At 34.9% G+C, this 1,142,347-nt stretch overlaps 15 protein-coding genes across 16 annotated transcripts; 6 read left to right on the top strand and 9 right to left on the bottom strand.

Annotated features, from left to right (window-relative positions):
• Positions 1 to 69,575: 69,575 nt before the first annotated feature.
• LOC137925005 (uncharacterized) lies at positions 69,576 to 70,408 on the top strand. Its single transcript, XM_068768432.1, has one exon. It carries the CDS (start codon positions 69,627 to 69,629, stop codon positions 70,341 to 70,343), a length of 717 nt encoding a protein of 238 aa, XP_068624533.1. The 5' UTR covers positions 69,576 to 69,626; the 3' UTR covers positions 70,344 to 70,408.
• A 4,536-nt stretch (positions 70,409 to 74,944) lies between these two features.
• Positions 74,945 to 81,732, top strand: LOC137924879 (uncharacterized). The gene is made up of 4 exons (XM_068768262.1): positions 74,945 to 75,076; positions 77,890 to 77,956; positions 78,758 to 79,236; positions 81,460 to 81,732. Exons 1-4 carry the CDS (start codon positions 75,065 to 75,067, stop codon positions 81,730 to 81,732), a joined length of 831 nt encoding a protein of 276 aa, XP_068624363.1. The 5' UTR covers positions 74,945 to 75,064.
• Positions 81,733 to 83,797: 2,065 nt separating this feature from the next.
• Positions 83,798 to 86,649, top strand: LOC137925012 (uncharacterized). Its single transcript, XM_068768440.1, has 3 exons — positions 83,798 to 83,971; positions 85,682 to 86,130; positions 86,343 to 86,649. The coding sequence occupies exons 1-3, from the start codon at positions 83,887 to 83,889 to the stop codon at positions 86,436 to 86,438; spliced, it is 630 nt and encodes a 209-aa protein (XP_068624541.1). The 5' UTR covers positions 83,798 to 83,886; the 3' UTR covers positions 86,439 to 86,649.
• A 2,067-nt stretch (positions 86,650 to 88,716) lies between these two features.
• Positions 88,717 to 103,704, bottom strand: LOC137924866 (IWS1-like protein). The gene is made up of 11 exons (XM_068768248.1): positions 103,477 to 103,704; positions 99,942 to 99,973; positions 98,339 to 99,320; positions 97,849 to 98,185; positions 97,199 to 97,239; positions 96,518 to 96,692; positions 94,703 to 94,904; positions 93,871 to 94,038; positions 92,613 to 92,932; positions 90,557 to 90,668; positions 88,717 to 88,906 (listed from the first exon to the last, which is right to left on the bottom strand). The coding sequence occupies exons 1-11, from the start codon at positions 103,490 to 103,492 to the stop codon at positions 88,781 to 88,783; spliced, it is 2,511 nt and encodes an 836-aa protein (XP_068624349.1). The 5' UTR covers positions 103,493 to 103,704; the 3' UTR covers positions 88,717 to 88,780.
• A 686-nt stretch (positions 103,705 to 104,390) lies between these two features.
• Syx17 (syntaxin 17) lies at positions 104,391 to 111,359 on the top strand. Its single transcript, XM_068768261.1, has 7 exons — positions 104,391 to 104,591; positions 106,532 to 106,727; positions 107,582 to 107,623; positions 109,168 to 109,325; positions 109,837 to 109,959; positions 110,264 to 110,343; positions 111,108 to 111,359. Exons 1-7 carry the CDS (start codon positions 104,472 to 104,474, stop codon positions 111,316 to 111,318), a joined length of 930 nt encoding a protein of 309 aa, XP_068624362.1. The 5' UTR covers positions 104,391 to 104,471; the 3' UTR covers positions 111,319 to 111,359.
• Positions 111,360 to 115,753: 4,394 nt separating this feature from the next.
• Positions 115,754 to 136,432, top strand: LOC137924877 (RNA-binding protein 25). The gene is made up of 18 exons (XM_068768260.1): positions 115,754 to 116,033; positions 117,802 to 117,958; positions 118,726 to 118,950; positions 119,406 to 119,576; positions 120,573 to 120,679; positions 122,976 to 123,112; positions 123,967 to 124,071; positions 125,175 to 125,252; positions 126,895 to 127,095; positions 127,934 to 128,422; positions 129,333 to 129,612; positions 130,908 to 130,967; positions 131,886 to 131,982; positions 133,266 to 133,340; positions 134,588 to 134,644; positions 134,965 to 135,125; positions 135,610 to 135,765; positions 135,892 to 136,432. The coding sequence occupies exons 1-18, from the start codon at positions 115,956 to 115,958 to the stop codon at positions 135,982 to 135,984; spliced, it is 2,727 nt and encodes a 908-aa protein (XP_068624361.1). The 5' UTR covers positions 115,754 to 115,955; the 3' UTR covers positions 135,985 to 136,432.
• Positions 136,433 to 145,720: 9,288 nt separating this feature from the next.
• On the bottom strand, positions 145,721 to 148,304 carry LOC137924876 (uncharacterized). Its single transcript, XM_068768259.1, has 2 exons — positions 148,218 to 148,304; positions 145,721 to 145,996 (listed from the first exon to the last, which is right to left on the bottom strand). Exons 1-2 carry the CDS (start codon positions 148,302 to 148,304, stop codon positions 145,754 to 145,756), a joined length of 330 nt encoding a protein of 109 aa, XP_068624360.1. The 3' UTR covers positions 145,721 to 145,753.
• A 19,189-nt stretch (positions 148,305 to 167,493) lies between these two features.
• Positions 167,494 to 862,182, top strand: nrm (neuromusculin). Its single transcript, XM_068768211.1, has 30 exons — positions 167,494 to 167,720; positions 208,322 to 208,504; positions 568,477 to 568,648; positions 652,514 to 652,668; positions 708,734 to 708,904; positions 777,466 to 777,615; positions 795,950 to 796,107; positions 829,785 to 829,802; positions 834,309 to 834,459; positions 835,179 to 835,290; positions 836,017 to 836,195; positions 836,815 to 836,991; positions 837,103 to 837,243; positions 838,635 to 838,743; positions 839,960 to 840,117; positions 841,729 to 841,787; positions 844,870 to 845,037; positions 845,799 to 845,928; positions 846,885 to 846,969; positions 847,813 to 848,018; positions 848,826 to 848,908; positions 849,770 to 849,947; positions 852,942 to 853,076; positions 853,399 to 853,432; positions 854,772 to 855,538; positions 856,279 to 856,383; positions 857,302 to 857,411; positions 857,737 to 858,978; positions 859,078 to 859,815; positions 862,103 to 862,182. Exons 2-29 carry the CDS (start codon positions 208,435 to 208,437, stop codon positions 859,810 to 859,812), a joined length of 5,958 nt encoding a protein of 1,985 aa, XP_068624312.1. The 5' UTR covers positions 167,494 to 167,720; positions 208,322 to 208,434; the 3' UTR covers positions 859,813 to 859,815; positions 862,103 to 862,182.
• A 4,974-nt stretch (positions 862,183 to 867,156) lies between these two features.
• Positions 867,157 to 881,052, bottom strand: LOC137924989 (uncharacterized). The gene is made up of 3 exons (XM_068768418.1): positions 880,940 to 881,052; positions 868,690 to 868,821; positions 867,157 to 867,551 (listed from the first exon to the last, which is right to left on the bottom strand). The coding sequence occupies exons 1-3, from the start codon at positions 880,964 to 880,966 to the stop codon at positions 867,399 to 867,401; spliced, it is 312 nt and encodes a 103-aa protein (XP_068624519.1). The 5' UTR covers positions 880,967 to 881,052; the 3' UTR covers positions 867,157 to 867,398.
• A 20,667-nt stretch (positions 881,053 to 901,719) lies between these two features.
• Positions 901,720 to 954,095, bottom strand: LOC137924903 (probable ATP-dependent RNA helicase DHX35). The gene is made up of 16 exons (XM_068768295.1): positions 953,983 to 954,095; positions 953,633 to 953,898; positions 921,854 to 922,018; positions 919,611 to 919,691; positions 916,131 to 916,190; positions 915,302 to 915,467; positions 914,662 to 914,759; positions 913,252 to 913,498; positions 911,986 to 912,127; positions 911,144 to 911,263; positions 909,536 to 909,702; positions 909,111 to 909,238; positions 907,806 to 907,946; positions 907,335 to 907,425; positions 906,367 to 906,514; positions 901,720 to 901,852 (listed from the first exon to the last, which is right to left on the bottom strand). Exons 1-16 carry the CDS (start codon positions 954,014 to 954,016, stop codon positions 901,738 to 901,740), a joined length of 2,169 nt encoding a protein of 722 aa, XP_068624396.1. The 5' UTR covers positions 954,017 to 954,095; the 3' UTR covers positions 901,720 to 901,737.
• Cpes (Ceramide phosphoethanolamine synthase) lies at positions 943,781 to 945,741 on the bottom strand. The gene has a single exon (XM_068768294.1). It carries the CDS (start codon positions 945,227 to 945,229, stop codon positions 944,129 to 944,131), a length of 1,101 nt encoding a protein of 366 aa, XP_068624395.1. The 5' UTR covers positions 945,230 to 945,741; the 3' UTR covers positions 943,781 to 944,128.
• A 10,075-nt stretch (positions 954,096 to 964,170) lies between the features above and the next one.
• LOC137925046 (repetitive organellar protein-like) lies at positions 964,171 to 969,849 on the bottom strand. The gene is made up of 2 exons (XM_068768486.1): positions 965,611 to 969,849; positions 964,171 to 965,027 (listed from the first exon to the last, which is right to left on the bottom strand). The coding sequence occupies exons 1-2, from the start codon at positions 969,688 to 969,690 to the stop codon at positions 964,302 to 964,304; spliced, it is 4,806 nt and encodes a 1,601-aa protein (XP_068624587.1). The 5' UTR covers positions 969,691 to 969,849; the 3' UTR covers positions 964,171 to 964,301.
• Positions 969,850 to 974,425: 4,576 nt separating this feature from the next.
• Positions 974,426 to 981,938, bottom strand: Glo1 (Glyoxalase 1). Of its 2 annotated transcripts, none has more exons than XM_068768487.1 (6): positions 981,830 to 981,938; positions 981,667 to 981,739; positions 979,019 to 979,242; positions 977,152 to 977,262; positions 976,435 to 976,573; positions 974,426 to 974,486 (listed from the first exon to the last, which is right to left on the bottom strand). In XM_068768487.1, the coding sequence occupies exons 1-5, from the start codon at positions 981,919 to 981,921 to the stop codon at positions 976,450 to 976,452; spliced, it is 624 nt and encodes a 207-aa protein (XP_068624588.1). In that variant the 5' UTR covers positions 981,922 to 981,938; the 3' UTR covers positions 974,426 to 974,486; positions 976,435 to 976,449. The 2 variants fall into 2 exon arrangements, with proteins under 2 accessions (XP_068624588.1, XP_068624590.1); XM_068768489.1 differs by having other exon boundaries at positions 976,450 to 976,573.
• Positions 981,939 to 984,323: 2,385 nt separating this feature from the next.
• On the bottom strand, positions 984,324 to 985,303 carry LOC137925020 (uncharacterized). The gene has a single exon (XM_068768448.1). The coding sequence runs from the start codon at positions 985,233 to 985,235 to the stop codon at positions 984,666 to 984,668; it is 570 nt and encodes a 189-aa protein (XP_068624549.1). The 5' UTR covers positions 985,236 to 985,303; the 3' UTR covers positions 984,324 to 984,665.
• A 12,442-nt stretch (positions 985,304 to 997,745) lies between these two features.
• LOC137924875 (uncharacterized) lies at positions 997,746 to 1,027,203 on the bottom strand. Its single transcript, XM_068768257.1, has 5 exons — positions 1,027,131 to 1,027,203; positions 1,004,295 to 1,004,457; positions 1,002,569 to 1,002,920; positions 999,207 to 999,386; positions 997,746 to 998,519 (listed from the first exon to the last, which is right to left on the bottom strand). Exons 1-5 carry the CDS (start codon positions 1,027,201 to 1,027,203, stop codon positions 997,746 to 997,748), a joined length of 1,542 nt encoding a protein of 513 aa, XP_068624358.1.
• Positions 1,027,204 to 1,142,347: the final 115,144 nt, after the last annotated feature.

Here is a 1,142,347-nt window from a genome sequence, read left to right as displayed (position 1 = left end):
CGATTGCGGCTCGACAACTGGGTCCGTGCAGTGTCAGCCCGAGTCATGTTTGGTTTGATGCGGAGGCGCCTAGCGCTGCGAGATCCCAGGTCGTGTCGCGCTCGCCTCACCTCGGCCCTCCTGAGAAGGCCATCGATAATTCGAGCAGCACACGTGTCAACTGGGAACCCAGCGCGCGTTCCCGGATCTTCCGCGACCGGTAGGGCGTCTTCGGCGGGTAGCTGAGGCGGAGCGGGCAGCGCGACCATCTGGGGTCGCGGCGTCTGGGTCGCACAACTGCTGCTGGTTGACGCTGTGCCGCTCTCAGCCAGACCTAACTGAGAGCTCTCTTGGGGCTGGACGGATCCTACCAGCCTTTTGTACTCGGCACAGCGCCTTTTACTTTTGATGGCTTCCAGGGTTCTTTTTAGACCTGGAAGGGCTTTTTGCAGCTCGATATTCGTGCATACGCCCCTCTCCCTGAGTAGCCGCGCCTCCGCGCGCGCCATCAGCATCACCTCCTCTTCGCGCCACCTACACTTCACCATCCTGGGGGCGGCCTCCGCATTTGCAACTTCGGGGTGGGCTCTACGTTTGTGGACACCCAACCCCGTTTTGGTGTTGAACTGACGTTCACACACCGGACAATTCCAGGTTGCGACCGCCTGAACCGGGGCAGGAGCCCCAGCTCCAGCGGCCGAGGATTGGGCCAAGCTCCCCGATTCCTGTGGGAGGTCGGGGTGGCAAGAATTTTTATTATTTCTTCCTTTTGCTTGTTTGTTTTGCCCATTGGTGGCTGGGGTGCAAGCCCAGCCACCGGGAGCGCCCAACGCTTTTGTACGCCCTACCCGAAGGATGCGTTTGGACTTGAGGTACACGTATGTCCCTCCCTTAGGGCTATTCGAGCATCTCATCTCGAACCTAGCACGGGTTACGCTCCGCCGTTAAGCAGAGCGCTCGCGCATACCAGACGTATCCAGTAAACCCGCTCACAAGCCTGACTAGCGCCGAAGGTCATAGACAAACAGCACTAGTGGAAATTGCGCTTTGTTCCTCGCACTGTAAGGAGGTACCCGCGAGGGGTAGTTCCGCAACGGCCACCACCAGAACTACTAATTTGGGCCCTCCCCCCCTCCCGGATTAGTCGAAAGCAGCGGCGCCTCGTGCAGGCTCCGGTTAGGAATTGAGTAGCGAACGTCCGCCGCTCGAGAGAAGCGAACGTCCGAAACCCCGTTGCTAGCTCAGGTACGGGTCGTTAAATCAGGCGATCAAGAGCCGGCCGGCGAGCACCGATCAGCACCCGACCCAATACCGAGCTAGGAGCAAGAATGACAACCCCACACCCGTTAGGGCCTCCGGCTATTTCCGCAGAGAGTCATAGTTACTCCCGCCGTTTACCCGCGCTTGCTTGAATTTCTTCACGTTGACATTCAGAGCACTGGGCAGAAATCACATTGCGTCAACACCCGCGAGGGCCATCGCAATGCTTTGTTTTAATTAGACAGTCGGATTCCCCTTGTCCGTGCCAGTTCTGAGCTGACCGTTGAACGGCGGTCGTACAGGAACGAGCCGATCGCGCACGAAACGAAACCGACCCGCCCTTACGGCTAGGAAGATCCGCGGAAGACCGGAACGCGGGTCCGGATTCAGCCCGCGCCAACGAACGCGCGCGCGCACGCCGGAGCGAAACGCGCACGAGTAACGTAGAACGAGCATCGACCAGGCCCGGCACCGGCCGCATCCGCTTCCCGTCCAAACCCGACACGCCCCGGTCCTCAGAGCCAATCCTTATTCCGAAGTTACGGATCCAATTTGCCGACTTCCCTCACCTGAATTTTCAAGGTCCGCAGAGAGTATCCGGACACCGCCGCAAATGCGGTGCTCTTCGCGTTCCGAACCATATCTCCCTTCTATAGGATTCCATAGAACTCGAACGCTCAGGCAGAAAAGAAAACTCTTCCCGGACCCCTCGGCGGCGTCTTCAGGCCACTTCGGGTTACCCCGTCGAACACTCGCTTTGAAACGAGGGAACGATTATTGAAACGGTTCCGCTGCCGGGTTCCGGAATAGGAACCGGATTCCCTTTCGCTCAAAGGGCGTTATTTTTTCTTAAATTTTTTTTTCAAAAAAAAATAAAAATAAACACGCCGCATCGACATAAGATCTCTCCTTGAGCTTAGGATCGATTGACTCGCGAGCAACTACTGTTCACGCGAAACCCTTCTCCACGTCAGTCCTCCAAGGCCTCGCTGGAGTATTTGCTACTACCACCAAGATCTGCACCGACGGAGGCTCCAGGCGGGCTCGCGCCCAGACCCTTCTGCGCTCTCCGCCGCGCTCGTCCTACTCGTTACGGCCTAATAAAGCGTGCGCGACCCGTTTTACCGAGACGCGCTCGCCGTATGCCCGTAACGGTAGTGTATAGGCAAAACGCTTCAGCGCCATCCATTTTCAGGGCTGGTTGCTTCGGCAGGTGAGTCGTTGCACATTCCTTAGCGGATTTCGACTTCCATGGCCACCGTCCTGCTGTCATGAGCGACCAACGCCTTTCATGGTGTCCCATGAGCGTTTTTTGGGCGCCTTAACACTACGTTTGGTTCATCCCACCGCGCCAGTTCTGCTTACCAAAATTGGCCCACTTGGCACCGTCATCAGATCTCCGGCTTCATCGTTCGAGTAAGCCGGAGCTCTCACCCATTTAAAGTTTGAGAATAGGTTGAGGTCGTTTCGGCCCCAATGCCTCTAATCATTCGCTTTACCGGATGAGACTGTTCTTCATCGACGCCAGCTATCCTGAGGGAAACTTCGGACGGAACCAGCTACTAGATGGTTCGATTAGTCTTTCGCCCCTATACCCAGTTCCGACGATCGATTTGCACGTCAGAATCGCTACGGTCCTCCATCAGGGTTTCCCCTGACTTCGACCTGACCAGGCATAGTTCACCATCTTTCGGGTCCCAGCATCTCTGCTCAGAGCGCGCCTGCATTCACGGATTGGAAACGAGACGCCTCGGGAGTGCGAGAGTGCAGATCGCAAAGGACGTACACTCCATCCTCCCTGAGCGCGCGGCAAGCGCGCGCCTTCACTTTCGTTGCGCCTTTCAGTTTATACAAATACTCAATGACTCGCACACATGCTAGACTCCTTGGTCCGTGTTTCAAGACGGGTCCTGCGAGTGCCCGAAACTGAATCATCGCAGACAGAGACGCGCACGGTCCGAGACAGCACGGCTGCGACGACAGACGTGCCGCAACGAGGTCCGCGCTCGGGCAGGACCTCGTGTACTACATTATCTTGCGTGGGGCCGGACGCGCCTTTAGAGAGCGCGTGCGCGATTTTTATCCTTATACCGTCCGGCGGCCGATCGGCTACCGCGAAACGGTCCAACGCCCCTCCAGGATATTGTGCAGGAGGTGGCGCGGACGCATTCTTAGGAGGGTAGTCCTAGTATACCGGCCACCTACTCGACCAGCTCCTCATGCGTCCCGTATTTGTTTCGTTTCGCACGGCGAGCCTCATCTAGTGGTCGCTGGCCCGAGACCACCTGTGCATCCACTATCACCCCCACACCCCCCTTCGAGGCGACGATGTCAGGTTTTCTAAGGCCTATTGAGGTGTTGAATTTTGGCTCCAACACCACCGACCATTGGTTTGAGGTTATAGCTGCTGCTAATAACCTCACTACGCAGTTGTGGCGCTCGATCCGACCACCGTGCGTCCGCCAGCACTGCTGGATGGTATGGGCCGTCGTCTCCCCGACCGCGCACCCGAACGGGTAGTTCAATTCCGACTCCCTACTGATCCTACGCCCTCTATAGTTACGTACTCTTGATAGGAGGGCGTTGACGTGCGTATGGACGAACTGCACGAAGTCGCGACCGGTAAGCCGCGAGGAATCCTCCCGAATCCACTTAGTGGACGCGGGAGTGCGTGCGGATTCGCGAAGCTCGAATCCGTCCACCGAGTTCCACAGCTTTTCTCGCCAGAACCTCGCGACGGACTTTTGGCCCGTAACCGGATCCTCTTTGGTGATCTTTTGTGCTTGCTTATGGGCCCAGCGAAGTTTCTTACCGATCCTTTCGGATCTGGCGGCGGCTCTGGCCGCAGACCACCCCGACGTATCGAGCCGACCGAACCTCTTGATGATGAGGTCCGGAACGGTCGCCCGCAGGGATGGGATCGCCAAGCCGCTGAAGTACCCTACTGGCAGATCCTTGGGCCAAGCTCCTCGACTTCTATGGGATGTCGGGATGGTGAAAATTTTTACTATTTTTACCTTTTGCTTGTTTTAACCCAGTGGTGGCTGGGGCGCAATCGCTACGGTCCTCTATCAGGGTTTCCCCTGACTTCGACCTGATCAGGCATAGTTCACCATCTTTCGGGTCCAAGCATCTCTGCTCAGAGCGCGCTTGCATTCATGGATTGGAAACGAGACGCCTCGGGAGTTCGAGAGTATAGATCGTCGATCGATACCCCATCTTCCCTGAGCGCGCGGCTAGCGCGCGCCTTCACTTTCGTTGCGCCTTTCAGTTTATACAAATGCTCAATGACTCGCACACATGCTAGACTCCTTGGTCCGTGTTTCAAGACAGGTCCTGCGAGTGCCCGAAACTGAATCATCGCAGACAGAGATACGCACGGTCCGAGACAGCACGGCTGCGACGACAGACGCGCCGCAACGAGGTCCGCGCTCGGGCAGGACCTCGTGTACGACGTTATCTTACGTCGGGCCGGACGCGCCTAAAAGCGCGTGCGCGTTATTATCAGCTGCCGCGAAACGGTCCAATGTCCGACCTCCGCTCTCGCAAAAGGAACATGGGGCTACCCATTAACGGCGCTTAGATCGACACCCAAACGGGTCGCGACGCATTACTGAGAGAGAAGGATGGACCATGTGTACGCACGTGAGGGGACTCGGGAACTTTTTTCACATCGTTGAATAACCAGACTCACCAATACCCGACTAGCCTAGCGTACCGTGCGGACGTAACTGACCTGCCAGTGAGACAACCCCGCGGTTTACAACAATATTTACGGATAGCGCTTTGTCTCGGACAGTGGCGTTAATATACAGTATTAACGCTACGCAGAGGCGGCACTTGTTGGGACGGAAAATTAGATTCCCATCAACTGTGGGAGAACAATTCTCGGCGATACCGCCAAACGTCAGATTCAGGTTTACGGCACTTACAGCCCATGCTGCGGAGACCGTCGCAAACCTTTTCTACGAAAGAAGGATCATTTATGATCCACCATCTGATGTGGCTAACACACTGAAAACTGGTGAGGTGCTCGTAGAATCGCCACCACAGCCCGGGCCACCAGGTTCACCCGCTTCAACAGATCCCCCGGAACAAACAGTCGAACATTCTGTCGCAGCAAATGTACCGGTACGTTCAGTTCGGACCGTTGCCATGAGTTAGGGTCCTGTATGTTACACCTAACCTAACCTAACCCTCAGATGGCACCCAAAAGCCCAGCTCTAGTTGCCATAAAGCAATATGCCACAGACACTCGTGCAGCAACACAGCCTTATATGGCACTTACTAGAGGGTTCTTTTCTCGTAACATATCCTCGTTTCAGGAACTCACTTCGTGCTCTGCCACTTACAATGTCTCATACATAGACACAGCCCCGGTGCTCAGGGGCATCTTAAATTTTTATCCCGGAGCAATAGACGCACGGGCCTTCGATTCCATAGACGCACGTTTTTGCGTCGTCAGAAGCCAAACTCACGACGTGCGACGATAAATCGCATCCAACAAACCCTAAAGGCAGAGAGGACAGTTATCCGGGTTGCCGCTGTCTTGCTTCCAGCATTCTCAGCACGCTTAAAGAACCTCGGCCCGGGGATGGCAGCTCAGGACGCGGATGGCGTCCCACTGACTGGGATGGACACAGCCTGGACAGCTGTACCAATTAGTTCAGATATGATTGGTCAGCCTTGGTTACTACAATATTTACTTGCCTTCATGACAACTGACCTGTGAGCTGGGAAAATGAGCGTCTTAAACCAAGCTACACACATACAGACACAGGAACATGATGTGTACCTTACTGGCATGCCCAGCGATCACCAAATATACATACCCGAGCCAAAAAAACTATTGCTGGTTTTGCTTGATGAGAGCACCTACGTCCAAGCCATCACCCTGACCGTTCCCGGGTTACCGGGGATTACAGTGTACCGAGGTGTTTGCATAGTCCCACAACAGCGGGCCTTCAGTTACGCGTGGGTCAACACGCCCAGAACGGGATGTACGGATTGTGGACCGATGAGAAATACCTGGTGTCCTGTCAAAATATGGTGAGGTGTCTTCAATATATGGAGAGCAATCTGTGCATGTCTATGGCATTCCAACTCGCTGTCACTCTTGCAGCAGAATTGTCATCTCTGGTTCCTGAGTCTCCCAGGTTACACGGCAGCGAGGATTGGCGGTATGCTGACGTTATCTAGGCGGAGCTTGGACCATAGGTGCGCATGACCTATCAGATAGGGGACCCAAACACACATGTTACAACATCAATGATGGCACGATTGCCCAGTCAATACTCGGATTATACGACTGTTGCACGGGTTTAACTACGGGTCCGTCTCACAACTGCACACAAACGCACACAGCCTTTGCACTAGCAAAAGAGCAGATAATTGTAGAGGGTATGCTCGCGGGCGTGACCACTTACTGGAAGGGGCAAACCTCCGACCACGTGCAAGGTCAATACCAATATAATACAGCGAATTCGGTGTACCGCGTGCTCTTGGGTCTAGGGATGATACTGAAAGGCGACTATTCTTACTCGTTCAAGACTATCAGCGGGCTCCATAATGTGAATACGATGCCGGGAGTATGCCCGACGCTGTCCCTGGGCATAGCACTTACCCGGTGTGACGTCACCACGAGAGCATAGTCCGAATTAAGAGTGAATGGTGCACCACTCTCACAGACACCTACACGCGGGTTTGTCGTCGAACTTTGTCAGGGGATGGTGATTACAAAAAACACCGACGTAATGATGAAGTACGACGAAATAGACGTGTCGGCAAGTCATTTAAATTGATGAGTAATAAGAATGATATAAGAACGTCAGTGCGACAACGACATAATAAACATCGCTCGAATTAGTTGCGTTCTGCGAATATTATTATTATTTTAAGGAGCACTCCACAATCTCCACAAACGCATATTATGGAATAGACCCGAGGGACGACCAGAGGGGCCTTGAGATCTGTATGTTGTATCCATTTTTATTGCAGTGGGTCAATAAATTCGAGCTTGATATGGTTGATGTCTATGCGCAGAGGATGGGGTTATAACCGCTACGCTTGAAAAACCACACCTGCTCGTACAACATACCAGCTGTCAATCGGTGTCTTGGCTATTTTCAACCCTCGACTCCTTTAGATATAGGCCATCATTGTTCCTCGATTATCAGAGAACTACTCCGATTGCATCCCATCTGTTCTTGTAGGACTGGCAAATGGCCACAGCATCGAAAGCTAATAGGCTCACATCTAGCTTGAAAACCGTAGGGCTGAAGTATCACTACCACCACGTTACAAGCCCTGGTCAGGCTTTGGTAATTAGCCGGTTTGCTATGCGGTCTGGCAAGGAGTTGTGGTCAGTGTGGCCAATGCAGTATCCAGACCCACCTAATTCAGATTTTTTAAGAAAGCGAGGGCAGCAAAACTTATCGAACCAACTAGCACAAGACCCTTCAGAATCAGTACTACCGGTGTCGAAGATAAAGAAGACCCCATCGAAGACAGAGCGACCAGTGGGGTCGATCAAGACGGAGGATACCGAGAAGAAGAAGGAGGAGAAGAAATATTCCCAGGAGATCGACGGCCGACATCCAGGACTCGATGGAAAGGACATGTGTGGGATGGGACTGAAACCAGTCTCTGGGTCGAAGGGAAAAAACGCGGAGCGCGCACACGGAAGGGACAACAACAAATGAATGACAGAGATGTTCTCTGACAGGGGAGCGACCCTTTATACTCTGGATGATGAATTACTAGACATATTCGATGACATGGAGCTAGATTTTCTTCCAAACATGCAAAACTTAGACATATTGGTTCGCTTCTCTGTTGAAATGCCCAAGTGGTTTCCATTTCAGGTTACAACCTATACATCAGGCTTATACTTACACTACAAGATGACTGTCGCCTGTGGACATAAAATTTTAGCGGCAAGGTTGCTGCACCTATAACGTGTCATAAAGTCAGTATACAAGAAGCATTTTGGGCAGACTCCTAACAAGGTGAATATAGGAGCGATAGATAACTTCGTCAGAAAACACTTAAAATATGTTACCAATTGGTCTTTTCCAAAGGACCTGCCTTCTGTTTCTTGATTCACCTAGAACTTTTAGGCGCAAAATCTCGCTGGACTAAGAAAATGGTGGAACCGGTCCTTAATAATTGGGCAAGCGGAGCGAGTGGTGGTAAATTGAAATTTCTGAAACGGTATATCGATGACATCTTTACGGTTTGGGGATTTAACGCAGATCCCTCACATTTCTTAACTCATCAAGAATTTAGCAACGATCCAATTAGGTGGGTAACAAGTGGGGGATCCAAAAGAGTCAAGTAGATAGGGACATTCCCTCCACCTCCCATGGTCCTACCCGCCTTCCGGTATACGGACCGAATCTCGGGAGACGCACCTCGTACTTGCGTTAGAGGCTCTTTCTGAGGTGCGCTGCCTGAAGCTCCCTACAAATCTCTTTTCCGTCCCTTCTCTTATAGACCTCTCCCCGCCTGGGGTGTTTAGACTGGTCCCTCCTCGTGCCTGTTCCATCCGCTCAACATCTCGAGACGTTCTTCGTTGTACAGGCGACATGTCCGCAGATCATGGTCCCGAGTTTCATCGGTGAGAGCCTTCGCACGCAAGTGCGAGTCGGCCGTTGAAACTCCCATGCCCTGTGAGGATCTGTGACACGGCGTTGTCTGGTTCCACCCAACCGTAGGATAATCTAGACCCTACGTCCAGGATAAACTTCGCTAAGTCCCTGCCCTTCTCGCTGGAAGACCATCTTTCCTGCCACTGAGCGACGACCTCCGCCGTGACCATCCGATTAACGGCATTTCGCTCCTTCCTGTTGGTCTCTCCGGGCATTCCTGCATGATTTGTCCTGCTCGGATGACCTCCAGATCGGCGGGCAGCATCGCTGCAAGCACGGGCAGCTCCAGTGTGCCTACAGTCCTATGGGCCTTCGTCAGCAAGGTCAAAGCTGGCCTCTGGGTGCGGAGCAGCATACTCCGCACGGCATATGCAGACGAGCGTCGCCACCATATTGCAGCAGCAAAGGTAACTGTGGCAACGTGGGTCCCTGCAAAAAGAACTCTTAGTGCGCTGTACCTCACGCCCCAGGTCAAGTCGTCAGGCCGATAAATACCGCATGCTGTAAGTAGGAGATCGCCTCACCTTAGATGTTACCCAGCACTAGACCGTGCAGGAATCTCGGAATCAAGTGTCCTCTTACTAGCTTCAAACGCTATTGGGGCTTTAGGGGTGCCTTTTTGATGTTTTTTAAGGCAGTTTTGATATCTTGCTCTAACGTCACGCATCTAGACACCCTGATGTCGATACGAGCAACTACTGTTCACGAGAAACCCTTCTCCACGTCAGTCCTCTAGGGCCTCGCAGGAGTATTCGCTACTACCACCAAGATCTGCACCAAAGGAGGCTCCAGGCGGGCTCGCGCCCAAACCCTTCTGCGCTTCTCGCTGCGCTCTTCTTACTTGTTACGGTTAAATTGCGACGACGAATTTGAGAATTCATCGCTCGCTCTATGCCCGTAACGGTAGTGTATAAGTTAAACGCTTCAGCGCCATCCATTTTCAGGGCTAGTTGCTTCGGCAGGTGAGTCGTTGCACACTCCTTAGCGGATTCCGACTTCCATGGCCATCCATGGTCTCAAACTAGACCGAAGTTATAAACCTTCTATCTCGGGTGTTCCCTCGGGCCAGTGTGAAGCAAACTGAGGAACACAGTTTTCAGACACTGCGTTCATCAATACCTCTATTAGTCAAATTTTTCCCACTTGCAGAGTCTGTGGTCTTTGCTATAAGGTGTAAACATCTGCTTTTTAGTTTTACTGGCGCTTTAAAGTGCAAAGGTGGACCCGCTACGGCAATTTCTGTTGAAGGAACCTTCTCTTCCGTACTTACTCTTTGCCGATAGATTGAATCTTTTCGGAGCACTTTAATGAACGATTGTATGCACATCAACCGCGTTACGCTACAGGATGCTCCTATTAAATGAATAGCTTTGTATCACAAGAAAACTTATTCAAAAGACAGAGAGAACAAAATTGTAATGTTATTCTTACAAAGATTGCATAAAAAGTTGTATCAATATTTAATTGTTAGTACGAAATAATTTAAATCAATTTATTATAGCCTGCGGTTGCAATGAGACCTAGCAAGTCAAAATGAAAGATTGCTACAATTTATATAACTTTTGGAGCGTTGTCATCAAAGTGCCGGAAGTAAGGAAGAAGTTCTGTAACACGCACGCCCACAAACGCAGCGAGCATCGCCTGAAGCCAGCGAGATGAAAATCCCCAGTGTCTGTCACTCGGGGCGTCTACATTTGTCTGCCGAACGCTACTCCCATCAAACTCATGACGGCGATAAGCGCTAGAGAGAACAAGTTGGCAAGTCCATATCTCTCGCAGGGGCTGGTGTGGCTCGAACAAGACTAATAAAGACATGTTGTCTCCGAACCGCATCCGTCCGTGTGTAGACAAGCCGCAGTTGCCGCGGGTAGGCGGGGCACCACCTGACAGGATCCCGTGGCGCCACCGTGAACAGTCGCAGCCAGTGAACAGTTCGAGAATATTTCGGATCTCGATAACTACCTAAGAAGGAGAAAAGGCCAGCGGTCCAGCGCGTTCTTACGGCTTGCGGCTTGACAGCGACGTACCCGGGGCACGGGGCGACAGCCTCGGCGCGGGTGCCTTTACTGCAGCACGGACCTCCTTCAAATGAATAACAAACTGTTTCCAATTGCGGACTCTTAACTCACAGTAACCACACAGTACTGCGCTGTTTCTGTTCGCATTGCAAATGTTCTCTTATTGAAAATACATTCATTACTAACAACTGTTTTAATACTTACAACATTTGTGAATAATCTAATTGATTTGTATAAATTAAATTTGAGAGAAAAGAAGACAAAAAAAATGAAACAGTAAAACAGAAATAATAAATAATGTAAAAAAAAGAAAAATATGAAACCAATAGGAATTGAAAACGGAAAAAAACCAAAAGATGATATAAAAAAACTAAAAAAGAAAAAAAGTACAAATGATATGCAAAAAAAAGAATAAGCGAAGGGCCCCACCTAAGTTAATTTTAGTTTAGTTAACCCGAGTGCCGCATTAGCTCTAGCCGTGACGTGATTGATCGTATGTGGGAAGGTGTAGGGAGCCGAGCTTGTCGCTCACTGCGCCAGCCGGATTCAAACATATCCAACCAGGGCGACCGAATGTTTCTCACTTGTAGGAAGACTTGTCATTTGCAACGAACATGTTGTTCGTCCTTAAGGATCATGCCCGACCGGAGTCGTTTCGACGGCGACTCCTGGTTCTAACTTCATTTCTTCTGCGAACTCCTGCTCCCCTTTTAGCTCTTTTCTCTCTTTGAAGGCGAAGGATATATTTTTTTATTTATGTAATCGCTATGTACGCGTCAGTTTGTCAGGGTGGAAAATTTTGGTTTATATTTATTAAACGGGAATGTTGTGTTACTCTCGCGCTCAGAGGCTGCGTTGCGACTTATGCCGATTAATGGTGAGTGGTAATTGCTGGTTGAATCGATTGGGAATAGGCTTGGGTCCGTAATTTGCCTGGGGCTCGGCAGATGCCCTAATTCCACAGGTCCCCGGCCGCTCAACCGGGCGCACAGGCCCCGACATCGGTCATCCTATTTAACTGTGTCCAATTCATGTGTGAACCTCGTAGCACTGTAGATGGTACTTCCCGGAACTCGCACGCTACCTTTTAATTAACTCTATGGAACGTCCGCCGATATTAGAGCTCGACGACCTCCTAACCTCCTAACTTGGTAACAAAGTAGTATACAGCGGCCCGAGCTGGGTCATCTGTCGCTACACCGCCGCCTCAAGGAACTCGCACGAATTCAAAACAATTGCAAATTTATTTAATTTTAACTAAATCCCAGTGTTATGCGTGTATTTAAACAATTACTGTTTATTTTTACTGACAATTTTTTGCTAAGTGCTACTGTGCAGATAAAACCATTGTTTACATTTTTACTGCTGAATTTTGTGTGAAAACTAACATTTAATTATTTCTTTTATTTTGTTTGCTTAACCTGATTTCAATTTACCGATTTTCAGAATGGAGGAGGAACTAAAATTACAGCTTGCGGATGTGCAACAACAGCTTGCAGCCCTGCGGAATGCGAGCGATCCTGGGCAATACCATATCAGTGCAGTCAAAGCCAAACTACCTACGTTAAGGCTGAAGGTCAATTTAATATCGCCGGGATACCACAAGATGCTAAAAAGTATGGGCATGCCCTCTTCGTCCTGGGCACTCGGGTAGTCGACGAAGTGGCAGACATTATTTCAAACCCTCCAAACAAGGAAAAGTATGCGCATCCGAAGACTGAGCTCATACGTCGTCAGTGTAGAACAGTTGGGCGATAGAAAGCCATCCGGCTTCCTACGACACCTGAGATCATTGATCGGATCTAACATCGGTGATGAAAGCATTCTGCGCGAATTATGGATGCGACGGTTGCCAAGCGAAGTACAGCGTAAGTACACTAGCAACACCAACTGCACACATTTTCACGTTGCTACCGTTGCCGTCTGCTCCAACAGCCCCAGCACCTCCAGACCTCTAGACCCACAAATGCTTCTGAAAAGGATTGAAGACCTCACTGTCAAGTTGGATTCTGTTTATAGAGACCGCAGTCCCGCTCGAGTAGACCAAGATCTTACTCAAGCACCAACAACAAACTTTGTTGGTACCATACCAAGTTTCGTTCTGCCGCTACTAAGTGCAGCGGCCCATGCGGATGGGTACAACAAACTTCGGAAAACTCCAGAAGCAATCAGTAGTAGCGGAAGTCGATTATTCACAGACCAGCCGCCGTTTATTTCACATCGAACAACCTGCAATTGACAATTGCCATTAATCGGCAAGAGAATAGAGGGGACTCGTGGACATTCTCGCGCGATCCATGACGATTACGACAAATGTCTACTAAGACAAAGGCATCATCATGGGCGTTACAAATAGCCAATAGTGTGGCCCTTTTATGGAATAATTCGAGATTCGAGCGCGTCTCGATTATTGCGTGTGAGAGTGATCGAATCGTTGCAATTAAAGTGAGTGTTATGGGTCGTACCATGCTAGTGTTTTCAGTCTACATGCCGACGGACTCATCAGAAAATCTTGTGGAGTATGTAGAATGTTTAAGTGAGATAGTTGCCGTTGTGGAAACTAACAATATTGAATGTGTGTATGTTTTGGGAGACTTTAATGCACATCCGGGGGAGCCTTTTTATCAGGAATTAATAAGTTTTTGCTCTGAGCAAAACTGGGAGTGCATCGATTTAAACACATTAGGCTCAACATCTAACTCATACACCTTTGTTAGCGATATAAATGGTAGCCGACGTTGGCTCGATCACTGTTTGGTCACCGAGGCCGCGAGTGGTTCCGTAACTCAAGTTAAGATACTTTATGACGTTTACTGGTCGGACCACTTCCCATTGAAAATCCACTGTGACGTGTCCACTTTTCAAAAGACAGCAGAGCCGCCGCGAGCTTCTAAAAACAAAATTGTATGGGGGGAGCGTGATGCTAAGCAGATTGAAAAATACGCCAATTACTGTAATGAAAAGTTGAAATTAATTGACTTTCCTCACGCTCTTCACCACTGTTGTGATTTTATTTGTACAAATAGTAGCACAGAACATACAAAGGTTATTGATGACTTGTATAACAAAATAATAGTGACGTTGCAAAAGGCCGCTAATGTTAGCTTCCGTGCTAGTCAAGGTGGGAATAGCAGAAGCGGGGGCAGGCCCATAGCTGGGTGGAACCAGTATGTTCGTGATGCTCACCGGGATGCCAGGCAAAAGTTCCTAAACTGGGTATGGTACGGACGACCTCAGCAGGGCCGCATATACAATGATATGTATGTCTCTAAAAAAGTATTTAAAGAAAAATTGAAGTATTGTCAAAAAAATAAAGAGTTAATAAAAATGAATATTTTAGCATGTAGTCATAAAAATAAAGATTTTCGAGGATTTTGGAAGCATACAAAAAACATGAGCCCGAAGCTAGGCGTACCGGCGAGCATCGAGGGCATACACGATCCCAAGGAAATAGCTAATCTGTTCAGCTTAAATTTCCAAGTGCAATCGCCTTTAAAAACACAGGTTGAAGATGTTGAAGTCGTCGTGTCCGGTGTGCCGAAACGTATTAGCGCTAAAGAGGTGGAATTATTAGTAAAAGGAATGACGCGAGGCAAGTCACCGGGGCATGATGGCCTCAGCATCGAGCATTTTTTGTATGCCGGGCCCCACCTCCCGAGACTGTTGAGTTTGTTGTATACCATATGTATTAGACATTCGTATCTGCCGGCGGATCTAATGCGTTCGGTCGTGGTTCCCATTATTAAGAATAAGAAGGGGGAACTAAGGGGATAAGAACAACTATCGGCCGATCACATTGGCTACTACTGCAGCGAAGATACTTGACGGTTTGATTGAGGGACAACTTAAGCGCTACTTAGTCCTGCACGACGCTCAGTTTGGCTTCAGGCCACATTTATCTACAGAGTGTGCTATTTTGACCCTCAAACATACTGTCAAGTATTACACGGATCGGAAAACAGCTGTCTATGCTGCATTCCTGGACTGCTCCAAAGCATTTGATCTGGTTAGGTACGACATTTTATGGCCTAAGTTAGTCGATTCTGGTGTGCCAGGTGAATATATTAACATTTTAAAATTTTGGTATGGCCACCAAACTAACCAGGTCAAATGGCTGGACCAATTTTCCCGCACGTACAGGTTGGAATGCGGGGTGAGGCAGGGCGGTCTGACCTCGCCCTTGCTTTTTAATCTGTACATAAATCAGCTAATCGTTGGGCTCGGCAGTGCCGGTGTCGGCTGCTATATTGATGGTTGTTGTATAAACAGCATCAGTTATGCGGACGACATGGTGTTGCTGAGTCCGTCGGTGGCTGCTTTGAGAAGGCTGATGGCCATATGTGAGGGGTACGCGAGGTCCCATGGCCTCTCGTACAATGTAAATAAGACAGAACTCCTTGTGTTCCAAACAAAAAATCACAAGGTCACTCAGGTACCGCCCATTAAACTTAATGGCGAACCGTTAAAAAGAGTGTCGTCTTTCAAGTACCTCGGCCATGTGGTTACTGAGGACTTGAAAGATGACAAAGATATTGAAAGAGAGCGGAGGGCGATGGCAGTTCGCTGTAATATGTTGGCCCGCAGATTTGCACGATGTAGCACAGAGGTGAAGATCACCCTGTTTAAGGCGTACTGCCAGACATTGTACACGTGCAATCTGTGGGTCAGCTACACGCAGCGGACTTTCAGTGCCCTCCGTGTACAATATAATAATGGTCTTAGGATGTTGTTGGGGCTTCCACGTCACTGCAGCGCGTCCGAGATGTTTGCGCTTACGCGCACCGACGGGTTTCACACCGTATTGCGCAAACGGACCGCATCACTTCTGCACAGAGTACGTGGAAGCACCAACGACATTCTACGACAAATTAGTGATAAGCCTGACTGCCCTATTCTGCGACACTGGCTGCGTGTTCATGTTCACGTAGCCGGCACGAGTACGGGCAAATATTTAAATTAATTAATTACATATATTTTATTGTAAAACCAATATGGACAAACGTCCGAAATAAATGATAAATAAAATAAAATAAATAAATAAATATTTCAATACGCGCGATTGACTAGATTCCCACTGTCCCTATTTACTTCACGTCGGCCATAGCGTGCGGACGTGTTGTGCACGCTCTGGATCGCACGCACGCGAGGTTCAAATTTATTATTATATTCCGTGAATTCTTCATCGTGCAGTTCGTCCATACGCACGTCAACGCCCTCCCATCGAGAGTACGTAACTCTAGAGGGCGTAGAATTGGTAGGGAGTCGGAGTTGAACTGCCGCGCGGGTGCGCGATCGGGGAGACGACGGCCCATACCATCCAGCAGTGCTGGCGGACGCACGGTGGTCGGATCAAGCGCCACAACAAAAGTCCAAACGCATCCTTCGGGTAGGGCGTACAAAAGCGTTGGGCGCTCCCAATGGGCAAAACAAACAAGCAAAAGGTAGAAATAATAAAAATTCTTGCCACCCCGACCTCCCACAGGAGTCGGGGAGCTTGGCCCAATCCTCGGTCGCTGGAGCTGGGGCTCCTGCCCCGGTTCAGGCGGTCGCAACCTGGAATTGTCCGGTGTGTGAACGTCAGTTCAACACCAAAACGGGGTTGGGTGTCCACAAACGTAGAGCCCACCCCGAAGTTGCAAATGCGGAGGCCGCCCCCAGGATGGTGAAGCGTAGGTGGCGCGAAGAGGAAGTGACGCTGATGGCTCGCGCGGAGGCGCGGCTACTCAGGGAGAGGGGCGAATGCACGAATATTGAGCTGCAAAAAGCCCTTCCAGGTCTAGAAAGAACCCTGGAAGCCATCAAAAGTAAAAGGCGCTGTGCCGAGTACAAAAGGCTGGTAGGATCCGTCCAGCCCCAAGAGAGCTCTCAGTTAGGTCTGGCTGAGAATTGCACAGCGTCAACCAGCAGCAGTGGTGCGACCCAGACGCCGCGACCTCAGGTGGTCGCGATGACCGCTCCGCCTTAGCCACCCGCCGAAGACGCCCTACCGGTCGCGGAAGATCCGGGAACGCGTGCTGGGGTCCCAGTTGACACGTGTGCTGCTCGTATTATCAATGGCCTTCTCAGGGATGCCGAGGTGAGGTGTGCGCGACATGACCTGGGATCTCGCAGCGCTAGGCGCCTCCGCATCAAACCAAACTTGACTCGGGCTGACACTGCACGGACCCAGTTGTCGAGCCGCAAGCGGAGAAGAATAGAGTACGCAAGGGTGCAGGAACTATACCGGAAGCAGTCGAGCAGCAGCCGAAGTGATAGACGGCGCTCACAGGCGGATACGGCACAATCTCCGAATAGCTGGAGACCTACTGGCGACCAATTCTAGAGTGCGTGTCGGACGCCTCAGGGCCTCAGGGCCTCGGAAGAGGTGCAAGCGTCCAGCTTCGACTGGCATCACAGCGCCTGGTCCGGACAGGATCCGTTCGGATGAATGGCGCTTTGTTCCTGCACGCCATAAAGCGGAAATATTCAACTCGTGGATGGTGTCTGGCGAAATTCCAGAACCCCTGCGGCAATGCCGGACAGTCTTTGTGCCGAAAACGGACAACCCTGCTGGGCCAGGTGACTATCGGCGAATTTCGATGGCGTCAATACCGCTCAGGCACATGCACTCAGTCCTGGCGACGAGACTGCTGGCATGCTGCCCCCCCGATGCACGACAGCGCGGATTTATTCGCGCCGACGGCACGTTGGAGTATACCGCCGTGCTGGACGCTGTGCTAGGGGATTGCAGGAAGAAGTTGAGAGAGTGCCACGTGGCTGTACTCGATTTCTCGAAGGCATTCGATACGGCGTCCCACAAGGCACTGGTCGAGCTACTTCGGGCTAGAGGTCTCACCGGGGCATTCTGCGACTACGTCTGCCGACTGTATGACTCGGCGACCACCTGCCTGGTGATAGACGGAAAGTCGGGCAGACTTGCAAGGGTGGGTCGAGGAGTTCGCCAGGGAGATCCATTGTCACCCATCCTATTTAACATGGCGATGGACCTAATTCTTGCCGCCCTGCCGACAGAGGTGGGCTACAGGCTGGAATCGGAGCGTGTCTCCGCTCTAGCCTATGCCGATGACCTAGTCCTGCTTGCAGGCCAGAATTTCCGTGTAGGTCGGATGTGGTTGCCGCAAAGATCTTGCGATGAACGTTGGCGCTATCTTGGCATCGACTTCAAGGCCTCTGGATGCGCGATGTTAGAGCACGATATCAAAATTGCCTTGAACAATATCCAAAAGGCACCCCTGAAGCCCCAACAGCGTTTGGAGCTAGTAAGGGGACACCGGATTCCGAAATTCCTTCACGGCTTAGTGTTGGGTAATATTTCGGATGAAAGGTTAGGCATGCTCGACGTCCAGATCCGGGGTGCAGTTAGGAGTTGGCTGAGGCTTCCGAAGGATGTGCCTGTGGGGTACTTCCATGCAAGTGTCAAGGACGGCGGCTTGGCGATCCCATCCCTGCGGGCGACCGTTCCGGACCTCATCATCAAGAGGTTCGGTCGGTTCGATACGTCGGGATGGTCTGCGGCTAGAGCGGCCGCCAGATCCGAAAGGATCAGTAAGAAACTTCGCTGGGCCCAGAAACAAGCACGAAAGTTCACCAGAGAGGATCCGGTTACGGGCCAAGAGTCCGTCGCGCAGTACTGGCGAGAAAAGCTGTGGAACTCGGTGGACGGATTCGAGCTTCGCGAATCCGCACGCACTCCCGCGTCCACTAAGTGGATTCGGAAGGAGTCCTCGCGGCTTACCGGTCGCGACTTCGTGCAGTTCGTCCATACACACGTCAACGCCCTCCCATCGAGAGTACGTAACTCTAGAGGGCGTAGGATCGGTAGGGAGTCGCAGTTGAACCGCCGCGCCGGGGTGCGCGGTCGGAGAGACGACGGCCAATACCATTCAGCAGCGCTAGCGGACGCACGGTGGTCGGATCGAGCGTCGTAACTGTGTAGTGAGGTTAGTAATAGAAGCGATGACATCAAACCGATAGTCGGTGGTGGTGGAGCCGAAAATCAAGACCTCAATAGGCCTTAGGAAACTTGATACAGTCACCGCGAAGGGGGGTGTGGGGGTGAAAGTGGGCGTACAGGTGGTCTCGGGCCAGCGACCGCTCGATGACGCTCACCGCGCGAAACGTAATAAATACGGGACGCGTGAGGAGCTGGTCGAGAAGGTGGCTGGTATACTAGGACTACCTTCCAAGGAATGCATTCGCGCCACCTCCTGCACAATATCCTGGAGGGGCGTCTGGAGCCACACTTCCTATAAAAAAAATGAAGAGCCTCCTAGGGTTAAAAGAGAGCTTGTTTGGTCCGATAACATCTATTGTGCAAAGAGGTTCACACATGAACTGGACAAGACTCAATAGGGCGACCGATATCAGGACCTGTGGAGTTAGGGCATCTGCCGAGACCCAGGCAATTGCGGCCCCAAGCCTATTCCCATTCGACCAACCAGCAATTGCCACTCACTACCAATCGGCACAATTCACAACCGCAGACTCTGAAGACGAGAGTAGAGGAGACTAGTGGGCACTCTCGCGCGATCCATGATGATTACGACAAATGTCAACTAAGACGAAGGCATCATCATGGGCGTTCAAAATAGCCAAATGCCTAGTCATTAAAATGAAGAAATCGGGAATAAAATCCGGCACAGTAATTATTAATTGCTCGCATTAATCGGATTCTCATGTCAAGGTACCACTACGTACGATGGCTTGATAGTTTTTTTAATAGCGGCAAAGGCGAGTGGATGGACAAATGAACACTCTCTTACTGTCCTCAGCGAGGCTTTAGGGGGGAGGCACTGTCAGTATCGGACGCAATTCCTAAACAATTCCAATTCACGGATTTGATGGAAGCACTGGAAGCCCGCTATGTCAAACGTCACTTGGAGTGTTTTCCGCGCCCAGCTGAGAGACCGCGTCCAGAAAAGTGGAGAAGACCTCCAGAAATTGGCACTAGAAACTGAAAAGCTGGTATACCCATCAGCCGACATCAACACCATAAACAACAACATGCTCCAGGCTTTCGTGGACGGTATACGAGACCTAGAAGTTCGTGCTGCCGTGCGCTCTTAACACCACTAGACGAAAAAGGAGGCTTTGGCGCTCGCCCTAGAGGTAGCAATTCGCCAGGAACCACGCTCGTACAAAATTCGCGAAATAACAGAGGTTAAAGTGAAAAAGGCGCAGTTGAAACGACTTGGTGCTATGTGTTACGGGTGTGGCGAGCGTGGCCATAAAAGGATGAACTGCACTTCCGGAACTTCGAGCTATGGAAACTGGCGTGATCGACAACGTTAAAGCGATACCGCTGGAGAAAATCGGGAGCAAGTTAACCAATCCTCAGAATCGACGCCGGGAAAAGAGTAAAAACTAGAATCAAAGGGCGGATGCTGGCAAACCGGAGGAAAGCCCCAATGGTTATATCCCAGGTATGTGGCGGTAATAGTTTATCCATTATGGAACAAATAAATGGCTAAAACTGCATACTAAATACTGAAGCCACTCGGAGTGTTATCCGACTAGAAGTGTAAGACACTGAACGACTGAGAATGTCAAGCTTTGGAAGGAGCAAACTTTTATCCGCCAACATCCGTCATCGGCGAATCATCCGTGGCGAATCGGAGGGATGACAATTACTACATTCATAATGTCGTGGTAGCCGAAATTGTTGATGACTGCATAATCGGCCTATATTTTATTAGGATGTATGCCTGTCAAATTAACTGCAAAACCGGAGCTTTTGTTTGCGGCCAAGAAGATATTTTCATGAAAGGGGGTTCAGAAGGAAAAGTTACGGAGGCCAGAACAACTGTCTTACCAAAAGAACGAAGACTATTGTTCCTGTAACCAGGTTACTAGGAAACAATAAAGGCAAGAACAGGAAGTGTGTTCGCTTCGAAGTACCCTATTAATTTTAAATTGTATATCGGCCCGAAGCTAGGTCGACGATAAAGGATTTGCTGCAGTAAAAATGATGAACTTGGGTGATTCTGATGTGATAGTCAAACAGGACGATGTCATCAAGCACAGCAGAGGTTTTGACGATAATAAGACGGTCTTCACGGGAAGGTACATCATTTTCATCAGCATATACACCAAAGGTGCTTAAAAATTTGCTGCATGAGTGCTCGGATCTACCACTACCCACAAATGTCAGGTTGAGAAGCTAATCTCGCGCTTCACCGGTATATTCTCAAATAATGATGAGGACTTAGGAAGGACATCGCTAGTACAGCATAGAATATATACCAGAAACGTACAGTCTATAAGACAGAAGCCAAAGCGTGTACCAACCGTTAAGGAGAAAGAAGTCCAAAAAATGATTAACGATATGAAGAATGGGGTGATAGAGCCATCTGCCAGTCCTTGGTGTTCACCGATTGTTTTGGTCAAGAAGAGAGATGGATCTATGCGTTTCTGCATCAACTATCAAAGGCTCAACGAGGTAACCAAGACAGATAGCTGTCCATTACCTATACGTATAGATAACACCCTAGATACGCTTGCAGGGATATCCAGGGTCTCTCCGCTGGATTTAAAATCTGGGTATTGCCAGGTAGAGCTTAATTAAAACAAAGAGAAGACTGCATTCTCTACAGGACAAGGATTATGACAATTTAACGCAATGCCATTTGGATTATGCAATGCTCCTGCTACTTTTGAAAGATTAATGGAATACGTTTTAGCTGGTCTTATCGAACATGCCTGTTTGGTGTATTTAGATGACGTAATCGTCATAAGGACAGACTTTCAGCACCATCTATGCCAACTGGAGAAGATCTTCGGAAGATTCAGGCAGCGGGACTCAAATTGAATCCTAAAAAGTGCCATCTATTCAAGAAGGAAGACAACTATCTTGAACACATTATTTCACAACAGGTCCGGAGAAGATTGTTGCTCTTAAGCAGTGGCCGATACCTAAAGATACAACAGAAGTTCGTTCATTTTTGGGACCGTGTTTATACTACAGAAGATTTGTAAAGGGATTTGCAGAGGTAGCAAAACCATTGCACAGCTTGACAAAAGAGAAGAAAAATTTTGATTGGGATGAGTCATGATAACAGGCTTTCAACGAACTTAAGAAGAAACTCTGTAAGTCACCAATCTTGGGGTATTCTGCACGTAAAGGTCAATTCATCGTGGATACAGGTGCAAGTAATACTGCTGCGATTACTGATTGGTGGTGTTCTTTCTCAAATATAAGATCATGAGGTCGTGATCGCCTACTTTAGCAAGTCCTCATCACGGCCAGAATTACTGTAAATGGAGGCCATTTGAAACTATAAAACGTTGGGGCTCTTTGAGAAAGAATAGCGGTTGACGTAGCGAGACCATTACTAAGATCGGAAAATGAAAACCAGTATTATATGGTTATGATGGATTATTTTACAAATAGCCAGAAGTCTTCGCTATCCTTAATCAGGAAGCTACAACAGTCGCAAAGAAGTTAGTATGCGAAGTGATTTGCACGTTTGGTGTTCCGCTAGAAATTCATTCCGACCAGGGGAGGAACTTCGAATCAAATGTCTTTCAGGAAATGTGCAAGTTGCTTGGAGTTTATAAGGACCACACCTTATCACCCTCAATCTGACGGAATGGTCGAACGAGTTAGTCAAACAATGGAAAAACATTTAGCCAAATTAGTAGAAGATCATCAAAAGGATTGCGACAAATATATGAGGAATATATTATATTTCTACTTGCCTACAGAACAGCGGAGCATGAAAGCATAAAGGTAACACCAGCTCAGTACAACCGGACAACTTTGGTGGAGAGTTTGGTATACCAGCCGACTTCATGACGGGGTAGCCCACCAATAAGTGGATAAGTTAGCATACGGGAGTATGTTGAATATATCCGAGAAAGACCTCAAGGACATTCACTCGTTAATCAGTAAGAATGGATTTGCATCCAGTGAGCGAATGAAGACGAGGTATGACAAAAAATACAAAAGCGCTGTAAACACACGTGACTTAGAATTTATTTAAAGGTTTGATGTGCGGTTCTCGGAAATTCTAACCGACAACTATCGCGAACTAACTAACATTCTCTGTGGTATAAATAGATTGCAGATTAAGGGGCACACCTAGTGTGAAATTTTCAAAAAATCGATTTTTTCATATTTCGATAGGTTATACCTTTAAAAATAACATACTAAAATTTTGAATCGATATCTTAAATAGTTTTTGAGTTACAGCCATTTAAAAGAGTAGCCGCTCGGCAGTTAGGTAGTTGCGTTGGCTACGGGGCCTTAGCTATTGTTCGGAGTCTACCGTATTTTTCAACCTTAGCAAATAGGATTCCGGTTTCTATTGTGAGCCTCCAGGTATACAGAAATATTTAAATATAATTATTTCGGTATATTTTTCGTTAACTGCCACGTCACGTATTTTCGGAGCCAGATACATTTAGTTTTATTCTGACCGTTGTATTGAGTACTTCGTAAGCGCATTTTATTTTATTTAAAACGAGTAAACAATCTTCTTATTTATATCAAAATGGAACTCACGATGTTCCCAGATACCGATCAAAAACAAAAAAACGAAAATTTACTGGAAACCAACATACATTTGAACAATCTACGGCAAATACAAGAAACTATTGCATAATAATGATGAGAATATTGTGATTGACCCATCCCATGGATATTGTATTCTACAGTTTGTCTCAGTTTTTAGTGCAATCAGCAATTTAGTGATGTGCAAAACTTGTCACAAGGAAATTACTTTTAATCAAGCAAGTTCAAGAGGCCTGGGGTTTAAAATAGCTGTCATTTGTGAATGTGGTAATTCGTACATTAATTCTGGACCAATGATCGATAATGCATTTAAAATAAATAGACGTCTTGTTACTGTGATGCGTCTTTTGGGCGTCAGAATAAATGAGATCAATCTGTTTTGCGGACTAATGGATCTAGCAAGCAAATTTTACCATCAAACTTTCGATGGATGTTTTAAAAATTTGTAGACTGCAGCCGAAACCGTTTGTAAACTAAGTATGCAACAAGCTGTAAATAAAGAAAAAGACCTTACATCAAAAGAAGAACAATCAGAGACAAATTTGAATGTTAAAGGGGACGGTACCTGGAAAAAACGAGGCCATACTTCCCGTTTTAGAGTAGTTACGATGGCAGGAAAGTACAGCAAAATTCTTGACTCAGGTGTGAAGTCTACTTACTGGCAGAGTTATGTTTTTGGGAAAAACGAAAAGAGAGCGATCCTGAAGCTTACGAAGAATGGTCATCGTTACACGAAGAAGAATGTGATGTTAATCAGCAGGGATCTGCCTCAAAAATGGAAGTAGATAGAGTAAAAGACATGTTTGGTCTTTCCATTAGTAAGTATTGCGTAAAATATTCTCGCTATATTGGCGATGGTGATAGTGCCACTCATAAAGGTTTACTAGATTTGGATCCTTATGATACTCCGGTTTAAAAATTAGAATGCTATTTACATGTGAAAAAAAGAATGGGAACACGTTGCCGGAATTAAAAAAAAAAACAATAAGAAGTTAGGAGGAAAAAGCAAGACAACGCAAAAGTTTAAAACTGTAAATTTAATAAATAAACTTCAAAAATATTACGGTTTGGCAATTATGAGAAATCAAGATAATACAGACGGAATGTACAAAGCAATCTGGGCTACGTTTTATCATTTGTGTTCAACTGATGAGAAACCAAACCATGATAATTGTCCAGAAGGCGCAGAAAGTTGGTGCGCTTATTGCCGCGCGGAAGCTGAAGGAATGTTGAGTAAGTTTAAGCACGATTACCTCCCACTGGATCCAGAAGTTGAAAAAACTCTAAAGCCTATTTATGAAGACTTATCTCGTCATGAATCGCTTGATAGATGCAAAGGTAGTAATACTCAAAACAATAATGAAAGTTACAACGGTTAACTTTAGCACTTTTCACCAAAGCACCTTCATAATGGATTGAAAACTATCGAATTAGGAAATTTTTTCCAACTTCAATATTCAATAACGGATACTTCTCAATTTTAAAGATATTTAATGTAATGGGAATAAAAGTTGGACCTGCAGCAAGAGATTTCTTGGTCTTTAGCAAAGTGTAGAAGGATTATCATTAAAAAACCAATTGATGGAATGTGTTGATGTAGCGTCGTTTTGTTCAATTATAAACCGTTCAATACAGTGTTAAATATAAATAGGTCAGTAAAGTAGTTTTGACAAAGAATTATTGTGAGCGCGGGTAACTGGCATTAGCGGCGGAGCGTAACCCGTGCTAGGATCGAGTTGAGTTGCTCGAATAGCCCTAAGGGAGGGACATACGTGTACCTCAAGTCCAAACGCATCCTTCGGGTAGGGCGTACAAAAGCGTTGGGCGCTCCCGGTGGCTGGGCTTGCACCCCAGCCACCAATGGGCATGAAACAAGCAACAAGTAAAAATAATAAAAATTTTTGCCACTCCGACCTCCCACAGGAGTCGAGGAGCTTGGCCCAATCCTCGGCCGCTGGAGCTGGGGCTCCTGCCCCGGTTCAGGCGGTCGCAACCTGGAATTGTCCGGTGTGTGAACGTCAGTTCAACACCAAAACGGGGTTGGGTGTCCACAAACGTAGAGCCCACCCCGAAGTTGCAAATGCGGAGGCCGCCCCCAGGATGGTGAAGTGTAGGTGGCGCGAAGAGGAGGTGATGCTGATGGCGCGCGCGGAGGCGCGGCTACTCAGGGAGAGGGGCGAATGCACGAATATCGAGCTGCAAAAAGCCCTTCCAGGTCTAAAAAGAACCCTGGAAGCCATCAAAAGCAAAAGGCGCGGTGCCGAGTACAAAAGGCTGGTAGAATCCGTCCAGCCCCAAGAGAGCTCTCAGTTAGGTCTGGCTGAGAGCGGCACAGCGTCAACCAGCAGCAGTTGTGCGACCCAGACGCCGCGACCCCAGATGGTCGCGCTGCCCGCTCCGCCTCAGCCACCCGCCGAAGACGCGCTACCGGTCGCGGATGATCCGGGAACGCGCGCTGGGGTCCCAGTTGACACGTGTGCTGCTCGAATTATCGATGGCCTTCTCAGGAGGGCCGAGGTGAGGCGAGCGCGACACGACCTGGGATCTCGCAGCGCTAGGCGCCTCCGCATCAAACCAAACATGACTCGGGCTGACACTGCACGGACCCAGTTGTCGAGCCGCAATCGGAGAAGGATACAGTACGCAAGGGTGCAGGAACTGTACCGGAAGTTCCGCAGTCGAGCAGCAGCCGAAGTAATAGACGGCGCTCACAGGCGGGTACGGCACAATCTCGAAGAGCTGGAGACCTACTGGCGACCAGTGCTAGAGTGCGTGTCGGACGCCTCAGGGCCTCAAGGCCTCGGAAGAGGTGCAAGCGTCCAGCTTCGACTGGCATCACAGCGCCTGGTCCGGACGGGATCCGTTCGGATGAGTGGCGCTTTGTTCCTGCACGCCATAAAGCGGAAATATTCAACTCGTGGATAGTGTCTCGCGAAATTCCAGAACCCCTGCGGCAATGCCGGACAGTCTCTGTGCTGAAAACGGACGACCCTGCTGGGCCGGGTGACTATCGGCCGATTTCGATCGCGTCGATACCGCTCAGGCACATGCACTCAGTCCTGGCGAAGAAACTGCTGGCTTGCTGCCCCCCCGATGCAAGACAGCGCGGATTTATTCGCACCGACGGCACGTTGGAGAATACCGCCGTGCTGGACGCTGTGATAGGGGATTGCAGGAAGAAGTTGAGAGAGTGCCACGTGGCTGTACTCGATTTTTCGAAGGCATTCGATACGGCGTCCCACAAGGCACTGGTCGAGCTACTTCGGGCTAGAGGTCTCCCCGGGGCATTCTGCGACTGCGCCTGGTGATACTGCGACGGAAAGTCGGGCAGACCTGCAAGGGTGGGTCAAGGAGTTCGCCAGGGAGATCCATTGTCACCCATCCTATTTAATATGGCGATGGACCTAATTCTTGCCGCCCTGCCGACAGAGGTGGGCTACAGGCTAGAAGCGGAGCGTGTCTCCGCTCTAGCCTATGCCGATGACCTAGTCCTGCTTGCAGGCTCAACGGTAGGGTTGCAGGAATCCATCGATCGTGTTTTTGAGGTGGCTTCGACGATGGGTCTCCAAATCAACCACAGAAAGAGCTCCGCTCTGTCGATGGTGACGTACGGGAAGCGCAAGAAGCACCATTATCTGACCGGGAAGAATTTCCGTGTAGGTCGGATGTGGTTGCCGTAAATTTCTTGCGTTGAACGTTGGCGCTATCTTGGCATCGACTTCAGGGCCTCTGGATGCGCGACGTTAATGTGCCCGTGGGGTACTTCCTTGCAACTATCAAGGACGGCGGCTTGGCGATCCCATTCCTGCAGGCAACCGTTCCGGACCTCATCATCAAGAGGTTCGGTCGGCTCGATACGTCGGGGTGGTCTGCGGCCAGAGCCGCCGCCAGATCCGAAAGGATCGGTAAGACATTTCGCTGGGCCCATAAACAAACACGAAAGTTCACCAAGAAGGATCCGGTTACGGGCCAAAAGTCCGTCGCCCGATACTGGCGAGAAAAGCTATGGAACTCGGTGGACGGATTAGAGCTTCGCGAATCCGCACGGACTCCCGCGTCTACGAAGTGGATTCGGGAGGAGTCCTCGCGGCTTACTGGTCGCAACTTCGTGCAGTTCGTCCATACGCACGTCAACGCCCTCCGATCGAGAGTCCATCCAGTTGAAAAGCCGCGCCGGGTGCGCGGTCGGGGAGACGACAGCCAATACCATTCAACAGCGCTGGCGGACGCACGGTGGTCAGATCGAGCGTCATAACTGTGTAGTGAGGTTAGTAATAGAAGCGATGACATTAAACCGATAGTCGGTGGTGGTGGAGCCGGTAGTCAAGACCTCAATAGGCCTTAGGAAACCTCATACCGTCGCCGCGAAGGGAGGTGTAGGAGTGAAAGTGGGCGTACAGGTGGTCTCGGGCCAGCGACCGCTCGATGACGCTCACCGTGCGAAACGTAATAAACACGGGACGCGTGAGGAGCTGGTCGAGAAGGTGGCTGGTATAATTGGACTACCCTCCAAAGAATGCGCCCGCGCCACCTCCTGCACAATATCCTGGAGGGGCGTCTGGAGCCACTCTTCCTATAAAGAAATGAAGAGCCTCCTAGGGTTAAAAGAGAGCTTGTTTGAATTGATACCATCTATTATCCTGAGAGGTTCACACATGAACTGGACAAGATTGAATAGGGCGACTGATATCAGGACCTGTGCGCCGGCTCCAGCGACTGGGAACCTGTGGAGTTAGGGCATCTGCCGAGCCCCAGGCAAATTGTGGCCCCAAGCCTATTCCCATTCGACCAACCAGCAATTGCCACTCACCACCAATCGGCACAATTCGCAACCGCAGACTTTGAAGGCGAGAATAGAGGGGACTAGTGGGCACTCTCGCGCAGTCCATGAGGATTACGACAAATGTCAACTAAGACGAAGTCATCATCATGGGCGTTCAAAATAGCCAAATGCCTAGTCATCAAAATAAAGAAATCGGGAATAAAATCCGGCACAGTAATTATTAATTGCTCGCATTAATCGGATTCTCATGTCAAGGTACCACTACGTACGATGGCTTGACAGTTTTTTAATAGCGGCAAAGGCGAGTGTATGGACAAATGTACACTGTCTTACTGTCCTCAGCGAGGCTTTAGGGGGGAGGCACTGTCAGTATCGGACGCAATTTCTAAACAATACCAATTCAGGGATTTGATGGAAGCACTATGCCCGCTATGGCAAACGTCACTTGGAGTATGTTTTCCTCGCCCAGCTGAGAGACCGCGTCCAGAAAAGTGGAGAAGACCTCCAGAAATTGGCACTAGAATCTGAAAAGCTGGTATACCCATCAGCCGACATCAACACCATAAACAACAACATGCTCCAGGCTTTCGTGGACGGTATACGAGACCTAGAAGTTCGTGCTGCCGTGCGCTCTTAACACCACTAGACGAAAAAGGAGGCTTTGGCGCTCGCCCTAGAGGTAGCAATTCGCCAGGAACCACGCTCGTACAAAATTCGCGAAATAACAGAGGTTAAAGTGAAAAAGGCGCAGTTGAAACGACTTGACGAGCGTGGCCATAAAAGGTTGAACTGCACTTCCGGAACTTCGAGCTATGGAAACTGGCGTGATCGACAACGTTAAAGCGATACCGCTGGAGAAAATCGGGAGCAAGTTAACCAATCCTCAGAATCGACGCCAGGAAAAGAGTAAAAACCAGATTCAAAGGGCGGATGCTGGCAAACCGGAGGAAAGCCCCAGTGGTTATATCCCAGGTATGTGACGGTAATACTTTATCCATTTGAAACTATAAAACGTTGGGGCTCTTTGAGAAAGAATAGCGGTTGACGTAGCGAGACCATTACTAAGATCGGAAAATTAAAACCAGTATTTTATGGTTGTGATGGATTATTTTACAAAATAGCCAGAAGTCTTCGCTATCCTTAATCAGGAAACTACAACAGTCGCTAAGAAGCTAGTATGCGAAGTGATTTGCACGTTTGATGATCCGCTAGAAATTCATTCCGACCAAGGGAGGAACTTCGAATCAAATGTCTTTCAGGAAATGTGCAAGTTGCTTGAAGATTATAATATAAGGACCACACCTTATCACCCTCAATCTGACGGAATGGTCGAACGAGTTAGTCAAACAATGGAAAAACATTTAGCCAAATTAGTAGAAGATCATCAAAAGGATTGTGACAAATATATGAGGAATATATTATATTTCTACTTGCCTACAGAACAGCGGAGCACGAAAGCTTAAAGGTAACACCAGCTCAGTACAACCGGACAACTTTGGTGGAGAGTTTGGTATACCAGCCGACTTCATGGCGGGGTAGCCCACCAATAAGTGGATAAGTTAGCACACGGGAGTATGTTAAATATATATCCGAGAAAGACCTCAGGGACATTCACTCGTTAATCCGTAAGAACGGATTTGCATCCAGTGAGCGAATGAAGACGAGGTATGACAAAAAACACAAAAGTGCTGTAAACACACGTGACTTAGAATTTATTTAAAGGTTTGATGTGCGGTTCTCGGAAATTCTAACCGACAACTATCGCGAACTAACTAACATTCTCTGTGGTATAAATAGATCGCAGATTAAGGGGCACACCTAGAGTGAAATTTTCAAAAAAATCGATTTTTTTATACTCATATTTTAATCATATTTCGATAGGTTATACCTTTAAAAATAACATACTAAAATTTTGAATCGATATCTTAAATAGTTTTTGAGTTACAGCCATTTAAAAGAGTAGCCGCTCGGCAGTTAGGTAGTTGCGTTGGCTACGGGGCCTGAGCTATTGTTCGGAGTCTACCGTATTTTTCAACCTTAGCAAATAGGATTCCAGTTTCTATTGTGAGCCTCCAGATATACAGAAATATTTAAATATAATTATTTCGGTATATTTTTGGCTTACTGCCACGTCACGTATTTTCGGAGCCAGATACATTTAGTTTTATTCTGACCATTGTATCGAGTACTTCGTAAGCGCATTTTATTTAATTTAAAATGAGTAAACAATCTTCCTATTTAGATCAAAAGGGAACTCACGGTGTTCCCAGATACCGATCAAAAACAAAAAAACGAAAATTTACTGGAAACCAACATACATTTGAGCAATCTACGGCAAATACAAGAAACTATTGCATAATAATGATGAGAATATTGTGATTGACCCATCCCATGGATATTGTATTCTACAGTTTGTCTCAGTTTTTAGTGCAATCAGCAATTTAGTGATGTGCAAAACTTGTCACAAGGAAATTACTTTTAATCAAGCAAGTTCAAGAGGCCTGGGGTTTAAAATAGCTGTCATTTGTGAATGTGGTAATTCGTACATTAATTCTGGACCAATGATCGATAATGCATTTAAAATAAATAGCCGTCTTGTTACTGTGATGCGTCTTTTGGGCGTCAGAATAAATGAGATCAATCTGTTTTGCGGACTAATGGATCTAGCAAGCAAATTTTACCATCAAACTTTCGATGGATGTTTTAAAAATTTGTAGACTGCAGCCGAAACCGTTTGTAAACTAAGTATGCAACAAGCTGTAAATAAAGAAAAAGACCTTACATCAAAAGAAGAACAATCAGAGACAAATTTGAATGTTAAAGGGGACGGTACCTGGAAAAAACGAGGCCATACTTCCCGTTTTAGAGTAGTTACGATGGCAGGAAAGTACAGCAAAATTCTTGACTCAGGTGTGAAGTCTACTTACTGGCAGAGTTATGTTTTTGGGAAAAACGAAAAGAGAGCGATCCTGAAGCTTACGAAGAATGGTCATCGTTACACGAAGAAGAATGTGATGTTAATCAGCAGGGATCTGCCTCAAAAATGGAAGTAGATAGAGTAAAAGACATGTTTGGTCTTTCCATTAGTAAGTATTGCGTAAAATATTCTCGCTATATTGGCGATGGTGATAGTGCCACTCATAAAGGTTTACTAGATTTGGATCCTTATGATACTCCGGTTTAAAAATTAGAATGCTATTTACATGTGAAAAAAAGAATGGGAACACGTTGCCGGAATTAAAAAAAAAAACAATAAGAAGTTAGGAGGAAAAAGCAAGACAACGCAAAAGTTTAAAACTGTAAATTTAATAAATAAACTTCAAAAATATTACGGTTTGGCAATTATGAGAAATCAAGATAATACAGACGGAATGTACAAAGCAATCTGGGCTACGTTTTATCATTTGTGTTCAACTGATGAGAAACCAAACCATGATAATTGTCCAGAAGGCGCAGAAAGTTGGTGCGCTTATTGCCGCGCGGAAGCTGAAGGAATGTTGAGTAAGTTTAAGCACGATTACCTCCCACTGGATCCAGAAGTTGAAAAAACTCTAAAGCCTATTTATGAAGACTTATCTCGTCATGAATCGCTTGATAGATGCAAAGGTAGTAATACTCAAAACAATAATGAAAGTTACAACGGTTAACTTTAGCACTTTTCACCAAAGCACCTTCATAATGGATTGAAAACTATCGAATTAGGAAATTTTTTCCAACTTCAATATTCAATAACGGATACTTCTCAATTTTAAAGATATTTAATGTAATGGGAATAAAAGTTGGACCTGCAGCAAGAGATTTCTTGGTCTTTAGCAAAGTGTAGAAGGATTATCATTAAAAAACCAATTGATGGAATGTGTTGATGTAGCGTCGTTTTGTTCAATTATAAACCGTTCAATACAGTGTTAAATATAAATAGGTCAGTAAAGTAGTTTTGACAAAGAATTATTGTGAGCGCGGGTAACTGGCATTAGCGGCGGAGCGTAACCCGTGCTAGGATCGAGTTGAGTTGCTCGAATAGCCCTAAGGGAGGGACATACGTGTACCTCAAGTCCAAACGCATCCTTCGGGTAGGGCGTACAAAAGCGTTGGGCGCTTCCGGTGGCTGGCCTTGCACCCCAGCCACCAATGGGCACAATAACAAGCAAAAGGGAAAAATAATGAAAATTTTTGCCACCCCGTCCTCCCACAGGAGTCGGGAGCTTGGGCCAATCCTCGGCCGCTGGACATGGGGCTCCTGCCCCGGTTCAGGCGGTCGCAACCTGGAATTGTCCGGTGTGTGAACGTCAGTTCAACACCAAAACGGGGTTGGGTGTCCACAAACGTAGAGCCCACCCCGAAGTAGCAAATGCGGAGGCCGCCCCCAGGATGGTGAAGTGTAGGTGGCGCAAAGAGGAGGTGACGCTGATGGCGCGCGCGGAGGCGCGGCTACTCAGAGAAAGGGGCGAATGAACGAATGCTGCAAAAAGCCCTTCCAGGTCTAGAAAGAACCCTGGAAGCCATCAAAAGCAAAAGGCGCTGTGCCGAGTACAAAAGCTGGTAGGATCCGTCCAGCCCCAAGAGAGCTCTCAGTTAGGTCTGGCTGAGAACGGCAGAGCATCAACCAGCAGCAGTGGCCTTCTCAGGAGGGCCGAGGTGAGGCGAGCGCGACACGACCTGGGATCTCGCTGCGCTAGGCGCCTCCGCATCAAACCAAACAAGACTCGGGCTAACACTGCACGGACCCAGTTGTCGAGCCGCAATCGGAGAAGGATAGAGTACGCAAGGGTGCAGGAACTGCACCGGAATTTCCGCAGTCGAGCAGCAGCCGAAGTGATAGACGGCGCTAACAGGCGGGTACGGCACAATCTCGGAGAGCTGGAGACCTACTGGCGACCAGTTTCAGAGTGCGTGTCGGACGCCTCAGGGCCTACATCGGAGGCTCTCTGCAACTTACGGCGCGGGGAGCGGTACGAGGGCGAGCGCGACTATTCTCGGCTGTGGGCGCCTTTCACCCCGGAAGAGGTGCAGGCGTCCAGCTTCGACTGGCAGACAGCGCCTGGTCCGGACGGGATCCGTTCGGATGAGTGGCGCCTTGTTCCTGCACGCCACAAAGCCGAAATATTTAACTCTTGGATGGTGTCTGGCGAAATTCCGGAACCCTTGCGGCAATGCCGGACAGTCTTTGTGCCGAAGACGGACGAGCCTGCTGGGCCGGGCGAGTATCGGCCGATTTCGATCGCGTCGATACCGCTCAGGCACATGCACTCAGTCCTGGCGACGAGACTGCTGGCTTGCTGCCCCCCGATGCACGACAGCGCGGATTTATTCGCGTCGACGGCACGTTGGAGAATATCGACGTGCTGGACGCTGTGCTAGGGCATTGCAGGAAGAAGTTGAGAGAGTGCCACGTGGCTGTACTCGATTTCTCGAATGCATTCGATACGGTGTCCCACACGGCACTGGTCGAGCTACTTCGGGCTAGAGGTCTGCCCGGGGCATTCTGCGACTACGTCTGCCGACTGTATGACACGGCGACCACCTGCCTGGTGGTCGACGGAAAGTCGATCAGAACTGCAAGGGTGGGTCGAGGAGTTCGCCAGGGAGATCCGTTGTCACCTATCTTATTCAACATGGCGATGGACCTAATTCTTGCCGCCCTACCGTCAGAGGTGGGCTACAGGCTGGAAGCGGAGCGTGTCTCCGCTCTAGCCTATGCCGATGACCTAGTCCTGCTTGCAGGCTCAAAGGTAGGGCTGCAGGAATCCATCGATCGTGTTTTTGGGGTGGCATCGTCGATGGGTCTCCAGATCAACCATAGAAAGAGCTCCGTATTGTCGATGGTGCCTGACAGGAAGCGCAAGAAGCACCATTATCTGACCGGGAAGAATTTCCTTGTAGGTCAGATGTGGTTGCCGCAAATATCTTGCGTTGAACGTTGGCGCTAACTTGGCATCGATTTCAGGGCCTCTGGATGCGCGATGTTAGAGCACGACATTAAAATTGCCTTGAACAATATTCAAAAGGCACCCCTGAAGCCCCGACAGCGTTTGGAGCTAGTAAGGGGACACCTGATTCCGAAATTCCTGCACGGCTTAGTGTTGGATAATATTTCGGATGAAAGGTTAGGCATGCTCGACGTCCAGATCCGGGGTGCAGTTAGGAGTTGGTTGAGCCTCCGGAAGAATGTGCCTGTGGGGTACTTCCATGCAAGTGTCAAGGACGGCGGCTTGGCGATCCCATCCCTGCGAGCAACCGTTCCGGACCTGATCATCAAGAGGTTCGGTCGGCTCGATACGGTGGGATGGTCTGCGGCTAGAGCCGCCGCCAGATCCGAAAGGATCAGTAAGAAACTTCGCTGGGCCCATAAACAAACACGAAAGTTCACCAGAGAGGATCCGGCTACGGGCCAAAAGTCCGTCGCGCAGTACTGGCGAGAAAAGCTTTGGAACTCGGTGGACGGATTCGAGCTTCGCGAATCCGCACGCACTCCCGCGTCCACTAAGTGGATTCGGAAGGAGTCCTCGCGGCTTACCGGTCGCGACTTCGTGCAGTTCCTCCATACACACGTCAACGCCCTCCCATCGAGAGTCCATCCAGTTGAAAAGCCGCGCCGGGTGCGCGGTCGGGGAGACGACAGCCAATGCCATTCAGCAGCGCTGGCGGACGCACGGTGGTCGGATCGAGCGTCATAACTGTGTAGTGAGGTTAGTAATAGAAGCGATGACATCAAACCGATAGTCGGTGGTGGTGGAGCCGAAAGTAAAGACCTGAATAGGCCTTAGGAAACCTGATACCGTTGCCGCGAAGGGGGGTGTGGGGGTGAAAGTGGGCGTACAGGTTGTCTCGGGCCAGCGACCGCTCGATGACGCTCACCGTGCGAAACGTAATAAATACGGGACGCGTGAGGAGCTGGTCGAGAAGGTGGCTGGTATACTAGGACTACCCTCCAAGGAATGCGTCTGCGCCACCTCCTGCACAATATCCTGGAGGGGCGTCTGGAGCCACTCTTCCTATAAAGAAATGAAGAGCCTCCTAGGGTTAAAAGAGAGCTTGTTTGGTCTGATAACATCTATTGTGCTAAGAGGTTCACACATGAACTGGACAACATTCAATAGGGCGACCGATATCGGGACCTGTGCGCCGGCTCCAGCGACTGAGGACCTGTGGAGTTAGAGCATCTGTCGAGCTCCAGGCTAATTGCGGCCCCAAGCCTATTCCCATTCAACCAACCAGCAATTGCCACTCACCACCAATCGGCGCAATTCGCAACCGCAGACTTTGAAGGCGAGAGTAGAGGGGACTAGTGGGCACTCTCGCGCAGTCCATGATGAGTACGACAAATGTCAACTAAGACGAAGTCATCATCATGGGCGTTCAAAATAGCCAAATGCCTAGTCATCAAAATGAAGAAATCGGGAATAAAATCCGGCACAGTAATTATTAATTGCTCGCATTAATCGGATTCTCATGTCAAAGTACCACTACGTACGATGGCTTGACAGTTTTTTAATAACTGAAAAGGCGAGTGAATGGACAAATAAACACTGTCTTACTGTCCTCAGCGAGGCTTTAGAGAGGAGGCACTGTCAGTATCGGACGCAATTCCTAAACAATACCAATTCACGGATTTGATGGAAGCACTATGCCTGCTATGGCAAACGTCACTTGGAGTATGTTTTCCTCGCCCAGCTGAGAGACCGCGTCCAGAAAAGTGGAGAAGACCTCCAGAAATTGGCACTAGAATCTGAAAAGCTGGTATACCCATCAGCCGACATCAACACCATAAACAACAACATGCTCCAGGCTTTCGTGGACGGTATACGAGACCTAGAAGTTCGTGCTGCCGTGCGCTCTTAACACCACTAGACGAAAAAGGAGGCTTTGGCGCTCGCCCTAGAGGTAGCAATTCGCCAGGAACCACGCTCGTAGAAGTAACAGAGGTTAAAGTGAAAAAGGCGCAGTTGAAACGACTTGACGAGCGTGGTCATATAAGGTTGAACTGCACTTCCGGAACTTCGAGCTATGGAAACTGGCGTGATCGACAACGTTAAAGCGATACCGCTGGAGAAAATCGGGAGCAAGTTAACCAATCCTCAGAATCGACGCCGGGAAAAGAGTAAAAACCAGAATCAAAGGGCGGATGCTGGCAAACCGGAGGAAAGCCCCAGTGGCTATATCCCAGGTATGTGACGGTAATAGTTTATCTATTATGGGAAAAATAAATGGCTAAAACTGCACACTAAATACTGAAGCTACTCAGAGTGTTATCCGACTAGAAGTGTAAGACATTGGACGACTGGGAATGTCAAGCTTTGGAAGGAGCAAACTTTTCTCCGCCAACATCCGTCGTCGGCGAATCATCCGTGGCGAATCGGAGGGATGACAATTACTACATTCATAATGTCGTGGTAGCCGAAATTGTTGATGACTGCATAATCGGCCTATATTTTATTAGGATGTATGCCTGTCAAATTGACTGCAAAACCGGAGCTTTTCTTTGCGGCCAAGAAGAAATTTTCATGAAAGAAAAGTTCAGAAGGAAAAGTTACGGAGGCCAGAACAACTGTCTTACCAAAAGAACGAAGACTATTGTTCCTGTAACCAGGTTACCAGGAAACAATAAAGGCAAGAACAGGAAGTGTGTTCTCTTCGAAGACAATAGGGTACTTATAAATTGTATATTAGCCCGAAGCTAGGTCGACGATAAAGGATTTGCTGCAGTAAAAATGATGAACTTGGGTGATTCTGATGTGGTAGTCAAACAGGACGATGTCATCAAGCACAGCAGAGGTTTTGACGTTAAAAAGACGGTCTTCACGGGAAGGTACATCATTTTCATCAGCATATACACCAAAGGTGCTTAAAAATTTGCTGCATGAGTGCTCGGATCTACCACTACCCACAAATGTCAGGTTGAGAAGCTAATCTCGCGCTTCACCGGTATATTCTCAAATAATGATGAGGACTTAGGAAGGACATCCCTCGTACAGCATAGAATAAATACCAGAAACGTACAGTCTATAAGACAGAAGTCAAAGCGTGTACCAGCCGATAAGGAGAAAGAAGTCCAAAAATGGTTACCGACATGAAGAATGGGGTGATAGAGCCATCTGCCAGTTCTTGGTGTTCACCGATTTTTTTGGTCAAGAAGAGAGATGGATCTATGCGTTTCTACATCAACTATCAAAGGCTCAACGAGGTAACCAAGAAAGATAGCTATCCATTACCTATACGTATAGATAACACCCTAGATACGCTTGCAGGGATATCCAAGTTCTCTCTGCTGGATTTAAAATCTGGGTATTGCCAGGTAGAGCTGCAAAGAAACAAAGAGAAGACTGCATTCTCTACAGGACAAGGATTATGACAATTTAACGCAATGCCATTTGGATTATGCAATGCTCCTGCTACTTTTGAAAGATTAACGTTTTAGCTGGTCTTATCGAAGATGCATGTTTGGTGTATTTAGATGAAGTAATCGTCATAGGGACAGACTTTCAGCACCATCTATGCCAACTGGAGAAGATCTTCGGAAGATTCAGGCAGCAGGACTCAAATTGAATCCTAAAAAGTGCCATCTATTCAAGAAGGAAGACAACTATCTTGAACACATTATTTCACAACAGGTCCGGAGAAGATTGTTGCTCTTAAGCAGTGGTCGATACCTAAAGATACAACAGAAGTTCGTTAATTTTTGGGACCGTGTTTATACTACAGAAGATTTGCAGAGGTAGCAAAACCATTGCAAAGCTTGACTAAAGAGAAGAATAATTTTGATTGGGATGAGTCATGATAACAGGCTTTCAACGAACTTAAGAAGAAACTCTGTAAGTCACCAATCTTGGGGTATTCTGCACGTAAAGGTCAATTCATCGTAGATACAGGTGCAAGTAATACTGCTGCGATTACTGATTGGTGGTGTTCTTTCTCAAATATAAGATCATGAGGTCGTGATCGCCTACTTTAGAAAGTCCTCATCACGGCCAGAATTACTGTAAATGGAGGCCATTTGAAACTATAAAACGTTGGGGCTCTTTGAGAAAGAATAGCAGTTGACGTTGCGAGACCATTACTAAGATCGGAAAATTAAAACCAGTATTTTATGGTTATGATGGATTATTTTACAAAATAGCCAGAAGTCTTCGCTATCCTTTATCAGGAAGCTACAACAGTGGCAAAGAAGCTAGTATGCGAGTGATTTGCACGTTTGGTGTTCCGCTAGAAATTCATTCCGACCAAGGGAGGAACTTCGAATCAAATGTCTTTCAGGAAATTTGCAAGTTGCTTGGAGTTTATAATATAAGGACCACACCTTATCACCCTCAATCTGACGGAATGGACGAACGAGTTAGTCAAACAATGGAAAAACATTTAGCCAAATTAGTAGAAGATCATCAAAAGGATTGCGACAAATATATGAGGGATATATTATATTTCTACTTGCCTACAGAACAGCGGAGCATGAAAGCATAAAGGTAACACCAGCTCAGTACAACCGGACAACTTTGGTGGAGAGTTTGGTATACCAGCCGACTTCATGACGGGGTAGCCCACCAATAAGTGGATTAGTTAGCATACGGGAGTATGTTGAATATATCCGAGAAAGACCTCAAGGACATTCACTCGTTAATCAGTAAGAATGGATTTGCATCCAGTGAGCGAATGAAGACGAGGTATGACAAAAAATACAAAAGCGCTGCAAACACACGTGACTTAGAATTTATTTAAAGGTTTGATGTGCGGTTCTCGGAAATTCTAACCGACAACTATCGCGAACTAACTAACATTCTCTGTGGTATAAATAGATTGCAGATTAAGGGGCACACCTAGTGTGAAATTTTCAAAAAATCGATTTTTACATATTTCGATAGGTTATACCTTTAAAAATAACATACTAAAATTTTGAATCGATATCTTAAATAGTTTTTGAGTTACAGCCATTTAAAAGAGTAGCCGCTCGGCAGTTAGATAGTTGCGTTGGCTACGGAGCCTGAGCTATTGTTCGGAGTCTACCGTATTTTTCAACCTTAGCAAATAGGATTCCGGTTTCTATTGTGAGCCTCCAGATATACAGAAATATTTAAATATAATTATTTCGGTATATTTTTGGCTTACTGCCACGTCACGTATTTTCGGAGCCAGATACATTTAGTTTTATTCTGACCGTTGTATCGAGTACTTCGTAAGCGCATTTTATTTAATGTAAAATGAGTAAACAATCTTCCTATTTAGATCAAAAGGGAACTCACGATGTTCCCAGATACCGATCAAAAACAAAAAAACGAAAATTTACTGGAAACCAACATACATTTGAGCAATCTACGGCAAATACAAGAAACTATTGCATAATAATGATGAGAATATTGTGATTGACCCATCCCATGGATATTGTATTCTACAGTTTGTCTCAGTTTTTAGTGCAATCAGCAATTTAGTGATGTGCAAAACTTGTCACAAGGAAATTACTTTTAATCAAACAACTTCAAGAGGCCTGGGGTTTAAAATAGCTGTCATTTGTGAATGTGGTAATTCGTACATTAATTCTGGACCAATGTTCGATAATGCATTTAAAATAAATAGACGTCTAGTTACTGTGATGCGTCTTTTGGGCGTCGGAATAAATGGGATCAATCTGTTTTGCGGACTAATGGATCTAGCAAGCAAATTTTACCATCAAACTTTCGATGGATGTTTTAAAAATTTGTAGACTGCAGCCGAAACCGTTTGTAAACTAAGTATGCAACAAGATGTAAATAAAGAAAAAGACCTTACATCAAAAGAAGAACAATCAGAGACAAATTTGACTGTTAGCGGGGACGGTACCTGGAAAAAACGTGGTCATACTTCCCGTTTTGGAGTAGTTAAGCTGGCAGGAAAGTACAGCAAAATTCTTGACTCAGGTGTGAAGTCTACTTACTGGCAGAGTTATGTTTTTGGGAAAAACGAAAAGAGAGCGATCCTGAAGCTTACGAAGAATGGTCATCGTTATACGAAAAAGAATGTGATGTTAATCAGCAGGGATCTGCCTCAAAAATGGAAGTAGATAGAGTAAAAGACATGTTTGGTCTTTCCATTAGTAAGTATTGCGTAAAATATTCTCGCTATATTGGCGATGGTGATAATGCCACTCATAAAGGTTTACTAGATTTGGATCCTTATGATACTCCGGTTCAAAAATTAGAATGCTATTTACATGTGAAAAAAAGAATGGGAACAAGTTGCCGGAATTAAAAAAAAAACAATAAGAAGTTAGGAGGAAAAAGCAAGACAACGCAAAAGTTAACTGTAAATTTAATAAATAAACTTCAAAAATATTACGGTTTGGCAATTATGAGAAATCAAGATAATACAGACGGAATGTACAAAGCAATCTGGGCTACGTTTTATCATTTGTGTTCAACTGATGAGAAACCAAACCATGATAATTGTCCAGAAGGCGCAGAAAGTTGGTGCGCTTATTGCCGCGTGGAAGCTGAAGGAATGTTGAGTAAGTTTAAGCACGATTACCTCCCACTGGATCCAGAAGTTGAAAAAGCTCTAAAGCCTATTTATGAAGACTTATCTCGTCATGAATCGCTTGATAGATGCAAAGGTAGTAATACTCAAAACAATAATGAAAGTTACAACGGTTAACTTTAGCACTTTTCACCAAAGCACCTTCATAATGGATTGAAAACTATCGAATTAGCAAAATTTTTTGCAACTTCCATATTCAATAACGGTTACTTCTCAATTTTAAAGATATTTAATGTAATGGGAATAAAAGTTGGACCTGCAGCAAGAGATTTCTTGGTCTTTAGCAAAGTGTAGAAGGATTATCATTAAAAAACCAATTGATGGAATGTGTTGATGTAGCGTCGTTTTGTTCAATTATAAACCGTTCAATACAGTGTTAAATATAAATAGGGCAGTAAAGTAGTTTTGACAAAGAATTATTGTGAGCGCGGGTAACTGGCATTAGCAGCGGAGCGTAACCCGTGCTAGGATCGAGTTGAGTTGCTCGAATAGCCCTAAGGGAGGGACATACGTGTACCTCAAGTCCAAACGCATCCATCGGGTAGGGCGTACAAAAGCGTTGGGCGCTCCCGGTTGCTGGGCTTTCACCCCAGCCACCAATGGGCAAAACAAACAAGCAAAAGGAAGAAATAATAAAAATTCTTGCCACCCCGACCTCCCACAGGAGTCGGGGAGCTTGGCCCAATCCTCGGCCGCTGGAGCTGGGGCTCCTGCCCCGGTTCAGGCGGTCGCAACCTGGAATTGTCGCGTGTGTGAACGTCAGTTCAACACCAAAACGGGGTTGGGTGTCCACAAACGTAGAGCCCACCCCGAAGTAGCAAATGCGGAGGCCGCCCCCAGGATGGTGAAGTGTAGGTGGCGCGAAGAGGAGGTGATGCTGATGGCGCGCGCGGAGGCGCGGCTACTCAGGGAGAGGGGCGAATGCACGAATATCGTGCTGCAAAAAGCCCTTCCAGGTCTAAAAAGAACCCTGGAAGCCATCAAAAGCAAAAGGCGCGGTGCCGAGTACAAAAGGCTGGTAGGATCCGTCCAGCCCCAAGAGAGCTCTCAGTTAGGTCTGGCTGAGAGCGGCACAGCGTCAACCAGCAGCAGTTGTGCGACCCAGACGCCGCGACCCCAGATGGTCGCGCTTCCCGCTCCGCCTCAGCTACCCGCCGAAGACGCGCTACCGGTCGCGGATGATCCGGGAACGCGCGCTGGGGTCCCAGTTGACACGTGTGCTGCTCGAATTATCGATGGCCTTCTCAGGAGGGCCGAGGTGAGGCGAGCGCGACACGACCTGGGATCTCGCAGCGCTAGGCGCCTCCGCATCAAACCAAACATGACTTGGGCTGACACTGCACGGACCCAGTTGTCGAGCCGCAATCGGAGAAGGATACAGTACGCAAGGGTGCAGGAACTGTACCGAAAGTTCCGCAGTCAAGCAGCAGCCGAAGTAATAGACGGCGCACACAGGCGGGTACGGCACAATCTCGAAGAGCTGGAAACCTACTGGCGACCAGTCTTAGAGTGCGTGTCGGACGCCTCAGGGCCCACATCGGAGGCTCTCCGCAACGAAGACGGACGAGCCTGCTGGGCCGGCGGACTATCGACCGATTTCGATCGCGTCGATACCGCTCAGGCACATGCACTCAGTCCTGGCGAAGAAACTGCTGGCTTGCTGCGCCCTCGATGCACGACAGCGCGGATTTATTCGCGCCGACGGCACGTTGGAGAATACCGCCGTGCTGGACGCTGTGCTAGAGGATTGCAGGAAGAAGTTGAGAGAGTGCCACGTGGCTGTACTCGATTTCTCGAAGGCATTCGACATGGTGTCCCACACGGCACTGGTCGAGCTACTTCGGGCTAGAGGTCTGCCCGGGGCATTCTGCGACTACATCTGCCGACTGTATGACACGGCGACCACCTGCCTGGTGGTCGACGGAAAGTCGAGCAGACCTGCAAGGGTGGGTCGAGGAGTTCGCCAGGGAGATCCGCTATCGCCCATCCTATTTAACATGGCGATGGACTTAATTCTTGCCGCCCTGCCGTCAGAGGTGGGCTACAGGTTGGAAGCGGAGCGTGTCTCCGCTCTAGCCTATGCCGATGACCTAGTCCTGCTTGCAGGCTTAAAGGTAGGGCTGCAGGATCGTGTTTTTGGGGTGGCATCGACGATGGGTCTCCAGATCAACCATAGAAAGAGCTCCGTATTGTCGATGGTGCCTGACGGGAAGCGCAAGAAGCACCATTATCTGACCATGAAGAATTTCCGTGTAGGTCGGATGTGGTTGCCGCAAATATCTTGCGTTGAACGTTGGCGTTATCTTGGCATTCAGGGCCTCTGGATGCGCGATGTTAGAGCACGACATTAAAATTGCCTTGAATAACATCCAAAAGGCACCCCTAAAGCCCCAACAGCCTTTGGAGCTAGTAAGGGGACACCTAATTCCGAAATTCCTGCACGGCTTGGTGTTGGATAATATTTCAGATGAGAGTTTAGGCATGCTCGACATCCAGAACCAGGGTGCAGTTAGGAATTGGCTGAGGCTCCCGAAGAATGTGCCTGTGGGGTACTTCCATGCAAGTGTCAAGGACGGCGGCTTGGCGATCCCATCCCTGCGAGCAACCGTTCCGGACCTGATCATCAAGAGGTTCGGTCGGCTCGATATGTCGGGATGGTCTGCGGCTAGAGCCGCCGCCAGATCCGAAAGGATCAGTAAGAAACTTCGCTGGGCCCATAAACAAACACGAAAGTTCACCAGAGAGGATCCGGTTACGGGCCAAAAGTCCGTCGCGCAGTACTGGCGAGAAAAGCTGTGGAACTCGTTGGACGGATTCGAGCTTCGCGAATCCGCACGCACTCCCGCGTCCACTAAGTGGATTCGGAAGGAGTCCTCGCGGCTTACCGGTCGCGACTTCGTGCAGTTCGTCCATAACGCTGGATACGCTTGCAGGGATATCCAGGGTCTCTCCGCTGGATTTAAAATCTGGGTATTGCCAGGTAGAGCTTAATTAAAACAAAGAGAAGACTGCATTCTCTACAGGACAAGGATTATAACAATTTAACGCAATGCCATTTGGATTATGCAATGCTCCTGCTACTTTTGAAAGATTAATGGAATACGTTTTAACTGGTCTTATCGAAGATGCTTGTTTGGTGTATTTAGATGACGTAATCGTCATAAGGACAGACGTTTAGCACCATCTATGCCAACTGGAGAAGATCTTCGGAAGATTCAGGCAGCAGGACTCAAATTTAATCCTAAAAAGTGCCATCTATTCAAGAAGGAAGACAACTATCTTGAACACATTATTTCACAACAGGTCCGGAGAAGATTGTTGCTCTTAAGCAGTGGCCGATACCTAAAGATACAACAGAAGTTTGTTCATTTTTGGGACCGTGTTTTTTATTACAGAAGATTTGTAAAGGGATTTGCAGAGGTAGCAAAACCATTACACAGCTTAACAGAAGAGAAGAAAAATTTTGATTGGGATGAGTCATGATAACAGGCTTTCAACGAACTTAAGAAGAAACTGTAAGTCACCAATCTTTGGGGTATTCTGCACGTAAAGGTCAATTCATCGTAGATACAGGTGCAAGTAATACTGCTGCGATTACTGATTGGTGGTGTTCTTTCCCAAATAAAAGATCATGAGGTCGTGATCGCCTACTTTAGCAAGTCCTCATCACGGCCAGAGAGGAATTACTGTAAATGGAGGCCATTTGAAACTACAAAACGTTGGGGCTCCTTGAGAAAGAATAGCGGTTGACGTAGCGAGACCATTACTAAGATCGGAAAATGAAAACCAGTATTATATGGTTGTGATGGATTATTTTACAAATAGCCAGAAGTCTTCGCTATCCTTAATCAGGAAGCTACAACAGTCGCAAAGAAGCTAGTATGCAAAGTGAATTGCACGTTTGGTGTTCCGCTAGAAATTCATTCCGACCAAGGGAGGAACTTCGAATCAAATGTCTTTCAGGAAATGTGCAAGTTGCTTGGAGTTTATAATATAAGGACCACACCTTATCACCCTCAATCTGACGTAATGGTCGAACGAGTTAGTCAAACAATGGAAAAACATTTAGCCAAATTAGTAGAAGATCATCAAAAGGATTGTGACTACAACCAACAATCAATATGACTCGCCATCGGCTTTCACAATTTTATATATCACAAGGGACATTCAGATTTTTATATGTGATTTTTGTAACTTTAGCCAATGTCACAATTTAAAAACTAGAGTTATTGACATGTATACTTAATTGAGATTTGTATAACTTTTTAATGTTCGATATGACCTAAAGACAGCATTGCAGATTTGCGAGCTTGAACAACGACAATAAATGTGAACCGATAGACTCGAAACAATTTTGAAAAATTCTTAGCTTTTAGCATTTCTTTTATTATTTAAAGGTAACTTTTAATTTTCATTCATTTTGAACAACGGCCATAAAAGCGACCAAATCACCACATAACTATTTTAACCAAAAGTAAACAATCAATATGACTCGCCATCGGCTTTCACAATATTATATATCTCAAGGGACATTCAGATTTTCATGTGATTTTTGTTACTCTAGGCAATGTCTCAATTTAAAAACTAGAGTTATTGATATGTATACTTAATTGAGATTTGTATAACTTTTTAATGTTCGACATGACCTAACGACAACATTGCAGAGATTTGCAAGCTTGAACAACGACAATAAATGTAAACCGATGGACTCAAAACAATTTTGAAAAATTCTTAGCTTTTAGCATTTCTTTTATTATTTAAGGGTAACTTTTAATATTCATTCATTTTGAACAACGGCCATAAAAGCGACCAAATCACCACGTAACTATTTTAACCAAAAGTGGACAATCAATAAGACTCGCCATCGGCTTTCACAATTTTATCTATCTCAAGGGACATTCAGATTTTTGTGATTTTTGTTACTTAAGCCATTGTCTCAATTTAAAAACTAGAGTTATTGATATGTATACTTAATTGAGATTTGTATAACTTTTTAGTGTTCGACATGACCTAACGACAGCATTGCAGAGATTTGAGAGCTTGAACAAAGACAATAAAAGTATACCGATAGACTCAAAACAATTTTGAAAAATTTATAGCTTTTAGCATTATTCTATTATATTTAAAAGGGTAACTTTTAATTTCCATTCAGTTTAAACAACGGCCATAAAAGCGACCAAATCACCACATAACTATTTTAACCAAAAGTGAACAATCAATAAGACTCGCCATCGGCTTTCACAATATTATCTATCACAAGGGACATTCAGATTTTTATATGTGATATTTGTTACTTAAGCCAATGTCACAATTTAAAAACTAGAGTTATTGATATCTATACTTAATTGAGAGTTGCGTAACTTTTTAATGTTCGACATGACCTAACGACAGCATTGCAGAGATTTGAGAGCTTGAACAAAGACAATAAAAGTATACCGATAGACTCAAAACAATTTTGAAAAATTCTTAGCTTTTAGCATTATTTTATTATATTTAAGGGTAACTTTTAATTTTCATTCATTTTGAACAACGGCCATAAAAGCGACCAAATCACCACGTAACTATTTTTACCAGAAGTGAACAATCAATATGACTCTCCATCGGCTTTCACAATATTATCTATCACAAGAGACATTCAGATTTTTATATGTGATATTTGTTACTTAAGCCAATGTCACAATTTAAAAACTAGAGTTATTGATATCTATACTTAATTGAGATTTGCGTAACTTTTTAATGTTCGACATGACCTAACGACAGCATTGCAGAGATTTGAGAGCTTGAACAAAGACAATAAAAGTATACCGATAGACTAAAATCAATTTTGAAAAATTCTTAGCTTTTAGCATTATTTTATTATATTTAAGGGTAACTTTTAATTTTCATTCATTTTGAACAACAGCCATAAAAGCGACCAAATCACCACAACTATTTTAACCAAAAGTGAACAATCAATAAGACTCGCCATCGGCTTTCACAATATTATCTATCTCAAGGGACATTCAGATTTTCATGTGATTTTTGTTACTTAAGCCAATGTCTTAATTTAAAAACTAGAGTTATTGATATCTATACTTAATTGAGATTTGCGTAACTTTTTAATGTTCGACATGACCTAACGACAACATTGCAGAGATTTGCGAGCTTGAACAACGACAATAAAAGTATACCGATAGAATCAAAACAATTTTGAAAAATTCTTAGCTTTTAACATTTTTTTTTTATTATTTAAGGGTAACTTTTAATTTTCATTCATTTTGAACAACGGCCATAAAAGCGACTAAATCACCACATAACTATTTTAACCAAAAGTGAACAATCAATATGACTCGCCATCGGCTTTCACAATATTATCTATCACAAGGGACATTCAGATTTTTATGTGATTTTTGTAACTTTGGCCAATGTCACAATTTTAAAACTAGAGTTATTGATATGTATACTTAATTGAGATTTGTATAACTTTTTAATGTTCGACATGACCTAACGACAACATTGCAGAGATTTGCGAGCTTGAACAACGACAATAAATGTAAACCGATAGACTCAAAACAATTTTGAAAAATTCTTAGCTTTTAGCATTATTTTATTATATTTAAGGGTTACTTTTAATTTTCATTCATTTCGAACAAGGGCCATAAAAACGACCAAATCACCACATAACTATTTTAACCAAAAGTGAACAATCAATAAGACTCGCCATCGGCTTCCACAATATTATCTATCTAAAGGGACATTCAGATTTTTGTGATTTTTGTTACTTAAGCTAATGTCACAATTTAAAAACTAGAGTTATTGATATCTATACTTAATTGAGATTTGCGTAACTTTTTAATGTTCGACATGACCTAACGACAACATTGCAGAGATTTGAGAGCTTGAACAAAGACAATAAAAGTATACCGATAGACTCAAAACAATTTTGAAAAATTCTTAGCTTTTAGCATTATTTTATTATATTTAAGGGTTACTTTTAATTTTCATTCATTTCGAACAAGGGCCATAAAAACGACCAAATCACCACATAACTATTTTAACCAAAAGTGAACAATCAATAAGACTCGCCATCGGCTTTCACAATATTATATATCTCAAGGGACATTCAGATTTTCATGTGATTTTTGTTACTCTAGCCAATGTCTCAATTTAAAAACTAGAGTTATTGATATGTATACTTAATTGAGATTTGTATAACTTTTTAATGTTCGACATGACCTAACGACAACATTGCAGAGATTTGCGAGCTTGAACAACGACAATAAAAGTAAACCGATAGACTCAAAACAATTTTGAAAAATTCTTAGCTTTTAGCATTATTATATTTAAGGGTAACTTAATTTTCATTCATTTTTACCAAGGGTCATAAAAGCGACCAAGTCACCATATAACTATTTTAAACAGAAGTGAACAATCAACAAGACCTGCCATCGGCTTTCACGATATTATCTATCTCAAGGGACATTCAGATTTTCATGTGATTTTTGTTACTTTAGCCTATGTCACAATTTAAAAACTAGAGTTATTGATATGTATACTTAATTAAGATTTGTATAACTTTTTAATGTTTGACATGACCTAACGACAGCATTGCAGAGATTTGCGAGCTTGAACAACGACAATAAATGTAAACCGATGGACTCAAAACAATTTTGAAAAATTCTTAGCTTTTAGAATTATTTTATTATATTTAAGGGTAACTTTTAATTTTCATTCATTTTGAACAACGGCCATAAAAGCGACCAAATCACCACGTAACTATTTTTACCAGAAGTGAACAATCAATATGACTCTCCATCGGCTTTCACAATATTATCTATCACAAGAGACATTCAGATTTTTATATGTGATATTTGTTACTTAAGCCAATGTCACAATTTAAAAACTAGAGTTATTGATATCTATACTTAATTGAGATTTGCGTAACTTTTTAATGTTCGACATGACCTAACGACAGCATTGCAGAGATTTGAGAGCTTGAACAAAGACAATAAAAGTATACCGATAGACTAAAATCAATTTTGAAAAATTCTTAGCTTTTAGCATTATTTTATTATATTTAAGGGTAACTTTTAATTTTCATTCATTTTGAACAACAGCCATAAAAGCGACCAAATCACCACAACTATTTTAACCAAAAGTGAACAATCAATAAGACTCGCCATCGGCTTTCACAATATTATCTATCTCAAGGGACATTCAGATTTTCATGTGATTTTTGTTACTTAAGCCAATGTCTTAATTTAAAAACTAGAGTTATTGATATCTATACTTAATTGAGATTTGCGTAACTTTTTAATGTTCGACATGACCTAACGACAACATTGCAGAGATTTGCGAGCTTGAACAACGACAATAAAAGTATACCGATAGAATCAAAACAATTTTGAAAAATTCTTAGCTTTTAACATTTTTTTTTTATTATTTAAGGGTAACTTTTAATTTTCATTCATTTTGAACAACGGCCATAAAAGCGACTAAATCACCACATAACTATTTTAACCAAAAGTGAACAATCAATATGACTCGCCATCGGCTTTCACAATATTATCTATCACAAGGGACATTCAGATTTTTATGTGATTTTTGTAACTTTGGCCAATGTCACAATTTTAAAACTAGAGTTATTGATATGTATACTTAATTGAGATTTGTATAACTTTTTAATGTTCGACATGACCTAACGACAACATTGCAGAGATTTGCGAGCTTGAACAACGACAATAAATGTAAACCGATAGACTCAAAACAATTTTGAAAAATTCTTAGCTTTTAGCATTATTTTATTATATTTAAGGGTTACTTTTAATTTTCATTCATTTCGAACAAGGGCCATAAAAACGACCAAATCACCACATAACTATTTTAACCAAAAGTGAACAATCAATAAGACTCGCCATCGGCTTCCACAATATTATCTATCTAAAGGGACATTCAGATTTTTGTGATTTTTGTTACTTAAGCTAATGTCACAATTTAAAAACTAGAGTTATTGATATCTATACTTAATTGAGATTTGCGTAACTTTTTAATGTTCGACATGACCTAACGACAACATTGCAGAGATTTGAGAGCTTGAACAAAGACAATAAAAGTATACCGATAGACTCAAAACAATTTTGAAAAATTCTTAGCTTTTAGCATTATTTTATTATATTTAAGGGTTACTTTTAATTTTCATTCATTTCGAACAAGGGCCATAAAAACGACCAAATCACCACATAACTATTTTAACCAAAAGTGAACAATCAATAAGACTCGCCATCGGCTTTCACAATATTATATATCTCAAGGGACATTCAGATTTTCATGTGATTTTTGTTACTCTAGCCAATGTCTCAATTTAAAAACTAGAGTTATTGATATGTATACTTAATTGAGATTTGTATAACTTTTTAATGTTCGACATGACCTAACGACAACATTGCAGAGATTTGCGAGCTTGAACAACGACAATAAAAGTAAACCGATAGACTCAAAACAATTTTGAAAAATTCTTAGCTTTTAGCATTATTATATTTAAGGGTAACTTAATTTTCATTCATTTTTACCAAGGGTCATAAAAGCGACCAAGTCACCATATAACTATTTTAAACAGAAGTGAACAATCAACAAGACCTGCCATCGGCTTTCACGATATTATCTATCTCAAGGGACATTCAGATTTTCATGTGATTTTTGTTACTTTAGCCTATGTCACAATTTAAAAACTAGAGTTATTGATATGTATACTTAATTAAGATTTGTATAACTTTTTAATGTTTGACATGACCTAACGACAGCATTGCAGAGATTTGCGAGCTTGAACAACGACAATAAATGTAAACCGATGGACTCAAAACAATTTTGAAAAATTCTTAGCTTTTAGAATTATTTTATTATATTTAAGGGTAACTTTTAATTTTCATTCATTTTGAACAACGGCCATAAAAGCGACCAAATCACCACGTAACTATTTTTACCAGAAGTGAACAATCAATAAGACTCGCCATCGGCTTTCACAATATTATCTATCTCAAGGGACATTCAGATTTTTGTGATTTTTGTTACTTAAGCCATTGTCACAATTCAAAAACTAGAGTTATTGATATGTATACTTAATTGAGATTTGTATAACTTTTTAGTGTTAGACATGACCTAACGATAACATTGCAGAGATTTGCAAGCTTGAACAACGACAATAAAAGTGAACAGATACACTGTCGGATAACCAAATCACCAGTCACAAGCGACAATCAAATTTTATATATAGATAAATAAAGTGATGGAGAAACAGAGTTGCATACAAAAACTACAAATTTGACGATATGTTTACGAACAGAGTACAATAAGTTTGAATCCGAAGTACAATACCAGAAACATTTTGAATTTTTTATATATTTTTAAAAGTCTCGAAACGATAACGGAAAGAACGCGGTCTGCAGGTCCACAATTTAAAATTTTACCTTTTGGCTATACCTAATGAACTACGAAAGTATTATTGTAGAAGTCATAAAGAATTATTTTAAATGAAACAAAATTGCTTAGCAGCGAGGACGTGGCTACTCCAACCGTGTTCTGGTTTTGAACACGAAAGCGACTGTTGCCAATTTGCTCCGCATTCACCGAATGGACCAATAAATGGACATGTGGAACTGGCCAGTCTATTCAAACTGGAAGTATGTTGCGTCAGTTTGGACTCTCAAAGTAGAGTCAGTGCAGCGTCGGCCACTGTTGTTTTTTTTTCAATTCCTTCACTCATAATGTCGGAGTATAATCGCTTCAAGTCATGGGCGTAAATCGCTTGTTGTGGCCACTTTTCATGGGCACATATGGAAATGCTTCACAGTTCAATGGCGCTTGTGGGCCGCCTTGTATTGGCACATACGCGTACGGTTCTGGCTTCAGGCACAGGTTAGATTGACTCAGTTAAGATCATTAGAACTCTTCTTTCTTTCTTGTTAGGGCCGGTGAGTCTTGGAATCAGTATCAACACGAAGTCCGAAGTAGAAGTGTGTACATTCATTCGAACTTCACCCATATTTGTACAGACGTAAATGAACAATTTTTCTTCTGTGGAATTCCTCTTTTCGATGCGCGCTGATGATGACGTAATGTGGACCCAATATCACTCCCCAATAAGCGAAGCATACGAATGGCTTGACGGTCCTTATAGTTCTCGGGACGTACGGTTGCTTTACTATATGTTGAGGTTCTTCATCTTCGCTGTAGATGTAGGTGAGCTTCAGTCAATCGAGTGATAGCATAGAAGTTTGTAGTGGTAGCTGGATCTTGAACTTGTCGTGGCGCTCTAGTACCTGGTACGGTCCGTCGTAGGGTGACTTTAGAATCTCGAACTGTATCGTTACGAATGAAAACGTGAGTGCTTGTAGGAAGGTTTTTGTGCACAAACATTCGTGGTTGCGTTGTGTTGCTTGCAGGCGTGACGTTAACGTAGCCATAGCGTCTGTGAGTTGACATTTGTCAGCTTTGGTATAAATATGTCTGAACCCACCCCTAGTATAGCTCTGTAGGTCATTACAGGGTTTAAATTGTTGTCTGGTCGTAGCGCTGTTCGTAGTCCAATTAGCGAAGTAAGTAGTTTCTCTCACCATTGCGATATAGTTCCGCGAACTACGAGTGCAAGTCTTCATACTACGGTGCCATCTCGCCACTTGTTCGTTCGCTTGTAGATGATACCGTGGTACGTATATATTGCATTCCAAACTTTCTTATAAGCGACGTGAATAATGTGGACTCGAAGTCTGCCTGGGTCGGTTGGATGCGTAAAGGATAGCCAAAACGAGCTAGCCAGATGTGAGAGTGATCAGTAAATGTAGTCCGGGAAGAGTGTTTTCAACAAAGCGTAGATGTCGCCATCCTCAATAAGACTCCTCAGATATTTCACAGCAGTGTATGTCCAAAAATTTGCTTTTGAACAAAAAAATTGGCTTCTAAACATCTTCTGATGGAATATAACACATATACTGTGGTTGGATACATTGGTCATGATTGCGACCTTGGAGCTATGGACTGTATGAGCCGAGGTTGTAGCTTTTAAAATTCTTGGTCGGCAATTTCCAAATGCTACTTCGGTTTGCGGCGTCCATTCGACTATTATAATTAACATATTACCTGTATAAGCCTGGCCCTAGGGATGTCACTCCAAGATGGTATTAAGCGCGACTGTACGGGGAGACGTCAGCGAGCTCTTGTGTCTCTTTTCAATTTCGGTGGGAATGGAAGCGTCGTCTTGTGCCATTTTTTTTTCAAAGCAAGATATTCTTCAAATTCTTCCAAAATATTCTTGAAGTCTGCAGGTCCCCAATGTGGGATTTATCCTAGGCCCAGGTCTTGAGGTAATAAAAACATGAAGTCCATAGTAAAAGTGTATCCATTTATTCGAGCTTCCTCTGTATTTATACTGTCTTAAATGAACAATTTTATTTTTATGGAATTCTCCATTTTGATGCACCGCTGTTGGTGCCATAATACTCGTGTAAATAAAGAATTATATGTCTGTGGAACTCCTCTATTTGATGCACAGCTGACGATGACGTAATATTGCTCCTACAATTATGTAAACGGAACGGCAGCGAGCGGGGTACATCGCTGGTACCACTAATGACCGTTAGGCAGAAAGGCTCTGCTCTCTGGCCACCGTGAGTGCGTTGAACCGACGGCATAATTCAGGTCCCAGAGTCGCTGGATGCGGGAGAACCAGTCATCGGGACCATCAGCTATGCAGCGAATCTACAATCTCTCCCGATGTAGCTCTCAAGCAGCTATCAGCAACCGCGCTTTGTTCTCGTTTCACTGTATTATTTCCGAGACTCTAGAATAAACTGTTGGTTCTAGACTCTAGAATAATTTTTTGTATTTGAATATTAAACTGCCACATGGCGATCAGATTGCGTCGCGTGCGTTAGACCATCATTGATGTGCTACGGTGATATTTTTCAAAGACAGCGTTCGCCGCGCGAGTTCACTCAGCTGACGGTTTGAATATTTATCCGTGAGTTCAAGTTTGAGTCTAGTCAATATGACCTCAGATTGATTTTTTCTACCTTCCTTTTCTTAATTTTTACTTTTGCAAGTTTCAAGAGCTCGGAAAATTAGTTATTCGTGTAGTTACTATTTTATAGGAAGATCTTTCCAACCTGTCTTTTTGCCTCTATGATTTAAGTTCTATTTCTTGTATTGTGTCTTAATGGACGCGAGTTAATATATATCCATCAGAGTTAATATAAATCTACACTTTCAAATGCTTGTACTATATGTGATTATTTGATAAATTGTCATTATTGGTTTGTTTTTGAATGTCCGTGAGCGTTCAATTCGAACTATATTTGCATTTACAAGCATGTGTTCAATTTGAAACATCGGGTGCGATGTTGATGGTGGACACGAGAGGGCAGCAAGCACACACCTGAAACAATGAGATTTTTTTATTTAGATTATTCATAATAAATATCAGTTTCACACAATTAGGATAAGTTTATATGACATGGTCTTATTAGAAATATCAGGTGAAGGCGTATGTCCAGCATTGGACTTTGTGCGGCTAAAACATACCGAGACGAGTTTTTATTTTTGATATACGTCAAATTTTTGACAGACGACAGGCATTTGGAATTACTCTGTTTATTTTTTAATTTCTCTTCCGAAAAGAAAATACCGCCGGTCTTAATAAAAAAAAAAAAAAAACATAGAAGAAAAATAACCGTGGAACCGTTCTTTAGTTTTGATAGTAATATAATAATTTTTTTTTATATAGAGACATATATGAAAGAGGAATATAAAATAAAAATTATTTTTGTATTCTATACAAAAAAATAAAACTAAATTTTTCATTATATTTGTAATTCCGAAATGATATTTTTTTATAATATCCATTGGTGTTGTAATAACATCGCAATAAATTATTGTTCCGATTCTCCGAATTTAAAATCATCAACTACCTTTTTTTTGACAATCGTCAATGGTCATAAAACACGTTAAACTAAAAAGTATGCATAGATATTTTAATATCTATATATAATTGTAACTTAAAATCTAAAGATACCCTGTAAAGCTTTTTTAAATAAATTTATATCATAAGAGTTGCTTTTCAAGAAATATTTAAAAACATTATATTTACGCGCAAAATTTTAAATTCTTATTTAATAGAGTGAACACATGGTAAATACAAAAATCAAAATAAAGCTCGCAACCCCTAAATTTAGTCTCATCAAAAAGTAAAAAAAAACAGTCATGGGCAAAGTTCCAGGGGGTATCTTGGATTTTCCATTTCTTAGTTTTAAATGTAAAATTAAATTATTTTTAAATTTCATTTAAAAGGAGAAACCGTTGAGTTTATCGCCGTCTCATATTAGTATATATTTCGAGTCAGCCTTACTATTATGTTTAAAATGATTGAAGATTCAAAACTGCATTTAAATACCTACTTGAATAAACATGAATTTTTAATAATTTTTATCGTGTATTCTGAAGTTTACTGTAATTAAAAAAACATTCATACCTTATAGTGATACTGGAACCATTATTGATATTTCCATTCCGTAAATTCCGCAGCTTCACTGCAACAGCCTCTGCAATGATAAAACAATGTGTTTTATATACTGTTGTTAACTGAATTAAGAATTACCTTGTAAATATAATATTATATAAATGCAATTTGCCTGTGTTATTCATTTGTTATAGTGTAAACAATTGGCATTATAACAATTAATTTTAAATAATACAAGAAATTATATAAACAAATAAGAAAAAGACCAATATTTAACCACTTCCGCACATGCAGTGGTAGTCGTGCAACAAAGTGCACCGCCCGCCAGCCCGTTAATAAATGCGTATGCGGCAAACAATGCGAATTACACAACTGCCACCGTCAAATCACTCAACGCGTGTTTCACTCCTCCACGGGGCATATTTAGGAGTTATGTTACACCGATTAGTGCCAAACAGTCTATATTATTTTCAGCTTTAGAGTTATAACGGAGAATATTTTAAATTCATAATCCTCATATTTTAAAAAGAGAACTAAAAAATAAAAATTCGTATGAAGGTAGAATTAATTATTTTCTATTTTTTAACGTTCTTTTAAAATACGAGATCTATTTTAAATTACTGGAGGTATAATCGAATTAATTTTTTTCATCTATATTCATGCCTTTGGTCGTTAAAATATTATATTACGAAAAGACTAATTCTTTATTAACAAAAGATTAGGTAGTAAATATTTGGCTATATTTGGCCAATAGAGGGTAAATTTTTAAAAATTTGTTGGTTGCTCAAAAAATATTTTAAAACAAAAAATATGCGTAGATTATTAAAAATATGATGTTAAATATTTTTAAAAGTAGTACTGAATTTAAAAATGTTAAGTTTCATTGGTCGATTGAGGGTAAATATAGAAGTTATGATTGTCCAAGTGACAAAAAGATTCAAATTCTTCCAATATAACTGTTATATGATAGTCATCATTTGTAAAGTAAAACGCGTATATAAGGCCCACTTTTATTTAAATATAAATATATCTTTTAATACAGTTGATAGAATAGGAAAAAAATATGCCATTCAATACTTTAATCCTTATCTTTTATAGAAACAAATGTAGTAAATGTTAACTAAAATTAATACTTTTCAGACATTTTAAAAATACCCACCTTGGGCCTTATTAAATACTATAAAGATATAAAAGCCCATTTAAAGAGTTATATATTTTGAGAGAAATAAGAAAGTTTTAAATATTTTAACGTTAGGTATAATCATAATTGCAACTTTGAAAAGTTTGCATTAGTAATATCAACTTAAATTTTACAAGAATATGGCCATGGTCTTTGTCAAACTAAACGAACTTATAAAACGTAACGTTTTGTTTTAAATCCAAAGACTAAATTACGTGTAAGAATTCCAAAATAGAAATGTTCTTAGTCGCTCCTGTAGCTAGATATATTCTAGTCTCGTCAAATTAAAGAACAGAAAAAGAACTAGCTGTAAAGAGAAACTTGCTGAAAACTAATTAATTTTTATAGAAAAATATTACGAGGCGCAGCCGCAATCAAATAAATAATTAAATTAAAAAAAACGTGTTTCAATAAATACAGAATAATAGCGGCATACCCGTATCCGATCGAATTACATACACTATTACTTCTATTTTTAATTTCCTTTGGACGGTAATTGTAATTTCAGACTTACATCAGATTGACTTTCTACACTAAAACAAACTCCTTCTGCAATAGTCTCCAGCGTGGAATAAAGCATTACCATCCTTAATACGTTAAATTTAAATGATTTATAAAAACCTACACGAAAAATTTAAATACGCATACATATCATAATACAATCCGGCTCGAACAAAACCGCGTATAAAATTTAAATATAATTTAGTTAAACAACAATGATTATGGAGTTATAAAACAAAACAAAATGGAGTATATTAAATAAAAAAATCAAACATACCCGATTTAAAATAACGTACGCTTCACCCAGAGATACGTTCAGACCCAACTGCTGCAGAACGACAAGTGCGGATGGCGGCAACACACGCCTGTTTATATATGATCCGATAGTGATGTACTACATTCCTTTATATCGATATAATTCGTAACTTCTATACAGCGATGTTAAATTTAATATTCGCGATCTATATATACTGGCTATTATTTAATAGTAATTAGGCTAATAATATCAAATAAAAGCTATATGTAAAAAAAATAGAAAAGCGTGCACATTTAAGTTGAATATTAACAATAAAAAATACAAGTTTTGTATAATTTTTTTTATTTATTAAAGTATAAATTATCTGTTGGGTATCGATATAAAACAAGCAGATTTAGTTAATTTTTATAATGTAAAGAAATTAAATATGTTACACTTGTAAATGTCTGTTGATGGATGATGTTGCAAAAGTTGAAAATAGAAATCATTTCCAATCCCTCCAAAAGTTTTGTATAAAATCGCAAAATACGAATAAGACTACCTACTTGTTCACTGTTATTATTATATTCTATGTTTATAATTATAAAATAAAGGTGTAATATCACTACAATTATTATATTATGACTAAATAATATGTGCACATTGCAAATGAACATATTATTACTCATCATTAGCTGTTACGGGTTCATACTGTCAGAAGTGATTGGTGGGTAGAAATAATAAAACTTGTTTTTTATTACATCATTGATAAATTTAATGCCCTAATGGCAATACAACGATTATTAATTAATACATTTTCTATTCAATTCACTGAACGAATTTACTAATTAGTAACATGATAATATTTTTATTGTAATGCTTTATAGTACACTAAATTCAAATGACTAGATTTAACATGGCGCTCTTTTTTAATTTTAATTGACTTTTTTTAATATATGGCCCCCGCTATTGGGGGCCTCTAGTACCTCTAACTTTTTGGGATCAGGGACTTTATTGATCAATAATTTTTTCAGTCTTTTCTTTATTTATCGCTCTCTTTCACGCGTCACAATATCTTTCATTCTTTACTTTTATCCTTTACAATATCTTTCGTTTTGCTCTTTTATACCTTCTTTCTTTCCTCGCCTTTCTTCCATCATCTTCTTACTCTATGGTGGCTAGGTGCATTTTATTTATTTTTATTCTTTAATTTTATCCTACATTTATTTTATCTTTATTTACACATTTATTTTACTTTGTTAATTCTTTATTACACATCACTTTTTCTATTTCTTATTATTAGTTTATAATTTATTTTGTACAGAGTTTATTAAGTACCTTATTCTATACAGGTTTGTTTCTTTCAATCGTATTACTCGCCACCCCACGAGCGAAAGAGAGGTTAATTGAGGTTAAACATTTGACTCATTGATATTTAATGGATTATATCGTAATAGATAGATATGTTAGCTCGGAAAAAACACACGGAGGGTGATATACTAAAAACACGTTAATTGACACTGATTTATGCAAAAACTTACAATTAACTCTGAATTATAATACAAAACTAGAATGAAATAATACAAACTAACTACGCTATGTTGAGGTACCGTGTCTGAGAGAGAGTGCGCTTTGTTACAGCACCACGGTTCCTACTTTCTCAGGCTTGCGCCCTCGAGGGAGAGATTTCGAGGCACTGGATGCACAGGCTTTCTAAGTCATAGGCAATATCAACCGTCCGCAACAAGTTTTTAATTTACTCCCCGGAAATAAGTATTATTATAAGCGTTTTCCGTGAAATTTTCCATTTTTTTGCTCTATCAATCCTTAAAAAATAAAGTAAGAAAATAAAGTAGACCCTTGAGCCGTTTTTGACTTTTTTGCACACCAAAACGTTTAATGATTCATTTTTTTTCCAAAAACATGTGAGATAGTTAAGAGATAATACGTACACTATTGTTAACGGTACATGAATTTAGATAGATTTCGATTACTTTATATACATTTCTGGACTAATACCTTTATAGGTGCGACAGTATAAGCTTCATACAATCGCATAACTTTCAACCCGTGAGCACTGAGCGACGGCACGATTTGAGCGAAAAGAGAATAAATAACTTGTTTGATTCGTCTTCGAGAACGCTGCCGCAACAGGAAACTGCATTGACAATCTTCATCACAACAAGACAGTCATACGGCACGCGACTGTGGGCCCTATCAGTTTGAATAAAGAACCCTCTCTACTCCTAACCCGTTAAATATGATTAAAGTTTATTATTTGGTACATATCTTAGTTTTATTCATGTTCTATCTACAAAACTTATAATTTATTATTGTTACAATTACTTTGACTAACGATTTTAATAAAATTTCAATGCAATATATCGATACAATAAAATAGTTGTACATCCCTACGGCGAAGGAGATTGCCTGTCTTAACCTGTTATATAGATATGTAAATCTATTTTTAACTCTACCGGCATATATTTTAATATTCAAAAGTTTGACATGTTTATTTTTAAATTAAACAATAAATTTGTTGAAACATCACATTATGTAGTAAATTTTGTTACGTAAAACAATTTACAATAACTAATATTAAATGAATTAATTTTTATAATAAAAATTATTCAGTAACAATATAAGCCGTGGCTTCCGATGGAGGCTTTGTAGGTAAGTCGAAGTTTATGATGAACTCTTTTCTAGTTAAAACCTTCAGAATTGCTAAACGACAAGCTATAAGTAATATGTCGTTTAAAAATAAATAAATACAGGTGTTTATTATAGAAAAATTTTAAAGGAATATTTAATGTCATTTTTAAGAGAACATCGTTTAGTTTGCATATGTGGTTTTATAGATGGTGCGACATCTCACAGGGCTAGAGAAACCATGGCGTCCCCTTGTGATCTCTTCCCTTAAAATTGATAACTCGTATTGGTTACATCCAATAGCCGGCCAGGTCACAGGATTTTACCAACATAGAATTTTATTTGTGAGGGTATCTGAATATCATATAGGTTACAAATTAAAACTTAAATTTCTTCCACAACTAGTTCTCCACGTTCTTTTGCGCCACTTGGATGTCTATGGTCCCCGGTATTGGGATCCTGGCGTCCTGGGCACAGCGGGATAATGGTTACAATAATAATAATAATTTATTTACTAAATTTTCTTATGTCTATACTTGTTTTCCATCCACCTTAACGTCATCCATTCATTTCTCTTTCATTCGTCACAAATTCCATTGCCAATTGGATGTTATGTGGCGCGTCTTTGTGACGCTGTCACTTTGTCCCTTCTGGAGGTGTTTTCTTTTATAACCCCCTGCTATTGGGGGCCTCTAGTACCCCTATTTATGGTGGGATAGGGACTTTATTAGCATTTAATTTATTCACTTAATTATTTTATTTTCATTCTCTTCTCTTTCATTCTTCACATAATCTTTCATTCTGTTCTTTTATACCACAATTCTGCTTTCTTTCTTATTTGCTCTGTTTTACCATTCTTTCATCCTCTTTTCATTTTACATTTTCTTAATTTCTAGTTTTGTTGTATCACATTTTTATCTTTATCTTTATCACAGTTAAGTCTGGAGGTGTTGTGGGGAGAAGTCCTTGTTCCATAGCTGTTGTCAACGTTTTTGCTGCTTTTATAGCCCTCGGTGTTGAAGTTCCCTATCTGGCGAACATCTTGCATGGGCAAGTCTTGTCTGTGCGTTGACTCATGTTTGCAGCTTCCTTCCTCTTAACCTCAAACTGCTATATAGATACTAGCTGATCCCGCAAACGTTGTTTTGCAAAAATATTAAAGTTTTTAATTAACAAATGTAAGATAAGGGTTGATCGTAGAGGGGTGAAAATTTAGGTTTGTATGTATTTTTGTATGCTGTATCATAATAAAATAAAAACCAAAAAAATTGTCTATAAAATTAATAATAAAATTTAGGGATGGACCACCCTTATCACTTAGGGGTATGGAAAATAGATAGTAGCCGATTCTCAGACATACTGGATACGCATGTAAAATTTGGTAAAAATCGGTCAAGCCGTTTCGGAGGAGTTCAAGTTCGAACACCGTGACACGAGAATTTTATATATTAGATTTCTCTGGTATAGCTTCGCTCTGGTCGCTTCCCGGACGAATCGATTATGAATAACTTGCAGGCGATTCAATTTGCAGTTGTTGACGAGGGCGAAAGCGGTGCTCGCGTGCTGGTGTGTACAGGGCCTTATTTCTCATGTTCTTTGTGTAACGCTAAGTGGAGTTTTGAATCGAGAGTGAGTCCGAGTTATTTAACTGTTTTCTTCCATGAGATTGTTCGGCCGAAGAGTGTCACTATTCATTGCTCAAAGAAAATCACTTTTACATAGTGTGGCATGAAATACCGAGTCCAAATTCCAAGATTGTACTCGTCGTTATGGTCAGCATTTAGACGATATCATTTTTAACAAAAAACATTTTTAATTATTTCGATTTTTATATTTACAATTTAAATTTAAAATTCGAATTCTGCTACCGGGCAATCTTTATTTATATACGAGATTGAAAAGCGACAACGAAATTATCTATTTCGATTCCAAATAAAGTTCATGTCAAGAGTAATTAATCAAGTTGGATATCTTTTGATACAAGAAATATTTTTAAGTACTTACCCGCATTTGGTGATGTCCTCAATGTGTCTATATTATCAGAGCTATACACATTTCAATGTCATGTTTACATTTATATACGCCGAAATATAGATATGTGATAGGCGAAAAAGAAACTAGGAAAGAATTCCTCGCTTGTTGCAAGAAAATAGTTAAAAACGTTATACAAAAAAATAAAAATCCAAATATACAATAAGAAATGTGATAAAATGTGATAAAATAAAACTCAAATGTGACATTTAATGTATTATACAAAATAAGTAAATATGTAAAATGAAAAAATGTTAAAAGAAAAGAGGAAAGAATGATAGATGAACAGGGCAAAAGGGTAAGAAATGTAGCATGAAAGATAGATAATAGACCGAAAAAGAAAGTAAACTATGAAAAGAGAGAGAAAATAAAAATCATGTGAAAAATTAAATTGCAAATAAAGTCCCTGTCCCACCATAAATAGGAGTACGAGAGGCCCCCAATAGCGGGGGTCATTAAAAAAAATATATAGATATGTATCTGCTTTAAGCAAAATCCCATATAAAATGTGAAAACAAATGCTGTCTTTGCGTTCGGTTCTAGAAAAAAAATTTTTCGATTCAGGTTCTCTCTGAGATATGTTATTACATCAAGTAATTGCATATCGATTATCCATGTCTATTCTATTATATCATTTTTTATTTTGATAAATTATAATTAACTTATATATAAGGGCAGTCTGTGAATGTCTACAATATTCGCATAATATCAAGTAAGTTTTTAGACGCTCAATGCAAGACCGATCTTGCACCGCATTCAGTCATTTCTCGTAATCTCAATTATGTTGTCGGTCTTCCTAGTGCAGGGGCCTATCCACGCCGGGTTTGTTAGCTGGTAAAGATAAAAGATAAAATTAATTTATTTAACATTGGAACTTTTGTAAGAAAAGGACCAATATTTAGCCACTTCCGCACTATCATTTAATTTTTTTTAATATATTTGACAATGCGAACATACTATATTACATACTGTCGATATAAATTTTAAAACATAATTAGTGAAATATAATAATTTTTTATAGTTATTAATTAATTTCAAATATTTAATGAAATCTGGCGTTACCTTACGGAAGTCAATCCTAAGTAAGAAAAGGACCAATATTTAGCCACTTCCGCACATGCAGTAGTAGTCGTGCAACAATGTGCATCGCCCGCCAGCCCGCTGATAAATGCGTATGCGGCAAACAATGCGAATCACACAACCGCCACCGCCAAATCACTTAACACGTTTCACGCCTCCACGGGGCATGTTCAGGAGTTATGTTACAACGATTAGTGCCAAACACAGAGTGGATCTCTTAACAGAACTCTTATCGATCGTCAACTTGTTATTATTTAAACTATTCTATTTTTGATCTCTACCCTTATTCGCAGGTTGTTACAGTTGTTGAGAAGAAGCAGGAATAAACTCCACAAAGACACATCTTTCAATAAAGTTTAAGATAGATTTATATATATACAATTTATCAGACATATCCTAAATGAAATCAAAATAATCGTGCGAAATCACTGCCAAGGATTCTCACCATTTAAATATTCATTATTTAAAAATAAACCTCTACCGTAAATTTACTTTTTAATGCGCTCTGAATTTTGTAAATTGTTGTCCAATAAGTTTTGCTAAATTTAAAATAAAAATCTGATTCCGTTTATTACAAATGAATTAAGAGGATTTTAGTAGACATAACTTTGAAGCAGCCAGTTTTTAATGGTGCCCTAGTTTTTTTTTTTTAATTTATCATAATTATTTTAAACGTACAAGATAATACCGCAAATATATTGTGAGGCCACTGTAATAATATTGACCTCTTTCAACCGCTCTCTCAGGGATATTCGCGGATCTTTACCGTTAACAGCTCGGATGGTATTCTTTTGCAAAACAAATGTATTTACAATATCCGCACCTCAAAGCATCAATTAGGACATAATGCTATGAAGACAACTAAAACACAATCCTAGCGGTATTAATATCAGAGTAACATTTACCTTCCGTTGAAATCAGGGAGGAGACAATCAAAGAGGAGCCAAAAGGGCGATAGAAAGAAATAAAGCAAACAGAGTATAAAAAGATAAATAGATTAAAAATGTAAATAGAAACTAAACTGTGATAGAAAATAATTATAGAATAAGTAACAATGTAAAATAAAAATACAAATCGAAAAATGTTAAAAGAAAAAGGGAAGAATGATAGACGAACAGAGCAAAAGGGTAAGAAAGTAGAAATGTAGCATGAAAGATAGAAAACGGACCGAAAGAGAATGTGAAGAACGAAAGAAGAGAGAGAAAACAAAAGATAACGTGAAAAAATTAAATGCTAATAAAGTCCCTATTCCACCACAAATAGGGGTACGTGAGGCCCCCAATAGCGGGGGTTATAAAAAAAACATTTACCTTCCTAACGGCATAAGCTGCAACACTAAGCCTGACCGCAGGAGACTCAATGTGAGGCTGTCGGTAGAACCAGCGATATGCCACGCCCGCTGCCAGACGAGCGATTCCAACTATGTCGGTGATCTTGGTTCTTCTCCCTATATCATCATTTATGATACGATCTCGCAGCTTCGACTATATACAATAAGGTAGGTAAACAATTTTTTTCTCAATATTATATTAATCTTTTTGAATTTAATTAATGTTGGAATTTAATTGAATTTTATTAAGAAAAGGACTCTTTCTCTCTTTTCTCTTTTTTCTCTGACTTGGTTGATATTTGTTAGTAAACTCTGTGTTTGGCACTAATCGATGTAACATAACTCCTGAAGACGCCTCGTGGAGGGGTGAAACACGTGTTGAGTGATTTGACGGTGGCGGTTGTGTGATTCGCATTGTTTGCCGCATACGCATTTATCAGCGGGCTGGCGGGCGGTGCATTTTATTGCACGACTACCACTGCATGTGCGGAAGTGGCTAAATATTGGTCCTTTTCTTACTTAGGATGGACTTCGGTAAGGTAACGCCTGATTTCATTAACTATTTGAAATTAATTAATAACTATAAAAAATTATTATATTTCACTAATTATGTTTTAAAATTTATATCGACGTATGTAATATAGTATGTTCGCATTGTCATATATATTAAAAAATTTCAAATGATAGCAATATTTTTATTCATGTTTGCAGAGAATCAGTAGTAGCGGCATCAGCGTAGCATAATATCGCACTGCGATCGCCAACCCCTCAGCTAAGCGTGGCGATTATAGTATATCTCCCATATATATCTTCGGGAACGGCTTATGCCTTACAATGCGCCTAGGAGCTGCAGTATTATCAGTATAGACCAGTGATTCCCAAAGTGGTCTATATCGAACCCTAGGGGCTATGACAACCTGCAAGGGGTCTACGTCAGCGAAAAAAAAATTGAGGGTCCATGAAATGAAAATGGGGGTCCACGATAGTGGATCTCAACATATACACTGATAGTACCTATTTACTTACATCATACTATCTTATAATATCAAAACATTTACATTATTTATAAAAGTACCTATAAAGTAAAAAATTATTAATAACATTTGTCAAATATCTCCCTTCCGCTTTTTTGCTCTTTATTCAATGCTTTATAAAATATATAATAATAATATTTGCGAAGAACTCGGACAGCCACTTTTCACAAACCTCTTTTGAGTTCAACTTTACACCACATTCGCCATGGACAGGAACAGGTGGTAATCACTTGGCGCTATGTCCTGGCTATATGGTGGATGTGATAAAACCTCCCATCCGAGCTCCCGTAGCTTCTGACGAGTCATCAACGAAGTGTGTGGTCTGGCGTTGTCCTGGTGGAACACTACACCCTTCCTGTTGGCCAAATCTGGACGCTTCTGGTCGATCGCCTGCTTCAAGCGGTCCAGTTGTTCGCAGTAGATGGTAGAATTAAGCGTCTGGCCATATGGGAGCAGCTCATAGTGGATTCCCTTCCAATCCCACCAAACACACAGCAAAACCTTCCTGGCCGTCAATCCCGGCTTGGCCACTGTTTGGGACGATTCACCGGCCTTCGACCACGACCGTTTTCGCTTGATATTGTCGTATGTGATCCATTTTTCGTCGCCAGTCACCATCCGCTTCAAGAATGGGTCGAGTTCGTTCCGTTTCAGCAGCATATCGCAGGCGTTGATTCGGTCCAGAAGGTTTTTTTGCGTCAAATCATGCGGCACCCAAACATCAAGCTTTTTTTGTATCCAGCCTTCTGCAGATGGTTTAAAATGGTTTGATGACTAACTCCCATCTCCTGGGCGATATCACGAGATGCCACATGCCGGTCTAACTGGATGTAGTCCATGATTTGATCGGTATTTGTCGTCACAGGTCTTCCGCCGGCTGGCTTATCCATGGTGTCGTTTTCGCCGGCTCTGAATCGTCGAAACCATTCCTCCGCGGTTCGAAGTGATAGAGTACCATCCCCCAAAACACCATTAATCTCACGGAACGTTTCTCTAGCGGATTTGCCTTTAACGAAGAAAACTTTAAAATAGCGCGAATTTCGGCGTTAGTGAACTCCATGTTTACACGTCTATAACTGTTGAACGCAATATCCAAACTAATCATGCATAGCGTCGTTTTGTAGGTTATGTCAAGATCTTTCAAATTATGTATAGTATTGCCAGATACGAGCTCTGTAGCGCTTTGTACATAGCCGCGAAATTCAAAAGACAAAAAGGCGGAAGGGAGATATTTGACAACCTTTTATATTACGTATATTTTACATAACAGATACAAAATTTTATTTTGAGTAGTTTTTAATTTAAATTCAATTAATAAATATATAAATTAACATGTGTTTTTACTTTAAGTTTTTAACACTAAGCTTCACTACAGTAAGAAATTTACAGGAAATCAACATCAGGTAAGTAGGGGGTCTTCCCAACACGGAAAAACATGGCAAGCGGTCTATGACACAAAAAAGTTTGGGGAACTCTGGTATAGACATTTCACGTAATTTGTTAGATGGAGTTACGTATTTTAGATGCAAATATAAATGTACAAATACAGTTAGGAGGAGGGTATATTGACATTCAAAAAAATAATTTATCACAATAATAATATTATTCAGCAAAAACTTTTTCTATCGTTTTGAACATGGGCCTACCCCATAGATTTATTATCGTGCAGGTTGAAATAGACCTGTATATGTCTTGGAGGTCCAAACCTTCGCCTGCTGGTCTGTGATCTCCACTACAGCAAATTGCGGCACCAACAGCCACCTCATCCATGGCCATGCCGCTTACTTTCATTCGTGAATGGATCTCCTCATTAATATTTGGTGTTTGTAACATTAATACAGTGTGTCAGAGAGAACAGAGTTTTTAATAGCAGTGAAGCAAGTAGGTATTTCTAAATTAAATTTTATATAAATTATTATCTGTTATCTATTAGGTAAATGTTTTTGTACCGGCCTATTGATTATCAGGCGTTATTTTGCGGAAGTCCATCCTAAGTAAGAAAAAGACTAATATTTATTTAGCCACTTCCGCACATGCAGTGGTAGTCGTGCAACAAAATGCACCGCCCGCCAGCCCGCTGATAAATGCGCTGATCTTCAGGAGTTATGTTGCACCGATTAGTGGTACACTTATCGGTGTAACGTAACTCCTGTTAAATACTCTTGATTTGATATTACGTGTGAAATGGGGATGCGAAGGATCATCCGACCAGGCAGAATGTAAACAAATTTTGTCCGGAGAAAGTAAAATCATATCGGATGCCAATCTTTTTATGCTTCCTTGGTTCCTATTAAATTGATGGATCCTCTTAGTAATAAAATAGTGTGGGAAAATCAATCACCATCTTCTAATAGGTATTGCAGTCCTATATCAATAGAATTCACTAAAGAAACTCCGGAAAAAACTTGTAAGGTTACTTCAGGACTCGAAAATGAAATTGCTGTGCTTCAACCTACTCAAGTAATAATTTCTGAACATACGACAGTTTCTGTAAGATACAACATGTTTTTGACTATGATCGACGGGAAAGTAACGCAAGTATTGACAGAGACACCATCTTCTTCAACGTGCCCCATTTGTTTGTCAAAGCCTACTGAAATAAATAATCTACAATAGGTTCAAGCTAAACAAGACAGACAAGATGCGTACAAATTCAGACTATCAACACTTCATTGCTGGATTCGATTTATGGAATGTATATTACATATTTCATATAATTTAGATTTTAAAAAATGGTCCGCGCGGAGTGTGGAAGAAAAACATAAAAAAGAGTAGAAAAAAAGAGATACAAAGGAAATTTAGAGAAGATCTTGGACTGATTGTAGATAAACTCCGTCAAGGAAGTGACAATTCCAACGACGGAAATACTGAAAGAAGATTCTTTGTTGACTTTTCATGTATTGCTAATATCACTGGAGTTAAGGAAGAACTCATAAAGCGATTTTATATTATTCTTCACACAATGGCTTGCTCAAAACCCATTGATGCAAAAAAATTTGAAGAATATGCAGCAGCAACAGTACGTTTTTTGATACAGAAGTACGAATGGTACAACATGCCTGTTTCAGTGCATAAGGTGCTAATACATGGAGAAAATATAATTAAGCATTATTCTTTATTGCCTTTGGGACAATTTTCAGAGGATGCCCAAGAAGCGAGGAATGAAGATTATAAATATTACACCACGCAAGACAGTGCTCACGATCGTCAACAAACGAAGACGTCATGCATACTCTTTTGTAAACTTCAGATCCGTATATTTCTAGTAAAAGTTGATCAAAGACAAGAAAAGTTATAGAATTAGAGGATGAAGTAAAAGAATTGTTATTAGATAATATTTAGGGAAATGTTTATTTAAACGTATTTTTTATATTACTAAGAATTATAATAATATTTTGTAATTTTTATAAAGTAAATTAATAAAATATTCACCTATTTAATTATAATTTTCGTATTAAATCACCGTTGTTAGCAACTATTTTTCACTATCAGACATCTTATACGATCGGACATTTAAGTAGTAATTTTTTTTGTTGATATATACATATTTAGTGAATATATCTAGTTGATAATAATAATTTTATAATTTATACATAACTATGATAAATTATTCCTGGTTGTAAAGTTTCGTGTATTCCTATATTATAAACATTTTTTTACGTGACTATATTAATTATTTTTAACAATATAAAATAAATTTCTTTAATATATTTTAAATCTCTACTTATTCGTCTATTCCTATTTCAAATTTCATGTAAATATTCCTACTAAATAATAAGTTATTGAATTTTGATATGATATTGACCTTATTGCACCATAGTTCAGCGCCCCGGTATGAGATTCCTGTGTTCTATACGCTGTTGATAACGACGGTGTTTTAGCTACTACCGTCGCATATATCTCCGAGATCTTTATAGTGTACCCGAATGAACTTAATGCTATATTAATATATATATATATATATATATATATATATATGTGATCTACCATCCCACGAGCATATATCTGTTCCTCCGTGGCGAGATCACCACCACACGAGAAAGATAAGACAAGAGGTAATCAAACTGATGAATATATACTTTTATATGGAGTCTATTTACAATTGACAATTTCGAAACGAACGCCATTAATCAGCGACCATATTCAAATCTGTGTTCGATTTTGAATTCGAACGCGCTTGAATAATATGAATCAAAATTATTGTGACCGTAGTGATCAATACCAAACGTGAACGCTACATACAACGACAATAAATTTCAACTATTTTCACAAATAAATGAAACTCGTATAAAATTTACGAGCTTATATAACAACTAAAATGAAATTTCTGCTCACAACGCGACAGACTTGCGCCCATATATGCACAGATGAAACGTAGGAGAGACATTTGATTGTTTTTGGAAATGATACCATGTAAGGTATATCTCTGTGTTACTTTTATAGTCGTTTATGTAGATACTGCGCATGTGTCGCAGGTAAATGAGGAGAGAATAAAAGATTTGGAGCAGGAAAAGGCGGCGCTGTACAGACAGATTCAACAGGCCATCGACGAAGGCGTGCGCGCGCTGCGCTCTGCCAACGATTCAGACGTGGGAGAAGGAGTTCACCATTTACTTGCACTCAAAGAACAGGTTCAGGAAACGCACGGTGACGCGACAAATAATCAACTGTCTAATAATACGACGCAGAGGAACTTAAGACGATCACCAAAAAAGAAACACCGCGGACCTTACGACTTGGACGAAATATTCGAATACAAAAACGTATATAAGAAGCCGGAGAAGGCGAAGCTCATGTTAGATAACCGGCTCCTACTAGACAAGAAGCTTAAAGAGTGGATCGCGAAAAGGACAGAGGAGAGACAGCGTTTGAAAGAGTATCTAGAGAAGAAGAGATCACATTTCTTGGCGACAGCCATCGAGAGATGTCCGCGCTTCGGTCTCGGCAAGAAGAAAAATGGGAAGAAGATGAGGAGAGACAGTAAGAGTCAAGTCGCCGCGCCAGGCGCCGCTGCCGAAGCAGAAGATGAGCTCGACGCTGCACGGATACTCAACAAGAAGAAACGGAAGTACCCCTGCTGCAGAAAGTGTTGCAAGAAGTCGTACATGGGATGTCTATAGCAGTTTTTTTTAACTTTGAACTGTTTTATTACAACTTCTGAAATAATAATATTTAATTTCAACCTGCAATCTAGTCTAATATATAAAATTCTCGTGTCAAGGTGTTCGAACTTGAACTCCTCCGAAACGGCTTGACCGATTTTTACCAAATTTTATATGCGTATTCAGTAAGTCTGAGAATCGGCTACTATCTATTTTCCATACCCCTAAGTGGTAAGGGTGGTCCACTACTAATTTTTTTTTATTTTTTAGACAATTTTTTTTAGTTTTTTTTCTTTTATTATGATACAGCATACAAAAATGCATACAACCCTAAATTTTCACCCCTCTACGATTAACCCTTATTTTTTATTTGTTAATTAAAAACTTTAATTTTTTTTGCAAAACAACGTTTGCGGGATCAGCCAGTGTTTTTATATAAAATTCTTGAACTCGCGATGAATTGGCAAAAATTGTTTACTTTCGTGTATATTCAATTGATACATTTTTTCGTATTTATATAGAATTATAAGATAAAATACGTGTAGCGCGACTGTGGGAACCTTCCATGATGTTATTTACACAACATTCGGTAATGGCGTACCTTGTGGAACAATCATAGCTTACTTCCCATTAGTCATTTATTTCAATTATGATACTTTTTTATTTATGTAATATAAAACCACATTACGTTGTAAAATTAAAGTAACAGTTATAATAATGTAAGTGTACCAACGTGGGTTCTGTTGCCATCCACACTATGCAAGGCGTGTACCGCAATAGCAGTGATATTAACGAATTAGTTTGCACAGTGACATACAAAATAAGATAAATGCACGAATAGAAATATAAAATAACACTTAGTACTGAATTTAAGCTCTAGAAGCAGGGGCTTTAGCTCATGTAGCGCCCACGTGCTATAGCTATAACTATTAACTTTGTCGTCAAAAAGAAAGTTTTTAAACGGTTTTATTTAATTCGACGGAATTTATTTGGGTCAAAATTAGAAATTGTAATTTAAGCACCTTCCCGTTGTCAGATTGACCTGAAATTTGGTACACACATTTAATTTAGATGACAATACAATATAATAAAATTAATAATATTATAAATCTAAGATGGCCGCCGATACAAAATGGCGGATTACGTATTTTTCCTTAACCCTAATCCTATGAAAGGGCTACACTAGTAAAAGACGAGGATTATGTCAAAAATTAAAATTCAAGATGGACGCCGTTCCAATATGGCGGACTAGGTACATATTTTTCCACAACCACCACAATATGGGTATCAAAAAACCGTTTAACTTAATAGTTTTTTTAAATGTATTTATTTCATATTCCAAATATTATTTTGAAAATATGCTACGTGTGTCAATTGCAATTGAAATTTTGAACATTATTCCATTGTAATAAAGCTGAATTCGCAATGATTGTCGATTTGTTGATCAAACGCGTGCCGGCGGGCATCGGTACATGCTTTTGATAGCAATGCCGCCTTAAGCGAGTATAAACTTTAATAACGTGGAGTATGGTTGATTTTAAGTTGAACGAAATAGTCGAAAAATACGCCGCTCGTATTTGACACCGCTGCCGCGCTGTGTGGCCGCTTCTAAACTTTAAATACGTGAAATAAGATTTATTTCGAGTTGAAACAAAATGTTCAAAAAGATGGCCGCCCAAAGGACGCTCGCATTCGATAACTGCCGCCACCGCTCTGGCTGTCCGTTTCTGTCATATGATTGTTGTAACATGATGGTCCAAGACGATGTTCTTACCTGTCTCAGGGAGTGTCGCGGCGTCCCCTGAAACGGCTGCGCCCGCGCATTGCACACCCTGCACTATAGATTAAGCCGCCCCTGTCTAGAAGAGATAATAAATATTTCATTCCTGGTGGAAAATAATGAAACAAACGCATCTCTCATTTTTTCGTTTCAAAAGTGTTTTCATTCTCATCATATGATATAGATAATAACCACTAGATTCTTCTTCACTTAAAGTTCCCAAAAATATAATGCTCACTTTTACGAACGCTTGGTGGATTGACAGGGCGCGCTAACTTGTGCTGTCAAAGTGCAAATAAAGTCCATGTCCCACCATAAATAGGGGTACGAGAGGCCCCCAATTGCGGGGGTCATAAAAAAAAACTTGCTGTCACTAAAAAGCTGTCACTCTAATAACATTGAGCATTCTAGTTCAAGTGAACTTATAAAAACTTAACCACGGATCAACTAGTTATTATACGAATTCATGTTCATCTAAATATAACAATACAGAACACGACACTCGGTCGAATAATTGGCGGAACGTTCAAATTATTGTCGATTATAAAGCATATAGGATTAGAAACCATGAAAGAGAAAATTCTCCGCTGAAACAGTGGGATGCAAAAGGACGGAATATTTAACTCCTTTAGTTTACACTGGCGAGAAGTACCAAAACCGATATATCGGCCTGCACCTCGTGTTTTACTATTTGCATTGAAAACTTTATTTCAAAATTAATTTATAATGCGTCATAAATGATCTAATTTCATTATGAGAGAAAAAAAAATAATTCTTACTTTAACTCCGTGAAGACGACAGAATATGGAGGTACCGAGATCTAACATAAACATCGTAAACAGTCATTCGTATCTAGTGCGATAGAAATAAACAAAAAGCAAACACAGTAAATAAATAGATAAAAAAGACAAAATAGAACCAAAATAATACATAAAATTGTGAAGGAAAATAATTGTAGGATATAAGTAATAAAAATGTAAAAAAAAATGTAAATTGAAAATGTAAAAAGAAAAAGGGAAAGAATGATAGATGAACAGAGCAAAAGGGAAAGAAAGCAGAAATGAAGCATGAAAGATAGATAATAGACCGAAAGAGAAAGTAAAGTATGAAAGAAGAGAGAGAAAATAAAAAGTTATGTGAAAAAATTAAATTGCCAATAATGTCCCTGTCCCACCAAAGATACGAGTACGAGAGGCCCCCAATAGCGGGGGCCATAAAAAAAAAACATAAACATCGATGGTGGCCCCTCCAGCGACAACCAAGCTGCCGCCGTCATTTGCTGCGGCTTTGGGCTCTTATCGTACCTTTTCAAGATATACTTCATAATAATTAGCAAATACGTTTTGTAAGAGAGAACACAACTTTTACTATTCTTATGAAAATTTAAACCATTTTTATTTATATAATTTTTAATGAGTAGAGAAAAACTAGACAATGTTTTGTTCTGTATTTCATCTAAAGTACACTGTTTGAATCATGTAAATATTGTTTTTCGTTACGTTTTTATGTGCATTTTCCAAAACTGTCAAATTCGGCCGATTATTCTCGCATAGGAACATCTTTTTCACCCGGCATTAAAAGTGTTAAGTGTAGGATTAATATGCAGAATAAAATAATGGAGAAATATAAATTTAAAAAAATGTTCTCGAACAACTTCCGAGGAGTATAAGGCGAAAACAGATTTCAAAACGCATATTAAAAGTAAATTGACGGAAAAGGTTTACTATAAGCATTTTTTTTTATAATGTTTACACTATTCTCCGTCCGCGCCTTTGCAAGTATAAGTGCGGCAATGTATACACAGCCAATTAAAATATTTCCTTATTTAAAACTAAATTTCACTCGACTAATTATTATGATTTTATTTTTGTGTCTTGTTTGTCGTTAACGATGACCTAACAATGTTTTGTTTTTAAAATTACGCTTCGTGCGACCACTTTATCGAAGTGAATATTTAAATAAAAAGAATCATTGGCAGTGATGTCGCTTGATTATTTTGTTTACATTTAGACTACATCATCATAGTTTGCCAAACTTTTTTTGTGTCGTAGACCCCTTGCCATGTTTTTCTGTGTTAGGTAGACCCCCTACTTACCTGATATTGATTTCCTGTAAATTTCTAACTGTAGTGAAGTTTAGTGTTAAAAACTTAAAGTATAAACACATGTTAATTTATACATTTATTAATTGAATTTAAATTAAAACTACTCAAAATAAAATTTTGTGTCTGTTATGTAAAATATACGTAACATTAAATATTTATTAATAATATAAATGTTTTGATATTATAAGATAGTATGATGTAAGTAAATAGGCACTATTAGTGTATGTATTGAGATCCAATATCGTGGACCCCCATTTACATTTCATGGACCCCCAAAATTTTTTTTCGCTGACGTAGACCCCTTGCAAGTTGTCATAAACCCCTAGGGGTCGATATAGACCACTTTGGGAATCACTGGGCTACATCTACGGGCCCGTGATCGTTACACTATAACCTATCGGTCATAAAAGCCATCGGTTTCAAGAGCGATGTGCGCCGCCTACTTCAGACGGTCAATTCCCTAAGCTACGTCGAAGATCTTGGTTCTTCTGTGGATCTCTGTCATTGCTCTTTGGGTGACCTCGTACCTTCTTATGTCGCCTATCGTAAGTGATAAACCGATTTACCCCAATATACTCTTTTATCTAAATTGTTGTCCGTGATGTATATTTATTTGAATCAAACTCGAGAGAGCCCACAGGTTGAATTTTAAATATACTTTGACTTCACGTATAATCATAAAACTATTGTATTGCAATGTGAAGCATATTGAACGCGTTACAAGATCGAAGTTCACGTGCGTGGCGAGTTTTTATAGCGCTGTTATCGTATAAACAAATAAGTTGCCACCTCTCATACAGCGAACCGCAATCCGTAACAGACCACTACACATTGATGCGAGCTCCGACTTAAAAGATGAAAGAAAACGTGAGTAGAGCTTATGCCAACTATGTACACCAATATCTCGTTTTGCGTTTTTTTTCGAAGTTGCGTCGCTGTATAATTAGTGATAATTTTCACTGTGCGTTGTTAGATTTTCGAGGTTGCGTTGTTTTGGGTTCGAGTCTTTAATTTTTTCTTGAAATTTTCTTTTTTTTTTCCAAACGATGGCAACACTTTTGTTTCTAAGTACGCCATGCCATCTAAACTCGGATATTGCCTTTCTAACTAAAAATCAACGTAATTTGAATACAGTTTTATTTTCACTTCGTTTTGATAATTTTGGAGTTCAGTTTCAATTACGTAGTGTGCTGCAGTGTAATGTGTTGTGCTTTTTTAAAAGAGAATATTAAATTTACATAAATTCTAACGTGTTGTTTCTGGTTACAAAAAAGGTATATATTTTTCCAATTCATTAGCAGAGTTATATTATTTTCGTTTTTTAAATGTTTACTTTGTTCAATTTTCTTTTTAAAAAGTAGTATTTTCGTAACCCTGGAACCTATCTTCGATCTTTACATGGTTTGATATAGCAAAATCTTAATTCACTTTGCGGCGTTTCAATATCCGTCGTGTTTTTTTGGAACGTAACCACGACGCAAAGTGAGGTATTGGTGTATGGTACAAAGAAACAATTTTTTATAATAAATTTCGTTACATAACTTGTATTAACTTCCCGTTATTTAATGGAATCAGGCTTTACCTCGCGGAAGTCCATCCTAAGTAAGAAAAGGACCAATATTTAGCCACTTCCGCACATGCAGTGGTAGTCGTGCAATAAAATGCACCGCCCGCCAGCCCGCTGATAAATGCGTATGCGGCAAACAATGCGAATCACACAACCGCCAGCACCAAATTACTCAACACGTGTTTTACCCCTCCACGGGGCATCTTCAGGAGTTATGTTACACCGATTAGTGCCAAACACAGAGTCCGTTATTGTTATCTCCATCCTCTGTAAGGCATAGAACTCCTGTAGAGATCGCTAAAATGAACAGCCTTCCGCTGCCCGTATCCAGCGATTCCCAGCAACCTCAACTATGTGGTCGGTCTACCTAATAGTGGACTTACGAATACCGCCCACCGTTTACCGACTCGTGGTCATCTCTCGAAAACCGTTCAGCCATCGGTTGCACGTGCGATGTACGGGGTGTACATACTACTGCCACTCCAGACCAGCGATATATAAACAAATAGATCTTTACGTGATTACCAAGAGTTTTCCCTTCTAACTCTTAAAACGCGTCAAACTGCTTATATCTGAATGTCACAAAAAATACTTGGATAATGTCGAAACCTCCTTAAAAACGAACGTCAAATATTTCCGGAAGTATGCCTCAGAGTTGAAAGATACGAATATAGGCTATCCTAAAGTAATAAAATTAGGTAACGAAATATCTGATGATCCCTTTGTTATTTCTGACATGTTTTCACGCCATTTTAGGTCTGTGTTTGAGGCGCTGCCCTCTGGACTCTGCCCTCTGTGCCCTTGATTCTGCTACGGATCTCCTCTTTCCTTAGTCGTTTCACGCTATAAATTGCCATTGTAAGGCGTAGGCTAAAGATATCTATGGAAGGGTTTACCATAATCGCCGCGATTAACAGGCTGATATCCGATCGCAGTGTGGTATGTTATTACGCATAGTACGCTGCTGCCAAATCAAATTAAATATAAAAGAAATTATATATTTAAAGGATAAAGTTTATTTATTCAATATTGAAACCTTCAATTTTGACTTTAGTCTCCTTCGCAAGGTATTTTAGTTGTGGAGAAGAAGTAGGAAGAAACTCCACAACACAACACATCTTTTAACAGAGATTAGCAATAATATAATATTAGCAATTATAATATAATATTAGATTAGCAATAATATTTATACGTATACACTTAATGAGATACGAACGAAATGAAATCAAAACAATCAAGCGACAGCATTGCCAAAAATTCTTGTCATTTATATATTCGTTTATTAAATAAAATGCATTTTCATTCAATTTACTTTTAATGCGTTTTGAATTTTGTAAATCGTATTCCAATAATGTTATGTGGAATTTTATTTAAAAAATCTATCAGTTTTTAAACGAAGTTTTGTATTTACAATAAACATGGGAAAAAAACAATAAGAACATCCCTTATTTTGTAACCTCTTAGTATATCTTCTTCGTATCTTGAACTTAACTTGTATTGATGACACGTGAATACTGACCGATGTTAAACTTCTGTTGTTAACAAGTGAGGGACGTTCAGTAATAGTTGAAGTGCAACAGGACTACCAGTAAAGCGCCTCGGAACTTTACAATCGGCGCTATTATGGAACAGCCATGTGATCAACTTTACATTTTCAATTAGGATAAACGGTTTTATTTAGTTCGACCCGTACGGAATTTGTTTATTTGGGACAAAATTAGAAATTTAAATTTAAGCACCTTCCCGTTGTCAGATTGACCTGAAATTTGGTACATTCATTTAATTTAGATGACAATACAATATAATAAAATCAATAACATTATAAATCTAAGATGACCGTCGATGCAAAATGGCGGATTACATATTTATCCTTAACCCCCTCAATATGGGTATCAAATGAAAGGGCTACACTAGTAAAACACGATGATTATGACAAAATTTAAAATTCAAGATGGACGCCGTTCCAATATGGCGGACTAGGTACATATTTTTCCACAACCGCTACAATATGGGTATCAAAAAACCGTTTAACTTCAAAGTTTTTTAAATGTATTTATCTAAGAGTACGAAACACAAATGTATCAGAAAACTGAACGACAGTTTTCTATTGCAGAATTTCTTAAACCTGCTTGCGGCGATTTTGACGTCAACAGCTGCGCCGGAGCGTCCAGTTCCTGGTGGTGAGTTCTCCTCTTAACCTTATTTTTTTTTTATGGCCCCCGCTATTGGAACCCTCTCGTACCTCCTATCTAGTTTGGGACAGGGACTTAATTTACACATAATTTTTTCAGAGTTTTATCTTTATTCGACACTCACTTTCATACTTCTCAATTTCATTTATTCTTTCCTTTTATCCTTCACAATATCTTGCAATTTCTGTTCTTTCAAGCAAGAGGTCTTGCTTTCACCGCCTTCCTTTCCTTGTCTTTTTACTCTTAGGTGTCTTGGTACATTTTTATTTTCTAATCTTTATCTTTATTTTTTGATATCACCTAACCTTATATTATCAGAGTACTTGCGGTGTCAATTCTTACTTCCTGAGATATTTCTTAATTCTCTAGGACTCCCGAGAGAGCCTATTCTCGGCCTTCTACATTCTACTATTTTGCCAGATTGCGAGACTTTTTCGCTCTTAGATCGACTAACACTCAATGGAGTGATTAGACACAAAGGCCCCCAAAGGGGAGATCTTGGCTTGGGTTAACATCGTCGATAAACATTTGAGCACTCACGTTTAAACCGTCATCGCAAATCTAGTCGATTTTTGCGCTTTGTGCCGATAAATTTTTCAATAACATTAATTTGCATAAAAAAAAGTATTTATATATTTTTTTTATTTTAATTACCTTATATATGCAGAAGATAATTAATAGCATATAAATCATTTTTAAACAAATTAACATAAAAAATAAAGTAGTGTTTTGACTGTCTCCCTTGTTCGAGACACGTGTAGCGAAGCTGTTAAATGAAAAAAATTTCAGAATTGAGGACAAAGGATAACAGATCGTCTTTGCTGGTGGAGAACCTCAGACGACAATTGATGAAAGACAATTACGATTACACGAACGAGGACGTGGCGACATCGGCCGCGCTCGCTGCCGACCCGAGACGCGGGCAACAACTTGAAGATACAGAAAAAACACCACCAGCACACGTCACGCGCACCACTGAAATCCCTGCCTACAGCAAACATTTCGTGCGAAGCGACGCCAACAAAACCAGAGCCCCGACCGTGAGACACAGGATGTTCGATAATAACTCCAAATATTTAATCCCTGTTGAAGATAAAAAGAAATTGGCGACTGCCGGCAGAGAGAAAGCGATATACGAATACGCTGAAATGAAATTGCGAAGACGGGACTATGGTTTAAATCCCACTGAAGCCAGCCGCGTACAGCACACCCATCGTCTCAACGTCGACCAGGATACCAATGTTACTGCTACATATAGCTTATTAAAGGTAAGCGAGGGTGTCCTACCAGACTTATTTTTATACAGAAATATGTAAGAAAAAGACCAATATTTAGCCACTTCCACACATGCACTAATAGTAGTGCCAAACACAGAGGCACTAATCGGTGTAACATAACTCCTGAAAATGCCCCGTGGAAGGGTAAAACACGTGTTGAGTGATTTGGCGGTGGCGGTTGTGTGATTCGCATTGTTTGCCGCATACGCATTTATCAGCGGGCTGGCGTGCGGTGCACTTTGTTGCACGACTACCACTGCATGTGCGGAAGTGGCTAAGTATTGGTGCTTTTCTTACTTAGGATGGACTTCCGCAAGGTAACGCTTGAATTCCATTAAATATACAGAAATATAACGCAGCGAGTAAAAAAAATCTAAACCCATTTTTTCATTTAACTAGACATTAGCATGCAACGAATTTTCAATTATTATAACATTATAAGCATTACGTTACCACCGGCACGGAACGCTGAATAGTTGCTCTTTTTAAAGAAAATTTAAATATTTTTAAACGGTTTTATTTAGTTCGACCCGTACGGAATTTATTTGGGACAAAATTAGAAATTGAAATTTAAACACCTTCCCGTTGTCAGATTGATCTGAAATTTGGTACACACATTTAATTTAGATGACAATACAATACAATAAAATCAATAACAATATAAATTTAAGATGGCCGCCGATACAAAATGGCGGATTACATATTTTTCTTTAACACCCTCAATATGAGCATCAAATGAAAGGGCTACACTAGTAAAACACGATAATTATGTCAAAATTTAAAATTCAAGATGGACGCCGTTCCAATATGGCGGACTAGGTACATATTTTTCCACAACCACCACAATACACGTTTAACTTAAAAGTTTTTTAAATGTATTTTTTAAGGTAAATTTAAACTGCGTCAACAAGCTACTAACATTTCGACCGACTATCTATTGTTTCTGAAGATGTTAATGCTGTTAGCCTTAAGGCTTTTACAGCTTCATCGGTACTGAGTTCACGGAGCCGAAGGGTCCGTGAACTAGATTTAAAATTAGAAATTAAAAGCTGGGGAGGCTACCAGTTGCACGGGGACGCTTGCACGTTGTTAAGGCTCTTCGCGGTAGAGCTTTGACGGGTTGTGTTGCTGGAGTGTGCTTGCGGGTTAGTACGGCAGCGTGGACCACAGGCGAGCCGAAGATGGATCCGGATCCAACCACGGTTCGCCCACGCTGTTCGCGGTTAGGGAGCGGAATACTACAACAAGATTTATTTAATAACATAATTTTAGTTTTAGATTTAAAACTAAAGACAGGTTGATCTGAGATATCTTTGGAAGTTTATTATATAAGCGTACGTTTTTAAAGTCGAAATTTAAACGTCACGTTACATTATTTTAATTAATTTATTTAATATCATTACATATAATGGTAGCATTGTGGTAGAGGACAGATACTTACGATCCTAGGTTGTTAATTCGATTCCCGAAATACAATGATATATAATTCGCATTTTGTCCATTATTTATATAGGAGTTCCACTGCTGACAAAGAAGTTTCCAGAGGATGGACAGCGGTGTCCTCTGCGTACCATAATACCACACTGCAATCGCCAACCAGCCTGCCAAGCGTGGCGATTATGTTAAATCCCCTATAGATATCTCTAGGGGAGACCTATGCCCTGTAGGGTGCGTCTATACACGACAACGACGATAATTCTCTAGTTCGGTGCGCCTACGCCACTCATTGCGGTTAATAATTGAATGGAAAACAAGGCTTAGATATCCCAGAGCAGGTGTGTCAAAATTAAAAACTAACTTTCATCAAATTAACAATCATTATCTTTAGATACGCCACAAAATGTTAACAGAAATAAATATTTTTATTTTATATCTACCCTGATACTGTCTTTACTATTCCGGAAGAAATAATATTGGCCGAGATCTTTTTTACCCAAACGTTACATTAAGTGGTTTTAATAATGTTCATTGCGGGCCGCGAGTTATATACCCCTGGTCTGAAGCTTCAGTCTTTTTACTCCATATCTTCGTATAGATATTTCGCAAGAGGTCATTGTTTTGTCGCACACCAATAACAAAAATAAACTACGTATTTCAAAGCGATCACTTTATACAAGTTGATTGGAAACCATTTTTTCTATAAACACTCTTTTTTGTTATAATTTTAAGTATGTTTTTATTAACAATAAAGGATATCAAATAAAATTGTATCAGGTAAACGGCCACAGCAGGCGCAGCATGCAGGCGCCGCGGCTGGTCAAGGAGGAGAAACCAGATGAGGTGTCCATCGTGAACCTGGGCGAGGGTCCGGTGCCACAGTTCAGTCTGCCCAGCGCGCGCCGACAGTACGCCGCGCCTGCAAGCGATCTCTCCTACGCTTCTGACGCTGACGAGCGACCAGCGCTCGACGCGGATGAGCGACCAGCAGTCGGCGCCGAAGATCGCCCAGCGCCCAGCCTGCACGTGGCCGTGGAGCTGGATCGCTAGCCGTTAATTATATACTTACCAACCCAGGCCACGCGGCATCTTCAAATTCTCACAACCAAAACTAAATTTCAATATATACATAAAACATATTTATTTATTACTAGCTGTTCCCGCAAACGTTGTTTTGCAAAAAAAAAATAGGGTTTTAATTAACAAAAAAAATAAGGGTTGATCGTAGAGGGGTGAAAATTTAAGGTTGTATGTATTTTTGTATGCTATATCATAATAAAATAAAAACCAAAAAAATTGTCTAAAAATTAAAAAAAAATAATTTAGGGGTGGACCACCCTTATCACTTAGAGGTATGAAAAATAGACAGTAGCCGATTCTCAGATCTACTGAATACGCATATAAAATTTGGTAAAAGTCGGTCAAGCCGTTTAGGAGGAGTTCAAGTTCGAAACCGTGACACGAGAATTTTATATATTAGATTAATAATTCTGTAAAAGCGTAGCTCTTCTGTTGCATTCTCTTTTTTTTGTAAGCGAGAAGATGTAATTAATGTAAAGTGTGTACATTCGCATTACCCCGTGTAAAGCGCCACCTACCGGCGCTCGATGTAATCGGCTCGCTCGAGCTCCCTGCGCATGCGCAAGGTATCCGCGCAAAACAGAATGAACATGGCGCGGCAACTTCGCTCATCACCGCGATAATTTTAATTCTGTTCGTTTACGATTAATTTGTTTCACGAATTAAAGTTACTTTGGACAATAAGTTTTTCATTTTATTTCACGTACATACATTGTAAAACTCTGTGAAGACTTCCACCGAAGTTAACTTAGTCTGCTACAGTTATTTAATCTTACATTTAACTTTATTTTAACATTTGTTTGTCTCCTAAAATAAATGAATATATTAAAAGTATATGCATTGTGTTTGTTGCAAATAAATTTGATAAGTTCGTGATGACAGCGATACAGTTGTAACGAAAATTGAAATGAAAATTCGAACTGTCATTATATCTACAAAACAGTCTACGTAATACCAAATAAATTCAGGCGTTACTTTGCGGAATCCATCCTAAGTAAGAAAAGGACCAATATATAGCTACTTCCGCCAATGCAGTAGTAGTCGTGCAATAAAGTGCACCGCTCGCCAGCCGGCTGATAAATGCGGATGCGGAAAAGATCTGTGTTTTAGACTGTGTTTGGCACTAATCGGTGTAACATAACTCCTGAAGATGCCCCGTGGAGGGGTGAAACACGTGTTGAGTGATTTAACGGTTGTAGTTGTGTGATTCACATTGTTTACCGCACACGCATTTATCAGCGGGCTGGCGGGCAGTGCACTTTGTTGCACGGCTACTACTGCATGTGCGGAAGTAGCTATATATTAGTCTACGTAATGTTCAGTTCAGCTAATCTTCCGCTCGAAGACGTAAAATATACTTGAAGCAAACGGAGCGTCTAAAATCACAACAAATGTAAGGTCAAGTCAATCGAATGCCTTTCAAGTATTAAAATAGTATACTTGGAAAGTAAATATTTAAAAATAGACGAAACTATTAACAATTTTTGTCTGAAAGATGTTTAAACCCAATTTTAGAAATAATAACCTAATTTAGCAAGCCATGGATTCACCATGCATCGCGTTGTACGGGGTGGAGGTTGACGACCCAGGAAGCAGAGTTAGGGAGACCTTGAAATACATTTCTTTTTTTAATGGCCTCCGTTTTGACCTCTTGTTCTCTCTGTTTTGCTTGGTGCAGGGACATTACAGTATCGGATTAAATACTTTTCCAATTATTTATCTTTCTCCTTTTATTCTTTACAGTTTCATTCATTCTTCGCACATCACTTTATTTCTCTCATCTACATTCTTTAAGCTTCGTTCATATAGCAGAATATTTTCATTTTATTTTATTTATTAACAATCTTGCAATGCATTGGCAATTACTATCACCTCCCTCCCCAACCTTCTTAGTTCCATTCTCTACCTAACCGAAACTAAAATAATACAATGCCGGTGAAAATATATATATTAAATAATGTATATTATCGTCCTATATATGTACACGTAAATCAATTTGCAAAGAAAGCAACAAAAACGAAATATATTTCCATCTCACACGTGACTTTTATTGCCGATAACCGGCGTTTGAATTTTGAAGGGCGCATTTATTTTAAATTATATCGAAACAGCACGTGTCGAACAATGATTTTGATAAAGATTTTCCATCTTCTCATTGGCGGCGCGGCATTGATATCGTGTGCGTCCGGCCGTAGCGCACAACGCACAGGTGAATGTCTTTTTTTTAAAGTATAAAATACAGGCATGAGGAGATCCGGTGACGAACGAAAATAACTGACATATATGTGGGAGTGAATCACCCAGGCTAATAATAGATGTTTTTAGATATTTTTTTAAACACTTTAATTTTTCACTTCTTACATAGTTGATACAAACCGGCCCATCGCCATCTTACCAGAGAATGCCATAATTCATTCCTACTCTTCATTCATTCATCAATCAATCGATCACTTCCTTCACTCTTACGTTCCGTTCCCACATATATATGACCCATTGTATTAGTATGTTGAAGTCGCAGTGTCTAGAGCACAGTGTGAATAACAGATATCCGTCGAGGCCTCACTTTTCTAGAGTGAAGACGGACCAGCAAGCACAGCGTATTACGTTCATACAGGTTCGATGGACCCGTCTACGACCAAGTCCGCACCCTCCGCCGAGACGGCGGTGGCGAGCCGAACCGTGTGCTCGAGGCGGTCAGACGGCAGGAACGGCGCAGGGCGCTTGCGACGTGGCGCGCTAAGCTCTCGGAAGAGCGCTATGCGCGCAGACGCGTCGTTGGAGCGATCCTGCCCGTCTTCGAGGCCTGGATGCAGCGACGAGACGGAAGGCTCACCTACAGGCTTACGCAGATGATCACCGGGCATGGATGCTTTGGTGATTACCTGTGTAGGATTGGTCGCGAAGCGACGGCGAACTGCTTCCACTGCGGAGGAGCCGCCCAGGATTCCGCCTCGCACACGTTTGCGGTCTGCCCGGCGTGGCAGTCGGAGCGGCGGATTCTGGCGGACGAGATCGGACAGGACCTTTCCTTGCCAGCAATCGTGTCGGCGATGCTGAGTGGGTCATCGGCGTGGAGGGCCGTGGCCTCTTTTTGTGAGACCGTCATGGTCCAGAAGGAGGCAGCCGAACGGGATCGGCAGAGGACAGATCCCGCTCGGAGACGACGCCGTCAGCGCAGAGACGTGCCTCGCGACGGCCCTCCGAGGAATGGTGCTCCCCTACCATGAACGGGGCCTTCGGAGTCGCGGGAGTTTAGGGTGGGGGCCCTAAACTCCCATTAGCTTCGGCGACTCTGAGGCGGACGATGGTTCGACGTGGTCCCGAACCATCGTGATAGTACCACGAGGGTTTCGGGGGTAGTGTATCCACGCATACCCCGGGACGGGCTATCGAAAAATAGCACGGCGCAAGGGAAGACCGCGTGGCGATCCCTGACCGGGAGATACCGCGGTCCCCCGTTTAGCGCAGAGGGCGACCACCGGGGGGGGTTTTAGTGGGTAGGAATCCCACATACCCCTGTCCTTCCCCCAGAGGCAGGGCATCTTAATTACCGGAAGATTTCCCCCACCGAAACAAAAAAAAAAAGGTTCGATGGACCCTGTGAAAATCGTTGTAACTCTTCTTTCTTTCTTCCTAGGACTTGTAGATCTTGGAGGTAGTAACATGACAAAGTCCACAGTAGAAGTGTGTATATTCATCAAACTTAGCCCATATTTATACCGATTCAAAACTATAAAAACAATTTTCAATCAATAAAAATTGTCAGTTAATAACAAGACCTCTCTTTCGCTCGATTATATAAAGAATTATATTCCCAACAGTGAACATTCTGCGGCTGAAATGATTCAAGAAAACTAGCGTGCCTTTCTAAGGCAGTACGAAAAGCACGATATAAATTTAATAACAAATCTATTTACAGATATACCACGAAAAGTAAATAAAGGTGTTTATAAAACCATTACAAAAGATACACCAAAAGTTTCCAAACATCACTTGGAGACGAAACAGCGTGCAGCTGATGGAAGGCATCCTACCGGGGGCAATGGTAACGACTTCATCATACTCCTCAAGAACAGCAACCCGAAGAATGACATACGTAACATAATGATAGTGAACACACGAGACTCGGTCAAGTTGAACCACAAATCTTCCGCGTTGACCCGCAAGCAGAAATCCATCGACATTACAACGAAACCAGTGACAAAGCGGACAACGGTTAAGAATGCGACAGAAACGGTCAGATACGAAAGTCCAGCAATGCTAAGAGCCAAAGACACGATCTCAACAAAACCAGGAGCGCTTCCCAACGCCGACATCTTGGATATGGCACCAGCTACCGGCAGTCGCATTATCGCCAAAAGGTTAAAGGTTAGTATGTTTTTAACCCTTAAATGCACGACTTTTATTTATACTTTTATAAAATATATATCTTGCAGATAGATACACTACGATGCAGAGGAAAATATTTTTATATATGTATAATATTCTTATACTTATTTTTTTTAAAAAAAACCTTATGTTAGAGCTATACAACACTATGCATTTACTGCTTCTTATACCGTTTAAATGGTATGTTGCAGATTTGCATCATTATGCATTTAAGGGTTAAAGTTTGCACAAAAACATGTGGCAGGCGAACTCAATTGCATTTATTTGCACTTGTGGTGGTGAAATGAGATAAACGGATGCTATTGAGAAAATTCTAAATTATTGTTCACACAACCACTATACAATGGTAGGCGCGTCGGAGCGAGATTTTATTACGGCGTGCTTGCTTGCGGTGAGACCGGGGATCCGGGCTCCTGGCTTACGTCAATACGCTAGGGCGCGCATGTTGCCGCCGCGGACAGGACAGTCCGACGTAGTGGGACTGTCCGCCATATCACTCCCCCCTAGAGGCCATGTCTACACTACACTATACTCAGCTTTTGGAAAACTTATAACTACCGTAGGAGCTACATTACGTCAGCGACGCATCGAAAATCAAACGTCAACGTTAGCGGCGCATCAAAAAGGGGAATTCCAAAGATATATGATTCTTTATAAGACAGCGTATAGTATAAATATGAGGTCGCGGGAAATCAGCAGCTCAGGACCAGCCATCGTGCCGATCTTTGAGCGAGTCCTAAGACTTGCAATGGACGGCTGAAAAGAAGAAGTAATAAACGAGAATTGAACTAGATAATAAAGTATATACTAGCGCATTCGAAATACAGAATGGCCTCGGACAACGAGACAGGTATTGACATCGATAATGCTACATTAATGTATTTCACACGCAATTCACAGAGCCATTGACAAAAATACCAAATCCCAATGGCGTAAAAATCAGGAAGGATTGAATAGCCTCCCTGATAAGCGGAAAAGACACTAAAAAAGACTTCCCCTCGCATATTGCAAAAAAATCATTATGATAGCAATAGACAAAAATAAAACTTAAGGAAAATTTAGAAATGTAAATAGATAATAAGAAATAAATGTGATGATGTAAAATAGAAAATGTGATAATAATGTAAAAAATTGAAATAAAGATATAAAATGTAATGTCTAACGAGGGAGGAATGAAAGGTCACAGAGCAAAAGGGAAAGACGGCAGAATTGTGGCATGAAAGAATATGTGAAGTATGAAAGGAGAGAATGTAAATAATAATGTGAATAAATAAATTTGCCCATAAAGTCGCTATCCCACACAAGATAGGAGTACGAGAGGCCCCCAATAGCGGGAGCCATAAAAAAAATACCAAATCCCTAGCTGAACTGCGAGAGGATTCACAAGTTCAAGTCAAAATGCTAAATATTTTCAGCCGTAACAAACATTCCAATTGACTTTTTGACAAGCTTTCTGAGATAAGCTCACTCCATAGTTTATCCAAACTATGGAGTGAGCTTATGTCAGAAATATCTGATGTTCGCAGGGAAGGTTGTGCCACCGCCACGTGCTGCTGCCTGAGGGGCCGAAGTACGACAGCTCGGGGCGTATGTACATGCCGGCGCACTCCGGACAGCGACGCTTCGCGCACACCAGCCGCCCCAGACTCCTGCTGCCCAGCTGCTGCAACTGCTGCAGGAAGTCCGTGCTTGGCTGCGAGTGACCACCCACCACCCCCACTCACCTACTTACAAGTACCAGCAAGTCGTAGATACATAAACGTCAGACCATCTGTCCTTGTATATCTCGTGTGCGTCAAATAAGTCTTATCATTGCTTACCTATACTTATACAGAATAAATGCTTATAAAATTATTATTTCTTAAATTTATCGCATTATTTTCCTCTTTAAATTATTTACTGTTCTCACTTCACACAATTCAATAGACTAGAAGATTTTAATTTCATAGAAAATTGAAATCTTCACTAGAGTTAATTACACAATCGACAATATCAAGGTAATCTCGTGTAGATTAGGTTGTTTTCACAGATATACACGAACTAGATTGTAATGCAGTTAAATTTAGGTAACGGCCTCCTACAAGTTTCGCCACGATGACTGGTCCACATCCAACAACCTATCAGCATCCCTCGCCGCATCTCGTTGCCATTCGACAACTTTAATGAATTAGTTAAAAAATCATATTTATTCTCAAAAACAGAAATAGGTGCACAGTTGATCAATGTGAATTATTCAAAGTGGTTAATGATAAATGAATGAATAAATAGGAACTAAACTACATCATCGTCAAAACTTGTTGCACATTTACGTCGTGAGAAAGAGACAGCGCTCTACAATATTTCTCGCCTTGTGATTGGCTGATAATTTTCCGTCATTTCATTGGTTAAATACTGTTGTTTCATAGTTTTAAGGATTTGTATAAATATATGCTAAGTTTAATCACTACACACACTTCTACTTTGGACTTAATATTGTCACTGTCTTCAAGACCTACTTACGTAATTGTTATCGCTCTTCTTTCACTTAAAATAAAGTGTTGAATGTTTCAGACAATGAAACAGCTGTCTCTCAGTCATATATTTACTCTTAGTCAAAAACTTATAAACGAAACGTCATAAACGGCGCGGCTTACAGCGCCATCTTGCGGCCCTCTATGGAGATCTCGACGGCGCGCCGGGACCCGCTCTTCATTCGCTTCTGGTCGATGAACTTCTTCATCTGCTTCTCGTACCGGCTCATCTTCTTCTTGCTCACCTGTAATTACACAGTCACCAATATATTTTTTAAATGAGCATTTGTCTTTGGAGTCGAAAGATTCGAAAAGCCGGCTGACCCGGTGTCGGTAGACAAGAGTCCAGAGAATAACGGCTAAGGCTATGATCCACAGAGGAACCAAAGTCACCCACGTAACTAGAAGAATTGTTCATCAGAAGTGACAGTAGGCGTGGCACATCGCGCTTACAATCGACGATCGCCGGGACCGAAAAATTGTCGAGTGGGTGGGTCCACGACATAGTCAAGGTCGAGGAAAGTCAGGACAGGTGACTTAAGTGAACTCTGCGTGGAGTCAAAGCGCAAGGATCCCTTGAAGTGTCACTTGATACGGGCTAAGCAAATCAACTCGAGATTGGTACACTGATGGACAGCTTTATGTTTGCTTACTTCGGGTTTTAAGCTCTGAAATGATTAAGCGAATGGATCATCATCCAGGCCTCCTCAAAATTGGAAGCGGCTGTCTTCCAACGTCTTCAACCAAAGGTCCTGTCTACCCAGTGCCAATGTACCAGTCAATGGTCTATGCTTCAGAACTTTAAGGCTTCAGCGGCCAATCTTTTCTGCCTGCAATGCGGCTTGACCACTTGACTTCAAAATGTATGTATGTAAATGCATTGTGATCATTAAATTTAATACTTTTGTCGCTTAATAATCCGACTTTGAACACCAACTCGCTTGTTGGACGGCAAAGATATGGTCGAAGATGAACCACACACACTCAGTAGGTACCTATTCTCTCTGACCCTGGGAGACCTGGGTTATATTCCTGTGGAAATTATCCGGCAAATTGTTCCACACTCGGATTGTGCAAATTAGAAACGTAAATTCGACACTCTTAGTACGCCTTCAAGGGAACACCACCATGTAAGGGTTGTAGTGGATCAATCTCTTAATCATCATATAGAGCAGTAATTCCCAAAGTGGTCTATATCGACCCCTAGGGGTCTATGACAACCTTCAAGGGGTCTACGTCAGTGAAAAAAAAATTTGGGGGTCCATGAAATGAAAATGGGGGTCCACGATAGTGGATCTCAACACATACACTGATAGTAGCTATTTACTTACATTATATTATCTTATAATATCAAAACATTTACATTATTCATAAAAGTACCTACGAAGTAAAAAAATTATTTTATATGTTTATAAAATTGTGTAAGTTGTAGGATGTTGGTATTCGCTTTGTGGTCGCAATGTTTATTTAATGTTACGTATATTTTACATAACAGATAAAATTTAATTTAAATTCAATTAATAATGTATAAATTAACATGTGTTTTTACTTTAAGTTTTTAACACTAAATTTCACTACAGTTAGAAATTTACAGGAAATCAATATCAGGTAAGTAGGGGGTCTACCCACCCAACACGGAAAAACATGGCAAGGGGTCTACGACAAAAAAGTTTCGGGAACTCTGATATAGAGATACGGGGTTGGTGAGATAAGGTTGTGAAACTTCGCAATGTATTCCACAAAATGTATTATAGAATTGTCTACGGGCTAACCTAACAAGCAATTGATAACATAGGATACTGTATTTAAGAGCGGTAGATACGTGGGCTGATGTTATGGCACACAGTTACTGCAACCGTAGAACAGAGATAAGAGAAAACACAAGAGACACTCACCCGCGACATGTCTGCATCACATGTAGACTTGGGCCTCACCACGTAATCCTTGTTTGAAGGCAGAGGGACTCGCGCGCGGGACACCCAGCCCGGCTCGCCCGGACGCGCCGCCCTGCAAGCGAACGCAACGTGTTCATTTAGTATACACAGTCGTACAGAAAATCATGCGAATACATTTAACACGTCTTGCGCGGGAAGCGATTAAAGTAAAAATAAAGCAGCGTAACGCGGTATCACACTTTAAATATTTTTTTTTATTTCTGACAAATTATTTTTATATTTTTTTAAATGGAAGAAAAAAAATTGTCTTTAACACAGAAACTGAAACTTTTATCAAAAGACCCTGATGTTTAAAAACTACAGCCGTTTTATGCAGCAGGAATTTTGCATCTGAATTGAAAAATTGGCCCGCTACACGGTAAGACTGGCGGCAAAGTATATGGACAAGATGTGTTAAATAACAAAGGATTCATATTTTTCTCATCCGATATACTCCTCCGGTAGTATAAAGAATGAATATTATAATCAATCATTCTTTAAGTTTAGTTGTATTATTTAAAACAGAAAACATTAAGTTTTAATACTACTGCACATTTTCAATCAACCTGTGAGAACGTGTTTGATTCCTCAAACAATCTATACCTAAGTAAGAAAGGGACTAATACCTATAGCTATATCGAGTCAAAAGCCGGTGTTTGGCACTGGTCGGTGTAACATTACTCCTGAGGATGCCCCGTGGAGGGGTGAAACACATGTTGAGTGAATTAACGGTGGTAGTTGTTTCGCATTGTTTACCGCATGCGCATTTATCAGCGGGCTTGCGGGCGGTGCACTTGATCGCACGACTACTGCTGCATAGCGGAAGTAGCTATATTTTAGTCACTTTCTCAGTTAGGATGGATTTCCTCAAAGTAACGCCTGAATCTATTAGATATTCTATACCTACACCGGCATTATAAAGATTGTATACAATTTTGCTACACCAGACTTTTGTGAAACTATTTAGCCACAGGGGATCAGGGTTTCTTTCTTTTACAACCACTTGAAATCCCCTTCCATCACTCTCTCAATTATAGTTCCAAATTTGTATTACAATATTTACTAAAGTATTCCCTACATTACATAATTCTATCAAGAAAAAAAATTATCTAAAATCACAATTACATCAACTTAAGATTACTCATCTAGATGCGGTGCTGTGGTAAATGCTACGGTAAAATAAATACAATTAAAAAACTTTTAAGTTAAACGGTTTTTTGATGCCCATATTGTGGTGGTTGTGGAAAAATATGTACATAGTCCGCCATATTAGAACGGCATCCATCTTGAATTTTAAATTTTGACATTATCATCGTGTTCTACTAGTGTAGCCCTTTCATTTGATACCCATATTGAGGGGGTTAAGGAAAAATATGTAATCCGCCATTTTGTTTCGGCGGCCATCTTAGATTTATAATGTTATTGATTTTATTATGTTGTATTGTCATCTAAATTAAATGTGTGTACCAAATTTCAGATCAATCTGACAACGGGAAGGTGTTTAAATTTCAATTTCTAATTTTGCCCCAAACAAATTCCGTACGGGTCGAACTAAATAAAACCGTTTAAAAATGCTATTGACTTTGTTGTTTTATGTGGTAAATACGATGTAAGGATTGGTAATATTTTTTCCTCTGCTCTATGACATTAACAATTATCATAATCTAATATATAAAATTCTCGTGTCACGGTGTTCGAACTTGAACTCCTCCTAAGCGGCTTGACCGACTTTTACCAAATTTTATATGCGTATTCAGTAGATCTGAGAATCGGCTACTATCTATTTTTCATACCCCTAAGTGATAAGAGTGGTCCACCCCTAAATTATTTTTTTTATTTTTTAGACAATTTTTTTGGTTTTTATTTTATTATGATACAGCATACAAAAATACATACAACCTTAAATTTTCACCCCTCTACGATCAACCCTTATCTAACATTTGTTAATTAAAAACTTTAATTTTTTTTGCAAAACAACGTTTGCGGGAACAGCTAGTTGTAATATATATTCACGCACCGGTCGGGGTCGGCTGCGGCGGGGGCGTGCGCGGGGTGCGTGCGGGGCGCGGCGCGGGCGGACTGCGCGGGGGGGCGGCGCGAGGGGCCCGGCTCGTCGCGGCGGCGCGCGCCCGCCATGGCCTCGTCGCGCGCTTGCCGCTCCTCGCGCGTCATCGCCTTCAGATCGGTAGTCAGGTTGAAGATGGGCCGCGCCCACTCCGAGATGAGCCGACCGGCGCGCTCGCGGTTCGCCTTCGTCTCCTTAGGGTGTTTGTACAGGTACATCACCGCTTTGCCGATGCCCGACTGCTTCAGCAGCGACTTGTCGATCGACGGGAACTGGAACAGATCATCTACACTCTGACATTGCCACTGTGAGTCATCACAGCTTGGAGTATACACCAAGCTTATTCCTCACGTCACCCCTGAAGATCACGGTCACTTTTAGAAAGTTCATCACGCGTCATCTTTGCTGTTCTTCATCCATATGTATTGCATCAGCTACGCTAGTATCGAGCATGATTCGGTCCTGGTTGAACCGGCTGCGTGGAGCTGCTGCCAATCTTACTTTTTAATTTCACATACTAGTGAATGAAAACTGTTTATTTTTAATCGTTTTACATTTAAACATAGCAGTAACTTTTGTAAAATCGACAGCTTTCTTAGGTAATCTTTACGGATGAAGGCGCTAAATGCAAACCTTCTAACCGAATATATTACAAATCTATATAGGAAGTATATGTCCAACAGTGGACTTCTTTCGAAATAATGCCGAAAGGGAAAACCATCTTTTGAAAGTCCTCAGGTCCAATATTTTGGAATGTCCTCATAAGCAACTTAAAGCTGCCATGACGCCACAGTCAAACAACGTCTCTTTGGTAAGAAAAAGACTAATATTCAACCACTTCCGCACATGCAATGGTAGTCGTGCAACAAAGTGGACTACCCACCAGGCCGCTGATAAATGCGTATGCGGCAAACAATGCGAATATGTCTGCATGTGCGGAAGTGGCTAAATATTGGTCCTTTTCTTACTTAGGATAGACTTCCGCAAGGTAACGCCTGATTCCATTAAATGTCTCTTTGGTTTTACAAACAAGCTCAATAAAAAAGGGGGGTTAAGACATTGGTATGTGGTCGCCAACCTACACATGACCACTTGAAAGCGACATATGCACAGTGGCCTTTCGCGACGACCGGTACACGTTGTGTAGCATTGAACTCCCAGGAGTAGTGGGGTGTAATCTGATCTGGGCAGAGATATGGGAGGTACTCACGTCCATGAGCAGCTTCAGGATGCTCTCACGGATGAGCAGGCAGGGTAGCGCGCGGTTCGGCATTGGCGCGAGCCAGTCGCACAGCACGTTCAGCACGTTGTGCTCGAGGAACGCGAGCTGCAGGTCCTTCTTGATCAGCTGCGACATGGCAGACTTCAGCATCGACACCTGCCGGCGAGAAGCGATCTAATGCTAAACACTTGTTGCTATCGCACGCTTGCGCGATGTTTTTTGTGCGGTATAAGAAAATTTCTGATACTTTTTTAATTGCGAATATGCATGGGTAGGCCCTCCTTTAAGTGGATCGACGACATAATTAAGGAAATTGGAAGTAGCTGGATTCAGATAGCGCATGAATGGCCATCGTGGTGAACTTTGGAGGGAGGGGGGGAGGTCTATGCCTTGCAGTGGGCGTACATGAGCTGAAAAGAAAGAGTAGAAGATATGCTTTCAATGCAACATGAACAAGAGAGAAGTCTTGTTCGACTTAGAAGTATATAGCACAAGAAAATTTTAATATAAATGGAGAATAATCGACGAAATTATCGAAGAAATAATTTGTAATACTGTTAAGAAACACGCGTTTCTCGTCAGATAGCCATGTTGTTTTTCTCTAAAGATATATTTGCAAAGTTGTCACTTTTGTTATGTTTTAGATGAAGTTTACTTACTACGAAAGTAGCAAACGGTTGTATTAGTTTAATATTGTGCAGTCGATGCGAAATATTGCAACACTTTGTGTCGAGTGTTCACTGGGATGAAGTCAAAATTTTCGCACACTTAAAAACAAGTGTATAAGCGGAAACAGCGGGAGGGTACACGTTGGTTATACCTTGCGCACGGCGGGCTGGTTCTTGCGATTGAGATCCCGGTCCTGCTCGGCGGCCTGACGCATCTGCTGCAGCAGGTGCGCGATGAGGTCGTCGTTGTCGTTGATGATGTCGATGTCGCGACGGCGCCGCCGCCCGCGCCGCTCCTCGCGCTTGCGGGCCAGCATCACCTCGAAGTCCGACATGCCGCCCATCGCGTCCACGCTGTAACGCAAGCGCACTTATAGCTCCGCGCTGGGCGCTCATCGTGTCAACCCATAAACGACCACTGGAAGGCACAGGCTTCCACAAAGAACCTCATATTGAATGGTCTTGTGCTGCCTTTCCAAGAAAGATCCCATTTTAACACATTACCGACGGGTAGCGTTTCAACAACATACGCCCATCCGACCGGCTGCTCAGATTTTCCCCTGCGCCGGCTAAGTTTTGATTTAGCCTGTCGCGACAAAGTGTTTGTGCGGTTCGTGTGTTCAAATAAAATTGTCTAATTTCTGTTATTATAGGATAATTAAATTTAATAAAATACATTTATTTTTATGATAATTGATGATTACCCGTCGGCAAGAATCGATTACAAAAAGTCGAATAATCGGCTACCCGTCGGCAAGCATCGATTACAAAGAGTCGAATAATCGGCTACCCGTCGGCAAGCATCGATTACAAAAAGTCGAATAATCGGCTACCCGTCGGCAAGCATCGATTACAAAGAGTCGAATAATCGGCTACCCGTCGGCAAGCATCGATTACAAAAAGTCGAATAATCGGCTACCCGTCGGCAAGCATCGATTACAAAGAGTCGAATAATCGGCTACCCGTCGGCAAGCATCGATTACAAAAAGTCGAATAATCGGCTACCCGTCGGCAAGAATCGATTACAAAGAGTCGAATAACCGGCTACCCGTCGGCAAGCATCGATTACAAAAAGTCGAATAATCGGCTACCCGTCGGCAAGCATCGATTACAAAAAGTCGAATAATCGGCTACCCGTCGGCAAGCATCGATTACAAAAAGTCGAATAATCGGCTACCCGTCGGCAAGCATCGATTACAAAGAGTCGAATAATCGGCTACCCGTCGGCAAGCATCGATTACAAAAAGTCGAATAATCGGCTACCCGTCGGCAAGCATCGATTACAAAAAGTCGAATAATCGGCTACCCGTCGGCAAGCATCGATTACAAAGAGTCGAATAATCGGCTACCCGTCGGCAAGCATCGATTACAAAAAGTCGAATAATCGGCTACCCGTCGGCAAGAATCGATTACAAAGAGTCGAATAATCGGCTACCCGTCGGCAAGCATCGATTACAAAAAGTCGAATAATCGGCTACCCGTCGGCAAGCATCGATTACAAAGAGTCGAATAATCGGCTACCCGTCGGCAAGCATCGATTACAAAAAGTCGAATAATCGGCTACCCGTCGGCAAGCATCGATTACAAAGAGTCGAATAATCGGCTACCCGTCGGCAAGCATCGATTACAAAAAGTCGAATAATCGGCTACCCGTCGGCAAGAATCGATTACAAAGAGTCGAATAATCGGCTACCTGTCGGTAATGTGTAAAGATATTCAATTATTAAGTCGTAGGTGCCTTGTTGCAGTCAAAGTATTGCTTTAGTTTCAATGACCGCCAACGGCTGTTGAGTACAGTGTGTTGAAAACATATTCAAGGTAGCGCGAAGTAGCTGAATTCAGGCAACCCAAGACCCTGCAGTAGGAAAAAGGGGAGATGGAATATTTATCAAGAGCCGCAAATAACCCTTGGCCGGCACCCCCTGAGCTGGAATTTATATAAATTAAGGTTTCCGGGGTTCGCTCACCTCTTGGAGTCTGGCGCGATGTCATCATCGGAGGAGTCCTGCGCGCTCTGGTCCGGCTTGGCGACGGGCTCCTCCGCCGCAGGCTCGGCGCGCGCGTCCTCCGCCCCTCCTTCGCCCTCCGCATCCTCACCCTCGTCGTCCGACGCCAGGCGCACTGTGCGACGTTTCTTCTCAACTGGCAAGAACACGAAATTCAATTTTTGACGCAGTATGTTAAGCTGTTACCAAACTTCTGTTCTGTTTAAGCAGCTCAATTCCCACAGCCACTTCGTATCGTTCCCAATAAATAAAAATCAAATAAGGCTCCTACGAATACAATGTCATCCTTTAGTACTAAAACTATGGGGAGTTTTATTAAACAACTATCCAATGACATAAGATAGTGATAAAAAAATTAAGTATCACACACTGTGTTTGGCACAAATCCGTGTAACATAACTCCTGAAGCCCCGTGGAGGGGTGAAACACGTGTTGAGTGAATTAACGGTGGCAGTTGTGTAATTCGCATTGTTTGCCGCATACGCATTTATCAGCGGGCTGGCGGGCGGTGCACTTTGTTGCACGACTACCACTGCATGTGCGGAAGTGGCTAAATATTAGTCCTTTTCTTACTTAGGATGGACTTCCGCAAGGTAACGCCTGATTACATTAAATATGTTAAAATTACTTTCGACTACTCACCTCTGTGCGCTGGCGAGCCTGATCCCGACCGCGAACGCGACCTGCGCCGACGAAATGATCGTATAAACATTTATATTTATTAAGATAAAAAAACAATTAATTTTAAAGTAAATAAATTCTATCACGGACTTTTCATTCATAAAATCAAGTTAGCAGACAGACACCCACTGGAAGGGATAGGCCTCCCCCAAAGATCTCGATCTTTTCACGATTTTGTCGATCTTTGGGGGGGAGAAGGCATATGCGTCCATCGGCTGAAAAGCAGAAGAAGAAACGCCCTGGAAGCGAACATATCTCGAGGTGTGCTATCTATCTTAGTACAGAAATTTACTTTTATCTTTTTTTTAATCTGACTACAGAAGAATCAAGACTTTCTGGGATCCTATTGTGAAAGCGAATAAGTTGCTGTTTAAATAATTTGTTTCAGCTTCAGGTTTTTATAATGTGAACGTATTAAGTGAATAGATTTGTTTCTAATTTTTCTCTTAGACACCTTGCGATTGAAATTAAAAATTTAAAGCATTTTTGCAGCAACAAGACAGAAGAGTGTTTATCGATGCAACTTCTTTAACTATTGGATAAAACGTTCCATACAAAAAAAATATTTATGACGTGTGTTTAAAACTATATGTGATGACTCACATACGTACCTCGAACGAGATTTGGCGGAGACCGAGCGGGATCTCGAGCGTGAAGCCGACTTGGAGCCGGAACGCGACTTGGCAGCAGACTTCGATCGAGACCTGGATCTGGAGCCGGACTTGGAGCGCGAGCGCGACCGCACCCGAGCGCCGGACCCGGAGCGCGATCTCGACCGGGACTTTGATCGGGATTTAGACCTGGATTTTGATCTCGATTTGGAACGGGACTTTGATCTGGATACAGAACGAGATTTGGATCTAGATCTAGAACGAGATTTTGATTGGACTTTTGGGCGCGATTTAGATGGCGATTCTGATCCCGAATGTGAGCGTTTCCTCTTGCGTCCTGAAAAAGTAAGATATATTACATTAAGGCATCATACGGACGGTCATTGTGGTGACCTTTGCCTTGCAATAAGCTACTGCTTTAACAAATAAAAAAACATAATACAGCACTTACCTTTATTGTACAAAAGACTAAGGTATTTTGTTAACTCACCTCGAATTTGTTCATCTTCCTCGTCACTCCTGGGGGACTTGTCCCTAGCGGCGACGCTCCCGGGCGACTTACTCCGCGACTTCGACTTTGCAGCTGACTTTTCTCGAGAACGACTCCTAGATTTTGATTTTCTCGAAACATCCATGGATTTATCCCGGGAGCCGCTTCTAGAACGCGAGCGTCTTTGAGAACCACTTCTGGACCTGCTACGTGACTTAGACATGGCGCGCGAGCCGCTGCGTGACCGGGACTTGGCCGAGCCGCTCCTGGACCTCGACCCTCGCGATTTGGACCTGCGGGACCCACTCCGCGACCTGGAGGCAGATCCGCTCCTTGATCTTGATTTAATCGAACGACTTCTCGATCGCGATTTAGCGCGTGAACCGCTTCTAGATCTTGACTTTGCGGGCGAACCGCTTCTAGACCTTGACTTGGCGGGCGAACCACTTCTTGATCTTGATTTGGCATGGGAACCACTTCTGGATCTCGATTTAACGTGGGAACCACTTCTAGATCTTGACTTAGCGGGTGAATCACTTCTGGATCTTGATTTTGCAGGCGAACCGCTTCTGGACCTTGATTTGGCGGGAGAACCGCTTCTGGATCTCGACTTAGCGGGGGAACCGCTTCTTGATCTTGATTTTTCGGAACCACTTCTAGATCTAGAACGAGCACGGGAACCACTTCTAGATCTAGAACGAGCGCGGGAACCACTTCTCGATCTAGACTTACGGGGAGAACCGCTTTTTGACCTGGATCTGGATCTAGATTTAGCAGGGGACCCCCCGCGAGACCTGTTCTTTAATGAGCCACTTCTGGAGCGGGCGGAGCTTCTGGAACCTGAGCGGGAAGTGGCCCTCGAGCCGCTACGGCTGCGGCTGCGTGATCGCGAGCTGGACTTGGAACGTGACCTCGACCTGGACCTGGAGCGCGATCCCGATCGCGCCGAACCGTCGTGCGACATCCTAGACTCGGAGCCGGCCTGTTACAGATAACTATATTTACTCTCACATAACACGAAGACAGTGCTTTATTAATAATGTATTTGACTTTACTTCCAAAAAAATATACGATAATATTTCGAAAAATTATTAAAGAAAGCGACAAATGACAAGTTAAATTGTAGTTATTATTAAAAGTATAAAAGTCACGGTCGTGAACAATTACTACTACTTACTACTCCCCATTAAACTGCACATTCTTTGGGCACATGGAAATGGATATAGCAAGGTACAGTAAATCAAGAAATTTCTCGTCACTAATAAACTGGAACAACCAGAATTATGAAGTTAAAGTCACATTTTAAACTACCCTCCATGATTACAATCATTAATAAATATTCAACAGAGCTTACATATTATGTTCATCATGAATTTACACAAAGTTGTTAAATTAAAAACCAAAGTAAAAAAGGACCAATATTTAGCCACTTCCTCACATGCAGTGAATGTGCGGAAGTGGCTAAATATTGGTCCTTTTCTTACTAAGGATGGATTTCCGCAAGGTAACACCTGATTCCATTAAATATTTAAAAATTAAAGGTTGAATGATTGTAAAAATTTAATAATAAAGATTAAATAACATAAATAAATAAATAACTCACGGATGAGCTTCTCGATCGGGAATTTCTTCCATCTGAAACAAATGGACAAAGCAAATTGTCATTTTTACTATAAAAACGCATTCAAACATCCTGCCAAATCCTGCGCTGAGATTAAATCTATTGTGTACATGTCAAGCATGAAATAAATCATTTTCAATCCAACATCACTAAGTAACATAACTTAAAAATAACCCACCCTTCAAGTTTAGTCTTATCAAACAATATTATACCAGATATATATTATAAACTACAGCATTATTGTTTTTTTTTTCGCTTAATACGAGGGTCAAACTGAAAGTTCTTAGAAAATCAAAAACTAAGCATTCTAGCAAGTTATTAGTTTTATTATAACTTTTCAAAATAGCGTCCATTTACATCAATACATCGCTGCATTCGATGGAACCATTGAGAAAAGCACCTTGCCCACTCGGCCTTAGGGGTCTCTTCGACGGCGTTTTGAAACGCAGCCACTGCTTCTTCGGCGTCCACAAAATGTTTTCCTTGAAGTTTTTCTTTTATTTTCGGGAATAAATAAAAATCGCAGGGTGCGAGGTCGGGGCTATACGGCGGGTGACCCACTAATTCCACGTCTGAGGTCGCCAAATAGTCGATCGTTTGCCTGGCGGTGTGCGACGAGGCATTGTCGTGATGAAGGAGGATCCTGCTGCGAGGTCGTTTCTCTCGAACTTTTTCCAAGACAAGTGGCAAACAGTTGTTAGTGTACCACTCTGCATTAACCTTTTTTATTGATCCTCTAAGACAACTGTCGCGTAATGACCTGTCTTTCCGAAGAACGAGGCCACCATCTTTTTTCCAACACTTCGACCTCTCTTCACTTTAGTTGGCAACTCTTCGGAAGGAAACACCCACTGAGCAGACTCTTTTGGTTTCCGGATCATAACAGTAAATCCAGCTTTCGTCACCCGTTAGTATGTCGAACACAGCATTTGAGTCACCTCCGTTAAATTTTTGGATCATTTCTCGGCACCAATCAACACGGCGGAGTTTTTCAGCCTCGGTCAAATTATGCGGTATCCAGCGGGCACAAAGCTTCCTGACCGCTAAATGTTCATGGAGGATTTTGTGCACTTGACTCATACCTATGCCTAGACTTGTCCGAATCTGCTGATAGGTCACTCTTTTGTCAGTCTCTATCATACGCCGCACAACACTGATATTGTCTTCAGTCGTCGCTGTAGAAGGCCGTCCCTCACGCAAATCATCGGTGAGATTAGTTCGACCACGTTTGAATTCATTAAACCAGTTGTAAATTGTGGCACGAGATGGGGCTTCATCGTGAAAAGCCAATCGAAGTCTATCATAACTTTCTTGTTGACTTATATGACATCGAAAGTCATAAAAAATCATTGCACGAAAATTTTCTCGGCTTAAATTCATTCTGACGTGCACAGACAATTTTCAATTTGCCGCCAAATCGTAAAACAAATGACAAATGAATGAAATGTATACTCAATATTATTGGTAAAGAGTTCTATTTTCAAAATTTAAACTTATTTTTTTAATATAATGCTTTTAAGTTGCCAGTTCTAAAAACTTTCAGTTTGGCCCTCGTATGACACTGAAATCAAGCATTGCATTTAAATAGCTAAGAGCGAGTATCAAATCCATTGTTGAATTGCCAATATAATGCATTCCCTTTACCCCATGTTGCAGTAACACTGTTTTAGTTGCATCTCCTGTTAAGCTATGGTCACTGACTTAAAGTTGTATTAATTAAAAGTATTAATCATCACATCTGTAATTATTAAAGTCACTAAAATATTTTCATATCAGCAAAATATCAGACATACTATAAAGCCTAAGATAAAACTAACTGTATTGTCATCAAATGTCCTTTGTGTTGTTGAGATGTTCATCTTGGACAGGATATCAGATGTTTATAATATCTTCCAGACAGCTAGCTTACTTACTAGCTTAGCTTATGCATTACTCTGCAGTAAGTAATCTGCTATGTTGAAAACTAAATATGATTTATTTACCATGCGCTTATTAACACATTATTGTCCAGTCACAAGTTAATATTTATTATACTTATGTTATATATTTTTTATTACTTATATAATTTTATTATACTTATGTATATACTTATGTATATACTTATGTTTTGACCGCATTATCCTTATTGGAGACCATACTGTGCTGTTGTTGATCAGTATAATACAAGTTGTTTTGCTCACTTTTAAGAACCCCTGAATCATGTTGTAAAAAATACTTAATAATTAAAAAAAATATCAAAAAATGACGATGGAACATATGAAAGAATCTTTCAATTATATGCAGATGCTTTATCTGGTTGTCTGATTGATTATGAATCAAATTGTAGTTACTATCAAAATGATAAAGTATCAGAAGAGAGCGACTTTGATATACAGCCACCAAAATATGAGAAAAGATGTATTATGGCATTAGTAGTAATGACAATTTGAAGGAAGAGTGAAACAAATATGATATTACACCAAACTTACGGAATTATTTAAATATTCCTAGTGCAATTAGTGAACTTGGAAATTCTCCAATTATCAGTAGGGTGACAGCTTTATATTTTGATAGTGGTGTTTTTTATTTAGTCATTATGCAGACAAGTTTGTACCATTCTCAAATAAATGATACCCATATAATTTATGTAAAAATAGTACAAATCAGCAGATATGAGATAAATTTTCAGTAAAATTTCAATAAATATTCAGATAAATTTCAGTCAACAGTGCATTAATAAATGTCAAATAACACAAATATAAAACAGAATATGTATACATTGTTAGCAGTCAAAGAGTTGAACATATTTCTAAGATTCAAATTTATATAGAATTTTATTAAATGATAACTTTATGAATTATCAGATATCATATTTTAAGACTTACTATTCTATATCGTATGAAGCTAAATTGAATAACATAAAATTAATAAAAAATATCTATGTTACATAATGTTGCAAAATACCTAATACTACATTGCACACAAAAATTTAAAAAATCAGAAAACTTATGTGCTAACACTGTATGCACATTGATTACACTACTAAAAGTAAGAAAGAGAAATAAAGAAAGAGTTATTCATAACATTTCAACATATAAAAACATAACTTTTTTAATAAATAATGTAAACTCTTGTAAAGGCAAAAATTCGAAACATATCTTTATTAACTTTAGAAGAGAAAATATTTGAGGTTCGTAACCAAACTATTTACCATCAGGCTTGTTGGTTCTTTAACAATTTATGTTTTCTAATACATTTACAACAATGTAATGTTTACTGAAATTAATAAATTGAGTAACCTCTCTGTCAAATCAGTTTAATGAATACAAACAAAAACATCACATATTATTTATACATCAGTAAGATAATCAGCAAAGGAGTTTATGTAGATGATCAGGTAACAGTTAGGAATCATTTACTCTCTGTAGAGCAGCGACTTAGCAGAGTGAAGTTTACAAATAAATCGTCATTAGGACAACGTAATACTATAATGAAACAGAAAATGGGTAGACTGTGAGGTTACTCCGTAAAGTCTCACCTGTGACGACGTCCATTGCTGCCGGACCTGACCAGAACGCACTGTCGAACCGCTAACGAAGATAACGCGCGCACGGCCGCGTGCACGCTAAAATATAATCACTGTAAGCCGACGCATAGTTATAATCAAAATTTTAGTGCTTTGAACTTGAATAAAATCGGTTATCTCTTAAATAATATACAGCACCATTAACAGTTTCTTTGACTTTTGCTGTTACATAGCTCACAGACTAAACGACAATGCACAGATTAAATAATGATGTGAAATCACACTTTTTATGGCCTGTCAGGTGTTCGTATAAGAAGACGTAAAATTTCCAATACATACATTTTTTCAAAAGAGAAATGTTTTTAAAGCAATAAGAAATTGTAATTTTTAATTGGTTTTTTAAAATTTTAGTTTTTAAGTAAAACTTTTTTTTTAAATCTGTGAGTCAACATTGATAAATGTCCAATGATTTTTTTAATGTTTAATTGTCGAAAATGTAGAACTTTCAATAAATATTTACTGGCAACAGTTTTAAGAAACAACATTAACAGCTGGTTGTCAAGCTTTGTCTAATAAAGTGTTGCTAGTTTTATTTTTCTCCCAAAATACGGGCAACATAAAATGAACCAAAGTACTAGATCATTATTTGCGAAGATATGAATGTCGATTTAAATTAGTTTATGTCCCGCTTTTATTAGTTGTTTTAACTTAATATTATTTAGTAAATTAGTGAATATGCCATTAATAAGTTCGTAAACTAAACCGCTATATACTGCAATTTTAATTATCATTAGTTAGGATTCTAGATTTGCGCGTATCGGTGAGGATTTATAAAAATAACTTTACCCCTTATAATCAAAGCTTAAAAGATGGGTAATAGATGCCTAATGGTTTTGTAGCACTACTTTTTGACAATCCTACAAAAACATATCACACAAAAACATTAATAGAAGGCGATGTAATTTATTTAATATTTTTTATAAAAAACGTAATAGAAACCATTCGCCATGGAAGAGGGCGGCAAATTACCTCTTAAACGAGTGGAGCTTTCACTGACGAAGTTCAATGAAGTTGCTATTCCTCACCACCTGGACTTACTTCGCCAACACAAAGCTAACATCGTGAAGGTAAGTTCTATCGTTTCGTCAAAAGAATTTATGCGTTATAACCTGTAAACTTAGCTTTACATCACATAATTTTATTAAAATTAGGAAAATCTTTAATATAACGTTATTGATCTATAAATAAACACTTGTGAGTCGTAGTTAAAATAGTCATATTTTTCTAGTTCTGACGCAAAATTCACGTGCATGTAGCTATTTTTGTTTTCTCTATAATTGAGTTTTATTTTCATTGTACCAAGTCAATATGGTCTTAGCATAATTTTTTTAAATATTTAATTGCAATCATTTTGTTAACTTCCAAAAATTATTTAAATTTAAGAAGCTGTCTAATTTGTTTACTGTACATTAAGGGTACATTTAGTTTATGTCAGTTGTTCCATGGGCAATATATAGCGGTTTAGTCTGCTGATTTGTCAATACAAGCAATAGATTATCTTTAGAAGGATTACTGTAATGTATCTCTCGAACACTCATATATCTTGTAGGCAACATTCAAAATTTTCAATTCAGCCACTGGATGTCAACCATTGGTTTTACACCCACTACTAGATTTCCAATAGGACCAGTTGGAAGCTGCGTAAATCCATTATTTTCCGTTGACCTTAATAACTGACAACTTTGTTGGTGAATTACAAATGCTGCATTGGTCTATGGTTTCCACTCCAGAACTTTAAGGCCCCTGGTCATCTGTTCTACATGCCATGTGCCTGCCTGCCCATTGCCATTGTGATTGTGGAAAAACCAGGAAACATTAATGAAATTTATTTATTTATCAATTTATCTCAATACACTATCAATGTTCACACATGCTTTAACACATTTATTTACTGCGTTTGATGTTATGCTACCTGATTTAGGCTTTGTGAAACATCAGCTAAATGGAGATCATGGAAACAGATGATGTATGCCTGAAGAAGAACTGTAGTGAATGAAGTGTTATATAGAGAGAGAAGCTAGAGCTACTCAGCAGTCAAGGTACATAAGGAGTCCTCATGACCACCCTCGCTCATACTTGGGCAAAGTGGATGCAACTGTTACTGTCATGTATAAGAATGTGTGGGGTACTGTGCCAATTGGGGAGGGGTCTATGAGGGATGTGTATGTAGTGAAGAATGTGGAGGGGAATTTATTTCAATTCTGCTTTAAGACCTGCAAATAGCTTCAAATGTAAATGCATTCATTTCTTTGCTAATTATGGACATTGCTTACTATTATTGTAGATAAATACAACAATAATTGTTGAAACTTACTATTTAGTAGATTAAATAGGCCTCCTCCAAAGATGTCTATGGGGGGATTAATCATAATCACCACACTTGCCAGGATATCAGGACCAGGGATCATAATGTGATATTATGGTATGCAAATGATGCTGTTGCCCATTGGAAACACTGCTTTGTGAGATATGGCAATCCTTTATAATTAATCCACCAAGTTTAAATAAAAACAATGTTTCCTGGGAATTGAATCTGCAACCTTCAATAGAAGATTTCAATCCTCTGCCGCGGGCCTACAATAGCTATTTTTTATTTATTTCTACTTTATTGTATAACATAATATAAATAAATGCATAATATAAGAGGATATGTTATCTGAGTCTATATGTTGGGTTGGAGACTGTATAATATCTGAGCATGTGATATACTTGTAATTGAACTTGTGAGATGTCCGAGTCTGTGTTTTGTCTGAGTGTAAGAGTTGTCTGAGTCTGTGTGCATATCTGAGCCTATATGAAGTCTAGGTCTATAAGATTTATTAACCTGAATAATGTTTGATATATCAGAAATATAAGTTGAGTATTTTCAAGCAATTATGTATGTGTCTGTGTGTGTATGAATGAGTGCGAGATGACTATATCAGTGTCATATGTGTGAGTGCATTTTCATGAGTTAGTGGTGTAGGTGCGAGTGTGTATAGTACAGGGTGACGGTTTGTGTGCGCAGTATGGTGAGAGCGGCGAGACGGCGCGGGTGCGAGCGGAGCAAACGAACGCGCGGCGCGTGGCCGGCCAGCTGCGCGTGCTGCTGTCGGAGATGGACGCGTTGCGCGGGCAAGTGCGTCGCGAGGACTGGCCGCGCTTCGACGCACTCACTCAACGCACCAGGGATCACACTCTGCGTGCCATCGTCGACTACCTCGGTGCGTGTTCAATATAACTTCATTATTCTCATATCAGTTGATAGACGCCCACAAGGTATTGGTCTCCCCCAAAGATAGCAACGATGACCAGTCTTCTGCTGCCCGTATGTAGGATATGGTCGGTCCACCTGATGAGATTGCCACTTGAGTTCTATTCGACCGCAACATTCACCGGTCGCACGAGCAATGTACCCATTGCCACTTCAGACGACAGTTCCATTTAACTACGTCGGTGTCATAAGTTTGTGGGAGACAAGGTAGTTCTGTAGCTTCTTGTTAATGTTGACCACACCTCCGGTCGCAGTTATAATGAGCGCTGAGACTCTCAACAGCGCGATGCAAACTTTTGTTGCGTCTACTGTGGCGCCATCTATCATCTATCCGTTTCATTATCGATGCTGCCGCGATGCGATCGACTGCGCGGGCGCGTGGGTAAGAGCTCGTTGCCAGGCAACGCGTTTTTCGAGGCGCGGTCCAAAGGCGGAGCGGTTAGCGAGTGGCACAAGTTCTTTCTGCCGATCTTCACATTTGTTTTTCGATCATGCAGCGAAGCACCTCAGCATAGCCATCTCTATTACTCTCCAGGTGAACTTCATCCTAAAAATGACCATCGTAAGCCATCAAGGTCACAGGTCATCACCGAAACACACAGGTCAAAGACAGTTCATCTGCAGTATTTTGGATAAATATAACATACATATTTCTGGTAATAATGTAAAGAATTAACTATTTATTCAAATCCAAAACATTTTAATTCGATTAGACACACGCAGTTTTTAATCGTCGATTATTTTACCATTAACAATTTAAAGAAACATTTTTCGACGTGTTTTTACCCGGAGACGTGTTTGTAGGTGTGATAGAGCGCAGTTGTAGGGCGCTGGTTGGCAGGCGGGGTCAGGCGCGGCGTGGTGAGATATTATGCACTGATGTCTAAAATCTAACATTTCAATCTGCATTCATGTTCATTTGTTTAACTCTAATCGTATTTCGTGAACGGTAGTGTTTTTAGGCCACGTGCCAGAGTTTTTCACTGAGGCACGCCATACAGAATACAAAGTCATTGGTTATATGTAAAAAAAACATTTAAAGGTGTGGTGAATGTATAGCTAGTTTTGTATCAAATAATATATAGGATATATAATCCAAAAATCAATGGTGAGAAATAATAAATAATGTACAGTACCCGGCGATCAATACTGCACATTGACTTTTGGAAAGAGACAATCGGCTTCGTAGAGCGCTGTCTCTGTCCCACACTACCTATGTGACGTTTTGTCAGTCGTATTTCGTGCGACAGAGATAACGCTCTACGAAGCCGAAATTATCCGATTGTCTCTTTCTAAAGGTCGATGTGCAATATTTATCGCCGGGTATTATAAACCTTTTACACCTATAACCAATCATTCTGTGTAAAATGCCTTTGGTTCCTGAAAACTTATTAACTTGAGAAAATTGGAACGATAGATTGAGGAACCATCATGTATTATAGAAAATATTAATACAAGTTGACGTGAAAAGCTTATTATTCAATAAATGAATATTAAAATGATAAGAATCCTTCGCTATATCTGATAAAGTGTATATGTATAAATATGTATTAAACTTTATTAATATGTTGTTGTGGAGTTTCTTCCTGATTCCTCTCCACGACTATAACACCATGCGAAGCAAAGTAAAAAATAAAATGGATTGAAAAATATAATAAATTTTCATTCAATCAAGAGTTCTGTTAAAAGTTCCGATGTTGAATAAATTAATTTTATCTTTTTTTGTCTTTTATCGTACTGCGGGTAGTACGAAAAAACACTTTACGGTGTAACACCAGAAGGAAGGGTGCTTTCTCTGCTTTCTGAACAGAGAGCAGAGAAAACTTGTAGACAATAGATTTCTTATTCGATATCAAGATGAGAGGGTTTCGTATGATGATGAATTTTCCACCTAACATCCTCGGATCTCGGTTTGTCTGCCGTCCCAATAGCAGCAGGATTCTTCACTAAATACAATTTTAATTCTTTATCGTCTGCTCATTAGTATTTCGTTCTTCGATTCTAACTTCAATTAACAAATCTCCATAAATCAACTTCGTAGCTATCGACATTCGCAAATACTAATACGTTTGGCTTTTTTAATAATATTGCGAGTTCAATTCTTACTTTTTGCTTTATAGGAATATTGGAACAAGGAATTGCATCTCCTTGTAAATACAAAATAACATTTAAATGCCATATTTCTGGACGATGGAAAACTTCTATCCTCACTAAGTTTCTCTAGCGGATAGGCGCTGAATCTTTAAGGTTCTGTGGAGGATACTTCACTCCGGATCGTCCACCCATAAGGTGTTGGACCTGGTTGTATGTCCAGTTGTGGATGTATGGCTGAATTGATGATGACGATCCCTGAACTTAAGACAAGTTGAATCGCATCTCTGAACCGTAAGCAAAACGCATGGTTGCAGAGTCTTCGCCGGTGCCGCTACGCAGGCCTGCGGGCGAGGCGCCGGAAGTGGTGTGTGGCAGCGCCATGTCAACAGACTCCGTGGGCGTAGTCGCACACGCACCCGATCATGACCAGCTGCAACTGCACCATGACGAACAGGTCCTGCAGGCTTTCTAGTAATTTATTTTTGTCACAGCATTTGGGGTGAGGGCGCTAGTTGCTTGGCTCTTCGACGTAGAATCTTAATTACTTAAATAAATTAATGCAAATCGTTTATAAATTTTTTGAAGATATCTTCCGAGATTTTACACAGATAACTTTGTGGCTTTAGAATGGAATACAACGGTAGTACAATTCGCTTATGGACATAGGAGTGAGACCTGAGATTTAGACCAATCTGCACTTGCGCGACAGAGACGGGCATCTGTGCGAAAGAGAAACCCTGAGCATCCGCGCCAGCAGTCTAGACGAGCTATCGCGAAGTTCAAATGTCTAACATTCCGTCCAAGTCGAGCGACTTGTGGGTCTTGCGCCACTCGCTAGACCCAGGACAACAAGCTCCTCCTTAACTTTGTCTTTCTTACATTTGAATCTTGAAATCCTGGACGATAAGTCATTATAGCTCTATGCCGGAGCTTATGTGGTGAATGAGGGCAGTGTGCTCGTGCAGGAAGCGCAGCTGGCGGAGCGCGAGGCAGTGCTGCGCGGCTGGCACGAACTGCAGCAGGAGGTACGCGCGCTGCACGACACCTGGCAGCGCGTGCACGAGGCGGCTATGCTGCAGCGAGAGCAGGTAATACTTTCATTTTATTAAGAAACTATTTTTCTGTGACATAGCCTAGCGCAATGCTGCGCAAAACTGATGACAGCCAGGGCCTTGGGTTCTAGAATAGACGTCACTGGTCGGACGTTGGACAATGTGGACAGACGAGATCGTCAGAAGCTAGATCTCAGATCTTATTGGAAATCACAAGTATAGACTAGACCCAGAGGATTTGAGATCTTGTAGCTGAAGTAATGATGGTGAGATTCTGTGGGGACATTATCAGGGTAGTTCCAGAAAGAGATGGTATGGTACAGTGAGTGTTTGCTTCCAGGTGTGTGCTTCAGAGCAGAGCGTGCAGGTGGCGGCCGACAATGTGGAAGCAGCGCGCGCCAGCTTGTCCGTTGCGGAGAGGTACTTGTGTTCTGACCTCCAAATTTTCGTCTCAAGTAACTCAAGAATTGACAAAATTGGGTGCAAGATTATCCTCATCAACTTACATGGGAGGGTTAACAAAAACCTCAAAGTACTGGTTGGAAGTGGTCTGTATCGTCTTCCGACGACTTTAGCAATGTCCTTTTTCCGTCTTGTGGGCAAACAGATGTCATAAGCTGCTTTTGCCGGTTCGTCCGGTATACACTCCAGAACTTCAAGTCGCCAGCAGGCTGTTTTGTGCGCAATGTAGATTGCCCACTGCCACTTCCTTTTTTCATTACTTTTGTTGTTTTTTTTTTTTTGATGGCCCCCGCTATTGGGGGCCTCTCGTACCCCTATCTAGTTGTGGGACAGGGACTTTATCTTTAATTTATTTTTTCACATTATTTTTTTATTTCCATTATCTTCTTTCATTCTTCTTATTATCTTTTATTCTTTTCTGTCTTTCATGTTATAATTCTTTTCTTTTATGCCCTTTTATTCTACTCTTCTTTCTTTCATCCTCTTATTTTGTTTTATAAATCTTATTTACTAGGTATATCACATTTATTTGCTTATATTTATTATTTATTTTGCTTCAGTCTTTTGTTTTCTTATGCCTAGGTTTGGTTTTTTTGTATTGCTTTTTTTACTATTATTTTGCAATACTCTATAAAATCTTTCCTAATTGTATTATCGCCTATCAGGGAGGCTATTGTCTCCACTTTTGTTACGTTTGCTAAAAGATGTTCTTTGTCGTTAAGGTTGGGCGCGGGTCTGACGAGTGTGGGATGCGCAGCGCTGGGGGCGGCGTTGGGCGGGCCCGTGGGGCTGTTGGCCGGTGCGAAGGCCGGCGCTGCAGCTGCACTGTTGGGTGCTGCCCTCGGGGTAACTGGCGCACGTGTCGTACGCAGACTACCGCGCATGCTAGCACTGCCCCCCGCGGACACCTCCACACACGACAAGCAAGAGTAACCACCACCAGAACAAGCATAGTTTTACCTTTACATATGTACATGAACTTTGCAAGTGCCCTGTGTTAAATATCCAAAAACCGTCCAGTTTCAGAGTGCCGTTCTTATTCTTAATCGACTGCTCTTGGCAAAACTGTCATGGTGGTCCTTGCACGACCATTCTCATAGTTCCCTACCATACCAAGGCACTTTGCAGACTCAGGAGTAATTCTGCTAGGAATTGTGGACCTCAAGCTGTTGACCTTGGACAAGTCTCTGCAAGTGTCTTATATCTTTAGCAAAAGAATAATAAATTAAAAAGTAAGCAAATGACGAGAAGCATTGCTTCATAATGAACAAGAGAAATTGGTGCGACACTGAGTACACAATAGCAACATTATTCTCTAACCCCCATATGCCCCCCTGCATCAGGGCAGTTTCATTCACTATCTTTTACTGTTCATGTTTTTGCAACGAAAAGAAACATTGACAGTTAAGAAACACATTAACAGTTAGGACCTAAGATACTCTTTGTTGCTTTTTTATGTCCCCATCTTATAAAAACTTGGAACATCACTAATATAGTCACCGTATTGTACTATTTTTAATCATACTACTCGTTCATAATGGTGTAAAAAGAAGTTTTAAATCTAATTGTTTTATCATATAAAATTCAGTTACTAGTTTATTGACCTCATAAATAGTGATTTAAAATAATATAGTTTATATGGAGGCTTCATTACAGTTTGTAAGATATATGTTCGAAATGAAACTACAGACCAGAACTTTCTTTTTTATTTACTAATCTCAAATGACACACCAACTGAGGTGATAAGCTAAGAGGACATGAAATCTGTATTTGATTGGTGTTGGCCGCTGTTAGAATTCATGAGCTTATAAATTAAAAAAAATTACTAAAAAAACATGACATCATTGTATACTGGAATAAAAAAGTGATGTGAATTTGTTTATAAAATGTAAATTCTTTATTTTTTCACTTCAATTACATCTTTTTGAGAATAATAACTTTGGTTTAAACATTTTTGCCAACATATTTTTATTTTTAAAACAGTCTGAATAGTCATTTCTCAGTATAGTCTTCAAGGCCTTTAATACGGTGTTTATCTTCTCAATTGTGTTAAAATGGCTTTCCCACATTGGCCTTTTGAGTTTACTAAATAGCTAGAAAGTTGCACATAGTGAAATCCGGTGAATATCCTAGTTCTACCAACCTGCAAAAAAAATAACCTGCCTTCCTATTGCCCGGGAGTTTGTAAATCACAATTTTACCATACTTTTCGATCATAGTAGTAAGCGATGTAGATAAATTAATAATATCTTAGGAATATCATAGTTAAATTGGAAAATACTGAATGTGTTCTGGACATTTTTTTAAATTTTTTGTTTATAATTAAATATATGCATACATAATTGCTGACATTAATTTAAAAAATGCAAATAGTTTTTCAGTCAGTTTAATCGTTTATCAATATGGAATATTGTTGGTACAATGTCATAAAAAAGTTGCAATCAAATGTAAGTCATATAGAATTTGTGCTGCGTGAGACGTGGATGCACACGGACTCTGCTCCGAAGACCCGTGATCTGTGATGTAACTTATAAGAATGTACAATGTATTTACAACGTAATAAAATATACTTTACTGACATATTTTCTTATTACTAACTTCACACCTTCATATTAAACCCTATCTATTCCTATGACATCATAGCATTCATGTAAGAACTCTGTATATTGCTGTCCAATATTTATTGTTTCAAATCATTCTCGCACATTCGAATTTGAATTCTGTCGTCATGTATAATGAGGCAGCTGTTATTACATTATGGTTGATTTTGAGAGACAAATTCATACACGCAGCTTGCTAACCATTGTAAACTGGTATTCACGCTCTTAAGAAGGTACAGATACATGTTTGTATGGTAATTTTACTTCACCTGCTTTATATATGCCGTCAATAAAATGAGATATAACATTTCATAATCAAGAGTTTTATGACAGATGCAGTGCAAAAGATAAAATAAACAAATGGTATATTTAATGGAATCAGACGTTATTGGTTATTGGACTCTGTGTTTGGCACTAATTGGCACATGGCTCCTGAGGATGCCCCGTGGAGGGGTGGAACACATGTTGAGTGATTTAACAGTGGTAGTTGTGTAATTCGCATTGCTTGTCGCATTTATCAGCGGAGTGGCGGGCGGCGCGCTTTGTTGCACGACTACCACTGCATGTGCGGCAGTGGTTAAGGCTAAGGCTGATTACTCAAACAATGTAAGTATTTTATTTCGTACACTACTATAGGAATTATGTAATTAAAACCAGTGTTTTTGCTAAATAATACGAATTTATTATATTTGTACAGCTGACAAATGTTAAACAGTAAGTTCAAGCCTTACTTAACGTTAGTAACAATTGCTTGCGAAAAGTAAGTTTATAAACATCCACACAAATAAAAAATTATATTCAATTAGTAAGAGCAAAACACGAAAAAGGCTCGCGCTCATCGTTTTTTTTTTATATTTTAATATAAGCACGAAAGTTTTTGTAGTGAAAATGTGGAAGAATTATAATGAAAGTAGTGTAAACTACGATTTTTTTAATCCGAACAAACATTACCTTTGAGTAATTTAAAACATCTGTCCGTTATTGTTAAACATTTGACATAAATCAAGACAAAAAATCTTTGTTACATCGCATTATCAGTCTTGCCACATACGAAATAGAATATTTATTTTTTAATGTTGTCATTATTTAAAATAATAGACGTTAAATAAATCAACAGATTAATTACTCAAAAATACTTTTACTCTTGCTTAATATTTTTTTTAATATGGCAATAAACCAAAATCTTTTAGAAGTATGTAGTTTTTAGGTAATGTTCGAATATTAGTAAATTTCATAAATCTTAATAGCGACAAAAGGCATGTAAATATGAAAAAAAATATTTTATTCGCATTACCTGTCTTGCCACAAACGAAATAGAATATTTATTTTTTAATGTTGTCATTGCCTAAAATAATTGACGATAAAGAAATCATCAGATTAATTACTTCAAAATACCTTTTGTTTAATATTTTTTTTCATTGAAATATACCGAAAACTTTAAGGGAGTATGAAGTTTTAAACTTAAAAAAATTTGAATGCAACAAAAGACAGTAAACCTGAAAAAAAAAAGATTGGTTTATTATATATCCTTAAAGAAAGGACGAAGAACCATTTGCATGCTTACTTATGTTAAAAATAAATAATGTTTACAATAGCGATTAACAAACGGAGCAATTAAAAAAAAACGAGAGTACTTTGATGTCAGCAGTAAAGAAACTAAGTGCTTTTGGTTTCAGATAGCGACTACCTAAGTTCTAGTTCGTGAATACTTGAATGAAATAACAACAATAAAATATGGTTTCTAAATTTAATACTTTTATCATTATTTATCATTAAAAAAAATACAACTATCAAAACATTGATTAGATCAGAACAGTAATTATATCTTGAAAACTAATAGGATTTGGAGGATAATTTTCTGGAATATCGCCTTTCAGACAATTATTTGAATTTTCTTCAATTTTTCAATTTCTCAATCACAGTTTCGATTGTATGTAGCTTTTATGGATATCAATTATTACACCAATTTAACAAACATACTAATAAATGTTAACACTCTAGTAAATAAAAGTTAAAAACTCTCGCACATTACATTATGGTAACTAATAATATTATACACCTTTAATAGTTGTATTTATTCATTTAAATTTTTACACGTTTTGGTAGCTTTAAAGGAATAAGATTAAGAATTATCCAAATTTAAAATAAAAAGAAATGTTGCCATCGTTAACCACATAAAAATCACAGTTTTAGATGAAAGAATGTTTAAAAAAATTTTGAACTGAATGAATCTGTTCGGAAGATTATTTATGTTGCGGCCGCCAGTAGATTTGATCACAGGTTAGACTCAATTAGTAGATGAATCGCGTTAATGAAATACCTACAAACATCCATGAACTATTTTTAAAACATGTCATACTAAGAATAATTTTAGTACAATGTGATTTAAAAAACTAGTATTCGTTATGAAATACTATTTATTTTTGTTCTTTTGTTAAAATCATAAATCTTATATCTAGATTACTAGATGATCTTTACAAATAATAATAAGAGAAGATAAATATAAGAAGACTGTTTAAGAGTTTATACAAATATAAGTAAAAAAAATGCAGTGCTGTCGGTTCCATAAAAATACAATTCTATTATTTAAGTATCTTGAAAAATTTAAAATAAAAATTAATTAAAGTTCAGGTAAATGTTAGTATTCGTAATAAAAAATAATTTTACCCGTTTAGAGAATTATATTTACTCTGTACTACTTTCAAAAGTTTAATTCTTTATATTCTGTAGTTGTGTTATATCAAATTTTTACCTATGGTCCCTGTCACTGGTTAAAATGTTAAAAAACATGGCTGATTCAATTGGTAAAGTTATTTCTTGATATTGAAACTATAAAGTTGGTTTGTAAGTAAGTTTGTGGTTTAAGTTTTGAGTTGATATTGAATCAAGCCGCGTACGAAGAGTAGTGACTGGAGGTGGTTGCGGGCGGAGCGAGCTGCGGTGTGTCGCGTCGCTGCGCGAGCTGGTGCGATGTCGTTCCCGCCGCGGCCGCCGCTGGTGCCGTACGCGCTGGCGCCGGGCGTCGTCCCCGTGCCGGTGCCCGCGCACGTACGTAGCGCCCGTCCAGCCCTAACCCAGTATCATTCCTGTCCTGTATTATAACCTGCAAACCTTAACTTTTTATTTACTACATGAGTTCCTATTAGGTGAAGTTAACTAGTCGATGCCGAGGTCAATTTGGATAGATCATCGACCTTTCGTAATATTTGATATGTAAGTCCTTGGACGTTAAAGTGTAAACGAAACTTAACAAAAGTTTATTACACTCTGAGCTTGCCTAGGTTTTAATTAGAATTCTGACAGGCAAACACTTATTTCATAAATCCATCCAGTACAAATACTTATGATTTGTGTTACAAAATTTACATTGGGACTTGTCAAAGAATCATAGCTAGAATATTTATTAGTCACAGTTACTTGGTTGATATGATGACTAAAACTACTACTTTTTTCAGTCTTCTTTCTACTATTAATATGTAAACCATCCACACCAAATAATTATTGATTGTGACATTATTTAACAATACAATTTGTATCTTACATAATAGAAAAACTGGAACCAGCCCTTCTATACTCATATTAAAGTAGTAATAATCCTTTAATCTATTTGAATGATTGGATTATAAGCAAATTATAACTAATTATGTATATAGCTTATATATATCACTGTATTATAGGTATATATTATATCCTAATATTTAAGTATGTAATAAGTAGTTATATGTAATTATACTAAGTAAAGGACTTTATATAAATAGTGTATGGTAGTATAATTAATTAACTTTTATACAACATTTAGACATCTGCCTAAAGGCATTAAGTTTGCTACTACAGATTATAAAAAAGATAAATATATAGATGAAAAATTTCTCAACCTGAGTAAGTTTATATAAACTGTGAACTTTTTATTCTATTATTTGATTTATGACATAGGTATTTGTAGTTTCCAAAATATTAGAGGTTCAGTTTTTTCTGATGTCCTGTGATATAAAAAAATGAATGAGATTATTGGCATATTTTTGTATAAATCAGTGTTGCAAATAATCTAGTTAATAGTTTATTTTAGGAAATACATGTCATAACTAGCAAGTGATTTGAAATGAGAAAAATATCTTCCTAAAGTTAACAAATAATTGGTTAAAGCTTGTTTTGTTAATTATATGACTATATTATATTGCTTTTAACTTATATACATGAACTGTATACTGTACAATGTACTCAAAACTACTTAACATATATATTTTAGTTTTTATTTTAACTCCTCTATCATAATTAAATTTGAATTAATATTAATATGTACTACCGAATAGGAGTAGTGTATCTGTTACTGTATATATTTTGTTATATATGAATTGTTTGGCTATGAAGGAAGCATAGACAGAATTGTTAATTAATAATATGACTAATTCAAAGAAACTCCGTTAAAAATTAATGGGATTTTGTTTCTCTCTGTGTTTATTCATGATTTATTTACCAAACTGGGTGACTGAGCAAATGTTTAGTGAGAAGAATGTCATTAATAGAGGTGGGTTAGAGAAACCACTCTCTTTTTACACAGGTATTTGGCATAATTTGCTGATGTAAGAATTTAGTTTTATATTGTAGTAGAGTATTGTAATAGAGTAGGTAATAGAATAGGTAAGAAAGTATTTATTCTTACTTGTTTGGATGGTTAACAAGCCCTCATTGATAGGACATAGCCAATGCTCTGATCTTCTGCTGTTGCAATTCAATCTTTAGGTGTATGTGGGTTTCTAGGAGAAAAAGGTTAGAAATGCTTCATGTTGATTTATGTCATTTATTTTACTGTTGGCAGGTGATGGTAGGTGCATACAGTAACACAATGAATGCAGGAGCAGGGCGAGGTGCTCTGCTGCCTGTACCGGCATCACCCAAGCAGCCGCAAGTCAGGACTGCACAGCGACAAACTAATGGAAAGGATCCAGAGGGACCCGCTGTCACTGTCTTCATTGGTAATTTGGTTTTAGATTTTATAGTGGACAGAGCAGATATCTGTTGAGGCCATAAGGTTCTATGGTGGAGATACTGAATGAGATGCTTTTGTGGAAATCTATGGGGGAGGCTTATGTTCAAAAGTCAGTATCTGTTGAAATGATGATAGTGATATATATTTAGAGAGCAGTGGTAGTGCCGTCGCAGAGGAGAGACTTGCAATCATAGGCCTCGGGTTGAATTCTAGGGACACAATAATAATTGAAATCTTTTGCATTGATATAGGATTGCCACTTCTAAATAAAAAAAAACAATTTTCCTTAAGATAAGCTGCATCCTCTGAGTACCATAAGGCAACACTGCAATCGCCAACCTGTCTAACAAGCATAGATAGTGATTATTCTATATCTCCCTTAGATATATATTTTGAAGGAAGGCTTCGGGAAGAAGAAGACAATATTTCTATTTTTAGCTGTTCCTGAATATCAAAGTGTTTACTTGTATTAATGCTAAGTCACCCAAGTCTTTTATTAAATTATTTTGTAACTTAAATTTTTTTTTGTTTCCGTTTCTTTTTTAATAATCTAGGAATATATCAGTTGACTCGGCTTATAGCAATAGGTTTGTGCATCTACTTCCAGTCTCTTCGCCAGTATGTGTGGTTACTGATTTCATCATATCGATAGTAAAAAGTTTGTGGAAACTGTTCAAATGGTACACTCAAAGTTCAAGGAGAGTCAGGAATGTGTGCATATGATAGTGTTTGTGACGCGACGTGATGTGGCAGGCAACCTGAGCAGCCGTGCGCCGGACGGCATGGTGCGCGCCCTGCTGGCCGCGTGCGGGCCGGTGCTTAGCTGGAAGCGCGTCTCCACGTTTGGCTTCTGCGAGTTCGCGGGGCCCGAGGCAGCGCTGCGCTGCGTGCGATTGCTGCACGACTTCCCGCTCGCTGATAAGAAGCTGCTCGCGCGCACCGATGGAAAGATGCAGGGCCTCGTCGACACTTACAAGAGTGAGTAGCGCACGCATACAACCACAGACACACACATACACACACCACCAAATGCCCTTTGTTAGCTTAGGTTGATAAAGTAGAACATACATATTTATATTTCTATATACAACATACATAGTAACATATATGTAGCAATCCATAAATAACTTGGTCGTCTGAAGTTCCAATGGGCAGAGCGAAAGGTTCTCTAGTGGCGACCGAACGGCGTGGGTAGTGCCTCTGCTATGCGGACTGATGATATTGTTACGGTTGCTGGAAAGTCATCTTGATGATCTTTGTTGGAGGCTGATGCCTTGCAGTAGTAGGCGTTTATTATCTGAAAAGACGATATATTAATCTATGTGATTTCATTCAATTACCTGTTATTTGTCTTTCTGACTCCACACTATGATTGTTTTAAAGTAATTGTCTCGAATAATTATTAATTGCATTTGTTTGTGTGTTGCGTGCAGCGGAGCAGCGGTCGCGGCTCACGGGTGAGGAGGGAGCGGATGGAGGAGGCGAGGCGGACTCTTACCTAGACGCTGCACAGCGCGCGCTCGACGAGACCGCGCAGCGCCGCCTGGCGGAAATAGTGCGCGACCACCAGCATGAGATCAACAATTACGAGCTGCTGCAGCAAGGTCTTCACACTCTATATTCACAACCTTCTTTTACCTGGTAGATATGTTAGTGCCTGACTGATTGCTCTCAAAGCTGGATATTCTGGGGAAGGTTTGGTAGTGTCCTACACCAGATCAGCCTCTGAGCCTATGTAGTACAAGTCACATCATGAGTGGAATTGTAGCCATACCGATTAGTGCCAAACACAGAGTCACTAATCGGTGTAACATAACTCCTGAAGATGCCCTGTGAATGGGTGAAACACGTGTTGAGTGGTTTAACGGTGACAGTTGTGTGATTCGCATTGTTTGCCGCATACGCATTTATCAGCGGGCTGGCGGGCGGTGCATTTTGTTGCACGACTACCACTGCACGTGCGGAAGTGGTTAAATATTGGTCCTTTTCTTACTTAGGATTGACTTGGCAAGCTAACACCTGATTCCATTAAATATTGTAGACATCTTGGGGATGGATCAGCGAAGTACCAACTCGAAGTTTTGGACTCCATACAAAGACATGCCCAGGTTCATTAATAACGATGATTGTGTGAGAGCTAAGCTTCAGAGCTTGGAGCATTAGAGAGCAAGAGTTTATCGGTCTCTTGTCTTGTGTCAGGGGGCTGGTTCCCGCAACCAAGCGACACTGCGGTCATTTTGCGTCGTGGTTGGTCTTAATCAAGCCAAATTCTTCAAGAAATCCCAGCAGACCCTTGATGTTGCCGGTGATCTCGGAGAGACACCTCAGCGATCTGAGATGGGTAGCCCTGTAGGGTGCTACGAACCATACGCCATAGTAGTATGTGACTAGCAGTCTCGAGTTTTTTGGTGTTCTATAGACTATATTTTGAAGAGTGTGCATTGGAGTTACACTAATTAATTCCTCCTCTTTTTTTTCATCTGACATCACAGATTTCCAGTTCTTAATAAACATTCACATTCGATATTAATTCCTAAAAACACTACATTACTTTTGTACATTAATTTCGACATGTACTCATGCTCCCCGACCGCTTGCAGAGGAGGCAATCTCCAAGACCGCACGAGTCCTGGAAGAGGCAGACATATCGGAGGAGAAGCGTGACGTGATCCACCGCGAGATCGGCAAGTTCCGCGAGAGCATGAAGGTAACCGTGGCCGCACGCGCACGCGCACACACACACACTGTACACACACGCTGTACGGCAGGCACACACTTATAACTGATCAAGTTTCCATTTCATGTGTGAAGATAATGGAATATAGCGAATCGATTTCTGTTGTTCTTTCACGGGCAGGAGCGAAACGTAGAGTGAGGCAGGCCAGCGCTTGTCGCGGTGTCGGGATCGGTGAGTCATTTAGGGTTTGTAACGGCGCGGTGCCGGGGGCTCGGCCCCCTGCGGCGTAGGTACAGTCGAGCGCAGTCTCGGGCTCCGGTGGCTGCCCCGGCGTAAGACCGTTCCTTGCCTTGCCTTTCTAACTTCTTCACCTGTGTCTACTATCTATTTCTACCTCTGTATTTTCCTTCTGATACTATTTAAGTTACGAAAGAGATGACAGAGAAAAATTAAAAAAACCTTTGCATTTAGCTTCCATTGTACAATTAAAAACTAGAATAAAAAAATTAAAAGACCTCTTGTACAACTTCCGCCAACAGATGGCGTCCGGCACGCGACGGTCTTCCACCGACGGCTCGATACCGTTATTTGAATTTTTTGTTTTATATTTTAAGCTTCATTTCTTCTACCTAAAGATATATCTCTCACATCGAAAGTTATATTTATTTATATAACATATACAAACTGCGCTTGACAATTTTTTTTTTTCAAATTAATTCTATCTGTTGTTTCATTAGTATCTCTGAACAGTCGGGTCGCTCGAGACGGAAGATTTTTGTATGTGATTGTATTGTGTCGGAAATCTACTCTATAGTCGGATGAAATACTCTTCGCGGTAAGGTTAGGTCAACGTAAAATAACTTCGCGTGGCCGTCTCGAGCGGTGCGAATTTCATCTGACAACCGTAACGTTAAGCTAAAGCGGAGCTGGCCTAGTGGGGGCGAAGCCCTAGGTGCACCCGCTCGCGCTCCGCCCTCGCCCGGCCTCCGCCGCCGCGCACCGCATCAGTAAGTGGCGGTGCGCGGCGAGCAACCGGCGCGCGATCGCATCACGCCCGTGCTCCACCATTTCCTCACTGATATGCCCCCATACCCGTCCACTCCCACACTCATTTACATCCATGTCCTTACACCAAAAACTCATTTTCTTTCACACATTCGCATCCACTTTCTTTCACACCTACACTCTTCCATCACCGTATTCATCCATTCCCACACTTACCTACCCCACCCCTATTCACTCTCATACTTATTCACATTCACGTCCTTTCACCCCCGAGCTCATTCTCTCTTACACTCGTTCGCAACCACCCTTTTTCACACTCTTTTAACCCCGTATTCATTTACTCCTATAGTCATTCACACCCACGCTCATTCACACCTACACTCTTCCACCCCATCCCCATTTACTCCCAAACTAATTCACATCTAAGTCCTTCCATCCCCGAACTCGTTTCTCTTTCACACTCATTTCCCACCCACCTTATTTTTTCGGCTTTTCGTCCGCGAGCATAACTTCCTGCATTAAATATGGAATACTTAAAATTAGAATTCACTTTCTCATGTGATTGGTTCGGTTACATTGGGCGCGAAATGAATAAAATTATGTTCGCAACACTTTGGAAATTTATGTGTTCCCAGTAAGCCGAGATAGTGTCGTTACGCGTCGTCCTATTCACAAAAATCTTTCACATATGTTACAATTTATTAATTGAGCACGCCTGGACGTTGTTACGGTCGCGCACGGTCGCTTGGGGATAGAGGGGAGGGTGGGAAGGGGAGAGGGTTGGGGTGTGGAGATATCCGTCGGTGGTGGCGCAGGCGCCGGGCGAGACCGCGCCGGGAGCGACTTCGTGCCGCCGCAGCCCGAGTGAGCCCCGCCATGCCCACTAGCAGCTCCACAGCCGCCGGTCCCGCTGGGAACCCCGCCTACCTTACACTAAATACCTTGGAGAATTGGCTCAAACGCCGCTACGGGTTTCCCAGCTCCGATCGCGGCACCTTACATTCAATAGATACGAATAACCGTTGCCTACATTTGGATCTAACCAAGCGAGTCCATCCAGTTGGGATGTTGTCTCTGTTGAAGTGAGTGGCCAGTTGGTCACAGCACGTAAGCCCGCACGGACTCATGCACAATGTTTAACGTTTCACTTGAACCGAACCGACCGCCTTCGCTCTCTCACTCACGCTTGTCTTACACGACCAAGTTAGAATGCTTTAAATGTTAGCGAAATATATCCAAAATCTTGTAGGAAGTAAGACAAACGTGTGGTGACTTGTGCGGGTGGGGGAAGGGAGCGTTTGTAAGCCAAGTGTCCGCGCAGGAGGAGGCCGATGTGGTGGTGAGGCGCAAGCGAGACAACAAGGACGAGCGAGACCGGGACCGAGATCGTGACCGGGAGCGAGACCGCGAGCGGGACAGAGACAGGGAGAAGGAACGTCGTCGCCGCAGCCCGTCCGGGTTCGTACTTTCCATTACTCTACCAATCGTACCCATGCGCTTAATATCCCAACTAATAAAAGATAAAAGCCCTTGAAATAAACAATTTGATCAAGCATTCAAACTTTTTATACACATTGACGTTAGTTCTTTGATAGTATCCTAGATGGCGCTGCTAACATTATACAAGTCAGTGGTCAGAATGACTGCTGGAGTTTCTTTTGCTGATAGCCAGGCGCCGGTATGCTGAACGGGTATCGACAAACGATAACTAAAGGTGAGGTCCTCTCTTGAGGACCTTTGAGCCTAGTCAATCCATGGAGTGATCTAACACCTTGTCCGACCAAGCGATCTAACAGCTTGTCGGCCTCCCAACCAGGTGAAGTAGTATGTAGCAGCAGTAGTGGAGCTAAAACTCCATCAAGCTAATCCACCTTCAGCAAGGTTTGACGCCATCTGTGCCTATCATCTCTTGCAGAGTGAATTCGGTAATATTGCTGGTGATGTAATGGGTCATTTACAGTGATCGCTTGTGTACTTTAGGATAAAAATACTCGAAGAGCAGGATCTGATCGAAACAATAAACACATTGAGTTCCCCTTATAATTACCATAATTTCAGACGTGTGGACGTCCGTTTCTGAATAAAGCCTCCCTACAGATTCCCAATAGAACCGGTTGGAAGTCTACAACAAGCGTCTTTAAGTTTACAAGGTCGTCTGTCCATTGTGTCGACGCCTTGAGTCGCGCTTTCCAATCCATGGTCTTATTCCTGATAACCACACCCTTCAAATTAAAATAAAACCACGAAGGTTCTATGCGTTGAGTTGATTGAACTGATCAAATCAAATTGGTTTAATCAGAGATCGCTTTTAGTTCTAGGCCCAAGGAGCGTCGTGACGAGCGAGACAAGGAGAGGGAACGGGACAGGGAGAGAGAGGAGAGGGAGAGGGATAGAGAGCGTGAGAGGGAGCGTGAAAGGTAAGATTTATTGATATTTACTAGAATTATCGCATGATTTTATCAAGCGTAAATATTTGATGTCTTAACAGTTTGTGGTTCATTATTCCTGCTCTTTTTTGTACAAATTAAAACTTATTTAACGCAGGTTTATTACCGATAACTGAGTGATGAATGTGACAGTGATATCTGAAGCCAAGGTTTCCTCGAGGACCTATTCAATTTTAAAAATACTCTTCCATCTTGCTTTCGGGGCAGGGACATCCTACTTTCCCTTTCCCTCTCATCCGTGACATTTTATATCATTCAGCATACATTCAACATACAGCATTCACCCACATTACATTTACGCTTCGCCACCCATTCCTTCCTCGAGGGAGGGACCCTTCAACTTTCACTGTACAGTGCTTTAGGCTTAAATATTTGTGATATAATAAATTATAATAGTATGTTAGTGAAACATATCAAGCGTTTTGTGTTTGTATATTTTTCTCTGGTATATTGGACACATTATATTTATGATAAGACTTGTTCCAAAAATGATATCTTTAAACCCATAGCCAAATTACATTAAAATACGTATCTCGTTGTTTTCCCCACTTGGTATAAAATATTACTTCAAACTTTACCGCTTATTTATGTTTAATACATATTATAATAATTCTAAAACATATTTGTATATGTAACATATTAAAAGTAAAATTATGCAATATCTAAATTTCATGATTTCTTTAAAAAAAATCGGTTTTAATTTATTTCGACACATTGAAAAGCGATTTGGAATTCTCGGGGCTGATGACTTTGGGGTTTTGGTAAGCTTTGGAAGGGCATTGGAAGCATTGTGAACTCGTGAGGTAGTAAACAGATGTGTCTACAGGCCAAGGTTGGTACGGTGATGAAGTCAATGAAAGCAATATTGTCAAAAGAAAAACGTAATAATTACGTATAACTTAAACGTAATTTTAAACGGCGATGTTTATGTAAGACAAGTGGATGCCCAATACTTTAGTCCCACTTGTGATAATGTGCTGCAAAACACACGAAACGTCGGAAATATAAAAATAATTTAAACTTCTATATAATCTGTTTTGTATTTTATCACGAATAAAATTATTTTTCTATAGAGAGGTCCGTGAACGTGAAAGAGAACGCGAAGCACGCGAGAGAGAGAGGGAACGCGAGCGGGAGCGGGACAGAGAGAGGTAAGCATGCGTTTACTCTGTCAGTTTTTCTACATTAACTAATTTTATTGAGGCTTCGATGTGGTGGTTCCCGTATATTATTACTTAATGTGTAGGAACTACAGCTACATTATGTTGTCGTCGGCGCATTGAAATGGGAAATTCCACAGAAATATAATTCCTTACATAAATCGTGCGAAAGAGAGCGCCTTACAAAACTTGATACGTGACAGGCTGACGACTTTTATTGGTTGAAGATTGTTTTTAAACGGTTTTATTTAGTTCGACCCGTACGGAATTTATTTGGATCAAAATTAGAAATTGAAATTTAAGTACCTTCCCATTGTCAGATTGATCTGAAATTTGGTACACACATTTAATTTAGATGACAATACAATATTATAAAATCAATTACATTATAAATCTAAGATGGCCGCCGATACAAAATGGCGGATTACGTATTTTTCCTTAACCCCCTGAATATGGGTATCAAATGAAAGGGCTACACTAGTAAAATACGATGATTATGTCAAAATTTAAAATTCAAGATGGACGCCGTTCCAATATGGCGGACTAGGTACATATTTTTCCACAACCACCACAATACGGGTATCAAATAAAACCGTTTAACTTAAAAGTTTTTTTTCCGTTTTTTTTTTAATTTTAAATCGGTATAAATATGGACTAAACTTGACTTCTACTTCGGACGCCGTGTTGTTGTTATCTCCAAGATCTAAATATTTCTTCCAAATGCGCAAATCCCCATCTCAAATACACACACATGCTATGGTTTCTGATAACGCATTTTATGAATTTTTATAAGCGTTTAATGTTAAAGTTTCAATACTACAGGACGGCATGTTAGCGGCCGTGGCAATTAACTTTACGTTTTATGGTTCGCGTCAAGTTATTGCTGCGTTATCGAGAGGTTATCGTACCCTCCCCGCTTCCCCTCCACCTGCGCATGCGCAGTGATCGTTCAACGTTGCAACTCGCCATGTTAATGTTTGAGTTCTGTTTTGGTCCAATTAAGATTGTTTGACGTAATGGCGATCTTAGAAATAAGATCGTCTGATGGTAGTCGAGACGAGATATTTTCATATCTCTGGCTTGCAATATTAAGTTAGTTTGTGTTGCTATGTGCTCGCTTCTCGTCCTTCACCCGTACATCCGAACGCGAGAGGAGATCGCACGTGATCTTCGTGCTGTCGCTGGGTATATCTCCATTCTCTTACTCATACAAGTTGGGAACCAGTAGTTTCCATTCTACTAAATCTTCTCTCAGTCTCTAGGAGGTTCGATAACATAGTGTTCCTGTGTGCGGGCAGTGCAAGACCGGTTGTCATGGTGATCTTTGGGTGGTGATGTCTATCCTTTGCAGTGGGCATCTATCATCTGACATGATGATGAAAGAGACATGCTATTTTCGAGAGGATTTTAGTCCTCGAAAAGCTACTGTGTCCACAGGATCTAATCTCGCACTGAACATACTGTATGTTGTACACGATCATAAGAAGACAACGAGATTGTGGAATACCTACATAATATTTGAAAAAAAAAACAATTTATATTTTACTAACAATTAGTCTATCTCTCAAGATGATGTTGAGGTCTTTAAAATAGTAATGATATTAGTTTGTACTCAATCGTATTTGTTTCGCAGGGAGCGAGAAAGAGAAAGAGAGAGGGAACGAGAGAGGTCACGTGATCGGGAACGTGAAAGAGAAAGAGATAGGGAGAGGTCACGCGGACGCAGTAGAAGCGAAGCAGATGCCCGGAGAGAGAAAGAAATTGAAGAGGAGCTACGAGAGAAGAAGAGACTTGAGAAAAAGGCGAGGGAGAAGGAGGCCGCGTATCAAGAGAGGTAGGTCGTATTAAATATATATCATGTCTGTTGGCCTGCCCATGTTCCTTGACCATGAAAATCGCTTCACGTAATTTGTCACTAGATATATTGATTAATTAATTAATGTAGAATGTAAGAATTGATTTAGATGAAAAAACGTGTGGGTAAAAGTAAAAATAGAAACTCAAGAAAAGCCAATAAACGTGAGATATCATTGCATTCATAAAAATATAAAAGGTATTACAGAAAGGTGATGGAATGAGTTAACAGAACCAATAAAATGCGATAAGTGGCTGTCAGCACTTAAAAGAATTGTATAAGAGGACTTCCTTGATCTATAAAATAGGACATTGTGTAGCATTTGTTATTTATTCCTAATTATGTTATATACTTTTTTACATTTGTATATGTATATATACTTTGTGTGTATAGTAATGTATGTATTTGTATGTATGTATGTATACCCTAAACTCCCCTTCTCTCCTTCTGCTCTCTCCTTCATGTCTCTTATCTCCCATCTACAATTTGTCTGGTATAGATCGTCTTAAGCGATATGACAGCCTCTTGCACCTCTATATGAAATGTTTATTTTTTTTAGTTATCTATGGTGTACAAATAAGTGTAAGTAAATAAATAAATAACTTTAGTAAGTAATTATTTAGTTTTTTATCATCATCATCATCATTTTGGTTATAGGATATTCACTGATGGACATTAACGCCCTCCATAGATATCTATTTAGATTTGTTGGAAGCGACTTACATCTGTCCACATTTAGTTTTAATTATTTTTTGATTATGATGTTTATTGTATAGTGTCGGTGTTTCGATAATGTTAATTATTGTTGGTGTTTCAGGTTGCGAAACTGGGAGACGCGCGAGCGACGCAGGAGCAAGGAGTACGAGAAGGAGCGCGAGCGTTCGCGGTGCCGCGAGGAGGAGCGCGAGAAGGAGGCCAAGCGGCTGAAGGAGTTCCTCGAGGACTATGAGGACGAGCGTGACGACCACAAGTACTACAAGGGCAAGGAGCTGGCGCGACGGCTCGGAGCACGCGTGCGCGAGGCGGAGGCGGACGCTAGGGAGCGCGCGCGGGAGCACCAAGAGCTGGACGCGCTTCGCCGTGAGCTGGCTGCCAATGCTTCTCCACGTGCAGCGGCAGCGGCGTTCGAGCGCGCTCGTCGCGAGCACGAGCAGCGCTACACTCCGCGTGCGTTGCTGCCCGAGCTGCCTGCTCGCCGAGCAGCGCGCCGTCTCGCCCGCCAGCAGGCGCGCCACCGACACCTGCGCGCACGCGCTCAGCGAGATCTGCCGCCGCACGCCGAGACCATCGACTCCGACGACGACAGGTACACCACACTCGCTGCACCTGCAACATATATAGAGGAGCAGGAGAGAATCTCGCCTATAGATATCTACGCCCTAGATGCTGCACAGACTTTGTTGAAGCACTAGGAAGTTGCTGCTGTCAATCGGTCACATTGAAAATCTAAGACGGAAGCCTATATGTGGATGTCGTACAAGTACTTGAATCTCCTAATGTGGAGCTTATTCTAAGCTACTGCTTATCCCAGACTAATTTGGTTTCTGCACCAAAAACTCTTGTACCCACCTAATGCAACTGATAAAGAGTGTAGAAGCCAAACAGAGTGCATTCGAATATAATTATATTTCGTATGCATTTAAATTTCAGGGAAAGTCAAATGTGTGACCAATTGAAGGCATATTTTCAAACATAACTGTTAATCACAGATCAAGGATTGGTTACAGAGTCTCACTAGGCCAGCGTGAACATATTTCAGAGCTCTAATGTTTTTAATAATAAACAACAATTATGTACAAAAGTTTTCTATTTTACACATTGGAAGACATAACAAAAGTATATTTTCACTGTAATGCCATGTTTTGGTTATCATATGATTTTTCACATGTTTGATTCTGTTCGTTGAACACAGTTGAACAAACTAAGCAAGAGATAATATGTATTTCTTAGAATTGTCTTTGGTGAGTAAACTGTTTGAACAATGGTGTAAACATCAGACATCCTGTCCGAGAGAACTCAACAACTTGAGGAACGTTAGATGATGACGAAGTCAGTTCTGAATTTAGATTCCAGGGCATTATTCTCCATTTTAAAGACCCAAAATAAGCTATTAATATGTTTCACTCATATAGTGTTTGATGAAACTTCAGATTTAGTAACAAGTTTGTTGATTAATTTGTTTTTTGTATTGGTTTAAAAAGGCATTGTTTGTACAGCAATGGGGCGGAAGCGCTGGAGTCGTTGGGCGGGTCGATGACACCGCCGGCGCCGAGCTCGTTGAGCCCCCCGGCCGCCGCGGCGCACGCAGCGCACTCAGCTGGCGAGGCCAGCGAGAGCGATGTGCGCGACGCCGAGGCGCGGGATGGCGATGCGCGGGAGCACCGCGATCACCAGCACCGTGATGCAGACGGTGGGAGCACCCCGCCGCGGCGCCGGCACCGCAGGAGGCACCGCCGCGCGGATACGCCGCCTCTGGCCGACACACCGCCACGACACGTAAGTGCATCGCGCGACACTTTGCACACTACACTGCGTTCTTCACAATAGATCAAAACATCACACACCACACCACATGATCCTCGTTGTGGGCGGGAGGATCCGGCACCTCCCTTGGATTGTGGAGTGGTCCAAGCTACCGTCCCAAGCCGCATATAAATCATGACACTACACACCTCTACATGGGTAAAGCTGCTACCTTCTTGCGAAAGTTATCGTACAACAGGAGTACAAGTGCCTAGTAAATATTTTTTTGGAAAATTCACGGACCCTTCTTTGTGAGCTCAGTACAGATGAAGCTATGAAAGCTCCCCTGGGCTATCAGCAATAACTTTTTCAGTAAATTGTGGTTATCTATATGTATACCTGTCATTGACAAGTAAGGTGAATTGAAATGTTCATAAAATGTAAATTCTTTACTATTTCGAATCAATTTTATACCCACAAAGTAATTCACATACTTCTGCCATTGCTATTTCCAGTCTTCGAAACAGTCTGAATAGTCTTTTTCCGTTTTGCCTTTAAAATCTTCAATTCGGTTTTTATCTTCTCAATCCTGTGAAAACTGCATCCTCCCCGCATTGGCCTGTTGAGTTTGCCTAAATAGCCAAAAGTCGCATGGAGATAATTCAGGCAAAATATGGTGGTTGCAGAACAATAATTCTCTTTTCCTACTAACTTTGAGACACAAAACATGCTTCAAAATAGTTTGTACTGAGTCAAATGATATTCCAACTTTTAACAGATGCTTGGCAAATGTTATAGATAGTCCTACTCACCTAGAAAATTATCTGTCTCGCTAATGCTCAAGAGTTTTAAATGACAATTTCACCATACTTTTTGATCACAGTATTGTCACCTAAGGCTGTCGGGGTTGAGGTTCATTAAAAAAATGCACATCCTTCATACAAACAAACTATAACATTTGTGAATGATGAGTTTATACCGACTGTGTTGGAGGTTGGCGAGAAGCTGCTATTTACAAAAGCCTACCCACTGGCTCCGTTGCCATATAGCCTTAATTATGCTTAGCTTATCTTAGTTACCGTACATATCTCTCGTTAACTATGTATCAATCACACCTATATCCGTATAAGTATCGCCCCAAACCCTTTGCTAACAAATTCCATGTTCTATAGATATCGCTATGAGTCAATACATGGGAGAAAACCCTACATTTAATATTTAATACACTATATCATATATCTTACTATAACACACCATATATAATAACCTAGAGCTATATAAAAAAAATTATGGTAATTTAATATAAATAATTTGTTTATGGTTTGCAGAGCGGCGGTAGTACTCCTCCTCGGCCACCGTCGCCTGAGCGCACCGTGCGGCAGCACCACGTGAGTATTCCCACATGTGGGCAATTTTAACGGCATCACTCGCGCTCCCACACACAATACATACACATACTAGTAGATGGTGGTACCTACCGCGTGGTACAGTGGTTTCGGTCAGACTAACCTTTTTTTTTTGTATTCATCTACTATTAATTTTAGATACTATAAGCAAACTAGTTCCGTTTCGTTGCGCTCCTCTGTAAAAAACTTATATTTAACCCTTATAGGTTGCATGTCACCTCTGACGTGACAACGGTAGTTCTCTAAAGCGGTCATATGACACGTGTGAGGTGACAAGTTGGATCATGTTGAAACTTGCTGCCTATTGAATGCGCATACGACTGTATTTTCAGTTTATCATTACCAACAAAGCATTTACCTTATGAAGGATATCAATAATTTTTTTTGTTAAAAAATTAAATTTATTAATTTTAATAGTATCTTCAACATCAGATAATGAGGGGATATTGGATGGGAAACTACATATCTTGCAACCTGATGGTACAGGAAAACATAACGATACTTAGTATGTTCTAATTGCAAGTAGCCTGGAGGAAAGAAAACAACACTATACTGCTGTGAAACGTGAAAAAGAAAACCATTCCTTCATGTTGGAGATTGTTTCAATAATGCTATACTTTAAATACATATATATAAAGGTGTTACTTCTTCAGAAAATAAATATTTTTTTAAGAAAATTGTTAAATTGAAATGAATAATAAAAAACATCTTTTTTTCATATTTATCTATCACCATTTATATCTATCACCAAGTTTTATAATGTCTTTACCTGTAGTATTAAGTTTAAAAATAGCTTATCACTTATAATGTAATAATAGACAATTCAAAGGCGCGTGTAAATGTCTGCTTAATAATATATTTTGAATTGTACGTTTATTTGTGTTACGTGTGCGTTCACAGACGGGACCGGCCGGTGGTTTGTCGGGCGGCAGCTCGCCAATCAGCATCAGCTTCCGGACTAAAGCGAGTCCCACGCCCTCGTCCGACACGCCCACGCGTGAGTATACACGTACACATGAGTACTACAAACGAGATATCTCAAAGTCAAAGGATTTTATTACATAAGATCAATGATATATATTCGTCAATTTATAATTAAAGCTAGTTGGTAACGCGCCATCTAGCGAGAAGAATTAACAAACTCAGTGGGTTTCGACATTTCTTTTACTTTTTTTGTAACATCTTTGTGGTGAACATACATTACAATAGAGTAATATGCCTTTTGGCAGAGCCAGTGCTCTAGGCCTAACATCTAAAAATGGTTGAAAGAGAAAGACTGGGAAAATTGTAGAATAAATGAAACAGCACGACAGATAATATGATACACGAAAGAGAAGAATGATAATAATAAAAAATATGAATAAATTACTAGAAATAATAAGTCCCTGTTCCACACGAGATAGGGGAACGAGAGGTCCCCAACAGCGCGGACCATTTAAAAAAAAAACATCTAAAAATGGACCAAAATAAAGTAAATTCAAAATAGATGGCGCTATGTGCGGGTGCTATTTTAATAGACTAATTCCAGAAGTTAGTGGCATGTCGCATTGCAGTAGAAAAAAAATATTAATGTAATATTTTTCAGAGTGATCACTTTATTTATGAATTAAATTTGAAACATATTATTGTTTTTATCGACAAATATGCCTGTATACAGACATTAAACAAAATTTAATTAGTATTAAAAGTATTTTTTATTGTATATATTACATAAAAAACGTTCTCAGGTTATCGCAAGATTGAGAGAAATGTGAACACATTTTTATAAATATTGTTACAATGTCGGAGTTGGGTTTGAAATAAAATGCCATTTGTAGTCCATACTATATTTTATCTCACCGTCTGCCAGCTGCAGTGAAAAGTCAGATGTATCGAATGCCCACAATATCGCCCCCATAACTTTATTCCCTTATTTACCTCACCTGCACCATTTCGCGCCGTCAGCCCCGACTCGCTCGTTCGTGCAATACGTTCATTTTCCCTGACGATCTTCTGTCTGATATTTGAGCGACCGTCACAGTAAAGACAGTTAATATGTATTTCTAAAATAATTGTGTACTCTTTTTATTATATATAAAAGAAGTTGAATCTGATGAATATCTGAAATAAATAAAGTAATTAAAAATGTATTAGATTAAGTTAGTCTAAATAAGGTGATTCGGCTTGAAATTATGGCTCATTTGTCAGCAAAAAGTATAAATTTTTACACCTAAATTCAATCAACCTGTACATAGAGTTGCAACGATTTTTTTAAAATAATTTTTATTCGTTTTCCGGCAGCGGAGGGTCGTATGCGGCGCGTGCACGCGGCGTTCGCCCGGGACGACGACGATGTCTCACCCTCACCCGCCCTCGGTTAGTTACACATTTTATTTTACACTGAATCATCCATAGCAGGGGTGTCAAACTCGAGGCCCGGATTGAACACTTGCAGCCCAATTAATATATCCGTTGGGTCAATATTAAAAATAGTATCGGCTGATAAAATTTCTCCTGAAACTGGAAAGACAGTGTCGGAGTAGTATAAAATAAAAATTAAGATTATACAGGTTTTGAGTTTGAAACACTTGATTTAGAGTGATGTTTGTCATGAGAATGAGACAGAAGCACAAATTGATACACATTAGAATTAAATAAATAAAGACCAGCATAGATTATGTAATTTATTGCAAGAAGAAAATTGTTAGAGAAATCATGGCCGCCAGTAGTGAAGGATATGATATGAGACAATTAAATCATCATAGCAGGGGTGGCCAACATGCAGCTCTTTGAAGGATAATTGGCTGTCGATGCATTCATCGTTGTATGATATGTTCAAAAAATATTATTGTTTTGTGTGTTTTATAATGTACTTAATTACAGATAACAAATTTAAAAGATTAAGTGCACCTTTGTAGTAAATACAGAAATATTGTTATATATATTACTTATTGTTTTGTATTTTCTGAAAAAATGAAAACATTTTAAATTGTGGTATGTGAAACGTTTCAAATTTTGAAAAATAGCTTGAACTGTCAAGGAGGTTAGCCACCCCTGATATATATAATAAGAATATATAAACCAAAAATCTCCGTATTAGCAGAATCTCAAGTTTATAGTTCAACAACACTAGAAATATTTATTTTTATTTACAATATATAACATTTGAATAAGTAAAATTAAATTATTTCTATTTAAAAATTTCTTGTCAATTATAACATTGGTCAACCTTTTGTTCCATTTTTCATCTGCAGAACATATGTCCTGACCTACCTTCATCTTTGTTGATCAATTTGTTTCATGATGTTGGTTAGATATCTAGATAGATATTCAGAAATAGAGATATACAGTGAAGAACATACTCTTCATGTATATCTCTATTTCTGAATATTTATTTTAGTTTTATCTCCGGGATACTCCTTTCCATGGCTAACTTACATATTTCTGTCTGTTTTGTGTACTTGTATAGTATTAATAGTCTTTTTAAGCACTTTAAATGAGTAATTGGTCAGGGTTTTCAATAAAACCAGTGGAAGAGGCCGAACCAGGAGGTCTTAAGGCTGAGATGTTAGAGAATGATTTGTATGGGGTGAAGTTTTGATTAGTTACTTTGATGTTTGCAGGCAAGGAGAAGCTGCCCGGCCGTCGGTTGAGTACAGGCGCCCGCGACGCGCATTCGGGTAAGAAACAAAAGAAAGAAGGATGATTTTTAATATTGGCTTAGTTTAAAATTAATTTGAAAGATTTAAGAGTACCAATAATGAGAATTCTTGAGTCTTGCATTACAGTGAAGTTACTTTGTACACTTTGTACTTTGTACATATATATTTATATTTATATATATATATACATATATGTGTATATATGCATACATATATTTTATGCCTTAAAAATAGACCGCTATGCGCTTACTGTGTCCTAGAATTGTAAGCGATGATTTTTGGTTTGGTTAGCACGATTTATCAAATTTGTTAGTTAAATGAAGTTATGTTTTGTACAGATAAAAGCAAAAAAGGCGACAGCGGCGACCCCGAGAAGGAGAAGGACAAGGAGAAAGAGAACAAGTCCGCGGAGGAGAAGCGCAAGCACATCAAGAGCCTCATCGATAAGATCCCCACGCAGAAGGAGCAGCTGTTCCAGTACAAGCTGGACACCGCGCAGGTACGCCCTGTGTTGTTCTTACATGCTTCATGAATTTAACTATCACTCGTGTAAGCGTTATTTCATACATAAAGCAGTATTTTTAAATTTTTTATGTGCAACCTAAGCCTTTCCAAAATTCTTAACTTCTTTAGCTTCTTATTTATTGTCTCTCTAGCGGTTTTACTTTTCCTCTATTTCTATCTCTGCATTTTCACACCTCCTTCTCTTTCCCTCAGTCTTACGTTCTCCTTTCAACGTCGTTTTTGTTTCTATCTTCATTTTGACTCTTTCCTCTAACATTTTGTTTCACTTCCCTCTTTTTACTTTGTACCTTAGAACATTTACTCTCCGCTCTCTCGCTTTCTCTTTCACGATTACGCTTTACTTTCTCTGAGTCTAGTTCATCTTTACGGTTCAAAGTTACCTTTACTCCGGTAGCCAGTTACTTGGCCGTTGCTCGCGCGATGTAATATTATTATCATGTTTATATTTATGGCTTCAGATCGACAATACACTGATGGAGAAGAAGATCCGTCCGTGGATCAACAAGAAGATCATCGAGTACATCGGTGAACCTGAGCCCACGCTGGTGGACTTCATCTGCAGCAAGGTGCTCGCCGGCTCCGCTCCCGCTGGCATCCTCGACGACGTGCAGATGGTGAGCTACCTCGGTCGTGAGAAGACCAGTCATCTAGGCGATGTTTAGACGAGGGCGTCTATTGGTTGATAAATTTCTCATGGTAATGTTTGAACCAGATGTAATCTAAATAGTGGTTATTTACAGGTGCTGGACGACGAGGCGGAGGTGTTCGTGGTGAAGATGTGGCGCCTGCTCATCTATGAGCTGGAGGCCAAGCGCGCGGGCCTTCACAAGTGAACCCGAGGAGTTGTGCGTGCGGAACTGTGCTCTATCGCGTACACGTAACGCTCAATTTGCGTTGAACCCACTGGCACACGGAGACGTCGCAACGCGGCCAACATGACCTATGGAAGATGCGGTTTTACAGACAAGATTCAGTTTCAATATTTTATATTAATATACAAATAACCACATACAGATTAAATATTGATTATAAATTTAGTTAAATTCAACAAATGATAATTTGATTCTGATTCGTATTGTTGTTAAAGGTATTTTTTTATTATTTAATGGTTCCCAAACTGTATTGGACGACCGCCCCCTATGTAAGAAAAAATGATTCACAAAACAATTGTAGTATAATGGTCTCGGCGAATTTTTGAGTGTGTGAACAAGAAATGTTTCTTCCCAGCACGTTCACAGCTGGACCTGAGCCTCCCACATAGGTTTTCATAATGATCACTGAAGTACCCTGCATCCAGATCCTCCTTGCCAAGGTCATATATCCTTGTCATGTTTGTCAAGTCTAGCTAAGTATTAGGAAACTTTTGTGATTGTTACAGTGATTTTGGGAAGTATTTATTTTATACGTATATATAGATAAGTAAATAAGATGCATGATCCATGATTTTGGGAGTTTTTTTCTTATCAATTTGTAGTTTTATAAAATTTACGAAACAAAATTCGAAGGCATCATGAACCTTAGAAACCTGGCTAAGAATGCTCAAGGTCATTCAGCAGTAGAGATAGGGCTGTGGGAGGTTCTGGCTGAAAGGGTCTCAAGTGGAGAACATCAGCCGGTAGCCGTGGAAGTTTCTAGAAGCAGCGCGGTAGAGGTATATACCTTGCAGTAGGCTAATATAATCAGAATGAATTACTAGAGATTTAATTTCACATTAGACCCACTACCACCATTTAAGTTGGCTCTGGGGGCGGTATTGCCCATGCTGGGAATCCAATACCGAATTTTCTATTTGGAAAACACTAATAATTTAATTATAAGACATATATTAGTATTGTATAACTTCACATTGTTTGGAGCAATATTTGTAAATAATGTCAAAGGGTTCAATTGAGACAGTTCCTCCGTGCGTAAACGTGGAGCGGTCGAGCCTACGTGAAACTCGAGACGAACCGGTCGTTGCGTGTGAATAGTGAAAGTTTTTTACGTTTTTATATATATATATATATGATTCACGATAGAACCCATATACGGGGTGTCCAATAAATCAACGTCAAAATGAAAATTTTTAAGAGTGGTAGAATTTTTTTTCAATACAGAGTGAATGTAATGATAATTTTGAGTATATGGTTTTGTTAAGACATATATGTTCTTTCAAAATTAAACTATTAAAGTGTGAATTTTTGTATACCGTTTATATAAGAGTTATATATGGTAACTCGTAAGTGAAATAGAAATATGTATATATTTGTAGTTTTTCAAGTATCTCCATATATATATGTCAAGAGTTGCTTTTACGTTGATTTATGGGACACCATGTGTGCGGGTCGTGGATGTATGTACATGTGATTGGACCGTGTATAACATAGTATGGCACGCATTGTATGGCGGCCGGTGTGAGTGCACGTGCACCGGGCGCGTGCGAGCGAGAGGGTGCGCGCGAGAGCGAACGCGACGCGGTTCGCGGTTCTAGTGTACGTGTTGATACGTTGTAGCAGTTAATATAATTTTATCACAAAGTTATGTTTTATTATCCCGATTATTTGAACTCCTATTTACATGAGTATATAAATGAATTAAATATGATTGGTTATTGTTATTTTTCCTGCGAAATCGAATCTGAAGGAGTACGGAGCTCGAAGAATTTGATGAGATACGCGGTGGGTGGGCCCTCAGTAGAGCGACGACGTAGTTAAAGTCGTTGAATGTGCGTTTTGGGGAAAGAACTTATCCGATAATTAAAGGTTTCAGAGATATCACAGATTATATATTTTTTGTCATAAGTCTATGGGTGAATAAACACATTTAAAAATGCTTGCCTTTAAGAATACTAAATATTTTAAAATCAGAAAAAGTAAACTTGATGAAACGTGGTTTGTAAGCTGTAAAATAAGTAAATGGAGGAATATATTTATATGCATAATAAATTAATTCTTCGTTTTTATATAGAATGCGAAAAATAACTGTGTACATAAGGTTAGAAATGAAGATAAATATATCTTTAGGCTACACATAAGCAGTAACTTTTGGATGAACCACTTCCGCACATGCAGTGGCAGTCGTGCAACAAAGTGCACCGCCCCCCAGCCTGCTGACAAATGCGCATGCGGGAAGAATGCGGACTACACAACTGCCACCGTCAAATCACTTCGGATGGACTTCCACAATGTAACGCCTGATTCCATTAAATATTTAAGAACCACGTATTGTCTCTGAAATATTTCCTCTTGGGAGGGCTGATGATATAGTTGAAGTCGCTGGATGCGAGCAGCTTGGGTCCTGTCATTTGGCGATCTATTGAGGGAGAAATAGAAAGAGAGAAATTTAAAAAGTAAGAAAGACTGGTAAAAAAAATTGTATTACAGTGTGGGATTCTTCCTAAAGCCAGCAGGTTTTGCATATAATGACAACACGAAGTCTCAAATTTAAGTTTGCCCATATTTATACTAACTCTAAAAACTGTATATTTTACCAATTATAATGGTCAATGAAAAGGCGGGAAATATTGTAGAGCGCTGTCTCTTTCGCCCGACGTAAATACAGACGGCTCTGGCGTGGGGTTCCCGCGTTGGATAACGATATAATGTAGTAAGAAAAGGACCAATATTTAGCCACCTCCGCACATGCAGCGGTAGTCGTGAAACAAAGTGCACCGTCCGCCAGTCCGCTGATAAATGCGCATGCGGCAAACAATGCGAATTACACAACCGCCACTGCAAAACCACTCAACACGTGCTTCACTCCTCCACGGGGCATCCCCAGGAGCTACGCCAAACCGATTAGTGCCAAACACAGAGTCTAGTCACGGGAATGGATTTAATAAACGGATTAACGGCATTTGTGAATGATCAAAATAAATAAATCTTACTTTGTTCGTTATTTGAGTAACAAATAGACACTTATGAATTATGATAAGATAATAAAAAAGTAAATGTGTTATAATGTTGCAGACATATATAATATTGTTACGTACTGTGGGTTCTGACTCGAAATGAAACACCATTCGTTCACGAGGAGTCTTATTCACAAATCAAAGGTCACCCTTCTTTAACACAAGTTATACTAAGTAAGAAAAGGACCAATATTTAGCCACTTCCGCACATGCAGTGGTAGCCGTGCAATCACAGAGTCTGTGTGTCACTCTGTGTTTGGCACTAATCGGTGTGATGTCACTCCTGAAGATGCCCCGTGGAGGGGTGAAACACGTGTTGAGTGATTTCACGGTGGCGGTTGTGTAATTCGCATTGTTTGCCGCATACGCATTTATCAGCGGGCTGACGGGCGGTGCACTTTTGACTACCACTGCATGTGCGGAAGTGGCTAAATATTGGTCCTTTTCTTACTTAGCATGGACTTCCGCAAGGTAACGCTTGATTCCATTAAATACAAATTATACTTTCGCCTACTCCAAATTATGCTTCCAAATCGCTCAAAAAATCACTATTCAAATAACTTACCAAATAGTCAGTTTTTATCACTGATCGTAGATCTTAATTTTATAACTCCAAAAACACTGCACTGCCGACATAGGGAGTACACCCATTTATACCACTGAGAAGGTTCTAGTAAGTTGGTAACAAAAATCTATAAATAACTTCAAGGTCACGCGTGTTTAATTGAAACTGGCTGAAGATTCGACTTAATTTCTCTTTGGTTGCATATACATACATATACAGGATGATTGGATAAGTGTTTATTATAATTAAAAATGTTACTTTTTAATACTTTTTTTTTCTATTGAATTATAACAAACCAATAACTTCTATCAGTACAAAGTCTGCTCGAATAGATTGTAAACAATAATTGTTTTTAATCGGTCTTATTTAGTTCGACCTGTACGGAATTTATTTGGATCAAAATTAGGAATTGAAATTTAAGCACCTTCCCGTTGTCAGATTGATTTGAAATTTGGTACACACATTTAATTTAGATGACAATACAATATAATAAAATCAATTACATTATAAATCTAAGATGGCCGCTGATACAAAATGGCGGATTACGTATTTTTCCTTAACCCCCTCAAAATGGGTATCAAATGAAAGGGCTACACTAGTAAAACACGATGATGATATCAAAATTTAAAATTCAATATGGACGCCGTTCCAATATGGCGGACTAGGGACTTATTTTTCTACAACCACCACAATATGGGTATCAAAAAACCGTTTAACTTAAAAGTTTTTTAAATGTATTTATTTATATATAGATCCTAAAACTTTGAAAACGCCTTCTTATTATTGTAGGAGTTACTTTAGGTTTTCGTCAGTGGCGCAACGAAAAGGGGAATTCCAGAAAAATATAATTCTTTATATAAATCGAGCGTAAGATGGCGTTATACAATACTTTTCGACACGTGATTGGGTGACGATTTTTGTTACTTCAAAATTGTTTTTATAGTTTTAAATCTGTATATATATGAGATAAGCTTAATGAATATACAGTATAGTTTAAGAACCCTTCCGCTCCCTGAACTCATTTCTGAGGAAGCTGTAAAAGACTTAAGGATAACAGCAAAAACATTACAGGAACAATATAGTATAATGAATATACACCAATACTTCACTTTGCGTCGTGGTTACGTTCCAAAAAAAACACGACGCAAAGTAAATTAAGATTTTCTACAGCAAACCATGTAAAGATCGAAGACAGGTTCCAGGGACACGAAAATACTACTTTTTAAAAAAAAAATTAAACAAAGTACTTAAACATTTAAAAAACATAAATAATATAACTCTGCCAATAAATAAATTGGAATAATATTTACCTTTTTTGTAACCGGAAACAACACGTAAAAATTAATTTAAATTTATTATTCTCTTTAAAAAAAGCACAACACACTACATTACTACACATTACGTAATTGAAACTGAATTCTAAAATAAAACTGTATTCAAATTGCGTTGTTTTTAGTTTGAAAGGGAATCCCGAGTTTTGATGGCATGGCGCAGTTAGAAACAAAAGTGTTGCCATCTTTTAGAAAAAAGAGAAAATTAAAAACAAAATTATTAAAGACTCGAACCCAAAACAACGCAATTTCGAAAAAAACGCAAAGCGAGGTATTGGTGTACACATATTTACTTCTGGCTTCGTGGCATAAATCCTCGGAACCCACCGGCCCTAGGTAGAATTCCACAACCTGTTTAAAGTTTACACACCTGCAATCAATCATCTGTGGTTTGACCACAGATGATAAATAATGAAATAAAAACCACTAAACAATAATATAAACATATAAACCGAGAACGCGGTTACGTAAATTGCTTTATGAAAAATTTAATGTAGCGTCCCTCTGTATCGTTTTTTATTCAAACCATTAAGCTCACGTCCGCTGAAATAATGGCGCGCCGACTACAATGGCACCGGGGCACTCGGCTGCGTACAGATAACGCGCAGCACTGTCCGACCGCCCCTCCACTTTCCCCCCCACAGTCGTAGGCCATTTATTTAACAAATTTAAATTCCGGTCTCGTTCTATTCCGGACTGGACCGCGATACCTTCAAGACATATTAGACTAGATAGAGAAACCCTTCAAAATATACTCCAATGGAAATCTGTACATATATGATGCATCTGTACATATGTCTGTACATGTATGTACCCACAATATGACAGCACTAGAGGTCCTCATGGAGTTACAAAGTCCCTCACACCACGTAAAAGGCGATCTCTGAGGAAAGGGTCCTGTGGGATTTCAACCTACTACTTAGTGGTTAAAGATGACCCGTAAATCCGACTTAAACTGGACCCCTGGGACCCCTGTGCATTTAAGGATTTTGGGATCATTATGGAATTTAAAGAAAGCGAATTATACGAACAAATCATTATGATATTCTTAATGGGCAATCAAATAATAAATTATGGTAGGTGTATCGTTGCTGCGTTATGCATATTATTAAAAATCCGACCAAAAAAGTAATTTCGATATCGGAAACATGTAGTGATTAAAAATATTCAAAAATATTCCAGTGGCAATTGGTTGTATGGTTTTTAATGTATCGTATACAGATAGAAACACTTTCATATATTATATAATGATTTACTTTCGTGATTTCAGTTCAACAAAATCCTTTATTAATATAAGCAAAAGTATATATATCTTAAACTTTTTTTCATTTCATTATCAATGCACGTAATTGACAAATTATTCAATCATTCTTGTGATATTGTTATACAAAATTCATTTTTATTGCCCTAACGCGTTCCTCGGCAATTGCATTAGGCGAAGAAATATTTGTAGCAACTTCAACATTCGGAATAGTATCTTGCCAATAAATGTGACAGATATTCCTACGGGGTCCTTGAGGATGGGGATTCTGGCCCCGCGTGTTCTTATATGAAGATGGTACTGACCCGCAGTTCCTAGCGCTGTGCTATTCTGAATAACCCATCCCGGGGTATGCGTTGTTCACGCTACTTTTGAAACCCTCGTGGAGAAGAAGCTATAGGGAGTTTAGGCCAGTTCGGAGACCTAGTTTCTGGTACGGGAATATCATTCTGTGAAGGCGTCCCTCTGATGACCATGACGAACTCACAGAAGGAGCACAAGGCCCTTCACGCCATCAAAAGTCTAACAACAGGAGCTATATTTACCGCAAGCATCATTTATACATTTCCTTTTGTTTGTATTCAAAACATTGTGATGAGATAATATCATTTTTGTGTCTTTATCTACTGATCGAGGGCGCTAAAAACAAATTTCCTCGGGCGGCGACGCGTTGTTGCAAAACAATTGCGGGAGGAAATCGTGTAACAAGCGGATATTAGTCTGTGGCGCCCCCGCCATGTACGTTCACTTGCCAAGTCAAATAAACTTGCGTGTTTCAATCACAGAAATATCTATAAAAAACTTCACTAGTAGACAAATTATCTAGTCTAAGCTAAGTAAGAAAAGGACCAATGTATAGCTACTTCTGCTATGCAGCAGTAGTCGTGCAATAAAGTGCATTAAACACAGAGTTTGTCACTAATCGGTGTAACATAACTCCTGAAGATACCCCGTGGAGTGGTGAAACACGTGTTGAGTGATTTAACGGTGGTAGTTGTGTAATTCGCATTGTTTGCCGCATGCGCATTTATTAGCGGGCTGGCGGTATTGCACTTTATTGCACGACTGCTACTGCATTGGCGGAAGTAGGTATATATTTGTCCTATTCTTACTTAGGATGAACTTTTCTAAAACTAAACACTTTGCCATTAAAATGTATATTTTTTAACAGTTGATTTCAAACGACTGTTCTACACGGAAAGCTTGTGTTGATAAAATAACACGGCTTCATACAGCTGCGGAATTATTTTATAAAGGGTTCCGACAGAATAAGGTAATCGAATCGCGCGTTATGGCGACGTATGTTAAAGTGTTGTCGTGTTGCGGGTGCGTTCATGAACACGACTGCCTTCCTCCCTGCAGGTAGACGAGCACTGCAAAGCATACCCCCCCCCCCCCCCCAAAGATTGCTACGTAGACAGGTCTTACGGTGCGGTTTATAATCACGGAAAGTCGCTGCATGCTTATGATAATTGTAAAATTGTATGTAGGTTCCATTGTAACCTCTACAAGCACTCATGTGCAGTTGGATGCGGGGCGTGAGGAGGGACGGGAGGGGCGGGAGTGCACTCGTCCGTCACTCGTTAGTTTGACAGAGTGTCCGGCTAACGAGAGGCTTCGCACGCACGTCGTTAGGCAGACCTAAACGCGACCAAATCGCCGACACACCTTCTAAGCAATTGTTTACTTGGCTCCGCGCCCGATTACTGTACCACTTGTCACGTCATAAGGTTCTATATGGCTTATGTTCCACAAGATATGTTAGACCTTTCTTTACTTAGTTTCAAAATGTGCCAATGAACCACTTCGGTGCTGTGGTGATGGCAGTCAAACCGGTGCGAAAGAGATCACCATAGTAGGCGAAGTGAACACACAACTTGTTTTCACTGAGGTTTTTTTTTTTTTTTAATTACCCCCGCTATTGGGGGCCTCTCGTACCCCTATCTTGTGGTGGGACAGGGTCTTTTTTGGGCAATTTATTTTTTTCACTTATTTTTTTTTATTTCCGTTCTCTGCTTTTATTCTTCACATGATCTTTCATTCCATTCTTTTATACCACGTTTCTTCTTTCTTACCTTTTTGCTCTGTTCGTCTATCATTCTTCCCTTTTTCTTTTTACATTTTTTGATTTATATTTTTATTTTCCTTTTTTTTTACACATTATTACTTATTCTATAATTATTTCTATTACAGTTTTGTTTCTATTTACGTTTTTAATCTATTTATCTTTTTATACTCTGTTTGTTTTATTTCTTTCTATCGCCCTTTTGGCGATCTCTTTACAAAGGGATATGAACGCCTGTTTGTCATCGCCGCCTATCAGGGAGGCTATTGTCTTCTCCCTGATTTCAACGCCAGATTTCACTGAGGTACGACCGCCCAGATTATTTCTTTTGAGCAAATGAAGGAGCTGTGCATCTACAGGAATAGATGTGACGCTCTTGAGAAAATGTATAAATGCATATATTCCTTTATTTTAGGAGAATATTCTGAAATAGAGAAAAACCCTGGCCACTCACATCCAGGCCAATAGAGAACATATAAGCCAAGGCAACGGTACAGAGATTCAAGGACTCTCACCATCCATGAGACTCAGAAACGGGCAATGACTGTGAGTGTTCAACAAAAGAAATCTTTCAATGTTGCCAATTGATGAAGTTCGGTGAATTAGTACAAAATTGTATGTATGGTTATTTAGGAAATATGTACGACAACACTTTTAAAAGTTCATCAAGATGGCGACTGATAAGGTATATTTAAGGTAGGAGGGCTATGAGTACCTCAATCCGCTTATAGTAAGAGCACATTCTGCAGATGCTCACAACACTGCCAGCGCTGAACACACTTCAACAGCATCCACTAAATCAGATATCACACAACGTATAATTCGACTTGTTTCCAAGGGCGGCCTAATGCTTTCTGCCAGCGTGGGCGATCTAAGATAGGTTTCGTATTCTAACTTAGATTGCCGAGTGGTCCTCGCTGTTCTCCCATACCGCACAGTCCTTGAAACTGGAGTACGTTTGTCCAGTGATATTTTGTGTAAATTCAAGGGCCCACGTTCCGTGAATTCAGTTCCGATGTAACTTTAAAAACCCTCCGCGCTACAGCGAAAACAATAGCAGTAGCAAATGATTGTTTTTCTAGTGTTTAATCAAGATATATTATTTAAAATTATTCGTCGCTCGCTAACGCCACGCATTATTCGTGACCATGGGAGCGAATTTAGCCAAGAATGGTAAATCGAGTCGAAGAGCTTACATATTATTATTTCATTTTACGAGTATTTACACTTTCTTGTACACTATTATAAAGAATATATCTAAAAGGATACGTTAGAAAAAATATATAAATAATTGTTTAACAATTTATGCAGCGGTATAAAAGGCGGTTTTATCGCTTGCAATCTCTACTATAGAATACAATCCAGTCGTGGTGTATTAGATATTAAAAAAAAAAAATTATTTGTTTACTGTGAAGATTGAAATACGACAGTAAATTCTGACATCATATTTATGCTGTATCTTTGTAAAAACGAAAACATTTACAAAAATTTCTATGGTAAATCGTTCTGTGTGCTTGTGTTCGAAGAGCGGTGCATTTTGAGTGACTCAAGCGATGACTGTGTTTGGTCAGCTGGTGTCTTGCTGATGGAGCGGTAGGCATGCGGCGCGTAGAGGGAGTCAGATGAGCGCTGTGCGTGTCGAGACAGCCCGCGTCGCAGCAGCCCGTACAGCAGACGCACGCGGGGATGCACTGCCACCCTGAACGTCCTCAACTTACGAAGCACCTCCGCCACCTGCATATGCATACAGCGTGAAAAAGGGAAAGAATGATAGATGAACAAAGCAAAAGGGAAAGAAAGCAGAAATGTAGCATGAAAGATAGAAAATAGACCGAAAGAGAAAGTAAAGTATGAAAGAAGAGAGAGAAAATAAAAAATTACGTGAAAAAATTAAATTGCCAATAAAGTCCCTGTCACACCAAAGATAAGGGTACGAGAGGCCCCCAATAACGGGGGCCATAAAAAAAAGATATATACAGCTTACATCCGCACATAACCGGGATCACACTTCTAACAGCCTTCCGGAAGTTAGGCGATGTATCAAAAGAAATTATAGAAAGGAATGATACGTATTGTGAATATAGAATGATGAATATGGATTTAAAAACAAAACAACTACAAAAAAATTTAAGAACTTGTCCACACATGAACGTTATTGATCGTGATGCCATAAAACTAAAAAAAACCTTTAAATCTACACGAATACAGAAACATATATACAGCGACTTGTCGCAACTTTAATTATATCGTCGGTCCAAATTGTGGAAGGCCTTCCCACGCCACAAACATTTTTCTATATATACCCTACTCAAAATCTTAATTTCACCCTGAAATGACGGATCAAGAAGCGCGACATAGAACCTACACTTTAGACAACTTTAAGGTTATGCAGGCCGCTTTCAACTACCACAAATGGAAAACTATAGTCCAATGGTGGACATCTTATTATTTATGTCGTACACAATACATATAGAGGGTTAATAACAATATGTAAAGGTTTTGAAATACAATATTCCGTGCAATACTATATTTATTCTTATAACTACTTGTATTGTGTCGGAATAAATCAGTACTATACTATGCATAGACTATGCCAAAACTAAAATTTAAGACCAAAACATGTGTTGCTATCAGTAAAAAAGTCTAACTCATTAATAATCAATTATATCAATTATTTCTTTATTATTACTCACGACTGAAGTGAAGTTTAAAAGTAAAAAAGTACAGTGTCTATCATTTCCCGAGCAGCTGGACTTTTATTACGCGCATGATTTCAACTTTGATTACTCCGCGTATCAAATGACATAAAATTTAAATTCAAACACACACTGCGTGTATCGGCTCGTAATTTGTATATGTTTATTTATTATTGTATAAATATTACTATTTTAAATATAATAAAGTTCTATAAAACCCGATTTCGTTCACCTTTCTTTGTAAACTTTTCATAAAACTTCATAATAGGTTATGTCACCTGTTCTCCTGACTTTATCGAAATAAACAACTAAAAATCCAACTGATTAATAATAGCTAGGATAAAACATTATCTATAAGGTCAGCTTGTTATACAGGGTGATTGTTTAATCGAGCAAAAGTTTTTGTGGTGAATGATAATACAGTAAGAAATTGTATTTTTAAAATTCGAATTACTATCTGTCCATATTAAAATTATTATTTATTATCTGTTTCCACAGATTATGTACAGTAGAAAAATGTTATTATTATTACATATTTTAGAGTGATCACTTTATATAGGGTAATTGGAAATATGCGTGCATTAATGTTTTTTAATCACAGATAAGCAATACATTGACTAATTTAACCCTTAATAGCCTGATCTACAAAAGTGATTTTTTTAAATATTACTGTGTTTGCTTGAGGGTCTAGATGAAGGGAAAAATAGATTTTTTTAATTTCGTCGGAACGAATATTATACAACAGTGAAATACGTACAGCCAACCTATAAAAAAAACTAATAGTAATGTGAACATTCGGTTTAAAAGATTGGTATCAAAATTGAAACTCTAGGCTATTAAGATTTAAATATAAAATATAATTTATTTTTCCTTTGGTCACGCCGTAGATCTCATATACGTTATTAAGTACTTTTAAAATGTGCTGTGATGTTTTATTATATGTTTATTTACATAGTTGATGCTTTAAAAATAAAATACATTACAATTGAACGTGACAAAGCGTTGGACAGAAATTGCACAAATCACGTGTACATTCATAGCATCGATGTGGACGCCTTCTCATCTTTGTACTCGTGGTGGAGCAGTCTTATGTATGTATATTGTAACAAGGAGCCTTTATAATCTTATCTATTTCTATCTCACTCACACAAATAAGATCTCTATCTTAACTTTGTACGCAAGAATAAGAGATGACGGGAGACGATAGAGAATATCAGTTCTATCGCGCAAATGAAAGAGAGAAGAAGAAAGTAACTCACGCTCTCTGCTGCCGCCCGATCGTTCTTCACTATACTGAAGTCACGGTCCAGTTTGAACACATGCGTGGTTATCTGCGTCAAGATCATTTTACATGTTCACTGGTGAACATAGGCTTTCCCATATATTACCAGTAGGAATGATAGCAAGCGGTATGCATATAAAATCTTACAATCTAAATAAGTTGTCACTGTCCACCTTTTAGGTGACCACTTCATGCCGATTCGTAGCACCATAAATATAAAATAAATATCAGAGTTTGTGCCCAGCGCTGGGAAACCGAAGCGCATGAAAAAAAGCTTAAAGAAACCACGTTCGTTTGGTGACGACCCCGCTAATGTATCGGTTGAAGCAGATAAAGGAAGGTTCGGCAGAGGACAGATCCCTCTCGGAGACGACGCCGTCAGCGCAGGGACGCGCCTCGCGACGGCCCTCCTGTGAATGGTGCTTCCCTACCATAAACGGGGCCTTCGGAGTCACGGGAGTATAGGGTGGGGGCCCTAAATTCCCACTAGCTTTGGTAACTCTGAGGCGGACGATGGTTCGACGTGGTCACGAACCATCGTGATAGCACCACGAGGGTTTCGGGGGTAGCATATACACGCATACACCGGGACAGGCTATCGAAAAAATAGCACGGCGCGAGGGAAGACCGCATTGCGATCCCTGATCGGAAGATACAGCTGTTCCCCGTAAAGCGCAGAGGGCAACCACCGAGGGGGGGGGGTAATTAGTGGGTAGGAATCCCTCCTCCCCCCAGAGGCGGGGCATCTCGAACACCGGAAGATTTCCCCCGCCGAAACAAAAAAAATAAATAAAGGAAGGTGCCCAATAGCGTTTATGGCTACAGTTCACGGACTCTGAGCTCCGTGAACTCGTGTCATACAAAGCTGTAAAAGCCTTAGAGATGGCAGCATTAACATCTTAGAAATAATACAAAACAAGCCTTTATGGATGAAGAAAACTTCTTTCCTTAAAAACCTTTCTTCTGCACATCCTTTTGAGGGCTTTTTGTATCTATATGTAGACTTAAGATAAAGGATGCTGTTATTCAAGGGATTCTATGTTTCTAACATTATTTCTTCTTCTTATGTAATGGATTTAGGTGTTATTTTGCGAAAGTCCATCCTAAGTAAGAAAATGACCAATATATAGCTACTTCCGCCAATGCTGCAGTAGTCATGCAATAAAGTGCACCGCCCGCCAGCCCGCTGATAAATGCGCATGCGGCAAACGATGCGAATTACACAACTACTACCGTTAAATCACTCAACACGTGTTTCACCCCTCCACGGGGCATCCTCGGGAGTAATGTTACACCGATTAGTGCCAAATACAGAGTCAGACTTTGTGTTTGGTACTAATCGTATTTATCGGCGGGCTGGCGGGCGGTGCACTTTATTGCACGACTACTGCTGCATAGCGGAAGTAGTTATATATTGGTCCTTTTCTTACTTCTTCTTCTTTCCAGCCAATAAATGCACTACAAGGTTCCTAGACGTTCGCCACGATGTCTTGTCTTCCGCTGATGTCATCGGTCCAGTGGTGGGTCTTCCCACGCCGTAAACATTTTTCTATTTAATTAATATCAATTAAATAAATTATTTCTTTCTTATTACTCACGACTGAAGTGAAGTTTAAAAGTGAAAAAATCACAAACAGCGTGTCGATCATTTCGCAAGAACTTTGAAGTTCATTACGCGCATGATTTCAACTTTGATTAAGTCTCCGCGTATCAAATGACATAAAATTTTATTAAATTCGAATCGTTTTTAAATCGAAAGTAAATACATTTAAAAAAATTTTAAGTTAAACGGTTTTTTGATACCCATATTGTGATGGTTGTGGAAAAATATGTACCTAGTCCGCCATATTGGAACGGCGTCCATCTTGAATTTTAAATTTTGACATAATCATCGTGTTTTACTAATGTAGCCTTTTCATTTGATACCCAAATTGAGGGGGTTAAGGAAAAATATGTAATCCACCATTTTGTATTGGCGGCCATCTTATATTTATAATGTTATTGATTTTATTATATTGTATTGTAATCTAAATTAAATGTGTGTACCAAATTTCAGATTAATCTGACAACGGGAAGGTGCTTAAATTTCAATTTCTAATTTTGATCCAAATAAATTCCGTACGGGTCGAACTAAATAAAACCGTTTAATGATCAATGGTTTAAGTATATTAAACAGCAAACTGTAGGTATCATAAAACATAAACTAATTCAACCATGTTTAGATGGAATTGGTACGCCGCGTGCCTGATGTAGTTGAAAAATCAAGCACCGTAAAACCAAGGTACACCAATACCTCGTTTAGCGTCGTTTCGTTGTGCGTTTTTTTTGGAAGTTGCGTCGCTGCTTAATTAGTACTAATTTTTACTGTGCGTCGTTAGATTTTCGAGGTTGCGTTGTTTTGGGTTCGAGACCTTAATTTTTTTTGAAAATTTCTTTTTTTTTCTAAATGGCAACGCTTTTCTCGGGGATTCCCTTTCTAACTAAAAACAACGCAATATGAATACAGTTTTATTTTCACTTTGTTTCGCTAATTTTAGATATCAGTTTCAATTACATAGTATGTTGTAATGTAGTGTGTTGCGATTTTTTTAAAAAGAGAATAGTGAATTTATATAAATTTTTACGTGTTTTTTCTGGTTACAAAAAAGGTAAACATTTTTCCAATTTATTTATTGACAGATTAATATTATTTTTGTTTTTTAAATGTTCACCATGTTCAATTTTCTTTTTAAAAAGTAGTATTTTCGTGCCCCTGGAACCTATGTTCAATCTTTACATGGTTTGCTATAGAAAATCTTAATTCACTTTGCGGCGTTTTAATTCGCGTCGTGTTTTTTTGGAATGTAACCACGACGCAAAGTGAGGTATTGGTGTACTTTGAAAGCATAGATTATTATTTTTTCATCTTGATATTTACTTATTGTATGATTAATGCAAAAAGCGTGAAGTAGACTGTATTCAAACCTCGCGTCACAGTCTAAAATCCATTTTTAAAAATTGTAAACTAAATTAAAATACAAAAAGAATTCGGCGAAGGAAAGAAGACCATGTGTGTAAGTATTGTTAATGAAAGAAAAGAGTATACACCTAACTCTGACAATAAATAAATTGGAATAATAACATAATTACCTTTTTTGTAACCAGAAACAACACGTAAAAATTTATATAAACTTATTATTCTCTTTTTAAAAAAGCACAACACACTACATTACTACACACTACTTAATTGAAATTGAACTCTTAAAATTAACAAAACAAAGTTAAAATAAAATTGTATTCAAATTGCGTTGATTTTTAGTTAGAAAGGGAATCCCCGAGTTTTGACGGCATGGCGCAATTAGAAACAAAAATGTTGCCATCTTTTAGAAAAAAATAAAATTTCAAAAAAAAATTTAAAGACCCAAACTCATAACAACGCAACTTCGAAAAAAACGCAAAACGAAACGACGCAAAGCGAGGTATTGTTGTACAAGAGAATGTAAAGAATTAAAAAAGAAGTACTAAAATAACTTAAGAAGAATGACAGAAGAGAAAACTAATAAAATATGTACAAAGAATTATTTGATACATAAGTCCCAGCCATAACTTTAAGATGGTTCAACGAATACAAAAAGAACTATAATGTTAGAAAGTTCAAGTTACAGGATATTAAAGTTAGAATAATCGAAATGGGCATTGAAATGGGTGAAAAATTCTACTAGTGATATTATGTCTCTGTGAATACCTGATGATTGAATAAATCACTTAAATCTTTTAGCTGATGGCCAACTGCATTAAGATCGGCGAACACGGGATGCAGGACAGACGATTTACAGCTGAAGGTAGTGATGAAAGATCTTTCACATCGAGTCGACTTCAGGCTTGGTTGTAGAATCAGGAGGCGGACTGGCGAGCGGTGATGCAGCAGCCGTGTCTCGGCTGCGGTGGTGCCTTCAAATTAATTTATCTAATGATCATTGCGCTGGAAAGTTCCCCCCGCTCCCCCCCGCCGCAACCGCACCACCCCCGCTGCCGGTACGGTTGCAAATCAATTATCAATTAATTGAACGCATTTGTTATTATAATTAAACGGGCGGTTTGCGTGCAGACCGGACACTCCAGCGGCCAAAAGGCTGGCGGGCGGACGTGTAGGCCGCGGGGGAGCAGGGCGAGCGCGGCTGTGGTTTTATTAGTTTTGTTATTGTGAAGATGTATCGGCTGCGTCCACTCGACAACAGATGGCGTTCGTATCGCGATGTTAGTCCGAGGCGGCCGCAAATCAATTGCTGCCGGCTTCGCTCTCTCTGGCTGTGATAGCTAGTTACTTTTATATTATATGTATATTAATTTATATACATATATACACATATATACATATTTGCCTAGTTTAAATTTATTTAACTTAAGTGAATCTTTCAAAAGCTTTTACCTCATTGAATAATTAATTTGTCTAGCATGGATATAAAATTTGCTTGGGGCTTACAAGATATTATTTGTGACTGAAAATAAAGAATAAAATATCAACTCTGTTACTCTGGGCCTCCATGGAAAGCCCTCGCTTGCTCAACGATCTTTACAGTGGGTTATCCTAAATATTGTCTCCACGATATCACATTAGGAATAAAGAGATTCTTAAAGGAACGAAATTAAACAGCAAAATAGCGAGTTCATGTGACAGTTGTCGTCTATTCATAAGGTTGTGGTGTTCATTAGAACGCATCCAAATTTATTATCTGTGAACGCATCTGTTTTTGCATGACCCTTCTTACACTCGGTACATCTAACTCTCTCTCAGACGCGCCGCGCTACCGAGCGGACGCCTCGCTTCCACCGCTGTTCAACAAAGGAAATACTTGTAACTGAGATTGAGATTTCTTGTTCTGAGATATTATATAGGTTTAACCATCCGGCAAGTGTTTTTCTTTACATCGAATTATCTATTACGGGACAAGGGGCCCGTACTGACGACCACCCCTCAAGGTGAACAGATAACCTGTTTGAGATCGTCGGAGGACACTGTATGCAGGCCACTCCAACCGATTCCATTTTAAACAGAATATCTCTTGGAGTTAAAAGTACAACTCGAGTGCAGAAACTGAATTTTATTTGTCGAAAGTTACTTTAAGCAATCCTAGAGCTAACTTTATTTATGCAACCAATCACAATACCTACTTTATAACCAATCACACGTGTTGTTTCAGTGAGAACGGCGTAGCATGGAGGTGGACGCGGTCTTGTTCCAGCTCTTCACGGGGCACGGGGGGGTTCTCTAAGTACCTTCACAGGTTTAAGCTCAGGGAGGACCCCTTGTGCTTCTGTGAACCGGGCGTAGACCAGACCGCGATCCACCTGGTAGCAGAATATTCCGCATTTGGAGGGCTCCGATATGAGACCGAATGTCGGCTAGGTAAAACGATAGAGGAGGCAACACTTGCCTCCATTAAAATGGAAAAGGATGAAAGAGAGAGCGTCTTCAAATTCTTTAGGAAAGTTGCACAATACGCAATAGACAGGAACAAAATATAGGTGGATAAAACATTGTAAAGTTATTGAAATAGATTCATTGATATTAAATTAAAAAATGTAAATTAAATCCGTGATAAAATTGATGTACATGAGAAAATAAATAAACCAATTAAAACTGTGATACTGTAATAGAAATAGATAACTGAATTGTTTGAGGATGTACGAAACGAATGGAATGATTGAGAAAGGAGGATGGAATTGTAAAATAATAGAAGGTGGAAAAAAGATGTTGTGAACTATGGAAGACGAGAACGAAAATAAAAATTTTTTTAATTTCGTTTAATTAATATATATAAAACCCTGTTCCTAATTAAATAGGGGTAGAAGGAGAGGTCCCCAATAGCGGGGGCCATTAAATAAAAAAAGATGTGTGCGACAGAGAAAGATATATATAAATACGATCGCTCTTAGTTTTGTTGCGGTGACGCTGTAATTGTCTCCTGAAATCTATTCTTATTATTAAAGTGCCATCTTACGAAAGCAGGCGACCATTATGCCAGTTTTAATTTTGTATAACCAATGGCTTATTGACTGTGAGTTTGCCAATGGCTCCGATTGTCACCACGTTTCAGTCATCACCTATAACACATCCTTATCGTAGACTTTTGTCCTAAGGCACTGAGGGATATTGAAACAATTATTATAATGTTACTAGCTGTTCCCGCAAACGTTGTTTTGCAAAAAGAAAAATAGGGTTTTAATTAACAAAAAAAATAAGGGTTGATCGTAGAGGGGTGAAAATTTAAGGTTCTATGTATTTTTGTATGCTGTATCATAATAAAATAAAAACCAAAAAAATTGTCTAAAAAATAAAAAAATAATTTAGGGGTGGACCACCCTTATCACTTAGGGGTATGAAAAATAGATAGTAGCCGATTCTCAGATCTACTGAATACGCATATAAAATTTGGTAAAAGTCGGTCAAGCCGTTTAGGAGGAGTTCAAGTTCGAACACGGTGACACGAGAATTTTATATATTAGATAGTTGGGGCTTGAATGCAGATGTACATGTGCTGGAGGTACGTGTAACATGGCTTAACAACCAACAAATTATTAATATGGATGACCCATATCGACAGAGCTCTTCGACACATCATTGTAGACTTCATCGAGTGTCACCGAATGTGTGCGACCCCCTGCGACCCGTGACCCGCGCCCCGTGACCCGCGCCCCGCAACGATGCCACTCAACCGCGGCGACAAAATATCGCACGTTCGTTATTTTCACGCTCTGTTTCGCATTTATAACGAGCGTGCGCCGACACCGGCTTATTGTTTATCAATTACAGCGACTTGTTACCCGTAATTGTCGTGTTCGAATCGAGATCGCGCCCACGAGGGCCCTATTGATTCAGTAACAGGTAACGGGTTTGGGGAGCGAATGCAGAAAGAAAATGGAGCGCGAGTGTGTTTTAATATATATACTACTAGCTGATCCCGCAAACGTTGTTTTGCAAAAAAAAACTAAAGTTTTTAGTTAAAACATTAAAAATAAGGGTTGATCGTAAAGGGATGAAAATTTAGGTTTGTATGTATTTTTGTATGCTTTATCATAATAAAATAAAAACCAAAAAAATTGTTTAAAAAATTAAAAATAAAATTTAGGGATGGACCACCCTTACCATTTAGGGGTATGGAAAATAATAGTAGCCGATTCTCAGACATACTGAATACGCATGTAAAATTTGGTAAAAATCGGTCAAGCCGTTTCGGAGGAGTTCAAGTTCGAATACCGTGACACGAGAATTTTATATATTAGATTAAGCAGAATATTTCTTGGCAGATTTTCTACAATCATATTAAGAAGCGGTGCTGAAGTCTCTTCCATCATTTTCAGCGTTAATGCTCTCCGAAATGATAGTAATGTTAGTCAGGCAAAAGCTACCGACCGAGTCGAGGTTTCCTCTCAAAGAAAAGTAATTAATTAAAGGAAGGAAAAATGGCGCGACCATCTAAGTTATTTATTTATTTATTTTCAAAGCATTACTCTTACGGTAATTTATTAGGGAGCAGAGCTATAGACATTATTTCATTAACTTTTTTTATGAAAAAGATCTACGCAAACTATTTTTTAAATAAAAGGATGGAAATTCCATATGATATGTTTTTTAAATAAATTGTTATTCCGACAGTTACTTCTCGACACATTATTTAAAAGAAAAAAAATTAAATAATTAAAAATTGTGACAACAAATATATTAATAAAACAAAAATCTCGTAATATCTAAATTTCGTCTTCGAAAAATAAAAATTACTTACTACTTCATTGGTCTGAGTGTACACATATATAATAAAGTTCCAAAGTATATCTTAGTGCCTCTTGTTCTTAGTTTTAAATCTAGAATAAAAATGTATATTCTGAAATAAATATTATTATAGCATTCAAGAATTTGCGATTGATCGAAATATGTGGAACTTTGTTGATTCATTTACATGATTGGTGTTATAACATACACGTTTAAAATTGTTAAACTTCATTTAAAAGGAGCAGCTGTTGACTTTCTTGCCAGTTCTTTTCAAGAGATCAGCATCCGGAGCTGGTGGTACCTTACTCATGGATGGACAAAACTAACCTTTTTAAAATATTAAAATTATTGATGATTCAACAGTGCATGGTTTATAGGTATTTTATGTGAGAGGTTAATTCACGAAGTTCTGCACCCAATACAATAATACAGTTGGATACGGCTGACCAAGCTGACAATAAGATATTTGCGAGGGCAACAAAGTAAACAATATTTATTTTTTTGTTACATAAAATTGTTTCTGTAATAATTAAGAGTTGTGCTCTCTTGTAATGTAAAAAGTTTTTTGATTGGCTGTAAATAATTTTATATTTGAAGCTCAAAAGTGTGTTTAGGTTCTAGACGGCGCGACATTTGAAGTCCCAGGATAGATACAGCGAGTAAAATAAAAAAAAAGTGTTTGTGACGGTTGAGTCCAGGGTTTCCAGGTTTGTTAAACTGGGCTATTGGAAAAGACGAAGAATAACAAAAATAAGTTTTCTTTTTCAAACAGTTAACCTTATAATGTGCTTTTATTGGTTTTGATTAACGTCAATTGTTTGACAGCTATTGACAGATGTACGAATATACTCTATCTATGGAAAAAATGTTGTTTCTATTATTTTACTCGCATTTTTTTATTTTCTTTCTTAAAAAATTTGCCACATGTCGTAACAAAAATATTCGAAAAAATATTCTTATTCGTCGAGCCATATTCGAGTATTCGCTTAGTGACAGATTGAACAATAATTTTAACAAAGTTGCACGAATATATTAAAAGATGTCGCTGTTTTCAAATTTGCCTTGCCGTTTAAACGATTGATTTTGGTAAAAAATATATGTTTATAAGGTATTATTTAAAACATTTTTGTTGTTACACTATGATTTCAATATAAATTCAAACAGTACACCGCTCTTGTATGAAATAAACAAGAATTATTTAAGAAAATCATTTTAATAGTAGTGCTATATTTGTAAAGTAATAATGCAGCAAAATTAATGTGTTTTATTTACAAGTCTAATACTTCACAATTACAATTATTAAAAGGTGAAAATAATTAACAAAAATAAAGAAATTCATGTGAGATAAATTACTAAATTTGATTTTGACTGAAATTTCTTTATCTCTCCCTCTAGTGAATATATATTTGTTTTTAATTATTATTCTTACAAAAAGATAGATAAGAAGAAATTTAAAAGATGTTGGTTATTTATTTTAAAAAAATCCCGATAAAAAGATTTCTTGTACCAGATTTTTTTGTGAATTACTCTCAAAATACAAGGCGCTTTATATTTTGGTTACTAAATTAAACGAAATTCTATAAAAAAGTTATGTTACATGAATAAATTAGATATTTTTTAAAGTATTTTAAAAATTTAAAATGAATTATTAATTTTCTATGGAATTAACCTAATTGTTAAAAATATCCATTTATACATGGTATAAATAACACATGTTTTGATTTTAAATTCAGTATTAAATTCAAGACTAAAATACATTTTCTTTTCATAGCATCATATCTTAAATGACATTATTCCTTTTACAAACATTTTCTTGACGATCATCTCGATATGTATGTAATATTATTCCATAGATACTGGAATTGTGGTGAAGATAATTATTCTGCAGCGAAATATTATTTCAACAACAATTTTTACAAACAGACAGCTTAAGAATTTAAAAATGAACAGCGCCATCTATTGTATTACTCCAGTCTACGTAACAACTGCCGTTGATATGTTGAATACGTTGCGGCGATAGATGTCGCCACAAAATAGTTTATATGGAATACATAGGTATAATGAAAACTAATAATTTTTTTTACATGTTTCAGTATCAATGTCAATTAAAAACAAATGTATAGTTTTTTGACGAAACGAAATATTTTTAAATGTTTTAAAACAAATCAAAACAAAAAAGCTTATGGTTCTCGATTTTGGGACTTTCTGTACATAAAGGACTTTTTAAATTTGTTTTATTTTCTTTTTTTGTGCTTCATATTTTCTTTTCTTCGTAGTCTTTCGTTCTTCACAATATTTCTACACATCACGTTACACTTTACATTGTTTAAATTTCGTTTATATTTCCTCAGAAGGTTTAGAATATATTACTGGAGTTAATAGATGGAATATTGTAGCAAATGTATTGGAATTCAAATATAGCGCTTTAATAGCTAAGTCGAAATGAACGAATCGAAAGGCAAGCGTCTAGCAAGTTGATTACGAAACTACACAAATTAAAATTTAAAAATGAAACCAATATAATGTATTTAGTAGCATATTCACAACTGCACTCACGTAGGATATTTTTTCTCACAGTGTCTACACTAAACGGCAAGTTTCTTTATAGCGAGATCATTAGACCTTCGTCAAAGTATTTAAAGACAATTGAGGAAACAATTTCCGATAGGCGTTCCCTGATCTCGAATTATCTGTCATTACTGCTATACTGTTGTTATATATAGTTGCTATATAGCAACATAAATCTAAGGTAATATATTTTCTTCATATATGTCATGTGTTTGTTTATATCTGACCTGTGGATGTAAATCTATCTACTAAGTGTATATATAACACCACACATATAGATGTAATTGGGTACGTGACTCCCTTATATCTTGAGTAAATGTAATTAGATTACTAAATTAACAGTAATTGTGGTAAGGTATTTAGGTAGGTAATAATCGAAATAAAAGACTGTGTAAAATAGACCGCGATAAATCTATATGAAACAATTTTTTTTCAAAATTTCATGACGTGTTTTTACCTATGGTAATAAATACATTTAAAAAACTTTTAAGTTAAACGGTTTTTTGATACCCATATTGTGGTGGTTGTGGAAAAATATGTACCTAGTCCGCCATATTGGAACGGCGTCCATCTTAAATTTTAAATTTTAACATAATCATCGTGTTTTACTAGTGTAGCCCTTTCATTTGATACCCATCTTGAGGGGGTTAAGGAAAAATATGTAATCCGCCATTTTGTATCGGCGGCTATCTTAGATTTATAATGTTATTGATTTTATTATATTGTATTGTCATCTAAATTAAATATGTGGACCAAAATTCAGATCAATCTGACAACGGGAAGGTGCTTAAATTTCAATTTCTAATTTTGATCCAAATAAACAAATTCCGTACGGGTCGAACTAAATAAAACCGTTTAAAAATATTAGCATCTCAAATCGGGATTCCGTTGGGCGCGATGTTCCTCACACGCATCGCGCGAGTACACATGACATCATCGGCAGCGTGCAAGCCGGCGTCACTCACCACCGCCAAGTACACGACACTACAGTTACAAAACTATACGCCTAAATAGGTTCAGTCCCTCTTCTTTAGTCTATAGTCTCGTGTGAATTTTGTGCTGTTAGCCTTGCGGCTTTTACAGCTTCAACGGTTATGAGTTCACGGAACGGAGGGGTCCGTGAACTATATAAAATTTACAAGATTCGAGTTTCCGAACCCGTATCAGTACTCGGCGGGGAGACGAGGAAGTCACAAAGGTAGTGGCCGCGAGATAGAGGCAGCGAAGCCAACCCAGCCAGCCCTCGAGGACACAAACCCAGCGCGACCCAGCTGCCCGGCAGAACTTACGACTAGCGCGCATGTCTGGTCAGTGTTGCTGAAGTGTACTGAGTGAGGAGAGTCCCTCTTCGTGTAAACGTCTTCCTTGTAACTGGAATTCGAAATGCCAGAGTAAAGTTTTTAACTTAATTTTAACAAAGCTGTATAAAGTCAAAATGGCAAGCATCACATAGTAGCAGAAACATATCACGAAGGTTTCTCAAGGCCGCGCGGCAGCTGATACCATCCTGTCATCCTTCGTCCGTCAACAACACGGATTATTTCTCATTCCTTGAAGTCCAACGTCGTTTAAAACTCGCCGCTTATCAATAACACAAATATGAAAGAACAAGTGAAAAAGTTTTAGGTATAACAAACTTGCATCCATTTCTATTGCTGACCTTGTGTAAATCTTCTCACATGTGTTGCTGAGCAACATCAACACTCGCTGATTCATGAACGAATCGATTACTTCAACATTTATTTAAGACGGTCGCCTATAGCCGCGGGGATAGTTTTGATTATATTTAGAGAGGTGATGCGACGTGGCCGGCGCCTGATGTCATTCTCAGTTTTGTTTACAAAAATAAATGTTGGTCAGTGGGATATTGTCAGCGATCGGGATGTATACACGTTGATTGGTTATAGAAATATGTTATATTTCAGACAGTACAACATAAAGTTTGTCAAGAAATCTCGTAAGTAATAAAACTTCTATGTAAGATATACATATATATATAACGATGATTTTCTCTAATGTTAAATAAAATTAATAATACTGGCGTGAACTTAACCCTTAAATGCATAATGATGAAAACCTGCAACATAACACTTAAACAGCCTATGTATACATGCATTGTGTTTTATAAGTGCAACGTAAGGTTTTTTTAATAAGTATGAAAAATGTTATATATATATATACATATATTATATATATGTATATATATATATATATATAAATATATATGTATTTTTTTCTATTTTTCCCTGCATAGTGTGTACTTATTCGCAATATACATATATTTTTAAAGTATAAATAAGTCATGCATTTAAGGTAAAAGTATAATATATTATCTGGTACTGCAGACTGTACTGCCACAAGTCGTAAGCACTTCGCATTAACAAAAGTAAAAATAAATTAATGTAACATATTTCAGAGTAATCACATTATACAGGGTGTTTGTAATTAGGTGTTAATGCTTTTTGCTGACAGATGATATATAAATATGTACTATACTACTTCCATACCTATCACCAATCAACCTTTATAGTTTATTGTCATTAGGGACATCGTTAGCGACATGGTCTCTGGTTTATTGAAATAATTTAGTTAATTTGTTAATTTACAACAAATATTTCTAATTATTTTGTTATTTTAAATAAATGTGAACACGAATACGAATAAGTTCATGTCGTGTAATATCTGTAATGTTTTAGTAAACCAAAAGCCGGGAGTCTTGTGCAATTAAATTAGAAAGCCGTGTTCACATTGACTCGTTTAAGTAATATTCTTTGAAAAGTGTGATCGTCTATTAAAAATTTAATAACAAATATATTACCAATTGGTGTATATCATGGTGCAATAGCTGAAATAATTCTGTATTACATTTAAATATTTGCAAACATCTCTGATTAAGGAACGTCAAATCCTAAATCCTTATTACTAAAAGAGTTTTATTTTAAAGGACAACACACAAAAACTTATAATCTCAAAGAACACCCGATAAACATTAGAAATATAAGCCCGTCTGCCATCAGCTGGCTAGACAATACTTTTTTATACATCGCACTTGACCGCGCGATCGCATCTGTCGATAGCGTTGGATCTATTTCCTTATGTCCCGATCCTAAAACGCGCAGTGGGTTAAAAATAACAGAGGAACGAAAACAAACTGTGGCACGACGCGGCACCTGCGCATGCGGCGCGTGTCAGCTGGGCTATCCCCCTCCCCCCTGAGCCCCCTCCTTCTCATTCCCCGCTGCGCACCTGTTTCACCCGCGGAGTTCAACGCGACCGTTACAATTTGTAGCTGGAGTTTATATTGTCAGTTACATGCCTCTTGCAGTCAAATAGAAAAATAAATAAATCGTATTTCAAAGTGATCATTTTATTTATTGATTTTTTTTAATACAGACACGCCAATAGTGAAACATAGTGCATTTATATAACTTATTTACTTAACTTAAAATACGTAAGAGTATACAGTTCTGTCCATAATCATGCTAGAATTTAACTAAATTTTAATAAGTGAATAAAAAATTACTTAAAGGCTCTGTAAATAATAAATGTTATATTAACTATAAACAAAACAATGTCATACAGCATTTTATAGTTTTACTACACTGATATCATACATAATAAACAATATATATATACATATATATTTATTGACAATTGCAAAAATAAATTTTCTACACAAAACTAAATATATAAATTACCCAAGACTTTTTAAACTTTATATTGCTTATTTTTTTATTTCATTAACTTTAAAGTGTTCTTTGGCCACTTTTTTGTGACGTTTTGTTCAACAATTTTTACGTTTATTATATATATATAATTTGTTTAACAATAATTTATTCTTAATTGTTGTTTTTTTTTGCTTGCTATCTATATCGCACTTAAGTTAGAAAAGGACTAATATTTAGCCACTTCCACATACACTGGTAGTAGTGCAATAAAGTGCACCGCCCGCCAGCCCGCTGATAAATGCGTATGCGGCAAACAATGCGAATTACACAACTACCACCGTTAATGCACTCAACACGTGTTTCACCCCTCCAACGGACATCTTCAGGAGTTATGTTACATCGATTAGTGCCAAACACAGAGTCATAACTCCTGAATATGCTATAAATATTGGTCCTTTTCTTACTTAGGATGGACTTCCGCAAAATAACGCCTGATTACATTAAATATCGCACTTTATTTATATTTCTAATTTTACAGCTATTTTACCACTCTTTTATTATTATCGTTCTTTTTTATATTAATCTATTTATTTATATATATCTTTTTATTGTTTACCCTATTACATTTTTGAAGAACTTCAAAATGGTCGAGCGATACTCCTCTTGATGTCAATGTTAGAGAACAAGGGATTGACTTAAACATACACTGCGCTTGCAATTGTAAATGAAAGGTTTCGTTTTGTAAATTAATCCGTTGTTGTGCCGTTTTTGAGTCATTAAAACATTTTTCAATTAACTTTAGATACATTGATTCTATAAGTTTGAATAAGTAATGTTGAATCAAGTATGAGGAGATCCATAGAGAATTGAAAGTAACAGATATGGCAGAGCACTGGTCACATAGAGCGTAAAATAAATATGGCCGGCAAGCACAGCGTAAGACATCCACACACAAGGTAGGCAGTAGACCTGATTAAGGAGGTGGATACAGGCCGCTTCCCAACGGCTCTTTTGGATATCTTTGCCCACGTGTGGACATCCTGCGTCTGCGACGAAAGTCGTGCATATGAGGGATACGTATATAGCTCATTGAACGACTGCGATCCCGCCAATGTTATTCAAAACGTTTATCACTATAAATGTAACTCCATAATACCTTTAAATAAGATTACGAAACGTAACAAGAAACCTGTTGTGTTTCATGTAATGGAAGGGGTGATAGTATATGTATGCCTTAATATTCAAGCGATATTTGTTAATCAATTCAAAATATTCATTCAACACTAAAGACGATAAGATCCGGACGCTCGCGAACTAACGTGTGCTATTAAAGATTCCTGCAATACAATGTTATACGTTGTTTCTTACATCTCCGGACATTAGGAGGTAACTTCTTGTTACCTAAATAATTTTATTAAAAGAAATATAAGGACTGTTACATATTAGTGTTGTCAATTTTATACAAAATTGAATTGTAGAAAAGAAGCTGATATAAATAAAATGTGTAACCAGCCTTTATTTACACGTATAATATAACACAACGATATATATTAATGTGCGATACACATAAATGTGCAAATACGAATTATCAAGTTCTTCGGACATGTGGAACGTTTGGTGGTGCAAGGCAAAGTGGAAGGCGACCGATCTCGTGGAGGCTGTCCAACGGGATGTACAGGGTCATCAAAACTGTAAGATAAGTAAGTAAATGAATGAATGCTCTCTCTCCGCCAAACACCGAGTTACATGGCAACTCATAGAGCAGCAGGGACAACAGAACCGAGGCATGAACTCAACCACTCTGACAAGAGTAAACGAATGAGACAAAGATGTTATTAAATGGTTTTATTTAGTTCGACCCGCACGGAATTTATTTGTGTCAAAATTAGAAATTGAAATTTAAGCACCTTCCCGTTGTCAGATTGATATGAAATTTGGTACACACATTTAATTTAGATGACAATATAATATAATAAAATCAATAACATTATAAATCTAAGGTGGCCGCCGACTTAACCCCCTCAATATGGGTATCAAATGAAAGGTTACCAGGTCCGGTTTTTGTCCGGAGTATATTTGAAGTAATGACATTGCTCTTTTCCATTCGGACACCAAAGCTTATGTCTTGAATTGGACGTCACTCGGAAGAAATGGTGATAATGATGTCATAAATTTCTTATAATTTACTTTATTTCAGCTCAGAATTTCAGTTGATCCAACCCTAATAGGAGTATGTAAGAAATTTCGCTCGCGACTGTACACGCTGTTTGTGAATTGTTGAAGGAACTGGTTTAACATATCTCCACTTGTTTCTTGTTAATTATTCATGATAACAGTTTATCAGAGTGGAGTCGTGTTGCGGTGGAAACAACACTACGAGGTATTTTGCCCATCTTGGAATAGATATAATATGGATTAAAACATGTTATGAATATTTTATATAAATGGTATCAGTTGCCAACTCAATGTAGTATATACTGTTTCATTCACCACGATATTTTTTTTACTAAATTTTAGAACCTCACTATTTCTACTTAAAAAAATTAAGCCTTTTTTGCTTTGGCCACGTCATAATTTGAGAGCGATTGTAGCAATTTAATTCGTATTTTCTCTACAACTTTACAAATACTTTGTAAGTTTTTAAAAAAATCCTGTGCGTTTTGCACATATGTCTCCCGAATTAAAATATAAGACAATGGCAGCATTACCTTCATGATAGGAAGTACTGAGAAACAGTAATAAATAAAACAATAAAAATAAATAACAAGTAATAGTGTAAGAATTGTGGTCAATGGAGATGATATAGGAAAGATTCTGAAATAACAGTTTATATATATATATATATTATTAGTTCTAATTTCGAGCATACCAACAGATGCTGGTGCACAACCTGAAGATAACAATATGGAGTAAGGATGAGGAAATAGTCGCACGAAACGTTATATTAAAAACTGAACATTGTTAGGGCGTTGTGATGAAACAAACAAGACATCACTGTATAGCTAAATAAAAGCAATTAATATTTAAAGTACACAATAAAGTTTAAAGTTTTATTTATTTTAAGATTTAAGATAGCAAATAATTTAGGAAAAGACTCGAGTACATACATATATACTTTAGTAAATACTGTGAAATGCAGGAACGTAAACAAGAAAATTACCGAAACAACAAATTTAATTTTAAAAACAAAGTCATGGACGCTAACATCTGTAGAATATATATTCAATAAATAAAAACAGCGTGTCAACTCATAATTATTGAATTTAAGGTTATGTATAAGAAAATGAAAACAGAACCAGAGAAAAAGACAACTTGCTGTTTAGTTCTATTATTGTATTATGGTTTTAATGAACGAAGGTAGCGTAAACTGAAAGAGAATTTGTTTCAGTGAAACTAATGTTTCAGACGGTCGACGAGATTTGATCCAGCCGGGCCTGTGTAATGCGGTTTGCTTGTCTGCAACGCGAATGCTTTCCGATTAAATCAATGGAAATAATGTACCGTTTATTCTTGAATACTATCTCCTAAAATTTACGCATACAAATATGATAAATTCAAAAACCATTTTAATTACTTTATTTTTATTTATTTTACACATAACACAAAGAGTACATAGAAAATCGCCAAACTGCACAAGTGGTTTGTTGACGAAAATATGCGCTCTTATATATCATTACTAGAACGAATATGCAGTTATTTTATAAGCGAAAGTTTTAATTTATTAATTCTTTGTGAGATAAAAAGTATCTCTTTAGTAAGTTTTTCAGAGTTCTAACAAGTAACATATACATATATAATATAACATCTCTTAACATATTTATTTTGTTAAAACTCAATGGAGTTAAATATCTCGTGTCATACAATTATCTTGTTTAACATGTCTGGTTGGATATTTACATCTTATGGGTTTCTTGAATTTGTTATAATATATCTTAGTGTTCTATAGCTATGTTATATTCAACTTTAGCTGTGGCAGGAAGGTTTTTTAGGTATATCAAACAATTCATTATGCTACGACTAAAACTTAATTTTTACCTTTATGCTTACAACATAATTAATCTGATATGTAATTGTTTTATACTGTCAAGTTGTGTTTTTAACTTAGAATATTGATTCAGCCTGTACGTAGCACAAGACATATGAATTGCTTATTTACTGTTCCACCTTTGTGGGGATAAAAATTAAAAGGCGATATGGAAACGTAACGTCTAGTTAAGGCCTTTATGAAAGACCCGTCAACACTTAACCACACGATAATCCTTATGGTTGATCGTCGATTTACGTTTTATTATTTCATTTACAACATTTATAATATTTTCCTATAATATTTATATTATGTACAATTTCCATCTTGTAAAGATCCAACTATCTTTGACTAGACTTTGAATGCAGGCCGCTGTCAACCGCACTGAAATTCTTAGAAGTAGGCTCAATTTAATGTTCAAGTTTTTAATGTCCACCAGTGGACCTGAATGCCTGAAATGACAAAGTTGATCTCAGGGGTCACTTGTGTATTTTAAGAAGGGAATGCCTATTAGGTTTCTCAGGAGTCATTAATATAGTCATCATAATCGTCATGGCAGCCGATAAGTCTCCTTCAAAGATCTGGTGATGATTCCTGTGATCTTGACTACGTCATCGATCTACCTGATACATCACACCCTCGATTTTTAATGACTTAGTCTTATCAGCTGAGACCATAGAAGACCCGGGTATAATCGAGGACCTCAGCAGAGCCGCCATAGAAGTAGGTCTTAAAATAAATATCGACAAGACGAATGAACTGATGTCTAATGTCTAAGTTGTGTGAACAAAAGTAGTTGACGGAGTTGCAACGCTAGTAGTAGACAATTATATATACCTAGGAAAAAGTGATCACTCACCTATATCAACTAGGAAGGGCAGCGTTTGGAAAGCTCCGAAACATCCTCACATCAAAATATGGCAATGTCTGATGATGAAGGATTTTGACAAATATGTATTGCTGGTGATCATTTATGGATCTGAGATGTAGTTGTTAACGACAGGCTTTTATGGCTTAGGACACCCAGTGTAAGATTTGAGTTGCAAAATTAAATCTAAGTAATCTAAGAGATCACTCGGGTATTCTAACAATGATGAACAGCGTTCGGGAAGCTCTGAAACATCTCAGGCTATAGCAGGTCGGCTAGCGAAGAAAGCTGAAAGTAGGGCGCGCCTGGTCGCGGCGTCTTCGAGTCCTGCGGGGCGTGCGGCCCGGCGTTGCCTCAGTGTCGGTGCAGCCGCCAACAGAGGCGGACGTGTCGCGGCCACGCGAACGATACACACGAACGACGCGCGAGTTTGTGGCGGGAATTTGGTGGATCCGGTGGCAGTGTCTAGCGCAAGCTATTTATAAAGATTTGCCAGCACTGCGCGCTGCTCGGCCGAATATTATTTTCGGGAACCGCTAACGTCACCGGACGCTTCTGCGACTTTTAAAAAGCTCCGAATTGGAAAGCCTTTGGTGCCACCGGTACGTAATATGTTCAAGTTCTTTTCGGTTATGTGGTACATGTGTGAATTGTTGTAAAACGTAAATGTATGTCGTAAAAACATAAATGTATGTGGTGCAAGTTGGTGTTGATACAGCTGAGCTTAAACCTCTGAAAATCGCGAGGTGGATGCAGCGATGTCATCTAAACCTCCGAGAAAAATTGAATTATAACAACTGCAACGAATAGATATCACTAAAAACATAAACGAATGAGTGTCATAATTACGTTCGATAATAAATATAAGCGACTCCACGCCACATCTGTTCCTGAATAGCGAAGGTCGCTATTAAAAAGTTCTCAGCTATATTTGTGCGGGAATGCTGCGGCCTTGTGTCTTTACAAATACGTCAAGTAAACATAGTATTAACTCGGTTTTAGTCGAATACAAACGGCCTTCGTAACGCGAGATCGCAAAGAGAAAAAGCTCATATAAAAAGCTTCCAATAATTAAATACGCGATAACTTTTTTAAATTTTATTTTCGAAGGTTCGTTCCGTACCTAACCGTTCTGTTGTTACAGAAATAAACTTGAAATATTTTCGTGTAGTTTGGGGGAAATATTGTAAGAGTGATAACGTCGTTTGTGTGATAAGAAGTGCGAGGATAACAAAGTAAGTGATATATAAATTCCAATAATAGCAATCGAGGTTCGACCTTCAGGAGCTTTCATTGAAATGAGGTATCTAAACGCGATTTAAGGTACAGCCCAAGAGGTTACTACAAGGCCTATCTATCTAACTTGAATTAAAAGCTGGCCTCCTTAGGGAGCCCCGAATTTATTATTAATATTTATTTATTTATTATTTTAATGACTTTCTTGTAACCGTTTATACTGAAGTGAACTTGTGAAGTCTATAACATAAGTAGAAGATATGCTTAACGTTTTCTAACAGTCTTGTTTTTCATAATATAGATAAAAACTTAAAACAGAATAACGCAATTCTTAACAACATTATTAATTTAAAACGAAAACGAATTATAAAGAGAATAGAAATAAAGGAACTTTATTTAATTGAAGTATTACTTATTCTTTTGAATACCGCAACAAAAAAATTTTTCATAATTTGAAATTTGCCAAAGTGAAAGTTGAAGTTTTGATCTGTGCAAATTTGCGAAAGTCGATACCACGAATCGGCAAGCGCCACGTAAGACGTCCATCCATAAGATAAATAGGCAAACTATGAACAGACCTATTGGAATATTATCTATGCAGTCGCGTGAAGGGCACCACCCGCTGAAATACCGATGACGCCGATGAAACTTAATTAAAACTTAGGATCATAACTGTAAAAAAATATCAAAAAAATGTCACGTAAATATGTCAGTAGAAATAAGAAAAAGTGAGGCCGTAAAAAAGAACAATTGTAGTACACCTATCCCCCGTTTTACACGGTAAATACGTTCCTGAGAAAAACGTGTAAATCTAAAATTACAAATTTTCAAGTCAAAACCGTGTAAATCGAAAAACTTGCAGAAAATGCATAATTTTGCTATTTAACAGTTTTGATTTTTTTCAATATTTTTAGTTGTACACAGATATAAAAATAAAATGCATCGACAATTTAAAATATTCAATATATTACGGAAACACTGTTTTTTTTATTTAATTACAATACATTAAACGGAAGAACAAAAAATAAAACCGAAGGTGTTTTATTATCCTTTATCACTGTCAGAAATTACTCTCATTTTTTTTTTCGGAATCGAAAGTTCGAATTCACTTTCATCACTCGAAGTTATTTGTGCCGATTCGATGTTTGAAGCAGAAATATTTACATTATAAGAGATGGTAATAAAATCGGTTATTAAAACAAAAAAATATATTTGGAAAACCGTGTAAAAGCGAAAACGTGTAAAACAAGTACCGTGTAAATTGGGGGATAGGTGTACAGTAGAATAGTTGTAAAGTTTTATAATGTAAAAGTAGAAGTGATAAAGTTATTACAGGGCACATAATGTGCACGAAAATTATATTAAATATAAAAGATAGTTAATGGCACTGGTTTTCCATGTCAGTATGAAATAAATAATTCAAATAACTAATGTATGGTATCATACGTCAAAAAATACTCCATTACACTCTGGTAGTAAATGTTCTAGTAGTGTTAAAACCAATTTTATCTTTGAACATGTACTTGTAAAATCCGAGTGAAAATTAATTTCTTTTAGTTATATTGCTTAAAAATTTATTGATATTATTACTGCGAAGGCGATCACGAGAAAACGTTTCTGTGTTTGCTGTGGGCACTTCTTAGATCACCGCGTAACACTCGTATATTTATTTATAGTTAAAAGATGTCATTATATATTTATCAGGTTTCATTTTGCATTCTTCACGTGATGTACACAGTTCATCACTCTAAATGGTACTTATCATCATCATAAAAAATTCCTTCGTATTCTGAACTACCGAATGCATTGCCCCCGTGATTCTTATAAAATGTTTTTTAACAGATACCGAATGTTATCATTGAAAGATCGACGTTCTCTAATGGACGCCATTACACTTATAAAATATTTGTGGTGGCAATGTTAACTGTTCGGAACTGTCCGAGGTAAACTTTCGATTTCCTGCAGCAAGAACGCGTTCCAGATATCTCTTTTTTATCAACGGCTTAGACAAATATCGGTAAACGTGCACCCTTATACGGAATGTGTGACCTCCATAATTCATATGTTAGTGAAATTGATATATTCTCGTGCTCTCTCGTATCTTTTAAAAAAACAATTTCGTTCGAAATTATTAAGTACATACAATGCAATTTAAACTATAATATAAATATATAAACAAACATAATATAAATATAAACCATAGTCTTTGATCCCTGTTTAGTAATGTTTTTATTATTACTTGTTTTTTCATTGTTTGACTAAAAATCATTCATCATTATATGTTTTCAGTGAGATAGTTATAAGGTAACAACTTTAACTAACTTTATATTTCTAAGTTTCTAAGTTTGTACTTTCTTACTGCCTTTTGTTACTGTCTATCTCCAATACAGTAAATAAATAAATACATAATTTCAGCCGTATGACGTCCATTGGGTGTAGGCGTTCCCCATTGATTTCCAGTAAGATCGGTGGGCGGCGGTCTTTATCCAGTGTGTTTTGACTTCACCAAGTCGTCTCTCCACCATGGTAGTGCACTTGGTGGTACGTAGTGTCCACTATAGGACCATAATTACCCCACGGGAGAGGTGATTAATGGTCCTTAGTTGATGATAATATGAAGCTAGTCATTTGTATATTTAAACGGTTTTATATTTAGTTCGACCCGTACGGAATTTGTTTATTTATTTGGGTCAAAATTAGAAATTGAAATTTAAACACCTTTCCGTTGTCAGATTGATCTGAAATTTGGTACACACGTTTAATGTAGATGATAATACAATATAATAAAATCAATAACATTATAAATCTAAGATAGCCGCCGATACAAAATGGAGGATTACATATTTTTCCTTAACCCCTTTAATATGGGTATCAAATGAAAGGGCTACACTAGTAAAACACGATGATTATGTCAAAGTCTAAAATTCAAGATGGAAATTAAATTCGAGATGGCCGTTCCAATATGGCGGACTAGGTACATATTTTTCCACAACCACCACAATATGGGTATCAAAAAACCGTTTAACTTAAAAGTTTTTTAAATGTATCTATTTTTTTTATCACTAAGCCGCCAAAAAGCAGATACCTTTTATATTAGGCAAATGATTATTTCATTTACCTTTTATTTTATAATTGATGTTCGAATTTACTACTCTGTTATTTATGTATAATTTTGCCACCAACGCTTTCTTGTACATTTATTACTTCTTCATTTATTTTTTGCCTAGATTGTTTATTATCAATTACTATTTATAACTTTCTAATTATCAGCTCCTACTTGTCTTTTCGTTAATTACATTTTATTTTTGGTATTTTCTATCCTATTCTTTATATATAAACTTATTTATTAAGTTTAGCTAATTTATTTACTTAATCTCATTTACTTTATAGTCATATGCATATTTATCATGTTACTAGTTTAATAGTACTTTATTGGAATTATTAAATGCCGTTTTCATAATATTTTAAGGTTATGTTTTTGTTTAAGCTGACAAAGCATTAAATGCGCTCTTTAAAAATAAGTAACTGTGTTCGGATACTTCCTTGGAAAAGTCGGATAAATTCGTTTGACGTAGGATATAGACATATAAGAACACAAGAGGCTTTAGAGAGAAGAACTTGGCTTGGACACGGTCATTTGAGGTCACCTTACTGTATATATTCACCCAACTATCACACTTGCATTAAATGTCCATTTATTAATTTACTTTTTTTATATTTAACGGAATCAGGCGTTACATTGCGGAAGTCCATCCTAAGTAATGCACTCTGTGTTTGGCACTAATCGGTGTAACATAACTCCTGAAGATGCCCCGTGGAGGAGTGAAACACGTGTTGAGTGATTTGGCGGTGGCAGTTGTGTGATTCGCATTGTTTGCCGCATACGCATTTATCAGCGGGCTGGCGGGCGGTGCACTTTGTTGCACGACTATCACTGCATGTGCGGAAGTGGTTAAATATTGGTCCTTTTCTTAATTACATTTTTTACACGTTGTGGAATGGCGAAATCGATGCCTTATGACCGTACCGGTCTACCCAAAGTCATGCGTACACTAATTGTAAAACTAAAAATAAAGTGTATCATATAAAAATAAGTCATAAAAATTGTGATCAAGGAATGTAGATGAGGAAAGAAAGGCGATTTTTGGAAGAAGACTTACAATGAGGATAGATAGAACAGAACAAAAGAGAGATATAAAAGTTATTATGAAGATAGGCAGGATTATGTAAATAAAAATTAAAAAACCAGAAAATCTCATTTATTTTTAATGTATTATCCCTGCCCCGCACATGGGGTCAAACGAGAGGTCAATCTAAACGGGGAACATATAAAGAAGCTCAAGGTAGTGCAGGAATATCAAATAGGCAGACGTGTATATGTAATAAAAAATATTTATTTATATACACCAATACCTCGCTTTACGTCGTTTCGTTTAGCGTTTTTTTCGAAGTTGCGTCGCTGCTTAATTATTACTAATTTTCATTGTGCGTCGTTAGATTTGGGTTCGAATCTTTATCTTTTTAATTTATTTATTGGCAGAGTTATATTATTTTTGTTTTTTAAATGTTTACTTTGTTCAATTTTCTTTTTAAAAAGTAGTATTTTCGTGCCGCAGGAACCTATCTCCGATCTTTACATGGTTTGGTATAGAAAATCTTAATTCGTTTTGCGGCGTTTCAATTTGCGTTGTGTTTTTTTGGAACGTAACCACGATGCAAAGTGATATACTGGTGTCATGCTATATGCTACTGGTTATAGAGGAAGAAGACGATAAAAGACAAGGGTGGTGATCACCTGCCTGATGGTCTGATCACGTGACATAAATAACTGGAGGAAAGCAGAGAACTGGACAGTATGAAAAGATCTTATCATCGACTCTTCATTTCTGATACAACCTTCAGAAATAAAGAGACAGCTGAGTAGTAAATAGATATATAAGTTTGTTTTCTTTGTAGACGAATATACCTTTGAGGCAAGGCTTATTATCTATACCTTCATTTATAAGTTGACAGTAATCGTTGAAAAAGATTTAATATTTTTAAATCGTCGACCCCACGGATTACTCTGTTAATTCTTAAATAATATTCAGCAACGGACACAAAGCGTGTTAAAATATTTATTTGAAATTATTTATTTTTCTAAGAAATTCTTTTCCGAAAAGTCATTTCTTCACGGCCTGGTGCCGGATCAAATAACAATATTAAATATTTTACATTATAAAATCTAATTTTGGAATTGGATTATTAAAAATTAATATTCTTTTTATAAATCAAATAGGTTATAGTTGAAAGTAGGTTCTATATTTTGTCGATGAAGACTCCTCACACAAGTGCACATAATATATTTATTAAAATGTGACCAAATACTTTGGCATTATAACGTTGAAGTTCAGACTATTTAAACACTTTATACGTAGGAAATATTACAGTAACTCACTATAAATAAAGAAGAAAAATATTTTTATATAACTGTATTGGTTATGGTATTAATGTATCTCAGTTTTATCTTTTACCAGTGTGGTCTTTGATTGAGACGTGGTCGCTTACGATGTGCCTTATGAGAAAACTCAACGGTCACTCACTCACAGGTCCCCAGAGAGCAATGGAGAGGGTTGTGCACGGAACTTCGCTGCGAGATCGATACAGAATTGAGTAGATCCGTAGATGAACGAAATTCACAGACTTAATTCGAAGAATTGCTCGTGTAAAGTGGCTGTGGATGGCTAACATTGCTCTTGGTTACAAGCACGACTACTGGCGTGCTCGTAGGGTGGTGAGTGACACTGTTAATGGAAACAAAACAGTATAGATAAGTAGGTACCAAATAAACTGCACATAAGATAACTAGTCAATTAATAATAGGAAAAGTAAACTAAAAATAGAATAAGAAAAGTGTAGTAATGTATTAAGAAAGCACATCCCAAAGAAAACTGTGATAAAAATAAAATAAATGGAATATGTAAATAATAAAATAAAGAACAAAAAAAAATGTACCTATCCACCTAAGAGTAATAAGATGATGGAAGGAAGGCGATAAAAGCAAGAAGGAATGAAAGAACAAAATGAAAGATATTGTGATAGAAATAAGGTAAGAATAAAAGAAATTGAGAACTATGACAGTGAGTGAAGAATAAAGATGAAAAATCTGAAAAACTTATTTGTAAACAAAGACCCTGATCCCATCTAATTAGGGGTACGAGAGGGTTCCAATAGCGGGGACCACGATGATGCCAGTTTTAATAATAATTAACAAGTGTATGTACATACTTTTGTTATCATATATATATGTAGAAAATATAGCCAACTATAACTTAGTCTTCAAGATAAGAGTAAATAGGATTGCATATAGGTCATAGCTTTACATCAGGCGAGAACAGGTCAAGTGTTTCACTAATAAAATAAAAAAATACTCAAGCATTTTGTATAGAAACTTTTAGGTGAAATTGTTAAAGTAAATCGCAGAGCAGATCGCACGGCGCGTTTAGACGCAGGTGCCGGCTAGTGTACCATGTCGACGTTATTTTAAGGAATTCGTTGCGACTGCACAGTGTCGACCTAGAGCGGTTGCAGTCGAATTGCATACACCTACGAAATATATAAACAAAATTTATTTTGAGAACATTAATTGTAACCTCGATTCAATTTAAATATATCTATGTGTGTTGCCGTTGATGACACGTGGATCTAAGACGTGGTCACTTACTACAGGCTTCATGAGAAGGTTCAAATTCACACAGAGAGCAATGTAGAGGGCTGTGTTTTTTTTAATTACCCCCTATCTTGTGTGGGAAATTATTTAATTTTTTCACATATTTTTTTATTTTCATTATTACGTTTTACTTACATACGAGTACATCGTATGATTTTTCGTTCTTTTCATTCTTGCCACAATTCTTCTGTCTTTCCCTTTCGCTCTGTAACGCCTTTCATACATCCCTCATTACTCTTTTACTGTTTTATTATTTTATTTCTATATAGGATTATTACAATATATCTTGGTTTTACGTTATTTTTTTTTGAACTTTGTTATTCACATTTTTATTATTATTTCTATCTATTACTATACTTATTATTTTTCTACAGAGTAGGAGGAACTCTTCTTTGGTTTTTTCTTCTCTTATCAGGGAGGCTATTGATTCCTCCCTGATTTTCACACCAGACCGGCACTCGAAGTCGAACCGGACAAGAGGGCTGTGTTTGGTGTTTCGCTGCGAGGTCGAATTAGAAATGAGGAGTTCCACAGAAGAACTAAGACCAGAGAGCTAGCTTGAAAAATTGTTTGTCTGGAATGGAAGGGGCGGAGCACATCGCTGGTGTAACCGATGGCTGTTCAGGGTCGAAGGTCGAAAGGTTCTTGTGTAGTGATGACAAGCTGGTAGACGCTGGCTCCTGACAGCGCAGGACCTGTCATCACATTGATTTGATCCGCGGTGGGCGTCCATCTGCTGAATCAAAGAATTGTAACCTTGTGTAAACCACCATTTTTCTTTTACTCCATATTCTTATGCACAAGATAACGTACAGCTTATGCGCAATAAATATATCAACAATACCTACTTATACATTTTTCTATAGGTAGCTTCTGTATCTTTCTAGCTGTGTATAACTCTCAACAACGTGCGTGTTAATCAAAGATAACATATCATTTATTACTGACAACAACATTAATTATGAAATATAATATAATATTAAGAAACTAGAAGACAATATGAAATACAGTAACAACTTATTGAGTAATGGAATATTTATGTATGCATGCAGATTGGTTACAAGTGCAAAAGCGCATTTCATATAAATTTATTTATGGTACATACTGTCTAAAAGTCAAAGGTTTTACAAATATTGAATAACGTAATTATAATATGGTAAGAAACAGCAGTGGTACCCCAGCAATAGAGGCCATAGTTCGCGGGTTCTATACCCGGGGTACAATCTTAAATAATTTTAAATAATTAAATGCTCACAAATAGGTTTTCTGAGGATGGGCAGTAGCGTCCTCTGCGTACAATAAAACTACGATAGCTAACCCGCCTTCCAAACGCAGCGATTATGGTATGTCCTCGCAAAGGTACCTTTGAATGAGGTCTGTGCTTTGCTAGGCGTGTATGGTCTGAAGAGAGATAGAGAGAGAAGAAAAATGGTTTTCAAAATTTTGATTACATCACGGATTACAAGCTGATTCGACCAACTTTGTCCCGTCATAACTTATTAAATTGTGCGTCGAATAGTATTAGAAATATTTAATTAATTTATCATATTTCAGAATTATCACTTCATATAGGATAATTGGTAATACAGGCATAAAAGTTTCAGAAAGTTTTGCTGATAAATGAGCTACATATTCAAGCCTTTAAGTCTTCACCTTAAACCAATCAACTTTTTTATTTAAACTTTTTTTCATGCTTTCGTTAAGACGCGAGGAAAGTAAAATAACAGTTGTTTTCACACGCCAACAGCAGACTTAATTAAAACACTCATCCTGTGAAACATTGACGATTGAAAGTAAGAGAAGTTGTGTTAGGGTCTAATCTAGTCGAAATAAAGCATTACAGAAGTCGTACGAAGTACAAATTAGATTTTTGTATTAGTTATTTATCAATAAATAAGATGATCAATCTGAAACATTTATTGTTTCTTTCGGATTACTACAGTAACTTATGTTGCTACGAAGTCAATTGCCGCAAGTGTAATATGTATAAATCTTAAATGCATTTGACCTCTGTCTCGTTTGATATAGCGATAAAGAGATCTACGATGGCGCATGCTTGCCTTGAAGAAAACTATTCACTCTCGTCTTGAAGATATAATGAGATTATAATTGCCTGGAAACAATGATCCCGGTAAGTTGTTTCTCTCCTTAGGTGTTCGCACTTTAAAAGTATTAGCAAAACGGTTTGTGCAAGTCGAAGTTTGAACCGTGTACGGATCATTAATTTATTGATAGATATTGAAAATAATGAAATAAAAAGGTAAACGCTTTCGTCTGTGAATATAAAATTGTTATGTAAAATAAATTTACTTACTAATATACTAAAATTTAAAATAAAATGGTTCCAAACGTGTCTTGAGTCACAAATAAGTTCATAGCAAAATCAGACGATTTTATTTAAATGTGATCACCTTTTCAAATGTTTTTAAACCAGTAATCATAGCAATTTATTTCCTTTATGTAAAAAGCTATTTAAATTCATTGTATTATAATTTGTACTCTTGTATTTTGGTATTGTAAAAGCGTACGTATGTGTGCACAAAAGAGTTATTAGTTTTATGAAACCTAAACAAACGTATAACAAGATAATATTTATTTCTTGCGTTAACCTTATTATATATAATTATATACATGTAATATAGAGGGGTAGATGAGACAAGGGATATACAGGAGCAACAGAAATAGGCGTAAAAACTTTAAATGATTGAATGTATAGTTTATTTCAATCCTAAAGTCAATATTTTCATAAATAATAAATAATAATACTAGCTGATCCCGCAAACGTCGTTTTGCAAAAAAATTAAAGTTTTTAATTAACAAATAAAAAATAAAGGTTGATGGTATAGGGGTGAAAATTTAGGGTTGTGTGTATTTTTGTATGCTGTATCATAATAAAATAAAAACCAAAAACTTTGTCTAAAAATAAAAATAAAAATTAGGGGTGGACCTTTATTCTATTCTATTTTCCATGCCCCTAAGTAAAAAAATAGATAGTAGCCGATTCTCAGACCTACTGAATACGCATATAAAATTTGGTAAAAATCGGTCTAGTCGTTACGGAGGAATACGGTAACTAACATTGTGACATGGAAATTTGATATATTAGATTGTAATGATGTAAGAAAAATCAGTTCAATAATTAGGATTACTATAAATTCAAATTAATTAACTATCTATTCCTGCAAATTTTGCACTGAAAGAAGTTATTTCCAATCGCATTCGAATAAAAAATATGATGTAACATATTTCAAAGTAAACAATATATGCGATGATTGAAAATAGGCTATTATTGATCACAAATTAGCTATTATTTTACTCATTTAAATCTTTTGAATCAGAAATGAAAATATCTGCAAAAGGTCACCAACGTTTGCTCTTCTGAAGTAGCAGGAAACATCGCTCGTGGAACCTTTGGGTCCGAAAAGACCCTATGAGGTAGACAGCCGGTACCATAGAGATCGCGGAAGGTACCTAAATAAGAGCAGCGCAAGTCGCAGACGACTATCGACTAATATGATGACGATAAACTAAACGTGACTAGCCTCCCTGATAAGCGGAATAGATAAAAACTCATTCATAGCCCTCTGCAAAACAATTGCAAAATGTGCCATTGAAAGGAACAAAACGCAAACACAATAAATAAATAGAAAATAGATAAAAAAGGGATAAAATAGAACCAAAGTGATACATAAAACTGTGATAGAGAATAATTATAGGATAAGTAATAATAAAGTAAAATAAAAATGTACAATAAAAAAAATGTAAAATCAAAAATGTAATAACAAAAGAGGAAAGAATGAAAGATTGAAGAGAGCAAAAGAGAAAGATAGAAGAACTGTAATATGAAAGATAAATAATAGACCGAAAGAGACAATCAAGTACGAAAGAAGAGAAAGAAAATAAAAAACTATGTGAACAAAATAAATTGCAAATAAAGTCCCTGTCCCACCATAAATAGGGGTACGAGGGGCCCCCAATAGCGGGGGTCAATAAAAATAAAACTAAACGTGACTACACACTGTCTGATGTAATTGAAAATTTTTCATAAACGTAATGTTACCAAGTACGTAAAAATTTGAAATTAGCTTTAATTAAATTAACCTTTGGATATATTTACGAAGAGTACTTTTAAATATAAATCATAGACCAGTGTCTCGGTCTGGCGGTCTCCGTTCCGAACGAATTTCAATAAAAACATTTCGTCTCTCGCAGCGTCTTCAAAGGGCCGAACTCTTTAAGCAAGTTTAATATGCTTAAGTTGTAAATAAGTTAATACTTTGTCCGTGCTCGCGGCGTGTCGACGCGGCTACTAGGAGCGAGATGAGCTAAGTGTGCCTGTCCCATGTTCGACTCTTGAATAACGCGAATATTTTGTAATTTATTTATCACTTTACTAGCAAATTCGTTCAACACGTTTTCTACTTGTTAACATATTAAATGGTGCAGAGATAATTTAACAGTAGATGAAATAAGTGAAAGTCGTAAATGAAGGAAATATGAAAATGTAAGGGAAAAAATAAGTACGATAAGAAAGAATCAGATATAAATGAGTTTTACTTACTGAAGTAGCTCGAATAATTGCACGTGTAAAGTAGCAGTTTCCGGGGCATATAGCTCGTGCGACCTTTGGCTGTTGGGTCCAAAAGATTCTCCAAGGACGACCTCGAGGGTCCCCACTAAGTCGACCGACATGGTAAAGGTTTTTTCTACCAGTTTTTTTTTATGACCCCCCCTATTGGAAGCCTCTCGTACCCCTATTTATGGAGGGACAGGGACTTTATTTGCAATTTCTTTCATATTTTATTTTCTCTTTTGGTCTATTATCTATCTTTCATGCTACATTTCTACTTTCTTACCCTTTTGCTCTGTTCATCTATCATTCTTTCCTCTTTTCTTTTTACATTTTTACTTATTTTCTATAATACATTATATGTCACATTTGAGTTTTATTTTATCACATTTCTTATTGTATATTTGGATTTTTATTTTTTTGTACAACGTTTTTAACTATTTTCTTGCAACAAGCGAGGAATTCTTTCCTAGTTTCTTTTTCGCCTACAGGGAGGCTATTGTCTCCTCCCTGATTTTAACGCCCGACCGGCACTCGAATTCGAACATGGTTAAGGTTAGGGGACCTCGCTAGATGCGGGCAGCCTAGGCACGGTCACCGTAGCGGGGACATCGTAGGGGAGACCTATGTCTTGCAGTAGGCGTCAATAAGCTGAAAACAGGAAGAAAAAGAAATTAATGTACTACCGATATATGTGGTATATAAATCTATTTTGGTATGATTTTCTGACATGACTTCGGTTCTGGTATCCTTGCTGCTCTGTCCGCCATGTTTAGCGGAGTGAGAGAATTCATTTACTGAATTGGTAATGTCATTTTTAATGAAGTCTGTTTATTCTGTTGGACAGCTTCTACGAGATTGCTTGCCTTCTTTGTCTTGCACTATCAAATGTTCCATCGAGTCCTCATTACGGGTGACATTTTGAAACAACTTCAGGATTCAATAATAACCTTTCTTTTATGTTGTTTATATTATAATATACGTATTTAAATATATATATTTATGTGCAAAATATTTTTATGTACATATACAATTCTTATTCCGTCAGTTAGTGAACTAACTGTATTTTCATTAGTGTGAAGCAATATATCTATTTGTTTATTTATTTATCAAATATAGTGTTCGCTTTTGAAAGGTCTAAAATATTACTCCAACGCATATATGTTAGAATCAGTTACTAATATTATAAGGCAATAAACTGATTTCATGTAATAATACATGTTATAGCTTTTCACCACACTCTAAAGTGTCTAGGTATAAATATTTTACGAAGAAAATACTGTTTTTATTTTGTTATAACCGTTCTTTTTCGTGTAACCCAACCTCTATATTCTAAAGAGGTATTTTTGTCGATCACCATTATGGTTTCAGCAAACATGTCTCTACTTGGAAAATGTTAAGCATTTTCGTTGAAAATTTATTTTCAAACCGCGGCTGTACGCGCGTACGTACTTATATAAAACACAGAAATGTATATCTGTGATATACCTTCGATTGTCAAACGTTTTCTGACTAATACGAGAGCTTGTTTTGCTTTAAATATTATTGTATTAGTCGTTGATGAAAATAATGGTTGTGTGAATTAAATAATCGGGATGCCACCCCGCTACAAGCGACTGTTCGTATAATAAAATTTGTCGACAGCCCTTGTTTGACCTTGACATGCTGGCGAACGAAGATAACAATACGGTATAGAATCTACGAGATCGATTGCTGTCCAGGGTGAACACAGAAAGCAACACGTGAGCTATTTTTCACACATGCATACTTTCCAAAACAAAAACATGCTTTAAGTGTTCCAATATCTCTTATTTGAAAAGAGTACAGACAAGGTTATTGTGCAAAAGCTTGGGTGATATAACTCATTTATCAGGAAAAGCTGTAAAGTTTTTGAAACAACAAAAGTAATGTAGCCGTAGTGGCAACACGCAGTGTGAATGCTTCAATCAACCTGTATAAAATGACAACTTTGAAATATATAATAATAATTTATTTTTTCTGTTGGAGTACGACAGATCAGTAGCTTTAGGCAGCAAAAATTCTATGGCGATGGATTGCGGACAATAATTAATTTTAATAAGTAGTAATAAGAATTTTGAAAACAGTTTTTCTCACTATAATACCGCTGTGTTATTTACTATTTAAACGGTTTTATTATTATTATTTAGTTCGACCCGTACGGAATTTGTTTATTTGGGTCAAAATTAGAAATTGAAATTTAAGCACCTTCCCGTTGTCAGATTGTTCTGAAATTTGGTACACACATTTAATTTAGATGACAATACAATATAATAAAATCAATAATATTATAAATCTAAGATGGCCGCCGATACAAAATGCCGGATTACGTATTTTTCCTTAATCCCCTCAATATGGGTATCAAATGAAAGGACTACATTAGTAAAACACGATGATTATGTCAAAATTTAAAATTCAAGATGGACGCCGTTCCAATATGGCGGACTAGGTACATATTTTTCCACAACCACCACAATATGGATATCAAAAAACCGTTTAACTTAAAAGTTTTTTAAATGTTATTTTTTGATTTATGGATGGGGTTACCATACATTGATTGACGGTAAATGAACTAAACATAATAAAGCTTTTGGATCTTGATCTCCTCTGGCCTGCACATATACATGAAGCGAAAGGGCATCCTATCCGACTCGTCCAAGGTCGAATAAAAAAAATGCATTATCATTAAGTATTCTTTATTTAAATGTAAAAAACTACAGTTTATTTGCTGGCTGCAGTTGAATCACGTGTGTAGTGATTACGTCGTGCCTGTCAGAGCCGGTGCAGCGGCTGCAGACGGTGCAGTGGCAACAGCTGCAGGCAATTGGAGATATAATACCTCGCGATACCCGTCCACTCAATAGGCGAGAAGCGACGCTTCGATGTAGGTCAGGCTGCAGGGAGCTAGGCAACGGCGTGGGGTCACACTGACCGCGATATTTGCGCCATGTATTTTTTTTACATATTTAATTACACATAGTTCACCTAGCCCTATATAACGTGGTTATTCAATTGTGTGCTAAAGTGGTGAATTAATTTTTTTTATTGGAATGCGACAGACCAGTAATTTTATGCAATGCATTAATTGCAGAGACAGATATTAAATAATAATTCTCTTTTTATGCAGTGATCGATATTTTGAAAACAATTTTTCTATCATTACGTCTTATATTATTTCTGAAATCATTAATTTTTTTTAAAGATTGTACCATACATTTATTGAAAGGAAATCAGATAACCATTTATTCCTTTAAAAATTTAAACATCAAAACATTGGATGTGCAAAATCACTAAGTCGTTTTTAAATTTTATACGAATAATTAAAGAATAGGGCGTAAACATTGCGGTGTAGTTTTAGTCTAAGTGTTTTTTTTCGTAATTTTTTTGTTTAATGTTAAAGGATTATTGGTAACTATTGATTAAAAAATCATTTATTTGTCAACTATCTATTTTTACGACTAAGATACACTAACTTTAGTGCTATATTTTAAAAGTTAACTTTTAATATTTCTCGTGTATTTTTTTTGACAACTTATAATAAAATAAACAGGCTTCAAGCGATCTCTGACACACGCGCCATACCCTTTCTTGGTCGTCATTACACATTCGTACGGGGCGTTTCTGTGAAATATAGATCCCGCGCCACCGCGATGTCTTTACCATGCAGCCAGGGGGAGGCTCCGGAAGGAGGAGGAATAGGAAAAAGGGGGTTAACTGCTATTGATAGATGTTACAGTGAAAATCAGCTGGATCATATCACAGTGCCGGATGCTTCCACGTGTAGTGTATATGTGGGGTAACAGTACTGCGTACAGGTGATTTTAGATAAGTGACGATGATTTAAAGTAGCGGGAATGGAGGCAGTGTAAGGCTGGTTATCGTAAGGATCTTTGGGGTAAGCCTGTGCTCTGTGGGCTTCTATCGGTTGACATATTGATGATGATGTCGTTGATTCTGCGAGGATGGGTGATTGATACATCCGAACGATACCAGAGTATTTTATAGTTTTGATAGTATAAATCACGGGTTTATTCAGAACTGATTTCCTATTTTTGATTTTCGATAATTTACATTGAATATTGTACACTCTAGATAATATCTGTTAAGTTCGATTTCGTAGAAATTACAATCAAATTATGATAACAGCCTTAATATTGTATGTTAATAGATAATTTAAAATTGATCTGCGAGGGTTTTGGCGAGAAAAGCACACAATAAAGTCAGTCAATAGGCGACCACCACAAAGTTTAGGCGCCAAAAAACACTGTGTTTGGCACTAATCGGTGTAACATAATTCCTGAAGATGCCCCGTGGAGGGGTGAAACACGTGTTGAGTGATTTAACGTGTAATTCGCATTGTTTGCCGCATACGTATTTATCAGCGGGCTGGCGGGCGGTGCACTTTGTTGCACGACTACCACTGCATGTGCGGAAGTGGCTAAATATTGGTCCTTTTCTTACTTAGGATGGATTTCCGCAAGGTGACGCCTGATTCCATTAAATAGCCAAAATACATGTCGAGTCCACTGTGTGAGGACATACCTCATAGTGGTCACCACCGAAGAAATATCCGATGACCAATTCTATTCTACTTCTATAATATACAATAATTATTTTTTTGTGCGTATATTAATGTACAGTAATACCCCGTTTTACGCGACCCCGTTATACGCAGTTTCACTATAACGCGAATTGCAAATTTCGCGCTCAAATGCCTCGAATTACGCGAAAGAGTGCATATAAATATAAAGTAGTCATCAACTTCTCTATTGTGTCTTGACCATCTGTCAAACAATTAAAAACAGTGTTGGGTGTTATGAACGTATTTTACAAGAACGTAAACAAAACGTTACCCAAAAGACAATAGATATATTTTTCCGTAAAAAATAAGAGTATGTGTTGCATAAAGTGTTCCTAGAATTAAAGTGATTGATTAAAATGATTTGTATTTTTTTGTAATAATTTTTGACTATGTTTAATCATAAACCTCGTTATACGCGAATTTCAGTTATCGCGATTTTTTTTTGGAACGTATCCCTCGCGTAAAGCGGGGTATTACTGTATATGTATTTGTGAGTATACTATATATGCATGTAGATGTAAAATCTAATAAGTTAAAGTAGCACAGTTCTGCTGCTGGGAGCTGTTCACATTACCACAGCGGTACAGACCACGGCCGCACCGCTGCCGCGCATAAACCACAAATATTCGAATTCGGAAGCGCGCGCCACTCGAGCCCATCTCTCTCATCCGGTTGGACCGACGCCAAGCCATTCTGCATATTCACTCACAATCTAAAAACTGACCCATTTTGCTTGCACTCGCGTACATCAGCTGGTTGTACAAGCGCTGTGATTTGCGGACGCAGGTTCAATCTTCAACCTCAATCGTTAATATATCACATGTAATCCACAGATAATCCGACGTATTAATGATTAGTAAAAGAATGTGTTTTATACACAGCTTTTAGTTTTAGATGTGCGAGCTTCAAATGGCGGAACGTATAGCTCAATTACCGTCAATAGTTGTATGGCACATACTATTTAAAAATAATTAATAACATTACTATTTAATAGAATCAGGCGCTATTTTGCGAAAGTCCATCCTAAGTAAGAAAAGGACCAATATATAGCTACTTCCGCCAATGCAGCTGTAGTCGTGCAATATAGTGCACCGCCCGCCAGTCCGCTGATAAATGCGTATGCGGCAAACAATGCGAATTACATAACCGCCACCGTCAAATCACTCAACACGTGTTTCATCTCTCCACGGGGTATCTTTAGGAGTTATGTTACATCGATTAGTGACTCTGTGTTTGGCGGTGCACTTTGTTGCGCAACTACCACTGCATGTGCGAAAGTGGCTACATATTGGTTCTTTTCTTACTAATACCATGACGATAGTGTAGTAAGAAAAAGCGTTTTGAAAATTCAGATAACTATACCTATATCAAAATTAAAAATTCTAAACTGCCTCTCCCTGAAGTATTCGTATTGATAGATGTTTTATCTGTCGTAATTGATATGGAAAATAAATTAAAAAATTAACATACTACGAAGCTTCCAAACGCATCATGATAAGAAGTGTCCACAATAAACTCAAATTTAGCTTAGAGCTGAATGCTGTAATGGGGAACTTGATTTAATTATCATTATCCGCAGTGTTTCATCTTGCTATCGTCTATTACTGAGCCCAGGTCTCCTCCGTGGATTTTTAATAGGATAGGTTGTATGCGGTCTGTATCTATCGTCTTATTAAATTCATCTATAGGATTAACTAGAGTTGCTGCTATTTGTTCCACGCGCAATGAAGGCAGCCTACACTGTCACTATATTTCAGTATATGAGATGATAATTCTTATGTCTGTTGCTTTCATTCATACGATACTGTTTTCTGATTGGTATATATGTAACAGTCGTCGCTTTCGTATATCAAGAGCGTAAATTCAGAATTAGAAGCGGGCCATTCGATGATTATATGATTTATCGCTGAATATAAGACGTGCACTACTTATGTTCAAGAAAATGGTTAAGAACCATTTACTAGACCTATAATTATCTATCTGTTAATTCATTTCTTTTTCTTCCTATGTTTCTTTCTGAGGCGAGTGCAATCGAAATCAGTTAGATGTTTTTATTTATTATTGTATTATATTTATAATATGTATTATATCTTATTTATTATAAGTATATATGTTATTTATTTTATTTTTATTTAATATTCTTTATTGTACACGTTAGGATACATTTAATAAGTTTTACAATAATATACAAAAAAAGTACAATGGGCGGTCTTATCACACAACAATGTTTTATATATATATATATATATTTATATATATATGTATGTCTGTGTATGTTTATGTTCGTTTGTTTGTAAATATGTATTTTTTTGTACACGTAAACTACCCATTATTAGTACTACTACCATTTCCATACTATGGTTGCCTGGAAGAGATTGCCTTGTGTGATAAGACCGCCCATTGCACTTTTTTGTATATTATTGTGAAACTTATTAAATGTATCCTAACGTGTACAATAAAGTATATTGAATAGAATAAATTACCTGATTTGATAATAACATGAATGAATAAAATTCAGAAGAATCCTGCAAAACTGCTCTCAAGTCTGACTAGTGCTGAAGGTGATAGAGAAACAGCACTAGTGGAAAATACTCACTGCTTTAGCACTATGAGGAGGTACCAGCAAGGCTTAGTTCTGCAACGACCACTTCCAGAAATATTAATTTAGGCCCTCTCCCCCTTCTGGATTAGCCGAAAGCAGCGGCGTTATGCGCAGGAGTTTTGAAGTTGAGTAGCCATTTCGTCGGTTGAAACCCTAATCATAGCTCAGATACGGGTCGTAAGGCGATCGAAAACTGGTCGGCGAGGTCTTATCTGCTATCGTCACAGTATCTAGAAGCAAAAATTCGTCTCTGCCCGTTTGGGTCTCGATGGAGAAGACGGCGGCCTTAGGCCACCGGTTAAGAGAGTCGTAATTACTTCCGTCTATTACACTTACAACTTAAAACATAAATATGAGCGATTTAAGCGGTTCCTAATTATAACTTAAAGGATTTCAACATTATCAAACGTTCTGGTATATACGTGAAGTGTCTTGAGGAATAGATGGAGGTAAAGAGTTGGCGTCTTATTAAAAGACGTTTGTAACACTTTAACAATTTATTTAACACACGAACAAATTTTTATTAGCGCTTGAGTGCGAGCAAAAAGGACGTGCATTCGTCGTGGGACTCTGGGGCGCAATGTGCTCTGCGACCGAGTGAAAGCGGGCAATAGAACAAAGGCGCAAAAGAAACAAAAGTAACAAAAGTTCTGCGCCCGCGTCACCGGTGCGTGCATGTGCCCGCTGCACTAATTCGGCACACTAAGTTCGCCCGTCGGCTACGCTCGCCCACAAAACCTTACACCTATTATTCATTCAGACATCACATCAGTGTATATACGACTCCCACAGAGGTATATACGAAGGGCCGTGACAACTACGGAAGATCTGCCATTAGCACACGAGGTGGACCTGGAGCCAGCTATAGAGCGACGGAATTAGCGATGAGTAAGAACCGTTAATTCAAACGCGTAAATAATTTCGTCGAACGAGCGGCCGCCGAGCGGCTGGCGGGCGGCCAGCGACCGCCGCAAGGCACGCGCGACTAGCGGACGTCTCTTTATAGCCCTTTTTATTACTCGCACAATGTCACACCGGCCTCGGTATGTTATACAACTAGTTCTTTATAGCCTAAAAAACATGTACAAATTTATTTGTAAAACTTATATAAGAAATGAAAGTCGTAAATGAACGAATGTAACCGATATTGACACAGCGGATTGGAAGGTTGTAGTGGTAGTGTATAGGCCACATGCCGTACAGAACAGTGCATGCATGGCCGAATGGTACAGTTTCTTTTATCATTTCGTCTTTCTTCCTTTAATAGTTCAAATTCGAGTTTTAATTTCTTTAATAACTTAATAATTTTCGGTTTTTTTTGTTCAATTTTCTCATTCAAAACTTTTATTTCAGAATCTTTCTTACATCATACCATTGACCACAATGCTTACTCTATAACTTGTCATTTATTTTTATTGTTTTATTTATTACTGTTTCTTAGAACTTCCTATCATGAAGGTAATGATGCCGCTGTATATATATATATACTAGCTGACCCGGCCACGCGTTGTTGTGAAAATTTAAAAAGTGGAAATAATTGAATTATACGGTATTTCGTTCACTACAAAATAAATTTAATTAATTTTATAGCGTCAACAACACGTGGTAATTATGCTGTTAAAATGTAGCTTATATGACACGTTCGTAGATTTACCATAGCAGCGCCATCTATTGATTACTTACTCAACCCAGTCGAAAGGTATCGACATCTGTTAGAATCATTTGGAGTTAACAGATAATTGTTACTGTCAAATAATAACAGACAATAATTAGCAATAAATTAAAATTGCGACTATAATTTGAGATTTAAACTATCCTATCTCTCAAGTTAGATCAAACTGCACATGGTGTGCGAATTTTATTATAATCGGTTAAGTGGTTTAGAAGTCCATTGAGTATAAACATTGTGACACGAGATTTATATATATTAAGATTTATATTTAATTCGGAACGTGAAATATTGTGTGGGATTTAAAAAGGATATTTATTTAAGATCTTTTACCGTGGATATCGCAGTTTGCACTGCGACAATAAGTCTTCAATATTTAAGCCTCCACTCCGCTTACGGTACCGCTTATGGTTTGGACCAAACGCCAAAAAATGTTTGATATAAATGTAACTGTACGCAATGAAATTATTGTGATTTTATGAATAACTATAAACATGAACTCATTTGTTATATAAGATGATCGGTTAGTTAGGAAAAGTTTTGAAGGATTGAAAGTGTAGCTCATTCGAAAACAAAATGCTTTGCAACTTTTACACCTATCTCCAAATATCCTGTGTAAATTGATCGTCCCGAAACTTAATACATTAATTAAATTTTTCTTTTGAAATGCTACAGGCGAATATAATATAGCTTATGACAGTACAAAGTTTGCATGAACAGATTGTAAACAAATAATTTTAATATGTAGCAATCATAATTTTGAAAACACTTTAACTTCATATACTATCTTTAAATTATTTATAATATCTGAAATTTTATTATATCTTTAAAACATTTACATCTTTAATGGAATCAGGCGTTACCTTGCGGAAGTCCATCCTAAGTAAGAAAAAGACCAATATTTAGCCACTTCGGCACATGCAGTGGTAGTCGTGCAACAAAACGCACCGCCTGCCAGTCCGCTGATAAATGCGTATGCGGCAAACAATGCGAATGACACAACCGCCACCGCCAAATTACTCAACACGTATTTAACTCCTGAAGATGCCTCGTAGAGGGTGGGCTATTATCAATCACCCTGTAGATTTATTTAGCTAACTACTAATTCGATAATACTGCAGCGTAGCCTTTGATAGATGTCATAAGTTGCAGATTTGTTAATAATTTTGCTATTCTTTAAGTAACTTCAAATACAAATTTATATAGTTTACCCGGTTTTTAGTAGATATTTGACAGGTAATATGTTGAATGGGATCATGCACTTAAATAAATATACCTTTATCAACTTCCTCGTTATGCAACAGAATTATCACGATTATTGTGTAAGTATCAAATATTGAATGAATTTCGTAAGCTAATGTCAAAAAATTGCAATAGATGGCGTTATGTAAAGGAACGATGTAATTCTACAACACGTTACTAGTGACTTTTCCGTGTATCGTTGTCCGCATTTCTGAAGGTTGTGATCTGCCAGACACGTCATCCCATATCATCTTCATCTTCATAATGTTGCACTACTGTGCTATCGTGCTGCGCAAGGTTGGATGTAACTTCCCAGTTTTAAGGCTTTATTGTAACTCGATGAACTGGTGGTCCGAAGTTTTATTCGGGTTTATTATACACAAGTCATAGTGCTCCAATGATAATACTAGCTGTAAATCATGTTAACGTCTTATAATGTATCTACTTTAATTATGTATTTCCAATTCTTTTTTCTTTTAAAAGTGTACAAAAAAAGATTGCTTTGGTCTGACCAACCGTTGACACAACGACCAAGTTTCTCTCAATTTACCCTCGATTTTTCCAGTCATCAACAGTTGTACAATATTTTATTGTTTGCGGAAATGTGACCGAAAAATTCCGGTACTAAACACACGCAGAAGGGATCCAGGCTTTATTAAACGGTTTTATTTAGTTCGACGCGTACGGAATTTGTTTGGATCAAAATTAGAAATTGAAATTTTACCACCTTCCCGTTGTCAGATTGATCTGAAATTTGGTACACACATTAAATTTAGATGACAATACAATATGATAAAATCAATAACATTATAAATCTAAGATGGCCGCCGATACAAAATGGCGGATTACGTATTTTTCCTTAACCCCCTCAATATGGGTATCAAATGAAAGGGCTACACTAGTAAAACACGATGATTATGTCAAAATTTAAAATTCAAGATGGACGCCGTTCCAATATGGCGGACTAGGTACATATTTTTCCACAACCACCACAATATGGGTATCAAAAAATCGTTTAACTAAGTTTTTTAAATGTATTTATTTTAAAGATTACTTTAAGATAGAGCAGTTCTTCAGGTTGTTACGTGAACCAACTCGGTGACCGAAGACAACAAATCGTACGCAGTGACGTCACAGGAGGTTGCATTTAACGAGCTTGTTAAAACTTCTAATGAACATTGAGAATTCAGTTCCGCGGAGCACATCGCGGCAGCGATCCGAGAAATGGTGGCTGAGGGGACGAGTGGTGTTTTTTTTGTTGAAATTGCCTTCTGGAGTTTATAATATTAAAATAATTCTATGGCATTTGAGACGTCTTCATTATGATCCTTAAATAATGATATAGTGTAGGTACTATAATAGTTATATTCTTTATTTCAAATACAGTATGATTGGTTATGGGTATAAAAGTTTCAAAAGCATAAATATATACCTAATTTGTCAGCAAAAAATTCAAATCATATCCAACATTTTCTAATCATCTTGAACATAATGATTACTTTATTAGTGAAAAAGAAATTTAGACGTAACGAGTTTATTTTTAATTTATTTATTTATCATGTGTCTGTCACAATTTTTTCACGTGAAATTTTAATATACGGCGCATATATAAAGTTATAAAAACTGTACTCCTAAGTAACCGTTATAATGTTCTATACAAACATCTTCCGGGGAATCTCTAGCTTTTAAGTTATAAATATCCGGTACATCTGTCCACCTGGATGTCTTACGCTGGGCGAAGTGACCATCTGATTGAGCGCTATATGACCTGCCCGCTGGCACCTGAATGTCACTTTCGTTTATTTACGGGTCATCTTATTTTTGATTCGATCGCCTAAAGAAATAGCCCGAGCATAGTATCTCCGTGGCTAGTTACGCGTTGCTTGATAATGATGAGTAATTATATGGAAGTTTATAAGAAATGTTTATACATGCGTCTATAATCATGATCATAAATCATGATCTTTGAAATCATCAATCCACGCCGTAGTAATGGAGCGCGTGACTCTGTAATCATATGAGTAAATATAATATCAATATCTAATACCGGCTATAAAACGTACAGACTTAATGCCAACTTGTCGAACTAATCAGTGAGGACATCGGCAAGGGACTCTCGCGGTAAAACATACGATGCAGCATTTCGAGAGACCAGATAACTAACCCTTCTAATTAAAACAATAACCGTTTAATGGATTCAGGCGTTACGTTGTCGAAGTCCATCCTAAGTAAGAAAAGGACCGATATTTAGCCAGAGTGACTCTGTGTTTACTACTAATCGGTGTAACATAACTCCTGAAGATGCCCCGTGGAGGGGTGAAACGCGTGTTGAGTGATTTATCGGTGGCAGTTGTGTAATTCGAATTGTTTGCCGCATACGCATTTATCAGCGGGCTGGCGGGCGGTGCACTTTGTTGCACGAATACCACTGCATGTGCGGAAGTGGCTAAATTAATAATTTAATTGGTCCTTTTCTTATTTAAAACAATAATCGTAATCTGTCGAATTTACCAGGCGTCATTAGGTTTTATTTAAATGTCGCTGTTAAAAATAAATATTCCCATATATCTAAGACCTAAGACGTATCACTATATATATATATATATATATATACACTATATAATTACTCCTTAATACACCGCCACGCATAACAAAAACAAAGACATCTCGTTCAAACACAAAGAGTTGTTTGCACCCAAAGCAATCTCAATACAATCTAGATGTCCAAAACAAACAGTCGATATGAACCTAAATAGTCTGCCGTTAGATTTTATGACGTCACTGGCGAGCGCCGGTCCTGTTTACGTGTGTATCTGCTTAATTTATTAATCATATCTAATCTTATTCTTTTGTGACGTCATCAATGGTAATCGGTACCTTGCAGGTACAGCTCCGGCTTCATCGCCATGTATGAGACGATGTCACGGCATTTGACAGTTATATCAGATTAAGTAAGAAAAGGACCAATATTTAGCCACTTCCGCACATGCAGTGGTAGTCGTGCAACAAAGGGCCAAACACAGAGGGCACTCTGTGTTTGGCACTAATCGGTGTAACATAACTCCTGAAGATGCCCCGTGGAGGGGTGAAACACGTGTTGAGTGTTTTAACGATGGTAGTTGTGTAATTCGCATTGTTTGCCGCATGCGCATTTATCAGCGGGCTGGCGGGCGGTGCACTTTGTTGCACGACTACCACTGCATTTGCGGAAGTGGCTAAATATTGGTCCTTTTCTTATTTATGATGAACTTCCGCGAGGTAACGCCTGATTCCATTAAATAATTGTAATAGTTTTGTGTTTTAATAGTTACAAAACTGTAAATAATTTTAACCAAAATACCATACATTGCGAATGATCTGTTCGCTTTGTCTATTTTAGTATCATATAGGTATTTTTAAAAATATGTAAGATTATGACTCTGAGATTATTTCGCCTCTTCTTCGCATATCTGTGACATTAATTATCAGAACAGGTAGTGGATTACAGGTTTTTTTTCAAATATACTTTCATTTAGACCACGACGTAACACTGACGATATGACAGTAGCTTCTTTATGCGGTGGCTGGGATAATTAAAAATATAGCGGCCTGTCGGGACAATGGGCAACCGGACGTCCAATGCACGTGTCCACCCGCAATATCTCATTAGAAATCAATTCCCTTTCCGATCTAATAAGAGAGTTAAAGATTTATGAAGCCACTGATGTCATTCACGTTTTCATTTGGACCTTATGTGCTAGTGTTACGATCTAATTTCCTTCGCAGCTACTTTTTTGTTAATCCTGCTTTCAAATGTATATTTATTTATGGAATGGGCTAGTTTTGTAGGCGGTCTGGAGTGTAATTGAGGTTCGATTTGTTTGTACTGTTTATGTACAATGAATTGCTCGCATACACGATGGCGTTTCTCATTTGCCGTCCAGGTTTACACCATTGCGTTGATTTTATTTGTCGCCAAACAGCACCGCAATCGCTGTTTGGTGGAAAATAAAAATGTATGTGTATGTGTGATTATTTCAACATACACGAGTAGACGCTGTGTAAGATTTAAAGCAAATCAATCCTCAAAATGGAGTCGTTAAAATTTGAAATGCATATTTTCTAACTATACCTCTTTTCAGGGATAAAACTTGATTTATTTATTTATTTCACGTATTATTATATGTATAACCAATTTGTAATGTTTTAAATCCAGTACGTACTGTTTTTTTTAATTGAAAATTTGTAATTGGCCGTATGCTATTGTTGTTTATGTGTATTTGCTAGTTTAAGCTTTTTTAAAATAAATATAAAAACGCAGTGTAGATAATGCGAAGCAGGCGTGATGCAGCTAGTATTTAAAAGATTTGTTAAATGTTGATTGTTTTATCTAACATATTTATCAATTGACGCCGAATGTTAAGCCGACCGTATGCACGCGTTTCGGAGATTCACGGCAGGTCGGCCGGTTTGAATGTTTTTAAACAAAATTCCCTCCGGATTTTTTCTCGGCGAATACAATTTTTTTATACTAAAATAAAACGAACTTTTCAATACTTCTGGCTCGGTTGCGCTTTGGGAAAATAAAAAGTTTTTTTTTGCGTGTCGGTGCATACTAGGAATTAACTTTGGAAAGATTTTAGAAAAAATTCTTTCTTTAAAGAAATATCAGAAGTTACTATTTACATGCGCTGCGATTCCGTGTTCTCAAACGTATAAAATTGGTAAAAAAACTTTTAAGTTAAACGGTTTTATTTGATACCCATATTGTGGTTTTTGTGGAAAAATATGTACCTAGTCCGCCATATTGGAACAGCGTCTATCTTGAATTTTAAATTTTGACATAATCATCGTGTTTTACTAGTGCAGCCCTTTAATCTGATACCCATATTGAGGGGGTTAAGGAAAAATATGTAATCCGCCATTTTGTATCGGCGGCCATCTTCGATTTATGATGTTATTGATTTTATTATATTGTATTGTCATCTTAATTAAATGTGTGTACCAAATTTCAGATCAATCTGACGGGAACGGGAAGGTGCTTAAATTTCAATTTCTAATTTTGACCCAAACAAATTCCGTACGGGTCAAACTAAATAAAACCGTTTATTAAAAACGTAGGTCTCCGGTGCCACTTATCATCTTTGACAACATGTATTGTCACACGCGACAGATGATCGCAATATATATAACATATGTAATTGGACCCGCAATATACAGGATGATTCATTATAAGTTTGAAAGGGAGGAATATGTAGCTAGAGGTGGCTGTAATATTAACAAAACGTTAAAATAATGTCTAAAACTTTATTTATCTCTTAAGTAAATTTGGAATATACAGGGTGTGGTGTAAAGGGTAATTGTATAGCCCATTCGAAATTATAAACAAAGTATTAATTATATGTATCAAAAAATAATTTATTTTTATATATATACACATATATATAAAGAAAATTAGAGTATTTGTCCATTGAGCATCCTACATATATATATTTTAAAATTTATTATAAATATCTTATATAATTATAAAATACATAACTTTATAGGAAAGAAAAAACGTTTTCATAATTCGGATTACTACATAGTCAAATTAATTATTATTTACTATCTATTATTGTAGCCTGTACTGCCAGATGTTATTGGTCGATGTTATAATATATAAATAGAAAAAATATATTTATGTAACATATTTTAGTATGATTACTTTATATAAAATGATTAGAAATAGGTATAGAGTTTTAAAAATTTTGCTGACGAATGAGCATACACACCTAAAACTTTACAACTATAATAAAACGACTTGTTATGTAGTAAATAACGTATTGGAACAAACAAAGTCACCGACGTAGCTCGAAAAAGTACTCGTTTAAAGTGGCAGTGGGAGTGGTACTCTGCCCGTGCAGCCGACGGAACTAGGGTCCGAAAGGTTCTCTCAAATGGTGACCAGGAGCCGCGAGAGACGGTAGATGGAACTACTACATAGTCAAAGTGGCGTGATGTTTGATGGGGGCAGCGCGAGTCAGGTCATTGAGGTTAGCTTTAGAGGAGATCTGCGCCTGCGCATCTATCGGTTGATGTGATTATAATGGTGATAATCAGTTATAATTCTACTTGTGATGATAGCAACGGACGTGTGTAGATTATTTGTATCTATAGCTTGATTGATTACCGAATGTTAGTTGTATATATATAAAAAAAAAACTTCTGGTAGAGAGTTCAGTATAATGTGTCCCTGCAAACCCCTTTTTAAGACACCGTCGTGAGGATACGATTTCACTCCGACTCGAAGGTAGCATATACCGCGAGACGACAAACTTTCCCGTTCAGATGGAGTCACGCGGATTTATTTAATTTGGCTAAATTTCGATTTGTGCAAGTCGGAACTTCGCCCTGCGACCCCTCATAACTCCCCCGTTACTTCGCTTTGATATAAAACTTTGATTAGTTAATGAATTTTAAGACGTATAATTAGACGGGCGTCGCACACGACGGAGAGCAATAAATGTGTGGAACGGAACCTGATTTGGTTGTGGTACCGTTTTTTTTTTATTAACGAACAGTTTTTTCGCATGCGTTTTAGTTCGATATATGACAGGACTATATGACAGACATGAAGTTTATCATATATTTGATTTTATAGAATTTATTTTATGTCTATAATCAATAATGCGTGAGATGTAATAAAAAACAATTTTTAAACACTGCAAAGTAAATACAATAATATAAGTAAGACAAAAATTATCAATTTTAAAAAATACTGTGTACCATAAAGAAATGAAATCAAGACATAACCAAATTATTATTGGTTTTTAAAGGATACGAAATGGAAGTAACTTTTGTTTTTAATTTTAAATTTTAAATTTTATTCACATTCTAGATCAGAGTTCCCCAAACTTTTTTGTGTCGTAGACCCCTTGCCATGTTTTTCCGTGTTGGGTAGACCCCCTACTTACCTGATATTGATTTCCTGTAAATTTCTAACTGTAGTGAAGTTTAGCATTAAAAACTTAAAGTAAAAACACATGTTAATTTACACATTTATTAATTGAATTTAAATTAAAACTACTCAAAATAAAATTTTGTATCTGTTATGTAAAATATACGTAACATTAAATAAATAAACTAGAAATAAAATAACATAAGCAATAAGTCAATATTTTTGGTGAGGAGGATGATCCTGATGCTTTAATAATAAATTATTAAGAAATAAAAAGCACTATCGTGGACTCTCATTTTCATTTCATGGACCCCCAAATTTTTTTTCGCTGACGTAGACCCCTTGCAAGATGTCATAGACCCCTAGAGGTCGATATGGACCATTTTGGGAATCACTATTCTAGATAAACGTTTTACATTTCTTATTGGATCTCAACCGTTCATATTACGAATTATTTTTGCGTTTTAGAGAAGGTAATTTTTTTAAAATAAATCGTCTTTTGTGGTAGGTCACTTTTATCAAAAATTACATGTTAACAACGTAAAAATGTAACTCCGATACGGGTAGACTCTCCAATATGTCAGACGACAAAGTCGAGTTCGTGCCAAGTCTTTGGATACAGCGCAAGTTTGGTTTTGAGGCGATATGTGCGCAGATCTACCTATTATGAAGTCCAATAAGCTGATGCTATAAATATACCAACATATAAGGCTTATATTGACTTCAACGAATGATCCGTATGCGTCTCTCGAATGGTCGAAAGAAAAAAAAATACTTAGTGATAGCGGCAACACGAAAATATCTACACCGAGGATTTCAAACTTGTATGTGTAGTCACTCAAAATTTAATTTAGTTAACCCTTTACTTGGTAGATTTGTTTTTTAATATTACATTAATATTCATATCACTTGACTTTTAAGACCCAAGGATGCCAACAAAAAAAACTGAACAAGCGTTCGTAAATTAAGAAATTACCTAAACATTCACATACAAATGATTACTTTGCGTCCGAAACAGATACATTATCAAGAAAAGGGATAAAACACCGGGACGACAAAGTAAAGGAAACGTGTGTGTGGCGTTTACACTCCGTATTGCTGACCTCATCGTTCTCAGTACTTTTGTATTAATATACTAATTTTGTGCAAATTTTTAGTGTCTAAAAATGTGAATACCACCATCTCGATTCTACTTTACACCACATTCGCTTAGCTTTTAAAAAAAGATCCTACCTCACTCTCACCTTCAGCAATATCTATCGAAAACAGTAATAAACGTGATATAATACGTGGTTGTAAATTGGGTGATGTATATAAGCGGTCTGCGAGATCGAATAAAAAATGAAAAGATCCGCAGAGAAACTGTGATCACCAAAGTAGATCGAAGAGTTGCCTGTATGTAGTGGCAGTGGGCGAGGCACAACACTCCTGCAACAGATGGCTGTGTTGCTGAAGGTTTCTCGAGTGACCACCACTAGCTGGTGATGCCCACCAGTTGGACCGACGATATAGTGAAGGTGGCCGGAAGGCGCTAGATGAGCAGCGTAGGGCCGGTCGTCATGGTGATCTTTGGGGCAGTTCTAGAGGCAGTTCTATGCCTAGCAGTGGGCGTTCATCGGGTGAAAAGTAGAAGTGTGAATTTTAATTAATAAAATTCTATAATTAACGACGAAAATCTTATTCCGCCGCCTCGCTTGGTGGCCGCGGTATCGACTTAAGTTAATTCACGTCCCCGTTCGGCCTTGTTTGAACAGGTTGATTACTTGCGCCGAGATTCGCCTCCGATTACTTACGACATCGACAAGCTTTTACGGCGCGAGTAAACTGTTTGTTTAAACTACATTGCTGTTTATCTGAGACGGTCGGAGCAGCGGTTATATATTCGCGCGGTTAGCTACGCGGTATTATTTGCGACGTTAATTTCTGTTAAAAAATAATAAATAATCGGAAGGGGATTGACATCACCATGCATCTGATAAGGCACATATGATGACATTAAAATTAAGTCAATTTAATAATAATATTACAGTCTTTTACGGAATCGAATTTGAAATAAAAACAGCTAAACAAGCTGAAGAAAAGCGAGTGTATGCAGGTCGCTTTCTATCATTGTCCCAGAACCAAGTTAATATTTTATCAAACGTTTAATTGCCAATACCATCAAAGTTTTCATAACAAATGTGTTCGGCAAAGTTTAACTTTTTCAATTCAAATGTCCATTCCGTACATCCTCGCCAAAATCACGACAACAGTAGTACAAGTTAAAAAGTTTTCACAGTTAGTTAATGTAATGACTTGTGTGTAACAAATGATTATAAAATAACAATACAATGAGCATGTGATGCCAAAGAGGATTGAAAAATCAGTTAAATTCTTCGCATCGAGGCTACAGATGCTACGCCGTAAGCTCGACGGCTACGGCGTAGACCGTATACTGTAAGCTTATTGCCTACGACGTAGACCACAACATAATACTTTTGCTTGTACGTTTCAAGCACGTCGCAATATCCGTGGTTAGTGGCAATCAGTATTGCCAACCACAAGAACCCGGTGTTGCATATACGTGCGTTAGAATCATATATAAAGAACTAAACATATCACACAGCTTTTTCGCTTTGTTCTTAATGCAGTAAATTAAATTCGGCGTCTGTAATTCTCGGGATCGAGGTTTAATGCGAGTTAATAAGACAGAGCTACCTCCCCCACTCCCTCCCCCTATCCGTTCCCCGTGCGCGGATTATGGAGAATTACAGAGTCATCGTTTTGTTGGAGTTAATAAGTCGATGTGTGACGCTTTATAGGTGGATTGTGTATTGTGTGTATATCAGCAGATCAGGGGATTCATCAAAACTTTAGCTGTAGGAAACTTATCACTATCATCACCATATCACTCGATAAAGACCCTCTGCAAAGTATAGGCCTTCCCTACAGATCACCACGATTTTCGGGTCGAATTCCCTTGACCACAATTACATCGTCAATCCACCTGGTGGGGGGGTTTCGGTCCTGTTGTTGAAGGTGATGCATGGGAGACTATTTAAATATGAAATAATAGAGATTGTGAAGAATAAGAAGGAAATTGTAATATAAGAGAAATTGGAAGATGAAGGTGGAAGGTGGAATAAAAGTATAAAGTAAAAAAAATATGTATCAGAGTTGTAACTTCCCTGCCACACAGTAGGATGGAACGGGAAGTTCCCAAAAAGGGGTGCCATGAAAAAATCAATCCTATTGGAAATACATGCGGAAGGCCAATGTATGAACGGCTCAAATGATGTTAATAAACTTAATTTATTTAAGTTTAATCAATTTTGGCTCTTATTATACGAAAATAGATTGCGATGGTATGGCCACATTCAACGAAAACCAGATGACCACGTGGTAAAAACTGCCTTAAGCCTCCCAGAATTCCCAAGAGGGAGAGGGCGTCCAAAAGCTACGTAGTGGTCTAATATCTGAAAAGAACTGGAAACCCTTCAACTTGATGCAGAGACAACGCAGGATAGAATGGTCTGGTGCAAATTGATAAGGAGACACGACTCCAAATGAAGGGAAAAGGGATGGAAGAAGAAGAAGAATCAATTTAGACTCTTTTATTATTCTCTTGACGTACTCATTATAAGTGATTTTAAATGGAAAATAATATAAAAAAATGAATAGTAAAAAGGTTAACGGTATCTTAGAGAGTAGATGTAGCAGTAAATAATAAGCATTAAAAAGGGACTCGTTTTTTACACATTTTTTTTAATTTAAAGGACTCTTTTAAATTTTGAGAATTAGAATGTATTTATCGAATATTAGAATCTATTCGGCCTGAATCATTCAATGATATTTGATAGCTATAAATATCTGTATATAGTGTGTAATGCGGTTGAAATAAAGAGCGCCCCACGCTAGCGCCTGCCGTACAAACTGAATTCACAGGGCTGTGTATGTTATTATAAAATAAGTTTCATTTATTTTTAGTGTTTTCATTAATTCATATCAGCTGCCAGATCAAAAAAAGCGCGAGGCAATTGACTAGCAGAGCCATCTAGCGGCGCTGTCATGCGTCTTAGAATAAAATGATTCAAAGTAGTTTTTTGTCTACTTCCGGCCACTTCTAGTTACTCGTCGTAAGTTTTATTTGGAGTGTGGAATTTTCGTTGATTAGTATTACTTGGCTAATACTATTTTATGTTTTTTTAATCTTGAATATACCACTGTTCATATGGCGTTTGAAGTGTCTGCGTGTTCAAGGTGGCACGGCGCTAATGACGCTTATACTAAACCTGTTTTATAGTTTGTGAAACTCGAGGGTTCCTCCGGCAGCCTCGGTCCGAGGAGTTGCTTTCTAATGTATTACTAATCTTAGATCAATTAGGCGATTGCTCTGTGATTTGGCCGCAAAGGCCACTTAGATTTAACTTTACCTTAAGTCGTTACTTTATACCAGCTTAAAATTCCGACTCCAGAGCGCCTGAAACAACCGAACCTCGTAATAGTCGGTTAATAGCCAACAAGCCTAAATAAAATGACTAACACTTCGATTAGTGATGGATAGGGCAAGGAATTCTAGCAACACTCTTATGTATTATGTTCTCGATTTATTGTTTCTCAAGATGTTAATGCTGTAAGCCCTAAGGCTTTTACAGCTTCATCGGTACTCGTGTAGTTCACGGAGCGGAAGGGTCCATGAACTAGATTGTCCTAGATGTAACCGTGTGGTGCCTTTATAGACGACTACCCATTTCAAACGATAGCGCGAGGCAATCGACTACTACTGCCATCTATTGAACCCGTGCGAAGAAGCATCGTTCCAGTATTTATATTGTGTTTAATTTAAAGAAAATAGTGTTATCTTTTTTTAATAAATTTCATCGTGTTTAAAGGGTAAATAAAGTGGTGAATGTTTTTGTATAATACATATATTAAAATATTATCGAGCACTGACAACCCTGACTCAGTTCGCGGCGGAGACAATTTCCTCGGGCCCACCTGTTTGTACGTTCGCCATTTTTTTTCTTTCGGTGCGTGCGTTTGGCAACTCAAAGGCGCCTCGGACTGTTTTTTAATAACCGAAACAAAAGATCTTTGATGTTACGATTGTGGTGCTGACGTGTGCGTGCCGCCAACATATATATACACACACACACACACGCAGCTATCCTGTACATTCGGTTTAAAGTTATTTTATTCAAACGAAAGTATTTTCATTTGAAATAAATAACGTTGCTGGCTTCGCGTATATACTGCAGGCGTATAGTGTTGTGCTATAACAGTGAAATGGATATCGATGTTCCCCATTATTCCCCAGATTTCCCCATCTTCAAATCTAAGGACTTTAAATGCTGAACATAGGTCTTCTCGAACAGGTCCAGTTGCAAGCGGCCTGCACCCAGCGTTCCGTATTGAGTTTGCTGTGTTACTTTTATCCTGAGTTGAAGGTATAATAACCATCATTTGGTCACTCTGTGTTTGGCACTAATCGGTGTAACATAACTCCGGAAGATGCCCCGAGGAGGTGTGAAACACGTGTTGGGTAATTTGGCGGTGGCGGTTGTGTGATTCGCATTGTTTGCCGCATACGCATTTATCAGCGGGCTGGCGGGCGGTGTACTTTGTTGCACGACTACCACTGCATGTGCGGAAGTGGCTAAATATTGGTCCTTTTCTTACTAACCCTCATTTCGGCAGTAGGATATTCTCTGCTGTACATAGACCAGAGAGATTTCTAGTAGAGCCTTTTTGTAAATTCTAATGTAAGTCGCTTGATGAAAAGCGACGACGTGGTCAAAGATGAAGTATGTGCCTATTCACTCTGAATCTGAACAGATCTGGGTTATAATTCTCAGATAATAAGGAAGCCAGCAGATCGTCACGTACTCTATTTTGACAACCTGAAAAAGCTGGTCTGTACACCTTGCAGATGAACGTTCCACGCTAAACTTTCCGATCCATGGTCTCCAGAAATTTAAAGCCCCAGCTGCCATCTATACTGCGAGACATGCCCATTGCGGACTAACTTGCCAATCGGCTAGGTCGGTCAAGGTCGAAGTGAGAGATCGCGTTCCACCAGTTTTGTCCAGTATGTATGTTTGTATGTATGTACACGTTAACTACCTGTTATTTATCCCTCTGATGTTTCCACACTATAGTTGTCTATAGGAAATAATTTGATGAGACCGCCCATTGTACTCTTTCTTTACTATTACGCAACTATGTACAAATTTTCTTGCGTGTACAATAAAGAATATAAAAAAGTAGTAGTAAAATACTTCTCTAATTGATCTAAAGAAAAAGGAATTCATTTTTAAACGGTTTTATTTAGTTCGACCCGTACGGAATTTGTTTATTTGGATCAAAATTAGAAATTGAAATTTAAGCACCTTCCCGTTGTCAGATTGATCTGAAATTTGGTAAACACATTTAATTTAGATGACAATACAATATCAAAAACATTATAAATCTAAGATGGCCGCCGATACAAAATGGCGTATTACATATTTTTCCTTAACCTCCTCAATATGGGTATCAAAGGTGGCATCTCCGTAAGTCCCCACTGGTAGCACACATTGGTAGTAGACTTATTCCTTGAAACACAGGTATATCAAACGAGAATATTTTTTATTTATTTATTTCTGTATAAATAAAACATCCGTTAACGTTGCTTGCGTACAATAACTACACTTTTGTCTTTACTCTTTTCTCTCATTTCATCTGAATATTTATCATCTCTAATTCTAGTTAGGGCACTTTCACACGATAAAAACACTTTGTTCCTCGAGCAATTGTCTACTTAGATCTCCCATAGTACCGACTCTACTCACTCCTTCTACAATATATTCTCCTTAGGAACGCACTTCCCCTCAATATTAGGATGATCAGAAATCGTTGCATTCGAAGCGAAGGTTCTATATCTGTTGCTTGACAAACTGGCGGAATCAACACGATAAATTGTTTTTATTTTTATATGTATTATGGTATATTTATAATATATATAATTACAGTAAGCAGTAGCCATTAGTATATTTATACAATGTGTTTTTATGTTAGCGATTATTTTTCTTTAATTCGTTTATTACATTTTAATTATATTTTTTGTCTTTTATGATATTAACTCGTTTCACTTGCTTTCGTTGATTTATATCTGCAACGCCTAACGGTTTACTCTTGGATAATCATTAAGTTTGCCGTTATACTTAAATCGTATAAGAAGTGTTTTAAATAAATAAATAAAATAAAATATAACTGAAAATCATAAACATAAGATGTATCCAACTTTAACTGACCGAGTTTTATAGAAATTGCCTGTTTTCGGCTTTACGTTGATTTCGGGGACACCCTGTATAACCTATAGGATGAACCAGAGTTCCCCAAACTTTTTTGTGTCGTAGACCCCTTGCCATGTTTTTCCGTGTTGGGTAGACCACCTACTTACCTGATATTGATTTCCTGTAAATTTCTAACTGTAGTGAAGGTTAGTGTTAAAAATTTAAAGTAAAAACACGTGTTAATTATAAAATATTATTTAATTAAAATTCAATTAATTATATATATATATATATATTAATTGAATTTTAATTAAAACTACTCAAAACAAAAATTTTGTATTATATTATATGTATATGTATATATGTATTATATATATATATATATATATATTCTGCTATGTAAAATATACTTAACATTAAATAAAATATAAATAAAATAACATAAGCAATAAATTTTTAACTTTATAGATATTTTTATAAATGATGTAAATGTTTTGATATTTTAAGATAGTATGATGTAAGTAAATAGGTACTATCAGTGTGTGTGTTGAGATCCATTATTGTGGTGATCCATTTTCATTTCACGGACCCCCAAATTTTTTTTCGCTGTCGTAGACCCCTTGCAGGTTGTCATAGACCACTAGGGGTCGATATAGACCACTTTGGGAATCACTGGGATAAATCATGACGACGTCGACACTAGTGTTCTGTTCGCATCGCGTCGCCGCGGAATTATTAACGCTCATTAACACGAGCGGACGCCGCGTTGCGGTCGCCGCTCGCGTTGTACACGCGGCGCGGGCTGCCCTGCGTCGCTGACCGCGTTTCTATTTCGGCCGAAACAGAAATAAGTGCGCTCGTGACGTCACAGCATGCGGCGTTTCAGCGGATATTCGCATTGACTAGCTTCTGCCCGCGGTCGCGTCTGCACTCTATTACACCGGCAGTTATTTAGATCAACATATGCAATTAGAGAAATCTAATATATAAAATTCTCGTGTCACGGTGTTCGAACTTGAACTCCTCCGAAACAGCTTGACCGATTTTTACCAAATTTTACATGCGTATTCAGTATATCTGAGAATCGGCTACTATCTATTTTCCATACCCCTAAGTGATAAGGGTGGTCCACCCCTAAATTGTATTTTTAATTTTTTTAGACAATTTTTTTGGTTTTTATTTTATTATGATACAGCATACAAAAATACATACAAATCTAAATTTTCACCCCTCTACGATCAATCCTTATCTTACATTTGTTAATTAAAAACTTTAATTTTTGTTTTGCAAAACAACGTTTGCGGGATCAGCTAGTAAACTATAAACTTATATCTGGGATTCACTAACACTAAGTGAACTGAGAACATAGTGTATATAGCCCTTTAAAACTTTTATATGTATAAACAATGAGCTAGATTTAGTTCTGGATACTAAAGAAAATTCGATGTAATCATTATACACTTGTATTGTATAACACATTGTAACAGATTCTTAATAATACATTTGTTCATATTACGCTGTACAGCCTTTAACAAGGTTGATCGCCGACATAGTTAAGTTCGTGGGAATTGCTGATCTGACTGGTGATCAGGACGATCTATGGGGGAGCCTATTCACTTGATGATGATGGTTCATTCAGATGGACGAATTAACACGTTCACTGCGGCTGGAGGCCTATTCAGCCTCATGGTAGACTTTGCACTGGTGCGGCGCGTAAAACTCGTGTTTTCTCTCTAGTGCGGCGGCTGTTTACACTCAACCGTATGAGGTATGACAAAGACAAATTTAGCTTACTTTATGTCTGCGAAGCATTGACTCAATATTGTAAAAAAATATTGATGAACATGAGGCAGAAAAGGCCTCAACCGCACTACTAGAAAGTTCAGCTTGAGGCTGATTCGACCTCAGCCGCACCAGCTGAAAGTTCTTCAAAATTGGGCCCGCAGTCAACGTGTTAACTAACATATACCAGCGGATTAGTAAGTTGAACTAGCAGTTGGCAGGCGTAGAACAGATGGCTCTGGGGCCTTCAAGTTCTGGAAAGGAGGCAATTAACCGCCAAAGGCAGCGTAAATGATGATCATCATCACCATTTCAGCAGTAGAGCGTTCACTGTGATCAGTTTCCTCTGTTTACTGACAACCTTATCAAGATTGTTTGTCTAGTTCGAGTTGGTGTCCTGCGCGTGCTCTGATATTTTCAATTTTCTTTGCAATTTTACATTTTTTCTATGAAAATCTGCAAAATAAAATAATATAAATTAATAATTAAAAATATTTTTGTTTATTCCTGTTTCTTTATTCTTTCTAAGGCAAGTGCGATACGAGTTAGTTTGATATATTGATTTATTATTGTATATATAATTATGTATTGTACTATATTTATTATAAGTAAATATGAATGTATGTTTGTATATATGTACACGTTAACTACCTGTTATTTACCCCTCCGATGTTTCCAAACTATAGTTGTCTATAGGAAATAGTTTAATAAGACCGCCCATTGTACTTTTTCTTTACTATTACGCAACTAAATACATATTTTCTTGCGTGTACAATAAGTAATATAAAAAAGTATTGGTAAAGTATTTCTCTAATTGATCTAGAGAAATAGGAATTCATTTTTGTATATTGTATAGATTGCTTTGACATACGTTATTGAACATAATTTCAGAAAAGTTTCATTAGTTTCAGAAAAGCTAAATTTGCTTTCACTATCTTTTCGCGTATATTATAATTGGATTTCCTAGTAGAATTATTCATGCGTTAAAAATACAGTTGTTTATAATCATAAAAGAACAGTTCGGTCTTAGTTTATTTTAAATGTTTAATGCCAGCTAACGTATTTGAAGGTGTGAGTAATTGAATGTTAGGGTGACCACTTTAGTAGCGGGATAAAATATCCGAATAAATATTATTTTGTTTTGTACTAATTTTGTTATGTTCACCATGGTCACCAATCTGAATTGGGAAATTATTTTCTGTGAGGAATATGAGCAGAAAGCAGTTGGAAGATTTTCCATGAAGGATGTATTGGTAGAAATTTGATACATTAGTTTTTTTTGGCCAATGTTGATTTATTTGCGAAGGTTTTCTATTCTATTTTAATTTATCCGGGGGCATTAACATCCACATGAGCTAAGAAATGAAGAAGGCACACCATTTCAGCACGAATATCTTGTAGTTCCGGTACAAAAGTGTTGATAGTCTTTTTTTTTATTCATTCTAATTTGTATCGCTAGTGTTTTTTTTTTACTATATTTATTTTTTGCCTCAACTAAATGTAGACAGTTGGGAGAGGGTTGCCGCTATTTGATACGGATTTTTCTTCTCCCAGCTGCGAGGCACGAGAGCGTTTTATAATTTTTTACAATTTCTCTTACACAATTTTCTCTTATGGGTATATGCAGCAAAATTTACACATACTAACAATACAATTTGGAATCCGCAATTACATATTAGTTGCTACATTATTTTATTTCAAGTCGCTGCCCAAGCGCTACAGACCGTAGGTATTGTTAGTCAAGTACGGAGAGGCTTCTAGAAGCCAACTAGATGACTGCTGTTCAGATTTGCCTCTGGTTTTACCAACTTAGATCACCTGATAACATTAAAATAAGTTGATGAGAAATGAAACCTTAGTTTTAGCATCATTTGAATCTGTTAGCGAGAATAGTCTATTCTAGATGAAGTCTTCTGAATATATAACGTGATCTAAAAAGAATATGGTCAAAGCTTTTCATTAATCAACAAGTAAGACGTAGAGAAGTCATCAAATGACTCTGTGTTTGGCACTAATCGGTGTAACATTACTCCTGGGGATGCCCCGTGAAGAGGTGAAACACGTGTTGAGTGATTTAACGGTGGTAGTTGTGTAATTCGCATTGTTTGCAGCAGACGCATTTATCAGCGGGCGGTACACTTTATTGCACGACTATTGCTGCATGGCGGAAGTAGCTATATATAGGTCCTTTTCTTACTTAGGATGGACTTTCGCAAAATAGCGCCTGAATCCATTAGATATCAGTAATCAATATTTAGGTAGAAGATTTGAGGTGGTATAAATGTATTTTTTTAATGGCCCTATTTTGGGACCTTTTGTTCAGCCCCTATTATGGGTGGACAGTCTATATTTACATTATAATTTTTAACATACATATTCCTACTTTACAAAATCTTACATTCCTTATATACATCTTCTCATTTATTTCAGTGCAGTTTTATGTTTATTATTTTTCTCAATGAAAGCAAAGCTATTGGTAAAGTGTTAAGAAGCTTCTAGATGAATGATGTCCATCTATGCTTTTTATTCTACCACTAAGTGGTGCTATGCGTTAGTTTCAACCACATTGGTAGTACCAGTAAATCATTTCAAATATGAGATGCTAATCACAAATTTGTCCGCAGGTCGCGAAGTGGATGCAACGAAATGTTCTAAGTGGTGAAAGTGTATGTGAGTGCGCGAAGTGGTACTGGTGCGGTGGGTTTCGTGGGATGTGGTGACAGACGTGTGTGGTGATATGGCGCTGGTGGCGCTGAGGCTCCTGGCGGCCGCTGTGCTGGTTGCCGCGTTCGCTGCTGCCGAAAGAGGTTAGACACTTTGACAGTATTTTCAATGTTACATTCTAAACATTTTCCGCTGTACACCTATCCCCCGATTTACACGGTAAATACGTTCCTGAGTAAAACGTGTAAATCGAAAATTAAAAATTTTCAAGTCAAAACCGTATAAATCGAAAAACTTGCAGAAAATGCACGATTTTGCTATTTAACAGTTGTTATTTTTTTTTCAATAATTTTAGGTGTACACAGAAATAAAAATAAAATGCATTGACAAGTTAAAATATTTAGTATATTACGGAAACACTATTTTTTATATTTAATTACAATATACATTAATCAGAAGAACAAAAAAGAAATTAGACTCATTCTCTTTTCGGAATAGAAGGTTCGAATTCACTTTCATCACTCGAAATTATTTGTGCCGATTCCATGTTTGAAGCAGAAATATTTACATTATGAGAGATGGTAATAAAATCGGTTATTAAAATAAAAAAAACTTTTTTGGAAAACCGTGTAAAACGAGTACCGTGTAAATCGGGGGATAGGTGTATTTCGGACACGACAAGGGTCTCTAACTTAGACTGTTAATGTGCTCCTAATAAGTAATTTGTATACCTGAAGTTAAGATATTAAAACTTTTTGGTGTTTGACACGTTAAAAAAATAATGGATATTTATTTTAAGAACAATAAAAACTATTTTAGTTGTCAACCGACGACTATTAGATATGAAAGGTTCTCGACGCGGATAAGCAACTCATTTGGCGACATATTTAAGGCCGCGAATGTGGGCGGTGTAAGGCAGTATTTATTGCACTGGGCGTCTATCAGCTGATATGACGGTGACGAAAAAAAAGGTTATATATCAATATTTTTAACGAATTTATATTTAAGTAAACTAAGTAAAAATTTTCTGGAGTTGCGTGCGTTAAAAAATTATAATTTTAAATAAATTTGAAAATATAATTTTTGTCGGTGATGGAAAAAAATAAATTTCATTCTTTGTCACAATTAAGAAAAGTGAATGTAGAAATAATTAAATTACAGATCAATGTTATCTGTCTATGAAGTCAATATATTTTCGTTAATCAAATTCACTAAAAACTGTCTGTGGCGTTTATAAGCAATGCATTTTTTCTAACTATACCTTTTTTTTGTACAAAAATTGACCGAAATATTTTATTTGGAAGTGAATAGATACTAAGAATGAACTATAAAAGGCAGCTCAAGCTACGCAAACGATGTAGACATCATTATTTAAGCTGTACGTAGCCCACAGCTGAACGTGGGCATAATAATTTAATAAATTAAATAAATATATAAATAACACTGTTCGCTTCTCGATAAATAGGCGGGTCGACAGTCTGAGGACGTTTCTAGGTTAGGCTGCCTCGTCCATCAATCAAAGCCTCCCCCCAAAGCTCCATTGTCGATGTTATCTAAATAATAATAATGGAATTGCTCGAAGTCATTTATAAACGACTGGATCCCGTTCGGATATTCCACGAGAACACATCTTCAAATATGTTTTGCAGACCTTGCTTTTCGTGTAAACTTCCTGAGTTTAGTTACGAATGATCTTATGTTAATTAAAATTAATTATATGTTCGATTAGTTTAATAAATAGTTAAGCAACAAGAAGCTTTTCATTTTTAAACTAATTTTTTTATTGTAATCTTCGCTTAACCATATAAGTTTTATTATAGTAAAATTATAACAACTTTTAGCAGGCAATATACGAAATTAGAGGTCTTGAATAATATAAAAGATAGCCAAGTCCAAGCTTGCTCTATACATTGCGTTATCTCTATTGAAGAGAAAAGCTATCTACAGCTTGTATTCATTCGTTGTAATGTTAAAAGAATTGACTGTTGCTATACTAGAGCTTTTAATATTGATACAAAGTGGTTAATAAACAATTGTGAATAAAGAGGAAAATAACATTGATAAGTATATGAATTTAATTTATTAAACAAATATTTTTTTAATCTCCTTCGACTATATTATTGCCTACTTCATCTCTCTTCATTACTCATTATTTTGTGCAACAATGGTAAAGTGGGTGACCGCCACTTTCATGATGTCATTCCTTTATCATAGTTTTCGTCTTCAAAAGATTAAATAAATCGTTTAAGACACAAGGTATACGTATGTACAATAAAATTAAAAAAACAATTTTAGATCTGCTACTGAAAAGATTTGAAACCAATATTTAAAAAAAATATTAAAAGACAAAGTATATTATTGTATCTAAGAATACTATACCGATGTTATTCTGTGGAATTAAATGTTGTTGATGTTCACTCTCTTTATAAAACTATATTTGTAAAGAGCAACTGTTGAGTGACTCGCAGGCTCTTAGCAGAACTGCCTTCCGAGCTGGTGGTAGCTGCATGCAGGAATAACAATGCCGTAGTTGTAATGCAAAAATGTAATAATAATTCCAATTCCAAAGCGCATGTAAATAATGAGTACTTAAACTTTTTTTTAAAAATATTAATGAAAAATTAAAAAAAAACTTTACATTTCGAATTGTTGTAGATTAAACCTTACTTTTTATATAAAAGATAACCATGAGATATCGACCCATATCAAAGATGTCGATTTTTTATTTTTTAAACATTAATGAAAAAATTAAAGAAAAAAGTTCGAATTATTGTAGATTAAACCTTACTCTTTATATAAAAGATTACCATGAGATATCGACCCATATCAAAGATGTCGATTTTTTATTTTTTAAACATTAATGAAAAAATTAAAGAAAAAATTTCGAATTGTTGTAGATTAAACCTTACTCTTTATATAAAAGATTACCATGTGATATCGACCCATATTACAGATGTTGGTTCACTGTGCGATATATTCCTGCCCGTGCGCATACATGTTTACTTCGATTGTAAACACGACGTCAATCAGAAAGCCCAAGCGCCGGCTTCAACCGGCCACCGCAGCCATACATTGTATAACTTAAAAATAATTGATCTAATTTCAAACACCCACACGTCACAAGCGAATTCGTTTAAATTTTTGATTGCGACTACCTCGAAGCAAATGTTCTAACCTTTTCAATGTGGCGTCATTTAAATATAGAACGAAATACCGACCGATGTGGTTGCTAAACAACAATGTTAATTTGCAGCGTGTCAAACGCGCGAAGTTCATGTCGAACTGTCAAATGCAACTTATAACAGATAACACAATGTTTTATGTATTTTTGTTCGATGAAAACTTTTTACAAGATATTATTATTTAAAAAAAATGCAGTGTAATCAATAAAGACGTTTTAAAGTTATGGCATGACAAAGGTAAACATGTATTCATTTTTTTTATATACAGGATGATTGATAAAACCTTTAAGGAGTTGAATATTAAGGTAAAATGATAAGCAAAAATATTTAAGCAACTCTTCTAATCGACATATCATCTACTAACACTTGAAATACACTTTATATGAGCAATTCTTCGAGGTAAGCCTATCACCTCGGCTTTTCCATCATACGTACATCATACATTGTGTATATTGCGAGGTACGTTTTATATTACATAAAGAGTGATTGAAATAAGTGTAAAAGCTTTCTATATTCGTATATCTCGTTCAGCAGAAAACTTAAATTTTTACACCGGTTTTCAGGTGTACAATCTTTGAAGTTTTTTTGGTGGGAAATGAGAGATACATTTGCCTCTATAACTATTTTTCTTGAACTTTTTTACAAGTTTTTTAATATTTTGTAGAAGGTTATGAGAAAAAATATTGAATTGTTCGAGAAAATGTATTGATTGTTGAAACTGTGATTTGATGACATATCCGAAACGTGGTCTATCGTAACGATACGACATATAATATTTGTACTAGGACAGCAACAGTTGATTCTATATTTAAAATAAGAGACTCGAAGGTAAATTCAAGGTATATAACATGTCCAGAACTTTCTATGTATGTATGCATGTGGTGAAAAATCTTTCTTGGTGGTGAGGTACAGTAGTGAGGATCAAGGGATCTTGGATGATCTAGCTGTTCCATTTTTAAATATTCCTTTTGAATTTCTTTTGGGTAATGACTAATTTTTACGGGTCGAGTCTACGTTGATTGGTAACAGATGGCTCGCTAGTTACTGTAGTGCACAGTGGAGTGCTTTTTAACTCTAGGCGGACCAGAAAGTCTAGGCCGACCAGGATGTTGGGTAGTTGGCAACAGTCTTGAAACTGATCGGGTTACATGACCGAGGTGACAGGGTGTAAGGATTTTTGATTTCCTTACGTAGACGATATACTTGTGTTTTCACGAGATGACACTGAACACAAGGAGCATATACGAACTTTGTTCAGGTAACTCCGTGATTTTGGCTTCGTCTCAATGTCTCCAAATCCATATCGGGCATATAAAAAGTCTCCTTATAAGCCTTCCATAGTTCCAAAAACGAAATACGCCCTACTATGAATAGGATAGTAGCTCTGCACAGTTTCTCATTACTTACTGTCGAGGGAATCCGCCGATTTCTAAGAATATTTCATTTTTGCCGTAGATTTCTCCTGAAAACAGCAGAACTTCAAGCATTGCTTATCACGTCGGGGTGACCAACCATTTGCGTTTATCGATTGTTTGGTGCACATGATATTTAAAGTCAGATTTGTAGAAATTTATCGTTTAATATTAATGAAAATAATAATTATTGAAAAATAATAATTGAAGTAAAATATGATTAATGTTAATTTAAACTAAAGCACTCAGATTTTATTAAAATACATTTTCGTATTTAATTGAAATTAATTATTTAAAAATGTAGTCCATGGTGTATCGGCATGTAATCGCTTACATCATATAATATTTAAGGCGGCGTGCGTGCGAAGGTTTAGTTTCAGAATTGATCGCGGCACGTCCCATGGGCGCTATCAGTCAGCCCTATACCCACACAGAGTACAGCACCAGTGGTATACTAACAGGAGCATACTGTAACAATCGTATTACAAGTTCGATTTTCGGAAGACAACATTTTTAGATTAATTATAAAAGGCCAAATGTTTCAGAATACCTATTTTACTTTAGTTTTCAAAGTAAGAAAAGGACCAATATTTAGCCACTTCCGCGCATGCAGTGGTAGTCGTGCAACAAAGTGCACCACCCGCCAGCCCGCTGATAAATGCGTATGCGGCAAACAATGCGAATCACACAAATGGCACCGTTAACCGGTCTATGACAACCTGCAAGGGGTCTATATCAGCGAAAAAAAATTTGGGGGTCCACGATATTGGATCTCAATACGTACACTGATAGTACCTATTTACTTACATCATACTATCTTATAATATCGAAACATTTACATTATTTATAAAAGCACCTATAAAGCAAAAAAAAAAATTATATATTTTAATAAAATTGTGTAAGTTGTAGGATGTTGGTATAATAGATTGGTTTAGTTGGTATAGTAGATACAAAATTTTATTTTGAGTAGTTTTAATTTAAATTCAATTAATAAATGTATAAACTAACATGTGCTTTTACTTTAAGTTTTTAACACTAAACTTCGCTACAGTTAGAAATTTACAGGAAATCAATATCAGGTAAGTACAACACGGAAAAACATGGCAAGGGGTCTACGACACAAAAAAGTTTGTGGAACTCTGGCTTAAAGGTTGTCAGCAGAGTGTTCAGTCTGATTATTTAATTGACAAAACAATAAATTTAAACAACAATTAACAATGCGGTCCCTGGGATACGTAATACAAAATTTATAATCATTTACCACCGTCTGTTTCATTATAGCGTTCCTTTATGAGTGAAGACGTAATTTATAAACGTAAAAGCTCCCCTCCCGCCCCCGCGTGCGCCCCGTTTCGAGACCGGGCGTCATTTGAATTTCAAGTTCCGGTCATAAAATATTAATTCCCATCTAATTAACGGTGAATCCCCGGCCGCGGAAAGGTTTCACTTCTGCTCACTTCCATTAATTCTTTATATATAACCTCCTTTTAACACCGATGATTATAATTACGTAATATTCCAGTTGAAAGTTCTTGTCAACTGTACCGTTTCTTCTCTTTGTAATTGGAATGATAATGTTCCGTTTCTTACGAATGTATTGGAAATCTGTAGGATGATTTATTTACACGTGTAAAAGTTTCAAAGTGTTCAATGTGTTTCTTTCACCCTGTAAAAAGCGATCATTCTAAAACAGTATTAGAATGTGTCGGGTCAATAATTTTTAGTAGTACAAAGTTCGCAGGGACAGATAGTAAATAATATTTGGCACTAATCGGTGTAACATAACTCCTGAAGATGCCCCGTGGAGGGGTGAAACACGTGTTGAGTGATTTAACGGTGGCGGTTGTGTAATTCGCATTGTTTCCCACTATGATTTTCCCACAATTCCCACTATGACCAATGTTGCGATGCCCGCGCCGCATCTGCCACCTTGTGGACGCCACTTGAACCTTTCGATCCCAATAGCCGTTAATTGCACGGGCGATTATAATCCCTTCATAATTTATGTTCTTATTGCATAGGTTATAACTATACATACACCCCTGTCACCCGTGTTTACTCGTATAAAGTAACAATCAAATACAGACACTGTTACAATTACTACTTATGTCTTTATATGCGTATAAAATATTATCATGTCATACGTTCAAATTTTTGGATGCAAAAATCTTCACCTTTTTTCGAGTAGGAGACTAACAAATCCGATATATATGTAATAATACAAATACTTTTAGATGTAACAAACTCTTTTTAGCGTAATATTTTATGAAAATAATCTTAATAGCCTAGAGTTTCAATTTTGATACCAATCTTTTAAACTGATGTTCACATTACTTTTAGTTTTTTATAGGTTGGCTGTACGTATTTTATTGTTGTATAATACTCTTTCCAACGAAATTAAAAAAAAAATCTATTTTTCCCTTCATTTAGACCCTCAAGCAAATACAGTAATATTATAAAAAATCACTTTCGTAAATCAGGCTATTAAGGGTTAAATAAAATGAAAGAAATTTTTTTAATTTCTTCTACGCAATATTAACGGCAGAAGCTGTGACGTCATCGTGCCTTTTGCCCCAGATTCTCAGGACAGATGCCCGTCCGGGTCAGTGTCGTCAGCCAGTATCTTAGCGGGGCTGCGTCGATCGACGGGCGATAGCAGAAATAAATTAAATCTGACAGATTGATGAACGTTTTCAAGTTTATCGACTGCGAATGACGCGGCCCTTAATATGGCACGCTGACGAGGCATTTCCCGGCGCCTGCTACGGGAAGCGGTGTGTCAAGTCTGCACTAGAGTTCAGAACAAAGTAGTAATGAAAACAAAATTAGGATATAAACACCGATAATAATATCATCGGAATATAAACAAGATCCGAAAATAAACATTATGAAGGAAAAACATCGATGAAATAAAAATTCTGTTGGAATATAGACACCGATGGAATACATCTTATATTGTATTTGGTTTATATATATCTCCTGAATACAAAACTCGTAATACGACCACTTTTGGAATATGAATACTGTCGATATAACATGAAAAATAAACACCATCGGAATAAACATATAAAAAGAATATGTAAACCGTCAATACAAAAGCACCATTGGAATAAAAAACATTTTGGAATAAAAACACTTTCGGAATATATCGTAGTTGAATTATAAACATGATCATAGTACAGAAGTTTTCGTAAACGCACAACGGGAATATACTCGTCACTATTGAAATCATGATAATATACTGTAGAACATATCAATGAACAGGAAATGTTCAGAGACGTAGGTGATTTTTTCACTGTAATAATTAGTCTCATTATATTGTTACCAGTAACAGGCGAGCCCGCTTAACAATAGGTATATGCTAGATAAATACCCAACGCTGCCGGGAGGTGTTTAAGCTAGATCCGCAATGGGAATCGAGAAGTGTGTGCTAACAACTCAGGTACAATCTCCGGGTACTATGTGAGCCAGCTTATCTGGCATCTCGAGGATGTAATCTTTAATGATTTCCTTCTGACGTTCGAGAGTGAGTGTGCCTTGCAACTCTAACATCTGCTTGGAGAGTTAGGTAGTGCGTATGCGCACAAGGCACATGCTTTTATGAGTACTGCTGTCGGAGATAGTGGAGGCAAAACCGACCGTAAATAAGTTCAAGCCTTCAGGCAGGTGTACTATCGCCATTGGTAAAGCCTTAACGGTGGAGAACTTTTGGGACAGTATAATTAATAAATTAGGAATAAAATAGATAGGGTGGAAGATGCCGGAAAATTATGTGAATAATTAAATTCGCCCGTAAAGTCCCTGTCCCACAAAAGATAGGCGGTACGAGAGGCCCCCAATAGCGGCAGCCATATTAAAAAAAAATAAAGATGCCGGACCTAGTATTACTTCTTAGATAAGTGGTACTTAAAAAGCACTGTTCAGAAAAAAAATGAAAAAAATGAAAGATGAAAAATGAAAAATACATTTTAAATTCTATTCCAAGATTCTAAATAATGTTAGGAAGACGTTATCGAGCATTAGCGAGCGCCCGCGCGGGCATGTTATATGTAATTTGAGATCACGTAATAAAATGTCATCCCGCCATACATTTGAATTTTGATATAATTTCCGTTCGCGCACCGGAAACGAGCCGCCAGATATTAAAAGAATTGGGGCCCCGGGTTACCAGCAGGCCCGCGAATATTCACAAATTTAATATCACTCACCTCATCCCGCGATGAAATGCAATTTATAAAATGACTACCCAATTTCACATTACGATTTACGTCGACGTCGGCAATAAACCGATTCTCGTTTACAGCTTCCGGTGATGAATTGGAACGGTTCTTTTGTGTCAAACATGGTCACGGCATAACGCCAAAATACGACAATTTGATATAATCTTGTATTAAACCCAGCGAATTCTCGACACCTAGACTATGTCGACATAGTGGAGTGCCTAATCATGTTCCGTCTATGTCATGGACGCCACTCAAGAACCTTACGTCTTCAACGGAGGACCAATATTTAGCCACTTCCGCACATGCAGTGGTAGTCGTGCAATGAAATGCACCGCCCGCCAGCCCGCTGATAAATGCGTATGCGGCAAACAATGCGAATCACACGATCGCCACCATCAAATTACTCAACACGTGTTTCACCCCTCCACGGGGCATCTTCAGGAGTTATGTTACACCGATTAGTGCCAAACACAGAGTCGCTCTAGAGTTGACTTGCACGACTACCACTGCTTGTGCGGAAGTGGCTAAATATTGGTCCTTTTCTTACTTAGGATGGAATTTCTCGAAGTGACGCCTGATTCCATTAAATATGACTATAAATCATTATATGTTCTCAGTGAGATAGTTTTAAGGTAACAACTGTAACTAATTTTATATTTCTAAGCTTCAGTTTGTACTTTCCTACTGCCTATTGTTACTGTCTATCTCCAATAAAGTAAATAAATAAATAAAATTATTTGTACTACATCTGTGAACTTGGATCTCCTCGTTTATGATTTGATCTCGCATCCTAAGCGATCGTAGATCATTATTAGATACACACACTGATCAAAGACCTTCGTTATATATTGCGGTATTTGCAAGAGGATATTTCAGATGCAGTGTAACGGACATTTTAAGGATCTTTAAGGGAATCAGTGGGCGTTAGAGTATTAAATAAAATTCCCCTACATAGGCATCTTCAAAATGAAATCAAACGTACGCGGGTTCAAAACGCAACCTGATCTGAAAAATATCTACCAGATACTTAGATAAGTTTTTTTATTTTTGGAATGTTTTTGATAATTATCCTTAAAAGATGAAATAGAGATAAAATTCGTGTAATTAACATTGGAACTTAATAGAACTCTTATAAAGCGACAAATTATTACTTTTTTAAATATTTTTTTTTTAATTTTGACTGTACTCTGCTTCGCAAGTTGTTATAGTTGTCGAAAAACAGCAAGAAGAAACTCCACAACAACACATCGTAAAAAAGTTTAATGCAGTTTAATAAATTTACACTTTATCAGATATAGCGTAAATTAAATTAAAGTAATAAGAAGGATTCTTATCATTTAAATACTCGTTTATCGAATAATAAGATTTTTCGAACAATTTACTTTTAACATGCATTTTGAATTTTGTAAACGTTTTGCGGAATTTTATTTAAAAATCTAATTCCGTATTTCGAAACTTTGGTACAGTTATTTACGGTTGTAAATACACTATAGACGTCGACGATATTATTGTAAGCGTACAAGATATTATCATAAATAAATTCTGAGACCACTGTAAGAATATTGACTTTAATGAACACAAAATAATAAGAGCAACTCATTTCCAAGCTGTATAATCATCTAAAAATCTCAATTCTATATGTTAGCATGAAGCCAAATTGGTTAAAAGATTTAGAGGCACCCCGTGCTTTGATTAGATAGTAAAGCATTTGTCACATCAAAATCTACGTTTTAATTATATAACCTCAATATAACATATATAACACCTCTTATTATAGTTTAACAACGGATTACTAATGATAAATAAACATAAATAAATACATTTAAAAAAACTTTTAAGTAAAACGGTTTTTTGATACCCATATTGTGGCGGTTGTGGAAAAATATGTACCTAGTCCGCCATATTGGAACGGCGTCCATCTTGAATTTTAAATTTTGACATAATCATCGTGTTTTACTAGTGTAGCCCTTTCATTTGATACCCATATTGAGGGGGTTAAGGAAAAATATGTAATCCGCCATTTTGTATCGGCGGCCATTTTAGATTTATAATGTTATTGATTTTATTATATTGTATTGTCATCTAAATTAAATGTGTGTACCAAATTTCAGATCAATCTGACAACGGGAAGGTGCTTAAATTTCAATTTCTAATTTTGACCCAAATAAATAAACAAATAAATTCCGTACGGGTTGAACTAAAATAAAAATAAAACCGTTTAAAAACTAGTCGTTGAATTGTGATCTAGGAGGAAAAGGTCTGAGCTAATATTCATTTTAATTCCACTTCCACTGAGAGGTAATCTAGTCACAGTTTGAGTCGAGACACTTGCGTCACAACGTAGGTGTCTTCAGCTAATTTTAACGAAACATCGATAAGATGTTTAATTAATAAATATCGAAAACACATCACTAAAGTCAAAGGGTCGGGATTGGGCCAATTAAAATCCGTCCGTGTAACCCAATTCCTACGCTATTCGGATTCTCTTTGTAAACGCTTTAAAGCTCTTTGCGTACATTTTAATTTCTATTTGTGTCATATATCTGCAATGTTGTACCGATATTGTACATCCGTAGATGAACGAGATAGTAACGTAGCTCGAAGAAATGCTTGTCTGACTGTTGTCTGTGGGCGGGGCGCTTCATTCGTGCAGCGGGCAGCCGTTGAGACTGAAAGGCTTTCAAATGGCGACCATTAGCTAGTAGATGCGGCGTGGACAGGCCCACTCTATCTGAACTGATGATATAATGAAGGCCGCAGGAAGTGTCTTGATGCGAGCAGAGCAATATTGACCAGCGAGGCGATCTTTAAAACTCTATGCCTTGTAGAAGGCGTCTATCGACCACTCGAAACAGCGTGCTTTAGTCTGAGTTTACTGAATAGCCAGAAGTCACACGGAGCTATCTCAGGCGAACACAGTAGTTTCGGAACGATATAAGTCTAGTTTTTGGCAAAAGGTGTCTTGAAGAACGAATGCAGTATGACATCGACATACCTAGACTTGATGTGTTTGAGACGCAAAACATCCTTTAAAATGATTTAGGCTGAGCGAAATGATATTTTAACCCTTAAATGCATATTGTTGTTTTTAAACAACGTACTAAAAACCAGAGTTAAAATTGACCTTCTTTTAATTTTTTGTTAAATTTGACAACCAGTTCTTATTTGTGAACTAATTTTGTACATTTTTTTAATGTTAGCACTATCCAATGTTTATAAGAATTGAAAATAAGTTAATATCAAATGTCACTTTGAAGAAAACTTTTCTAGTGTCGCGAAACTAAGTTTTGTAGCTGTGTTTAAACTGATAAAATATCATGTAAAAGTATGTAATATATTTTTATTTGCTTGATTATATCTTCAATTAAATGTTCACGTTGTAAAACATTGAAAATCACTTGATGCTACAGTCGAATAGGGCGGAATGTGGTATGTTGTAGGAAAACTACAATGCGCAATGCCTGCTAAATAAATGCATGTTTGGTGAAGGATTTTTCTTTTGGTTTTTACCATGCTGCGATTACTAGAAAGCAATTACAAAGTATTTAGAAACTCTTAAAGATTCAGAAGATGGCTTAGACGGGTGAGACTCCGAAGTAGAGGATGAAGGTCACTATTATCAAATCGCACGAGATGTTCTTCGAGACCTTGAAAATAGTGATGACGGTGAGAATGCCCAGCCTGCTGAAGTGGATGCTGATCCTCTTCTCGTTATCGACAACGATGAAAATATGCCAGACCCTCCTATTTTGGAAGCCGAAGAAGCAGCACCCCAGAGTAAATCACAAGGGATTCCTAGACGACCTCTGGTTTGGCGAAAACGAAACCTTGTTACTGCTGAAGACAGCCTTATTTTTAGGGGAGAAACTCAGATAACAGAAGCATTGATGTCTTGTAACACGCCGTATGTTTTTTTTTACATTTTATTTTACATCAGATCTAAAAAATAAAAATGTAGAACAAAGTAGCTTATACGCAGCCCAGAAAGAAATCTACTACTGCAAATGGCGCTAAACGTGGTCGACCTAGTGGGAGCACTATACAAAGAGAACTTGTAATGAAGAAGTTCCGAGGACCAGCTCAAGCAATTCCTTTGAAAGACGTCAGATTGGAACAGACATGTCATTGGGCAGTTTGACTAGATAAGCAGCAGCATGTGCAAATTTCCAAAATGTTCAGGCTTTACATTCAAAATGTACCAAAAATGTCGTGTATCTTTATATGATACGAAAAAAAGCAATTATTTTTATAAATATCATAATGAAGCATAAATAAATACTTCTCAAAAACAATATCCACTCTTATTTTACCCATACTTGCAAAATCTCAATGAATGCGCAATGTAGTTTATAAACAACATTCACATTATTGCAAAAAAAGTATAGTAAATTCATGTCTAGATTTTTTTAATCATTTTTCCTACGCTGTAATACATGTCTATTAACAAATATATTTTTTTCAAACGTGAAACAAAAATCGTCCATTTAAGGGTTAACAATTACCGCAAGGTCTGTAATTGTCAATCGAAGATTTTCAAGTATCAAATTTTTAATTTTTTTTGGACGCGTCCCTAATCGGTTTTTAATGACAATTTAAATTATTTTAAGTGTTGTTTCTTATAACAATAAATGTAGCAAAAGCTCGTTATGCTATCCTTGGTCAGTGTGTACAAAAAAGTGATTCCACAGAGCCTTTACGTTTTTCCAATTGTGAGTTATCTAAGAGGTATCTAAGCCACTACTAGGCATTAAGTAACCATGTTCAAGGTACGCGGAGGGTAACAGCTTTCCTCTGCTAGCTTGACGGTGTAAACAACCCCGCATTTTCCCATCGAACACCTGTTGAGCCTACACACAATCTCCTGTTTGCGCGTGGGGCCATTGCGAAAGTTTCTCCGTAATTTTCGTTATAACAACCCGGCCGGGCGTGAACAGGTAATTATATGTTTAGATCTGGATTTGAACGGGCTTCGATGATGTATGACAATACCTTTTTATTACTTAATCTACAGGGTGATTGGTTATTGTTACTTACCGGCATCACAATTTCTTTACAAATTAATAGCGCCTTTTTAACATTAAATCAGCGAAAAAATCTTATTTATAGAAACTAGCACATAAAGTAATTTGATATGGTTTCGGTGATTTCAACGTGATATAAACGTGTAGTTAACAACTTTTTCGTCTAAAACATCGTCTTAGTGATTTATATTTATATATTTATTGATTATATATTTGTAAAATAAGAAAGTTCGTAGGCGTGATTGCGTAGCAGGTACTACGTAGGCATGAAAGAGACGCAACGTGCTACGCGGGGAGTAGAGCACGTAGCACAGGAAGCGGACATTTCGAAAACAAATTCCGTAGCGCTAATCGCTCTTAACAAAGTTACGGTGAACGCGACCGGCAGTCATTTGCATCGGAAAAAAAACGACGACCCTATCAGTACTCAACTCACACACTGCTCGGGCATTTGACAAAAACAAGGTATTTGACCCCTGGGAGGGCTATAAGGAGACAAGATAAAATGCAACGATTGCTTTAAAAATATGTAACATCAATTGTAAGCATAACCACTAGATTAGAAAACGTATTATTGTATGGTAAACAAAAAATACCAAGGATATGTAAGCAAAAGAGACCACGTAAGTTGAAGCAAAAGCGATAAAAGATTAGAAACCACGAAGACAAATATATAAGCAAAAGACACCAAAAAATGCATAAGTAGAAAGAACCAAAGGTGTATGAAGAAAGAAATCAATAATAAATCAGCGAAAGGGACTAAAGAAGTAAAAGCAAAACCGACAAGAGGTGTAAATAAGAAAAGGATCAATATTTAGCTACTTCCGCACATGCAATGGTAGTCGTGCAACAAAGTGCACCACCCGCCATTCCGCTGATAAATGCGCATGCGGCAAACAATACGAATTACACAACTACCACGGTTAAATCACTTAACACGTGTTTCACCTCTCCACGGGGAATCAGGAGTTATGTTACACCGATTAGTGCCAAACACAGAGTCGGAGGTATATAAGGAGGTATAAGAGGGATAAAAGCTAAAAGGACAGGTGTATAAGCAAATAAAACCAAAGGTAAACGAAGAAAGGAACCAATAATAGAGACGAAAGATATGGAAGTAAAAAAGACTGGAGATCTAAGAGCAGTAGTAAAGTTCAATGCGTTCTGGTAGCGAAGCCACATCCACTGAGCTTCGTTCGTTTTGTACAGCGGGTGAAATAGTTTGCGCAAGTATTCAAAGATGGTTGCTTCAGACAAAGTACAGTTTTGTTTGCAGTTTCCTTAACTTTTACTCGGCGATATATCTGTGTTTGTACCATAGCACATTAGTGTCCGTTCTGTAGGACCTAATATCTAATGCCGACCAATAAGACTTTGTATAAGTAGGCTGTTGAAAAATACATCAAGAACCTGCCATGGTTCTGATTGATGGTACATGTTTCTCCATATGTATCATGAAACTTCGAAACTGATGGTGACAGGAAAATTCAGGTCCACCTCCTAGAGGTCCATCAGTTGGACAATTTCTCCACTTGAAACCAATTCCATGGTGTGTTCCACAATGCCAAAGTTAAGAACAAGTAGTGGGGCACTCCACGGGGCATCTTCAGGAGTTATGTTACACCGATTAGTGTACACATACACTAATTCGCATTGTTTACCGCATACGCATTTATCAGCGGGCTGGCGGGCGGTGCACTTCGTTGCACGACTACCACTGCATGTGCGGAAGTGGCTAAATATTGGGCCTTTTCTTACTTAGGATGGACTTCCGCAAGGTAACACCTGATTCCATTAAATATTTAAGGTGTATTTGTTCAGACAGGTATACCTTGATTCGTACAAAGGTAAGACATGAAGAGGGTGGGCGGAGCAGTAGGTGTCGTGATTCCGAAAACAATTAGATGGCTTCAAAGATTACATTTGTTAAGCTACGATAGGCGGTAGTGACGTAAAACTTGGTCGAACGGATCCCTCGAGATGGGAACTAGGGGCTGTTAGATACCCCCGTAAACCTGTCCCGCTTGTCTTATAAATTGAGGTCGCACTAACCGGCGGAGACGGCGACATCCGTGATTTAGAACCACCCTCAGTTTACAACTAGGGTGTCCTTTTTGGCGCTAAAATCCGGACACAAGTCGTCTGCGCTTGTGCAATGTGTGGACATGGTAAATGGAGGTGTCGGATCATTGATACAGTGTTTTTTGATTACGCTATACATTAAATATATTTCCTTTTAGAAATATATTTTTTTATAATAATCATACTACACATTTATGAAATTTATCAAAACAAAAAACGAATAAAAATTTTCTACTTATCCTATTTCCTAGCAGAATTATTACTGTTGAACACACGACAGCTTTGAAATGAACTACTCTAATTACCATATTAAGTAGTATAATTAATCACAAAAGAAATAAGGTTCCATTACGTTAAATCTTTCTCGTAGACGCCTTCTGCAAGGTTTTCCACAAATATATCTATAAAAAGGGGACGTTGGTGCCCATCTTTAGGAAACTTGTTTGTATTATATATGTTAATCTTATATAATTAACACAAGAAGTGAATTACATAAGACTATCCCGGGAATCTAATAAGTAATAACAGAGCTTGCGAATGAATTGACTTACTGTGTTGAGGAAATTTGTTATTTTGTGATATTGTCCAAAGCAACAATTAGTTTGTTGTGGGCTCTGTTCAGGTCAGAACGTGTTTTTAATATTCGTAGTATATTTTTGGAGGATTTGAAAGCTTATCTAACTGAGCTCTTCTGTATAAGTTTAGTTTGATTTTGGTTTATATCAAATTGGGCTCTTGCATTTTGATGTAGATAGGTATTAAGCATGTTTTTTTTTATTATATAAATGTGACTTTCTCTGCTATATTTAGAAACTATGAAAATTACAATAGTGTATGTACTATAAATGATCTAGAGTGAAAGGTTATATTAATTGACTATAAAGGTCTATCCTGTTCATCACCATCATCATCCGTAAGGCGTCCACTGATGGGAATAAGCCTCTCCGTGGATTTCTAACAGGAACTGTCTTGTTACGTTGTGGTAACTAAAAAAAGTTTCTATATTATTTTTGTAGCATGTCCTTATTAGTTGTATATATTGGTCACCCTAATCACGGGCAAGTGAGAATGGACCGCCCGACGGAGGTGGAAGGAAGGTGTTAAGCTTCGAAGGGCATCGTTAAAGGAAATGTAAGTTTAAAACTAGGGAGAGGCGATCTTTATTGCTTATCTCAGCTTTCACATAGTTCGGGATCATTTCATTGTCCGGGATAAATGAGAACGTGTGCGGGCACGTTTTACTGACTTTTATATCTCGGCATTCTGCTACCAAGTGAGTGAAATGGATAGAAGGTCTTGAATTGTAAGGTTGTGTTTACACATGGTCATTTTTTTAAGTGTGCACCAATTATCTTCATCAACAATTTACGTATTATCATTATATTTCGGGATTTTTTACCCATTTTTGTGTGCGAGTGAGACAGATGAGGTGAAGTCAACAATTGTAAAGACGAGTACTATTTCATTAAGTGTGCAACAAACATTTTAACTTCTTTATTATTATCTTTATGTCTGGGTATTCCGTTACTCACTTTTGTAAGCAAATGATAGAGGCTGATGAAACGGTGTCAAAAAATGTAGAAATAGATTATTGAAATAAGGTGAAATATGCAAATATCATTAAAGAGAACGAAAGAAGATAAATAAAATGACAAGTAAAAAATAAATAACACAAAAGAACACCGAATGTAAATATACGAATGAATATTGCTAACTGTAATGGTTTAAAAATATAATAAAATTCATTTATTTAAACAAATAAATATGTTTTCTCTTTATTGTACCCTTAAAAAGACAATAGAAAATACACGGTATAAGAAAACGTAACAAAAATAGATACTACCTAAACATTATACAATTTATGCATAGGTACAACAGGCGGTCTTATCACTTCAAGCGACCTCCACTCGCCAACTTTTACACCTAGATGATAGACGTGAAAGAAAGGGCAGTTTAGGGTTTTATGTATATTTATATATATATATATATGTGAGAGCAAGGAACTCCTCTTTTACCGTGTTTTAAAAACGTGACTGCTATTCAGCGCATTTTATTGCTACTAGCAATAAGTTGCGTGTAATACATAGGTGTTTAACATATTTATCTGCCTGCATATACAATTTATATAAATAAAACAAATAACAAAATGCTATTGACGCAATGACTTCGATAGGTTGTGAAATAACAGCATCCTAACCTTCGCTTTGAGTACACGCCTCCTGATTATCGTAATATCGACTGGATTATAATATTTATAATCACTCAAATCAAAACTTTTATAGCGTGGTAGAACTGTTTAATTCACTTGTGTTTCATAAAAACATTTTAAATTTACTGCACGACGATAGATCGACTCATCTCACGCCTAAAACTGATACAGACGTCTGAGCGACTCAAAAATATAGTTATCTACGTATTATGCGACGGTAAATGGATTCGGATATATCGCGGCGTGCAACGTACATCGATGGCTTTGGTCGCGTCGCTGGCTGTGGCTCTCGAGCACGGCAAGCTGTCTGGCTATTTGTCGGCCCAATCGTCGGTTGCGGTGATTACGCACAAAACGTCTATTGTTAAATAGGAATTGATAAATTCCCGCGCATCGCTGTACAAGGGCAGGAGTATATGGCCGGGGGCAGGGAGAGGGGGGGGGGAGGGTGTTGTATATAAGAAATGTACTCGATATAGGATTTTAAAAACGAAAGGATGTAGATTTATGTTGATTAATTATCTCTCGAACGAAGTCAAATTAGTAGTAATACTATATTAATTTATTATTTTAAATTACCTTTAAATTTACGTCAATGTCATTTTGCTGATGTAAGAGTCGTCTGAGACAAAATAATCCTGTTTCCTTCGTTTTTTTCCAGAGTTCTCTTTGGCTGACTTGAAACATGAATTTACCGCAAATTTTATGACGTCATTACTCTATCTTTTGTGAACTCTATCTCTAAATTTTTTCTTGTGTAAAGTAATCCAGTATGTAGTAGTTTATGACCCACTTTGTGACAGTAATCGATTTGAATAAATAATAAGCTTATTAAATGAAATAATAATAAGTGACATCTAACTAAGTTCCCACTAAAACCTTCACTATATAGTAAAGCCGCAATTTCAGTTTAATTTGGTTTGGCTTATCGCGGAGCTGGTCGCGATGGCTTAACCAGGGATCTCGGCTGAAATTAGAACTGTAATCAGGTAATAGACTTCATAACTATGTAATATAATAGTATGAGATATATATCCTATATTTCATACGTGTAGACTTTGATCAATGTACAGGGTGATTGGTTATGGCTGTAAAATCTTTAAAGAAGTGAATGTATATCTAATTTGCTGTGAATATATGGCCTTTACAAAAAATGATATAGTGAGAAAATAGTAAGAAAGTGTTTTGAAAATTCGGATTGATTTAAAAAATAATTGAATTCGATTTATTTGTTGTATGATACTTACCCATGTAGATATACAGTATAAAAATAAATTAATATAACATGTTATAGAGTGTGTAAGTTTTATTGGAGATAAGGGTTGTTTTCTCTGATGGAGTCACAACTAACAGTTCCGTTTGGTTTTTGTGACCATTTTTACAAAACATACTATACGTATTAGAGTAATATGTTTCGAAACGTTATTATCATTAAAAAATCCTTTATGCTGTAATAGGATTTTTCACAGATAACAGTTCAATAACCTTTCCAATTTATTACATAACAATTCAGTTGTAGCGTAGCATACGTAATCCATGAAGTTGTGTATGTATTTACTATACATCATATAATGGCGGAAAAGCTAGTTCAGATGTAACAAGTAGGCACCTGTGTAAATGTTATACAAAAATTATATGCTACATATACTTACATACGAACTAGTTTCCAGAGGATAGACAGCAGCGTCCCCTGCATGCCATAATACCACACTACGATCACCAACCCATCAGCCATTTCCGACGATCATGGTTTAACTTCTTATAGATATTTTCGAGGGAGGGGGGGATCTATGCTTTGCAGTGATCTATGGTCTGTAACAATAACGACGGTATATATATAAGTGTATTAGTAATAAACACGTTCTTAAACGGGAGGATGTTGTATGTAAATAAATAATACGTACATACCTGTCAATAGGTCTCGAACCATGGAACGATTTGCTGATTTTCTTACTCCGAGGTGAAGAAAGGAAGACAAATTTATGGCGTGGACAATGTAGTAAAGAATATCTGACAACCGTAGATTTCTTACATAACATAACTTAAATTTAAGTACTGACTTATGCATATATTATATTATATTTTAATAATGTGTTTGTTGGAAATTTGATAATAAGTATAGTATTTATTATGTATACATAATGTATACCAATACATGATTCTCCCCCACCTCCAGGCGACATCAGCTTAGGTGAAACGGCTTTATCCGAGAGGCAAACTTCTCTCCATTCAAGTCCTCAATCGCTACTTCTGAGCTGCTCACGCCGTGTCCATCCACTGCCGAGGAGATTAAAGTCCTCGTCCAATATCTCTCTTAAATATGAAGTAGCTTTTTTGGCCGCAAATATCCACGCAGACTCCATCTGAGAGCTTTCTGGTGATCACGGAGTACTCGATGCTTAAAGAGCGGTCCGACTCTACCATGCCCCCAACCCCCGAGTATTTCTTACTTAGAATTCTACGTCACACTACGCCCATTACATTATCCTCTTGCACGGGTATAGCGTACCTTCGTGCGAATGTCTTCAGTATACTAGTCTTACCAACTAGTCTTTTATTTTATAGTTCGCGAAACTCTGTTCCATAGACTCATTTCCTGGAACCTGTACAAAGCCTAACGGCTAACAGGACTAACATCTTCACATCAAATGCAATATGTAATAATAAAACTATCTATACCATTTATACCGCTTCCTTCTTTTTTTACTGTACCGCCTTGAGTTGACTGGTAGAGAATGCCTGTAATGCTTAATGCATCTGCCATTATCTAAATATGCGAAATAATAATAAAAAAGTGTACTTAAGGCACTCAAATTTTTCAGTTGTTATTTCCGAACATGATTGTTTTATATCGTATTTAGTAATCATAGAAGGCATTAAATGTGATTCGAAACAATTCAGTGCAGCGCTGTATTGGAATAGATAGGTGTAATGGAAGCCCGGATCCGCCCGCCCTACTCGATGAGAGCCATCAATCTTGAAGGCTCAGCGGAAAAGTCTCACCCCCGCCCGCCCACGACACTGGGCCTGTGTGCGCCGGATAAGATTCCAATACGCGATCACTTTCCTTTTATCGGATACTTTACTGTCTTCCATCTGACCCTGATTTATAAAATTTTGATTTTTAAATAAACTCTTAAACAAAATTTTTCATCAACATTTAACATTTCATCACCATCATCATTTCATATTAACCTAAACGATATCGCATGAAGTAAACAGCAAATAAATTTCATATAAATATATACGTAAAAGTTAGAAAGTAATTGAAAAAGCCCGGTGAATTGGCAAATGGTTGTGAAAAGACCACATTGAGCGACGTATTGATGGCTGGTGGACTCAAAAGTTTCTTGAGTGAAATCCACGGACTAGCAGGCGTAGTGTGGGACAACCACGAACAAGATGCACAGACGACTTTGCTTAGATCTTCAAAAGACACTATGCAATCCAATCCACGGCTTCTAATTATATCCACGGCTTATAATTAATTCTATTCTAAATCTACATGGAAGACTGTACGTAGCCAGTTATTTAATGGAATCAGGCGTTACCTCGCGGAAGTCCATCCTAAGTAAGAAAAGGACCAATATTTAGCTACTTCCGCACATGCAGTGGTAGTCGTGCAACAAAGTGCATCGTCCGCCAGCCCGCTGGCAAACGCGTATGCGACAAACAATGCAAATCAAACAACCGCCACCGCCAAACTACTCAACAAGTGTTTCAAGGGGCATCTTCAGGAGTTATGTTACAGCGATTAGTGCCAAATACAGAGACTCTGTGCAAAAAAGGGGCGGTGCACTTTGTTGCATTTCTTACTTAGCCAGTTATGGATATCCTGTGACTGAAAAGATGACCATGATTAGAAAGTTGAAACTTTTTTTTTAAATTTCGCTTTACATGTCTGTTATTCAACGTGTAATATTATCGATACATCTAAGCTCATCCACGGAAACTTGTTTAACCTGTCAACTGCCTATGGACATATATGATCACAACACCCAGATGCGTACGGGTTAGATCTTAACGAAACGAATAAGGCTACATTATATCAAACTACCTTAAAATACAGTTCAAAATCGCACATATATATACTACAATCCATGAGGAAGAATATTTCATTCGTTCTTGACACTGACAGGCGCCATGTTGCACCCTTATCGACCAACGAAAGGTTGATGTCAACTTAATAATGATGCTTTAACCAATAACAATGTAACTTATGAATAGATGTTACAGTCAACACCTCCGCGGCGTGCAAATAAAAGATGTCGGCTTGTCGACATGTTATATCCTATATATATCCATTGAAACGGATACTTTTCTTGTTATTACTAACAAAAAGATTAAATCAAAATGCTTTTATTTAAGTAGGCATTCATATATAGGCCTAATAAGAAGCCTCAAGGTCACACAAAAAGCAATGGAGAGGGCTATGTTCGGAGTTTTGCTGCGAGACGAGAGAGAATGTATGAAAGATTTAAAGATGAAAAAGACGAACGTGGAAATAACTAAATAAAAAAAATATTGTGAAAAATTTATTGTAAATAACGTCCTTGAAGGAGGACATCTACAGAAGAATCAACATCACCGACGAAGTTTGAAGAATTACCCGTCCGATGTAGCAGTGGGTGGGGAACATTGGTCGTGCAACCTATGGCTGTTGTGGCTGAAAGGTTCTCGAGTGGCTACTACGAACCGGTAGACGCGGGGGCGGGGGAGGCCCCCCCTTTCGTGGACCGACGACATAGTTCGTCGCTGAATGCGGGCAGCGAAGGACCAGTCATCCTGGTGATCCTTGGATCCTTGAAGGAAGGGAACCTACCTTGCAGCAGGCGTACATCAGCTGAAAACAAAAAAAAGAAGGCATTTACTGATTACTCTAACATTATAAAAAGGTTAGTGTTGTCTGTTCGTGAGTAAGCTCTGGCACAAAATTACCACCGGTTTTGTATGCTCATCTGCTGAGAGAACTAAGCCAGAAACTCAAGAGTTGCGTTATTTAAATAATTTTCACTAACAATATTGCATACCTCATGATATTACACTGCAAATGAGTTAACAAAACTAAGTTTCGTACATTTCGAACAACTTAAAACTTTTGTATGCTATAATATTTTTTTTAATAATTCTAGACATTAAGATTGTGTATGCGAACACTTAGATCCGTGAAGGCTTTGTTAACTTAAGGTAACTTGAACTGATACGTCAATGTATGAGTAATGTGATGCGTCTCGGAGAAACAGAGATAGCTGAACATTGCGAGATGGGCTACTTTTTCGAATTCTCTTTTCAAATCATTTGATTCAGAATAAGAAGGTTGTGTATATTTTGACAGAATAGTCTACGCATGGCTATACGTAGAGGATTTGCTACGTGACTTCTACGAGATAGCTACGAAGGTCCTGAGCGTAGATGGGTCTACGCACCCGGAGACTCGCGTGACAAAACACATCGGAAGCGTTGTAAGGACGGCATCCGGCCCGCAATTGCTGTAGTTCCCAACTAACCCAAGACATTTGTTATATTCGCACAGTGTTGTCGTGTCCAATTTATTATTTCCTGAACGTGTGTTATTGCCTAGTAATTTCAATCAAATGGGGCTCTTGTAGCATTCTTTTTCGTCTCATGACGTAATTGAGTGATCATTTATTTATTCGTGTAACTATACATTGTGCCGTATCAAAGTGAATTAGCAAGGAGTGGCACTGGATATGGCACATGGTGTATAGAACAGCCGCAGGCACTTTAAGGTTCTAGAGCAGAGTTCCCCAAACTGTTTTCTGTCGTAGACCCCGTCCCATGTTTTTCCGTGTTGGGTAGACCCCCTACTTACCTGATATTGATTTCCTGTAAATTTCTAACTGTAGTGAAGTTTAGTGTTAAAAACTTAAAGTAAAAACACATGTTAATTTTTACATTTATTAATTGAATTTAAATTAAAACTACTCAAAATAAAATTTTGTATCTGTTATGTAAAATATACGTAACATTAAATAAACATAAAACAAACTATAAATAAAATAACATAAGCAATAAGTCAATATTTTTACTGAGAAAGATGGACCTGATGCTAATAAATTATAACCATTTGGCGTCAATTTTATAAGGGTTAATCTTAAATCTCCTCGGCTAACGATGTCCAGTCTGTTTCTTTTTTTCTTCACAGGTACTTTTATAAATAATGTAAATGTTTCGATATTATGAGATGGTATGATGTAAGTAAATAGGTACTATCAGTGTATGTGTTGAGATCCACTATCGTGGACCCCCATTTTCCTTTCATGGACCCTCAATTTTTTTTTGCTGACGTAGACCCCTTGCATGTTGTCATAGACCTCTAGGGGTTGATATAGACCACTTTGGGAATCACTGTTCTAGAGTAAAGATCATGGGCTAGAGCACAGAGTAGAACTTCAACCAATGAGTTGAATAGACGACGTTGTTAAAGTCTTAGGAAGATTTTCGATGCAGATCGTTTAAAACCAGTCCTATTGGAAATCTGTGGACATCCACCAGCGGAAGTCTTAGGATTGTTACCCACACTGCTGACAAAAATTAGAATCAAATTTAGTTACCCAATAATGACATGTTTCGACTTAACTATGAGGGTTCCAGGCAAGAAATAGTATAAGAAGATGACTGAAATTTACTATTTAAAAGCCTTAAAAGATTGAGTAATCTATTCATACGTAATATAGTGTGTAGGTAGTGACAACAACTTGTACTGAAATACATTGATAAAGACGCTCTGTTTGATAACAAATACGTAAAGTACATATGTTACGATCGCGGCTTTATCTGAGCTAGTAATAAGAGCGTACAATAAACTTAGACGAATTTTTTTGGGGGCACTTTTATTATATCCTTAATTAAACGGTAGAGGAATTAAGTTTCAAACTGTATTATATCACCTGAAAATATTTCACACTATAATAAGGTTTTATCAAGTTTCATATTCTCGAATCGGTTGAAAAATAATTCAGGTACATTTAATAGGGAATTTGGGTATAGAAAAAATATTGTACAGCATATATAAATATGAATAAGACTTAAAAATAAAAAAAATAGGATCAAGTAAAAAAGATACAATGAAATTGTAAAACGATAATATAGATTTAGAAACTAAGTTTGTGATACTGCAATGTGATAATAAAAAAGTGAGAAAAACGAACACAACTGTGATACCCGGGGAATAGTGATGAGGAATAAAAGGCGATGCATGGAAATGTAATGTGATAAACATTATATTGTAAATATAGACCCTAGTTTTCATGATAGGAGTGAACAAGGAGTTTATTGCAAATCGTACATTGTTAGCAAAAAATGGTTTCCAATTTTAAGCAGCCTAGAAAATTATAATAGAAAATAGAAGCTTGCATGTATTTTCATTTATGACCTTATACATACATATATATATATATATATATATATATATATATATATATATATAAGTGTGTGTGTGTACAAAGATTTATCAGCATTAAAATGATCCATAGTAAATACCAAAAAAACACGTTCCCGTCAGTCAAGATATTACAAATCATAATAAGAAAATGTAGAGTTATATGACAGACGAAGTGACGAAGATAAAAGCGGATAGCAGCGGCGAGTGAGGGTGGCCGCGTAAATAACTAAGATAACCACGAAGTAAATTAATCCCGGACAACGGAGGACATTACCCAGAGCAATGTCGTCACCCTATCTGTGCAACACCAGCGACGCGACAAAAAAATACATTATCACGACGCAACCGCTGTAATCTGGTAGAGTATTTCGCGTGATTGTCATCCAACGCCGTTCAACAATATTGCGGTAGTAAGACTAAACATGATAAGGCGGTAATGGATATGCTCCGGGTACAAATTGTTTGTAAATTTCCTCTCGTCTAATAGTGCACGCGGGGAGAACGCGGGGAAATCCCGTGATAAACAGGGCTAAATCTTATTTGGTGTCACTATACATATACCTCACTGTTTGTTTGAAAAATAAATGTGTTTATTTATATACTTAACTATACTATACAGTTTGCTCTATTATACAGAATGATTGGTTATACCTTTAAAAGCTGTAAAGATAAAAGATAAAATTCATTAATTCAAAATTGGAACTTTTAACGGAACTCTTATTGATCGTAAACTAATTGTTTTTTTTAATCAAATTTATTTATGACTGCTTTCCAAGGTGTTATAGTTGTAAAGAAGAAGTAGAAAAAAACTCCAAAAACGAAGAAACTGCACTAAACTTTAAAGTGATAAATGTACAGCTTAATACACAGCAAACGATTTGAAAGCTTTTACATCTACTTACAATCATCCTGTATAAAGCGATCACTCTGATATATGTTAGATTAATTTTTATTCCTATTGGAATGTGAATGGCCAATAACTTCTGGCAGTATAAATTTTGCAAGAACATATAATAAACAATAATTAGTTTTAATACGAGTATACATACAAATATACACCGAAAATATATAAAATATACATATATTCAGTGAAAGGAAAATGTATACTGACAAAATAATTCAAGTATTGAACTTATTGTATATTAAATCTGTTATTGATTGTTTTAGTGAATATTCTCCAAACAATCGACTGTTGGAGAATATTCAATCCGATTCGTTACGCGCTTCCTGCAATCTCGGAGTGCTGATGGGACAATATGACGACCCTCTCCCTCCGTGTCCCTCCCTACGTGCACCTGGAGGAGACAATTCGATTTGAAAGGGCGTCCAACGCGTCTGGCGGTTGTGGTTGTACAGAATCAATGATACTTCATTTATTTACAGCAGACATTTCATCACCAAAATTAAAGATAAGTTTGTTTGTACTAGTATCGTATGGTAGGGCAATCGGAGGTCACCAGAGAGTTTCCTGGAGAGAGGTTTCTGGTTTCCACTCCGGAATATATGGTTTGCCCACTGTCAATACAACTTGCCAATTTACTGGGCCGTGTCTGGTACTTTTGTTTGTCTACAGATCTCCTTATTCCTGTATCGATCAAGAGAAATACCTATCTTAGCTGCCTTCCAGTATTCTTGAGCGACTGTCAGCTTGCCAATGAGGTCTAGAGCGAGAGAGAGATATATTTTGTGTCACATTTTCATTAATATATACAACAGTGTAATTTCCAACCAAATTGTCGAACACTAAGTTTTTAATTAAATAATATTACTCGCGCAGTTGTTAGCGCTGAGGTACATAGACAATAAACATTCAGAGCGCTTGTGTTCCGCTGCATCGGCTCCGGTAAAACAATTTGCAAGGCGAACGCTCTAAAAATTTCATTACCTCTGTCGCATGCGGTGCTCTGTGCCCTCGGTACGGGCACATGTCGCCTTGTGAGCTAAGAAAGTTCACGGAGAACTGTTTCAAAATGAAAACCTTATTACCAATAAAACCTTCAAAATAGCCCACAGTCCCATGAAGGTTTGAACAAGAACCATAATCCTTCATGAAGGCCCGCTAGTGACTGGAACCGCCCCGTAGCACTGACGCTCTGCAGGCATATACAGGTTGAATGGTTATGGTTGCAAAAGTTTTGAACGCTAATTCATTGTTTAAAGGAATCAGGCGTCACCTTGCGGAAGTCCATCCTTAGTAAGAAAAGGACCAATATTTAGCCATTTTCGTACATGCAGTGGTAGTCGTACAACAAAGTGGCTGGCGGGCGGTGCACTTTGTTGTACGACTACCACTGCATGTACGAAAGTGGCTAAATATTGGTCCTTTTCTTGCTAATTCATTGAATAAATTTTAGATATCGGCTCGTACGTTACCATCCATTTAAAGTTGGCTTTTTATTATGCCGTCTGTATATCTATGCATTGATATAAACGAAATTTTCTTCAAACGTATATTATGTAAAAGGTTTAGTATGTACAGGTTGAAAGTCTAGAAGCCTTGAAAGGTTTAAATGTATAGCTCAATAATTACTTAAAAGTTGTTATTTTACACCTATGTTCAATCACCTTTTATTAAGAGATTATTTTGAAATGCTTTTGGAATACGGCAGCCCAATGGAGTCTTGTATAACATTGCCTGTAGATATAGATAGTAAACAATAATAATTATAGTGGTAGTAATATTAATTTTTAAAAACACTTTTACTTTCGTTGATTTTTTGATAAGATGTACATTAAAATATAGTAAATGAGCTTATATAACAAAGCCTTTTCACGAGTTTCCTATCACCCTGTGCATTAATGATTCATCATATGCCATCAGTAAAACTATTTACGTTTTCATTTAAATAAATGTACTAGTATTGAGATGATAATGTTCGAGTTTTATTAGATCATCTTGTCTCAGTTATAAAAAGAGATGGGCATAGTCGGTTGCGGGGGTTCCCCTGCAGCGTGGCGGGGTTTATCTTTACAGCTTACACACACACGCGCGCGCCCCATTGTGCACGGCCCCGTACGGTTCAACGCTTGTTGCGAATTAGAAGAGAGAATGTTTTTTATTGAAGCCACTTGAAGGTATTTCCGACCGATGTCTATTCAAGTTGCAATTGTCGCATCGCATTGTTTTAGACCTGAGTACCTCGGAGTTGATAAGTTTAGTGAGGTTGATTTATGTTGGCGTTCATGTTTCAAATATACAAAGTTATAGATGTAAAAGCTATAAGGTGGCGAATGTGCAACAATAAACATTAGAGTTATACAACATATTTTCAACTATACTGTATAATCATGCAGTAGAGTAGTGATCATTCGGAATAATTTTTTTTCTTTAGATATGCGATAGACCAGTTTTTTTCAGTACAGTCTACTGCGAGAGATAGTAAAAAGGTAATTAATTTTATATGTTGTTATTTATATGAATTTTGCTAACGCCCGATAGACGCCCATTATAAGGTCCCCGGGAAAAATTACTTCATTGATCGATCGTTCGTCGAAGTTTACGACAAGTTTCTTAGCGTAATTTTGACGTAAGATTTAATTTCACTATAATTTATTAATGACTTAAATTCATTTTCTACCAATCGATCTAGAGAGATACAGAGATAAAAAGTAAGCATGTGTGTAAATGTAATAGAAGATAATAATAGAAGCATAATACAAAATGTAATATACTATATACTAGCTGATCCCGCAAACGTTGTTTTGCAAAAAAAAATATTTTTAATTTTCAATTTAAAAATAAGGGTTGATCGTAGAGGGGTGAAAATTTAGGGTTGTATGTATTTTTGTATGTTGTTTATCACTTATCACTTAGGGGTATGAAAAATAGATAGTAGCCGATTCTCAGACCTACTAAATACGCATATAAAATTTGGTAAAAATCGGTCAAGCCGTTTCAGAGGAGTTCAAGTTCGAACACCGTGACACGAGAATTTTATATATTAGATGTATAATAAATATTGTACCTTATAAACACATGTTTAAATAAAACGATGTACGTATATCACAACTACACTCTGTGTGTAGCGTCAATTGTTCCGTCAATAGGTCTCGAATCTTCTTTTTAAAGGAAAAGAATAATAATCAGAGTCAGAAATTTTTTTTGGTATAGACAGTTATTTACTTTATTGGAGATAGACAGTAACAAAAGGCAGTAAGAAAGTACTAACTTATAAGCTTAGACATATAAAATTAGTTACAGTTGTTATCTTATAACTATCTCACTGAGATCATGTAATGATTTATAGTGAAACAATGAAAAAACAAATAAAAACGTTACTGAACAGGGATCAAAGACTATGGTTTATATATTTATATTATGTTTGTTTATATATTTATATTATGATTTAAATTACATTGTATGTACTCAATAATTTCGAATGAAATTGTTTTTTAAAAGATACGAAGGAGCACGAGAATATATCAATATCACTAATATATGAATTGTGGAGGTCACACATTCTGTATAAGCGTGCACGTTTACCGATATTTATTCTAGCCGTTGATAAAAAAAGAGAGATCTAGAATGCGTTCTTGCTGCAGGAATTCGAAAGTTTAGCTTGTACAACAGTTCCGAACAGTTAACATGGCCATCACAAATATTTTTAAGTGTAGTGGCGTCCATTAGAGAACGTTAAAGAAGAACAACGTCATTGTCGTCATTTGAGCAGTGGGATGTCCACAAGTGGACAAATGCTTTGCCATATTTAATGGAATCAGGCGTTACCTTGTGGAAGTTCATCCTAAGTAAGAAAAGGACCAATATTTAGCTACTTCCTCACATGCAGTGGTAGTCGTGCAACACCACAGCCCACACGGGGCATCTTCAGGAGTTATGTTACACTGATTAGTGCCAAACACAGAGTGTGCTACCCCTCTATGTTTAATTGATAACTCTGTGTTTGGCACTAAGAGTGGAGGGGTGAAACACGTGTTGAGTAATTTGGCGGTGGCGGTTGTGTGATTCGCATTGTTTGCCGCATACGCATTTATCAGCGGGCTGGCGGGCGGTGCACTTTGTTGCACGACTACCTCTGCATGTGCGGAAATGGCTGAATATTAGTCCTTTTCTTACTTATGCTTTCCCGTAGATTTTCAATAGGACTGGTTGTCTTTTGTTTGATATTTGGGCGGACGTTAAACGCACGCAAGCTGCTCTAAGGTTTCCAATCCTCAGCCTTACTTCGCTACGGCGACCTACTGCTATATGATCCTAAGTATATAATAATATGAATCAATATATAGTAACTTACACAACTTAGGAGAAATAAATGTATCCGCAGGAAAGTTAATAGAGAAAATATGTAAAGAAAAAGAGACACAGTGTTTCAGCGTTTGATAAGCAGAGCTGGTGAGTTCCAAGGCCCCGTCTCGCAGCACCCCATTTAACAGCTTCCCCCTGCAGCTATTTAACTGACGGTGCGTCGTAAAGCCCCGAAATGGATTATCTTTATCGCCGAAATAAACATGTGCCGATTTATTGCCGAATTACGTCTGTCGTGTTTTAAAATAGGACTACGTTTCACGACTGTATTATTGCAACTCGACTTGAATAACTCAATGTCGGCGATATACGAAGAAGCTAAATAATTGTGTTATACGACTAAGTTTTGTTTTTAAGCGGTTTTATTTAGTTCGATCCGTACGGAATTTATTTGTTTAATTGAGTGAAAATTACAAATTGAAATTTAAGCACCTTCCCGTTGTCAGATTGATCTGAAATTTGGTACACATTTAGATGACAATTCAATATAAAATCAATAACATTATAAATCTAAGATGGCCACCGATACAAAATGGCGGATTACATATTTTTCCTTAACCCCCTCAATATGGGTATCTAATGAAAGGCTACACTAGTAAAACACGATGATTATGTCAAAATTTAAAATTCAAGATGGACGCTGTTACAATATGGCGGACTAGGTAAATATTTTTCCACAACCACCACAATATGGGTATCAAAAATCCGTTTATCTTAAAAGTTTTTTAAATGTATTTATTATATACACTATAAATTTCATATGATTGATGGTTTATCATCATTTCGTGAATAAGACATTCGCTGCTAGACATATGCCTCACAAATAGATTTCAAATAGGACCGTTTGGAAGAGGCCTGCATTCCGTGTACTCCGAAGGCCATAATAAGGACATATATCTACCGTGTAGGTAGTCATAACACATTAACCTTAAGGCTTAAGCGGATATCCGGTATGCACGCTTTATAGCCTGCTCACCGCCTCTTCAACTAGTCGACCCTCTGGGTCATGGATCTTAACAATATCGTCTCCGTTTATAAACGTAAAATATATGGCGTGCCAAATCATTTGCCGCGTACTAAACCAAGTAACCATAAATAAAAAGATTGTAAATACAATTGATTTTTACATATCAAATGTTCATAAGTACTCGGTGAATAAATATGTAAATGAGGAAATGAATATTTATTACTTTTTATATCGCGGGACGATACTTTAGAAGGTTCGTCACTTACTTCCAGTCGAAACATAAAAATTAATAAAATAAGTTTAACAGTCAAAATAAGTTTGATATATTTCATTTTGGATTACATACACAAACTTTGGAGACAGTTTTGAATACGAAAGAAAGTAAATAATATTTTTATTTATTCCTATAGTTACTCATACTATATACTTTGTAGTTACTATAGGAATGAACTAGCTAATATGTACACAGCGGCGGTCCAAAAGGCAAGACTTTATTTTATTCACAGGAGCGTAACCATCTATTCACTATATATTTCTCGTGACAATACATCGATTTGACGGTTAAAAGTAAAAAAAAATAACCTTATAACTTCATAAGTAATATAATTTGAGTAAACGAAAACTTAAAAATAATTTTATCCTTGATCCACCTATATTTACTGGTACAGGAGGTCCACTATTGGGAACAGATCTACCTAATTTTTTTTTAATTAGTAAGGGGTCAACATTCAGTGTCTTATAACGACGTTAATATGGTTCACTTTGTGAATAGATAAAATACGTTGCGTCATTCCGCGAAATACATACAAATAGTGTAGTTAAAATAAAAGCCAATTGTAATACATGTGTACCAAGGAGTTATTATTTTTATTGAGTCTAGACGAAAGGTTCATTCTCTAGCTTAGTGCTACCGAAACCGCTATACCACGCCTTAGCTCAGCGATGTGGTGGCCGAGGAGAAGATTATAATCGACAGCGTCGCGAGCGTTGACAGTTGACTAACGGAACGATAAGGCCGATACTCTACCCTGCCCCGCCGCGCACATTCCTTTGGCGCGGTACAGCCCTTTCGGTAACACTAGTTGTCATAGACAACTAGCACGTGCCTTTATACCCTAGTCTGCCTTTCTGGAAAGAGTTGTAAAGAATTATTGTTCAAAGTGAAGAAAGATATGATGAGCCAATATAATTGTTAAACATTTGTTTACATGTGGCTCCTTTTATTAAAGTAAAAATTAGAAGGTCATCAACTAATCTTATTTATTTAATCCTTTAATATGACACTTCTTTTAGTATAAGTGTGATCTTGGAAAATAAATTTGATTATAATAACATAAAAAAGTAGGAAGGAGAAGAAAGGCAGATGATATGTAAGCGATGGAGTGATAGATATTAACCCTTAACAGCTTAGAGTTTCAATTTTGATACCAATCTTTTAAACCGAATGTTCACATTACTAATAATTTTTATAGGTTGGCTGTACGAATTCTACTGTTGTATAATATTCTTTCCAACGAAATTAAAAAAAATCTATTTTTCTCTTCATCTAGACTGTCTAGCAAACACAGTAATATTAAAAAAAAATCACTTTCGTAAATCAGGCCATTAAGGGTTAAAGTTAGCTGGTTGCATTAATATTATACGAATCAGGAATAAGGAGATCAGAGGACGATAAGATTAACCGGCGTAGTCGAGCGGATTGGCAGGTTTAAGTGACAGTGGGCATAGTGGGCAGAACACGTGGCCTTTGGACTTAAACTTTCTGGATTTGACACCGTAAACCTTCAAGAGCAGCGTTGGACATCCATTCACAAAGTGGACGGATACTATCTTGTTATGTTCGTTGAAGATGCTGGATGCTGGGTGTGTGCATCAGGTCCTTATGGAACAATGTGGATTTGTTCCATACTATTTCCAACCCACGTCCACTAGTGGACGTAGCCGAAGGCGAGAATTTGGTAGTAAGCAAATTGTATAAAAATGTGACATAAAAATAACAAATCAAAATATCAAAGTCGCATTTACCTGAGAAAAGAAGAAAAATTACGTAAACAATGATTTTAAAAACAATTACCATCCATAAAGCAGCTAGTTGCATGAATTTCTTCTTCTTCTTTTATATTTGATCAGTCATGACCTGGAAATTTATCTCATGCAAAAACACACACGCGCACATTGATAAACGAACATAGACAAGGAACAAGGGTAAGTGAATTATCCATTTTTTCTTGTATTTCACTCTTGTACTTTTGTTAATTTTTTTTTTATTTAGATGTCGATATAATTGGGACAATTTTTCGCTACGGTAATATATATAGTACTAGTTTATTTCGATATAAAATCAATTTTTAATTAAAAAAGTACTTCGTAACAATTTTGTAACTTTTTAAATTTGGAAAATGAATTTATCGTAATGTTTCGCGCAGTTTTGTGAGGCGACGCGAGTGAACAAAGCTCCGTCTGATTACATCGGAATAATAATCAAGGCAGCGCCGCGATGTAGTCCGGATAAAGGGATTACACGCGAGTCAAAGTGTCGAAATGAACGATCGGAGCCGGGGCGAGCCGCGGGCGCCCGGCGCCGCCGAAAGCGCAGGACCCTCCCAACGTTACGCAGCTGTATTTTTATAACGCGTTATCCCTCATTCGATTATTACCCTCACATCACATTATTGGATAAACGTTCGTTCTATTCGATATTTTATTATTGGGATACTTGGTTCTCAATTGGCACATACGACGTCGCAACGTGGGTGAATCCCCGCTACTCGAAACGTGTTTCGTATGGATCGCGGCAAATCTTTAGCACAAGAGACCTATATATTTCAGTGGGTGGCTCTCGGCTGAAATAATGATAGTGTTACAAATTAAATAAATCCAGACAAGCTGACCTAATTAGATCATTCGTGACAATAATGTGAGAATCTCATAATGTAGTTACATCTGCATTAATTAAAGCATCATTACATTCGTGTATATTATTAATGGCAACATTTAGATATAGGCTTCATGTTATTCTATCTTATTTTTGGTTTACAGATATCTTAAACAATGATTTTTTTTTAACATACTTTTCTATTTTTACCCTCTTTGTGTGTCATTTCTGTTTCTCCAAGATTATTTTTTATTACAATGTCAGTCGATAGACGCCTTCTGCAAGGTAAGGTAGAAATGTCGCCATGACAACCGTTCTTACACTACCTACATTAAGTAACTTTGTTTATTTCATCGATCTACCTAGTGATGGTAAAGTTAGCATAACTTAAACAAATGTTATATTGAAACCTTGCGCGAATAGCGTCATTTGATATATGGATTTATCATTAACTATTAATAATATATATTACTTAGTATTCTTAATTTAAAACGTGAAATAATATTTATTTCTTACATTGAAACACGCACAAACAAAACATTACGTAATAAATAAAAAAAAAATTCCATTCAGTTCTTAGTCACTGATAATATAACAAACCTAAACAAACATAAATAAATCATTAAATGTGTTGTTATACGTAAAACTCGAGGACGTCTGGCATCGACTCGCTTATTTTTATTGACTAGTTTTGCTCCGCGATTTTGTCTGCTTATAATTTAACAAAGAGTATTTAGTTTATTCAGTTTTTTTTTAGTTTTTATTTTAATTCTGTCAGCCGGGTATAAATTTCACAATTCATATAAATTCTTACGCCACCCACAACTCGAAATGTCATCATTTGCTGTTTTTCTTTCAGTTTAAATCAGCATGAACTGCCGCGGCTATTATGAAATTCATGTGAATGATAGTGACGCTTTTTGTCTAAAATTAGTCACACCAACTAAAAAACCTTCGTCGGCTCATGCATAACAACTTTGCTCAAGATTACCTTATACTTAAAAGGACATACTCGTACAGACAAACATACATTATATATTTTTTATTACCAAAGATTTTAGTATGATTGGAATTTTATTTCGTGTTTATAACATTATTAACTGAATGGAAAATTATTTGTTTTACCTTTTTGATCCTTTTAATTTATTAATCGTAAAGATTATAAAAGACTGACATTTTAAAAATACATAATCAATTAGTATCTATACATACAAATGTATATTTTCTGTATAATATACGAATACGTGTAAAAATAATTACGAAAATTTCTTTGCGTTGATGATAATATTTTGGCAAATGTAAACAAAGTGAATCTATATGTAATTTAGAGGACATAGGCCTCCTTCATAGATTTCCAATAGGAACGTTTGTAGGCGGTTCATTCGGCATCGTCGTCTAAACAAAGTCACTTTGGTCTTTCGCTGCCTGTTCGTGATCTCCACTGCACAACCATGGCGCGTATTATTCGAGAAATATTTTAATTTTAAATGATACTATTTTTAAGCAAACCCATGTGAGATGAACTAAGTATAGAAGCTTGAATGTCCGCTAGCTGAATAGTCATTTTTGGACGTAAAATAAATATTATAATAAACTTCACAATCCCTCAAAGTAAATTCAACGTGAGAGTAGTAAATACATTACATTAGTTGAAAGGGTACGTGCTGCCTAGCTTTTGTCAGGAGACGTGACCTAATTTAGAAGAAACAAAGCTATTCCGGCGAACACGCTTTCATTTTATTGTTGTTACGCGAAATTCACTCTTATATTTTTGGACTTAAGATTTGTGTGCAACGAAAAATAGAATTTGGGCCACCTGATTGGATCTACCGGAGCCAATAAACAGTTGATTGTACGATATTGAGCTTTACGGCGTTTTTATTAAGGTTCAATCGTTGGTACTGAAAAGGTTTGCGCGTTTCGAAGAACGGAACTTTGGTATTTGCGGCCGGGTTGGCCGAACTGTGCCTTGGTCCGACGGGATAGGGCTACGGAAGCAGCAAGTACTGCGCTGTTAATTCGATTTCACGAGAGCGTTTGGTTTCAATCATTCATGGGATAGATCACTGAATATCTTAGATGCCGGCTTGTACGTTTTCATCAAATTAAAGTTAGTGACGAAGGTTATGCCGTCTGTATATCTCTGCATGCTTCAGATAAATGAAATTTTTTCAGCTGAAAATTGTATAAACGATTGTATGTTTATATTGGATGATGGAATAGCATTGCGCATTGGGTTCAACGATACTGGTCATCTTTTTAAGATAATAATGATTATCGTCATTTCAGTTGTAGAAATTAGTTTAGTACTAGACAAACTCTTATGTTCACCTCATGTTTTATGTTCACTGTGCTCGCTGGTTCGTAGTTCCCGCCCCAGAACCCTACGCCTGGAAATATACAGTGATGAAAAATAAAGTTTAAATGAAAAATATTGACCATACACTATTTACAATCTTTTACATTCTAATAAGATTATTAACGAGGTTTTATTTAGTACACTTCTTAAATTACTTATTATAACTACATTATGTTTTCTTGATTTAGATTGAAACGAAGCATTTATTGAAATTAAGTAGATTCTATGTTCCAGACATTAGTGTCCTAGTTGTGTAATGTTTCCAAATTTTTTTGCTGCGAATGTTAGTGTTAACAATTTTTTTTACACTATCTTCTAACTTAAATCGTAAACAATTTAAAACCAAATTGAAGTCAACAATTTTTTTTAAATCATCGGCGTCTTGTTTATTTTTAAGACGCCCTAAAAAAGTTCAGTTTTCGAAATACGGTTCGTTATTTGAAAATTAATTTCGTAATTTTTAAGGGAAAAGAGAAATGTTATTTTTACTGTTTTCCTTGAAGTTCTTAACATTCATTCTCCTTAAAAAAAATTCTTAGATATTCAAAATATTTAATGAAAAAATTCGAATTGCTAGAGCTATTTCGGAGTTTTGCACTTTACACCACGTCTGGAGATTTTATTATATTATTATAAATATAGACATAAAATTAAAAATAAAGTTTTAGGCGGACAGTGTAATACTGGCTATCATCTTTAAGGGAGACCTATGCCTTACAATGGATTTCTATGGGCTGACATGTTGATGAGACATACACATAAATACGTTTAAACCAGGGGTGAGCAACCTTTTTTGCTCGGAGGGCCGCAGTTTCAAAAACAAGGGGTCATAAAGAAAATAAAGTATATATACAAGGTTCAAAACATATTATTAACGTGGTATATGTTTGTATTTAAGATATTCAAAACTAATTAGATACTTTGTTATCCTTTAAGCCTTGCTCCTCTTTTTTTTTTAATAAATTAAATTTTTACATGCCTCGAGGGACGCATGCGGCCCGCGGGTTGCTCATCCCTGGGTTAAACTATAGTCCAGTATATTGTAGTTATATCATGAAATAAGAAAGTAAACAAAAACAAAGAAATGCTAGTTCGAATCGAAAACTATTGCGGACACAAAAGCACAAAGTTGTATATTGTAAAGTTATATACACTACAGTTTCAAGCTTCTGCAACTTATAATGACGATAGAAGTTGTTGGAAAGAGATCTGTGGTCTGAAAACTGGATGAATAGGAATTTAGGGTGTCCATATCTCTGTATCAGAGAAAAAAAAATTTCAGCATTTTTGACAAATGTAAAAACCTTGTTAGCCCTGCTCCCTTGTGGTGTATGTTCTACACTGCACTTGCTGATAAATGTTCTTTACTCCACAATATTAAGATCAGTTATAATCATCAAGTAAGAAGCTTTACTGAGAAACATAAGCCTTTTCCGTAAATTTTCAAAAAGGCGGTGTTACTGGGCGGGTATACGGGGATCCGCACCGCTCTCCCCTCATCCAGAATACCTGCTCCTAGCATGCATATGCGGAACCTCATACCGCGTCTTGATCTCTCCCAAAGTAATGACTTATGGACCATCTCCATACGCACTCTCTATTAAATACGGTACTTCGTAACATAGCATAGTTAGTTAGTACTTATCAGTTTTATATTGTACTAGCTGTCCCCGCAAACGTTGTTTTGCAAAAAAAATAGGGTTTTAATTAACAAAAAAATAAGGGTTGATCGTAGAGGGGTGAAAATTTAAGGTTGTATGTATTTTTGTATGCTGTATCATTATAAAATAAAAACCAAAAAAAATTGTCTAAAAAATAAAAAATAATAATTTAGGGGTGGACCACCCTTATCACTTAGGGGTATGAAAAATAGATAGTAGCCGATTCTCAGATCTACTGAATACGCGTATAAAATTTGGTAAAAGTCGGCCAAGCCGTTTAGGAGGAGTTCAAGTTCGAACACCGTGACACGAGAATTTTATATATTAGATTTAAACCAGTGTTAATAATTAGTTTTTGTATAAATCATTTAGTGTTTATTTACAGCATTAACAAGCGAGTTTGTGCTGTACTGTTCTGCGAGTTTCTTTTGAGAGCTAAACTCACATATCACGCTACAATCCACTAAATAGTAAAGTGAAAGCGCTTCTGTGGAACAAGACCGCAGACGCAATAGGCCTGTTCAATGCCGCCGCTGCCTAGTATATTCCGAAGAACTCAACAAGGTCGTCTATCCGTGTAGTGGGTAGACCTCCTATGATTGGTGATCTGAGGTCTCAACTCCAGAACAATGAGGACCCGTAGCCGTCAGTTTCGCGCGCTATGGAATGTCTACAGCCACTTCTTACCAATCGATTGCTTTCGTCCCCTGGATCTATACAGCGGTGAATATTGTGCACACTCTGTTGGAGTCCGATGTCGATGATTGCATTTTATATTTGCATCAATATCTAAATGAGTGCATTGTGCTGCCGCCCGCTCGTTACTGCTATTGTACGTCGATTGCAGTTTTCTGTCGCTGCATCATTACCCCCGGCCGCTGCGCTTGTGTGTAATCATATAGTTTGATCAGCCGTGAATAAATTGCATTTGTAAACGTAATATTTTGTTAATTATTTGTCTCAATTCAATGCTTTCTTTTATGATTTTTAACATGTTCGTCAAACTCGGGGTTCGCGGATCGGGATTTAATAAATTTATTTTCATAAAACTTATGCGAAGTAGCTTAATACGTGTTAAAAGTTATTTTCACACAAATGTTTTTTGTTGAAAACATGTTAACAAAAATACATATGACCTTTATTGTTTTTAATATAAATAATTTAACACGTTCACTTTGCTTCTCTCGATAATTCATCTGCATCTATTATGAGTAACTTTGAAAATATTTTGAAATACGATAACATTTTTTTTAAATATATTACCACAAAAATGAAAAAGGTAACGAAAAGATACATTAATTAAGTTACTAACAATCCTTCAAAGAGTCGCAGATATTAACTATTGGTGGAATTTCTTCTTGCTTCTTCTCCACAATTATAACAATACGAGGCAGAAAGTGGCTAGGAATAAAATAGATAATAAAAAGTTGGCGATCAATAAGAGTTCTCTTAAAAGTTTCCTTGTTAAATAAACGAAATTAATCTTAACCTTTTATTTTTAAAACGTAAAAGATTTTTAAGTTTGTTTTTAAATATTCAATCATTGGGTAGGTTATTATACAACCGTACTCCTTCAAGCAATATAGTATTCTCTCCGTATTTTGTTGTGATATTAATTAAATGAATTACATACATATTTACTAAGTTTAACAATGTTGTATGACGTCATAAAAAGGCTCTAGGTCACTGCGAGTGTCACACCGACGTAGCTCGAAGAATTGCTCGTCTCAAGTGGCAATGAGCAGGGCATGCTCATGCAACAAAGCTGAAAGGTTCTCGAGTGGTGGCCCCCCACTAGGGGGACTGACAGCATAGCTAACGTCACGGGAAGTCGTGGTAAGATGCGAGCAGCGCAGGAATGGTCATCGAGGCAATTTTCGGAAAAAGCTTATGCCTTATGGGCGTCGATCAGCAGAAAAAACAATGCTGATATTTTTAATTCACAAGGTAATAATTGTTAAAATAACTCGTAAGCGAGAGCGTGGGACGGGCGCTGATAGAGCATTCAACTATAACAAAGAACGGCAATAAATCATTGATAACAATCAACAATAAAGGAATATATCGCTGCAGCCAATTGAACGAAGTAATTTAGAAAGTTCCAGAACTAAATGGAAAAAACTAGCATTGGAAGCTTCTAAGCCGTCGAGATAGGAACAGGTCTTAATTGACTTCCTTCTGGAATTGAATCTGGTCACGAAAATTAAACTGCGCGCATTAGCGGGAATTTGTTGCAGTTTTACTTTTTGTTTGTTTTTAATTAACTTTTCCTTTGGTAACGGAAGAAACGGAAACACGTAAAGCGCAATGAACACGGCAGGGTACTCGGCGTGACAACGTATTATCGTGGTTTATTTAATACAAAACCTAAGTAATAAGTGTGTATTAGTAGCTCGGTGGTTGTATACTGAGATTTGCGATCGTAGGTTCCAGGTTCAATTCCCGGATTCAAAAATTATAAAGCACTGTTACTGCTCACAAGTTTCAAGAGGATGGGCAGCAGCCACGTCTGCCTTTTATATTACCACACTGCGACCGCCAACTCGCCTGACAAGCGGTTGTGGTATATCCCACCATAGATATATTTGGGAAGGCTTTACCCAGCATTTGGCGTCTATTGACTAAAAAGAGGAGGGTAAAAAATCTATTTCTTCGCATGGACTGCACAGCTTCGTATAAGTGTAAGTTCATAAAGCCCATTGTTAGTAATTTATGTTATAGAAATGAAAATATGCATTGTTCAATGAACACCTAATAAACTATCTTGTGCATAGAATTTTCTAAAATCCGTTTTTAGCTGACCTATATTAGACAAAAGGAATATTTACAAAAAAATTCAGGTCTTTAAGCCTTTTGGTTCAAGAGAAATCTTGATGAGTAAGTAAAATATAGCTCTTTGTTTCTCGTTTGTAACTTTGAAACATTCTTTTACATCTTGGTTACATTTGTGAGAGGAATAGAAGTGATTAAGCGGACCTCTCATTCTTTTACAGTATCCTGTCATCTCTTTCTCTCCAACACACTTCGCAACAGCTTAGCTGAGTTTCCTTTAGATCTTAAGCTGTTCAACTCTAGACAAAAATTCCTCTTTATTTGAAACTGTACAATTTCCGATAGATCTCGCTCAATATACGTGCAGTGTTAACCTGAAAACGCTTCGTGTTATTGAACATACTTTAGAGTTAAATTATTTTTTATTACAACAATTATATTAATTAGCCGATTTGAATTCGGATGTCATCAGTGAGATAATCGCTACCATAGTGTTCGTGTCGAAATTTTAAATGGCACACGATTGTGAACACTATGTATATGTGATATGCGTTGTGTTGATCGCACCTGGCTATTATTTTACTCGTCGTCAAGAAAGAACAAATACGTTGAGTAATTTTAGTTGCGTTAATGCATTTTTCTTTATATACGCCCATGTTGACGCCAGTGATCAGATCTACCGCTAATGGGCGCTATAAACACATCTCTCCCCCTCCCACTTACACCTCGCTCCCCCTTCTAGCCATCGTAGTCCTCACGTACAAACTATTATGTCTAAATTTTATCCGATAACTGAAATATGGCCGGGACGTGAGCCGCCGGAGACTTTTTATTGCGTTTTTTTATTATTAAGAATAATAGCCGTTGGCTCGCGGCTCGTATATTGCGTTTCATGAAATTAAATCGAATGAAGAACTAGCGCTGAGTAGGGGATCGCTGGATCTTTTTTGGTAGAATCCTAATCCCTAATCTTTGTGCTGACTTAGACAATCATTAGGCAGATGTTACAGGAGTTGAACCGTGTTATAAGGTGACTTTTTTGACTGACCTTGAGAATTTTGTTTTATTATTATTGGTAGTACAAGACCGGACATCGTGATGATCTAAGACAGGGATTAACAACCCACGGCCCGCGGACCGCATGCGGCCCTCGAGGCAAGTAAATTTTAATTTTTTTTTGTATTTTTTTTTAAAAAAATGCTAGAATCTAGGCTTTAAAGATAATAAAAGTGTCTAATTAGTTGTAAATCGGTTGATTACGAACATAAATTACGTTTAGAACATGGTTTGAACCTTAAATATATACTTTTTTTTTCATGGCCCACCGTTTTTGAAACTGCGGCCCACCGACCAAAAAAGGTAAGAGGATGGTTTAAGTCTTTTAGCGGACGTGCATCGCCAGATGATGATGGTTGTATATAGGAGAAATGGTACCAGTTGTTTATCGGGATTAAAATAAGTGAATGAATTAATTTATATTCGATGACTGCAGTAACAATCGTCTCCAAGTCAATTGCAGTTACGAATGCTGTTACGAAGAATAAATATCCGAATAACGGTTTCTCACGGTCGTGCGCAAGCGAAGTGTTCCAAGACACTCGGATCATCAGTCCAGATCGGTTAGTATATCGTTACGTCACTTAATAAAACTACATCGCTTGTGTACCGCTGCGTAGTCCTCGCTTCACTACACTACACTACAGTCACTACACTATACGCCTACACGAGTATAGTTTCTCTTCGTGCAAACCTCTTCGATGTATAGTCCTTTCGCAAAACTTACACTACACTACAGTCACTACACTATACGCCTACACGAGTATAGTTTCTCTTCGTGCAAACCTCTTCGATGTATAGTCCTTTCGCAAAACTTACACTACACTACAGTCACTACACTATACGCCTACACGAGTATAGTTTCTCTTCGTGCAAACCTCTTCGATGTATAGTCCTTTCGCAAAACTTACACTACACTACAGTCACTACACTATACGCCTACACGAGTATAGTTTCTCTTCGTGCAAACCTCTTCGATGTATAGTCCTTTCGCAAAACTTACACTACACTACAGTCACTACACTATACGCCTACACGAGTATAGTTTCTCTTCGTGCAAACCTCTTCGATGTATAGTCCTTTCGCAAAACTTACACTACACTACAGTCACTACACTATACGCCTACACGAGTATAGTTTCTCTTCGTGCAAACCTCTTCGATGTATAGTCCTTTCGCAAAACTTACACTACACTACAGTCACTACACTATACGCCTACACGAGTATAGTTCCTCTTCGTGCAAACATCTTCGATGTGTAGTCCTTTTGCAAAACTTACACTACACTATACGCCTACACGGGTACAGTTCCTCTTCGTGCAAACGTCTTTAATGTAACTGGCATATGATCACCAAACGTAAATTTTGTTAGCACGCAAACCTCACGTTTTGGCAGACACAATATCGATAAAGCTGCACAAAGCCTAAGCCGGCTAGCTGCACACACGTAACCTGGGATTTTATTTCTATACTTTGTTGAATCAAAATTATACACGGTAGTCCATAAACTAGTGTCTCTGAAAGTTATATGTGTAAAAACAAACAAACACAAACGAAAGAGACCACTTCTCTTTATATACATATTCGTTACAAAAGTATAATACAATTTTGTTGAGTTTTCTGTGAATTACAGTAACATCGGAAATTATATCTTTTGTTATATTTAAATTATTTTAGGTACAGTGCAGATGCGGGCCGCTTACAAACGGACTTATTAGATTTCCATGGGGAGGCCTAAGTCTCAATGGACTTTTTGCGATTAAAATGATTGTTTTTTTTTTTTTACATTTTTATACAAAGTTATATTTATTATATGTCATTAGTATTAAATCGACAGAAACTCCTTTATAAGTTTTTATAATGACAAATGATTTTAATTTTCGATAAATTTTTGTTTATTTTTTTTTATACAATATGGCTGTCTTGACAGAGTTGACAAGCAAACGAATTCTTTTGTTTTGCGTAGGGGAAATGCATGCATGATCTGATTTGCAGGGGTCGACTTGGTTATGTTGCACCAACTAAAACCCTTTCAATATTCCTCCATCATAGCTGTGTGATAGACCCCGGGGAACTTCTAGTACATTCCGAAGAAAATTTCCCTTTTCTTCCCAAAGGAACGCGGACTAGAATCCAACACACTTTACTCCCGGGCATTTCTATCTAACCCGAGCCCAGAAGCTGAAGAGACCAATGGATTCACAAGCATGAGTCTCCTGCAATCGATCTGGTCTTTGGTTCTGATGATATTTATAATTTAACAATGAAGGAAAATAATTTTTAAAATCCCCACCATCGCTACCTATCGATATACACGACTCTACTTCTGCTACGGAAAGAAGACATAGAGATTTTTATCTTTTTCTTATCTTTCATTTTTTATCTCCGACTGCCGTAGCGCAGCTTACCGGTTCGCTTGTAAACTAAGTCAAAGTATTTAGTAGCCGCTTCTGATTAGCTCTACTCTACTCAAGAAAAGAAGATTAGGACTCTCCCATAAAATTTCGTTGAACCGTTTTTTACCTAATTTGTCAAAATGTTTCGAAGTGACAGTTACCGCCTTCCTTTCCGTTTCGTCCGCGACTGTTTTTCTAAATATTTTCCTTTCCATTATATATAAGAAGATTATCATGACGTTCATTGTCGGAACCGCGTTACGAACGAAAAGTAATTTTAAATAACCTCATCTCTCCATCATTTCACGAAATGTTTTACAATAAGAAGTTAACAAACAAACCAATTACAATGGGAAACATCTGAGCGATTTTTAAATTAATCCAATGTAACGTCCGTCGCTGCGCAAATTTCAACTAAAACTTTTTGCTTTTTTTCACTAAATCTGCGTACTCAGCCGTTGTTACGGAGGGTCGAAATTCCCTTAGCAATGCTGAATCGTTTGAAGGCGAAGGTCAACAAAAAGGAACGGACGGGAACAAAGGGACATAGGAGGGAGAGAAGCGGGCGTTGGAAAAAAACAGAGTGTGCTGAACAAATGTATATATATATGTATAAATGCTTGTTTTATTATAGTCGTGTACAGCTGCCAGAGCTGTCATGTCAAGAAAACAAATTTTAATAGCTGAAACCAACAGTTGAAATAAAAAAAATTAATAATGTTAATAATAATAAATGTAATATTGAGAGAAATGTGGTGACGGATAAAAAGTGATGTACGAAAAGAATGTCAATAAAAGTTATAAAATGAAAAATATTGCGAAGAAAAGGTAGAATGCGAGATTATATGTAGGATGGGAGAAAAAAACACTGAAAAATATTTAGTAAGCCTGTCATAGATAGGGGAACGAAAGGCACCAAGAAAGGGGAATATAAAAAAACTATCTCTCTTACCGAGGCACGCATGTATCGCCTTACGTTCACTTAAATGTAACTTGGTATTCCATCGATTCAGGTGTCTTTGTTGGGTCGGCAACGACTATTGGTGCTGCCTTTTCTCATACCAGGTTAAAGGAATTATTATTATTGAAGTTCACTTGCACCGAACCAGACTTTTTTTTATCTCACCAGATTTAAATAATCCTAATAATACTGAATGCCCGTGCAGAAATTTAATTAAATTTTGAGGTTTGTAAAAACGTTTATTTAATACAATTTAACAATTACAATAATTTGTGCGCGGAAAATGAATAATTCGCTTACGAACGGTTACGCATCGAACCCTAGTTCCAGACTCTCAGAGAACTACAAACGGCGCTACTACTGCGCGTTGGCTGCGTGCCAAAGGTGCAAGTAAGAGCGTGTATAGCACACGCCGTGCGAGTGAGCGAGACGAGTGAAAAGTTATAAGCGTTAGTAAGAAAAGGACCAATATTTAGCCACTTCCGCACATGCAGTGGTAGTCATGCAACAAAGAGCACCGCCCGCCAACCCGCTGATAAATGCGCATGCGGCAAACAATGCGAATTACACAACTACCACCATTAAACCACACAACACGTGTTTCACCCCTCCTCGGGGCATCTTCAGGAGTTATGTTACACCTATTAGTGCCAAACAGCTCGGTACGTCGTCGTTTGTTATTTATATGCCCCTCCTCCCCCACTACCACTTAAAAGTTTTTACATACATAAAAAATCAATTTTATTTTTGGAATTGTCTACACGAAAAGTCAGTGCTAGTAAAGAAACAAAACGTCGTGAATTATTGTCCTGGATTTTCCCGTCACATTTGCAGGTTGTCAAGATTGGTCGATGTTGACTTTCATTCTCGCCTTCAGCGATATATGTTTATTTATTCCTCTCGACACTGTACAAATATCCCTTATGTGTGGATACTGCGCCTCGTAGAGATTAGGCCTCGACGACCTCGCACGGGTAAACAAGAAAAATCACCGACATAACTTTAATTCCACCCCACAGTTTGTCCACACGTCCTGTACAAACGCAAGCAGATGGACGCGTCGCCCGCGCGGAGCACTGTACATTAAGTTTTGTTTGTGCCCTCCGTATGGAAATTGTTAGATTAGTTTGGGTTAGACAAAGTACGTGGGATGGCGCGGGTAGTGTAAGGTACTCCGTCAGCATTGAAACGCTTAAAAGATAGAAAACACACGACGACAGCCGTTTAGAAGTATGTACACGATCTTTCGCCATTTGCTTTACTAAATGCGCAGTTTATTTTTATCAATATTCTTTCATTCATTCATCTATACTAGCATACGTACATTATATACGTAATTAGAATTGAATTATTTAAAGTAAATACATAAATATAGAGAAACAAAAATGATTTTTTGCAATTTTTTATGATTTAATTTTATGACATCAAATGTCAATTCCCTTATTTTTTTAACACAGTTGTAACGGAATATGCGCTTGTCTTTCATCTCATCTTATGGAAAGTGTAGATGATGACGAAGGTGGTACACGCTCATCCAAAAGAAACATGTTCACTCTACTCTTAAAGGCTCCAGAGTTCAACTCATCAGGAAAATAGACCCAGGCAGGCTTGGCGACTCTCACCGAAAACGAGCTGTCAAACCGTTTAGTTCGACTTTTGGGTATGTCCACAACGTATTGATCAAACTTTTACCAGCGCCTGGTAGTTCGATAAAAGAATGGAGATGGCTCAATCAGTTCATTTCATTTTTAAAGATTTATCAATTATTTAACGACACAGATGTAATTAAACATTCAAGAAAAGCCAACTTATTTGAAAAGCTTATTCCATCTAGTCCAAATAGTCAACAACTCGGCTATGCATTCACCTCTGTAAAATTTTCACTGCCCATTTCCAATCATTCTGTACATGTAATTATGCGAATGATTAATAGTTTCGTTTTATTATTCCGTTTCGCATCTTACGTAAGTAATTCCTATTTTGGTCATAAACATACGGATGCAAAAAATCAGAAGTGATTATTACCCGCAGTGTATAGTATTCGAGAAAATTATCGCGACAGTGCCATGGGAACGCATTGGCTCATACTTTATACAGCCTCAGTGATAGCGTATGCAAGCGACTATCACCCCTACCACGCGTACGATTTAGACCTTAATTTCCATGACAAATCCGCAACTATATCCTCATTATACAAATTGAAGCTTTGTCGTCTTAAGTATTGAATTGAGATTCAATTGGTTCGAAAAACGCGGCTGCTCCGTAGCAATCGTCGTGGGAAATCTTTGCGCTATTGTTTCACCGCTCTCTATGACCTTTGGTTCATTCCTGTTCGTTGAACCTCTCGAGTCTTGTTTAATACGTAATATAAGCTAAGACAGCCGTATGTTCGTAAATCTGGTAATCACAACTTACCTGCCTTTTAAATGTTAACCAACAGGTCTTGTTCGCTAAATAAATATGAAAAACATTCTGGAATATTTATACCTGCATGTTTAGTACCAGAACATCGTGTTTGGATTAACTCTAATTGTATTTTGTTACGAGAAAACCTACGCAATATCAAATTTACATGTGACGTGAATTATTCAAAACTTATGATAAACAATAAAAATAGTCTATGTTTAAGGAGACGAAAATTACTTAAAATGTTTTATATCTGGTTGTACATTTGTATAAAGTATTTATGTTTTCGCGTCCTGTTTAATTTTATTTAGTTAAATATTTGTTGAAAATAAAATAAAGCTATGTATTGTCTCTCAAGTTATTATTACTTCTTGCCTCATTGATCATAGTGGCCCAACATGAAATAGAGGGAGGAATGCTTGAGGTTTTTCTACAAAATTGAATAAGGAATACGAAAGGGGCAGACATAGACCAAAGGGTAGGTAAGTTGAATTTGCAGTGGGCAGATCATTTAGCAAGTAGAATAGAACCGGTAAGCGCAGCTTAGCATGTCAATCTATAAAGTATACAGATGATTTTTTAAGGTTTTAAGTATACTCTAGATGCAGGAAGCATCGAACCAGTATTTTCAAGAAAATGAAAATAAAAAATAATGAAATATTTGTTTGAAATAAAGACATTGACACTTCCACAGAGGTGAACGAGGGCTGCACAAAAAATGAGAAAAGCCCATGTTCAATGGTGAAAGTACAGCTAAAATATCGGCGATGACGCTTTAATTAAAAACTCCTTATTGTATTAGTAACAAAAAGAAATACATAGATTTATAATTATTAAATAAAAGTACGGTAGACTGTTTTATCACACAAGACAATTTCTTATTAGAAAAGAATATTATGCAAAATGAAAGACAAGTTGCAGGTGCTCGATGTGTGATATGTACATACAAACAAACGTGTATTTATTTATACACAGATATATTCGTACATTAATTCATATGAAGGTTCACCAGGCGAATATCGCAAGACCGATCAAGGGTCTATGCCTAGGTGTCGATCACCTGTCATGGTGATGATGATGGCTTATAATAAATATATGATGAATGATTAATGCTATTCGTGTTCAAAATAGCGTGGCATAGTTTAAATTCGTCTCCGTTTTCGATATTTAAAATGGCAAGTCATTTACAAAGGGCTGACGTATTAAGAATAATTGATGTCGTAAATAAGATGAAGTCGTTTCACTAAGACTCAAAGAGCTTCTTGAATACCGCTCATTTGGCCGGAGCAGGGGCCCGCGTGGCAGGCGGGGGCGTTTCGAGATATGACTGGAGATATTCTTATGTCCATACCTCCATTACAGTATACAGAGCGATTGGTTTTTGGTGTAAAAGCTTTAAGTAAGAAAAGGACCAATATGTAGCCACTTCCGCACATGCAGTGGTAGTCGTGCAACAAAGAGCAGGATTCAGGATTCTCCTGAAGATGCCCCGTGGAGGGGAGAAACACGTGTTGAGTGATTTGACGGTGGCAGTTGTGTAATTCGCATTGTTTGCCGCATACGCATTTATCAGCGGGCTGGTGGGCGTTGCACTTTGTTGTACGACTACCACTGCATGTGCGGAAGTAGCTAAATATTGGTCCTTTTCTTGCCTCCTACAAACTTGAAGACTCTTGGATCCTTATCTGTCGATTTTCTTTACTACAATTTGTTGCGTTGTTCTGGTACATCATCATACCTTAAAGCCCTCTACTACTATATGACTTCAACATGTCCACTATTCTTATGCCATTCATCACTAAAATTCAATTTTAAAAATTATTTTGCCAACATACGTTAATTCTATCACCTGTCCAGATGAAGTAATCCTCAAACCTGATTTACATACTGCATACGCTCTTGTCAAAGCCCGCGTACCGCTCATGGCTTGCACCAACGTCTCACAAACGAAGGCAGGGGTGTTTCCGATTCCGTAAAAAGTCATTGATTTTGTATTGAGCAGTCATTTGGGAAACAAAATGGGCCAGCACTTAACGGGGAGGGAGAGCCGACTGAACTTTTCCTTGTGTTACGTTGTCGCTACGTGACGTAGTAGCTTCATACGGTGAAAGTAATCGATATTCATGAACCACGTAATAATTAAAACAATAATTTTAATAATGATTTTTATCGAATAACTGTGTTTGTTTTTGAGACATTTAAATCGTTATAATTTAATTTGTTTCAAGTGTTGTGTTCTATACCGAGTTCTCTCCTTCGTTGAGAACGTTCGGGTCTTTGCATCTCACGCTAATTTACTATGATGATGTTCTACAATAAATCTTTTTTTAATACGTTATATTAAAAAAAAAACTCTCCTGTATTGTCTAAATCGAGTAGAGTTTTGCTTTAACGTTTATTAGCCCATGTTTAGACAGTGGCATTACATTATCTCACGGAGAGAAAGTAAGTAATTAAATTTAAAAAATTTTGTCACTTGCCCCTATGGTATTAAGTTCGTAGTAGCTCGAATAAGTAATTCTAAGGCATATATCTCCCCCAAAGATATCAACGAGGGGATATATCATAATCGCCACGTTTGTTGGGCGCGTTGGCGATCGCAGTGTGGTATAACGGTATGAAAAAGACGCTGCTACCCATCCTCTGGAAGCTTGTGAGTAGTGGCAATCCTATGTAATTAAAGCACAAAGTGTTAATTAAATAAGATTATATCCCAGGAATCGAAGTCTCGATGTACGATCGCAAGTTTCAGACCTCTACCGCTGGCCTATACTTGCTCAATTAACATAAAATGTCAATACAAAAACATGAAAATGTCTTGCAATTTAAATTATTATTTATTTAGAACAGAGTTCCCCAAACTTTTTTGTATCGTAGATCCCTTACCGTGTTTTTCCGTGTTGGGTAGACCCCCTACTTACCTGATATTGATTTCCTGTAAATTTCTAACTGTAGTGAAGTTTAGTGTTAAAAACTTAAAGTAAAGACACAGGTTAATTTAAACATTTATTAATTGATTTTAAATTAAAACTACTCAAAATAAAATTTTGTATCTGTTATGTAAAATATACGTAACATAAAATAAACTATAAATAAAATAACAAAAGCAATAAGTCAATATTTTTGTAGTGAGAACACACAAAGCGAATACCAACATCCTACAACTTACACAATTTTATAAATATATATAATAATTTTTTTACTTTTTTTTTCGCTGGCGTAGACCCCTTGCAGGTTGTCATAGACCCCTAGGGGTCGATAAAGACCACTTCGGGAATCACTGATTTAGGACTCTGCAATTTACATGAGAAAATTCTAGTGTGACCGAAACATTATAAAGTTCTTGTTTTACATAAATGAACTTATATAATTGTTAATATGTTTTACATTTTGCTACAAACGTACTTTATAAAAATTCTATATATGATTGTGGAATCACTAATTTCCGATATCGCATAGTACAATTGAGCTTTTGATTTCTTCAACCCAAGTGTAGGTAAGAGAGCTTTCGTAGCGAGTTTCGTAGCACATACCTAAGAACACTGCTACACTACGCAGTGACCCATATGACCATGACAGTTGTGTTAAAAGCATACATGCTAGAAGTAAATTTTATGACATTAACACGAAATACATTAAAAGATGATCTTCGCAACGAGGGCTCCGGGACTTGCCCCTCCTCCCCGCACTCCCCTCCTGTGGTTTCCGTTCGAATCATTTCATTATATCTCCTTTCGTTCGGCTGAATAGATCCGCCATTGTTTCTCTTATCGACGATTCGAGAACGCGCCGCATTAAATACAACGACAATTCAAATTTAACGCTTTACATTGCCTGCTTATTTTTTGTTTGAATGCGTACACGCCTCGGGCACGAGGTATTGTTCAACGCTTTGTGGTTTTGTTCGCATTAATATCGACCCGTATCAATGATACTGTAAAGCTACAAGGCAATCTTGGATACGATCTCTTCATACAGATGAGATGTTTGTTAGCTTTTTGAATAACAGAATTATTAGCAGCTATATTTTTTATGTTATGTTATAAAGATGTTCACTTACAAAACGGACCGACTAACTTTTTTTTGTTTCGGTGGGGGAAATCTTCCGGTATTCAAGATGCCCTGCCTCTGGGGGGAGGACAGGGGTATGTGGGATTCCTACCCACTAACCCCCCTCCCCCGGTGGTCGCTCTCTGCGCTAAACTGGGGACCGCGGTATCTCCCGGTCAGGGATCGCCCGTTCCGGGGTATGCGTGGATACGCTACTCCCGAAACCCTTGTAATGCTCTCACGATGGTTCGAGACCACGTCGAACCATCGTCCGCCTCAGAGTCGCCGAAGCTAGTGGGAGTTTAGGGCCCCCACCCTAAACTCCACCTTGTTTCAACTAGTCTTATTGAATGTCTCTGTGGCAGGGCTATCTCCAGCAGTGGACTCCGGCTGAAATAATGATGACAATTGCGACATTTTACATGTAACCAATAATTTACATTAGATACGGAACTCCGGTCGAATGTGACTTATAATTATTTTTTCCTTAAAACTCTCTCTTGTCTGTGGAAAAATCTACTTCTATTGACTTAAGATTTATAACTAATACCCAACTGTAAATATCATTAGTATAAATTTAATTAATGAAATTGCAAAAATTGCCGCCGTCTGACTTCCATTAGATCTAGGCCTATTTCATATATTTCCAACAGGAACGATAAAAATGGTCTGCATCTAGAATTTTTTTGACATTATTAAATTTGTCTATTCATTTTATGAGATATATGTACGTACTCTGTGTTTGGCACTAAGCGGTGGAACATAACTCCTGAAGATGCCCCGTGGAGGGGTGGAACGTGTTGAGTGATTTGACAGTGGCAGTTGTGTAGTTCGCATTGTTTGCCGCATACGCATTTATCAGCGGGCTGGCGGGCGGTGCACTTTGTTGCACGACTACCACTGCATGTGCGGAAGTGGCTAAATATTGGTCCTTTTCTTACGGGACTCCGGCCGAATGTGATTTAAAATTATTTTCTCATTGAAACTCTCTCTCGTCTGTGGAAAAATCGACATCCATTGACTTAAGATTTATAACCAATACCTAACTGTTAATCTCATTAATTTCGATTTAATTAATAAAATTGCAATCATTGCATCCGTGGGACTTGTATTAGATCTAGGCCTATTCAATAGATTTCCAATAGCAACGATAGAAAACGCTCTGTATCGCTATTCCTACGACATTATTAAAGTCGCCTATTCATTTTATGATACATATGTACGTACTATGTGTTTGGCACTAATCGGTGTAACATAACTCCTGAAGATGCCGCGTGGAGAAGTGAAACACGTGTTGAGTGATTTGACGGTGGCAGTTGTGTAATTCGCATTGTTTGCCGCATACGCATTTATCAGCCGGCTGGCGGGCAGTGCATTTTGTTGCACGACTACCACTCCATGTGCGGAAATGGCTAAATATTGGTCCTTTTCTTACTTTTGTAATATGTTGTATATTTGTATGTACAAATAAATACAAAGAAGATCTAATGAAGAATAATGTATTTACAACAAAAAATCTTGATACACCTAATATTTTTTTTGTGTATTCATCATATGAAAATTATAAGAAGGTACGTGGACGCGTCGACAGACAGACAGGGTTCGTGACGTGAGAACAAAAATTCATCTCCGCCTTGCGAGTTGAGTACATTCGCGCACAGAACCCGCGAGCGCCCGTTGCTCGCACGCGGCCGCAATCACGGAGGATTTGCACAGCTCTCTCGGCGCTGAATTTTTAATAAAGCTATTTGCAGACGCTGACACTCTCACGACAATGAGATATTGGGCTGCAGATTAAGTTTTCAACTCGAAATTGCGGCAGCGATATGTGAGAGCTTTGTGTGCGCGACTGTACTGTCCTATCTTGGGTAGCGTTCGCGCCCTCTCTCTCCCCGATCAGCATTACACCACCTGGAAATGCATATATTAAACCTGCAACTAATACGAAAGGCAGCCAGCGTTTTACGATTGATTTTCTTTGATAAAGAATACGTTTACCAATCTAGCTTTTTTTATTTAAAAGTATTTTCAATTATATTTACAATTACCTTAATTATTCCTCTCACACTAATTGTAACCTCGCACTGAGTAGAGTTCACCAATCAAATTCACACCCAAAATGTTCTTTAATCAAATAGGCGTTATAATTAGCTTTTGAATTTTCGATTATTTTTACATTATTAGTAATAAGCTAGCACCGGCACCGAACGCTGGACTGTTGAGAAGAGTCAGCCAGAAACTCAGCAGTTACTTATATAAATGAAACTTTACAATTTCTTTTACACTCGTGCATTACAAAGTCAATAATTTAAACATTTCTGCAAAGCCAGTTCGAATTTTGATATACTATAAAGCCTTGAATGCTATAAGATATTTATTATTTTTCTTTTAATTTTGGATTAAAAACTGAGAAACGAAAGGTCTAAGATAAAAAAATTATTCTTGTGAAATTTTATTTTAAGTATATGCGTACACACAGACCAAAGAAGGATTTGTTAAAAGACGCAATTAAGGCGTTACGAGTTTATTTTTATTTCTTTTATTTATGTGTCTAGTGAAATTTCAGAAATCCGAGAAAGTTTTTTTAAAGTTATACACGAATTTATGTCTTATTATATTTTTTGAGTTATCTAAGAGTCGATTTGGGGACTAACCTAGAATTGACATTATGATCATCCGATGTCCCTCACGTTCTTAAATTAAGTAACTTGTTCACATTGTTGTACAGACAGCTTATATGGCAAAGTAAAGTCTACAAAACAGATATAACTTCTTCTCTAGTTTGTACATTATTTTGTAATAAACCATCTGCTGGTTTTATAACAGTCTGTCACTATTTTTCATACAAAACGTCTAATTATGGCGCCAAGAAATTTCAGTTCAAACTTTCATATTCATCGCCTTTCGTATCTATTCCTTTTTAGTAATGTTACTGTTCCCTCGCTTACTTCCCGTAAATCAAGCAATCGAAGGCAAATATAATTATTTATAACATTTGCCTTAAAGGTTCATTATTAGTTAATATTTAAAACATGTTTTATAACTATGGAACTAAATAAAACATAAATCAGAATATCGTAAATCTATCTAAATAAACATAAATCGGATTTTAGGTTTTGATTTAAAATAGACGTTGATTTATAGGACACTTGTACATATATTTTTTAAATCTGTTTAGTATATGTATGTAGTTATTTTTATGATAAATGTATACATAAGTATCTAACAATTTATTCTTTATGTATACGGGATTTTTCTTGTTTTATTTCACTAGGTAACTGTGGGAAAAATAAAGGTTTAAATTCCAAATATCGTAAAGTATAATAGTGTCAAATTAAAATGACGAGTTTCGATTGTTTAGGAATAAACATACGCCCTGTCATTTCTTATTAGCCGTATATCAGTACGGAGTCGATTAATATATTTCCATCTTGTTCCTTCTCTAGTAAGATGATGAATAAGTTGATAGAGGTAAAGAGTATTAGTTCCCACGCAGGGCGCCCGGCGTGAGAGGCTGTTCGCGTGAAGACAGCCTTGATTTTTTTACCACACAGCTTCGGCGAATGGCCTCATGCCGTGTGAAACCTTAAATACCGCCCATTGTTATCGTATTTTTACGATGTTAATTGCACACGTTAGAAGTGAGACAAAATAAATATACTAATGTCCTGGTTGTCTTTTAACTGGTCAATTAGATCTTCTTAAAAATGTAGAAGATAAATCTACTATATATTTTTTGGCCCCCGCTATTGGGAGCCTCTCGTAACCTCTTGTGTGGGACAGGGACTATTCAACATTATTTATTTTTTTCACGTATTTTTTTTATTTTCATTATCGTCTTTCATACATCGTATGATCTTTCGTTCTTTTCATTCTTGCCACATTTCTTCTGTCTTTCCCTTTCGCTCTGTAACGCCTTTCATACATCACTCATTACTCTTTTACATTTTTATTATTTTATTTCTATATAGGATTATTACAATATCACTTAGTTTAACATTATTTTTTTTATTTTTGTTGCTTACATTTTTATTAGCTTTTATTTCTATCTAATACTATACTTATTATTTTTCTACAGAGTAGGAGGAACTCTTCTTTGGTTTTTTCTTCTCTTATCAGGGAGGCTATTGATTCCTCTTTGATTTTAACACCAGACCGGCACTCGAAGTCGAACCGGAGTCCCCCGAATGCGGGACACTGGGCCACAAGGTGGATCACGGTCTGGTCCACGCCCGGTTCACAGAAGCACGAGGGGTCCTCCTTGAGCTTAAACCTGTGTAGGTACTCAGAGAACCCCCCGTTTAACAAAACTCTATTTAAACATCAATTTTTTTAGTCCATATTATTTTTGACTCGACTCTGCTTCGCAATGTGTTATAGTTGTATTAGTCTACCACTAGGGAAAGCGACGATATAGTCAAGTTAGTGGAATGTCCCTGAATGCGGACAACGTGAGACCGGTCTTCGTGGTGATCTTTGGAGTAAGCAAATGCATATAGCATATATGCATATCGAGAGTTAGCATATGCATAATGCATATATATATGCATATCGAGCATCTATGGGCAGACGGTCATGGAGGGAGTAACAGTGCGGTCAGTTTCACGGTTCACTATATCTCTATTCACAAATAAACTCGCATACACACCCGGAGTGATTCCGTGTGTAATCGAAGTTCCTTTATACAGCAATAAGAAAAAAAATTAAAACTGCGGACAATCGTTCCATTCAGCTAGGTATAACTGTCTAAGAGAAGAACTTTGACATATATGAAGAGAGAGCCAGGAACTACACAAGTAATCACACATTTACTTCATCAGTCTTGTTGGTACGACAATATGAGAAAGAATTCCTAAAGAGTCTTATTTGATACACAAGAATCGAATTGGGCTTGGTTTTAAACGAGTTCTTATCTGTGAAGAATCCACACGTAACTCAAATTAATCTAAAAATAAAAAAATAACTTTATTTTTCCAAACGAGTTTTGAGGGGTCTATAAGAATCCTGGTCGGAGAAAAGTTCTCAGAGAATTTACTTAGTTTTTTCTTGGTGATGAAGGTCGTCGGAAAATTCTGGATACAGTTCACTTCTAACAGGTTTTTTTGTAAATCTATGATAGATGATATCCCAGTGAACATCCTATAGCTGAAATACTGATGAGAATTATTGAGTTTATGTATTTTAACGAATTACGTGTAATATGCTCACCTATCTAATCGCATTCATTGTTTGTTACAGGTAATAAAGCTGGATCTAACAAGCAGAGCCGGATACTGAAGTTAGTTCGATAACAAATGAAATCGCGTTCGGTACAAAAATGTTCACGTATTTTTCAATTAAAATTTAATCTAGCTTAATTTCGAAACACGTCGGCAGAGTGCGTCGAACGGCCTGGAGGACTATATGAAGAGCGTTTTGCAATGCAGTGTGATTGGTGATAGGTGTAAATACTTTAAATCGGTGAATGAATAGCTCATATGTCAGCCAAAAGCCTTCAAACTTTCATAAATCTTTGCCACTCTGATATATTATTTTAATTTAATTTTTCTATTTCAATATGATCAGCCAATAACTTCTAAATCAGTACAATATTTGAAAAGTAATATATAAAGAAATAATTAATTTGAATATTCAATAATTGTAAATTAGAAAATGTTTTTTCTTACTACAAATTTATTACGTCACGTACTATTTGCGAAACAATTGATCTTTAAGTCGGATGTATCGTACATTAATGTTAGAAGGATCGGAAAGTAATGACGCTTTCTTAAGTTAAAATCACACGAATACATTTTAAAGAAGATTTTATTTGTAATAAATAATATATTCACCTTCGTTATTAACAACCTTTTGCCGTCTAGTATACAAATTTTCTATCGGTAATCGGGTTTTATATACGGTGTATGTCGACAGAAACGACATTACTTTCCGGTCGCCCTAATAGCTGCGAATATGCTGTACATTTACCTCCTTTTAAAAATTTTACGCGTATTTCTAATTACACAGTATAAAGTGAGGAATATGTGGTACTTATTTTTTATATTTAAATGCGATAGGCCAATATTTTCAGTACAGAATCTGCAACGACATATACAATAGTAAACAATTATTATTTTATGTATTATTGTTACATTATTTCTTATTTATGAAATTATTGATGTATTTATCACAGGTTGTACCATACATTAGACGGTAAATGTGCTAAGCATTCACTCAATATTGCATGTACATTCAATCATCTATGACAAAACAATTATAATTTGTTAAAAATATTAAAAAAAATTGCAAGCGATGACCTCAGATTCTGTAAAGGCGTTTGCACAAAATTCCTTTTGAATGATCGCTCAGTGTAAAGCCGGGGACACACCCTGTGGTAATTACAACCGCACATAATGCCAGCGTAAACTGTCTACTGTGCCCGTCTTTGTAACGTTCGCGATAGTTTCATGTAAGAGTTGTGACACACTAGATGCCTTCCATGCGAAACGATAAGACAAAGAAATCCTATTTAGTTAGGAGTAATTTTTTGACCTTCCGGAAATCACCACATTAATCAGATTACTTTCCAGCCAGAGGCGATCACGTTTTCTTTGCCATTATGTACGGATATCTCTATTTTTTTCTTTTTATTTAGAGCTATCGTTCAATTTATAAGTAATGTTAGCTATATGGAAGCAGTCGCTCAAGTTAAGACCACAACAAAACTTGGGTTTTTGTTGTGATCACATATAGTTTAGTAGAGGGGAGTCTGTATCTTCACAGTGGAATAGTGATGGATAGCTATCTTATTTTGTACCCTATTCTCCGCCTCGAGCGTGGTTGACCATCCCAAGCTCCTTGGTCATTCCAAATCGGAGTGCATTCCGATGATGCTGTAAGAACGAGGAAAGCAAACAGCACCCAAACACTTATTCTTTAGTTCACTGTAATATAATTTTTTACGTTTCAGAGAGAGTAATTAAAAGCCATTATGTGTATGTGCATTGTAAATCTGTAAGCAGTTGAGAAAAGTATGAAAAGTTATAACTAATTTATCTGTTTTATATAATTTCTCAAACAGTGTATTATAGTAAAAATTATCAAGTATGTGTCTAACAGGATATTGCAGAAGGTCCAGAAAGACAAACACAATATTTGTGATAAATAATTATTTATTTTTTAAGGCACGTATTATACACATACAGAGTAGTTAAAGATCTAGAAGGCTTTCAGAAAAAATATGATAAAACATTTATATGTATTTAAAAACGGGCATCGCGACAGATGTGTCACTACATTTACAACACAGAAAGCGGAACAAGTACCCACGAAACGTATGGGTCCGAATTAATTTTAAGACTCGAGAAACTTTATGTAAGGCTTTATGTGTCATGGCGGTGTCCCGGCTATGCCATGAAGTATCTTTTATATTATTATAGTTATTGCGGGAATGGAGACGTAACGATATTTTTTATAGTCTCGGAAAAATAATTCTTGCTTCACATTTAGATGTTCACCAGGTATGTGGACTAAACATCTTGTAATGAATTAGTCATGTGTGTAATGAGCAACTTAGAGCAATTCGACACTCTATAAACATCATGGTCCTTTCTGGTTTCATTGGCAAAGTCACAGTTACACAATGCAGTGAACTTTCATGGGGTTTTCGTTACGTAATCACATCAGATGAGAGAAGATCCTTAGACAAATGAAAGTGCCTGATATAGTCCATAGTCATGCGTGTAATGAGCAATTGAGAGCAAGAGCTTGATTTGAAACTCTATAAACGTCATGATCCTTTCTGGTCTCATTGGCAGTCACAGTTACCCAATGATGAGGACTTTAATGGGGTTTTCTTTACGTAATCACATCAGGTGAGAGAAGATCCTTAGACAAATGAAAGTGACTGATATAGTTTATCAGATTAGGAAGTTTAAGTGGCAGTTGAAAGGCTAAATAGCGCGAAGAACAGATATCAACTGGGGCTATACAGTTCTAGAGTAGACACTACGAACCGGCAACCACAGATTAGGTCTACCCATAAGATTTATTGATAACTTTTTTATGGGTACATTTTGAAAACGTAGGATGCAGGCTGGTTCAGACTGATCTTATTAGAAATCTGTAGACGAGGCCTATGTCCAACTGTGGTCAACGTACGGAAATGGTGATGAAGATGGTGATTAAACGTGAATCATCAATGATTTTATTCTATTTTTATATTAAGTTACATGACGCGAAGTAATATACATAAAAAATTATATACTGTAAGAAATAAGAGCTACGAAATCATTAAAAAAAGTAAGTGTTGTGCATTAATTTTGTACTTTATGGAATAATATAGTAAGTAGTGCATTAATATTTTATTTTATAGAAAAATGTAGTAAAATAATAGCTAGTAAAAAAATGTAGCTATGTTAAAAAGATAAGGTAGTTTTGTACGATATGTTTTCCAATAGTCACTTCAAACAATCACTGTTAAAAAAAAACCTTACTTTTCTAACAATACACAAATTTACAAATATCATATGATCATCAAAATAAAAACAGTTTCAAGTCTCGTCAATAGAACAATAGTATATTTTTATATATCACTAATTGTTTTATTGAATGATGAAAATGAATACCCGTCACTGTTTTATATTCAATAGCCTTTATTCATTTATACATGTCAGTCAATAGACGCCCCATGCAAGGTACACCAATATCTCACTTTGCGTCGTGGTTACGTTCCAAAAAAACTCGACGCAAAATGAAACGCCGCAAAGTGAATTAAGATTTTCTATAGCAAACCTTGTAAAGATCGAAGATTGGTTCCCGGGTCACGGAAATACTACTTTTTATAAAGAAAATTGAACAAAGTAAACATTCAAAAAAACAATAATAATATAACTCAGCCAATAAATGAATTGGAATCATATTTACCTTTTTTGTAAGAAACAACGCGTAAAAATTTTATATAAATTTATTATTCTTTTTTAAAAAAAGCACAACACACTACGTAATCGAAACTGAACTCTTAAAATTAGCAAAACAAAGTGAAAATAAAACTGTATGCAAATTACATTGATTTTTATTTATAAAGGGAATCCCCGAATTTTGATGGCATGGCGCAATTAGAAACAAAAGTGTTGCCATCTTTTAGAAAAAAAAGGAAATTTCAAAAAAAAAAATTAAAGACTCGAACTCAAAACAACGCAACCTCGAAAATCTAACGACGCACAGTGAAAATTAGTACTAATTAAGCAGCGACGCAACTTAGAAAAAACGCAAAACGAAACGATGCAAAGCGAGGTATTTCAATAACTTTAACTAAAGACATGAAGAATATGTATTAAAAATTTCTCTCTCGTTTATTGATGCTTAGTAAATAATAATTTCACAGTCCACTTGATCCACATTATTTTCCACCAGCACATTTATAGACTATTCCTTGATATTTACACTTTTTGTCGGTCCAATTTAAGAAATAATTTATGTATAAGCTCTAACAGCGAGGTCGCAATAAAGATCACACGTTAAAATACATTTAGTATTCGTTTATAGGCCGTGTGATTTTCTTGCGTCCTCGCATACCGTCGTCTCTGGCCATCTATCTGGGCGACTGATTCATCTCCACTGATATATATAATATTCGATATTTTCGTAATAATCGCAGACGCTGTTCACACATCGGCGTAAAACTATGACTCATTGGAAACTGATTTATATTTAATAGAAAGAATGATGTAGTGTAGAAAGGACATACCTTTGATTTTGTGGGAAGCATTCAATTTAATAACACTAGATTGGGCCGGCAACTTAGTCAAGTCGCTGATACAATGGGATCCCAAATATTCGGAAATATGTATATATATAAATATAGTATAATTTTAGATAGATGGCGCCACCGTCATTCCAATGAATTTTAGTTGATGACGTAGCAACGCGCGCAGGGTGAAGTTAATATATATATATATATGTGTATGTATATAAAGTTAGTATATATATATTCATGGGAATGACAGTGGCACCATCTGCCTAAAATTGGTCACACCAACTTAGCAGCCTTCGTGATCTCTGATGCCACCGTTAACATAAATCGTGAAGATGCCCCGTGGAAGGGTGAAACACGCATTGAGTGATTTAACGGTAGCAGTTGTGTAAATAGCATTGTTTGCCGCATAGGCATTTATTAGCGGGCTGGCGGGCGGTGCACTTTGTTGCACGACTACCATTGCATGTGCGGAAGTGGCTAAATATTGGTCCTTTTCTAACTTGATCATGTCGTCGGTCTACCTACTGGGTTACTCACGCCGTGTCGACCGGCTGGTGGTCGCCAGTCGGGAACCATTCAGTCCCAACCGCCATCAACCACCTGCCACCTCAGACAAGCAATTTTTCAAACTACGTCGGTTACCTAAGTTCTTTTGCGGATCTCTAATTTGTGATGCGCTCAGCGAAAACCCGAGTATCACCCTCACCATTGCTCTTGCACCTTGATCTTAATATATTATCATTGCTTTATTTACTTATTATTTTAGAAAACATTGATTATTAGATAGAGGGTAACATACAATAATTGAAATCAAGTAACTTATACATTTACAGAACTTGCTATGGAAAATAAAAATATTATGATAATCGTAATAATAGTTTTAAAATCAGATTTTTAAACTTGAGATATAGATAATAAATACATTAAAAAAACTTTTAAGTTATACGGTTTTTTGATACCAATATTGTGGTGGCTGTGGAAAAATATGTACCTAGTCCGCCATATTGGAACGGCGTCCATCTTGAATTTTTAATTTTGACATAAATATCGTGTTTTACTAATGTAGCCCTTTCATTTGATACCCATATTGAGGGGGTTAAGGAAAAATATGTAATCCGCGATTTTGTATCGGCGGCCATCTTAGATTTATAATGTTATTGAATATATTATACTATATTGTCATCTAAATTAAATGTGTGTACCAAATTTCGGATCAATCTGACAACAGGGAGGTTCTTAAATTTCAATTTCTAATTTTAGCCCAAATAAACAAACTCCGTACGGGTCGAACTAAATAAAACCGTTTAAAAATGATAAAAATGTAGAATTCGATAGAAGTCAAAGTTTCAACTTAAAAATATTCGTTTTACAAATGCACTTCTAATGTGGAGATATAACGAAAGCGTTGGGTTACAGAGGACCGTTTGTGTAAATTTGCTTTGTCGAGCAATTGCAAGGAGGGAGGCAAAAACTCAAGGTTTAGAGGCAAAAAGTATAATGTTAGGTGTAATGGCGCCCATTTCGTATCTTGGCCGCTGCACTTTGTTCGAGTGTATTTTACTTTTGCGGATGCAATTAAGGAGGACTGTGGGAGATGTGCTCTTTCGAGAATGTTCCATCTAGTATATCGAAAGCAGGACTTTTTTTGAGGCCTTTAATGTATGTAAAAGTTTTTGCAAAACAGTAATAGTTAATGATGATATCTGTAAAACCATCTCGTAACCGTCTTATAATGTATTTTTTTTGTAATAGTTATTTTAATGACTTAAAAATTCGTAAATACCAAATATACCAATTCGTAATCGTTCCTTATTGAATGTCGTGGTGCTTATTATTCTCTATTTTTTTATTTTTTTGGCTCTTTTTATTGAAGGCCTCTCGTGTTCCCCTAATATGGGTAAGGTTAAGGTTTTTAATATTTATAATAAGTTATTCACACTCTTAATTTATTTCTTCTCTATTGTCGTCGTTAAGGAATTATGAAACTAAAACGAAGCAAAGTTTCATGCACTAGACTGCTTACCTAAATGATTACCATGTGGATGAACTTTTGGAGAATAATCCTTCTGATGTCTTGGTATCTGTTCTTCAGGAGCTTATAGTCAAGCAATGCTTATCGGAAATCTTTCTCTAAAGAACCTTTATGTTTAAGTTAACTTTCTCTTTTAACTACTGCTTAATTTTGAACTTGAAACTCCTGATTTCGATCACATTATGCGTACCAATGTACCTTTGAGTAGTTGTAAACAAAACGTTTAATGAAAAATTGTTATCGCGTCGAGGGTATATTTTGCGGTCTTTCTAGAGTCCGGTTAAGACGTTACTAATTTTTTTATTCTAGGGGCACGTCAAAAACTGTGTTTGCGCTGATAAACGGATGACGATTCTATCCCACGAGCGATGATGTACAAGCGAATTTAAACTAATTTGCGCCCTAATTTCGAGGAGTGTGTCTATTTAGATTGCACGCATCTCTACGATGTTTATTTAAAAAATATGTATTACATGGTTGACTATAATAGAAATATAAATTATCTTTCAACACTTTGTAGTTTTATTTATAATTTATTAATCTGTTGAACTTAATAATTTTAGAGAATTGTTGTATAGGATTAGTGAATAGCTCTAAATCCAACAGTCCATCCCCATTACAGTGAACCTCTATAAATAGAGTTTTATTATTTAATAAATAAATAAAAATATAATTTTGTAGCGAGCCATATCGCTGGTCGCGCGAGCTACGCGCATCGACCGTGATGTTAATCAAAGCGCAAGTTTTCTGGATCATTTGTCAAAAGCGAACTAATTCAGTGTAATGCGAAACGATGGCGGCTGTAATTAAGGCAATTATTAAGTTACTACAAACAATTTCATCTTGTTACGTAACTCACCGCCGCGGTTACTATAGCGCCCTGGTAAAACTATGACGATTTAGTCAAATTTTATTTCTTTAAACTTATACCAATGTCATATATATAAGTCGCAGCTGTGGTGTTACAGCTCCGCATTATATGGATCGGTGAACGAAATATAGGATATCCACTTTCAAAGTAGGTATACGAACTTGTTCATGTCCTAGTAAGGCTCTGAAGGCGAAGAGTAGGCTTTCATCCAGTCCTATTGGAAACCTATGGTCTAGTCCAGTGATTCCCAAAGTTGTCTATATCGACCTCTAGGGGTCTATGACAACCTGCAAGGGGTCTACGTCAGCGAAAAAAAAATTTGGGGGGTCCATGAAATGAAAATGGGGGTCCACGATAGTGGATCTCAACACATACACTGATATTACCTATTTACTTACATCATACTATCTTATAATATCAAAATATTTACATTATTTATAAAAGTACCTATGAAGTAAAAAAATGTTTATTTAATGTTACGTATATTTTATATTTAACAGATACAAAATTTTATTTTGAGTAGTTTTAATTTAAATTCAATTAATAAATGTATAAATTAACATGTGTTTTTGCTTTAAGTTTTTAACACTAAACTTCACTACAGTTAGAAATTTACAGGAAATCAATATCAGGTTAGGTGGGGGTCTACCTAACACGGAAAAACATGGCAAGGGGTCTACGACACAAAAAAGTTTGGGGAACTCTGGTCTAGTCCAATGTTAAACAGTGGACAGACTATGTAGGGAATAATAGCAAAGATGACTCTTTTCACTAAGTAGAGATTAGCTAAAACAGATTCTATGAAATTCCAGTGAATAGCTTATTAATATAATTAAATATAGAATCACGAAATTAAAACGCACTGCAGACGATAGCAGGCTGCTTTTTAAGGCCCAGGAACATATAAATACCTTTGAAATATGTAATTATTTATTTTGTGGATCACGTGTTACACGAATGCAGTGGTTATAGAGATTACGTACATCTATGAGGGTTGTTGACTAGCGCCATCTAGTAGGTTTAAGAGAAATGATATTATAAAATAGTTCAATGCCACGTTTTGTACTGTTTGTTTGTGGCAAATACATTAAACTATAAGCAATAAGGAAGGTATAAATTGACATTTAAATGTCCTGGTGTTTTATAGCAACAATCATTACAAATTGAAAAGCTTTTTTCTAAAATTTTCGTGTCTTATATATTTAGACGACGCCACAACGAAGTGAATAGAATATTCCCTTCGCTTTTAAAGAAGCAGCGACGAATTGTCATTTTTTTATTAAAAACGTTACATTCAATTCGTTCCTTACTACTCTCCCGCTTTGCTAGCCGTATTTTATGTATATATGTCGGAGATATTGACCCAGTAGTGTTTTATAAAATGCTACCGAAATGAAACAGTTTTGATGATTACGTCATACTTTTAATGAAACTCAGTTTCGAAGAATCTTGTTATATTCGACCAAAATAACTCCTGGCTACTTATCATTATCATCATCATTAAGGCATTGGTCTCGCTTTAAGATCGCCATGATGATCAGTCTGGCGCTGCCCGAATCCACAGACTTCCTGCGATGTTAACTAAATTGTCGCTTAAACTAGTGGGGGATCCACGTTGTCTACCGTTACTTGTCGCCACTTGAAAACCTTACAGCCGTCGGTTGCACAAGCCACTGCCAATTCAGACGAGTAATTGTTCAAGCCACGTCGGTGACATTAGTTCTTCTACGTATTTCCTCATTTCTATATACTGGCTTATTATATACCTACAAACATAAATTTATTTAATTTAATAAAAATTTTGCGCACACCTGTTATTAAAGTAAGCACTAGATTTAAGATTTACAGTATGTGAGTGTTTATGTTTAAAATGAAGTTAAGTAAATGGTAATAAAAATGTTCGTAAAAACTTTATCAAATGACACCTATTTGATTCAACACATACAAAAGTTGAATTCGTAAAGAAATGCATTAAATATTCATTTTCGTAATATCTATAGGTAGACAAAACTTTGACAGGTGTGTTATGAAAAAAGACAGTGAGTTTGAGTTGAAAAGCTTTGTGTTTAATAGCGTATCCTTAAAGGCATTGTTTATTTGAATTCCTTATTAAAAAAAGGTCAAAAGGGGAATAAAGATAAACATGAAAACGAGGGCTCGTTGTAAACAGAATTATAAAAAGCAAAAAGATTTCTTTTGAAGTGGCGTTCTTATAGGCGAATGGAATAGACCAAGGAACCCTCGAAAGTCCGAAGGGAGCGATTTGCGGTGGAAAAAAGAATGCAGAAAATAAGATAAACAGGCCCGCCCCTTCCGGCTTATATCTTGTAAAATATGTCATTATCAGGGACCAAAACTCTTTCGATGTGTGTCTTCGTACACCGGACATCACTTGGGGCGTCCAGGGTAACTTGATACCCAGCAGTCGTGCGCGCTGATGTACGTCAACGACAGTCCAAAGTTCAAAGTTAAATTGGACGCAAACAAAGGCAAAGTAACCATGCTGTGACAGGTCACAAAGGATGCCGCCGTAGCCGAAATTGCACTCATATTTCCCTGAGAGCGCGTCATTTTGTGTGAGATTTGAGCTATTGAAATTGAAATACAAAATAAACTTTGAATTTTTATCTGTATCACGTCTTTCTGGGAATACGGTTACGTGAATATCTGCACTGTCGCTTTGCAGAGAGATTTGTGAAAACTTTTATTTTAACACTTACCAAATTAATATAGTTTTTATACCTCTTTTACCTCCTTATATACCTCCGACTCTGGCACTAATCGGTTTAACATTACTCCTGAGGATGCCCCGTGTAGGGGTGAAACACGTGTTGAGTGATTTAACGGTGTTAGGAGTGATTTAACGATGGTAGTTGTGTAATTCGCATTGTTTGCCGCATGCACATTTATCAGCGAGCTGGCGGGAGGTACACTTTATTGCACGACTACTGCTACATAGCGGAAGTAGCTATATATCAGTCCTTTTCTTACTTCTTCTATAGATTTCCGACTTGAAACATGTGTTATTTACTACCTTCAAAAGGCCGTGTGTCAACCTTTTAGACGAATGTACTACGCAGCCCTTGTAGTTCTGAGATCTCCACTCTAAAATCCTAACAACCCGGCTGCTGTCTGTTCTTCGCGCAATGTAACCTGCGTATACGCACTTCAACTTGCTAATATGCTGGTCTGTTACTTTCGTTTGTTAACGAATTTTCTCATTCTTATTTTGATCTTGCAAAAATATTTCGAACATAGCCCTTCCTAAAGCTAGTTGAGTAAAAATTAAGCTGTCGATTTAAACTATCACTGTGTTCTATTATTATAATAATTAGTACTGGAGTACTAAAATCCACTGTTATATTATAAATCAAGATGTTAAAAGAAAATATAGTGATATTACGTTAGTAGTGATGATATAGAAATATGTTAGTAATATATAGTAAAGACGTGGAAGGCTCAATTCGCTTCCAAATAATATTAAATCCGATCTCAACCAATAAAGCGAAAATTCCAAGAAGCTTCGAAAGTTGGAGAAGGATCCAAAGCTCTTGAATAATATGTCCGTAAGTGAATTCCTTTAAGCTTTTAGACAACTGAGTGTAGATCATAGTACCTGTTGACACTCAGCCGAATGGAAGCTTACTTAACCCGAATCGTAAGATGCACGCTTACTTAAACTTAGTGTGACTAGGTTCTTCTGTTACTTATTATTAATGTTTCATCATATTAATAGTTTTAATTGTGGGGTATCCAGTGATTGATACAGCCTTCGTCATATTCAATAGGATCGGTTTGAAATGGCCTGTTTTTAGCGCCGATTAACGTTAAAAAATCTAATTAGAAATATCTTTATTTACATGCGCATTCGAATCGTTATTTATTTTTTTACTATCGGTATCTTTATTTCAAAGAAATTAGCGTCCGTGTCTTTGTTTTTATACTTACGTTTAATATTAACGAAAATTTTTTTGCTCCCTTTTATGCATATTGTTTACTAAGTCTACTAATATATTTAAAGACGCCATGACGATTTCCACGGGTTTTAATGTCTCGAGGTAGCTCAGTCCATCTGAGCTGGTTCAAGTTGGCTAAAAATGTGCGAACGGTGAGAATCCAATCATTAGTTGCCCCAAAGAAAACTGTGATAAAAAATGTAAATAATGTAATAAAGAATAAAAAATATACCTAGCCACCTAAGAGTAATAAGATGATGGAAGGAAGGCGATGAAAGCAAGAAGGAATAAAATAACAAAATGAAAAATATTGTTATGGAAATAAGGTAAGAATAGAAAAAATTGAGAAGTATGACAGTGAGTAAAGAATAAAGATGAAAAATCTAAAAAACTTATTTGTAAACAAAGACCCTGATCCGAATTAATTAGGGGTACGAGAGGCCTCCAATAGCGAGGGCCAAAAAAAATCATTAGTTGCAATATCGATTATTTTAACATTATAAATAGTAAGCTAAGAGAGTCGCAGTGATCTGTTTAGAAAAGCCGTCTAGAAATTTAACAATTTTTCATGTATAATGTACACATGATATCAATTATGTAAATGAGTCAACAAGCAAGGTTGTATGTTCACCTTGGCGATCTATTGTTCACTTCGAAACCTTAGGGAAGCACCGACCATCTGTTCCGCACGATATGTGATCTACACACTGCTACTTCAACATATCAAATCTGCTGGTGTTTGATTTGTTTCGTTCGTCAACGGATGTGCACATTTCTGATCTCGTTTAATATACAAGAACATAAACAACCGAGGCTATCCAAGCGGTTGTCGTTTCCAAATCACGTGCACATTTAATGGAATATAAATCGCTCGTAAAACTTACAACACATTACAATTCCATAATAGCGGCCACGGTTTATGTCTTGCAATGCTCTGGCAGCGACCCTGGCCTCTCTATTGATAGCCTTCATACGGGTGCATACAAACCTCCGAGCGTTCTGATTGCTCGCAGCGCAGAAATAACAAGTGGCCAGTTGGCATACTGTTTTATTAACGAAAATCTTGACGTACTGCCAGTTCAAAACCGACTCTGGAATTATTATTTGGACTAAAATAAATACATTTAAAAAACTTTTAAGTTAAACGGTTTTTTGTTACCCATATTGTGGTGGTTGTGGAAAAATATGTACCTAGTCCGCCATATTGGAACGGCGTCCATCTTGAATTTTAAATTTTGACATAATCATCGTGTTTTACTAGTGTAGTCCTTTCATTTTATACCCATATTGAGGGGGTTAAGGAAAAATACGTAATCCGCTATTTTATATCGGCGCCCATCTTAGATTTATAATGTTATTGATTTTATTACATTGTATTGTCATCTAAATTAAACGTGTGTACCAAATTTCAGATCTATCTGATAACGGTAAGGTGCTTAAATTTCAATTTCTAATTTTGATTCAAATAAATTCCGTACGGGTCGAACTAAATAAAACCGTTTAATAAATTTGCCGCTTGCTGTGAAGTCAGCGAAGTTGAACTTTTCATTAAACTGGTATACCCAGGTGGTCGAAAAACTAATCATTCAAAATAGATAAAAATAAACAGTACAAAACAAAATTACTAAAAAGACGTTGTTTTCTCCAAGTGAATAAAATTATGTGCCTAAACTAAAAATCGCGAATACATATAGCCAAAAACAATAAAAACTTAAGATAGATGCAGCTAAATAGTCAAATTGCCATAAAACCAAAAAAAAAAACAGAAAAGAAGTCGAACAGTTGCAGCCAAGAAGTCAAAGACCAGCAGACAGATATTTAAAGTGTCGTAGCAAACATATCAAAGAGCTGCCCTATCGCAGCCAAGAAATCAAAGATATGAAGTAGGGTCGGGTCGTAGTATCAGAGTGAGTAATATAAAGGATTCAAGAAGTGCTTTTTAGTCCAAGTTACGTAGTCAAGAAGCTGCAGTCAAAGGGTCAAAGTAATGTAACTAAGGAGTCAGAATCTTACAAATAAAATGAAGCAAGTTGATTCAGAAAAAAGTTGTAGTTATTCTACTAATCAAACAGGATCTGTCTGATGATCTAAGCCAGTGATTCCCAAAGTGGTCTATATCGACCCCTAGGGGTCTATGACAACCTGCAAGGGGTCTACGTCAGCGAAAAAATTTGGGGGTCCGTGAAATAAAAATGGGGGTCCACAGACTGGAAATCATTAGCCGAGGAGATTTAAGATTAACCCTTACAAAATTGATGCCAAATGTTGATAATATATTATTAAAGCATCAGATTCATCGTTCTCACTAAAAATATTGACTTCTTGCTTATGTTATTTTATTTATAGTTTATTTTATGTTACGTATATTTTACATAACAGATACAAAATTTTATTTTGTGTAGTTTTAATTTAAATTCAAACAATAAATGTATAAATTAACATGTGTTTTTACCACTAAACTTCGCTACAGTTAGAAATTTACAAGAAATCAATATCAGGTAAGTAGGGGGTCTACCCAACACGGATAAATATGGCAAGGGGTCTACGACACAAAAAAGTTTGGGGAACTCTGATCTAAGCCCGGCTATTTACGTCAAGGCGCTTATCACAAATTTGAGTTGCTTACAAGGTCTACAAAAATTGTGAAATTCTCTCTTCCATGTCTACAAGTTTGAAGATTAATAGCGTTGTTTGACCTTCTGTGAATAACTTGATAAGCATCAGGTGAACGGTAAAGTTCAGGCTAAAAGCTTCTGGTGTTCCACGCGGAGCTGAAGTCGGCGGCACGCGAGCTCGTATCCGAAGGCCATCGTACAATTTCGGAAGTGTGCTTGACGGAGGGCGTTCGTTCGTTAGTTGATTATAATCAGGTGCAGTTAATTTGATTCCGCGATTGTGGCGAGGCTGCTGTTGTCCGAAACGCTTCGTCTACCCGGCCATTGCTCCCACAAAGATACGATTATCGAAAAATAAACAAAAAGTTGTACTGTTTGAAGTAGATTCATTTCTTATCATTTTCGAAGTTTAATAAAGTTCTTCAATATTTATTATCGTCATCATTTCAGACGATGGACGCTTACTGAAAGGTATAGCCCACTCCAATGCTGTGATGATTGAATCCAGGGAATTCCCGTCACCTTGCCTATTTCGACAGTCCACTAAGTGTTTCACTCGGAGTTTAAGCTCGGCGGGAACTTTTCAACCACACCGGCTGCCAGTTTTACAAGCTATGTGTTCCACCCAGAGCCACTTCAGATAAGCAAGACAAGATTTGTCGGAATACGTCGTGTATTTGATTCTTCTGTGGTTCTGTATTTCTCTCTCGTTGACCTTGAACCTTTTTCTAAGGCCAACCGTAAACGTATAATAGATTGAGGCGTTACCTCGTGGAAGTACATCCTAACTAAGAGAGGGACTGATATATAGCTACTTCCGCTAGATAGCAGTAGTCGTGCAATGCGAATTACACCACTATCACCGTTAAGTCACTCAACACGCGTTTCAACCCTCCACGGGGCATCCTCAAGAGTAATGTTACACCGACCAGTGCCAAACTCTGTGATACTCGGTGTATGCACTTTATTGCACGACTACTGCCACATGGCGGAAATATCTATATTCTCGCGGAAATACCTATATTTCTATAGTCCTTTTCTTACTTAAATGTATCGGAATTCAAATATAGCACTTTAATAGTAGTTGTGTTTCGCATTGTTTATCGCATGCGCATTTATCGGCTGGCAGGCGGTGCGCTTCATTGCACGACTACTGCTACATAGCGGAAGTAGCTATATATTAGTTCCTTTCTTAGCCAATCTTAAAAGACCTGATCTCGAATCGAAAAGCTTCGTCTAAATATATTGTCATATTGTATTTAAATGTTTTAGCGGGGTGCATTTATTATCCACGTATAGATCTAGTGCCTGTATCGAAAATATCGAGTATTCTGGTCTCATGAAGACTGTAAAAAATACATGAAGCGATTTAAGTAGGTTTGAATTAAACATACTGAATGTAACACAAAGACTTGGGCTTTCTACTGGTATGGTATAAGCAAAAGAGAAGAAGAATTAACAAATAAGGTTAAAATAAACTGGGTTAGGTGTAGTTCAGTCAATCTGTTTTAAATTGGTATCCGTCATCCCAATATATACTCGAAATGATATCAGAGAGTTAATAAGTCTGGTGTAGGTTAAATAAAAGTCTACAGACTTAACTTTTTTTAATTCTTTTAACACGTTCACTGCGGGCCCAATTTTGAAGAACTTTCAGCTGGTGCGGCTGAGGTCGAATCAGCCTCAAGCTGAACTTCCTAGTAGTGCGGTTGAGGCCTTTTCTGCCTCATGTTTCGGTTGAGTGTAAACAGCCGCCGCACTAGAGAGAAAACACGAGTTTTACGCGCCGCACCAGTGCAAAGTCTACCATGAGACTGAATCGGCCTCAAGCCGCAGTGAACGTGTTAATTTCGTAATTAACGGCACTTCTCTGTTTGAAAGTTTTAAAATATCACATTGACGTAATCACGTAGAAGACGCTTATGATACAATTTTTCATTCGGATCGACTCTCATCTGCCAGAGTCGGCGACAGGCTCTCCAGCCGTTACGACTAAATCGAGCTTAAAACTCCGCTTTCAAGTGAATTGTTTGCGAGTGCTGCTGAAATTCTTGGAGGACGGTTTTATTATGAATTAACTCCAGTTTGTTTTTAAGCCGCGGTGGATCGGTGTGCACAAAATAATGAGTAAAGAGGACTCTAGTTGTTATTTTTTTATTGAATAATACGATTAATTATACGTGTAAATACATCAAAGTATGACTTTTTTCTGTTAATTTATGTACAGTATACCCTTTCCAAAAATCAAATCATAAACAAATAAAAAGAGTATTCGTTTGAAATTGTAAAACTTTTATTATATTTCTTCTTTTCAGCTGTTAGACGCCCACTGGGCATAGGCCTCCTCTCAAAGATCTATGTCGACGTCTATCGATTCCACGAGCGATATGCCCCGTCTACAGGCAATTCAGACGAGCAATTCTTCGAGTTCGTTGACCTTCGTTCATCTGCGAATCAAATTTAGATTTTTTTATATTAAATAAAATTATTATTTACTATTTATTTCTGAACACTGCTTGATATAATTGGCCTGTAGCATTTCAATAAAAAACAAATGCATGTAACATATGTTATAATATAGTATTCACTTTATGTAGGATGATTATAAATAGGCGTAAAAAGATTTACATATACCATCCATACCTTTTAAGCTTTTACGACTAGTAGCAGTAATTCTGTAGATTTTATTCCTAGACAAATCATTTACTGTTCACGCAGCTGTCTTGTGAGACGATCGGCTTGTGTAAGTAAGAAATGCCAAAGATATATATCAATTTAAATTTATACGTAAATATTTTTATTTTATTTTATCATAATTAACTTTATCTCACCATAAGACGGTGACAACATTTGATTATCATCATTATGTGAAACGATAGATTCCCAATGCAAGGGATAAGATCTGTACGGTAACCGCTTTTGCACTGTCTGCATTAGACGTCTTACGGAAGGGCTGCGTCTACTTTTCAAAATTACACGACATTTAATTGATAGTAAATAATTAGTTAGTTGTCATTGCAAAGTATTTCTCGTTTACCTGAATTGGTTGTAGAAAACGTAATGATTAAGTCAAGTATATCTCGAGGTCTTGTTAGCAATGCACCGCTGAACCACGCTCTAGATGTCTGCAGATGAATCTCGTCTGAATGCTCATTCTTTGACACACTGTAAACACTCAAGTATCGTTTAAAATTTATTTAAAGCGATAAACACACCGGGAGTTTCTTTAACTATTCATTAATGGAAATCTATTGAAATTATTTGATTCTAAAACATTTTGCAACTTTCTCCGACGGCGTTGAATGCATTAATTGCTTTTCAAGTCGCCTCGAGAGCGGCCCCGCGGCTCCCCGGACCTAGTCCCCGCCCGCCCTGCCTGCGTTTTTAATTCATTCTTCAAACCAACGTAATTGATACGACTACGTTCGTTTAAGTTGTAATGGAAGCATTAAACCCGTCTTTTAACCGAAATCTCGGCCGGAGATTTTTAATTAAATCAACATAACTCAAGAATCCTGGCCGCTGAGACGTAGAACCGACACCTTCTGGGGAAATAGCCTTTAAATAACATGTGCTTGTGCTCTAGAGTCGTATGTCGTGTGACGTAACTTCTGTATTCCATGCTGAAGACATTGGCACTCATCTCAAAAAAGCTTCTGTTATTCATCTGTAAAAAAAAATATTTTTTATCGATTCACTAAATTAGCAGTTATAAAAATTATACATAAACATAGTGTACATTAGAAATTACACAGTAAGTAAGAGTAAGTAAATTCCACTGATTATTTGAAAATTTAAGACATTGTAATACTAAATATTTTTTAAAGCGTATTGTTGTAATGTTTACACATTGCGTATGGGAGTGATGAACATAATTGGCTCGCCGTTCAACTTAATATATCAGAGTTTATACTTTTTTCCAGATAAGTAACAAAAATTTAATTCAAAATAAGTGTAAGGATCTCAGTTCTAGATAAATGGTAGAGAATTAGTATAAAATGAGTCAGAGGAATTGAGCTTCATATTCAGTTCTACTTGGCATGGGTGTCAAAGATCAAAATGATGACCGGTCCTGCACTGCCCTCATTCGGCGGCTTCCCATGACTTTAACTATGTCATTTGTCCACGGTGTGGGGAACTTGCCCACGCTGTGTCCACCGGCTCGTGATCGCCACTCGGAACTAAATTAATAAATAAATAATAAAAAAAGGTTGTTAAAAAAGAATATTTTTTATTTTAAGGTTGTTATGATCCACGCTAAGAGCGACGCCGTTACGATATTTGACAAATGATGGCTTAAGTTGCGCTGAAAATTGATGAAAAATACGTCCACGTACTCCTTCCCGGGATAATCGCTTCCGGAGTCTTCATGGGGCATGATTAATTATTCCGACGCTAATCGACACTCCGCGCCCGCCTTTGGGGTCAGCCCGCTGATATGCAATATATTATAAATACATTTAAAAAACTTTTAAGTTGAACGGTTTTTTGATACCCATATTGTGGTGGTTGTGGAAAAATATGTATCTAGTCCGCTATATTGGAACGGCGTCCATCTTCAATTTTAAATTTTGACATAATCATCGTGTTCTACTAGTGTAGCCCTTTCATTTGATACCCATATTGGGGGGGTTAAGGAAAAATACGTAATCCGCCATTTTGTATCGGTGGCCATCTTAAATTTATAATGTTTTTGATTTTATTATATTGTATTGTCATCTAAATTAAATGTGTGTACCAAATTTCAGATCAATCTGACAACGGGAAGGTGCTTATATTTCTTTTTCTTATTATGATCCAAATAAATTCCGTACGGGTCGAACTAAATAAAACCGTTTAATAATATCGTTTGAGGTTTATACCGTGTCATAATATCGAAAATTAATTACGAAGCCTTTTTATTTGAATTGTGGTTGTATGATACCATTCATATCAATATATAAAAGTGATTGGTAAAAAAATCTTTAAAGGCGTAAATTTATAACCCGTTTATCCGCAAAAAAGGCTGTATAATTTATACACTTATTTCCAATCACACTCTTAAAAGCGATCACTTTGAAATTTATAATTTAATAAAAAAGATGGATGGATGATAATGTCCCAATTGCTGTCACTTTAAATTAAAGGTAGGGCTTTAAATACGACGAAGTCACGGCCTTTAATTTTTTTTTTAAAAATTAAGCGATATATCTAAAATCATTTAATGTATAATATCACATGGAATAGAAAAGGTGATTTATATTTATTTTTATAAATTAAAAAAATAGTGACGCAATTTCACAAATTGACACATGACCATGTTAATATCGTCGGAAAATGTTTGATGAAATCTATAATAGAAATGATGATTATGATGATATTTAGAACGACAAACGATATTTTTTTCACTGTCTAAATTTAGTTGATAAATGAAAACTAGTGTAAATGTATTATCTTTCGTTGTCAACTATTATAATCTGAATTCTTGACAATCTGCACGGCAGGCCAAACGAAATCTGGTTACCGTGAAGGGTGCGATGCATACCTTGGATAGTCAAGAGAACTAAAAGATCTGTTTCAACTCCATGTAAAGACCATACACTTCACCATCAGCTACAAGCAGATTCTGGGCTACTTCGGCCACAGTTTGGAGACGACCAGAGAGTTTCGATATGCTGATGGTCGTAAGAAAAGTAAAGAGAGAAAGCGACAGTCTCTTAGCAAGGTGATCACCAACCCGATGAGCTGACTCTGCGCTGATGGTAACGGGTCTCCCAATGAAGGAAGCACTCAGGGGAATAATGGAGGCAGCTTGTGGAATCATCGACCAAAGCTTTTCAGGAAAAAACGCAAAATTTGGCAATAAAGGAAAACGACCAAGAAGAAGAAGTTTTTTTTTATTAATTCTAATTTGTATCGTTAGTGTTTTTTTTTACAATATTTTTTTTCGCTTTTACTAAACGCAGAAAGTTAGGAGGGGGTTGCCGCTGTTTGATACGGATCTTTCTTCTCCCAGCTACGAGGAATGACAGCGTTTTATAATTTTTTACAATTTTTTTTACACAATTTTCTCTTATGAGTAAATACAGCTAAAATTTATACATATTAACAATATAATTTGGAAGTTTTACTCAATTATATATTAGTTGGTACATTATTTTATTTCAAGGCGCTGCCCAAGCGCTACAGACCGTTAAATGCCTTGAGATTTAGGACAATGTGCCGGGCCAACTCATCAAAAGATACTGCTGTAGATTTTTTCTTGAGAAGGTCCGGTAAGTTGGACGGAGGTGTATTAAGGTTTTCACATAAGGTCACGTGGTTACGTCTTTTGGATGCGAATCGAAAGCAGTGTCTGAGTGAGTAATAAAAAGTCTGTACTGTGGAGTCGTTACATGGGCAAGTCTTATTATCGATTATTTTTAAACGGTGCAGGTACTGCTTGCAGTATCCGTGCCCGCTTAGTAGTTGTGTGAGATGGAAAGATGTCTTGATGAGTTTTCGCAGTTTATGTCGGTGAGTTTCGAAAGGAGTCCTGTGGTAAAAAGAAGTAGTTAAAAACCAATGTTCACTATTTCCGAATAGTATTTCAGTAGTCCTTAAGTAAAGATTGCTTTCAGTGTAAGTAACATTAGATAGATATAACTAATAGAAGTCCCTGAACAGCATATTACTATCAGAACAGCTACTTGTTAGCCGTTCTCGTACAGTTACTTTTAGCTTGAAATGGCAATCGATCCATACGAGTGCTCTTTGGCCATAACCCAGTACCCCAGTTGCCCGGAGGCGCATTCTCAAAAACACACACTTAAAATAGAGAGGCGCCTTTGTGGCCGCGAATAAACAAAGCCTCTCGACCCGGTCGGACTTGAAACAGTTCGTTGACCTTGAATTTTGAATGGTTATATTTTGAGAACTAAGACGAAGTAGATTCTGAAGACATGTTTACCTTAGCTGATTGGTTCCGTGAAATGAAAACCTTGGAACTCTGTAACTACTGCAGACTTGTGTCAAAAGCCTTTTATGTTATCTGTTATATATTGAAACACTATATATTGCCAAAAATTTATACTGTAGTAGTTCTAAAAATAACCGTTATTGAGTATAAAATCATTTAATTTAAAGCTACAAGTATTTAATTCGATGTGATCCTATAAGAGCCTATAACAAACACAGGTATTTTAATGACCACTTTTCATAATTATCACTAATATAGTTAGAGCAATTCAATCTTAAGTTTCATTATCACCTAAATTTCACTTTAATAAGATTTTTAATAAACTTTCAGGAAACTGCCAGTGTTATTAATTTTATAAAGCTAAAAATGTGAAATGGCTAAAATTAAATGGAAAACCATGAACAGAAATTTGTTGTAATTTTTAAGTATTCCTGTAGTCGATAGGATTTTAGTGTAATTCATGAAGCATTCCAAAATGCAAGTCGATATTAACATGTACTATAAATAGAATAGAGAATTTTGAATCCCATCGAAATGAAGAAGAAAAGCCGTTTTACTTTGTCGACATTGCAAATAATTATTTTTAAACTAAGCAATAAAGCGTGGCACGCCCTGCTGTAGTTGGTGTACAAACAGACAGTAAGTACATAAATATTCGGCCGGGACGGGACCCGGTCTCCCAGCCGGTTAGGTCACTTCGCTCCGTTAAGCACTAATTGAACCTAAGTTGATGTTTTGTTGGAGCCTGCGAAACTGGCGACCAGACTATTACGCGTAACTAACTGCTTCACTAACTTTAAACCGACGATTTGCTAATGGAAGCTACTAACTGACAGAGATATTGGATACGTACAGCTGTTTCATTTGTACTATTTATATAATACATAGCTACGTAAAATAAACGGTACGAAGACCTCGGATCTATAAATTTATTTATTTACTAGCTGATCCCGCAAACGTTGTTTTGCAAAAAAAATATTTTTAATTTTCAATTAAAAAATAAGGGTTGATCGTAGAGAGATGAAAATTTAGGGTTGTACGTATTTTTGTATGTTGTATCATAAAAAAATAAAAACAAAAAATTTCGTCAAAAAAAAAATTTAAGGGTGAACAACCCCTATCACTTAGGGGTATGAAAAATAGATAGTAGCCGATTCTCAGACGTACTAAATACGCATATAAAATTTAGTAAAAATCGGTCAAGCCGTTTAGGAGGAGTTCAAGTTCGAACAGAGAATTTTATATATTAGATTTCTGTCATCGTTCGAATCCAGAGTTAAAATTATGGGTATATTAAGGCGAAGTGTTAAACAAAAACAAAGAAAGGAGAGTAGTTAAACGAAAAATAATGTAGCTTGTGAATATCATTTATAATTGACCAAAAAAAAAAATCTGCAACGATTTCACATATTTGTACAGTAATCGTGTATGCAACATCAACACAAAGATGTGTCCTTTGTGATCTCTGGCTGCAGGATTTGATCGCCTTTAAATACGACCATCATAAATGTGACCCATTCTTTACAAGCGAGATAGTTATACTACACATACAAGCGAAAGGTCAAAGTAAACTAGACACGTTCACAAGCTACCAAACAAATGGGACACTGTAAGAAAAGTCTTTTGCAACGTTACCTTGTAGATTTCTCATAGTCGCAAGGTAGACGCGTAGCTCATTTAATAGTGGCAGTGTTGCATTTCGTTTTCTAAGAAAAATTGCCCCCACGGGAGTCGTGGATCGTCGCATAAAAATTGTGGTTAGTTTTGTAAGGACTCGCTAAGCACTGTTGTAAAATAGAAGTCTTTTTATTCAATGGTTAATTCAACCTTTGTAATTTACAACTATGGATGACAAATAACGTGAATGCTTAGGATATAGTGTGTAGAAGAAAATGATGAAATGCATATTTACACAATACCAAGAGCGCATGTTCGATACACTTTACTTTGACGTTACTTGCTCACGTAATGCCATATTCTGGTAGAGTGCGTTAATAGTTGTACTGTTTTAGTTAAATACTGCTGCGATGTACTGTCCTTGTACAGCGTTTCCACAATATATTGCACTTCTAGAGGTTTTCCAACATACAATCTACTTACTGAGTGCTTTCACAATTCACTTTTATTGTAGAATGCCTTCACTATTCACTGTTCTTGTAAAACTTCTCTGATTCTGTTCTTCTATAATGCTTCTGCGATGCATTATAGAAGTATTGCTGCATTTCGAATATTTTTCATGCCGTATTTTACTTGCTAAGTGCTTTTAAAACGCACTGTCTTTGTTAAATCCTTGTGCGATGCACCGTTTTTGTAAAATTATACTTTGATGTTCTATCCTTGCGGAGAATTCTATCGATGTATTGCACTTTTAGAATTTTTTCAGTAAGCATTTTACTGACAGAGTGCTTTCACAATACGTTGTTCTTGTATAATGCACTGCTTTCAATACACTGTTTTGGTAGAGTGCTTTCGCTATGTACTTCATGCATAGTACTTTATTGATGCACTGCACTACCCGTGTTTTTCTCACTATGCTATTTGCTGAATGTTTTCACAACGCACTGTATACAATATTGGAAACATGTATTTCAAATATGTAGTTTATCTAATATATAAAATTCTCGTGTCACGGTGTTCGAACTTGAACTCCTCCTAAACGGCTTGACCGACTTTTACCAAATTTTATATGCGTATTCAGTAGATCTGAGAATCGGCTACTATCTATTTTTCATACCCCTAAGTGATAAGGGTGGTTCACCCCTAAGTTATTTTTTTATTTTTTAGACAATTTTTTTGGTTTTTATTTTATTATGATACAGCATACAAAAATACATATAACTTAAATTTTTCACTCGTCTACGATCAACCCTTATTTTTTTTGTTAATTAAAACCCAATTTTTTTTGCAAAAAAACGTTTGCGGGAACAGCTAGTAATTATATAAAAAACAATGGGCATCATACATATTTACTTTGGCCTTATAAACCATAGCCGGTTAAGCAAAATCTCTCAAATCATAGAAGGGAATAACTAGCGGAACGAAGAGGTCGACGAAAGTAATTGGTTCAATTTATCCAATATGCAAGAGGCTCCCCCACTCGCGCCGGCTGCGGCCTCAAACAAAACGACAGGGCAGCGGAACTCAAAGCGCACTCCAATCACAAAGCCACGAATACCTGACGCAAGCCGGATCCGTGGCGCTAACAAACCGAAGGTAAACGGTAAGTTTCGCCGCGATGTGCAGCACAAGTGATGAACTCCAGCGTATACACGCCTGGTGATGATTGGTTACATATGTCAAAGCTTATGAAGTGATGAACGTATAGCGCATTTGTCAGATGTTCGTTTTTACACTTATTTCCAAAAATCTTGTATAAATTAATCACTCTGAAATTATTGTAATGCAATGGAACAATAACTTCGTACAGTATAAAGTCTATTGCGACATATAGTAAATAATAATGAACCTTATCATCCTGAATATAGTGATAATGCGACCGGCAAAATCTGAATTATGAAAAAGGATTCATTTATTATCGTATCATTAATTTTATGCCCATTCATTGACAGAAAATGAACTAAACAGTCATACCTTTAAGCCTTTTTAACCTGTAACCAAACATCCTGTATAAATATGCAACACGAGACGCTACGTATCAAGCGCAATATAACTGTTTAATCGCAGATTACGATCGCTGATACACGTTATTCATTACTGAATAATGCTATACATTTAATATTTTAATTAGTTTTGATTTTATAAACATTTTATAAATAATTTGTCAGTTAAAATAGCAGTGGATAGACCACACACACACACATTATATACGCATTACTGTGTTATGTATCATATTAACAATCTAAACAAAAAAGCTGTTTGATACCTCAAACATAAACTAGTATAAAAAAAATTCTAAGATTATCCCATCATATATACCTTAGTAAATTTCCAAAATTTCACGGTAATTAGATGTATGGTTTTTGAATCTATCAAGCACAGGTAGATTGACAGACACACATTCGTTTATAATTATACATTTATATATGCATATACATATAGGTGTATATATATATATGTATATATTTCAGATCATAAGGTAAGTGGAGACTTCGGATCAGTAAGAGCAGGTTAGGATGTTCGCTTACAAGGTGGAAAGGGCACCCCGATAAGATCAGAAGACGTTTGCTTCGAGCAACTTCCAACCGGTTCCACTAAATCTATGGAAATGCCTATGTTGAGTAATGATAATGAGATATTTTAAAATTATTGCATAATGTTTCTGACAAGATGTAACACAGACTTTCGCTTGTAACTTGGACTATACAATATAAACGCTATCGGGGCAACGCCGACGCGACTTGTGTGCGTTTGCTTCAGATTTGGGTTATTAGACGCCCCTTTGTGATTTCTGAACTCACTCCCTTCACCAATACGATGGTGCTGTTGGAAGAAATATTACATGTCATAAATAGCTAAACTCGTTTCGATGAAGTTATAAGTGTATAGGCTTTTAGGAGTAAGGAAACCCTGGGTGTAGGGAGAAGTTTCTTAATATCATTAAAATAAAATTTTTGCAATACATATCTAAATGACTTCACACTGTAATGGTTCTACTAGGGTTTCGGAATAGCGCTGCGAGATCGAAAGATAGATGGGGAGATTTGCCTAAGAACCAGGGTCACCAACAAATTTCGAAGAAATGCTCGACTGGAGCACCAGTAAGCGTACAACATGCAACCGACAAGCGTTGCGGCTGGAAGGTTCTGGAGTGAGGAACCAAAGACATAGAGATAGCGGGAGGTCGCTTGATCATTGTGGAGATCTTTGTGGAAGCCTTTGCTTTGCAGTATTCATCTATCGGGTGATGATGATAATAATTGCCAATGGCAATTCTTATGTATTAAAGTGATAACTTTATAATAAAAACTGGACATAATATATATATATATATATATATATGTATGTATATATATATATAGAGAGAGAGATATAAAAATCTATAGTTTCAGAAATAATATGAATATATAACGAAATGATAATACAGACTTTACACTACAAGGAGTCATAAAGCCTGTGCATTCCATTAGAAAATTGAAAAAGGGGTGTAGAAGTATTAAAACTTTCACTCCTTTAAATCTATTGCACATACACCCAATCGACCTGAGTCGTGAACGTGTGGTAAGATCATGTTATTATTGAATATTTATTAAGACAGGGTAAACTTTTTTGTACATTGAGCTGTGACGTTTATATATATATTAACACCGTAGCATTGAAGAGCAGTTACCAAACACAACCGGCCCGGTATTTATCGTGTGTCTACATAAAGGAAATAAATATAAACATTTAAGCTCTGCGCGATTCACAAGGGAGGCGACACGCGGCGTCCAATTACTCGAATGAAAGGCGGCCATTCATTCGTTCTCGTTCTTCCCGTTCAATCATTCAATACTTGAGCCAAATGAAACAGTAATCGTCGCGTTAATAAATATAACGCACGCATTTAGTCCCTCTGCATGCGGGGAATAAATTGTTATATATTACGGGAGCAAACAAACTCTTTAACATATCGTACTATTTTTTTTGAATAAAAATTTTAGCAAGCGTCAATAGAACACGTATACGATATATCTGTATTGAATACATGTAATAAATTAAACAGATTTATTTTACTTCTCATAATAATAATGGTTAATAGCACAGAACTTTTTTCACATGTTTGATAGTTAATACTAATTGGTGTTTGAGATATAAGTACGTTTTTCCGAATGATAAAATATTTCGAAAAACAATCGAATCCAAAGGTAATCCTTCAACGAGCCTTCGTGTCCTCTGATAATCTTTCGAAAAAGTTTTGGATTTTTGGGATTCGGAATTTAAATTTTGTCATTTATGCAAAATTATGTTCGCTTTGATATTTTTACTTTCACATTTCAGCAGTTTACTAATAGATGTAAGCCTATCTGAAAGATTTAAAAATTAGATGTGCATCCAGCGCCTCCCGATAACGTTAATAAAACACTTATGTACATTTTGTGGAGAAAGATGTCCGCCTTACAGCTCGGGTATCACACAATAAACTAATTCTGAATTTTGATCATGATTTTCTTAAATATCCTTAAAAACAGTTAGAGCAGTTCATTCCCAAGGTTCTAAAGTTTGTTTTAAAGCAATATCACTTTAAAAAATCCTATACAGTATAGTACACATTAGTTTTCTTAGTTTCTATTCAAAGAACGTGTGACCTCAAAGTACTATAGATCTCATGGCTAGATTCAGAGAGTAGAACAGATGACCGCTGGAGCATTAAGCATCTGGAGTCAAGACTATACACCAGCAAACGTAGCATTTGACGTCTGATGAGATGGTGGTAAGACGACCTTTAAAAGATCGTTGGAAGGGCGAAGTGCAGGAGTTGGAACTTGTCATGATGACGATGACTCAGTTTTGAGGTGAACGTGTCAAAAAGGGCCGTATTAAGTACAGGAAATTTATTTGAAAACCAAAACAAAAATCCCCCTTACCTAACAGAGGCACTGTTATCTTGGTCTCCATAAAAAAGCAAAAGTCCTCCGAAATCTTTCCCTCCCAATAAGATATACAGTCGCCGGGTTTAAGAGGCTGTAATTTACGATTCCAGGGCGCGAGGTGGAACGTCGCGGTGATATATTACCCCTCCACTCTCTCCCCCCTTACCGGTAACGCGCGAGCTCGCGTAATTACAACGTATGTATCTCAACAACGTGGGGCCATGGAAATATGCATTAGCATGAATACATCGCTGCTTTATAACGTTCGTTGGAATAGTGTGTCGCTTACGGCCGCGCAAACGACTACATTATTACTTTTAACTTACAATAGTTAAGTGACAGGCAGTACATTTTAGTACCGGTTTGAAAAAAGTTTCGTGGAGGCCTTTGAACCCAGTCACACGATGGAGGAGTGTGAATTATTGAACAAGTGTGAATTATATAAAATTACATGTTCGGTATCGACCTACGACCAAATCTCAGTCCTCTACCGCCGGACTTCCGGAGTTCCACACTTTACTAATAAAAAATATTCGTATAATAAAATTAAGTACTGATTGATGCAATATTGACAATCCTATTTTTGTAGTTTTTAGCCATATTTAAAAAAAAATTAAAATAAAAATACCTACAAGACAAAAATTTTCTATCGCGTTAATAAAAATATTTAAAAAATTTAAAAGTCTGTTTTACGTTTAGTTAACTCTACCATGACATTTGTTATTAAATAAAAAGTAATTAATTAAAAATAAAAATGAATCTATCGCGGTCGTGAACTAGTATGGAACGTGACGACGGCGTCGGAACAATAAACAGCAGCGAATCCGCGCGGATTATCCGCGTCATTATAAAATAATAACCGACAAAGCGCGATCCGCAATCGGCCGTAATCCGCCGCGGATTTACAAGTGCGGATTTGCACGCGCGTACAGTCGCACGCGGCGTTGCCGGATTATAATTATTTTTCGGACGTCAGCGCATTATTTGCTAATTAAGGAGTACTTGTTTTCGGCGATAGGGTTGCCACTATCTCGAATGATGTTCTACGATTTTTTGTACAAAAAAATAATACTTATTCAACGAATTACTAACATATACAATCGATGTTTTACATGTACTCGATTTCACACGGAATGTTCGACTTTATTTAAATAGGCAACAAGGTAATTTTTTTTTGATTAACAATAAATGTAAAGCTTCATTACGACTCAACTATTTTTAGAAGTGCAATTCTGGACAGTTAATACAATTTTTAGTGAACATCTATTTAACACTCTTCCTTTTTTGTCAATTAACCCAGTGTTGCAATGTTTACTAAACGTAATTTATTAAAATTATACAGATGTATGCGTTATTATTTGTTATAAGAGTATATTACCACACACACATATAATAAAATAAATTATATATCGCTGTACATCTGTACAGTGATATGTATATATCTTTATACGCATAGTTTTAGTAATGTATGTTGAAGGTTGGTCTTAACCTATTGTTTCCAAAGATTGATTCTAATTTAAACTATAAAGTTATACATGTAATATATAAAATTCTCGTGTCACGGTGTTCGAACTTGAACTCCTCTGAAACGGCTCGACCGATTTTTACCAAATTTTATTTGCGTATTCAGTAGGTATGAGAATCGGCTACTATCTATTTTCTATACTCCTAAGTGATAAGGGTGGTCCACCCCTAATTTTTTATTTTTATTTTTAAACAAATTTTTTGGTTTTTATTTTATTATGATACAGCATACTAAAATACATACAACTCTAAATTTTCACCCCTCTACGATTAACCCTTATTTTTTATTTGTTAATTACAAACTTTAATTTTTTTTGCAAAACAACGTTTGCGGGATCATCTAGTATATATATAAAAATCTTTTTACGCCTATTTATAATCATCCTACATAAAGTGAATACTATATTATATGTTACATACATTTATTTTTTTATTGAAATGCTACAGGCCAATTATTCCAGGCAGTGTGCAGGAATTTTTTTTGCAAAACGTTTGCGGGATCAGCTAGTAATATATATAATTATTGAAATTATACTTGCGATCAATTCATGTTTGAGGAGATCGCTCTGCGAATTAGTAAAAATAAGCATTTGACAGGATGTCTAGGGTGCAGAACAGAACTTAGAAGTACGAAGTGGAGGTCGCACACCTACAAAAGAGATGTAAAAACGATAGACTTGAGAAGACACCAGTTGCTGGTTTCTTTCAACCAGTTCTTTTGAAATTATTTCGTATGGAAATTCAATGTATAGCAGTGAATATATTAAGGTTGAAAGATGATGAAGATAGAATAAGTTACGCGCAGTTATTGCTTAGTTAGAAACCAACTTAACGCAGTAGTAGGCGCATTTAATTCGAGAGCTTTATAATCACTTAAGTAATCAAATTATAGCAGAATTTCTTTTGTTGTTTCGAAATTAAAACTCGGCGTCGTGTTTCACGGAAATGTATGATTAATAAATTTGAGCCGAGGATTCGGTAGCGCGTGCGAGTTAAATTATTGTCGAAGTATTACCGTATTACCTTTGCAATGAGTGCCGTCGCATTGGCTCACAAAGGGCGCCAATTAAACATTTTACAGCGCCGCGCACACCCATCCATGTTTTTAATTAACGTACGCATTATGCATCCACTTGACGCTTTCTGTCTTCGATGTACGAGTACGTTCTGATACACGCCGTGCACACTTTTTGTTATTTCCTCGAGAAAGAAAAATTAGCGACGTGACAGATATTTTTTTTTTCGTACCCCCTATCTGGTGTGGGACAGGGACTTATTATTTACATTTATTTAATTTTTCACATACATTTTTTCATTTTCTTTCTCTTCTTTCTTACTTCATATTATCTTTTGTTCATTTCTGTCTTTCCACAAATCCACTGTCTTTCCCTTTCGCTCTGTATCGCCTTTCATTCGTTCCTCATTACTTTTACATTTTCTTATATACTATATCACATTTTTAACTTATGTTCTACTATTATTCTATATCACTTTATTACTTTTCTTTGTCAGTCTTATTTGTTTGCAATTTTTGATTTATGTTTTTTACATTTTATTGCGTTTTTTTTTGTCTCTATTACATTTCTTATTATTTTTTTGCAAAGTATGAGGAACTGTTCTTTGGTTTTTTTTGTCGCATATCAGGGAGGCTATTGTTTCCTCCCTGACACGAACGTGTGTGTGACACGTGACAGATATTGTGGTAATAACATAATATTGTCTCAACACAATATTCTTATTAGTCTATTGACCACTGCAAGTTATAGACTTCCGCCATAGTTCTTTAACAACTCCGTTACGCGTCAAATCGTGGGTCAATCTAGTGTGTGGCTTGCCTAAAGACACAAGAAAGCTTTGCGGTCCCAAAGGCCATCGGTGGCAAAAGAAATGCTTTCAACGCCCCTGGTCGATGTCCATATTAATTATCTTCACTATTAATTTATTACATATATAAATACATTTAAAAAACTTTTAAGTTAAACGGTTTTTTGATACCCATATTGTGGTGGTTGTGGAAAAATATGTACCTAGTCCGCCATATTGGAACGGCGTCCATCTTGAATTTTAAATTTTGACATAATCATCGTGTTTTACTAATGTAGCCTTTTCATTTGATACCCATATTGAGGGGGTTAAGGAAAAATATGTAATCCGCCATTTTGTATTGGCGACCATCTTAGATTTATAATGTTATTGATTTTATTATATTGTATTGTCATCTAAATTAAATGTGTGTACCAAATTTCAGATCAATCTGACAACGGGAAGGTGCTTAAATTTCAATTTCTAATTTTGATCCAAAATAAATTCCGTACGGGTCGAACTAAATAAAACCGTTTAAAAACATCTTTTGCACTGCACACAGCAAACGATTGCATATCATTGGTGGCACCGCTGATTACTTTATAACACGACTTTGTCTTCTTCTTCAACAAAAGTATAAATTAGACTAATAAAATATTGTACGAAATTCGCGTCGATAGTTTCTTGTGTTATCGCAGTTATCGAAATAAAGTCAGGTGCGTACCTTTCTTACTTTCTGCGAAATCCTTGGAACAAAAACCTGCGGATCGGATTACGACTAAAACTTTTGACAGACGATTAATGATAAAAGAATTGTATTTTTAGATATATATATTTTCAGTTTATCAACTTTTCTCACTTATCGATAAGTTTTCACATGTCATGTACAGAGTATAATTGTTATATAACTTAGTAAATTGAGTTATGTTAAGCTTTTTATACTACGACTACACATGGTTAGATGGTACAATCATCATAATTTAAGACAGGACGTTAACTGCTGAACAAAGCTCTCCTCATTCGATTTCCAATAAGATCTGTTGGAAGCGGCATGCCTTATTCCTAATTCCATTTCTATTCGGTGGCAGCGGCATTTAGGTGGTCTAATAAATTAAAAAAAAACTTATTACATATTCGGGTCGCTAAGCTATGTATCTATTATATATCAAGAGAGGGAACTAGTTTTTAAACACCCTGTCGGTACTAGAATAAAATTGAACTCGTCTATAATGACATCCTTCAAATAAAATTTAGTTTCGTGTGGTCTAAACGTGTCCTCATGTGAGAGCAACTCATAACAAACTTAAGGTATCTTTTGTGATGACTTACCCAAACATTTTTAACACATTAGTGTCAGGGTATCATACTGTTTCTCTTAAAAATGATTTATTTTTAAATTAACTTTTTGGCTGATGAATTTTATGAAATTCGTGATATCGATCGATCAGTGAGAATAAATAAGGACGAGGTACTGCGTAAAATTTAGGAATTTATTTTATTATTGGCCATCCAGCATTTCGGCCACTCCGTATAAGTTACACGTGTAACACAGGTGGAACCACATACACCCAACAAGCCTTAGTGGTGAAATAACAGATGCAAAAAGCCGGAGCTACATAAGGAATATTTAATAGGTTCCTTTTCTAGAAAATGGCGGGAAAATATCGAGTCCCTTTGACGAGAGATAACGCGCCGCCGATACGGACTGACTGACTCCGTCCAACTTGATTAATGACCGGGATCGCCTGGCAGCGGTCGATGTGAAATCAACCCTGACACATTCACAATAGAACTGATAATAGTTTGTTATAACATTTACTGAATTATCAAAGGATTATAAACTTTTGGTTTATTACAATAAGGTTGCAAATTATTTGAGTTAAAATTAAAGGGTTACTCATTTTAAATGCAAGAAATAACGTCGTAGTTACGGTCGATGTACCTGAGTAAAGTGAGTTAGTTCTAGAAACACTGGAACATCTCGAAATAAAGTCTTTGTTACAATTTATTTGGAACTACGAAAGGTATTTTTGTTTTTAATCTGTGGTACACAGGTTTGTTGTTTGATTCATCTTGTTTGGTGAATTCATACGGTCAGTAGTTTTTATATCCATTCGTCTTAAGCATGGGAATCCATCGACTGAAAAGAAGAAGATACTTTTGTAAAAACTATCTCTCGTCCATTTTCCGAGGTCCGCACTGCTTTTTACGGGTGTAATATCATAATATCAACTCTTGCAAATTTTAAAAAAATCAAATAAAATCTTTTGTATACCTACAAGACTATGTTTGAAATATGCATTTTTATACACAATGTTTCATGATCTTCTATGCTGGTACAGAGCGGTTGAAGTTGTGAATGTATAGTAATTTAGTCAGCAAAAAGCTTGAAGTGTTTAATTTTTTAATGCATGTGCAGAAACGAAACAATTATTAAATTTAACGCCTTTTCTTACTATATCTACATTTAGTCATTTAATATTTCTGATATCAATGATTTTTAGATAGATTTTCTGTTACATTAGTTGACAGTAAATGAGGTACGCATTAACCCCTTTGAATCTTTTACACATATTTCTAATCATCCTGTATATATAGCGCAATGGCAGGCTGGCGTCATGCCAACCGGGGCCGCGTATTATACGGCGCGGTAGTTCGCGAATCCTCGATTAATATAATAAGGATAATTAGAGGATCCCTACAATGACGTATCATTATCGCAGGCTGTATTATCTAGGACCTTATGGAGCAGCGGTTAACGCAGAATTCTGACTGCGGGTATCCTGTTCGAATTTAGGTTCAATTATTGTAAATTTTATTATAGGAAGTACTCTACCTGAGTGACAACCGTAGCATAAGACGTCTACGAACAAGGTGCACGGATAGACGACTTTTAAAGTTGTTGCAAGACTTTGGATTCAGGTCGCTTTCCAATTTCAAATTCCAAAGAGAATAACCAGAACCTCAAAGGCCCTGGGGCAATACGTTCTACTCTGATGAGACATATTTAAAATGTTTTGTTCAATTATTTATGACGATCATCACTTGAGAAGTCGTGAGAGGAATGCTAGAACAAGTTGAATTATTAGAAACTGAAATCAGATTTAACTTCTTGTGATGGTCTCCTTTAACTTAAAGCTGGGAGGGGGGCATAAAACGCGACCTGATCTAAGAAGACCTTTCAAGTAAGAAAAGGACACATGCAGTTGTAGTCGTGCAACAAAGTGCACCGCCCGCCAGCCCGCTGATAAATGCGTATGCGGCAAACAATGCGAATTACACAACTGCCACCGTTAAACCACTCAACGCGTGTTTCACCCTTCCACGGGGCATCTTCTGGAGTTATGTTACACCGATAAGTGCCAAAAACAGAGTGAGGTCACTCTTACTTATGATGGACTTAAGGTAACACTTGATTCCATTACATATTTAAGTCCTTACAACAAACTCAGATAGGTTTTTGTTTTTGTTGAATACAGCAAAAGGTTTCGGGAAAAATTAGTATTTTGCAAGGATTCAAGTAGATAATCCTCGGGGAAGTGCTTTTTTGAAAGCAACCGCTGTTTGACCTATTTAAAATAATTACTCGGCGTATATATTTGTCTAGCAAAGGAAATAATTTTTTTTTCATATATTTTGATCTTGATAATAATGGCAGAAAATCTCATTATCATCATATCAAGGCCTGCCACAAAAATCATCACATTAAACGGTCTGGTGCTGCTTGAATGCAGAAACTTTAACGACATTGACACCACCCACAAGGTGGATCAGCGAAATGATCCACCTTGTGGGTGGCTAGGCTGCGTCTACTTAATACTTTTCAGACCCAAACGAACGTCGGTTTCATAAGCAATGTGCTCTCTCCGTTGCCAATTCTTGAGCTTTCGTCTGTGACCTTGGTTCTTTTGTGGATCTCATTTCTTTTTCTATTTTACAAAGAACCTGTGTATTGCCCTCTCATTTGCTCTCTGGGACAGAAGAGTTCAACTTTAAAGGAACTAAAATTGATCTCTCTTATACAGACATCGTTTAATTAAATAAATATATATATGTATGTATTATATATAGTTAAATGTATGTATGTATGTTTTCTACTGTAAATATGTAATGTATTAGCTACCTGTTATTTATAACTACTGTTTCCATATTATGGTTGTCTAGAATAAATTATCTCGTGTTATAAGACTAGCCATTGTACTTTTGTGTTTACAATTATGCAAATGAAAGAAATATTTTCTTCCGTATACTTAAAAGAGTTTATATATATATAAGAGTACCAAGAGAAGCTCTTGATAATTTCTAAAACGATGTTTAAAAAAAGCTTCTTAAATGCTCAGATACGACCAATAAAACTGTAAATAGCAAACCATGCAGTGATCATACAATATGAAAAGATAAAATATAATATAATCAACCGCTTGGCTGACCGCCAAAAAATCAGTTATTTGAAATAGGTGATGAGTGGCATAGTTGTATGTGTTTTAAAAATACTGTGATTTTATAGTGCGTTATATAAATTTATGTTTTCCATCCATTAGTTCAATTCCTACTAATATTTTCAGATATAATAAACTAACGTGATAATAATATAGGAAGAAAAAAGCGTTTTTAAAATTCAGATTGTTATATATACAAATTAATATTTATTTACTTTCCTTTGACTTTGTATTGTCAACAGTTGTATGGCCTGTCGTATTCTTATAGAAATAAATACACTTATAAAACTTTTAAGTTAAACGGTTTTTTGATACCCATATTGTGGTGGTTGTGGAAAAATATGTACCTAGTCCGCCATATTGGAACGGCGTCCATCTTGAATTTTAAATTTTGACATAATCATCGTGTTTTACTAGTGTAGCCCTTTCATTCGATACCCATATTGAGGGGGTTAAGGAAAAATACGTAATCCGCCATTTTGTATCGGCGGCCATCTTATATTTATAATGTTATTGATTTTATTATATTGTATTGTTATCTAAATTAAATGTGTGTACTAAATTTAAGATCCATCTGACAACGAGAAGGTGCTTAAATTTCAATTTCTAATTTTGATCCAAATAAATTCCGTACGGGTCGAACTAAATAAAACCGTTTAAAAATAAATTAACGTAACATATTTCAGAGTGATCACTTTATGTATTATGCTGATGTACTAAACTTTCACAGCTTGAAAGCCTTTATACCTTGAAGCAATCAAGTTGTATATACTTTCGAAACATAAAAACCACGAAGCGGTCCCTTGTTGAGTTTTCGCTGTCGCTTATGAGGTGTTGATGCCGGGGCTGTTAAATACCTCGCAGTAAATTGACGCGGCCCCGGAGGCTTACTTAGCTCAGTTCTTAACTCAGCCATTATTAATTAACTGGATTCTGCGTCTTTAAACGGGTTAAGGTTTATGAATAACTTTATTATTTAAGAACAGTTTTCGTGACAATTAATCTTAGGTTAATTTTGTTAATTTATTTATTTATTACATACATGTAATGACGAATTTAATGGTGCAGAGAGTTTTGAATCGATCAGGAGTGAGAAAATATTTATATCGTTAGTACATTTTTTTTCTGCTTCTTCTTTTATAGCCGATGGAGGGTCTATAGACTTACCCCAAAGATCCTCATGATGACCAGTCTTGCGCTATCCAAATTCAGCGTTCTTAACTATGTCGTCAGTCCAACTAATGGGAGAACGACCCACGCCGCATCAACAAACTCGTGGTCGCCAAGAACCTTTCGGCTTTACCAGCTATCGGTCGAGCAAGCGGTGTGCCCTACCATTATCACTTCAGAATAAGTAAGAAAAGGACCAATATTTAGCCACTTCCGTACATGCAGTCGTAGTCGTGCAACAAAGTGCACCACCCGCCAGTCCGCTGATAAATGCGCATGCGGCAAACAATGCGAATTACACAACTACCACCGATAAATCACTCAACACGTGTTTCATCCCTCCAAGGGGCATCTTCAGGAGTTATGTTACACCGATTAGTGCCAAACACAGAGTGAGCTCAGTCCGTCACCGCTTTGTTATTTATATGCCATCTCCTCCCCACAGAGCCACAGAGCTCACTCTGTGTTCTCATATCTCTCTGTTCATAACTCCTGAAGATGCCCCGTGGAGGGGTGAAACACGTGTTGAGTGATTTAACGGTGGTAGTTGTGTGATTCGCATTGTTTGCCGCATACGCATTTATCAGCGGGCTGGCGGGCGGTTCACTTTGTTTGCACGACTACCACTGCATGTGCGGAAGTGGCTAAATATTGGTCCTTTTCTTACTTAGGATGGACTTCGGCAAAATAACGCCTTCCATTATTTACTTCAGAATAAACAAAGAAAATACCTATTGGAATACGTTTTACAGCTGAAAAGGTGATGACGGCAAGCTGTCTATTTATCTAATTATATTAATGTATATGCACACTCGAGTATTGTTATATTTATAAACGAATTAACTATAAACTGAAATTTATTACACTTATAATATTATTATTTGTTATTGTTAGTTTTAAGGTAATATTCGCTCCGTGCAGTTATGTTGGAGCGCCGTAACAATTCACGTCTAATTATATATAAGTAGCAAAGTGTGAGTATAATGTTCGCCTCGATGACGTCTAGACGATTTGTATTCTTGTTAACAAATGATTTGCTTATTCCAAGTATTTTCTTCAGCGTATTACAGATGAAATGTTCCGAGATGAAATTTTACGAATTTAATATTATTTTATCTGATAATATAAAATCCATTTGGGAGAGAATTTAATTAAATTTAATATCAACGTCTGCATAACAATACTAGATGAAGTCAGTAGTTATTTAGATAAATTAAAATAATAAATGAAAAAGATCAAAAAAACTGATCGTACAAAAGTTTCGATTGCAAAAACTCTAATTTATTTGTAATTAACGGATTCAGATTTTTAAATTAATTATCCCAAAACATTATTGAACCATCATTAACTTAATATAAAACGAATACTAAATCAAAAAAAAGTTCGTCGTAAAAGAGCATCGAAAATTCAATAAACGAATATTTAAATCACAAGAATCCTTGACAGCGATGCAGCTTGATTATTTTGATTTAATTTAGACTAGAGTTCCCCAAACTTTTTTTGTGACGTAGACCTCTTGACATGTTTTTCCGTGTTGGGTAGACCCCCTACTTACCTGATATTGACTTCCTGTACATTTCTAACTGTAGTGAAGTTTAGTGTATCTTCAAAATGTATTGCGACCACTAAGCGAATACAAACATCCTTCAAATTAAACAATTTTATAAACATATACAATATTTTTTTTACTGCATAGGTACTTTTATAAATAATGTAAATGTTTTAATATTATAAGATGGTATGATGTAAGTAAATAGGTTCTATCAGTGTATGTGTCGAGATCCACTATCGTGGACCCCCATTTTCATTTCATGGACCCCCAAGTTTTTTTTCGCTGACGTAGACCCCTTGCAGGTTGTAATAGACCCCTAGGGGTCGATATAGACCACTTTGGGAATCACTGATTTAGACTATATCTAATAAAGTGTATACGTATAAATCTGTATTAAACTTTATACATTACATTATGACTATAAAACCTTGCAAAGCAGAGTAGAATCAAAACGCGAAAGATTAAATAAATAAATAAATATTAAGTTGATAATCAATCAAAGTTCTGTTAAAAGTTCCAATTTTGAATAAATAAATTTACTCTTTACCATTCTGATAATAAGACAGGCCGACCATATTGGAAATCTAATTGAGAGGTCTTTGTGCAAAAGTTAATGTCATATGTCTTAATGTATTATGATGATATATGAACCATGTGTTCAGAATTCCATATTCCTATATTTACATTTGTAATATTATCAATAATTTTAAAGAAATTATTGGTTAGAATGTTTATTTTGGATATGAATTTAACTCAAATTCAGTAAAAAATTCTTTATTCAATATATGATGGATTATTTCTCACGTTAACATCAAGAGAAGTAAAATATCAGCATAGGCCTCATCCAAGATCGATGATCAGTCTTGCGTTGCCCACAACTTTCCACGTACCTTGACTATATCGTCGTTCCACATAGTAGAGGGAATATTATGAAAATTAAATTAAATAGTTTGAAGCAGTACAGTTGTGCAATATCTAACGTAATGAACAAAGCAGAAAAGGATAGCCGCTGAAGCCCCAAGGTTCTTCACAGCTGGTAAGTATACCAAAAGGCGTCCACAAAGTTGATTAAACGACTTTGTTAAAGTCGGAGGATTATGCTAGCACAGTCCTTCTTCATTCGCACGTCTTCGATATATTTGGGATGCGATCACTCATGTAATTTTTTTTCAGCACGCAGCTCTCTTATTTTTGCGGACACTATATTAAAGAAGTTGCACAAAACCGGTAACCACATCACATATATACAGTAGTCGTCCTACAGATGAAGTGATGAAAATTATGAAATAGTTTTAATCTAATTTTTAATCTAAGCTTACATCTCTGTCTGCCGAACACAAAAGTGGGTGGCAAAAGTGGGATAGCATATGTTACTCAAAATGTGCCATAAAATATGATATTTCAATTAAAAACAGGACTTCATATAAAAGAATCATTCAGGTATACAATTAAAACGAACATATTTGTCTACTAATAAAGGTAAATAAGTGTATATGTAAATAAACAAAATATCGCATTACATTGCCGGCTTTGTTAGTACACATCTAATTAATGGCGACTATTATCTTTGATTGCCGTAATTAGGTATCGTTCTGTTGGATTAATTCTCAGTGTACATGTGACGTTATCTGTAGTGGTAGGAGAACATATGTTGTGTACATAGCCAAGCATTCCGGATAGTAATACGATTTATATGGATTTCCATTATTTATTTCTGAAGGTTCTTTTCGTCTGCAAACGCTTTGACGGTATCGATGTCAAGCTATTTCTATACTTTGCTATCAGAGAATAGGTTATTATTCCTACCTCTGTTTTTCTTAGGGTAGTAGCAATGGAGATTCTGGTTATTGATTTGAAATCGGACATGTGGTTAGTTGAACGTCTAAGTGGTTTCAGCGAAAGATCTGGCTTCCTCCCTCTTGGCTAACTAGCGAGGCTATGTTTCTTTACTCTATTTTTTAACATGACTTTATTTAAGAAAAGACCAATATTTATCCACTTCCGCACATGCAGTGGTAGTCGTGCAATAAAGTGCACCGCCCGCCAGCCCGCTGATAAATGCGTATGCGGCAAACAATGCAAATTACACAACTGCCACCGTTAAATCACTCAACACGCGTTTCACCCCTCCACGGGGCATCTTCAGGAGTGATTTTACACTAGGCACTAATCGGAACTGCATGTGCGGAAGTGGCAAAATATTGATCCTTTTCTTACTTAGGATGAACTTCCGCAAAATAGCGCCTGATTCCATTAAATATATAAGCCATGGAAACAACCCGAATAAAGAATCCTCAGATGATTTGTTCTTTTCGATTTTCCCCAAGCAGTGAAGGTTCTACGGCTGAAATGATGATGATCTCATCATCAGCGTCTTCCGGTGATATTAACAACGTCGTGTATCCACCTTGCGGGTGGACATCCTGCCATATGACTTTATTTCTCAATCATCCTATCCCTTACTCTCAGGGCGGTAGTAATGGAGTCTAGTTATTGACATGCCTTGATCAAACCAGAGAATAGAAAAGTTTTTAACCGTCTGATATAATATGTAAATAAATATATTTATAAATGTTTATTTGTATGGTTTAAAATTATATTTGAATTCAAGTTTTCTATTTCAATTTACAGGTACATGATTTGTTACGAGAAGTATATAGACACACGTGGATGCAATGAAATATAACGTAAGTTTATTTAAGGAATGATTGCATGCAAATTTAATTGCGCAGAATAGCTTGGAATATATCGAGATGAGATATTGACATATGATGGAAATATTTCAAATTGATTCCTGTTTATAGGGTAATCGGTTAAAGAATGTACAGATCATTTGCTACCAATTAATTGATGCTTCGCCAATTTCATACATAACTTTTGTATGGTCCAATACTTCGATAATATGGTAACAAAGGGAGTTTCCAAAATTTAGTTAACTACATAAGTAACTAAATTATTATTTACGCGTTACTGTATTATGTATCATATTAACAATCTAAACAAAAAAGCTTTTTGATCTCAAACATAAACTAATATAAAAAAATCTAACATTATCCCATCATATATACCTTAGTAAATTCCCAAAATTTCACGGCAATTAGATGAATGGTTTTTGAATCTATCAAGTATAGGCAGATCGACAGATACACATTCATTTCTAATTATACCTTTATATACATATACACATAAGTATATATATATATATATATATATATATATATATATATATATATATATATATACATTTAAACCATAACCAATCTCCCTGTATAAATAGAAACAGAATTAAATAAATATAAATCAATATGAAAATAAACGAATGTACTCAAAATGATTGAGCAATAAACAGGGTATATATATTTATAAAATTGTGTGAATATTTACCTAACAAAATAATGAAGACAAATAAATAAGTAATTTAATGTAAATTGCATGTTTTATACTATATATATTCAACACGTTTATGATGATTTTTATTTTTCAAACGTTAGATATACCTTCTGAGCTAGGTTTTGTAACCCAGTTGTGCAACCAGCTTTTTATCTATCTAGTAGCAGATGTCCCTGACTGCCCACAACAGAGGAACAAGTATTTAATGAAAGAAAAATCATTCTGTATAAAAGTGGCTTTACCCCGCCTTTCCCCGCGCTTCTCGTAGCCCGCGCTGCCTTTGTTGAGTGTAATTCAATAAAATACATTCTTGGTAATTTTTAACTTGCTAAAAAATATTCTCGACAAGTTTTATGGAGCAAGTTAATATTTATTTATGATGATGACGAAAGCCTCCATTATCCTTGCGGCTAGAATTTTATTTACTCTGTTCGTAGACGATCTCTGCTCGGTGAAAAGAAAACTCCTACCAAATTTCAAGTCTCTAAGTCTCATGGATTTAGAAATATCAAGATGTGTGCTTTTAAAAAAATCGGTATTCTAACGGAAAGGAATAACAGATTATGCGACCAATAAAAGAAAGATATGTGGAAGATATTGAGAAAGACAATCGAATAAAAAAATAAAATTAATAAATAAAAAACTTATTAAGAAAAATAATGTCTCTCATACACATGTATGAGAGGCCCTCAATTGCAAGCCTTAAAAAAGAAGGCGTTGAGTTATATTGGATTAGAAGATCTTTAGTTGCTTCCTGAACGCTGCCCACCCAGTTGGATTCAACGATTGACCTCTTTTTAAGTAGGACTTATTTAGTTTGACCGTTTGTCCCAGATATTCGAGTCAACAACTTCAAGAATCGCGGATAATAATGTGAACAAATAAATGAAATGCAACGGGACAGCTAAGCTATATTGGATAACTAGTGAACTTTATCAAAGAAGCAATAATTTCAGAAAAAATAAATAAAGTGTAGTATAGAAAGAAAAAGCATTTTCAAAATCCGATTTACTACGTATCGACATTAATTATTGTTTTCTATTTGTACCTGCAAGATTGAAAGCGGCCTAAAGCATTACAATGTAAAAAAATGTAACATATTTGGCAATGATCACTTTAGAAAAGGTGGTTGGAAATAGATGTAAATTTTTTTATGCTTTTACGTATATAATCAATCACTATGTATATTTTTCCAGAAGATGCTGAATGCAGACCGATTCCAATGAATGGCTTGGAAATTGATGATGGAGGCCCATGTACGGCAGTGGACGCCTTGTGGGTTTAATGATGATGAAAATATGCATAGCAAAAAGAGCAATAGCTAAAATGTTCACATTAATACACCGCTCCGTAACTATTTGTTTATAAAAGATCGGAAATTGATGGATCGATAATTTAATTCAATCGTTCTTCGTTCATTCATTCGCCGATCCATTCGCTCCGGCGGCGGACAGCGGGTAATTCGATTTGCACTCCAATGTTGTAAAAGTTGATTAATGGCAGTTCAATACATTGTAATGTGTTCACTGTTAGTATGTGAGCAATATCTAATAGTGGTCAATGCCATATAAATAAACGTACAGTATATACGAGTATAATCTCAATGATCAGATGGAAATTATTAAAAAAAAACTTTGACAAATATAGTTTGGATAGAAACAAAATAATCAAGCGACGTTTCCTTGAATAAAATGCCTTTTATCTAAATTTACTTTTTAGGTAGATAGAAAATTTTTATTATACGAATATTTGGTAGATCCAGTTTACTTTCTTTAGGTTTCATAAGTTTATTTGCAATGTTGTTAGTATCAGTGACGTATGTTCCTCAATGTATTCCTCCAAGTATATAAGCATCGGCGATGAAATCTGACGATATCACAAAAAGAGAGGCGGTTTTTAAAGCTCGAACCCGCGACCACCCAGCCGTTTATGCCTAGGGTAGGAATCCTCTAGATAAGATACGAACATCCGATAATATTCCGCAAGCCAGACATCTGGAGTAACAAAGAGACAATATTACAATAACGCCCGAAGAATGCGAGAGTTTGGGCGAAAAACCAGAGATTTATGTACGATTTGGGAGATGTAAATGGGATAAGTTGGGAAGCGGGTGCCCTGATCCCGGCTTATTTGAGCGGCTCGAGAACGGCAATTGATGATGCGACGCCGGGCGGACGTTAATAAACTGAGATTTAGTCGCGTAATCTTATCCCACGCCGCCGGATCCCAACAGCCCAGCGGTACGGCCGCGAAGATCTAGGACAGCGTCGTAGGATTTGTTAAAAAATAGAGTCACTTGACGCAGATGTTCTGCCTATCTCAAAACTACAAAAGGAACCTTCATAATAACCCGAATGCAAATGGTACGCAACAAGATCAGATTAATTTTACATTACATAACATTAAGTGACGGAATTGAAATTTAATTTTTAATGTATCAAGTATGTACTATTTCAATGAAAAACGAGTTGAAATCATTTTGCACTAAATTGATTTGATAAAAAATTACTTCTGTAAATAATTACCATTAAAATATTTTAATTCAGTACAATTCAAGATTATGTATTAAAGTATTACATTACAATTATAATCTTTTTACGTTAATCAAAATTGTAAAAATGATAAATATTTTAAACTCAAAATAGAAATAAAACGTTTCTTCATATTGTGTTTCATAGCATAATAATTTAGGAATGTCTTTTCATGCTTTTATTGATGAAGATTACCATACAGTCGAAGAACACTGTCCAGCTGTGGACGTCCAAGACCTAAAACATTTTAGATTTGATATACGAAACGTTTTAGAAGTAATGTTTTGTTATCACGCGATGTTTCACCACCTGTGAGTTCACTAATGTGGCTAAAGATCTGTTCGATTTATTGTCGCTGAACGGAATCGATTTTTCTCAGATATCTCGCACCACAATGCGTAGGTTGCAAAATTAATTTAAATTTGGTTTTCAAATATCAATGTCGGTTTCATTTTGTTACTTTTGCGCTTGGTTATCCAATTTACAACTTTATTGTTTAAGACACAAAGTTTCTATTGTAATGTCTGACAGAGGCTTCGTGTTTACGAAAATAAAATTTGGAATTTATTACTAAAGTATTAAGGTCGATATTGCTTCGACCATATTCTTTCGGTATCGTTTATCAAGTAGGATATAGCCCGACAGTTTCTGATATCCATGTAGTGATACCTCAAAGAAAGGGGGCCGGGGAAGGCGGGAGGGGGATATTTCCCGCTCTGTCTTGCCAGTTTTATGAAAAATTAAATATTCCTTCAGTATCTCTAAAACGTGCCCGGTATATTGGTTTAACAAACATCACACTGGCCTCGGAATTCTTGTTTTATTATTAGATTATTATTTTAAAAATGGAACAAAAAAAAAGAGCTGTTTTATTTTTAAACGGTTTTATTTAATTCGACCCGTACGGAATTTATTTGGATCAAAATTAGAAATTGAAATTTAAGCACCTTCCCGTTGTCAGATTGATCTGAAATTTAGTACACACATTTAATTACGATTACAATACTATATAATAAAATCAATAACATTATAAATCTTAGATGCCGCTGATACAAAATGGCGGATTACGTATTTTTCCTTAACCCCCTCAATATGGGTATCAAATGAAAGGGCTACACTAGTAAAACACGATGATTATGTCAAAATTTAAAATTCAAAATGGACGCAGTTCCAATATGGCGGACTAAGTACATATTTTTCCACAACCACCACAATATGGGTATCAAAAAACCGTTTAACTTAAAAGTTTTTTACATGTATTTATTTTTGTATCAACCCTTGTAGACATGTTTAATCTTAGCAGGGATTTCCCCCTTGTTACTGTAGGAATTACGACGTTATGTACGAAAACTAAGACAGCTGTATTTGTGTCGTCTTACTTTGAAAAGTCTAGGGCTGCCAACGACTGACTGCTACGAAACATGACTATATGTTACTGATGTGTATTGAGAATCTGACTAAGACATCGTCAATATTTCAGCGGTAAGACTGCGTGATTTAATTTTGGATTGGAAGTGACTGGCATTCAGAATTTTCTGGACGTCTTACAAAACGTTTGCCGATCCGTGGTCTTCACTCCAAAACTTTAAGACCTAAGCGAACATTTGTTCTGTGCGTCTATGAGCCTTGAAGTGTATGGCTACGATTTGGAATTTCTCTACATGTCTGTACATTCCTAATTCGATTGTTATTTTACAGATGAGATTCATTGAAAGGATAATAACTGTGATCTCTGTTAATGGTTATAAATAAATAAATGATCAAAACCTATTACTGTCACATTTATGATGTACATTTCTCGCATTAAACTTTAGACCTTCGTCATTTATGTGAAGGTTTAATTTACGTTGCAACGATGCAGAAGGATTGTATTTAATAAGAATTTTCTCATGCCATGCAGTTATTAATGTTAATTGATTCCGCGTCTAATGATTTTCAATTGTTACATCGCACGCCTCTGGTTTCACTAAGTTGTTATATACACGTTAATATTGATTTTCTAATCGTGTCTCTTTGATTACTTTTCTTATGACAACAGTACGGAGCCGCAGTAGAAAATACGTTTGATATAGATACAGATAATAAAACAGAACGCTTTATATAAAAACAAAAGTTCAGTCCGATTTGGGTGAAAAATGTTTCGATATATCAACACTAAACTAAATCGTTCTGTTTTAAATTCTTGATATAGATTCGAAATAGTCTCTGTTTTCTTAAACCGGATATTGTCGCCATATAAACTGTCATAAAATTTAAAATGACATCTCGTTATTTCTATATCTTTAATCCTAAATACGAATGTTCGTAGCACTTACAATGATGTTAAACATATGACAAACAAGTGTTAATATCATCACTCGTAGAATTTCCACAGCTGACCACGGGCCTCTTTTTATATTTCCAATAGGACCCGTAGGAATCGGTTTGTATTTTGTGCCCTCTGATATGGTCGTCTTACGTTTTACGTTGCGTTTGCCGTTCAATGATTTCCACAACAGAATATCAAGAGATCAACAGTTCTACACTATATATGTCCTGCCCCCTGACTCTGTCCCCTAACCCTGCCCCCTGCCCCTGCCCCTGCCATGCCCCCTGCCACTGCCCCCTGCCGACTGCCCACTGCCACCTGATCCCTGCCTACTGCCCACTGTCCACTGACTACTGCCCCCTGCCCCCTGCTCCCTGACACTTAGATTGCCGTCCACTGGCCTATGTCGATTACCTTTTGTTTGTCTATGGATCTCTTTATTATTGATTCTAACATTACATACGCAGTACGCGATGACATACTTAAGGTGACGAAAGTCGCTTGATGCGTGCAACGCAAGACATGACATCGTGGCGATCTTTGAGGCGTATGTCATACAGGGGGCGGCCACCGAATGAAAAGAAAAAGAAGGAGATTTGTAATTATATAATAGTGATAATTTATGTGAATAAAGTAGTTTCAAAGTAGACCATTTTGATGAAAATTAGAATCGAAATTATAACTGATGTGAGAAGATATCACAACAAACCTCCTTGATATAGTACTTACTGTAATTCATTTCCGAACTCCGTATATTCCATAGTATTTATTTATTTAGATATTTAAATAAGCCGCAAGATGTTCACTGTTGGTCATGCTTCCCTATAAATTTCCAATAAGACCTATATTATTTTCGATCATGATACAATACAACAGGTAACGAGTAACATTTACATAGTATTTATAACTGGCCGGTCGAATAATAATATTAAAAAAATATTTTTTTTTTGATCTTACTTCGTTTTTTGATAATTTGCAACGCTTCAGTGTTCATTTCTTGTAATGTATTAAGCGAATTTTACTTACTCTTACAAGACGGTCAATGTATGTTTATAAAAATTTTCAATTTATATATGTCAGTTCATGTACGAAACGAAATTTCGTGCGATAAATTGTGCCCGGCCTAGACTATTCCCCGACACGTCTCCATGCATATTAACAATGGGTAATGCGAACTACCCAACGTTAGCTCGGCGGGTATATTTCATAAAGAGAAAAATTATAATAAATCTCCGGTAGCATCCTTTTCATGTCGCTGTTCCGCTGTCAAAACTTGTAGTTGTAGGCGGCTCCGTATATTTTTTTGTTGGGTAGGAATTGATTTATCGCGACAGTACTGTACCTATCTGAAAGTTTTCCGATGATAAAAGTTTAATGATAAACGAATTGCTGCCCCGTGGGGGGATGAGGAAGGGGGCGTGGAATATTAAAACGCTACAACTTATTTGTGTGCGTAAACGTTTACTAATATAAACCTCAACATACCATGGAGTTACCGCGCTGGCATACTTAAATTTGTTCCTAAAACCATGGAGCATATGCACGAAATTTTTTTAGTAGATTGCATTAGAAATGAGTTTATTCATTTTTTTTAATGGTCCCCGCTGTTGGAGACCTCTCGTTCCCCTATCTCGTGTGGGACGGGGACTTTTTAATTCTAGTAATTTATTCATATTTTTTATTATTATCATTCTTCTCTTTCATATATCATCTTATCTGTCGTACTGTTTCTTTCATTCTACAATTTTCCCAGTCTTTCTCTTTCATTCCATTAGCCATATATACATCCTCAACCATTACATTCTAGGTTTCCTTACTATTTTATTTTGCAACATTATTTATGAGTTTATTCGTAGACGTACAAAAGTAACAACCTTTGTCAAGCAAATTGGCAAGTTATGCCGGATTGACCACATAACACGCAGAAGGTTATTGGGTCTTTAAGGTCCTAGGGACCGCTTCCAACTGGAAATCTAAGCAAGCGATCTATGTCCAGGTTTAAATAGAATCAAATTTTCATTTTCGCTTTTCACTCTTAAAGGTCTGATCGAGGGATATACGAAACTAGCTGTAAAAAGAAATTGATCAGATAGGTGAAGAGTCGAGCCGGTGCACGCAGCCTATGAAGGTACCTCATTGGGTGGATGCGGACAATGCATGACTGATCATCATGGCGATCTTTGAGGAATGCCTGTGCCTTTTACTGGGCGTCTTTTCACTGAAAAAGAACAAAAAGAAGGTGAAGAGTGATCGATGAAGACAAACGTAAATGTATTACAAGAAGGGTGATTTATTCAGTTCTTCAGATTATTATCCAGATTGGATTATTAATAGTGTAACATTAGTATATATCATTAATAGAATTCAAGAATTACTTTGAAACTTAAGATGGCGTTTTGTCTTAAATCAGTTCACTAAATACTAACAGTGTTGTATAACGGGAGGAGAGTAACTCTTATATAATAAATATAAATATAATACCTTAGCACTCTTTAATCGTTCGTTCTCCTAGATTGCTTTTTATTAGAAAAAACTTATTAGTAATGAATGTTCTCCTAAACGCCGTTTATTATTATCAGTCTCAGATAATTCTATCTTTTCTAAAAAAAAGATTCTATCTTTTCTATAGGTGATTTTGATAGATCACAAAGGAAAGAGATGTAAATGGAATCTAATTTGATTGAAATTTGCATCAGATTGAGCTATCTACAATGGCATCGAACCTGAAAAGATACAACGACAAACTCAGTCGATTATTAATTCGTATTAAGATGACCGGTAAGTAATGTCGTTTGTGTCGACACATTTTACAAAAAAACCGATTGATTTGTTACAGCTCCGGCATTGAATATTTGTATACTAGATGGCAAAAGGTTGTTGATAACGAAGGCATATATCTTGTTGATTAGAAATAAAAACTTGTTAAAAATATAGTCCCATGAATTTAACTTAAGACAGCGATATTACTTTCCGGTCCACCTAATAATGTAGTGTTTGTTATAAGATTCCTCCATCGTATAGACCGCTAGCTTTTGAGCTATACACTCTTCAATGTCTCTACATTAGTTGTTTCCCAGTGTGGGGCCCACGCCACATAGGTCAATTTGATTGTTAAGCGCATCAATTCGATAAAGGACTCGTCACGGGTTTAATCGTTTTGTTATAAAATATATATATATATATATATATATATATATATATATATTCATATTTTACATAGTAGGGCATATTTTAAAAAGGATAAGTTGTACATTCAAATGATACTACCTTTATTTTAAGCTCTTTTTTCTATAACTGTACGAGTACATATATCTGGTATATGAATTACGTGTTACATCAATGCTACATTTATCAAAGAATACACACGAGTTGTGTTAATACAGCGTAAGTTAGCAGTTACCCTTCACCCTCATTTGCCCCCTATTTACGTGTCACTAAGCGAACGACTTACAGCACACGGTACCGCATCCGAAGATACATCTCCGGTCGACCCCATATTAGATGCGGATATAAGTGGGTTATGTTGGCGACATAAATCTTAAGAAAAAATATCCTTCGATAAATCTTTCGTACAGCCCTTTGTATGTGTCAAATCATAAGTTTTATATACGTCGTGTTTATCTACATTTCAGTTGTATGTACATTTATAGCATCGATGTAAGTAAAGACATTCAAATAATTATACACAACAACAGAAACTTCAACAAAATGGAATATAATCTAGATGACCCTCTGTTGTCTTACACAATAAACACAAATAAGTTTCCCGTTCGATGTTTCTGCAATCACACGCACATCAGTTGTCAATATCCGCTTGGGGTCCCATCCAGTGACGTCACAGTCGTAGACCCTCGTCAGTACAAAACGTCAGGGTCCAATAACGCGTCTCGTCCACACGCGACCGTATTATCTGAATAAAAATTAGTTCTGACATCCTTGACGTCTTTGGAGGTCCATAATGCTATGACGATATTGGATTTAAATTTTCAAACCATTCTTTAGGCTTTTTTATTAGTGACTAGCTCTTTTTTGGGGATCTCTTGTTCTGCCTGCCACAGACAGCGACAGTTACATATTTGAGTAAATATTTTTTTAAATTTGATTCTTTTTATTTTTCAAAAACTCTTTTGTGTTTTCTTTTTCGTCCTTCACGATATCTATCTTTCAATTGATTATATATCATCTATCTTTCATCACCTTCCTTCCCTCATCTTCGCTCTGAGATCACAGTTTGAACATCAGTTTTACATGTGAGTCTTATTATCACAGCATTGACTCGTTTTTTTCTATTTTATCCACATTTAATTCTAGTTTTATTTTATATTCGTATTTACAATTATTTGCTAGCTCAATTTTTATTTTTCTTTCTTACTATATTAGTAAATAAAGTCTTAGGAATTTATTGATGTTACCCAGTGTTTCCCAACGTTGGGCCCACACCCCACAAAGGGGTAATTTGATTTTTAGGAGGGCAATTCGAAAATGGAATCAATATGAGTTTAAGCCTTCCGCTCCGGGCCATTTAAACGCAATTCCAGGTCAGTGTCAAGTTTAAAGTTAAAAGTAAATTCCTAATTAAATATAAATGTATGCAAAATAAATTTGAAATGCTGGGCATAAGAATTTTAAAAAAGCTAAAGTAGGACATGGTATAAAAAGGTTGGGAAACACTGATGTAACCACTTGTCGTCTTAATACTTAAATTTTTGTTTTACCAATGATTTACTTTCTTCCTATCTGCTAAAAATTTTATTTTATATCAATTTCTCTCTTCTCTATATATTAAAGATGTAATACAAGAGAAGAATATAAAAAATAAATAAATTTCTTATTCTCTTCTATTCTTAATTAATCTCTGCCGATTGTAAGTACGTTTGTGCACTTAAAATTTTTAAAATAGAATTATTTAGCAACACTACACGTATGAACCAAATGAATTGATATTGAAATTTTTATGTTACTACATATTTGGGCGTCTTTCTTTTATAATCGTTTCTCAATTTATTTTGTTTCCGGTCAGCTTGTTCCGGAAATTACATACCATCTGACATTTAAAAATTCAACCCAGATTTATATTACGAACATTAAATAAATCAAAGAATTTTTATTTATGTTCGTTGGAAAATCTTTTGGTAGTTCAATATGTCCAATGAAACATTCTCAGTGGTCATTCACAGCGACAGCTCGACACAGGATGCGTTGTTCACCCTACCCCTGAAATCCTCGCCCTGGCGTGATGATGACTCGAAAGAAAAGCTTGTGTCAGAAAAAGCCCTCGCCGTGCATACTAGCAACTCTTAAAAAATCCCAGACTTACATAACCTTTGTTTCGGAGAGGAGATCTTCGGAGTACAGGACTCTTGAATGTCCCGCATTCGGGGGACTCCGCCTCGAATTCGAGTGACGGTTTTGCGTAAAAATCAGGGAGGAGTCAATAGCCTCCCTGATAAGCGAAAAAGAGACCAAAAATTCATTCATCACCCTCTGTATAAAAATTATAAATAATGCTATAGAAAGAAAAAAAAGTAAATATTGCAAATAAATAGATAATAAAGACAAAATAAAAGCAAAATAATATATAATACTGTGATATTAAATAACAATGTAATTTAAGAAAATGTAAAAAGAAATGTGGAATGAATGAAAGGTGATACAGAGCAAAAGGAAAAGACAGTAGAATTGTGGAATGAAAGAATAGACCGAAAGATAATGTGAAGTATGAAAGAAGAGAAAGAAAATAATAAAAAATTCTTTGAAAAATTAAATAAATTTGCCCAAAAAGTCCCTGTCCAACAAAAGTACCCCTATGTACGAGAGGCCCCAATAGCGGAGGCCATTAAAAAAAAGAAAGGACTCTTGAATCTTCTCAGTGATTTTGTTCTGCGCCGGTAAAGAGCTGGTGGTATAAACAGCAACACCTCAAAAGGAGTTCAGCTCTGTCGGGCTCAATAGAGTTGATGATAATCCAATTTGACGTCTCCCTTAAGGATTCGCTTATATAAAAACTCAGCGGCTACCAACTCAAGTCCGCGGAAAGTGTTAGTTCTATTAAAATGGGGGATAATGAGCAATTGTTGCTCAAACCGCTGGAGCGGGAGGATCTGTCAAGCCATTGTTACGTGTTAGTCCAATATTAAAAGATAATTTGATACTTTTTTCTTCTTAGGATCTAAGTTCTATAAACATTTGCGTCGGTGCCTTTGTTTTTACAATTAATTTAATTATTACAATTTTTTTGCTTACTTTTTTATATTACAGTGTTTATTAACTTTAATCTTAATTATTATGACATATTTTTTCAACGATTACGATTTGATACTGTGTTGTGTGGGTATATAACATGAAAATAATTTTAGTGGCAATGGTGACTTGTAACATGTTTAACTGAATGTATAAACTGTTCAGTAATTTAAACCAAAATTAACAAACGGGTTATTTTATTAACAATGTCGACCTCGTATCTCAAGTGTTTCAAATTCGCGGGCCGCTTGGGGACTGAGGTCAACAATATTGCGACCCCTTCGATATATCCGTTGGATCTATTTTGAAAATAGTCTTGGCCATTTCTATCGGAATAGGAATGATAATATCAGAGATAAGTCAAGTATTAAGAGGTAAAAAAAATATGTAATTTTTTTTATTCTCATTATAATGCACTAGTCGAAATTATAAATGGAATAATCTAGAGAAACTAATAGTTGTCGGCAATATGAAGTGTAAAACACACAGAGGTCACTTACAAGCTGCACGGACGTAATTTTATAAGAGTGAAACGCGCACGGTTCCTTAAAACTTTCTAAAACTGACTACCTTCAGTAATTAGAAAGAAGAATTACGAAGAATTGAAAATATTTGTATGAAATTTTATATTTTTTCGCGACAAATGTATGGCTTAGAATTGTTTATTTGCCCCAAGTTAGCTTTTAAGTTTGACACCCCTGTCGTGGCTTGCTGGGAGTACGGTGCAGTGTTCATTGCTGAGATATTTCCTTTTGCGATAGTCATTTTCATTCCCCTCCAAGCAACAATGGCGGAGGTCAGTGGGACGCCCGTATTCATGACACAGCCCCGCATCTCAGACAAGTCTGCAACTGGAACGACCGCGACTCGAGAACTTCGTCTTCGAATTTTAAATTTATTGAAGGCTTCTCTAACCGACTACAAAGTATATTTTGGGCTAAACATAATTGGGTTGTCATTATTTGATTTCGTTCCTCGAATTTTATCTCAATTAAATCCTGGAACGGAAATCGCTTCCAATTGGTCCTAATTGAAATTTACTGGGGAGGCGTATGTCACTCTGTGTTTGGCACTTATCAGTGTAATATAACTTCTGAAGATGCCCCGCGGAGGGGTGAAACACGTGTTGAGTTTGACGGTGGCAGTTGTGTGATTCGCATTGTTTGCCGCATACGCATTTACCAGCGGGCTGGTGGGCGGTGCACTTTGTTGCACGACTACTACTGCATGTGCGGAAGTGGCTAAATATTATTCCTTTTCTTACTTAGGATGGACTTCCTCAAGGTAACGCCTGATTCCATTAATTATGTTAGTTTCTTATGGCACCCGTTTTTGGAGAACTCCCGTGCTCTGCTACCATGTGTAAGTACGTTAGAATTTTATTCTTCCTTACAGAACATGGACGACTGCAAGACGGGCCTCCTCCAAAGACCGCCACGATATATGGTCTTGCGCTGACAGCATCCAGCGACTTTAGCTATGTTGGCGGCCCACCTAATGGGGGAGGGGGGGGGGGGGTTTGAACCCACTGCGCGTTTCCTGGTTCGTGGTCAACTCATACACTCGAGAATATTTCGACTCCAATAGCCATCGGTGGCACGGACGATGTGCCACACCTGCTGCCAGTTCAGACTAGTAATTCTTCCAGCTACGTCCTGCTCCAGGGATGTTATTTACAATAAGTTTTTAACAATTTTTTATTATTTACTTAGTTATTTCGATGACCTATTTCTCTTCTAAAGATCTTCCATTCATTTCTCTGTTGTCCTTCTTATTCTCTTCTATTCCTTTGCATACCTTATTACCTTTCACACATCGCCTCTCTTCCTTTGCCTTCCATCTAAAATATCGTATGAATTCAAAATTTTTATTTCAATTAATTTTACAATTTTTATTTAAAATTTATTTTGTTATCATTTACTATTGTATATTTTTATATGATAGTTTTCATTCGGCTTTTCACAGTTCAATATTGATCTCTTTTGTATTGACTTTTTTTTCCGTTTTATTACTGTTCCTATTATCCACCCACAATAGTATGTTCAGCAGTGATCTTCCTATTGCTGATATGATGATGAAACAGATGGGTCAGATCGACCAGGTGACCATTCTTATCAGTAGTTAGTTAACTGTATGAAGATTACATTATTGTTAACTACAGAAAAGGTTTTCTAGTGAACCGCGTTCAATGCATCATTTTAACTGCACAAGTTATTTTAGACGGAGGCGCCATCTGCCGCAGATTAAACCGACATCTAGCGAGCCCCGGCTGCTATATATCGCGCGTACGGTCTGCGAAATAGATAGAGCTTAATTTGTTTCAAGGCATATTACATTAAGCCCATCTCGTCATTCATAAAACCATCGTTCACCTAAATAATAGTTAAATTTCCTTCAATAAATTGACTTTGATGCTGATATAAATGCAAAACAGATGTGCTGTGATCACTTCTAATTGAGAAGTTGCGTCAATTTTAAATTAAAATCCTGTGGATTCAACTACTTGATCAAAATTGTGATTACAAATTTGAATTTTAGATTAATACGTCAACTATTGGTCAAAGGTCACAGTGTGATGTATTTATATAAAATGTTGAAGTAAATAAATTATAATGAGTTATCAATTGAGTCGACTACACATATTACGAACAAAAAATAAAGTGTACACAAAAATAAGTAAACTAGATTTATGAATGAAAGTGAACACTACGTGCATAGAAAGTTAAATGAAATCTAGATTAAGTTACTCTGTGATTAACCAAGCATTATGTATAAAAGTAACTATACCTAGCGTATTAATTTGAGGTTTTATTAATATTAAAATATGTATTTGTTTTATCGTGTTTTTATAAAATTTACAAATACGCCACATCGATGTGTATTGTCCATTATAACATATATATATATATATATATATATATATATATATGTGTGTGTGTGTGTGTGTGTGTGTTATATTAATACACAAGATGCTGCTTTCTATCATCCAAAACGCAGCGTGCGAGAGTGCTTGGCTACTGTACTCTACTACTCTGTGTTTGGCACTAATCGGTGTAACATAACTCCTGCTCCGTGGAGGGGTGAAACACGTGTTGAGTGATTTAACGGTGGTAGTTGTGTAATTCGCATTGCTTGTCGCATAGCCATTTATCAGCGGGCTGGCGGGCGGTGCACTTTGTTGCACGACTACCACTGCATGTGCGGAAGTGGCTATATATTGGTCCTTTTCTTACTTCCATGGCTTATGTTTTTAAAGGTAATAATTTCGTAGGTCATACCATGTTTTTATATCATACGCCCTGTCCATAGATAGCAGCGAATATTCCAGTCAACTCTTATTTGAGTTCTATCAACTATGTTTCATAATTATATCTCTTAAAATTAATTATGGTATATTTAAACTGAGACGATAATTATAGAAAATTGGCAAAAGAGTCAGATGGTAGTAAATTGTTGGTATCGCAACATTGTTCTATCGCTTAGTTATTTAATAAAATTTAATGTTAAGTAATAAAATTCAGTTCATTAAACAGTAACAAGTAAATAAATTTCAATTATAGTGTGATGGAATTTATATGTTATAATAAAACTTTATAATACATTGCATTATTATCATAAATATTTAATGGAATCAGGCGTTACCTTGCGGAAGTCTATCCTAAGTAAGAAAAAAAGAGTAATTTGGCGGAGGCGGTTGTGTGATTCGCATTGTTTGCCGCATACGCATTTATCAGCGAGCCGGCGGACGGTGCACTTTATTGCACGACTACCACTGCACGTGCGGAAGTGGTTAAATATTGGTCCTTTTCTTACTTATTATCATAATACAGTAGGTATAAAGCACAATGTAAAAGTTATCACAAAAAATCGTTTGAGTTTGTTGCGGGTTACGTCATTGGGGCGCGCTTGGAACCGTGTGGAAGCCTTTATAGAGGAACTCGATCTGTTTTTAGTTTCTATCATATCATACTCAATAAGCAACCTTCTCGTGAAATACACAAGGGGTTACTGTTTATGAATATGTAACAGAGATTTCCCCTTGTCATGTCAATGTCGATATACCTTACATTTAGAGTAAATGAGTTTCTCAGGTATACTATTGTTTATTTATCGACACCTATCTTCCTTTCTAACATTCTTTATGCTTTTCTTTTGTCTTTTACATGGTCTATTTATCTTTTCTCATTTACAAATCTTTCATACATCGCCTTTCTTCCCTCATCGTCATTCCCTGATCACAATTTGACATTACATATCAAAAATATTTATGACTCGTTTTCATATAATACACTTTATTTATAAATTTACAATTAGACCTATAACCATTCTTTTTTAAAAAAAAAAACATTATTTTGACTTTATTACATTTTATATGATTCTTATTAACAGTGTTGTTTGTGTGTGTGTTGTAGTGATATATTATTCCTTTTATTATGCTCTGTGTCGTTTTTTTTACAAGTCATGGAATGTTGGACGCAGATTGCTCATTTTATCTTCCTCTCCATCTCGACCACGGAATCAGGAGTCTTCTAAACGCAGGACAGCTGCCAAAAATGTTTGGCCACTTTTCAGCCACAGATTCATGCAGTAGTCATCTCCTCGTGTTGAAACTTATACAGGTACTCTGAGAATCTTCCATGCCCCGTGAATATCTGGACTACACACGTGTTCAGCAGGATAGTCCGGAGTAGTACTATAAGGGTTAGATCTCATGTGCCGTTAATTAATGTATGGTCCGCTCTAAAAATTGTTATTCAAAAAACGAATAACGTAAAAATAATATACATATATAGTAAGAAAAACCGTTTTCAAATTTCGAAAAGCTTCATATTAAAATTGGTTATAGTTTATTATGCGTTCTTGTAGATTAGCAGAAGTAATTAGCCTGTAGCATTGCAATAGAACCTTTTTTTTGTAGTTTGTAGTCTTTGTACAGGCTTATTGGAAATAGATGTAAAAGATTTAAAGCCTTCTGTTGATAAATGAGCTATGCGTTAACTCCTTTAAGGCTTTTACATCTATAACGAATAATCCTGTATAGACACACCATGTCTTTACTGACGAAATCTTGGTACAGATTAAGTTATACTTACGGTAGTTTAGTCTGAAACCATCAAAGATTCTATTCAAGTTATTTAAAAAAAATGCTTTTGAAAAAAGTATTGGAAATAGGTTAAGTCTGCGCTGAAATTTATCGCAGCTTTGTCGGTGACAGCTGAAAAATTTTGATTAAGTGCCACAGCTCTGTGCGTTGTGAATTATGCTTCACAGCTCTAGGATAGAATTTTAGAAAAGCGACATCTTCTTGTTATATGTATGGAAATTATAGAGATTCTTTTATACTTAGAGTTTATAGGTGTAGGTTTAAAAACGGTGATGGTACGGCCCATTTGCAAGGTATAACGTTTTAACGTTTATTTAGTTCGACCCGTATGGAATTTGTGTGGGTCAAAATTAGAAATTGAAATTTAAGCACCTTCCCGTTGTCAGATTGATCTGAAATTTGGTACATACAGTTAATTTAGATGACAATACAATATAATAAAATCAATAACATTATAAATCTAAGATGGCCGCCGATACAAAATGGCGGATTACATATTTTTCCTTAACACCCTCAATATGGGTATCAAATGAAAGGGCTACACTAGTAAAACACGATGATTATGTCAAAATTTAAAATTCAAGATGGACGCCGTTCCAATATGGCGGACTAGGTACATATTTTTCCACAACCACCACATTATGGGTATCAAAAAACCGTTTAACTTAAAAGTTTTTTAAATGTATTTAATAAAAATCAATAGTTTCAGAAAGCATTGATAATATAATAAGAAAAAAACCGTTTTTAAAACTTCGATTCATCGTCGTTTCAAGCGATGGACACCAATTCCAAGGATATCTTTTTGTTATATCGTGTCGGCCATTGAAATTATATAAGACTGTATCCCGGGAATCGAAACCGCGACCTACGATCGCAATTCTTAGTCCTCCACTGTTGGTCTACCATTGCCCACATACTAATTCATGGTTAAGAACCATTTACTAGACCTATAATTATCTATCTCTTAATTCATTTCTTTTTCTTCTTCCGTTTCTTTCTGAGGCAAGTGCGATCGAACCAATACTGATCGAAGTCAGTTAGATGTTTTTATTTATTATCGTATTATATTTATAATATATATTAAACCTTATTTACTATAAGTATATATGTTGTATACGTATGTATGTATGTTTATGTTCGTTTGTTTGTAAAGATGTTTTTTTGTACACGTAAACTACCCATTATTAGTACTTTTACCTTTTCCATATTATGGTTGTCTGTAAGAGATTGCCTTGTGTGATAAGACCGCCCATTGTACATTTTTGGATATTATTGTAAAACTTATTAAATGTATCTTGACGTGCTCAATAAAGAATATTAAATAAAATAAATAAATAATTCTGATTATCACAGAGTAAAATAGTTTTTGTTCACACGTGTCCATGCAAAATTTGTACTGTTAGAAGTAAATGGCATTACAAAATGGAAAATATAAATTGATGTAATATATTTCCGAGTGATCAATTTGTACAAGTCGGTTGGAAATATGAGTAAAAGCTGTAAATTATATACCATTGTAATTTTTTACACCAAACACCCCGTATATGGTTCATACAGTGTGACTACTTTGTTTTGTTGATGTAACAAATATTATTAAATATTTATAGTCGAACACAAGGAGTTTCTTCGTAAGCGTGTTCTGTTAAAATTGAAGATATGATACAATATGCTTTGCAATGTCATGCGCCTACTTCTTTGACACATATATATATAAACGACATTATATATATAAATATATATAGTATGTTAATAATCTCTTCAGCGTGAACACTACGATGTGACGTCAGCAACGCCTCCTCACCCTGCCCTCTCCGGAGGACTGTCCGCAAATTAAATTTATTATTGCGTATTGGAAATACGCAATAATAAATTAAAAACGGTATCGACATCGACCACGGTAGGCGCAGGCATGTAGGGCCACGAAATTCCCGACCCGCTAATTGATGGCGCATTTTTGTCCTGTATTATTGGAGATTTTACAAAAATGATGTAATAGCGTAACAGAATGGTTTCTATTATAGTTAACTGTCTTATTTTGAATAAACCATACACAGATAGACACATAATGAGCTATAGGTGGATATACAACTTTATACTTTTTAAACCTACAACAAATTATCGTTATTTATGCATCCGATTTTCACCATTTTCAACAATCATCACAATATTTCAGGAACTATAAGCGTAACAGACTTGAAATTTGGTAGAAATATTTATCGTACTAAGTAAAGATCAGCTAAGAATCAATTTTATGAAATTCTGTCCGCATGAGAGGGCACGAATAAGCGTTTATTAATACAATAAAAACATAAGCGAATAGTTTTATTTACGCTATCTTTGTGGTAAACACATAAATATGATAATAGATAAGTTACTGAATATTACATTTAAGCAGATAATAAATACATAACTTTGAAATATTAATAAACGTCTCTTAAAATCCAATTGAACGTAAACGATGGCGCATTATCCCGCGTACACTCCGGCGGGCAAGTGTTATCGCCGCGAAATGTGTCGCGCCCGTCCGCTATCTCCGAATACATTTTTATTCGCGACTGTACGAGCGTGCGTTCGGTACAGTCGGGTACATAAAAATATTATTGATTGCGGTGCTCTAGTTGTTTCGGATTTTTCATTTCGCGTCATAAAATTGTGAAGTTTAATTAAATTTAAAATAATTACATTTTGTATAGTACTGTACACTACGAAAAGACGCTTTTCTACGAACTCTTAGAGCAGTATATTTAATGGAATCAGGCGTTACCTCGCGGAAGTCCATCCTAAGTAAGAAAAGGACCAATATTTAGCCACTTCCGCACATGCAGTGGCACTAATCGGTGTAACATAACTCCTGAAGATGCCCCGTGGAGGGGTGAAACACGTGTTGAGTAATTTGGTGGTGGCGGTTGTGTGATTCGCATTGTTTGCCGCATACGCATTTATCAGCGGGCTTGCGGGCGGTGCATTTCGTTGCACGATTACCACTGCATGTGCGGAAGTGGCTAAATATTGGTCCTTTTCTTTCTTAGAGCAGTTCCCATCTTTTAAAGTCCTTTTAATACCATTTCAACAATCTTTCCTGACTTTTAAAATGTGCAGAAGCCCATAAAGATATTGAGATTGAGCATTATGTCATACAGGTAACCCACAGGGCGTACAAGTTCTTGTATATAACAAATATTATTAAAAGCACTGTGTACATCGTTATTTGTCTCATATATATATATATATATATATATATATATCTAATATCCACGTGGACAAGGTATATAGTAAGATAAGATCTAGCTATTTAATGGAATCAGGCGTTACCTCGCGGAAATCCATCCTAAGTAAGAAAAGGACCAATATTTAGCCACTTCCTCACATGCAGTGGTAGTCGTGCAATGAAATGCATCGCCCGCCAGCCCGCTGATAAATGCGTATGCGGCAAACAATGCGAATCACACAACCGCCACCACCAAATCACTCAACACGTGTTTCACCCCTCCACGGGGCATCTTCAGGAGTTATGTTATACCGATTAGTGCCAAACACAGAGTCACACAAGTGGCTAAATATTGGTCCTTTTCTTACTTAAGATCTAGCTAGAATTATAATCTGGAAAATAGGTAGAGAGTATTAAGTAAAAATGTAAGAATTGTCGACAAATCAAACCGGACGCAGGGAAAGTTTTCCGTTCCCGTTCAAATCGGACGACCGGGTCCCGCGACGTAAATTTGTCGATCCAATCGCGTTATACAGGTTGTTCAAAATTTACGCGGGAGGTGCGGTGATTTGTAGTCGGACCCCTCTGTATAAATCAAACCCGGCGCGGGTCGCACCTGGGCACGCTTGACGGAAGCCCGCGTCGACAGTTTTTGTATTAGTTTGTTGATTTATATCAGTTGCGTTAGTTACCCTGCCCGGGTCAATACAGGATGTTTCCAAACCATATTCTCGTTTGGTAGTAAATTGTGAATTATTTTGGTGGACTTGTAAATTATTAACGCACACGTCGAACACAACGCAATCCTATTTCATTTAAATAGTTTATACCTTGTTACACGAGCGTATGCGGTACGATATTGGATAATAATTTATTGTTATCGCGAAATTGTAATTTTGCAACTGTTGATGTTCTAAATGACCCAGTATTGTCTCATCTTATTGTTTCGTTGTTCATGATATGAAATTAACTAAATGTTGTTTAATTGTAGTTCCAACATATTTTGAGGCCTATGTAAAAGTTTATAATAGTTTATTAAAAAAGAGTAGTAAGAATCTTTACAAAAGTGTTAGGAAACTTATTATAATTATCATTGAAGCCGCAAGAGGTCCAATACTGAACACAGGTCTCACAGCTCCACATGTATTCCTAATAATCGGTAAGAGCGGCCTTCAGTATTTTTGGACGACGTAACAAAGTTACTGTTCATTTTGTGAGTGGTCAACCTTCGCTGAGTTTGTCAATCCCTGCTGTACACCATCCAGAATCTTACGGTCTCAATAGTCATCTGTTCTGCTCGCTATCTATGTGCCAAATCACTGGCCTATATCAGTTATTTTCGTAAAAATAATTTAGTAAATAATGTTAATGGACGTCACTACACTTAAAAATATTTGTGGTGGCAATGTTAACTCTTCGGAACTGTTGTCCGAGGTAAACTTTCGAATTCCTGCAGCAAGAACGCGTTCTAGATCTCTCTTTTTTTTATTAACGGCTAGGGCAAATATCGGTAAACGTGCACCCTTATACAGAATGTGTGACCTCCACAATTCATATGTTAGTGATATTGATATATTCTCGTGCTCTCTCGTATCTTTTAAAAAACCATTTCATTCTAAATTATTGAGTACATACAATTCAATTTAAACCATAATATAAATATATAAACAAACATAATATAAATATATAAACCATAGTCTTTGATCCCTCTTTAGTAATGTTTTTATTCTTATTTGTTTTTTCATTGTTTGACTATAAATCATTATATGTTCTCAGTGAGATAGTTATAAGGTAACAACTGCAACTAATTTTATATTTCTAAGCTTCTAAGTTTGTACTTTCTTACTGCCTTTTGTTACTGTCTATCTCCAATAAAGTAAATAAATAAATCACTGTGAAAACAGGCTACATCGATTATTTTTTTCTATTGAAACTCAACGGGCAAATAACTTAGTACAAAATCTGCTGAGATAGATAGTCACTATAAATATTCATTTTAATGTAAACGATCGCATTGTTGACACATCTTATAAATAAATTACGTTGAGAAGAACGCTGTGGCTCTTAAAAAACTGGGTCAACAATATAAACCGCGTTGTAACTAAGAGATTTAAGTCAAGTGCGTTACTGGTAAAAGACTGTATTGAGGTGAGTGTAAATCCTACATATCTCAGTGTTTTGTTCTTTATCTCCTATTTAGGAATCAACTATACGATGAGAGCAGAAAGACCGTGTCAGACAGAAATGTATTTCTTTTGTAAAAATGTATGAAACCCACCACCATACACGACGCGACTTAAAAACGTCGACGAGATCGTATATCCTTTACGGATAAATATCGGTCGGTGATAACACGATCAAATGAGGATGGTTTACTATCTTTCCATACAAAGAATATGACAGAAACGTTGCTTTGTATGAACAAACTCTTATGGTCCCGCTTTTTAGGCCTCTCCTTCAACCCTTATCATAAGGGAACAGGGTATTTATTTACACAGTAATTTTTAACATAATTTTAATTAATTTCCCCTAATTTTCTTTACAATATCTTTCACTCCTTTTCCTACTTTCCTCCCATACATCGCTATACTATTTTAACTCACTCTGGAGTTCTACAATTTTGAGTTTATTATTTTGTATCATTTATTTAATGAAATCAGGCGTTATTTTGCGTAAGTCCGTCCTAAGTAAGAAAAAGACTAATATTTAGCCGCTTCCGCACATACAATGATAGTCGTGCAACAAAGTGCAACGCCCGCTAGCCCGCTGATAAATGCGCATGCGGCAAACAACGAGAATCACACAACCGCAACCGTCAAATCACTCTACTTAAATATATATTTATTTTTAATTATTGTTTATTTTCTCATAACAACGTGTATGTATATGTATACTTGTACAAAAATATATTAACAAATCGAATTGATATTTACGATCAGAAACAAAAAAACAATAAATTTTCTTTGCGACTGTATCGCAAAACGAAATTGATGTCACGGTACAGTCGCGCATAAAAACGCACTTGTACGTAGCGGACGGCCGCGATAACACTTCACCGCCGGAGTGTACGTACGGCTTAATGCGCCGCGACTTACGGCCGATTGCGTTTTAATTGACAACGCGACTTATAACGATGAATGCCGGTAAGCGGAGCGGCTGAGCCGTTCCGCTTATGACTTTGTTGGTGAAGCCATTTTTTATTACTCTTTTACTGTTTTTTTTTTTAAATTCTAATTTGTATCGCTAGTGTTTTTTTATTTAATTTTTTTTCGCTGTTACTAATCGCAGACAGTTGGGAGAGGGTTGCCGCTATTTGATACGGATCTTTCTTCTCCCAACTTCGATTCACAGCAGCGTTTCTTAATATAAATGTTTTGTAATAAGTATATATATCTAAAATTCATAAATATAAACAATATAATTTATTTTTTTTACACAAATGTACATTAATTTCTACATAATTATATTATGGAGAGAACTCGCTGCCCAAACGCCTCAGACCGTTAAATGCCTTTAGGTTAAACAATGTGCATGGCCAACAGATTCAAAAATTCTGCAATAATTTTTTTTCTGAGGAGGTCCTGTAAGTTGTACGGAGGTATATCAAGGTTTTCACAAAGGCTTGCCCAGTGTAAAACATACCATTATAAAGTTGTATTACGTTTTGAACATAAGCACATAAGTTCCAATTTAAGCAACTTAAGGCAAGCAGGGTAGTCGAGAATTGAACGTTTAGAGGTCCCAGTAACCCCGTTGGCGGATAACAAGCCGTTTATGCAACAGAATTGTTGAATACTTGTGACAATAGAAAACAAATCTTATGCCTGTAAACATAGAGCACTAATTTGTTTGTTGCCTCGCTCTGAAGGGGTTTACGTTGAGGACTAAATTGTTCGAGATTCCGACTGCAAAGTACCGGAGAGATACCACTATTTGGATGGAGATAAATTTGCTGTGATATGTCTTATTTGAAACGCCCGGCGTTCACGTTATTTATAAAAAATATCTATACCAGTGTTGTTTATGTCGTAATCTGCAGGATTATTATTATTTATTGGAATTTACACCTACTTTTTATCCACAATTATATCACATTGCGAAGCAGAGTCAAATATAAAATAGGTTTAAAAAAAAAGTTGACGATTGATATGTCGACGTCAACTATACATAAAACGAATTTTATAATTATCTTATCACTCGTTACATCGATAGACACTTTATGTAGACCTTTAAAAAAATTCAAGGAAGTCCACTTTATTACTGCAGAGATATTTTTCTAGAATTTGCCCTAGTCCCCTTTCTCCTTCACCACTCCTGTGTAATTCTAGAATTCTTACTAGCTGCTCCTTACTATTTCAGTGATATTATGCAAGATTTCTGCTTTGATCTACTTTACCAATTCAGTGATATTTAGAAAGTATTTACCTTATTTTAATCCTCTGGAATATATTTCAGAGAATGTGCATAAAATTCCGTTTTATATTACTACTTCACTGTTTAATGAAATCAGGCGTTACTTTGCGGAAGTCCATTCTAAGTAAGGAAAGAACCAATCTTTAGCCACTTCCGCACATGCAGTGACAAACACAGAGTTTATTCGGTGTAATATAACTCCTGAAGATGCCCCGTAGAGGGGTGAAACACGTGTTGAGTAATTTGACGGCAAACAATACGAATTACACAACGGCAGTTGTGTAATTCGTATTGTTTGCCGTCTACGCATTTATTAGCGGGCTGGCGGGCGGTGCACTTTGTTGCACGACTACTACTGCATGTACGGAAGTGGCTAAATATTGGTCCTTTTCTTACTTAGGATGGACTTCCTCAAGGTAACGCCGGATTCCATTAAATATGATATATAAATAAAATAATCTCCATTTAATTAATTATTCACCAGTGAATTAATTACCGTATTAATTAATTTAATTACCAAGTGTAAGGACGTCTCTGAATTCGCGCAGTAATTGTAATCGTGGCGATTTATATGGGAGGTTAATTTTCAGAATTGGACGTCTATCGCATGACATGAAGGAATAAAATTAAAATCTAAAGTAAAAACATTTTTTTACAGTTAAAACTACACCATGTGAAGTAAGTAAGACTTCACTGTTGTTCTGTAGGAATTTAACTTAGTAGCCCTGAGTACTCTACGAAATCTAGAATAAACCTTAACTTTCTCTTAACTACTTCATTGATATTCTGTCAGGCTTTTTTTTCTATTCTCAGTAATTTTGATATTCTTGAAGAATTTGTTTATCCACCCTTACTACTACAGAGATATATTAACATAAAAAAATCTGGTTTTGTCCTAACATCTTAAGTGAAATTTAACAGGGATTTAATTGAGACACTTTAATGAACTTATTTGTAATTTTCGAATATTTACTTTGAGATTCGAATCCAGAACGTAACAATAAATCAACAACGTAGTTTTTAACGTAGCAAAGTGTCGTTCTACCGTACACACGTAATAATCCCACGTACTTAACGATCGTTAACGTTCTAGGGCCCACGCTTTTGTTTCTTGTCGCATCTTAAAGTTAGGTAAGTCGCGTGGGAAGCAACCATGTGGTAGACCAACGCCACCCACTTCTCTCCGCCTACCCCTCGCCCCTCACGGGGGGAGGAGGCGTGGGGCGGTTAACGAGAACAGAAATAAGAACATTGTTTATGCTTGTTCACTTACATTACAATACCTATATTAATATGATCATTTTTATTTAGTTTTTATCTACGTAAAATTGTTATTTTTGTCATTATCATTGTAGTCGTGGGAGGTCCACCACTAGAGAGTCCACCCACATTGATTCCCAACAGGATCAGCAGCAAGCTGCCGGTCAATGTTCGTTGTTCCAAAACCGTAAGGACCCAATGGCTACTAGTTCTGCGCGCTATGAGGTTCTATTCACTTCGATTGCAAATTATTTAAATTTTTGTATTCAAGCAAGTTCAGATTCCATCCATGACTCCATAAAGCTCTTCGTAAAGCTGTGCAACTATTGAATCTTTATTCGTCCACTTTTCCTTAGAATAGGCCTCCATATATCGTAATCATCCTTGATCTGTTGAGACACGACTATTCTATTAAAAAGAGGATGAAAGAAAGTTATGGTTCATTTAGCGTTTAATTTTAAACACTCCACCATTCGTTACTCTCGTTAGATATTGTCCAACTGATATTCGTATAACGTGCTCATATTATCCGGCTTCAGATAATGCTATTGAAAATTTCTACTCGCTTCCGAAACTTAATGCAATTCAGCGGATTTGTCGATGATTTTGTACATGAGTTCAGAAATAGAAACCAAAAACGGCGGAGTATTTCCGAGTGTCAAAAAACAGGGTGTTCCAATTTATACCTTATTGCTGTGTAGTAGTGTTGATAATGTACAAGCGTGCGGAGGTTGAGTGCAACGAATAGCGCAATAATGAACTATAGCCCCGCCATCGCGGCGACATATACTTATGTATGTTTCGTTGCTATCACTGTGCATGAGGTTTAACAAACCAAAATATAGAGCTGTCACTCTGTTTAACAAACTTTATTTTGTACTCTCTACAAATATCCATTAGTTTGCTATGAATATCCTTCGCGTGACACGGTTTGTCCGTTGTTAGACGTATAATATTTTTTCTTTTATCATTATTACTATTTCTTCCACAAAATGTTCTTTGCTAGAGATACTCTCACAAAGATTTCCACTAAGACCGTTTAGTAACAAAATGCTTCCTGTATCTTACAGCGACCTATACAAGGTCGTCTGTCACCTTAGACCCCAATCGACATCTGCACTACGAATGTGCCCCTTAGCCAAGTCGGTTACCACTCCGTCGATTGGTCTCCTCATTCCTAATTTAGTCATTGAAAGGTCACTTCATTGAGAAATAGGCGGATTTATCAGAATCCGTCGCCAAGGTATTCTTTTGCAGATCGACAGGTGGCATGTTATAACCTCCTCCGACTTTCAGGTAATATGCAAATAGTAAGTAAGAAAAGAACCAATATATAGCCACTTCCGCACATGCAGTAGTAGTCGTGCAACAAAGTGCGATTAGCGCCAAACACAGAGGTCTCTGTGTTTGGCACTAATCGGTGTAACATAACTACTAAAGATGCCCCGTGGAGGGGTGAAACACGTGTTGAGTAATTTGGCGGTGGCAGTTGTGTGATTCGCATTGTTTGTCGCATACGCATTTATCAGCGGGCTGGCGGGCGGTGCACTTTGTTGCACTACTACTGCATGTGCGGAAGTGGCTAAATATTGGTCCTTTTCTTACATAGGAAGGACTTTCGTAAGGTAACACCTGATTCCATCAAAAATGTGAATAGTACATTAAGATGATTTTTGAAGGATTATTTACTTCAGGAAATGCTTCATGCTGGTTCTTTGGTTATTAAAAGGATAATTTTTTGCACAAATATATCTATGATCTACACAACTAAAGTTAAGAAGTACTACAACAAGGCGATATTATTTTATATAAATTCGTATTAAACTTTTATCCAGAGTAGGTTAGGACGAAAGATATCAGAAAAATTTCTATACATATCTTATAGATTCAGACGTCACTTTGTGGAAGTCCATCCTAAGTCATAAAAAGACTAATACATAGCTAAAGTAGCTATTTTAAGTTAAGTAAGTTAACTTTACTAGTTACATGCGAAATACTGGAATTGTTTGCCGCATGCGCATTTATCAGCAGACTGATGGCAGGCGGTGCACCTTATTGCACGACTACTGCTGCATAGCATAAGTAGCTATATATTAGTCATTTTCTTACTTAAATTACAATTTTCTATATCTCCTTAAGGATTTAAGTCGAGAGAGAAAATCAGCTTGTTGCTGAAACGAGTCTCTAAAGTAATGTTGGTGGGATTATTTAAAGTTTAGTTAGGAATAGCTTCTACCTCTGGTCGAACAAAGTGCATGTGCAGGTTACATGGAGGCTTTTAAACCCACTACGTGTAACCTCCCCCCGCACCCGCACGGTCAATCTATGGAACAATGAAAAATTCATCATCTCAACACCTTTTATACCGACTGTTTTATTGAAAATCTAATATATAAAATTCTCGTGTCACGGTGTTCGAACTTGAACTCCTCTGAAACGGCTTGACCGATTTTTACCAAATTTTATATGCATATTTAGTGGGTCTGAGAATCGGCTACTATCTATTTTTCATACCCCTAAGTGATAAGGGTTGTTCACCCTTAATTTTTTTTTTTTTTGACAAAATTTTTTGTTTTTATTTTTTTATGATACAACATAGAAAAATACATACAACCCTAAATTTTCACCCCTCTACGATGAACCCTTATTTTTAAATTGAAAATTAAAAATATTTTTTTTTTTGCAAAACAACGTTTGCGGGATCAGCTAGTAACTTATATAATTACATAAATTGGATAGTAGCTACAATAATGTTTTGTTTGTTTTTACGACACATTAAATGCACAAATAAGTACAGTTTATAAAATCTTCAAAGAACACATAAAAGTTTAAAGTGAATCTATATGTAAATAACACTAGCGCATGTGATTTCAAAGTGAAAGCTTTTTGTAAAGCTTTTGTAGTTATTTGCATGTTACTGTGACATAAACGGGCAATTTTAAAGGCTTGTGTGACGCAGAGGGACAGAGGATGCAGATTCTATTTCCTTTACGACCTTATCTTTTGGACATATACACTATGTTACCTTACCTGTACACAGGGTGATTTTTTATATATATGTTTCCTATGAAAAGTGATCGCTCTGGAATATGTTAATTTAGTTTCCGTTGACTTGCGACAGCCAGTACAAAGCCTGCAGAGACAGATAGAATACAATGATTAATCGTATTATATAGCAATCAGAAATTTTAAAACAAATTTTTCTTGCTACATCATTTTCACGTTGTTTATCTAATATATAAAATTCTCCTGTCACGGTGTTCGAACTTGAACTCCTCCGAAACGGCTTGACCGATTTTTACCAAATTTTACATGCGTATTCAGTATGTCTGAGAATCGGCTACTATCTATTTTCCATACCCCTAAGTGGTAAGGGTGGTCCACCCCTAAATATTATTTTTAATTTTTTAGACAATTTTTTTAGTTTTTATTTTATTATGATACAGCATACAAAAATACATACAAACCTAAATTTTCACCCCTCTACGATCAACCCTTATCTTACATTTGTTAATTAAAAACTTTAATTTTTTTTGCAAAACAACGTTTGCGGGATCAGCTAGTTATTTATAAATCTATACATTTTTGGATAAGGTGTGCTATACATTAATTGGCAGCAAATGTGCTTTGCATACAATACTATAGCTTTTACATTTGTAACCAATCCACTCTTTACAATCACTCTGAAGCCATAAGGATTGAACACTCGGAATTAAATAAGAATATTTCTATAGCTAAGCGAAGACTGGGAAATATCATTACTCAAAATTTTCTTTATATTTTTTAAATCTAGCAATAAAAGCTTTCTGAGCTTTATCTGGAATTCTATTGTAAAAGTGTATATATAGCCTAAAACAGGTGGCGCAAAAGTAATGTCATAATGTGAGCGTATCTTCATTTTACAAACATCGCCAAATATCACTGCTTTAACATTTATGATGTAAATATATATAGCATTAGTGGTCAACTACGTGGATTTATTGTTACTGCTTGTTTCACAAATATTCAATCTGCTTTTTTAATAAGTAAATTTTGTCTTTTTTTTCGAACTAGTCCTCCGGATTGCCAGATCTCAACGCACCAAAATTCTTCCTTTCAATTTTTTTTTAACGCATCAAAGCACGCATTTTAAAAGCCTTAGGAGCTAACATTGAAGAATACATAGCCAATTTCGAGCCAGATATTTGCGAGCAACAATTGACATTACTGTGAAACGTGCGCAATAATTATAGGTTTGCATCGACTCGGAAGATAGCCACTTGAGTGAGATAATTTTTCCAACTAATGACATCAATTTTATACTTTCAAATAAACTTTTTCAACAACAGAGCCCTTTTTATTATTTATAACAAAAATATTTAAATTATGACATTACTTTTGCACCATCTGTTAGATGAACTAACTCAATGAAGTCGAATATTAGGTTTGAAAATTTGTTTTTGCTTGTGGTATTTACATTATTAATATTTACATTGTCTTAATAATGCTTTGGGTATACATACAATATATTTTTAATTCATTTCTCATGACACAGAGTCGTGGTCGGACATGTTAGTCTGCGCTACCATTATTAACCAGGTTATTTTATCTTGTGAAAGAATTAAGAAGCCGTACGGAGTTGTAACTGATTGCCATTCATATATTGTACGCTTTTGTAATATTTCAGAGAGCAAGTGATCATACTCTAGCTGGTATACCTTCTACATTGCCGATAACTGTCAACCTTTCTAGATATTCCAAACTCCTCCGTGCATGTTGAGTGTTCTACGCAAGCAATATATTTTAATACACCCAAAAACATTTTTTAAACGGTTTTATTTAGTTCGACCCGTACGGAATTTGTTTATTTGTGTCAAAATTAGAAATTAAAATCATTCCTTCACCTTCCCGTTGTCAGATTGATCTGTCAATTTGGTACACACATTTAATTTAGATGACAATACAATATAATAAAATCAATAACATAATAAATTTAAGATGGCCGCCGATACAAAATGGCGGATTACATATTTTTCCTTAACCCCCTCAATATGGGTATCAAATGAAAGGGCTACACTAGTAAAACACGATGATTATGACAAAATTTAAAATTCAAGATGGCCGTTCCAATATGGCGGACTAGGTACATATTTTTCCACGACCACAATATGGGTATCAAAAAACCGTTTAACTTAAAAGTTTTTTAAATGTATTTATTCATATATTAAAACAGAGATAAATCTTATAAATATAAATAGCGTATGTTTGGTATTTCCAATCCAAAATTGTTTAATTTCGCGCAAGAATTCAACCCTGTCTTGGAAAAGCACGCCGAGTAATTCATACATTATAGATTCACTAATTTCGTTAGAAATGATTTCTAAGGAGACGTAACTTATTAATATGCAACAACAAATTCAATTTGATGGAAATTTCCGAGCCGCGCGCGGGAAATTATAATAATTAAACGTGAAATTATTCTGAATAATTTATAGAAAAATATCGAAATAAACCTACCAGAGTTCTGTGCGCGTTGTGGATCAGTAACTTGTAGCTAAGACTGTAAGTATGGATGTTTACTAATCACATAATGTGTTTGTAAACCCAAAACACATCGATGGAGGAGAATTATAAGAAATAGGAAAATTGTTAATAAAATAGTGTACATAAAAATAGTGTAAATATGTAATAAAAAAGTGTTTATCGAGTATAATCGACGAATGACAGCCGAATTCCTTTCACACTCACACCTCGGCACGGCGGCCTGTAAATCTGGTAAAGTAGTATGCACTGGTGCCAACCGGGATTCCCCTGAGTGGGCGAAGTAATCCCTGAGCTTTTTTTAATTATAGCTAATCAATTAGAGCTCTTAGTTTAGATGCCCTGTCACCTTGAATCCGTGGAATTACAAACACCATTTGGGCAGCATTGAAAATGAAAATAAAAGAATGACTTTATTTTGCTGTCCATAAGAGAAATTTAGGCTAAGTGGCATCTTGACCTAACCATCCAGAATTGCTTGACAATGCACAGTTTAAAAAGGATTGTTAATTTTATTTGTATTTATGACAACCTGGGAGTAACGTTGAATCAATATAGGTCGAACTAGTATACAGATTGGAACGCGTATCTAAGGTATTATCATATAAAAGATATTCAAAGCTGTCAGGAGCCGGTGGCATATTTTACTAAAATATTTACTTCAAAATAGAGCTATTATTGGTAAATCACTTTAAAGGAGGTCGACTAATAACACCTGTGTAGTATGAGAGCGTTATTGGATTCCTGTTTTCGCTCTTAAATATCAAAATTCTTTCATGACGCCACAAAATTATATATCCATATATGTGTATGCTATTTAACCCTTAAATGCATGACTTTTATTTATATTTCAGAAAAATATATATTTCTTGCAGATAAGTACACTACAGTGGAGAGAAATATGTATATATATATATATATATATATATATATATATATATATATATATATATATATATATATATATATATTATAGATATATATATTTATATATACACATATAAATATATGTATCTAATGTATATAATATATAATATTTCTCTACACTATAGTGTACTTATGTAGCAGATATACAACACTATGCATTTATTGCACACTATATTCAAAGTGGTATATTGCAGTTTTACATCATTACGCATTTAAGGGTTAAATTGTTATTCAAGGAGTTATAGTGATATTGATATTATGTGTTACGAAATATTTTTCATATGCTGTTTATCATCATCTGGTCAGCCGATAGATGTTCACTACAAGGCATGGGCTTCCCCCATAGATCGCCACAAAGACCGGCATTGCGCTGTCCACATCCGGGGATTTCCCGCGACTTACGCCGCGTCTACCGGCTTGTGGTCTTACGGCTCCATTACTATAAGCAGTAACATACACAACAATGTACTCTTAACGGCTGGTAAAATCAATTATAGTGTTATCAAGCATTTTATGTTACAAAAACTTGTTAAATACTGTTATTAGATAAATTAGTCAGTGGATACTTTTAGCGTTTTGCAAGAAAAGGACCAATATTTAGCCACTTCCGCATATGCAGTGGTAGTCGTGCAACAAAGTGCACCGCCCGCCAGCCCGCTGATAAATGCGTATGCGGCAAACAATGCGAAATACACAACTGCTACCGTCAAATCACTCAACAAGTTGAGTGTTGAGTGATTTGATACCACTGCATGTGCGGAAGTGGCTAAATATTGGTCTTTTTCTTACTTAGGATGGACTTCCGCAAGGTTACGCCTGATTCCATTAAATATTAGCGTTGTTTGAAAATTTATTCCGGTAACTCAAGAGGCTTGCAAGGTGAATTTTTTTGTTGTAAAATATCATCGGATACCAATATTGGCGATACAAAATTACAATTGAACAAACCGCTCGTCAATATCTGACGTGTAATAATTCAGACGTACACAACGAGGTGAGTCTCACAGATTCGAACACCGACCCTTGAGAGGGTAACAAATCTCCGGCGGCCCGCACAACAGACAACCATTTATATCCCCGGACAGAGGCGAACGTCACCCATCAATCACTCGGCCTCCACTGGTCGCGCCGCCATTGACAGAATGGAGAGCAGCCTCTCGTTTCACTTGCCCACTCTCGGCTTATATCCGGTGTAGTGTATATATACTTCCTTTTGTACGCTATGTATGTGATTTATCGAACAATCGCTGTTCCGCAATACATTTATGTATATATATAAATATATGTGTGTATATGTATATATATATATACACATTTATGTACACACACACGTATATATATACAATAACACCCCGCTTTACGCGACCCCGTTAAACGCGGTTTCACTATAACGCGAATTGCAAATTTCGCGCTCAAATGCCTCGAATTACGCGAAAGAGTGCATATAAATATAATGTATGTGTTGCATAAAGTGTTCCTAGAATTAAAGTGATTGATTAAAATGATTGGTATTTTTTTGTAATAATTTTTGACTATGTTTAATCATAAACCTCGTTATACGCGAATTTCAGTTAACGCGATTTTTTTTGGAACGTATCCCTCGCGTAAAGCGGGGTATTACTGTACATTTATATACATTGTGGATTCTCGAATTTTAAAGAGAGTATTTCGAGAATCGCTGGACTGATTTGGCTATTTTTCTTCTCTTTTTCTTTTATAAATAGTAAGAAACATAAATAATAAGTAACAACACAATAACATTTGATATCTTTTAAATGAAATTTATAGGTGCGTTCATAATTTTATCAGTTTCATAGCTGTTTTGTTAGATACCATCTCTCTGGTCTATTTGGATGGAATACAAAACGGTTATGTTTCAGAAATTCACATCGAGTATGCAAAAAGTAAGATGAAATTTTCATTTAAAACTCCCGGGCATTAGTGAAGTCAGGTATTTTTTTTCTTAGGTTGATAGGACTGTCTATAACATTTGCTAAGCGCCTGTTTATCGAAAATTGCAATATCAATTGGCTCAGTTCAACCATTTTAAAAGACGTTTTATGTCTCAACGCGTCGATGTCATACTTTATATTATAGTCTACTGCTATACATAAGCAGCAACTAAGTTATATCTATTTAATATTATAGTTTGCTAATTGAAGCAATTCATTTTCTCGTCGCCATGTTTTTAACATAGTTGTTTAAAACATAGACCTACCACGCAGATTCGTTTGGAACCGTTACAACGAACTTAACACGTATATTTATCCAAATCAGTGATTCCCAAAGTGGTCTATATCGACCCCTAGGGGTCTATGACAACCTGCAAGGGGTCTACGTCAGCGAAAAAAAAAATTGGGGGTCCATGAAATGAAAAGGGGGGTCCACGATAGTGGATCTCAACACATACACTGATAGTATCTATTTACTTGCATCATACTATCTTATAATATCAAAACATTTACATTATTTATAAAAGTACCCATGAAGTAATAAATTATTAACATGTTACGTATATTTTACATAACAGATACAAAATTTTATTTTGAGTAGTTTTAATTTAAATTCAATTAATAAATGTATATATTAACATGTGTTTTTACTTTAAGTTTTTAACACTAAACTTCACTACAGTTAGAAATTTACAGGAAATCAATATCAGGTAAGTAGGGGGTCTACCCAACACGGAAAATAATGCCAAGAGGTCTACGACACAAAAAAGTTTGGGGAACTCTGATCTAAACCAATGAAATTAAAAAAAATTTTGCTCTGCTCAGCATTTCCAAACTATTTTACCAATTTAATCTGTCCTCTATAAAATGATTTTTTTCATGGCCGTCGTTTTTAGAGACCTCTCATTCTTCCCTACCATGATAAAGAAGGGACTATTTACACAATCAATAACTTTTGACTGAATGTTATTACTAATAATATATTGCTATGTTCCTCTCTCGTCTTTCTTAATATTTTCCATCCATTTTTTATTTCTTTACAATATCTTACATTCTTACTTTTCCTTACGTTCGTCGCCTCACTGTCATTCATCATTTATGGTTTTTAATTTTTTTTTCGGTCTATTTTTGCTTTTACATTTATTTTGCACTAGTTTAATATTATTTTGTATAGGTGATAATCGATATTAAAAAGATTCTCCGAAACTGTTTATTAAAATAACGAAAATCGAGGCTATTTCTCCGACATATGAGTAATAATTTTCCTGAATAAATACAGTATTGTTAGTAATATTACGAATGAAGTGAGTTACAATGTAAGAGATGTTTAGCATCAGTTCACACAGCTGTCCCAGTGGTGGGCTGAGGGGGGAGGTGAGGAGTTTGCGGGGGCGGGCTGCAAGCGCAAAATCCGTGAGAAAATTCACAATAACAATATTACCGTCTGCAACGAGGCAAGAAATGTTATTTCGATCATATTTAAATATTTTAAAGCAAAATGAAGCTTACTGCAGTATGTTTAAAGTTGAAAATACCTCGGGGAAAGTGAAAAGAGCGCTCGTATTAGAAATTAGACTCAACTGCAGTAGTTTCAAAACGTAATTCTGAATGCAAACAAGTCCGACTACCGTTTTCCAAGAAAATGAAATTTGTATTTAGGTTTCAGATTCGAGTGTGAAATTCGTTTGTGTGGAAGCGCCTTTATTCAGTTCTAGTGAAGTTGTATTGGTCTCAATTTGACGCTGCACTGTACTCCTATGCAGTTTAGGGTTAACGGTACACGAAGGTGAAGTCCACATATTGTCAACGGCATGACGTAAAAAAAATACTGTACAGAATGAAGGGTTTATAGATGTAGAAGCTCTTCCATTGCACGCTATCTTAAATTCAATAGTTTCAGAAATAAATTAATACATATTAAAATTAAAACATTTTAGCAGTGGTAGCCCGGCGATAGAGGACTGAAACTTGCAATCGATGGTCGCGGGATACAATTTTACATAAGTCAAATTGTATTCATTAATTATACAGGAGTCCCATTCTTCATAAACGAGCTTCCAGAAGATGGGCAGCAGCATGCTCTGCGTACCATAATACCACACTGCAATCGCCAACCCGCCTGCCAAGCGTGGCGATTATGGTATATTTAATGGAATCAGGCGTTACCTTGCGGAAGTCCATCCTAAATAAGAAAAGGACCAATATTTAGCCACTTCCGCAAATGCAGTGGAGTCAGGATCTTTTAGTTCGTTTGACTCTGTGTTTGGCACTAATCGGTATAACATAACTCCTAAAGGAGGGGTGAAACACGTGTTAAGTAATTTGACGGTGGCGGTTGTGTGATTCGCATTGTTTGCCGCATACGCATTTATCAGCGGGCTGGCGGGCGGTGCACTTTATTGCACGACTAACACTGCATGTGCGGAAGTGGCTAAATATTGGTCCTTTTCTTACTTGATTATGGTATATACTATGTGTAATCAATGATAATTTCAAAAAAATAAGATATACATTAATTCATCATATTTCTCGATTTCTCCTCTTGTTTTATATATTTGTTGTGTTATGTACACTGAACGGCTATTTTAACTCTAAAATAATTATCACACACATATATTAATCTGTCTTAAAATTCAAAATTTAAAAATAATTAATAGGCAATTTAAAAGTGCTTTTGAATTGTCAACTAGTTTAACATTATATATAAGCTACCATCGTTTAATAAGCAAGTTCGTTGAACAGTTGCATTTCCAATAAATTTTTATGTACATTTAAATATCATTTAAACGAGTCGACAAACTTATTTCCGCGTATTTTGATCAATTAAAACTTATAAAGCGAAAAGCCAATAACTGCAGATTCTACGAAGTCTATACAGACAGATAATATAAATGTATACAGCCGTCTCTATCTGATTTATTAGTATTTATTTTAAAAAGGATTATATGATGTAATACCACGCTATATGTCCACCGCTCCATGCGGTTAAGAAACACATCTCCAGGGAAGTATAAATTTTACGCATCACTTGGTTCGCTATCAAAATGCACTTTAAAACCACACACGCCGACCGCACAATTGGACACTTCAAGCAGGCTTTGGAGGACGCTATTGTGAGGAGCATAAGGCTGAAAATGAGAAAAGATTCGTATCCGCGATTGCTAGATTTGCTAAGTGAAATTCAATATCTGATACCATAGGAACGATTTGCTTTCTACTTGAACTGTTTTTTGTCGTGCCTTCGATATTTTTATAGGAATTCTATATTCAGGGCTGTCTATCAAAGTATATTTATAATAAATACATACTAATACATTATTATTACGTGGATTGGATGGATTTATTCATATAGGTGCCGGGTCAGTCGCTTTGTATCATCATCAATTCAATTACTCAAGTCACTAGTAGTCATATAGTGCTCCCGAATATATTTACATGACCATTAAGAAGCGGCAATAACAAGATTAATTGTCGACCTTACGGGTTAAGATCCCGCGCTGGGTTTCCTGGGTCGTGGACCTTATCCAGAACTTTAAAGACCCAGTGCCTATTTGATAAAAGTCAACTGCAAAGCCTATGCCAAAGAAGAACGGAGAATGTAAGATTTCGTGATGTATGATAGTGAATGAATGAATGGTAATATAAAGATCGATAGAAGAGAATGACAATAAAAAAGAATGTGAAAAAAAATTGAAGACCAAAATACTATTCCCATAAATAAGTTAGGGTGTACGAGAAGTCTCCAATAGCGGAGGCCATAAAAAGGCATGCGCCTTTGTCAGTGCTTGCTTCGATTTCTAGCAACGTAGTGTAAAGTCTTGTACGAGTGAAATGTCATTACTGTCTCTTCAACCTGCCGATCCGCTGGACTATCTCGGTTACTTTCATTAGTCTAAGGATCTTGTTATTAATATTATATTTGTTAACTGTTCGGAACTGTTGTCAAAAATATCGGTAAACGTGCACCCTTATAAGTATGTGTGACCTTCACACACATCACAGAAATTTGTTATAGATTATAGTGTCACATCTGTTGAATTTAAAAACACCTTGATTCTTACGTAGTCTGAATTCCACCATACTCGAGCGCTCTCAAGATTATAAGGCGCATAAATAATATGTGCCGGAGCCCGTGTTCGGCGAACTGTAACCCGGGGAACGGATGGCGAGCGTCGGCCGGAACGCGATATTAATATGAACACGTCCCGTGGGAACCGATCGACTTGACGTGTGGGAAGGCAACACCACGCAGCCTGCTCGCGCCCTGCAACACAACAGTGGCAGTAGTCACGTGATCTTCGCAAAGCAGTCGTAGGCTGCTTTAAAGTAATATGGATCATACTAAACTTCACTTTAAAACATAATAATATAAAATATCGTGCTTTTACAAATACATGTATTTAAATTAACTGGTTACAGTAAAAAAGTCATCATTAACATTACGACAGTCGAAAGACGTTCACTGTAAGCCATAGGACACCGCCGTAATGATGGGCGACGACAACCTTCGCCCATCATTACTAATGTTTGCTCCTAGGGTGGTGAGTGACACTGTTAATAGAAACAAAACAATATAGATAAGTAGGTACCTAATAAACTGCACATAAAATAACTAGTCAATTAATAATAGGACAAAATAGACTAAAAATAGAATAAGAAAAGTGTAGTAATGTATTAAGGAAGCACAACCCAAAGATAAAAAAAAATACATACAATATGTAAATGATAAAATAAAGAACAAAAAAATGTACCTAGCCACCTAAGAGTAATAAGATGATGGAAGGAAGGCGATGAAAGCAAGAAGGAATGAAAGAACAAAATGAAAGATATTGTGATGGAAATACGGTAAGAATAAAAGAAATTGAGAAGAATGACAGTGAGTAAATAAAGATCAAAGATCTGAAAAACTTAATTGTAAACAAAGACGCTGATCCCAACTAATTAGGGATACGAGAGGCCTCCAATAGCGGAGGCCATTGAAAAAAAAAGCCATAGGACAAGATAACGACTTTCCGCGATCCTGATACCATGGTCAGTCGACCTAGTAGGGGGATTACTAATTCAGCCCTAACTTCCACCGGTTAAAAGTAATAGAAAAAAGAATATAAATAAATAATTAAATAATTTAAAATAATCAGTAGAATAATGAAAGTAATAAACAAGAGTGATAAAATAGCTGATATTAAAATGTAAATTAAGCGCAATATATTATAGATAGTGAGGAAATAAACAGTAATTAAGAATTCATAGATTGTTAGAATTGTGTGTTGAACGCTGGACGGTAGATTGAAATGAAGGAAGTAAGACGAAGTACGGAAACGAATGAAACAATGTGAAGGTAATTAGATAAAGAATGAAATAAATTGAAAATGGCGAAAGATAAGTATGGAAATTAATTAAAATTATTTGAAAAATTGTAATTTACACAAAGAGCCTCTCCATCCATAATAAGGTAGAAAAGAGTGGCCCAAAAAAAAATTTCAGACTGCCACTGCCACTTTAGAAACGTAATTCTTCGAGCTACGTCGATGACTTTAGTTCTACGTATCCTCCCCATTTCTGACTCGACCTCCCAGCGAAGCTTCGCATAGCCCACTTCATTTCACTCTTAGTAAGTTTGAGCCATGCAAAAAATACATATACATTTCCATTTTTATGATGGTCATTGATGTTGTTTTTAAGTTCAACGTTTTTATATAGATCTGCCTCCTTTTCATATGTAAATAGATACAGATTACATATTGCTCGTAAATATGAAAGTCATTTTTGATTAGCCTAAAACTGTACTTAATATAATACAAAAGGAAAGAGTGTAAAACTATTTACAATGTTTTGTATTAGAAGATATACGAAACAGAAAGCAGTTTTATAAGTACGTAGCAAAAATTTAAGTTAGAAAATTTAATGAAAATAATTATATATTCAATGCTTAAACACTAAAGCGTGCAGACGAATAATAAAATGAAAAAACAAAGTGTCAAAAACATAAGAGCATGTATAAAGAATTGAATCTTCTTGAAAGTGTATAGTGAGTGCAAAATCTCTAAAGACGTGTTCATGACGGGATAATTATGCGTCCATTTTGTGCATAAAAGCACAGGTGGAGGTGTTCTTGGAGAATGCATCTTTTGTGAAGCCTCGGATGCGTTCGTTCGGGTCAGTAGGTCACCTGATCTCACACCTTAACATGCATTATTATATTATATACATAACATTTATTTATGCACAAACGACATAACACCGTAACGTATTAGTTTGCGCGGTAGTATGAAATAGAAATTGCACCAAAAAAAAAAACATGAAAAGCAACTCTTTTCTTTTTTCATACACATGGTAAATGCTTACCCAAATATTTAACGTCGATAAAAAAATATGTGAACGATTTCTTATATTTAATCATTCGATCATTCAATCATATATTTATTGATTTGTTCATTTTTTATTTCATTTATATTCATTTACTTAGGTGTATAGTGATCATTTGTGTACCTCATAAGGAGAAAGCTAGTAGAACTGAATTTGATAAAAACTAGAATCGAATTGCGCATTAATATTTATGCTTTTGTTTAATACATTTTAGATTAGATACCCTGTCCATATTTTTCATTGATATTGTATAATATTACATTGAGTATTCTATAGTAGTCGATGTATAAAATTTCAAATATGTTTATATACTTTAGCAATCACTGTGAATGAGCAAAGTACGGAACGGTGTTCCATTACGGCTTTTTCAAATAATAAAATAAAAAATTAAACCGAATCCCGAGCAATGGACATAACGATTTCACATTACCTCGTATCGGGAGCTCTTCCCCAACCACAAAACGATGCTTCCTTGTCTATTTTTGTACTTTACCCAGTTTTGCACTCACACTGACTATACAATGCTCTGTAATGGTCAAATTGACTGAGGCTTTATTAACACTTCCAAAATACCTTTCTTACTCACATTTGCTAAGTGTTTGCAGAGAAACCTTTTCGTTGGTAATTGTTTCCAATGAAAACCATCAATAAATGGGGCCTCATTGCTCTTGATAGTAATGAGTCATGATGAGGTCCATACTCGGTATTTCTCTTCGAGATGGAAAACACGAGGAGACTTGTAGATAATCGAAAGTAATCGATATAGTCCAGCGGATAGCAAACTTAAGTGGCAGTTATCTGAAGCCTTCGAATAAAAGGTTTACACCTTTCTCCAACAACCGAGTAGATATCAATTAGGTCAAGTGTCACGTCAGATTTTTTTTAATTTAACAACTCGCAGGCTTCACGATCTCTAAGTAAAAAGAAGCAGTAAAAGCCTGAAAATTTATCAGAACCCAGCACCAATTCAATGTGCAACGCGGTACGTCCACTTATAAGGTGAACAGAAAGAAAAAAGGTCATAGAGTGGAGTGAGCTCGACGACATAATCGGCGAATGCATCACTCACCCACTGCCGACGAAATAACCATAATGGCATGGAAGAGACTTTCCCGTATAGGTTCAGTGCTTGATATAATGCACTATGTAGATCGACATAGTAATTGTCGTGGAAGTCGCCGGGTGCGAGAAGTGCAAGATCGGTCTTTGAGACGATTTTTGGAAAAGATTGATCGTGTAGTGTTGTCTATCGACTGAAAAGAAGAAGGAGGAGGCCAATATCCTGCTGTCGAAGTTATATACTAAGTTAGCGCTCCATCTTCCCCACTTCAAAACTATAAGTTCTTTAATTTTCCAATCCACTTTAGTTGTAATAAACTTTATTAGTTTAATAAATGTGCATACTGTCTTTGTCTATATACAGCTAGGTGATTTCGTATTAACATAGTTTTTTGTTAGTTATATATGTGAAAATAAAAACCTTGACGGAGTTATTTAGTGAATATTGAAGATTATAAAAATTCCTTAGTTAAGTAGATATAACAAAAGACAGAAGACCATGTGATATAACAATAGTCCCGTTGACATTATACGTCAAAGTGGTATACAATAAAATATACAGATGTTTAAAAGAAAAGTCACGAATTATTTTCACATTAGAAAACAGAACCGATGACATGTACATGTTTAGAAGCTTAACCTTGGACATTGAATAATGGTTCCTTTTGGCCTCGTTATCGATTGATTGTTTACTAGAGATTTGGAAATTACTTTGGAACAACTAGTGCTTTTTGTTAAATTATAAATTTAGAATTAGATAAAATATGGTGCGAAATATTGATTTTGAAATTAACACGTTCACTGCGGGCCCAATTTTGAAGAACTTTCAGCTGGTGCGGCTGAGGTCGAATCAGCCTCAAGCTGAACTTCCTAGTAGTGCGGTAGAGGCCTTTTCTGCCTCATGTTCATCAATATTTTTTTACAATATTGAGTCAATGCTTCGCAGACATAAAGAAAGCTATATTTGTCTTTGTCATACCTCATACGGTTGAGTGTAAACAGCCGCCGCACTAGAGAGAAAACACGAGTTTTACGCGCCGCACCAGTGCAAAGTCTACCATGAGGCTGAATCGACCTCAAGCCGCAGTGAACGTGTTAAGGAAAAAAAATAAATAAAAAGCTTTAATGAGATGAATGTATTTAATGGAATCAGATCATCAACTTGCTAAGTAAGAAAAGGACCAATATTTAGCCACTTCCGCACATGCAGTGGTAGTCGTGCAACAAAGTGCACCGCCCGCCAGCCCACTGTTAAATGAGTATGCGGCAAACAATGCGAATTACACAACTGCCACCGTCAAACTACTCAATTTTCGTTTCACCCCTCCACGGGGCATCTTCAGGAGTTATGTTACACCGATTAGTGCTAAACACAGAGTGCGATATATCATGTATATACAATAAAATTACGATTTGTATAAAATCACGATAGGAGCAATAGTTATAATTGTAATTTAAAATCGTAATTAGGGAACGAAGAAAGGAAAGTATTAATAGAATAGGTCAAGGTTGCGCTTGCTTTAGGGCAGAGGTGTATTAGTCAAAATAAACAGTGTTGTATATTAATTGTATTATAGACAAAGTGAAATTAGTAAATTAAAGGTAGCTGACGTCACGCTTATGGATTTAGGATAATAGATTTTCTTGACATACATAAGTTTCCGTTTGTTTTATATTCGTAACATTATAATGGAGAAACAATTCGGTCAGCCTAACTAACGCAACAGGGGGTTGACGGGTGTTCGTTATAAGAAAACAAAGGGCGAGTCGCGACCGCCCATCCGTGAATCCTCGGTCGCACGACGCAATTCCGTTGTATTGCCATTTACACTCGACGACTATTAACATCGTCCCGTTAATATTCTAGAAAAGAACTTTTTCATTTTAACAGGTGAAACATTTATCAAAGATTTCATTATCATCATCATTCCAGATGTAATATGAACTGATGGAAATAGGCCTTCGATATAGATATCTAATAAGACCGGCCGAAAGCCTTTATTTATCGTCTTTCGATGACCTTAACAAGGTTGTCTATCTATCCTGCTAGTGGACGTTCTAGCCTACTCTTGACTGTATATGTTTATTTATATTTAGTCCACAGCTGGACATGTCTTCCCACAAAATTTCCAATAGGGGGGAATAATAAGTCGCTTCCTTTATTCACCGGGGATATTAACATTGTCGTCTGTCTTGTTGTTTTGTTGTAGTTTGGGTGGACGATATATGCCCTTTTTCATCTCCGACCTTGAAATTTAAGTACTCAGCGGTCATAAGCTCTGCGCTTTATGTAAAAAATTATGACAAATATAGCGAAAAGTAAATTTATTATTCAATTAATTAGGTGTATAAAACATTAAAGTTTTTTTTCTAATTTTTATTACTTAAATCGTATAGAAATAAGCTATGTTTGAGTTGCTAGGAAATTAAAGTACTAAAAAAATCCAATAGTGTCGATTAGTAAAATAAAAAAAAATTGATCACTAGCGAAATTTCTATTATTATTATGTAAACGTTTATTAAAAATCTGGTAAAAATAATATATATCTGAAAGATGTACGAAAAAAAAACATTTTCCTATTTATTAAAACGCGGAGCGCTGTGAAATACATCTTCAACAATCATCAAGCGTTAAAAATGTTATTAATTTTAAGAGATAAAGTTTTTTAAATCAAATATAGCAAATAATTTATATGAAAATTACTCAACTTTTTTTTAATATTTATTTTATTCAAAAGCAGACAAATTGTCTATAGTAAAAATTTTATTAAAAATGAATAGATAGTTATAGATATATTTTACCACATATAGATAAATATAGATAAGTCGTGTCGTGGTCGTCACGTATAAAGGCGTCTGTAAGGAGGACGCGCCGGAGCGTGAATCCTGCGCCGGTATGGCCGACTCCTTGCCAGCTGCCAAGGTCACAGAACACCTACATTACCTTATCTTTCTTAACAACCGTTGAAGTACTTTTTTTTATACTTCGCTTGTTGTGTGAAGTTTTGTTACGACTTGTTTAACATGTTTTGGGACAAAGATTTTATTAGGATTTTTTTTTACTTGTTTATTATATACTTTTGTACATTTCATATATATAACGTAAGATATCTTCTGCTTCACTTAGATATATAGCTGCTAGAACTTTAAAGTTCTGGAATTGTGAACATAAAACGATGGTATAGGATTTTTGCACAGGTGACAGATGAACCTGTCAGGATCTTCGGAAAAAGGTGGTTGAGAGCGCCTTTCGACTGATCTTATTAGAAACCAATCGGAAGGCATATATATCTAGCAGTGATACATATAAACTGATTGTTTGTTCCTTAAATAGATAAGCATTTAATAGTGTTTTTGTTTTATTTTCAAACATGTATTATCTAATATATAAAATTCTCGTGTCACGGTGTTCGAACTTGAACTCCTCTGAAACGGCTTGACTGATTTTTACCAAATTTAATATGCGTATTCAGTAGGTCTGAGAATCGGCTACTATCTATTTTCTATACCCCTAAGTGATAAAGGTTGTTCACACTTAATTTTTTTTTATTTTTTTAACGAAATTTTTTGTTTTTATTTTTTTATGATACAGCATACAAGAATACATACAACCATAAATTTTCACCCCTCTACGATCAACCCTTATTTTTTATTTGTAAATTAAAATATCAATTTTTTTTTGCAAAACAACGTTTGCGGGATCAGCTATTATTCTATATTAATGCACGTACAATAATACATCGCTACACAGTTTACGCTAACAATACTTGTAAAGGGGACAAACGACGTATAAAGGGTTCAAAAGATAAGAACACACGGTAACCCATACAAATGGGCGGCGGTGCGTGAATCCTTTGGACGGACCTTTTATACGAGGTGTGTCCTTGGCTGTATAACAACAACCTTTTTACATTTTTAGACCTAACGAGGTTTTTTTTTAATTAATAAATACATTTAAAAAACTTTTAAGTTAGGTTTTTTGATACCAATATTGTGATGGTTGTGGAAAAATATGTACCTAGTCCGCCATATTGGAACGGCGTCCATCTTGAATTTCAAATTTTGACATAATCATCGTATTTTACTAGTGTAGCCCTTTCATTTGATACCCATATTGAGGGGGTTACGGAAAAATATGTAATCCGCCATTTTGTATCGGCGGCCATCTAAAATTTATAATGTTATTGATTTTATTATATTGTATTGTCATCTAAATTAAATGTGTGTACTAAATTTCAGATCAATCTGACAACGGGAAGGTGGTTAAATTGCAATTTCTAATTTTGATTCAAATAAATTCCGTACGGGTCGAATTAAATAAAACCGTTTACATTTAAATACACTTTATGAAATTCTTATCAATAGACACGAGTTGATACTTTTAATTACAACTACGGTTTTAGTCTCTCTGATATATATGTAATGTATATTAATCGAAACAAATATACATAGCGATTGGCTATAGGTGTAAAAGTTTTAAAGACGTGAATGTATAGATATCTTTCCAATAATTTACGATTATTTACATTAGTCTATTGATAGTCGATTGTAACTTTAGTACAAAGTCTACAGGGATGGATTAGTAGACAATTTTTAAATTTAATATATAGTATATTAAAAATCTTTCGCAATATAAAATAAATTTTACTTTTGATGATTTATATTCCGCATGAGACGTTAAATCGTCTTTTTTTGTTTATTGTCGGTATTTTCGTCTAGATTTCGAAGTCAGTCACTAATAAACGAGGGTACATTTTAATTTAGCATATTGATGTTTCATATATTGCGACCATTCGATGCCAATTCGATAATCTAAAACAATATATATATATATATATATATATATATATATATAAATATATATATATATATATATATATATATATATATATATATAAAATTCTCGTGTCACGGTGTTCGAACTTGAACTCCTCCGAAACGGCTCGACCGATTTTTACCAAATTTTATATTCGTATTCAGCAGGTCTGAAAATCGGCTACTATCTAATTTCCATATCCCTAAGTGATAAGGGTTGTTCACCCTTAAAAATATTTTTTTAATTTTTTGACGAATTTTTATTTTTTATTTATTTATCATACAGCATAGAAAAATACATACAACCCTAAATTTTCACTCCTCTACGATCAACCCTTATTTTTTATTTGTTAATTAAAAACTTTTTTTTTTGCAAAACAACGTTTGCGGGATCAGCTAGTATATATATAACTGTAGTATAAGAAAAGACCTGCTGGGGACTCCTTTCCGACCTATGCGTAATACGCCCGAACACAACCTCTCGTTCTCTTGTCTAACACGACACTGACGAAAACAACTCAAGCGCACGTCACTGTACCCGCGTATTTAAAAATATTATTACGTAAAACAAATTCGCTCGAATTCCCTGGTACGTGCCATGCAAATTAAGGGTTAAAAAAGCCAATACTTTATTAAAATTTACTACAAAAATATTATTCGTGTATACTGATTTATCGTGCTCCGTGAAAACCCATCCGCCGGAGCTGTTTGAATTAGACAACAGGGTACATACTTGCACCGTATTCGCTTTGCAATAAGGACGATTTTAGCTTGAACATGAGAAAATATTCTTTATAACATTACCATATAAAGGAAAGTTTGTTTATGTAGTATATTTATAAGAAATGAGGAAATAAAGTTTGTTTTCCCAAGACATTTATGAAATGCTTGCCCTGTGTAGCTTCCTATTCATTTACATTACAAGTGTACAATCTCTTTCCTAGAGAAAGGTTATATGAAAAAAAAAATTATGGCAACACATAGTCTAGTATATCGATAAGGAACATCGCATCACTTGTGGACATCGAGGAGAGTCGCGAGACATTTCTAGAGTACTGTAGAATAGTCATAAGAGAGACCATTAAAAGGTACAAGTAGGCAAAAAAATATAAAAGTATATATCAAAATAAATACTTAAATCGCAAAAGGAAAGCAAATATTAAATTATATGGTAGGGTAAATGTGAACCTGTAGCATTCTGGTGGGAAAGCGACAATACTGAGGTGATGAATAAAACTATTAGGAAAAAATATAATGAATAAGAGAGTTTGTGAAAAATAAAAGTAGAGTAAATGACATAGAGAGAGAAAAAAAAGAGAACACAAATAATGTGAGGAAAAAAAATATGTTAAAACTAGTCCCAGAGTTCGTCACCAAGGCAGGGGAACAGAGGGCCTACAAAAAACGAAGACGTTAAAAATATTCATAATGACATTGTCTGTGTGCATAGCAACATTAGTGTAAGAACAATATCGACAATACTAAAGTAAGCAATAGAAATAAAGATAAGGTTTTTTCATCCTTTTCTAGGCTTCATTAAATTAGTCCTTCATATAACGAAATTCTCTACAAAAAGCTTTGAAACTTTTAATGCTATTTCCAAACTCTGTATAAACTGATCATTCTGAATCATTTTACATTCATTCGTTTTTTTATTGGAATGCGATAGATTAGTAACTTTTTGATGATGGATTGATGGTAAAAAATAATTAATTTTAATATGTAGTAATCTGAAGTTAGGAAACTGTTTTTTTGGTATATTATCGTTATTTATTATTTACGAAACCATTGATTATAAGATAGAGTGTACCGCGCGTTCATTGATACCAAATGATAGATATACATTCACTGTTTTTACGCTTCTATACCGATAACCAATCATAATAATTAACTAATCTTGTCCATGCGCGTAAGAATACATTTATGATTAAAATAGAGATGTACATTATATATATACATATATATACGAGGGTGGATTGATATTTAACTAGCCTTTGATAGATGGCGTTACTTAAAACCGAATTGCTCTCGGTTTTGACATTTGACATCCATGACATGACGTCTGTCAAAATTTGAAGCAAAACAAACTATTAGTTTGGTTTTTACCTATACATATACCTATTTACCTATATATATTTCTCTAGGCTTCGTAAAATTTTCGCATTTATGGACAAATGTGTACGGTTTTATTACACTATTACTGTAATTGTAATGCCCATGAATTATCATAAAATAAATTTATAAAGTTCTTTAAACAAAAACTTGTGAAAATTATCTACAACAGTGTGAAAGATTTTTAAGTTAATTTAAGATAGTGTAAGTAAGTTTGGAATATTTCTCTAATCAATGGGTTAGGGTTGTCTGTGAAAATGATTTCTGTATTTTTAGTTTTTATTAAATAAAGCCTTTTTGGATACTTTTAATGATACAGGTATGCACACCAAAAGAATACTATAATTTATTTAACAGTTTTTAGTCGACCTTTGTCCTCCAAATTTTCTGCTGGAAAACTACCAATTGGTCGAAGATGAAGCACTCAGACTCATAAGGCAGCCGGCATATTGTTCCATAGTCGGGCTGTGCGGAATTGATATGTAGATATAGTTAAAAGTGGACAATAATATAAATCAATCAATACTTCTTATAAATGATTAGTTCAAATAATAATGCTTGATGTTTGAATGAACTAATGATGGAACACATGGCCGCTGGGGTCAGGAATGAAGAATACGGACCCTCAAACGCAGTGTGGGGTATCCATTCACAAGGTAAACAGACGATCTTGTTATGCCACTTCTTACCGAATCAATTGGAAAGTCATGGGGGAGAATTTTGTCAAACAGTGGACGTCAGACTGAAATGTTGATCTGTGAAGAACTTAAAAAGCATGTCATATTCGTAATATTTTGTATAAACATTTACAAATGTACTCTTACGTTTGTTTCAGGTATGATCATGAAATCTTCGCGTCTTCACCAAGTAAGAAATCACGCGCCGCCGTCGATCCGTCGTCGCCCCGGCGTCGTTTAGTTTAAAAGCGCTCTTAGCCGCATTTATCGCAAAGTGGGGCGCACGTGAATCGAGATAAGGGGCGCAATTCTCGGGCGGCGCGTATGCATCGCTTACCGCTGTAATGCAAATTATGTACAACTGGAAAGTGCTGGGAGTAGTGTAACCATTTGTGACGGAAATTCGGGAAAGTCCCAAAATTCAACAGTGTCTCGGGACCAATTTACATGCTGTTATTTTTATTTAATTGTTCTCCCTTTGTGATTTTGGATTACCTTATTACTCTTTGTGATTTGATATAAACGCATGAAAAAATATTTATTTATAAATTTATCAGTGTTAAGGCGTTGTAAAACCAAGTAATTATATAGGGTGGACAAATATAAAGTCTTGTGTTGGTGTAAATAACAGCTTACCAGCGGCAAATAACGAATTGTCGTAGCTTTCGGATCTCTTATAACGTTGTTATGCAGTTCTTGTTCGACGTTCATTCCCATAGCATTGGTCACTCAAATATCACCGCGATGGCTGGCTCTGCTCTGCTCGCAATTATCGTTTTCCTGCGACTTGTGATGATGTTTGGTGAACAAAAAATGTTTCTCTAGTACTTGGTTAATATATAATTTTTTTACTATCACCACAATTTATTGTACTATTAAGAATACTACAGAGGTCATATATATATATATATATATATATATATATATATACATATATATATAAAGATTCCGGTTAAATACAAAAATATTTAAATACTTGAACTAAATCTACGAAAACATGCTATTTAAACTGTCCGTACTATACACTGATACGTGGATATAATACAGAGTGAATGGCATTTGTCTTCTTTACTTCTGTATAATCTAAACATTTATTTTGTGTTCTAGCTTCACTAGATTCAATTCTTCACATCCTTACTTCCTTACGAAACTATACAGTCGTGTTACAGAGTCTTTGTTTTATACTTTTAAAAATATTTTGTTTATTCGCAAAAACATAGACCAAAAATAATTTCGTAATTTTCGTCTTCAAAAATTAAATATATCCTTTAACACAAGGTATACGTATGTATAGTAAAATTACAAAAACAATTTCATACATATTGAAGAAATTTAAAACCAATTTAAAATAGAATATTATTATAGAAAGTATAATACTCTCTCAAATAATACAATACCGATGTTGCGTGAAATTAAATATTGTTGATACTCACACAGGAAGCTAATTATTGTCGCGGACTCTTTATAAAACTATATTTGTGAAGAGCAACTGTTGAGATGTCGGCTCTTAGCAGAACCGCCTTCCGAGCTGGTGGTAGCTTCCTGTAGGTACAAAAATGCCGACATTGTATGTTGGTTGACGATTCTAGGTGCTTGTAACAGCTTATTCGAATAAAGAATATTTTGATTTTATTTAATCATTTAGATACTCTCCAGCTTTATTTTAGTATTCTTCTCATTACATGAACGTAGATTATGAAATGGTTAACGGATTTTTTTTTGCAAAATATGTATAAATAAAAATTCATGTATATAACATAGTAACTGTTAACTTTTGGTTCCCGACCAACGATACGGTTTGAGCGAAGCCAACTCCTTTTGAACAGCCGTTTTGTTTGACATGTGACTCTCCTTTAAGACAACCGTCGCAAACGACAACACGCTTATAGTCGCTGCAACGGACACCGCTCTTTAACAAACGGCGTGCCGTTTCAAAAGCTGTACATCTGACGGAAATTTTTATAAAATTAACACTGCGGGTGTATATCCGTGTTATTTTGACACTATAAGCATTCCGTATGAAGCAATACGGTTTATTTAACACGTGCACTGCGGCTTGAGGTCGATTCAGCCTCATGGTAAACTTTGCACTGGTGCGGCGCGTAAAACTCGTGTTTTCTCTCTAGTGCGGCGGCTGTTTACACTCAACCGTATGAGGTATGACAAAGACAAATATAGCTTTCTTTATGTCTGCGAAACATTGACTCAATATTGTAAAAAAATATTGATGAACATGAGGCAGAAAAGGCCTCAACCGCACTACTAGGAAGTTCAGCTTGAGGCTGATTCGATCTCAGCCGCACCAGCTGAAAGTTCTTCGAAATTGGGCCCGCAGTGAACGAGTTAAGACAGTATCTCATTTCACTTAGGACAGACAACCAACTTACTTCTAAAGTATCATTTGATTCGGCGCATCGGGTATAAGAGTGAGACATACGACGATAATTCACTTGGTTCGGTTTTGAGATGTTATCTTTATCTCACAGTAATATAGCGTGAATAGAGTACTTTCATAACTTTATTGAAAGAAAATGATACACACGATTAGCGGATGGAAATGATTTACCACTCGAACACCTCGAAAAAGAAGATTTTGTCTAAGATTGATTGAAGAAGATGTATTTACATATGTACAGAGATTGCTCACAATTACACAGTGACTACATCACATGTCGTCCGAATTAAAATCTTCGCAAAATGAGTTTACATAAAAGTATTGTAGCCGTATTGGCCAACAATACTATACAAAACGGGAACATTACACCGATGATAAATAAAGTGTAAGTTTCATCCTTTTTCAAAAAGTCTGATATATGTAAAAAGTTTTTTTTACATTTTTTCCTTTCAGTGCCTTTTCTTAAAAGGTTAGTATCTAATTGTATAAACTTCCGAGTAATTCGTTCTTTATATTATCTATGATGTTGTCCAGCCATTAAATACTGTTATTTTAATAAAACAGTTCGATTTTAAGAAGGTAACTATTTAAAAAAATATGAATTAAATAGTAATATCTATAATTTTACTTTTTAAATGCAAATTGCAGAGCTATCCTTGTACCGAATAGTAGCGACTTGCATCTGTTTATCTTTTACTTATTAATACTTATTATGTTGTGTCCGAAAAAATTTAAATGTTTTGGTCACCCTATCCAAGTTCAGAAATAGAGCTTTAATTATATACGTGGTACACTAACAATGGCATCTGTAAAGCTGTTCCCATTGAAACTTGCAAGGTCTTACGGGAGGTGTACGAATCTAACTCGCGTGAAACAATGGATACCTTGTTCTACTAATCCAATGAAGCTTTTATGCACAATGGATTCGCTAAGTTATATTTGCTATGCTCGAGTGTAATAAGGTTTTATACGGCGCATTAAAATAAACACAACGCTTACCTTATATTGAATTATCTTTGACTTCTTTTAAAATGAACTGCGAGTAATTTTATGAATAATTACTGAACACAGAATTACTAATGCAACTTCTCGTCTTTTTAGTTTGCTAGGAGCGCATTTGACAGTTCACGTGTAGAAAATATTTTCGTGTTACATCTGCATCGGTCCGTTTATACCTTTGTAAAATAATTTTATTTGTAGATGTATTAATATTTTCATCTACTAATCTTGTAGTTAAAGTAAGAAGTGTTAAGCATAGTTAAGAAAATAAAATGCTCAGTGGAAATTGAAAATTATTTTATTTACAAATATTATACTTTAAGCCAAGCGTTACGTAACTTTGAAAGTTTCTGATTGCAAACAATCATTTTAAAATTACACTCAGTAGTACATGAATAAAAATATTTACAGTAAGAAATTATAATCAGATTTATTTGTTTATTTATTTACTTTATTGGAGATATACAGTAACAAATGGCAGTAAGAAAGTACAAACGTAGAAGCTTAGAAATATAAAATTAGTTACAGTTGTTACCTTATAACTATCTCACTGAGAACATACAATGATTTAAAGTCAAACAATGAAAAAACAAATAAAAACATTACTAAACAGGGATCAAAGATTATGGTTTATATATTTATATAATGTTTGTTTATATATTTATGTTATGGTTTAAATTGCATTGTATCTACTCAATAATTTCGAACGAAATTGTTTTTTCAAAGATACGAGAGAGCACGAAAATATATCAATATCACTAACATATGAATTGTGGACGTCACACATTTTGTATAAGGGTGTACGTTTACCGATATTTGTCCTAGCCGTTGATAAAAAAAGAAAGATCTAGAACGCGTTCTTGCTGCAGGAATTCATTTTGAGCATTTGTTAGTTGAAGGTGATTAAATCATCATCATATCAGCTGAACGATCACTGCAAGGCATAGACTTGCCACGTCCAGCGACATCTGCGACCTTGATATGTGTTTGGTTTATCTAAAAGTGTGCACAACGACTACAGGAAAAGAAAATAAATGATATGAAATACGTCTGTGTGTCTGCATTTAGTTTTGTACCCATGGAATATTACCTCTTTATATAATACTTGTAAGCAATAAAGATTTGAATCTTGTTGGAAGTCGCCGGATGCAAGTAGAGTAAGATGACGATGATCGGCATCGTGGAAACTTTTGGGGAGGCCTGTATTTTAAAGTAGGCGTCTATCGGCTGATATCATGAGTGTTTCAATGAATAGAGAGTTGTATTTATAAACAAATACCCGAGCATCCTAAAATAGGCTTTGTACGGAGGTAATTAATTTATTTATTTAATATTCTTTATTGTACACGATAAGATACCTAATATACAGATACAATAATATACAGAAAAGTACAATGGGCGGTCTTATCACTCGAGGCAATCTCTTACAGACAACCATAGTATGGAAAAGATAAAAGTACTTATAAAGGGTAGTTCACGTGTACAAAAAAAATACATATTCACTAACAAATGAACATAAATATACATAGACATACATACTTAAACATACATACATACGTGTTAAAAATGTCAGTGTTTAAAAATCTACACTATTCTAAAGGAGTGTTGAGATATTGATCAGTTGATTGGCAAGTTCAATTGATAGGCAGCAGGTAACCAGATGGCTGTTGGTGCCTTAATATTCTAAAGTGTTTACGACTTTGGCCATCAGAAGAAATGCAGGCTGCCTTCCACGGGTCGTGTTGTAATTCTACGGGAGAAGTTTATCTCTAACAAGGGACGTTATATAACTCAATGTACGATTATGACGCGTGTTCAGCCAAGGAAAGGTGTATAATTCACTCTGATTTTTGTGCTGGAAGATAAAAGTTTTTATTGTACAATGTATCACAATTTTTGTATATATTTTCTCCATAACAACTCTTAGTGGCACTAATCGGTGTAACATAACTCCTGAAGATGCCCCGTGGAGGGGTGAAACACGTGTTGAGTAATTTGGCGGTGGCGGTTGTGTAATTCGCATTGTTTGCCGCATACGCATTTATCAGCGGACTGGCGGGTGGTGCACTTTGTTGCACGACTACATGCATGTGCGAAAGTGGCTAAATATTGGTCCTATTCTTACTTAGGATGGACTTCCGCAAGGTAACGCCTGATTCCATTAAAAATTCCTTTGTCTTCGAATTTCGATTCTTGACTTTCGATTATAAACACATAGCGATAAATTTATAATTATATAGATTACATAGCAACACTATTAATTAAGACGCTTAACTCGAGTTCGTAGCAGAATAGAATTTAGTTACACTCCTAACACGTACAGTTTCGACACGAACCGGGGTAGGTCCCTACAACTTTGCTTTCGCTAAATTGAAAACAACTGCAAGATTTACCCGCACAGCGAAGATACATTCCTAACATTCGAGTTGGGTTTATTTTGTTAGGTATAAAGAACTTTGTATTACAAAATCCTTTACAGCAGGGCACAGTAATTTTTTAACCATATTTTTAACTTAATTAAAAAAAAGGACCAATATTTAGCCACTTCCGCACATGCAGTGGTAGTCGTGCAACAAAGTGCACCGCCCGCCAGCCCGCTGATAAATACGTGGGCGGCAAACAATGCGAATTACACAACCGCCACCGTCAAATCACTCAACACGTCAACACAACTCTGTGTTTGGCGCTAATCGGTGTAACATAACTCCAGAAGATGCCCCGTGGCCGGGCGAAATACGTGTTGAGTGATGTTGATTGTTTGGCGGGCGTTGCACTCTGTTGCAGGACTACCATTGCATGTGCGGAAGTGGCTAAATTTTGGTCCTTTTCTTACTTAGGATAGACTTCCACAAGGTAACGCCTGATTCCATTAAAATTTTTAACCACCTGATTCATTCGTATGTTTTGATTATTTTTTGATTGTTATACAGGGTGCTTGATTATAGATGTAAAAACTTTAAAGAGTTGAAGGTAAGTTTATTTGCTGTCAACTAATGCATGGTTAACCTTATTGACCCGTTGGAGCCCAGCGGTAGAAGACTGAAATTTGCGATCGTATATCGTAGTTTCGATTCTCAGAAATTATATCGAATTGCCACTGCTCACAAATAAGTTTTCACAGGATTAAGTACATCCTGTGAGTAAAATAATACCAAACTGCCATCGACAACTCGCCTGACAAGTGTAGCCATTATGGAATCCATCCATAGAAACCTTTGGTAGAGGCTAAAATGATGTCCACGACACATTATCCGAAAATCACTATTATTACTTTCGAATTCCTGCAGCAAGAACGCAAGTTCTAGATCTCCCTCTCTCTCTCTGTTTTTTTTTCAATGGCTAGGACAAATATCTTCACAATTCATATGTTAGTGATATTGATATATTCTCGTGCTCTCTCGTATCTTTTAAAAGACAATTTCGTTCGAAATTATTAAGTACATACAATACAATTTAAACTATAATATAAATTTATAAACAAACATAACATAAATATTATAAACCATAATCTTTGATCCCTGTTTAGTAATATCTCCCCTGTTTAGTAGACTTTGACTATAAATCATTATATGTTCTCAGTGAGATAGTTATAAGGTAACAATTGTAACTAATTTTATATTTCTAAGCTTCTAAGTTTGTACTTTCTTACTGCCTTTTGTTAATGTTTATCTCCAATAAAGTAAATAAATCTCACAAACCACTCTTACTCCATTTCGATTTTTATATTTCTTTATAAGTGTATATGTATAATTTATGTTTAATCGCTCTTAAAAATATCCAAACATTTTATATATCAACAATATCCCGTGGATATATAAATCTTTGTATAAAAATTAGCGATGGGCCATTACCCTCAAAGTGGATCACCTGTTTATCGACACTCCGTATCCCACCCTTTACCTTAAAAAGGAGTAAATAAGGTGCGGTTCGACGCGATATTTCGATACCCGTGAAAATCTTAAGCAAATGGTTAATGAGAGGAAAATTCCGATGCCCGTCGTACGGTGCTCCAAATTTATATTTAGCGTGTGGACGATCCGTGGAATGAACTGGAACGCCGGTGTTCCGGAACGCCGGGCCAACGGCTCCCCCGTGCCTCGGGGCTGTGAAATTGAATCCCCGACTTCAGGCGCTCGCATTAAATGTATTCTATTTTCTTGTTTCCGACGTCATGCGATTTCATTTGCGCGCCCGTTGAACCGTTCGCAACGTAAATTGGCACAGGATGAGAGCACTTACACACTTATCTCACTTTTTCTACGCCCCCCCCCCCCCCCCCGTCAAAACTAACCGCCCGATTTTCTATTCGTCAAGAATTTTTGATGAATTTTATAGAAACTAGAATTGAATTAAGCGCCCCCTATAACGACGCAGGCTGTGTTTTTAAAACACTGTGGGAGTCGTATATACACTGATGTGATGTCTGAATGAATAATAGGTGTAAGATTATGTGGGCGAGCGTAGCCGACGGGCGAACTTAGTGTGCCGAATTAGTGCAGCGAGTACATGCACGCATCGGGGACGCGGGCGCAGACCTTTTGTTACTTTTGTTTCTTTTATTTCTTTTGCGCCTTTGTTCTATTGCCCGCTTTCACTCGGTCGCGGAGCACATTGCGCCCCAGAGTTCCACGACGAAAGCACGTCCTTTTTGCTCGACCTCAAGCGCTAATAAAAATTTGTTCGTGTGTTAAATAAATTGTTAAAGTGTTACAAACATCTATTAATAAGATACTAACTCTTTAACACTCTCCGATTTAAATTGTAATTCGTATAGCAATGAAATTAATTAGTTATTAATTTGAAGTCATAGCTTATTTAATTCTATTACGACATAGGCAGCTGCGCTAGTTACAAACCGCGTTACAGCCGTCTGCGTGCTTCTGCTTCAATAGTGAAATAATTAAACGATACATTAAAATGTAAAATATTTAATTAAATCATTTACGAACATATATTCTTACTTACTTACTCCACTGGCTCAGTGACCTAGAGTGAGTCTTGGCCTCCGAAGCGAGAGACTTCAACTTTCCTCTATCTTGCGCCATCGTCTGCTATTGGTTGACATTCAATTCGATCGATCCAGCGATACCTGGGTCTACCCACTGGTCTTCGACCCCTCGGTTTTTCCAGGTACGCTACCATCACGCTCCGATCCGATCCCATTCGCTCCAAGTGACCAAGCCAGCGGATTCGTTGAGCTTTATATTCGCCAATGATATTTGGCTGTGCTAGTGTAGCCTCCCAGATCCGTCTTGATTTCTTGCTGGTCCCAAGATCTTCCGCATGATTTTACGTTCCGTCACTAGCAGTTTTTATATAACATATATTCAAGGCATCAAAAGTCACTAATTACTGAAATAAAAAGAGATCATAACTTATCAGTATTGAATGGGTACATCGTGCAGGCGCCAGATCCATTGGTTTAGAAACCACACGCATACTAGTGTGAGCGCCTGGCCTCTTTCGTTTTCAACATGACTTTTGTTAAGTCAGTTCGCTTTTCGTGCTAATTTATGTTTTATGTATAACTTGTGGTTCCTAAAAATAAAGTAGATTCCTAATATTTCGAGTTTTAATAAGGAATTTACACTGGGTTTAAGGAGGCATCCTTACGTTCACCTTCATCTACTAGACTCCTTTTCCTACCTAACTAAAATAATTGGATAACATGTTTACATTATGCCATAAAATGTGTAACAAAGTTACATATCAAGAGCAGTAATTGGCCTTTGTTTCCAGGCATTTTGCTTAGATATTTCATTCATGTTCCCTGTATTTACTTCGACGTTCTTTTTCTGTATTCCAGATATCCTTTGAAAACATTTACTTTTTGGGTATTAAACTTTTTTTTATTTGCGTCAAAAATTACTCGGAATTTTTTTCCCTTCACTTCTGCATCAAAACTTAACTTCAAATTTTTTGCTGTTACCCTTTGTATAAAAATTTACCATCCGGATTTTAGTTTTTTTTCCCCAAAATTTAAATTGCCCTTCAAGGCTTTTCTGTTCTTTTATTGTTCTTGTGAGAATTTACACTTAAAGTTTAAGTGTAGTTCAGCAGAATAAGCTAGAACATAATAGACTTATTCTCCTGTTTTTTTCTTGGCTACAAAATTTACATTCGTTATTTACTCATTTTTCCTCAGTCAATGTGTTCACTACTGGGTTTTTATCTGTTATTCTCGTCGTCTAAACTTCACGGGAATTTAGTACCGATATAAAAAATTCACACGCAAATTTTGAAAAAGGCGAAAAAAAAGTTAAGATTAAACAGTTTTTCCACTCTATTTTCCATTGCTTTAAAATCGGCATGTTTTCTCTTCTTAGGTTTATTTCTTAGCGTAAAGAATCCCTTTAAATACTAGTCGAAAAGCCGCGCGTCGTCCGCTAGCATCACGATTCGGCTCCAATCTGTCGAGAATTGATTGGACGGTATTAAATTTTCCATTGGCGTTCGAGATTAATGAAGTGAAATTTTCCGTTGTTTTCCCGCTTTTCTTTTGTTTGATTTTCTTTTAAATCACTCTTCATCTGATCGCATATTTAGTATCCACTTATTTTTATTCTGTAATTACTTTTAAAATACATTTTCCATCACGTGATAATTAATTAGGGTTTGAAAATTACAAAATCAATTTCAGAGAATATTGTTGTAGCGTTACAGTTATTTTGATATACGCTATCTTACGAGTATTAAGAATGGATTTTAACAACACATCAATATTGAAACGAACTTATCGAGCCAGCTAATCGATACGCTTACGTTGTATTCGTGTTTATTGCGTGTTTAGGAGAGATATCTTTCAGGAATTGAAAGAAAGTAATTACACAAACACTATATTTATGCATACCTTAAAACCACGTTTACAAATCCTAGAGCCAATTTTATTTACACAACCAATCACAACCTCTACTTTACAACCAACCACACGTGTCGTCTGTGTGAAGCGACGGAGTATGTGTGCGACAGAGAAAGGTATATAAATACGAACGTATTTAGTTTTGTAGCGTTTTAATTAGCTTTTTGGTCTGTATGGAGTATTAAAATTTTAGATTTCTCTGTTTTTTATCTCCATAAATATTAATAGTGCTTAATGAAAAATAAAATACAACTTCGTTCGACCTGTTTTCGAGTTCTGTGATTACCAACATAATTATGGAATTATTTTTAATTATATTGATTCGTGTAAGATTAGAATTTAGCGTCATTTACGATGATAAATAGTATATGGCTGTTTGTTAGCTTAAAATATAGAATAAATAAATAAGGACTGTGCGACTTAAATTAGGTTAAGAAAAATGACAAACAAAAAATTCTCTTGTCAAATTTAATTGCACGATGACAGCATTCCGGGAGTATCGCAGCGGATTGCTACGAAAACATCCGAAGGGGAATGTTTGTTAAATTAATATACATTCCGTTATACTTTCTTAAATCTTAAAATTGTGAAAGCACTTGTTAAATAATAGAGGAGGGCTCTGAGGGCCACTCGCGATGTGGCAGCCTGAATACGGAGTGCTCCTTAAATGGCGGGAACACGGTTGCGGGTTAAGAAAAATATACCATTTTGGTTTTTTTTTGAATTTCGAATCGTCAGCTGTCTCAATTAGCGTGACGAGTTGCACTAATGAGGGGTTTGAGGTAAATTGGCTGCTCCGTTTTTTTTATTAAGCCTTCGTAGTCGATGACAAGCCCGAGAGCTCTAAATTGATTTAGGGGGTCTTTAATTTGAGCCCTATTAATTAACACGAGTCCTTGAAACACTCCTAAATAAAAATTAGATTGATTAACGTTTTTAACAGACATGTATGTACCGTTATCGACAGTTTTGTTATATTTACATTATTTTTTAACATGTTTTAGGAATAGAAAATCTTAGGAGATCCTCTGTGCTAAAACAAATGAAAGTCTAGTGCGCAGTGCAACTGCACTGCTGTTATATGCTGTATCCTTTTAGGAATGCTTATATTAATAGAAATAGATAGTTATTAATACACATACGGGGATAAACTAATGGAGGCTTCGTATAGCCGCGCGGTATATGATTGAAATTTTAATATTTATTCTATTTACAATTTATTAGAAATTTTAAAATTTTTGATCAAATTTTCTACAGTTTTTTTCCCATATATGTAAATGTAGAATAACTATAGGACATAACTTGTCAGATATGAACTGAAAACAACTCTTTTGTTAACATGAGTTTATTGGGTATGCCAGACAATTTTTAATAGATCACGCGGTAAGAAAATAAATAAAGAAACAGACGCGTTCGCCGCCGTTCTCGAGCTGTCAATAGGACGAATGATTTTTGCGATCATCTACGTCATCGATGCTTGCGGGGATCGACGTCGCCTGCGCATACGGCTCTGCGCTTTGCACCCGACCTCGTTCACTGCAACTCCGCTAGATGGCTAGAGTAGAGTAACACGGTTGCCACATAAAAATATAAGTTTATTTTTTATAAATTTTGTCTATATATAAATTTTGAAGCGGGTAGTCACCAGATGCAGGTAACGCAAACCAATGGGCGTCGATTGGCTGAAAACACAAATAAAAAGACACGGAACTTTATTGAAATAATGAACAGTCATCAATAAAAGGTTTACTAATTTTATAGTCACTATTTAGAGTACAATGCGGGTACAGGAATATAGAGAAGCTGAATGAACCAAAATGCCTGAGAGTGGAAGCGAATGCGAGAACCAAGTACATAACAATTTCCAAAGAAAACTCACTCTACGGAGGGATCACAGACCTCTGCAATGTGGATCCATCGCTAGCCTTATGTATGTCGCCATTTTTACGATATTTATTTAAAAATAATTATGCACGTATACTAGATTATTATATTGCCTTGTTATAAATATATTCGTATTCGTAATAAGAAATAAATAGCCATTACATAAATTGAAAATAAAGCATAACAAACTGCAGCGCGGTGCATTTTTGTTTAAGATAACGCCTGAATAAAGCGGGTCGTTCGCGATGCTTGCGTCCATTTTCCACTTCGAATAAATTCAAGAATGCCACAATGCACCCCACCCTATTAAATAGTGGAGGAGTTGGCCTGAAACTGAGCCATTCAGCCGGTCTAAAGCCACTCGCAGCCCTACAGATCGTTATCCGACTCTCAGGACTATTGTTGCACGACGAGATCATTAGTTTGTTGCTCAACGACGTTTTATTAATACAGCGCGTGCACTAGGAACGGAAATGTGATAATTAATGTTGTTTTGGAAATACGCGTCGAACAGCCGTCTGGTCGAACACTCGCCTCCCCTGCGTCTTGAATAGTTTTTATTTTGCCGAATTGTTCACACACACACATTTCCATGGACAAAAGTCGCTGGATGGGGGCAGTGGAAGACACTTCATCGTGGCGTACTTTGGGGGAGGCGGTATGCCTTGCAGTGAGTGTCTATCGGCTGACATCATATACTTTATTATAAGTAAGAAAAGGACCAACATATAGCCACCTCCGTACATGCAGTGGTAGTCGTGCAACAAAGTGCACCGCCCGCCAGCACCGCTGATAAATGCGTATGCGGCAAACAATGCGAATCACAGAACCGCCACCGCCTAATTACTCAACACGTGTTTCACCCCTCCACAGGGCATCTTCAGGAGTTATGTTACACCGACTAGTGCCAAACACAGAGTGCAAGACTCCTTTTCTTACTTAGGATGGACTTCCGCAAGGTAACGCCTGATTCCATTAAATATACTATATTTTGTCTTGGCAGAACTGTCATTTTTTCACATACATTTAAATTTCACTTGTATATATTAGAAAAAGTTCTCTGAAAGATTCCACTTAAGATGTTTATCGTAGATATCATCTTCATAATTTTAGTTGCATAGCCATAGCTAGACATAGATAGATATCTAATGGCAACAACTTTTAATTATCTAAATACAGTGTTTTGACGACTGCGCTTCAAAAGGAAGCTTTTCTTTAATTGGATTGTAGCTAAAGTTTTATATGGACGAGAACCTAATATATAACCAGTATCGTTAATTACAATTACATAATTATAAAATGTATTCGTGTAGATATTTCAAGAGTATCATAATAGGATTTATGTCGAGATGTGAGATCTTAAAGTCAGGTAAACTGATGGCCTTTGCGACTGACTTTAAAAGCAAAACATACGGTTTGCGGAGAACGAAATGGGTTTATGACGGGTCTTTGCTAACACGTATGTCCGAATATATTGTACGCTGGTGTTTGTGCCGCCCGCCCGGGGTGGACGAGGGGTTGACGTAAGGGTTGAAAGGGCGCGATGGACACAAACTGACTTGTACGTAGGCTGAAGATAAAGAATTTGTGTTGGTATTTCATTTGTGCGGTAAAGACCTGTTCTGCTGTCATGCTCCCCTCTTGATTTAGCCGTATAATATAACGTCATTGATTAAAATTGTTATCAAAACAATTATCAGAAAGTGTACTTCTTGCGCTTCGTGTGGCTTTTTACAAGCGAAATCAATTTTCTTCCTCGTTATTTCAATTCTGATCCACTGAACATAGTCCTCTCCTGTATTTATCCAACAAGACTAGATGAAAGCGTCTGATTTCAGTGTCTTCCGACTACATTAACAAAGCCGTAGGAACTCCTCCCACAATTATACCTTCTCCTTAAGACCCCAGCAGCTATCTGTTCTGTGAGCTTTGTGGCCTTTGAACTGCTACTTCACGCCTTCTCCTCCTTGCGTCGTATGTACCACTACCAAGGATATTTTTCGTAAACTTTGTATCGGAATATATTACGCGTCTGTGTCAGTATATGGCAGTAGGTTTTGCTTGGACAATTGTGATATTGAAAGTGGTACGGATATAATCAAATTAGCGCATGTGACTGCCTTGTGGTCTCCGTCTGTACACTTTTTCTGTGATTAAAGTGTTTTGTAAGCTTTCACTGTCTTTCGTGGCAATGTGAATGAAAAACTCAAAAATCTGTGTTGTGTATACAGTGAAGATGCGAGTAGACATTGAGTTCCACCATCAGTATCGTTGTGTTGGTTCTTTTTGGATTTCGTAGCATTCACCTCTAGCGCCATATCTCAAACGTATCGATGAGTAATTGGTCCGATTTTCTTTAGGTTCTATTCTGAGCTTCAGATACGAATATGAAAAAGTTATGCTATATTTCAATTTAAAATTACAACTTTAATCTAGGCTCATTTAGCTGTAAATAAGTAGTTAAAAAATAAAACAAACAAATTTAGACGCAAAACAGGAAACACTCGAAAACATTTAGTTTAATAAGTACACAGTTTCAATTCATAGGTTATGTTTTAAAGTACGACGTTTGTGTTTTTATTCATTTTTTGTGGTTTGGATGGGATGTCGACGAATTTTTCGTGTGACGTTTCTTTTTTTTTTTCGTTTCAATTATAAACATACTCGTAGAGTTTTTGGAAGTTGCGTTTTGCGGTAAACTTCGGCTCTTTTAAATGTGCATCGATGCGTTTGATAGCTTGAAGTGTGCTGTTGAAGCTATGTGGAGGTAACCTTAGCAGAATAGTAAACAATATAAATACATTTAAAAAACTTTTAAGTTAAACGGTTTTTTTGATACCTATATTGTGGTGGTTGGGGAAAAATATGTACCTAGTCCGCCATATTGGAACGGCGTCCATCTTGAATTTTAAATCTTGACATAATCATCGTGTTTTACTAGTGTAGCCCTTTCATTTGATACCCATATTGAGGGGGTTAAGGAAAAATATGTAATCCGCCATTTTGTATCGGCGGCCAACTTATATTTATAATGTTATTGATTTTATTATATTGTATTGTTATCTAAATTAAATGTGTGTACCAAATTTCACATCAATCTGACAACGGGAAGGTGCTTAAATTTAAATTTCTAATTTTGATCCAAATAAATTCCGTACGGGTCGAACTAAATAAAACCGTTTAAAAATAGAGAGCTACGCTCGGTATTTCTTTACGAGATCGAATTGGAGATACAGAGATTTAAGGACGATGGTTACTTTCGTCCGTCTCTGGACCTTTGACATTACTTGTTTTTTGTATGTTTGTCTAAAGATGAAAGTCTATTCACTTCTGCACTCATAAGAAAACTGTTGCTTATGTACTTTATCGCCTATATGTCTTATGTTTGGAGGGCACTGCCTTGTGTCCGAGTTAGAGATGTAAGCAAAAACAACAATAGAAAACATCGCCTACCTTATAGGCAATGACCAACTGCGCCCATCGTCTTTAGATTTTTGAACAAAGGTAGTGCAGTATGCAATAAATAAAAACAAGAATCAAGTGTGGTACAGGGTTCGGGCAAAACCTTTGAGGCAAGTAAATTAAGTAAAGTACTATATGTTTATGTAAAATTAAAAAATATGCTGCTAACTAAAAATTGTTAATATCAAAATTTTCTAAAAAATCTAGAAATAAATGTAAATAAATTTGATAAAAATGAGTCAATACTCTGATATAAAAATTTACTTGTGATTCAAAGTGTAATCTAAGAGCGAAGATGTGGGAAGGAAAGCGATGAAAGGCAGATGATATGTCTTGTTAAAGATAAATATAATGAAAGACAAAAGGATAGTACAATGAGAAAATTAAAATTTTAACCGCAAAAATTATTCACACGAATATGTAACGTCCGTACTCCAAAGATGGCAGGGTGGGGGGGAGCCAGATATTATCAAAAAACGAAGAAAAATAAAAAAAAAAAACAATTTGCTTAACGAATCATGGCTATGGTCGGTAATTCTTTAAGAGTTCCAATCAGGAATAATACTATTGTAAAGCCTTTTTATACATAAAACTTTAAGATCGCTCCATATGCGTGTAATATGTGCACCAAAAAATGTGTGTTTCTATCTCCCTTGACCTTGAAGTTTCTACCATCGTCTGCATGTTCTTGTCCCATATTTTTAAATTAAATTTCTGAAATTGTAAGTGTTCCTAAATTATTGACTGTATAAATAATAAATTTAGTATGTTACTATATTCAAAGATATAAATATTGACCCGTGTACGGGTATATGCCTATCCTTACGTGTTCCACGTTATTTTTATGATGTCATTAGTCAACCTATGTATTGGTATTCCACCGTTCTTTTTTTCTTTACAGCTTTTCCTCATTTTACCTGTAAGTTGTTTAATTTTGTCGAAACTTTTACGACAATTGCCCCGCTTTAAGGTTAAAAACATCTCCATCAACAACAGTCTTCACAGTGTTCACAACAAGGTATTACAAATAAGAGAAGTATAAACATCGCGTGCTGTGTTCGATAACTTTGATCTGTAAATACAATGTATTTCGCTGAAAGTAAATAGTACATTTTACAGTATATTGAAAACAATTGCTATTTTAATAACATTATTTATTAAACATATTCATTGTGTTGGAAAACTTTTTACTGTATTGACTACAATTACAAATATATGTCTACATTATATAATTCATATGGTAAGTTATTTGACTGTTGTAGTCCAATCAAAAATAATAAAACACGTATTTCAGAGAGAACTCTTTATTTATTTATACAATTAATAAATAATTAAAAACGATTACATACAAAAAAATAAATTTTCTATGTCATACATTACAAGACCTTAGTAAAAACGAGATTAAAGCTTTTATTTTGATTGACGTGAAATACTTGACAGCTAAGTGCAGGTTTTTTAATTAAACTTTTAAATGAGGATTCATTTTTATTCACAATAAATACCACGATATCTGAAGACAAAGGTCTTTGGCAAATGTGTGTTAGTGATTAAAGACGGATCCGAGATGCAGACACTTACTATGGGTCTTATAAAAGGCTTGAGGTCAGCCAGAGGGCAACGGAGTGGGTTGTGCTCGAAGTTTCACTGCAACATCAAATTAGAAATGACGAGGTCCAAAGAAGAAACAAGATCACTGACGCAGTTCAAAGAATTGCTCGTCTGAATTGGTTATGAGCAGGCACGTCGCTCGTGCAGTCAAAGGCCGTTGAGACCATGAGGTTCTTGATTCGGTAGAAGCGGTATAGTTAGGCCTCCAGTTGGTGGACTGACTACATAGTTAAAAGTCGCTGGGTGCAAAAAATCATTCATCATAAAGCGCATGACTGGTTATCGTAATTAAGATGATGGTGATGTATTGATCACACAAAGATTTAATCACTGAATGAAGTCCACGATACACATAATTAGTTTCGATTTCTTGTATTGACATTGTATATGTCACAGTACCTGGGGAAATAGTTAATATAAAATTCAATAATCCAGCTGCGAATGCTGCGAGTAGCTGGTTATTTTTCGTTTTAATTCTTTTTCGATATTACGAAGTGAAATGAGGTGAGTGTACTTGTTCGGTCCGCTGCAGCTCTCTAGAAGAACGTCAAGAATAATTAAATTTTATATTCTAGCAGAATCGATTACGAAGCGGACGAAGTCGCCGCGGGGTCAACTTCCAACTCACTTACCTCGGAGTTGCTCTGCGCAAACATCATAACTTGAACTTTGAACACGTGACGCAACCAATTTCTTTTTCAACTTTTCAACATTGACTTTAGTAGGGGTAATTTCGAGTTTGTGTTAAATTTTATATTTAAGCGCTCGATGTTTGAAAGAGTTTTTTCAGTACATTCGTAGCTTTTATTTACATCGATGTATACTCACACAAATTGCACTGAAATATTGATTATTATTATGTTTATCGATATATTTTAGTAATTGTCCTCGCCATAAATTTTTTATGTCCATATTTAACTGTAACTAAACATTATATTTATATCAAAAATTTCGATGTATTTGATATTGTTAAATAAGAAACAGTAAGTAACATATTAAAAAAATCCACAAATTAATTGTTTAACAACGTAACGATAGTGTAGTAAAGAAAAACATTTTTAAAATTCGAATTACTATGTTAAAACTAATTCTCTTCTGTTCTTGCAGACTTTGCATTACCAGAAGCTAGTACAGAATTGGCTAGTTGCATTTCAACAGAAAAATAAATTAATATTGAAGGTTTCTGAATGTTCTCGTTATGCAAGTTGATTGGAAGTAAAATTTTAAAGCTTTTTCTGATAAATGGACGACACGTTCACGCTTTTAGACCTTTCACGCCTACATCAGATCACCTTGTATTCTCTCACTGAATCCTTACTTTTAAAACCCATTGAAGATACATGATACTTGAAATACCCGGTGTACTTGAGGATTCTTGAGTAATGTAACATTGAAATATAATTACGTTTTTCTTTTTTAATCATGCCATCCTAAAGTTTCTACGAGATTTCGAGTGTTGGCCTTCGTAAATAATTATGAATTTAATTATAAAATTACATCAACATTTTTAAATTACATCTAGAAATATACTCAAAGGTGTATTTAACTTTGTGGTTTTATTTCTGTTTTACGTATTTTCATTTGTATGTTAATGTAGACGAAATTATTTCGAGCCGTTGAAACCTACCTGGATTTTTGCAACGCTATTTCAATTATAAAGAAAGAGTAAAAAAGACTTAATTCGGATAGCTAATAATAATTTCAGGTAAGACCTATGCATTCCCATTAGTCGTAATTTTAGATAATCTTATAACTATGGCGTTTGTTTTAACTTTTGGTAACTCGACTAAATTATTTCTGGTCGTTTTAGTCTGATACAGATTCAAAAATTACATTTTCTTATAACATAGGGCGGACTTACCGAAATAAATACTCGAATAAAAAATCGAAACCAACACGTTGTGGGTTCTCTGACGTTAATACTATGCAATTTTAATGCACTGTTTTAATTCAACAAAAGGTAGATTACATCTTTTATTTGAATCAAGATGAGTCTACCAATTGTTCTAGTCATGAGATAGACTTATCTCTAGCACTAGACGTCTTAGGACTGAAACGATGATTTGAGTAATTTATTCAAATTAATGATAAATAAAAGTAAAGAATTGCTCGACGTGGTGACCACGAGACAATAAACGCGGCGTTGGTAGGCCCACCACTAAGTGTATAGTTAAGATTGCGGGAAATCGCTGGAGCGCAGTTCCGATCACCGTGGTCATTTTTAGAGCGCCCATGTCACGCAGTGGGCGTCTATCGTTTGAAAAAAGAATGATAAATTTAATAAAGTAGTGTATAACTTTCAACGTGATAAAAATATTAAGTTAACTGTATTTTTTAAGTTGCAACAAAATAGCGATGTATAAATTAGAGAAACATTTCGAAGCGAACTAATTAGTGAACATATTTCGACATCCGCCGACAGGCCGCGGCCTCGTGGCTCCACCGCAATGTATTCAGTACGAAAACAAAAGTTCCAATCCAAAACGACCCGTATGAAGCTCGCCGAAAGTTAACAATTTATTATTAAACTTTGTCGCGTTATTGCTGTATAATGCATGAATTTCAATCAATTGCAATTTAAATACAAAAACTGTTCGGTATTCTTTGGCAGCGTCATATCTTTACTGTAGAAACCATACGACTCGACTATGACCTTGTACATTGCTCGTTGAACGACTGTGAGTCCAAATGTTAACAAGGCTAGTAAAGAAAATTACGTATAAATAAATAGTCAATCAATCTATATAAATAATAAAAATTCGAGTGTCTGTTTATGATATTAAAATAACGACTTTATGCTCCATGCATATGAATATTTAAACAGTAATTATACCAAAAATACATTATTTTTTAATTTATATCTATCTGTTTCTTCTAGGTAATCTCTGAAATAGCTTGATCTATTTTAAAAAGACAGGAAGGTAGCCGATGTAATACGGAGTAACTTACGCTTTTATTTTAGAAAAAAATTATAGAAAAAAAAACTATATTAGCCAATTATTTTTCATTAAATGCCACTCCGATAAAGTCGTAGGCGGAGCAAGTACGAAATTAATATAATATCGGCCTTGATGATAATCTTTGAGGCCTATATCTATAGTGGGCATCTAATCTATCGTCTTACAAGGCGTCTTTAACAATGAAATCGAATACAAAAATGTAATACCTGACGAATTACTTAATATTTAATGACATCAGGCGTTACCTTGCGGAAGCCCATCCTTAGAGTGGACTCTGTGTTTGGCACTAATCGGTCTAACATAACTCTTGAAGATGCCCCGTGGAGGGGTGAAAAACGTGTTGAGTGATTTAACGGTGGCAGTTGTGTTATTCGCATTGTTTGTCGCATACGCATTTATCAGCGAGCTGGCGGGAGGTGCACTTTGTTGCACGACTACCACTGCATGTACGGAAGTGGCTAAATATTGGTCCTTTCTTTACTTAGGATGAACTTTTGCAAGGTAACACCTGATTCCATTAAAAATTCCTTTGTCTTCGAATTTCGATTCCTAACTTTCGATTATAAACACATGGCGATAAATTTATAATTATATAGATTACACAGCAACACTATTAATCAAGACGCTTAATTCGAGTTCGTAGCAGAATAGAATTTAGCTTTAGCAACACCTTTTCTTACTTAGAATTACTTAATTTTTAAAATTACGTCGAAATGAACGTTACGTACTTACCGTCTGTTATTACTACTCGTATAATAAACATTACACGAAAAACATACCTCTACGCGAGCTCAATGATACACTCGCTTGCAGGCAAAGTGTAAAAGCAATTAGTTATAATAAATATTACACGTTCACTGAAATAAATGCGGGGGATAAAACATCGCAACCGACTCGTTGTGGGCTCTTTGCCGTTTAAAACACGCAATTTTAATGAACTGACGTGACTGGGGCTTTAGATTGGTTAAATTTGTGCAAGAGGTTTCCTTTCCTTATTTTTTTTTAAATACATTGCCGCTGCGCTTTTGCGTTCAGTTAATGCAACGATAGAGATATAAGTGGAATGGCTTTAATATAATCAACAACTTCCTGTCTACGTAAAAGAAGTAAATACTCTCAAGTTAAAAAGAAACTCAAAATAACTACAAAGCCCTTCTGCCATCTGTTTTAAACCTGTCGTTTCCCTTTGACATATTTCCAGGACAACCACTAGAAATTATAGAGAGTCGGCATTCCCTGTATGTGTATTATGAACTGATCTCGCAGTTGAGACCAATCACATTAATAGCTATTGGATTATTGGGCACTGTTAGTTTCTTTGGCTTTTACAGCTTCGTCGGCAAAGCCAAGATAAATGACTAATAAGTAAAAGAAACTATTTAATATCGCCGGATGTCTTTTTTAGCCTAAGCGACATGAATGTTCATCTAAGTATCTCACAACAGGATTTGTACATATAAGAACTTCGTCCATATGGTAACATTTTTAGAAATTTATCGATACAGCGACCATATTGACACGGAATATTTAATGCAGTCCGGAGGGCTACTAAGGGATTGCACATCTGATGCGCTTCGGAGAACGTTGTAATTATAATTTGAGATATGTATAAAGAATAATATTTAAATTTAAAGTGGTCATAATACAATAAAGTGTACAACAGATGTATTAGGTACAATCGTAATTAATAAGGGTGTATATTTCAGAGAGTACACATTTCTAACATAAATCTTATTTATAATAGAAATGGACTGAGAGCAATAAATTAAGCAAAAGAGCGCATATAAAATTTGGTATAATAGCTTGTTTTCAGAATAAAATAAAACGAGTAATCAAACGATAGCGTGATGTAATTTACAACCAGCGCCATCTAGTATAAAATAAAGGTACTTCATACATCGTATGATTAATATACTTTGTTAAAATTAATAAAAAGGCCCAAATTAATGAGAACAGTACATAAATAATTATCTTAAAGATGTATGTCAAAGTCAAAGTACATTTTTTCATACGTTTGTAATTTCCCGTTTCGCCGGAGAAACGTAGACGATCTAACATTCGGAGGGTGGCTCCGTCGGAAATGATATTGGATGTGAAACAAGTGAAGGAAAGTATAATGGACCGTGCACAGGAGTAAAGGAGCGTGCGCAATAAATCATTTACTTTCATACATCCGAAGTTAACCGTCTATTTTCTCTTTATTACTTTTTAAGCAATAAAGACTTATATGTCTTGAAGTTTTTTTTTTATTACATGTAATAATTCAATAATGAAATAATGAACACTTACAAGCCACGACTTGGTGTATTCGGCATGGGTAGGTCTCTCAGTAGGTGGAACGATGATATAATTAAGATCAAGGAGTGGCAGTGATCATGTGCTGGTCAGTTCTGTTGCACCCGCTGCTTTGACACATAACGTGTTGCCATTTGTGTGTTGTAGCTTGTGTTTAGTGAAGTAAGAGCTTTTATTGAGCTCTTAGTTGAAGTTTTTAAGACGTTTTTCCACAGACCGGTCACTGTGCCGATCTTTGGGGCAGGGTTATACCTTGCAGTAAGCATCTATCACATGTCGTCTATGACTCCTATATAGATATTTCGACATTTCTCATATATATCTCATTCACAGACATTGACACTTTACTCAATTTTCATCTGTTACGACGACTTACGCTTGTGACTATTATTTGTATCAAACATTGGAGTCAAAATTGACGGGATGTTTCAATCTGTTAGATCGTTGTAAGGTAACGTCCAATAAATCTTAGTTAAAATTTTATCCAAAAAAAAATATAGACACGAGAAACGTCTCATAAATCGCAGTACAGTAAAAAATTGATGAACCCTTTGCGAGGAGCAATACATCTCGAGTGGGGTGGGATCGTGGAAGCGTGCTATTGGTTCAGTGGACTTTTGTTTTTACAACAAATATTCCAATGCGCCCGCGCACTAGCCACTGGGTTTACATTCATTACTCGGGAGAAGGACCCTGGCCTCGGTCGTGCTCACCAGCTACTGACGTCTCACGCGCTGAGGCCAATTCGAATTTACGTTATAAATTCACGTCTTGGTTCTTTTCATTCTCGGTGCAACTTTTAATTCACGCCACAACCTTTATATCGCCTCACACCCCAAAAAGGGTGCTAGTTTTATACTAGAAATAACCTACGGCATTGATGTTGAATTTATATCACCTTGCACCGGAACAAACATACCTGTGAACTACCAGCGCTCCCTGCTCTCGACTTGCTGCCGCCTGACCAGTGCTGGGAGATCGTGCGGCTGGCTACCACCACCAACAGGACAGTACCGAGCTGTGGTGCAAAATCAGACCAGGCCTTCTGCCCACTACCATGTGATTTAAATACATTTTACTTCTGTTGCCGACTTGCTATTTTATATTTTACCTTACCAACTACAGCCTCATACGGTACACCGTACTACCTCCCAAACACACGAAAAGTACTCCCTTTTCGAAAGTTCTTGCATCTCGTCACTCCATTCCACTCCAAATACAATGTTTATGCCTGGATATACTTGTTATTTGTGATGATTTTCGGCATTTAAACGCCTTTTACACCCTACCTCATTGATATGCCCATAGTTGCTCAACGGGCTGTTATTTAAAATTCCAGTATAAAATTGATGTCCACTGTTGGACATAGATCTACTACATGAGATTTACAATGGAACCGGTTATAAGCGGCCGCGTCCAACACCTTCCGAAGACTTTAATAAGATGGCCTGTCAGCCTTATAGGTGGACGTCTTACGTTGTCTGGTAAGCGCAGATTCGTGATCTCTACTCCATAACCTTGAAGCCATAGTGTTATAATGCCATCTTGTCATTCTTGATACGATCTCGTAACAATCCTGAAAAAAACCTTCTCCATGGGTCACTGATCGACAGCGACTTTACCATTGCGGTCAAAAGTGAGAGACCACCTTTCAGCGCTGTAAGTCCGCATTGGCAACAAACATTGGTTGTAGACTTTTTTCATGGCACTGAGGAATATTTATAAACATTGCCTAGCCCAGAGCTCCCCAAAACTTTTTTGTGTCGTAGACCCCTTGCCATGTTTTTCCGTGTTGGGTAAACCCCCTACTTACCTGATATTGATTTCCTGTAAATTTCTAACTGTAGTGAAGTTTAGTGTTAAAAACTTAAATTAAAAACACATGTTGATTTATACATTTATTAATTGAATTTAAATTAAAACTACTCAAAATAAAATTTTGTATCTGTTATGTAAAATATACATAACATTAAATAAACATAAAATAAACTATCATAAGCAATAAGTCAATATTTTTAGGGAGAAGGATAAACCTGATGCTTTAATAATAAATCAACATTTGGCGTCAATTTTGTAAGGGTTAAACTTAAATCTCCTCGGCTAATGATGTCCAGTCTGTGGACCCCCATTTTCATTTCATGGACCCCCAAATTTTTTTTCGCTGACGTAGACCCCTTGCAGGTTGTCATAGACTCCTAGGGGTCCATAGACCACTTTGGGATTATAAAATGAATAATTAATTGTATTAAATTCGTAATGAATAATTAAAAATAAAAATGTACGAAATTAAAAGACTTCGCTTAATTATCGTCATAGTAAAAGCTATAGTTTTGATGATCATAGCACATAACGCGGCGACAGCTGCCGGCGTGAGCTCTCAACTGGCGAGAGTGCTTCAGTTTGGACCGTCTCGCTAATGCTGCTTAGTGCTTTTTTAAGCTAAGCACACTAGAGCCGCGTGTGTAGCGACAAAGAGCTTGCAATTGCTCGTTTAAATATTCCGCGTTTAAAAATGGAACGAGTTTTTTTTTCCACTTTCCGGTCAAACGTTGCACTCTTATACTACGACGAAATATATATTTCTCAATAGGTAGATGGGCAATGCTGTTAGAAACTGGATTTTTCATTTATATAAATACAACCAGAAATTTATTGTTCAAAAATTGTAGTGTAGGTATGATTATATTAATACTTTGAAATTAAAAGAAAAGTTGAGTTATGCAGCCTTTTCTTTCGATGCTAATTTATTACTTATGTGAAAGTCGATAAAACAATGATCTTCATTATGTCTGGACACGATGTATTGTATGTTTAAAACTAAGAGGTACAAATTCGCGACGCCGAGCCAGGGCACGACCCGTTATCGTCTGAAGGCGACGCAAATTGCTAACAGCGAACCAAACAATATTAATTATGTAAAACGGAGTTAGCTATGAATACAAATCGGCCGCGTCTTTCGGGAAAAATTACGTAAGCACCGCTCGTTGCGCGGCATTCGAACGGGTGAGCGGAGTGAACAGAAAATACCGGCGCGCTGGTTTTAATTCAAATGCTAATTTCAGCTCAAACTGTGTCTACAATTATTTTAGGTACGAAATTTTGTATTTACAACTTTTACATGTTTCATTTGGATTTGTGCGACAGTATCTTTATTTGTTTATCGTGTTATCTCACGAGAATGAATGAGGAATAAGGTGGTCTGTTGACGAACAAAAATATTTGACACATTTGTCCGTCCGTGTTTAATAAAAAACAAACATAGCATTGTTAACACTTGCCTATAGAATTTTTGTCTCATTTTTTGGTTGATAATCAAAAGTCACTCCAAAAGATACCTAAATTCTGAGTGATTAATCCTGAATATTGCAAACATCTCTATATAAATAGCAGCCGAGATTTTCTGGCGTTGAATTTTTTCTTCAACTTGGATTTATACTAAATAATAATCGATCGTAGAATTATACCCGTTGAAACATGTTAGTCAAGAAGATTTCTTGCACTATTTTGTATGTGGTTTGATTATTTTCTTTTGTCTCTTTCTTTTCTTGCAGGTGTAGGCTTTCGGCAGTGAAGCAGGTTCAGGGCAAATTAGTTTTTTATAAGTTATTCGTGGATAATTCTAATATCTTTGAGGCTGGCAACAAAATATCTAAGCATGCACTTACAATATGATGCGTGGTCTTAGCACTTTGTTTACCTTTTTTAATGTGCATTATTTTTGGGAATGTCGAAGTGTGCTTGTTGAAGACAGTGGGCAGGTCACATAGCATGCAGAAGAAGTGATCGCTGGTTGTTTAAGTTTCTGGAGTAAAAGTCACGGATTAGCAAGGGCAACGAAGGTCTTCTTCCCACAAGGAGGATAGACGAATTTGTTGAAGTTGTTGGAAGCCGCTGAATGTAGACTAAAAACCTAGTGCTATTATAGATTTATGGGAGATGCCTTTATTTTGCAATGGACATCATATTGCTGAAACTTTTATTAATAACATCAAAATCAAAATATTCTTAATTCGAATAGGCTATTTTACAAGCACATTCGGATCCCCAATTTCAAAGTTACCACTGGCTCGAAAAGCAGTTCTGCCGAGAAGAGTCGGCGAGAAATAGTTGCTCTTTAAAATTTCAGTTTTATAAACGGTGCTTGACAATGATTAGCTTCCTGGGTGAGTACCAATAACATTTAATTCCACACATTAACACCAGTATAGAATTCTTGGATACAATAACATACTATTTTAATAAGTTTTAAATCTCTATAGTGAAAGATTTGAATTTGATTGTGGAATTTTGTTGTGTATACGTATACCGTGTGCAATAGATTTCTTTCATTACGTTACTGTTGCTATGTAAGTAGTTTAGCTTCCGTAAAGACATTGCTAGGTAGTCAATTAAATTCAGCGTTGTGGTGTAATTTCCACCTTATTATAACATGTAGCATTATGTAACCTGTACATCTTTATGGTGGTAAAATGTTGAATAATGTTTTCCTCTTATTTTTAACTCATTTAAAAAAATGTCACTTTCCATGTCACCAGTTCTCAAACGGAAACTGGATTTTAAATTTCGAACGTTACTCCTAACATACAGTGTCATGTCGAAGATTCTCAACATGGCGTCGAAGACCGGAAATTGCAGTTCGTGCAACACAAAATAACATTTATCATGGCGTCGTAAATTTCCTCGGTGACGAACCATATTTTGTGTCATTTATCACTTGTGTATTATTTTTAATGTAAGTTTAAATTTTCATGTAGACACAAAAGCTGATCCTTTTGTAACTGTACAAGTTGTCCTGTTAGAATTTGTACTTTACTGGACATAAATATTAGTTTGTCACGTATATTCGAGTGCTTCGTAACGTATTCCAGAGTGATTAATTTATTTATTGAGTATACTATGCTGTGAAAAGCGCGAAGTTAATAGTTATGCAATGTGCAAAAATTTAATAATCAATATATTTTATGAAAATGTTGTAGTTTCTGTACAATTTTAGTATAACTTTTATATACGAACTTTCTACAAAGTATTAGTTTGATCATTATCATTTAAATCAGAGTTCCCCAAACTTTTTTGTGTCGTAAACCCCTTGCCATGTTTTTCCGTGTTGGGTAGACCCCCTTTTTACCTGATATTGATTTCCTGTAAATTTCTAACTGTAGTGAAGTTTAGTGTCAAAAACTTAAAGTAAAAACACATGTTAATTAGTACATTTTTAATTGAATTTAAATTAAACCTACTCAAAATAAAAATTTGTATCTGTTAAGTAAAATATACGTAACATTAAATAAACATAAAATAAACTATAAATAAATAACACAAGCAATAAGTCAATATTTTTGGTAAGAAGGATGAACCTGAAGCTTTAATAATAAATGGACCCCCATTTTCATTTCATGGACCCCCAAATTTTTTTTCGCTGACGTAGACCCCTTGCAGGTTGTCATAGACCCCTAGGGGTCGATATAGACCACTTTGGGAATCACTGGTTTAAATCATAGGATGTCCACTGCATAATTCTTCCACATAGATTTTCAATAGGATCGGTTGGAAGCACCATTCAATCACTTTAATAATATCTAAGCTAACATATAATTATTTTTAATTAAACAGTTGTTACCACAATTAAACGCTGTACTCTAAACTCAATGATTTTAAAAATAGAATACAATGTAACAGTAAAATCGTTTTAATTTTTTTGGTTAACTATATTTAAAAAAAAGATTATTGTTTATTACTACTACTTCTCTCTGCAGACTCAGTAGTGCCAGAAGGTATTGGCCTATCGAATTTCAACAAAAAATATAAATTCATGTAACATATTTCAGAGTGATGACTTTATACAGGGTGATGGGGGTAAAGGGGAAAATCTACAGCTCATTTATCAACAAAAAGCTTTTATACTTATATCCATAAGCCATGTCTATAAATTCATATATCTTCATCTTTAAAACGGTGGGGGACTAAAACTTGACATCATAAGATACAATTTGATATAATTCACGCTTTGTACATTAATTACATTAGATAGCCAATCCGTCCTGTGCGTTTTCTGCGTACAATAATACCACACTACAATCGCCAACCAAGGACACTGCTTCGAGAATCTCCAAGGTAAAGGCAGCCTTCGAACGGCTCCGTTATGTATGGCAAACGGAAGCTGACTGTGAAAACCATGTTGCTATATGGATGCGAGACGTGGAAGGTTACCAAGGATATCACGCGTCGGCTCCAAGCCTTCGTTGACAACTGTCTGAGAAAGTCTCCAATGTAGACCTCTGGAAACGCTTCGATGAGATACCGTTCTGATCGAACTGAATAGGTCACACGCTCCGAAGGAACCCTGATCACAGACCCAGGCAAGCTTTAGAATGGAATCCTCAAGCAAAGTCAAGACCTGGTCGTCTAAAGCAAACCTGGCGGATGATCGCTGCAGAAGTGAAGGCAGTTGGAATGACGTGGGGCGAAGTAAGGCGCGAGGTTCAAGACCGCTCGGGATGGCGACGGATGGACGCCCTCTGGCCCATCTTGGGGTCATAGGAATAAATGATGAATGATGACAATCACCAACCTGTCTGCCAAGCGTGGCTATATATATCCACCCATGAATATATATCTTTGTGAATTGTGTGTTGAAATGATGGTAGAGAAGATTGGACATCAAAATATCTATAAATCTCATATCCAATATGTACCTAATGTCCTCCCTATTGAAGGAACAGTTGCAATCAAACCAGTCTTTGTACGTGAAACGATCGAATACATCTCGTGTAGTTTTTGTTGTGCGTTTATTGTTACAAATTGTCCATTGGTAACGGATCGCGGTCTCCGATGTCTGAATCACTTTGCTCGTAAACCGGACGACGCGAACAATTGTATCTTTGTTTAGTTCTATCTAAAGGGTCTTTATCTGAATTAAATTGGCTATAAACTTTCGTAAATAATTTATTAATATGTCATCCCTTTCAACCAGTTGTATTAGAAACTAATGGGAGAGGCTTGTTTCTAGTAGACCTCCTGTGGTTCATAATTCTTTATTGTACTGTTCTGAATGTATTCATATGTAATAATATCCCCGAACCTACCCTTTGCTAAGTTTTAAATGTAAAATTAAAAGTATGTTGTTAAATAAATCTTATATAGCTATCCTATTTCATTTCAATGTTTGGAACTCGGTTTGTATAAGCAAAGTTTAGTTAAATTTATTTTATAAAGAGAAACTGTTGAGTTTCTTGCCTTCTTCTCTCACTAGATCATTATTCCGAATCAAGAGTAGATTACTACTTATAATGTTAAAATAAATATATTAAAAAGTGCGTGGTAAACGTCTAATTCTCCATAAACAATAATTCAAACACTAAAGTCCGCGTGACTATCGTATATAGGGACAAGTGACCAATATATTTACATTTTAATGTATTAATTTTTCCTATAATTTAAAGTTAAATTTAGGGAAATTAACACACTACAGAGAGTTCCTATCGAGAAAAAAAATAGTTTAAATATGAAACAAAAACAATCCTTTGACCAAACAGTAGATTTCACAGTTCCTATAGGATTCCAGAATGTACTAGCGTCTGTTTCGTTGATTTTTAATAAAAAAGCATAAAACATTTTTTGCAGTTTTACTATAAACTAAATATTATGCAATAAAAAAGTGTGGTATTTTATTATGATGTCGCTGGACCAGCGATAAAGAGCTTACTAGAAGGTGATAGTATTGGCCTTGATCCTGCTTCTTGATTTCCACCTATTTAGGTATCTGTAGAATTTTATTAGACAGTTCCATGTTAAAGATAGGTCTGGCTACTTGTTACGTTTTTATTACACCATGTTACTGCTTGCTAGATGACAAAAAGTAATCAAAACGGCACCTATAGACTTTTTCTCCAACTTATTAGATATGTTACATCCATATGTATAAAACACGTTCTGACACGCAACCAAAGATATAAAGTTACGCGATGGTGCATATACAAAAAGCCGCAGCGTGAACGAATGGCGTCGTATATCGCGAAGTGGCACGTAAAAACTTGACTGGATCTGTGCCAGCAGATAGCACAAACAAATGCACCCGCGAGGCCGACGTTGCTTTAGTGCCGGTTCTAAACCATTTACATCTGTGTGCGTTCCACAATTCATATTTACACTTTCAACTTCAAATATATCTTTTTTGTCGAACTAAAATTACCATGTGTTGCATGGCGCAAGAAAGAGGAAAGTGGAAGTCTCTCGCTTCGGAGGCCAAGACCCACTTTGGGTCACTGAGCTAGCGATCCAATATATAATAATGTCTGAAGACAAAGATCTTTCACCAGAGTATGTTGCTGGTGATGACTTTTGGTGTGCCTTTTGAGAAGGCTCGAGATCACCCGGAGACCAATGTGTAGGTCTATACTCTATATTGTAGGTTCGTTGCAATATTAAATTAGAAATGAAGAGATCCGCGGAAAAACCAAGGCCACTGATTTAGCTTTAGCAGTGGGCGTTCCACATCTCTTGTATTGGGGCCGAAGGTTTCTCAAATATCGACCAGGATTCGGTAGACGCGACATGGGTAAGCCCTTCTTTTGGAATGCCGACGATATTAGAGATATTAGTAGAGGATTTTGCCTTGCAGTGGGCGTATTTTAGCGATGTTGATAATGGTGATTATGATGAACATCTCACCAAGTTAGACTTCAATTCAGTGAACATTGTATCGTAATTTCGCTGCATCTCATTCCAGCGCGTCACATAATCACGACACATTATATCCCTCCCGATTAATCTACATAATACGCGGCTTCTTGTATTTCATTAATTATAGGAATAATGATGCTCCGCGTAATAATTCCGCTGTCGATAGTTTTAATGAGGTTCCGATATCGATGTTTAAAACTGTTACATTTGATCGATGGTCTGTCTAGATGTTCTGTCGTATACAATTTTGAGATATTAATGTGATTTATTACACACACAGTGTGATCCATATATGTAAAAACTTTAAATGTGTGTGACAGATAGTAAATAATAATTAATTTTAATATGTATTAATTTTAAAAAACGATTTTTTTATCACAATATCATTACTTTATTTATTATTTCTGAATTATAACACAGAACTGAATTACAATACATTACAGAAAATGAGTTTTACACCTTTTCCAGTCACTGTATCTTATTCTTCTCTTTCAATTTCTCCTCTCTAAAGAGTTTTTATGATGGGATACACCATAATCACCACGCTTAATACCTCGTATAAAGGGATGTAGTGGACGCTGCTGCTCCCATCTTCTAGAATCTTATTTATGAGCAGTGCTAATGCTTATATAATTAATGCACAGTGTGAGTTATACTAGATTGTGTCAAGGTAATCGAATCTGTGACTTACGATCGCATTCCACAATATTCTACCTGACTACCAATGCTCACGTACAAGGGTAAATATAATTTTTGTTTGTGAATTATTCGTTTGCATAATTATCCATGGAGCTGTAATAAGGACGACTAAATACATTCACACTCAAATCGGGATGGTAAGTAAGCTTATTCTTCAACTAAATTCATTCTTTTCTGTATCAGACTCTCTTTATATCAGGATGAATAAGAATTGTTGCGCATTAAAAGTAAACGTTCGTACGTTGTTGATTTACAAGATGACGGTACCATCACAATTATTAATTTTATTATGTAATATGTATGATATTTAAAAGAAATATATAAATCATCATTATATTAGTCATAGGACTTCCACTTCAAGTCTTAGGTCTTTGTCATTGATAACCAATAGGATTAGGAAGGAAGGAGTACGAAGCGGTCAGGGTCCAGTATTTTTGACGACTTTAGAGCGGTCTGTGAAAATTTATATAAACATTAATTAAGCACACGTAGCTTTTACACTTATAAACAGCCACCCTGTATATATAAGTGTATATGTATATAAATACATGTTAAAAACTTTTAAGTTAAACGGTTTTTTGATACCCATATTGTGGTCGTTGTGGAAAAATATGTACCTAGTCCGCCATATTGGAACGGCGTCCTTCTTGAATTTTAAATTTTGACATAATCATCGTGTTTTACTAGTGTAGCCCTTTCATTTGATACCAATATTGAGGGGGTTAAGGAAAAATATGTTATTCGCCATTTTGTATCGGCGGCCATCTTAGATTTATAATGTTATTGATTTTATTATATTGTCTTGATTTTATTAATTATATTGTATTGATTTTATTATATTGTCTAAATTAAATGTGTGTACCAAATTTCAGATCAATCTGACAACGGGAAGTCGCTTAAATTTCAATTTCTAATTTTGTCCCAAATAAACAAATTCCGTACGGGTCGAACTAAATAAAACCGTTTAAAAACCAATTACGGTGTACAACACATTTGAATTTATAATATCAGATAAACATATTTTTTTTGTATTTACACTTAACAAATTCACATTTTCTACTAGAGAAAAAAAGATATTTTAGAAATACAAAAATGTGGGAAATGTTGTCTCGATTATTATATATGTGTAGATAAAATGTTACTCTTTATAGGTCAAATGGACTGACTCCTTTGTACGGCACTCGGAGATAACATCTCCAGACATTTCTGTAACGAAATATATATTAAATAATATTAAAACTATACACTCGTACAACTTTATATTACCTAAAACTCAGCATTCGCTCTTTTCGAGAAGCGAATAAATATATTGAAGCACTCTCCCAGCTCCAAGAGGGTTCTGAAATGACCCTTCAAACTTCGTACAATATTAATTCCTCTTCTCTTTTGACACACGATGTACTTAAGAATAAGTTCATGAAGGGGAAAATAAATCTTAAATAAAAAAAATCTCGTATCTTTTCATGCAACCCCGTAAACATTGCAAGCTTGAAATTTAATTTAAACCCTAAACATCACAAAGTCTGAAGATGATGGTTTTTGACCAGTTTATGTTGCCGTTGATGACTTGAGAGTAAAAGTTAGCTTATTATAAGGCTCAAAGACAGTTAGAGAGCAACGGAGAAGGCTGTGATCGGAGCTTTCCTACGATATCGATTCAATGTCACCAACGTAGCTTTAAAAATTGCTGAAGGATAGTGGCAATAGGTGGAACACATTGCCTGTGCAAGCGACGGTCGTTTAAATCAGTGAGCAGTGCAATATCAATCATCATGGTGAATTTTGGGATAGGCCTATGACTTGCGACTTAGTAAACAAAGTAACATAGCAAAACAGCAAAAACGTGAGCAAAAAGAAAATTTAGAAAATATTAAACGTCTAATGAATTCAGGTATTACTTTGCGGAAGTCCATCCTAAGTAAGAAAAGGACTAATATATAGCTACTTCCGCTATGTAGCAGTAGTCGTGCAATATAGTGCACCGCCTGCCAGCCCGCCGATAGATGCGCATTTATTACTTAATATTAAACGTAATTGTAAAAACAAATAAATGGACACTAGCCTGTGAAATATAGTTTATTATTTCAAAAAAAGTTACGTTTTAGGAGAGGAAGTTAAGGTATATACTACCGGGGTTGTTTTTACCACTAAACACTATTGCTACATCATTGTAGTTGAAATTTGAATTTTCACGTACAATGAGATCTGCAGACGAATGATAGTAACAAAATAGTTAAGACGCTGTATGCTGGCCACTGCCTACAGGTCCTATTAGAAACCTTTGTGGGAGGATTATGTTCAGCAGGTGTGCAGAGACAAAAAAGATGACATGAAAAGTGATGATTTAATTGAAACATTAGATATTTTTTTATCGGTTACTAGTCACCTCTAATAACCAACTCGCCTGTTGGAAAGTTACGATGTAGTCGAAGATACATAACGCAGTCTTAGTAAGTATTTCTTCACTCTGGCCTTGAAGAGACCTGGGTTATATTTCTCAGGAAAAAAGGAAGCCTTAAGATTGTTCCATGATATTAAACCTGCTACAGATGTATCAGCCTTGCATATTAACGCCATGGATCCGACCCTCCCATGGTGAATCCTTGAATTGCTGACAGATTACGTCTTCGATGTACTATATGTGTTAAAAATTTTGCAAATGGATTTATGATAGGAATTTGTACAAAATTTTGTCAACTTCGTATTACATTATAAAGAGTCATATTGGATAAAAATTAATGCAAAATGAAGTGCTGATGTTTGTATAGTAGGGGTGGCGTCTAATATCACACGTCAGATTTAAGTAAATAAACTTTCAAAATATTAAGAGACTAGTGTATTATATTACCAACATATGTTTAATAGGGAGTCGTTGGAAATAAATAGTATATTTAATAACAAAGACATCGATATCAAACAAACACTGTGTGGGAGAGCTGATTATTTGAACAACAGATAATTATTTATTTAATGTTATTGTCATAACATATTTTAGTTAAATATACATTCCAAATTTTAATCATAATTAAACAAAAAAGTTTTTTTTTTTTAAATTATAATGATTTTTATTGCTTTTAAAAGTTAATACTGGCCAGATGAAGATTCTTTTGTCAATATTTTAAATTTAATTTTTGAAATTGGTGAACGAAATTTGTTACTTACTACGTTAATTTTTATAAATAATTATAAGTACATTATAAGTACATTATTATTACTTAATGATATATTATTGGTTTTGATGTAAAGTTCTGTATATATATGTTTTAATTTTTACATATAAATCTTACCAGACAGATGTTCTGTTTTAGCTGTGAATATATATAAATTGTAATTATTTATGACTTTGATTTATTATTGGAGAAGTCTTATAGTGGCGAATGTAGAATTCATTTGCTGTCAAGAACACTGTATTCGGATATCAATTGTTAACGAAATAATAACAATACAGATGTATCCTATGAGCTGTAACAAAATGATCCATCGTCATCGAAAGAGGTTAGGTGAAGGCCGCTTTCAATTGGTGTTATTGGTAATCTGTGGTCTATATTCCTCTGTGGACATCATATAAATAAAAGATGATGATTCTACAAGTGAAAGCCTTAAAGGGTTGAATGTATAACCTATTTATTGTAAATTAAGACATGGCGTTCTCAAAACTCGAATAAGTAAACATTACAATTAATTATTGTTTCCAATATGTCGCTGCATACTTTGCTAGCTTGCGGATTGCAGATATAGATGACAGCGTCACAAGGATAACAGCATCGATAAAAACATACATAGGAATAAGAGAGCAGAATTGTTACTTCTGGATGTAACTTGAAGCATTGCAGTGAGAAATATAAATAAATAAAAATTATTTCAGATCGAAAACTTTATATAAACTATATTGGATTGGAAATCGGTGTAAAGGATTTTAAATTTTTTGTCAGCTAAAAATGAGTTATATCTTCACATCTTTATAGCATGCTATACATGCATAGCATAGCATGCATGTATAAATATATACATATTTATATCATGCATAGCATATATATATATATATATATACATATATATATATATATATATGTATCATACCATGCATTATCTGGTCATCTTTCTATAAAAAAACATTACTTTCATAGCAGCTTTTAAAGAAAAAAAATGAGAACTTTATTAAACGATGTCGCCGATGGGTTAACGTTTTGAACTATAGCACGCAGTTTTTGTGAATTTTTAACTAACGCACTGCGTATTAGTTCAATTTTTTGCAAAAGTTGATTGAAATTTCATTTTTTTGTACATGTTTTTTTGAATAATTGCTGTACGGCAGTTTAAAGTTTGCCGCATAAGTAGACGAGTTACACACTGTATACGGTCTTATATGCCAACGTTTTTGTGTTCTTCCAAAAAAAAAAAAAAACACACACACACACACATAGTTTGATTGATTATTGATGTAACAGCTTTTAAAGGGTGAATGTGTTACATTTTATGTCAACTATATAGTATACCTTATCCAAAAATAAATAATGTTACGGTAATTTGGTAAGAAAAATATTTTTAAAAATTTTAATAACTACAATACATATTTAATTATTGATCACTGTCTGTATATGTAGACTTTGTATCGCAAGATTTTACAAGTTCGTCGCATTCCATTATGGATCCACATGATGATTGGAAATAGGCGTGAAATCTTTAAAGCTCTTTGCTGATTATCATTCTCAAGGCTTCACAAAATTCTTTTGTTGTTAATTTTACGGTTCTATAATATATGTATTTCAATGTTATGTCTCAGAATTATCAGTTTATCTAACAAAATTTTGAACAAAACAAACCTATATTTGGGGTCGAAGCAAAGAGTCGTAATTGTTAATTAATTAAACATACTAAAATTACTAGGTACCGTAGCTGAGAGAGAGTGCGGTTGAACACGTGCATTAACCTACTCGGGTCACCGCTGGTGGGAGAAATCGCCATCAGGTCATTTCGACAAATCTCTGGAGACAGGATGAGAAGTGGGATTTAGCGTAAACATGCTCGGTACAGGACCTCTTTTTAGGGATAGGGACTTTATTAGCATTTAATTTATTCACTTAATTATTTTATTTTCATTCTCTTCTCTTTCATTCTTCACATAATCTTTCATTCTGTTCTTTTATACCACAATTCTGCTTTCTTTCCCTTTTGCTCTGTTTTACCATTCTTTCATCCTCTTTTTATTTTACATTTTCTTAATTTCTAGTTTTATTGTATCACATTTTTATCTTTATCTTTATCACAGTTTAATATTATTTATTTTTACATATCTCTTTTGTTTTTGTTTTTGTTTGTTGATGCCTAACTTTTATTTTTTTCTATTGCATATTGTATAATTCTTTTGCAATAACTGAGGAATTCTTTCATGGTTTCTTTTCCGCCTATCAGGGAGGGTTTGCCCGCTTAGCGCAATGCTAGCCATTACCAACAGGCCAGTTAAAGGTATCCTACATCCGACGACTATAATAAAGTCTTCCTGTGTGTGGGCGACCTATGCTACGCTTGGTGGTTTCAACTCCAGAAAATTATAGTCCCAGCGGCAAATAGTTCTACGTACATGTGGCCTATTCAATGTTACTGTAGATGTCCTTAATCCTGATTCGATCTCGGAGAGAAATCTCGAGCAGGTATTTACCCAATGAGGCTATAATATTACACGACAGGGTGATTATTCAGTTACAAAAACTTGATAACTTCATACAACCTGAACTATGTGGGTAGAATGTTACTGCATCGATATAACGAAGCATCATAATTCACGGAACACGCGGCGAAAGTTGAACGAAAACTTTTCGTTTTATTTGCTCGAGGCGCGGTCGGAGAGCAAACGGAAACGGAAGAGGAACCTGTCCCGGCGAACAGTTGCGAACTTCCTTGTTGTTTTTAATTAGCTAAGTTAGCGAATGTTGGAGCAGGTGTCGCTGCTTTGATTGGCAGGCATTGATTTAGTAATTTGCTTTAGTTAGCATGGATAAGACGATAGTGGTGTCTAACATCTATATCATGCCTGCTAAAGTCGTTGTCGGAGGTGCTACGTTCAAAGCTGTAGACGACTATATATATCTAGGACCACCGGCCAGCTTCGAAAAAGAGACTACTCTCCGAGTTCAACTCGGATGGGCAATGTTCGGAAAGCTCCGATATCTCTTCTTGTCCAAAAAAGCGCAATGTTTAAAAACGAAGGTCTTTGACCAATGTATCCTTTCGGTGATGACTTATGAATCCAAGACTCTCGTTTCACTTTAGTGGCAGTAGGCGAGACTCATCGCCTGTGCAACCGATGTTCGTTAGGACCGAATGGTTCTCGAGTCATAATCACGAGCCGGTGGACACAGTATCGATAGGCCGTCCACTAAGTGGACCGACGGTATAGTTAAGATCGTGGGAAGTAGCTGGATACAGGCAGCGTCCAAGCAATAATCAATTCTTTTAAAGGTTCGGCGGTACTTCATCTATGAACAGCTGCTTAATCTTTACACTGCCGAAGTTCGATCCTGCATGGAGTACTGCAGTCACCTTTAGGACGGTGCAGCTAAATATCATCTGGAAATTGTGGACTCAGTTGGTTAAAGACTCCATAGGTTAATTAACAAGAAAAAGCTCTAAAATAGCAGTCTACATACCCTTGAGTATCATCGTCGAGTTGCCAGCTTAACGGTTTTTATAAGATGCATTTTGGAGAGTGCTCGAAGGCTCTTTACGAACTGATTGAGCCCTCTCCATTCCTTTATCGGACTACTAGGCGTAGGTAAAAGTTTCATCCTTGCGTTGTTGACATACCCAAAAGTCGAACTAAACGGTTTGACAGCTCGTTTTTGGTGAGAGTCGCCAAGGTTCGGAACGACCTGCCTGGGTCTATTTTTCCTGATGAGTTGAACTCTGAAGCCTTAAAGAGTAGAGTTAACAGGTTTCTTTTGGATGGGCGTATACCACTTTCGTCTTCATCTACACTTTTCATCAGGTGAGATGGAAGACAAAGACCTGTTCCATTACATACATACCTTCCCAAAAATCTTGGCGATCTTTGGGAAGGGGAGGCTAAAGCTTTCCAAGTGGCGTCCATCAGCTGAAAAAGAAGAAGATAGTTGAAACACAGTAATTCTAGAACCTCCGTAACTTAAAGGAAGGTTCTATGAGAGAGCACAATTTGATATTAGATTACTTACTTATTTATTTTACAATTTTTCTACAAAAAAAATTTTCTGTGGGCAACTGTATACACCGCCTAATGACACACTTCCGTGTATTGCCTTGAATTATCGTGTAATATATTTAATAAAGAAAATTCTGGAACGATGAATCTGCTGCTTCTTTCTATATTTAAAATTGAATATTTTTTCTATAAGACTGAATCTGGGTGTAACCACTAAAACGGAGTCCTTACAAGTGTGTTACAATATTTTTTGAATAACAAATTAACGAAAAAAGCGAAATGATGTCAATCAAGCAAATAATGAATGAAATGAATACTAAAGCCTCCCTCAGTGGGCAAAATTAGGGGATTTTTCATTCGCCCGCTGCGAAGTGTGAATGAACGGACTGAATGGACCGCTTTTTTTCATTCAGATGTAAATTCGGTACGCTCTCATCCGGGTACGAACTCTTTTCATAATCATCACTGCAAATTCTCAACGGTACGCGTTGTTAATCAAAATGAGAACCGAATTTTTTGTGTATTTAACTGAAGCTTGCTTCTTTTCAGGTACGTACCAGTTTAACAGTCATGTTATAAATTACGCAGCTTTTACTATGGTGAGTTAAAGTTTATGTTTATTTATTTTTTTATTTTATTTATTGCTTTGAGTCTATAACGTGAACCTAATAGTTCGTTAGTTCGAGAAAGATGCTTTTTACTACACAGCATTATGTTCCACACAATGTTGATATATACAATTATTGTGTAATGTAAATTGCACTCTATTTCAATCAACTTAAAATAGAATTTTCGATGTCGCGTTAAAGGGGGTTGGTAAAGGAATGCTTAACAAAATATTCATGACACTTTTTCTCTCCGTATAGGAACATTATGAGGAACAAATCAAAATGAAGTGCTCCCGGAGTCAGTATCAAGAGCATAAAGTAGCCATTTTCAGTGATCTATAGGTGGGACAATAAATAGCCTATAACGCTTGGAACTTACGAAATTTTAATCTCAGTGTATCAGCATTGGTTTTAAAGGAAGAAATCACCTTTTTTTAATTTATCGCTCTTGGATGTATACTTTATTTTACTTTAGCAGAAAACTCGAGAAATAATTTATTTATTTATTTACTTTATTGGAGGTAAACAGTATTAAAAGGCAGTAAGAAAGTACAAACTTAGAAGATTAGAAATATAAAATTAGTTACAATTGTTACCTTATAACTATCTCACTGAGAACATATAATGATTTATAGTCAAACAATGAAAAAACAAATAAAAACATTACTAAACAGGTATCAAAGATTATGGTTTATATATTTATATTATGGTTTAAATTGTATTGTATGTACTCAATAATTTCGAAAGAAATTGTTTTTTAAAAGATACGAGAGAGCACGAGAATATATCAATATCACTAATATATGAATTGTGGAGGTCACACATTCTGTATAAGGGTGCACGTTTACCGATATTTGTCCTAGCCGTTGATAAAAAAAGAGAGATCTAGAACGCGTTCTTGCTGCAGGAGTTCGAAAGTTTACCTCGGACAGTTCCCAACAGTTAACATTGCCACCACAAATATTATAAATGTAGTGGCGTCCATTAGAGAACGTCGATCCTTCAATAATAACATTCGGTATCTGTTTACATTAATATCAAGGATGATAACCCACATAGTTTATTGTGGGCATTTTTCAGTCCAAGATTTGTTTGGTAGCTTTCTTCTTTTTAACACACAGATACCCTTTGCAAGGTATATGCCTCCTCCTAGGATAAAGACAGGCGGCTCGGCGATCGCAGTGTTATTATGGTATGCAGAAGACGCTATTGCTCATCTTCTGGAAACTTGAATCAGAGTAGTGGCGATCCTATATAATCGATGCACAAAGTGTAAATTATATAAGACAAAGTCCCGGAATTCAAACCCACGATATTCAAATCGCATGTTTTAGTATTCTACTGCTAGGTTACCACTGCACTATAGAACGCATACATAGCGGATATCATTACATGGTGTTCAATTTGATTTTGATCGATTTTATGTAACTTAGTTTTTTTATTTATTTATAGATGAGATGGACTTCCAGTTTCATGTGTAATTTTTTTAATAATTATAAATTCTGGTACACCTGCTTATTAAATGTATGTACGATGTTGATAATCATAAATTAACATCATCACGTAAGTCGATGAACAATGGGATTCGTAAGGTATAGACTTCCTCTAAAAATCGCCATGATGAACGGTTTTTCGCCACTCGCATCCAGTGATTTACTGAGACCTTAACTCAATAGGGGAAGACCTCAACTTTGTGGTAGGGGGTTTTCAACCGACACCGCATTTATATGTTATATAAAGTAAAAGTAATATTTAAATAAAGAATGTGTCGTAGAAGCCTACATAACGGGGTACCAGAGACCTCAACACCAGATGACTTAACATTGAGAGCCACGTAAAGGTTGCACTTCACTCTCCTAAAAAGCCTTAAAAGTTTTCACTTTTAAAAAATCACTAATGTAAAATATTTCGGTCGAAGTTTTTTTTAACTTAATCATACTTAACAACGTTACAAGATTTAAAATCACGCTTAAATTCAAAATTTAAAAAAATTCGCCGTCCGCCATAAGCACTTGCAAAGTACGACACAAACCGTGAAGGTCTCAGCGAACTTTGTAAGAAGTGTTTAAGTGCGAAAATATGCATGCAAAGTAGTTTGGACTTTGTTGATAAGTACTTAGAGGATATTTTCGTTCGGGGCTTTGTCGAATTTTGATCGGATTTCAAAATTTGTTGAAGAGATTCTCCGGCAAATTCCCCTAGTTTTTAAGATATAATTTGTCTTATTACTATGTAAAATAATGTTAACATTTGACCTTATTATCTGAATATTTTTGATCAATTGTTTATTAATGATTAGATTATTGGTTGTGTAGTATTAGTGATATCTTGCAGCACAAAAAATAGTCTCTTTTTTATTGCTCTTTCTTCTTTCTTACATCATAAATTCTTTCTCTCTTTACCTTACATCCTTGACAAAATCTTTCATTCTTCACGTTCTGATCTTCTACCGCAATTCATTTTCGCCACACGTCGCCATTCTTTCCTCCCATTCGCTCTTATTTTGCAGCATTTATTTACTTGTTTTCTTTATTTACAATTTTCGTTTATCCTATACTTTATTTTAATCCTTGCTTTTATTCCTACCAATGGACTATTGCACCACTTTTCTGCAGATCCTTAGAAATGTAGGACTTCATTTGTTCTTCGCCTATGTTGCAGGCGACACTTTCCTCTTCTACATTATTGCCCATCTCAACCTCCAAACTCAGAATAGTTGGCGATAATGTGCAATAGGATTTAACTTAATTCTAGATTACAGGTACACGAGGGACTCTCTTTGAGCTTAAACCTGTACAGAGGTACTAAGAGAATTCTCCGTGCTCCGCTAACATCGAGATGTTATATATATATATATATATATATATATATATATATATATATATATATATATATATATATATATTATATCTGGTCTAGACCAGACACGTGTTCAGCTGAATTATCCTGAATGCGCTGTAGGCTGATACGGCGCCCGAGAAGAAATTTCTCCTTGCGGATGCTGTCGTTCCTTCCGTATACCTCCTATTCAATGTGCCAAGCGTGGGCTTGTTTTGAACTTCATTGGGAAGCTCACTGAACGAATCACGGAGAGCGCTATGCTTGAGATATGACTATGTGATCTGAAGACAAACGAAATTAAGTTGCAATGTGCAGGCCACAGCGTGAGGAACAGATGGGCATTTGAGCCTTAAGGTAATGAAGTAAAGGCCACAGACAGGCAGGGCTAGCGTGAGATATCCTTCAGTAAGGTTGATAGATGATCTTGTTGGACTGCGATACTGTTGGTTACGCCTGCCGTTCCGTGGTCTTCACTTCAGAATCTTAAAGTTCCCATCGGCCATCTGTTTCGAGCGAAATTGTCGCTAATCATATCATTATTAAGATGTTTACATATATAAGCATAATATTATTGAAAGTTTCAATTTTATTGACATCGAGTGTACACGATGCAGGAGATGTACGAGTAACATAGTTTGTACAAAACCTGTCACTATTAATGCATAGAGAGCATCGTGTTTATGAAATAGAGAAGCCTTACGAAGCTATAAAATAGCAGCTGCGGAGCTTGTTTATTACATTAACTCGCTAGGAACAGCCAGCGAGTTCGCGCAACGATTAAGTTTTCACGTAGACGACTATCTACTTTTCCTACTTATCAATATTCTACCCGTTGTATTATAAACGTCGCGCTCAAACTTTAATATCGATAAATTAATTAAATCATTCGCTTGGAAATTTGAATACAGGGTGAGCTTTAATTGCAGGAAATCGATTAGAAGATGAAGCTAATACTTTGTTTGCAACGATTTCTGGCGAAGTAAAACTGTCATGGTTACCTAGTATGAAGTTAAGGGGGATTTACATAGCCGAAGTACATTGTGAAGTCGCGATAACATAGAAATGACCGTAGAGTGATAAATCGAACTTCCTATCCATCCCAAATAAACGGAATTGGTAATCGCGGATGCAAGTAATTGTGGGGATAATTATTCTGTTCAGAAATATTTAGTGGCGAGGTCAAATATCACATTGTTAAAAACTCTGTGTTTGGCACTAATCGGTGTAACATGACCCTGAAGATGCCCCGTGGAGGGGTGGAACACGTGTTGAGTAGTTTGTCGGTGGCGGTTATGTGATTTGCATTGTTTGCCGCATACGCATTTATCAGCGGTCTTGCGGACGGTGCACTTTGTTGCACGACTACCACTGCATGTGAGGAAGTGGCTAAATATTGGTCCTTTTCTTACTTAGGATGGACTTCCGCAAGGTAACGCCTGATTCCATTAAATATTAAAGATCACATTCGCTAAAGAGGGGTAGATAATTCATTTTCAATCTGATAATACATTGTCTTTTTAATTTTTTTTTTATCCATCACATCGTTTTCCATTCGCTTGGATTGCTCCTTTACGATTTCAATTCATTCATTTCTATACTTTATTTCACATTTTGTTATTTTCTAATTTCTTATATGTATTGTTTTAACTTATTTCAATATCACAGTATCATATAGTGTCTTTTTGTTACTTTCTATTGATTTATCTACTACCTTCAGAGTAATCCTAGAAGGTCTAGCAGATATACTCTTTATCAATAAGATGTTCCCTTTTTCTGTTCTCTATTGCAACTGAAACGAGCATTCAACCCGTAACCCTGTAATCAGGTGCGCCACGGTCTGGTCCGCAGGGTCACAGGTGCACGTGGGATTCTCCTCGCGTTTAAACCTAGGCACTCAGCCAATCTCCGGTGCCCCGTGAACATGCAGTATTATTTAGCCGAAGCTCTAGTTTTGCTACGTATAAGAGAGAGTAACCATTTGCGCTCTATTCTCTCGAGTTCGAAGAAGCTGCTAATACAATTTAGAAAGTGTTTGTGTTTTCCATAATAAAATCTCACTGAATTCTGTTACCAACGTCAAAGAAATCAGTTTTGGTAGGAGAAGTAGAGAAATCGATCCAGGGCCATTGCATTGTAGCTATCTAGATCATCGAAGAGGGATTGTGACTTTGGAAAATAAAGATACATTTCTCACTGTAGGATAAATATTTAACATCTTTATCATTGAATATTATCGATATTATTTCGTATTAACCCTTTCAGGACCATAAGGTTACGGTACCTTATTTAATTAATTTAGCTAGATGTAATGAATTAATAGGCATCCTAAAAACATAATTTATACTAAAAATTCAAAAAAGTTTTACATTTTTGTTGGAAATTTATGGGACAAATATGTCCCTATGGTCGCTAAGGGTGACTTTCTACTTAAACTCTAAATTTTGGTTCACTTGTTGGTAAGTCTGTTTTGTTGTAAATAATGTACATTTGTTACTTGGTGTACTTTTTTTTACTTGTTTATGAATAATATAAATATAATAGGGCAAGTTATTTGTGGTAATCGGCGAAACAATTCCTGTTGTTAGATGATTGGTTAGTGATTAGATGGATTGTTTTTTTTGAGACGTTGAAGGTTCAGGTGATTCTTGACGTTGAAGAGTCGTCGTTTCTTCAACCTCGACATCAAATACCCCTTGGTCATCATCCTGTACTAGAAGTCTTTGGTCTTCGTCATCAAGCACTAAGTCATCTTCCTCATCGCTATTGTCGCCCACAAAAATTTGAAGAATTTTATTTTTTCGAAGTTCAAAAACTCCATGTCCCTTACGAAACATATTCTGAGAAAAATATGAGTAAGAAAATGATAGCATTTTGGTATTTCACCAGGCCAAAAGTTAAGAAATTCCGTATAAAAAGTATCCCTTTACGCCGACAGGGACATCCGTGTCCCATAATCTTTATAACGATTTATCACAGAATACAACATAAATACATTACTACCGAATATTTAGAATAACAATTTATTGACCAGGTAATGATAATTTGACACTGTAAAAACTTGAAAAGCACTTTTACAATATCAATTATTTATTCCAAACAGCAGATCATTCGCGCCAGAAGAACTCTAACGTTCCGATGACGATAAACAACAAACGGTGTTAGTTATCCTATATTGCTAGTAAAAAATAATAAAAAGGTACTTTCCGAAATATTAAAACAAAAAAATAATTTACAATGGTTACTTAAATATTTAATTAATCCATGATTTTTGCTTGGGACACCGGCGTCCCCGTGGTCGTGAAAGGGTTAACACATTTCGTCGTGTTAAATTAATATCAGAAAACATAAATTACGCAGGAAATAACACATAATTTGCGAGTGTAGTGAATGTAATTTTATAATCAACAAGTAAATTCTTTGAATTTTTATTTAAATAAAACGTGAGTAACAAATATACGTTCACGAATACAGGCCTCCTCTGTAGATATCCAATGAGTTCGGTAAAAAGCGATCTGCTAGCTAGACGTCTAACATTGCGTTTCCCGGTCCACGGTCTTCGCTTCATAAACATAAGATCTCATTCACCATCAGTTCTGGGCGCTTCGTGAGCTATCCAAAGCCATTTCAACTGGCTAAACCTCTGGGTAATATAATATATAATAAAAAAAAGAATAATTTTAAGCGATCACTCATAAATAAGTTACATTAATTGTTTTTATCTATTCGTATGTGACGGGTCATTTATTTCAGGCAGTACAAAATCTATAGGTACAGATAATAAATAATAATTGATTTCGATATGCAGTTATTTGAATTTTGAAAACGCTTTATATAACTTCTGTATCAATGAACATTTTTGTACCATTAGTTATTTGATAGTAAATGAGCTATACATTTAATTTTTAAAGTCTTTTAGATGTCTATATTAATCACCCTGTATGTTAAATATGAAATATTAGAGGACATTTAAAAAAATTACAAATAAAAAAACCGAAAAGTGGAGCAAATATTTAAATAGAAAAATCTAGTTAAAGTATATATGTTGGTAGCGGCTGAATTTCGGGCCGTGTTATTTTAGATAAGCGAGCGAAAAATTGGCCGGATTCTCCCAGCGATTCCGCTATGATAAAATCTAGGACGCGGCAATCTTTCGGCCCAGTTGCAACCGCATTTATTCAATCCAGTCCAAAATTAACTGTGATATTTTCGTCTAGAGCGTTTTCTTTAATAACCGCTATACATTTTATACTATCACTCGAAATATTTAAACGTTTCATTTCGTATTCGTTTCGTTTATAATTTTATATATCTATTTAATTATATATTTATTTTTTAATTCTATCAAGTTTTATTTTAATACACTATTTATAAAAAGTTAATAGTAGACAAAAGATGCCAAAGCGTGCTTTGATTAGGGATAAAATATGATGTAATTTACAGTTTGTGCATTAATTAAATAAGATTACCAGTGTTCACGAACAAGTTTCCAAAGGATGCACAGCAGCATCTTTTGCGTACTATAACATTACTTAACATAACCCGTGGAGGGGTAAAACACGTGTTGAGTGATTTAACAGTGGCGGTTGTGTGATTCGCATTGTTTGCCGCATACGCATTTATCAGCGGGCTGGCGGGCGGTGCACTTTGTTGCACGACTACCACTGCAAGTGCGGAAGTGGCTAAATATTAGTCTTTTTCTTACTTAACACAACTTACCTGCCATGCGTGGCGATGATGCTATATCCCAACATAGATATCTTTGGGAAGGGCCTACTGCCTTGCAGTGGACGTTAAAAACCTCGCATCTGTTCAATTCATTGCAAGTTAAGCGTGGATTACTAAGAACCCCACTAGTGGGACCGTCGATATAGTACAGTTTGTGAGAAGTCACTGAATACGGAGAGCGCACGACCGTTGATTATTTAGTGGAGGTAATGTATGGAGGTAATGTAATGAGGTGGAGAAAAAGGTAGTGTGTTCACAAAAACATAAGTAATTTTACCAGAAACTATCATACCAGTAACTAAAACAAATTACTTGAATTCATTCGAATGAGCAACGTATATACTTTTATATTTAATGGAATCAGGCGTTACCTTGCGGAAGTCCATCCTAAGTAAGAAAAGGACCAATATTTAGCCACTTCCGCACATGCAGTGGTAGTCGTGCAACAAGCAGCACGCAGCGCCCGCCAGCCCGTTGATAAATGCGTATGCGGCAAACAATCAAACAAAATCACTCAACACGTGTTTGCACCCTCCACAGGGCATCTACAGGAGTTATGTTACACCGATTAGTGCCAAACACATAGAGAGACACAAAGACACAGAGAGTATAGTTTTTAAATTAAGATCCCAGAACATGTTTATAAAGCTTCCATTTTTGTATTTAAAAACAATTGGCAAAGAACTATTGTGACATACTGTATATATATATGGCTAATAATTTTAAAGCACATAGATCACTTTTGGTATGATGTATTCGCCTTTAGATTATTTTAATTATTATTAAATTATGTAACTCACGTTTTTTTAAAAAAAAACCCAGTGCCGCTCAGTTTCTTCCGCCTGTTCGTCTTAGGTCTGAGGCATTTTGTCCGAATAGACTGGAGCAGGTAGATTCAACTTGACGACAGCAAGAACACAAAAAAAGAATTTTTGAATTTGAATTTAATACCCCGTCTTAATACCCGCCTTCCTCAATTACCACGCAGTTGAAATATTTAATTTGTTTTAATATAACACATCGTTAGTTCGAGTGTGGGAGAAACATTTCCACGCAGCGCCGCAGTGTCTGAAGGGCGTTTTTAATTCTTGAGACTCGTCGCGGTTTCCACCGGCATCGGCTGAGTGTGCCTCGTGTTGCTTAACTTGCGCAACTTACGTTTATGTTAAGTCAAGTGCGCGCAACTTATTGCGATATTTCACTGTAACATAAATGCGGAAAAATATATAAGTGCTCTTGTGAATTGAGTTTAGATATTAATAAAAAACTTATTATATTAACTTCATTATATCTTGATTCATTTCAAGCTTGCAATGCTAGTTAACTTCTACTTTATATAGTCTAGACCAGTGATTCCCAAAGTGGTCTATATAGACCCCTAGGGGTCTATGACAACCTGCAATGGGTCTACGTCAGCAAGAAAAAATTTGAAAATTTTATCAAAACATTTACATTATTTATAAAAGTACCTATGAAGTAGTATTTTGAGTAGTTTTAATTTAAACTCAATCAATAAATGTCTAAATTAACATGTGTTTTTACTTTAAGTTTTTAACACTAAACTTCACTACAGTTATAAATTTACAGGAAATCAATATCAGGTAAGTAGGGGGTCTACCCAACACGGAAAAACATGTCAAGGGGTCTACGACACAAAAAAGTTTGGGGAACTCTGGTCTAGACTGTAGACTGGAAAATAAGTTATAAATATAAGATATTTTAAGAGTTGCAATTGAAATCTTAACTTAGTTACGTACTGTAGTACAGCTTAACTGATACTAAAGCGATGATATGCAGTAAGTAACACAGTTACTTGTTTTTTACGGCCGGCCGTTATTGCTCGCAACCGTAATAAACAGTGGGATCTGGTAAGAAAATAAATAATAATAAAAAAATAAAGTTAATAAATAAATAGAAATTTAAATGCGTGCAAGTATTCGATGGAAAACTGGACGGTAGTTTGAGATTAATGACGTAAGTGTAATATAGAAATTGTGAGGAATTTTAATTTAATTTAACATTATTTATTTTACACGCTAGTAAATATTACTTATCACACAAGGCAATGTCTTTCAAACAATCAGTACTATACTATATCTGGAAGTTGATTATGTAATTATTTTTAATGAATTAGTTGCATTTATTAATAAATTTATATATGCAATTGTTTTAAAACCTTTTTAACAAAATCGGGATGACTGTTAACTACGATATAGCGGATGGATTAAACTTTTCATCAACGCTTTCTTGTTCACCTTTGACCACCATCTCGCCTGTTGGAAAGCGACGATGTGTTCCAAGACGAAGTAAGCAGACTCAATAAGTATCTTTTCACTCTGACTTAGCGACCAGGGCTGTTTCTCAAGAAATAAGGAAACCAGCAAATTGTTGTATACTCGGGATGTGCGGGTCAAGACGTTGAATCGAAGCTTGTGCCTCCAAGAGAATTCCATCGTGACTTTGTTTGTGAGCAGGGGCCATGACATATGTTATGCAAGAATTTAATTAAACGAATCGAATCAACGGTCTTAGATTGTAAAGATTTCTAAGTAACGCAATGATACAACTGTTTATGAGAGATATGTTTGCAAGGCATAAGCCATTGCAACAACGACGAATCTCGCGCTGCCCGTGTCTTTACTTCACCCGGCTTGTCCACCAGCTCGTGGTAAACACTTGAGAATCTTTCGACTCCAGCGACCGTCCATTGCACGAGATATATGCCCCGCCCACTATCACTTTAGGTGTTAAAAAAGATAATGAATTTTTATATTACGTGGTGTTCTCTTTTGGTAGTTGATCTTGTTTTGTGTCACTTAATTTCGTTGTAGATATCACTTTATTTGGCTCTTTTAATGGTTTGATATGTCACGATCTCTATATATGAACACTGATTATTATTTTATAAAATCTTTTAAGGCTGTTTATGTTTCTTAGTTAAGCCTTAATATTGAAGACGTTTTACACCGCTCTCAATTTTACTAACTTCGTTTATTCAATATTGGAACCTTTAACCCTTAAATGCATAATGATGAATAACTGCAACATATCACTTAAACGTAAAAAGAGTACTACATTTAAAAGCCTAGTGTTGTGTATCTGCAACATAAGGTTTTTTTTTAATGAATAAGTATAAAAAATATATTTACATTTATTTTTTTATATTTTCCTGCATTATAGTGTTATCAGCAAAATATATGTTTTGTTTAAATTATAAATAAAAGTCATGCATTTAAGGGTTAACAAAACTAATAAGGACGTCTACTTATAATGTATTTACTTTTTTATTTATTTTATTTTTAACTCTGCTTCGCAAGGTGTTATACTTGTGGAGAAGCTGCAAGAAAGATCACAACAACATATCTTTTAATTAAGTTTAATACAGATTTATACATATACACTGTACCAGATACATCTGAGTAATGCCATAGTTTTATCTTTTTAAAAAGATTAAAACTATCGTAAAGAGAAACATTAGATTAATTTTTGTAGTGTATCTATTCACTAAAAGTATATAATTTATACATATAGTTATTAGCGTGTGTTTCGGCCGTACTATTCGGATTCCTTCGAGAAGCCAATACAGGCTGAAAACATGCGCTGCTCGGAACTAAGATTTTCAATTGCCTTCTTTTGTTTTTACTATATCCTTAATGGGAAAATCTACTATAATCACTATGTTATAATATGGCAATAAAATTTAATTATTAATTTGTCCTCGTTCATTTATTGATATAATTCAGCGAAGTGTTTATATGTCCTGGTATTCCCTTCAAAAACTTTGCCCCTCAATATTTACATAAAACCATTCAAATATAATCATCCAATTCAATTAAAATACAGACCGGTCATTCCGTACATTCCGTTCCGAACAGTCGTTCACTTTCCTCGTCAAAAGCGAGGCTGGGGAAACGTGAAATATTTGCGGTTGCGCTGTGAGGTCTGGACCTTATTGGTTTTCAATTTTGAAGCGAGCAGGCTGGGATATCGAGCTGAAAACACAGTTAGTCCCTTTAAAATAACTTTTTAATTTATCTAAAGTGTTATCACACAAATTGATAATTAATTAATCCTTATTGTGTGTTAATTAACACTCACTGTAAGGCATAGGCCTTCCCCAAAGGTGACCACGACGACAGTAACTTCGCGCAACCTTGACCATGTGGTTGTGGTTACAGGTTTACCTAGCCACATAACAATACAAACGAAGTATTATACTTAATTTGCAATGAGAGACGACTCTCTCAAAGAAATACTTCGGTAATAAAAAAATATAACTATACTTATCTAATAGAATCAGGAATTACCTCGCGGAAGTCCAACCTAACTAAGAAAGTAACTAATATCTAACTACTTCTGCTATGTAGCAGTAGTCATGCAACGAAGTGCACCGCCCGCCCGCTGATAAATGCGCGTGCGGTAAATAATTTCAAATACAACTACCACCGTTAACCGAGTTTTATTGATTTATTGATTGACTCGGTGTTTGGCACTGGTCGGTCTAACATCTGAGGATGCCCCGTGGATATGAGAAACACGTGTAGAGTAGATTAACGGTGGTAGTTGTGTTTCGCATTGTTTACCGCACGCGCATTTATCATCGGGAGGTACATTTCATTGCATGATTACTGCTGCATAGCGGAAGTAGCTATATATTAGTCCCTTTCTTAATTATAACTATACTTGTCGATAAATATAATAGAAGAAGGCATACGTTTGTCGACACCTAAATCGCAAAGATTTTTCTGATTGGTTACATACCTCCATAATGATTTTTGAATGTTATAATGGTGAATATTTAAAATGATCACAATGGGGTTGACATGACCATCCATGAATAAAACACAAAAATAAAATTATAAAGTACTTTAAAATTACAGTTAAAATACAAGTACCTTCTTCATGTTAATATTTTTCAGCCAATGGACACTCACATAGCATAGGTTTCTCAAAGATCACGACGTTGACCGTTTCTTCGCTGCCCGCACACAGGGACTTCCGGCGACTCCAGTAGTCGTGATTGTCTGGACTCGTGGTTGACATTCGAGGAACTTTTGGCTCCAAGGGCCATCAGATAATCGAGCGATGTACCACGCCCACTGCCAATTCAGACAATATTCAGACCTATAAGTATAATACAATAAAATTCTACAATTAATTTCAAATCTATCACTGGAGAGATTTAAAACCAATATTAAAAAAGTTTTATAGAAAGGTGTATATTATTGTTTGCAGGATTACTATACTGATGTTAATACATGGAATTAAATTTTGTTGATGTTCATTCAGGAAGTTAATTATTGTTGCGAACTATTTATTTGTAAAGAGCAACCGTCGAGTTTCTTGCCGGATCTTCTAAGCAGAACTGCCTTCAGAGCCGGAGGTAGCTGTAGGGACGAAAATGCCGACTAAATTGTCGTTGAATGACGATATAAAAGTGCTTGTAAATAGTCTATTCGAAAAAAGATTTTGATTTTTTGTTTTTGAAAGATTAAAAAATATATGATAGGCTTGTTCATAGGCGTAAGAATACTAATAAATTTAAGAAAAAAATCCATGTACTTAATGTTAGCACTATAAATAAAGATATTGTCTTTTAACATATCTCTCTGCTTCATGAAATTAGTAAAATTTACGTAGGCAACTATCTACGGTTTTGCAATACACGTATGTATATCTTAGATACCAAGTTGTAGATAAAAATTATGCGCGCATAGACATAAATCTAAGATTAATTCCATTTTCAAATCTCATTATGCAGATATATTTAGAAATCTTATTCGGTTTTCTAGCGGCCAGGAAGAATTTCTTTTCGAATTCAATTTTTTTCTATTTAATCTCCATCCACAAGCAAAACGAATGAACTATTTCCGCTGCTTCGTGATTCTGTATCTAGTTGCGTTCAAAAATCATCTTTATTTATGCCGTGTCCTATCCACGTTATACGCGAAATAAATATAAATTAAACTTAATTCCTTCATTTGTGATTAGCATTTAATTTATTTGTAGAGAACCTTTCATTTTTAAACAAAATAAAAAAAAATTAAAAATTTTCTCTTCCTTTTTTTACTAGCTCTGATCATTCCCTCGTCTTATAACTCTTCCTGCTTTCCCTCTTCGATATATTGTCTTTCTCTCTTCTCTTTTCACTGTCTTATCTCCTTAACTTTTTATACACTTTATCACATTTTCCCCCTAGTTATCGAATTAAATAAATCCTTCTTTTTTAATCCTACAGAAACGTTAGCAAATTTAAATTTTTTATCACTCTGTGTATAGAATTAGTAAAGAAATAAATCAATAAGGTTCCTGGATCGCTGAGACTCAGGTAATGAGCGTAAGCCTGTATAACAGTGTTCATATAGCTGTGGTAGCAATATCACTTCACAAGAACTCGTGCGCATATCACGCAGACGAGACTCAAGATGCGATCGCTAAATTCATAGATGTGGCGAATACTGCAACCACCGCATAGAGAGAAAAAATCAGACGGATTCTAATGTCTGTGAAATATATATCTAATATATAAAATTCTCGTGTCACGGTGTTTGAACTTGAACTCCTCTGAAACGGCTTGACCGATTTTTACCAAATTTTATATGCGTATTTAGTAGGTCTGAGAATCGGCTACTATCTATTTTTCATACCCCTATGTGATAAAGGTTGTTCACACTTAAAAAAAATATTATTATATTTTTTTAACAAAATTTTTTGTTTTTATTTTTTTATGATACAACATACAAAAATACATACAAACCTAAATTTTCACCGTTCTACGATCAACCCTTATTTTTAAATTGAAAATTAAAAATATGTTTTTGCAAAACAACGTTTGCGGGATCAGCTAGTATCCTAATAAAAATCAATACAGTTTTATTTCCTAGGTAGCAAAAACTAGGCATAAGTTATTAAAAATCTAATAATAGACTGCAACGTCATAAAACCTTTTCGATAAACGAAAAAAAGCACGCGCAGCAGTACGTGTATTCGCGAATCGTATCGCGCTGGCTGAGTGCATTTACGACATGCATTATTAAGTGTGCTCCGCTCTCGAGGGGGCGTTTTCAACTCCCGTTCGTTCCTTGAAACCTTAACAGCCAACGTTCCAAGTAAAGCTTAGCGCAGTCAAAGCCTATTTGTCCCAAACTCCGCATATAAAAGGCTGTTGTAGAACAAGATTGAAAGAAAAACCTTAATTGTGGGATTTTTATGCCGACCTCTGTATTCGAGGCGTTGAAAAGCTGAGAAAATTTCTAAATATATGTTAGATATCCAAAGAGGTAATCTTGTAATAGATTTTGAAAGATTATTTGTAAATATAACGCATTAACGAAGATATCACTATAATTTAAATATATATATTTATATATTAATGTATTGTATGTACATATGTATGTTTGTATATATGTACACGTAAACTACTTGTCATTCCTTCCTCTACTGTTTTCATACTAAGGCAATCTGGAAGAAATTGCCTTGTCTGATAAGTCCACACATTGTACTTTACTTCTATACTATTGTGATAATACAATAGTATAGATAAAAGTACATATTTTATAGCGTAAATATATATAACTACGTATATATTTTACAGCGAACACAATAAAGAGTAAGAAAAGGACCAATATTTAGCCACTTCCGCACAAGCAGTGGTAGTCGTGCAACAAAGTGCATCGCCCGCCCGCCCGCTGATAAATGCGTATGCGGCAAACAATGCGAATTACACAACTAACACCGTTAAATCACTCAACACGTGTTTACCCCTCCACGGGGCATCTTCAGGAGTTATGTTACACCGATTAGTGCCAAACACAATAAAGGGTATTAAATTAAATTAATACATATGTTTATTATGATGACGCGTATTTTTGAGAACATCTTGTTCCACACTGCCATGTGTGGGACATGGAAGTTGCAACTCGGGTAAAGTATTTTTTTTCATTTTATTCTTTTAGTTCACTTTCTCCTTTCACCCTTCACAATATCTATCTTCACATTCATGCCGTCTCCCGTGCATCACCTTTCATCCCTCATCTTCGTTCCTAGATTACAGTTTTTTACGATTTTATATACATTATACTACTTGTTGTAATTTTTATTTATAGTTTTATTCTTCAACAAATTATAGCTATTTTATTAACTTTTCTTCATTAATAAACCTGTATTACTTTACTCAAAACGATTGGTAAGAACTGGGCCTCACCCACCATCTTCTGATATGATGATAAGCACCATGTGAGTGGTTTCCTATGATATCCACACCAAAACGTTAAGGTTCCAGCGGCTATTGACTCCCTGCGCCATGCGGCTTGCCTACTGCCGTTTCAATTTGCTGGATTATGTCGGGTACTTTCGTTCATCATCGGGTATTCTCATTTCTGATTAGATGTTATTGTATTGCTTTAATATGCTCCTACGCAAAAAGAATTAACAAGGAACTTAAGTAAAATGTATTGATAAATATAATTTTGAACCAATGAAATAAATAGCGCAGCATTTAAAATAACATAACATTCGTTATACACGATAAAAAAACGTAACATATCGCAAATTCAATGCAAACGCTTAAGCCGGCTTAAATAGCATTTTAAAAAGTCATAATTTGACTAAATTAAAATAGTATTTCCGAACGGGTAGAGAGCGCAATAAAGTTGAGCCTCTTTAAATCCAAGTTACGATCTGTACACGGCCTTATTGAAACTACCGCCGCACTGGCCCGCGAGACAGTTGAATAACTCCAAGAGATTTTTCATAAAGAACAGCGATATTGCGGGCAGCGGGACACTAGAGGATTCAGTCGTTATAATGGTGAATATTAAATACTGGGGTTGTTTGTTCATGATGCAATAGATTTATCATTTATTTTGAAACTTTGCAACGATAAACAGATATATCATTAGTTAGTGTAACACACTGTGTTTGGTACTAATCGGTGTAACATAACTCCTGAAGATGCCCCGTGGAGGGGTGAAACACGTGTTGAGTAGATTGGCGGTGGCGGTTGTGTTATTCGCATTGTTTGCCGCATACGCATTTATCAGCGGGCTGGCGGGCAGTGCATTTTAATGCACGACTACCATTGCATGTGCGGAAATGGCTAAATATTGATCCTTTTCTTACTTAGGATGGACTTCCGCGAGGTAACGCCTGATTCCATTAAATAGATGTATCATTGGGAAAGTAATGAATGATAGATTGAATGAAATAATGAAAGACTATTGGCACTTCCTTCCGTGGGTGTCGAACGAGGCGAGCAAGGTTTCTGGAGGATGATCAGCGGCATTCATAGCTTATGGTACATGCCCTAATAGATATCCTAACCTATGCCTTGCAGTGGTAGAGCTATCAGCTAGCTAGTATTTCTAGTCTGAAGTGACCGTGACAACTGACGGACCCGAAGGTTCTCGAGTGGCAGGTACGAACCGGTAGATGAAGCCACAATCGAAGACATGGTTAATAGAAGTCTAATGCTTTCGAATGGACGTCAATCAGCTGATACGATAATGACAGCTAGACGATAAATGTATTTCACAAATGTTTACGGAGAGTTATCAATAAAAAAACACAAGGTAATAAATCATGACATTCTCATCTGTATGAATTTTTTTTTGGGAACACTTCTTGTTCGATCTCCGTGCCGGAATCACATGTGTGATAAGTACCCTCATCCTGCTAGAATCGAGTCACGAAGCTATATTTATGTAGATGTTGAAGCTTTGATTGAAAGATGTTATTTACAAACTTCATAATAGACCCTCTGTAATGGGCCAGAGCATTATAATGCGTAAGATATCGCACATAAACATCAGATAATTACGAACCCAAAAACTTCATCCATTCATCTTATGCGTTATAAAAAATATAACGATCTCAGATGTTGTAAATTTTCTGCCATTAACTTTAGAAGTACAGTGAGTCTTTATTTGCCTTTGCTAACTTTTATTTCGCGACGTTTGATGGGGTGTTAAAAAACGTAATGTCACTATGTTTTTATAGATGGAGGGATAAAAACAATGTTATGATTTTCGTGCGATAACTATTTTATGATATTTTTACAGCGAAGGGGGGATGCAGCTAACTTTAACTGCCCCCTACAAATAAACATCTTTACGAGGGACATCAGACCTTCCACCCCCTTCATTTTGAGAATGAAAATGTTAATGATATATTTAATTTTATACAGATAACACTTTTAAGAAAAATTCTGAAGCTGTTTTATTCATATGTAAACACCACTTAATTTTTTATACAGTGTTGAAATTAGAGGTAAAAGTTTTGAAAGGATTAATGTAAATATGTGTCTACTCATTTGCTCTCAATTAATGTATACACTCCATTTAAAAATCAATGATTTCAGATAAAATAACGTAACGATAATGTAGTAAAAATGCGTTTTGAAGTTTCAAACAGCTACATTTTAAAACCAGTTAATGGCCTGTCGCATTACAATCATATTATATAATACATCATACTATCTTATAATATCAAAACATTTACATTGTACCTATGAAGTTTGTGTAAGTTGTAGGATGTTAGTAATCGCAGTCTCTTGTTTATTTGATGTTACATATATTTTATATTTAACAGATACAAAATTTTATTTTGAGTAGTTTTAACTTAAATTCAATTAATAAATGTTTAAATTAACATGTGTTTTTGCTTTAAGTTTTTAACACTAAACTTCACTACAGTTAGAAATTTACAGGAAATCAATATCAGGTAAGTAGGGAGTCTACCCAACACGGAAAAACATGGCAAGGGGTCTACGACACAAAAAAGTGGGGACCTCTGGGTTACACCATAACACGCCTTTTTAGTTACCGTTGACGTTAAATATATCTGAGCTGGTGACAGAGTTTTCATTTCATTTTAATGCTTGTTAATTTTTATGTTACATTTCATATTTTTAAATAAACATCGTACCTCTGAAGTTTTTTTAATGTAGCTTATTTTTATCAATCATACTACTTTCATATAACTAATTACGTAATTATTTTAAACGTAGTGTAATGGAAGGGTAATGTGTTCATTTCCTAGTGAATATTGTACTATTTAATTAATATAAAATCTTTCGCATTATCATTTTATGAACTCTGTACGCCCCGCATTGAAATCTGCATACACGAGCGCGTATGCAAATTCTCTAAGTTCCGAACGAACCCGGACGACAATAACCGGGTGAGTTACGGCCGGCCTGAATAAACTCGAAACATTCTCCCCGTGACGTCACTTCATCCGGACTGTGACGTCATTGTGTACGGACTCCTCTATGAAGTCGAGCGACGTTTTTAGGGAGTTTTTAATAGTTTTACATAACAAAGACCTAACTCCCACCGGGTGAGGGTAATTGAAATTTCAGATTATGCGGGAGACGTTCTTGGAGCTACTCATCCAATGTTGAATTCTACGAGCATGTGTTGATGACGTCGTTTTAATTTCATTGTACAGGCTGACTCGTTATAGGTGCAACAGTTTTAAAGGGATGAATGTAAAGTTCTTTTGCTGACAATTAATATTGTACATCCTATTCCAAAATCAATGTTTTTTAAAACAATAAATAGCGATGTGGTAAGAAAAAGCGTTTTATTAATTCAGATTACAATATACTAAAATCTATTACTGTTTATTACCTCTCCACGTAGACTTGGTATTGCTAGAATTTATAGAACTATCGAATACCTATTAAAAAAAGATAAGTTAATGTTTTTCGATTGATAGAGTGATCATTTTATACAGGTTGCTTGGAAATAGGTATAAAAGCTTTAAAACTTTTTGATGAAAGAATTATATATACGTTGATCCTTTTCTAGCAATACACCTATAACCAATAATTCTGTATAATCATCTTTTTAGGTTAAATACTTTAAAACGACTTCAACAACCTTTTTGATATTTAGTTGAAGGTATGCGTGATTCGTGGGCTAGCACAGTAAAGAAAATCATTTGTTGATACTGATTTCTGAATTAAAACTAATTTATATAACAACTAACAATTAACCCTATTTAAATACAAACTAAAACTAATTAGTACAAACTAATTATGCTATGTTATGTGGTATCGTATCTGAGAGAGATTGCGCGTGAATATGGTACCAGAGTACTTTCATTTATTCGGTCCTGGTCACTTGTCGTTTTGTTGTGTTGTTTTGTGGCCCCCGCTATTGTGGACCTCTCGTTCTCCTATCTGGTGGGACAGGGACTTTTAATTTTTTATTGATTTATTCACATTCTATTATTTGTTTTCATTCTCTTCTTGTATATTTCTTATTAGCTATCTTTCTTCTTCATTATTTCTATAGTTTTCCCCAGTCTTCACTTCAATTTCGTTAGCCTTACATCCATCCTCAGCCACTGCATGCTAATTCTTGTTTACAATTTTATTTTTTTTTCTGTTTACTCATTACAATTTCGCACCATTTTATTTATTATTTTACACTATTGTTATTTTACACATTAATTAATTCTTTTATTATTTTTTACTATTTTGGTGCTTTCTTTACAATTTAATTTCTTGCAATATCTGAATCTGCTATATCGTTTTATTTTTATTTATCGCATTTTTAATTACCTCTTTGCAGTAGCTGAGGAAGCATCCTCTCTCCTTTTCATTTTGCATTATGGCCGCAATGTTATCTTCTTCTATTTTTTCCTATCCGGCATTCGAAATCTGCACGCAGTCTTCCGAACGCAAAACAGTGGGCCACAAGGTGGACCACGGTCTGGCCCACGCCCGGTTCACAGAAGCACGAGGGGTCCTCCTTGAGCTTGAACCTGTGAAAGTACTCAGAGACGGAGAGTGGGGTTCCGCGTATGCACGTTCGTTGCAGGCCCTGTAAGATTGAGGCGCAGGCGCAAGGTTTTGCGTACACCCTGCGTAAGTCTGTAACAATTCTAAATAGATATTATCATAAGTATACTAATATTTCGGGCCTTGATCTGAAATATATGAAAACCAGCGATCTCAGCGTCTGGATTTAAATGGCGAACATATAACAGTTGAAACTGATTGCAGGGAATGAAAAGGGATTATGACAGGCTTTTGGGGTACAAGTATGTTTGAGTTTATTCTACTCTGGTGTTAGTACTGCTTCGCCCGCGGTGGACGAAGGGTTGACGTGAAGGTTGAAAGGGTCAACATAAGAGTGACTTATGTGTTAGATATAAAGAGACTCAGTTGGTATATATTTAGTTAAGTATAATTTTACAAATTTTTTAAAGGCGGACTTAAAGCCTTTAGGCATTCTCTAATAGTCAACCAAAGGCAGTGCAGATATAATTAGTATGCAGGTAATTGTTATAAAAAGTTATACAGACATATGGTATTTACATAGATTTTAAGTGTACTTTTAATAACATAAATAATGAATTGTAAACTTGAGTAGGAAGATATAATATGTAGAATATATCGATATTGATATGTGCTGTATTTCATTTGCGTTCTAAAGAGGTATTGTGTGTTCTCTTGTTCGATTTCCTAGACTCCGTTTTGACCTGAACTGCCTTTCCAAAAAAAATTGAGCCCTTAGATTTTTGCTGTTGGCTACCTATATAGCAAACAGTAAGAATTGATGGCATACGGTAATAATAATGCAGTGTCCTGTGCGATGAGGATCTAAACGAACGACTGCACTGGGCAGCGTCCATTTTTTTATATGACCCCATATTTGGGGCTTCTCTTGCCCCCCCTATCATACTATGGTATAGAACCTTTTTTTTTTTGTTTTGTGTTTTAATCAAACTCCTCTTCTGTTCTTCACAATCGTAATAACTCTTTTTCTTCAATTATTCGAATTGTCTTTAGATATTTAACCGTTTATTTGCATTCCATTCACACCTCATCTCTCTTACATCACCACAACCTTTTGGTGTATTACAGAACAGTTTAAATTTTGATTTTTATTTCAGGACTCTTTCATTTTTGTTATATTATTTAAATGTTATATCATATTTCCTTTATTCGAATGAAAAATTTGCTCTTCTGCTTATTCTTATCCGCCACTTTTTGCAATTAAGGAGGCGAAGGTGCCACTCTCCACCCTTTTTCTTAACTCTATCTCATAGTCTGCTCTTGCACTTATAAATACGGGATAGCAAGTGATTACGTGCATCACCATCTGGCCCACCGCAGGGTTACAGATGCACAAGAGAATCGGAGAATCCCCCGTGAATATTGTCGATCACCACCAGTTTCTCCAAGTTATTACAAAGTGGTGTTATAATCATCATTTAAGTTTGACGTTCATTATTCGAAAGAGACTTTCCTATATATTTCCTCTTCACCTTTATCATTTTTCGGACGAGCAACGCTGTGCTTATGAGTGTTTGCTTCAGAACCTTAAAGGCTCTAAGACAATCTATTTTACGTGCCATATGACCTGCCTTCTAATATTTCAATTAATCAATGCCCTTGGGCAGTGTTTCTCTACTTTCAGTAATTGTCTGAGGTAGATAGTAGTCTTGAAGTAATTTTAAATTGCATTTGAAGTTGCTAAAGTTGTTTTGCTTGACAGAAAGTTGAAGCTATATTAATGTTTGCACTTAAAGCTCTATCGCAGCATAAACTGAATGCGAAAGCAAAGCGACTCTGCCCTCTATTTCGAATTTAAACGATATCAAAGATTTAAATCGGTCAGTAGTTGATACAATCAGCGAGTGTACAGGATATAGTGCGCTTACAATGTAAATACGATGTGATTTGTCTTTAAATTGAAATCTGTTATTGGATAGAGTTCCACACCCCCCGGTAGTCCAAACCGTGGGTAGTTCACAAACATAATTAGCGAGTACAAAGTATGGTCGCGCGTTCGGCAAATATTTGGTGACGACACGAATATTTACACTGGCCGCATCGATGTGTTAACTGCGTCAGACATTTAGTTGGTGAAAAAAAAATAAAATAAAAATAACAAAATCCTCAAATATTTATCGTTGGCGGTCTTTTCAAATATCGAACAATCCAATTCGAAACGCGTTCCATTTTCAAAATTTAATTATTCATTTTAATTTTCACGCACGTAGCGATGAGTTTTTGCAACGTTGCGAATATAATTCCGTAGCGTAGGAAAGAGTTTAGCCAGCTTTATTGACTCTGTATCACGTACAGTACAATACGCTTGCCGCCCGAATGAGCGGATAATTTTATTTTTAATTTCGACGCGAAATGTACTGTACATTCCGTGAAAAGTATTGTTTAAAATATTTTTAAGTGAATAAACCAAGCATTTTGTTAGCAAATTATTTGTTTAGACATTGACTTTGTTTCATTTAACTGATTACTTTTTATAATACAGTTCCGTACGACTCTAACATATTTTTACATTTTTCACTTTTCGATGTTTAAATTAACATTAAAAATAATAATAATGTTAGAATTAGAAATTATTATATAGTTGTTTTCTGCTTCTTCTCCATAACTATATGCTTGCGAAGCAGAGTAGACTCAAAAATAAAATAGATCAAAAAATATAATAAGTTGACGATCGATAATAGTTCTAAAAAAAAGCTCCAATGTTGAATGATTGGATTTTATCTATACCTCTAAAAATAAGCTTGTTTTAAATCACTGTATGCTGCATTAAATTAGTAATTATTTTTTGTGCAATTATATACGGTATTACAATACATTCTGGTGTAAAGTTTCTTAATTATCATGTAACAAATTTAAGAACTGCTCGTTTGAATGAGGAGTGGGCAAAGAATGTCGCTCTTGCAATTGATTCGGGCCATTGGAACTGAAAGATTGTCGGGTGGCCACTATGGCGCTGGGTGTGGCCATGAAAGGAGCGATCATCGTTGTGATCTTTGGAAGTGGTTGTTGTTTGTTGTTTATAATTTATGACATCTTAACACGTTCACTGCGGGACCAATTTTGAAGAACTTTCAGCTGGTGCGGCTGAGGTCGAATCAGCCTCAAGCTGAACTTCCTAGTAGTGCGGTTGAGGCCTTTTCTGCCTCATGTTTCAATCATTTTTTTTTTACAATATTGAGTCAATGCTTCGCAGACATAAAGAAAGAAAGAATTTGTCTTTGTCATACCTCATACGGTTGAGTGTAAACAGCCGCCGTACTAGAGAGAAAACACGAGTTTTACGCGCCGCACCAGTGCAAAGTCTACCATGAGGCTGAATCGACCTCAAGCCGCAGTGAATGTGTTAATTATTATATAATGACTTATTAGCAAATAAGCTAAACATTTACCCTTTTGAAACTTTAACACCAATCAATCTGATATAACAAAAAAAAGTCGTTAAGAATACAAAAACGCTATCCAAACGATCGCACGCAGCCGTAGCGCGACGGCAAATCGAACAAAAGTGAATCCAACGCTGATGGGATTTAAAAAAGCAAAACAAAGAATAACGTCGATTATGCAAATTAATTGTCGAAGCCCAATGAATACCAACAAGGCTTCGGCAACAAGTGGGGACAATAATCAAATAATCGACAAGCTTAGACCGGAGCTAATGCTGCCGCTTAAAAACATGGATTACTTGAAAATGTTATTGCACAATTTGTATCTACAATATTATTATACACGCTTGTGCATATCGCTTTGTAACTGCTCCTATTGTAAATGTATGGAGTAGACTTATTCCCAACTGTGGGTGTAACGTACTACGGTTTTAGAAGGATATGATGATTATTATATAATCATTCATTGGTATTTTTATCCACTTAGAATCATTTACGTTGATCTCTTGTATACTACATGAGAAGATAGAAAATCATTTTTGATGAAAAATAAACTAGAATCAAAAAGAGATCGCGGCGGAATTTTCAACCTTAATTTGCGTAAAATACCAGTCTTGATAGAGAGAGGGAATAGAGGAAGTGAACGTCGCCTCACTGGTGGGTAAAGAAGAGTGTTGCCAGACATTTTGGAGTTCTGCAAAAGGGTAATATTAACAATTGGAACCAATAAATACATTTAAAAAAAGAACAAAAATAAAGAATATAATAAAGAAGAAAGGTTACACGATGTTTTAAATTCAGAAGAAATCAGTTCAACCAACTGCCACAGTAAAGAAGTAGCAATGAAAACAAGTCTTGAAATAAAACAAAGTAGTAACGAGCAGTAATTTACAACAAATTAAGCCGATACATTCGGGCGCAGTCGATCTTATCGCGCACTTCAATGAAATTACCGACCGCCGACTCAAATAACGCGATTTTAATGAAGGGAAACTTCGATTAACTTTAATTCTTTCCGATAACATCGATGTTTTCTTTATTAGACGACATCCAGATTCGGTGATTATTCCAATGTAATGGATGTTCGGTATTGTTGCGTGATAACGTGTATTTATGTGATCAGGGGGTGAGGCGATGGTGTATTTTATGCTGTAACTAGAACACAAGATTGACCGCAATTCGGTAAGTGATTTATACCTGTTATATATTTATTATTTATTACCCATGATTTTAAATTAGAAAAGGACCAATATATAGCCACTTCCGCACATGCAGTGGTAGTCGTGCAACAAAGTGCACCGTCCGCCAGCTCGCTGACAAACGCGCATGCGGCAAACAGTGCGAATTACACAACTGCCACCGTTAAATCACTCAACACGTGTTTCATCTATCCACGGGGCATCTTTAGGAATTATGTTACACCGATTAGTGCCAAACATAGAGAGTGTTACTTTCTTACATATTGGTCCTTTTCTAACTTAGGATGCACTTTCGCAAAATAACGCCCGAATCCACAAGATTTTAAAGTTTTGAATATAAATTCTAAATTTGATTTAAAATTAAGTATTTCTGGAGTCGCAGTTGACCAGGCAAAAGTTTCTCCAGTGGCAGCCAAGAGCCACTAGACGTGAGGATGGATCGCATAGTCTAGGTCATGGCCGTCGTTAGAGGAGACCAAAGCCTTGCATTTGACTTGGTCAAACGCGTATTGAGTCACATCTCCTTGTTCACCTTTCAAGGTTCTCTGTATCCATTCACTCAACGAAGGATCTTAAAGAAAGTAAGAGCTGGGCGATATTTTAACCTGTAGAGATGAATAAAGTAAGATATGAAACGAACACCCGAGGCCTAATGCTTTAATAAACACTAAAAGCTGTCTGGGATCTTTTAAGACAGATATTAATTTTTAATCACCTTAACAACTATTTAGGATTATTTTGATAGATCAGAAATGTCAAAAGATGAATTTTTTTATTATTTTTTGGGAAACTACCAAACGCCACCCCGATCTTTCGCATTCATTGTTAACTATTATTGTTTGACCATAAATCATTAAATGTTTTCAGTGAGATAGTTATAAGGTAGCAATTGTAACTAATTTTATATATCTATGCTTCTAGTTTGTACTTTCTTACTACTTTTTGTTACTGTTTATTTCTAATAAAGTAAATAAATAAATAAACTAATCTCATTTCAAGTGTACTACACCCATAGCTTGATATATGTGTGCCCGTAGATTTATAATAGGATCCGATGGAAATCGACGCGGATCGGGCATCTTACGACGTTCTTAACCAGGTCGTCAACATTAAACGGGTGTAAATCTACCCTGCGCTTGCCGTACCGTAGTCTTCACCTTGAAGCCCCAGAGTCATTTCTGTAAGCTACACGAACAGCCTATTACCACTACAACTTGGTATGTAGTTCACAATGTATCCAAAGCATTCTAAATAAAGTTAATATATTTTAATACATTCTTATATTTATGCTATGCTCTACGGCTCGGAATGCTGGACTGAAAGTCAGAGACACGAGCAAACACTTCATGTCAATGAGATGAAGATGCTTAGATGATCGGGTGGCGTAGAATGGCATAGAATGGACAGAATACGGAACGAATATATCAGAGGTAAAGGTAGCTCCGATACCAGCAAATTACAGGAAAATAGATTGCGATGGTATGGCCACATTCAACGAAAACCAGATGACCAAGTGTTAAAAACTGCCTTAAGCCTCCCAGAATTTCCAAGAGGGAGAAGGCGTCCAAAAGCTACGTGGTGGTCTAATATCGGAAAGGAACTGGAAACCCTTCAACTTGATGCAGAGACAACCCAGGATAGAATGGCCTGGCGCAAATTGATAAGTAGACCAGACCCCAAATAAAGGGAAAAGGGAAGGAAGAAGAAGAGATATTCTTATATTTATACTTAACAATTCGTATTATCGAAAAGAGAGGCCATCGATAAAGCAGCAGATCAAAATGAAAGCGACTCCACTGAAATTACTGCCCGTACTTATTTCAATATGAAAAGAGTTCAGATGAAAATGTTAACTTTGAATACGAACGATAGAAAATATTGCAGGCCGCGTTCAATGCGATCGTTTCTTGAGAACGGAGATGTTGATTGGAACGTTTCAAAACTTTTGTATTTAAATATCGATTGTTGTAAGAATTTACGCAACATTAAGTTAGTGGTACAAGATATTGACTCGCAACTAACATGTAATTGCTGTGCTGCCCCTACTAACGGTATTCGCTCGACGACCGGCTTCAATATAAAGCTATATTTATATAGCTCGTTCCTTTTTTGGTCGGAGGGCCGCAGTTTCAAAAACAGTGGGCCATGAAAAAAAATAAAGTATATATTTAAGGTTCAAACCATGTTCTAAACGTAATTTATGTTCGTAATCAACCGATTTATAACTAATTAGACACTTTTTTATCTTTAAAGCCTTGATTATAGCATTTAAAAAAAAATTCAAAAAAATATTAAAATTTACTTGCCTCGAGGGTTGCTTATCCCTGCCTTAGAGAGGTGAATATATAATTCATTTGCTGTCTTTTCATATATAAACCCTGTCCAAAAAGTCTATGATTTCTGAAATAATTAATAATATAATGATAATATAGAAGAAAAAGCTATTTCAAAATCACTACATATTATAATTAATTAACGTTTATTATTTGTCCCTGTGGCTTTGCATTGCCAGGAGATATTAACTGGTCGTATTTAAATAGTAAACGTAAAAGAATGTAACATATTTTATACATATTGGTTAGATATATGTGAAAAAACTTTAAAGATTTTTGTTGACAAATGAGTTATATATTAAGCCAACCAAAATTATTAACTAAACTGTAGGAGATAGAATATGCCTGGTGCAGTATTTTGTTAAGCAGTGACTGAAAAAATCGAAAATCAAGGGAGCAAAACTCAAAGTTGGAAGGCATTTCCACTTAAATGACCTCGTGTTAAGGATAAGGATCGGACCGTTTCTTTTAAGAAGAGCTAGTGTTCCAACAGACACATTTTAGGGCGCATATTTGATTAATTAAATTATAATTGGTAATTAATATTATGTGTTTTTATTATAATGAGTGACTAAGATAGTGGCGGCAAGTATAACCCGTAACTGTAAGTGAGAAAAGGACCAATATTCAGCCATTTCCGTACATGCAGTGGTAGTTGTTACACTGATTAGTACCAAACACAGAGTGTTGCATTTATCAGCGGGCTGGCGGGCGGTGCACTTTGTTGCACGACTACCACTGCATGTGCGGAAGTGGTTAAATATTGGTCCTTTTTTTACTTGGGATGGACTTCCGCAAGCTAATGCCTGATTCCATTTAATACCGTAACTGTAGTTTATAGATTAATAAAAGAAGAAACATATCAATATGTCCCTATAGATAATGCGGTATATAAAATAATAGTTTATTTGAGACAATTTTACTCTACAAAACTTAATAAATCGTAAAAATTACTTTTTATTTCCATTTTTATTGAAAATCACTTCGTCAAACACAAACTAAATGTCGCAGCTTGCTTTTAAAGTTACCTTTTATAAGCGCTTGTTTATGGCCAAAGGGTTACTTTTATAGTAAAGTATCTAATAGGGTTTATGTAATGATATATGGCCTAACACCAGTACAGTTACATTTAATGACAAGATAAATAAGTAAATGTAGAGAATAATTTCTGCGACATAGATAAAGGACGTGAAACCTCTTATCATATTTATTCGGCAATTGCCCATATCACACTGGCAGGTGGCCAGGATGTAGGAAACATTGCACGCCAAGGCGGGCGGCGTAGATTTTGTTATCAAATGACTTTTGAAACGCTAATGTGACTAAACACAGCCAGTGGTCACCCATACTAACAATTTTGTTTAATATAGAGGACGTTTTGCTAAATTAATCTAAATTATGTCTTTGTCGAGTTAGAAAATCTTTGCTATATGCTTTTAGATGATTTTAAATAATGTTTAGAATCAGGGATGAGCAACATGCGACCCGTTAAACATATCTTTGCGGTCCGGCAAGTATTTTTAAAACCTTATTATATGATACGAAAGCGTCAAAATTTATTTTATCAACTTTCTCTCAACAATATACTTTTATAGAATTAATTATAATTGTAATATATGTGTTATATACTAAACAGAGAAAAAATTATTAATAATTGCCACTGATCAAAATATACGAACTTGCAAAATCTAGTATATTATAATAGTTTTTACGTGAGATTATTGTGAAATTTAATTTTTTATTAAAATTTGTGTATTTTATTATTTTAATGTTTATTAAAAATAAAGTTTAGTAAATTATTTATAAGTGTTACACTATGTGCGGCCTGCTAAAAAAATTTAATTAAACATTGGTCCGTTGATTAAAAAGATCGCTCACTCCTTTTCTAAAAGCTTCTATTGCAGGCTTAAAACAATTTTTAAAGAATATTTGTTTACGAAGAGTTACTTATAATAAACGACTTCGTAAAATATAGCACAACACGTAGCAAAGTGTTCGCCATCATGCCATTTTAATGTTTAATAAATGTATACAACGTTCCACTTCCCAGAGCTATTGTTATTGTTGTTTTAGCCCATAGACGTCAACTGCAAAGCATAGGCCTGCCCTAAAGATATCTATGGGGGGGGATATACCATAAAAGCTCTGTTTGGGGGGGGGGGTTGCAATCGCAGTATAATATTATTGTACACAAAGGAAGCTATTGCCCATCATCTATAAACTTGTTTGTGAGCACTAGCAATCCCATACAATTAATGCAAAAATTGTGAATTATATATGAGACTGCATCGCTGGAATCGAACCTGTGAACTTCGACCGCAAGTATTATTCTATACCACTCGGCTACCACTCAATCGTTTGCACATAATATTACGATTTAAAATTCTCCAAGTTTTTTTAACATTCCTTCGCTTGCTTTTCATAATTTAAATTTTAAATATTTAAAAGTCCTAACTGATAAAGTTTGATGGTCATTTCTTATATTACTAACCGTATTTAAAACTACTCTCTCCAGAGACATAAGCTACTTAAATTAAAAAGAAACATATATATCTGCTTAGTTTCTTTCGTCTGTTCTTTTCAAGTCTGAGACACTTAAATTTCGAATTTATGTTGAATCAAATATATAAATTTTTAATTTTTTCATTTTAAGTCTATTACAGCTACTTTCATTTCAAGCATGTATATTTGTTTCACGATTGACTATACCATGCCATATAATATTTTTTTTATTAGCCCCCGCTATTGGAAGCCTCTCGTACCCCCTATCTTGTGTGGAACAGGGACTATTCAACATTATTTAATTTTTTCACATATTTTTTTATTTTTATTATCGTCTTTTATACATCGTATGATCTTTCGTTTTCTTCATTCTTGCCACAATTCTTCTATCTTTCCCTTTCGCTCTGTAACGCCTTTCATACATACCTCATTACTCTTTTACATTTTTATTATTTTATTTCTATATAGGATTATTACAATATCACTTGGTTTTATGTTATTTTTTTAATTTTTGTTGTTTACATTTTTATTTCTATCTATTACTATACTTATTATTTTTCTAAAGAGTAGGAGGAACTCTTCTTTGGTTTTTTCTTCTCTTATCAGGGAGGCAATTGATTCCTCCCTGATTTTCACAACAGACCGGCACTCGAAGTCGAACCGGAGGCCATACAATATTTACAGTAGTTCCATCCAAATATCTATTTGGGTTTCTTCATCATCATCGATAATTGGGCCGAAGAACCTCCTCTGGATATAGGGTTCTACTAAGATTTTCAAAAGGACTAGTTGGAATTGGACTACATCTAGCATCTTTCTACAACCTTGTAAAGGCTCAAAGGTCTGTTCATTTTAAGGCTTTAACCGTCATGTGTTCGCGCGCTATATAACCTGATCATTATCGCTTCAATTTGCCAATTGACTAGGCTATATATGTTATGTTCGTTTAGGTTTTTTAGGAAGGGGAAACATACTAAGTTCAATCAATGCGGATACTTCGGACCAGATCCACGTATTAGGCCCGCCATGTAGATTTGTCTTTTAGCTTGACTTTCGGCAACTAAGCCAAAAGTACTGGATCACCTCTCGGATACGGCAGACACAATTTTTCAATCAATGAAACACTTGTTAATAGATTATTAATTATTATATCATTATATGTTACCCTGGTGTAAGAAAAAGACCAATATTTAGCCACTTCCGCACATGCTGTGGTAGTATGCAATAAAATGCACCGCCCGCCAGCCCGCTGATAAATGCCAGGTGTACACAGGATGATTAGTTATAAATGTAAAATGTTATATAGGTTGAATATATAATTCATTTGTCAGAAAAATCCTTTCGCTTTTACACTTATTTCCAATTACCGTTCGAAGTGATCACTCTGAACTATACTATTTTAAATTATTTTTTTCTATTTATATACGACAGGCGAATATACATTCTGGAGGTACAATATCTGCAGGGACATGTAATAAACAATAATTAATTTTAATATGGTAGTAATATGATTTTGAAAACGCTTTTAATCGTAACTTAATTAATTATGTTTGAAACCGTTGATACTTAGACCAATACGTACCCTGGTGTACCATAAATTCACTTATTTAAAGTTTTTACACCTATAAACAATCATCCTGTATATGAGGAGGAAGTGAAAAATATATCAGTGTAACTAGGTACCTCTGTACTCCATCTATATGAAAGTTATAGCAGCGCATGTTAGCACATAAATATACAAATATTACCTAATTACACATAGGTGTAAGCTAGCAAAGTTTTCCGTGGCTAATATACTTTTCTTAGAAAGCAGTTCGCTATCATAGTAATCGGTTTTTAATGTGTTAGCTCGTTCACTTCCCACGTTGCCTTTAAGGTTAATTTTGTACGGGCTCCTGGAATAACTTGCTGTTTTAAGTGTTGCTTACTTTTGTATATTATAATAAATACTAGCTGATCCCGCAAACGTTGTTTTGCAAAAAAAAAATAGTTTTTAATAACAAATGTAAGATAAGGGTTGATCGTAGAGGGGTGAAAATTTAGGTCTGTATGCATTTTTGTATGCTGTATTATAATAAAATAAAAACCAAAAAAATTGTCTAAAAAATTAAGAATAAAATTTAGGGGTGGACTACCCTTATGACTTAGGGGTATGGAAAATAGATAGTAGCCGATTCTCAGACATACTGAATAAGCATGTAAAATTTGGTAAAAATCGGTCAAGCCGTTTCGGAGGAGTTCAAGTTCGAACACCGTAACAAGAGAATCTTATCTATTAGATATTACCTTATTTGGTTACGACTTTCATACATAATATTTTTAATTTGTTTTAATCAATATCTCCGACGCGTGGTATATATGTCATTTGACTAGATGTAGCACAATCGTTAAGAGGACAGGTGTAGCTGTCGTTGGGGAAAGGTAAAGAGGTCGTGTACCTGGCTGCACTCGAATGCCAGTCCCAATTGGCACCGCGTGCAGGCAGCCTTACTGTTTAACTGAATTACAATGTCATTTGTACATTGTAAGAAAAGGACCAATATATATATGTTGGTCCTTTTCTTACTTAGGATGGACTTCCGCGAGGTAACGCCTGATTCCATTAAACGTTTGTACATTGTTAAAATTATTCATAATTTACTTGATGCAGCTTAAAATATAGTTTGGGAATTTATTTCGTGATCATTCGTTGAGAGGTTGCAAATTTTAATACATTAATATGTTTACATTTTTAATACGTTATAAATATATACTCTCAATTTTAATACTTTAATTATTTTGATATGTAATTCAATTTAAACAGACTATTTTTTGGTTTCACAATTTTTATGATATTATTATTTTTAAATACAATTTTATTACATAAGTATATTTACAGATAATTTAATTACTTTGTTTAATGGAATCAGGTGTTACCTTGCGGAAGTCCATCCTAAGTAAGAAAAGGATCAATATTTAGCCACTTCCGCACATGCAGTAGTAGTCGTGCAACAAAGTGCACCGCCCGCCAGCCCGCTGATAAATGCGTATGCGGCAAACAAAGCGAATCACATCTACAGGATCTACAGGAGATATGTTATCCGATTAGTGCACCAAAGTCGTGCAACAAAGTGCCAAACACAGAGGCTCTGTGTTTGGCACTTTGTTGCACGACTACCACTGCATGTGCGAAAGTGGCTAAATATTGGTCCTTTTCTTACTTAATTTAATTACGTTTTTATTTTTTTTAATAAATTTTAATCTTAATGTATATTTTACATGCAATTTTCATATTTTGTTACATTATTTTTTCTGTTATAAACAGATTTTAATATTAAATAACTGGAGGAATAAAAGACAAGGAATATACTTTATCACAGAGAGACTTCTGGTTTCGGATCTGTGTCTGATGGGATAAGTCTGCCTAGTATTAGTATATTAAAGGTATTGAATTGCAGATCTTCTGTTAGAAAGAGATCTTGGTCGCGACAATCTCGTATAGCTTTGAAATTTTTCATATGGAAATAAAATACAAGGTAGACCGAGGATACGTTAACATTTAAATCTGACACTTGAAGCCAACACAAGTTGCGCGGGACAAGGGGAGTGGTATTACCACTAGGTCGTTTCTCAGAAATTTAGTCGCAATGAATCACTTCGCGGGCCACCGACGCGATTATCTTGTTTATCGATTGTTTTATTTAAACAACAGATCGTTCATTACTCTCAGATGCTTATTAAACGGTTTTATTTAGTTCGACCCGTACGGAATTTATTTGGGTCAAAATTAGAAATTGAAATTTAAGCACCTTCCCGTTGTCAGATTGATCTGAAATTTGGTACACACATTTAATTTAGATGACAATACAATATAATAAAATCAATAACATTATAAATCTAAGATGGCCGATATAAAATGGCGGATTACATATTTTTCCTTAACCCACTCAATATGGGTATCAAATGAAAGGGCTACACTAGTAAAACACGATGATTATGTCAAAATTAAAAATTCAATATGGACGCCGTTCCAATATGGCGGACTAGGTACATATTTTTTCACAACCACCACAATATGGGTATTAAAAAACTGTTTATCTTAAAAGTTTTTTAAATGTATTTATTTCCTCTTAAATTTAATTTATGCGACACAAGTCAATGTACTAGTACTACTTTAGTAAAGATATGGGTGAAAAAATTAAAAAATACCAGATCTATACTTAATGTAAGGCAAACCGAAGTATCACGGATTTTTTGGTGCGAATAGAATGTAAATAAAAACATTCCGATACTCATCTCACATTGGACCTCCGTCGGGAACCATGCATTACACGTATCACACTAGTATTCACGACACCGGCGCTTGCGTCGCTTCCGACCGCCGAGTAGCACATACTTGCTTAGCTAACTTACACCACACAACAGTTACAAAAGCATACACTTATACGGTTGTAGTTCCCCTTCGTGCGTATGTCATCATTGTAACTTTAATAAGATATGTTTTAGCTCTATTTCCGTAAGTCTAATTTCGGTAAAGATGCATAAAGCCAAAATAACTAGCAGTGTTACATCAAACACATCACATAGTACTGGATACATTAGTCTTGGAAATATTTGTATAGAAACTGATCTTAAGTCTAATCACTCACAGCTATCACGTGTGTAGTAAGTCTGTCAAAGTAAATGTAATGACCACCCAATCACAACAATACAAACCAATAGCACCTCACAACATTAAAGTAGAAACTTCAAACGGAATTCATTAGTTGGAGTATAGTATGTTGAAGGGTCGTTAGAAAATGGGAGCCATTATTTTAAATGTAGCAAATTCTCCACGGCATTAAATGTATGGAAGGCATTGGCGGTAAAATTGCGGGGAAAATGAACGAATTCTTCTAAGTATAGAACATGTTACTGAAAACCTATTGTTGGCTGTATTTCCACAAAGCACGCCACCGAGTGCTGTTCAATATCTCCTTTTCTTACTTAACGTTTGTCTCTTTTTTCTTCCTCTCCTACTGTTTTCTTTCTGCTATTTGCTTCCATTTCACTTTATCCATTTTTTAATTTAATGATCACAACTATTTCTATTATAGTCCACAGCTGAATACATGCCTCTTCTATAGATTTCTAATAGGACAACGAAACCCTTGCATATTGGAAAAATTAATTAATATGTAACATATGATTAGGAGATACATAACTAAAAACAAAAGAAAGATAATGTAAAGTGAAAGAAGGAAAATAAAAAATAGTCTTTAAGAAGGATATGAGATAGGAAAGAAAATAAAAGAAAACATGAAAGAGCTAATATTGTAAAAACTGTCCCTGCTCACACATGGTTGAGCAGTACAAGAGGCTACAAAAACGGAACAATTAAAAATAATACATTGTTAATAACTTTTATCGAAATACTAACACATCTGTAAAGAGATCCATGCATAAATAAAGACTGTCTTGTATAATATTTCATTGCAGATGACATAGAAGAACGCGGTAATATGTGATTTTACCCCAGATTAAATTGAAGATAACGGTCAGCGTTGTTCCCATTCGTGGCTTGCACATTTTGCATGACCACATAAAATCCAATTGCACTCTAGGGGTTTTATCTATAAATTTGTCGAAAAAATTATTATTCAGTAACGTAAACAGGGGAACAATGTGCATTGCTCGCTAACAATGGTTGACACAAACTTCGTAACTTTCGCACAATGCAGTGTATAACGTCGCGCAATCATTTTCCAATCGATAGATTCGCTCGGACGTGCGGAATCTGTTTCGATACGTTTCTACATTGTTATTGTAAAATTCGTTTCAATCGGCCGACATTTTTGTTTACGGATTGGGCTGCAAATAAACTAAATATGTAATATATACGACTGTTGACGAAAGGCGAATGATGTCTAAAATTCATTTAATTTAATATGATCTGTATAGATATGAATTTATCATTTTAGATTTAATGTAGAAAAGCAGATAACTTCTTTTAATGCGTAGAATTTTCTTCCTTCCACCACCACAATTTTATTCGTATAACATCCACTGATAGACCCAAGACTCCTATATAGACGTAAGTCCCGTAGAAATAAGGAGGACTATATATATATATATATATATATATATATATATATATCTTCCTTATTTTTACGTTGGGAGGGGCTGTCTGGGTTGGAAGCGGCTTACATCTAGCGGTATCCACCACCATCAGTTCTGCGCGCTACACGACCAATTGCCAATTTAGCTGGTATATCTACTAATAGAAAATTTGTATTTTTAAATTATCCAATCTAGTTGAAACGTAAGACAGTGTAATGTTTTTAAAAAAAAGGTATTTTAGGAAATAAAGCCTTGTCGTTACAGTGGTATACTCCGTGCTCTCCACTCTAGAACCTTAAAGCTATAAATGTTTTTAAATTACCTCATTAAAAAGTTAATTTATAATTTTCAAAAGTCATGAATATATTGTTAGTAAAAACTTCAATAGATAACACCATTTGCCTTTCATACAAGTGACCGACTGAACGCAACGCGAATGGAAAGAACGGAACGAATGAATAATGTCGTAGACGATTAATTCACATGCAAATGAACCGCCTCTGAATTCGGATGTGGGAAAAATTTCACTGGGAAAATTTTTTGAACGTACTCTAATGCGGTTTGGTCTTTTTGAAACGCTTTCAGAACATCGTTTTAATTTGAATATGAGATGGTTTTATTCTACTGTTTTATTATAAAGCGAGTGTATTTGTACTCTGTTTAACTAGAAATTTATATGTGAGGAAACCGCTGTATTTTTTTTAATAAAATAAAATTTGTTCATATTATTTACTATGATATTACATACGTTTTATTAATTTGATCCTGTTGTACAAGCAGTGCAAGACTGACCATCTTGTCGATCTTTGGGTTAGACCTATAGTTTTTAGTAGGTGTCTACCAGCTGATATGATTATGATGTCGAATATGGAATAAAACCTTTTTATATTTCTACACTCTACGATCATGAAAAAAGTCACATATATTTATTTTTATACATACATTCATGTAACAAACCTGCTAATTTTATTTGTAGTGACCTAAGGTGAGGTCTAATTTAATCTCGTTGCTCTGGAATCTTTCAACGTAAACCTGCAGGAGTACTAAATGCGCCTTGACCTAAAAAAGCCTATAATAAACTCAAATGAACTTTTTATTTGTGGTCAGGCTTTGTGGATCTGACAGTTCACACGCAGCAAATTTATATTGTCGTTTAACATTTACGATCGGTAGTTATCAATTATAAAATCATTTTCTTTCTTTCACAATTTTAGTAAATGTGGTTTCTTTGAAATATGATTTAATTTTATATTTTTCGAATGTCGGACCAATAATTTCTTGCTGTACAAAGTCTATCGAGATATTTAGTAATTAGTAAATATGTAGCTATTGACTTTTCTAGATTGTAATACAAAAAATGGCAACACAACATTGCCATAGATAATAAATCACTGAGATATACTCGGACTGTTCTATTTCCAGTGCTCCCATTCCGAAATTAACAGAACGCGAATAATAAAAAAAAGAAATGAAGTTCCAAAGACTATTGACTTGGATTCACGAGAAGAAAAACATCGGTAGACTTTTGTTTAGCTTCCCCTTTGTGAGAGAGAGAGAAAGAAAAATTTTATTTCAATCCATTAAAAGGAAATTACAAAGAGCTTTTTTAAATTCATCTATAACGGCGCTGGGAGCTCCGGCTACAATCTCACGGGGAATGGTGTTTTGAAATCAAATATTTCAATTCTTCTCCAACTGAACGACGGCAGAGGCGAGTTAGGGTTTACTGATGTAGATAATCGCGGGCCCCTGAACATCAGCTAACACCTTTTCTCCCCTGTAATCCCTTAACCATTCATAGAATGTTTCCAAGGTACCTCAAGAATTAGCTGTACCAAAATTTCGACTGTAAAAACTCTTTAATTTATTTATAATAAACGCAATTAGATTTATTAATAATACGTATAATTAATTAAATTCAGAGCTCATATTAAAAATTGTTTATCAGTGGTATCCCAGTGGTAATTATGTAAGATTTCCGGGATACAATCTTATATAATAACAGACTTTGTTCATTGAATATGTAGGATCGCCACTGCTCACAAGTTTCCAGAAGATACGCAGCAGCGTCTTTTCATACCGTACTGCGATCATCAACCACCCTGCAAAGCGTGAAGATTATAGTAATTTCCCCCCCTAGATAACCTTGAGGGGGGGGGGGGGTCGCTATGCATTGCAATGCGTGTCTAGCGTCTGAAAAAAGAATCAAAGTGTTAATATAATTAAGGATCTTTATTCTAATAACTAAGTAAGATTCTATGTGCGTTAGCTGATGTATTCCATGTGATATGACTTGTTCTCATTTCTTCACCAGTTCAAAAATTCTTTATTCAACTTACAATGGATTACATCTTTGGTTGGCGTCAAGTTGAGTCTATCACCTGTTCGAATGATGAAGAATTAATGGAATCAGGCGTTACGTTGCGAAGTCCATTCTAAGTAACAAAAGGACCAATATTTAGCTACTTCCGCACATGCAGTAGTAGTCGTGCAATAAAATGCACCGCCCGCCAGCCTGCTGATAAATGCGTATGCGGCAAACAATGCGAATCACATAACTGCCACCGCCAAATCAATCAATACGTGTTTCACCCCTCCACGGGGCATCTTCAGGAGTTATGTTACACCAATGTTATCACACCGATTAGTGCACTCTGTGTTTGCACGATAGTGGCTAAATATTGGTCCTTTTCTTACTTCAAATGATGAAGGTTCGACACCTGAGAAGAAAACGTAAAAGAAATTCAATGGGACATTACATTTTTCTTTTTAACTTGGGTAGCTTATCTCTCATGAGAAAAGTAGTTTTAAATACGGTTTGTACTACAAGAAATGGCCGTCAAACTTTCTCGATCAGAACTTTTAAATATTTAACATTTAAAATATGCATCGCAAGCGAAAGAATCTTAACAAAGCCTCGGGAATTTTTAATCGTCGTATTGAGTGCCGACGAAGGATAAAAATTAAAAACATTTATAACAGTAGCTCAGGGAAGTGGAACATTTAAGTAATGTCGGAACACGGCGCGGAACAAACATTTATTTCTAATTGCGAACGATATAAACTTACATTTTAATACAAGCTATTTATGTTTATTGAAGTGCTAGTTTTGTAAAGGCTGTAACTAGTAGCTGTAATAGTTTCGCGCCATAAAACACATCATAATTAGAAACTAAAATGTAAAATTTCGTTATATGTAAATCTAATGCTAAAATTAACTTACACAAAATTCTTGTTTTGCTTTTATATTGTATTCAACAGAAACTTAAGTCTTGAAACCAGACAAATTAAGTTTGTTTACATAAAAAGTGGACTGTAAATAGAGAGAATATCCCCCGCTATTAGGGACCTCGTTCCACTCCCAATTTTGCTAGGAACAGGGTTTTGTTGATGCAATAATTTTTTTCAGTTTTCTTTTTATTTTTGTACAGTTTCTTTCTCTTCTTTCGCTCTTTAACATTTGCTTTGTGCTTTATTCATTGCTTTTTATTCTCTTTATTCATCACCTCACAACCTATCCTGGATCTTACAGTTTAGGTTTAATTTATTGTTTACAATGTATTACATTCTTACTTAGATTATAATATACATCTGTATAATTTTTATCATCAGTTTTATCACATAGTGTTAGGTTTATATTTGTTTTGTTTTCTTATTTTAATATTTATTCTCGCTTACATTATTATTGATTGTTATTATTTATGATTAGCCGACAGTTTCAATCTAAGTTTTATTCCATTCTATAATGCTCCCTACAACCCTCATGCAGAAACTGAAAAAGCGTGTTTTGCTTCCTTCATCTGCTATTATGGAGGCAATTCTTGCCCCCTCAATCTTTATAATTACTCTGCATTCGATCTTGATTCGGACTCTCCCGAATGCGGGACATTCGGCGACCAGTTGGATGAAGGTCTGGTTCACACCTGGTTCACAGAAGCACGAAGGGTCCTTCCTGAGCTTAAACTGGTGAAGGTACTCAGAGAACCCTCAGTGCCCCTTGAAGAGCTGGATCAAAACCGCGTCCAACCCGATGCTGCGTGTGCTACGCAATAGGCTACGATGGCGTCCGGGAAGAATTTCCGCGTTGTCGATGCCGTCGCACCTTCCATATACCTCCTATTTCATTCGTCAAGCATTCCCAGTCTAAGCTGTCGCTTGACGAATGAGATAAGATAAGTAATAAACTCACAATTATTACTACTAAACTATCGTATATCATAGTGTTTTATCACTACGCTGCCTTAAGTTTCAGTGTTCAACCACTATGCTGCCGTAAGGCTAAGTGTTTTACTACTATGCCGCCTTAAGTTTCAGTGTTTAACTTCACAACGCTGCTGTAAGGCTAAGTGTTTTACCACTATGCTGCCTTAAGTTTCAGTGTTTAACCACTATGCTGTTGTAAGGCTGAATGTTCTACCACTATACAGCCTTAAGTCTCTGTGTTTAACCACTATGCTTCCGTAAGGCTAAATATTCTACCACTATGCTGCCTTAAGTGTCAGCGTTTAACCACTATGCTGCCGTAGGGCTAAATGTTCTACCACTATGTTACCCTTAGTCTCTGTGTTTAACCACTATGCTGCTGTAAGGCTAATTGTTCTACCACTTTGCTGCCTTAAGTCTCTGTGTTTAACCACTATGATGCTGTAAGGCTAAGTGTTCTACCACTATGTTACCCTTAGTCTCTGTGTTTAACCACTATGCTGCTGTAAGGCTAAGTGTTCTACCACTTTGCTGCCTTAAGTCTCTGTGTTTAACCACTATGATGCTGTAAGGCTAAGTGTTCTACCACTATGTTACCCTTAGTCTCTGTGTTTAACCACTATGCTGCTGTAAGGCTAAGTGTTCTACCACTTTGCTGCCTTAAGTCTCTATGTTTAACCACTATGCTGCCGTAAGCATCAGTTATTTATCACTATACTGTCATATACTTTGTGTAACACCACAATACTGCTGTAAATCTTGTTCTCTTACCACTAGGCTAGTCTTCGATGAACTAACTTGCTTCAAACAAAACACGTAAACAGCAGGTAAACGTTACAACCTGACGTATTGCGGCATCGATCCGGCCCGTACGGACCTCGAGCTATAAATCCACGCGAGCAGCGCCCGGGGCTTTGACTAGTGTAATTTATTGTTTATCGAATCGACTCGCGCTCTCTCGCGGAGAACTCAGTGTACGTTAACTTTAATTACGTTAAGGAACAGGTGCGGGCGAGGTAATTCACGAGATGGCTCGATGCGGGGAATCGGAGGAAAGAAAAAAGAGATTCGAGATATGACTTTTGCTTTGAGATTTATCCGCACCGAGAAATGAAACGAAGAGGTGGATTTTATGCTAATATATACATTTATTTGTATATCATTTTACAGCTGTAAGACGTCCACTGGACAGACGCCACTCTAGAAATAGAAGATCCTGGCGGCCACGTATGGCGCCTTATGCGGTTTTCCCATTTTTTTTGTATGACCCCCGCTATTGGAAGCCTCTCGTACTCCTATTTATGGTGGGACAGGGACTTTATTTGCAATTTAATTTTTCACCTGATTTTTTATTTTCTCTCTCTTCTTTCATATTTTACTCTCTCTTTCGGTCTATTTTCTATCTTTCATGCTACATTTCTACTTTCTTACCCTTTTGCTCTGTTCATCTATCATTCTTTCCTCTTTTCTTATTACATTTTTTCATTTTACATTTTTACTTATTTTCTATAATACATTATATATCATATTTGAGTTTTATTTTATCACATTTTATCACATTTCTTATTGTATATTTCGATTTAAATTTTTTTGTATAACGTTTTTAACTATTTTCTTGCAAGAAGCGAGGAATTCTTTCCTAGTTTATTTTTCGCCTATCAGGGAGCGGTTTTCCCATTGCAACTTCAACTTCAATTTTAACGAATATGTTATGTAGCTATTTTGAAGTTAGGTTTTCAATTACACGCAAGATTAATAGGAAAAATAAAATAGTCATATATAAATACAGAGTGATTGGTTGTCAAGCTGCAAAACTTTTACACCTGTTTACAATCACGAATGTGATACTTTAAATGTGGTACATTAATTATTTTTTTCTATTATAATACTAAAAGTCTATTACTACAGGCAGTACAATGTCTAAGAATATGTAATAAACAGTAATTCATTTTGAAGTATAGCAATTCGAATTTTAAAGCTATTTTTTTATTAAATCTGCACAATATTGGATAAGGCGTATCGTACCATAAATAATTGATCAAAATAAGCTTTACGTACAACACTTCTTTATAGACAACACCTATTACCTGAAATTGTCATAAAAGAAACTGTAATAAAATGCTTCTTTTTAGCCGATAGACGTTCACTGCAAGACTAGCCATTCCCAAATATCGCTATGATGACCGGTCCTGCGCTGCGTGCATCCAGCGACTTAACTATGTGATTGTCTACCGGCTCGTAGTCGTACACCGGCTTGTGGTCATATACCGGCTCGTGGTCGTACATCGGCTTGTGGTCGTCTACTGGCTCGTGGTCGTACATCGGCTTGTGGTCGTCTACCGGCTCGTGGTCGTACACTGGCTCGTGGTCGTCTACTGGCTCGTGGTCGTACATCGGCTTGTGGTCGTCTACCGGCTCGTGGTCGTACACCAGCTTGTGGTCGTCTACCCGCTTGTGGTCGTACACCGGCTTGTGGTCGTCTCCCGGCTCGTGGTCTTACTCCGCCTTGTGGTCATCTACCGGCTCGTGGTCGTACACCGGCTTGTGGTCGTCTACTGGCTCGTGGTCGTACATCGGCTTGTGGTCGTCTACCGGCTCGTGGTCGTACATCGGCTTGTGGTCGTCTACCGGCTCGTGGTCGTACATCGGCTTGTGGTCGTCTACCGGCTCGTGGTCGTACATCGACTTGTGGTCGTCTACCGGCTCGTGGTCGTACACCAGCTTGTGGTCGTCTACCAGCTCGTGGTCGCCACCTGGAAAACTTTTGGTCCCCAATGGCCACCGGTCGCACAAGCGATGTGTCTCATAGATACGTAATAACATTGTTAAATACGAAATAGTTTTAGATGGTTTTAGTTAAAACATTTTCATTATCTGTACACGGTATATGATCATATATAAAGCGGAATACAAAATACAAAATTATCTAACAGAGTTGTGTATATTAAATACTTGTATTACATCTCTTGTTACACGCAAAGCGTAACAACAATCGACGGAAGCAATGAAGGTATTACGAACCAAGAAACGAACCGAGAAGTTTACTAGAACTCTGCACATGTTTGTTTTAATATCGCTCCGCTGCAACTAAACAAGTAGACTAACAAAGTACACGGTAATTAGTGGATGGAATAGTTAACAATACTTTTACATTCGTGTAGAAAATATGTTTTCAAATTTTAATATATTATCGTCTAATACAGAGTTCCCCACACTTTTTTGTGTCGTAGACCCCTTGCCATGTTTTTCCGTGTTGGGTAGACCCCCTACTTACCTAATATTGATCTCCTGTAAATTTCTAACTGTAGTGAAGCTTAGTGTTAAAAACTTAAAGTAAAAACGCATGTTAATTTATAAATTTATTAATTGAATTTAAATTAAAACTACTCAAAATAAAATTTTGTACCTGTTATGTAAAATATACGTAACATATAATGTTTTGATATTATAAGATAGTATGATGTAAGTAAATAGGTACTATCAGTGTATGTGTTGAGATCCACTATCGTAGACCACCATTTTAATTCTTTTTCGCTGACGTAGATCCTTTGCAGGTTGTCACAGACCCCTAGGGGTCGATATAGACCACTTTGGGAATCACTGGTCTAATATAACAAATTATAAGAGAGAAAATGTGATAAAATTTCAAATTTAAAACTGTACTGTAACATACAAAAAATATATAGCGAAGAAAGAGAGGCGAGGTGTGAATAGAATGTAAATAAATGGTAAGAGAATGAAAGAACATGTTTGTTAAGAACGGTAGAGGATAGTGATAAGAAAACAAAAACTAAAAAATTATTTAAATTAAGTTTCAAACGGAAACTTCGGGAATATATGCGTTATTATTTATATTTATCTACTCGAAGTATTTGTATTATGTTATATGCATATATTATATATGTATTGTATATAAATATTTATACGATGTGTATATGTAAGTATTGTTATTGTATCATTAGTAGGTATGTTATATTTTATTATAGTTTAAGCACCTGCCTCGATTATTTCCCCTCTGCCCTAAGGTAGACTTATGTGCATAAAGAGTATATAAATAAATAAATAAAGTCTGTCAATTAATAACATATGATCAGGAAGGGAATATATATATAACACACTTGATAATAGAATCGCCGGTTTAAAGAGAGAAAAGATTTATGAAAAATATTAAATGTATATTTAAATAAAGGTAAGCATCAGCGTAAAACCGTTAAAGTCCGGTGTATTGGTCAAGGTGACAGTGTGAAGGCCACAAAGCACGAAGTACGTATGGCAGCTTGGTCTGTCAAACGGACCTAGGACCTCTAAACACTAGGTTTTTTTTATGAGGCCTCCGCTATTGGAACCTCTCCTTCCACCCCTATTTTGTTGGGAACAGGGTTTCTTATTACTTAACAATTTTTTCACATGAATTTTTGTCCTCATCTTCCATAGTTCACAACATCTTTTTTCTTCCTTCTATCATTCCGTAAATCCATCTTCCTTTCTCAATCATTCCATTCCTTTCATCTATCCTCAAACACTTCAGTTGTATTTTCTATTGCAGAATCACAGCTTTATTTAGTTTATTTATTTTTCTCATGTAGATCAATTTGTTTCACAGATTTTTTAATATTTATTTTAATTTATATAAATCTATCTTAATAAGATTAAATATATAATAAGACTTACAATATTTTATGTTTAACTATGTTTTATTCCTATTAATTAAGTATTGTGTAACTTTCCTAAAGAAGTTAACGGACTCTCTTGCGTTCTTTTCCCACAAACACTAGGTTGACAGGTGACTTATTCAGGTTGTTAGAAAAACCTGGATGCGGGTAGGTTCTAATCGGTATTTTTGGAAATCTCTGGGCGGCGCGATGTCCGCAGTCGATGATAATGAAGGATAGGTCATTGCGCGCAGAACAGCCATTTAAGTCAATCTTTATTTTTCAAATAAAAAATATGAATACAACAGATGGGTTGAAAGTTCCGTATTGAATACCCGGTCGATTGTTTTTTAACGTTTCACTGTAACTCTTTTCGAATGCCCGTATCCGATACGACGGCGACTACGCGATCGCGTCGAATATCCAATGAATAAAGTTTTCACAGTTCAAATTAGATTTCACGCGAATAGTTTCACATGGATATCCTCGCCTGCCGGCTGCGTTTAGATATTTCTATTTTTTTTTCATCGATTTTCTTTTATCTATGAAAATCGACAACTCACTATAAAATATTGTACTTCTAAATTATCAAAATACGAAAAGCTATTAAGAAAATGCAATAGTAAAATTGAAACAAGGCATCATAGGAAAACTCACATTAAACCTCATTTCCTTCTTTCTCTCTCTTTTTCTACGTTTTTACAAATCTGTCTTCGTCTTGTGCTCATGGTTTTGTCTATCTCTTATTCCGTGCCTTTCTATCCATCTCTTTCTTCATTTCATGTTTTCAATCTTTCTCTTAGTTCTTCTTACTTTTCGTAATAGGTCTCCTGAAAAAGATATCTATGGGAGAATAAACCATAATCGCCACACCAAGTGGGCGGATTTACGATCGCAGTGTGGTATTATTATGCATAGAACGCTGACGCATATTCTCTGGAAACTTGTTTATCAGCAGTGGTAATCTTATATAATTATTACTTCGAACATAAGATCTCCTAAGACCCTTGTCGGAGCGGTCGTACTCATGGCCCGGTCAGTACCGGTGTCCCCGCTGCTTTCGCTATGCGTCACCATTTAGCTTAGTGTTTGACGGAGTGAATGCATTATTATTGAGTTTTTAGAGGCAGTTGTTGGATTGTTTACGAGATCACAACGTTTAATTGAGTTCTCATTACGGGAGCACATCTGCAAAGAACTTAAGGATTCGCGTAGTCGACGACAACCTTTCTTTTATTTAGAGTTTATTTAGAGAATAAAATAAAAGCTACGTATACTTGAACTCCACTATCACTAGCAGTGGAGGTTGTAGGGACGAGATTCGAAACTTAGAAAGATCTTGAAAGAATGTAGAATAAACAGAGGTTCAAATGTTCCTCTCACGAGGAAGCTTGTTTTTACAATTCTTCCATAAGGAAAATCAACGCCTTGGAGATGTAGTGGTAGAGACGGTTGGCTCAGAATCCCGTGGATGGCGCACCAAAAGAACATTTCGATCTTCAATAAAAATAACTAAAAAAATTAATTAAACAGCTACAGTTTCTTTACATATATTATTAAAATATTTATTTATAAACTTTACCGTAAATACTTTTAGTTTGTTCAACCTAGTCCACAAGTAATTGGTAAAGGGAAAGTTATGTGAATGTATTCATAACACGAAAAGAATTTCTTATTACATGTTCGAAGAATTCGCAATCAATTATACCTTTTCATGAATGTAAATAAAAAAACCGACGAAGTAATATCTGTGAGCATAAATTTTATTTTATGAAAATTCTAAATGTTTTATTAATTATTAAGGCTTTAGAAACTGGATTCGAATAGAATTCTATATCTCATCTCATACGCGAATACTAAATAAACAATTTTAGTAAGGTCAAATAGAAAACTTTTTGTTCTATTGTTTACAATGACCACTTCTGCATATTTTTTTATTCTTAAATAAGCAAAGTTTTTTGATGTTAAGCAATGACGTGGTCTACCATGGTACATGCTTGCCTAGAAGATAAAGATAAAAATAATAAAATACGTTTACTCACATATACTTTATTGACCGTCAACTTATTATCTATTTATTTTTTTAATATTTTTTATTTTTGTCTCTGTTTCGCAAGGTGTTATAGTTGTGTAAAAGAAACAGGAGGAAACTCCATAACAATACATCTTTTAATAAAGTTTAATAGATATTTAAACATATGCACTTTATCAGACATAGCCGAAATGAAATCAAAATAATCAGGCTGCGTCGTTGCCTAGTATTCTCATCATTTAAATATTTGCTTAATGAATAATAAGCTATATTAATAAAAAATTGATTTCGTTAATTATAAAATAATTAGAAGATACCTTCTCATTGAAGACTCCTAAGTTGTAGTTTGTTTGTTCCACGCCTTGGCTGCTCCCAATTTAAAAGTATTAATACAACGCTTAGTGCGGATGGAAGACATTTCATGAGAAAGAACGCCATGAGCTATTAATTCCCAAAATAAAATATAAATATTACTATATATATATATATATGTATATATATATATGTATATATATATATATATACATATATATATATGTATTCTACTATATATACTATAAATAATTCTTCACACTATCATAGAATTTTACGCATTTTTTTAACAATTTTCTTAAATATTTTACATGAATATTTAGGTATGTTACATAGATATAGTGTTTTGTAATACAGTGCAACGATTTTCACTATCGAGTTCCCTATTCCTGCTTATAAGATATTAGGAGGACCGGAAAATGTCAAATGAAATCTGTCGACATATTTTCCAGGAAAACCTGATTGATTTTTACCGCTTCGGCATTGAAAATTTGTATACTAAATGACATAAAGTTAATATTGCTATATTGGGGTCAGGTATATTATTGATTTAAAATAAAACCTTGCTAAAAATGTAGTGATATGAATTTAAATTAAGAAAGCGACTTTACTTTCAAGTAACCTTAATATTTAAGCCAAGGAATATATTGGAGCTCTGTTTGACTCTAAGCATTTATTGAACTATTTTCGATTATTAGGCTATTCATAAAAAAATGTCAAAGAGGAAAATCATATTACGCATAATAGTTTTTTTTTGAAATTTAAAGTAACACTAAGCTAAAGTGTCAAAGACCTTATTCTACCTCATTTAAATTTTATTTTGTTTACTATTTTTTATTTACTTTTTAAAATTACTTAACTCAAGCCGCCCTAGATCTTGATTTTAATATTTTAGTCATGTATAATTGATTCAAGAAAATAGACTCATAGAAAATGTTTAATCAATTAAACATTTTCTATCTTAACTTTATATCTTACACACTAATTTTTTATCTATTTATGTTATATTATTACTACTTTCCTATTTAATTAGCGGTGCCTGATCAGGAAACCTTGTGCCCCCATTCCTGGCCAGAACATCCTTCATGATCTGGTCCATGAAAGCGAGAAGGAGTGGTTTGAATCTTTCATCGGAGACGATCTTCAGCAACCCGCTAAGTTTTAACCCTCTCCCCATGTCTAACTACAAGTGGCCCCTGCGCCTGATACACCGTTACATTACATATGATAATTATTGAATAAACAAAGTACACTAAGAAATATTATTTTGTTTCACATTAATATATCCCGGAACAAGGCGTCCGGGGAAAAGAATGTTCTCGTTCAGTAAACTGTGCATAATACGCATCGTGTTGTATACTGTGACGTCATCGCTTTCTATGTCACCGCTTTCAATAATACAGCTGGTAAAAAATGTAAATGTCAATGTACTTTTAATGCAATTTTCTTATCGATTCGTATAATATAAAAGTTACGTTTCTGTTCTTATCTGTAATAGAACGATACTTCTGCACTACAATTTGTCATCAGACATATGGATACTTCTTCTAATATATAAAATTCTCGAGTCACGATGTTCGAACTTGAACTCCTCTGAAACGGCTTGACCGATTTTTACCAAATTTTATATGCGTATTCAGTAGGTATGAGAATCGGCTACTATCTATTTTCCTTGCTCCTAAGTGATAAGGGTGGTCCACTCCTAAATTTTTATTTTTATTTTTTAAACAATTTTTTTGGTATTTATTTTATTATGATACAGCATACCGAAATACATACAACCCAAAATTTTCACCCCTCTACGATCTATCCTTATTTCTTATTTGTTAATTAAAAACTTTTGTTTTTGCAAAACAACGTTTGCGGGATCAGCTAGTTTCTTTATAAATGTGCGATCTTGCGACTTTCAGCGATCTAGACTATGTCGTCGATCTACCTAGAGGGACTTACCCACGCGGCTACCGTCTCGTGGTTGACATAATCATCTCACTTTAAATTACTCGCAGCGTGACCTTTTACTGTTGGTTATATACTATCTAGTATTTAACAAAGAAAAGAACTAATATATAGCTACTTCGGCTATGTAGCAGTAGTCGTGCAATAAAGTGCAACGCCCGCCAGCCCGCTGATAAATGCACGTGCGGCAAACAATGCGAGATACAACTACCACCGTTAATTCACTCTATACGTGTTTCACCCCTCCACGGGGCATCTGAGTTGGACCTCACTCGATGTTTGGTACTGGTCGGTGTAACATTTTCTGAGGACTACTGCTGCATGGCGGAAGTAGCTATATATTAGTCGCTTTCTTAGTTCGGATAGACTTCCGCAAGGTAACGCCTGAATCTATTAGATATCTAGTATTTGTTATCGAACCTCCATTTAAGAAATGTAAATTTAATCGAGATATTCTGGCATTAAAAGATATCATGCCGTCGATCATGAATTTGACGTCGTGTTCAAATATTATTTGGACTGGAATCAATTTCGAAGACATGGTGTAAATCCTTTTACTGTTTTATATTATCTACAATGACGATATATGACCTTGACTAAAGCAGTGTACCTTTTATCGGCATTGACTCTTGTTAATGTAATGTGGACTTTAATTTAAGTGTGCTGACTTTAATTGACGTGGACTGACTTTCATTGATGTGGACTGACTTTCATTGATGTAGACTGACTTTCATTGACGTGAACTGACTTTCATTGACCTCGATTGACTTTAATTGCAATGTTAAACTCAATACAATGATTGTCGCTAAAATGGACTGACTTTCGTTAACATGGTTTTAGTTGATCAGCATTGTCGAACGAATACAAGTACGTTAATACTATTTTTTTTAACTAAACCGCAGGCCATAGCCCTACTATTTTGCAATAGTAATAGACATGCTTATAGATGTCTTGCAAAAGAAGCCAACTTTTGATATAAACAGAACAGAACATAAATATTTCTACTACCGTTTCATCGAAGTGCAAATTTATTTACCTCAAGAATAACTCTGTGTTGTAAATTTGTTTAGTCTACCCTATTTCTTTGTTATGATCACGACTCCGCATCCTACTCGTGACACCGTAAAAGCCTACTTCCGGCTGTTTGCCGTAAACACGGAAACAGTGCGAGCGTTAAAACGCCATCTTCAATTTATGCACGAGTATGTTTTATAGGCGTTATTCTTTACGGCTTACACTGTTCTGTTTGTTGTTTCATACACGTTTATTTTCCCGTGCGAACACAGGAAGGAATGGAGTCGATTAGAATTTTAAATATAAAAAAGTTAACTTGTTAACAATAGTCGAGTAATTGTATTCTTCGAAGTTTTATAACGGAAAATACTGCAATAGTACAAAAATGATAGAATACAACTTGGATACGAACGTATTCAAAGACTAAATATACAAAAGAAATATTATTAAAAATACAACGCCCATTCCGTGATCGCAAGTTGAAACGCAGCTGTTGTTATCTCTCTCTGAGGAATAGCTTGAGTTATAGTAAATATGTTAATTAATTGTTACTCAAATATATATATATATATATATATATATTTATATATATATATATATATATGTATATATATATATATATATATATTTATATATATATATATATATATATGTATATATATATATAGATTAGACAGGTCGCGTCAATAGAAAAATACAAAATTTTTGTACCTGTACATAACAAACATATTCTATGAATGTAAAACACACACGTAGATAAAATTTAGATTAACTTATTTGAAAGCCAGATCACGTAATGTTCAAACTACTGTTATAAAAATTCAGATGAAGCCAACGATAGTTAAATTATCTCAACGAAAGTCATGCATAGGAAGACCACCACAATGAAACTTTAAGTTAATAAAAGTCACTTAATGTGATTTAACACGTTGGTGTAAGTAAGGCCACGTTATCTAACATAAGATCACGCCTGTTGAGATTAGACAGCGTAAATCAAAGTCAGATGACTTAAATGAAAATTTTGTTGAACACCTGTATAGGAATCTTATTCTGCCTCCTAAAAGACTGTTGCCTACGGTCTTGCTTAAAAATATAACAGTTAAAACGAAAGTAGTAACGTTTAAGAGAAATCAACAAAAGTCAGACCACGTCAACAAAAGTCAAAGCGTATTAAAAGAAAATTGACCATTTTAGCTAAAGTTATATAACATAATTGAATATTAGATCAAACAAATAAATAATACGTGGATCCTGACCGTTGTGTCGGGTTAAAAATCACACAAATCACGCCAAGGAAGGTCAAAACACGTCGATAATTGTTAGCACACGTTGTAGAAAAGTCAAACAACGTAATCTTAATGAAAAATAAGTAAATTGCTTTTGTAATCCCGCTACTTGATGAACGGAATGTTCGCAGATGTACATCAATCTACTGTATGCTTTTAGCCAATTTCCCATGCACCGACGCGGGGCGCAAACATTGAGTGGATATTTCCATTTAATTCAACTCTCAATCCATATGATGAAGTTTGTTTATCTATAGAAGATATATATAATACACATCCTGAGGAATTGCTTTACGCGTGCAAAAAGAACAGAATGGTGTTTGCTTTTAACGAAATATAATTCAACTTATTTTCTTATTGTTAACAAAGTTAATCTCATGTAATTGCGAAATGAAAAATTGGCCATAATTAACGATTTATCTAACATAAAATATTCGTATTCACAAACCGTTTATGACAGTGGTTCCCAACGTGAGGCCCACGTTCCACAGGCAGGCAATTCGATTGTTGAGGAGGCAAAAAATAATACTTTTTTTATCATAACTTACTCATAAATCTATTAATAATTCAACACGCTCCTTGCGTATTAAATTATTTATAATTTTAGTTTTTTTTGTTTCTCTTAGTTCACGCTTTTTATTTGCGGGGGGAAAATACCTTTGCATGCAATTGGAGGCAAGAATGGGCGGGAAAGATAGGCACACCGAGTCCATCTAGGGCGGCCTCCCCGGGCAGTCAGTATGAAGTTTTTTTTTTAACTTTTTTTTGTTCACTTAAAGGTACTTACAGAAATAATGTAGTCTTATATTATCTATTAATCTAGTTCTCGATTGTAATTAATTTAACTAATTTTTAAAGTTGTACTTAAACTTGACTTAGAATCAAACTGGTATCGCTTGAGTGATCATCCAGAGAAACTGGAATCAGGTCAATTCTATTAAAACATTCTGCCACAATAAGGTTCCATAGTCCGAAGGTATATTATTTTACGTAGCAAAATATCGCAACGCAAATTTATGAATAAAATATAAATATTATATAAAGTGCTTATTGAAGTTGAAGTTGTTCATGTGTGGACGATTCATCCAGTCCATAAAAATATGCACAGATAAGCATGATGGAATGCGGCCATTTTTCCTCGACGACCTCCTCTATCCGCTTCCCATGGTGTTATAAATGCAATACACACAGCTCGTTTATTCTATTGCATCGCTTAAATAGAGGATTATTTCTGTAGAGCTCTGATACAACTGTACAAACATTTAAATAAATAAAAATAAATTGTCACACGCGTTGAATGAACCCCGAGAACGACGTCATTAAGTTCTTTTTTCACATTTTCAGTATTTCACGACAAAAGTTCTCATACTAAGAAAACTTAGAAGCCGAAAAATTGCGTGAAAAAATAACACTATACTTTTCACAAATAAGTCATAGAATTAATTAAAACATGTCATTTAAATTTTAATATGGAAACACCAATAGAAGACCAGTTATCTCTTTGAAGAGATCAAATCTTATATCTACTAACATTTGCCTCATAAATTCACGTACATGATGCTAAGTATGTAAATATTTATATATATATATATATATATATATATATATATATATATATATATATATATATATATATATATATATATGTATATGTATACCTTGGTAAGAGATCACTCGCTGAATTCAACTCGGAACGACAGTTCAGGAAGTTCCAACACCCCTTTTCGTCTAAGATACCGCAATATTTGAAGACGAAGTTCAATATGTTCAATATGTGTTGCCAGTGTTGATATACGGATCCGAGACGTGGTCACTTACAAAAGGCTTCATAGGAAGACTCAAGGTCAATCAAAGAGCAGAGGAGTTTAGCTGCAAGATCGAAACAGAAACGAGGGTATCCGTAGAAGAACCAAGTTCACAGACGTGGCTCGAAGAATTAATCGTCTGAAGTTAAAGGGGGCGGGCACAACGTTTGTGCAGCTGATGGCCGGTAGACCCACCTGTAGGAGGACCAACGATATTGTTAGGGTTACGGAAAGGCTTTGGATGCGAACATCGCAGGACCATATATCGTGGTAATCTTTGAGGGAGGTATATTCCTTGCAGCGGTTATCCATACGCTGAAAAGAGAAAGAAGAGAAGTGATAGCATTACAAAAAAGATAATGAAATAAAAAGTAATTGTTAACCCTTGTAATGTCACTGAAATATCATGTCAATTTATAAATTTTATTATACTTTAAAAATATATATTTATTTGTTGAATGAGAATAAATTTATATACTATCGTATTAAAGTTATTGTAAAAGTGACCACAAAAATACGCTCGAATTTGTTGTGGGCTTACCTCTAAAATAAACGATACAATTATAGAGAAGTTTAACTTTTGGCTTCTGGCTTCTACTGGTAACATGGCGTATACTATGTATATAAATGGTCACTGTAAAACCATTTTACATTGATAATGAAATAAATTAATGTGATGAATAAGACTTTTACAATTGATGTTACACTCAACGGACCTTGGTGGTCTTATCGTGTAGAGGGAGTGTCTCCGAGCTTGGACAATATAGAGGTCTAAACTAAATGTCTCCAGCGCTCAGTAAATGACTATAATAATAACATACAATTTAGAGGTTTTTTTTAACGAGGCATAATAAATATTTTTTTATTAAAACATGAATGTTCTGCTCAAGTTTAGTGAAATAAAGACAAAATTTTGAATGGCGCGACACAAACAGTCCGTGAAATAGGCAGTCGAAGTGAAATTGCTTATATCACTGTCGCTTCAAATTGATGTCGCTGCGAGAGCGTGCTTTATATGTTTTAATCTTTCACATAATGACGGCGGCTTTATGATAAATTCGTGCCCGACCATTGTCGAGTGCCTTTGAAGAGAGTTATTGAGATTCTACGCGCCCCTATTTAAGAGTACGCGAAATTAATTTACTTATAAATATATCAAACAATTTTTTTTAGAAATCCCTTTAACCGACACTAAGCATTTTGATACTTTTTTTTAAACAGCCAAGGAAATCACCTGCCGGGGTAATTGTTTCCACCTAACTATAACTTAGAAGTCTTCTAGTCATGAGGTTTCTTCTAAGCAAGCATCGAACATTATCATCACTAACATTCAAAACAGAGTTCAAAGGCTTTGTTTATAGTCGATAAAAAAGTAAACTTTTGTATACTAACAATGAGTCTATATAAGTAATACAATGGAATAGTCATATATAAAAAATATCTCATTATTTTTCCGTTTCTCCCAGTTTCACGTATCGTTATTAACGCTACGAAGCTTTTGATAATTAAATTACTTTTAATCACGTATGTGTCGCGAGATACTGATTTTTTTTTCTGTAACGAATTCAAGGGTGTGTTCAGTGCTGTCGAGTACAGAATCATTATGACTGGCGTTATTCGGGAGGAGGACGGATTTTATGTTAATGTTGAAATGTAAAAAAACATAATATATTTATTGTTGTAAGAGTATGTATAAGATTATAAGTTACTTATATACGAATGCTTTTATAACGTGTACTTCATAATCAAAGAATGGCTCATTAGAATATTTTTTTGTATTACTTCTAATTTGTATCGCTAGTTTTTTTTTTTTACAATTTTTATTTTTTGCTTAAACTAAACGCAGACAGTTGGGAGACGGTTGCCGCTATTTGATACGGATCTTTCTTCTCCCAGCTGCGAGGCACGACAGCGTTTTATAATTTTTCTTACACAATTTTTTCTTATGGGTAAATACAGCTAAAAATTATATATATCTCTCCTATTGTATTAAGGATGTTGTAAGAAAACCAATTTGATTTTGTTGTAGACTCTTTCCAGATCAGGGAGCGTTTGGAACGATTTCAGTAAAGGTTCCTGCTAAATCGACCAAAGATATCAAAGTCATTGAATGCGAAGAGCGCAAGACCGGCCGTTGTCGCGACGCTTAGAAGAAGTCTATGCTTTGCAACGGGCGACGATTGATATGATTATAATTCAAGGTTCAATGGAATTAGGCGTTACCTTGCGGAAGTCCAACCTAAATAAGAATTGGACCAATAGTTAGCCAGCCCGCTGATAAATACGTATGCTGCAAACAATGCGAATTACACAATTACACACTCTGTGTTTTTCACTAATCAGTGTAACATAACTCTTGAAGATGCCCCGTGGAGGGTTGAAACACGTGTTGAGTGATTTAACGGTGGCACTTGTGTAATTCGCATTGTTTGCCGCATACGTATTTATCAGCGGGCTGGCGAGCGGTGCACTTTGTTGCACGACTACCATTGCATGTGCCGAAGTGGCTAAATATTGGTCCTTCCCTTACTTATAATTCAAGGACCCTCACTATTCACGAGGCTTAAAGGTTAAAGAGCGAAACGGCAATATGAAGTAGGGATAAGGAAGTGTTCGCACGAAATGTAATTTTAAACACTGAACATTGTTATGTCGTTGTTAAAATCGATTAACAGACTTCGTAAACACTGTAACATGCAAAACGTGAGCAAAAACCTAAATTCGGAAATATTAAACGTAAATGTACCAAGGCAAGGACGATAGTCTGTGGAGTATAGATCCTTATAGTAATAAAAGATATGATAATAATGTTAATGTTGTTTTTTACTAAACATACTATCAAGTAAATATAATCTCCTTTCTATCTGTAAGCGTAGGTTGCGTACGAAAAGCGTATATTTGTTTACTTTTGTTGTTTCAAAGCTCTATTAATTAAAACAAGGCCTTTGTGTGGTGCACCGCGAAGTGCGCTCGGGAAAAATAAATTTTGTCAGCATATCCAAATGAGAGATGCGAAAATCTGAGCATTTTATTTAATTTATAATTTTTTAAATTCTTTTTCGATCATTTGTGGTGAATTAACAAAATTTAGCTCTTCTATGATGGTATCTGTTCACTACGCAACGTGTTACGATGGTTTTGAACTGATCCGAGAAGAATCCACAGCAAACAGGCTTTTCGTCAAAGGATAACTTACACAATGCTTACTAAGATATTGGAGCAATTCATTTATAAACTGTGTTATCCCTTTTAAAAAACATTTTTGGTATTTGTTGGAGGTTAAGTAAGGAAAGGACCAATATTTAGCCACTTCCGCACATGCAGTGGTAGTCGTGCAATAAAGTGCATCGCCCGCTAGCCCGCTGATAAATGCGTATGCGGCAAACAATGCGCCGATTATTATGCGTGGAACATAACTCCTCAAGATGCCCTGTGGAGGGATGAAATACGTGTTGAGTAATTTGGCGGTGGCGGTTGTGTGATTCGTATTGTTCTTACTTAAGATGGACTTCCGCGAGGTAACGCCTGATTCCATTAATATTGTTGGAGGTTGGTACAAGTTGATTAAGAAACTTTTTGAAATTAATAATGCCTGAAAATTTAAAAGCGATTTCTCTCTTCTTCGCCTCATTCTAGTTATTGCAGAGGGTCATGATCTTCTGGACACGAAGATATATTTTAATTATTTTGCGCCAAATTTTTTTGTCTATTATTTAACTAAGAACATGCTATATATTGAAAGATAAGTAAAATAAGAAGAAGAAAGTGGCTATATATTGGTTCTTTTCTTACTTAGGATGGACTTCCTCAAAATCACGCCTGATTCCATTAAAAATTATTTAATTTACAATAGAACTAACTGGTTTGTAGCGAACTGAATTGAAGCGAGACAGCGTCTTTTGATGAACTTGACAAGATCATATTTATCTTACAAAGTGGACTTGTGTAATAAACGTAAAAAATATAATTGTTGATAAAAAGCATTGGATAGTTCTCTTTGAATGCGCAACAATTCAAATTCAAAATATAAAAAAATATTCTTTTTTCAAATGGGCTATTATAAGCACTTTCGGATCGACAATCAACATAAAATATCGGCATTGTTGTCAGTAAGTAACCATTGGTTTGGAAGGCAGCTCTGCTGAGATGATCCGGAGAGAAACACAGAGAAACAGTTGATCTTTAAAAATATAACTATACAAAGAAGGCTTGATAATAACCAGCTTCCTGAGTGAACATCAATAACATTTAATTCCACGCATTAACATCGGTATAATATTCTTGCTTAGGATATTTATTTTGATATTTCTGAGAGGATACGGAGAGAAACTCGACTGTTAATCTTTACAAATATAATTTTATAAAGACAGAGGGCTTGATAATAATCAACTTCCTGAGTGAACATCAATAACATTTAATTCCACGCATTAACATCAGTATAGTATTTTTGCTTAGGATATTTCTTTTGATATTTCTGAGAGGATACGGAGAGAAACTCAACTGTTAATCTTTACAAATATAATTTTATAAAGACAGAGGGCTTGATAATAATCAACTTCCTGAGTGAACATCAATAACATTTAATTCCACGCATTAACATCAGTATAGTATTTTTGCTTAGGATATTTCTTTTGATATTTCTGAGAGGATACGGAGAGAAACTCAACTGTTAATCTTTACAAATATAATTTTATAAAGACAGAGGGCTTGATAATAACCAGCTTCCTGAGTGAACATCAATAACATTTAATTCCACGCATTAACATCGGTATAATATTCTTGCTTAGGATATTTATTTTGATATTTCTGAGAGGATACGGAGAGAAACTCAACTGTTAATCTTTACAAATATAATTTTATAAAGACAGAGGGCTTGATAATAATCAACTTCCTGAGTGAACATCAATAACATTTAATTCCACGCATTAACATCAGTATAGTATTTTTGCTTAGGATATTTCTTTTGATATTTCTGAGAGGATACGGAGAGAAACTCAACTGTTAATCTTTACAAATATAATTTTATAAAGACAGAGGGCTTGATAATAACCAGCTTCCTGAGTGAACATCAATAACATTTAATTCCACGCATTAACATCAGTATAGTATTTTTGCTTAGGATATTTCTTTTGATATTTCTGAGAGGATACGGAGAGAAACTCAACTGTTAATCTTTACAAATATAATTTTATAAAGACAGAGGGCTTGATAATAATCAACTTCCTGAGTGAACATCAATAACATTTAATTCCACGCATTAACATCAGTATAGTATTTTTGCTTAGGATATTTCTTTTGATATTTCTGAGAGGATACGGAGAGAAACTCAACTGTTAATCTTTACAAATATAATTTTATAAAGACAGAGGGCTTGATAATAACCAGCTTCCTGAGTGAACATCAATAACATTTAATTCCACGCATTAACATCGGTATAATATTCTTGCTTAGGATATTTATTTTGATATTTCTGAGAGGATACGGAGAGAAACTCAACTGTTAATCTTTACAAATATAATTTTATAAAGACAGAGGGCTTGATAATAATCAACTTCCTGAGTGAACATCAATAACATTTAATTCCACGCATTAACATCAGTATAGTATTTTTGCTTAGGATATTTCTTTTGATATTTCTGAGAGGATACGGAGAGAAACTCAACTGTTAATCTTTACAAATATAATTTTATAAAGACAGAGGGCTTGATAATAACCAGCTTCCTGAGTGAACATCAATAACATTTAATTCCACGCATTAACATCAGTATAGTATTTTTGCTTAGGATATTTCTTTTGATATTTCTGAGAGGATACGGAGAGAAACTCAACTGTTAATCTTTACAAATATAATTTTATAAAGACAGAGGGCTTGATAATAATCAACTTCCTGAGTGAACATCAATAACATTTAATTCCACGCATTAACATCAGTATAGTATTTTTGCTTAGGATATTTCTTTTGATATTTCTGAGAGGATACGGAGAGAAACTCAACTGTTAATCTTTACAAATATAATTTTATAAAGACAGAGGGCTTGATAATAACCAGCTTCCTGAGTAAACAATAACATTTAATTCCACGCACACATCAGTGTAGTATTCTTGTATAGAATATTTTCTTTCAAGATTTTTTTTTAAATATTGGTATCAAAACACTTCAGTGGCAGACTTGAAATTGACTATATATTCTACAAATTTTTCTTGGTCATCGTTATGGAGCGCGTTCCAGAGAAGAATGGGTTCTATTGCAAAGGAGATTGTGTAAAGGAAATTGTAATAAGGACACCCAAAAAGAAGTTTTCTCAAAGAACAAAGTGTTTATTTTACTAGTTACTGGCTGCAATTGAGAATATATATAGTAAAGCGAAGTAGAAGATAAAACTAAAGAAAAAACTGCAGTATATATTGATATTTGTAATTAATAAAACTGTTTTTTTGTTCCAGGTATGATCGTGTAACATTGCAGAACAGTGAAAACAAAAAGCTTCTTACCTACCGTAAGTGGGAATACACCAAACTTGCAAAGCAATGGATCCAAGTGGACTTCAAGATAGTTAAGTAAAAAAAATTGATAAATCTAGTGGAATGGAATCACTGAAATATAGTGTTTCAATTCGAGCCTCATTAGGAAGCTAACAGTCACTTTAAGAAGCGTGGAGAGCGTTATGCTAGGAATTTTTCTACGAGATCTTCTCGGAGATAAGAAGATCTGTAGGTTTCAGATAACCGTTGAGGTGGCTTGGAAATAGGCTTTTAACCAGTCCTTTTGAACTTTTATTTGAGAGGCCTCTGTCCAACTGTGGCACAGGTATCAATGGACTCCATTTCTAGCTGTTTCGAGTTATTTAACTTTTACAATTTTTGTCTCGACGTGTTATCTCTTGATATACATAAAAATAAAATAAAACGCCTTTCAATCAGATACTATTGCTATTACAACAAGTTATATTCTCGTGAAGTAAAAGTCAGTTTTATTGATGTTAGAAAAGGTAAATCAACTATATATGTCGTGTCGTTGTCGAGTCTTTTTTATTAATATCGATGCTACCGTGCGGTGCCTCTTAATACGTTTATGTGGGGGAAACTAATAGCGCCATCTGTTGACCCTGGCTGACACTAGAGTTCCGACATATATACAAAATATGAAAGATTTTTTTGACTCATTTCGATATTTCTAGAAAAGTAAGATTTAGAGATCTGAAATTTGGTAGGAACATTCCTTTTGTTAAGTAAAGATCAGTTAAGTATGGATTTAAAATCATACATATATCGAATTATAGCTTCTATATTCTATCTACGCCACGTGAAGCGGGCGAAGAACAGAGAGTTATTTAGAAAATATCGTATAACTGTGCCAGAGTACTTTATATGGTGTTCTCTCGTTACATTAGATAACCTTTGTATGTTACACGTACGTAAAAACGAACAAATAGATTTCGTACGAAATTATGTCCCGAAACATTAGCCCGAAGGCAACAACCCTTTTTTCTCTGAAAAAAAAAAAATGAAACAATTTTCAGCAACTCAAGTACAGTCATATACGTTCCAATTCTCTTCATTAATTTCATTCTAATCGCCCCATAACCCAAATCTTCTGTACGAATAAGCCTTCATACGTTAATACGTTCCCATATATTCATATATATGCTAATGTATTACGTGATGAGTATATGTATGACTTTTTTTGGCATGCATATAACGAAGGAGAGAGGAACGGAGCGGCAGCTGGAATAACAATGTTAAAAACGTTGTATGGGCATCCCAGATGAATATTCAGACGTTTAAACCCACCCTAATTCGCTATAATATATGTAAGAGATACCTGGCGTATTTTGTAAGAGTACTTTGGAAGTACTGCCTACCCTTTTTATAGAACCAATATTGTAATAGTGTGCGTACAGGGGTGAACAACCTTTTTAATTAACCGGTCAATATAAATATATATTTTAAGGGGTGTCCATATAGCAATATTTATTAATAATATAAAAAAAACTTTATAATAGAGGCTAAAATAAAAAAAATAATATACGTATATTTTAACATAAAATAAAAATAAACAATAAAAGAATAGAAAAACGAACTATGAGAAATTTGGTGATCAATTTTCATTAGGTATTTAGGTTAAGTATGTTTATTTTTATTACTATAATAAATTATATGACAAGAAAGTCAATGAAATTAATTAAGAAATGCTTAGTGCGCCGCAGTGTTGCCATATATTTTCTAATAATGTTTAAATAAACGACAATATATATATATATATATATATATATATATATATATATATATATATATATATATATATATATATATATATATATATTATTGCATATATAACTAAATTTATTGTGAATGTATGTAATAGTATAGTATATGAAACAATAGTACGAGTAGATATATTTATAATACTATTTTACCGTCTCCTTTTGTCTTTGTACAAGATAACACTCGAGTGATTGAGTGTATTCAAGACAATAAAACAAATTACTAAACCTAATTTACTGCTTAAACAATGCGGCGGCGAGTTTGCGCGAAGTTCGTAGAGTTTACCTAATTCAACTTTACAGGGATTTCGGTTAACAATTAGTGTTGTGTCAAACGTAAAGTTTTATCGATGGCTCTCGTGAACGACTTGGCAAGCGGGGCGCTCTGCAGATAGGGATGGGACGATAAAATGCTTTATCGATCTTTTTCTCGTTATGTTCGTCGTTAGTAGCCTTTATTTATTCATCACGGGCTCTGGCCAACATAAAATAAAATTGCCATTTTGTTACTACAGATTTAATGAAAAATTTTCAATTGAAATTTAAAATTTTAGTTCGTGCATATACATTTATTAACACTTGCTTGATACTTATATATATATTCTTACTTACTCATAAAATATAACTGTAATTTATATACAACGATTATTTTTTATTATCTTATTAAATGTTTTAGTTATATATTTATTGGTAAAATTCCTGAAGCATAAAGGACACTTGAAGTTGGAAACGGAAACAATATATATAAATATATATATATATATATATATATACATAACAACTAAATAAATTAATGTATTTATATAGGTCCATATTATTTTAACGTTGCATGAACCTATATATCTTTATTTTATACGCACGTTGTCTACTACTTTTAATGAGTTTTGTATTCAAGATGAATTTAATATTCGTATATTTTTTATAAGTATCCTTGTGTCTATGTATGTCTATTTCTTTATTTACACTTTTTTGTGCAGTATAAACAATAAAAATAAGAAAATAAGAAAGAAATAATAAACAATTCACATGGTACAAATGGCGGCCTTATTGCTTGAGCCGATCTCTTATTTAATTTAAATTGAAGACTGGCTCCAGAATGAAATCGCTTAGATTTCTGTATATAAAATAAATAAATAGAGTGGAAAGTTTATCTCTCAATTTCACTTGCAATTTAATTACACAGTAAATAAATAAACTTACAATATCTTAGAATATTAATGAGAGACTTGAAGCAATATTGAAGGTAGTCGCATTCGGTGATATAGTTGAAGTCAATACTAACATACAAGAGAAAAACAACAACAAGTCAAAACTACTCAAGCCAATGTTTCAGGATACATCCTAGCGTCTAGTACAAGATACATAATTCCTTTAGTTACTGTAGCTATCGAAAAACTATCTCTAGTTTGCCCATGATTGTCCAAAGACGTTCACTGCTGGCCAAAAGCAAGACAAAGGCCTCCCTTGAAGATATCTATGGGGAACATATGATAATCGCGACGCTTGGCAAACAGGTTGGCAATCGAAGAATAATCTCAATCTTGTACAATTAATTCACAAAGTGTGAATTATATAAGATTGTATCTCGGGAAGTGAACCCGTTACCCACGACTTTAAATCTTAGTCCTCTACCACTGGACTACGACGTTCATAGATTTTTAAAAGGAACATTTCAAAGCGACTTGCATTCTGCGTTTTGATTTAACATGGTCATATGTCTTTCTGTCTCGTGAATTAGTCCTACAAAATGTAATATAATGTACTTTTTTTTAGACTATATGACCATAGATTGAAGTGGATTTAAAATATGTAATTATCTGCAGCAAAACCAAAAATTAAGTTAAAATTTTGTACGAGAAATTAATTCCGCGAGCGAGTCGGCGTCATCAAACTAGTCTTCCATAAACCCGCCCTTACACATACGCGTTCATTAACGAATTCAAGATGGAGTCCTTCTTATTAATACGATTGTTTCCTGTAACATTTGTTATATTCGTAATCTGAGAATTGTGTAAGGGAAAACGTACGTTATAACGTAGACGAAAAGATTGCAATTTCTCTAACGGATGTATGTTTAAGAGGCTTCGAAATGTGACAGCCTTTGTCGTGTATTACTTTTAATGTGCTTTATTTGATGGCTCCTTCAAATCGGATGTTTGTTTTACGCCTGCTCCATAATGGGAGAAGTATAACAAACGGGGAATTGGATTTGTGTAACGTCATAATGTGGATTAGAATGACAATAAGTTCGTTTGACTGCGAACAGGGACGCTCGAGTGATTTTTATTTTATTTTTATTTTTAGACATATCAACAATGCAAACAGAAATGTATGAAAAACAGAAAACATAAAGTAAAACATACATGAATGCGAAATCCGAGCATCATATTTAATTAAATATGATAAGATAAAAATAAAATACGTTTATTCAACATAGGAACTTTTAGCAGAACTCGTATTGATCGTCAACTTGACTTTTTATTTTTGTAATCTATTTAATTTTTGACTTTTCTGTTTCCCAAGATGTTACAAATGTGAAGAAGAGACAAGAAGGAACTCTACAATAACACATCGTTTAATAAAGCTTAACATAGATTTATACTTATACACTATCAGAAGTAACCGAAATGAAATCAAAATAATTAGACGAAAGAGTTCTTGTCGTCTAAACACTCGTTTATTGAATAATAAGCTTTTTCGGACAATTTACTTTTAATATGCGTTTATTTTTGAAAACGGTAGTCCAATATTATGTTGCAGCATTTTATTAACCTTTAACTTGGCAGATTTTTTTTAAATGTTACATTAATATTTATACCACTTGACTTTTAAGACCCAAGGACTCCAATAGAAAAAACAACATTCACATACAAATGCGTTCAAAATTGATGCCATTTTTTTTAATTCTGATGTATCTCTACAGATACATTATCAAGAAAAGGGTTATAATCGGATTCCATTTATAACAAATTAATTGAGTTACAATACATTATCCTAACCGAATCTATAAGGGAAATCAATAATACAAATTACAATAACACAATATTTAAAAAGAATAATATTGCAGGCTGAATATACAATAAATTATTAATAAGAACTATATAATAGCTAGATGTCAGTCTATGCCAACTGTTAAAGATATAAGTAGGGCCCTAGTATATAAACTTTGCTGCCTAGAGTACTACAAACTAGATTTGTCTATACAAGATTTCACGCACGTAGTATGTTTTTTCAAACGCCACTGTAAAACATAGTCTAACTCCAAAGATTACCATGATTATCGGTATTGAGCTCGCATTCAGCGATTACTTAGGATGTTTACTATGTCGTAAGTCCACTTAGTAGAGGACCTATCAATGCTACGTCTACGGGCTTATGATGAGAACCTTTCCGTTCCAACACAAGCGATATACCCCGTCCGAAGTCACTTCAATAGAACAATTCTACGAGCTTCTGAAGATCTCATCATTTCTGACTCAATCTCACAGCGATGTTCCAAGCATAGCCCTTTCCTTTACTGTCTGGGTAACCTCGAGCCTTTTTAAAAGCCTATCGTAAATAACCACGTCTCAAATAAATAAACCATTACCGGCTACACACAAAATTTTAATTTCGATATTTAATTATTTTATGTATTCTTTTGTAATCCTGCCTAAACAAACAGTATCAAATTCAGATCACCCATAGAATATACAAAGGAACGTGATAGTTTGTACGGAGATTTTATTCCGCGTTTGCCAATTGGTTATTTAGACAAAACTTTGTCCTCTTTCAAAACGCTCCCCCCCACGTCCCTCAAACCTCACAATTCTCCCATCAACCCGCGGCGCTTTGTTGACGGTCGCATCGCATCCAGTATCCAAATTGGAAACTAAAAAGCAAATAGAAAAAAAAGAACGTTAAAATTTTAGATTCCTAACTCGTTGTGATACTATGCAAGCTATTGTGGATCTGAAAACGAATGAATTTTGTTTTTTTTTTGTATGAAACATCGGATAACACTCACGATAATTTGTCACATGCCACTAACACCGAGGTTACTTCGTAGCAGCGGTCGTAGATTTCGTAGCACATGTCAATAGTTCGTAGCACAAGTCGTGGAGTTCGTAGACAACAATTTATTATCTACAAAACATAACCAACAGTTATATCAAATCCATTTCTTCTTATGAAAATGTTTTTAAATATCACTAAGGAACAATGCGTGTATCTCTTCGATTTTTTATTTTATTTTAAAGCGATGTGACTTATTATATTGTTGCGATACACGGTAATCCTCAAACTCCGTGAGAGACAATCAAAATTTAACAATATCGGCTAAGTAAGCCAATGGTGTATAAGTGATAAAACTTCATCTGTGAACAGAATCATCGGTTCGATCCCCGACAATTGCAAGCTAAGTTTATTCGATATTTAAACCTCATACAAATTTATGTTAAATTTGGAACCTAAACAATCGAAATATTTAGGAAAAGTATGAAAAATAAATAAAAAACCGTCATATATAATTCAAAATTGAACTGTTTTAAAATATTTATGGTGTTATTTTTGGATTTATATCAAATTTAATTTACTTTACTACACAAAGTTCCGAAAATTTGACATTTGATCCAGCCCCGGGCATTTGCGCGACTACAAGCTTTTAGGCTTTCATTACCTTGATCTTCGATAGTGTTTTAGTTTACCTATTTTAGGCAAAGCTTTTACTGTTAAATATTTATTTATTCCTTTGTGTTATATATTACTAAAGATAACGACTAAAAGGTAAATCGTTTTTAAAGTGCCCATTTGAAACTTAAGTTATAAGTTTCTGAAGAGACTGTCCTTTGACGAGTTCTTTCCTTCCACTTTTAACAATTGGCAAAGAATACTCGATATAAATATTTTTGATGATCGGATAAAAATTCACATTATTATATTGGTTCTATGGTTTATTTGCAAAATATTTTTCCTTTTCTTATTTTTTATACTTATTATTATTACATTTTTATAAATTTAATTAAATGAAGATATGATTCAAACATGATAATGTATTCATTTTAATATTTTATTATCACTATTTCACTAGTAAGACGCCCACTGTTGGACATAAGCCATCCGCAGAGATTTGGAATCAGCTCGTATTCAGCGTTTTTTGACAATCTCACCAATGTCATCTGTCCACGTTATTGGTGGATGTGCTATGTTTCGCTGGCCAGTCAGTGGTCTTCACTGAAGAACCTAAAGATTCCAGCGATCATCCGCCTAGCGATCTGCCCACTGCCTTTTAAATGGCCCCTTTTTTTTTAAGGCCTCCCTCACTTCCACTGCCTTAGGTACACATCAACACTTTTTACGTGATTCAGATATTGCAAGAAATTATATTGTAAAGAAAGCACCGAAGTAGTAAAAGTATTAATTAATTTGTAAAATAAAAATGTGTAATAAATAAAATAGTGCGAAATTGTAATAAATAATAAACAAAATAAAATTGTAAACTAGAATTAGCATGTAGTAGCTGAGGATGGAAAATTGTAGAAAGAATGAAGAAGAAAGAGATATAATAAGAAATATGAAAGAAGAGAATGAAAATAAATAGAAGTGTGTGAATATATTAATAAAAAATTAAAGGTCCCTCACAAGGTCACGACGAGAGGTCCCCAATAACGGGGACTATTAAAAATTAAAAAAAGAACACATTTTCGAATATCATGTCATATCAGATAAAAATGATTACTAATATATTAACATGTATAACTCACTGTGGAGGAGGGTTAAGTGATTTATAAAAATATTCACCGCAGAATTTAATAGGCTTCAGACAGTAGAAGTAGGTGGTCCCTTGTGGTCACCTATCGGACGGAAGGCTTTAATGAAATTAATTCTCAAGTGTCCCCCGACTTTGAAGGGCACTTTAAATCAATTAATTTTAGACCTTGCCAGTTATCTTGTTATATCGGTGCTCTTATATCGAAACTCATGAGACGGGGGTATAAAATTATTTATAATTCACGAGAATTCACTTGTAACTTAAATGTGACGTAACTTCGTACACAATTGATTTTTGTTAGATCTGTTTGATAGGCACAGAAATGAGACGTAAAGTTTTACGCCTCTCTCTCTCTCTCTCTCTCTCTCTATATATATATATATATATATATATATATATATATATATATACATATATATATATATATATATATATATACTACTCAAAACAAAATAGGACCCACCATCATTTTGCCCCTTAATTTACGTGCATACATGATTATTAAATTTTTACAATTAGTCGATGTTGAATTAAGGTTTTACACATTAAGTAAACACAAAATAACGTTTGAATTATTTAATTTTATCGCAATACACTCAAATACACATTTTTAGAGAAAATGAGCACTAAATAGACTGTCAATAAAAACTTTTATAGTCACTGTTTGTTTTTAATAAACTTGCCGGGAGCTTTTCTTTAGTATCGAGTAGGACCTACTTTGCTCCGTATGCACTCTCTGAGCCTATCTGGAACACTCTCAATCAGATGAGTGATGTTTTGGTCGGGTATTCGTTCCCAGCAGAGTTTCAGCGCGTTTATGAGGTCCTGTTGGCTGTTAACGTGGCTATGGGTCTCTTTAAGACTTCTTTTCAATTGATCCCATAAATGCTCAATCGGGTATATATATATAAATATTTTCATGAGCCTGATACAGTTTGGATTTAAAAGTAATAATATATCTTTTAACGACTCTATTCTCGAGAAACAGTCTTATATAATTGTCACTTTGTGCAATAATTATATTGGAATGCCACTACCCATAAACAAGTTTCAAAAGGATGGGCAGCAGCATCCTTTGCGTACCATAATTCCACGCTGCGATTGACAAGCCGTCTGCCAAGAGCGGCGACCTCGTGACGTAGGCTAAACCGGCGACTAATATTGAATGTTTAAAATTCAAATACGCACTGTTATTTACACATTTATGATTATGTATTGTAAGTTCACAAGAAAATTAGTAATTTTCCTAGAAACTGTGACATGTTCATTCATGTCAGCTGACGTACTTACATGACATAGGCCTTCCGCCGCACGCATCTAGCTACTTCTCGTGACTTTGATTATAACTTAGGTCTACCTAAGTTACCTACTAAAAATCAAAATTGAATAAATTGATGTAACGTTACTGCACTTTATCGACTATGAACAAAATCATTTTATTAACTAAGTTTGTTATTTTTGTAATTGAATCTCAGATAATTTATAAAGAGCTTTCAAATGTCAAAGAAGGTTTGTTTAATAAGGGTTACTACATTGTAAATGATTTAGTATAAGATGTCATGTATTTGGATTTATGTATCGTATTAATTAAAAAAGTATTTTGTAATAAAACATGTAGTATATAAAAATATGTACCTTTAAAACAAAACTCCGAAAATGTAATAAGTTGCGCATCTAAAAGTATCTTTCAAACGGTGTTAAATGTTTTCCATATGAAGGACAGCTTTTTTTTTGTCTCCGCTGTTGGGGACCTCTCGTTCCCCTATCTCGTGTGGGTCAGGGACTTTTTAATTCTAGTAATTTATTCCTTTTTTTTTATTATTATCATTCTTCTCTTTCATATATCATCTTATCTGTCGTACTGTTTCTTTCATTCTACAATTTTCCCAGTATTTTTCTTTCATTCCATTAGCCATAAATTCATCCTCAACCACTACATTCTAGGTTTCCTCACTATTTTATTTTGCAACATTATTTATTGTTAAAATATTTAACACGTATTTTCTCTGTAATTATCATGTTATATGAAGGACAGCTTGCGTTAGCACAACTTTCATCACAAATGACATCACAAAGGGCATGTTTAAATTCCTGAATATTCATCTGCGAAGATGATGGGCTTTAATAACTTTGTGTTCCATCCCTCCGCAAAAAACTCACGTTGTACACTCAGCACGCAATATATTTGCATACATATGAATACACGCGGACGTATGATGCCGCGTTCGTACTGTAGTCACGTTATTGCGCGATTCGATAGGAATTAATGAGGGATTCGTAATGTATCCGACTGTACTTGAGCTTTTTTTATTTTTATTCGAAAACCAAAGGCTATCATAATCTTTCCTTCAGCCGTAATTATCTTCGGCCAGTTCGTTCGTGCGGATTTTGAAAAAAAATCTTGTTTTAAAATATGTATTACTTTTTAACGTATGTTAGAAAGCAACGGTGTTAAGTCAATCACTCTGATTTTTAAGAGATCTATGTTATATTTCTCTGGAAATAAGAAAGCTAGCAGGTTGATCCATACTCGGAAGGTGCAGATCGGAAACGTAGAATCTAAACGCCAAATAAGCCTCCACCTTGTGAGGGTAGTGGTAGATAGACCTCCTAGTCCTCCTTTAGAGAAACGGATATAATGTAGTGGACCGTCCTTTTTCCAAAATAAATTCTGTAGAAAATTGAAAAACTCGCTACTTGCTGGAGTTGTTCAAGGATAACAAGTTTTCTTACAAACTAACTTATTATCTCTTATTAATCGAATAGTATGCAATTCTATTTTGTTAATGGCTTTGATATGAAATTCATCCGACTTATCCCAAAGATGGTGGCAGTACTCACATATGACCGGACCTGTGTTTGACACATATTATTTAATTAATGCCCTCAATGTTAACCTCATTTACAGTAAAATTTCGTTATATTCGTTCTTAGTTGACCTCTACTAAGTGGCACTAACATTTTTTACCCAATTTTAAGTCCCTTAACCTAATGGTTCCTTGAGATATACTGATGAGTTTGTACCTAAATGGATATCTCATGTAATAAATGATTTCTACTTTATATGTATACAAAAAATAAAAACATTTTCGAATATAGAATATATAATGTAGCGACGTGACTTTTTATATGTACATCTAATTTATTAATCCATTCTGGGATAAAAATCTAAGTAGATGAATTCTCGGAATCGAAACCTAACTCTTACGTGGGATGAGAAATTGCTTTTACTGGAAATTTTGATCCAATTACAATATAATATTACGTAAAATATACAACTAGCCCTTAAAATCTTAGCGGTTCTGTTGGATTTGTTAAGTTTACACTCGTTAAAAAATAAAAAGGGTAGTGGGTAGCAAATTTTCGAGAATAATCGCGGGTTAGACAATGCCTGCTTTCGGTGCGGAGATTTCGAAAGAATTGTTGGAGGCCGCCTGGTACAGGAACGTCGTGACGTCATTGTAAAATTTTCTATCGCTACGTACGGTACATAAATATAATGTATAATTTTAGTCATATGTAAAAAAAATAAACTCGATCCATTTAAACTAATCGCGACGAATATTTTCTTTTAAATTCACAAGAGATGGCGGATTGTTGGTTATAAACTCCCTTTTTGAGGTGGCCCTCTGAATAATCTGTTGGGAATAAATCGAGTCACCTCGGTGGCTACGAGATATCCCCAAAGCGACTGATTGGTTTTTCCTGAAGCAAAATCATTAAAGCTCTGGCGTTGTGTTAAAGTTCTCATGAGAATGGCAATTTAAAGGTTAATAAATTGAAAATATAAAAACTCCTCTGAAGTAGCACTAGACTATATCAAGGTACGCACGATATTCGTGCAAGTCACGGGTTGGGGCCGATAGTAGTAGCGGTCAGGAGTTGGTAGACATGATGTTAATATGCCCACATTGGGTGGATCAATGACATAGTTAAGGATGCTCGAAGTAGTTACATATGGGAGCGGTCATTGATCGTTGACGTGTTGGTGATAAGTGTGTAGTTACTTTTATTCGTATAAATCGCTTTCATCTTCTTACGTCCATTGAAAAGAATGACGTAACGAAAAACGATCGTCGCCATTATATATTGATATATAATGTAACGTCCCATCCAGTTCGTATTTTTTACGTTCGTGATTCATAAAATATATAATATATATAATAGTCTTATTATGACTGCCGATAAAGAAGACGAGGTTTATTCCAGTAAGCACACACGATATTGGGGCAGGTTAAACGTAATGATGCCATCATGACGCTACGAGCGAATATAGCCCCTATTACAAGTGAACAGGGGCGAACATGAGCGCGTAATGTATACGAGAAAGAACACAGCGAGGTCTTTTATTACGGCCCGCGAGCGTTATTAAAAGACATCATTCGGAACGGCCTACAATAAACAACCCATTTAAGGCGCCCTCTACAAGATTTAGTACAGTGCTGGAAAGTGTGTTTTTATCTCGCTCTAGGGTTCCGAGCGCGTATATCTGCATCGTCGGCCATTAAGAGACGTTCTGAATTTAATTTGGCTAAAAGCAACGATTTATAATCTTGCAAACGCTGTGACGTCTCCGAGAGCTGTGCCAACGTGCGTCCGAGTTTCCAACTGAATGTGACATTTGATCTTTTTTTTTTTAATGGCGTAATCTCGCAATACTGGCTGCATAGTATGATTTTTTTTTTTAATTTAAACTCGTTATTTTTTGAGTCGACGATGGCAATTAGTGATCCCAATCCGAAATGAAGTGACGCGAAATATATATGTGCGGTTTAAATTAAAACCTATTTTACAAATTTATTTAAATTCTTTTTCAAAACGATTACATAAATTTATTTAAATATAGTTTGAGTTAAAGTTAATTTTGTTAAAAGCGCTGTCAAAATAAATTACAAGTAAATTTATTTAATTTATATAAAAAGCTATCGTTCTGTTCGTGTTTCGAATCATTCGTTTCATTAATTTCGTAGAATCCCTTAAGGTATAGCGTTGACGTCTTAGACAGAAACACGTATCACTAATTAAACTTACTGTTGATTGAAAAACAAGTATATCTGCAGAGTACACCAACAAGACGAACAAGTACTAGGACTTATTTAATTATACTAGATATTAAAATTAAATAAATTCAGAGTGAATTCGTATGCGGTGATGAAGAGATATAAAAGCAAAGTTTCTCTATAGCTAAAAGGTGTTAAGGTGTAAATTTATGAAACGGGCTATCAAAGTAGCATAGGTGGGGTAATTTAAAATTTTTTTAAGTAGAGAGTGAAGTCTGATCAGTAATCGCAAATGTATCGCAAGGTCTTCTAGAAGCTGCTACGCGGGTCGCTAGCTCCGAACGTAGTAACCGGCCTCTCTGCTTTCAAAGCGATGGAACAGGAAGGTGAATCAATAGAATGCTGAGAAGTTACGCATCTGTTTTATATTTGTTTATACCAACTAAAATTAAACCAGTCTTATGATCTGTAATTTTTAATTATATGAATGAAATTAAATTTAGTAATTTAAAGTAAAGTAATTTAATGTTGCCTATGTAATTATTTGTAAATATTACATCAATTAAGAGAGTTATTTTTATATTGATTAATTTTTATATGACGAAAGGTTTCTGTTTGACTCGAGGAAAAAAGTCTAAAGGGTTAATCTAAAAGTACTTTATAGTAACATGACAAACCATGATTAGGTAAAGCCTTTCAGAACTTGCCCGTAGAGTTTTTTCACAAGGAGCTACATCGGCTTATGCTACGCCGTAGTTCTGTGTAGAAGAAAAAAGGATGTTTTATTAGTAAACAATTAAGCTAATTTTTTTATTTCTCCTCACTAGTTTGACTCGCAGCCAACATACATAGACAGACAAGTATTCTATCCATCCCCAGCATCGACCCCTAAGTATGACTATGGTCTAGTGATAGCGAATTAGAACAGAGCTCCACGAATTCCACGATATCGCAGCGAAATTCTGTGATTATTACGTCCCGTATATTCTGTCAATCACATTGGCTTAATTAAATTCTTGGATAAATCGATTTAATGCACTGATTACCATAACTAAGCATTTATTTCTCGATTTCGTAATCGCTTTTGCGTATTTCATCTTTGTTATCGTTTTAATTTTAAAAACTTACAACACAAAACTAACTTTAAATTACACCACACGATTTTCATAACGTGATACATGTAATAATAATATTAATAAGAAATTTTCAAATTGGATATTTTTGAATTAAACACTTTTCGTAAATTAAAGTATATATCCGTATTTATCTATAATATTACTGTAATGTAAATCGGAGCGAAAGCTACAAAAGGGTGGATGTATAGCTACTATATATTATTTTCAATCAACTTGCATAAAGTGATCACTCTGAAATATGTAACATTATTTTTCCTCTATTGGAATACGACAGGCCAATTATTTCTGCTATTAAAAAACTACAAGGATAGTTAAACAAAAACATAAATAATAATTTTAATTTGTGATAAACGCTGTTATTAATATACTATCATCATGTACTTTATAATTTGTGAAAAAAATTATTTTAGAGATAACGTGTGCGAAATATTAATTGTCACGTAAAAATCTTTACATTCACTTCTTTAAAAATTTTATGCTCATAACTAATCATCCTGTATATTGACTGTAGATTGTAATAATTTTATGTCAATGATTCATGATCGATGGGATTCTAGAACACACGTGAAACACGTCCAATCCATTATTACTTAGTACATCAATCCGATGGTTTGATGGTTTTTAAATGTAAATGTCACATGTGTGGTAATGTATATAAAACTCCACGCTTGTAATATGTATAAATATTATTATTTCTTTGTTTAAAAGAAATCATCAAAATTTTTCAAAAACATATATATATATATATAATATATAAACTCTGTATTTGGCACTAATCGGTGTAACATAACTCCTGAAGATGCCCCGTGGAGGGGTGAAACACGTGTTGATTAATTTGGTGGTGGCGGTCGTGTGATTCGCATTGTTTGCCGCATACGCATTTATCAGCGGGCTGGCGGGCGGTGCACTTTGTTGCACGACTACCACTGCATGTGTCAAAAACATATTGCTTGTAAGAATTATTTTTGTAACTTTAAGAGAGATTAAAAATTATTGACAGATTCTATATTTAACAATTAAGTGGTAGTGGCCGGGGCATATCTCCTGCAACTGACAGCCATTGGGGCCCAAGTGTCTTCGAGTGACGATGATGAACTGGTGGATGCGGTATGAGTAGGCTCTCTACTACATAGTGAAATATCATCAGACGAAGCTAAATGCAGGCCGCTTTTAACCGTTCCAAATTCAAATTCATATTTGAATTACAAATTTAAGTATGCATTCACATGCAGTTTTAAATAATCGATAAATATAACACTATAAGAAGTAAGAGTCGATCAGAAACTATGGTTGCTCTATTAAATAAAATTTTACAATGTTTGATATGTATTTTTTCAAACAAACCTACCTCCATACATTTCAATCAATTAAAAACTATTAAATGATTTAATAATATTTATTTAACTAGCTGATCCCGCAAACGTTGTTATGCAAAATATTTTTTTTTTTAATTTTCAATTTAAAAATAAGGGTTGATCGTAGAGGGGTGAAAATTTAGAGTTGTATGTATTTTTGTATGTTGTATCATAAAAACATAAAACCAAAAAATTTCGTCAAAAAAAAATTAAGGGTGAACAACCCTTATCACTTAGGGTATGAAAAATAGATAGTAGCCGATTCTCAGACCTACTAAATACGCATATAAAATTTGGTAAAAATCGGTCGAGCCGTTTCAGAGGAATTCAAGTTCGAACACCGTGACACGAGAATTTTATATATAAGATAATGAACTTTAAATGTTGGATTTAAAAATAAGAAAAGACTAAGATATCTCATGGAACTTTAATATATATTAGTACACCAATAACAATTAAGGATTTGTTAAAACTTTTGGAAAAAAATTATGCTTGTTGTGTTTATTTTTAAATTTTGTATTGTGTTCGTCATTAATCATATTGGAAATCTATGGACAAAGTCTATGTTCAGCTATAGATGTCTTTAAGCTAAAAGAATGATAATGATCCGTAAAGTATGAAAAAAAAATATAATGACATGTTTTTCTAATCTACTTTTGTAAGAACTAGTAACTCACTAATAACATGTTATGGCTTAATTAAAGAAGTGTGTAATGAAGCATTATTTCCTTATGATTTTTTTTAATTAAAAATAGGATTTAAACGTAAGAAAAATCTCGTTAAACCATTTCAGAGAAGCACACGACCGTAACAAATTGCCGCAGAGTGGTCATAATGCCCAGAATGGCAGTATATCAAGGCGACACACGACAACCCTATATCTAGAGACGTGAAATATTATACGAACAGACCTATGTAGCTTCAACGACCACACGCCGCGAATTTGCAAGAAACATTTTCGAGCAAATTTTCCTCGACTACTGTTTTATACTGACGGTTAACTGCGAGTTGGTTTCGTTATTTTCTACTCTGGATCATTTATATTTATGGGTATATTGAATGAAAAAATATTTCTTATTTTTTTATTATTCATACAGTGATCTATAACATGTGTTAATGCTTTTACCGGGGTAAACGAATATCTAATTTTTTGTCAATTTATGTATCCTTATATTTATGTTTAATATCTGCTCCTGTAGATTTTAGACCGCAAGAAGATATTGACTAATCGCATTCTAATAGAAAAAAAATCTTGTTTGATACATTTATACAGGTTGTTCGAGAATCGGTGTAAAAGGTTTAAAGTTTATTGCTGACGAATGAGCTAAAAATTCACTCCATTGAAGCTTATACATCTCTAACGAATCAACCTGTATATAGGGAATATGTTATATGATTGAGCCGATACATAAAATCATTTTTTTTCTTACAATACGTAATTTAAAACACAATTGTTATTTATTATATATAGTTTTATGAAGTTCAGTTAAAATTAGTTGTTGAAGGTATACTTTAGTCTTAAGTTAACTTTAATAAACCCTAAAAAAAAATTCTTTCAATTATTTTTCTTTTCTTACCCACCCCATATTTAGTTTGTAAAATATTTTATGTTTAATTATTCCTCATTCTTTTTTACAGTCGATAGACGCCCAGTACAAGGCACAGGCTGCATGCATCAAGCAACTTCTGTTACCTGAACTATGTCGTTGGTACTCCTCACACTCTATTCTGATATAGCCTCACCTATTTTCTCTCTTATCTAATATATAAAATTCTCGTGTCACGGTGTTCGAACTTGAACTCCTCTGAAACGGCTTGACCGATTTTTACCAAATTTTATATGCGTATTTAGAAGGTCTGAGAATCGGCTACTATCTATTTTTCATACCCCTAAGTGATAATGGTTGTTCACCCTTAAAATTTTTTTTTTTATTTTTTGACGAAATTTTTTGTTTTTATTTTTTTATGATACAACATACAAAAATACATACAACCCTAAATTTTCACCCCTCTACGATCAACCCTTATTTTTAAATTGAAAATTAAAAATATTTTTTTTGCAAAACAACGTTTGCGGGATCAGCTAGTATTATATAAATAAATTCGAAATCACAAACGAAACCAGAGGCATGTGCTTGTATGTAAATATAAGGAGATGCTGCGGTTGAAACGGCAACGTAATCCTTTAGCAAGGATACAAATCTTCGCTATTAGTCAAATCTCGAGGTTTCTTCGCAATCGTCGAAAGCGACGGCAACATTATTCGTACGCGAGTAAAAGAGAAGGATGCTGTATTGAAATTCAGTTGAAACGTTTTCCGTTGATAGGCACAGTGTACGCCTGTCTTCCTGTCTGTACACATTTACGGAAACGAATGCTTGTATAACAGAAAGCTCTTTATTGAGCCATTTATAAGCTAAGTTCTGTGAAAGCTCCGCGATGACGCGGTCCGCGAGACGAGATGTTGAAAGCGACAACAATACGGACAATATTTTGTATCGCTACAATGTAAGGTTGTTGTGGCCGACCTAAATTTCCGCTTTGAAAATGTACGACAAATTTAGCTTCAGATTTCTTCAATAGGCTTTATACTTTTATTTTTTACAAAAGGTTTTATATTTTAACAATTATTAAAAGACCGTTTGAACCAAATTTATATTCATTGCCCCAATAGGTCACTAACGTGGCTCTAAGAGTTGCATGTGAGAAGTGGGCGGGCATATCGTTCGTGCAGCCGATGACAGTTGGGGCGGAAAGGTTGTCAAGTGACAACCACCAGTTGGTAAATCCATCGATAGGCCTCTCACTTGGTAGATCGACTACATAATTAAGGGTCATGGGAAATCGCTGGATGCGGAATATGCTAACATCAGTCATTCTGATGATTTTTGAGGGAGATCTATGCCTTTAATAGGCGTCTATCAGCTGAAAAGCAGAAGAAGAAGAGAAATGTTTTTATGAATAATGGAAAAAATATATTAATAATTTTATTGCATACAATTATAATGTTTTATTATAGTACACGATGTTTTTGTTTCTTTCTGTGGTACATAGGTACGTACATATCCCTTAACCTGGTTTGATTAGAATAAGGGCTGAAATATCCCTTGCATGTCAAAACATGCAATTAAAAGGACATGGGATTTGAGGGCGATAAGTGGTCTCGTGTTACTGCGGTACAGCAAAGATGTCGTAGGAGGCTAAGCTTCCTCTCGGTATGACTCTCATCTGACGGTCCCTCCGAAGGTACCAAGGCCGACCTCTGAAGGTTTATTGGGTAGGAATCCTATATTACTCTGTCCTTCTTCTAGTGAGCAGAGTATCTTGTGTCCATCTAGAAGATCTTACCTCCGAAACCTAAAAAAAGATACTGTTATGCTTTATTTGGATCGACGTATTTGACAGAAAGAAGTGGGAGTTTTAATTCACTCATTCTTTTATGTCGGAAAAGAGAAATATTACTTTTAATATTTTTCTCGGAAATCCTAAACTGTTATAGATATTTAGCTCCTATATCTGTTTTATTTTCTCGAACCCTTTTAATATTGATATTGCAAAAATGTTTCTATAAAAACATTTCCATTATTTATCAGATATTCGGGTCATAATTATTACAGGATAAGAAACAGAGGCTTTTTTTTCGGTCCATGTAAAGCGTTGCCTTGGCCAACCTGACAAATAAAGAAGCGGTTCGCGGCCGGTGTTTGTATAAGGCCAGAGTTTCCGAAGTTATCTTCACAGCAATATCAGACAGTCTCTTATTCATAGCGCGGCTCGGGCGTCGTAAAATTCGTTGAAATATGCTCTGGCGTCACCGCTTACAGTGATCTAGGAGCGCTGGAAAAGACATGAGCGTAGATGTAATGTTTAATTTATGTAGTTACACAATAAGTAAGAAAAGGACCAATATTTAGCCACTTCTGCATATGCAGTGCACATGCACAGAGACTCTGTGTTTGGCACTAATCGGTGTAACATAACTCCTGAAGATGCCCCGTGGAGGGGTGAAACACGTGTTGAGTAATTTGGCGGTGGCGGTTATGTGATTCGCATTGTTTGCCGCATACGCATTTATCAGCGGGCTGGCGGGCGGTGCATTTTATTGCACGACTACCACTGCATGTGCGGAAGTGGCTAAATATTGGTCCTTTTCTTACTTAGGATAGACTTCCGCGATGTAACGCCTGATTCCATTAAATAGTTACTCAATGTTCAATTGAAGAATGGTACTCCAGCTGTAGAACACTGAGACGACTGTGTAGGTTCAATTCCCGGGTCATTATGTTATGTAATTCTCCACTATATGCATTTATCATATAGGGTTGCCACTGCTCAAAAAAGGTTTCCAAAGGACTGGTCAAAAGTGTCCTCTGCGTACTATAATACCAAAATTCGATTAACATTGTAAAACCAAACATTGTATAGTATTATAATTTATATTGAATAATAATAATCATTTTGAGAAAAGTTTATATATCATGAAAAAAAAAAAGTATAAGGAAAGAAAAACCTAATCTAAAAAGAACTAAAATTATCAAATAACAATTGCGTCAATATGTTTTTGTTTATAAATATATCAATAATAATTACCTATGCTTTCCATACTAGTAATAAAACTACGTTAAATACTCCTTCCTAGATTTCCCAAATGAATTATTGAGAAGGCTTTCTATATAAAAAAGTGTAAAGGCCATTTTATATTATCTTACTTATGTCTCTCTGTGTAAAGCTGTGATAGATGTATCGTATCGAAATTATTTTAAAAATTAAATATAAAAATAAAAAAATAGTTTCTTCATACTTCTTCTCCACAACTATAACACCTTGCGAAGTGGAGTACAGTCAAACATAACAAAAAGAACAAATGGATTTCATCTTTATTATTATTGCACTAAAAATTATTAGGCGACCACTTCCATATAAACATATCTTTGACGTAACAACATTTTCCTCGGCTTCAAATCTCCTTATAACTGTGAAATTTCTTCCGTCTTTACGACTTTTGAATACCTCTGCATTTTATCACGGCTCTCTGCTGGTAATTATGTTAAGTTACTTCTGTTTTGGTGTATTGGCCTGTGAATAGTTAAATTTAATTCACTAATTAAGTTTAGTAGACATTTAATGGAATCAGGCGTTATTTTGCGGAAGTCCAGTCCAGTGCTAAACACCGAGTCTTGTTAGTCCCTTTCTTAGTTAGGATGGACTTCCGCGAGGTAACGCCTGAATCTATTAGACATACGGAACAAAGCGGTGACGGACTGAGCTCACTCTGTATTTAGCACCAATCGGTGTAACATAACTCCTGAAGATGCCCCGTGGAGGGGTGAAACACTTGTTGAGTGATTTAACGGTGGTAGTTGTGTAATTCACATTGTTTGTCGCATGCGCATAGATCAGGAGGCTGGCGGGTGGTGCACTTTGTTGCACGACTACGACTGCATGTGCGGAAGTGGCTAAATATTAGTCCTTTTCTTATTTAGGAGACATGCTTAAAAATAATTTTGTGAATGTATTTTTATTCCATCGTGGAATACACGTTCTTTACTATCTACTGTCTCTTTCTAATAAGCACAGTACTATAGATAATAACATCATCATTTCATGATGGAGATAGATCACCATATTTTCTAACAGGATCCTTACATGACTTGCTATTCGTAGGTCGTGGTTTCGATTCGCGGGATACGACCTATTATAATTTACACTCTGCATTAACTATACAGGATTATAACTGCTCACGAACAAGTTTGCACAGGATGGGCAGTACGTACCATAACACAACTATGATTGCTTTTGTAAAACCATACATTGTATAAATAGGAAAAGAATTAAAGAATCTAAAATATTTTATTTATGAACAGATCAACAATAATTATTTAAAATTTGCATAGTAAGAAAACTAGACGCTAAATTCAATTAACCATCATCATATCAACCGTCGATCTATGTTCTCCCTTAGACTTCCAAAAGAACCGGTTGGAAATGATCATCAGCCCTACTCTGCTATTTACCAATTCGTGGTAGCCAGTGCAGATCTAGCGACCATCTGTTCCGCCTACTTGCCCGCAACTACACAACAAACTAGTCAATAGAGCAAATATCTTTAAGGCTTTTCGAGCGCCTGTGATCTTGGAAATGCAGCACAAAGTGGCAGATCACATTTCAACGTCAACATTATATACACAATGGTACAGTTTGTACTGTGTTTTATGAAATAAAATCGAAATATTTATATGTTGATAAAAACATTACTGACTAATCTTTATACAGTCGAATAGGTAATGAATGAATGTTAGTTATCTGTAACAATGTAAGAATCAATGAAACACATAAACCAATACAATGTATTTTAAGAGTGTCAGACTTGTGTCGCCTGCCGTATAACTTATACCGTATACGAAGCGAAAGCATACGAAGTAACACGCAAGTATCTGCTTACGTTTTTACGAGGTACTCGCGTTGTGGTAACCGTATGGGTTGTGCGGACTGTGCTCTTTGAAATTTGAAATTGAGTTTTCATTACCACACTAAAACTATGTTTTTATTTATCTGTTACAATTTTAGAAGCAATAATAAATAAATTAAGTACATTTATATTAAATAGATCGATAGACTGATTGACGAGAATTGAAACCATTCAACTATATTTTTATTTGTTTATCTTATTTTATATATTTTGCTTCACATACACACACACATACGCACACACACCACACGCGCGCGCGCGCGCACGCATACACACACACGCGCGCGCGTTCACACGCACACACACACACGCGCGTGCGCACGCACACACACACACACACACGCGCGTGCGCACGCACACACACGTATATGTATATATGTATGTATGTATATATATATATATATATATATATATATATGTTCATGTAATTAACATTTCTTTATAGGGTTATTGAAATGTATTATCTGAAACCTTATCATTATGAATTTATATTTGGTGATAAGCATGTTTCATCACAACCAATTCTGTGCACCGAACACTTATCGGCAAGCCCTCTATAATCTAATAATTTTTCGACGGGTGGAGGATTATATTCAGCAGTAGATTTCTATACTTCCTATTATCAGTCAACAAATGCCCATTGCAAGGCGAAGGCTTCCCCCAAAGGTTTCTACGGTGTCTTGTCCTACACTGAACGCATCTAGTGACTTTAGCATAACCAGCTAATTTTCACCACTCGAGAACATTTCGGCCCAACGGATCTTCTCATTTCTTATTCGATCTCGCAGCAAAACACCATGCATAACCCTCACCATTGCTCTCTGGGTGAATTCGAGCATTGTTACGATATGATATATATATATATATATATATATATATATACATATATATATATACATATATATATATACATATATATACATATAGATGTATATATATTTATATATATATATAAGTATAGCATAGCTTTTACGTATAGATGTGTGTGATACCACCCTTACCGCGTCTGACAAGGGCCCGACGTATGATATACGATCTACAGGTTGATCAAAGACGTGTGATTTATTCTCAAGGTGCTTTTTGTTATATAACCAAGCATTTATTATTCGCGAAGTTTTTTAAAGAAGGTTCTTTATTACAAACGATAATGACAAAATAATATTCTAAAAAGTATTTGATGACCCGCGTACGACAAAAGGAAAAATCAAAGAGATTCAATTTTCCCAATGTAATGATTTCCTTCAGCTTAAAATAATTATAATTTATTAAAAATAATAGAGGACATCCATAGTGCATTTACAGGGCATCATGAAAACTGGCTGCACCAAAGATTCGCCTGCAAAAGTCTCTAATTTACCTGAATCAGATTTTTAAATAAAATTACTCAAAACGTTATTGAAATAAATATATAACATTAAAAGTAAATTGTCCGAAAAGAAAACTTGTTTGGATTTCATTTAGGCTATATCTGATAAAATGTATATATATAAATCTGTATAGTTAAAATAATAACAGATGTGTTGCTGTGGAGTTTCTTCCTGCTTCTTCTACAGAACTATAATATCTTGTGAAGCAGAATAGGGTTAAAATGTAATAGTTTAAAAAAATAAGGACACGATGGCGACCAATAAGAGTTCTGTTTAAAGTTCCAATATTGAATAAATGACTTTGATCTTTTACCTTTATAAGTATAAGGTTTGCAATCGTCATCTGATCTGAAAAGAACTCGTTTTAGTTTATGATGTTTTTAAAATAACATTTTTACAAATGTTTTTAAAACAAAAGGATATATATGATAGAGGTTCCAAAAAATTCTAAGTTTTAAAGTTTGATTTATTTGCTTTGATATACGGTTTGGAACTCGTAGCGGGTTTTTTAAGATAAAGGATATCAAAAATACCTTAATTCAATTCCAATTTCAATCAAAAGGAACTCTTCTGACATTCTTCATACTTCACACTAAATATGTAAAATAAGAAGAATAAGAAAAGGATTAAATTTAAAGAAAAGAATTGATCAAGGACGGTAAAATTGCAAAAAAAAAATAAGTCGTACAACCACACCAACAGATACCTAACCCACAAATAAGTTGCGATAGTCAAAATGTAAGCCCACAATAAAACTCCGCAGATGGCATTTGTGTGCATCACTCTACAATGCTTCTTTGTGGAGCCATTTTTACGAGGCAAACATTGATGCTTTCTACATTGTTTTTAATTCCTTTTACACATCATTGTATGTGATTTCCTTTTTAAGTTTCTTTAGACGTTTACGTGCAATGCTGGCTTACGCTAGTTCAATCAGGCTAGAACCACGATACAGTAGCCGAAGCTATACGCAACGATGACTATAACATACGGCGTAACATAGTTTATTAAATTTTTTTTTTTTTGGAAAACAGTCACGATTTTCAATATTTTATTAGGTACACGGTGATGGTTAAATGTAATAGAGGAGGACATAGGTTATTTGTCAGCAAAACGCTTTGTAGTTTTCACATCTCGTTTCAACCACCCTACTTAAAGTAATCGCAATAAAATTCTTTTGGACAGACCTGGCAGTAAACACCAATTATTTTAATATGTAAAAATCGATTTTTGAAAACGATTTTCCTCATTATATTATTATTACGTTATATATTATTTTTAATACCTTAGAATTTTGAGTTAATTGTAATATAAATGATACCATAATTATACGATAATTAAATTTGATACACACATTTAAATTAGATGACAATACAATATAATAAAAGCAATAACATTATAAATCTAAGATGGCCGCCGATACAAAATGGCGAATTACGTATTTTTCCTTAACCCCCTCAATATGGGTATCAAATGAAAGGCTACACTAGTAAAACACGATGATTATGTCAAAATTTAAAATTCAAGATGGACGCCGTTCCAATATGGCGGGCTAGGTACATATTTTTCCACAACCTCCACAATATGGGTATCAAAAAACCGTTTAACTTAAAAGTTTTTTTAAATGTATTTATTTTATTTAACATAAAGATCAGAAAAGTAAATGAAATCATTTTAAATGAGTCACGAATAAGAAACAATCCATTTAATATATATATATTTACAAAATAATTTTTATTATCTTAGTATTAAACATGGAATCCAATTATATTTCTTAGAAATTTATCTTAAATAAATATAAATATTCTTTATAAAAGAAACAAAAAAATATCTACACTAATAAGATTTATGAGCAAACAAAACCCTTTTATTCTTTGTAAAACAACTAATGAAACATTTTATAATGGCGCAGAATACAAATAATGTGAAACAATTCGGTAATTCTGAATACCGCCTTAGGCGAATATTTATATCCGAATATCAGTCACGAATAATTTAATATATTGTGTGTTATGTTTATATGAATTTTATTTACAATTTCTCTAGCAATTGTTATTCACTACCTATATTTTAGTAAGATGTGCACTGTTGGATATAGGCTTTCATATATTTACAATAGTACCAGTTGAAAGTGGTCTGATTTCATTGTCTTCTGATATATTCATATACGCATTCAGAGTTAGGATCTGGTGACCTTCTGTTCTGCACACTAAACTTGATACTATATACTAAATACGAGTGTAATCATAGATATTAAGTTATATACAGAGTGATTTGATATAGATGTAAAAGCTATAGTATATAGTTATCAAATATTGTCTAGTTGCAACCTATAAAAAAATCAATGGTTTAGGTTATAATAAAATATAATTTAATAAAAATCCAATACTGATCGGAGTCAGTTAGATGTTTTTATTTATTATTGTATTATATTTATAATATGTATTAAACCTTTTTTATTATAAGTATATATGTTATATACGTATGTATGTATGTCTATGTATGTTTATGTATATTTAAGTTCATTTGTTTGTGAATATGTATTTTTTTTGTACACGTGAACTACCCTTTATAAGTACTTTTATCTTTTCCTTACTATGGTTGTCTGTGAGAGATTGCCTTGTGTGATAAGACGGCTCATTGTACTTTTTTGTATATTATTGTAAAACTTATTAAATGTATCTTATCGTGTGCACTCAAGAATATTAAATAAATAAATAAAAAAAAATATATATTGGCCCCTTTGGAGTTTTTACACCTATAAACAATCAGCCTGTATAAAATTGTAGTTTTTTAAATAAAGAACAAATCTATTTATATACTCATTGTAACATTTTATTACAAATTTTTGTTTAATAATTAATTAAAAAGAAACGAACATGGTAAATGTTAGTATACAAATTTGATTTCCCCGATACGAAGGAACCAATCTAATTCGTGCGATTATCGATATAAAGGTTCGCCGCTGAGTCATATTCTGGTCATTTAGTTTCGTTTAGTCATTGTTTTCAGTTCCCCAGTGAGAATTCTGGGGAATTATGATGAATTACGTCGAATCAATGACCGAGCATGTAACTCGTCCGGCGACCTCGCATATCAGACGTCCAGTTATCTGTCCGGACTATTTATCATTAATACGTATTATTTTCCACTTTTCATTATTTATTTATTTGTTTTATTGATGTTGTCATATAAAGTGATTGGATATAGATGTACAAGTTTTGAAGGGTTGAGTGTATGTACATTTGATGTTAATAAATGTATGTTAGGTTCAAGATCTCCCAGGGAGCAGTGGAGAGGGCTATGCTTGGAGTTTCGCTGCGAGATCAAATGAGGAGATCCGCAAAAGAATCAGGATCACTTGGCACATCAAGATGGCCGCTGGGCCGGTAGACGTTGGGTATGTGGGTAGGCCCCTCAATAGGAGGACCAACGACATGGTAAAGATCACAAGAGGTCGCTTGAGGCAAGCAGAGTTAGAACTGTCCTCTTGGCGATCTTAGATAAAAGCCTATACCTTCCAATAGGCGTCTTTCGACTGACATCAGACGACCATCTTCTATTGGTGAAGATGCAAGATAAATGTGCCATTGTTGAACTACAAAGCTAGCTAGTGTTGATCTTCTGAATTTGCATTGAGCGGATCACTTCGATTTAAAAATTGACGGACTCAAAGGTTCTTGAGTCGAGACCAAGGGCCGGTGAATGTAGCGGGAGCAGGTCCGGCAATAAGCAGAACGATAACATAGGAAAGTCGTAGATAGATAGGGTCATCAAAACTGCGGTGTTACATGTTTATCAACAGTAGCAATCCTGTATAATTAAAGCACAAAGTGTGAAGTATATTAGATTGTTTTCCAGGAATCAAAACAGCCACTTACTATCGCAAATCTGATTTTTCTACGGCTAGGATATCACTGCTAAACTATTTACTTACATTTTTTATATTTGAAATTACCAATACTATGTTATATTTGACTGTACATTGGTTGCGGTAAATGTTGTGGTAATATTTGATATATGCTACTCGAAGGTATGTGCTGCATATATATTATATGTAGTAGCTTAATAATATATATTATTGAAATATTTCCTAGCGTCCAACAAATCAAGGCATTGATGACGGCGACTTAGTTATATTTATGTAAAATTGCAGGATTGTTAAAAATTATTAGTTGATGTTAGATGGGTATTTGGACGTATTGTTGGTGGGTTTAAAACGCATCGGCGGAAGACGCTGTATTTTTAACCGCCGCGGCGTTGTTAAAACAATAAATTGTTTCGTTGTTACACATATATACGAACATTCTCCGCTTCTTACTTTTTTATATTCACATAATTGTGTTCGTGATGTCGGCAAAGTTGATATTGCCTTCATTAAAGAAATGCTCAGAAGATATTTCTCCGATATATACATTTATTGATATTGTTATTAACTTTGAGCCGAAAGTGACATAAACAAGAGTCAAATAAATCCCTATGATGACATCCTCCAACTTATAATACATGGAAACTAGAATTCCGTACGCATTCTACAATCTATATATATAAAAATTAATGTTTGTCTGTATGTCCTTTATAGAGTTGTAAATTATGCATTTCATCATGTAATAATCTCAAGAAAAGTTGTTGTGCATGAGCCCACAAAGGTTTCTAAAGTATTATGACTAATCTTCACCAGATGGCGCCACTGTTGTTTCAATGAATTTCATGCACTGTCGTGACAGTTCATGCTGATTTGAATTGAAACGAAAATAGCGAACAAATGATGAAGTTTCGAGTTGTGGTATACATTAAAGTTTATGTGAATTGTGGATATTCGTGTTTAACTCCTCTAATTTAATAAAAATCGGAAAAAAACAATTTTTTTTTGTTAAATTCCACCTGGTCGAAGTTGCGGAACAAGGCTACAATAAAATAAATAAAGTGACATTTTGGCTGACGAATAGCGTTTTACTTAAAATATCTATATATGTTGTTGCAGCTTAGTATTTAAAATATTAATTAAAAAAATAACAATATTAATTTAAAATTTGTATTTGATGCCGTAGGCATTTTATTGCTGATTCCTATTAAAAAAGAATTTCGTTAAATATCTACGGTGCTATAAGGATAACTGTAACTTAAAACTATGAAAAAATATATTTGGTTTCTTGACGAAAAGCTAAAATTACTTTAAGAATAAATTTCATTTGAAAACATATATAAAGTGGAATATAAATAGCTTTTTATATCATAAATGCAGATCAAAGATATATTCATAAGGGTTGTTGAGATGTATGCTTACTTTGAACTTAAAATACGTTAAATAGAGAAGAGATATTACGTTGTCGTTTGTTAGCAATATAATGAAAATAAACGTGAAGTAATATGTTATTTTGTTTATGTATTTTCATTCACGTAAATGAAAATATTAAGTATTCATGACATAAAATACACACACATAAGCACCTAAACTCACACATAGTTAACATGTGCTTTTCACGCAAAAGCCATGTTTATTTTTCATGCGGAGCTTTTAGCTGGAAGTTCGACAAAGCTGTTGCAACGAACACAATTTGATTAAAAGCTCGCGGTCCTTTCGGTGCTTTTTACGTGTAGTGCAGAATGCAATCGCTATTTTTAATGGCTCGTTAATATGAATATAAAAATACTACTGTTTGGAGTTTTGTTTGGTGTGTATGTATTTAATGGAATCAGGCGTTACCATGCGGAAGTCCATTCTAAGTAAGAAAAGGACAAATATTTAGCCACTTCCGCCATCTTCAGGAGCTATGTTACACCGATTAGTGCTAGACTCTGTGTTTGGCACTAATCGGTGTAACATAGCTCCTGAAAATGCCCCGTGGAGGGGTGAAACACGTGTTGAGTGATTTGACGGTAGCAGTTGTGTAATTCGCATCGTTTGCCGCATACGCATTTATCAGCGGGCTGGCGGGCGGTGGACTTTGTTGCACGACTACCACTGCATGTGCGAAAGTGGTTAAATATTGGTCCTTTTCTTACTTAACTAATATTATTAAATATATTTAAAAAAAAATTCTATTTATATTTCTTTGACTCTCTTTTCTCTGAACTCTCACAATTTCTATTTCTCTACACAATACCTAAAATTCTTTTTTCGTTTATTTAGACATTGCCTCTCTTCTTTCGTCACAATCTTTAAATCACTGTATACTATTTACAAATTTTGTTTCCTATAACTTATTTGTATTTTTATTACATTCCTTGTATTTTGTTTTACCCGACCTCAAATTATAAGTTTTATTTTTATTTGCTACAACCCTTGAAGCTTCGAAGCTCAGCACTCGCCAAAGCATCGCTACCAGTGAACCTCTTATCTGGTCTCTATATGGAGACGAAAGCTTCGAGCTGGTACTTGCCGACTTTACCTACAAAATCAGGAGCTGTCCCACTATAAAATACTGCCGAACTTTTTCCAGAAGGTTTATAATACCTTTGATGGTTTAAAGGTACTTATGAAGGATATTTTTTAAAAAATTAACATTTTTAAAATCAATAATTAAATATGCAGGGCATTTGATTGAGTAGTTGAGGCATCGATTTTTTTAAAAAATTGTGTGTCACTTGTTCCTGTGATAGAAAATCATCTTGTCTTTAAAAAGCAACTAATGCAATGTTTAAATATATATTTATTTATTAAAGTTCGAATTGATTGGTCATTGCTAAGCAGAACAAAGTATACAGGGTCAGCGAGTAAATAATTAAATGTATTCGACAAGGTACTTAAGCCGGCGCACAATAATGACAGCAATAATACGTGTAAGGAAAAGTTTCAGGCGTTCAACTTTGGTAAGACTTACATTAAGGGGAACTTTTCTCGAACATTCTACGCTGTTATGTGATTAAAACATACTTCTAGGCGTTTTTTTTGTTAGAAAGTGTCAACCTTTGTGACTATGGTTATGAAATGAATTTAATTATATGAGTATATTTACACACACATACACGCACGCACGCACACTCACACACTCACACACGCACACGCGCGCGCACGTACACACTCACACACGCACACACATACACACGCGCGCACTCACACACGCGCACACATATACACACGCACACATATATATATAAAATAATAACGGCGGTTTGAACTGGCAAGCTTCTAAGTTAATCGACGATATAGTAAATATCGCCGGAAATATAGTAGCGTTAAGGGATCTTTGATATTTACAAAAGTGATCACAAAAAGTCTAAGTTTGATGTGCTTAGAAAATGCGTTTGGAACTCGTGTTCTAAGTTGAATGATGTCATAATAAAAGACTTCAATTTAATTGTAGTTTTAAACGAAATTAACTCTTGTGATATTTTTCTTATATTACGCGAGTAGTAATAAATGAGGATTAAAACTGATTTTCAGAGCAGTGGGCTCTGTTCGCTGATGTGATGATTTTCGATTTCAAAAGATTATCTCATGCTTTTCTTGATCACTCATAAGTCCAGAATCGCTTTACATGTTTCATTCATCATTTTTAAAAAGTTTTCTATAACTTGGCCGAAATTTCTTAACAAAAAGAAAAATTACAAATTACGCAGAAATTTAGCGTTTTCTCTTATAACTGCGAGAGTTTGACGGTTCATGTAAATTTACATCATCGTTTAACAAATACATCGGTCAGTGATTGATTTCACATTTAATCGATAAACAAAGTGATTCCTCAATAGGTAAATAAAAATATATTTAAACACAGTTATATCTTAATATTTTAATGGGTTTACACGACTTATTTTTAAAATACTCTAACGATTGCAATGTCCTTCGTGTATAATATACACAAAACTGTGATGCAGTTAAACTTTGATAAATTTTGCGGTATGCGAGACTAAATTGGACTGGTAGTCGAGTGCAGTTACATACAGGGCTGCTTTTTCTGTGACCCTCGCAAAACTCACACCTGTCCCTTAAATATTAAATTTACACATATGTTTAGTTTTAAAACACCACAGCATACATAAATATTATATGTTATACAGTAATCTGTACAATAAATTTATTGCCAAGCTCATTTCTCATATACTCAATGAAGAAATCAGCTGATATTTAGCTACTTCGTGCACTCGACACCGATAATTTTTATCACTCTATTTCAAATAAAGAAATTGTAAACAGTCAATTGTCTCGATTGCAGATTCGAAAATCAAAAATAGTTAGGCCATTTTGAAATAATGTAATTGGAAATGAATACAAAAATTTGATTTAATATACAATGGAGAGGGATATGCACGGTATTTCGCTGCAAGATCGAATAAATAAAGAGGGGATCCGAAAAAGATACAAGATCACCGACGCAGCTCGAAGAATTGCTCATTTGAAGTGGCAGTGGACGGTGCATATCGCTCGTGCTCTTGGTGACCAGAAGCCGGTAGATGCGGCAATAGTTCCCCCAACAGGTGGACCGAAATATGCGCCTCAATTGTAAAAACATTACGTTTACAAGTGTAATAAAAAGTAATTGCGCTTTCCATTAGAATACTGAAATTGGTTTTGATTTGAAAAATAAAGTTCTTATTGAAAAACTTCACCCAAAATTCCAAATTACTTTGAGACCTTATTAACCCTTAATTAGGCGCATGGGGTCAGGGCCGCTTGAAATTCAAAAAATAATGGCTTACAGTCTTCAGAGCGTACTAACGCTCTTTCTAGCTTCCTCATTCCCCTCGGGGTACGCAAATTAGTCGCATCCAGAACATTAACTCTTGCCCACACATCGCTGTCCTTTAGAGAGCTGACCCCATGCGCCCAGTTACGTTCCATTTTTTGGCAAAGGTAAGTTTTTACTTTTGTGATTTTTTTGTGTTTATATTAGTATATTGTTTACTGTTTATCTTTTTATGTGTGTATTTTGATACGGTATGATTTCTTTATGTATTTTTGAGTTTTTTTCTATGCTTTTTCTTTTTTTTGAATTGAAATGCCTAACGACAAACAAATATTGCAATGGCTGGATGAAGTGCTTGATGAAGAGCAAGATGTTGCTGGTTCGGATTCGCAAGACGAAACTTTAAACGATGTTGTCATTGATAGTGCTCATAATTCAGAAAGCGAAATTGAGGAGTCTGAACATATCCAAGACATCCCTGTATCAACGGAAGATAATTATTTTTTATCTCGACATACTCAGAGAAATGGCCCGAAAGTGAAATGGTGTAAAGTACCACCATCGAACGCAGTAAGGACCCGAGCACAAAATATTATTTTACATTTACCTGGAGTATAAACATATCTGGAATCAACCCATTTGTCATACACAAAGCGAATACTGAGAAGACTTTGACAACAACATACAAGACGGATTTTCTCGAAGAAAATAGCTGCGGCACTTGTGGAGGATCACCAAAAACGTCGCATACAACTACCTGCTGTACCAGCGACAACAAAAAGACGGTTTCATGAAGTTTATAATGTGAACAAGGCGGTTTATCAATCGACAGCTAAGCGCGGGCGCTGTTCATCATGTCCTAGAAAGGACGACAAAAAAGTGCCAACAAAATGTTTCAAGTGTCGTAAATTTATTTGTCAGCAACACTCAAGGATTTACTGCGTCGGATGCAGAACAGAAGATTTCACTGATGAGGCTGAATAAACTTTATTTCTTAAGTTGATCTTGGCTATGCCAAAAAAAATAGTTTAAAGGGAGGTTTACTGTTTTTGTTTTTTTTTTAATATTTTTAATGTCATAGTAAGTATTTGTTTCTTAAAGTAAAGTATATTAAAGTACTTTATTAATTACTAAAGAAATCCATTAAGTTTTATTCCTTTTTGATACTCTTTTCTCAATATTTTTTTGGGGTCATTTAAGACCCCATGCGCCTAATTGAGTGATTTTCTTAATGCGCCTAATTAAGGGTTAAAATAATTATTACAAGCTTTTATCAAATTAATTTCGAATCCTCGCGGTTTTAATACATACCCGCATAATATATACCCGATTAAAAGTATCTTCATTCAATTATTTCCGTTTTAGAATTCTACCCACCAAAACACATGCCTTCGTAAATAACTTCCGCGGCGACGTTCGATGAGTCTTAACTCTTTGATGATAAGGTATAATTTCGCTTATTGCCATCGCAATATGAAACGACACAGGTAAATGTAAGAGGCTCGTAATAATTCTTCAATTAAGCAGAGGGTTGAAACATGACTACGAAAACAAGCGGCCCCTGTCATAAGCGGAAGCGATTTTGCAATAAATGATTCTTGTTAGAAGGACGTTACTTAGTATTTTATGGATTAATCATTCATTACGAATTAATTTTTGTTATTTAGTTTACCATATCTTAGTACTTCTTTATATACTTTAGGGAACAGTGATATCTATTAGTACTACATATTTCAATGTTTTTGAAAATAGGATGAAGTCAAGTACAGAAGACGTCATATATACAGGGATTATATACTCTTTCTCACACGCGACCCTCACAAATGTTCAATAAGAAGCTGCTTCTAGAATTAGCCTGTTGTTGTATTTGACAAAGAAATATAAGCATACCGTGCTTCGATATTTAGAACAAAATATGTACCACTTCATTTTTGCAGGATAATAAAAATGAGGGTGTAATGATAAAGTAAAAATTTTGCTTGTAGCTTCTATAATGATGTTTTTACAGGCATTATGTCGTATATATATATGTAGGCCTAACTCAAATATCGATACATATACCGGAGTTGCGTTGCCCGCATATAGCGACTTCCCGCTATCTTGCCTATGAGTTTTCATTACAAGAAAACGTAGAAAATTAATTATTTGTCTCTAATCGTGGTATTTGGTCATTAAAGAGAATCGTTATTATTTTCAAGATGTCCCGACCGACTGATAGAAAATGTTATTTAATAAGATTTGCCTCAAAGCAATCACTTGGATTAAATAATTTAATTTTGTTGTAAATAAATACTGGCGGAGGGTAGTCATTACATACATATTAATGTTAATTATAAAACAGCTGAAAAAGTCGGTAAAATCGTTCTCGAGTTAAGACTTGACCAAATAATTCTTCTCGTGACATATAGTGTTAATAACCTTCAATGAGTATAAAAATAAATATATACCAATTAAAAAATTGTGTTAAATTATCCGCTTGAAACATATCACTTGGACCAACACATGTCCCATAAGGGAATCACTTGTGAAGAGAAGATTTATAGCGCGACCTCCAGCGGAATTAAGTCGAGATGAAGAACACTTAGCCGATTACCCCAAAATAACCCCGCGGTAATACATTTGATACGGGGAAACAGAACACGCGCGTATGCGAGCTTGACACAGATACATGTGTACGGAGAAAATATTAAACCTTTTTTTTGCTATTTCATTTGCATGGAAAAATTCGTTTGATGTTTTCTATAGGACTACAGTTTGTACCTCCTACGAAAAAACGAGACATTCTTGTGAGCATAATAAGCGATATTAGATTTAAACAACAAAATTTCGCAAAGTTTTTTCTACAAAATTCTATAAAATAAATGTCAATATTATATATAAACATACACATATATATATATATATATACATATATATACATACATACATATATATATATATATATATATATATATATATATATATATATATATATATATATATATATATATATATATATATATATATATATGCTATATTGCTTAAGTTATTACAAGATCCAGTAAAACAACTAAAATTAAGCAAATAGCGAATTATTATGAATTTATTTTGCAAACGATAAGCAGATGTACATGTCGCTATTGGTAACTTTATTTTATTCTTTACCTATCTATATTTATTTTATTAATTTTTGTTTTATTATATTAGATAAAATTTATTACAGATGATAAAATAAAAATTGACATCTTTGAATACAATTGTAGTGCCTTTAAAAAACCAAATAAATTATATTAGAACTATTTAATCTTTTTTGATAGTGTAATATATGAAATAACATAATGTTGCATTTTTCTTTCACCACACACAGTGTAGAAACGGTTAAGGATCTGTAATAAATTCATCATGTTTTTTATTTTATTTTTAAAGAATTATTTGATTTGTACTATGCCTGTATTGTGTTATGTATAACTCAATAAATCAATAAATATAATATGTAAAGTTTAGGAATTTCTTTGGTTTACTAAGATAATAGATAGATATTGAGATAAAAGAGTATTAATAAAAACTACAGCTACCACTAAGAAACCTCTGCGCCAAATCTGTCCTGTATCTTGATACCGACCTTAAAGGCCTTTAGACGAAGCCGATCATTGTCTTCAAGATTTCGCTAAGTTTCATCTCCAGGTGGCGGCAGAAAGTATTTCTCAAGCAAGCTGTCTCTTTGATCCAGCTTCTTGTAACCCATGCCCTTGACCTCACCTACATCATATATTGGTAGAATTTGGCATCATAGTTCCCGCAATCAGGCTGCCATGGAGATGTACCTCCTGAATCCTCTTTGTTAGAAGCTACACTGCGATAATAAATGAAGTCATTGATAGTCTGTCCTAGTGTTACATAATACAAAGTAAGCTAGAACAGCAGAAATTAAACACAAAAACATGCCGTTACATGTGAGTTTCCTGTAACGTAAATGGAAACTAGCATACTGGTACTGCACCAAAAGTTTAAACCTAAAAGTTTTTAGTAAAATTTACATGAAAGTAATGAAAACTGAAACAAAGAGTTAAAGTGAAATATTTCAAACATCGCCGAGCGTTTTAAGTTGAAATGTAAGTAGCTGAAACTACTCAAAAAGAGTACATAACAAGTACATCTGCACTAAACAACGATTTAGTTTCTACAACGGAATGTCTTGTTTCTTGAAACTACGTCTTAACTCTACGCTGTGAGGGAAACGACTCTGTTATTTATCAAAAGTTAAATCTGTTTAAACTCAACGTTACAATATTGGTACAGATGTTTTGTGTTTAACGAAGATTTATAGTTTTTTAGTGACTATGTTATAACTTCTAATATGTAATACGTTATAGACGCAAAGCAAATTGATATCTTGGAAATAAATTACATAGTCAAGTGGATTGTAAAGTTGATGTAGCAGTGGGCAGACTACAAAGCGCGCAGAACAGATGGCTGTTGAGGCATTAAGATTCTGGGGTGGACACCACGAACTGGCAACTCCAGTGTAGAACATCCATCCATAAGGAAGACATACTTTGTTAAGGTGGAAGTCTGGTGGATGCAAGTCACTTCCAACCAACAATGGAATTATTATGGTTAAATTAATTTTTAATAGACAGTTTTCGTTTGAACTTTAAATATTGTATTTGATATTCGTAAAACGCCTTAAATGACGACTTTGCATTGTTGAAGAAAATAAACGTTATCGGTCTAAACAATATTAACTTCACTATTCTACTACGTTATATACATATTATATAATTCGGTTTTTGATTGACAATTTGTAATATACTCGGACAATTGTAATACTAAAATTCGGAGCGATCAACCTTCACATCGAGACAGACAGTATTCCCGCGGGGAACTGAGAAGGGGGAACACAAATGACACTATCAAAAATGTTATTTCACAAGAAAGTATCGCCACCAGCTTGGACCGTAAAACTGAGTAGATAAACGAACATACAGTTGTCACAGATAAGCAACAATCTGGATCCTAATTCTTTTTTTAAATATTTTATAAAATATAACCTCTTTGTTAGGATATATACACTGTAATAAAGATATACGAAGGCGATAGTAACCGATATAGACCAGCAGATGTAGCTGGCGTAAAATATCAAACTGGACCACTTCGAACCGGTCCGATTGGAAACAGATAAGCAACAAATTGGATCCTTAATTTTTTTTTAATATTTTGTAATATATAACCTCTTTGTTCGGATATATACACTGTAATAAAGATATACGAAGGCGATAGTAACCGATATAGACCAGCAGATGAAGCTGGCGTAAAATATCATACTAGACCACTTCGAACCGGTCCGATTGGAAACAAATAAGCAACAATTTGACCCTTCATTTTCTTAAATATTTCGTAAAATATAACCTCTTTGTTAGGATAAATACACTGTAATAAAGATATATGAAGGCTATAGTAACTATTACCAGCGGATGTACCCGGCGCGAAATATCAAACTGGACCACTTCAAACCGGTCTGATTGGAAATCTGTAGGGAAACGTATAATCCCAGCAGTGGACGTTCTACATTAAAATGATAATGATGATTAATCAACAATAATTAACACATTCAAGTAATAAATTTTATGTGTAGAAAAAGCTAAGATATTTCTTTGTAATATTTACGGCTGGAGTAAGTGCTTTCAGATTAGTACAGCTTACAGTAGGCTTTACAAAAAGGCGCTATGTAAACCAAAGGAGAGAGCTGCGTTTGAAGTTTCGATGCAAGATCTAATCAAAAATAAGTAGATCTGCAGAAGAAAAAAGGTCATCGATATAGCTTGAAAAATCGTTTATCGAGATAATTAAGACCACAGGAAGTCGCTGAATGCGGGCAGAGCTATGCTGTATATTGTACGTTTATCGTATTAAAATAAGTGTACAGGATGATTGATTATAGATATAAAAGCTTTATAAATGGAGTATATATAACTAATTTGTCAATAAAAAAGTTTATATATATTTTCAATCATTCTGTATAAAACTTTATAATTTTGTCTTAATATTAATATCTAATGGACCTAGCCAATAACTTCCAGCAGTACAAGCAGGGACAGATATTAAACAATAATTAAATTGAATATGTAGTAATCCGAATTTAGAGAATGATTTTTTATTACATTATCACTACTTTTTTAATTGTTTTTGGCATCATTGATTTTTAGATAGAGTATACCATACACTAATTGACATAAAATCAGCTATAAATTCACGCCTTTCAATTTTTTACACTTATAAAAGATCGTCCTGTATATTAAACGGTTTTATTTAGTTCGACCCGTACGGAATTTGTTTATTTGGGTCAAAATTAGAAATTGAAATTTAAACACCTTCCCGTTGTCAGATTGATCTGAAATTTGGTACACACATTTAATTTAGATGACATTACAATATAATAAAATCAATAACATTATAAATCTAAGATGGCCGCCGATACAAAATCGCGCATTACATATTTTCCTTAACCCCTTCAATATGGGTATCAAATGAAAGGGCTACACTAGTAAAACACGATGATTATGTCAAAATTTAAAATTCAAAATGAACACCGTTCCAATATGGCGGATTAGTTACATATTTTTCCACAACCACCACAATATGGGTATCAAAAAACCGTTTAACTTATAAGTTTTTTAAATGTATTTATATAAGTACGAAAAGCTAGTGATCCGTGTGTAGCCGTCAGTTAAAACCAGCGTCTCAGCGGGCGCGAGACCCCGAAGCTTTTGTTTATTTTATGCCGCGTAATTTATTATACGATGTACCGAAAGTTAGAAAAGGAACTTTTGATGGCTTTCGACTAATTACAACATTTAATTAGTGAACTCATTCTGAACGGAGGGGCGCCGCGAAGTTGTATCAAACGGCGACGCCCGAGGTTCAATATCATTAATGGCAGCAATACTTATTTACGTGTCTTTATTAAACATTGCTACGCGAATACATTTTTATAATACCATACACTATATTCGATTCCTTTACATGCGAATTCTCGTTATAGGTATAGGATCCGTCTGGTAATTGAACTAACATACTCTTATATGAAGTAAACTGTATGACTTATACGGAATGCTTGCATGAGTTTTTTTGTTCAACATTTTAAACTTCGCACAAGTATATATATAAAATTCCTATGTCACAATGTTAGTTACCGTACTCCTCCGAAACGGGTTGACCGATTTTTACCGAATTTTATAAGCGTATTCAGTAGGTCTGAGAATTGGTTACTATTTATTTTTCATACCCCTAAGTGATAAGGGTTGTTCACCCTTAAATTTTTTTTTTCAATTTTTTTATGAAATTTTTTGTTTTTATTTTTTAATGATACAGCATACAAAATACATACAATTAAATTGATTAAAACTAAATTTTCATCCCTCTACGATCAACCCTTATTTTATTTGTAAATTAAAAACATTTTTTTCGCAAAACAACGTTTGCGGGATCAGCTAGTATATATATATATATATAAATTCGCTATATCAACCTTCCGACTTTTCAAAATTGCTTAGAAAAAGTCCATTTTCAAGAATACCTATTTAAATATTCATTTTACTATCTTTTTGACTTGTCGAAAGTGCTTGCAAAAGGCTATTTGAAAGAATAAATAACCTAGTACCCAATACTAGATTTTTGATTGCATTAGACAAAATTATGTAAAAATCTTGATAATCAATTGCTCACAAATAACCCCACAGATTTTTTGTGGTTTTTCAGGAAATTCTCGTAGTTGAAGGACGCTACAATCAAATTGAGCTCTTTTGACATTGTTCTCATTACGTACTTGACATGAATAAATAAATACATGGCTCGAAATAAATAAATAAATTTTGATTAATCTGTGAGCGGATGCATCACTGGCTTCATTAACTTCGCGTCGTGATAGATGAAAACGAAAACAAAGCGGACACAGTTAAGCCGATGTTGTTTCTCTGTCGTTAACTGGAGACTAAAGATAAGACGCAAGCGCCGTTAATTAACGTTATCTCTTAACCGCGATAACGTGATTAATATAACTGAATTATATATCTTGATTTAACCAGTTAAACCGAGAAATCATTTACTGTGTGTACAGGTAACAACGACCCTTTTAGATTGTAATGCTAAACCATTACATAGATATTACTTCCAATACGAATACAAACATATTTTATTAATTTATTATTTATTAACACTTTTTTGTACACCATATACAATAAATAGAGAACAAAAAAATAAACAATTCATATGGTTGAAGAGGGCGCTCTATCCAGATAACTTTTGGATGGTGATGACATGGAGAGGGCAGTATGGATTGTACGTAGATACAAGAATATTTTTATATATATATATATATATATATATATATATATATATATATATATATAAACGTGTTTGGCACTAATCGGTGTAATATAACTCCTGAAGATGCCTCGTGGAGGTCTGAAACACGTGTTGTACACGTGTAATAAAAATACAAATAAGTTATAGGAAACAAAATTTGTAAATAGTATACAGTGATTTTAAAGATTGTAAGTAAGAAAAGGACCAATATTTAGCCACTTCCGCACATGCAGTAATAAATATTGGTTACCACATCGATTAATGCCTACTAATAACTCTGTGTTTGGCACTTATCGGTGTAACATAGCTCCTGAAGATGCCCCGTGGAGGGGTGATACACGTGTTGAGTGATTTGACGGTGGCAGTTGTGTAATTCGCATTGTTTGCCGCATACGCATTTATCAGCGGGCTGGCGGGCGGTGCATTTCGTTGCACGACTACCAATGCATGTGCGGAAGTGGCTAAATATTGGTACTTTTCTTACTTAAGTTTTCAGATGTCTTCTGAGTACTATAATAACACACTGCGATCGGCAATCCGTCGGCAAAGCACGGCGAATACGGTATTTCCCCCATTCAGCTCACATTTTCGTCAACATCAAGAAGAAACAAAATTGCAAATGGGTGGTATCTCACCTTCGGCTGCGCAACGCGTATATAGTCATTACTTCGTCTCCTATTAAAGAAATTATCAAGTCGACGACAATTTGAAGATTAAATACTATTCTTAAATCTTCAACAAAGGTTCAACTCACTTGCTAACCGACTCAATTATAAACTTTCCCGTCAAATTTCCATATCTTTGTTTGCGTAATGAAAGACAGACATTTTGTATACTTCAATTCGAACAAACGCGAACTATATTAAGTTATTCGTTCTATTCAATTTGCTTGGTAAAGCGGGTCGTGGCTCACTCACTCATGCCTTAACTGAGTTTAAGTGTTGGAGTTTAAGTTCACCGCGAACTCTGCACGTGAACTACCAGAGCTTTAGGCGTCACGGACTTTTAAAATATTTAACACGTTCACTGCGGCTTGAGGTCGATTCAGCCTCATGGTAAACTTTGCACTGGTGCGGCGCGTAAAACTCGTGTTTTCTCTCTAGTGCGGCGCCTGTTTACACTCCACCGTATGAGGTATGACAAAGACAAATATAGCTTTCTTTATGTCTGCGAAGCATTGACTCAATATTGTAAAAAAATATTGATGAACATGAGGCAGAAAAGGCCTCAACCGCACTACTAGGAAGTTCAGCTTGAGGCTGATTCGACCTCAGCCGCACCAGCTGAAAGTTCTTCAAATTGGGCCCGCAGTGAACGTGTTAACTTATTATAACATAAATCGTATAATTTACATTCGAAATGTACAAGTTGATAGATTGCAGGTGAAATATCTTTATAGAGTTAAATGTATAGCGCAACAAAAGGCTTTATAGATTTTACATCTAGTTTCGATCACCATGTGTAATCTCTCTGAAATATCTTATATTAATTTATTTTTTCTTCTCATGTTATCCCGCAAGGGGAGAAAGGAATTATATTTAATTTTAATACACATATCCACCGATTTACACGGTACTTGTTTTACACGTTTTCGCTTTTACATGGTTTTCCAAATAAGTTTTTTTTTGTTTTAATAACCGATTTTATTACCATCTCATAATGTAAATGTTTATGCTTCAAACATCGAATCGGCACAAATAACTTCGGGTGATGAAAGTGAATTGGAAATTTCGATTCCGAAAAAAAGGAATGAGAGTAATTTTTGACAGTGATAAAGGATAATAAAACACCTTTAGTTTTATTTTTTGTTTTTTCTGTTTAATGTATTGTAATTAAATAAAAAAAGTGTTTCCGTAATATATTAAATATTTTAACTTGTCAATTCATTTTATTTTTATTTCTGTGTACTCCTAAAAATATTAAAAAAAAATCACAACTGTTAAATAGCAAAATTATGCATTTTTTTGCAAGCATTTAGATTTACACGGTTTTGACTTAAAAAAATGTAATTTTATTTAGTCTAAGTCTAAGACTATCTACCGTGTAAATCAGGGGATAGGTGTATACAGTAATACGTATTTCAACGAAGTAAAGGTAAAGTTTTCATATCTATCTGCGTATATAATGATTATAAAAATAATAAATTTTATTTTAGACAAGTAAGCCCACTCTAAAGTAATTTTTTATTAAAAAGCTATGTTAGTAACAGGTTAGCGAATTTACATTCTAAAGATAATCTAAATCTATTTTTTAAATAAAAAATAAAAGTTAAAATGAAACTTATTTATGTTTAAAGAGATGTGTTTTACTTGCCAGTTATTATCATTGGGGTAGTAATTTTCCTAATGCAGTACACAATAAAATATATCCAAGTTAAGGATCAAAGCATCTAACATGACTGAAAGCTTTATGGTGTGATATTACAGACCGTCTGTAAACATGCTATTACAAAAGCTAAACAAACAAAGTGAACAATAAATAGTATTTGCAAACAAAACAATGTTAAATAATCGGCATTGCGGAGCGTATAATTTTCAATTAGTTCTTGTCGTTCTCGAATATATTCAAATGCCCCCAAGCTTATAAATCGATACGTTGTTTTTGACATCAAATATAACATATATTATGATCTGCAATGTAAATAAGCATTTAAATGGTTGAAAATATGGTTCATTTATCAACAAAACGCTTTTAAACTTTTACGTCATTTTCCAATCATTCGATATATAGTGATCACTCTGAGATATGGTGCATTAATTTTATTTCTCATTGCGACTTACCTTAATAATTTCTGGAAGTACAAACTTTGATAGTCTTGGACAGATAGTAAACAATAATTAGTTAGAATATCGTAAATATTATTATAATGTATTATCGTTGAGTTTTTTTATTATTTCTGAAACCATTTATTTTTGGACAGGGTTTACCATACATCATAGACAGTAAATGTCATAGCTATACATACTTCCTTTTAAAAGTCTTCGTGATTCTTTTTTTTAAATGATTTTTTCTTTTCGAGTTGAAAACTAAATAGATAAATAAATACATTTTCATACGAAACGATTTTTCGTGCCTTACCTGCGTGTGGGGCGAATTTTATCTTCCTAAACAGGTCTTATGTTTTATTTATCCGCGTTCATTTAAAAAATGGCCGCATCCGGCTGCATAATGCAGAGTGCACTCTCCCTCATACTGCATTTGCATTTCTGAGAAACTTTGCACTGGAGATGTTCGTCTGCCTCGGACCTAAATAATATATTTTCTTTGCTACAATTTCTTTAAGAACTATTTTATTTGTGGCTTGCTTAAGTTTTAAAATTTGAAGAAATAAAGTTTCGCTGTCCTTCCTTGTTCCGTTGGTCCTTTGTTGTTGTTGTTGAGTATTTTTATTTTATTCATTTTCTTAGTTTTAAGTGCCGCCTTAAGGATATACTCCGTGTATGGGCGTTAGATATTTTATCTCTGCAAAATCCAGTCACTCTTTACTGTTTTATTTTACACTTCAGCTTTAAAAAAATATTTTAATATTTGCAAAATTCATTTTATGAAAATTTGGAAACGTGAAGCCTGGACTTATGTCCAACAGTGGACTGTTGAACCTTGGGTTGAAATGATCAACAATATATTCTTGTTACATATTACACCTTTTAACTACGCTTATTCTCATTCCTGTATTGATCACTTCTTAGCAGATCTTTAAAATGAGAATAATTTAACAAGAATGTTTTTTTTTTTTAAATAAAGAACACTTGTTTTATAGTTATCACTTGTTTATGTGAAGGATGTTAAGAATGCCAAAATATCCAAAATCTAAAAGAACTCATAGTAAACTTATAAAGGTTTCTTTTTTTTTGTACCAACTTTCGCAACATCTGAACACAGAAAGAGAGTGAGAGAGAGAAGTACATTGCAAAACGGTGCATATTTTCCCAAATTTTCAGTTTACGTTATTTCAGTTTCACTATTATCTTAATCATTACAGCCGCAAGATATGTACTTCATATAAATACGTACCAAAGATTTCCAATAGAACCAGTTTGAATAGACACGCATCCAGCACCTTCCTACTACCTTCAAGGTCATAAAACTACCTCATGAGTGTACCTCATGGCCATCTTGGGTTGTATATGGCCCCCACTCTTACTTTAGAGTCCTAGAAGCTATATATTCTGGTCGATACGTGGTCTGATCTGTGCTGGTTACTTTCGTTAGTTACATATGTTCGTATTCGTGATTCGAAGAGAAATCTCAAGCATAGGCGTGGGGCTATGCAAACCTACATATAGATAGCCATAAAGCCAAAAGTCTCTTTTAACCACTGTTTAGTCAAGTGTTTAAAGGTAAATAATGAAAAACTTTTGTTTTCGTTAAACGCCTACGATTTGTCGTCACAGCTTTTCCTCGATGAAATCTCTCAACTAATTGAAAAACAATTTTCTCGAAATTTCACGTCAACGTAATTCTAACAAGAGGCCTCCGACGTGCCTTTATTTTGTTTTCCTTGTTATTGTAAATTTATTCAATAACGTAAATTATTCGAGAAACATCGGTCTGTTCAAAGTTTACGACGTTACTTGCCGATGGACATCTGAGTTTACATATTCTGCTAAAATAATACAAGTGTCTAAACTTCGAATATCATTGTTGGTAGGATCTCGAGAAACGGGGATCCGTTCTGTACATAATTTGATGACAGTTGTAAATCTACAATTCAAATTGAATTCGATGGGGTAACAATGGGCCACTATGGGCCACAATGGGAGACGATGGATGACAATGGGCCCACTCGTACAATTTCACATCTCAAATAAAGTTCGGGTTACACTCCAGTAGATGGCGTAAGAACCTTGTCAGCGGCGTGTCTCTGACAGTGTAGACGCCCTTATTTTCTCCCGTCTGTAAAAGCCCTTAGCTCAATGGAACGATACGAAATTTCGCTTAATTAATTGTTGAGTTATTTAGATATTCAAATCTGTTGACACGTTGTTGACGCCGGTCTTGTACGCGATCGTACTTGCTCGGCTACAAAAGGCTTATGAATAGAAATTCGGGTCCACTTGTCCTCGATTTGTTTGTTGTACGTTTTCATTTTATTTCCGAGCCATAAATAGAGGAACAATAGTTTTGTTTTGTTTATCCCTCTTTATGTTATTTTGTCACTGGCCTTTTTATACTACAGGATGATTGGTTATCACGTTCACTGCGGGCCCAATTTTGAAGAACTTTCAGCTGGTGCGGCTGAGGTCGAATCAGCCTCAAGCTGAACTTCCTAGTAGTGCGGTTGAGGCCTTTTCTGCCTCATGTTCATCAATATTTTTTTACAATATTGAGTCAATGCTTCGCAGACATAAAGAAAGCTATATTTGTCTTTGTCATACCTCATACGGTTGAGTGTAAACAGCCGCCGCACTAGAGAGAAAACACGAGTTTTACGCGCCGCACCAGTGCAAAGTCTACCATGAGGCTGAATCGACCTCAAGCCGCAGTGAACGTGTTATATATGTAAATGTTCTGAAGACGTGAGCGCATGGTTCTTCTTTTCAGCTGATTCTAATGCGAGGATTAAGACTCTTTCAAAGTATCCCACGATAACCGATCTTATGCTTACCTATCCAGCGGCTTCTCACCTAGCGACGCGCATACCCACTCCGCATCTACATTATCGTGGTCGCTCCTTGAGAGCTTTTCGACCCAACGACAATCACTACCATTTCAGACGATAATTATTGCGATCTACAATATTGACTTTAATTCTTCTGGGAATCTTCTCATTTATGATTCGATTTCGCAATAAAACACCGTACACATTTTTTTGGAAAAGGTGTAACTTGACTGTAAATGTGCTATATGACGCGTGTATGCGTTTATACCTTTTACATTTATAACCGATCACGGACAGGAGTTGTAAAAACTTTTTAGAGCTTACGATTGGTACGCAATAGATCAATGAGGATCAGTGTCGGAGTGAGCCCGATCGTATCGACCGCTAATGCCTAAATATTTCACGTCCGCCAACAAATAAATCCCAACCGATAGCCCACGCCGCGTCACTTTGATTATTGTCCCCGTTTTGTGTTCTGTTTTTACGTTCTCTAACGTTCATTAATAACGTCTATCGAACGGGAATTTGTTTCTTGAATTCGATTTTATTTCTTAAATTTAGACTCTTTGTCTTTGTCATGTCACAGCTTGACTGAGTATTTTGATAGGTAAGAATATTTAGATTTTTTTTGCGTCCTTACGTTTCTACACCTTACCATACAACAATTTTTGTGAAGCTGTGCTTAAAGCTAGCAGAAATTTTTTGGTATTTCTTAGTGGGATTTTACAGTTAAAAGAATAAGGTATGCAATCGCCTAAAGACTTCACAGTCACGGAACGGGTAATGGCGAAAGCTGTCCTCCGGTTGTTATTTTCGCGATCCAAGTAGAAATATGGATAAACGTCAACCAACGAAAGTAACCAAAAAACTGACTGTACTAAAGTTTCGACCGAATGAGACTTTTTAATACAATTCCTCAGTACATTATTCGACCCGCGCTTACAAAATTCAAAACGCATATTAAAATTAAATTAACATAAAATACATATTGTTTAATAAACGAATATTTAAATGTCAAGACTCCTTGGCAATAATTCCACTTGATTATTTAGATTTAATTTAGGCCAAATCTGATAGTACACATATGTTTAAATCTGAGTTGTTAAACTGAAAGATGGTTTGTTGTGGAGTTTCTTTCTCTTTCTTACTGCACTTTTCTACAGCTATAACATTTTGAAGAGTCATGAGAGAGAGAGAGAGAAGAGTCGAAATGAAAACGTAGACGAATAATAAGATGTCTATTAAAAGTTCCAATATTTAATAAATTAATTTTATTTTATCTTTATCTATAATAAAGGACGTTGTTTAGCCAAAATAATAATGATATTGTAGACAATTAAAGTACACGAAAAAACATTGCATTAATATTTTTTTTTTAATATAAAAGAGTAAAAATTGTAAATGACACCACACGAGCGACGGTCTAGTTTTTCGACAATTTATTAGATATGCCCGCAAACATTAATGAACCGGGGCCTTGCCAACTCGGCTTTGTGGGTCAAATGGATTCAAAGTTATGATTCAGTAAGCGACGGCCTGCGTTATCTAATAACCGGATATATTAAGCTCTATTGTAAAAACTCACCATGTATTTTACTTTGAATAGAATCTACTCGAACATATTGTGATTTGATATCGGTGTAAAAAGTTTTAAAAATGTAAGTAAACGGTTTTTAATAACTTAATCAAAAATAAACCGTTTCAGAAATAATAAATAGCGCAATGAAGATTTATTTGTATTCAGTATTGCACCATACAAACTAATAGTTTGTGTTGGTGACTCACATTTACTAAGATTGTAAAAATAATTAATATTTCGCAGTTTGTTTTGTAGCTTATTATACTATATGGTAGTATTTAATGGAATCAGGCGTTTCCTCGCGGAAGTCCATCCTAAGTAAGAAAAGGACCAATATTTAGCCACTTCCGCACATGCAGTGGTAGTCGTGCAATAAACTCTGTGTTTGTCACTAATCGGTGTAACATAACTCCTGAAGATGCCCCGTGGAGGGGTGAAACGCGTGTTGAGTGATTTGGCGGTGGCGGTTGTGTGATTCGCATTGTTTGCCGCATACGCATTTATCAGCGGGCTGGCGGGCGGTGCATTTTATTGCACGACTACCACTGCATATGCGGAAGTGGCTAAATATTGATCCTTTTCTTACTATATGGTAGGTTTTTATTGTTTAGTTTTGATGTGACATGTAGTGATGTAGTTGATAGTTGCGTAACTTTGTAGCGCTTGTACAATGTGATGTTTTAGACGGTATGATTTAATTTAAATAATAAAATAAACAGAGCAACATATCTGTTAATAAAATCTATTATTTATTTTTAACTTAAACTCATCGGGGCTACTTTTGTAGGATAGCTGCAATATAGATAATATATTACTATGTATGGTTTACTATCAGTCGCTGCAGATTTTCTACTGCTGCAAGCTATTAGCCAGTATTCTTATAGAAAGCTTCAAGCAGTGCTAGACGATGGTAGTACGCAGGTTCGATGCTCGGGATACAATTTTATAATAAATCACACTTCTTGCATTAATTGTATAGGATAACCGCTTATAAAGAATTTTTCAGAGGATTGGTAGGAGCGTCATCCGCGTACTATAATATCACTCTGCGATAGCCTACCCGTCTGCCAAGCATTGTGATTATGTAATCTCACCATAAATATCTCAGGATTTGTTTTGACCTGGCAGGACATAGGCCATGCAATGGGTGTCTACGTACGTCGACCGCGTGGAAAGAAAGAAATGAACGACAGATAATATGAAGTATGAAAGAAGAGAAAGAAAATAAAAAAATGTATGTGTAAAAATAAAATAAATGTAAACAAAAAGTCCCCGTCTCACACCAGATAGGGGGTACGAGAGGCTCCAAATAAAGGGAGCCATAAAAAAAAAACATGGGTGTCTACGATCCGACACGACTAGTATAATAGAAAACATAAATTAATGTAAAATATTTTAGAACGATCCCATTACACGGTATGATTGCAAATAGGTGTAAAAACTTTGAAGATTTTTGCTGAATAATGAGCTACACATTTATGCCTTTAAAGTTTTGTGTAACTACTGTATATTCATAGTATTAATATATTTAAATTTAGAACTAAAATGCGCCCTGTTGTTTGCGCATTGACTTCCTGATTCCTATCACAGGATCTACCCTACACCCGGCTGCGGTGGGTGTTATCTAGCATAAACCTCTTGCTGAGTAGGCGAGTATCTGATTTGTGGTAACGCGATGGCTGCCAGCCAGCAACCAACTGCGAACAGTCGATCCTGACCACGTGATCACCATAGTTGAAGACGACCACTCAATCCACGTGACGTCGATAGCGTGATCACAGACCAAACCAGGCTGATGCCACTATGAATCCGATACCAATTAGCAGTAACTACCGCTCATATAGTAGAGATTTTAGTCCCCGTAGTATTCAAATGCTAACAACCGGATCCATTATTCCAGTTGTTATTGACTGAAGTCGAGTGCCTTTACAAGTAAGTGAGGTTAGTGATCAATCTTTTTTCAACTTCATGTTATAAAATGACGCATATTAAACATATCATATGTACAAAATTAATTCGCATGAAGCATTTTAGGGGCCTGCCGTGGGCGGTTATAACAAGCAGCTAAGTTCAAAAGCAAACATAAGGTATCGCCACACGCGCGAGGCGCCAACAAAAATAAAAGCGACGCACGCCGCGTCACCGTTAATAAAGGCCCATTCAGACGCCGAGTGCGTTCGGATTAAAACGGTATAATCCGCGCGTACGGTTTACCGGCTTACCGGAATACACAAACAACGGAGTTTTGATGCAGACAAGGATTTGGTAAGACTGGATATGTCCCAAACTCTCCACAAAAAACACTACCAACTACGTTCAGTGTGAAATATTACTGACGTTCATAAAGGAGTTTTGATATTCAGAGAAAACAGTTCATGTATTTCTGAAGTGTTTTAAGTTAAAAAGAATGAATATGCATGATGAATGCATAGTTCGTATATTAGCAAAAAGCTTACAAGCTTAGGTCTATTTGTAATTATCCTGTGTGAGTGATCACTTTGGAATATGTTACTTACTTACTTACTTATGTTAGAATGCGATAGTTTCATAATTTCTAGTGACAGAAAGTCTGCAGGGACAGATAATATATGAATTTTAATATTAATAAAGAGTTATTTTTAAAAAGGCTTCATTTTAATATATTTCGTAATGAATAAGAGGAAATTCATCCCTTTAAAGCTTTTTCACCTATAACCAAGCACCATGTATCCGGTTCTTCCCCGCGAGCTTTACCTGGCTCGCGCTGCATTTTGTGGGTCATCATTTCGTGCTCGTATTTAGACATATATTTTTTAAAGTTCCTATAAAGTACTGTTGCAGGTAGAATTGAGTAAAATCCGTTTTCTGATGGCTTTTACTTGGCTAAATGAGTGTTCCTACTAATTTTCAAGTTCCTAAACTTTATGTTTTCAAATAAGACGTGATAAGGCAGTATATAAATGGAAATTTCTTGTAATCTTCCCTTAAAGATTAGAGTAGAAAAGAGTTGTCTCTAGTATCTAAGGCACAGGCTAGACCTGTATTATATATTAATATAAAATTAAATAATATTAAGTAGACAGAAGTTCACAGTTTTAGCGATCAACTATTGAAAGATGTTTGTTTGCGAATACTAGGTCTTCCGCAACTTTGTAACATTGATTTCTAATTTTACATTTTTTTGTGCAGTACTTTTTATTTATTAATACATGTCGTATTTCAGACAACTTGAACTAAGGTCACCGATGTAGCTCAGGGAATTTCTCGTATGAATTGGTTGTAGGCGGGGAGAGGCAAATTGCTTGTGTAGCGGATGTCAGTAAAGGCCGAAAGGTTCTCTGATGATGACCACAGGCCGAAAAACGTAAGCAGGTTCCATTAAGTGGACCAAAGACTTAGATAAAGATGCGGAAAGTTTCTGGATTTGGGCAGTGCAGGGCCCGATATCATGGCAATCTTCGGGAAAGGCCTGTGCCTTGTAGTAAGCGGATATTGGCCGGTATGATGATGATGTTGACGACAACGACGACGACGACGACGACAACCACGACGACGACGACGATGATGATGATGATGATGACAACCACGACGACGACAACGACGACGACGACAACGACGATGACAACGACGACGATGATGATGATTTTACTCTGTGATAAATATTCCGTTTTTACTAAATGGAAATAATCTTTTGTTGTGGGTTATAAATAATATTTTTTTTGTAGGGAAAGGAACTTATTTTCAAACCGTAGACCATAAAAAAGAGAGAGCAAAAGCACAGCGATGTCTTGTAAATTAAATAATGTTACGGATATCGTATAGGAATGTAATAAAAAATATCTTCCATTAACAAAAAAATTATAATATCTTTCAGAAAAGCTCGGCGTCTCTAAGCGAGCTTTTAATAACATCGCTACATCCGTTTACCACTTCCATTCCCGCTAACTCCGTCTTCTAGCGCACCTAAGTCCGCGCTCCAAGTATAAGTTTATTAAATTTCAAACAATTCCCGGCGTTGTGTTGTTTCAACTCCTTTATATAATGAAGAGCGTAACAAGGGGAATCCCTCGTTTGCGTCGCGACCATTTCATATAATGTTTTGTACAAACTGCCTCTTTTATGAAAATTAATTGAAACCTTATTATTATAGCTGCGTAGTGTTTTACGGTTCCACAAAAAAATCGTGGCTGCTATGTAAATATAAAGAGAAATTTTTTGGGTAAGTAATTAAAATTTCGAATACTTTTAACCTTTGCGTAAGTATGTTAAAAATAAAATGCTACGAAATGTAAACATATCGCCTCTTTTCAAATTCAATTTACAAGAATAACACAATGAATAATTTCGGATTTCATAATAATAAATTGAACCACACAACCGAGTTTGATTTGATAAAAAAATATTTTTACAATTATACATTGTTTATATGTTTATTAAATATCGATGCAAAATCTTAAAACGAGTGCTTTACAGTATTAAACAAGGTGTTGTTAGAGTAGAAAGAAATACATATTGTTTTAAAAGGGCGTTCGTCATCGTTCTATCATTTACTCCATTTTATTCATCACTTATGCAGAGTACACCATGAAAGAATCTTGCAAGAGCTGAAAGGTGGTGTTACCATAGATAAAAATAATATCTCTTAATGCTGGCCATATTCCACAGAAGCGTTTTCGCTTTAATATTATGGGACTGTATGATGACACGTGGGGTTACCTCTTAAAAGAAACTTGTAGGGCGAGAAAGCAGAGTACCTTGTTTATTGACATTGGTTTAAATACAAAATAAAAGTAAGATATACTATATACATATATAGTATCTCTACAGTGACAGATAGTACGCTAAAGGTCCGTACTTTAGTGGAAGAGATCGCTATCTGGTCATTTCGGTGAATCTAAGTAAACGCAAGACGTGGGGTCGGGTTCCACTTATTGCACACATGGCGCAAGCCCTCTTGGTGCGGGGCGCGACAATGCAATTTCGCATGTGCATACGCAGCATAACACGAGCCATCCGTAATATCTCTTATCTCCGGTACAGACGAAACCATATTATTGGTTGTCTATAACAACGAATTGGCACAGGTTCTATGATAGAAAGAGTATGCCTGGTGCAGGGTCTTAAAATTCACTCCAAGAGTTGCTGGTCTAATCGAACCAATCAACAGCTAACAGACATTATGTCTCACAAAAACCATAACGATACAACCGGAAATGCAACTTCACTGCTAAAAATATAGAAAATTCGTAATATTATTACATCTTTTTCATTGTAACACTACATTATCTACCTGGTTAAACTTCTTCCATTTCAATTTTCCGACTATAAATATATACGCCCACAGACTATAAATATATACGACACAGACGCCCACTATAAGGCATATCCCCCCCCCCCCCGTATCGCCAACATAACAAGACTTGCCCTGCCTCTATCCAGCTACTTCCCGTGGCTTTAACTATCTCGGTCTACCTAGTACAGGCCTGCCCATGTTTCGTCTACCTCGATGTCGCCATTCGAGAATTTATCGATCACAAACACCAGCACGAGCGATGTTCTCCGCGCTTGATCTCGCAGCGAAACTCCAAGCAATAGCCCTCTCCATCGCTCTCTGTAATTTTGTAACGTTTTTTAATGTTCGAACATAATTAGTTGTTTAACTTGTTCCAAATTAGTCTATAGTGTGTCTATAATTTTATTAAAATAAAATATAACGAGAAATAGCATCCACTAATAACAGTTTATTCAACCGTTTCTTACACAGAACATTCTATAAGTTTACTTTGACGTTAGCATAACTCTGTGTAGTAGTTAAAATAAACTTTATAACAAATCGAAAGCATCCGCAGTTTAAACTTTCCCACCACATTTATAACGTGTCTGACATGTTTTAACACGTTCCGACTTGTTCCGCGATGTTCTATTTCAACTAGTCAAATTTTAATATCATTCTTATTAAAGCATACCACGAATTATATGCAGATTTTCAAAATAAACTAAAATTTATAACGAGATTCTATAGTAGTTATCAATATTTATTTGAGTTTTGTTTGTTTGTTTTATTAAGAGAAATTGCCGCATTGTGTGAATATGTGCAATGTAAGAAGAGGACCAATATTAAGCCACTTCCGCACATGCAGTGGTAGTCGTGCAACAAAGTGCACCGCCCGCCAGCCCGCTGATAAATGAGCATGCGGCAAACAATGCGAATTATACAACTACCACCGTTAAATCACCCAACACGTGTTTCAACCCTTCACGAAGTAAAGAAAATAATAGAAATGTAAATAGATAACAAGAAATGTAAATGTGATAAAATGTGATATACAAAATGTGATATTAATGTAAACAAACAGAAATAAAAATATAAAATGTAATGTGTAACGAGAGAGGAATGAAAGGTCACAGAGCGAAAGAGAATGAAAGGAGAAATGTGTAAGAAAACTGAATGAAAGATCTTAAGAAGTATACATGAAGAGAAAGAAAATAAAAAAGATGTGAATAATTAAATAAATTTGCCCGTAAAGTCCCCTTCCCACAAAAGATAGTGGGTACGAGAGGCCCCCAATAGCGGGGGCCATTAAAATAAAAAAAAACCCTCCACGGGGCATCTTCAGGAGTTATGTTACACCGATTAGTGCCAAACACAGAGTGCACACTATGTGCAATGTGTCTTTATTTGACGAAAACAATTAGTCCTTTTAAGTGTGGGGGATGATGCAACAACGGGCTATGTCGGACTTGCTTGACGTCATACTGGGTATCACCGACTAAATTAGTTTTAAACTATTTCCACACGACGTTCTTTCGCTATCACTATATTGATTTACAATACAAAAAGAGTCATTTATAGTAACTATCTGTGTACGTTATGAGAACCATAGGATAGACTTATTCGAAATAAACTAAAATCAGATTTAACTCTCTTTTAATAGCATCCATCATTTTTATGCTACAAATGTTCCAAGCGCACCCTGGTCGGAGAGGACCCCGTAATAAACTCAAATGGATTTTTTCGGAGCAAAAATACTTCACAATGTGATAAGATATATTTATTTATTTAGGTACACTAGCAGTACAGATAAATTAAACTACATTAATAGTTACAACATTAAAAATAATGGTCTATTATGTGTTCATTTGTAGGTGAAACATTAATTAATAATTTTAATTTATTAAATACTTTACAACATTGCGTAAAGATCAAACCACGTCAAATCAAAGAAAAATTGATTAAAAAACGTGATTGCACCTATGAGGAAAGGTCTGGTTTATGACTTTAGACACAAAAAGACATTATATGAGAGTTATTATAATATCGTACACCTGTATATTTAGAGCCTTAAAGTAGTTACTTACGTTGTCCACTTGCAGGTAAAACGGGTGTCCTCCTCTCCCAAAGAAGGATGTAAGAAAAGGACCAATATTTAGCCACTTCCGTACATGCAGTGGTAGTCGTGCAATAAAATGCACCGCCCGCCAGCATACAACAAACACAACAGCAGCATGTGCGGAAGTGGCTAAATATTGGTCCATGGACTTCCGCGAGGAAACGCCTGATTCCATTACATATCAAAGAAGGATGCGCTGAAATAAAGCAAACCTTACTTCTAGGCTCATCATAGGCGGGATAGTGATGAATATTATTTAGTAAAAACATTGTACACAAGATTAGTTCCATTAATAAACTTCAACTCTTGAGTTGAATTTTATTTATTTATTTACCATTTATTCTACACCAAAACACAATAATAATCTGCTCAAACTTATGCGAACATACGCAAGATATCAAAAGATCAATGACCTCGTCCCATTACTTTATGTATTATTTATAATTTAAAAAATTCACGTTAAGATCTATGCAAACTAGAAAAAGAAGAGTAGGTAAGCGGACCCCTTTTCAGACAGTTTAGCAAGAAGATAATTAAGAAGTATCCACAAGACTCTTCTATATTACGTTAAGAACTCAATGCACTGTTGATATTCAAACAACTTATAAATTGATTGACAAACGTAATTGCATCCATCTTCGAAGTGGATTCGAGCTATGAAAATTAATTTTGCAACTAAACGCTATCTCGGATTGGTTTTGTGTCAGCAGTTTTGACGTTTTCTGACTTAATTGAACATATATTTGCTAACGTCAAGTCTGCATCGAAACTGTCGTGGAGATATTTTTAATCATAAAATTAATAATGCTATTCGTTGTGAAAATTCAAATAGACATTTACATTCGATTTTAAATCATCGATTATTTTAACATTATGAGTAGTAAACTACAACCGACTTGCAATGCTGATCTGTTGAGAAGAGCCGACCAGAAACTCAACAAATGATCTTTTGAATGAAATTTAACAGTTTTTTTCATATGTTCTCTTTTTAAATGAGTCAAAGAATTAAGTTCCGTACATTTCGAACAAATGAAAACTCTTGAAATACTTAAATATGATTTATTTAGTAATATATTTTTAATTTTAAATTTAAAACTAAGCTACGATAGGTTTGAGAAATCTTGTGGAACTTTATATATGCGTAAACCAATACCCATGAAGTATTTCTGAAGACGAATTGTAGGCGTTTCGAGTTTATTTTTAAACGGTTTTATTTAGTTCGACCCGTACGGAATTTGTTTATTTGGGTCAAAATTAGAAATTAAAATTTAAGCACCTTCCCGTTGTCAGATTGATCTGAAATTTGGTACACACATTTAATTTAGATGACAACACAATATAATAAAATTATCAATAACATTTTAAATCTAAGATGGCCGCCGATACAAAATGGCGGATTACATATTTTTCACAAGGGCTATACTAGTAAAACACGATGATTATGTCAAAATTTAAAATTCAAGATGGACGCCGTTCCAATGTGGTGTACTAGGTACATATTTTTCCACAACCACCACAATATGAATATCAAAAAACCGTTTAACCTAAAAGTTTTTTAAATGTATTTAATATTTGTTATATTTATCGTGTCTATCAATATTTTTCATACCAGTTTATGGCGTATAAATAATATTTTATTAAAAATGTATTGAGAAGCAACCCATAGAATACCAATGTCTAAAAAAATCTTTTAGCGAATTTCAAGGTAAATTGCTTTGACATTCAAAAGACTACTTACTTTAGTTTTGGTTACTTTTACTCTAAGATATTCTCTACTGGGCATATGCCTTCCTTATAGATTTGCAATAGGATAGCTACAAAGCGGCCTGCATCCAGGGTTCACGATGACTTTAGCAATATAAACTGTCTTTGGTCTTCATACCAGAAACTGGAAGCCCAAGCGGGTACCTGACCCATCATTCTTCTCGTTCCTGATTCGAATCTATCAATATATATTATAGAAAGATAATTATTCACAATTTTTAAGCAATGCTTTTAAATACATTTAAATGAAAAGTTGTTGTGAATTGTGCAGAGGACTACACTAAATAATTCCTTCGTCGGAAAGAAATGATCTTTCATAGGACAACAAGATGTAAAGGTTTACGACACTAAGCGTTTTGAGTATTAAGTTATTAAGTTCAATTATAACTTAGGAACTTAGCTGGTAAAAGGAAGGTTGGTAGGAGAAAGAAGTCGTGGCTTCGTAACATTAGAGAGTGGACCGGAATCGCCAGCGCTGCTGAGCTATTACGCAGAACCAAAAATAAGGAAGAGAGCAGGAAGTTGATAGCCAACCTCCACTAGTTGGAGAGGCACTTCAAGAGAGAGAGATAACTTAGGAGTCTTCAAGATGAGAGTGAATAGGTTTCTTTTAGCAAGCATATATCAGACGAGACAGAGGTTAATGCTTCGCTAATAAATGATTAATAAAAAAACGCAACATGTTTTGCTACCCGAATTTACTTCAATAATTTCCTCTCCAAAGCGCTGTAAATAAAATACAATTATGCCAACATTTTCGGCCGTGATCGGCCACATCGAACATGCGGACTGGCGTATTCAGAGCTTGCCCGTCAACCCGTCAATTAAACGGATCCCCGCTCGAGAGATCGCGTGATAACTAGAAAAGGTCATTCAGCCTATTTCGTTGTAAATAAACGTTTGATTTATTTATTTTTAAACCATACTCGAACGGATAACCGTCTCGGCTTGTTTATGATGTAATAAATTTCATACTTACTACTATTTTAGACATATTACACGCCTTAGAAATAATCCAATTGGTGGTTTTTAAAAGAATGGTTTGAGCTTTGTCGACTTCATTATTTTGGTAATTACAATAAATTCAAGTACAAGTAGCTCATATTTTATATTTAATTTCAAATTTCGGAATATATCAATATATTTGATACAATATATACTTACGAATGAAGAGCGTTGGGGAAGTTTCGAAACATCTTCACGTCGAAAATATTGCATTGTCCGAAGCGGAAGGTTTTTGACCAATGAGACGTGTTCGCTTATGACTTCATAAGAAGGTTCAGGGTCATCTAGAGATTAATAGAGAGATATGCTTAATAAGGAAGAGATCTGCAGAAGAACCAAGGCCGCTGACGTATCTGGAAGGGAGTTTGCTTGTAAGAAGTGGCAATGAGCGTTGTGGTCGAAAGGCTTCTCGGGTACCGCGAGCAACGATGTTTTTATGGTCACAGAATGTTGATGGATGTAGAAGCGCTGGTCATCGTAACTATCTTCGAGCGAGGCTCATGTATTCAGCGTTTGTCAGCTGAAAAGCAGATATACACACATATGATATGAGTTGCTTGAAGTAGTTATATTATATTCATTTTGTTTAGTTTTAAATATGATCATTAGTTCATCATCTGCCTTATTTTATTTAATTTCTGTTGATGTGATGATATTTTGAATTTTGTACAAGTTTTTAATGAGCAGCTACGAGATTATGATTCTAATGATTTATAAAGATTATCTGTATAAGTAAATGTAATAAATTTATTTAAGTAATAATTTGAACGCATGTTCCGATGTGTTTTTTATAATCAATAAATAGAATATAAATGATTTTCGATAGAGCTTTTATACCGTTTGCCATCAGCGTGTGCATTTCCAAATGGTTTTTCCATTAACAAAACTTTTGGTGAAAGCTTTCGTAACGTTGAAAGTTTATCTCAGCATTGACGACCTGTCAGACACGTCGCAACATGTTCAAACAGGCAAACTTGTCGCAACATGTTCAAACATGACGACGCCCGCAATGTTCAGCTTCTAAAAGCCCGTCGTTTCAGCATTCGCCTGTCATTATTTATGAAGTTATTTGCATGTCATATTTATAGCATTGTTAGTGGAGCATGTAAAATTTCGTTTAGCTGAATAAAATTTACAATAAACTACGATTTGATCGAATTCTGTTACTTATAACTTATATATAAGTCATACGGATGCCTGTAAAAATCGTGCACGTATTTTTTCCTTCTCCGATAGCGAGAAAAATAAATACTACGAAAAACTAAATATTTGATGTCATTGAAATTATTACATTTTTAATAGAAACGCCCCTTTATAGCGTTTACTACCTATTTACAATCAGCTTATATACCATTAGATCTGACACTGCTTTATGTTATATATTTTTCTTTGCACATCACCTTGACTTCAGTTTCTATGTCCTCTACAGTGCGTCGTCATCACGATAGGTGATGAGCCCCTTGTTTGGCTCTGTCCACGTCTTTCTTATTTGTTCTACATCTGCAACTGTAGTCCGCCCAAGGAACTGCAAAGAACCAACGGTTTTTGGCTTTGCTTTAAGATTCTAGTTTAGGGCTTGCCTCGGTATGTGTTATTTCCTTTCGGACCGAGTGAGCAGGATAGCTGATAGATAGCTGCTCAATATTCCGATGTTTGATCTGTTTTTAATCAGGGTCTCGTTGCAGCGTTCCCGTAGATCAGTTTCAGTGACATGATTTTAATTTTTGTACTCACAGTTGTTGTGAATGTTATGTACATCTTAAAAATAAAGAAGCTGCATCAATTATTTCAATTGTTATAACGCTAAATATAATAATATTTTAATTCCGGAGTGTTTTTGTTGTTCCGGTTATCGAGGGGTGAAAGGTTATTTGAAATTCGCTGACAGTCTGCAGAATTAATTTCGAAAGTATGCAAACCGCAAAATCTTAGTTCACCAATGCTCCGGTGTAACACGTGTCGGTGTAAATCAATCTTGGGAAGGTGCCTTCGGCGGGAATCTAACTTTTGGCCTCGTCGGCGAATTCGATATGAAAATTGAAGAAAATATCCCTGCATTTCTATTTTTACAGACGGGCATTGCAAAGTTAAGATTTTAAGTAATAATAAGTAGATAACACCTTCACATCATCATTTCGGTTCATCACCAATAGGACCGGTATAAAGTGTTCTATATCAAGCGTTTTTCGACATAAATAAAGTTATATGAATACCTTGTGGGCGGACGTCTCACGTTTGCTGGTCTGTGGTTTTCACTTCAGAGTCTTAAAGCCTTAGGTCATCTGTTCTGCGCTATGTGGCTTGCCCACTGCAACATCAACTTGCCAATCTATTGGACTATGATGATTAGTTTCGTTGTTGTTGCTTGTCGACAGGTATGGCTAGGACAAATATCGGTAAACGTGCACCCTTATACAGAACGCGTGACCTCCACAATTCATATGTTAGTGATATTGATATTTTCTCGTGCTCTCTCGTGTCTTTTAGAAAACGTTTTCGTTCGAAAATATTGAGTACATACAATACAATTTAAACCATAATATAAATATATAAACCATAGTGTTTGATACCTGTTTAGTAATGTTTTTATTTGTTTTTTCATTGTTTGACTATAAATCATTATATGTTCTCAGTGAGATAGTTATAAGGTAGCAATTGTAACTAATTTTATATTTCAAAGCTTCTAAGTTTGTACTTTCTTACTGCCTTTTGTTACTGTTTATCTCCGATAAAGTAAATAAATAAGTAATTGAATAACATTTTACATTTTTTTTAATTTTTCTGTTTACATATTTAAATTCGTAAAAAATAGTGAAAAAAATGTGATAAATACAAGAAATAAAAATAAACTCGTAACGCATAAATTTCATCTTCAAATAGTTAACAAATTCTCTATGCGTCTGGGTGTACGTATATGTAACAAAGTTCCTCAAGGTATCTTAGATCTTTCGTTTCCTAGTTTTAAATATAAAATTAAATGTTTTTTATTAAATAAATCTTATTTTAGCATTCAATAGATTTAACTCTTAATAGCCTAGAGTTTAAATTTTGATACCAATCTTTTAAACCGATTGTTCACATTACTATTAGTTTTTTTTATAGGTTGGCTGTACGAATTTTACTGTTGTATAATATTCTTTCCAACGAAATTAAAAAAATCTATATTTCCCTTCATCTAGACCCTCAAGTAAACACAGTAATATTAAAAAAAAATCACTTTCGTAAATCATTAAGGGTTAACGTAATAGAAACGTGTGGAACTTGATTTGTTGACTCATTTGCAAGTTTGATATAATAACGAATACGTCATTCACTGTTAATTTTATTAAAAAAAATAAACAACCCGTTGAGTTTCTGGCCGGCTCTTTTTAGCAGATTACCATTCCGAAGCAATGGTAGCTTATTACATACAATGTTATAATAATCGAAGATTAAAAAGTGCGTGTAAATTACTACACGAATTTAGATAGATAGATAGATAGATAGATAGATAGATAGTTCCGATATTTTGAATTTCGAATTAAGATTTTTTTTCCAATTCAGGATTGGCTATTTTTATTAAGGTAAGCCGTACACAATTTTATTAAGTAGATATTCGAGTTGAACAGTAAGTGAATGCTCTCAATACTTGAAACGTTTAATGGAATTAAGTTCGGCCTAGTTCGTTTGAAACTTAAGTTACGTTAAGCATAACTTAAGTTTGTGTTTAACCTGTAGTATTTCAGTTTTTAAAAAGTATGTTACTTAATTTAAGATGGGTTTCCAACCCCTAGTTTGTTTTTTCATGTATGTTGGGTTCAAAAGCGAATAATTATCCCAGGTATTGTGAAACAATTTTATTTTTATTTTAGTACATTTTAACTAGCTGTCTTAAATCTTAATCTTATTATTATGGCGTAAATTAGCGAGTAATTTTATAAAGATGGCGGTGATCTATGAAAGCTTGGGAACTTTTGATTTGAACCTAGGTTTTTGGTGATTGATAATAGGTGTAAAAGATGAAGTGATAAATATATTCCTTATTTGTTAACCATGAACAATTAAGTATGCCTGTTTCCCATCATGTTATATAAAGTAATTACTTTGAAATATGTTGCAACAGATCATTAACTAATAGCGGTACGAAGCTATACACAGATACAGATATAGATAGTAAACAGTAATTATTTTTTATATGTATTAATCTGTACTCTGAAAAAGCCTTAATTACGTTATTTATTGTTTCTGAAGCTATTGATTTTTTTAAACGGTGTACTATATATTTTTAACAGCAAATCAGACTCATTTCATTAACCACTATTTTTAATCATCCTGTATTATGAAACTACGTTACAATGTCTGGTTTTTAGAATCAATTTTATGACGTAACATATTGGTGCCGATTTCACATTATTTATGTTCTCGCTGAGATACGACAGACTGGAGGAGGGGGAGGCAAAAAGTCGATAAACCACCACGGCATGCATTAGTCAGAGAGGGTAATATTTCAAGGAAATAGATTGAAAAAACATTTCATATCCTCTTTAGAACATTCAGTCATACTGGCATATCAAATTACCGTGTCATTCGTATACGACATGTAATGAATAGTTGTTTTGGTATTAAGTATAGGATAAGTGACTTAAAAAAATCGAATAAATATCAGTCGACATTTATTCGATTTTTCGAATACTTTGTGATCCGATCAGATAGACAGACAGGCTTTATACGTTATTCAACTTTATTTAGATATTCATTAACTGATAACTTAAGGCTTCGAGAGGTGGTCGCATCCGGTCTTATAAGAAGGCGGTAAAAAGCCTTAAAGTTACTCAAAGAGCAATAAATAGAACGATGCCCGGAGTATAGTTGCAAGATTGAATAAAAAATGGAGAGATCCGCAGAATAACCAAGGTCGCTGATGTAACTAAAAGAATAGTTCGTCTGAAGTCTCTGTGTTCAGGATGGTGGATCCGTTGTTAGCCTTGTGGCGCTTTTACAACTTCGTCGGTTACAGGGCTCGCGTGTAGAATACCCACAAGCTAATAATATTTTCCTAAGCTACACTATTCGCCACCTCCCGGCGCGTCGGTGCGCTGCGAGGGACTTGCTTTGTTGCTGCGTTTCTCCTTTGATGGTGTTTGAGTCGGCGTCGGCGTGTTGTTGTTTTCTTCTTGCTTCTACCTCTTGGTAGCTGCTATTCAGTGGGCCCTCTTGCTTGGGCGTGTCTTGTCACTTTGTGTGTGACCTTCTTTATGGGGGCCCCCCTTGGTTTTTTTGGAGGGCGTCTATTGATATCTTTCGGAGTCGATGCGTCCTCGTCCGGCATTGCGTGGCGTGGCCTACGCTTTACTGTTGTTGAGCTTTCTTCAGGTATATAACTGGCCGCTTGGGCCACCAAATGGTTCGGGTGGTGTACGGCATCTTGAAAGTATATCCTTGACGCCTTTCCGAAGAATTCCTTTATGGTCGGGAAGTTTAAGTCGCTGTGAATGTCGACGTTCCTCTGGTAGGGATCTGCTCCGGTTGCTTTCCGGGTGAAGCGGTGTTGGATCGCTTGCAGGCGATTCAATTTTGGCTCGAAGGTTACGCTCGCGTAGGACATTATTGGTCTTACGCAAGCCTTGTTTCATCTGAAATGGTGTATCAGGGTACATCCGAGGGTCCAAAATATTTTCGAACGGTGACCACAAGCAGGTAGACGCGGCGTGGTCGTAGAAAGTCTCTGGATGTGGGCAAAGCTACACCGGTCATTGTGATGATCCCAGGGAGAGGCCTATACCTTGAAGTAGACGTCTATAGGCACAAAAGATGAAGAAGAAAGTATTTATCTATTCACATGTTATTCACAAAGAATTATTGAATTTTGAAATGACCATTTCTGTACGTCACGCGAGGAATGCTAAAACAGCCTAATTCAGTAGAAGCTAGAATCAGATTGAGTATCCTTTATCTTAAATCGACCAGGGTTCCAAACACTTTAAGTTTAATTATCATAAAAAATTCTTCACACAATGATACGTTATTTTTACAACTCTTTGTTTAACTTTTCAAAGTTTTTACTCCACTGTTGGGCAAATGCCTGCCGCTTAGATCTCCAGCTGGACTGTGTTTTTTTAAATTCAACTTGACTTTCATCTGTCTACTTTGTGCAAGGATTGAATCATTTGTGCATACAATTCCATCACCTGCTTGGTAAGTCATGTATGAGCTTGACAGCTGTTCACTGGAGTGCTCTGTGCGTGGAGGCACACCCTCGGGCAGATGTACTGGCACCATTAATAGAACCTAACGGTTGGGAACTTTGGAAGCTGTATAATCTACAAATTAGGATTAGCTAAGAGAGGGTATCTCCTTGTAGGTGGACGTCCTAAAAGAACGTTTTGTCCCCACGGTCTCTTTGTGCGGCTGTGAGCTTCCCAATGAAGCCATAAGTGACAAATCACGTTTGAGGACAGTTAGTTAACGCTGCCTTATATGAAGAGACCAAAACAAACACAGATGGGCTTTTTCCCAGGGTTTTTATGACATAAAAATGTTTTTAACTTTTAAAAATTGCTGCCTAATAACTCAAAGACATTACACGGCAGTTTATCATAATATCTCAGTTGCGCACAAAGATAAGATATGCTACTAAGTTATCAGAATATGTCAAAAAAGTTCGTCGGTGTCTTTGAAGTTTGTGCAGAAAAAAGTATGATATCTAACCTCAATAAGTATTTACGTCTACGTGTAGATCCCTTATCTTTGTGATAAATCACCGCAACCATCGCCGGAAGTAAGTGACAGCGGAAAAATGATACAGAGTCGTCCGCCATTTTGGAACAATATATTTAAGTTCTTGTTGTTAAGGTCTTGTTGTTGCTGATGTTAACGTTTGAGCTATAAAAAGTTATTCGACTGTCTTGCTGTTTGGTTCGCTTCTTTTAGTTATGTGTTTATTCGTTTATTTATGAACAGTAAAAAACGCTGTGAAAAGTAAGAGACACGGGTAGTTATAGGTATCAAAGCTTCAGGGATTGAATGTATAGATAATTTGTTGTCAATAATGGTACAACCTTTCCAAAAAAAAAAAAGTAACGGTAATAAGAAAAGGACAAAAATAAGAAAAGGACCAATATTTAGCCACCTCCGCACATGCAGTCGTAGTCGTGCAACAAAGTGCACCGCCCGCCAGCCCGCTGATAAATGCGCATGCGGCAAACAATGCGAATTACACAACTGCTACCGTTAAATCACTCAACACGTGTTTCACCCCTCCACGGGGCATCTTCAGGAGTTATGTTACACCGATTATTGCCAAAAACAGAGTCAAAGTCTCTGTATTTGGCACGACTACTTCTACAGGTGCGGAAGTGGCTAAATATTGGTCCTTTTCTTACTTAGAATGGACTTCCGCAAAATAATGCCTGATTCAATTAAATATGTAACGGTAATGAAGTGAAAATAAGCGATTTTAAAATTCATTTAAATACACATTAAAACCAAATATTATTTATAATTTTCCCTTGCTTATTACGAGAGACCGAATCTCTTTTAACGAGAAAAGATCTTGAGGTAGATCGGTCAAAAATGGAGTGATGACGTCATGAAGGTTGCAGGAATTTCATTGTCAGGGTCAGCCAGATATAGAGAACTCTGTAGTAAGATGGAGGAGGCTTATGTAGCTACAAGAGATCCTTGTATTGATTACTTTAGCGTAAATTTAAGAAAAAAAAACTAACCCTACTTAAAATGTTAAATAACTTATTATTGTCTTCTTGATGAAATGTAAGTATGTGGTTTAAAAATTGAAAAATAAATCTTTTAATGCAGAATTTGTATCGCTAGAAGTTATTGACTTATATATAAATGAAGTGAAAAATTAAAAGATGCTTCCCATGTTGACACAAATTGACTACAATTTTTTTTTAAATCTTATAAGATAGCCCAATTATATATAACTGATAAACAATTATTATGGTATATTAATGATTAAATTAAACAAAATATATATTTTAACTTACGTATAAATTGTTATTGAAATTGCTAATAGATTGTCATTTGTTACAGGTAATGTCGACGACAACAGCTAAGAGTAGGACAGTGTAAAAACTAAATCTCAAAATCACAACTGAAGGTATTTTAATCGCCACTTTTAAGGTGCCTCTCATTTAAGTTTTATCACGCGTGGACAGACTACTTATTTACATTGTAATTTTTCACACAATTTTAATAAACTTCTATACTCATCTTTTGCTATACTCAATGTTCTCCATTTTTTCTTCAGATTTTCTGCACAAAATGTTTATTTTTTTTCCATGCGTTCCTTCTATATCGTCAAACTTCCTTTGCTTTTCGTGCAGAGTTACAATTTTACTGTTATTATTTTTATAACTTGTTTAATTAAGAAAAGGACCAATATTTAGCCACTTCCACACATGTAGTGGTAGTCGTGCAACAAAGTGCACCGTCCGCCAGCCCGCTGATAAATGCGCATGCGGCAAACAATGCGAATTACACAAACACCATCGTTAAATCACTCAACACGTGTTTCACCCCTCCACGGGGCATCTTCTGGAGTTATGTTACACCGATTAGTGCCAAACACAGAGTGCGACTCACAGATTTGGCATTTGCATGTGCGGAAGTGGCTAAATATTGGTCTTTTTCTTACTTAGGATGGACTTCCGCAAAGTAACGTCTGATTCCGTTAAATACTTGTGTAATAATTTATTTATTCTAAATTCCTGTTTACTAACTAATATCACATCTATTTTATCACTCTTAATAATTTTTTTAGTTATATAACTGTAGGTTGCAGGCCTTTAAGTTTAGTTTGAAAGATGTGGAGTAATGTTGTGATGTGATTTTTTAAATCAAAACATAAATTATTCGTACAACCACATTCGAATAGTCAATCAACCTGAAATGTCAACATTATTATTCCTACAGGAAGATATCATCGGCTCGGAAGGCAGTTTTGCTAAGAGCTAGTGAAAAACTCAACAGTGGCCTTTAACAAATATATTTTTAAAAAGTCCACGATAATAATTAACTTCCTGAGTGAATACCAGTAATATTTAATTCCACATATTAATGTCAATTCTTGGACAGAATAATATATCTTATTCAATAATTTTCAAATTAGGAATATGTCAGTTACACGGTCGTACCCCACTTGAGGGTGGACGTCTTACATAGAACTTTATATCCCCAGCGGTCTTTCCGTGGTTTGAGCGATTGTAACCTTGCCAAGGAGGTCATATGTGTGAAATCACGATTGAATATCGTAAGTTATCACTGTACTATAAGACGTAATTTACTGTACATATAATTATTTTTAAACGGTTTTATTTAGTTCGACCCGTACGGAATTTGTTTATTTCGGTCAAAATTAGAAATTGAAATTTATGCACCTCCCCGGTGTCACATTGATCTGAAATTTGGTACACACATTTAATTTAGATGACAATACAATAAAATAAAATCAATAACATTATAAATCTAAGATAGCCGCCGATACAAAATAGCGGATCACATATTTTTCACAAGGGCTACACTAGTAAAACACGATGATTATGTCAAAATTTAAAATTCAAGATGGACGCCGTTCCAATATGGCGGACTAGCTACGTAATTTTCCACAACCACCACAATATGGGTATCAAAAAACCGTTTAACTTAAAAGTTTTTTAAATGTGTTTTATTTATTGTCTTGATATCACGAAGATATTTACCGTGTACGTACATCATACAGTTACTGCCACTGGGGAGGTTTCAAATCAAATACACAAGTTAAAAATTAAAACTTACGCTCCGGGCTCCATAATTTCTAAAGTCGGCGAAATAAAATAGCCGAGACTCGCGCAACTCCTCTCCTAACTAACGTCACAACTTTTAATACGCTGATAATCTCTAAAGTATAAATCAGACGCCGCGGTACAGTTACATCTGCGCGGGGACGGAAATCGCGAGTGGAATTTTTATATAAAAAATAACTTTCCTATCTCTGCTCGTTACTTCCGGAAATATATTTCCTCTTAATTTCTCTAAATTCGAGTTGTCATCATCGTTTTTGGACATAAGCCTCCAGCACTGATTTAGAGTAGGACAGATTGGAAATCGCCTGAATCCAGTACTTCCTTGAAAATCCTTGGTCTTCACTCCAGAATTTTAAACCCTTCTGTTCTGCGCACTATTGACGGGTCATCAACTGCCATTTTTCTAGTCCGTGGGCTACGTCGGTTACTTGCGTGTTATGAGGCCTATCATCATTATCACAATTTCACGTCGTCGATGTCCATTGTTGGACATAGGCTCCCCACAGGCAGCATGTTGACTTATTAAAGCCCATAGGAAGTTATTTATATTATTTTTAATTTACAATTGCTTAGCATTTCATTCATTAAAAAAATATATTAGCGTAAAGTCTCCGCTAAATTTGTATTTTAAAAACAAAGTCCCTGTTGAAAAATCTTTTTTAATATTAAAAATATTGCTTTTTCTTCAACATACAGGACAATGTCCACTGTTGGACATAGGCTTCCCTCCGGCGGCGTGTTGACTTATTGATTACATAAAAAATAAAACTTTCCTATCTACGCTTATTAGTTACAAATATATTTTTATTATTTAAATTCTATAACAATTCGTTTAAATTTGAGTTGTCATCGTCATTTCTGGACATAGGCCTTCAGCAATGATTTAAAATAAGACCAATTGGAAGCCGTATGAATCTAGCGACTTCCTGCAACCTTACTGGGTCATCTGACCACCTTGTGGGTGGACGTCCTGAGCTGAGCTTTCCGGTCTGTCGTCACCTTTCCAGGTCATTGTATATGTTGTAAATAACATAGATATATTTACAACAATAATACAGTAGAACCATCATTATCATCATCTCTTTTGTGTGACATCATCTGCTAAACCATCCAGCGTTTTCTGATGACCTTAATAAAGTAAGAAAAGGACAAATATATAGCTACTTCCGCCATGCAGCAGCGCCAGTGGTTTAACGGTGGTAGTTGTGTAATTCGCATGGTTCGCCGCATACGCATTTATCAGCGGGCTGGCGGGCTGTGCACTTTATTGCGTGACTACTGTTGCATGGCGGAAGTAGCTATATATTGGTCCTTTTCTTACTTAGGATAGACTTAACGCCTGAATCCAATAAATACTTAATAAAGTCGTCTGTCCACTTGATCTTCCGTAGAAGATTATTCTTGGAATTACTCTACGACATCGAATCGGGTAGATCTTTAAACGACCGAAAGTAGCCCGAGGATTGGTAAGTTAAATTGGCAATCGGCAGGCTACATAGTGTGCAGAACAGTAAAACCGCCGGAGCCTTAACGTTATCGAAACCACGGGCTGCGAAGCTTACCGTAGAACCTCCATCCGAAAGATAGACAGATAACCTTATAAAGGTAGTTGGAAAACGCTGGATTGGAGATACTTCCTACCAGTCTTATTGGAAATCTATAAGGAGTTCTGCGTCCAGTTATGGATGTTTTACAGCTGAAATCATGAGAATGATAATGATGATTTTATTTCTTCTTTGAAACTTGGTTTCTAGACTTGTACAACATATGTATAGGTAAATCTTTTTATATTGTACTGTGATATATATAAGTAATCCACTGTGATGTTTAAAAAACGAAGGATAGGAAAGAAAAGTGATGTATAGAACAAGGCTAGTAGAAAGTCATTATAAATAATAATTAATGAATGATTGAAATTGTGATGGATAAAATAATAAACAAGAATGTTAAAAAATAATAAATTCCTGTTCTTCCTACGATATAGGTGAATGCGGGATCCTGGAAACGGTTTAAAAAAAGAATATACTCGTATATCTAGATAATAATTTTTCTATTAAAAAAAATCAGGACACAACCTTTAACAGACAAAGCCGTTAATCACACGTCAACGGCGTAGTGGGTCGGAGGCAGTGACGTCACGCCGAAGGCCCGCTCCGCACACATTACCGTCTAATAGCGCCACTGGCACCAGATTGAACGATCGAATTTCCGGGACGAAGTGACGTCGGGTCATAAAGAAGTGCTCTTACGTACGTCGCAAGATTTTAACGCCGCCGTGCCCGAACGTTCTCACCTAATTTGGCGACATGCCAAATTGAGGACGATGTGTTTAGGGAAATTTTGAGGACTCGTTCGTCTATAACGCGTCGGGTAATTTTATATTTATATTAATAAAAATAGATCACCGTGTTGCTATGCGTAATACACGATAACGGCGTGATCAATACGAAATTTTCTCATTTTTCCTTTCATATAAATCATCATATGAGCCGTAATATGGAAGTAGACTTCCCCAGAAGATTTACAATAGGACCATCTGGATGCTTACATGCAACGACTTTCTTATATAGACTAAAAATGAAACAATTGAAATGAATAATTAAAACTACAATTTTCATTCTGTTCTATCGTACAAATTGTAGAGTATAGTGTTTGTAATTTATTTTATAACTACTCTATTTCTATTAGAATGTTTCTGGGTCATCTTTTTAGTCGATAGACGTTCACTGCAAAGCATATGCCGGCATTCAACGACTTCTCGTGACGATAACTATGTCGTCGATCTACCTAAGTAAGAAAAGAACCAATATTTAGCCACTTCCGCACATGCAGTGGTAGTCGTGCAACAAAGTGCACCGCCCGCCAGCCCGCTGATAAATATGCGGCAAACAATGCGAATCACACAACCGCCACCGTTAAATCACTCAACACGTGTTTCACCCCTCCACGGGGCATTTTCAGGAGTTATGTTACACCGATTAGTGATAAACAAAGTCAACTGGCACTAATGTGACTCTAGAGACTAGAGTCACTCTGTGTTATATATTTGTCCTTTTCTAACTTAGGATGGACTTCCGCGAGGTGACGCCTGATTCCATTAAATATTGTCGATCCACCTAGTTGAAGCTTAACCACGCCAAGTCTACCGGTTTGTGGTCTCCACTTGAAGATCTTTCAGCTCCAACTGCTGTCGATTGCATGAGCGACGTGCTCCGACCATTGCCACTTCAAAGCGCAATTCATCGAGTTTAATCGGTGACCTTGCTTCTTCGGCATATCTAAGCATTCATTATTAAATGAAATACAAACGTATTTCGTTAATTGGAATCAAAATTGACATGTTTAAGATCAAGTTAGATTAATATCACAGATATTTTTAAATTGTTCAAAACTTTTGTAAACAAGCGTTATTTTATAAACAGACATTAAATCGTTTAATAAAGCGAATACTATAAAAAAACGTGCAAAATTTCTTTTCTATTCGACTGTACTACGCAAGTAACTTTCGACTTTTAGTCTGTCTGTGTAGTAAAATATATTTTAAAGCTCTCTGCTAGTCTTGTTTTGAAAATCAAGATCAGTAGTAAATAATCATGTATTCATCCTTTGTACGTTTGAGTGAAGTATTATGTACGTATACCCTACAATAAAATAACCCAAAAGTCCCCCGTATCCATTTGATATGGGTTAATGTACTGTCAAGTTTTTATTTTATATCGATCATGTTGTAACCTATATTTATTTGATTGAAACCGGAGTGGGGAGAAACATGTCGATTAATGGACGAAGTGAGAGTCAAGGAAAGGTTTTAAACTCTATCTTCTTATTCTATTGTGAAAGATTTATCATTCATAAATACATTTAAAAAACTTTTAAGTTAAACGGTTTTTGATACCCATATTGTGGTGGTAGTGGAAAAATATGTACCTAGTCCGCCATATTGGAACGGCGTCCATCTTCAATTTTAAATTTTGACATAATCATCGTGTTTTACTAGTTTAGCCCTTTCATTTGATACCCATATTGAGGGGATTAAGGAAAAATATGTAATCCGCCATTTTGTATCGGCGGCCATCTTAGATTTATAATGTTAATGATTTTAATTTATTGTATTGTCATCTAAATTATGTGTGTGTACCAAATTTCAGATCAATCTGACAACGGGAAGGTGCATAAATTTCAATTTCTAATTTTGACCCAAATAAACAAATTCCATACGGGTCTAACTAAATAAAACTGTTTAAAAACAGAATTAAGATACGAATATACTACTGATATATTAATCCGTGTATTTTAAAAACGTACTTATTGCCACGACACACTTTACATTGCAGAGGTTTTCTTTCTCTTTACAATGAAATGGACTCGGCATTCTTATTATGAATTAATGTATTATTGAAAAGTTATATTTGTTAAGTGTGAAATAAATATATTTACTTTTTCATAAATACCATAGATATAACTAAGCCGTTAATATTAACCTTGATCCGAAGACTTGACCAAGAACTTGACTTGATTTGACTTATCATACAGCACATATAACAGAGGCTTTAAAGTTCTGAAGTGCAGACCAAAAGATAACGTTTTTGAAAATATAGTCGAGGCCTGTGAAATGGAAAAATTACTTTTTCAAGATCGTTCGAACACGCTGGAAGCAGACCACTTACACACAGTTTTATTGGAAACTTAGGTGAAGGCCTATGCCCAGCTGTGGCAACAACATTCATCATCACATCAACATTTTATGGTAGCAAGTGTAGAACATTAACTCACAAGGTCTACAGACAATCCTATTAAATTCGTTCGAAGACGCTTCATGCAGGCCGCCAGTTGTTTTGGAAATCTATGACGGAGAACTATGTGCAGGAGTGATATTATGCGATTAAAATGAAATTCGAAATATAATTTAAGTTTTGACTTTCAAACTAACCAGTACTATTATAATAAACTCGTCACAACACAGGGTGTTTCGAAACGTCTCCATTCGCAAAGACCGCAAATTAACAAAAGGCATAAATCACGTTGTTTCGCAAACGTTCACGGCGCATGCAGTACGTCTGGGCGGCACCGAGCGGTCGGAGATCTAATTCCAAATAGACTATTAATTGGATCGGCAAACGGAATGGATTCCGCTGAGCGGCGCGAATGCACAAATTAATACGGCAACTAAACGACGCCTCGGAAATTGTGTGCGACGAATTGTGCAAACTGCAGATTTGATGCAACACCACAGTGAGACATGCATTCTTCTTACGACGAAACAAAGACAACTTTGACTTGGGATTTAGTATATACTTAGTGTCCTAAAATTACGTAAAATATAATAAAACTTTTAAAATCATACATCGTGATCAATAGTTTGGTAATTTAACTTAGCTGCTCAAAAACAAGTTCATACATTCACTAGTAGAAATCAAGAAAATTTAAGTGCGTAAAAAATTGCATTGACCATAAACCACCTCTCAGCCTCGGAGCGAAAATCGAGCGAAATATCTTAATTAGTGTTATTTTTTTTTTAAATAGAGTGATGACTTTGCCGAGATCACGTACATAATTTTTGGTAGCCGATCGGTAAAGGGCTGCGACTTACGTAGGTCGCTAGTTCGATTCTGAGATACAATCTTATGTAATTCATATTTTGTGCATTAATTATATAGGATTGCCGACACTCACAAGTTTCCAGAGCATGGGCGTCCAAACCACCTGATAAGCGTGGCGATAATATATCGCCCCATAAATATCTTTGTAGGACGCCTTTGACTCGCCGTGGATGTCTATGGACTGAAACTAAGACCAAGTTATTAATTCGAGCTCATTTTACCAAAACTAATTTGCAAGCTTTTCTGATACGTCCGAATATGAAAAGATTCCACAATAAACTTGATTTTTAGAGAGTGAAGACGACAACGATGATATCTATAGACAAATAAGCTATACCTTCATCTCTAATCTTTTTCCATAAGCACTGCACTCTATGTAAAATGACAGGCAAAGAACAAGTTATAGTATCTAATTTAATGCCTCACTACGATTATGATACTCGTTGAACTAGTGTTTAAGTGAAAACAATGCAAACAATTCAGGGTACAAGTTCTTTGCATACAATACAAGTAGACGTGCTAAACGCTTGACCAAGTTTATTGCCCTTCAGAACTTTCCTTAAATTCGTTTAAGTCAAACTAAGTCGAAGATATTTTCGATGTTTACAGTCACAAGGGTTTTTGTTTTTTGAAGCGATAATTTTAGCAAATAGCCAGAAAGGCTCGGTAAATTGTTAAGGAATATGAAACCAGTGCTGATGAATCTGATATTTTTACCATTAGGAAAGAAAAGTGAATAATGTAAATTCAAGTGTAAATGATGTAATAAAATCCAGAATAGAGATTTAAGAAGACTAAAGACTTAAGATTTTTTATGGCACTTGTTTTTGGGGACATTTCGTTCAACTCTACATGTACCTGTTGTACCCTTAACCCTTTGCGTTAAGGGTTTAGAAGGATAAATGATTTCAAATTTATTTTCTTCTTTCGTGTTTCATATTTTTTTTGTCCATAATCATTCGTTCTTCAAAATATCTGTCACTATTAAAATTTTTTGCATTTCATTCAGACTTCTATAGCTGATGATATTAATGGCTTCAATTATTAGTAGATATCTTTAAAATTGTTTATTATTATTTTGGTTTAACCTATCAAAAATTTACTAACGGAATATAATATTTTAGGTTTATTTACATAAGCATTAGATTTGCTTCTAGATTACTAACTCGTTACTCTGTCGATAATGTAAAAAAACAACAGAGGTTCTCTTGTGGGAGTCCTTGAGTTGAGGCACTCCATAGTGCGTTCACCGAAGCGATCTTAGACCTCAGCGGCACCTCGATCTTGTTGCGACCCGTGTCGAGGCTTCTGCGAGAGTCCTCGATCTTCACTACTATAAAAGAATTCTTAAGCTAAGCACACTGCATCCTACCACCTCATAATCGCGTCATATGCAAATGCCATTTAGGCAGAATTGAGAGTGCGATCAAAATAAATAAATAAAAAAGTTAACAAAATAGTTTACTTATTTATATGTTTAATATTAAAATGTATAAATCAATTAATAATTTAATTTAAAAAGAGTATCAATTATGTTTCTGACAGTTTCTTGACAGCCTATCAGCGTGTTCGAGCCCGTAGTATACTCTGTATAACTATACTGTACTTTCTATAATGTTATAATAAATTTCGATTCAAAAGTGCCTGTAAAACTCTTCTTCAATATAAGTATTTTGTATTTGAATTTCGATATCGCGTGGTAGTTAAATTCTGTTATTTTAGCAATAATTTTTAGTTAATTTAAATTTATGGTACATTATTTTTAAAACAATTACAACACGAAATAGCCAATAATCCGTACCGAAAACAATTATATTTATTATTCATAAATTGGAAGCCGATAAAGTATATCACGCGAAAAGATTGGACCACCTCGGTACAAGGCGCCACCTACGCTGTAATATATGACCTCAATCAAACCCTCCCGAGGCTCCTGGGGGATGCTGTGACAAAAAAGCGACAAATTACCTCTCGTAGCTCCGTAGAGCTGGAGTGAGCAATTTCTTTAGAACACCACTCGATGATTTGTAATATCGAAGCGTTGGTTAGATGTAGTCCTGCATGTTGAAGTAAAAGCAATATTTTTAATATTAAAAAAGACTTTTCAATAGGGACTTTGTTTTTAAAATACAAATTTAGCAGAGAATTTACGCTAATATTTTTCTTATTGTTTTCGAGAAGGAAATGCTAGGCAATTGTTAATAAAAAATGATATAAATAACTTCTCATGGGCTTCAATAAGTCAACACGCCGCCTGTGGGAAGCCTATGTCCAACAGTGGACGTCGTCGACGTGCAATTGTGATAATGATGATAGGCCTCATAGCACGCAAGTAACCGACGTAGCCCACGGGCTAGTAAAATGGCAGTTGACGGGTCAATTAGTGCGCAGAACAGAAGGGTTTAAAATTCTGGAGTGAAGACCAAGGATTTTCAAGGAAGTACTAGATTCAGGCGGTTTCCAATCTGTCTTACTCTAAATCAGTGCTGGATGCTTATGTCCAAAAACGATGATGACAACTTGAACTTACAGGAATTGAGAGGAAATATATTTCCGAAATTAACGAGCAGAGATAGGAAAGTTTATTTTTATATAAAAAATCCACTCGCGATTTCCGTCCCCGCGCAGATGTAACCGTACCGCGGCGTCTGATTTATACTTTAGAGATTATCAGCGTATTAAAAGTTGTGACGTTAGTTAGGAGAGGAGTTGCGCGAGTCTCGGCTCTTTTATTTCGCCGACTTTAGAAATTACGGAGCCCGGAGCGTAAGTTTTAATTTTTAACTTGTGTATTTGATTTGAAACCTCCCCGGTGGCAGTGACTGTATGAACGTACACGGTATATAGCTTCGCGATATCAAGACATCTTTAAGAACAAGAGTATATTATAAACGTGAAAATAATATTACAAATTAGTACAAGTCATTTATTTTTATAACAAACATCATAATATGCATCGCAAAGTGCGTCTAATAATTGCACAATGACAGCTTACTGTAGTCAAACTTATTCTCTTACTTAGGACCTCATTGGAAAGCTCAGAGTCCCTTTAAAGAGCCATAGAGTAACCGCTGGGGACAACGTTATTAAGTTGCTGTCAGAGAACGTAAGGTGCAGGCAGACCTTTGTCCACAAATATACTTATCACGGTTATTTATATTATAACGTATTATTTATCTTATATTCCAACAGTTGAAATTATGGTACGTTAATAAATAAAAATCTTCTTTTTCATTCTTTATTTGCTATGTATTCCATACAAGGGACTTATCTGTGAGTATACGCTGTTTAGTGCTTCTGAATCGATTATTCAGTGTGTTCTGGCTTTTTGGTATAATAAATAATATTACGACTGGCTTTTTACTATCGCCACGCTTAGCAGGCGGGTTGGCGATCTCGTTGCGTTATTATGGTGCGCAGAGGACGCTGCTATCCATCTTCTAACTTGTTTGTGTGCAGTGGCAATCCTATATAAGTATTTATTTATTTATTTACTTTATTGGAGATAGACAGTAACAAAAGGCAGTAAGAAAGTACAAACTTAGAAGCTTAGAAATATAAAATTAGTTACAGTTGTTACCTTATAACTATCTCACTGAGAACATATAATGATTTATAGTCAAACAATGAAAAAACAAATAAAAATAAAAACATGACTAAACAGTGATCAAAGACTATGGTTTATATATTTATATTATGGTTTAAATTGCATTGTATGTACTCAATAATTTCGAAACAAAAAGTGTGAATTATATAACATCGTAATCTAGGAAGTAAAACTCATGGCCTACGATCGTTTGTCTCGGCTATAAACTGGGCTACTACTACTCTTATATACCAATATTTAAAATACTTAGACAACAAACATTTTTAATGATATGAATTGAAAATATTCCTCTGAATTCTATTATAAATTAAAATGCTGAAGCTACTTTTCTTATCTGTTCTCTTTATTATTTATTGTATGAGAAATCTTGAGTTAAGTCCACTTGAGTGCATATTTAATAACGCTTCTGCCAGCTAATATTTTAAAGTAAATAAATAAAATTTAAAACTTAAAGCCGTTATTTGCGATGCAATCAAACAATATTTTGATAATAATTAATCGATATTGAAATAGATTTGAAGAAATCTACTTCAATAGCGTCATCACCATCATATAAAGAAAATAAGAAAAATTTTAAATAGACAAAAAAAATGTGATGAAATGTAAGTCAAAATGTGATATAAAATGTGACAAAAATGTAAACGAAAAGAAATAAAATGTAACATGTAATGAGGGAGGAATGAAAGGTCACAGAGTAAAAAGGGAAAGATAGCAGAAATGTGGCATGAAAGAATAGATTGAAAGAATATGTGAAGAACGAAAGGAGAGAATGGAAATAATAAATAACTATGTGAAAAAATAAATTGCCCGTAAAGTCCCTGTCCCACCAAAGATAAGGGTACGAGAGGCCCCCAATAGCGGGGGCCATTTAAAAAGAAATCGTATTATTTAAATGAAGATCGATGTTGCTTTGCCCACATTTAGAGACGTCCCACGACCTTGAATATGTTATTAGTCCACCCAGTGGGCGGCCTGCCCACGCCGCGTCTGGCCACTCGAGAATATTTCGACCTCAACGGCCGTCGCCTACAATAGCCATTTGCTTCGCCCACTATCACTTTAAACGACTTCTATATATACTATCAACCGATATTTTATTTTATCACAATTATAACTATTTATAAAACATCCATAGTTTTTTACTAGCGGTGGATAAATATCTAATGTTTTATTATACAGTATTATTGGTTATAGATATAAAATCATTAAAGGGGTAATTACGTAGCCCATTTTTCAGGAAAAAGTTTTGAAACATTTACAATTATTTATCAATCACCATGTATAGTTTGATCACAATTAAATATGTTAAAATAATTTGTTTCTCTATTGGTATCAATATGAACGAACGCTTTTTGCACATTAAAATATTTAATATTTCTGAAATTATTCATATAGGGTGTGTAACCATACAGTAAATGATCTAGTCGTTCACTTTTTTAAATCTATTACACCTATACCTAATCATTCTGTAGAATTTAGAATGCTCTTGATGTATTTAAAAGCCTAATAAAGGACCTCGCAGTTTAAACTAAAACGACGCCTTTTTAAGGGTAAAATATGCAAGGTATATGCCTAATCCTCAATATATTCACCTCAGAATCCAATCGGTACTGTGACCAAAACATTATATGGATCGATCCCCGACACTGATGCGACCTCACCCTTTGGCTGACAAGGGTAAATGGACTGTCAGAAATTTACTTTGCGTCTATAATTTTTGAACGGAATTCACAAGGTACATTCACAGAATAGGTTACGTAAAAACATTAATATTCAACAACTTGTTATATTCACGTAAATATTTAAACAAATATTGTAAAGTGAAGTAGTTAGTTTAGTGAAGAAATTTGTATAAAATAAATATGTGTTAATTAAATATTAATCATTATCTGATGGTTAATAACACGTCAAAAAGATAACAATATTAACCAAAAGTTTGTTCAACAAAGTAAGATTATCGATCTATCGCGTTTACCTTAAAAGATATTTGCTAAATGATTTCTCATCGTTCATTGGATTCACCGTACGAGCGCTGAATAAATTTCATTGTTTTGGTCAGCTGTTAAGCAACTTCTATTAACTGATTCTTAATTTTTTTCTTATTTAACTTTAATTAATTTCCATACTCATCTTTCGTACTTCTTGATGTCTTTCATTCTTTCCTCTAATTGCCGTCACAATATCTTCATCATCACTAACTCACTTACTTACTCTTCACTCGCACACACACTCGCTCACTCGTTTGCTCACACACACACTCACTCAATCACTCATTCACTCCTCACTTTCTTCACCTTTCCTTCAGAGTTATACAGTTTTACGTTTATTATTTTTATAATTTGTATAACAATCTACTTTTTCTTAATTTTTATTTATTTTCTTACTATATGTATTACATCGAATTTACATTTCATATATCACAGCTATTTTATCACTCTTATTTATTATTTTTATTTTTTTTTGTTCTTTTTATTTATTTATTGCTTTTGTTGTTCTTCCTATTACCTTTTTGCAGAACTGAAATAAGACCCGTGACACTGCTCTTTACTTACCATTGAGGCGATATTTTCCTCCTCTATTCTCTATGCTAAGACTAAATACGGGATAGCCGATGATCAGGTTCAGCACATACTGGTCTACACCCAGATCACAGAAGCAAGAGAGATTACCCTTGAGTTCGAACCTTTATAGGTACTCGAAAAATCTACTGTGGCCTATGAACATTTGGACCAGAATCGTGTTCAGATTGGAAAAATGTTCTCGTTACCGAAGCCATAGTGCCTTCGTCTTTTTTTCACTTGTGATGCAAAAAGAATTAATCAGATGTCCATAACTAATTTATCAATATAAAATATTTGTACAAAACACTTGTCAGCATTAATTGCATTCATCGTGCGAATATCGGGTCTACCGCGTTGTAGGGGGAGCAGCCGGATATGGTTCTCGGTGCTGACGACCTATATCAGACATAAGGAGCCCTAGCAAGCTGCTCCAACTAGCCTACTATTCTCACATAGACTCTATAAATATGTTTAAAATTATATAATTGTGTTTGATAAATCGAAACGGGACGAAATATGAAAGAAAACATTTATCCAATGACAACACTTCAGTAAACACATTAACAATTCCGAAAAGAACCAAATGTGAAATCAATTGTAAAGATAGAAAGAGGCCACCATTAGATATTTATAAGGCATCATGGTGTCCCTTCGTAAGGTCAATAAATCACTGACATTAGCACCGGAAGTGAGTGACAGCGGAAAAATGATTCTTATCCGTCCAACGTTTTGTGATCATAAATAATATTACACTCTTCTTTACTGCGTCGGGGGATCATTAATCGTTTATATTATTGTTTCTAGATGAAGAAAAACTTCATCCTTTTTGCTCAATTTGGGTAGACAGGGATATTTCTAGTTATATATTGAATGGCTTTAAGGTCAAACTCAAACGACTCAAGACTGTTTGGATCAGACAGGGACTCCAATAAATGGACTGGTGATGCTGAACTACAAATATTAATATATTATTTTTACTCGATGGTTACATGAATAGTTTAATTAGATATCATGTTATTCTAAAAGATAGATTAGTATAAAAAAGCAACCTCAGGAAATCAACCTTTTGAAATATTACATTTCAGATGACTTTTGTTTTTCAAACAATGGTAGCTCAGCGTAGTGGACTGAGAATTGTGATCGTATGTCGCGGGTTTTACTCACAAGATACAATTTTATACAACTCACACTTTTTGCTTAAATTATATGGGATCACCACTGTCTACAAATAAGTTTCCAGAGGACGGGTAGCACCATTATCTGGGTACCGTAGTAATACATTGCCATCGCCAACCCGCCTGCCGATCGTGGCGATTGTAGTATATCTCCCCATTGAGTAAGAAAAGGACCAATATTTAGCCACTTCCGCACATGCAGTGGTAGTCGTGCAACAAAGTGCACCGCTCACCAGCTCGCTGATAAATGCGTATGCGGCAAACAATGCGAATTACACAACTGCCACTGTTAATTCACTCAACACTTGTTTCACCCCTCAACGGGGCATCTTCAGGAGTTATGTTACACCGATCAGTGCCAAACACAGAGTCACTCTATATCTTCCCATGTATATCTTTTGGGAGAAGTTTTATAGAGGGCGATTGTGGGCTTTTTGTTTAAGCGCTACATACTTATGTGTAATACTATAATATTGTTGTATATTGTTTATTGTATCATATTTCTTGATAATTGTATTTTGTTTTCAATATATCTTACAAGGGAGTAGAAAAATATTCTCTCTTCGATCGTTGTATGATATTTTCGGGTCATGGTCTTCGTTTTGTCCGGTACGAATCCCGGAGGACGGTATACCTGCCTGTTAAATTATGGATTCAGTTGTTCGAATTTTACCGCAAATATTTGCTAAAGTTTGCAACGCACGAATGTTTGTTTACGCCTTTGAATATACAGTAGCCGTCCGTTTCCCGTGTTCTCTGTGTTTTGATTTCGAAACAGTTTGAGTTTTAACTTCTTACTATCACTATTATTTCGTTTTCATGAAATATTATGAGACATATCGTCTCATAAACAACTAAGAAATTTGTAAAAAATATGTAACTAGCTCGAGTTATAAATATAATTATGCGATGATGTAATGCAACCACTGTAAGATATAGACCAAGTATACATCGACTTCCACGGCCTCGATTATGCCATCGGTGTACCCAGTGGGAGGCCCACTCACTCTGCATGTACAGGCTCATGCCCGTATTCCACAAAGGCGCTTTTTACTTTGGTATTTACTAAACTTTAAAGTGACACGTGGGTTTGCTCTCGAAAGAAATTCGCAGAACGATATAGCAAAGAAACATGTTTATTTAGACTTTAAATACACAAAAACTAATTTAAGCACTAACTAATATAAATTAACTATGTTATGCTACGAAGTACTGTATCTGAGAGAGGGAACCGTGCTGTATCTGAGGTACCCCGGTCTCTATTTAATTCTACTCGGACCTGCGCGCTGGTGGGAGAGATCATCATCTGGTTACTTCGGGGTAATATCCCTAATATAATTCTACGCGAGCCTGCGCGCTGGTGGGAGAGATCATCATCTGGTTACTTCGGGGTAATATCCCTAATATAATTCTACGCGAGCCTGCGCGCTGGTGGGAGAGATCGTCATCTGGTCATTTCGGCGAATCTCTCGAGACACGGGCCTCGGAGTGAGGTTTCGCGTATTTACTCTCAGCGCATGTCCACTAGTGGGACCCGTAACAGATCCCAGCAGCCTAGGTACCCCGTACAATGTACTATGTTCGCTACTACGTTAGATGAGCAATTCTCGGAATTAAGTCGGTGACTTTGGTTATTCTGCGAAAATAAAAATTTAAATTTAACAGTAAACCTCTCAGCGCAGCCTTCTTCGTTACTCTTTAGGTTATCTTAAACCTCCTTATAAGGCACATATAAAATAATCACCACATATAGATAAGCCTGTTTAACTGACATAATAACCTTACCAAATAGATACCTATATAAATAAAAATGCAACGAATGTGTTGCTAATGATAAAATTCGAAAGCAACTTAGTTAATTCGGCTTTTTTATTTTCTGGCATATACAATTTGGTTATGACGAATAAAATATTATAAAGGATACAACCGTTGAGTACATTAAAACTTCTGTCCCTAGTTAAACTTTTGACTTGTGTTAGTCTTTTATATCACTGTGAAAATAAGACTTCAGAACTGGTATTCAGAAGCTAGGCCTTTAGTGTCGTTAAAACTATCATAAATAAGTCAGTAAATGATTACTCTCACTCCAATAAACACCCAGCTACTTGGCGCCGGTTTGGGAGAGCAGCGGAGGCACCAGAACCGAGGCATGACCCTGGACCACTCGGACCAGAGTGCACGAATAAGGAGATATATTAAAATAAAAAAGTTGCAAGTAAGTCGATGAAGGTGTCTAAAGATGTAGTATTAATAAATAAATATTTAGCGGTATACAGAAGTCATTATTGTGTAAGTGAACGAAATTAAAATCATATTTAATTTTTAAAATAAACATTGTTTTATATTAATCGACCACTCTGAATTAAATTGTGTGTTCATTATTTCATTGCACTGTGAAAATTTTTGACTGTACAAAGTCCGTGAGGAAATTCAGCATAAATAATTATTAAAAATGCTAATTAGATTTTTAAATTCGATTACCTAAAGTATGAATCTATTGATACTTATTTTGACAAATATCACGCGTTACGAATGTGAGAGATTATTATAGATTCGTTTATAAAAACCAATTATAGTTAGAAATTATTTTCTGAATTATAAATAGAGAGCAAATATACCAGCGTTTCTTTTAGTTTTCTCCGGGAGAAAAAAAACTTCCATAAATTAAAAAAAAAGTTTATCTCGTGAGAAAGTTTACCGCAGATTCATAACTTATACTTTAAAGATATCAAAACCAGACCGGGCGACGTGAAAAGTTACCTCCCCCAACTAATGGGAAAACTTTTAATGTTTCGCTAATCTACAATGATCACGGGTCGAGTGCCGCACCTTAACGTGTACAGTTCAAAATTGAGTTCCTTCGTGAGGTTGTTTGGACATTAAGGCTTTGAAAAACTGTCGACTTAAGTTATTACTCCATTAAAGAAAAGCTGTGATCGGAGACAATGTACCAGTGATCGGAAACCGAAGACTACAGAGAGAAAATAATAATTTTATTATGCAAAGATAGTGTATTTTATTTAATGTCTCATGGATTCATATTTGAGGTGGAGGTGCTAATATTAAAAATATATTTGTTTCGCAAAAGAGAGCCATCCTAGCTATTTACAACTAAGGTCCGCGAATCTCTTTAAGAAATCGGATTAAAAAGGTCAATTATCTTACAGTGACCTCACAATATATTTATGATAATATTTAGTATGTTTACGATAATTATAATAGATTTAGAATATATGGGACATTCATAGTGTATGTACAAGGCACCGTGCATTTGTAATAAACGGAATAAGATTGTTTAATAAATTTTCACAGACATTTTTGGAATAGCTTTAATTAAATTAAAAACGCATATTAAAAATAAATTGACGAAAAAGATTATTATTAAAATAATTAAATGATAAGAATCCTTGGCAGTAATGTTACCTATTTATTTTGATTTCATTAAGGCTATGTCTGATAAATTGTATAGGTATAAATTTGTGTAAAACTTTATTAAATGATATATTGTTGTGAAGTTTCTTCCTGATTCTTCTCCACAATTATAAATCATTAAGAAGCAGAGTCGAGGAAAAAATAAAATAGGTTAAATAATAGAAGTAGTTATAGGAGTAAATAAAATAATAGGAGTAGTAGGTAGTTGACAATCATTAAAAGTTCTGTTAAATGTTCTACTGTTGAATAAACGAATTTCATATTTTAACGTTATTATCTTAATACTTTGGAAATAATCCTTACTAATTATTTAACACACGTTATGTGGTGTGTGTTAATTCCATAAAATATGACATTTTTCTGTAGTAACTTTGTAATCTCACTTGAATTCTCAATGTATCTTCTAATCTAGAGGAAGAAAAGTTTTTCTTAAGAAATGATATTTCTTTACCGATACATTATAATCATTATATATAGAATAATTGTTTATCAGTGTAAATACAAATCTCATTTCCTGTCAATTAACATATTCTACATTCTATCCAAAAATCAAAGATTTCATAGATAATAAGGTATTGATAATATAGTTAGAAAATTCGTTTTTCAAATTTGAATTACTGTATATTAATACTAATTATTATTAACATATTTAATGGTGATTAGTTTATGCAAAGTAATTGAAAAAAGATGTAAAAGCCTTAGAGTTATTTGCTGGCAAATGAGCCGTAAATTCGCCTCTATAAAGCTATTACATCTTTTTTCAATATCCCTGTATATTTAAAATAAAGTATAGCCTGTTTTTATATTGGGAGAAATACTAAAATCCCATGTAAATCGTAAATTAGAATAAAACATATGTCAAACAAACGACAAATACGGCAACACTGGCCGCTAACGGGCGGCGTTAGAAACGCCAACAACAATCATAATTCAAAGCGCCGTCGACCGGAAGTAGGTAATACGGTGCGACAATAATTCGCGCCCAAACGCGCTAAATAGAGCGTCGTTTGATTAATACGCGTTCGAAATATGAAATATGGCCGAGCGCGGGAAAAGCGTTTTGTTTCTTTAAAATTTATCAAGCAAGACTCTAGGCTATAAAGTTGGTAACTCTTTGTAGGTAACTGTGTATATTTTTTATTATAAACTCCATAATTATTCCATAACGATCGTAAAATTAATTTAAAAAGTTTATGAAACCAAAAATCAGACAGAAAGGAAATTTTGTACATAAATGTAATATTATTTAATGATTATGCATTCTCTGTATTTATTTACTGAGGTGTAAAAAAGAGTTTTAAATAAATTAAAACAATAACATGGCTTGGGTATGAATCGTTCAAACTACTGAATTCCTAACTTACTAATCTAACAATATCCTCAACATTCATGAAACCTATCGTCAAAACCTTGAGCTTAGCCTTTAAAATAAAGTTTTTAATTAAGAAATAAAAAATAAGGGTTGATCGTATTGGGGTGAAAATTTAGGGTTGTATATTATGTATTTTTTTATGCTGTATCATAAAAAATTAAAACAAAAAATTTTGTACAAAAAATAAATTAATTTAGGAGTGGACCACCCTTATCACTTAAGGGCATGGAAAATAGACAGTAGCCGATTCTCAGACATACTGAATACGCATATAAAATTTGGTAGAAATCGGTCAAGCCGTTTCGGAGGAGTACGGTAACTAACATTGTGACATGGAAATTTTATATATTAGATTTACCAATATAATTTTAATTAATTTACTTTAATAGTTTATATATAAATATATAATACGTACATAGATGAGCTTAATATCATGGTAATATGTAGTATGTGATCCTTTAGCGATACATCCACTTGGGAGATTACGCTATCTCATAAGCTTTTGCTATTACACCCTACCCTCGAAGCTTTCCTATCCATTGAAGGATGTATAACGAATATTAATCTGATCTAGATTCAATTTGATTTAAATTATAATAATATATTTATGCACACAATACAAAAAAAGATATTTTTTAATTTTTATCCGTGTCAAAATGTTAAATCATATACGTTGAATGATATATCGATAAAAGGCTTTGTATCTACAGCCAAGCTATCATAGACTAAGCTATTTGCATTTTTATAACAGATTTAATTTAAAAACATACCGGAAACGTCCGTTCCTTTGGGAGCAACCGAAAAATATATTTTAATGAAAGCTTTATATATTATAACAATTTTATACAACATTTTCTACACAAATTTAATAGTAAACATGGTGATTAGTTAGTTTTAAAAAACTTTTAAGGAGTGATTGTATAGTTCATTTGCCTTTAATGTATGGTAAACTCTATTCATAAAAGAATGGTTCCAAAAATAATAAATAATGTTATGATAATATAGTAATAAAATGTAAATTGCTATATATCAAAAATAATTATTATATACTACTAGCTGATCCCGCAAACCTTGTTTTGCAAAAAAATATTTTTAATTTTCAATTTAAAAATAAGGGTTGATCGTGGAAGGGTGAAAACTTAGGGTTGTATGTATTTTTGTATGTTGTATCATAAAAAAATAAAAACCAAAGATTTCGTCAAAAAAAAAAAATTATGGGTGAATAACCCTTATCACTTAAGGGTATGAAAAATAGATAGTAGCCGATTCTCAGACTTACTAAATACGCATATAAAATTTGGTAAAAATCGGTCAAGACGTTTCAGAGGAGTTCAAGTTCGAACACCGTGACACGAGAATTTTATATATTAGATTTGGCTCTGTAGACTTTGTACTATTAAAAGTTTCTGGCCAAAATGTATTTAATTTTACATATTTCAGAGTGATCATTAATCAGCTTTCAACTCTTTAGAGTTTATATCTACCCGGTATATACTTACACATGTGTAGCGGCTAGAGGTGAGTTGCTGTACCCGAGTGTTTAGTTGTTCCTATTTCAATGACGAGAAAAAATAGCCAGTAGTGATTATTTTCAATTTACATTTTCGACCCGAACGCAATGACAGCGGCTTATTCACTGATGGAATCCGAATTTAAATCAGTGTTCAAATTTCGAATGCGCCAGAATAATTTAAACTCTAAAAGTGTAGTGTCCGTTAGTGGCCAGCATTATAGAGCACACTCACGTGAACGATATCTATAAACAATCACCCTGTAGATTGAGAACCGAGAATAAACTGTAAACAGCTTATACAGATAAAACCTCCTTCGAAATATTATGGTAATCTACATGCTTACTTTATTAACTAGCTATTTATTCACTAATGAGGTTAAACAAAACCGAAGAATATTAGCTAAGAACGCAAAACGTTCTCTCTTGGAAGTTTCGCAAGTCAACCACAGTACTGTATGCCAACCGGAAGCGGTACACGCGGTTCGCGGTAATTCGCGCCGAAATTGATAAATAGGGCGTCGCTCGTGATTAATACGTGTTCCAAATTTGAAATATGGCGGTTAGGAAGTTACAGTTTGCGCGGGAAACGCGGTGAAAACGCGATCATGGCAGTTTAGAAAGCGCCTTCGCATAAGGATGTACTTGGATTAATTGTTAATTCTGATGTGTCGATAAAATGATCATATATTATATAAATAATATTGTGCTTAAGAACAATGGCACTAATCGGTGTAACATAACTCCTGAAGATGCCCCGTGGAGGGGTGAAACACGTGTTGAATGATTTAACGGTGGTAGTTGTGTAATTCGCATTGTTTGCCGCATTTATCAGCGGGCTGGTGGGCGGTGCACTTTGTTGCACGGCTACCACTGCATGTGCGAAAGTGGCTAAATATTGATCCTTTTCTTACTTAGGATGGACTTCCGCAAGGTATCGCCTGATTCCATTAAATACAATGGAGTGAGCTATCCTCGGAGCTTTGATATCGGATCCGAAAAAAAGAAGAGAGTGTACACCATATGTGTTAAAGTAATGAATAATTTGAATGTAAATAACAAATGAGGAGGCGTGGGTAGATCACCACTAGGTGAAGCGACGATGTAGTCAAGGTTGCGCGAAGCTACTTGATATGAGCAGCGCACGACTGATCATCGTGACTTCAATTAGCTGACGAGGTGATGACATATATCACATTGTCGTGTTATTAAACGGTTTTATTTAGTTCGACCCGTACGGAATTTATTTATTTATTTGGGTCAAAATTAGAAATTTAAATTTAAGCACCTTCCCGTTGTCAGATTGATCTGAAATTTGGTACATACATTTAATTTTGATGACAATATTTTATAATAAAATCAATAATAATATAAATCTAAGATGGCCGCCGATACAAAATGGCGGATTACGTATTTTGCCTTAACCCCCTAAATATGGGTATCAAATAAAAGGGCTACACTAGTAAAACACAATGATTATGACAAAATTTAAAATTCAACATGGACGCCGTTCCAATATGGCTACAATATGGCTACTAGGTACATATTTTTCCACAACCACCACAATATGGGTATCAAATAAAACCGTTTACCTTAAAAGTTTTTTACCGATTTTTTTTTGCTTACTAGATTCCGTAGTAAGAGAATAAATTTGTAATTCAAATTTTTAATCGATACTAAAGTATCGATGAAAATAACATCACTGGGTAGATAAGCTCAAAGTCTAGAGGTGTTATCATTGTTTACCCTCCAATTAGCGCGAGGACCGGGTCAGAAATAAGCTCACAAAACAAACCGACGCGAAAAATGTAAATTGTACCCGTTTTTAGAACAGCAGAGCTTTCGGATTAGGATTAAATTTAATGAGATGTGCTTTTTCACTTTTTTTTTTCGACCGCGATTTTTGTCCGGTGAAAACGGAATGAAAAAATTTACAGCACTTTACTTATAAATTGCTGTGTTTAACTTAAATATATAACTTAAAACTCTATATATGGCGTTAAGGGAATAATCATCGAATTACTTCTATATATAATCAAGAGTCTAAACCTATCATTACGAGTATATGAGCAAAATTTATTATCACCCTATATGTTGATATGTTTTCATATGTATATATTGTCTTAATTTTTGAAGGTACTTAGCAAAGTCTGGTAGAAGGAATCAATATTTGTTTCATGGTTTCGAATAGCGAACTTAATGCCTAGAAATGTTATTGTTAGAAGTGAATTATACACTATTCACATAAAACCTTTTATTATTATTATTTATTGTGTTTAAATATACATAAAGGTTTTATTACATTGATATATACATGCTTTGATATAAACCTTTGATTTTTATAAACCATGAGGATTCTTACCCCGGACAAGCAAGAATAAACTTGTTGCAATAATGTTATAAATGCGTAATTTTTTAAATTTAAAATATATGTACAAATATGGAGTGATTGTATAATTCATTTGCTGTCAATATATGTACCTTGTCCAAAAATAAATTAATACAGTTCGTTAAAGGATTTTTGAGTAATAATAAAGATTGTGAATGAATTGTTCTACTACTTTATAAAGTGTGTTCCAAGGAGGGCCCACGTAGGGCAATTTGGTAGTAAAGAGGGACAATTATTTACCCTTATACACAATGTTTGACCTCCACAATTCATATGTTAGTGATATTGATATATTCTCGTGCTCTCTTGTATCTTTTAAAAAACAATTTCGTTCGAAATTATTGAGTACATACAATGCAATTTAAACCATAATATAAATATTATTTAAATATATAAACAAACATTGTTTAGTAATGTTTTTATTTTTATTTGTTTTTTCATTGTTTGATTATAAATCATTATAAGTTCTCAGTACTGTAACTAATTTTATATTTCTAAGCTTCTAAGTTTGTACTTTCTTACTGCCTATTTCCAATAAAGTAAATAAATTAGAAAGTCGACTCGACACGAGTTTAATCCTTTCGCTTTAGTATAAAAATTATGTGTTTTACACATGGGAGTATAATTTTAGAAAGGCTTAGATGGGGCATACAACAAAAGGGTTGGAAAATATTGGTGTATAGGAAGTAAAATGGTTATATCAGGGAAACCTGAAAGTAATGTCATTTCTGTAGTCATATCTCACAAATTCATTTTTATCGCTCCATCATTAAAAATTAGTATACTAGATGGCAAAAAGTTGTTGATAACGAAGGTGAATATATTGTTGATTTAAAATAAAAATTTATTAAATGTGTAGTCGAGTGAATTTAAATTGAAAAAGAGACATTACTTCCTGGTCTGGCTAATAAAAACCTACCTGAATTTATTGTGATTTCTACTCGGACTTGCGTTTGGAACTCTTGTAGCATTAAGTTTGCTGATGCCAATAAAAGAGAAATCAATTTGATTCTTTTAAACTGGAATCTTTTTCATAACATATATAGGTAGTCAATGTAAATAATCACGAAATGTCTAATTTAAGCGTCTATAATGCTGTGCTATATAATATTGTTAAGTCCACTGCAAGGTATAAACCCCCACCAAAGAATACCACGATTATGTCTTACGTTGCCCGTATCCAATGACTTCTGCGTAGTTAAGATTTGCGACAAAATAATAAACACACATAATTTGATATAAATAGCAATAATATTCAAATAAAACAGTTATAATGAATAATATCTTGGATCATGTCAAAACATGTTTTCCGCGTCAACTGCCTAACATATGAACATCTTCGCCAGTCGTTTGGAAAATTTAATGCCCCTTATAAGTGTCTATATTAAGAACGCCTCGAAAATGACGTCTGACAAAAATATTAACCGTGTTTTCACTTCATAAATGTTATGGCAGAGAAAAATATGACGGTAATTGTGTAGCTTGATATTTTTTTTATATTTATTATGAATGCTCCCCGCTCACTGTCATTTGAGACGTGAAATTTGAGCTCATTACTCTTTAATGACTCTCCTAAAAAGTTTAAGATTTTAAAACAACTAGTACGTGCGACATCTCTGTAAGATTTGGTTTCAGTATTTTGAAGTCTTAATATTTTTAAATGGTTTTATATAGTTCTACCCGTACGAAATTCGTTTTTTATTTATTTGGGTCAAAATTAGAAATTGAAATTTAAGCACCTTCCCGTTGTCAGATTAATCTAAAATTTGGTACACACATTTAATTTAGATGACAATACAATATAATAAAATCAATAACATTATAAATCTTAGATGCCGCCGATGCAAATGGCGGATTACATATTTTTCCTTAACCCCCTCAATATGGGTATCAAATGAAAGGGCTACACTAGTAAAACACGATGATTATGTCAAAATTTAAAACTCAAGATGGACGCCGTTTCAATATGGCGGACTAGGTATATATTTTTCCACAACCACCACAATATGGGTATCAAAAACCGTTTGACTTAAAAGTTTTTTAAATGTATTTATTAAACAATAACCTGTATCCAGAGTAAAGGTGAAAGAATATAAGGCGTGAGTACAAAGTTGAAGTTAAGAATAACAAGATTTAAGCACCAAAGTTGTAGTTGTTATGCAAGATCAATTCAGACGATTTTGTCCGGATTTAACAACGCAATTTCAATCCGTCTATTAAAGGCTCTGCGCTGCTCCTTGGCCCCGGTTACAGCTCTTGTTAAGTGTTGTCGCGGTTAAGTGTTCGCTTTAACTTAACAAACTTAAGTAAAGCGACTCGTTGCCGGCGCCGTGCGGAATAGGCGACATTGTAACGAGATTTTCTGAAGCACTTTTAAGTTATTTTCACTCTCACTGGAAAAATAATTACTGTAATTTGTATAATCATTTAAGCGCTGATACAGATTGCTTCCAAGCGGACCTGTTGGAGGTTTCTGGGGAGTGTCTGTGTCAAGTAGTGGACATCTGAAGTCATTGTGGCCTCTCGTTCCTCTATCGTGAGTTGTCAGGGGTATTACAATCGGGTTTAATGTTATTTTTCATTTGTTACTTTATTTTCATTCCTTTCTAACTTCTTTCACAAAATCTTACATATCTCTCTTTATTTAATGCATTACATCTCCACACAACAGTACTCCCTTCACACGTCATCTTTTTTCCCACAAAACATTTCTCTTTATCTTTGTAATTTTCTTAAATTTCTATACTTTAATTTTATAACTATTAATATTATTAGATGTTGTTGATTTACTTAGATGCCTTATTACATGAATATTTTTTCAATAGGAGCGACGGTCTTAACACGGTAGAGTTAAAACCGTGGTCTTCATTACGAAGTTAAAGACTACAACGGAACACAGTTGTACGCGCTGTGTGGTCTGTCTACTGCTATATGCTACTGCTTGTCAATTTCCTGAGCTATGTGGATTACTTTCATTCAGAAATCTTGTAAAGAAATCCCAGAATTCCATCATTCATTCCTCATATATTTTCAATATGACCGCTTAAAAGCAGCATGTATTCGGTTATGTATACTTCCGACTATTTCTAATTTACCAATTAAATAAGCTATGTGTTTTAAAAGCTCTATCACCTTTGGATACACCCCAAAAGCTCCCCTACCATTGGTCGTATATAAAAACTAAAGTCTAAGTTACCGCACGAAAATATCCGCTGACAGGAATATTATACGCAACATTAACATTTTTACCGCCACATAAATCGGTAGCTAATTCGAGAAGTTGGCGAGTTGTTGGCAGCCGACGCGGGCCGCGGGCGCTACCTCGCGGCACCCCTCTCTACCCCGCTCTACTCTTACTTACCCAAAGTTGGGTATCACCCAGCCGCCTCGATCTCCATATAATTATTTAATGGAATGAGGCGTTACATTGCGGAAGTCCATCCTTAATAAGAAAGGACCAATATGTTACACCGATTAGTGCACTCGGTGTTTAGCACTAATCGGTGTAACAACTCCTGAAGATGCCCCGTGGAGGGGTGAAACACGTGTTGGGTGAATTTACGATGGCGGTTGTGTAGTTGGCATTGTCTGTCGCATGCGCATTTACGAGCGGGCTGGCGGGCGGTGCACTTTCATGCACGACAACCACTGCATATGCGGAAGTGGCTAGATATTGGTCCTTTCTTACTCCATATAATTGTCATTTAAAATACTATTAACGTCTTCGTGATAATTTTTTATGAAAATAATTAGTCGTCAATGAAATTTAATGGATCATATACATTTTTACGAAACCATGTAAATGTACATAGTTTTTCAAAATTAAAAAAAAGATTGGATTTTAAACAGCAGTTGGATGTTTGAGCATTAGACCTCATCAATAGATTAATAATTGGATCATTTGTGTTATTAAGCCGATACTTTCGGGGATTTTTCGTTCATCTATAATTTTTTGAAACGAAGACTTTAATTTCAGTAAATGTTTCAGAATAGTTTTATTTATGTTTGCTCATTGGTCCGTCACAATATCTGGCATTCTGTCTTCTTTCTTTCTTCACATTTTCTTTCGTTCTTGTCACTTTTATTTACATACCTTCTCGTCACCGCCTATCATTCTTCACCATATTTTTTACGTTACATTTTTGATACATTTTATTTAATATCCTTCTTTATGTTTTCTTTTACCAATCTCATTTAATTTTTTTAAAAGGATTTGTTATTATAAAATAGGAACAGTTGGAAGTGGTTTGCGTTCAGTTTTCTGGCGACCGCGACAAATTTGTATCTCCATCTTGTAAGTGAATGTTTTTCGGTGCGTTTTCCACTCCTTGTTCTCTACTCCAGGATCTGAAGACCCCTGCGGGCATTTGTTTATTTAACTACCAGTTTAATTTGCCAATACAATGCTTCGTTACTTTCGTTCGTGGATCTCATCATACAGTTCAATCTAATATATAAAATTCTCGTGTCACGGTGTTCGAACTTGAACTCCTCTGAAACGGCTAGACCGATTTCTACCAAATTCTATATGCGTATTCAGTAGGTCTGAGAATCGGCTACTATCTATTTTTCATACCCCTAAGTGATATGGGTGGTCCACCCCTATATTATTTTTATTTATTTTTTAGACAAATTTTTTAGTTTTTATTTTTTTATGATACAGCATACAGAAATACACACAACCCTAAATTTTCACCCCTCTACGATCAACCCTTATTTTTTATTTGTTAATTAAAAACTTAATTTTTTTTTGCAAAACAACGTTTGCGGGATCAGCTAGTCTTTATATATAAAAATGAGTGTTTGTCTGTAAGTCCTTTATAGAATCGAACTATGCATTACATAATAAAATGACTCAAAATGAATTTAATATTTGTGTAAGGTATTTTGTTTAATTTATTTTACTTGGCGATATAATTACGTAGGGTAGAGCTAGTTTGTAATAAAAATGAATTCCATCTCGTAATTTAAAATCATGCAACTACTCATTTAACAGCGCGCGTGGAGTCCCAGCGGTGTATTCAATCTGGACGCGAGACTAACGTTGTCAAAATTCAGGCAACATTCCTCTCTCAGTTGACAAAAGTTGCAATTTCGCCGGCGCGCGAAACTTTTGTACGTTTAAGCGGAACATGTGAATAATGAAAGAATTAACTGCGTTTCATATGAAATGCTAAAAGATTTATGTTTCACTTAAAAAATGAAAGTGTTCTTACAACATTTTTACTGTATCTCTCATTATTAAAATTGTAATAGTGCTATAGATAGATAGATTCAACTATCGCTGGAAATAGAAATTCCGTATGTCAGAGCGGTAATCCTTCTTTTGACTGACTTCGTTACCTAAAAGACAACATTTGTAGATTGAACTAAAAAAGTACAAAAATTGATCTTTAAAAATCTCTGCCTAGAAAAAAACTCCACACACAAAAATAAATACCTGACGTAATACCAAATAAATACATTTAAAAAACTTTTAAGTTAAACGGTTTTTTTGATACCCATATTGTGGTGGTTGTGGAAAAATATGTACCTAGTCCGCCATATTGAAACGGCGTCCATCTTGAATTTTAAATTTTGACATAATCATCGTGTTTTAATAGTGTAGCCCTTTCATTTGACACCCATATTGAGGGGGTTAAGGAAAAATACGTAATCCGCCATTTTGTATCGGCGGCCATCTTAGATTTATAATGTTATTGATTTTATTATGTTGTATTGTCATCTAAATTAAATGTGTGTACCAAATTTCAGATCAATCTGACAACGGGAAGGTGCTTAAATTTCAATTTCTAATTTTGACCCAAACAAATTCCTTACGGGTTGAACTAAATAAAACCGTTTAACAACAGAACTATTGTTTCAGCCCATAGATGACTATAGCTAGGCATAGGCCTGCTCCAAATATATCTATGGGGGTATACAATAATCGCCATAGTTGGAAGACGGATTAGTGATCCTAGTAGGCTATCATAGTATGCAGAAGACGATGCGGCTAATCCGGTGAAAACTTGTTAGTGAGCAGTGGCAATCCTGTATAATTGCATAAATTGCAAATCTAATATATAAAATTCTCATGTCACGGTGTTCGAACTTGAACTCCTCTGAAACGGCTTGACTGATTTTTACCAAATTTAATATGCGTATTCAGTAGGTCTGAGAATCGGCTACTATCTATTTTCTATACCCCTAAATGATAAAGGTTGTTCACACTTAAAAAAAAAAAAAATTAACGAATTTTTTTTTATTTTTTTATTATACAGCATACAAGAATACATACAACCATAAATTTTCACCCCTCTACGATCAACCCTTATTTTTTATTTGTAAATTAAAATATCAATTTTTTTTTGCAAAACAACGTTTGCGGGATCAGCTAGTTACTTATAAAATTGTGTCCCGGGAATTGAACCCGCGATCTGTGATGGCAAGTCTCAGTTCTTTACCGCTACCATTGCTCAAAACTCTATACTTTTAGTTAAAAAATTCAAACCATATGTACTATCACTCCAAAAAAAGTTTTATATGACAATCAAGTATTCGAAAAATCAGTTCTACAAAAAAATACAACTACAACTATTTTTATGAAACAGATCAACTGCTCCCTCTGGTATTTCTTTAACCCTTAACTTGGCAATTTTTTTTTAAATATTATATTGGTATTCATACCACTTTACTTTTAAGACCCAAGGATGCCAACAGAAAAAACAAAAAAAAAAGCGTTCGAAAATTAAGAAATTACCTAAACATTCCCATACAAATGACTACTTTGCGTTCAAAATTGATGCCACTATTTTTTTTTAATTCTGATGTATCTCTACAGATACATTATCAAGAAAGAGTTAAAGTTAAGAATATGTTATACGTTCATGAGGTGTAGATTTATAGGTGTTTTTAAGAAGACATACAACTACTCGTTATTGCGAGTATTGTAAGCGCAACAAGCTGACCATCAGCCGGCGTTGTTACTCCGTATCTCGGTGGTAGAACATTCGAGAAGCTAGACATAGTCGTACATTATCTACTATGCCCCAACGCTATATATTTTAATTAATAACTGCCTAAATTAGTACACAGAAGATTTTGAAGTATCACGACAGTTTTAGAGACGTATTAGACGTACATACATCCTTAGTTATGGGTAATGAATAAGCGAAATCATTAGATATGAAACAGTTCCATTTTCAAATTTCAGCACAGACTGTGGTTTATGTAACATCGCGTGAAATTTTAAACATTGCCTATAAATTGAAATAAAGGAAAGTAATTTCGGGAGTCATGTAAAATAAAGCATGTCCCAGCAAATCTTGAGAGCGTCCATAAATTCACAAAACACCGCCTCGCGCCCCGAACTTTCCAGTCGCAGATCCCGAGCGCTCCCGAATCATACCGAAGATGCTCGCGTTACATAAATTCTCAGTCAATTACCAACTTACGCATTTATTGCCCAAGTTTCCCGTAGACATATTTCTTTTTTATTGGCATAGTTTTTAAAAGATTCAAAGTGGCTGTTACTTATTCTAGAGATGTAAGGTTTAGACATTCGCCTTGTCACTTCTTTTGAATCCTTCTATGATGCAAAGAATTTTATCAGTGTTAATATATCTAGGGATTATATTTAGTATTTCTTCAATACTAATTCGAGGAGTGTAGAAATGAAACAATCGACAAAGCTTGATAGGATATAATTTGCGCGTCATATAATTAGCGGCACAAACTAGTTATGAGCGAAAGCGCGGAATAGGAATAGGAATCAGCGAGAAGCATTCGTCCTGCGTTTAGCGGTATCTGGTCGAACCTGCGCGTGCGCCGGCTATCTGGGAGCAGGTTCTGTTAGTGCGCTACCCACGCCCGCGCATACCCTCGTTCGCCTGCCGCTAGTTAGTCGTAGTGCAGGGTACTCTAATAACTTATTTGCATACTTGTTAAGAAATTCGTCCTTTAACGTATTTCTTCCAGAAAAGCCTTATTTGACAGAAACGAATAAATCAAGTGCAAGCCTTTTTATAAATAAAGATATGTGGGTAATTTTGTTTTTAACTGAGCCTAGCTGTTTAGAATTTTGAAGTGAGAGTAAGCAGTCCATATAGCACGCAAAACTGATGTCCGCTAGGATTGTGAGTGTGAACCCACAAAGTGAACAGGCGATGTTATAAGGTTGCGAGAAGGCGCTGGATGCAAACCAGTTCAACTTAAAATGTATGGAGGAGGCTTTTTCAGCGGTAGACTTCTAAGTTTTTGCAATTCGAATAACAGACAAACACAACATTATTTCGTTTAAAACGAAAATAGTAACACAACCAACAAGCTCAACGAATCCGCTGGCTTGGTCACTTGGAGCGAATGGGATCGGATCGGAGCGTGAAGTTAGCGTACCTGGAAAAATCGAGAGGTCGAAGACCAGTGGGTAGACCCAGGTATCGCTGGATCGATCGCGTTGAGGCAGACTTGCGCGAATTGAATGTCAACCAATGGCAGACGATGACGCAAGATAATAGAAAGTGGAAGTCTCTCACTTCGGAGGCCAAGACCCACTTTGGATCACTGAGCCAGCGGTGTAGTAGTAGTAGTAGTAGTAACACAACCTTAAAATTTGATTAGAAATCTATATATAGACAAAAACTGGATACGCGTCGCTTTCAATCGGTCCTTTTGGAAATCTACGGAAGAGGCCTATGTCCAGCTGTGGACATCTTTTGGCTAAAATAATGATGATAAATTTAAGTTACAGTGGTCGTATCATTCCCCGGTCGGTTTTGGTACCCCACTTCTCTCGCTATACGTCGCCATGTAGCTCGATGTTATGCGCAGTAAGGACATTCAATTACTAAGTTTTTAGTTGTAGTTTTGATGTCGTCTGTATATTTCATTCGAGAGCGTTTAAAGGATCGCTCGCCTTCCACTTTGCCATGCAAACCAAATGTTCCATTGTATCCTGATTATGGGTGACTACCAAGTATATACCTCAATAAATATAAATAATAGTGATTATAAAAATGTTAAATATGATTAATCCGATAGATTTCTGCCTGCAAGGCATAGTCTTGCCCGCATTCAGTGATTTCCCGCGATCTTGACTTAATCAACATAGCTACTTAATTTTTATCTAAAAATAATAAAATCACATACGCATATTAAAAAAATAGAATCAAATGGAATAGTGTAAAAACCGTACATAATTAAACTTAAAAAAATGACTTAAATAGGAATATTATATCATCATCAATACTTTAAAAAAGAAACCGAAAAGTTATTAACATTTTGTGATCGCATTGATACTTAGTTAACAACAGAGATGTCAAACTCGCGGCCCGCATTCCCTACAGGATGAATATTTTTGCTGCAGTGTTAATATATCCATTATATTTTGAAAGTATTCTCTACCAATATAATTACTCTGGAGTTATTAAAGATAGTATCAGAAAATATAAATAATGTATCCGGGCGTAATCAATATTTGGGAGGAGATACGTATTGACACCTCCCGTTTATTCTGATCCCAATGTTTAATAAAAATATTAATCACAAGCGCACGTCGTGCCAACAGAGAGAAAGTGAGTGAAGTGTCAATGTCTCTGAATGACATGTGTACGAGAAATGACTGTATGGAAGTCATGTGTTTTGTAGTGGCTATTATGTCGCCACTAATAATTAAACTTTATATATGTTTATTATAATGTACTGGTCAAAATAAATGTTAAGTAAGAAAAGGACCAATACTTAGCCACCTCAGCACATGCAGTGGTAGTCGTGCAACAAAGTGCACCGCCCTCCAGTCCGTTGATAAATGCGTATGCGAGAAACAATGCGAATCACACAACCGCCACCGCCAAATTATTCAACGTGTTTCTTCCCTCCACGGGGCATCTTCAGGAGTTATGTTACACCGATTAGTGTTAGTGTTTGGCACTAATCGGTGTAACTTAATTTCTTGCTTCTTAGCCCAAGTTAGCTCTTGGGTTTGACACACCTGTCCTACAGTATTAGTCGCAGTAACGTGTGTTAACATTGTATGAAGGTATTAACATTTGTCTTTCGGTGTTACCGAATGGTCTAAGTAACACATCGCAAACTTGAGCAATTTACGTCTTTGTCGCCGACTGTACTCACGTCGTTACAAAGTGGCACTGTCTACGTAACAATGATGCACTGGGTCAAAGGATCAAATGAGCAAAGTTTTCTAATATAAAACTCCAGACGAAAGGATACGTATGAATTACAAACAGCTCCCGTCATGGTTCACAGAGCATTGTAACGCAATGAAATGAGAAAAACCTACTCCTTTTTGTAATTAAACTCCTAAATACATATATATATAAGAGATTTCGACATATTTATTGACTCATCATCATATTTCTGGAACCATGAGATTAAGATACTAGCACTAGATGTATTGACATTGGCATCAGAAAAATAAAAGGTATAATAAATGCTTTTAAAGAAAAATTTATTCAAGGACTGCAAAAGAAAATGTAAAGAAGGATATAAAATAAATTGTTTAAAAATTGTAAAATTGTTAAAAATATGGCAAATTATAGAAGGTAATGCATCGAAGGTAGGTGAATAAAATCAATTGGAATAAAATAAAATGTGAATAAAGGAAGAAGATAGAATGCCTGATATTGTGATAGATTAAATAAGATAAATAAATAATACCTTAAAAATGGGCCTTGAAAACTTAAAATTTTAGGAGGAGTATTCCTTTTGCCTTTTTGTTATAGCCATAGGATAAAGCTGGATATTCTCCACTTTCAACAAGTCTTATTTAAAATCTTTGGAGAAGGCTTTGAAAAGGTTGGGTAATTATAGATTTTATGATTACATCTGCAAGGGTGGGCAACTACAGCTCTTGTACGTATAAAACTTGACCTGAATATCTTAATTAGCATGTATTAACATACAGAGAATGTAATGAGGGCCACAAAGTAGGCGGGGGACAGTCACTACATAATGTACACACATATTCATATACATGATGTAAACAATGTTTTTATAAACACATTCATATCTACCACTGAAATTAAAAAAAAAAACATATTATAAAAAAATATTCAATCCAAGAATACTATGCTGATGTTAATGCGTGGATTTAAATATTGTTAATGTTCACACTGGACGTTACTTATTGTCGCGGACTCCTTATAAAACTATATTTGTAAAGAGAAACTGTTGAGTTTCTCGCAGGCTCTCAACAACAGAACTGTCTTTCGATCCGGTAGTAGCTTCCTTTAGACATAACAATGCTGAAGTAGGCAGACCATATAGCGCGTAGAACAGGTGTTGATGGGAGATTTAAGCCTTTGCAGTGATGACAGCAACAATTTTATAAGTTTTAATACACCTTATTTACTTTTTATATAAGTACTAGCTGATCCCGCAAACGTTGTTTTGCAAAAAAAATTGATATTTTAATTTACAAAAAAAAAAATAAAGGTTGATCGTAGAGGGGTGAAAATTTATGGTTGTATGTATTCTTGTATGCTGTATCATAATAAAATAAAAACCAAAAAAATTGTCTAAAAAATTAAAAATAAAATTTAAGGGTGGACAACCCTTATCACTTAGGGGTATAGAAAATAGATAGTAGCCGATTCTCAGACCTACTGAATACGCATATTAAATTTGGTAAAAATCAGTCAAGCCGTTTCAGAGGAGTTCAAGTTCGAACACCGTGACACGAGATTTTTATATATCAGATTTTTTGCCAGAATAACCTAATTTGACTGAAACTAAGAAATAAATATACACAATAACTCTTTTTTGTAATAAGAGCCATTAAATTGTAATAAAAATATGGAGGTTCTGTGTTTATACACAGCCTTACGGATCGGTAAGCAGTAGTGGACAGGTTACATAGAGCGCAGAACTAGTGTATGCAGGGGCCTTATGATTAGTCAGTTGATACCACTGGCAAACGCAGTATATATCGTCCAGACGGCGCGGAAAGGCTTTGTAAAGTTCGTCACCTTCGTCCCGTCCAATCCATCTCTTTCTCTTTACCTGATGAGAAAAATCTGTATGCAATCCGTTTTCAACTGGTTCTATTGAAAATGAAAGAGGCTTATGTTCAGCTGTGGACTTTCAAATGATTGTATTGAAAGATTTTGGATGCATGCCGCTTTTAACTTGAAATATATGGGGTTGCATATGTCCAACAGTGGAAAAAAGATCTTGTTAAGATCTTTTTTTAAGCGTTGGATGCGAACGATTTTCGATCAGTCGTATTGTAAATATATTTCTAGCTGTGAAAATGCTACGTTTGAAACTATAATGAACTAAAAGTTTAAATAATATTTAATTTATATTACAGTTATAATATATTCTACCCAGGGCCGGTAGATCTTGGATGTAATAACAAAACAAAGTCCAAAGTGTAAGTGTGTATATTGATCAAACATAGCCCTTATTTATACCAATTCTTAAAACTATTGTCGCGTAAGCGCGTCGGAACGAGAGTTTATTGCGGCGTGCTTGCCTTTGTATAGTGGTTGTGTGAACAATAAATTAGGATTTTCTCAATTGCATCCGTTTATTTCATTATACCACCACACTATGAAAACAATATTTTAACAACAAAAACTGTCAGCTAGATAAGAAGCGTTGTAGGGATTCCCCTAAAGAGTTAGTGGCTTATTAAAAGACGTTTGTAACACTTTATCAATTTATTTAACACACGAACAAATTTTTATTAGCGCTTGAGTGCGAGCAAAAAGGACGTGCATTCGTCGTAGGACTCTGGGGCGCACTGTGCTCTGCGACCGAGTGAAAGCGGGCAATAGAACAAAGGCGCAAAAGAAATAAAAGTAACAAAAGTAAAAAAAGGTCTGCGCCCGCGTCACCGGTGCGTGCATGTGCCCGCTGCAATAATTCGGCACACTAAGTTCGCCCGTCGGCTACGCTCGCCCACAAAATCTTACACCTATTATTCATTCAGATATCACATCAGTGTATATACGACTCCCACAACCCTATTAGATGCGCCTTTGATTATAATGTATTGTAGCTCTTATTAGTCTGTAGCTTGATCATAAAACAGTCAAGCAATAATATAATTTGCTGTATTTCCCCTCTAACGAAAGGCAGATTATTCTAAATTCTACAAAGATCTCTAAGCGTAACCGAAAGCCGTTTATACCACGTTAATCCACTGTTAACATCAATTTAACAACGTTCGCTAGCTGAAGCAATCGAGTAATATTCACTCCAACTTCAACTCCTTCACTTCCTTACTTTAAAGATTTGTAATAACTGAACTGATTCAAATCCACGGTAAAGTGATTTGTAAATTTTTAGATAAAAGTAGGAAATTGTTTGAAATCATCGTGTTTAAGAATTTGTTTAATTAAACTTTACAAAGCTCTAGACTTCTAGCGGTTTGATGACTATTTTAATGCTTATGTACATAAAAAAAATCATTTAAATACGTATGATATTAGTGTATAACAAACAAAAACAGCCTACCGGAATTATTGTTTGAATCAGCTATAACTTTGTTTTGTGTATAATTTAAACTAACTACAAAGTATGCCTACCAAGTGCTAGCCTCTTTTTGGTGACATAATAATCCCTCTGCTATAGGTAGGAACGTTAAATATTCGGGTAAATATTTTTTTTAGTTAAAATTCATATTCCTCATTCTCCTTATATTTTTCATAAACTATTTTATCTTTCATTTCGTTCTTTATGATATCTATCTATATATTGCTTATCGCCTTTCTCTCATCATCACTCTGGGATCACAGTTTGAATTTTAAAAAATATTTATTATTACAGTATTGAATCATTTTAATCTAATTTATTTATATATTGTTCTAGTTACTTTCTTAATTTTTATTTTTACATATTTTAGCTAGCGCCATTTTTATTTATCTTTCATATAATATTTACTACTTTACTTAATTTACTTGCCTTAGGGCATAGTCTGGCCCTTGTATTACTCTTTATGCAAAAACCTGAGAACAGTGGGCGCAGTTGATCGTCCCCCATCAAGAAGGCGATATTATCTATTTCTATTTTTGCTCACATCTCTAACTTGGAATCAGAGCGGAGTCAACTATAACTTAGAAGTCTTCAAGATAATAGTGAACAGGTTTCTCTTAAGCAAGCATGTATCGTAGACATCGTCATGACTTAATATCAGGCAAGACACAGGTCAAAAGCTTTTTCTATAAACGATATCAAACATCCCAGATATAAGAAGTAAGAAAATGCATACACAGAATAAACAGGTCTGTACTTGTTCACTCCGTGTATACATTGTATAGGAGCTTTATATATATATACATATACTATACTATACATACATACATATATATATACTATATATATATATATATATATATATATATATATATATATATATATATATATATATGTATATTTATGTACAATTTTAAATAAATAGCACAACTGAGTTTTTTTCACATCTTGTCAGGTCAACAAAAAAGGATAACTCGAGCTTAATAAGTGTTATATTTCTTTGTATGTTGAATTAAGTTTTGAAATTTGACTTAAAATACTTGGCAACACAGCTGCTTTTTTCTTTTAAAAGCTACATTCGTAATGTAACCGTAAAATATAATGTTATATATAAAAATAATATAAAAAAAACATTCGTTCATGAATAAATATTATAATTTTTAATATGCAAAGTTTTTCGGGTTTTCAAATTCCTTCATTGCCGTGTAAACAAGTTGTAATGTACACAAGAGAGAACCTCAGTAATCTCACAAACAGTACCTTTTCATTTGAGTTTTATATGAAACAACTTTGTTAATTTAAACTTGAATAATGTTGGTTTTATAATTTTCATTGCTATTTTCGGTTGCAGTGGCCAATGAATTATTTCGATGCTTACAGTAAAAAGTTCATTTTCTGACGATGTACCATCCACAATCTTATATCCGACGTATTTGTACGTACTCTTTTTCACATTTATTTTTGCTCTCTTTTTAGAGGAACTCCCAGTCTCCCCTACCATGGTAAAGCAGGGACTATTGATACAATTATTAATCCTCTCTCATCCTTCTTAATGTCTTTTTTAATTTCTCTTTTTTTCCGTTCAGGTATATCTTGCATACCTTTTCTTACCTTTACTTTCATACATCGCCTCACTTCCATAGCCTTCTCTGCAGGATCCTACATTCACATACTTTTATTTTTGACTTTTACATTTGTTTGCCATAGTTTAATATTAATATTTGTATCAGATGTAAACCTCATATAACACCTTTTGTGCGTTAATTAAATAGGGTTGCCACTGCTCACAAACGCGTTTCCAGATGATGGGTAGCAACGTTCTCTAAGTACAATAAAAACACACTGTGATCGCCAATCCACTTGTCAAGGCAATATCTTTTTGGGAGGCTTATACCTTTATGTCAACACTAAAGCGGTGTATGTCGCAGATAAAAATAATTGTAATTTTTGTATTAATGCACAGGGTTACACTGGCTGCGTATTTATTGTTATGTATTACACTAAGCCTCATATAAATTGCCAAGGGGAAATCTACTAGCGTGAAGAGATAATGGTATATCCCCTGTAGATATCTCTTAGGCATTATATACTTACATAACCTTATGATGATACACGTACAATATTGAGTATTAAATAAATAAATATATAAGCTGATACATCGGAAATTAGCACCGATTATGTACATTTATTTATTAATATCACTATACATTTAGTATAATTTACATTGATCATTTTTGTATGTCATGAGTTTTATATCAGATGGCTGAAACGACAAAACCTTCTCTGTTTTCACATTTAAAATATAAGTAAAACTTTAAATGCAAAATATATTTTTAAACAACTAAAAGGAAACGTAAATATATTATTAAAAAATCGGCTTATAATTTATAAGCATGATTACGACGGCACTAAAGTAGATCGTAAGTAGGTTAAGTCAGAACAAATTCGCTGACATAATTAATGTTCCCAGCGGCCCGTTCGCCAAAGAGAAAGATGTGGAATCTGCAATACGCCGAGAAAGATTTAGCTTTGCCAACACTGTACACATAATGATTTCTTCCCTATCATTGATTTAGGCTTATTGTTACTGCACCAAGAACAGTTTAAAGTTATTTTGTATTTCAAATTTTAGATTGAAAAGGCTTTAAAAGGGTGAATGCATAGCTTATTTGATTCTATGTATCGTACACCTTATCCGGTATCAATTGCAAGCGGATTCACAGTCACTTCGTTTACATAGCTCAGAGAAAACCAAACAATTAGATTATCTGGTTTTTGTGGGAAAAGAGAGGGAAAAATACCAAGACGGATATCTTGCAATAATTCTTAGTCACTAAGATTGGGCGCTACATCTGAGGGGTCTGCCAGTGTGAGTTGGAGACTGGTTTTCGCGTTTGGTAACCGCCTCTAGGTATCTTAAGTGGTCTTCACCACCACCCCACCGCCATGACGTCTACGTTAATCATTTTATATTCAGCTTTCTCTTTATTTGTTGTTAGCTATTACAGTAAATTAAATAAGCTTGTAAATCGTGGTACAGAACCACCCCATGCCACGTCGAGGAGCAAGACCGTGTTACCTCTATGATTTATAAATCTTCAGAGTTGGCCAATCATTTGCGTTACCGCCACTTCGTATGTACTCCTCATTCAAGTTCAATTTTTTCTGGAGGTGCTTTTTAACAGAGCTGCAAGTCAATGTGAGATTTCCACTCATTTCCCTGATTGAGCGTTGCAAAGAATATGCAGGTAACGATTTGGTTTAGTTGAAAGTCTTTGAGATCTAGCAGTAGACCGAAATACGAGTATAATGAAGATAATGGATTCTGACAATTTCATTCCTAAAATCAATCATGTAATCTAATCATTTCTTCTGATCATGTAATCTAATCATTTCTTCTGATATGTTAAAACTGTGTATTTAATGTTAATAAAATTAAATACATTGTGGGTCAGCCGCAAGTCGGCTGTACAAACATAATTTCCGGACCGCAACTTGACCCTCTTTTATTGAATTTGCAAATGTAAATGAGAGTCGAAATGTAATAGCATCCTCTATTATTTCATTACAATGTAGTACATTTGCGTTCAGCAATCCGCCACGGATATGTTTAATTCCGTTATGGGCGTTCTCTAATTTGTTTTAATTCAGTTATTTACAACTACGAGGTTCATCCTGTTGTAATTGAAAAAGGGTATATATGTATCTAGTACGATAATATATCTTGTGATGCGATATGTTTTACATCATTCTGATTTATCTAAACATTTATACTGTTATCTATTTAAATCATTGATTATTGATATACTTGTGTAAATCATAATGTATGTGTTTAATGGAATCAGGCGTTACTTCGCGGAAGTCCATCCTAAGTAAGAAAAGGACTAATATTTAGCCACTTCCGCACATGAGAGTCTGAGTGACTCTGTGTTTGGCACTAATCGGTGTAACATAACTCCTGAAGATGCCTCGTGGAGGGGTGAAACACGTGTTGAGTGATTTGGTGGTGGCGGTTGTGTGATCCGCATGCGCATTTATCAGCGGGCTGGCGGGCGGTGCATTACATTGCACGACTACCACTGCATGTGGGGAAGTGGCTAAATATTGGTCCTTTTCTTACTCATAATCTATGTGTGTTGCCGGTGATGTAATACGGATTCTAGACGTGGTCACTAACGACAGGCCTCAAAAGAAGGCTCGATGTCACCCAGAGAGCAATGGAGAAGGCAATGAGGAAATCCGTAGAAGAACCAAAATCGACGACTTAGCTCAAAGAATTTCTTGTCTGAAACGGCATATTGCTTGTGCAATCAATAGCCGTTGGGGCCAAAAGATTTTCGAATTGCGACCTCGATCCGTTTAAGGCAGCAGGGGTAAGCCCTCTACTAAGTGGAACTACCTGTTAGTAAACGTCGTAAACTGCGTATTAATGAATATTGTATTTACTATATTACAATATATAAAATTGTACAAGTTAGAGATTTTATAAGTGTTGTAATACCGAAATATTTCTCAAACTAAACCATTCGGAAGGTGCAGAAATCAATTAATGAAGGTATGTGGAATAAAAAGAGAACGTAGTAAATAAAAAAAATGTTGTTAGATTTACAACGGTATGTCTCTCGTGAATATAGGTCAAACGATAAAAGAGACTTGTTTACCGATAAAAAGTCTGACGTATAGTTTCGTATATATCTTTTACGTTCTGTAAAATATAGGCATTTAATATAAACTAATAAAATTAGTCTGTTTTCGTTGTGGACGTATTTAACATAAACCATAACACTTTATTGCGTAGATTTATTGTCTAATAAAAAATAAAATGTTGTATGTAAAACCATTAGTATTTGTTTAAAAAAGTCGTCGTCTCAGCCCATAGACATACAAAAGATCGCCATAATCGGCTGGCTGGTTGGCGATAGCGTTATGGTATTACAATACGCAGAGTACGCTCCTGCCTATCTTCTGCAAACTTGGTTGTGAGTAGTGGACATCCTATATAACTTGTACAAAGTGTGAACCATATAAGATTGTAACACGGGAATCGAGCCCTCGATCTCCGATCTCAAACCTCAGTCGCTACCACTGGGATATAGTTATTTTCCTACCAAATATCAAGTCTCTGAGTCTTATGTTTCTAGAGATTTCGTGATAAGTCACTATATATCTGGAAATCTCTTAGATACATATGTTGCATTGTGACATTACGGAAGAAGATTTAATAAATCAATCATGTACCAACTTAAGATAAAAATCAAACTCTCCACAATATGCTACTAGTATTTATTTTAGCCACATCACCCACAGACTAGTAGATAATTTCGACAAACTACTGCTTGTAGGGTAGGTACAAATTAAGAAATTACGTGAGCAATTACCTATTCATTGGACCTATTAGATCAATTAAATAACTCTAATGCTACCCTCAGGTAAGTATATGATAGCATAGTATGGAAAGAGCTTGTAATAAATTCTATCAGGCGTTTCAATGTGAACAAGACCTTCAGAAATGACTTATGAGAGGAAGAAAATACTTAGCCCAGGGGATTTTGTATTACCAATCACAATGTAAAAAGTGATCACTGTAATAAATATGGTAAATTAATTATTTTGGCAGCGGCCAAGGCACATCGTTCGTGACACTGATGGCCGCCCACGTGCCGGTAGTCGCGGCGTGGGTACTCCCCCTACTAGATGGACCGACGATATGATTAGGTCGCAGAGGAAGTTGTTGTGATCTGAAAGAGAGACTTATTCTTGCAGTGATAACTTCGGACAGTAAGTCTTCAGGTACAGATATTTGAGGATAATTTATTTCAGTATACAGTTATTAGAATTTCGGAAACGATTTTACTTACTCTATTAAATAATGTTTTTTAGAAATTATTGATTTTTAATACGGTGTACCATATAATCGACAGCATATGATCTTTATATTAACAAATATTAAATGGACACTTCAGATATACTTAAAATATATATTAAAAATAAAAATTGATTATTGTCTGTCCTCCCTTTAACATTCCAGTTGGATTATAGAGTGGACACTTTATACAGTGTTATTGGAAATAATAATAAAAGCCTTAAAGCTTTTAGTTGACAAGTCAGCTATATATTGTGTGATAACGTATGAATATAAGCAAAGCAGTATTCCAGTAAACACGGAAATAGTGAATAACAATTTGCCATATTATTTCCGTAATCCATAATCCCCGAGGGTCTGTAATCTCGACAACAATTTCTGGGTCAGCTTTGACCTTTGTTAAATTTAATTTGCGAATTGGAATGAGACGCTAAACGTGTTTACTGACCCTCTCGGAGCGGCTTCGATTTTGTCATATTTAAATTCTTATATTTATTTCCAATTACGGCCGGATAATGGATATTTTTTCTATCATTTTTGGGTTTTTTCCTAATGCCTGCTTAGGGATAAAATATCGGTGCTGATATCTTCTTTCTTGAAAGAAATTCTTACCCAATATCATCATCGTCATGTATACCCATTGTAAGCTATCACATTTCAGAGTCAACAGTCATCACCGACAAACCACATTGATTAAAGATCTTCCTGAATACTGCTCATATGTGTTTTCCGAGTGATCACTTTTTCAAAGTTGATTAAAAAGAGCATTCCTTTATACTTAATGGAATCAGGCGGAAGTCCATCCTAAGTAGAAATAGAGTCAATTTGACTCTGTGTTTGGCACTAATCGGTGTGTATCTCCTGAAGATGCCTCGTGGAGGGGTGGAACACGTGTTGAGTGATTTAACGGTAGCAGTTGTGTAATTCGCATTGTTTGCCGCATACGCATTTATCCGCGATCTGGCGAGCGGTGCACTTTGTTGCACGACTAATACTGCATTTGCATTAGTGCAAGCATTAGTTCTCAATTCTAATTTGATATATGTATTGTTTATATATTAAGTTTTTAACTACTAACTTATCTCTCCCTTCCTTTATTGAAATTGTGTTTTAATAGAAAGACATCTACATATTTCTATTAAAACACAATTTCATTTCAATTCATACACAGGTTGTGTGTAAGAAATGACGTAAAGCGATAACACCGCCAATGGTACTTTTATATTGGTATTGTAATGTTTATGTGTTATAATAATTGCACGATAGTAATGTGGTGTAATAAATTAATAAACATGTGTATAAATGAGTCTAACATTAGAATATAAAAATAATTTGATATAAATAATTTGTTATATTTTATTTTGTGAAAAAATATAGGATAAAGCATATATAATTTTACGAAATAAATGCAGGGACGTGTGCTGCAGATAAATGAGACGCAAACGAAAGCTTCACACTGCACCTGCCCACACGCCATATTACAAAAGTTTGTTCATACCGTCAGCCAACTTCGTCGCACTCTCATATTGTCACAGCTCAAACTAACAGACAGAATGACAACGTCACTTCACTCGCGAAGTTTGTGACAGACGTAAGCGTAAATGCGACTCCATAGCTTTCATTATTCTGACCTTTTTTAATTAAAAGACTATCTATTTTCCTTCAGAAATAGTTCTGCAAGATGTTATTGATCTGTGGTAATCTAATATAAAAGTCACAAAACATATTTCAAAGTGATAATTTTGTTTATTGTTTCAATATGAGATGAATAAATTAACTTTGTAATTTTTAAACACTGATCACGGAGACGAAAGGTCTTGACTTGTGAATGTTTCCTTATACGAAGGCACAATTGTATCATAAATCAGTATTTATATTTAATTATTAATCTAAAAAACTATTTTGTTTGAAAATTTAAATTTGATTTACGACACTTGGATCAAAGCATTTGACTTTACCGATATTAATCGATATAATTTTTAGCATTTTGTAAATATCTGTAGTAGTGTTTTATGTATGTAGTAGTTTATGTATCTCTTAGTAAGGGGAATCATTTTGGCTCGTGTTCGCCGGTAGATTGTGAGACTAAAGAGCTGTCCCTGAGTTGCTTTATCTGTCCGTTACAAGTCTTGGCAGGCGGCTTTATCTACGAATTGCAGAGTCCACTGCTTTATCATTTCTGCTGTAAAGATTCTTTGGTTTCTTTTATTTTTTAATTCTTATTTCCTACTAATATTCTGTAAGTAGAAAAAAATTGTAGCTTTCAAATATAGAATGCTTCGTGTTGCTCGCCGCAACAGACATCGATAGTTTTTATTTTAATCCTCTATTGCGCGTTCGAATTTTAAATTAAAAAAATTCGATCGCTTTCGTACGACGATTGTTAATGCATATGAGTTGAAATTTAGAAACAAATAAATGCATTGTAGGTGGCTCACCTCCGCCAACTAATCGTGAATACAGGTGAACTTGTATTTAAAATGTGGTTACACACCGGCTAAATGCTTATAAATCTATTGTTACTGTAACAGTAGCGTATTTTGTTGTTTTTTTAAACAACATAAACAGATTTAAATAAAAAATCAAAAAGTTTATATAAACATATGCAACTTAAATGAAGTGACATGAAACAACTCTTACCTCGTTTTCTAAGTTTAAATCTAAAATTGAATGTAAATTAATCTTATTACAGCATTCTCCACTTTGTTTGTTACCGCATTTACATGGTTGGTAAATTTGATCTTTTTTCTTAATATTTTATTCGACTTGATTATTAGTTTTTTCCCTAAAAAAATAACTATACGTATCAAGATTATCCATTGAAAAGTAAAATTCGTTGAACATACGACAATGTCTATTTGTAAATATCGTATCACTTTATATTATCATTCATACCATGTTTCAACATTCTTTTTAAGTAAATTATGGATTTTTGGTAATACACACTACAAAAATACATTTAAAACTTTGTAAATTTTACGTTTAGATTAGCAAGTGTCGGTTTCTCGCTTAAAAAATAATTGTACTTGTGCACAATAAACAAAAGCCGTCGAGAGAAATGTTATCCGCAGTAGCTTCGGACACTTGTTGCGGTTTCGAAAATATTCAGAGCGGGGGATTATTAAAATGACGCACAAAAACCTGAATTCCACCGGTCTGAAATTCCGTAGCACCTTACGTAGTACACGTGCTACGAGTGCTACGTTAAGTGCTACGGATCTTTTTACGAGGCCCGAACGGTTTCATGATATAGTGTCTCAAATTAAATTAAGCGGCATGAATAAAACAAAGGCTATAAATACGTGGTAAATAAACTCTACGAACATGAACTTACTTAACGTCAACATATAGTGAAATTAGGAACTTAAGAAAGATGAAAATGGTTGTAAACCCCATCCAATTGAAGTGACATCTTCTTCTGCAGGATGAAGACGGTGGTCAAGTGCTTTTTGAAAGACCCCCTTATGTTTTCATCATCTCAGTCTCCATCAAGGCCGCTAGGAAGCTTCCATTATCCAGCGCCTTGTGATAACTTTTACACAGTCATCTGTCTACCGTGCGGGCAAACTTTTGGATGTCTGCGACCATCTGTTGTACGCGCTATATATCTTCTACCTACTGCACTCCAGCTTTACAATTCAAATACCTAAATTTACGTGACAGTTATATCTGTATAGCTTTGTATCCCTCCTTTTGTACGTAACGACGTATTATTACGGACTTTCATCGACCAAACCCTGGTGATATTTGTTCTCTATATTTTAAATTTCGAATGTTTAATTTAAATATTATACCTACATCAAAAAGCGTACAAGTTATTAAGATGAATTTCCTTTTTTCATTCTACATAACAACCAGTTCGTTTCCCGAAATCTCTCCAAGCGTACTGATGTAAATTTAATATAAAAGCATACTTTCATGAAGTAGCATAAATTTCGTAAAATAGCACAAATTATTCCGAGCAAAGAAAAATTTCAATTTTGTTATGCGTGTTTGCGTGGGTTCTTTAAATTACAATGGAGCACGGGTTTAATTATCTGCATGCCTTTACTCATGACGAGATCAAAACGAAGGAAATATTCCAGACGAATATTTAGAGGTGTTTTTTTTTAAATACGTCTCTCACTTTAAATTTCATTAGCAAGCATACAGGCGATCAAAAAGCCACGGTGAAGACCTAGAGGTCTATGCTTGGGATTTTTCTTCAAGTTCAGGGGATCTGTATAAGAAACAAAGTAACCTAGTTCTGCGAATTGGTAAGAATTCGCAGTGGACAGAAGATGGCCGCTGGGGTTTATAGTTCTGGAGTATATATCACAAACCGGAGCACTGTGTAGAAATCCTGTAAGTTCCTCAGGATATGCTAGATACAGGTCGCTTCCAATCGATCCAACTGAAATTCTATAGGGTAGACTGAACGGATATCTGAAACGATGATATTCACGATCATGCTTAAAAAAAAATAATGTGAAATCAATCCTTGAAGCAATTTTTAGTCCTTGCTTGTGATAAATTATAGAAATGCCTTTTATTTACACTCCAATGATTGATTTTTATCAAAAACAAGTCATAACTTTTGAAAACGATAATGTAATAAAACCATTACATAGCTTATCTCATAGAGTAACTTTTTGGATCGACATGCGACTTTAAATATTATTAAAAGAACACTAGCTTTCAAGTAAAACAATGTATACAGTAATACAGTAGCAGAAGAATTTAAATTCTAAATAAAAATATAAACGTAAAATGTTAACATTATAAACTTGAATACATATAAAGGCGGACTCGGTATATTTTTGTTAAAATTGATAAATAGACAAGAATAAAAATAGCTGTTAACAGTTCCATTAATAATTTTGAATATTAAAATTCGGTATTAAAATTTCAATATCCCAGATTCACGTTAGTCATGTAATAAAACCACTTATTTAAAAAAAAAAAAAATAAAAACATCCTCTTCGTCGTTTCAGTCCTTAGACGCTTATTTCAAGCTATACCTTCCCCAAAGATACCATTATATCTAGAGTTAGCAAGCGGGTTGGTGATCACAGTGTAGTATTGATACGTAAAGAACGATGCTGCCTATCCTCTTGCAACTTCTTTGCGCAAAACATTCAATTACAGTGTAATGAAGAATCGATCAATGTACGCCCAACGGCAAGGACAGACCTTGCGATATTAGGTTGCGAGTTCGATTCCTAGGATACAATCTCATATGAAGATACATTTTATTCATTAACTATAGGAACACGAATTAGGGTATTTTTTTTTACGACAGTTGGTCCAATAAATTATTTTTCTTTGAGGTAACCGTACTTTCAATATAAATTATACATAAACAAACAATTAAATATAAGAATAATTAAATGCTAAAAGCGCCCGAAATAAAATATTGAGATTGAATTGAAATCTCAAAGTCTGCTTTATAACCAATGTCATTACAAATTAAAAAGTTTTGTGTGACATTTAAATGAAACTTTGAAGAGGTAAAAACCTGTTGTCTTCAAAGAGGTTTCTACACTACTAATGATTCAGGGAGAAAAATAGAATAAATTTTACATTATGAGCAGACGGTAAAAGAAATATATTAATATTTTTATTTCGTTTCACAGATCATGCGTCGGCTCTGGTTGGGAATACAGCGCGCCTTCGCTGCCGCATAGATGGCAAGAGCTGTGGCGAGATGCACAGCATCAAATGGTACAAGGCCGACACTAGGGTCTATGTGTACTCCGCATCTAAAGATGCTGCGATCAACAGGTCGGAAGGAGATATGATGGACAGGTATGTTAATTTAGCGATATTCAATGTCTTTTTATTAATTTTTCAGCTGGTAGACTTCCATTGCAAGGTATAGTGGTCCTCCCCCAAATATCGCTGTCGTGACCGGCCCTGCGCTGCTAGCATCTAGTTACTTTCGGCAAACTTACCTATGTAGTCGGTCCATCGAATCGGGGGCGTACCCACTCTTTGTTGCCACTCGAGAACCTTTCGGTCCTTACGGCCATCTTTCTTAACCTAACTTAGTATAAAACCTCGTTTGAAGAATAATTAATAAGTTTGGGTGGTTAATTCCTATTCACATGGATGCATATACACACGCTACCATCTTTCCTTTTCTTGTCCTCTTTCTTCTTCTAGCTTCTTTTGAACTCGTTGTTGGTTGACACCTGACGCTGAGCTTGCTTTTTAGTGGTTTACATTTAGAGCCTTAAACCTTGACATCCATCTGTTCTGATGCTATGTGATCTATCTACTTGAAGTTACCAATGCACAGAGACAATCTGAAAAAAACCTAGTCATGACCCATTGTGATTGTAAGTTCTATGTCTCGAAGTGAATAACTTTCACTCACATATACTTTTAGTGAAACATGCAATAGTTTCATATACCTCTTTTAATTGGTACACATTAAAAATAATTGCGTCATTTTGTTTAGGTATTCAATATAGGTAAAAGATTAAATACATGTTTATCTTGATATAAATAATATAAAAATAAATTGTCTTTACATTTTATTTTTTTTACTTACATTGTTAGTACATTATGTGATTTAATTTGGGTCGTTAGGTTTTATTTTGATTTCTTCTTAGCGATTAATTTGACTATTATCTGACAGGTTTGTTATAACTAAATTACATATATTTTAAATAAATATTAATTAACTGTTATTATGTAGAATAGTACATCTGAATACAGGGTGATTGGCTAGAGATGTAAAAGTTTTAAAGTGGCGAATATGTAGCTCATTTGTCAGCAAAAACCTTTAAAACTTTTACAACTATTTAGTGTCAAATATAGTGATCACTCTAAAATGCAACAGGTATATAATTTATAGTAGTACAAGTTTTTAACAGTAGATAGTAATCAATAATTTATTTTATTATGTAATAATTTAAATTTTGTCATCATGGCGTGGGAATGCCTCTCTTTAGGTGGACCGAAAACACTGTTTAGTTCATGATCGTGGCGGTCTTGGAGGAGGGAGGTGGTGGGGCAATGCCTTGCAGAGGGCATCCATTAGTTAAAAAAAGAAGATTTGCTTTTTTTCTTACCACATTATCATTAATTTATGTAATATTCTTGAAAGATATTTATTTTTATATAGTATACACCATAAATTAAATGTCATTTACCCCTTTGAAACATTTACACCTGCACCCTGTTCCTAAAGATTAAAAAGTCAGAAGGGAAGTAATACTCGACGTCGGTGTGAATAATTACTAACATTATTAAAACTACAATGCATCTAATGCCAGCGCATTCCCAGTACCAAATGTCATGCCGTCTAGACATACTATTTATTCTTCCACCGAAAACAAATACCGTGCAATTAATTTACGCCATATTGAACCTTATCGTATAAACATACGAACTAGAAGCCCGCAAACAACAAATGTTTCCATGACATTCGTTCTAAAACTAATAGAATCTACAATGAGTTCGAAAATCAGAACCAATTACGTATCCGATTTTCAATTACAAGACAATATCTATATACGGAATTAACATAGAACTCCCGAATTCAACGTAACAGATTTAACAACTAAATTCAATCCATGTGAAATTTTAATAGTTAAAGTTGTCAATTCAAGAGCGATATCGGTCTTTTCGACTCGAAATAAAGTTTTGAGAAAGTTTCTATACGAGAGAATCCATTGTTCGTCGGAAATAGCGGGATATGGCTGTAAATAATGAATTGACAGGTTGTTTCTAAATTTTAAAACTAAAAGGCATCGATGTATGCGATGCATTCGTTTGGGACGCAGTTGGGTAGTTCGAGATAAGGGTTAATAAATCAATGAATGGAACGGATTGTTCGGGATTGTTTGGAGCGATTGTTACTTCATAACGAAATAACAATTGAAAGTTTTGATTGAAATAGAAGCCAATGGCACAACTCGTAATACCTTGATTTCCCTGTCTATAGGGTTCTAATTGGATATAAACTTTCCCATAGAGTTAGAGGTAAAATCGTCATATATTAAAAAAAAGTTCGAGACTTATTGTATTATGAAAGAAGATGAACGAAAGATCATACGAGGAATCACAGTAGAATACAACAAAAAAAAAGAAAAAGTAAGGAAAATCATTAAATAATATCAAATCCTGTACAGCAACAAAATAGGTAGTATGGCAGGTCCTCAATAACGGTGGCAAATAAAAAAATAACGAATTATATATACAGCATATGTTTATGTTTGTGTAATTTATATACATTATATATCCTGACATTTAAAAATATATATCTAAGTAATTAAATTATAAGTGAAGACTTAATATATAATTACTTATATATATTGTAATTTACCATGTGTAAGCAGCATATATTCGTATAAATAATTAACTTTTTTATAATATATAGACACTTTCCTAGTGTTTATCTCTATATTGCCTTGGGTTTTTTGATAGAGAAAGCCTAAAGGAGTTAAGTTCGCAAAAAAGAAAATAAATGAAAGCCTAGTTCTTTAATTTCCAAAGTGAATCCTCAGAAGTTGGTGGAAGACTCGACGGGGGTATTCATTTTCTTTCGAAAAAAAAAACATTTACGTCTACGATAATTTTAATATATTTTTTTTTTTTGATTAGTTCGGGGAATACGGCAGAGATACAGATATACAGGTCAACTAAAATCATCTGAATTTTTAAAGTGATCTATGAAGAAATATTTTGATTGAAGAATCTCTGGAGGAGTCAATAAGAGAAATAGGACACTGAATAGATGACTTCTAGTGCCTTAGGGCTGTGAGCAACGGACTGGCAAGTGCAGTCATGGATTTCCAACCACAAGGCGGACAAGTGATATCGTAAAAACTGCCGAAAGTTGTTCTGGATCTGATAGGGAATCTATGGGACGGATCTAAGGACCTGGAGAACGTCTTACGGCTGAAATGATAATGATGATGGTGAACATCTAAAACACAACCCTGAATAAGTAAAAAAAGGACCGATATTTAGCCACTTCCGCACATGCAGTGGTAGTCGTGCAACAAAGTGCACCGCCCGCCAGCCCACTGATAAATGCGTATGCGGCAAACAATGCGAATCACATAACCGCCACCGCCAAATCACTCAACACATGTTTCATCCCTCCATGGGGAATCTTCAAGAGTTATGTTACACCGATTAGTGCCAAACACAGAGACTCTGTGGCGGACCGTGCACTTTGTTGCACGACTGCCACTGCATGTGCGTAAGTGGCTAAATATTGGTCCTTTTCTTACTTAGGATGGACTTCCGCAAGGTAACGCCTGATTCCATTAAATACAACATTGAATGTCATTAATTACAGGGACAAATTGATAAACATAAATAATAGAAAAATATGATTTGATAAGAAATTCAGATTGAAAATGTTCCATTTCTTTTATTAAATATACACGCTAATGTGAAAGGAAACAATAATTGAAATCCTTTTAAGGTTATGCATAATTAATCAGATAAGACTCGGATTTAAAATTCACGAACGCCACTAGTAGAAGAAAGAAATAAAATTTCTATTAGCTAACGTAATAAGTGCCACGGATTGAATTCATGGGGGCCGGCAATAAGGACGGCGGATCGGATTTATTAACGAGTGATAATGGAACTGTACGGGAACGTTGTCCATTGTCTTCGTTCAGACGTCATCCGGCATAATAGAATTGCAGTCTTGACAATTCCCTTTGAAAATGTCGACGTTGTTCTAACGTGGATCTTCCCGTACCGAGTCTTTTACGTTAAAACCAATTGATAAATTAGATTTGTTGTTTTGTTTAGACTTTATCCGGTTTTTTTAACATTGGCTTCAATTACAAGAAGATGTCTAGTCTGTTTTTAAGTGATTAATTTTATTTGAAGAATTCTAGTGTATTATATTTAGTATACATATATATACCTAGTATTTTAAAGATGTTTTCCAACCATCAAAGTTGAGATGATCCATCTATTACAAGTATAAAATAAAAGGGTGATTGGTTATTGATGTAGGAGCATCGATGGATGTATTTATATCTAATTTACTGTCAAGTAATGTGACTATATCCTATCCAAAAATAAAAGATATTTATGTAAAATAATAAATGATGATAATATAGTAAAAAAAAGTATTTTAAAATTTGGTATGTCTACTTTTTAATATAATTTAATATTTTTTCTGCCCCTGTAGAGTTTGTGCTGCTAGAAGTCATCAGCTTGTCGTAATGTATTACAAAAAAATATTAATTTGGCATGGGTATAAAAGTTTTTTGAAGCTTATATGTAACGATAAGTAAGAAAAGAACCAATATTTAACCACTTCCACACATGCAGTGGTAGTTGTGCAACAAAGGGCACCGCCCGCCAGCCCGCTGATAAATGCGTATGCGGCAAACAATGCGAATTACACAACCGCCACCGTTAAATCACTCAACACGTGTTTCACCCCTCCACGGGGCATCTTCAAGAGTTATGTTACACCAATTAGTGCCTAGTACAGAGTCTCTGTGACAGAGCTTTAGTGTTGCACGACTACCACTGCATGTGCGGAAGCGGCTAAATATTGGTCCTTTTCTTACTTGGGATAGACTTCCGTAAGGTAACGCCTGATTCCATTAAATAGTCTATGTGATGCGTTGAATTAAAACGGGACTAAAATTGTAAGAATGATCATTTTGTCTTTTAGATCAGACCAATATTAATGCTATAATATGAAGATATTTAAATTGTCATCAGACGGCACTACAACCGCATCTTTTTAAAATAAATTTCATTTATAACAATTACATTATCATTAAATTTAACATTTTGAACAAAATAGTACAAACCACAAAGGCTTGTTGACAATAATTTGAATCAATCTATTGTGGTTATTTAATAACAATACAGGTGTTCATTCGAAACAGAGTTAATTGTATGAAGAAATTAATAAAGATGATATTTTAATTAAAATTTAATTTTTCGTTGGTTTAATAACATTAAAGTAACTGACATAGGCCAGCGGATTGGCCAGTTGAATTGCCAATTAGCAGGCCGTACACAATTGTTAAGATTGTTGGAATACGTTGGATGCAGGCTACTTCCAACCGGTTCTATTGGAAATCAATGCAGAAGGTTTATGTTCATCAGTGGGCATCCTATAGCTGAAAAGCTGATGATTAGTTAGTTTATTGTACAAAGTACATGGTAAGCAGTAAGTAGTGTTTGTGTCGAGTATAATCGCTTTTGACCCACAGTTCATAAGGTCAAATTTGATTTGAATATTGTGTTTGAAAAATTGTATCTACAATTTGTATTTCAATTTAATGTTTATAGTTAGGTTTGCAATATTAAATAACCTGAAGCCTTTATCTACGCTATGACTGAACTGTCGGACAAAAACAGTACATTTTTGTAATATTTTCTATTGCATTTTATATAGCTATCGAATATGTTGTATGTAATTTTTATTTTCTGATACATAATTAGAGAGATAATATAACTTTATTGTTAAATTAAAACATAACATATCTTCACATTCTTATACGGGCCTGCGAATTAACTCTTAAAATCGGTTTCCGATTACGTGTCGATTCGTTTAAATTTGGCGCAGGAGGTGATCGTAGCAAATTCCGTGGACTGCTCGTGGAACATACACAACGATAGTTATGAAACTCACAGCATTTACTCGCCTTTCTGTTGTACATAAAACGTATTGTTTATTTTTTCGGTCACATAGAAAATAGGACATAAAAACAGGTTAGAAAAAATTGGTGAACTGAAAAGGCGGCGACTGCAGCAATGCGTTGAACCGAATCAGCTTTGGATCATCTCGATACTACATTAGGTGAAGCTATACTCACAGCCGAAGATTGGTAAAGTCTTTTTTTTTATTTTATTTGAGGCCTCCGCTATTTGGACTTCTCCTTCTACCCCTATTTTGTTGGGAACAGGCTTTTTTATTTCTTAACAATTTTTACACATGAATTTTTTATTTTCGTCCTCGTCTTCCATAGTTCACAACATCTTTTTTTCTCCCTTCTATCATTCCATAATTCCATCTTCCTTTCTTAATCATTGCATTCCTTTCATCCATCCTCTAACACTTCAGTTGTATTTTCTATTGCAGTATCACACCTTTATTTAGTTTATTTATTTTTCTCATGTACATCAATCTATCTTAATGAGATTAAATACATAATAAGACTTACAATATTATATGTTTAACTATGTTTTATTCCTATTTATTACATATTGTGCAACTTTCCTGAAGAATTTAAGGACGGACTCTTGCAGATTGGTATTGCCGGAGTAACATAGTGTATTACAAACTTTTCAAAAAGGTCATGATCCTTATTAGTAAGTAGGTATAAATGAGATACTTTATTAAGTTAATCTGTGCGAGGGGTTTTCTTAATTTCTTAAATTGTTTTATTTACTTCCTTTGTTATTTTACAATGAGTTGGCAGTTTATGGCATCAAATTAAGAGGTCTCACAATCGAACCGCGGCAATCAAACCGTTTATTATTTTTCATAAGACCGGACATTTCTATTTCAGGCTTCGATTCCCTGTAATTTTGCTCGCATTAAAAATTTAAACCCCGACTCCGCCCTGGACTTGTCCCTCCGCGTTATTACTGAAAAGCTTTTTACAATACAATAAATGGAAATTTCCCCATACGTTTCGTTGTTTTTCCAATGAGCGTATAATGATATTATAGCTGTTATTAAGAAATGAAATAAGCGGTTGTAAATGCTAAAGGATTTATTTAGAATTTCTTATCTGAATGACGTAATGAACACGTCAAAAATGTTAAATTTCTTTATTTAAAGGAGCAACTTTAAGGTTCCTCGCCGGCTCTATTCATCTGATCAGAATTTCGAGTCGGTGGTAGTTTACTGCTTGTAATGTTAAAATAATTGACGATTCAAAAGCCACTAAACGAATACAAGGTACTGACCTTTGTAGTTTTTAATTGAAGGATAATATTTATAAACATTGGACTATATGTTACAGTAAAAGTTTAACGATGGCATTTTTGATGATGACATTTTTATTTCCTCCTCCTTTCATCACTGTCCTCGTTGATGCTCCTAATTTATCACGGAGTAATCTATGTCTTCATAATGCTGCATCATCTTTTCCTATGTCGAGAGGCTTTGGTGTGACCGATGGAACTACGACCTCCCGTACGTTTGCTCCCGGCTTCTACAGTTACCTTTTAACGTTATTCAAGATGGTAGAAAGCCTGATTTTGATATTCAGGTCATGAAGAATTAACTTCTTAATAAGGAATGCAGTCACCTTCTTTCTTCAGAACTATATCTCGTATTTATATACACAACCTCGATGACCTTTTCAAATACCACGTTACTGGCCTATAGTAAATAATTAATCAGTTTTATTTCGTATAAATCGTGACTTTGGCCAGTCTTTTATATTAATTTGTACGCCTTGTTTCACAGGATTTTATTTTGCTGAATATGATGATATATCTGTTTTTTTTAAATAAAAAAAAACGATTATAAAAATAAGATAGACATAGAATTAAACTGACGATATACTGAACCGCAACTATAAAAATTTTAAAAACACAATTAGAAAACAATTCGTATATGGTACATCTTCATTCTTTCTTTTCATTGTTAAGCTAGGCCATTTTTTTACGTATTCACATAGTTCACTCTACTGTTACGTACAAATTTTGTAGGTTGAAGGTTACAGGGCATAAAAGAAACGAAGCCTAATCCTAGCTTTTATTAAATTAGCATAAAAGCTCCCTCGACAACATCGAAATGAGTAGTTACATATATTTTATTGGGTACGTTATATAGTGAGAGGCCTTTTTTTTGGAGCCATGGAAATTTTATGTAATTTGATTATGAAATTATACTGCTAATGCTTACATGCCAGCCATCATTGTCGCCATTATTTCAGCAGCAAGACATCCACTTCTGGCCTTCATCATAGATTACCAGCAGGACGAGTTGAAAACTACCTACGTACGGCATCTTCCGACAACTTTAAGATATAAGATAAAAGTCTGTCCATTTTATGGATAGACATCGAGCCATAATCAGAGTGTTTATATAATGTAAATTTCGCATTATTTAAAAAATAGTTATTTAAAAGGTAGATTAAATGCACAACTAAACAAATTTGAACAGCAAATACGCAATACTTAACTGTAAACTCACAAAACAGTTTAAAATGAAATGCCTCAAGTTGTAAACAGTTTTTAAGTTTGAACGAAACATTTACAGTCGCGGAAACAAAGCGCTAAACTCCACAACAACCTGCAGGATGGAATTTAAAATACAATAACCCGTACTTTTCTTAAACGCAGTTTCTTCGAGACTGCACTGGATTTGTTTACGAGTAGATGTTTTAAACCATTTGTTTTCTTTATAGAAAACAGTAAGGATAAGATATAAGAGTTTAAAATGATAAATAATTTTTTACTCTCTAACCAGTTAAAGACGATTTTGTTAATTAAAATATCAAGTGGCCAAAGAAATTTGATATTCAATTAATATATACTTGTCCTATCTTGTCTCTACGAGCTGCTTTCCGCAACCAAGTGGCACTGTGCTAATTTTGCGTGATTTTGCTTTACTCAAGTCAACTTGTCCAGAAATTCCAGCTGGCGTTTGATGTCGCCTGCGATCTCGCGAAGCAACCTAGGCGATCCAAGACAGGTAGCCCTGTTAGGTGCTACTCCCGTAGCAATCAACAAAGTACTTTGGACCCCGACGTGATATAAGACCATACACCAGATTGAAATTACACGCAGCAAGCGATGGCGTAGTAGCATTCATCGTTCAGGTTATTCGTATATGTTTGTGTTTACATATCTATACATGTAAATGTAAACACAAGTATATACAAAAATAGTTATATATAAATGAATCAATAGTCAAAACAACAATTATACAGTAAATAATGAATAGGAACTATTTAAAATCAAAGATATTTTTAAATATTATTATCTGAATGACATTGCACATTATTAATACCCAAGTCTACCTACGAAAATTTAACGTAAAGGCATTCCTTCTAAGGATAAAGCGAGATCATCCTAGAATCCAATCAACATAAATAAACACGTTTTTATTAATTCAGGATCCGTGCAAACAGCATCACGTGTGTAGTGTACAACGACCTCATTGTCCCACATGCGATGTGATCGCCAAGGGATGCATTAATATTTCTACAACCCATAATACGATACGTCTTAATTATAATAAATTTACTTGAGAATATCTACGTTTAAGTAAACTTATTAAGTAGTCAGCTTAGCGTTACTTGATTGTATGTCATAAATCGATAACATTTTCATCACACATACATGATATTAGATGAACCAAAATGTAATGTCGTTTCTGTCTACATATTTTACACAAAAACCGATTGATTTTTACAGCTACGGCATTGAAAATTTGTACACTAGATGCCAAAAGGTTGTTGATAACGAAGGTGAATATATTGTTGGTAAGAAATAAAAACTGTTTAAAAATGTAGTCGTGTTAATATAACTTAAAAAAGCGATATTACTTTCTGGTCCCCCTAATACAAACACCATACATGCATCATTGGAGATATGCTTATTTCATACATTTCCAATTTAACCGCTTGGATGCGGTCTGCATTTAGCAGCTTTTGTCACAGTTACCACACCATTACAGAATCTTAAGGCCATATCAGCTATCCGTGTAGGTGGCATACCCTCTGTCATTTTAAATCACAAATCCGCTGCCCTATGTTTATCGCTTCTGTTCGTCTACTGATCTCCTTATTTTTGATTCAATTTCGGAAATAAATAGAACATATCACTCTCCGTGGCTTATTGAAAGATAAAAACTTTCGAAATGAAATTATGTTTAATTTCTATAAGTCTTCAATGGTAATTATACATATTATTCATAAATATCTAATACATTTTTCGTATATGCCAGGGTTTCATAGACTTTTTTCATTCAAGAACCCAAATCGCAAATTTCTTAGCGATCACCATATAAATATAAAAAAGATATGATTTATTGATTAAGTAACAATGTTGCATATCAAAAATCTATAGTTAAAAATGCACAGAGAATTGTAAAATTTTATTTATTATTGTTACAAAAATTATATGCACTAAAAACTATAATTTCGTTACAACAGAATACTGAAAGACTACACTAGAAGAGCGTCAATACTACACTAGTTTACATTACAGTTAGTGATATTGAATTATTTTTCATTGCACGTGTGCGCGTGAGCATTCCCCATTTGTTCGTATGTAGGTGTGTGATGTTTGAAAATTTTGTATTTAAATATTTGAGATTAAGATCTCTCGCGGCCTCACTATTTTGTTACGCAATCTCATTTTTGGTCGAGGCCCATAGTTTAAGAAGCCTTGGTATATGCCGTATTTTACTTAAAAAGTTAATGAAGCTATTACTATGATCTATCAAAGATTTGAAATAGTATTATGGTGTATTTTTTACTTACGCATGACGATGGGGTATTTAGATCGGCTTTGAGAAGTCGTTGAAGAAGTTACATATGTTAATAGAATCTTTCATACAAACGCTTTAATTTATGTATGATTCAATATTAACTGTAGGGTATTACTCAAAAGCAATCATCGTTACTAATTACCAATGTTTGTAATGTAATTTCATATTTACGCAATCAACACGCACGAATCACTGTTACAATGTGAATAATCAAACTAATAATCCTGTTAAAACAAAATTAACGGCTAAATAGCTCTAATAAATAGCAGTATTTGATGATTAACCAATTACAACATTCATACACCGAGCGAAACGCCGGCCGGACTCAGCGACATACCAACTATAACCCGATTAGCTAACTCACTGATAATGTTGCTACGTGTTCGTAGCGTCGGTCACGTAGCGCGCGGGGTCTACGACAGACGCTCTACGCGGTGGCGGGCGAAAATCGACTTTGTTTGACTTATTTATTACATTAATTGAGAAAACCTTTAGGTGTTTTTTTTTTCTATGACGTTCTTTGGTAACCATTTATTCTATGTATAAAAATAAATATATTACTCGGTAAAATATCACATTAAAGGAAAACGATAATCTTACTGAGAAATTACCTTAATGTATTGCTTAATGGATTGCTAATATACGAAGGCAAAAAAAAACTAAGAATCCCGACGCGGAAAGCCTCTTAAAGGAAATTACATTAATATTGATTTAGGAGACAGTCTCTTTAAGTTAAAATTAAAACTCGATTGCAGATTTATACCAAACCTTAAAATTACGCTAACACAAAAAACTAACTTTATTTTTTCGACCAATCACAATCTCTACTTTACAACCAATCACATTGGTCGTTTTAGTGAGAAAGACGGACGATATGTGTGACAGAGAAAGGTACCTAAGGCCCCTAGTTTTACAGAGTGCAATAATTTGTGTAGGCGGTTGTTGTAGCTACACTAATCATCCGTTGGTTCATCATCTCTGGGTTTTTTTAATGTTATGTGAATTCCAAACGCGTCCTTACCTGAGAAGAGCTTGCAGTTTGGTTTTTTATTATCACTTGTAATATTATTCATACAGTAGTTAGAACAATTCTTTCCTAAACTATATTTTTACTTCGAATATTGAACATCGAACTACATTGTTTAATTAAATAAATACATTTAAAAAACTTTAAAGTTAAACCGTTTTGTGATACCCATATTGTGGTAGTTGTGGAAAAATATGTACCTAGTCCGCCATATTGGAACGGCGTCCATCTTGAAATTTAAATTTTGACATAATCATCGTGTTTTACTAGTGTAGCCCTTTCATTTGATACCCATATTGAGGGGGTTAAGGAAAAATATGTAATCCGCCATTTTGTATCGGCGGCTATCTTAAATTTATAAGGTTATTGATTTTATTATGTTGCATTGTCACCTAAATGAAATGTGTGTACCAAATTTCAGATCAATCTGACAACGGGAAGGTGCTTAAATTTCAATTTCTAATTTTCACCCAAATAAATAAATAAACAAATTCCGTACGGGTCAAACTAAATAAAACCGTTTAAAAAATCAAATAACTTAATCCGTTACTAAAAACATTCACTGTAGTACTGATTATACTGTACAGTACGTAGCCGAGTAAGTCGGCTCAGCTTTAAAGTATAATTTTCTTGTAAAATTTTTTAAAAAAAATGACGACAGTCGCAAAAAACCGAGGTCACCGACGTAGCTCCTAGAATCTCTCGTCTGAAATGGCACTGGGCGGAGCACACCGCTCGTGCAATCGATGGTCATTAGGGTTGAAGTGTTCCGAATGGCAGCTGCGAGCCGGGAGCTTCGGCATATGCATGTCACACAATTGTTGGACTGACGACATAGATCTTTCGGTGCTTTTCAGTGGACGTCTTTCAACTGAAAAAAAAAAGAATCATAATTCGTAAACGTAATCCCACAATAGACATTGTCTCTTTCTTTTTCATTGTTGCAGAATTGTTTTTTTAGAGTAGTAAAACATTGTAAAACTCAAAGAGTCAGTTTCACATTCCGAAAATTTACAGAGCTGTAAGCGTTGACTCTCGTAACTTGGGCCACGCAACAAATTATTATTAAGGTTAAATTTAAATTTATATGAACCGGAATTCCCGCCGCAAGATGTGGCCTGCACTTGTAAGTCACGTCCCGTTGGACTTACTGCGTTTAATTCAGTTTAGCAGGTTAGTCGTGGAATTGTATTAAGTCGCTGCCATCTGCATTTTAGATCTGGACTTTGGCGTGATGTTTTTGTCACGCTTAAACTTATAATTACAAAGCAGTTTTAAACTTAGTTAAGATTTCAGATTGCAGCTTTTTGTAAAAAAAGCCTCCTAAATGACTGATTTTACAAGAAAAAAAGCATAATATATTCGCAAAATAGTATACTTATAGTGAAGTTATAAAAAAGAAATTTAAATATTCCATCATTCCGAACAGTACGGATTTTTTATGTTTAACAATAAAGTTGTTTTGATATTATAATGTATTTCTTTCTTACCTATATCCCAGGAATTAAATCATCAATGAACAATGCAATAACATTAGTAAAAAAATTATAAGATACAGATATATGTTCATTTATAAATATATCAGTATAGATAATATTTGTAGATTACTTTTTAATAGAGAAACTTTGTCAGTTAAACTTTGTAAGTCTGAAAAATGTATGCGAGCTGGTGCCTCGAGCTGCATTTCTACATTATAAAGAATGCATGTAGGTTTTGAAATCCGACAAACAATAAATATTTGTTGAAGGTTTTTCATGTGATAAATGTTAGACATGAGTATGTCTGAACTGTATAGAATAACTGAACTGTATAGAATATAATATATTTGTTAAATCAATAACAACAATGAACAGTTTATTGTGGGGTCTTCTTTGATTAGCGCACATGCGGAATCCCTGCAGGATGATTAGAGGATGTTGTTACAGAAGAGTTAAATTTAAGAACTAAATAGTGTTTCTGTTTAATAAAGCTCTTCAAGCATTTTTCCCTTGACGTTAATAAATAATAACAATTAGTAATTTCTGATAGATTAATAAACGAGTAAATGACTAGAAGAATGCGCGAACCTCAATTTAATTTTGCAACTTTAAGCTGAAAGCAAATTTATTAATAAACTAGATCGTTTTCTTAATAAATTTATTCGATTCATTTTTAATCTACGGATATGCGACGATTCTTTGCTCGCCGATTGAATCTCAAATGGTTGCCCATCTGTGGGCGGAAAAATTTAGTTTATGCCTTACTTTTTACTTTTGTCCAAAATTTCGCCTTTCTTCTTATTACTCCATGCCTGAAATTTCATGACGCAAATCATGACATAAACATACGGTTGTCAAATTATCTCATTAAATTTTAACTGTTTTGTCCTTTGCACAAATCAGAATTTTTTATTCTATCTGTCTCGTCTAAAGCGTTCTGCCTTGGAATGACCTGTTTAAAAAGATGTTTCGGATATATATCATATCCTCATATTAAAGTATTTATTTGTATGTAACTATTTATGTAACTATTAAAAGTATAATGTTTATATAAATACCATTATGTTTTGTATAACCAATTAACTTTTTTATAACATTTAGTGTGCTCACTAATTGTTTGTGCATCATCATGGGTTGACTGGTAGAGAATGTCTAAAGGCATTAAGTCTGCTTTTACTTGAAATTTGTGAAAAAGTGTAAATGAATAATTTGAACACGGATAAGACGAAAACAATTTCAAAGGCTCATGTGGTGTTCACCTTTATGTCAGTTGCTTTTTTTATTTCTAAATATGTATCTTACCATGAGCAAAGAACGACTCTTTAACCTGTGGTGGTGAAATGAGATTAACGGATGCAATTGAAAAAATCATAATTTATTGTTCACACAACCACTATACAAAGGTAGGCGCGTCGAAGTGAGAGTTTATTACGGCGGGCTTGCGTGTGCGCACATACGATGTAATCCAGTATTTTTCTATGACTTTAACAAGGTAGTTTGTTCTTTTGGATGGACATCAACTAATATTTTTTTACAAGTGGCAATTTAACTGACATGAGTTGATTTAACTAAAATGAAGTTGTTGTTAAATTCACACAGTAAACAAAGAGTTGTTAAGATAATAGTTTAAAGTTACGTAAACCTTAATTCGTTTAACATAACTAACCCTAACGATAAGAGTCGGTAAAACTGGGCCCAGTCGGCGCGGAATGGCCTAATTAGTGCTAATCGCACACTTTAAACTTGGTTTAAACTGCGTTTAAACTGTAAGGAAGTGGGGCTTACGTATAAAATTAAGGCTCGCCTTGTTTCGCTATGAGAGTTACCTGAAGTCCTTATCATCGTGTCGCCGTATTTGGGTGTATGTAATTAATATTACTTTACCAAGTTTGCGGCTTTAAGTTTAAAGTGTTTTCAAGTTATTAGGCTGTATAGTTTAAACGACGGTGATGTATAATAAAAACTTGTAGGAGTAGTTTTTATTTTTCAAACTATTGGCTTCTGTGTCAAATAATTTTCATTGCCCATTCTCACTATACTTGAAATAGAATTCCTTCTCTCTGCTTTCCTTTTCGAAGCGACTCTGGGCGCAAATTCGTTTATATCAAGACTCTACTGAATCATAAATAGTGTGCACAATATTGTGAACATGACCTCTTACAGGCGTGTGAAAATTACGTAAAATTATTTTAGAAAGACTTTGTAGATAATAATTGACGTTTAGCTTCGTTGTGGGTTGAATCAGAAATGAAGAGATTTGAAGAAGAGCTAAGATCTCCGCCATAGCTCGAAGAATTGCTCATTTAAAGTGGCAGTGGCATATCCCTCATGCAACCAACGGCCAATGCATCCTAAAGGTTCTGGACTACCATATAGTCAAGGTTGCAGGAAGTCGCTTGATGCTGGTAAGAACGATAATAGTGGTGATTTTTCGGAGGCTCATGTTTTGGTTGCAGTAGGCTTCCATTGATGATCTATAATGATGATGATTAGTTTACTTTTAAATATAGTTAATATTATTTTTTTTTTTGCGTCTTTCTGTTTTTGCTTTCTAAAAAGTTGTCGGCTAATCATTTAAAATAAAAATTACATAATTTAATTTGAACTTAATAGTGTACTCGCGTTCAAAATGCTAGAGTAAAGTAATAATTATAGGTATAGAGGTAAAGAATAGCATAGTTAGAGTACACTTAGCCCCGGGAAGTAATTTTATCGTCGCGCCAAATTACCAGTAAGCGGGAAATTCAAGCGAGATTACATTTAATGAAGGTTTCTTTTCAATTTATATGCTTTTAACTCGATATAGAATTTTAAATTGAGCTGTGGTAGCTCAACAGTAGAAGGAACTTGCGATGGTAGTTCACGTGTTCGATTCCCGGGTTAAAATTTTGTTATTAAAACTTTGTGCATTAATTATATAGAATTGCCACGAGAGAGATTAAGAAAAGGACCAATGTTTAGCTACTTCCGCACATGCAGTGGTAGTCGTGCAATATGGTGCACCGCCTACTAGCCCGCTGATAATAGTGCCAAACACAGAGGTACTAATCGGTGTAACATAGCTCCTGAAGATGCCCCGTGGAGGGGTGAAACACGTGTTGAGTGATTTGGCGGTGGCGGTTGTGTGATTCGCATTGTTTGCCGCATACTCATTTATCAGCGGGCTGGCGGGCGGTGCACTTTATTGCACTACTACTACTGCATGTGCGAAAGTGGCTAAATATTGTTCCTTTTCTTACTTAGGATGGACTTCCGCAAGGTAACGTCTGATTCTATTAAACGAGAGAGAGAGAGAGATCTATGCCTAGCATATGGCGTGGGCGTCTATGGACTGGACGATAGTGTAATGTTTTTTTTAAATGATAATACAGCTTGCTTATCATTTGCTTTTATTGTTATAATTATCATAGAACATTTGTGATAGGTTATCAAAGAAAAAACCTAAATAAATTTGTGGAAGTTTCTCCACAAATAATGCGGTTGTTGTGCTTTTAAAATTATGGAATGTCACAATAGAGAGGCATATGTTATGTATCCATAAAAATCTTTGTAGAGGCCCATGCCTGAAAATTATAAATTAGGCAATTTTTTATTTCCAAAATGACGTGACAGACTTTATTCAGTTTTCTCTATTAATAGTCGATTTTCTAGGAGAATTGGTAGGAGAATTTTTTATGTATACTATATACTGCTAAGAACAGGGGTGTCAACTAGTAACTTGAAACACTTGTTGGTCATCTCCGATAGTTGAGACATGCCTTTGTGTTTTGGACAGCCCTGGAGTGTAGCCTGCAACCAATTCGAATCTACATCGAAGTGACGCTCACTTACAATCCCCTGGTGTCGAATGTCTTGCGTTAATGAGATCTGGATGTTCGTATTGAAGCGCAAGATCCATTGCCAGTATTATATGTCACGACCCGCACTACTGCTCACGTACAATGGCCTGCTGAGACATCGATGCACGCCCGCAATGTACAACATTATATACGAACATGCGATACTATTGCCTACAATTAGTCGGTAAATGAAACAAATAGACATAAACAATTTAATACGTTGTTAAATCGCATAATTGTAAAAAATATCTGTAAGAAATGTTGATGGGTGTAAATAAAGATGCAAACAAGTCAATTCAAGAATTTGAACCACCAATTTTGTCTTATCCCTCTCGGACTGGTTTCCGCAACCAAGCAGTGCTCAACAACCTGTGTAATTCTAGTAAAGTCTTGATGTTGCCGGCGATCACGGTTAGTCAGCATCTCGGTAGCAGATACACCTTTAAAGCACTACCCCGTATGATGAAGTAGAACTTGAGCAACAGTCTCGTTCTCTTTCAGGCACATCTTGCAAGGAAGACTGTCTGTAAAACCATAACTAGTTAAGATTCCTGCTAACAAACGCAGTAGGGGTAACAAAAACAAAAGAGAGCCGGTAGCTTACAGCAGGCATTGCCGATTTTGCTTTTCAGCACTCCCTTCATTCGGATCTCTGAAGATGTTATTACATTATAAGATTCCTCGAAACTCCTTTTGAATTCCTGACATACCGTTAGCTTCTTCTTAGACGTACATATATTCTACTATTTGTCTCACGCGCACACCACGAATTCAATTTAAAAATTATAGTTAGCTCATCTCTACTTGATGAAAGAAATATTCATATGAAATTTAAATTATCTAAGTCTTATTATACCAGAGATATCGTGTTGAGTCAGTTCGTTAGAACTTGTACTGTAATATACATAAATTTTCTATTATTTTAATTTATATTCCGTAAATAAATTACAAAAATAAGTATATAAAATAAATACTGTGTATCGTATTTTTACTTGCTACAGAACATAGCATTTATAATGTGGTGCTCCGTTTCTCAGTCGAGGGAAAATAATGAAATTGAAAGAAATATATACTGTTAAAGTTAAAATAAACATACGTAAATGTGATTGGTTTTATGATTTACTTATTTTTGCGCTAATATATTGTAAAATATTTAGTGATAAAGAGAACCGAGTCGCTGTACATGCAGTAACTAAAATAGCTACGTTTCCAAATATAATTTTTGAAATTCTTAATACGCTTGGTATTAGTCAAACGTTCTGCACTGGGCTATTGATACGTATAATAAAATGTTTTTTGTTCGTGACATAAAAATATCTGGCCGATCAAGTAGTGTTGGTACGAAAAAGGCGATTAAAGCAGTGAGAGAAAGAGTTCGTTGAATTCTTGTCCGAATGCGAAAGATTTTCACACGGGACATGAATATAGCATCTAAAAAAATGTCGTGTGTTATAAAAGATAGGATACGTGTAAGACCTCTGTTTGTAACACAAAAACCTAAAATAAACACAGCATTAAAATGTGTTTTTATTCAGTTCAGATACTCCCCAGAGGTCTTAACATTTGTTACTTTAATGTATTTTATAAAAGTCAAATACAAAACAACCGATGGCCTCTACAGTAACGAACATACGTAACGTGTGTCTCACTTAGACTCGAGCGCTCCTTGTGAGAGATAAAGGTGTTGCTATATCAGTGTGATTGGAATATTTATAAGCACATAATAAACACAATTTAACGAATCGAAATTTTTGGTTAATAGAAATGTGTGAAACTTATATAACTCACAGATAGATCAACATTCCGAACCGAAGGTAGCTTTCTACTTATAATGTTAAAATAATTGATGATTCAAATATGTGTGTATTAGTTAACTTGATTAGAAGACATTTTAAATTTGAATTCGAACGAATTAGCGAGTTGAAGTGGACAGGTGGACACTTGTTCCTTTATAATTTTTTGATGGTTTCGCTTTTTGGGAGCCATAAAAATACCTCTCTTTCTCCATTATAAAGCAGGGATTATTAATACAATTAATATTTTTTCACTGATTATTATTATTGTCATGCACCTCTCTTACATTTTTAATATCTTCCATACATATCTCTTTTTCTTTCCTTCACAATGCCTTCAAAATATAAATCCGTTTTGTATATCACCTAACTTCCATCGCCCAGGATTTAAATTTGCATTTTCCTTTATTTTTGCTTTTTATATTTATTTGTCTTAGTTTAATATTAAAATTGTTTGGTTTTCTCAGTCTTTTTTTGTTTTTTAATTATACCTCTTATTTGTTAGCTCTTATCGTAAGTCCTGTGACCTTTTTACAGAAGTCTAAAAAGGTCCTTATTGATAGTAAGCTGATAGTTGTCTCGATCCCTGCTTGCAACCGACCACTTGTGCCTCAAGGTTCTAAAGTTGAGATCACGAACTGGTAAGCACAGCATAGGACTTACACTCACTAGGTAGGCAAATTACCTTATTGAAGGCATTACGAGATACTGGATGCAGGCCGATTGCAATTGTTGCCGATTTGATTTTATGGAAAGGCCTTTATTCACCAATATACATTTTACGTCTAAAATAATAAAGATAAATAATGATGCATAAAAATAAATGCAATTTACGTCTATAAAATATCAAATGCTTACTTAATTTTGGTTGAAAGGATCGAACGATGATTTATCAGAGTAAAACCCGGTTTATTGTGTAGATTCTTTATTAAATTTGTATAATAAAACATTATTTATATAAAAAAAATTATAAACATCGTTCAATACTATTTAATTAAGTATAAAAGTATTCAATGAACACAGAACAATACCCCGCAGAAAAAAAGGTTAATTATTTGCCTCGTAACAAAGAAACATTGTAAAAGCCAAGTAATACCGAGATAGTAATGTAAAATAGTGATATTTTGCTGTTACTTTAGGTTTTGTATAGGAGTTTTTAGCTTTTAAGACTGTATGTAGCACAAGTCCTATCATTTGTATAATACTGTAGCCACCTGTAGGATGATGTATCAGCTAGAAGCTTTGGGTTAAATACAGAGACAACCCTAGAGACTGATTGGTAACGATGCTTTGGTTCTTGGAGTATCGGGAATAATTTGCCAGTTTATAGGTATTCTTTTCATAATCTAGGAGAGTGTGCGGCGAAATTGACAGCGTCTGAAATGGGCCGAAAAGCTCTTAGACGCAACGCAATTTTGAGGATAGGCCAACCACTAAGACGACATAATCAAGGTAGCGACAGGTTGCAGGATGCAAGCAGAGCAAGACCGTTTACGGCTTTGCAGTGGACGTTTATCAGTTAACATGAATTAATTAACGGATCAATGAATTCATGAATTAACAAATGAATTTATTAAAGGATAAACTAATTAATTAATTAATTATTATGAATTAATTAATGAATAAATGAATTATTGTGAATTAAGTAATGAATTATTATAAATTAATTAATGAATAAGTGGATTAATTAACGAGTAAATGAATTATTATGAATTAATTAATGAATTATTATGAACTAATTAATGAATTATTTTGAATTAATTAATGAATTATTATAAATTATTTAATAAATTATTTAATGAATAAGTGGATTAATTAACGAATAAATGAATTAATAAACGAATAAATGAATAAATAAATCAATTAATAACTTAAAATCAATCATATATCTAGAAGTTATAAAAAGTAATGAGTCAATGTGACAAGGAAATCGTTTAAGAGAGTACTTTTCCACACCTCCAGTTGCGTGGTTTAAAGAAAGAAAACACCCATATGTGGCGTTCTCATGGTTAGTATTGAAAATTTATGATATCGTTCGACATATTCTCACATCGAACTGTCCTCACCTGAACAAAATTTTGTGTTAATTATGTAATTACCAGGTAATTGTAGTAGACATCGCCGTAATAATCCCAGTGTCCAATGTATATTATTTGGGGTTCAAATCAGGGAGGAGTCAATAGCCTCCCTGATAGGCGGAGAATACCAGCAAGATTTCATAACCCTCTGCAAAGAAATAGTTAAAAGAACAATAGAAATAAATAAAAGACAAACATAAGTAAGTAACAAAGCGACAATAAAATGGGAAAAAATTAAGAAATAAGACTGTGATAAATAAAAAATAATTATAAAATAAGAAATCCAAATGTAAATAAAAAGATAAAAATGTAATTATTAATAAGAAAAGAGGGAAGAATGAAAGCTGAATAGGGCGAATGAGAAAGAAAGATGAATTGTGGAATGAAAGATAGAAAATAGAATGAAAGAAATGACATTATAAGGAAAGAAAGAAGAGAAAGAAAATAATAAGAAATGTGAAAAATTATATTGATACAAAAGACCCTGTCCCAAACTAGATAGGGGTACGAATATAAAAAAAAAAAAAAAAAAAAAAAAATGTATATTATTAGAATTGTATCGAACTCGAGAATATCCCGTCGTTTTTATAACTTAATACTTCGATAACTAAAAATAGACAAAATATTAATTTTGAATTTGGAATGTCGTTATGATATGATCCTGCTTCGTGTTTACTTATTTTTGTGCCGATATTTTGTGGCTTGGTATTATTCAAGGTTTTTACCAGGCTATTAGGTACATTGAAATCGCCTCTGCGACAGAAAAAGATCTAGCCGACGAAGTAGTGTTATTACGAAAAATGCGATCATAGCTGTAACGGAAAGAATTCAAAGAAATCCTGTCCGTATCTACAAGATGTCATCTCGAGAGATGAAGATAGAACTTATGCTAGGTCGTGTTTTTGAAAGATAACATATGACTTGCAGTCTATATGAGACGCACTGGTCATTTTTTAATAATTTTAAAAGTAGAATCTGCTAAAATCAAGGTAAAGAATAAATTGTTAACGTATCATAAAAATTTTTGTTTTAATGCAAAAAACTGTAGCAAGACTGAGTATAGTTATAATATTAGACTTATAATATTATGTATTAAATGGAATCAGGCGTTACCTTGCGGAAGTCCATCCTAAGTAAGAAAAAGACCAATATTAAGCCACTTCCGCATATGCAGTGGTAGTCGTGCAACAAAGTGCACCGCCCGCCAGCCCGCTGATAAATGCATTTATCGGAAGTGGCTAAATATTGGTCTTTTTCTTACTTATAATATTATGGATGCAGAGTTCATCATCATTATCATCATCTCAGCCGGAATACGTGTCATTCTGCACATAGAACTTAGTCAATCCCAATAACACTGGAAAGGGCCGGCTTCTAGAGTTTCCCGATGACCTGAAGAAGGATATGTCTATATTATTTAGACGGCTCACTGTCGATCTGTGGTTTCTATTTCAAAACCTTATAGCTCTAACAGTTATCTGCTCTACGAGCTATGTGAAGTGCCTATTGCCACTTAAACTTGCTAATCCATAGAACTATGTCGGTCACTTTTATTCTTTTAAGGTTCTTCATTTCTTATAAGATCTCGTAAGGAAATTAGGAAAGTAGCTCTCGCCATGCTTTTTCCTCCCTGCTTGTAGTTTTGTTATCAATGAAGCCAGATGTAAAAAACCACGTTTCTCTTCCCTAAGTCAAATCTATTTGAATAATTTCATTTTAAGATACCTAGCGAAATCATACCAAAAGATGTTATATAAATATTGATAATAAATTATAATGTATCGCTCCAGTGTGTGAGCAGCTTTACGTAACGCTCTCAAGAGAGCTATCCGGTTCAGTCGTCCAATTCCGTTCCCGTCGCCCTTAATTTGCTCCGGCGTTTGACAGGGCGGTCAAGTCGGGATGGTGTCGGTCAACTGCTCGCGGTAATTTGTTCGGTGCTCCGACATTGTTCGACGCCGTCGGATCCTGTTCAATGTAATCAGTTAACGAAGATTTGAATACAAGATTAAAAGGTTCTAATAACCTGAGACCTAGACAAGAAAAAATATCTGTGTTTGGCACCAATCGGTGTAACATAACTCCTGAAGATGCCCCGTGGAGGGGTGAAACACGTGTTGAGTAATTTGGCGGTGGTGATTGTGTGATTCGCATTGTTTGCCGCATACGCATTTATCAGCGGGCTGGCGAGCGGTGCACTATATTACACGACTACCACTGCATGTGCGAAAGTGGCTAAATATTGGTCCTTTTCTTACTTAGGGTGGACTTCCGCGAGGTAACGCCTGATTCCATTAAATATTTGAGACCTAGACATCACACTAGTACATAGCAGTGAAATTTACATCGCCTTGTTACTTTCTATACAGGTAGATTTGTTACAAAAGATTTAAAAATGCGTAGCTTATTTGTCAGCAAAAAACATAAAATATTTGTGCACCTATTTCTAATCACACTGATATATATCACGTTAACTTCTAACAATACAAAGTCTGCGGGGAAAGATAGTAAAAAATAATTAATTTGAATATGTAGTTATTTTAAACCCGCTTATTGTTACAATATTAACACTATGTTACATTACGATCTATACATATACTCTTTCAAAACTTTTACACCTATAACCAACCATCCTGTAAGATATTTGTTTAAATATACTGCAACTAAGATAAGTTCTGTAGTAAGATCTCACTTAGAGTATCTATACCCCGTTTGGAATCCACTGTATGCAGTTTACGAAAATAAAATTGAAAGAGTACAAAAAAATTCCTTCGTATTCTGAACTACCGAATGAATTGCCCGCGGGATTCTTATAAAATGTTTTTAAACAGATACCGAATGTTATCATTAAAGGATCGACGTTCTCTAATGGACGCCACTACACTTAAAAATATTTATGGTGGCAATGTTTACTGTTCGAAACTGTTGTCCGAGGTAAACTTTCGAATTCCTGTAGCAAGAACGCATTCTAGATATCTCTTTTTTATCAACGGTTAAGACAAATATCGGTAAACGTGTACCCTTATACAGAATGTGTGACCTCCACAATTCATATATTAGTGATATTGATATATTCTCGTATTCTCTCGTCTTGTAAAAGACAATTTCGTTAGAAATTATTGAGTACACACAATATACATATAACACACATATACAATTTAAACCTCATTGGAATAATCATTGCGGTGTGATATGCAGAATGCGCTGGATCTTAAATCCCTGTTTAGTAATGTTTTTATTTGTTTTGTCATTGTTTGACTGTAAATCATTAAATGTTCTTAGTTAGATAGTTATAAGGTAACAATTGTAACTAAATTACATTTCTAAGTCTATCAGTTTGTACTTTTTTACTGCCCTTTGTTACTGTTTATCTCTAATAAAGTAAATAAATAAATAGTTACATCATTCACACATCATCTTATTCAATTATTTATAATTAAAGTATCAAACTCGGTTTCAATTAAAAAGTGATATAAGTCATGTTTTTTGCGTTGCTACAGTTATCTGACTATTGTCATTTAAAATGCTAACGTAAAACAAAGAGACATGTAAGCGAACGTGCCATAGTTGATTAGTCTGAAAAGGGGTATAGCGGGGAGGAACTATAAATCAGGGATAAATCCGAGAGGAGCTGGTTGCAGGCATTATGGAGTTACGTTTCATTTTGACTTTGATTTGTGCCGGCCATCGCCGTTGCAAGTATGTGAAATTTCGTTACAGGATCCGGAACTCACTTCGCCTAAAAGCTTTTGTTTAAAACGGCACTGAGTAACGGGCGCAATCCGTTTAGCGAACATGTAACGCGCTGAAATATAATACTTGTTTCGTTTAAATACACAAAGCGTGCCGTTATTTACAGCGTGTTCCAATAGCGATAGCGTTAAATGTATCTAAATGGTTTGATAAAAATTATAAATATTTCAATCTACTTGTCAAAGATTCTAAGTTGCATTTTCTGACAACAGAAACAAAACTTGAATTAAGGTTAATAATTAAGAGTAGTATATGTAAACGGTAATTGTGAATATATATATATGTATATATATATATAGACCTATGATACATTTATATATATATATATATATATATATATATATCATAGGTCAGGCTTGTACTAATGGCACCACTAGTGTTACGTCAGTGATACCACAAAAATATTTCGAACTTGCTATTAATTTATTATTACTACACTTCTTTAGGAAACTATCGCAAATAATTTTTAAGTGATAGTCAAGTACGGGAATCAATTTCTCTTCTGATTTATTAAGAATATTGTAGTCATGCAAAACGAATAAAAAAACCTGTCTGATTTTGTAGTGGGCTGTTTTTAGATCATGGCTGATTTAGAGCACTCGAGATAATTGAAGAATGTAATTGTGTGTGTTTCAAGTTTCGATAGATTTGTTCTCTTATGACTATCTCATGACATACGCATGTGGCCACAGTAAATTACCCTGTTTAAATAATCATTTCAATCAATAAATATATGAAACAGTTCAACCAGAAACACGCGAAACTCAAAATCAGAAAATTAATTCTCCGTTATATTCGTTGAGCTGAAGTTCGTAATAATGCTACACAAATAACAGTGGTCTAGCGGACCACGCGATAAAAGCTGCATTAAAAGCTATTTTTATTACGGACCGGCTTTACGATCGAATAAATAACAGGTAGCGGTACCTAGGTGCAAGCGCGTGCGGTATAGCTGACGAGTATACTGAATGCAGGAAGTGTTTTGGAACTAAATTATGAAAGGAAGCGGTGTTAAAAGAAAAGGTTTAATTATAGATTTAGTTTAATTAACTATGTAAACAGGTGATAAAGCAACGAAAGAAGTGACAATAATCCAGCTGAATTATAAATATTTATTTACACTTTATTGTACACTTCAACTCTATTAAAATGTAAAAAGGTGAGTGTAATGAAATAACATAGGTAATAACTAAAAAAAGGACAAATTATATACAGGTACAAAAGGCGGTCTTATCGCTCGAGGCGATCTCTACTAGAACCTTTGGATGAAACTAAATACTTATTAATTTACTATATTATCGACATACAATCATTTGCCGTGACAAAATATAAACACAATGAGAAATATGTCAAAAAACACAATTCGATAGGATCTAGAAATAGATTAAGTTACTTTATAACAGCATACTTCAGCTTCAAGATATGTGGATTTTAAATATGTCCTGTTCCGTCATTACCTGATGTTAATGTGTGTAATTTTTTTGTAAACGAAGGTTAATGCTCATCTTAATAATAGGGTCCTGTGCAAAGTAAACTTAATATTTATTTTTAAAAACCAAGATCGTAAACTTCCTTTTTTTATTATAAAATATATACGCATCAAATTCATATACACGGTGTACACATAATGTTTCTATAAACATATTCATAGCTGCCACTGGAAAATTAAAAAATATATTATTCTGTCCAAGAATACTATACTGATATTAATGCGTGGAATTAAATGGCGCTCACTCAGGAAGCTTATTATTATAAAGCACTCTTTATAAAACCATATATGTAAAGAACAACTGTTGAGTTTTCCGCCGGCTTTTCTCAGCAGAACTGCCTAACGAGTGGATTGTAGCTTCCTGTGTGGACAACAACATCGACATTTTATGTTGATTGACAAAAGTGATTATAACCTATTCGAATCAAGAATATTTTGTTTTTGATTTTGATCTTAAATATTCGTTATAAAATGGTAGAATAATTTATTCTTAACATTTAATATTCGTTTTAATCTTTCGTCGTAAAATTTATTAAGAATTTTGTAATGCTGTTTCTTTCTGCTTCTTCTCCACAGCTATAACACGTTGCGAAGCAGAGTAGAATAAAAAATAAAATAGATTAAATAATAAATTGACGATCAATAACAGTTCTGGTAAATAATCCGATGTTGAATACATCCTAAACTGCCCTGTCCTTCATGTCCCCCATCTCCACCCAAAGGTTTTCTGGTGGAGATTGCCTCGAGCGACAAGACCGCCTCTTTTACCATATGAATTATTTTTTTTTTTACTCTATTTATACTGTATGTTATACAAATAAATTGTTAACAATAACAATAGATGTATTTTATCTTTTATTTATTCCTAAATAAAATAAGAACAATTTTAACCATTCGTGACTACATTTAAGTACATTTGAAGACATAAATTTCGCTTTTAACACTTTACAGATGTATATAACGAACCTTATTAACAATTAGCAACAACAATACACGTTACGAGCTGTTCATTTTGCGGTCATCGAATATGGACACAATAGGCCGTGCATTGGAAACGCAAATCTGACCTAGTTTCGATTCGGCAATGTCCAGCTATACATTTCATACAGCTGCAACTAATACGGTTTGTGTTTTAGTCACACAATTGGATTGTATACTATTTCAGCGAAGTAGTTTAATGGTTATAGACTGCGATCTACGATCGCAGACATTTCGAATTGTAACAAATATATTTTACATGGTGATTGGTGTTAAAGCTATTTAGCTATAGGCCTATAGCTTCTTATGTTATGAAGTCGGCAGAGAAAGAGATCGTAAATAATAATTAATTTTAATACGTAATAATTATAAATTTGAAATATCCATTTCTTACTATATTATCATTACCTTAATATTTCTGTTAAGAGTGATATCCCAGGGGCTAGAGGGCCGACACTTTCGGTCGGAGATCACGGATTCGTTTCCTGGGATGGATTATATATTTCTCCCTATGTGCATTAACAATATAGGATTGTCAGAGAACGTACAGCAGCGTCCTCTGCATATAATAACACACTCTGATTGCCAACTCGCCTGCTAAGTGTAGCAGTTAAGATATGTCCCTCTGCAGATATCTTTTTTTGCGGGAGGCCTATGCCTTCCAGAGTGTGTCTATGAGCTGAATTGATGACGATTTTCTTCTGAAACTATTGGTTTTTGATTTTCATACGGTGTACGGTATATTAATTTGCAGCAAATTCACTTCTTTGACCAGATATCTTTTTTTGCGGGAGGCCTATGCCTTCCAGAGTGTGTCTATGGACTGAATTGACGACTATTTTTTCTGAAACTATTGGTTTTTCATTTTCATACGGTGTACGGTATATTAATTTGCAGCAAATTCACTTCTTTGACCAGATATCTTTTTTTGCGGGAGGCCTATGCCTTCCAGAGTGTGTCTATGGACTGAATTGACGACTATTTTTTTCTGAAACTATTGGTTTTTGATTTTCATAAGGTGTACGGTATATTAATTTGCAGCAAATTCACTTCTTTGACATCTGTTAAAATCAACCTGTATATATCATTGCTGTTCAAACGTTGAATATCAGGAGATTCTAATTCATGAAAATAATGTCTCAAAATGACTGAATTCTCCTATAATAATATTTTCTAACTTAATAACAAGGTTTTTAAATGTCATCTGGTCTGCGAAGAGTCCAATCTCACTCTGTATCTTGTTTATATATTACTTTCACAAATGCTCTTAATTTAGAGATTTAGAACCTATATATTTATATGAAAATTCTTTATACAATTGTAATATTTTTGATGATTTTGTTAATTAAACTGCAGAGGTATTACACTCGAATTTATAGTAAAATGGGCAAATATACATATAGATCTTGTATTGCTATCATTTTTTCTTACTTTTAAACTAGCATTAGTTCTTCATTTAAAGATTAAACGACTACCCTTTGCTGCAGTACAAAAATTATTGGTATGAACAGCGTTGCCCTGTAATGGTAATCCGTAAGAACTTCGTTTCAGCTGTAGAACATCTACTGTTGGATATAGGCCTCTCCATAGATTTCCAAGAACCTAAATAGAATATGCCTGCTTTGTGGTATGACTCTACATTATAAGATCTATGGACTCCACTCTAACCTTAAGGCTCCAGTAGCCATCTAGTAGCACAAAGTACAAAATGTTATAAATAAAATCAACTAATCACAACAGGCTTCTTTGCGTCTAATAGAATAATATAGATCACGTGTTAACTGCTCCTATTATCTATGAAAGAGGTTTTATGTCATAATTTTTAAGAATAATATCTAACTTAAAATATAACAACCATTCAGTATTAGCTGAAACAAGATTTTCAATATGTATAAAGCACCTTTTAGCGAACGAAGCCCAGCACCAATTTTCGACAGAACGATACTTGATTTAAATTTTGTCTACCGAACATTTCTGGATTAAACTAGATTTTACCAGTTTGTTAGGCACCGGTAGGGCTGCAGTATACTATTTCAGTTAGTCCGTTAATATACCAGGTTAGGAATATTGTTTTTTTTTCTTATAGATAGTATGTTTGTACATATAGCTGGTTGGTTTTAATAATATTAAAAAGGTTTTTTTTTTTAAGTAACAAGTTTATGGAATTAAGATTCGATCTATTTTTCATTTGTTTTAATTTATATCAATCCAGTGTTAAATTTTGATGAGTTTTAAAATTTTATTTAAAAATAAGAAAACTTCCATTATGTCACTAACTAAACTTTGGCCAATGGTCAGGGGTCAGGAGTTCGATTGTCGAGATACAGTCATAAATAATTGACACTTTGTGCATTAATTATATAGTATTACCTTAGCTCACAAACAAGAACCTAGAGGATGAACAGCAGCTACCACTGAGTACCATAATGAACTGCAATCGCCAACCCGCCTGTCAAGCGTGGCGATTATAGTATATTTTCTCATAAATATCTTTGAGGGAAGCCTGCGCCTTACAGTGGGCGTCAATGGGCAAAAATGGGTCTTGAATTATCATATTAAATACGAATAAAATTTTTCCTCGATTTGTTATAAACATACGATTCGATTTTATAGTGCATCGGAGTTGGTAAAATTATCACCGTTAAATATGAGCGACAGATTTGTTACCCGTAGTTTGCTTCTAAAATAATATTTTAGATTACATAGCAATCATTAATATTGTTCACATGTATGTGTAGATATTGGTATATAATTGGGTTTTGTGTTAAATTAGGCCAATAGAAAGTACAGTCGCTAACATTGGTGAATTAAAATCTGCTTTTTGTTACATTTATTTGCAGATCTTTTATTCAAAATATGAGTCATCTTAAAAATTTATATTGATAATTTTGATACCACTTATAAGCCGATACCAGGTACATTTGCGTACAATTACGTACTCGCCCTTACGTTTTTAGTTATTTTATTTATTCACAAGGATTGACTAAAGCTATGTACAGTCGCGAACAGTCACGCATTTAAGAGTGCTTTTTTATTATATATTTCTGTAGCTATATTGTTGAATAAAGTATTAAAGAAATTTGGTCACTCGAGTACTAGTAAAAACGTGCTATCAATTCGTGGTACAGTCGTGAACAGTAGCGATGGGCATATATAAAAGGCTACTTTTACGATTTTCTGTACTCGTGGTAAATGTTTCACTACTTGTTACCTACCGTAATGCGTTTAACTGAGGTAACTTCTGGCTTTATTGACCTTTTTCGATTCACTGATCTCGGTCTTGCAAGTTTTTCACGAAAAGCTGCAGACAAACAAAAATGTCATTTGAAAAAATCATTATACTCGTATTTAAACTATACTCACACAATTTTTTTGTTAATCGAAACATATAGATTGATCACTATGAAATACGTTTTATCATTCATTCCATTGGATCCCGACAGGTCAATCAATTGTAACAATACGAACTCTGGTGTGTGGGAGCAGCGAGTTAATACGAATTTGGATTTGGAATTCGAAACAATTTTGTGACTGTTGTTTAGTGTTAAAACACTAAATTTATTATTAAAAAAATCATCGTGAAAGACCCTATTTTAGTGCTTTTTTCCTTTTGGATTGGGACAGGTAATAATTTTAAATAGTTCAAATTCGATCCGTGTGGCTTTTATGATAAAGCCTGATTACATGAATTGATTCCATCATCTCTTTTCTTCCATCGGATAAAATGCACGGATTCACGATATCTCTACATGATCCAAATCCCTACAATCCGCTACTGCAGGAAGGTGGTAATAAATGCAATAGGTAAAAATAAAACGAACACTAAAATATAGAAATAAAAGGAATATAGTAGTAACAAAAGTAGTGTAATAAATAGTATAATATAAGATGATAATTACAAAGAAAATACGTGTTAAATATTTGAACAATAAATAATGCTGCAAAATAAAATAGTAAAGAAACCTAGAATGTAGTGGTTGAGGATGGATGTATGGCTAATGGAATGAAAGAGGAAGACTGGGAAAATTGTAGAATGAAAGAAACAGTACGACAGATAAGATGATATATAAAAGAGAAGAATAATAATAATAAAAAATATGAATAAATTACTAGAAATAAAAAGTCCCTGTCCCACACGAGGTAGGGGAACGAGAGGTCCCGAACAGCGGGGACCATTATAAAAAACAAAAATAAAAAAAAATCCCTACAATCCACATTAAGCGTTCTGAAACTAATTTTATAGTTCGAACAACCAAGGAAGAACCCACCAGCGTTTGTTTCCAGCTAGCTATAACGTGCTAGTCTTCAAGTCAAGAGTGAATAGGTTTCCTAGGCAAGCATGTACCATCGTAAACCTCGTCATCTCTCAACATCAGGCGAGACAGACGTGCATGACCTTGATCTCGTTTTGCACACATCATCTCGTAAATGTTTTACAATTGTTTAAGTTTAATTTTTCGTATTCTAAAATCTTCACCTAATACGTAGTTAAAATACTAAAAAAGTGATTTGCTATAGGTGTATAAGCTACGAAGAGATCTATGGCGAGTACATCGTAAAATGAATGGTTTCAGAAATAATAAATAACAAAAAAGCATTTTAAGAAATCGGGTTACTATATTTTAATATTATTTTTTGTTTACTATTTATGCCTGCATACTTTGTACAGTCAATAATTAAAGGCCTGTCACATTACAATAGAAAAAAAAATTCAGAGTGATAACACACATCACACATTTATATTGCTCTAAAACTTTTTGTTGGCTAATGAACCAACACGCTCCTAATATATTTACATATTTTCCAGCACGTTTTCCTATAGAGTTTCAGTGTTATCGCTTTGTTTAGTATGATTGGAAATAGGTGGAAAAGCTATAAACCTTTTTGCTGAGGAATGCGCTATATATTCACCGGTTAAAGATTTTACATGCGTAGATAATCAACTTCTATATTAGTCTAGTTAGTGCTTGCATTTTGAAGGGTCTTCACTGTAAATAGTAAAAAAAGTAAACATTATACAACCCCGGAATCTTCCATGTCCTGTTCCTCTAGCTATGAAATATATATATCACCGCGAAATACAGATTCAAAGCAAGATAAAGCAATACGTGAGTGTAAAAGTTAAGCAACGAAACTCGTTTTGGAAAGTTTATTGTGTTTCAACGGAATTCCTAATGTGCAAAGTTTTATCTTGCTTTGTTATGATTTGTATTTATGTGTAATGGTATTATGAAAAATCAAAATCTCTCTGGTCCGTGACACATTTTTGATCATTTTTTGTCGAGAACACAATTGGTGAGATGCTGATCGACCAGCAGATCAAGCGCCGCAAGTGAAATTTGATAGGCCATACGCTTCGAAGGGACCCTAAACACTTACCGAGGCAAGCGATAGAATGGAATCCTTAAGAAAAGCGAAGACGTGGCCATCCAAAGAGACCTGGCGGCGGACGATCACTGCAGAAGTAAAATATATAATGCAGAAGTATTTGAAATGACGTGAAGTGAAGTAAAGCACGAAGCTCAAGACCGCTTGGGTAACATCCCAACGTACTATGGACGCCATCTGCCCTATCTTGGGGATATAGGAATAAATGAATGAATGAATATGACCATATCACAGGCGGCCATTTCCACAGTTGCTGTGGTGAGGTTCCCTAATAACAGGTGGACACGAAAATGCTTAAAATGAACGGAACTAATAGGTACCAGAGCAAGAGGCAGACCTCATGCCAAATGGGCTGACGAGATCGTGGCCATGGCACGTCACAAGTGGCTATTAGTTGCCAAAGATAGGAAAAAATGAAAAGCTTTGGAGGAGGCTTTCACCCTGAGAGGGTCTATACAAATTTAGTATACTAACATTTATTATTATAATAATAATATTTTTATTTATATTGTTATTTATATAAAATATAGCTTTATTAGTATTATTATTATTATTATTCTATGATCCGAAAGACATTGTCCTTAGCTAGGCGTGATCCATTTGAAGTTTAAATAAAATACATAAAACTAAGCCACGGCAAAAGTGGCTACTAAAAATGATTTCGCTTATCAAAAAGATCCGTTATATTATCAGTCAACTACGGGTTCATTTATTGTACACAAGATCGCAGTAAATTAGAAGCCTTAATTACAAAATTCGAACTCGTTCGCCTAAAGCTTTAATAGCGGAGCCAAATTTGGTATCTAATCACAATCCAGTCCGAACCGTACATTACTGGATTGAACCGGAATTTTCCAGTAGAATAAGCGGTTCCAATCGACTCAAAGGGTTTCGGCGTAACATTTATTTATATATGAATGCGATGTGACCCCTTTCTGCTTGAATCTCTGGGAGCGTTTTAAATCGTTTTTATATAAATACCCGGTAATGAAAAAGTTGAAAGAAATTTAATTAAGCGTTTATGTTTTATTAAATAAGTCGTATTGTACTTGTTATGATTTGCAATGGTAAAATACAGAGACTCGTTGAACGTATATTGTTATATAGAATACTTCTTCTCCATTCATTAAGAGTAAATAGGTTATATAAATTAAATCTCAATCTTTAAAATTAAGAGGAAGTAACCTAATATCTATATATTTATATAGAGGGTAGCCCCCCCCCCCACTAAGTAGACCGACGACATAGTAAATATCTCGGGAAGTCACTAGATGCAGTAGGAGCCCATCGGATGAGAAGAATAGGAATAATGTATCAAGAACGTTTGTCATTGATTGTGAGTGACGAAGTGATTATAAAATAACGACTGTTGTCATAGGCTTTAGATAGCTTAATCGCTTGAAATTAATTATGTCTAAAATAGGAAACTGCATCGAAGCATTTTCAAAAATATAAGACAGATCTGTAATGTATTTAAAAGACACCGTGCCCAAAAAGTCACTTATTATTCTGTAATAATTGGAATCAGATTTTTTTAATTCGCAGAACATTACTGCTCTGCCATTTATGTTTCCAAACGCATATTAAAAGTAAATTAACTGTAAACGCTTATTATTCAATAAACTAATATTTAAATGACAAGAATCTTTGGCAGTGATGTTTGCATTATTTTGATTTAATTTAGTCTATATCTAATAAAGTGTACATGTATAAATCGATATTTTAAATTTATTAAAATATGTGTTGTTATGAGATATCTTCCTGTTTCTTCTATATAAATATAACATTACGAAGCAGAGTAGAGTATAAAGTCGAAAAGAAAAAAAAAAAGTTGAAATTCGTCTTAAATGTTGAATAAATGAATTTTATCTTTATTATAATTGATGATAGTTGGAATAAATACTAATACGTTAGAACTGAATCTACGTTTCAATAAAATTTTTGATAAGTAACACTAAGTTAAATATGGGACCCACTGTAAAGGAATAACTTCTTTCGCTTACTGCGACAGATAGGCGTCTAAAAACATCTATGAGGATATATTATTATCGCCATGCTTGGCAGGCGGGTTTGTGATCGCAATGTGGTATTGTGGTACGCAGAGGAAACTGCTGAAACTTGTGTGTGAGTAGTGTACAACCTATGTAATTAATGCACAAAGTGTGAATTATGTAAGATTGTACTCCGGGAATCGAACCCGCGACTTACTATATCAAGTCATACCTCCGTCACTGAGCTGCCACCGTTGCACGATAACTTTATAACACATAATAATTTTTACGTTGTCTTTGTTAGTGTTGTTTATATATTGATTTCTTTTATTATTTTTATATTTTGGTACTTAAAACATTGCTGATAATGATCTTTCATGCTATTGTAACAATTGTTTGAGAATTACTTTTAACTCGTTTGTTCTCGCTTAGCAACATATTAACCAGATATACAATTAAATATTTTACGAGTTCTAACATATTGTATAAATATTTACAGAAAATAGAATTTTTAAATTTTTTTCGTTGATTTTGAAATTAAAAATATTTATTTTAATGTAAAATGATGTACAGGAAATTTTAATTAATTAAAAATTAAATAAACTGCAATTCAAACATACCATTTATAATTTAGATTTAATAGAGGTACACATTGGAACTATCACATGTTCAATTTCGACCATTTACGTCATATCACAAGATGCAATCAATGCTGCACCGTCTTCTACGCAGTCTCTGATACATTGCAATGAAATTACACAGACATGGCTCCCATTTAAATATCAAATTAAGATGCCACTTCTTGTAGTTTATTTAACTATATAAAGAGTTGGATATATATCATTACCATCATACCAGCTATTAGACACCAACTGCAAAGTATAAGCCTCTCATAGGTAAAAATAAACATAGTAATAAATTCAAATAGACTTGAATATGAATAAAAAAATAAAGCAAACACTAAAATATAGAAATAAAATGAATAAAGTAGTACCAAAAATAGTGCAATAAACAGTATAATATAATATGATATAAAGAAAATATGTGTTAAATTTATGAACAATAAATGTAATGTTGCAAAATAAAATAGTAAGGTAACCTAGAATGTAGTGGTTGAGGATGGATGTATGGCTAATGGAATGAAAGAGAAAGACTGGGAAAATTGTAGAACGAAAGAAACAGTACGACAGATAATATGATACATGAAAGAGGAGAATGATAATAATAAAAAATAATATGAATAAATTATTAGAAATAAAAAGTCCCTGTCCCACACGAGATAGGGAAACGAGAGGTCCCCAATAGCGGGGACCAAAAAAAAAAAAGGATAAGCGTTTCACAAACATCACCACGATGAACTGTATTGCGCCGCCCACATCCTCTCCTCTCATCTCTCGCGACCTTGATTATGTCGTTATACCGATTGGGGTCCCACGTTGCGTATACTAGCCCGTGATCGCCATTCCAGAATTATTCATGGTGAACCTGATACTCCTTTGATATTTTGTTTGGTCAACATGGTGATATTTGGGGGAGGCCTAGACCTAATAAATGAAAGATTTTCATTTTAAATGTTAAGCACATCTATTGTTCATATTTAATGGAATCAGTCGTTCCCTTCCGGAAGTCCATCCTAAATAAGAAAAGGACCAATATTTAGCCACTTCCGCACATGCAGTGGTAGTCGTGCAACAAAGTGCACCGCCCGCCAGCCCGCTGATAAATGGGTATGCAGCAAACAATGCGATTTACACGACTGCCACCGTTGAATCACTCAACACGTGTTTCACCCCTCCACGGGGCATCTTCAGGATGGTAATATATAGTCCATCTTCGGGAGTTATGTTTTATACATTATAGTTAGTTATGGTTTTAAGATTTAAAGTTTTTAGTATATTCTTAAGACAAATTAACTATACTTTCACCTCTTTCATGCTTTAATATCTTAAACCAAATATCCTGTACATTATATTTTTTTATTAATTGTACTTATACTATATTGTCATTAAGTTATTACTATAACTATAGAATCTTTTTTAGACTTTGCTATAAAGACAATAATTGACAGCAAATGATCTGTACATTCAAAATTTTTACACTGAAAATCAATAAACATATACAGGTAAAAATATTATTAGCTAATATTGCAACAAGAGGTTATCTCGGTCGTATATATATGACAAGAATCACGTGAAAGTACTTAAATGTTTACATTTCAACGTGTCATTAAAATGCAAGATATTTTCTTCTTAAAAGTAATAGAACGTAGCAGAAGAAATGCTTCATAGTGTACTAAATCTCTATATTCGAGTCTCAACTAGGTGTTTATTTAGGTTCTGCGATAGGGTCCGGCGTAAGGCATACAATTCAAGAGGTTTTGATTTTTTAATAATAATTAAAGCAACCTGTATATAAAAAAACTTACATAGCTACCTTTTAAATAACCTAAGGGTAGTTACTGACTAGAGCGGACTATCGCCAATTCAGTCATTTCGAATCTCATTAGTAATGAACAGGATACAAAATAGATATTATAAAAAAACTGTGAACCGTGCTGTAAATAATATTTAATACTGACAACGTTGTTATTCAAAGTTTCTATAATATAACGCTTTAGGATGTATGTGATGGAGAAATGTGGGTACTTTAATATTTTTATATAAGATCGAATCAGAAATAAGGAGATTCGCAAAAGAATCAAAGATCACCGATGTAGCTCGAAGAATTAATCGTCTGAAGTGACAGAGGGTGAGACACGCTCGTGTGACCAACGGTCGTTGGTATCGCAGAAAGTCGCAGAAAGTAGCTGGAAGTAGCTGGAAGTCGCTGGAAGTAGTTGGAAGTCGCTGGAAGTCGCTGGAAGTCGCTGGAAGTCGTTGGAAGTCACTGGATGTGGGCAGCAAAAGACCGGTCGTCGTAGCGATCTTTGGGGGAGCCTAATTTCTTTCAGTTGGCGTCAATTGGCTGAAAAGAAGCAGCCGCACTGCCGCCTACAGTAAAGTTCCCCGTCCTTAACAACGCCATCGGTTCACTTAGTGGTTGGTCTAGCTACGTCACGTCTACCAATTCATGGTCGCAACTCTGGAACCTTTCTGTCCCTAGTAAGTCAAAAAATGCAAGATATTGGGAAGAAGAATAGAGGAATGACTGAGATTGTGACGGCAAAAAGGAGAGAAAAAATATAAACATTTGCTAAAAACTCTGTCCCTCCCAAGATAGAGGTGAACAAGAATTCCTCGATAAAGGGGGCCATAAAAATTGCCTTGCGATCCTTTAGGCCTTCGATTGCACGAGCGACGTGTCCGACCGATCAACGAGCAATTCTTTGTTCAACGTCAGCGACCATAGTTCTTCTGCATATTTCTATTTCTGAACATAGTTCTCTTCATTACCCTCTGAATGGTCTTGGGCATTCTTATAAGGCATTTACGTAATTTATGTCATTTACACAATTTAAACAATGTATTTTATGACCGTCTTAAAATAACTTCATTTTCCTGGTTGACTTAGCCATTAATCTTAAAACGTTAAAAACCTTTGCCGCTCCACTTAAGAATTGGGCTGGACACAATTTATTCAGGCTTGCCCTTAGGGTGACAATAAACAGTGGGATTGTCCGCACCTATCCAAACTGTTTGGTCAACGCGCGCTGAATATTGGAGCGTGTTTATTTACGGGGCGATTTAAAAGATTCCCCTTTGTGCTTTGTAAGTTTCTCGTATTATATTTTTCGCTTTACGCTTCTAGCCTTTTTTATTATAGTACCGAAGTTATAGCGGTTGAAGTCAATTTAGCTCGGATACAGCTAAATTTAACGACGTTATTTTTATGATTTCTTTAAGTTTATATTCACGCGATCGATACATATAGCTTTGGGTCACACAGTGTTTACTTAAGAAATTACAGAAATAATAATTATTTTATTTTATAGGTACATCAACGTCGTAAACACAAACTTATATTTAAAACTTTACAGCAAATCTTTAAGCGAGTACATATATTACTGACAGATGTGCGCAACATTTTAATTTAAATGCATTCGTTCCTTCATTCATGTCAGCGAATACATGCCGATAAGGTATAGGCCGCCCCTAAAGATCTCCACAATGATAATAAAGTATGTATAATCACTATAAATAATATATAACACAGAATGATTGGTTTTAAATGTAAAAGTGTGTGTAGGTTATATTATGGGAGTTTATAGCTTATTTGTCAGCAAAAATATCTAACACTTTTACATCTATTTTAAATAATTCTGCATAACATATTTAATATTTTCAATTACCCTGTATAATATGATCGCTGCAAAATATAGTACATTAATTTATTAATGCCTATTGGAATGCGACATGCCAATAACTTACGGCTGTTAATTATCAATTTTAATATAAATTTATTTATATTAAAATTGTTTAATAATTAAAATATATACGTTTTTTTTACTATAACATCATTACTTTATTTATAAAATCGTCGATTTTTGTATATAGGGTACACCTTACATTAATAGTCAGCTATTAAACTATACATTTACCCCTCTTAAGCATTTATACTAATTTATATTATAACCAATCACCCTGTATACATAAATATGTGTATCTTGAATGTTAACAACAACAACAAAATTCAATGTAAACATAGTTAATAGAAGAAATTCACTCGTTTTTCTTACGTACCTAGGCATAATAGAGTGTAAAGGATACTATTTATTTATTAATTTACTAAAAAACTTATTATACATTTTCTGTATAACGGCGAAGTGAATGTCGAAGGCATTTTTATCAGTTAATTGATTGGGCGGTGCAATGATAAATTAATAAAGGTAGATGAAATTAGTAAATATCATAAAACACGAGAAATATAATGAAATATTAAAATCAAAATTAAAAGGAAGAGAATTTCTTAAAAACCCCTTATGTAATAGCTACTATATAATATATAAATATACCATAACATACATATTTAAATATATACATATATAATATATGTAAATATAATAAATAATAAAATCCGGATATTGTGATGATATCGTCAGCTTGCCAATAACAGCTCCCGAACCTTTACTTTAAATGCGCAACGATTCCTGATCATCCTATAATCGAGGGGAGCGTGTTTTAAATAGGAATAGCTTGTATTACTCGTACAAAGCAGAAGTGTATTGCGCTATTCACTACATTACTTCTGTAATTTTCAGATTTTTGATCCAAATAAATGTTGGCTTCCTTGCAATATGTCAAAAGACATCTGAATTTTATTGTTATTATTGTAATTTGTATTCTACGTATTTTGAATGCGTATTCAACCGCCAAGTCAATATTGTTTCTAAGTAGTTTATGCAAATTAAGCTCTAATAACCACTTGCTTAACACGTGTAAATACAAGATAACATGTTTAACGTTCTGTTGTTTGCCTTTGTCATTAATTATGACAGTGTGGTTATATACAAAACCTACTATAGATAGAAGAACCAAATAATTGATAAAGAGTCTTCAAAAAAAGAAGAAAATAAATGTATTTAATTATTAAAAGTTTTGACATATCTAATCCAAAAAACGGCAGTGTCTGACGAAAACCTTTGATCAATGTGTGTTTTCGATGATGACATACACATCCGGTCTGGTTATTTACAATAAGTTTCATATAAAGGCTTATAGTCACCGAGAAAGCAATGGAGAGTTCTCGGAGTTTAGCTGTTAGATCTGCAAAAGAACCAAAGCCATGGACGTAGTTCTCCGAATTGTAGTAAAGTGACAGTGGGCGGTGCACTTCTTTCGTGCAGCCGACAGTCGTTGGGTCCGAAAGGTTCTTGAGGGGACCTAGGCTTCCTTCTAGGTGGACCCAGGAAAATTTGCAGAAATCCTATGTCGTGCAATGTGTGTATATATATACATGAATATTTGTTTGTAGGTATGGAAACTTAAAGGCTATATATACAGCCCTATTATAAATCTACAAACCAATCAGTATTTAACAAATGGTTGATGTATTTTATTAAGTTTCATCTATCAAACACTCAGGTCCATACCTTATCAATAATGTGGACCCTTTCATTTTCTTTACATTCTAATAAATTCACAAACGAAGTTGTCCGAAAAGGCAAATGGATATTTTTCCGAAAGCGTTAAAATATCCCCGGTCCTCAAAAGGTTGATTTGAAAGGAAACACGTAGAGTGTAACAACTATATCGCATTAGGTCGGTCGTTTTTCCACTTGCCCACACAAACGGACCGATTTTTCGGTTACGTGTATGAGGGTTTCTAAAATATCAATACTTGGAAATGTCAGCTATGTATGAAGAGTTATTTTTTTAGGTTTGATCACGAGAACTGATGCACTTTGTACAAATAAGGAAATACCAGGAAAATTCCTAAAATAAAATAAAATAGGGTTTGAAAATTTTTGCATTGGTAGTCCAGCGATAGAGAACTAAAACTTGCTATAGTAGGTTGCGGCTTGGGTTACCGCCATACAATCTTATATAATGCTGAATTTGTACATTAATATATATAGAATTTTCACTGCTCACAGACAAGTCCTCAGATGATAGACAGCAGTGTCAGCCAATAACTTCTCACAGTACTAAATCAACAGGATGAGATATTTAATTTTAATATGTAATATTATAAATTTTTAAATATCTTTCGTTTTACTATATTATTATTACGTTATTGTTTCTTTGAGCAGTGGTTGCGGATTCGATTCTTAGGATAAAGTTTTGTAAAATTCACACTAAGTTCATTAATTATATAGGATTTCCACTGCTCACAAACAAGAGTTCACATGATGGGCAGCAGTGTCCGCTGCGTATCAGAATGTCACATTGTGATAGAGAACCCACCTGCTTATTGTGGCGATTGTGGTATACCCCCTTATAGATGTCTTTGGAGGTTGCATAAAACAGACCTTAGAGAAAATGTATATAACAATTCGAATTAAAATGGGAAATATATTTCCCAGATGTGATAAAACGTAGCTGTATTAATACACAACTTTCATATCGAAGCCTTCAGCACGACCGACCGGAAGTACGTAAAAAGCCTACGTGAGCAAACGCGGGAGGTATCCCCGGCTCCACCGTGACCGGAAATGTTTTACCGTGTATTTCTCTTTACGGTCTTTTTTTTTTGCTCCCAAAAAAATAAATATTTCGGTAGGGAACATTTTTGATTACGTTTGTGGTCAGTATCCCTGGTAAATAGAAAGAAATTTTCTCTTTATAAACAATTACGTATGTCCGTTTTTTATTTGATAACATGTGTATATTTACATAGCTAAAGGGAAATGTTTATTCATTAATACATTCATGTATTTTTTTATTCATTTATCAAACCTTTTGCTACACATTTAAAGTACATGAGTAATATCGAATCACTTGGGAACAATAAGGAGAGTCGAGGACTTTCTAGAGTACTGTAAAGGGGTTATTGGAGAAACCATTAAAAGGAACAAGGAGGCAAGAAGACTAAAGTGCATAAGACTTGGCAAAATAAATACTTAAATCTGTGATAAACGTAAAAATTTAATTAAAAATTAATATAAGGTTAAGAATAAAGCAAATTTAAAATTTAAAATTATGCAAAACAAAACAAAATGTACTGTAGAGGGATGGCGAAGACAGTGAGGTAATGAATGAAGGATTAAAAAATTTGAAAGGAAAGAAATAATTTGTGAAAAATAAAAGACAACGAGTATCTATGCTCCCAAATACGGTGGCCATTAAAAAGTCCATAGGCATATCAACGGTAAAGCTGTACATGTCACACATTAAATTCAAAATTTGCTAATAATCTTCTGGAAGCTTGTTTGTAAACATTAGAAATCCTATGAAAATATCTAGTATCTCAGGAATCGAACCAGCGATCGAAAGACAGTTCTTTTCGCTTGGTTACCACTGTTCATAATTAAACTGTGCTCCATAATGAAATCTTTCAAATTACAATAGCCACAAGGATTCCTAATGTGTCGTAATTTAAGAAAAGCTAAGAACACGCTTTTATTTTTTTTTACTTTACTAACTATTATATTCATACGATTTAAAATGGTTTGTATCCCACTCATTTATTTATAGGTAAAACTAGCTGATCCCGCAAACGTTGTTTTGCAAAAAAAATATTTTTAATTTTCAATTTAAAAATAAGAGTTGATCGTAGAGGGGTGAAAATATAGGGTTGTTTGTATTTTTGTATGTAGTATCATTAAAAAATAAAAACAAAAAATTTCGTCAAAAAAATAAAAAAAAAAATTTTAAGGGTGAACAACCCTTATCACTTAGGGGTATGAAAAATAGATAGTAGCCGATTCTCAGACCTACTAAATCCGCATATAAAATTTGGTAAATTTCGGTCAAGCCATTTCAGAGGAGTTCAAGTTCGAACACCGTGACACGAGAATTTTATATATTAGATGATCACTGAACAATGCTTTCACACGAATCTTCACTTTTTTATTAAGTAAAGTATTATAAATAAACATAGGTATAATGCGCACAAGTCTTTATAGTTCTTATCCGTTCCATTAAATAATTCAATTACAATTTTGAGCTATAATTAGGTTGGAGCCAGCACGCAAGCCTTCAGGGCCTCTGCTATTACGCGAGTAGCGAGATAGCCCGAAGGTCAGGCCATAAATCTTGATACGTGCGTTATAACATAACGTACTCCCATGAGAACATAGCAAGACGTGGAGCGCCTTTGAATATTTATTTTACGGCCTATTTTTATGGAGCCGCCTAACAAATTGTGTAGTTTGTAGACAGTTATTGGACAACGTTCGGTTCAGTTATAAGTAAATCTTACTGTATTAGTGGGTTTGAATTTCAAAAATATGTTTCTTATGAAGTTATTAGTAACTGTGAAAGTAACCAATAGAGCTCGTGGGATTGGCTGTGGGCAGCCTATATATCATGAGACAGGCTCCCGGTGCTCTGAAGTTCTGGAATAGAGAACATAGAACCGCAAACCCAGCGGTGGACGTCCACTCACAAAGTGAACGGAGAGCCTTGTGAAGGATATTGACGCAGGTCGTTTGCTACGGTTTTCTTGGTAATATGTCACTTTCTACGACTGAAATTAAAAAAAAAGTTTCTGTTTGATTGATAATGCGGCAAAATTAAGTTATAATTTTTAATTAAATTATTGTAATAACTTTATGTAAGTAAATAATGTGATCTTTATATGTAAATATTTAAATATTTATTGTAAATAAAGTTTCTTATAATAGTAGTCTTATAATAGTTAAAATTTTAACTACTTAGACGGTTTATCATAAGCGGCGAAATACGGGTGACACAGACAATGTAATATTTTTGAGTCCACAGATAATATAATTATTATTTATAGATTGCTTGACATTCGTTATGTTGTAGCTATATAACCTCAACCTCTAGAATATGACTCATCATTAAAACTATTTGAATATTAAAAAAAATGTCGAATCAATCAGCCAGATGGTAAACATTGGTGTTTGAAAACTTGTATTTCAGCTGAAACGAAACCGAATGGACTCATTAGTGTATTAACAGTCTGTGGTTTTCTGTCGGAGTTAGGTCGATAGACATCTGTTTTATATTATAGCTATCGGTGTTAACATACCTTCTAGCGTGCGGTGGAGGTATATTCAAACGTTTGCGGAAAAGCGATAATACATTTCATTCATTGTATTAGGATTTTCATTGATTGTCATGATTATTACCGACGTTTACTATAAAAACATTTCAACTAGAAACAAACGAAGCTCAAAAATCAGAAAATCAATTCTCTGATATGCCCTTAACCCGAAAATGCATAATGATGTAAAATTACATCATATCACATAACCACTAAAGTTAAAAGTAAATGCATAGCGTTGTATATCTGCAACATAATTAAAAAAAAAATAAGTATAAAGAATATTATATACATGTTTTTTTTTTTCTCTGCATTTGAGTGTACTTGTCTGCAATATCAATTTTAAGTACAAATAAAAGCCATGCATTTAAGGATTTAACCTGGTGTTCGTTTATCATCATTATGGCAGTCTTTGTGGGGGGAGGGGGCGGGGTCTGTCTCATGCGGTGGACGTCTAGGCTGACTTGATGATGGTGATGAATCCACTTATAATCATAATTTATTATCATCTTGTTGTCATACAGAATAACAAACATATTTTGAATAGCTTACAAACATACGTATGATTATTACACATTTAAGAGGATATGTTTAGAAACAGATGAAGCAACAAGAATAGGGTGAACACGCAATGCCCCTAGGCAAAGTGCTTTGGTAAAAACAGCAACAAGGGGACCCTCGTAGGTCGTAGAAAGCTATCGCGCTGAGCGCTCGATAAAAAATGTAAGCCATGTAACCTAGTCTGGATGACATTTACACTATACGACATTTTGATTTTTTTTTTCGGTCACGTATCAAACAGTGTACATTAAAATTAATTTTGCGTTATGGAATATGTAAAAGTAGATATTTATGTTTATTCAATGTTATTAAACAGCAAAACTGAATATGTTTGATATTTATTTTGTACATAATTAAGGATGTAACATTGTTAAATAAAAATATTAAAGTAAAGTAAAAAATATTTTTTATACTCATCTATGTATATATATACGTAAACAAATATAGTGGAAAATAGTATAATAATGGAAATATTATAGATGCCATCTTAGCACTCGTTCAGTGGAATTTTCTAAAATCTTATCTTTAACTTTATACATCTTGTACAAATATATTTCTATTTAGCTGATGATTCGATAGAAGGAAAATTGTTACCAAGTTTTAGATCTTCAAGTCTTCCAAAGATGTTTTGAGGAGTCGACATATATGTCAATAAAAAGGCTTTCCACAATTAATTTCCACCGTAGCACGTCTTTAGTTGGATACAGGCTTCCACCAAATATATTTATATATACAAGTACACTAGTATATTTTTATCTCTTAGATATAAAGGTCTCAACAAAACTGTTTACCAAACACCAAGTTCGTCGTGTTGTTAGAGACACAAAATATCCGGATTTAAGTGCTCTAAAGTTAAGAAAAATCTATTGTTTTTTGTTATCGTGTAAATAAATGTTTCTCAATTAGTTGAAATATACACGTAATAATGGAAATGTTATAAAAAAGACTCGATTTGAATTCGAATACAAATTAAGCGATTCCGAGTTCAAAATTGATCCGATGTGTCGTTAGCATAGCCGGAACGTATAAACGGACGTTTGAATTTTTTAACCGAACACTCCTATTCCAATTAGCACAGACGTGGAAGAGTTGGCAGGGCAAACATTGTTTAATTTTTTTTTTATTTTAATAATAACGTATCTTCCAAAACCGATACGAATTGTATGAAATAATTTCTTCCGTTTTGGCTTTGTATTTAGAGTTCATGTTAGATTTTAATCCTTATCATTATTTCAGCTTTAAGAAGTCCAGTGCGAGACTTAGGTCTCCTCCATAAATTAACAATAGAACTGATTGGAAATAAACAGTATCCAACGTTTTCCGGCGACGACAGGGAGTTTTGTAAGAGTTTGAAAGACATACGTGTGTGGAAAGCTACTGTGGATTAAGAATATACATACATATATATATAAAGAAGGCCTTTAGTACAAAATAAATAAATAAATTTTTATGTTCACATACACACACATATATAAATATATATATATATATATATATTTATATATATATATGTGTTATGAACTTCAAAACGAATTATTAAACGCGCAAAGTTTCCTGCTTACTGTCCTGAGGGCAGAATTTCAATAGATGTTATACTTTTTTTTTAAACTTTAAGTTTCTGTTCAGTTACAGTTTTGTTAATACGGGATATTGTTAAATTGGTTCTTAAGTTATTTCTAGACCAAGGGAAATAGATATTAATTTAAAAACATATCGAAAATAAATTTGATTATGGATTGTTGTATCATAAAAGAGTGGGACTATTTATTATTTAAATATAATATTGCCACTGTATCATCGGTCCGCATAGTGGGAGGCCTACCCACGCTGCGTCTCGTTGTGACTATTCAAGAATTTTTCGAACCGAACGGCCTTCGGTAACACGTACAATATACCACGCCTCTTCAATAATTACCTTTTTAATTATCTCCCTATAAAACCGCCTATTTGCAAATTTGTTTACATTTTTTCTAATAAAACCTTATTAATTATATTTTTTATTTGTTACAGGTAATTACACGTTCTGAATATCTTTTATATAGGTATAAAATTGTCTTTGCTTCTTCGATATTCGGTAAGAATTTTCATGTCAACATATCCTAAGAATAGTTTTTGATTCAGAAATTGTAGTTATATAGACAGTTGTAAAGGATCGAAGCCTGTAGTGGCAGTCGGGACACGTATTGGAATAATGGCCGCTGCTTTGAGTCTGCCGACCGTACCTACACCAAATGAATCGGTATCAGCCGTACCTAATTGTGGGACGATGTAGGAATCGATTACGTCGCAATGCATTGTTGGAATTGTGCCTAATTCGAGCTTTTTCGCTCCGAGTTTCTAACGGGCTTTTATGGCACCAATATGTTACGATACTGCTTTCCATTTGTAGGTGTGTTAACAATGATGTGATACATTTTTAGATAGTGATTACGTCTATTTTTAATCTTCACCATTATCATCATCAAGTCAGTCGATTCAGACGTCCATTTCAAAGAATAGGCTTATAATAATAGGCATCCCTATACCTTAACTATGTCGATTATCTACTTTGTTTTAATATTGGATATTATTTTCGTTATTTGAAAATCGATGAGATCTATGGTAAGAAGTGAATATTCTATGATAGAAAAAATGGAGTTAGTAAGTAGAAAAAGGAAGTTAATAAATAACTTTATTATTCTAAGATTAAAGAATTCTCCAAAATACGATTAATGCACTAATAAAATCATTTACAACTGTTTAGCATATAATTTCGTGATTAAATTTGGTAACTCAAATTATTAAGTTCAAGCGTAAAAGCAATCAAAAAAGCGGTGAATGTTTAGATACTTAGTTATCAATTAATGTATGATACACTATCTAAAAACAGTAGTTTCAGAAATATGAAATAACGTAATGATAATATAGTAAAAAAAACATTATCAAAAGTCGTTTTACTATATATTAAAATTGCCCTATCACATTCTAATAAATAGATAATAAAATTATACATTTTAGAGTGATCACTTTATATAGAGTGGATTTTTAAGAGAGATTTGTATATCTATAACCAAACACACTAAGTACAGAAATCCTCACTTAGCAAATTCAACACAGAAAGATCTTAACTTGTCTTCATGATTTGGTGGTCTCAATATGAAGAAAGCAATCAAATATAATTGTCCGAACTCCCTGTAGTTTATACATAAATGATTTGAATTTATGAAGAAGATGATTGCGATCATAAAACACTGAGACATTAAAAGCGAATAATAATTACCGGACCAATTTTTCTGCTGTCTTGTGATTCACTTCTTTTGTTACAATTTACATTGCTGAGAGTTTCCACTTTCTAATAATTATATGCTCTTTTAAGATGCGCAATTGGATTAAGGTTTCGGAGGCATTCAGGGCTGTAAAAGCTTTCGTGTCTAGGATTATACCGAATAGATTCATTCAGCTAAATGAATTTATTTTATACATGTAAGATTGTCATTGTAATTCAACACAATCATTTAGATTATTTGAATGATGTAATAGCTTCGTTGAACTTGAAGATTATTTTAAAATATCGCATACATATTTCGTGTAATAAAGCAAAATTTTAGAATAAACCTAGCAACCACAACGTTATGCATAACACTGGAGAAATTTCCCATCTCACAGTCGCTCGTAAAAATATGCGAGCGATGCTAAAGCTCGTGGTGAGTGACAACAACGTAACACCTGAAAGACTTTAAATCCCGACGATACGACAACGTGACGTCCACGTGATACGGGCACGTGATGTCAGCCGGTATCACGTAGCACCCACTTAGCTACGAACGATCCTGCATAAAGTATATCGGGCGAAGCTTAGCGCGGATTCAGGCTTAACTTGCTTTGATGACTTAGTGAGCTTACAGCTTTTGTTATATTAAACTTGTTCAACACGCCGTCAGCGCTAATTGAGATTCTGTACAAGAGTTACTTTTGGAGCTGTGTTAAAACTCGCTCTTATTTATCCTCCCTTACTAAGGAAAACTGTAATGGCGCTATAGAGGAATACGATAGTAGGTTTTAAATAGAAACTAGAAATAATATACTAATTAATCCGTATATCAACGTAAATCGTATTCGAATCTTGTGAAGGTGGTAACTAGAAATTATACAAATCATTACTTTGTCTTCTTGTGTCTTCTTTCAATGTGTTATTTTAATAAATAAATTTAAAGAGCTAATTTAATTGACACATACAATTGCAATTACTATGTAAGGAATTTTTTAAATGTTATTAAATCTTGCATGTCAAATTCTCCACTGCTGTGTAAAGGATATGCGAAAAAGATTCCATCTGGATACGTCGTAGACTCTTCTCAAAGCACATATTAAATCCTTTTAGAATCTGATTCTGGTATCTATCTAACTAGGCTCTTCTGTTTTACGTGACGTACACAAACATGTTCTCATATTTATAACAATAAATATCAATCGCTTGAACCTGATGTTAATTACATCAAGTTTAAGTTACTTAGCAATCTTCTAACTATGTTTTATGTGTTCTAAATATCATAGATAATATTTATATTTATATCTATTCGAAAGCGAATGTGACATTATCTCGCATCGATTTGTCTATTTTCGCTACTCTGTAATCCTCTGCCGAAACTCTGCATAGACCTTTTATGTTAGATAATAAGATTTTTCAATGAATTTTTATTTAAAATTTGTACAACCGGTTACGTAAGTCACTGGATGCTCGTCGTCGTGGTTTCGTGGCGATCTTTGAGGGAATCTTATGCCTTGCAGACGAGATTTTAAAACTGGAAAGAAGTAGACATCTACTTATACTTAATCCATTTCTTAATGTATGTATATACTTGTCAATGTTTTGATCCTCAAAGAATTCAAAATAAAAGTGACATGTCTTCCGTAATGTGAAGTTAATGGATCGTTTGGTCGGGCAAGAGGAAGTGGAATGCAAGCGATCTAGTGAATATACTCCGGCGAGACGAACAGTATAATCAAAACTGTCAGTAATTAGTCAATAAATGAAAGCTCCGAGTTACATGGCAACGCATAACGAGAGCGGTAGGGGGACCAGAATTAACCAAAGAGTGATATCGACCATTCTGACAAGAGTGCACGAAAGAAAAGAAGATTTATATACTTATTAACGTCTAATTATTTTTCTCTGCTATTCTGCTATTTTAAATTTTTACACTTCTCGTTTCAGATACTTTTCCTATCTATAATCCAGCATTCATATGTTGGTTTCCGTTTTACATCCCCGCGATATCAAAACGCGACGCTACGCCAGGATTCCACTAATATCACACGTGGTTAACTGGAAAAACTTTAGTGCGGCGAAAACTTAAGATTGAGTTGGGTGTCTGTAGTATTTCAGAACCCCTACCATAAGTATCTAACTTTACCAAAAACAATTAAATTTGTTTTGTCATATTCAACCACGAAAATTCTTATGTAAAAGAATAACTAACTTCATTACTAAATGTTTTTATTGTCATGTCTTAACTCTGAGTCCGGAGTTCTTTGACTGAAAATTAATTAAATATTTTTTCGTGTAAAAGTTTTAAAGGGATAAATGTGTAGTTCAGAGGCTGTCAATTAATGAACGGTCCAAAAGTCAAATTGTTTCAGATAAAATAAATGACTTAATAAAAGTAAAATAAATAAAGGGGTATTCAAAATTTCAGTTATTACTTATTGCATGATTGTTTACTCTTTGTAGTTGCAGACTTTATACTGTCAGAAGTAATTGACTGGTCATATTCCAATAGAAAAAAAAAATCAGAGTGACCAAGGAACAGGCGATTGGAAATTGGTGTGTAAACTTTAAATCTTTTTGCTGACAATTAGCTGTGCATTTACATATGTAGAGCTTTAAAACTTGTAAACAAACACCCTGTTTAGGTGTAACAATCTCCAGTATTCTAATGGATTTATGTTAAGAAATAGTTATAGCAAAATTATTTTTTTTACTTGACTTACACTGCTGCCTATGTAGTATTTGATTCCACGTAAGCGAACGAGCTGGACGTCGGGGCACTAAGTTTAAAATTTCTTCTAAGGTAGTGAAACTCGAAGGCTTTCGAGGGAGCTTCGGCTCGGGTCGCTATATACTACAATTTTACCAGAATGAGGGGCACACCGACCTCCGAGATCACTTCGGCTTATGCTTCATCGAGTTTCAGGAGAGGCTTCAGGGCTCCTACCAGTCGATTATTGTTACCTGATATAACAAGTCACGTACGTCATAGTGGACATGAGTTTCACTTACAATTTTAAGTTATAAAACATTATTAATAAGATAATAAAAATAGTTCGAGAAAATAGTGAGAAACGATGGTACGGTCTGCGGTGGTAGTTTCCAAGTATGCGCGTCGAACTGTACTTGCGCACACGTAATGTTGTGTACAGTCTTTGTTACGAAGTTTTCGGTTCGGAGCGGGATTATTGCACGGACAGCCCCGGACTACGGCGAGAGAGTATATTGCGAAAACACTCTTCACAGAGGAGAATGATGAGCAGTTAGCACTTCTAGTTTCGTATTCGAAACACCTCGACGCCAAAACTTTTTTGTCGATTTCTTTTGTCGATAGAGAATTTTCGAAGCGTTTAATTAACTTTGAGAGGTGAGAAGTTAATACTGACAAGCGCAGAGAATCAATTTGAGAACTTAAACATAGGTTTTAAAGTGTATAGCGGGGGAATACAACATCTCATCAGCCAAGGCTACGGTAAGGAAGAAGGTTCAAGGAAGCTCCCCATTCATGAGGTTCAGGAGTTAATTATTGAGGCAGTCATCGTTGTTTGTCGAACAACAGACACTCTGAAGCTTTATAACAGTGTCCATATATATTACGTACGTATATTAAACGCATAATGATTAAGATGTGATCGCAAGATTCACCTAATTGGTGAAATTGGTGATTATTGCATTACTGACATATAACCTGAGGACGGCAATATGGAGTAGGGACAAGAAAGTGAAACTAGTTTTTTTTTTACAAAATTTAAAAAAACAAATAATTAAAAATGGTTAAAGCAAGACATTTAGTTTATTTTAGTTAAGATTAAAAATAGATAACTCAATAGTTTAAGAAGGGACTTGGGTAAATTAAATACTAGTAAATACAAGGAAACACTGTGACAGAAAAGGGAAGAAATAATTGCAAATGCAACAAATAAAGCCACTGATGTTAATATTCGAGGGATGTTGAGTAAAAAAAAATTGATACGAGATGGCGCCACCAAAAATATAATGGATGCTGCATTGGTTATAATCTTAAAGACTATGTACTATAACATTTTATTATAATATTTTATCAAACTTTAATATTTTTGAACATTTATTTCCGATAAGACATCTTTCTGTGAAAAATGTTCAATGTAAATATGAAAAAAGACATACATTGAAAAGACATTAAAGATATCGCCACGATGACTTATCAGGCGTTCTCTACTTCCAGCGACTTCCCGCGACTTTAACTATGCCGTTGGTCCACATAGTGGGGGGCGAACCCACGAGTCTACCGAGAATGTTTCGTCACCAACGTCCATCTGTTATACGAAAAAACTACCTCACCCATTGCCAGTTCACACGAGCAATTCTCTGTGCTACGTCGATGATCTTGGTTTTTATGCAGATCTGCTCATTACTGATTCAAACTTACAGCGAAACTCAGAGCATAGCTGTCTTAATTAAAAAATTTGTCACACAAAATTAGGGTATTAAAATCAAAAGGAAGGGCCTTTTGTGACAAACACACATACAGACATACCGAATCGTAAATGTTTCGTGAAAATTATTACAGATTTACCGCAACATGCGATAGGAGCATTAATAACGAATTTACGTCGCCTCGTAGCACTTTCGTAGCACGTCGTAGCGGGGGAATGTTTTTACGCGCGTAAGTCCCATTTCCGTTGACATATCATTAGCCACAATAAACTCCGGTGGAGCTTTTTTCAAGTTTCACAAAAAAACACGATGCATTTCTTGAAAGTGGATTTTATAACGCGAATAACAAAGGATGTTTTACAAAGCAAGGCAAACGAGCGGGTCGTCAACCTTATAAACACTTTGTATTATGTGATTTTACACGAAATTTATCAATAAAACAACCTGTACAGCTTGTATTTTTAATTTATGTTACTGCATAAAATACTTAGTAAGCTCTGTAAAGGAAAAAAAATTGAGACGTTATCACCATTCGTACTAATCCTTTTAAAATAGATAATCTAGCATATTACTACAAATGAAATTTATATTTTTAATTTCATCATGATCCGTATCCAAAATCGCTCAGATCAACGAATATTGTAAAATTGATGATGCCTGTTGAATATATTGTATTTTTAAACGAATGCTCCGTATAAAAATTATACTTTAGCATTAAGTTAACATAGCATATTGTCCAATAGTAACTTACACGACCGTTTCAAGGTAATCGGAAACTACTGGATGAAGGCTGCTTAAAACCTGTCATATAGGAAAATTTATGGAGGAGGTTATAAACTAGCAGATTATAGTTTCAAAAAGATATTTAAGAAAAATATTTAACTTTTTTGATATTTAACTAAAAAATCGCCACATCCATTCCAGTCAATGAATATACTTAGTCAGTCAATTAAAAAATGAATTGAAGAGCTTCAGCAAACTTGATTTGAACTGCAGACTCCTCTCTCTTATCTCAATAATCTGCGGTTTAACTGGCATCAGACAGTTAATTAAAAATAACTGAGCAGTTTTTTGTTTAACTTATTCCGAGGCTTTTGAAGGATTGAACGGAATTACAATGCGTTTTTAATTAACTTTTGTTCTTTAAACGTGCTATCGGTATGTAATTATTGGAGAGTTTTAATTGATTAATGCGAGTTAATATTGATGATTTTGGCCGGTTGTTTTGTTTATGTATTAAATGGTACAATGAATGGCTTTACCGTCATTGTCAAATAATTCAGAACCTGTATTGAGCTTAATTTTTACTGTAATTTTATACCAAATAAATTTTTTTTTACTTGTAAAAAGGTGGCGATGAACAAGTTTTATAATGATACTAGCATATTTTTAATAAGGTTTAACATCACAAATTTATACACATATACTTTATCAGATATAGCCTAAAATAATTAAAAATATACAAACGACATCATCGACAAGGATTATTATCATTTAAATATTCGTTTATTGAATAATAATTCCCTTCCGGCAATTCACTTTTAATATGTGTTTTGAATTTATTAAATGGTAGACCAATAATGTTTTACGAAATCTTATTAAAAATCTGATTCCGTTTATTAAAAATGATGGTATAACCAGTTTTCGAGATGCCTTGTAAATACATTATGAACGTCCCATATTATTTTGAACTTCTTATATATATTGTATACGTAAGAATCACTTTAAACCGCTTCCTCGGGGAGATTCGCGGTCTTAAGCCGTAAATAGCTCTTTCAAGTTTCAATCAAAATCGATTGTTGTGAAATAATGTTAATAAATGACACGTTATTCTCGGGAAATATCCCCATTTACAACAAAACGTTGAAGCTAATCTTCAAATTGCTCCATCCACCACAGGAATAGGCGTTGAATGAAAAAGCATTTACGGGAATGGCCAACTTAAAAATTATGATATTTAAAACTTTTGATTCTCTCCCTCGCGAAGTGAACGTCGTCTAAGTGTTTAGTTAAAGCAACCGGCACTCACACCGTTAGGCATATTTTATTTATTTACTGCGTTACAAATTGAACCTTTTTTTTAATGTCAGTTGCGAATACATGCTTATGCACATATACCAAATTTACAATCTTAGGTTATAGACTTAGGTTGATTTACTAAGACAAGAAAAACCTTTGATATTGAAATTTTATATAAAATTACTATTTTATCATTGTATCCATTACTTCTTGCTTTAGAACTCTAAGGGCCAAGATGTTCAAAAACGTATTTATCATGGCTGGACTGTTACAGTTGTGTATGAATAAAAAATTAAAGATACGATCAAATGTTACAGAACCTTTGACTTATCATGGCTCTTGATAAATTGCTTGTATCTTCATTTTAAATGCTTTCTTCTCATCTAGAAGTTTTCTATTTAAATACCGAGTATTCCTGGATTCATTTTTATGTAATAGATGCAAGGTTCGGTAAGACTTGTATCGATTAAGGTCATGGTATTAAGGTATATGCCGGAGAGAAGATTTGCCTTTTTCAACAACCATTGTCCCATAGAAAAAAAAACCACTTGGTGTTGTAATTCTCCTCCGAAGTTTGTTTTAATAGATGTTGAAGACTCAGAAGGTTCATTAAAATACCGTTTGTAGACTTTTGAGAAATATAAAGAAGACATTTAGTTTACTTATATACAATAGGTCTTCCCATGTTTAGATTTCATTTTACCATTTTAAAGAACTGTAGAAAGATTTAGTTTTTATTTAAATATTTTAAGGAACGTATGGTTTGTATTTCAAAATATATTTCTTTTCGTCTCATGACTTTCTAGAAATTCAGAATGATTTTATTTTTGTTATGAGATATATGTTTTGATATTCGTCAGAGATTAATAAAATATTTCGATAGCGTTTGTAATCTTTTAAGAAATAAGGATAGATATTGACTTGGTAATGCCCTTGTATGAGGATATGTGTGATAGAATTTAAAAACCGCCTGGAGACAAGCCCGTGACACTAGCTTTTCGCTATCACAATTGCTTACGATACTCGATAAAGATAAACGTTTCCCCACAAAAATGCTCACACAACCACTTTATCTGTATAATTCTGTTTTATAGTACACCATAGCTACATCGATAGTTCTACGCCAGACTTGTAAAAATGAACGAGTACGACGATAAAAATATTTTATAGCTCGGAGACTCCATCGACGCCGGCGTTACAGTAACAAATGTTACACGACGTTCTAATAGACGCTTTAAGGGAGACAATATAGAAGAAGGAAAAATTCGGAGTGGCATTTAAAACTTTTTTGATTTTTTTTTTCGTTCTCAACATTCGTTACATTTTAGTTTCTGGACTGGCTGTTTTATCTTTTGATTTATAACTTGAATGTTATTTTTTGTTTGTATATGGTGAGAAATTCGTAGTTTTTTATTGCTATACATAACATACATTAGTCGTGATGCTCTAAAATTTACAAAATGCTGTAAGACGTTGACATCTGGATTTAGACCTCCAAAATTTTCCAAAATGCATGTTCGAAGCGGCCTGTATCAAACTTGCTATTGGATATATGTTGTCTCCATTTCAGAACCTTAAGGCTTTAGCGGATATCTATTCTGCGGATTACTGCCACGTCAAACTGTTAATCCACTAGTTGACGAATCCTTTCGAGTTCTTTCGTTTTTTTTCGGAATGTCCCTTTACTCATTCGATCTTATTGAGAAATTACGTACATACCCCTCTCCGTAGAGAGTAAGTTCTCGTACCGTTACACTGATAACACGCATTGTTAGACTTTCATCTTAAGGCACTAAGGGATTTCGGACGAGTAGGAGTCTTATAATAAATGCTCTATTATACTATGTTATAGCAGGCTTATATAAGAATAATAAATTATATTAATAAAACAAGAAACCATAAGAGTGTATTTACTGCGCCGGAAAATTGGGAAAAGATTATCCGACGCTCAGAATTCCGCGGAATTGGATCCGATTTGAGCGATTACCTTGTTACACTTCTCTGATTATATTTAAGTGGGAATACGTATTGTATTATTAATATCATAAAGTTTTTATCTCGTACGAATATATCTAACATCGACGGCAGTGCGATTATCTTCCATTCTTTTCACGCTTCCTATTTTAAGCGCAATATGACTTGTGGTTTTTATATCTAAAATTTACCAAAACTAAAGGTGATTTGATATACCAAAGCTCATGATTTATTTTATCATAACTTTCCAAAGCTATAGTAGATCTAACGCAACTAAAGATTCATTTATACACCAGATAAAACGGTACAAGATTTTACATAAATATATAGTGCTAGTATTTTAAATAGTTAAGGTATATTCATACTGGAATGATGTGAAATCTATGAGACTACTCGCATGGTAGATTAGGTACACGCCTAGCTTATAGATCACCTGATCGAGTTACAATATCTATTGGAATATTTTTTTAGAAATAAACATTTATAACAGGGGTAAATTTATCAACACAAGTTTCAGTTTTTGTGTTCAATACTAAGCCGGATGTTTACAAATATTACCTGCCAACGGTTTGATAGACTAAGCAGCTAAACATTGATAATACTATGTTGTATTCTGTGGTCTATGTTAAGTTTCAAGGCAGCGCAACATTGACAAATAAGGTGTACTTATATACATACATCTTTTTACAGCCAATAGACGCCAACATCATCTACGCGAGGATAAAAAAATAATTTTTTTTTGAGAAATTTCTGTGTTTATAAATATAATCCGTTTCATTCAATAATATATTTTATACAATAACATGATTTTAAAACGTGGTCACGCCCTAATAGGTACAAATTTTATGCCACTTACATCGAATTAACTACCATCTATTTTTTACTTTTTTCACGTACCAGTCCTTTTCTATCTAGGAATATTTAAATTCTTTGTTTTCAGACAAAGTTTACCGAACTTTCAGTATTTTACGAAAGCGTCTAAAGTGGTAATAAACTTTTCAAAAGTATTGTGACGTTTATCGCATCTTTGCATGCAAATGGAAAAAATCTTTATAGCGACGCGTAAAATACAATTCTTCGTAACCGAAAAAACTAGATCGCGTTCAGGAATCGAATCACAGAAGTCTAAATCACCCGGTCTGTAACAAATCGGCTATCTCCGACTGTACAGTCGCGCACGGAACGCGATTTTAATTATTTCTTTTACTTTTTCGAATTAGTAACTATTTGATTTATTTAATTACTAACTAACCCGTTATCCTGGCTTAGCTATGCATCATATATTTTTGGGTGCGTGAATAATTAAAATTGCTTATAAAGATAAAGTTGAAATACCTTTTTTCAACATAGAAACTTAAAACAGAAATTGTATTTATCGTTAATTTATTATCTATTTAATCTTTTATGTTAATATTTTTTAACGAAGATAATTTTTTCTAAGAAGCAGAAAAAAATTCCACAACAACACATCTTTTAACAAATTAAACAATACTGATTTATATACCTTTACCTTCAATATACTTTTAATAAGCGTTTTGAATCTTATAAATAGCAAGCGAGTGATGTTTAGATAAGTATATTTACAAACTAAAAAAAATTCAAGTCTAACATATATTCGGACCTTTAAAACAAAAGTTTCTCGTGTTATATTTCTGTACTGTAAGATTTGTAATAATATGTATGCATTTCAAATAATGTTTCCAGTTTGATTTAATCAAACACTCTTTTACATAATTACAACTTTCTTTATTATATAATAAACGCTCTTTAAAGATAAAGGAAACCTTATTACTTATGTATTTTCGTACAAAACGTTTTCAATTACATTACAGAATACTTGTATAATGAGTAAGTTAAAATATGGCGCAAGATTTATTTTGTCAATAGTGAATCGAAGTGCGAGCGAGACAGCACGCGCTATTCACTAAGATCCGTAACTGGATGTATACGCTAACAAGTCTACCATCTAATTCTATTGAAAGCAGTTATGATACTAGATAAGCATATGAATGAGCTTAGTAAATCACTTCACCTGTTCAAGCTGTTAGAACTTGCTAAGTTCAACTTGCTCGTCTAAGTATACTTATGTGGTTACGGCGCTACGGGCGCTACGGGAGCTACGTTAGCTACGAAAGCTACGATAGCTACGAACGTTACAGATTTGTGTATTTACGTTCACGACTGTACCGAGATTCTGAAAACCACTCGTGTAAGACGTCTGACAATAGGCGACGCGATAACGGTAACATAATTTATCCGCCAACCGATATTAAAGGTGTCTGTTCACTAGAGCGGTTACATGAAAATGCTGAATATCTGAATCGTTGATAGACATAAATATCGATTTATAGTAATGATTATGTTTTGTGAAAATGTATAAAGAAAGCATTTCGTGGAAAACATAGATAAAAGGAATATTAATTTATATATCGAAGAGTATACGAGTGATCTCCCAGTTGTCTCAACAGATGTCGTAAATCTTTGATAATTCATTATTAAATTTCAACAAGTCATTATGCAAAATACCAAGAATTTATAACAATTTGTTTTGTTTTGTTTCAAAAGATTATAATTTTTTTTAATAATAAAAAGAGTTACTAATGAAATACGAGTATATTAAATAATGGCGAGTTCAATTGTAATAAAAACTTAAAATTAATATGAAAAATGCCTGAAAGATGAAAATAATTCATCACAGTATATCATCACCATTGTTTTAGTTATAGAACGTCCAAGGCTAGACAAATCTCCTACATAGATATCTAATTTAACTGGTTGGAAACGGCCTGTATCCAGCCTCTGTTAATGACTTTAACAAAGAGATCGTGTAGGTATATAATGTTATTTATAAGCTTTGTAAATCATAGTTAAATGTGTATATCTACCTTAGAATTATGAATAAAAATATGATTTTATAAAAAAGACCATTTTTATTACTACAAAAGTGCATTTTTTGTATGTTTCATTATACTGTATCCATGTTGGGTTGTCCCTATTTTAACCATTGCATCCATTATCTTATATAAAAAAAACAAAACTTAACTTACAGGCCTAAATTTCATCTTAAAAAGTTAACAAATCCTTTACAGTTTTTACAAGTTCCACATGATATCTTAGGCCTTCCTTTTCTTAGTTTTAAATGTATTGAAAGTATATTATTATAACTATATAATAATATATTTAGATATATTATTATATAAAATATGCTTTTAGTACATGGAGTTCGAAACTTGGTTTATTGACTTACTTACGCATACAATAACAGTTGAAGTTAATCAAAGAAAAGTATTTTATTGTAAAAATAAAGCTAGGGTGTACTTTAACTAGAATTCACACAGGTTTTTTGGTTATTGTTGTAAAAAAGCTTTAAAACTTTTACTGTATAGCTAGCTTATTTGTTATTAAAAGGCTTTACAACTTTTGCACCTATTTCCAACGACCCAGTATAAAGTGATCACTCTAAAATATGTTACATTAATTTATTTTCTCATTCGGAATTCAATACACATATTACTTCTGACAGTACATAGTACGCAAGGAGAGGTAGTACACGGTAATTAATTTTATTATTTAGTAACCTGAAATAAATTTAAAAACGCCTTTTTTAGTATAATTAAATGATAATTTTGAATTTTAAATAGGCGTACCATACATTAGTTAACAGTAAATGAGCCACTTTAAATATTTTAAACCTATATAACCAATGACCCTGAACAGTGTAATATAAATTTTTGAAACTGCCTACAATGTGGAAACAGCCTAAGGATACGGCTTTGCGTTTACATAGCACATCCTCTGGCCTACCCCCGGCGTGCCCGACTGATTTATGCTGCGAATCCCTCGTCTTGGGATATCATAAGGTCTGAGATACAAGCTTTTGAATTCCAAGCCTGAATTATTGTCTATTGTTCATCTATATATCTAACTACTGTATTACCACATTTGACAAAGAAAAAAAATGGATGAAAGAAAAGAAATCTTATCAAGAATAAAATATGTTGTGGGTTCCCATAAGAATAAAAACGCGCAGGATCATTGCAGAGGATTTCATTTTATTCTACTTTCAATCAGATATGGTAATTATATCTTTTAAGATCCATAAGTGATCTCATTAAATTAATAACAGAGAATACTTAATAAACATATAAATGTTCAAATTAAAATGAAATATATTTATACAATTTCAGAATAATCAATGTATATCGTTGTACAGAGTGATTGATCGCAGGTGTAAAAAGTTTGAATAAATTAATTCATATCTCGTTTGTTGTCAAAGCATTTACGGTACACCCCTTTCATTAATGAATGGTTTCAGAAACAATAAACAAGGTAATGTACATTAAGAATAGTCGTTACAAAAATTCGAAAAATTTTCTAAATTAGAAAATCTAAATATTAATATTAATTATTGTTTATTATCTAATCTAATGGCTTGTCGTATTCTTACAGAAAAAAAAATGAAATCAAAAAGAGAATTCTTACGACCGAAATAGTGATGATGAAATGTGATACAGATTTTGCACTACCACCGTAACTGGCAAGTTTTAGGTTCAATATTACATTAAATAAACTAATTTACTACTGTAAAACCTAATAAAAATAAAGACTAATTAGTAAGTAAAAAGCAGAACTAATCAAATTCACGTAAATAAATATTTTCCGTTTAAAAAGTCTTACTAGAATAATGTATCTGTCGATTAGATGTATTTCGGCCAAATATCTCCTGACATTATTTCTAGATATGTATTTACGCAAAATGAAATCAAGAAAAATATATTAACGTGTATCATTTAAAAAGATTATTAAATAAAATAAAGCAAAGAAAAGTATTCAAACTTTCATTATTTAGCTACAAATTGTAAGAATATATGCTTAACCGTGAAAACTTATGTTTTGTACCACACGCGACGGCGTTCTTATGGTTATTTGTGGAGAAATAAGGGAATAAATTTTATTTTTTACACCGCCCTGACAGTTTTTCAATGCCTCCTTTCAGGCGAAATATATTGGATTATCGATCTATTTTAATTGATATTCCATTTACACTAACTGAGGCTTATTTATTGTAAAACTTTGGTAACCTTTCCTTTTTGTGCATGATACCCTCTTCTTGCTATATTATACATAGTTTAAAATTTTTTAAAATTCTAGCACTGTTGCTACTATATATTAAACAGTGGGAAGGAGTGGTATTAGTGATAGTAGGTCGTCGTTTCGATTCCCGTGATACAATCTTATATAATTCACACTGTGCATTAATTATATAGTATTACCACTGTTCACATGTATGTGAACAAAAACTTGTAAGTTTCCAGAGGATGGGCAACAGTGTCATCTGCATACCATAACACTCCACTACGATCGTCAACCTACCTAACGAACGTGGCGATTATCGTTTATCTTCCCATAGATGTCTTTGGGTGAGGCCTATCCCTTACAATGGTATGGAAAAGGCTTCGAGTTGTAAATTTCGTAAACGATATTTCTCTTTTTAATACTTGTCTCTTTTTCTCAGAAATTCACAGTAAATTTCTGTTTCGTTCTATTCTGCTGTTGTAATAGCAAGTTTAAATTAAAAAGTATAAATTCAGTTTCCAGTTCAATTGTGATAAATAGAGATTAGTAGTCAATGTTAGTTATGAAAATATTTTGTAAAAAAGGCTTACGTTTGACTAAACTTGCTCCAGTAATTCTGTGTCTACATGCACACAAAAGACATGATAAATGACACAGAACCTTAAAAAAATGTTATTGTGGAGTTTCTTCCAGCTTTTTCACCACAACTTTAATACCTTGCGCAGCAGAGTAATTAAAAATAATAAAAAAATAAGTCGACGATCAACAAGAGTTCTATTAAAAGTTTCAACGATGATTCAGCGAATTTTATCTTATTTTTTTTATTATCAACATTTCAGCCGAAAGAAACGAGAGATCATTACTGGACCTAGATATCCTTTATAGATATCAGGAACGGCTGGAAACAGCCTGCATTTCCGACAACCTTGGGAAGGTTGTATGTCCACGTAAAAGCCTAAGTGCCTGTAGTCGCTACTCCAGAAACTTAAAATCCAAGTACTTTACATCATCTACAAATATCTTCATCACTGATTCGACCTCGTAAAGAAATCACTCAGGTGAAGCAGCAAACAAAACACGAAACTATCCTAAGTAAGAAAAGGACCAATATTTAGCAACTTCTCCACATGCAGTTATAGTCATGCATCAAAGTGCACCGCCCGCCAGCCCGCTGATAAATGCGTATGCGGCAAACAATGCGAATCACACAACTGCCACCGCCAAATCACTCACCCCTCCACGAGACATCTTCAGGAGTTATGTTACACTGATTAGTGCTAAACATAGAGTGCACTCACGAAACTACCTTTTGTTCATCTATGGATGAACGATGTTTGATTCCTAATTGATATTATATAAAAATCCATAGCATAGTGATAAACGTCTACATTGAAAATAAATCAGAATTATTTCAATTAAACTCGAGTAACTTGATACATTATCAGAAGGAATTCGCCGTGATTTTGCCAGCGATGCGATGTATGCGACGCCATTAACCCCGTTATAACCGTACGACCCCATGGGGTGTTTTCTGCATAATTATTGTTCGGCTCACACGATTTGACGATGTTTAATTGGGTAAGTTGGCGAAGTTACAAGTGTGAAGTCTCATTATGTAGATCGCTTTTCCCCTTTTCCAAAATGTTTACTGTATTAAAACATTATTTAGTTATATAAATACATTGTATAAATATTTTTTTATTATTTTAAAAAGATATATTTGACTTAAATATTTTTAACTGAATCTGTTGATTAATTTACGTGTTTTATAAACATCAAACTTAGTTAAATTATGTTTATAAAGGGTAACTGTTAAATATCTGACCGTATCTTCACAGGAGATCAGCATTAGAATTTGATGGTTTCTTGATATTAAAAAATATAAAATTGTAGCGACAAAAACCGACTGCAATAGTATTTGTTTATATTGTTATATATACCATTCTTTGTTGCACACAACTTTGGTCGCTCTGACACAAAAGACACATGTTGGATGTAAAATAGGGATTTTGATTTGTTGTATAAATAAAATTAGCTCTAGGATCGATTAAGCTTAAAGATTTGGTATAAATATAGCCTCGGCAAATAAAATATAAGCATTCAGATCGTCTCGCAGCTTTTAAAGCGGAATTTAAATAAATTCCCCGCTTCATTCCTAAGTTACGGAACTTATTTCATATCGCCTCTCTTTCAGACGCGATGCAGCACACACTCATCACACTTATACTCACAACAAATCAGTACCTCAGTCTCCTAAAAAAATATTGTCGATGCTAAAGTTTGTGTTAGTCTATTTCAAAATAGAAATTTATAATCTGAATTTGAATTCTCTCGACGAACATTACTGCACAGTCGTTACTATGCTCCAAAGATTTGTTTCTACTTACAACTGTACCGTGTAACACATTGGTGTCTCTTACATAAACGAGAAACATTTACAAAAGCAATACGTAACATCCTCTTACACGCTAGTTATAAAACGCAATTAATAACGAGACGAACTATTTCTCCTGCTAAATGCGATAATGCAAATGTAAAATATCTCTTATAAAATACCTCATTACTGTGTTTGCAAGATTTTGCCTATTTTTCTCGCAAAATACCGCTGCGCAAGCATTCTTGTGTTGTAAATATCTCTTACTAAACACTTCTTTTTTTGCTATTATCAAAAGGTTATGGTCTATTTCTTCTTTGTTTTGTGTTTTTATATTATTTTCTTCGCATCAAAAAAATAAATTAAAGAACAATAATTACAAATTAAGTTAAACTTTGGTAATAAGTTCTGCTCATTATATCAGCCGTTTACACGACATAGGCCGTCACCAAAAATTGCCACAATGCCCACGATGCCCACGCAGACCATATCCATCGAATTCACACTTAAACTATGTCATCGGTCGACCTAATAGGAGGCTTATTTACCACCTCCCCCGGCTCATGGCTGCCACTCAAGAACCTTTTGGCCACAAACGCCGTCGGTTGTACGAACGATGTGTTCCACCCACTGCCATTTCAGACGAGCAATTCTTCGAGCTGCAACGGTCACTTTCGTTCTTCTGCGAATCTCGTTATTTCTGGCACTGAGTATAAGAGGAATAGTCTTTGTTTGCAGTTGCACGGAGTACACTCAAGTTACTCGTTTTTTAGATTATTCAAATTTTTTTTTCTTTTATATGACCCCCGCTATTGGGGGCCTCTCGTACCCCTATTTATGGTGGGACAGGGACTTTATTTGCAATTTATTTTTTTCACATAGTTTTTTATTTTCTTTCTCTTCTTTCGTACTTTATTTTCTCTTTCGGTCTATTATCTATCTTTCATGCTACAGTTCTTCTATCTTTCTCGTTTGCTCTATTAAATATTCCATTCTTTCCTCTTTTGTTATTACATTTTTCATTTTACCTTTTTTCTTATTGTACATTTTTATTTTACATTATTATTACTTATCCTATAATTATTCTCTATCACAGTTTTATGTATCACTTTAGTTCTATTTTATCCTTTTTTTAATCTATTTTCTATTTATTAATTGTGTTTGTGTTTTGTTCCTTTCAATGGCACATTTTGCAATTGTTTTGCAGAGGGCTATGAATGAGTTTTTATCTATTCCGCTTATCAGGGAGGCTATTGACTCCTCCCTGATTTTTTTTTGGATTTTTCAAATATTGTTAAGTTAAGTTTGTTAATAAATATCGAAAATTCAACACACAATTTTACTATATAAATTATCGTATACATATACAACGGTTTATCATATAAAATACGAGTATGCTAAAATAATATATTTCCACAGAGTACGTGACGTATTTTAATTTATCAAAAACGTCGCGAACACGCGCAAGGTGTTGTTCTAAAATAATACGCGAAAAGATAAATAAACTGTTAAGTTTTTTTTTTCTTCTCTCGTAAGAGGGATGGATTTAGCCACCCGAGAAAAAAGCTCCCGTATTTGCTTAAAGAAAAACGTGTTCCAACAAAAACGCAGCGAATGTAATTCTTAAGGAGATAATCCTCGTATAAGGTGCCTCCTTTATTTTGTTTGGCCATGAAATTTTAGATTAAATTCCATTTATTCTTTTATATGTACGCGATTTTTTCTACGAGATTTAATTAAAGATGTGAAGATCTATAAATAAACAAAACTAACCGATTTATTTAACTTTTTCATTATTTATCCTTTTTCGATTACCGCACCTTTCAGGGGGGCATCTTCTTTGAGTTTACAATTTTTAATACTGTAAATAAGTGAAGAAGATTTATCTATTCGTGTTCAAAAGTGAGTCTTAAATTGCAGTTCCATATTTAAATATTTATAACCTAATACTTTAATTATGTAACATTGGAAACCAAGCGGTAAAAGAATGAGACATACGTAGGTCGCGGGTTCAATTCCGATGATATAATCTTACATAATTCAAACTTTTTTATTAATTATACAGGATTGCCACTGCGCACAAATAAGTTTTCAGAGTATGCGCAGTAGCTTTAGCTGCGTATCTTTATACTACACAGCGATCTCCAACCCGCCTGACATGCGTGGCGATAATAGTATATCCTTATATAACATATATATATATATATATATATATATATATATAAGGATATACTATTATCGCAACCAATTACAATTACTTGTTTACGATTGTCACTTCAGCCCATAAACACCAACTGCAAGATTCTCTGAAAGATATATATATATATATATATATATATATATATATATAAAAATATATATTATTTATTAATGCTGAAATTAATAATGCTGTAGCTTGCATCATTTCAACCATAAGAAACCTATCGCTGGTAATAGGACTCTTTTATGGATTTAAATGCTTGACAACATTTTCAATCGACCTTGAAAAGGCTATCTGTCCATCTTGAAGATGTCGTACGCTACTTTTGTTAATGCGTGGTCTCCCCTACAGAACTAGGTCCAGCGGGCATGTGTTCTGTTATGTGACTTTTGCTTTCAATTCTGCTAGGCTATGTTGCTTGCTTTCTTTCTTTTACGGTTCTCCTCATTTATAATTCGACCTAAATCTCTCATTTCCATCCAAAGGTTGTCTGGTAGAAATCGCATCGATAAAACCGCCACTTGTGCCATATGAATTGTTTTTTTTTCTCTATTTATTTTCTATGGTGTATAAAAAAGTGTTAATAAATAAATTAACCCAAAAGTAGTCCTTTTCATTGCATACTAATAAGGCTCTGGTAACATACATTAATAGCAGAAAATATTGTACGAATATACTACATAAATTGATTAATTATGTTTTGTATTACTCAACACCGTTAGGCGAGCGGTTTGGTCAATTTCATATGAAAACTTTTTGTAAATAAAACAGCTTGAAATGTTTAAACACAGTGCTGTATTTTTGGGTACACAACGTTTGTTATCACGAAATTTTATCTAACCTCGTTCCGCTTATAAACGCAGAGGTTTTAATGGCCCCACATAAGGGGTTAATCTCCACTCTGTCATATGATAAAACTTTTAGCTGGAATGCGGAATACTTAACATTTTTTTACGATGCTGTATTAGTGCGACGAGTGTGTAATTTTGCAAAGTAAAATAAAAAATGAAGGTAGGAGAAATTTTAGTCAGTTGGTTCTTCGTCTTCTTTTCGATCTATAGAAGTTTAATGCTCTCTAAAGATCTCCACGATGAATCGTCTTACACTGCCCGCATCCAACGATCTTAACTATGTTACTCAGTCTTGTTTGTATTGGACATGACGCCAGCTTAGATCAGCTTGGCCAGACTGTATTTACCACGAGAACCAGGATCCATCTTAACTATGTTGACGGTTCAACGTGTGGGGGACCTATCTGGTTTTTGAAGGCTCTCATATAACTATCTTTTCTTATGTCTCATATAACCATCTAATTTTTAGATAAATAAACTGGAAGAAGAAACAATGAAATGAGTACATCCTATTATGGATTTACCGGCAAGTAAAAAAAATACGTTTCATCATGAGAAATGGAAGTAAAACTCTAGCTATGTTAAAACTGAGATAAATTTCTAATTATTCTGTAGTTTTGACAACAGATGTTGAAAACAGACCTAGTTTACAATTCGTATACGAAGTAGGATTTTCCTTAAAAGGAAAACCCAACTTCATGTGGAGTCTTAAACAGTTTGAGTGCTAAACCAAGTTCCGTCATAAATCTTGCAATATAAATGCTAGTAAAACACGGCAATAAACACATGAAACCTGAAATTAAACTTCGATTTCAGTGATTTTATATTAACATAAGTCATGAAGGGGTTGTTTATGGGGGTACAGCGCCATTGTTAATAACACTTGAATCATTCGCACCGTATATAAGGGCGTTATACCCCATGTTTGTTGGGAGCGAAAAAATATAGGTTAGGGAGGCGTGGTTGTTTCAAATTTATCGGTACATGTTTTCACTTAAATATGGAATTAATTAAAGGTGTGCCTGTGGAAATTATTTTATGTATCGCGATACTTTGATTTATTTAGTTATTCAACCCATTTGGCTTAGCATTATATTAGTGTAATTTCTTTTATTACTTTACGAAGTTATATAACTTTTAGTAAGATACAATTTTAGTATTGCAGATGAATTTTTTTGTGAAATATGGCACCTAAAGACTCTAAGAGAAAAGTTACGCGAGATAATTTTTTATCGAATGTTGCTCTTTTTTAATTATTTTCGAAGCATATATACATGTGTGTATGTTACTTAAGCAATTTTGTACTACCTAAATATATCTCAAGTTATGTTTGAGATAATATTAATAACTGTGGCTGGAATATTTGACCTAAAATCAGTCATGTCTCCAATATGATTACGCAAATTAATATGTAATTAATCTTGAATGTAAATCAAACATTTGCGGTTGATACACATATCTACCGACGTTAATATTTGTATAAAACAACTGAGTTCAATTAACGTAATTAATAGTGTAAATCGGTGACTGGTTTGATCCCGACTCAGCGGTGAATAATATGTTTAAAATACATCTTCAGTTTGAGACGTGATATTTGAAAATAATGTTTAGCAAGCATTTTCGCGTGCAGTAGTAATAAAGGTGAATCGATGGCATAGCTAAGTTCGCTGGATACAACCTGCGTAGGCTTGATCAACGTGGCCATCTTCGAAGGACACCTAAGTCTTGCAGTAGGTGTCCATCGGCTGACAGAAGAAGAAGAAAAATAATAGCGAGATACAAAATTTAAAGATTAGAAGTTTAAATTCCCTTGGTCATGTTAGTACGGAACGAATTTAGCGTTTACGATATTCTTAAAAAAGTGTGAAACAACCTACCGATGTCTTAGTTTAGGACAATTATAACTTAACAGTCTTCGAGACAAGAGTGAATTGATTTCTTCTAAGCAAGCGTATACGATCGTAAACCTCGTCATCGTTTAAGATTAGGCGAAACATAGGTCAAATGCTTCGTCTATAACAGAGTTCCCCTAATTTTTTTGTGTCGTAGACCCCTTGCCATGTTTTTCCGTGTTGGGTAGACCCCCTACTTACCTGATATTGATTTCCTATAAATTTCTAACTGTAGTGAAGTTTAGTGCATGTTCAAAATGTATTGCGACCACAAAGCGAATACCAACATCCTACAACTTACACAATTTTATAAACATATATAATAATTTTTTAACTTCATGTGTACTTTTATAAATAATGTAAGTGTTTTGATATTATAAGATAGTATGATATAAGTAAATAGGTACTATCAGTGTATGTGTTGAGATCTACTATCGTGGACCCCCATTTTCATTTCATGGACCTCCAAATTTTTTTCCGCTGACGTAGACCCCTTGCAGGTTGTCATAGACCCCTAGGGGTCGCTATAGACCACTTTGAGAATCACTGGTCAATAAAATATTAAAAATGTGTATATATTGTGAGTGGTTATACTACACTGAGATACCGTTGCGCTTTGCGCCTACCAATTTAAATTACCAATCCGCTATTAGGTCTCTATAATAATTTTTCAAGTAATCATTTCGAAAATTTCATATATTTTAATATTAAATCCCGTAATTAACATTTGTCAAAAGTCCTCCGATCGACGGGAAGTCATTTAAGAGTCAATTAAAATGAAATAATTGGGACTCCGATAATTATTTTTGTTGTGTCGTTTCGCTTTTGATCTTGACGTACTTTTGTAAATAATTTACAATTCGTACATTCGAGAGGATCCGAATTCGGAGTCGCCTGGTCGATGTTCTTTGTGAGTGTTTAAGAAAATTCCCTTTCATCATCGAAAGCCCAACAATCACTGAGGAAATTAAAAAAGGGCCTTATAAAGTGAATTAGCTTCAATTCGCCCATAATTGCTTTGAAAGGGATTAAAAGCGAACGCCGAAATCCGTTAAAACCACAAGAAACTTTTTAGAGAGGCGCTAAATTGTAGGCGTATTTCAAATCCAGGGGCCACTGTCAAAACTCGGTCATTGGACCCGTAGAATGAAGTCATATTTACGCTCCAATGATGCGTGAGATCGCCGAGGGCGTTAGGGTACGTTCACACTGGCAGGCGAAACGAATTAGCTGTGAAACGATTATGAATGGCCACTTAGCTTCAAGCTATTTATACAGTAAGTAATTCTTAATATTTTAGACTATAAAGAACTGACAAATTATTTGGCTTATGGTAAGGCTTTGTATGTAAGAGGCGGTGGTAGCTTTGCGGTAAAGGACTGATTTTTTGATAGCAGGTCGCGGGTTCGATTACGGGGATACAAACTTATATAATTCACACTTCGTTCGTTAATTATATATAAATGCTCCTGCTCACAAATTTCCAAAAGATGCGCATTATGGTACTTTTAGTACCATAGTACCACACTGCTATCGCTTAACCGCTTGCCAAGCGTGACAATTATGCCATATTCCTTGTATAGATATCTTTGGGAAACGTTTATGCCTTACAGTGGGTGTCTATGGGCTGAAACGACAAAGGCTCTGCGTATTTTTCATAATTTACAGATTTCACTTTAGTTACACAGAAACTTCGTGATACGATTAACTGAGAAATTTGTAAAATAAGCTAAAACATATGTGAATTTATCTGTATATGCATACATATATGTGTGTATGCATATATTTATAATAATCTATGATTAGTCCTATATCCAGTAGTAAACGTGTTACGGCAGAAATGTTGATGACGACCATGATAATGTATGTATGTATACAAATGTGTGTGTGTGTATGCCTCATAATATTTACAGTAAATATGGATAGATACGAACGTAATATAAATTTTAATGTTTGTTTAGTGATAAATAAATGTCAACACTTTCATACAAAACATAAACATAGCACATATGCACTATGTACAGTCTAACTAACTAAGAAAAATGTAATATATATATATATAAACACACACACACACACTTTTATATATATATATATATATATATACATCTTCCTTTAAGATATCTGCAGTCAGCGACTTACCACGACTTTTCCGAGGAAGGATCAAGTGAGAGCCTTCATGAAATCATCCCCGGGTAGTGGATAGTTTCAAAATTTTAACGGAAGTGCAAAGTTTACAAGTTAATCGTTGCGAAATCAGATACCAAAATAAATATATATGTTTTTATGCATGGAAGTATGTAAGCCTTGTATTGTTCAGACTGGATAAGCCTTTACATATCTAGATTGATATGAAATTTGCGTAGTTAATATGGCTGTTGGATTTTATAATATTTCTTAATGCATTTTGCTTAATAAATTAATTAAAACTGTAAGATATAAGTTGATTAAGAATAACAGAAGATATTATTAGTATCGAATAAAAGTATTCTTTTTTCCTATTTATATCGTAGACATAAAACGCTCCACTTATGAAATCGCCACCCGCTTCTCTCATGTCAATGTCAATACCACAAACACACTATGCGCAACTTCTCGGATTGTTTTCTTTGCCCTTATTTCATTTCAAGTTTGATTATTACGCCCGTCTGCTTGACGTTTTCTCGTCTGTTTAATCTCGTCATTTTTACGAAGCTTTTTTCTAAGTTCTGTAGAATTAAAAGAAATGAAAATTTTAAATACCAATTCTAAATATATTTTTTTACAGACTAAATGAGATTAGCTCAGCGATTTGGCAAAATGAAGTTGCAGTTGGCATATCATATAAGGGTTTAAACGGCCGCTGGTGCCTTAAGGTTCTAGAGTGGAGACTCCGGAACAGCAAGTATAGGACATCCACCGACAATGTGGATAGAAGACATTGTCGGAAGTAAATCGTAAGTTTGTCGGAAGACGTTTAATTCCAGCCGCTTCCAACTGGACTTATTTGTAATCTCTAGGTATAGCCTATGACAAGCAGTGAAGTCAAGCAGTCATTCAGCCGAGACGATGACGAGGCATTCAAAGATAAATACATATGTTTTTTTTAATATAAATGTATGTACGAAAGTGTTTTTAAAAAGTGGTCGCTGTTAGAAGCTCGTTTACAACAAACAAGACACCAATGCTTTAAAAAAACTTACTTCGACTTAGTTTAATAGTTTACGATTTAAGTAAGTAAATTGTTTAAGAGGTTAACAATGTAAGAAGCAAAAACGTGAGAAAAAAATCGCGCAATTGCATTTGTAAAAACAAAGGCACAGACGACAATGTCTGTGGAATACAGATCCTAATATTAATAAAAAAAATTCTCTAATCTCTGTCATTTACCTGAGCTTAGCGTATAGCTTTTGAGACTTAAGAACCTCTTATAATAATATCAAAGTAAGGGTATATGCCTACTTATTCACTTGACCCTTCTGTGCTAACATTCTTTGTCAGCGTTTATTAAAATGTTTAAACGCTCTTTTAATCAATCACTTCAGTCTATAACGAACCTATCTTTAGTATACTCGCGTTAAGGTATGTGAAAAAATCATTTTATACAATAAAATGTACTCGTCTCTGCTTAGACAGGGCTGAACAGAAGGTCCCCAAAATTATCTATCTATTAATAAATGGGACGCCTGCATAATTATAACATTAAAAATATCATCCATAAAAATAATCAAAACAGCTAGAGTTAAGTAATTTGATATGGTAAATAGAAAATTAAAAAAACTGTTATTGAGGTAACATAATGTCTCCGCCGTTTTAGAGTAGAGATGTATGGCGACAATATGTAAAAAAACGTCACATAGCATAAATATAAGATATATACTTACATAAGCATAGCAATCTCTAACCGGCCAGTTTCAAATCTACAGAATACAAATAGAAATAACTAATTTAAAAACTCAATCGTTAATATTAACCTTTAACTATGGACGTCATTTTTTTGTCACACTACCATGGACGCGCGGTCTCTCGGACCGCTATGTTCTGAAGTCCAAATATTACGTAAATATTAATTTAATTTGTACACTATTGTATTTATTGTTTTTTAGGTATATTAAAATTAAATAATTTCGAGGCTTTTAATCAATCTTTCTTTATTTGTAAATAAAATAAAGCATACCAACAATTAAAGCCACTTTTTGGCATACATTTACTAGAGATCAATTGTAGGACGAAAAACTCGAATGAATTAAACTTTTTAGAAAAAATAACAATCAAAACTAAAAATCTAAGGTTTAACCTAATATAAAAACGAATAAAAGTCTTCTCAAATTAAAACACAAAATTTTTGACATTGGTCCAATTGTTTAAAATTATTGGCAGTTCTTGCACAAGGGTTTGGAACACTGTAAACATATGACCTGCCTACAACTTATACAAGTATAATTGGACTTTCTCTTTAGTTTTGTTGGACAAAGACGACATGTTTTTCGTTTTAATGAACCTCTCTCCTGGCTAGGGGGTTCATCTAGGAGCATATCTGCCCCTAAAATTCGCTTCATTGACATTTTCAATTCGTTTGGTATATTTGGTTTTATTGCTCGTCTTTGCATATGCGGAAGATCATCACTAAAGATCGTGCTATTTTTTAAGGAATACTCCTCTTTTTATTTTTTTGCTCTGATGCTCATTGTGTAGTACATGGGCATTTATATCGCACAAGTCAAGAATGCGATATAAAATGAGCATAGGCCATCTTCTCATTCAATATTCATTGACATTTTGAAGGAAAATAACATAAAACAATCAAATTAAAAAAAGTCACCGTTTATATTATTTACGCAGGAAACGTGGACGTGCGGTCCGACAGACCGCGGTTAAAGTATAAAGTAAAATAACTCAGCCAATTTGTGTCCGCCGATACAACCTATCATCTCAACATACGTTTCGGCGCTAAAACTAAAGCTACTGAGAGAATTAAACGCGTGGAGCAAGGGGAAAGGGGTAAACACAAAAATTACAAACTGCAAGCGGTCTGTGAGACCGCGCGTCCACAGTTAAAGGTTAAGTTAGTTATAAAATAAACATCCTCTTTATAATCGCTCTGAATATCTCTATCTTAGATAAGTTTTGTTTTTACAAAACTATATATATGTGTATTGATAAAAGTGCAAACAATATACTGTGTCACCTATAACTTAAGATACACATTGTTTTGTAGCATATTTTCAATATTATTTAATAATTATTTTTCGTGTAATATTTTTTCGGAATTTGGATGCCAAATTGAATAGGTTCAGTAACCATCAGTCTGGCCTAGCGGAGCGGGTAAGGTTTAACCTCCATGCTCTCATTCCGTCGTTTAAACGTATTACCTACACTAAATCCGTTCCAGTGTAACTAAGTTGCGGTCCTATCACGAAGACATCGCATTAACCGATACAAATAGATACAGAGTTGATTTATTTGCGAGATGTCTTGAGTATACTTGTCTCTGAAATAACTTTTTGTACAATTTTGTTTTTTATGTATTTGTATCGGTGATTGGGTATATCTGTAAATTATTTCAAGGGGTTGAATGTATAGCAAATTTGCCGGTTTTTAATATGTAGTACACCCTATCAAATCGCAATGAATTCAGAAATAATAAATAACGCTATTTAACCAAAGCTTGATCAATTCTGCTAATTAAAGTTATTTTTTTTCTGTTTATTACGAGGAAGATTCTTACGTGGAATAAATGTGAAAAAATTGCGAGGAAAATAATTTAAATTGCAATTTATTTCGCTAACTATCGATAGAGTGAATATGAACCTATCTCTGGCGGTGAACCAACTGACGTTGATCAAAATTAAAAAGAAATATTAGGAAAAATAAAGCCAGATGTTTATTTTTACGCGCGATAATAAGAGAACCATTATTGATGAACTTCTATGTATTTTAACTTATGTTACCGATGTACTTAAATAAATAAAAAAATGTATGTTTATATATATGTATAAGTGTGTACATCGTTTTTTCGTCATTCCTTCTTCCGAAATATTTTTTTTCACTGTGTATCGTGTATAAACCGATCATAATATTTTTCAACTTGAGTATTGCAAATCAAATATCCTATATACGGTCATATAATACAACCCGAGTACTCGACTCAACTACGGTTCTCCTGCAGCTCGTTCGAAAACAACTTGATACAACAAATCCACTTTATAATACATATTTCCGCCCGCACGTATTATTCTGCGGCAATCGGTGCCGCGTGCCGGTTCATTTGGTCGACGTGAAGGTTTTTTAGTGGCCCCTTTATTGTCCCGGCCCGACTTTTGATGCATGAGACCTCAGTCACACCGTTACCTATGAATTTTTTTACATTAGTTACATGGCAACAGTGTAACGTGAATTGAAAAATAAATACACTTAAAAAATCAAATGTTCGAAATAATCCATCGGGATTTTAACTTATGTAGGTTTTTTACTATGCTTGAAAAGGCTGTACAAACGCATTGGGAAGTCTATGTCCCTTCTTATGTCGAGTAGGTAACGTTATAACGTTGAAATTGTGGTGAAAAGTATCGCGCGTAGTAAATATATTCATAGCTATCTGCTATGCTTATGTTAGTGTTATATTTTGTGGGAAAAAAATTGGAATACTTAATAAGGAAAACTTTAGAATAAACATTTAATAAAATACATTACGATACAAATGTAATATCTCAAATATCTCTGTGGCGTGCATATCGCGCGCCACTCAAACACGTGTTGCCTAGCAACGAGCTCTTACCCACGTGACCATCGATCGCATCGCGGCGCCGGCGGCAATGAAATGGATAAATGACAGATGGCGCCACAGTAGGCGCAACAAAAGTTTGCATCGCGCTGTTGAGAGTCTCCGCGCTCATTATAAGTGCTAGCGGAGGTGCGGTCAACATTAACAAGAAGCTACCGAGTAACAAGAAGCTACAGTAGAACAAGAAGCTACAGAAGAATAAGAAGCTACAGAAGATCAAGAAGCTACAGTACTACGACCACTCCTACATCTCTATTAGTTAAAAACTATCGCATAATAACGCTAATCTTCGTTATTTAAAAGCGACAGTGTTGATTCGTTACTAAAGATACGTTAATAGAAATTTTTAAAATATCTTTAAAGGTTTATTAACAAGTGTGTACGTCCCAAAAGCCATATGAATATTACAACAGCAGCTTTGTTACCACTATATGTACAGACAACATTAAGTTGTGTGAAGTCACTTGAGATAGGCAGTGTCCAACCGGTCAATGTGACAATCTTTTGAGAGAAGCCTATGTGTTGCATTTGGCGACTAACGGTTGACATAAAAAGGGAATAATTTAAAGATACTTGATAGATATTTGAAAAAAAAATTGTTAATAAAAGCTTATATTATTTATTTCGTGTCGGTGTAACAGGAGGACGGCTCCAGTGTGGGTAGTTTTTACAAGCGCTTTATTGTGTTGAGGCAGTTTTAATAGCTCCACGCGTAGAGGTAGCTATCGTTAAGCGTTCAACTTCTTTAGTGCTTCTAAATAGCGTGCTGAAACTCCGTCTCGTAGCGAAGTGCGCTTGAAAACTGTTTTATTTATGAATGCGGGCTATATTGACGAGCGGTTTGCCTCTACGAGATGTGAGTACAACTGCTACGCTGCTACGAGGAAGCTGTATTCATCAGTAAACTTGCTACGGTTAATTGCCACGATGTACGATCGATGGGATTACTCCACCTCTACGATGGATGCCTACACGTAACGTAAATGAATTTTACGTTTTATAACTACGTACAGCTATAAATGGTTCTGTGTATTACCTTCTAATGTAAAACTGTGGTAACAACAATTTCTAAATATTTCACTCTTTGGCAACTGATATGGCACGTACTTAAATAATTTAAACAATGGAGACAGTCCAAATATATAAATCGATATTTATCTTATAATTTTTCACTCGTAGGACATAAGTATGGTTTGAAATACTTTTTTTATCCTCTGCAGGCGAAGTATTCTACCTGTACTTCGCCTAATGTTAAGCGACGGCGAGGTCTACGATAGCACATGTTTGCTAAAAGAAATTATTCAATCTTGTCTTGAAGACTCCATACTTATATTTGATTGAAGACAACGACGCCAGTAGATATTTCCACTCCTTTGCTGTTCGTACTATAAAAGTATTAGCAAAGAGCTTATTGCGAGTGATAAATTATTTGGTGTGATTCAGTTGCACATTCTCCAAGATCCAGTCTGAAGAATATCGAAAAATTGGAAACTTTTTGCCGATTCTCCATGCTTAGCAAAAAAACACACGCAAACATAAAAAAACATCGTTACCAATCAGCTTCTTGGCTCGTTTCTGTTATGAGCTCCAAGCTTCAAGCTAGTACTTCCCAAACAGACTAATCCTACAGATGGATGGGACAGTTATACTATGTTTGAAACTTTATTACATAAGCATACTTAACTTAGGACTGTATATAACATGACAGAAATGCTATCAAATAAAGGCTATGTTTATCTTGCTTAAAACTTAAAACTTGCTATAGTATTTGAGAATAATGTTAGAAGTTTATTAAACAACAACCTTTAAAAAGTATTATTTTGAATTTAATTGTCATTGTGCAAGAATTCAATCTGATCCTGAATTATTCTCATTCATACACAAAATTTTGTAATAAACCCTTAAGTGGATACTAAAATGAATAAATAAAATAAACAGTACATAATTGCATAAACCTCAATAAACGTCAGAGCGAACGGCGAGATGTTGGAACAGTGTAAATAAAGATAAGGCAAATATATTAAGAGAGAAAACATTAGCATTCGATGTTATAATGTTTGAAGAACACTCGACGTCTGAATGGAGTTATACAAATTTTGCATTCTGCTTTTGTACGTACTTGTACGGTAGGCTCTTTATGGCACTAGAGATACACGGTATGAAATACTACGTTTTTTTTTAATAAAAAACATCCTTTTGTTGCTGGCATTCCCACTAGCCTTTTAAACGTACACAAACCAAACAAAGTATTCTAGTATAAAAAATTATACCAATTTTTTAGTCAAAATTTTTATATTTTGCCATATTTACTATTATTTATATTAATTTATCTATGCACCACCTAAACGGTTAACTAGCAGAGAATGCCTTTAGATAATATATAATATATATATTCGGCTAATATAATGCCTTCGTTACACTAAATGTATAATTTTTTTTTTAAATAAATTAATAAATATAAATAAAAACCTTTTATCTGTATAAGCGAAGTTATAAATCGTTTATAAACGTAACATTAACGATAAGCATAAGATCATCAAAAATTTTAAATTTACTGCAGGTACCTGTGTCATCATGTTAGCCAATAACCGCCCACAATAAAGCCTCCTCCGCCTAAGTATTATTACAAATGTCATTTAATTTGCTACAAATTATTAGTCCAGCCATTATCACACTACTTCGAACTTATCGAAGTACATTCGCAATTGATAATACACACGTAATATTTTGGCAGACTATCTTTAGTGTGTGTCGTTTAATCTCAGGTAAAAAAAATGTCTGTGTTAAATTCCATACCTTAGTTTAACCTGAAGTATCTTAGACTTATACCGTTTCGTTTCGTTGTTGTTGTTGTTGCTGTTTTGATGTTTTACGATAACAACCGAAAGATGTATTCTTTTATGACTAGTTTAGTCGTTATGTGAATTAAAGTTTGTTATATCTGACAGTAAAAGGTGCAAGTTAATTATGATTACACTTAACCAAATATATACAGTAATATTTGACGATATATGTGGGAGTGAATCACGCAGGCGAATAATAGATGTAAATATTTTTATAAACACTTTAATTTTTCACCTCTAACATAGTTGACACAAACCGGCCCATCGCCATCTTCCCAGCGAATGCCATAATCCATTCCTACGCTTCATTCATTCATCAATCAATCACTCACTTCCTTTTCACTTACGTTCCGTTCCCACATATGTATATTTTTTTGAATGTAAAATACATAAAAATTCATTTCGATCACACAAGATTCGGAATAACATCGAGATGTGAGAAAAGTCCACATTTCCCTCGAATATGACAGACGATTTTTCGTATCTTTGAATTTCAATTCACTTCCATTTCGCATGATGTATCCCGCGAAATACATTTCGAAATTGAATTCTAAAATACAGAATTGTAATTAATTTACCATTTCCTTTTTTGCCGTAACTCGTAAAAGCCGCATAGAGTGCGCCGGTCCGCGCCGAGTGAGGGAGAAATAGAGAAAAACTAAAAGTATCCCAACAACCACCGCTGCACACTATTTGCTGGGACATTCAATAATTAAAAATGGCGCCGGAAGTCGCACTGAATCGACGTCGAAAAATTAATAGATGCCGGAAGGAAAAACACTTTTGTTTTTCACCCGTTCATTGCGAGTTTATTTCTTCCTTTTTTTATATTGTGCGCTTTATGTGCCAGTAAGATTAATTGCTAGCTTTGAAAATGGAACTGGGAAAAAGCTTAACCGACGTTACCTCGTCCGCGACACTTTGCGAGCTTTTTTAATTTGTACGTCAACACTCTATTGTTGCTTAAACTTTAAGCTCGCGAGATTGTTCGTAAAGTTAAATTTATTTTGTATTTACAAAAAGTACTCTAACTTATAAAAGACATCTATAGATTGCAATCTTTCGATCACTTAGGATAGATACTCATACAGTAAACTGTACTTAGATTTTGTAATTGAATATTTATTCAAATAATTACGACACGTTGCCTTTAACTATAGATCACAGTAAGCAAATTTAAATCCAACTAAAAAAAACATTGAATATTTCTGATCAATATATCCAGGTAAAAATAAATTAAGAGAAAAGGTCAATGCGGAGGAAGTTGCGAAGGAAGAGATAAAAACCAACTCGATGAAGGTATTGAAGGCTATACCAAAAAAAGACTATACAGACTGTATCGAAGACTGAAAAAAGCGTTGGCAAAAGTGCGTTGTGTCTATCCAACGGAGATTGCTTTGAACAAGATGTAATTGAAAGGATTAATAAATAATTTATATTTTATTAACAAATTCACCTTACTTTTTGATCGCAGTAATACATATATATTTAAAGCAACAGTCAAACTAGAGTCATGAATACGAAAATTAAATTTTAACTACTGTTATTGTTAACAAAATACGATCATGAAAGCCTAGTAACTCCCTTTAATACTTTTATCCCTTTTATACTTGAGCTTTAAGGCTATATGAAAAAACTAAATAGCCGATATCAGCCGAGGAAAATATGTTTACGAAGCAAGAGCTAGGAGATTTTGCCATATTTTTTAATAATAGTGAAGATGACTGAAAGATTGGTGTTATAAAATAAAAGATCTGTTGTTAATGGAGATACAAATATTTTAACAATAGAGTATTTATTAAATTGTTGGGTGTGGACAAGATCGGTCATTGTAGCGATTTTTGGGAGAAGAGTATGCCTTGCAGTTGGTGCCTATCGATTGACACGATTGACACGATTGACACGATTGACATGATTGAATTAATGAACGAAATAAACAAGTATTTTTTTACTCTTTCAAGTTAGACGCCAGTCTCGCGCCGGAGCGAGACGCGGGATGTTCGGTAAGGGGCCGGTCTCACGCCGACTCGAGATATCGTCAGTCTAATTTTTATGGGCCAGTACGGCGTCGGCATCGCCCGAAGTAACATGCTAACATGTCTGAACTGCACTTGAATGTTTTAACTTCGTTGGCGAACTATTATTCTAGTTTTTTATTATCATTTATAATTTTTTTAAATTGCGCTTGCGTGAAAATGTACGCTACGAACCAAAAAACGCGAGACCCGGTACTGTTAGGGAAAATTCCTTCCGCAGTGCCGGTCTCGCACGGGTGCGTGATGTTATTGATTTCTTATTTAAATTGCCTTATTTATTCAAATCGTACTTAATTCAAAACATTAGAATACTTTTTTAAAAAAGTAAACAAAAATAATTTCTGTCTGACTCCCACGCTGAAGACACTGGCAGTGAAGCTGCTATTTCACAACATATAACATGCTTTAGAGAAAAAAAAATTAAAAGTTTCAAAAGTATCATGAATATATCCTTCAATTGCGTGACGCATGGGTGGCTGCTTGTAGTGAAAATTTATCAACGGCATACAGTTGTACTTCAGGTGTTACTCCAAGTTAAATCCATCAACAAAACGCATGTTCTTCTTCGGTTTAAGTGTGACAGTTGGTACTCGCTAAATAACGAGCAATAGAGTACTTGCAAATGGTTTTCTACAAACGTTCTAGTCATGATAAAGATGACAGATTTAATAGGAAATCTATTGCATACATTCAAGATCGATATTATCACAGATGATGTACAAAAAATAATAGTAATATCACGCCTGGATGCACGCCAAGTGGGCACGCCAGTACCTCAGTCCGCGAGCAGACTGCGTTTATAATTGCGTCTAAAACAAATACCCTCATTAAAACCGCAAACCTTTGCCAAAGTAATTAACGAAACTGAATGTTATTTAGCCGACAAATCGCCCGGGCACGGCGGGTGGCCATGTTTGATTCAAAACAAAGGACTTTCTTATTTTCGTAGTAAAATTTGTAATGGGATTGGAATGAATGCGCACTATTTTCTACCGAAACGTTAAGTACAACACACAGGCAGTTCATGTTAAAAAATAATTTTTAACACTACTGCCTGTGCGTTGTCATTAACGTGTTTAATATTGTCTATACCACTAGTAGGATACGTGTATTGGTATATGAGAAGGTACACAGTTATTTATGAGTACAATGATGGATATTCATAAATAATTATTCAGCCGGAAGGCTTCCACACCTGAACATGGGTCTCCCCATTGATTTCCAATCGGACTGGTGAAGTGGTGTATCCTGTGTTACGTGTTTGTCGAACGACGCTCTTATTGGTGGACATCCTTCGCTGCGGTTGCCGATTCGTGATCTTTTATTTAGAACCTTAAGACACCAGCAGCCATCTGTTTTGCGTATTCTCGTATCCATGACGCATTCAAATTTAAAATTAGGATTCTTTCAAAGTCATCTCATTTGTTCTTTTCTTTGCTTAAGATCTTATCCCATAGAAGTCTCTTTTTTTCTTAATTACTTTGAATCCTTTCGATACTTCTTATCCTAAATCACAACGGTTTATTTTTAGTTACCACTTAGACCAGTTTTGGCTCCTTTGTTTTTTTATGACTTTGGTGACTAAACCTAGCTTATCCATATAAGTTGGAAAGGATATTGAAAAAAAGATGTCTGAAGTAGCCAAAAAGTTAATAAGTAATATTTTAAAAGCGTTATTTTTTTACTTGGGACCAGCGAGAAATCAAGACGGATCTTGGAGGCTCCGAAAGAATGCCGAAATTGAGACTTTAGTAGCACAGCCAAATATCATTGGCGAATATAAAGCTCAACGAATCCGCTGGCTTGGTCACTTGGAGCGAATGGGATCGGATCGGAGCGTGAAGGTAGCGTACCTGGAAAAACCGAGGGGTCGAAGACCAGTGGGTAGACCCAGGTATCGCTGGATCGATCGCGTTGAGGCAGACTTGCGCGAATTGAATGTCAACCAATGGCGGACGATGGCGCAAGATAAAGGAAAGTGGAAGTCTCTCGCCAAGACCCTCTTTGGGTCACTGAGCCAGCGGAGTAAGTTATTTTTTAAACAGGGTAAATTATTGAAGAAATCGCCTAATAATGTGCAAGTAATTCTGAGCTGAAAAAAGACTAAAACATGTTTTCAAATAACACTCAAATAACAGTTAAACAAATTTGAAAAGCAAGTTGTAGTGATGAAAAGCATTGGTTAAAAATTCGCTGTATAAAAGTTGAATAAACGTGAATAGTACTTAACAAATGGAGGTAGCGAACATCCAATGCCAGTGAGTAATTAAGGCCCTTCTAGTAGATTGATAGGTCTATGCGTTTGGCGTTAGTTTTAATTGGGTATTGTTCCGGACGAAATAAGTTCGCTTGGCATTCCAGTTTTAGTTTATTTTAGCGAGCTTTTCCATAGCGTAGCCGTGCACGCACGTCTACGGTCTACGCCGTAGAATGCCACTTTATACTATTTCATTTTTTTAATTTCGAAAACTGAAATTGCACAATGGTTTATCTGGCTTCAAAACGAAATATAACAATACGATGCTTTCAATGATTTCGAACAACGGATTACTGTATGATTCTGTGATCGCTATTGTTATCAGGACATACAATAGAGTAAATCTTTATTGCCGACTATTTTATACGTACCACTTTATAAAACTAAAACGCATAATAAAATACTTAGTAAAGTTGGGGCCGAAAGGATCACGAGTCGGTAGACGCGGCGGGGGTAGGCCTCCTACTAGGTGGAAGTAGCGGGAAGTCGGGCATAGGTGGAAGTCGCGGGAAGTCGGGCATAGGTGGAAGTCGCGGGAAGACGGGCATAGGTGGAAGTCACGGGAAGTCGTTTATGCGGGCAGCAGAGGACGTCATCATGACAATTTTTGGCGCAGTCCCATATCTTTCAGTGGGCGTCGATCGACTAAAGAAAGAGTTTTGTAACAAAGAGTATTAAATAGTTTTAAATGTTCATAACGATGTTTTAACTAAAAAAATACGGGATTATTATAAAATAAAAATATCTATACTCTAATGTGTGTACCGTTCTGAATTAATTTTATTATTTTTATTTTTTGTTAAGTGAGTAATAATTATGTTATATTTTAATCAAAGTATAGAGTCGACAACGAAAATATGGTAAAATTTAAATTTGAACACGGTGATCAGTTGTAGGTATATAAGCTTTAAATGCTTATTCAGTTATTTCCATTCACTCTGTATAATCGTTGTGAGATATTTTACATTAATTTCTTATGTAATATCACAGGTTGTTAACTTCTCGCAGTATAAAATCTGCATTAACAGATAGTAAATAACAATAAACTTTAATATGTAGTGATCGGAATTTTTGAAACGCTTTTCACGTATTACTTTATTATTTGATGAAACCATTGATTATTTGATGGGGTGTACTTTATTTGACATCAAGTAAGCTATACATTAATCCATTTAAATCTTTTACGTATAAAATCAATCATTCTGTATAGATAATTTCTCATCATCAACCTGTTGAAAGTAGTATATGATTATAAACTATTATTTCATTTTGTCCCTAGAATGTCGATATCCCACGAGCCGAACGCAACGTTTGCGGAGCTGGTGATAGCGAACGTGAAGCCCGATGATGAAGGGGTATACCGGTGTGAGATCACCTACCTTCAAGTTGGCGAAGACTGCAACACTGTACAAGTCACCGACTTCCATACATACAGTAAGTACTTTAATATTTATTTAGGTTTTACGTCTTATTTTCAAGTGTTCACATGTGAGAATCCGGGATCATCCAATAACGCTTTATGTCTTAGGATAAAGGTATACAATCGACATGATCAACAGTAGTGACTTTAGGCCTCATTGGCAAGTTCTTCATCACTCTACGAGACGACCTATGACGAGGATATAGGGTAATGTCTTCTGCTTTGGTGCAGCTAGGACAGTAGATCTTGACCAATATAAAATTACATAAATTCACAAAAAACAAAACAACTTGATACATCCCATGCAGATCATGTGTTTACAAGTAGTGCGCGTACAGAAGTGACGTCATGGACGTTTAGATTTGTTTTTGGGAGCATTCAATGCTAAGTGGGCATGAGAGTCATCACAAGAGCTACGTTCGGAAGTAAGAAAATCTCTACACGAGAACAAGTAGCCAATAACCGACGTAAGTCAGCGGATTTGCAGGTGAAAATGTCTGTTCTGTATTTGGAAGACTTTGCCTTGATCTCGATGTTGGGTTAGGCAAAAAGGTAAAGGAAAGAAGTGTCGCCTCCTTTACGAGTGACGACAACCTACACCCATTGTTCCTAGAATTCGGAAAAAAAATACATACTTTACTCTAGGCTTAAGGCGTTAGGTAATAAAATAACAAAATAAAACTATATAAACTAAATAAATATGGAGTCTGTGATAAAATATAATTTGTGATAGTTAATATAAAAAATCTGAGATACATACATTCGCCTACATACATTGCTAGAATGTAGACGAAGCAAGAAAAGAGATGCAAATATCTGTAGGCGAAGAGTGGCTGATTATGTAAAGCGTAAAAGGAATGGATAAATGATAACGTGCAGCACGAAAGTCAATGTAGAAATAAAATTTAAAAACCTATTTTATACGAATTTATAACGCCCCTGCTCCATACAAGGCACAGAGAGCGTGGAGCCATTAAAAAACGGGGGTGGTAAAAAGTGACAGTGGTAGAAGGCTGAAGCATTAACGTTCCAGGATTAAAACCACGCATCGGGAAGCGTAGCATCGAACATATAATTGTCGGAAAAAGCTGGAAAAAGATCACTTTTACCAGGGTTTTATGGGGAATACCGATGCTCAGCTATGTACTTTCTACGGCAGCTGTAATATCTGCTCTTAGCACATTTTGAAATTATTTTAATTATGAAACCATTTTAAGAGTACCTTTCACAACACGTAGGAGTTAAGTGAAAAGTACTCCAAGGTCTATTATTAATTCCTTATATCAGAGTTAAGGTTTAAAAGAGTCGTTCACGAATTTACGACGTCTATAAAGGCTGACTTCCACTGATTTAATTCCCGCCTAAAATATTGCTTACACAGCGCTGGGAGAACACAACGGCTGAGCGGCTGATCCATCACATTAGTTGTTTACGGCGCACCTGCTCGCGGGAAGGCGGTAAATCTCCTTTGACTTAACAGCCGGGTCCCTGGAGTTATTTATCGTAAAAATTTTTATTGCGATTGATATGTATTATTTATTAGTATTTACACAAAAAATTACTACAATGTAAATACTGTCTACTGTAAATACTGGTCAAAAATCGTTGCATTATACATTGAAAACGAAGGCTCGAAAGCTGTTGCTTAATAAGCTGACTGAATCGACACAATAATTGGATTTCATTATTTATTATATTTATTTAAATAGTATATGTAAATATGTATATATATATATATATATATATATATGTGTGTATTACTTCTCTGGTATTATTTTTATGATATATATATTTTTGATCTACCTTTATTAATTTATGTTTCTACCGCCCAACGTTCACTGTAATACATACATTGTACAAGAAGCGTTTAAATAAATAAATAATAAGTTATAAAAATTATCAATGAATTGCTAATTTATTAACAATTGTAAAGATAAGACAAAACAGTTGTTTCTTGCATATAAGAACGAGTTTAAAACTATTGAAGCTTTAAATCAAAAGATGCAACCTTTGGGGAGCTTAGTATCATTCTAGTTGTTAAGAAATTTGGCTTTTTAGGTATTATTATAACGTACAAGTGCTATAACTGTAAACTATTCTTATTTGATAATGAAATGATTAACTGAAATGTTAAAAAAATATGTATTAACACATTACGTGGTAATTTTTACACGGGATTTTTTTTGTGATAAGAATACGACCGAAAGTAACCCCAGTTTACATAAAACGTAACACAGATGGCCATAGAGGCCTTAAGTTTCAAGAGTAGAGATCACAAACCAGCAAGCGCTGTGTATGATGTCCAATCAACAAGACGGGCTGATGACTTTGTTACAGTCGTCTGAATAAACTGTATGCGAGTCGCGTTCATTTTGGAAAAGTATAAAAAAAAATTCTACAAAAAATTTCTTATATATACATATATATATGCCTTTCTGTCACAAGTTCATCATCGTCTACATGTACACTAAATATAAATAAGTCCAGAAAACTTGCGTGAAATAACTATGGTGTGTAAATTACTGATTACTTCGCACCCGAACCGAAGCGACTTATAAGCGACCCGGAAAATATATTCCTATTACTTTATGCCGTCTATATTTTCCCCGGATAACGGGGATACACCCAATATTCTACCCCAATCCAGCACCGATACAATAATCTCGAGGAAACAGTATCAACGCTAAACAGCGCGTTTCAAATAAAATGTAGCCCACCACTATTTCTCGTAGACCGTCGTAGAGGATTGTAGAGGGTTACGTGAGAGCGAAAGGGACGGAGCTACGTAGCACCTCTACTGAATTGTGTTGCCCTGAGGCTAGTTGGCGCAATATCCTTGAGAACAAATCGGCTTGCGCCGCCAGAGAAAATAGGGATGGACGGCATCGGTACGTAATTAATTTATAGATTAACTTAAGTCCCTGTACTATTGTGGGGTTGCCTCGATATTTGGGGCACGCGGACCGTTTTTATTGGGTTTATCGTGTTTCTTTTTATGCGATAAAGATCATGATAAAATAGAATCCAGTACCGTAAATTTATTATCAATAGTAACTTCTCTCGTTTTACTTATATTTTCAACTTAAAAATATTATCTTGTACAAATATTGTTTTATACCACCTTCTGTATCAATTCTGTCGATGTATATATATATAAGTTTATTACATATTTTTTTCTTTTTTTCTCCTGATCTGAGATAACTCTCTTACGTTTGTTCAATATTCTGAAATAAAGTATCGAAAGATTCCAAAGTAAGTAATTATCAAATACTCTTTTAAGTATTCGTAAAAAAACATAAAGTTATGAATAAAAAAGTACAACGAATAGTTTGACCGCTAGATGTTTTTTTTTTATATTTGGAGAATATGTTTCGGAGTTACTTCAATTTATTACCCATTTTCTTTGTCTTCCATCAGACAGCAGAACGCACGGATTCAGGACTTTCTTATGCGATTCAGATCCCTTCAACCTGCACTAAGCGTAGTATCAAAAATACTACTTTTATAGTATGAACGGAAAAGGTATGAAACAACCTACCGACGTCGTTGTTTTAGCTAACTTTAACTAAGAATTCTTCATCTTAAGAATGAATAGGTGTCTTCTAGACAAGCATATAGCATCGTAGACCTAGTCATCGTTTAACATCAGGTGAGACAGAGGTCAAAAGCTTTGGCCTATAGTCGATAAAATGGCAACCATAGTATAAGCCGGGACGACGTGTAGAATATATGATATACTTTAAAATATCAAAGATATGTTATGTACTCAAAAAGTCTAATATATAATTCAATAAATATGGTGAATTATTTCATAAAGTGTAAATTATTTATTTTTTCTTCTAAATCAATTTCACTTACTTAAAAGTAATCCCTGTCTTATAAAACGCACTTTTGTAAACACATTTTTATTGCTTGAAATAGTCGAAATAGTCTTTGCGATATATTTTTCAAGGCCTCCTTGAACTTGTTTTTTATCTCCTCAAACATGCGAAAAAGGCGTCCTCGCGCTGGCCTTTTAAGTTTTCTAAAAAACCAGAAGTCGCACGGAAGGAAATTCAGCAAATGATGTGGTTGCAGAACGATATGAGTCGAGTTTTTAGTAAAAAAAATCGGGAAACAATGCAGTATGACATCGATCGACTAATATCCTTTATACAAAAAAAATTGCAAAACCTATTTTGTCACTCATAATAATCCTATAATGTAAATTTCGATAATAAAACTGATTTAATTAATTATCTGTGTGAACATCACATAGCTGTGCACCGTATAATATATGCAGACTTGATTAGTTGCGTTCTAGAGGGAGACGAATTTAAATTCAGTTCTTCCCCGCCAATCTCGGCCTCGTCTAGTGGCCTCCGGGGTATAGACCTCTCCAAAACTACCCAAATCTATTTAAGTCACAATTATGTTGAGAGTAATGTTTACTAGAACATACATATAAAAGTAATTGCGAAAAGTTTTCATTTTACAATGTGAATATTTTTTTTTACTTTATTACCTTTAAAATACCTATATACATAGTGACTGGATATAGATGTAAATTAAAAAAAAATCTTTATTACAATATACATTGAATTCAATTGTCATATTGTTGTTTAATTTATATAATTCAACCATGATCACAAATCACGATATGAAACCTGTAAAATTTAAATTCAATCAGTACTGTATTTTGAAATGGGAGGTTTTTCCTGGTATTGGATCATATCCAATATGTCAAATCGTAATCCACACCCCCCATCCGGATACAGCCTTCAGCCGCATGCTAACGCCGAATGACCTGCGGTTCACCGCAACCCATTTGAAACCGCGTATCTGTAAATATTCGAGCCGGGGAACCGTAATCATAGTTACAAATGAAAGCTCTCTGATAAAAGCTTCTGCTATATCTAAATGCAACATAAAGATCTAAAAGATCATGGGTTAGTGTAAAGTATTAATACCACACTTACAGGCATTCATTTCTGAACAGATACTATGGCTAATGGAATGAAAGAGAAAGACTGGGAAAAAAGAAACAGTACGAAAGATAAGATGATACATGAAAGAGAAGAATGATAATAATAAAAAATATGAATAAATTACTAGAATTAAAAGTCCCTGTCCCACACGAGATAGGGGATCGAGAGTTTCCCAACAGCGGGGACCACATTAAAAAAAAAGAACAGATACGATAGATAATTTTTAATTAACGTGGTGTACGTATTTCGGGTTTCAATTGGGAAACGAAACATTTTCTCGTTCAAAATACCGCAATATTATTAAAAATTGTGAGTGTGGTTCGCTGCGAGATCGATTCTGAGACAAGGAGATTCGTAGCACTTAAGTCATAGACGTCTGAAGTGGCAGTAGGGGGGTACAAGGTTCTCTAGTGGCTACCAGGCTCCAGTAGACCCAGAGTGGGTAAACCCCACAAATAAGTGGACCAACGAAGTCAAGGTCACGGGAAATCGCTGACTGTGGGCAGCGTTAGACCGTTCGTCGTGGTGATATTTGGTGGAGGCCCACGCCCAATAGTGGGCTTTTATCGGCTAACATGATAATGATTAAGCTTTACACTAAATTGACATCACCAATAAAGTACCTATATTAAGAACAATTTGTCAAAAAATATTAATATAATATCAATAAACTGCAATATAATCTACATAAACGACATGTAAATTCTCACAATCGTCGTACATCACTCTATTAGACCCGTATTGAGCGTTATACCGAATTTACATATAAATGTGAAAATTTCGTTGCAACCCTTACATTGCTCGCTGGGAACGTTATTAAAGCAAGACGGGGCTTGAACGGGCCCGCGGGGATGCTCTTCAATCTTAAAAATCACTCGTCCGTTGCCACTTTGTTTTAATTATTATTAGATTTTAACTAAAAGGGGTACATGGTAGGGTCTTATTTGACAATTCATTTTATTTTGTTTTAAAAGGATTCCGATCCAATTTGAGTCCCAAAAACATTTCAATATACGGAGGGATTGGAAACATATTTGGCTTGTGAAGCTTTCAGAGTATAAATTTAGGTATATGTTGTCATATAATGTTTAATACACTCTATACAATAATCAGTACTTTTCTAAGTATAAAAAACCATTTTCGAAATTTCATTTACGACAAATTAAAATTAATTCCCTTCTTCTTAATTTGTTTATGTATCCCCGCAGATATTATAAGTCAACGTTTCAAAATAAAACATATTTACAGCGATCAGTTTATGCACGATGATTGGAAGTAGGTGGAAAATCTTTTACGACTTTCGCATATAAATGAGCTATACATTCACCGCTTACATATATACTAAAAAGTTAGGATTTTAATTTTAAAAATTTCAATGTCAACTTAAATATTAGGACCTTGAATAAGTTCTCGCTGTTTTTTGAAAGATGGCGTTGCGGCACTCTGTGCCTGTAATTTCGTACGGTAACAAATCACCAAAGTAGTGCTATATGTAACCTCAAATTATAGTAGAATAGAGTTTACCACAGTGTCAACTATATATATATAGAAATGATAAGTTAAGATAAAATGTATTCGTCTTTATTTAAGTTATTTAGAGCTATGAAATTATCAATATATGTTTAATCATCATCTATAACAATTGTATTTAAACACGACTATTATTTTGTAAACGAAATTTGTAACGGTTTTTTTATGGATTTCGTTTTTGAGGTCCTTTGGTTCACGCATGTGGAATAGGGACTTAATATTTTTTCCGGTGCTTCACATTTTCTCATGTTCATCGCCTTTCGTTCGTCATAATATATATCATCCTTTACAGTCTTTGCATTTCGTTCAGACTTCCTGTTACATCCTTCTCCTGCATTCCAAGACATCACAAATTTGTTTTAACTATCAAATTACTATCACAGATTTAGTTACAGGTTTATGACTTTCGACCATATCTTGTTTTAATTTTATTCTTTTTAGTAAACACTTTAATTATAAATTTATGAAATTGAGGTCAAATCCGGCCCTGCCGTACGTAACTATTATATGTCTTATAGCTACGTATTGCACTGTGTTTCGCAAATTATTCTATTGTTTCGCACAACCTTAGTTATATGAGACGATATATTTCGTCGTCCACCAGGAAAGCGATGTCACCTGCATAGAACCTTTTTTTACAAATACAGAGACAGTCTGTCATCAGACGCATCATGGTCTGAATTATATTTATTAGACGAATTTGAATTCGTATTATATTTGAAAAAAAAAGTATATTTATTTTATACAATTGGAGGTTAATTAAGTTTGTAGGTCGTGGTAAATCGTTGGATGCGAGCAACGAAGGACGGTTCATTGTGCTGATCATTGGATAAGGCGTATATATTCGAGTAGGTGCCAGTTAGATATTGCCGATGACTGATTTTCTCCTATGTGTGTAACAAAGAAAAGTTTAAATAATAATTACGTCATTTGTTTACACGTATATCGTTGACTTTAGATCACGTACGCGTGTTGACCCACATTACACGCATCTGGCGCGTATGGTTAAACCCCTTCAATATTTAAGGTATCATCGTTATTTAATTTTCACGACGCACTCAGTGAGTGCTAATGTTGGTAGATATACAAACATTGTCTTTAACGACTTTAATAGTTATATTTAGGTTTTTACAGCTGTAAGTTATTTTATAACCTACTTATGTATATTTATTACGTCATCATTTCAAGTGATGGCCTTGACTATGTGGTCTAACCCCCTAGTGGAAGGCATACCCTCACCCTTTCTATCGGTTCCTGGTTAATTTTTTTTTACGCGCCCGTTCTTAAACCCTCTCTTTTCACCCCTGATTTGTGAGAGGCAGTATTAACATTTTTTTTTATTTTTCTTTCTCTCATTTTTCACAATTTCTCGCATTAATCACATTTCGATTTTCTTTCCCACGTCAGTTTACTTCCTTTTCCACATATCTAGTTAATGTTGGTTCTTATTACAGCATCTTTTCTTTGTTAACAACTTGTAATTTACAAATTTTTGTTTGTAATTTTACTTTTTTATATTTATTAAATTAAATCGATCGTTGACTTTACATTTTATATTGCTTTGTGTTCTATCTGTCTGTTATTCCTACACGCGACTATTTATTTTCTTCCTTACTTTTATTTCTACTGCTTGTCTGTTTTACCACTTCTTTACAGAACTTTATGAACGCCGCCCATGAGAAAGGCGACACTTTCCTCTTCTATTTTCCTGCCTATTTCCATCTCGAAGATTTTATATGTTACGTATTTAGGTTTTATCTAACTTTCCATACCAAAAAGTCTGAAACAGTTAACAAATAAAAAAATTTTGCAAACAGGAAGGAAACGTCATAGAACTCTCGCGATTCTGAAAAATGCAGTTTTATACAGGCGATTTATTCGGCCGGCGTTGTGTACATCGCCTGCTCTGTACGCTGCGGAAACGCCGGCACCGGAAGCCGGCGTACAATAGACATGATGCATTGTATTTCGCGCGATAACACTAAAGTGATATAGTGCGGGGAAGCCTCTTGTTGTGTCGTACAAATATTGTGGTACATTCTCTAATGAGAGTTTTAGTTTCTGCTTACAGTTATGTTTATTTGGCTTATTTAACCTTTTTAACTAACTTTTTTATATTAATATGTAAATAAACGGATACACTCTTACCACTAGCACATATCGACTCTGTTTTCTTGAGATAACATATAAAATTTTAATTACCAGTCAAACATACGGACACTGTAAATATTCACACTAAAATATATGTTTATATATCGTCGTTATTATTTCAGCCCGTAGGCGCTCATTGCAAGGTATAGGCCTCCCCCAAAGATATCTATGGAGGATCTACCATAATCGCCACGCTTGGAAGAGTACTTGACAATCGCAGTGTGGTGGTGGTCACTAATACCCATCCTCTGGAAACTTGTTTGTGTACAGTGACAATCCTTTATAACTTTAATCAACTGAGTAACAAAGTGTTGTTTGGTGTAAAAGAAAGTATTTACCATAAAAATCGTCCAAAAATAATGTCAGCGACTATTTAACAGCCGCGGTGGTATAAAAATAAAAATTTTAATTTAAATTCGAACTAGACTTCTTCATCACCGTCATTGGTACTTCCCTATAAATTTCTAATAGCATCGAATTGACGCAGCTTATGTGAAACATTTTCCGACAAAGTTATCAAGGTCATCTGTTCACCTTGTGAATGAACGTTCTACGCTGTGCTTGCCGGACTGTGGTCTCCAATTATATAATTTTAAGACCCTTGCCTCGTTAGTTAGCCAAGAGGGAGAGGACGAAAGAACTTTCTGGAGTACCGAAGAAGGATTGTCGGATGAGTTTTAAAAAAATGGATAAGACGTAAGTCAAAAGAAGAGATAAATATTGCAACCATATAGCGAAACACCGAAATGAAAATGGTCATAAAGAAATTCACTATCGTAGAGGATTATAAAATAATTGATACAATATATAACTAATATAATTACTAAAATTTTAAAATCTAGATCATAAATAAAAATTATAATTGTTATAGTGTTCTCCAGGGAAGTCGATAGAAAAAAGGCGAGGTATGATAGGTAACAAGGTATGGAAAGGAATGTAATACAATGAGAAGGACAAAAGAGGAGAATGGAAAAACAAAATCCTATGAAAAATCTATTGTAAATAATGCCTTTACACAGGGTAGGCAAGCACGAGGTCCCTTATAACGGTGGCCAATTAAATCATACCTTTTTTTTTAATTGGCTTTGGCGTTTGCCCTTTCGACTGTCATTTCAACTTGTTCAATTCACTGGTTTTGATTACTTCACTTCGCCTACAGATATTCTATAACTATTTCTTTCGAGATATTTCTTAAATTCTCGAAGTAAGAGACGAAGTTTCTGTTTCTGTCCATATCATAATTGATAACGCACATATGTGCATCAAGAGAAATTTTAGAGCGAGTAAATTATGGATACATTATAAGATAATATTTCTGAATACTTTTAATGTTAAAGCCTTGTATAAAAAACGTTTCACAAAACCGCACCGGAAGTTCTGTAACGTAGAGTTAAATTAAAGACGTCTTTTCCACAAGAAAATATTTTCCGTTCAAGTTAAAAGTGAGGAAAAATGTCTTTCGTAACTTTCGCTAGCTATTTTTTTTTATTTTTACTTTCGACGTGAAAAGTTTTTTCCGGGCTTAATTTGAAATACTCGTCAAAGTACTGCCTTAATAAATCAATTTTTGCTAACTTATAAGGAAAGGTTATTTATCAAAGAAAACTTGTGGAAAGATGCACTACTGTGTAATATTATTATTTAATGGTTATTCAAATTTTGCGGAAGTCCACCCTAAGTAAGAAAAGGACTAATATTGCACGACTATTGCTACATAGCTAAAGAAGCTATATATTAGTCCTTTTCTTACAAATTTCTTTAATTTTTAATTATTGTGATAATAAAATTTGCTTTTTCATCACTGTCATAATAATATAAAATACAAACTTTGATACCTTGGGAATGAAGATATAAGATGAAAGATGATGTTTGGAAGAAATGCCAAGAATGTTGAGAATGAAACATATTTTTATCACAAAGAGAAAAGAATAACAAAAGATCTTTTGTACGTCTTTTCCTTATATAAGAAGTATGAAAGAAAAAGGTTAAATTGCCTTATAACGTTAAGTTAATAATATTTAAGAAAAAAAGTCTCTATTCCATATGTGAAGAAAAACAGAAGTCCCCTAAAACAGTAACCATAAATAAAAACGTATTGATAGATTCTAACACTCCGGCGGTTTAAGCTTTTTTGATCAGTCTTTCGTTATATATGCCCACTATAACTTACAAATATTCATCAATCATCATCGTGATCATTCCAGTTCTAAAACGTCCACTGATGGACATAGGCTCTCCAATATATTTCCAATAGGACCAGTTGGAAGCTGGTAACATCTTGTGACATACGATGTCCTTAATCTGATCTGCCAACCTCAAAGGTGGGCGTTCTAGGCTACACTTGAAAATTCATTAAAAATTTTCAACAATTACGCGATTGTACAACGCAGTAACTCCGTGTTATATCTATGTAAATATCTAAATATATTTATTCATACATTCGACTTCCTGACCTCATTTTGTCTATATTCCTTTATGAATAACAACTTGAGGCAACTTTTATCAATAAAGAATGCAAGATATATACGAGTGGCGCTCGCACAGTGCGAGGTCGAAAGACATCTTTGACTTACAAAGAGCACGTAGCGGTTCTAAGTCGCACTAAATCCAACGCCAGCCAGGTCGGGCGCCCGACAGCGATAAAACACCCTAATACAGCATGCATAGCATATGCTTGCATATAGCTCGCGTGCATATGGCATGCACGTTTCAAATTACGTGCATCGTATGAGAAGCACTTTCATTTTGATGTAAAGAGGTGACATTATGCAGGGAAAATGGAAACGAATGAGCAAATGGTATCAATATTTATTAATCATGAACTAGGTCTCGTCTTTGTTTTTTTTTAGTTTTCGTTTATTCCATTTCATTTATATTTTTTTCATTAACGTAAATTACAGTCTGTGTTTTAAAGTAATTACTTTAAATGTTTATTATAAACGAGATATTTAAGTTCATTCGGCGAATATTTGGATTCTGTGTCTATGTGATAACGATTATAATATATATTTAAACTTTTAACACGATCCACTGCATTAAAAACTATGGGTCTATATAATGCCAGCGCGCCGAGGCTCCTGCGTGCTGGATAAGCCTTATTTATATATATAGTTCAATTGCTGGCTGAATAAAGTAATCGATCCATATATGATACATTAATTTATTTTTTCTATTGAAATGCCAATAACTTCTGTTGGTACAAATTCAACGGGAACAGATAAACAAAATCAATTTTAATACGCAGAAAACTGAATTAAAAAAAAAAAAAACGCTTTTATTTGTACACTGTGTACATTAATTATATGGAGTTGATATTGCTTAAAAACAAGTGTCCAGTAGGATAGGTAGCAGTGTCCTGTGTATACGATAATACCACACTGCGATCCCTAAGCAGCCTGCAAACTTTGCTTTACAGTACAGGACTACAGCAACGAAATGACCTACATATCTACCATCTACCTTTTAAATGATTTTTCAATCATCCCTTATATGAAAACGTGGACCAAAAAAAATTTAAATTATTACAGTAAAATGGTTAGCTATACTTCTGCGAAAATGTCAATCAGTAACCATTCTTACGTGTAATTCCAATTGTGGTTCTTCGACTGTAAACCTTGATGTTTAACAGACAGGCTTTTTTCGCATGTCAAAGCATAAGACGAGAGTTCTTGTCGACACAGTATAGCTAAAATCAAACTCATTTTAAATTATTTAGAAACATGTTACAAATATAATATTTTTGTAGGAATTAGATAAAGCATATTTGTTTCAGAATAATCATATCTCTATATGATTTAATTTACTAATAATTAACAATGATTACTCACAGAAGTATTTTTAACGTTTCGTATACTGGCATAATAATATCTTTATATGTTCACTGTAAGTCTCTATATTACTTGACGTTTTTAGATATTTCTATATTTTGTAATATAAAAATAGTGTTTACGTAGTTTTTAAAAGTCTCCGAATTATTTAACTCGACTAGATAGGGAAAGATTTGAAACACCTTAAAAACCTTCTATGTGCCTTAATGAAAACTTAATCAAATTAGTTGAATGATTCTCGACCTTTTGCGCTTAACGACACGATCCATTTTCAATAATAGGGTGCTATGTACGAAATAGATATGGAACATAATTTCATACGTTATATAAAGAATTTGTGTTGTTATACAATAAGTAGGCGTAAGATATTTAAAAAATTGGGTGGACCGTAAAATAATGTCGTTTCTGTCAACATATTTCCCAAAAAAATCGATTGAATTTTACCACTCCGCTATTAAAAATTTGTATACTAGATGGCGTAGGCTTTTTAATAACGAAGGTGAATTCACAGTTGGTTAGAAAAATTAACTTATTAAAAATGTAGTCGTATGTAATATCTTACTTAAGAAAGCGACATTACTTTCCAGACCCCCTAATACTATCAGTTCTCTTAGTCACCATAAAATTACGGTTGAACCTTTTTGATAGTTTAAAAAAGTCATTATCGTGAACATACATCTCCGAGATGACTGGCAAAGTCGCTTGCTCCGGCTTTTGGACGCATGTTATGACCGCCATTCCAACCGTATTTGCGAATTTCACAACGCGTTACACTTGGATAGTGTTGTCTATATATATAGTGGTATCGATTTTATTCATATTAATTTGAAAGAATTATTACAGATGGTTGTACCAAATTCGTACTTTATGATAAAGTAGCAGATACATAATACTAGTAAAAGTGTTTTTGTTTGTTGATATTAAATTCAATTAAAGGTATAAACATGCCAGAAGGAATTTATAATTACTCTTAAAATTGTCAATTCGTATCAATTATATTGTCTTTTTTTATATATAATCATTGCATAAAAATTTCCTATCTGTCTTAGTAATGACAATGGAAAAGACACGTCCGATTTTCCCTAAAGGAAACTAATGAACCGGCATTTAAAATAAAAACTGTTTTATTCATTTAATTAATTCGATTTCATACTAGGAAATATGAACAAAGGTCCTAGTAAAACTTTACATTAATGTGTAATGTACAAATGCAGACTAATTTACATTGTGGTTAACAATCAAAGATTATATTTAGAAGAAATTATTCGAAGCTTCTTCATTTTAGGTATTTCTTAAACTATATTATTATAAAGTTTACAAATCTTTTATGATTATTATACACACATGTCATATTCATTTGTGAATCGATATATATATATAATACAATATACATGCTTTAACAGGAGCTTAAAGGCTTTTGCATTAATAGTAAATCAACGTATAATAAAGTTACACTGTAAATCTTATATCTTCCTTTTTAAGCTGTTTATCTAAACTATAAGTAGATAATTATATAAACCTTACTATAGCACTTAAGTGTGTTTAGCTGAAAGAAATAATAAAACTCATTTACGTGGTTATGTGGTGGATATTATATTGTACACATAAAATATTATTTAGGTTTCGTTAAAAAAGAGCAACTTTTATGTTTCTAGTGGGCTTTTCTCAACATATCAGCATTTTGCGACAGTTGTAGCTTGTCACTCATAATTTAAAAATAATTTATGATTCAAAAGACTAGTTAAAAAAGATATTTTGAATTGAAATGAATAAATTCTATCGATATACAACATGTACATCACTATCGTGTGGAGAATGTCCTTATGCGCTCATTTCACGTGACATTACACGAGTTGACCCGCACATTGACCGCCGCTTCCGTGACGCTTGGTCTACGACGTAGACGTTCTACGAATTTCTACCTACGAAATATTGTATGTAGTCTTTAAGCTACCATATACAAGAAAAGTTCTTAGTCGTTGTTTATTATAACCAAAAGTCACTCACTGTTTGACATTGATTTAAAAAAAATACTGTGTCGTTGTCGATTCTTCTTTGTTAATGTGTCGATTTTACCGCGTGATGCCACTTTTATCTGCGGGGAAACTGGTAATACCATCTATCAAAGCCAGCCGAAACTTTTTAATCTTTTCAAAGACGTAAATTTTGACAAAGCCATTATTAAGTAATATTTTACAGTGAAATGTTAATAATTTTTCAGCCTCTGCACATAGATTTAATAACGTTCAAAGTCGCTGTGACGTACTGTTCGACCTTCATAATAAAGAAATTAGAGCACTGAGTCAAGTCTGAACCAGTGAGTAAATATAATAAAAGAATTTATATCTAAAAGCTAAACTCGAAGGAATATAATTACGCATTATAGGCACAGACGAGGTCAACTATATATATATATATATATATATATACACATACATATATATATATATATACACACATACACATACATATATACAGACACACACACATATATATATATATATATATATATATATAAAAATAAATAGGTGTGTGTGTGTGTATATAATGATGCAAAATGTTAATATTACATTACACTAAATAGGAGGTAATTTTATGGTCGTATGATTCAAAATTATTAGAGATAACACATAACCCTGAAAATCCATAAATTTGTCATGCTTTGGTTTCTTTAGAAAGATATCAAAGAAAAAATTTTTTTAAATTTTATAAATTGCGTAACGTATCTTTCAAATAGCGGATGATTCATTTGCAATTTAATTGTATTCGTTTAAAATATTACGTATTGTAAACTTAACACCGAAAGAATATTTCTTCTCTGCTTCATATATTACTATGGTAACACAATATCAATATTATCGTAGTCAACCGAGTACTAGATGTAAAAGATAGTATTTTAAATCTTACATTTGAACTTAAAAATTTTCTAACGCCTTTAGAATATTTTTACATTTATCGCCTTACACTAAACACAAGCAAAATATATATTATTTCACGGAAATTTGGTTAGATACAAAAAATATCAAATTATCCGCAATAGAAACGTAGCATATAGTAATATTTGATAATGTGTGCAAAGTTTCTAAATATTGATACAAGATGGAGTTCTATTTATTATACCTTCGATCGAAGCCGATAGATGGCGTTGGTCTATAGACGAATTAAATAGAGATTTTGTCGCAAGCGGATGTAAAAGAGTGTTCAGCTTGATAATTTGACAGTTGCCTGAGAGAAGTATGAATAGAGGCTCTAATATACAATTTATTGATGTAAACGCTGACGTCTATTATTTGGGCCATACGACATCGCAAATGATGGTGACGATTACGTCGGCGGAACGGGCTGATTTTTGCGACGCCCCCTCTGCGCTCACCCCCTGTTACTGATGACTGGGTATTTGGCCGGCATCGTCGAGCCTCGCAGACTATAAACGCTTAATAACCCGCCCTTTAAGCAGGAGTGATGTTTAAAATACTGCTCAAAAATCGAGAACTTTACCATTTTTAAGTCATAGGAGATCGGTGAGCATCTGATATTTTTAATGAATTTTATTTTAAAATACATGCTAACGCCGTCGATTACTTTGATCGAATATGATAAAATCTGTTCAATAAATAAACCACTACATAACATAAAGTTTAGGCCTACTTATAATACAATGAAAACAAATGTTGAGGTTCATTATAATATGTCGATATCTAATGTTAAGTCCCACTTATAATATGTCGATGCCTATTATAATATGACGATATTTAATGTCGTGTCCTACTTATAATATGTTGATAGTGTTCCGTAGTAGATTAGTGTTCCGTCCTGTAAATAGTATGATGAAATCTAATGTTAAGCCACACCCATTATATGACGGTACCCAATATTCAGACCCGCTTATAATATGTCGATATCTAGTGTTGACCTTTCTCACAACAATTGAAAACCAGTGTTGAATGTTAACTGATTAACTAAGAAAGGGACTAATATATAGCTACTTCCGCTATGCAGCAGTAGTCGTGCAATGAAATGCACCGCCCGCCAGCCCGCTAATAAATGCGCGTGCGACAAACAATTCGAAACACAACTACCGAGTGCCAAACACCGAGTCTCACAATCGCTATTTGGTACTGGTCGGTGTAACATCTCCTGAGGATACCCCGTGGTGGGGTGAAACACGTGTAGAGTAAATTAACGGTGGTAGTTGTGTAATTCGCATTGTTTGCCGCACGCGGATTTATCAGCGGGCTGGCGGGCGGTGTACTTCATTGCACGACTACTGCTGCATAGCGGAAGTAGTTATACATTAGTCCCTACCTTAGTTAGGACGGACTTCCGTAAGGTAACGCGTGAATCTATTAGTTAACTGTTTATTTATATTATTATCCATACAACATTATTTTACATTAACCACTTGTCTTCATAATGATAATGTGTTCTGTACACCTCAGGAACCATGCATTTATTTACCAAACATCAAAATCTTGAGATGAGAAAAGCAATACAACTGCTTGAAACCCTTTTAAAAATGATACTTAATACTTTAGTGAAATCCATCAAATTATACTAGAATATGCAAAGCACTCCGGACGCATAAATCAAACTGATAATGGACGTGACTGGAGAATGCCTGCACTACTGGCTCTGTAAAATTTCCGACACTGTTTATACTGAAGTGTGAAAAATAAGGTACAGATTTATCAGAGGCTTCTGGCTGACGTGATAAATAGTATTCTAATGCAGGTACCGGATTCGAGCCAGGTCCGTCAGAGAGAGGTTCAAGCCATTTGTCTTCTGCCAGCGTACACGACGAGTACCCGTTTTCCTCTCGCAGCGGAATCTGCATTTCCGATGTTGTTCGGATTTAAGAATAATATTTCCATATCGAATATTCTGGAACGAGTTTATTTTAAACAGCGAAGTCTGACGCCCTCCTTCGTCTGAGTGTTGAGAGTTATTTCGATTTGAATTGGATTTCTATATTGGTGTTATCATATCATTATCATTTACTGATTGGTACACTGCAATTCATCACGTATGTATTTTAAATTTACATTTCTGTTGTATTTACATTTAGTTTAGTAGAGTTTACTTTAAAGGGTGTTCTTTTAGAAACTTCTTTTTTTTAGCCGATAGATGCACGTTGTAAGGCGTAGGTTTTCTTTTAAGGTTTCACGATGATCAATCCCGCGCTGTCCATATCTAGCAACTACCTACGACCACAACTATGTCGTCTGGGAAGCCTAGCTACATTGCTTCTACTCTCAGACACATGAAAGAGGATTTTTTTTATTATTTATCTTCTTGCTTTGAATATGTAATCATAATTGTTACTATTTTATTTTCATTCTCCTCTCTTGTTATTATAATCTATTTTGCTACGATCTCTTTCATTCATTAAATATTCTTTTGTTCTCCTTCTTCCATGTACTATCTTTTCACGAGTCGCCTCTTTTCTTTCCCTACTATTTAGTTTAAAATTTCAAATTCCTAATTTTGGTTTTTTTTTTGACTTTTGTTCTCCTTATATACTCTACCTTATTTTTTATATTCTGATGTTTGTTTTGGTTTATAGCCTCTTTAACAACTTTCTTGGCGTTTTTATTCTGCCATTAAGGAGGCGAGAGTGCCCTTGTCCATCCGTTCCTTCAATTTCACTTTACACTCATATTAATACATGATTGATTGACTATGATATAAATATGTAATGTCTTAAGTAAATAATAATAAAAAATTAAATGTAGGATGATGGGTATTAGTTGTTAATTCGTATTTGGCTTAAAAAACTTTATTATTTAAATATCTAATTACTGTGTATAAAGTAGTCACCCTGAAATATCTAACGTTGTTTTATTATTTACGTAGTAATGCAACTGTCCAATAACATAATTGGTTACTATAAAGTCTCCAGGGACACAGATCAAATAATAATTAATTTTAAAACTCAGCTAAATTTCATAATGTCATTATTTAATATCTCTGAAACCATTGATTTTTGGAAAGCGCAACAAAAAGCCAATTTGCAGCAAATCATAAGTATGCTGCACATATTCGCCACTTTAAACTAAGTAAAGCACCTATAATCAAACATCCTGTATATATCCATAAAAATATTAACAAACATTTTTTTACGCACAACAAGTATTTCTTAACAATCAGGCGAAACTTTTTTTAAATATAACCTAAAATTAACGAATTAAAACTTGCACCTAGTTTTTCCGCTCAAGTCGTTACCTTGTGCCACGAGCTTTTCAGATTGTGACGTCATTGAAGTAATGGACAGATTTTCAACAATGCCTCCGTGCCGATATCGTCCGGGAAACTGATGTCGACATTACGCAACTCACGAATCCGCTGCAGTGGACCTGTAGGCAAAAAGCGCTTAAAAGCTCTCTTTTTTATGATGTAATCTTTCACGTCATTTATACGCGTCATCAGTACTTAACAGTAAACGACGATAATATATGACGCATTTGATTCCCGGGAGGCGGTATGTAATGTATGTGCATTAGGATTATATGCATTAGGTTCTGCTAAAATATATGTTAGATTTTGGGAAGATATACGATGTCGATATTAATACGCAGTGAACTCACCTTAACGATTTTAATATTATTTTATACAATTTATTGTACACGCTATAAAATATATACATATTTACATAACAATAAAGACAAAAATAAAAATGGCTGTCTTATCACACTAGGCAATTTATTCCAGATAACCTTAGTTAGGAAACAATAGAGGAATGCAAAACGGTTAGTTAACATAAACGTAACACATCTATAATAAATAATACATTAAGATATGTATCTTACTTTAATTACTTAATTATATTAAAAACAATAAATGCCATTTTATTCTATTATTATTGTTTATACATATGTATTTCTATTCTTCTGTGGAACGCGCTCCGCCTAGATACTAGGATTGATCAGGAATTGTTGCATTACTCATTCAAAGTGAATGAGTAATGCAACAATTCCTGATCAATAATATATATATATATATATATATATATATAATGCAACAATTCCTGATCAATATATATATATATATTTATATATATATATATAAATATATAAATAAATATATATTTATATATATATATATATATATATATATATATATATATATATATATATATATATATATATATATATATATATATACACAGTATTTGTCAATAATTACATTTTTATGTTATGTTATATTTTTATATAATTATAGTAAGCATTATCCATTGTTATATTTATATAAGGAGTTTTTTGGTGATTATTTTTCTCCTCAATTTGACTTTTTTTTTCTTTTTTTTTCACTTACCTTCAATAATTTATTTTTGCACTGCCCAAACGGTGAAGTGATAGGAAGTGTCTTAAGCATGAGGTTCGCCGTTATACATAAATTTTTAAAAAGCAATAAAAACACAAATGAACAAAAACATCAAACTATCTGGGACAGTACTTGTTTCAGAAAGAATGAAGAATTAGGGGTAAGAAATGATTAAAAATAAAAAAGAAAAAATAGTCATTCTACTAAATATTTCTTTTAAAAAAAGATAGTGACTTAACACGTTTTTTATTGAGCGATAACGCATTTCACAATCGGACGGCCTGAGAGGCAATTACTTACTAACATTACACCTTTTTCCAACACCCTATAAATAAGGTCATAAGTCTAAAACATGTATTTCTTCTATTAGAATAAGCCAGATCAATAACTTCTGACAGTCCAAAGTCTACAGTAACAGACTTCAAACACTATTTAATCTTAAATTGTAGTAATCTGAATATTGAAAGTGATTTTTCTTTATATATTAATATTACGATATCTATTATTTCTAAAACAAAAGATTTCTAGATTGGGTGTACAATTTATTCGGCATTTCAGCCAAGAGGTAAAACTCTTCCAAAGATATATTTGGATATACCATAATCGCCACATTGGTAGGTAGGTAGGCGATAGCAGTATGGTATTATGGTACACTAAATACGCTGCTGCCAATCCAATATAATTATTGCACAAAGCGTGAATTGTATCAAATTTTGTCCAGGGAATCGAAGCTACTACCTACGAACGCAAGTCTCAGTCTTCTATTCCTGAGCTACTACTGCTCCCGTACAATATATTAAATAATTGATTATTTTTATAATTCCTGCAGCAAGAACGCGTTCTAGATATCTCTTTTTTTATCAACGGCTAAGAAAAATATCGGTAAATGTGCACCTTTATACAGAATGTGTGACCTCCACAATTCATATATTAGTGATATTGATATATTCTCGTGCTCTCTCGTATCTTTTAAAAACAAATTCGTTCGAATTTATTGAGTACACACAATACAATTTAAACCATGATATAAATATACGATATAGATATGTAAACAAACATAACATAAGAATATAAACCATAATCTTTGATCCCTGTTCAGTAATGTTTTTACTTGTTCTGTCTTTGTTTGACTATAAATCATTAAATGTTCTCAGTGAGATAGTTATAAGGTAACAATTGTAACTAATTTTATATGTCTAAGCTTCTATGTTTGTACTTTCTTACTGCCTTTTGTTACTGTTTATCTCCAATAAAGTAAATAAATAAAAATAGAATGTAAATGAGCAATACATTCACTTTTTTAATGCTTTTAGATCTGTAACTAATCACGCTGTATATATTTAAAATAAATTCTTAATACTCCTAAAGATTATGAAATCGTTATCCTTATTTTTGCAATTTACTTAAATTTGAATAAAATTTATTTGATTCAAAATCGCAGCAAGATATCGGCATTTGGATAAAACGTAGCATTTCGCGAACAGTGTACAAATAAAGCTATCGACGCCCCTTGGCCCAGGGCCAGACGGTGGCCGAACAAATATGTATAGGAAACCACACCCTTTGGTATTGTACTCTCAGTTGAATAAAATTTAGCAGCATCTAAAATTCTCTCGTGTCGATTTTGCAGCGCAGATTCCTAGCTTGCGGTTTTACGTAGAACATACATAGAATTGAATATCACCTAATGGATATAAGGTTTTATTTAATATTTAAATTGTAATGAAAATATGCTTAAAGAGCGTAAGGAGACAATATTGAAGGCAAAATGTTCTCGATAGGCGACCAAGTGCCGAATGACGTGGGGCCACCCTTTCCTCCACTAGATGGACTTTTAAAATCTAAGACTTTTTGTTATTTTTTATTTGTGTCAAATAGTACACAAAGCAAATGACCGCCAGAGCCTTGAAGTTCTAGAGAATGGACTGGCAAGTGAAGCGTGGAGGGGTAGACTAGAGGTGGACAAACCTTGTTAAGTTTTATATTTATATATATATATATATGTATATATATATGTATGTATGTATATATATATATATATATATATATATAAATATAAATATAAGCCAACAAGCCGTAACACACAAGCCGTCCGATTATAAAATGCGTTACCGTTCAATAAACACGTGCTAAGTCACTATCTTTTTTTAAAAGAAATATTTCTTAGAATGGCTATTTTTTCTTTTTAATCATTTCTTCCCTCTATTTTTTCATTCTTTCTGAGACAAGTACAGTCCCAGGTTGTATGATGTTTGTTGTTCATTTATTTATGTTCATATTATTAATGCTTTTCATACATTTTATGTATAACGGCGAAGACAAAAAACAAATTGAGTTGAAAAATAATCACTAAAAATATAACAATGGCTAATGCTTACTATAATTATACAAATATAACATAATATAAAAATGTAATTATGGATATATTTACCTACTGTGTGTATATATATATATACACACAGTAGGTATATATATATGTATATATATATATACATATGTATATATATATATATACATATGTATATATATATATATATATGTGTATATATATATACACAGTAGGTATGCCCAACCGTGGACGTTTTAATGCAGAAATGATGATTATAGAGTGATACTAATGCCTGCCGTTGAATTCCCACTACAAGACCTAGGCCTCACCCAAAGGTCGCCATAATGACCGATGCGCTACTCGCATTCAGCAACTTCCCATGACTTTAACTATTTCGTTGATTTACATCGAACATTTAGGCCCTAACCGCCATTAGTTACATAAGCGATGTGCTCCGCTCATTGCTTATAAGACAAGCAATTCTTTTTACGTCTCCTGACTCACTTAGTGTTTGGCACTAATCGGTGTAACATAACTACTGAAGATGCCCCGTGGAGAGGTGAAACACGTGTTGAGTGATTTGACGGTGGCAGTTGTGTGATTCGCATTGTTTGCCGCATACGCATTTATCAGCGGGCTGGCGGGCGGTGCACTTTGTTGTACGACTACCACTGCATGTGCGGAAGTGGCTAAATATTGGTCATTTTCTTACTTAGGATAGACTTCTGCCTTCCTACTTAGGATAGCCTGATTCCATTAAATATTTTACGTCTCCATTGCTCTCTTGGCGACCTTGAGCTTTCTTATGAGGCCCGTAAGTGACCACATTTGGGATCTGTTTGTCATACTAAAACTTACAACATCGGAATTACATCATCATTTCACATCAACATAAATACATAATAAATAATACTCATTAAAAAGCAACTTAGCGTTTTAAGATTTCGATATAAGCCAACTGTTTATTCTCAAGGTTAAAAATAATATTGTAATAATGTTTTCATGAACATTTACATAGAGATAAGATTATTTTATAACGTATTCAGAAACGGGAAACGGTAAAGCTTCTGGCACGAAAACGAGTTTATTTTCGTATACGCGAATCAAATAACCGCTTGTTTTCATACTACGTCATTTATGTTATAACATATTTAATATTTGAACTCAACATGATAAATATAAGGGTTAAATATATCGGGGAATGAAAGTGAAGTAAAATTTTAATTTTGACATCATTTTTTTACAGCCTGATGTTCTGGCCTATGTTTTTCTCTCTTTCTTCTTATCAGGGATTCGAGGAGACAATCTGTTTGCCTTGTGAGACCTAACAGACTTTACTATATATAGCAAATTAATTTTATGCTCAAAAAACAATTCACGAATTATATGATAATAAAGAATATTGAGATATAGAGAGTAAATTCCTATTTAAAAATAAATAAATAAAAAGTAATAGAGTACCATAGTATTAATCATAATGATTTGTTATTATACACGAACTTTTATTTGGACTTTCGCTAAAGATCATTACACTGTTTCAATTGTTTTAATTATTCTTAAAATAATACTAAGGAGACAACCGTAAAAACAATAAGAGATTGTTATATATATGTTTTCCAACACATATTGTTTATGAGATAAAAATTAAACGCAGTGATAAAAACACGATAAATACAAGAAATAGGAATAAATTCGTAACGCGTAAATTTCGATTTGAAAATTTTGAAACATCATTCATGGGTCTGAGATAACTCATATATAATAGTTTTAAAATATGTTTTAGACCATCCTTCTTATCTACTTCTTAGTCTAAAATTAAAAAATTATTATTAAACAAATGTTAATATTATATTCAAGAGCTTTTAGTTAATCGAAATATGTGGAACTTATTTTATTTGCGTGGTAGATATTATAATGTTTACATTAAACATTGTTAAATTTATTTTACAATTTCTGGCTTGATGTTTTCCACAGATCAGCATCCCTAATCGTCGGTAGAGTACTACTTATGTTATTAAAATAATCGACAATTCAAAAGTGCGTGTAAATTCCTACTTGAATTTCGAATTTTAATTTCAATTCAATTACGTTTCGAGCCTTGTTTCATCAAATACAGGAATATTGAAATCACTAATTAATTTACGATTCAATGAATCTTACGCGGGGTCGTTATAATTAAACTTGAAACCGAAGGAGCAATCTGTCTCGTACAAGAAAACGTTGCCGTCAAGTGCCGCAAGTGGCGACGTTTGCCAAGATTCGCGGGACCACGGCCGCCCACCTCGCCTCTACATTGAAGTTGTACTTCTTGGCTACCTTGGGGTCTTGCCAAGTTAATGGCAGCCTCTCGATTGCCGGCTTGATTGCGAGGGCTGGGGCGGCAGAATTTACGTGATATTTCTAGATATTACAACGTAAATTGTACATAATATTTAACGTAATTTAATAATGATTTAATAAAATACGTCTGCATAGAACTACATGAATGTAACCGCATTCAGATTTCAACCGTAATTCAAGTGACTTCGTCGGAATACTCGGATTTATCTCTAATTTATAGAGTATAAGTTGAAATGGTAGGTGGTTGTTGAGGCCTTAATGTTCTGGAGCAGCAAGTGAAGCGGTGAATTTCCTACGTCTGAAATAATAATGATAAAATTAAAATCAAATCCCTGCTACTGAGATTTTTAACTCTTTGTTTTCTTTGAAAAGTGTAAAAAGATCTTTATTTAAGAACAATATTCATAAAAATGAAGATTTTAACTGAAGTAGAATCTCAATTATTAAAAAAGCTCACGCTAAGATAAAAGCTCGCTTTCATTACGAAAGATCTCGGTATAATCCTAGCAAGATACTGCATTGCAGGCAAGCTGACAACATATGTACAAAGTAGAATAAATATTCTTTAACGTATATATAAGTTGTTAAAAACTGTACCTTGTTCAGTATTGAGTTAGTTTTACACAGTCCAATATGGTTATAAGGAGGCTGTATCTCTGAACACTTGGTTCAAGGTTCGATTATTTTATAACCTTTTATACATTATATCAAATGCTTTCTTCGGAATTTAATGTTAATTTGTGTTTGTTTTCAAGATGCTCTCTTACAGAGGGGTTTATGCTCGGGAATTCCCCATAAAGATCTAAACAAGAATGTGGAGATGCATACACGAACGAATGTAACCGATACAGCCTAGTGAATTTGCAAGTTTATGTGGCAGTGAAAACGCCACACAATGCGCAGAGTTGATGGCCGTTGAGACTAATGTTTCGAACAGGTGACCACAGATAGCAAGCGAAGCGTAGATGTTTGACTACCTGATGGTCAAATGACGTTGTTAAGGACGTTGGAAGATGATGGATACAGGCTAATTTCAAGTGGTCATATTGGAAATCTTTGTGGAAGACCAATGTTCAGTCAAAGTTCTATGGCTGAAATGGTGATGGTGATGATAGAAAAAGAATCGTAATATAAAATAAATAAAATGTGTTATGGTACTTATCGTTTTATTTGAACACCCCGTTTAAAATTTTAAAAGGAAATCTTGGTAAAAATACACTCAAATGAATACACTTTTTGATAAAAAAAAATTCATTTTCTAACATTCATGTCCACAATTTTAATAAATGCTGTCCCGATCTTAAGTTTTTTTTCGCTTGGAATCCCTGTTCATGGCTGGTAGCCCTTGAGACGTAATCAAATTAAGCCCTAATAACGTGCTATCTCAGACGCACGGTATCGCCGTCCACTCTTGGTCTCGAATTAAAACGAAGAAAAACTTGGATACATAATTATGTCGCCCGTTTCCCGCAGAGACGGCTGTAGGGGCATCTCATTATGAATAATCCGTTTATACCTCACGATACGGTAACGTAACGAGATGTATTTTAAATATTTATGTATTTACATTTGGTACTCCAACTAAATATACATGAAATGAGATGAGGAAAATGAAACAAAAAGATTACTTTTTATATTAACTAAACTCGAATATTGTACAAGTAGCTGTGTGTTATACACGACTGTAGTTCATTAAATATAAGATAATAAGATAAAATTCATTTATGAAATATTGAAACTTTTAAGAAAAGTCTTATTGATCAACAACTTATTTTTTTAATCTGTCTTATTTTAGCTCTCTGCTTCACAACGCGTTTTAGATGTGTGGTAGCTTACTGGACAGAATTAGACGAAAAAGCTTTTAAAATAGGACCTAAGTTTGAGCTTTTAACAGTACTCAATAGGATTAAATTTTTGTTTAATCAGTTATTATTATTTTTATTCTATTGATAACACAACTCAATTTGTCCATTCTTCGTTCATTATTTCTTCTCTTTGCCGAATAATTAAGTTTAACAAACTTTACTCTACAAATATATTTTTAAAGTATTTTGAATCGTGTGTAATAATACTACCATGTTATAATTATATAAAAAAATCATATAACAACCAGTTTTAAAATATAAATATATTCGAAAAATCGAGTCGAACCTGTAATAACGTACTAAACTATGTTCACGAATACGAAACGAATTTGAAACGAAGATATTACGTTTAATTAGTTATAACTAATAAGTTAAATATATACTCAGGATATTTTAAATTACACAAGAATACTAAGTATTTATTTATTTACTTTATTGGAAATAGACAGTAACAAAAGGCAGTAAGAAAGTACAAACTTAGAAGCTCAGAAATATAAAATTAGTTGCAGTTGTTACCTTATAACTATCTCACTAAGAACATATAATGATTTATAGGTATAAGTACCAACAAATACTGGATAAATTATTATATTATACAGTATATTTTATTCCAGAGTAACTAGTTAAAATTATTATTTTAATGTGATTTAATTAAAGTAACATCCATGGCATATGTCGGCGGAGAGAGAAGTAAAATTTCACATCGCCTACTGCAAATCGTAGAGTGTAAAGGTGATTCCTTGCCGCCCGGTAAACGGGTGGCAGTATAACTGGATCGGGGATCATTTCCATAAATAACGAGACGCCAGAGTGGCGGTTAACGATGTTTCTAACGATTATACTTGTTATCTACATTTATCGGGGAGGGCGTCTCTGCACCGCAAATCGTTGCGCCTCGAGATTATTTTTCCAACGCTCTATTCTTATTTTAAAAGAGAAAGAGTCGAGATATTTTCTTTTATTAATCGTAGCGGGTATACGTAGCATTATTCGTAGCAGTAACTTGTAGCATTTTTCGTAGCCGTTTCTTGTAGCTTTTTTCGTAGTTATTAACTGTATGACTGCTGTTTCGTCTTTTGATTTATAAATATTACGTTCATTACGAATTACGTTCAGTGAATTTGTACTGTTCTTACTAAATTCAGTACATTATAAATAAAAATGGATGTTTATTGTATTCGTACATAATTTTAATTAAATAAAATATAATTCCGGAAATAAAAAAAATTATATTATTCCTAGCGATACGAAAATTCAATTTTAAAATAAAACAAGAAAAAAACAGTATTTTTTATTTTCATATTTCAATTCAATAACTGTTTATGTGCAAAATTTAAGTCAAATGTTCCCAATTTGATAAAGAACTGTACTCAATTGATCATCAATATATTAATATCTCTTAATTAAAATAAATATACGTGGATTTCAAAAGCTTCCTTGTAGGGAAAGCTAAGTTATTCGAGTTTTTTTATTTCACTATCACGTTCACAAATGTCTTTTTAGTAGTTAAAGCTATTCTAGAGCTTTTTAGGCTATTGGAGAATTTGGATTGCATAAGACGAAGTTCCATCTTCATCATCATATTAAGCAATAGACGCCCAAGGAACCAACAAAGAATAGGCCTTTTGTAAAGATTGTTGATATCATGTAAGTGTATGTTAAGAAAGTTCTAGCTTATAGTTTATTTTAAAAGATCCGTATAGTTACTCATTGTTACTCACGACATCGCTATCTCGGGACCTAACCCGGCATTTTCATTCTCGTAATTTTATTAGCTAAGACATAAAAGAAACTGGGATACAGTAATATCCATATGAATATTACCTTTGGCTATAGGAATATGAGCCTTGGTATACCAAGACTCTGTATAAATGATACTGCTTAGTATATAATCGTATTTAATATTATAATGATCGTTTTTAAAAACATATTGACGATTTCAGTAACTTAATGATTTGAAACATTATGATGTTATAGTGGTAGTTAAGTATATTTCGTTTGCATTAAAATGATGAAATATTTATATTTACGCGCTTTAATTTATGAATGTTAAATCTAATCTCAACCATGAAGCTTAAAATAATAAGCCAGCTCTCGACACGTATAGCGGTCTGAACGCAAATGTCCGCCCTGCCGGCCGCCCAGCGCGTTGATCCGAAACCGGTTCCTATGATCTGGCCCAAAATATCAAGTGCCAGCGACCCCGATTAAAATCAAAGGCATTAGCACAAGATATCCTTATAGTAACCTCAGCCGTCACTATATTAAGTGAAATGATATTACGTTTAACGTTTTCGGCCGTATAGCGTCCACTATTGGACATAGCCCTTCTCTGTAGACATTCAAATTGGATCGGTTGGAAACGAACTTCATCGAGCCTGCAGTCTTCAAATAACCTTGATACCAGTATTATCATCATCATCAGACCATCGCTGGACATAGGCGTCATTTGTAGATTTCTAAAAGTACCAATAGGATACGGTTTGCATCCAGTGCGACCTCTACAAGGTCGCCAGTCCGTCTCGTTGGTGTAAATCCTACGCTGCGCGTGCCGTTCCGTGGCTTCCTTTCCAGAGTCATAAAGTCCCAGAGGCTATCAGTTGTAAGAAAAGGACCAATATTTAGCCACTTCTGCACATGCAGTGGCAGTCGTGCAACAAAGTGCACCGCCCGCCAACCCGCTGATAAACGCGTATGCGGCAAACGGTGCACTTGGTGGGTGCTAAATATTGGTCCTTTTCTTAATTAGAATGAACTTCCGCAAGGTTACGCTTGATTTCATTAGCTATCAGTGGTAGCATATAAGAGTATTTAATCCTACTAGAACCATTTAGAAGAACAAGAAGCAATGTATTATTACAATAAAAGTACGACATACATCGAAGGCTTTTAAGTATTAAAACATAACAAAGTTTTCCGTCTCGATTTACGACAAACGTCTCACCATCAATAATCTATTCGAATTTATTTGTATCGTCGGAATATACGAGTGTTGTTTGTCTGGCGGTGGGCCAGGGGAAAAATGAAGTTCGCGGGGCGTCTCGCCGTACCTAAGCTTGGGACGTATCGGCCAGTAAATCTTGGCACCACCCACAATATTCTTGGACGCCGGTGACACTTGAAACTGAATTGTTTCTGATAACGAGCTGTTATGTATTTCTATTTTGTTATGAGAGAAAATTTATTTTTCGCTTCCCGTAACTTAGTATCGAAGTATAAATATTTTTAACTTGTAACTGGAAACTTTGGGCGCTGTATTCTTTATTTAATAAATGCAGTTTGTAGATTTTTTACATCATAATAAAAATAAATATAAAGGATTATAATTAATCTATTGAACATTGTTAGTTTTAACAGAACTCTTATTGGTCTTCAATTTAAAATTTATTATGTATATAATCTATTTTTGTCTCCACTTTTTTGCAAGATATTAAAAGTTGTAAATAAGAAGCAGGAAGAAAATTCACAAAGTATTTTTATTAATAAATATACAAAAAAACATCTCTAAAATAATATATTGTCACGTGATATTAAAAGTTTATAAAAATATTACGATTTGTTTATTTTCTAATAATCATAAGTATAAGGAATACAATTATAATCAAAGTAATGAAATTAATAATGAAACATTAACATTAATAATGAACATTATAAAATATATTACAAATTAATAATAAAATAATAAATAAAGGATATTTAATTTCAATGTTTATATACCTGTATTTGACAACCCTTTTTCTTACCATACCATTATAAACACAACTTTATTTATTATTTCTCAAGCCACCTTTGTACCATACATTAGTTGGCAACAAATGAGCTGTACATTCACCCTTTGTAAGTTTTTACATATATAAAAAATTAACCTATATAATAAATGAAAAAAAAATATCAATAATCTAGCTCTTTGTTTAAAGGATTGTATCATTTTCAAAATAAATTGTCTGTAAAACTGAATAACAAATTTTTGTTCGAGATATACATCATATTAATATATATTGAATGTTCAATACTAAAGGCACAAAGTTAAAAGAAAACATTGTAAGAAAATCGGTACATCCGCCTATAGTAGAATGACCCACTAAGCTGTCAGCGAATGCAATTGAAAACTTTTAGTTGTACACAAGTGTATAAATTAAGGGCGGCTATACCGATAAACACAGAACGTAGGCGTGGTTCAACCGAATGCATTAGCCGGAGTGAGATGCCGTGGCGATAGGCCAACCCATACACATCGATATATCGCAGCATCGCATTACTTCGCAACGGATTTCGGCTTTAAAGATTGTTTATCACAAAACGGTCGCGTGAGTTACTGCGTAATCACGCGTTGATATTCTTTATATGGAGATATATTGAATTGCATTTATAACGTTTAATGTATTTTTACTTACTGAATTGTTTTTTGGTTTTATAAAAAATATATAAAAAATTAATCAACAAGAGATTCTTAACACCTTATAAAATATTACCACTCTAATTAATTAATTAATTAATTAAAATAATTTAATTAAATTAGGAGTTACAAGAACCATAAAAAATAACACAATCTGAACATTATTAGGTCGTCGTAAAAAACAAAACACCGATGATTTAAAAAAATTATAATAACTAATTGACTTCAACTTTATTTTAAATTGGTTACGATTCGAGTTAGTAAATAGTTAAGACAATGCAACATGCAATAACGTAAGCAAAACAAAAATTTTCTGAAATTTGAAACGTAATTACACAAACATAGGCATAGACACTAATGTCTGTGGATTCTATGTTCCAGGACCTATGACCTAAAAAAAATAAGTTTAAATAATAAAAATACTTTCCTCCGATTGTGACGAAGAAAGAAAAGCAGAAGGAAAGAATAAAAGAAAAGTATCATAACAGGTAGTTGTTGTGGAGTTTGTAAATTAAATGCCAAAGAAATGTACAATAAATTTGAAGGTTGTGATCAATATTTAAAATCTCTGTACTAATATAAACCATTAATTTTTTTGACAAAAAAATAATTCATAAATCTAGAAGATTCTCAAGGGATTTTTTTTTAGAATTATATATATATATATATAACAAGTCAATAGGGGATGCTGTAGTAGCCCAAAAATCAATAAGCAGGGTCAGTACTTAAACTTTTACGTTTCAGTTAACGCTTTTACGTCGAATGCTGGTGACGGTAACTTTTACGTTAGGTTTACGTATACGGATTTGAAATTTTTATTATCCGCCCAACAGTTCGAAACGAAAAATTTTCACCGCTGACGTATGCGAACATTTAATATCGCGAATTTAAAGTTATACGAAACGATGTGTCGAAACCGGAAATCGTATGTGCGGTAAATTATTGACACAGTGTAGTCACTACATATTTTCTTTCCTATTTATATAAAATATACGAAAAACAGAAATTCGTAAAAGTATTGCCTATATTAACGATAGAGAAGCACGACATTTTCATTTAAAAACAAGACAATAAGACGAGCAAAACATAAAATAAATAATAAATAAGAACTATTTAATAGAATTTTAAAAGAAAGTTTGTTATTCTGAAAATTTATTATTGAGTATCGTATATGTTTTCTGAGTATCGTGAAATATATGTTAAGGTTTTTAAGTAATACTATATCTCTTCTATCTTCACTTAAAAGCGCTGATACTTCAGGGACCATCTATTTCGGCAATCTGCCGATCAAATAGTCAAATTACTGGATTATTTATTACATAATAATTCAAAAACATTAAACGGGAGTGCATTGTTAAATTGTAAACGAATGCATGTTATAGTTAGCTGTCCGCTGATGGGAGCAAAATTATAAGCACATAACATCGTCTCCCTGATGGGTGATGACCAACTGCGCCCATTTTTATTAGGTTTTTGCATAAAGGTAGTATGTAATGAATAAAAACAAGACTCAAGAGGGGTCGAGCAAGACCTAAAGCAAGTAAATTAAGAAAAGTAGTAACTATTGTAGGGAATATAAATAAAAAGATACTACGTAAAATAGTAACAATAAACATAAAAAGAAACTAACTATGAATAAATATTAATAAATTGAATAAAAATGAGTCAATACTCTGATACCTAAATTTACCTGTGATTAAAATTGTGATCTGAGAACGTAAATGAGGTAAGAAGGACGATAAAAGACAGATGATATGTAAGCGATGAAAAGATAGATATTATGAAAAGAAAGCACGAAACAACTTGTGAATAATAGAAGAAGATGGAGAAAAAAATAAACTTAAAAAAATATTAACCCGAATATATAACGTTCATACCTTACTTAATAGGAGGAATGAGACGCCAAAAAACGGGGGCCATGAAAAAGTAATAGTGTCGCTGTATCTTCCGATTTTAAAGAAGCCTTATAATATTATACATTATGAAAAACAATATATTTATTAAGAAAGTATTGTGTAAAAGAACTATCCGTGAACATTAAATTATGAATAAATAATTTTGTATCGATAGCAGAATGTTTGAACATCGTTCCATCCTTTAATAATATATAAAGTTCTGAAACAGGTCTCTATAAATAACATAAAATTAATTATAGGTAGCGGGTCAAAAACCACACGGGTACAAAACGGGAACTCCCCCGTGGTTCAACCCGTTCCAAATTCAATTGTAATTCGGCCTAATTTGTTTCACAAAATGTAAACTACGTCACAGACTTTCCATACAATTTTATGCGCACTCAAAAACGATTTCATCGCATCATGCGAAAATATTTTGGCACAATAATGCCTCCACTTATCGCAGCGTAACGAAAAATGTCATCTATTACCGCGTAATAAGGTACAACGCGCTTAACCTGAAATAACTATCCAATATTTCTAAAATAACGTCATAGCAAAATCATCTTTATTGCGGTGTGCTTTAAACACATAATGGCGAAAACATGTATTAAAATAATGAAAGCTATAAACGTATAAATTCGCCGCATCCACAAAATGTGCGGCGGCCTTGCGCCCGAATCTCGTGTTTAAACTAGCAGGATATTTATCGCCTTTATGCGCTGGTAATAAAGTTGAGAATATTTCGCGAGTCTATTAGCTGCATAAAATGTACATTTTCGACTGTATTTTAAATGTGGTAAGATTTAAATTCGCGTAGTTGTGTTAGCAGATCGTCCTCGCAGCTGCGAACTCCGATACCATCGCATTTGAATATGGAATGATTTGAATTAGTTACTAGATGAGGCAGAGCGTGGTCGCCCGGGATGTATGGACGCGGTTGCGGTAAATGAAAATTCATAACGTTGTAGCCAAGCCGTAGCCAGTCCGTAGCCAGTCCGTAGTCGGGTCGTAGCATACAGTTTCAAACTGTGAAACACTTTGCGTAGCACTATAACACTTCTTGCATCGCTGCTCTGTGGTATTTACTATTCATTGTTTCATTTGGGACAGCAAAGTTTTGTCGTGTATTTTAATGTTGCAGTCAAAACTTGCATTAAGTTAACACTGGTTTAAGTAATTAATATAATAAAGTTATAATAAAGTTAGCTTTTGAACGAACAACACATTCTCCTAATAAAGTCCATGTTTGTTTACACATGGAACACATAGTCTATTATACATGTACATAATATATATGTATTATTTATTTTACATATTTTAAAGACTTTCATTATCTTCGGGTATGACTGGGAAAGAATTAATATAATTTATATCCTGCCCATAAATAAGTTAAAAACATTTAAGAATTTACAAATCTTTATATTAAAATAAATTATTTTTTACTATATGTCTTTGCATACTTTGTACTGTTACAAATGAGCCATACGTTCACCATTTTAAAGGCTTTGCACATATTATTCTACTAGTATGTATCTAGTACGATTTGTATTATAAAAATTCTTTGTACCTACATCGACTAGTTTAATATATAAAAACATATGTAACAAATATTAAAAGATACTGAACTTTTATTGATATTCAATATATTATTACTTCTATTTTATTTTTGACTTTGCTCTGCTTGGCAAGGTGTGTTAGTTGTGTAGTAGAAGCAGGAAGCAACTGCACAACAACAAATCTTAAACAAAGTTTAACGAAACTGATTTCTACAAGAACACCTTATCAAATATAGCCTAAATGAAATCAAAATAATCGAGCGACATCATTGTCAAAGATTACTGTCATTTAAATATTCGTTTATCGAATAATAATCGTTTTCCATCAATTTATTTTTAATATGCGTTTTAAATTTTGTGAATGATATTCCAATAATGTTTTGAGTAATTTTATTTGAGAATATGGTTCCGTTTATTACAAATGATTAGGAGACGTTTTGCATTAGAAATTTTGGTACAGACAGTTTTTCACGGTGCATTATAAACACGTTAGTGACCTCTTCTATTTTTTAGGATTCATAATAATTATTGTAAATGATCAAAATATTTTTTAAATATATTGGAAGGTTATTTTATGAATTATTAGCTCTATGATCCGATTTCCCAAAGAGGTTTTTGCTCCAAGCTGTAAATAGCTCGGGAGGCTCTCTTTTGTATATATTTAAAAGATGCTATTTACCACTATGTTACTAAGATGGCGATGAAAATGCACCAGAATTTTCATAATTCCGTAGAAATTTCATTTCGCGAAAATAACAAAATCCAATTAGCAACAAACGCTAAGAATCGCATCTAGTTGGGATATATTCACGACCCTAGTGTGTCGCTGATTACCGTTTTCATTTCGGTCTAATTATACGGGATGTTGCGTAACTATTGTCTAAAATAATATAACGAAATTATGTTTTGTTCGGCTTGAAACTTATAAGATAAATTTTGTAACATCCCGTGGATATGATGATCATTTCTGTTAACAACCTGCTATTCAAAGTTTGAGAATTTGAAACCTTATTGAAAAAGCTTGTTAAACTTTAATACGACAAATTTAATAATTAAGAATGTAATGTAAGGTAACCTACTTCCTATTTAATATTGAAAGTTATTAAAACTGGCCAGCTCAAAAGTTATTATAAAAATAATATTTTAAAAATGGAACTCTTATTTATTTTTTCACTAGTGTTTCGTCATTCTGGTATTTACTTAGACAAACAGGCGGCTATTTAAACGTTACAGTTTCCTGAAATTAAGGTGATTAAGAGACGCCTAGATAAAGGCTACTTTAAACGAGTTTTTTTAAATCTATTCGAGAGATTTTTATCAACCAGTAAACTACCTGAGTCTGAAATTATTATAATATTTCATTGAATTTATTTTCGTACTTTCATTATCCATTATTTATATTTGTCATGGTCTTATATAAACATATTTTTATTAGTTTTTTTCAAAGCGGCAAACACAAATTAGATAATAATTAAACCCTCTGACTTTTCCAATTTACTGTATAAAAAGAACGACTTTCCGAGTGGCCATTTTCGCTCTTTTAGAGTTCCTTCAACAAGTAATTCCCATATTTTTAACTCGACTTTGCCGAGTTAAAGTTGCTGCTTTGATAAGAACTTTTGAGATGCAAAGATTTATATTTTATAATTAGTTTTCTTAGAGGATAGTCTGTCAATTGGTTAATTTTGGTTTTTATAGCCATACACATGTTGACGAATTTTATATATTAGCTTTATTTTATACTTTGTATAATTTAAAACGTACCTTTGAAATATTTCAAAATATAAAAAAGATGACTGAAAAAATTTCAGGCTTGCTTCTGTCGTTACAAAGCCTGCAGGGGCGGATAGTAAATAAAATTATTTTTTATATCGTCGTTTCGTTACAGCCTGTAGACGACTAATGTAAGTTATGACTTAGTAGTAAGTAGTTATGATATCTTTGGAGTAGACTCTTGGGCCTCACTTAAAGTTACACTTGAGAATGTATATTGACAGGCAGTTTTGCAGAAGTATAGCTATGTATATTGACTGTCAGGTTTGCAGAAGTATAGGTTGCATTTCACTCTTATAATAGAAAAACTTTTTGTACACTGTTGCATATACTGGATGATTGAAAATAAATAGGTGCATAATCTTTAAAATGCAAGGCATAGACCTCCTTCGAGGATATCTTTAGACGGATATACCATTATCGCCACCCTTGGCAGCCGGGTTGGCGATCGCAGCTGGTATTATGGTACGCTAAGGTCACTGCTGCCCATACTCCTAAAACTTATTTATAAGCAGTAGCAAACCTATATAATCATTACACAAAATATAAATTATATAATATTGTATCCCAGAAATCGAACCTGTGTGACCTACGATCGCAAGTTTGAGTCCTCTATCACTGAGCTACCACTGCTAGTTGTATTTTTTTTATGTTAATACGTAGTAGTTGGAATTTTAAAAACGACTTTTCTTACTATATTATCGTAATTGTATTTAATATATATGAAACAATTTTTAATGGGGTATAGCGTACATTGATGGGTGTATAAGTTGTTAAACCTATAACAAATCATTCTGTATAATTAGGAGGAATTTGTTCGTGAATCTTTGTTTCATTTTGTTATTCATCTAGTTCGACCAGTATTTAACTTTTTTAAATCTTTCGTACATTCTTATTCCTTCTATTGTATGTCGGGAATCGAAATGGCGACGTATACCTCTGGGCTACATTATTACTTAAAAATATTCTTTAAATATTCAAAGATCTATTAAATTGTAAAGGATTCTTAAATTGTACTAAATATTGAATATGAATTACTATAGTATTAAGGAAAGTGATCACAAAAATCTAGTTTTTCGTGAACGCTTCTCAGAACTCTTCTGGCATAAATGTTTATTATTGGGAGAGCCTAATTTGATTTTACTTTTAATCGAATTGAATACATCTGATATTATTTTCACTATCGCAATGATCTCTATGAATGATTCTTAGTAGGTATTGAATATGTATATATCTTTATTGTCTATTTATTTTATACCACAGTACAGTACCATACACCCAATTTCACATACATAATGATACAAAAAAAGAAAATTGCATACAAAAAACTTATAAAAATAAACAAAACTATAACACTTTTGCATTGAGCTGAAACTGAAATTTGTTTATTTATATACATTTATAGCATAAAACAACCTTTCATTTTGAAATTCAAGTTACTAAGTTTTAATAATGTAAGTGTACCAACATGCGTTCTGTTGCTCCCCACACGACTGTACCGCATGAGCAAAAGTTTATTAAATGAAAAATTCTCCTCTTGTATCTCAGTTTTGTGAATCTAAAAAAAATTACTACATTCGTCTTGAACTTTCCTATCTTCAAAATCAGGTAAAGCATTAAACAAATACAAGAACCGGTAACCATGGTTATATTGCGCAGCGCTGTGCATCGTCCCAGGCCAGGCGTGGTGCCAACACATGCTAGGACATAAATTAGGACAAACATGCTCGCCCTCTAGTGCAGTACTAAACCGGCTTAGCACAGCGATAAGTGGACGAGTTATACGTATTGTAAATAATGGGGTGTTAGGTGAGATGGGAATTTATTGGAGGCTTAGTGCCCTTTGCGGATTGCAGAAGAATCTCGTGTCGAAATATGTACAAAATATTTGGATGTTACTTATTTTATTTCTATAGAAGTAAGAAAAGGACAAATATTACTCAGTCAAACACAGTGACTCTGTGTTTGGCACTAATCGGTGTAACATAACTCCTGAAGATGCCCCGTGGAGGGATGAAACACGTGTTGAGTGATTTAACGGTGGCAGTTTTGTAATTTGCATTGTTTGCCGCATACGCATTTATCAGCGGGCTGGCGGGCGGTGCACTTTGTTGCACGACTACCACTGCATGTGCGGAAGTGGCTAAATATTGGTCGTTTTCTTAGTTAGGATGAACTTCCGCAAGGTAACGCCTGATTCCATTAAATATTTCTATAGAAATTATATTTAATTTTTTTCTTATCACTAGCGCACTGTCAGAAACGTCATCCCAATCGCCTCTGGCCCCCCCGATCGCTATATAGTCCGATGTTTGCCTGAATGGTAGTTTAAAAGATCTGTTCACCTTAATAAAGAACATCCATAACACAGCTCACCTTCCACTTTATCTTACACCACTAAACGTTCCATTGTGTTCTTACTATGGTTGACATGTATAATGAACTAAATGAATTCGTATTTGCACAGTCGACGATAATCTTTCCTTTCAATTGAGTTCTACGAGGGTTGAACGTATGTATAATTTATGTAAGAACAATTTAAAGTAATTTATTTAATACTTACCATGCCCCCGCCTGCTATGCAATACTTGCTTAACTGTTGGAGGCTCAATTTTGTATTTTCTTAGCTGATCCCTACTAAATAAAATAAATATTCCTGTGAAATATCAAGTTCCCTGGCCTTATAGTTCAAGAGATATCGTGATGAGTGATATAGGTAGAAATCACTAGACCAAGCTGATTGATGTTAAAGCTTTAAGGGGAAAAAAATTAATACTCCTGTTTTAAATTATATGCTGTACAGTCTAATCAAAAATCTAAATTCAAAATTTCGAATTATACATATTAAAATTCATTAAGTATTAATAAGCCAGCGATAGAGGACATAGACTGGCAATCATAGGTCGAGGGTTCAATTCCGGAGATATGATCTTATGTAATTCAAACTTGTGCATTAATTACATAGGGTTACCAAAACTTACACATAAGTATTTAGAGAATGGGCATCAGGGTCCTTTGCGAACCAAAATACCAACCAGCTTGTCTGCCAAACGTGGCGATTACTTTATATCTCCCATAGATATCTTTTGCGGAGGCCTATGCCTTTCAGTAGACGTTTATGGGCTAAAAAGGCGACGAAGATTCATTAAAAAAATGATTGAAACAAATTCCAGCAGGATTTTCTTCAGAGTAATCTTTAAAAAAGAAGATTGAAAATAGTTATCAAAGCCTTAAAGCTTTCTGCTTACAAATGAGCTGTACATTTATCTGCAATATCTTTATATCAGTAAATAATGCGATCTTTATATGTACATATTTTAATATTAATTATTAATAATGTTTCTTATAATAGTTATATGTCAACTACTTAGTCACACTGTTTTATGACAAGTTGTGAACGGTAGGGTGATACAGACGATGTAAAAGTTTTGAAACCGCAGATAACACGTTCATCTTTAAAGATTTTTTCACCTATAAGCAATCATTATGGGCGCAAAGTAAGGCTTTTGATTGTAATAAGGCGTAGTGAATAAAAAAGACGATTATTTAGATTGCTTCTTGACATATAACCACAATTACTTACTTAAAATATCGATAGTAAAAAAAAGTACATAAATAAAAAAATCACAGTAACTTTAATCACAACCAAAAGGTTTTCCTGAATGAAATAATTAGCCATTCGTTTTACAAATTAATCTAAATTTCCCTTACAGGGGTGGCGTTTTAATAATGGCGTAGGGTCGTATATTAAAAAACTAATTTTCTCGAAGAATTTTACGATGCCGACCATACTTTGCAAGGACTGTAAATAAATCATTATAAATTAATAGGATTACCGCGGTCGTAGCTTACGAGTCGTGCAAGTATTTTTAAGTTATTCAGACTTAGTTATAAGTTACATTGCTTTAGTTAACTTTTATTTGTATATATAACTTTAAGGTTCCCGAATGGATACTATGAACTGTAAAGTGCAGCGCAGAATGTTCACAAATGAGGTGTACAGGTGAACTTGTTTACATCTTCGGAAGACGTTGAATGTTAGTACCTTCCAACCAGTCCTATTGGATGTTTATGGAATAGGTCCACGTCTATTGCCGGATGTGTAGCATCTGAAATAATTATAAATGATTAATTTTTAACATTTTTATCATCATTTTTAATGTCAGAATACCTCAAATATAGATATAAATAATTACTTCTATCCAAAATGTTGATGGCGATTGCAGCCGAAGGGCTTTCGGTGGTGACCATCAGTAGGCGGACACGATGCTGGTGGACCAGTGACTTAATCAAGGTAGGGGCAAGTCACGGGATGTGATCGAGGCCCTAGGTCTTGACATGATGATTAAAATAATGTTGATCGATGTTTTTTTATAATCACATTATTCCTATTTTACTTGTAATCGCGTGTAGTATATTGAATTTTTAAAAAGTAGAACATATATTTATATACGTACATAAAATTATTTAATTATAGTTAGTAGTTTGTTTAATCAATAAAATTATTTGGTAATCAGATATTAATTTTAATGACACTCTTAGTGTTGATATTAAAATATGTTTAAATATAATTTTTTTGTACTGAAATAAATTCTGTCCAGGTTGTTTGATTTAACATCGTCAAAGATATTATTCTATATTGTTTAAATACAAATTTGAAAATAGCATAAAAGCATTAAAATGTATATATTTAAATTTAATGTTTCTCAGTGGAGGCTTTTATATTACAGCACGATAAAGCACGAAATTAAAACAAAATGACATCGTAATTTGTTACCTAAAGGTGGTTTTAATTACGTAAACTTAACAGTGGAAAAGTTACTTATAACATTGGAATGGTTAAACAAACAAACAGAACCCGACAAACGCCCTCCGGGTAATTTATTTTCATTGTTTAACTTGAAACCGGTAATTCATAAAACGCCTCCAAATATACGCTATTCATTTTTTAGATTATGGAACCCTAAAATCAAGGCCACTGTACCATCCATTTATCTTTGTTACGGTTAACATTAAATACAGACCCGAAATATATTTATTTATTCATATTATTTTTGAATACATACTTACAGTATGTGTAGTTAATATCTGTTTGTTCACTAAGTAATAAGATGAAAAAAAAACAAAGAATAAAATTTATTATTAAGCGGTTTAGTTTAGCACAGTACACAAAGGAAGAGTCAATTTACTTTTAATATGCGTTTTGAATTTTGGTAAATAGTAGTGCATGTTTGTTTAGCGGAATTTTTGTAAAGGAATCTGATTTCGTTTATTACAAATAAATTAAAAAAAAATTCCAGTCGAAACTTTAGTACAGAAATTTTTTCACGGTGCCTTATAAATGCATTATGGACGTCTCTCATTTTTATTTAATTTATATATGTGAACAGAGTTGTACGCTCCTACAATTAGCAAACTTATTTAAATTACGGAAACATATAAAAGTTATGACAATATAAGCGTATCTCAATAAAAAAATCGTGTTCATTATATGAGGAAATGTTCGCGTCTCAACAGTGGGACTAAGAGTAGTACAATCGTTCTTGTTTCAGCAAATATATGTCCATTATAAAGCATATCCCCCTCCAAAGAATTCTATGCCAGAATTCCAATGAAATATATAATATAATCGCCACGGATCGCACGCCCACGCTTTGTCCATCTTCTGGAAACTTGTCTATGATCAGTGGCAATTGCAATCGTATAAAATTAATGTACAAAATGTGAATCATAAGATTGTATCCGGGAATCAAACCCGCGTCCCACGACGACTCTGTGTTTAGCACTAATCGGTGTAACATAACTCCTGAAGATGCCCCGTGGAGAAGTGAAACACGTGTTGAGTGATTTGGTGGTGGCGGTTGTATAATTCGCATTGTTTGCCGCGTACGCATTTATCCGCATAGGCTTGCGGGCGGTGCACTTTGTTGCACGACTACCACTGCATGTGCGGAAGTGGCTAAACATTGGTCCTTTTCTTACCACGATCGCAAGTGTCAACACTCCACTGCTGTGCTACCATTGCTCTGATAATAAAATGCGTAAAACATAATCGCAAAATAAAAATATAAGAATATATATTAACTATTCCATCTCCTTTACTGTAATAGATCTTTTAAAAATAAACTCTCGAACAAACTGGAAATGTTAGGAGTTGATAGGAGAGACGATCGACTCAACTTCCGTCCCGCCGCAAACTTTCCGACAATAACTCAGAATCTGTCGCTATTAATTATAAATTAGCATAATTTTGTCGACGGTTGATTAATTGCAAATTCGTTGAAAAGCGGTTTCTTGACATTGTATAAATTTTAAATTAAAGATACCTCTAAGGTGCGTTCTACTCGTTTGCCGTAAAGTGCAGCCCTTTTGTGTTTTACTTTTAAAATTATTAACTGACATCGTCGTTTCACTTCATAATCACAACTGTTTAGTATTTAAATAAACATTTACCTATGTATGTTAAAATACTAATTTTACATACACATGTGTGTATGTGTGCGTGTGTGTATGTGATACTAAATGAAAAAACTAACTAGAATTTACTTCGAAAACTTTAATTAATACAACTGCTTAACAAGTCGTTTTATATGTCAAAGATTTACTGGTTTAAAGGTTGCTATATACCAAGTATATATAAATGACGAAAAGATACTCTTACTACAAATGTAGTAGTCCACTGTAAAAGGGTCTACATCCTTATTAACGACTAAAAACGTGTGACTAGTCCGGAAACCTCATTGTCAGCTGGTCACCCTGCTATCAACACGTCCGCAGTTAATTTCAACTTTATGGTCACCCTTAAACACCCGCCGAACAAAACCTTGGAGGAAAGGCATTAATACCCGTAGAATATTTTACTCCCACATTATCATAATTACGAAGGTCCGAGCCGGTGAAATGTGGTAATAATTCGCTTTTCTGAAAAGCGATAAATGCTAGCGGACGGAGGGAAATTTTACCGACTTTCCAGTGTTCCATTTTTAAAATTAGAGATATTTTAAAACCAATTATAGTTCTTAATATAGCAGTAATGTCTTATTTTTCTATCTCTAATTAAAGTGACGTTTTTTTTTTTCAATCTATCAAGCTCTAATTATAAAAAAAAATTGGCAACTTTATACAATATAAAGACGATGTTTCCGAAAGCCTTCTTGTTAAGATAAAATGAACGGTTGGGAGATTACATCGTCGTCTCATCTTTATTTCAGCAGTGATACGTCTGTCTATTGCTGAACAAATGGCCAAAATAGCAAAGTCATCTGTCCATCTTGTATGTGCACATACTTCGGTATCTGATCCGTGATCTCCACTCTAGGACTTTAGCCCCGACTATCATCTAGTCTGTACACTTTGTGGTATTCTTAAGGTCCATATATCTAGTCTAATTTAATTAAGTAATTTCAATAACTATATATTTTAAAAAAAGGCGTGTTGGTATTCATACTCACAAAACAAGTTTTCTGAGGATGGGTAGCAGCGTTCTGTATATACCCAGCTATTGTAGCCCAGCAATGGAGGACGATCTAGCGAACATAGGTAGCGGATTCAATTCCCGAGACACAATTTTATATAATTCACACTCTGTGAATTATTTACATAAGGTTTCCATTCTAGAAAAACAAGAGCCAGAAGATGATCGGCAGCGTCCTGTAAATACCATAATACCACACTGCGATCACCCGCCTGATCAGCAGGGCGACTATTGTTTACACCTCCATAGACATCTATGAAGAAGGCCTTTGCCTTCCAATGGGCGTCAATGTGTAGGGCTGAAATGACATTTTAGTGATGTTCACCGTAACCTCAAAGTTGACAAATTTTGATACTTTACTGCAATGCTATTTTCATGTACTAGTAACAATGATCAAGTAGTTTCGCATAACATCACCTTTTTGTTGTAATAGTCCATTTGTAAACATTTTGTTTTCGTAATAATTTAATAAGATTGTAACACGACAACAGGACTCATTCGAATTTAAACCTTATTATAGTTAAATGGGGTACAATTTTGTATGCCTTAATATTATTGAAATTCAATACATTCGCTTAAATTTTTACTAGAATAGAAAATGTATCGACGTTGTGAATTGTAGAATTCGAATAATTTACCGCATTGATTTTGAAAGCGGAAGCGACTTCAAGCGACACAATAGACAATCTAGAAACATTGTTCATGACTTATGTAACTGTAAAACTATGATGCGAATCTTGGAATACTTAAAAATGTATGTTTTTAAAATTATGTTATGAGAATTCTATCTGTGAAAAGCTTTCAAGACTGCGGTTTGTGTGTGTCTTTTTACTTCTTTATTTTCGCTAAAAGTTAAAACATATTTCTGTAAACAATTGATTTTTAAGTAGGTTATCATCATTCATCATTATGTCAGTCGATATGCATCCACTGCAAGGTACACGCATCAGCTAAACATCGTCACGAAAACCGGTTTTGTGACGCCTACGAACATGACTTTCTCATCAGTCAGAGGACCCAAGTCGCATCATGCTGTAGAATGTACCATACATTAATTGACATCAAATTTCATAAATATAAAATAAATAAATATTTAACATAGGAACCTTTAATATAACTCTTATTGATCAACTTACTATTTATTTAAATATCTAATAGTCTAATAGTATAAGTCCATGCTGAGTAAGATAAACTAATATATAGCTACTTCCGCCATGCAGCAGTATTCGTGCAATAAAGTGCACCGCCCACCAGCCCGTTGATATATGCATGCGCAGAGTCAAAAAGACTCTGCGCTTGGCACTAATTATGTAACATTACTCCCGAGAATGCCCCGTGGAGGGGTGAAACGTGGTGAGTGATGTAATGGTGGTAGGAGTGATTGAACGGTGGTAGTTGTGTAATTCGCATTGTTTGCCGCATGCGCATTTATTAGCGAGCTGGCGGGCGGTGCACTTTATTGCACGTATACTGCTGCATGGCGGAAGTAGCTATATATTCGTTATTATCTTACTTACTATTTATTTACTTTTATACTATTTTATTTTTGACTCTACTCTGCTTCGCAAGGTTTTTATAGTTGTGGAGAAGCAGGAAGAAACTCCTAAACAAGACGTGTTTTAATAAAATGTAATACAGATTACATGTACACTTCATCAGATATAGCTTAAATGAAATCAAAATAAGTAAGAAAAAAATAGACTCTGTGTTTGGCACTAATCGGTGTAACATAACTCCTGAAGATGCCCCGTGGAGGGGTGAAACACGTGTTGAGTGATTTGGTGGTGGGGGTTGTGTGATTCGCATTGTTTGCCACATACGCATTTATCAGCGGGCTGGCGGGCGGTGCATTTCATTGCACGACTACCACTGCATGTGCGGAAGTGGCTAAATATTGGTCCTTTTCTTACTTAGGAAGGACTTCCGCGAAGTAACGCCTGATTCCATTAAATATTTGAAATCAAAATAATCAAGCGACATCAGTGCCAAGGATTCCTGTAAGCTCTATCCGTCTATTTATTTTAAATATGTGTTTTGATATTTATTAATGGTAGTCCAAAAAAGTTTTGCGGAATTTTATTAAGAAATATGATTTCATTTATAACAAATGAAATTGATATTTTTCCATTCGAAACTTCAGTATAGCTAGCTTTTTACAGTACCTTATAAATACACTGCAGCCGTCTACTATTTTTTTGTTTAATACTATAATTGTTAACATACACTCACTTCTTTAAATCTTTTATAATGATACGAGAAGTTATCAACCAATATTGCCTCTTAAAAATACAACAGTGTCAACAAAATGAGTATACAAATTGAACGAAAAATACACATATAGGTCGACCGCATAAATATGGACGTTCGCTGTTTCCAACTGAAACATTGCTCGATAACTCTGCGATTGCAAACAGATAAACACGCGGCGTAAGCGAGATTCTCTCGATCGAAGCGCAAAAACCCGTGGTAAGGGATACGGTATAAGGCATGTTATACACTAGTGTGCTCAACGATTTGATATTACTTGAGAACACTTACATAATTTTTCTGATACAAAAGTTTAAATAAAATTCACAATCATCATCATCTCAGTTATAAGACGTCCACTGCTGGGCATATGCTTCCCCCGGAGATTTCCAATAGAACTGGATGGTAACGACCTCCGTTCAACGTCGTCCGACAATTTTTTAAGGTGATCTGTTGACTTTATTAGCGAACCTTCTTCACCCTAGAAACTTAAGGCTCCAGCGGCTATCTGTTTGGTTCGATATAAAATATAACCTATCCATATTCTGTCTGAGCTGACAATTAAAAATTGGATGAGTGTGTAGACTTGTTACGGCTGAAATGGCGACTATCCTATTTTTTAACATTATTTGTTTACTGTATAAAGGTATATATGGTAAACTTCATAAAACCGTAAAAAGAATTTACGTAAAAAATATTAAATTTATATAAATAAACCGTACTAAACGTATAAGCTTCGTATTGTTACAAAGTGTCAGGAATACGGAGTGCGTGTCGCAAATACGCCGTGACAGCTGCTGTCACCGAAACCCACCCGCGAAATTGGCGCGAAAACTGACAGTGGTGACGTCAGCTGTCAGACGTTTATGAGGCGCGCTGTTTATAGATATGAGATCGTTTACGAAATAAGTTATCGGAATTAAATAGTTTTTTTTTTTAATTATTTATACAATCTTTTTATAAAACGATTCTATCTTCTTTTTTCCAATTAAAACTAATTTGATTATTTAATTACATTTAAAATTACAGTAAAATTGGATTTTTATGTCATAAATTAATAGAGAAAAAATATTAACATCGGGGTTTGTTGTTGGCTCTTCTCAAATCAGAACGCGATAGCAGGCTTCGTATTTTAAACTGAAGAACGCCATTGTGGGAGGAGCTCAATTTGATGGTAGACAAAATTTATTATTTATGTGTTTATTTATTTATATGTCTAACCGCTGCAATAAGGATATATCGAAAAGTGATTACAAAATAAAAAATAAAAAAACTTTTTCACGTTAAGTTTAGAACCCTAATAGTGACGTATTCGAGTAAGTCGAGGAATACGATTATATAAGATTCATCTCATAGCGTGATTCTAAGTGGATAGTAATAGATAAAAGTTTAAATGAAATTTAATATGCATAAATAAACTATTTGTGATCCCCTAGATTATTCCATAGTACCACAGACCGACAATCAATAAGGCAGACTGCCTTGTTAAGGTTGTCCAAAACCTGCATGCAGGCCGCTTGCAACTGGTCCTATTAAAACTCTATGGGTAACATCTATGAGTTGTCGATACTGTTCGCCGCTGCTGAGTTTTGACATACTCTACATTTATCTTAATTTATATTTACATCGTCATTACTATTCCCCACCTCCATATATTTCAATCACGATAGGTTAGAAGCTGCCTTCAGCTGGCTTTTTGGGTTTCTTATGCAGTACTTCTTACGCCGTACTGTGTGTCTTAAAGGTAAAAACTACAGACGAGGAACTTTATAGGACCCAGCGGTCATTTATTCTGCTCACTATGTAGCCTCCTGATTCACTGTACTATGTCGGCTACTTTTGTTTGTTATGCGTCGCGCTAAAACAAAGCATGCGTTTATCGAGAATACACAGGGCGATTGGTTATAAGTGAAAAGATTTATGTGGGTGAAAGTTCATTTGTCAGCAAAAAGATTTAAATATTTAATATCTACTTCCTATCATCATGCATAAAGTGATAAAAACAAAACACCGATGAATTAAAAAAAATAATCATAACAATTAGTTATGACTTAAACTCAGTTTGAATTAGTTTACGATTTAAGTTTAAAAGATTTAAACACTAACGTGTAAAAACGTGAGGAAAACAATTTTTTTTTCGGACATGTTAAACGTAGTTGTAAAAATAAAAAATAGGTTTTTAATGGAATCAGGCGTTACCTTGGGGAAGTCCATCCTAAGTAAGAAACGGACCAATATTTAGCAACTTGCGCACATGCAGTGGTAGTCATGCAACAAAGAGCACTGCCCGCCAACCCGCTGATAAATGCGTATGCGGCAAACAATGCGAATTACACAACTTCCACCGTTAAATCACTCAACACGTGTTTCACCTCTCCACGGGGCATCTTCAGGAATTATGTTATACCGATTAGTGTCAAACACAGAGACTCTGTGTTTGGCCTGGTCTGTGTTGGTCCTTTTCTTACTTAACAAAAAGAGGTTAATTTGTGGAATATAGATCCTAATAAAAAGTGAATGCTCTAAAATATATTACATTATTTTTTTTGTCTGAATCCGATAGGCCAATAACTTCTGGCAGTATAGACTGCAGATATACATAAGACATATAGTAAACAATAATTCTTATTACAATATAGCTGTATGAATTTTGAAAACAATTTTTTTTCACTTTATTATCATTACGCTATTTTTTATTTCAGAAACTATTGACTTTCGGAAATATATATTCAGGATTACAAAACTTTTAAATTTATATCCAATTATTCTGTACATACAAACCGTATATTTGAAAGACATTCGACAAATTCAATATATTTTGTTATCAATTAAAATTAGCATGCGGTGTTCGATGCGCTATTAATAACGGTATTTGTTGAAGCGCGTTAAACGTTAGTTATCAAAGCTAGCATCATTTCCGCCAATTTGGCGGATTATCGTTCGAATGTTGTCAGATCGCGTATGTTTACACTAACAGTGTTCGATGTGGGAGCTTATGTGCATAACAGAGCTATAGAAATATAGCACCGGTTATATTTTTTGTGCTATCAATTATATTTACCTGTCGATATAGCTTAATCTGGGGCTAATATAGCAGCCGTGAGGATTAATGTTGATACGTAATTATTTTTATTTCATCGAAATATATTTTGTTTAAACAGTTCACACTGTTAAATCTCTGTATTTATGTAATAAACATTATACTGAAAGCGAAGCTAAAGCTTAAAATGAATAATTACTAAAAATATACATTATTTATTTATGGATTAAAAAGATACCGTAGTTGTCATAGAACGATGGAGAGACATGTTATTCGAGATTTCTTTACAAAACCGAATAAATCATGACAAAATCAGTACACGAAAGAAATAATCAAATTGGTAAGTTTAATTAGCGGTGGATAGGCTTCGTAACGTGCAGGACAGATGGCCGCTGACGTCTTAAGGAACTAGAATGATGATAATGGATCGGCAATCGCAGCTTAGGATATACACTAATAAGTTTTTTTATGGCCCCCGTTTTTGGAGGGCGTCTCGTACTGTCTGTCTTGGGTATAAAGAAATATTATAACCATAATAATTTCTTCACAGAACTCTATTATTTACATCCTCGTCTTTCTTTCATCATAATGTGAATTATTCTTTCTTCTTTTCCCCATATAATATTTAATTCCTTTTTATTATCTGTTTCATTCATACCTCACCTCACTTTCGTCGCCTTCTCTCATTGAATTTTAAAATTCTTAGTACTATATCACAGTTGTATACAGATTTATTTTATTTATTTATCCTACCTGCTTGTTCCTATTTATACACTCTCCTATGATCGACCTACAATACTCCAGTAAGGTCCGGCGATCCACTTATTAGGTTTGAAGACGACCTTGTTAAGGTCCTGGGAAGACAGATACAGCCTGTTTCCTTTTATAGGAATAAAATAAATCTATAGAGAAGGCTAGGTAAATAACAACATAATGTCTGTCGAAACAAACTTGTATGGAATACTTTTTTATGGTCACCGCTATTGAAATATGAAAACTTGTTAAATTTCATTTTAAATAGCAACTCTTGAGTTTCTGGACAGCTCTATTCAACTGATCATCGTTCCGAACTGGCAGTATCGTACTACTTATAGTGTTAAAATAATCGACGATTCATAAGCGCATGTAAATTCCAACTTTAGTAAAGATATTTTGAATTTGAATATGCATAAGTTTCGATGTATAACGATAAATCTGCTGTGCTCGAATCTAGGAAAATGAGACACGATTGTAGCTCGCGGGTTTGAATGCTACGATACAATGTTATAAAATTTAAACTTTATTCGTCAATTACATAGGATTATTTCACTTGTCACTGTTCACAAACAAGTTTCACGAACAAGATATCTTTGGGGGAGGATTATGCCTTGCAGTGGGTTTCTATTAAAACGATGACGTAAGCAAATATTATAAATTCGTAAAAAAATACGTCAATGCGAAACTATGGAAGTGAATTTCGATAGCAACTGTAAAAAAGTTCGCTAAAGATTTTATAGAAATAGGAAATGCATCGAGCTGTCTGAGAATCGGTTTTCTGAGTGATTTACTCTGAAACTTTTAAATGTGTACCCGCTCTACAGCGTTCCGGTGAACACAAAGGCTTTTTGTGAAAGTTTTCCGTAACTTCGCACTGGTAAACAAGTGTATCGGCGTGGGTATTACTTTATGTCGCTACCTTTTATTGTACTGAGTGGCTACAGTACTGTATCATGCAACTTATCTTGTATCATTCCCTAATATTAAGTTATCCAACGCATACAGGATGACTGGTTATATCTGTAAACGCTATACATAGTTGAATATATAACTCATTTTTCAGCAAAAAATTTCAAAGCCACTACACCTATTTTCAATCAACCAGTATAAAGCAATCTTTATTTTAATGGCCCTCGCTATTGGAGATCTCTCATACAACCCATTTCTTAAGTTCACAGGAACACTTTTGCTTAATCATTTATTTACATAATTTTTCTTTTAATTTCACTTTTTCTACGTTATTCTTAATATCTTTAAATTATTCTTCTTTCATCCGTCACATTATATTCCGTTTTCATCCATTTCTTTACCTACCATACTTAGCCTCTTATCGTTTGCTGTTTTCTGGATCTACTTTTACAATGTTGATTCATTTATTTATTTACTTCATTTCGCATATTGATATTTTCTACTTTCTGATTTTATTATATATATTCTAAGTGAACACTTTGAAATAAGTTGCTTTCATTTATTTTTTCTACTAGAATTCGACAGAATAATAACTTCTGCCGATAAAAAAATCTGCATTCAAACGAATGTCGAAATTGCTTCTTCGTACTATGTAAATAGTTATTTAATATTTCTGATACCATTGATTTTTGAACAGGGTGTACCATATAATATTTGACATTAAATTTACAACCTCAACGCATTTATATCTATATTTAATTACCTTGTATAGTGATAAAAGTGAAGAACTTTTTTTGGCTTATTTACATGATTAATGTTACAATGTACACGTTAAAAAAATTAGTAAACTTTATTTTAAAAAGCAATTAAAAGCGCATGTAAATGCATACTCGAATAAAGATATTTTCAATTGAATTGAATTTTAACTGTCAGAAATCTCTCTTTTTTTTATTTGCCTGATTGCCAGTAATATCATTTTTATAATCAAATCCGCTTGGAAATATGAGCTTTTAGCCACAGTACCATTTGACAGTGTGTCTCTAAGGGATGGCGCGAAATTGGCGCATGACGTCACGGAGGGCTGTCAGTCGAGGCGCGTTTATGAGGGGCCCTGTTTGTGATAGCGGCGGTTTTGATTGTTTGTTTTGGGTTGCAAAGGCGTTGATGAATGTTACAACCGGAATTAATTTCTTCCGCTGTTATCATGTATACATTAGTTTATTATTCACATACAATTAAACTAATTATAAATATTTCTATTTATACAGATTTACACAGATTTTGAACCGTATCGTGATACTTTGTCGTGTTCATTACTGAATATATGTTATACATGTATATTTTTTATAACACCGGATAGAAGCTAAATACATATATCGTCTTCCGAAGATGACAACAAAGTCATCTGTCTACCTAGACCAAAACATTTTTCTGCTATATAGCAGAGTAGCTACACATTAACTACAAAACCTTACATCAAAATTGGCTAGCTTAGTCTAGGAACACGACCTGCTTAAGTTCCTTGGGAGATGCTAGGTGGAAGTCACTTTTAACCTTACATTTCGTTTCCATTGCAAATCTACAGAATAAGCCTATGTCCAGAAAGATACACGTCGTTTGCTTGATGAATTAAAAATTTTTAGACCCTGGTAAATAATTCAAAACGCACGGAGGTTTCATTTAGTGTAATTCGTGAAAAAAAACAACGGAAAAGAAACAGCGTCAATTATAAATGTCGGAAAACAAACTATGAGCTGTCATAATGGAATGAAATCTGACAGTTTATTACCAGTTCTGAGTTATTAAGAACGTAACAAGGGTCAGATACGAAACGATCACTCGTAATTCAATTTTGTTTCGTATCAATGTACAGATAGCTATAATTCTACTATAGTATATATGTTAAATATATATTTATAAGTATATATGTTTGTATATATTGATCTTTTATTTACATGTACACATTAAGTACCCTTTACTTATTCCTCTAAGTCGTGGTGTTACTAAAAGTATTACACAGCATAAATGTTAGTTGTTATATGGTATCCATATATCGATCGATCGTCATATGGCTATATACGAACCTTGACGTACATATAAGTAACATATAAATATAACGTAGTAACATTATAATAACAATACAGAAATATAATTTGTGGTCATATTCCGTGATGTTTTACAGACAACTTTAGGATGTATTGGCATAGATTTTTCTTGTTATACTCGTATATGTGTGTCAACGTATAAGAAAAAAAATGAACTATGTGACAAAAAAATATGAAAATAAAATAGACTATACATAAATATTTATTTAAATAAAAGTTACATATGTATGTTTTGTCTACATGTACACGTTTACTACCCGTTATTTATCCCTCTACTGTATCTACCGGCTCGTCTTTGCCACTTGAATATTTTTGGATCCCAACGGTTATCGGTTGCAATAAAATACTTTTAATGTTATATTAACACGTTCACTGCGGGCCCAATTTTGAAGAACTTTCAGCTGGTGCGGCTGAGGTCGAATCAGCCTCAAGCTGAACTTCCTAGTAGTGCGGTTGAGGCCTTTTCTGCCTCATGTTCATCAATATTTTTTTACAATATTGAGTCAATACTTCGCAGAGATAAAGAAAGCTATATTTGTCTTTGTCATACCTCATATGGTTGAGTGTAAACAGCCGCCGCACTAGAAAGAAAACACGAGTTTTACGCGCCGCACCAGTGCAAAGTTTACCATGAGGCTGAATCGACCTCAAGCTGCAGTGAACGTGTTAAATACTATTATTATGTAAAAATAATACCCAAAATTTTAAAATTTCATCATAAAAATGAAGTGTAAAATCATAATTTTGAAGTCCAATATTCGTTGATAAAATCAGGTAACGTCATTAAGTATGAGATCGCAATGAACGTGATTGGCACGTCAGGAAGTGTACTCGCGCACAAAAGTGTTTAAATATTATTTTGTATTTATGTTTAATATTTTTTTATAACCATGCTATTTAAAAAAAACCCGATCAACTAAATAAGATATTGTATTAAAATGTACAAGAGTTATACTATAATATACTGCTTCATTAGTTCTAGTTAAAAAGAAGATATATAGAAAACATAATGTATAGATATAAAAGAACGGCGACTTAATTGTTTGTTCGTTTCATAATAATTTGTTTATATTCGTTCAAGGGTTACAATAATATTAGGAACCTCATAATTCTACGAAATAGAATTTTTTTTTCTGTATTAAATATTCTTTTTTTATTTACTTCATCACGAAAGTGAGTTGCAGCAAAAATAACGAATTAATTGGTTAATAAATTAGTTGCAAACTTACTTAACAATTAAAAAACTGGCCACCCAAGAAATATCTACAAAAACTTGATTGGAGTCTGCCTGTGTCTGGTGTATTCGAGCGACCTAACCAAGATCGTATGTGCAAGTTGTCATATAAATCATACACTTCTCTTGCTGATTCATGGTATTCATGGGACTTTATCTTAATATCCCAGCGGTTACCTATTCCGCGCTCTAAATGGCTTGTTAATAACCACTCTAAATTGCTAGCCCTCTAGGCTTTGGCGGTTCCTTTCGTTCGTCTACGGATCAATTTATTCCTAATTTGTTTTCATCAAGAAATCCCGAACAAATTTTTACATAGTTACTCTTGGAGCAACTGTCAGCTTGCCAATGATTTCGTTCGTCTACGGATCTATTTATTCAAGTGTTTTCATCGAGAAATCCCGAACATAAATTTTACATAGTGATTCTTGAAGCACATATTGTTTTTTTTTTGTTATCAAATGACCCCTCTTCTAGGGGGCCCATCGTACTTCCCCTGTCTTGGATACAGAGGGACTATTTTTACGAAATATGTTTTTTTCATCATATTATTTGCGTTCTCATCTTTTTATTATTCAATGTCATTTATTTATTCATTTTTCATTATTTACAAACACTTACTTTCTTTTAATGTTTTTCCTAATCCTTTCATTCACTATCTCACTTTCGTTGTCTTTCCACCAGAATAAAGTTTCACATTTTGTTCTGTTCCGCTTTATTTTTATTTTATTGTTTGCTTTTTTTTACGTTAACTTTCCTTCAAAATTTAATTTTTACTTTTCTATCTTCACACTACATTTATCACAGATTTAAGTATATAATAATAATAAGTCTTATGCACTTTAGTCTTTTCACCTCCTTGTTCCTCTTAATGATCTCTTCCATGACCCTTCGGCAGTACTCTCTCTCTCTCTCTCTCTCTATATATATATATATATTTATTATTTCTCCACTTTCTTCTTTATCCTCCAAAATATAAATATACAAATTTCTTCTGTCCTTCACAATCTTTGTGTTTTTTTCACAAACAAGTCGTCTCCTATGCCTCACTCTCATTCTCTAATTTTTGTTCCTAAACCACAGTTTGCTGAATTAATACAATTAGAGACATTTTTAACTTAAAATTTTTATTTTTATTATAAATTTTTGTTTTATGAAAATATAGTTCATTTTAAAGCATTGAGGCATGTTGCATTTAAATACGTAGTAAACAATATATAGCCTTAAAACACTTTTGAACATGACTATACACATGAATGAGGCAAATAATGACGGGGGCTTCGCGGAGCTTTTAAGTTCATTAGTACAGTCATGTTTATAGAAAAATAATGTCATCGGAAAACTCAGAGCGAGAGGTCGTTACCGTGTACTATTTCATTTGTCTCATTATTCCGTTCGACATTCATCCTGCCTTCTTATTAATTAGTGCTACCGTACTCATTATTACGTGTTCGATCTGCGTTTAATATTTGCTACGTGATATGAAAAATAATGAGTAAAGTTAGTGAGACTTAAACAAGTATAAGCTTGTTTAGACCGAAGGCTCCGGTTAAGGGGTGGGTAATCGATGTTCCGTTGGTCATCGACAGATCTACAAAATGAAAAACCAATAAAAATGTGGTTAATATATTAGGTTCCGAAAGTAAGTGTCATTTTCATTCATTGTGGAAAACATTTAAAATGAACCACAAATTTAGGTAGGTAATTCTTTGAAGGTATACGCGTTAATTATTCCTAGGAAAATAAAAGCCAGATATGAGCGACGTGATGTATATTATATATATAGAGACTACATAACTGATGGCTATGATATAAATATTTAAACTTGAACTCACAAAATTAATTTAAATCTTAAAAGTATTGTGATTACAATAGTAAGTAATACGGAATGTTCTCACGTGAACACTACCAATTTTTTTTTTTATCTAGACAATACGAAGGTGCAGATAGCACTATCATTTAATTTATTTTATAGATAACGAAGCTCGAAGGCTCTATCGAAAGCCTTGGCTCAGATCGAAACACTCTACTTAGTAGATTGTACTGTAATACCAAATTGGAAAGCCGCTGAGATCTTAGATTGCATAGGCAGTTGTTGCATAGAGTGACCTGGCGCAAGCGCCCCCGATTGGGAACCTGGGTTTACACTGTTACTCGAAGAACCGAACTTTTGCTTGGTTCGGTTGCTAACATTGCAACCACTTCATACAAAAGCTGACGGAATAAACTCCAGTAATGCTTCTGTGTAGTAAAATACGATTAGCGACATCTATTTTGAATTAGAGGAACTTCATGCGTCTAGTTTTCACATTTTAAATATTTACCTGTAATCTTGCTAAAAGTATTGTATTTTTGTTCGCAGTAAAACCGAAGTCGGTGGAAGTCAGGACATCTGATGGGCAGGTGCTTGCCGACGGCGCCATCTTTGGTCCACTGTTGGAGAGGACCAGAATCAATGTTAGCTGCATAGTCAGCGAAGGAAAACCACAGCCTAAAGTCGTCTGGTACTTCAACGGGAAGGAGATGTTGGATGGTAAGTACTTATTACATCTAAACTATGTACAGTTATAGAGATATATATATAGGATTTCTAATCAATTTTCCTTTTAAGAAAAGGACCAATATTTAGCCACTTCCGCACATGCAGTGGTAGTCGTGCAACAAAGTGCACCGCCCGCCAGCCCGCTGATAAATTCGTATGCGGCAAACAATGCGAATTACACAACTGTCACCGTTAAACCACTAAACATGTGTTTCACCCCTCCACGGGGCATCTTCAGGAGTTATGTTACACCGATTAGTGCCAAACACCGAGTGTCCTTTTAGTAATTAGTGATATTTATAAGTCTGCATACAGATTTATATTTATATACGTATATTGAAATGAATACAATACACAAGACATTTATCAGCCTCTCTTGATAGTGGTTTTATTTATTTTATAGTATTTTAACAATAACTTCAATAATTACGTGGAGTTCCGTCTCCACTGATTGTTCCGACAGAAGCTGGGGTGAAATAAAATGGTGTTGCGTGTTTTAGTCTATTTTAAAATAATCTTTTTTATAAACAAATTATCCTTCTATCATTACTATGTACAAAAACCTGCCTACTTGCTACTTTTATCGAATAGAAAGCCTTTGTTACTACACTCCTTTACCGTATAGAGAGTCGTGGTTTACACATTTTTATACCCCTCACATAACATATGTATTTTCATATTAAAGCAAAAGGCTTAAATTAACAATCAATTTGGCCTCCTGTGGGGCGTGGGTTCCACGTCGGGAAACACCGATTTAAATATTTATAATAAATAATTAGAAATAAATCTCAAGGTGTGATGAGTCTTTACCGTGCTACTGTGGCGCGGTACAGCAGTCTCGGTATAACAAAAGTTACATATAAACGTGACCGTCTACATTTTTACCATCATTTAGTTCTTCTATTCGAAAGAATCCCTCGTCTGAAGTGGGAAAGGAAGTAGGAAAAGGATATTACTCGTGCAACTGATGGCCTTTGGGGTCGAAAGGTTTCTAGTGGCGATCAGGAGTCGGTAGACGCGGCATGGGTAGGCTCCTTACTTGTTGGACTGACGACATAGTAAAGGTTACAGGATATCGCTGGAAGCCGACAGCGTAAGACTGGTCATGTGTAAGAAAAGGACCAATATTTAGCCACTTCCGCACATACAGTGGTAGTCGTGCAATAAAGTGCAGAGTGAGCTCAGTCCGTGTTTGTTTGCACTAATCGGTGTAACATAACTCTTGAAGATGCCCCGTGGAGGTGGTGAAACACGTGTTGAGTAATTTGGCGGTGTCGGTTGTGTGATTCGCACTGTTTGCCGCATACGCATTTATCAGCAGGCTGGCGGGCGGTGCACTTTATTGCAGGACTACCACTGCATGAGCGGAAGTGGCTAAATATTGGTCCTTTTCTTACTTAGGATGGACTTCCGCGAAGTAACGCCCGATTCCATTAAATACTGGTCATGTGGTAATATTTGAGAGACGGCTATACCTTGCAGTGTCCGTCCATTAGCTGAAAAGAAGAAAAAAAATTCTATTTTAAATAGTACTATTTTATTGTGGTACATGCTACCGATGAAACTATTTAACAACCTTAAAAGCCTTCGCATTGTTACGAGACATATGCACAAGTTTAACATAACCATTAATCCATGTAAAATATATTTCGCATTAACCAAGTGAGGCTAACATGCTTCGTAAAAGATATAACAGTCTACGTGGTGCAATTAAGAGCGGATTCATTGTTCATTACTCTATGTTCAATTAAACACCGGAGCCTGTGAAATGAGCCAATAAATTTTGGTCCACGGAAGCATTATGCATACAGCGCTGATAATATACTTATGAGACTTTAAAAAATACTTTTATAATCTCTTTTCGTAGTCTCTAAAGGCCTTATGCACATCTAATAATCTTATGCACTATCTCATAAGCTCTTTGTACTTTCAAATAGTATTTCAATTTATTTTAATATTCTTTATTTCACATGCTTCAAATACATAACACTTTCATAATAATAAAGAACAAATGTAATTAGCGATGTTATCACACGTGGAAATTTATTCCAGACAACCATAGTGTGCAAACATTAGATGTAAAAATAAAAGGTAGTTAACGTGTACAAAATTTACATACAAACAAACATACATATCCATATATATGTACATAGAATATATTATTATAATAAATACGTTGTAATACAATAAAAATAAAAACATCAAACTAACTTGGATTGCGCTTACCTAGGAAATAATAATAAAGAAACATGTATATGTGCATTTGAAATCCAATTTGATTAACACACAAATTGTAAATCATATGAGATTGTTTCCCGGAAATCGAATCTGCAACTTACGATCGCCTAATAAAAGTCCTCTACGATCCCAATGTGTATGTCCTTTAAATAATGCCAGAAGGGAAACTAGATAGTATCTAGTTTCCCTTCTGGCATTATTTAGCTTTGGCTACTTTTAATGATCACAATTTCAGCCGCAGGATTTTCACTGCTAGACTTCCCCATCGACGACCTGATCACTTACTCAGACACTGCTCCGTTTTTCGGATTTCGCATCCAAAAGACGTAACCACGTGACCTTACGTGAAAACCTTAATATACCTCCGTTCAGCTTACCGAACCTTCTCAAGAAAAAATCTACAGCGGAATCTTTTGATGAGTTGGCCCGGCACATTGTCCTAAATCTCAAGGCATTTAACGGCCTGTAGCGCTTGGGCAGCGACTTGAAATAAAATAATGAAGCAACTAATATGTAATTGAGTATTCCAAATTGTATTGTTAATATATATAAATTTTAGATGTATTTACCCTATATTTGTAAGAAAAATTAAAAAAAATTATAATACGCTGTCATTCCTCGCAGCTGGGAGAAGAAAGATCCGTATCAAATAGCGACAACCCTCTCCCAACTGTCTGCGTTTAGTTTAAGCGAAAAATAAATATTGCAAAAAAAACACTAGTGATATGAATAAGAATTAATAAAAAAAAGATCCCATCCAGGTTTCAGATTTCTCTCTTAGGTTAAGAATACATCCAGATGCAAGCAGCCTGCATCCAGTGTCTTCTTGCGAACCTAACAAAGACATCTGCCCACCTTGTGAACGGTTGCTTTGCGCTGCGTTTGTACATCTCTGGTCTCCTTTCCCAAATCTTGACCCCAGGAGGTTATATGGCCTGATGATTGTTAGTGAAAAATTAAATTAATAAATCGTTGACAGGCCTTAGCAACATGACTATTAATTTCAAATACTAAAATAATAATTAACAGGGTGGTATAAATTAATTTAATTTAAATTAAATTTTAATTAAAACTAACGCAGTACGTTCCGGCAGTTCCGGGTCGCGTGTGTTAAGCAGGCTTATCGTTGCCAGTCAGGTCTAATATTATTGAAATGGATCGCACTAAAATTTCAATTAATCGGTACGTACTCGTTATTGATTGCGCATTCAGATTACGCTTCGGTATTTATTGTACCGATTATCTCGTAATGTACGGGTTAAATAACATTCGGTACGCACTGTATGGCTAGGTGTGCATGCTTTAGTGTGTAAAAATTAAAGAAAATTTAATTTTTTCTATCAAAAAAAATATAAATAAATACGACCATCTAGTCTAAATACAAGACTTTAAGATATAATCCATAACGCATATACAGTGTGCTCGATTAAATGTATAAAAAACTTTAAGAATGTGTTTCTCGTTAGTCAACAACCGCTCTCAAGCTATATAAATGTGTGATGTGTATTATCATTGAAAAATGTATTTTTTTTAATGCTACAGGCCAATAATATCTGGCAGTAAAAAGTCTACATATATATAATGTATATTAATCTAAATTTTGAAATAGCTACTATATTATCATTATGTTTGATATAGTGTAACATACATTTTTGACAGCAAATGAGATATATATTTACCTGTTTATATGTTTTACGCTTATAACATGTCACTCTATATACTATTTTCAGTGAATATCGAGACAAATATAGATATATATTTTAACTATAATAATCAATAATTCAAAATTATACATGTAAACATGAAAACAAAAGATCAATGTTAAAATGAGATGCAGTTTCGAATAGTTTTCGTTGAAGTAGTATGTAGTGGTACCGCGAATAAATTACCAGTGATTAGGGATAATTATCGAAATTGTAGATAGCTGCGTCGGCCTAGACCGCAAATCCAGGCCGCGGGTAATAGAGAATCGGTGCGCGATTTGTAATTTATAGTGAGGGTAGATGCATAAATGTTGGATCGGATGCGGGTATCCCTAATTCTAAACTATGCGAACCGAACATTTCGAGTTAGTTAATTTGGCTCGAAGTGATTTAACTGAATTTATTAGTTTGTCCAAATTTGATACATCATATTTATAATCGATTGGAAAATATATCATTTAATATACATATCTAATACAAAATCTAATATATAAAATTCTCGTGTCACGGTGTTCGAATTTGAACTCCTGTGAAACGGCTCGACCGATTTTTACCAAATTTTATATGCGTATTCAGTAGGTCTGAGAATCGGCTACTATCTATTTTTCATATCCCTAAGTGATAAGGGTGGTCCACCCCTAAATTTTTTATTCTGTTTTTTATACAAAATTTTTTGTTTTTATTTTTTTATGATACAGCATACAAATATACATACAACCCTAATTTTTCAAACCCAAGTTTTTTATTAGTTAATTAAAAACTTTATTTTTTTTTTGCAAAGCAACGTTTGCGTGATCAGCTAGTTATATATAACATATCCTGTGAAAAGTAGTAGCTGTAAATAGCTGAAATAAAACTAACAGAATATAACGACAACGTTCTCTATGCTTAGGATTTAACTTGTAAAGAAAATTGAAAATTTTATTTACATATTTTTAATTATCACTGTTACGGTCGGCTAGTTTTGCGCTATGCGGAACCCCACCCCGCGTTCCGAGTCCTGCATCTCGGGAGATTCGACAAAATTACCAGATGGTGATTTCTCCTGCCAGCGCCACCAGGCCTGAGTAATCAACTTGGGTAGAACAGAAACCTGTGTACCATATTCAAACGCATTCTCTCCCAGATACGGTGGCATATTGATCGACCTCGTAACATAGTTGAGTTAGTTTTTAATAAATAGTTTTAGTTTGTGTTTAAATTAGTTGTTGTGTAAATTGGTTAGCATGTATTTAAAGTGTTAATAAATTGTTTTCTTTGCTTTGTCGTCCTGCGAGTTTCTTTTAGAGTTTCTGTTAGAAAGCTAACCCCACGTGTCACGCATCAGTCAACTAAATATTAAAGTGGAAGCGCCTCTGTGGAATACCGCCGGAGGTACAATAATTACATTAGATAGTCTACGACCAGTGATAGCTTAAGACACTGAAATGTGGTCTCTCATTTTGGGCTTCATTTTCAAATTTACAGTCGTTAAATGATCCATGGAGAGAGTTACGCCCGAGGAATTTCTACGAGATCTAATAAAAGACGAGGACATCCATAGACAAAAATTACCAACATGGACCAGCGGATTAACAAGTGAAGTGGGAGTACTGCGCATAGAAAAAAGACCTCTTGAACCTTAAAAAGGTTCCGAATTCGAGGCCATGGACTGGTAAACCCAGCGTAGAAGATGAATAGACGACCTTATGAAGTCTTCGGAAAAAGCTAGATATAGGTCACTTTCCACAGGTCCTATTTAAAATCTACAGAATAAGGTATCTGTGGATCACCCAAGGCTGAAATAAAGCTAGAAACACATATTAAAACTACCTTCGACATCATTGTCAATGTAGAAAGACGCTTCCAACGTTTCTTGGAAAAAAAATGTAAATAAAGACCATGTTCACCCGTGATAGATGTTAAACGGGTGCCCCAAAAAAGAAAATGGAGCCATAAAAAAAACTATTCGAAATTTATGAGCACCTAGTGATCCGATCAGTATTTACTTAATGCAGAGACAAATTTAATCATTTTTTTTTCCAATTTACTATTTTTTAAAAAGCATCAAATGTCTATAATACCGTAATATCCCACGCTGTATCATTATCGACATATAAGCCGATAGATACCCACGCCATGACTCAGATCTCCCCCACAGGTCGCTACGGTAATCGGTTTTACGTTGTCCACATTCATTTTCGGTCCACTTAGTGGGAGGTCTATGTAGGTCGCGTCTACCTGTGACACTTGAGAAATTTATGCTGCATACAATTCCATAATATTATTTCAACCGATTTCACTCAATTAATCAGGCTTGTGCAGAGTATTTTTTTAAGCAGTTAATTATAATTTTTGTTATCATCACCAGTATCAAGTTTTACGTCCGAATCTCAGACAACGCCGTAAACGAATCTCGTATTTCACTGTTTAAGTAAACTTTAAAAGCTCTTTGGTATTCAAAACGTAAGCCGGGCCAACCGCGAATCGGTTTAAGCTAAAATGTTTACAGCGACGCGTCGGGTCGTAGGTTACTATCCCATACGTTTTATTGTTTCAGCGCCCCCAACTGAATACAAAGTAGCCGGAACCGGAAGCGAGCGCTCGGAGCAATGGCAAGCTTTTATTTTTGAACATCGATTCGTAAACACATAAACGGGTGAAATTTTTGTAACTGAAATTTATTTTGAATTTTTTTTATGACTTTGACACTTCTATCTTGAACGGTATATTGATTAAAAACATTGTGTACATATTTAAAATATTATATACATAGAATAATTTACCGTAATAACATGAGGAGAATCCTTTAATAATAAGACTTGATGGAAACTATAATAAAGCAACAGGCATTTCAAACTTGCCCTGACTTTAGTAGGGCCCACAAACGACTCCACGAGTTTTTTTTTTGTGGTCACATATATTAAATGGTGTAAAAGTAGTGATATACTCCGACAGACATATTATTCTTATTTAAAACTAATTCTCTTTATATTTACATCATAAATATAAAAGAACAAGTGACATTTGGCATCATTTGCAAAAATTAAGTCACGTTTACATTATGACATTACTTTTGCGCCACCTTTTACAGTATATTAACACAGTAGCAGAACAATTACATTCCAGGTTTTTTATTAATTAAAAAAATTAACACTGTAATGAGATTCTTTAAAAACATTTGCTTTATGAACTTGAGCTTATTACAAGATAGCTTAGAGACAATACCTCTTTTTATGGTCTCCTTTCTTTGTAAGCCTTTCGAACATTGTGGTATTACGTACGCAGTTGAAACTGCTGCCCATCCTTTGGGCAGCAGTTTTAACCAAAGCGCAAAGTGTGAATTACTTATGTTTATATTCCGGGAATCGAATCCGTGACTTAACTTCTTAAGTCTCAGTCCTTTACCTCTGAACAACCACTGATTCGTTATACAAGTTTTATACGATAACTAAAAATAAAATATATGTTCACAAGTTGAAATGTTCTTTCTTTTCTCTCTTGTACGCTCTAACCTAATAAAATATTTTTCGTTATAAATTAGAAGCTGTACACTCTATCAAACATTACAAGCAATCAACACGTTCTTCCGGTGCTCGCAGAATGCATCCATAACCCGACACGACGTCGCCAAAACCTGTCGTGTGAACTGTATCTCTATTTCTAACCACGCCTGACATTTGTATGAGCAGACATTGTAACTTACACATAGACATTATTTATGAACAATCAGTTACGAAACGTAAAGATGTTAAAATAATTTAATTAATTTTTTTATAGTTAATTAAAACTTTAGAAAATGAAATAAATTGTATATAAAATAGACTAAATAAGTACAATCAACGGTTTTATTACATATAAGATTTCGTTCATGCACATATTAGTCGAGTATATTTATGAAAGAATAAAAGTTGAAGAAGAAAAAGTACAAGAAATGATCATAAATCAGATGTCAGTAAATATTACAATACACATAATAATATATAAAGTCATCCTCGTTGTTACATCACGTAGCAGTTTCCCTGCAAGTCATAGGCCTCTCTTAAATAAATCTATATGGGCATATACCATAATCGCCACATTTGGAAGGAGGATTGGCGATCGCAGTTCGATATTAGACGTCTATGTGCTGAATCGCATACAAGTTTCATGTTTACTACACCGCAACACTATTGTAAATTTTCATGAAACATATTATTTTTGGTGAATACATTCTAACATATCTATTTATGATATTGATTGAAGTCAAATGTTTGATTTCTAGGTATAGATGTTTTAAATTACTTTGTGGTTGTTATTGTAGAAAAACTTTTAAGTTAAACGGTTGGAAAAATATGTACCTAGTCCGCCATATTGGAACGGCGTCCATCTTGAATTTTAAATTTTGACATAATCTTCGTGTTTTACTAATGTAGCCCTTTCATTTGATACCAATATTGAGGGGGTTAAGGAAAAATATGTAATCCGCCATATTGTATCGGCGGCCATCTTAGATTTATAATGTTATTGATTTTATTATATTGTATTGTCATCTAAATTAAATGAGTGTACCAAATTTCAGATCAATCTGACAACGGGAAGGTACTTAAATTTCAATTTCTAATTTTGACCCAAACAAATTCCGTACGGATCGAACTAAATAAAACCGTTTACAAACAATACTTTTATTGTTTTTGTTTCATTATTTTAACGATATATAAAAAAAATCATTGAGCAGTCCATTCCACACCCCTCCACTTTACTGATTCTAGTGCTATCTGTTGTAAGTAGGCATTTGCAAATAGAGTCTATGTACTATTTTGTATCTTATTGTTAAAAAAATATAAATTTTTTCCATAGATTTTGATAGATCTACAGGCGTATGGTACGTAGTTATATAAGCAATATGTGCCTTATTATCCTTCTCCTAACAAAATAGCAGGCACCGGCCGGAACTTGCCTGGACGGGTAAGCGATGTGCCAATAATTCCCAGACATTTGTTATTCAAGAGGCGTCTGCAGGTGATATATGAAGCGAATGGAGACGACCCGCTTTGCATGCATATGAACCCAATGTTGATCTTGTGCGCCCCAAAAATACTTCGTTACATAGTTTGTTAAAACTATTACACTAGCTTAAACGAATAGTCTAGAAACCTAACGATTTTGCGACGTAAAAACTTATATTCCCTATAACAAATGTTCATACTAAATTTCTCCAAGCCATATTTTTAGAGATATATTGAAAAATGAGAGGAAACCTCTTATTAACTGCAATTCTTCAATTGTAGTCAATTAATGTATGGTACACACTATCCAAAAATCTATAGTTTTAAAATTAATAAATGACGTATTAATTTTTTTTTTATTTTGACCTTTAGATTTTGTGCTACCAGAAGTTATTGTTCTATTTCATTACAATAGAAAAAAAATATTTTAGAGTGAATAATTTATAAAGATTGATTAGAAATAGGTGTAAAAGATTTTTGCTGACAAATGAACTGTACATTCACCTTTTCAAAGCCTTTACCTATCAATCATCCTATACAAACATTTTTATAATGTATCGATATTTTTTTCTTGATTCTTCTGTGACATAAAAAATAATTTTATCTGCATTACAGTAGTTGTTTATAGTCTGTGATATTTGTCTCTTTGACATGAATAAAATGTCCTTACAAATACATTTATTATAAAATATATTCAGTGGTTTTCTTCGAATAACAGTAATTAAAAATCCAATAACATTCTATAAAGGAAAAATTTATAGCTAAACGAATAATATTTACTGTTTTTTTTTTTTTTTTAAGTCGAAACATATTAATCGTAGTTTAAACGTGGGTTAGATGAGTAACACGATTATCTTTTTACTGAAGATGAATTGTTATTCTTTTCCATAGTAATGGAGATCTAACTGCAGAACCATACATAGAAATGTTTCTTAAATTTCTAAAAAATACATTTGTTGTAAAATATATATACGTTAAGTATGTATATTAAATATGTGATACGTGTGAAATATTATGTTATAAATAATCCATAGCTTAATTCGGCTAATAAATAAATAACAAGTACACCTAATAGGCCAAAATTTACGCAAATTAATATCATGGCTACCTAAATAGAAATAATTTACGGATATCAATAAGATGTCTACCTAATTAGGGGTAATTAAAGCAAATAAGTAAGTCCTCTACCGTACTAGGAGTAATTTGTCAAATAAATAATATGGCTATTAACCTACATAAATAACACACATATGTAAATGAACAAGATGTCTACCTTATTAGAGGTAATTAATGAATACTAGTAAATTATCTACCTAATTAGGGGCAATTTTTGCAAATGAATAAGATGTCTACTTTATAAGGGGAAATTAACCCATATAAAAAAGATGTGTACCTAATTAGTAGTAATTTACGGAAATAAATAAATTTTCTAAGTAATTAGGGGCAATTTAGGCAAATAAATAGGTTGTCTACCTAATTAGGCGGTGCCAACTACATTACTAAATATTCTACCGCGATATTGGTATGAATATGTTGTGGGATACATATCATTAACGTATGAATAAATATTTACGTGCGATTGCGTTATAAACAAAAAGCTCATCGCTGTAAAATTCGAGTCCCGTAGACGAACAATTCGACTTCATTTATCCGTATTGATATATCGGATCCCATTTACGGACTAACGCACGGATACCGGCAGAGAACCGCGTCGGATATTCATACGTGTAATTTAAGCTATCGACCTGCCAGATGAATACGGCGTCGTTCAAAATGAAGACGTAACGTTTAAGAATTAAAGTCGATGTTTCAATGAGTGAAACAGACAATACCCATCTTGATACGGTTCGTTTTATCTTCTTTGCTAGACAGTCGCCTCTGGGCGCGTTCACATTCTAATCCCTTTTTTGCTGTCCTTTCCAGTTTTGTGTATTTTTTTTTTTGATAATTCAATCTGGAAGGGACATCGATATGTTCACGTTTTTAGATACGCTTTTCTAACCAGACATACGGACGAGATATAATTTCGGAGTCTTATGATATTTAAATATAATGTTGATAATTTACTAATTGAACATACATGCTTTTATATAATTAAGGTTCACGTACAGTGTGATTACAGATGTAAAAGAAAGCTTTAAAGCTTTTTGCTGACAAGTCAGCTATACATTCACCTTTACTTTATAGTTTTTTTTTCTTAGAAATATCCAATCATACATAAAGCGATCATTTTGAAAAATGTAATTATTTTTTTTTTCTATATTGATACGATAGGCCAAGGACTTATGGCAGTATAGAGTCTACAGGGATATATAACAAACATTAATTAATTTTAATACCCGAATTTGGAAACCCGAATTTATGAAAAGATTTTTCAAATTAATTATTATAAAGTTCTTTGAAAAAAAAAGAGTTATTTTATTCTATTGATTTTTGGATAGGGTGTACCAAACACGAATTGACAGGACATTCAAATTCCCTTTATAACTTTTAGTTAAAGTCAAAATAGTTTTATTACATAAGATCATTTCAATCACCTATAATCGTCGACTTAAAATTAAATTTAAGTTAATTCGCAACGCGCCTCCTACTGAAAAGAACTAATAAGAAACACAAAGGTGTTTAACACTAAACATACCATAACGGGTCAAATGATCCATTTTTAACTCAGTTAATTTTTTTTTTGCATTTATAATAAAAATGGTCAATATACTATTTTGTTTACCTATAATAAATTTAAATATCTAAATAAAATTCCTAATAACTATATTTCATACATTCAAGTAGAAAATGTAAAATCGGGTCATTTGACTCGCTATGGTAGAAATAAGTGCCTAGTAAGTGTTGGTATAATTAGTGTTAAATTTTTTTTCATGATTGTATTAGCAAAAAAATAGTTTTTCTTAATATTAGACAAATTAATTTTTAAACACCTGTTTCGTGAACATACTCTGGAATAGAGTAATATGCCTTTTGGCAGAGCATGTGCTCAATAAATTTATTGAGATTTACTAAAAGATAAATTTACCATGTCGTTTTGAAGCTTGTTATAAAATCGCATACGTTGACCTACGAATAAGTAAGACATTATGAAGCTTTATTGCGGGCACTGCAAGCTTGTATCGGTATACTAAAACTATATCCCTATACAAAAATATAGTTTTATATAGTAATATTATTGGCGAATTAAGGACAATAAGAAACAGAGTGAAATAAAGAAATAAGAAATACACAGAAACTAATAATAAAGTCCTACCAAGATGTAAGTCATTCGTTATGTGAAACAGGCCTGGAATTAAATCCTCTAACTAATGCATTGAGAATTATTGAGAAATTGAACACAAAAAATCCTTACTGCATTTGTTGTGAACTTTTGTTAGATCTAGAAGCTATTGCCGAAGCCTTCATTTTTAACATTCATTTGTATTTCAAGTTGTAGGATTTCATTATAGATTAGTCCATTTCGATTTTAGTTTATCTATTATTGGGCGCTTCTGGAATTTTTCATATGACGTACAAGTGATCCTAAGTGAATAATGATGAAGCGTCGCCGTAATCGCTTTAGCCCATATATGACCTCTGCAAGGCATAGGCCTCCCCCAAATATATCTATGGGGGATATCGCCATACCTGACAGGCGGGTTGGCGATCAAAGTATGATATTATGGTACGCAGGGGACACTGCTCCCATACTATGTAAAATTTGTTTATGACCTGTGGCAATGCTATATACAATAATTAATATACTAAATGTGAATTATGTAAGATAGTACCTGTCTTTACTGCTGATCAATACTATAATTATTTTAGTGAATTAATTGATAATGTAATATTTTTTCTCAAAAACCAGAAAACTTTAACAGGTGGAGTTCTTAATTTATATCACGATAGGCTTCCCAAACAAATCATTAATATTTTTATTGCTAAGTATGTATTGATCTACTCAAGTAATCACTGTAAAGGATAAGAATTAAATTAAAACTACGAATAACAACATAGCAAAGTTTTCCCTTCATCTATATTTGTCGACGTCTTTCAAATTTCTCAAATATAATTATTTCTTAACTCAGATTCTGTTTAATATCGGAAATCGTATATTCGAAATATTGAAAGAACACAGAAATGCACTTAGACTTCGCTTTAAAAGCCTAGAATCTTTAAACGCCAGGCTTTTGGATACTTTTGACGTTGTTACAAGGCACGTTTGGAAATTTCGAAGGCATATGCGATTGTCAAATAAATGTAATATATTTCATAGAAGAATGAAATTTTTGTAGAAAATTTTTTAACAACTTACCGGGATCGCTGTTTCCAGACAACTGTAACTTAGGAGTCAAAATAACAGTGAATAGGTTTCTCCTAGACAATTATGTACCATCGTAGACCTTATCATCGCTTACCATCAGGCGAGACAGAGGTCAAATCTTCGCCGAAAAGGATTAAAAAAAGTATGCATTATTCTTTAACTGAAGTTATATTTTTTATAAAGTCGCGAGTCATACACAATATTATTACTTGATTAGACTACACTCAAGTAGATCATGATAACCGCTATATTCTATCCTAAATGAATGCTTTATTTTTTTGACGTATTGCCAGTAAGTAGAGCGACAGACACGTGATCCTGTTCCAAAATGGTCATGATAAACGGTAGATCCACCTAGTGGGGAACGTCGCCTCATCTCGTTTATAGGATTATGGTCGATACTCGAAAACGAGTCAGTCTGTACCTCGTCTACTGCCACTTGGAACGTGCAATTCTTTTAGCTACACACATTATAGTCCAATTGCAAACCTGCAAGTCACGACCGACGAGACCCTTTAAACAAAGACAAAATAATCGACTTGTTTTTAGACGACGGACTTCAAATATATCCCAAAGTGCAACAGAACATGGGTTGACAAACATCTCCACATAAATTCACTCATACACACCGCGACTGGAAACCATCATAATTTTATTCACCGTGTTAATCCTTTGTATTAATGGATATTTAACTTCTATACATGCATTGTACAATGGGGTCCCGTATGGAATACATATGTGGTTTACTTCACACAACAGTGTTTTATTTAATTTAGGATAGAGAAGCCTCTCTATCTATAAATTTTCTATTCCTTAATCTCGAAATGATGAAATAACATGTGCATATACAGCGGTTTATTTAAACCCGCACGTACCACGGAATACATAACCATATAGGTGTCTGAGAGTCGGGATTCAAGGCACGATATCATATTGCATTCATCATCATTGTTTCAGACATTGGACGTCCACTGTTGGACATAGATCGCCCAGTATTTTTCCAAAACGTCCATTTAAGAAGCGACTTGCATCTAGGGTCTTCCAATTATTTTAACGAGGTCGTCTTTCTGATTTGTGAGCTAACGTCCTAAGTTTCGCTTGTCGGACGGTGATACCCACTCCCAGAATCACGGCATAATCTTATTTTATTTTACCTTACGCTAGACTTTTATCAACAAGCGCCATCTGTTTTTTTTTTATTTAATGACTATGTTTTTGTAGGCCTCTCGGTCCCTCTGCCTTGTATTTTAATTTTATTGTACTTTCTCCTTCTTCCTCCATATTATATTAAATCTTGCATCTTCTTTCTTTCCTAATTTACATTCTTAGATCATAGTTTTTAGCGCTATCTGTTAGCAGGGTTAGAATTTACAGCATTTAGGTATTTGGACAGAAATATCAATAGTTATCAGTTATGAAACTACCCGCATTTAGATATATAACGAATTCAGTATAAATAGGCATATCACATATCACAAATGTGCATTGGAACGCGACAGTTGCCTGCAAAGCCAATTATCTGATAATGTTTTCACAGCGCACCGACAATGCAGCGTTGATGTACCGTAGATAAATTTATTTACTGTAAAGTATTAACTCGTGTTTGATTTTAGCTGATTCCTGTTCTGTTTGCTCGTTCGTTTACATTGTTGAGTTTATATTTAATTAAACCGTAATTAATACTGATTGGCTAAACATTTCAGTAATTATATTACCAATTAAACTGTCTGTCCTGGTATATTTTTTTTGCCTACTTCAAACTATTATATTCTATGAGCACCTTATTAAAATTTTGACCCTCTCAGCTAGACGTAAGGCAGTGCCATAAAACTGTATAGAATAAGGTACTTAATAAACTCCGCACAAAATAAATTGTTAACTAATAATAAGAAATAGAAAAAGAAATGTGTAATAAAGAATTAAGAAAGTAAAATAAATGTAAGATAAAATTAAAGAATAAAAATAAATAAAATGTACCAAGTCACCTTAGAGTAAGATGATGCAAGAAAGGCGAGGAAAGAAAGAAGGTATAAAAGAGCAAAACGAAAGACATTGTGAAAGACAAAAGTAAAGAATGAAAGATATTGTGACGCGTGAAAGAGAGTGATAAATAAAGAAAAGACTGAAAAAAAAATATTATTATAAAGTCTCTGATCCCAAAAAGTTAGGGGTACGAGAGGCCCCCAATAGCGGGGGCCATAAAAAAAAGGCAGTGCTAAATGTAAAAAAAAATCTTGCATGTTTTAATATATAAGGTGATTGGTTATATATTTAAAATAGTTTTATGTACAGCACATTTACTGTCAATAAATTCATTTTACACTATATCAAAAATGAATGGTTTAAAAATAAGAAAAAACTTTATGATTATATAGTAAAAAAAGCGTTTTTAAAACTCAGTTTACTACATGTTAAAATTAATCGATTTTTACTTTCATACTATGCTGCCAGAAGTTATTGGTCTGTCGCATTTGAAAAGAAAAAAAATGTTAGAACTTATTTCTGAGTGATTATTTGACTCGGACTAATTATAAATAGGTGTAAGAAGCTAGTAAAAACTTAAAAAAAATTTCTGACAAATAAGCTTTACCCTTTTAAAGCATTTATGTCTAAAATTAATCGAGTTGTATAAGTCTTTACAAAACTGCTTGATTGTTAAAAATTAGTTTTGGAAGGAAGTCGCTAGATGCGAGCAGCGCTAAAACCCACAAGATTATCACCACTCCCAAATAAGCCACAAGACACCGTGGTGACCTTGGGGAAGGCCTATGCGTGGAAATAAGAGTCTATCTATTGAATAAAAGTAGAAGTAAAATCGTCGACGGTAGAAGAATGTTTATATCTTTTTGGTAGGTTAACCAACCACTGGCGCTATGAATAAAACATCGGTTAAACCAAAGCGTTCGGACCTCTTTAGACATTGTTACGTTCTACAGCTGGAATGACTATTAGTGTCTTGAATTTATATGAACACGGATTTTTTTGTGTAATTCTGTAACAATTATTACAATAATTTTTGTTGTTATGTTTCAATAAATGTGAGACTTTTCAATCATAATTCTTATTATAAAAGAAAAAAAATCATCTCACTACATTGGTCGTTTCATTTGATTGATTCGCCTCCATCGTACTGACGGGTTTAATACCATTAAAACTGCAAGGGGTACTAGAGGCCCTTGGGATTTCGCTTTGAGCTTTTCAAGGGTCAAAATTGCCAATGAACGCCCTTGCATGTCTGTGAATGTTGTACTTTTATTACATCGCGAAGTTAATAGAAAGTTTCATACAAATTAATCTACCAGTGTTCATATTACTCTCTTGTTGGTAGACCTTTCGATTATTTGTACATGTGGTCACGAAGTTTTCTTTTTATTTTTATTAGTCATTGGTAAAGCATGTGACCTCTGCCTCGACTAATGTTTGTATCTTAGTACCTGGTTTATTTTCTTTAATTTATGTTCCATTGAAAATAAAAAAAAACACTTTTTCAGTTTTAGGTTTCATATCGCTCGTGGGGCATAGGCTGTTTGGGTCGAAAGGTTCTTGTGACCACAAGTTGATAGACGCAGCGTGGGTGACCCTACTAGGTGAAATGGTCGAATTCGCTAGTTTGGGGGAGGCTTAAACGGTTGACTTGATATGATAAACAAATACGTTTTTTAACATAAGAACTTCTAACGAAATTCTTATTGATCATCAACTTATTATGTATTAATTTTTCTAAGCTATTTTATCTTTTAATCTACTCTTTTTCGCAAGGTGTTATAAATATAGTTATAATAATGTTTTACGACATTTTATTGGAAAATTCGATACCTTTTATGACAACTGAATTAGAGATTTTTGCACTCGAAATTTTGCTACAGTTAGTATTTCACGGTTCTTTGTAAATACACTATGGACCTCTCTAATTTTTTTTTAATTAATTGTCATTTTTAGTATATTTTATTATCATAGATATATTAAACCGTTTTTTAAAAAAATTCGCGGCTCAAACCAGCGAAAAAGAGTTTGCAAAACAAATATATTTTCAATATCTTTCGTACTTTCTACTCCAATGCATCAATCAATAAGACGTAATGCTGTAGATAAAACTAAAATGCATCATACTTGCACTATCAATATCACAGTAACGTATTATTTTTCTAAAGGCATAAGCTACAGCACTAAGCCTAATAATGGGTAGATTTTAGAAGCAAATAACGAATAAACCTTTCGCTAAAATAAGATTTATGGAAATATGAGCAGGAAATTAAAATGGATCAAAAGTGAATATATTTGATTTAAAAGAAGCGCATACATCACCAACCTTTTACTTCTCTTTGATAATAAATGTTAGTTTATTTCCTTCACAAATTTACATATTTCAAATTCATCTGCATTTTCACATTTTAATCTATTCCGTGCACTTTAATATCAGACATTTTGAAATTATGCCAGATGAAATGTATACGGGCTGTGTTACATACAGCATCCCGGGAGAGGTGATCCGCGACTGATGGAACGTGTATTTTCCTTTTTTTAGCTTTCAGAAGTTTTCCAAGTGATTGCCGAGGGCATTATTTTTCATATTTGCATCTCCCACCGGAAGTTGTTGATTATACCTACATTACAAATATCCACTTGATATAAAGTAAACTGTACTACCCTTTACTGAAATCACTTTGATTTAATTCAGATAAATATATCTTTTCAATTTTAACCCATAAATACAAAAAGAGTGCTTACATGTAGTATTCCATAAACAGGTATATAAAGGTTTGCAATAAACTGGAGCACTTTAGTACAGGATGATCGGTTCGATATTGGTATAAAATCTTTAAGTTTTTACACCAATATACTATCATCGTTTATAAAGTGATCACTCCGAAATAAGTAACATTATTTTACTTTTCCTTTTGTATTTTCTCATGCCAATAACTTAGCAGAACTCACAGGGAAAAAGTAGTAAACGATAGTTAATTTTTATACAAAGTGTTTTTTGGTTTTGTAAATGTTTTTTTCTTACTATATTATCATTAATTTATTTATTATTTCTGAAACAATTGATCTCCAGATAGGGTGTACCATATATTAAATGACGACAAATGAGGAAAACATTGTTTTCGTTTAATTTTTGGTTTTACACGTTATAACAATTCGACCTATATATAATTTTACCCATCTATTTTTTTTTTTTTTATAAATTTCACTCAACATGTTTTTAAAAAATAAAACTCAAAAAATATTAAAGCGACCATTACGTATATTATTAAAAATATATCACAGAGCAAAAACAGCACTGTATTATAATAAAAATTAAAATTTTGTACCGTTTAAACTTCAAATAGAAATAGAAGACAGTTGAACCTAGCTTCCCCCGCAGCCTTAAGCGGAGCTCCGCCCATCGCGCTGTTTCATTCAATTAAAATTCTTAATTAAATTGAAAGTGTTTTCCTAACACTTGTCGCACTGCGTGTCGCTTGTTGTAAATAAGTGTTTCCATTGTTTAATCGATTTAGTTTTCAGTTGTTGAAACTAAAGGCATATTCAATCTTATCAGTAATGAAATTAAAAAATATAGTGGCCTTCCGAAAAGGCGAATAGCGTATATAATAATAAAATTCAATTATTACATGAAGAAAGAATTAATAAATTGATATTATTCAAGATCAACTGATAAAAAAATAACACGTGAAAAATATTCAATCTCGTAGACAGTTTCGTAGCACCCACGTCGTAGTAATCTACACCGTAGCAGCGTAGACTGTAATGCTCTACGTAATGTAGCGTAGCAGAGCGACGTAGCGTAGATAGTAACATGCATCATAGTCGATAACACCTGGATATTGCAGCGGCTAGGCTAATGGTGCATGACTTCAATGGCTTCGTAGCTATCATCATAACTTACGTGGGAGATTACGAAACAGGAGAGAATGAAGCCTACTAGACTGTATAAGTATTGGTGTATATTCTCTATTTCATTATAATCTTTAATTGTTTTTATACGAGGTTTTAAGTTTCAGTACAAGTTATTTGAACTAAGTAACATTCCTAATAATCCCATATAATAAATTAAAATATGGTCAAGTTACCTGTACATACAAGAATGATAAATCCGAAGGGTTTGGGGCATCCACAAATCAATACTTAGGTTGTCGCTTCGCATGTGAAAAAAATTCACACGCTTGAACTTTCACCAATTTATTTGTCATAAATCTTAAGAACCTATAACTTTTGGTGAGAAATTCACGATAGCGAGGTTTAAACAACTAATAGCGCCATCTAAAAATTTCTTAGAGAACTATCCTTAATAAATACTTGGAAAATGTAAATAAAGAATTTTTAATATAAATCATATTTACAAACAAACATGCATACATTCATATAATTACGGGTTTGAGGGAATCGCAACAAAGCTCTGTTCTTACTTAAACAGACCTAATTTATGCTCCGATCATTCACACTGATCCCTCTTCTCTCACTCAAGAGTACCTCGAGATGGGCCTCACACTTCCGCTAGTGTGCCACGCTGCAACGTTTCCACTCTTTACGTTCACTCATTCTTTCGTCTATCAGGGTTTATTCGTCTTTACTGACCGTGCTCAATTTTTATCGCCTTACCAAATTGTTTTATGGTTCCAGCTTTACGCATCACTTTAAAATTGTTTTCTCTCATTCATTTATTCATACATATAATATATTTATTTATTTACTTTATTGGAGATAAACAGTAACAAAAGGCAGTAAGAAAGTACAAACTTAGAAGCTTAGAAATATTAAGTAAGTTACAATTGTTACTTTATAACTATCACACTAAGAACATTTAATGATTTATAGTCAAACAATGACAAAACAAATAAAAACATTACTAAACAGGGATCAAAGATTCGGCATATTCTGCATATCACAACGCAATAATAACGAGTCACAGCAAGCCGTCACGTTCCAATGAGGTTTAAATTGTATTGTGTGTACTCAATAATTTCGATCGAAATTGTCTTTTAAAAGATACAAGAGAGCACAAGAATATATCAATATCACTAATATATGAATTGTGGAGGTCACACATCCTGTATAAGGGTGCATGTTTACCGATATTTGTCTTAGCAAGTCTTAAAAGGATGAACATAAATACATATGCGACATAAAAAAGTATATGTGTGAAAGCTTATAAAAATCTAAAGCTGGTTAATAATATCAGAATCAATAAACAACGGGGTCATTATTTAAAAAGAAAAGTGTTTTAAAAATTCGGATCACTATATATCAAAATCAATTATTAGTTTTATTACCGCCAGTTTATCGCATTCGAATAGAAAAAATATATTAATAAATTATTACAGAGATAACTTTAAGATAGATAATTTGAAATTGGTGTAAAAAATTTTAAAATATTTGATCATAAATAAGCAATTTACTATAACTTTTTCACTTATAAACAATCAACCTGAATATATAAATATACACTCAAATACATCAACAGGCACATAGACAGAGCTATCACAATCCGGATAATGTTATTTTCGCCTATGTGAAATATATTCCAGTATTAGCAATTCACCACTGAAAAGTCAATACGCACTGCCATTCAGCACTATACCGATCATAGTCTGGCTCTGTATTTGCTTCCCGTTTCGTTTGTTGTAAGTAAGTAAATATAGACGTTAATTAGTATTTAACCCAGTTAATAATTTCAGCATAACTATCACTGCGGAACGGGGCCAAACAAAAATAAACGAAATCGCATACAACGAAGTTGAAAAACTTTTTATATTTGGTACACTTTAAACGTTCTATTTCATGTACATTTAAATTAATTCTAAATTAACTTACCGTTTTTACGTATTCTTTTTGAGTCATATAATATAATATAGGTGTAACGGACAGCTGCGAAGCTGAGACTATGGAGGACCTGGTTACAATGCTCGTTGATCTCAGTAGGGCCTCCGAACAAATAGACCGCGGTAGAGAAGCGAGCAAGCCCTCTATTTGGTGGACCGATGAAATGTTTAAGGTCGCGGGAAGTTGCGGTTGAAGCGATCTTTGAAGAAAGCCTATGTATAGCAGAGGGCGTTCATCTGCTGATAAGAAGAAAAAGAAGAAGTCATCTAAGATGTAAGGTTAGACGCACAAGTGTCCTTGTTAAGGTTGTTAAAAGTCGCTGGATGTAGGATCGCTTTTGAAGGATCATAGTCGATACGTCCAGTAGCAGATGTCTTACAGCTGAAATAATGATGAGCCTGTTGGAGCCGGACCGGAAGCGACCTAAAGTCGGTAGATGTGGCGTGATAAGGCGCCTTCAAGTTAGAGCGATGACATAAACAATATCGCGGGATGTCGCTAGATGCGAGCAACGCAAGACTGGTTATCGTCGCAAAATTTGAGAGAGACCTATGACTCGCAAATAACATCTATCGTATATCACTCATATATTGAAAATAATTAAAATTTTTTTTAATAAACATTGAAAGAATATCTTCAATATTTTTTAATCAGCCACTGAAAAGTTTTAAAAAACAAATTTTAATAAATACATTGAAAAATTACATTATACTATCAAAGAATACCATACTGATGTTAATGCGTAGAATTAAGTATTTTATTTTAACTAGCTAAGGAAGCAACTATTGTTAAGCAAATATAAAACTATATTTATAACGAGTTAATGTTTCTAGCCGGCTCTTTTCTATAGATTTCTGTAGGGATAATAATGCCTATATAACATAACAGTGTGTTGGAATAAAAACTAGTTTGATTTTGATTTCATTGAGAATTAGAATCATATAAGACAGCTGGTTAACTAAAGGAGGTTTATCCTCTAAAAAAAATAATGTAGGCGCTGCCGTTCTTTGACGTTTTATTAAAAACTGTCGTATTGCAGTCAAACTCTTCTAAAATATACGAATTGAATAAATAGTTCTAATTAAGTTTTCGTTGTTCAAATTCAGTTCTAGACCTTTCCACTACAATGATTTCATAAACTTGAGATCGTCTAAAGTTCCAACTTTCATTCCACCCTGTCCGAGCCAGGGATTCTGTGGTAAATTTGTAATTTACATGAAAATCTATGAGGTAGCGTCGTTAGTTATCTTCCGTATCGGTTTGAACAGCCCCACGACCCATCCCCTGTCATTTCTCTGCCATTCCCCTTCCCGTTGCGTAAACTAATTAATTTATAACGCAAACGATCCAGCGAAATATCGCGCTGCGATTTAATGTTAGTTATTTGCATAAATTATTAGACAGCAGTGATTCAACGAATACGACACACATAATGATCGACATGACAATGTATATGATGCGAGGGTGGTAAGCAATGCTATAAAAAATAACAAAACCAAATAGGAAAACTTGAACCAACATGAATAATATGCACATGTAAAAGAACTTATTAAGAATAATAGAATGTAAGACAAGACTCTAATGTATTAAAAAGTCTAATCTAAACAAACCTGCGATATTAAAAGATAAGGATGGAAAATGTAAGAATCAATAATTAGAAATAAAACTGTACCTAGCCACCTAAGAGTAAAAAAGATGAGGAAAGGAAGGCGATGAAAGCAAGAAAGAATAAAAGAACAAAAAAATTGCAAGATATTGTGAAGGATAAAAGGAAAGAATATTAGAAATTGAGAAGAATGAAAGTGAGTGTAGAATAAAGATAAAACCCGGAATATATATATATATATATAAATAAAGTCCCTGTCCCAAACAAAATAAGGGTATGAGAGGCTCTCAACAGCGGGGGCCAAAAAAAATGTATATGATACGAGTAGAGACAAATTTTAGTTTATCCACTTGCCCTGACCATCACCTCACGAAACCAGTAGTAACGCGTAATAATCTTCACATAAGAAGGTTTAAAATCACACAGGGAACTTTGGAGATAACTATGATCTAAGCATCAATGGATGGAGATCCGCAGAAAACCAAGGTCACTGACGTACCCGTAGAACTGTTCGTCTAAAGTGGCAGTGGTCGAAGTGTAAGGCTATTGCAAGCGATGACGGTTGGTGGCGCAGGTTCTCCAGTGAAGACGACGACATAGTCTAGGCCGCTGAAAATCGCTAGATGTGAGCAGAGCGAGACCGGTAATTATGGTGATCTTTTGGGGGAGGCTATGCCTTGCAGTGGGCGTCTATAGACTGACAACATGATGATAGCTGTTATAATCAAAAACTTTTGAAATTTGTATATATATATATATATATACATACATATATATATATACATATATATATATATATATAAATGAAAACATATATTTATACATATTTATGTATACATATATACTAAGATAAATAAATGTAACAAGCAAAACAGTAACAAAAGAAGATATAAATGTATCCTACATTCCTGCTGAGAAAGCGTTGGAAATGAGGCGATATACGAAAGGAAAGGTAAAGAAGGGGGATATGTAAGATATTTAAAGGGGAAAAAATGAATAGATGTTATTAAGAATAATGAGAGAAGAGAATGACAATAATATATTAGAGAGGTAAAGGTCCCCAAAAAAGGTAGGCTATGAAGAAAAACCTTCTTAAGGTTTTAATTGAACACAGACCACTGCCAAGCAGTCATTTTGGAATTCTATGGGGAAGTCCCATGTTCAGCAGTGGACGTTCTGTGGCCTAAATGATGTTAATAAACACTTAGCATACATATGTTCTGTGTCATGTTTTTTGAAATCTAATATCCGGAGATTTCTGAATATTTCCTGGGACTACTACTTCCTCATAATTGAATCTTAGAAATAGAACAAGTTAAGATAAAGCAAAAAGAACGAAAAAATCTACTAGAGCAAATCAAATATAAAAAATCAGTGGACATCATTTTATATTATGCCACGGACATTCGTTTTGAGTAAATAAAATGCATGTCCCTTGTCCACGACTATTTTTAATATCCAATCCATTCCGGCACAAGGCGGACGGAAAAAAAAGTTCAATTTTGAATGGAAAATGGAAATATTTTCCGGCGTTTGGTTTGTGGTGGTCCGGATTGGATCGTTTTGTTTGAACTACTCGACGTAGAACGTGACTGGATACCTCCGTGATATAGTCTGCGCGGGTAACACGTAGCTAGAATCACAAATAATTTTAGTAATTTTGTTTCGGTACTTTGCTGCGTTGTGGAGGGCATATTTAACAATATTATGAAACATAATTTATGAATTGGAAAAAGTTTTAATTTTTGAAAAATAACGTAATAAGTATATTATAATGTACAGGTAAACCGTGTCTAAAAAATCAATAGTGTCAAAAATTATATATGTTCCTGGAAATATCATACTGCAACCAGTAATTAGGCTTTCGTATTCCAGTAAATATTCGAGATGGCGATGTACTGTGGACGCCCTCTGCCCCGTCTTGGGGACAGGAATAAATGATTCCAGTAAATAATGTAACATATTTAGGAGTGATTACTTTATATAAACAGTTGTAGCCAAGCAGTAGTGATCTGAAATCACCAGGATACAGTCCCATATATAATTCACACATCAATTGTGCATCAATTGTATAAAATTGCAACGCTGCGATCGAAAATCCACCTGCCAAGCTCAATATCTTTTGGGGAGACCTACGCCTTGCAGTGCACGCCTATGGGCTGAAAAATCCATGGCGACAACGTCATACAAGTTTATTGGAAATACGTATAATGACAAAAGGAATATGCTTACACCCATTTGAAGATTTTTATCTTTATATTTATTATTCTATACGTAAATATTATATATCTGTTAATAAAATTAGAACGGTGGCGATCTTTGACGGAGGCTTTGGGAGGAGCATATATTGGCTGAAATGACAATGAAATAGATTTTTCAAATGTACGCATTACTGAAGAAAGAATAATCATCATAACCGTTATGTCAATAACAATTATATAAACAGGAGGGTCACAAAAATTAATTGGACACGATAGTAAAGTCATTACATAGCAAAGAGTTTATGTATTTTATACATATTAACTATTTCCTTCTTAACGTGTTTTTTTTTTTTTAATTAATTCTGAACTTATATATTTATCATCGTACTGTAACAACCTTCTCTAAAATAAACAATATCAATTTGAATTTAAATTAAGTTCCAAGAACAGAATATACGAAACTAAAACAATGCTATCATTTAATATGACGTAATGGAAAACGTTTAGGCGGCTTAAAACGTAAACTTGGTATTAAATTTGTAATTCTGATGCGGTATCTCTTGATGGATACATTGTTCGTGTCTATACTGGCTTGTGAAATAATCCAGCTATGTCAAATCTCCATTCTCTGTGATGGTTATAATATAGCTTGCGTATATTCATGTATATTTCATTGATATTCTATCTACCAATATTAATATCGGTTATGCAGATGAAAAGTATTGCTAATTTCCTTGATTACTTAAGAATAAACTATACCGCTTCGTAAAGATGCATATGGCTTGCGAGTCGCAGGTTGGTCATCCCTTATCTAGAAGTTTGTTTTATTGCCTATTTCCATCCATCCATAGAGCTATAGGTGAAAACTATTTGGCTTCTTGTTCAACAAAACTATTGTTATGTAAAGTTTTAGGTCTTTTATACTAATAAATTAAAACGGGAAAAGAAGAATAACTATACCGATCACACTTATCTTGTTTTTATATATTCGTTATAAACGATGTGAAAAATAACTGATATAAATGTATATATTTAAACTTCGTGAAGTGAAAAAACTTATGACAATATAAGCAATGAAAGTTTTTAATTAACTTCGCGTTAAGGTTCTGTAGGGGAGACCTCGGATTGGCAGGTGTAGCGCAGGACATCCTCGCACACAGTGTTGTTGCTGATGGCTTGTTTAAGGTCCTTGCTAGACATTGCAGGCAGCTTTGAGCCTGCCCTAATGGAAGTATATTTGGAATGCCCACATTGTCATTTAAGCCACAAATGTAAATATTCACATGTGAATGATTTTTGGCTTAAATAGTGGCGATGACTGCCTTCCGGTATCCAGTTCAACAGCCCACTAGTTTCGGTTCGGTCGTATGTCTATTTTGGAAGGAGTTAGCCTTCATGCCATACTCTACATCAGGAGACTTACCTCCAAGATTTACCGTCACAGGGCAGTTGGAGATTTAAACTTTGTTTTTTCTGTATGACATGATTGATCATTAATATAAAAGAAATGATTTGCTTGTGCATGAGAGTCACAGGTGAATACACTGTTTATTTTTACTTCCAACATTTTTAGAACCTGGCGTAGTTATGGGATTATATAGTAGAATTGATTAAAGCTGTACTGTTTATTGTTTTAAGGTACTTTTGTTTAATTTAATTTTCTTCCATTCCTACATATATTTTCTTTACCTAACTTGGACGAAAGACAACTATCGTAATGACATTCGTTCTTTCTTCACTGCCACTTACGTTAACAATTTATGTTCTCAAATATATTAGTCTGTCAAATTTTGGTTTCTGAATCGACGATTTAAATAAAAAACTAAGCATAACTATAATTATTCATCCCTCGCTGTGTAAATTTATTCTTGTAAGGAAATCAATTTCTTTTCAGCAGACAGACGCCCGAGAGTAGGCCTTCACCAAAGATATCTGTAGGGGGACATACAATTATCTCTACGCTTGGTAGACAGGTTGTCGATCGCAGTATGGTATTATGATTAGCAGGGTATGCTGCTGTCCATCCTGAAACCTACTTGAATGCTGTAGCAATCCTTTAAATTAATTATTAATAACAGTATATTTTATTGCATACAATAGAGGTTAACTCTACATTTTTATAGTACTGCTTACATAATCAGAAATTACATTATAACAACTTCATACATTGGGGAAAAGCGCTGGCTTGCCGTCCGTGATTTAATTATGTGATATGATTAGATTGCAGTGTGCAGTGCACCTCTACGCCTCGGCGTAGCACTAACGTAGAGCTACGGCGTAGCACTAGCGTAGACCTACGGCGTAGCGGTCGCCAGGATTTCGCTTTGTAGTTCTTGTCACAATACATTAATATTAATAAAATGATAAACACGTAATGTGGTTTACATTTACGCTTACATATAGTTGTTACATACAATTATTGTTATAAATAGTAAAGTGAAAATAAAGATTAAATTAATTACGAACACAACATTAAAATCGATAGTCAATAATAATAATGAAAAATTGGTTAATTTAAACAGTTATAATTTGTACGGAGATAGATTGATGGGGCGTCCGCTGCTAGACATTGGTTTCTCTCATAAATTAGATAAGACCATAAAGAAGAAGCTCGATTAAAGCGTAATCAACGAAATAATTTCTTTATTTTTTCTTTGAAATCTTTCATCATCATATAAGCCTATAGATGCTCATTGCCCATAGGCCTCTCCCGAAGATCTCGACGTTGATGACTTCTCGTGACCTTGGCTATATGGTCGGTCCACCAAGCAGGGGCTCTGCTGACGCTACATTTACCGGCTCGTAATCAACACTCCAGAACCTTTCATCCCAAACGACCTTCGGTTGCCCGAAATTTATCCCTCACCCACTGCTACTTTAGATATATATAATGCTTCGTATTTTCAAGAAAGTTCTCTCCATAAGCATGTTAAATGGATATATCCAGTCTCTTCTGTATTGTCTTTTTAAATTAATGTAATTTCCACATACTAGTATAATAGTAATATATTTATTGCAATTCATAACAAAAACACATTTACTAATGTTCAAACATCACAATTAAATGGTTTTTATATGGCCTTTTTTTTGAGGACTTCTTGTTCCTTCTGCCATGTTTGGGGAATTACATTTGGGGTAAATGAGATTGCAAGTTAAAAATGTATTCCTTCTTTCCTTAAAACTATCTTTTTATGCCTTCCTTTTTTTTCCTCTATTGCAAATCTTTTTCCATGGATCGCTTTTCTTACCTCGTACATATTCCTTAATCATTTTCTTACAGTACATATCAAATGTTTATGTCTAATATTTATGAAATATATGTTATTACAGCTTTTACAATTAGACAACCATTCTTCTTTAAAAAAAAAAAAAACATTTTTTTGCCCATATTGGTTTTCATATTTTTATCACAGTGTTTATATCCTGCAAGTCTTATCGCCTCTTAACATCTAGGTTCGACTTTTATTCCTCTTTATTGTAATCTGAATCGGTTTTTTACAATACTCAAGGAATGTTAGGCGCAGATTATATTTGCCCATTAGGGAGGCGATGCTAACTCCCTCAATCTTTCTCCTCATATCGACCTCAATGAAACTAGGTGGATCGTCTACATGATTAAGATCGCAGAAAGTTGCTCCATGGTGGTAGCGCAAGATTGATCATCATTGTCTTCTTTGGGAGGAGATCTATGGGCAATAGGCGTCTATGATCTGAAATAAAGATCAAAAATATTTGAGAAAAAAAATAACTTTGTCTAAAAACCCTTCATTCGAGCCGCTTCTAAATTTGTGGGCGGGTTAAGTTCATCTGTGGGCATCCCACAGCTGAAATTATGTTGATGATCAAAGCTTAGCATAATTATTATTGTTTCAATTGTTAAGTCTTTAATTATTTTTAATCTTATTTTTATGATAACTTAAAAAAACAATTTGTATAATTTTAGACAGCCAGTATTTTTATATATATATATATATAGCTATGTTGCCACTGTCGATGGAATAATGTTATAATAAAATACGTTGGCAGAGAGTCCTTTCCCAGTTCTAAGTGGTAACAATTTAAAACTCAAATTAATAACAGTTGCGTTGAAACTTCGCTAGCGACTGATAATTGTAGTTCGAAGACTACAGTTCGGAACACTTGTTCGACTGTTCAATTGAGTGGAACGAAACTGTCTGCGACCGCCCACCCCAGCTATGTGACCTAACTTAGATTCAATCAAATTTAGGGAAGATGTCTGGTTTTTTTAATAATTTGGTAACTAAAATATCACTATTCGCAAAAAAAACGCTTAAATCATTGTTTCAGTCATGGATGTACATTACTGGACATCTCATAGTTCATTTTTCCGCGATTTAAATATCAATATAGTGGTTTTTCTGGATTTAAGTTTCCCACATAAATTTCCAATAAGACTAGCAGGAAACGGACTGTATCTAATTCCTTCCGAAGATCTATTTATTAACTACTATCATGATTTTAATATAACGAATTTTCATTGCATTCCGTAATAAAAATTGCACTTAGATATGAATTAGATAACTCCGAAGTCTCGATAGATTGTTGTAATAACATCATCAAGAACAAAGGAGGTAGTTTATGAAACTGCGCCAAACTAAGTCCGGGCAAACGAGTCAAAGGCAGTGTGAGTAAATTCGTAAGGGAAGAGACCCGAAGTTTGAGCACGACGGACGCAAACACGTTCCATATGCATAAGGGCGTAAGTCGCGGTGTAATGTTGTTAGGTGCGCGGACCTCACGCTTTGACGATAGAATTCGTCCTCAATAGAAATTTGTACTTGGTACGATCTACAAGCGGTAGCGGATAGATAATATTTTTTTAATAAATTTGAATTCATAAAACAAAAACTGCGAAAACTAGTACTACGCTATGAAGAAATTTTTAAGTAATAATAAAGCATAGTTATGAATTGCTTTAACTTACAGTTGTTAAGAGTGTCATAAAAGTGAGGACAAATAAAAACATCATAATGTTTGGTGCGTTCTTTTCCAGTCAGGGGATTCTTCTTCGTTTTGAACGCTCATAGGTATATAAGTGAGAGTACGACAAATATTTAAATTAATTAATTACATATATTTTATTGTAAAACTAATATGGACAAACGTCCGAAATAAATGATAAATAAATATATAAATAAATAAAATAAGTTGAAGGATACCTTTAAGGAGAGATCTATCTGGTACTAGTTGTATCAAGTTGACTTCTTCTGGTATTTTGTCATGACATATACAAATGGTTCAATGATTGTGTACAGATAGTGATATGAATAAACAAAAGATTTAAAATTAATACAGAGAATATATTATAAAACATATTATAAAATTAACAAATAAAAAAAAATTGTAGGTTGTTAAATCCGCACTTGTAGAATATTTGCGTATATTTAAAAACAAAGTGAGATGTTTGTAAATAATTAACAATAAATTTAAAAAGTAGCTAGAAGTTTTATAAAATAAATTTGTATCTGAATGTCCAATAAAATAATTTATATTTCCGACTCACTCGCGCTTGTGCATTGGACCATACACGGTTTTAGTCGTGTCATAAACCAAGTTTGAGTTTGCACAACCACACGGTTTTTGTGAGACCAACACTAACCCGTTATATTCCTGTTAATTGGTTTTCATGTATTCATATACGTAATTAATAGTGTTAAAGCCTTAAAGGGATGAAAATATTTGTGAGCTTAAATTTTAAAACTTTGGTATTTATTTTTAATCAACATGTGTAAAGTAAACACTCGGAAAATATTATCATTACGTTGTTAAATATTTCAGAAACCATTGATTCTTTTAAAGGGCATATAATACAAGTATCAACATGATTAAAGCTTTTGCTTCTCCTCTTTCTTCTTGTCTATTCTCTCTGCTAACCGATACTGGCATTCCTCTATTAACGCACAAAATAAGGGACAGCCGACAATCAGGTGCACGATAGGACTGGCTAGAATTGATCTGCATTCAACCTTTTCCGACAATCGTCGAGTCAAAACAGTTGAATACTTTGCCTATATTCAATTAAAAGGAATTCCCAAACGTAGTCATTTCCGTAGATCTTTGTTTTTTTTTTGAATTATCAGCTTATAATTAAGCTTCACGTATAGAAAGCACAGTAACAAAGTAATAGCTTGGCATGTTAAAATTCTTATCCGTATAAAAAACAAAAAAGAAAAGATAAAAAATAAAATAGATAATAATTTAAAAAAAATTACAATTTATATACAGATACAAGAGGTGGTCTTATCGATCTAGGCGAATTCTACCAGACAAACTTAGAACGGAGATGAGAGACATGAAGAAGGGCAGTTAAGGGTTTCTACATTAAAAAAAAAGATTAATGTATATATATATATATATATATATATATATATATATATATATATATATATATATATATATATATATACATTCACGCCACTGGATTAATTGATATTATGAAAATATTGTTTGAACGTAATTTTGCCGGCGGTCGATTCCGAACTCGCCACTTCTAGAGTGGGGCGGACTTGCGGAGGCGGAACGGACAGCTCTTTATTCGGGACGCGGATGATGTTATGCACTATGTACGTGGTTCCAGTAAGACGTGGTATTTTACTTAATTAATGTAACATTAATTAAGTAAAATAAGTAAGTGAGTCATTTCTTTCTGAAACATTTAATGGCAGTCATCCTTTTACAAGAAAAGTTTTCTTTATAATTTCTTGTAACCATTTTAAATAGTCATAAACCAATAACAAACCAGTAAAATCGAAAATATTTAACACTTGAAATAAAGTTATCGATACTTTGCAATAAGAATGTGTTCAGTCGAATTTTTTCGCGTGAACAAATATCATATGGTTATTGTAATTTTTATAATTATAATAACATTTATTGTGAAAATTTTTTTACATTTACATTATTTAAAAATATATTTTGACTCATTTAATAATTTCTAATACAGACAATAAGAAAAGTTTTATTGTCTGTATTAAATTAAATCTAAATTACTTATTAGCCTGTAGGTTAGATTGTAATTTTGGAGGGGTGTGAATAAAAAGTAAATACACAATAAAAATGAATAATTGTTATAATTTGTCATGTTACAATTTCGAATAACACCGTCCCTGCACAAGAAGGCACAAGTTTCCGAAGGCGCTCTTCCCATTGTGTCCGGCTAAATGGATTCTTTGAGTTTTTGATATAAAGAAATGATGTTAAGTTTGACTTGGAGAGTAAACTTTGAGTTCGCAGCTTTAAAAAGATAAATAAGTCAAAAAGGGATAGCATTAGCCTTCAACAATATACCAACGCAATGAATTACAAGATGACTTAATGTTATCTTTTTTACTGGAAAAATCTCCGAGTTTATGATTACATTATTTAAGTGAAAACCTTTAACAACTGATGATGACTGAAAAAGTTGAGGAAAAATATCTCAGGTATCATAGTTCCATCGTATGGCTGGAACAAATCTATCTTTTGACACCAGTCTTTGTTCTACGTTTCCCGATGCCATAGGAAGTAACTCGACATCAAATGATGATTACTTCGAGTCCAGGAGATCTAGACCCTCAGCGATAAGAACAACAATGTAAGAAAGGATTTAAGTAAATAGGCTATGTATTTTTCTAAAAAAATCAAGACTTGTAAAAGGCTTATCACCAAGTTGGTCTTCACCATATTAGATTATTAGATGATGCGTCGATGTATAAGAGTTGTGGTGATGGCGGCGAATTCATCAACATATACTAGTGAACTTGGCAAACCCGGCGTTTTCTCTAAATATTCTAAACGGATTATTGAGTTTTTCAGTAACATAGCTACGAAACGTAGGTAATATTTTCGTTATCGGAAAAATAATGATGGGTGACCACGATGCTGCAGTTCCATGTAAAGTAATCAAAGCATTTCACGCCATTGACAACTGTGACAGATGACTTTATATAACACGGGACAAACTTTACAAAAGGTTTGTAAATTTGTCTTTAGTCGTACGGCATACGACGCAAGAACAAGCAGGTGACTAAAAATATAATGTCCATTCAGTTTTTTTTAATGCTTTCCTAATCGCGTTTGACCACGAAGACTCTTTAGGCACCTATTCACTTTGACCTAAAGAGACTTGGGGCTATATTTCTCGGGAAATAAAGAAGTCGACAGATATTCGGACTGTGCAGATCAGAAACGTGGAGTCCAAGCTTGACACTCCTCTAAGAAAAGTCCTACAGAGAGACAGGGATGGTGGAATAAGGCAGCTCCAATTATCCAATGACTTGAAAGACATATCTACAACAGCGTCTTGTTCTAACCGTTGTTTGGGTGTAAAAACTCATGGTTTGAAGAGATTGTTTGTTAAAGTCGTCGATTTATTTTCATTTATTCTTGAAGAGTTATCCCAGTGCCTTACTTAAGCGATCTCTTACTGTTTATAAACATGAGAAAAAGGAGTTATAAGAAATTAGGTAGTGTATCTTTGAATCTTGATAATATAACAGAAAGTGTGTTACTAAAGAAATTTGTACCATTTTTGCATTTATTTGTTGCATAAAATATTTAAGTCAATCAACAGGAAATGTACATATAAGTTAAAACAAACGGCATCACGGAATTCGTTAAAAAACAACGCTGTGATTTCTTTTGCTGTAGCAATTGAGAATCGAAATTTGAATTCGGTCTAACATCACACAAACTGATAATTCATTATTTTTTCTATTTTTATTCTTTCTAGACATCTATTTCCTGTACAGCCTTTACATACTGCCTTTTTGCATCTTGGATAAATCACGATGCGAACATCTGATGTATTAAAAATATAATTTCTTCTACAAAATTTATGTTAAACTTTAAAAATAACGTCACACTCGAAAACTTGATAAGTTAACAAGCGTTAAAATAGAGTAATGCTTGCAAACCACTTGACACAAAAGCTCTGGTAGCCACTTAAGAAATATGTTTCCAGCGAAGCTTGAGCTTTGGAAGTTCATAATTTAAACTTTACACTTCCGAGAGCTTTGCCAAGCTGTTCAATTAAACGGAAAAGGAAGTATCGATCGGAAGTTCGTTGGCGTACGGAATAACGAATGTTACTTAAATGAATTCAACCAATTTAAGCCCATCACGAATTTGATCGTCCGTTAAAATAAAACGCTTTAAAACGAATAAAGTTTTTGCGATTTATTTTCTGTCTGTCTGTAGAAGCAATTTATTTTAATTTACGTAGTGGTCACATCGACTGTCGTTCGATCGCCGCAAATGATGTGGTGAAATTACTTTACATTAACAAACAAATGACTCCACAAAACTTACTTTCGATTCGTTAAATTGATTTAAAAACTAACTATCTAGATAGAATTCGTAAACTTTGCATTTACTCAAGGACGGCTCTTCCGATTCCGCTATTTTTTATTTACTCATATAAAATGATACGAGGAAAATTTTCATGAAAATAAAAGTAATAAAACTTGCGAAATAAATAATAAAAGCAATACCTTTTCTTATACCATAAGAACAATGAGCAAATTAAAACTTGTCACTAGCTGAGAACAATTTCTTATGTTTTCGTTTCCCAAAGGGCCTCTCGTTCAACCCCTATTATGAGCGATCAGGGTATTTATTAACATTGTAATTTTTGACAAAATTTAATTATTTTGCATACTCATGTTTCGCCCTTCTCGATGTCTGTCATTCTTTCGTCTAATTTACTTCACAATATCTTCTCTCCATAGTTCTACTTTTTACGTTTAAAAACTCTCTTAATTCTTATTTTATTATTAATAGTAAATAAACTTTTTTATTAGACCAGTGTATAGTAAATAAGCGGTGGTAGCACAGTGCTAGAGGAAAGAGTCTTGGGATCGGTCACAGGTTTGATTCTCAGGATACAATCTTACGTAATTAGCAATTTTTACCACAGATCACGAAAAAGTTTAATAAAGATAAGCAGGAGCGTTCTCTGTGTCATAATACCACGTTGTGATCTTCAACTCACACGACAGGCGTAGCGATTATGGTATAACTCCCGTAAATACCTTACAGGAAGCCTATGATATGCAGTGATCTGAAACAACGAAGAGACCGAAAAAAATTATTAACCCTTTAGAAATACGTTTTAAACAATCTTTTACCTACTGAGTTGCAACAGGTGTATAACTTTTGAAAGTCTTGTTGATGAATTGCTTCAAACACAAAGAATATAATCCTAGAAATAATTATTGTAATATGTGTATAAGCTTTTCAACTGACAGCTTTAATAATTGCCTTGTACGACGGGCCAAGAACTTCCAGAAACAGATAGTAAATAATAATTTATTTTAATATGTAGTAATCAAAAGATCGAAAACGCTATTTTTTACGATGTTATCGTTATGTTTCTATTTTTGAAACCATTGATTTTTGGATATTATGTAACCACACTATATATAATTGAAATCAAATGATCAGTTCAGCTTTAAAAACTGTTATAATCATCCTGTATATTTCGAAACGTGTAAATACTATCTTCGTTGTAAGTACAATGTAAAGATGTTTTGTGACATTACTATTAGTAACAGTGTTAGTCGATGTTAGTCAGGCGGTCGGTTGCCAAGCAATACCCGTGTGGGTGTCGGACGAACTTTGAGCTTAGTTTTCGTCAACACATCTAATAACGTCGAAAACGCGTATGGTGCAAAGTCATAAGCGGGAGCGATTCTACAAGTTTATTTACTCTGTCATATCAAGCTCCTTTTGGTCCCTCTCTTTTTGTCCATCCATGTGAATCATACTTAAACATTACAAGTTAATAATAGTATAAATTTGAATTAAGTTGTAACATTCTGTACATCAGAAATATTAATATACTTATTCATATTAACATAAGCCACTTTTAATATTTACGGTGATAACTCATATATGTCAGTAAACGATATTTATTAGGTATTTAATTCTAGCCCAGCTAGAATTGTCGTGTGTATGTGGCGGTTGGTAGACAAGATAGCGCTAGAAAATATACTCGCTGGGGAGTAGATTATTTTAAGTGAATTCTCCAGACAGACAAGCGCAGCGTGGAACGTCCAGCGATTAGATGGATCGATGATCTTTTTTTGTCTGCTTCCAAACGGTCCTGTTGAAAATCTCTGGGGGACGGCTAAGTCCAGTAGTGGACTTCTTGTGGTTGAAGTAATGATGATTAGGGTTCGAGCATTTAGGCATCGTTTACTCATCTTGTAAGATTTAGTTAGACTAACTGGTAATTTATTTAAAACACTTTTTACAGTTAAGCCTTCTGATAAGGGGTTTAACAATGGTAAACAATGGTGTCTTTAACATTTCGTTTTTTAATTTTATTTATTTTATTAAAGAGAATAAGTTTTTACTAACACAACAAACTATAAGTAAAACAATATTATGTGCTGTTCGTTTTCAATGAAAAATAAAAAATCTTTACCCGCTACCGCTCATGGTTTGGGCCACGAATATATTCCTATTACATACGAATCCGGCAACAGAGCCTGCGGTGTGGTTTCCAACTCCATTATCCTGGGCTGGTGCTTCGCCATTATGCATACGCTATGTTTGCCCGCTCATCAGCGCGGCCCGAACTTTTGTCTTCGCTCCCGAATTTTCACAACTACATAACAACATCAAAAACTTTACCATGCTCTATGTAAGAATTTGTCTTGCTTATTCACTTGTTTTGTTTCGAAATTACTCCATACCGAAATCATTCCACTCGTTGTTAAATTTATTTATTCCAAAATTTAAAAACACAACTACATAAACACACATTATCATTTTGTTTATTTGAGGTTAATAATTCTATGGTCAATTACGATAAGCACCATGAGAAGGCTCAAGGTCACCCAAAGTGAAATTAAGAAGGCTGTTTCGCTGCGAGATCGAATCGTGGTCTGGAAAATGGCGATTATGATATATCCCTCCTTAGATATCTTTGAGGGAAGCCTAAGCATTGCAATGCAGTTAAAACAACAACGATGACAATCAATTGCGATAAAATTAATATAAAAGATAAGAATAGTTAATTCGTTGGGAGTTTTCACAGAACTTTATTAATCATCAATTCTTTTATCATCTTTTTCCAATAATTTTTTTTTATTCTTCTCTACCTCGCAAGGTGTTATAGTTGTGGAAAAGAAGGTGAAAGAAACTTCGGAACTACACATCTTTAAGCACAGATCGATAAAATTTAAATGAAATCAAAATAACCAGGACACATCGCTGCCAGAGATTCTTATCATCTAAGTATTCGTTTATCGAATAATAAGTTTTTTTCAGTCAATTTACTTTTAATATATATTTTAAACTACGGGACTACTAAATCGTTTCTGGATATACGAACCTCATATCCGAATGGGAAGAAAATCTCCGAATTTGGAGCTTTCTCAAAGATAAAAAAGAGCAAATTTCCGGTATCGCGTCTAAACAATAAACCTTAATGTTCATGATTTCAATAAATTCTGTTACAAGCGGGCGACTCTTAATTTTTTTAATTTCCTTCTCGCCGACACATAACTTTGTATCCAAGAAGCAAAATATTATTGAAAATACTAATTAAGTTTTATTCATTGCATTCATAGACCTGTATTATTTCTTATCTTTAACAACAGCATGTACATATCGTTTTTTTACAGAACCATCCTGATATTTACTATACCTATCCTTTAATCATTATATACTGACTGTTTTTAATAAGAGATTTACCCTTATAGTTGTATTTCGTTATAGAAATACAGTTTACCTTTCTGTCGTTCTTACATAGAAGGATAAAACTTTTTTTATTAGGATCTGTATTCCACAGACACTTTTTCACGCAGTGTTTTTCCTGGTGCACTGACTTTCTGTTTTTAATAAAAGATTTACCCTTATAGTTGTATTTCGTTATAGAAATACAGTTTACCTTTCTGTCGTTCTTACATAGAAGGATAAAACTTTTTTTATTAGGATCTGTATTCCACAGACACTTTTTCACGCAGTGTTTTTCCTGGTGCACTGACTTTCTGTTTTTAATAAAAGATTTACCCTTATAGTTGTATTTCGTTATAGAAATACAGTTTACCTTTCTGTCGTTCTTACATACAAGGATAAAACTTTTTTTATTAGGATCTGTATTCCACAGACACTTTTTCACGCAGTGTTTTTCCTGGTGCACTGACTTTCTGTTTTTAATAAAAGATTTACCCTTATAGTTGTATTTCGTTATAGAAATACAGTTTACCTTTCTGTCGTTCTTACATAGAAGGATAAAACTTTTTTTATTAGGATCTGTATTCCACAGACACTTTTTCACGCAGTGTTTTTCCTGGTGCACTGACTTTCTGTTTTTAATAAAAGATTTACCCTTATAGTTGTATTTCGTTATAGAAATACAGTTTACCTTTCTGTCGTTCTTACATACAAGGATAAAACTTTTTTTATTAGGATCTGTATTCCACAGACACTTTTTCACACAGTGTTTTTTCTGGTGCACTGACTATTTCACTGATAACATGCGTGTTGCCAAGGATTCCAATTTTTAAGACAGAGCAAACATGTACCGTGCGAGATTTCGAACGGTTGTGGTTACACTAAAAGAATTTCAGAACAGGGTTAACACCAGAAATATAGATAGACTCTTTATGTACCTTACTCTAGAATTAAAAATAGGTCCTATGTAGACCATATTTTTATAATTTTAGCCATAAAACGTCTACCGGTGGATATAGGCTGTCCACATAGATTTATGGTAGGCTCTAAGACGTTTAAAACAGCCTAATTCTGAAGACTTTACTGACCTGCTGACCTTCTGAGCCGAGCGTGTATTTTTTTATGGCCCCAGCTATTGGGGACCTATCCTTGCACCCCCTATTTAATTGGGAACTGGGTTTTGTATTTACTAATAATTTTTATTTTCGTTCTCGTCTTCTATAGTACACAATATCTTTTTTCCTCCTTCTATTATTCTACAATTCCATCTTCCTTTCTCAATCATTCCATTCCTTTCGTACATCCTCAAACACTTCTGTTATTTATTTCTATTACAGTATCACAGTTTTAATTGGTTTAATTATTTTCTCGTGTACATCAATTTATTCACAGATTTATTTTACGATAGTTTTTTTTTATATCAATGAAGCCGAGCGTGTATTACGCTGATGATGTTCTGTGGTTTCCATTTCATTACCTTACTTGATGAATGTAGATTTCCAATAGTACCAGTTGTAAGCGGCACGGATAACGATATTTTTCTCATTATATTTCCATGTGAACCTTAAAATCCTGTAAGATTTTATTTACTGTAAGGCATAGCCTTCCCCAAAAATGCCAGAATGTTAGGTACAGCGATTTAACTTTGTCATCGATCTACCTAGTATATTACAAAATTAGTATATCATTCCCTGAATAAATCTTTTTAAATAACGTCTCACATTGTTACATTAAAACACATTGTTTACTCCCGAAAACCTTCCCACGTACATTCCGAGCGAGGGTGAAGTATTTCAAACGATGCTACGAAGTTACAAAGCTACGTAGCAATTTAGGTGGCTACGTGCTACGTAAATTCGTTGGGAAGTGTACCTCATTAAAACCTTTGTCACGGTGCTCTTAATGAAGATACAAAAAAAGAGAATCGATTGTAAGCTCCGCCCCCCCTTGTTTTACCCCCTCTCCATCTACCATCCAGTAAAGTACTGAAAAAACTTGACTCGATTGTGAAATATTTATGCGTTTCATAATATAAAGACAATACAGAAACTTTTACGAAACAAAATTAGGATTTTTTATTGTAAATAATTCGATATATAACATTATTATTATTATGAATGGTGAATGTATAGCTTTAAGGCTTTTACATATAGTTACACTAACCTAATATAAAGTAATTATTCTGAAATAAAATACATAAATTATTTTTATATTGATTTGCGAAAGGCCAATAACTTCTGAATGAAAGTAAGTAGCTGGTTGTAGGCAGTGCAAGTTCTGTCGCTTTGGTGATCTTATAAAGAAGGCTATGCCTATGATGTTCATGATGAAATATAACATAACACAACTTAAACCATAAACTTAATCCATTGTATCTTGCCAGAAAATCTAAGTTTATTTCAACCTGAGCTGTAACATGAAACTTGAACTTATCATATGCCAATTAAGGTTTTCATATAAGCAAATTCTAAGGTAAGCCAGGTATGAAGCCATGCTAAACTTGCCGCATACTATCTTTTAACCGCATAGTAACTTTGAGATAACTTTAAATCGACACGAGTAACACGTACATAGATATAAAGTATGGTATAAGAGGTAAGAAAGTAGCGGGTTGAAGTTTACAAAACCAGTGTATCGTGCCTTAAGCATAAGGAGGTGAAAAACCGATCGCTTTGTTATCAGTCCTAAATGCTTAAGGCGGCGATGCGGAGCTATAGTCCTATCGCATTCCAATATGAAACATAAATTGTTAAAAATATATTGATGTTATAAATTTACGAGTGGTCACTTTATAAAGGTTGATTAAAAACTTAGGTGTTTGCTGTAAAATGAGCTACACATTGATCCTTTTAAGATATATATAAATTCAAACAACCGGTACCAAAACTGTTCTATAAATATTTAAATAACAAAACATCCAATATTTACGATATCTTCTCTATTGTTGTGTGACGCAAATTAGTGACAAAAATAAACATATAAGACGTAAAATGGGCATCACGAACATATTGACAGCCATGAAAAACCTTGCTATATAACGCAAAATATTAGTTAACTTTATATTAGCACAAAAGGTTAGTTTTGTTGACTTGTTGCATGTTTGATAATGTTGTGTATAAATCAAATATTGTTAAATTTCATTATCAAAGAGTAACCTAACAGTTGAGTTTCCTAACGACTCTTCTTATCAGATCAGCACTGAACTGGGTAATAGATATATAGATAAATATTAAGCTTCTTAAAATTTTAAAATAATAAGCGATTCTAAAGTGCCTGTTCATTAAGCACTTGAAAATAAATTTACGCATACATCCCGTAATAAATGCTTTATATTTTATTACATATAAAACAGCAGGAGTTTAAAATAATTTCCTATTATAAATTAAATGAATAACTTTTGTGTGAAGTAACCGTACGATTGTTCCATACGGAACATTATTAGGTAAAGCTTGATCGTTAGTATGCCAGCCTATGGATATCCATTGACATTGGCATGCCCTCATCCAGCGTCTTCCCCCGACCTTGAGACGTAGTCAATATCGTGGTCAGTCCATCTACTGGGTTCTGTTCATGCCGCGTCTACGGAAAGCTTTTATTGGCACATTACGAGTATATTTACCATAGAATAATAGCGTGAAGGTTTCTTACAGTCATTCGGCATGTGAGAGGCTCTTTATGACTTTTATAAACCTTTATACCAGTACACACTTAGGCGTTAAAAAGACGGTTAATCTATCTTTGAAGCCGTGTAGCAGGACGCACCGGTTTGCATTTAATAAAATATATTCAAGCGTTGTATTACACTATTTTACAATTTAAAATTCGTAGAGTCTGTGAAAACATATCCGCTATTTCTTATAACTTGGGGCAGCTAGAAATGCTATTGCCGATGAAACCCCGGCGACAAAGCCTGCGGTCTTCGTTCCAACAACTCTCCATTACACACGATGCAACTTGCGGGCATACTATATGCGTATGAAGGACAACAATGATGCCTAGCGGTTAGCATGCACCACTGAGCTCCAACACGGTGTACAGAGTAATCAACTGTCAGAGAAGTTACTAAAATAATTTGTTTGAAACAAGAGGCTTTATGAAATTAGTAATTATTTTATGGATATGACATTATAATGCACGTTCATGTATTATTTAATGGTATCAGGCGTTACCTTGCGAAAGTCCATCCTAAGTAAGAAAAGGACCAATATTTAGCCACTTCCGCACATGCAGTGGTAGTCGTGCAACAAAGTGTACCGCCCGCCAGCCCGCTGATAAATGCGTATGCGGCAAACAATGCGAATTACACAACTGCCACCGTCAAATCACTCAACACGTGTTTCACCCCTCCACAGGGCATCTTCAGGAGTTATGATACACCGATTAGCGCCAAACACAGAGTCAAAGACTGTGTGTTTGGCACTGGCTAGCGGCCGGTGCACTTTGTTGCACGACTACCACTACATGTGCGGAAGTGGCTAAATATTGGTCCTTTTCTTACGTACATGTATTGTCTGTAAAATTTTCAATAAATTTAAGTACATTGAATAAGAACTGAGTAATAATAGCCCAGCGATAGAGGATTTGCGATTGCAGGTCGCAAGTTCAATTGCAGTTATACAATAATATGTTGTTCACACTTTGTGCATTAATTATATAGGGTTGCCACCGCTCACATATAAGTTCAGCGTTCTCTGTGTATATGAAATCATACTGCGATCGCCAACCCGCATAGTATTTATGGAATATTCCCCCATAGATATCTTGGAAGTTGACCTGTGTCTTGCAGAGGGCGTCTTTGGTCTGAAACGAAGATGCCAAAAAAAATTATATGAAATTTTTATCATAGCGTGAGGGATTTTTAGAGATAATAAAGCTTAGAAATGAATTGCTCTTATTCTATATTCACTTTTAACTTGACTACAAGAAAGCCTCTTGAGTTTTATATGAACACGTCGGGTAGGATGTCGACCCGTCGTAGACAAACTCGAAACAAGAGGAGAGATGGCATTTTTGAGGACAAAACTAGATGCTTAATGCAGGCAGTTTCCAACCAGTTCGAATTTAATAAAAAAAACACATAAAGAAATAAATAAGATAACCTGTATAGAAGAATATAAAATGCAGTAGTGTTGGTATATTTCCTGGAACAAAACAATTACCTCACCTCGCTACTTGTACAACTTCCAACTGGTAAATGCTTTCTCACAGTCGTAACTCGATTACAAATGTAGACGTTTCCAACTTTCTCTTTAATTATTTTCCTGTTCCGCTGGAAATGGAAATCTTCGGGAATTATAATACGCTATATTTTCTTTTATGTTATAAAAGTCGGGTAAAGATATAGTATTATACAGGTTACCTAGGAAACCTTTCGTCGAATTCCAATCAACCTGTATAATCACTTCTAAATACGATGTAGTTTTTTATTTTTTATAAAATAACTTCTGACAGTATTTTAAAATGAAAATGCCTGAATTTTGAAACCTATTTTTCTTGCTATATTATTATTAAGTTATTTAATATTTTTGTATTCTTTGATTTCTATACTTATAACCTATAAGATTATAACATTAATATATAACATTTATCTTCGTTTTATTTATTTATTTATTTAATAATCTTTATTGTACACGTTAAGAAACATTTAATAAGTTTTACAATAATATACAAAAAAGTACAATGGGCGGTCTTATCACACAGGGCAATCTCTTACAGACAACCATAGTATGGAAAAGGTAAAAGTACTAATAAAGGGTAATAATAAATAATCATTTACAAATTAACATTTATATTACTATCGTTAATTTCGTTCACTCTTGTACATAATGAAAAAGATTTCTATAAACGAGTTTTTAAACCATTCTACGAAGAGCACTTTAAATAGATTGAAGGTTTAAGATTCGAAATTTATAACACCAAAGGGTAAATGAAAATTTTAACAGTCGACGCCTATGTGTTTTTTGTAATTGCAATTGACATACCATGATATTTTTAACATGATTCAAATTTAATCATTTATTTAAAATTTATATTTTCATCAATAATACAGATTGAATCTTCGATAGATATTCTTTTCTTACATATGAATTAACTTTAATGTCAATTAAAAGTCCCACGATCAAGCAAGGGCCAAAAGAGATCAAAGTCGCTCCCGACCGCCGAGTAGTCCTTGCTTCGCGTATCTTACACTACACCTCATTCACTACACTATACACCTACTCGGGTATAGTCTCTCTGCGTTTCTGCATGTTCAATGTTACTGGGGTACTATCACGCAGGATAAATTTTTAAGCTGAAGCAAACAGGAGGTCCTCGGATTAAATTTCGATAAAACTGTACAAAGCTTAAATCGGCTAGCAGTATAATTTCAAACACATCAAATGCAAATGCAATCAATAGTTCATTGTAAATTATTTCAACTTTTAGTTTACATTGTTACAATAATTCATCTTTATATATGTTTGAAATATTATCTGTTAAGCTGTGGTATCCCAGCGTTAAGGAATGAGACTTGCGATCGGAGGTTGCAGATTCGATTTTCGGAATGCAACCTTATATAATTAAAATTTTGTGCGTTGGTAACCTAAGATTGATACTGCTTATAGACAAAATTCCAGAGAAAGGACAGCAGTGTCCTCTTCGTACTATAATACCACACTGCGATTAATCCTATGCCTGTCGGTAGAAAACATTACTTACATTTACAATCACAGGATTAAGAAAAGGACCAATATTTAGCCACTTCCGCACATGCAGTGGTAGTCGTGCAATGAAATGCACCGCCCGCCAGCCCGCTGATAAATGCGTATGCGCCTAACAATGCGAATCACACAACCGCCACCGCCAAATTACTCAACACGTGTTTCACCCCTCCACGGGGCATCCTCAAAGGCTATGTTACACCGATTAGTGCCAAACACAGAGTCGAGAGTTATCTAATTAATCAAATAAAATTTTTATTAATTAATTTTCAAATAAATATTGAATAAGTGAACAAACTATTAAGTTTATTTTAAGTAAATATTGTTACAAAAACCTATTAGATATACATATATATATAAATACACGAAACGTGATGCAATACATCGCCGAGCCGATCAGGAACGTGTAAACGTAGTACTAACTGTCGTGTCGTGCTTAAACAATCACGTGCTAGTCGATAGACGTAGATCAAAGTGGCTGGTACAGTCCCGCAGTCAAGTGCCGATGTTACGTCTCGCGTAGGCGTCTACGATGAATATTCAGTGACGTGAACATACATCGCAATTGAGATGCGGGCTGCTCCGATACATACAACTGTGAATTCATCAACGGCTTAGTTCTATTTGTCTTGATTTATTACTTATTTAATCACACACGTATAATGCTGTGAATAAATAGTTAACTATACTGTATGATTGCTTATAGATGTAAATTGATCAAAGCATATACCATAATTGTCAGACTTGGCAGGCGGGTACGCAGAAGACTTGAAAAAAACTTGTTTGTGAACAGTGGTAATCCTATATAATTAATTTAATGCAATCAGCCGTTACCTTGCGGAAGTCCATCCTAAGTAAGAAAAGGACCAAAGGCTAGGCAGACCAGGGCAAATAATGCGAATTACACAACTGCCACCGTCAAATCACCCAACACGTGTTTCAGCCCTCCACGGGGCATCTTCAGGAGTTATGTTACACCGATTAGTGCCCAACACAGAGTCTTCTCTGTACATTGTTTGCCGCATACGCATTTATCAGCGGGCTGGCGGGCGATGCACTTTGTTGCATGACTACCACTGCATGTGCGGAAGTGGCTAAATATTGGTCCTTTTCTTACCTATATAATTAATGCACAGTGTGAATTATATATGATTGTATTCCGGGAAACGATCCCGCGAACTACGATCGCAATTCAACCACTGAGCTACCACTGATGAAATTGTATATTACTTTATTTATTTTTTTCTAATAGGATATATCAAGCTTGTTACTTCTGATAGTATAAAGTCTGCAAAGGCAGATAGCAAGCAATAATTACTTTAGACGCATTTTGAATTTTGAAATCGCTATCATTAAGTTATTAATAATTTATGTTTGACTAGCCGTTTGGATATGTATTTTAGATATACACATTATTGACAGCAAATATAGTATATGTTCGCCCCTTTTAGGCTTTTATACCTTATTCATTCATCCTGTATAATTAACAATGTTTTATCTCAAGTATATTTTGTTAATTAATTTTTAAGCATTGACTTTTAAATTTTATTTATAAGCTTTTGGATATTTCTATTAACAGCATTATTAATATAATTATACAAATTAATATAATTATTAATATTAAAGATCGATGTGGTACACGGATTATTTTCCATCTTAATTATTGTTTTAATTTAATGAAGTGGTCAATGTATCAAGCAAGCTCAAGACAAGCTCATATTTTGACCGTTATATAGTTTTTACACCTATAACAAATCAATCTGTGTTTTATATAGAATTATACACCATGTGTTTTGGATTCATTACAGAAATTGTTTATATGTAATTACATATAATCTTTAAAAATATATATTACATTATGCTGATAACGTTCCAAATAAAATAAAGGAGTATTTCATAACGTTTCATTACTTAAAGAATGGATATAAATACTTTATTGAAAACACCTTTACAAGCTAACATCTCAAAACACCATTCGCTTGAATTTAGTGCCTCATATATAACAATTAGGAGGGTCTTATATGGCCATAGCGTAGCTATTAATTACCCACACAGTTATATATTATCGTTACACTCTCCTCGATCCGATGTTGATATTAAGCTGAAATTCTTTTATATTAACTCAACACAAATTGTTCGCGAATATCTTTATTATTACTAAAAATAAATCTATATTCAAAGTATTATATATTCGAATAGATATTTTTGATCACTTTTAAATCGTTAATTATTTTAACATTATAAGTAGTAACCTACCACCAGTTGATGATGTTGATCTGCCGGGAATAGCTCGACAAGAAACTCAACAGTTGCAAATTTAAAATAAAATTAAACTATTTTTTTCATGTGTATTATAATACCTACCATTTAAATGAGTCAATTAATCTAGTTCCAGACATTACGATCAACTAAAAACTCCTATATTGCTAAGATAAGATTTATTAAAAATATACTTTTAATTTTATTTTTATAACTAAGAAAAGGGATGTCTTAGATATATTGTCTATCTTTATTGTATATGCATTAGCTCAGAGTCATGAAGGATTATGGATGAAATAAATAAGGAATATTAATATAAATGTAATATAATACTTACTGGTAATTTAATAACTTCGTCGTTTCAGTCAGTAAAAACTTCAAATAATTTCGTTTCTTCCCTATTACTCCTTCTATTCTTTTTTTGTTTGTTTTTAATTAATAATGTTTTATAAATTATTAATAAGTGTTACTCTACTTGTAGCTCGAAAAAATAATAAATTAATGTTGGTTCGTTTTTTAAAAGGTTGTTTACCCCTGCTCTGCGTCAAGATCTTCCGTTACGTAACAAATTACAGCTCACCTTCGCCCTTTAGCGGGATTGTAACGAAACAATCGCATTTTTCAAACACTTCCGTTGCAGTCATACATATTTCATGAAAGTCCGCACCCTAGAGCCCGAAGGTAACAGATGCTCGGAAATTTTCACTTCATTGACTCTGATTTCCGCTTCGATATTTGCAAGGAACGGTTTTAGGGCCGATCGGTATATACTATCTATGTATCTAAAATATAGTCAACTTTTATGCTTTTTTATAAATGTAATAAATTATGGATAAAGATGTGATTATATAAATTTATTATATATTTGCCCATACAGATTTCATTAATTTACATCATTGTGAACTCAGTATCATTTAGAGTTTTTTAACACCAGGGGTGTCAAACTCAAAAGTTAACATGGATCAAATAAATTATGCCTAACTATAAATGAGCTGTAAAAAAATATTATTCGTAAAAACAAATATCTTTTATCATTTTTTAATTTCTTTATACATTACATCTCTTTTCTGATATTGTAACAATAGTATCTTATATCGGTAAAAAGTTCATTACCCGAACTTACTAGTAAAAATAGATCCAAGAAATATAATTGACAGGGCTGGAATCGCCGCATGTTTGATACCGCCGTCATACGCTATCTAAAACCATACTTTTGTGCGTTCATGAGGAAAATGCCAGACAGGTAATGATCGAATGATTTAGCTTGTGAAGGTACTCGGAAGACGCTGAATGTAGTCTTCTTCAAAACGGTACTCTTGATAATATATATAAAAGCCTTAAGACCAGTGGATTACTTAAGATTGAAATTATGACATTGAATTTTGATTTAATTGATTTCATTAGCGGTAGTAGTCCAGTGAACCACTGTACAAATGAGACATGCGATTGAGTTCGATTCTCTAGATACGATCTTATATAATTCACACTTTGTGCATTAATTAAATAGGATTGTCACTACTGACATGTATCCAGAGGATAGGCAGCAGCTTTCTCTGCGTAGCATAATACCACACTGCGATCGACAATCCAGCTGCCATACGTGGCGATTATAGTATATACCCCAAATGAAATGGACATCTATCGGTTAAAGAGAAGAATATTTATGTAAATAAGTATTAATTTTTACAATTATTTATATATTTGAAATGATTAAGAAAAGTTGTTTTGTATAAACATATCTATCCTTACATAACTGAATCCATACCCGCTTTCAAATTTTACGCGTATGTGCGCATTTAAAATCCTCTGCGATCCGTAAAATACGTAAAAAACAGTAAAACCTCTTACGTCATAACGCCCGCTAAATATTTGACAAAGACTTGGAAACGCGCTTAAATTAGAGATGCACCCTTTTCACTTCCGTCCAATTTTCGAACCAAATCCACCGTTAAAATTTTTCACGGAAATCGCTTAAAGGAAAGATTCTTAAAAGCTCGAAGATTTCAAAAGTGGTCAACCGTCTTGAGTTCTTTACTTTAATGATATAGCTTTCAAAGTTCAGTCCGTAACGGTAAGCTTGCGTGAGCTTTCGTTTTAAAATTCGTTCGTTAGTCTTTTAGATGTATGAAAAGCTTTTTTAAAGCTCTTCGAAATGTTTATTCATGTTCCTAACAATCTCGGAATAGAAAATCCGAGGACATAGCTTTGATATCGTTAAGAATGGCTATTGTGTAGATAACTATCACAATTTAAGCTTACAATTTAAAATGAATATTTACTTTAAATATTTCGATTCATATTATAATTTTCTACAAAAAACACTACTATCCTATTTGCATATTCAATGGTGTATACGGGCAGCATGCATCCCCACTAGATGACATCAGATAGCGCAATATCGATCATCGTGGCGACCTTTGGGAGAGACTTATGCCCAACAGTGGGCATCTATTGGCTTGTATTATACATATACTACATAATATACAAGTATAATAGAGACAGACAATTTCTATAATCTTCCGCTTATCTCAAATCTTCTTTTTAACTAAGGGAGTTTATTTCAAAGTAGAACGCTTTGGACAAGATAAAAAGAATTAAAAAGAGAAATTGGTGAGAAGGTTAATATGATTATAGTTTTATTTTTGACGTTCGTAGATTTTTCTTGCGGTTTGAATCAAGAAATCGCGGGTATTAGTTTAAGTAAGCAATAAATAATGCATTATATACATATTAAATTATTTTGCCTTTCGCAAGACGTCCAATACTGGACTCTGGCCACCTCAGTAGATTTCGAATAGGACCTGTTGGAAGCGGCCTGTGTCGTCAATCGTTCCTTGTGGGCGGATTGACGTAATTCAATATTCAAATTGGCATTATGAGCTTTTGAATTGTCGATTATTTTAACAGTAACAAGTAGGAAGCTACCACCAGCTCGGAACGCTGGTTTGTTGAGAAGCGCCGGTCAGAAACTCAACAGTTACTGTTATAAATAAAATAAAACAATTATTTTTTCATGTGTGCATTATAATATTAACCACGCAACAATTTTGATGAACTGAACAATTTTGAATGCTATAATTAAGTTCATTTAATAATATACTTTTAATTTTTGATTTAAAACTGAGAAATGAGAGGTCTAAGATATCACGTGGAACTTTATTATATATTAGTAAACCAATAAAAGATTTGTTAATTTTTTAAAGACATAATTTCTAAATAGATTTAATTACGTGTTAATCTGATATATCTAAGGAGATAACGGAGCGTAAAATGTAGACAAAATTCACTGACCACACATGAAAATCTATCTTTCCAACCTTTTAACGCCTTTCCAACCATCGTAGTAAATGTTTTTCACTCGTATTATCCCATCAGATTAAATAGGTAAGGGTAACCCGTTTTATTTTCGGACGTAAATCAAAATCACTGTTTTAGAATGAAGTACACCCTTTGCCTCCGCGTGGACTATTTCATGGGATCGTGTAATCCTTTTACGGTTAGATAAGCAACTCCGGTGTCTCCGAAAGTTTTTCAATCAGAAAAACCATTGATGGGGAATGTAAAAAACAATCCACTTTGAGATAAATATATTCTTTCTCAACTCTACATTTAACAGAATAAGTTTCTTTATTGAAAACATACAATGTTTGCGTTTGATATACATATCAGATCGCTAATAATAATTACATAGCAATAATTATAAGTATACTATTATTATTTGCCGGTACACGAAGCGTGAATAGGTTCGTTGGAGTTAAGATCGAGGAAATAGCTGGTTGACATTATGATGATAATGCATTTACAGTGATGCATAGTTTGTACTTAGATGCAGGAAACTGCTTAATGTGCATTAAGTAGGTTGCATGTAAAATAAATAACTTATTTATTCACATATATGTTAGAAATGACAATAAAATTGAAATCGAAAACAAAGTCGGTACAAAAGCAGCTGTAGTGTCATATGTTTAAAAAGATATTTTCAAAAAATTTGAACAAAGACTTTCTTTGGAGCAAATTATTATATATTTACATGTATAGCTACTACTACTACTCCGCTGGCTTAGTGACCCAAAGCGGGTCTTGGTCTCCGAAGCGAGAGACTTCCATTTTCCTCTATCCCATCGTCTGCCATTGGTTGACATTCAATTCGCGCAAGTCTGCCTCAACGTGATCGATCCAACGATACCTGGGTCTACCCACTGGTTTTCGACTTCTCGGTTTTCTACACGGTACACTACCTTCACGCTCCGATCCGATCCCATTCGCTCCAAGTGACCAAGCCAGCGGATTCGTTGAGCTTTATATTCGCCAATGATATTTGGCTGTGCTACTAAAGTCTCAATTTCGGCATTCTTTCGGAGCCTCCAAGATCCTACAGTGGTTTTAAATTTTGTTCTGTATAAGCTCTTGAATACCTAGTTGCCAACCTTGTTTCTAATTGTACAGCTTATTTGTCAATAAAAATGAAAGCTTTTATAAAGTACCTTGTATAAAGTGATCACTCTGAAATATGTTACATCGATTTATATAAATAACGTCCAGTTATTTGAAAGCTCGAACTATTTTGAACGTAGAAAGCTTTTCCTATTTTGAAACCAACTTCTGACAGTTGTTCTAATAGAAATTTATTTAACTCGTTCGCTGCCTTTTGCCCGCACATTTGTCTAACGGAAACTAAATGACAGTTAATTGTTTGCGAGACTGGGAAAAATTAAAAATGTTCCGCAACCAGTTATTAAACTTTTTCAATATAAATATTGTAAGCTTCCTATCGTAGTATTTTAGCAAATTAAATTATTTAGGCCAGTGTTTGTCAACCTTTTTTTGTGTCATGCTCAAATTTAGCCTTTCTAAAATTCTTACGCCCTTTTTATATTAAAAAAAATTAAGATTACTCTATGTCTTCACGACCCTCAACAATGAGGATAGCGATATAAGAAAAAGATGACGAACCTAAGTAAACCACATTCCTTATTTACTACAGCTGCTTCAATTCGTCTCTGACTAAAATGACACTCGGCATCGATAAGTTCGCAATCATAACTACGGATCCTGTTCGACATAGAAGAGTACTACAAGGAGCTATAGCCCTTCCACTGCGTGAGCGTTGGGTACTGGTTTTTGTTGTAGGATTCCTAGTGACTACGTGGTTAACTCCGAACGTCGGATGTTTTCGTTGGCCTGGCTTGGGTTGTGAATGGGCACTCAGAGTCGTGCGGAGTGAATAGTGGTCTTCAATGATCTTGCACACGGGCTGCATGATGATTATAGGCCGGTTAGCAGCGACTGTTTGCGGGAGTTCGCTAGATGGCAACCGGCAGGGTACCGCAGTTCGAGTACTTGCCTGCTCAGCGATCGGTATATGTTAGATAATATAATACCCACCGCAACTGAGTGTAATTTAGGCCAGATCCCGTGATGATAATCAGGAGGTGAGTGTACCCGCAACTTCGTTACAATATCTAGATAATACAGCAGACAGTTTATTTGGCGTTTGGCATATTTCCGAATGAAGATAGATTCGTTGCATTTTTGGTGATTGGAAAGAAAATGATCCATGCAACTTCATCATCTACTAGAGGAGCCAGGTAGTATGTTTGCGCACGGCGAAACTCGCCTTTCAGAGTACCACTGTCAGAGCCGTTGAAGGCAAGAACGGCAAGGTTTGGAACTTGGGAGACAATATAATCAACAAAAATGCAATAAGCATAGAATGGGCCCTTCTCCAATTTACGTTGATTAATTATTTAAATTTATTTTTGTTTATATATATATATATATATATATAAATATATATATATATATATAAACAAACAATTACCAATAAACAAACAACAACCAACAATAACACATATATATATATACAAACAATAACCACAAAATATACTTCTACCATCATTAGGAAATTTAATACTTAATTTTATCATCTCAAAAGTCTCTATAATTTTTGAATGCTCTTATATGATTGTAAATTAAAATGCAATTGAGACCGCTGTACCACACGGCAATAATAAAAATCGATGTATATTTAGTGCCATGTTTCTTTAATGAATATTTCCTTCTAAAATAAATAACTTGTATATTTTTCTCCCAGAAAAATCAATAATTTTGTTTGGTCTAGAATGTAAATTGGGGTGGTATCTACATTTATTTCATTTTTTTACAATATTCTTCATTATACACGCTAGAAAATATACACTTGTTGTTTCATAGCAGAAAAAAAAAGTACAATTGCCGCCCACTGTACTAATTAATAATCTATGCACTATATATGGTACGAGCTTCTTGTGCCTACCTTGCACCTTTCTATGGAAATAGTAGAAGTTTAAATAACGGGTAGTACAAAATACATATATACAAACATACATACATAGGTATATTGCATATGTAATATTATAAACACGGTGTGATACATATTACGGTATAATACATTATATAAAAACAAAAATAAATTATAATTTCAAACTGACTTGGATTAGAAAGCAACATTTGCCTTAGAAAGAATAAAATGGATGTACCACGTCTAAGGGAGGCGGTAAAGGCTGTTCCCATTTTTATAGTTCTATTTGTAATATAGTCATCCTTTTTAAAAATGTAATTTAAAATTCCTGATAATCAATTTCACATATTTGTGAGGAAATGGAAATAGATCTATTTCCTGATTTCATTTCCACAGACAATAGTGGCCGATGCCGGACAATGTTGGAGTCGTAATTAAATTTTGTTTCTCTCTCTCTCTCTCTCTGCGACTTGAAACTTTTAATTCTGTATGCGAAACGCTTTCGGCAAGTTTTCTAGCCCGATACATCTCCCGTACGTGTGCCGAATTCAATCAAGACGGTTGATTATTGAAACAATGGATACATTTCCTAATGAAACTTTCATTATATTGCCTTTGTAAGTTTGCCCGGATTAACGGAGCTTTGGATTCAGAGTGCGGTTTAGAAAGCTCCACGGCAAATTAGCTGCGTATACCGAAGACAATTTAATGTTTTAAAACATTTTAACTTTTGATGAAAGTTATCTTTATGAGAGACCAAAAGAAATACGTCAAGTAGACTTGGTTTAATTTTTAATGGCCCCTCGTTTACCCTTTAACTATTTATTTATTTTCTTATTTTCCTTATTTCGGTCATTCGTTTATTTGTTATTCTTCACAATATATTTCCTTGTTTTAACTTACTGGTATTCTTCTACAGGTTGATTATTTATTACGTTATTGTAATTATGTATAACGGCGAACTTAATGCCGAAGGCATTTTATGAAAGTTAACTGCTAGGCAGTGCAGAGATAAATTAACAAAGATAGGTGAAACAAGTTAATATCATAAAAGACAAAAAAATAAATTAAATTGAAAGGAAAAATTATCACATAGAAAGACCTTAATTAAATATACTATATAATGGTTACTAATTTCTATTAATATAAATAATAGTAATATACACATATATTTAAAACTAGTATAGAAGCGTAGAACATCCACCCTTAACCCTTAATTAGGCGCATGGGGTCAGGGCCGCTTAAAATTCAAAAAATAAGGGCTTACAGTCTTCAGAGCGTACTAACGCTCTTTCTAGCTTCCTCATTCCCCTCGGGGTACGCAAATTAGTCACATCCAGAACATTAACTCTTGTGCACACATCGCTGTCCTTTAGAGAGCTGACCCCATGCGCCCAGTTACGTTCCAATTTTTGGCAAAGGTAAGTTTTTACTTTTGTGATTTTTTTTGTGTTTATATTAGTATATTGTCTACTGTTTATCTTTGTATGTGTGTATTTTGATACGGTATGATTTCTTTATGTATTTTTGAGTTTTTTTCTATGCTTTTTCTTTTTTTTTTTGAATTGAAATGCCTAACGACCTAATATTGCAATGGCTGGATGAAGTGCTTGATGAAGAGCAAGATGTTGCTGGTTCGGATTCGCAAGACGAAACTTTAAACGATGCTGTCATTGATAGTGCTCATAATTCAGAAAGCAAAATTAAGGAGTCTGAACATATCCAAGACATCCCTGTATCGACGGAAGATAATTATTTTTTATCTCGACATACTCAGAGAAATGGCCCGAAAGTGAAATGGTGTAAAGTACTACCATCGAACGCAGTAAGGACCCGAGCACAAAATATTATTTTACATTTACCTGGAGTATAAACATATCTGGAATCAACCCATTTGTCATACACAAAGCGAATACTGAGAAGACTTTGACATATACAAGACGGATTTTCTTGAAGAAAATAGCTGCGACACTTGTGGAAGATCACCAAAAACGTCGCATACAACTACGTGCTGTACCAGCGACAACAAAAAGACGGCTCCATGAAGTTTATAATGTGAACAAGGCGGTTTATCAATCGAAAGCTAAGCGCGGGCGCTGTTCATCATGTCCTAGAAAGGACGACAAAAAAGTGCCACCAAAATGTTTCAAGTGTCGTAAATTTATTTGTCAGCAACACTCAAGGATTTACTGCGTCGGATGCAGAAAAGAAAATTCCGCTGATGAGGCTGAATAAACTTTATTTCTTAAGTTGATCTTGGCTATGCCAAAAAAATTAGTTTAAAGTGAGGTTTACTGTTTTTGTTTTTTTTTTAATATTTTTAATGTCATAGTAAGTATTTGTTTCCTAAAGTTAAGTATATTAAAGTACTTTATTAATTACTAAAGAAATCCATTAAGATTTATTCCTTTTTGATACTCTTTTCTCAATATTTTTTTTGGGGTCATTTAAGACCCCATGCGCCTAATTGAGTGATTTTCTCAATGCGCCTAATTAAGGGTTAAAATGGGAATATCTTGTTATGGTTGTCGCATGATGCCAGATAAAGGGTGTTCATAACTTGTCCTATTGGAAAAGAACGAGAAAGCCTATTTCCAGTGGACATGACTACGGCTGAATTGATGATAAAAATGATTTATATTCACTGATATTAATGTCTCTGGCATCTATATATGTAACACCGTAAATATACTACATAATACACATGTTAAAAATTAAAAGAAAACAACCAATAACAAATTAAAATTAACAGTTTGTGCTCAACATGAAGTAATTGATACTTTAATGTAAATAAAAAATATCTCATTATTGCACAATAAATATTTTTATTTTATTTCATCTTACCACCAAAAATTATACATTCGCTCTAGTATCTTGGATTGCACATCAATTATTCGTGGAATAAATTTCAAAAGTAATTATTAACATCTGGTAACAACAGATATAACATATTATGTTATGTAATATCAAATAGAATATCAGAAATCAGTAGCAAAATGTAGCAAACAATAAATTTACATCTGCATCGAACATCAAACTATGCATCGAATTTCGTGAAATACACATATCCGTACATTTCGCGTAATTCAGAATTTTCTAGAATATTCACAAGTTGTAAGCATTCGTCGAATAACCGTTGGAAACAAAATCGAATATTGTTTTATGTTTCAAAATTAATGATTATCTAAAATAACATGATATGTGTTCGAATTAGAATAAATAAACAATAAAGACTTTTAGTATTTCTAAGTTATATCACTTAAATACTTCATCATCATTTGATTTCATAGAATGCCCACAGCTGGACATGGTCCTTCACTATTAATGCTTAATAAGACCTGATGCAAATAACAGTGCATTGAACTTAATAAGGTCATCTGTCTACCATGTGAGTGGATGTACAGCGCTGCGCTTGCCTGCGTGGTCTCCGTACTAAAACTTTATAACGCCGTAATTAAATGCCTAAATCAGTGTTTCCCATCGCTGGGGGTGCGTACCACAAAATATTAGAGGGACCGGAAAGAAATGTCGTTTCTGTGGACATAATTTACAGAAAAACCGATTGATTTTAACCCTCCGACATTGAAAATTTGTAAACTAGATGACAAAAGGTTGTTGATAACTAAGGTGAATGTATTTTAGATTATAAATAATTTTTTTTTCAAAATGTAGTCATATGAATTTAATTTAAGCGACATTATTTTTCTGTCCCCCTAATATATTTAAGAGGGTAATTCGAATATGGACTCGACATGAGTTTAACCCTTTCGCTCCGGGCCATTTGAATGCAATTGCAGGCTGCGACGCCAAATTTAGGTTAAAAGAAAATTATTTAAAAATTGCGGTAAATAATTTTAGGTATAATTACGCTTGAAAGCATGGCTTTGTGAGGAAATAGACGTGTGATGCCCAAATTCAACTGAATGTTCCAGAAAACTATTCCTACAGTTTTCATCTTTATTTAAAAAAAAATAGATTTAGTGCTGTAAATACTTTAATGGTTATAAAAGAAATCGGCTAAAGAAACAGCAACTTACTATAAAACCCCCAAATTAAAATAATAAATTACAGTAAAAAAAGATTTATAAAAATTATTTAAAATTTTAATTTGTTTTCCATTGTTTTAAAAATTTACTTGCTGTGTACAATTTCCTAATGTTTTCTTCCTAAAACCTATCATTTAAGTTTAGATTTAAGTTTAGATTAGGAAACACTTGCCTTTAAACTTTGTGTTGTTAAAAGTTCTTGTCGAAAAAATAAACAAGATAATACTTTTTGTAGTGAACATTTTTTATTGAATTAATGTAGGCTATATAAGTAAAGTACCATGCAATGTGTTGGTTATAAACTATTATTACATTTTCATTGTAATACTAAAACATTATTTGATTTTGTTTGGCGTCAAAAGTTTATCATTTATGGACCTATGTTGTAGTTTACTCAGCGAAGAAAGATTTTGTTTTATTTTTTTGCAATTCGTTCATGTAATTCTTTTAAAAAAAACTTTCCTCATAGACTCACCAGGGTATAAAAAAGTTTAAACCATCGTACCTATAGTCGCTCGTACCAATATATTGCATGAATAATTTTAATTTTTACGGATTATAATCAGAATCATCATCAAAATCCAAATCAAAAGATTTCTTTAAGGGATAGGTTATTACAAGAACTTTCGAATTCATCAATCAACATAATATAACAGCATTATGATCCCTACAGGAAGCTTACCACCGGCTCAAAAGGCAGTTCTGCTTACAGGAGCTGATGAGAAACTCAACAGTTGCTTTTTACTAATGTAGTTTTATAAAGAGCGCTTGACAATAATCCGCTTCCTGTCTTATAACCTACAATATCATGTCAGCCACAAGACGTCCACTGCTGTACTAAGGTACTTTAATAGAATTACAATAGGACTAGTTGAATGCTGTCTGCATCCAACGGTTTCCGATCACCTGGCTTCTGCCACTTAAACATGACAAATCACTGAGTTATTTAGGTTATTTTTTTCCATCTACGAATTTCTCCATCGTTTATTCGATATCCTAGAGATATCAGACAGCATTTTAAAAGAGTTGCATATATTCAGAGTTATTCAAACTTTAGTTTAACCTATTAAAACAATATTAGTTCGTTTCAAATAAATCGCGCCGCTCCGGCGCCGGATGTGGTCGTACCCGAAGGCAAATTAAACTGAAATTTCGTAGCGACCTCGCAAACCGGAAATTATAGAATAACTTTACATTCGCTTCATAAAATAATAAATTATGTGGTGTTCGTTTTAAACGTACTTGAACAAATAACTAATTAGAGGTATGGTCGGATGGGGCGGCGGTCGGTGAGTGTGCAGAATACGGTTATAGTGTTTTAATTCACTTTCCCTTATTTTTTTGTATATTTTTTGTGTAAACCCTTCAAAAAATATTACATTAGATCTCTCTAAAAATTGCACTGACCAATCGGTATGGCAAGTGTGGCGTGAATTGATACATACCACTATATATCTGAAATCCTGTTTTGGAGACCCCTCAGCCTTATTACTTACCATGTAGCATCCACAAAAGAGATCTAAAAGCTTGGCTACCTTAAAATTGGTCATGGGTTAAGACCCGTGCCGCCTTGAGTCCGAGAATTTTTGGGGAGTCCTGTGTTTAGCTGTGGAAGTCCAACAGCTGAGATGACGATACGTGTTATTAAAAATACAGTATAAAATGTGTATCTGATGTAAAAGGAGACACACGCATTACGTAAAAAAATATTAAATATTTAAATTATTAAACAATTCAAATCGCATTTTTAAAGTATTTCTTTGACACGAGATAAAATAAATTTTAAAATAACACTTAACAAACAATATTCCACAACATTTAATCTAGGATATTTTTAATCTTTTGTATTGTAAAAATCGTAAAAGATTTTTTTATTTAATTTAAATTTTCATACTAAATTGAATTTAATATTCCAATTGTTAAATCTTTTACTAAATATATGTCAACAAGTCATCAACATCATCATCATTTCAAAAATAGTTTACCCACTTTTGAAAATAGGCTTTACCCATGTCTTGTCTTTGCGAGCTTTCCGCTACCAAGTGGCACTGTGCTCATTCTTCGTCAGAGCTAGCCTTGATCAAGCCAACGAGAAATCCGAACAGACCCTTGATATTGTTGGCGATCTCGTTTAGGCACATCGGCTATCCGAGATGGATAACCCTGAAGGTTGGTAAGAAAAGGACCAATATTCAGCGGGCTGGCGGGCGGTGCACTTTGTTCCACGACTACCACTGCATGTGCGGAAGTGGCTAAATATTAGTCCTTTTCTTACTTAGGATGGACTTCCGCGAAGTAACGCCTGATTCCATTAAATACTGAAGGTTGGTACTCCTGTACACCGGAGTAGTGTGTGAGCAGCAGTCTCGTCCTCTTCTAGGCAAGCCCTGTACATAAGACTGTCTGTAACACCTAAAACAAACAGAGGTTCGATAAAAGAGATCATGACCGGAAAAAAGCCCTGCCACCAGACACAGCTGGAGCAGGATGTTGAAGAGCCGGAAGCTTGTCGTAGGCAATGCTTATTTTGCTTATCGACACTCCTCATGGCTTAACCATTGCTCACTGTGTTGATTCGTAGTGCGCTCAGATACGAGAGATCTGGGCAGGCTTTTCTGTCTACAAATGACTTTAACAAAGTCATAGAGTTTCATCTTAAAACTATATGTGAACCTTTCAGGGGATCCTCCTTCGGTATTTAAAAAACATGAGTGTTTTTTTACATTTCCTTTGTGCAAATAGTCTAAGTGAATTTACCTGTTCAATCAGCAAACAAGGGAAACAATCACCGAAGCCTTCCCCGCGTAATTAAATTTGTCACGAATTTACTTTTCTTCGCGCCTGCCCTTTTAAGAACAAGATTCTTACTTGAAATTTGTGGTGCCTTTAAAACAATTAATATGACTTGATTGTTAAGAAGCGAAGTAAGGTCGTTAAAATTAAACAATTTAAAATAAAATATTAATAATAGCCAAACCGATCAAAAGTTCTCGAGAGGCGATCACGGGCCGGTTAAGGCGGCATGAGAATGGCCCCCTTTTTCTTAACATAACACACTCTTTCTCAACGTTTGTACACATATATTCGTATTTAATGGAATCAGGCGTTATTTTGCCGAAGTCCATCCTAAGTAAGAAAAGGACCAATATATGGCTACTTTCGCCATTACACAACTACCACCGCTAAATCACTCAACACGTGTTTCACCCCTCCACGGGGCCTATTCAGAAGTAATGTTACACCGATTAGTGACAAGCACTCTGTGTTTGGTGCCTGTTTTTTGTTGTAATTCACATTGTTTGCCGCATGCGCATTTATCAGCAGGCTGGCGGGCGGTGCACTTTATTGCACGACTACGACCGCATGTGCATGTGCGGAAGTAGCTATATACTGGTCCTTTTTTTTCATGTATTTGTAATCTAGATCGGTCGATAATTTGAATCTATTTTTATGTATGTAAAATATTTTCCATTTCTGTATATAAGGAAACGTATTGTAAATGATAATATAAATAATTTAAATTTTATTTTGCTACATGATAATAATTATTACTTCTTCTTCAATCTATCAGCTAAAAGAGACGACGTTTATAAGAAAATGTTTAGATGAAGATGATAGAAATAATGGAATAATCGCTAATGTAATATCAATCGATAAACACTCACTGCAAGGCAACGGCTACCCATCTAAAATCGGCATGATGGCCGATGTTGCGCTACTGCATCCAATGACTTTCCGAAAATCTTACTAGCTCATGGTCGTCACTCTAGCATCTTTCGGCCTCAACGATCCATTGCGAGCGAAGTGCACGACCCACTGTAACTTCAGACTAACAACTCTGTAGGAGTAGTCGTAGTACTGTAGCTTCTTGTTCTTCGGTAGCTTCTTGTTCGTCGGTTGCTTCTTGATCTTCAGTTGCTTCTTCCTGCGTTGACCGCACCTTAGCTAGCCCTTATAATGCGCGCGGAGACTCTCAACAGCGCGATGCAGATTTTCGTTGCGTCTACTGTGGCGCCATCTGTCATTTAACTGTTTCATTGCCGCCGCCGCCGCGATGCAATTGACGGCCACGTGGGTAAGAGTTTGGTGTTTGAGTGGCGCGCGATATGCACGCCACAACTCTTTTTTCTCAGCTTGTAAAAAGTAAAAAAAATATTGAGTGTAAGCTTACACCAATAGTGGCAGATATTTCATGTTGACGATACCAAAAAGCCACTGTAAATATTTTTATTTTATAAATAAAATAGCTTAAATTGAAAGCGAATAAAATTCATGCAATGATTCCATATCTGCGCAAACAGCAGGTATTGCGGAACGCTAACTGTGCAGACGTGAATTCTGTGCAAACATCGCGTCTTAGATAACGATCCGCATACAAACTTCGATTGTTACCAAACAGTCGTATTCATTTCGATACGTATTTATTTCAAATTTATTTTGTTATAGTATACGTATAGCATTGTTTTAACTTCTATTACCGTCTGTATATATCAATAAACTTATGTCATCTGAGTAACAATACTACAAACTACTGTGACGTCAAGAAATACAAAAATTTGGTGAGAATTGATAAAGGATGGGGTATCTTAAACGTGATAAAGGAAAAGACTTATAAAGTCAGAGATTGATAGTAGATAAACACAGAAAAAAACCGAATAACAATGTTATAATTATTTTTAATAAAAATCTTTAGTTTTATAAGGTTTCTTGTTCGAATGGGTTATTTACCCATGCAAACTGCTTAGGATTAAGATATGAAATAAAAAAAATAATGTCAGAAACAAATCAATTACAGTAGGATAAAATTTTGGTTCTTCTGCGGATAGCATTTCTGGTCCAACCTCACAGCAAAATTCCGAGCATAGCCAACTCCATTGCTCCTGGGTGAAGTAGAGCTTTCATATCACGTCTCGAACGACTCGTGAACGGTATTATATACTAACAGATTATTGATCTTAGACAGCAACCTGTACATTGGATTAGCTAATAAAGGCTTCTTAATTTATGGTTATTTTTCATCACCATTATATCAGCTGATAACCCACTATACCCAAGCATAGGCCTCCCCCAAAGATGAACAAAATGTCCGGCCTTGCGGTGCCTACATCGAGCGACTTTTAATAAGTCGTCAGTCCACATAGTGAAGGGCCTTTCTACGCAACCCTCTCTGCCCCAATTGTCATGAGCTATATGTAGGATTTGCTCCGTCCACTTGTTTAGTGTGTAGCGAATAAATTTATAATAAAATAAATTTATAAATTTTAATGTAAGCGAAATAATCTCTGTTGTCAAAATGCTTTAGCTTATCTGTCAATCCATCGGTCTACGCATGCGCAAAAACTAATGACGCGCGGTGATTTGTAGGCGGTTGTCAAAACCGCATCTCACGCCAAAAAATATAATTTAATATAATAATGGCGTCAAGTGACATATGTGTTGTCGTTTGTGAATTTGTATTAAATATTTAGTGTTTGATGAAATATAGAATTAAAGACTATCTTATATTAATTTTGAATCAATGAATATGTACAAATGAGTGGTGAAAGTTTTACGTAAAAATTATTTCAATCGCATGACAAATAATTTATTACGGCGTTGGTGTATCTGAAGTTGTAGGCGGATGACTTAAAATAAATGTCTATCTTTCATTCAAGCGTTTTAATTTTTGTGCTCCAGCTCGTTAGGTGTTATCTCTAACATTGCCTACCTAACCTGTTAAACTCCAGAGCAACTGTTATTATTGCTTTTATATGACTCGATTTCTATTCATTCAAAACCCAAAGTATTTCACGATATTACATTGTGGAGATTATTAAAAGTAAGAAAGTATTGTTTTTAAAAAAAGCCTTTGTTCATTACCCAAGTGATTAGATAATGGATAAAATAAAGAATTATTTAATGGAACAAAGAGTCTCAGATAAGCCGAAATTTACGCTCGGCGGAGCATCGCGAAATTAGAGTTTGTACCGCGTGACGCCGCGGCCACGAAATTGAAATTAATTGAAATTAACTAATTCTGTTTATGTTCTATTTCAATTTCCAAGTCGCGGCTGTTAAATGTTACGATAACGTTCTACTCGTATATTTCAACAAAACAAACCTTTGTTAGAATTTGGTAAGCATGAAACAATCATCATAAGTAAGAAAAGGACCAATATTTAGTCACTTCCTCAGATGCACAAACACAGAATGTTTGGCACTCGGTGTAACATAACTCCTGAAGATTCCCCGTGGAGGGGTGAAACACGTGTTGAGTAATTTGGCGGTGGTAGTTGTTTAATTCGCATTGTTTGCCGCATACGCATTTATCAGCGGGCTGGCGCGCGGTGCACTTTGTTGTACAGCTACCACTGCATGTGCGGGAGTGGCTATATATTGGTCCTTTTCTAACTTTGATGGACTTCCGCAAAGTAGCGCCTGATTCCATTAAACAATCATCATAGTCATCGTATTAGTCGATAGACGCCCACGTCAAGGCCTCCCTCAATAAACGTCTTCATTCAGCGGCTTCCCGTGACTTTGACTATGTCGATGGTCTGCCGAGTGGAGGGCATACCCACACCACGTTTATCGGCTCGTTGTCGCCTCTAAAGAAACTGTAAGCATAAAACAATACAGTATCCAAATAAAACCTTCAACTTCAATGTTGCTAATTTTAAAATAAAATTATGTAGATTATTTTTAACTAAAATGAAAGAACTTTTCGTGCCAACGGCCATCGATAGCACGAGCGATGAGCTCCGCCAACTGCCATTTAAGACGAGCAATTCTTCGAGCCACGTCGGTTAACGTTGATATTCTGCGGAACACCTCATTTCTGATTCGATCTCGCAACGAAACTCCAAACACAGCCCCATCGCTCTCTGGGTGACCTTGAGCCTTTTATTAGACCCGTCGTTGATGACCAGGTTTCGGATCCGTATATCATCACCGGCAACAGGTATGTCACACATGGACAAAGACCTTCGTCTTTAAACGTAGCGGTATTTTGGAGAAGAAGAGGTTCCGGAGCTTCCTGATCGTTGCCCATCTGAGTTGGATTTGGCCAGTGATCTCTAGTATATATATATATATATATATATATGTGTGTGTGTGTATGTATATATAATTGGGACTACTACTGATTGGGATATATATGTGTCACGGTAGACGCGGCGTGGGTAGCGGCCATTGTGGTGATCTTTGAGGAAGGCCTTGTAGTGGGCGTCCATCGGCTGAAAAAAGGAAAAAGTGGTGGTGATATGCTCAATCTATAAGCTTGACAAAGAGTGCTTTGGCACCGTTTTACGACGCATTGTTGTTAAAAAGCTTTTAAAATTTACATTTAAGAAGTGCTTTAGTACAATGAGCAGTGGATACACATAAAAAATAAACAAAACAGTAAAAAAATACCGTTTTATTTACATTATTACTTCAGATTCAGAATGAATAGGTACCTATTGAGTCTGCTTGCTTCATCTTCGTCTACATCGTCACTTTGCGTCAGGTGAGTTGGCGGTCAAACTAGAAAAGAAAATATTAAAAAAAACACAGTATAGGCAATAAAGATATAAAATTCACGTCACGTCACGGAATATTATTTATTAAACATCTCCAGTATCAGTTGAACATTAAGATGTGTCCACACAACACAGATAAAGTTCCAAACGGATGTCATACTGCGCGCCTGCCCGTATGATTTATGATTCTGTTCTCGGAGCAAATGGAACTACTAATGGAACGCGGTACAGTTTCGATTATAACCGTAACTTTAAACCGTTTAACAACTGCGAGAAGAATATGACAGTGCCGTAATAAAGTGAATAAATTACCGTGCCAAAAATATTACCCTACAGTTATACGAGTTAGACAAAATACCTTATAATATCATTGTTTCTTAACATCAAATAGTAACTACGCGTGGAATGAAATGAAACACAGTTTCTTATTTAGGAATAAGAACTACTAATGGAATATCACAGTGCTTTATTATCGAATAAGAACTTCGTATGGAATATATCAGTGCACTATTATCGAGTGAGGACTACTTATGGAATATCACAGTTCTTTATCAACGAATAAGAACTACGCATGGAATATCATGGTGCCTTGATATCGTGTATGATGCACACAATGTCATAGAATTTAAATATCTCTTGAAAACTTCACTAAAAATTTCAGTTTCGTGAAAACTCTATAGTACTACGCGCGGAATGTTTCAAGACTGTAATATCGCATAAGACCTATTCACAGAATATTTTAGCACCATGATATCGTATAAGAATATATACGGAATTCCATACAGCTTTAATATCACGCGAGAACTATGCTTGGAATATTATTTATAAATGGTACGAATTGTCATAGTATTTTACGAACAGATTACAACTACGCACGGAATATTTTTGTACCATAATTTCATAGAAGATCTAAGCCCGGAATATTTCAGCGCAATGATGTCGTATAGTAATGTATACGGATTTCCATAGATCTTTAATATAGCATGAGAATTACGCTCAAAATATAATTAATATATATATACGTTATCGATATGATAATAGTGTCTGAAGAATGGATTATAACTACGCATGGAATATTTTACTGTATTAGATATGAGAAATCCACGCAAGTACCTATAGAGGAATGAATACGATATTTAACATATTTAAGATAGCTTACGAAATATATATGTTAAGGAATAACACCGATAGCTAAGACTTGTAAACAAATATAGTTCTAATTTGAATTCTTACTCTTTATAATGAAGTCGTATTTACCACCATGCTACCGTCAGTAAACAAAGGCTAGACTTGCGGTTGCAAGCGAATACAGTCGGCTCCGAATTGGATTGACGTCGCTTGCAGGATAACGGATGGATAATTGCGAACTGAATCCCACAGACTTCAACCAATCAAGCAAGTCACGCACGTCTTGTTAGAGAAGCTAAAGAACTTTGTTAAGGTGAAAACTTAAGGCGAAACAATTAGGTAATTTAAAAGTTCTTTTCTTTAAAAACCATTGTTTTTATCCAAAAACAAATTCGAAAATTTCTTACATACGATGAACTACATATTGTTGCCTTCAAGTCGTTCGGATAATAAATCACCTCACACCGGAGATCGGAAGAAACTTAGTATATGTGTATATGGAAGGTAAAATAGCCAGAGGATGGTCACCAATCCACAGGAGTATCGTAATTTCACAAGCGTGGAACACCACTGACGTTCCTGTCTACAACCTTTAGTTATAAAGAAACATAGAAGAAAAGGAAGTAGAATATAAAATTAACATTTTTCTATGAGACGACACTGCAATTCAGTTAATTATGAAATTAGGATTCAATATTTCTTTGTTCAAAATACGAATTATTACAATTCTTATTAATGTTGAATCTACCATCTGTTCGAATATATGCTACAGACCTGAGAAGAACGGGAAAAATATATTTAAAGAATATAATTTTTTTTATAACAATAAATTAGATGTGTAGCAAACATTAAAAAATTATAAGGAGTCGGATAAATCTCGACTGCAAGAAAATAAAACAGATGAAAATAAAAATAGTAATATCTAATAAACTAAAATTATAAATAAAGATAATAAATAGATAAAAGCTGCGAAATAAGAACCAATGTAATGAGAAATGTAGACGAGGAAAGAAATGCTTTCTGTAAAAAAAGATCAGAATGTGAAGAATGTAAGAATTTGCTAGGAAAAGAGAGAAAGAATTTGTGAGTTATAAGGAAGAGCAATAAAAATTATCAAAAAAAAAACATTGAATTAGACACTTGAACACATAATTCCCAATGTGTACTTTCTTCTACGAAATCAATTATATTTATACAATTTATAAAGTAACTATAATGCAACATTTATAATAAAGTTAAGTAGATTTTGATAATTCTTTTAAGTTACAACAGAATCCATTTCTATTGTTAAACTTATTAAGAGTCGATTTAGAGACTCTATGAATCTAAACTACTACTCTGATAAGCAGCGAGTCCCACGGAGCCTATTTCAGAACTGCCTGTATTTCCATCCGATGTTCCTCCCGTTATTCAGTTGTTTTTCTCGTAGAGGACGTCGGATGTCTCGTAGAGGGCGTAGAACACAGTCTTGCAAACTGCTTACTCATCAAAGAGAAGTGTAAGAAATATAAAGTGCAATAATCTGCAATTAGCTGTCTGCTGGGTTTATAACATGAAGAAAAACATATAAACATTACGTTTAAAAAGCTGGTAAAATATCAAACATCTAAAATGTAGCCTTACGAAATAGACAACCATTTCTTGTTCATTCCTTTTCGTGTAATACATACTTGAGACGTAAGTTCTTAGCATTCCACGGATTCACTGCGCGGATGCCGAGCCCAATGCGTTGTTAAAGAAGGGTACGGTGCGCATGGCTTTCGACCCACTAAGCTAGTTTAAGTAAGTAACCTTACAATATGCAAAGGTTAATCAAAGTTAAAATCGCCAATGCTGATTAAGTAGCCTGTTTCTTACATTAGCTGATATTCAGTCTATATAATGTAGGTCTTAAAAGAAAATTATGTGTAAAATAAAAACATTAAAGCTCCCTTTAAAGAACAAAATTAACTACATATATATATACAAAACAGAATGATTAGTTGTAGGTTTAAAAGCTATAAATGGGTGAATGTATAACGCATTTTCTGTTAATTAATAAATGGAATACCCTATAAGAAAAATAAATGATTACAGAAATGATAATACAGTAAGAAAAATCTTTGTTAATAATTCTTACTAAATATTAAAATTCAATCTTGTTTATTATTGCCCGGTAGCATTTCAATCGAAATAAAAATTTAACATATTTCAGAGTGATAATACAGGATAATTGTAAATATTTGCTAATAAATGACTTATAATATAAATTTACCATTATAAAACTTTACTATCTGATCTTTCATCCTGTATATATCGAATATTACTAAGATCAGTGAATAAAATTAATTTAAGACTACACATTTTCTTGAGCATCTTATATTGGAATAATAGTGTAACATAGTCTCAAGAGATTTAAATGCTCAAGCGATACAAATTATATCATCATCACCGTGATCATTTTAGCCGTAGGGTGCTACTGCTAGATAAAGACCTCCCCTATATAATTCTAATAGGTCGATAACTGCCAACATCTAGTGTCCCCCGACGACTTTGACAAGATTATATGTCCACTTTGGCGGCGGTGTCTTGCAATACGCTTGCCGGCTCGTGGATTTCATTCCATTACCTAAAGATCTGTTCATCTGTTCATCTTGCTATAGAGCTTTAAGTTCTCTATGGAGTTATTACGCCTTCGGCAGTTTTACACTAAGAGGCTTTCATTTATTTAGTGGACTGTAGCGTTACACGTGGGCTTAGCTTCGAAAAGATACTCGCAGGACGGTACAGTCAAGAAACTATTAACACTTTAAAAACGCTAAAACTAATTAATACAAACTTACTTCAGTGTGTAACGAGTTACCATATCTGAGAGAGAGTGCGCGGGGAACCGTACAAAAGTCCATACTATTTTGTCTACTGGGACCTGCGCGCTGGTGGGAGAGATCGCGATCTGGTCATTTTAGGGAATCTCTTACGAAACGCGGGGTGGGGTTCCATGTATGCTTGTTCAACGTCTATATTAATATGTATTCTAATAATATAATAATAATATGTAGTCTATATAATATGTATATGGATAGGTTTTTAAAAAATTAACAGAATGATCAAAATAGATTCGTTTGTTCCAGCTCAAACCATGACACCAGACAAGTCGACCGTCCAGCACGTTTTGCCAATGATCGTAACGAGATATGAACTTCGGGGGGAACTGAAGTGCGTCGTATCCTCCGCTGCGTTAGATGAACCGATAGTAAAGAAGATCGAGTTGGACGTCAAAGGTAAGAAGATGAAAATTTCTATAATTAAAGTGTAAACTGTTTTTTATAATATCCCACAGGCAATATGTAGGGAAGATACAGTTGTAAATCTTAAATTGTTAAGTTTATAGTAATGTTTCATAGTTTCAACCGTAAGATTCCCACTGCTGGACATATGCCTCTCCCAGAGACATACAATGTGATCAATTGGAAGCAGCCTACGATATTAAACAGGTCGCCTATTAACCCTAATGTATACAGTCAGTGAAATATTCAAAAGCGTCCCATTCATTTATTTATTCATACATATTTATTCATATTATTATCTCATTCAATCAATTTCAAATCAAAATCATATGTTAGAGCTCCCTTTGATAGAAACTAGTATCATATTGAACTCCCCTATAGCGACATCCCTCAATTTAAAGCAGTGAGGGTTTCAAACGCAATTTAATCTGACTAGATCCTATATTAAACTCAAATGGTAATTTTTTGTGGTCATAAATACAATTGTAAAGCTATTTATTTACATGCGTCAAGTGTACAAATAAATAATTGTAGTGTCTGTGTGTTTGTTAACATAACCATCTTTTACTACATGTATATAAATATATGTATGGTACATACATAATTTTTGTTTTAATTTTTGTGTGTCTGTTTGTCTTGGCTATTCTCTGAAATGGCTGAACCGATTTTAACGGAAACTATACTGACAGGTAGCTAATGTAATAAGGACTAACTTAAAACTTAAAAGAAACTTTATAAACATTTTGTTGTTTAATTCCACACGAATAAAGTCGCGTGGACAGCTAGTACAAATAGTTTAAAATTATTATTTTTTCAATTTTTTGTTTCAAAACTTAAGTATATAACATGTTTATTCAGAAACATTACATTGAAGAGATACCTGATACAAAAAAAGAACTTTATTCGCGACAAAACTTTTTTTAAACATATTATATATTTGATAGACATTAAAATAATAATTAAAGCTTTCTAAACATTACCTTTACAAAGTCCTTTATATTGATATGAAAGATTTACTCGATATATTCGACTTTTGTGTATACAAAATTTATATTTTTTACTGTAATTTTATATCATTATTATTCATATTTTTTTAATGTCTCATCTCCATCAAAAGGTTGTCTGGTAGAAATCGCCTAGAGCGATAACAACGACAAATAGCAGACCTGTATATAAGTTCTTTTCCTTTTTTAGTTAGTCTATGTTATTTTGTGTCATCTTCGTTTTGATTTTTATATAGAATTTTGGTAAACAATAAAATGTTAATAAATAAAATAACACAATTAATGTATTGGTGATATTGATATATTCTCGTGCTCTCTCGTATCTTTTAAAAGACAATTTCGTTCGAAATTATTGGGTACACACAATACAATTTAAACCATAATATAAATATATGATATAGATATATAAACAAATATAATAAGAGTTTATAAACCATAATCTTTGACCCCTGTTTATTAATGTTTTTACTTGTTCTGTCTTTTGATTTTTTTTGCATTGTTTGACCATAAATCATTAAATGTTTTCATTGACATAGTTATAAGGTAGCAATTGTAAATAATTTTATATATCTATGCTTCTAGTTTGTACTTTCTTACTACTTTTTGTTACTGTTTATCTCCAATAAAGTAAATAAATAAATAAATAAACACATTAAAGAATAGAAGACTCGAAAACTTACTTCTCCAAAAGTTTAAATACGTTAAAACGCAGTCCATTACGCGCGCAACGAAGCAATCATTCCATTAGTTAGGTTAATAATGACAAATGTAAAACTCCGTTCCAATTCGTCAATATTAGCGTCGACTAACGCCAGGTCCGGAGCGGCGGTGAAGGGCAACAGTGTCCCAGTTTTTCGGTTTAATTTCGCGAAGAAATAAATTTTCATTAAGGGACCGCTTGATACCGTCGTAATTAATGGGGATAATTACCCCGGCATCGTCTTGCCGGGAAGATAAGGGCTACCCAGGGAGCCTCTTTACAGCTTAATATCTACCAGACTTATTTCGTTTTTTTTTTATTATATTTCTTCGGCTAATATTTATTTAGCTAAATATCAAAACTTTACTTATCAATATCGTTTCAGCGGCTGAAAATAGACGTTCTTTTTAGATTTTCAATAAGACCGGTTGAAAGCCTATATTGAAAGCCTTCCAATTACCTTAGTAAAATCGTTTCAGTGTATTTAATTCATATATTTTATCTTTAAATCTATAAACGATGTAAATAAAGTAAGTTTAGCGTTATATAAGATTTTTTTTGAAACATGTATCTATAAATTTAACAATTGAGTTATAACATAAATATTTATATTTTTGATAATAAATATTTTAATACAGCATATCTGAAAACGAAGGTGTTTGACTATTTATGACTCAAAGATCTGTGACGTGGTCGCTTACGATGGGCCGAGGTCACCCAGAGAGCAATGATGAGGGTAATGATCGAAGTTTCGCTGTAAGATCGGAAGTGGAGGTTTGCAAAAAAACAACAAGTAGACTGTCAAGTAGCTCGAAGAATTACTTGTTTGAAGTGAAACTAAGCAAGACACATGCTCGTTCAACCGATGGCAGTATTTAAGGTTTATAAAAGGTTTTAAAATGGCCACCACGAGTCGACACAGTAGGTCCACCTACCACCGAAGACATAGTTAAGATTACGAGAAGTCACTGTATATGTAATAGCGTATGAACGAACAACGTAGCGATCTTCAGGGAACGTCTATGCCTTACAGTGGGCGTCCAGCTGCTGAAAAGAAGAAGTCATATGATTCATACAAATATATACAAATTTATGTTATGCACTATTCTGTTTGAATCTATAAACGATGTGATGTATTGAAGTTTTCAGTTACATGAAGTTTTTATTTGAAACCGAACCGAGAATCTATAATCATAACAATTGTGTTATAATTAGTTATAAAATCTTTCAATGTAAATATTTTAGCGATTCCTTTAAAAGAGGTTGTCATCATTTGAGCGTCGTCCACAGCTGGAAGTAGACTTCTCTTATAGATTTTTTATAGGATGATTAGAAGCAGGCTTGTATCCTACGATTCCTAACGACCTTGCGCTGCTTTTCAAATTCAAAATATCTTTCTTCAAGTAGGTATTTACATGCACTTTTAAATCGCAGATTATATTAACGTTATAAGTAGTAATCTATCGCCGGCTCTAAACGATGATCTGTTGAGAAACGCCGGTCAGAAAAAAAAAACAATTTTTTGTTCATTTGTACATTATAATTTCAACTATGTAAATGAGTCAACAAACCAATTTAGACACACTTCGATCGACTTAAAATTCTTGAAAGCTTTAATAATATACCATTAAGTTTAACTACTTTTTTATACTTTTAGTTTAAATATATAAACTTATAGACTTATTAACATAACGAATGTGTAGTAACTTAGATATTAAAGTTAAATATTATAGCAATTTCTTTTTAAATCTTTTTTCAAATTCTTATAATCTCATTTAAAGGAGTATAAAATTCTTAGATAGATTTTGTAAGAAAACCTTTACTATCTTCACGTTTCAGAATTTGCATACTATTATGTTAATCCTTGAAAAAGTGTGGGATGGTCTAATTCTGAATCATTGTTCCACTAAATCATACTAAATTTTCGGCTCCAAGCCGCGTGTCCTGGGAGATTAAGTGAAGCTACTTTATTTATGCCCCGGATAAGTGTTTGCAAAAGGCTGCGGCGCTATGTGGGTTAAGTACTAAAATTTTCGTCAGGTTGTTAATCTAGACTTCCAGACTTTCGTGAGCTAGGTTGTAAAATATAAAATTCCCACCCAAGTAAATTAAACCTTTACGGTATGTTCCACTATATCCTGTAATAAATAAAAATCGCCTGCACTTGCTTAGGTTGAGTTTTTATTTATTAGTAATTGTGGAACATAATAAAATTAAATTGGTAAAGACCTCCATAACTTGACTTCGTATGGTGGTAATACGAAAAATTTTCCAAGGAAAATCATATCGAAAACTCCCATATTTAGAGGTCACCACGAAGTTTGTACTTGTTACCGTGTTGCCATACTAAGTATATGATATATATCTAGGTACAGTCATACAAAGTATATATACTAAAACAATTTTGAATTTCAAAAATAATATCTCTGTCTACGAGATGAATTTCGTTTGAAAGAATGGTTATCTTTTATTTTCACTGCATCAATTTCAGTGAAGCATATTTAAAGTGAAACTGAAGCCATATGTGCTGCACTTAACCTACGTAATACGTATGCATTAATGCAATGCACTTTAACAAAGTAAGTCTTTGAAAGTAAGTCTAAATGTAACGAGAAAGATTCGCAATTTTTTTGAATTAAATTTTTTGCAATTTTTTTGTAGGATGCCAAAAATTACACTTAGAATGCAAATGTAAATTATTTATTGTTTTTTTTTTAATAATTTCCTTGAGAACACGTCATCGTGGCAAATGATGGCTTGTTGCGTGGACTTAGTTTTTGAACAATTTTTCCAAGACCACTGAAAAATATTTACATTTTTAATTAGTAAAGATGCTGAAACGTTATAACGATGAATTTAGAAAGATAATTGAAGGCTATTTTAATAAGACTCGTTTGTTTGACCACCAAGTCGCCTTATAAAAGTGACAACATGGCCGAAGACGCACGCAGACTTAGTATGTATCTAAGTAAGAAAATGACCAATATTTAGCCACTTCCGCACATGCAGTGGTAGTCGTGCAACAAAGTGCACCGCCCGCCATGCCGCTGATAAATGCGCATGCAGCAAACAATGCGAATTACACAACTGCCACCGTTAAATCACTCAACACGTTTTTCACCCCTCCACGGAGCATCTTCAGGAGTTATATTACACCGATTAGTGCCAAAAACAGAATGATAATTATTATTTATTCCATTAAATAATTAGTATGAATCTATTCACTAAGATCTTGAAGAGACCTGGGTTACAACTGTCGGCAAATAAAGTGTTAGAATATTTTTTATTTAATAATATTTTTATCTTTAAACATCTAACGTCACGTTTACTTCAGTAGGTGACTGACACTTGCGTGTGCAAAATTATGATGTCATCCGATAGACGCACATTGCAAGGGATAGCCCCATTTCCCTCCTCCCCAAAAGAACGTCGTGATAGACGATTTTCCGCTGCCGAGCGACTTTAGAGAATATACAAATATCTTTGGATAAAGAGTCCGCTACAACAGTATATCACAGTCTTTAAATATTACGCCATTATTGCTCTTACGTGGCTTTAAAAAAAATCCTTGATAAATTATTGGGTTACGTAAACGCCTGGTTGTTCGGAATTCACTTTTAATATTATCACCTGTTCGCCGAGCGGAATGCAATATTCAAGCAAATATTCACGTTAATAAATTATTCATTGAATTTATTATAAAATAATATTTGTGTAGTAATCATGTCGTTTATTTACTTTTTTTCTGTCGGATATTTTTTATGAAACATTCGTGAAATGTGCGGTTGATTCGTTCGATGTAAGGGAATATTGGTCGTTCATTTTAAAATGTTCAATTTTATTACAAAAATACAAAACGTTGAAATTGTGGTTCACAGTGTTCGAGTGAAGGTTTTTCCTCAAAACACAATGAAATTACTGTGCTATAATAGTTATTTTTGAAAAGACACCATGAACAGCACATAAAATATAAAATAGTTTTGATAAGAGTCTAAACCCAGCTGTAAGCGAAAAACCAGTGAAGCGCTAATTATAGAAAGCATTATAAAATGCCTTTGCCTTGCAGTGAAAAGAGTGATAAACAATAGAAGGCCTTAAAGAAGGCTATGTCGAATATTATAAGAGGAATAAAGCGAAGAAATGAGGAGAGTAAAACGTGATCACATAGGACAGGCCTCTTAAAAAGGCTAAAAGTCAGCTAGAGAACAATGCAGAGGGTAATGCTCGGAGTTACGCTGCGATATCGAATCAGAAATCAGGAAATTCTCAGAAGAATCTAGATCATCGACATATTAATTTTCGAATGGCAACCACTTGGTGGATCGACAACATAGTTAGGATCGAGATAAGTCGTTGAATACGGGCTGCGCAGGAGCGGTCATCTTGGCGATCTTTGAGGGAAGCAGATGACCTACAGCGTCCATCTGCTGAAAAGAGAAAGAAAAAGATGTATAGTGAAGAATCGTATAGGATAGAGAACATTGGAGAAGATCTATATTTAGCACTGGATGAAGACTCCAATGGAGCAAATAGGACGGAAGGCATTAATAAAAGGCATTAGTAGGGTAAATGTCCAGTAGTAGGTGAATGGAAACTATAGGAAACACATTTGTGATCATCCTTTAAAAATTAATAAAAACAATTTGAATCTAAACAAAGTCCGTAGCATTTAATATGAAGCGACAATCAAATCAAACAACCAAACCAGGTAAAGTCGTATCAACTAGACAGATGTTAACTCGACCACCGGCCGGTCGTTTGTCCCGGTGACGTGAGATGTGACGTCACTCGCCACCGATGCAACATCTGATTGAGCTGTCAATCAAGCGTCCAAACCGACAAAGCGAAGCCGACGTCCCGCTCGTTTATTCAAGCCGATTGATAGAACTGCGAAGTTTTTAAGTGGATGGAACTGAATAAACGCGATCACATTTTCTATTACGTCTTTGTGAATTAAAACCAAGAAATATTTTTAAATCTTTTTTACGTCGAAGAGGGAAATGTATAAAATAATCTTACAATTATATGAGTCACTATATATCTCTTTAAACAACTGTATAAGCTTTTACTCTAAATTGTATTGTGTTTTTACTGTATGACTTACATTAAAAGCAGTGAGTGCGATCGTTCGCAGGTTTGTTACCCGGGAAACAATCTTATATACGAGTAATTCACACTTTGTGCATTAATTATATAGATTTGCTTGTGATCGCAAACAATTTCAAAATCAAAATCAAAATGTTCTTTATGCGAATCGGCTATTAGGAAATCAACATAAAATGACGACATTGTTATCCCAGCACAAGCTACCACCAGCTCGGAAGGCAGTTCTGATGAGAAGTGCCGATGAGAAAGTCAACAGTTGCTCTTTACAAATATAGTTTTATTAATAGTGCGCGACAATAATTAGCTTCCTGAATTAGCATCAACTACATTTAATTCCACGCATTAACATCAGTATAGTATTCTCGGATAGAATAATATTTTTTTTTCAATAACATTTCTTTAAATTCGGTTTTCAATCTCTTCAGTAGCAGATGGCATTGGTTGTGGGATTTTATTGTACATATGCCTAGTACCATTACAGTTTCAGCAGCGTCCTCTGCGCACCATAGTACCACACTGTGAACACCAACCCACCTGCCAAACGTGATGATTATGGTATATCACCCATAGATATGCAGTGGGCATCTATGGGCTGAAAAAAGAGAAATAGAGAGTGAGTAGGCTGATTATCAGCTTAAGCTAGTAGAAGCATGTTGCTGAGTTATAATAAAAGAAAACCAGTTAGACCTTATCGGAGGCAGTATTTATCAATTGTCTACAAATAGTCACAAATAGTAGCCAACAATGAAAAGCATAATCGTGAGAATGAGTTAATACTTCGTCCTTTTGAACTGTACTTGTGCAAACACCTAAAGGTTACAAATAAATACTAAAATTTGATAATTGTAAAGATTTGTCTACATAAACAACATTAAAGAATAAAATTAAATAAACAAAATTTATGTATAGCACAGATTAACGCTAAATATTTTATATAATCAAGAATTCATCACTTTTTACTCATTGACGGTATTTACAATTTAAACAATTTTAAGAAAATTATTCATTAAAAAAGTTCATCATAATTGAAACACTTTAATTGAGTTTTATTTAAGTTCAGTTAATTTTAAAAGTATTATAATTATTCGAAATATTTTTGTATGTGAATAAATGACCCTCATTCAGCGGTTATAGAGAAATTTGAATTTAAATATTCCCTTCTGTTACGAAACACAATACAAGTCGATACCAGTGGATCACGTAAAGTAGAATATTCCAGAAACATCGTCACATTCAGAATCGATGTCATCAAGCCGACTCCACCGCAAACGATACACTGCAGGGCCGGATTTACGCGCGCGGATCCCTATTTAGATTTAATGTCCCAAGTTCCACCATAAGCCAGGCGGAAAGGGACAGATGTGTAGTTTAAGCCGATTAGTTTTCGTCCCGAAACAAACATCGATATCCGGAATCGATACAAGTTCGATTATTAATCGCACGATTATTACTAGGCCGTGTATCTTGGCTCCGTTCATACAGGGCCGCATTTGAAATGATATTTTAAAACGTTTGTTTATTTAATTATTTATTTGTATATCTTTTATAGCTGTACGGTACTGTAAGGTATAGTACTCCCGAAAGATATCTATCTATGTAACATTATCTTGCAGCCCATCATTTGGAGGCATGCATGCAGTTTGAATTATTTATGATTGTACTCCGGGAATCAACCTAATCGAACCCGCGCCCTACGAACGCTAAAGTCAATTCTCACCGCACTTACACTAAGCAAATTACGACGTATGCATTAATATCAAACATAATCAAATTACAATTTTAGTTCTAATATTAACGGTTAAATGCAGGCTGTTTGCAACCGTTATTACTAAAGGAATGAAGCACATGGCCAAAATGATGTAAGGATATAGATTGTTAATGAAAGGTTGATGGATTTCCAAGGATCAAATTAACAAAATATAACTAGAAAGGTTCCTTAACGACTACGCTAACGGATAATGTTTTAACCTTCGTCTGTTATTACATCAATTAAGCACCTTGAGTATATCTTAATTAGCCATCTGAATTAATTAGATACGATAAACCTTATTTTCGAATAGAAGGTAAAATTTAATAAAGATTTATTAGTACATTAAATACGTGTTGCTTATGTAAAATATGGTTTTGTATTAGTCATGATTTTGTTGTCGAATGATGTAGAAGTACTTGATTATCGACCCTTCGTGATGTGAAAAATGACTAAGTTTACACTCACTAAGTTTAATTAACTTGTGGGGACTGCTGAGTACGGCCCTGCGCTGCGATCGACTCACACGCAGCTCGGTCGGCTCTGCGCGTACGCATCCCCAGTCGGCTAAACGTCCCAGCGTCAAACGCATGTCGCTCGCGTCACGGCTAACATTTTTCGATTGCTATTTCTCTGTATTTAATTGTTTGACTCGACTAATAAAACTTGTATATCATTTGCGGAGATATTAAATTTCATTTCAAGTACGAAAAACACAAGGAAACTATCTCTATAAACTGTCTACAGAATAAACTACCTAATAAAATAACAAAAAAATGATTGATCATACTCAAATTATGTTGAATTTTAAATTAAAAATATATGTAAAAGTATATGTCTTTTTAACAAGCGGTGCGAAAGTAATGTCCTAATTTGAAACGGCAGCCATTCTTTATAAATTTAAAAAGGGTTCTGTTGATTATAATTAAATGTCAGAAACCTCATCACAATATATGAAGAATCCCTGATATTATCTTGAAGTTTCATTTTGTTAAAATCAACACCGAGAAAAAAAATTGTGTAATAACGTGTGTAATATATATTTCATTTCAAGGATATTTTGAAATATACGATCTGATGGTTATTAAATTCTTATCCGTTTCATTTTGATCGATTCCTGCCTAGTTCTGCACTGTTCTGTCTATTTTCTCTGCTTTATATTCTGCTATATTCTGTTCTCGTTTGTTATGTTGTTCACTCAAATGTTAAACGATATACGCCTTTCCTAAAGATTGCTACAATGTCCAGTCTTTTGCCGAATCTACTTCTATACTGCTACACTCTACTCTATTTTACTCCCTCTTTAACAATTTTATTCTATTCTTCTATTTAATACTTTTCTTCTATAACTCTACGCATAAAATTACAACAGTTATATGGGGATATTTAATGGAATCAGGCGTTACTTCGCGGAAGTCCATCCTAAGTAAGAAAAGGACCAATATTAATTAATATAAAGGACTCATGTGCGGAAGTGGCTAAATATTGGTCCTTTTCTTACTTAGTTATATGAGGATTCATATTAAACATAAATTTATAAAGTACCTAAAGTTTTTAATTAGGAAAACGTCGATACTTTTGATATTCCCTTACTCAAATTTAATCTTAAATATTGAAAGTACACGAAGGAGATTTTTATAGACGCTCTCCGAATACGACCCTGTCGAGTACACTGAGTGGCAAGTATATAGTAACGGTTTCCATCCCCTATATTTTACATATAAGTGCGCATTAAGCCATCACTTAACTAGCTCCGAGAGGTACACTGGCGAGCAATTTTAGAGCCGGCCCGATAAATTGCCAGACCGTCCCTCTAATAAGGAGCAAGACTGCGTTATTCAGGGAAGAAAGCGTTACGATATTCTGAATTCGAAATTTATTTAAATATTTAATCTAAAACAACGTGGGTACTTTTAAAAACTTGATCTCTTACTTCAAGTATCTCTCTCTCTCTAGTTGCTCAATAAACCATTTAGATGATTGTGGGATATCTCTTATTATTCATCTTTTCATCCGTTGGACTCCCACTGCGAGGTTTTGGCCTCCCTCAAAGATCACCAAGGTGACTCCTGCGCTGCCCGCATTCAACGATTTCCCGTGAACTTAATGGTCAACTAGTGGAAAGCCTATCCACGCTGCGTCTACCTGTTCGTGGTCGCCACACGAGAACCTTCCGCAATATATCTAATAAATCTAATTCAAAATGAGGAGATCCGTACCAAAACTAAATCGACTTAGCCATAAAAGCAGAGCATGGAGACAACATGGTCACTATGTGCTTAAGATTCTCAAGTAAAGCACGTCCTTTTATAAAGACGGAAGAGCTTGTTAAGATAATCGGCAAGATTCCAGAATCAGGCCGCTTACAAAGTCCTATTGTAAGTCTCCATTCAAAGCCTAGTGTTAACAAATAAGAAAAGGACTAATATATAGCTACTTCCGCCATGCAGCAGTAGTCGTGCAATAAAGTGCACCGCCCTCCAGCCCGCTGATAAATGCGCATACGGTAATCAATGCGAAATACACAACTACCACCGTTTAATCACTCAACACGTGTTTCACACCTCCACGGGGAATTCTCAGGAGAAATGTTACACCGATTAGTACTAAAAACACAGAGTCACGAAGTCGTACTTAGGATGGTTTTCCGCAAAATAACGCCTGAATCCATTAGATACTTAGTATTAATAAAGACGAACCGTGGAAAATGGAGAAAAAATAGGTAGATTAAATCGCCGGACTATTTAAATCTCTCGAAATTTTGTAACACGGTTAATTGTAAGATTTGGCTAAACTGTATTTTATTAAAAGTTAATTATTAACTTTATATCGATATAATGTCGAACATCACTCGAAAATTTCACCACTTCGCAATATCGACGGTCGACAGAACACCAGACTGAGTCAGTTTCGTACGCCCCAAGTGTAAATAGGGTGGAGTGATAAATGAATTAAAGACATTTACACGCACAGTTTGGGGGAAAAATTGAGTGATCGCTTCACTACGTCTCACTGATTATCGGTAATGGTTTGTTACTATCAACACATAAAATAAATTATTTTTATTTTATTTTATTAACACTTTTTTGTTCATCATACACAATAGATAGAAAAAAAAACAATTCATATGGTACAAGAGGCAGTCTTATCGATCGAGGCGATCTCTACCAAACAAACTTTGGATGGAAATGAGAAACATTAAGGAGAGGGCATACAAAATACTTATATATACGGACACCTATATTTATATTTATAAATATATACATATATGTGTGTATATATATATACATAAAGGTAACTATCATTTCATATATTTTAAAGGCGAAACAAGTGCTCTAATATAAAGATTTTAACAATAATTTTGTATCTCAACATTATATTTTGTTATAAATACTATGCTGAAAAAGTAAAATTATTTTTTCATTAAATCTCCCGGGCATTAGGAAGTCAGGTATTTTTTTTACTAGGTTGGTAAGACTGTTATAACATTTGCCAAGCGTCTGTTCGTCAAAATGTTTAATTATGTCAGTCTTCCGAGAGGAAAACGACTCTAATCATTCCGCAAATTTCGTATTCGCTTGATTTGACTCCGTGCTTATTTTTCAAAGAGTGCCCTTGTCCAAGACACAAGAGCTCTTTTGAAATTAAATCAATTCGGGCCTTCGTGCTGGTGGAATAGATCGCAGTCTGATCATTTTGACGAATCTCTCGAGTCACGGGACGCGAAGGTTGTGTTCCACGTATGCACGCACAGCACAATACGGAGTGGAGAATATTGACCAATAACCTTTTCTTTGTATTGTTTATCGACTGTAAGCTCTCCAACGAAGCCCAGAGTGAAGGGGACTACTTCACAACGAAATCATCACTAGTAACACACATAGGCCGTAAACTTGCGTCTTTATGCACTGGATTTTGGTCAAGGGTTTGGTACTTTCACGAACACCTCGGGTGTACCCTCTGGTATCTAATGCAATGAACGTAGACAATATGTTTTGCAAAATAATTCATTATTCTACAACGTTCTGCATGGGTATTAAATTTTCATTTTACACGACTTTTTATTTTATACATATCTTAGTCTCTGAAATATTCAATTCGTGCTCTTTGCGAAGCAATGTTTTACTATCTCATTGTTTGTCTAAAATTAATTAAGACTTCTACATAAACAGTCTTAAAATATTCTGAAATAAAAATAACATGCCGTCCCGAACTTTCGTTATCGCACCGAATTTTCTTAAGTTCGAAAATAGATGTTTATTTTTAAAGTTAATAAAAGTTTTCGGGTGTTCTTAACTGTGTTAATTAATGTCTCCCGGTCTGTTTTTTGCTTGAACTATCTGTATAAGGTCAAGTATTTTCAAATAACATTGAACCATTTTTTTCGAATATTTCTCCTTATCCTTTTTTTTCGTTAATATAGCAAAAACAAAATAAATTCTCAAATTCCAATTATATGGGATTTGAGTCTCGCTCGTTTTTTATTTGATTACGGATAAAACGAAAACTACTTTAAATGCCTATAAAGTACCAACTCCAACAGGAGTTTCGTGCTCTATTCTTGAAGTTTTTGACTTGTATACCTATCACGAATAGTAAAACTGAGAAAGGTCTTCAAGATAGAAGCCAATAGCGACGTACGCCGTCATCTGGTCTCTTTGTGGGTGAATATTCGTAGCGAATTGAGAAGTTGACATGGCAGTGTTACTAGAGCTCCATAGTACATACAAATAAAATGACTAACGCAAGGACGTCCATCTACGAGGTAGGCAGACGACCTAAGTAAGACAAGCGGCCAACAGATCCTTTAAGGAATTTAGGAGGGTGGCCTATATCTAGTAGTAGAGGCCCTACCACTGAAAGGACAATTAGAATAGATACATATATACATACACAAACACAAAGTGCTTTATGTTCATAATATATTAAATTATCTGACCAAAAGTTTCATAAAATATATATACAACATATATATTTTAATAAACATTTGAACCGAGTATTTCGTAGAGACTCGGAAACTGTAATAAAAAGGAAAAAAATAATATGTAATAGCATACTACATAAAAATAATATTTTCTTAATATACCTCTCTTAATATTTCTTACACTAATAAAGTTCCATGGTAACACATCAGGGCAGATACAAGGTGCTGAGAAAACTCGACCTATTCAGTCTGTAAGTAATGAGCCAATCGCCACTTTCAATGCTGTCCGACGGTACAATACATAAGCTGATAGCGATTTCAAGTAAAAATATATTTTTAATCAAAATTTTTTTTTTTTCTATTGCTTTGATCAATTGATATGTTTGTTAAGAGCTGATACCGGTAGATTTTAAACTGCAGTTACAATGCGGGAAAGATATTTTAAATAACATACCTTTGTGTATGCGATGTAGAAGTATATTTCGAGACAGCTAATTAGTTGTTTATTTATTCATTTAATGATGAATTTATTTATTAAAAGTAAATACACAGTAATAAATAATGTTAAAAATTAATATCCTATAACTTTAACATATCAATTATTAAGTCCACCAGTTTACGCTACGGTAGATTAAAAATTTTCAATATTTTAGCTAAGACTTCGTATAATACTCTTGTCAGTGCAGTATATCATTTATATTATTTAATGAGAATGTCAATTAGGGGCGATGATAGTCCAATGGATAATCCCCTGAGAGATATCTTTGGGAAAAGTCTATGTCCTGCAATTCGTATCTATGGGTTTAAAAAACGATTAATGACGCCGTTGCGAACCGGATTTTGAGTAAAAGTTTTTAAGGACTAAAATTTAAGGGCATGTTCTATATTTTCAAAATTTATTTTAGTAATTATTAACATTATAAAATCTATATTATTACCATGTGTGCATTAAGTAACATTTTAACGGAATAGCGTTAGGCGATTTTGAATAAAAAATTATGAATGTACTATTAATACAGTAAAATAATAGCTGTTTAAGTAGTGTGAGGAAGAGGAGTCCGGAATATTATAGACAACTATGGTATGGAAATAGAAGAAGTACAAGTAGCGAGTAGTCAACATGTACATACAAACACATATATTTATTTATAACATTGTAATAAATAATTACAAATATAACACTTATTAAAAAAGGATAAATTTATTGAACGAATGCCAAGTCTTGTTACTTGTACCACACGAGAACTTCATATGGTATTAGTAACCAGAGTGTTCGTTGCAGACCTCTAACGCAAATAATAGACTGGGTGTGTCTATTACTGACCCACAGATTGGCTTTGACTCCTTTCATCCATACAGACCGGTTTTCCTCCCGACAGGCCGAAATTGAATTATCTCGGGCAATATGAATGTGTCGATGGGCAATCAATTATTTTGAAGGGGTCTTTACAGGTATTCGTTTGCTATTTTGTTCCAATCGTGTAAACGGAATAATGACAACTGTTATATATGTATTCATTATTTGGTACATTCATTTTTTTTTCAAAAATTCTCTAGTTTTTTTATTTAATAAGTAGTCTGTTTTTTTTATTGCTATTTTATATTTGTCGTGTTGTGGTTACCTGTTACTGAAATTATTGTAATTATCCTGTATTTTTATCTGATTTTTGTTTACACGTAACATTGTAAAGTTTACAAAGTTTCCAAAATAAAATAATAATTTTGCATAAATCGATCAGGACCCTATAAAACAATTCCGTTTGCAATCGTCCTTGTGTTAATCCGTAGACATAGGCCTCGTCCAAAGATGTCTATGGGGGATATATCTTAATCACTAATATTGACAGGTTTTGCGATCGCAATGTGATATTATGGTACGCAGACGACGGTGCTGCTCTTCCTCCGGAAACTTATTTGTAAGCAGTGGCAAATCTTTATAATTAATGAAAAAAGTGTGAATTACAAAAAGTTTTATCCTGGGAGTCGAACACCCGTTCTATGATCAAGATTTCCACTGCTGGGCTACCACTGCTCAATAAATCAGACGTCCACTGTTGGACATAAGCCTACCCCATAAGTATCCACTAGGACCGGTAAGAAGTGGCCTAACTCCGACGTCTTCTACTTTGCGCGTGGATATCCAGGGCTGCGTCTTCCTTTGCAGTTCTATGCATCACGTAACTTGATCACTGCCACCTTAACTTGAGTGGTCTAGAGTCGAGACCATGAATCAGTAAGCCAAGAGTAGAATTTCCTCACACAATATGGACAAATGACCTTGTTAGTGTCACTAGAAACCCCTGCTTCCTACCGATGTTGTTAGAAATCTTTGGAGAGAACCATGTCCAACATTGGACATCTTACGACTAAAATGAATATGAATAAATTAAAAAGTATAGCTTGAACCTGCTTTATTCTGGTATAATTTATCAATATCTATATATATTTAGAATCTAAATATAAATTTCTAATGTGAACCATTAGTTAATTAGTAAAAGAAATGTGTAAATATAAAATTTTCGTAAATGTAAAATGGAAAAATCAAATTAATTTCCTAACGATATCATCTTTATTACGTCAAATATATCTCAAGGGGCTTTAAAATATTTTTATGGATCATATCTTAATCGTTTACGTAATGTTAATTTGGTCCAATCATAATTTTGATCGTTGGTAGTAAAAAAGAATTATTCTCCCTTCAATTTACCTGATAGGTTCTCGGGTAGATTTGAATTCCCTGAAGATTTTTTATTCCACTTCATTAGTAATAAATGTAATATTTTTCAGACAAATTTGAATAAGCTATCTTATTGACATGGACTTTGAATTTTAAGTATCGGAAATTTGTTTCTCGGAATTACCATATGTCACACACAAATCACAAATTCTAGAACAAAAAATTAAAAACAAATATGACATTACCAATCCATGAAGTAAAATACGAAAAATCCACCCCCACTTTCTCAAACGGAACTTGTATGCCATGTAATACAATGAGATGTAAAATTAAAAAATAGTAATGATTTATATAGGACGATTGATTGTAAGAATAATAAACTTTATAGGAATAAAAATAAAGTACATGTCAGTAAAAACTTTGAAGCTTTCACATCTATTTCCAATCACCTTTATAAAGTGATATGCCAAACGAATAACTTTAGTTCGTATTTCTAATTTTGAAAAAGATTTTTCTAACTATATTATCATTAGGTTATTTAGTATTCCTGAAACCATTGATTTTTAGATATCATGTGCCTTAAATTAATGAACTGCGTGAGCTATACATTCACACTTTTAAAGGTTATACACTTAGAGCTTTCAATACGCACGATATCTATATAGGTGTAATTCAAAAATTAACACTATATCAGGCGATAGACGCCCAATGCAAGTCATAGGTGACCGACCTAGCGAGTTTCCGCGAGCTTAAATACAGTAAATAATATTAAAAAAATACTTCTTAAAGATAGCAATGAAACAAAATTAAACATATGTAAAATTAAAGTTACTCCGTGGGCGCTGTTTCAGAATCTTATGGCCCCACCGGCTATTTCTTCCGCCCGCTATGTGGCCTGCCCTGCCATTTCAAGTTGTCAATCTGCTAGTTTATGGATGTCTTTATTTCTGTTACTTCATTTAAGCTGTAATCTTCTAATTAACAAGAGATTTTTTAAGCCACATATTAAATTTATTTATTTTACCATTAAATTTTTCGCGAAACACTCATCAAATAAAACTGTTGACAGAGTTTACATGTAGGCGCCAATAAATAATATCCCTGACTCACTCGCTACTCAAAACTGAGCATCCAATTGCTCCATACCCTCGGGATCGGAAGGATACATCAGAAACAGTTCCACGACTTGCCCTTCATGGGCCATATAGTAGCGTATTATGATGTCCGCCGACCTGTAGATGGATAACTTACACTTTATTACACTTCTGGGACTTGACAGGCAAGTACTTTGCGAAGGTAAATTGCCCGGTCCTTTCCGCATTGTACATTCTGTAGCACGATTGAATATAAGGGTTCCGCAAGGTTGTGTTTTGGGACCAGCGTTTTTTTAAGCAATTTTTTTTTGTGAATATAAACATTTAATTTAAACACAACAGTATATTTTATAATAAATGAATGTATTTTTAAATACAAAATATCTCTGGTTAAAGTCATCGGAAGATGCTAAATGCAGATCTCTTCCAACCTAATCGCTCCTTTTGAAAGTCTCTGACCCATGACCAGCAGTGGTGGTCTTACGACTGTATATATATATATATATATATATATATATATATATATATATATATATATATATATATATATATGTATGTATGTGTGTGTGTATGTTGCTAAAGTGTTCGTTTGAAGTGGCAGCGGTCAGAGCATATCGCTCATGTATCCGACAGCCATAGGAACTGAAAGATTCTCGAATATCTACCACCTGTAGGGCTCCCAATAGGTAGGTGTGTTTAAAGGTGCAGTTTATAACGTTCCTTTGGTAAGTGGACTTGGCATCTTATTAAGGTCATCACAAGACGCTGGAAGCTCGCTTCTAGATTCTAATGGAAATTTAAGGAGGAGGCCTGTAGCGGCAACAGGCTGCATAGAGTAGAACTAAGAGAGTTAACATTTATATACACCTTTCTCTGTCGCACCATCTTCTGTCACCTCACACAGACGACACGTGTGATTGGTTGTAAAAAGGTTCTAGGGTCTGTTAACTTTGTTTCAAGGTTTAATATAAATATAGTGGTTCTGTATTAAAAAATTAATTATATCGCAGTACTCGAGTTTTACTTTGAAATTCTAGAGACAGTCCGTGTGAAATAATGGTTATTTATTTTTTCAGTGCCACCGAACAAAATCTCAATATCCGGTGTCGGAGAACACGCTACCCAGGGTACACTACTCACACTGATGTGCGAGGTGTCCGGCGCCAGACCGGCCGCTCGTATCGAATGGTACAACGGCACACAAAGGTTGATACCTGATGACAATAACATTCAGGTAAGAATTGTTTTTCATACAAACTTTTTTTGTTAAACATTCTATGACATTATTTAATGAACATAGTATGTACATGATAGATTTGTCTGCTGCAATGCAAAAAAAATATTACTTGCCACAGATTAAAAATGTAAGTTCCTTTATCGTATATCAAAAGACTTTAGTAATTATATTTAATGGAATCAGGCATTACCTTGCGGAAGTCCATCCCAAGTAAGAAAAGGACCAATATTTAGCCATCCGCACATGCAGTGGTAGTCGTGCAACAAAGTGCACCGCCCGCCAGCCCGCTGATAAATGCGTATGCGGCAAACAATGCGAACTACACAACTGCCACCGTCAAATCACTCAACACGTGTTTCACCCCTACACGGGGCATCTTCAGGAGTTATGTTACACCGATTTATGCCAAACATAGTCTCTGACTACTTTAGTAATTATGTCATCTAAGTCCATATATATATATATATATATATATATATATATATATATATATATTTATATATATATATAGTAAGTAGTATCCATTACTATATTTGTATAAGATGTCTTTATATGATTATTTTCCCTTTCAGTTTGCTTCACTTTTTTATTTCATTTTTGGTCTTTTATGATACTTACTTGTTTTACCTACCTTTATTGATTTATCTCATCATCACCCAACGGTTAGCTGGTAGAGATGTACAAAAAGTGTTATAATAAAATAAATAAAGAAGTATATTTATGAGTTGATTTTTCAAAGATGGTTGACATAACCTATTCGAAATATAAAATAAACACAAACACCACAGTTGAAATTTAAATGTTTATGTTGGTTAAAAAGATATAACGTAATTCCGTAAAAACCAATTCAATCACTCTAATATTTCCTTGCTTCACAAAAAAATCCTACTAAAGTCTTATCTAATTATCTTTAATCAAACCATTGCCGAATATCACTGAAGACGTTCGTTATTTTATATAAACTAATTTAATCAAGGCATCTACGAAAGGAAAATAAAGAAACCTTTTCCCAGATCCGATCAGTACAGTGAGCAACCAATATCTAGAAATTGTTCTACTCTATTAATAATGAGAGGCTTCATCTTGGGTACTCCAAACATTCGATACTCGTGCCGGTACGTGAGGAAGGAGATATTAAGTATATCTACAGACAAATATTTGTAGGTATGCAGCATAGAAATCTCTCTTTATATAGTTACGTTATATGTTATATTAAATGGCTGCCTTTTGAACCGGTCCTCTGCTAAGAGGGACATCTTTATAGAAAATTCCGTTTGGAGATGTTCGTATATAATTCAACGTTGGAAATATTTGTAACATGACAATATTATTTACGACTATATTTTAAATAGGGTAGACAGGTACTATATGTTTTTATATTAACGCTTATTTCGTTTAATCTCGTCATAATGTGAAAGTGAAAACAACTTTACTTATTTAATATACCAAACTTTATATTTGACTTTGAACATCGTTCATATGTTAATTCACCTTCTGCAAATATACAGATTGATTGACTTTAAATGTAAAAGTTTTACACCGTCCAATGTATAGATTATTTTTGATCAAAAAGTTTTCTCTTTACGAAAAGCTTTCTCTATATCTGCCTAATATTATTAAACTGTAGTATCGTTTACTGAAATAGCTTTGAACTAAGTTAAATAAATTTAAGTTTTTTAGTCGAATATTTATTTCTACTATTTACTTGGAAACACTAACAGTAATTAACCATAGAATTCAGTATACCGTTGGAACTTTAATACAGGATGATTAATTTTAGGTGTAAAGGCATACATTTATGGCTAATTTAATCAGCAAAAGCCTTTATAACTACTTCCAATCAACCTGTGTGAAGTGATCGCTTTATATAGGGTAAATATGTTAGATTAATTGATTTAATTTATTTTAATGCAACAGACCAATATATTCTGGCAGTACTAAGTCAGCAGGGACAAATTTTAAACAATAATTAATTTTAAAAACTCTTTTCTTTACTATAATTACGTGATTTGTTATTTCTGAAAGTATTTATCTTTGAATAGAAAGTACCCAACAGTAATTGATAGCAAATGAGGTTTACATTCACCTGTTAAAAGATATTATATTTGGTAACAATTATTCTGTACATTTTAAAATAATATTTGTTAATTTCCCTAGTCCGGGAAATATTTAACAGTTATTTTAACTTAAACTTTTAGTTTCCGGTAAACAAATGTGCGGCCAACAGGCAGCGTACGAGTTGAATAACTTGATATTAGAACAACTGTCAAAAGTTAGTCCAGCTCTGGTCTCCCAGCGGTAAACGACTGAGACTCGCGATTGTAGGTCGCGGGTTTGATTCCCGAGATACAAATTTTGTATAATTCACACTTTGTACACAACTTATATAGAAAAGGCACTGCTTACAAACAAGTTTCCAGAGGATGGCCACCAGCGTCCTCTGCGTACCATAATACCACACTGCGATCGCCAATCCCCCGGCCAAGCGTGGCGATTATAGTACACCTATCCCCCGATTTACACGGTAGATGCGAAAATTAAAAATTTTCAAGTCAAAACCGTGTAAATCGAAAAACTCGCAGAAAATGCATGATTTTGCTATTTAACAGTTGCGGATTTCTATCAATAATTTTAGGTGTACACAGAAATAAAAATAAAATGCATTGATAAGTAAAAATATTTAATATATTACGGAAAAACTGTTTTTTTTTTTCATATTTAATTACAATATACATTAAACAGAAGAACAAAAAAGAAATTATTCTCAATCTTTTTTTCGGAATCGAAGGTTCGAATTCACTGTCATCAATCGAAGTTATTTGTGCCGATTAGATGTTTAAAGCAGAAATATTTACATTACAAGAGATTGTAATAAAATCAGTTATTAAAACAAAAAAAAAAGTTATTCGCAAAACCGTGTAAAATCGAAAACGTGTTAAACGAGTACCGTGTAAATCGGGTGATAGGTGTATATACCTCCATAGATATCTTTTAGAAAGGCTTATACCTTTCAGTAGGCATCTATGATTTGAAACCACGATGACGACGAAAGTTGTTTTAAAATAGGGTCATATATATTTCATTCATCAACACCTATAACCAATCACTCTGTATACAAAATAAGTAATAATTATAAACGATAATTTATTTCTAACTTTTGCAATAAAAAGTATTATTAAATAGACGAAAAACAAAAATAAAAAATGATTTCATGAACGGAAAACCGTCACGGGCGCATTCCGAAAGGTAATTAATTCCGCAGGCCCCGACCCTTGATCAAATATTTGAGGGAGGGGGGGCCCCGGAAACAGCTAATCAAATTTTGAATCAATTAGTTTATTGGAATAAAAAAAGCACTCGCGAAATTCTCTCGATTTAATATAATTCGAAAGATTTCCGAAGGGCATCGGGATTCGTAAAATTTATAATCGCCATCTTAGAAATTGAAATGTAGAATTTTTTTTACAAATTTTATCCAAATTCACGTTGTAATAAAGATAGTAGATCTGAGCCTAGGCTGTCCGCATCTAGCGTAACTTCCCGCGACCTTTAACTATGTCGGCAGTCGACCTAGTGTGGGGTCCACCCATGCCGCGTCTCCTGGCTCGTGGTCTGGAGAATCTTTCGAGCACCTCAGTTTTACTTCACAGAATAAAAAAGGCGAGATGTATATATATATAAATATATATATATGCGGCGTACTTGGATACCACACTACGTCGACTGCCGACATAGATAAAAGTCGCGGAAAGTCGCTAGATGCGGACAGCCCAGGATCAGATATCTTGGCGGTCTTTGGAGGAGGAGGTCTATGCCTTGCTGTAAGCGTTCATCAGCTGAAAAGAACAAGATGAAGAAGAATTATAGTGCTCCTTAAACTTGGCTTTTACACAAACAATTCTACGAGCGCGGACGTGCCCTGTTAGGTGGACTTACATGATAGACAGTCAAGTTCACGAGAAGTAGCTGGATGCAGGCACCGCAAGTTCAGTCGTTGGTGCTATATTTGGAGGAAGCTTATGCCTTGCCATGGGCTTCTATCAGGTGACATGATGATAATGAGGGTTGTAAAAATACAGGCCAATTGTAATGGAAGTGATTAATGAAAATAAAAGCAGTAATAATAAGTTTAGTATATCACAACGATAAGAAATGTAATTAAAAGTGAAACTAAAATGTGATTAATTATAGGAACAAATTGTAACTAACTCGGATATCAAAGAAAGTAGAGAAAAAAGATAGGCGACATGTATAAGGATGAAACAAAAACTTACAATGTGTTTGGCACTAATCGGTGTAACATAACTCCTGAAGATGCTCCGTTAAGGGGTGAAACACGTGTTGAGTAATTTGACGGTGGCAGTTGTGTAGTTCGCATTGTTCTCCACATGTGCATTTATCAGCGGGCTGGCGGGCGGTGCACTTTGTTATACGACTACCCCTGCATGTGCGGAAATGGCTAAATATTGGTCCTTTTCTTACTTAGGATGGACTTCCGCAAAATACCGCTTGATTCCATTAAATGTATAAGGATGGTAAATGAAATAGTGTGAATATATGAATAGTAAATTAATTATTTGTAAAATACTTCCCTTTCACAATAAAAAGATTGAAGGAACGTGAGTATCCTAAAAATAGAGTCATTTAAAAATAAATAGTACAAGCCAATAACTTCTGGCAGTGAAGTCTAACAGAACAGCTTGTGAAACAATTTCAAAAAATCTTCTAAATACAAGATAAACGCTATATTGTGAATAAAAAACAATTTGTCTCGATGTAATTTGATTTCTCTCGGTCCGGACAGATTGCCTCGGAGTGGGAGGGGAGGAGAATTCGTCATAATTCCCGATAAAGTTGCGCGAACTCATAATTACAAAAAATTAACGAACTTTCAACATTAATCAGGATTTAGTCCAAACATTTTCACGAGTTATTCGTCATGGTTTTTGATTTTTTCTTCATCTTTCTCATTTTCAAACAATGATTATCTCGGCGATGTTTATAATTATTTTCTTTTGTTATTTTATTATAACTTTGATGAGTTTTGAAGTTACCTAATATCAAGTGACAGCTTGGTAAAACTTTGTACCACTGTAACTGTTAGTGGACGATGACCACGATCGATACCACAACGGCCTAAGCAATACACACCGCCGAAGACACTAAAAGATGTTACACACAAATTTTCCAAAAAGGATCTAGCTCCTCAGTAATAATATATATACGTACATACTGTCACAAATCATAGTCCTTTGATCACAGAACACACGAAATTTCTTCACCTGTCGTCTATGTGGATTTTTTTATTTAAATCAACGGAAAGAGTACTGCGCAGTTTATTCATGGTCATTTCCGCTGTATAGAGTCGACTGTTGGAAAAAGGCCTGTCCATAGATTTCCATTTAAACAGTTGAAGCCTGCCTGCTTGCATTTAATGTCATCCAAATACCATAACAACAAAGGTTGTCTATTCACCTGGTGGGCAGAAGTCCTTCGGAGTGTTTACCGGTCGGTGGTCTCCACTTCAGAACCTTATTAAAGTCTACGTGGTTTTTTTACCGGGTTGTCTTTAGTGTCCAAATGGCATTTGCAGTTTCCGCAGGTTTAAGGTGGCAGAGCGCAGAGTGCGCCTAGCCTAAGACTACTACTACGCTACTTTTAAAGTAGCGAAGCCCGAAAGCTCCCGGGGAAGCCTAAGCTCGGGCCACTACATACTAATATTTTCCCAGATTAGAAGGACGCCGAAATCTTAGATCGCTTCAGTGAACGCTTCTTGGAGTGACTAGGGTCCAGGATTATATATAGGGTCCCTGACTAGGAGTCCTCGGATCGGATTTCATGTATTAACAACATATGGAGTCACGTAAATTTATTAAAGAGGTTATTCCGGGACTCGTAATTTGATGACCTCTGATCTACAATTAGTCATTGATATGTCAGTTAAAATTTGTAATGTTTGGCTCAAAACCAATAGATTTTACCAAACAATTTATTTAACAAATGTAAAACACTATCATGTACTTGCATATACTTATGAAAAAGGTTGAAAGAATGCAGCTTATTTTCGGCGTTTATTAACCACCATAACAAAGTGGTCTGTCCTTGTAGAACCCCACCTTTCTATGCTGCGCTTGTCGGTCTGTGATTCTCCAATTTTTATTTTGTTAACGTAATAAAAATATACTAATCACTTTAAAATACTATTCTTTATTTTTTTCTTCTGTATTGCAACAAGCTTATAAAGTGTAACAGTATAAATACTGTGGAGTAGCTATATATATTGTGACCAGAATTTAAAGTGAAGTTGTCATTTAAAACACCCGGGCGTCAAGAAGGCACCATTATTTTTTTTTTCGTAAGTTGATAGGACTCTCTTATAATATTCGTCATAAGTTACAATATTATTTAGTTCAACCTAAACAATTTTGAAGGATATTTTGTGCCTCAAATGCGTTAAATCTCGATTGGTGTCAAAATCGTTCAATTTATAAAAAATATATATAAAAACTCAACTCGTATCTTATTCCGTAACCACCTTATTCGCCTGATTTGACTCCGTGCGATTTATGGTTATTGATCAAACTCAAAAAGTCAATGCAAGGACATTGTTTTGATTAGGGAGATTACAACTGAATCGAAGAAGGTCTTCAAGGCTGTAACGCAAAAAAAACTGGAAAAGCGTTGTTAAAAGTGCGTTTTATCAGACGGGGATTACTTTGAAGTGGATGAAATTAATTTGGAGAAGTAAATAAAGAATTAACATTCCATAAACAGAAACACTTTACATTTTGAACATGGTATTATAAATAAATAATGCATCTCCACTCATGTTTCTGTTCTAACTTATGTGGTCGTTCGTCTCGACAAAAAGTCAAATTTAATAATGTCTACGAACTCCCTGTATATTGATTCTTGCATCCGTAAGACATTCGCGGGTATATTTTTACCGGATAGTAAGTACATCGGGATACCTGAGTTTTAAAGGCTTTATTTTGAGCTTTAATTGATATATAATTCATACAAGTTTAGCATTGGAAAATTGATCCAAAGTGGGTGGAAAAAAAATTGTTAAAATAGACCAAAAAGGCGAAATTATTTTCAATTTGATCAGAATTAAGAAAATTCATTGTTATCATTATTATTTCAGCTATATCCCACTACTGGACATAGGTTTTCGCCATAGCGTTCTTACAAGATCGGTTGAAAGCGGCCTGTAAAAACGTCATTTGTCCACCCATTGGGCAAATATCCCACGCTGCGTAAAACAGATAAATTCATACCCAATCCGTATTATCATTTAAAAACGCTGTAAGAGGATTCTTTTTACATTCCATAATTAAATTTCAATATGTCAATTTAAATTCTTTTAGACCGCACAAAAGAGAACAAGATAAAAGAAATCGTTCATTTAGATAAAATTAATATTGCCATCTCCATTATTATAATGTGGCGGACATTCTTGTAGATTTTGAATCACAGAGTCCGATGTTCTGTTAATGGAATTTAAATATCGAATTTTAATTTTCTTTTTTATTACACCTGTAGAAACATTTTTATGTTTTTATTCAGTAGTGGAAGTCCTACCACTGAACCATTCCATTAAGTACATGTATAAAGTGTTCATAGAAAACGAACTGAGTTTTCCGTGAGCTCTTGTCAGAACTGGGCGTATTTTTTACCACCCTGTTCTTGAAGCGTCTTGTTCAACCACTATCATTAGGACTTTAGGAAGGCTGGTAACATTTTTCTTAGATTGGTAGGACTCTAGTCTGTTTTTTGCCAACCGTCTGTTTGTCATAAGTTTCAATATAATTTTCCTCAGCCCAAACAATGTTTAAAGTCTCTATTGGTCGATGTCATGCTGCATTGGTTCTTCGCGACTTTTTGACCAAAAATTCAACTCACACCGTTCCATTACCATTCTATTCGTCCTGATTTGACTCCGTGTGACTTCTGACTATTCAACAAACTCAAAAGGTCAATGCGGGGGGATGCCGTTTCGACACGATTGTGGAGATAAAAATCGATACGGAAAAGATTTTGAAGGCTTTACCAGAAAAGGACTATTCCGACTGTTTCTAGGACTAGAAAAAGTGTTGACAAAAGCGCGTTTCATTGAATGGTTATTACTTTGAATGATTTAAAATTGATTTGGGAGAATAAATCGATAATAAATATTTTGTGAATTAATTCACCTTACGTTTTGATCACAGCAAAAGAATACATGTCTTGAAATGATATTGTGTTACATTGAAGTTTCATTTAACAACACTTGTGTAAATAATTTGGTGATACAACTGAGATCGTGTCGGCCACCTTCGCAATGGTTAACGCGTTACAAACATTCCCACCCGTGGTACCTTCTCGTTCATTACCCCATGGCGCATATCTTTGATCAATACCATAATTTCGAATGACATATTGCCATGTTTTAATGATCGTTATTTTATTATATTTTTACAAAAAATTTTTGAAATTTTTATATATAAAATTATATGTTACGTCCATATATTTATTTTTAATGCCCCCGTTTAAGTGAGCTCCTCGTTCGCCTTCCGTGTTGTGTTAGTTTTGAATATTCACTTATTTATAACGGTGTAACATAACTCCTGAAGATGCCCCGTGGAGGGGTAAAACACGTGTTGAGTAGTTTGGCAGTGTCGGTTTTGTGATTCGCATTGTTTGCCGCATACGCATTTATCTGCGGGCTGGCGAGCGGTGCATTTCATTGCACAACTACCACTGCATGTGCGAAAGTGGCTAAATATTGGTCCTTTTCTTACTTGTGTTAGTTTTGTTTATCATTCTCCTTGCATCCTTCTCAATTTTCATATTCTACTTACATTGGTCAGTAAAACATCAACTGAGGTATTCATCACCGTCTTTATATCCCATGAACGCCCGCTGCAAGGCATGAGCCTCCCCCAAACATCACCACGACCCTGCGCTGCTCGCATCCATCGACTCCTTCAGAACTTGACTACATCGTTAGTCCACCAGATTTGATCGCCATTCGAGAACCTTTTGGTTCGAGTGGCAGTCGGTTGCAAGGGCAATATGCCCCATCCACTTTTGAGCTACGTATATGCCTTAATTTTTTTTCGAATCGCTTCGTTTCAACTTAGGCAATATATATAAATTGCTCGTCGCAATTTTAAGACGCTCTTGCTAAAAGATTAAACTTATTAAATCGTTTTTAATCTGAGAGGTTTCTTTGATTAAAAATTTAAATAAAATTGTCGAAAACACTCGCAGTATCACTTGAAATAATCAAATATAAAAAGTATATTTTTCATTAAAAATGTTCATCTCCTATCATTAGTAGCTTTTAACAGCTTGATCAGTATAATTTCATTTAAGCATAGATCGCACTCATAGCGCCTCACTTCAAAGCCATTACCGGACTCCTTGCTGCATAGCTAACGGCTGGAACAAACGTGCGTTTGATTAGCGTTTTTAAACGAAAAAAAACACATTTTTATTACATTATTTACTTCTGAGTATCATTTACATTGGTGTTTTATTTAAATACGATTAACGGTTAGTCAAGTCGTTAACTAAGGTACATTTAAAAATATATGTAGACTATCATTTAATTTACATTAAATTCAAATTCACTTCAATAAAGTTTAAGTGAAAGTGTATATAATTTTATTAAGATAATAAAAATAATACGTTCCTAATGTGTTTATCGTCACTTACATACAGGTGAAGTTTTCAACGATTTTTTTATGTTTTCTGAGTCGTCGATTTCACACAAATTGAACTATATATATATACATAAATATATGCATATATTTAAAAAAAAAATTCCGACAAAAATTGCCACGATTATCTTGCGCTGCCAGCATTTAGCGAATAACGGCGATCTTAATCATGTCATCGATCCAAGTAATGGACAACATAGCAAAACACAAAATTAAAGCTTCCATTTGTCACCGGACGTGCGTTTAATAACCGCCCGTTTAAAAAACAGCCCGTCTGACCACACCCTGTCCAAGCGCCAAAGCCAACCTAACTTATAACTCCAAAACTTACACATTTCTTTAACGCGCAAAAACTTCACCCGCCCTGATCCGCGGCGGCGTTTGTACAAAATTTTAAATGCAGTTATAATTTAAATTGAAAGCGACTACAACACCAGCGGCGAAGCTTTGAAAGCTCACGAAAGTTCAGACGCGCCTTTCTAACCAACGAAAACGCCCATCCGACGGGGTAACTTAATACAAATTTAAGTTATGCTTTTATTAAGAACGTCAGTTGCAACTGATTCCTGTTGGGATTTTAAACGTATAGTTATATCTTATACGTACACCACCGTCTGCCTTACGAACATGTATAATCCAGTGAGAAGAATTTTGACATCTCATCACCGTTTGGGCTTGCACTTCTTTTGTCTTGGGTACATAGGAACTAGTTTTACAATATATATATATATATATATTGATCATATTATTTGCGCCCACATCTTTTTTCCGTTTTAAATGTCATTTATTCCTTCATTTCTTTCATTGTTTCTAATCTTTTCATTCATTGCCTTCCCACCACAATGCTCCAGGCTTACGTTTTATTCAGTTTTGCATTATTTTAACTTGTTTGTTTGCTTTTTTATAACCTTTACATTCCATTATAATTTAACTCTTACTGTCCTATGTTCACACTAAAATTATCATAAATTTAGTTATTTATTTTGAGTAGTCTTAAACACTTGTTTCTTTTAATGGTATCTACTATGACCCTTGTACTCTAGAAAGGGCCCCGCGATTTTGATTGTTACAATATTTGAAGCTCAATATAGTACCTTATATAGCATTGATGATTGCCACACAAGAGTCTTTCGTATCCAACTGCCATCGATAGCGAATGGTTATATCTATGAAAATAATTATATGAAAAGATTTCACAGATACGCAAACTGGAATCCGTGCCCGGTGGGAATCCAATCCAATCGTATCTAGAGCACATGAGTATTTTAATAATAAACCAAACAACCCTTGCATAGTATTGAAATAAGTCACTACGAACGATTTGGTTTACAAATGGGATTATTGGATTTCGAAATTCAACTCATGCATGTAGTTTAATTGCCTCGAAGTTGTTGAACCCGACATCAAATGTTCGAAGGATCTAAATGACATTTTTTTTTGTATTCAGACATCAGACATTTATTAATAGATTTCGATTTACTTTTTGATTTTAAAATATATCTTTTTGAAGACTATTCAAAGGCATACACGAATAAATTTTGCCTAATAATCTCGTGTAATGTCAATGAATAATAGGGAACTAAATTTAAATTTTCTATTAAATATAAACTTGTAAAACCATTTGTATAATTTACCACTGAGCTGTGTAAAACTTCTTTACGTAGCTCAGTGGATTGACAATTTGAAGTAGGTTTTATAGTGGTTTCATGTAGTCGGTAGAGGTTGTACGCAATCGTAGATATTTTACTACTGAAACATGACAAAGATTTAAGCTTAGATATAAATAGGTCAACTACGGTATTACGTATTTTAAAAGTGTTTATAAAATAAAAAAAAACCGTTTGAGTTTGCTTCCATTCCTTGACATGTGATACGCCATACACATGACCTAAGTTTTTCATGTGATAGACGCCCACGGCAAGCCATAAACCTCCCCCGAAATATAGATAGAGGGGATTTATCATTATCATAACCTTTGACGGCGATCGCAGAGAGGTATCATAGTAAGCACGAGATGCTACTACCGATCCTCTGGAAACTTTTGAGTAGTGATAATCCTATATAATTAATGCACTAAGTGTAAATTATAAAAGATAACATTACGGGAATAAAACCCGCGAGCTATGATCGCATGTCTCATTTCTCAATTGCTGAAAAATAGCTGCATTGTCATAGAACTCAACGCGTAAAAATTCTCTTTACTTCTTAATGAAAATTTGTGGAGAATCCCAACTCTACCCAAAGACGTATGAGCACAAATATTTGAAAATACCGTAGTAGTCTAAAATATAACCGTAATTTTAATAAAAGGCGTCAAAGAAGACTACAAACTTCTAGCCAGCAAAAGTTTGACATAGCCTTAAGGGATTTTCGTTTTTCCCACGACACAAAAAAATTATGTTCAAACACATCAATTTTAAATTATGAAACTCCACACAGAGTCGTCGATAACCATTCCCAGTCCACAGAGCGAGCGTCCTGCAATTATTTTAATAGGGAACATCTCAGAAAATGCGCCTCGTTATTCATTCTATCATTTGCTTTTCTTCTATTTAACACAACCGTTTAATTTATAAGCTTATAGCGGAATGGTTTTTTTTTATGATTATAGTTAATTATCCGAAAGGTTCTCGAGCGGCAACCAATAAGGTAGATCGATAATAAAGATAGGATCGCGGAGAATTATTGAATGCGGGCAGCATAAAAAAGTTTATCGTGACGATCTTTTAGGGGAGGCCTATGTATATATATGAGTATGTGGGAGAAAAACACGACGCACACGAGATTGACCGTTCTAGCCTATAAACGCATACTGTAAGGCATATGCATCTCCTACAGATACCTATGGAGAGATATACCATAATCTGCCGCCATGGCAGGTGAGTTGGCGATGCGATTGTAGTATTATGATATGCAGAGGACGCTTCTGCCCAAACTTGTTTATTCACAGCGGCAATCCTATAAATTGAATGCACAAAGTGTTAATTATATGAGATTGTATCTCGAAAATCGAAATTTTAGTCCCCTGCTGTTGGGCTACTACTGTTCGAGCGACAAACATGAGTTTAGCAAAAGGAAAAATGGTAAACTTATCCTATCTTTCTATATTATCTATTCCAATTAAAGACTTTAAAGGCAACTATAAACGTTTTCACAATATACTCTCGTTGAATTTTACATAATAAACATTCAATATATCTTTAAAAATTCCTCGTACTGCTTTCATACCATGGTCGTTTAGGGGAAATTACCTCCTAGATAAGATCACCCATTTTACTTTTCCCTTACTCTTAAGCAAACTTGTGAAATAAAGAGCATAAAAAAGTTTAGTAGACAATAATTCCTTAAAATTCTATTACAGTATAAATGAATTTTCAACTTTATTATATTGGGAATTAATTGTTTTACTACTAAAAAAAATTGTGATATGATTTTGTGACTGTTCGGGTCAATGCAATAAAAATCATAGATTAATTTTAAGTTGACATGCAGAGTTTGAACTGGTCAAAAATAGATTAAAGCCTATGCTCAGACTAATCTAGACATATTATCGATATAAAATATAGAATTATGAAACCGCTTTCCTCTTATACCTTGTACCATACTAACGAGACTTTTTGTGTAGAAATCGTCTAGAAATGCCCTCACTTTATTGTGATAAAGCATCGCAATGTCCAGTACATTACATGCGCTTTTACCGTCGGGCAATTATACGAAACGTTTAGTTGTTCTAATGTTCGTGTAATGAACGAACGAATGGAGTTTATTAGACCTGTAATGTTTCCAGAACTTCAAATCATCTCGCAGTACTCGTGTACAACTTCTAACATAAACTCTTCTAACAGAGTCTTTTAATTTCTTTATCTTTGTTTTGGACCTCTTTGGATCGAGGCCTCCTCCAACGTGTTCCTTGCTTGTATTTATTACCATTTTCACACACTTTTCCTGTGATTTCCTAAATAACGTCTTTCCATATTTGTATGGCTAACAAAACTTTTCTTTTGTCAATTGGACATCTCCATTTTGTTGACAGGAATTTTCACATTTTATCTTTACAGCGTGAAGTGCCAAGCCCATCGCCACGTCTTTATGATCCTGAGTGATTGTGTCGTGGACGTTGGTAATACATTTCATATCTTGGCAATCCGATTTTTTGGGCTTTTTTTATCCCGAGTATGTTTTTCTCCATCGGCTTTTCTTCTTCTTGTTCTTTTTAGCCGATGGACGCCCAATGCAAGGTATAGGATTCCCCGAAAGTTCGCATGACCGGTTCTGCGCTGCCTGTATCCAGCTAATTTCCGCGACTTTAATTATTTCATAGATACACCTAGGAGGGGGCGTAGTCATGCCGCGGCCCCAGCCGCCATCAGCTGCACGGACGATGTGCAGAAATATCACGAGATACGTCGATGATCTTAATTCTTCTGTGGATCTTCTCATTTCTTATTCGATCTTGCAGCGAAACTCCAAGCAAAGCTCTCTTTGCTCTCTGGGTTGCCTTGGGCTTTCTTATGAGGCCCGTTGTATCCCATCGACCTTTGCGTGGTCTTTATTCTTTGTTTAAAACTATCGGTAAAAGTCCATGTTTTGCTACTTTACGTAGACTAGATTTTACATATGTATCAAATACAATATTTATCAGATTAATGTTGTATGTTCCTGTCAATATTTTTTTAGTGTCTTAAACTTCTTCAAGACTAAGTTAAATAGGTCTTTCCACCGCATCTTGATTGGTTGTTTACGTAAATAATATACTATATTATGTAATTGATACAGCGTCGAGGAATACAATAATTTTGTAAGTAATTGTTATTTATTACTGAGATGTTAAATCAATAATTAAGGTTATCATACGTCGACCGGCTTGCAACGTTTGATAATACAAAGTGTGTCGGGGCAGTTATAACATATTTAATATAAAATCTTGCACGCTTTTCATGTGGAGATTTCAAATGAATTTTAATTTGATATATTTCATAACTGAGATCAATGTTTTAAAGTTTGAAATGAATTGGACTCTTGTGGTTATTAAAAAAAGAACAATTTAAAGAAATATTCTGAATAATCCAGATTGTATTAATTTTGGTAATATGATTCATCCACACAAAATCTAAGTATAATAATTATTTTGCTATACTGCATAGAGAAGATGATCTATGTATATGTATATACACGCATTCAGTCCATCATCGAAAGAAGGTAAATGAGATATAAGTTCTTCACTGGTTAAACATTTATTTAAGACATTACTAGAAATATCATCGTCATTATAGCCACAGATCACAAATAACTAAATAGTTGAAAACTGCCTGCGACTAGCATCTTTCGATCACTTCGTTATAGTCCATCACCTTGTGATTGAACATCATGCGCTGTGCTTACCGGAAAGTGGTCTCTTGAACCTAAGACTACAGATGAGATATTTTATCCATGCGCTATGTGGCTTGACAACTACCACATCGTGCTGCAACGGATCTTCTTATTCCTGATTCGATCTGTTAGGTAAATCAAGCGCAGAGCTCTTTCTGTTAGTCGTTGAGTGAACCTCCGATTGAAGCCTTTGGTCATCATTGGTAACACTATGTGTGTTGTTAAACTTCAACTAAGGCACTTGACAAGATGTTTCATAGTTTTCCGAACGCTTCCCAGTTAAATTTGAATCGACGTCTGACCACGAAGTTGAACTTTCCTAGTTTGATCATTTATGCCAGGTACATGAACGAGTCAAAAACTTTAATAATTGAACCTAATAAACGATAATGGAGTAGGTTACTATATTTTCGAAGATATAGTAAAATGGAAGTATATTATGTCATACTACTACTCCGCTAGCTCAGTGACCCAAAGTGGGTCTTGGCCTCCGAAGCGAGAGACTACCACTTTCCTTTATATTGCGCCATCGTCTGCCATTGGTTGACATTCAATTCGCGCAAGTCTGCCTCAACGCGATCGATCCAGCGATACCTGGGTCTACCCACTGGTCTTCGACCCCTCGGTTTTTCCAGGTACGCTAGCTTCAAGCTCCGATCCGATCCCATTCGCTCCAAGTGACCAAGCCAGCGGATTCGTTGAGCTTTATATTCGCCTATGATATTTGGCTGTCATATTACACGTTATTCTTAAGGGATATTGGACAAGATTTTTCGCAATTCCTTTCTTAATATATATGTATTAAAGTACCGCATTTCACACGTGTATGAAGGCACCGAACAGAATATGTTAAGTCTAGGTATTTCAATATAAAGGCGTTCTGGATTGATGGGACACGTCCCGCGAGGCAAGCTCTCAGCCGCGGGATCTTTAATTAAAACATCCCTCCCGGGGAAATTGAATTTTGTGAACAAGGATACAACATAGATGCCTGTTTTGCTAGATGTGATATACTTATTTAACTACAAATTTTGTTAGAGCATAGTCTGGTCATCTCTTCATACCTTCATAGCTGGTAGATCCTCACTCGACTCTTCCAAAGATTGCAGCGACGACCGGACTTGCACTACACACAGTGGCGTACCTAGAACTTTTGCTGCCCGGGGCGATCTCCAGTTTGCCGCCCTTTCTATTATATGTCAATCAAATAGTGGTTTTTGATTTAAAAAAATATTGATATATCACTTCAAAGTAATCATATAAACTTTTCAAAAGAAATGACATTTATAAACTGACATCAAATTTAGTTAGGAAAAATTGCCGAACAAAGTCGTAAAGATCCTTTTACGAATTCAACGAATTTTAATGAATACAATAAAATAAAATTATTATCTTGTTCTTGAATTAGAATCTAAAATTCACACTAAAATGCATTTATATACACCATAATTTATATAAATCAAATATTAAACTTATAATAATCATTTATTATTCAAGAAAGAATATAAATTTGAAACGAAAAAGTGGCTTTTTACAACTAATAAGTAAATATAAAAAATGCCGCCCCAAGGTAAGTGCCGCCCGGTGCGGACCGCAAACACCGCCCCGCCCCCCCCTAGGTACGCCACTGACTACACATATCCAGTGACTTGTCGCAACTTTGTCTATCTATCTAATAGCCTATCAACGCCTTGTCTACAGGCTCATAGAAGCCACTCTAGAACTTCACTTCTGTCGATCGCAGGAGCAATGTGACCACCTCCTGTCACTTCAGACGTAATTTTTCTAACTAAATCGTTAACCAATTAGAGCTTAGTATTCATCAGACTTGCGATTGTAAGCTGTTTCAACTTCTTAGATACAATCTTATATAATTCACACTTGATGCATTATTTATACAGCATTGCCACTGCTTTCATTGCAACTGCTCGCAAATAAGTTTCCAGAGGATGTATAGCATTGTTCTCTGCCAATCATATTACTATACTACGATCGCCAATGCGACTGCAAAGTTTGGCGATTATGATATATCCCCTTCTAGATGTCTATAAGTGATCGTTTTATATACGTCATGAAAAGAATTATAGAAAACCCGTATTAGATTGAAACTAGAATCAGACTGATGTTTCCAAATCGCCTTGACCTGAAAAGAGTTCACATTAAACACAATGGGGATATTTTAATGATCAGTTTCTTTTGGTTTACAGCTCAAAATATACACATAACACTGTCCGAATTGTCTAAATTACAATTGTAAATAAAAATCTTTTGTACTTTTTAAAATATACTAAACACAACTTTGCATCACTCGTCTTTCTTTACGATATCGAATCCATGAACTGACCAGTTGAAAATGAGACCTCTATAGCCTTATATTTTGGAAACCTCGGAACGGCAAGCACAGCGTATGATATTCAATTACAAGCTGGGTAAATGACTTTATCGAAGTCCTTGGAAGATGCTGGCAGCTATAAAGTGGAGCTTTTGGAAAAGTATTTGCGATTTACAACTTGCAGAACAGTTCGCAACTAAGGCCTTAGGTTTCTAGAGTAGATATCATGTACCAGCAGGAGCAGTGTGGAACGTCACAATGTTACAGATGATGGTTACAGATCGATTCTAATCGATGGTCTTGAAAATTTAAAAGGGAGACATATGTTCAATAGTCGGCATCCCACGGCTGAAATGTCGATGAAGACTGCCAGCTACCGCAGTTTTAGACCACCTTTCTGCAATATCAAGTCAAAATTCGTATTGCCGATGTACCATAGCCGATTTTCACTGAGCTTCCCGGGTAAAAACCAAACATATTGTAATGTTTATATAAGTAAAGATTTAAGTAAAATCTACGTAGATTAGGTAAAGTTAAGTATAAAAGAAATATGCAATTCAAAATGTCATTTTGTAGAAGTTGCCGCATCGCTCAGTTTTATATCTTTGTCGCTAATGGGCGACGGAATTAGGTCGTGTGATTTTTCATTCTGTCACTGGAAAGACTGGGGAGAGCTTTCTCACGGATCCCTAAATCCCCTGCCGATGATATGCACTACTTACGTATTCTCGAGTACCACGGTGTGATAATTTTTTTTTCATTGACTTTTTTCTTTTTGTTCGCAATCATGGCTTGGTTAGATTTAAAGGCGCGCTGAACGACCTAAAGTGACTAAAATAGCTGCCAGAGATATCGGAACTACTGTTACTTCCTTCTAAATTCAAAAAGTTTACCCTGCAAAAAAAAACGGAAACAGATTTTTTAATAAAACACAAACCATTATCGGACTAGGATTTACAAAATTCGTAACGCACGATAAAAGTAAACTGACGAAAAGGTCTTATTATTCAATAAACCGATATTCAAATGACAAGGATCCTTGGCAGTAATGTCGGTTACTTTGATTTCATTTAGGATAACGATTTCATATAAATCTGTATTGTTAAATTTTATTAAAAGATGTCTTGTTATGGACTTTCTTCCTGCTTATTCTCTGCAACTATAAAACTTTGCAAAGCAGAGTAGAGTCAAAAATAGAGATAGTTCTATTAAAAGTTCCTAAGTTGAATAAATGAATCTAATCTTTTTTTTAGTTTTTAAACTTAATTCTAATTAAAGTAATTAAATAAAAACTATAAATCAACTGCCGACCGGTTTAATTTAAAATTTATTGTGGGGGATTATGTCCAGCTGTGGGCATTCTATGGCTGCAATGATGAAATAGTGAAATATTGTACGCAGTAAACACAACAGAACAAAATGACTATTATATTAGTAAAAAAGTAATGCTATAATTATTACACTTATGTAATTATACGTTTCAAAAAAAGTTGGATTAATTATTCTTCATAATTAAATGGGCGTTTTGTTTCAGGTTCTTTTATAATATGTAATAACATTTAATTACATTTGACATTGTTGTTTTCCTAATTAAAATTTTAATATCAACTATTGATACTTTTTACTAATAGCATATAATAGCTTCGTATAATTGGTAACTTTATTGATTTAATACATCTTACCCAGTTTAAAAGTTTTTTTTTCCTGACATATATTAGTCGTGGAAATAAAACCAAAAGATAAGAATACACCTTGTGTTAGAATATAATCAAACATAAAAATGAAAAAAAAAACATTTCAATCCGAGATCGACACCATGAACGGTCACACGTTATCCACATTCAGCGACTCCCCACATGCTTAACTATGACCTCGGTCTACCTAAAGAGGCCTCCCCCTGGAGGCCTATCCATTCAAGAACTCTTCGAACTCCAAAGGCCATCGGTTGAACAAGCAATATGCACCGCCCACAAACACTTCGAAGAAACAATTCTTCGAGCTAAGTCAATATAACATGTCAAAGTCGTTTAATAAATACATGAAGGAGGTCTATGTTTAACAGCAGACAACCTTCTTAGATGATGATGTAGTTACTAAGTAATTTTTTGTACAGCATCTATAGTGTGATCATATTTGAAATACATTTAATTCAAAATGGCTGAACCGAATTTGATGAGACTTATACTGACAGGTAGCTGAAGTAATGAGAAATAACTAAGGCTACTTTAATTTTTGATTTTTATTAAATTCTAATATTATCAGAATTTTAATTAAACTCGTGAAAAAAAAAACTAAATAGACTTAATTTTTTTTATTAAATTTCTATTTTAAAATATATATTATTAAATTCATATTTTAAAATATCAACATGTACTATTTATCGTAAACTTAAAAACATATATTTTATTATACTAATATTATATGATTTCTAGCTGATCCCGCAAACGTCGTTTTGACATGTATGTTATTTCTAGGAAATATTAAAAAATAAATCTTGATTGTAGAAGGATGAAAATTTAATGTTGTATGTATATTTGTATGCTGTATCACAAAAACAAAGAATTTTGTCTAAAAAATAACCTTAACATTTAGGGGGATGAAAACAGATGTTGGCCGTTTCTCCACCCTGGCCGATATGCACGCTAAGATTCACGAAAATCGGTCGAGCCGTTTCGGAGGAGTTCAACGCACACCGCGACACGAGAATTTTATACATTACATGTAACTTTTAAACAATTCTTGTTATGTTACGAATCACATAGCTATTCTTAATGAAAATGTTGTAAATGTATAGCAAAACTAGTACTAAACAACCCGAGTGTAAATGCTCTTACATTAGTAAGCAACCACGCTGTATATTTTAAAAATGTACTAATCATATAAGTATAAATAAAAAAAATATTCTCTTTTCTAAAGATCGTATGCTTTGAGCCACAAGTTACATTTAATAGACGTCGGCCGAGGGAACAATTGATATATTTTTCATTGAGAAATAAAGCCTCTTACTTGTAAAAAGGTTAGATAATTTACTCGCTGCGGCTCTGTAACAAGCTTTTCGTAGCGACCGTGTTACACTCATGAGCGAAGCGATTTCTTTGTTTGTTTTACAAATATACATAATACACTTAAATGTACAAATTACGATTTCGCAACCAATAATTTGTCCGTAAGGTTCCTTAGTGGCAACTATTAGCCGGTAGATGCGTCGAGAATAGGCCCTCACTAGGTAGATAGATGACATAGTTAGGGTTGTTGAAAACCGCTGGATTCGTGCAGCGCAGTGCCGATCATCGAGGCGATCTTTGGGGGAAGTCTATGCAGTGTACGTATTTCAGCTGACATGATAATGATAATGATCAAACTTGCGTAATCCAAATGATCAATCAATTAAAATTGTCATTCAATATCTATCCCACACTTTGTAATCAACAATACTATCTCGCAAAGGTTTTGGATTAATAATGGTAAACCGTGCATTTATATAAAACATAATAACGGCCTAACAGAAATCAAACATAATGGTCTACGAAGTTATTCACTGTCGCTTCCGCTTCCGCTAGCGCTCTACACTCACGACGCAACCCTTCCACCGACCGTCGATGATCGGTTTAGATATTATATTGTAGTAATTCTATTGTTGGTTATGAGATACCCTCTTATAGCGAACAAATTTTCTTTTCCGCTTTTTACTTCCCGCGTCAACTCTTAAAGAATTTCCGCCTCAAATAACTGTAGTCAGTTCAAAGGTGAAAAGTGTTTACAGGATGCTCTCTTTATTTATTTAACTATATCAATTGTACATGAGACATGAAAAAATATAAATTAGGCAAAAGAAGAAGTACAACCGGCGGTCTTAGCTCTAACAACAATTTCTTTCAGACATCCATTCGTTGGACTTATTTACTAAGTAAAAATAGTGCCGCGCGGTCATTTAACAAGAAAAATATGTAGACAATATTAAAATTCAGAGTACTTATGATAAATATTGAGCCTTTCATCGAACAAATGATCCGACCAATCGAGCCAGCCATCGAGCAATGACAGACCAGCGGTGGAGAACAGACATGTGATCATAGGTCGCAGCTTCGATTCTGTGCCTTAGACGAAGTAGACAGACCTATGTTCATCAGTAGATAACTAAATATATTTTGTATTTCTTATCATCTGTTCACATTAGATTATGATTTAATTCAAAATCGCTTGTGCTCAGAAGTATGCTTTTATCTGGTCACTGTGAACCTGACTTTATAAACCATAGCGTAATAATTAGTTCTTAGGTTGCATTGCTAAGCAACGAGAAGTATAATTATAATTCTGAACAAATTTAATTATAATACACACATAAATATATAAATTACTATATGCGTAAGCTATAATCTGTAATAACACAACGGCGTTATTAATACCGTTAAAAATAACGGCAGCTATAAAAAACGCATTAAAATTTCCGGTCATATTAAAACGGCTATAAAACAACTGCGAAATTAACGATGGCTTATAAATATAGCTGTTTCGCACGCTTGATTGCTTCGGTTTTAAAAAAAATAATTAATGTTCCCAGAATTATAGAAGAGATTTATTTATGGTTTATATAAGAGAGCTGGGATGCAGGGAAGACAGCTTCATCGGTTTGTGTTTTATTAAATATATTAAAATTTTTAAAGATTTATATTAAAAAGGTATTAAAATTTAACCTCTGAAAAATATTTTAATTGCGTCAAACCTGAGTGAGTCTTTTAAACGTAGAGAAATCTTACAATCGAAAATGTAAAAAACTATTTTTCCATCATAACCTTCATGTTAGCCGATAAATCACCACTGCAAGGTATAGCCTGTTCCCAAAGACATTTCTTGCCGCATGCAGCCTTTTTTTTACCTTGAATATTCGCAATCTACTGTTGGTGTTCACCACTCGAGTAAATGTGTTGAAATATCATCTAACTAAGCTATCTTTATCTCGAAAACATAGCAGTCATTCCGTTTTTTTTTTCTATTTATATAATATATATACATTTGTATAAAACTCTACTTATATCCATTAAATTAAAAACCTCCATGTACATTTACAATCTGAGAAAATAAAATTAAGCAAAAATTACCGCTCAAGTTTCGGAGACAAACGTAAGTACACATTATGAAGTGGAATATTCGAGTCTCGGAAAAACGCTGCCACGTAGTAGGCAGCTACTACAGTAATCCGATTAAGTACTAGTGACGTACAACAGCCTTTATCGATACTTTTAATTTTTTATTAAAATTAATTTTTTTGATACATTTTTTTTTACTTTATCTAAAGAGTATTTTTTCGTTATCGGTGTTTACGAGTTTTTTATTAAAATTGTTTTCTTTATCGTCAAACTATTACTTCTTTTTCATGATATCGATATAGTTACAGGTAGATTAATTTTTTTTGCTTTCAAACGTACTTCTGTTACAAATTACTAGTTAGAAATTGTCTGAAATTTCAACTTATCATAATGATTTTCCTTTGTTCTAGCGTCAACAAGCGTAGAAGTCATTTTTTTTTATTGATTTGTTTATCATTTTACACAGTGCATCCTTTATAGTGATCGTTTATCTTATCATTTGCTTTGTTTGATGTTTTCATTGCTTTGTCTGCTAGTTTCTTTTGTTTCTTTAAATTTAAATTGCTTCACGAGAAGAATGCTAGAAGACCTTAATCAAAAAGACATTACCTTCAAAAAGTTACAATGGTTCCAAATATACCCTGATATGAGAACCTAAATGAACATGGACGGATTTTTAATATATATGTTATATATAATAACATATGTTAGATAAATTAAAAAATTAAAGTACCCGTAACAAACGCTATAACTATGTTCAAATGTAATTACTTAAACTTTACACAGTTTAATTTAATTTAAAAGTATCGATAAATTATAGTACCCATCCCTATTCGAAGTGAAATGATAAGAAAAAAAATTGGCAAAATGAAAATTCGTCCAATTAATTCTTAAAAAACTGTAAAATGGAAGGCACCGTCTGCGGACGAGGCGAGTTCGTCTGACACAAGTTTTAAGCTCTGCTGCCTTGTTTAAAAAAAAACAAAGCTTTACGAGGAACTTTGTTTTTGTTATAAGTACTTATTGACAAAAATTTTACTTTAACATTTGCTTTATTTGTTATTAAATCAATATTTATTTTTTCGTTGTGAAGGAACCAGTCTCTTTTAATTTTTATATTCCATTGATCGGCCCTTCTCATTATAGTAACGATATATCATATTTCTTCTTATCAGTCGCCTACTCTTGTCGGAGTCTTCATGACACGCCTCGGCCTGTTCTAGTAGTTGCAATGGAAGAAAGAAAGAAAGTTAAAAAAGAAAGACTTATTTTTTTAGAGGCAGTTTCAATAAGATCCAGTTTCAATAAGATAGGCCTACACAGAGAGTATGGCATAGGTAAAATCATTTACCTCTGAGTTATGTATATAGATTCTGGTTGGTTTAGTTGAACGCAATTTATTACAAAGAGGTTTCCTTAAATGTGTTACGCGGGTTGTCAGCCCCGATCTCTGCGATAGTTACGATTAAGTTAATAATTATAATTAAAATGTTAAAAATAATCATGGGTAAATTAGGTAAAAAGTCATTGAGATTGTCGCAAACAAAAATTTATCAAATTCTATTAAAATCTCAGGGTTATATAATGGAAATCAATGTGGCAAGTGATACGTATCCAACCACAAGGCTCTCAGGCGCCTTTGTTAAGGTTCTTGGAAGACGCTGGATGGAGGCTGCATCCAACCTGTGCTATTAAAAACCTATGAGGAAGGCCTATGTTTAGGTGTTGGAATAATAAATGATATACTATATATCACAAAATGATTAGAATAGTTACCAATCTTATTGGACATCTAAAAGGGAAAACCATGTCCAGCATTGGACATTTTATTGATGAAATTATGATGATGATCGTCGAAAAATAAAAATTGCAGAATGGTCAACAAAAACCTTAACCAAAGCCTCTATTTCTGCGCGTAACGACCTATTAATAAAACGAAAAATAGAATATATTTATCTTCAACTCGTTTCGAGATAAATAATTTCCTCCACTAAATTGTTCGTGGTATTTAAGTCCGGCGAAGTTATAAAACGGCTACCTCGGTGGGGGAAGATGTAGATGGACTAATCAATCTTGCACCATTGCCACATTTCAAGCGTTAAACTGTAAGATGTATTTCCCTTGATGGCCATCGCTGGGGCCATCAATTATTATAATGTACACTGCATACAGTTTTATAAAACTTAAGTTAGACGTAATGTTAAAACAAACAAGACTGTAATGATTTAAAAACCTTTAACTTAAGTTAAAAAAAATCGGAAATATGAATTGTAATTATAAAAAACAAAGGCACGAACGCTAACGGCTATTGAATACAGTAAAAAAATAAAATTAAAACCAGTATTTATCGTTTATTCATATCCGGATTTTAAATATTCAATGCTTTCTATTTAGATTACTTTATTTATTTATTATTTATTAGTGATCGGTTGGGTATGAAATATTTTTTGGTTCTATTTTGTCTTCTGTAAAAATGATTACGTAACATATCATTGCATATAAATAGCAATTGTTACTTCATGTATAAGCCTGCAATATATTCTTCTTCACTATGTGCATGGTATATATATATATATATATATGTGTGTGTAATATAAACAGTTGCTTAGTCGTCTTTTTAGCATATGGACACATGGTTTACAGAGACGCAAAGGACGCTGCTGTTTATTCTCGTGAAACATATTTGTAAGCAGTAGCATCCTACGTAATTAATACACAAAGTGGAAAATATGTAAGATTGTACACCAGGATTAGTATCCACAATTTAGATTCGCAAGTCTCAATCCTTAAAGAACTTGACCTTGTTACGTTCAACATATTATAAATCTATGGAGAAGATCTATGTCCAAAAGTGGACCTATTATGGTAGAATTGGTCATGATAAAAGTTAAAATTTTATAGTGTCTGGAACAATTTTACCCAACATTGGGCCCACGACCCACATGTATGCAATTTGATTGTTAGGGGGCAATTCTAAAATAGACTCCACACGAGTTTAACACTCATGCTTTAATATAAAAATTATGTATGTTACATACAGAGCGTAAGAATTTTAAAAAGGCTTATGTCGAGTATGAAACAAAAAAGTTTGAGAAACATATCTTTATTTCTAGTGCTTCAATATTAAAACGAATTAAATAAAAATAATGAAATTAAATGTAATTATCATTCGCCTATATATCCGATGTCATTCTTTTAATGAGATTTAACATTCTCTTTTTAATTTTATTTCGACACCGTACTAAAGCGGTTAAAATAATTTATCTCGAAGTTGCTACAGGAATAATAGTGCTCGTTAAATACCTTGTATTACTACAAAAATGTAGTCATAGGACAGTTCGATATCAGTTGCAAAGTTGGTCATCTAATATTAACGCTTAACCACTCACGTGTACCTGTTTGTTTGCTCTCTTTGCGTCTTAAATTCAAATATTGATATCGAAAGTTTCAATAGACGATAGCATAAGTTTTTAAATCGATAAAGATAAACTGAATAGTTTATGGCCATCCCTCTGTCTTGAAGTTTAGATGGGATGGAACGTAAAGTTTAGACCTGTTAATAATTAATTATCTTCTATTTTCAATTACTTGTAATGGAGCCCAATTTTAATAAAAACATTGACTGTTTCTTCTCATTCTTCATCATCATCTGCTGACAGACCTCCAAGGCATTCGCCTTCCTCAAAAACAATCACAGTGAACGGTCTTACACTACCCGGATCTATTTTTTTATGGCCCCTACTATTGGAGGCCTCTCGTATTCCTAATTAGTTGGGATCAGGGTCTTTGTTTACAAATAAGTTTTTCAGATTTTTCATCTTTATTCTTCACTCACTGTCATACTTCTCAATTTCTTTTATTCTTACCCTATTTCAATCACAATATCTTTCATTTTGTTCTTTCATTCCTTCTTGCTTTCATCACCTTCCTTCCATCATTTTATTACTCTTAGGTGGCTAGGTACATTTTATTGTTCTTTATTTTATTTTTTATCACAGTTTTCTTTGGGTTGTGCTTTCTTAATACATAACTACACTTTTCTTATTCTATTTTTAGTCCATTTTGTCCTATTATTAATTGACAAGTTATTTTATGTGCAGTTTATTTGGCACCCACTTATCTATACTGTTTTGTTTCTATTAACAGTATCACTCACCACTCTACGAGCAAACGATAGGAATGATGGGCGAAAGTTGTCGTCGCCCATCATTAAGGCGATGAGAAGATATGTCCACTTAGTGGAGAGCCTATCTATGCCGCGTCTACAGGCATGTGATTGCCACTTAAAAACCATTTGGCACTAAAGGTTGTCCGTTATATGAGCTATATGCCCTACTGCCACTCTAGACGTGTAATTCATAGACATAATTATTAAAAACGTATTAAAAATGAACATTTATCAAGTATTCGCGAGGAATTAAAACTACAGAGAAGTGCCCTTCACTAAAGCGCAACTCCAATTGTAGGCAAAAAAAAAGTAATTTAACCAAAAATGCTCCTTTAATTCATGAAGAAAGAAATTCTAATTTTTTAAATTGAATTTTTATACGAAAATGTGGAGAGAGAGACGTAATTAACCAATGTGAACAGGAAAAACGTTCGTGACTTGGAAATTCTTTAAACTCAACCTACTACAATAATCCTATTAAGCGCTAGTGATGTACGACATAAATATATTTTTTCGATAAAAATATTAAACACGATTATCAGAGGTGAATATTATATTTATTCTAAAATTAGGTAAATGTTTTCAAATTTCATAGTATTACATATTAAAATTAATTATCGATAATATCTTTCCATTCAAACTTTGTAAGGCTGGAATTTATTAACCAATTGCATTCCGATAGAAAAATTTAATTAATATGTCGTATTTCAGAGTGATCACACAATACATGGCGATAGGAAATATGTGGAAAGAAGGTTTCAAACTTTTTGCTGATACATTAGCTATATATCCACCCCTTTACATGTTTTAACTACACAAATATACTAATATATCTGTATACTGTATGATGTAACAATACTCGGTTTTTAGAACCATCAGTATACATGACGGAGTTATTCGTGTCTACATAAAATGTCTAAAGACATTTCGTCGATTGATATTTAGCCAAAAATGTCGTTTATTTTACACCTCCGATCAGAATTGTAAATAAGATAGCCTAGTGACTTGGCAAGTTCAAATGACTGTGGACTTCGGGCTACAAAGTGGACACATGATCCTATTAATTTCGTTGGTAGACACTGGGTACAGGTAGCTACCAACCAATCCTTTTTTTTAACTCCGTTTTTTGTTTTAACCCTTAGTAGCCTGATTTACGAAAGTGATTTTTTTTTAATATTACTGTGTTTGCTCGAGGGTCGAGATGAAGGGAAAAATAGATTTTTTTTTAATTTCGTTGGAAAGAATATTATACAACAGTAAAATACGTACAGCCAACCGATAAAAAAAAACTAATAGTAATGTGAACATTCGGTTTAAAAGATTGGTATCAAAATTGAAACTCTAGGTTTTTAAGGGTTAATCTATGACAAGGGCTAGGCTTATCAATGTTTTTTTTTTTCAGTTATTAATAGATTTATTTTTTCATCTTCTATTCGTCGTTTAATATCAGATTATATTTCTTCCTTCTTCCTTAACAGTATCTTTCACTCTATAACGTTCGTTTACGTTCCGCGCATACATCATCTGTCGCCAGATCACAATATTACACTTTTTTATTTATTTATTTAACTTCCTTTTTTATTTTTCACATTACGATTTAAAGTATCTTTTTTAATTTTATGCTAGAATTATTTTATTATTTGTCTATAGCAGATTATTTATCACAATTTTGTAATGTTGTTAATTGGACATTTATGTTTTATTTTTGCATTACCTACGTTATTAATTTTTGTATATGCAATACCGCAAAAAAAAAATTTTGAAAATCTCTTGGGAATACTAATGTCAAACATTGGACGTATTACTGTTGAAATAAATATTATAATTTGAATAAAGAATATTTAATGGAATCAGGCTTTACTTTGCGGAAGTCCATCCTAAGTAAGAAAAGGACCAATATTTAGACACTTCCGCACATGCAGTGGTAGTCGTGCAACAAAGTGCACCGCCCGCCAGCCCGCTGATAAAAAAAAACAAACACAGAGTGTTTAAAACTAATCGGTGTAACATAACTCCTTAAGATGCCCCGTGGAGGGGTGTAACACGTGTTGAGTGATTTGACGGTGGCAGTTGTGTAATTCGCATTGTTTGCCGCATACGAATTATTCAGTGGAATAAAGAATATTGCGTTTATCTCTTGGTAATGTTTAGTGCATAGATTTATTTTTCAAATTAATAAATAATAATTTGATATTTACCGTAATTTTTTCGTATATTTTTGAGTTTATATCATCATCAACAACATATCAGCCGACAAACTTTAACTGCAAGGCAGCCTACCCCATAGGTCACCGCGGTGATCGATCGATCTTGGGCTACCCGACTAATTATAAATAGTTAATGTAGTTGCTTTTATTTTTAAAAATAATATAAGCAGTATAGCTCTTTACATATTTGTCATATTCAAAATAATTATAGTTCTTTAAAAAAATTTCCTTAGTTACGTACGGATTTTCTTTAAATCTAATGTAATTTTTGCGTAATCCTGGAAATATCTTCTAAAATTTTAATTTCGATAAAAATCACATCACTAATCGTTCGTAACTAGCAAAAGGTACCCGAAAACTTGGCAAAGTGAAATTCCGACCAATTAATTCCTCAAAAACTGTGAAAGAGAGGACCAGAGCATCCGATGGGCGGGGAAGTCCCATTTAAATATCAGTTTACGACTTTGATAGCGGCTTCTGCTAAAGCAGTCGTACAAAAACAAGATAAACGTTATGCGTTACTCAATTTTGATAACTACTCCTTTGACTTTAGAGCCATATTTCGCTGCGGAGTGTCTTCGTTGTTTTCATTACAAATCGCAAATTTTTGTTTAAGTAAAATATTACAAGTGCTACGACTTAGTCAACGAAATTTCTAAAAATGAATTCGTATTGAATTTGTTTGCGGTAAAGGTATAACAACGAAATCTTTCTACAAACTGCTAAAGGGTTTATGGCCAGTTAAAAGTGAACATTAGCTTATTTCAGACACGGGGTTCAGGCATCGTTGATAGGTTTGCAGTATTTTAAATTTAGATAAGTTGGAAGAGGAGTCTGGTTGGTAAAGGAGAACGCCATTGCAAAGTGGCCTCCTTTAATCTGGTACGCATATCATCTGCCCCGGGAACCGTATCGTCCTTCTCCCTACAACGCAATGGAGTCGGAACACTGTCAGCGTATCAATAGAAGACTAAGAAATTATGCGTAATAAGTGAAATGTTTTTTCCGTTGTTAAAATAAAAAAATATATATAAACTTTATTTCAATATATAAACTTTTTATACATAGACTTGATACGCGCTGTCTTCTGACAGCTACGTTAGCCAGTAATTTTCTATTACAAAAATTATTTATTTAATGGAATCAGGCGTTATTTTGCGAAAGTCCATCCTAAATAAAAAAGGCCAATATTTAGCCACTTCCGCACATGCAGAGGTAGTCGTGCAACAAAGTGCACCGCCCGCCAGGCTGCTGATATATGCGCATGCATGGCAAACAATACGAATTATACAACTACCACCGTTAAATCACTCAATACGTGTTTCACCCCTCCACGGGGCATCTTCAGGAGTTATGTTACACCGATTTGTGCCAAACACAGAAATTTCTAAAGGAATGCGATCTAACTTATTGCAGTGCAGTCATCATTTCAGTCACAAGACGCCGACAGCTGGTCATAGGTGTACCAAAGACTTCCAATAAGGCCCATTGGAATCAGACTGCATCTAGCATCTTTTGATGACATTAACAAGTTAATCTGTACACCTAGTGTGTGAATACCGACACCGCTCATGCCGGTCTGTGATATCCACTCTAGAACCTTAATTTCACAACGAAACAGTAATAACAAGATAGCCTTTATTCAAATTTAGCAAAATTTATATTTCCCCAGCTTAATAAACGAAAATGAAATCTGTTTAAGACTGTTTGTTAATAAAAAAGGCCTCGTCTAACCGCTTTGATTCTCTACTGTTTTGAGCCACTCTCACCATCTCACCGATTTTGAGGTCTGCCTCTATTACTCTTGCCTTCCCTGTGTTACCATCATTATTTTGCTCATTTAGCATTGCCTCTTATCATATATATCCCCATCACCATTTCAATCTCCTTTTATTTACTTATCAATAAAATGTTTTATATTCAACGTAGTTTTTAATACTCTAAGAGGATTTCTATAAATAAAATACGTATATCAATTATTCTATCTACCATGTTTTATCTATTAACAAAAGCCGAGTGTTTTAATACTACTCTACGGAATTTCCTCAACCATTATTTTCACGGAAGTGGTCACAGGAAAATCCCGTTAATTGTCACTTCCGTAGCTCTCCCGCCCTAAATAGGTCGGAGGGTTGTTCATTAAACTGTACATCTTGGTCACTTTGGACAGCCGGATGCTGTGACAAGTGTTTTTTTCGGTTCGTTTGGTTTTCGAGGCTTGTCTATCGTCCTACTTGCATCGTTCTCCTTAAAAGTAAAAAAATCCTAGTTCAAAAATTTTTCAAATTTTGTTTTGTCTGTATGTCCTTCATAGAATAATATTGCATTTCGACACGTGATGATCTTTTGCAAAGTTGTTGTGCATGACTCCTCAATAGTTTCGTATGGTATGGTCGTTAGGTATGACCAATTTTCGACAGATGGCGCCACTGTCATTTTAATGAATTTCATATGTTCCCGCGACAGTTCATGTTAATTTGAATTGAAACGAAAACAGCGAATGAATGAGTTACGAGATGTGGGTGACATAAGAATTTATATGAATTGTGAAATTCACGTCCGGTTCACGTAATTAAAATAAAAAAAAAACTAAGCAAACTAAATGTTTTTTGTTTAATTATAAGCAAACGAAGTTACGGAGCACAACTAGTTATACATATAATTACTATACAACTTTGTTCTGAAGGTAGATAGGTGCCAGAATAAGCGGTAATAAACTCCACACTTGTTCTTTTCAAAACCGAAAATATTACATTTCAAATTCAAAATATCTTTATTCGAGTAAGCATTCACTGATACTAATACATTATTTCCAAGTTGTGATATCTTCTATGGAGTCATGGCTTAAAGGCTATAGTAGCTTTGGATTATGTCATAAAATTTAAATACAATACCGATTTAAAAAAAGTCGCTTAATATGAAAACTTGCTTAAGATCTTTTTTTTATTCAGTTATTATATTTTTATTTGAGGAGTTTCTATATGAAGACGGGTCTTAGGTCATTGATAATTTAGAGGATCGAATCTCGGCTTGATCGGTTGACTTGGAAAAACGTTTATGGCTGTATAAAAAAAGGAACATTTGGCTTGAAGAGAAAGTATCCAATATACTTACTAATTTATACTTGTAGTAAATAGAGAGAAATATATCCTGAGTTAAGCTGCGAGATGGAGAAGAATCAAGGTTGCTCTAAAGTGGCATACTGTTGGGGCAGAAAGTTTTGAAAGTCGGTTTAAAGTGGCGACCACGATTAGATTAACCGACGACATAATTAAGTTCGATCTTTGAGGATGCCTTTGTCGTGCAGAGGGTTTCACTGTGATTAGAAAAAGAAGAAGAATTTGTAATTCTAGTCGTTAAAAAAATTCATTCCGATTTAATAAATCAAAAGAATTAGAAGCATTTTATTTTATTCGGTCAAGACGAAGTTTAACACTGTAATCAGATATGTGATTTAACTTGCTTAATCGGATTAAGTGGTTGTTTTGAAAACGAAACTTGTAATGCAGTTAATTAAGGATTTGTTTTATAAGGCTTTACTCCAAGGGTTGACGACCGAATAACATATTACATGGTTAATTTCGTAATACAATTAGCGACTGTAACGACAAAACCTGATTTATCGGATTTATTTTTGTTTAAATATTTCTTTCGAAGCCATTTTCGTAAATAAAATTCCTTGTACATACTGTTACATTTACCTCTATATCAGAATTTTTCAACCTCTTTTATGGCATACCTAAACTTAGCTTTCTAAACATCTTACTCCCCACTATATAACAATTATTATTTTTATATTACAGCGAAAGGATTAAACTCACGTCGATTCCACTTTCGAATTGCCCCCTTTATCAATGAAATTGCCCACCCGTGAGGCCATAAGTTGGGAAACACTCTCTCTCTCGCTCTCTCTCTCTCTCTCTATATATATATATATATGTACATATATATATCTATATATATATATATATATATATATATATATATATATATATATATATATATATATATATATATATACAGGTCATTTATGGGTAAAAGGCTTTGCAGGATATCTCTGAAACCGTTAGGATTAGAGAATTTTAATTAAATAGGAATTTTCCTTTCGAAGGCGCGTAATAAACATTTTTTTCATAATAGTTATTGAAAGTATAAAATTTGAAGAAAATATTTTTTTAACATAATAAATGCATTTAATAGAAATAAACAAAAAGTAATGCGGGCCACATGAAGCGGTAAGAGGAGAGATAGTGAATAATAATTGTACATTGTCGTTTTATATTTTTATTGATTATTTTTTACTTTTTTTATTTATACAAAAACATTTAAAATCTTTACATGCTGTTGTCATAGATAATTAACATGTAATGATACGTAATATTTTTATAAAAATACTATTTATTTTATTTCATTATTGTTGTGTGCGTTATGTTTTATCTTTGAAAAATAAATATGTAAATAAATAATTAAATTCTTATTGTACGTTATCAATCATTGTTAATGATCCAAAGTAAAATTTAAATGTTAAAATAAATTTTATTCCTGTTTAGAAAGAGCCATAACTTTGTTTTAATATTAGCTTTTGACCCCAGAGCTCCTATTTTATAAAAAAATTCTCATTAGAATAAGTAGTGCCTTTGCAGACCCTTTATATGATTTATTTGTACATATATAAATATATGAATACAAAAATATGTAAATTTAAGAGTACAAAAATAAGTAACAATAAATCAAGTGATATTACACATATGTAGAGACTATGTAATAATTCGTAATTGTTTTGTTTCATGTCCGGATAAGCAGCAGAAGGAGATAGAAATGGTAAGTTAAATTTCAATATATTACTAACAAAATATTTTGTTCAGCAATTATTCTATATTTGTAGGGTATATAGGAAAAAACGTGGTCAATTTGGCACTGTATTAGTACGTTTTCGCTACTCTTAATATTTTTTTCTTAACTTATTTTCTTGACTTTTGCGAGTGTTACTCTTTTTTCTATTTATATGGTCTGGAGTTTGGTTTCCTTTCGTTGCAGTCTTCACGACTTTTCTTACGAATTCTATGAATGATAAGCGCAGGTTGTTGTCGCCTATGAAGGAGGCCATACTTCCTTTCTCTACCTTTTTTCCAAGTTCAACCTCGATATCAGGGCAGAGTGAAATCCACAGTTTACCGAATATATTTTAATACGAAAATATCTCTTACCATAACATGTTTTAAATATTAACATTCGACTTTGTGATGTAAATCCATTTAATTAGAACGTTTAATTAAGGAATATTAAACTATATCTCTGGCATACGAATTCCATACGATCTTTAGTTGAAAAACTTCTCAGCCAGAGTCGATTCGTACGCAAACAAAATTAAAAGTCAACGCTCTTGTGTGGCTCTCCTATGTGGCAACGTGGATTTGTGGTTGTGGATTTAGATTTGCAATCTCATACGATTTGATTTGTTATAAGTATAAAAGCTCTCAACGGTTTTAATTGATTTCTCCCATTTTTTCAAGAAGTAATTAGTATGGTCATAAATACTAAATATAATTTTTGAATTTGGAATCTGTCATTTTTATATAATTATTCATAATATTTTTTTTATTTTCGCGCCAATGTTTTGTAAGTAAGTAGATACGAGTATAATGCCAAATGCAATTTTAAAATCCTACATACGCTTGGTGTTAGTCAATTGTTTATTTACCGGGCTATTGATAGGTACAATGAAACCTCTGTTTTATGACAGAAAAATATCTGTATAACGAAAAAGGCGATCAAAGCAGTAAAAGAATGAATTCAAAGAAATCCTGTCCGAAAGCAAACTGTTTTTTTTTTTCGGGAGATGAAGATTGCACCTATATATATACACATATACTACATATATATATATATGTACACATATATATATACACATATATATATATGTAGTATATATATATATATATATGTGGGTGTGTGTGTATCTATACATAAAATTATGTTTGTCTGTATGTCCTTTATAGAATCGTAAACTATGTATTTGATCATGTGATAATCTTTTATAAAGTTATTGTGCATCAGCCCACGAAAGTTTCTAAGTTGGTATGACGAACTTTCAGCTCGTATAATAAAAATTAAATCGATAAAAAACTAAATAAACTATTTTGTGTAATTTTACTCGAAATCTCGGAGCACAGCTTAGACCTGATAAAAAGGCTTTTACGTCTATTACCAATCGCCGTGGATAAATTCAGACGTAATTTAATTTGCCACATTACACCGATTTTCACGTGACACGGTACGTCTTTGAAGTTAGTTTCTTTGCATAACTAATTGATCTTCATTAACATTGCTAATACTTGGTCGCTGTGAACTCTTTGTTCGTTCAACTAGATGTGTCATCTGTTTACTGTCAAAATATAATTAAAGCCTTATTATTATTTACATAACGTAGAACTTCCCATACTTTCCAATAGGATCGGTTGAAATTGGCTAGTGCTATGTGAAGATATTTCTTCAAAGTAATGATAGAAAAACTCAATTTCTTCAGTTGATTCATGAAACTCTTTCTTCGACCTTTCTGTAACTATCATTATCATCACCTCAGTCGTAAAAGGTCCACTAATAAACACTTGCCTCTCGTATGGATATTCAATAGGAATCGCTGAAAATTACTTGTGATTTTTGAAGATTCTTCAGAGAAATGAAAGACATACATAAGTAATTAAATTAATACAAGGCATTAATTAATGTCTTGTCTATAATCATTCTCACCATTTTAGCTGCAAAACGGCCACCATTAGATACAGCTTTTTACCATAAATTTTTAAAAGGACCGGTAGGAAGCGGCATACACCTAGCATCGTTCAAAGACCTGAACAAATGCATCTTTTCCCATTGTTCACGTTTCGTTTTATCGCAAGTGATTCCTTAAAAAAGAACCTTGTTCAAGTATACGTGTGCTTTTCCATCTTTGGTTTAACAATGATCAGATATTAACCACCAAACGCCTCTTAGTTGTCTATTGAAATGCTTGACGCATATTAAGTGATAACTCAAGTGGAGGTTTCACGGGTACTTATGTATCTAATCTGGCGCAGTGTAAGCTATACACATTTACCACTCAGATGTTAGTCTGCTTTCAACGAATAAAGAGAGCTTGGTCAAACTGGATGTTGGCTGCTGTCTCATCGTGTTTTCTATGAATGTGATGAGAAAACTGTAATAATGAGAATGTATGACAGATGAAAGGAAAAAAAAGAACGTAAGATACTGTAAAGGAAGAGAGAGGAAAGTAAAATTTCTGTCCAAAAAATATGATAGGGGGAACGAGAGATCCCCGAAAACAAAAGCCAACATAAATACAACAAAAAATCAAAATTTTCATGGAACTTCCACTGGACCCAATTATCAATACATTTTTACAATACTCGTATATCTAAAATAAAAATTGTTTATTTGCGCATGCTAGGTGACTAAATAAGGTCTAAAATTTGGTCTCTCGCTTGAGGCATCATTGGCGAGCTCTCAATTATTCTACGAGCTATAAGAGCAGAGCAAAGAGAAACTTCTAGACGAAAGTAATTGACATAGCCCATATATGCAAGTTAAATAATAGATGCCGTAGCATAGGCGTGTCTATGTCCAACAGTGGACATCCTGTAGCTAAAATGGTGATGAATACACAAACTTATAGATTGTTATGTATTTTGAGAAATTTATGAAGTTTCTCACGATTTTTGTATATTAGTTGCGGTTGATACGTGTTTCCAGATTTCAAAAATTGTTTTTTCTTGACAAGTTTTTTTAAGAATTTTATTACATAAATGACTTATACCGTGTACAGCTATAATTTGTATAATTATTAATATGCAACCATTCGTTTGTTACTATTAAATAAATATGTTAAATAAAAATACTCATACCACTTCCGAAAACTTTAAATCAATGACAGAATACTAAACAAAGAAGCTGACAGTGAAGGTTGCGCCCCAAGGGTTCTCGTTGTTAAAATGTTATAACAACATAGCTCAGCGCCAGTCGTCTGAAACATTGGACCTTTTAAAGTAACTTGACTTTTCACATCGATTATTCCAATAGACCAACGTAGACGCATGTTTTATTAATGAGCCATCGGCGAAATGACTACAAAGTCAATTCATAATGATGACATTTATTGAATGGAAATTTTGACGTCTGACCGCAATAGCTTTAGGAAAATAATATCTATTTTGCACAAATTATTTCCAATAAAAATACGAAAGGTTTTATCTATTTATTTAATATTAACGAATGTGTCATCCTATTCACCATGTGTCCATCGACATAGTTAAGGATGCGGAAATATATAAATAAATTAAAGCCAATGATTTTAGCACGTTTATAACTCCAACTATTAATAATTTTTCAAAATAGGTAAGAGTTCTGGGTCTAAGTACTCGTCTAAGCATCAAGGGGTCAGTGGGAACCGGTGTAGCCTTTTCAGAATGCACACGACAGTCATAAACTACTTCTATCCTTAAATATTTTAATTTGATAACATTCAAATAGCTTCTGTATATATAGATTAGATATAAAACCTTGGTGGACGACTAATTATGTCGCCGTCTAAATCGTGAATTTACTCTGAATTAGTACAAAACACCTTTTGGCCTGTGCCTAATAAAGTTTTTGAATTTACTAAGAGCTGCATCCTTTGGTAGTTTTATAAAATTATATACATTGGCCTACGAATGAGTGAGACATTATGAATGATGCACATACAATTAAATACGTATTTTCTGGTTTAACACTTTTATATATCATTGGTGTTTTGTTTTAAACGAAGCCCAAACAATGTCCTGTTTTAAAAATTACATTTCGCGCGATCACTTCCTCATGCCTACTCCATATTGTCATCGCCAGATTGTACGCCAGTCTCTGTGCGGTGGTTGACGGTTTCGTCGATGAATCTTGCGATCGCATCTTGATTTTTATCCGTATAATACACGCACAAGACATTGTTATACAACCCATAGGTGTCTGTTTTTCGACGATCAATCAAGATCATCTCTCTAAAGCCCCTGAGCCTCGTGGATGGTGAGCATCCTTGATCCTGCGTCTGTACTGTAGCCTAGCTTAGGTGTTAGTTAGGTACAGGGTGTTTCTTTGTTTCGAGATATTCTCCCCAGACTATGGACACTTACCCAAGGAGTGCACTATCACCTTGGACGAATATATGCCCTAGTCCACCTCCTTAAGGGCCATACGCCACATCCATAGACGAAATCAGCTGTTTCACGCTGGCCATAGCATATAGTACCTTTTTATTTGTGAATGTTTTTTATTAACAAATCATTTTATTCTTCACAGGGTGATTCGACTTTTGTCACCAAGTCGAATCTCACGTTCGAGGCGACGCGCTTCGAGAACGGCCGTAAGTTCCGATGTGACGCCATCAATGACGTCATGATAGAAACAAAAGAGCATCCAATTCACGCCACTAGAGAACTGGAAGTGTGGTGTAAGTACAAATAATTTAACTCTGTACCCGACATTACGAGTGCTTTAAGATACTGATGGTCACAGGTAGATTGGATGCCTACGTGTTAATTATTATTGGTGATCCAGTCTACGAAGATTGACTTTACGTGTAAGAAAAGGACCAATATTTAGCCACTTTCGCACATGCAGTGGTAGCCCGCTGATAAATGCGTATGCGGCAAACAATGCGAATGCAATGCGGCTAAATATTGGTCCTTTTCTTACTTTGGATGGACTTCCGCGAGGTAACGCCTGATTCCATTAAAAAATTTTATGTTTGTTAGTATCATGGGGTATGGTTTTAGATTGAATTACGTTCATAACTAGTTCCCAATTAGCACCGGCTAGCCCAGCGTAGAACGTTTACTTACAAGGTAGACAGACGACCTTTTAATTTCGTCGGAAGGTTGATTAGCAAGTCGATCATGTAGCAAGCTAGTCACCGCTAAAGCCTTAATTTATATTATTATTAAAATCTGACTTAAACATTACTATTACTTAATAATGATTTTATAACAACTTATATTTCATTGTTATTTGAATTCTAATATTATTTTATTGTGATTCAAACTACACTTTTATACAACTGTAATAAAATTTTTACTATTATTTAATTATGACTTAAATCCACATTAAACCATTATTTAATTGTCATTTATATTCTACGATAATTTATGATAATCTATTTGATTTTCACAGATCCACCGCTTGTACATTTGGAGCCAAAGAACATAACGGTGGTGGAAGGCGCGAAAATCCTACTCAAATGCGAATACGAAAGCAATCCGTCTTCATTAAACGAAGTTATTTGGTAAGTAAAGCTAATATTTGGAATTGACCTTTCTTTATACTTATACTTCTTTAAAGTAACAAGTATTTTCCCGTTGTAATAAAATTTCAACTCTATTAAATTTCTTTGGGGGCTTAAAGTTCTAGAAACCAACAAGATGAACAAATGACCTTGTTAAGGTTGTGTGAAGATGTACGAAATACGCCACTTCTAGCCGGTCATATCGAAAATCTAAATAGGAAGGTTATGTCCAGCGGTGGACATCATGTAGCTGAAATCATGTTGATAAATAAAAGATTATATTTAAATTTTATATATATTCTCTTTGATGTGATTAAAAAAGTATTATATTCAAGTGCAATCCAATAACTCAAATGTATCTCATCATCACCACTATCATCATCGTCATCGTCGTCGTTGTCGTTGTCGTCGTCGTGGTCGTCGTCGTCATCGTCATCGTCGTTGTCGTCGTGGTCGTCGTCGTCGTCGTGTCATCTAATAGATACCCAATGCAAGGCATAGGATCCTCTAAGATCTCCACGATGATCTGTTTTGCGCTGCCCGCATATAGCGACCTCTCGCGACCTTGAATAGTAGAAGACTATCCACACTGCATTCATCAACTCTTGGTCATCACTCGAAAATCATTCGATTCCAACGGCCGTCAGTCGCATAAACAACGTGCCCTACCCACTACCAAGATATATTTAATTTTTGGTATATTTATGAAGCGATATTACTTTTTAGGTACCGCAACGGGAAAAGACTCAATGTGAACACATCCCACTATGAAGGTGGAACTACCGATCAGCACGCCCTCATCATCGTCAAGTCAAGGGGCGAGGATATGGGCAACTACAGCTGCCTCCTCGCAAACACAGTTGGCAACGGCACTACCAACGAGACCATTGATGTCAATATACTTTGTAAGTTTAACGTTTTCTAATTCAACATAGCTATATGCCCTTCTGGTCAGTCAAAACATACAGTGACTTCTAAACAATTTCGTGGTGTTCAAAGGTTAAACATGAAACTGTCCGGAGTTGACCGCTTCGAGAACCCACGAGCTTATCCAATAGACGCCCACTGTAAGGCATAGGCTTTCCCACAAATATCACCTTGATGTCCAATCTTTCGCTGCCTACATCCGGCTACTTCGAACTTAACTATGTCGCGATATAGATAGTAAGGAAATAAACCGATGTATGGAAGCAAAGTATGGAAAGAGATATTGTGAAAGAAATTAGAGGAAAAAATGACAGACAAAAATTATTGAAAAATTATAACTTTGATTTACACTCCATCCATCCATGATAGAATTAGAACGAGGAGCTCCAAAAGCATGGCCATTATAAATTAAAAAAAAATACTTAAGTATGTCTGTCCACAAAATAACAGAGGATACTCATACCTCGTCTACCGACTGGTGCCATTTAGAACCTTAACCGCTAACTGCCACTTTAGACGATCAATTCTTCGATCTACGTCGATGGTATTCTTCTGTAGAACTCTTCATAATATTTAAATCATTTTAAACAATTACAGACAAGCCGCACGTGAGACTGAACATGAGTTCACAAAGTCCGATCTTGGAGACCGATCATAAGAATGTCACGCTTACCTGCGAAGTTGTGTCAGGCAACCCCCCGATCCTGGACGAGGTGATCTGGTACCTTGATGGAGAAGTTCTGAAGCATTTGCCTGAATGCAATGGAACGAATGGTGGGTACAATCTCTTTTATACCCTTGTTTTTTTTTTTAAGATAGAGTGAAGTAAATTTTCTTGACACTATTAAGTAAATACGCTCAAAATGTTCTTGAAACATTTTACAGATAGTCTATGCAACGACGTAGATCCTTCGATGCTTCTCCTCCAGGACACAACGAAAAGCTTCCACGGGAACTACTCTTGTAAGGGCAAGAACTACGCCGGATGGGGTGGCGAAAGTGAGAAGACTGAACTGGTTGTCAATTGTACGTATATCTATATATATCTATATGTATACGTTTAATAGTTGTTCCGTAAACTTGTGTGCTCACGCATTGTTTTATGTTTCCTGTATTAGCCTGTACATAACAGGTAAAATAACACCCATAAGTGACTATTCTATAAACCCTCTACGATTCCTATGATACGTTAAAATGATTTTCAGAATAAACATTTTTTAAGTAATTTTGACGTATCTTTAAAAGCTATGTGTTAATAGGTATTGTATTTTTACCGAGTAGTAATCTTCTCCCCAGGGATGGTAAATAGGTGATTTAAAATCTAGACGAGACTTTTGTTGCTGTCTGGAATAATGTATGACATATTCTGTCCAAAAATCAAAGGTTTTAGAAATAATAAAATAACATTATGGCAATAAAAGACACTTAAGAACAAACTTATGGAAATCCAGATTACTACTTATTAAAAATAATTACCTTCGTCCATATCGACCAAATATTGTACCAGAACTAAAAATTTATTAATGCCCCTTATTTTCGAGTGATCAGGAAGATTGGAAATAGATGTAAAAACGATAAAACTTTTTGCAGACAAATCAGTTATATATTCACTCCTTTAAATGTAATGATAAATTATTTTTTGAACATTGCAACTTTTAAAAGAACTCTTACTGATCATTAACTCATTATTAATTTATTTGTAATGTATTTTATTTTTGATTCTATTCTTCTTCGCAAGGTATTATAGTTGTGGAGAAGAAGCAGAAAGAAACTGCACAACTACACATCTTTTAATAAAGCTTAATAAAGATTTATACATACTCAATCACACAGCCTGAATAAAATAAAATAATCAAGCGACATCATTGGTAAAGATTCGTATCTTTTAAATATTCGTTTATTGTATAGGTAAATATTGCAGTAGAATCATCGGTGCAATCAGTTTTTCACGGTGCCTCGTAAATACACTATGGTGTATTTAAGTAATACACTATCTCCTAATTTTAATAATTAATTATAATTATTGTAAACGTACAAAACTGATCGTAAAAATATTGTGTGGTCACTGTAAGAATATTGACCTCTTTATACTGATATCTCACAAAGATTCGCTGCCCTAAGTCGTAAATAGTTCAGATTGCTCTCTTTTCTAAAACAAAAATATTTTCTTTTTTTGCACCTCGAAGCATCAATCCATAGGACATAATGTAAATAACTAAAATACACTATCCTAGCAGATTCAATAATCAGAGTAAAGATTTTTCACATAGATGTAAACTTTTAGAAACAATCATCCTGTGGACAAAAGATATCTAATTAAAGATTTTAATAACAACGAATATGATAATTAAACACAAAATATATTAACATTTTTGTTGGTCTATAATAATTATTTTAACACTTACTCCTTGTTACAGATCCACCTGGACCAGCCAAGCTGACATACTCTCCTTGGAGGGTCATAAAGGGACAATCTTTGATACTCAGCTGCAGTGTCCAGGAAAAGGGCAGACCAGAGTCCAACAGGTAAAAATCTACCTTATCACAAAGTTTTGCATCACATTTTAATAATTCTGATCCCAAAAGTTTTATAAAGTTAACAATTTTAATTCGCACTCGTAATATTTATACTTAACTGCCTACCCTCAGTACGTTTCGCCTGGCCTGCACTGTATTTTTAGGGTGTTACTTCATTCTAACATGCCGAAGAAAATATTCTGGATTTTTTTTTACCTACGTGAACTATGTTTTGAATCTAAGCATTGTCGTTAATAAGCGCTATCTCAACACCATTTGCAGTTAAAATTTGTAAAATCTATTCATAGACAATATCTTAGTTTAATAAATATTCCTATCAAATTTCAATTCTCCAAACCTTATATCCCCAGACATATAGTAATGATGATATAATAGATTATAATATATATTTATTTCAAACAACAACAACTTTATCTGTCACTGTAGACACATATAGTACAAACCTAATACAACAAGTCGAAACTACTCAATTCTTCTCTTTCCTTTTTTATTCCTTTCCCGCAGTTGTTTACATTTCTTCGCTTAACTTCTGTTAACATAGTATATCTTAGTATATTTTCTGTAGCGAGTCGCTTCAAAAAACTCTTCACCCTGTAATAGGATTTTCAGAGATATTACACATAAGAATGAGATCACTGAATTCAACTCGGAGAACATCGCCCGTGTTCGGGAAACTCCGAAGCATCTCGTCTAAAATACAACAATGTCTGAAGACGATCGTCTTTGACCAGCGTGTGTTGACGGTGATGAATTTCGGATTTGAGACGTGGTCGTGTACGGTGGGGTCTTATAAGTAGTCTCATAGTCACCCAAGGAGCAGTGAAGAGAGATAAAGAGAATTTCGCTGCGAGATAAATCAGAAATGAGGAGAACAGAAAAACCAAGGATACCAATGATGTCACGATCTGAAATGGCAGTGAACGGGACATATCGCTCGTGTGACTGATGGCTGTAGGAGTCTAAAGGTTTTCAAATGTCGAACACGAGATGGTACACGTGTCATGGGTAGGCTCTCCACTAGGTAGACCGATGACATAGTTAAGATCATCGTTGGGAGAGGCTTTTGCCTTGCATGGAGCGTCCATTGGCTGTAAAATAAAGAAGAAAGAAAAGGAACAAGCTTAACATGATGTAAATGATCCAGGGTATATAATTATATTAATAAATGATTGAGGTAAATGCTTTGTTCGATTTCTTCTATCAGATTCCGCTGGCATCGGGGCGGTCGACTGGTCAGCGACATTGTCTCGGCTAATTGGACAATCGATCCAGTCACACTGGACCATCGCACGAACTTCTCCTGTCGAGGGAACAACTCGGCTGGTGAAGGAGAACCTGCCTTCGCTACCATCGATGTTTTAGGTAATTTTTTTATTCTTTAAATGTTCTTCATCATTTCAGTCACAGAACCTTCACTGCTGGGCATTAGCCTCCTCCATAGATTTCCATTAGAACTGTTGTGACTACATCTACCGTCTTATAATGACAAGGACATGTGACCTGAAATGTTAATAATAAGCAATTCGCATTTGGAGGGCTCCGGTACGAGACCGAATGCCGGATAGGAAAAAAGATTGAGGAGGCTACACTCGCCTCCATTATAATGAAAAAGGATCCAAGAGAGTCCGTCCTCAAATTCTTTAGGGAAGTTGCACAATATGTAATTAATAGGAATAAAACATAGTTAAACATAAAATATTGTAAGTTTTATTAGACATTTAATCTTATTAAGATATATTTATTGAAATAAATAAAAATAAAAAATTTTAAATTGATGTACATGAGAAAAATAAATAAACTAAATAAAGCTGTGATACTGCAATAGAAAATACAACTGAAGTGTTTGAGGATGGTTGAAAGGAATGGAATGGTTGAGAAAGGAAGATGGAATTATGGAATGATAGAAGGAAGAAAAAAAGATATTGTGAACTATGGAAGACGAGGACAAAAATAAAAAATTCATGTGAAAAAATAGTAAATTAATAGTTAAAATAGGGGTGGAAGGAGAGGTCCCAATAGCGGAGGCCTCGTTAAAAAAAATAAGCAATTAATAAAATATACCCCAGAACTGTATTTGACAATGTAAACGTTCGTTAGCTTTTAATTATTTTTTTTCCACCAAAGATAAATCTTCAATATCAAATTATTTATTTTAAAACTTCAATTATTTATACAGGTGGGTAATTTCTGTATGCATTTTATTTGTAACAGAAGGCTGAAATGAAATAAGTACAGTATACTACCGATGGTCCGTAATTTCATCCGCGTGGAATTTAACAAAAAAAAACTGTTTTAATTATTTGAGCGGGACATGAATTTCACAATTCACATAAATTCTAACGTTACCCCCAACTCGGAACATCAATATTCGTTCGCTGTTTTCGTTACAATTCAAATCAGCATGAACAGTCAAGGCCGTATATGAAATTCATTGGAACGGCAGTGGCGCCATCTGTCTAAACTTTGTTATACGAGCTTAGAAACCTTCGTGGGTACATGCAAAACAACTTTACTAAAGACTATCACATTATTAAATGCATAGTTTACTATTCTATAAACGACATGCAGACAAACATTCATTTTTATATATACACATTGGTTTCAAAGCCATGTCTTTTATATAATTCGTCAGCAGAAAGCTTAACAACTTTTACAACTATTTTCAATCACTCTACATGAAGTGATCACTCTAAATTGCTTCATGTAACTTTAATTTTGTTACAGACGTTTTTTATACTATATCATCAATACGATATTTATAATTTTTTAGACCATTTATTGTTTTTGGATAGGTTATATCATACATGATCACTAGCTAGTAAGATATATGTGTACCATTTTGAGCTTTTACGTCTATAACCATTTACCCTATATGTATATTTATATATACTAGTATTTATAGTGTTGCATTTCTTAAATTTTTTTAAAAAATCATCTGATATTTATATCTATATATGTATTATATGTTTTCAGCTCCGCCCAGTTTCAAATACGCTATGAACCACTACAGTGGAGCCTTGTATAGATCGCAGGTGAGTATTTATTTTTTTACATCAACTGTCTATTGGTGTATCACTACATATAATTCGGATACGTTTCTATGAAGTAAGTATAAGAATGCCCGTATACCACGTTTTCCTATAACGCGAGACTAATGTAACTGTCATAGAACACATGACGAGAATTAAAATACTAGGTAATACAACTTATAGCGCAGGGTATATATACAGGTATTCATGTATAGTGAAGTTGGAGCAAAAGAAAAATATCTAGACTAAATAACCTATGCTAGTGGTTTGAATAAGGTTCTAGTTCGCAGATGCGATATAAAAAATTAAAAAAGAAGAATTAAGAATAATGTAACTTGTTACACATTCTGTTTAAATTGAAAAGTTGTTATTATATGGATGTATCCTTGCCTATTTTCACCCGTGTCTTTGGTTAATCATCACGTCAGTTGAAAGTCACCCAAAGCAAAGTATAAACCTCTCGTAAATATCGGCACAATGATATGTTTTGCGCGCCTCGCATTCTACTTCGGCGCCCTTAACTTTCTTATCAGTCCATCTAGTGCAGAATTCCCCAAACATTTTTGTGTCGTAGACCCCTTGCCATGCTTTTCCGTGTTGGGTAGACCCCCTACTTACCTGATATTGATTTCCTGTAAATTTTTAACTGTAGTGAAGTTTAGTGTTAAAAACTTAAAGTAAAAACACATGTTAATTTATACATTTATTAATTGAATTTAAATTAAACCTACTCAAAATAAAATTTTGTATCTGTTATGTAAAATATACGTTAAACTAAACTAACTAACTACTAATATACGTTATGTTAAATATACATTAAATCAACGTAAAATAGACTATAAATAAAATAACATAAGCAATAAGTCAATATTTTTAGTGAGAAGGACGAATCTGATGCTTTAATAATAAATTATCAACATTTGGCGTCAATTCAATCTGTTTTGATATTATAAGATAGTATGATGTAAGTAAATAGGTACTATCAGTGTATGTGTTGAGATTCACTATCGTGGACCTCATTTTCGTTTCATGGACCCCCAAATTTTTTTTCGCTGACGTTGGCCCCTTGCAGGTTGTCATAGACCCCTAGGGGTCGATATAGACCACTTTGGGAATCACTAATCTAGTTCTATCAATATTTAATAATCTTCCTTACTTCTAAGGACATTTACTTGGCTAGAATATGTAGAAACCAGTATAAAGCCTGAAATATACATAGTAACCTTTCATGTTTATATAAACAAACCATATCAAGTTGTAATGACACGTCTAGGTGCTATAAACAATAATATGCTATAACTCACTGCTATAAATAGCATAGAGACCGTTATCGCGTGCTATTTCAGTAGATTATTGACTCTTATAAACACAGCTGACGTTTATCTATGACTTTTACATTTAATTAATTTCTATATATCTATATACAAATGATTAAAATCTGTACGATTGTATTTATAATATTTTTATGAATATTTACAAAAGGATTTTTATTAAGTTTGTGTGTGCAAAATAAATAAGTTCATAGCAATTATATATAGTAATATAAAGTAATTGGACTAAGGTGTAATAGGTTTAAAATTGTCAATATATAGCTCGATTGCTATTTCGAAAGAACCTTTATTAAGTGGTTTCTATTGAAATGCGATAAGCCAATAATTTCTGGCAACACAATTTGCAGGGACAGATAGCCATCAAAAATTTATTTTATATGTAATAACACTTTGTTATCATTACGTTGATTATTATTTCTAGAAATTTAGATTTTTTGATAGATTACTATCAAACATACTCGAGCAGTTATAGCTCAGTGGCAGAGTAATGAGATTTGGAATCGTAGAACGGGTTCAATTCTCAGAAAACAACCTTATAATTTACACATTGTGCAGAGTGCTCACAATCATATTTCCAGAAGGGTTGGCAGCAACATACTATATGTACTATAATATTGCAATGCGATCACCAACTCTCCTGCACGCGTGATATCTTAGGGGGAAGGGGATTATGCCTTAAAGTGGGCGTCTATAGGCTAAAACAATGACGTACTAAACTTAAATTTATGATGATAATTATAAATAACTTTGACTTTAATATAATATATTATATCAAATGAGGTTTATATTTACATCTGTAAAGTTTTTACACTAGTTATTTGCAGTGTATGTACGGAAGAGATTAATGATATAAAAATATTTAAAAACTACACGTAAATCCGCATCTATAGCTTGTAATAAACAGGACAAATGGTTAAACATTTTTTACTAGCACAGTTTTATAGGTAATGTTTGGTGCGATTCGCTTGTGCATCGATGACAGAGGAATCTTATAATAATCTTTCTCGAAAGTTCGTTCCATTTCACTGTTACGTATTACATTCAATTGTGTTTAATATGTATTGTTTACAGAAAACTGAAGCTTTTGTGGGTGAAGTAATTTAAATTTAAATCCAAGTATTGCCAATCAAAATAAATATAATTTTAAATTTTATCATGTTTGTTACAAAAAATAATATCGATACTCGAGCTATATAATACTAAAATGTATAATTTTTATTGTAATATTTCTCTTAATTTTCATAAATGCAATATATGGAGAAGTGTTAAAAATATGATATAACCTATTTTATAGTATTTACATTCTTATAAAATTAATATTTTATCTGTATCTATAAAATTTGTATATAATCTGTGTAAATGAATATCGATAGAATATCCTCACCTTTATAAATCGGTCTAATCACCGAATTAAATCAATTATTTAATAATAATTCATGTATTTTATCTTTTGTTCAAACGTGTCGCATAAAGTATATATTTATGTATATACATGTATATTACGTATAGTGTTTGTATATATTATAATTCATCATCAACATATCAGCTTATAGGCATCCTTTGCAAATCAACCCCTAAGATCCACAAGATTCCAGCGATTTTAAACACGTCGTTGGTTGACCTGGTGTATATTATTATTCACATCTAAATATAAGAATACGTCCACTAAAATAGTAAATATATAAATTTAGTTTAGAAAAAATCCTTTCCTTTAACATTACAAGTACTAATGTATTGACTGTTTCAATTTGCAGAACATTTCCCTCTCGTGCACTGTTGAATGCGCACCACTTTGTAGCGTTCAGTGGCTGAAGGATGGGCAGGTCATTGACCCCGACAAGACGGACAGGTATTACGTAATTGAAAGGAAAATCGAACCGCAAGTGAACCGAAATGATTTCGAAGCCACCGAGTCAACTTTGGTAAGTCATGAAAAAAAATAACTTTGAGCTGAAAAACATCTTTTTTTCTTTTTATTAGCAAATACGTAAATAAATCTTTTTAAGTTTTAATACTTGTGTCGTTTGAATTAAGTAAATATCAAGAGAAAAAACGTAACTAACTTCAATGTTTTTTGATTACATGTAGTCAAAATCAACAAAAAAGAGATATGACCAAATCTAAAATATCGCAACTGCTGTATATATAAAAATCAACATCAACATCATGATGCAACATTTATTCTTTCTCAATAGAGAGTAAAATAAAAGCCAGGTATAATGGAGTTAGTATACTACATATACTTGTGCAGAGAGTCTATTTAAAATAGTATTATATAATGTTTATCATTTTAATCAGAACACGATGGTAACTACAATCTCTGATGGTTTCCTATTTCAAATCGAAATTCGAATTTGAATTTAAACACCGAAAACGGTTTTAACTCTAAAAATTATTGTGTCTGTTGTGGCCAGTGATACGGAGCGTTCTCATGAACACTAGACTTATTTTTTTTTTTTGTTAATTTTATATTTCGAATTGGAAATGAAGAGGCAAAGTCACTTGTCGCTTCTTTCTAGTAGAACAGACGACATAGTCAAGATCACGAAAAATCACTGTATGCGGGTAAGATCGGTCACGGTGATGATCTTTTGAGGGAGCATCATGCCCTGTATTGCGTGTCTATCGTCTGAAATGTTGATGAATAGTTCTTGTTGTAAAATCTTCATCTGTTTCTTTCCAGCACTGGAACATGTCGGCGTGGTCCGGTGGCGTGTTATCCAGGGCCGCTGATGTGGCTCGCTATACATGCAGGTCCTCGCGCAATGCGGCTGGCCCTCCTGTGAACAGTACCACCAAGTTCGCTGTCGAATGTGAGTAACACAATGCTTAATTTTAGTAAAATACCGCAAAACCTTATTGGACTACCATTTACAAAATTCAAACCGGATATTAAAAGTAAATTATCGGTAAAGGATTATTATGAATGGTGAAATAACATAAATTCATGGGAAATAATGGTGAAGTGAAGAAGATATAAATCTATATTGTTAAACGTTATTAAAAGATGTGTTGTTGTGGAGTTTCTTCTTCTCCACAATTATAAAACCTTGCGAAGAAGAGTAAAGTCGAAAATAAAATAGATTAAATAGAATAAAAATTTAAGTTAAAAGTCTCAATGATGAATTAATGTGTTTCATCTTTATTTTTATCTTAAACATAAATTAGGGAGAGATTTTGCCAGAATTTTTCGCCAAAGACCACGTTCAAATGTTATCTCGTTCCTATAGACATCTTACAGCTGCATTACTGTTATACATATGGCAAACTCGACAAAAATGTAAAATCAGACCCAAAGCTTCACACGTTGTACTTAATATGGAATATGCAGACTGTGGAAGGATCTAGAAATCGAACCAGAGAGAAAGACAGAGATAGGCAACATCGCCGTTCTAATGGGCGACCACAAACGTCGCCCCGCATTCCAGATGTTGTACAGCAGTACAATTATTCTGGAGGTTTTAAAAAGCATTATTTTATTCTTTACATTTTTTTTATTCCTTTTCATTATTTGATAACTTTTCGTGAATGTCTTTGTTTATATTTTCATTGTAACACGACATTTTATAACTTTTGATTGACTTCAAATGTCTAAATATTATTAAAATAAAAGTGTTTTTTTTTATTATATTCCTTCAGTTATTCCATTTTTTTCTCAGTTATAATTTTTCATGAAACTATACAAATTTGTCGATCTTTTAAATTTACTCTCTCATATTGGGCGATAAAATGTATTTGTATAGTTACGTAGATTAATCCGTATTTTCAGATGAACCGGAAAATATCACAGTAACGCCACAAGTGGTCTCTGTTATAGAGAACAAGATACCAAACAAGGTGGTCTGCTCAGCCAAGTAAGATCAATTCATTTACTTAAAACATATGTAGAAAGTAAAATATCAATGTACATAACACTAGAAATGACTATTCCGCTATCCGCATTTGTAGGCCTTCGATACGATTCCAAGCTCCTACTAGGAAATAGAATAGCGAATGACAATAAAAACAGGCCTTTGTTTCTCAAACAATGCAGGGTAAAAATATGAAAATAGTAATAAAAATATGTAAAAAAAAACTAGAAATAATATAATAAATTTAAAATAAAAAATAAAATAATTAAATAAACAGTAATTTAAAACTTAAAGCCCTGTCCAAAACTAGATAGAAGTGTAAGAAAAAAAATGATATTAAATCTTTTTACAATAATTTAGCTCTAGTGATACCGCAAGCGCCAAAGTTTATTAATGTTTATTTATGACAATACATCCCTTATAGGAATGGCCCTGGGCTTTAACTTGCTTATGTGGTTGCCTCCATATGGAATGACTTAGCCCAAGGGTCTTTCAAAGTATCCTCCTTTTAGATTGTCACTCAGATTTGAGAGAGTCAGAGAGTGCGTTGAAAAATGATACGTTTTGACTGGCCGCTGAGCTCGGAATTTCAAATTAGGAATGTGTAGCTGTATAGATATACGTAAATAACCCAGCCACATACCGGTGATACAAAAGAAAAGATGATAGCTAGATAATTGATACTCTGGAATGAAAACCACGAAGCAGCCAAGCGTCTGGAACAAGTATAGGATGCGTGTAGCTTAAAACCGATGCTATTTGCAATCCAGTCGAAATAATGGGTCTCTTTCTGATTATATGATCCGTTCGGTAAACAATAATAAAGATTGTATTTCTGTTTTCCAGGGGATTCCCCATGCCAAGTTACTCTTGGCGTCGAGAGCACGCCAGCAAGAATCTGGGGAAAGAGCACACTAATCATTCGTTGGTGCTGTCCTCTTCTAACACGTTACTAATGGGTCCAGTGACGAGGAAAGATGGCGGCAATTACGTCTGCGAAGCATACAACAAACATGGCTCCGTCAATACTTCTGTGTATTTGGACGTTATGTGTAAGCGCAATTATTAAATAATTTTCTATTTAACTTTAATAAAACTGTAGCTATCGCACTTGAAATTATATAGTGCTTGTATAGAACTGACGTTTCATTTGTAGACATTATTGAATTTGACTTATTGTCGATACGAAAGGCCACATGAGTTTGAACAGAAACATGAGTGGAGATGCATTATCCATTAATAATACTATGTTGAAAAATTAAGATACATTTTTTTATAAAATCTAAGTTCTTTATTTTTTCTTCTAAATCAATTCCAACCTCTTTAAAGTAACCCCCGTCTCGCACTTTTCTCCAGTCCTCAAAATAGTTGAAAATATAGCCTTCTTTGATTCTCTTTTCATCTCCACAATCATGTTAAAACAGCATCCCTGTATTGGAATTTTAAATTTGCTGAATAACCAAGAAGTCGCACGGAGCCAAGCCATGCGAATACGGTAGTTACGGAATAATATGAGTCGATTTTTTTCGCAAAAATACGCGAAAAACCAATGCAGTGTGACATCGACAAATTGAGACTTGACGCGTTCGAAACACAAAACAACTTTTTCTATCATTATCAGCGAGGTCTTTAATTGTCAATCTAGGATTTTCAGACGTGGCCCTCGTCGGTTTTAAATGACAATTTCATCTTTCTTTTTAATCACAGTACCTTATCGCCCGATTGGTATCCATTGAATTCCGACCACAGAGCGTAGAGCGGAATATCGTCTTGTTTAACAAATGCAAAGCCTAAAACAAACGTCTCACCAACGCGCGACTGTGGGAGTAGAAAATTTACGAATGCTTTATGATTTCCAGTCGTTCCGGAGTGCGGCATCAAGCAGATAGAGAAAGACGGCGAGCAAGTGCTTGTTTGCACCGCCCACGCAAATCCTTCTGAGGTGAGTCTTTCCAAATAAAACTTGTAATTAATTCTCTAAAGATTTTATAGAATGAAGGGTTTTAATTTTGCCATTTTTTGGTTTAATTTTTTATCTACAGGCTTTTTCATGGTAGCACATTGCCGGCAATGTCGCAATGACGGCCGATTATTTACAATACAATTTAAAGTCAACAAGAAAAGCTTTTTTTATAGTGCTACTCACATTGATCATATATGGACTTAGATTAAATTCTCCTTTTGTTTCCAATATTGTTTTGTTTTAATAATTAATATAGATATTTTTAATCAAACCACAAAAAGAGGAAGGGGAATAATTATGGATTTTCAAGAGTTAAAGTAAAATAAGTGATAATCCAAAGACCTGGTCACCTATATTATTCAATATTGCTCTCTTTCGTGATCTCTTGCTTCCAGTGACTTAAAAAAGTTTTAACTTAAACTGTGTAAAACCATGGTGTCCTTCCAAACCGGTCCAACATCTTATGTAATGATCCATAGAACCTACAATTTCAGCCACTGTAAAGAGGATTTAGTTAAAATAAACTTAGCGTATGCTAGTCTTACTATACGAAACCGTTGAACAGTAAATGCCAAAGGTCAAACAAGATTTAACAATGACGAAAGAAAATCTAATATTTATATCATTAAAAATAGATTGCTACATTTTTGGAGAACAAACTGTGTTATTAATAGGCCGAATATCACATGTCATTCTCGGCATTTCACCTTTTAGGCATGTCAGAAGATACAGAACCACTCTAAATTGGTTCTATTGGTAATCTTTGTGAAAGACATTTGTCCAACAGAGAACGTCTTACATGTTATAAATGAATATAAAATGTTATAATAATTGATCCAGGTATCGTTTTCGTGGAAACTCAAGAACGACAATGATAGTCTGACAGACGAGAGGATCTGGCAAGTTGGTCTGCAGAGCTTTCTGCGACTTAGCCCAAGCGTGGAGGTGTACAGGACCTACAAGTGCTACGCGAATAACACTGTAGGAGTCTCTGAACCTTGCGAAAGGGGTGTAGAAGGTAAGTGAAAATATTGCAGAAACATTTTAGTGCCTTTTAATTATTTTAAATTTTTGGATTAGAACCAAAACTCAACTTGATAGAAAGTACAATCAAATTGAGCTCCTTTTTAATAATATCTTTCAACGTAAAATCTAAGAGAATTCCAAACGCGTCCTAATCCTAGAAGATACTACAACAAAGTCAAACAAACTTGATTAATCATTTTTGATATAGGTTTATATCAAAAAAGTGATTATATATATATATAATGATTGTGTGCGTCAAAAAATTACTCACTTTGATAGAAACTTGAATCAAATGAGGATCCTCTGTAATATCTTGCAACATAAAATAGAGCTAGAAAGATTCAAACCAGTCCTAATCCGAGGAGAGATCACAACAAACGTGATTAATTATTTTGAATTTAATAATAATCACAGGTATCACTTGTAAACGACAAAAATATAAATCAATTTGATAGAATTAGAATCAAAATGAGCTCACACTCAAAAATTAGACAAAATTAATTATCTTCAGTTTAGGATTATTTGAAAGTATCACTTTTGTACCTCAAGGTAATAACTAAATTTAAAAGAAATTGAAATCAAATTGAGCTCTTCTGACATGACATTCTTTTACATAATATAGATACGGGGACCCCTCATGCCCGCTACAAATACAGTCATGTTTTTTTTATTATCATCATTTACATAAATAAGTATAAAGGAGTTATAGTAATTCATTTTCAAACAGATTTTACAAAAAAAAATACATTTACTTTGTAGTGGATTTTTAACTAATTTTTCTTGACATAACTCTTTACGTGTTTGAAATGATAACCCAGGAGCATTGCATTAAAGATTATTATAACAACTTATATAATTATCAATTTAATTATTAATTTCATTAACTTTAGAAAAAGATTCAACACTATAAAATTTATTTCTTAAAAACAATATGTTATAAATCAATCTTAAAGTGATATTAATGTAAAAGACTATTTAATAACAATATTTATACGAGAATAGTTTAAAGTTAAAAACGAAACCAAGTCTAAAATATCTTAAATAACAAGATACTAAAGCCATAAATCCATCAGTTCATACATAAATAGTAACATCTCGTATCATATAATACAGAAACACTTATACTAACTGATTTATTTTCATATGCATCTTTAATAGAAAACCAGTTGTAATTAACTGTTATATGAAGAAAACGAGATGATTTTTCAATTCCGAACTGTGTTACTTGTACTTGTATTGATACGTAGATGTTTATATACTTTTGTAAATAATTTCATGAAGAAAAGAAGAAGAACAAGAGAAGAAGAAGAATTACTCGCAGTATGTCTTTCATTAATGAGTCAATTATTATCTCTTCTCTGGAACTGTAAACTCGTAGGATGGCAATTAGGTGATAACATATGTAGGTCCAAGTGTTTCCGCTACGCAATTTATATTACAAACCAAAAGATCTGTGATAAGTGTAAAAATGTGATCAGGGAATATAGATGAGGGAAGAAAGGCGATGTATGGAAGAAATTTGCAAATGAAGAAAGAAAGATATTTGAAGAACAAAAGGAAGACATAAAAGACAATAGAAATCTGTAAAATTTGTTTACCCGAAATGTAACCTATCTGTCCCACACGTGGTAGCGGAAACTACAGGTCTCCCAAAAACGGGAGCCGTTATAAATAAAATATATTAGAAACCAATGAATATATTATTTAATACAGTTAAACAAGCAAAACATAAATTTAAAAACACGTCCTATATGTTAAGTATTATTCGAAATATTTACTTTTGAATATAAATAACATTCGTTTCTGTCCAACAGCCAACCTGGAAAGTTACAGTAAGTGATTTTAAATTTAATGAAACATTTAAAATATCGACAAAATAATTTCAGATTGCTATGTGCGATTTATTACGTAGTAGATAGATTATAATTTACGTTTCGTGATTTTGATACCCGTCATAAACACATCATTGCTCGAAAGCAATGATGGGATACATCGTGGAAGAAAGAACATGTTGTAAGACCAAAAATCTGTGAAACATCTCATTACCCTCAACTTGCATTTGACTTTAACTACGTTTTCAAATTATGACCCGTTACCACTTGAGTCATTAGAGCTCCAATGTTTACTTTAATTACAATAGCTTTAATAATTTTAGTCCAGAAGGTATTAGATTTCTCTTTTCATACTAGGTTATTCTGTATTTACTTCTTCTTCTATCTATATATTTAAAAGATCTCCAACCAAGAATACACGATACTCTGTAATGATAAAATAAGGTTATATTGTCATTTAAAACTCCCGGGCATAACAAAGGCAGGTTAATTTTTTTCTAGGTGGAAAGGACTGTCTTTAATATGTGCTAGGCGTCTATTTGTCAATAGTTGAAATATTTGACTGATCCCAAGCCATTTTGAAGGATATTTTGTGTCTAAATGGTCTAAATTGGTCGTTATCACACTGAATTGGTTTTTCGCGACTTCGTTTTGCCAAAAACTCTATTGATATTGTTCTGCAACCACCGTATTCACCGGATTTGGCGACGTATTATACAACTTTATCTATATAGCAAACTCCAAACAGCAATGCGGGGACGAATTGGACCAAATCGAAGATCTTGAGGGGTATGCCAGAAAACGACTATTCCGACAATTTCGACGACTGGAAAAAACGATGGCAAAAAATGCGTTTTGTCGGACAGGGATTACTTAGAAAGGAATGAAATTGATTTGGAGGAATAAAGAATGTTACATTTTATAAAATAGTCACCTTACGTTTTGATTACATTATTACAAGTAATAAAATTATGTAGCATTTTTAAAATTTGCATTTGAAAGTGTTCTTTAATTAATATAAATATACTATAAATTGCCTTTTACGACACGCCATGAAGCATGAATAGTGCTATTCTCTGATGATGAAGCGAATACTTCACTGGAATACACTATTTGCAAAGTGAATTAATGTTGTGATTCTGTTTATAATCCAGGTACCAAGGTATGGTGGAGGGATCAGTACAAACTTCTTCTATTTGGAGGCATCGCTCTTGCCATTCTCGTCATCACCGTTATCCTATGCATCATCATCATCTGCATTTGTAGAAGGATGAGGGCTAAATCCAAATGTAAGTACACCAATAAACACTTCACCGACTGTCTTTTTGATTTGTTTGTATGTTGTTGTTTGCTTTTTTACATCAGTCACGTTCTCGTTTGTATTTTATTTTCAACTTTGTTGTCTTTACCATAATCTCTTGTTACTATAACTTGATGTAGAAATATTTTAATATTATTGTGGTCATCTTAATCAGACGATGTTTGACCGTGATCAATGAATGTATTGTTTTTTGGTTTGTGATAGATTTTTAACTAACTTTGCTTATTTTTTTCTGTTCCTTACATCCGGATGCTGCCTAACAAATAACACGAAACTAATGTCGGCTATAGATAATAACCCAGTGGAGTTAGAGGAACGTGAGAAGTAAGTATTGTTTCTTTAATAAATCAGATTAATGTAGTTGAAGAGAATGTTTAGAACGTAACCATAGTTTGGAAATTTCTCGAAGATTCCTTTAGATTTTCTATCATCTATTTTCTTACAGGATTCATTTTAACTTCTATTTTCACGTTTATTTAGTTCGAGATTTGCACAAGTTAACTTTTTTTCATTGATATTTTTAACCATTGGTAATTATTTCAAATATTTTCTGTTAATTTTGTTTAACTAGCTTATCAACGATTTGATTAGTTCATATTTGTTTATCCTCAATTTTTTTTATTTCATCTAATTGCAAATTAATTCTATTTTTATTATCACACATATATGCGAATTAATTTTTATTTATTTAAATATAATATGTATTGATATTTACATGTCGTATGTTTATTTTATTCACGTATATAATTTGTTGTGTTTCTTCCATGTGCTATCGGTATACTTTGCAGCGACGCCTTTGGTCCGAGCTGAGTCTTGGCACACGCTATCAATGCCACCATCTCGTTCTCCACTTGTAGTGCCCATGCCGCGTCTATGATCAGGTTCAAAACCATTGCAACCGAATTGTTTGAGTTTGAATTGCTATACGCTTGGACCATCGGCTGAATAAATATCTAGATTTAGACTAACCGCGTCAAATATCAATTCCATCGCATCTGAGCATGTACATTTAATTTCCTCTACGTCGAGGTAGTCGAGGATATTCGCTGTAAATTCATCTGTTATATGACTGTGTGTATTCCTGTGTAGGTTCCTAACTGCTCTTACACCAGACGTACTAAGACTGACCACAATTAATAGTTCAGGTATATTTTACTAACAAAATAATTTATTATTTTCGTCTAGATGGAGAATGCTTTCTTATTTTTTACTGCTATGTTTTCGCTCTGTTTTATTTGAAAAAAAATTGACGGTTTTCTGTGTGATTGTCCGTAGAAAGTGTTGAAGTAGCTTGCTCGGTGATATAAAACACTTGCATGTAAAAAGTTTTTAAGGAAAGCATTCTTCTAGATATATTTTTAGTTTGTTTATTATTTATACTATTATTGGAATACATCGCTCGAGCATTATTATTAAAATTATATTCAATTCACTAACATCAAATATTTATTATATATATATACAAAGTTATAAAATAATATTTTATTTTTAACAACTATCTAAGTATTTTATTTTCCCAAGTAGAATGTTGTCTATTTGTTAAAAAAATTTCAATTGTTATGTTGTGTTTTGTTTTTACTGTTACATTAATTTGTTCCATAAATTGATAAATCATCGCATGGCCCTAATCATATTCTTTGTTTCCATGTTTGTATTGATATAGTCCGGACGGTAGCTGTTTGAACGAAGTGTCTATAGCCCAGTCAATCATATCGCAAGCCTTGCCCGCTTTATCGCCGCGTATCAATCTATCATTTAGCCCGAAATCATCAGACCGGACAAGACTCGTCGAGCCGCAAACCTATCCACATAACTTAGAGATGAACAGATTCAAAGACAAACCCAACACGAGCAGCCTACAAGCAAGCCTTTCACAATTAGAAGCAACTATCAATTCGAATAAATCTACAAATATAAATGATGACACAAATAATGTAGAACCATCAAAAAAAGAACCCGAAAATGAAGACAATGCACCACAACCTATAGTAACACCAAACAAATGGCCTTTAAAGCCTGGTGTTTTAGTACATGTTAACTCTAATCATACTCTAAGTCCAAAAAATCAAGCTAGGCTTCATGCGGCAAATGTAAATAAAAATATAGATAAAGATGAAAATAATTTAGGACTACTTGAAAGAAATCAAGATAGAAGAGAAGTGAATAGAACACCGCCCAAAGTTGAATATTCAAAGAAGAACGGTAAACCGAAAAGGCGTTCTCACAACGTCGTTTCAGGACTCATGAGGAATTTCAGAAGGAAAAATGACGACAGCCTAGACAGCGATAGTGGATATAAGAAAATAAACAAATCAAATAAAAGAGCAGTTTCTTTAGTTAACTTGGGAAAAAGTGGATACGGTCTGCCTAAGAAAAGAATTAGGTCGCTGTTCCGAAGCGACAGCCCGAATGTCATAGTTACTGAAGGAGGTAGATTACTACTATACATTATATATATACAATACACATATTGGATATTGACAAATGTATGATAATACTTCGATTATACTTAAAATATCAAATTATTTTATCAAAAATTATACGCGGGTTCATTATGTATATATGATTGATATATGCAAAACATTTCAAGGGATAAATTATATTTAATTTAATATCAATTAATATATAACATCCTATCCATATAAAATTGTCTATCTAATTCTGCAGATTTTCTGCTGCCTACCGCATTACACTAAAAATAATATTTAATTGGATATATACTTCAAAATGATAACTTTATAAAGGGTGTTTAGAAAGCTCTTTGCTGACAAATGAGCTATACATTCAATCCTTTAAAACCAAGCAAATTACCGTGTATATAATATGAAATAGTATATCAAATGCCCTAAAATGTTTAAGTAAACACGTAATAAGATCAAAACTCCAAGGGATATTACCGGACATATATCCATAATGAATTTACAGCTTCCTTCTGGGAACGCTTATGTCCCGTTGTCAGAATATTACATGGTTTATAAAAGTTAATAATGTATTTTAATAACTTTAAACTAGAGAAATATCCAATCGAAATATTGTCATACAATTTGTTTCTGCATCACGGATCACCTTTGATTCATTAGCTTCCCTCACGCATGTTTTGTTATATTAAAGTTTTTGATGACGCATGTGTTTATTATTATTTGCATTTAACGGTGTGTTGCATGTTTTAGTTGTATCGTTTAAAAGGCCCGATAGAAATGTATCGGCGAATGCTAGAGTCGAAACTATTGATCCGAGTTCAAGGGCCACGAGAAAGAGAAAAAAACCGGGAGATAGTAAGTAGATGATTCAGAGTCGTGCATTACAAACAATTGTGATGTTTGTCTTTGGCTTAAAACGCTTTGACACTAGTAAATTTTGCACTGTCATTATGAAAATTATCTAAATAATTATGAAGGATAATTTAAATATATATTTCGTTGCTGTCAAACTAGTATTTGCTATTTTTAGAAAGTAAAACCTTTGTCAAGTTGATCATAAACGTTGGCCAGATATTTTAAAAAAAATAATTCATTGTTAAATTTCAATACAGAAGTAAAATTGACGGTGCTGTCCCATTAAGTTATTTCTTACAGAAAATTTTTTGGATTGATTAGAAATGATTTATATTACAACAGGGGTTTGTTGAATGATCCGAAAAACGAAAACTTCTTATGTTAAATTAACTGATAATATATAAAATGATTAATAATAAAGTATACACATATATATTTCATTAAAAGATAATATATATATTAATTCAAGTACACTTCTATAATAAAAATAAAGGTAAATACAAATCCAAGAGAGTAATAAAAATGGAAAATGAGAATTCAACTTAGAAATCAACAAACAGTAAAAGCCTCTTAAAGTTCAAAGTGATTCTATTCCCGCATCATGTAGAATACTTATTAATGACTTCGCTGTCTAGTTGAAAAAGTGTGTGATATTAAGTATTTCTAACCTAACTCAAATGATTTTAGTATTCTAGGTAATTAATCGTATTCTATGCAAGAAACACTTTAGTAAACTAGATATAATAACATAAATATTGAAATCGAATATTAGTTTGACAACGACAATTTAACAAAACGAAACATTACCTAAACAGTTTTTAGTATTTAAATCGATAAAGTTTTAATTTATCACTTGGAACAGGACAATTAAAGTAAAAACAATTACATTGTTTAATATTACTGTTTTTAATTTCTCAGGCCCACCTACGAATGGCGTAGATAATGCTGCAAACGGTAACTTAGGAACGGAAAATCCCGGTCTCTACGAGAACCTTCCGTTCCACGGCTTGCAGCAACCTCCTAATAAGGTATATATTTCAACTAGTCATCTTTTAATGCTTTGAGTCCGTTGTTTTTGCTTTTTTTAATTAAGAATAATTAACCATTTCTATTAAAATATGTAACTTAAGTTGACTCAACATTTTGTTTTCTGATTCATCAAGGTTAAGAGTATTACAATTTTTTTGCCAATTTAAAACAATCAAGAGTTCCAGTCGACCACATATATGAATCAGAAGGGAAAAAAAATGATGAACTTAATATCATCATGCTAATTATTTTTTTGTTGTATGATTTGCATTTTAATTTTGTTCATTTGTTTTTATTTCATGTTATTTTGCATGCAATGTAAAGCCTGTGCAAGCGATACAGCCGAGAGTCGTTCAAACTAACCAAAAAACAACCAAAGGAATAGAGGCATTGCAAAAACAATTGACAACCAATCCGTCGTTCACTCCGAGGATCGTCTGTCCACCGTTTGTTCAAAATGCAATGAATTATCCTCTAGCGTCCGCGTCAAACCAATATCAACCTTACGGGATTCCAATGTTATCACCAATTCAACAAATGTATCCATTACACCAAACGGTCTTATTGAATCCATACTTACCTCCAATGCAGTCGACATTTTTAAAACAGTTCCCGACAATAGATGAAGAAGTGTCGGAATCTGATACTAGAAAGTTTAGCTCTCTTAATACTCGAAACAATAAGAAATTGCCACAGTTTCAGTCAATGAGAATCGTAAGAAAGAGGAACATAGAACGATTCTATCCTAACACTGAATATGGAGAAAATTTTAACGAGATTAACAATAATAAAAACAATACAGACGAATCTGACAACGATAAAGATGTTTCAGCAAATGGAGATGCTATTTACGAGAATTACCCGTCACTGCTTAAAATAAAGTCAAACATAAGTGGTGTAGAGCAATTTGAAAATTTGACAGACTCGATACAAGTTTGCGAGGAAACAAATTATATGAGCAATTCCACAAGTTCTCTGAATAGACCTGTACCTGCACCAAGGACAAAAATGTCACCATTCAATTCGCCTTTAAAATCTGATCATGTTTACGTTAACTTATCTATGCCTCTCATCAACACATCTAACTTAAAATCAATGGATGTCATCGATGGTCCTGTTAGATCATCCAAATCCGTGGATGATGTGTCAAAATTAGAAAAATTTCCAATACGCACCACAAGAAGCAATTTAGTAATTGCTAACAAAATATCTGATAACTATTTGTTAGACAACGATAAAGACAATTCAGAAAATGATGAGAAAGATCCAGTTACTAGTGACCAAACTATGGGTAGAAAGCCGAACATAGTAGCTGCAACACCAAAAAGAAGTACAGCCAACACTTCAATTACATTACCATCGACATCATTAGTGAAATCTGTTGTAAGCCAGTTGAATGATCAAGCGGGCATCAACAAAGTTGGTTTACCGGTCAAACAAGTAATAGCACCAAATAAAACTTTACAAATACCAAAACTAACAGAGAAACCAATACCAAAAAATACTCTAGTTAAACGTAGTCTGTCCGTTCAGAGTGATAACAATATAAATCATGATATTGCACAGGTAGAACGCTTTGTATGTGACACTTTAGTTTTTTAACTTCATTCGATTGATGTTTTTACCCAACTAACAATGCTTGTATAACTTTGTCTTCCTTTTCAGAACACTAATATACTTCAACAGCAATACATGCAAAAAAGAAATCATTTTTCTAACTTAAGCTCTAAAGGAAAAAATAAAAAGAATTTCCAAATACCCTTACAAAAGCATCACAGTTTCTGCTATTTCCAACCGATAAGAGTCGATAAGAGAATTCCTGTAGATCAGGAACGATCATACAATAACACGATAGGTCCAGTCATATATCAAACGGGAGATGTACAGTATTACACAAAAACGTTAAACAGAACTCGAGAGAAGAACAGCCAAAAGCTAAACCGTCTCAAAAAATCTGAAAGCTTAAGAGAAAAGCTATCGTGCGTCGGTATCTACGACAATTACGAAAAACCAAATTATCCCGAACCAGAGTACAATGATTCGGAAAGAAAATCCTATTTGCAACTTTTGAAAGGCAACTACATATCAAGCTCCTCTAGAAATATCAATCCTGAGCACAACTGCAGCTCAAACTTCAATACGATGGGTCCCAAGGACGAGAGATCCAAACAAAAGAAACTAGTTTACGCCGACTTAGCTCTAGGTAATCATAATTTAAAATTTAAAAATACAGTCAATTCAAATAAACATTTATACGACACGTACTCTATAGGGAACCCTGATACTAATAAGGAAACTAACAGTAGTTATAAGAATAACGTGTTGAGCAGTCAGAGGAAAGGCAGCCAGCAGCATAGGAGTGACTACGCCACTCTTAAGTTTAACGAAATCGACGTCTGAGAAGTAAGTAGGATTAATACTTTTATTATAAATAATTTTCTCTTTAATTTTATCTATATTTATGTCAAATTTTACATACATACGTACATCGTTTGCATTGCTCCGTTTACATCGCAAGTATCTAATTTTCTAGGAACTATCATCGAGATATTTACGCAATATTATTTTTCCAGAATTATCGTATAGTATATTAAATTTTGTATTTAGAATCCAAGCCATATTTACAATTTTGTTGATCTCAAATGTTATAAATAGAAATGCAGATGTCCTAATTAAACAAGGTGGAATTTCAATTATATGACTAGTAAAGCGGTCAGTACTGAAGTATATTTAACAACGGTTTTCAGTACACTAAATCTCCTTACTTTTATGATATATTAGGAAATCGTTTCATGACAAGTTAAAGTTTAATTTTTATAGAAAATCATTATTCATATACTGAGTGATCTGAATGGGTTAGCAAGAAATCTTTGGTTAATTGTTTATCACCTAAATTATTTAGATTTCCTATCTCAGTATTTCTTTCAAGTATTTGTTAAGTAGTATATATTTAAGTTGTCCTGAATCTCTTACCAGCATGAACTCTCATCATAAATACCCAAGTAACTTAAGTGCTTGTCGCAGAAGCTCACCCAAAGCTCGTGTCTAGACGAAGCATGTTCTTGCAATGTTGTGAAAAGTTTTGTATTTCTGTTTTCTAGGGCCGCTTTGCCAAGAGTGACACGTACATTTTTTAAAACAAAACAAGGTAACTTCAACATTCGTTAGTAGCATTGGGCTTGAAGCTAATTTATGTTTATTAACTAAATTTTTGCTTCTACTGTCTTCGCTTATCTCATTTACCAAATTACTCTCACTTAGTTCAATCGTTGTTGTACTGTAATTCTCTTTTTTATCATCATCACTATTAGTCCTAAGATAATTCACTGCTAGGTAGGCACCCCTCCCAGACATTTCCTATAGGCACGATTCGATGTGGCATGAGACCAATGGCCAATTTCATCTATTCGCCTTTTGGGTGGGAGTTTTACCCCATGCTTTTCTACACCAGTCCACATTTTCAATAGAACCTTGAGGTCCTAGAGACGATCTTCTCGGGGTGCAATTCAACCTGCCCATTGCCACTTCAACTCACCAATTCGCTAGTAGAAGTCTCCACATTTCTTATTAAATCTCGTTGAAAAATTCTGAGCAAGGCACTCTATCTTCATGGTTCGTAGAGCGACTATGAACTTTTCTTAGATCTTTAATTCTCTTCTTCAAGTTTGGTTATATTTAAAATTATTCATAATTAATTCTCCATTGGAGATTCTCGAGAGATTTCTCAATTTGGAGAAAGTTAGAGTAGAAAAAATTGTTCCTACTATTTGGACAAAAACCAATAAAAGGTACGGAACTGCATACCTGTAGACGAAAACTTTATTGTAAAAAAAATTATGAAAAAAAAGACAAAATGAAATATGAATATCCTTATTGGATCATCAATATAACACGTGTTTAATAACGTGTTTGTTTTGAGAAAATTAACTTCAAACTTAACAAAAAACAATAATGTCATCATAAATGATAAAAACAATGCTTTTAATATTTTTATTTGCTTCATATATAAAACCACTTAACACGTATCACTTATTATGTTGTTGAACAGCTTGTCAAACACTGGCAGCTTTATATTTATTTAATGCATTTATATTTGTTACATTTATACAAATAATATTAACCAAAATATCACAAAACTAAGAATATAAATCTAGGAAAATCTTAAATTACATCAATTAGACCCGATCCTTTTTGAAATCTATGCAAGAAACCTGTATCCAAAAGTGAATGCCTCCTCGCTGAAATGATAATGGTTACATCACTGTGTTTAAGATGATATGAAATATAGATAATTTAAGATTAGCAGCCTTTCAATAAGAACTTTTTTATTTCAAATATCAAAAATATAGTATCAAAACACTAAATTTTTTATCGACTACCAAGACGATATACTTATATCGATTCTTTAAAAAAATACTGTTTTGAAAAATGGCGAAAGAGCTTATCACTGCTCTTTATACTCAACTATAGTCCTCTAAAAATAACCAAGTAATATTTAAATCGCTCGATTGGCCAATTAGCAGTCAAATTTTGGAAATTTTGATTAGCGATCATTTTTTATGTTTTAGCGGTTTCGTGACAGGCAGAATCGTTGTGTTAAAACGAAATTTCAATAAAATTCGTATCTCAAGAAACCGTGTAAAATAAAAAAAATAGTTTTGGTTCCACTAAATATTATTTCTTTTCACAGCCTTTCAGACCCGAAGACCAGTTCGTGTATGCGGACGTCGATCTTAAAGATTACGGCCCAATCAATTACAAGGCTGCCTCCATCTACGCTCAGATGAAGAAAGTCAAAGAACAACAGAAGATGCAAGAGATCTACGATAAGAAGAACCCCGACGATGATATGCTTTGATCATAGATTATCTCGGCAATTACAATTCACTATGAGAGAGATGGAAAGAGTTAAAAATTCTTTTACTTCTGCATTATTTTCTCTGTGTAGTATTCATTATTGTTGAAAGTTTCTCCTTGATTTACCAACCTTTTAGTGAATATATGCTTCTTAAATTTAAGATCCTCTTACCCGTGGTTTTCCTGACAATCTTATCAATGTCAAACTTTTGAAGGCGCCAGATTTTTAGACGATGTAACAAAAATACTCGGAAACTCAAAGACGAATTCATGATGGTTTTGCAGTCATTTAATCTCTCATCTTATTTTCTCATAACAAAATTGTAATTGCAGAGTATATATATCAATGCATTTCATAGTCAAACGCGTTCCCTATAGATTGACTAAGAGTATACGAATGTAAAACATTTATCATCTCGACTGTACACTCAAAAGCTAGAAACATAATAGATACACTACGAACCCCAAATATAAGAAATAGATTAATGTACAGATATATTACCGTAATCACAATTGTAAATACATTGTAGTTTTCTTATGTAAATGTTAATTCTAATTCAAATAATACCATTTCCAAGTGACGATATGATATTGATGTCTTAATAAGAGTGTGAAGGAGTTTATACCTCCTGTATACTTTTTATTATCTAGTTCAAGTCTTTAGTTTGATTTAGATTTGGCGCATTTTCTTATTTCAGCAATACTTTAAACTGTTGCGACAATTTTGAAATTTTCTGTCTTTATTAAAGTAAATCTAAAATTTAATAACTAACATGGAATTCTGGGAAAGATATGACATCCAGAAACTTCTGAATGAACTAAAGACTGTACTTGATATGAGACCTCTTAAAACACCAGTAACATTTCTTCACTTAGACCTTTAGTAAGAGGAGCTAAGTTGGGATATAAAACAGACCACGGTCATTATCGTGGACAGGGTATTTGGCTGGGCTTTATGTGAATGGTGGCGGTGTATCTTATGCGTTTTGTGTTTCGATAACTTCGAAGTATTTGTTTTACGACGACCCTCTTCAGTTTTCAAAAATCGAATGTTGATACCTTGAAACGCAAAACGATATATAAGATTAAGCTTTTAGTGAAATATCAAACGCTGTTAGACATCTTCACGTCTGTCCGTCCAAGCGGGGATTTAGTTAAAGGTGTGCGATCGATATTGTACCTTGATGCATTCGTGTAAAGATCAAAATTTGATCGGTCCTTCATTCACATCCATGTAAATTGTATTTTAGTGAAATAAATGTCAAAGACTATCCAAAGAGATAGGTTTAGGGATGGGTAAGTTAAGTTAGAGATTTGTTGGCACCAACTATACGTTAAGTTGGGCTAAGCTGGGGCAAAGTTTGCCTCGTATCGGCCCAAACGTAGTTGCCTTTAAAAATCTTTGTAGTTGATTGCGGACCGTAGTGGTAATTGGCATTTAAATTCTTTACACAATTCCTTCTATTTTTATTTTTACTATTGCAACGAAAAACGAATTTCTATTTAGTGTAATAATTTTTATTGTACTTAACTCCTTTTTTCATATCCACCGTGGTTTTAATTTAACACCGCTTTTCATAACACTTTTGTATTGTGATAATTTTTTTTTCACATCTCGTGTGGCACTAGCATTACTACTACTTTGTTATCATGTTCACTTCTTTTCTTCGTTTAAAGTAAGTGTAGTGCCACACTAGATTGTAATGTTACTAAACCAGTTTTGTGAAACTAAATTTGTAATATTAACGACACACTAATGTATAAAGATATGGTTAATAATAATAATAATAATAGGTGACGATAAAAATGTAATCTTTGCATTTACTTTGGTAACATATGTTCGTCACATTCTTTCATTATTTTTCGAGTGTCACTTTAATAACGTGCTCAAATCACTTAAATTTAATGCGCTTTGATTGATCATTGTTTCAACTGTCAAAAAACGAATAATTTAAATATTTTTGGTTGCGTTCTGATGTATAAAAATAAGATTCCTGGAATATAATTTCTGAATAAAGATTTATTTTGCGAAATTATTGATATGGATACGAAATTTAGTTTTTTTTTACATCTCTAGGACAGACCAATGATCGAGTCAAAGTGTACGGATAGACGAAGTTAATAATAAAGTTAATTAAAGTTTTGTACATAAGGTGACTTGTTATCATATTGTCTGATAGAAAATAAATAATTTATGGATTTTTATATGTTGTTTTATTTAATGTAACCACCATCTTTATTGTGCGTGCGTTGGAACGGACGGCTGGGTTTGCGTGGGACGTCGTAAACGAACCCGCACCACCCGCATCTAGAGTGCATGCGCCGAGTGCATGCGCAGGATTCCTCCCTGCGTCCCACGCGAGATTGATCAAAATGAATAGATGGTGATTTTTCCCACCAGCGCCGAATATTTGAAAATAGAGATTCCATTTCGTGTCCACGCGCTCTCTCTCTCTCTCTCTCTATTTCTCTCTCTATTCGATTCTTCAAAGCTTACTTTATACCGATTGTCAAGTCTATTGTTAATATTCGAGTGAGTATTCTGGATCAATCAGCCCTACATCCCACTTCCTGTGGTCAAAAATAAAACCATACTTACCCACCAGTCAAGAAAGTTAAGCCCGTAATATAGTCGTATATAATAGTTTGTGGGATTCCTCCTAGGGCCAGTAGGTCTTGGAAATAATAACAACACAAAATCAGTCGACAAGCTTAGCCGATATTTATACAGATTTAAAAATATGAAAAAAATGTTCAACCTATAAAAATCATCAGTTGACAGATATATGGTAGATTAGTTTATTATAGTTGCTTTAACAGCATTATGTCCTGCCAATTTTATTGCGTGATGCCTTTGATATTTAATGGAATCAGGCGTTACCTTGCGGAAGTCCATCCTAAGTAAGAAAAGGACCAATATTTAGCCACTTCCGCACATGCAGTGGTAGTCGTGCAACAAAGTGCACCGCCCGCCAACCCGCTGATAAATGCATATGCGGCTAACAATGCAAATTACACAATTGCCACCGTCAAATCACTCAACACGTGTTTCACCCCTCCACGGGGCATTTTCAGGAGTTATGTTACACCGATTAGTGCCTCTGGTGATTTGTTGCACGACTACCACTGCATGTGCGGAAGTGGCTAAATATCGGTCCTTTTCTTACTTATGATGCCTTTGATTTCGATATAATTATTGTTCTTTAGACCAAAGTTTATTGGTAAACTTATGATCAATATAGTAAAAATACTTCTTTAAAGTCCATCTATACGAATTGCTATCAGCTGTGTTAAGGAGTTTGTGGAAGAAATGACAAAGACAATATATAGTTTTCTCTCACTTCAACAAATACATTTCATCATTATGTCAGTCGACCCGACCCCGTCGACTGCAATTCGTACGCCTTTCCCAAAAATTGATCTCCAGTCTTGCGCTACACGCATCCACCTAAATTCCGCTAACTTGACTGTGCAATTGGCCCATTTAGTGGGCGGCTTACCCAGGCCGCGTCGACATCTGCTATTTATAAATATATTTTTATGCTTCTGCCACAATCGCCAGATGTAATATATTAAAAACATATCAATAGTCAGGAGTAAGTCTTCAAATAAAACAAAACATTATATGCGAATAAACTTTTATTAAAAAAATTCTAGAATATTCTCTCAACGAACCAAATACACATCGATTCATTTAAAAAAAAAACTAACAATAAAATATCACAGCCTTGACTTTGAGTGGGAATTCTAACTTACCCACAAAACTTTAACATACCAATTTTAACTTTATATCTTCTCGATAAAGTATAATTCCGTTTGGCGAACATCAGAGACCTTTGTATATAAAAAAATTCCATATACCTTCCGTTATCAATGCTCAAGCAAGGACAAGTTTAACTGGATATAACTGGTTATAATAAACGTAATCTACATATATTGTGTCATGTAATGCGAGAAGGAAAGAATTGCAGACATTTTTAACATATGTATATAAGTGATTGATGACTTGAAAAATAATGTGAAGTCATCGTGGTAGAGATATGATACGTTTAATTCCAATCCTGCCTTAGCCCATAGTTTTCCTAAAAGATAAGAATTATCTTGACTTATCGTTGGAAGAAATATCAATACACGTAATATTTATTTTAAAATATTAATAAAAAATTGACCAAACACAGACAAGATGTCCGGTTTCATATTTAAATAAAACTGATGCGTTGGCTTACTATAGAGAGCGCTTTCATATGGAAAAATCTCAGAAAGCGAACGGACGAGACTTCGAAAATTAATCTGTGGCAATAGCCAATATATTTTACGAGTATTTATATGTAAAAATGAATCACTATTTCCTTTTGACACAATTTTAAAACGACTTTACCGATACAAAAGGCTATATTGCATACAGTCAGTCAGTTGCGACAGTTCGACGTGAACTTCGTACGTTTGACAGTTTGCTGCAAACTTCGCGCTTTCAGCCTACACGCATTAATTTTAAATAATCATTGAAAAGCTGCGTCGATCCGTGTTTTTCATCACAAAATTAAAGAATTTTTTAAATATTATTGAATAAGTAAATCGAGCACTCTGATATATTTTTCACATAATTTTTTTATTCCATTGTAATGCGTGAAATTAACTTCTGCATTGTAATGTGTGAAACTAGCTTCTGACAATACAAAGTCTAAAGTCTTTTTCTTACTATACTATCGTTACGATATTTTTTAAACTTTTATATCTATAACCCTGTGTATATTCAAATCAAATAATCTTAAAGTATTTCCAAATCTATCCATGTATGTATCTATATTTAAAAATGGATTTGTATGTTTATTTATTTATTTTTTGCTGGCGGACTTTGGGTTAAATAGATATATCCCCCTATCACGCCAGTGAAATACATATTATCCTATTTCACGCAAATTTAGCTTGAAGATGTACACATTAGGTAAGTGGTTAAAAATGTTCACCACTGTTAACTGTATTTCGATGCCGTATCCAAGTTTAGATGAACCGGGTATCATTAAAATTCTTCATACCTCTACTACGATAAAAATATTATATATACCTTATAATACGAGTAATTAAAAGGGTTTATTGTATTCGGGTAAAGATGAATTTATCTGAGTATTTCAGAAGGTATAAAAGTCGTATTGACCTCGCCCGAAATAGACGTAATCTGAACACCATTTTCTGGCCTGAAGATCTGTGGAACAGCAAGCAGGATACGCCAGCCGGGACTTTGTGAGCTTGGCACACCTCTGGCAGAGATCCAGGAGCTCGTCCTGCAGGATAAAGTATTTATTATTAACTGATAACCCATGTAGAATTGCTAGCCACTACGAAGGAAATACTTTTTGTTTTAAATTATTATTCGAGCACCGATTTGAATTCGAACGCTGTCATTGCATTTTGGTTAATTTTGAGAAACAAATACATGAGAGGATGCATGTCGTAGTTCAAGGTATTGGTCTCGCCTGACCTTCTAAGTGTTACGTTCGTAATTCATTTCAACCAGTTGAACGCATACCCATGAAGAAGATAATCACGAAAACCATTTTATCTTACCGAACTTCCAATGTTCTATTTTCAAATTCCGAAACCTTGACGGCATGGCGATTTAAATAATAGGATATTTAAATAATATAGGAATAAATATGACGTAATTTAATGTAAATCACTTCACCTTATTTCGAACATTAAATATTCATCATCACATAAGCCTTCTATATATATTTTCAGTGGCGTACCTAGGGGGGGGCGGTGGGTGCGGTCCGCACCGGGCGGCACTTACCTTGGGGCGGCATTTTTTATATTTACTTATAGTTGTAAAAAGCAACTTTTTCATTTCAAATTTATTTTCTTTCTTGAATAATAAATGATTATTATAAGTTTAATATTTGATTTATATAAATTATGATTAACTTTATGATTTCGAATATTATTCCTCGGTGTATATAAATGCATTTTAGTGTAAATTTTGGATTCTAATTCAAGAACAAGATAATATTTTTATTTTATTGTATTCATAAAATTCGTTGAATTCGTAAAAGGATCTTTACGACTTTGTTCGGCATTTTTTCCTAACTAAAATTTTTTGATGTCAGTTTATAAATGTCATTTCTTTTGAAAACTTTATATGATTACTTTGAAGTGATATATCAATATTTTTTTAAATCAAAAATCACTATTTGATTGACATATAATAGAAAGGGCGGCAAACTGGAATACGCCCCGGGCGGCAAAAGTTCTAGGTACGCCACTGTATATTTTAAACTGAGACTAGATTCCATCATCTTCCAATCAACCCAACAATAGTCGTCTATGCGCGTACATACCTTGTGCTTCAAAATTGCTTATGACCCTAGAACATTAACACCGGCTGCTATGCGCCTATTTAAATTACTTTTAAAATAAACTTACGTCAGTGTGACATTCAGCTGACTCTGTGAAAACTCCGCTTCCAGGTGCCAGCCATGGAGGTCTGGCATTCGTATCTCGAATGCACATGCCGATGATGCATAATAACAGCGACATATACAGTGTCGATCTGATCTGTGGACAAAAGAGATATTTTAAGTATATATGTCAAAAAATTGGATAATATTGTTGACAGGTAATAAAAACTACAAGATAATATTTAATTTTTACGACGGAAACTAACATAGGCTAGGGCATTAATCTACAGGCATTGTCTACCAGCTGGTAAGGCTATAAATGTATAATAAAATTCCCCATTCTAATAATGACAATTATTTCGAGAAGAAATTTTATTTCAATAATTTTCCCCTTTATTTTTAAATAACCTCTCTCACTCTGTGATACTCTTATAAATATGCCATGCATCGTCTTCTTGATTTTTGGTCACATTTCCCACAATAATACATTTTCCTTTTAGAGCAACTATAAGCTTGCAATGTTGGTATTGAGTTTGACCCACGTTTAATGCTGTAAATCATCATTGTTAACCCACATTGGTGATGTGTGTAAGATCTTCATTAAAGAAACTGATCGAGATCGTTTTAAATGAATTTGATTCGACAATAGATTTCTTTATAAAATATGGACAAAATTAATATTGTCTTGAAAAAATCCGTAAAAAATATAGTCATTTCTTTTATCGCAGATTGATGAAAAATAACCGGAATCATATTACAATGGCTGATAAGGACCCAAGTCGGCCTCTGCCCGATAGTGAGGCTATCGCGAATGTTCGTTAATTATCATACAACGGCTAGGGTCACCACCCCAACGAGTTGTTATGGGACATGACCGAAAATATCACGAAAACTTTCTTTGTTTATAGAACTGTGGTTACATTTTTGATTACTACATTATATAGGAATGTATTTCACTCCCTTATAATTTCTCTAAAAAGAAACAAATATTATTAAAGTGTGAAGGATTTTTAAATGAATATAAAGCTTGAGAGTCTCGAATCAATTTAGAAATAAGGACATCTGTAACAGCACCAAGTTTTAGCTTGAAGAATTGCTCGTCTGCATTGGCAGTTGGCGGAGCACATCGATCGTGCAACCGATGGTCGTTGGTTGGCCGAAAGGATCTCGAGTGGCGACCAAGATCCGGTAGACATAGGTGGACATATTTAAGTTCTTCGAACTTTAGAGGAGGTTTATTTCTTGCAGAAGGATTTGCATAAATGTGACTATAAAAAAAAACTATCCAAGTTTTACTTTTCATAGAACATGACATGATTGTAACCCAGGTAAAGCTCTAAGAATGCCTTTATAAAGGATCTACTATCGAAATCCGGAAAAAAAGATTACTTTACATTAGATTGCTGCGCTTCGCTTCCGGGCCTTTAAGGTACCGCAAACATCTGTTCTGCGCGCTATGTCAGTTACTTTAGATACTACATGTAAATAAAATAATGTATGTGATCAAAAAGTAAAGTGACATGGTCATTGAAAACTTCCAGAGATTAGGAAAGCAGAATTTTTTTTTTCCAAATTTAAAAAGGCTGTCTATAACATATACCAAGCGTCTATGTTCAAAAGTTGGAATATCAATTATCCCAGCCCTAATCATTTTAAAGGATGTTTTGTATCTTATATGCTTGGGTCGACATCATACTGTATTGCCTTTTAGCGACTTTTTTGTCAAAAACTCGACTGATATCATTCTGCAAGCACCGTATACGCCTAATTTGACTTCGTACGACCTCTGGCTACTCAGCAAACTCTAAAGGCAAACGCAAGCCTTCATCTCCGTTTCTTTTCGACACGATTGAAGAGATAAAAATCGAAATCAATTATTTTGAAGGCTATATCAAAAAAAGACTATTCCGTCTATTTCGAGGACTGGAAAAACCGTTAGCATAAGTGCTTTTTATCGGTCGGGGATTACTTTGAAAGACGTGCAATTGATTTGGAACAAAGAAGAAAAAACATTTTTAAAACAAATTCACATTACGTTTTGATCATAGTATTATTTGTCTATGGTATATGTTACTTTCTAAATTATTCTTCCCGCATACTTCTGGTCTAACCGATAAATAAATCTTCATGGACAATAATTATTAAAAACAATTTCTATTGAAACGCATTATTTGTGGCAAATATCATCTATCTATTGATTTTATTTAATTAGTTCAATCAATTAAAAAATTTATATACGTTATTTATTTCAAAAGCTAATCGATTTATTTATTATTTTTATTATTTATTATTACCTCGTATCCATTTCTGAAAAATGTATACAGCAATAGTTGATGAATCCGAAAGTTGCGATAAAAAAAAAAACATTAAAATAATTTGTTATATCTTGTTTATTAGATCGATATACTTGTTATATTTTTCCCTCTGAATTATTTAAACTACATACTCGTATATACAGAATCTGTTAAAAATAATATTTAGAAGAATAATTATACATTTTTTATATATATGACAACAGCGTTCTTTTTATGACGTTTTTCAAAAACGAATCCGTTTCAGCACCTTCAAATAATTGGCTAATCTTCTCAAAATTTGTAGTCCTTCTTGACGAATATGAACTAAAGATTTGTGAGTTACTGGTAAATGATAGAAGTCCTAATTAATACTTTAAAAATTCAATGTTAGTTGAAACATGTTTTAAAAAAGGTATTAAACAAAAAATGTACATTTTATAAAATCGGTTCATGTCAATTATTTACGATATATCGTTACGAGTAATGGTAGCTTATCGGTAAGGACTAAGACTTGCGACTGTTGGTCGCGAGTTCGATTCCCGGTATACAATCTTATGTAATTCATACTTTGTGCATTAGATATGGGATTGCCACTGCTTATAAAAAAGGTTTCAGAGGATTGGTAGCAGCATCATCTGCGTACCATAATACCAGACTTCGATCGCCAACTTGTCTGCCAAGTGTGGCGATTATAGTACATCCCTTTCATAGATACTTTTAGAGAAGACCTATGCCTTGCAGTGGGAGTCTATGGGCTGAAACGATATCGTTCTACTGAATAGTATTTTATATGTAAAGCGTATTTAAAAATGTCACATAATTATACAATATGAAACATGATTATATAATAGTCTCACCTGAAAACAATCAAATTACATTTAAAGTTTATTGTAAAGTTTCTTTTTATTTTATATATAGTGTTATAATCCTTCAAAAGAGGAAAATTTTGTAATAAATAATAGTAGTTTCTTCATATATATTAGGGGAACAGGAAAATAATGTCGTTCCTGTCGACATATTTTATAGAAAACCCGATTGATTTTTATCGCGCCGGCATTGATTTGTATACTAGATGGCAAAAGGTTGTTGATAACGAAATTGAATACATTGTTTATATGAAATAAAAACTTTGTAACCTAGTGAACTTTAAAAAGCGACGTTACTTTCCGGTCCTCCAAATATATACCAGATATTTGCATCAAAATCTACTTTTTTAAAGTTAACTAATCTCTACTACTATTACAAAAAAATAAAATATAAATAAAGGAAGTCTATACATAGAAACATGCAATGAGAAATACAACAGCGAATAAATTACATTGTTATTAAATTAACCTAATTTTTCATTAGGGTATCAATAATTCATTTGTTAAGATAAACAGGACGTCTAATAAATCAAAATATTGTCCACTAACGTCACCTTGTCAATTGATGATAAAACAATACAGTGAATTGATCGTGATAAAATTTTACTAGAACACAACTGGATGCGTGCGGCCGGGACGCAGTCAGAAAGTGGGTCAGTAATGACGACTTTTGTTTACTATGATCGGACAATATATGCTATGAAGTACTCAAGGGCTTACGTAATATGTTTGTGAATTGATATCTAACTCTAACTGTCCATTGTTTTAAGGGCGACCAAATAATTTGTAACAAATATTCATCACGTAAATATATCTATACATATAAATAAGGCATCTGTTTGTCATATTAAAACAACATCTTTTTACTACATGCATGTGAATATATATCTAATATATAAAATTCTCGTGTCACGGTGTTCGAACTTGAACTCCTCCGAAACGGCTTGACCGATTTTTACCAAATTTTACATGCGTATTCAGTATGTCTGAGAATCGGCTACTATCTATTTTCCATACCCCTAAATGATAAGGGTCCACCCCTAAATTTTATTTTTAATTTCTTAGACAATTTTTTTGGTTTTTATTTTATTATGATACAGCATACAAAAATACATACAAACCTAAATTTTCACCCCTCTACGATCAACCCTTATCTTACATTTGTTAATTAAAAACTTTAATTTTTTTGTAAAACAACGTTTGCGGGATCAGCTAGTATAATATAATACGGTAGTCTGTATGTCGGTTTGTTTCGGCTAATCAATGAAAGGATTTTTACAGGACTTATACTGGCAAGTAGCTGATGTAATAAGGAGTAACTTCGTCGATTCAACCCGTGGATATATACGATATACGATAATCGCCATGCTTGGTAGATGCGTTGACGATTAGTTTAGTTTACGGTACTCAAAGGATGCTGCTGCCCATCCTCTGGAAACTTCTTTAAGGAAAACGCACAAAGTGCGAATTATACAGGATTACATCTCGGGAATCAAATCCGCGACCTACGATCACACGTCCTTTAACATTGCCCTTGAATAACTTGGGCTACTTTTATTTTATAAAAATATTTAGGTAAAAAAATTAATGAAATAATTTTTTTGGTTGTTAAATTCTACTTGACAAAAGTCGCAGGCGCAGGTAGTTAAATATAAATACGATGTCGTGATTGCGTTGTAAAAGCAGCGGTAATTATTAACAATTAAAACAAACTTAATTAGCAAACTCAATGTACCGTGGATCTTTGTTCAAGATTTCTCTACGAGATCATTTAAAAAATAAGACATAACCTAGCAAACTATTAAGTTGTAGTGCGAGTGGGAAGGCCACAGCGTGTGAGTATCGGAATGGAGACCACTTATGGGCAAGCGCAATGTAGTACAAACACCGACATGGTGAACAAACGAACTTATTAAAATCGTAGAAAAATGAATATAGGAAGCTTTCAGACGGTCTTATTGTAAACTTATGTGGACAAAAATTTTAAACATAGTTAACAAAAATATTTAGTATATTATCATTGCATTATTTATTACAAATAAAAATTTTGATTTTTCTTCGAAAGTGTTTTCGATACATTAATTGCCAACACATAAACTATTTAGTACTTTCATTTGCTAAAGTTTTTACATCCATAAACAATCACCATGTATATTAAATCGTCATCAAAATAAATATTATTTTTAGAACCTAAACGAATCTCACCTAACCTAACCTCACCTCAACCTCACCTAACCTAACCAAATTAATCAATCCTCGTGTAATGTAATAATAGGTAAGATATATAAAAAAAAACCTAATGATAATCAAAGTCCATCGGATTACATACTTGTTGGCATTCGCTTATCGCGCTAAATCATCAAAAAAATTATTAATAATAGCTTCTATAGACTTTGTACCGTTAAAATTTATTACCCTTTCGCAATCGGATTGAAAAATCAATTGATATAACATTTTTCAGTTTAATCTCTTTACTTATTACTTTGGTATGAATTAATTCATTTTGTTGTAAATACGGACCGTCGCAACTATTATACGACAATATACAGGTTGATTTATTATAGTTAAAGGCTTTAAAGGAGTGAACAAAAAACTTGAAATCTTTACACCAGTTTCCAATCTGCTTATAGAAAATTATCACACTGAAATATGTAACAATAATTTATTTGTTTTCTTTATAATACGACAAGCCAATAACTTCTGAAAGTACAAATAACTCTGCAGAGATTATTAGAAAACAATAATTAATTTTAACATATAGTAATCCGAGTTTTGAAATCGCTTTTTCTGATTCTATTATCATTAAGTTATTTATTTCTGAAACCATTCATCAAATGACATAAGTGAACCATAAATCCAGCCCTTTAAACATCCTACACTAATCAAACTTTATATATAATAATAATATTATATTACGTATATATAAAAAACATACAATGTATACTTATATAACAGATACATAGTTTACCTTCACAAAATTTTGTTTATCCGTCATTAAAGAATGAAACATTGGAACCGATATCTAAATAAAAACATTCAGTTAAAATTAAACATTAATTAGTGTTTAATTATATTTGAATTGTTTATAATAATATAAAATTTTAATTATTTAAATTGGCCACATGTGTAAACCCACGGGTGCTTTACAAGCTGCGGAGACAAGTAAGCAAGTCTTATTGCCCAGCGATGGACGCCGTCGATATCATGATGTTGGTAATTGAACAATATTACACATATTCTATTTAAGGTAACGGCATCAGTAATTAACCACTTTAGAGTGCTGCTAAAATGTTTTTTTATTGACCACATACATTTCAATTTTAGAATATCTAAGTGGGATGTTTAATATATAAGTGGGATGATTAAGTTTTGCTAATAAGTCTTTCAATTTAACAAATCATAAGCACTTAAAAATTATTATTAACTACTAGTACATGGCCAACTACTAATGCCCTTACCTTATATATTCATAATACGTATATCAATATTCCTGTCTTCATCACTATATATAATTGAAATTGGGTGATGATTTGAATAACGTTCACTCATTCTACCTGCATCCATACATTTAAAAAAAAACAGATTAAGTTCATCTATAAAGACAGGTTCTTAACGTGTTCCTGACTCAGAATGATCCATAACTGCCTTTTATATTCGACACATATTAACTGAATAGTTATATTCAACAAAGACAGGAGTACATAAAACTAGGTTCAACCAAAAGTCATTTTGAAATATTTTTTTAAATGCAAGAAATAAATAAAAACCAATGTTATTTTATTATTTATAGTATTTTTTCGGCCTCGTTTCAGCCCATAAAATCCCACTGCAAGACGTAGGTTTCCCCCAAAAATATCTATTATCGGATTTACCATAATCGCCACGACTAGCGATCTAAGTGTTGTAATATGGTACGCATGGACGCTGCTGTCTATCCTCTGGAAACTTGTTAAGGAAAAATATTACAATCCTATATATTTAATGCACAAATTGTGAATTAAATAAGGTTGTAGCGCGTTAATCGAACCTTCGCGCTACGATCGCAAGTCTGTCTTCTACCGCTGGGCTACCACAGTTTAATATTCTTTTTTTCATTTCGTATTTGCTTTGTAATTGGTTGTAAAACATTCACTAGAGTAATTGCGTCTATTTCACAATATTAAAATGATGTTAAAATTACGTTAAAACAAGTGAGTGTCTCCACATTAATTCATTGCCAAACTTTTATGCTAGTAACAGAAAATTTCTGCGAATAAGGTTAACAAAGTTATCACTAAAGAGTAAAAACCTCATTTAAATTAGTGAAATTAGATAATATATTTATAATTTACTATGTAAATAACAACGAGCAGTTTTAGCACAGCGTTAGAGGACTAAGACTTGCGGTCGTAACTCTCAGGTTCGATTCCTGTGATACAATCTTATGTAATTGATATTATGTACATTGCTCACCAAAAAATTTCCAGAGGATTGACAGCAGCATCCTTTGCGTACCATTATACCAGATATCTTTAGAGGAGTCCTATTGTTTGAAGCAATGGTGTATAAGCTGAAACGATGACATAAATATAACTGTTTTTAAGCGATCTTTTAAAAACATTGAACTTCTAAATAATGTTAGAGTGAGTACACTATCTTTGTGAGAAACCTATAGATACTACTAAAAACCGATCGATCCAAACTTTCATCACCTTTCAAGCCATAGGATATTGCCCCTCAAATAAGGACTGGCAAGCACACTGGTAAGCCTACATTCAGCATCTTCCAATAATTTTTACAATGTCTGCTGTCTTTGTTTAACAAATGTATAAAAGCTAAAGAAGGAAGAAATAAAAATAATAAACATGGAATTGTAGAACCCCGTAGAGAAGATGAAGGAAGTGAAGTGATGTACGGTAGGAAGGTAATTAAAGGAACGACGTTGTGAAAGAAATTAGAGAAAAGAATGAAATTCATTGGAAATGAAGAAAGATGAGAATGGAGATAAAAAAATACTTGGAAAATTTATTACGTAAATAAAAACCACGTCCGACCATAATAGGTGCTGAAAGAGAGCTTTAAAAATTGTAGCCTTAAAAAAACTTTGGCTGTTTACCTATATAGCCTTTTATAGCCGTTCCGTAAATTCGTATCTACGGAACAGCTATAAAAATTCTGGAATATATTCCAGAATTTTCGACCTTAGAGGCCATCCACTGTTAATACAACTTATTTTTCGTCTCCTGCTTGTTTTGCTACAGGGACATTACAATGCGAGTGTAATTTTAGTCATTATTAATTTTTATTGCTCTTTCCTATTTCTTCCTCTCACAATTTCTTTAGATTTTTCCTCGGATCCTTCTCAAAATCTTTCATTCTTTACCATGTGATCTTTCATATGACTCTTTCGACTTTTCCGCCTTTCTTTCCTCGTCTGCATTCCTAATTACATTGGTTCTTATTTCGCTGCATATAATTTTTTGTTTTATTTATTTACTCTTTTTGCTTATACTTTTTATTTAGTTCTTTATTCAATGACACGGACAATAGACCTTACGATTTTTATTTTTATTACCATTTACGTTTTGTTTGCTTGTAGTCGGACTTTAATCGACCCTTTCTATTAACCCTTCATTTTGTTCCTAGCAATGATCTGCGAAATCTCAGAAATGTTGGACATTTGTCGTCTCCCATGAAGGAGGCGACATTTCTGTCACTACAAGTTGCCAATCCGTTGATATATATCTGTTACTTTCTTTCGTCTATGGATCTCTTGATCGATATGAATCGATCTCTTGGAGAGAGACTAACATTTAGAAAATAGAATTGAAAAAGGTACAAGTATCCTGCGCAAACATAGGACCCGTCTTGAAGATATAATCTCCAGAGCCCTCAACTTCTAATCTAAGGCCTAAGTCGGGGAAGCCCCGGGGTTTAGCAGTAAAAGGTCTAAGCCAGTATTTTCGAACATTTTTTGTACCATGCCCCCCATTAAAATTATTAGGCTCCCCTATGTAACATGTATAATTTTTATATTAAATCGAAAGATCTAAACTCGTGTCCGGTAACTTTTCAAATCGTCCCCCTTAATAATAAAATAGCCCACCTATAGGGCGTGGGCCAACGTTGGGAAACACTGGTCTAAGCGAAATGCCTTCTGCGCTCATACACATCTAATCTTTTGATGAAAGTTTTAAATGTCATCGGGCTTACAATGTTCTTTGAAGTTTAATCAATTAACTAAAAATATTAAATTAAACTTTTTTACAGTAATAGTAAAAAAGAAAAATAATAGAAATTATAAAAAAACTACTTAAATTTTAATATATAGGTGATACTTGGAACCGGTCATTGTGTCGATGTTTGAAAGAAGCCTATGTATTGCAGTAATCATCTATTAGTTAAAATGAATGAATGAATGGAAACAGAATGATAGGTTATAGATAAAGGCTTTATAGGGGTGAAGATATAGCTCTTTCGCTGTCAAATAATATAATGTACAATCTATCCAAAAATTATTTTTTTGTATTAGTACATTTTAAAACTAATTATTGTTGTCTGTCCACGCAGAATTAACCGTCTGAAGTTATTGACGTGTCATATTTCTATAGTTTCAGAGTGATCACTTTATGCAAGAACATACTTAGAAATCGATGTAAGAGCATTAAAGATGTTTTATGACAAATAAGCAATACATTCACCCCATTAAAACCTTTTAAACCGATAACCAATCACCCTATACGTATATTTATTATATAATTCATTAGCAGACATATAGCAGAAGGAAGTAAAGAAAATCAATAAGTTCATAGACGCCCACTGCAAGGCATAGGTCTCCCCCTAAAGGTAACTTTGGAAGTATATACCATAATCGCCACGTTTGGTACTCGAGTTGGCACTCGAAGTGTGGTGTTATGGTTCATAGAGGATGCTGCTACCTATCATGTTTAAACTTGTGTGTGAGTAGTGGTAATCCTATGTTATTAATGCACAAAGTGTAAATCATGTAAAAGTCTTATATATGTATGTCCAAGGAATCGACGCCGCGATCGCAAGTCACAGTCCTTACCGATGCGCTACCACTGCGTCGCCTGCTTTTCAATGTATACGCATCACAAATGTGAAGAATAGTGTAGATCTAATTAAAACTAAAAATATATTGATAATTACAAAAAAACTAGTTTTTGACAAATTCCCCTTATTATTTGTTAGAAGAATTATAAAGAAAATATGAGATTTATTCGAATCGGACAATTTTTAAATGCTTTCACAATATATATATATATATATATATATATATATATATATATATATATATATATATATATATATATGCAAAAAAAAAGAGATTTCGACGATTTCTATCACACAAAATTTGGCTCAACTTGGTAACGAAAAATGAAGCAAGTGTTCATATACTGATAGAGATATTTGGTAATATAATATACATAAATTTATATATCACATTATTTACAATACATAGTCTACAGTTAAAATAAAATATTTTTATGTACTAGTGTGATCAAAAACAGGTGAAATTTTCATTTAAAACTCCCGGACATTAGGAAGGCAGGTAATTTTTTTTCCTGGGGTGATAGAACTATCAATAACATTTGCAAAGCGTATCTTTATCAAAAGTTAGAAAGTCATTTATCACAGTCCAAACTATTTTGAAGGATGTTTTGGATCTCAAGTACCGATCGGTGTCAAAATCGCTTAATTTTTGGAAAATATATTGTTCCGCAACGACTGTATTCGCCTAATTTAGAACCGTGCGACTTGTGGCTATTTCGCAAACTCAAAAGGCCAATGTGGGAATGCCATTTTGAAACGATTGAGGAGATCGAATTGAATATTTTGGAGGTTGTACCGGGAAAAGACTATTTCGATTATTTCGATGATTAGAAAAAGCGTTAACAAAAGTGCCGTCACTTTTTACAGCGGACGTCACTTTGAAGTGGATGAAATTTATTTCCGAGAATAAATAAATAATATACATTTTATTAACAAATTCAACTTATTTTTCGATAACACTATACCCGTTGAGTTTCATTCCAGTTATTCTCAGATCTGAGGCGTTTATTATTTATAGATTCGTCCATCTTATATTGAATTTTGTAATTTGAATAAATAACTTATTCTTTGTCTTTCCAAAATATCATTACCAAAATTTGTTTACACGTTACCATTATGAGCTTTACTAGGGCATTCCTATTGCTCCGGAGTTTTAAATATACAGTTCACTTTATTTTTGGATCACAGTTTTATTTTTTAAAGACGTTAAAATCAACACATAATTTCCTAGACGTGTTCTATGAAGTCATTTACACTGTAATAACCCTTCACACACAAATGTTCTTCGACAATACTTTTATATCTATAAATAGCAATATAAGCTTTCTGATTATCTAGGATTCTATAATAAAAACTTACACATTGATGATAGAAATATATATTAACTAGATGAAGTTGAATCCTAAGTATACATAATTTGGTTTAGTTTCTGATATATATCACACTTCTTGGGAAAATTCATAATGTCACGTATTGAGAAGCAATAACTGATATTTGTATTTCTTGAAACTACTCTCTTAAACTTTTTGCGATCAAAATATAAATAGCGCGTATAAATATTTTATATAAAAGTATACTGCGATTTCAAAAAATAAGTTAATAATTTTTAAATAGAGGTGAAGGTATAGCTAATTTGCTACCAAATAAAGACAGTCTATCCAAAAATCAATCAAAAATAATAAATAACGTAATAATATAGTAAGGAAAAGCTTTTTTTCAAAATTCGGATAACTATATACTTAAATAAATATTTATTTACTAGCCATTCTTGAATATGACCTGCTGCCTACTACTGCGAGAAGTAATTGTTCCGTCGAATTCTAATTTTTTTTTAATTAATGTAACATATTTCAGAATGATCACTTTATTTGTGTATTTTAATAAGATATAGAATCTATTTTAAGCCTATATATATGACAGATATGTTAGTAAAAAAAAACTGTATCATATTTATTTACATTAGTTGGTTCACAAACGGAACTTGCTTGTAATAGATAAGCGATCGCCTAGAAACAGACTGTATTAAAAACAACAAAGCAATTAAGATTTAAAGTACACTCACCGAAAACAAAAACATAGATCGGGCCATCCTACACGTGAATACACTTCCTCAGTTGACACAATAAAATTTGAATACCAATTTATGTCTGTACGAAGCGGTTTACCCAATGCGTATGGCAAGAAGACGGTAATGTAAATGTATGGAATATATTTATCTGTTATTCATTATAAACACCGCAGTCTCGCGTGTTGGAGCAGTGATTTAGATAAAAATTAGGGTTCTGCAATCGCTATAGGTGAGGTGTTATCTACGGTAAGCCGTCACTTAGTTGGAACACTCTCAACAATCTGTTATGAAACGTAATAATCATATCACACTTTAATCTTTAATTATACATAATTAAAAAAATTGTCATCGGCTATATATATGTTTATGTTACATATACATATAGGAAAATAATAATTCGGAACATTATTGTAGAAACTATTCCATCAAGGCAAACGATTTCCAATCATGTATATTGGAAATATTCCAATAGATATCGAATGTACTTATAACCGTGAACGTCCTATAACTAAATAGATGATAATTTATTTAACAAATTTTTAATTATTAGATACATTATAAACAACCCTGGTAAAAAAGAAAGTAGTTGGAGAAAAATTACATTTTTTTATAAAACAAATAAAAAATGCAAATAAATATTTTCAATAGATAGATGCCCACTGCAAGGCATGGACATCCCTTAAAGATATATATAGGGGATATACAATAATCGCTATGCGTGGCAAGCGGGTTGGCGATAACAGTGTGCTACATAGGGAACGCTACTGCCAATCCTCTCGAAACTTATTTTGCGTATAAGCAATCCTATATAATTAACGCATAAAATGATAATTATAGAAGACAGTGTCTCGGGAATTGAACCCGCGACCTATGATCTTAAGTCTCAATCCTTTACCACTGAGCTACCAAGGTTCAGTATCAAAGTATCTTAGGAAATTCGTGGAGTTTCCTTAATTTTAAGATATATATTGTACTGTATTTTCAATGTTAAACTAAATTTCTTGTGAAATCTCTTAGAGGGAATTTAAAAATATATTTAAATGAAAGAACGTCTTTTTGGCTTATCTTGTCCAATTTTACAAACAAAATTCATGATTTTTATTGGAAAAAACTTCGAAGCAAAAATTTGAGATCGTAATAATATGATAAATATAGACTGAGTCCTATTTGTTGCGCATTTCAGTAATAGGTATTAAAAACAATTCGTGATATGGCTTGACCCATGACCTCCATCATTTAGTATAAAGTTAAATTAATACATATATAAATGTATATGGCAGATATATCCGCGTGTATCAAGTTCGAGTGCTATTTATGTATGTATATATAAATAAACGGTTGAATTTACTTCTAAAACTTTTATAATACAAGTTGCTTAACAAGTTTTACCACTACGACAATCGCCAGCTATCAAAATTACCAGACGTCATTAGATTTTTTTAATATTGTTGCTAAAACTAAACTCTCCCACACACACACACATATATATATATAAATATTTGCGTTCTTTGACCTTTTTAAAATCTATAAATAGAAGTTCTACCGATCGGTCACCTACCATAAAAAAGTAAATACCAGAAGCAAAATTAATTTAGTTCACCTAAGACTCGACTTCATACATCGGTTAACGAATCATATATCATATAAGGTAAGTTTTTTAAAAAAATTGTCAAAGAACGTTTGTGAACTAAGCGATTCTAAGCTGTAAATGATTTTATAAAAAATAGCACGCTAGTTAACTAAATCATGATTAAAATTTTTTAATTTTTTTTGAAAAATAAATTTAATCCTATTAAATTTCTTTCGTCTCTTCCTCTCCGATTGTAGGTAATTTTGTACTAACCGGTTATAGAATTACTTTTTTATTTCGCTTATTTATATTAACCAGGTGATATATCCATAAAAGGAAACAACGTAAGTACAATATCGAAGAGTGTTTTTTTAAAAACAAAAAGTAATGCTGGAGTGCATCTCTATATACACAGTATATTGTAATTATTATAAAAAAAAATTATATTTTTTTCGTATAACAGCTAACTTAATGCCAGAGCTATCTCTGCCAGAGATAAATTAATAAAGGTAGGTATGAATACAGTATGATATAAATAAAGCAAAACATATTTCATGCCTTATACTATAAATATAAAGTTAGTATGTAACATTGCGCCTCTGGCCGGCAGAAAGGCGCCTTTAGTTTAATATTTAGTGGACTGTGACATGAGGGAATACTGCAAAAAAACTCGTTTTTAAATACCGTAAATACCCAATAAAACAATTTTTATAGGCTAACTAACTAGACTATGTTATGAAGAAGTCCCTACTTTCATCTACTCGGGCCTTTGCGTTGGTGGGAGAGATCGCTGTCTTGTTATTTTGACGAATCTAGAAGCAAGACGCCGGGTGAGGCACACGGAGGTGCATCTTCACCTATGCCTGCTCCACGCAATGTCGTAACAGCGTTATTCAAACCTAATGTGTTTTGTATTTTAAATGCATCTTATTAAAAAAAATTATCGCAATTGTTAGTCTGAAATATTCTTTTTCGATCACCGATCATCATCAGATTATATTGAATACGTGAGTAATTTAATGACGTCAATCCTTCACGTGTTAACTTTCATAATTGGTGATACCACTTGTTTGATATTTCGTAATTCATAGCACATCTTGCTACATTACTATGTAAAAATGTAACACGTAACACCTCAGTGATCAATGATAAGAAAAATTCGATGAAGTTCGCATATCGTATAATATATGACTTTTGCAGCTGACAGCCGATCTGATAGGACGTTTTCACGTCTAATTATTGTATAAACATGCATAATTAATTCAGAAATTAGATCTTCCGTTTCTCCTTCATTCATAAACCTTTACATTTTTACCTATCGTAGCTACGAGAAACCTATATTACTGAAAGCAAAAGGCATTTAAATAGGCTTTATATACAATCGAATTAATAATTGTAAGCTACCATTAGCCCAGATTACTATTTTGTTGAGAAGAACCGGCCAGAAACTCAAAAATTGTTTTTTTTTTTTAATGAATTATAACAATATTCGATATACACATAATATTATCAACCTCCACATATAAGATAAACAAATTAAAATTCTCACATTTCAATCAACTAAAAACTTTTTAATACTATAATGAGATTTATTTAATAATATACTTTTAAAGGTCTGAGATATCTTGTAAAACCTTGTAAGCAGTGTAATCAAAGCACTCGCAAGTTCGATTCCGAGGTTACAATCTTATAATTAACACTTTGTGCATTCATTATATAGGATTGACACTACTCACAAGCAAGTTTCCAGAGACACAAGTAGCAGCGATCTTTGCGTGCCATAATGCTACACAGCGATCGTCAAATTGCCCGTCAAGCGAGGCCTATTAGTATATACCCCTACAGATATCTTTGAGGGAGGATATCTTTGGCCGTTTATGGGCTTAAACAATGAACAACATATAATTGACCATGTGAAAAACACTACGAAATCGTAATGTTTTTGTATAAGAACTTCTACGAAGTGTTAGCAAACATAAAAAAATTTAATAACATCGATAAGTTATGCTACGAAAGGAAACAGGGATTTATTATTTATATATAGATAATATAACTTGTTAATGAATTGTTAGACCTATACCTTGAAAGTCGACACAGTTTTTAGTGAACTCTTATCAAATCAAGGCACTTTAGGATCGCTCGCAGGTTTATTTTAGGTTCAATCATAGAGAGCTCAATCTGACACTGGCTTCTTCTCTATTTTTGCTCCTTTGGGCCATTTTCTTTTGACACACCATACTTCGTCCGCCATTCTCAATTCTGACTGTCTTAAATTACATACAAGTAAGATATTACGATTTCGCTGCGGGATTGAATAACAGACATATCTCGAAGAATTGCTTGTCTGAGTGGCAGTGAGCACACTGTGGGTATATAGTGGCAAACACGAGCCGGTAGACGCAGCGTGGATAGGTAACGCACTAGATGGACCAACGATATAGTTAAGAAAGAGGCTAGGTGTTGGTAGCGCAGGACATGCTATCGTGGCGAACTTTGAGGGAGGCCTATACCTTGCAGTGTGCTTCCATCGGCTGAAATTAAGAATAAAAGATCTTATATAGACGATATAGATCTCCTTGTTGGTAATCTGGATGGTTTACTTTAACGTGGAGTTTCTTAACAAGTACCCATAATTAAATTTAATTAACACTAACTAGATACATGTGTTTTATCTGCAAATTAGTCTTAATTAAATGTTTCACGCCTGAATATAATTTCCGATATTATGAAATATTATTAATTATGGTAAATGATACTACGTTACGTGGCTGAACGTCAAGACGGGTCGCGGATTATCCACAAAGATAACCGTTGACATCGACACACCGACACACACCCCTAGCGACGCTTGTTTTGCTTAGAAATACACACATACAATTTAAATGCAATACACGTAATGTACTTTTTTCTTACACATTTCTTTTTAAACCACAGAACAAATATCTCTATCTAGTAACAATCAACAAAATATAAAAATAATATTTTGATACAAAAAGCGATCTCTACCAGACTTCGTATGAAAGAATGTCATAGAAATGACGGCATAGTGATCATCTTTTAACTTTCAACGACGAGTCTTTTGACGAAAATTGCCGTCAGTTACACGACCATTTGCCCATTTTTCGAGTGACATCGTTGGCCTTGATTTTTTAAGGATCTTTTACTTCAGATTCGATTTTACAGCAAGATTCCGAGTATGGCTTTCTCAACGTAATATTATGTACTCTAGAAAAATGTAAAAATAGCGTTATTGTTAACTGTTTACCATTTAAGCTAGTAATGCGGTATTATTAACTGTAAGTTGTGACTACGGTTTTGTTCCACCATCTAATGCCACACTGTAATGATTAGAAATATATGAATATATTTAATGATTAGGAATCTAACAAACCTTGTATTCCCCCAGAGGTTACCTTGTGAACATATTAGAATTTTCTCCTTGAAATCTAATATAATTACAACAAGTTTTTGAAAGCTTCTAGTTATTTAGACATTCGGATAGGAAATTGTAAAATTTTCACCCCTTTTCTTCTAAATATTACTTCTCATATAAGTAGAATGTTCGCTTCCAATTCTTCTAGAACAAAGTTTTGTCTAGAGTACCTGTGATGTTTACTGTTTTCATAACAAAGTAATTAAATATTTTTAATTATAAACTTGATTACGAAGTGAACAATAAAAACTTGTTGATGCCCTTCTGTACCCGACTGTAAGGCCATACAGCGCCATCTATTAGCAAGTACCGGAAACTTTATCAATGCAAAGGTTATGCACTTAATATGCACTTACATTAAGAACAAGGCGTAATTAAATTAAAATCTAATATATAAAATTCTCGTGTCACGGTGATCGAACTTGAACTCCTCCGAAACGGCTTGACCGATTTTTACGAAATTTTACATGCGTATTCAGTATGTCTGAGAATCGGCTACTATCTATTCCATACCCCTAAGTGATAAGGGTGGTCCACCCCAAAATTTTATTTTTAATTTTTTAGACAATTTTTTTGGTTTTTATTTTATTATGATACAGCATACAAAAATACATACAAACTTAAATTTTCACTTCTCTACGATCAACCCTTATATTACATTTGTTAATTAAAAACTTTAATTTTTTTGCAAAACAACGTTTGCGGGATCAGCTAGTAATTATATATATATGTTTATACAAATCGAATTATAGTATTCTTTATTCAAATACCACACAAGTACTTTTGAATCGAAAGTCAACATAGTATAGTCAGCCATATGGGAAGCTGTCATCGGCTGGGAAGGCAGTTCTGTCAAGAGTCGGCACGAAACTCAATAGTTGCTCTTAATAAATAAAATGATATAATGAGTGCATGACAATTATTAGCTTCCCGAGTGAGCATCGACATTTCATTCCACGCATTAACATCAGTATAGTATTATATCTTTAATAAAATAATATACTTTTTAATAAAATGTTTCTAATATTGATTTTATAATTTCTCCAGTGGCAGATACGTAATTGTCTGTAGAATTTTATTGTATTTACATACCTTATGCCATAAATTGTTTCTTTAATTTTTGTTGACGAAAACTAAGAGTAATGAGCCTATTTTTATTAACACTGTTTTTTTTAATAGAATTGAATGTTTTGCAAACAAAAAAACATTATTACAGACAGGAGCGGCTTAACCTATAGTGCAGGGTGTGCAATGCATATAGGCGCCGCCGTCACAGGGGACGCCGCGGCGCTCCCTTTATCCCTTTTGATAATAGCCGAAGGGGGGGTGGCAGGCCTAGAAGGCGCTAAGGTATCATTGCACACAAGTGCTACACGAGGTAGAGTCGCCCCTGATTATAGATATATATTGATGCAATCGTAAGAATATCAGCTTTATTGAAAACGTCTCGCAGATCATCTAAAGCTTTCCTGCAAAAAATAGCCTGCAGTACTGTTTATTGGATTATAAATATTAAATCAATATTTGCAACATTGCCCCAAAGTAATATGCCATAGGACAGTACACTACGAAAACAGCTAAAATAATCGAACCTCGTTGCATTAACTTACCTAAGTTGGGTTGAGTGTGACTTTTAGAACAGCATAAGCAGCGGAGTCCAATCCACTGGCAAGAGAAGACAGATGGGTACCCCACGGAGGTTTCGAAAAATTCTTCTAAAGTTATTCACAAAAATAGCGCTAAGTTACCAAACTTAATAGTTTCATTATTGTGACTTAAGTTTCTTTATCTTCACATACATGAATAAAGCAAGCATTATGATTAAGAGAAAATAATGTCACTTTCTTAAGTTAAATTCACACGACTACATTTTTAACAAGTATTTATTTCTAATCAATAATATATCCTCCTTCGTTATCTACAATCCTTTTGCCATTTAGTATACAAATATTCAATGCCGTAGCAGTAAAAATCAATCGGTTTTCTGTTAAAAATGTCGACAGGGACGACATTACTCTCCGATCCCTCTGATAATTTTTAAAATGCTATTTACCTGAATTTGATGTGACATTAAAAAGCTTTCTTTTTTCTTTATATCAAATAACGTCCGAAAAAATTGAAAAACATTGTAAATTAAATTTTCTGTAGTATCTTCTCTGGTTGGGGCATGTATGGAATATTTTTTAATTTATTTTACATTAAAGTATGCCATTCTAGGGGAATTCGATTCTATTTTTTATCAACTTCTGACATTCTCCTTATGATGTGTATGAGATATTAAATATTAAATAAAAATTCTACTTCAATATAAATATAAATAAATAATTAAAAGTGGTTTATTTATGCCTTGCCCGGGTCAAAAAAAATACTTCTTTATCCCAGGCAACTTTAACCGTAATCTGGAGTAACTGGAAAATATATAATACAATGTGTATGGTTGAATTATAAATTTAAATTTCTATTATTAAACGCTAATAAAGGTAACGCTAAAAAATAGATCCGTAGTCGGAATTTATCGAATAAGGGTTTTCATTAAAAATCAAATTACATTATTTGAATGCATACACTCGAAAGCTCTGATATCTCGCTTGTAGTTTCTAAGGTTTTAAGCTATCGACTTTTTAGTAGTATTAGACTAACACCGAAAGGTAAAAAACTTTATGTCGGGTATCTTTAATGAAAAGTACCCAAAATCTGTACCTACAAAATGACACATATATTTTCGAGTGACGAGAAGTACTTCAAGGTACGTCATTGACCTTAGTTATTTTGTGCTGGTGCATCGAGTGTCGTGTTAAGAACCTTTCCGCCCCAACGGCACCCGCCCTGCCCACTGCTTCGAGATACGTCGGTAACCTTCGTTCTTTTGCGCAGCTCATCATTTTTGATCTGATTTCGCAGATGTCTCCATTTCTTGAGCTTTCTTATAAATTCTTATCTATTTAATAATAATAAAATATTTAATGTGATAAATTCTTGATATGATTTTCTAATAAATTAATTATTTTATTTTAATCTCTTTAATAAATTTGTTATCGATAAATCACTCACAAGTCATTGTTACATACACATTTATTATGATATCTACATTTTCAAGTAACCGCGAAATTGGACAGCTGCGCGTTACGCAATCCTGTAACTTGCGGAAACAACACGCGACATGTGATAAACCTAATCGTCTTAAATAAAAATTGGCGGATAAGATATAAAAGACTGATGAGTAAACTGCATACTCCAATTGCATACGTGTAACAACCGTGTTACTTCAACACACAAATGTTACGTAATAAGCAAAGTAAACTACTCAAAACGAAATAGAGCACACCGCAACTTTGTCTCTAATCGTGTTTATAAATAACTCATATACTAATCATTGACAAAATAAAGCACTACCACTTCTAGCACACATGTTTATTAGTTCATAATGATGTTTTAAAAGTTAACTTTTTTGTTGATTTCAAGTGGGTAGACAAAAAAGTAAAGTGCTTAAATTTATCCATTTCCTAAATTTTCAATCGTTTGTGTTCTCAGTCTTGCTTTAAGCGCAATACTTTGATCACTATTTTATGATAGGAATCTTTTAATCCTATATAATTAAACGCGTAGAACCTATATCCAACAAAACTTCCGCTTCATTATGATATATATTATAATAGATAATTATTGTAATAATAGTCGTTGATCGCTCCCCCACTTGGTAGAACGACGACAATGAAGTCGCAAAAAGTCGCTGGATGCTGGCAACGAAGGAGCGATACCTGTAGCGACTTTTGGTAAAAGCCTTTGCCATGTAGTAAAACAATATACTATAGTACTACAGCTAAATAGTCGAAAAAGAAATATTTACTAGCATAATAAATAATTTAATAAGTGTCCCCTTCGAAGTATTAATGTTGAGTTCCTTTTTTAAAACCATCCCTTATAACAATACTTCCGGTAACGTAGAATTGCTTCAGCAGTTAAGGCAATATTTTCCCGCGACTTACACTTATAGAATACTTTGGATCAAGTTGCATGGCACGTTTAGGCTATGCAAACAGATTCCGGACATAATTATATATATATATATATATATATATATATATATATATATATATATATATATATATATATATACATATCTAATATATAAAATTCTCGTGTCACGGTGTTCGAACTTGAACTCCTCCGAAACGGCTTGACCGATTTTTACCAAATTTTACATGCGTATTCAGTATGTCTGAGAATCGGCTACTATCTATTTTCCATACCCCTAAGTGATAAGGGTGGTCCACCCCTAAATTTTATTTTTAATTTTTTAGACAATTTTTTTGGTTTTTATTTTATTATGATACAGCATACAAAAATATATACAAATCTAAATTTTCACTCCTCTACGATCAACCCTTATCTTACATTTGTTAATTAAAAACTTATATATGTGTGTGTGTCTGATGATTAACACAAAAAATCGCGTGATAGACGGTCTTATCGTAAACGACGATTTCTTTCCAGACAACCATTGGATTGACTCAGTCAATAAGGAAAAATAGAGAGAGCTGTTATCAATGGATATAATACTTTGGAAATCTAATAAACATGTAGGTTAGATAACATTAGAGTTAATTTATTACCAAATTTTAATAATCAATAGGTACATACGAGCATATCCAATTAAATACAAAACAACAGGAAGGGTCGATGTCGTCCTTTTAGCTTGGCCGGCCAGACCTATTGTAACTAGGTCTCCCCCAGAGATATCTATGCATATATTATAATCGCCACGCTTAGCAGGCGGCTTGGCTATTGCAGTGTGTTATTATGATGCATAAAGGTAGAAGAACGCTGTTATTCGTCCTCTGAAAACTTGTTTGTGACTAGTGATAATCCTTTATAATTAATATTGTGGTTAACTCTATTCTACTATAATTTGAGGTTACATATAGCACTACTTTAGTGATTTGTTACCGTACGAAATTCCAGGCACAGAGTGCCGCAACGCCATCTTTCAAAAAACAGCGAGAACTTATTCGAGGTCCTAATACAAAAAAAATGAACTATATAAGATTGCATGGCGGTAATCGAACCCGCAACATACGGTCGCAAGTCTTAATGTTCTACCGCTGAGCTACCACTCCTCAAGATAAGAGAGTAAAGATTACATTAGAGTGATAATTAGTTAAGGATTACTGTCATTTTGAAAATGGAGATTTAATTTTTCTTATCGACACAGACATCTCATTCCATACACGTGTATTTTTTAATTCTTAGGAATTGTCACTGTGATGATGCAGTTTGCCAAAATGTTTCATGGCCTAATTGATACAATCGCATTTCTATTTTTGTATATGATAATGAGATTATATATTATCATTAATTGATAATCATTTAATGATATTTGGTGTTTTTAATCTATTATATCGGACCATTACGTATTTGATTGATAATCTGTATTAAATAACAGGTATTTAATTTTCAATTATTACAGATAATATAGAATCGTTGTGCAGCAGTGACGTAATTTAGACAGGACTTTTTTTTTAATATCATTAAATCGTATAGTACTATTGCTTCGTAATATATTTTTAATAACATATTATTTATGCGCAATAATTTAAAGTCTTATATGATAAATATTGACAGACACTTGATAAATATAAATAATACAAATAAATCCATAGGTCTAAGTGTACGAAAAAATAATATAGTTCTGCAAGATATCTTCGAAGTTCCTTTTCTTAGTTTTGTATCTAAAATTAGAAGTATATTATTATTATTATACATAATCTTGCAATTTTTCTCCACCGATCGACTCAACCATTCTCCCGGAAGGATTCGAGATGAAGGTTCGAAACGTATGCCGAGGTTTTCGCCATTATTCACGCGACCGCTGAAAAAATCTAACATTTGTGAAATTCAAGATGGCGGCCGCACCGCAGGTATCGACTTTTTTTCTATGGCATTTTTTCCCGATATCGGTGTCGTTTTTTGGGAAATCGGGGGAGGTTCTATACGATGAAAATACGGCGAATCAAAAAAGCAATATGGCCGAGATCTCGAGTAGGCGCGTTCGAGTGCTCGTTTTGCAGCTAAGAGACGTCGTTTTGTGATATTTTCGCTTTTGATAACGAAAATATCCCCAATTTCTTCTCCCTGGACAGATTTTTTCCTCCTCCGAGAGTATCCTTCTGGGGACTCCGAGTAAAACCTGCCAAAAATGCATTGCATGTATAATAAATATTGCCGATCGTATTGAATATAAGATGTAAAATGTAACACCAGAATACTTCTCGCACTAATTTGAATGTCGCTTGATTATTTTCTTTTGTCTCATTGGACACTGACAAGTGTGTAGGCTTTTGGCAGGTGAGTGGTTACTACATAAATCTTAATATAGCATTTAAAAGTTATCATTTGATTGAAACGTGTGAAACTTAGTATATTGACTTATTAACATGGTTGACATTATAATGTGCACTTCAAAAATAGATTAATTTTATTTAAAAAGTAACTATTGAGTTTCTGGCTGGCTCTTTTAAGATTAGCATTCCGTCGCCTGTGGTAACTTAATACATATATGTTAAAATAATCTACGATTCAAGCGCATGTAAGCTATCTATTTGAAAAAAGATATTTTTATATATAAATGGATCCTGTGTAACATATGTATGTACAGATCGCTGACGTCAACAAAGTAACTCAGGGAGGTAGAAGCAAAAGGTATAGCAGCGAAGTTTTGATATACCTAGCTGAGGAATATTAAAAAGCAATTATCAGCTCATTTCTGGAACTGGATTCCAAAGCAGCATAAATTATTGGTTAGGTAATTATTGAAGTCTAGTCGATGAAGATGTACACCAATTCATACACCATTGCTACCTAGCACTCGCACGGTAAGTCTATGGAATAATGCGACATTCCGTCTGAAATTGTGCGAAATTTACTTTTATGTTTGTATCTGAAAGAAGATTTTAACAAAAAGTAAGTAAAAACCAATAAATATTATAAGCATGAAAACATTCTCCCTAATTCAAGTTTTTATAAATACATTCGTGCACGTTAGACATATTGTTAAAACGATAAGTATGATTATGACTCAGTATTTCGATTGAAATTCCATTGATATCTGCCTTTATGGATGATATAAAATGCCAAATTGATAATCAAAGTCCATTAGATATACCTGGTCGCATTCGCTTATCACGTGAGAACATTGCTGTGCAAAAAAAATTGTTTCTAAATCAAGATACGATACATGCGGCAATCATTTGTAAAATTGTGACTAATATAAACAATCGGATAATCTTGGCTTAGTGGTTGAAATATGTGGCTTATAACTGACAGGTCTAAAGTTTGATTTACATGCGTACATCAGGTGAATTACACTTGTATAAAATCGATGACCGTAAAGTTAGACGTTCATATATAAAGATTTAATTTTCCTAAGAGATCGTAATAGAAATTAGGAGAATTTGGGGATTCGTGGACTAAGTTAACCCACAAAATGAGTACTAAACTGAGTTTAAAATATTAGTAATTTATATATAATGTAGAATACTAACTTATGAATTGGTAAATTAAAATCGCAGTTTAAGTTGGTAAGTTAAATAGGGAAGGCTGGAGTAAAGACTGTAGTAGTTCTAGAGCGAATACCACGTCGCACCAAACTCAGTGTATGGCGTGGTAGACAGACGACCATTCTTATGGGGAATCTTTATGAAAGTCCTGTTCCCACTAGTTAATTTCCTACTGTTTACCTTGTAAGTGAATGTTCTATATTGCGCTTGCCGATCCGTTGTCTCTATTTCAGGACTGTTCTTCACGCCATGTGGCCGGCCCCTTGATCAAATTACATAACTAACAAAACCTGTATAACTAAATTACCGGATGGACTAAGAAAGGTAGCGTAAAATGTTCACTAAGTAGGTAAACCTTGTTAAGGAAGAACTCGGGATGCAGACAACTTCGCACAGGTCTCATTAGAAATTTGTGGAAAACTATACTGTGATCGAAAAGTAAGGAGTAAGACTTTTTATAACATTTAGCTTAGCTTAAACAATTTTGAAGGATCGTTATCATACTGCATTGATTTTTCGCGAATTTTTTTAACAAAAACTCGACTCAAATCGTTCCGCAACCACCTGATTCTGCTCCGTGCATTTTCTCACTATTCAGGAAACTCAAAAGGCCAATGCGAAAATGCTTTTTCTACACGACAGAGGAGATAAAAACCGAATCGAATGTTTTGAAGGTTTTACAGTAAAATTACTATTCCGATCGATTTAACGATTGAAAAAATCGTTGGAAAATGTGCATTTTATATGACGTGGATTACTTTAAAGGGGATGAAATTGATTTGAAATAATAAATAAAGAATTTATATTTTATAAACAGTCAACTTACTTTTTGATCACAATATAATATTTAGCATCAGACGTATACTGAAATAATGATGGTGACCATCTAATATAAATTTTGTTTATTTAAATATTATCATTAAAAGGGGAAATCGTCATGACCAATGTTAGGGGAGATAAGTGCCTAAAAAAAAAAATTTTCCTCGTTGCAAGATAGAGATGTCAAGTGTAGAAATCTTTCACAATACTTACAACTGTCTAGTCGAGCAAAGCCTTATCGCGCAGCCTTGCTGAACCGTAACCTGCATCTGCGAAACTTTATCAATCACGAGATGAGATGGAGTGCGTGACGTCACCTCGTACGATCATCGCACCGTCGTGAATCCGGATGCGATAGATAATTTTCTGTTACATCAGCGCGATACAAACTATTTATTTCGTTAGCTTAATTAAATGTAATTATCTTAATTTAAATATGATAAATAAATCTAATCATAATCGCAAATTAAACCCGGAACATTATCATTTAATGTCGTTATTGGCTTATTGTAGCTGCGGGCCTTTATCGTGATTTTCAGCAGTGCATTAGTTATCTATATACCTAACATTGGAAAACGCCCATGTTATGCCCGGCCCCCTAAACAGCAGGCTCGACTCTTGTTGTTGTTGACTCGTAAAGCACAATAATTCAAACTAGGTAATTCTGACGTTGAAAAACGTTTGGAAAAGTATAAAACATTTTTTCATTCATTTTATCTAACAATGAAACGTGATGTCTCACTGGCAGCTTGTAGTCACTTAACGATCTGTGTAGAAGTCTATGCGTTCAAATCTAAGAATTAAAAAATGAGGAGATCCGTAGGGGAACGAAAGTAACTGAGAAGGAAGTGGCATTAGGCAGACCAAATGGCAGCTGGGTTCTTGCCATGGACTGCTAAGCCCAGCGTATCACATCCACCCATAAGGTAAAGCCGGCTAGCGTATATTTCATTATCCGAAAAAATATATTCTTAAGATTGTCAGAAGATGCTGGATGGTGTCCGCTTCCAACAGCTATTATTGGTAATCCCTGTCCAGCGGTGGTCTTCCTAGTATAGAAATTACGGCGATGGTGATGTGAATGCGAAGTGCCTGGGTGAGAACGATGGTGTAATACCGTTTGAACAAAAACCATGAACAAATTCAAATAAATGCCTTGCAGTGGACGCCTAGAGGCTGAAACAACTGCCTAAAAAAGGCAGTGCGAATCACGCGATATAAAACCTATTTAAAAGATATTATTTTATATCTCAATAATTTAAAATGGTTAAATTAAGAATTGGAAAAATTCAAAATTTCCATATTTAAGTAGGTTTTTAATCGTCAATTATTTTAACATTATAAGTAGTAAGGTAACACCGGCTTGGAAAGGTGACATATTGAAAAAATCCGGAAACTCAACAATTGCTATATGAAATTTAACATTATTTTTGTGTACGTAATTATATTAATCAAGTAAATGAATCAACAAACCAAGTTCCACTAATTTCGATGGTCAAAAAACTTTTGAATAATGTAAGATTTATTTAATAATATACTTTTAATTTTTGATTCAAAACTAAGAAAGGTCTAAGATATCTTGTGGAACTTCATATATGCGTACATTCAGGCACATGAAGCACTTGTTTACTTTTGAACGAAAGACGTAATTTTGGCTTTACGAGTTTATTTTGAAGATATTTGGGATGCTATCTAGTTCGCAGCTGACCATCTGTGCAACACAGTTATAAGGAGTCGAAATCTCTAGAGGAGGCCTATGAGAAGAAGCACACCGAAATTAAAAACAATTATAAATTATTCGGTTTGGTTAAGGTTTTATTTCTCCGAATAAAATACTCTAGTATAATAAAGATATTAAATTACTTACAAAAAAATTATGTTTCGTACACTGAGAGACTATGGTAATAATGTGATTATACGTGGCCATGCGTTCTGAGCGCAATATAGCAAAAATGTATTTCAGACCTAATTCACTTCACGAGACAGTGAATTTTATTGTAATTCTAATATGGTATACATATACATCTGTGCATATATTCAAGATAAAAATCTTTTTTAAGTTTTTATTTACTTATTACTTGTAACTTCCTCAACGTACCTTAATTGTCACGTTCGTTGTCTTGACATTTAACCGTACATATTAAGTGACAACATTGTTACGTTCCAAAAAAAACAGAAGACTTGTGTATTGTATTGTATTTTTGAAGTTTTCATTGTTAGCTTTAAAGCTTTTACAGCTTCATCGGTAATGAGTTCACAGAACAGAAGAGTCCGGAAAACCTTGCGTTCTAGACCGCCGCTTTTATTGTTTGACAACCCCTTTTATTAATTTATATATATATTATTACATTGTGGAGTCAAACACGGTAATTGTTTCTGAAAAAAAAAGTTTTATTTTCAAATTTAATACAAGTAAACAAATTAAAGATAATTACACCAATACCTTACTTTGCGTCGTAGTTACGTTCCCAAAAAACGCGACGCAAATTGAAACGCCGCAAAGTGAAGTAAGATTTTCTATAGAAAACCATGTAAAGATCGAAGATAGGTTCCAGGGTTACGAAAATACTACTTTTTAAAAAGAAAATTAATGAACAAAGTAAACATTTAAAACAACAAAAATAATTTAACTCTGCCAATAAATAAATTGGAAAAATATTTAGCTTTTTTGCAACCAGAAACAACACGTAAAAATTAATATTAATTTATAATTCTCTTTTTAAAAAAAGCACAACACACTACATTACAACACACTACGTAATTGAAACTGAACTCTAAAATTAGCAAAACAGAGGAAAAATAAAACTGTATTAAAATTGCGTTTTTTTTAGTTAGAAAAAAAATCCCCGAGTTTTGATGGTATGGCGCAATTAGAAACAAAAGTGTTGCTTTTGTTTCTAATTGCTCTTTTAGAAAAAAAAAATAAAGACTCGAACCCAAAACAACGCAACCTCGAAAATCTAACGACGCACAGTGAAAATTAGTACTAATTAAGCAGCGACGCAACTTCGAAAAAAACGCAAAACGAAACGGAGCAAAGCGAGGTATTGGTGTATGTGAAATAAATCATTATATCAGCTAATAGACGTTGACTGGCCCAAGGCGTAGACCGCCATAATGACCAACCATTTGCTGCCCGTGTTCAGGAACTTCCCGCGATCTTCACTACATCGAAGGTCCACGTAATGGTGGTGCCTACCCACACCGCGTCTACCGGCTTGTGAACGCCTCTTGAGAACCTATCGGACCCTCAAAGATCGCATAGATGACAGGTATAGCGCTGCCTGTTTCCTGCTACTTCCTGCGGCGTTTACTATGTTGTCAGTCAACCTAGAGGGGGGGGGGGTCTCACTCAAGCGGAGTCTACCAGCTTGTAGTCGCCACTCGGAATCTTTACATCCCTCAAAGGCCGCGGTTGTACTAGCGATGTGTCTCGTCTACACTCACTCCAGACGAGCAATTCCTTGACCTATATCGGTGACCTAGTTGCAAACTACTTAAGGTTCAAATTATTATAATAAGTCAGTAAGCTTCCATAAAAATCATAACCATATATCGCAATACCAATAATAATCTACCAGAGACATCTAATTATAGTAACAACGCAGTAAATTCGTGGTATAATTTTAACCATGTCTACCGCGCAGTAAACGAGATAACGTGTTAATAACCGTTCTTGTTTTGTCTGCTTCATAATGAGTCACCGGGAAAACAAATGGATGGAAGGCGACTGACCTTACGATTGTTAAGATGGTAATACACTTGAGCGGTACGGATCAATATCCCTCAGTGCTACACACAAAAGTCTACTATAATTGTGGTAACACAATATTACTTATGGCATAGAAACGTGGTCTTCCACTCTCAGCTTCATTGAAAGGTCAGTCGCTACGCGGCTGTGGTGTTCCTGGGCCTGGTAGGTCTTGGAGGTAATAAAAACACGAAATCCGAAGTAGAAGTGTGTATATTCAAGTAAGATTAGGTCATATGTATACCTATTTAAAACTATGATCAAAAAATAAAAATTTTCAGCCAATCATAAGTCAAGAAATCTTGTATAGCACTCTCTTGCGCAGAATATGTATAAAGAATTACATTTCTGTGGTACTCCCCTTTTTGATTCGCAGTTGACAATGACGTAATGTATCTCCTATAGGGCTATGCTTGTGAATTCTGTAAGAAATCTAGTCAGAACAGAGATTTACAGACGAACGAAAGTAACCAACTAAGTGGCAGTGGGCAGCCAACATAGCGGGAAGAACAGATGGCGGTTTCGTTCTAAATATTCTGGAGTGGAAACTTTGGACCGGCAACCGCAGCGTAAGACGTTCTTTCTTAAGATGGTGAGACGATGGTGATACGGTCATTGGCACACAGAATTTAGGACGTATTCAACCAATACTACACCAATACCTCGCTTAGCGTCGTTTCATTTTGCATTTTTTTCGAAGGTGCCTCGCTGCTTAATTAGTACTAATTTTCACTGTACGTCGTTATATTTTCGAGGTTGCGTTGTTTTGGGTTCGAGTTTTTAATTTTTTTTCTAAAAAATGGCAAAACTTTTGTTTCTAATTTCTCCATGCCATCAAAACTCGGGGATTCCCTTTCTAACTAAAAATCAACACAATTTGAATAGTTTTATTTTCACTTTGTTTTGCTAATTTTATAGTGCAGTTTATATTACGCAGTGTGTTAAAAAAGAAAATGATAAATTTTTACGTGTTGTTTCTGGTTACAAAAAAAGTTAAATATTATTCCAATTTAATAATTGGCCTAGTAATATTATTTTCGTTTTTTTAATTGTTTGCTTTGTTCAATTTTCTTTTTGAAAATTAGTATTTTCGTGACCCGGGAACCTATCTTCAATCTTTATATGGTTTGCTACAGAAAATCTTAATTCACTTTACGGCGTTTTAATTTGCGTCGTGTTTTTTTTTGGACGTAAATCCACGCAAAGTGAGGTATTGATGTATTCGAAATCTTTGCGGCTGGCCTATGTCCAGTGTGGTGTCTTACGGTTAAGTGGTGATGACGCTGTATATCTACAGGTTTCATATCTCATGGTGCGACGTGCATCCACAATATGATCACCTCGCTAAAGTCGTCGGAAGATACAAGATGCAATCTGCATCCTAACTTATTGTAAATCTATGGGTGAGGTATGCCAATGTGTAATAAATACAATAAAAGCAACTAAGTAACAGATTGCCGTGTTTACATTTATTAACGAAACCTCTGTTATTATTTACACATCAAGCCACACAACGTAGTAATTAACAGTTTAACATAAAGTGAAAGGTAATCAACATGTTATTGTTGGGATGTTTACTTCTATGTTATAATATATATTAAATAGAATATTTTATACAAAGTAACTTTAAATATATCACATGTCGATTCAGCGATAGGACATTTACTTCTAGCCAACGCCATCTATATTTGAATATCATAACTAAATAGAGCCATCTACGTCTAAGTATAGGAATCAAATTACGCAGTTATAACAGTGAAAGAAATATTTTTTTCCCATGTCATAACAGGGCGTGCAATCTCAGACTTAAAGACGAAGCACGTAAACAATTTTAATTGGACACAATTAAACTTTAATAAACATGGTTGATTGATGTGTTGTGATATGACAGGTCGTGTGTCGTTGGGTGTTTGTTCTCCCGTATAATTTTCAATGTATATAAATAGTCATGTGTCAGTATATCTGACCAGCACAGGAATACCTAGCATTTTTAAATATTATACACTTTGTTTGGTTAATAGTGTAAAAGCTAAGAAGAGATGAATGTATAACTCGATTGCTGTATATGTATCCAAAAATCAAAGGTTTCAGAAATAATAACTAACGTTATGATAAGACAGCAAGAAAAAGCTTTAAACTTTTGTTTACTATTTGTCCCAACAGACGCATTTCAATAAAGCTTCAGATTGATCACTTTATTTAGAGTGATTGGAAACTATTCTAATACTCTGTATTTGTCATAGAAAAAAAAACAGTAATGTTTAACAGCTTTGCCAACATAACTAACGTAACTTCTCCTCACTTACCTTCGAAAAAGGGATATTGCAGACATAGCATAAAGTATGAAGTAAATGTAATGTATGTTCCATACGGAATGCTTGTGTTTACAAGATTCCATGAACATGCATAATTAATTTCATACAGAATTCCCATAGCCGTACGGCGTTTCAAATGGCACACCGTTCGTTGTGTCGACGTTTTAAAGCTCGAAGTCACATGTCAACCAAGACAGTAGTTAAGAGTCGCTTACTAGGTTCACCAGTTCTGCGATATGTTTGTAGCTTCAAAGAAATTAGCCAAAAAAATTTTTTTTAATTATATTACATGACAAATGTAACTATTGTCATATAGTTGGATAAACGCCATCTTAACATATAAGAATGAAATTGATTGAAACTTACATTTAAACAAGCTTCCTTCATAAACACATAGATGTCGTTAGTGAAAAAACAATATTTACTTACTTTTGACGTTATACTTACTGATCTGAATGGTGGAATAATATTCACACCTCGTGTTTAATATTAGGTATTTACTATGTGAGAAAAGTTAATCATGGTCTAATTGGAGGAAAGAGAGAAAATGATGAAACTGAAAATCAAGTTAGGTAAAAAAAATCACTAAAAATCTAAGGTAGGGAAAATAAGGAAAATAAAGTTAGTGAAGATGGAATGGAAAGTTCTTTACAGAAAACATCCACTCAAAGTCAAATGGTGGGTGAATAATATAATTTAGTCATAGGAAGTCGAATAAAGTGTAGGTATACAAAACAATGTAACTGAATATCTAATAGAGGGTAGGTAAAGAAATGTAACGAAGGACAAGTAAAGGAAAAAGGATGGTTAGATTAAGTAGATATCAACAGACACATATAGGCAACCCTTAGACCAGAGTTCACATATTCTAATATCTAGTCTAACATATAGAGGCAGAGGCCTTTTAGAAGAAGCGACTTAAAGAGCATTCAGTTCGTGGTCGTTGAGGTTGGACGGCCATCATCATCCACAGCAACCCGACGAAGTTTTAGAAGGCAGAAATCTCAAATAACCCTGTCCTTTCCCCAGAGAAGGCATCTTGTATTCATCCAAAATACCCCCCACCCCCCATTTATACCAAATAATATAGATTTAGAGGGTAGGTAACGAAAGTCATCGTCTGAGTTTTTTTGTAAGATCTTCTTTCAGGGCGCGTTTCGAACCTGCTTTGCTTTAAATCGTAAGGATGTTGTAGAGAAATTCAATTTGATTTTGTTTTCAACCAATTTTACTCACCATTCTTACCACGATGTTGTCACTATAAATTATCAAATATGGATATTAATAAAATATGGAATGGACGGGTAAGTAAAGAATACAAGTTCACCAATAACAATAGTTTACTTTATCAACTCTCTCTGTAGTAGTGGGGAGCCACTTCCAGCAACCACTCTCTCTCGATGGTCATTAACTCACGCATACAGTTTTTGTCGCCAGCACTCTGAACGCTCGCAAACACAACCCTGAAGATTTTAACATTAAGCATTTCACAAGTGTAGATATCACTATAAAGGATTTATTAAAGCATTTTATTGTCAAATTAGCTATACATTCAAACCCTTAAAATCTTTTACACCTATAAACAATCACCTCTTTGTATATACATAGATATTTCAATCATTTCAAAATCTGCCAGTAATAAAACTTCCTTACACATCTACGAAAACCAATCCCGTAGAAAATTCAACTTAAAGAGCTCTGTAAACACAAACAGGTCTTAATTAAACACCTACATACACTCTTTAAAACTATAAGAAGTAAATACCAAAAAGTCTATACCTAATTTTATGTGTGTGTAATCACTATATAATATGATAATCCTGGCAATGTGTAGATAGTAACTATCAATGAGGTCTAACAAATGTATGGACACACGAGCGATCTTTTACAATTTATGAAAACTACTTATGACTGAGGTCTTACAGTGTACTATACTATTTAAGAGGAAGCTCTTACAATATGATAGTACTAATTATGAACGAGGTCTTACAAAATACAGACACTAATTATGAGCGAGGTCTTAAATTTATGGACACTACTTATGAACGAGGTTCTACGATGAATGTAGATACTACTTATTAGTGAGCTCTTACATTTATGGACACTACTTATGAGCGAGATCTAGAAATGTATTGGCACTACCTTAGAGCGAGGTCATAATATACGGACACTACTTATGAACGATGTTCTACAATGAGTAGATACTACTTATGAACGCGGTCTTAAATTTATCGACATTACTTAAGAGCAAGGACTTACAGTGTGTTGACACTATCTATGAGCATGGTCTTAGAGTGTGGACATCACTTATGAGCGAGGTCTTAAAATGTAAGAATACTACTCATGAACGAGGTCTTCCAAAGTTAGGCAATATCTATGAGCGAGGTCTTACAGTGTGTTGACACTATCTATGAGCATGGTCTTACAGTGTGGACATCATTTATGAACGAAGTCTTAAAATGTAAGTATACTACTCATCAACGAGGTCTTCCAAAGTAAGGCAATATCTATGAGCAAGGTCTTACAGCGTGTTGACACTGTCTATGAGCATGGTCTTACAGTGTGGACATCACTTATGAGCGAGGTCTTAAAATGTGAGAATACTACTCATGAATGCGGTCTTCTCAAGTTAGGCAATATCTATGAGCAAACTCGTACAATATGTTGACACTATCTATGAACAAGGTCTTTCAGTGTGTTGACACTATCTATGAGCATGGTCTTACAGTGTGGACATCACTTATGAGCGAGGTCTTAAAATGTAAGAATACTACTCATGAACGAGGTCTTCCAAAGTAAGGCAATATCTATCAGCAAACTCTTACAGTGTGTTGACACTATCTATAAGCATGGTCTTTCAGTGTGTTGATACTATCTATGAGCATGGTCTTACAGTGTGGACATCACTTATGAGCGAGGTCTTAAAATGTAAGAATACTACTCATGAACGAGGTCTTCCAAAGTAAGGCAATATCTATCAGCAAACTCTTACAGTGTGTTGACACTATCTATAAGCATGGTCTTTCAGTGTGTTGATACTATCTATGAGCATGGTCTTACAGTGTGGACATCACTTATGAGCGAGGTCTTAAAATGTAAGAATACTACTCATGAACGAGGTCTTCCAAAGTTAGGCGATATCTATGAGCAAACTCTTACAGTGTGATGACACAATCTATAAGCATGGTCTTACAGTGTGGACATCACTTATGAGCGAGGTCTTAAAATGTAAGAATACTACTCTTGAAAGAGGTCTTCCAAAGTAAGGCAATATCTATGAGCTAACGCTAACAGTGTGTTGACACTATCTATGAGCATGGTCTTACAGTGTGGACATCACTTATGAGCGAGGTCTTAAAATGTGAGAATACTACTCATGAATGAGGTCTTCTCAAGTTAGGCAATATCTATGAGCAAACTCTTACAGTATTTTGACACTATCTATAAACATGGTCTTTCAGTGTGTTGACACTATCTATAAGCATGGTCTTTCAGTGTGTTGATACTATCTATGAGCATGGTCTTACAGTGTGGACATCACTTATGAGCGAGGTCTTAAAATGTAAGAATACTACTCATGAACGAGGTCTTCCAAAGTTAGGCGATATCTATGAGCAAACTCTTACAGTGTGATGACACAATCTATAAGCATGGTCTTACAGTGTGGACATCACTTATGAGCGAGGTCTTAAAATGTAAGAATACTACTCATGAACGAGGTCTTCCAAAGTTAGGCAATATCTATGAGCGAGGTCTTACAGTGTGTTGACACTATCTATGAGCATGGTCTTACAGTGTGGACATCATTTATGAACGAAGTCTTAAAATGTAAGTATACTACTCATCAACGAGGTCTTCCAAAGTAAGGCAATATCTATGAGCAAGGTCTTACAGCGTGTTGACACTGTCTATGAGCATGGTCTTACAGTGTGGACATCACTTATGAGCGAGGTCTTAAAATGTGAGAATACTACTCATGAATGCGGTCTTCTCAAGTTAGGCAATATCTATGAGCAAACTCGTACAATATGTTGACACTATCTATGAACATGGTCTTTCAGTGTGTTGACACTATCTATGAGCATGGTCTTACAGTGTGGACATCACTTATGAGCGAGGTCTTAAAATGTAAGAATACTACTCATGAACGAGGTCTTCCAAAGTAAGGCAATATCTATCAGCAAACTCTTACAGTGTGTTGACACTATCTATAAGCATGGTCTTTCAGTGTGTTGATACTATCTATGAGCATGGTCTTACAGTGTGGACATCACTTATGAGCGAGGTCTTAAAATGTAAGAATACTACTCATGAACGAGGTCTTCCAAAGTAAGGCAATATCTATCAGCAAACTCTTACAGTGTGTTGACACTATCTATAAGCATGGTCTTTCAGTGTGTTGATACTATCTATGAGCATGGTCTTACAGTGTGGACATCACTTATGAGCGAGGTCTTAAAATGTAAGAATACTACTCATGAACGAGGTCTTCCAAAGTTAGGCGATATCTATGAGCAAACTCTTACAGTGTGATGACACAATCTATAAGCATGGTCTTACAGTGTGGACATCACTTATGAGCGAGGTCTTAAAATGTAAGAATACTACTCTTGAAAGAGGTCTTCCAAAGTAAGGCAATATCTATGAGCTAACGCTAACAGTGTGTTGACACTATCTATGAGCATGGTCTTACAGTGTGGACATCACTTATGAGCGAGGTCTTAAAATGTGAGAATACTACTCATGAATGAGGTCTTCTCAAGTTAGGCAATATCTATGAGCAAACTCTTACAGTATTTTGACACTATCTATAAACATGGTCTTTCAGTGTGTTGACACTATCTATGAGCATGGTCTTTCAATGTGTTGACACTATCTATGAGCATGGTCTTACAGTGTGGACATCACTTATGAGCGAGGTCTTAAAATGTGAGAATACTACTCATGAATGAGGTCTTCTCAAGTTAGGCAATATCTATGAGCAAACTCTTACAGTATTTTGACACTATCTATAAACATGGTCTTTCAGTGTGTTGACACTATCTATGAGCATGGTCTTTCAATGTGTTGACACTATCTATGAACATGGTCTTACAGTGTGGACATCACTTATGAGCGAGGTCTTAAAATGTGAGAATACTACTCATGAATGAGGTCTTCTCAAGTTAGGCAATATCTATGAGCAAACTCTTACAGTGTGTTGACACTATCTAAGAGCATGGTCTCACAGTGTGGACACCACTTATGAGCGATGTCTTGCAATATGTGGAAACTATCTACGTGTAAGATCTTATGAGCGAGCTCTTACATTATGAGGGTATTACTTATAAGTGCGATCTAGCAATGTGATGGAACTACTTATAAGCGAGGTTTTACAGTATGTGAACTATACTCAGGAACTATGATCTACAATGTATACACGCTACTTATGAGCAATATCTTAAATTTATGGACAATACTTATGATTGAGATCTTAAATGTTTGGACGCCACTTATGAGCGAACTCTTACAATGTGAGGGTATTTCTTATGAACGAGATTTTACCATATGCGGTCACTACTTATAAGTAAGGTCTTACAATGTATGGATACTATTTAATTACATTGTACTCACGTTCATAAGTAATACCGCTCAATTCTACTTATAAACTAGGTCTTATAATAAGTATAGACTACTTATGAACTAGATCTAAACTAAGCGCCAATTTTTCTCTGCACCCTCAAACTTGAAAAAATTAATGCTAACAATGCAAAACAAATGGTCTTAACCTTAATTCTTGTATGTGATGACTCGGAAATGATGACATGGACAGATAATAAATAATAATTTATTATGCACCGCACTGATTGTTACAATTATTACATCTTAAATATGCCCAGTAGTGGACGTCGTACGACTGGAATGATAATGATGATAATAAACATGCGTTATGTAGCCAATCCACTCCCACATTCCTCGAATCTGTCGTAATACTCACCACTTAGGCTGCTGGGCATGGTACAGACAGCTATCGGGGCTGATATGGAGTTCAGCTCCTCGGATACCCCGGTAAGCGCCCGCACCCAGGTAGGCAGCCTGCGGGAATAGACCGGAGACAACGCACTTCATCACCCTGCGACATCTACCTGCAAATGACCATTAGCGGTTCAACAAGAACTTTTCCTTTCAAATTGAAATAAATTATTACATTTTAAATTAACTATAAAATACACTCTTTATAAGCCTAGCTAAACAAATATCAATGACTGACTTATTAAAATTATTGTTAAAATGTATGGACACTACTTATGAGCGAGGTGCTGGTATGCATAGATACTCATAAGTAGTGTGCGAGGTCTTACAATGTGTGCGAACTACATATGAGCGAGCTCACACAATATATGGGCACAACCTATGAGCGAGCTCTTACAATATGTGGGCATCACCTAAGAGCAGCTCTAATCTAATATATAAAATTCTCGTATCACGGTGTTCGAACTTGAACTCCTCTGAAACGGCTTGACTGATTTTTACCAATTTTAATATGCGTATTCAGTAGGTCTGAGAATCGACTACTATCTATTTTCTATACCCCTAAGTGATAAAGGTCCACACTTAAATTTTTTTTTTTATTTTTTAACGAAATTTTTTGTTTTTATTGTTTTATGATACAGCATACAAGAATACATACAACCATAAATTTTCACCCCTCTACGATCAACCCTTATTTTTTATTTGTAAATTAAAATATCAATTTTTTTTGCAAAACAACGTTTGCGGGATCAGCTAGTAATATATGGAAACTTCTTATAAACGAAGTCTTATATTGTATGGACACTGCCTATGGGTACTAATTAAGAGCTAGCTTTTATAATGTACAGACAATATTTACTTACGAGCGAGCTCTTACAGTGTGTAAGCACTAGATATAAGTGGATACTAAATTAATTAATAATAAAAAATTACCAGTGCCCAAATCCGATCCCTCGAATATTTTGTCGACCATTTTGAACTTATCCTTTATCAGTTTTTCTAAACTCTGTCGTATCTCGTATGCCTGTAATTGCAAATAATATTCACGTCATTTATAGATCTGTACAATAGCACTAACGATATTTAAAATTTAATGATTTTTTGAAATATGTACCAGGAGTACAATGTAGAAGTACAGAGTACAGAGAAGTAGAGTACAGAGTAGAATGAAAGAAGAGTAAAAATAGATCATACGAAGAATGATAGAAGAGTACAGGAATAAAAGGAAAAGAAAGTAAAGAAACCATTAAAGAATGTCAAACCCTGCCCTACAACTAGATAAGGACTACAAAAGGTCCCCAATAACAGGGGCTATAAAAACACATAGTACAGGGAAACAAATTAATTGTGCAGCTTAGTTAAAATGATGATGATGATGATGGTGATGAAAATGTTCTTACATACCTTCTCCATTACTCTATGGTTGACGTACATCCTCTGGCACCAGTCTTTACAAGCGCGCTGGGTTTTTGAGCTATCGCTGGAACGTATCCGAAGATACGCATCCATTACATTCAGGTACATGATGATATCTCCTTCCGCTACCTGTGTTGTCATTTAACATAAAGACCGTTTATTTTGAAAGTGGTGTAAGTCCATTTTCTTTTGTTTCGAGAAAATTAAAGGTTACTTTTTATATTTGTTGATTTAAATATACAGGCAAATTATATGAGGTCTGGCATTGTTTCTATTGTTTTATCAACATTTAATTTGTTTTTATATGTATGTTTTTGGCTAATTAGACTACGATAACAAATATTTATGTGCTGTAAATGGACTTACCCCACCTTCAAAATAAACGGTCCATATTACAAGTTTGTATGCGGTGGAGGTAGGTAAGATAGTCGTTTTAGAGATTACGCTGTTATCGTGAAATATAGATATATTTCTAAAGTTCGCACCGTGTCTATCGGCCCATGAATGTAATGAGTCGTATTGAGTTTGTTGTTCTTCCCGAACTGCCGTCGACTCTTGACCATTACATTTTTAGTTCTTTCTTTTAGTGAAAGATTATATATATATATATATATATATATATATATATATATATATATATATATATATATATATATATAACAGTTCTCAAGTGGCAATTACGGGCCGGTAGACGCGGCGTAGATGGATTACACACTAGGTGGATGGAAGATATAGCAAGTCGCTGAATGTAGGTCTACACGTTGCAAAGGACATTATAAAGATCGACGTCAAAGAAACTTTATTATATAAGATAGTATTTACATTCACCTATAACTGTCACAGTAAAATTAAGTTTACGTTAGTTCATAACGCGGCACCTACTGAGAATAAGTAACAAGAATCTCAATGGAGTTTGTAATTATTTTTGATGATTGTATTAACAAAAAAAAATATTTTTCCATTAAAATTAGTAACATAAAATGAGAGATGTTAACAGTACGAGTTAATTATTTTTGAAATTCATTACAGTACACTATATTAATGTATTACACCAACGGTGACATGCTCTAAAAACTAAGTGGGTCGCAAAATACAAACTGTAATAAACATACATAAAGTTATATTATTGTAAATATCCTGATATTTGACATGTCTTCTCTGGTATCTTTCCTATATCCTGAGAGACTACTTTCAAAAATGACAAATACAAAATAAGGTGTCTTCTTTCGCACCTATATATCAAATATATATATTATAACAACAATATAACAAGTAATATTTTATTTAAGCTACCTCGAAGTTATTTCTTCTAGAGATTCTGGCAGCGATGTTTCCTTTTCCACTTCCCTGCTTGACAAACACACCGTCCACCTGAAGCATGGCAGTGATGGACAGCATCTCATCGATGCAACCAAACTCACCTGGTAAAATAACTTAGATAAACTTGATGATATATGATGACTTGATGACTTATGATATAAAATACTAGAGTTTCTTCTGTCGCTTCCTCCAACGCTTTCTAAAATGATAATTATCTTAGCCCGGCAATTGCAACTGACCAAGTCTAGGTTCGATTCTGTATCGCGCTCTTAAACCGAAATGCTAAATGAATATTGAATGCATCTAAGGTTAAGGCATCTCCAGGATGCAGCAGGGTCCTTAAATATTGTATTGCAGAGGGCGTCTATCAACTGATAATGAAAGTAGGTAAGACTTACCGCTATTACAGAGCATCTTCGCACTCATTGGTCTCAAAGGAAGTTCTGCCATGATCTCCCCTGCCCCTGGGGTCAATGACCCTTCCTTATCGATCGCTTCCAGGGCGTACAGTGTCTCTAACCCTGATAGTAGACTCCTTGCTGGCGGTGGTGTGGGGAATGTGAACCTTGGTGCCATATATTTAAGATATTAGACATTATCGATTGGAGCTATGATACTACAATTATTTTGTTTATATAATTTTTTGACCTACACTAATGATGCTGCTCTCTTCCAACTGGTGCTATTGGAAATGTGGAATGGATATTCAACAATGGAAATCTTACTATTGGAATGACGATTAAATATTAATTATAGCGGGTTCGACAAATAATTAGTAGCTCACCTTAATTTTAAGAATTAAAAGTGGCGAGTAGGGCAATATTTCTAAGTTTTGTTGATGGTACAGCAACCACTCACGGCGCATAGTGTTGGTTGAACCGCCGGAGCATTCGGATACCATAATACACTGTTAGTCTGATTGTTAAGTATAAAAAGATGTTGTTATTGACGTAAGCGAAACTGAGACCACTCTTCATCATCATAAAGCTAGATTTAGCTTAGTATTGCTTCATCAAGTCAGCCGTTAAATGCTCAGTGCAAGACAAAGCCGCGCAAAGATATCTATGAGGGGATATAGTATAATCGCCACACTTGGTATTCGGGATGTCAATAGCAGTACGGTATTATGGTACGTAGAGGGCGCTGCTATCTGTACTCTAGAAATTTATTTGTTGGCAGTTGCAATCCTACACTATTCTTGCACAAATTGTGAATTATATAAGCTTGTGTCTCGGTATTGGATCCCGCGACCTATGTTCGCAAGTCTTAGTTCTCTGCAATAGCAAACTTGTAGAGTATAAACCTAACCTATTTTTAATATTAATTACAAATATATAGGCTTTCATTTGTAAGCTGTCAGCCTTTCAACTCAATAGAAAAGCCAGGTTCAGTATTTCTTTATAAAATCGAATCAGCGATAAAGAGGTCCGTAGACAAACATAAGTATTTTTTATGACAACTTTTGAAACAAGGACTTTAATTTCACTAAGTTTTTCAGCATAGTTTAACTCATATTTCTTCTTTCGCCTTTCACAATATATGGCATCCTATCTTCTTTCTTCCTTAACATTTTCATCGCCTTCCACCCTTCGCCACGGTTTTTACACCATTACATTTTTTATACATTTTATTTTAAATCCTTCTTCGCATTTTCTTTTATAATTCCTATTTGATTTCTCCTTTAAAGCATTTAGCTACAATTATAATTTTTAATATGTCTGTCGGTCTAGTCCACCGCAGGGTCACAAATACTAGTCCAGCAGATTGGCAAATTGAAGTAGCAATGGGCAGCCACATAACCCACAGAATAGATCACCGGGGCTTTAAAGTTCTGGAGTGCACACCGTCCACACATAGTGTACATATGACCTGGACTACATCCAGTATCTTCCGACGACAATTACAGTCCAGTTTAAGTCCTATTGGAAATCCATGGGGGATTCCTGTGTCCATCAGTGGACACAGTTTAAAAAAATGTAAAATAAAGTAACATAAATATAGAGTACCTGAGCACGTTGTGTATGCCGAGCGCTTTCAACTGTAAAAGCATCCCAGAGAGGTCGCTTCTACACATCTCCGGAGGGACTGATGCTGGTAGTTTCTCGTACTCCACCTCTGTGTACAGTCTAAAAAGAGGGGAAAGAAGTCGTTACTAAGTTCCATGGTGTAAAGCTACTAGTTTGTTTCAAGTGTTTTATACAAAGAATCAAATTATGACAAATAATTTCAAGATTATGATCATCTAATGATGGTTGTCATCGTGATCATTATTTCATCAGCACCACTTCCGTAATTGGCCATAGTCCTCTCCCGTAGAATTTCAATAAGAATTTTTTATAAACATACATATATATACATATGTATGTATGGTGGTTAGGGAATACGTAAATATAGTTCTAAAACACATCTCACACACGACTTTCCCCTTCTAAGCTTTAAATCTAAAATTAAAAGTTTATTATAAAATAAATCTTACAGCATAAGATAGTTTTTAGTTTAACTAAATATTTGAAACTTGGTTTGTTGACTTTTTAACATGGTTCATATTATAAAGTACACATCAAAAATTAATTTTAAAAAGGGCAACAGTTGCTTTTTTGGTCGTCCCTTTTCAGATCAGCATTCCGTGCCGGTGGTAGCTAACTATTTATAACGTTAAAAATTTTATGTGCCTATTCGAAGAAGAATTTCGTTGAAAGTGCCTATTAGGATACAATATCAGCAAAAGTGCCTATTCAAATAAGAAATGTCTGCAGAGATGGCATAACACAGTATGTGATTAGCTTTTCAAAAAGGATCATGATCTCAATATAAGGAATACGACGCAAGGAGGAAGAATGTGTCTTACCTATAACACTTGCCTCGGGCCGTTCTTCCTGCGCGACCAGCTCTCTGCGTTGCATTATTCTTCGATATGGCTGTCACACACACCGACTCCACGCCCACAGCTGGGTCAAAGTACGGCAGCTTGTGGAATCCGCAGTCAATCACTGGAATTTATTGTCATGTTTCCATCACACCCTGATCTATTCCCGACTTTTGTCATTAGACCGCAAGATATAAGGAATATTAGTGCTATAACAATATCCATTCTTTTATATGGGGTGATTAGTTATGAGTATAAAAGCTTTAGAGGGGTAAATATATAGCCTATTTGTCGATTAATGTATGGTAAACCGTATAGTAAAGAAAACTTATTTTCAAAATCCGGATTACTACATATTAAAATTAATTATAGTTTACTATCTATCCTTGAAGTCTTTGTAACGACCGAAGTTATTGCCCGTTCGAATTACAATAGAAAAACTAAATTAGTATAACATATTTTAGAGTGATCACTTTATACACGGTGATAGGAAATCCGCGTGAAAACTTAAAGCTTTTATACCTATCACCAATCAAGAACTGGAAGTCCTTTAACTAGAAAGGAGACTATAAATTTTACGCAAAGTTCAAGCTTCCAGAGAACTACACATAGCAGCTTTTTGAAAGATATATGGGAAAGTATGAAGAACAGTCAGTTCAACGTAACTACGTATATAAGATGAATAATTATTACACACACACACATAATTAAACATACAGAACAATTATTCATATTACAGAAATTAAAACAAATAACAATAACCTGCACTAAAAACAAAACATGATAAAAATATTATTTATTTATATATTTACACTTTATTTTCCACCGTTGATGAAAAATAAAATAAAGCAACAATTTACTTACAAGTACAAGAGGCAGTCTTATCGATTGAGGCGATCTCTACTACTACTAGGCAACCGTTGGATGGAGATGAGAGACATGAAGATGACAGTTTAGGGTGTATAATTATTATTATCTATATCGAATCAGAAATAAAATCCATAGAAGAACCAAAATCCTAGACGTAGCTCAAAGAATTGTTCATCTGAAGTGACAGTGGACAGGCCGTTGAGACCGAAAGGTTCTCAAGTGGCGATGAATGAACCGGTGGACCTGAGGAGGTACCCCCCACTAGGTAGACCGACAACATAATAATGGTCCCGGGAAATCCCTGATCTTTGGGGAAGGCCCACGCCTTTCAGTGGGCGTAAATTTTTTAGCATATGATGCGTCGCAGTAACATCTTACCATATACGATCCCAGGAATAGTAATGCTGGTCTCCGCTATGTTTGTTGCCAACACCACCTTCCTGACGTTCCTGTCTGCCATCTGGAACACCTGGATCTGACGGTAGTAAGGTAGGCTGCCGTACATGGGCAAGACACGTAGATCCGCCGCCTGCATACCGCTGGGGAAGTGCTTTCGGTATTTATTCTGTTCGTTGTTAGTCTCCGCGTACGTCTGGAGTGTTTCCAGCGCTGCGAGGATCTCCTCCTGGAATATTAACTCCGATATACTTTCACTAATGTATGATTTATATAAACACATACATGCAATCGCATACATTTATTAACATAAAAATAAACTCATACATATTTACATATTGATAATTTCATATACAAGATGATTACATGTGAAAAAGTGTGAAAATATATGGTACACTTATACAAAAGTCAACGGTTGTAGTAGTAATAAACAACGTAATGATTATGAAAGAAAAGGACCAATATTTAGCCACTTCCGCACATGCAGTGGTAGTCGTGCAACAAAGTACACCGCCCGCCAGCCCGCGGAAAAATGCGTATGCGGCAAACAATGCGAATCACACAACCGCCACCGCCAAATTACTCAACACGTGTTTCACCCCTCCACGGGACATCTTCTCTTCAGAAGTTATGTTACACCGATTAGTGCCAAACACAATGTCAACTTTGTTGCACGACTACCTCTGCATGTGCGGAAGTGGCTAAATATTGGTCCTTTTCTTACTTAGGATGGACTTCCGCTAGGTAACGTCGGATTCCATTAAATATTTAATGATTATGTAATAAGAAAAAACTTTTCAGAATTAGGATTTATACATAATATATCTGTCCCTTTGTACAGACAGATGTAAATTCTTCATTTTGCAATAGTTTAATTTTTTGGTTCGTTAGGATCTATATTCCACAGACATTAGCGTCCCTGCCTTACATTTACGTTTAATATTTAATTTTTTTTCTATTCTTACGTTTTTGCATGTTACAGTGTTTATTAAGTCTCTTAAACTATTTCCTAACTTAAACCATAAGCTTTTAGAACTAAATTTAAGTTGACTAACTATTTTTTTAAAATAATTGGTGTCATGTTTATTTTTAACCAAGCCCTAACAATGTTAAGATTGCGTTTCTTGCAACCACTCCTTCGTCCCTACTCCATATTGTTATTACCCTCAGGTTGTACGCCAGTATCTGTGCGGTGGTCGCCGTATTCGCCACATCGATGAACCTTGCCAGCTCCAACAGTTTCAGAGTGATCATTTTGTATAGAGTGATTTGAATTTGGTATAAAAACCTCAAATCTTTTCACTGATAAATGAGCTATATTTTCACCCCCTATAAAGATAATACACTTATGTAATCTCCCTGTATATAACCTTCGTCAAGCTCTCTACCCACCTGCGATGTGAGAAAGGCTAGTATGTCTCCAAAAGGTTCGTTCTCGTGGATTTTGATGACCACGTCCACTGTAGCCTTTACATAGTCCGGAACCGGTTCTGTAAAGATATCAGATAAATCAAAACTTTTCAGCTGATAGATGCCCACTGCAAGGTATAGGTCTCCCTAAAGATCGTCTCGATGACAGATCCTGCTCTGATCGCCACTCTAAGTCTACCTAATAGGGAGCCTATCCATGATGCTTTTACCTCGTGGACGCCACTTGAAAACCTTTCAGCCCCAGAGGCTACCGGTTGCACGAGCAATGTGCCCCGCCCACTGCCACTTCCGACGTCAGTGACCTTGGTTCTTCTGCAAATCATTTCTGATTATATCTCACAACGAAACCCTTATCACTGTTCCCTAGGTAACCTTGTGCCTTCTTATGAGGCCCGTCGAATAAAATTCGACTAATTTTTCATACATATTTATTGAAGCACAAGAAACGTTCTTATGAAAAGAAAATTAAAAAATTACTGTATAACTTGTTAAAACAAAATTTCTCTTCCCATGTACTTTTATTTGAAATCTAATACACCGACAACTTAATTTCCCTAAAGCCTTTAACTCACAGATTCTATTTTTAGACAATGACACGTACCTTGAGCGTAGAAAACATCGATCGGATGCGTTCGACCTTGCATCGACATGATCACGGATGTACTCTTCCCTGTCGACCCCTTTCTGTCAGAGAGATTGAAGAAGTCCCTCAAAAACTCCGCGTCCATCGTCGCCGATGATATCACGAGCTTCAGGTTTTTCCGTTTCTACGATGTTTTATCACTTATTATTAAATATCTTTTATAAAAAAAAATTAAAATATGCTACCTAGCAATTACTTACAGTACCATAACATTGTCTTTCACTTCAGGTCGTGTTGGAAAACTGAGTCGCTTAACGAGCCTCAAAGTGGGACATGACCAGAATTTTTACATGAGATCCAATCAGTAATTACCAACAAATCAAAATAGCCCAATGGATTGGCTGAAGTGGCAGCGGTCAGGCCATATACGAAGTAAAACTGATGGTCCGCTGGTTTTTTAAGGTTCTAGAGTGAAGACCACGCCCTCAAGCTTTTGGAGAGGATACCACGGGCCAACAATCTCAGTGTACGTCTACCCATAAGATGTACCAATGACTTTGCTCGTCGGAAAACATAAATTCCGTTTCCAACCAGTCCTTTTGGAAATCTGTAGAGAATCTCTATTCACAACATTGTCCTCATCGGCGTCGTTTCAACCCATAGATACCTATTATTTATTGGCATTCTTTTTATTATTTTACTATCTATTAATAATCTATATATTCTTCATATACTAACATTAGCAACATTAGCCTAGTAAATAAATTACATAATTCTATATTTGAACCAATATTTACATATGTTATATATATACAGTTATACATGCTATATTAGCACATCAACTCACTTTAGCAATCTTCTTTAATAACCCCATGAGGACATCGGTCAATTGTGTTCTCTCGTGGACCTGAGAAATGAATGAATATCATGATAATGGGGATCGCACAATCAGCCAATAGTAAGCCAAATATTAATACCTAAAGCTGTCTCGCTCGCACAGTACCTACCACACACATACTTGTGCGGGTTCACTCACCCACTAGTTGTACTACGCAAAATGTTTAGATATAGCGGTAAAATAAAGAAGTCAAATGAAGCACGAGAAACAAACAACAATGAAGAAGAGAGTCAAAAACCAAATCGACTAGCAATATTGAATACAGAGTTTCTTATACGTTCAACGAACTTTTACTCAACGACCTCTCCCACATAGTAAACATTTTATAAACACTTGATTGTTAAAAGTCAATATTTAATAGAGAATAAATATAAGACTAAAATATTACTATTATCAAAAAGTGTGGTGAATTGGTTAATAAAATATAAATTCTTTATATTATTATTATTTATTATAATTTATATTATATTACCTTTAAATCAATTTCATCCCCTTCAAACTAACACTCCGTCTGATAAAACGGTCATTTCCCATCGTTTTTTTTTTCCAGACCTCGAAATAGTCCAATTAGTCTCGAGTTCTATTCCCGAGATATAATCTTATATAATACACATTTAGTACGTATATTATATAGAATAGCCACTAACAAACAAGTTTTCAGAGGGTAGGCAGCAGGGTCCTCTGCGTACCATAATGCTACAATGCGATCGTCAACCTGCCTGTCAATAGTGGCAATTACTGTATATCCCCTATAGATATAGCGGATGTCTATAGGCTGAAATGAATCATATATTTGTCATACGTTAAGTTCATATACCTTTCATACGAAAGGCATTGTACAGGAAGAATTGTTTCTCCAAAAAATGGTTATTCAGGGACCGAGCAACACCTGGGTGATCTATTCCTGTATGATGTCATCTATTAATAGATGTCATCGTCAGACCAATTAGTGGTCTAATTTAATAACTACCCACTGATTTTTATGTCCGTCTGTTGGCGACTGTCAGTGTAAACTACAAGGATATAATTGGATAAATGGTAATACAAGGTTTCCATGTGTGTGACATCAATTACGAATTTTCGCCTTTACCTAAATATTTATATTTATTGTATATTTCTACGTTAGTGATCTAGATATTAAATAAATATTAATTTGGCGTTCAATGTCTAAGTTAAATTACTACTATAGAAAGGAGTATTCATTCGTACATATGTGGTGGAAACAAACCTTGAAGGCAAAATAAACTGAAAATTAAAGTCAGTTTAACATACGTATATAAGAAAGTTAAAAGGTTGACAACCTCTCATAACTATGTGTCTTATGTTTACAGGGCAAATGACACATAAGATCAATCATGCAACTAATTAGCACAATATTTAGCAAATCAACTTTTTTTCATATGGTTTCAGCCGATAAACACCCTCTACAAGGCATAGGCCTCCCCCAACGATATCGCCACGCATGGCAGTAGGGTTGGCGATATGGTATTCTGATACGAAGAGGACGCTGCTATCCATCCTCTGGAAACTTTAATGGAATCAGGCGTTACCTTCCGGAAGTCCATCCTAAGTAAGAAAGGGACCAATATTTAGCCACATCCGCACATGCCAAACACAGAGTGAGTCTGAGTACTCACTCTGTGTTTGGCACTAATCGGTGTAACATAACTCCTGAAGATGCCCCGTGGAGGGGTGAAACACGCGTTGAGTGATTTGACGGTGGCAGTTGTGTAATTCGCATTGTTTGCCGCATACGCTTTTATCAGCGGGCTGGCGGGCGGTGCACTTTGTTGCCCGTCTTCCACTGCATGTGCGGAAGTGGCTAAATATTGGTCCTTTTCTTACTCTTGAAACTTGTTCGTGAGCAGCAACAATCGTATATAAATAATACAAAAAGAGTGAATTACGTTATATTGTATCCAAGAAATCGAATCCGCGTTCTACGATCGAAAGCGTCGGCCTGTGGTTGAAGTATAGTTTGTAGTGTGAATACTGCGTGTTTTCGCGTAGTTACGAAAGTGTACGATGGTAGTACCGCCCCACGCATCTTTTATTTGTTTAGTTACACCAGCAGTACACATAAGTTATAACTACATCAAAAGTTGTATAAATAAAGGTTCTGTTATGTGTTCCTTTGTAGGCGTCATAACATTAAAAAATTCTTATATATAGTATTGTAGAAAGATAAGTACACATGAAATCGAAAAGAATATTGAAAAAGCTCTTAATTTTAAAATATTTCCTACGGCGCACAATCTGCTTAAGGCTGTGTGCTTAAAAATACTAAATAAAATTGAAAACCCCTTACCACTACATTTAATTATTAAAATGATTTATAAAGGTAGCAAAAAATTTTGAATACAATAGGTATTTAAATTCGCGCCCTATCATAACACGTAATGATATAGCTTGAGCTCTGCTAGTTTAATTAAAGCTATAAGCTAATAAGGTGTTATAGTTCGCAGCTGCTTATTTCATCGCGATATCACAAGTGGTAATGATATCAGCACCATTACAAGCTGATAAGACAAGCCAAGTGGCCACATCACGATAGTGATGTATCTATGTGACAACAATGTATCGATAAAACTTTATATAGTTGAAATAGCTTCAATCGCGTTTTTCATTCATTAATCATTATTAATAGTAACAAAACTTATTATTCCTCTACCCTCAACAATCATTTTTTAACACGTAAGTGATTTCACTACTACATGCCGTTTATTATTTTAAACAGTGGAAGTCCAGCTTATTTTATTTCATTCCGAGAACATCGAATATCAGTATAGTTGACAAATAAAAAATTTAATTTTTATTTATTCATTTATTAAGCTATATCTTAGATTTCATAACAAATGCAATTATTTGTGAATTTTATGTTTTTATGTAGGGTAAGTTTAAATTTCCGTAATTTTACATTAAGAGACTTAACCTGTCAACTGCCTATGGACATATCTGAGCGAATTTCCCGGGGTGCGTAGGGATCAGATTTGTCTGAAATAAAGTAGGCTGCATTATATCGAATCAGCTTAAAAATACAGTTTAAAATTACTTGCTCTGGATGTACTACATACCACAGGATTATATACAATAATATTTCATTTATCTTTTAAAAAAAAATCGTTCCTGACACTGACAGGCGCCACGTTGCGGCATACGAAGGGTTAACCCTCCCGCATCTTCTCCGGTTGACCTTGACCGTGAATTTTCGACAACTTTCATAAGGTCATCACTATCTTTTGGCCGGTCTACCTCATGATCTTTTCTTGTGAAATTGTATTCAGCTTTCATTTTATATTCCATTTTATATAACAAACTATTATTAATTTTATTAATATTCTATCTATCTATTATTATTAATATTACTAATTTCATTACAATTACAGCTTTGGTGTTATGTTGTATATGTATATATATATATACACTTACCTCATCTAGAACGATACACGTGTACTGCATTAGAAGGGGCGATGCGAACATTTCCCGTAGCAACACACCCTCGGTCATGAACTGAAATAAATTAAATCAATGTTAGCTTACCTACACGTAGTTATAAAATAAATAGGTATAGTAAAATATATAAAGAATTTACATTTCATAAACAAAATCACCTAACTTTTTTAAACAGTATTTACATAAACTTTTCAGGAGAATTGGAAAATAAAATAGAAATTATGCTACGTTATTCTAGTATGTCGTCGATAGCTGTGTTACAGACGTTAGTTTTAAGTTCACGGACCCTTTCGCTCCGTGACCTCAGCTCCGATGAAGCTGTAAAAGCCTTCGAACTAACAGCAACAACATCAACAGAGAATAAGTAAGGGCAATCAGCCTCCTTCTCCTAGATTATCGAAATGGTTAAACGATACAATCAACTTTAAACTATCAAGTTAACGATTGTATTGCCACCACAGCAATCTTAGTATAAAGTATTTTTTTTAAAAGGCTCCGTTTTTTGGGGTCTCTCGTACGACTCCTATCATAGGTGGACAGGCTCTTTATTTAAATTATAATTTCGTCATTTTTTTCCATACCTTCCTTCCATATATCGTCTCGTTGGGTATTTTTCACAATTCCTGTTTATTGTCATATTTTAGTACATAGTACATTGTAGATACTACTACGAATCTTTTTGTCACCCACGGCGTTTATTACATTGTTTTATTTTTTATCAAATTCATTATACACTCGACAGTTGAAGTTTTTTCTATTCAATTTTCTCGTTAACAGCCGAGACCGTGGCCTGCTTCGAGAACCATTAGTTGGCACTACGCCAACGTAAACCTTGTAAAGTATTTTAATTATAGGATATTTTAAAATTTTCATATAATTAATACAAACAGGAAGAACGCCTAGCTAGATGAATATATTGAAGAATTGAAGATTTTTAAGATCGTTTGGACATGTAATTCGAAAAATTTCGAGTGGCTGCCATGGGTAAGTACTACACTTTGATTTAAGTGAACCCACGACATAGTTAAGGTCGCCGGAAGTCTGGATGCGGTATTTGTGAAGATCTATGGGGGAGACCTATGTCTTGCAGTGAGCCAAAATTAATATCCATGTGTTTTATTTTTTCCATCCTTTGATTCAGGATCTAAACTATAAAACGAAATAAATGCATACAATATTAAGTGATTCGCTATTTTCTTAATAAGCCTTTACACAAAACACGCTGCTCACCACTGAAACGCTTCATCTCAATGGAGTAGTCTCACCTAAATTTCCGAGAACCAAGCTACCTCTTGTTGTCTCTGAAGGTCACTTTAGATCAGCTTGGCCAGACTAGACTCAACCCAAGGTACTAGGACCCCAGAACCAAGCCACCTCTACCCCAACTACATCACTCTCGCGTGCCTTTTTCGACGAATGAGACTTTTAAATTCGAACTATACTTCACTTAACGCTAGAAAACGATATCGCCTAAGGCCGAAATATTTAGCAGGCACTAAAATCGTGATTTGTTCTTATGACACATGCTAATCATTTCCGCATACGTATTAAATTTGTTCAGTACTACATTGAATATTTCACAATATTATATTAATATCGAAACGCTATTAGTTCGCAGGCCGCTAATAGATGGCGCTAACAGTCGTTTGCCACGCGCTATCGTTTTTCGCGTGGAGTTTCTAGAGTCGACGTGTAATAATAAACAAGCAAGATCCACGAACCCTTCCGCTCCGTGAACCCAGTACCGATGAACCTGTAAAAGCCTTAGGGCTAACGGCATTAACATCTTCAGAAACAATAGAACAAGCAAGACGTGTTTCACTCGCCACTTCTTCTCTTCTTTTCGAAGAAGTAATAATTAGCCAGGCAATAGCAACATTGATCAAATCGAGGTTTCACCTTCTAAGTTAAAACAGAAGTCCTTTGCGTTAGGTTCCTCCATGGAGCGCTCCCCTTAGCGATATTAAAGCTGGTAATACTAGGTAGTCAAAGTCGCGAAAAATCTTTTGATGTGGGTAGAGTAAGAACAGTCATCGTAGCGATCTTGGAGGAAGGGAGGCCTAGTCCATGCAGAGGTATTTATCAGCTGACATTATGATTATCACATGGTATATAACACCGTTCACAATTACTCACAAAAAGTTATCGATGAAGGCTAGATAATGGTATAATTTATTTCAGTTGAAGTGAAAGTATTATTTTAAAACAGAGGTACTTACCACTATAGCAGTGTCGGGTCCCCTGGCGGAGGTCATGGAGGCCGCATATCCCACCGTTTGGCCTGGCACCTCCCCCTTTTCTTGAGCTACTCTCGTGGCCAGCGACACTGCAGCCGCCACCCTGGGTTGAGTCACGCAAACCTTGTGCCCCACCTCATGTAGGTACTGGAATTTAATATACTTATTTAGAGAAGCTTAAAAATTGTTATTCAATACTAAAACATATTTATTTATGACCAGTTACGAAGATTCATTCCGTATTACCAAAAGTTATTGGCTTGTCGCAATGCAGTATAAAAAATAAATGCAACTTATTTCAGAGTATTCAATTGTAGGAGCTACATTATGTCAGCGGCGGCGAAAGGGGGAATTCCAGAGAAATATTATTCTTTATATATATCGGGCAAAATAGAGCACTCTACAGTACTTCTCGACTTATAATTGGCTGACGATTTTCATTGGTTGAACATTGTTTTCATAATTATAAATCGGTATAAATGTGGACTAAGCTTGATGAATATACGTTTCTAGTTCACGGACCCGCTCCGTGAACTCAGTTCCGACGAAGTTGTAAAAGCCTTAGGGCTAACAGCATTAAAATCAACAGAGAAAAGGCAGTGAATATACACACTTCTACTTCAGATTTCGTATTGTTATTACCTCCGAGACCTATCGGCTCTACGAGGAATCCCACAAATTTATTTCATCTAATATATAAAATTCTCGTGTCACGGTGTTCGAACTTGAACTCCTCTGAAACGGCTTGACTGATTTTTACCAAATTTAATATGCGTATTCAGTAGGTCTGAGAATCGGCTACTATCTATTTTCTATACCCCTAAGTGATAAAGGTTGTTCACACTTAAAAATTTTTTTTTTATTTTTTTAACGATTTTTTTGTTTTTATTTTTTTATGATATAGCATACAAGAATACATACAACCATAAATTTTCACCCCTCTACGATCAACCCTTATTTTTTATTTGTCAATTAAAATATCAATTTTTTTTGCAAAACAACGTTTGCGGGATCAGCTAGTTTCTTTATAATATATTATATTGTCGTCGTAGTTTCCATAGACATCCACTGCAAGACTTGGGCCTCCCATAAAGATATCTATGGGGGATATATCGCCACACCTGACAAGTGGGTTATCAATCGCAGTGTTTTATTATGGCACACAGAGGACGCTGCTGCCTATCTGAAAACTTATTTCTGAGCAGTGACAATCTTATATAAATGCACAAAGTATGAATTATATAAGATTGTATTCCGGGAATCAAACCCGCGACCTACAATAGTAAATCTCTCCGCTTTGCCACCACTGCTATATATAAAGAGTACTTTTTATACTTTCTGTATGTACATTTAAACACACATTAAAATTTCTTTATCAGATCACTATCTGTCTCTATCACTTGTTTTATTCAAGTTGAAAGAGAGCTATGAATATAATAATCTTTTATAACGTTGGCTTCTGGTTGAGTGGAAATAGAAATTGCATAGAACACACTTTGAGTGCTACGACGGAACTATGACTATGCAATAACGTCATTGTGGCAAACTTTGCGGGAGGCCTATGCCATGAAGTGGGCGTCTATAGGCTAAATACAAGAATAATGAAGCTAAATATATTTTAATTCTGGTGTAAACTTCCTGCAAATGTGACGAAAGTAACATGTTTATATGACTAATTTTATTACATGCAATACGGATAACAGCTGTTTAAATATTGACCGAAATTATGTCATAGGACAAACAGTATGTCTTATTTTCGAAAAATATGCCTTCCATATTTTGAATTTTAATGTAATTAGTAGATTGTGACATTTATAAAAAGATGTCTATTATTTTATCATGGTTATTGGTACACCTTATCAAAGAAATTAATGTTTCAGATGTAATAAATAAAAAGTTTTATTTTTTTTAAATTTCGTATATCCCTGCAAACTTTGTATTTCAGAAGTTATTGACCCGTCGCATTCCATAGAAAAATTAAATTAATGTAACAGTATTTTAGAGCGACGAGCGATTTTAGTACTTTATACAGGGTCATTAAAAATAGATGTAAAAACTTTGAAACTTACTAAGAAATCGCTAAACAATCAACTCTTTTAAGTTTTAAGGCCTCTAATCAATCGTCCTGTTTTAAAAATAATCTTATTTTTAAAACACTTTACTCTTCCATAGATTCGCTATCATGACTAACATCAAACCTTCTTTTTTATTGTCTACAAAACCACTTAATGGCCATTCAATTCTATTTCATTTTTGATTTTATTTGTTACGGATTGCTAAAAAATTAACAATATTACATAGATAATATCATAATGTTCATCAGCTCATTATTATCAAGCAGTCTGTCTATAAATTCAACAGTTGCTCTTTACAAATATAAAGAGCAACTGTTGAATTTCTCGCTGGTTCTTAAGTAAGAAAAGGAAATGTGACACACAAGTAATTTAACGGTGGCAGTTGTGTAATTCGCATTGTTTTCCGCATACGCATTTATCAGCGGGCTGGCGGGCGGTGCACTTTGTTGCATGACTACTACTGCATGTGCGGAAGTGGCTAAATATTGGTCCTTTTCTTACTTAGGATGGACTTCCGCAAAGTAACGCCTGATTTCATTAAATATCGCTGGTTCTTCTCAGCAGAACTGCCTTCCGAGCCGAAGATAGGTTCCAGTAAAGACAAAAACGCCGACATTTTGTATTGGTTAATGATTCGCAAGTATTTGTGATAGACGCCCAGTCGATAGACGCCCCCTACAAGACATTAATGTATAAGTAACAGGCTTTGCGCTCCTCACATCCACCGACATCCCATTATCGTGACATTTATACTTTTTAAACTATTTAAAAAAAAACATTGCATAGTACTACGTCATACTTAATTTAAATTTCGAACACGAGCGACATGACGAATGTGTGCGTCATCGCTTTAATAATGTAACTAAGGGCAAAACAGAGTTCATTGTCTCTAGCGATATTACGAAATTAATAAATGATTAATATGTAACGAAAGCTTTGAAAGGATGATCAAGTCAAAAGCACAGATGGAGAGGCTACTTGGAAAAGAATGAAGGACATCATGGCTTTTAAGACCAACTCCAAGTCGACCCCGGAACCAAAACGACATCGATTAAGCGATCTTCATCAGGAAAAGATGGCTGGTATGTATAGAGGAAGATCGAGTATCGGAAGGAAGATAAATTAGCAAAGAGCGGCAAAGAAAAGAACGAGATGGTAGAGGATTCTAAAGAAAACTAGAGTCAAAGGGTTGTAGCGTCATAAAAGAACAGGAAGAAGTAAAAAGAAGAAGCGAATATCCTACGACCTAGTCAACGAAGTATCTAAGAACAATATTTAGCATGGTTGCACAGACTTATTATGACTAGGGGCTACTCGGGCAAATCATGAGCTGATGGCGGGCCGGCCGCCAGAATTATAATATATATAATTAAATTTTTTTGGTTTTATTCTGGAATAGAATTCAATATTTTTCGAATGTACGAGAGTATTATTTTTGCTGTCGGCGGGCCACCAGCATTCGACCGGCGGGCCGCGGTCTGTGCATCCATGATTTATAGAATTTATATACAGCGTAGGTGCCAGAGGTATAACAGCAAAATATGCCTGCTAAATCAAACCATCAGCTTATTTCCGACACGGACTTCTAAACCTGTATTGGTTATATCATATCATTTGGTTAAGAAAGGAGAGAAACGTTACTGACTGTAGCTCGGAGAATTGCTCGTCGGAAGTGACAATGGGCGGGGTACATTACTGGCGCAACCAATGGCCGTTGGGGCCGAAAGGTTCACGAGTGGCGATCGCGATCTGGTAGACGCGAAGCAGATAGCGGGCCCCCTAGGTGGACTCACGACATGTATAAGGGTCGGTGGAAGTCCATGATTTCAGGCAGCGCAAGACCGGTGGTCATCGTGGCATATTTGAGGGGTGGCCTAGGCCTTACAGTGGGTATCTATCGGCTGACATTATGACAGTGATTCCCAAAGTGATCTAAATCGACCCCTAGGGGTCTATGACAACCTGCAAGGGGTCTACGTCAGCGAAAAAAAATTTGGGGGTCCATGAAATAAAAATGGGGGTCCACGATAGTGGATCTCAACACATACACTAATAGTACCTATTTACTTACATCATACTATCTTATAATATCAAAACATTTACATTATTCATAAGTACCTATGAAGTAAATAAAATATTATGTGTTTATAAAATTGTGTAAGTTGTAGGTTGTTGGTATTCGCTTTGTGGTCGCAATTCATTTTGAACTTGTAAACACCTGAGAGTCGCAGTCTCAGAGCTTCGCTACCTTGCACTGACTTGTTCAATTCGTCACTCTATAAATATGAATGTGGGACAAATACGTTCATTCGTTTCCTGAATCTTGAAAAGGAAAGTGCTAAGAAAATATTTAAAAAAATATAAACAGATAGTATATCACACAAATTATAGTGAGCCAGTGTTATTTTGTACAACTACAGTTAACTAACTAACATCACTACAGTTAGAAATTTGCAGGAAATCAATATCAGGTAAGTAGGGGGTCTACCCAACACGGAAAAACATGGCAAGGGGTCTACGACACAAAAAAGTTTGGGGAACTCTGCATTATGATAATGACGTATTAATATTGTTTTCTATATATATTGTACTATTTATTCATTTCAAATAGAGATTTAAAATAAATAAACGATATTTCAATCACCGTATTATTTGATGTATAAATCAAGTGGTTACAATCAGGAATTTTCTTATCTAATACGTACAATGACTAATATATATATTTAGATAAAATTAAATTCATAGCACATCATACTCATATGTTTTAACGGTATGTAAATATAGAAATGACTACACAGGCAACATCGCTCGAAGTCATCGTGACGATCTTCGGCGAAGGCTTTTCTTGCACTAAGCGTCTATCAGCTAACATGAATAATGAATAAAAAATGAATAAGTACGTAATAAAAAAAACAATATTAAGAACAACTTTAATCCTCAGAGTTGCTATTGGAATCAATTTCTAAATAAGAATAGAAAATGACACATTTTGTTTACCAACGTTTTTTTTTATCCAAATGTCTCAAGATGCTACTCGAACGGGATGTGGCGTGATTTTGGACCAATCAAAAAGCACTGTGCTGTTTTTTTATCCGCATATCTGTATTCGTCGTCTTAGCCGGAATGTATATTTAAATATCTTATTTGGATAAACAACATAAATGAAAATAAACCGCATAATATATTGCTAAGCTGTAAAACTAGAGAATGCCTCTAACAATTGCCACGCGGCGCAAAAGCGCTGCATTTTTTCTTTACAAAACCGAGACGTAGCGCTTTTGCGCTTTTAGTTTTAGTGCGTTATAACCACCCATAACATATTTAAATATAGTTTTTAACATATCACTGCTTGAAACCATGGTAAGGGAAAATTGTATTAAAATAATTATTAAAATTGATATTTATCCAAATGAGTGTTTTATTTGACAACATCAAGTATCTGTCCCGCAGTTTTATTTCGTTCTTGCAAGAATTGCTTGGTTAACACGTTCAGTGCCACTGCAATTTATGAAGTTTTTTCCATTCAGGCCGCGTAAGGCGTATACGACCCACACTTTAAAAATAAAGAAAGTCATTTAAGACGTATGCTTTATAATTTTCCAAAACTGCAAACCTATAATTAGCGGGATAAGTTATAAATTTTGTTATGCATTATGTACGCGCAAACGTGGTATGATTTTTTCTTATATATATATATATATATATAGATATATATATATATACACATATTACATGTTCATTCTACGTCGATAAGAAAATTCTTTATACGCACACTTGAATTATACATCAAATAATACGGTCAATAAAACTGTTTATTAATTTTAAATCTGTATTTAAAAAGAATAAGTTATAAGCCTCCCCCATAGATCGCTCTGATAACCAGAGTCTTGAGCTACCCGCATGCAGGGCCTTCCAGGCCTTAATTTTATTGTCAGTTCAACTAGGGGGCTACCCACACCGTGTCTAATGATTGGTTTGTCGTCGCCAATGAGAACCTTTCTATGCCAATGGCCGTCGGTTGCGCCGCCCGCCCGCCCACTGCCACTTAAAAACTGCCCACACATATTTTAGACTAATTATATAAACAATAAAATTTTAACTGCCAATTCTACATTATTTAATACCTCTCGAATATAAGTTGACACCTCCTATTGATTTACATCTAATATATAAAATTCTCGTGTCACAGTGTTCGAACTTGAACTCCTCTGAAACGGTTTGACTGATTTTTACCAAATTTAATATGCGTATTCAGTAGGTCTGAGAATCGGCTACTATCTATTTTCAATACCCCTAAGTGATAAAGGTTGTTCACACTTAATTTTTTTTTTAACGAAATTTTTTGTTTTATTATTTTTTTATGATACAGCATACAAGAATACATACAACCATAAATTTTCACCCCTCTACGATCAACCCTTATTTTTTATTTGTAAATTAAAATATCAATTTTTTTTGCACAACAACGTTTACGGGATCAGCTAGTATTTATATATTTTCCAATTCAAAGGCTGTCTGTAAAAGTTCTCGGAATGCAATGAGACCGCTAATTGTACTACTCTATTCTTATTGCAACGTTTCCATATTATGTTTGTAATATAGTTATAAATACAGCAAATCAGTTTCCTGAAATTAATGCGTAGAATAAGCAACACTTGCACATAGTTCTAAGAAGTAAATTTAAACGTGATTAGTTATAGGTGTAAAAGCTATAAATGTATAGCACATTTATCAGCAAAAACCTTGAAAGCTTTTACATTTATTTCCAACCCTGTGTAAAGTGATCACTTATATGTTACATTATTTCTTTTCTTTTGAAATACGACAAGCCAGTAACTTCTTATAGTATTAATTATGCAGCGACAGAATGTAAACCATAATTATTTTTAATATGTAGAAATCAAAATTTTTGAAACACTTTTTTTTACTATAATATTATTACGTTATTATTATCTCTGAAACCGCTATTTTTAAAGCTTTTTGTCACTTTAAAGCTTCTAAACCTATAACAAATCAATATGTATTTTCTATAGTTATCTATATTACTTTAAAAAAAATTAAATATTCTCCGTAGTGTCCGAAAAAAAAAATAGCCTAAAATGAACGCATTTTTAAATAGTTTTTTTTACACGCGTTTAGTTCGCAATTAGTGAAGTTTAAAAAATACCGACACATGCATATAAATACCAATCTTTGTTTGAAATACTACATTTGGCATTCGAAATTTAAACACAAAAACCGGTATACGCATCGAACATCGCGTGATATTGCGTCATGTCACGTGACTGGCCGTCTCGTGTGCCGAATTTATTATAAATACAGAACCACTAAACGGAATTAGAGGACAATGGACACAGCTTATATTTTGCACATTGTGGTTATACTACCGTTTTCTGCATGTGCAGGTCTCACTTCGGACCTCATTATCAAGCTATCGCTTAACAAGCTAAAGAGGTCTCTTTGGAGGAAACCTATGCCGTGCAGTGTACGTCTATCAGCTGACGTGATGATTTTGTAATTTAAAATACCTCGTTTGCACCGCTTTGTCATTAAGGCGTGTTACAATGTTTATTATGATCAATAAAGATTACACACCGAAAGATTACACACCGACAAAGAAATAATCAAAAACCAATTTATTCTCGATATCAGATATACATATTGAATCATCGATAGTGTAGTAGATTAAACCAATTAGTTCTGGTAGGGACGGACCACTCATTAATAATGTAAAACTTATTATTGTTTATCGTGGGGGAAATCCCTTCGCTAAAAATTCCTTACAATTAAAAATAATTTTCAAAACTGCGGTATATATCCTAACTGAAGTAAAACGAATGTGTTAAGTATTCCTAATAGCTGTTACTGACGAAATTAGAGGGTGGATTGATATATAACTAGCCTTTGATAGAAAAAACAAGCTTTTTGGATTTAAATCGATTTATTTCTCAACATAGTCCCCTTTTAGCTCGATACACTTAGTAAGACGATGTTCCAATTCAGTTTTAAGTAACGTCATCTATCAAAGGCTAGTTATATATCAATCCACCCTCGTATTATGAGGCTGTAGTCTCCGCGTCGTTAGCTATACCCTCGAAACCCTACTTGTGATGCCTGGTTGGCGCTAAACGTGTGACAACTTGGTGGTGGTAAGCACCCATCGAACGAAGCCATGTTGCCATGCGGTATGGTATTCCGGCATGAGGTCCGGTGCAGCCGTTTCAAGTGGATAAGTCAGAACAGAAGCCTTGTTTTAGGCAGACTTGTCGCAGACACAAAATATTGATGGCATTATAAGAGCAGCGGTATCCGAGGCACAGTTTTCTGCTGGCCAACCGCTGTAGTTGGAGGCCCAAGTGGTGTGCTAACCACGCAAAAAAGACTACCCCGTGATGAAATGAGCAATCTTGTTGTTTGGCGACTCAACTAGAGAATCCGATGGACATCTCTGAAAGGGCTCGAGATTCCCCGCGGTCTCCGGGTTAACTGATCAATGATACCGCCTCGTTGTGTATATGAAGTTAGCTCACAAAGCCTTGTTCCACTTCCTTACAATCATAGACCTCGCTTACCATCAGGCTAGACAGAGGTCAAATGCTTTGACTATAAAGAATAAAAATGATTAATCATCGTCATTTCAGTTGGACGTCCACATCTGAACATAGGCCTTACCGCTAGGAAGAGTTTTGCTTCCATCGTCTTTAAGCAAAAACTTTTTAACCAATGACATTTACGTTTTAGACTTACGGTATTCAAACTGAAACAAACCGACTATGTAAAGTATTCGTGATAGCTGTTCCACACGGAATGCTTCAACATCATTATTTCAGTCTCACGACGTCCGATTCTAAAAAAAGGCCTCCTCCATAGATTTGAAATAGGACCGATGGTGACCGGAAGTGGTAAGCATCCAACGTCTTCCGATGACCTTAACTTGGTTGTCAGTCCTCCTGGGTAGACAACATACCTCGCGCTTGCTGATCCGTGTCTTCACTCTAGAACTTTTTAACTCCGACTGTCATTGTCGCCTGCCTGCTGCCACTGCAAATCTGTTACCCTGATCATAACCTTCTCTATAGTTAGTTAAGCGACTGTGAAATTTCCAATGTGGTCCGAGGTTAGAGACCACGTTTTTTTTAGTCATAATTGGTAACAAAAATTCCATCGATTAAAGGGAGCCGACTTCACTCAAAACGCGACGTTCTATATATATAAAACGTCCTCTAAGGAACTGAATCATCGACTTATACGTCGCAATCCAACTATGCTAATTATATATGCTATATACATAACATGTCGCAATCGTAACCATGAAAATAGCTTAATAGTATGAAAGAAGAAAGTAAAATTAAAAAAAAAATATTTGAGCAAACAATCCCTATTCTACAGGCATAAAGAGATCCCCAAAAACGGCAACAAATAAAATCCTCACCGTGACGCTACTGCGCTGTTTAGTCAAAAATTCGGTTCTCATTTAAAAAAAAACCGTTAAAAGAGCGAATAAAAGTCGACCACTCGTCTACAACACTACTTTTATTCAAAATTCTATTTATAATCTGTATTTTCGTTTTTTTTTTTCACAACACACTTACCGGGAGTGACCTGAATCGTAGCGCGGCGAAACAACATTTACGAAACGGTGTTGCTATAACACAAACAATTTCCATAAATCGAAAATGTTTTTAGAAACTTTTGTCGTTTATTTTTCTTCTTTTGAAAAGATTATTGCATTCATGGTGATTTGCATAAAGTGTGACATGATATTTTGCGTGAACAACTCGTAAAATTTGTAATGTTTTTGCCATTTTTTTAATAACTACAGCATATATATACTATTTACATATTTATACATGTAAAACGTTCCGTTTCGCGAATTTAGTTTCATCCGTGACAGTATATATATATATATTGCGGAAGTCCATCCTAAGTTAGAAAAGGACCAATATATAGCTACTTCTGCCAATGGAAGGATGTTCAGCAACTTAGTCTTTGGGTAGTGCAAAGTACTGGGAACGACGTGAACATTATCTTCGTTTTAGATCATACACGCCCAACATAAGGCACAGGTCTCTCCCAAAGATATCTATAGAAGGATATACTATAATCGCCACACTTTGCAGGTGGGTTGGCGATCAGTGTAGTATTATAGTACACAGAGGACGCTGCTGCCAAATCTCTGGAAACTTATTTGTTTAGTAGCAATACTATATAATTAATTCATAGTTCGAAATATATGTAATACTGCATTCCAGGATAAAAGTATTATATGATGTAATCAGTTTTATATTAAGACTAATTATTTAAGAATTTTTCTAGATTCTAATCTGGCAACACTTTGCCGCACGCGTCGATTTGTGGCGTTTTAAAATTATTTATAAACAGCTTTTCTACTACGCAATTCATTGGTCTAATATTAGGCTGCGCACACACTGGTCGGTTTCACAATATAATATTAATTAACAATTAAGTAAAATAATTATAAATGTGGCGTGTCTGGATTGAAAATCAGCTCGTTTCTGGCACAGGTTTCTAAGGCATTTGGAAAGCCAGTGCATTTCTGTTTAGGAATGATAAACGCGTACTGGTCGGTAAATAAAAAGATATATATGTACACGATACTTATACCAAAATTACATTTTTAAAATTTTTATCTCTCTGTATGTCTGTTTGTTTTGGCTTATCTCTTAAATGAGCCGATTTTGATGTGACTTATACTGGCTGGTACCTGATGTAAAAAGGTGTAACTTGGCTACTATTGTTTTTAAAAAAATCTATAACGTAAAAACTAATTGGACGAAATATTTTTTTGTAATATTTAACGCAGACGAAGACGCTAGTGTTATTAAAAAATAAAGACAGACACAATAAATTGACGAACCCCTCATAGGTTTGGCTACACTCTTAAATAATAATATTCCACAGAATAACTTAAACCTTCCTTTTCGTAAATAATTATAATTATATTATTAAAAAAATCTCAATATAACATTGAACAGTTTTCAGTTGATCAAAATGTGTGGAACTTGGTTCGTTGACTCATTTGCGTGGTTAAAATAATTTCAAAGTGCTTGTAAACGCCTACTTAAATAAAGAATTTGAATATGAATTGACATTTGAATTCGAAATATAAAAATGGAATGGACTAAATCACCAGATTTCGTACGAAAAATAAATGTTAATGTAGATTTTTTTTATGTATCATTCGTGATATTACTACTAATTTTGCTTTACTTTCTATTTCGTCTTTCAGCCAATGGATACAATAATCGCGACGCTTGCTATGGGGATTGGCGATCGCAGTGTGGTGTTTGGTAGGCAAAGGAAGCTGCTGCCCATTCTCTGGAATCTTTGTTTATGAGCTATGACAATCCAACATAACTATAACACTTAGTGTAATTTATACACAAATTTGTATCTAGGTAATCGAACCCGCGACCAACAATCGTAAGTCTTAGTCCCCTACCGCTGGACTACAAGTTCTGTTTCTATTTGTAACTTAATATAAGTAAAGAATATAATTGGTTCCTAACTACGCATTATTTTGTACATGTATAATTACCTATCTATCTTACATATTAATAAATAAATGAAAAAATGTAGTTATTTTATATTCGTTTGAAAATCTTACAAGGTATATAGTTCTGTTGCGGAGGTATCGAAAGGGATATGCAAGATACCTACTAGCTTTAACCTCACGGTTTTGTTTGAGTAGTTTCTTTCTCATACTATCGTATTTTGGTTTAGTGCAATTCCAATAATTTTAGTGCTACGCACCAATAGTGTTCACCAATAATTTTCTAAAATGTTTACGCCCCTTATATACATAACATTTTCAATTCCCTCTCAGTAGGGCGTGGGTCCCTCGTTTGTAAACACTGTCTATTGTCTATGTCTATTGCCTTAACGTCCTGGGGTAGAACTGAAGTTCCCTACGTGTTATCATGCTAGCCAAATTAGCTCCCTCCACTGCAACCCTCTGGACCTTAAGATATTAGAGGTCAAACGCAGCGCAGGACGTCCACCTAAAAGGTGGATAGATGACCAAGTTAAGGCCGCTAAAAATCGATTTTATTTGAAATATATATGACCGTGAGGATCACTCCGAATCAGCCACCAATATCTTGTTATAAAGGTTAAAAGAGGGCGTGGTCTTTGCATATGACATCACTCTCCCGCTCCAATACCGCAATGTTATAGTTCAAATGTGTGTCTTAACCCTTATTTGATGAGTCAAGCTTCGCACCATAACCGACGACAAGCACGTGTTACAATCGAGTGTTTATATTACGTGGCTATATACCAGTATGAGGTCAAAATTCCTATTTATATCACTCCATACTGTCATAAATATCGGCCAGCCGCGTGTTAATCATTACCTTATTGAATTACTTATAGAAGAGATATTTAAAATTCGAACGCTAGGATTTTATTAATAATTAGAATATATTTTCATTTTAAAGAAATTAATTCGCCATTTTAACCTACAAAGTGAATAAACTTGTTAGGGTAATCGGAAGACAGTAGATGCCGCTTTTAACAGATGCCATTACAAATTTTTGAAGCAGGCCTATGTCCAGCAGTCGGCGTGTATTTCTAATTTCATGTCATCAATTTTTTTTAATAACCTTAAAATGTCTTTCCATCTTATCATATTTAAAACGAGGACTTTAATTTCTTTAATAATTTTCGATTTTAATTTTCTCCTCTTCTATCCTTCTCTTTTCATCCCAATCTTTTGAACCTTTCTTGCACCGAACTCACAAGTGGGCGACAAAGTGAGTCGCCCAGTGTTCCTGAGGCTCTCCAAGACACTTTTTCACGTAATCAGAGTCGGATAAGATCCCACAGTCATGAAGAAAAATTTACTGTGATAATATTGTATAAAATACGAAGTCAAATTAAATAAATAGATAATGTGTTTACAAATAAAAAGTAAAATAAAGACACGAGTAATTAATAACTGGGCTATTATATAACGCGATTTTCAAATATAAAAAGCTGTTATACCTTAGAAATTATGGTGTGGAAGGAATGGAGATATCTATAAGATGTGTAGAAAATGTAAGGAACGTCAGAAAATATGAAGCAAGAGGATAAAAAATAGAAGATACATTTAATGGAATCAGGCGTTATCTTGCGGAAGTCCATCCTAAGAAAAGGAGCAATATTCCGCCACTTCCACATGCAGTGGTTGGTAGTCGTGCAACAAAGTGCACCGCCCGCAGCCCGCTGATTAATGCGTATGCAGCAAACAATGCGAATTACACAACTGCCACCGTTAAATCACTCAACACGTGTATCACCCCTCTACGGGGCATCTTCAGGAGTTATGTTACACCGATTAGTGCTCTGTGTTTGGATCACTGCATGTGCGGAAATGGCTAAATATTGGTCCTTTTCTTACAGAAGAAGATATTGTAAGAGTGGGAGAAAATGAAATAAAAATTTCAACCTGAAAAAAATATTAAACTTCTGTAAACCAAGCCCCTATTACACATGAAGGGGTGAACGAAAGGTGCCAAAAAGCGGGGGCCATATAAAAAACCTTCTTTGCAACACCCCCCATCCTTCGCCACAATTCTTCCACAAGTACGTTTGATTTATTTTAAATCTATTGCAAGTCTGTTCATCTCGTTGGTGGATGTCTTCGCTTGATGATCTGTGGTCTTCACTCCAGAACCTTCAAACATGCTGCCACTTGAACTTGCCAAACCGCTAGGCTGTCGTTTATCATAATTCATATACCACTTTAATAACGCATTACATCTGCAAAGTAATCACACTGAAGTATGTTTCATAAATAATTTTTATTTTCTCTATCAGACAGATTTCAATAAAAACAAAGAAAAAATGACACTTTCGGATGGAAACGATCAGCCTCGGATTTTATTACGAACAAACATCGTGACATTAATTTCTTATATATAGATATGTACTGCCAGGGTGACAATAAGTTTAGTCTCGAATACACGGATAAATTTTTTCTCCATAATTTGCTGAAGTTTTCTTCTTTGTTTATTAAAATGTGCCTGATAATAAAATTATGGGAGCGTTTATTAAAATAGGGGAAAATTATTTTCCCAAATAACTAATCCGTCTCGCCTGATGCTAAGCGAGTTCTACAATGCTACATGCTTGCCTAGAAGATACCTATTCACTCTAGAATTGAAGACTCCTAAGTTATTATTGGCTGGAAATAATGATGCCCGTAGGTTTGTGTAGGTGAAAAGTATTTCAACCATATACGGATGTCGTGAGCACTTCCGTCTATTACTATTTAATATATATTTATATATATTTACTGCACACAATTATTGCAGTAATTCAACAAATAAAAGTATACACACAACAACAACAACAAATAAACAAAAAACTGTAGTAATAACAAATAGACGCATACACATGTAAAAATTTTCTTAAATATTCCGAAAAGAATGGTATGTATATGTGTGCGAATGTTTCCGTCTAAACCTAAACCAATAAATCTAAACCAATGTTTCCGAACGTCTGACCCACGCCCCATAAAGGGGTAATTTGATTTTTTAAGAGGGCCAATTCGAAAATGGAATCAATATGAGTTTAAACCTTCCGCTCCGGGCCATTTAAATGCAATGCCAGATGTCAAGTTTAAGGTTAAAAGGAAATTCTGAAATAAATATTAATGTATACAAAATAAATTTGAAATGCTGCGAGTAAGAATTTTTAAAAAGCTAATGTGGGGCATGGCATAAAAAAAGGTTGGGAAACACTGCTCTAAACAATAAACACTGAACCCTATGATCAAGAACACGCGTGACCTTGAATTTATTAATAATTTTTTGTGTACGGTTCTCGGAAATTCTAACCAATTACTATCTCGAACTTACTAGAACCCCCGGTGAGGATGGTGGACAATTGACAGTGTTAAGGTCTTCGAAACACACTAGTGGCTGGCCGCTTCAAACTGGTCTTTACAGAAATCTATGGCGAAGGCAATCTAGCAAAACACATCCTAGTGAATAACACAGCTAAGGTTATGAAAAAAAAACAATAAAAATCATTGACCTTAGCGGTAAGACGTAGCGATCAGAGATAAAACAGTACATTACGAAGCACCTCTACAAAGTTGGAAGCCGATTGGTTCACTGGATCATGAGTTTTGTGTGCATCTATATATATAGAAATTCAGTTCCATCAAAACTACAATTGGCATCACGCCAGTTTGGAAACGTATCGTTAAATTTCTAGAAATGTATCCAATTCAACATCGAAACTTTTTAAAACTAACCGCCTCTGCAGACTCTCGAAAGATATTGCAGCAATCAAATTAAAAAAAAAATTATCTTCTTCGTTCAAGATTCCCACTGCAAGCTATAGGCCTCCATCAAAGCCTCTCTACGCTTGGCAGGCGGGTTGGCGATCACAATGTGGTATTATGGTACGCAGTAGAATCTGCTGCCCATACTTACAGCTTTGGTTAAAATTAACACAGGCAAAATATTATAACATGAACGCTTAGCAACGTATTTAATGGAATCAGGCGTTACTTCGCGGAAGTCCATCCTAAGTAAGAAAAGGACCAATATTTAGCCACTTCCGCTTCCAATGTGCGGAAGTGGCTAAATATTGGTCCTTTTCTTGCTTAGCAACGTACTACATAACCCATACTATAACAATGCTTTTCATTAAAGAAGATTAAGAAACAAAATATGTATAAATTTAAAATGTAAGATATTAATTTTGGATATCTAATAGATTCACGCGTTACCTCGCGGAAGTCCATCCTAAGTAAGAAAGGGAATATGGCTACTTCCGCTATGCAGCAGTATGCAATGAAGTGCACCGCCCGCCAGCCCGCTGATAAATGCGCGTGCGGTGAACAATGGGAAACACAACAACCACCGTTAATTCACTAACACGTGTTTCACCCCTCCACGGGGCATCCTCAGGAGTAATGTTATACCGATCATTGCCAAACACCGAGTCTCGGTGTAATATATAATCTAAGTAATACGCATTGTTTGCTGCATAGCAGAAGTATCCATATATTAGTCCCTTTCTTAATTAATTTTGGATCTTATTGTCGTAATCAGTCCTTCGATGATCTTAGTTCGCTACCAAACATTGATGCGAGAATCCAATCACCATTTACATATTTATCAAAAAAACAACAACAGATGTTGTTAAAAAAAAATAAAAAATTAACATAAATCAGCCATTCCTAAATCCAAATTTCAAAAAAGTTTGACTAGAAAAAAATGTTTTCTTTATTGCTGCAGGTTGCGCCTTTCTGGTACAGCCTTAATAAAAAATTCGCTGAGATACCTCCACAGGTCTCTATAACCTACTTTTCCGAATGCTTACGTTATTGTGAGACCCATCAACATGCATATCGTCTGCCCAAAAATATGAACGGATACAATTTCCGCCAATTCACCGAAGATCAACAATTCAACTCAGTCTAAATAGTGAACACCCACACCGAAATTTTTAAGTATAAAAGTTCTTTCCATATTAATCCAACACTTTAACTATAGATAAATATGAAATGAAATATTCGATTTCTTATTACATAACCTTAAGGCACGACCTTGTTTTCAAGTCGAACGTCACTGGACCAGAAAATTATGTATTCAAGACGATTACAAAAAATCATAAAAAATTGAGTCGTGACTTTGCCGGAAATTTATGCGGGTAGTTGTAAAAAAACATGGATCAAAATTAAAAAAAGTTAATATCCTCTTTTTTTAGATAACTGACACATACACCTACATTACTTTTATGTACATTTTTCATTTACAGTTGTCTTCATTATTACTACTCCTTTTAGTTTTAGCTGTACGTAATTTAAATAAAACTTTTACACATGCATTATATACACGCATTAGATTTATAGTTTACTGTGTTTTCTGTAATATCAATGTAAATATCGTTAAATAATACAAAAATTAACTGTGGAAATATATTATTTATATGATTTTTAAAATCAACAATTTAACATTGAATTTACAACAAAATATACAATTCATGATTAAATTCAGTTAAGTATACCAGGGATGAACAACCTTTTTAATCAAGAAGCCAATTTAAATTTTAAGTGTTTAGCACGCCGCACAAGTAATACTTATGTATAACCTATAAAACTATATTAATAATCAACATTAGAGTAATGAAATGTGTAAATTTAATAAAACCAGTATTTTTACATAAAATCGATACAAAACAATTGCGCAAACGTATCACATTCGTATTGGATGTTTGAACAAGTCGCTATGAGAGTAACTCGTAATTTTTTTTCGGTTTAGTATGTACTATTATTATAATTTATTTTATAACAGTATACTGATGAAAGAAAGTCGATTAAAAAAAATCGGAATGCACGGTGGACTGCATAAACAAGTTAAAAGTGCCGCAAGAGGCCCACGGGCCACGTGTTGTTCACCCCTGATGTACAAAATGGCAAAATTCGTATAGGATCATAGGTGATATTAATATTTATAACTTTAGATAAACATTATCTTACATATTCAATGACTTCACATATAATTATTAACAAACACACATATAACTTCGATTTTAAATCACAGACATTTTTCCCACATACACGGAAGGTATAAATTTTTCTTAGCTTCCAAATATCGGATCAATAATTCGTAACATATTAACGCATCTACACAAAAATCAGTCGACAATCTAACATTCTCACATAATATAGTCTTTTTCAAACCAATATCTACTATATGCAAGAAATAACTCACAAATAGAACAAAATAATTTATATATTTTTACATCTGAAAATAAAATATACCGCTTATAACAGTCTAAATTAGACAGCCGTCTTGAAGAGTGAATTACATTTGAAACTATACTTTGAATTGGCGATAAAATTAAAAGGTGCTGTAATTTATAACTTCATAAAATTTTCTCTTTGTAAATATAACCAATTTAGTTTTCCTGTGATAGTATTTTTAGCAACATAATATAGCTTACATTGATATTTTAAATTATTTATATAAATAGAAATTTATATAGAAGTTAAAGAGTCGAACGAATTCTGATCAAACTGGAGGCATTGGCATACGTATATGATAGACGCCCATTTCAAAGCATAGAATTCCCCCAATAATCGTTATAATTAACAGTCTTACGTCTTACGACGACCCATTCTACAAACAAGATCTATGATCTTAGTCCTTCTGCGGATCTCTATATTTATATGAGTAAACAATTATAGTAATTCAAAATATTCAAGCACATAATAGATATTGGTTTGACGATACATTGGCACATATACGGATTCATCTAATATCACAAATATTCGACAATAACAATATCGAGTTGGGCTTGCCCTTATCATCTATATGACAAATATTGGAACAAATGTTTTGTTAGCATTAATTATACAGGATGGATAGAATATCACACGAAACATGTATTCAATCTATACACACAGGCCGTTTATGTACTTGTCTTAAATTAAGTTTTGAACCACTATTTTTATACAGGGTGATCGATTATAAGGATCATCATTTAGGGCTTACATTTGTCGGCGAAACTTCGGCGATATATAACAAGGGTTCCGTGAAAACTACGTTTATATTTTCATTATTAATTTATAAAAATTTTATTCGAATAACGATTTAAGTGTAGTAAACAAAGGTGCATATAAGATCAGGGATTATTTCAAATGTGCATACGGTACCAGTCAATGATGAAAATATCGAAATATTGCAATTAAAACTGTTTTTACAAAGAAATTATTACGTTTACAAAGACAATATGTCTTTAAAAATTAAACAAAATACATTAATTTTTTTAAAAAGACCTGCATAACATAGTATTAAAGTTAGGTTAACCTTTGTTTATATTTCGTTGTCTTTATGTTCTATAACAGGTAAGACTAAATTGTTTGATAGTCGGAGCAGATAGATTGGCGATCGCAGTACCATAATAAGTACGCAGTATGGAGATCGCTGTATGGAACAGTAGCAATCCTACATATAATTAATACACAAAATGTGATTTATAAAGACTGTCACCACTGGGCTACCACTGCTATACAAATAATGTTTAACTTTAAGTTGGCCGAAAAAAAAATTAATAAATATATTTATTTTTGTTCTGATACTATCTTTTCTATTTCGGGAGAAATTTTATTGCCGAGTGTTATGTTTATAATGATCGTTTAAAATATTTTATTTCACTTAATATGACATTTGTTTAAATTTTGCGAATAATTATATATTTTCGGAAATTTAAACGACATTTTAAAATACGAATAATATTTTTTAAACGTAATGATATATAAATAAAAAGCAAATTTAGGTGGTACATTTAAAAATGCCACAAACAATACTTCATAGAACCGCATGTGGTTTGCGACCCGCGAGTTGGCAATAATTAAAATACTTAATATTCAAATATATTTTCTCTCGTAATCGTTGTCAGAACACTCAATATATTGTGGAAAATCAAATTGTCCCATAAATCAACGTCAAACCGACACTTAAAAATATTTTAAAAAAAATTGTCATTTATCTCCAATTAAAATTATTGACATTCGAAACTGTGATATTTTCTAATGACTAACTAAGTGCTACCTATACGGTTTGATAGAGAGATTTTGACCTTCAATTAGTTTAATAACCATGACGTAAGATTATCGTAAGTTCAAATAAATTGTGTATTTAATACATTACTTATTCATACATTATATATTTTGTAATTAATACATTAGTTATAGAGTATATTGATATGATACTCGTTCAGGTGGTCGAAAAGCGCTGGATTAAAGTCGTTTCCAACCGGGCTTATTGAAATTTATACTAGAGGTGACATTGTGTATAAATATATATATATATATATATATATATATATAAAGCCTAGTTTACAATTAATGATACTTTTAATTATGTAATTTAGAAGTGTGCCATTTTATAGCACCAGTGGACAAATTAAGGCGTGACCAAATAGGTAAATATATAGATTTTAAATATGTTAAATGAATCGTCATTTACTATATTTAAAGATATATAATTATATATAGTTGAAATCACTCTGAAATCTTCAGACGCTTTTATAAATCCGCATATTTATTTTCATATTCAAATTGAGTTATAAAAAAAATATATCCAAAAAATAATTTAAAAACGTTCTTATATGAACTATATTGCATCGATAAAATTATTATATTTTGTAACTTTATGCGATTTTTTGTCCCATATATGAAATAAATCCCCTCTCAACTCGGGAATTTCCCATTTTATATTAATTTCTATAGTTTATAATCAAATTTGCATTGTGTTTATTTGAAAAATAACGGTTTTTACAAATAATTTTGACCATATCGCACGCAGACAGCTAGATAACTTTGACAAGCTACTAATTGCAGGTAAAATGGACGGTAAATGACCCATTCGACAACCACCCGTTGATCTGATGAAATCAAAAACATGACTATTACAATTGCCTTAATGATAGCAGAAGATAGAATAGTACGGAAAGAGATTGTCAATGATTCCGTCAAGGCGTCACGTTTACAATAATTCCAATAAATTAAAAAAAAAGGTACAACCATAGTGTATTTACAAGGCACCGGAATAAAATGGCTGCACAAGAGTTTCGACTGAAAATATCTTTATTTCATATCTAATAATCATAATGGGATTTTTAATAAAATGCCGCAAAACATTATTGGACTACCATTTACAAAAATCAAAACGCATATTAAAAGTATATTGACGTAAAAAGTTTATTATTCAATAAACAAATATTTAAATAAAAATAATCCTGATTATTTTAATGTCATTTGGGCTATATCTGATAAATTGTTTATGAATAAATCCGTGTTAAGCTTTATTAAAAAATGTCTTGTTGTGGAGTTTCTTCCTGCTTCTTCTCCACAACTATAACAACTTGTGAAGCAGAGTATAAAAAATAGTTCAAAAAAATAATAAGTTGACGATCAACAAGTGTTCTGTTAAAAGTTCCAATGTTGAATAAACGAAATTTATCTTATATCTTTAAGAGAGACACGACATCACAAATGATGAGTCGACTAAGTAACTTTATAACTTAAAATATCCAACCCGTTGAAATAGTATGTGGCGACTCAAGTTTGGTTTCGTTAACTTAAAATGGTTCGTTACCTAGGTGCCTTCCACTTCCTGTCGCCTAAAACCACCTAAATCTGTGCATATGAGCAGCAGCGAGAATCCAGTCCAAAAAAAATTCTTAGTTAAACTAAATACATATTAATAAAGATAAACTTGATTAATTTATACTCACTCGTACAACGCGTTTTCCTATAACAATGAACTACTATACCGTTTTATAATGGAGATCACTGTATCTAATATAATATCATCGGTAAGTAATGTAGGTTTAGTGTACTGCGGTTATAGGTGCATTTAATTAAATGTGTAATTTAAACTATCATTTTTTAGCATAGACAACATATGCACATAGCCTCTCCCGACTTTAACGTGGTCTAACGTGGTCTTCACTTAAGACCAGAACAACCATTTCGCGAACTATTTGGTCTGCCCACTTTTACTTTAACCCGCCAATTCAGTGGTTCACGTTACTTTTGATCTCAAACCTCGTAATTCCTGATTCACACGTTTTAATATAGCTTGCTTTAACGCAATTCAAACAATTATTCGTACGTTTTTATAAACAATAATATTATCACGGGGTCGTAAAGTTTAAATAAACATTTTTAAAACTATTATAATTAAAACTAATAAGATTTTTTACCATACTACAGAATTACAAAGCATTTTTATCACAATAATATATAAATTATTGACTGGTTTTATTGTCAAATGTTATTTATTATTACGAAAGTAATATTAATAATTAAATACATTCAATTGACATAACGAACCGCTATCTAGTTGACTTTAATCTTAACCATAAAACAATAACTTATATTTTTTTATCAAATTATAGTCAATACGGAAGCGAATACAATAATCAGTAATCATTAAAAACGTACGTTTACAATATTTTCGACATGGTGTGTCACAACATTTACATATCTAAACATTTATTTTTAAAAATTCTAAATTTAAAAATAACGTTAGTCGGGAAGACGAACTCGTTCCATACGGACGTGTTTACAATTCGGAAGCGAAATACATAAACGCCCTGTGTATACCGTTTACTTTAAAATAGATGTAATATTCGTAAATATTTTTAATTAGCTCACCACGTATGATCTAATATTCTCCACCAAATATTCGGAAGTAGCAACCGCTATTACCAGGCATATGTAGCCACTGTAATGCACCGCTTTGAGGAAACCCCAAGTTTTATCACAGAACACCGCCAGGGACAGTAGATGGAGGTAGCTGTGTGGATTAACCACCCTCCATAGACCTGTTGCTAGAAAAAACACACCAGATTTAAACATCGTCTCCCTCCTAACGACGTCGTAGTCCGTGCAATTCTCGAGCATATCCTGATAGACGTCTATATAACGGTTCCACGCTATAGACGAAAGCACCATCTGACCAGAGAATAGTCCTAACACTTGCACGATCCTTTGAAATGTCACTTTAGTTTTATATGATATTCCGACTTCGGCCACGTGATCCTTTTCGATATCCTCACATGTATTTATCTCCTTCAGCTGATGGTACGGTAACGTACTAACAGGTGTACCTTTATAACCACGCCGTGGTGGATTATTCCTCAAATACAACAGTATACCCGCCATCATTGCAATTACTCCGAGCAGATCACAAATTCCATCAACCCAATAACCAAGAGAACCTACTTCCGACCTTTCACCTTTTATATGCTTTCTCTCTCTAGCTACATGACCGTCTAGATCATCCAAAAACATTCTCAATTGGAATAGAACCACAGCCAAACGACGTACTGCAAGATTCTGACACGTCAGTAGCTTTGCTCCGACACACGCTACGAATACGTGGAAAAAAGAGATTATATTTGGAGTTATTATTAATATATTGTCAGATATTCCCAGCCCTATATCCACGATGGCGCATAGAGGTCCGTATATATAATGATTCACGTGGTCAACCATCAAAGCTTTCACAGTTGGATGACATAAAGGGTTGATACTGCAGGGGATCCATGTCACATCCTCGTAAGTTTTGACGTACTTCTGGGTCGATGTCTCTTGAGTGACATTTCCCGCCGAAACATCGAACATGTCAATTTTGAATTTCTGTATCCTTAGAAATAGAAATGTGTCCATAATAATGCAGTAAACTATCGTTATTAGAAGTAGAAACGTGAGAATTTTACTCGCCTGTGAAGCTGGCCACATCATATTGTTTGAAATAACCGTCTATTGCGTAAAATCCTAGGCAAGGTCGTGTATCACTCGAAATAAATCGAACTCATAGGGCTTCCTGAATACGCCCACAATGTGTACGGTATATCTGATATTTTAATCATGCTAAAAGCGTGATATTATTTACGAAAACGCGTGGGCTGGATTGCAAGCTTCTTAAGTCACCTATCAAAAACTATAAATCCACAGATCGGCAAACGTTTAACGCAATATTAAACGGTTTTGATTTATTTACACTGTGTTTAGTTTCACATATCGAGCTTCAAAGAAAGGCCTCAAGTTTCACGATTCAATAGCAAACGGTTCGTAAAAATCGATCTCCTGCGACAGTTTAGTTCACGTTAACACTTATACATGCGAAGTTAAGTTATTAAACATGATTTTCGTTTCAACTTTATTTATTTAATGACCACATGATTGTCAGTGTTTACATAATACGATTTGATTTAAAATAAATTTCGGCCGGCAGAGAATACGTCCACGCGGCCCGAACGCGGCGGCCCAACTGTTTAAGGAACGTCTGCTCACTCGGACCGGTACCCAAACATCGAGGCCTTTTCCCGCCAAAACTACTTTTTTTTTGCGACAACTGTCAAATGCTGCCAGATTTAAACATTAAATAATCTTTATTTGTTAATTATCCTAAATATATGCAAATATAAATCCATTGTTGTTTAATTGGTATAATACAAAATTAATTATTCATAAGATATAAAGACTTTTTTGTATTGTAGTTACGAAGATTATGTCCTTGTATAACGTAAATCATTTGCAATATTCAAGATATTAACATAGTATATATCCACTAAGTTTTCGTATAGTAACATTACATATGACATATAGTGGAACTTTGACGTTAAAATATGCTATAAATACACGAAATATTTAAAAATTTTACAATATTACTTTATTGTTACTAAGTTATAATGTTTCGTGTCAGATTTATGCTATTCCTATATACAAAGTACCTTCATAATGCATTGTAAATCTATGGGGAAGGCTTAAATCTTACAGTAGACTCCGGAATTAATCCAAAGAATTGTAACCTAATTGAATTTATTTTCGGAAAATAAACTGATAAAAAAAAACATAACAATATCTATATCAAGGTCGCTGTGGAAGTACTAACGACTTTGCGTAACACAAAACATAAAACCTACCATTAACTTAAAGGTTTAATGAACTTACAAGTTTAACTACGGTAACTTACTTGACGACCTACTTAGAATTACAATACTTTTTTTTGTCGCGTTCCTCCTGCTTAGTTTGGCGCAAGGGCGTTACAATAGGAGTGTAAATATTTCTTTTTCATTTATTTATTTTTATTTCTCTTTCTCCTTTCTTTACTCACAAATTCTCTCTCTTTCTCTTTCTCCCACGTTTACAAAATTTTTCATTCTGCACGTTATCATCTTTCACACGTCGCCTTTCCTCGATTACAGTGCCTTAGATTAACATTGATATTTTGCACTAATACATAAGGAGTCATTACAAATTTAATTCATTTATTTATGTTATTATTCACATACGGTCATTTCGAGTGACCACGTGTGGACTTTATGAGAAGAATGGCAAATGAATATCAATTTGATTCAAACTATAATCTAGAAACTGTCAATGTATGGATATATACACCATATCCAAAAACCTTTTTCAGATATAAATAACATATTGATATACGGAAAATCGTTTTCTAAATCTGAATAGCTACATATTAAAATTAGTTATTATTTATCTGTCCTTGCTGACTTAGTACTGCCAGAAGGTTTATGCCTGTCGCATTACAATAGAATAAATATATTAATGTAACATTTTTCAGAGTGATCACTTTATACAAGGTAACATACTTATATAATTTATACTTTGCATTAATTATATGTTACCATTAATTATATACGTTACCACCACTCATAAGTTTCCAGAGGATAGGCAGCACCGTTCTCTGCGTACCATAATACCACTACAATCGCCAACTGGCCTGCCAAGCGTGGCTATTATTATATATCCCCCATAAACATCTTTAAGGTAGACCTATGCCTTGGACGTCTATGGGCTGCAATATCGATGATGTATACACCAATACCTCGATTTTCGTCGTATCGTTTTGCGTTTTTTTTTTCGAAGTTGCGTCGCTGCTTAATTAGTACTAATTTTCACTGTGCGTCGTTAGATTTTTCCAAACGATGGCAACACTTGTTTCTAATTGCGAGATGCCATCAAAACTCGGGGATGCCCTTTCCAACTAAAAATCAACGCAATTTTAATACAGTTTTATTTTCACTTTGTTTTGATCAATTTGGAGTTCAGTTTCAATTACGTAGTGTGTTTTAATGCGGTGTGGTGTGTTTTTTTTAAAGAGAATAATAAATTTATATAAATTTTAAAGTGTTGTTTAGAGTTAGTATGTATATGTGTAGGCAGAGTTACATTATTTTTGTTTTTTAAAGTTTACTTTGTTCAATTTTCTTTTTAAAAATTGGTATTTTCGTAACCCCGGAACTTATCTTAGATCTCTACATGTTTTGCTATAGAAAATCTTAATTCACTATGCGGCGTTTCAATTTGCGTAGTGTTTCTTTTTTTTTGAACATAACCACGACGCAAAGTGAGGTATTAGTGTATATCAAAGTTTTGTCGCCTAAGAAATAGAATACTATTTTATTCAGTAACTGTTCTTTATTCAAAGTCATGGTCAAAATTGCTTTGCTATATGAGATCATTACAATAATTTATAATCATCAGCTTATAATTAAGTTTACATTAGATGGTATTATCAAAGCATATATCATCTTAGTCATGTCAGCAGACGGCCGCTCACTGCAAGGCACTTGTACTGCCTACATCCAACGACTTCCCACGGGTTTTTTTTACATAGGATAGACAATTAAAAATGTTATCACTCTGTAACATACTACAGCAGTGTTTCTCACCAAGAAGTCCACGCCCCACAGACTGGCCATTTGGTTTTTTTGGCGGGCAATTTGACAGTGGACTCGATACGAGTTTAACCCTTTCGCTTTAATACAAAAATTACATTACATATGGGGTATGAATTTTAAAAAGGCTAGTATTGGGAATGGCACATAAAACGTTGGAAAATACGGCACTGCAGTATATTGTGTAGTATGTAGTATGTTTTTATCTTTTTTTTTTATATACAACCAAAACTGCCCTCTGGTGTTATGTACACCTCGAGTGAAAAGATCTTTTGTATCACCTCTATATAAATTGCCTAATTTATTCTTCCTTTCAGCCGATAGATGCCCACTTCAAGGCTTCCCAAAGAGGCTTCCCCGCGACTTGTTATCGGACCACCAAGTGGTAGGCCTATCTTCGCGTCTACATCTACGGGATCTTTGTCGCCACTTGAGACGCTTTCAGTCCCAACTGCTGTTAGCTGCACGAGCGATGGGGCCTCCGTACTGCCACTTGAGATCAGCAATTACTTGAGCTACGTGCGTGAATTTAGTTCATTTTTTAGTTATTTCTTGTTTATTATATTTTTGTTTGACAGGTCGATATCTGTCGGTATGTGATGACTAAATAAATTTCCTTTTGCAAAACAGTTCACACGTAACACACCTGTAGGTGCACATAATGCAGCAAGTGCAGAACGCAATCCTTATCAGAGTAATACGACTCAAAGTGAAGTGTATGCTAGTGTAGGGTAACCATGCATCGAACTAAAAACACGGACAATATATTTATACAAATAAATAAAATCGGAGTGTCTCTTTGTAATTTTAGAATCACCGTTTTATACTACATGTATATAAATACATAAAATTACATCTTTTTAAAATTTTTGTCTGTCGCTCTGTATGTTTATTCCGGCTAATCACTGAAATGGCTGGACCGTTTGCACCGATGCCTGGACCAATGCAATGAGAAGTAAGTAACTTAGACTACTTTTATTTTAGACGTTTCCTTTAACAAAAAAATATGATTTTTTTTAATTCCATGACATTTTGCATATTTCATTTAAGATTTTTTTATTTCAATGTCCTGGATGACCTTATGGATAGAAGCTTGGGAGAAGAGGTTCTCTAAACGTAATAGAAGATTGTTGTGTGAAATAAACTAGGAGTCTGCTCCATACGGATTACTGAATTTAAGCATTGTCAAGTCGGGTCATGTAGTTCCTGCTAACACGGAGGGATTTCAGCTTCATCGAAATTGAGATCTCGGAACTGAAGGATTCCAATGAAGCTATTCGTGTATAATAAAGACACTATTGGGATAGTGGTGAATAAAAAAAACAGTCCTTTTGAAAATCAATTGGGGAGACCTGGCTCTAGCAGTGGACTTCTTACGAATTAAATACTGATGATGATGAATGTATTATATTTATGAGCTTTTCTTCGATCTTGTGCCAGACCTTGAAGAAGAGGAGAAAATCTCTCTGAATAATATTGAAGTTATTACTTTGACACACACTGAACATATTTAACATGCATGTTATTCACGTGTTTTTGAATTCAAACTCGAACGCAGATTCGAATTCGGACGCCGTCAGTGTAGACACAGCGATGCGGAAAGAAATTGTAAATAGTCTTTGTAAACATGTAAATATGCACCATCTCGGTTACTCTTGGCTATCATCTTCCTCGCTATTAAGGAGGAACGAATACGTAACTCATCTCTATTTATAAACACGTAGATAAAGTACATTGGGAAAGTCTCCTATAATCAAAATTTGTGGTCACCCTAGTTTTCTAGTAAACGATCGCCGTTGGATATTACCGAGTATACCTACGTTTGCTTTTGTGCAGGTAGTGGAGAGCACTTATCGATTAAATGTTTATATTCCTTATATATATGTAGAGAGATAGATATAAAATAGTTTACTTAAAAATGACCATAGGCATACAAGCGTGGTAAAACAAGGTGGACTAAGGACGTAGTTATAATCTTCCATTCGATGTGGGGCGTATACGACGGCCATTGCACTTGCCCTTCAGTTCTCTCTAAAAAATGAATCGTAGGGTCAAATATTGATAACTTCACATCACGTATGCGCCGTACGTAATGCGTACGTCCTAAACTTTTTTTTAATTTTTAAAGTGTGGGTCGTATACGCCCCACGCGACCTAAATGGAATAACTTCAAAAATTGCCGTGGCACGGAACGTGTAAAGGTCTTCGAAATACGCTGGTGGTAGGCCACTTCAAACTGGTCCTAATGGAAATCTATGGAAGAGACTTTTATCTAGCTGTAGCCGGTCCGCGGCTGAAATGATGAAATGTCTTTAAACTATATATTACTGCCTGTCCCCCATTCGCTTAGCATAACACTCAAAGCCTTTTACAGGTAACTTTATGAAATTATTTCCGAAAATAATATAGCAGTTTTATACTTATAAGTGATATAAATAATAAAAGCCGCCTCAAAATCCTTGCGGGAGGAATTTGGTAAAAAAGAAATATTTTGCAAAAATTAATAAAAAAAAAACAACATGACCAGATATAGGGCTATAATACATACACATGATGATTAGATTTTTAAAATATATAATCACATTGTAGCAAATCAATAATGTTTAATATGGCCCCTAAAAAAATATTCAACATATTATTCTCCCAGAATATTCGATTAACAATAAAATCGATATTTCAAAGGATTTACTACAAAATAATTAAAAAAATATCAAATGTCTATCATCCCAAAATCATGGTAAAACTAACAAGTTCGGTTTAACATGGGATGTTAAAAATTATTACTTAATAAAGTAACTTAGAAAATTAAAGAATAAATGTAAAGATATTTTTATTTCATCATCAACATGTCATGCGATAGACACCAACTGCAAGGTACAGGCCGTCCCCAAAGATCAACAGTGTGGCTGATCTTGCGCTGCGCATATTCAGCAACATCCTGCTAACTTGATGATATTGCAGTTGCCCAGCCCACAAAATTGATACTTTTCTTAACACAAGATCAAATAACTAGTTTGGTTTTTCATTAAATAATTAAAAACTAATGAAAGGTGCATGTATAAGTGCATGTGTGTGAGTTGAACACAAAAGGCACTACTGCCTGCTTGAATTGCAGGAAGTGTTAATTCAACAAAAGAAACAGTTACAATATCAAACAGCGATTGTTTAGCTGGGAACATTGGCCGAAGGTATTTCAAAAAGAAAATATGATCATTGTCATACACAGTGAAATGAATTGTTATAGAGGGTAGCTTACTAACTTGAACCTTCCTGTATTTATATAACATATTTAAAAATTACTTTAATAAACTGTATGCCCCTGTTTGAAATTCAAATTCATAATATCTTTAATAGACACATACACTTATTAGTATATAATTGAATATTTATTAACATAATTATATCAATATTTTAAGTCTTTATTGGATGATGAGCAGAAACAACAGACCAATAATTTTTAACCTTTTATATGCCTCCACCTTAACCTTTCTAAAATTCATACATTCCCATATGTACACATATATTTTTTTATTATAAAGTGTTAGAGTTAAACTTGTGTCGAGTTCACTTTCAAATTGCCTTCCTTAACAATCTAATAGGCTCCCTGTGGGGCTTGGACCCTATGTTGAGAAATTCTCAGTCAGATTATAGCAAGACAACAAGCTCTTTATCTACAAAATGATGATAAAACCTATATGGAATTATGTAGTTTAACTATGGGGTTATATCTGTCACTCCAACAGAGTCAAAATTTTGAGATTCCAAAACTTCATTTTCAAGTGTCCAATGATGTGTTTTCAAAAAATTTCAGAATAGAATGAATATTTGAAAATCAACACAGGGTGAAGGGAAATTAAAGCCAGTAGCAAGTAATATAAAGTAAACCTAACTCATTGTGCAACTGACAATCTCTCACACAATGCACCATCTAAAGAAAAAACAAATTTTAGGTATTGAACGCACAATTAAAAGTAGAGATATTCCCAATTGGAAATCTACACTTACTGTCCATTATTGTCTAACATGTCTACATATAGTGTGTTAACTGATTGCATGATACAGAAAAAAAAATTAACATAATGAAAACATCAGTGTGGTCAGTCTGCGAATAAGCTACCAGTGGCTCGAAACGCTGATCTGCTTACAAGAGCTGGCCAGTAACTAAACAGTTGCTAATTTTAACCAAAATTTAACAATTTTTGTTGCATACATTATAATATCAACCATGTAAATTATTCAACAAATCAATTTACATTCATTTCGATCAACTAAAAATGACTGAATGCTATAATATTTATTCATTAATATAATTTAAGTTACATTTAAAACTAAGAAGCAGCGAACAAATTTTTTTAAGTAATTTTGCTATGAGGGTCTCACATATCATTAGAAGAGCATTAGAAGAGCCAACTTCTTTGCATGCCATGGATTACTTCTCATTGTAAGGAAAAAGAGTTGTGTGATGCTCACAACCCACACAGAAGCAACTAAGAAGTATATGGAGAACCTTCCTCTGCAGTACCAAAAATATGATGAAAAATTGTACTGAGTCAATAGAGATGGCAGAATTTGCATTTAACAAGACAAGTAATGATTCATTTGTATAAATTCAGGGTTATTGCTTATAGTTGCAAAGATTTAACAGGAGAAATGTATAGCTCCAAAAATCAATAGTTTTAGGAATATCATTTAGTAAAAGCATTTTTACAATTATCATTACAATTTATTGAAATTGTTTAATATTGGGAGGCCCGGAAAGTAACATATTTTTTGTTGACATATTTTACAAAAACAAAAACTATTGATTTTTACCGCTCTGAAATTGAATATTTGTATACTATATGGCAAAAGGTTGTTGATAATGAAAGTGAACATATTGTTCATTAGAAATAAAAATTGCCTAAAATGTAGTTGTGTGAATTTAACTTAAGAAAATGACATCATTTTCTGGTCCCCCTAATACAGGTCCCCGCAGATTTTATATAGCCAGAAGTAACTTTCCTGTTGCATTCAATATGAAAAATATAATAAAGTAATATATTTCAATGATCACAGGTGATTGGAAATAGGTGTAAAAGCTTTAAAGTTTGCTACTAAATTATCTAATAGCAAATAATGAGGTTAATTATCAAAAAATAATTAATTTTCATATATGGCATTCTGAATTTTAAACAAGATTTTTTTACTGTGTCATCTTTAGATGACTTATGTTTGAAACTATCGATTTTTATGAATGTAACATTAATTGTCTTAATTAATAGCTAATGAACCTGTTAAAGAGATTATAATTGTTATTACTATGCCAAAATAACTAGCAAATATATGTTTATATGGTTGTTTCACCTTCTTACATTATTGAAATAGAAATTCTGTAAATTAGTAGTTCTTTATACCATTTATTATTTAAGGATTATCTACAAAAAGAGAATTGTATTGTACTTACTTGTGGTACTTGCGTGGACTTCCCGCATCCAGTTTCACCTATTAACACTAAACTTTGATACTTTTCGAGCAAATACAGTATATGATTTCTGTACTGAAACACTGGTAACTTCTGTCTCTGCGCGTCTATTGGCAAATGATGATATCTGTTGTACACAAAGTTACTTCTAGAATCACTTTCCACGGATAACGCCGAATCTATGTTCGGATTTAATAATATCTCAACTACGCCATCTTTATTTCTAATCGGATACAATGTGTCGTTACCTGAAAAATAAGTAAAATAAGTCAGTTAATTGAAAATATTAGACTACTTATATTTAAATAAAGTTTTTACAAACATGTACATACCGGGCTTAATAAACTTTGGTTTTTGATTGTGCATTTTTAATTGTATAACTATTCCTTGTTTTAATATATTAACTTACGTATTTTGTTTGCGTACATTTATAATTTAAACTTAACATTTCAATTACAAATTGAAAACACATATTTGACTTTGACAAAACTTTTTACAGTACTGCCAACTTAAAAAATTTAATTGTGTAACCGAACGTATTTTAATAATGCCTGCGTTCTTTATGTAATAATAACGTTTTCAACTTTTATTTTCAAAAATTACAATAATGTAACAAAATCATTTTATACAATGTACGACTTAGATAATAAATTACAAATCAAAGATTTAATCCGTTTTAAATTAGGTTTATATAAGTATTCAAACCTGTTTGATGAAGTGTCCGAAAAGTTAGGTTATTCATTACTTACTTTATATTAAATTCTTATTTTAAATACTTTATTAATTTGTAACTAGAAAACTCTTAGTAATTGTATTTGATAAGCCTTAATAGCCTAGAGTTTCAATTTTGATACCAATCTTTTAAACCGAATGTTCACATTACAATTAGTTTTTTTTATAGGTTGGCTGTACGTATTTTACTGTTGTATAATATTCTTTCCAACGAAATTAAAAATCTATTTTTCCCTTTACCTAGACCCTCAAGCAAATAGTAATTTTAAAAAAATCACTTTCGTAAATCAGGCTATTAAGGGTTAAGTTTAGTTAAGCTAGTTGACTAGAAAAATGTACTATACATTTAAGTACACTTAAGTAACAATTGTACTCTTCGTTCAAAAATTAGACATAACGAATACAACGTACTTAGAAATAGGCATTGATATAATAGAATTATCCGAAAGGTATTCAAGGGGACAAGTAATTACTCTATAAAGCCTTTTTTTAATATGATTTGAGAATTGCTTATGTTCACTATTTATTAGTTACCGACATGAGATATTTTACAAATTGTAATAAAATCAACATAAAACGAATTTTAAATTTTTGTGACACTCTCTATATTTAAATAAATATTATAAATCGTCAAATGTTTTGTAGGTATCAAACTTGTGAACAGTTCGAACAAACATGCCTAAAGTTTTTTATAAATTTTCGGTGGAGGCAATTAAAATGAAAGCAAATGTTTTATTTATTATTTTTATTAACAAACCCACTTAAGTCATAAACCAGTGAAACCGTTACATGTATTTAGCTATCCAAGAGGTTATATTACTTTGTCTCCAATAAAAATTCTTTTGGAGGTGAAGAAGATAATTCTGTAGTATTGTCATTGTTATTACTCATTTTATATGGGAAAAAAATCGCTGGTGCCAGTTTAGTTTCGCTTGCGTTTTTGGACTCGGTAACATTTGTTTGATTAATGATCGCTTCCTCAATTTCGTTACCTAATAAATCTGATTTCTTTCGAGTTTCATTTTGTAATGAATACGTTGCATTGGACAAATCATTTGCTGTTAAATTAGCATTCATATTTCTTAAAATTTCCAACTGTTTATCTAGATTCGTTTCATTAACTTTTAAAATTTTTGTTTTCACTAAAGCACCGTTGCTTGCTATCATATTTAGAAGCTTTTTTTGATCAACTCCTTTTAATTTGGGTGATACTTCTGCAACTTTGGATGCATTTATTAGTTCCTGATATAATTTATCTGGATCTGATCTTAGATTAGGTTTCCTTTGTAGTAAGTCTTTTAAGTTATTAACGAAAGATTCGTATGGCAAGCGATATTTGACAAAGTACACGGGTTGGTAGACTACTGGTTTCGGTCGCTTTAGCATGTATGTAAGTTCTACGACACCAGTGTTGCCTGGTTCAGAATTCAATTTAATCTGATCCGTCACGCCAATCAAGCGTTCCAAATTTTCTAAATTGTTTGTCGAATGCAATTGATTTCCATGTTGGCTGTAATCAGCTAAATCAGAATTAACGTAATAAGGTTTCCCGTTAACATTTCCTTGATTTGTAAGTTTATTAACACCATTAATGTTACTAATTATATTATCAGAAGGAATTTTGTTTTTGTAATATTGATATAACATATTCAAATTTGGAGTCTGATGTAAAGAATTGATTGAAGGCACATTTGTTACTGGAAATATTTTAAATTTGGAATTCATTTGATTCGGATTTAAATATGGCATGACATTAGAATTAATATATACAGGTACTTGCTGGAGTGACTTTTTGTGCTGATTATTAGGTTGCAGTAATCCTGTTAAGAAATTAACCTTATCATCTCCTGATTCAAGCATTTGTAACATAGCATTAACTCTTTCTCTTGTTAGTTTATTTGGAAGATTTTGTCCATTTCTATTAAAATTATTTACGGATTCTATCTCAGCATTGGGCTTAGTTTGGTCTATCGCAACAACTCTTCCATCGTTTGTGACTGTTACAAGAACGTCATCAGGCTTACTTGCCTCTGTGTTGGATTGGACAAGACTTTGCAAAGATACTTTTTCATCTAATTTTTCCGGTTTATTTTCAATCGAGTTTGTATTTCGATTAGTAACGTTAGGTGTATCTGTGGATATATGTTTTTTAGTTACATTTAATTGATAAAGTGGATTATTAGATGGAATATTTAAGGTTAAATCTTGAATAGATTTCTGACTGCTAATTGTATTGAGCCATGGTGTTACATGATTAATTTCGGCCGGTATATTATTTACATCTACTGTGTTTTTTATCTGCTTTTTAGTTCCATATTGTTTTAATAACGATAACATATCATTGTTGTTGGAATTAATAAGTTTTCCAACATCCAAATTTGCATTATCTTCATTTTGATATTTTTCTTGTTCATTTCTATCTTTAGCTATTAATATTCCGTTTTCGTTTTTAGGAAACAAATTAGAATTTTTCAAAATCTGAAGTATTTTTGAAAGCGCATCTATACAATTCGCTTCTGATTCGTTGGGTATTTCATATTGAACTAAAATCTTTGTTTTTATGTTACCTTTTAAATTTCCATTGCTAACCAACTCTCTCAGTGATTTGGCTTTTGATAAAGGATTTAATGGTATTTCGGTTTCAGTCTCACTCTTCATAGAACGTCCGATTGAATGTTTTTGATCGCCTAACTGAATGTCAAAACCATTATCATTTTCGTATTTATTAGAAGTTTCGTCTTTTTTCAAAAGATTAGTAAGTATATCCTCAATTCGGAGGAGAACTTCGTTCGCAGGACAAATCGTTGGTGATTGCGGTACTACTATTGATCGTATAGGTACCTATTAAAAAGGATTATATTTAGTAAGAAAAAAAAAACAAATATATATCACACACATACTTAATGGTTGAATTTAAAATTACCTTAGCGTCAGTCGCCGTATCAGGGGACTCGGGTACAAAATTTTGTACACTTGATTGTGATGGGTATACATTGGATAGCACCGGATCTGTCTGAGGATATATAATAATCACTTTATAGTATTTTAAAAAAGGCTTAAATATTTACTTTATTAGAAACGTAAGTCTATCACACTGAGCCTCATTGGCAAACTTACAGTCGCTTAACGGATTATGAAGAGGCCTATGCCCGACATACCTCTATCAAGACCAATGATGGGCAAAGTGCCCCCGCGGAGGTATTTAACACGTTCACTGCGGCTTGAGGTCGATTCAGCCTCATGGTAAACTTTGCACTGGTGCGGCGCGTAAAACTCGTGTTTTCTCTCTAGTGCGGCGGCTGTTTACACTCAACCGTATGAGGTATGACAAAGACAAATATAGCTTTCTTTATGTCTGCGAAGCATTGACTCAATATTGTAAAAAAATATTGATGAACATGAGGCAGAAAAGGCCTCAACCGCACTACTAGGAAGTTCAGCTTGAGGCTGATTCGACCTCAGCCGCACCAGCTGAAAGTTCTTCAAAATTGGGCCCGCAGTGAACGTGTTAAACCGTCTCGCTAAGGGTTCCTCAACATGGATAGTATATGGACAAGTATAAAGTAGACTCTACAAAGTAGAATAATACAGCCTATAACATATTCTGGGCTTCCTTTTGAATTTCTTCAACTTTGTGGCCCCATTTTAAAAAAGTTTGTCCGTCACACCTTTACAAACGATAGTACTAATATAGCCTATCGTATCGACAAGTTGAAAAAGCAGTGCGTAAAGATAGCTGCTGGGGACTTACGGTTCTGGAACGTTCTCTCGTAAGTGGGTATGTGACTTTGTTAATAATAATCAGCCCTATTGGAAATTAATGGGGGAGGTCGGTATCTAGCAGTGGTCGTCGTGTCTGAAGTGATAATGATGATGATTTACTTTAAGACATATTCTCTATCCTGTCTAAAGTAAAACCAATGCTGTTTGAAATAAACCGAATGATTGCCTCAAACGGAATGCTTGACTTAATAGGACGGATTTGGAAGAAATCCTCGCTGCTAGCCTTGTGGCTTTAATGTAACGAAGGCGCAAATATTTTTTATGGCTAAAAAGGAGATTTAATGGAATCAGGCGTTATTTTGCGAAAGTCCGTTCTAAGTAGGTGCACGTGGACTTTTCTTATTATTTCTTCACTCTTCATTTGTCCGACTCAAAATCTCTCATTTGTTTCTCTTTTTTCCTAAGTAAACTAGGGCCAATATTTAGCCACTTCCACACATGTAGTGGTAGTCGTGCAACAAAGTGCACCGCGCGCCAGCCCGCTGATAAATGCGCATGCGGCAAACAATGCGAATTATACAACTACTACCGTTAAATCACTCGACACGTGTTTCACCCCTTCACGGGGCAAACACTGGGTCTGTTTTTGTGTTTGGCGGTGCACTTCGTTGCACGACTACCACTGCATGTGTGGAAGTGGCTAAATATTGGCCCTAGTTTACTTAGGAAAAAAGAGAAACAAATGAGAAATTTTGAGTCGGACAAATGAAGAGTGAAGAAATAATAAGAAAAGTCCACGTGAACCTAGGACAGGGTTTGTACAAGAAATCCCTAATAGCGGGAGACATATAAAAAAAACCTCCCGATTGTGAAGGTCAGAAATTTTTTATTAAAAAAAAAGATGTTGTGAAGAGTGAAAGGAGAATGTGGAATAGAATAGTTTACCCGATTTGTAACGTCTCTACCTTACACATGGGAGAAAGAGAGGTCATCGAAAACGGTGCTTTATTAAAATAAATCCCAACCCCCCTATCTAGGATTGTGACCCTTCATGGTGCTTCTATGATATATGACCGTGATTAGAATAAATACATAGTGTATTATACATATTATTATATAATTACTTACGGCCTCTGTAAACTGTATAAAATGGTTCGTACAGTAAACCAGCAATAGTTCCACCAACATATTGCCGCTGTATCACAGCGTCTGTCCACATAAATATAAATCCATAAAGTGATTTCTTATGTCGAATTAGTAACTGTGAAATCATTGTGAGACCATAATCGCTTTAACGCACGTAAGGCATATAATCACCGTGTTTAATTGAAAGATTATTAAATTGCAATTGAAAAATTTATAACAATATGTGGTTTTCAGCACGAGTAACAGAATAGTATAAGACTTATTAGTCAAGAATCTTAATTCGAGCCTCGTTGGAAAGCTCACAGTCTATCAAAGAACCACGGAGAGAGGCTATATTCGGAATCTCTAACATATCGAAGCAGAAATGTGGAGATTCGTATATAAGCTAAAGTAACCGACATAGCTACACGGTTTATTAAGTTGAAGTGGCAGTAAGAAGGCCACTTAGCACGTAGACCATAAGGCTCTAGAGTAGAGACCGTGAAGCGAAGAGTTCTTTGTATGACGTCCACACACGATAGACAAATAATAAACTTGTAGGAGCTACATTACGTCATCATAAGCGACGCATCAAAAGAGGAATCAAATATATTTTTTTATATACATCGTGCGAAAGAGAGCGCACTACAATACTTCTCAACTTGTGATTGGCTGACGATTTTAATTGGGTGAACATTGTTTTCGTAGTTTAAAATCGGTATAAATATGAGCTAAGCTAGATGAATATACACACTACTACTTCGGACTTCGTGTTGTTATTACCTTTGAAACCTACCGGACATAGGAAGAATTCCACTAAGACATTGGAAGAAGCGAAATGCGGCTCATTTCTAACCGGTCCTGTTAGAAATCTGTATAAGACGACGAGAATTTAGACTCTATTACTATGAACTCAAGATTTAGTATTGAATAGTAGATTTTAATGGGAACGTCTAATTCATGGTACACATAGCTGTCGTTTAATGTTGTAGAAGGTGATTGGAGAAGGAGAGAGAAAGAACATTAGAGCTTTTATAGGCCTGGACGTCTGAGGAAGTTACATGATGTCCTATTCCGACCTCCGTAACAAAGCCTTAAAAAGGATTGTATTAATTGGACGTATGTTGCATCATTCAATGTCGCGCGAGATAATTCTGCTCACATTTTTATGATTGGGCACCAGCTTTACCCTAAGACGTTGAATCCTAATCATCATTTCACCAGTAGATTGTCCACAGCTGGACCTAGGACTACGCAATATATTTCCAATAGGACCAGTTTTAAGCGACCGTATCCGGTTAAGAAGTTTAAAAGCAAAAACCGTTTAAAATGTATAAAATCAGAAACTTTCATTATGCTCGATGGTTTTATAGAGTCCGTTAACCTAAAATAAATGAAGATCTAGAAATCTAAACCTCTAAAGATCAAGCACTGTTCCTCCTCCTTTTTTATATATCTTGGGAAATCTTATACCTCCAGTCGCTATGGAAGCAATGAAGACTTTTTGCGAAATTTGGCCAGTATGAGTTTTGGCGCTTACTATTAAAACTGCATGAACCGTTTTGCACGATACGGGCAGACAAATGGCATTGAGTTTGTGCCTAGACTTAAGGTAAAACCGAAGGTTCACTACCTTCTAATATAAAAATTCAATGGATGTTTTTTCTTAATCTAATGGAGAATTAGAAGAAATACGTTTCAACTGTGGTGACAATGAAATTAAGCCGGACTATATAGCTCAAACCAAATAGTGTTTGAAACCTTTTGTCAAGTCTACCCAAACAGGACATTCAAAAATAGTTTGGCATGTTGAGGTGGCAGTCAACAGGCCTTATAGCGGGTTAAAAAAGATAGCTGTTGGGTCTTTAAGGTTCTAAAATGTAGACCACAAACCAGTAAGCGTAGTGTACCTTTGTAAAGGGCAACGGGAAATGCTGGTGGGCCACTTCCAACCGGGAATTTATGAAAGGAGTTTATGTTTAACACCGGACGTTCTACAACTGAAGTTAAAATAAAGAGAGAGTTTTTATATAGATATTTATTAGTTATTGTAACATGTAGTTGATATATTAAATAAAGACTAAAGATTGAAAGAAATTTAAAAATCATATATCTGTTTTTCGTACTAATATGTACAAGCGATGATTATATAATTGAATATCGAATACGTATTAGGGGAGAGTAGGGTAATGAGAGTCAGTGGGTAATGAGAATCACCCATACATTCACAAAACAGTACACGAGAGCGACTCGTAAATGAGGTCCTCTACCCTGCCCTGGCCCCCAGGCGTTGCCTCGAAAGTCTCGCACCAGTTGGTGCCCGCACTTCTGAGATACGGCTGTATTTTGTTTTTTCGCTCCGCTGATCTAATTTTTCGTCAATGTAAATTAAAAGGTAAGTGTCGAATAATTTGCAGTATACGATTAAGACATTCACACGTGCTTAGTTAGACATTCAAAATTGTGATGTGCAGTTCTTAGCGTGTTAATATGTTACAGTTTTATTTTCATTCATTTTTTTTCTAATTTGTGTAGAAGTGGGTAATGAGAGTCGGGTGACTCCCATTTCCCACGAATGATCATGTATCGAAAGAATCATAATCACCAGTTCCGAGCACATCAAAAGAATTTCATCCCATAGTACCGAGCACACCAAAACAGTCAGTGTCTGCGATTAACTCATCAGATCCTAGCACTTCAAGTCAAATTACATTGCATGATTTAATCAAGTTACCAGAGAAGACACGTATTATTAATACAAGACAATGCCGAAAAAAACAACATGCAACACTTTTAACTTCAACGCCATTGAAAGAAAACCTTGTAGAAAAAGAAAATAAGAAAGAAAAGAAAAAAGGAGGAACACAGAAAGAAAATAAGAAATGGAAAGGTAAAGGTCAGGGAAAAAAAGAAAAAAAGTAAAGTAACGAAGAAGACTCCTGAAAAGGTAAAGCGTCAAATACTTCAAGAATCGAATGAAACCTCTGTATCTGATGTTGGTACTAACGATTTGTGCCAGCATGATGAGGATGATGAGCTAAAAGATGTGGGAAGCAAGTGCCAGTATGCAACGATTTCGGCAGAAACAATGAGATATGGTTCAGATGTACCTCATGTGGTCTATGGGCTCACTCGGAATGCACTGGGTGGGACTCAGCTCAAGGTTATGTCTGTGATATGTGCTAGATTTTCATTGACTCTGATTGCCCCCAGGGTGACCACCATTACCCTCATATCGGTGCAATGGGAGTCAAATCTGTTTTTTTTTTAAACTTGAATAATTTTCAAAGTTGATTGCCAAAGTGATTGAAACTGATCTCAATTGATAGTATATTAGTTATATTATATTTAAAGGCGGTTGCAATAAATATTTTGTTTTATAATTAATTTTTATTTGATTTCTCGCTTAAGTGACCCCCATTACCCTGTTTTACCCTATATCAGTTCCGGCAGTGCAGATAACGATTTATGCAAGTTCTATTGCAATCATGTCTGCATCCGTTCGATTGAAGATATCATTAGAGGTCATTTACTTATTTATTTAATTAATTGTGCGGAATTTAGGCTTCAATACATAGAGTAATTGGTTATGGATGTAAAAGTATCTAATGGATTCAGGAGTTACTTCGTCCATCCTAACTAAGAAAGAGACTAATACATAGCTACTTCCGCTATGCAGCAGTAGTCGTGCAATGAAGTGCAATGAAGTTAAAGTATTAAATTGGTGATTGTATAACTTATTTGCTGTAGATTATTGTATGGTACATACTATGTAATAGTTTCAGAAATAATAAACAGTGTAATGCTAATATAGCAAGACGGCAGTTATTCTGAAAGATTCTCTAGTACGACCACGAATTGGTACACACGGTGTGGCCTTACCACTAGGTGGATCAACGACATACTTAAGCTGGATACGACCATCGTGGCGGTCTTTGGCAGATGCCCATGCTTTGCAGTTGGTGTCTTTCTCTCTTCTCTCTTTTTTGCCGATTACGCCCACTGCAAGGCATAAATCTAAAAATAATCATATATCAGCTGATGAACGTTTATATTTGTCACTTAAGTTGTTTAAATATCAAATGTAAATGGTATTAAGCAGACAATAAAATTAAGTTTTAACCATACATTTTAACATTTTAATTTTATCATTATTTCAGACGTAAGACATCCTATTCTGGAACATGACCCTAGTAGATATCTAATCAAACCGTTTCAAAGTGGTTTACTATATATTTATAAACTATGCATTTATTATAAATTGCTGCAATTTAATTATTATAGTAAAAATTACTTTCTTTTTTTTCCTCTTTCTTTTCAGCCGATAGATGACCACTGCAAGGAATAGTGTATCTAATTGAATACGTGTACATAATGCATCAAAGCTATGTCCAAAACAGATATATTGTTCCAGCCAGTAACAACTTTTATAGTCTGTGTAGATAGCACGACATAGACACTGTTTTACCCGCCGTCTTTTTGACAAGGCGTCTAATCTTAGAGTTTTTTCGGCAACTCGTATAAATTTACTTTAGTTAACACCACTGCAAGGCACAGGGATTCCCCTAAAACCTCTATGGGGGTATTCTTTATAGACTAGAGACAAAGCATTTGACCTCTGTCTCGCCTAATGTTAAACGATGACGAGGTCTACGATGCTTATCTAGAAGAAATCTATTCACTGTTGACTTGAAGGCTACTAGGATATATTTAGCTGGTTGAAGATCGTTTTAGCACAAAGACGCCCATTTTAAGACATAGGCTTACCTCAAATATGTTTAAATGGGGATATACCATAATCGCCAACCTTCGCAGGTGGGTTAGCTATTGTGTGATATTATACAAAGAAGACGCTGCTGCCAATCATCTGAAAACTTGTAAGCTTCCAGAGCATGGACATTATCAATAACTTTCACGATAAAAATTATTAAGAGAAATTATATATTTAAAACTTTATTACAAATATAGATATCTTTATTAGAATTACAAATAATTGTTTAATTTTAACATCAATTTTTAAATTACCAATTTTTCGTTTGCTTATTCTGAATCTTTAAAAATTATTGGCAACTTAAATATGATCATTAAATGAATCACTAATTTTATCTAGTTTTTCAGAGCTATTTTCTGGCATGGCAACATTGACGATTTTATCTTGCAAACCATCGAGTATTTCCTTCTTAGCTCTGGCAACACACTCTTGGACGGTTACTTTGTTTATCTCCGGCATAACATCTTTTATAGTCGACTCTACTATCTCCTTTACTTCATCATCTTCTAAACCGCTTGATCTCAATTGTGTTATTCCATCATTTAAACTGTTGACAATAGGCATTATAAGATTGGAAGCATCTGTTTGTTCTTGACGTCTCGTATTATTTTGCAATAGGTTCTTTTCCAATTCGTCTATTAAAACACCAGTCGATATGTCTTTATGATATTTAAGATTTAATTTTTTCTTGAATGTTATAAATATATCAAACAATCTATATAGGTCGTTCAACGTGAAATCTACGTCGTGCTGTTTCGGATGTAAAGCTTTGTTGAGAGCTTTCCATATTTTATCAAATTTCTTTTTAGCGGAATCGCAAGAATCCTTGTGTTTATGTTTTTTATTATGATGGTCGTCGTGATCTCTGCTATCGTAAATTGTGTAATTGATAATTTTTTCGTTATTCTTATCATTTGAACCATCTATCTGCGGTCCGACATTCGTACTGTTTGGTTTTTTGTTCAATACCTTTTTGATGCCTTTGATATAGTCGTACGGTTTAATTACTACGTATTTTTCTTTACTCTAAAAAAATGATATTTAAATAAATATATACTCATTTTTATAACAATTACAATTGTTAGGATATTATCACCATGGAGTTACAGACACTCTGGTACCTGACGTAATAAGGAGCCACATAAGCTACTTTCATTTTAAAGAGAAATTCTTAAATGAAAAAAACTAGACAATCTTATTTTTTCTCTAAGTCTAAGTCTAAGTCTAGTCATGTAATGAATTTTTAAAGTTTAATAAACAAAAAATGATGCTATAGTGTTAAGTAATATAAATTTTTATACATTAAAGATAACTACAGAAGTGATTACAAAAAAAAACCAGTCAACGAGACGATTTTGTAAGCTCTTTTAAGAACAGGGTACATTTAAACTCCAATAACCTAAAATTGAAAAATGCCATTAAATGCAACTAGTATTTTAAAACGAAGTACTAGTAAAATAGAGGACATCGAAAGAGGAACTCGTATAAGTAAAACCTTTCATCCAGTAGGTAATCCTCTGTTTTAGAGAAAGTTAGAAGGTTAATAATGGTAACGTGTAAGTTTGAAATTTTGATTTCTATAAAAATAGAAATTAAAACGAATACTTACCGTGTTAGAATTTCCATCATCCTGAAAATTTAATATGACATCAACAAATTCAGGGCTCCAAATATTTGCAGAGCCTACTCCTTTATTATTCAATAAATATTCGTACAATTTCAATATAACGTATTTGTTAATTGGATCAATTTCATTATTGTACACCATCAAAATCCTTGCCATGATCGTCGGTAGATCATTAGTAATTTCCATATTTGGACCAACGAGAATATTTTGTAGTAAGACACCGAATAAATAATTCAATTTACTTTTATCCATATTCTGTACGATTTGCGGTACTCCTTGTTGTTTTAATTTTCTTATCTCCTTGGAAATTTCCAGAACATATTGTGGCTTTTTATTAGATTTTATTGGATTCTTTACGTCGAATATTTGATAAATGAAATTAAGCATTTCAATCAATTCATCTTGCGCGCCATGCGTTTCCATTAGTTTTAAAATGTAATGTATCAGTTCATTTAAATTATTTTCATTTAGTCTTTCAAATGTGTAAACACTAGGTTTAGGTATATTCAGTTCGGCATAAGGTTCATTGCTTCTTAAATTTAAATCATTTAAAATATTGACTAAGTATGGATTTGGTCCGTATTTATTAGTTATTTCAATTAAGATGGATTTAATTCTTTTAATGTCATCCTGATCCAAAGATGCAACTATATGAGTATCATTAATATCAACGATTGATCTTTCCACATCTCTAACAGGTTCATTACGTAATTTATTTATATCATGTAGCAGTTTTATCAGATGAGAGTTTGCACCGTGCTGGTTTATTATTTGTAGCAAATAATTAGTTAAAAGGTTCATATCATCAGGTTTCATAATTGCTATATTATTTACATTGAATAGATCGTTATCTTTACCGGGAGTTTCTGCAATTTGGTTGACTCTGTATAATACATGTCTTATGTTAGGATCGTCGCCATACTGGTTTATAAGATCTAAAATATTTTTATTAAGAAAGTTCAAATTATCTCCTGTTATTATGACTGTTTGTTTATCATTTTTCTGTTCTCTATCATTCGGATGTGTAGTATTTGATGTTATTAAAGTATCGGTATCCTTTTTAGTATTACCTTTTATTTTGTCAATTGTAAACAGTATTTGTTGAAGGCGTGGATTTAGTCCGAATCTATGAAGTATTTGTAGTAAATACTTATTTAGTTCGCTTAAATCATCTTGACTGAGATCTGTCAATTTATTTATAAGATTTATATCAAGTATATCACTTAATGGAACTTTATTGTGGTCTACGAAAAACTGTTTTAATATGTCCTTGACTGTTGGACTAGTATCATATTGGTCTACTATTTCTAGAACATAATGTTCCAGAGGCGTCACTTGAGTTTTTTTCTCCTTTTCTTTTTTAAGTTCTCCTTTGGATTGATTAATGTATTTATAAATGTTTATCAAGTTATTGCTTACATTTGGTGCTATAACATCGGATAGATATTTCGTTAGAAAATCAAGATCATTTTCATTTACCTTTGTTTCGGAATTGGGCGATATGAATATATCGTTGCTATCGTTGTCAGATTCTCCTAATACACGATTTATACGAACTAATATTTGTAGAATATCAGGAATTTCACCGTGTTCTTTCATCAAAGTTGATAAAAAAATTTTAATTCTTTTCAACGAGTCTCTAGGAATACTGGATAGTAACAAAATTTTTTGATCTTCTTCCTTTTTAGATTCTTCTTTGACATATTTCGCTAATTCGTTGCGTAGATTTTTATTTACTTTTAGATTTTGTAAATATAATAGAAGTACTTGTATATCACTCGGGTTGAATTCGCTAGAAGTTTCCGTGTTGGTCAAATTTACAATTTTAACTTTAAGTTGTCCGTTTGGATTAAGAAAAGTTTTATTTATATGACGCAATGTTTCGAGAATCCACAGATCAGGTTTATCGCTTTGTATTTTATAAAGCAGAAAATTGTAAAGTTTGTCTAAATTGATTGTCTGTTCGTTGATTACGTCACGAATATCTTCAGAACTGTCTTTTGGTTTCGTATTTTCTTCATTTTCAATGTTTTTATCTTTGTCTGCTTCGTTAATCAATTGTTGTATCTTTATGAATATAGGATTTTCTAAATCTTGTCCTTGTGATATTATGTATTTATATATATCATCTAGTTCTTTGTAATTGATTTTAACAATTCCATTACTGTATGGTTGAATTTTGGCCTGTTGTATTAGATGTAAAATATTAGCTATATAAGGACTTGTGATGAAACTGTTCTTGCTCAGCAAATATTTATATATTTGTTCCAAATCATGAGCGCTTACTACAACTGTGTTGTTCAATATCGACGGTTGGACAATTGTGTTAATATTAGGGTTTTTAATAGATTCATTCAAATGTTTTAATATTTCTTGTGTATGTAAATCTATTTCGTTTATACCAGTGCTATTAAATATGAAGTGAGGTAACTCTTTATCGTTGTTATATTTATTAAGTAATAATCTTTTCAATGTTTCTATAATTTCCGGTTTCAATTCACCCTTATTATAGTGATGTAGCAAGTACTTTTGTAGCATAGATAAATCTATTTTCTGTCCTGAATTCTCATCATTGGTTACTATATTTATGTTAATATTACCATTGTTTACATTCTGTAATTGTTGTATATAAGCAAGTAATTGTCTGAGATAGTTATTCTCGCCTCGTTGTTTAAGGATCTGGGATATATAATTAAAAAGTAAGTTTAAATCATTTTTGTTAAGATATGATAAACTTTGATATTCGTTCAAATCTAATACCGGCACAAAACTGTTATAACTCGTATAAATATTGTTTAAGTTGTTCAAAACTCTTATAAAATATGGATTTCTGTTGTATAAATGTAATAAATACGAGTAGATTTTCATCATGTTTTGTTCATTCACGAAAGACGTCCAATCAATATCACCAAAGTCGAGAACGTATACTTGTCTGTTGTTATTAGGTTCAACCTGAATTGTTTCTATCTGATGTACAATTGGTAGAATGTAAGGATTTGCACCATATTCTTTCACCATTTGATGCAAGTGACCTTTTATTACATTTAATTCGTAATTATTTAAATTGTGTATCGCATTGTGATCATTTAAAACTTTGAACAACAAATATGACTCATTCTTCGGTTTACCTTCCACTAGATTTATAAATTCTAATAGTTTAAATATGTAAGGAGTCATTCCGTATTTATTCAATAAGAGACCCAAATATCCTTTTAATTTTTTTAAATCACTCTCACTTATCTTTATCATTTGAGATAGGTCAAGGTTTTCAAGTTTTGATAAATCTAATTTATTAGCTTCGTTGATTATTTGAAAGAAAACTGGATTTTCATAATGATCTGCATTCATGATCTGTTTAATATATGATTTTATATCATCTAATTCATTCTGATTATACAAGTGAAATGGTTGGTATTGGCCATTTTCGTAATTGAATAAATTATTATTGTACCCTATAAATTTGTTTATTGGATATTTTACAGTATTAAAGAGACCGTTAATAGGTTTTGTGATACTGTAAAATGGACTTGTAATTGTACTGTACCAAGAATCAGCGTTTTTGAATTGTGGAACTAGATTTCTGTTACCACTGATAGTATTTGCTGATAATTTCAATGAAGGTATATTTACAACATTATCTTTATTAGTAATATGTTGCGTGGCGTGTTCTTGGCTGTTAAGATCTGCATTAAGATGATTCTTTATATCATAATTTTCAGTATCTTTAGCATTGTCTTTAAAGATTTTATTTGCGTCTAAATTAGAAATTGCTTCATTTTGATTATTTAATTTATTAAGTACATTTTCGTTAAGTGGGTTTACGTTAATTTTAGTTTCGATTGAAGATTTATCTGATATTTTAATGTCTTCGTTTTTTAAATTTCTTCTTCCGTTATCCAGATTGGGATACTGTTCATCTATATTGTACTTTCGATAAATATTCGGGGTCGTATAAAACGGTTGGTGAGTTCTTCCATGCCTGTAAGTGGGGCTCCTTATTTTAGTCATCAATGCATTTCTCGTTTTCTTTGCTAACCTATTGTATAATTTTTTCAATCGCATATTTTTGGAGTGTTCTTCATGCAACTTTTTTAGATAATAATTAAAATGTGGAAATAAGTGGCCATCGGTGCGATGTTTCACCGGAATATTTTGGTCAATGTTAACGTGACTGCTATAGTCATATCTCTTAGATGGCGTATATTTGATAGGGATCCGAGGGGCAATCTGTAATGAAGTAAATAAATTATTACATGTAATTAGCGGTCTATTTTATTATGTCTATTTATATATACACAAGGTGATTGGTTACAAGTAAATAGTTTCATTTGTCAACAATTTTAAAACCTTTTAACTTATTTTAAATCACGTAAAGTGATATTTTAGAAATTTAATTTTTTTTTAAGAATGCGAGGGACAATAACTTCTAGCATCAAGGTCTGTAGAGAGAGATAGCAGACAGTGATTAAATCTTATATTTCATAACCCCAATTTTAAATCCGCTCTTTCATACTATATTATTATTACGTAGTTTATTAATTCTGAATCCATTGATATTTCGATATGCATTAATTGACAATAAATGAGCTAAACATTGATCATTTTAAAACTATACTTATAACCAATCGCCCTGTATATAAGGGATTTCCACCTTTATACAGACTCATCTTGTAAAGTACATATCTTTACAATCATAATGCTTAGATACAATACCTGGCGATAAATATTGCACTTCGACCTTTGGAAAAAGACAATCGGCTAATGTCGGCTTCGTAGAGCGTTATCTCTGTCGCACGACTGACAAAACGTCACATGGGAAGTGTGGGACAGAGATATTGCTCTACGAAGCCGAAATTAGCCGTTTGTCTCTTTCCAAAGGTCGATGTGAAATATTTATCGCCGGATACAGTACTTGATTTGGTAAGAATATTTCTTTCGCAAAGTAGAGGATAGCTTAACCTTTAATAACTCGTTTTATGAAATTATACCTACGAATAGAAGGGGCTTTTATTGAAAAATACATATTTTCAAACAATAGCCCTTATAGTTATAAAACTTTGCACGAAAATTTTGTTTGGTTTGGTAAAAATTATCAAAAATGTAAAAACATTACACCCACAAAAGGCTGTGCAGGACATGTATAATATATTATACGATGTCTTGACGATAATATATTAAGCTAAATAAATTAAATCAAAAATCTGCACAAATATTTCGATAAATACTTTAAAAATGTAGCAACTTCAATTAAAACAAGATCCGCTGTACGTATTAGGGAGACCGGAAAGTAATGTCGTTTCTGTAGACATAATTACAGAAAAACCGATTGATTTTTACCGCTCCGGCATTGAAAATTTGTATACGATATGGCAAAAGGTTATTGATAATGTTTTAAGTTCACGGACCATTCTGTTCCCTGAATTCAGTTCAGATGAAGCTGTAAAAGCCTTAGGGATAACTGCACCTACTTCTACAGATAAAATGCAATGATAACGAAGGTGAATGTATTGTTGATTAGAAATAAAAACTTGTTAAAAATGTAGTCGTGAGAATTTAACTTAAGAAAGTTAATATTTAAAATAATTAATTTAAATTATCGTAAAACAGTGTTACTTATCATAAATGTCACTAATGATTGTATATTCACTGATTAAAAAAATACTGTACTCACTAATGGAGACACGTTTGTCCAACATTCCGCTAGAGACGAAAACGAGACCACAAACAACACTAGAGTCCTCATTTTTAAATTTAGAACGCGAAACCATCGATATATAGGTTCCGATTTTTTGCGTACATAATCGATTACCAGAATAGAATTTCTCATCGCCGTGTAATGAAGCATTTTACAATACATTAAATTATTATGTCGCGTTCAACAAAGCGTAACGGAGAGTTCGCGGTCGCCATGTGACATTACTGTTTGGCGGGAAATCTGACAGATTGCACCTGTCAGTTTTTTTTTTTAATTAATATTCCTAGTCATTGACTTGAAGCTGTAGCATTTTTTTTACGTTTTCCCGTATTTCGTGATTCATATTTTCTTTTGACCGTCGTCTTTTATTCTTCGCTATATCTGTCATTTCTTACAATTCGTTTAGACTTACATACTTCTATTTAATGGAATCAGGCGTTACCTCGCGGAAGTCCATCATAAGAAAAGGACCAATATTTAGCCAATTCCGCACATGCAGTGGTAGTCGTGCAATGTCTGTGTTTGGCACTAATCGGTGTAACATAACTCTTGAAGATGCCCCGTGGAGGGATGAAACACGTGTTGAGTATTTTGGCGGTGGCGGTTGTGTGATTCGCATTGTTTCCCGCATACGCATTTATCAGCTGGCTGGCGGGCGGTGCACTTTATTGCACAACTACCACTGCATGTGCGGAAGTGGCTAAATATTGGTCCTTTTCTTACTTACATACTTCTTGTACATTACGAAGATATCACAGACTTAGTTTCTGATTTACGACTAGCGACCAAATCTTGTTTTTATTTGTTACAGTGAAGACATTTGATTTAAACCAAGAACTTTAATAAACGAAAACACTCGTACTTTCGTCGTACATTGCAAATCTGACAATTCACCCTTACATCTTCCCATCCTAATGTTGCCCGATAATCATTTTTCTCCTACAAATATTAATTACATATTTTCTCTTTTTTTATTTATGCACCACAGTATTTAGGTCTTACCCGACGCTGCCTTACGTAACTAAGACTTATTACTACTTATTGCACTCTGTCCTATTGTTCTGCATAATCTTAGGAATATGGGGTGATGTTCTTCGTCGCCCACTAGGGAGATGATGTTACTTGCCTTAATCCTTTCTCTTAGGTAGACCGAAGTCCTCCAAATACGGGAGTCACCAGTTGTGTAGCGTACTCGTATTAAAAATAATTGCATGAACAAATGAATATTTCTTATTAAAGTAGGAAGGAAAAGAAGTTTTATTAGAAATCTGTAGGTGTGACTTATGTCTCGCAGTGTATGTGAAATATATATCTTTGATAAAAGTTGCACACATCCTTATGCTAAATCTAACCAGCGTATCGTGCCTTCTTATTATGTACTGTCGGGTTGGTTCACTGACTAAATTTTACAGAGAGTGATAAATCTAACCTCATTTAACGTCACAACCTAATCATCACCCGAAAGTGATGAATTAGAGACATGTGATAGAATTTAATGTTTTAGTTTTTACTGTCTTCAATAAAATGACAAAATCGTAATATTTGAAGACGGTCTTTGACCAATATGTATTGCCAAAAATGACTTTAGGATCTGAGACGTGATCGCTTACAGCAGGCCTCATAAGAAGGCTCAAGGTCACGCAGAGACCAATGCGAGATATCCAGCAGTGGACGCCCTGAGTGGTCCTGAGCAGTGCATATAGAGACCATTTTTTAATGTATGACTTGAAATAGATGAACTAAGTAATAAAGTGTAAGCAGATAGATGCCCACTGCAAGGCATAGGCCTCCGCCAAAGGTTTCCAATAAGACCGATCGACTCTTCTTATCCTAGCCTGGTTCCAGCGTCTTCCAGTCCGGTCTTTGTCTCGCATCCGACTTTACCGCGACCTTCACTTTGTCGTCCATCTGGCTTTTGATCGCAACATGAGAACCTTTCGGACCCAATTCTTCAAACTATTTCGATGTCCTTAGTTCTTCTAAGGATATTTTGATTTCTGATTCGATCTCGCAACGAAGGTGAACCTTGATAATACAATACAAAATTATTTATTTTCATTAACACAAAAATATTAAGCATAAAAATTAATTTTACTCACATAATTGCATTAAACCCATGACTCATTATTCTAAAACTAATTCGCTTAGCCTATTAAATAAAACGAACTTGAAACATGATAAAAACATTTATTAAAATTTCTATTAACAAAAATTCCATAAAAAATATAACCAAAACATTGCTTCATTAAAATAAATTGTGTTTGACTATAAAAAAATCACATAAATACCCTTACAACTAAATCTCATTAAAAATTTAAAGAAATGAGACAAATATATACACCCAACTCTTTTACACGTTATTTAGAAAAAGGTACCAAAGAATCAGCCCATAGACGCCCCTATAAGACATAGGCCTCCCCCAAAGATATCTATGGAGGGATTTCCCATAATTGCCACACTTAGAAGACGCTGCTGTTCATCCTCTGGATGCTATTATTCATGCTCTGGACCCTTGTTTTTGAGCAGTGCTATTAATGCACAAAGTGTAAATTAGATAAGATTGTATCCTGGGGCTGGAAACCTACACCATAGGCTACAATTACAAGTCTCACTCCTATACCCCTGGGTTACCACTGTTCAAAAACGATCAGATGAAAAAAAAACTAAACGTTTTCCCAAAAAACGTACAAAAGAAGTAATATATATGCATATACATGACTACCTATAAAGTAAAATTAATTAATTTTTTTACTAAAAAATTGTTTATTATGAACTGGAACTAAATTACTATAAACAATAGATACATCAGCTATGCAGATATCTAGCAAAACTGTTGAGTTTGAAGAACCTTGTATTCCCCCAATTTCATTTCTTTGCCGTATAGATAAATTTATATAATCAATGTCAAAATCATAATTAAAAATGAGATGGGCGTATTTTAAATATTAAAGTCACACATATACACATATATTTTAAATCATTCATGTGTTCCTAACTTAAAAATATGTTCACATGAGTTTTAAAAATTCAGCGGACCTATATAAATTAAACTAAAAATCTCAAAATATTCAATCACCTTTATTATCTGTAATTACAAATACATATTTAATTATTTATCTTATATATTATCACTTACTCTTGGCCATTAATATTTGCTGTTGACCTGGAATAAAGTATATATGTAAATCATATATGATTCTTAATATGCGATGATTCTTAATAAGTGAATGGACACATTTTTTTAGTATTGCCATATGATATGAGATGGTGATACTTTACACAGGGTGATTGGTTGTAGATGTAAAATCTTTAGCTTGATGAATGTATTGCTCATTTGTTATTAATTAATATATGTACACCTTATTCTCGAATGAATTATTTTGGAAATAATACATATTAAAATTAATTATTGTTTTCTATCTGTCTATTCGACTAAGTTCTATAGACTAAGTTATTGGTCTGTTGCATTCCAATAGAAAAATATTTAACTTATCTGCGTGATCACTTTATATAGGATGCTTGAAAATAGTTGTCAAAGCTTTAAAGTTTGCAACGGAGCCTTCACAAATAGTCAGTCTTTTGTAATCAGGCCTGATGCTGCAGCTTATGGTTTTTTTTTTGGGAAAATAAAACTACTCTTAATTTGATACTGCTAGTATGTTTTAGTATAGCATATTATTATTATTATTATATATAAGCATATATATATTATATGAGCATAGCTTTATGTATATTATAATTTTTGTAAGAGTGCCGTCAGTGCAATTTACAGATAAGGACCACAGATCTCCTTGAAATAATGGTTTAAAACAATCAGTATTCACAGTGGCCTGTGTATATATTTATGTTGATAACCTGTAGGTATGTAATAATTATATGAAATTAAAAAAATGGGGGATGTCAATGCTGCATAAAATCTCTAACTCATTTGTAATAAACCAAATCGAAATTTTTAATGAAACGCCGCAAAACATCACTGTCCCACCATTTAGATGAGATTCAAATCTCATTTAAAAGTAAATTGACAGCAAAGGCATATTATTCGATAAACAAATATTTATATTTATATGACAAGAATCCTTGGCATACATGTCATTTGATTATTTTGATTTATATTTATCCCATATCTGAGAGAAAGTGTAATTACATAAATTGGCATTGTTTGACTTCTTTTCAAAGATGTGTTACTGTGGAATTTCTTCCTGCTTCTTCCCTACAATTATAACACAGAAGCAGAGTAGAGTCAAAATAAAATAAATTGAATCAAAATTTTAGTTTGTAAAAGAAAGTATAAGAATAAAAGTAATTAAAACAGAATCATGAATCTTCCTTAAGAATCCTTGCATGGAAAAGTTTTTTTTTTTAATTACTCCCTCTATTACCTTTTATGCAGTGATATAAGTAATCAATTTCCAAGCTTAGGTATAGGTTACAAAATCATTTATACCAGCATCATATTAGCCAGTACACCCCCACTGTAAGGCACAGACCTTCCTCAAAGATTGCCACGATGACAGCAATCATTATGTCTTAGGTCTACCTAGTGTGGGACTTGCTACATTTTAAATATACTACATGATAATCTATTTTGGACTACGAAATAGAATTCCGGAACAGTGGAGTCATAAAAGTAATAGGTGATATGGATTATCTTAACAACCTCTGTTGAAAGTCTGAAGGAACAATATACATGGTTACAGGTAATTCAACATACTCCTGGGAGGTGATGATATAGTTACACAGTAAATTTGATATGAGTCAACAAAAAAATTCTTGATACTTGTGAACTGTTTTCGGTATTTACCAGGGATTGAGCATTTAAGTGACATTTATTAAATTTATTTTTAAGTTTATCCTAGCTTAACATGATCTACATTACTTCACAAATAAGATTTTTATGTTTCATTGTTAATTTAAAAAAAAAATACCTCAACTGAGGTATTTCTTTTATAACTAAAAAATTACCATGTACCAGGCACCCTGTATAAATACGATTCGAGATGTTTAAAATGTCCATTTATTGTTCTATTAAATGACATAGAACTATGACTATGACGCCAATCTAAAATCGCCCCTATTCATATTTTAATAAAATATATTTTATTGCTTACATGAAACTGACTCACTTATGACACCACATCCGCTTTGAAGATCTCAATCCAGTAGCCGTCAGGGTCCTGGATGAAGGCGAGACCCTTCATCTTGCCATCCTGCGGCTTCTTGATGAATTTCACACCCTGTTGCTCGAATCTGAAATTATTAAGTCTTGATTGTGGAACAAATTTCTGTTGCAACTTATTAGTTTTTACTCCAGTTTAAACATTTTATTCATATTATAATGATATGTGGTCAATATATATACACATATCCCTGGTTCTTTTGCTACAGCTAAAATTAATGTTGGTTAAATTATAAATGAATCATATTGTGATGATTGCCAAATCCACAAAGGAGACCGCCGAGAATAAAAGACGAATATCATGAACGAGCCAAGCGGGGCTGACGGCGCGTCATCCTAAAGGTGCAAGTGGACAGATTAAGGCAAAGTTATACGGGCTCCGTAGTCGTCCTTAAGGTGACTTTATTCTTTATTTATATCAAACCGTCTCGAAATTACCTGCCTGCGGTATTGATTTTTCGAAGAGTTGCTTTTACCTAAGTTTTTAACGGAGTTATTGAGGTCTCATAAGCCAAAGCAGTGGATAGACACGAAGGTGATTTGTTCAATAGGAACCTCTACACAACCCTATTCTACCCCCTAAGGACAAGGTATAGGAACATCCAGAAGATTTTCATTTTAAACTAGGAAATAAAAACAGTTGTATTACTTAGCACAAGCGTCTTCGACGTCCGGCACCAGAATACCGATGTGTCCGAAGCCCCTTGGGTCCGAATTGCCGTTGTGGTACTGGGAGTCATCACTCTCCGTCCCCCAATTACTGGTGATCAAAAATCAATGATGATTATTTTATAAATGCATTAAATTGTCTTTATTTATTTAGCTTTTGTTAGTATTTTAAATAGACCAATAGTTTGGCGAACTGAAGTGGCAGTTCCCAGGTCACATAGCTTGCAGAACAGACGGCCGTTTTAAGGTTGTAGAGTAGAGGCAACAAAGTTGTCACATCTGGTTAAAGTCGTCGGAAGGCGCTGGATATAGACATCTTTCAACCCGATGAAGATGATCAAGAAGTGAGGGCCCTCGCAAAATCGTCCCATGCAATAAGCTCCAAAGGAAGTATCGGCAAAAAGTTGCCAATTTATTGGTATTCTGCAGACCGCATTTTGGAAAGTGTAGCAGACTTACACCAAATAATTTCTCCATCTCCTTTCTTCCATTGGATTACAAGACCTACATTCACAGTTGAAATTCCTTCCGCACTAAGCGTTTTGCTAAGACTTTTATAGTGCGAACAGCCAAGGTGTGGAAAAACCTACCGGCGTCATTGTTTCCAACCAATAATAACTTATGAGTCTTCAAGACAAGAGTCAATAGGTTTCTTCAGCAAGCATGAAGCATCTTAGACCTCATCATCGCTTAACATCAAGCTTGACAGAGGTCAAATGCTCTGCCTATAAAGGATAAAAGAAATGTCTCGGTGATGGGGTAATAGGATCAGAAAAGGCCAACCACCTTCACAACCAAGACCAGTCTTTCAATTGAAAATTATTATATTATAATTATAATCTCTTTAGATATCCTACCTGATAAGTCAGTAAAGAGAACAACCAATTATGCCATGATCATTTACAACTAGTATACTAATCATCATAATTTCAACAGCTACACGTCAATTGATGAACAAATACCTTCTCTGCAGATATCTCAGTAAGCATTTGTTAAGAGAATTATGTGACCTGAATACAGCCACTCTAATTTGCTAACCCGTTGGGATATATCTTTCGTTCGCCTACAGATTTTCCTATTCCTTAATCAATCTCAAAGAGAAATCCCGAGCATGTCCTACTAAAGTTCCAACAATTTTAGATCTACTTCGAAAGTTACATGACATATAAATAAAATTTTGGTTTTAAAATATTCTCAATTCATGTTCTATGTAACACCTTAGCAAGAGGTTCTTTTTGGAGTCTGATGAATTAAAGTCTCTCATCATCCCCAGAAAAGAACTCAAGAAGGAAGATAATAAGATTTTTTTTCTTATCATGGATCAACTCTGAGAAAAATATTATTATATAAATGCTTCTGAGATGCCTCCATTTTTTTATAACAACTCACACTGCTGCTCAATTGACATTTGCAGATTGCGCTGGTTTGAGAAGGCAAAGCGTATTGGCGTTTAGGCTTTTCTTCTAGGGTAGCTGAGTTGGAAGGATCTAAAATGAGCATGGGTTCTGACTGCTAAATACTACAATTTCATTGTATTGGAATGCCGTCGAACTCTTACATTGTTTACTTCTAGACTAGGCTCAAGGGCCTAATTGATGGTCCTTCGGATTAGAATATCACTTCTTAATAATACCCTTTAGCCTTTCTATTCAAGGGCACTTAAGATAGATGAACTTCAACATGGTCTGTAGCAACTACCTGGCTACCAAAACTACCACATAAAGCATTTGCCCTGAGAATTTAGAATGAACGTCGATTGGCAACCCCTTGAGCCGATTTAGGTTTCGCAGAGGTAAGTTGGTTTTCGAACACTTACTATTTCTCTCATAATAAAGTAACAAACTTACTATGTTAGCTCCAGTGTAGCTTTCCTCGTCATGGCCCAAGCAGTCCTCGCAGATTCATCACGAGGAATCTCCGCTGGGTTCTCATAGCCCATGAAGAAGAGTGAGAACTTCATCTCGGGGAAGTGGAGTTGCTTGAGAAGTGTCATACCAAGTACTCCGGTGTAGAAAGGAATGGACTTCCTAGGGTCCTTTATGCGGTACATCGTCTGTTGAAACATGAAGTCCTGGAACAGAGAATCATGCTCAGCTATTATTTCTGTCAATTTTTATAGGGTCGACTTAAACACATAAACTACAAACTATAAATTAGGAAAGAATACATGAGACAAAGAACTATCTAAAAGAGAACACTACAGCCTAATTGGTTATTTGAGTAATAGATTAATGTATAGTTCAACCTATTGAAAAATCAATACTTTTAGAAATACTAAACAATATAATGATACTATAGTAAAAAAAGAATTCTTAAACTTTATTTGATTACTACACATTAACATTAATGTTTATTTTCTGCTTCTACAGACTTTATAATGTCAGAAGTGACTGGATAGTTATATTTCAGAGTGACTATTTCATATTTGGGTTGAAATAAGTATAAAAGCTTTACATCTATTTTTGAACAACCTGTATACAGCACAAAATATGATATCCGTAAGAATAGTCTATCAAACATGCCCTCCAAGGGTCAAATGGCATAAGATTACTATATAAATAAAAAAATCTTAATGTAACAGATAAGATTAATTCCGCTATGCTTTTTATCTCAAACACAATTTTTACAAATTAAATTACTTAAATAATAATAATATATTCATTACACACAGCACATATAATGCACACCAAGACACAAAATTAAGATAAAAATGAAATAAAAGAGAAGGAACTAAAGTACTGAATAATTAATTAGTCTTGACTAAGTGTGTACAATTATAATTAATTAACTAATCACAGTAGACAAAATACTATACCAATAATAAATACACCCAACTCTTTACTACATTGGACCACATTACACACTACACTAATAATAAATGCACCCAGCAACTCACTACATTAGAAAACACTACACACTACACTAATAATAAATGCACCCACCAATTTACTACATTTGAACACATTACATTAATATTAAATGCACCCAACAACTCAATACATTGGAATATACTAAACTAATAATAGATGCGCCCAACAATTCACTACATTTGAATACACTACACATTACCCTAATAAAAATTACACCCAACAACTTACTACATTAGAACACACTACACTAATAACATGTAAATGCACCTAACAATTTATTACATTTGAACACATTACACTAATAATAAACGCACCCAACTCTTCAATCCATTTGAACACATTACACTAATAACTAATACACCCAACACTTTTCTAAATTCAAACATGCTACACTAATAATAAATACACCCAATTCTTAACTACATTCAAACACACTAAACTAGTCATAAATACACCCAACTTTTCAGTACATTAGAAAACACCACATACTACACTTGAAAAATGGGTCGTCTAATAAGAAAAAACACACTTTTTGCATAATTTTTTTTAATAACTCCCTTAAAAAAAATTAAAATCTAATTTTGACTTGAACTATGAAGATCCATAAACCAAACAGTTGTGCTTGACATCTACTGATATATCTACTGGTTAATAGATAGCATTTTTGGTCCAACCCATAATTACACATGCACATTTATTGTCAAAAAGCAATGATAGTTGCAAAATTAATTTATATTCCTAATTTAAATTTAATTTTTAAGTGATGTATTTATGAAATGAATTTTTACCACACACTAATTAACTTTTTTGTATTAAGTATTAATTTAAATCATTTTATAAGTATATATGTTAAATGTTTTTCATTATAACTTCTTTTGCAAGATTCTTTTTGGGAAATATTAACCAGTTTTATATCTTATGATATTTTATATTTTTTATTTGACATTATGCAATATTTTTTGCACAGTTTTATACTAAAGTATACATTCCTTTGTTGTTCAGAATATTATTGCATGTGATCATAACGCTAAGCAGTCTAATATTACCAATGGAATGCAAGAATATGAGGTTCACCAGGAAGTATCAATGTGACGACAAACATAGTGCAAAGCTGAATAAACTAAGAGATTGATTGAAGAGATCATAAGAAAACTAGCAGAAAATGTCACAAAAAACTTGTCAATATATATACTTTGAAATAGAATCAAAGAAAAATAAAATTAATATAAAAATTAAAATAAGAACGGTTTTTTTAATTTTCAAATGATTATTATCAAATAATAATTTTAATGCAGTTTAGTATGAAAATGATTTAAATGAATAATATTCAAAAGACTTCCGTTTAAAACCTCTGTTATATAAAGTATTCAATTTATTTTTTTAACTTTAAACATTTTTCTCCTTAATAATCTTGGGATACTCAATAAAGTCAATATCAAAATTAATTATAAAATATATAATATCGGAAATATTTTTCGCTTTTAGAACACTCATACGCGATCTTATCTACACATCAAATCGTAAAATAAAAACCACCAATAATAATTCTATAAATATTTTATGTAATATATTTGTTCTTGCATTATAAATTGAATAGCATCAAATAGATCTTTAGGAATACTAACCTTGGTGGATGGAAGGGGAGTTTGACATAGCGACTCTATCTCCTGAGGAGAGATTCCTTCACTCGCCATGGTTCTGACAAATATTTAAAAGATAATATATATTAATAAGATGAAAATAGCTTAAGGCTTGGCTGTTAGAGCTTTAAATTTCATTAATTACTACCTGTTAATTATAAACGGTCTTGCAAGCTTCAAGTTCCGAAAATAATTGAAGTTTAATCGGGCAAAAGTCAACATGCCAGCTGATAATGTCATCGCGACTAGTGATGTTCAGCCAACTATCGATATAATTTTATTACCAGTTTACATCGATATTTCGTATTCTTATTTTTAATTATACTGTATTTAATATATTTAATGCATAATTTGTCTGATTAATGACAATGACCGCAGAATATAAGCCACCGGAAGGGCTATGTGACAGATTTCATTTCAAGATCGATTTCGAAGATGAACGACTAAATCGACATAGTCCAGCGGATTGACAAGTTTAAGATTCAGCGGGCAGGTCATGTAGTGCGCAAAACAGATCGCCTTTAGGGCCACGGATCAGCAAGCGCAGAGTAAGACGTCTCCCTACAAAATCGACACACGAATTAGGGTCGTCAGAAAATGCTGGATACCAGCCTGTTTAAACAGGTGTTGTTGAAAATGTTGAGGATTGTGTACATAAGTAGACTTATGTAGATTGAAATGATGATCAAGAATACGTCAATATGTAGACTAAATATCAGTCTATGTCTATGTTAGTGATTTTTATTTATCCTAGTACAACATGTTTCATAATTATTTTAACCCATTGAGGTAACACGGAGGTAGTAAATGCTTTTCCCATGACTTGAAAACAATAATATTTTAAAAGAAATGCACGGTAATTCAAATAATGACATATTGTAATTATTTAATAACAATTATTCTGAATACAATCCTGAGTTGTGATGCTAGAACCTTCTTGCGTTTTCAACTAGTGATAACAGATAAGTGTAAAAAAATAGTTGAAAAGAATATGATCTAATTTTAAATTTGTTATAACAACAAATGCACTTGTACTAAAGATTAGATATTTATTTTTTAGTTGAAGTGTTTATCAAAGTTTTTTAAGATATAGTAACCTTTACATAAACATGTTATTTTCAGTTAGTTGAATTAATATTACAGTTTACTTAAACAATTTCTAGTAAAACTCTTTAACATAGGTTGATAACAGAAAAATTTACATTAATCATTTCAATCAATAAAACATGTTATATAGTGACAAACATTTTAATGTAGATAAAAAAGAGTGGGTAGGCCCTTCACTAGATGGACTGATATATATGGATAGCACAAGATGGACAATCATCATGGCAATCTTTGGCAGAGATGCCTTGCAGTGGGTTTCTTTCAGCTAACAAGAAAACAGGTGTCTAACACAAGTATTGATATACTTAAAACATGTCATTAAAACCTGTTTATTACTTATTTAGTTGGGGGAATAAATATTTTTGTATTTTTTTAATCAAAATATTAACATCTATACATTGAATGCAAGATACATATAGTCATATTTCAAATTAGACAGACTTTGTTTTTAAAAAATTAAATTGAGTTTTAATAGCCATGAAGTCATTTTTGTGCTCTTTTGTTATGAAGAGAGAATGTTCGAGATGGACTCTATTTGTAAGTCTATTATAGAATGCTGGTTAGCAGAGATACCCTATAGCACTAAGAACTAACTAAACCTTTGATTGTTCCGCAAGTTCTCAACTAATTATTCTCACATGGGAAGTCAGGAAGGAAGGATGTTTATATAAGAATGCTTATATAAACTAAATGTCTAACAAATGAATGTTTTATCTGTTATTTAGTCTATTCAGTAATTCATATGAAGTGTTTATAACTATATTGTAACAATAGTGTTTCTATTAGCAATGAATGTATGAATAAAATTGATATAACAACCTTAACTGTAGATTTGTGTAATGTGTACATTTAATTTTTAAATTATCAAAATCATTGACCGTTTTGCCTAAATATTCACAGTGTATTCATAATTTCAGAAACCAAACTAAATAGTGATAGAAATCAATATTACAAGCAGTTATTTTAACTCTACATAGAAAACTTTATGGTCTTTGGTCCGGAATTTTCAAACTGGCCCCTACTGTTTACTAAATGCACTCTATAATATAAATCATAATTATTACATGAAATTATTAGTCTTAGAGTAAAAATTAATAACGTAAAATTGTTATCACATATTCAATTACATGTTGACTGTTGAACATTTACATACAAGATGAACAGAAAATTTTGTTAATGTCATCACATGATGCAAGATACTGGCTGCTTCCAACCTATCCTCAACCTATCCTATTGAATTTAACAAAGAGGCCTATCTCCAGTTGTGTTCTATGGCCTCATTGATTATGATGATTCAATAATATAGGAAATTGTGTACATTTTTCAATAAACTTGCAAAGTTTTAACTTTTATGCAATAAATTTATAAAGTTTATCAAACAATAAAAACATTATAAAAATTCCTGTTCTACTGTCTTGTCTTATCTCTGCAGGCTGATTTCTGCAACCAAGCGGTACTGCTCTATGCAAAATGAGAGAAGACTTGGTCAAGTCAAAACAGGTCCTTGAGAAATTCCAGCAGTCCTGGTTTAGTGTAAACGATTTTTAAATGATAATACAGCTAGGAAATGTATTGCTGTTGCAACTGGATAAAGTGAATATTTGCAAAAGAAACCTCGTAGTTCGTTGTAGGCTTAGATTAGGGTACATTTACAACCAACATTGCTATGTTCTAAGTTAAAAGCCACTATTATGAGGTAGTTCAATTTATATCTAGTTTCTATAAAATTAAGTCCAGCGTTCATCTCATGATTAACACAAGTAAATAGTGATCACAGTGTACATAATATCCAATTTGGATTGTTCCATATTGTATAATATAAATAAATAATATTTCAGATCAATGGATTCAGTAAAATTTATAATTTGTGTATATTACTAAGTTACTTCTGATGGTATGTTTTTCTCAGTTATTTTATTCCAAAGGTAAAACTTCTCATAAAGATATCTCAACTCTTCCATCCAAACTAGATCTCTCTCCACGGAACTGTGTCTGAATTCGTAAGCCGATATCATTCTCTGATTCCTCGTTTCATCGACAAATATGTCACCAACTAAACTCACGTAATCACCTTCCTCGAAGTTTAAAGCATTATCTTTTTTCTTTGTTATCATATCTAACACGGAAAACATGATTACGGCGTTATCGTCTTTGTTAATAGATGCTTTAGAAAGTTCTTTATTAAGATCTTCAATAGTTTCTTCGTTAATATTAGTACTGCTTTTAATGGAGTCGTAATATACTTGCACAGATGCGGTAGCGTCGGTCAATTCTATGATTATCGCATTTGACGTTCTGTTATAAACCGCCGTGATAATTCCGTGAATCATAACGTTTTTCATTTTGATACCGAATATCTCATATACGTATTTGTTATTGACAGAGTTTTTGGCGCGAAAAATATCTTGTATGTATATCTTTAAAGGATGATTCTGAATTTCATCCATAACTTTAACTACTAACTAATCTTTTTTATCATTAATATTTAAATATTAATACACATATATTAATAATTAAGACGAGTTTTTCGTTATTTTTCGTGCTATGTTTATTACACTTTGTTTTTCATATCTTAACTGACATAAATTGATTTCTCTTAAAAGCAGGCAAAAGTAATGGCATGTTCTGCCACTGAAGGTAGATTTGTTTTATTATTACAATTTGATTGACTTATTTTAAATAATAAACAGCAGCATTTTAGACATTGCAAACCGATTAATTAAAAAGTATGACTGCGATAAGTTACATATTTTTGAAGTGCGATGAGTATATTTTGCTCTAATATATACAAAAGATTTTTCAGTTTTAGGATTTATACCTGTAAATATTATTAAACATACAAATTAATTTGTCTTTTTTTGTAACGAGCGTTTAATCACATGACATTAAAAGCCTTTACTTATTAATAAAAGAATAACGTTTGCCTATTTTTTATTTAATTAAATAATATAGTTTATAGTTTGTTATCTCAGTCGAATACAACTTTAAAAAGGAAGTTGTCACAGATCAGATCAAAAAGTTTATAACATAAGCTGTAGTAACAGTGCTGAAACAAATGTTAATGTAAAAGTAGTTTGGACTTTTTGTACACATTCGTATATTAGGCTTTCAAGCTAAAACTTTGGTTTCTAACTGTCATATGATTTCAAGAGGACGGTACCACACACCGCACAGCGATCTAAACAAGTTAATGCAAACTGTAGGAGGATTGCTGCTTTTAAAAATATCGAATATTCGAATTATGAATATCTTTTCGATGGTGCCGAAAAAAAGTATCGTGCATTGAACTTTTTTGTACGGAAAACAAATGTACCAGTAGCGGTCTCTAAATATAACGTTCTTGCGAAAAAGAAAAATTACCCTCAGCCGTCTTACCGCCCTGGCTTCGTTTATTGACATTAGTATCCAACCAAAATCAAAAAATTCTTTCTTCGTATAAGCTGTTTCAAGTTCTTTAATCGACATAAAATGTCAGCATTATTGTCTCTACAGGAATTTACCGCCTACATTTCGGCTGAGAAGAGCTGACGAGAAACTTAACAGTTGCTCTTTACAAATAGTGGTATAAAGAGTTTTATTTATAACAATTAGATTTCTAAGTGAGCATCAACAATATTTAATACCAAGCATTAACACAATACAGTATTATTGGATAGAATAATATACTTTTTTCAATGATATGTTTTTTTAATATTGGTATTAAATCTTCCTAGTGGCAGATCTGAAATCGATTGTGGAATTTTATTGTACCTCGTGTCATTAATGATTTATTTAATTTTTGAAGACTAATGCTAAGAGTATGCTGCTTATTTTTATTTTTTGTGTTAACACCGTCTCTTAATCTATTGTATGTCTTTGCGGACAAACAGAACATTATTATAGATACATTGCAATGCAACCATAAGAATACCAGTTTTTTGTAGTTAGTTGTGAACGACTAGAATATAATGACAAAGAAGCTCTGTTTGAGAATAGAACCAAAATTTAACTTCCCTAAAATGGCGTCTTTCAATTTAAAGCTCCCGTAGCTTTCAAACTTGTCCTAATTTAAGTCTTCTTCTTCTTTTCTTTAAAACTTCATTTATATTATCACTTGAAAACTGCTTTATTAAAATTATTACATTATAATTCAGAAATCACTTGAGTGTATTGTAAAACCATATAAATTTTTTTACAAAAGAGACTAATTTTACTAGATCTACAGAAAAGGAAAACAAGCTTATTTTTATTTCTGGGCTTAACCTCACACATCACTACTTTTATGTATGTGGGATTTTTTATATGGCCGGTAGGTCTTGGAGGTAATAAGAACACGAAGTTCGAAGTAGTAGTGTATATATTCATCAAGCTCTGCTCATGTTTATACAGATTTATAACTATGAAAACAATGTTAAACTAATAAAAATCGTCAGCCAATCACAAGCCGGGAAGTATTATATAGCGCTCTCTTTCGCCCAATGTACATAAAGAATTATATTTCTGTGGAATTCCACTTTAACTCCGTCATGCACAAAGGGTTGGAATTTACAAGAAGGCGCAAGGACATTCAGAGAGCAATGGAAGGGTTATGTTAGGATCTTTGCTGCAAGATCGAATTAAAAATGAGAAGATCTTCAGGAGAACCATGGACACTGATGTGACCATTTTTTTTAAGGGCCCCGCTATTGGGGGCCTCTCATACCCCTAACTTTTTGGGATCAGGGACTTTATTGTCCAATAATTTTTTCAGTCTTTTCGTTATTTATCACTCTCACGCGTCACAATATCTTTCATTCTTCACTTTTGTCTTTAACAATATCTTTCGTTTTGCTCTTTTATACCTTCTTTCTTTCCTCGCCTTTCTTCCATCATCTTCTTACTCTAAGGTGACTAGGTACATTTTATTTATTTTTATTCTTTAATTTTATCTTACATTTATTTTATCTTTATTTACACATTTATTTTACTTTCTTAATTCTTTATTACACAGTTCTTTTTCTATTTCTTATTATTAGTTAACAATTTATTTTGTGCAGAGTTTATTAAGTACCTTATTCTATACAGTTTTATTTCTTTCAACCGTATCACTCGCCACACCACGAGCGTTTATCGAAAGGTTGTCGTGGAGCGAATACAAACTAAAAGACACGGCATGGGTAAGCCTTTCACTAGGAGCAGCGACTTAGTTAAGTTGGGAAGTCACATTACGTATAGACTTGAAGCAAATGACAAAGTTCAATAAATGTTTACTGCAGTGATAATGTCCGCATAACAAAGGGAATGTCCAACGTATTTGTTATACGGGCACGAGACCTATTCGAGTGAAGCCGTTGTCTGTATCAATCGAGATGCAACAGAGACTAATTGATTAGTTTAACTTAGTATGTCTGTCCGTCGATGAACGCTTAGCAATTGATTTATACATTTATATTTATAGCTTTCATACCTGTAACTATACATACTGTATATATGTTGTAAATATCAAAAGTTGAAACATACAATCGTTTAAAATATACATGTCAAATGATAACGTAAAAAAAAGTAAATGTCATTAATAACAAGGAAAATTTTTATTTCCCGCCATAACGTTACAAAGGTCGGCCATTTGCCGTTGTCTCAAAATGGCGGCGTAGACCATTACCGTATCTCCTCGTTTGAGCGCAGTCAGTATAAGATGGGGAATAATTTTGTTTTATATTAATGCCGTTAATTAAGTTATGTGAACATAAATGGTTCTTAGACGTTTTGATGTTAGGTTATTTCTCGTTAGAGTTATGTAACGCGGTTACGTGAGACCAATAAACTTGTGCAATATATCTTTTAGTGAGATCTAACGAAGTAATGAACCTGAGAGGTATGTTTGTACAAACTGACTATTTTACAAGGACAATAAATATCATTTTAATCACTTCATATCACCTTATGATTAATTTAACAATGTTATTATTCTATTAGGGTTAACTACAGCGATCAGTACAGAACTTCCGCCCATTAAATAGACAGGTGTCCTTGTAAGGATCTACAGATCATGCAGGATATAGACCACCCCCTCCTCGTCCTCCTAGAAATACATGAGTAAGGCATAAATACATGACTAACAATGGACAAACTAAAGCTTAAATAATGACAGTGACCACGTCATTAAAGAGATTAACAAATTGAATCTGTGACACTAAATTATACGCAAAAAATGGGAATGGACAATAGTACCAAGGGTTAGTAGGAGAATATATAAAAGAAACAATTTTAAAATAACAAAGCAAAAGTTCGTCATGACCTTGGTTTTTTTCTATTTTCTTCTACAGAGCCGAGATACGGAACAATGTAATAATCGTAGACGCGTATATGCTTTCGAGATGTGCTACTGAACGAAAATGCTACGCAATGATAGAAGTATTCTAGTGAGATTCCTATCGCAGTGCCGACCTCGCGCCGGTGCGTGATATATCTGATTTCTCATTTTTTAGTTTAATTACCTTATATATGCAAATAGTACTTAATTAATAACATTTGATCCTTTTTTAAAGAAATAAACAATAAAAAATAAAGTTGGCTTCTGACTGATTCCCATATTGAAGACACTGGTAGTGAAGCTGCATTAACAATTTAATGTTTTAAAATTAAAAATTATGTACGTTACATGAAGGAAGCATAAGAATTTTAGAAAGGCTAAATTAGGGAAACGACGTAAAAAGGTTGAAACACTTCGAAATAGTAAAGAAATGTAGATGAGGTTCCTCGACGAGAAAGTGATCCGAAAAATTAAATTAAATTATATTAAACTAGCTGATCCCGCAAACGTTGTTTCGCAAAAAAAAAAAAATAAAAGTTTTTAATTAACAAATGTAAGATAAGGGTTGATCGTAGAGGGGTGAAAATTTAGGTTTGTATGTATTTTTGTATGCTGTATCATAATAAAATAAAAACCAAAAAAAATGTCTAAAAAATTAAAAATAAAATTTAGGGTGTACCACTTAGGGGTATGGAAAATAGATAGTAGCCGATTCTCAGACATGTTGAATACGCATGTAAAATTTGGTAAAAATCGGTCAAGCCGTTTCGGAGGAGTTCAAGTTCGAACACCGTGACACGAGAATTTTATATATTAGATAAAAGGTTCCACAGTATTTTGACGTGTGCGATGTGTACGTCACAGTACGTGGATCAGATCGCTATCATGGACCCGTAAAGATTACTCAGTTTAAAATTCAAGATGCAACTTTTTCGATTGGCCGCCCGCCTGTGTATCAACATGGATGACTATTCTTTGGCCCTAAGCCAGGGCCGGACTCAGCGGAACATGCTGGCTGCGCTATTGGCATAGTGTTGTAACGCTTCGATGTCGATAAACATTTTTTTAAATTTTTAAATATAATCTCTAACATATTTAGTTTCTATTACTTTAAAGAGTTGAATGTATAGTTCCTTTATTAGCAAAAATCTTTAAAGATGTAAAAGACACCTACTTCCAAATAACCTCCATAAGCTGATTACCATTTTACGTTACTGAGTTTTACCTGAGAGTTTACTTTTGAACTTTGGATAGACGTACGATACATTAATTGACTATATATTCGCTAGTTTAAAACTTTTACACATATAACCAATCAAACTGTTTAATATAGAATAAAGGTATGACTACTAATGTATAATTTAAATAAAATTGGCTTGGGTAAGCCCTAAAATGAACCAACTCTATGTATATAGCGATCACGCACACACGCAAACACGCGCGCGCGCGCACACACACACACATACATACATACACGTATATATATGTGTATATAAAATAAAAATTACAGTATAAGTAAAAATTATTAGACTTTGACATTAATAAAAGTAAAAGGTATTTTCAGAGAAGACCTTAAAATTTTTTATAAATTTTTCTAATCACTCTATAAGTACATTAATTTATTTTTTATATTGGATTGCAAAAAATCAAATACTTCTACAAGTTCTTTAATTAATAAACAATATTTAATTTTAATATATTATACTTCGAATTTTGAAACTTTCTCATACTATATTATTATTAAGTTATTTATTTTTGTCCGAAGTTATATTAGGATAGGGTGTACCATACATTAATTGATAACAAACGATCTATACATTCACCAATTCAAAGATTTTACACCAATAACCAACAATTCTCTACAAATGGCGGGAAAATTTGACAGTTGTATCGATAAAGCGTGTCGCATCACTACAAGAGCCGACTGTAATAATCGACAGGCCATACACCGCAACCAGACTAACTCGCCTTATCTCAGAGCTTCTCTATGGACTCGCAATTTTCTTGGAATCTCCGTCGATGCTTGCAATGTCTAGGCAGTTACACGTATATCGAATATCTTTCGTTACATATCATATATAGTAACGTACGAAAATATATTTATGTAAAAATATAAAATTTTCTACTTTTCTTTTTAGCAAATAGACGCCATTGCAATGCATGCCTCTTACAAAGATCGCCACGATGGCCGGACCTGCGTTGCTTGCATTCAGCGATTTCCTCCGGGCTTAACTATGACGTCAGATAATAACGGGAATTCTACCAGCTTATGGACGGTACTCGAAAAACTTTTAGCATCAACAGCAACAGGTTGCATGTGCGTTGTACCTCACCCACTGCCACTCAAAACAGACCAACAGACACCCTCGGACTGTATAACCGTGTCCATCATGTGCTGGTAGCAATATAGCACACGTGCGTATATTACACGGACGAGACTCAAGATGCGATCGCAAGATTCATCGATATGGCGATCACGACATTCACCGCACAAACTTTGGCGTACAACCTAAGGATAGTAATATGGAGTAGAGATGATGGCATGGACGCTGATGTCTGTGGAACATCGTTCATAATAATAAGAAAAACATGTTGCTACTTCTTGGAGCTATGTCGGTGATACTGATTGTTCTGCAGATCTTCTTATATATGATTTGGTCTCGCAGTGAAATTCCGAGCATAGCCCTCTCCATTGGGAGTTCTGACATTTCTTATGAGGTCTGTCGTAAAAGACCACGTTTCGGATGTCACCGGGAACACAAGAGAGCAACACAAAGAGAACGTCAAAGAGCTTCGTTTTCAAATATTGCGGTATTTTAGACGAATAGTGGTTTTGAGCTTACTGAACGTTTTTCCTTCTAAATTTTTTTTTCTGGTGACTATAAATTGGAACATAACTTCATTCTTCATCATTATTCTATCAGCCATAAGACCTGATAAACATAGTCCTTCTCCATAGATTTCCCACAAAATCGCCTAAAAGTAGCCTTCATCAAGCGTCTTCCGATGACATTAACAAGGTCGACTGTCCACTTTGTGAGTAGACGTCATGCATTGTGCCGCGACCACAGTGGCTGTCTATTCTATATGGTGCTATATGGCCTGTCTACTGCTGCTACTGGTCAATTCGCTTGACTATGTGCCTTGTTGATTTTCTCTTTTTTAAGTAATTAAAATAGAGAAATTACTTTAACCCAATTATTATTACTCATACGTGACTTTCAGCTAAATATAAAAGTGTACATTAGAATTATAGGTAGCAAGATACTACCGGCTTAAAATGCTGATCTACTAAGGAGAGCTAGAAGCTAAACAGAGGCTCTTTTTAAATGAAATTTATTTTTTTGCTGTGTACATGTAAATCACGTAAATTTTGCGCGTTTCACAGTTCACACGCCGAAACTTTATATTGTCGTTTCGAAGCTGCATGAATGTATGAACGAGACCGTTTATTTCTAAATCTTTACAAAAATATAAGATGATAATTACAAAGAAAAAACGTGTAAAATATTTGAACAATAAATGTAATGTTGCAAAATAACATAGTAAGGAAACCTAGAATGTAGTGGTTGAGGATGGATGTATGGCTAATGGAATGAAAGAGAAAGACTGGGAAAATTGTAGAATGAAAGAAACAGTACGACAGATTATACATGAAAGAGAAGAATGATACTAATAAAAAATATGGATAAATTACTAGAAATGAAAAGTCCCTGTCCCACACGAGATAGGGGAACGAGAGGTCCCCAACAGCGGGGACCATTAAAAAAAATATCTTTACAAAAAATATATCTACAATAATGTAGATACATTAATGTAGATATATTTTAATTATATAAACATTACTATGATTAGTGTTTCCTTAATGTTACTTGTTAGTATTGTAATTTTTTTTCTTTATCAACCAGTCCCTTCCCGCGATTGTCGAAATGTCATTTTTCCTTCTATTGTATGGCCGACCAAATTTTCTTTTGCAAATTGGAACTTTCCATTTCGTTGACAGCTGTGTCCACCTTTTATACACAAAATTAATTAATTAATTTCATATTTAATTAATAAACAAAGTGAAACGTTATATTTATTTTTCTGGGGTGTGTGAGTAGGCGTGGCATATCGCTTGTACGGCGGCATAGTCAAAGTCACAGGAACTTGCTTGATGCTGTATCTTGAAGTAGGAGTCCATTAGCTGAAAAGAAGAAGGAATAGTAGGGTCTGTCACGAGTATTGCAAAACTTAAAATACGACTTCCAAACCTGTTAATGATTTATTTAGTTGGTGGAATAAATATTTTGAATTTTTTCACCGTGATACAAACATCTGTACAGTCAATGCAAAATACTATATATAGTCTACTTTTAAGATTGATAGACTTCGTTTTGATTGGAATGCGACTGATCAATAACTTTTAGTAGTACAAAATCTTCCGGAACAGCTGGTGTTTTATTGATTATGGAATTTTGACAGTTTTTTTTTTAATCTGGTAAAGAATGGAAGGCATTAAATCTGCCTTTTATATTTTTATACAGACAAATAATATCTATAAGTAAATGAAAAATGTCAAACATAAAATTTCACATAAATAATCAGCATTAGAAAATTTCAAAATGAAAATACAATTCAATTACAAAATCACAATCTCATCCCTCTTGTTCCGTATTAAAAACTTTTTAAATTTAACGTACCATTAATTAAAACGCTATTAGCATTTATAAATAACGTTGAAACTTTTTCAATTAAATCCCTTCGCGCTACATCCGTTACGTTATGCGAATTTTTAAATTTGGAATCTCAGGGTATAGGTGCTATTTATCATGGGCCAGTACAGCTCGGTCCGCCGAGTCGTGCAGACACCTGCGCCGACCGCGACGGCGATAATCAATCATACGCCTCAAGGGCAGAGCGTTCGGAAAGAAATAATAACGTGAAATCATTCTCCGTTGTGTGGCCACTAAAACAGCAAGCCAAGTTAAATATTTTACATATTAATAAATTGTATAGTTACGTATACAGTTATATATTTATCGCCCTTTACTTTCAATTATGTAGTGAAGAGGTTAAATATGGTTATTTCTTCTGACAATTTTTAAGAATAAAACAGTTGAAAAATAATTCAACGTGGTATCGTTCTCCCATCATCAGTGATTTTAATATCACGTATTTTTTTATTTTGAGGTTTTTATCTGCATTGTTGTGAATAGCGTGGGAGACGTTAAAACGGCGGAACTTAAATTCGGGCTGTTTTATCACATGGAATATTACCGGCTTGGGTACCGAGCTTATAGATAGCTTTGGCGGGCGCTCTAGGTTTTGTTTAGGCAATGATACAAAATCTTCTGCGAAAAAGTAATATAGCAGAAGGAGGCTGTGGAGAGAGAGAAAGAACATCTGACCTCCTCAACCGCAGTCGAGAGCTGTACGTCGGGGTTTCACTGCCCCCTTCTCCGATCATAACATGGTCTTGGCGATGGATTTAGGGTGATCCGCGGTACGTACATCCTGCCCTTGCGATGGCACGTGAACTAAATCCTGTGATCATAATAAAGGGTGGTGCACTGCAGCTCTATCCTAAGAAGTTAGAGCCTGTAAAGATAAAGATAAAATTGATTTATTCAAAATTGGAACTTATTTTTTTATTTTTTATTTTTGACTCTACTGTGATTCGCACGATGTTGTACCTGTCGAGAAGTAGAAAGAAACTCCAAAACTACACATCTTTCAATTAGGTGTAACAATACAGATTTATACATTTAATTAGATATAAACTTTATCAGATATAAAATAATTAAATCAAAATAATGAAGACATTATTGCCAAGCTTTCCTGTCATTTAAACATTCGTTTATTGAGTAATAAGCTTTTTCCGTCAACTTACCTTTAACATGCGTTTTGAAATTTTGTAAATAGAAATGTTTTGCCGAATTTTATAAAAAAATCTGACTCTGTTTATTACAATCGAATTAAAGAATTTCTTCAGTCGAAACTTTGCTACAGCTAGTTTTTTTCGATGCTTTGTAAGTACACTATAGACGTTCTCTATTTTTTCAAAATTATTATAAATGTAGTTTTAACATGAAATTTTAACGAAAAACGTCGAAGAAAAACGTGGGATTTTAGTCAGTTGGAGTCCTTTCGTTGCTCCCGAGGGGTATGCCATGCAGGTTTTCCTCACGGAAGAAAGAAAAAGAGGGCGTTCTATGGAGTAATCTGCAGAAGGTCTCGTGCTTTTGAGAGGACGGCACCTCGATTTTGTCAGTGAGAGAAGATTTGTTAGTAAGTAACTTCAGCAATAGTTATATTTATAATATTCATAGCCATGTAATTATGTCAATACAATCAATCATTATGGAAGTTAGGATAGAGAAATATCTCAACTAACGAAATAAATTAGAAAAAACTGTTGCATATATTACTGTTATAGTTTGATTTAATTTATTAATAAATTAAATTTTTTATTTATTGGCATTTTTATTTGCTTCGAAATCGTTGTCCCGTAGTATATAATATAAAGTATACAAAATTAAATATTAAGCAGGTTTGCGAACAATTTTTGGCAAATTGTACTTAAGTTTTTGATTGCACTATTTCATGCGTAAATAGAGGAAGCTGTGGGGTCTTGGATGGGATGATAGAACCTAATTTGTTTACGTTTTTCAACCTATGGTGGTCCTCTATTGGTCGTAGGCCTCCAATACAGATTTTAAGAGAACCAGAGGGAAGCAGCCTGCTCAATAATGGTCTATCCAATTTGGGGATAGACGTTTTACAAAGCGCTTTTCGGTCTGTGGTCTCCACTCCATAATATTAAAGCCACTGCCATTTCGACCTGTCAATCCGCTGGGCCATACCATTTACTTTATTCGGATCTCCACATTTCAGATTAGATTTCGTTTAAAAAAATTCTGTGCATATTTGGTTGGAGCTTGCAAATGTCGTCTGAAAGAGACCGAGGTATGTCTTTTTCTTTCTTTCGTAATTATATCGACCGATATACGCCAACTCCAAGACGTAGGCTTCATCAAAAAAGCTGTGTAATTATTTCACCAATCGCTGTTTTCGTGGCCCCAACATCGATTGATCTAGACGAAAGAAAGTAATCGCAAGTCATCGTCAACAATACGCGATGACCCGGATACAAGGTTCGTGTTTATCGTGTCCGGTTGACGGGCGTCGTTTTGAAAGAGTCGCAACTTTTGAGACCCCTCTCGCTTAGTCACGGGTCACATCATCAAGCCTTAGATATATCTTATGTTTGTATATCTATGTTACATCTTCGTTAATTATTCTGCAAATATTGAAAATAATAATTTTTTTAAAATATTTTCGGTTGAGGATGACTGTTTATTCTTTGAAGTTCCCTTCGTCCTGTAACTAGATGATAAGTTGATGAAGGAATTTGATGCAGTGAATGACGTCCACCCACGAGCTGGAAATATGAGAGCCTGTCCAGCTGTGGAAATCTAAACCACATTTATTCTGTTTCTGTTTTATCAGTAATTTAAAATACATTTTGAAATGCAAATGGCACGATGATAATAAATGTAAAGGTAACTTGGGCACATTTATAGATAGCAACAATCTTTCAAAGAGTCACGTGTGGCTCTCGACTTGCAGCTTGATCCTCCTGGTATATAACATTGAAAAATATTATCGCTGAAAGAAGAAATGACAGAAGAAACTCCAGCGACCGGTCTATTTTATATTGTATATTTCATAACAAACTATCAATTTTTTATAACAATTATCTAAATCAATTTTGTTGCTGGCTGCGTATTAATAAAAGCGAGGTGTTAAAAACAATCAGCGCCATCTAGTATGTCATAGACGAACTTCATATGTTTACATTCTTTGTTATAGCCTATGTTATTAATTAAATAGTAGAGTAAAAGTAAAACTGTAGTTTACATTAAAAATACAAATTTAAATAAAAGTTTTATTGTTTTTAATTTATAACAAACTCCTTAATAATCTATTTACAATACATTTACAACAAAATTTCTAAAGTGAATAATGTATCATTTATCTCATTTGTCTGTAAAAAGCTATGAAGCTTTTAAACTTATTAGCAGTAAGCATGTATAAAGTGATCACCTTGAAATATGTTACATTAATTTATTTTTTTTATTATCCAATAACGTTTCTTAAGTTGTTTCTGTACTGACAGATAGTAAACAATAATTTATTTTAATATATCGTTATTCGTATATTTAATACGCTTATTTTTATTTTTATTTATTAATGAAACCATTGATTTTTGGTACGGTACCATAGATTAAGAAAGCAAATGAGCTATTTATTCACATCTTTAAAGCTATTACATCTATAAACAAATCACACTGTATAATTTTGTATATTTAACAAAATGTCGTCTCCAATTACTATATTGTTTTTATAGTTATCATAACTACAACGTAATTCATGTTTAAGTTCATGTCGTGATCGCCTTTTAATGTAATATAAAGTAACATAAACCTTATATTAGTGTGGTAATAAAAATGTACTTTGAAATAATGTAAATTAAGGAATAATCATTAAAAACGTAAGAAATGGATATCCAAATTAGAAATAAATTATGTAACATCCGTTGAACACAGTAACAGTAATTAAACAACATAGATTTCTACACAATCTCAACATAGATCTAGAACACTTTCAACGAATTTATATCATTGAACAATCGACTAACTTCTCACTTGAAGGATAAATATTTATTGATTCTATTTATAAAACTGTCCGATAGTATAGGCTTGTATGATACTCTATCTCTTAAACTAGATATGGTCGATGCTAAATAACTTCTTGGAGTTACAGATATCAAATCATTTACAGGGTTTTCAGAAGGTAATTTATTTTTACTACCTCCAATGACAACTATATTCTCTGTTGTATCATGATTCTGATAATAATTAAACGTTGGCTGTACATTAGGTAATGCTTTTTCTAATACATCTCTAAGCTGTAAATAATTAGGTTTAACAGTTGATGTAATGTAATCTTGTTTATAATCAAAATTATCATTTGATTTATCGTCGAAAAGTGCTGCAAATTTGTTTTGATGCGGTTCATATTTTCTATTATTGTATTCTGATGAATAATCATTGTAGTATTCTTTAGATTGATCTGTATACAATTCTGGTTTTGTAGGTTCTTGATAGTTGTTATATTGAACATTGGCAGCGTTGTAATTTGGTACAGCAATTGCGGTCGGTTTGGGATTGTCGTTAATATTTTGGACACCGTAACTGTTGTATTCGACGCTGTTCCCATCGGAGTCCACGTCATATCTAACATCAGCTTTGTATCCGTTTTCGTCGGCAGTGTATGAGACAATTTGAAGGCGACCGTCTGGCAGTCGGACCCTGTATTCACCGTTGGTGGCAGATCCACTGCTGCGTTGGGAATGGGAGAAATCATCTCCAGTTTTCTGATCCCTCACGGTGTAAGAGAAAGCATAGTTGTTATCCTGAAAGGCAAATATGTACATTTCTATTAAAATGTATCGATGATTAGTATTGTAATGATAAAAATGAAAAAATAGTTTTGTCCAAAAATAAGAGATTACTAAATTTTCTTTTATTTTGCTCATTTATACTATTACTTTATTACTTATACTATTTAAGATATTATATTCCGTGTTTATTTGGAGAACTTATAAATTTTAAATATAAATATAAGAAAATCATCGTTATACTTTGTTCTACACCATAGATGATTATTAAAAGAAGAAACAATTCGTATAAAAGTACAGGAGGCAATGAGAGACATCAAAAATAGGGCTGTATATGATGTACATACATACAAAATACATATAAGTGTGTGCGTGTGCGTGTGTGTGCGTGTGCGTGTGTACAAATAAACATGTGTGTGTGTATACATATAAATAATAATAAATTCGAAGATTTATTTTTTTTCCTGAAAAACAAAGGTTTTTTAACTCTTATTGTTATCTTGAGAATGAATTATTCTAATATTGTATAAAGGCTATAAATCATCATAAAAGAAATCCGACTCTTGTAGTGTCAACCGCGTGGCTGCCACATCAGAATGTGTCGGTTTAAAATAATTAACATAAATGAGCTATATATTCAATCCTTTATAGCTTCTAAACCTAAAATCAATTATAAATTGAATAGCTTGAAGGCAAACAAACCTCTACGTTTTCAGAGTTATTTACTTCATCGGATACGTCATTGTTTTTATAACGTAATTGCGTTTTGGATTGATAATCAGTTTGATAGTCGTACACTGGATGTACTTGTTGAGTTTTCAACGACTTCTGTCCGGCTTGCTGTGAGAAGGTGCTTTGCAGATGGGGAAAAGGAGTTTTTACCTGTAACATATTTAAATAGTTTGTTTAATATTCATTCAACTTTAGGAATATATTTTATAATTTTTTGTTACTGGACTATTCACGATAATCTACGTTTTGAATACTGTACCGAAAATATGATCCAAATACAAGATCAACGGATGAATTGAAAATATGGAGAAGAATAAAAAAGAATCTAAATAAAAGTAAAAAAATTGTTAGACGGCGTTAAATGAGATGGACTTTAAAATTAGATATTTAACTGAGATAAGACTGGATACGAACATAAGATTGAAGACTTATTGAGAATAATCTTGATAATGTATTTTAAATGTTGTTCAAGACAGTGTTTATAAACTTTCAATTTGCTTGGTTTTTTTAATATTTTTTTCATGTATAATAAAATTAGCCTAGCATTTTTCCACATAATAGTTGTTTCAGCTTTCAGGATGTTCACAGCTGGACATAGGCTTCTCCCACAGATTGCATGACTTAAACAAGGTCATCTGTCTACCTGTAGGCGGCTATTTTATGATGCGATAGCCTGTTCATGGGGATCACTCCACAACATTAAGCCTTCACGACCATCTTTTCTGCCTTGGCCTGCCCATTGTTTTTTTTTTTCGGTTGGGGAAATCTTCTGGTATTCAAGATGCCCTGCCTCTGGGGGGAGGACAAGGGTATGTGGGATTCCTACCCACTAAAACCCCCCCCGGTGGTCGCCCTCTGCGCTAAACGGGGGACCGCGGTATCTCCCGGTCAGGGATCGCCACGCGGTCTTCCCTTGCGCCTTGCTATTTTTCGATAGCCCGTCCCGGGGTATGCGTGGATACGCTACCCCCGAAACCCTCGTGGTACTATCACGAACCCATTGTTAAATCAACTTGCCAATCCTCTGGGTTGCCCGTTCTTGTATACGAGTATATCATAATTTAAAATAATCAGAAAAACTTTGTGATATTTTTGAAATTGTATGTTTGTTTGTGATGTTTATTCCAAGGATGTTAAAATCGAGGTTCGTATGTCGCTTGCGATCCGAGATAAATATTTTTGCGGCTTGTTCAACTAATTCGTTGTGTCAATTTTGAAAGTAGTCAAGGCTAATAAAAATTTCTCTCGCAATAGGAAAGACAGTATCAGTGAAGAGTCGCGTATCAGGATGTAAACTATATATATAACCAATGAATAAAAACATATTTATATATATATATATATATATATATATATATATATATATATATATATATAGCAGTAGTAGCTTAGCGGCAGAGGACTGAGACTTGCAATCGAAGATCATGGATTCGATTCCCGGGATGGGCAGCAGCGTCCACTGCATACTGTAACACCACACTGTAATCGCTTTTATCGCGCGATTTAACGGTGGTAGTTGTGTAATTCGCATTGTTTGCTGCATGCGCATTTATCAGTGGGCTGGCGGGCGATGCACTTTGTTGCACGACTGCCACTGCATGTGCGGAAGTGGCAAAATATTGGTCCTTTTCTTACTTAGCTTTTGAGTTTAATATCCCTGGTCTACACCAATTGTCTTAAAAGCTTAATGGTTAAATCCTCGCTTTAACTTCTTCGAGGACGTTACTCTACTCTCGGTGAAGCATAAAAGCTCTCGAACAATGATAAATTTGTTTCGACAATTTCCATTACGCATTCCAACCCTTAATTATAACCATTTGTCTCCATCTCTAGATATCCTGTTACTAATGGCCTCATCAGAATGGAATCAAAATTGACTTCAATTTAATCCCAAATTGTATTTTATAACACTAGTGCAGGCGTTTGGGGTTGCTTTGGAAAAGAATATTAATTGGTACACACTGAATAATACTATAGGTCGATTGCTTAGTTGTAAAAGCTTGAAACTGGTGATTGTATAACTGATTTTTTAAAGCTTTTATGCCTATTTTCAATCATCCTGTATAAAGTAACCACTGAGAAATACATTGGAGTGTGTCAAGATAACAACCTTCTGGCAGCACTGCAGAAAGATATAGTAAACAATAAATAATTTGTATATGCAATACGAATTTTGAAAACGACTTTTATTTTTATTTAATCTATATAATTTACTCATATATCTAATCATACTGTATAAAAAATGGATGAGAAATGAGACTTTGAGCACCTCCATCAATTTATATCGAAAATAGAAGCAGTTAATTACAAGTTCACGGAATTTATGCAAAATACTTAAGCGCCTATTAAAGAAGGCTTTATATAGGCTATTAATTGAGTAATTTCAAAGATCGTCTGTTATTATATTGTACGAAAAATAATGTTTAATATATAAAATTATAAATTTAAAATTTATTAATTTTTAGGGTCGTTGGAAGAGTGTCCAATTGGAAATCTATATGTGAGGCATATGGGAGGTGCTTTGGCCTCGCAACATGCTTATAAAATTGTTTACTATTACTTCCTGTAGATTTTATACTGCCATTAAAAAATCATGTAACTTTTTTCAGAGTGATCAATTTACACTTGTATTTCCCAACATGTGACCTTCGCAACACAAGGTAATTTGATTATTAAGGGGGCAATTCAAAAGTTGACTCAACACGAGTTTAAACTTTTCGCTTCAATTTAAAATATATATATATTACACGGGGAGCGTAAGAATTTAGAAAGGCTAAAATGGGACATGGAATATATAAGTCTGAAAAATACTGCTTCACACATAGTGATTTTAAATAACTGTTTAGCTGAAAAATAAGGTACATAAATACCTCTTTAAAGAATTCACATCAAATATTGAAAATGAAGTGAGTTACATGTGTGATTATTTTAAAATCAAATATGAAAGAGTTGGATAAAATAGATTTATAACTTGAAACCTTTTATATCTATAACTTATCACTATGTATATGAATATGTGTGTAAATATTAACTATCGCTTATTTTCATTTAAAACTAAATATTTTTATGCTTGTATTGTATTGTTTACATGTAAATATTATAGAGTACCCGACGATAAAAATTGCACATCGACCTTTAGAAAGAGACAAACAGCTAAATACGGCTTCGTATCTTTGTCTTACAAAATACGATTGACAAAACGTCAGTCGTATTTATCGCCGGGTATTGTATATAATGTTTTAAAGTAATGCATTTTACATTTAGTTATTATTCGTTTGCAATGTTTAATAAATATGTAAAATATCTAAAAACTATTAAATATATTAACATACCTCATAATCAGGATATAGATCGAAGTTGTTGTTAATAGATTTTTTAGCGATGTCCGTATATGGTGATTGATCCAAAGTGTAGTCTTGATCTAAAATGTTAGATCCAATGCTTGGGGCCAACGTATACCTATTGAAGGTATTATATGTTGGGAATGTTACTGGTGCATATTCGTTCAGATAGTTTGGTCTCAAAGTTACAGAATTAATTTGTGATTGATCGGATAGTGTATTGCTGATGGCACTGCGGTTAAGATCGCTTCTTGCTATTGACTCCGCAAGAGGCTTTGATGTAACTATTAGCGGTGTGGCAGGAGGTGGAGACGGTGGTGGTGGAAAGAGAACTGGTCCTTTTCTGGAACAAAAGAAGTATTTTCATGATACAATTTTAAATAATTCACACTTTGTGCACTAATTAAGTTTCCAGAGTATTTTTAGTTATTTCCAGGAATCATAATACCATATTTAATGGAATCAGGCGTTACCTCGCGGAAGTCCATCCTAAGTAAGAAAAGGACCAATATTTAGAGTTATGTAACACCGATTAATACAGTAATCGGTGTAACATAACTCCTGAAGATGCCCCGTGGAGGGGTGAAACACGTGTTGAGTAATTTGGCGGTGGCGGTTGTGTGATTCGCATTGTTTGCCGCACACGCATTTGTCAGCGGGAAGGCGGGCGGTGCATTTTATTGCACGACTGACACTGCATGTGCGGAAGTGGCTAAATATTGGTCCTTTTCTTAATCATAATACCACACTGCAATCCTCAACCTGCCTGCCAAGCGTGGTGATTATTGTATATCTCTCTATAAATATCTTTGAAAGATGTCTATGCCTTGACGTGTAGAAAAACCAAAGGTTACTGCAGCTCGAAAAATTGTTCATCTGAATTTACAGTGGGTAGCATATAAATCAGTAAAGTATATTACATACATATATGTGCACAAATACAGAAGTATAGACATAAATATAAATATTCAAAAGCGTAAAAGCGCTTCTTTATGACATTTAAATTACAAACTAGATTGAATAAATGAAATATATAAATAAAAAATTTATCCCCAAAATGTGTGACTAATTCTGTTTTTTTATTTTCGTTACGACACGTAGAAATAAGTAGTGGTAAACCAGTGGTATAGACTGAGACTTGTGACCGTAAGTCGCGAGTTCGATTTCCGGGTTACACGTTTATATAATTGACACTTTGTGAATTAATTATATAAATATGTCACTTCTCACAAAGAAGTTTCCAGAGGATATGCAACAGCGTCCTCTGCGTACCATAATACCACACTACAATCGTTAAATTGCCCAGCGTGGCGATTATGGTATATCATTCCATAGATATCTTCAAAGGATGCCTTTGTTTTTCAGTGGGTGTCTAAGGGCTGAAACGTCGAAAACACGGAGAGGGTACTCATGACAAGAAAAAGGCAAAAAAGTAGCACAATCAAATTTACCTCCCTTCTATTGTCAACCACGTTTAATTAAAACACTTGTCGCTAGCTAAACAAAGCTAAAAATAAACGTGTTAAAATATAACTAAACATAATAAAGTGCACTATAAAGTCACTAATATATTGATATTATTAGAATATATAATTAAATAAAGTGATCACTTTTAAATGCATCTTATTTACTTTTTAACAACGATTAGCCGATCAACTTTGACAGTACGAAGTTAGTGAAAGCTGCAAATACGATAATAAAAGCATAAGTAACTCACCTGGTCGGAACAGGACCCAGAAGTTGATTTAAATTCTTTTTAGATTCAATTGCATGGTAGTTGTAATTCCTCGGTCTCAGTTGACTGGAGGGAGTCGCCACTTCTTGTATGTCTCCTTCGACGTAGAGTAAGAGTAAAGCCAAGATACAGACCGCGTGCATTACTGAAAAAAAATATTTGTTTCTATTAGTTCTTTGAAGGCCCTTCAGAGCTGACAGATTCTTCTCCTTTTTAGATGATACACATCAACGTATAGGTCTGCCTGAAACATCATCACGATGATCGACCTTGCAATGCCCGCAACCAGCGAGTCCTCGCAACCTAAGCTATGTCGTCGGTCGACCTAGTACGGAAATTACCTATGCCGCATCTATTAGCTCATGGTGTAAAACTTACATTGTATAAAATATTGAAATTTTTTAACCTATTATATCCCTTAAATGCATAATGATGAAAAACTGCAACAAACCACTTAAACGTAAAATGAGTACTACAGTTAAAAGTAAATGCATTGTCTTGTATGTCTGTAACATAAGTTTTTTTTTTTTAATAAATAAGTATAAGAAAGGTTTTATAAAATGTATATCTTTTTCCCTGCATTGGCATACATCTGTATCTGCAAGATTTAATTTTTTTAAAAGTATAAATAAAAGTCATGCATTTAAGGGATATCCTCCTATAAATATTGCCACAATAACCCGTCATTGTTTTTTTTTCATAAAATAAAATTTAAAAAATTACACTTATTTCCAGTACATCTATAATGGGGTGCGTTCCCACTCTAACGATATATCTATATAAGTACATTCTTCGGAGCGAATATCTAAGTTAGAATTTAAGTCTTAATTCGAATTCAAATTAAAACATCTGTAAGAGTGGTCGTAGTACTGTAGCTTCTTGTTCTTCGGTAGCCTCTTGTTCGTCGGTTGTATCTTGTTCTTCCTGCGTTGACCGCACCTCCGCTAGCCCTATCTGTCATGTATCTGTTTCACTGCCGCCGCCGCCATGCGATTGGGTAAGAACTTGGTGTTTGAGTGGCGCGCGATATGCACGCCACACATCTTTATTCAAGTAGGCGTATACATGTCATTTTGAATCGTCAATTATGTAAACATAAGTAGTAAACTACCAGAGGCTTGTAATGCTGATCTAAAAAAAAGAAACTCAACAGATTCTTTTTTTAAATGAAATTTACTGTTTGATGAACACATTATAGTATCAACCATGTAAATGAGTCAACAAACCAAGATCCACAGATCAAATAAAAACTCTTTTAATTAAAATAACTCTTTCATATTTATAGAGCTTTAGCTTCTAGAATAACGGGTGTTAAAGCGAATGACATTTGCGAAAACGATCTCTTGCGTATATACAATGAGAAATAACAATAACCGTAGTGTGTTAGCACCCTTACTCGAGAAATATGATTATACACGCTCCAGAATTTCAACACGGTTCAATTCCAATTTAATGTTAGAGACGTCACCTAAAGGGGTGCCTTGTGGCGCCTTTCAAGTCAGTCTAATGTATTCATTAATATGTTGACATTCTAGAAGATCGATGAACTGGAAAAATGGTAAGTATAAAAGATTTAAATATAACTTCTATATATAAACTATATACATCCTTTTTAGTACAAGTACTCTTTGGAGATTTAATATAATATCATGGATTTCTTTTAGTAATACATTAAAAATTACGTTTACGAATTTTTGCATTGATTGCAACTTATAATAAGGAGTTAATACAAGAATTGTTGATTATTGTATTAATAATTTTGTTGAAAATCAAATCATCAGCCTATAAACCTCCTCCAAATATATTTAAGGAGGTTCTACTTAAATGCACACAGGCGGGTTGGTGATCTCAGTGTGGTATTGAGGTAGGCAGATAATGCTGCTACCCATCCTCTGGAAACCTATTTTTGAGCACAAAATGTAAATTATATAAAATTGTATCCCGGGAACTGCTAGCACTGCTTATGACAATATTATGTTAAATAAATAAATAATATTTAATAATTCGCAGTCTATTTTGAATTTCAGCCATAGAACGTACAGTGGTGTACATATCCATGGGGTTTATATGTAGGAACTATTTTCCTTTCCTATAGATTTCCTATACGACCAGTAAGAAGCAACCTGCATTCGCCTTGATAAAAACCTATCATATCAATTTGTGTCAATTGTAATTAATTTACAAATTAATTTTCTAATATTGTCACAAATTGACTATTTAAATATTGAATAATGGAACTAGTTATAAAAACAAATGTGGACTATTGAAGCTATATTAAAAATTATTTTTTGAATTCTGTAACTAATTTCATCATCATCATTGATATACCGTGACCTACGGTGTTGGTTCACTGAAATTGTTATTTATCAATTAATATTAAAAAAAATACTTATAATAATAAAAAATAAATCTTCGTAAATAAAATTGGTGGAAGTAAAATTAAGCGTTGATAAAAAGAAACACAAACGACACACGCAAATATTTGTTATGTTGATTGCATCATTGTCTTCTGTGCGAACGCGGCTTGTCACAGATAGTGGCCGCCATATTGCCGTTGCCATGACAACGTCATTGTTTTCCCGCGCGCGCGTGTGAATATGGCGGGATTTGCATTTCACCCAATAGTGATGAGCTTCTATATCGATATTATAATCCCTGTGATGTTATGTAAGCTGAAATCTGTGATATTGTAAAGGGTATAAATATACCTAACTGCAGTGATTGAGGATGGATGAAAGAAATAAAATGGTAGAGAAAGACAGATATAATTTTGGAATGAAAGAACAAAAAGACAGATCAAGTGATGAATGAAAGAAGAGAATTCAAATAAAAACAAAGAAAATGAAAAAAAAAATTATAAAAATGAAATCTCCGTCCCCAATAAGATAGGGGTGGAAGGAGACGTTCCCAACAACGGAGACCAAATATAAAATAAAAAGATTTGATATTATGTAATGTACTCTGTTATTTTGGGAGCGAAGGAGATGCAATAAAGTTGATGCATAGACGAAGACTAGTAAGCCAAAGTAATTGTAAAAAAAACAGTGGAATGTATGACTGAGATTGTGTCGGATAAGAGAAGAGTAATTTACTTATAAATATAAGTGAAAAAAATATCGAATTGTTAAAAACTCTCTCCTAACCAACAAAGGGTTGAACGAAGATTTAAAAAAAATGTAATTATATTAATAATTTCATATTCTTGTAGTTATTCACAACTTAGCTTATTGAAAACTTATTTTTTATATATCTACTTTATAGTTATTAAATCATAATAACATTTGATGTCATTTGTAAAAATTAAAAGCGTGTTCACGTTATAACATTATTTTTGCGCCACCTTTAATATCAAGTTGTTGTGAAAACAATTTGGCATAATATAATATATATGGAAATTTATATCGTACATTAGTAGGGTTAAGGCGGGTATTTCCAGTTAGGTGATTATTATCAACATCATCATCAAATTATCAGATAGACGTCCATTGCAAAACATTTACCCTCCAAAAATTACTGGTAATGCCTTCATCGAGCGACATTCCGCGATCTTTACCATGTCCGCCTATCTAGTGGCTCGTGGTCGTCCCTGGAACCATTCGGTCTTAACTTTCAAGAGTTGTACAATACTTTGGTGACAATACCGGACGGTATACCGAACTATAGATATACCTTGTTTCAGAGCACTAAAAATTATTATCGATAACCATTTCACATCACTATACGTTGCGGTGCGTATTGAAAATATGGCGTGGAATTTTGATTCGACGCTACATTTGTTCATTGTGTGATTTATGAATGTGATTTGTATTAGATAGCGATGTCTGTTTGTCCGAATATTTGTACAGTTACGAAAACACCAATATTAATGCTTCCATTAAATAACATCCTGTAGGTCTCAGGTTTCATTCCTAAACGAAAAATTGTGTTATATTGCCACAAAAAGCAAAATGAAAAAGAATGTTTTTTCTTAATATCAAATTAGCATTTTCATTCAAGTAACGATCGATCTATAGCGAACTTTTTTGGTTAATCTATTATTGTTTCGTAACGGCATTGTCGTAAGCACGTTGGCTTAGACGTTATCTGTTACTATGTATAATAGAATACGAATAGTGAATAATATTTTATAGTGCGTAGAGTTATATACTACTATATTTATTTATATACTAATACTATATCTTTTTGTATGTTTGTCACATTTACGGCGATAAAATGTAAGTAAACACAATTAAGAACGCAAGAACCCCGTGGCGTGGCAACTTTGGGGGAGGCCTATGCTTTGCTATAGGCGTATATTCGCTGATATGGTGATGGTGATGATGTTTATCACTATATAAATAAGTAAATAAAGCACCACAATAACTTTAAATAAGTTTAATAACTGAGGTAACCCAGTGGCACAGGGTTGTGAATTGCGATCGTAGGTCATGGGTTCAATTCACGGGATACAATTCTATATAAGTCTATAAAACATATATTTAAATAGTTTACCTTATTAACTAATAGCTAGAGAATAATAGCTAGTCAATGTTCTTATCAAAAGAAGTGGTCATTGAATTGAATATAATGTTTAAAAATATCATCACTATATATAAATGATGAAGAAAAACAATAGCAAGGAATAACTGGTATATTCACATCAGAAGATACTAAATGCTGATCATTTCAAATCATTTTTTTTGGAAATCTATGGTAGAGGTCTTGGTTTAACAGTGAACGTTCTTTGGCTGAAATGTAGATAATAATGAACCGATATACGCATGGAAATCAAATCTATAAATATAACATCCAGCAATTCTCAATTGCTTCGCGTGCTGGATTAATATCATACCTACTTTATAAATGCCCATGTTGCCCAGCTGAGGGAATATGATACGATAAATATTATATTTATTCTGTGAAATTTCTCATTTATATATTTATAAGATATTTGCACTTACGTCAATACACTCATCACGATATCTGTAGAATTGTAGGAATTAGAGACTTGAAATTTAGTTAAAAATATTTATTTTACTAAGCACAGATCAGCTAAGAAAAGACTTTGTAAAATTTCACCTGTAAGCGATTCGAGGGCGTATAAAACGGGGCAAGAATATTTGTTTTAGGATAATATTTTTTTTTATTAAATTACATCATGAAAAGCAAAAAGGATGAGGGATATCCAATCCATCCAATATTGAATATAAGATACGAATTAAATACTTTATTAATAAATAAATATCCAGTCTTCTACGGTACTGGATTAAATAAATGCTATAATAAAGTTTTATGATAATATTTTTTACATGACTTCATATTTATATAGCAAAAATAAAAATACAAACTTTTATCAAAATTTAAATGTTTAAAATTAAAAATAATTTTTAATTTACACTTTCTGCCGTTTCGCTATAGATTATTTAAAAGCATCGAATTATTTACGAAAAAAATAAATGTTAGTTTACGTGTAAGTAAAGATAGATTAAATTTATTATACTCACTGTTAATGGAATTATAAAACATATTAAAAAAAAATGTTTGTATCACGTAGCACTAAAACACAGTTAAACATAAATCACTTGTTTAAGAAATTAAAAAAAAAAATATATCAAAATTCTCAAGTTTCCGAACGACGCGACAGAATCGGCCGTGGAGAAAATTTTATAAAAGTTTTTAAAAATTAAAAAAAAAAAACGTCTCGTAACTTCACAGCGCCATGGCTACTTTTTAAATGGCGGCCTGCATTTCGAAGCGGACTTATTTATTGCGTTCTCCTGTAAAGTTCCCTATTATAAGTTTTGCAAGAATCGAGTTTGCAGTTTTGGACTTTTAAAGATGGCGTCCTCTTTTTCAATGCAGCCGGTTGATTAGATACGGAATGTATTTTACCACGGCTATAAAGTTTGAAAATTTTGTTGTATTACAGTTCTTTTCTTCGGTCTTTTGTTGGAATCTATGTAGGTTATTAGAATATTCCTATGTAATGTCTCTAAAAGATTTTGATCTTTTACTTTTAATAAAAAAATCTAGTATATGTATAAAATCTTACACACTAGAAAGATATTTCAGCGATAAAAAATGGAAAACAAAATCCCTTATTACTGTATTAAAAATGTTGTGAAAGTGACTTAAAAAAACCGTTTAAGTTAGAGTCCATGATATAAGTACGAATCTATACCGTTATCTACGTTACAGATTATTTAATTTATAAAAATATACGCTTCTACTATGAACAGATACTATTATCATCGTGAATCACATCCCTTAACATAACAGTGCAAAGCTATATGAAATAAATAGATTAAACTCTTTTTCAATGCAGACCGATTAGATACGGATATATTTCACTAAAGGTAATTTTAATTTTAATAAACAACTTTTATATAATGTCTCTTATCAAGTAATAAATATAAAGTGATCGATCAGATCTCGGGTTCGATTCCTGAGATACATTTTTAGATAATTCACATTTTGTTTTTATTATATACTCGTAGGATTGTTACTGATCATACATAAGTTTCGAGAATTTAATGGAATCAGGCGTTACCTGACTACTAATTAATGACTCTGTGTTTGGCACTAATCGGTGTAACATAACTCCTGAAGATGCCCCGTGGAGGGGTGAAACACGCGTTTAGTGATTTAACGGTGGCAGTTGTGTAATTCGCACTGTTTGCCGCATACGCATTTATCAGCGGGCTGGCGGGCGGTGCACTTTGTTGCACGACTGCCACTGCATGTGCGGAAGTGGCTAAATATTGGTCCTTTTCTTACTATGTTTTGAGAAGACAGTCAGCAGCGCCCTCTGCTTACTACTACCATAATTCTACATTGCGATTGGCAACCAGTTTGCCAAGCGTGGCGTCTATGGCATATCTCTGTATAGATATCTTTTTGGGAGCGACTTATGCCTTACAGTGGATGACGAGTTGTAACGCGGTGATTGAATTTTAAGAAGTTTATTTAATAAAAACTTATTACAGTTTAAAAAAAAATGATAATAAAGCTTACTTTAATAAAGAAAGGTGTAAATATATTCTAATAAAACTAATTCCTGAGCAGACGTATACCAGATGCATGATACAGTTCGCACGAAGCAAACCACTCTTCCCAAGCAAAGATGAGTACTGTCGTTGTTGTATTTCGTTGTTTGGGACGGCAGCGTGGACCACTCCGTGAACCAAGGAGGGCTCCGGATCATCACCCGGTTCGCCCAAGCTGTTCGCGCTTAGGGGACTGCCACCAGCGGATATTGTGGTGTGGTGCGTAGCGTCTTTTGTGTAGGTACGGTGTCCTGTACGTCCCAGGTTCAGTGGTGGTGGAGATTTTAGTAAGTAGATCGTACTTAATCATGTATGCTTCAAGATGGCACAGTATATTGTGTTTACCTAAAGATTGAATGACCATAACAACGTCGTTAGTCAAACTAGTGGGGGCCCTACCCACGCCGCGTCTACTGGTTTGTGGTCGCTTCTCCAGAACCTTCTATCCGATGTGCGCTGCCACTTTAGACGATCAGTTCTTTGAGTAAAATTGGTGAATTTGCTTTTTCTTCTGTCTTCTCATCTCATACCTGATATAAAACAATTTTTTACTATTTTTAATTTTAAAAACACCTTCGCAGTGTCTAAATAGCACGTGTTATATATATATATATATATGTATATATATATATATATATATATATATATATATATATATATATATATATATATATATATAATGATCCTATTACACTATTTTAAAAAGGTATTTATAGTACTTAAATGAAATTATTGCTTAATCCAGGCGAAGGTTTCGACGTTTAGCGTTAAACGTTTATTGGAATATGAACAATTTTCTTAACCTTGAACAATATTATCGATTGGTTAAATAATAACCGTAGTTTACACATAAATCTTGATAACATCATTTATACAGACAAGATCTTTCTAGAAAATCACTTTAGTTATGTTTATCGATGTGACAACCCAAGCTGAGGTCAACTCAAAGGAGGCTTTGAGTTTAGTCACATCATGGAGCGTCCACCTAAGCGTCTAAGTCAGTGATTCTCAAAGTGGTCTATATCGACCCCCAGGGGTCTATGACAACCTGCAAGGGGTCTACGTCAACGAAAAAAAATTTGGGGGTCCATGAAATGAAAATGGGGGTCTACGATAGTGGATCTCAACACATACACTGATAGTACCTATTTATTTACATCATACTATCTTATAATATCAAAACATTTACGTTATTTATAAAAGTACCTAGAAGTAGTATTTTGAGTAGTTTTTATTTCATTTCAATTAATAAATGTATAAATTAACATGAGTTTTTACTTTAAGTTTTTAACACTAAACTTCACTACAGTAAGAAATTTACAGGAAATCAATATCAGGTAAGTAGGGGGTCTACCCAACACGGAAAAACATGGCAAGGGGTCTACGACACAAAAAAGTTTGGGGAACTCTGGTCTAAGTGGACGAAGGCCTGCCAATCCTATGGAAACTGCATTATGTAGCCTCGAGCTTCACTAGAATATTTTTCTAGTCTACTTTTTTAAAAGATATTTTGAAATGTAGTATTCACTGATGTGAATCAGTAAAAACAACTTTAACAGTACAAAGTTAGAACGGACATACAGTTAATTATTTTGGTATTAAATTTGTACAAATTCGATTTTTAAAAAGGTTGTACTATACATTCATTGACAGCAAAAAGCCGACACCTATAATCAATAATTATGTATTTATCCTCATGTATAACAAAATGAAATGAATATATTTAAATGATGTTTTTCCATCCCTGGTCCACCTTCACCCTTCACCGCACCTTCGCCTGATCACCCTGATCCACTTCAAGACAAGATGGATTACTAGTAACACATTTAAAAAAAAAGTATATACGCGAACATACATTGTATTTAACAAGTGAATTGGACAGTTCTTCATTCCTATCAAGTTGTGTTGCGACAAATGTATACCCATTTGTTTACTGTCTCACTTTAATTAACGTGTGAGAAAAAGAAGGGTGTATACATCAAAGCGATATAAGGGTGAGGTTACATTACATAAGAATGCGGGGATTTAATTTAAAATCAGTAATTCTTTTTTCAAATTATGATGAATTATATATAATATTTTACCTCAAGTTGAATATACCGCCGGTTCGGATGATAGATGCCTCGAAAAATGTTGAAACTTGAATTGGCCCGTTGATTATAAAAGATTGCTTACCCCTAATAAAATTAATAAAATTTCTCCTGCAATAGGAAAGATAGTATCAGTGAAGAGTCGCGTATTAGGATGTAAACTATTTATATATATATATATATATATATAAATATACATATACACATATATTGTTTGCATACATATATGTCTATATATATATATACGTGTGTGTGTGTGTCATGCCATCTAATTGATAGCATTTAGCATGATGGCATAGCTTGTGTTTTTTTTGTTACACTTGTTTATTTGTAATGAATTCACTTCTAAATGATTTAACCCTTTCTATCTTATGTTTATATGTCATAATATTTCTACTTTCCTATTTCCACTATTCAAATTTAATCATCGGCGCCTGATGATTAGTCAGTAGCCGGCGCCGTAGCCATAGGGATAAAACGACAATTATTTACAAAAATAAGTTTTCTGTTTTTTATATGCTAGGCTTTAGTAACAATGTAAGTATAGTTTCATTGTGTCTTTTAAAGCAGGGGTGGGCAATCTTTTATAATAACATTAATATCTATTTTAAATAACTACAAGAGCAAGAGTCAAGTAATTTGATATAATAAATAGAAAATTAAGAGACAAAAAAACTGTAAATGAGGTACAACAAGATGTCATTTTAGAGTAGAGGTGTATGGGCGATTATAAATTAAAAAAAATATCTGTGGAGGGATATAACACAATCGCCATGATTGATGGGTTAGCAAATCCCAGTTTTATGTTATAGTATGCAGAGAACGCTGCTGTTCATCATATGGAAACTTTTTGTAAGAAGCGGCAATCCTATATAATTAATGTACAGAGTGTCAATTATATAATATTGTATTCTAGGAATCGAATCCGCGACCTTCGATCGCATGTCACAGTCCTCTACCGCTTGACTACCACTGCTCATAATTATTATAAGTTTGTTATTAAAACATTAAATCAGTTAATAATTTGTTTACTGTAAAATACATATTTTTTTTAGATATTGCCAGTAACTTAACTGTATAAAATCTTTCATGATAGCATGTATTTTTATAAAAATATCAGATTTTCAGCAATCTTCATTATGTATTTGATTCTTTTAACAATACTTTATCTCTTTAGTACAAATTTATAGAGTGGTAAAGAATCTGTGTATACGCTTCAATAAAAATATATTAGCAGGTAAAAATGACAAATCATTTGCATCTAAAATATTTTAACTAATAATAAATACAACTGTGTGTGTCATTGTATTGCGTAATAATATTTCACTTTTCATAATAATATTTCTTTTCAATAAGACTTTTGACATTTTATAATAATATTTCTTTTCAATAAGACTAATTATGCGTAAATTTTTACCTTTCTAACACGTGTATAAATTATTATTATAAATATTTACGTATACCGTTTCTGCTGTTACTAAATAAGAACCCTTATGTAAGGGTACATACACACTATAGCGCACGATGCTCGTACCTATCTATCGTGGGAAGCATTGTCTTAGTTTTTCAACGATTACTTTGTATTGCGACATCGACTGTTTATGTGACTTTATAGGGACGTTTAACTTCCTCACATAGCAATGGTCTCTTTAGTTATATATTTATTACAACTAGTACCTGTTTCGATAGGCTATGGTCTACCAGATGTTATGGGTAAGTCATATTTTCGTGTTCCATATTGTTAAGGTGTTAGTTGCTCAACGAACAACGGAGAAGGATATGTTAGGGAGGAGAAATAAGTTGAAAAGGCAGTTGGCAGGTTACGTATCACACAGAATAGATAGCCGAGAGGGCTTAATTTTCTGCAGAGGAGACAGACTTGCGCAGCCTAGAAGGCCGGTCCACAGGATGAACAGATGTCGCGTATGTATTGGACGACCCTGGATGCAAGCTTCGAACTTGTAATGAACGCAATTGATTAATTATTGTCTTTTCTCGTCTTCCTTTTTTCTTCTTACAAGTTTAAAATGCCTTTATGAACTTTATTTGTTACAAATAATAATATGTAATCTCTAAAATGTCCTGATAGACGACTTCGATTCCTTAGAAATATTTGCGACATAATGATATCTTGGAGCTGATATAGTTTCAAGGTCTATACATTTGGTTTGCATTGCACAACCTTTTCGATAAATTCAAATCGAAAAATATATGGTATGAATACGTCAAAAACTCGATTTTTGAGCAGGTGCTCTCATTACACACACACATTAATATGTATATTAGTGTTTTTTTTATTTTTTTTAATGGCCCCCGCTATTGGGTGCCTCTCGTATCCCTAATTTTTTGGATCAGGGACTTTATTGTTAAATGATTTTTTCAGCCTTTTCTTTATATATCACTCTCTTTCACGCGCCACAATATATTCCATTCTTTACTTTCGTCCTTCACAATATCTTTCGTTTTGCTCTTTTATACCTTCTTTCTTTCCCCGCCTTTCTTCCATCATCTTCTTACTCTAAGGTGGCTAGGTACATTTTTTTTTATTTTTTTTTATTCTTTAATTTTATCTTACATTTATTTTATCTTTATTTACACATTTATTTTATTTTCTTAATACTTTATCACACATTTCTTTTTCTATTTCTTATTATTAGTTAATTTATTTTGTGCAAAGTTTTATATGTGTATTGATATTCATATATGTATATGTATATGTGTATGTGTATATATATTTATATATATATAGAGAAATACATAGAGAGAGAGAGGGAGAGATAGATAGGTGAAATACGAAATAAATATATTAATTCTGTTATTTGATAAATTCTGTCGGATGTTGCTGTTTATTAATATTATAAGCAGAATGCTATGCAAACTAAACTGGGTGTTATTAACATCCGTAGCTTGTAACGGCACTGTGATTCCTTTCAGTGAGACAGTTAAAACCTTGGCATTCATTTCGATAAATTGCTTTCATGGGGTCCACAGGTTCGGAAATAACTATTTGCACCGGCAGGGTCTTTGCGACGACTTAGCTACTTTTACCTACTTCTACTAAAATTTCTCTTGCACAGTTACTCCTTCTACCCATCCTTGATTACGCAGATGTCAGCTATCTAGACCTCACTGAAAACCAACTAAATAAACTTGAGCGCCTTCAGAACTTTTGTATTCGCTTCATATTTGGCCTCTGAAAATATGATCATGTTTCGGAATTTCGCGCTAAGCTCAATTGGTTACCCATAAGGCCGCCGGAATGCTCACATACTTTATCTAATCTATAATATTATTTTCAATCCACTTACTCCCTCTTATCTCAAATCAAGGATTCAATTTCTTCAGGATACACATGAGAGGTCTTTGAGATCATCTGAGAATCTGGATTTAAAAATACCGGTGCACTCTTCCTCGTTTATGGCCAAATCTTTCACCACGCAGGCAGTTCGATTGTGGAATGATTTACCGCTGAATATAAGACGTGCTAACTCACTACCTATTTTCAAGAAAATAGTTAAGAATCATTCACTAGACATATAATTATCTATCTGTTAATTCATTTCTCTTTCTTTTTCTGTTTCTTTCTGAGGCAAGTGCGATCGAACCAATACTGATCGAAGTCAGTTAGATGTTTTTATTTAATATTGTATTATATTTATAATATGTATTAAACCTTATTTATTATAAGTATAAATGTTATATACATATGCATGTATGTTTAAGTATGTTTATGTTCGTTTGTTTGTAAATATGTATTTTTTGTACAAGTAAACTACCCTTTATTAGTACTTTTACTTTTTTCATACTATGGTTGTCTGTAAGAGATTGCCTTGTAGGATAAGACCGCCCATTGTACTTTTTTGTATATTATTGTAAAACTTATTAAATGTATCTTGACGTGTACAATAAAGAATATTAAATAAATAAATAAATTTGCAATGTGTCAAACGCACTAAAAAACAGTCGAATAGGGTTACAGTCGACGCCAACTCTCCATCATACTAGATAGAAGCGTTGCTGGAGTTCCTTCCCCCATTTCCTCCAGCGCTAACGTTTTTCAAAGTGGTACTAGTGATATTAGCCTGGCAATAGCAATCGGCCAAGCCAAGGCGCTGAACCTCTCTCAGGCGCTCTTGTATCAGAATACTGGCCAAGTGTTATTCACGAGTGACAGTCCAAGCCGAGATCTCCTGGTGGAGGCCCTTGAGTTTAGTTACTCCATCGAGCGTTCACTGAAGCGATCGAAGAGCTCGATGTCTCTATTCGGTAAAATAGTAGTATATAGTGCCCCAAGGCGAGGCTCCCAGGGAAGCCTTCGAGCTCCGCAACTTTAAATGTGGTCTCTGGCTAGGCCTACTTCCTGCCACCTTAAACCTTCGGAATCCGGCCATTTAGGCAGCAGAGTTCGGTAATAAAAATCAAATGGTCTAAGATTCTGAATTTTGCGTGATTCTTTTTTTTTTCATTACCTAATTCTAAGTATTAAGAAATCTATAAAATTAAAAATAAATGAAATCAGTGAAATCGTTTTCAAATTATGGAGTGATCAGTGAGCATAAGGATTCGTTTGTATATATAGTGTGTTCGGTTATATATATAAAAGCATTTAAGCTGTTAATTAATATATGGTTCACCATATCCAAAAATAATGGTTTCATATATAATAAATTACGTAATGATAATACGGTAAGGATATATAAAAATTATACGAAATAAATAGAGAATTAGTAAAAATAACTGCTTATGTAATGTTTCGTATCCGGATCGACCCGGTCACGACGCGACGCCCTCACGATCGTCTTTGTCGACGACTCGTTCAACCGATGTCCGAACCGTAGAGCGATGATTTTAGTGTTTTAGGGTTCCCTTCAAACAAAAATGTTTTTTTATTATATATTTATTTTTCTTGTAATATTTCTAGGCTGGAGTTAATAAGGCAATGTTGCCCGACATTTTTTTCGTTTAAGGACCCCTAAATAAAAAAAAGTGTCTCATTCTTTCCAAGTTCAATCCTTTCAAGCCTTTAGCGTTTTGTAATCAAATATTGTTTATACGAATCCATGTACGAAGTCTCTTCACATTTACACATTGGAAACTATTTTGGTATATTGTTATGATTAATTTTAACACATTATTTTGTATATTATATCGGTCTTTCTTTACTTAAATATGTATAACATTTTTGATAATAACGTTTTTTAATTATTGCTTCAATAATATTCTTGTGGTGGTGAAATTAAATAAACGGATGCAATTAAGAAGATCCTAATTTATTGTTCACACAACCACTATACAAAGGTAGGCGCGTCTGCGCTAGGGCGCGCATGTTGCCGCCGCGGACAGGACAGTCCGACGTAGTGGGACTGTCCGCCATATTCTTATAACAGTTGGTGGAATAGGACTATAAAATTAATTAAGCCAATCATGATTGATTTTTTGATACATTTAAAACCTGAATGTTTCAACTTCTCATTATGTAAAGTACTTGTAATTGATTTTTATTAATATTATATATTTTGAAAGCGGTAGCTCAGGTGTAGACGAATAAACCTTGCAATCTTAACTCACGTGTTCGATTTGCTGGATAAATTCTTATATAATAAACACTGTACGCATTAATTACATGGGATTGTCACTGCTATAACAAATAACTGCTTAAACAAGTTTTTAATGGATGGTCAACAGCGTCCTTTGCGTACCATAATACACTGTGATCGCTAACCTATCTGCTAATGTAAAAGAACTTATTAAATAATAATAGAATGTAAGACAAGACTCTAATGTATTAAAAAGTCTAATCTAAACAAATCTATAATATCAAAAGATAATGATAGAAAACGTTAGAATAAAATAAAGATTAGAAATAAAATTGTACCTAGCCACCTAAGAGTAAAAAAGATGAGGAAAGGAAGGCGATGAAAGCAAGAAGGAATGAAAGAACAAAAAAAAATTGCAAGATATTGTGAAGGATAAAAGGAAAGAATAAAAGAAATTGAGAATATTGAAAGTGAGTGTAGAATAAAGATAAAACCCTGAAAAAAATATTTGTAAATAAAGTCCCTGTCCCAAACAAAATAGGGGTACGAGAGGCTCCCAATAGCGGGGGCCATTAAATAAAACCTATCTGCTAAGCGTGGTGTTGATAGTATCCCGCCAAAGATATTCTTGGAAAAGGCCTATGCCTTGCAGTAGGCGTATATGCGTTGTGAGGTGGTGGATTCTTTCGAAAAGGGGATGTGTTTGAAGCTCTCGTAACCTTTTATTTAAGGATATCATTGTAAGGGAACTCAATGTGAGTCCAATTTTATTAAATCATTTTTCATTGTGCTCATGACGTATGTAAGAAAACAAAAAGTCGTTTGGAAGCGGCCTAATTTCAGAACCTTAATGCCCCTACAGCAGTTCTTTACGCTATTTGGCATTGTCTGTCACTTTAATGGTTCAACCCGTTAGGCTATATCGGTCCAAATAATCATCAAATTATAATAATTAAATATAAATGTATACGGAACCGTTAGTGTATTTCCCAGGGGCTTACCCGCCTACCGCTTTTATATAAACAGACTGAAAGGGTATTAAAACGGAGCCTTTGTTATCAGACCAAAAGCCTCAGATCGATTCCAATCTTGTTTGTGACGAAATATCACGGCTTCCGGTCTTCGTACCGGAAATTATGAAATGACGGATTTTGTTATGAAATTTCATAATGGGTTTTCGTGTTAATAATTAAATGTCATTTGAATGAAGGTTTTAAACGATTAGACATATTTTATTACGTAGTCTCGTATATCTATATTAACTTCTTTATACGTAACTAAATGTTTACTATAAAGTACCTGGTAATAGAGTTCGAGTAATAAAATAAAACTTAATGCATGTCTTAGAAAATTTATACGAAATTCTATATAATGACGAAAATTATTGTTTTATTGAACGAATCAATATTTTTATGTACGGTCCAAAATGAACATCTGCTATAATTATGAATAAAATATATATATATATATATATATATATATTTATAAAATATATATATTATTTTATATATATATATATATATATATATATATATATATATATTTTTATTCATAATTGCTATACTTATTTTAAATTTATTAATCGAAACATATTTTGCAACTGCCGAAACATAGGCCTCCATAGGCCTCCATAGAACTCGGTCCAAAGCAAGTATCTTCCTAACTCTTCGGCAGCTCTGTGGTCTCCAATTCAGAACCTAAGACCCTTGTGACTATGTGTTCTACTGACGGTTTACTTACTGTCACTTCAACCAACCTAATTGATCGTCTATAGAGTGTTAATTAAGTGATTGGGTCCGAGAAATCGAACCGGTGACCTGCGATCAAGTCTTAGTCCTTTACCGTTGAGCTACCACTGCACGTCCCATATCTAAAATGATAATGACGGTGGCAACTTACTTGGTTTATTTATTAAATAACTGACTCAAGTTTTACAAGTTATATGTCACAGACAAGAGTGTCGATAAACCAAAATATAGCAGACAATTACTCAATTTGGTTGATGTACCGAAACTACGGCGCTATTAATAGACCGACCGGTACGGTCATTAGTCGGGTACGCCGAGAAGGTATCCCGAGCGGACCGAGTTCATCAAACCGGTACGCTATTGTTTTCGATACTGGCAAGTCTTCTCGACGCAGACTATTAGGCGAGACGGAATGATTTATCAAATTATAATAAATTTAAAGCATTGTTTTTTTTATTAATTAAATATTTTTAATGGCTCTCTTTTTCAGGATGTTTCGCTCCTCCTACATTTGGAATAGATGCTTTGTTAGCTTATACATTTTTGTTTTATTTTACTTTCTCTTTATTATTTTTTTAATGGAATCAGGCGTTACTTTGCGGAAGTCCTAAGATTTTACGTAATAGACGAGTACCCTCTATTACGTGAAATCGCAAATATAACTCACGCGTACGAGAGGGTATAATAAAAATAGCCCACGTGATCGGTCACGTGACTTTGAGTGGTTGTGGGGGAGGAAGTAGCATATAAATAACAAGCGGCGACGGACTGAGCCCATATTAGCCCTGAGGTCGACGAAGTTGTAAGAGCCCCACAAGGCTAACAACAAGAACACTATTCGGAATACAGAGAGGACTGAGCTCACTCTGTGTTTGGCACTAATCGGTGTAACATAACTCCTGAAGATGCCCCGAGGAGGGGTGAAACACGTGTTGAGTGATCTGACGGTGGCAGTTGTGTAATTCGCATCGTTTGCCACATACGCATTTATCAGCGGGCTGGCGGGCGGTGCACTTTGTTGCACAACTAACACTGCATGTGCGGAAGTAGCTTAATATTGGTCCTTTTCTTACTTACTTTCTCCTTTCATAGTTATTAAGCTCTTTTGTTATTCTTCATATATTTCTCGCAATAACTTTTATTGATAACAATCACTCATCTCTATTCTCGAGGTTCTAGTTTATTTCATTTATAACTTTACAATGAGTGTTTATATATTTAATTATTATTTCTTTTACGATTGACAGTTTTTATACAGCAAACTAATCACTAGTTTATTAATTAAAAAAGTTTTTAAGATAAAAGAGCATTTAAAAATTAAAACAAATAAACTGAAGCTAAAATTGAGTGTCTAGTGGTATAGTGTGTAACAAATTTTTATTTTATCTACTATCATATATTGTTTTGGTTCAAAAAGAGCTTACGCCGGTGACAGCTTTGTTTTAAAAAACCTGTCACTCCGATCCGCGCTGTGTTCACATGTTCTGTACATAAACCTGCATAAAAATATCTCCGCGAAGGCGTCGAGTAAAAGATACTAAGCAGTTTTAGAGGCTATACGTGGTTTCGCATAATAATAACACGACGATACAAAATTTTGACTGGATGTGACTCTTAAAATTTTTTTATTTTTTATATCATATGCAAAGTAATTGTTCACAGATGAAAGCATTAAAGGTGTGAATGTATTGCTCAAACATTACGTATGTTTCTACGTATTAGGTTGTTAAACATCGCCTTCAGCGCTTATACTGCCTCTTGTACCATATAAATTGTTTCTTTTTTCCCTCTATTTGTTATCTATAGTTTACAGAAAACTGTAAATGAATAAAGAAATATGTTTCCAGTATTTCAAACAAGATGGCGTTTAAGACGCCGTAATTTCGGGGACGTCGATAGATGGCGTTGGCTATCAATTGCCTCTCCATAGTTTAATGAAGACTGGTACAAAAGGGACTCGCTCGGTTGACTTAATTATTCTATGACACTCTACAATCTCCCGTGGAAGCTTTTTCAATATCAACACTTCTCTCTCTCACGATTTTCTTTTTACGATACTTATTAGATTTTTCTTTAATATCATCCATTTACAATTCTTGAAATTACAATTTTTGAAAACGTTTTATTTCTATATCACAGTTATTTTTTGTACCTGTACAACTAATAAGGCAGCAGGACGTCAACAGGAAACGGCATGCATCCAGAGTTTTTTACAATATATATTGGGTCGTCTGTCTACCTCGTGGGATGTTCAACGCTGTGCTCGCCGGACCGTGGTCCCACTCCAGGACATGATGTATTCTGCTCGCTATTTAACCTTATCAATGCCAACCCAACTTGCTAATCCTATAGGCTATGTAGGTAACTTACGTATGTTTACGTTAATTTTAACTTCATGTTTTTTACTACTGATTGTACAAAAAAGTATTATGTAATATAAGTATAAATAAAATAAATTAGTATATGTTGTCCTTTTCATCATGATATATGTATGACTTGAAGGCTACATACTTAGATGGCAAAAGCATAGAACAGAACTCCGCTGACCGTTTTAATGCGTAGCATTGGACTTCCCATCATATACGATGCCACATCTAATTAATCTATTTCTGTGTAGTATAACGGTATCGAATAAACAACAATTTAAATATTATCTGTGTTGACACGGGTCTAGAGCATACTAACGGGTCCTACACGGCTGGATTAGGGCTGAGGTCTAGAGCTCTAGGTATTCTAGATCCGACTAATAATGAATTAATATTAAAACGTATATTAAATATTGCAGATCTGTATTACGAGAAACTGGAAACAAAATGAATAGCCTACTAAATGATCAAGTGTTAAAAAAATTTTCTTCAATGTACAGAAACCAATTTAATTTTTTTTAAGGCTCCGATTTTGGAACCTCTCGTTCTACTCCTCTCATAGGTAGAATTAATTTCCATGCTCATCTTTAGTCATTCTGAATGTCTTTCATTCTTTCTTATAATTTCCTTCAAAATATCTTTTATTACTTTCCATACATCGCCTCATTTTCCTCATCTTTCCTCCAGAGTTCTACAATTTTACCTCTATTATTTTTATCTTTTGTTTAACAATTTATTTATTTTTATTTCCTGTTTATTTTATTATTATATATATATTGCACTTAATTTACGTCTTATATCACAGCTATTTTATCACTCTTGTATATTATTTTCATTATTCTTGTCGTGTTATTTATTCAGTTTGTTATTGTTTTTCTATTACCTTTTTGCAGAACTTCGAAGAGGTCTGTTGATACTCTTCCTTAAAGACCAGTGAGACGACGTTCTCCTTCTCTATTCTCTCTGCTTACCGAGACTTGCTGGACAGCTGGCGATCTGGTCCGCAGCTGCACGAGGGACTCTCTCCGAGTTTGAACTTTTGCGAGTACTTGCGTGATGAAAAACCTAACGCTCATCGCTTATAAACTTGGGACATAGTGAACGGGTGGCGGACTGTTTTCAACACATATTTACTTATTTATTTATTTACATACACCAGCAGAACACACATATAAAAAGTACATTAATATTTGTCGTATAAATGATGGTTCTTTTATGTGTTTCTTTACCTCTTCTAGATATTGCCACGATAACCGGTCTTATCGGTCTACCATATGGGCGACCTACACATGCTCCGTCTACCATTTAGTGGTCGCCACTTTAGAACCTTCTGGATCTTTCTGACGAGCGAATTGCTCGAGCTACTTCGGTGACATTGAAATGTTTGCAGAAATACTGTATCGCATATATTAAATTAAAACTCATTTGTCATTATCAAAAAATAATGGTACAAGTAAATCGTACTATTTTACAGATAAGTCTCGGAAACTTATTCCTTAAATAAAATCACTCAGGCATGAAAGTTTTCACAATAATTGGAATTCAATTCCTGTGAATTCCAACTGAAAACTGTCCACTGAATATTCCGCCACGCAATTATTTTTAAATATTCAACAGAGAAGCACCAATTAAGACTCAAGATGCGTTGAACGCTGTCAAATTGATCTCGTGTTGGTGGATTTATAAAATATATATTCTACAATTATTACGTATATATACTTAGTAATGCCAAAGAAAAACTATATTTTTTATAGTACATAATATAACAGTGTGTTAGTTTAATATATTAATGTGGTAATCGGGATACAGGGATTTACTTTAAAGTCCTTCGTGGAGCACAAACATTTATTCTAAAAGAACTCTTAACCTAAACTGCTCACGCTTCCTTCGTCGTTGAAACGTCGTCCATCTCCCTTCCTCTTACACGCCTCTCCCTCGCACCATCTGACGTTAGGAACGTACACTATAACGTTCCATTCCACATTAATAACAACCATTAAAACATATAAAGCTTATTCGAAGTGGTTTCTATTGGCTGCAATATATTCCTTCAAACATGGAAGCCAGTTATCAACAGCAGCACGCATTCTTTTTACGCGAAAATTTTCCCCTATCAATTGTAGAGATTGTTTTAGGCAACTACAACACTCATTTTTTACGGGAATTTTCCTCTGTTAATTGTAGGGATTATTTTAGGGACTCAAAATTATCATGGCGCTTAGAGTAAGCCTAAACTGACCATAAACCATAATCCAGTGGATGGATCAGTACTAGATGATGACCAGTCTTCAGCTCTGATGAAGTCGGAAACGTTCGTTTCTAATCAAGATTGGGTGTATCGAGCTACTTGAACCAGCGCCGTGTCTTGCTGAAAAAACCATTCATAGTTATTGAATATATTGTTAAGATTCTTAATGAATGGATGAATGATAAAATATGATGAATAATGAATGTATGATAAATGTATCTCAAGAATGGTATCTTAATACACTTGTCCCGACATTTTTACATCTTGTGCAATAAATAATGATAACGGTCTGAAATTTGTTACATTAAATTCTGACAGTATTGTCTGTGGCTTACTTATGCCCTGTGATTGAATGTATAAAAGTTTTAAAGATATGATTGTATAGTCTATTTAAGAAAGGGACTAATATATAGCTACTTTTGCTATGCAGCAGTAGTCGTGCAATAAAGTGCACCGACCGCCAACCTGTTGATAAATGCGCGTGCGGTAAACAATGCGAAACACAACTACCACTAATTTACTCTACACTTGTTTCACCCCTCCACGGGGCATCCTCAGGAGATGTTAAACCGGTGTTGGAACTGCATAGCGGAAGTAGCTATATGTTAGTCTCTTTCTTAGTATGGACTTCGGCGAGGTAACGCCTGAATCTATTACATATAGTTTATTGTCTGTAAAAATCTTTAAAGCTTTTACACTTATTTACCACCACCCTTTATAAATTGATCGCTGTGAAATAAGTTATATTCATTATTTTTTTCTTAAAAGAAATTAGATTTAGTGATAGAATAACTTCTGCTGGTACAAAGTCTGCGTAGACAAATAGTAAATAATAATTAGAACAAATATGTAGTAATATGATTTTTGAAAATAATTTTTCGTTATAAATTTGATTTGGAAGAATAAATAAAGAATTTACATTTCATTAACAAATTTACTTTACTTTTTAATAACTGTATTATTTACAATCATCCTGTATACAGTGATCACTCAGAAATATGTTACGTCAATTATTTTTTAATTTTTTTGCGACAGACTAAACTTAACTTCTGATAGTATAAAGCCTGTAGGGATAGCTAGTAAATAATAATTAAGTTTAATATGTAGCAAACGAAATTTTAAAAACATTGTTTCTTATGTATCTTCTTCTTGTTTATCTTATGTATCTCATATCATTAGATTATTGATTAATAAAAAAGCCTTTGATTTATTCAGGGATTATATACCGTGCTTTATTTAACAGAAAATGAGTTATGTATTCATTCCTGTAAAGCCTTTACTGTAATTACCCAGTATAAAATATCAAAACTTTATAGTTGAAGACAGAAGAAGAAAGGCAGTATACATGAATAACCTTTGTAAATCCTGAATCGAAATACGTTGGTTTGTACTTACAATATTACATTCGGGAGTATATTCATCGGCCTGTAACATACGATCAGCGTGTGCAATAGGAATTCCAGCTAAAAGCACAGCTCGAATTCTAACCCGCTCGTATACTGAAGGACTCGACGCATTGGAATAACAGAAGTGAACTGTTCTATTAACGCTATGCGAAATAAAAAAAATAGATTTATAATCATTAAATATAAGTTGTCCTTACAAATTTATCTTTACATTTTTTGGATCCATCCTAAAGCTGGTAGGTCTTGCAGGCAATGACAAATCAAGTAAATAGTCAATTAAAATATAATAATAAGAGAGTATATTGATCAAACTAAGCTTGAAATCAAGCAATAAAAACAAGGTGAGAAGTATTGAAGAGAGATTTCTTTTGCCACTTTATGTGAAAACCTTAATATACCTCCGTTCAGCTTACCGAACCTTCTCAAGGAAAAATCTACAGCAGAATCTTTTGATGAGTTGACCCGGCACATTGTCCTAAATCTCAAGGCATTTAACGGTCTGTTGCACTTGGGCAGCGATTTGAAATAAAATAATGTAGCAACTAATATATAATTGAGTATCCCAAATTGTATTAATTTGTATAAATTTTATCTGTATTTACCCATAAGAAAATTGTGTAAGAAAAATTGTAAAAAATTATAAAACGCTGTCGCGCCTCGCAGCTGGGAGAAGAAAGATCCGTATCAAATAGCGGCAACCCTCTCCCAACTGTCTGCGTGTAGTTTAAGCGAAAAATAAATATTGTAAAAAAACACTAGCGATACAAATTAGAATTAATAATAATAAAAAAGCTTTCCTTTGCCCGCCGTAAATATAAAGCTCTCTGGCGTGGGATTCCCCTGTTTGTAATGCTTGTACACGTTCTTAAAGACATTTCACTAACCAAACTCTACTCAAAATTTTAAAATGCTTGTGTAGTTCATTTACTGTCAATTAATGTACGACGTACTCACTGTCCAAAAATCAATGGGTTCAAAATTAGTAGATAAATATTTTTTTCGCTGATTGAAAGCCTGTTTTAGATCCTCTTTCCAGCTGATCGTCGTGTTGGCTTTGAGGTTACTTACGGGCTGAGAGATGTCCCCGACAACGAAACCTGCCGCTCCAGCGAAATCACCGGCTGCGATGCCTGCTGCCGTCTCTGAACCTCAAAACGTAACATGCTTTGTACAATATTTCGAGCGAATCAACACTCGTAGACGAGTTTGATTCGCTCGAAATATTTACGACCTCACGATCTCCAGGGTTGATGTAGCCATACAGCCTATACGGTTTGCATTTAAACCTTTTTGATAAATTTAAATTGGAAAGTATATGTAAGAACATATGAAATATCGAAGAAAAAATATGGAAAAATGAAAAGTTGTCGTCACAAGATTTTCGGCTGCCTCTCGACTCACATAAGCTGTATATAATAGCGAAATCACTTACCATACGCCATAAATATAATAATAATATAGTAAGTAAAAACGTTTTCAAAATTCGGATTACTATCTTATTTTTATTATTGTTTTCTATCTTTCCTGGCAGATTTTTTACAACTGGAATATATTGGCCAGTCGGATTTGAGATAAAAAAACATAATGTCAAATATTTCAGAGTAATTACTTTGCATCCCGGGATTTTCTTAATACCTTTTTATATTTACTCACTGAAAGGGGACTCTCTGTAACGATCAAACGACAGCGCGATACAAACAACTACCAACGCCATCTATCGGCGACTTTTGAAGTTTCATAGTTCCGCCGTATATAATACATTTATATTTATACAGTAATAAAACAGCCTAAGAATGATTTGTAGCATATGTCATTGTCATCATTTCAGCTATAGGATGCCGAATGTTGGGCCCACTCGGCTAATTTGAAACATGACTTGAACTTAACAAGATCGTCTGTCTGTCCGTCTTTTTAGTGGAAGTTCTACGTTGCGCTTGAAGGAATTTTAATTACGCAACAATTACGCGATTTTGCAATGTGGTCTTGCCAACGCATATAACAAGTATAGTAATGATTTAAGAGGAGTAGGAATTCGCGCGACTCGCTTGCAGGCTTTGTGTCGGACGCACGAGGCGGTTGTCAGAGTTTGGAATGTATGCTTTATTTCTATTATTTCCCTTATTTCTATTATTTCTATTCTAGCGAGTGATTTACTGGGTGCGAGTAATTTAAATCTTTTCTCTTATGGTTAAACATCGTTGTTTCTGTATTTTATTATTGAATAAACTATTTTATATTCCTACATAAAATTGTTCATTCGGTATATTAAGTTTTATTCTCCTTCACTAATTGGTGTGGACATCTCCACTTCCTATTGAATTAGGTTCTTCGATCATTTTTATCTTATTAGTAAGTGGTATATTTGATTCTGTAAAACATAGTATAGATACTACTATGATAAAAAAGTAAGGTGAAATTTTTACTTAAATTAAAAAAAGCAATCTTCGTATTTACCTGTTTAGACTCCGTGCGACTTTTGACTTTTCAGAAAACTTGAAAGGCCTATGCGGGGACGCCGTTTTGACACGATTATGGAGACAAAAACTGAATCGAAGAAGGTCTAGAAGGCCTTATTGGAGTAAGACCATTCCCACTGTTTCGAGGACTGGAAAAATCGTTTACAAAAGAGCGTTTTATCAGACGGGAATTGCTTTCAATAGGATAAAATTGTTTTGGAAGAATAAATCAAGAATTTACAACTAATACACAAATTTACTTTATATATCAATCACAGTATTATTTCCAATCACCCTGTATAAAGTGATCACTCGAAAATATTTTACATTAATAGATGTTTTCGATTGAAATGCCATAAGCCAATAACTTCAATCAATAAATAATCCAATTATGTAACTATCCGAATTTTGAAAATGTTTTTTTCTTGCTTTAAAATCATTAATTTATTATTTATGAAACTACTGATTTTTAGGTCAGGTATACCGTATATTAATCGAAAGTTAATGAACTATGCAGTTGTCCTTTTAAATCTTTTACACCTATAAATAATCATTCCATAAATATACGTTTGGACTAACATAAAAAGTATATACATATTTAACAACAAATAATTTTTTATACATTTAAAATATATTAAAATCACAATTTTCATCAGTAGATTTATTTCGAATGGTGTCATACATTTAAAATAAATTAAAAAGTATTAGTGTTTCTTTCAGAAATTATTTTTGAAAAAGGTTCGAATTACACTAAAAGTATAACTACTATATATCTGATTATCATTAAGTTAGTAAAAAAATGTACCGTAAATTTTATTATAAAATACACGCTTTTATTATCTCTGCAGAAAATTTTGAATTTCATTTAGCGATAGGATTAATTTAAAATGTGGGTAGGAAGAAATTATAAAGCGCACAGAGCACCGGAGCTCAAGAAGTACGTTAATCCTTTGGATAAACGCAGCAACAGGAATAAAGAGACCGCAGAGACCGGAATTTAGCGGTCTCCGAGCGGCGGGAGACCACTTTGCTTGAGAGGGGATTATAGTGCCACTTTGAGGCGATTAAGAATCTATTTTTTTTAATGCGCCAACAGTTTTATTTTTAATTATGCTAAATATATACACGTGATGTTGTTTTTTTATAACTTTTCAGTTCTTTTGTAATTTCATTATATATCTAGTTATTTTGATAGACTTCATACTTTGAAAATATTTTATTAGCTCAAGTTATTTTATAATATTTTTTAATTTATATACAGAAGGATTGATAAGCACAAAGGCTTTGAACGGTTGAATATATAGCTCATTATAATATAATAATGTATAGTTTGGAATACTAAAACATTGCCAGGAGTTATAGACTCGTCACATTAAAAAAAAACATAAATTAATGTACCATATTTTAGAGTGATCACTTTAGACCATGGTTGCATAGACTTATTAAGACTAGTGGCCACTCGGGCAAATCATGAACTGATGGCGGGCCGGCTGCTAGAAGCATAGGTAATTAAAGACAATAAAGAATTGATAATAATTCAATAAAATTGAAAAAGAATTTATTAATTTGAAGCGTGGCACTACATAGTGCTTACATCTTTTTTATATTTGGCTCAAATTTACTTGTAGCAACACGTAAAACTGCTTCCAAACTTTCATTTGCAAGGCGGTATCGATTTTTTGTTTTATTATTATATAGTATTGAAAAAGTTTGTTCACGTAAATAGGTAGAACCAAATAAGCTGGCACATTTCAGAGCGTTTATACGCAACTCTTTGTACATATGTTTATCAATTCAGCGATAAAAGTTCAGCAAGTCTCCTTCGTTGAATTTGTTGAGTAAATCTTGGTCGTTTTGAATGTCGATAATTTCTAACTGCATAGACTCTGGCGCATTTTCAACTGAAATCGTGAAAGGATTGCTAAATATGTCCAACAGAGGTTTCACTTTTTTAAACTCCGAAAATCTGTCTTTAAAAGATTGAATCAAAATATCTATCTTTTCTGTATAACTGAAATTAATCGCAGTTTTGTTGAATTTTTCAAACATTTTCTTATAATTCGGAAAATGATTGTAATTTCCAGAATTCAATTGTGATTTGAAAAGTGTCAGCTTGCATTGAAAGGATGATACAAGAGCGTAGAGCTTGGATATCAGTTGATTTTTGCCTTGAAGCTAAAAAAGCCAAATCACACAACCAATCAGGATTTTTAAGTTTCGCAACATCCCTTTGATTTTCTGCCAGAAATATTCTAATTTCTTCTATTAAATTTATAAATAGTTTCACTGTCAATCCACGACTTAGCCACCTTATTTCTGTATAATACAGTAGATCTCCGTATTCGCTTTCGATGTCATCAAGGAATTGTTTGAATTGTCTGTGATTGAGTCCTCGTGATTTTATGAAATTTACAGTCGAAACTACCACTTTTATGACATTTTGAAATTCAATTTTTTTTAGAAAAGAGGGCTTCTTGGTGTATAATGCAAAGAAACTGCATGAGATCTTCAGCGTTTATGTTTTTTTCTTGCAGATGCTTTTTCAGCAAAGTAACAAGCCCGGAATTGACACCAATCATCGAAGGAGCACCGTCAGTCGCAACTTCCGATAAGTCCAAATCAGTTTTTGAACACTCACCCAAAAGTACATTGAGTATATCAACTCCTTTGGTTTGACCTTTCAATGAACACATTCCTAATAACTCTTCTAAAACTTCAAAATCTTGAGTAACACCTCGTATGAATATGAGAACTTGAACTGTGGAACTAATATTAGAGGATTCGTCGAGCGCTAATGAAAAAATTAATGATCTTAGTTTTTTCAATTAATTGTTCCACAATATTATCTGACAAAGACATAATTCGTCTTTGGATAGTCATACGATTCAGTTGAATTTTCTCAAACTTTTTTGCTGCTTCTGGACATATTTTCTTAGCGGCAATTTCTATGCATTCTTTTACAAAATCGCCATCATTGAAGGGGCGACTTCGCTTTGCTACCGTTCGAGAAATTTCATAACAAACTTCTGTAGCTGTTTCTGAACCTTGAATAGGTTTTGTAAACATAGCCAATAAGCTCCCGTTTTAAAGACAAAATTTTTGGTTTCTTAAGTCACCTGTAAACTTGGTAAAAGAAGGATGCTGCGTTTCATAGTGCCTTTTCACATTACATTCCTTCGCAATCGCAACAGAATTCATGCAAATTAAACAAACGACTTTGTTATGCGACCATACAAAAAAGTATATCTCAGTCCATATTTCTTGAAACTGACGATTTTCATCTTTAACCTTACGTTTTTTACTAGGTCCTGGCTTCTCCATGTTGCGTTCTTATCCTGGCTAGGATTAACACAGCACCTAAAAACAATTACAGTACCTACTTAATTTACCCATCTTTTTTTAAATTATCGAAAATAATTGATTGAATTGATTCCTCAGAAATTTAATGATTTTTATACAGATTTTATATCTGAAATAATGACGTAATTATTATACTTAGAGAAATTCTGATAATATATAGTAATTAATTTGTTTTATTTTAATATTTGGCCAGTATTAAACCTAAATTTGATTAAAATTGATTAAATAGCTAGGGAAACACTCATTAATAACAGAGTTTTTATTACGATTTCACAACACGATTATACACGGCACAGGATATCTACAATGAATGTGGATCAAAATATATTACACCGGCTAGTCGAGTTAAAATCTACACTAGAACTATTGCCTCCCCAAAACACTATTAAACTGCAATTATTCGCAATCACTTATAACTTCGCTTTGTTTTTTCGCGCTTATTTCTTTTTGTTGACACTTCAATCAAATTAAAACCGAACTGTCGGTCGCTGTACTGTACTGTTTCTGTTGAAGTGTTTGCTGTTAACCTTGCGGCTTTTACAGCTTCATCGATATGAGTTCACGGAACGGAAGGGTCCGTGAACTTTAAAACTTTACAAGTTTGGGTGTCGTGACTCGTATCAGGGACGGTGGTGAGACATATGGAGAGCGACGAAGATGATGCTCAGGAACACAGGAACAACCTAGGAACAACCTGGTCGGCCCCTCGAAGACACAGTCGGTCGCGGTCGTGCTGGCCGGTAGAACGCACGGTTAGTGCGCGTGTATGATCGATGTTGCTGAAGTGTGATGCATGAAGAGTTGTGTAATAACGGCAGCGTGGACCACTCGGCAATCTAAGGTAGGATACTGATCCTATCTCGGATCGCCCACGCTGTTCGCGGCGGCGACGCCGGAAGGCCGGCGTCGTTTCTTTTTCGGACGGTGAGAAGTGTCGGTCGCTGCGATTAGAGTGGCTTTTATACCGCGCATACGACTCTAGAAGCTTCGTGTATCTAACTACGCGAGTAATTGGGAATTTGGGACTATTGCTATCTCGCTTGTTCACAGCGCTAGAAAATTCTTGATTTCTCTACTATTTTGAACTTTATATAAAGGCAGCAAGCGATGTTACTTGACTTAGCATTTTTGAGCGCTAGATTCAAATAGCGCGCGCGCGAGATACAAATTACTTTTCGAATATATTTTTTTTTGGTTTTATTCTGGAACAGAATTCAATATTTCTTGAATGTACGAGAGTATTAATTTTGCTGTCGGCTGCCGCATGCGGCCCGCGGGCCACGATCTGTGCATCCATGCTTTAGACAGTTGACGGGAATTCGGTGTAAAACCATAACATTTTTTTCTAGGAAATTAGATATATAGTCACACCTTTAAAGCTTTTACATCTGTAACCAATCACCCTGTGTTATGTCTCGTAAGCCTATCCTTTTGTATTAAACTTTAAGACGATTCCCAAAGTAAACCCTAAACAAATCAAGTAGAAAAACAACCCGGTTGCCTCGGCGTAGCGGGAAACGATTTGCTACGACGTAGCCTGTCAAACTTTAATCAAGTTAAACTTAGATTTAATCTTAAACCAAGTTGACAACGCCGCCGTTCAGCGAAGGATTGAATAAAGTTTCGATAGGCTTACGAAAACTTTTGAGATGACAAACAATGATCATTTTTCTTAGGGACTTACATCCGGTTGACTGAGAAGTTTCGCTTACCTACTTTAAGGTATACTTAAAATTTAGATCTAATAAAGTTATATAAAACAATATTTGTTTGCCTGTTGATACAAAAATCGCCCAAAGAGTAATAGAGATAGCTATGCTCGGACATTTTTTTATACTTCTTACAACCCCTATCATGGGCGGACAGGGTCAAATAATTTTAATTAATTTCCATACTCATCTTTCGTCCTTCTTAATGTCTTTCATTCTTTTCTCTAAATTTCTTCACAATACCTTTCATTCGTTTCCATACTTTCCTTCTACACATCGCCTCACTTCTTTCGCTTTTCCTTCCGAGTTCTACAATTTTTAAGATTATCATTTTAATCGTATGTTTAACGATTAATTTATTCTTAATTATTGTTTATTTTCTTACTACTTCGTGGAAGTTATTTTGGGTTAGAAATATATAAGTTTATAAGGTTGCGCATTAAGTTTAAAACTTTTGTCACATACCCGTACGAACCAGCTAAAGAATAATCAAATTAAAATATATAGTTAAGATATATACGATGAAGAAACATAGCGGTCTAAGATATCTCGTGGAACTTTATTATATATGTAAACACCCAGACCCATGAAGGATTTGTTAGTTTTTTGAAGACGAGTTCAATGTTGCGATTTACATTTCGCCATCCACACTCCTGAACGTTAAGGCTCCAGCGACTGCCACTTTGACCTGCCAATTTATTGGTCGATGATTCTCCTCATTTTCATTCTATCTAGTAGAGAAATGTCAAGTATAACCTTCATGGCTCAGTTATTATTATTATAAACACTAACCAACAGATTAATATGTGGTTTCGTCGATGTAAAATCCACATATACCTAGACATTAATTTTTTATATAAAAATGGTTATATCTAAAGCCTGTTTCCGAGAAAAACGTAGTAAATTGTAATTCGTGACCCGTGCAGCGCTGTAAGGTGGCTGCTAATCCTCTAGATAAACGTCCCCCGGCGGCCCCAGTCAAAGAGTACACGCGACGCCATATTAAACGACTTTGGTTTGAAATGCACTTTTTAGAGACGAGTAATTCTCTCCATTGGTTCATATTCAAACAAGCTTACATATTTAAACTCACATAATATGCACGGATTTCGTATAATCTGTTTTGATAAACCGATCTAAAGAAATAGGCGTTAAATTTTTTTTCGTATATGATTAAACTAAAGTGAAACACATTAGACCAGTGGGTGAGAGAGTGAGTCAGAGTAGAACGGAGTTTATATGAAAAAATAGACTATAAAATATTATGACAAAGTGAGATTGAAACAAAGCGAGAGTGTATTAAAGCAGAAAATATGAGAAGATTCAGTTAGTTGCTAGAGTGAGTTAGTTTACAAGAAACTTCTCAGCCTTGAACTCCGCCGGCGAGTAGCGTGTCAATTTTTAGTAGGTATGCGAAACTTCACGAAATTATCCCACCACCCCAGTTTCTCTATAAGACGAGTAGAAAGTCAGCCCACTACCATCCTTACACGGTGAAGTTTCCCTGAAGATATTTCGATCCAAAGCTTGTGATCCGCACAGCCCGAGTATAAAACGATCTGTCAGCTTCCTTATTTCCCGAGAATTATAACCCAGGTTTCTTCAGGTTCGAAGTGCGATACCCACTGAGTCTGTGTGCTTCATCTTTGACCACATCGAATTCTATCAAGCAAGTTGGTGGTCAAACGCAGACAGGTAAGCATTAAAAAAAATTATAACGGAATAATATTGCTTGTTAACTTACATCCCAACTTTTTAAATACTGATTGGTCTTAAATATTTGACAACTAAGGATTTATATTTATGTTTTATTTACTCTGTGGTTTGTATGCGAAGAGAGTAGTTTATATCCTTTTTTCTCCTGTTTTTTTTTCAGATTGCAGGAGCTGTATTACGTCATATTTAGTGACGCATTAGAAAGGAAAATTGGACAGAAATATAATTCTTTTTTGACGATTTTTATTAGATATGTTTTCGCAGTTTTAATATTTATGAATATGGGCGAAGATTCAATGTATAGGTATACTTCTTTTTCGTACTTCGTGTTATTATAACATTTAAGATCCAAGATCTAGATATCTTCCTAAAAATCAATCCCCTTTCCTATGCCTTAACTAAAAAAAAATCGATTAGGAGATTTATTTTTTTAATATAATTTATTGTACCGTAAATATGAAAGGCAATAGAAGCAGGTAATGTAGTTGTTGGCAACACAGTTTATAATATAACTCCAGTCTGTCCACTGCGAAGACGGTAAACATACAAGTACAAATATTTGTCCGACCGTCGTGCGAGTATCCAGGGGCCATCCTTTGAAGTCGAACCGCAGTACAAATTAGTTAATTAAAACCAACTGAATACGAAACACTTTGTTTGTTTTCGGATAAAACTCCTTATTTATTGTATCGTTAAAAAGTCTGTATTTCACACACGAACACTGCCGGTTGTCCTGTGAAGATTAATATATACATAAATATATATATATAATATATATATAAATAAAATAATCGGGGACCGGAAAATAATATTGTTTTCTTAAGTTAAATTCACACGACTACATTTTTAACAAGTTTTTATTTTGACAGAAACAACATTATTTTGCGGTCCCCTTTATATATATATATATATATACATATTTCTAATATGTCCGGTTCCAGCGACTTGAATCTACTGACCTATACCAACCGCAACAACTTGTTCCTACTGAGTGCGACCGCCCAGATTATTCCTTCCAGTAGAAGGAGGAGCAGTCGTATACCCTTAAGAAACCGATGGATGTGGCGTCTGCCCTGAAGGAGGTGTATGAGGGAATATACGAAGGCAATGCACCATCTCCTCGTTCGAGGAGATGGTGCATTGCCTTCGTAGGCGTCCTTATTCTGGAGCGAATTTCCCGAATCATATTAAAATCCTGTACCAGACACATATCCATGCCTTTAAACATCTCATTAACCAAGTCTACAGTACAGAGGTAGTTTCAAAGACGTTCATCATCCGCGAGGATCAGGAACTGAAGACAGAGTGATTTCGTGCGTGTATTATACGCATGATACCCAAGATACGATCGCAAGATACATCGGTTTGGCGAAATCGGAAACCACTGCATGGCGTACAACGTGGGGATGGCAATATAGAGTAAAGATACAACTAAATAATTAAAAAAAACAGAACACGCCGTTTCAGTATTATTTTTTCTTTATTTTGCGTTCCTTATTTTATTTTATATTCGATCAGTCCTATATATATATATCAGGATTATAAGCGGATTTGTTGAGAGGTTATAGCTTTGGAAGGGGTCCCCGGTGGGAGACACTCGTAGTTCACCATCGAGCGTCTAGTCTCTGGATGTCATGGCGTTTAAGACGTTTCCTGTATTGGATGCAAGTCAATTCGGAAGCAAGTCATTTGGGTGTTTGTCTAGCCGATTTTTATAATTAGTAGATGACTGTTGGATCTCCTCCTTTACTGTTTTGATCTACAGAGCTTCGTGGTTTTCAGAGTCCGTGAGGACGAACTCAGGATATAAGTCATTAAAATTGCCACTAAAACTCAATAAATACTTTCAGTCCACTAAACACTGAGTTACATGGCATATCAAGCCTTGTGGGCGTACCAGAACCGACCAAGGCGTGATCATGGCCACTCTGACAAGAGCGCACGAGTGAGAAGATGAAGATTAGACCAGTATCTATTATAATATTACACGTACGATTTAAAAAGCTAATGATTATAGTGAAAGAAATAAATGTACTATGTTTATTATCAAGTTATTTTTGTTGCGAATAATCTATTTTCATTTTATTTCATCGGACAAAACGTAGTTGTTTATTGTTCTCTCTTCCATTCAGGTGTCAACAATTCGAGTCAGTGATTTTAGTGTTGCATTATGCACTTTATACTGTTGTATTAAAGTTCATAATGAATCGCACGGTACAGGTTTTGCCAGTTTGAACTGAACCGAGCTCTAATGAACAAGTGTTTGCACACAGCAAGTGTGTATCGACACAACGTCCTTTGAGGGGATGTTTGTAGGAGAAATTGTATCGGAAATTTATAAGGGGGGTCATGGGAGATTCAATTGATGAAATGGGGGCATGGTTATGGTGTATCTAATTGTAGGTATGAATGCATGGTGTAATTCATTATTTTATACGGATAATACAACCTTATGTCACCTTTGACTCAGATTATTTTAGATACACTAGACAAATTCGGTTTATTTTTTGGGATATTCCAATAAATAACTTATTTTTCAATGAAGAGTTTATCCTTTTGTATCTTTTTATTATTTTATTGGTACTCAATCACACGATTAGGGCAACCAATTAAAAGTTAAACTGTGGAATTGTACTTCGAGACACATACCTTGCAATAAATTGATTGTTATTGTTTCTGGTATCAAGAGCACTTCCTTGGTCTCAAAAATAGGATTTGGTATAGCATTTGTTATTTATTCGTATTTATGTAATATCTTTTCCACATATACATATATATCTATATATATACACATACATATATATGTATAAATATATAAATATACATTTATATATCTGTTCATTTTTATTTTAGTCGTTCTTCTTTTTATTCATGTATAATTCTTTTTAACGTTACGTTAAAAAGACTTTTCTTAACAGATATTTTCTATAGATAAATGCATAATGGTAATATCACATCTGTTATAGTTTCAAGAATAAATTAAAAATTATTATATGCATGTACACGCTATTAAGCTATTTCAGTACTTGTAGCCACGTTTTTTTTTTAAATCAAACAACACAATGTTCACAATACAAATACGTCAAGAGTAAATGCCAGTTTATGAAAGATATGTGGAAATAATGTACCTTGAAAAGAATTCCAATGAAAATATTATTCTTTGTTATATAATTTATTAAATTTATTTTATAATTAGTGACAATTAATTATAATTAATAAAAAATGAGCGATCATAAGATCACATAAATAAATAAAAAAAACGTGTGAGCCCAATTTCATAGCAACCAGTATCAAATTGAGTCTTTATTTATAATTGTAACTATCACTTATATACGTCTAGAGAAGAATATCAGAATAGGTCAATTTGATACAAATTTGAATCAGAACGAACTCTTTTAACATTAAATCAATTAAATTTTAAATACTGTCAACAAACACCGCCGGATTTTGTTAATTATCACATCGTTCCATCTGCAATGGGCTAGTATTTTGTACCAACAGTGGGCAGAATATAAAAGCTAATAATTAATGTTACAGTAATGACAATAAGTTTATTCAACTGTCTTAATATTTATTCATGTTAAACAATTGTCATCCTTTTTGCCGTTTCTTCATGTCGACAAATAATGGATAGTGGACATCTATACACTCTATTTTCAGGCTTATGTCATTAAGTTAAGGTTGGATTTAGCTTAACTCAGCCAATTCAGCTGAAGTAGTCACTCAAATCGAGCCGTGTTCTAACGAACCAATATTTACTGGAATACGATTGGTGTATCAACTTTTATGGCATTTATACCGGGTTTGTTAAGGAAGTCACACTATATGACAATACAAGTTAGCTTTAAGCTCAGTGGTTTAAACGTATCATTTAATAGCTTAAGTTAGGGTCGAACTCCGACTGACGTTTCACCAAAATCCACAGTTAAGTGTAACGCTATGTTGAATACTGAGCAACAGACTCAATTTGTTTGAAATATTTTTTTGTAGAAAAGAATCGTGCTATTTATATTAAAAAGTTTTTTTTTTTTTTTAAACACGTTATTCAAATTTCGAATGTTGCTTCTCAATACGTGTATGAAAAAGTTTAGTCGTTGATTCGAAATTCAAAATCAAAACGTCCTTTTGAAATGTCGATTATTTTAACATTATAGTTGATCAGTTACGACAGAAACGCTGAACGGCTGAGAGCCGGAAACTTAATAGTTGCTCTTTTAAATGAAATTTTACTATTATTGACATGTGTGTGAATGTACAAACATTATAATATCAATCATGTAAATGAGTCAACAAACCAATATCTTCCAACTAAAAATGCTCTTGAATGCTATTTTAATATTTATTTATTACTAAGTAAGAGACTAATATAAATGAAGTGCACGACTTCATTGCATGACTAATGTTGCATAGCGAAAGTAGCAATATATTAGTCCCTTTCTTTATTAGGGTGGACTTCTGAGAGGTAACGCCTGATTCTATTAGTTATATATTACTTTTAATTTTATATATAAAGGTAAGAAACGGAACGTTTAAGATATCTCGTGAAACTTTCTTATATAGGTACTAGCTGATCCCGCAAACGTTGTTTGCAAAAAAAAATTGATATTTTAATTTACAAATAAAAAATAAGGGTTGATCGTGGAGGGGTGAAAATTTATGGTTGTATATATTCTTGTATGCTGTATCATAAAAAAATAAATACAAAAAATTTCGTTTAAAAAATATTTTTTTTTTTTTAAGTGTGAACAACCTTTATCACTTAGGGGTATAGAAAATAGATAGTAGCCGATTCTCAGACCTACTGAATACGCATATTAAATTTAGTAAAAATCAGTCAAGCCGTTTCAGAGCAGTTCAAGTTCGAACACCGTGACACGAGAATTTTATATTTTATATTAGATATGTACATTCAGACCTAGGAAAAATTTGATTAATTTTTGAAGACTGAATTTAGACGTTATAAGTTTATTTTTACTTCATGTATTAGTTCACTATTATTTACTATTTTAACTTATCACTATGTGGCTTAAGTAATAAATTTTAATATTATGAAATTATGTTTGGTTACTAAGTTTTACATACCTTTCAATATCTAGTAAGTAGTTCGTAATCCTAATAGAATATTTACACTAAAACAGTAAAACCCATTATCCACTGTACGCATACCTTGCCTTAATTTATTAGTTCCTGTCTCTAACTTCAAAGGTCGAGTCGATTCGTCGAACAAAGTGCGGAGCATTGTTTCAACCGGTTTACTTTTGAAACTCCGTCGTGTAGCAATTAAAAGGACATTTTGTATACAGGATGGTGCTTTGAGATCTAGTGTTAGAATATTTCTATCGCTTTTTTTTACTAGTTCTTTGTGTTTTTTTATGATCTACCTTTTAGGGGAGCTCTTGTTTGGTACGTTACAATTCGGGTAAAGTATGTTTGTAGTTAGTCTGCAGAAACAGATAGTATACAATATTTAATGTTAATTAAACAATCTGAATTTAGGCTAATGAAGGTTCTTAAATGAAGGGACCACGAGCTGGTACACGCGGCGTGGGTAAGTACCCCACTAGGTGGGCCGACGACATCGCAGGAAATCGCTGGAAGCGGGCAGCGCAGGACAGTGTGACGATCTTTGGGGAAGGTTTATGCCTTGCAATGGGCGTCTTTCAGCTAAAAAGACGAAAGAAATGGGTTATAGTTTTAAATGCGCTTTTTGCTGAAAAATGAGCAAACGTACATTCACCATTTTAAATATTTTACACCTATTTCCAATTCATTAAAAGAGTGATATATTAACATTATTAATTACATTGTTTGTTATTTCTGAAACCACTTATATTTAGACAGGATATTTTTTACAATAAATAAAACACAGCATATAAGCAGTATGTACATTCAGTGAATATATTGACTAAATAATTTAAATTTTTTTTTGTCTCAAAAAAACTTTTCTATAGGACAGTACTTTCTAATATGAAACCTTTTTATCGCTAAACTTTTTGAGTGGCATATATCTACTTATATGTAGCCTGTATATACTCCGATAGCCTTTATTATGGCCGGTGTAACTAATATTAGTTCTCCATATCTAACCCCTTCCATAAAAAAAACGATAACCGAACTTTTTATATCTTTATTACATAAAAGCGAAGAAAGCAAACATCTCGAGGAAATATTACCCAATAAATAATTGGGTGCTTTTATAAGGGACGACACGATTTTCTATAACTCAATTGACACGGACTCCGGCCTGGACTGCGGTGCAGATGAATACAGTTGATGTTGTACGCAATAAGAACACCATAATCTTACCAGTCTATGGGGAATCAAGAAAAAAACATTCGTAGCACAAATCACCGGCCTTTTGTAAAAGATAGTGATGTACCTCCTGAAGACATTATATCGATAAATGAAAAATTTTCTTATCACAGACTGAGATGTTTGCCCAATTACATAAATTACCCAGAGAAAAAATATATAAAAAAAATGCGAATACATAGGTATGGTAGCCCATCGGTAGATGATATTAGATTGTGGCAGCAAGTTCAATTCCCGATGTACAAACTAATATAATTCACAGTTTGTGTATGAATTAAATATAATTACCACTATTCACTAACAATTCCAAGCTCAAGAAATCCCGATCTTGAAGCGAATGAGGAGATGCATAACCAGGCTTTGCTCTTGATCTAAGATATATCTGTTAGTTAGGTTAGGAATGCCAGCGCCAGATCGCGTAATGAATGACGCATTTAATAGAGAACTGGAACATTAACGTGAATATGATCCACATGAATTAATCCAATCATTTCAAACGAATGTACCACTGTTAAATCCTAAGCAGAGGAAAGTCTATGATACACTGATTAATGGAATTGATGGTGGAAATGGTGGCTTATTTTTTTTGGATGCCCCCGGTGGAACTGGGAAGACATTCCATATCATTGAATTTGGCCACTGTACGTGCGAGATCTGTAATTGCGGTAGCTATTGCTTCTTCTGGAATAGGCGCCATATTGTTAGACGGATACCGTACGACTCATTCAGCGTTAAAATTGCCATTAAACCTTCAAACTAACAACCGACATGTAACATTTCGAAACACTGCAATGGGCAAAGTTTTAGTAGCATCAAAAATCTTCATATGGAATGAATGTACAATGGCGCAAAAATGCGCACTGGAAGCACTAGACCGAACATTAAAAGATCTGCGCAATGACTCGAGATGTTTCGGTGGTGCAATGATTTTATTATCTGGCGATTTCCGATAAACACTACCAGTCATTCCAAGATCTACTGCTGTCGACGAAATAAACGCTTGCCTCGAAGCATCTGTTGCGATATGTAAAGAAACTTCAACTGTCTGTAAATATGAGAGTTGCATTGTTGAACGATCTATCTGCTGATGATTTTTCGAAGCAATTGTTGACTATCGATAATGGCCGTGTACCTGTTGACGAATCGAGCGGTTTGATTTCATTTCCTTCAAATTTTTACAATTTCGTCTCATCAAAAGACGAGGTTATCAACAAAGTGTTTCCGGATATCATTGCTAACCACAAAAATACTAAATGGTTAAATGAGCGTGCAATTTTGGCGGCTAAAAATAAAGATGTAAATGACCTCAATTTTATAATTCAAAATCAAATCGTAAGTATTCTGTATTCTTTCAAATCTATCGACTGTGTAACAAACGAAGAAGAAACCACTAATTATCAAACTGAATTTTTAAACTCCTTGGATGTGCTTGGTTTACCACCGCATGATTAACAACTGAAGATTGGCTCTGTACTCATCATGCTTAGAAATTTAAACGAACCTAAACTGTGCAACGGAACGCGTTTAGTGATAAGAAAACTGATGAGCAATGTGATTCACGTCGATATTTAAAGGAAAATTTAAAGATGAAGAAGTTCTTATTCCAAGGATTCCGATGATCCCAACAGATATGCCCTTTGAATTTAAACGAATTCAATTCACGATTCGTCTTGCCTTCGCCATGACGATCAACAAATCACAGGGCCAATCCTTGACTATTTGTGGCCTCAATCTAGAGAATACATGTTTTTCTCATGGTCAGTTGAACGTGGCATGCTCACGTGTCGGCAAACCATCCGCTTTATTTGTTCTTACGTCTGACCAAAAAACAAAGAATGACGTTTACCAGAAGGTGCTTGAACGAAAATCCGATTAATGAATTAATCCGAGTGGATCCCATTGCAAACATTGTTTTCAATCATTTTTTTGTGACATGTGTTTAAAGTCTTTAATTATATATTTTTTTAATTTTTATTCTCATTATGTATGTATTTATCATCATTCAATATAATAAATTATTTTTATATTTCTATCTATATTAATATTATTTCGTATCATTGTATTACGTTCATCAAAGCCTACATTAGTTCAGCTTAAAGGTAACACGACATTCACTGACTGTTAGGCGGTACGAAGTTCGCCGAGTCAGCTAGTATACATATATATATATATATAAATATATCTAATATATAAAATTCTCGTGTCACGGTGTTCGAACTTGAACTCCTCCGAAACGGCTTGACCGATTTTTACCAAATTTTACATGCGTATTCAGTGTCTGAGAATCGCCTACTATCTATTTTCCATACCCCTAAGTGATAAGGGTGGTCCACCCCTAAATTTTATTTTTAATTTTTTAGACAATTTTTTTGGTTTTTATTTTATTATGATACATGATACAAAAATACATACAAACCTAAATTTTCACCCCTCTACGATCAACCCTTATCTTACATTTGTTAATAATATATATATTATTTAAATAAAATTAATGTAGATTTACTATCTGTTCATCCAGACTTTGCTTTGTACTGCAAGAAGTTATTGCCTTGTCTCATTCTGATAGTTTCAGTTATCCTTTACATAGCATGAATAAAAATAGGTATTTTGTTGACTAATGAGCCATGAATTCATCCCTTAAAAGCCTTCATACACACACACACATATATATATATATATATATATATATATATATATATATATATATATATATATATATATATATATATATATATACATTATACAGACAGATAAATTGAAGAAAATATTTCATGCATTAAAAATTAATCGATAGTAAAAGAATAATGATATCGATAGTAAATAAGTCCGTCCCATCCCTATGTCCAGGTAGGCAGTAGCTGACGGCGTGGATCGGAAAATTGCCCCCTTATTTATTATCTCTACCTTTCAAACTCCTCGCTCCCCGTCTGTTGTAACGGGTGAATACAAAGTGACATTCAGTCTCGAATCATTTGCTTTAACAGAAGTAGATATATTAACGAATATTTCTTAAGGTATTTTAATAGAAAATTCTGGAATGTAGATGCCACCATGACGGTCCTATTTTTTTGAAATGGTGTTATTTTACATAAGTATCTTACATGTCAGCTGATAGACACCCATTTGCATTTGATTTGTTTGAAGTTGTGCTGCTAGTTGAATAAGCGAAGACTAAAAATTTTCGCTGGGTGATCGTATCCCAGTTACATCGAAAACGTACGCAAGAAGGGGGACTATACCGGCGAGGGTGTATAGTGTAGTGAATGAGGTATAGTGTAAGTTATTCAAAGCAAGGTCTACTCGGCGGTCAGGAACGACACGGGCCTCTATTGACCACCCTCGCTTGAACGCGGGCTAGGCGGGCGCGACCTCGTGTATATTCGGTGAATGGTGCCTGATGGGGCTCGATCTGAGGCGTATGTCCTGGCGTCGGTACGGCGAGTGGATTTAAATTCCGCTTTATGAAATTGAAAGGTAAGACATTCTATAGGTCGTTAACTACAGAGACCAGAAGAAACTTTTACTATGCCATAGTATATCAAATTTAGTCGTCATATATAAGTACAGTGGCCTCCCTAAGGCCTGCCATTCACGCCCATGATACTAAGTTCAATGCTCTCCTCACCCATCCTGAACTCCGTCAGGGAATATATAATTTTTAATCCATCAAACATTTGTTTGTCTCATTAAACAGAAAACCCACGTATACGCTTTTAAGGATATAAGCCCATATATCCTTGATCCAGTTGGATGCGAAAACAAAAGAATTGCTTACTGAACGCAATACTAGTGTAAAAAAAAAAACAGAACGCGTCAGCGTCTTGTCAGCGAAAAATACAATTTTAATCTCCATAATGTTGGGCGAACGGTTTAGTCTTCACGACACGATTTTTGATTTTTCATTTGACATCAATCGAATACTGAATAGACACTGTGCTGTGGTAGCTCAGTGATAGAGGACAGAGATTTGCGATCATAGGTCGCGGGTTCAATTCACTAAATGAAATCTTTTATTATTTATTTATTTATACACATCTTATACACTCTATGTATTGTATTGAATTCGTTGTACAAGGTGTGGAAGGTAAAAAGAAACAGTGAACTCAGCAACAGAAGAAAAATATATTTTAATTAAAACTATAATGGGCAGAAGGCCTGGTCTGATCTTACACAGCAGGTCGTTACTCCCCTGATGGTGGTGGTAAGCAGCCGCACGATTTCCCGGAACTGGTCACTAGAAATGTAATGTGCCCCATCAAGTGTTTTTACTGTATTACAAATTATGTGGCATTTCTTTCATTTACATTTTTGTTAAAAAAATAATTTTGACATATCGAACGCTAATATGCAACGTTGCATTATAACGGCGAACTTAATACAGAAGCCTTTTTCTACCATTTAATCGATTCAGTGATGCAGAGATAAACTAATAAAGGTAGTAAAAATAAGGAAAAAATTAAAAAATAGAGAAAAAACACTCATTGTTCATTAATTATATAGGATTGCCACTGCTCACAAACAAGTTTACAGAGGATGGCCAGTAGCGTCTTCTGCGTGCCACAATACTACAATTATGGCCAACCCGCTTGCCAAGCATATGGTACATCCGCCCACAGATATATTTGAGGCGGCCTATGCCTTGTAGTGGGGGTCTCTGGACCGAAACGATGATTCAATAGACATTGCTACATATAAACCGTGATTATTCAGGCTGTGAAAAGGATATAAATAAGATACATAAAAATTCCACCACCGCATATTACCCACTGAATATAATACCACAAAATAACAACTATTGTATATGTACACAATTAAAAAACACATCTGTGTTATATATTTGTATATCACAAAGACAAAACTAAAGTCGTTCCATATGATACAGCAATGTCGCTATTTGATTTTCGTAAAAGACTTAATTATTGATAGCTTATTTATTTTCTTTTTGTCATTTATTATATAACGGTTTTTCACAGAAAGCAAGGTTTTTGTAACAAAAAAATATCCGAAAGTATTTCGTGAACCTTTACAGAGATTAGATCGTTATTAAAGAAAAAAATCCATTAGGCCTCATTGCTTCGTCTACTAAAAGGTTTGTAACAATTAACTTTTTACTTAAAAGATATATATAAACTTATTTCTCAAGAGATTTCTAAGTATCCTAACTTAATTAGGGCATATACGAAGGATACGCGACAAGGATTTAACTGTTTTTAGATCAAATTAAAAAAATCAAAATTTGTGATTCCTAGCTTATGAAACGAAAATAGGCATTTATTAAAAGTCAATTATACGTATATCACCTACAAACGCTTTCGATATCGATCATACTCGATAAAAACTTTTTTTATCCTTATAGGGAAGGCTTTTGCCCTCTGTCGACTGATGTTAAGGGATGACGAGGTCTATGATGCTACATGCTTGTCTATAAGAAACCTATTCACATCTTGAAGACACCTAAGTTAAAGTTGGCTGAAAACAATGACGCGAGTAAGTTGTTCCACTCCTTGGCTGTTTGCACTATAAAAGTATTAGCAAAACGCTTACCGGGGTAGAAGGAATTTCAACTGTGTACGTCTTTTTGTCAGGTGGAAGTAAGGAAATAATGGAATTATTTGGGGTAATTTCGCTGCATACTCTCCAAAATGCAATTACTCCAAAAAGTTGCTAGAGTTTAATTTGCCACTTCTTTCATCAGCGCTAACGCTTTACGAAGCGGTAGTAGTGATATTAGCCGGGAATTTTATCAGGGGGATCGAAAAGTAATGTTGTTTCTGGGTAATTTACAGAAAAATCTATTGATTTTTACTGCTCCAGCACTGAAAATTTGTATACTAGGTGGCAAAAGGTTGTTGATAACGAAGGTGAATATATTGTTATTTAGAAATAAAAACTAGTTAAAAATGTAGTCGTGTGAATTTAATTTAAGAAAGCGACATTACTTTCTCGTCCCCCTAATATCAATGCTGAAGTCCCCTCGCCGGCGCCCTGGGGCGTAGAAACTTCATGTAACGTCCGTCAAAGGGATCTCAGAATTTGGCAGCCTTTCTATTCGGTAGATATAGTAATATGTAGTGGCCCAAGATGAGTAACCTTCGGGAGCTCTCATGCAAATACCATTTGGCGAGCAGTGAGAGACCGGTCGCAAAAGAAAATTTCGTTCAAAAAGTAGATATGCACCGAGAAGCGGCACGAAACTCAACAACATTACGTTTACTTTGTTAATGATTGATTATATTCTCATAAATAGACGTAAGCGAAGCTACTTGGTGCCAAGATTCTGTTATTCAATTGTTTTGCCACCACTCTGCACGTGTCATCTCTTGTATTATTATAAAAAAGTATAATTGATACATAAAAGAAGTCAACAACATTTTGAGGAACTGTGGAAACTGGAATTGAGTTGAGAGTGCCATTCACAGTATGTTTCTTATGTCAAGAGTTTCCACGTGTCTTTCTTGTTAGCTTTTTTAAAGAAGAATCTATATCACAGACATTAGTGTCAGTGCTTTTGTATTTTCTAATACAAGTAATAATTCCGAACTTTTTTTTTGGTTCAAGTTTTTGCATGTTACAGTGTTTACTGAGTCTTTTAAACTATTTCCTGACTTAAATCGTAAACTATTTAGAACTAAATTTAAGTTAACTAAATATTATATTTGAAATCATTGGTGCGTGCTCGTTTTAACAACGCCCTACCAATGTTCAGTTTATAAAATTATGGTCGGTGCGACCACTTCCGCATCCCTACTCTATATTGCCATCTTCATGTTGTATGCTAGTGTTTGTGCTGTGGTTCACGTTTTCGCCACATTGATGAATTCTTACTTAAAGACGAGCGTGGAGGTAGGCGACAAAAACCATAGATTTTTATGTTCAATTATTTTAAAGTTAAATTTACTTTATAATATTGATCATGGGTTTTAAATCAACATTATATCTGCCGATAGAATATCGGGCAGGCAGACCTGCAAAAAAGGTCGCTTCGATGACAAGTCTTCCGCTGCTTGTATCCAGTGATTTCCCGCGACTTTGACGTATCTTTAAAAATCCTAATAAATTTTAAAAAATATATTAATGCAAATAAATAACTTAATTTAGAAATTAGATTCATGTTACATGACTATCGTATACCACGATAAGTCGTGTCGTTACCGTATCGTTACATGTAAACACACTATAATATCTCATTCACGTCTGTCTTGCTGCGAGTCCATGATATACGCCTCCGTGCGCCTTCATTCATATTGGATTGCCTATTTTTTTTTCTCTACCCGACATTCGGAAAAGTGGAATTTAGTTAACGCATGCAAATGTTACGTTTTACACAAAAGATCGGGGCATAAAGGGTAATGTGGAAATGTACGTGAAATAAATACACGCCGTAATATTCAGATGGGAAATATTAATTTAAATTTGTTACTCTATATAAAAGATTATTTTTTATATCTGTATAGTCATTTGTTACGATGGCATAAATGTTTCCTAGAGTGATTCATTCATTTCAATCATTTCTAGTGATAATTTTAGGACACCTGGAGAAGAACGTCAAAGAAGCTAAATTTGATTGCAAATAGAATCAAATTCACCTTCCCAACGATCAGCAATATTTCAATCATAAGATAACAATGTCTATTGGTCTGTATTCAACGTCTTTGGTTGTCTGTCTAGAGGGGGAAGTTGGCTTGCTAGCTTGTAGTGTCCACTCTAGAACCTTAAGGCTCTAGTGGGTTTGTTCTGCGCGCGTATTTGGCCTGTTCACTTGATTTTTTTGCTTGAAGTGATGACTTTAAATGGTCGGAAGTCAAAAAGTATATGAAAATATCATAAATTGTATAACCTTAGTTGATTTTAATAAGTATTTTAAGTTTGATTGAATCGCTATTTGAAACAGCTATATTCTACTGTCACATCATATTTTTTTTTATTTCATAGCCCCGCTATTGGGAGCCTCTCGTACAGGGGGTACGAGATCTTGTGTGGGACAGGGACTATTCAACGTTATTTAATTTTTTCACATATTTTTTTTTTATTTTCATTATCGTCTTTCATACATCGTATGATCTTTCGTTCTTTTCATTCTTGCCACAATTCTTCTGTCTTTCCCTTTCATTCTGTAACGCCTTTCATACATCCCTCATTACTCTTTTACATTTTTATTATTTTATTTCTATATAGGATTATTGCAATATCATTTGGTTTTACATTTTTTTTTTGTTTACATTTATATTAGCTTTTATTTCTATCTATTACTATACTTATTATTTTTCTACAGAGCAGGAGGAACCCTTCTTTGGTTTTTACTTCTCTTATCAGGGAGGGTAAAAATCAGGGAGGAATCATTCCTCCCTGATTTTTACACAAGACCGGCACTCGAAGTCAGACCGGAGTCCCCCGAATGCGGGACACTGGGCCACAAGGTGGATCACGGTCTGGTCCACGCCCGGTTCACAGAAGCACGAGGGGTCCTCCTTAAGCTTGAACCTATGGAGGGACTAAGAGAACTCCCCGTGCCCCGTGAAGAGCTGGGCCGAGACCGCGTCCACCTCAACACTGCGGAGCACGCGGTAGGCTGAAATGGCGTCCGGGAAAAATATCCTCGATGCCATCATATTTGTAAGGTCCCAAAAGAAAGTTTTATTTGTTTACTATACGTATGTGTATATGTCGAGGTCGCGGAAAGTCGCTGCATACGGGAAGTATAAGACCTACTACTGTATGCATTTCATTTCCTAACTGTCGGTGTATATATCTATCTTTATTCTAATTATCTTTACGTCTGTGTTTCTATGTATATATGTGTATGCATATTTATTTGTTTGTGTACGTATATTTATGTATGTGTTAATATTTAATATGTCTTCTTTACATCTGTGCGTTTATGTAAGTGTGCGTAATACGTTTGTTTACTTTGTGAGTGTGTGTATGTGTCCTTATGTGTGCGTATTTTTTTTCCTTGGGTTTGCATCCGTAAGTGTATATATACTTCTCTTCAATGACGTAAAAATTAAAATAAATTTTCAAGAGAAAGTTTTATTTGAATATTATTGCTTATGTCTGTGTGGATACACATGAGTTTTATTTCTTAATCTCCGGTCTGTATGTATGTATGTATATGCCCCTATTTATTTACTTTATGCCTATTTATACGTTCGTATTTTTTGTTGCTTTACGTGTGTGTTTACATGTGTATATAGGTGAAGAAGTTGCTTTACGGCTGCTTGCACGTGTGTTCGTGTGCGTATTTAATTTATTGAACTCTACTCTACTCTCGCGTGTGTATATGTGTGCGTATCTTTATATTTGCTAGCTAATCCGTCAACGCGCGCATTTCGTCGGCAGCCGCATTTTTCTACGCGACCAGAATCCCTAGCGTCGTAAATATGAAATTTGAATTATTTATACAGCATCACTACGCTTCTAGAACCCGAGCCGGATATCCGGACTGCGATAGTAAAGTATCAACATCGCATCTGTATTGGCAACTTAAGAGAAATCGTCCTATCCGACGCCTAGCAGATATGCCGCATCCATATTAATGCAGCTCATTGGTCACTCCTAAGTCCACCTTGGTAACTTATTTATCTATATAGGGTTACTAATTATAGAGAGGCAATACTTTAAAGGTGTAAATGCGTATAAATAACGCCCACGCGCCAGTAAGAACCGGCCAAGTAATGTAATAATTATTTATATTATAATAAGTAATTAATAATAAGATCAATAAGTAAACAAAAATGTGAATAATTGTGTCTTAGATAAAAAGACTGTCATTAGGCGGCACAGGTTCAGATGGCGAAATAATAATAAAATAATAGTCCTACACCCTATCCAAAAATCAACTGTTTTAGAAAATTCGGTTCATTACAATTTTTTGGGTTTTTTTTTACGAGAGGCTCAAATAAATAATAAAGTGATGGGAAATGAGCAAAAACTTTATGTTGAATGATTGTATCAATGGCAATAGAACCCGCGACCCAAGATCGAAAATCTCTATGTTATACCGCTGAGCTATCGCTGCCCAAATCGATAATTTTTTATGAAGATAATTTATAACTTAAAACTGGAAGACAAGGTTTTATTAATAGTTTAGTTTTTTTTAAAATATATCATTGTAGTTTTTCTATTATTTATATGTAAACAAAATTAACACAAATGATTCCCTTGGCTTATTTATGTTACATTGTACTCTCTGTAAGAAATGTATTTTTAATTATATTTAAATTGAAGCGACTTCTGTTAATATTACGCCACAGGTAAAAAAAAAACTATAACAATTTGTTAAAAAATAGCCTCTCTATTATTAATCTACATTAGGGTTTTTAAATACATTTTTTAGAGTTTTTGATAACTAATACAGGGACTTTAAAACTTACTAAAGGGACTTTAATTTCATGCCCTGAATATTTGTTTCTATGGAAGGAGGAGCTGTTGTGCATCCACAAGAACCCAATGGATGTGAAGGTACTCCCTGTGTAGGCGTCTTTACTCTGGGGAGGATATCGCGAAACAGAGAAACACCCTGTACCTAACACATTTAAGCCGATATACAAGTTCTCAAGATCTCAATAGTTAAGGCTACGGTACAAGGAGACAGGTTCAGAGACGCTCAACATCCACGAGGGTCAGGGGCTAGCGAGCGAGTTGGTCGTCGTTTTCTTCGAACAACAGACACCAAAGATTAAAATAATTAGTCTAGTTTTCAATAGTTTACGATATAAGTTGGTAATTAGTTTAAGAGACTTAGTGAACAATGTAACAAGCAAAAACGTGAGCAAAAAAAAATTTGTAAATATTAAACGTAATTGTAAAAACAAAAGAACGGACGCTGATTTCTTTTGAATATAGATTATAAAGTAAAAAGACTTTAAATCCACCATACGGTTACTGGTAATAAATATATAGCATCCAAACGTACGGTTTTAAAAATAATTAATACAATTTAATATTATTTGTCTCATTATAACTTAGTACAAGTTTTATGAAATTTTTTTTTGTAAACCAATAACTTTGTCGTCTCAGAAGGTCATGGAAAATTACAAAGCTCAATGTAGGTTATCAAAGGTCACGGAAGTTTATCAGAAGCCGTTGAATGCCACCAGAAGTCATATAATACCACAGGAGGCCGGTGAATGCATCTGGAAGCCTTGGAAAACCGCGGAAAGCCACAGGAGCTAAGCGAAGGCCGCCGGAGTACACTGGAGGTCATAGGAGGTCACAAGAGGTCGCTGGAGGTCTCCGAAAGCTGCCGAAGGCTGCCGAGCGACTCCGAAGGCCGTGTGATGCCACTGTAGGACACGACTCGTCTTTGTAACGAGGAGGTCAAGGGAGATCGCAAAAGGTCACAGATATGACACAAATCATTAAACAATTTTGTTATACGATCGTAAACCAATAAAACGAATAGTTAATTATGTTTGCTTGCAACTATGCGAAATTGGTCGAATATTTTCTAAAACCTATCTAAAGTTACGAACTTTTATAGAACATTGTTTGACTTTAGAAATTTTATTGGTTAATGTATAAATGAAATTACTTTTAATATCGAAAGTTTTAGTATTGTAATATTTGTTACATTTCGACGAGAACCGATACAAATGGATATTTATACTTCAGCTTATCACAGAGCAAATAGTTATAGATTTAAAAGTTTTAAACAAATTTTGAACCTTATAGTGTCAGAAATAAATCACTTAATGTATTAACAAACAGCATTTTTCTAAATTCGAATTATTACATATTAAAATTAATTATTGTTTGATATCTGTTTTTTGGTAGCCGCTTATTTTGCCTGTCAAATTTTAGTACATAAATAAATTAATCTAACATATTTCATAGTGATCTTTTTATACAGTAAGATTAAAAATCGATTAAAAAGTATTTTGTTAACAAATGAGCTATACATTCATTAACCAATGGGGTGATGATTTTACATATATAACTAATTTGCTTGTACATTTTATTTTAAGTAGTTAGAATTTAGAATATTAGAATACAGATACATAAAGTAAATAATAAATTATTTACTTTATGTATCTGTATTCCGCAATATATAAGCGTATGTACCTTTGGTTTTATTATAACAGTAAAAATTTCCTGAACTTTTTGTTCGTCATCTTTGTGCACATTACAGTGTTAAATCAGCGACGAAATAAAATAGAGGAGGAGTTTCGCAGAAAAAAGGTCAAGGTCAAGGTCAGTGACGTAACTCGGAGAATTTTTTGTCTGAAGTGGCAGCGGGAATAGTACATCGCTAGTCCAAACATGAGCCGGTAGACGGGGCGTGGGTAAGCCTTCTACTATCGACGAGATAGTCAAGGTAGTAGGAAATAGGTAGCGCAAGGCCGGTAAACCAGACGATTTCCGGGGTAGGTCTGATTCTTGCAGTGGGCATCTACCCGCTGACATTATTATGATGAAGGTAGACTATATGCAGTATGCAGGCTACCGCAATACCGTCCTATTGGAAAGACCAGGTCCTATTGGGAAGGCCTTTGTCCAGTTGACGTTTTACTGTTGAAAAGATGATGATCTTACTGTGCACAAAATTAAAAAAAAAAATATTTTTGTGTGATTATTAATTTGTATTCCCTATTGCCTTTTTGACCATATAAAGTCGTGTCGATTAAGTAAATGTACCAACGTAGAATAAATTATATTATTCAAAACAGATTTGTCTATTAAAATTCATGAATAGAACAATTCAAAATTGTCATCTGGTATGCATAGCCGTCGTCAAGTTGTCAAACTATTCAGATTATATTTTAAATCGTATTTATATAAAGTCTAGACTTACTTAAACACCGATTTGATCTTAATAAATTTTTAGTTAAATACAATTTAGAACATCGTCTATTCAAATAGATTTAAGAATTTGATTTAATAAGGCATATTGATTATGGAATATCAGCTTTAACTTTCAAGGATTAAACTTTATTTATATAAAAATAGTTTTAAGTTTCTCCCGATTCAATTAAATTAATAATAAAAAGTCCTGTAGGTGAGGCCTATATCCACAATAGACATCCTTAATATACAAAAATGTATGATCCTTGAATTGAATGAAGTAGATTCAAGTTCCAGTGTTTAGATTGTGTCGGATTTGCGCCGGCAATGTCCTTTTTTCATGAACTCCTGTAGACACAATAATACTTGCTGTAAAGAGGACATAGAAGTACGAAACATCTGTAACTGTGGATGCGGTAAACCTGATATTTTTTTAGTGATAGACATTCGTCGGTTACTTAAAAGAATATAACCTGATTAAAAATAGAGCTCACAATTCACTTCATGTTTAATACCATAGGTCATTTACTCACGTAATGTTTTCTTATATAAAACTATAGGTATCTTTTTATCTTATCTATAGAACTTTGGAAAGACCGCAATATAACCAAAAACACAAAAGCTAGTCTTATAATAAGTCTATACGTGTTGATCTATACGTGACTGAAACCTGGACGCTGAGGATTCTTGATCGTAGGAAATTAAAGTCATGGAAATGTGGTACTGGAGAATTCCGTGTACGACGCATTGATTCAATATTTCGATCCAGATCTATGAATAGTCTACAATAAACTTTCAGTTATTTTGTGAATACTAAAATATGTCCAAATGCCGCATCCATTCGAAGATCCTCTTCGTACTTCAATGATAAGACCATTCATTAAGTCTGGAACGGTTTAATTCTCGTCAGAAGAAGTTAATGAGACGCCCTGGCACTTTTTAATTTTATGCTTTCATTCCGCCCTCCAGGACGCCCGTTTGTTTTAACTGTCGCTTTATTGGTTAATTGTTACGGTTTGTTACACTTTAGACTCCCAACTGCTCTCTCGGGACGTACCGAGGGATTCTTAGGACTCATATACAAAAACATAGTTTTAATACAATTTTAGATATACCTACTCCTATCATATTCATCAGCAGATCAAAGGCGGAGGAAGTGAGGCGATGTAAGGAAGAAAAGTATGGAAAGGAAAGAAACACATTAAGGACGAAATATGTATGAAAATAAAAAAAGAAACGTAAAATATTAATATCATTTATTTAACAATTTATTTATTCATATTTCTTGCTTATTATTTTACTATATATATCACACTTAATTTACATGACTTATATCACAGCAATTTTACCTCTCTTGTTTTATTATGTTCATTACTTTTGTTCTTTTTAATCTATTTATTTGTTGCTTTTATTTTACTTTCTTTCTAGAACTCCAAAAAGATCTGGCGAAAATCCTCTTTACTGGTCAGTCAGGCGATGTTCTCCTACTCTATTCTCTATGCTATCCGAAACTAGTATTCTGCTCTTACCGCGCGAAGTACTGGTCGTAACACTCAGATAAAAATGTTTTTTATTTTATTTTATTGTAACAGTAGAAATTTCCTTTGTATTATCCTTTTGTAAAAGCTAATACATTGTCGATTGAAATATTTGATAGCTCGATCTAGTTGTTTTAAGTGCACAAAATTTCTTTCTGGTAAATACGCTGTGCTTGCAGTTCCGTGGTCTCTTCACCAGAACCCGGCCGTAGTAAGGCCAAACTAATGCAAGTGGCATTAGTTGCTAACTTGTATTGTCTTTTACTTTAGTTCGTCTTCGAACCATCTCAATCCAAGTTCGGTCGCTAAGAGCAACCCCAAGCATAGCTCTCATCAAATCACCTCTGTATGTCATTGGACATTATTATTACTATAATATGATGATATATACAAAACTAGTCGATTTGTATTTAATCATTATAAAACAAAGTTCAACTTCATCACATTGTAATGTACTGAATTTTGATGACGTCATTAAAAGCTTCGGTCATTAGAGAAAGTTAGTAAAAGCTATCAAAGCGATATCAACCCGCTACATACCTCGTTATCCCTTGTCACTGACAGCCAGCCTGTAAGGATCTGGAATGTAACAACTCGGTACGCTAGACTTCATATTTTTAAAAGACCGTTAAAGCTTCGGAATATTTCTATTTTCACTTTTCAAAGTGACGGTGCTATTTCTGTTGTTGTTGGTAGTGAAAGTGTGTTGTTTGTGGTAGAAGTAGAGCTGTTGTTGGCAGTAGTACTGATGCTGTTAATGGTGATGACAGTGATGTTTTTGATGGTAAATATCAGCAGTTGAAATCGGTATTAATGCGGTTGTTGTTGATTATGATAGTGTTGTTTTCGATGGTGCTAGTATCGTTGTTATTGTTGGTGGTGATAATGGTGTTTTAGATGGTAAATGTATACGTTTTGATGATGATGGTAGTGCTTTTATTGTTGGTGGTAATAATGGTGTTTTTGGGAGTGGAAATTAAGCTGTGGTTGTATTGCTGTTGTTGTTGGAGCTGATAGTGGTATTCAAGCGGTGGAAGGTTACGATTTTTGACACAGGACAACTATCTACGACTTTTTTTTTATTACTTATGTAAAAATATTTTTTCTTATTTTTTTTAATTATAGATACTCGTTGAGGTTGCATGCTTCATCTTCGACCACATCGAAGCATTCTGTCAGGCGAATTAGAGGTCAAATTCAAACAAGTAATCGTTAAAAAATATTAATAAGTGTTGCTAATTTTATACATTTTATACGAAGGTAATAATTCTCGTTTTCAAACAACATTTATTAATAAATAATATTATACAGGATGATTGGTTAGAGATGTAAAAATTTTGAAGAGGTCAATCTATAGCTCACTTATCATCAAAAAAACTAAGACTTATACACCTGTTTCCACGTCCTGTATAACTTAATGAGCCTGAAACTCTCTTCAAATGCGGCAGACGAATTACTTCTGGAAGTAGAACGTCTACAAAGACAGATATTAAATATTCTTTTAATGAATTATCTATACATTTAACCCCATAAATAGAGTTTACTCACTTTTACGCTACTTTCACGTTTACTCTAATAGAGTTTACTCAATAGCTACGTAGGTTAAGTCGCTCGATTCGGGCAGCGCAGGATCGGTCATCGTGGCGATTTTTGGAGGACGCTTATGCCGTGCTGTGAGAGTCTATTGTCTGAAATAAATAGGAAGAGGAATAGCTTACATATTAAACATTTCACAAACAGCTCTAATTTGTAGTAAAAAATACTATAGTTTTTTTCTATGCAACCAAAACCACCACGCATGACTCATCTTGTTATCAACTATAAAACCCTCTCATTTTGGATATAATTAATAAATTTTAGCCAGTTTTAACCTTTTCACTTATGCTAACCACATTTGACATGAATGGCCCAGCGAAAGGCCGGATTTGAATCCCAAATAAGAACGTTGCCAGATTAGTCCGACGCCGCGACGGCGGTAATCCGCCCGGATCTGAAATGCGGATTCAGCTGGATTTGAATTACATGAGCAATGCTAAGTGTGTTAGCTTGGCTCAAATCAGTTTACAGGTCGAATGTTTAAGGTTACAATAGCTGCTACGGCGTAGCACAGTAATATTGGGGCTACGACGTAGCTCCGTAGAAATGGAGCTACGTCGTAGCCGGGCTACATTATCGAAGATTATGTATATACAGGAAAATTTTTCAATGATAGAAATTAATAATTGTAGTTATAAGCACTTTGAAATTGAATGTATTACTATTTATATCTCAATGATTTATAATTAATATATATCACCTTATTTTTAACCAATCATTTTCGTAATGTATTAGAAGTGTAAACACAAGAAGTATAATTAAAATAAATCTATGGTAGTCCAGCGACTGAGACTTGCGAATGTAGGTCATGAGTTCGATTCCCGGGATACAAGCAGCGTTCTATGCGTACAATAATACAACACTGCAATCGCAACTTGTCAAGCATGGCAATTATGGTACATCCTTTCATAGATATCTTTGAGAGAGGCCTATGCAATACAGTGGGCCTCTATGAGCTGAAACGAAGACGAAACATTAAAATGAACAAAAAGTGCTTCTTGCATCATCCTCGTCAAAATTTTCACGTGAGTCATAACAAATATTAGCTATATATAGTTAGAGAAATTCGTATACTTAACACCGATGGGCTTTCACATTTTTCAAAATCGTGTTTTTTTTTTTAAAGAAATTTTGTTTTCTCGGTCGTTGGGCGATATGAATTGAGATATATTCAAGAACAGTAGCCTACAAGATTTTTCATTTCAGTAATGTTGCCATAATTTTTTTATACGAAAAATTTTCTTATAAATTTATATTATATTGTACGTAATACTTTTTGACCTTTTCACGAACGGCCCAGACGGTGTAAGCCCCGCGATAATCTCGTCTCAAAAAACTATTTCGTTTTGACTTAAAATGTCAGTTGTATTAAATATATATTTGAGTTACTGAAGTCCATAAATCACCTAAAATCCCTGATGAATATAAAGAAATAACAAACAAAAAAAGCTTTAAAAAATGAAGTTAATAACTTAAGAATATGACAGGTTCGTTGAAGGTTATTTGTGAAGACGCGTTCGAATTTTAAATTTAATTTATTTTACATATTTAGTCTCTGAGTGGTGCACTGCTTTGATCCAAGAGATGAATATATTTTTTATGTTAAACGTGCATATATATATTAACCTAACACAGTTTTTAGTCGTATATAGTCTATGCGAAATTCAATATTCTAAATTCAAAACTCAAACGATGAAAAATTTGTGAATATTATCTTAATTTTATTAAAGCATATACATTGTTCATTAAAGCATTTGTAAACTTAATGAAGTCGAGACAGAGAGAGAAATCGAATTTGCTTTTGTATTGTTTTTATTAAAAGGATCTTAGTTCCACAGACATTAGAGTCCTTGTGTTTGTTTTTATAATTAGGTTTAATATTTCCGAACTATTTTTTTTGCACACGTTTTTGCATGTTACAATGTCTTTTTAACTTCAAACATTGAAGTCAAATAATTATTATAATTTTTTATAAATAATTGGTATCTTTTTTGTTTATAACAATGTCAAGTATGTAAAATACGGTTCGTGTGACCACTTACACCATATTGCCATCCTTAGGTTGCACGCTAGAATTTGTGCAGCGGTTGCCGTATTCGCCGTATTGTATCTTGCGATCCTATCTTGAGTTTCATCCGTGTAATACACGTACGAGTTTGCTTGACGTGAAATTTTTAATGGAATCAGGCGTTACCTCGCGGAAGTCCATCCTTAGTAAGAAAAGGACCAATATGTAGCCACTTCCTCTAGCCAGAGTCTCTCTCTGTGTTTGGCACTAATCGGTGTAACATAACTCCTGAAGATGTCCCGTGGAGGGGTGAAACACGTGTTGAATAATTTGGCGGTGGCGGTTGTGTGATTCGCATTGGTTGCCGCATACGCATTTATCAGCGGGCTGGCGGGCGGTGCACTTTATTGCACATTTTATTGCACGACTACCACTGCATGTGCGGAAGGCTAAATATCGGTCCTTTTCTTACTGACGTGAAATTGCTACCACCAGGGGTGGACGGTGTCCACAGACAACGAAAACTGCTCGCCTTGAGCCTCGTGGTTGGTGAGCGTCCTTGAACCTGCTTCTGTACCGTTACCTTGGCTAATGAGAACTTGTTGCTTTAGTATTTAGTACTGTACCTGGGAAAATGTGTAATGGTTTTAGAGAATGTGGAGTGCTCAAATTAATATTTAATAATATTCGCAGAACGAAATTAATTCGACCAGTGCTTATTATGTCGTTGTCTCACTGACGTTCTTATGTCATTTGTATTACCAATAAATTTATATGACATTAGTGGAGTTGCCACATTACTCCCCTCCAAAGACCGTTTCATGGGCGGTAAAAATTTGCCTATTAACATTAACCTCCCCTATACATATTCAAAAGGTAGCGGACTGCGTCTAGTGTGTTTGGATCATTTTAAGAAGATCGTTTCCCCACCATGTGCGCATCCTACGATGCATTTAATCGTGGTCTTTACTCCAGAACCTCAAATTCCCAATGGTCATCTATTCTACGCACTGTGCGGCTTGCTACCACCAAATAATCTCGTTAATTTGCTGGGCTGTGAAGAGGAATATAAATAAATAATATAAGGAATTTGATTTTAATTTTTTTTCTGATATAACTGTGAGTGTGCCAGTTCTTTCAAACTGTCAGTATAGCAATAGTTATCTACTATAATATATATGTTGGAAAATGAATTTATAACTAAATGTGAATGAAAAAATATAGAGAAACGATTTAATATCAATTAGCGCAAGGATTCCCTCAGGTGGAGAGATTTTTTCGCGCCAGTGCCCACAGCTTTTTACGTCTGCCATCGCTTCCCGTAGTTTTTCAATCCGACATTGAATGAAATCGCATCGTTTTAATCATTCCTTCATTTTCACGATCGAATGAAATAATTGATTGATTAATTACGATAAATATTTCAAAATTTTTTATGGCGGTCGATTGTTTTAACAATTTTTTTTATTAAATAAGTTTCCAGAACAAAATGTATCAAAAAAACTGCAGCTTAATGTAATTTATTTTTAGGTGATAATATAGCTTGAATAGTGATAGAGGTAGTTGAAGAGCCAGTAGGGCAGCCGCTGACCTAAAGGTTCTGGAGTTGAGACCACGGTCCGGCGAGCCCAGCATTGGACATCCATCCTTGAGGTAAGCTTATGATTTTTAAAGTTAAGACTGTCGCTGTATGCAGACCGCATGGAATATAGGGTTTCATTATTTGCCGAATCCTTGCAAGTAATGGCGGGTTGAAATGAAGTAACGAAAATACGTTGGACTATTCTCCTACTCGATTCTGCACACTCTACTTCTCTCTTAGTGTAGCGACATGAATATGGATCGATGTGACTTACACAGGGATATTAGTTGTAGATGATGTGGGATTCTTTCTATGACCGCTAAGTCCGAAGTAGAAGTGTATATTTATTCGAGATTCGTGCGTATTTATATCCATTTACATCGGTATAAATACAAGTAAATAAACAATTTTATTTCAGTGGAATTCCCCTTTTCGATGCTTCGTTGACAATGACGTAATGTTACCGCTACAAAGATTAAAAAAGGTGAATTTATACCTCATTTGATATAAATTGCCTTACAATAAAAAATAGTATAACATTTTTCAGACTGAACACTTTAATGTGACGGTTAGATAGGTAAATTTTAACACGTATAACATATTTGTTTTATGCCTTTTTAACAATAACAGTGTGTCGTACAATAGACACGAACTCTATTATATCTAAGACACAGCCTTGTTCTATTTGATATAAAACAGATAATAACATAGAATACTATACTCTATTAGAATTTTATAACAGCTATCTAACCTTTATATGTTTATTTTATACCGGGACAGCTTACTTTTAAAGCACAGGTTCTGTAATGCCTGGGATAAATACTAGCTCTAAGCTTCGGTAGAACGACTTGCTGTTCAAATTATATCTATAATTAAACATTTAATAAATTTAGTAAATTTTAATATGATTTTAGTAAATTTAATTTTAATTTTAGTAAATTTTAATATGATTTTAGCACTGACAAATTCGACACATGCTTTTTTAATTAGTGTTAATTTAAGCTTATAAAAAACTTCTGTTTTAAATATCGCTGTCGAGTATGGAGTCTGTCAATTTCGTATATGATTCATTTTTGGGAAATGCGCTGTGGAACTTTACAACCTTGTCCTACCATCTCCGTTTATCTAAAGGACGAAGTAGGTAGGTTCATTACTCTCCTTACTTGGTGGAGTTCCCTTAGAGGCATTCTTTCGATTCTTCGTTTCTGGTAAGCTCGAGTATGGAAAAATCTACCGGCTTTCTTATTTCCTGAGAAATATAACCCAGGTCTCTTCAAGATTAGTGTGAACGGGTTCTTACTGAGCCTGCTTGCTGCATCTTTGACATCGTCGCTATCCAACAGGCAAGTTGGTAATTAAAAAAAAAATTAAGCAAGTTCCCTCATGTATGTTCTAAATTCAAATATACCGAAGAATTTCTCAGTTTGGTAATGAAAAAATATTGTTTAAAAATAGAACTCGAGCAAACCCGCGGCACGGGCCTAACGCTTGGATACATTTAAGATTAGACTTAAGGAAACATCCGCGACGTGTAATCGCGTAAAAATTTGGGCGCAAAGGATAATATTGGCTCGGTCCTGGGAGACGCACAAACGGGAATTTCATTGGATGTCAGTTGAGCTAACTTGGTATGGAAATAGATTTATTGTCATTAAACAATTTATATGTATAAATAAAAATTTTGTCTGAAAACTAAATAGTAAATTTTAATATTCTTTTAGCACTCATAATTTCGACACACGCTGTTCTAATTAGCGCTAACTACAATAACTTTGTAGGTCTTTTTTTGTTTGGGTTGCATTGTTTCTTTTTAATATTTCCATTATTTATGAGTGTCATATAGACATAGGTTTTTTTATATAAATGTTCCCTCTACCATGTTTAGGGCAGGAATTTTATTTTACCGGATAAATATTTTTCTTTTCTTCATATCTTTCATATTTTATATACCTTTTTGTCCCTTCTCTTTCATTTATTCTTTTACACATCGCCTTCCTCCCCTTGTACTCCTAGATCACAGATTTATTGTATCACGGTTTATTTAACTCATATATATATATATATATATATATGTGTGTGTGTGTATATATGAGTCCAATAATTTATAAATATTTATATCTACACACATGGGTTGCATAAATATAGATTCTAATAAACTATTAAAATTTACTTGTTATTCGTTTTAGACTGCAAGGTATAGGTTTACATCAAATATATCTATGGGGGAATATACTATATCGCATTGTGGTCTTATAGTCTCAGAAGGCACTGGTGCCTATACTTAAACTTATTTGTGAGCATTGACAATCCTACATAATCACATACGATATCAAGTCTCAATCCTCCACCTCTGGCATACCATAGTCCGTTTATAAAAAAAAAATGTTAAATAGTTAATTATTTGACCTCATTTATATGTAGTTCAAGGCGCATTTCATATTAAAGTATAGTTTACGCTGTTATTAATATTCTCTTTACGGTGGCGACTAGATTAATTTTTAATAATATCAATTATTTTAATTACACATAGGGATCTAAAAGTATGTATAAGTATAATACTCAATAAAAAAGATAAACTCGCCAAAACCTAATGTGTACTTATAGATTACGTTGTATAATAAACCCGTAGAAGAACCAAAGTCACTGACGTAGCTCGAGAAAATGTTCGTCTGAGGTGGCTGCCACTTGGGCACACCGGGCGTGAAATTGATGGCCTTTAGGGCCATAATGTTCTCTAGTGGCAAACACGAGCCGGTCGCGTGGGTAGGCTCGCGATAAGGTGGACAGTCAATATAGTCAATTTGCTGGATACAGGCAGCGTAAAACTGGTCGAAGTGGCAATCTTTCCGGAACAGGCCGTGCCTTGTAATCGGCGTATATTGGCTGTTATGATAAGAATGTATGTCTTTCAATATGCAACTATGACGAAAACATACTCAAAATAGCGATTTATATATGTATATAATTTTAACTTAAATTACTTATAGGTAAGAGGTTGTATTTCAATAATATTAATGATTTTAATCTCTATCCTGTCTACTATCAAGAACCTTATTATGTGAGAAAAACATTACCGACTCTAGGCTTTGTGGATCTATTTACTTTCCTTTCAAATTGAAGCCGATAGTTTGATCGATTGTTAAAGCCTAATAAACTTTTTTATATTAATTTGTTGAAGTAGACCGCCAGCTATTTTTACAATCTTTAACATATATATTTTCAAAGAAATTTTAATACTGATTAATAATATTTTTTAAAGTTTACAAAACATTTTGTTTTATTAATTTTTATTTATAATAAAGTCGACTCCATACTTGCGTACATAAGTTTTTTTGCTGCGATCGCGGAGAGAAATTATTAAAACATTACTCGAAAAGAAAAATGTACTTACGGTTTAAATGTATCCCTGAAATCCAGTCACGAGCTCGAGCTTCATCACCAGAATTTGTCGCAGTGTGTTTGGAAAGATATTATAATTACTTATATCATTTAGGCATATTATATTATTAAAGGGATAAAACCTTAAAGGAGTCAATGTATAGCTCACTTGTTGTCAATTGATGTATGGTGCACATTTTTTTTAATGGCCTCCGCTATTGGAGGCCTCTCTTACCGCTAATTAGTTGGGATCAGGGTCTTTGTTTAATAATAAGTTTTTCAGATTTTTCATCTTTATTATTCACTCACTGTCATACTTCTCAATTTCTTTTATTCTTACCTTATTTCCATCACAATATCTTTCATTTTGTTCTTTCATTCCTTCTTGCTTTCATCGCCTTCCTTCCATCATCTTATTACTCTTAGGTAGCTAGCTACATTTTTAAGTACATTTTATTATTTACATATTCTATTTATTTTTTTATTTTTGTGCACATTGTCTAAAAATCGAAGGTTTTAGAAACAGTTGTGGCGTTTTTCCGAACGCAGTTATTCCATTGTACAGTCAACCCTGACAGGACCTGTCAGATTTCGTCTCAACTTGTCAACGCAGGGTATTAATTACCGTGTACTAATTAATATATTAAAGTATATCATGCTCGTTTCATTGCGACGCCAATCCTTCGACATTAATTGGGACACACAAGGATTCCCAAACAATAAACATAATGATAAAGTAAGAAAAATAGCGTTTAAAATTCGAATTTGCAATTATTAAAATTAATCATTTTGTACTACCTGTCCTTGCAGACTGTAGTGGCGGAAATTATTGGCCAGTCGCATTTTAATAGCAATAATTTATTAATGTCGGATTTTTCATAGTGATCCTTTTATACAGGACGATTTTAAATAGATGGAGCTTTATAGCTTTTTCTGAAAAATGAGCAATTAACCCTAAATCTTTCGTATCTCTAACCAATCACACTTTCGCTCTGTTCCCGGGGTGTAAATGGGGAAGAGGATCGAAAAAGGCTGCACTGCCGTTCCCATAGGTGACAAATTCTTATAAAATGTAGTACAATATACAATAGAAAAGAACAAGATTCAGAAGTAAGTCAAAAAGGGCCGAGCAAGATCCCAAGCTAGTCTTGAATAAAGCAACATAGGTTTAGTAAATAAAAAGAGATAACAAAACATTTATTATTTTGTAAAAATAAAACTAGATACAATTAAGTCAAAACTGTGATAATGTAGCAGACTGTGGTCTAGAAACGAGGAGATGACTTGAATGTGAAGAAAGATAGAGAAAGACAGAAGAAATGGTAAGATAAGAGGTTGTGAATTAATTATATACGATTGTTACTGCTCATAAACAGGTTTCCAGAGGATGGACAGCAGCATCCTCTGCGTACCATAATACCACCAGATTCATTCTTCTTCTTCTCTATATCTATAACACTTGGCAAATCAGAGTAACGTCAAAATAAATATGTTAAAAGTTGACGATCAATAAGAGTTGTGTTAAAAGTTCCAATGTTGAGTAAATGAATTACATCTTTTTCTTTCTCGTGCTTATAGATATTTTTGATGGATGGTGAACACAGGCCATGCTTTGCAGAGGTCTATTATGATGATGATAAAAAAATTAAAAAAAAACACTCTCATGATGCCACTAAACGCATTAAACCAATTTAAAAAGAAAAGTTCACAGGCTATCTTATACGGGTATAATGTTCCCGGATAAAAACGTAAGATTTTGATCCGGCCACTAAAGCGTAGGATTATGGCGCCCGGGCTGGCAAATGAAAAACTCATGACGTGTTACAAAAAGGATAACTTACCTATACAAATAGCCAAAGGACGAAAATATAAGTATCAGAGCTTATACGTGATTTTAGGAGCTTTTACCTCAGCTGATATACAGAAAGCTCTTTTTGAAATAATAGTAAACATGTACTTTTTACTGTGTCAAATAGATAAATAGCTGAACAGATGTATTTAAAAGGGGCTTAATAGGGGTCACTCTGTGTTTGGCACTAATCGGTGTAACATAACTCCTGAAGATGCCCCGGTGAGGAGTGAAACAAGTTTTGAGAGGTTTGACGGTGGCAGTTGTGTGATTCGCATTGTTTGCCGCATACGCATTTATCAGTGGGCTGGCGGGCGGTGCACTTTGTTGCACGACTACCACTGCATGTGCGGAAGTGGCTAAATATTGGTCCTTTTCTTACTTAGGGGTGGATTTACATGTCGTTGGTTAGGAGGCTTTAAAGCTTCTTCACCTATTTTAAGGGAATTTATACTAGATAGAATACAGGGTGATTGGTTATAGATGTAAAACTATAACAAAAATATTGTAAACGCTGTTAGTAATCTTCTAATCGATATGAGACATACCAATAACTTCTGGCAATACGAAGCCTACAGGAAAAAGGGAGTTCCTGTTCTGAATTTACATGGTGGTTTTTCTTACTATATTATTATATTATAATACTATTTATTATACATGAAACCATTGATTTCAGACCAGGTGTACTATACATTTATTGACAGTAAATGAATTATACATTCACTATTTAAAAGCCTTTAGACATATACATCATCTAGAATAATATAAAAAAGTATATATTTAGTTTGCACGAAATAATTACTAATAGACTGTAGGTTTATTTCGAATGGTAACACTTTTCGAATAAATTAAAAACCATTACTCTCTTATTTCGAATTTTTGAAAAAGGAACAGTTTGTTATGTCAACTGTATAACGAACAAATACCTGATAATCGTTAAGGTATAAAAATAAATCGTATTTTATCTTTTACACGTTTTTATTATCTGTACATAAAATTTTGAATTTATTTTAGCGATGAATTTATACCGTTTTTGTTACTATATTACAATTAGACACATATTTTAAACCAATTACAAATCATTTTGTAAATATAATTCGCGAAAGGAACACATGTAATATAACAAGCCGTTTATATAAGTACTGTCAGCTGCACACATGCAAAAGTTTACACGTGTTGTCTAGAGATTACTTTAGTATTGTTTGCGAAATCAATTAAAATGGCAATTAATGTTTAACGACGTTCGAGAAATGCCACGTGCGAGAAACAGTTTTAACACGTTTTCTCAATAACCGTACTAAAAACATAATAACGTGTATAGTGGAACATTAATGCAATATAAGGTAGGCAGTAAACACAAATTACTAGCAACAAATTGTCAGTCCCTAAGGGACCACCTCGGAACGTAATTTCGCGGTCTAACTGCTATAAAATAAACCGGTTGAAATTACTAAAGATCTGGTCTTAGTAGCGATATATTTTTCGTACAGGTTCCGTTTTTTATTATAATATTTATATTATTATATTATATTTAAATTATTATATTATAATTAAGAAAAGGACCAATATTTAGCCACTTCCACACATGCAGTGGTAGTCGTGCAACAAAGTGCCCCGCCCGCCAGCCCACTGACAAATGCGCATGCGGCAAACAATGCGAACTACACAACTGCCACCGTCAAATCACTCAACACGTATTTCACCACTCCACGGGGCATCTTCAGGAGTTATGTTACATTGGTTAGTGCCAAACACAGAGTCTCAGAGACTGAGATGGGCTGGCGGGCGGTGCACTTTGTTCCACGACTACCACTGCATGTGCGGAAGTGGCTAAATATTGGTCCTTTTCTTACTTAGGATGGACTTCCCCAAGGTAACGTCTGATTCCATTAAATATTATATTATATTGATACTAATATAGATGTTGTGACCGTGAGGATTGTAACAGGACATTTCACATATTCACCTGCCATGTTTTCTCAAAGTACACAATACATTCGTGATTCTAAAATTTCTATAGCGAAATCAATTACCTTATATACCGTGCTAAAGATACTTGTAAAATTTATTTAAAAAAAAAACTATTGCTTGTCGAGAACTCTTCATCTCGGCGTGTTGAGTTCTAAACTCGTGTCGCCTTGTAATTGAAGCCGCCAGCGAGATAAAAATGTATAAATGTATGTAATATATCTTGAAACGCCACAGCCAGATCAAACGCCACAAGTGGAACTAGATAGGCCACAAGCTCCGAAGGGATCCTGTTCATATACCGAGGCAAGCCCTAGAATGGAATCCTCAAGGAAAGCGAAGACGTGGCCGCCCAAAGCAAACCTGGCGGTGGACGATCACTGCAGACGTGAAGGCAGTTGGAATGACGTGGAGCAAAGTAAAGAGCGAGGCTCAAGACCTCTCGGGATGGCGACGTACTGTGGACGCCCTCTGCCCCATCTTGCGGACATAGGAATAAATGATGAATATATCATGAAATATTATACACTTTAAAAGATAAAAAAACTATAGTTTTTTGTCTATTTTTGTGTTTGTTGATTTATGCATTATCGTTTTTTGATGCCGTATTTCACATTAGTGGGCGGTTTATTGTTTCTTTATGTCGTCGTAAATATATATGTGAGTGTGTTGATAAATTTTGATAAAATATATATAAAATAAAAAAAAAAACTTGTTTTGTCTATAAACCTGCTCGAAAATATTGTGCAGATACAGGTGATTAGTAGATGTTAAAACATGGTTAAATCAATAGTTTAATAAATAATTATTAAAGTATTGCTTAATTGTTTTCAAAATTCGGATTACAACACACTAAAATTAATAATTGTTTAATATATGCTCTACTACCTTGTTGGAAATAGGCAAAAAAGTATTAAAGGTTTTTGCTGATAAATTTAAGCCTTTGAAGGTTTTACATCTAAAAATAATAACCCTTTATATATTTGTGTATGTTTGTTTTCTGTACCACAATAAATATAAAAATAAATAAACTTTACAATGCAATCTCTGGTACACTAGGAAGTCCGACTTCTAAACAACTTAGATCATACTTGTTTGTTTTGGTCTCGTCTGACATTAATATGCAACGTACTTAGAAGTTAACTTTATCAAAGAGCATAATGTATTCTACTATACATATATAAATGTATATTTATGTATATATATATATACATATACATATATTTAGGCATAGTAGAAAATATATGTTTTTATATATATGGTTACAATTTAAAAAAAAAACTTTTTTTTTTAAATTTCATCTCGATTTTGGATCGGAGTATTATATAAAGTAAAACGACGAACTTAATGAAGGCTTTGACTACCAGTTAACTATTTAGCCGGTATATCAAGGTAGGATCAACAAGCAAATACAATAAAAGATAAAAAGAATAATATTTAGTTCAATATACTTACGTAGTGTACAAACTATACTTAACTATTTAAATTTATTTTTAAATATATATAATTTATTTAATAACCTATATATAATTTGTAAAAAATAGATTTCGTACGAGGGATTGTTCTTCCGAAGTGGCAGGAACATCGTGCATGCTGCTGATGGCCGTTGAGGACAAGAGCTTTTTAAATGGCGACCACGAGTTGTTAGACGCTGTCTGGATTGGCCCTCACCTAGATGGACCGAGGATATAATTTTTTTTTATTATGAAATAATAAATTAATCTATATGAAGAACCAATTACCAACGTTACTCGAAGTATTGTTCGTCCGAAGTGACAGTGATGGTCTTTGAAACTGAAAGTTTCTCAATTGACGTTAGACTATGGTGTGGATAGGCTACTAGATAAAGTAGATGTGGTCGCGTGGAGTCGATAGATGCGATCAGCGCAGGACTAATCATTATAGCGATATTCAGTGAGGCCTATACCTTGCAGTGGGCGTCTATCGGCCGAACAGAAGAAGAAGAAAACTTCGTACTGGCAACAGTCACTGGCATGTCACAGTCTAATGAAAAAATGATTTACAGAGTAATTAATATTTTAATTTATTTAATGTCTTCAAACTTCAACACTTGTAATAATGTTACTAAATTTTCATTATTTTTTATAATATAAGATTGTATTAGTAACGTTTGATAGCTCAAGACAGATGTTTTAATTTACATTACGGTGTGTGTTTAGATATCTATTATATTATATTGAAATGAAACCTAATTTTCTTTCGCCGGGCTAACAACATTTGATACAAACTGGGGTCAAATTGAGAGGAGCTCAATGAAAAGTGACAACCTTCAACTTAAAGCAACGAATTTTTTAAACACGCCCTTGTCTGCGAAGCACCTACAACAAACTCATACCGGTTTTTATTGTGATAACATTCAACACTAATCTTAAATATTTATAAAATTAGTAATAATTAAATAATACAGTATTTAGAGCCATCATTTCTAAGTCTGATTAATGGTAGCCCAATAGTGGGGAATCGAGGTTTGCGGTGGTAGGTCGCGGGTTCAATTACTGGATTACAATTTTATGTAATTCACACTTAATTGCAAGCAAAATAAATTATGAAGGATTGCGACTGCCCGCAAATAAGTTTCCATAGTATGAGCAGCAGGTTTCTCTTCGTATTTACTACACTGCGATCGCCTACCCGTCTGTAGAAGGAGGTGATTATGGTATATCCCCTATAGATATCGTTGTTGGAGAACTATGCCTTGTAGTGGTTGTTTAACACAAATTTCGTATACAAATATACTCGTAAATTTATGCATGTATATTTATATTAACGTCACGTTCATTTCAAATGAAAGAGGTTAGAATCGATTCAGAATACGATTTGAATTCTATCAATTTAAGAAATAAAAATTAAAGACAAGCGCACAAATAAAATTACATACGTGCTTTTAAAATCGGTCTGTAATTTAAGACAATCGTTGAAAGGACCAGGACTTGCCAAAATTCTTACGAATTCCACTTTTACATCTCGTGTATTTTGTTTAAAAATTTCAATTACTTTTATAGGAGCTACATTATTTCAATGTGGGATTATCTCTAGGGTCGGTAGGTCATGGAGGCAATAACAACACGCAGTACGAAGTAGAAGTGTGTATATTTGTCAAACTAAGCCCATATTTATACTGATTTGAAACTATAATCATAATTAAGAAAAGGACCAATATATAGCTACTTCCGCACATGCACTCGTAGTCGTGCAATAAAGTGCACCGCCCGCCAGCCCGCTGATAAATGCGCATGCGACAAACAATCCGAATTACACATCTACCACCGCTTAATCACTCAACACGTGTTTCACCCCTCCACGGGGCATATTCAGAAGTAATGTTACACCGATTAGTGCCAAACAGAGATTACTAGTCGTAAAATATTGTAGAGCGTTCTCTTTCGCCTGATGTATGTAAAGAATTATATTTCTGTGGGATTCCCCTTTTTGACGCGCTGGCGATGACGTCATGTCGATCGTACACTTTTATGTAAATCATTTTAAGTGATAATAAAGTTAAAAGAGCAGTGGGCAGCCCGCCTTGTTTTGTAGTGAAGACCTCAGTCGGGAAAACGCAACGAAGGATATCCACATACTGTCGCCCTTGTTAAGGTCTTCGCGAGCTGGATGTAGACCGTTGCCGACCCATGTCCAGTAGTGGAAATTTTACGGCTGAAATGAAGTTTCTTGAAATGGTCCAGAATTATAATTATATTTTCTTTGGTATAATGATAAATGTAAAGGATTTTTTTTAATACTCTTTTATTATTATTTTCTCGTTACTTTAGTAGTGTCGGAGGAAAAAGTTACTTCTTTTTTATCCGTCTTAACAACTAGATATCAACGTGTTCGAAGAACTGCTCCTCTGAAGTGGCAGTCATTGTCGCTGGTACTGAAAGGTTCTACTGTGATGACCAGTAGCCAGTAAACAGTGACACGTATAGGCTATTAGATGAACCAACGACATGGCTAAGTGCAAAGTCGCTGGATGCAGCCAACGCAAGACTGGTCATGGTGGCAGTCTTTGGGAGAGAACTATGCCTTGCAGTGGGCATCTGTTTGCTTAAATAAGAAGAAATCCATCTATAAAGATCACAAAACATCTATCAGGTTGCTAGAAAATCACTAAAAGCTCTCCAGGTATTTGTAACACCCGCGGCTTTATTTCAAGAAGAGTACATACTCTTTACGAATGTCCCGATTTCATTTTACTATGTGATTCTTGAATTATATTGTCAACGGCAGTCAACTCAGATTAGTTTGATTAGACTGACCTTACATGAGACACTAGGGAACATTAAGAAATGAAATACCTTAATAATATCACCTTATTAACAGTAGTATAAAATAGCATTAATTCAGTTTTAAAAGCTATAATAAAAGCTATTTATAATTAATGTAAAAACAGAAATACAATGTATCTATTAAAAGTTTAATTAGAAGATGTCGGAGTGATCCAGTCGCCGCCCCAAACACGCTAAAACAATTACATAAAAGGTGTTGTTACATTTTAATAACTGTTATCTTGTGGTTGAAATAAATTAATGAAACAATATGACAAAGTAAAGGGAACTTGTATATTAAATAGCGGTTTTACAATAGACAACAAATTAGATTGTGACTGTTTCCGCGGCAGTTAAAATTAGGTTAGATTCGCGACACACGGGCCGAGCCGGAATGATGACCAGAGAAATGCAGTGTCACTTTTCGTTTCCGCATCAATTTTTTAATTGCACTGCTTTTTGGAGACGTCTCAAATCTTCTGGCATGTGTGAAGTAGGGAAGTAATGTCAGGTAAACGAATTTTTCAGGATTTTTAATTTATATTTCCATACTCCATCACAATATCTTTTATCCCTTTCTTTTGTCCTTCATGTGTTCTATCTTTTCTTATAAGCAAATCTTCTTCCATACATCGCCTTTCTTCCCTCATCTACGAGTGTATTCCCTGATTACAATTTTACATTACAACTAACATATTTTTATGACTCATTTTCACATTACATAATATATATAATAGTTTTACATTTAAAGTTAATAATCATTCTTTTTTTTAATTAATATTGCGACAGTATTGTGTTTTTATTATGACTGTATGATGCAGTGCGCATCTATGGGTGAATCAACGGCGACGACGATGCATGGCAGTCAAACATAGGTAACTTTCGCGTTAAACAAGTCAAGCCGGACTATCTGGTGTTTATAACATTATTCGGAAACCAAATGAATGTACATAGGATATAAGATTGTTTTAAGACTAAGTACGGCAAGGTTTTGCAAATTACGTTAATAATATTTAACTGACAGCGTCTAAATTCAATTTAAATTTAAACAAATTATAATAAATTGTTTTAAAAACTATTCAAGGCTGTAGTGGCCAGTATACCTGCATATCGAAAGTTCCTTTTTCCACGCTACATTTATATTATTATGGATAATGAAATGTGTCCATTCGTTTATAACGCTAATCTTATATAGATAGATAAATATTATACTTTCGGCAGAAAATGATGGTTAAAATGATATATAATTTGTAATGAATATTTGCTAGATGAATACATTAACAGTTGAGTAGGTAGTTGTAAATGTTATCACTTATCAGGTGATCCCGGGGGATGGTAAGCCTAATAGAAAAAGCCAACGGAGCGCGAGTAATGGCCGCGACGAGCGCTTCTATTTGTCAAATGGCTGCCTCCGGAAAATTATATCCGGACGGTATTAATTTGTGACGTCATATCTGTTTTGTGTCGTACATTTGTGAAAAGTTTGTCTTTGTTTATAAGCAAAAAGTTTCTTTACTTATACTTAATAACCTAAAACTTAGTCTAAAATTAATCATATACATACGTATATGTATTGTTTAGATTTGATATTATCTGTAGGGGCGGGATATCGGTGTGAAACAAAGACAGATTTCGCTCAGAGACGACGCCAGGGGTTTTCGAAAATAAAGAATAATTTTACTATATGCTTTTGTTACATAGCACGAATTACAGAACCCTCTAAATAATATACACGGAATCCTACGAAAAAGCGTCGTAAATACGCGTGACCTTGAAGTTATTTATAGATTTTTGTGTACGGTTTTCGGAATCGATTCTAGCCGAGAACTTACTGAACTTACCTTACCTTATTCGTGGTATAAATAGGTGTACTCCCCATGTCTTGGCTCCAGTGTTGTTGTTGGAGTTACAAGATTAAGATCTACGACCAGTGATACAAAGCGACTATTTGGTAAGTTATTTGGACAGTGATTTCTTAAGCGATTTAAAAGCTAAGTTTGGATTAAACGAAAGTATACTTAGTGTTAAAGTAGAAAGGTGTTTCATTCCGAGTCAGAACCCACAGTATGTAACACTTTTATTGTACATAACTTATTGTATTAGCAGTTTTTAAATTTATGTTAATAATGTACTGTTGTATGTATATTTGTATCTTATTAAATAATCGTTGTAACTTTGAAATAAGATATCATTTACCGAAACCTTTGGATACGAAGTCAGTTGCGACAGCCAATTTCAAATATAATTGAATGCAACATTTCGTAGATATCGCAGCGAGGTGCGTTGCAGAGCTTCGTGCGAACGACCGCGCCATTAGAGTATATTACGTAGCGGTCGGATGCATAATTGCCTCCTATATAACGGAACATTCGGTGAAATTTAGTTTAGATAAGTGCACTGAAAATGTATTTAGACTTCGTCGAAAATTATAACATTTGTTTCACATTTTGACAATTTCTCTTATCTTAAGAAAAGGACCAATATTTAGCCACTTCCGCATATGCAGTGGTAGTCGTGCAATGAAATGCACCGCCCGCCAGCCCGCTGATAAATGCGTATGCGGCAAACAATGAGCCAAACACAGAGTCTCTGTGTTTGGCACTAATCGGTGTAACATAACTCCTGAAGATGCCCCGTGGAGGGGTGAAACACGTGTTGAGTAATTTGGTGGTGGCGGTTGTGTGATTCGCATTGTTTGCCGCATACGCATTTATCAGCGGGCTGGCGGGCGGTGCATTTCATTGCACGACTACCACTGCATGTGCGGAAGTGGCTAAATATTGGTCTTTTTCTTACTTAGGATGGATTTTCGCGAGGTAACGCCTGATTTCATTAAAAACTTCTCTTATCTCTTATTCTTCTTTTTAATAGCTTTTTTAAGACAGAGGATCATGGCCAATCATATCAGTCTTCACTATCATTTTTCTAAAGGCTTTTCTGTTTTAGAAAAGTTTTATGGAGCAGCTGTACACGGTGGTATGCTTTTGTCAATCCAAAGAGTAGCTGACCGTCCTCTAGCATTCGTCCTTTTTTACGGTACGTGGTCACTACTCGTACCGTACGTGGCCATCTATTCGCTAGATATATGGTCCGCCCACTGCAACTTCATATAGCCAATTCGCAGTTATATTAGTTAATTCCTTCTTATTTTTGATTCGATCGCGAAGAGAAATTGAAACAAATTTAATCATACAGATTTATACGAATACAACTGTCAGATTTAGCTAAATGAAACGAAATAATTAAGCGACATTATTGCCAAAGATTCTTATGTCGAATGTAATAATTTCATTCAAAATATGTTAATGATGAAATATATATTGGCGTCTTTGAATTAGTCAAGTCTATAGAGCTGCCTTAACAATTAACCAATAAAGCGACAGTTAAAACAAACGGGCGTCCTGGAGGGCGGAATGAAAGCATAAAATTAAAAAGTGCCAGGGCGTCTCATTAACTTCTTCTGACGAGAATTAAACCGTTCCAGACTTAATGAATGCTTTTAACACGGACGTAGGAATAGCACCTTCGTATGGATGCGGTATTAAAATTAACAAGTTTATTATTTTTAACAATGTATTTTTTTAACGTATTTTTATTTGTACTTTTTCAGTCATCTTGCACCAAAGGGTAGCCTCGGATGCGGCATTACCAATGGCTGATGTAAGTTAAGCATGGTGAGGATGCATTAAACGAATGTTATTAAAACCGATGTAGTGACTCACATTTTAAATAAGTAAAATTGCTAAAGGTTCTTTTTTTTTAACTACATTTTTGGAGACCACACGTGTTTTCCTACCATGTTTGATGTGCCTGACATTGTTTAAAATAAAGTTTTCATAATATTGTTTTAATTTCCACGCTCCTCTTTTGTTCTTCTTAAGATCTTTCGTTCATTTCTTTATTGTCCTTCTCATTCTCTTCCATTTCTTTCTATTTTTTAGGAAAACGTTGGTGCTGGGAGCAGTGGTACATGAAACTTCAGTAACGCTTCTGTTTGATGTGATCGTGGATGGTATCTTCTGCGGTTCATGAGCTGACCTCTCCAATTTCTCGCATCCAAGAGGCTACACGGTGGGTAATCGCGGGGTTAAGAGCGACATTCAGCAGTACCTTGCCGTTTTGAACCCGGTGTATTGCTAGCAACCGTAGCTCGGGTAATTGCCTGCTCAACAAGAGGTATATGCTAGATAATATCCACCGTTATCGGGTGTAGTTAAGGTTAAATGCTCTAGTGGGTATCGAGAAGGGAGTGTTCCAAAAACTCCGGCCCCATATCCGGATAATATGTGTGTCATCTTATTTGGCGTCCTGAGCGAGGATTGAATTTTTAATGCGTTTTTGGTGACGTACTGGAAATGAGAGTGCCTTTTAACTCCATCACCTGCTTGGAGAATCAGATAGTGCGTTCACGGGATACTCACATTAAAGAGTACTGCTGTCAAAGACAGCCGAAGCTAGACCTACAAATTGGTTCGTGCTCTCAACCAGATGTATTGTAAACTTCTGGTAAAACCTAACGGCTGGGAACTTTGGCAACAGTATAATCAACAAATTAGCAATAGGTTAGAGAAGGTCGTGTTTTAAAATATATACTAACTGTCAAAGATTAAAAACAAAAGATTATTAAAAGCAGGAGTGTTTTTTAACGGAACCTTTTAGTCTATGTAAACTGGTAGAAGGCGAGGCTTACTCACTGCAGGAGACAGGCATCTCAGATTAGTTTGATTATTATGTGTTTTAAAAACAGTAGCGCATTCATTCTTGGCATAATATGGTATAGATTGGCCCCTCACGGGTGGACGAAGGACATAGTCAAGGCGGAGGAAGTCGCTGCATGCGGGTAACTCAAAATTTGTCATCTTAACTATTTTTTGGGGAAACCTAAGTTTCATAGAGGGCGTCTATCGACGGTAATGATGATAATAATGGTACGTCCTAGGCAAGCAGAGACCAATGTGATCTAGAATGTTCGGTCAATTAGTGTAAAGATTTTTTACTCTTTTAGGCTCTGTATTTATTCAGATTAACCATATACTAATTCAAAACATTAAACCACTATGCTTAACTTAATCAGGTATATAAAATACCGCATCTATTGATCTCATTTTCCTTCGTATATCTATAAACCACGTAAAGGGAACCTTATTGTAATAGGAACCGAAAGGAAGTTAAAAATACAATTAAAGTTCAATCCTAAAAAGCTCGAAGATGCATGGATGAGTTTTATTTGCGTAGTCAAATTAAAATTACTTTAATAGTGATTAGTATAGACGTAAAAGCTTTGAAAGAATGAATGTATAGCTCATTAGTCAGAAAAATGGTAAGACTTTTATTTACAAATACACTGTATTTTCTTACTTTATCACTCTGAAGCGATATTTGAAATAAAAACATAAAAATAGTACTCGCAGTATAGTCTGCAAGGATAGGTAGTAAAATAATTGATTTTTATATTTCGTAATTCGAATTTTAAAACCATTGATTTTTTGATAATGCTACATTAGTTGACAGCTATAATATTTCATATTGTATTTATAAAAATAAATCTAGTTAGAGATGCGAAACTATGAAACGGATCAAAGTGGCTTATTATTTTCCACGTATTTTTTTTATTACGAATAGATAAAATGGATAGATCAAAGTGCAACCAAACACATGTCCCTAGATATCGAACGTTTGACTATAATTAAAAAATCTAAAATTACATGTTACATTTTAAACCAACGAAGGAGAATATATAACTTAAATGAACAAATGAAGGCAGTTATTAAAGATTAACACTTGTGATCTCAATCGGTTTTAAAGAATAAATCTGTGCTAAGTATAATCTAAGTTACAATGTTATATTGATATACCGCTTAGAACAATATATAAACGATATTATAATGCAGTTAAACATTGCAATGGTCGTCGTATGTGTCAAGTCTCGCAACTAACTGCAGGTACGGGTCTGTCCTTCCTTACGTCGCAAAAAATAACCACATCTGTTACCTAGACAATAGAATATCCATGTTCCCCACTTGAGGGAGCCTTGAAAATACCACAGGTCTTTTACATTTTAAATAATGTCTTTTGTTTTTTTTTAAATTTAGACAAGAGGTTGGTTCAGCCAAAACTATTTTACCACTACATTATTATAATATTACGTCGTATCGGAACGCCTATAAAAGAACACGGCAAAACCATTATTGATATCGACAACTTTTAATGTATTTTAAACTTATGTATTCTCCTGGAGTATCTAAATTATTAATTAAATAATATATCATAAAAACTACTTCACTTATTAAAAACAAAGTTTTGCATTTTAGGTTTTTAAACTATTTACTCCTGGACAATTTCTTTTTTGCATGGCGTCATCTTTCTCTCATATATTAAAATTAGAACGATTGCTAAGAGTTATTTTATCTTTAAGTACACATAGATTACAAAATCATTATTTCAGACATAGGAAGTCCAACGCTGAACATTCCTTTTCGACGTTTCCCAACATCTGTTTATATTGTGGCTGGACGTTTTTTTTAGTGGGTCTCGCTGTTGGAGACATCTCGTTTCACCCCTATTTATGTGCGAACATGGTTTTTATTTTCAATTTATTTTTTTCACATTCCAGTTTTATTTCCTCATACTTGTTTCTTTCATTCTACAATTCCTTCTATCTTTCCCTTCTATTTAGTTCCTCTCATTTATCCTTAATAACTGCGGTTTGCAGTATATTATTTACAATACATTACTGATTTTCGTTTTTTATGTTTTAGTAAAGTTATTTTTATCACTTAATATCACAGTTTATTTTAGTAACATTTTAATTTATTTCTACTATCATTTTTCTACATTATACTATAAACTTCTGTGTTTACATGTTTACGTTTTATTTCTTTCTGTTATGTGGCTTGACGTTCTGTTAACTCGTTCACTCCAAAACCCATGGTCATCTGTTCTGCGCGCTATGTGACTTGCCCTCTGCAACTTCGACTCACCAAACCGCTGGGCTATGTGTACAGTGACGTAAATAAATAAACTTTTTCACTCAAAAAGGTAAACGACGTAAAAACGTTAAACAATCAATCATACGTTTTTAAGGTGTACAGGGCTGTCAACACCAGCCGAGTGATGATTAGGGTTGCCAAAAAAACAACACGCAATTCCCGAAGTTTCGTCGGTGTAGTTTTTTCGCAGTTGATCGACGCCGCTAACGTTATTAGGGTTGGCAAAAGTTGAAAATAAAATTATTTTATACACAACTAAATTATCAGTAACCGGAATAGGTGAAGTTGACGTTAAAAATTGTATTGTGTGATCTAACTATCAGAACATTCTTTAAAGGTTAAAATTAACATTAAGTTTTAATACATAATTATAGATATTTTGTATAACAAATTACAAATGGAAACTAATTTTTATATTTTTACCATCTTAGATAGACAGTACATACCGATTTTCAAGTTTAGCTACTAATCAACCAACTTTTGTTGGCAGCTTTGTAAGTTATTACAATATATCCCAGTGTAGTAACTATCATGGAACTATATATGCTTTTTGGAAGACAGCCTTCATAGGGATATAATATATTCGCCACGCTTAGCAGGCGGTTTGCCCATTCTCTGTATATTTGTTGTGTGCTAAGGCAATCCTATATAATTACACAGAGTGAATTATATTAGATTATATCTAGGGCATTGAACACGCGACCTACGATCCCAAATCTCAGTCCTCTACCGCGGGGCTATGTATACGTAATATGAGTATGAAGCACAAACGGCGGTATATATTGATATAGATTATTGTTTCAGCTATCTATATCTAATTAACTTATTTAATGGAATTTTATTAATATTGACTCTGTGTTCGGCACTAATCGGTGTAACATAACTCCTAAAGATGCCCCGTGGAGGGGAGTGAAACACGTGTTGAGTGATTTGGCGGTGGCGGTTGTGTGATTCGCATTGTTTGCCGCATACGCATTTATCAGCGGGCTGGCGGGCGGTGCATTTTATTGCATGACTACCACTGCATGTGCGGAAGTGGCTAAATATTGGTCCTTTTCTTGCTTAATTAATTTATTTTAAGCCTTATCTATACAAATACGTATATACACAACATTTACCGAAATTACATTATTTTCAATTTCTGTCTGTGTGTTCAAGATGATTTGAAATGGTTAGACGGATTTTGATGTGATTTATAGGCAGTACAGGTAGCTGATATTATAAGCAGTAACTTAGGCTATGTATATTATATTAAAACTATTTTTTGTTAAATTCCATTCCATCGGACGAAGTCGCATGCAAGTTATATATTATGTATTATTTATCTATCTATATATTTATATTTTTGCGATTCGACCGACACCCGCGCAATATTTCCGCCTGCAAACCAACCGTGCTACCACTCCTGGCGATTTTGCATTACCTGGTCTATGAAAGTAAAAGGGGGAATTTGGGTCTATAGACGGAAATGATTTCCAAGCCGCCAAAGCCTTTAACCTTTTCCCTATCTCTGACTTCAAGTCACCCCTGCGCCGCCTGTACTTCGGAGAGCCCAGCAACAAGCGTAGCGCTTCGCCTCAAGAAGAAAATAATGCAATTGCCTTGCAATCCTTCTTAACATAAATTTATGTATAATTTATTCTCTATAAAGAAATTAGGAAATATTTTTGCTAATAACTTTTATTTGATTATGTATAAGAGTCGCGATATCTTTTGCGACTTTTATAAAGTCGTAAGAACCTATCTTAATAATTCACTGTAATAATAAAAGATTTTAAATTATTATTGATTATTTTTAATCAAATTAAGGGCTGTTTTGGTGTCTAAAGTCGAAAACTTGAACCTCTTACGTGCGATCAATTTTCTCTTCAATTTGTTTTGTATTGATGTAGTCTGAGCTTTCTTTATACAGTGTTGTATGTAGTAAATTTTTAATATTGTGTCACCTGTGTTCCTTTATACACATAATAGAACCATTATTTATTCGGTCACTCTTAATTTATGTATGTACAGCTGGTGTACCTAAATATATAAATAAAAAAATATATTCGGTTGAATGCATTTGTGTTTTATGTTCGTAGACATTGTTATATATTATTAATTTAGGCGAAAAAGAACAAATAACCTGTGAACTACATTCCAGTAATTACTTAAACGAAATATATAGAAATGTAAAAAAAAATTATAATAAGATGTCTTTCTAGATATCTTTGTTAGGTAAAAATATCTTTAAAAGTCAACGTAATAAATATACTTCATTTTTTGTTGTAATGATATATTATTTCCAATAATAGCCTCTTCACAAGCCTATCAAGTAAATAAAACGTAATAACGATCCAATAAACACACCCCTACCACTGGCTCGCAAAAACCAAACGATAACTCGAGTTTGATCTAGAGTTAACAGCGTCTTGACATACGCGGGGAAATATATAAAAACTATTGACTTTCGTCGAGTTTCGTTCGTGTCTTGTTTTTTGTGACGAGAATTCGAACGACATTAGTAATTTATCTTTTATTTTTCCTTTCATATCTCTCTTTTGGGACGTTTACAACATAAACTAACGTAATGCGATGGAGTCCAATTTTATCTTATTTCTTTGTCTTTCTCTTTTTATTTTCTTTAAATTAAGAACTGCCTTTTCATTGTAATGTATACATACAGTTTTGAATCTTTAAACAAGTGAATTTGTTACTAATTTATAAGCAAAGTGAGGTAAAGCTTATAGGATATTGTCCTCTGTTTTGGTGTAATGAAACTTATATGTAGGTTACCTTGATCCACAATAAAATTAAACATCTTGTATATTTTCAATTGTATATTTTCAATACCAGCCGTGTCTCCAAGTAGTCCGCGAAAAGAGGTGACGTGAGATATTGAACAACGAATATTAAGAGAGCGAGAAAGTCGCTAAAAGTTTTTATATCTATTTCCAATCAATGTATAAAGAGATTACTTTAAATTATGTTACATTTAGTGTTTTCTATTGAAATGCGCCGGGATTCAGTATAAAATCTGCAGGGTTTAATCAGTTGTTTTTATTGGACATGACATCAATTTAGATCAGCTTGGCCAGACTGCATTTAAATGTATTTAAGATTTTCATAGCATAAGTATAGATTTATTGATAAATAGCATAAGACAAATTGTAATAATAAAAATAGACAAAGAAAAAAACGAAACATATGAACTGAAAGTCTAAAAATAAAAGAGTTATAGAAACAGATATAAATGAAAGATAGAAGAATGATGGATCATAAGACATGTAAAAGAAGAAACAAATTTTAACATATGAAAGCTTATTTACTCTAAATACTTTCTAATGCCCTGTCTTTAAACACGATAGGGGACACGAGAAGTCTTTCCAAAAAACGGAAATAAAAAAAAAGAAGCCTTCAGGGTCAGATATTAAACAATAAGTATTTTTTCCTCGCTATATCATTACATTATTTATTGTCTCTGAATTCGTTGTTGGATTTGGTGTTGCTTACATTAGTTGACAAACAATGAGCTATTTATTCACCCATTGAGGCAAAAGCCTCAAACATCTGTGAGCAATAACCCTGTATGTTTTTACATTTGTATTATGTAATTATTATACCAGCCGCTGTCTTTATCTAGCGACTTCACGTGAGGTTAATTACAAATAAAATTAATTACTAATTTGATTAGTAAGTTTATTATTATATTATAACAGACTCAAGTTACTTCGTAGAGGTACAGATTAAGTTAATATTAATATTAAGTTTGATATAAGAGGTTATTTTGAAATCATGTTCCTAGTTTTCTTTGCCCTAATATAAATAAAATCAAAGGACTTAAAATTGCCTTTAGAATTTCGCGTACAGTCTTAAGAATGTAATAAATTTCTTTTATCTTTCTTCTATGCTAAGTAAGTTCTAGAAATACGACTCGGACGGTCGCCTCCGAAACTTTACGATTCTCTGTTCTGCTTGAATATGATACTATCAATTCTATTTTCGTATCATGTAACCTAATAAAAATAAATGAAGAATTTAAATGAAGGCCGTAACGAAATTTTCAAAGTATTTTATATTACAAATTAAATTATAATCTATGATTAAGTTATTTAGATTGTACAAGGTTAAAAGTTTTAGGTAAATATGTTTTAACAGAACGAACGAATTTTAGCAAAGAATATTTTTTGAATTCAGTTCAGTTCTCTAGAGGATTTAAATATGCTTTGCAACCTGTGATCTTTGTTATTCGTTCTCTAATATTGGTTCTTTGATTTTAAAGTTTGAACTTATGTTTTTGTGTATAATAAAGTAATATATATATGTATATATATATATATTTCAGAAGAACTTCTTCATCATTGTTTGTATGAGAAAACAAATAAAGTTTATCCAAGTGCAAATGAAGTTTAAGTGCGCGACCAGATTAAGTTTAATAAATAGATACATGGGGTGATAGGTGGCAAATAGAAAATATTATTTGAATTTGAAAATCGAATCCATATGCTAACATTATATCCGACATGCTGGTGAGGGTGAGTTACCATTCTTTAAATATACATCTATGTATATATATATATATATATATATATATATATATATATATATATATATATGTTGAGGTTACTGTAAGAGTATTGACCTCTTTAAACCTCAACGCTACAACTTCTTCCGGGACCACTACAATCGTTAGCATTAATAATATATACATAAATAGTATATAAATAAAAAGTTTTACATTGTGAATAAATCTAATATATAAAATTCTCGTGTCACGGTGTTCGAACTTGAACTCCTCCGTAACGGCTTGACCGATTTTTACCAAATTTTACATGCGTATTCAGTATGTCTGAGAATCGGCTACTATCTATTTTCCATACCCCTAAGTGATAAGGGTGGTCCACCCCTAAATTTTATTTTTAATTTTTCAGACAATTTCTTTGGTTTTTATTTTATTATGATACAGCATACAAAAATACATACAAACCTAATTTTCACCCCTCTACGATCAACCCTTATCTTACATTTGTTAATTAAAAACTTTATTTTTTTTTGCAAAACAACGTTTGCGGGATCAGCTAGTATTATTATATCATTTGTAATGGATGTTTCTAATTTCTATTTTTTTATAGACACGGATATTAAAGCACACTAGATAATCACCATGTTGTTTTTCTTACTAATTTAACATTTCTTTTTATTTACTTGTGTTGACATTTTTGAAATAAATGTTTTCCACTTACAAATTCTAAAAGCTTGTATATGTCACTCAGTAACATCGCTTAATAAGGAGTTACATGAATTTTTTTTTAAGAATGGCACGGCAATAAACTCAATTACTTACATCATATCTATGAGACGGCCACGGAAACCACAGACTAATTTAAGCGTTGCATATTCTCCCACAAGCTAGCAGAACAGGCAGACCTCTTCTAAGGCCTCCTAAGTTGTAAGTCCAGCTATGGGCATACTTCGACAGAAGTGATGATAATGATTAATCATCGACAAGCTAATTATTTTTGCAATACGAAGTCCATCAAGGTAGCTAGTAAGAATTTTAACCACGGACTGATAAATAAGCAATTAAATGTATGTATGTATGTTATGATTTGAAATATTGACAATAATGCTGATCATTTTTATCAATGCCATTTTATGCCTTATCCTTTTCATATTTATTTACATTTACAGCACAGCATAGATAATAACGAAAAATAACAATTTATAGAGGTACAAGAGGCAGTCTTTTCGTTCGAGGCGACCTTTATCAGACAACTTTTGGATGGAGATAAGGGACGAGAAGAAGGTGGCAGTTTAGGGGCAGTTTAATATTAGGGGGACCGCTAAGTAAATTCGCTTTCTTAATTTACATTCATACGACTCGTTATCAACAACTTTTTGCAATCTAGTATACAAACTAAATGCCCGAGAGTTAACAAATCAATCGGTTTTTACTGTAAAATATAACGACAGAAACGACATTACTTTCTGGTCACCCTAATACAAATTATACATATATACACATATACTTATCTGTATGAATACTGTCCTGGAAAAGGTATTACATAAATACGAATAAAAAACAAATAATAGACAATAGCTAATTGTACAGGCTCTATTTATAAATAAATAAATGTGTGAGTAAATCCAGATTTACGAACAAACGGTTTGCCTTATCACACGAAAAATATTTCACGAAAAATATTATACGGAAGGAAAACATTCTGTGCAGGACAATATTGAAAATTATTCCCAACGCGAAACAATACGTATGCACTTTGATATCTCTCTCCTCGTGCAGGAAAATAGAAATGTTGGATATATTCGAATTTCGTTAGGTCAGAATGTTGCTATGTATCAGAAAATCTGTTTTGTTTTGTTAAAGCAACGCATTTGATATAGACGGAGGTCAGGCGGAGAATTGAATTGTGATGAGATAAAATGCGGAATAGTAACTTCGAGATACACTGGTAAACAGATCTTTAAAATATGTAAACAGATTATTAATATTTCGTAACTCAACATCCACTGACTTATATCTATCATGAAAGTGATAGCTGTGATTAAACAATTAATGAACTGGAGTAGACTCACTTAGAACAAAATAGAAAAAGAAAGAGTTAGATAAAAAATATAGGATACGGCAGAATGAGATAGAAATGATAAAACTTTGTGAAATAGAAAATAAGGATATAAAAATAATCATTAACGATAGAATAAGACCGGAAAAGTTAGAAAACTAAATTGAAGGAATATCTAAAAAGCCTCTAATCTATTTCATAGTAAAAATATGTGCAGAAGTAAATGAAAGGTTAAAATTAATTTGTTCATTATGGAACTTTTAACAGGACTCTTATTGATCTTCAACTTTTTTGAATCCTTATTTATTTTTGATTTTGCTTCGCAAGGTGTTATAGGAAAATATGTCAAATCATATAAGTAAATAACTGCTATTTCTTATAGTGCCCGTACCTCTGAATGAAGAAAGAAGTGCAAAACAATTCAAATCTCAAAGGTAATCACTAGTATCGATAAAAATACCGTCATCTATGGAAGCACTATCATCTGCAAGAGTATCGAAATTATCAATGCAGCGACATCTCTTAAAAGCACTCGCTTCTGCCTAAGCAGGAGTATGTATGAAACACTATCATTTGCTAAAGCAGTGGAAGTGCAGCAACATCTATAAAAGCACTAGTTTCTGTCAAATCACCAGCATTTGTATAAGTACTCATGTCTGTAAAAGTACTAACATCTGTGAAAACATTCGCATCTGCAATTGAAACAACATTTGTAAAAGCACTCACGTCTGTAAAATTACAGGCATCTGTTTAAGCGTCGGATTCTGTAAAAGCACCCACTTTTGTTAAATATTAAAGGCTAACGCTGAAACAGCTTTCTACGTTGCAAGGGTCTCCTTTTTAATCGGATCAGTTAAATTATACATAGCTTGGAAGCGTTCCATGCTATTACGCTTATAATGTAAAATCTAGTCAGCTGCGTTTCAGTAGTGAGTTGTTAAAAATTTTCCTATGCATTCTTTTCATATCTATGAAAATACCTGCAGATAAAAAAGAGACAATATAACTTTTATTTAGACATTTATGTCAAAGTGCATGACATTTAATTTTTTCTTCGGTAAATTTGATATTATAAATTATGGCTAACTTTCTTTAACTTTATCATGAGCTTAAAAACACACACAAATTATAAGTATATGTATTACATATAAATATATATATTACATAAAAAAACATATACATATAAATATATATGTATTACATTACAAAAAAATTACATAATAAACGTTACTTATTGAAATAATATCTTTATAACAAACAAAGATCACCTCTAAAAAGTAAGTTGTTTTTCCTTTGCGCACACTTTGAAAGATAGTTAGTAATAATATGATTATATTTTCATTGCAATAATTAGTACACGATATTATTGTTTAATAACACCCCAACTAGTTCTTTGTGTAGTCGTTAAATGTATCACAATTAGAAAAACTAAATTTTTGTTCAATTATTTCTAGATATTTTTTTTCTAATTTTCTTCTATTATATCTTGGGACCGGAAGGCTCTAGGGCGGCGACCACGAGTCAGTAGACGCGGATTAGAAAGCCTCCCTCCCCAAGTGAACAGATACCATAGTTAAGACCGCGAGAAGTCCCTGAATGCAGCCTCCGTCAGGCTTGATGCACAAGACAGTCATCACACATACTCATGACTCGGCGGCCGCGCCCGCCTAACCCGCGTTCAAGCGAGGGCGGTCTGGAGAAGTCCGTATCCTCATCGCCGAGTAGTTCTCGCTTCGCATGACTAACACCACACCTGATTTACTACACTATACACCTACACGGGTGTACTCCCTCTTTATGCGTGCATCATCGTTGTAACTGAGGTACGATCACCTCGTGTAAATTTTTAATCCACAGATCTCCTGTGTCCACAGACTCAATTTCGATGAAGCTGTAAAAGTCTAAATCGGCTAGCAGCATAAAAAATGCGGGACTGGTCATCGTCACCGGTGATCTCAGGGAGGCCTACGTCTTGCAGTAGGCGTCTATCGGCTAAAGGAAGGCTAAGAGGAAGAAGAAGTGCTTTACTCGCTTTGTCGCATCTTTTACTGCAGCTGACAGGCGATGAAATAAAATATAGTACGGATTACAAATTAGGCTCCCTATTCAGGTACCTTTATTATTTCTTTTGCTAACCGCCTACCTTGTGTCGAATCGTATAGAAATTACCAGCCAGCAGTATTTAAGAATGGGTTTCGAGGTAGGCCGAGAGTTTTTCATCTAAAGTCTAGACAGTGATACGAAGCGATAATCGACGTGTTATCAGATGTTGAAGTGAAGTGGAGCTTGCGGCATGAATACCGAAAGAGTTCGCGGAGTAACAGTCTTGCGTTCGGAATTATAGGCTAGAGTTCGCGGAATTATAGTTTAGTGTTAAAGTAGTTAGGAAATTGTGCCCGAGTAGTGAATATTGTATAACACATATACACATGTATTATATATGTTGCTATATTTAAATCCAGTCAGTCACATAAACACGTAATTGCTCATAGTAGTTCAGTAACATAGTGTTTATAGGTTTATATAAAAGGAATCAGTGTACACGTTGTTGTGAATAGTGGAGATGTGAATTGCAAATAATCTGCTTGGGGGAGCAGTAAAATGGATTTAAAGTAGACAGTGCTCTGACTGCACTAATGTAGAAACATCGAGATAGAATCTTGGATGTTGTTGTTTCAATTTAACATTTATTTGGACTAAATTGCATTTATGTGATTTTTGATATGTTTATCTTTGCATGTATCTCCCGACAAAAATAGTTACTGTATGAAAAATGATTTCAGAGGTTACGATGAAAAAAAAATTTAAGAGTCCGGCATAACACTTCAGTTCTCCACGAAAGAAGTGTATCCTGGTAAAATATTCTTACGAAACAAGAGATTTTCAAGAAAAAATTAGCCATAGGACATCCGATGCAGGATATACCTTTCACAGGTATTTAATAAGATCTGCTTAAAGTCTGTATTCCAAGTTTTCAAACGACCTATGCTACACTTGTCAGTCCATGATGAATGTGCCAACCACAACCTTAAAGTCTCGGTGATCATCTAATCTCCTATGTGGACTAACTGCCATATAGATTTCCATTAAGACCTATAAGAAGCGGTCTATATCCAGTATCTTTTCACGATCTCAATAAGATATGTCCACCGTGTCGACATTTCACGCTGTGTTTGCGTGTGTGTCGTTTCCACTACGAAACTTAAATACTACAGCCTACCCATTACTACTTCAACATGCAAATCCGTTAAACTACATCGGTTTACTATTGTTTGTCTAGGATTGTTAAAAAGTAAACAAATTTTCTACTTTTATGTAATGGTACCAAATAATGTAAGGAATATACTCAACAACAATCAATTATAACTACCCATGATATGGCTTTTGTAAAATGATTGTTTTTAGACCTATTTAAGTTATCTAATTATCGCCGGCTGCCCTATGTTTGGAGGACTCCTTGATCTCTAAGTGGAAATAGGTAAAAATGGACAGCGATAACTCCCGCCCTCCATTTTTTCGATTTTGCAAACAGGTAGTGCATCAGACCATTAACCGAAATAAAACTAAAGAATAAGAATAAGCGGTCAGATAAAGCCCGACAATAAGATAAATGGTTATACAAAAATTGTTAGTTAAATAAATAAATTAAAAGAAATAAATTAATTGAAATAAACTGTTATCAAATAAAACAAAATAAAGGAGCTGTAAACAATCAAATGTTACCAGGAATTTAGAAGAGGGAAAAAGGTGATGTGTAAAAGAAGTTTATAAAGGAATAAATGAAAGAAAATGAGAAGGATGCAAGAAAATTGCGAAGAAAGATTAAAATACATATATATAGGAAATTGAGGAAAATTATTTTAGCTAGAAAATGTAACATCCCTAGCCGAAATAAAGTAGTGGGAACAGATATGTAAAAAACTTAACCAATAAGAAAGTGCAATACATTAAAATATTTAGTTATTTTCCTTTGTCTACAGATCATCTAATTTTTAATTGCATCTCGTTTCTTCATCCAATTTGTTAAATTTGTTTGATCATAAAAATCAGTTTTATTTGATTTGTAAAAAAAATTATGATTAAAATCACGTAGAACATTCTCATATTAACTTCCAGATTCACAGTAACTTCCTTTGCGAATTTAAGTCTCCTATTAAGACTCTAGCGCTGAAGTTTCACCCATTCAACCGAGATATACAAGCTGAAATACAGTGAGCTTAAAATACAATGGATATAAACGAAATTTACTAAACTCTAGTGCTGATAACTCAAGTATAAAGTCACTTTAGTTCTTTGTTCCGGGTATGCGTTTATTTTGCGAACGGAATCGTTGTGCTTGCAGACGGTACAGTGAGTTTGTTTAACGTTGAAACTTACCCGCTATCACTTCATGAAGATAGAACAGCATTCCGTGTAAGAACGCTTTGTATCAGTGCACACAAGCGATTTCTAACTCATTATCAAGCAAATTTCCTTAATTAAAAATGTAGGTGAAATTCTTTTTTATCATCGTCGATCATCCACCGCTGGACAAAATCCTCCACTATTAAATCAAATAGGTACTGCTGGAAGCAACTTGCATCAAGCGTCTTCTCACCACCTTAACAAGTTGGCTTGTTCCAAGTACGTGGTCTCCAGAACCATAAGGTTCCAGCTGTTATATGTCTTACACGCTGAGTGATTACTCCCAATTCAACTTGTTAATTTACAGAGCTAAGTCAGTACTTTCATTGGTTTAACGTTTAACATTCTCCTCATTCCCAATACGACTTCCAAGACACAACATCAGAAAAGTCCTCTCCATGGCTCTTGATCGACATTGAACTTGCCAATAAGGGCTGATTATTCATATATTGGTGAAAAAACAATAGGATAATAATACATCTTTACACGGAAATCTCTCACATGTACTATACTCTTTTGTATGTCGTTAGTTCTTCGCTTCCAAATAAATGTGTTTCGCTGACATCTTTAAAAGTTTGAACAGCGAGTAATAGCAATGCAGAAATCGAATTTAAAACTGGGTCACGTTAAGCGGTCGAATAATGGAAAAATACCGGGTCACGGTGACTAATGACCCCGCTAGTTGTCGTTAGAATTTGGCGCATTATATATTTTTAGTTTCCAAAGAACGTTTGTTTGTTTAGAAATGTATTTTCCTTTCCCGTAATAGATATGTAACGTTTAATCTTCATCTGTGCGTCGTAACGGGTGGAGTTTCTGTTACTCGATACAAGATGGCGTTCGAGACAGTTACTTTGGGTATCGGCAATAGATGGCGCTGGCAGTCGATTACCTCTCGCTTGATTTTGACAAGGGCGGTCTTAAAAAAACGTTCCACTAGTTCGGTTAAAAATTTAACAAATACATAAATTCAGAAAACACCAAACACCATTCAAACACAGATGTAGTTCTTCTTTTGTACGGCCATAAGGTTTGATTTAACATTAGCATTATATACGTCTTTTCAAGTAAACCTTGGTAAACATTAGCTTCCTTTAAGATCAAAGTAATATAACAACTAACTATAACTAATCACATAATATTCGAACTATGAAGATTAATTAAACAGATAGTAAAAGTAGTATAATCTTAGATAGTTTTAAAATATATGATTGAAAATGTTATTATTTGAGTATTCAGTTACATTTCATCATCATTATCACTAATATAATCATAATATCAGGCGAGTAACGTTCACTGCAAGACAATGGCTCCTTCCATAGATCAGCGCAATGACCAATCGTGCGCTGCCCGCATTCATTTTCACAGATCGTTGTCGCGATTCGAGAACTCTCTAACGACTGTTTTCGCTTCACGCTTAGCTTAAATACAATTATTTATCAATAACAGTCTTTATATATAAATGGCAAAGGACATCAGAATCTAAACCCATCGAAAGTTTACCTATGAGGCATAAAAGTAAACAAAAGATGAATACAGGAAATAAACAAAAGAGGTTTTATGTTTTTCTAACAACAACAATTTATACCGGACCCACCAGATTATCTAAAAGGATAAGGCGAGTTTATAGCGGCGTGTAAACAAGCGGTTTAGTCAGAATTACATTTTTCTTTTCGAGTAATATTTTAATAATGCTCTCTAGCGGTCACAGGAAAAACGGGTCAACAAATATAGAGACGGCTTACGAGATAGTTTTTTCGGCTATTCATAAAATACTAATATTATATAAAGATTCTTAAATTGTTAGGTTTATTCGTAACCGGCTGTCCCACTGCCCGCTTCGCGAACTAATACCCACCCCTTTTATCCCCCTTGTGGATTGTATTTCATAAAGTTCCACCTTAGCTGATATTCACGTTACAAAAGAAATATGTGTACCAAATTTCAGGTCTGCAAGCGTCATAGTTCCAGAAATATTGTGATGAGTAAGCATAGAAATGGCTTATATATAGGATGGATTGATTATTAGTGTAAAAACTTCAAAGGGGCAGATACATTAGTTAGCATAAAGCTTACACCTATATAAAAATATCTTGTATTAGATGATAAATTTTAAATATGTATATATAGATACTGGCCATTACGATTAATAATAATTTTTATATTAAATTTATTATTGCATGTTCGATTCAAATTCAAATCTATCGAATTCACGTACTTACACTCAGTCACGGTCAATGTTGTTCTATCAAATAGTATTGTAAATATACTCTATAATATAGGCCTGATTGAAAAAAAGATAAATCATATACGGTAGTGAAAGGCTGTGAATCATTTCGAGCTTTGGAAAGCTCATGTTCACTCAACTAACCATAGAGAGGGCTAGACTCATTTCAGACCTTATTAATTAAGAGTGAGATTCGTAAAATGACTGACATTGTATAGGGAATTGGCAATTTGAAGTGGGAGTGGGTAGGTGACATATCATCTGGCTGCTAGGGCTTTAAAGTTCCAAAGTGGGGAGGGAGGGTATACGATCTTGTTAAGTTCGTTCGAACCAGTCTTAATATAAATCTTTGGGAGATGTCAGCAAGATTAAAAAAGTGCCTAATTTTTAATTAATTTTCCATTTGAGTTAGAAGATATATACCAGATTTTAAATTATTCCACGAATTGCGTTCATTATAGTTTTCTGTCATAAAAATAATTTTAACTTTAAATTTAGAAAACGATTTAAAAATAATAAAGTCCATCTCCACTCTTGCATAGCTTAACTGGCGACATCATGAAAATCTCATTTGAGCAGGTTGTCCCATCTGACGCCGATATTACTCACTCTTTGGGGTCCGGTTAAGTTTTGTTTTTATAACTCGCTTCCGGTTTAAATTTTAATACTAAAACTGTAATTTTTCATTTATTGAATAAGGATGAGTTAATAAAAAATGTGATATAACTGTTTAGTTTGTTTAGTATTAACTTGTACTCTTTCAATTTGTAAATATTAAACAAAATTAAACATCTGGTTAATATAACACATTATTAGTTATGTATAATGGAACTAGAATAGCATAATACTCTATTATTAGCGCAAATTACTTTTATCATTAGTTAACTAAATTACATTAATCTTTGATTATTTTAATAATAATCTAAATAGAGAATTTAGAGAGAGAGAGAGAGATACTTAAATTGAATAACGTATTAGGCTAACAAAAATAACATTTATTCATACTACTTGATAAGAATTAATATCATCTATATTCTCTTTCTTCTTCTTTTCAGCAGATCGACGCACACTGCAAGTCATTGGGAGGATTGCCAAGATGCTGTTCGTCCTGCGACCTATGTCTTCGTCCATTTAGTGTGAGATTTACCCACTAGAGAGAGAGAGTCGAAGAGATCATTACATCATTTTTAATCAACAGGTTAAAACAAAGTTTACGTTTATTTGTAAAACCCCACTAACAGAGAATAACTAATATTAAACATTTTGGGTTTTATATATTTTTTGTTGATTGTATTAAAAAAAAAAATTAAAATTAGGACAATTCATTTCTAAATATATTTATCGTGAACATATTCTGAAATATAGTACTCTTTTGGCAGAGCCTGTGGTTAGTAAATTTGTAGAATTTACAAAGATATATATATATACATATATACCGCAACTTTTGATAGTCTTTTTCATAAAATCTTTCATTTGAAATACGAATGAGTGAAACTTTATGTAGCCTGCAATAGCACGACATTTTAGCCTATAGACCCACTATGAGGCACAGGTCTTCCCCGAAGATATCTATGGGGGGATACACCATAATCACCACACTTAGCAGGCAGATTGGCGATCGCAATGTGTTATTATGGTACGCAGCGGACGTTGTTTCTCGTCCTCTGGAACTTTTTTTTTGTAATCAGTGGAAATCCTATATAACTAATGCATAGTGTGAGTTATAAGATCAGTTAATAATAGGAAAAATAGAATAAGAAAAAAGTAGTAATAATGTATTAAGAAAGCACAACCCAAAGAAAACTGTGATAAAAAATAATGAAAAAAAAAATGTACCGAGCCACCTAAGAGTAATAAGATGATGGAAGGAAGGCGATGAAAGCAAGAAGGAATGAAAGAAAAAAATGAAAGATATTGCGATGGAAATAGGGTAAGAATAAAATAAATTGAGAAGATCTGACTGATCTGACTGATCCCAACTAATTAGGGGTACGAGAGGCCTCCAATAGCGGGGGCCATAAAAAATAAAAAAATAAGATTGTATCCCGGGAATCGAGCCAGTGACATACGATTCAAGTCCCAGACTTCTATCGCTGGGCTACCACTGCTCAATAGCAGGTACAGAAAGTTAATTTTTATTCTATAAGTTACGTTGATTGATATCACTCTATTTGTCTTGAATTTACTAGAACTTTTATTTACATATATAAGGTTTGTCATTAATATATAGTGAATGTAGTGTATGTTAGTGTTCATTAATTTATTTCTTAGTGTCTCCCGTGGACTTCACCACATGGCTGGAATATTCCGTTTCTGGAACACAAAAATGTAATCTACATCAGTGTTACTGTCGCAAAACAATAGTTCTTGTAACATTATGCAATAAAAATGCTAAAATAAATTAAAAGCGTGATAACAACATCGGTCTGCTGATTAATCTTTCCAACTGAATACGCTGCGGAATCAAGTCTAAAATATAAAGTTTCTTTATACGGACCCCTATGATCAAATATAATACCTAAGAAAACAGATACATTGACGACTTATTGACTATTAATTGTAATTATGTTATGAACTTATTAAATATATTTAAAAATAACCTTTATATGCATAGAAATAAAAAACCTATTTCTCTTGTTAACGATATAAATAGAGAAAGACTTTATCGATTTCGTTAATACTTTTCGACAAGCCTCCTAATACTTCGTAGAAAGTTTTTTATGGATAAAAATATAAAAACTTGAAAAATGTCAGGAAATTTAATCTCTATTATAACTTCAGAAGTTTGACATCTACCTTTGAACTTTACATGTTTGACAGTACACGAGCTTTGAATTTATAATATCGTTTTAACAACTGCGTCTGTAGAATTTATGGATGAAAAAAATAATATATATATATATACAAAAGGAATAATAAAAAAACACGTAGCCCTCTCTGTGGCGATGGATACTTTTCATTGCCGTAAGTAACATGCATTAGTTGTGCACTTTTCTCTGAAGGCATTGATATATATAGCACGAAAATATTTTTCCTAGTTTCTCGAAAAAAATGTCGACTATACTATTAAAATCTTTTACCTTTTCTATACTATGGTTGGCTGTAAGAAATTGCCTTGTGTGATAACACCGCCTTATGTACTCTTTTGTATATTATTGTAACTCTATTTAAATGTATCCTAACGTGTAAAATAAAGAATATTAAATAAAATTAAAAATAAAATTCTCAGGGTCTAAATTCCATTGATAAAGTGTTATTGACGATTGTAATACGTTGAACAGACAAAACAATAGTCAAGTCGCTTCAGTGAATTTATATTTGAAAAGTTGAAATGTCTCCAGACTTCAGCATTAGTCGTAAAATACTTTTCATATCTGATTATGAGAGAACGCGAGAGATTACTCCCAGCGGACGAAATGATTCGAGATAAAAAGGTTTAAAGTTTCAATATCGTCTTTCCTTTGACGCCGCGGCGCAAGTGCCAATAAAGACTAACCGCCCGTGAAGCGAATACTTTAAACTTAATCGCTTAGAATATCGCTTACTGATGCACTACCCTTAATTCTAACTTAGGATCACTTAGATAAAAGACTTCTAACTTTGAGTTCAATCTGGATAGTTACATGAATTATTGTTACTATATGTCGTTTTTTATACTATATACACAGAGAGAATTGTAGGCTTGTAGGATTTTCCCCACCGGAAAACAAAGGTTTATTATCATTTCGTATGAAAGACGGTTATTTAGAACTTTTCAAATAAAAAAATAAATAAAAGTAAATTAAGAAATATATCATCATCATTTTCACCGTGTCAGCCAATGGTGGCCCATTACAAAGAATAAATTTCCCTCAAAAATTTACAACACGATCGGTCTTTTCCTGCCCGCTCCCCTATATATATATATATATATATATATATATATTATATATATATATTTATAAATTGTTGGTATTGTTGTCCCTAGAGGAAGCTACTACCGGCTCGGAAGGCAGTACTACTAGGAAGAACCATATTCAGTAGTGTATGTTGTGTGTCATATTCAGTCTACAGTTAAAATGATGTTGATAAGATCTTTCTAAAAATTTACTAATCTTTATTTTGGTACTATGTTTAGTATTATATGTATGTATAAGTATAGTAGTATATATACAAATATCTTTAAAACAGAAGTTATAGAAATTCATTGATAATAATTTTTTTTACAATTTATAAGATTTTTTAATAAGCTTGCAGTTTCAATTTAATTTAATTTTTAAATTTATTACCTGATCATTCAAATACATTACACGGGAGATTATAAGATGTTTTTTATTTTAATTTACCTGAAAGAAGGTGTACATGAAAAAGAATGCTATGAGCACCATTGATGATTTTTTTTCTATATACAATAGTATAGTATATACAATAGTAATATAATAAAATATTTATACAAATGCAACGACTTTCATTTAAATACGTAGAATAAATGATATAATGCAGTGGAATATATTTTTAATTTAACACTGAACATAATTCATTCTGTTGTAGGTGAAGCCGGGATAACTTATTGAATATTAAAAATTCAATTGGACCATACGAGGCGCTGCATATCGCGTAAGCAGAAACACGATTTATGTGAAATGAATGCATATAAATTGTATATTGAAAAAAAAACTAGTGGATTATATGAGTAAACGGATGTTATCGGTTGCGTACAAAGCAGTCTTGACGGATGTTTAAACACATTTATTAAAGTTGAAAAATCTCTTTATAGAATAACTTAATTTTAATATAGCTTAATAGAGAACACTTTCGGAATTTATATCATATTGTACACAAATATGTGTGTTGCTGTTATTTTTAGTACTTATAAAGGTTTCTTTAAGTGTCTTCCAATATATAAGAATGACAAAGTGTAAGGCCGCCCTCAAAACAGTAAGGTTAGACAATAATCTACATTATTATATTATACATATACTAGCTGTTCCCGCAAATGTTGTTTTGCAAAAAAAAATAGGATTTTAATTAACAAAAAAAATAAGGGTTAATCGTAGAGGGGTGAAAATTTAAGGTTGTTTGTATTTTTGTATGTTGTATCATAATAAAATACCAAAAAATTGTCTAAAAAATAAAAAAAATAATTTAGGGGTGGACCACCCTTATCACTTAGGGGTATGAAAAATAGATAGTAGCCGATTCTCAGATCTACTGAATACGCATATAAAATTTGGTAAAAGTCGGACAAGCCGTTTAGGAGGAGTTCAAGTTCGAACACCGTGACACGAGAATTTTATATATTAGATACCTGTATGGAATTAGTAATATGTTGATATTTAAATAACAAACAGACAAAAAACATGAAAATTATCGATAGCTCATTTTCAATGGAATCAAATCTCCAAACCTGGTTGTAATCTGTGTATAAAACATATTTAAATTATGTCATTTCAGCCTATAGAGACACACTACAAGGTATAGATTTCATTCAAAGATCTGTGGGCGGATAAACCATTATCGCCGCCCTTGGTAGGCAGGTTAGCGAAAGCAGTATATTATTATGGTACGCAGAGAATCTTTCTGCCTTTCCTCTAGAAGCTTGTTCTCATCAGTAGCAATTTTACATACTCAATGCACAATATATGAATTATTTAATAATGTATACTGTGAATTGAAACCGCGACATACGACCGCAAGTCACAGTCTTCTACTTATGGGTTACCAATGCTCAACAGTTGTGTTTTAATGACCACAAATTATTTATTAAATATATACACTTAATTTAATTTTTGGAAATTATACATCAAGCAGTTATACAGATCTACGGGAAATTTTTGATAAATCACACTGAAGCTTTTGAAAAACAACGTTCGACTTTGTGTTTCTGACTCGCACAGCCAGAATGGAACGACCGGCTTTCTTATTTCCCGAGAATTGTAACCCAGGTCTCTATAGTGCAAGAGTGAATAGGCACCTACTGAGTCTGCGAGCTTCATCTTCGACTACATCCTTACATTTTATCAGAAGAGTTTGTATGTAAGTTTAATTTAATGAATCCGAGATGTAGTCAGTTACGGTGGGCCTTATTAGAAGGCTCAAGGTCATCCAGAGACCAATGGACATCAGAAACAGAAATGATTAGCAGAAGAACCTATATCACGTACGACATGTAGTTAGTCTAGCTAATATTATTGTTTCTTTTTTTCGTTTCGGTTGTCAGCAACATGTAAAGTGAGAGCCTCGAAATAAGACAGGGAAAAAAACAATTTCTCAAATCGTCGCAGTTTCTGTGTGACGTAGGTTCAGTTAAGTTATTAAAACCAGCATAAATATTCCGGATTGTAAACTTAGACATAATAATATTAGCTCTTGATCAAGTAATTACTTCACCAATCCTATCATCTGTTAAGATATTGTACGTAATATAAGAATACCTTACGAACGTACAGAAATTACATGTCATAAATGCCAGCGCATGTCACAATCCGCATCGCTAGCGCAGATTTAATATTTATCCAAGTGCCACCATTCGCTTGAGTTACGACCCGAAATTTCAAGTTTCTCCATGAGCTCGAGTTAAATGAAGGAAAGAATGTGAAGATATACGTAATGTAATTTTATGCAGTGCCATAAAACTCTAGGGATATTTAGTTTATTTTATATCAGGGGGACCGGAAAGTATTGTCGTTTCTGTCGACATATTTCACAGAATAATTGATTGATTTTTATCTCTCCGGCATTGATTTTTATACTAGATGGCTAAAGGTTGTTGATAACGAAGGCATATAATATATATTGTTGATTAGAAATAAAAAAACTTGTTAGATATGTAGTCGTATGAATTTAACTTAAGAAATCGACATTACTTTCCGGCCCACCTAATATATTTTATAAATATCATGAATTACAATAAAAATAAACTGTCAATTATATAATGAAATCATAAGGATGTAAACAAATCGAAATTTTACATTCGATGGTATAGTAGGCCAACATTTGATTTGGCACATCGGGTCATATAGAAGATGGCGAGTACCATGTTCAAATATAGAATACTTGTAGTACGTAATTTATAATGATATATTTCCAGTGACCAAAAGAGCTGCAATCCTTTTCAAAATATGTAGAAGTTTGACCTTTTTTAACGACACTGAAAAATCAAAGAAAAATAACATTCCAAAGGCATACAGTCTGATCCGCGACATTAGATAAAAGGTTTTTAATGTTTAAAGTCTCCTTAGAATTTTCTAGAAAATTCTAGGCTGGTACGGTACCAAAAACTGGACGAAAGATAATAGGAGTGTCAAAGATAAAAATAAAAAATAAATAAAAATCCGAATTTTAAAGACAAACATTCTCGAAGTCTCTAGGTATATTTTTAATCTACAATATATTGCTGAAACATAGTACAAAATAAAACATGTTTGCCTTTTGCATGTACAGCTCTGGCTATAATAATGCTAGCATATAACTTAGTGTATAAAGTAATTATTTCAAGGTCGAATGAAAAAAAATATAGGCATGGTGGCAATCTTTTAGAAATGCCTAATATCTTGCAATGTGCTTCTATTAACTATTTTTTTGTACAAATATTTATGTAGAAAATTGATATACAACAAAGGTCATAGGGTTACCTCGAAGCATAGCTCGTCTGAAATAGCAGTGGGCTGTCGATATAAAAAATGCCTGCGGAAGTTCCTGCATGCGAGCGTAAGGCCGTCTTGACGATCTTTATATGCTTTACAGTGAAAGTTTATCGGCTGACATGGCAATGATGATTTCCTTAAGCAAAAAAAAAACTTTTCGCGATTTACTTGAGTTTGTATAGATATTTATTTATATATTATGTATACAACAAGCTAAATGAAACAAGCAATACGAACAAAATTCAATTGTTTACCGGCATTAATATTAAATAGGATCGTTGTAACGTAAATCGATTTTAAATATTTAACGCGCCGAAAACAAATGTACCCGCGCCTCGCTTATTGGCGTCAGCAAACTCACGATATTGTTTTAACCGGGGAAACCTCCGTGCGCTAAGTGATCGGTCGCTTTCACTACGGACCCATTAAATTTTCATATCCAATCACTTCCTGTGGGTCGTAGTCTATGTCATGAGCGGAAGCGGGGTAGCCACTTTAATTCATTTATTCATGATAGCGGTTAGTTCATGTAAATTAGATCGGTAACTTCATATTTATTTATTTATTCAAATGTTTTTGTACACCATAGACAAAAAAGAGAAGAAAAAGGGCATAGTTCATATGGTACTAGAGGCGTTCTTATCGCTTGAGGCGATATCTACTAGAAACCTTTGGATGAGAGACATGAAGGAGAGGGCAGTTTAGGGTGTCCATATATATATACATACAAATACATACATACATGAATACTTGTGTATAAATATTACACATAAATATATATATATATACATATATATACACATATATACACACACACACACATATATATATATGTAAAAATGTAAAATTTTGTAACTGTCGAAATATTGTAGAGTATACACATGTTTTGTAAACTGACTGTTAAAAAGTCATTATTAAGGAAGGCATTGGGTAAAATACGTATGCGAAGGCGTTCTTGTAGTTTAAAAAACGTGATAAAGAAGACCGAGGGGTTTCAGCCGGTAGGAGTCCGGTATAACCCTTTCGTTGACCGCCCCCCAGCGGAGGGGTGTCTCGTATATGATTTCCCCATAGGAGAAAAAAGGTATATTGTTGGACCTGTAAGCTAATAAGGAATAGTTAAACTAGTATATTTTTAAGAAAAGAAATTTTGGTTGAACAACGTGCGGATTCAACAAATTGTTCTTTGGAGGAATAGTATGCGATAGGTTAATACAAAAATGTTTAATATTGCTACAAAGGACTTTCAACACTCAATAAATTACTTCAAAATCAAAATATATTTTTAACTTTTGAATTGACAGCTACATGGGCTAATGAAAAAAACTTTACCAGCTGTTTTTTGCAGCAACTATATATTTTATTTTTTTGTTCAGCCCTCCCCTTTGGGGATCTTTCGTTCACTATTACATATCTTAATATGGACTATGTTTGCAAGGGTAAATTGATGATTGATTTTGGTTTTATTTTCTTTTTTTGTTCACCATCTTTCGTTGATCATGACATCTAGACTTAGACTTTCTCTTACATACCTCTTTTGCATTTCCACGATGTCACAGATTTGTTTTAACTATCACATTACTTTGCTGTCAAAGACTTAGTTACTGGTTTACGACATGAAAAACAAAATAAAAACAAGAGACGGATATCTTGTTTTTATTTTATTTTTTATTAAACTGTACATTGCATCAACTGATCCGCTAGTTATGTCCGTCCGTATTAAGAGATCTACCGCATGTAAAAACTATTAAATCCGCTTCAGCTTATGATGTGTTCCCAGTTTGTCATTTAACTTGAAACGGGATGTAACCCGTTTAATTGAATTGTTCTCCTGAAAGAGGCCGTAATATGTTGCTCTCGTCAAAGTGATGCATTAGACCATAAAAATAAAAGGTCAGGATTTTTATGGCTTTCGGAAAATGTTTTGTGAAAAAAAAACTCACTTTTTTGGCTTTGATATATGGCACAAAGAAGGTAATGTTAATTGTTAACAATGGTCATGCGGAATGTATTTGAGTAAACAAAATATCTGTTTTATCTTTCTTTTGATTTTTCAACAACCCTCTTCTATAAAATAGTGTACTCATTATTTTTAAAATTTATCGTTATAGTATATAAACATATACACATATATACAAGACATTATTATACATGCAAAAGATTTAGACAGGTGAATGTATAAATCATTACCTGTCAATTAAAGTACGCAATAATCTGTTCGAAAATCAAAAACAGTTTCAGAAATAATACATAACGTAATGATGATATAGTAAGAAAAAGCTTCAAAATTTGGATAACCAAATATTAAAAGTCACAATAATTAGTTACTGTCTGCTTTTAAATTTACTGATAGAAGAAATGGAATTAGAATAGATGAAAAATAATGTAACATATTTCAGAGTGATCACTTTATATGTGATGAATGGAAATAGGTGCAAAAGTTTAAATGTTAATTTTTTTTAAAAAGTTACTTTAAATATTTTACACAAATAATCAAACACCATGCATATATATAAATATTTCCACTAATGTTATGACTCCTGACGATGTTTCTGGAATCATGAGGCTTAGAGACGAACTTGATTTGGTAAAAATATCTATTCTGCAAAGTAGAGGTCTGAAAAGAAGGTATTACAGGAAATTCCACCCGCAAACAGGGTTGAGGAAGTGTTGTTCAAAAAACCATGTTTTCAAACTTGTGATGTTAAAAATTACCAAGGATGTATTTCACGAAATTTCAACCAGAAAAAGAAGTACGTGTCATAAGAAGCAGACAGGGGACAACTGCTGTTAAAATTAATTTACTTTGCAAAATTAAGTAATCTGTACATACAAATAAATAAAATTGGTGTGTTTGGTATGTTAAAATAACTGTTTTATTATATACACTTGAATATATATAAATGGGACATACATCAAATTTTTAATTCTTGTCTGTTCGTTCCGGCTAATCTCTAAAACGGATTTACCTATTTTGACGGTATCCACACTGGCAGGTTTCTGATGTAATAAGGAGTAACTTAGGCAAATATTCGTTTAGAAAAAAAAACTGAATAATATTTTGTTAAATTCCACGCGAAGTCGCGAGCACTGCTAGTATGAAATTAATAAATACATTATAAATATACATAACCAAGATATGCAAAGCTATGGAAGATTACTATCTTGTCATGTCACATGTCTTACTAGACATGAGCGAATCTAATACTTATAGACAGGACACAAATTCAGTACAAGTATACAAATTATAGATAATTACCTGAAATGAAAAAAAGACATTTAAAGCTCTAATTAACTAATTTAAACATTAATTCTCGTGATTAAAGATTAAAGGTTAGGTTAGGTTAGGTTTTTTGACATTGACAGTAAAGAAATTATGAAATTATAGATAATTCAACTAAATGAAGTATTATGGAACGTATATTCCTTATATATACATACATATATATATTTATATGTATGTATATATATATGTATATATATACATACATATATATATATATATATGTATATAAATGTATATATATATATATGTATACATAATGTCAATTAATAATTATTTAATACATACTTATTGACAATATGTTAATAAAAGTATAAAACATATGTATTAAATATAAACATTAAAAATATTCATTTCATTTCTCTTGATAAGACTTTAAAAATCGTTGAATAATTGTGACAGCGCTTCTCAATTATTCTTTCAGTAGCTGATTATTAAAACTGATGGGTTATTTCTGTTTCGTGAGTTTTAAAACGGAATGAAATGATTCAAATTAATACGTTGTTATATGGACAAATTAACGAAGCGAAAAATAAATCGAAGAGGGCCGGTTGTAATTCTCCCTCCTCCTCCCCTCTTTACCGATCAGGTTAGGTTATCCTATCAGTTCATCAAATTCATCGATACAGTTCTGCTTTTCAGCAGATGGACGGCCACTGCAAGGCATAGATCCTCACAAAGATTGTCACGATGACCAATCCTGCACTACCTGCATCCGGCGACTTCCTGCGTTCTTAACACGTTTACTGCGGGCCCAATTTTGAAGAACTTTCAGCTGGTGCGGCTGAGGTCGAATCAGCCTCAAGCTGTACTTCCTAGTAGTGCGGTTGAGGCCTTTTCTGCCTCATGTTCATCAATATTTTTTTACAATATTGAGTTAATGCTTCGCAGACATAAAGAAAGCTAAATTTGTCTTTGTCATACCTCATACGGTTGAGTGTAAACAGCCGCCGCACAAGAGAGAAAACACGAGTTTAACGCGCCGCACCAGTGCAAAGTCTACCATGAGGCTGAATCGACCTCAAGCCGCAGTGAACGTGTTAACTATGTCGTCCGTCCACCTATTGGTAAGTCGACCCACGCTGCGTCTACCGGCTCGTCGCCACAAAACCTTTTGGCTTCAACAGCCTTTGGTTGCACTAGCCATGTACCCCGCCCACTTTGACGAACAATTGTTCGAGTTACATCGCAAATATTGGTACTTTTCGCACCGAAACTCCGATCACAGCTCTCTCTACAATCCTCGATACAATTACTTAGCAATAAATCGCATCGCATTCAGAAAAAACCTATGATGTACTCGGCAAATGTGGGCCGAACAGATTTTATGTTTAGCTAAAACACCCATTAAGCGTGAAACATGAGGAAAGTTTTCGAGTTAGTGTCATTATGGCTAGAGGGAAAAAAAAACATCGTGTTACGACGAACATTTACTTCTTTATTTGCGTCTGAAATTTAGTGGAAAAATGGATTATATTAGGATGGCATTAAAGCATATATAATAACAATATTTCTTACTAAAAGTTGTGTATCAATTGTTGTTAAAAGATATATATATATATATATATATATATATATATATAGCCCATATCGTACTTTACATGGTTAACACGATTGTAAGATACATTGCAATAAGTGATGAGTTATGGCATTTAAAAAGCAAACCCATAGTTATTCAACGAGCCATGATGAAAACTCTTCTTGAAATTTCTCGAAATTTCTTGAATCGTAGAGGAACAAATTTAACCAATGTTGACGTCGAGTCAGCCTATAGAGCGCCAAAATCGTGCTGGACACGGTTCGTGCCCAAATGTTCACGAGAGACTGAATTCTCCGAGTATCTCCATAGGTTTAAACTTAAATAGAGTACCTCGTGCATCTGTGACCCTGTGGTGAACTAGACCGTGGTGCATGCAATCGATTACTGACCCGTATTTTGCGGTATGAGAACAGATGTATAAATAAAATTGGGAGTCAAAGTACACAATAATGCAAAAATTATAATAAACAGGATATAAAAATAAAACTGTTAATACTTGCGTTAAAAGAAGAATCAAATGAGAATTGTGATACAATATGTAAAAAAGGGTGTGATATTGTGAAAGGCGATACATAGAATGTATGTAAATTTTTCAGTGCGAATAGCAAAGGTAAAGAACAACTTTTTTGCGTCGTTGTTTCCAGCTAGCTAGATCTTGATAGTCTTCAAGTTAAGAGTGAATAGGTTTCTTCTAGGCAAGCTGCATGCTTGCATCGTAGAACTCGTCATTGCTTAATATCAGGCGAGACGGGGTGAAAATGGCTAAGATTCGATAACCAAATTTGATTCTGAACTAAGATGATAAATGCGCATGCGGAAAGCAATGTGAATAACACAACTGCCACCTTCAAATCACTCAACACGTGTTTCACCCCTCCACGGGGCATCTTCAGGAGTTATGGTACACCGATTAGTGCCTGTGTTTTGTGTTTGGCACTAATCGGTCGGGCTGGCGAGCGATGCACTTTTTTGCACGACTACCACTGCATGTGCGGAAGTGGCTAAATATTGGTCTTTTTCTTACTAAGAACAGGATGGTGTAAGATATCTGGTGGAACTTTATATGCATATTTTGTTGTTCAGTAAATTTAAATTAAAAAAAATCGGCCAGTAAGTTGGCATCATGAAAGTATATTTAATAACACCCTTGTGTAAAGAATTAGAAGTTTAAACATAAATCAGTGTGAGAGATCATTGTTTACACGGGACCGGGCAATTTTCCTGAAACATAATCTTATGAAATTGTTTGTTAAAATACTTACGAGGTAATGGGCGATTATATTGAAATTTTATACAAAGTGAAAGAGCTTTGGCTTCTTTAAAAATACATTTATGAAAATGTTTAAAACATTATTAAAAAAAGTTTTTTTTTGACGAAGTAATTTACATACTTATCTTAGTTTTAAGTTGAATATTATTTTTAAAAGTGGTAATCAAGTTGTGGGAGAAGAGATTTACATATGCACTAACTAATAGGCATACATGCTAAAATCTTTAAATGTATAAATGTATCATTTATAATTAATGTAAGTATAATACACATTATCCAAAAATAAATTGCTTTAAAATGATGAAAAAGCGTTTTAAAATTCGGATTACTACACAACTGTTTCTGTGTTGCCATAAGTAACCTGCCGCATTGATAAAAATATTGTAACATATTTCAGAGTGATTATTACATTAAAAGTGATTGTAAAAACGTTTCTTTTTTCTGAAAAATCAGATATGTATTCATCCCTTTAACGCTTATTATCAAACAACCTATATATGTTAAATAGAAAATAAATTGTGTGAGAAAATATATACTAATACTAGCAGTATACTAACGGTAATAGTATGAAAGGGATTCAGCTATGTTTTCATTAATTGGCACATCGAATCTGTCGCCAAACAACAGAATGATGAAATTCAACCGGCACTAGAGGGGAATTCCCAAATTTGACGGATGCTGGTTCGCTCGGGAAAATTCAGCGTTCATTTTAAATCCAATTTACGGGTTTAAATGAAACTTTTTTTTTCGAAGTCAACAATTTCGTATACATTTTTATTTCGCAACTTGATATTCATTTGCATTTATTTCTATTATTAGTATTTAAGAGTTTTATTGGTTAGTTAAATAATTTAGAACGTACATCAAGTACGCAATTAAAATGACTTTCAAGTACAAATACAATTAAATCAGGTTTTCTTTCCGATGATAATAACGTGTATCAAGTAAGTGTTTTCAGCTGTACGTACACTTATATTGTTGGTGGTATCACGTTTGTAAATGATGGTTCGATCCTAGAATTCAAAATAAATTTTACCATGGCCTTGTTACTAAGTAAAAAAAATATTATACATAAAGCAGGTACGTGATAATTTAAAAATCATTCAAAATTTTGATATCTATGAATCAGGTACGTGTGATGTATTAGGTGTCTTACCCATCCCGCGTCTACTGGCTAGTGATCACCACTCGAGATCCTCTAGCCCAAAGTAGTCTATATCGACCCCTAGGGGTCTATGACAACCTGCAAGGTGTCTACGTCAGCGAAAAAAAATTTGGGGGTCCATGAAATGAATATGGGGGTCCACGAGAGTGGATCTCAACCATACACTGATAGTACCTATTTACTTACATCATACTATTTTATAATATCAAAACATTTACATTCTTTATAAAAGTACTTATGAAGTAAAAAAATTATTACATATGTTAATAAAATTGTGTAAGTTGTAGGATGTTGGTATTCGCTTTGTGGTCGCAATACATTTTCATAACATAAGTAACATGTGTTTTTACTTGAAGTTTTTAACACTAAACTTCACTACAGTAAGATATTTACAGGATATCAATATCAGGTAAGTGGGAGGTCTACCCAACACGAAAAAACATGGCAAGGGGTCTACGACACAAAAAAGTTTGGGAAACTCTGCTCTAGCCCTACCGTTCGTCCATTGAACTGCGATTTACTATACCCACTACCACTTGACACGAGTAAATCTTCAACCTTCGTCAGTTACTTTGATTCTTGTTAAGTAATTATTGTTGTGTTCCAATACTTATTACCTTTTAGCATCAATTACTTGTCGCCTAATGCATGAGCGGAGTTTCAGCGCAAACAAAACCGCGATCAAAAGCTATCCGCATAACATCACAAATAATTAGTAGCTTGTCGATGTTTGCTATACGCAGAAATTAATGGCATCGTTTTAAAGCCTGCGGCGTACCAACGCTAAGTGACCCGCTGTTTCCGCTACTGCCCATTAAATTTTCATATCCAATCACTTCCTGTGGGCAGGGGTTCAATTCATAAGATGTAGCGGGTTAGGATTCAATTTTATATTTTTGTTCAAACAGTATCCTTTAATGTCATAAATGAAGGGTTACTGTTATGTACTAAAAGTCTCTTACTTAGACCTCATTGATGCTCGCAGTCGCTCAATAATTACAGGGCATGGCTATGTTCTGGATTTTTCTACATAGCCGAATCAGTAATGGTCTTGGATGAGCGCAATTAGCTGATAAATTTCAACCTGATGGAAAAGTTTAAGTAACAGTAGGCATAAAACGTTTATCAGATAGCCGGTGGGGCCATGAAGTTAGAGAGTGTAGACAGCGGACTGACACGCGCAGCGTAGGACGTTCACTTGAAAGGTAGACAGATAGAGTAGGCCGCTTCCAATCGCTTTTTTTTCCATATTTTGTCCCTATAGTGTCAGCGGGCACCTGTTCTGCGCGCTATGTGGCCCTGCCCGCTGCTATTTCAACTTACCAATTCTCAACACTAATAGCAATAGCAGAACCAAAACACTGAGCTATGTGTGTTTATGTCAAATAAATTTTGTTGGTAGAGTAGAAGTACCATTATTTGTACTTGACGGAAATTGTATTTCAACGCACTCCGTATAATAAATATTCCATAATTTTACAATAGTCGTGGCAATATCTCTTCCAAGTTATGATAGTGAAGTCCTTTGCTTCTATTTCTGTGAAAGATTCCTCAGGTATTGTCGAGCGTACCACGGAGCTCTAAGAGTACTCTGCTTTTAAATGAAATGGAATGTTCTGGAAGACTAATCTAGAAATAATCAAATGTCATTAATAACATGTCTTGATGCAGACAAAAGTAAGCTTTACTTTAACACAATAAAGATCATTTTTTAATAATACCAACCTTTTTTGTTGTTATAGATACGAGATAAAATAAAACCGGCATGAATTAATGAATGTTGCTTTTCGAAACCGCTGTAATGTTTTCACTTGTACCAATCTCTCCGTTTACCTTGGAACTGGGACGTTAAAGGTTTAATTGAATTGTTCTGCTCAAAGAGAGCACCGGATTTTGCTAGTGAATGGATTCAAAGATATCTCGCGATACCATATCTTTTATTCAATAGTTGAATTCGTTTAATAGTGCATATAACTTCGTGGTTAGTTAAAATATACACGCAAAGTAAACAATTTGTAATTGGGAAGCGAAACAATGTGATACTTACAGGATGTTAAGAAATAGTTTTTAAAGATATAAATAGGTGAATTTATAATTAATTTAGGTGTAATACACACTTTCAAAAATCAATAGTTTCAGAAATAATAAATAAAGTAATTATTATATAATAAGAAAATGCGCTTACACCACGCCTACTCTCTCTGTATATACAGCCAAACATGTTTTTGAAATAAAATATTATGATCACCTTCTCGAAAAAATTGTTAACCTCTTCGGTATATCGCCATTAAATAATAAAAAAATTGAATATTTGAATTCAGAATGACATTGGCTATATTCAAATCCAAATTCAAAATATCTTTATTCAAGTAGGCATTTACATGCGCTTTTAAATCGTTATTTATTTTTAAATTATACGCATTAAGCTACCAACGCCTCGGAACAATGATCTGTTCAGAAGAGCCGGCTAGAAACTCAACAGTTGTTCTTTTAAATGAACTTTGAAAATTTTGCCTTTGTACATTATAATATTGTTACAAAGTACGAGTTACAGAACCATCTAAACAATAAACACTGAACCCTAGCATCAAGAACACGTGTGACCTTGAAGTTATTTATAGATTTTTGTGTTCGATTCTCGGAAATTATAACCGAGTACTATCTTGAACTTACTAGTTTACCTTCTCTGTAGTATAAATAGATGTACTCCGAATGTCGACGGTTCGGTGTTGTACTTTGAGTTATAAGATTAAGATCTACGATCAGTGATACAAAGTGACTATTTGGTATGTTATTTCGACAGTGATTTCGAAGCTAAGTTTAGACTATGCGGAAGTTTACTTTGTGTTAAAATAGGGTGACCATCTGATTTGTGAATAAAGGACTCCTTGTGAACCAGTGGTGTTTCATTCCGAGTCAGAAACCACAGTTCGTAACAATATCATTTATGTAAAGGTGTCCACAAAACCAAGTTCCACACATTTTGATTAACTAAAATCACTTGAATGCTATAGATTTTAAACTATAAAACAGAAGATCTAAGATATCTTGTGGAACTTTATTATGAGCACACTACTACGTATGAAGTGGTTGTTAACTTTTTAAGAAGAAATACGTACGTATACGCGTTACTAGTTTATTTTTATTTCTTGTATTTATACTGTATAGTTATGTCGCATTAGTAATAAGGTATTAGAAATGTATCGCGAAGCAACCATTATAATACTTTTTTCTTTCGAAATCTGTCTCTGGGAATCTCTAGCTTTTAATATTCTTTATATAATACAACTAGACTTTGACATAATTATGAAATTCATTCTTATATTACAACCATCTTGAAACTGTTTTATTAAAACCATTGCAATACGAAATAACAAAAAACAATTATTATTTACTATCTATTTGTCAAGACATTGTGTTGCCAGAACAGCCTTATTGGCCTGTCGTATTGCAATAGAAATAATAAATTAATGTAACACGTTTAAAAGAGATTGAATGACCTGTATATCATCAACCCGTTAAATTTTTTTATTCCTATTTCCCATCATCCTGTACATATATATGCTTTATAAAATTATGAACTATTTCATGGGCAATTACGTACAGTTTTATAATACACTCCTATGCAATTGTCTCTGAGTGATGGTGTAATAAAATGAATAAATTAAAAAAAAAACTTCTTTTGGTAACTACTTTTACTATATAGAACTTTTAAATGATAATAAAGCTTAGCAATGAACGTTTCTAACTAATTGATTTAAAAGCATTTGTCTCTCACATTACAGTAGAAAAAAACAATGTAACTTATTTCAGATTAATTACAGTGTACACTTCAAATAGAATTAGTAAAAGCTTTACTGACAAATGATCAATACGTTCACCATTTTAAATCTCTATTATCTATATCGAATCACCCTGTACTCTATTAAACAGTTCCAAATGATTTGGAGATATATTTAAAAGTATAAAGAGTTAGTGGCTTATTAAAAGACGTTGTAACACTTTATCAATTTATTTAACACACGAACAAATTTTTATTAGCGCTTGAGTGCGAGCAAAAAGGACGTGCATTCGTCGTAGGACTCTCGGGCGCAATGTGCTCCGCGACCGAGTGGAAGCGGGCAATAGAACAAAGGCGCAAAAGAAATAAAAGTAACAAAAGGTCTGCGCCCGCGTCACCGGTGCGTGCATGTGCCCGCTGCACTAATTCGGCACACTAAGTTCGCCCGTCGGTTACGCTCGCCTACAAAACCTTACACCTATTATTCATTCAGATATCACATCAGTGTATATACGACTCCCACAAGTAGTACGAAGTTAAACGCATATTACAACGATTTTCGACTTTCAAATAAGCTATGCCTACACCTTTAAATCTTTAATATCTATATAAAATCACCTGTATAATCGAATTATTAAATTTCGAGATTTGTGTTAAGGCAGTCTGTCGCAAACACGTGGCACTATACTCCCATTACAGTCCTATTACAGCTTCGGCATGATCTCTTGAAGAGGCATAATCTCTTGAATTATTCATGCCTTCCAATATCTCATTACCAGAGATGACGTAACACGCTCACGTAATGTCAAGGTTTACGTTTAAAGAACTGACGTAAATAACGTACTCTGTAGATTTAAAAGGATTTATATTTATTTATATGTATAGGTAGATTGTTTACATGTGCATAATGGGGTGAATATACCTCATTGGTCAGCAAAAATCTTTAATGTTACATCTATTTTTAAACGGTTTTATTTAGTTCGACCCGTACGGAATTTGTTTATTTGGGTCAAAATTAGAAATTGAAATTTAAGCACCTTCCCGTTGTCAGATTGATCTGAAATTTGGTACACACATTTAATTTAGATGACAATGCAATTTAATAAAATCAATAACATTATAAATCTAAGATGGCCGCCGATACAATATGGCGGATTACATATTTTTCCTTAACCCCCTCAATATGGGTATCAAATGAAAGGGCTACACTAGTAAAACACAATGATTATGTCAAAATTTAAAATTCAAGATGGACGCCGTTTCAATATGGCGGACTAGGTACATATTTTTCCACAACCACCACAATATGGGTATCAAAAAAACCGTTTAAGTTAAAAGTTTTTTTAAATGTATTTATCTATCAACTTATTTAAATGGATCACTCTGAAATATGGTTATTTTTTTTCTATTGCTATTCGACAAGCTTATAACTCCCAACAGTACAAAGTCTGCGGTAAACAAAAATTGATTTTAATATGCAGCAATCCGAATTATAAAAACGCCTTTACTATTAAGTACTAATATTTAGGTTTTTTTTTGAAATAATAAATTTATTGAGAGGGTTCACGATATGTCAATAACATACGAGTATGATATTCTCGGTGAAATTGTCATTTAAATCAGCCGAACTCTTGGTAGAGCTGTGTATAACATTTGCAAAGCGTCTGTTTGCCAAAGTAATAGATGTGTTCTGTTTTAAATGCGTTAAGTCCCGATTGGTTGATGTCTGCGACTTTTTTTGCCGAAAACTCGACTGAAATCGTTCCTCAACCTCGGTATTCGCTTGATTTGGCTTTTCTGTCCATACAGCAAATACAAAAGACGTATACCGGAACGGCATCTTGACAAGATTGAGGAGATAAAAATTGAATCGAAAAAGGTCTTGAAGGCTATACTGGAAAAAAATCGACTGTTTCTAGGACTGGAAAGAGCATTAACAAAAGAGCGTTTCATCGGACAAGGCTTACTTTAAATGGCCTAAAATCGATTCGAAATACCACAATTTATTCTCTGTACTAATTTCTTACTTGACTTTTTCAGAATATAATTATACTTTACCTCATCTCCGGGTTACAGGAGCATACTGGGCTGTCTTTAAATTTATACTTACGTAAATAATACCTCGTCATGTCCCGTGAACACCTGAATGAGTACTGTGTTGAACTCCAGTTTTTTAAAACACCAAAAACAAAGCACTTATCATAGTGCAGTTTGGTTTTGATTTTAAGACTACTTCTTTAGCTAACACGTCTTCACTCTCGTTGCCCACAATCCCAGCGTCGACTTTTATCCAAAAGAGAATCACATCTTTCAATTTTGTTCCGGTCAGTGTATATTTTAGGCTCCATTCCATCTTTTTGGTTTACTTTTTCAACGTCAATCGTGTAAGAAAAATCTTTCACTATTTGTTCTGCGGGGTGTGGCATCTTAGTCACGATCCACTGAGAATATTCTATTATAAGAATATCCTCTATATTTACAATTATTCAATTTAATACGAGAAAAAATTAGCTTGAAACACAAAGTTTTCGTTAACAAAAAATAATGATTCATTATTAATAGGAAAAGATGTACGCTTCTGTTTTAAAATTGCAGCAGTTTTGTTTAATTAATCCGTGAAAAACTCCTTTTTTATCATATGCCTGAATTTTTTCTCTCTGTTTATGTAGGTACATAGTTCCATACATAAATATTAATACAAATTTTCTTAATAATTAACATATATATACTAACCAAGCAATAGAAATCATTAAAAAGCCAGAACTGTGACTTGAGATCGTACGTTGGGGGTTCGATACCTTATAACATAACAACTTTGTGCTTTAATCATATAGGACCTCCATAACTCACAAACAAATTTTTAGATGGTATGTAGCGGAGTTCTCTGCGTACCATAGTACTATATATTTTTTTATGACCCCCGCTATTGGGGGCCTTACGTACCCCTATCTTGTGGTGGGACAGGGTTTTTCTGGGCAATTTATTTTTTTCAGTTAGTTTTTTTTATTTCCGTTCTCTGCTTCCATTCTTCACATGATCTTTCATTCCATTCTTTTATACCACATTTTTTCTTTCTTATCATAGTACCATATTACGATCGCCAACCTTCCTAAGTGTTGCGATTATGGTATATCCCCTAATATATATTTTTGGGAAGGACTATGCCTTGCAATAGGCATCTATGGTCTGAAACAAAGATGTATCAATAAACGTAAAAAACATATAATAAGACAAATTAAATAGAAGTCTTATCGCAAAAGACTAATTATTCCAAACGTAGAAATAAAATAGTAGTTGATACTATTCTATATATTTATTACTCTCTTTTACACAAACTATTTTAATACAGTCCATTTTATTCCACTCTTATCTAATCTCCATTTTTCTACTCTATTCTGCTAAATTCTTCATCATATATAAAGACTATATATTACTATCCTGAATATGCCGCGTGGAGAGGTGAAACACGTGTTGAGTGATTTAGCGGTGGTAGTTGTGTAATTCGCATTGTTTGCCGCATGCGCATATATTAGCGGGATGGCAGGCGGTGCACTTTATTGCACGACTACGACTGCATGTGCGGAAGTAGCTATATATTGGTCCTCTTCTTACTTAGTGTGGACTTCCGGAAAATAACGCCTAATTCCATTAAATATTTAAGGACTATATATCAAGGGACTGGTTGAAAGTTTTTAGTAAAGATGGACTATTGAAAACCTATAGGGGAAATTATGATGATATATCGAAGGAGGAATAAAATTTTGTTATTTTTAAATGGTACATAACGATTTTAAAATACGTGATTTTATATTTTATTTGTAAATAGAAGTTCATCAAATCAATAGACCGTAATGGTGTGTTATTGAGACGTTGCGTATTAATAATTCATGAGCGGTAATGATTCCATAAGACCCCATTATAATATTCATAGAGTATAATAATACGTTGTACTTAGCATTATGATTTCATGACGCTACGATTATTATCCCACAGCTGGTATACATGTCCCAGATTAAGGATCGTATCCCATGTGAGTTTACTAAAGATTGATCGATGTCATATGTATCTCATGGAATATTTGTCCTCGGACAAGATGTTTTTTCTTCGACTTTTTTACTGAAGGTGTAAAAGATACACAAAACAAGTAAAAATCGGCTTTACCAAAATAATTACTAGCGTGACGATTCGTTAACTACATAATCTTCTCTTTCCTTCCCTTTTGCCTTTATTTGGGGTCGGGTCTCCTTACCAATATGCGCCAGGCCACTCTATCCTGGGTTGTCTCTGCATCAAGTTGAAGGGTTTCCAGTTCCTTTCTGATATTAGACCACCACGTAGCTTTTGGACGCCCTCTCCCTCTTGGGAATTCTGGGAGGCTTAAGGCAGTTTTTACCACGTGGTCATCTAGTTTTCGTTGAATGTGGCCATACCATCGCAATCTATTTTCCTGTAATTTGCTGGGGATCAGAGCTACCTTAAACGAACCTCTGATATATTCGTTCCGTATTCTGTACGTTAACTACATAATAAAATAAATTATTATTTACTTGTCGTCCTTGTAGACCTTGTTCTACTAAAATTAGGAAACAAAGAAAGAAGTTCTCTATAAAAAAATTGAAAAATTTCGAACGTGATTGTTGTGATTTATTACTTTAAAGCTTTTGCCACTAGCACCCTGTATAAACAATAATCGATTTTTGTAAATCCCACAACCCGCGCTTTGTACTAAAGTTTCGACTGCCTCTAATTCATTTGTAATAAACGGAATCAGAATTTTTTAATAAAATGTTGCAAAACATTATTAGAGCAACATTAATAAAATTTAAAATGCATATTAAAAATAAATTGATATAAAAGTCTTATTATTCAATACGAATATAAATGAAAAGAATCCTTGGCATTGATGTCGGCTGATTATTTTGATATCCGTAAGGCTATATCTGATAAAGTGTATATGTATATATTTATATTAAATATTAAAAAAATTGTTAAAAGATGTGTTTATGTGAAATTTCTTCCTGCTTCTTATCCACAAATAAACACTTTGCAAAACACAGTAGAGTCAAACATCAATGATATTAAAATAAATAATAACAAGTTGTCAATCAATAGGAGTTCTGTTAAAAATTCAAATGTTTTATAAACGAAAATTTCTTTCTTTATCTTCTCGAGAAACAAACCCACGGTATATGTTCATAAAAAACATTTTTTAATCGGATCAAAACAGCTATATTTATAAACTTTTTTATAATTATGTTATTTAATTAATACAGTCGAAATAAACTGTTTTTAAAAAACCTTTTTAGAAAATTCTAGATTATGAATAAGTGGCATAAACCAAAGGCGTATTGCACCAGTGTTTGTTTTATAAAGCAAAGTGGAAATAAATCCAGCCATTATGTGGTGTTACTAATAGCATAAAAAGTGAGCGACACGGACAGTCCGACAAATAGAGAAACACAGAGTGAGAAGAGATGGAACGAGAGATAGATAAATAGAAGGCCAAGCACAGAGTGAAAAAAGACACAACACAGAAAGTTAGAGGTACAATGAAAGAAAATGAGAACGAACGGAGGGAAAGGCACAAAGGAAGACTCAGGAAGGGACATTGTGAAAGACATGGATAAAGATACGAAACCCAGAGAGATAGAAAGAGTACACACGATCAGCGCGTGGAAGTAATTTATCACCCGAGCTTGTTGAAAATAAAAATGAAAGCCAAGATTAATGAAGATGATGTATTTACACATACAGCGATGACGTCACTGATGGCTTTTGAATTTAAATTGAGATTCGAACGCAAGAATGATTTAACGTAAAAGTATAGTCGCTTTAGTGGCCAGCAATATGAAGCGTGAATGAGGTACATATAGAGATAAAAGGAGAAACACGGAGAAAAATAGGCAGAGATAGGAGTTTAAATTAATAACCTTTCATGATTTATGAAACTCTACAACTACTATTACTAGACAACTATGAAATATGTGAGATAGAAAAATAAATTGACGTTATTTGGCGAGTGTAAATGCGAAAATCAAGCGTCAGCTGCGTTCATATCGGACGTTGGATAACCGACGTCGAACTGACCGGCGCCGATCTAACCCTTATCATTAGCCAATAATTCAGAGCGGTCCAACGGATCGCGGCCGCAAATGTTCTACTATTGTTCCATCAAAGGCAATCGCATTAGAGAATTATTGTATTTAGTTTACATAAAACATTATTAACTAATTTGTTATTTTAAAATTTAATTATTCAATAATTTAGGCTCTGAATAATTTTGTCTCAGATTGTAGATTTTTGTCATTGGATCAATTTTCTTCATCCATTCGAAAAATCTACATCACCGCAGGATAATTGATGTAACAGGTGAATGTATAGATCAGAGTTACCTAAACTTTTTTGTGTCGTAGATCCCTTGCCATGTTTTTCCGTGTTGCGTAGACCCCCTACTTACCTGATATTGATTTCCTGTAAATTTCTAACTGTAGTGAAGATTAGTGTTAAAAAACTTAAAGTAAAAACACATGTTAATTTATACATTTATTAATTGAATTTAAATTAAAACTACTCAAAATAAAATTTTGTATCTGTTATGTAAAATATACGTAACATATTAATAATTTTTTATTTCATAGGTACTTTTATAAATAATGTATTTGTTGATATTATAAGATAGTATGATGTAAGTAAATAGGTACTATCAGTGTATGTGTTGAGATCCACTATTGTGGACCCCATTTTCATTTCATGGACCCCAAATTTTTTTTCGCTGACGTAGACCCCTTGCTGGTTGTCATAGACCCCTAGGGGTCGATATAGACCACTTTGGGAATAACTAGTATAGATCATTTACAGACAATTAATGAATGTGTTCCATATTTAAAAATCAATAGTTTTAGAATTTATAAATAACATTATCATGATATAGTAAGAGGCACATCACTCGTGCAATCGAAGGCAGTTTTAGCCGAAAGGTTCTCGAGCTGGTTGACAGGAGTAGTTAAGCTCCCCACTAGGTGAACCGATGACTTAGTTAAGTAAGTTAAGTTAAGGTAGTGGAAAATCATTGTGACGAACTTCGAGAAAGGCCTATGCCTTACCGTGGGCTTCTATCGATTGAAAAGAATTAGAATATAGTAAAAAAAAAGTGTTTTTAAAAATAAATTAACTATATGTTCAAATTAATTATTGTTTACTATCTTTCTCGGACTTTGTACTGCTAGAAGTAATTGCATCGCATTCTATAAATATATATATATTTCCTAATGATCATGATCACTTTATATAGCAAGAATAGATGTAAAAACATTGAAGATTTTGCTCACAAATTAGACATTCACTGTTAAAAGCTTTTACCAAATACCATTAAACCTGTAGGATACTTCTTTAAGCCAGTAGGTTTTGGAGGAAATGACAACACGAAGTCCAAAGTAGAAGAGTATTTTGGTATTTATTGTATTGTATCTGTGAAGTATTTATTGTTAGCCCTAAGGCTTTTACAGCTTCATCGGAAATGAGTTCACGGAACGGAAGGGTCCGTGAACTATACTTAACTAAGACATTCGGGTTTCCGAACCTGCATTAGACATTCATATGGAGGATGAGGCAGAGTGTATTGGTGAAACTTAGACCATATTTATACAAATTTCAGCCAATCACCAAGCGAGAAGTATTGTAGAGCGCTGTCTCTTTCGCTCGACGTAAATAAAGAGCGCTCTGGCGTGGGATTCCCCTGTTTTATGCGCCACTGACGATGACGTATTGTAGCTCCTAGAAACCAATATATTATAATTATAACTTGCATTCCGGCAATGTGTATAAATATATGGAACGACAATTCTTTTCTTTCAGCGTGTAACAATAATCTTTAGTTGAACGTTTAATACGTTCGCAAAATATCTTCCATGTTATAATTTTAATATATATATTTTTTTTAAGTTTCATACTTAAATAAGTTTAAAATATATTGTTACATTCAAGCACGGCAAGTTGTAGAGAATTATGATCTAACTTAGAACGAACTTGGATATAAAAAGTGGTTAGTAAACGAAAGTATCGCGGCTTCCGAAGATTCTCGAAGTTTCGAAGTTGAAAACTTTTGTCATAACAATGATGAATTACGGGTTAATTTATTATATTATTACTTCTAATCTCTCTATCTATCCAAATAGCTTAAAGGGAACATGGATGACTTAGGAATATTCGTATACTGTCAACAATTACGCTATTACAAAATAACTCTTTCAGTATATTGTATTTCCAGACCGATTAAAAGTGGCCTCCATCCATAGGCTTTCTACGACCTGAAAAAGTTCAGTTTCGGTTGTAACAACGGGTCGAAAAAAGGAACATCAAATCACTTATGGACAACTAGGAGAGTCGCGGGACCTTTCTAGACTTTTGTAGAACTGTCATAGGAGAGACGATTAAAAAGAACACGTATTCAAATGAAAAATGAAAAAATGTAAAGAAATAGGAAAGTATAAATTAAATGACGAAGCTATGTAAATGTAAGTATAAAGCAAATAAAGAAATAAAAATAAAACAAAATGGGATAAAATTTAAACCTGTAGTATTCTAGTGGTAAGACGATGAAGTTGGTGTAATGATTAGGAATAAAGTGAAAGGAATGAAATCATTTGTAACGAATAAAAAATGAGCGAATGATACATTAATAGGAAAAAAGATAATATAGTCCGTGAATACTCAGGACAGAGGAAATTCGTGCGGACATTCGATACTGGTGCTTGCCGATGTGCCACCTTGTCGATCCGCTTGGTTATGTTTGTTACTTTCGTCTACGGATCTCTTCGTTAATAATTCGATTAAGAGAAATTCCGAGCATTGATCACTCTATCACTACACACTTGTTCATACATGCTTATACGCTTTATCTGTCTATCTATATCTATCTACCATACAATAATTTTTTCAACAATCAAATTATTTTACAATGCAATTACTACGAAATATATAATTTAAGAAAATGTACAAAACACAAAAATGTATATTTTTTTAATATATTTTTATATCATAATACTCGTACACTCTTTCAGCTAATAAATTGAATTCGAAAGGTTTTATCCGAAGAATACGTATTATTAAATACAATTTTCATAGTGGGACCTTAATGTGTTCCACAAGTTTAGATTTTCCAATTCCTATTATCATCCTAATCACATTAAGAACGCGCTCTCGATTACGCAGGTAGGCAGAAATGTTTCGAAGGGACCCTATTCCGAAATTGTTCGCAATTTACTTATAATGTGTGGTTTATACTTTATATTTTTATTGTGGTGATAAAACCTTTCTTACCTTTGTAATTCACGAATATATCGTTGTGGTATGTACAGTGCATATATTTATTTGTTATATTTGTTTTGTGATTATAAATAAAAAAATATGTATACATTTAAAAGAAATTTATATTGGTCTTGAACGTATTTATGCATACAGAACGATATTATTATAGGTGGTTGAAAAAAGATGTAAAACAGTTTATTGGTTTGGCGCTTTTTAATTTAAAAGTTACATGTTTAGAGTGATCACTTTGTACAGAATGATTAGAATTAGTTGTAAAATCTTTTATAATTATTACTGACGAATCAGCTTTCACACTTTTAATTAGTCATTCTGATTATAAAAATACATTAATACGTTCCTACCTACATATTCATCACGACTTCGCTGAAACTACAAAACTTAAAGACTTGAAATTTGTTAGGAATATTTACTTTTTTATGTTAAAGTCAGCTAAGAAAGACTTTTATGAAATTTTACTTGAAAGCAGAGTCGAGGGGCGTTCATTAGAAAATTTTTGACAAAAATTGCTTGAAACGGCAGGGAACAGCTGGCAATACATATATTAGATTGTAAAATATTTGTTATCGTATTAAAATAGCATTAAGGCTCTTATTTAAACGGCATACACGTTAAAATTATATTTGTCGTCATTAATGTCTCTGTGTATAAAAACGATTAACGTTAATGAGCTTTGTTGTGACAACTAAGGTTATAATTTGACGGGTCTTGTGTTCCTTCAAGCAGAAAAAGCGTACGCGGTCCAGCGTTACAGCGCGTAACGACGTCTCAGCGCGCCTCTGACACGGGTTGCGTAATTAATTGAAGCGCTTTAATTAGCGCAAAAACATCTCTTTACTGTCTAATTCACATTAATGAGAGATCACGACATTGTATTAAAGGGTATGGTATAGCCTTCTATTATAAGCGTAGCAGTAAATCGTTGTTAAGATATTGCTATAAAAATTTAACAGGCGTTAAATTTAAATAATTTTAATTGTAATTAATGTCACTTTGTCGGTTACTTGCGTTTGCCTATGAATTTATTTACTCTTGATTCGATCTAGCAGAAAAATTGTATTGTAATGTCATCACCACTAACGTTATTAATCATACCATCTTTCGGGACTGTGGGACATTGAACGAGAAGTTGGATTACGCAATTCATTTCTTTCTAGAGGTTGAAGTGATGGTAGGCAGTCCACGTAGCACACAAAACAGATAGACGCCACGGCTTTCAGGCTCTGAAGTGGATACCATGGACTGGCAAAAACAGCGTAGGTCATCCAGATACGCTGAATGCAGGCTTTAAGCCAGTTTTATTGTAAGTCTAAGGGGAGGCTTTTTGATAAGCAGTAGAACAGCTAAAATGGTAATGGTAATGATGAAGATCCAACCTTTTTGTTGTGCGCGATAAAAATAAGTTTTTTACGGTCACTAAACCAAGCCAAAGCAAAAAAGAAAAAGGTGTTTTATTAAGATATTGTGTTAATACAGTTGGTGTTCTGATGCTGAAATGATGAAGATGATTATATTGCTGTAAAAATCTTACAGGCGCTCCATTACAACTGCTTTAAACTATTATAAGTTAGCTTCATAATAGAAGTAATCTTTTTGAATCTCTTAGTACAAAAGCAGTAAACTCTACAATAAATAAAAAATATATTATTTTTGTTACGGTCGCAACCGAACCTTTTACGATTTATTTAAGTAATTGAGTTTTGTGATAGAAAAAAAATCAATGTTTCTAAATAAAAAAAATTGTTGTGTTTTTGAAATTAAAGGTAGTTTTATCTCTTTGCATCCAATTAGGATTTGTGATAGAGAAAAGTTTTTTTGGCGGTTTCTGAATAAAAGAAAACGAAGGCAAGCAACAAGTCGTAATTAAGAAATTGCTATAAAAGTTTTGCAGGCGCTTCCTTAATTATTTTTCTTTTGATCACAATTGACCACGAGATGTCTCTATGTAAGTGGAGGAGCAAGGAATATCTTGATGGTTATAAAATCACAAGTTCATTGTCAAAAGAAAAGGTCCAGACCTTTACCAGAACAATGTATATGATCAAATAAGCTTTTTTAACTACTAGTTTATGTAATTAAAACAAAGAGTTAATTACTTTGTATCTAACTAATTCAAGTACAAAACTGTTTAATCTTGAGAGAGTTTTACGAGCGGTGTTTCGCGGAGAGCTAGGGGAGGTAAGGTGAACGTATTAGTAAAATTCTTCAACACTAAGACGAAGCGCCCACTTTCCGAAGCTCTAATGGGCTAAATATCTTGAGCTCGGATAATTTGCTGGGGTACCGTTGGCAAAATAAATAATTTTAATATTAACTTGGCTTTAGCTCGATAAATAATATCTTTTGAAGTGTTTACATTACATTGTACAGATTAATTGTTTATATGGGTACAATCTTTTAAAATGTGTATACATATCTCATTTGCCGATAATAAATGTATGGTGCACTCTATTCGAAAATGATTTTATAAAAACAATATGACGTAATGATCATACAGTAAGAAAAAGCGTTTTCAAAATTCGAATTACCAAGATTAATTATTGTTTAATACCTATCTCTGCAAACTGTACTGCTAGAAGTTACTGGCCTCTTGGATTCTAATAGAAAAAAAATAATAATACATGTAACATATTTTAGCATGATAACTTTATACAGAGTCATTGGAAATAGATGTAAAAGCTTTAGAGATTTTTGGTGACAAATAAGTTATACACTCACCTTTTTAAAGTTTTTACAAGTATAACCAACCTTCCTGTATATGTTTTTTTTATAATTACACTAGATTTGTATATACAAAGTTTTTTTTCCTCATAAGAAAATTCTCTTTGAGGCACCCTTCTATTATCGACGGCATTAGCTTCCTCAACATCTGAGGGTTAGCCTAGGGAGTTTTAGATCCAATGTCAGGAGATACGTGTAGTTTATCATTTGTAATTCACCCCCAAGGCCTCGTTATGAGAGATGGAGGAGTGCGTAGTCCTCCGAGGACCAGGTCCCAGCCTGCGGATAAGGAGCTGTGATGTTCTTTCTTTCTTTCTCCCCTACAGTCTTCTTCTGCAACATTACATCGGATTTACTACTTTACAATTATATTATGAAAGCTGTTGAATTATTAAATCCTAAAATTTATAGTTCAAATAATATTTATATCTCAGATAGCCGTCGGAACCTTAAAGTTCTGGAGTAAAGATCCTGAAGTGGCAAGCGCAGCGTAGAACGTGGAACGTAAATAATAATAGAATGTAAGACAAGACTCTTATGTATTAAAAAGTCTAATGTAAACAAACCTGTGATATTAGAAGATAAGGATAGAAAACGTAAGAATAAAATAAAGATTAGAAGCAAAATTGTACCTAGCCACCTAAGAGTAAAAAAGATGAAAGATGAGGAAAGGAAGGCGATGAAAGCAAGAAGGAATGAAAGAACAAAAAAAATTGCAAGATATTATGAAGGATAAAAGTAAAGAATAAAAGAAATTGAGAAGAATGAAAGTGAGTGTCGAATAAAGATAACACTTTAAAAAAATATTTGTAAATAAAGTCCCTGTCCCAAACAAAATAGGAGTACGAGAGGCTCCCAATAGCGGGGGCCATAAAAAAAAAGAACGTGGAACGCATGCAGAGCTTGTTAAGTGCATCGATAGTAGTTGGACGCAAGCAGTCACATCATCTTTAAAGACGTTACATGAAAGCGTAAAGCAATACCGTACAGTTTCATACTTATATGCTATGTATACTTGAGCAATGATAGCTCAGTGGTAAAAGAGTGAGTGCTGAATATATACAGATGAGACGATGAACAGCAGCGTCCCCTGCGTACCATAATACCGCACTGCCATCGCCAACCCGCCTGCCAAGCGTGGAGAATATGGTATGTCACCTCCTTACATATTTTCAGGAGAGGTCTATGCTTTGTACAAGGGTACCACTCCATTGTACTCTGGTTGTACGCCAGTATTTGTGCAGTGATTGCCATATTCGCCCCATCAATGAATCTTGCGATCGCATCTTGAGTCTCGTTATACACCAGTGTGAAGTGATATCGCTACCACTGAACGATGGACACTATACTCTGCCGAAAAATAAACACAGCCCAAGGTTGTCTGGTATTCAACGGACAACGATGATCACATCGCTCCTTAGCCCCTGAGCCTTGGATGGTGAGCGTCCTTGAACCTGTCTTTGTACCAAAGGTTTGATTCTACGCTTATAAATGAATACTTGTCAAGATATATCTGGAACTTAGCGACCTTAGATTAGCTTAGAGACTTGAAATTTGATAGAAATTATCCTTTCGCTGAGAAAGAAGAGGGTTTTGGGAACCGCTATCTATAAGGAGGGTTTGAGGTTTGATTAAGTTTGCTTAGCGGGCAGAGGACAGCTAGACATCGTCATCATGTCCGACAATATACGTTCCTGAAATGCGCTGCCTTTGTAGTAGGAGTCTAAGAGCTGAAACAATAACGATAAATAAGCTTCGCATTCACACCTATAAAGGTTCTATACATTTTTATGGGCCTTGCTATTATTAGGGGCCTCTCGTATCCATATCTTTAGGGAGAACAGGGTCATTTTTATGTTTTAATAAATTTGTTTCTTCTTCTTCTATTATTCTTCTCATGGTCTATCTTTCTTCGTAAGAAAAGGACCAATATTTAGACACTTCCGCACACGCAGTCGTAGTCGTGCAACAAAGTGCACCGCCCGCCAGCCCGCTGATAAATGCGTATGCTGCAAACAATGCGAATCACACAACCGCCACCGCCAAACTACTCAACACGTGTTTCACCCCTCCACGGGGCATCTTCAGGAGTTATGTTACACCGATTAGTGAAAAACACAGTCTTTATCTTTGTTTGTGTGACTCTATCTTTTTTCTACTTACATTTTATTATTTCTATCTCTCTTATCCTTACTAAATACCATTCATTCATCACCTCACCTCCTTTGTATCGTTTCTTAATATCAAGGATTTTACTTATTTTTATTTACTTATTTTTCACTTATTTACGATTTTACATTTTTTATTTACTTATTATTACTATATATCACAGAATTATAAAATTAAATAGATGTTGTATACTTGTAACCGATCAGTCTATGTAAAAATATTTATTAATCGTACTTTTTACTTTCTATTACTATTCTTACAATTATTTCACTTAGGTGTAAGTAAAGACGATTGCACTAAGTCGCGTCGGTCATCGAGATTGGCGACACAGACGCGCCCACGCCGCTGCCCACACGTGAGATCTGGGTCTCTATGAATTGTTATGAGTAGTAAAATTTACTAACATAAATTAACATCTAAAAATATATGTGAACAGTGCATAGTTTGTATATATAGAAACAGTAATTAACCTTATAAAAACGCTAAACATAAAGGCACTAAAAAAAAAACTTTACTACTAAATATTCCATAACTGTTCCGAATGGTATAATATTCGTGTATGTATTTTATATCTCTATATAAGAAAAGGACCAATATTTAACCACTTCCGCACATGCAGTGCTAGTCGTGCAATAAAGTGCACCGTTCGCCAGTCCGCTGACAAATGCGTATGCGGCAAACAATGCGAATTACACAATTGCCACCGTTAAACCACTCAACACGTGTTTCACCCCTCCACGGGGCATCTTCAGGAGTTATGTTACACCGATTAGTGCCAAACACAGAGGCATACGCATTTGTCAGCGGGCTGGCGGGCGGTGCACTTTGTTGCACGACTACCGCTGCATGTGCGGTAGTGGCTAAATATTGGTCCTTTTATTACTTAGGATGGACTTCCGCAAGGTAACGCCTGATTTTATTAAATATATCTCTATATGATCGTGTGTGTATGCAAAGACACGTATTCAGCGTGGAAATAACCGTGGCGCGTATGCATGTATATACATATATACATACATATATACATATATACATATACCGAGGGAAACCAGTGCCTCCTGGTCACTACATGTAAAGCATCTACTCAAGCCATAGTTATCAAAAGGCTTGGCGGCCTCTCAAGGCTAATATAGTAGAATGAACGAGATTCGCGAGGTAGTTCTCCAGTTGTGCTACCTGTAATTTAGGTTAAATACGAGGGTGAATCAAAAAATTCTTGGAATCAATATTAAAAAATGCAAAGATTTAAATAATGATATTTTATTTTTCTACATAATTTCCCTCCAATGCAAAGCATTTAGAATAACTCGTTTCTAACTTCCTTATTCCTTGTGAAAAAAAATTATTTTCTTGACTCTCGAAAAAGTCCTCTACGGCAGCTATAACCGCGTCATTATTGTGAAATTTTGTTCCACGAATTTCCTCTTTTAATTTTGGAAATAAGTGAAAATCACTTGGGGCTAAGTCCGAAGAATATGGTGGGTGGTCAAGGAGATTGAAGCCAGCACAGCGGATTGCGTTGAGCGCAACTTCCGATCGATGAGCAGGAGCGTTATCTTGAAGGAACAACACGCCCAACGACAGTTTTCCACGACGTTTTTCTTTAATCGCTTCACGCACTTTCGGGATAAAATTTGCATAATAGGGTCCAGTAATCGTCTGGCCTTTTGGCATGTAATCAATAAAAAGGATTCCTTCACTATCCCAGAACACAGAGGCCATAACTTTGCCAGCGGTAGGAGCAACTCGAAATTTCTTAATGGATGGAGAGGATGGTCGTTTCCAAGACATGCTTTGTCTTTTAGTTTCAGGATCAAAATGGTGGACCCACGTTTCATCCATGGTGACAAGACGACGGCAAAAATTATCCGAATCACGCTGGAACATTTCGAGATTACGCTTGGAAATTTCCAAACGTCGCTTTTTGTTTTCGTCGGTTAACATTCGTGGCACCTATCTTGCAGACACTATTTTGAACCCCAGTGAATCAATTAAAATGGATTGAACGCTACTAAAAGACATCTTTAGGATCTCAGCTATATGTTTTATAGTCATTCTTCTGTCTTCCAAAACCAGATTCTCAACCTTTTTGACATTTTCTTCTGTAACGGAGGTTGAAGGCCGCCCAGAACGCGGGTCATCTTTACAGCTTGATCTACCTCTTTTAAATTCAGCCACCCAGTACGCAACCGTAGAATAGGGTACAGCATCACCCCCTAATGTCTACTGAATGTCCAAAAAAATTTCCTTCGTAGACATTTTTTTCAAACTGAGATATTTTATCACCGCGCGTAACTCACTTTTATCCATAATTTAGATTTTTTAGCAACTCGTTGCACAAAAAAATTTATTACATGCGAACGAACTGACAAAAACAAGTGACAGTCTGCATAAATATAGTGTGATAGACACTCTTTAATTTGAATATCGAACTTGATCCAATAAGGTTTCATATATATGCACTTCTAAGAACTTTTTGATTCACCCTGGTATTATCTGCGCCTGCCACTTCGAGCCGACGGAATTTGAAAATATCATTTCAGTAGCAGTGTATTGTTCAAAATCCAAACAAGATAAAAAAATCAATAAGGATGTTTATTTTACTTTCTCTTTACGTATATTAATAAGCAGATACTTCCTGTACCCTCATGTTTATTGGCAGCAAGTTATATACTATAAATGAATTTCGAAATATTTACGAAGCAATATTCCATCTCCGACAATCAGTATAAATAAAAGCCAAATAGAATAAAACACAAAACGGTGAACACTTCAAAGTGATTCATCTCAAAACGCTGCACCAATTGCATGCAAACTTTTTTTTTTCCTCATCTGGAAAGCTTCGTGTTTCCGGTCGCGTTTCTCATCTCGTGAAAACTGGACAAAAGTGTGAATGTACATTAAAAAAAAAAGAAGTAGTTTTTTTTTCGTCCACTCTTCTCGACAAGTCACTCGGGCTTAAATTTCGGCAATGGAATTTCGTTTAAATTCTTTTTAGTTTTATTCTTAATGAGCTTTTATGGCTTGCAATAAACATTTTTGCATATTTTTCATTTTTAATTATTCTTATTGCCATATTTACCTTTATTTTGACACTTGAAAGTTACAACGTACACAGTAAGCAACTAGAATGTTGCTGATCGACACATCGGAGAAAACAATATACGGGGTGATTAAAAATAGGTGGATAAACTTTAAAGTGGTGAATTTATAGCTCATTTGCATTCAATTAATGTACGGTATACTCTATGCAAAAATCTTGAAATCTACTAACTTCATACTTAGGATTGATACGCATAATAGAACAATATACAGGATAATTGCTAATCAGTGTAAAGACTTTAAAAGGGTGAATGTATTGCTCATTTTCAGTGAATTAGTGTATATTACACCCTAACCAAAAATCAAGGGTTTTATAAATAAAACGTAATAATCACAGATTTGGTTTCAAATTAGTTTATATTTACTATCTGTCCATGCAGACTATTGGTAGTTGAAGTTATTGACCTGTGGCGTTTCAACAGAAAAAGAAATTAATTTAACATATTTTAGAGTGATCACTGTAAACCGATCTGAAGTTGAGTATAAAAGCTGTATTCTGAAAATGAGGCAGTAATATCTTCTATATTGGACTTATTTCTATTTTAGAGATGCAAAGTCGTAGTCAAAGTAAAAATATCTTTATTATATAAGATCATTACACTTATTTTTAATTGTCAGTTTAAATTAAGAACAACAAGACTCGGAGAGAGGGATGTGCAATTTTTTTGATAATTGTTCTGACAAACATTTGAAAAGTGAAACAAAAATTAAGCGGTGGGAGCCCTGTGGTCGACTAAGACTTGGGATCGGTTGTCGCGGATTCCATTCCCCGGATACATCTTAAATAATTCAAATTTGATATTGAAATAAGATTGCCAATGCTCACTAACAAGTTGCCAGAGGGTGAGCATAATAATGATTACTTTATACCCCATAACTTCAAAACTACTTAACAGATTTCATTTATCGTTTTTTCTTCCTAATACTTTGTAGAAGGTTTTAGTCGATTATTTCTACGACAAAAGAGGATATATCATGTAACTCAATTTATCCTACCTTAACAAATTAGATCATAATAAATTACAAAACTGTGGTCACAATGACCAGTTTAATTTACCTATTCAGAAAATTCGGAAGCGTGTTTAGTTAATTTTTAAAACGAATACCACGTATATTGGAAGAGAAATTCGAAATAAATATTTCACCGCTAAATTATAAACGGTACCTTTTGAATTATGAACTGAAAAGCCGTCACAGGCCAGACAGTCTAACTTTTAACTCTTTATTTTTTCACTTCCGGTTTGTTTCTATCGCATTTCGCGAAATAAAATCCGCGTCGGCAAACTGCTGCCGGCGGCAAAGCGCCTCGTGCGATTTGGATCCAATTAGTAAATGGGATTTTTCACAAAAATACCTTTCTACCCGCCTGGCCTTACTCGTTTTGTTTAAACGTCCACAACGTGCTGGTAGATCGAAATTTTTCATTACGTTCTTATTAACAAAACTCAGGGCTTATCATTTTGTTATAATTTCGCTTTATAACGTATTTTTGTACAATAATACGTGAATACATATAACTCATGTTACTCCTATTATCACTTGTAGGAGTAAAACTTAGAAATCTTTATACATATGGGGTTTAATCTTAACGAAATATTACACTGGTAAATTTTAATTTTTAGGCATCGGGATGGCTTACGTATTGCGCTCAATTTGCACCGTGAGTGACTTTAATCTACTAAAACTAATTTTTCGAGAAATCACGCGCAGATATTTGACGTCGTCGATCAGGGAATCCCCCGGTGAAGTTAGGATATGGATGCCGCTCCCGTACATTGGAGCAGTACATAAGTAGCAATCTTCTCTATTTACAGGCATGTACTGGACATAAGACTATTCGTAACACCTAAAATAAAAATGAATATTGACTTTCCACCGTTCACGCCCGTTAATTCACGCCCGAGCATAAGAAACGGTGCGGCCCCTGGGCTTGAATTTACGCCCAAGTGACCTCTTTGAAATTTTTCTTTTTTTAAATAAGATGTCAAATTCTATATTTCTTACTGGAATATGATTGCAAAATACTTATTGTTATACTCGTAGTACCATTATTCTAGGATTTATTTTTATCAGTAGTTTAATTTTTATCTGTTACAATCGGAAGATTTCGATATCTAATACCGCGCGCGGTGAAGTAATGGTCATGGGTAATAGGCAATAACAGCCTTTTTTGTCAGAAGGCTGCAACAAGATAGTTTTGGTATCCTCCAACTTTAAATACAGTCACCAAAGTCAAGTTGCTTTGGGATACTTTCATAGATGTTATATAGTAGTAACAGCTGAGTTGTTTCTGTGTTTGTGTGTAGTGGCAATCAATACAAAAATTGTGAGTAATTTAAGATCGTTTTCCGGGAATCAAACCCGTGACTTCCGATCCCATGTCTAAGTCCTTTACCGCTGGACTATCACTGTTCGTTCTATTAATACATAATCTACTAATCGTGTTTTCGTAAGTCATTACAGAAAAATAAATCATTATCACCTTGGTTATATTTTTTTGCGTGTTAATGCTTCTGAAAAACAACCTGAATAGAACAACAGCTTATAAAAAATTAAGTTAAACCAAAATAATACCCTTTTTAAATATATATACGTAATGTAATTGATTACTGCGTAAATTAACTAACAGATTTTATAGAAATACATTTAATAGGTTTGTATCTGTTTACGGGCAAATGAGATACCCATTAATAACTTTTAAGTTTATCGTATTCTTTTTTCAAATTATCTACATATATACTACTGTGATCAAAAAGTAAGATGAAATTGTCATTTTCAAATATGCGGGCATTAGAAAGATAATTTTTTCCTAGGCTACTAAGACTTGACAACATTTGCCAAGCGTCTGTTCATCAAAAGTTGGAATATTATTGTGCTCGGCACTAACCATTTTGAAGGATGTTTTGTGTTTCAAACACATCAAGTCTCGATTGCACAGCATTGGATCTTCCCGAGTTTTTTTTTGACAAAAACTTGACTAATACAGGATCCTAATTATATACGTATTTGCATGATTTGGCTCCGTGCGTCTTCTAGCTATTCAGCAAACTGAAAAGGCCTATACGGGGACCCCGTTTCGATAAAAATCGAAACAACGCATGTCTTGAAGGCTATACTGAAAAAAGACTTCCGACTGTTTTCAATATTGAAAAGAACATAGGAAAAAGTGCGTTCTATCGGACGGGGATTACTTTGAAAAGAATGGAATTGTTTTGGAAGGATAAATAAAGAATATACATTTTATAAATAAACTCCCTTTTTGATCACACTGTCACATATAATATTTTATTGTGATTTCGTAAATGAATAAAGTTTGAATATAATATTGGTAGGAAGGCATGAAATGTAAGAAAGTATGAACAAAATTTTATTTTAAGTTAAAAAATATATAGAATTTAAATAGATCATTGAAAAGTTTTCACAAATATATATGTATATATATATATATAAATTGAACCCTTATGCTAAATTCCATTAAGGTTGACTTGCTAAGTGGCAGTGCAACGGATGTCTATTGGGTCCGGAAGGTTCTTGCCACTCACGGCGACCACAAGTCGATAGGCTTGACGTGGGTAGGCCTCCCGCTAGGTTGACCGACGACACGGTCGCGAGACTTGTCAATCATCACAGATAAAGAATTTAAAACAAAATATTAAGTCCTATAGCCACATATTGTAGAAGTTTAAATAAAATATTTAATGGAATCAGGCGTTACCTTGCGGAAATCCATCCTAAGTAAGAAAAGGACCAATATTTAGCCACTTCCGCACATAAATTGGTAGTCATGCAACACGTGTTTCACCCCTCCACGTGGCATCTTCAGGAGTTATGTTACACCTATTAATGCCAAACACAGAATGATACTCTCACCTTTAAACCACACACGTGTTGAGTGGTTTAACGGTGGCAGTTGTGTGATTCGCATTGTTTGCCGCATACGCATTTATCAGCGGGCTGGCGGGCGGTGCACTTTATTGCACGACTACCATTGAATGTGCGGAAGTGGCTAAATATTGGTCCTTTTCTTAGTTTAAATAAAACGACTAAAGTCTGGTGCGTAGCATGGTATTTTTGTGAAAAATCCTATTTACTAATTGAATCCAAATAGCAGGACGCATTTTGCCACCGGCTGCAGTTTGCTGACGCGGATTTCATTTCGCGAAATATTATAGAAATAAACTGAAAGTGAAAAAATAAAGAGCTATCAGTCTCTCTGATCTCTGACAGCTTTTCAGTTCATAATTCAAAATGTACCGTTTATAATTTAGCTGTGACACAACTATGGAATATTAATTTAGATTGTAGTGTATTCTTTGTCCAATACACGTGGTAATCATTTCCATAATTAACCAAAGAAAGGTCCAGGCCTTCTATTCAGAGCTTACTGAAACTGGTCAGTGTGAATATGGCTATATAAATTACTAAGTGTAATTGGCTAAGCCAATTTAAAACAATAGGTTACTCATATTAATAAATCCAAGGTGGTTCTGTTTGTTTGAATGAAGGAAACGCATCAAATTTCAATAGTTCGACATTTTTTTTCAAATATAAAAAATATATAGATGTAACATATTTCAGAACAGTGTTCTATGCGTATATTAATACAACACTGTGATCGCCAACCCGCCTTCTAAGCGTGGCGATTATGGTACATCCCCACATAGATATCTTTGAAGCAGGCCTATACCTTGAGCTCTACAGGGATGATTATAAATGTTTTTTGCTGAGAAATGAGCAATTTCCCTCTAAATCTTTTACAATAGTAACAAAGCATCATGTTTACAAAAATAAATTAAGTTTCAACTAAGCAATACCACATGTAGTTAGTATGGAACTTCGGCTGCAACTAAACCACGATTAACACGCATAAGTTTGTTTGTTACACTCGGTACAGCTCGTGCGGTTGAATTTTTCTAGTTTTTCCGACATTTATAAATACAACTCTGACGTAGTTGTTCTTGTTTGTATTTTATTTGCTTAACTTAACTTAAAGTGATCATCGTGGTCATCATTATTTAGCCTTAGTACTTACAATGCTAAAAGGAGGCCTCCCTTATAGATTTACAATAGGAATTGAAAGTGAGCAGTATCTGGCCTCTTTCAACGACCTTTATAGGATGGGGGATTAACATTGCAGATGCATATCCAATGCAACGCATTCAGCTCCGTATTTTCAATTCCAGAGTCTGTATTTATCATCAATGTCATATCATGCTAGCCGATGGACACATTGTAAGGCATAGATCTCCATCAAATATCGCCACGATGACCTAACGTGATCTTGCTCGCATCTTGACTGTCATCGGTGCAGAACAGAAATTTTAAGAAGGAAGTAAAAAGAAAATCAGAAAAGAAATGTTGTTTGAAACATGACGAAGAATGAAAGGAGATATATCTACTAAAAGACGACTAAAAGAAAATGTGAAGGTAGAAAGAAGATGGAATATGAGATGATGAACGAAAGAAGAAAAATAAAACAAAAATGTATAACATATTTGAAAACAAATTCCCTGTCAAAAAATAGTAAACAGAGGAACGATTGGCTCTAAAAACGAGGCCATAAAACAATTGGGACCTACTTACGCAATGTCTGCCTGGTTCATCATCGCAACAGCTGCACTAACCAAGCCCACTGTTACTTCAGATTCAGCATTTCTTTAAGCTGCCTCGGTGACTTTAGTTCTTCTGCGAATCATCTCATTTCAGATTAGATAGATAAAAAGCCTTCTCCATTGTTCGTTAGTTCATTGCTATAATTATACAATTAATAATTTGTTAAGAGATTAATGAATGTAGTTTTTGAACGTAAAGTTTATTCAAAAGCATACAATTTCTGTGAATAATATATATCGCTCACAAAAGCTTTGACGATTTAATACGAAAGTTTAGTAATTATCGCATATATTAATTGAGGATATTTAATTAAATGAAACATTACATATTAAACATTAATATTTAGTACAATATACTGACATAGGAATTGGCAAACTGAAGTATTGGGCAAGCCAGCAACTCGGACACTACCCGTATGACTGCGAGGACCCGAATCGAGACCAAATGCCGGTTAGATAGAAAGATAGAGGAGGCAAAAATCGCCTCCATTTTGATAGACACAGAAGGAAGAACACCCTTTCTCAGCTTCTGCACAAGGATCATCAAAAAAGTTATAGCAAGAAACAAAACTCAGGCCTAAAAACGTTCTGTTAAAATGTAAATACTAGTAAATTATGAAAATAAGAAATAAAACAAAAAATCTAAATAATAAAACAAAATACGCATCACGGGGCATCTTCAGGAGTTATGTTACACCAATTAGTGCCAAAACACATAGTGCCACTCTGGAAGGGTGAAACACGTGTTGAGTGAATTAACGGTGGCAGTTGTGTAATTCGCATCGTTTGCCGCATACGCATTTATCAGCGGGCTGGCGGGCGGTGCACTTTGTTGCACGACTACCACTGCATGTGCGGAAATAGCTAAATATTGGTCTTTTTCTTAATTAATAGAACAAAAGATAAAAACTGAGTATGTGTGGAAATTATATCATGTAATAATCAAGCTGTAAAACTGTGATATATATGGTGAAAATAATGTAAAATTTATAGTGAATAATAAATTAGACCTAAGCTGAAATATCTGAGGATGTGATAAAAGGTGATGGAAAAGTGGAATAAATAAAAATAAAAACAATGTACAGTATAAATGATAAAGAATGGAAGAAGACAACAGAGATTATTAATAAAAAGAATAAAAAAAATTATTGCGCAATAAATCCGTGTTCCCAAATAAATAGGAGGTGGAACAAGAGGTCCCAAATAGAGAGGGTCAAAAAGAAAAGAGATTGACTGCTTCGCGTCGCCAAAGCGCTGAGTTTATTTTTAGATTAATTAATTATATTTCGAATAGAATAAACCCTCATATTTATCAATAAGCACTTTTGATTCTATTTATTACATTTCAAATCTATCTTGCATTAATGTTCAATTCAGCCATTTATACAATGATTGTAACAATGGTAATCCGCTTATACAATGATTTCGCATATTTCGGCTCTTGAGGTACCAAATCTCGGGCTTTAGCAATATCCTTCGTTAATTACCTTTGTGTTTTTGTATTGTCATTGTTACAATCAAAGTAATAAATCACATATAGATGATATTTATTATATTCTTTTGTACTATTCTTTTTTTGTTCAGTGGTGTAAATACCAGAGAGCAGTATGTTCAAAGTTATATACAGCGTGACGGGTATGTGTTAAAGATTTAATTGTTGTACTGTTTATTTATTAATAAACACCTTTTATACATTTACACCTATTTTTAATCACCTTGTATAAAGTTATCGCTCTGAAAAATTAATTATTTCTTTTGGAATGTGATAGAAAAATAACTTCTGTCTTTTAATCATGTACAAAAAGAATGATAAAAGTATCTTTATTCAATGTAAGTTAGATCACATTTTTTATTGACGTAAATATGTTTTTATTACCTGTTAGGATTATAACACCAACATTTAAAAAAAAAATCAATCATGCCTTCAACCAAGATCACTGACGTACTTTGAAATATTGCAAAGTGTGTGAATCGCCATGCTTGGCAGGGGGGTTGGCGATCGCAGTGTGGTAATAAGATACGCAGAGAACATTGCTACATATGTCTTATGGAAACTTGTTTGCGCGCGGTGGCAACCCTATGTAATTAATGAACAACGTGTGAATTATTTAATCCCTGGAATCGAACTCGCTACCTACGATCGAAAGCAGTCGGCAGGGTTACCACTGCTCAATATCATATTGTGATACAATCAATATACATGTACATATATGTATTATTTACCCCTCTACTGTTTCTATATAAATTGCCTCGTGTGATTAGACCACCCATTGTAATTTTATCTTTACGCAATTATGTATATATTTTCTAGAGTGTACAATAAATAGTATATATGACGAGTAAAATATTATAAGTAAGAATTGTTCAGACGATAACGTGTATGCATTAAGTTTGTATTACAAGTTCCAAGACATTTATGTGAATTGATTCTCGCTAACAAAACTAACGGATACTTTGTGCTCCTTAGAAAACATCGCGTACAAAGGAGGTAGTTGCTTGTTTTCTTTGAGTTCTTGCTTTTGTCCCGTCGAATGTTCCGTTGCTTCAGTAATTTGTTTATTTTAAAAACATAGCCAATTGCTTCCTTTAATGCTTTTTAGCATTATATCTCAGCTTTTAAAGCCGAGAAAATTTTGTGCACCCGAAACAAAATTATATAGAGGGTCTTTGATTTTTGTATTAGGATCTATATTCCACAGATATTAGCGTTCATGCCTTTGTTTTTACAATTATGTTTTACAGTGTATACAAGTGTCTTAAAATAACTTAAATAAAATAAGTTACTAACTTAAATCGTAAACTATTTAAAACTAAGTTGAAGTTAAGTAATTATTATGATTTTTTTTAAATCATCGATGTCTTATTTGTTTTTAATGACGCCCTAACAATACCGTTAGTGCGACCACTTCCTCGTCACCACTCCACATTGCTATCCTCAGGTTGTACGCCACTATCGGTGCGGCGGTCGCTGTATTCGCCACATCGATAAATCTTGCGATCTCATCTTGAGTGTCGATATTGCTACCACCGCACGAACATTGTTATATAGCCCGAGGATGTCTGTTGTTTTACGAACAACGACGACCACCTCGGTTGACAGTCCCTGAGCCTCGTGATGGTAAGCGTCATTGAACCTACCAGGGTCTTTGATTATAGATATTTGTTCAATTGTTGTATGGTACACCTTATTCAATAATCAATGGTATTATATTGTAATAAAAAGCGTTTTTATAATTCGAATAATCACAAGTTACTGGTCTATTGCATTCAAAAGGTTTTTTTTTTATAACAAATGTGTGCTAATCACCCCCTTTAAAAACTTATACAACTATCGCAAGTTCTTGCGTTGTTTGCATCTAGCGACTATCGGCCACCTTACCTATGCCGTCGGTAGACCTAGAGGGGGGTTCCCCCCCCCGTTTGTTGCAAAGCTATTACTCTGAATACATAAGCCGTCAAACTTCTATTATCAAATTATTAGATCTAGTGGTACTACCAGTGAAGAGAGTCATCAGTGCAATATTTTGAACTACACGCACTATAGGACATAATTATTAAAGGCTATGGATTTTTTTACTAAATAAATCGTTTTTAATAGCTGTTACGTCACAGCCCTTGCCGTGTACAGTGCGGCCAGTAATCCGTAACCTGTTTTCTTTATTACGAACCGGTTTATCACTGATATTGTGAATGGAGCGGAAACGGGCGGGCACCGAACAGTTGGCCGTATATCACACCGTCGGTTATATTTATTTGTTTCATTATAAGATTATTGTATAAATTGATTGTTTATGTTAATGAATAAGCTTCAATATATGTAAAGTATTATAAATAAATATAATTCATAGCTATTTTAAAGTAACCTTTAATTTTTTCGATTTTTTATTAATTCTATGCACATTTATTTAATCATACTTTAATCAAATTCTGTGAAGGCGGAGTGAATGCATTTAGTATAAATTCATACGCAGGTACTTCAGAAAAATATACAGCAATACTTCTAGAATTTGATCAAAATGGCGTCGAATGAAAAGGTTTATTTAAGACAGTCTAAAGGGTAAATAGAGGATTATCATTCTGAACTTTCGGAGAACGTTGCAAAGATACTAATTGAGAAAAGTACCAAGAATAATAATTAAAATTTATGCAAGCATGCTTTATTAATTCTCGAAATATTATCAAAGTATCTCGTGACTACAAGAAATAATTTTAATTTACTTTTAAAATTCGTAATAAAATTAAACTTTCGGTGACGGTGTGATTGTGGCCGTCGTAAGATTCATTCATAACTCGACGAGTAATATATTCAGAGGTAAACATAATGGGTTTTTTAATCCAAACGGCCGTACAAATTGACGGAGTCAGATTATGATTACATATATTTGATCTGTGTTGCCCTTGTGGCTTTGTGATAGGGGTGTGAAATCAGAGCGTTATATATATATTTTAACGATACACACTAATATTTATATTATGAATATATTATACTGCGATGAAAACGTGAGGTGAATTTATACAATGTAAATTCTTTATTTATTCTTCTAAATCAATTTCATTCCCTTTAAAGTATTCCAGTCTGTTAAAAGGCACTTTAGCCAACGCTTTCCAGTCCTCAAAACAGTCAAAATAGTCTTCTTCCGGAATAGCTTCCAAGACCTTCTTCGATTAGTTTTTATCTCCTTTATGGCATCAACACGGCGTCCACGCATTGGCATTTTGAGTTTGCTAAATAGCTAGAAATCGCACCGAGCTAAATTAGGCAAAAATGGTGGTTGCAAAACAATATGACTCGAGTTTTTGAAGCTTTTTTCCTAAATTTTGAGCCGTTTAATGCACCAATCGATGCTAGAGACATTCAAGAAAAACCATAAATAAATTCCCAAACTATGAGTAAGAGAGAAATTATGAAAAGAGTGATTGATATAAGGTCTATTTTTGGTTTTATCGATTTATCTAATATGAACTTTATTATGAGACAGTACATTTTACGAATCTACAAAAAGAGACAACTTCAAAAGGCGAACTTTAAACTGGTTTGAACTGGCAAGTTGCCAAGAATAGTTTTGCGCCGAATCCCACTAACAAGCCATGGTATTGTCTTATCCTTCATTAATTAAAGATGCGCGCTTGACTTTTTTGTAACGTTTCGCGTGGAAGTATTATGTTAATGAAAACAAAATGCGGATACTATTACGTCCATTCATACAGTGGATGTAAATCGTCTCATCATATAGCCGATATATATTTATTGCACATAATAATTACAGTAATTTTACTTATAATATCACAAAAAAGAAAAGTAGAAAAAAAGGAAATATAGTAATTAAAAGACAGACACATGAAAACATTGCTTATTTATTTCAAAAGTAATGGTATGTGTATATGTGTATATACGCGTGTTACGTTATGTTTTGTGTATGTGTGTAAACGGACCTATTCAGCATGGGACCACGAACTAGCCGCAGTGCGCTGGTCTTCCAGTCTAGTATATGCTCGTGATGCTCAGATCGTGTTACATTAATTAAAACGGTGTTGCAAAAATAATATCATAATTTGAAGCGGCGGCCATTTTGTTATAAAATAAAAAAATAGCTCTGTTGTTGGAGAAACTTTATTTGCAATTATAAAACTGATGATATTAATAGGACAAAATTGAATTGCTCAAATGGCCACCTCCCTGCCACAGTGACATTTGGCGCCATTTGTAAAAGTTATATATATACATATACACACACACATATATATATAAATATATATGTATAAATATACATATATATTTATATATGTGTACATACTGTACGACCGTGCTGAAGGACTTGCGAAAAATAGAGCAGGAGCGGAGGAAGCTGGCCTGAACAGGCAGTTTATCAGAGAAAGCTGCGGCTAAATTCCCCCCGCGAAGTAATGCCTAGCGGCCATGCCGCGGGGACCAGGAATACCGAAGAGAGAGGATTGTTTATAGTTGGTATTGACGCCTAGATCGAGTCCGACATACGGGGCACCACCATCAGGCCCTATGATACGTAAACGTATTTTTAAACCTCTTCGAAAAAAATATGTGTATATATGTTTGTGTGTGTATATATATAGATGTCCACTAAGGTACAGACGTCCCTCGAAGATACTATCATCAGTCCCACACTGCCCGCATCCAGCTTAAGGCTTTTTGATGAGGAGACCACAAAACGGAAAACCCAGCGCAGACAAAAACCTTCTTGGGGTCCCCGGAAAACGCTGTAAGGTAATCCCAACTGGTCCTGTTGGAATTTTCTGGAGGAGTAACATGACGATGACATACAATTTGTATATGTACCTTTAATCATTTATTTACAATATCGATGCATCTACTTGATTAAGGTGTATACAACATAAACTATATTAGTCATAGATGGACTTTCATTTGCTAGGTTTTCAAAGAGCACTATAGGGTCTCCGGGTTATTTTTTTACTTAAAAATATATAAATAATTCCAAGGCGGTACAGCATAGACACATGTTAAACAGTCAAGCGGTTGAGGAATTAAATAAATTGAAACGAAACTCTTCCACGCCCAAAGTGAGGTCTAAGTAATCCAAGATATAACTTAAGAACAACACACGAGTGTGCGTTCCTAACTTCGCCCGTTTACACAAAGAGGGTAATTAATTTAAGTTGGATAAGTTTCGAGCAGCTTGTGTGTTGTCCTCTGACTTACAAACTTGCCTGAAGCCAAACGGGAGGCTCGGGTGATGGGCGTGCATTAATTAGACAAAAATCACTTTAAATTAATTTTGTTTCTTACGCCTCAAAGCATGCAACGTAGTAAATATCACAAGAAAATGTTTAGTATTATATATAATTAGTTATCTCGTCTTTTTACATGGCCTACACTTCACTTTGCACACGCCAAAAATAATTTTAACCAATTTTTATACATCATTTTTTGCATCTAATAATTCACCGATCTCCTTTCTTTGATCGAACAATAAGACGCACGGATTCAAGACATTCGTGCAGGGTTAAAATTCCTTCCATTCGTTCTATGTGTTTTACGAATACTTTAACAGTGCGAACAGTGAAGTACTTGAACAATTTACTGGCGTCATTGTTTCGAGACAATTATAACTTAGCAGTTTTTAAGAAAAGAGAGAATGAAATAAATGTGTGAATGAATGAATGAATGGATCAGGCGAGACAGAGGTCAAATGCTTCGCCTATAAAGGATAAAAAGTCTGAGAATTGTAATTTAAAAATAAATGTTCTTACTTATTGCCCTCACAACTCCTTTGAGTTTTGAATTTTGTCCTTTTCATTTGAGTCCAT

The sequence above is a fragment of the Battus philenor genome, unplaced genomic scaffold, assembly GCF_028537555.1.
Source record: "Battus philenor isolate CCGP_79_NKW_IND1 unplaced genomic scaffold, ilBatPhil1.0.hap1 SCAF_25, whole genome shotgun sequence".
In the NCBI taxonomy this organism is placed as follows: domain Eukaryota; kingdom Metazoa; phylum Arthropoda; class Insecta; order Lepidoptera; family Papilionidae; genus Battus; species Battus philenor.
The sequence above is the reverse complement of the archived record's forward strand: the minus strand, read 5'-3'. Positions and strand labels throughout refer to the sequence as shown.

Excerpts from the sequence above, each read along its gene's own strand:
- LOC137925005 (XM_068768432.1), top strand. The coding sequence starts at position 69,627 with ATGATACCATGTAAGGTATATCTCTGTGTTACTTTTATAGTCGTTTAT.
- LOC137924879 (XM_068768262.1), top strand. Across the intron at positions 77,957-78,757 it reads GGAGCGTCCAGTTCCTGGTG|AATTGAGGACAAAGGATAAC; the intron begins GTGAGTTCTCCT and ends AAAAAATTTCAG. Across the intron at positions 79,237-81,459 it reads CTACATATAGCTTATTAAAG|GTAAACGGCCACAGCAGGCG; the intron begins GTAAGCGAGGGT and ends AAATTGTATCAG.
- LOC137925012 (XM_068768440.1), top strand. The coding sequence starts at position 83,887 with ATGATTTTGATAAAGATTTTCCATCTTCTCATTGGCGGCGCGGCATTG. Across the intron at positions 83,972-85,681 it reads CCGTAGCGCACAACGCACAG|ATATACCACGAAAAGTAAAT; the intron begins GTGAATGTCTTT and ends ATCTATTTACAG. Across the intron at positions 86,131-86,342 it reads TTATCGCCAAAAGGTTAAAG|ATTTGCATCATTATGCATTT; the intron begins GTTAGTATGTTT and ends GGTATGTTGCAG.
- LOC137924866 (XM_068768248.1), bottom strand. Across the intron at positions 98,186-98,338 it reads GGAAGATGAACAAATTCGAG|GACGCAAGAGGAAACGCTCA; the intron begins GTGAGTTAACAA and ends TTACTTTTTCAG. Across the intron at positions 94,905-96,517 it reads ATCGCGCCAGACTCCAAGAG|CGTGGACGCGATGGGCGGCA; the intron begins GTGAGCGAACCC and ends CTTGCGTTACAG.
- Syx17 (XM_068768261.1), top strand. The coding sequence starts at position 104,472 with ATGGAAGAGGGCGGCAAATTACCTCTTAAACGAGTGGAGCTTTCACTG. Across the intron at positions 109,326-109,836 it reads AACTGCACCATGACGAACAG|GAAGCGCAGCTGGCGGAGCG; the intron begins GTCCTGCAGGCT and ends GTGCTCGTGCAG. Across the intron at positions 109,960-110,263 it reads CTATGCTGCAGCGAGAGCAG|GTGTGTGCTTCAGAGCAGAG; the intron begins GTAATACTTTCA and ends GTTTGCTTCCAG.
- LOC137924877 (XM_068768260.1), top strand. The coding sequence starts at position 115,956 with ATGTCGTTCCCGCCGCGGCCGCCGCTGGTGCCGTACGCGCTGGCGCCG. Across the intron at positions 125,253-126,894 it reads CGGGAGCGGGACAGAGAGAG|GGAGCGAGAAAGAGAAAGAG; the intron begins GTAAGCATGCGT and ends TTTGTTTCGCAG. Across the intron at positions 134,645-134,964 it reads CGCCCGCGACGCGCATTCGG|ATAAAAGCAAAAAAGGCGAC; the intron begins GTAAGAAACAAA and ends TGTTTTGTACAG.
- LOC137924876 (XM_068768259.1), bottom strand. The coding sequence starts at position 148,304 with ATGATCTTGACGCAGATAACCACGCATGTGTTCAAACTGGACCGTGAC. Across the intron at positions 145,997-148,217 it reads ATCGGGCGGCAGCAGAGAGC|GTGGCGGAGGTGCTTCGTAA; the intron begins GTGAGTTACTTT and ends ATGCATATGCAG.
- nrm (XM_068768211.1), top strand. The coding sequence starts at position 208,435 with ATGGCGCTGGTGGCGCTGAGGCTCCTGGCGGCCGCTGTGCTGGTTGCC. Across the intron at positions 708,905-777,465 it reads CGGGAAGGAGATGTTGGATG|CTCAAACCATGACACCAGAC; the intron begins GTAAGTACTTAT and ends CGTTTGTTCCAG. Across the intron at positions 849,948-852,941 it reads TTGCGAAAGGGGTGTAGAAG|GTACCAAGGTATGGTGGAGG; the intron begins GTAAGTGAAAAT and ends TTTATAATCCAG.
- LOC137924989 (XM_068768418.1), bottom strand. The coding sequence starts at position 880,966 with ATGGCCCGATCTATGTTTTTGTTTTCG. Across the intron at positions 868,822-880,939 it reads GATCTATGTTTTTGTTTTCG|ATCAGATCGACACTGTATAT; the intron begins GTGAGTGTACTT and ends TTTTGTCCACAG. Across the intron at positions 867,552-868,689 it reads CAGCTGAATGTCACACTGAC|GACGAGCTCCTGGATCTCTG; the intron begins GTAAGTTTATTT and ends TTTATCCTGCAG.
- Cpes (XM_068768294.1), bottom strand. The coding sequence starts at position 945,229 with ATGATGTGGCCAGCTTCACAGGCGAGTAAAATTCTCACGTTTCTACTT.
- LOC137924903 (XM_068768295.1), bottom strand. The coding sequence starts at position 954,016 with ATGCACAATCAAAAACCAAAGTTTATTAAGCCCG. Across the intron at positions 953,899-953,982 it reads ACCAAAGTTTATTAAGCCCG|GTAACGACACATTGTATCCG; the intron begins GTATGTACATGT and ends CTTATTTTTCAG. Across the intron at positions 909,703-911,143 it reads GGCATACACAACGTGCTCAG|GTTCACATTCCCCACACCAC; the intron begins GTACTCTATATT and ends TATGGCACCAAG.
- LOC137925046 (XM_068768486.1), bottom strand. The coding sequence starts at position 969,690 with ATGCGATTGAAAAAATTATACAATAGGTTAGCAAAGAAAACGAGAAAT. Across the intron at positions 965,028-965,610 it reads ATGATGGAAATTCTAACACG|AGTAAAGAAAAATACGTAGT; the intron begins GTAAGTATTCGT and ends TCATTTTTTTAG.
- Glo1 (XM_068768487.1), bottom strand. The coding sequence starts at position 981,921 with ATGACATTATCAGCTGGCATGTTGACTTTTGCCCGATTAAACTTCAAT. Across the intron at positions 977,263-979,018 it reads GCTACACTGGAGCTAACATA|TAATTGGGGGACGGAGAGTG; the intron begins GTAAGTTTGTTA and ends TTTGATCACCAG. Across the intron at positions 976,574-977,151 it reads GTCGAAGACGCTTGTGCTAA|ATTCGAGCAACAGGGTGTGA; the intron begins GTAATACAACTG and ends TAATAATTTCAG.
- LOC137925020 (XM_068768448.1), bottom strand. The coding sequence starts at position 985,235 with ATGGATGAAATTCAGAATCATCCTTTAAAGATATACATACAAGATATT.
- LOC137924875 (XM_068768257.1), bottom strand. The coding sequence starts at position 1,027,203 with ATGTGCCGGGTCAACTCATCAAAAGATTCTGCTGTAGATTTTTCCTTG. Across the intron at positions 1,004,458-1,027,130 it reads GTTCGGTAAGCTGAACGGAG|TAATGCACGCGGTCTGTATC; the intron begins GTATATTAAGGT and ends ATTTTTTTTCAG. Across the intron at positions 998,520-999,206 it reads ATAACTCTGAAAACGTAGAG|GATAACAACTATGCTTTCTC; the intron begins GTTTGTTTGCCT and ends TTTGCCTTTCAG.